Here is a 1,082,539-nt window from a genome sequence, read left to right as displayed (position 1 = left end):
GTTACCCCAAAATAGCCAAAATACTCTTGAAAAAGAAGACCAAAGTTGGAAGACTCACACTTCCTGATTTCAAAATTTCAAGGAGAGAAGAATAGTTTTTCACCAAGTGATGCTAGGACAACTGCTTATTCACATACAAAAGAATTAAGCCAGGCCCCCTTCCCCTACTCTTCAACTATATACAAATAATAATCTCAAAATGAAGCAAAAAGTTAAGTTTAAGATCTAGAACTATACAACTCTTAGAAGAAAAGATAACAACAATGACTTTGAGCTTAGCATTGGACATCCAGATATGACACAGCACAAGCAACAAAAGGAAAAAATTGATGAACTTGATGAACTGTACTTGAAAAAAATTTGAAAAAATTTGTTCTGCATTGGACACTATCAAGAAAGTGAAAAGACACACAAAGAAAGGGAAATGTATTTGTAAACTATACATCCTTATAAAGGATTTTTACCTTGAATTCTTAAGTGAATTCCCACAGCTCAATAATAAAAAGAAAAATGAATTTAAAAGTGGGCAAAGACTCTGTATAAACATTTCTCCGATGAAGACATACAGTTAGCTCATGAAAAAAAGCCTCAGCATCATTAGTCATCAGGGAAATGCAAATCAAAACCCCCTTCACACTCATGAAATTGGCTAGCATCTGATAGTCAGATAGTACCAACAGGTAAGAAGGATGTGGAAAACTCTCAGTGCTGATGGTCTACCCACTTTGGAAAACTCTGATGACTTCTCAAGTAGTCAAATGTAGAGTTACTCTACAACCCAGCAACTCCAGTCGTTGGTACACAGCCAGGAGAAATGAAAACATAATTAACACAAAAATGGATACCTGAATAGACATGGCAGCATTATACATAATTGTGAAAAAAGAGAAGCCATTGACTAGGTAAACAAACTATAGTATTTGCACACAATGGAATATTATTCAGCAATAAAAAGGAGTGGAGTGATGATAGATGCTACAACATGAATAAGACATGAAAATCATTAAGCTCAGTGAAAGAAGACATTCCCAATATTATATGATTCCATTTACATGAAATACGCAGAGTGGGCAAATCTATAAACAGGGGAAAAAGATTTATTATTAATTATTATTATTATTAATTCCTTAAGTCTAGAGGGGTGGAATAAAACTACAGAGGGACTAATATTTAAAAGGTAGGGATTTTCTGTTTGAGGTGATTAAAATGATCTAAAATTGACTATGATGATGGTTGCATGTGTCTATAAATATACATAAGGTCAATGAACTGTGCCAAGATATTTGCTATGCCAGAAATATGCACATATCTGGGAGCTGATGAGGGGTTAGGAAAAGCTTGTGAGAGGTGACATTTGAGCTGGATCCTAAAATATACGTAGAAGTTGGCCTACTGAAGAGAAAGAGAGAGAATACAGAATTGAAAAGGACAAAGGAAAGAGGCTGTTAGCACATGAGAGGACCCCATGATCACAGATTTGGGGTGGGGCCAGTGTTGTGGTGCAGTGGCTCGAGATGCCAGCATGGCATATTGGAGTGACTGGATACTCTGCTTCCTACCCAGCTTCCTGCTAGAGTACTTGGGAAGGTAATGAATGACGACCCAAGTGCTTAGGTCATTGCCATCCATGTGGGAGACCATGATGGAGTTCCTGATTCCTGGCTTCAGCTTGGTCCAGCCCTGGCTGTTGCTGCCATTTGGAAAGAAAACCAGTGAGAAGATTCTCTCTCTCTCTTTCATCAATCTGTCTTTCAAATAAATTTTAAAAAATCTTTTTTACAAGATTTGGGGAACTAATTGCAATGGAACTTAGGTTTTCTGAATGGGGATGAGTCAGAGAGTTGTGGTAGTGGGATGTGGGAGTCAGGGAAAGATGGAAATGAGGATGTGATGTGTTGCGCACATTCATACTATTGTTTAGTATCACACTCAGACTCCACAAACACTATTTGATCCCCATTATCATCAACATGTACTTTAACAGCAACAAGAAAAAAGATGCCATTGTACCCATGACTATAGAAAGACTATTGAGGGAGGCCAGCGCCGCGGCTCACTAGGCTAATCCTCCGCCTAGCGGCGCCGGCACACCAGGTTCTAGTCCCGGTCGGGGCGCCGGATTCTGTCCCGGTTGCCCCTCTTCCAGGCCAGCCCTCTGCTGTGGCCAGGGAGTGCAGTGGAGGATGGCCCAGGTGCTTGGGCCCTGCACCCCATGGGAGACCAGGAAAAGCACCTGGCTCCTGGCTCCTGCCATCGGATCAGCGCGGTGCGCCGGCCGCAGCGCGCCGGCGGCGGCGGCCATTGGAGGGTGAACCAACGGCAAAGGAAGACCTTTCTCTCTGTCTCTCTCTCTCACTGTCCACTCTGCCTGTCAAAAAAAAAGACTATTGAGGGGCTGGTGCTGTGGCATAGTGGGCTAGGCCTAAGCCTGTGGCAATGGCATCCCATAAGGGGTCCCGACTGCTCCTCTTCTAACCCAGCTCTCTGCTATGGCCTGGGGAAGCAGTAGAAAATGACCCAATGCTTGGACCCCTGCACCCTCATGGGAGACTTGGAAGAATCTCCTGGCTCCTGGCTTCAGATTGGCCCAGCTCTGGCCTTTGTGGCCAACTGGGGAGTGAACCAGATAATGGAAGACCTTTCTTTCTCTCTCTCTCTCTGCCTCTGCCATTCTGTAACTCTTCCTTTCAAATAAATAAAAAAAATAATAAATAAACAAATATTGAACACAGCAAGTCAGGCAACCTAGCATGGAACCTTGAAGAGCTGACCACAGCAACAACAAAAAAACCTGTGTGCTTATCCAATTGTGCAAAACATTCCCTAAGCCTGTAAGAGAACCAGACCAGTCAAAAACAGCACTTCTCAACCAAGAACTATGGTGAAAGAGATTCAAAGAGGACTGCAATTACCATGGATGCATTTGAAGAATATCAGAAGACATAACGATACCACCACTACGGTGGTGTAGTAATTCATAATGACTTGTTGTAAGTTTTTAAAGTCCTTTACATGGGCCTCCAGAAAATAAAATTTTAAGATAAGCTTTGAAAGACATAAGGGCTAAAACAGAGCTTTTGGTGAGGAAGTTTAATAGAATAATTAAAACAAACTGCAGCTACAGACCAACCCTGCATCTCAGAGATAAGACACAATGAAGGTTCATTTCTTGCTTGTGTAAACTCTCTTGTGATTTCCTCCTGGAACTATTGGAAGGGACTCTGAACTCTTAGCAGCCTTATTCTGGAAGGTTCACCTACCATCTGACCCTAGGTCATTGGTCAGAACTAGTTGTGTGGCCCAAATCTAACCCATAGAAGACTGGGAAATCATGTGGCATATTTAGTGGGAGTCACTGTCTTATGGTATGTGTAGAATGCAGAGCAGGAGGCCATAAGCTTGGAGACCTGAGCCAATGAGATCAGATTAGGGAGACACAAGGAGAGTGTGACCAAGAAGAGTCAAGAACATTGGCTGGCACTTTGGCTCTAGATTTCCAGCTTTGAAATTGTCTAGTGGCCAGCATTGTGGCATAGCAGGTAAAGCTGCTGCTTAGGGAGTTGGCATCCCATAGGACAACTGGTTCATGTCCTCCACTTCTGATCCATCTCCCTGCTAATGGCCTGGGAAAAGAAGCAGAAGATGACCCAAGTGCTTGGGCCCCTGCCACACAGGTGGGAGACCCAGATGAAGCTTCTGGCTCCTGGCTTCAGCCTGGCCCAGCCCTGGCCATTACCACCATCTGAAGAATAAACCAGCAGATGGAAGTTCTCTCTCTCTCTCCCTCTCTCTCTCGCCTCTCTCTCTCTCTCTCCCTCTCTCTCTCTAGCTCTGACTTGCAAGTGAATAAATAAATATTTTTTAAAAAGACATTTCCTAGGCCATTGCATTCTTTATTTTACCTCCAGGCCTCTTTTCGACTACCTGAGGATGGCTCAGCAAGGTCAATGGGTAAAAGCAGGAAACAATGAAGATACCTTCTGTTTGTCAAAGGCCCAATTGAGAAGATTGAACCTCCTGAAAAACTGTTTCTCACTCTTACAAGCAACTGAATAAATAACTCACTATTCCAGAAACACGTGTGTTTGTTTTCTCTGCTCCTTTGCTCATTACAATTATCTAGAACTTGCTCCTCTAAGGAGAGAATACAAAGTCAGAACGCTGGGATCTATGTAGATTCATGGCATGAAAGAAGCATTGAGTGCCCACAGTGACACTGAGTATGAATATAAGATGACTTTATTGAGGAAACTGGGCCTTCTCATCCTGCTGCAAGACTCCCAAGTCTCCTCTCCTCTCTGCAGAAAGCACATTCCCTCAAAACCGGAAGGAGGCCAGCAGTAGGAAGCTGAGCTGCAGCAGAATAAACATGAACTTGCTACTACGGCCCATCCCACTCCTCTCAGAGCACAGAGTGCCTCCAAGGATTCAGTGGGGCCCAAATCAGTCCTCAGGCCATAGTCTCCAATGGCTGACTCTTACTAAGAGCCAACAACTTGTTTCTTGGAGTTTCAATCAAACCCAAAGGAACTGAAGGACTTACCTTCCTGATCATGAACCAACAGACATAACATTTGGTAGCAATGCCCTTTTCCTTGAACTTGACTCAAGGAAAACGTGACTCCTTTGGAAGCTCTAAAACCACAATCTGACAGTGTGAATGGAGGCATGAGCTATAACTCACGACAGTTCCTTTCTGTGCAAAGGACTGGCTGAGAGATTGTCAGGAGGGAGCCACTGAACCCTTTTTACATCCGATGTACTTCCTAAATCTTGACTGGAAGGAAACGGAGCCCTGCTCCTGGAGCTATCACTTCTGCAGATTCCTGTCTCTACCATGAGGCTCTGTGTGCCTCAAGGACAAGGACTGTCTTGTGCAACTCTGTGTCTCCAGTGTCTGTCACTGTGGGATGCACCACTGAGGATCCTGCACCTCTGCTCTTGCACTCTCAGGTGCGTGATCCCTTCTGCTGAATGAATGAATGATGTCAGAGCCAGAGTCCAAGACCTAGTCTGTGCTCCTCCAAGACTACCACACAACTAATGAAAGAAAAACACAGGGGAGTATAACTGTATACATCCAAGAAATTCAGAGGAGAGGTGGTGATTGTGGGCTACAGTGGTTGAAGAAAGTTGTCTGGATGACCATCCCTGAATGGCAAATAAACTTCTTTGTATGACTTCACCATATACCATAACCTAACTTGACCTAACACAAGACACGGGATGCCTTGGCTCGAATGATCAGGAGGTAGTTCTCGGTGTGGATAAAGAATGAGAAGAAGCCAATCCAGCCAAGAGCAGGAGTGCTCCTAGCAACAGCAGCAGCAGCAGCAAGAGTAACGGTCAGGGCTCCAGGTCAGGAATGGGTGCAGCAGGTCAGAAGCCAGGAGAGCTGGAGCACAGGGAATAGGGGAGGAGTAGGATTAGATGAGGTTAAAGAAGGAGACAGCTGTCATTCATAACCATCCTCTCTCCCAGCCAGGCTCTGCCTTAACCCACCCCTTACAGTCTCTACTGGCTCAATTCAGCAGCCATGTTTGAAGCTCCCATGTATCTCTATCACTACCTTTCCGTTATCTTCTAATAACCCATTTATATATGTGCTACCCTGTCTACTTAATGAGCTTTCTGAAAAATCAATCTATTCTTTAGTTCTCCAGTGGCATGCCAACCTGTGCAGGTGGTCCATAAATGCTTGTGGGGTAAAACGTGGTGGACTGGCCCAATGAGAGTTATGTCTGGGAGCTAAGGAGGATTCTACAAGACAGACCATCTCCACAGGCACTGTGATTTTGATTTTTATCAACGGGATGAAGTCTCCTTTCAAGAAGCCCTTCCCTCCCTGCCCCCACCTCTTCCTTCAGAGCCATTCTGAGGATGACCCATTTCTAAGTAAGATTTCTTCCAGATAGCAGTTTGTTGGGAACCTTCATTAAGGAGGCAGATTTCTCCTTCAATGGAAATGACTGAAAACTGTGAAAAGACACAGTTTGAAGCTGAAGGCCCCCTGCCAATACAATGACCCAGTTAGGAACCAAAACAAAGAACAGATAAATCAGGGGAATAAAAGTCCCCCATCGCTCCCCCTCCTCCATCTTCTACTCACTACAGTGGTTTTTATGTTTTAAACACGATGAGCTAATCCTATTACCCACAATTGGAAAATGCCCATCCCTACCTCTGAAGTTCTTCCCAAAGACGTGCAGATAGAATTTAATTCACTGTAATGATGTGAGCTTTTAGTCTCAGATCTGAGAGGCAGACTTCCTTGTGTTAGCTCACATCTCTTTCCTCTACCCAATCTCCTACTCATCCCAAAAATCATATCCAATCTGCTGGTCCCAAAAATTAAGATACTGCAACAGAGGTGGGTGTTGGGTTCAGCCTTCATATCCCATTTCAGCACATCTGGGATCAAGTGATGCCTCTTCCTTCCATCCAACTTTCTGCTAGCGTGCATCTTGGGAGGCAGCAAATAATGGCCCACATACCTGAGTTCTGTCACCCATGTGGGAGACCTGGTTCCTGTTTCCAGTCCCAGCCCTGACTGTTGTGGGCATTTGGAAAGTGAAATCACAAAAGTAAGAATCTCTCTCTCTCTCTCTCTGTGTGTGTGTGTGTGTGTGTGTGTGTGTGACTCTACCTTTCAAATAAGTAAATATGAAAAAATGCAGCAATGATTCTCTGCTTCTGATCTGGGGTTAGGGTAGATGTTAGAAGGTATAGCAAAGTGTCAGTGTAATGAGGTAAAAGAAATTATTTTCTTTAGCTACGTGATTTTTAAATATTTCTTCTGAATTATCACCTAGTGGCAATGGAAAGTAAAAGAATACCTATCAAGGTGTGAAGTCATGGGGATGGCACTGTGGCATGTTGTTAAGCCATTGCCTGCAACAAAAGCATCTATATGTGCATTGGTTTGAGTCCCTGCTGCTCCACTCTGATCCAGTTCCCTGCTAATGCCCTTGGGAAAGCAGTGAAGATGGCCCAAGTATTTGGGCCCCTGCCATCCACATGGGTGGGAGACCCAGAAGAAGCTCCTGGCTTCATCCTGGCCCAGCCCTGGCTATTGTGGCCCTTTGAGGAGTGAACCAGTGGATGGAAGATCTCTCTCTCTCTTCCACTCTGTCTCTCTCTGTAATTCTGCCTTTCAAATAAATCAATCAATATTGTTTTTTAAAAAAATGCTGCTGCAAACTTTTAATCACACACATTCAAAAACACTTCATATTTCTAATAAAATAAAAAAAAATCATGTGTTCCAGATCTTTGACTAAAGTTGACAAGACAAGCACCATCACTTTATTGTTAGCAGAGATGGCTGGAATATAGGTTTTTTCTTCCTGTAAGAAACGAATTGCAGACATGAGACAGAGAATAGTTACAAGCAAGGCAGAAAGATTCAATGAAGTAGTGCATCCATCAGAATGGACAGGCACCTCTCTGGGCAGATCTGAAAGAGTGTACACTCTACATTCAGACTAAGGTAAGCGAGATTACAAAGTTTAATGGACTGAAATGCACTTGACAAGCCAGGCAGGCATTTGAGCCAAGATGCAAGAGCTGAGAGCCAAGTTCCCAGTGTGCATTCCAATTGGAGCTTATGCGCCTATGGGATCCTGGTGTTCCCGCCAAGTCTCCTGCCCCCCACTCTCTTCTGAATAAAGGGTTCCCTAGATGTGAAATAGGTAAAATTCCTCCTGAGGTTTTTATGTCACAATATTATCAGAGTGGGTAGCCCGCTTGCCATCAGGCAAAGAGGATTTTCCTGGGGTGCTTTTCTTGAAAGGAAGACTGGAACCATCTATAAAGTTATTAGAGTATGGACAGGACTTTGTAGTGTAAAATAATGGCTGCTTCCAAGGCATGCAAGGTTGCTGCATTACTTTGCATAAGTTCTGTGCTTTCTTTAGGGCCCTTTCACACGCATAGGCTGATTCCTATCTTCCTACCTACCCGCTTCAGACATGAGTGTCTCTCCAAGATCATTACCCACCCCCAAAAGCATGAGTACCCTAATTTAGGTTTGCTTCCAGGGCATCCATCCCTGCAAGTTTCAGCTGGTTGTGTGTAGAGGTCGAGGCTATAGGCCATGAGTGTGGATGAGCTCTCTCAACACTAGAGAGCTTCCTGATTACTTGGATCTCAAGGCAATCTCAATTGAGCATCTTTGAGCCTTTCCGAAAGCTACTGAAGATAGGAAGACAGAATTCTTTAACATTATGCCACTGGTTAATGGGCACTGATGCTGAAACAAAAATTTACAGAGGTATTATGGTTTATTTCCTCCTGATCAGTGAGTAAATGGGGGATAAAGGCAGAACATTTGCAAAGGTTGTCAGAGGTCAATTTCAGTGGCTCTCAGCTCCCTGAGCCCCAGTTTCTTGCAGGTCTTATTCGTTTCCTCCACCCTATTGCCTTATTTATTTCCCCTTCTTGCACTACAGAGTGAGAGAGCAACTCTTACCTCTCCTGAAATCTTTGTGTGCAACAGACCACAAGGTAACTGTAGCCTTGGATAGCTTTTTTTTTTTTTCAGCTAAAACGTGATTTTGCTTTTCTGTTCCTCTAGCAAATCATCATTTTCATCGCAAAATATATATGTTGTTTCAAACCACGTGTTTGCTGTCTTGTCAATGCATTAGGGAAATAAAAACCTTATGGCCCAGCTGTAGGACTGCTTACTATAGAAAACAAGAGAAATGGAGCTGAAATGTCTTTTCCTCTGCTTGAACTATGTTGAGAGGCCCAAGGAGAGAGATAGGAGGAAGATGAAAAGAACAAAAAGAAAAAACACATCAAAAGAGAAAAGATGGGGAAAGGTGTGAGTAGGGTACCCAGGCTCTGGGGGTATAATGTTCTAATCGGTTCATGTCTTTACCCAGTTGGAAATTAGCTATTTAGCAGACTATAGGTGAGAATCGTCTTTCACCATGCAGAAAGAGTGAAATCAGCTTACAACCCTTTCCCCTGGCTTCTTAATCTCTTTTCCTAGCAGTAAAGCCATTGATCACACACATTATTAGTTTGGAAAATTCCTGATGATTCTTTAGTGCTTTTGCATCTAATTGAGTACTCTCATTTACAAGATTCTAAAACTATTAGGGCAATATATTTTCATGAATAATTTCCTTTTTTTATTTTCATTTGACTTTTTTCTTCTAATATTTTTACCTGAAGATCTGACAATCTGTCAACACTCAGCAACAAGCTGAAGGATTTTTCTTTACTAGGATACACCATGAAGGGCTTCCTCTGCACCCTACAGGGCTACAGTGATGGGGATTAATGTTCCTGCCCAACAAATGTGTTCTTTTGCATCATTAACTGTCAGTAAAAGTAATTCTTGTTTCTCAGTAGGATCATAGCAATTTTATCCTAAGATCCAACATTCAGCAGCTCTCTACTTTTCTCTTCTTTAAATATGGAAATACAGAAGTTCCTACAAGATATAGATTCTTTAGTGAGCCAGATAACACAATTATCAGGCCAAGATCTTATTCGCTGAAAAGGTTTCCAAAATGTCTGACAGAGCCCTCAGTTTCCAAGAAATCCCATTTATTTTAAAACCATTTGCTTTGAAACCCCTTAACAATAGCATCTATTTCTGATTTATCTTCATGCCTTTGTAGCGGAAGATGGAGGCACTAACACACAGTAGTCATGCAATATATTTTTGATGAAGGCAAAAATAAAACTCAGTACAAAAAAGCACTAGCTTTGTCGTATGTGTCACAAAATATGGTCAGTGCTATCTAATTGAATTAAGTGAATTGTGTGGAAATGATTGCTCTATATTTTCAACCTCAAAGGCTGGAGATGTTCCTCAAAACATTCGATAGTCTCTTAGTAACTTATTATAGTTTCATCTTCTATGAATCCAACTAAATCTTTAACAATCATAGTTAATAGTTTATCCTTTATTTGTCTTGAATGAAAGTAGCAATGTAATCTTAACATTTTCCATGCAACTGTAAACTAAGTCAAAATGACTCATGAGTCAACCAAAAATATAGATATAATAATTGTCATATTGCATAATTTATCAATTATACAATTAATATAATGATATAAAATATTATATATATATACAGATGTTTATGTTTCCCTTGGGAGAAAGACTACTAGAAAGACTTTGAAAAGCATTCCTTATGGCAAAAAATGTCCTATGTGAAGAATCTCTGTGAGTGAGAGTCCATTGGAAAGAAGGGGCCATCAAATGAAAATGTACTTTTCTCTGAAGGGAGGAGAGAACTTCCATTTTGCTTATGGCCCTGTACAAATACTGATGCAGACTGTGGACTCAAAAGGCTTCCATAGCCTTGGCAGCTCATGTCAACAGCCTCAGGTGATCACTGATATATACATGTCAGTGATCATAATATGTTGATTAACATATTAGTATATGATCATACATAAAAATGTTAAATTAACAACAGGAGTCACGGTGCACTTACTCTCCATGCAGGACCTCTGTCCTCAATGAGTTATACTATGAGAATTTATATATACATATATAAATATAGTGTGTGTGTGTGTTTGTGTGTGCAAATTGTGGATCTTAGTATAGAGTTGGTCTTCTGTGTATAAAGTTAATTGAAAACAAACCTTAATGGAGAATGGGACTGGGAATGAGAGAGGGAGGAGGAAATGGGGTGGGAGGGTGGGTATGGTGGGAAGAATCAGTATATTCCTAAAGTCGCACTCAATAAATGAAAGGTTTCTAAACGAAAAGAGGAAGGAAAAGAGTTCCTCACTACAGCACAGCCAGAGAGAAAAAGAAGAAAAGGAAAGGGCATTCAGGGAGGAATGGACCCCCTGAGCTATGGCTCAGGTTTCCCTTCCAGACTCATCTCTCAGGAAGCTTTCATGAGGTCTTCAGGAGAACCACTTCCATTTTTTTTTTTAAGATTTTATTTATTTATTTGAGAGGTAGAGTCACAGAGAGAGAGAGAGACAGACAGAGAGAGAGAGAGACAGAGAGACAGAAAGAAAGCTCTTCCATCCAGTGGTTCACTCCCTAAATGGCCACAGCAGCTGGAGCTGGGCCGATCCGAAGTCGGAAGCTTCTTCCTGGTCTCCCATGCAGGTGCAGGTACAGGGAACCAAGCATTTGGGCCATCTCATACTGCTTTCCCAGACCATAGGCAAGAGCTGGATGGGAAGAGGAGCAGCCAGGACATGATCCAGCATCATAAATGGAATGCCAGCGCCATAGGCAAAGGCTTAACCCACTACACCATAGCACCAGCCCTGAGACACACATATTTTTTTTATTTGACAGATAGAGTTATAGAGTGAGAGAGAGACAGAGAGAAAGGTCTTCCTTCCATTGGTTCATCCCCCCAAAATGGCCACAACAGCCAGGACTATGCGGATCCAAAGTCAGGAGCCAGGTGCTTCCTCCTGGTCTCCCATGCGAGTGCAGGGGCCAAGCACTTGGGCCATCCTCCACTGCCTTCCCGGGCCAAAGCAGGGAGTTGGACTGGAAGAGGAGCAACCGGGACTAGATCCGGTGCCCATATGGGATGCCGCGCCACAGGTGGAGGATTAGCCAAGTGAGCCACGGTGCCAGCCCCGAGACACACTTCTTAAAAGACGTGGTGGTACCAACACAGCTCTGAGAGTGCTCAAGAGGATCCTTGCTTTGAGCGAGATGGTGGCCAAGGATTCCCATGGTGGTCAGTGATGTCCAAGTGATTTGGAAGTCTGGAAAGGAAAACATGAGGCAGCATTTCTCGAGAATGTTCTCAATCCCAGGCACTGTCTGGATATTTTCCATATTCTGTCAGATTAGCAGTCACTGCTCAGTATCCCTGGGGGGTTGATTCCAGAACATCAATGGATGCTCAAATCCCCTCTATAAATGAGACTTGCTCATAGAACTTGTGTGCTTTCTACCCATATTCTTAAAATTATCTCTAGATCAATTGTAATATCCAATGCAGCATAAATACTATAAAACAGTTTGTATGCAGCTGGCGCCGTGGTGTACTGGGTTAATCCTCTGCCTGTGGTGCCGGCATCCCATATGGGCTCCAGTTCGAGTCCCGGCTGCTCCTCTTCCAGTCCAGCTCTCTGCTGTGGCCTGGGATAGCAGTAGAAGATGGCCCAAGTCCTTGGGCCCCTGCACCCACATGGGAGACCAAGAAGAAGCACCTGACTCCTGGCTTCGGATCGGCGCAGCTCCATTGCTGCCATTTGGGGAGTGAACGAAGGGAAGGAAGACCTTTCTCTCTGTCTCTCTCTCACACTGTCTGTAACTCTACCTGTCAAATAAATAAATAAAATCTTAAAAAAATAGTTTGTATACCATACTGTTTAAGGAATAATGACAAGAAACAGATTATAGATGTTCAAATCAGATGTAATTTTTTTATTTTTTTAAAGATGTTATTTATTTATTTGAGAGGTAAAATCACAGAAAGGGAGAGTCAGAGAGAGAGGCCTTCCATCCTCTTGTTCACTCCCCAAATGGCTGCAGCAGCCAGAGCTGAGCTGATCCAAAGCCAGGAGCAAGGAGCTTCTTTCGAGTCCCCTACCTGGCTGCAGGAGCCCAAGCACTTGGACCATCTTCCACTGCTTTTCCAGGCCACAGCAGAGAGCTGGATCAGAAGTGGAGCAGCCGGGAGACAAGCCAGTGCCCATATGAGGTGCTGGTGCTGTAGGTGGAGGCTTAGCCCACTAGGCCCCAGCACCAGCCCTCAGATGTACTTTTTTTTTTTTTTTAATCTGGGCTTTGTTGATTTTGTAGATGTCTAACCTGTGGATACAGAGAATCCATGATACTCACAACGATGTGCAGTATTAGTCCTCACCAAGACTCTGTGTGGTAAAAGAACTTGTCCAAGTTCACACAATGTATGGGAAATGAAACCCCAATCCATTTAAGTACAAAGTTTGTGTTCCATCTATCACCTTTGACTTTGCCCTATAGACAATCTTTTTATAAATATTATTTATTAGAAGGAGAGAGTGAAACTCTGATCCACTGGCTCATTTCCCAAATGCCCTTCTTGGCCAGGGCTGAGTTGATGCTGAAGCTAAGAGCTAGAAACTCAACCCAGGTGTTTCAAGGGGGTGGCAGGAGCCCAAGTACTTGAGCCAGTCTGTGTGAGCAGGAGGCTGGAGTCAGGCCCTCAGATGTGGGGCACAGGCATCGCAACCACTAAAAGCCAAAACCCACACCCACGGCAATGTGTGATGTGGTCGGCAGAGGCCAGAACCCAGAGGAATTGAAGAGAAAAAGGCGTGAGGGGAAAGCCTCCCTGAGCAGCCGCCCCTGTCAGAACCATCACTGGAGCAGAAGCAGTAGTGGGGAGTCCTTGGTGTTATTCATTGTGGCAGGAAAATTGGAAGGCCTCCAAAGACCCTGAGAGTCCTTCTAGGAACTGGCTGAGAAAATTGTGGCTCAGAACCCCCAACCCTCTGTGCCAGTAGGGGTGGGCACCAGAAGGGCCAGTCACCACTTCTGAGATTGCAGAGAAGGTGCAAAGCAGAGCTTACGAATTTCTCCCCCATAAAGCCTACAGGCAGAGGTCCAGAAGCCCTAATTTTAATCTGGAACAAATTACAAGACCACAAAAAGTACCCCAGCCCTCAGATTCTCAGATGGAGGAAAAGTTAAATTCTTTTCTGTTTATCCTAAACTTTGCTATTTTGAGCTTCAAGAATTATTTTTAAGGGGCCAGCATTGGGGCCTAGTGGGTAAAGCTACCACCTGTGATGCCGGCATCCCATATGGGCACCGGTTCATGTCCCAGCTGCTCCCCTTCCTATCCAGCTTCCTGCCAATGGCCTGGAAAAGCAGCAAAAAATGGCCCAAGTGTTTGGGCCCCTGTACCCACATGGAGAACTAAATAAAACTCCTGGCCCCTGGATTTGGCCTGGCTTAGTACTGGCCATTACAGCCATCTGGGGAGTGAATCAGCAGATGGCAGATCTCTCTCCCCAGATCCCCTCTTGCAACTTTACCTTTAAATCTTTTTTTTTTTTTTTTTTTTTTTGACAGGCAGAGTGGACAGTGAGAGAGAGAAACAGAGAGAAAGGTCTTCCCTTGCCGTTGGTTCACCCTCCAATGGCCGCTGCGGCCGGCACACTGCGCTGATCCAATGGCAGGAGCCAGGTACTTATCCTGGTCTCCCGTGGGGTGCAGGGCCCAAGTACTTGGGCCATCCTCCACTGTACTCCCTGGCCACAGCAGAGAGCTGGCCTGGAAGAGGAGCAGCCGGGACAGAATCTGGCACCCTGACCGGGACTAGAACCCGGGGTGCCGGCGCCGCAAGGCGGAGGATTAGCCTAGTGAGCTGCGGTGCCGGCACCTTTAAATCTTAAAACTAAAATTAAAAAGCATGAATGGTTCCTATTAGAGGAAAAAGGTACAACTCTTCTGTGTTCACTTTCTCCATGTAAATGGTATTTCTCCCTGCCTTCATCTGCTAAGATAAAACATCTTGATCACTTTAATCAGGCTTCACACAGGAGATCACCCCTCTTTCCCAGATACCATTCTCTTAACCAGTGTCAGTTAGTTTAGTTGTACAGGAGGTAGTTAAGACACCACAGACTTTAAGCTGCATGGTAGCAGGAACCATGCCTCCATGTTCTATTGATGGTGCCTAGGGTAAGGCTTGACATGTAAGTGTTTTCTCTGGTATTGTTGAACTCAGCTGAATGATTTAATGAAATTGTAGGGCTGGAAAGAATGTGCAGATGATTTAACCCAAACCCCAAAGAAGCCAGGTAAATATTCCAGGGATAGGCAGGTGGTGAGTGGCAGAACCAGAGCTGAAAGTCAGTTCTGGTCCATCGCTCTATGCCATACCATCTTTTTTTTTTTTTTTTAAGATTTTATTTATTTACTTGAAAGTCAGAGTTACAGAGAGGCAAAGACAGAGAGAGAGAGAGAGAGAGAGAGAGAGAGAGAGAGGTCTTCCATCTGATGGTTCACTCTCCAGATAGCTGCAATGGCTGGAGCTGTGCCAATCCGAAGCAAGGAGCCAGGAGCTTCCTCTGGGTCTCCCACATAGGTGCAGGGGCCCAAGAACTTAGGCCATCATCTACTGCTTTTCCAGGCCATAGCAGGGAGCTGGATTGGAAGTGGAGTAGCCGGGACTTGAGCCATTGCCCATATAGGACACCAGTACTGCAGGCAGCAGCTTTACCCGCTACACCACAGCGCCAGCCCCTACCAGACCATCTCAGAATCAAAGAAAGCTCAATATGATAAGATTGCCTCTCTCGGCCAGCGCCACGGCTCACTAGGCTAATCCTCTGCCTGTGGCGCTGGCACCCCTGATTCTAGTCCCGGTTGGGGCACCGGATTCTGTCCCGGTTGCTCCTCTTCCAGTCCAGCTCTCTGTTGTGGCCCGGGAAGGCAGTGGAGGATGGCCCAAGTGCTTGGGCCCTGCACCCGCATGGGAGACCAAGAGGAAGCACCTGGCTCCTGGCTTCGGATCGGTGAAGCATGCCGGCCATAGCGGCCATTTAGGGGGCGAACCAATGGAAGGAAGACCTTTCTCTCTGTCTCTCTCTCTCTCTCTCACTATCTAACTCTGCCTGTAAAAAAAAAAAAAAAAAAAAAAAAAAAAAAACTGAATAGCGCCTGCCGCCTGCCAGTGGGGAAAAAGCGCAGGATCCAGAGCTGCAGTGGGCAGAGAGCAGCCATCCTGTCTGTTTACCTGCGGGCTGTGTAGAACAGCCTGCTTACACTGGATATTGGTAGAGACTCACAGCAGCCTATAGTAGATAAGATGCTTTCAACTGCAAGTGACAAAAAAAATCTAAATCAACAGTCTTTAACAATAAAGTGTACTGGATTGTATAAACAGAGATCTAGAGGGAGGTCAGGTATATAGCATGCGACATTCCAGCTCCCAGTCTGTCACCTTAGGATCCCATGGTTCTGTCCTCTTTGCTTTTCTTCCTACTCTAGCAGGTAGTGAAATGCCACATCACCACACCTCCATTCTCTGTAAGGTCCAATGGAATGTAAGAGTGACTCTTCCTATGTCTTTCTGCCAAGGGCAAGGAAATATACCTGAAGCTCCTAACACATTTCCCTTACATGTGTTGGCTGAATTGAATCGTGAAACCATTGCCAACCAATGACCCTGTTAAAGTGAATACTAAGCATTAATGGGCTTGCTTGTGGATTTAGGAGCCAATCACTGCCAAGAGATATGGGATTGCCCTGTTTAGCTTACAACAGTTAGGGTTTATCCCTAGAGAGGAACAGGACCAAACAATGGCAGAGGGTTGATATAAATTTTTTTTAAAGATTTATTTTATTTATTTAAAATACAGGGTTGTTACAGAGAGAGTTAGATCCAGAGAGAGAGAGAAAGAGATCTTCTATCCACTGGTTCACTCCCCAAATGACTGCAACAGCCAGAGCTGAGCTGATCCAAAGCCAGGAGCCAGGATCTTCTTCTGGATCTCCCACGTGAGTGCAAGAACCCAAGGACTTGGGACATCTTCTACTACTGTGCCAGGCCATAGCAGAGAGCTGGATTGGAAGTGAAGCAGCCAGGACGCGAACTAGCACCCATATGGGATGCCGGTGCTGCAAGGCTGGGGCTTTAACCTGCTGTACCACAGTGCTGACCCTGGTATAAATGTTGACGAAACAACCTCCAAAGCCACTACAGGTATGTAGGGCCAACATTAGCTTAATCAGCCCAGTGGCCGTGGCATGACACCCGTGTCGGTGGAGTCCAGCACACTGAAACACGGGATTCAGAGTTGGAAGGAGCTTCAGAGAGCCAAGCCCCACCTACCTCAGGGCTTCCTGTTGCCACATTTAGGATGAAAGGCCATCCAGCCATGAAGAAAGGCTTCATTATACCTCAGGAAGCCTAGTTTATAAACAACACCCTTGACCTGATTCCTTCCCTCTGAATCCCTCCTCCTCCCCGAACGCAATTTCCCACTATCAGTCTCAAAGCCAAACTCTGCCCTGTCGTCAGACTTCCCAAGGATAATCATTGTGGGTAGAGGGACTTAAGTCTTCTGGTAAACAACCTAGAACCACATCTCCTTTGCTTCCTCTCTCATCTTGCATTTGCTCTGTATTCCTAACCAGGTTTCTCCTCCATCCAAGCCCCTAACTGCCTGTTGCAATATTTGCAGTTTGCTCTTGGTATCCATGGGGTATTGGTTATAGGAGCCCCATGGATACCCGAATCTACAGATATTCAAGTTCTTTATTTTTTAAAAAATAAGTGTAGTGTGTGTATCTAACCTACAGATATCTCCCATGTACTTTAAATTATCTCTAGATTACTTATACCACCTAGTAGCATGTTAATGTCATGGAAATCACTGCTACACTATACGGTTCAGAGAATAGTGACAAGAAAAGACCAATAAGTGTTCAGTAAGGATGCAATTTTTTCTGACTATTTTCAATCCATGCTTGCTTGAATCTGCAGGTGGGAAATCTGCAAACACAAAGGGCCGACTTGCCCAGCATTGGGCATCTCTTTCGCATCTCTTCCCAAAGGCAATTGCCATGGCCATGAACCCCCCTCTCAGGCTACATACAGTCCTATTCCTTTTGAAGACCTCCTTCCACCTCAGCTCCTTGTCTCTGTCTCCTGTTCTGAACCCTCTACACTTAGCCAGCCGATCACTGAGGTAGACCCCTGTCCAGTTACTAGCCTTGATAGAGAGCCACAGTTCCCTGCCTTACTCCTTGGAGACTGGATGCTTGTTCCTATTAACCTCTGACCAACTCTATCATACAGCTTGTAAGCTACATGCTCTATTCCAAATATGATCAATCTATTCATTTTCAAATTATTTCTGAAGAAGTACTCTAGGCAGAAAGAGTAAAATATCTTTGTAGTCAGGACAAGATTTTATAGAATCACAGAGCTCAGAAAAATCTTACACAATGGCATAGTTCAAATTTCTAAACTCCCACAGGACTAGGTTTCACCATCCTATATTCTGTTCTAGCATCTATTTTTCTCTCCCTGTTATAATCTATGGAATCTGAGTTCCAAGAGAACTAGGGCTCTAATGTATGCATCTTCTGTCTGGAGTGGTGTCTTGAACATAGAATAAATACTAGAGGACTGACTGAACCAGATGAACAGATGCAAGTCCAAGATCGACTGAAGTCTGCTCAGCTCATGACTGAGCAGGGACTGAAACTCAGATTTTCCTATTTCTAGATTTTTTTCTGAATTACAAAAAAATGTTATGTATAATATTGGCTTTAAAACAGTTGTATGTGAGGCCAGCATTGTGGCGTAGTGGGTAAAGCCACGGCCTACCAGAGGGGAACCAGTTCATGTCCCAGAGGCGCCACTTCCTGCTAATGGCAGGAAACACAGTGGAAGATGACACAAGTATTTGGGTCTCTGCCACCCACATGGGAGACCCAGATGAAGCTCCTCACTCCTGGCTCCTGGCTCCAGGCTTTGGCCTGGCCCAGCACCAACCATTATGGCCATCTAGAGAATGAACCAGTGAATGGAAGACCTCTCTTTCCATCTCTCCCTCTCTTTCTCTGTAACTCTTGCAAATAAATAAACAAATCTTTACCCAAAAAATTGTGTGCATCTATAATAATTTTCCCAAAAGTACACTAGAATATATTGCAGGTGACTTCGCCTTTGCTATTCACAATTAAACAGGAGAGAAATTCTTAAAGGAAAAAAAAAGGTATTCAGCCTTCAGTATCTGCAGATTCTATATCCAAGGATTCGGCAAAGCATAGGTGAAAGAAATTGGGAGAAATGTGTCTATAATGAACATGCATTGACTTTTTGTCTTGTTTTTAAAAAACAATACAGTTTAACAATAATCTACATAGCTCTTACGTTGTATTAGATATTACACACAATCTAGAGGTGATTAAAGTGTAGAGGAGGATGTATGAAGGTTACATGCAAATACTGCAAGTGACTTAAACAAAATCCTTGAATTTTAATAACCTTGAAGGTCCTGGGACCAACACCTCATGGATCCTAGGGATGACTGACCACACTATTTTTGGTACCTTTTTTTGAAGAGCTACTGTGGTAAATAATAGTGATGTTGCCTCAACACAAGACTACACTCAGTTTCATACTCTTCCTCTCATTTGCTTTTCAATAGTTAGATTTCCTAATTCCCACTCCAAGGCGAAGAAAATGCTGCTGGCTTTGTCAACAGCAAAGAAAACACGGGTAACTACTTTGCAGGCAGCTCATGTGTTCATCTTCCAGCATCTATTACGAATCTATTATGAATCAAGCTATACTTGGCATATCTGTGAACGAGTGTGTGAAGTTTTCTTGCAGAACAAAAAAACAATAACACCCATATTCATGGATTGTGATATTCTGGGATAGCCATATGTGACTAGTGTGTCTTCAAAATATTTTATTCTGTTGATACATAAAGGGTTTGAAAATGTTGTTTTCTCGGCCTCTGATATTCAAGAAGGCTAAAGAACTGGCAGTCTTGGATTCTTTCTCTTATTCATATGCAAAAGTAATATCTGAAACACACTTTCAACAGATGATGTTAATTGTCTCTCCAAGAACAGAAATGTGTACCCTGCTTTTAAGGGCCACAAACGGCATTGATCTTTAACTGAAAATGGCTGTTAAGAAAGTTCATGGAAAATGGGATCAAAAGCTAAGTTTATTTTGGTGCAAAAAATTTTTTAAATTTTTTATTTATTTGAAAAGCAGAGAGAGATATAGAGACAGCGGTCATCCATCTATGGGTTCACATCTCCAAATGCCTGCAATGACCAGGACTAGGCCAGGCTGTAGCCAAGAGCTCAGAACTCAATTAGTGCTTCCTTTGTGGGTGGTACGGGCTCAAGTACTTGAGCTGTCTCCCAGGGTGTGTGTTAAGAAGCCAAATCAGAAGCAGAGGAGCTGACACCCAAACCAGGCACTCTGGTATGAGAAGAGGATATCCCACGTGGTGTCTTAATCACCGAGCCAAACACTCATCCCTGATGCAAAAGCATTTTGAGAGTCATGCATAGTGTTTCCTACTACATGTTTCTGTGGATTTTGGAACACCTCTGATATGCACGGATTCTGAAAATTTTTGTGCTAAAATAAACTTATCCATTTCCCCAGAAACTCTTGAAGTACTACCGTACAACTCAAACAGGGCCTTTACCTGTTTACAGTTAGTGAAGGTTTTTAATGGTTCCATGGATCTAAGTGGAGTTCTTTTGCCTCTGGATTGGGTCTGGCAGAGCAATGAAAGGATCACTGAGTCCTGGAAAGAGACACACAGTTTCTACTTTATTTATTAATTAATTACTCTAATTAGGGAAATGACTCAGGCAGCTTATGTAGAGACTTACAGTATAAGAAGACCAATAAAACATGTGCAATATGGGGCCGGCACTGTGGTGTGGTGGGAGAGGCTGCCTCCTGCAGTGCCAGCATTCCATATGGGCGCCAGTTTGAATCCCAGCTGCTCCACTTGAGATCCGGCTCTCTGCTGTGGCCTGGGAAGGCAGTGGAGGATGGCCCAAGTCCTTGGGCCCCCACATCCACGTGGGAGACCTGGAAGAAGCTCCTGGCTCCTGGCTTCAGATCAGCACAGCTCCGGCTGTTAGTGAACCAGTGGATAGAAGATTCTCTCTCTCTCTCTCTCTCTCTCTCTCTCTCTCTGCCTCTCCTTCTCTCTCTGTGCAGCTCTCCCTTTCAAGTGAATAAATGAATCTTTAAAAAAATGTGCAATAAATGAGAAGAGTGAAGTCAAATGAAAGCTATGACAGTGTATAAAGTTTATATGGAATTCAAGACACAAAGTCTTAAGTCAGTGCTAAGATTTTTCCTCTAAGAAATAGGTAAAGATAATAGCATACTTAGGGAGCACCAAAAATACACAGCAGCTCTAACATTTATGAGTAAAAATGAACGTCAAAGGCAGATTTTTAAGCCTAGATTTGTAAATATTTTTCTGTTTACAAATCAATCCATCACTATATCGCTTAAAGCAGGCAGGCTCTTGCACTCAAAACAGCACTCATGCTGTGATAGATAAAATTTCGGATTCTTTCCGCATGGCACTGCCAACCTCGTTCTACCGTAATATAGGCATCTTATTCTCCTGGGTAAGAAATTACATTGCAGAATATAACACCAATGACTGCTTTGGAAACATTTCATCAAATACATGAATGAGAGGGCGTGAAAGCAATTGGCGATCATCAGCAACATACTCCTCTCCAGTTAGTCCAGGGTCTTGTGTATCTGATTAGCCTCAAAATATAGACTGGCTCACCAGGGAGGGAATCCTATTTCTGTGAGTTCTTATAAAGGCACTTTCCTTATCCTCATCCTAGAAACAATTCTCATTCTGGAATTTCTGAGCTTGTCCCTTTCTTTAGGACAAAACCATCTCGCCTGAGAGCACCTGGCTCAGCATACGGGTGACATCCAAAATATTTCCTGAACTTGGCATGGAGAATGGAATGAACAAATTCCTTACTGACCCTGGACTCCACAGTTCTTTAATTTTCTTTTTTAAGATTTATTTATTGCCGGCGCAGCGGCTCACTAGGCTAATCCTCCGCATTGTGGCGCCGGTACACTGGGTTCTAGTCCCGGTCAGGGCACCGGATTCTGTCCCGGTTGCCCCTCTTCCAGGCCAGCTCTCTGCTGTGGCCAGGGAGTGCAGTGGAGGATGGCCCAAGTCCTTGGGCCCTGTACCCCATGAGAGACCAGGAGAAGCACCTGGCTCCTGCCATCGGATCAGCGCAATGCGCTGGCCACTGCACACTGGCCGCGGTGGCCATTGGAGGGTGAACCAACGGCAAAGGAAGACCTTTCTCTCTGTCTCTCTCTCTCTCTCACTGTCCACTCTGCCTGTCAAAAGAAATAAAAAAATAAAGATTTATTTATTTATTTGAAAGGCAGAGTTACAGAAAAAAGAGGAGAGACAGAGACAGATATCTTCTACCCACTGGTTCATTCCCCAAATGACCACAATAGCCAGGGCTAAGTCAGACCAAAGCCAGAAGCTTCATCTGGGTCTCCCACATGGGTGACAGAGGCCCAGTCACTTTGGCCATTTTCCGTTGCTTTCCCAGATGCATTAGCAGGGAGCTGGATTGGGAGTGGAGCAGCCTAGACAAGAACCAACACCCATAGGAAATGCCAGCATTGCAGGTGGTGGCTTAACCCACCACACCACAATACCAGCCTCGGAAACCCATAGTTCTTACAGGCCAAGGTCATATTCTGAATCTTTCACATATTTTAGCCAGAGATCCTTTGGAAGATCCAGTGATCCTTTGGAGGATCATTCTGATACTGCAGGACCAAGGCTTCTGGTAGCTCAGCAGTGATTTTTTTTTTCAAGAGGGCAAGCAGAAGTCGGGCTGACAATGCAGGGAGCCAGGCAGGAGGAAGAGTTACTGGGGGTGAAAAAGAAGCAACACAATTGGTCTCGAAGTGAGAAAAGAGGGTCAGATACAGAAAGTAAAGTATACTCATGCCGTGTCGGGCATGGGAGCAAGGCCAACGGGAGAATCGCCCTTGACCTTTCCATAATTATCTTCCAAGCAGCAAAACTCCGTGAGTTCTTTCTGCCCTTTGAAGATGGCCTTTGACATTCATTTACTCATAAGTGTTAGAGCTTATGCCAAAAAGTGAGAAACCTACCAAGTGCAGCCCTACTGTGTGTTCTCCTTTTGCTGTTTCTCACCATGATTTGCCAGTTGTGTTCTTGATGGTTGTGTGTTTGTTCACGTGCATGTGAAATAGGAAAATAACCTATTTCAACTGAAAGAAAGTCTCTGCTTTTGCATTTTTACAAGATTAAAATCAATTCTGAATTGGAGTGTTATAGCTTTAAAACTGTTCTGGCTGCTTTTCAGAGGTAGAGTGTCTGCTAGATTGGAAACAGTTTGGTCAAGCTAAAAGGAAAGTACAAAGGTTTTGCTCTTAAAATAACCTGCAGTGGGACCGGAGTTGTGGTGCAGCAGGTTAAGATGGCACCTATGATGCTGGCATTCCACCTTGGAGCTCCGGTTCAAGTCCCAGCTCCCTGCTAATGCACCTGGGAAAGCAGTGGAAGATGGCCCATGTACTTGAGTCCCTGCTATCCATGTGGGAGACCCAGAAGGAGTTTCAGACTCTTGGCTTTGGCCTGGTTAAGTTCCAGATATTGTGGCCATTTGGGGTGTCGCTCCCCCTCTTCGTGGAGGAACGACACCAAGCCCTGCCTAGGCTTCATATCCGAGTCACGGCACCATTATGTCGCTCCCCCTCTTCGTGGAGGAACGACACAGGACCCTGCGCTGTTCTTTCGTCTGCTCGGCCCTCCCCGGGTTTGCTGCTGGTTCTTCCCGGGTTGGCTACTATCCCTTCCACCTCCGTGGAAGGGCAGTTCCCCCTGGCCACATTCCCCACTTCCACAGGGGAGCGGCACACCGCCGGCCGGCTCTCTCGGGGGCTGCACAGGTGTTCCCCTTAGATGTTCCTGGTGCATGCCGTTTCTCTCCTCCTTTATAGTCCTCCTCCGCCAATCCTAACTCGGCTGCCCACACGCCGAGTACGCTGCTCTCCTTCAATCAGGAGCAGGTCCTGCAGCTTGTCAAGTTGGTGAGAGGCAGCTGGGTAGAAGCTGTTGCCTCCTCTCCCAGCGCCATATTGTGGGAGAGCAGATGCATAGAATAAGTCTTAATTCCAGTAACTCAGTCTAGTCCGGTTTGCTCCCCACATGGGGAGTAAACCCAAATCACTCTTTCAAATAAATAAAATAAATCCTTGATTAAAATAAAAACCTGCATGGTATTGATCTACTCTTCTGTTTTCATATAAAATCCTTAAACTAAATCCAAAAACAAAATCTGTGCCTTTAAATTTTGTCCTGTTGATTTTTCACAATTTATTTTTGCATTTATTGTTGGATAATGATGTACTACAGAAACATATAAAACACAAGCTGTCTCTTATTTTGTTTGGTGATAAATTGCTCAATTGAAAACAGGTTATGTTGTATGCCCATGGCGCCTTGAGCTGGTATCGTATTATTCGGGACAGGCATGTCACCCTAAATAATGTCACCAGCATCTGTTGTATCAGTGGGTGCTAACTAAACTGTGTTTTGTGGAATGACTGTACGTTAGGTCATTTTACAGTTTCCTGGATTATCTATACACCACTTAGGGATCTTTAGGTCACAAATCACACTGCAAACTTTTCCTCTGAAAATTGTTAATGGAAAGTGAAGTCTTTCTTTAACGGTGTTTCTCCAGGTCATGCTTGAAAAAAAAATCCTAGTGAAAATTTTAAAACAAATCAAACAATACATTACTAACATACACCATGTTTTGTATTTCCAGAAGATCAGCAAGCCTACGCAAATATTCATTATTAGCGAGTAACACTCTCTTTTAATTGGTGATCTACACACTCCCCCTGGAAACCCATCCAGTCCATATGTGTGATAGTGTGTTAGTTTTAAGTACTGCAACAAAACACCTGAAAAAACGAATTTTATAAAGAACAAAGGTTTATTTATCTCAGTTTTGGTTCAAAATTGGGACATCCCATTGTTTTGGCCTCTGGTGAGAGCAGCAGATGGTGATAGCAGAGTGGGCAGAAGAGTAGTGAACCAGGAAGCAGAGAGAGGGGCTGCGCCTAAACTCAGGCTTTGGGAACCAACCATCTCATGAGAACTACCTTCCAAGGTCATACCACCAGTCACATAAGGACTTCCCACTACGCCCACCTCCTAACCACTATAATTGGATTAAGTTCCCACTCTCCTAGTACCATCAACACATGTCTTTGAGGTCAAAGGTCCTGCATGAGCTTGGGAGCCAAATCATATTTGAAGGAGGTAGTCGATATGAAGGCTGATGGTAACTGGTGACTGGGATCTACAGCCTTGCTCAAGTGCTCTCCATGACCCAATAGGTCGCTCATGCTAATCCAGCCTGGTTAGTGTGTGGCTCCTTCCCACTGTCTTCATGCAACTCAAAGACCATTCATTGTTTCAGGAAGGGCCACCATTCTTTCTTTCTTCTATTTTTGACTCAGTGCTATACCACAATGGTGGCCAATCACTCAATAAATAATTCTTTAGGTGTTTGTGCATAAATTTTGTAACTTTAGGCAAAGCCCTCAATCACTCTGGGTCTCATTTTCTTTCCTGAAAAGAAAATCAATTGACATTTCTCAGAATTTTGTGCCCATGAAATGAAAAAGTCTTAGTGCAGTAGGGAGATATCTCAGAAATCTGAAAACAGATGTACCACTCCTGGGAATTATCCAAACAAAATAAATTCAGCAGATGAAAGAGTTATCTGTACTCCCATGTTCACTGCAGTTCAATTCACAATAGCTAAGATAGGAACCAACCCAGTTTTCCACCAACTGATTACTGGATAAAGAAATTATGGTATATATACACTATGGAATACTACTTAGTGATTAAAAAAATGAAATCCTGTCTTTTGCAAAAAAGAAAAAAATGATGCAATTGGAAACCGTTATGCTTGGTAAAATAAGCCAGTCCCGAAAAGGAAGATGCCATATGTTTTCCCTGATCTGTGGTAACTAATAGAGTACCCAAAATGCAATGTATTGGCGTGAAATTGACATTTTGAAATTTGATGATCATTTACAGCCCTTGTCTCTACTGTTGAGGAACAGTTTTTTTCTTCACACTATTTGTTGAACTCTTTACTTAGTGGAGGGCTAATCTTATGACTATAAAGTAAGCTGAAAATGGATCTCTATAAAACTGAAGAGGGAATAGGAGAGGGAGAAGGAAGAAGGGTGGGAGCTTGGGCGGGAAGGAAAGGTGAGAATTATCACTACGTTCCTAAATCTGTGTGTATGGAAATCACACAGCTTAAATAAAATGTTTTTAAAAAGGAAAGAAACAGTCTTAGTAAAGGAACTGGATGGCTCATTTGATTCCTATGGTATATTAGCATATTGAAGTTTCTAAGAAGTTCTCTTGTAAGACACTTGTTTGGCTTTGCTTAACTTAGTATCCCATAAATTATTTGCTCTCAGAACTTTCTTCATGTCGTCCTCTCAGAACGAGTGTAAAAGCATTTGGAGAATGCTAGCCTAGACGATCTTTAAAGACTGCCCCAACCCTATCAGACACCTCCTTTCCCTTCTGCTTCTCTCTTCTTTTCACAAAGGATTTGAATGCCTAGCTCTCAGTTCAGTTAAGCTAAATGATTCCTTGAACTCCATAGTTTAAAAAAAAAATTGCTTGCATCTGGGTGATTGATCTGCTCGCCAGTCACATAGTTCATGGCATTTAACACACTTGCATGCCAGAGTACAGTAAGCTAAAAGCTTTTAGAGTGACTAATACTCCACTGTGATAGGACAGACGCTTCGGGTTTCAGCCAAATCTTGTAAATTTAGCAAAGAATATCAGAGCAACTCCTTCTGTTACCCTAAATGTCAGGGACTTTTACATTTTCATGAAGAACACTCAGGTCTTGGTTTTTAAAGGTCTTACATGAGCACTTTCATTGAAAATCATAAGGTTGGTCTACATTGAGAAGAGTGCTACAATTAGAGATATGCGAAAAGTTGACCTGGAGGCCTTTCATGGTCGTAGATATTGATTAGACCCAATCTTGGCATTCTAAAGTGGTGCTGGTTAGCATGTCTTAGGGTCAATATGCACACTTCCCCCCCCCCCACAACAAATTTTAAACATAACATATAATATATCTCCTTTCGTTACCATCTGACATGGAGCTAAGTGAACTATGCACTATTTGAGATCCCCAAAAGCATGTTGAGCAGAAAGATTAGCTTAATGTCTTATCTCTTAGAATTCACTATGAATTGCTTTCTCTCATAGCCTTGCCCTGGTTCTACTCCAGCATGAAATCCCTAGGAGCACCTGTGGAAGGTGGACGCATAGGCTCGGCATCTCAGGCGTATATCATTGTTAACATTCTGAGTGGACTAGTTTCAGTGCATTTGTTGAGTTTTGTTGTCTTGCCTTTGTTTTTATTTCCGACTTTTGTTCCTTTCACGTTAATGTCATCCTCAATTAATCCTTTCCCTGTCTCACCTAGAACTGACTTTTCATCCTGAATCCAGCTACAATGATAGCACAATACGATATAAATGAGTCCTTTTAACATGCTTGGACACAGAGACAATGAAGAATGTTTGAGAGCCGGCGTTGTGACTTAGTAGGCTAAGCTTCTGCCTGTGGCACCAGCATCCCACATGGGCACCGGTTTGTGTCCCGGCTGTGTCTGTTCTGGTCCAGCTCTCTGCTATGGCTTGGGATAGCAGTAGAAGATGGTCCAAGTGCTTGGGCCCCTGCACCCCATGGGAGACCCAAAAGAAGCTCCTGGCTCCTGGTTTTGGATCGGCCCAACTCTAGCTGTTGAGGCCATTTGGGGAGTGAACTGTGAATGGAAGACCTTTCTCTCTGTCTCCCCTTGTCTGTCTATAACTCTACCTCTCAAATAAATAAAAATAAAATCTTTAAAAAAAAAAAAGAATGTTGAGTACACGCACATAAACTAAGCAGGTGGCAATGGCCAAGGTTGTATTTCAACGAAACAGCCACATTTAAGCAAGACCTGCAGGCTGATTGCTCCAGCACAGTTTCAGGAACTCGCCTTGTCTATGAACTGCAGCTGCCCTGAGCTTGCTGAATTCAGTGCTCCTCTCAGAGAAGCCTTCGCTGGCTGCCTGAGCCCAGCCTCTTTGTTTGAGTTGATTCAGCTCCTATTGTCTGCACAATGTGCCAGACACGTACCGCCTCCTGGCATAGCATTACCTGCTTGTCTTGTGGGCTCGATTTTTACACAGGTATAGTCTTTGTAATTAGGCAAGGACTATGTCAACAAAATCTTTGTATCTCCCACTGTGCCTAGTATAAGGCAACAAGGAGATTCTTTCATAGATTCCATCAGATGGTGTAAAACGGGATAACCAAAAGCACCTATTTGAGTGAATTAGAAATTGAGATGGGACGTAACTGTTGAGTGTTGATGAGATCCAAAGAAGCGACTGAGAGGCAAAATGAAGATGGCGAACAAGGAAAGTTCAGCTTGTCCTGTGGATCTGGTTTAAATTAAACACCACCATTTCCTTTGTCCCACAAGGGTTTCAGAATTCCCCTGCTCACTGCATAATTAGCTACACTATTACATAAGTGACAGATTAGACAACAAGTCTTCCAAGAATCCCTAATGTCTCCATAAAACAATCAGAACAAATGTTCCAGAAATTGAGATGTGAAGCTCTTTCTTGTTGGTCTCTGTGCCTCTCACAGAGAATTTATAACAATGCTCAACTAACGTAAGAAGAAAGTTCTGCCAGAAACTTCTTTCCCCCTGCTCCTAACTCAATAGGACCCACAGCAGTCTTTGAAAAACTGAGTCTATGTTATAGACAGCCTGATGCCCTACTTGCAATGGTTTTAAAGTCAAACACACTCATCATTTATCACAAATGTGGGATTTTTAAAACAATTTATGCTTAACAGGGATTAGTTTGCTTTCTTTACATATTCATAACTTTTATTTATCTATTATATGTGACTATGTCTCTACCAATTTAAAAATTCATTTTTAAGAGGATAAGGGCTGGCATTGCAGCTCAATAGGCTAATCCTCCTTTTGCGGCGCCCGCACACCGGGTTCTAGTCCCGGTCGGGGCGCCCGATTCTGTCCCGGTTGCCCCTCTTCCAGGCCAGCTCTCTGCTGTGGCCAGGGAGTGCAGTGGAGGATGGCCCAGGTCCTCGGGCCCTGCACCAGCATGGGAGACCAGGAGAGGCACCTGGCTCCTGGCTACGGATCGGCATGGTGCGTGACCCACTGCGCGCCGGCTGCAGAGGCCGTTGGGGGGTGAACCAATGGAAAAGGAAGACCTTTCTCTCTGTCTCTCTCTCTCTGTCCACTCTGCTGTGTCCAAAAAAAAAAAAAAAAAGGATAAGGAGGGGCCGGCACCATGGCTCACTTGGTTAATCCTCTGCCTGCAGTGCCGGCATCTCATATGGGCACTGGTTTTAGTCCTGGTTGCTCCTCTTCCAGTCCAGCTCTCTGCTGTGGCCTGGGAAGGCAGTGGAGGATGGCCCAAGTGCTTGGGACCTGCACCTGCATGGGAGACCAGGAAGAAGCACCTGGCTCCTGGCTTTGGATCAGCACAGTGCCAGACGTAGCAGCCATTTGGGGAGTGAATCAATGGAAGGAGGACCTTTCTCTCTGTCTCTCTCTCTCTCACTGTCTATAACTCTACCTGTCAAATAAAAATTTAAGGAAAAAAAAAAGAGGAAAAGAGGATAAGGAGTGACTTCTTTTTTTAACTTTTATTTAAATATAAATTTCCAAAGTACAGCTTTTGGATTACAGTGGGTTTTTCCCCCATAACCTCCCTCCCACCCACAACCATCCCATCTCCCACTCCCTTTCCCATCCCAGGCATGGAAAGCCATGACACTGTGGTAAAAAAATAAAAATGACCTAAATGAAAGATCTCTGTGAGTGAGATCCCAGCAGAAAGAACGGGCCATCAAAGAAGGAGGTAGCTTTCTCTGAAGGGAGGAGAGAACTTCCACTTTGACTATGACCTTGTATAAAAAAGATCAGAGTTGGCAAACTCAAAAGGCTTCCATAGCCTTGGTAGCTCATGATAAGAGCCTTGGGTGATTACTGACGCCATAAACAAGTGTGTCAATTGTTAAATCAACAACAGGAGTCACTGTGCACTTACTCCCCATGTAGGATCTCTGTCCTTAATGTGTTGTTCTATGTGAATTAACAGAATAATTAGTACTCAAACAGTACTTTATACTTTGTGTTTCTGTGTGGGTGCAAACTGTTGAAATCTTTACTTAGTCTATACTAAATTTTCTGTATATAAAGATAATTTAAAATGAATTGCTTAATGTTAATATTTGAATGACCCTGATAACTGATACAGCAAATGGTTTCCTTTTAAAGGTGCAAATATAGTGAGGAGAATTTTCTCCCAAAAATAGTTACAAATAGTGCTGAGATGATTTAGAAACCATAATATTCCCAACTACTTGGGCCTGACCTCAAACTCATGAAATCCATCATCTTACATTTAAACTATAGCTATAATTTGGTCTAACGATTAATTGTAAATGTCCAGTTCCTTAGATAATTGGATGATGTATTTATGCTATAAACAGGGATAAATAAATGTTCGTCTACTATGTTTGTGAGACAGAATCCAAAATAATAATTACCAATGTAGTGGACTCTACCTTCAAAACCCTATCAGATAAGCTAAGTCTGTGGGTGGATCACTGAGGAGACCCACAAAGTTGTACAGTTACCTACAGCTGCAAAAAGTACTCCAAGAAATTGAGAGGGAAGTACAGAGTAGGTCAGCATTTATCTATCAGCTCTCTGTGCTTTCATATTCACATTGGCATGATGACGTTCATCAGGAGACTGAAGACTTATGTTCTGGTGCATGTAGCTCTGCCTTATCCCTGCCGATAGGCTTGGAAAACTCTATGTCCTGTCTCTGGATCCTAGATTCCTCTTTTCAAACAATGGGAAACACAAGAGATGTTTCTGTCTACTCTCCCATTCCCCTAGCTGTGTGTCACCCCCAAATCAGTTGAGGTTCTAGTGCTCCTCCATCTTCTCTTTCAGCAAGATCTTTCCCAGAATCTTTTGGGTCTTCCCAAGATGGCCTTCACTCAAAACATAACAACCAGTTCCTTTTTTGCTCCATACCAGGAGTCCTAGACCAAGCTACCAGTTCAATCTCTGCCTGGTGCCTTATCCTGAGATCCTAATTGAGCCCGAGACAAGCCTCAGGCTTCAGCTTGCCTGGAATGGATTTAAGATAAGGAGTTATGTGAAGATTTCTATTATAGGGATGGTTGGGACCCCCATGTCCTACATCAGAGTGCTTGACTGAGTTTGGTGCCTGCCTCCTGCTCCTGACTCCAGCTTCCTGCTAATGCAGACCCACAGAGGTAGTGGTGATAGTTTAACTAACTGAGTATCTGCCACTCACATAGATAACCTGGATTTGAGTTCCTGGCTTCTTGCTCCAACCTGGCCTAGTCCTTGCCCTTATAGGCATTTGCAAAGAGAATAAATGGTTGGAGGCTCTCTGTCTCTTAAATAAGTAAGTAAATAAATAAATAAATAAATTTAATTCTATTCTACTGTAGCACTGCAAAAGCCATCTTAGTTGGTTACCCATCTGGTCCTTCAGTTCCCTCTATGGCTTGTGTAGTTATGGGGTGGTCCCTGGGACTTCTGTGGTAACCCCTTCCATCTCTGGGTAGCTCTGATGGTTGAGCTAGAATCCACATTCCCAGTGCCGTTCCTTGTTCCATTCAGAATTCGAATCACTCTTTCACGCAAGAAATTATACACATATGTAAAGGAATTTTTTCTTTTCTGGCAAAAAAAGAAAAACCCACTTTTTTCTATTGTTTCTCATTGATGGTATCCAATTCTTCATTGTTTTCTCTCTGAACATCTCCAGTTTTTTCTAACTTGTTGGTAATTAATAATAATGGCTAATACCAATCCTTGTATTTGGGTTGATAATCTGCCAGCTTTTTTACAAACATATTAACAAAAGTCCAAACACAGAGTAAGAACAAAAGCACCAAGTATGACTAACTTCCCTACCCACAAGCCAGGTCACAGTGTCCCTGAAAGTCATCATTGGTGTTTGATGTGATTTTTCTTCAGTGAACCACTACTAGCTCCTGATGATTGCAGCTTCTTTTATTTATTTAATTAAAAGATTTTTAAATTATTTATTTGAAAGCTGGAGAGAGAGAGAGAAAGAGAGAGAGAGAGAGAGAATCTTTCACTCAATGTGCTGGCTTGCTACCCAGATGCCTGCAACAACTGGGGCTAGTGCAAGGCAAAGCCAAGAGCCCCAAACTCCATCCTGCTGTCCCACTGGGGTGGCAGTGATCCAAGTACTTGGGCCATCACCTGCTGCCTCCCAGTATAGGCATTAGCAGGAAGCTGGAATTGAAGTAGAGCCAGGGGCCAGCGCCGTGGCTCACTAGGCTAATCCTCCACCTTGCAGCGCCAGCACACCGGGTTCTAGTCCCGGTCGGGGCGCCGGATTCTATCCCGGTTGCCCCTCTTCCAGGCCAGCTCTCTGCTGTGGCCAGGGAAGGCAGTGGAGGATGGCCCAAGTGCTTGGGCCCTGCATCCCATGGGAGACCAGGAGGGAGCACCTGGCTCCTGGCTCCTGCCATCGGATCAGCGCGGTGCGCCGGCCGCAGCGGCCATTGGAGGGTGAACCAACGGCAAAGGAAGACCTTTCTCTCTGTCTCTCTCTCTCACTGTCCACTCTGCCTGTCAAAAAAAAAAAGAGAGAGAGAGAGAGAGAGGGAGAGAGAGAAGTGGAGCCAGGACTTGAAACTAGGCACTCTGATACAGGATGCAGGCATCCTGAGGGGTACCCTATCTACCGAACCAAGCACCTGCCCCTGAAGTCTGTCTCCACTTCTTTTAGATAATCTGTTCTAGCATTTGATCAAAATTCACTTTCATTCCCATTTCTGGAGATTGGAATAATACCTCCATTTTTTTAGTTTTCTTTGTTTTCTATAATTCTCTACAGATTAATAACAATGACTCAGTACTCTCACAGCATGTCTCATTTTTACCTTTTGATATGAAATGAACCAAGTGGTTAAAAGAATAAATGCATCCAACTATGTGCCTCCTTTCTACATAAACTTTCTACTTCTGAGGTTCCAGAATTCTGATTAGAGGGACACTGGTTGTTTGAGATGGCAGCCTTTATCAGCTTGAAATAGAAGATTCTACAACCTTCTTGGTTCATGCATGCTCCAAAAATACAAGGATACAAGGATTGTTTCCTGGCAGACTAGCCTCCGAGCATGTGCAGAAGAGTCATAGACAGGACCAGGAAGTGCAGGCAGATCAATGAGGAGTGAAACGGATGACAATTGTAATCTGTGTTTTGATACTTCCCAAGTGGCATCGCCCCCTAGAAAACTACATGAGGAAGTCTTCAAAAAATTCCTGGAAATGCACATTAGGAAAATAATATACATGGATCTCAAAATCCTGTTGCATCAAAATAAACTTACTTTCAAATTTCGTTTTCCCACGAGCTTTGTGAAGTCTGCCTCTGTCCTCCTCCACTCTGGTTTGGCGTCATCCATAGATCTCTCCTCCTGGGGAGAAGGCGTGTGTCTGCTGGTCAGGACTAAAGCACATCACCAAGTGAAGAATACCGTCACTGACACAGCACCTGTCCCCACACTGAGCCAATAGTTAACAGATCAATGAAAAGGACACATGTGACATAAACATTGACCATTCTTGACCTTATTTCACAAGGAGACGAATTAAGGAAAGTCGACCGCCTGTCCAGGCATACGCACTGGAAATCATTCTTATCACAACTAATCACATTGTTGAGGACAGGCAACAGTGATCTTTACCTATAAGATGGCAAGGGCAGATTCGGTTCTAAAAGAGTTTTATTGACATGCCATGGGAAGACACTGTGTTATTTATCTAAGTGAAGCATTGCATTTTCCTTTGTTCTTTCAACAGGTTAGTAATTACAGGAGTAGTAATTAGCCTTGACAGAGAGTACACAAAACCATAAACGGAGACCATGTGCACGGAGGGGACTCGCTGATGCCAAACTTATTATTTTCAGTCGGAGCTAATTATCCTTATTATACCGCATGACTCTTTCTTCTTGAATTATGAGTGGAAAACTGCTGAATAGAGCTTCTTTTTCCAAAGTGCCCTGCACTGTGGAGGGAAATGAAAATCACAATGAAAGGCTTGTTAGACAATGAGAGCGATCATCTATAAAGGCTTTTTTGCAGGGACTTCCTTTTTCCTGCGCCATAGAAATGGGAAGTGCTTATCAGAACATGATCAGAGTGCTTCTGTTTCTGTTTTCTTTTTTAGCACAGGAATGAAGGAAGGGAAAGAACCAGACTCTGCCCAGCCTTCATGCAGAAGCAAACCAGCAGGAAGAAAGACGGAAAGTCTTGAATTTTCCTACAGAGACAGCGAAGCACGGGGAGCCGAGTGGGGGCTATGTTTAGACACAGAGGCATAAGGAATTGGCATTTACAAATGCATGCAATTAAATCCCCACTGGCCAGCCCCTTCAGTGAGAGGAAAGCTACTTGGGATCCTGGCCGGCCCAAATGCCACCTGCGAACTGATCTGGGAAGAGATTTGCGTTTGGAACCCAGTTACCATGCAATCCTTTCTCTTTTTTCCCTTCTCAGTCACCCCCTCCCACTATAGTGATGCATCTGAGCAGATTTCCACAGATGGTGCATGCTTTTATGAGCTCAGTCCTGAAATTTGGTTTGAAATTTCCCGAGTGTCCTCCGTGCTTCTCTCTTTGCAACAGATGCACTTAAATGTTAGCAAAGTATTTGTGGCCTGTGCTCCAACCAGAGCTAGAGAGGAGAGCTGCGGGGCTGTCACAACCAAGGGGAGCTGAGCTCACAACCCGGCACGGGGACCCATGATGGCAACTGTGCGGGCTGTGGGAAGAGGGCTTGGGTCCTGTGGGCACAGCTGCTGGGTCACATAAAACCAACTAAAGCTCAAGACTGTTCCCGTCAATGAGCATTACGTCCAGTGATCCTGGAGAAAATACATTAATTAGCCTGTCATGCCTACTCTCCCGCAAGACAACATCTTCTCAATTGCTACTGGATTTCAGAGCGACAGGATATAGAAGTTCACAAGAGTTCAAGAGGAGGCAGTTTCTTTTTAAGGACACCGGGCTCTGTAAGGTGATACCACCTAAGAATACAACATTGGCTCCAGGATAAGGAGTGAGTCAGCCCTTTTTTATTTAGTATATCAACAGTTCTATGTTCATTTAAGTCGGACAAAAATATGCTTAAATGGAAAGTTAAGGGCTCTCCATGTGGGTTTAGAAATGTCAGCCCAGTTAAGCAAGCAATTAATGATTGCACAATGTTATCTTCCTCTAATGCAACCATCACAAGGGGTATAGGCAATTTCCCAAAGGCTGCACAAGCATGATATAATTAAGTAACGCAGCATGTACTGGAGGAGCAACCTCAGTGGTTCAGCTGGGAAAACAATCCTGTTTCTGCTTGTGGACTTGTTACAGAGGTCAGATGTGCCACTGGCCACACTAGCCCCAGTCTGGTGGTTCTAAGGAATTCATAATTTGTCACATGATGTACATTCTTCCATCCTCAATAGAAAGCTAGTCTCGTCACCCATCTTAATGGTACTTCACCTTTCCCATAGACTCCGTTCATTTATTGGAAAGGTGGAGTGACAGAGAATGAGGGAAATTTTCTACTCTCTGGTTCATTCACCAAATGCCTATTACAGCCCAGGCCAAAGGCAAGAGCCCAGAACTCAATCTGGGTCTCCCACAAGGATGTCAGAAAACCCAAGTGTTTTTGCCATCATCCACTGCCTCCCAGGCACATTAGCAGGGAGCTGGATTGGACGTACAGAGTGGCAGGGACCCAATCAATCCTCCAATGTGGCCTGTGTGCGCCCCACACAGTGGTTTAACCTCCTGGGCCACAATGTCTGTCCCATGAAAAGACTCTTTTCATTAATATGCTCATATCTCAATGTCACTAAGTCTAAAGTATTTTACTATCATTATCCTTTTATTTAACTTGATGATCCTTAAACCTCTGCACCTGAATACAGAAAATAGCTTTTCTTTTTTAAGATTTATTTATTTATTTGAAAGTCAGAGTGGCTTTTTTAAGATTTATTTATTTATTTGAAAGTCAGAGTTACACAGAGAGAAGGAGAGGCAGAGAGAGAGAGAGAGAGAGAGAGGTCTTATATCCGCTGATTCACTCCCCAAATGGCCGCAACATCTGGAGCTGTGCCAATCAGAAACCAGGAGCTTTCTCCTGGTCTCCCACACAGGAGCAGGGGCCCAAGGACTTGGGCCATCTTCTACTGCTTTCCCAGGCCATAGCAGAGAGCTGAATCGGAAGCGAAGCAGTCAGGACTTGAACCAGAGCCCTATGGGATGTCGGCAGTGCAGGCAGTGGCTTTACCCACTACACCACTGTGCGGGCCCCCTAATAGCATTTCTCAAGAGATTAAACTGATACCCAGTTTTTATATACACACAAGATATTTCTTTTTTTTTAAACTTTTATTTAATGAATATAAATTTCTAAAGTACAGCTTATGGATTACAATGGCTTCCCCCCCCCCCCCATAACGTCCCTCCCACCCGCAACCCTCCCCTTTCCCACTCCCTCTCCCATTCCATTCACATCAAGATTCATTTTCGATTCTCTTTATATACAGAAGATCAGTTTAGCATACATTAAGTAAAGGTTTCAACATTTTGCTCCCACACAGAAACATAAAGTGAAAAATACTGTTTGAGTACTAGTTATAGCATTAAATCTCAATGTACAGCACACTAAGGACAGAGATCCTACATGAGGAGTAAGTGCACAGTGACTCCTGTTGTTGACTTAACAAATTGACACTCTTGTTTATGGCATCAGATATCACCCTAGGCTCTTGTCGTGAGCTCCCAAGACTATGGAAGCCCCCTGAGTTCACCGACTCTGCTCTCCTCCCTTCAGAGAAAGGTACCTCCTTCTTTGATGACCCATTCTTTCCAATGGGATCTCACTCGTGGAGATCTTTCATTTAGGTTTTTTTTTTTTTCCCCCAGAGTGTCTTGGCTTTCCATGCCTGAAATACTCTCATGGGCTTTTCAGCCAGATCCGCATGCCTTAAGGGCTGATTCTGAGGCCAGAGTGCTGTTTAGGACATCTGCCATTCTACGGGTCTGCTGTGTATCTCACTTCCCATGTTGGATCATTCTCTCCCTTTTTTATTCTATCAGCTAGTATTTGCAGACACTATTCTCGTTTATGTGATCCCTTTGGTTCTTAGTCCTATCATTATGATCAATTGTGAACAGAAATTGATCACTGGGACTAGTGAGATGGCATTGGTACATGCCACCTTGATGGGATTGAATTGGAATCCCCTGGTATGTTTCTAACTCTACCGTTTGAGGTAAGTCAGCTTGAGCATGTCCCGAATTGCACATCTCTTCCCTCTCTTATTCCCACTCTTACATTTAACAGCGATCACTTTTCAGTTAAGTTTCAGCACTTAAGAAGAATTGTGTATTGATTACAGCATTCAACCAAAAGTATTAAGTAGAACAAACAAAAAAAATACTAAGAGGGATAACATATTAAGTTGCTCATCAACAGTCAGGGTGAGGGCTGATCAAGTCACCGTTTCTCATAGTGTACAATTCATGACGCACCTTTGAACTGTTTGACCTCTATGGCATCATGATCACAACATTAAAAAAAAAAAAAAAACAATCAGGGGCCAGCGTGGTGGCGCAGCAGGTTAAAGCCTTGGCCTGAAGCGCCAGCATCCCATGTGGGTGCCAGTTCTAGTCCCGGCTGCTCCTCTTTCGATCCAGCTCTCTACTATGGCCTGGGAAAGCAGTGGAAGATGGCCCAAGTCTTTGGGCCCCTGCACCCATGTGGGAGACCCAGAAGAAGCTCCTAGCTCCTGGCTTTGGATCGGAACAGCTCCGGCCGTTGCGGCCACCTGGAGGAGTGAGCCAGCAGATGGAAGACCTCTCTCTTTGTCTCTACCTCTCTCTGTAACTCTGTCTTTCAAATAAATAAAATAAATTTTAAAAAAATCAGTCATTTGGTAAAAATTACTTCCAAATAATTTGGTTAAGATTATTTATTTGATTGATTGATTGATTGATTGATAGCACACTCAGGACAGAGAGCTCCCTTCCCCCCATTCCCTCCCCAAATGCCAGGAGCTGCGAACCCAATCTAGGACTCCCACATGGGAGGCAGGGACCCAGTCACCTTAGCCATCATCTGCACCTACTGTGCACATTAGCAGGAAGCTGGAGTTAGCCATGCCTCTTACTCAGGTACTTCAGTCTGAGATGCAGGCATACCAGCTGGTGATTTAATTGGCAGGCCAAACTGCAGCCCCTAATTGTGCCGTGTATTTTTGTGTGACCACTCATTTTTTCCTTTTTGAGGTGGTGGAGGGGACAGAAGTTTGGTCCAGAGATTGGTTCCAAGCATGCACACTATCAGTGCTACCACTTTGACCCTTCACCTTTGCTTCTTGAAGAAGCATGTGGGAAAATGCAATTGAAAGACAAGCTTATTTGGGGCCAAAAAAAAAGTTTTTATCTTTACACGAGTTTTTTGTAGTATGAATTTTCTATAAATTTTGGAACACCTCTGGTAAGCATGGATTTCAAACTTTTCTTGGAATGCCAGCACCCCATATCAGAGCACTGGTTCAAGTCCTGGCTATTCCACCTCCAATCCTGCTCCCTGCAAATGCCCCTGGGAAAACAGCAGGTGATGGTACTTGGGCCCCTGCCACCCATGTGAGAGACCTGGATGGAGCTCCAGGCTCTTGGCTTCTGCCTGGCCCAGCCATGGCTATTGCAGGCATTTGGAGAGTGAACCAGCAGATTTCTCTTTCAAATAAATACATAAATCTTAATAAGAATCAAAGAAAATAAAGATGCTCTGAATGGAGAATGATTTTTTTAAAACCCAGATCTGGTTGTATTTCCTATCTGCCGAAACCCTTTGAGAGGCTCCGCTGCTCTTAGGATATTTTTAATTTATTTATTTTGCTTGTTTTAGATTTATTTATTTGAAAGGCAGAGTTACAGAGAGAGACAGGAAAGATAGAGAGATCTTCCATCTGCTGGTTCACTCCCTAAATGACTGCAATGGCTGGGCCAGGACAAAACCAGGAGCCAGAAGCTTCCTATATGTGTGCAGGGGCCCAAAGACTTGGGTCATCCTCTGTTGCTTTCCCAGGCCACTAACAGGGAACTGGATCGGAAGTGGAGCAGCCAAGACTCCAACAGGCTCCCATATGGGATGCCAGAACTGTGAACAGCGGCTTAACCCACTACGTCACAATGCTGGCCCCCGCTCTTAGGATAAAGGTCAAAGCTTACAACATGGCTTTGTGAGGCCCTTTGTGATTGTGCCTTGCCTACTTTTCTCAACAAACACCGATCTCTAAGTGAAAGCATTCCTCTGCCTGGGATGTTCCTCCCTCCCCTCCACCACTCCCACAGCTAACACCCACACACCCTGACAAATCCGACTTCCACGCCGCTTCCCCTTGGAAGTCTTCCCAGTTCCTGCACGCCTGAGTCTGGTGTCCCCCTGGTCTGATACCACAGGCCAGTGGCTTGCTTTTCGTAGTTTCTGTCCAATCACCTCTTTCCTCCCCCCTCGTTACGAAGAGGGATTGTGAGTGTTAAATGTACCGTGATTGCATAGCACTGGTACCCACACGTAATTCATTTAGGTGACAAATCTTACTGGTGGGTCTGTGCGTGTGCAATGCTCAGGCCTCCATCATGTGAGTGACACAGCTCAAATGGACTCGTCATTTAAAATTTAGATTTAGCCTCATCCAAACACACAGCGCACCACACAGTCAGGCTTATTCTATTAGCTTGCGTCAGTAGGAAATTCTAGGTGGGGGGTCAAGGTTTGGAGCATCTGTCAATAACTTTATACAAGTTGGTCTTTGCTATTCACCACAGAACGTCTTTGTAAGTGGAGCTAATGAGAGGCAAGCTGGTGAAAAGGGGTAGGAGACTTCTCCTAATGCTATATTTGCATAGCAAGCACACTGCTTATTTATTCATTCCGGATGGTTTGGGAGAAGAAAGAAGCGCAACCATCAAGCCACAGCAGCGCCCCCTCCCGGCCATGCGGCTGCCAGGCTCCCCCGGGCTCCTGATTAATATGGGGAGCCAGATTCCCAGGAATTCCAGAACACGGGCACAGCGACAGGACGTTGTCGGCACATATTTTGTAACGCGATCCTGCCAGATGGAGCGGCTCCCCGATAAGCATCAACACCTGAAATTCAGATTTTCTGATTAAAGAAATGGGGCTTTGTGTTATTTGTTGACAGTGATGAGTGATCATCATGTTTAAATCTCCTCGCAAACGGTGTCTGCCAAAATAGCTCCACTCAGGTTTCCAGCCTGATCAGAAGAGTAACTCCTGACGCTACTAGATTTTTAAACAGCGGAAATGCAGTGCAGAGGGATTTATGCCCACGGAAATTTAGAGATCTTGTTAAGTAGATTCCTCAACAATAAAAATGAGAGGGCCCGGTTTTGTTTATGCTCCAAGTGTATTGTTTGCTTGGCTGAAAGTCAGGTTGCCATCAACTGATGGAAGAAAACATGAGTCAATGACTAAGAAAACTTTAAAAGGCCTGGGTAGAGATAAAGCGTCCAGCTTTCTGAGTGGCTGCTGCCTAGTTAAAATAACACGCACTAGTATTTCACCGGCGTTACCCAGAATGCTAAAGGCGGTAGGAGGTTGGCCTCCTCATTCTTGTTAGCGGTTTTAGCTCAGCTGTGACCCTCTACTGCAAATGTTAAGATCAGCTGGCCCCTTTTTATTCTAATGATCTTGCTCCCCGGGTCTCAGCTGCCACAAAACCAATGAATAGAAGCAAGGTTTCCTTTTCTGGGAGTATGAGGAGTCTGCTCATTTCTCCAATGCGGTAGGTTAATTATTTTAGTGCGCCAACCTACTTATTCTAAAGATATGAAGACAATGAATGTGCATGAAGAAAATGTATTGACTGGCCTATGGAGCTACAGCATTCTTCCCGCAGGAGAGAGGTCTGAGGTCGGTGTTTTGAAATGTTTTATCCCCAAACCATCGGCCGTGCTGTTCATGTTGTTACAGTGGAGACGTTACATCCCAGAATACCCCCATCAGGAGCGCCTGTGCAGGCAAGTAAGACCAGGGAGAGAATGTGAAGTTCTAGAACTTGCTGTTTTCTTACACCTCCAAGTGCCCAGTCTATGTCAGCACCCAGGACGTGAAGAGAGTAGATAGACTAGGCAGTTACCCAGGATGCCCTTGGGCTTGACAAGCATTGTAAAGCAAAACAGACAACACCTGTGTGCTCAGAGTCTCCCACTCTCATTAGTGGCCTGAGGCTCCAGCTTCCTAGAAGGAGTCACTGAAGTTCAGGTTACCCCTGCTAAGAGTGTCCTTAATGGCTTCGTCCCCTCGCTTCCCGACACTTCTGCTCTGGTTTCCTTTTTTTTTTTTTTTTTCTGATAGGCAGAGTTAGAGAGAGAGACAGAGAAAGGTCTTCCTTCCGTTGGTTCACCCCCCAAATGGCTGGCTGCTATGGCTGGCGCGCTGCGCTTATCTGAAGCCAGGAGCCAGGTGCCTCCCCCTGGTCTCCCATGTGGGTGCAGGGTCCAAGGACCTGGGCCATCCCCCACTGCCTTCCCAGGCCACAGCAGAGAGCTGGACTGGAAGAGGAGCAACCAGGACAGAACCTGTGCCTTAACTGGGACTAGAACCCGGGGTGCCGGCGCCGCAGGTGGAGGATTAGCCTAGTGAGCCATGGCGCCGGCCCTGGTTTCCTTTTCCTTAGGACTAAGCCACAACCCTGAAGCCACAGATCCCAAGAGATGGGGGGCGGGGTTTGAACAGTGATTGGACATCAAGAGACGAGTCCTATGTGACATGAGGGGACAAATGGCTCCTCTTCTGGAAGTAGATGGGCCCACAGCTGCCCTGACTGAAGAACCGGCCCTTAGAAGCAAGGTGGCTAGTGCAGTCACCAAACACCTGTGAGATTCCTTCACAAGAATGAAACCGTATCCTTCCTTCTCCAAATTACTCTTTTTATGAGTGGTGTCAACGGCTTGGTGACGAATCTGAGGGCTGCGTCTAACATTAAGTCTCGTCCAAGCCGAGCAGAAACTCTGGTTCTGAACATGCTGACTTCTAAGTATTTAAGTATTTATTATTTACTGAGATCATGTATTTAACTTAGTTGCCATGTGTCTTTTTGTCCTTTTAGAAAATATATACAAGTTTTATTTTTATTGATTTGAAAGGTGGAACAACAGAAAGACAGGTGGAGAGAGCGAGAGAGATCTTCTATCCTCTGATTCATTCCCCAAATGCCCACAACAGCCCAAGCTGGACTAGGCTGAAACCACAAGTCCAGAATTCCATGTCTCCCATGTGGGTGGCAGGAACCCAAGTATTTGGACCGTCCTGTGCTGTCTCCCAGGGTGCGCATTAGCAAGAAGCTGGGTTGAAAGTGAAGGCGGGACTCCATCCCAGGCACTCAGCTCTGGGATGCAGGTGCCCAAGCAGTGGCTTAAGGCACCCACCCCTTCCTTAATTATTTATTTGTATATCCTGAATAGGATAATAACTTCTCTTTGTTTGCTTTACTCTAATTGATCCTTTTACATAAAGTTCTGGAGTTTCTTTCAGATTTGGGAGTTAAATAAAATAAGCCCATAGGAAATTGTGGGTTTTTTTTCTTTTTTTAAACTTTTATTTAATGAATATAAATTTCCAAAGTACAGCTTATGGATTACAATGGCTCCCCCCCCATAACGTCCCTCCCACCCCCAACCCTCCCCTTTCCCACTCCCTCTCCCCTTCCATTCACATCAAGATTCATTTTTGATTCTCTTTATATACAGAAGATCAGTTTAGCATACATTAAGTAAAGGTTTCAACATTTTGCTCCCACACAGAAACATAAAGTGAAAAATACTGTTTGAGTGCTAGTTATAGCATTAAATCTCAATGTACAGCACACTAAGGACAGAGATCCTACATGAGGAGTAAGTGCACAGTGACTCCTGTTGTTGACTTAACAAATTGACACTCTTGTTTATGGCATCAGATATCACCCTAGGCTCTTGTCGTGAGCTCCCAAGACTATGGAAGCCCCCTGAGTTCACTGACTCTGATCATATTTAGACAAGGCCATGGTCAAAGTGGAAGTTCTCTCCTCCCTTCAGAGAAAGGTACCTCCTTCTTTGATGACCCATTCTTTCCACTGGGATCTCACTCGCGGAGATCTTTCATTTAGGTCTTTTTTTTCTCCCCCAGAGTGTCTTGGCTTTCCATGCCTGAAATACTCTCATGGGCTTTTCAGCAGGATCTGCATGCCTTTAGGGCTGATTCTGAGGCCAGAGTGCTGTGGGGGTTTTTTTGTCATTTTTCCCCCAGTGATTTTTTTTTAATTTCCATTGTCAAGCCTGAAGCATCATTTCTTCACAGCTGTCAAATGTGGGGGGGGGGGGGGGTGAGGAGTTATTTGACTTTTACTCTCCCTATAAAATTATAGTGGATCAGTTATAAGCATTTTTAAGTTGTACTTATGTCTTTATTTGAAAGGAAGAGTGAGAAAGAGAAGGAGAGAAAGAAAGAGACTGTGCTTCCATTTGCTGGTTCACTCGCCAAACGCCTGCAACAGGTGCACCACATGAAGGGCATCCTCTGTTCCCTCCACCACCACCAGAGTCTGCATTAGCAGGAATTTGGATCAGAAGCAGAAACATTCTGGATATGGGATATGCATGTCTCATGCAGCAACCAACTTAACACACTTGGCCACAATATGAACCCCAAGATGTAAATATTTTGAACTATACCATTCCGTAATTTAAAAGATTAACTTGCAAAAACATATATGACACAAATCAAACTACTTGGAGAAATGTTGTGGTACAGCAGATTAAGCTGCAGCCTGCAAAGCCCGCATCCCATGAGGGCGCTGGTTCGTGTCCAGGGTGCTCCACTTCCTATCCAGCTAACGGGCCTAAGAAAAGCAGCAGAAGATGGTCCAAATGCTTGGATCCCTTCCACCCATGTGGGAGACCCAAATGGAGTTTCTGGCTCCTGGCTTTGTCTTGACCCAGCCCTGGCCGATGTGGCCATCTGGGAAGTGAACCAGTAGACGGAAGATCTCTCTCTGGCTTCGGATCAGCGTGGTGCGCCGGCCGCACTGCGCCAGCCACAGTGGCCATTGGGGGGTGAACCAACGGTAAAGGAAGACCTTTCTCTCTGTCTCTCTCTCTCACTGTCCACTTTGCCTGTGAAGGAAGGAAGGAAGGAAGGAAGGGAGGAAGGGAGGAAGGGAGGGAGGGAGGGAGGGAGGAAGGAAGGAAGGAAGGAAGGAAGGAAGGAAGGAAGGATGGATGGATCCTGGCAAAAAAAAAAAAAAGACCAGCATAGTATTTTTGCATATTTTAAGCACTGAGTAAAATGATCTTGTAATCTCTCATCATGACAGAAAGTCAATGGAATCCCTGAGAGGAAAGTTATTACCATTTACTTTCTCCGCCACTTGCTACATCCTTGGACATCAGCCTGGAAGGCGTCTCTGAAGGTACTTAGCACTAATTAGCACTTTCTATAAAGATCGCCATTTGTGGAACTACTTATAGGGGAGCCAGGCTTCTCTTAAAGGGTGCTGAGAATTCTGTAGTGGTTCATAGAGAAACTTTGCCCTTTAAAGATAAGTTTCATAAAAAACAAAACTTTTCTAAAAAAAAAACACAGTGGGGACATTTATAACAATTTCTGAGAATTAAGTGCACATTCCAGAAAGCTTATTAACTGCATGGTGTGGTGAGAGAACCGGACTGAGAGCCAGGAGACTTTACACTCTGGCCCCGGCTCTGCTAGGCACTAGTGGTGGCTCTGGGCCCAGAAGCTCGGTTTTGAAGCCTCATTTTCTTTACCTAGAAAATGCAGATGACGCCTTCCTTCTCTGGCCAGGTTTCTGGGGGGATAAAGTGAAGGAATTGACGCCAAGTGCTCTGAAAAGCTGAAACCGCCGAGCATACATGAGACTTGGTTATGGAAATTATCCAGACGCTGAGACGTCTGAGGCCAGTGGAAAGCAAGCGTTTGTTTACCTGTAAGAATCGTGCCTGAGAAGTTGAGGCCGTACATTCTATGGTTGTTCATCTTTTATTTTAAAACATACAGATTCGCAGGGGCTGGGCTATGGCATAATAGGCTAAGCCTCTGCCTACAGTGCTGGCATCCCATATGGCCTCCAATTCCTGTCCTGGCTGCTCCTCTTCCCATTCAGCTCTCTGCTATGGCTTGGGAAAGCAGCAGAGCATGGCCCAAGTCCTCGGGTCCCTGCACTCTGGTAGGAGACCCAGAAGAATCTCCTGGCTCCTAGTTTCTGATCAGCTCAACTCCAGCCATTGTGGCCATTTGTGGAGTGAACCAGCAGACAGATGACCTTTCTCTCTGTCTCTCCTTCTCTCTGTCTATAACTCTTCCTCGCAAACAAATAAGCAAAATGTTCTAAAAATTAAAAAAAATAGATTCTCAACCATTTTTTTAATGACTGGCCTTCTCTGCACTTTTTCTGTGACCTCTGGAAGAGACATGTTGAGAGTTTCTGGGATTCACTATAGTCAGCTCCTAACTCCAGGGGATAAAATGATACAGGGCTACAAATTCAACCAACAGCTTTTTCTGGAAATTCAACTTAACACGACCCTTGCCAAGGTTAGAACGGTTTCTCGTCTTGACTTTTCTTTTTGGTTTTCCCCCTTTGAAATTACCCAAGCAAAACATGATTGTGGCAGAAAATCTGAAACACAGAGAGGACGTAGAGGAAAAGAAAATGAAATCACATATAATCTCATCTTCTTAAAAAAGTTTCCTTAATCAAGTAGAAAAGACACCTCTTGATGCCTCCCATCGCAATGCCCAGGGCTCACCTCTGCTTTCCCCAGAAACATGTGTATCCTTTCTCACTGATCTCAACTCTGCCAGCTGTCAGTCAGACACCCATGTAGGAACAATAATTAAATCCATTGCTTTGTAGTTTTCCAACGTTCAATCCTATAAAAACCATAGCTTTCCACACACGCCTTCCATTTTGTCCATTGAAAGCTGCATTTTTAGTGAACAGCTTACTAACTCGATTTACAACCTTTATGTATTTCGACAGATGGTGAGTGGCCTGAATTTGTACAGTGGCCGCAGGCTTTACAAATGTTAGGGTGGAGCTGCATCAGGGAGCCTGCACCAGCCTAGGACCCTCAGGCTTCTGCCCCACTTGCACTCTAGAACCCCTCAGAACACCGAGATGTTGCTCCTACCCCCAAGCCCTTCCTGGAAATGCTGATGTGAGGGAGGAAAAAGGATAGGAAGTAGCAAGTAGATGAAGTCGCAATCCATTGCCTTCCTGCCCCAGTAATGACTAAACTTCTAGCATGATCAGACTGCATTCTAGGAGCTGCAGTCCTTTTCTGTGTCTGTGCACCATGAGCTTGTGAGGGCATTGGCTGGCTCATGCACAAGAGGAACTTGGGAAATAGTGGTTGAAGGGACTGAGGAGTGAATGAACAGATGAGTGAAAAAGAGAGCCCCTTAAGAGTGGGCATTTGGCTCAGCAGTTAAGATGCTGCCAGGGACTTATGCATCCTCTATCAGATACCTGGGTTCAGTCCCATGTCAATGCAAACCCTGCAAGGCAGCAGGAACCTTGGGACCTTGCCACCTCCATGGGACACTTGGGTGGAAGTTCTGCCTCTTGGCTTCTGCCTGGCCCTGCCCCTGCTATTACAGGCATTTAGGAGTGAACCAGCAGGTACAAGTTCTCTATATCTGGTTCTGTCTGTGTGTCTCTCTGCCTTCCAAATTAAAAAAAAAAAAAGAAATTTTTAAAAAATAAAAGAAAAAGAAAAATTCCATGACCCTGAAGTGGAAATAGAGAATGATTTCTGGACCTCATAAGCTGACTAAAACATTTTGAGTAAGGGTCCTTGGCTACCTGTTTTCACACGCATGTCTTCTAATATATTTATTTTTTTTTTATTTTTATTTATTTATTTATTTATTTATTTATTTTATCTTTTATTTAATGAATATAAATTTCCAAAGTACGTCTCATGGGTTACTATGGCTTTCCCCCCCATACCGTCCCTCCCACCCACCACCCTCCCCTTTCCCACTCCCTCTCCCCTTCCATTCACATCAAGATTCATTTTCGATTATCTTAGTATACAGAAGATCAGCTTAGTATACCTTAAGTAAGGATTTCAACAGTTTGTTCCCACACAGAAACATAAAGTGAAAAATAATAGATGATTTTTTTTTAAATGATGATGAAATCAGATCAGACCTATTGTCATGTTTAATCCCAGTGAGAGTCAAGTTGGGAATTGATAGTTTCTTTTCTTTTTTTTTTTTTTTAACAGAAGATCAGTTTAGTGTACATTAAGTAAAGATTTCAACAGTTTGCACCCCCATAGAAACACAAAGTGAAATATACTGTTTGAGTACTCGTTATAGCATTAAGCCTCAGTGTACAGCACATTAAGGACAGAGATCCTACATGAGGAGTAAGTGCACAGTGACTCCTGTTGTTGACTTTACAAATTGACACTCCTGTTTATGGCATCAGTAATCTCCCTATGCACCAGTCATGAGTTTCCAAGGCTATGGAAGCCCCTTGAGTTCTCCGACTCTTATCTTGTTTAGACAAGGTCATAGTCAAAGTGGAGGTTCTCTCCTCCCTTCAGAGAAAGGCACCTCCCTCTTTGAAGACCTGTTCTTTCCACTGGGATCTCACTCACAGAGATCTTTTTGCCAGAGTGTCTTGGCTTTCCATGCCTGAAATACTCTCATGGGCTTTTCAGCCAGATCCGAGTGCCTTTAGGGCTGATTCTGAGGCCAGAGTGCTATTTAGGACATCTGCCATTCTATGAGTCTGCTGAGTATCTCACTTCCCATGTTGGATCACTCTCCCCTTTATTTATTCTATCGGTTAGTGTTAGCAGATACTAGACTTGTTTATGTGCTCCCTTTGACTCTTAGTCCTTTCATTATGATCAATTGTGAACTGAAATTGATCACTTGGAATAGTGAGATGGCATTGGCACATGCCACCTTGATGGGATTGAATTGGAATCCCCTAGTATGTTTCCAACTCTACCAATTGGGGCAAGTCAGCCCGAGCATGCCCCAAATTATACATCTCTTCCCTCTCTTATTCCCACTTTTATGTTTAACAGGGATCACATTTCAGTTAATTTTCAACACTTAAGAATAACTGTGTGATAATTACAGAATTAAGCCAGTCATATTAAGTAGAACAGACAAAAAAAAAAATACTATGAGGGATAATGTATTAAGTTGTCCATTAGCAGTCAGGGCTATGCTGATCAAGTCACCATTTCTCATAGTGTCCATTTCACTTCAGGAGGTTTCCTTTTTGGTGTTCAGTCAGTTGTCACCGATCAGGGAGAACATATGGTATTTGTCCCTTTGGGACTGGCTTACTTCACTCAGCATGATGTGTTCCAGATTCCTCCATTTTGTTGCAAATGACTGGATTTCGTTGTTTCTTACTGCGGTATAGTATTCTAAAGAATACATATCCCATAATTTCTTTATCCAGTCTACCATTGATGGGCATTTAGGTTGGTTCCAGGTCTTGGCTATTGTGAATTGTGCTGCAATAAACATTAGGGTGCAGACCGCTTTTTTCTTTATCAATTTAAACTCCTTTGGGTAAATTCCAAGGAGTGGGATGGCTGGGTCGAACGGTAGGGTTATATTCAGGTTTCTGAGGAATCTCCAGACTGATTTCCATAGTGGCTTAACCAGTTTGCATTCCCACCAACAGTGGGTTAGTGTCCCTTTTTCCCCACATCCTCGCCAGCATCTGTTGTTGGTAGATTTCTGTATGTGAGCCATTCTAACCGGGGTGAGGTGAAACCTCATTGTGGTTTTGATTTGCATTTCCCTGATTGCTAGTGACCTTGAACATTTTTTCATGTGCCTGTTGGCCATTTGGATTTCCTCTTTTGAAAAATGTCTATTGAAGTCCTTGGCCCATCTCTTAAGTGGGTTGTTGGTTTTGTTTTTGTGGAGTTTCTTGATCTCTTTGTAGATTCTGGTTATTAACCCTTTATCTGTTGCATAGTTTGCAAATATTTTTTCCCATTCTGTCGGTTGTCTCTTCACTCTCCTGACTGTTTCTTTTGCAGTACAGAAACTTCTCAATTTGATGCAATCCCAATAGTTGATTTTGGCTTTGACTGTCTGTGCCTCCCGGGTCTTTTCCAGAAATTCTTTGCCTGTGCCAATATCTTGAAGGGTTTCTCCAATGTTCTCTAATAACTTAATGGTGTCAGGACGTAGATTTAGGTCTTTAATCCACGTTGAGTGGATTTTTGTGTAAGGTGTAAGGTAGGGGTCTTGCTTCATGCTTCTGCACGTGGAAATCCAGTTTTCCCAGCACCATTTATTGAATAGACTGTCCTTGCTCCAGGAATTAGTTTTAGATCCTTGATCAAATATAAGTTGGCTGTAGATGTTTGGGTTGATTTCTGGTGTTTCAATTCTGTTCCATTGGTCTATCCATCTGTTTCTGTACCAGTACCATGCTGTTTTGATTACAACTGCCCTGTAGTATGTCCTGAAGTCTGGTATTGTGATGCCTCCGGCTTTGTTTTTGTTGTACAAGATTGCTTTAGCTATTCGAGGTCTCTTGTGCCTCCATATGAATTTCAGCATCATTTTTTCTAGATCTGCGAAGAATGTCTTTGGTATCTTGATTGGGATTGCATTGAATCTATAAATTGCTTTTGGGAGAATGGACATTTTGATGATGTTGATTCTTCCAATCCATGAGCATGGAAGATTTTTCCATTTTTTGGTATCCTCTTCTATTTCTTTCTTTAAGGTTTTGTAATTTTCATCGTAGAGATCTTTAACGTCCTTGGTTAAGTTTATTCCAAGGTATTTGATTGTTTTTGTAGCTATTGTGAATGGGATTGATCTTAGCAGTTCTTTCTCAGTCATGGCATTACTTGTGTATACAAAGGCTGTTGATTTTTGTGCATTGATTTTATATCCTGCCACTTTGCCAAACTCCTCTATGAGTTCCAATAGTCTCTTAGTAGAGTTCTTTGGATCCTCTAAGTACAGAATCATATCGTCTGCAAAGAGGGATAGTTTGACTTCTTCCTTCTTGATTTGTATTCCTTTGATTTCTTTTTCTTGTCTGATGGCTCTGGCTAAAACTTCCAGAACTATGTTAAATAGCAGTGGTGAGAGTGGGCATCCCTGCCTGGTGCCAGATTTCAGTGGAAATGCTTCCAACTTTTCCCCATTCAATAGGATGCTGGCTGTGGGTTTTTTATAAATTGCTTTGATTATATTGAGGAATGTTCCTTCTATACCCAATTTGCTTAGAGTTTTCATCATGAAAGGGTGTTGAATTTTATCAAATGCTTTCTCTGCATCAATTGAGATAATCATATGGTTTTTCTTCTGCAGTCTGTTAATGTGGTGAATCACATTGATTGATTTGCGAATGTTGAACCATCCCTGCATACCAGGGATGAATCCCACTTGGTCTGGGTGGATGATTTTCCTGATGTGTTGTTGTATTCTGTTGGCCAGAATTTTATTGAGGATTTTTGCATCTATGTTCATCAGGGATATTGGTCTGTAATTTTCTTTCAGTGCTGCATCTTTCTCTGGCTTAGGGATTAAGGTGATGCTGGCTTCATAGAAAGAATTTGGGAGGATTCCCTCTTCTTCGATTGTTCTGAATAGTTTGAGAAGAAATGGGATTAGTTCTTCTTTAAATGTCTGGTAGAATTCAGCAGTGAATCCATCTGGTCCTGGGCTTTTCTTTGTTGGGAGGGCCTTTATTACTGTTTCAATTTCTGTTTCAGTTATGGGTCTATTTAGGTTTTCGATGTCTTCATGGTTCAATTTTGGTAGATTGCATGTGTCCAGGAATCTATCCATTTCTGATAGGTTTTCCTGTTTGCTGGCATACAGGTCCTTGTAGTAATTTCTGATGATTCTTTTTATTTCTGTGGTGTCTGTTGTTACGTTTCCTTTTTCATCTCTGATTTTATTGATTTGGGTCTTTTCTCTTCTTTTTTTAGTTAGTTGGGCCAATGGGGTGTCAATTTTGTTTATTTTTTCAAAAAACCAGCTTCTCGCTTGGCTGATTTTTTGTAATGTTTTTTTGGATTCAATCCTGTTAATTTCTTCTCTGGTTTTAATTATTTCTCTTCTCCTACTAGATTTGGGTTTGGTTTGCTGCAGTTTTTCTAGGTCCTTGAGGTGCGCTGAAAGCTCATTTATTTGGTACCTTTCCAATTTCTTGATATAGGCACCTATTGCTATAAATTTGCCTCTCAATACTGCTTTTGCTGTATCCCATAAGTTTTGATATGTTGTGTTGTTGTCTTCATTTACTTCCAGAAAGTTTTTGATTTCTCTTTTGATTTCTTGAATGACCCAGTGTTCATTCAGGAGCATGTTGTTCAGTCTCCATGTGTTTGCATACTTTCTGGGGTTTCCTGAGTTGCTAATTTCCAGCTTCATCCCGCTGTGGTCTGAGAAGCTGCATGGTATGATTCTAATTCTTTTAAATTTGCTGAGATTTGCTTTATGTCCTAGTATGTGATCAATCCTAGAGAAGGTTCCATGCGCTGCTGAGAAGAATGTGAAGTCTGTAGATGTAGGGTTGAAAGTTCTGTAGATATCTGTTAGATCCATTTGGGCAATAGTGTCAATTAAATCTGCTGTTTCCTTGTTGATCTTCTGTCCGGATGATCTGTCTATTTCTGAGAGTGGAGTATTGAAGTCCCCCAGTACTATTGTATTGGAATCTAAATCTCCCTTTAAGTCCCTTAACATATCTTTTAAATAGACCGGTGCCCTGTAATTAGGTGCATATACATTTATAATAGTTACATCTTCCTGTTGAATTGAACCCTTAATCATTATATAGTGTCCCTCTTTGTCTCTCTTAACAGTTTTTGTATTAAAGTTTATTTTGTCTGATATTAATATGGCTACACCTGCTTTTTTTTGGTTTCTGTTGGCATGGAATATCTTTTTCCAACCTTTCACTTTCAGTCTGCATGCCTCTTTGTTAGAGAGATGTGTTTCTTGTAGGCAACAAATAGTTGGGTTGTGTTCTGTGAGCCAGTCAGCTAAACGGTGTCTTTTAACTGAAGAATTCAGACCATTAATGTTCAATGTGACAATTGATACGTAGTGACTTTGCCCTGCCATTTTCCCGGAAATATTTTCTAGTATATGCTTTGAGCTTCCCATGCTCTTTTACTGGTAGGTGTTCTTCCTTTCCCTTCTTTCATATTGATGGCCGTGTTTCTGTGTTTCTGAGTGTAGCACATCTTTAAGTATCTTTTGCAGGGCCGGACGAGTGGCCACAAAGTCTTTCAATTTCTGTTTGCTATGAAAGGTCTTTATTTCACCTTCATTCACAAATGAGAGCTTGGCAGGATATAATATTCTGGGCTGGCAATTTTTCTCTCTTAGCACCTGTGCTATGTCTCGCCATTCCCTCCTAGCTTGTAGGGTTTCTGATGAGAAGTCAGCTGTGAGTCTGATTGGAGATCCTCTGAGAGTAATCTGACGTTTCTCTCTTGCACATTTTAGGATCTTTTCTTTATGTTTCACTGTGGTAAGTTTAATTACCACGTGTCGTGGTGAGGATCTCTTTTGGTCATGTTTATTGGGGGTTCTATGAGCTTCCTGTACTAGGATATCTCTGTCCTTCTCCAAACCTGGAAAGTTCTCTGCTAGTATCTCACTAAAAAGGCCTTCCAATCCTTTCTCTCTCTCCATGCCTTCAGGAACTCCTAGAACTCGAATGTTGGTTTTTTTAATAGTATCCTGTAGATTCCCAACAATATTTTTCAGGTTTCTAATTTCCTCTTCTTTTCTTTGGTTTGACTGTATGTTTTCCTGTGCTCTATCTTCTAAGTCCGATATTCTCTCTTCTGCTTCACCCATTCTGTTTTTAAGGCTTTCTAATGTGTTTGTCATTTGATCTATTGAGCTCTTCATTTCATTTTGATTTCTCTTGACTATTACACTTTCCTGTTCTACTAGTTTCTGAGTTTCATTTTGACTCTTCCTTAAAATTTCATTTTCACGAGAAAGATTTTCAATCTTGTCCATTAAGGATTTCTGTAGTTCAAGGATTTGCTTTTGAAAACTTCTAAATGTTCTTATCATAAATTTTTTGAAATCCGTATCTTGCATTTCTTCTATCTCATCATCTTCATACTCTTGGCTTGGGGTGTTTTGCTTATTTGGAGGCATCATAGTGTCATCGTTGATCTTGCTCCCTCTATTTCTGTGTTTGTTACTCGGCATAGTTAATTCTTCTTGCGTCACTGTGCGCTTTTTTTTTTCTTTTTTTTTTTTTTTTTTTTATACTGTGTCCGTGTTAAGTGGACTGCCTGCTGTTGGAGGAGCCTTGGAGGCTTGAGATGGGTGGGGCCTGAGAGCTCTGCCTGGTTCTTCCAGGTTAAGGGTGTGCAAAGGTGACACCCTCAGGTTATGCGTGGTAAATCTCTCTCTTTTTATTTATTTATTTATTTTATTTATTCAGGGGGTAAGTAACACTGCAGGGCAGGGCTGTGCAGAATTGATGGTATTTAGCTTCCAGTCTTTGGCTCCTCTGGACTCCCACTGGGTTGCCTAGGCTACTGAATTGTAGTGACTCAGTTCCTTAACTCTCCCCCACTGATATGTAAATCCAAAGAGGAGGCCTGCTCTTTGTCTCTTGGGAATTCTTCAAGTCTTGCAGGCTTGTAACCTTTGCAAGGTTAGGGGGAAGAGAAACCCCGAAGCTTTTTTTTTTCCTTCTTTCCGGTAGTGAGTTTGCTGCACTTTCTGGCCCCCCTCTAGATTCTGACCCCCGTTTCCCCACCAATGTCTCGGGTTATTGAGCTCACCTCCCCTTCCAGCGCCGATGTGTGGACTCGGAGCCCTGAGCGTCTCAAGTCTCCCCGCTGTTTTCTGTGTGGCGTGCACTCTCCTTGGAGCACTGTCGCGCAGACCCTGGGGCTTCTGCGGCTGGGTCCCGCGACTTTGCTTCCGTGTGGTGGGTGACCTTGTTCTCCCAGTAGGTCGTCCGATTCACGCCTGCTCCATTCAGAAGGGTTTCCCCTGCAATTTTTGTTTGGTTCTATTTTCTGCGGCTACCGTAACTCCCCTTTTATTAAACTAAATTTTACCGGACTATCGGTGCGCGCCCTCACTATTCCGCCATCTTGGCTCCGCCTCCCATGTCTTCTAATATATTTATGAAAATAACAATATCCATAGCTGATAGCCAAATGGTATTTTCACCCTCAATATGACTGATAACATGGAATGCTTTAGTGGAAGTTGTAAGTGCTCTCAAAAAGTAATGCACCTTGAAAATAGATAAAACTTTTTTTTACTTTGTATTTGTGCAGAAATTCCCTTCCCTTCTTATTCAGAGGAGAAAACTCCAAGACCCCTATGGAAGCCCAAACCCACACAGTACCGAACCCTACAACTATTCTGTTCTATATCCTACGTCTTTTCCTAGTCACCCATTCCCATGATAAAATTGAATAAGTTTAATTTATAAAGTAGGCACACTACTTATATAAATTACAGATGACTAGTTTACAAATTAGTAATAAAAAGACAATTATGATAATGTACTATAAAAAAGTTACATAAATGTTATCTCTTAAAGTCTCTCATTGTACACACCCATGATCTTTTTACCCAATTAAGTAAAAATGTTCCCATTTGACTTAAAGGAAGCACTTTAAGGTTTTTCTTTGGTGTATTGGAAATACATGCATCACTACTCTAATGCATTGAAGTCACTGTTAAGTAAAATGATAGTCATTTGAATATCAGCACAGTCAATATAATAACCAGACAGCTACTAGTAACTAATGGGAAGTTAGGGTATACGGTATAGATACACAAGACAAAGGGAGGATTCACGTGCCAGATGGGATGGCGCCAGATGGTACAAGATTTTATCTTGTTACTCAGACAATAAGTGACTTGAAACTTCTGAATTGTTTATTTCTAGAATGTTCTGCCAAATATTTTCAGATCATCATTGACCATGAGTAACAGAAACCACAGAAAGCAAAGCCACAGATAAGGGGGACTACTGTATTCTCAGATTCACTTTTGGCTCCTGAGTTTGACCCTATATTAGTTCCAAATTGTAACTTTGAATCTGTAAAGTAATAATGCAGTGAAGTATAAAAGGTGGCAAGTTCAAGGTAAGCAAGGGACTGTCCATTTTAAAGGCAGGTCAATCTAGCGGTGACAGCCGTGTTCAGAGTAAGTTGCTAATGCTGACAAAATGGCAGCCAAATACAGGAAGACTTTCTGCTGACACAACCCAGTATGACCAACGTTTTCATCTAGAAGATCAATGTTTGTACAAGACTAAGGCATCATAAAACAAACTCGAGCATCACTGAGCTATATGGTTCAATTTCTCATGTAGCAGTCGTCCTGCAGGGCTTGAAGTCCCATACTTCCAATCTGGCAATTTCACTTCTAGGAATTTATCCTAAGGAAATCATTGAGATGCACAAATATTGATAAACAAAAATGCTCATCTCAGTATTGTTTATATTAGAGAAGCCCTGAAAACAATCTTAAAGTCGTATGCTAGGAGACTGGGTAAATAAAGCATGGTGTAGTGGTATAGCCATAGGACAAGCCATTAGAAAGCCATTAGAAATCATGGCGTAGAAGGACATCACAGTGTGTTCACAGCACATTGTTGAATAAAATGAACAGTTTGTTTAACAGTTTATATTCATCCCACAAGGGGGTTCATTCCTCATCTCCAGGGTTTCTAGAATCTAGGATGCTGAAGTCCCCTTCATCAAATGGTTTAGTGTTTACACATATCCCTCCTTAAACTTTAAATCATCTCTACATTACTTATAATAACTAATACAATGCAAATGTCCTGTGCATGTTGCTACCCTGTATTGTTTAGGGAATAATAATGAGAAAAACGTCTGTACGTGTTCAGTATAGATGCAATTTTCCCCAGAACATTTTCAATGGGTGGTTGAATCCACAGATGCAAAGCTCTCTTATAGAGGCCCAACTGCACAACACAATTCTAAAGAGACCTAGGAGTGCATAGGAAAATGACTAGAATGATAGACAGCAATGTTCTAACAGTGATTAGCACCAGGACATCAGGGGTAATTTCTACTTTCATCCTGGTATTTGTCTCTGTTTCATAAATTTCCTCCACTGACCATGTAATTAAAAAATAGTATTCTTAAAAAACGATTGCCTGATATCAGCATCCTGATCCGTGACATCAAAGATGTCACAGTCTACTCTCAGCTGCAATCTACACTGCAGGTCCCCACCCAACGTCCTCTTGACTCCTGTTGTATCATTTGGGTATCTGTGACCCTATGCCACGGCTTGTACATGCTTTTGATGGCAGAGTCTTTGTTTTCTTCATTTTCATATCCCCAGCATGAAATCCATAAAAAGTCAAGCAGTAGTTCTAGACTTTCTCAAAATTTCAGAAAAATTAATCCAGAGAAACCCTTCTGAAGTTCATCCCCTGCCTCGCTGAAATCCCTCCTTCCTCTCGTTTGGTTTGATGCACAAAGCAGCCACCTAGGGTAAAACATTGTGAATTCAGTGTGCTTGGCTCCAACTGTCTCTGTGTAATTGATGTTTCTTTTAGTTTCCATTCTACTGTTCACTGCATAGTTCCATCACCTGGGTTCAAATACTTGTTTAAACATGCTAATGGTGGTCATTTCAACCAAACACTGAATATTATTAGCCTCTTGTTCGGAACATAATCTTTATCATTCTGTTATCTCAAAAAGAAAATCAAATCCTTTTTGTGTCTTCCCAGGAAATTTTCCCTTGTGGTAAGTGTGGGAAACGCTCTCACCAATGAGATTCCCAGGTTCTTCACTAGGTGTGCGTGGGAGTGGGGGAGAGGGTGGGGGGAGGCTCACCGGTCTGCCTGAGCCTAGATGGCCTCTGGGTCTAAATGTGCTATTGCCACACACAGCTTCCGGAGCTGGAGAAACTCGAACTGGAACTGCGGTGACTAAGGCGGTGCCCAGGAGTGTATGCTGCAAGCCTCAGCCACCAGCACACACAGCCCTCTGGCAGGCGATTAGGAGCAACACAACCAGAGTGTAGACTTTGGGAGGCTTCCCGTTTCAGCACGCCCAGCCAATCAATATGCATTCATCATCATATGCTTACGGTTAACGCGAATCAGCCTCAGTGACTCATCACCATCACACACGGGGAAGTCTGTTGTGACTGGAGATGGGCAAAGAGTTAAAGGAATAGAGAAACGTGTTTTGCCTGAAGGGGCAGCATATTGCTGCGCTGAGTGATCAGAGCACAGTGGAGAGGAGAGAGCAAATGCAAACCCAGGAGAGAGGCTGTGAAGTGTGTGGATGGCACCCCCGTAGCATTCTCTGTGTGGTTAATTTAGCACCTGGTATATGCCATTATTATTATTATTATTATTATTATTACTGGAGAGACAGAGACAAAGAGCTCTCATCTGCGGGCTTATTCTCCAAATGCCTACAAAGGTCAAAGCTGGACCAAGTTGAAGCTAGGAGCAGGGAAGTCAACTGGGTAGCAGGGACCCAACTATTTGAGCCATCACCTGCTGCTTCCAGGGGGGGTCTGCAGTGGCAGGAAGCTGGACTCGGAGTCATAGCCAGAACTCAATCCCAGGCACTCCAATAGGGAATGTCATTCTAACCGGCATCTTGGCCACCAGGTCAAATGCCTGTCTCTCTTGTTTCTAACTGTAATTACTTTTCAAGTATAGATACCTTATCCTTCAACTTTGTTATACCCCCAAAAGGGCAGAGACCACAGCATTTCCCTCTGGGTCTCCAACACTTAATGCCCAGCCTCAGAGAGGTACAAGGGTACTTCAAAAAAAAGTTAACAGAAAATAGAATTGAAAGATGAGTCTGTTTTGTCGCAAATTTTTTTGAAAACCAGGCATACACAACATCATCTGAAAGTTCACCAAGGGGCCAGACTGGGGTGCAGCAGCAGGTAAAGGTGCACTCCACAACACTGGCATCCTGTATGGGAGCTGGTTCATGTTGCTGCTCCGCTTCCTAGCCAGCGCCCTGCTAATGGCCTGGGAAAGCAGTAGAAGATGGCCCAAATGCTTGGGTCCTGCACCCATGTGGGAGACCCAGAAGAATCTCCTGGGTTTGGCCTGGCCCGGTTTTGGCTGTTTCAACCATCTGGGGAGTTGAACCAGCAGGTGTGTGTGTGTGTGTGTGTCTGTCTGTCTGTCTGTCTGTCTGTGTCTAACTCTGACTTTCAAATGAAAAGGTAAATATTTTTTACAGCCAAAGTTCATGGAAATGTGTATCATAAAAAAAACTCTTCATGGATTTCAAAATCGTTCTGCACCAAAAGAAACTCATGCTTTCACTTCACTGTCCCCTGGACCTTTTGAAGACCCTTGGCCATCACCGTGAAGTGGATGACAGGGATAGCTCCCTCCTTGGTGACTGTGGTGATGTTTCTGGCAAAATCTGTCCTGCTGACCAAATAAAGGTAAAACTCTCAGGGGTACTGTCAGGCTGCATTGCCCAGTGAAACTTCTTTGGCCTGCTAATCACTGAAAAACAGGCTCTCTCCCTCAGACGAGATTCCCCTCCTTCCTGTTCTCAGCTAGAAATACCATGAGAACAGACTGTCTCACAGTGTTTTCAGATTTCCACTGCTAGTCCCTGCCAAAAGCAGGAAGTGCAGAAGTGGGCGATAATTCTTTTTTTCTTTTTAGAACACTTTATTAAAGAGTTTGGGTTCTTACTTGTTTTTCCCCTTGAACCTCATTAGAATTAATTTGAGCAATACTTTGAATTTGCATAATGGTTTTCTTACAAGGCACACAAAGAGTTTTCTTCATCAGTGCCCTTTCCCCCCAAGGTAAGGGTGGAGAGAGGTAGGGAGGGGATGGAACACTAGCGCTGAGGGTGCCCTGGGGATTTCCTACTCCAGCATTTCATTTGGAACTGATGAGAAAGTTGCGCCTTCCCACTTGGGGTATTTCTTGCTCTGTGCCGTGATGTAATACAGTCATGCCTCCTGTCCTACACTGACATGACCCCTACCTCTCTCCAACCCTCCACCCCTATCTATTCTGCTCTCTCTGCTTTCCTCTTCCTTACCCCTAAGTCAACCCTTTCATTTTGGGAAAAAGCAGGTAACCACCATTCAAAGGACCAGGAGCCATAGTGTCTGACACTATGATTGAGAAGGAGGGGAGGGGCTGGCACTGTGGCGCAGTAGGATAATCCTCTACCTGCAGGGCCGGCATCCCATATGGACCCCGGTTCGAGTCCCAGCTGCTCCACTTCCTATCCACCTCTCTGCTAGGGCCTGGGAAAGCAGTAGAAGATGGCCCAAGTGATTGACCAGAAGAGACCCAGAATCTCCTGGCTCCTGGCTTCGGATCAGCCTAGCTCCAGCCGTTGCAGCCATTTGGGGAGTGAACCAGTGGAAGGAAGATCTCTCTCTCTCTCTCTCTCTCTCTCTCTCTCTCTTTTTCTCTTCCTCTCACTGAAACTCTACTCTCAAATAAATACATAAAATCTTGAAGAAGAAGAAGAAGAAGAAGAAGAAGAAGAAGAAGAAGAAGAAGAAAGGAGGGGAGAAAGGGAGAAATGGAACACAGGAAGGAAGAAGGCTCAGAGGAGTGAAACAGGGAAGAGAAAGAGCAGGAAAGGGAAGGAAGAAGGATGCAAAGCATCACTCCCTGTGATGCACCTGCTGCCTCCTCTCCACATCCTGCAGCATCCCACATCCCTGTCGGGAGAGCAGCTCTGTGCATACCACCAGTTGACTCTGCTTCCTGGAGGTAACTACTCTATCACACCTGGCTCTAACATTATTCCATGTCTTAGTCCATTTTCTGTTGCTACAACAAAATACCCATGACTGGGTAATTTGTAAAATATGGAAGTTTACTTGACTCCTGGTCTGGGGAGCTGAAAGTCCGAGAGCATGGCACTGGTGTCTGGAGAGGGCTTCTTGCTGCCTCAGGACATGCCGGAAGCCATCCCATGGTGAGATGGAGTCAGCCTGCTGGCATGGGTCTCTCTTCTTTTTCTTACAAAGTCACTAATGTCATCATGGGAACCCCCCCTCTCATGACCTCATCTAATGCCAATCACCTCCAAAAGGCCATCTCCAAATACTAGCAACACGTGAATTTGGGGATTAAGTTCCAACAGGTGAAATTTGGAGGACGTAGTCAAGGCAACACCCAAGGAAGCAGCTGAGCTCTCAAATGAGAGCCAGAGGTGAACACAGAGTAGGCGTTACAGGTTCTGTAGACTGAATTGTGTGCCCCCCATTCATATGTTGAAGCTCTAAACTCTGATGTCACTATTTTAGGGCACCGAGTCTGTAGGAGGTGCTTCAGGTTAAATGAGGTCATAAGAATGGGATCTTAATCCAATAGGACTAGCAGCCTTATGAGAAGAAAAAGGGAAGAGAGCTCTCTCTCTCTTCCTCTCTCTTTCTCTGTGCACAGAGAAAAGGCCAAGCAAGGGCACAGTGAGAAGGTGGCCATCAACAAAGCAGGGAGAGAGCCCTCACCAGGGGCCGAATGGGCTGGCGCCTTGCTCTTGGACACCCCAGCCCGACGAACCGTGAGAAACACATTCTGCTCTTCAAGCCTCCCAGTCTGTGGTATTTTGTACCGAAAGCCAAGCAGATTAATATCTACCTTGTCAATAAAAGTCAGATTTTGAACATCTCTGACACTCAGTGGTCTCATGACTGTCCATCCCACACTGCCTGGACGTGTCTTGTGGGTAGAATGGTTTTGTCTTCATTAACTACCCTGCGTCGCGGCAGATTCAGTCATAAGACTGAAACTAGGTGATAGCACAGGGCAAGGTCATAGGAAAAAAGGCAGACTATCATTCATTAGAAATTACTCAGGACCATGTCACTTCTTCAAACACAGGTAGGTTTACCTCCAGGTTCACAGAGCACCACACTTGCATGGATCCTTTCTAATTTTGTATTCCATTTAAAGTTATTTGTTAAAACAGAGGTCCTCTCAAAATGGTATTTGCCTCACAGCCCTACAACTCACCCCTGCATCCACCACAGGCCTTATGCTGACAACTCTGTAGGGAACAAGACAAGGCCATCTTAGTATAAGCAAGCAAGGACCACAATAAACAGATTATCTGCATAACTCAGGCAAAAACCATCCAATGATGAAATAACAGGTAAGGGAGAAGAGGACGACTTTCTGTTCACTTTACAACAACTCAAGAGACACCACCAAGATCTAATGTGTCCCTTCATGTCCCCAAAGGCTCTGACAATGCCTATTTTTTTCTACCAGAGGAAAACATTACTGAGAGCCTGCTGTATTTCAGGTATGGGTCTCAGAATTTTGCATACGTTATCTCAGCACCATTCCTACGAGAGCCACGTGGCATGAGCACTACTGGTTCCACTCAGTGACAACACTGGAGCTCAGAAAAAGGTCAATTTTTTTTTTTTTGACAGGCAGAGTGGTCAGTGAGAGAGAGAGACAGAGAAAAAGGTCTTCCTTTGCCATTGGTTCACCCTCCAATGGCCACCGCGGCCGGCACACCGCGCTGATCCGATGGCACGAGCCAGGTGCTTATCCTGGTCTCCCATGGGGTGCAGGGCCCAAGCACTTGGGCCATCCTCCACTGCACTCCCTGGCCACAGCAGAGAGCTGGCCTGGAAGAGGGGCAACTGGGACAGAATCCGGCGCCCCGACCGGGACTAGAACCCCGTGTGCCGGCGCCACAAGGCGGAGGATTAGCCTAGTGAGCCGTGGCGCCGGCTTAGAAAAAGGTCAATTCTATACTTCACAGCAGCACCAGCTTTCCACCAGGCCTGCCTGACCCCACAGCCCACAGCTCCAGATAACAGCACCTGCCAATGAGTCCCACAGTGGATGCTAGGCGGAGCGCGAGGAGGAGGTGATGGAGACAGGGTGGAGACAGGGTCACTTGGCCAATGGCCGCAGCCTTCTCCCCAGTGGCGTTCTTTCCCCACTGCTTCTAGGTAAGGCTGTTTCGCACATGGTTCAGAGCATGGTGGCAGCAAATGAACACAGGATGGCAGGCATCACCGTGCCTTTTCCCACTGTTTAAAAGGCTTTGAGCTCTGCAAAATTTGGAGTTTTAAATCCGGAGACCTCCTGAAATTTAGCAATTCATGCTTTGGGCCTCTCATTCCATGAGCAAAAGAAATCAGTCGACTTTTGAAATTTTTGGAACTGAATTAATCACTCTTGGTTACAAAATCCTCACCCTGCAGAGCCCTTATGTAAGTTCCTTCATGGAGATGTCCTTGCTCAGATGGGAAAAATAAGTTAAAAAGTGTTCAGTGATCACCAATTTCCCTGTCCTTAGGCTGTGAGTATAACAAGAAGCACTAGCGTGGCATCTTGGTTTGGGTCTTTTATCTTAAAAGACCAACCAGAAATCAAACACCAAAAAAAGCTAATGTGATACTAAGTTTGCAAATTTAAACTCAGAGTTCTGCAGACAAGACATGCAAAAGTTTCCATAGCAACATTAGCTCTCATCTTCGGGGTTTTCGGTTCTATTAAAGCCATTGCAATCCTGCTTTTTGTATATAGAAATGTATATGCACTGGCTGAATTTTGGGTTGAGGCCCATTTGCTATATTTTAAGTTATAAAGGAATCTGATTGTGAGTTTGCGTATTTCATGAGTATATCTTTTGTCAGTAGATAGGAATAGCAGCAGGTTTATTTCCTTTGTTCTTCCGATTTTTTTTCTCCATTTGTTTCATTCCTCAATACTCTGGGTGCTGAAAGTGGGGAGAAAAATGTTATGCTGGTGCCACCCCCAAGTTTGAAACAAAACTTAATTGCATTAGGGAGGCAATGCAGAGAGGCCTTAGGGAGGCTGGGGCTATGCCACTGTTCTTCAAGCTCCCATGGGCTATTCACCCCCCAATCAGAACTGATGGGAGCTGGCTTGGCCAGTAGCCACCAACACAACCAACAGCTCTAGGAGAACAAAATAGCTCCTCCAGCAAGATCTGAGTAGAGAATCTAGCAGAGCCCTGTGTCTGTGGGACAGGGTGGTTGCACTGCGTAATTCAAGAGCCATCCAGAGAAAAGCACACGTGCCGTGAACACTTCCTTCCTTCCAAAGGCAGCCTAATAATAATGGTGAATTGCTAGCCATACGGCTCGTGTTTATTTTCCCAAAAATGAGTGAAACTGATGGGGATGGTGAGCATGCTACAAGATTCCCATGTGGGCCCTCGTGTGCGACGGTGTTGGACGGTGGAGGCTCGCTGGCGTGCACGGGGGGCGGGGAGGGGACCGGGGCTTCCACGCCTTGCGCCTCTGAAATCGTGCTGTCACAGACACGCCGGGATCCTGAATGAAGCAGGCAAATGGATGAGCAGAGGCTGAACGTGACATCAGCCTGCAGTGATCAGGGCTATTTTTAGTTTTCTAATGAAGAGAAGCAGCTGTATTCAGAAAGGCTGTCACTCGCGGGTGCGAGATCCATTTGTTCTCTTCCGGGGTTCCAGCATTCATCACCAGTAAACTTCCCCTGGGAGTTCAGGCAGGGGCCCCACAGTAATTACTGTGGCCTTTTTTTTTTTTTTTTTTTTTTTGAAGGTTAGAGACTAATTCTTAAGAATCGTAGTTAATAGACCCATTAGGACCAGGCAATAATAAGCAATTCCCATGCTTTCTGGTAGAAGCCTGGTCTCATACAAATCAGTTTCAAAGCCTTAAGGAGCAAAAGACAAAAATCCGGCATACTCTTTCTATGACCTAAGTGGCCAGGCTCTGTCTCTTTTATTCTCTTTGACCCGTCCTGCTAAGCCAGAGTGTAGAAGACAGCCGGCATTCCCCAGAAGCTGAAAGGCAAGCGCGGGAGAGTGACCCACTTTTAGAAACAGGAGTGGGTAAAAGAGAATGGTTTAGCACCGAATAAAGAGGCATTGAAGGAGCCTAGGTATGTTATCCCAGCCCCTGACACTGTCGGTCTGCTGTGGGACACAGTAGCCTCTGTATTCAAATCCCATGGGACCACGACAGTGAACATCAATCCTCCTGGGGATTCTGTCCAACACAGAGGGCTCTGACCATGACCTTCAAAACAACTCTGACTCAGCAGTAGAGGATGTCTTCTTGTGTCTAAACATTGAACTTTCTGCTGGAAAGCAGCCATTTGATTACCAAGAACTTGGGAGCAGGCAATAGCCCTGCAAATGGGGGTGGTAAGCCACACCCCCAGATCTGAACCAGTCTTTGCCTCCGAAGAATGGTGAGGAGGCTGGCTAATTAGGGAACGCACAGACACCCTCCCACGAGCAGTCATAGGCTAGGGCCTGATGCAAGCCACGATTCCCCACCCTGTGCATGTGGTGGCACCTTCAGGGCAAAGATACCATCATCAGCACATTCTGCCAAGTGCAGCCCAGAGTAAAATAAATTTGAAAATCTCCCCTATTTTAAAAGGGCAAAGAGGAGTTTGGCAATTGAGGCACCTGTGTCTCCATCAGAATACCTGGGTTCAGTCCCCAGCTCTGAGTCCTGACTGCAGTTTCCTGCTAAATGCAGACCCTGGGAGACAGTGGTGATGGCTCAAGTGATTAGGTGCCTGCCGCCCATGTAAGAGGCCTGGGTAGAGTTCCTGGCTCCTAGTTTCAACCATAGGCATTGTGGGCATTTGAGGAGTGAACCAGTGGATGGAAGTGCTTTATCTCTCTCTCTCTCTCTCTCTCTCTCTCTCTCTTACTTTCTCTCTCTCTCTGAGCCTCTCAAATAAAACAAATAAAAGTTTTTAAAAAGAGAAATGAAAAAGAGGGCTTGGAGGTATTGATGAAGGAAAGAAGTACCGTGCATCACCAGTGGATTCTAAGCAGCAACACCCAATGCCGGCCTCCCATTGTCCATAAAACAAGCACTACACTGGATATGTGCATTTTTCTTCCAGTTCTTTTTTTTTAAGATCTTATTTATTTATGTATGTATGTATGTATTTGAGAGGTAGAGTTACAGACAGGAGAGAGAGGCTGAGAGAAATGCCTTCTATCTGCTGCTTCACTCCCCAAATGGCCACAACAGCCAGAGCTGGGCCAATCCAAAGCCAGGAGCCAGGAGCGTCTTCCAGATCCCCGACCCAGGGGCAGGGACCCAAGCACTTGGGCCATCTTCACTGCTCTCGCAGGCCGTAGCAGAGAGCTGGATGGGAAGAGGAACAGCTGAGACATGAACCAGTGCCATATGGGATGCTGGTGCTGCAAGCGGAGGCTCAGCCCATCTTTCTTCCAGCTCTTAAACTCGGGAAGAGAAGCTGGGACCTCCCTGAAGCTTTCCTCTCAGTGTGGGGACATTCTTGCTCTGTGGACATTCCTCCTCTGGCCCAGTGGTTCTCAGCCCTGGCCGCACATTCAGATCCCCCGGGGAGGTTCTCAGAATGATTCATGCCCAGACCCCAACCCAGACCCATTAATTCAGAGAGTGCGAGACGGCGAAGTCCAGGCTTCCAGACCTGCTCTTAAACTCCTCTGGGTTTCTTCCTCACAGACACTCAGCTCCGGGCCACCAGCTGCACCTGATTATTGAACTTGGCCATGAGGCTTGCCCAAAAGGAAATGCCCAGGAGGTAGCACATACACACTGGGTTTCTAAAATTTAGCACAAGAAAAATGTAAATATCTCCTTAAAAAAAGTTTAATTGATTATATGCTGAAATAACATTTTGGAAACTTTGGGTTAAATTAAATACATTATTAACATTACTTTTCCTGTTTCTTTCTACTTTATTTGATGTGGTTATTAGAAAAATTTTAAATTACATGCATTTCACCTTCTATTTCTATTCATCAGCACTAAGCTGGAGATGCCAGAACTACTGTTAATGTTTCTCCTGTAACATTCTTTTCTCCACCCTGGGGAGTCTCATTTTTTTTTTTTAATTTTGTTCTTATTGGAGCCAGCACTGTGGCATAAGCCTCTGCCTGTGGCACCAGCATCCCATATGGGTGCTGGTTCATGTCCTAGCTGCTCTTCTTCCGATCCAGTTCCCTGCTTATCGCCTGGGAAAGCAGTAGAAGATAGCCCAAGTGCTTGGGCCCCTGTACCAGCGTGGGAGACTCAGAAGAAGCTCCTGGCTCCTGGCTTCACATTGGCCCAGCTCCAGCCATTTGGGGAGTGAACCAGCAGATGGAAGACCTTTCTCTCTGTTTCTCCCTCTCTGACTGTAACTCTACCTCTCAAACAAACAAATAAAAATCATCAAAAAATTGTATTTATTTATTTGAGGAGAGAGAGAGAGCTAGTTTCATTTGCTGGTTCACTCTCTAAATGCCTAAAACAGTCAGGGGCTGAAGGCAGGAGCCGGCAACTCAGTTCACATGGGCGGCAGGAACCCAACTACTTGAACCATCACCATTGCTTCCCAGAGAATGTGTTAGCAGGAGCTGGAGTCAGGAGCCCAAGCTGGGGATTGAACCCAGGGAGTCCAATATGGAACATAGGTGCCCTAACTGGCACCTCAACTGTTAGGCCAAACACCTGCCCCAATGCTACCATTTCTTCCACTTTTTTGTTTTCCTGAATCATTTTGCCAATACTAAGGATAATTGCCTCTCTTATCTGAACCTCTTTCATGGTGGAAAGAGCTTAGACTCGATAGGATACATTTGGACTTGGGATTCGCTCAACTCATATCCAATGTGGGGAGCTATGAGGTAGAGTGTTGGGAGTATTAGGAAATTTCTCAAGCCAAAAACACCTCCTCCAGCTACCTTCTAGTGGCCTGCTGGACACACTGCGTTTGGTCAAGGTACTGCAGCTCCTTTAGTTGACCTTTACCAACTGTTCCTATATCAGGGGTGGGGAATCTTTTTTCTGCTATGGGCCACTTAAATATTTATAACATCATTCATGAGCAACACAAAATCATCAAATTAAGAATTAGCCTGCTGATCTTTAAAAAAAAATTTTAAAAAGGCCAGCACTGTGGCATAGCAGGTAAAGCCACTGCCTGCAGTGCTGGCATTCCATATGGGCTCTGCAAGTCCAGGTTGCTCCACTTCTGATCCAGCTCTCTCTGTGGCTTGGGAAAGCACTAGAAGATGGCCCAAGGCCTTGGGCCCCTGCACCCACATGGGAGACAAAGAAAGCTCCTGGCTCCGGCCATTGTGGCCATTTGGGGAGTGAACCAATGGATGGAAGACCTCTCTCTCTCTCTCTCTCTCTCTCTGCCTCTGTGTAACTCTGCCTTTCAAATAAATAAATAAATGTTTAAAAAAAAAAAAATCTCCCTCACTAATTTCCCCTAAACTTGAAAAAATATTATCTATGAATGCAATTTCCTGGCATTGGAGCACTCAAATCTCTTTTCATATCCAGCAAATTTGTGACCCCTTGGGGGTGGGGGTCAGCACTGTGACAAAGCAGGTAAAGCAGCCACCTTCGGTGCCAGCATCATGTGGCTGCTGCTTTGAGTCCCAGCTGCTCCACTTCTGATCCAGCTCCCTGCCAATTGCCTGGAAAAGCAGTGGAGCCTGAGTGCTCGGACCCCTGCATCCATGTGGGAGACCCGGAGGAAGCTCCTGGCTCCTGGCTTCGGATCAGCCCAGCTCTGCTATTGCAGCCATTTGGGGAGTGAACCAGTGCATAGAAAACCTCTCTCTCAGCCGGCGCCACGGCTCACTAGGCTAATCCTCCACCTTGCGGCACCGGCACGCTGGGTTCTAGTCCCGGTCGGGGCGCCGGATTCTGTCCCGGTTGCCCCTCTTCCAGGCCAGCTCTCTGCTGTGGCCAGGAAGTGCAGTGGAGGATGGCCCAAGTGCTTGGGCCCTGCACTCCATGGGAGACCAGGATAAGTACCTGGCTTCTGCCATCGGATCAGCGCGGTGTGCTGGCCGCGGCGGCCATTGGAGGGTGAACCAACGGCAAAGGAAGACCTTTCTCTCTGTCTCTCTCTCTCACTGTCCACTCTGCCTGTCAAAAAAAAAAAAAAAAAAAAAACAAAAAAACCTCTCTCTCTGTCTCTCCCCTCTCTGTCTGTAACTCTACCTCTCAAATAAATAAATAAAACCTTTTTAAAAAATGCAAAATGAAACAAAATCATTCATGAAAACACATTGGTCCTTGTGAGGTAGATAACAGTTAGCAACCTTTTGCCTATCTGTCTACAAGGACTTCATCATCCCTAGGTATATTTGTAAAAAGATTGTACTTACAAAAATAAGACTTTTTATCCACAAGAAAATGATTCTATTTACAAAAGTTCTACTAAATCACACCCACAGTGTCGCGCGAAGCACCCTATCTCCCAGAAGAGCTGGCACATCCCTCGGAGTCACCAGTGGCTTGCTCTGGCAACTGCGGTCACGCCTCTACCTTCGTCAGCATCCGTCTCAGGATTTCACTGAATTTTTCCACCACTGGGTGACCACTGATCCTCGGTGGTCCTCTCAGAAGCTTGTCTATGGCCAGATCCCCCCCTCCCCATCCCCAGGGTCCTGGGCACTTGAGATTTCTTACAAGGGTGACACTTTTTATTTTTAGCTTTCCTAATCAATTATTGATTTATTTAATGCACAGATAAGAATCATACATATTCATGAGCCCCAGTCTGATGGCATTTTGGTACCGGTATAAGGGGCTGAATTTCTTGCTGTCATCTCTTCCTACTGACCAAGATGGGGCCCTCTTCTGTGCCACCCTGGAGGTCATCGTCCCAGCTCAGGGCCAACTGCAGGGTTTCTGAGCCCTCCCTCTGCTTTCTCATCTGCATAACAGCAAAAAGCAGGCCCAGGAGGGACCCACAGAGTCGGAGTTGGGAAGAGCATCCTACAAGTCATGGTGATTCCAGACAACTATTTCCAAGTCCTCACTCTACTGAAGGGAAGCCCCCTCCTCTTCCGTTGAGTCTCCCCCTCTTCCACTTCCTAACCCAGCTCCTTTTGTGCGTCATGAACATTGGGGATCCCTTCACTCCTTTCACCCTCAGTACCCAGAACCTCCAGTTCCTTCTAAAATCTTGAATCCCATTAACCATTTGGTGAATGAATGAAATGCATTCATGAGCTCTGCTCTCAGCAGATGGCTTGGAGAAAGAGAAGTCTCCAACCCAAATCACAAATTGAGCTAGTGACCCCATAGGAAGTACCTGTGTACTGGAGGCAGAAATGATGAGGCCCTGGGTGAGGACTAGGGGTGCAGCAGTAGGCAAGAAGCAGAAAGGCCTAAGAGCCTGGCTAGTGAGTGATTTCAACAAACAGCACTGGCAGCAAGGGGAGCGATGGGCCAGGGCAGAGTAATCAGCATGTCCTCTCTGTACTTGGGTACCACGCCACGGAGACCTGAAGGAAGGCAGGCATTGGGTAGGTTTGTACAGGACAGCACAGCCCAGGAAAGATCGTTTGGGTCAGAGGGAGGGCCTTGGGTACCCAATGATCCAGAGCTCAGAAGTATGGCAGAGCCTGGGGCAAAGGAGAGCAGATGAGAGGTAATGATAAGACCAATGGCCAGGAAGTGGATGCTAAGGGAGACAGAATCCCAGAGCCCAGCCTCCTCCTCTCTGCACACCTGTGGGAGAACATGAGGGGCTGCACATTGGCCAGAGTTTCTGGGCCACAGGTCGGAGACTGGTTGGAATGTACTTTGAACTGGGCCAAGATCTCCGCTTTGTTAACCCACGCCCCCAGCAAGGTGTTCCCCACCACTGGGAGTGTGGTCCCCCATGAGTAGCATCAGTGTCACCCAGATGCACTTGTACGTGTAAATTCTCAACCCGCCCAGACCTGCTGCAGCAGAAACTCCGGGGAGACCCCTAACCTATTCTTAGAGAGCTCTCCAGGTAACACCGAGGTCTGCCGGGCTCACAAGCACCATCCTTGGGGATTCTCATGAAATCGCCCCAGAAGCTTGGTCTGCAGGTGGCCAACACACAGCCAAGGGTGAGGGTGCTGGCACCTGGCTTCTACTAGCTTGTGGCACCTGAACCACATTTCTACCTCTGCCGGGACTCGCTACTTCTACTCGGCTCTCTATGCAAAGGACTGAATTAGACGATTCTTTGAGGTCTCTCTCAGCTCTAAAGAAGATGAGCCGCTCATGGCTTGAAAGGAAAAGAGTAACAAAAGCGAAGAAGGAAAGCAGAGGAGAGAAGAGGAAAGAACTGAGAGAGGCAAGGAGGCCAAAGAGCCCTCCAGCTAATGCTCCAGCAGACAAAGGGTGGCAGAGTGTGGCTTCTAGAAGCAGCCATGGCGTATTTTTAGCAGAAGCAAATGCCTGGGCCAAGCAGCTCTTGCTATCTTTTCCTGGGTGACTCCTTGCTTTCCTAAGATCTTCTTGGAGAAAGATGTAAATGGCTTTTAATAAAAGGATGGTTTCAGCTTGCTTTTATTTCAAAAGACTCTGTAGCTGTGTGCAGGTTCCCAGGATGAAAAATGTACTAAGAACCAAAAGGCAAGGCAGGCCAGAATATGGCAGGTTGGGGTCAGGGCGGAGACACCCTCCTGTTTGCAGACAAAATAGGGGTAGGCAGACAGGAAAACCTGGGGGAGATGGCAGAAAGTAAGCAACGAGTTCCTAGGTGGCCCCGAGGCAAGCCCTGGCTAGGAGTCAGTCGCAAGGCATCCAAGGGTCTGTGTCTAGAATGGAGCAAACCCAGTAGAGGAGCAGATTGTGAGGATGGGCCCTGAGGAAGCCAAGTGCAGCAGGTGTGACCTAGAGGGACTTCACCATGGCCCAGTGGGAGGACGATGGGGTCCAGGTCACATGGAGGGAAGGCAGGACACCAGGGTTGTGTGCCAGAGAAGAAACGGCATCGGTGATGATAAAAATGGTGCTCTTGGAGTTGTGCAGTGCCCAGATGGAACAACTGTGCACAGCAGCCCTGTGTGCTCGCAATGATATCAGGAGCAATCACTTCTTCTAAATAATCTCTCACTTTCCAGGGACTCACATAAAACGCTTGATACAGTGAAGGAATCGCACAGAGAGCATGCATCTAATCCATCTTGTGAGTCTCTTGGCCTTCCTCTTCTTTCCCCCTTACATTCCGATTCCCTGGTGCCTTAACTTCTCTAAGACTCGTAGGGTAGCTAAGATCAGCAATGGGGCTGAGCATTAGCAAGGGCCACTTGAGACTTAATTAGGTAACCCTTTCTAAAGGATGTTAACTTTCAATCAATTTGGCATAAATTTAGACTAGACAGCCTGAATCTCTTCTACCTGTTAATTTGGTTATTTTAAGCCAAAAAAAAAAAAAAAAAAGAGAGAGAGAGAGAGAGAGAGAAAGAGAGGAGAGAGAGAGAGAGGCAGATGACAAGATGATCTTGTATATTTTACAAACTTCCTTGCAAAGAGGTTTATAGGATCCCCAAGCTTAGTTCCAAACAAACTCTTGAGGAAAAATGACATCTATTTTGAATATGAAAGTTATTATTAGGTTTGGCATTGTGGCATAGCAGGTAAAGCTGCCACTCGCAACGCCAACATTCCATACGGGCACCAATTCAAGTCCCGGCTGCTACACTTCTGATCCAGCTCCCTGCTAATGCACCTGGGAAAGCAGCAGAAGATGGCCCAAGTGCTTGGAACTCTGCACCCACATGGGAGACCCAGAAGAAGCTCTTGGCTCCTGGTTTTGGTCTTGCCCAGGCCTGGCCTTTGAAGGCCATCTAAGGAGTGGACCAGTGGATGGAACATCTCTCTCTCTCTCACTCTGTTTTTCAAATAAACAAATAAAACTTAACATGAAATTTAAAAAGTTACTGCTGTGCTCTGAGAATAGTCATTTTGTGAAAGAGAAAAATATGAATAAAAGGGTGGCTTGGGATGTATCTTGGCACAAGATGGCCAAGATAGGAAGGAAAAGAAAAAAATATCTGGTGTCTTGTCCATGTTCTGTCCTTAGAACAGAATATCATTTCATGAGAACTATAATTGTCTCCCAGCTTCTCCAGTGCTGACTGTCTAGATAATTCTATAGAGATAAGCTATTTAAACACTCTACAAATGCTCTGTTAGTTGTGTGTGTGCATATGAAATGCAAAGCCTCCCAAATATTTTAAGAGTAGTGGGAACTGTGGTATAAAATTCTATGGAGTGAATAGCATGTCAAAACTAAATACAAGCACCTTTTGCTTATGACTCTGTCAAGTTTGTATCAAAAACCCAGGCTGATGTCTGAAACAAGTGTCAGAAAACACACTGGGTGAGTGTCCCATCACACGTACCTGTAGTATTGGACTTTGGGGGACAATGGATAGTGGGTGTGTATATCAGCCGGCTTTCCGTCACGATGCTGAAATGCCACAGGCAGGCTAAGTTCTAAAGAAAAGAGCTTATTGTGGCTCACAGGCTGGTGGTGCACGGTCTAGGGGCTTCACCTGGAACTGGTCTTGCTGCTAGAACCCCATGGCATGGTTCTGCAAAGCATCACACGGCAAGACACAGGGAGCACACCTGTCCACCTGTGTCTACACACTCTCCTTACAAAGCCAGCAAGATTCAGGCATGGGGCCGCCCTAATAACTTACTCCGATCTAACCACCTCCCCAAAGGGCCACCTCAAAACTCCACAATGGGATTAAATGTCTAGCCTTTCGATGCCACCCACACAAGACTTTGGAGACCAAACTCCTGAGATCACGGGATAAATATTCAAACCCTAGCAGTGCCCATGTTTAGAGAAGGCACTGAGGGAGCTATGGCAATGCAAACTCCCCTGACAACAGAGGCCTACTCGAGTGGTTCTGATTTCCGCTAGTCCCAGTTGCCACTGTGCAAGAGAAATGCAAGAAAGGTCCTGTGTGCATTCTTACGACACCTCCATACCTTCCTGGAGAGGGGATCGAAGATCCCATATAGACAACTACAGCATGAGCCAAACTTCCAAGACTATTGGCAACTAATGTCACATTCAAGAGAAAGGCAGGGAAGCAGGTGCTGTGCCTTCATGATGACTGGGGAGGCCAGTGAGGAGTACAGCCTTCTGAATTCTGCTACAGCTGCTTCCTGAACTCAGGAAACTGCTCCACCCTACAGAGACAGCAGGTTACCCTGGTATGATTTTTGTGGTCCTGGTATTAGCAGTTTTCAAGAGCCCCAAGAGAGGCCTCTGTGTTCTTAGAAAGAAATTTGTTAGAGGGGGGCAGGGAGTGAGAATCCTTGGGGGTGGGGAGGAGGAACTCAGGGAGTATCAGAAGAAAAGGAAGAGGCAACTATTTAGGGCCTTGGGAATCCCCAAGAAAATTACACAGAAATCAGCCATAAAGAAGTTCCTCCTTCCTCCTTGCTATTTTCTCTTTCAGATGAGATAAATCAGCATGCCCTTCCCTCTCTCTCTCTCCCCCCTCCACTGAGTGTGAACGCGATTCCACTAATCAGCATTAGCACAGACATTAGAGGCATTCACATCTGAGAAGCACTTTAATTACAGGGGCGATCAGAGCAAGGGGCAGCAATTCCACCTCCCTCGAATCCAACCACGTGTCTGAGCACAGAAAGCAAGAGACAGACTCAGTCGCTGGGGTTTTCTTAGAGCTAAAAATAGGCCCAACAGTCACTAGACCGGCGCTGTCAGCCACTTCCTGGGTGGACTTTCCAACTCTTCTCTCACCTGCTTGGGCACAACCCACAGCCTTCTGCTTCTTAACTTTTGAGTAGTGGAGAGGGCACATCTTGGGTTGCCAGTGATTAAATCTGAGCACTGCTACTCTGGCTGTGCACATGGGCCAGGTTACTTAACCAGCCCTCACCTGCAAAATGGAAATAATTGTAACAGTTCCTGGATTATTGTATGCACCTGCCTGGCTCCATAGGGCCACAGGAGCCCAAGCAAGTAATTCCTGTCTTTGTGCTTTGGGTTCATCATGTACAGAATGGAAAGAGCAATACTGGTGACTCCCATGGCTGATGGGAGGATAAAATGGGACAGGGCTTAGCATGCTGCCTTTTTTAAATAAGCACCGAACAAAACTTGGCTGTGTTACTTCCAGACCAGCGCACCGCTCCTGTGGAAGTGTTGCCAAGGCAACCTTGGCCTGTCCTGAAAGACTATTGGGTAGGACCTCTGAAGGACAGCGCCCCCTGCATGTCATAGGGAAGAAGGAGCCAGGAAGGCGGTGCTTCCTTCTCTTTCCCCGCCCCCACCTGGTGCTTGCCTGTCTGCAGGAGGCTCCAGTGTTCAGAATACTGGGGGGCCCAGAGCAGCTTCTGAAACTTAGAGAACATGCCCCCAGGTCTTCAAACAAGAGAGAAGAGGTGCTCCCTGGGGTACACAGGAGCTGTCCGTGATGACTGGGAGAAGTTCCAGAAACTGTCACCAGAGCTGGACTGTGAGAGTCTCTTCCCAGCTTAGAACAAGTCGCTCTGAGGCAGAAAGCTAATCAGAGGGCGCTTCTGTGCCTCAGACTCCTTATTTGAGAGCAGGAAATATCATTTTAGGACTGTGGCAGGTCGAATTCAAATGAGGCTGAAGCACTTGGCAAGAATTAAACATGATCAGCGTAAGGTGGCATCGTTTTACAGGAATGATTACACAGATAGCAAGAGCCACCGCAGGTCTAAAATAGCTTTAGGAACAGTTCTGCCCAGAGGCTAACTGACCTCAAAGCACTTTCTAAGCCGGTGATTCTCTACAGCTACTGTACAGCATCATCAGTTTCAGAATAATGGGGCAGGAATAGAAGGAGAGCCCATCTGAGTTAGAGAAGCCTGAATTTACTGCAGTCCATGCATCCAACCCAGCCCTTTGCGATATACAGAGCAAGCATTCCTAAATGACCCAACTGCCCTACAAGATGTTTGCTGAGAAGTAGAGACGGCTAGCTGCAGCTACCGGAGTAGGTGTTTATAACAGAGTCCCAGGGGTCTCTTAGTTAACGTGCCCATTGGCCTGCTGCCTCTGCCCCCAACCCCACCCCCCAGTCTTGGAAGTGTTGTTGTCTGTATCGCTTTTAGCTAGATATACAAAGGAGATAGGAATGCCCTTCATTGGCTTTGCAAATCTTCGCAGCTTCAGTCCTATCTAAATCGCCACCATTTCTATGTCAGCTTCTGCAGTCTGCCTTCCTCAGGGCACCTGAATCAAAGGCCACAGAGTGCTGAGGCCCCTCGGCCTGAGGCTTCTGGCAAAGGCAGTGCTGTGGAGACACAGCATTCTCTCTGACCACTCCTCCACTGGCAGCTGGGTTAAGCAAGAAGACCTATGATTTCCAACTGCAAAGAAAACAAAGTTGAATGACCCAGTGGCCTAACTATGCATCCGGGCCTCTAGGAGCCTTTCATTCCTAGGTCGACAGCAGGCAGGCCGTGAACGAGTGCATATAGCTTTTGGGGTAGGCAGGTGTTGCCCCTAGATGAGCCCTGTGTTGATGAACTGGAGTTTGTAAGGTGCAAGGTGCAGGGCAAGCTCAGGGCAGAGGCAGAAATTCCATCCGGCAGCTCCCACTGGCTCGGCCATGTGTGCTGGGGAGCTGATCCAGATCCAGATGCAGGCTCTACCACCCACTTGCTCACCGTCATCCATCCGTGCTCCTTGCCCCAAGCCCTGTGTCTGCCATATAGTAGATCCTCAATAAAATGCAGGGATGAATAAATCTGTGTGTGTATGTCCGTCTTTGCTGAATGCATGCAAGTTTCCGGGCCACACAAGGGCGAAGGGCATTTACCATGGTGTGTGTCCTATTTGAAATTGGTTCTTTGGACCCCAGGTTCTGAATATCCACTCTCAGTTCAAAGGAGAACCCATGGTATTTCCTCTTTCAAGATCCATCCTGTGATGTTATACGACACCCACCTTGTCAGGGGAAAAGATATCTTTTTTTTCTGGTTGTTAATAAATTGAGGGCAGGTCAGGTTTGCTGAAAATCATTCACTTATTCCAGAGGGCCAAATATTTGCAGGCATCCAGTAGGTAGCGCTTTGACGATGGAGGCCCCAGACCATCTCGTGGAGCTTGACAATGGCTTTTAAATTCATCCAGACTTTGAAAATAGGAAGACTCAAGCAACCACATGCAGGCACGCGCTTACAGATGATCGTGATAAATAACGCTATAACTCTCCAATGGCTCTCATGGCAGCCTGAGACCCAGGAAGAGGAACCGTCTCCTGGGGAAAGCTAAGGTGCACATGGTCACCCGTGTCCTGAAGAGACCTGGAAGAAATAAGGTCACAGGGCCTTCCCTAGCCCTGCGAGGCTGTGTTCCGTGGTTTCTCTGCCTCCTGTGAAATGCGCCATCTGGAGGCAAGCCTGCCATCTGGAAGGACTCGAAGCAGGTTCCAGATGGACCTCCCTTTGATCCAATCGATATGGACAGGAGAACACCAAGAACAAACTCTACCCCATGAGCCAGCTGCTGGCACGTAGATATTTCAGACCTCAGGCGAAAACCAAGCCTTGCACAAACAGGTTAGGAACAGGCTCTTCCATGAAAAAAAAGGCGGGGAGGAGGGCACAAATCATGGGAAAGAGACACATGCAGAGCTGGTGGGGGAATACAGAAGTGGAGGACATCCAAAGTGCTTCCCAGGTTACTATCTCGGATGGCTGTGCCATCGTTTCAGCTTTCACTTGGTCTCCACACAAAGGTCACAGTCTAGTTCTATTGTCTGGCACATTTGAGAGGAGTGCAAGAAAAATGTTAAAGATTAGCTCAACTATTTCATCCCGGGGCTACGCCGAGGTGCTACGCTCGCAGGGCTACAGAGACAGAGGAGACAAGGCCAAGTGCAGAGACGCCTCATGTTTGTTCACAGCAACCTCGGCAGCCCAAGAGCTGAGATCTGACAGCCGAGGTGGGATTACCAAGGCGTTAGAAAGACGGGGTGATATGAGCGAGAGCTCTGCCTTCACGTGTGTACAACAAGGCATTCACCCCCAGTATCCCGAGGGGATTGAGTCCAGGACACCTGGGAATCCCAAAATCCGCAGACCCTCAAGTCCTTTTTCTTAAATAGCAGAGGATTTGCATTAAATCTATACATATCCTCTCATTGACTTTATTTTTAAGAGTCTTTTTGTTGTTGTTGTTGTTGTTGTTTTTTTTTTTTTTTTTTTTTTTTTGACAGGCAGAGTGGACAGTGAGAGAGAGAGAGAGAGAAAGGTCTTCCTTTGCCTTTGGTTCACCCTCCAATGGCCGCCGCGGCTGGTGCGCTGCGCTGATCCGATGGCAGGAGCCAGGTACTTCTCCTGGTCTCCCATGGAGTGCAGGGCCCAAGCACTTGGGCCATCCTCCACTGCACTCCCTGGCCACAGCAGAGGGCTGTCCTGGAAGAGGGGCAACCGGGACAGAATCCGGCACCCTGACCGGGACTAGAACCCGGTGTGCCGGTACCGCAAGGCGGAGGATTAGCCTATTGAGGCACGGCGCCGGCCTAAGAGTCTTTTTTTCTTCATTTATATTTGAGAGGCAGAGGACAGAGAATCTAGGGGTTCACTCCCCAAATGCCCACTGGGAGCAGGGAACTCAATCCAATTCTCCCACATGGCGGCAGGAACCCAAATACTTGGGCCATCACCACTCTTCCAAGTACCTGAATTAGAGGAAGCTGGAGTCAGGAGCCAGAGCCAGGTGCGATGCTGGCATGTTAAACACTAGACCTAATAAATGCACCTGTACATCCATTTTCCAATACCTAATACACTGTAAATGCTTTGTAACGAGATTGCATACAATACAGTACTGTTGAGGGGATGGGAACAAGAAAGAAAAGTCTATACATGTCCAACTTTTAAAAAATTGCTGCCGGCGCCGCGGCTCACTAGGCTAATCCTCCGCCTTGTGGCGCCGGCACACCGGGTTCTAGTCCCGGTCGGGGCACCGGATTCTGTCCCGGTTGCCCCTCTTCCAGGCCAGCTTTCTGCTGTGGCCAGGGAGTGCAGTGGAGGATGGCCCAGGTGCTTGGGCCCTGCACCCCATGGGAGACCAGGAGAAGCACCTGGTTCCTGCCATCGGATCAGCGCAGTGCGCTGGCCACAGCAGCCATTGGAGGGTGAACCAAAGGCAAAGGAAGACCTTTCTCTCTGTCTCTCTCTCTCACTGTCCACTCTGCCTGTCAAAAAAATAAAATAAAAATTAAAAATTGCTTAAAAAAAAAAAAAAAGGCATGGTTGATAGAGTCAGAAGACACAGAATTCCCAGATACAGAGAACCACCTATGCTTGCCCCACTGGGGTATTGGGAGAAGGCAAAAAATACACAAAGCCTCTAGTGTAATGCCTGGCACTTAGTAGCTGCCCAATAAAGTATGCATCGGCTGGTTGATATTTTGTGTTTTAAGAGAAACAAAACAGCTTCCTGCCATAGGATACAGGGCACTTGTCTCACAGTCATGTGTCTGGGTGTCGCAATAACTCTGAGTGAGAAGGGCCGCTCATGATGACAATGGTACTTGGAGAGTTTTCCTAGATTGTGCAAAATCAGCCATCCAATAAATGGAGATCTAGGACGTGAAGGATTCCAGGCATCTTCCCGCTGTGCCAGCTGCGGCATCCTTTCTGCAAGTTCGATACTTTCCCTTCCTTTTATCCTTGGTTTTACTATAATTCTGCATCTTCAAAGCATCTTGGGAAACTTTATGGAAAAGGTTCATCATGAAAAACTATGCAAGGATTTCAAAAATCTTTGCACTAAAATAAACTTGTCTTTTAATTTCCTTTTCCATGAACTTTCTGAAGTACCCTCCTGTGTGCCTGCAGAGGAGGTTGAAAATATTTCCCGACACTTTCTAGTTTTCTGTCGAGGGTGCCTCACTTCCAGTCTTTTCCAACAGATACCTGCATACATGGAGGGAAACTTCTGGTTATTTGGAGATACAGTTAGTGATCCATGGATGGAATCTGTGTAAAGTAAAACGGTAAAGGGAGCAGGAGCATGTAATCTTGATATTCTTCAAACAGAGACTCTTTGCTGTAATTCTACACTATGTATAAGATTTCGTAAGCTATGCATTTGGTGAACTGCACATAAAATAAAAAGAATTAAAGCATTCAGTATAGATACGTAAATAATGATGACATATAATCCAAATTAGAACATGACCCAAGAAAACGCCCGAAAGCGCAGAGGTGGCCTTTTCCTGTTTCAAGATCGTGCACGCCAGGTTGTGTGGTTCTAATTTGTACTTGTAATTTCACTAAAAGTTTCTAGAAATTCTCCTCACAAAGCTCTATTTATGGAGACCTAAAAAACATAAAATGAATCCTTTCAAGGGAGATTTTTTATGTGGTTGGTCTTAGTCTAATTTGTGTCCAAAAGATGTCTTTTTTTTCCAGTCTAGTTTAGCTAACTGGAACAAACTCGGATGCCTCAACCCCAGTTATTTATTCTGTTTAATAAAAACATTGTGGGATTTGCATAGCATATTTCAATACCCGGGGAGTTTCCATTTATTTATTTATTCATTCATTCGTTCGTTGGTTCACTCTATTTTTGAAAAACAGTATCGGGAGATAACACCAGAGAAGCGAACATTGAAATCAGTGCAGGTACTAAGATTCAAACCTAACCAATCTTTCTTGGCAGGCTTTTTGCAGTGTTGAGATGCACCACACATTCTCTTGCAAAGTTGAGAGACTTGGAGATCTGTGCTTCCCGGTGGGAAAAGTACGATTTGGCTTCCGTAACTTTTGCATCCATGGCAGTAGTGGTTTAATTAATGAGGTAGCAGCAGAAAGTCCCTCCTAGCTTTTCAGGCCCTAGGCCAATAGGAATCCCAGAGAAGATTGGTTCTGAATTGCTAACTTCAAAGAGCTCAGGTCTCCCGCCCCTCTGCACAATGACCAAGGAGATCAATTTTCTTGGGACTCCTATAACCCATTTATGGTACACTGGGAAGCAACTTCATGTTTCGGTCTCTGGGAGGAAGAAAGAAGGAATAGCAGAATATCTCAATTTCTAGTAAAAATGCAAGTTAATATTGAGAACAAGCTTCCTTTATTATCTATAATTCTTAATGATTCCTTTATACTTCAGATATAAACTTAATACTGATCTGGAGCTAAAGTTAGGCAGAACACTGACCATCAAGTACCCAACCATTGGTGGTGTCCTATGGTAACCCAGGCATTCCAAAGTCTGGTTTTTCAGTTTGCTGATCTGGAAAGTTCCCTCTCTTTTTCTTTCTTTCTTTCTTTCTTTCTTTCTTTCTTTCTTTCTTCCTTCCTTCCTTCCTTCCTTCCTTCCTTCCTTCCTTTCCTTCCTTCCTTCCTTCCTTCCTTCCTTCCTTCCTTCCTTCCTTCTTTCCTTCCTTCTTTCATTTCTAAATTTATTTGCTTGAAAGGCAGAGAGAGAGAGAGAGAGAGAGAGAAAGAGAGAGATTTTCTATCTGCTGGTTCACTCGCCAAATGGCTGTAATGGTCAGTGCAGGTCCAGGCTGAAGCCAGGAGCCTGGAGTCACATCCAGGTCTTCCACGTGGGTGGCAGAGGCCCAGATACTCTGGCTGCCTTCTGCTGCTTTCTCAGGCACACTAGCAGGGAGCTGGATCAGAAGTGGAGCAGCCAGGACTCAAACCAATGTTCTGATGTGGAATGCCGGCATTGTAGGCAGAGGCTTAGTTTACTGAGCTGCAGCATTGGTCCCAGTTGCTTTTCCAATGTAACCAGATTCACGTTAACCAGTCTCATTAGAGACTGATGCACAAACCATTATGTCAAGTTAAAAGCTTGTAATAGGAATGATTTCTTTCTTATAATTAAGAAGTTAATAATCTACATCACCTCATTCCCAATATGAGAAAAGTCAGTTTGGAACTGAAAGGTTGTGTGGAGAGCACAGAATCAGAGAAAAAGGGACCCTGGATCACCTGTAGAGGTGTCTTATCTAGACCATGGAAAAGTCTGGTGAATGTCCTAGAGTACATCTCCCCAGTAATCATGATGCTCATTATCCTAGATCAAGTGGCTGAGCTGATGGAAAATGCCAGATAAATGCAAATTCTCACCCTCTAGTTTCTACATTTTGCAGACTCTAAGCAAGCCATCTCCAGCAGTCTACGCAGTTGATAAGCTTAGTGAAAACACATTCTAGTCACACACCCAGGAACTTAAAGCCAAACTATTTCAAATGGTCCTGACAGCTGCATGATCTTCCTTCTTAGGGAAGTCCTACAGTTGGCCTCATCGACTGGTACAGAGTCTCAGTGCTGCTTAGTGGGTATTCCCGAGTTCAGGAGCACCACATTTCACCTTTACATAGCACCAGAATCCTCTAATGGTAAGTGGTGAGAAAAAGCTAACAAGATTCATTTTGACCTAACATATGTGGGTCAGCGTGTACTAATAAAAGTTGCAGAGGTTAACAACAACAACAAAAAATCAGTTACAGCTAGAGTTCATTAATTCAGCTTAACTGGGAAAATGACTAATTTAAATTAGCAGAAGTCTTAATAACAGCTTTTGTTTCCTAAAGCTCTGACTTAATGAAAAGGGCTCTGAACTGAAATGAGAACTCTTCAATTTTCCACCTTTGTTTCCTCTAGCCAAGATCATTAACCTTTCCAGGCCTCCGTCTCCTCGTCTGCTAACAAAGCAAAGCCTTGAGCCCATGCGCCACGAGGACCTGCCAGCTCAGAGCTTAGACCTCAGATCCTGACCTGGGATGCAGGCAGGCACAGGATGCTACCAAGTGGATTATCTTAGTTGAATCCCTCACAAAGGATGGAGCGATTAATTTTGCCTAGAAAGGAAAGGGAGAAGGCCGCTGCCTGGGGAGGTGACATCTGAACCTGACCTTGAAGATGAAGCAGACCAAGATGGTGGGGCTGACGGACAAGGCATAGATGGTCTAGGAAGTGGGGGATGGGCAGGAAGGTGAGCTGGGAAAGGGAAGAATTGCCACAAAGTGTGGCACAAAAATGTAAGAGTCTGAGTGAGTGAGTGAGTGAGTGGGACTTACATAATACCAGAATGCATTTGGGCATGAGGTCCATGATCCAATTAGCATTTGGGGAAGGCCAAACCGACGTGGGAAATGGTTTTTGAACAGGAAAAACCTGGCGGCCTCAACAGCCTGGAGACATCCAATAGGCCATGAGGCAAGTGATCAGGGCCTAAGCTAGGATGTGGCAGGACAGGTGGGCTGGGAGACCCTCCAGAGGAAGATCTTGGCACCCCATGAGGCAGGGAACCATGACACAATGGCCTGGAGGTTTCTGGTCTGGAAGGGTGGGGCTCAGCGGAGAGCGGTCTCCCCCAGGATTCTAGATGCTGACGATCTGCATTAACCAGAAACCCAGGCTTAGGAAGCATGAATGAACTTCAGTGGGCCTCATGAGACACGCACAAAGGCCCAATGCATAAAACCCACAGATGAAGGCATTCTTGAGAACATTAGATTCTGCATGGCAGTGAGCAAATCATGGCATAAGAAAATTAAAACAGATCCAGTAGACCACGAGCTTTGGGCGAAAAAAGTGGCTTTGAGACTTTGAAGTTATTATTTGTTTAGCATTTTGTTCATTTTGTGTGCCTTTTAGGTCTGGATTTTTGTTTAATTTTTTGCATGTTTGTTTGCATAAGACATTGTTGTTAATCTTAGAATGGAACATGATGCAATAATAGCACAATAGAGATTGAGTTTGATCTCTGGTTTAGAGTTCCAACTACAAAAATTCCAGCCATTTTCCACCACATTATTCTTGCTTCCCGGCAGCAGGCACAACCCTTCAGGCCTCTGATATCTTCCACTTAACAAATCCTCAGGGCTGGGTTTTCCCATAAATAGAAGGCAGGGCATGCAGTATTAATAGTATCCTTGTATCTTAAAATGAAGAGAAGCAGTCAAGACTGACAAGCTAGGTTCATACTGTCCTCTTGCTCCCCAGGGCAATAACTACAGAGAAGCGTGTTACAGTCGATTAAACTATATTGCATTTTAATATCCAAGTTAAATGCAAGATACATTATTTTTAAATTAACTTTCTGAATTTATTGTAGTAAACGCTTGAATACTGGCTTGCTCCATGTGTCTTCTGAATTTTTATTATTCTGCTTACTCCTCAAAATAATGAAGTCACTATTTAACAGGTGAGAAAATAGGCCCGGAGAGGTTAAAGTTCACGTAGCTAGCAAGTGGAAGGACTTGGGCTTCAGCCAGGCAGTGTGATTACAGAGGTTATGATCTGAACCTGTTTGCTATGTTGCTCACAACTAAATACACAAAATAAATACACAAAATCTTATGCTCAAGATAGCCAAATATTTTATAATATATGCAATTAATGAGCAATTAAGTGAAATAACTTTTATTGGCATGGCATCAAATAAGATTATGAAACTCTACAGCATAACATAATTCTATGAAAAAGTATATGTCTATAATAAACAGGTACATGCATATTCATTACAGGTATAGAAAGAATATTCACCCAAAGTCTAATAATGATTATCTTTTGATGTGGAATTTCTAGAGACTTTTACTTTCTACTTAATAATTTTCTGTATTTTTCAGATCTTTTAAAAATAAACTTAAATAGTATCTGAATATCCAGTTTCTAACCTAACCTGTGAAGAATTTGAAGGTCATCAATTCCATCTTTACCCCAAGAAAAAAAGCCAAACATACTACAGGTTAAGCCCCAGACCCTAATTAAAGAATTTCTAGAAAAACTGAAAGACTAAAAATAAGGAAACCAGAAGAAACTTTGGCCTCTTGCACCTCAGATAACATAAATGGTAAACGCAACCTACCTCCTAGCCAGATGACATAAAACCTCACACCAAATGCATAGCTCTGTTTACTCAATACCTCATGTCCAGTTCTCAATAAAAATTACAAGACATAATAAAAGGCATGAAACATGGAATCAAGAGGCAGGGCAGGCACTGTGTCGCAGTGGGTTAAAGCCCCAGCCTACAATGCCAGTATCCCACATGGCCACTGCTTTGAGTCCCGGCTGCTCCACTTCCCATGCAGCTCTCTGTTGTGGCCTAGGAAAGCAGCAGAAGATGGCCCAAGTCCTTGGGCCTCCTGTGCCCCCGTGGGAGACTCAGAAAAAGCCCCTAATCGGCTCAGCTCCGGCCACTAGGGAAGTGAAGCAGAGGATGGAAACCACCACCACACCTCCTCTCTGCCTCTACCTCTCTGTAACTTTGCCTCTCGAATAAATAATAAATCTTAAAAAGAAAGAGAGAGAGCACTGTCTATAACTCTACCTATAAAAAAATTTAAAAAATTAAGAGAGAGAGAGAAGGTAAAGATCAGAATCAGACTTAGACATGAGAAAGATTCAAAAGTTATCAACTGGGAACTTAAAAACAACTCTGATTAATATGCTAAAAGCTCTAATTGAAGAAGTTGACAATATGAAAAACATATCAAAAATGAAACAGAAAGGAAGAATGCCTTTGATGGGCTCATCAGTAAATTGGTTACAGCTGTGGAAAGAATCAGCTTGAAAACACATCAATAAAGTCTTTCAAAGCTGAAAAGCAAATAGAAAAGAAAGATTGAAAAAGACAGAACACTATGTTCCTAAATTTGTATATATGAACTGCATGAAGTTTGTATACCTTAAATAAAAGGTTTCTAGGAAGGAAGGGAGGGAGGGAGGAAAGAAAAGAAAATCCAAGAACTGTGCAATGATGACAAAAGGTGTAATATACATGTAATGGGAATAGCAGAGGGAGAAGAAAAGGAGAAAGGAACAGCAGAAATATCTGAAGCAATAGTGGCTGGTAATTTTCTAAAATTAATAACAAACAAAACTACAAATCCAGGATGGTCAGAGAATACCAAATGGGATAAACCCTGGAAAATCTATACTTATGCATAGACACTCAAATTGCAGAACCCCAAAGACAAAGAGACAATCTCCAAAAGAGCCAGAGAAAAAAGGTTTTACCTGTGTAGGAACAGGAAAACCTTAACTGGATTTCTCTTCAGAAGCCAAACAAGGATTAATAAGAGTACTTTTTATTGTTTTGCATGTTACCACCAACTCTTTATTTCTGTTCAGACTCTTAAGTTTCAGAAGCTGAAATATAAAGCCCTTTTAAAAAGGAGAAAGAGGAGAAGGAGCAAGAGGAAGAGAAGGAGGAGGAGAAGGAAAAGGAAAGAATTTGTCTAGCCGGGGCTGGCGCTATGGCTCACTTGGTTAGTCCTCCGCCTGCAGTGCCGGTATCCCATATGGGCGCCGGGTTCTAGTCCCGGTTGTTCCTCTTCCAGTCCAGCTCTCTGCTGTGGCCCAGGAGGGCAGTGGAGGATGGCCCAGGTGCTTGGGACCTGCATCCTCATGGGAGACCAGGAAGAAGCACCTGCCTCCTGGCATCAGATCACCTCCTGGCTTTGAATCAGTGCAGCGCTGGCCATGGCAGCCATTTGGGGAGTGAACCAATGGAAGGAAGACCTTTCTCTCTGTCTCTCTCTCTCACTGTCTAACTCTGTCAAATAAATTAAAAAAAAAAAAAAAAGAATTTGTCTAGTCAGTGGACCTCTCTCTGAGAAGTGAGTCATCAACCTCCTCCACTCCCCTACAGTGTCTCTGCAGCTCCCTGTAGGTCATGTCTGTGCCAGCTGGCAGAATGCTCAGGTGGCAGTGGAATAGAACTCACTGACATAGATCAATATAGGATTTCTTTTTTTCCTGTGAATTCCAAAATGCCATCCAAAGAGTCTTGGTCAGGAAGGAAAACGAGCAGAGCTACAGTTCACAAATCAAAACAAGAGGGCCATCAGCAAGATTTATTGATAGCTACCTTGGGGATGAAACTGGGTTCTCAAAAGTGGTCTGTGACCATCTGGCAGCAGAACTCTGTGTTTTCACAGTTGACATCACTTGTTAGAAGAGCAACTCTTCCAGCCCAGAACTCTGTATCTGTTGAGATGATCCTTCAAATGTGAGGAACAAATAAAGACTTTGTTGGACAAATAAAAATTGAGGAAATTTGTCACAAGGAGATCTACTTTGCAAGATACATTTAAAGCAAATTCTCATGGAGCCAGCATTGTGGTCCAGCAGGTTAAGCTTGGGCCTGCAATACCGGCATTCCATTTGGGTGCCAGTTCTAGTCACGGATGCTCCATTTCCAATGCAGCTCCCTGCTAATGCACCTGGGAAAGCACCGGAAAATGGCCCAACTGCTCGGGCCCCTGCACCCATATGGGAGACCCTGTGTTTAGCCTGGCCCAGCTATGGCCACTGTAGCCATTTGAGGAGTGAACTAGCAGATGGAAGATCTCTCTCTCTCTCTCTCTCTCTCTCTCTAATTCTACCTTTCAAATAAATACAGAGATATTTTTCAAAAATAAAGTGAAAATTAAAAAACATTTCGGAAAGAAGGAAGAGGGCACAGGTAAGAAACTCACATCTATACAAAGATAGGAGAGTCACAAAAGGAATAAATGAGTAAGTCACAGTGAAAACATAAGTGGCAGAAGCCCAAAGTCAGCACTGCTGTCACTCTCAGTGTCAAAGTCAGAGCCCCCGAGGTCCCACCCGCCCCTGCAGCTGCAGGAACTGTCCTACCTGCACAAGAACTCAGCGCTCTGGAAGCTCCGTCAGAAGCAGGAAACAGAATATGGTTTCTCCTCTCCTCAGTCTCTCCTCTCTCTCCTGCAACTAATCTCAGCAGGCCTTTCACTCCACCATAGCTAACCTTCCACATAACAGAGAGAGTAGCAAAATCATGCAGCCATCTGGGGAGTGAACCAGCGGATGGAAGACCTCTCTCTGTAACTCTTCCAAATAAATAAAATAAATCTTAAAAAAAAAAAAAGGCAGGAGTTGCCCGTTCCTTGCTTCTAACGGTGGCTGCTGTGTTCAGAGTAGCAATGCCATGACAATGTGACTTACACAGATATGCTTCCTGTGTCAGTTTTCAGTTGTGCTTATACACTAAGTAATAACAACGTGTCTTCCCAGTACCTCGCCTGAAACATTCTGGATAAAGCATGTTAGGAAGTATTTAAAGCTGAAGACCCAGAAGCTTCTAGTACGTCACTTTCCTTGACTTCTAGATCATTAGCGGTATCACAGGCAGAGCCTTTTCCCTTCTCCTCTCGCCGATGGCTCACAGCTTGCTGAAAGCTGTGTATTTTAGCATTCTCCCTTCCCCACTCTGTCTTGTGTATTTATGAGTGAAAACCCACATTGGTGTCTCAGCATTCAGAGGAATTACTGGAGCTCATTAGGTCAGAAGTTATCCCTTGGCTGGGTAAACAAGACACTCATTCTTCTCCTTGCTGCAAAACAAGACTCCTGATCGGCCAGTGCCATCAATCATTCTCCAACTGGCCCCTGACAGACAAAAATCAAAGAACAAGTTAGCCCAGCACGGGTTACAGATTAGAAATCAGGTGACAGCAGGCCCCATTGTTTGTGGCTGCGAAGCAAGCACACTGCTGTGCATGGGTGAGCACTCCCATACTTGGTGACAGGAGTATTTTTGGAAAGTAATGTCTTCCCATTTATAAAACCCAGAAAGAGGCAGCATAATGTGGAGATGTTAGTTCTCAGCCCTGGCTCCAGCTCAAAATTACCTGTGGAACTTTAAAAAAAAAAAAAAAAAAAAAACTTCAGATGTCGTGACCTCACTCAGGACCAATGCTCTGACTGCCCCCAGGGTGCAGCGTGTCAATCACCTGGGGCAGTTTTTGCAACCTGGGATGTCTGCCGGGTGGCCCCATCCCACACCAGTTGCATCAGAATCTCTGGAGGTAGGACATGGATTAAACAGCTGCCCAGGTGATTCTCACATGTGAGGATACCCAGGCCTGGGAACCACGACTCCATATAGAGATCGAATTCGCTTATCCATTTAACAAACACGAGGGGTCTTCAAAAAAATTCATGGAAATGCATATTATGAAAAATAAACTATGTGTGGATTTCAAATATTTTTTGCACCAAAATAAATGCATCCCTTAATTTCACTTTCACATGAACTTTTGGAAGTCCTTTTGTGTTTACTGATCGCTGTGGTGTGCAAGGGGCTGTTGACAACACAGCTATGAATAGAATGAGTAGTTCCTGCTCCCTTGGACTTAGAAATCTCAAATTGGAACCTTCAGGGGTAGTTCCTGCTCCCTGGGGCTTAGAAATCTCAAATTGGAACCTTCAGGGCTGGGCCCTAGGCGTGTGAGATTTCTAAGAGTTCATTAGGCAAGGTGGAGAGCCAGGGGGTAGGGGAGAGGAAGGGAATCAGACAGCTGTTTGTCTCTTGCTGCCTCTGCCTATTGGCTGTTTGATTTGGGGCAAGTTACATAACTGTTCTAAGCCTCAGCTTCCTTATCTTTCAAATGGCAGAAAGCAAATCACACACTCTGATGCTGTTATCAGTTTTAAATGAAAAGCAAGAAATCAATACAAGTCCTGGTGCAGTAACTTATACCTACTGGGCATTCAATAAATGTTGGTATTTTTTTTCTTCCTCCCTCCCTCTTTCCTGTCTCCCATTGTTCTGAAAGCAGTCGGCTGTGCTGATGGACAGGTGAGGCACAGTCGAAGCATGAAACACAGGCCCTGCTTTCCAGGAGTTACAGTGTAATAAACAATCAGGGAGCCACCACATCCTACCTAAGCTCTTCCTTGTGGGTGGCATCTGCTCCTTTATTCATTGCTGGAGAAAAATAATCGCTGAGCAGTAAAAGCCTGAACAGGTTCCCTAAAGAGGAAGAATTCAGAGGAGTTTTGCAAGGTGAGTAGGGCAGGCGGAGAGGAGGGTGTCTCAGGCTAAAGGAAACAGCACAGCCAAAGTAAGCAAATAGAAGTAGGTCGCGTTTAAAAACAATCTCTACTTTGCAAGCACGTATTTGACATGGCCTGTGCCTGTCATTGACCAAGAAAGAATCAGCAGAGCGTCCTCGGTGTTTAATAGGTACATGTTGGTAATGACACGAGCCTTTGCTTTCACGCCCCAATTCCTCACACTATTGTTTCTGCAAACGTTGCGTGTATCTAGTTATTTTTCTACTTGCATGCTCTCGGGGTGGCACCCGCACGCCTTCTCAGAAAAACCCCACACGCCTCAAAAGCCACAGCGCCTTTTCTGAACACGTAGAACAAAGCGCTGCCGGCGGATGACGTCATCCTCCTCGGAGCGAGCGTTCATTCAGGTTATCACTGAAGTCCTGCCTGCAGGCTTGCGCGGCGCGGTCGGGCCCGGCCCACGCGCTCCCGGCGCAGGCAGCGGGGTCCGCGGCGGGCGGGCGGGCGGGCGGGCGACCCCGGCAGCCCCGGGCGTCCGGCAGCGCGACCCCGCGGATCCTCCTCCGCTGAACGACTTGCACTGACCTACTTGGACAATGGCGTGACCTCGGCCGAGCGCGCGGGAGCTGGGCTGCCCGCCGCGGGCCCGCCCCAGGGGGCTTCCGGCGGCGGCGGCGGCGGGGGCGAGCGGGCTCTGGCGGGGGTCCCTGCAGAAGCCGCCAGTCCACTTCTGTTTGGGTGGCGGTTACTCTGCCCCCGCCCCCCGGCCGCGGCTGTTACAATTCATCTTTGTGCTCTCCGAGTGCAGGCTGCTGACTGGCTGGCCGGCTGTGAAGTCAGAGACAGACAGCCAATGAGAGCAGGACCCTGCTCTGTCGCCCAGCTGCAAAAGGCCCGAGGAGTGCTGGACACACACGCGAGGTTGGCGCGGCGCGAGCAGCCCCCACAGAGCGCTTTCCTGGGGCGAGCCTGGAGGCGCGGGCGGAGCGCTGGGCACTGAACCCCGGCAGCGCAGCCTCACTGGGCCGCCGCCTGCCACCCAGCTGGAGCCCCGGCTAAGCCTCGCTTCCACCAAGTTCACTGCCCTCTGAATGTCTGGCTTGGAAGCCAACGTGGGTGTCTGGGGGAGGGGAGGAGGGGCAGGGCCCGGAATATTCCGTTACCTCCACCACGCGAGGTGATGGCTCTAGACACTTCCCGGCAAGGGAAGCTGGCTTTGGAACCAAGGACATTACCAGCTTAAAACTGACCTCCTTCGAAAGCAGAGGCTCTGAACTCGCGAGGGGTAAATCCCCGGTGTTTACCGCCTGACAAGGCTCCTCCAAAGGCGAAGCATTGCTTATACACCTGCGAGGAGACAAGAGCTGACTGATGCATTTGTCCCTGCGGATACCTATAGGGTAATCGTTTGTCTCCTTGGGATCTGCTTGGGCTGTTATCAAATGTGAAAGGAATGACTTCACGCTTGTATTGGAATCTAACATGAAATCATCATGACGCATCTGAAAAGCCCGCCTCAAGCTCTAGACCTATAACATCTCACCTGCCGCGGAGCGCCCTCTTGTTTCTTTCGATGTTTCGGAGCTGGTGAAATATTCTCCCCCCATGATGTTCCACCTTCCACTCCTCCTGGTTGAGGAACATTCCTATGAAGTGCACCGTTTTCAGCTCCTCCCCTAACATGCTGGTCTTTGTCAAACCTTGATTTATGGCGGACAGATAATGGAGGGCTATAGAAATGTTCCTAAGAAACCTAGAAAAATGTTAAGTATGAAATTAGCACCCTGAAATGCTATGCGGGATTCTTCACACAGATTTGCAGTTGGTAGCACATGGGTAAATTGTTGGCAAAAATATGCTCAAAGAGTTTTAAAATAGGGGAAGATGAGCACATTTTTGTACCCATCCCAAAGGGTATAGAATCGCTCCCGTGCCATATATACTCGGTGTCATTAGCTCTGAGCTTCTCCGGCTTCTTGGGTAGACGAACTGTACAAGGGCTATGAGAAGAAAGAGCAGGATAGCGGTAGCAGTGGAACGTGCGTGCTGGCTGCACACGACGACATGGCCAGTCTGGACCCGTACAGCAGCTTTGGCAGATCACCCTCTCTTTCTTCAGTTGAGTTCCTTGTGGTCCCTGGCCGACAGAGGTCACAATGCAGCCACCACTGCTGTAACAGCAGGATTGCTCACACGTGCTGTTCCCACCTCCTGGCAGCAGGTTTTACTTTAAAACGCTGAATCAAGGGGCAGTCTCTATGGTGCAGCAGGTTAAGCCATTGTCTGTGATGCCTGCATCCCATATCAGAGTGCCAGTTCCAATCGTGGCTACTGTGCTTCCGAGACAGCTTCCTAATGCATCCTGGGAGGCTACAAATGATGGCCCAACTACTTGGGTTCCTGCCACCCACTTGGGATGGAGTTCCTGGCTCCTGGCTTTGGACTGGCCTAGCCCTGGCTGTTGTGGGCATTTGTTCTGCTTTTCAAGTAGATGAGAATATTTTCTTAGAACAGCAGAATGAAGGTCTTTGGGCCCAAGACTTGATGACCACAAGGCAAAAATGACCCATACTTTTCTGGTGGGGCAACGGGTGGAGGAGAGGACCAAACCCTGGACTGAGAATGGTCTTTGCATTATAGGAGCAGAGCCAACTGATAAGAAAGAGGTGGCTTGTTAAAGACAAAGAAGCACCTGGCATGGAAGAGCGTGAGGAGGCCAAGTGTCTGTTAATGAGCTCACCTGCTGAGCAGTCAGAATGACAAGACTCTGGAAACTTTGCCAGGTGGAATGAGAAGACTAATGCAGTCCAGTAGAAGCGTCCGTATTTCTCCCGGTTTAAAGTGGCTTCTGTTTTCATTTAACAGGCCAACTAAAACACGGCAGGCTTAGGGAAGCCGTCTCTCACTGGTAACTGATACTCCTTCCTTCCTGGACACCAGGACATACATGATGTGTCTGGTCATGTGCTCTGTGTTGTGAGTGCAGTGTATGACTCGAAAGAGGAGAAAGCCTCTCCGTGCAGGTCCTGGGAGTGCCACATCTCCTCCCGCCCCTGCCCCCCGCCCCTGTATTTGTAAATGTTTCTGTTGAGGGCATCCACCCTGCCTCTCCCTAGATCTGCCGCAAGAACAATGATGTGAGCGGGAATTAGGCAGATGTAGAAAAGGGGGCTGTAGTGCAGGTGCCTCTGAGGTCCAGGGAGACCAGCCCGCTCAGTGACTCCACCTCCCCACTATTTTCCCTCTCTCTCTTACCCATCACCTTATTTTATTTTTAAGATTTACTTACTTATTTACTTGAAAAATTACACAGAGAGAGAGACAGCTTCCATCTGTTGGTTCACTCTCCAAATGGTCGCAATGGCCGGGGCTGGGCCAGCTCAAAACCAGAAGCCCAGAACTCTATTTGGGTCTCCATTTGGGTGGCAGGGCCAAAGCACTTGGGCCATCTTTCCACTGTTTTCCCATGTGCATTAGCAGGGAGCTGGATTGGAAGTGGAGCAGCCAGGACTCCAACCCACCTATGTTGGCATCACAGGTGGAGGCTTAACAGGCTGCACCACAATGCCGGCCCCCCAACACATCACCTATTTAAAGAATGATATTGAAGTAAGTGTTAGCAAAAGGAATTCAAATGAAACTCATGGAAGGAAAACAACATGTCACCAGAGAGCGTAGTGGCTGGGCAGGAGCAGACCCACAGAAGAACATCACAGCCCAGGGGATGGCTTCCTTTCAGATAAAACACCATGTTCTGGAAGAAAATGATGCTAACATCTGGGGTGCAGAGTTCATGAGGTGTCCAAAGAGCTGAGAGAACACACCTGAAGCCCATTCAGGGGAAAGGCTGTGTTTAGATTTTGCTTTTTGGTCTTCCTTATTCTCAGTAGGCAGACAATATGGTGTGGTCAAAGTGTCACTGAAGCATGCTAGAGCAATGTGATATCTAGTTCCCTGGAATGTGCGTAAGGAACAGGGTGAAGCCAGGCAATAGGGAGAGGGAGGCCTCCTTCACAAAGAGAAGTGAGTAACTGAGTACAGATAATTAATTCTCAGAGACCTCATATATGCTGGTAATAGAGCAAGAGTTTAGCAAAGAATTGCCTCTCTAATTTTATGATTGTTAGTGGGGAGAATTGATCTATGTATATATTGCAAAGGTCCGTATTGCATCATTGTGGGAAGGGATGTTCCTTTCATCTGGGGAGTAAAAAAAAAAAAAAAAAAACAGTAAAACCTGATCATCGGTGATCAGAGCTGCAGGAAAGTGATTTTGTTTTTTAGAGTCTGTGCTAAGTTCTGCTGACAGCCTGCATTAATATGAAATTAACAACACTACTCATACAGAACCTCATGTCCAAAAAAAGCTCACATTATGCTTTAAGCCTTTTATTCCAAAATAATAGAAGTCATGAGGTTAAAGTTTGCTCATATGTTTTTTTTCTGAAACAGCTGTACAATCTTATATGGGGGATGAAAGTAGATTTCATGTGGATTTTTGTCAATTGAAAATGCAAAGAAAGAGCCAGTCGTTAAGCTCCACTCCCCCACCTCACCCTAATCACATATTTATGATTTGCTGCTTGCAAGCATTCTCGATTTTTTTTTTTTAATGAGAACTACCCTTGATGCTCACATTCATTGTCATTATCATTATTTGCTTTGTGTCAACAGTGTGACTCATCTTAACTAAAAGCCTCCAGGAGAATAGAGGAGGAAGACTGAGAAGGAAATTCTATTCAGTAAGTCACTATTGAGCTGACTGAACTATAACACCAGAGGCCAAAGAGAGTATAGGATCCAGCAGACTACATAGGGCAGATATGCGAATGACTGTAGGTTGGCTAGCATTCACACCTTACACAAGCTGGTAACAACATTGTGCAGTGGGCAGATGGCCATTGGAGCAACTGGAAATGTTTCATAGAGAGGAAGGTAAAGGGTAAAAGGATGTGTGCGGCAGGTGCTTGCTGGGCTCTCCCCATCATTAAGGCCCATGTTAAAAGCTTGAATCCTGACTCCAGACCCTCTGGAAGCCAGTGCCCTCCTATTGTGGTTTGGATGTGATTTGAGCATGTCTCCCCCAAGTGCTGGTGTGTCAGGAGCTTGGTGGTGCTCAGAGGTGATGTGACCTTTAAGAGATGGGGTTTAATGGGAAGTGATTGGGTCTGTGTAGTAACAAGAAGCTCACTAGTACACTTCTTCTCCGTGCTGTCAGCCCCGCCTCAGCTCCACCCTGCATCTTGCACCATTCATTCATTCCCTCAAGGAAATCTTGCCTCTTTGCATAGTTTCCACTAATAACCACCTACAAAATGCTGTCTGAGATGCAGTTATTATGGAAAGTGTTGGGGAAAGTAGATTTCCAACCTAGTACTGCACATATCTTATAATTCAACAGTAGCCATTGCATGTGTATTTTTTAGCTGACACATAAAAATTATACCTTTCATGTGGTACTGTGTGATGCTTCCACTGCATCCACTGTGGAGTCTGAAAAATCCTTCAGGGGCTCCACCTTGCCAATTACTCATTCATCCTCACTTTTTTTTAATTTTAAATCTCTATCTATCTATCTATTTATCTGAAAGAGTTACACAAGAAGGAGAGGCAAAGAGAGGAGAAGCAGAGAGAGAGAGAGAGAGGTCTTCCATCCACTGGTTCACTCCCCAAATGGCTGAAACGACCAAAGCTGCGTTGATCCAAAGCCAGGAGCTTCTTCTGGGTCTCCCACATAGCTGCAGGGGCCCAAGGACTTGGGCCATCTTCTACTGCTTTCCCAGGCCATAGCAGAGAGCTGGATTGGAAGAGGAGCAGCCAGGTCTCAAACCATTGCCACTATGGGATGCTGGCATTGCAGGCAGCAGCTTTACGAGCTATGCCACAGCACCGGTCCCTCATTTTCCCTTTTTAATGCTGCATTTCTTCTCTTCTTAGGGATGTGGATGAGGACAAAAACCCCCAAATTCAATTCCCTTCACTTGTTTCAACCAGAAATTCATCTTGTTTTTTAATCTACATTCTTCCATTATACTGTGGATTGGAGCCCACTTCTCCCAACCAAATAATCAGCAGTTTCCTAAATGAAGACTCCCTTGATTGTGGTAAAATGATTTATGGCTCTACTTTTCTTTTGAACTTGCTACATTGACAATTTTGCAAGGTAGCACTGCAAAATAAGGACATTCCATAGGATTGCAAATTATAAGACCATGAAGAATTCTTAAAATTTTTCAAATAGTTCTCAATTTATAAACAAGAAAATTGAGGCTGAGACCAGCTTGAGCATATGTAACTGAGATGATTGAAAACCTGCCGGCCGGCGCCGCAGCTCACTAGGCTAATCCTCTGCCTTGCGGCGCTGGCACACCGGGTTCTAGTCCCGGCCGGGGCGCCAGATTCTGTCCCGGTTGCCCCTCTTCCAGGCCAGCTCTCTGCTGTGGCCAGGGAGTGCAGTGGAGGATGGCCCAAGTCCTTGGGCCCTGCACCCCATGGGAGACCAGGAGAAGTACCTGGCTCCTGCCATCGGATCAGCGCGGTGCGCCAGCTGCGATGGCCATTGAAGGGTGAACCAACGGCAAAAGGAAGACCTTTCTCTCTGTCTCTCTCTCTCTCACTGTCCACTCTGCCTGTCAACAAAAACAAAACTGCCAGTTGGTTGCTTCTTTTTTCCTCCAAGAGATAGGGAGGTCATGATGAAGGAAAAAAGGTTAGAGAACAGGCACTGATTATAGCATCTGTGGTTAGGAGTGGCATAGGGTGGCAAGGTACTTACCTTCACTAAGATGTGCAAAGTAAGAGTACTGTGGGGAGCAACTGAGACTAGACTAAGTTACTGGAATTAAGACTTATTCTATGCATCTGCTCTCCCACAATATGGCGCTGAGGGAGCAAACAACCTCTACGCAGCTGCCTCATCAGTTTGACGAGCTGCAGGAGCTGATCCTGCTCCTGATTGGAGGAGAGCAGCGTGCTCGGCATGTGGGCAGCAGAGTTGGGATTGGTGGAAGAGGACTATAAAGGAGGAGAGAGACAACATGCACTAGGAACATCTGAGGGAACACCTGAGGAACATCTGAGCAGCCCCCAAGAGAGCCGGCCGGTGGTGTGCCGCTCCCCCGCGGAAGCGGGGAAAGCGGCGGGGGGTGCCGCCCCCTCCACAGAGGTGGAGGGGCCAGCAGCTGACCAGGGACGGCGTCGTTCCTCCGCAAGTGAGGGACCGCCAGCAAACCCGGGAAGGGCCGAGGAGACAAAAGAACAACGCAGGGTCTAGTGTCGTTCCTCCGCGAATGGGGGAGTGACAGAGTACCTTCATTATTTTCTCCTGGGTGACCTCTTCCTGCCCCATCCCATTGGGCAATGGGGACCATGAAGCCTTTTCAGATCACAGCATCTGAGTCTGTCTCAGTGAAGTTACCAGTTGGTTTAAACATTATCAGCTCTGGGGCCGGCGCTGTGGCGTAGCGGGTAAAGCTGCTGCCTGCAGTGCCAGCATCCCATATGGGCACCGGTTTGAGTCCCAGCTGCTCCTCTTCCAATCCAGCTCTCTGCTATGCCCTGTGAAAGCAGTAGAAGATGGCCCAAGTCTTTGGGCCCCTGCACCCACGTGGGAGACCCAGAGGAAACTCCTGGCTCCTGCCTTTGGATCGGCCCAGCTCCAGCCGTTGTGGCCATTTGGAGAGTGAACCAGCAGATGGAAGACCTCTCTCTCTCTCTCTCTCTCTCTCTCTGTGTGTGTGTGTAACTCTGCCTTTCAAATAAATAAGTAAATAAATCTTTAAAAAAAATTACCAGCTCCAACTTCATCTCCCCAGTAGTGAGCACTGGCTAAGCCTCTGCAGGTCGACATACAGATACATGGAAAGCTGAACAGGTCCATCGATGGACCTCTTCTGGAACATGGCCAAACCAGGCTGCTCTGCACACTGGCAACCACAAGGATGCAAGCTGGAGCAGTCTGGCCTTGTGAAGATGATGCTCTGGAACCCACCATAGAGCACTGGACTCTGGCCATTTGTCCTCAGTCTTGAACTCCATAGCCACAATGGGCTTTTTGTCCCAAGCTCAAGCCACTGCGGTTTTAGAGACATTAGAGTATACAAAGGGTATGAGGACCAGGAGTTTATTTCCTTTGGGAAGAGTGTCAAGGGACTCAAGTCTTTTTTTTTTTTTTTTTTTGATAAGCAGAGTTATACAGTGCGAGACAGAGAGACAGAAAGAAAGGTCTTCCTTCCATTGGTTCACTCCTCAAATGGTCGCTACAGCCGGCGCACTGTGCCGATCTGAAGCCAGGAGCCAGGTGCTTCCTCCTGGTCTCCCATGCGGGTGGCAGGGCTCAAGGACCTGGGCCATCCTCCACTGCCTTCCCTGGCCACAGCAGAGAGCTGGACTGGAAGAGGAGCAACCAGGACAGAATCTGGCGCCCCAGCCGGGACTAGAACCCGGGGTACCAGCGCCGCAGGCGGAGGATTAGCTTAGTGAGCCGTGGTGCCAGCCAGGATTCAAGTCTTAAACAGAATTGCAGCCTTGGGCTCAGTGGCCCTAATCTGCAGAGCACTGATATCGTGGAGGTGGTTGCCGTGGTGTGTAGTAGATAAATCCTGGGTAGCACTGCTGGATCTACTGCGAGTCCTGCCATAATTTGAGTGATTCAGTGTCTGATGCAATGATACAGCACCTAACCTTTTTAAAAAATTATACTTTTATTTAGAGATAATTGTAGATTCATCGCAGTTACAAGAAATAATGCAATTGTAAGAATAATTAGAGGCCAGCGCTGTGGCATAGCAGGTAAAACTGCCACCTGCAGTGCCAGCATCCCAGATAGGTGCCAGTTGGAGTCCCGGCTGCTCCACTTCCGATCCAGCTCTCTGCTATGGCCTGGGAAAGCAGTACAAGATGGCCCAAGTCTTTGGGCTCCTGCACCTATATGAGAGCCCCAGAAGAAGCTCCTGACTCCTGGCTTCAGATCGGCACAGATCCTGCCATTGCAGCCAACTGGGGAGTTAATCAGTGGATGGAAGACCTCTCTCTCTGCCTCTCCTTCTCTTTGTGTATCTCTGCCTTTCAAATAAATAAATAAATCTTTTAAAAAATTAGAGCTTACATATACCTTTTTCTCTTGATGGTAACATCTTGCAAATAATATTTAATGAGAATATTAAAAGATCATTAATTATTAACATTATTACAGTGAAGATACAAAACATTTCCATCACAAAGGTCCCTTTTCATAGCCACATTGGCTTCTCTCCCACCCCACACTCTCCATGACCCTAGCGACCTCTTCTAATTTCTGTTGTTGGCTATTTTAAATGTGTGTTCCAAATGGAATCTTATGGTTGTAACCTTTTGGGATTGACTTTTAACATTCAGCGTAATTCTCTGGATATTCATAAAAGGTAGCTCCAACAAATGGAGTCAGATACAAATGGGTCAGAAATGTTTTGGATTTTGAATTTTTAAATTTTGGAGTTCTTGCATACATACAATAAGATATTATGTGGATGGCACCCAACCCTAAACATGAATTTCATATATGTCTCATACATACCTTGTACACATAGCCAGAAGGTAATTTTTTAAAAAATCTTTTATTTATTTTAAAGGCAGAATGACAGAAAGAGGAAAAGGCAGAGAAAGATCTTCCATCTGCTGGTTCACCCACACACACATAAATGGCTATAATGGCAAGAAGTTGGTCCAGGCTGAAGCCAGGAGCCAGGAAATCCAGCTGGGTCTCCCATATAATTGGCGGGGAACCAAGTAATGGGGGAATCTTCAGCTGCTTTCCCAGGTACATTAGCAGGGAGCTGGACTGGAAGTGGAGCAGCAGGAACTCAAAATAGTGCTTGGGTACCGGCATTGCAGGTAGCAGCTTAACCCACTAAGCCATGATGCTGGTGCCCTGAAGGTCATTTTTGCATAATGTTTTAAGCCATCTTTTGCATGAAGCTGAATTTTCGACTTGTGACATTTCAGAGCTCAAGAAGTTTTGGATTTTGGAGGCATTTTAGATTTTGGACTTTCAAATTAGGGGTGTTCAACCTGTGTCAATAGTTTATTCTTTATTCCATAGAATAGGTATACCAAAGTTTGTTTAACCATTCACTTGCTGAAAGATATCCTGGTTGTTTTTAGTTTTTAGCTATTGCAAAAGAACTACATCCAAGTCTCCCATGTGGGTGGCACATGACTTTGATTTGTATTTTCTAATGGCTGATGATGTTGAACATATTTTCATGTGTTTATTTGCTATCTGCATTCCTTTTTCGTGGAATGCCTCCTCATGCTTTTTGCCGATTTTCCAATGGGATTTTATTCTTACTGTTGAGCTGTCAGAGCTCTTTATATATTCTAGATGTTAGTCCTTGCTTGGATATATAATTTGCAAGTCTTTTCTCATCATCTGTAACTTGTTCTTTCATCTTATAACAGGGTCTTCCACAAAGCAAAAGTTCTTAATTTTGATGGAGTCCAATTTATCAAGTTTTTCTTTAATGGACTGTGCTTTTGGTATAAGGTCAAAGCATTTTTTTATGTAGTCCTAGGTTTCAAAAATATTTTTCCTAAAAGGCATATAATATGTTTCATGCTTACATTGGTGATCCGTTTTGAGTTCATTATTATAGAAGATGCAGGTTCAATTTTTTATTTGTAAATGTCCAATTATCTAGAACTCTTTCTCAAAAGCTACTTTTATTCCACTTAATCATCTTGACACCATTGTCAAAAATTAGTTGGGCATCTTGTGTAGGCCTATTTCTGTGTTTTCTGCCCAGTTAATATGGTGGATTACATTGATTGAGTTTCAAATCCTGAACCGGTCTTGCAGTCCTGTACTAAACTCCTACTTAGGCATGGTGTATTTTTTTTGTATTTATTGCTGAATTTTACTTGCTAATATTTTGGTCAACATTTTTACATCTATATTCATAAGGAGTACTGTTCTGCAGTTTTCTTATTTGGTATTGTCTTTGTCTGGATTGGGATAAGGAAGATATTGGCTTCATAAAATCAGAAGTGATTTCTCCTCTTTTATTTTTTGTAAGAGATTTTGTAGAATTAGTATTGTTCTTTAAATGTTTGGTAGAATATTCCAATGAAACCATCTGGGCCAGGAGAATGTTTTTTGAGGACTCTTAAAATCACAAATTCAATTTTTCTTGAAGCTGTTAACACTATTCAAATTATCTGTTTTTATATTAGACCAGTTCTAGTAGCTTCTGTTATTTGAAAAATTGATCCATTTTATCTACATTATCAAATTTATGTATGAAGTTTTTTGTATTTTCTTATTGCTTTTGATGTCTTCAGGTTCCATAGTAATATGTTCTATTTCATTCTTAGTATTTGTCAATTGTGTCATCTCTGCTTTTGCCTGTATTGCTAGAAATTTGTCAATTTTATTGATGTTTTTGAAGTATCAACTCTTTGTATCATCAATTTTCTCTATGGTTTCCTGCTTTTAATTCATAGGTGTCTGTACTTACATAGGTGTCTGTACTTAGTTTCATTCCTTCTTTTTTTTTTTTTTTTTTTTTTTTTGACAGGCAGAGTGGACAGTGAGAGAGAGAGAGAGAGAAAGGTCTTCCTTTGCCATTGGTTCACCCTCCAATGGCCACCGCGGCCAGCACGCTGATCCGATGGCAGGAGCCAGGTACTTCTCCTGGTCTCCCATGGGGTGCAGGGCCCAAGCACTTGGGCCATCCTCCACTGCACTCCCTGGCCACAGCAGAGAGCTGGCCTGGAAGAGGGGCAACCGGGACAGAATTCGGCGCCCCAACAGGGACTAGAACCCGGTGTGCCGGCGCCGCAAGGTGGAGGATTAGCCTAGTGAGCCGCGGTGCCGGCCTTCATTCCTTCTTTATTATTTCATTATACCCTTTCTTCCTTCCTTATCTGAGTTTAATTTGTTTTTTCTTGAGGTGGGATCTTAAATTATTCATTTAGGATTTTCCCACTGTTCTAGTGTGTGCATGTTCTGCTATAACTGTCCCTGTTAACACAGCTTTAGCTTTATTTCATAATTTTGCTATGTTGTGTTTTTATTTTATTCAGCTTTTTAAAATTTATTAAGTTCAACTTTTAAAAATTTTATTTAAGGTATACAGAGTTCATGCACTTCATATATGTGTGTGCATATATATATATTTATATATATTTAGGAACACAGCAATTGTTTCCCCCCCAACCTCCCTCCTGCCCATGCTCCCACATTTCTTCCTCTCTCTCTCCTATTCCCACTCACAGTTTTCATAAAGATCTATTTTAAGTTTATGACAGGCTTATATAAGGTTAACCCTATACTAAGTAAAGTGTTCAACAAATACCATGAAGAAAAAAACACTGATCCTCCACAGTAGAGACAAGGGTTGTAAACAATCATCAGATCTCGAAATTTGTCTTTTTGGGGACAGGCTTATTTCACTAAGTATAATGATTTCCAGTTGCATTCATTTGGTTGCAAAATTCAGGATTCATTTTTTAACCTCGGAGTAGTATTCCCTAGTGTTTAATGCCATAGTTTCTTTACCCAGTCATCAGTTGATAAGTGTCTGAGTTGATTTCAAATTTTAGCTATTGTGAATTGAGCCTCAGTGAATACGGGGATATGGATACCTCATTCACGTGCTGATTTTAATTCCCTTGTGTAAACTCCCAGGAGTGGGACTGTTGGGTCATATGGTAGATGCATTTTCAGCTTTCTGAGATATCTCCATACTGTCTTCCACAATGGATGCACTAGTTTAAATTTCCATCAACAGTGGGTTAAGATGCTTTTTTCCTCACAGCCTTGTCAACATTTATTGTTTGTTGATTTCTGTATGAGAGCACCTTCACCACCCCACCAGATCACCTGTAACTAGGGTGAGGTAAAACCTGGTTGTGGTTTTAATTTGCATTTTTCTGGTGGCGAGTGATCCTGAGGATTTTTCCATGTGTCTGTTGGCCATTTGAATTTCCTCTTTTGAAAACTGCCTGTTTAAGTCTTGTCCATTTCTTAACTGGATTGCTTGTTTTGTTGTTGTTGAGTTTCCTGAGCTCTTTATAGATTCTGGATATCAATCCTTTATCAGTTTCATGGCTTGCAAATATTTTTCCCATTCAGTTGCCTCTTCACTTTGCTGAGTGTTTCTTTTGCAGTGCAGAAGCTTCTCAGCTTGATGTGATCCCATTTGTCAATTTTCGCTTTGATTACCTGTTCTTCTGGAGTCTTTTCCAAGAAGTCTTTGCCAATGGCAATGTCTTGCAGAGCTTCCCCAATGCTCTCTAGTAATTTGATGGTATTGGGTTATCGATATAGGTCTTTAATCAATTTTGAGTGAATTTTTGTATAAGGTGTAAGGTAGGGGTCTTGTTTCATTCAGTTCAACATATTAGTTTCTCTTAAGGTTGCTTGTTTGACTCCTGAATTATTTAGAACTCTGGTGTTTGGCTTCCAAGTGTTGAGACATTTTTCTACTGCCTATTGATTTTCAGGTTGACTTATGTAGTCAGAGAACATACTGTATATGATTCCAATTTGTAAAATTTGTCATTATTTGTTGTATTATCCTAAAGATGGCTTATGTTAGTATTTGTTCCACAGACATTTGAAAAGAATAAGTATTCTGCTGTTAGTCAATATTAGATCATATTGATTGGTGTGGTGCTGATTTTCTGCCTCGTTATTCTATCAGTTGTTGATAGAAGGACTTGAAATCTCCAAATATAATTGTGTATATGTCTATTTGTCCTTTCATTTACATGCATTTTTTTCCTTCACATATTTTCCACTCTTTTGTTTGGTACATAGATATTCAGGGTTGCTATATAATGACCATTTTGTCTTTGATATTTTCATTTAATCTGAAGTCTATAGTATCTGATGTTCATATAACCTCTATTGCTTTCTTTTGATTAATGTCCCCATCATATATCTTCTTCCATATTTTTACTTTCGACCTGCCTAAATAGTTGTATTTGAAGTGAGTTTTTTGTTGACAGCATATAGTTGGGTCATATTTTTCCATTCATATTGCTGACCTCTGTTTGGACCATTTGCATTTTTTTCTATTTATTTATTTGACAGGTAGAGTTATAGACAGTGAGAGAGAGAGACAAAGAGAAAGGTCTTCTCTCCATTGGTTCACCCCTCAAATGGCTGCTATGGCCGGCGCTGCACCAATCCAAAGCCAGGAGCCAGGTGCTTCCTCCTGGTCTCCCATGCAGGTGTAGGGGCCCAAGCACTTGGGCCATCCTCCACTGCCCTCCTGGGCCATAGCAGAGAGCTGGACTGGAAGAGGAGCAACCAGGACTAGAACCTGGCGCCCATATGGGATGCCGGTGCCGCAGGCAGAGGACTAACCTAGTGAGCCATGGCGCTGGCCCTAGTCCATTTACATTTAAAAGTTATCGATACACAGGTCTTAAATCTCCCTTTTTTGCTTTGTTTTCTGGATGGCTCTTTCTGCTGATTATATTTTCTGTTTTTTTATGCCTGCCTGTTGGTTATTAAACATTAGAATACAATTTTCATTTTTGTAATGTTTTTGATAATATCTCTGTATACTATATTTATACAACTTATCACAGTCCAGTGATATAATAGTTTTACCAGTTCAAGTAAACTTATCTACAAATCTCTCTTAATATATCTTTACTTTAAAAATATGATTTTCTTGGTTATTTCTTCTACATATACTCAGACCATACCCAACAATTTCATAGCTTTTGCTTCCATGGTCAAACATAACTTTGTAATAATCTAATTCTTTGCCTCCTCCTATGTTTATCTGAATATGAATATGGGCAGTGGAGGGAGCTCATGCAGCAAAGTCCATGGGGCACAACTTGAACTTGCCCCCAGGCTGCTGGTCATTCTTACAGTGTTTATGATTGGTGGTCTGTCTGTCTCCCTCTCCCTCCCTCCCTCCTTTCCTCAAAGCAGTTCCGGAAGCCATCTCCTACAATCCATTGTCCTAATATCTCCCGCCTACCTCACTCGCACCTGCAACTTCGTGGAGAAAATAGAAGCCGTCAGGTAGGACAGGGTTCTCTACAACTATCATCTTGTGTGCACCTGCACCGTCCTTACTTCCCCCTGGTTTTGAAAGATGAGATCCTTCCTTCTAACTCCAGTATCTGCATCTAAGCTATGCAGTCCATCTCAGCATACATGCTCAGTAAGCTGACTCATCAGTCATTGCCTCTTTTCTAGCTCTTCCTAAAAGCTATCTCTCCTAAAATTCATGTCTCCCATCTTTTTTTTTAAAGATTTTTTTTTTACTGACAGGCAGTTACAGACAAAGGCCTTCCATCTGCTGGTTCACTCCCCAAATGCCTGTGATGGTCGGAGATGGGCCAGTCTGAAGCCAGGAACCAGGAGTTTCCTCCAGGTCTCCCATGTGGGTGCAGGGGCCCAAGCAATTGGGCCATCTGCCAGTGCTTTTCCAGACCATCAGCGGGGAGCTGGATCAGAAGTGGAGCAGCAAGGACTTGAACAGGTGCTCTTAAGGGATGCTGAAGGCAGAGGCTTAACCTACTACATCACAGCGAAGGCCCCATGTCTCCCATCTTTTTAAAAATCTTCATAGTCCTCTTCTCATTATCTCTCCACCTTCAAAGTCAGGATTCATCACTGATGTAGGCAGACACAGCTTCCACCCTTATCTTAATTGACATCTTTGTACAATCGAACACTAATTTCTTTTTTAATACACTCTCGCTTCTTGGCCTTTTCTGCTTTCTCTTAATCTCTCTGGCTACTTCTGTGGTTTGGTTTTTATCAGGTTTCTCCTTGTTCTGCCAATGTTCCCTAGTTTAGGCTCATTTCTCTCCTTAATGTACCAAGCTGGACACTTCTCTATCCTCTGACTCCTCCCTCTTCTAGTACCCTAAATGTAACAACTCACCACATCTTTCATTCCATTTCCACTGTGTCTTGGTCAGCTCAGGCTGCCGTGGTGGCACAATGGGTAAGCCACCACCTGCAATGGGGGTATCCCATTTGAGTGTCAGTTTGAGTTCCAGCTGATCCACTTCCAATCCACAATCCTGCTACTGTGCCTGGGAAAGCAGCTGAAGATGGCCCAACAAATTGGGCCCCTGTACCCACAGGGAAGACCCACATGGAGTTTCAGGCTCTTGACTTCTACCTGGCCCAGCTTTGGCTGTTGCAATCATTTGTGGAGTGAACCAGCAGATAGAAGATCAATCAACTGATCTCTCTCTCTTTCTCCCTCTTTCTCTCTGTAACTTTGCCTTTCAGATAAATAAATTTTTTAAAGATTTTATTTATTTTATTGAAAGGTAGAGTTATAGACAGAGAGAGGAAAAAACAGAGAGAGAGGTCTTCCATCTGCTGGTTCACTCCCCAGATGGCCACAATGGCCGGAGTTGGACAGATCCAAAGGCAGGATCCAGGAGCTTCTTCTGGGTCTCCCATAGGGTACAGGGGCTCAAGCACTTGGGTCATCTTCCACTGCTTTCCCAGGCCATAGCAGAGTGGTGGATTGGAAGAAGAGCAGCCAGGATATGAGCTAGCACCCATACGGGATGCCAGTGCCACAGGCAGAGAGTTATCCTGGTTCCCATAAATAAATCTTTTTAAAAAATTAGATTGCCATAACAAAATGCTAGAGATCGGTGAATTAAACAACAGACATTTATTTTCGCACAGTTCTGGAGGCCGGAAGTCCAAGATCAAGGTGCCAGAGGGTCTGTTTCTGGTAAGGGCTGTCTTCATGGCTTATTGATGACACCTTCTGGCTGTGTTGCCCCACGACCAGAGAGGAGAGAGAAAGCAGAAGCTCTGTGGTGTTCCCTTTGTAAGGGCACTCATTGCATCACGGGGGCCACTCTTGTGACCGCATCAAAATCTAATTACTACCAGGCATCACTTCACAGTGGGAACACATTCTTTGTTAAAAATATTTGTTTATTTATTTATTTGAAAGGCAGAGAGAGAGAGAACCTTCCATCCAGTGGATCACTCCCCAGATGACTGCAACAGGCAGAGCTGAGTTGATCTGAAGCCAGGAGCCAGGAGCTTCTTCTGGGTCTCCCACATGGGTGCAGGGGCACAAGGACTTGGGCCATCTTCCACTGCTTTCCCACTCTGCTCTTCCACAGCAGAGAGCTGGATCGGAAGTGGAGCAGCCAGGACTTTACCTGCTTCACCGTAGGCCCTGGGAACACATTCTGACAGAGGCATCCTTAGGGGACTTTGTCCTTGTGTGAGCATCACAGAACGCACTCACACAGACTGAGCTGGCTGTGACAGTCTTCTGGGACCACCCTCATAGATGCACCCATCTGGTCAGATACGTCTGTCCAGTGCATTGTTGTGTCTCCAAAGGCCCCTTTCAAAATACAGCTGGATTTTGAACTTCAACATAGGAATTTCTGGAGTCCATAGCTCGGTCCATAATCCATTGTTCTGAAATTCTTCTCCCTGTTCATCTCTACTGCCTCCTCCTCCTCCTCCTACTCCTCCTCCTCCTCCTCCTCCTCCCCCTCCTTCTTTTTCTTCCCTGGATTATTTCAATATCTTCCCAGCTGGCCTCTTTGCCTACATCCCTCTCACAGCCATTCTCCATTCTGCAGCTGAACTGAAAGCTCTGAGGCAGAAACCGGACCTAGTTCCCTTGCACAAGATATTGGGAGGAGTTTCAGACTTTAATTCAGTGGAATATCATGAATTCTGATTGACTGTACAAGTCTACACACTTTAACATAACATTGAAGTCACTTCATGTTTGCACTCCTGCTGCTCTCTGGCCAATCTCTCTTTCCTCCCCCTGTACTCAGTGATATTTCAATAGTACAGGGCTTAGGGTTTGCTAAACACACTGTGCTGACTAAATCCCTTGTAACCGGGACCCAAAATAGACACCCCCTCTACCAAGCTCTCCATGACCCCACAATGCTGACATAAAGGTGCCTTTTCTAAGGGCCTCCTCAGCATGTCACTTAGTGCACTTTATTGTAGTTGTGTTGATCTGGTTCTTCCACTTGGTTGTAAGCTCCTTGAAGACAGAGCTGGTCCTCTCTTTCATGTAGCATTGGTAGCATTCCAAGTACAAGAAACATTTCATGTGTGTTACCTAGGTGAAGGCAAGTTGATAACAAATCCAGCTTCAGTTTCCAGGCCTACAGGGGTTATTATTTTTTTTTTACTGTAACACAAAAGAATGTGAATATAACCCAGGTTTACAAAGAGCCTAGGCAATAATTATTTTTTCTTCATGATCCATTTTATTTATTCATTCATTCATTCAGCATTTATTAAACACCTAATATGTACCATTAAGCATCTAATATGTACTAAGCCTGCACTTTTCATTTCATATATTTCTTTTTTTTTTTTTTTTTTTTTTTGACAGGTAGAGCTAGTGAGAGAGAGAGAGACAGAGAGACAGGTCTTCCTTCTGTTGGCTCACCCCCCACAAATGGCCACTACAGCCGGCGCGCTGCGCTGATCCGAAACCAGGAGCCAGGTGCTTCCTCCTGGTCTCCCATGCGGGTGGCAAGGCCCAAGCACTTGGGCCATCCTCCACTGCACTCCCTGGCCCCAGCAGAGAGCTGGACTGGAAGAGGAGCAACCGGGACAGAATCCGACGCCACAACGGGGACTAGAACCTGGGGTGCCGGCGCCACAGGCGGAGGATTAGCCTAGTGAGCCGCGGCACCCGCCTCATTTCATATATTTCACAACTGCTGGCAAACAGCAAGTAAAAAGTACTAAATTCCCTGTAAAGACAATTTGACAAACAATTTTCCAAAGTTCAGACGGAACTGTGTTGACTTCATAGAGGAAAAATATATAGAATGCACTAAGAACTGTTCTATTCCATTGCCTTTCAAAATCCTTATATAACTATTGAACAAGCATGACTCACAGGATGTAATCAATCACAAAGCAACCCTTTACATTTTTTCTATGGAGTTAACTCTTGCTCTGCTCCAAAATGATATCATAGCAAATTCATTCCTCTGGACTCTTCCAGATAATACGATGTCCTCATTAAAATGTCACCGATCGAACTGCTTAGATCGTGGAATAGGAAAGCATCAGTTTTGCTTTGGCGTCAGCTTCTCCCCTCCCCAGCTTGGCCTCCCACATTGGGGAGGGGAGGCAGCCGGTGATCTCCTCTCTCTGCCCACCACCTCACGCTGCACGCTGTCTGAAGGTAATTCCACGCTTGTCTAGGCTGGGAGGAAGATGGCCAGGAGCCTTGCTGTCCAGCATCAGCGTTCTCTGGCCCTGACAAGTGCTCGTAGTTGCCTCTCTCGCCGGTGTCCTGTGAGTTCCCTGGAGATGCTCCAGGGCTGGGACCTCACCTCTGCATTTGCCCTGCAGGGATGAATACTTCTCAGCTGAGGCTGACCACTTGCTCCTTCCTCAATCTCCTGAATCCGGCACCACCTCCAGCCGTTTCTCTGTGGAGTTCTGCTCACCGTGCTCAGAGGGCCCAGGTAAGCTCCAAGGGCGCTCCTCGCCCTCGCCTGGCCCCCAGAAATTTGCATAGGGGGTGGGAGATAAATAGCCAGCACGCAGACTGCTCTGTACCAGACAACCCTTCCCTCTCCTTGCTTGCTCCCAGTTTTTAATATACTTTTGATTCCCATAAGGGGCTTAAAAGCCATGTACTCCGTTTGCTACAACCACCTTAGCAAATTTCGCAGAGGGAGGCCCTTGTACCTCGTTATAAAATGTGATCTCTAAGTCCTCCTGCTTTAGTAGCAACCTTCATTCTTTGCTAGTTACACCTGCCTCGGGATGCTAGAGTGGCCAACTTCTAGTGACAGCTCTGGCACGTACCTGCCACGTCATTGTGACAAGTCGCAGTTCTCCTTCATCTGTAAGGAAAAGCTACCATCAGGTCTCTGTGTCACTTCACATGCTTCCTTATTTCCATAATTTGGGGACAGGCCGCTGTCGTAGTTTCCTAGGTTTGCCTTAACAGAACACACACACACGGTGGTGAAGACAGCAGAAACGTGTGCTTCCCATTCTGGAGGCCAGGTGTCTAAAACTGAGGTGTTGGGGCTGGGGCCATGGCGCACTGGGTTAATCCTCCGCCTGCGGCACTGGCATCCCATATGGGCGCAGGTTCTAGTCCCGGTTGCTCCTCTTCCAGTCCAGCTCTCTGCTATGGCCTGGGATAGTCCTGGAGGATGGCCCAGGTGCTTGGGCTCCTGCACCCACACGGGAGACCAGGAGGAAGCTCCTGGCTCCTGGCTTCGGATCAGCACAGCTCCAGCCATGGCGGCCATTTGGGGGTGAAACAACGGAAGGAAGACCTTTCTCTCTATCTATCTCTCTCACTGTCTGTAACTCTACCTGTCAAATAAATAAATAAAGTCTTTAAAAAAAAAAGAAAAGAAAATTGAGGTGTTGGCAGGGCTGTGCCCCCCCCCCCCCCCGAGGCACTGCTGTGGTTCTGTTCCTGTCTTGGTCAGGGAAGGATTTGTATTAGCTTTTTCTCACTATCATGAAGTGTGTAAAACAAGCTACATACAAAGGAAGGTGGTTCAGTTTGGCTCATGGTCTGGAGGTTCATCATGCAAGATTGGGGGCACCCCATCAGTTCAGTTGTCTGGTGAGGTCAGAGAGCAGCACTGGCAGAAAGTATGCCAGAGAAAAGGAAGCGAGGCTGGCGCCAATCAGCTTCTGAAGACACGCCCCCACTGGTCCCAGGGCCTGCCACTAGACCCACCTCCTGAACACCGTCATTGGACCAAGTCTCTACCCTCCCAGAACCACCAACCAACAACTGAAGTCTAAGTAACCCGTGAGTTTGGGAACCAAATATATGTCAGAGCACAATAGGACTCTCACAGGATACCGTCTACAGTAAGCCTGTATTTCTCATGGGATCTGCAGGCTGAAAGTGCAAGATCAAGGTACTTGTGTCTTGTGTCAAGATCAAGACTTGTGTCTGGCGAGGGCTCTCTTCCTGCTTCGCAGACAGCAAAGTCCGCTGACTTCTCTGCATGATCAAATAAGAGAAAAAGCATCTCCTTGTGTTGCTTCTTGGATGGCCACTAATCCCACTTATGAGCATTCCACTCTCATCCCAAAAGCCAGACCACCACTATCGCATTCAGGGTTGTGGGTTACAATTTCAACATATTAATATTGGGGGCCGGCGCCGCGGCTCACTAGGCTAATCGTCTGCCTTGCGGCGCCGGCCCACCGGGTTCTAGTCCCGGTCGGGGCGCCGGATTCTGTCCCGGTTGCCCCTCTTCCAGGCCAGCTCTCTGCTCTGGCCCCGGGAGTGCAGTGGAGGATGGCCCATGTACTTGGGCCCTGCACCCCATGGGAGACCAGGAGAAGTACCTGGCTCCTGCCATCAGATCAGCGCGGTGCGCCAGCCGCGGCGGCCATTGGAGGGTGAACCAATGGCAAAGGAAGACCTTTCTCTCTGTCTCTCTCTCTCTCACTGTCCACCCTGCCTGTCAAAAAAAAAAAATATATATATATATATATTGGGTGCACACAAACACACGAACCTCTCTCCTGCTTTCTGGTGGTTACCGGCATTCTTTAGCATTCCTTGTCTCATTCCTATTTCTATCTCTGTCTCTCCAGGGCCTTCTTGTAAGGACATCAGTTATTGGAGTTAGGGCTCACTGCAGTTCTTTATGACATCATTTTAACTTGATTACATCTGCAAATGAGACCTGGGGCTAGCGTTGTGGCATAGCCAGCAGAGCCACTGCCTGTAATGCTGGCATCACATGTGGGCACAAGTGTGAGACCAGGCGGCTCCATTTCTGATCCAGCTCCCTGCTAATGCACCTGGGAAAAGCTACAGAAGATGGACCAAGAGCTCAAGCCCCTGTACTACTTAGGAGACCTAGAAGAAGCTCCTGCTTCAGCCTGGCCCAGCCCTAGCTGCTGCGGCCATGTGGGGAATAAATCAGAAGATGGAAGATCTCTCCTTCTCTCTGTCTCTTCCCCCACCCCTCTCTAATTCTGCCTTTCAATAAAATAAATAAATACATTTTAAAAATAAGATCATATTCACAGATCCTGGATGGTCATGAAATTTTGGCAGGGAGAAGGAGAACATTGTTCAAACTAGTACAAGTGTTACAATATTTTCCATTGAAAATTACTGCAAACTGTTACATATATTTTCTTTTTTTTTCTTTCTTTCTTTTTTTTTTTTTTTTTTTTTTGACAGGCAGAGTTAGACAGTGAGAGAGATAGAGACAGAGAGAAAGGTCTTCCTTTTGCCGTTGGTTCACCCCCCAAATGGCCGCTATGGCCGGCGCACTGCACTGATCCGAAGCCAGGAGCCAGGTGCTTTCTCCTGGTCGCCCACGCGAGTGCAGAGCCCAAGCACCTGGGCCATCCTCCACTGCCTTCCTGGGCCACAGCAGAGAGCTGGCCTGGAAGAGGGGCAACCGGGACAGGATCCGGCGCCGCAACCGGGACTAGAACCCGGGGTTCCGGCGCCACAGGCAGAGGATTAGCCTAGTGAGCAGCAGCGCCGGCCATTACATATATTTTCCCCTGAATCATTTTTTAAAAGGTTATTGCTTTAATTTTACTTTTGTGAGTATTTATTTTGTTATTTGAAAGGCAGACAGAGGGCGAGATCTTCCCTCCACTGGTTCGCTTCCCAACAGGATCCAGGAATTTCATCTGAGTCTCCCATGTGGGTGGCAGGGACCCAAGCATGGGCCATCATCCACTACTTTCCCAGGCGCATAGCAGGGAGTTGAATCTGAGACACAGCAGCCAGGGCTCAAACCAGTGCTGCAGTATGGGATGCTGGCATCACAAGTGGTGGCTTAACCCACTGGCCCATACCATCCCCTGTTGCTTTAATTTTAGAAAAGCCTGTGCAAATAGGTACCTCTGGATTTCACTGGAGCCCACTGCATAGCAATAGTCACTGTGGAGGACTATGACAAAGAAGCATGCAAGCAGTTTAATAAGCATGAATCCGTATGGTAGGAGAGAAGCAGGCAAGCTAATAATAGCTGCCCTGCAGATGAGTGAGCTAATGCTTTCTCCAAGCTGAATCCTCAGCGGGATGAGATAGTATTTGTTGATGTTGACACCTGACTTGTAAAACAAAAGAGATATGAAGGAGACAAATGACAGCCTAATTTTGAGTGGTTTGACTAGCACTGCACAAAGGAAGGTTTGTATAGCTCCAGTAGCAATGCAGTTGAGCTTTGGCAACATTATTACAATTTTTCCTGGAAGAATTTCCACCCTACGTTGGGTGTCCTTTCCTCTAAGTTTAGCTGATTGGTTGGGAACTTGTTCAAATAATGACATAAAATGAAAGCTGCTGAAGGAGAACGTTCATGATATCTCTCAAAATTGAGCTTTTTAACACAAACTTCAAATACAATGTCTTCATAATTTATCAGCTAACGTCCTGAAAAAATGAGGACCTGAAGGAACATGTAATGAAAATGAGCCAGAAATAGCCCATGAGAACATCTATTTCCCACTCATGCACTCTTTCTGATTTTGAGTCACTTTTTCCTCAGATCTTGGAGTTTGCTCTGCCAGGAAAATGTCCTGTGTACCGTGTATGTGTGTAGATACTGCACACAAACACTGAGGTCCCCGCACAGCCTCGCCCCTGCTTTCCAGTGGTTGCTGGCGATCCTTAGTGTTCCTTGGTTTGTAGCTGCATCCTCCAGGTCTGTCTCTGTCTCCATATGGTCTGTGGATGTTTTTATCTCTGCATAGCCTTCTCGTAAAAGGACATCAGCTATTGGATTTAGGGCTCGCCCTAATTCATTACATCTTAATTTGCTCTGCAAAGACGCTATTTCTTATATATATATATATATGAATATGGATATATTTACATATATATATATTTACTTATTGCAAAGGCAGAGTCACAGAGAGAGCAAGAGACAGAGAGCTTCCATCCGCTGGTTCATGGCCACAATGGCCGGGGCTGGGGCAAGCAGAAGCCAGGAGCCAGGAGCTTCTTCTGGGTCTCCCATGTGGGTACAGGGGCCCAAGTACTTGGACCATTTTCTGCTGCTTTTCCAGGAGCATTAGCAGGGAGTTGGATCAGAAGTGGAGCAGCCAGAACTCAAACTGGTGCCCATATGGGATGCCTTTACAGGCTGTACCACAACACCAGCCCCAAGACCCTAATTCTAAATAAGGTCGAATTCACAGGTCCTAGATGGATATGAAATATATGTATATGCACACAATCATGCCTCAGTATCTTGGATATAGGCAGGCAGATAAGATAAAAGTAATTAGATCTGTGAGCTGGAAGACCACGCCTTCACCACGCCCCTGTGTGATCTCATCCCCCTACCTGACCCCATCTGTATGCCCACCTACCAATCAGGCTACGCGACCACTCCCCTTTGGAAGTGGATAAAAGACCTGGAACACGGTGGGCCCATGGGCCTGTCCCTTACTTTCCTCACTGCCCTGGATCCCCAGGCTGCCCTGCGCCTTTGGGCTGCCCGCTCCATGCTGTCTGCTCTGTGTGCTTCCTCCATGTGGCTCTCGGCCTGCCCTCTGCTCTGTCTGAATCCACATTTCCCTTTCTCTTTTAGATAGAGCCCTCACTCTCCTATGCATTTCTCTCACTCAATATAAAGCTTAAAAACTTACCATGCCGCCTGGTTTATCTGAGCCAATATTCAGAATTCTTCTCTGAATTCATGGCAAGAGCCCACACAGTTTATTAATTTCAGATATACTAATAAGCGAATCGGTAACAAAGACATTGATGTTAGGATCCTCATGGGTATCAAAACCATGGAGGCTTGGGACCAGCTCTGTGGCATAGTGGGCTAAGTCTCCACCTGTGGCACCAGCATCCTAAATGGGTGCTGGTTCTAGTCCCGGCTGCTCTTCTTCCAATCCAGTTCTCTGCTAAAGTGCCTGGGAAATCACTGGAAGATGGCCCAAGTGCTTGGGCCCCTACATCCATGTGGCAGATCCAGAAGAGGCTCCTGACTCCTGGCTCCTAACTTCCAATCCACCCATTTTCCATTTTCGGCTGTTATAGCCAAATGGGGAGTGAACCAGCAGATGGAAGACCTTTCTGTCTGTCTCCCTCTCTCTGTAACTCTACCTCACAAGTAAAAATTTAAAAACAAATAAAAGAGAATGGGGGCCCCCTATCCTTGTGTAAAATGACGTACTATTTGCATATTACATGAGTATTCTCCTGTGTCCTGTAAGTCATCTCTGATTCCCTTATAGCACCTAGCTCAAGATGAATACCACGTAAATAGTTGCTATACTACATTGTTTAGGGAACAATGACAAAAAGATCTCAGTACGCATTCAGTACAGACGTAATTTTTTCCCCTGTTGTCTAAGGTGGTTGAATCCATAGATGTGGAACTCACCAATCAGAGGGCCCAGCTGTTCTTTCCTGACCGCTGCAAAGGCTTCCTTGTGTATACCTTTGTACATGCAAATGGAGTCCAGGGACACTTCCCCATTCTTGCTATGCAAATGATTCATGCCAGACATACATTTTCCTTTGGGTAATTGTTTTCTTTATGGCTTAGTGTGTTACCCCATCTTTCTTGCAATTTGTGTTGTGTTTTCTTTTGTAAGACATTTGGGTTCCTGGGGAAAGTGTTATGTATGTTATGTATGCACGTATGTAAACAACAGCGGCAACGCCCACACTGCCACTCAGCTACAGTGAGCCCTGCACGCTGCTTTCTGCTGGCTTTCTCCTTCTCCTTCTTGTAAAAATCACCACCAGAACAGGACTGAGGAATACAAGGATGCTGTGACTATCTTAAAGATATAGTTATCACGCTCTTAATAATTAATGGAGAGGCCGGCCCCAAGGCTCACTAGGCTAATCCTCCGCCTGCGGCGCCGGCACCCCAGTCCCAGTCAGGGCGCCGGATTCTGTCCCGGTTGCCCCTCTTCCAGGCCAGCTCTCTGCTGTGGCCAGGGAGTGCAGTGGAGTATGGCCCAAGTGCTTAGGCCATGCACCCCATGGGAGACCAGGAGGGAGCACCTGGCTTCTGGCTTCGGATTGACGCAGCATGCTGGCCATAGCAGCCATTGGGGGGTGAACCAATGGAAGGAAGACCTTTCTCTCTGTCTCTCTCTCACTGTCTAACTCTGCCTGTCAAAAAAAAAAAAAAATTAATGGAGAACAATGTTCTATTAAACAATTGGCCTCTGTGACTGACAGCTAATCTGATTGTTTCCAACTTTGTGCCTTTTGTACTGGTTAAGACCCAGTAGCACAAAGCCAGCATTTTGTCATATTGGGTAAAGCCCCGGCCTGAAGCGTCGGCATCCCATATGGGCACTGGTTCCAGTACCAGCTGTTCCACTTCTGATCTAGCTCCCTGGTAATGTTCTCGGAAGGCAGTGGAGGCTGGCCCAGATGCTTGGGCCCCTGCACCCACGTGGGAGACCCTGATGAAGATCCTGGCTCCTGGCTTCAGCCTGGCCCATCTTTGGCTGTTGTAGCCATCTGGGGTAAGAACCAGTGGATGAAAGATTCTCTCTCTCTCTTTCAAATAAACAAAATAAATCTTTAAAAAAAAAAAAAAAAAGAGGCCCAGTAGCAGATGTGATACATTTCATGTAATGCCCCACCTTACAGTGAATGTGGCTGGGAGTCCAACGCCATGCATCGCAGCGAAGTGATTGGATGGCAGCAGAGGAATTATTCAACATCTCAATGGAACTGGCCTGTTTTCATGACTTAGATAAGAAAGATAATTTTTCTCCTCCTTAGAAAAAGGACTAAAGTGACTAAAGTGATTGGGCCAGCATGGTGGCATAGTGGGCAAAGCCTTCCCCTTCAGTGCTGGCATCCCATATGGGCGCTGCTTCAAGTCCTGGCTGCTCCACTTCCAATCTAGTTCTCTGCTGTGGCCTGGGAAAGCAGTGGAAGGTGGCCCAAGTGCTTGGGCCCCTGCACCCACGTGGGAGACCCAAAGGAAGCTCCTGGCTCCTGGCTTCAGATCGGCTCAGCTCTGGCCATTGTAGCTATTTGGCAGGTGAACCAGCAGATGGAAGATTATGTGTGTGTGTGTGTGTGTGTGTGTCTACTTCTCTCTGTAACTCTGTCTTTCAAATATATATATTAAAATTTTTAAAATAAAATACTGGCCTGCTTCCAATGGTCTCTGCTGGCTTCCTTGGCTTTGGTAGGACACAGTTGCCATCCGGGAAGACTGGGATCGCATCAACACAGGCCAAGGGGAAGGCGAAAGGAACCAGGATGCATTGGGACAGAGGGTACCCAGGCTGCGTTCAGAAGATCACTCCCAGGTGGCAGCCAGGTAGACTGGTGTGCGGCAGTCAAGGGCCAGGACAGGTACAGGTTGCCTCAGGTCCTTTCGGTATCTCAGGAGTCCCGTCCGCCAACAGAGCATGGCCCTGGAAGAAGCCCTGGCACGGTTCCAGGTGATAGCCCAGCCCCAGCAGGCCCCTAGCCAGAACCAGTGACGGGAGGAAGAAATCACACCCTACTTCCAGAGCAAAAGGGGGAGAGCAGGAGCCTGGCAGAGGATCAAGACCCAAGCAGAGGGAGCCGGGGCCCAGTCCTGCAGAGAAACTGAGGCTCCCTGGGAGTCGCAAGGCTCTGGCCAAAGCGAGAGGAGAATCTCGAGATTCAGAGTCAACCAGAGCGACCAGATTGCCAGGTCTCTAGGCAACCAAACCAGTTCCATCTATTAATAGGTCTGAGGCTGCGGACGCCACACAGGGCTAGCTGACTGGCCAGGGGGGATCCTGTTAAAATGCAGGCAGTGCTTGGGGAGTCCTCATCTGGGGCTGAGATTCTTGGGTGATGTGGATGCTGCTGATTTTCTCCAGGAGCAGAGCCAGGGACCCTCAACCCGCTGCCACCCCTTCATCCGCATCCTTGCTCTCATCCCCCCGTCCAGCCCTCCTCACTGTCCCATCTGACCATCTCCTCTTTTTTTTTTCTACCTCCTGCCAGTTTGTTCCATTGCATTTCTTCTCCCAAGACCACCACCAGGAAAAGAGCTTATATTCAGAGAACAGAGCGGGTGAGGGAGCAAAAAGCAGAAATTTTTTCCCAGTGGGAGTTGCCTGAGTCCATGGTCTGTTGCTGCCACACAGCACCTGAGACGGGTTGATGGGTAAGGGATTGAGGTGTATTTAGCCTACAGGTTTGGAGGCTGGGGAAGTCCCAGAACATGGAGCTGCACCTGGTGAGGGCTGTCTTGCTGTATAACATGGAGGAAGCATCCCATAGTGAGATAGAGCAGGTTGCTAGCTCAAGCCTCTTTCAGCTCAAGTAGCTCAAGCCACTAACAACCTTTCTCTCTGTCTCTCTCTCACTGTCTATAACTCTACCAGTCAAATAAAAATAAAAAATAAAATAAAATAATAAAAGGGCCAGCACTGTGGCTCACTTAGCTAATCCTCTGCCTGTGGCACCTGCTCCCTGGGTTCTGATCCCAGTTGGGGTGCCAGGTACTAGTCCTGGTTGCTCCTCTTCCAGTCCAGCTCTCTGCTGGGGCCCAGGAAGGCAGTGGAGGATGGCTCAAGAGCTTGGCACCTGCACCCGCGTGGGAGACCAGGAGGAAGCACCTGGCTCCTGGCTTCGGATCAGCTCAGTGCTGGCTATAGCGGCCATTAGGGAAGTGAACCAACTCACTGTCTATAACTCTACCTGTCAAATTAAAAAATAAATAAATAAAAAAACAAAAGCTACTAACAAGACCTCCCACAGGCCCCAGCTCCAAATACTCTTAAAGATTTTACTACCAAGTACTCTCAAAGATTTTATTTACTTATTTGAGAGGCAGAGTTAGAGACAGAGAGAAAGGTCTTCCACCCGCTGGGTCACTACCCAAATAGCTGCAACAGCCAGGGCTGGGCAGGCAGAAGCCAGGATTCAGGAGCTTCCTTTGGGTCTCCCATACAAGTGCAGGGGCCCAAGCACTTGGGCTTTCTTCTACTGCTTTCCCAGGCCATAAGCAGACCTGGGTTGGAAGTGGAGCAGCTGGGCATTGAACTGGCACCCATACAGGATGCCGGTGCCAAAGGCGGGCTTAGCCTATCACACTACAGTGCTGCCCCCACCAGTACTGTTTATATGGGTTTTGTGGATTCAGTCTGGAGACGTGAAGGACAGAGGTCACGTTCAAACCACAGCATGTGATATGAGTATCTCCCCAGGTCAGCACTAATGATTTTCTGGAATGGTAGGGTAGGAGATAATATGTGAAACTGTTTTAAAAAGTATCACACACTCTACAAATGCCAATTGCTATTACTAGTGTTTGAAACTGAGCAGTTGTGCATTTAAGAATTTTGTACCACTTCACGAGGTTGTGACTGGGCCACTTGAAGCCATTTGTGTTCCCCCGGTCAAGGGAGTTGGGAAGAGAGCAGAGTTCAAATCCTCCCACCTTGTCCCAGCTCACCTCACACTGTTTCCCAGTCATGCAATGCGTATGTTTCCTGAAAATGCCCATCAGTACCAAGGGGCCTGGGATGGCAACAGTGAATGACAAACGGACCTTGAGAGCTTGGAGTTTATAGACGAGTGGACAAAAAAGAAAATAGGAAATCCCAGGATGGGGTGATGGATGCCCTGGTGGTGGCCTGGACACTCGGGGAAGGGTGATGCTTCAGGCGGTGGGTATGGTGACAGAGAATAGTGGGGAGGGAGAGCACAGTGGGGTATGGGGAGAAATTCACGGTGGCACCATCCCAGGGGCAAGAAAGAAAAACAATGGAACTACTTCGGGCGTTAAAAAAAAAAATCCCTGTATGACTTTGAAAATCTGCTTCCTGATTTTGCCCAGGGACAGACTCAGCATGAGCTCAGCAGGACGCCCACAGCAATCAGTTTTAGGATGGTCTCCCTCCCTTCCCGGCTGCCTGGCCACACCTCCTCCGGCCTTTCCCTCTCATTGCCTGGCCTCTCCTTTTGAAAAGACAGCACTCTGAAGAGGTGGAAAGAGGCCTTTTTCTTTTGAAGCAGAAGCATTATTAACAGAGAAGGCAAAGTCTCCCATGAGCTATGGTACAATCCTGTGGATTGGTTTATGAATCAACGTAGCTTAGTCTAAAGCAACCTAATTTCCTGAAAGCCACTTGATGGCTTTCGGCTTCCAGCTTGTAAGATATTTACTCTTAGCTAAAATTAAAAGGAAATGGGGGGGGGGGGGGAGGCCAAAAGAGGAATTCTTCTGGGAAGGCATATCATTAACAAAGAAAAAAAAAATGAAAGGCTACCAGGCCCTGTGGCCAGAATGTCTATAGTGCATTGAGGAAGCTCTGGCCTCGTAGTTATCATGGTGTTAAGTTGATAGCGATCTCCCAGTCACTGGGTTGCAAGGTATTCTGACTGTGAGACACACACTCAGGGAAGGACATGCTATGGAAAAGCACAACAAAACCATTTTTATAAACTGAGCGTTCACATTGCAATGCCTTGGGTCAAGACTCAGAACATGGGGTGGGGGCCAGCACTATGACACAGCAGGTAAAGCCACCATCTGCAGGGCCGGCATCCCACATGGGTGCTGGTTCCAGTCCCAGCTTGAGTCCTGGATGCTCCACTTAGGATCCAGCTCTCTGCTGTGGCCTGGGAAAGCAGTAGGAGACAGTCCAAATGCTTGGGCCCCTGCACCACACTGGGAGACCCAGAGGAAGCTCCTGGCTCCTGGCTTTGGATCAGCTCAGCTCTGGCCCTTGTGGCCATTTGGGGAGTGAACCAGCAGATGGAAGACTTTCTCTCTCTCTGTAACTCTGCCTTTCATAAATAAATTTTAAAAAAAAGAAAAGAAAAGAAAAAGAAACAGAATGTGGCAAAAGCCCCTCATACACTCGCCCTCCCCAACACAATGCACCCACCTCCCAAGAAGATGCGATTACCTTTATTTTTACACTAATTTTTTTTGCATTGTGTTATATTTTTACCACCTAAGTAGATACTGTTAAATACTATGTATTTGTCCTGTTTTCTTATCATGTTTAATCTCTGGCTTCCATCACTAAATTCCTCCATGCTGCCAAGGGTACTGTGGGTCTTTTTTTTTCGGTGCTGTATGGTATTCCAAAGATGGGCATACAACTCTTTCTCTCCTGTTGATGGACATGCTGTTGATGGGCGTGGTGGCTGTATTTCCTCACTGGGGCTGTTTTGAACAGAGCTGCGAGTTATCTCTCCTCACATGCACATATTTCTACTGGATGTACAGGCAGAGGTGGAAAGCTGGGTCCCTATAGGCGGATATCTCCAACATGCATAGGTGTTACCAGACAGTTAAGCAGAAGCAGTAGCAACCTCCTTGTGGCCGGATGTAAGCCTTCCCATTGTCATACAACTGAGTTTGCTTTTTTTTTTTTATCTGACTCTTCTATTTTTCGCTACAATAAGTAGTAGCTGTTGATTTAACTAGGCAAAATGTTACTCTCACATTTTAAAATATTATCCTGCCTAATAGGGATATTAGATTTGAATGGCTAAAATGTGGTAAATCATTCTCACAGAGAAAGGGTACAGGGCAAGCACTGTGGTGTACTGCGTTAAGCCTTGGCCTGCAGCATCTGCGTCCTGTAACACAGCACAGTTCAAGTCCTGGCTACTGCACTTCCGCCAGTCTTCCCTGCTAATGCCCCTGCCACTCACTCGGGAGGCCTGGATGGAGTTTCAGGCTCCTGGCTTCAGCCTGGCCAAGACCTGGCTGTCATGGTCATTTGTAGAATAAACCAGTGGATGGAAGAGATCTCTTTCCCCCTCCCCGCCAGCCCTGGCACTCTGCCTTTCAAATAAGATCTTAACAAAAAAAGAAGAAGAAGGGGTCAGGTTACAGACATGATCATAAAGTGAGCCCACCTCTGTGACCCCCACCCAAGACAGAATGTTCTAGCACCCCAGAAACCATCTTCATGCACCTTCTTTTCTTTTTTTAAAGATTATTTTATCTGCAAGTAAGAATTACACAGAGAAGGAGTGGCAGAAAGGTAAGTCTTCCATCTGCTGGTTCACTCCCTAATTGGTTACAAAGGCCAGAGATGAGCCCATCCGAAGGCAGGAGCCAGGAGCTTCCTCTGGGTGTTCCCATGCAGGTGCAGGGGCCCAAGGACTTGGGCCATCTTCCACTGCTTTCCCAGGCCATAGCAGGGAGCTGGATTGGAAGTGGAGCAGTCGGGACTCGAACTGATGCCCACATGGGATGCCAGCACTGCAGACGGCGGCTTTATCCACTACGCCCCTTCATGCAACTTCTAATTCCAGTCCTCTCCTCACAAAGGGAAAATCATATCCTTTTTTGCAACATGAAAGGTTAATTTTGTACCCTTTTGAGCTTTAAACAAACAGAATGATGCAGTAAGCATCAGTTTATGGCTAGCATCCTTTATATCTCCGAGCACCGCGAGATTGATCCGTGTTGTTATGTGTGGAGTAATTTGTTTCTTTTCTTGCCACAAAGAGGAGTTACCCCAGGGAGCTGACCTGCAGCACGTGTCCTCAGTGTTACCTGTGCAGCCCTTGGTGCTTTCGTTCATACTGTGTAACTGGCTGGGCTCTCCAAGCGACTGCTGCATCCCCAAGCCACCCTCCAACTGCCCCAATGGCTGTTCCGCTTGGAATTATGTCTCAGTGATAATGGATGTGTTCTTCCCTTCTTGTCCACCTAAAATGCAGAACCAGTGTCACCTCCTCAGGCTGCAAACTTCTAGGCAAAACAGAGCCATCGCAGGACTTTCATGGAAGATTGATGTGTTTCTGAGGGTCATAGGAGTCTCAGGATTTAAAGACTTGCATCTTGGACATGGGTGAGCCCTTGAGCTACAAGCAAGGCTGGCTTCCAGGCTGAGGCAGCACTCTGTGGAATGGAGCTCTTCTCCTGAGAACCATGGCCTCAGAACTTCCTCAGGGGGGAAATTCCCAGAACTGTCCTTTGACGGGAAAGATCAGTTCAACAGCTTACAGTTTTTACTGTTTCAAATCAGCAATGCTAAACTCTTGTACCCAAAGCAGTGGTTTAAATCCAGCTTTTGCTTCTATTTTAAACAGTGTTAACTGAACCTGAACTCTTAAAATGCAATCTTGATGTCAACTTATTTTTTTAGAGCAGCCCAACAGGCTCTGAGATGGTAACCCTCAGAAAGGCTGTGGGTGAATGGGCAGGAAACATAACTTTTCCTTTTTTCCTTTTTCTTTTTGTTCCAAGGCCCTGAGCTGTGATTATGAAAGTGCCTAGTATCCCCAGTGATGTTATCAAGATAATCAAATTTGGATCACAGGAATGAAATAAACTTAGGTGGGCCTTCATTACTGCTCTACTGACAATAACTCACTTAAGATCATTCCCACCCTACCCCCTCACCTGTACCTAGCATGATGGTGATAGCCAGTAGATTAAGCCAGAGTATTCAAAATGATAAAATTAATTCTTTTTAATTTTTTGAAAGATTTTATTTATTTATTTATTTGAAAGTCAGAGTTACACACAGAGAGAGAGAGAAAGTCTTCCAACCCCTGGTTCACTCCCCAACTGGCTGCAACGGCTGGAGCTGTGATGATCTGAAGCTAGGAGCCAGGAGCCAGGAGCTTCTTCCAGGTCTCCCATGTGGACCCAGGGGCCCCAGCACTAGGGCCATCTTTCACTGCTTTCCCAGGCCATAGCAGAGAGCTGGATTGGAAGTAGAGCAGCCGGGTCTCGAACCGGCACCCATATGAGATGCCAGCACTGCAGGTGGCGACTTTACCCTGTTTTTAAACTGGCTTTTGAGATGCTTCCTAGTTAACTTTCTGGAAAACAAAAAAGAACTTGTTTTGAAAAAAAGAGCTCATCGAGAACATTTTATTATATATGTTTACCCATTGGAAAAATTATCTACGAATGTATAAGTCATTTTGAGCAAGAATACATTTAGTCTTACAGAAACTTAAACTTACATGAAATCAAGATTTTATCAAACTGAACAGGGCCAAAGTGTTTCAGTTTTCTTTCACTGAGAACACAAATCCCCTATCTTCCACCTACCTCTGCCTCCAAAAGAGGCTTGGAGAAATTCTTAGGCCAGGAAGGCACCGGGTGGGTAGTAATTGTGTGAGGCTCCTGGCTCTCTTCTGCCAGTGTCTTTAATCCTTGCCTGCCAGTCTTCCCTGCTGTTTCAAGACAAGAGAATCCCAGCTGGGCCCAACAGTGTGGGAGCTACATGATCTAGACAGGCTCCAAAAGGGGAGGGGTAGATTTAACAAATACATGTTAGCCTGAATCCTTGTCTATAAAGAACAACCACTTTCCCAGACATGCCCAGGCCAGTCAGCGGCTCCCTCTTGCCAAGAGCCCAAGCGTGTGGGCTGCCATGGCCAAGGTCTTGTGGGACTGGATTTCGCCTGTCGCAGTGGTGCCCCAGCTTCTGTGCCTGAAGAAGGAGAGCACACACAAGCCTGACAGAGGTGCCTCGGTTCCAGTTCTGAATTTGCCAGTAACTAGTTGTGTGATCTTTGCCAATTTCCTTCAAGTCTTTGGCCCAGATTCCTGTCTTTAAAATGAAATAAAAAAAAAATTAGAACTAGATTCCCCAAGGATCCTTCCAATTGTAATCACATGCTATTGTATACGCCGTATTTCTTAGACTCTGATTAAGCAATCAGCTTCTCCTCGTTAATCCACATTCTGTTGGGAATCATCGGCTCCTTTTCCTCTTTTGCTGATGTACTCAGAGATGGTGTTGACTGGGATGGTAAGTCCTTCCTGCTGCCTGTCTCAGCTCCTTCCCAGAGGCCTGGTCAGCTGAAGGTGCTGCAGCAGCCTATCCCCTTAGCTCCTTAGTAGAGCAACCCATGATCACAGTTGATCCTTTTTCTGGCCTTGGAATTTCCATGCTATTCTAGGGGACATTTTGCCAAAACCAAAAGTATGAGGAGCACCAGGTGAGGAGCTCTGGGCTGCCACCAGTGTTTCTCATGATCCCGGTGGATTTAGGATCCGTACAGAAATGAACCTCACCTCCTTTCACCTCTTAGAGTCATCAGATGGCTCCTGCCCACATTTACTAATCGTAAGTAGAGCTCAGAGGGCTATTGGAAACGGTATGTTTCAAAACATCATCAGTGAGACCCAACTAGTGAGAAGATCTTCTTGCACCAAAAATGACAGCAGATGCCACACGGAGGAACTGCAGGCTGGGAGCAAATCCACTCCAACCTACTAGGAGCCTTTCCTGTTTTGTCAGCGAGCATGGTTTCCCAAAGCTTGTCCTGTTGCATGGCTAGCTATTTCAGGAACCTAACACAGCAGGACAAATGTGCACAAGTCCACACAGTACGACAGGAGAATTAAAAATGTATTTACCATCTGTTGGTAGTTTCCTTGTGGGGCTTTTTTCCTTTCCTCTCCTGCAGCCACAAATAGGGTCTTCTCACTTCCTTCCCTCTCTCTTCACTTCCCTCCTCTCTCCTCTCTTCTCTCCCTTTCCCCTACTCCTTCACATCTCTCCGACTGTTGAACTCTGGAACCATTCGGCTCCTAGGATCAGAGCGAGCCCAAGAAACGTTTGTTGTGTTGGATACTTTCCATTTGGCCAGGTTACTTTCTGACCTTACCCTGGCGTGGTCACAAGGACTCTGGGAGGCCTGGCCCTGGAATGGGGTGGGGAGGAGGGGGCGGGGATCAAGAGAGATGGAGCACAGGACAACTGAAAGGGAATGAAGTCCTTAAATTAGGCCTGGGAATTCTCCTTGGCTCTCTACATCTCCTTAGGCCTCCTCACAGTGGGGTGCCCCAGATGAGAGGCATGGCTCCTGCGAGACAGGGCAGCAGCACAAGCGTGGGCTTTAAGTGAGAGTCTTTCTAATCAAGCAGAAGCAGAGGTATAAAAATCACCAGGTGGAACATCATTTTGTTAGCTGGGAAACCACAGAGGTGGATCTGAAGCTATTTGGTTTATGGAGAAATACGCAAAAGTTCTCAACGAAAACCACTAGCTTTAACTTCTGAGATTCGTGTGTTACTCACAAATAAAATTGAGAAAAGATAGAGATTGGTATTAAACATGAGTCTTTAGCCAAAAAAATAAGGGGACTTCAAACACTTGTGGAAATCCATAGGATGAAAAAAACTATGCACAGTTTTCATTTTTTTGTACTAAAACAAACATGTTTTAATTTCATTTTCCATGAAAAATTTTTTTTATTTTTGCAGTGCTCTTATTTTGCAATGCAGTGCTATGGTTCTCTATCCTATCTCAGTCATGATTGGTTAAAAATTCTCAGTCTGCTTGGGTGGATAACCCGACAATGGAGCCACCGGTGGTTGGCCCTGAACCTTGGCCATGCCCTTTAACCTCCAAGCCTCAGTTTAATCACCTAAGAAATGGCAATCATGGTCTCTGCCTCACTTCATTGTGGGGATTAAGTGGAATGAGATCTGCAAAGCTCTTACCATGGTGCCTGGTGCAGAATAAGAGCCTGAAAAACAGTAGGTTTTAACAATTGCAATGATTAGGAGGTAAAGCTGCACTTCTTTCTGTTTTTCTCAAAACTTGCTGTCAGGTGCAGACATTGTCTTTGATTCTGATTTTGAATATTATTGTTAAAAAGGTCTTCACCGGCCGGCGCCACAGCTCACTAGGCTAATCCTCCACTTGCAGCGCTGGCACCCCAGGTTCTAGTCCCGATCTGGGCACCGGATTCTGACCCGGTTGCCCCTTTTCCAGTCCAGCTCCCTGCTGTGGCCCGGGAAGGCAGTGGAGGATGGCCCAAGTGCTTGTGCCCTGTACCTGCATGGGAGACCAGGAGAAGCACCTGGCTCCTGGCTTCGGGTCGGTGTAGCTCCGGCCATGGCGGCCATTTGGGGGGTGAACCAACGGAAGGAAGACCTTTCTCTCTGTCTCTCTCTCTCTCTCACTGTCTAACTCTGCCTGTCAAAAAAAAAAAAAAAAAAAAAGGTCTTCACTAATGTATGTCTGAATGTGAGATCTGGCTTATTCCAACTGAGTTTCAATAGTCATATCAGGTAAATGGAATAAGTACCATAGTTTTATGAATTTGTTTTTCATCAGTTTTTAAGGAGATCATCCTTGTGTTGGGGCTGGTAGAGTTTTGCACACAGTAGGTCCTGAAAAATATTATGAGTGCACCAAATCATTTTTTTTTTGAAGATTCATTTGAAAGGCAGTTACAGAGAGGCAGAGGCAGAGAGAGAGGTCTTTTATCAACTGGTTCACTCCCCAAATGGCTACAACAGCTGGAGCTGGGCTGATCCTAAGCCAAGAGCCTGGAGCTTCTTCTGGGTCTCCCATATGGGTGCAGGGACCCAAGGACTTGGGCCATCTTCCACTGCATTTCCAGGCACAATAGCAGGGAGCTGGATCCGAGGTGGAGCAGCTGGAACTCGAACTGGCCACCATAGGAGATGCTGGCACTGCAGAGAACTACTTTACCCACTATATCACAGCACTGGCCCCCATCAACTCATTTAACAGTCAATGTATATTTAGTGGTTGTCTATCATTTGTTAATGGCTGTTCTAGATGATTCAGACAAAAATCTCAGCCCCCTGATGACAAACAACAAAAAAGTAAATACCACAGACTATTATAAGGTGATGCATTCATGGAATAAATAAGTAGCCCAACTTGGGCCAGGAAAAAACAATTTTGAGTAGCATGGTTGCAGAAAGCATTTCTGGGATTAACAAAGAGACTGCAGAAGTAAAGGGGTGAGCCTTGTGGATTTCCAGGGCAAGAGGCAGCAGTGAGGCCCTGAGGACCAGCAAAGAGAACAGCGAGGCTGGTGAGAGGGCTGGGATCAAGGCTGGGGAGAGGTGGGTGAGTCAGAGAGGCTGAGGACATCGGGATGCTGGGAGGACTTGCAGGCTGTGCAGGGCTCTGCCCTGACTCTAGTTGTGCCAGGGAAGCCACGGAAGGCTTTCAGCAGAGGTGTGGCATCACCTGGTGAGAACAATGGAGTGTGGTGTGGGCTGTCACGGTGGCAGCGACAGAGAGACGATGATCCTGGTGAATGGCGATGGTGGTTTAGCGACAATGGTAGCAGTCCCAGTGGCAAGAAGATCCTGGTAGTATTTTGAAGTCAGGGCCAGCTGGGTTTCTGGGCTGATGCGATGTGGGGTATAAACAAAGGAGGTTTGGGATGATGCCAGGGGCTTTTGGTGAAACAGTGGGAAGGATGGAGGTGCTGTTGACTCGGATTTGTATGCAAGAGCCATGTTATGTGAGATCTTCAAAAAGTTCATGGAAAAGGAGCATTATGCAAACACTACACAGAGGTTTTTTAATTTTTTTGCATCAAAATAGACATCATTTTGTTCCATTTTCCCATGAGCTTTTGGAAGCACCCTTGTGCATCTGATGCGAGCTCCAGCAGAACAGAGACCTCCGGATTGTAGCCCCAGCAGAAGGCCTGTGTCTGCCTGCTGGGGAAGCCTCTAGAATCTGGAAGCTTCCGGGTGTCCTTTGAAAGATAAAAAACAGAAAGTCTGACCCCAGACACCTGGAACTCTTCAACGAACAGTTAAAAACAGAAGGCAGCCAGCTCCATGCTCATTTTTCCTCAAGGCCAAAACATAAATTTAGCTTCTTTAGTCTTTCATTCACTTCAGCTCCACACATTGACATATATGTTCTCTCTTATTTGTGGAAGTTCACCTGGAGTACGACAACGGTGTGGCTGTCGCATCACTTGGTATTCAGCTGTAAATGCTGCTTCGCTGAACCATGCCATGTCAATGACCCTGCTTTCCCCACAGTCTGGCCATTGTCACGAATCCCTCACGCTAGGACATTAATCTGTCTATCTTCAAGAAAAATGATATGCATGTATATAATGTCTACATTTTAAGTGAATGAGACACAATGTTTTTTAAAAATGTGTAAACTAGAAATTTGAAGATATACCCCTTGTGAAGAAGGAAGCGGCTGGTGCACTCTGCAGCCAGCAGAGGGAGCTGTGGAGGACCTGGGAGGGGAAGGTTGGCCTGTGTCCTGGGGCAGGAGTGGCCTCCTGCTCCCTCAGACCTCTCTCTGAGTAGCCATGATGAAGAGGTGATTCTAGAGCTCTCTGGTACCTTCCTGATTCCATTAGACCTTTGGTGCAGGGCATTGTCATGAGGGCAAGACCCAAGGTGCCCCCAGCACAGACCACCTATGGGTATCTAAGGAGGGAAGAGCTAGTGCTGTGCAATTCAGTGAAGAGGAGAATGGGCAATGCAACAACCCTGACATCTGGGATCCCACGAAGAGGCTGTACTGACTTCCTAGGACTGCTCTGACAAATGACCACAAGCAATGGGAATGTTTTCTACCTACATTCTGTGTGAAATCAAGGAGTCAGCAGGGCCTTGCTTTCTCAAAATCTCTGGGAAAGCACCCTTGCTTGCCATTGCTGGCTTCTGGTGGTTGCCAGCCACTCTCGGCACCCCTTGGCTTATGGCAGCATGACTGCAATCTCTGTCTCTGTCTTCACTGGGCCCTTTCTTCTGTGCCTCCTCTGTGTTTCTGTGCCTTGCTTTCTTAGGAGGGCAACAGGCACACTGGGTTCTGTGTCCACTCTAATCCAGGAAGACCTCATCTTAACTAATTCTGTCTGCACAAACCCTACTCCCCAGTCATACAAGTGGATTTGGACTTCAGTGTATCTTTCTTTTTTAAAGATTTATTTTTTTGAAAGGCAGAATTGGAGAGAGGGAGAGAGAGAGAGAAAGGTCTCCCATTTGCTGGTTCTCTCCCCAAATGGCCTCAACATCTGGGGCTGGGCCAGGCTGAAATCAGGATCCTGGAAATCCATCCAGGTCTCCACACGTGGGAGGCAGGGGTGCAAGCACTTGGGCATCTTCTGCTGCTTTCCCAGATGCATTAGCAGGGAGCTGCATTGGACATGGAGCAGCAGGGACTCAAACCAGTGCTCCTATGTGACGCCGGCATTGTAGGTGGTGGCTTAACCCACTGTGCCACAATGCCAGCCCCTTCAATGTAGCCTTCTAAGGCACACAATTCTGCTACCAGGGCGATGGGAAATCTCACAAAGAACTGATCAGTGGGAGAGTCACGTAACTGGAACAATAACGAAAGCACAACAGTTGTGTGCTAGAATTGTAAGCGAGGTCAAATTGGTTTGGGAGTAACAGGAAGTGTTCAGATAAAAGATGCTCTCACTTAGGATACTCTCTCCATCTGTGCTTATGGCCCTGCTTTTTTCTGTTAGAGGTTTAAAAAAATATTGTATAAATAAAAAGAATAAGAAAATAGCACTTCTGTGACTCACACGTTGGGCAGAGCCACAGACTCGAGATAATCAAGAAAGACTTCACAGAAGTGTTGATGCTTGAGCTGGATCTCAAAGAATGAGGATAAACTCTCCATGCAGAGAAGGGGTGGGAGAGAAAGAAAGGCTTTTTACGTGGGAAGCAAACATGTGCAGAAGCACAAGGTTATGGCAATGAGACACCCTCTCCCTCTCGAGTGGCGCCTGAACTCTTACAGACAAGGCTCAAGTTGTCTGCTTCACCTGAATGACAGCATTAAAAACAAAGGGGCAAAAATGTTTCTGGTTTTCATGAATGCACAAATAAGCACACAATAACCTGGAAGCACACCGGGAGCACATGTAAGGAGGAGTTAATTATTGGTCCCACTTGCCAAAGCACAAATATGGAAGCCCCACCCACCCTCACCCAGATCTGGAGAAATCACGGGGCTGTATGTGGTATAAATTCCTCTGCCCTGATTGCGTAAGGAGACCTGCCAACATTTTTTTCCCCTCTGATATAGCCTTTTCTGCACAAAGAGCCGAACTGAGTTCTTCAAAACCTGATGGTGACCTTAGATAGGCAATTCTGAATCACCACTGTGATCTAGGAAAACGAACTGCTGGCTGATCTTCCCAGATAAGCACCCCAGCTTTTTGCCCCTGAGCTGGGCATCAGAGTCTGACTGTGTTACTGCTATAGAGCAGCTCCCCTTTTTTTGGCATAAGAATGTGCAGGATGCCAGCAGAGTTCACACTGGGTCATCGAAGTCTCTTTAAAGGCAGAGTGATTCACTGCTGCGGGTGGTGGGAGGAAGAGGAAGGAAATGCTGAGCAGAGGGGCGGGACAATGTCATTATGAAATCCCAGGAAACGCTGGCCCCAGGAGTGATGGGATCACATGATCTTACTATTGGTATTTAAGAGACAGGGTTTCAAGCAGAGTGGGGGCTGGGGTGGGAAACAGATCGTGCAATGTGATTAGCTTCCAGAGCAGATGTATCAAATGCCTCCCATATTTCTGATCATCACACTGTGTTCATTTCTGGTGATGTGTGACCAAGGAGAAAAGCTGCCCGGTGACACCGTGGATAGTAAAAGAAAACTCTGGCTGGAATGGCGGGAGTGAGTCATTTGTCTTCCTCGACTTCCTCTCACCCTTGGGGACAGGGGCTTCCAGTCTGTGCCTTCGTTTCCTACTTAGAAAGGAAGTGTTGGTGACTGACTACAAAGCCCCAGTGCTACTGTCATGCTCTGTGGCCTTTTGCAGCTGGCCCATGCTGCAGACAGAAAGTAAATCAGGATCTTCAGTCTGCAGCCTCCAGGGCCTCCGCCTGTCAGTTACACTTTGCAGAGGCCTGATGGGTATCCAGCTGACAGCTCTCACTGAAGCCCCAACACGGGCAGTTTCCTGGGGGAACTCTACTTATTTCTGTCAAAAGGCAAAGTTCACCCATGTATTTTTCTCTAACTCTTCCTCTTTGGGGTAAACTTCATAAATTCCTCATGAAACAATTTTCTTAAACCCTGACCGTCATTCTGATCAGCTTTTCCTGCCCATTGTTGACTCAAGAAAAACAAAGAAACCATGAGAGCGTAGAGCCGTGCATTTTCAGGTTGTGAAGTTAGAACAACACAGAACTTTGCTTCACTCTCTCCATAAAAATGTGATGTGGGCTGCAGGTGTTTAGCCTAGCAATTAAGACAACTGCATCCCAGGTCCCAGAGCCTGTGTTTGATTCCCTGCTCCAGCTCCTGACTCCAGCGCCCTGTTAATGCAGACCCTGGGAGGCAGTGATGATGGCCTGGATAATTAGGTTCCCCCCACATGTGGGAGACCTGGATTGCATTCCGGGCTCCCTGCTTCTACCCAATAACCACTGCTGGGGGTATGTGAGGACTGATCTAGCATATGGGAACTCTATTAAATAAAAAGGAACAATTAGGGGGACCAGTGCTATGGTGTAATAGGCTAAGCCTCCACCTGCAGTGCCGGCATCCCATATGAGCACTGGTTCATGTCTCGGCTGCTGTACTTCTGATCCAGCTCCCTGTGGAAGGCCTGGGAAAAGCAGTGGAAGATGGTCTAGGTGCTTGGGCCCCTTCACTGGCATGAGAGACCCCAATGAAGCTCCTGGCTCCTGGCTTCAGATTGGCCGGGCTCCAGCCATTTGGGGAGTAGACCAGCAGATGGAAGACCTCTTTCTCTGTCTCTCCCTCTCTCTCTCTGTGACTCTGCCTCTCAAATAAATACATAGATGTTTATTTTTGAAGCCTGCTGTGGCTCATGGTCTTGCTCTGAAGCAAGTATGAGCTGAGCATGTATAACCCATTCACTGTCACTACCTCAAGTTCAATGGTGGCTTCCAGCTTTGATTTTCATTTGGAAATTATATTTCTTTTGAGGAAACAAAATGCCAAGTGGTTAATGAAATGCTTTTAATACATTTCCAAATGCTCCCAGCCAATACCAAGCAAAGTTCAAATCACTCCTCCTAAGTCTTAAATGGTCTGTTTTCTTTTCTTGCAAGAGCTGTGTCCTTTAGATGGTGAAGACCACAAATTATGATATTTCAGAGGCCACTGCCTTACATTCAATCTTGGTCAGAGTTGCATTGATGAAAATTTATCTAGGTCTAGTTTGCTCAATAAATAATAATGGTTAAGCACCATTTCATTTCCCTTTGAAGGATCTTGTTTGTGTCACAAAACACACCAAACACCGGAGTAAGGGAAAGGGTTTATTGAGGAGAACCAGCAGGCTGGAGGGAAGGGGTGAAGAAGGAAAAAAAAGAGAAAGAGAGTATAAGAGAGAGAGAGAAGAGAGGAGCTAGCGAGGAGAGGAGAGAGAGAGCAGACAGAAGAGAGAGCGAGAGAGGAGAGGCAAGAGAGAGAGCGAGCAGGAGAGAAGAGAGCCATGCGTTCAGGAGCAGGTCCTTTTAAAACTTTGCTGGAGGGCGGGGAGGGAAGCAGGATGGGGGTGGGGCTGACACCAGTGGTTGGGCCATGTGGCCACCTGGCTTCCAGCAATGACGGCGGGGTGGGGGTGAGGGGGCTAGAGCCTAGGATAGTGTCAGGGTATAGATTGCGCCATAGATAAAACTGCGCCATTTTCCTAACACCTGTTGTACTCAATATGTCGGGATTTTATGAAAAAAAAAAAAAAAAGACTTTCCTTTTGTGGCCTTGATATGTTTCGTAGTAAAGCAGTCAATTAGATGATTTTCATTATCAAGGTATCAGCCCCAAACCATTTAGCCACAAGCAGCAAAAGCAGGTGTAACTGGAATGCTTGTGCTTCCCAAGACAGAGCATAGGTTTTCCACCAGCCCTCGAGTTGCAAAGTGCTTGAGCCCCCTAACCTTGCAAAACAAAACAAAAAACTGAGTCACCATTGAGTTTGGCAAATTTTTGTTTCGCAGGGCCCTACAGACGTACCTGTGAGATCATGCAGTGTACTCTCGGGGATAGCGATTAAGGAGATCAGATCTGTGTACATGTACAGTGCAGGGCAGCAAGTGAGAGAGGTAGAGAAGTAACTGAATTACCTCCTACATCACAGCAGACAGCCATCCTAGGATTCCAGGGTTTCCAGCTGTGGGTTCTTAGAAGTAATTCCTAGGACCAACGCTGTGACGTAGAAGATTAAGCCACCAGTTGCAGTGCCAGCATCCCATATAGACACTGGTTTGAGTCACAGCTGTTGCTCCACTTCCTATCCAGCTCCCTGCTGATGCACCCAGGAAAGCAGTGGAAGACAGACAGGTCTTCCATCTGCTGGTTCACTCTTCAAAGGGCCACAATGGCTGGAGCTGGGCCGATCTGAAGCCAGGAGCCAGGAGCCAGGAGCCAGGAGCTTCATCTGAGTCTCCCACAGGCATGCAGGGGCCCAGGCACTTGGACCATCCTCTGCTGCTTTTCCAGGTTCATTAGCAGGGAGCTGGATCGGAATCTGAACAGCCAGGGACACAAACCAGCAGCTGTATAGGATGCCATTGTTGCAGACTGCAGCTTAACCTGTTATATCACAATGCTGGCCCCATTTTTTTTTTAGCCAGATCTCTAAATTCTGAAGTAGATTCTAATGTACAACACATGTCAGTTTGGACTCCTGACATTTCAAGTGCTCAAGAGTCATATCGGTGCGTGCAGACCTGTATCAAAGTACGTGTTTTTGCTTTTAATTACAAACAGCCTGATTTGAAACAGCCAAATGTACCAATCAATCAAAGTGTTGGCAGATGCTTAATCGTTGCACTCCTGAAGCTCGGTTATGCCATTTTGATGACCAGGGAACCTGTCGACGACAGTTTGGTGGAAGAAGACAGATGACTGGGAAGTGTGGCCTGTAGCAGTCCCTGGACTTGAGCTGGGTGTGGTGAGCTGACCTCAGAGTCTATTGTGTGAGTGGTTTTCACTTTTGTTTTTGCTTTGTTTGACTGGGCTGGACTCCCTAACTTCACTTGGGGGCGCAGTCTAAGGAGTGTATTCGTGTTTTACAAGCACACCAGGGCTCGCTCAGATTTTTCAGTGACATATGTAGAATTACACCCTCCTAATAACAGCATGGTTAAAGGTCTGGCAGTGTTTCTATTAAAAATTCAAACTTTCCGGGATTTATTACACAGTCATAACAAATTGCTCCAGACAGAAACTTGGCAAACCCTTCTCCAGTGTGGGAGGAAATTCTTTTTTAACAATTTCAAAAAGATTAAAATAAATAAATGTTTACCACTTCAACTTATGTGATTTTTTTTGACAGAGCACACACTCCAATAAAATACATGTTACAGGTTTACATTTTGTTTGTTTAATGAATTTGAAATACTGATATTGGTTTGTAAGGCAGATTCCATCTGAGAGCTGCACAGCTGTCCTTTGACCTCTCCAGCGTCCAGTGATGCCAGTGTTTGATTCTCATCTTTGGAATTCTGATAGGATGATTCTGAGAGGTGGCAAACCAATCAACTGTGAATGTGTGTTTCATCATGGCACAAAATCAATGCTTTTCAAAAGGTAAGCTTTGTTCTGCTCTGAACTTACAAACTGGAATTTCTTACTCAATTTTATATTCTCAAGACCTAGTTATTGTAGATGCAAAATCAACTGGAAAATGAAAGATAAATACATAAAAAGCAACTTGAGAACTAACACATAGTTCCTGTTCTTCATCTCACTTAAATATTTAATGGTCAAATATCCACTAATGACTAATGTGAAAAACCTTTAAAACTGTAAGAAAACATGCTACTGGAGTTTTAAACTCTATGATTTCTCATTGAGGAATAGCAAAAAGGATTACTGGAACAATTAAATGATTCGGTGTTATGGAAGAGTTTTTTCCCTTCATTTTTTTTATTTGACAAGCAGCGAGACAGAGAAATATAGAGAAAGGTCTTTCACCTGCTGGTTCCCTCTCCAAATGTCCCTGAAAAGCTATGACTGGGCAAAGCCAAAGCCAGGAGCAGGGAGTTCAGTCTGGGTCTCCCACCTGGATGGCAGTGACTCCTAAAGCGTGAGAGTTTTTATTTTTTATTATTATCATTTTTTGAAAGGCAGAGTTAGAGAGAGGGAGGGAAAGAGAGATCTTCCATCCACTGGCTCACTTCCCCAAATGGTTGCAACAGCCAGTGCTGTGCCAGATGGAAGCCAGGAGCCAGGAACTTCTTCCAGGTCTCCCACATGCATGGAGGCTCCCCAGCTCTTAGGCCATCCTTTGCTGCTTTCACAGGTGCAGCAGCAGGGAGCTGGGTAGGAAGTGAAGCAGCAAGGACTCGCACCGGCTCCTATATGTGAGCCAGCATCACAGGTGGCTTTACCTGCTGTGTCACAACGTTGGCCCCAAAAGCATGAGTTTTTGTAGATGAAATACTGAAAGAACTGTGAAAAGTGTGAAGTGCAGGAAAGATATATTTGAAATGCAAATATTCACCACTGCACACATTAGAGAAAACACCTAAAATTATTATGGAAGTAAACACGTTAGAAAGTGCACACACTTTAACCAACATGTTTGACTTTACATGAAATCAAATTATCTGATATGGGGGGCAGGCATTTGGCACAGCCATTAAGACACTGCTTGGGACAGCCACACCCCTTACAGCAGTTTCTGGATTCTGAGTGTCAGCTCTGCTCCAGGCCTGCTAATGCAGCCCCTGGGAGGCAGAAGATGAGGTTCAAGTGGTTGGGTCCCTGCCACCCATTGGGTGACCTGGGATTGAGTTCCTGGGTCGCAGCCTTCATCTGGCCTAGCAGGCTTGTTACACACACTTGGAGGAGTGATCCAGTAAAAAGATCTTTGTCTACCTGCCTTTCAGATAAATAAAAATAAATTTAAAAAGCTAAAATATCATTGGTTGTAGCAATGCTGGGTGAACTGATCCATTTTTTGATAAACAGGAGTCACTCTTAGAGTTGCCTTAATCTGTCTACATTATTTTAAAAATGTAAGCCTTAAACTCTAAAGTATATCTTTATTTAACTTCTAATCTGATTATTTAGTTATTATAACCTGGTAAGCTGTTTGTGTTTGCCTGTTTGGTTTTTGTTTTGCCTTTTTTTTTTTTTTTTTTTTTTTGAACCATAGAAGAGGGTACTTCCAATGAAAGCGTATAGGTATAGTACAACTTAAACTCTGTCACAATTTGGAGGGCCCTGCACACTGGTTTTATTAAGCACTCTTGTGCTCCCTCTGCTGCCCTGAAGAAGACGTTCACATGCAAGACCCCTGTAAATCCCTCTGCAGAGTGCAGCTCTCTCTTAGTAACGACTAGGCAAATTTATGCTAAATTAATGCTCTTCCGAAATGCAGTATTAGTTGTCCAAAACATTGAAAGTCTTCCTTCGGCATGCCAAGGGGACTGGTTCCAGGAAACCGCCCTCCCTCCCACCAAAATCCAGGCATGCTGAGTCTTACATAAATGGCATAGTATTTGCATGCACCCTCAACCCATCCTCCCACCTACCTCTTTAATCATCTTTAGATTACCTACAATTCCAAATACAATGTAAATGCAATGTAAATAGCTGTTACACTGTATTGTTTAGCGCATCAGGACCAAAAAGTCTGTGCATGCTCAGTAGAGATGCAGGTTTTTTCCCCAAATATTTCATCTGTTGTTGATTGAATCCATGATAGGGAATCTAAGGATACGGAAGACTGACTCTGTGTAACAGTTTTTCATTGGAAAGCACACATTGATACAAAATTAATTAATTAATAAAAAGGAATAAATAGCATTAAGTTCTGTCCCTTGACTGAATTGATCTGGGCAGAGCCCTGTAGTATAGAGGGGTGTTCTTCACTCTATAATGTGTTTAAGAATCACCACAGGAGCTGATGCGAAGTCAGATTCTAATTCCGAAGGCTGGGGGAGGAACTCTCAATTCTGAATGTCTAAGAAGCTCCCAGCTGCTCGCTGCTGGTGCTGCGACTCTCAGAGGACTCTGCATGAAGAAGCAAGGGTGTATGTAACATACAATCACGTGATACCACACGGGTTTGCTGGCCCATTTTCAACCTTCAAAAGTAGATACTATCAAAACAGTACAATAGGTAACAAAGGACTGACATTTCCCGTGGTATTAAAGTGGTCTAGAACACAGGTTTGAAGCCAGGCTCATCAGACCTTATTTCTCAATTCCCTGTAATTCCAAAGGTTAGATTATGCTTGTATGACCGTGATAGTATGTTTATGAGCAGGGCTACAGTAGTATATATTTGCTGTTTCTTGCAAGAGCTGCACTTTTTTTTTCATTGAGTTTTTCATTTGCACAGAAAGACCTGCTCTTAAAGAAGCAGTGCCTGTTAACTGTGGCTGTGCATTTCATATTTTGCCATCTGCAAACAAAACACTTGAGTAGGAAAGGTAACAGAACTGTTTCACAAGTGCGATATTTAAGTTGGAAGTTGCAGGGAGAAATTGCTACAGATTTTAGTGACAGTTTGTGGCTTTAATCTTAATGGCAAGGAAAGTAAATGACACATTTCTTATTAATTGTTTTTACAGTCTGAGTAATATACATATTTAGCTTCCTTGAAGGAACATTTAAATTAATTGCCTAACCCTAATCTGAATTATGTGTTTTAATTTAAGGCTGTTAAAATAACATAAATTAACTGCTTGCGCCAATATAATAATTACAATATTAGGATTTTGTCCCTGAAAATTTGCTACATGTAAGATGTCTAAAAATAGAGTGGAGGTGGATTGGACAGTTTGCAGATTATGAGTTGGAATAAAAACATCTCAGTTAAGCCAAAAACATGGCAACCAATATTTTCTGTTATAAAAATATTTTAGATGAATTTACTTCTTTTATGAAAGCTGTCTGAAACCGAAACGAAGAGCAGCAGCTCTCGGTTCGTTCACAGGCCAGGAACAGCAGTACCTGCAGCACGCAGCGCACGCCCCCAGAAGTTTCTGAAGCTTTCTGAAGTCCGCTTGCCCGAGGGAGCGGGGACGAGAGATTTCCCGGCTACGTTCTGAAAAATTTACCTTCACCTGGGTCAAGCTTGTCCAGGAAAACAAAACCAGGCAGAGACTTTTCAGGAAAGTGATGTTAACTGTCCACTAGAGGCTGTAATGAGACCGACGATCACCCTGAGGTTGAAACCGTCACGATCGCTGACTTTTAAATGGGGAAAAAAAAAAAAAAAAAAAAAAAAAAAAAAAAAAAAAGTTGTGGAAACCAGCAAGAGAGAACAGTCGTGGTTCTATTTAAGTAGTCATGCATACGGATATGGCATTGCAAAAACGCGAGGACAAAAGCGTTTCCCAGGCTCGCAGCGCTGGTTTTTATTTCGGAGGCACTCCGGCTCCACAATACGGCGTTGTTGCATTTCTCTCGGTGACTCTGCACCCCGCTTCGGTCGGTGACTAAATTGTTAGGTCATGGGCAAACTCAGCCAAAAGGTCTCGCAAACGCAGCTCGCAGGCAAGATACACAGGGATCGTGTTTCCAGACGCTCCGTGCTGAGCACCTGCAGGAGGGCGAGAGCGGTCCCAACACCTCCTGGTCTTCCAGAACCGTCGGCAGCCGCCAGCTCCCTTCCTCCAGGCGCCGCACCTGCGGGCCAAGGTGCGCCCCTTGCGCGCGCGCGCCGGCCGGGCCTGGCTGGGCGCGGGCTGGTGCGGGGCTGGGGACCGCACTTGCCGACTAAGTCCCGAGGAAGTACTTGGGCGCGGGTTCGCAAGAACCGCCGTTGGGTGCTCCTCTCGCTTTCTCTGCCTCCTCCGCTGGTTACCTCATTTCCGATGAAATTAATGATCCCGAATTAGCTGCGGGAGGGACGCACGCAGGCGCGTGCGCGCGCGGAGGTCGTGTGTCAAAGCCTAGCGCCACCGAGGAGTTCGGTGCCCGGAGCTGATCGCCCGACCTGCAGAGACAGAGGGAGGGAGAGAGAGGAGGGCGGCTCCCGGGGGTCGCCAGCTTTCAGGGGCCGCAACGGTGAGGCTGCCTCGCGCAACGGGACTCAGCCTCTCAACTTTCCAGAGTTGCGCGCTGGAGCCAGCCCCGCGGACCCAGGGTTTGGGTTCCGGGGCGCCGGAGCGAGCCGTGCTTGCCGGTTAGCGTACAGTGGAGGAGGCGCACACCAAGCCTGCGGGTCCGCTCCTCGCGGCGCCGGGGAGCAAGGGCACGTCCGGATGGGAAACGGCCGACCTCTCCGCCCCGCCCTGGGTCCTTCACAGCCCCCGACACTCGCTGGGAGAAACCCCCAGGCTGCCCGAGTTGCAACCCTCCGACTGGGTGGCGGGACCTGGGAAGGCGCTCAAGGACCCCCCTCCCCCGGCCCGGTCACCGCTCCAATGACCTCATCGTCCCAACTCCCCGCCCCTTTCCCGAACCTGGAAGGAGCGGTTCCACCACCACTCCGCTCCGCCCTACCCCCACCGAGGCCCGCTTCTTCCCTCCCGCTCCTCGGGGGCCCGCCCGGCGCGGGGCTCCCCGGGGGCTGCGTCCCCGGGCGGCGACGCGCACCGAAGGGTTAAGGGCGCGGGCCGCCGCCGCCGCCGTGCGCTCGCCGTGCTCTGCGCGGCTCGCCGGGCCGCCTGCCAGGGGGTGCCCCCTCCCCCCCCCATGAAGTCGGATCCTGGAGCTGCGGCGGCGGCCGCCAACTGCTCCATATTTGGCTTCTATTACACATTTACATACTGGAGCGAGCGAGCGAGCGAGCGAGCGCGAGCGAGCGCGAGGGAGGGCGGGCGGAGGGAGGAGGGAGGGCGAGCGGGAGGGGGAGGAGGAGGAGGAGAGAGCAGAGTATACCGCAGACATCATTTCTACTACAGTGGCGGAGCCGTACAGGACCTGTTCACTGCAGGGGGATCCAAAACAAGCCCCGTGGAGCAGCAGCCAGAGCCACAGCGGCCGCGAGACACTGTTTCTCTCCCTCTGTCCCCCCTCCCCACGCAACCCCAGATCCATTTACACTTTACAGTAAGTGGCTATTTTTTTTTCCTCCTCTGGTTCTTTCTCCCCCCTCCCCCATCCCCTTCGCCCCTTATTTAGATTAAAATCCCCCCGCCCCTCTCTCCGCTCCCCCGAGAGGGGCAAAAGCAACAACCAGCAAACAAACCCCAAACCCCAATTGGCTGCACGGAAAACAGCTGGAAGAGGAGCGAGGGAAACCGACGCGTCGTGTTGTGTGTGTGTGTATGTGTGTGTGTGTGTGTGTATGTGTGTGTGTGTGTATACAACCGTCCCCAGCTCCAGCCTCTCGGCCAGGACCCCAGCTCCGAGCGCCGACGCGGCCCGCAGGGGGAACTGCCAGGGCCCCGGGTGGGCGCCCGCCGGGCGAGGGGGCGCGCCCGGGCGGGGGGCGCGGGTGGCGAGAGCGGCGGCGGCGCCCCGCTCCGGCGGTTGCCGGTCCGGCCGCTAGTGCGGAGAACCATGTCCTCCTCCCTCCGGGTGGCGCAGCGGGGAGGCGGCGGCGGCTGGGGGTCGCGCTGTCCTCCTGCCCCCCGCCGCTTCCTTCGCGATCCTCCTCCCCAGAGGGGGGCGGTGAGCGCGAGCGGGGCTCGGGAGGGCTAGGCTTCCCCGCCGGTGGTCGCCTGGCCCCGGCGCTCCCGGGTGGGGGTCTGCCCGCCGAAGCCGGCCTTCCGGGGCGTGCAGCTGCGGGCTGGGAGAGGGCTGCTCCCGGCGCCGGGCCGGACTTTGCGCGCGGCGCAAGGCGTGAGGGTGCCCGGAGCGGGGCTGGAGTGGCGGTGGCGGCCCTGGCTACCGCCGCCACCGCCGCCCTGTTGGTGCGGCCGCTTCCTGATCATGTGCAGCCGCCGCCGCCCGGAGCCGGGAGCCCGCGAGCGCCCCAGCCCGGGCCCGCGTCCCCGCCAGCGCCCGCGGCAGGAGCAGAGGAGCGGCGGCGGGCGCTGCCCTGCGCCGGGAGTGAAGGGCTGCGCGGCTGCCGGGAGGGTGAATGGGAAGCCAGGAGGAGGGGAAGAGGCGGCGGCGGCGGCGGAGGAGGAGGCGCTGCGGGGCTTGGGATGCGCCTCGGAGCCCCGCCGCTCGCTCGCTCGCTCGGGGCCGGGCCGGACACTCTGCCACTCCCGCGGCCGCCGCCGCCGCCTCCTACGTGGTTCCAGTGCTGCGCGCAGGCCGGTCCCGCAGGGGGCAGGGCCGCGGCCGGCCAGGCGGAGCGAGAGGTGAGGCGGCGTGGGCGCGCGGCGCGGTACGAGCAAGAGGGTGCGGGTGCGGATGGGGGTGCGGGTACGAGTGCGCGCCGGGAGGGGGCTCCGCCGCCCCCGGGGCCGCCTGCCGCGTCCTCGGCCCCGCGCCCTCGGGCCGCCTGCGGAAACTCCGCGGCTTGCGCTTTCATTTTATTTCAGACCACGTAGGGGGGCTTGGCTGGGGGCGCTGAAACAATTCAGGTTTTCTAGGGAGATTGAGCAAGGAGCTTAGTTGGGGGGTGGAAGTCGGATGGTTCTGGAGAGGCTGCCAGAAAAAGCAAAAAAAAAAAAAAAAAAAAGCTTCTAAGGACGAGGAGGTCCGCTTCGATCCCGTGCCTGTTTTGCTTTCTTGGTGCATAATCCTACAAGGAGGGCAATATAAATACTTCGGGAGGTTGAGAAATTGCTGAAGAGTAGTAGGGGCAAAAGAAAAAAAAAGCCATCGGAAGCTGGTTATATAATGCGCCGTGTGGCTAAGGAGAGCGGCTGGCTATTTTTATTTTGTTTACCGTATGTTGTGCAGTAGGGACTCCTCCGAACTGGTTCTGTCCCCGAAGAGACTCGTAGCTTCCCGGTGCGAGCCGCAGGAGACAGCAGCGGGAGGAGACCCTCTTCCTCCCACGGAAGAAGAACAAATGCCTTGGCGTGGCGCTCTCCCTGCGCGTCCCGCCGTGCGCGCCCCGGGGACGCGACTGTGCGAGGGAGGGCTGCTTGGGCCATCTCGCAGTCACATCGCAGTGACATTCGCGTTGTATAATGCAGGCTGCTCTTCGGATTTCAGCAGCATCCTTATGGAGCGCGCGCTGCAGTGGGTAGTTACCGAGTGGTTATTTTTAGGCACTGCTAGTTACTTTTGCGAGTGTGTTAACTGAGCCGCTTCTGTTTGGGTTTCTGGGGAGTCTTTCCCTGGGAAGCCTCCGCTCCGGGTCCTTGGGTGGGAAGAGGTAGCCGTCTTGAGCTGTCTGTGGAATAAAGCTGATGCCTGAGGGAATCAGTAGAGAGGTGGAAGAGAAAATCCTGCACATGAACTCCCTCGGCAAGGATTGCACCACAGCAGACACTGCTCTGGCATGTAATCTCCCCTGATTGCATGCATCAGTCAATATTTTAGCAGCTCTGCAAATAAATGGTGTTGAATGCCACCTCCTCCGTAAAATAGAGGTTGAAGGGCTCCCCTGGACCTCCTGGCCGCCTGTCTTTCTCGTCCTGTGGATCCGTGTCGGCGGCGGTGTAGGTTTTCGGTGCACTTACTCCAGCCCTCATCACTCCTGTAATTAGATCAGGCTGCCATGGCAACAGACAGTGTTCCTCGTCCATTCAGGTGGGTTTGTCTTGTCCCTGAACTACTCCAAGTGTTTTATGCGCAGTATTTGTGCTGCCCAAGCCAGACGGGAGACTTCACGATTTTCAATTGCATCTTCTTGCAGTCATTTGGACGGGAGGCACTGAATGAGGCTTCTAGCTACTCAACTTTTATAAAGGACACCAGCAGGCTGTTGTCACTGGGTGCAGTATGTAAATGCATCCCCGCAGACGGTGAAAGGAGCCTGACAGTCCTGCTGGTGTTTATTGTGAGCAGATCAACAAGTATTTGGTTTGTTAGAAACCTCTCAGAGTTTAGGAAAGCAACATTGCTTTTGCAGTCTGGTGCCTTTGGCCTTGCAGGCACTTAACCCTTGCAAGTGTGAACAGCATTCATCCTTGGAGCTTGGCTTGCTGATAGTGATGGCTGCCCTTCCGTTTACTCCTGAGGAGGAAGTTACTGAGCTGGGAAGGATATCCCTGTTGTCACATTTTGAAACTTTATATCCACTGCAACAGAACCTGCTACTAACAGTAGGCAGAGCTTCGGAGTGAATTCATTCTCAGTTTGGATCTCTTGGCTCTGATCTTTAATGATGTCTGGTAATAAGTTAAGAGCTTTTTCCCCTCCTCAGGCAAGGAATGAGATAGGCCTTTACTAGTAAACTGATACTAAGTAGGGTAGTGCTTTTGCGCTGTAAACAACTTGCATTCTGTTTTAGGATCTAATGTAATGGGCATTTGAAGAGCAACATTGTAGTCTTTGCATGAGGGACAGCCAGCCCTGTTAAGCCTGCTAGGCAAAGGAAAATGATATCCAGGAAAAGAGAAGAGCAGCGCTAGTCGTGGAAGTGCTGTGTTGCTCCGGTAGACCAGGGAAGATGGAGTGGTTTCATTTCCCTGGTATTTGAAAGACAAAAATGGAGACTAATAATGCTTGGATTTGGTTATGACCGTGCCAGTCTGTTTACAGTTTTATGACCACAAAGCTAAATGGATGAATTTCTTTTCTTCCCCCTGGGGTCAGGATTGAGAGAGCTACCTCCATACTCCTCGCAGGGGGTTTATGAGTTTGTACTGTTTAGTGAGTTTATGTGGTTGGTAGACTGCCTGTGGCCCGGTCAGGTGAAGCATTGCTGAGGTTAAAATGAGCTATTATTTCTGGGAGGTAAATACAAGGGAAGCAAGATACACAATAAAGCACAGAAGTTTAAATTTCACACACTGCCTTGGAGGTCCTGGATGATATTTTGCAGCATATTTTGTAGCAAAATGTGAATGTGTGGTTTTCAGTGCACAAATAAATTCATGGTACAATAAGTATGAAAAATGTACCATGAAAGACAATATCTTTCCTCTCTGGATTTCGTTTTAAGAGGGTTTGGTAAATAGAAGTGGTACTTTGTCAAAAAAACTCATGTATGCCTATTATGAAAAAATCTTGCATGGGCTTCAAATGTTTTTGTACCAAAATGAACTTACCTTTTTAATCCTATTTTGCCATGACTTTTTTTTTTTTTTTTTTTGAAGTGAACCCAGGGTCCCTGAATTGTCTTTAAGAGAAAGGTCAAAGAAAAGCCCTCTGGCCATCAGATTGTATGTCTGATATCTGTAGATTGCCTTAAGTTTCAACATCCCCAAGTTGTCTGGGAGTCCTGAGAGAGGCCGTGGGTATGAGATTATGAAAATATTAATAAACATTTCTCGGCTCCTATTTTTGTTGCTAGTGTAGAATTCAAGGACTCACATTCCTTTTCTGTACTGTTGTGTTTTTTATTTATTTATTTTTCCCATTCTGAAATGTCAAGTGGATTTTGGTTTTGCACATGCCTTGAATGATTGTTTCTGGTGATGAACACATTGTAACACCTGGCTCATTTTGCTTCTATTAGAAGGTAGTCACTAAACAAGTTCAGTAGAATGATGAAACTCACAAAAGCAGCTCTGTGGAGGAGTTAACTCTTTATACTATGGTTATCTGTAGTTTCTACTCTGAAATGCTTCCATACTTGCACAGGTAAAGGGACTTAGAGCAGCCTAAGGGGGTGGGAGGTATGTTGACTTCCACTGCTATATATTTTCAGAGTAATTCACTAGTTTGCATGGCTGCCTTCTGGAGGCATTTAGATCGGTGCAGCTTAATTGCTTCAAAGAACAGATTTAGTTCCGGTCATACTTCCAAGGTTATCAGAAGCAGGCCCTCCTTATTTGGTGAAATGCATTGAAAACAATAAACTGTAGAAATCCCAATAGAGATAGTAATTTTCTGTTCTAGGCTATTAAGACTTTTTTTTTAGAAGATATTAATTTTTTAGTCATCAATTAGGCTGTTCACATTTTAGTTTCATTTAATTTAATGGAATAAATTTACTTAAAATTTCTTTAAGAAGTGTTATAAGAATGAGTATATATAGTGTTTCATAGATTTTAAAATTCTGGCTGACAACTGTAACTGGATCAAGGTTTTAAAGAATGCAGAATTGTATAAACTTGTAGAAGAAATAAAAAGATTGTTGTTTAGGTGAATAATCTATTTCTGGCAAATGCTTTTGATTGCTTCTTTCATATAAATATTTATATGTTTTTGTGCTTGTAAATATGGTAACATTTTTAAGCTTTTTTCTTATTTGTTTATTTTAATTTTATTTTTGAAAGGCAGAAAAGAGAGAGCTCCTTTCCCCTGGTTCACTCTCCAAATGCTTGAAACAACCAGGGCTGGATCAGGCTGATGCCTGAAGTCAGGAGCCAGGAACTGAATCTGGGTCTCCCACATGGATGGCAGGCACCTAATTATTTTTTTAAGATTTATTTTATTTATTTGAGAGGCAGAGTTACATAGAGAGAGGGAGAAACGGAGAGTGAGAGAGATCTTCCATCTGCTGTTTTACTCTCCAAATGGCCGCAGCCCCAAAGGGCTGGGCCGGGTTGAAGTGTGCCCATCTTCTGACGCTTTCCCAGGCAGCTTAGCAGGTAGCTGGACCTAAATACTTTAGCCATCCTCTGCAGCTCCCCAGCCTGCACATAAGCAGGAAACTGGGTTGTAATTAGAGTAGCTGAGGTTCGAATCCTGGCACTCTGAAATAGAATGTGGGTGTCCAAATGAACGACTTAACTGCGAGACCAAATGCCCACCTGAGTAACGTATTTTATGACCCTCTGTAAGGTCATTTGTAATGTGGACCTTTCAGACTAATGAAGTGTAGGTATTTGTACTACATATTACTACCATCATGAACATGCTGAAACATGGTTAGAATTATTACAACAAGCATTATATTTTGTTTGATATCAAAGCACAAATGTGTCATTGATTTTTCTATAATTTTGAAGGCATCCCATTTGTGGAGTAAAGAAAACACAATGATAATTGCCAAAGTGTAAGCAATACTGGTGGTCTACCTGAAAGCTACTTTTCAGAAAATTTATTGTAGTATAATCAGAGTTTGAGACTTAAAGGGGCAGAGATTTGCCTAATTACAGTGTTTTGACCTAAGAGAAACTCTCTCTCTCTCCTCTCTCTCTCTCTCTCTCTCTCTCTCTCTCTTTTTTTTAACCACTTAGATACCCTTTAACCTAATGGGCTTCCAGGGAGTATTTAGCAGAAGTTTTCAGTGGTAATTATGAGCGCTGCTAACTTATGTCACTTAAACTTCTAATGCTCAAAGTCCATGTATTTTCTTGTCACTGCAAGTGACAGCCTTCACTGTGCCCTTGGCTTTGGCCTCCTCTCCCCTAAGTTTCCTGGTCTTTCCTGACCATCGCATCAAGATTATTTGGGCCATCTTTCTTGACAGTCTTCAGTACTAATTAATATTCTATTCTGTTGCTCTGCTGTGCTTTTAAAGTGTTAACTATTCCATCTGTAGCATATATGACTGTGTAAAACATTCTATGGATTTTCTTGTATGTTGTTGGTCTGTTTTTTGCAAGGCATCCGCACTGTCTTACTTTCCTCCTTGTGTTTCTTCCTTCACATGGAATTTAGTTAATAATCTGAACTCTCTTTATTACCCTAACTAGTGTAGCAACACGGATGCTTTTGTAATAACTAGGCATACCAACATGAGAGTAAATTAATATTTTACAGCCTTTGCATCATGTTTGACTGTTCTCTGCACTTTAGCAGAATAGGAGGAGACAGTAATGTGAACTCTATAAAGTCTTATCTGCCAGGTAATATGTAAATAGGATTGTGTGCACACACGTCGATATCTAAACACTCTCCCAACTGTGAACCCTTAAAGCCGGTCTGCACATCCACCGTACCTGCAGCTTGTTTGCAGACGAGTATCCAGTGTTTTCATGAGACATTGGAGGTCCTACCAGATAAAATCAGGACACCGCCTCTTCACCCCAGCCCTCAGAAGAAGTGCTGTGAAAGATTAAATCAAATCGCCATTTCGCTTTGCCTTTATTTATATTTGAAACTTAGCAAGATTCTTGGTGGAGGGATGGTGTCGTCTAAGGAATTGAAAGGCATTATACCTACAGCAGTGTGCCTTGCTTGTCTGTACACCCAGGTTAAACATGGGGGAACCCAGGACTGCAGAAATGACTTCGTTTGTGTAGCGGTCCCAATCATGCAATAGCTATTTAAATAAAGGCTTGGTGAATGGATTAGTTAGAAGGAAGAATACTTTGGCCACTATTCATTACTTTGAGAAGTGCTGGAAAGAATTGGAAGTTATTTCCCTTCCAGCTGGGCTGTGCTCTTAAAAATAGTGAGTGTGTATGGATGAAAATAATCCTGACGACTGAGATGCGTTGCCATGTACCCAGAGATAATTGGCTCGCTCACCTGTTTACAGATTATTCACATTGGAGATCATATTCATCGCTCCAGAATAGTTTCTTTCTGACACCCAATACAATCCCAGGCCTTCTCCTTCCTACTGTTACCTGGCGTGAGCTTAGGAAACCCAAACTAAATTTAAAATCAGCCTAAACAAACATGCAGATCAGCTGCAGGCCTCAAAGACTGAAAATCAGTCCAGCACTTACTAGTTTGGGGATTCTAATAACTATGCTACCAATTCTTTTGGTGTAGTGTGGATAATTCAGAATTACCAGTGTTTAGAAATATAATTTTAACAGAGCTAAAAAGTATGTTAGCAGATCAAGTCCTCAATGTCTTCCATTTCTATGTATAGGTCTTTACCTCACAACACTGCTACAAGCACCAGGCTCCCTGATGGAAAGGTATATGGAAGACCCATTCTTTCATCCATTGATTCACGCATTCATGCCTCATACAGGACATAATTCTGTGACAAAATGAAAATGAAAAAGTCCATTCAGTAATCCAGTTATTTAAGGTTTAGTGGAAAGTCTGGTGCCCATGTCTCCACTTAAAATTTGTTTCCATGTTTTCTTTTTTTCTGTCCCCTTGGACCTGTGTGCTAATAGCTAATGGCTCTAATGTTGCATGTTGATAGATAACTCTAGATGTTAAAATTAGGCTTCAACTCAGTTCTTGTTCAATCCATGCCCATTTTTCACCCCTTATTCCTTGTGATAACCAGCATGCGTTTGCTAGCCGCTTTGGGGGAAAGAGTGACAGTGGCTGGCTCACATGGGGAGACCGACTTCTTAATTTGACTGAGGGGATGACCTTTTTGTGGTTGGCTTCCCTCCGAGTCCTGCTGACTAAAACCAGACCCACCTTTAGAGCTGGCTGGTATCTGTATCCTCAAATCTGGGTGTTCTTAAAATTCATGTTTCAGTGTGTAAAAATATTAAGGCAGGCTTATTGGGAGGGGTTTCTTCTGTTTCTCATTTTGGATTTCCTTTCCTGCTTTTCCTGGACGGCTGCAGGGCCATCGTGCAACAAACCCCTGGGGTGATCCCTTCGAGACGCAGGCTTGGGTTTCATCCTCACACCACGTGCTCCTCCTCCACGGCCTCGGCAGGGAAGTGCGTCTTATGTCAGGTGAGAATTTGGTGATGCTCTGTTTTCCATCTGAAGATAAAATCTGGCCTGGGAAAGTCACCTGCCAGCTACGCTTTAGTGCTCGGTTGACTGCTGAATATAATTTTCTTTGCAGACTACATTGTGTGGGAAAATGAGGAATTGCTAAGATCATTCCTTTCGAACTCGGATTAAAAGTATATTCTCTTCTTGGCTTAATGTCTTCGATTCATGGAGAAGTCTGAGTTTGCCTTTGTAGTGATTGGTTATTGCTGTTTGGGGCTGGACCCTGAGCATTTTAGTGTTACCTGTGCTCAGGAATTTTATGTTAATCATCTGAAGTCAAAGACTTCACATTTTAAGAGTTTTTTCGGTTGTATAGTCCATGCACAGGGAGACAGGGAACTGTTTGTTCGGTGAGTAGCAACCAGTGTTTGTTGAATTTTTGAATTTCTTTGTGTCTGTTTGGATTTTACAACTTCCTGATTTTCTCACGTACAGTCAATTTCTCTGGCCTGCGGAGTCGTGCAGACACAGGGTGGATGCAAGGGTTGATGACTCATGGCTCTGGTTCTCTGTGGAAGACGAGACAGGAGGGCACTGCCTCGATCAAAAGCAGGAGGGAGATGGAAGCGAGCTGCACCTTGGGACCAGCAGGGTTTGGGAACATTGTACACAACCAAGGGAGATTGTGAAATAGAAGGGAGGGGACCAATTTCTGTTTGTCTTGGGAGCAGACCTGCTGGAAGCAATGGATACTAGATCCAAGCTTCCCCAGCCAGGCAGCAGAATCACCTGGAGAACTTAAAAAATGAGGATTTGGGGCTCCACCTGACATCTGAATCAAAATGTTTCCTGCTGGTTCCTTGGAGCCATTGACCTCCTAGGTACTGATGCCTCCCATGTTTGGGAGCTGCCGGGGTGCAGCTCCTCCCCAGGTCACACTGTGCTTCCTTATTGGTGAGAAGCACAGTCAACTTTTCCCAACATCGCATCCGAATAGCTGCATGATCAAAACCCATTTGTTGAGACGTTTGCGCTACCAAAACGTCCGTTGTCCAAATGAGTCACAAGTTTCTTTCACGAAAGAGAGGCCTGTCTACACTTGAGGTCCAGTTTTTCCAGCTACATGTAAATTCCACAGGATCCCAGTTAAGAGCATGGAGTGCAGGACCAGCTTTCCAGATTTAAAATCGGGAACTGCTCTTGAGACCTTGGTCCTAACGATATTCTGTCCATGCCTCACTCTCTTCATGTGTCAGGTGGCAATAACTTAGGTTAGCACTTTCTCACAGGGCTGCCTTGAGGATGGATGGAATGAAATAATGTGTGCTCTCTGGGTAGAATAGTGCCTGGCCTGTGGTTTGTGATGTGTTAACACAAGTTATCATTGCTGGCACCTGATTCATATCTTGACCTGGTGATTGTGACAGTCTCGTTTTGGGATGTCTGCTCCTGAACCATGCATGTCTAGGATCCAGTAAATAGACCTTGACCTTCATTTTTGTATCCACCTTGTAGACATTTACAACTCTGCAAAGCCAGGGAGCCTTTTATTTTGTTTTTCCTGTATTTTAAGTTCTGAATATATCACAACTCTCTTATTTTTGAAATACCGTTGTCAGATAAACTGATGAATTGCATGCATAAATGGGGTTATTTGTGGGTTGAATAAGATGAAAAGCTGAGTGACTGAGTGTTAGGCTTCAGGAAGGGTAGCCAGGAAAATCCTATGAAGGGCGAGGCAGAGGTGGGAGAAAGTCATCTACACGTTGGAGCTGGGTGAAATTCGGAACTGAATTCCTTCCACTGTTTTACTCTAAATTAGCGAGGTGTCCTTAGAGCAGAACTAGAGTAACCTGGAGTTACATGGCAAGGTGAGCCTTGTCAGATCTACAAGTGACAGCTCAAGGAAAGAGTGGCAGCCTTCCTGGTCTTCCTGCTACCTCTTCATGATGCGACTCATTCTAACAGTCGTGTGCTAAGCAGAAAGTCCTCCCATTTAAGTTTCTGGAGAAGGAGTTTAATTGCATGGGGGTAAAAACACATGTCATTAAAAAAAAAATCTTGTATTTAAAGAGAGCCATTGGTGATCACAAAACATCTGAAGAATTTTATTGGGAGAAAAACAGGCAACAAGATTCATCTCTCGGTCATTATGGGCAACTTAGAAGTGAGCCAGGTTTTTGTAATCTGTTAAGCAAGCCGGAGCGTCTTATGAATACTCATATTGTGTTACTGACAAAGTAGTGCAAAGTCACCTTGAATTTTAAGCAGCTGACATTTTCTGTGATCACATTTAAAAGAAGCTTACACGCATCATCTAAACATTTTGCATAAATAATGGCCTCATTACAGTCCTCACAATGGATGGTGAAACGTAGGCAGGCAAACGGTATCATTCATGTTGTACTGTAACTCTCATTCAGCTTTTTGAAAAAGGAAAGCCTAGATTGCAATTATTTCGGCTCCCAGTTCTTTTATAAATGTGATATCGCTGTAGCAAGTTATGACCCAACACTTGTTCACAGGCATGGTCTATATAAAGAAATGATTCATTCATTTATTCACTGTGTAGTTGTTTTTTTTTTTTTTTAATTTTAAACTGCTTCATGGTGCTGTGGGAATGAGAGTAAGTGAGAGCTACTGGAAGAAGAGATTATATTCTTCGTCGTCTGGCAGGAGGAGAGAGAAATTCTGTGAGGTCACTAATACCAGGCAGAATGGGGTGGTTTGTACAAGCAGGGTGCGCTCTAACGTGGAAGGAATTCACTCGAGGAGGAGGATCCTTTGAGTTGAACTCTGACTGCTGGGTTGCATTTGCAGAAGAGATGGGGAGAGCTGGAGGAAGACCGTTTAAGTGGCTGGATCACAACAGGGAAGCCCGGCTGATGGTGGAGATGGCAGTTTCTGGAGTCAGGCAGGCAGTGGCGAGTGTGGCAATGAAACTGCTGAGAGGTCAGATCTGGAGATAAATTTGGAGGAGTCGTTGGCAGAAAAGTGATCTTTGAAAGTGGGCTGTGGCTTCTCGTGCCTGGCAGGGAGCTTGCCACTCGGGAGGGGATGACTATGTTTCAGGGATGAGATCGGCTCTCATATCCAGAGACAGTATGAGGCAGTGGAGGGTGGCTTCAATCATAGCTGTAGCCCGGCCGTGGTGTGCCTGCTCTCTAAGACCTGGCTGGAGAGAGGGGAGGGGAGGTGGCGGAGGAATAGGACGAGAGAGAAGCTTGTAATGCAGGTCTCCTACCTGGGAGACACAGCTCAGGCACTTAGGACATCCAGTGCTGAGCTCCAGCTCCGTAGAATCTTGTTGAAACCTTTGTGCCTGTAAGACCTTTACAAAATAGGAACTTGAGCTAATTTTAGCCAAATCTAATCTGAGTGTGTATGAAAATGAATACTGCCTTTGAAATTCAGCACATGCGCTATCTGTATTCATCTAAACACATGACCCCCCCTCCCCATTTTCATCTCAACACTTTTATTATTAAGAAGGTTTTTCAGGGGAGCCCTGTACATATTAACAACAATTCCAGGATTTCCTTTGATCTCTGGCTCCCTTGATTTATTCATCTCATGTGGAACATGTAAATCACATTGTGTCATTGACTTGACTCTGTAGCAATTGTTCATTTGTGGCAATTCATTGACTGTCCTTTGATACATCTACTCCTATGGATGTATTTTGTAACCTTAGAGAATGTCCCAGGGGCTTTCCGGGAAATATTCAAGGAATAGTCCAAAAGTTCCTGAAAAAGCATAGTATAAGAAAAGTATGCATGGATTTCAAATTTTTCTTGCACCAAAATGAACTTAGCTCTTAATTCCATTTTTCCATAAACTTTTTGAAGTACACTGATATCTATGGGTATTCCCATCTCCTAGACACAGCTCTTTGAATGATCGGCTTCCATGGATACCACTTAGAAAATAAACACTATGGAATCAGTAAGCTTACTCCTTGGGAGAAAGTTAGCCTAAGACTCCATGACTCAAGGTGAATGGGAAGGCTGGGATGTTAGCGAGCAGTCTGTCTTAATGTAATTAGGAAGAACTTGAGGATTATTTGAGTTTTTTTGGAACTGGATTATTTAAATGGACTGTCCGTGCTACCCCAAATGACTTAAGAGAAAGGCAATGACTTACTTCACCGTCATCAAAGACAAGAAGGTTAACACAGAATGAGAGGGATAGAGGAAACAATTCCAGGCACATTTTTCAGTGTACAGATTTTTTTTTTTTAAAGATTTACTGGGGCTGGCGCTGTGGCACAGAGAGTTAAAGCCCTGGCCTGCAGTGCCAGCATCCCATATGGGTGATGGTTTGAGTCTCGACTGCTCCACTTCCCATCCAGCTCTTTGCTATGGCCTGGGAAAGCAGTAGAAGATGGCCCAAGCCCTTGGGCTCCTGCACCCATGTAGGAGACCCAGAAGAAGCTCCTGGCTCCTGGCTTCTGATCAGCTCAGCTCTGGCTGTTGCAGCCATTTGGGGAGTGAACCAGTGGATGGAAGACCTCTCTCTCTCTCTCGCTCTCTCTCTCTGACCTTACCTCTCTCTGCAACTCTGTCTTTCAAATAAATAAGTCTTTTAAAAATGTATTTATTTATTTGAAAGGTAGAGTTACAGAGAGGCAAGCGAGAGAGAGGAAGAGAGAAATGTCTTCCATCTGCTGGTTCACTTCCCAGGTGGCCACGATGGCTGGAGCTGAGCTGATCCAAAGCCTGGCGCCACGAGATTCTTCTAGGTCTCTCATGTGGTTGCAGGGGCCCAAGCACCTGGGCCATCTTTTACTGCTATCCCAGGCCATAGCAGAGAGCTGGATGGGAAGTGGAGCAGCCGGGACTCAAACCAGCACCCAGTTGCGGCACTCCAGTTGGTGGCTTCACCTGCTATGCCACAGCACTGACTCCAGCCTACATGCGTTTTTAATGAGCATCTATAGCATGAGAGGCATTCAGCAAGAGAGGCTCTTCTAGGGATTGTGGGTTGGTCTATAGTTCTCACTGACTATTCTCAGTGCTGCTGCTTTCTTTGGAGGTAGGCACTGCTGTTGTCTCTATTTCACAGATAAGGACGCTGGCAAGGAGGGTGCCACTCACTTGCCCGAGGCTTGGGTCCCAGCATACACTGTTACCTGTGGCTGAAGCCCTTAGTCCTGTCCCTAAGATGCCTACAGTGGAGCACAGAAGACCAGGGGTGGGTGGCCAAGAGCAGTACTGAAAGAGCTGTCACACAGGTGCAGCATCCACTCTGAGAGGTCAGGATCAGGAAGGGTGCATGGGGCTTGGAGCCTTCTTGGCTGCCTGCCTGTCCCTGTGGAGTGTCCCACAGGAGTCTGATGCAAACTGCCCTCGCTCTGTTTCCTCTCTTTCTTTCCCTCTTCCTCCTGCCTCCCTGAGATTCCTACGCACTTTGAATAATCATTAATGGAAGAAAACGATGACAGAGCAATATGCTTATCTCTTTCAGGGGGGATTGGCTCACGTTGGCTCCAAATGTTGTTCAGCATCTCAAGTTCCAATGAGACGATGAACTTTTGACGCTCAAAAGAGTTTCACTGGGTCACTGCTCAGCTTGCACTATTTGGCAGATAGGAGCTGTTTAGCTCTTCAGTGTGTTCGGGTGCTGCGGTGCTGAGGGCAAGCTCCGAGAACAAAACGGGTGGCAAAAGCAGGTCAGGTTGTAGGCAGGGTGGCCGTGCCGAATCTCACACCTGGTGCTGTCCTCTGCCCCTGGCTGTCCCAGTCCAGTTTTCCCTCCTTCATCAGGGCAGTCAGTGAGTCTTAGCTGATGCCGATCAAGATGATGCAGGAGGAGGAGGAGGGGGAAGGGGAGAGGAAGGAGGAGGGGGGGGAGGGGCCCTTTTCTCTTTGCCGGCCTGGGGAAGGCCAGAGTGACAGTCACCAAGGATTGATTTTTATTTTTGTCTTCAGAGGCCGTGCCCGCCTCCCTCACGGCGATGCGATGCGTTTTTATTTACAGATTAGGAGGCTCTGAGTGTGACATATGACTAACCGCGAAGCTCCTCCCTGCCAGAGCGGTATGTCACCTGCTTCAGGGAACTAATTGCTTGGCAATTCCCCTTTGGTAATTCCCTCTTTATTTTCTGATGAGTTACTTAACGGTGATGGGCTTGTGGAGCGGAGCGGAGCATGGAGTTTCGTGTGTGCTCCAGAAACTCCACCGTAGGCCTGGGGGATATGTTTTTCGACTTCTGTTTAGCTTTCCTGAAGAAACACTGAAACCATTATAGGGCCTGTTAATATTTCACTCACTACGAGGTTAAACCCTGAGCAGTGTGCAGCTCTGCAAAAGAAATCAAAACCAGGCTTCTTTCTTAAGGGTGCCCTGTGCACTAGGAAATTACCGACAAGGAATTTAATATTTATAGAATGTTTAATGCTGTTTTAAAAAATGTGATTCAAAGAGGACTCGCGTTCCCATGTGCTGCAGCGGGAGTGTGACGTGGGGGGGTGCAGCAGCTTCCTGCCCCGCACCAGGGTGGCTTGGGCTGCTGCATCCACCTTGCTTGGGCCTCAGTTTCCCCATCTTCAAACCACAAGGAGGTTGAGGTTGAAAGAATTGATCTCTCAGGCCCCGTCCGTCTCTGCCACTGTGCTGTTCCATGAATAGATTTTATTGTCCTTCTTCCCTTTGCTTCTGTCAAATATCATTGGCTGTTGTTTGACTTCGTTTGGTTTTGTATTTAATTAGAATTTATATTTTAGCTATGATGGTGTCATTATTTAGAGGGTGAGTCGTAAGTGGTGCCTAAAACCGTTTAGCACCCCATCGATATTAGTTTTATTTCCCAAGACTTCCCCTGCTCCCTTTGATTGTTCTTGCTTCTGTGCCCCAAACAGCAGCCATTTCTGGAGGTGGAATGCATTATAACTGGAGAGACTCTTTCAGCTAATGCAGTTATTTTTTGCTGCAGGAGTAGCCCAGAAGCTCTGCTCTTCTAAGCAGTAGTATCAAGGGCCACATTTCTGCTTTTAATTTGCAAGTAGAAATCCTTTTGATGTCATTTGGTTTTACCTGCAGGTGCAGGTTTTAGTCTCTAGGTAATTCCTTTTCTCTTCTGCACCAACTTTTCCAATTAATGTGTGCAGCATCGCCTTGTCTTCGTGGCTAATTTATAAGCATTTCATACTGATGCCTCTTCGTTGCAATTATTAATAGTTTCTTTAGGCAGCTAGTGCAAATAGAGGAGGTGACATTTGAGAGTGTTTTTGTTGTTTCACTTTGCTTTATAGGCAGAGAGGAAGGCAAGAGGCAGGACTTAGGATGCGTAAAAGTGAGGGTTTTAAATGGAAAGGGTTGAAATCTACCTCTGGCTCCTTGGCTGTATAGTCCTGGTCATGTTTCTTAAATCTAGGATCCTCGATTTCCCTCTGTACTAAATGGGATTGAGAGCAGTGCCTGTCTTACAGGCTTGTTGGAAGAATCAAATGCATACTCACTAGGCATATTGCATATGGTAGGATCACAGTTACTAATAAAAACAAATGCATGCACATCTCTACCCCCACCCCCCATGCACAAAAGAAAGGGAAGGCCCAGCATGTATGAGCTGGAAATAAAAAAAAAAAAAAAAAAAACAAAACAAAAAACAAAAAAACAAGAAGATAGGAGAGAGCTGTGCTTGGGAGGTAGTTAGGGCAGGAGGGGCCTCTCAGAGCAGCCAGTCTTGGTGGGCAAGGTTTGAGTCCTTGAAACTGGGGAAGAACTTGATTCCCTGCACTGATCCGGAGGTGATATTCTCCATGGGTCGGTCTGCTCCGTGGCAGATGCTGTTTGCTGCCACACGATTGATAGAAATACTGCATTTCGAACACATATTGACCAAAGCCTAGAACCGTCAGAAAGCCAATAAAAGCAAAAATTCCCTTCAATGTCGCCATCACTCTGCATCTACCATGCTGACTTTTCGATGTCGTCTTCCAGTTCTTGATAATGTGACATTTGTCTCTTTTTCAAATTTGCTTTTCCCATTTAGCATAAGCATTCTCGTTTGCAAGCAAGACTGTAAAATGATCGTTTGCAAGGATTATGTAACAGTCTATCAAGTTGCTCTATCTTAATTTAAGTTTTGTATCATTTTTGGACATCTGAGTTGTTTCTAATTGTTTACTATATACAGCTGCTGTGAAGATCTTTGCACACTTAAGTGTTGTTTCTTTAGGACACGTGCACATCAGAAGCCTTGGCACTGAGGTCCAGTGTTTGCTCTGAATTGGTTTCCAAAAGGCCTGTACCAATTTACATTGTTGCTAATGATACAGGAATGTGTCTTGCTTGGACCTGATTAACTGTGAAGCTTATCGCTATTATTATTATTTTTTGGCTAATTTAATAGGCTGTTTGGTTTTAAAATCTGCATTCCTTTGATCCCTCTCAGAACATTTCCCTCTCTGTTTATTTACTAATTGTCCTTTACACAATTAGCAAATGAGAGTCTTGATGTTTTCTAGTCTATGTAGATGAGCTCTTGATGTGTTCCAGATAGTCATTGTTTCAACTCATGCTTGACCAGCCCTTTCCCCTGTCCAATTTTCCTTGGTTTCAACCATGGTGCTTTTTCTCGTCCACAAGTTTGTTTTTAGATGATCAGGGTTTCTCTTTACTTTGGATCCCGCCCAGGATCAACCTGGAAGGAAGAAGGCAGATCACCACAGTGCACATTTGCCTTGGGCCTTGCAGGGAAGGGTTCTCATTTTCTTCTGCCCGCTGCTCTCCTTGGGCCCTGCTTCCTGCTGAAACCCTGGTGCTTCCTCCCCCTTCTCCAACCTGCTCTCACTCCTTGGCCTTTGCCCACTGTGCCAGGATCTTGGCTGTTGCATACCCCCTCCCCCTCAACTGCCCTGTGCTTCTCAGGGAGTCCTGCCCTGGGATGGAGGGGAGGTAGAATGCCTTGCAGCCTCCTTCTCTCAGGCCTGGAGGCCTGGATGAAGTCTAACCAAGGAACCTTATCCCAGGCTCCTGGGTCAGGGTCTTCCCACCCTCCACCACACAGTCTTAGTTAGCAGGTGCCCTGCTGGGGGATAGGCTTGTTGGCTTTGATTTCCATCCGTGTGAGAACTACAGAGACACGATACCCCTCTGCTCCCTTCTTGTTAGAGCTCTAGCCTGGAGAGGGCTCTTGGCACGGCAGGCTGGGATCACTTCCTAGGTACAGATGGAGTCTAGATTCAAGGTCTGAACTTGGGCAGGTGGCTCAGTGAGGCCAGGCTGGTTTGGCATGTGATGTCCCTTCTAAATGGCCTCTTGAGATATAACATTGTTCTGGTCCAACCAGTTTTGTTTTCTGAAGTCAGAGTGGACTTTTTTTGGAAAAAACATTTATTTAAATTGAAAGGCAAAGTGCCAGTAAAAGAGGAAAAGAGATAAAGACAGACAGAGAGAGAGAGAGAGATCTTCCATCTGTTATTTCACTCCCCAAATGACCATAATGGCTGGGGCTGGACCAGGCTGAAGCCAGGTCCCAGGAACACCATCTGGTCCTCCCACATGGGTAGCAGGGGTTCAAACACTTGGGCCATCTTCCACTGCCTTTCCAGGTGCATTTGCAGGGAGTTATATCAGAAGTGGAGCAGGTGGGACTCAAACTAGAGCTCATATGGGATGCAGGAGGTGCAGGTTCAGCTTAGCCTGCAGGGCCACAATGCCAGGCCCTTCCTCAGTCATAAAATCGACCCTTTCTGTAATACATTGTAAACCTTGTCTCCAGCTCTGTAATAGGCAGGACTCCCTGCCCCCTGCCCACCTTTTAGCTTATGTAACTCTGCAATCAATACAGGCATCCCCTCTACGATGCAAATTTGTTACAAATTGGATGTGATCCCATCTATTAACATAGACCATGACTTATATGATTGTGGTCTGGAATGGGCTGGGACCCCGGGGAGCTCAGCAGTAAGAAAAGCTGGTGGCAACTGCTCTGAGTGACTGTGCTTTGTGCATCACAAAGTATGTGATGTGTGTATGATAAAAGTGACACAGATACATAAGAAGCCCATGCTAAGGGGAAGGAAAGAATAGGAAAAGGGCCCAGTGATGAATTTTCTGCAACGAAAAGTTCTATTGGTGGATTCTTTCAGTGTTATTTAAGTTTTACGGTGCAGCACTTACAACCGCACAAAATGCTATTATTATTGAAATTCAGTAGGAGAAAAATGGCTTTGTTTCTGGATGTCTCAAACTGTCTTTGTTCATAGTGAAAAAATTCCTATTGAATCTTGATTGCATGAGGATTCGCAGAAGCACAGCTGTTGTGCTGAGGGAATGAATGAATTTGAAGTTCATGTTCAGCTTCCCTTCATTACTCTTGTGACCTCACTCTAATTCAGGTCAGTCCTGCAGAGGGTACTTCTGGTCTTCTGAGCAAGGTTATGCAGGTTCAGGTGTATGGAAAGGGAACTGTGTGAGGAGGCCAGGAGGGCCCTGAAGCCTCCTCTATATCACCTGCCCATTAGGATGGGACCAAGGGGGTTGGAGGACAGTCTAAAGAGAAGGCCTGTGTCCCTTGCTGTTGGCCAGCCAGGGGGCCTTTCACCTCCTCTACAGTGTGTGAGTTTGTCTAGTAGTTGTCCTGTTGGTAGTAGATGAGGACATCTTTGCCGGGTCAGGGATGTCCATGTGTATGGTGATGGGTAAGAGGAACCCTGTGTTACCCCATATGGCAGGACCTGGGAGAGGCTCTGGCCCAACATTAGAAGGAGAAGCCTAAGTCATTGGTCTGCCATGGCCTCCCTGCACCCCATCTCCAGGGAGAAGTGTCCCAAAGAGCTTTTTTTTTTTTTTTAATTATTTGAAAGTCAGAGTTACACACAGAGAAAAGGAGAGAGAGAGTGAGAGAGAGAGAGAGGTCTTCCATCTGCTGGTTTGCTCCCCAATTGACTGCAATGGCCAGAGCTGTGCTGATCTGAAGCCAGGAGCCAGGAGCTTCTGGTTATCCTACATGGGTGCAGGAGCCCAAGGAATTGGGCCATCTTCTACTGCTTTCCCAGGCCATAGCAGAGAGCTGGATGGGAAGTGGAGCAGCCAGGACTCAAAAAGGCACCCATATGGGATTCCAGCATTGCAGACGGCGGCTTCACCCGCTACACCACAGCGCCAGCCCCTCAAAGAATTTTTATGCCTGCTCTGCTGGGGGGGGGGTGTGTGGAGGGCTCCAGGTGGGGCAGAAAGGATGGTGTGTGAGTTTGGGTTACTCTTTCCCTTCTCCAGGCTCCATTTCCTCTCCACCGCTGTAGCCTCCTGGGTCCCTGGAACCCACACTAGGGAGAAGTATGACCTCAGGTTGTGACTTTTTCGGGGAGACAGCCTTTATATCAGGAAGTGAAAAAGGAACATTTTCCACTGGCTGCTGCCTCTCTGGTTCCTAATCTGAGGATACTTTTCATAAGATGGCGGTTTGGGTTTGTTTTTTCTTTTTCTTTTCTAAGTGGTCCTATGCTCATTAGACAAGTTTATTATTAAATTGCAGAAGAGAAAGATATGGTTGTATGTTTTAAAATCTCTTTCCCATAAAACCTTGTCTTTTTTTTTCCTAAAGATTATTTATTTATTTGAGGCAGAGTTACAGAGAGAGAGGACAGAGAGCCCTAGAGATTTCCACCCACTGGTTCACTCCCCAAATGGCCACAATGGCCAGGACTGGGCCAATCCAAAGCCAGGATCCAGGAGCTTCTTCCACTTCTCCCACGTGGGTGCAGAGGCCCAAGGACTTGAGCCATCTTCCCCTGCTTCCCAAGCATATTAGCAGGGAGCTGGATGGGAAGTAGAGCAGTTGGGATTCAAACCAGCACCCACACGGGATGCTGGTGCTCAGGGGGCGGCTTAACTTGCTGCACCACAAAACCTTACTTTCTGTTGAAATATGGTGACAGCATTTATGTGCAAAGTGTGTTGCTTTATTAGCTTTCTGGTTCTGTTTAAGCCTCTTAGAACCGACCCTTTGTACTTTATTTTGCAGAGGGAACATGTTTTCCTTTTTTTTCTATGTCAGCATCTCAAGTGAAAGAGCTGTTTTAAACAATCCCTATAAACCTATTGAAAAGGAGGAAGACTCCTTTCTTTTTATTTTTCTCTCAGCAAGCTGTGGATCTAATTCAGTCATCCTAGACGGTAGATTAGGAGAATGTCAACAGTTAGCAATGTTAAGATGAAGACAAATGTTCTGAATATGACCTTGAAACATGAGTCTCTACCAATAGTATTTGAGCCTTTTCTAGACAAAACTCAAGAAGTCACACAGTTCATAGCATCTTTAAAATCCTAGAGGCCTATGAATCTCTGGGAATAAGGAACACTGTTTGCAGTTTGCAGTCCTGCTGTGCAGAGTTGCGTGGCTTATCTCCAAGTTTCTGCCTCTGAATGGTGCACTTAATTTAACTCTTTGCCCTGAAGTCTCAGGAAATGATTTCCTTAGTTTTTTTTTTTTTTTTTTAACTTTCTCATTTGAAATGTCCTGGGCCTTCAAAGACTCCACTGGGAGGGAAGTCCTAGGTTTCCTGTTTCTCTTGTAGGACTAGTCAAAACTCCCCTGCCTCTTAATGGTGTGGTGCAGGCTGAGTGTCTGATTTAGTAACTACAGCCTTAGAAACCGCAGTCGTCCAGACCATGTGCGCTGGCTAGTGTGTCACGGGGCCAGCCTCAACTGATAGTAGCACAGCACTGAATCTGAGTGTCCTGCTTCAGCGATTAGTTATAATGCCTCCGTGTGTAGAGAAACCACCCTCCTCCTTTTCTAGGGAACCTTTGAGGTTGACTAATCTATTGGGTTGCAGTGGTTAGAAATACAGGTAGCTCCAGTTTTCTGACTTGTAGCTCATCTCTCTTTTCCAATACCTAACGCAGTCAAGGTAGTCCAGGAATTACGCGGTTGTCTCTCAGAATTTATAGAATGAAAGGACATGGCTTTGTTTAATTGCGTCGGCCCAAAAGAGCAAAAGTGGAGATGGAACTGGAAAGGTGAAGAAATGTGACAATATGTGCCGTCCCTAGTTACTCTTTACCACATTTCAGCATAAATTGAGTTGTTCGATGTGTTTATAATCCCTAAGCCTAGTCTTGATGGATAGATGGAGAACTTTTGCTTTCGCAACCGTTGTACCTTTACAGTTGAACATCTTTTTTTTTTTTTTTTAAAGACTTTATTTGTTTACTTGAAAGTCAGAGTTACAGAGAGGCGGGGGGGGGGGGGGTCTTCCATCCGCTGGTTCACTCCCCAGTTGGCTGCAATGGCTGGAGCTGTGCTGATCTAAAGCCAGGAGCAAGAGCTTCTTCCAGGTCTCCCACGCAGGTGCAGGGGCACAAGGACTTGGGCCATCTTGTACTGCTTTCCCGGGCCATAGCAGAGAGCTGGATTGGAAGTAGAGCAGCTGAGACTCGAACCAGCACCCATATGGAATGCTGGCACTGCAGGCGGCAGCTTACCCCGCTATGCCATAGCGCTGGCCCCTACAGTTGAGCAGCTTGATCTGTGTTGCCTTCAACGCATCCGTGTCAGCAAGCTTAAAACCTACAGGAAAGCAGATGGGTCTCCTATAGGAGATCATGAAATCTGATGCCATCTGCTGAGACGTCCTTCCCAGTGTGGGTCTGCAGGTGCTCCAGGCCCATCATTTCCTGCTGTCTTGTTACCAGAAGTTGCCGGAGAGCTTAGAGGAAGCTTGTGCGGCTTCCTGTGAATCAGCCTTAAGCCTCCTGGTCAAGAGGGAGCCGGTGCAGGACATTTGTATCTGCAAAAAACCCGAGTCACTTCCATGCTAATTAAATCTCTACTGTCCTACAACATGTTGCAGTTAATCTGTTAGTAAAGAACACTGTCCCCCTCCTGATGCCAGACGGATGGATAAAAAGTGTTAGGAGGAAGCCAGCTGTATCTCTGCAGAAGCAACTTGGTGGCTGGCAAGCTTGCCTTTCATTGCAGAAATACTGAGAATCTTGATTCACATTTCAGGTTGATTGAAGTCAGGTTTTCTATCTGGCAGCCTCATTAATGACACTGCAAATGAGACGAAGGCCATCACTCTCTTAGGCACCCCCCCCCCCTCCACCACCACCACCAAGTCTCTTTCCAGCTTTTCCTTCAGGACACTCCGCCTGGCGGCGAGTTTTGGTTGGTGATGGCGTAGCTAAGAATGTTTCTCTCTGACAGGTCACAGAACAGAAAGTGCTGATGGACATCTCTTCTTGCCCCAAGATCTTCGTTGGAGGTCCTGGAGACTTGTGTCTTTGCCATTCAGAGTATTTATGAACTTGCCAGGAGGCATAATATATCAGCATTTTATTCTGGACCGCCCTCATGGATGACACCGGCTTCAGAGGCCACCTCTTGGACATCATCCCTGTGAACCCGTGTTGTAGCTCTGTCCTTGTCTGCAGTCTGTGCCCCCCGGTGTTGGGCTGGCTCAGGCTTAGTCATTAATGCCCAGGGTGCTGCGGGATGTCCTCTTGATCAGCTTGCAGTTCCGCACCTTTTGTCATTTGCAGAACAGCGACTCCCTCTTGAGCTCCTGGGGAGTCTTTACACCCAGACACGAGAAAAAGGCACTAATGCACTCTTTCCGTCTTGACGTTTGCCCACAGGCATATCCTGGGATGACCTGGAGTAGAGGCAGTGGAGGATAAATTCATCTTGCACAGGCTTGTTCGTGCTAGTTCTTGCCTGTCTCTCGCAACAGATCTAGCTTTTAAGTACTCCAGTGATTGGTTTCATGCAAGAATGTGTAGGTTGTTGGATTGGGAGAATTTTCTCCCTGGATTTCTAGTGTTTACAGAAGCAGATATGTTAAAAAAAAAAAAAAAAAAAAGAGAGAGAGAGAGAGAGAAAGTTCCATCACTGACTTAAATAGCAGAGCTTATTTTAAAAAAGTTATGGGTGCTTAAAGGTATAAGATTTCTTGTCTTTCTTACAAATTATAACACAACCCAGTGGCCCCTATGAGTGTTTTGTCAGGAAAGAGTCAAAATGGAAAATCTGCAACAAAGACAAGCTAGAATGGAACAAGTGCAAACAGAAGCTGACAAATATATGCCCCTTGTTGGGAGTTCAGCCCATGGAATGTTATGTAGGACAAAAGGGATGGAAGAGATATTTCAGTAACATTTTGTTCTCTGTCAAAAACCTTCTGAAACATAAATCTGCTGTGTATTGGAGAATGGATGCAGCAATTGACTCAAGTTGAATGGCTTTCATTTAGCTGGAATATCCCACAGAAACCAGTTCTTGTTCTGACAACCATAGTTTTGCTTTCTTTGACTCAAGGAAAATTGAATTCCTGTTTACATATCTTATAGGATTGTTTTATGGACAAAGACACAGGTCAAACTCCATCACAGTGGCTGGTGTTATAGCAAATAGAAACATTTCTAAGAGAAATAAAAACATTTCTAAGCTGTGGCCAGAGCCTGAAGTAGTAATACTAGGTTGAAGTTACAAAGCCATTCGCAACTATAAAATAATTAGTCATGGATGTGCCTTTTTAAAAAGTTGTGTGTGTTTTTTTTTAACTCTAGTCTCTTGCCAGCACATGCACCCTTACACATGCTTGACCTGTTTACACAGAAGAGAAAGAGTATGTGTGTGGTGTGTGTGTATCTCTGTGTGTGTACACAGACATATGAGGGTACTTCAAAAGGTTTGTGAATAACGGAATTAAACATAAGGGTTTTTTGCAAACAGTTTTGAAATCCCTACATAGTGTTTTCCTAGTATGTATTTTCCATGAAGTTTTTGAAGACCTCCCATAGGCATGGATTAAAATTATTTTGCATTGAAATAAGCTCATCTTACTCCCATTCTTTTTTTTTAAATAAGCTTTTAAAGTCCAATTATCATAACTTTTTAAGAGAGGTAGAAAGAGAGGGATAGCTCCCATCCTCTGGTTTGTTCCCCAAATGCCTGCAACTCCTGGGGTTGGGAAACCAGGACCTGGGAACTCAACCCAGGTCTCCTCTTTTGGAGGGAGGGACCCAACTACTTGAGTCCTCCCAGGGTCTGCATTAGCAGGAAGCTGGAGTCAGGAGCTGGAGTCAGGCGTCCAACAAACCCAGGCAGTCTGACCTGGGGTGTGGAAGTCTTAGACTAAGTGCCCACTGCCTTTTCATTGCATTTTCCTTCAATGTTTGGAATGACTCTTTGGAAGTTCCGTTGAATAACCAGTCAACTTTATTTTGGGCTTGATTACCTTTATACTCCTCAGGACGACTCCCTGAATTGCTTCTGATGACTGACATTTCATTATTATGTACAAATAAGAATGTGTTGGAAGGGCTTTGATGCCTGCAGCAGCCCAGCTGAAAGCCAGGAGCCAGTGTTCATGGCTTTCGAAGCTCATCTTCTTCAAGGGTCTCTGGGAGAGTTGTCTGTTTGTATTTTCCATTTCTACAGTTGTATAAGAGAAGATTTTTTATTGTGTTGTTTTGAATTCCCAGATCTTTGTGGCCTTGATTCTGGACTCCTTACCAATGTAATTTTTCACAATAACGATTACTCGGGAACTACTTTTCTCTCTATGGCCTTCGGTTCAGTAGGCTGTGAGGTTTTCCTGGTATCTTAAGGGTTTAAATGCACTGTGACTTCAAGTGTAGGGTGTTGGAGCGAGAGAAAGAATTGTCCAGGAACAAGAGGTATGTTGGGTTTTTGCCCTCTGCCATTGTCAAGGTTCTCGCCTATGCGCTTTGTATTTTACTTGGGTTTATTGTTTTCTTACTTGGAAGCGATTTTTTTTTTTTTTTTTTTTTTTTTTTTGAACACAGCCTTACAAAATCTGAAACCGTCCTAACTTGTTCATCCGTCACGCTTGAGCCGTCTCTGTCTCACTGCTGGACCCTCGGGTCTCCTTCCGCTTCTCTCCCAGGATTTCGTCTGGCGCAGCCGCAGATCTGTCTGCTGTGTGCTGCATACTTCGGTTGGAGTTTTCCTGACCAACTTCTCCTCACATCCCAGTCCATTTCCTGTGCTTTAAGCTCTTGGCATTCCATTCCCCACTCCTCCTCAAAACTGAAACTTCTCCATCCTAGCCCCCACCCCCCTACCGGTTTCCTCCTCTCTGTGTCTCGCTCCGTGGTTACTTCCCAGGGGTGAAAATCCGCTTGTCAGGAAGAAATGTTGGTGTCACTTGCTGAAGATCTCTCGGGTGCTTTTGTTCTCCCGAGGCGCTGTACAGCTCCACACTGCAGCAGTCCCCGGCTGCTCTCTGACAAATTAGTTGTTCCGATGCATGGTTTAGCTTATCGCAACTCGGCTGTTTAAAAATAATTCAGCTGCTCTCTGCGTTCTTAGCTGGGGGGGTCAGGAACCTCACTGGCTTTGCCATCTAACACAGAAGTTAATCACAAACGGATCCTCTGAACCAAATCAGTAAAAATAGAGCAAAGTTTCTGAACTAGGTGGCTGGCAGAAGAGTCTGCACTTCCATCTGTGCGTGGTTAGGAAAATATTTCATGATATTTAAATAGCATCGGCTTTGCTCTCTTGTGTGTGAGCCTGTGTGTGTGTGTGTGTGTAATTCATTGCTCTGAAGGTTTGTTTGACTGTTAGCTAATGTTACAAAAAAAAAAAAAAAACACTGGCAAGGAACAGGAGAACCAGTCCAGGTGTTTCGTGCATACATTCTTTCTTTGGCAGTTTCTGTGAAGGAGCCATGGGCTTGCTGTTCGCTTCTCTCTTTAACTGAAAGTTTTTCTCATCACTCGTGCCTCACAAAGACATTTTGTCTTTGAAGTCTTCTGTCTCTTGAGTCTCTGCTTCAAATACGCTTGGGACGTTAAGGGAATCTGTTTCAGATTGGACTGTGGCAGCGGAAGAGTCTCAGCTCTTTGGAAAGGGGATTTGTGCTGGAATATACATCACACTCATAAACACTCGTGACGTCAGCGCACCCACGCGAATCCCTGGCTTCCAGAGCAGTTTAAGCCTTCAGCTTGGATTTCCCTTTGTTCTTATCAGCAGTCAGTATCTTGTTAGCTATCTTCAATTTTGGCCAGTTCTGCAGCTATGATATAACTTTAAAAACATACTTTTTTTTTGCTTCTAAGGTTTATTTATTTATTTATTTATATCTTTGGCAAAATACTGTGTTTGCAACAAAACATATACACAGGTATGCTTACAAGTTTTAAATTGCTATATAATATGAAGATTATTCCCCTCTGGTATTTTTGTGTTGAAATTACCTCTTTTTATTCCTGGAGAACTCTTATTTTAAGGTTGATTCCTTTTTCCTAAGAAATCTATTGAATTAAAATGCAACTAATGCCCAGTAAATACATTGAAGGGACACTAGGAATTACTAAAAGGAAAAAAAAGAAATTTCTTATTTCCTTCCTCTGGCTCTGAAGAATATTTCTCAGACTTGCTAGTTTCTTTGTTTCTGGGAGCTGAGAGGGTAGGCATATTCTATATAGTATGATAAAGAATTAAGCACTAAAATCAAGAGTTGTGGATTGATCGTCTCACGTGAATTGAAATTAAGGAAGAGGGAAATAGCTTCAATAAACTTCATTAATGCAGCAGAGAGTTCTTGGGCTTAGCTATGAATAGCAGCTGTAACATTGATTGTTTAGCTGTTTTTCATGCACAGAATTTAAAATCGGAAGGAACCTTCAATATCTTTTTATCCCACCTCCCTATTTTACATTTAAGTAAATTCATTTCTTTTTTTTTTTAATTTATTTATCTATTTGAAAGGCAGAGTTACTGAGAGAGAGAACAAAGAAAAAGAGAGGGAGAGAGGGAATTTTTCGTCCTCTGGTTCACTCCCCTAAGGGCTATGACAGCTGATGCCAGACCAGGTTGAAGCCAGGAGCCAGGAACTCCATCTGTATTTCCCACGTGGGTGGCAGGGATCCAAGTACTTGGGCCGTCTTCCATCTTCCACTGCCTTCCCAGGGGCATTAGCAGGGAGCTGGATTGGAAGTGGAGCAGCCGTGACTCAAAATGGTGCCCATATGGGATACTGGCATTGTAAGTGGGGTCTTAACCTGCTGCAACTTACCTCGTTTCTTGGGAACTTTCTGTGTGCCTGATGCTATACTAAGAGGAAACCATCAAGTTAAATAAGTTGTCACCCATGGCCTCAAACACATTAAATTTTTATTCCTTTTCTCTATTATTAATACCAGGCCAGCTTGTAAGAGGTGATAATTGGACTGTGCTGTTTTTGCCATTCTTTGTCAATGGGAGATGGTAGAATTTAATGAATGTTGTGAACTCTTGAGTACACATGAAGGGAAGTGGCTATCACACTGTGCTTATCGTCTGTTCCACCACAGAATTCCAGTCTTCTTCCATACAGCAAGGCCACCGTGGGCAATACAAATAAGATTCCCCTAGAAGGAAGCCTGGTTCACTCCAGGTCTTCACACTTGGCTGTGGATCTGTGAAACTTGTCTCTCCTGTTCATTTGGGCATCTTCTCACTATCAACATGTGGAGGTTCATTTTCAGAAGTGAAATTTCGTTGTTCATGCCTCTATTTAACTAATTGTTAGCCAGTATTTGCCAGATGTGTGACAGAAAACACCTGGAGCAGTGCACACACTCAAGAGAAGTCGCAGTGCAGAGAGAACCTGTTCTTTTAATAATAGTAATGGCTGGCTGACAGAGTGAGGATTTAGGATGTGTCAGCCACTGTACTAATCTCTTAATCCTCATAGTAAACCTGGATGGGTCGTTATTATCTCCATGTTACAGATAAGGTTAACTGGGTTAGTAGCTTGCCCAAGGTCATGGAGCTGGGAAGTGGCAGGACTGGGACTCAACTCAGCCATTTTAACCTAGACTCTTACCTGATTCTGCTTTTGTTTTTTTAAAGATTGATTTATTTGAGAGGCAGTTACAGACAGAGAAAGGGAGAAACAGAGGGAGATCTTCCATCCACTGGTTACTCCCTAAAAGGCTGCAGTGGCCATAGCTGGGCTGATCCAAAGTCAAGCCAAGAGCCAGAAGTTTCTTCCAGGTCTCCCATGTGGGTATAGGGACCCAAGCACTTGGGCCATCTTCAACTGCCTTCCCAGGCCATTAGCAGGAAGCTGGATCAGAAGTGGAGCAGCCGGGACTCAAACAGCCACTCATGTGGGATGCTGGCTGCAGGCAGAGGTTTAACCAACTATGCCATAGTGCTGGCCCCCTAATTCTACTTTACTGCCACCATCTGTGTCAGTGTGTACACTTGTTTAAAACTATTTTTACTGAATATTCAGTATATGCAAAAGCATATTCACAACATGAATATGCAGTAACTCTCCATTCAGACCGTAGTCACCACAAACGTGGTGTCCTCTCTGTGGCCACCCTGGACGTTGTCACTTTTTCTTCCCACCTCAAAAGTGACCACCATCGAAACATACCGTGTTGAAGCATTTTTCACAAAAGTGCATGAAAACTCACCCTTGTCGGCCTTTCTGTTGCCTTCCTGCCCCTTTGTCCTGTCTTCTCCCTGCTCTGTCATCCCTCTGACTTCCTCCCTCCTTTCTGTCACCACCGTGGAGCACAAAGAAGAATCCAGGGTCAAGGGTGAATGAGAACATTCCATGGTGCGACATCCAGGCCCGAGTGCTGGGATGAGTCCTGGGGAGTCTTGGGGAGGGGCTGCTTTCTATGTTGAACTCAGGTAGAGCAGCCCCTTGCAACCAAGGCGTGCAGTACAGGAGCTGTAACCAACAGAGTGCCTGGAAGGCAAGTTTAAGATGACAGGGCTGACACAGCTCTCAGATGCTGTTGGATTATTAATTCACACAAAGTAATGCTTTAGATATGTAGCTCTTTTTTAATAGAAAGATTTTATTTAATAAATAAAAATTTCATAAATACAACTTTTAGATTATAGCGGTTCTTCCCACCATACCCGCCCTCCCACCCCCAAACCATCCCACCTCCTGCTCCCTCTCTCATCCCATTCTTCATGAAGATTCATTTTTAATTATCTTTATATACAGAAGATCGACTTAGTATATACTAAGTAAAGATTTTAACAGTTTGTACCCAGACAGACACACAAAGTATAAAGAACTATTTGAGTAGTAGTTTTACTGTTGATTCTCATAGTACAACACATTAAGGACAGAGGTCCTACATAGGGAACAAGTGCACAGTGACTTCTGTTGTTGATTTAACAATTGACACTCTTATGTATGACGTCAGTAATCACCCGAGGCTCTTGTCATGAGCTGCCAAGGCTATGGAAGCCTCTTGAGTCCATAAACTCCATCAGTATTTAGACAGGGCCATAAGCAAAGCAGAAGCTCTCTCTTCCTTCAGAGAAAGGTACCTCCTACTTTGATGCCTCCTTCTTTCCACTGGGATCTCACTCACGGAGATCTTTCATTTAGGTCATCTTTTGCCACAGTGTCTTAGCTTTCCATGCCTGAAATGCTCTCGTGGGCATTTCAGCCAGATCCGGATGCCTTGAGGGCTGATTCTGAGGCCAGGGTGCTGTTTAGGGCATTGGTCATTCTATGAGTCTGCTGTGTGTCCTGTTTCCCATGTTGGATCATTCTCTCCTTTTTAATTCTAACAATTACTATTAGAAAACACTTGGTCTTATTTATAGACATGTAGCTCTTAACAGATAATTATTTATGTGAAAGACAAAGTAGAGTTGGCAGTGGGTGGGAGAGAGAGAGAGAATGCTCCCAGTTGCTGATTCACTCCCCAAATGCCCATAGCAGCCAGGCTTGGGTGAAGTTGAAGTCAGGAGCCAAAGTCTCCCACATGGATGGCAGGCACCCAGGTACTTGAGCCATCACCTGCTGCCTCTCAGGGTGTGTACCAGCAGGAAGCTGGAATTGGAAACAGAGCTGCTACTGGAGACCGGCACCCTGATATGGGATGTGAGTATTTCTTTTCTTTTTTTTTTTAAATATTTATTTATTTATAAGACAGGGTTTACAGAGAGAGTGAAAGAGAGAGCAGCCTTCCATCCGCTAGTTCACTCTCCAAATGGCCACAATAGCCAGAGTTGAGCTGATCCAAAGCCAGGAGCCAGGAGCCAGGAGCCAGGAGCCAGGAGCCAGGAGCTTCTTCCTGGTCTCCCATGCAGGTGCAGGGGCACAAGGACTTGGGCCATCCTCCACTGCTTTCCCAGGCCATAGCAGAGGGCCGGATCTGAAGTGGAGCAGCTGGGACTTGAACTGGCACCCTTATGGGATGCCTGCACTGCAGGCAGTGGTCTCACCCACTACACTACAGTGCTGGCCCCTGATGTGGGCATTTCTAAGCAGCATCTTGACTACCAGGCCAAAGGCCCACCTCCACGTGTGGTCCTTAATAGCGGGTATCTTAAAATAGCCATACTTTGTTGGTAACCAGTGTGACGGCCCTCCAGAACACAATCAGAAACCAACGAGTGTGACACATTAAGATAATAGAGCCGTGATGCCCCCCAGTGCCTAAATGCAGTCTTTCAGCAAGTGGCAATACCTAGTGCAGCGTGTATAAACATTCAAATGAATTCTGTCCTGGCAGGAGTAATAGAATTCTCTCATCAGTTGGAAAATATATTCAAATAATTCAAACTGCATCTTTGAAAAATAAATTAAGAGGTGTTTTTTGTTTTGTGTTTTGTTTTTTTTGGTCTCCAAAATGATATTCTGATACATGCAGGTTTTCCAAGGGTCATATAATTCTGTAGGAGGAGGTAGCTACTCAAGGCATCTTAGCTCTTTAGGATTGACCACTACATTACTTTTAAGTTAAATCAATGTAATTCCAAAAATAGGTAATGGATTTTATAAAATGAAGGAAAGCTACCTCTAGCTTAACTTAGAAGTGCGGATGAGGGTGTGTGTTTGTAAACATATGGAGTTGTTTGCACACGCACATTCAGACGGGGTGCTTGGTTGCTTTCTATGTTTCTAGTGTGGAGTGCCTGTATTGTGTGAATGCTTGTACTATGTGCCCTATGGAATCAGTGTTGGGGGCACTTTTATGAACTATGATTTGAAGTATTATCACATGGAGTGACCTTTTCCAATGGACACAGTTTGAGCCTGTTTGCCCTGTTACTGTTCACAGAATAATAGTAAGGATGAAGCGTGAGTATGTGTCTTTTTTGCTTCGAGAAACACCCATGGGGAAAGACACCAGTGTGCCTATGATGTTTCATCCGGGAATAAAAGAGCTACACGTGACACTTGGTTGCATTTTGTCCAGTGTCTCAACAACGTGCCATAAAAATAAGGAAACTAGAACAATCTTGGCAAATGTAGCGTGAGAATGTGGCGGATTTAAAAGCTGCGTTTGAATATTCTGAGTACTGCTGTGTGACAGCTATTACTATAGGAATTGGCACCAGCTAAGAAAATGTACAGTTTAATACTTTAGAGCAAATAATTGCTTGGGATGCTTGAAATAGCACAGGAAGTGTGTAGAGTGTTTACTTGACATTTGCTCTATTGAACACTAATACTGAAACAGATTCTTTGACCACAGAGAATGCCAGTGTAGGTGGGGTGGGGGAGACAGGAGAAGGTGGCAGAGAGAAAAAAAAAAACCAGCCAACAGGATTAGATAAAATTTAAAGGGCAAATGAACTTTTGCATATACAGAGAGACCAGAAAAAAATACCCATCAAATAAGCTTCAAATGTGGTTACAAAAAGCAAAGTGCAGATGACACCTGCTAAAAGCTGTCTTCAGCAGGCAGGCGGACACGTGTAGCCCTTGGCTATTCTGGTTTAGTTTTCAAGGTCCTGAGAGCAAGAGGAATGACCTCCCTTTTTTAAAAAAAGAAAAAAAAATGTCTCTTGTTATCTGTTTCATCTGCACATGCTCGCGAACATCTTGTTTTTTTTTTTTTTTTCTTTTAATGACAACTCTGGTGCCCTAATTTCTTCTCAGTGTAGCTCAGAGCTACTAAGGTTTTTCTCTCCCAAATGCTTGTTGGACTCCCAGTCTTTTCTCACCCCTCCTGCATTGTAAATACAGATCTCACCTTAGATGGTGGTGCTGGGGTCTAGGACAGTTTAGTGCAGCTCCTGAATGCAGAGCATTAATTTTATTTTAAAAAAGATTTATTTATTTATTTATTTGAAACAGTTACAGAGAGAGAGAGTGAGTGAGAGAGAGAGAGAGAGTGCGAGCGAGCTTCCATCTACAACGACCAGGGCTGAGCAAGGCTAAAGCCAGGAGCTGCATGACATGGGTAGCAGTGCCCCAAGCACTTGGGCTGTCTTCCACTGCTTTCCCAAGTCATCAGCAAGGAGCTGGTTTGGAAGTGGAGGAGCCAGGACTCGAACCTGGTCCTATATGGGATGCCGGCTCTGCAGGTGGCAGCTTTACCCGCTATACCACAGCGTCGGCCCCTGAGCATTTCTTTTTGCACAAACTGCTTACTGTGCACTGTGATTGAGCTGTGTTTACTGGGAAAAAAATAGGGTATATTTTAGGCTACGGAACCCTCTTTCACTTGTACGTATTTGAGTCAATTATACAGTATCTTTTAGGGAGCTTTAAATGCATATGTTAAAAAATAATTGGCACACGTGATAGGGCCAGGAATGTGAAATTGTGCAATGTTCATGACATTTGTTAAAAGCTTCTTCCTTCTATCTTGTCAACACAAGCCACTTGGAAATAGTTCGCGAACATTTTGAAAACAGCAATCAAAAGTCAAAACTTCACCCTGCCAGGATGGCCCAGCATCCAGGATCCTCAGAAAAGGCAAGGCTGTGTTTACAGCTTTTCCACGGACTTGAGATTTGACCTTGAGTAAATCATGTTTAACTTCGTCTCTGCTTCAGTTGGCTCGGGAAAGATAGGTGTGGCTGTGCATCGCCAGTGGGGAAGGCAGCAACTGAAGTTCACAACCAAAGGACTGGGAAGGAAAGTTTTATCCGGAAAGAGCTGTGGGCATGAATGCAGTCCTCATGTGGGTTCTACTCATAAACAGTCTGGGATCCTGCGGGTTCTCAGTTAAGTGAAGGGCTTTCTTCTGATAGTCTTTGCTCTGTTGCACAGAATTAAAACAGTGAATATTAAATTGTATATTAATATTACATATTATATTATGAATGTTGTATATTGTTTTATGCTATATTCATATTTATTGTATATCATATATATGTGATTTTATCTTTTAATCCCAGAAAACTTTGTGTTTCTATATGTTGCCCTGAAAATTCTACCTGTAAAAGCATTTTTAGTTATAACGCTGCAAGCTGGATTATGATCAGGAAGTAACAAATTTCATTTAAGTTGCAAAGGCATTTAATTTTATGTTGTAATGGAAATTTTTTCTTTAATTTTTATTGAAGCCAGGGCTGGGTCAAGGCCAAAGCCAGGAGCCAGGAACTCCATTTTTGTCTCCCCACCTGGGTGGCAGGGGCCCAAGCACAGGGGCTTCATCTGCTGCCTGTCAGAAGCAGAGGCTCCCATGCACCAGCTTAATCTGCTGTGCTGCAATGCCCATCACATATAAAGGAAATTTTAACTTATTGTTAAGAGTTTCTTTTTGGGGTCAGCATTTTGGTATAGTGGGTTAAGCCACCACCTGCGACATTGGCATGGATGTGGGCTCTAGTCCTGGCTGCTCCACTTTCAAGCCAGCTCCCTGCTAATGTGCCTGGGAGAAGCAGTGGGAGATGCCCCAAGTACTTGGGCCCTTGCACCCATGTGGGAGACCTGGAAGAAGCTCCAGGCCCCTGGCGCTGGGCTGGCACAGCCCTGGCCATTGCAGCCATTTGGGAAGTGAACCAGCTGATGAAAGATTCTCTTTCTCTCTCTCTGTAAGTCTACCTTTCAAATAAATAAAAAAATAAGTCTTTAAAAACTTTTAAAAAGTTTATTTCTTTTTTTAGCCAGTTGCTACCTCTGAGGTCATCTAAGTGGTTTTTCACTCATTGGGGAAGAAAGGAAGCGTAATCAGTATTTGTTGAGTACCTACTATGTGCACCAAACACATTGCTAAGCCAAATCTGTGATTTACATTCCAAGGGGCATTTTCCTTCCCTCCTGTGTCAGGGCCTCAGTGGGAGGGCCTGAGTCCGAAAGGAGTAAATGAAAAATAACTGTTGCAATAAAGAATTAGAGGGACGGGCTTTTTAGTTAGTGGCACCCAAAGCTGAACATTGTAACCGGATGCGCCTGTGAGATCTCTGTGGGCGAGCAGTTGATACGTCTGCCCGGCTCCCAGGCCTCCCCGCTGGTGACACAGCTGGATTGCCACACAGTGCTGAACCACATCACCCTGCTTCAGTCCTTTCAGTTATTGCCTCATTTGAGGTGCACTGTTGCAAAGAGTGGGTAGGCAGAGTTGCAGTGCCTGAAATGGGAGGAAAAGAATACGGGCTTTGGAGGTTACTTAGAGCTGGGCTCCTGTGCCCGGATGCAGTAAATAGAAAGCGGAAGCAAGCCTGAGAAGGCGTATTCATGTAACACGGTATCCATGAGCTGCTTTTTCTGGGCTCTCCCACCAGCTGTTACTGATTCCTGGCTAACCCCACAGGAAGGCTCCTTCTGAAGTTCCTCTCTGGCTGCTTTGCAGCGCATATACATGCACCTCGGGAGAGCGGGTGTGAGGGAGGACAGAGATCATAGTGCCTTGTGACCAGATACTTTGTGCAGCAAAGCCTGGTGTTGTGGTGCAGGGGATCCAGCTGCCACCTGCCATGCTGGCATCCAGGATGGGTGTCGTTTGGAGCCCTAGCTGCTCCACTTTCAATGTAGCTCCCTGCTAAAGAGCCTGGGAAAGCAGTGGAGGATGGCTGAAGTGCTTGGGCCCCTGCACCCTTGTGGGAGAACCAGATGGAATTCCAGTCTGCTGGCTTCAGCATGGCCCAGCCCTGGCTGTTGCATCCATTTGGGGAGTGAACCAGCAGACGACAGATTTCTCCCTCCCTGCCCCCCACCTCCTGTCATAACTGCCTTTCATAAATAAATAAAAATAAGTCTTTAAAAAAATCCTTCCTCTGTTGCCAGAGGGATGGCAGAAGGACTTGTCTCGGGGTTTCTCAGATATTCACAGTGTTGGGGTTGCTGATGTATCTGCAGAGATCCTCCCAATTGTTTTTTGTTTTCATTTTTACTTTGTTTTGAGAGAGAGAGAGAGCAAGGGAGCTGCTATATACTGATCCACCTTCCAGATTCCTACAAAGGCTGGGACTAGGCTGGACCAAAGCTGGGAGCTGAGAACTCAATCCAGGTCTCCCTAAAGGATGACAGGGACCCAAACATTTGAGCCATCATCTGCCACCTCCCTGGGTCTGCATTGGCAGGAGGTTAGAATCAGGAGCAAGAAGTGGCAATTGAACCCAGGCACTCTGATGTAGAACAGGATTATCTTTTTTTTTTTTTTTTTTAAGATGTATTTTTTTGAAAGGCACAGTTACAGAGAGAGGGGAAGAGAGAAAATCTTCAGTCTGCTGGTTTACTCCTCACATGGCTGCAACAAACAGGGCTGGGCCAGGCTGAAGTCAGGAAGGAGCCAGGAGCCTGGAACTCTATTCAGGTCTCTCATGTGGGTTGCAGGGGCCCAAGTACTTGAACACCTTCTGCTCCTGTCCCAGGAGGATTAGCAGGGAGCTGGCTGAGAAGTGGAGTGGCTGGGACTCCACTTGTGCTTGCCCTCGTGTGGAATGCAGGTGTTGCAGGCTTAACCCCCTGTGTCATGAGGCTGGCCCTGGAACATGGTCATTTTTTTAAAAAAGATCTATTTTTATTTATTTGAAAGACAGAGTTACAGAGAGAGATAGAGACAGAGAGAGGTCTTCCATCTCTGGTTCACTCCCCAAATGGCTGCAATGGCTGGAGCTGAGCCGATCCAAAGCCAGAAGCTTCTTCTGGGTCTCCCACGTTGGTGCAGGAGTCCAAGGACTTGGGCCATCTTCCACTGCCTTCCCAGGCCACAGCAGAGAGCTGGATCGGAAGAGGCACAGGAACCAGCATTCATATGGGATGCTGGCACTTCAGGCCAGGGCTTTCACCCACTGTGCCACAGCGCCAGCCTTGGGACATGGTCATCTTAGCCAACATCTTCACTGCTGGGCCAGTTGCCTACCCTATGACTCTCCATTTGGATGGGTTCTAAGAGGCTCTTGGGAGTAGCCTGGGAAGTATGACAGCACCTTAACTGTCCCGAGCAGTGAGGGCTGAATTGGCAGAAGAAGTTCTGGATGGTGGGGAAGCAGGTGCCACATTTTCTGAAACCACTACCCAAACATGGATGATTGTGCCTGCTGCTCAGTTGTACACAGGTCTCCCAGAGTTGTGATCTCTCCTGTGGCTCAAATCCCACAACTGCACTCACCACCTCTCTGCCTCCTTCTCCATCTGAAGAGTGGGGGGTTATAGTTAAGGATAACTCAGTCGGTCAGCGCTGCGGCTCACTAGGCTAATCCTCCGCCTGCGGCGCCAGTAACCCGGGTTCTAGTCCCGGTTGGAGCGCGGGATTCTGTCCCGGTTTCTCCTCTTCCAGTCCAGCTCTCTGTTGTGGCCCAGGAAGACAGTGGAGGATGGCCCAAGTGCTTGGGCCCTGCACCCACATGGGAGACCAGGAGGAAGCACCTGACTCCTGGCTTCGGATTGGCGCAGCGTGCCGGCCATAGTGGCCATTTGGGGGTGAACCAATGGAAGGAAGACCTTTCTGTCTGTCTCTCACTAACTCTGCCTGTCAAAAAAAAAAAAAAAAAAAAAAAAAAAAAAAAGGATAACTCATTCAATCCATAGGAGTAAGACTCAGAGAAGAGCTTCGGGCATCCAGTAAATTCTGTGTACGTTTTCCCTGCATTGTTGCGTTCTTGCTCCTTTGCAGTTGTCTATTTCTGTGGCATCTAGGGCAAGATTCCAGGTGGAAGGCGGGCGGAGGCACTGGTGAGAGGGAGACCTGGGGCTGCGGGGTGTGGGGCAGAACCTGGTTTCTTCCCTGGGTCTCAGACTTCACCTGCACTCAGCATGTCTATTTCTGACCACTAGACTTGGCTCCTTTTCTTTCTCTCCCTCCTTCCTTCCACTGGGGCCTGCTTGCCCCATAGTTCCTGCCCTGTGGGAGCCTCCCCTTCTGCGTTACAGAAGCCACTTGTCCCAATCCTAGCTGATAGGGCCCTCAATTCTTGTCTGCCCGGCCCATTTGCTCACGTCCTTCATTGTTTTGTTTTATCACATGGATGTGTCTTGTTTCCTGGTCAGCCTTTGCCTGCTGTCAGCATCCAGGTGGTGTAGCAGCAGAAACAAGGGCCAAGGAAGGGAGAACCCAGTGTCTTAGGCAGCCCTTCTCTCTCTCTGATAAACCCAGAGGAGCTCAGCAGCCCAGGAGCCTTCTTAGGCTACATGAGCATCTAGAGTAAGCTGCCTCTCCATTTGCCCTTGCAGCTGCCTGGTGCCAGAGCAGAAGATGGTGAATAATTGCATGTCACGTGACACACAGCGGGGTGGCCATCCAGCCTTAAGTTGCTCAGCCGGGGCTTCAGTCCTCTTTGTGCCCAGTAGCACCTTTGCTCAGGAATGGAGGAAGCCATCTCTGATGAATTTTTCCTTTTCAGTGAGCAGAAATTTTGATCTTTCATCGTCTGCCTTCGTGAGCACATTTGGTTAAAATTTATGTTGAGTCATTTGTCTGTGAAGAAAGATTTTCTGTGCTAAAAAGTAACATAAATAATGTCACAGACTAATAAATGTTAAAAGTAAGAAAGGGAACGTGTTTCTAAGTACGTTAGAAGTCCCTGTGTGCATGGGAGCTATATATTTTATGCACATGGTAATATATAATTATATAACATGTAATTATTTCAGCCTTCATTTATTCACTGAGTAATTTATTGATTGTTTTTGAAGTTTTCTGTGAGCACTTAAGAGACTTAAGCCCATATTTCTTCGTTAAACTTTATAATTTGCACTTGTCTTACTCAGATGTCCCGTCTGAACACAATGTTCTGAATCCAGATTTTTTTTCTTGTATATTAAGAGAATTGATCGACACGGTGGTTGAAATTTTCATCACCAAATCTCGCTTTGGAGTTATTTGCATATTTCATTTACCCTTCTTCCGTACTAACTCTGTCTGGATCCCACATTAATCATGATTTTACAGACATTTGGCAATTTGAAACAGTTATGAAGGATTCTGAATTTGTCAGTCCCACCTTACATAATTGACTTGATGTACCAGGGATGGAGGGAGGGACAGAGAGAAATGAGACTTGGCGGCTTACTTAGGTTTGTCATCGTCTGTGCACACTTGTAACAACAGAAGCATGACTTCAGAATTGAGAAGACTTTTTGGTATGAACTCACTATTTTTTTTTTTTTTTCAAACTGTTTACTCCTCTCTGGAGAAAAAAAGAAAACATTTTCTAACAGTTGTTGTACTAATTCAGACCAAAGAGGGAGTGTGTTCAGTGACTCATAACACTCCATATGGCTTGAACTCTTGGGAGGCCCACCTGCAGTGGGTCCCTGTTAGGAACTGATTCCCTGTCACATGTCATGGGGTTGAAGAGGTCTCAGTGATTTGAATTTCAAAGGGATAATTGGCATCCCGCTCAGAGAAGAGTGTGCTACCTGGCATTTGGTTTAGTAGTGCCTCTGAGAAATACAAGAAAGTATCTCCCCACTTGGGGGCAGAACTGGGAGTCCCCCTGGCTGCTTCTAGTTCACAGGGCTTCTTCTGCATTACGTGGTTGAGTTGCCTGTGAATACCCAAAGGAAAATGTTTGTGGGCATTGTGGGGCGGGGGCCTTGAAGGGCTGGGAGGGAAGAGGGTAGAGGAATTTCAGCTTTTATTGAGCAAATATGTACCAGTTATTCTTGCCACAGGTGTTTGCTCCTTGTGTCTTTGGAACTAAATGGATTGAAGCGGTCTGTGTTGGTTGAGCCTTTGGTGTTAGAAATTCAATTTTCTCTTAGGCTTTCCTCTGATGCTCTTTTTGCCTCTCTCCTGGTTTTCCAAAATGATGCAGGAAAATGTTGACCTAAGAGGAGTCAACTCGTAGGAAGATGCTTTGCTCCCTTATCTGGGCATAAATATTGGTGAAGGAGAGAAATGAGGAAGTAGGTGCTGGCTAAATACGCACACGGGTGCGAGTGATTACGGTGACCTTACTGACTAGCAAGGGAGAAAAGGAGCTGGCAACTATTTTCCCAGGGTATTTCAACCTAGATGGTTTTTCCTGAATTTGGATTCAGAGTCAGAAACTCAGCTGAGCTGTTTTTTGTTCCGTCTGAACAAATTCGCCCCGGATTGAATGGAAGAGTGCTTCCTAACTCCCCGTACCCTCAGCAGTGAGTCACGTCCGCATCAGGGAGAGGTGTGCGAGCCGTCCATCGCTGGGTGCAGTTCATGCCTTCTCTCTGGATGTTTTGACTCCTGAAGAAAGTCACGGTAACCAATTAACAATCACGCTCCTTCGGAATGAAAACGTGCAGAAGAGCAGTAATAAACAGCAATTCTGGAGCCTCAGTGAACACAGAAAACTGAGCTTCTGCGTTTATCGGGGAGGCCAGTGTCCCACGTACACAGCAAGATATGGCTTTTAAAGCAGCGGTAGGGAGTGTATGAGGCCTGCAGAATCATTTGGCCTGGCCCTGCAAGGCAACCACAGGTGGGACTTGAACTTCAGGACATCTGTGACAGGTTGATTTTGGGTGGATCATTTTGTGTGGCTTGCAAATGAGGTATGACTTCTTTTTTTTTTTTTTTTTTTGACAGGCAGAGTTAGACAGTGAGAGAGAGAGAGACAGAGAGAAAGGTCTTCCTCCCGTTGGTTCACCCCCCCAATTGGCCGCTACGGCCAGCGCGCTGCGCCAATCCGAAGCCAGGAGCCAGGTGCTTCCTCCTGGTCTCCCATGCAGGTGCAGGGCCCAAGCACTTGGGCCATCCTCCACTGTCTTCCCGGGCCACAGCAGAGAGCTGGACTGGAAGAGGAGAAACTGGGACAGAATCCAGTGCTCTAACCTGGACTAGAACCCAGGGTACTGGTGCCACAGGTGGAGGATTAGCCAAGTGAGCTACAGTGCTGGCCAAAGGTATGACTTCTTGGGGGGAAAAAAAGTTCTGCATCCCTGAAATGTTTAAAGCAAAAAAAAACAAGTTTTTTTTTTTTTTCATTTTAATTTTTCAGGAGATTGTATTGTAAAACCATATAGCCCTTCTCATTCTTCAAAACTTACCAAATGTTTATTTTTAGTCATCCGACCTAGTTAGCAGGTTTAATATTAAAAGGAAGTTGTAGTAGTTCTTCGGGAAACTCACGTGGGGCTGGACTTCTCCACTTCCTGTGTCTTTGTGGTGGGGCTGGGAGTGGCGGCTGGGCCCTGGGCACGGGAGGACCCACAGGGCCCTCCGACCAAGTTCCCCTTGTGTCCCACACTCCCTGTACCATCCAGGCTCCAGGGGCTGTCCAATGGGCGTTTGGAGATCTGAGCAAGGTTGTAAATGGACAGCTCCAGTGGCTGGCTTTCCCCCTGCTCAGGGGTCGCTTGCTCTGGTTGTGTATGTAGCTGCTTATTCTGGATGAATGAGCTCTGTGGTCATCTCCCAGGGGCAGACACTGGGTTTGATTAATGGCCATTGCCATGTAAGATTCTATAGCACTTCCTTTGCACATGTATTTAAAAGAAAACTCGGGTGCCCACACACTCTGAAATAAGCCTCAGGCTTTGGGGTTCCTCCTAATCAAAAAGACACCTAAAGAAGTCTCTTGAAGCTTGCATGCATTTTGTCTTAACTCGTTCTGAAGAACTGGGGCTAGTAAGTTTTTTGCTGCCTCGCCCGTTTTGGTTCCTCATGAAGTTTGTCCATATTTAGACAAACCACTCAGTTTCAAGGCAGTGCTTGAGATAATGAAGTGCTCGCCTTACCTGGTTGGAAGAACTGATTTTGCCACACTTCCCGTCTGGAGCCTTGTGAGTCAGACAGAGGCCAAGACTGAAATGCTATTAACATGAGAAAAATCTTTTGAACATGAAGTCATCGTGCTTGAGGTTACTTTGAACTTTCCTCACGGCTTCTTTTCTGATCTCTGCTAGAATCAACATGCTGTCGTTTTATGCTAAGACACACAGTGGAGTAAAAATGGACATGAACTTGAAATTGCACGATAGCCCAGAACCTTCAGCTTGTACAAATTTTATGCTGTACTAAACGCTTAGTGAAGTGATTTGGCTCCTGAGCTATTTTTTAATGGCTTTGTGGTTCAGGAATTTTTGAAAAGTCAGATTCTTTGCAATTTAAATTTCCTTCTAAAGCAAGGAAGTACACTATGTTATTAATTTAAATATTATATATATATGCTTATAAACTAAAATTGTGTAATTTTCTTCGTGCTCCTGAGCCTCTTTTCTGAATAAATATTGGAACTTCTGTTGAATGCAGGGAATTTGTCCAGAAAAGCTTATGGAAATTTAGCCTGCACAGGGGAGTTTGCTAGACTTATAAATAAAAGGTTTAACTGAAAGGGTGATACATAACACGATTTCATTTTATTTATAGCAAATTATATTTGAGTTTTGCCTCTTTGTCATGCTTTTAGGCTTAATAATTGTAACTTCCTTTTTGTAACTCATCTATAGTCCTAAGTTATGTGGAAGCTAACTGTGGGTAATTGAACTCATTTCAACTACACCAAGATAGATTGTTTTTTTAAAGGATCACAAAATATTTCTCTGATAAAGTGAAAGTGACCCCAGAGTTGGTACCTGCATTTTTTAAAATTTATTTTATTTATTTGAAAAGCAGAATAACAGAGGAGGGAGAAAACAGAAAGAGATCTCCCATCTGCTGGTTCATTCCCCAAAGGGCCACAAAGGCTGGGGCTGAGCCAAGCTGAAGCCAGGAGCCAGGAGCTCCATCTGGTTCTCCCACATGGACCTGCAATCTTAAAGAAACTAGTAATGTAGTACATTCGTCTGTCTCTGGAAGCAATGATCTCTCCCATCGAAAAATGACTGAAGAAGTTAAATAACTGAAGAAGCAAAAGTTTAGGATTTTTAGTTGAAATGATTTGTCGGTCATGACAATGACTTTATCCTTCACGGAATCCTCCTTAATTTCCAGGAAGTCTGCATAATTGTTTATAGGAATGTAGTCTGAAATAGTTTAAGTATAGCCTACCTACAGTAGGCTACCTATAGTACTTAAAGACAGCGTTGCTTAACTCACATTCAGTGTTGTACCATGTGTGTGTGCGCGTGCTTCATTTTTTTTAAAGGTTAATTTATCTGAAAGGCAGATTACAGCAAGACAGAGGCAGAGAGAAAGATCTTCCATCTGCTGGTTCACTCTGCAAATGTCTGGAGCTAGGCCTATCTGAAGCCAGGAGTCAGGAGCTTCCTTCACCCCACCCTCCGCACTTGGGCCATCCTCTGCTGCCTTCCCAGGGCATAGCAGAGAGCTGGATTGGAAGTGGAGCAGCCAGGTCTTGAATCAGTGCCTATATGGAATGCCTGCACCGCAGGTGGTGGCTTTATCTGCTGTGTCACAGTACTGGCCCTGTGTGTTTAATTAAGCATAGCATCTTTTGGAGCAAAGTGGGCATCTGGTATTACTACTAACACTTGATGCCCAGAGTGAGCAAAGCAACAAATCTAGATACTTCCAGAAGTTCATGGTTAAGTGGACTTTTAAATGATAAGTTTATTTTGATGCAAAAAAAAAATGTTTAAATCCATGCATACTTTTTTCACAATATACATTCTTTGAGAAGATACCCCCCTCCAATATGTGTGGATTGCAAAACATTTTTTGCACCTAAAGACACTTTATTTAATTTTTAATTTTTATTTTTTTAAAGATATATTTATTTATTTGAAAGTCAGAGTTAAACAGAGAGAGGAGAGGCAGAGAGAGAGAGAGAGAGAGGGAGGTCTTCCATCTGCTGGTTCATTCCCCAATTGGCCACAACGGCCAGAGCTGCGCCAATCCGAAGCCAGGAGCCAGGAGCTTCTTCTAGGTCTCCCATGTGGGTGCAGGGACCCAAGGACTTGGGCCATCTTGTACTGCTTTCCCAGGCCAGAGAGCTGGATCAGAAGTGGAGCAGTCAGGTCTCGAACAGGCGCCCATGTGGGATGCTGGCACTTCAGGCCAGGGCATTAACCCGCTGCGCCACAGTGCCAGGCCCGAAAAGAAACTTTAAAAATAATTGAGAGACAGAGAGCTCCCATGTCCTAAATGCCTGTAGCCACCATGGCTGGGCTGGGGTTGAAACCAAGAACCAGGAACTCAACCCGGATCTCCCGTAAGGGTGACAGGGACCCAATCACCTGCTGTTTTCTCCCACAGTCTACACTGTCAGGAAGCTGGAATCAGGAGTTGGAGTCAGGAATCAAACTCAGGCACTCTGATGTGGGATATGGCATGCAGTTATCTTAGCCATTAGAACTAATGCCCATCTTTTTTTTTTTTTTTTTAAGAAAACTTATTTAATAAGCATAAATTTAGAAAGTACAACTTTTGGATTGTAGCGGTTTTCCCCCCATACCTGCCCTCCCACCTGCAGACCATCCCATCTCCTACTCCCTCTCCCATCCCATTCTTCATTAAGATTTGTTTTCAATTATCTTTTTATATAGAAGATCAACTTAGTATATACTAAGTAAAGATTTCAACAGTTTGCACCCACACAGAAACGAAACACAAAGTATAAAGTACTGTTTGAAGACTATTTTTACCGTTGATTCTCATAGTACAACACATTAAGGACAGAGATCCTACATGGGGAGTAAGTGCACAGTGACTCCTGTTGTTGGTTTAACAATTGACACTCTTATTTATGAGGTCAGTAATCCCCCAAGGCTCTTGTCATGAGCTGCCAAGGCTATGGAAGCCTCCTGAGTTCACAGACTCTGACCTTATGTAGAAAGGCCATAATCAAAGTGAAAGTTCTCTCCTCCCTTCAGAGAAAGGTACCTCCTTCTTTTCCACTGGGATCTCAGTCACATAGATCTTTCATGTATGTCATTTTTTGCCACAGTGTCTTGGCTTTCCATGCCTGAGAAACTCTCATGGGATTTTTAGCCAGATCCAAATAAATGCCTTAAAGGCTGATTCTGAGGCCAGAGTGCTGTTTAGGGTCTAATGCCCACCTTAAACTTATTTCAATTCCACTCTCCATTACCTTTTTGAAATTCCCTCTGATGCAAATGTGTTCAGAGATTTGAGAAATTGTGAGAACTCTTAGCAGCTCTTCAAAAATTTCTCTATCTCCATAAAGCTACTCATTTAGAATTGAGAGAAAGGGACATCTCCTGTGGGAAGCTAATGGAGGGGACCTTTTGCTTAGTGCCAGCAAACAAGCCATACACTCCCTTTCTTACCCAATTAAAAGGGACCACAGCATGGACATATTATGTCTCTTGGGTTGATCTTGCAGACATACCTGGTACACAAGCACAGTTTGTTTTGAAATAATGAGAAAGCAATGTTTCAGGATTAGCAGTCTCCACATTTTGAGAAGACTGGAGCCTGGATCTTATTCATGGTAGCTCCTGAGTTTTACCTGTGTTGGAAATTACTCAGCCAGAGACAGATGGGAAGCATTCAGAGAAATGCGTGAATGACTGAGTAAAGACTAACAGCTGTCAGGAGAGAAGTGCCTTCTGGTTTACTTCTGGGTTAAGAGCGATAACAGCAGGAATAGTTTGGAAGTGGGTGGAGGAGTTGCCATCCTCTGGGCTTGTCAAACACAAATCTCACATTCTTTCTTTCCTTTTTATAAATTATTTAACAGATAGAGAGATGAAGAGAAAGAGAGCAAGAGAAAGAGAGAGTCCCCGTGCTTTGTTACAGGAACCAATGAGAATTTTTAAACAGGGGGATCGATGGTACCTGGTACGTTGTACAGAGATGGCTCTGTGGCTATATAGAGGATGGTTGTAGGTGGGCCAGGAATCTATCAAGGAGACCTTTCCAGAAGCTACTGCAGTCCTCCAGGTGCAGGGGAGGGGGAGATGGGGAGCAATGGGCAGATTTCATTTCTGTCTCACAGGTGGAACAGATGAGACCTCTTGGTGGATTAGGAATCATGGGTAAGGACAGCTGGTGGTGTGGCACTGCAGGGAAAGCCTGGACCCACAACACTGGCATCCTATATCAGAGTGCTGGTTCAAGTCCTGGCTGTGCCACTTCTGATCCATCTCCCTGCCAGCGTGTGCGGGAAGATAGTAGAGGAAGGCCCTACTGCTTGAGTCCCTTACCACCAATGTGCGAGACCCGGATGGAATTTCAGCTCTTGGCTTTGGCCTGGCCCATACCAGGCTGTTGTGGCCATTTGGGGATGGAAGATCTCTTTCTTTCTCTGTCTTTACCTCTCTTCCTATCACTCTGCCTTTCAAATAAATTACTTAAAAAAAAAAAAAAAAGAAGTGGCAGACAAGGAAAACAGAAAAACCCAAGGTGCCTACCCAGTGGATGACCGTGCCCTCCACGGAGAAGTAAAAAGCTGTTTAAGACAGGCTGGGCAGTGGGTGATGTCTGTGTGCACTTTGAGAAGTGGAGGTAGATGCATGGACCTGCAGCTCAGTGAACACGTAAAGCTGAGCATTGTCGTGGGACTGACTACCCTCATCTAGGGAGAGAGGCAGAGCCCAGAGGGTAGCTCTGGGGTGCAGAATGTGGGGAGTCCTCCATTGCAGTGCAGCACGTAGGGCTGGGACCCACTAGTTTCAGTGTCACCCTGGCCCCTGAATTTTTTTTTTTTTAACCAGGGGTTGGAAAGGGAGGCCGCTGGGATGCAGGCCATCAAGAAAGCTTCCTTCAGCTGTCATGGGCTGTCACAGAGGCCACCGTGTGGTTAATTTTTATTTCATTATTGTCATTGGTTTCTTTTGATTGGCAGATTCACTGTCTGGTTTTTCCAGGTTTAGATTATATGCTTTTTATTAAAGCCACCCTCACTTATTAACCTATATTCATTTTTAATTTTAATGCACCAGTCAATAATTATTTCACTTGACAGTTTTTGACAGTTTGCTGCTACATTTAGCTGTTTTGCATGAATTCAAAAGGCAATCTATCAGTTTGCACAAATGGAGGAAAGTTGCTTTTTCTTTCTGTGCTTTGGGGGATATAGAAAAATATGCATGTTTTTACTTTGCCCTGGGGAATTTTTGATGTAGAAATTCTTGATAAATTTCTGTCTAAAAAAATAGAGAACCAAAGAACATTTAAATTTTCTCTTACATAGGATTTTGTTTACATCATAAATTCAACTAAAAAGGCTAGGTCTCTGTGACTGGAATCGATATTGTGTAGAGCACTTGAAAAATGTCTGTTGAGACCTCATTGTGTGCATGGCATTCACGAATGTTCTAAGAAAGAAGGAGAGAGTCCTTAAGAAGCCTAGTGGTCAGGACAACAAATCCCCAGATCACAGGGAGTAGAAAAGCTTCAGAAATGGAGAAAGACCTGACTCCATGTCTATACTTACTGATCATCCTGGGAGGAAGTTCCACGTGGAAAGCAATGAACAAGATACATGCTCACCTTTATGTCTATATGATAAGCACACATCCGTGAGCATACTGTAGTCAAGGATGAATCTTTGGGGGAAGTGTTCTTTCTCACCAAAATCACAGTACAATTCCTGCCAGTTCACACGGTCTCTGCTCTAGCCGTCGGTTTACGTTTTGATAATTTACCAGAGAGCATATGATATTTAGTTCCTGCTCAGACTGTGCAACTGCACACCGCATGGCAAATGTGAAAGTCAGCATTTCCCCTGGGAGCTCTCAGCCCCCTTCACTCTACCATGTCTCCTATGGCTATGAGCAGCACCTACAGGGTTAGGAGTTCCAGACAGATCCGGTTGCCCTTTATTAGGAGAGGCGGGGCCTCCTTTGCAGCTGTTTTGTTTTTTTGCCTTGGCCTGGGGGGTATGTGGCCTTGCCTATCTTGGCATGATTTAGGGAAACAGGCTCTGGCCCTCTGGTACCCTCTTTCATTCTAACCCGAGCATGGTATGAATAGACACGATTCATTGTCATAGTCTGTGCCTGAAAGTTTTCTGACTTCTCTACTGAGCCTTTGTTTTCTAGCTTAATCGGGCCAAAGAGTTCACATTTTTGGGATGTTATTGACCCTTCACCACAATTTAGATTAAAAAAAAAAAAACCCACACAAACTGTTCATTGCCCCTTGTTGTGGCAACTGTGTCAATCACTAGTTATTACCATGGGCATTTGACTGTACTGTTATTTCCTTCTCTCTGGCTTTTGGGTTACTTCATTAAATCTGGGGCCAGTTCCCATCCTATGTGTGCATAGTGAGTCAGGCACAAACATTGTTCTGGACCAGCAAGAGCTTCAGCTCCACGTGCTAAGAAGCACCGTGAGAATCAGTGGAAGTGAGCTGAGGCAGAAGAGGTGTGTAAACTCTGCTGGCAGAGGGAGTTGGTGGGAATCAGACACGCCTCCCCTCTTTCTTCCCCTGCTTTGGCAACCGGAGATGACTCCGGGCTTGATCCACTGACTCAGAGCTGTGCGACAGACAAGCCCAGGCTGGCACCGTTAGGCCAGAGTGCTGCTTCATGGTAGAAGACACTGCTGATGGTCTCAGGCTCCTATGATCGGCACGGTCTCTCTGTGCCACACTGCGCGTGGGCAAGTAAATTGTAATCAACTCTGTTGATCTGCCTTGAGTGATTGCTGCTCTCTGGCTGTGGGTTTCCACGATAGGCACAGGACTCACGTTGCCTGAGAAACACCTGTATGGAGTCCGGTGGTTACTTGGTGGGCAGGGAATTAGAGGAAGGCAGTGGGATGAACTGACAGGTGGCACCAAGCTCACCCAGGCTGGTTTTTACCATGGCACCAGGAGCATTTCAGTTACTCGGTACGGCCATTTGCAGTCATCTTACAAGGGGGGCCTTGCCAGCAAAGCTAACCCTTCCCCAGCAACTGTGATACTGCCTACATTGGCTTTAGTGATTCTGTACATGCTCCTGATTAAAACGTTGGAAGTTGGAAATACCGATAAGTGGACGACAAACTGAACACACCTGGCCTCTTGCATCCTGGCCTAGCAGCACAGCACACTGCAGAGGGCCGGGGGGTTCCCTTGGTGGAAGGTGGCGCTGCCTGGAAGCTGGGCTCACTGCTGCCCAACATCACCAGGGAGGCTTGGACCACACGGGGCCAGCCAGGGAAAAGACCTAGATTCAGCATTCCAAACACAGGGTTCTATGGGCTGTGCATTGCTTTGCCACCATTGTCAAGTTGGAGAATTGTAAGTTGAACCATCAGAAGTTGAGAACTGTCTGCATTTCCCTTTTTGAGGACAGTCTTTTCTTAAATTAATGAATCTGTTTCATCATGAGCTGGCTGAGGCAGGGGTGCTGGAGGGTGGTGCTGGTGGTAATTACCTTGACTTTATACTCACATGTCTATGTTGTGGTTGGCAAAATTTTGTTCTTACCGTAAACTCCTGACTAGGCTATCTGTTTTATCTGTTTCCAACTTCCTGGAGAAGTGGCAATCCTCTGGGACTCCTTGTTAGTCCTATGGAAGTTTTGGGGTAGACATCACATGAATTATACCATCATGTCAAGCCTGTGGATTTCATAGCATTGTGGAGGCTTTCATCCAGACCAGAAGTAAGCAGGCCATGGTCCATGTGCCAAATCTGGCCTGCTGCTTGTTTGTGCAAATAAAGTTTTATTGGAACACATCTCTGTCTATTCATTTGTCTCATGTCTCCAGCTGCTTTCACACAGCAATGGCAGAATTGGTTTTGAGTAGCTGTGAAAGATTTCAAAGCCAACAAAGCCTAAGATTGTTACTCTCTGGTCTTGGTAAGAAGATGTTTGCCAATCCTGGTCTATATTTTTGCCAAGTTACAGAATTACAGCAAGAACCGGAAGTCGTCCATGCCCTGCCCCAAGTCAATGAACAAGTAGAGGATCAGAGAAGGAATGTGACTTGCTTAAGGTCACAGAGCTGGGAAAAGCCAAGACCTGAGCTCAGATCTTCAGATTCCTAGTGCATGTGTCTCCTCTGCTTTTGGAGGCAGAGACATTGTACGCTCCGTGGTTCACCGATGGTCAGCCATTTGAACATACTGCAGTAAAGCATCCTGAGTGGTGGGAACTTTCAGACTGCCTTCCCAGGGCACATCCTGAGCCAGCCTGGCACTGCTGCTCGGTTATCACTCTTACAAATGTGTATTCCAGGAATGGAGATAAGGGCTAGGGACACTGAAGAGCAAATGCCACCCTTGCCCTCTGAACTGTGGACAGGAGGAGCAGTTCCATGTCTGCGTATCCCTTTATCTGCAGGCTGGTACAGGTGATTGCCAGGCACAGAAGGCAGATCATGAAGGAAGGGTGTGGACATTTAGCCTCAAGGGGCCGGGGCACCATCAGGATGGCTTACAGAGGTGAGATTTTTGAGCTGTGCCTCAGAGGAAGGAGAGACAAATGGCTGGGCCCTTAGGTAAGAGGTTGCTTGCTGTCCAATAATTTGGCCTGCTTGTCCACCACAGCTAGAGGCAGGAACAAGGTATGTGGTGGAGGCGTTACAGGAAATACAATTGCAAAAGTAGAGTGGAGCCAAATTGTAAAGCCTATGGCATTTCATGCTAAGAAAAGTAGATTTCAGCTTAACATTTTGGAGGGTTGTATTCATTTCTTGTCACCTATAAAATTCCTGACATAGGCTGCTTACAAATGAAAGAGAGGCTTCTTTAGCTCACTGTTCTGGAAGTCAAGGGCATGGTGCCTGCCTCGGTTCAGTTCTGAGAAGGACATCATGGCCAGTGGCCGATGGTCATGGTCAGTGGTGGAGTCCATGCAGGAGCAAGCGAGTGATGATGTCTCCAACTAGGAGAACCCACACCCAGTGACCTAAGGACCTGCCACAAGGCCTTGCCTCCCAAAGGTTGCACCATGCCCAACAGCTCCCTCTACAGACCAAGCCTTCGTCACATCCTTGGACCCCTGCCACTCACGTGGGAGACAGATGATGCTCCAGACTCCTGGTTTTGGACTGACTCAGCCTTGGCCAATGTGGTCATTTTGGGTAGTGAACCAGCAGATGGACCATCTCTCTGTTGCTCTGCATTTCAAATAAATAAAAATAAATAAAAAAATCAGAGCTCAAAATAAGTGCTGGACTACCGCTGTTGATGGAGGTAGCTGTGACAGTTTTTTTGTGGTTTTTTTTTTTTTTTTTTTTTTTTTTTTTTTTTTTTTTTGACAGGCGGAGTGGACAGTGAGAGAGAGAGACAGAGAGAAAGGTCTTCCTTTTGCCGTTGGTTCACCCTCCAATGGCCGCCGCGGCCGGCGCGCTGCGGCCGGCGCACCGCGCTGATCCGATGGCAGGAGCCAGGAGCCAGGTGCTTCTCCTGGTCTCCCATGGGGTGCAGGGCCCAAGCACTTGGGCCATCCTCCACTGCACTCCCTGGCCACAGCAGAGAGCTGGCCTGGAAGAGGGGCAACCGGGCAGAATCCGGCGCCCCGACCGGGACTAGAACCCGGTGTGCCGGCGCCGCAAGGCGGAGGATTAGCTTAGTGAGCCGCGGCGCCGGCCGACAGTTTTTGAGTTAGCAAATGGTGTAGGTTCCAGTGTGAAGCTACTCCTGGTTTGACTAGCTGTTTGACTTGGAGCAAGTCATTCAGTGTCTGTAAGCTATGGGATTCTTGATGTCTAATGGTTAAACAGTAGTCTTCACCTCTTGAGATGGCTGCAGTATCTAAAATGTATGAAAAGCATACCTTGTGGGTGAGGGGCATGGGCTGTGCTCTGTAATATAAGCCAAGTTTATTATTTTTCATGGGAGTGCATATGCAGGTGTGTATTAGATCTGTCCCAGGGTGGTGATGAGTCCACAAGGGGAGCACTGTACTACCTTCTGTTCCCCACGTGAGAATTACTGAGAGCCTGGATTAGAGCAGAAGAAGAGTGTTGGAGTATGGGAAGGTGGATGTCTGCTTTAGGTGACCACGTGGGAAATTCTTTAATATTTATTTATTTATTTTGAAAGGCAGAGTTGCTGGGAGAGAGAGAGTCCGAGACAGAGTCTCTTCCATCTGCTTGTTCGCTCCCCAAATGGCTGCAACAGCTGAGGCTGGGTCAGGCTGAAGCCAGCAGCCTGGAGCCTCTTCTGGGTCTCCCACATGGGTGCGGGGGCCCAAGCACTTGGGCCATTGTCTGCTGCTTTCCCAAGCCATAAGCAGAGAGCTGGATGAGTTTGAGTAGCTGAGACTCAAACTGGTGCCCATATGGAATGCCGGCACTACAGGTAGAGGCTTAACACACTAAGCCACAGCGCCAGCCCCCCATGTGGGAAATTCTGTTCCTGCCCAAAATAACAGACCAGGCAGGGATTAGAGTTTAGTGAAACCTGGTTCTGTGACCTTTGGGCACAGAATGGTGTGAGTTATTTGGCACATTTCACAGCTCATACTTCCTGGAATGGAGCAGGATAAGAATTCACCTAGGGCAATTATTTTATTAATCTAAAACATTAGTAACCCTTCTTTGAAAGTGTGAAAAATAGAGTTGCATCACAAGCATCTTCTTTCATTATGATATAGCATATCCCCACCATATAAACCTGAACCCATGGTAGAAGTATAAAAGAATATATACAAGAGACTACGCAGCATATTCCAACTTTAAAAACATTAATACATGCATACTGTTAACTATTTATATATCAGTGCTACGCAAAAGGCAGACAGGATATGTGTTAAGTGTCAGCTGGGATATTTTTATTCCCCTCTTTGTTATTTCTGTACTTTCCAAAATGAATAAATGTTATGTATTTTTTTCAGAAGTGTTAGCACCTATTTAAAAGAGAAAACAACCAAAAAAAGGAATGGGTCGGGAAAACTGGAGGGAATTCGCTGCTGTCCTCAGTGTTTGGTGGCTGTTGTACACGCACCACTGACGGTGGGTGCTTTCCAACTGTGTTCTGTTCAGTCATCTGGTACCTTCTTCATCCAGGGACACGGGGCGGGCTCACAAGGTGGGTGGGGTGAGAGACGAGAGGAGGAGTGGCACGCGCCAATGGGGACAGTCGGGATTTGATGATGATGACATTTGAAGACCATCATGTATGATTCCGAGTGTTTACCATCATGTCTCTATCTGCAAACTCTCACACACAAGGGCATGTTGCACGCGTGTGTGGGCACACACCACAGAGGTGCCAGGCAGTGAGAACAGAGGTCCAGACATTAGGAAATGATAGGCCTGGTCTCGGTTCTGTTCCTCAGTTTTGTAAGCGACTTGATTCCGTCTTTAAGCTGCCTGAGCCCCAGCTTCTTCCTCTGTGAATTAGAGATAATCCTATCAGTTCTGACTACTCATGGGGTTACTGTAGAACTCTATTATGAGTGGATTATACATTGCTTTACACAGGAGAGTGGGTTTCACTGCTGACTTACACAAGTGGCATCAACTCTCCGGACCCTGCTACTGGACAGCCAAAGTGACTGAATCGCTTTGCCCGTCCCACACCTCTGAGACAGAGAGAGGGTGTTCAGGACCAGGGGGCCAGGGGAGCATATGCCTGGGCACTGGTTCTCACGCTTGAGCTGTTGTCAGAATCTCCCCCAGAGGGTAGGGTGAGGCTTGTCATACCTCAGTTCTCTGGGGCCTCATGCTCAGGGTTTCTGGTTTGCTAGGTCTGGTGGAGGGGGGGACCTGAGAATATACTTTCTTAATAGGCTCCCCTGTGATCCTGATACTGCTGGTCCCGGGACCACATGTTAAAGATGAGTAGGAGGCGGATGGGAGAAGAGTATGTAGGAGAAGGTACTCTATTTGAATTTCGTATCTGTACATGCCCTTTCCCCAACACACATTCACCGAAATCCCTGCACTAGGTGTTTTCTGAGATGCTGTCCTGCCCCTGAATGCTCCACTCTCTCTTCACACCTAGGCCAGTGGAAACCAGAAGTGATTCTTGGATTGAGCAGTTCTCACGCAAGTAGCCAAGATGATATCGACCAGCTGCGATGCTGCAGCCTGCGGGCACCCCAGGGGTACCCCAAGTCGGTGGTGTCCTCTGGCTCTGTTCTCCTTTTTTAAAAATTTAGCAAGTAAGCTACTACATTTATAGGAATCTCTCAGAATGCTATTCCTGTAAACCCAGCGTTTGCAAGTTGAAATAGAGGAAGTTGGCTCGGTCAGGGCAATCGGGTTGAAACTTACTCCTAGAGAGGCCCTGTCTGCAGATGATTGGGGCAGGAAGCTTCCTCTTCTGCCCTTGTCACTCCGGCGTTTGGTGAAGTTCACGGTACTCACGCGGCATCAGCTTGTTCAGCTAGGGTTAATACTTGTGCATGACTCTGTTCTCTGGAAGGGGTGATTAAGAGAGGGCGAGCTGGCATTAATTGCTTCATCAGCTGTGCGTGTGAGTCATCTCCCGCTTGTCTTAGTAATTCAGCTGCAAGGAGGAGAAATGCTATCTGTGGTTCCCGAGGCCAGCTTGGGCTCCAGTTAACTCACATACTCCCTCGTAGGGACTTGCTATCAGAGAGCTTCATTCACTGACTAAGGGGAATGAATAGATCGTGAATCTCATTATCCTAGTGTGTGGATAGAAACGTGGAAAAGACTTGCTGCTGCGACTGGCTGATGTCCCTCCATGATGAGACCCCACATGCAGGGTATTACCCTAGAAGGCGGCTGTACTGAACGTGGTTGCTTGAAAAAGCCAAAACAAAACAAAACAAAAAACAAACCGGAGGGGGAGATTCAGGCTGCAGCCGGCACTGAATTTCCTCCTCCTGGCTTCCGATTTGATTATCAGAGGTGTAGGACGAGGAAGAGAGCAGTTTCCAAGCACAGCTGCCCTTGGTGAATTTGTGGGTACACATGGTGACTGGATTATTGTGAACTGTCCTTTTAGGTCTCTACTACTTAACGTCAAGTTCACTCCTGTCTTCCTGTTTGGCTTGTACCTTCCCCTTCTGACTCAGCCTGCTCTGTTTCTTCTCTCACTGCTACAGGCCACCTTCTTCCCAGGCCTGGCGCTGTTTGTCACTGGGATCCTGGCAGGGCGTTTTCCCCTTAAGCTTGGTCGCCTGTTCCTTTGTGCAGAATCAGGGTTCTCTGCCCCCAGCCAGTTCTTCCAGATGGAAAGTGCATCGTTCTTTTTACTAACATGAATTTTCAGCCAGGAAGACTTTAGTTACGTTGAAATTTACATACAGCAAATTAAGCATACACTTCAATGGGTTTTGATAAATGCATATATCTGCAGAACCAGCACAGTAATCCAGATACAAGGCATACATTAAAAAAAAAAAAAAACACAGATATAGGGCATTTCCGTCATTCCAACGGGAGTCCTTGTACGCCTGCCTGTCACTTCCCACCTGGCCAAAGTCGACCCCTGCTCAGATTTCTTCCACCTGGAAAGTTTTATCTGTTCTTGAACTTCAATAGGAATGCAATGTCACTGTGTAACATTTTGTATCTTATTTTATTCAACATGTTTTGAAATTCATTCCCATTGTTACATGTATCAGTAATTCATTTTATCTTTTTCCACGCTGTCCAGTATTGCACTGTGTGTGTACACCACAGCTTCTCCGTGCCCTTGCTTGTGAACATTGGAGTTGTGTCCACATTTTGACTGTTACAAAGAAAGCAGCTATGAACCCTATGGCTGCAGGTCTTTGGGTGGCCATGTGTTTACATTTCTCTTCTGAGTGGAACTGCTGGGACATAGGGTACATGTGTCATTTTGTGCAACACTGCCAGTTTTCTGCAGTGGTTGTAGTATTTTGTGCTGCCTCCCTGAGCTGCCCCCTGGTCACTGCACTGCTCACTGGCATTTGATAGTCACATTCCATTGAGCCATGCTGTTGTTAAGTGAAGTAGTATCACACTGTTTTGACTGGATTCTCTGAAGCCTGAGGATGTCGAGTGTCTTCTTGGTTGGGCATTTGTGTATCTTCTTTTGTGGAGTGTCTTTCAGGTCCTTTGACCATTTACAAGGTAGGGTTGATCGCCTCTTCCTCCCACTGTGCCCCCCCCCCCATGCTTTTTAAGATTTATTTATTTATTTATTTGAAAGGCAGAGCTACAGAGAGAGGGAGAGATAGCGAAGGACAGAGACATCTTCTATCTGCTGGTTCACTCCCCAAAATAACTGCAATGGATGGGGCTGGGCTAGGTCAAAGCCAGGAGCCTAGAACTCCATCTGGGTTGCCCACAAGGGTGGCAGAGGCCCAGGCACTTGGCCATGTTCCCCTGCTTTCCCAGATGCATCAGCAGGGAGCTGGATCAGAAGTGGAGCAGCCGGAACCTGAACTGGCACCCATGTGGGATGCCGGCATTGCATTCGATGGCTTAACCTGTTGCACCACCAGCCCCTAATGGCACATTTTTGATGTATGGTCCTTACAAGTTCTGCATACCTGTCTTTGTTAGAAATCTGGGTTCCAGCCTTTTTCCTCCAGTGATTGGCTTATCTTCTCATTTTTTAAACTGTGTTTTAGGATGAGCAGTTTTTCATGTCAATGAAATCTAACATCTTTTGTGTGTGTTTGTGTTTTTTGGGGAAAATTGGGGAGAGATATGCCCTTTTTTGTTTTTTTTTTTAAGGAATATTTTATATTTTCAAAGTATTTAAGAATTCTTTAATTAGAAAAACAATGGCAATAGGATTATCTATCAGGTTATAAAATACCCATGAATTAAGTCACTCACATCTTTCTTTTAATAGAAACTTTTGGCCTACCATCTGGTTACTGAGCTATTTGCCTATGTTTTCTCACAGAATTTTTCTTGTTTAGTCTCAGCATGTAAACCTATGATCCATCTCAGATTAAAATTAATATGTAGTATGACATAGAAGGGCCAAGGTTTTTTTTCCACATACTTATTATATATATAATAACTATATCTATAGCAACTATGTATATATAGATATAGCAGCAATTGCTGAAAAGGTTTCCTTTCCCCCATTAAATTTCCTTAGTGTCTTTGGCTTTGTGTGTGATGTGCTGTCCTATCCTAGCATGCTCTACTCTTTTCCTGTCAGCTCTGTGCCTGTGTTATATACATCAGTCCCACATGGACATAATTAACATAGTTTTATATTAACTCCTGACATCAGACAGTGTGATTTCTCCTTGTTCTTTTTAACTTGTAATCCCTCCCAAAGCATATTGGAAGTTGGTTTGAGCTTCAGTGAGTTATGAAAAATCAATTTAAGATAAGTTTGCATATTAAGTATATTGAAATTTCCAGTGCAAAAACTTAGTGTCTTTCTCTCCTTTTCCTTACTAATTTCTCTCAGTAATGTCTCCTGGTTTTCAATGTAGAGGCTGTGCATTTTGAAAACCTCATTATGTTTTATGTTTTTAATACATGTAAGTTTTTTAAGACACTTATTTTTAAATTATTTAATGCTTGTAAAGGAAATATTAATTTTTGTATATTGACTTTGTGTCTTGAGGGCTGCTGAATCTATTGATTAGCTTTAGTATTTTTTTTTTTTTTTAATTTATTTGACAGGCAGAGTTAGACAGTGAGAGTGAGAGACAGAGAGAAAGGTTTTCCTTCCATTGGTTCACTCTCCAAATGGCTGCCATGGCTGGCACTGTGCTGATCCAAAGCCAGGAGCCAGGTGCTTCTTCCTGGTCTCCCATGCGGGAGCAGGGCCCAAGCACCTGGGCCAACCTCTATTGTCCTCCCAGGCCACAGCAGAGAGCTGGACTGGAAGACGGGCAACTGGGACTAGAACCCGGCGCCCATATGGATGCTGGTGCCACAGGTGGAGGATTAACCAAGTGAGCCATGGTGCCAGCCCAGCTTTAGTGTTTTTTAAAAATTTATTTATTTGGGAAACAGACAGTTATCATTCACTGGGTAACTAACTATCCCAGTGCCTGCAGTGGCCAGGGCTCCAAAGCCGGGAAATAGGAACGCAGTCAGGTCTCCCACAGAGGTGGCAGGGAATTAACTGCTTTACCTGTTAACCACGGCCTCGCAGGGTGCACATCAGCAGAAAGCTGGAGTCAGGAGCCAGAATGAGGAGTTGACCCCAGGCACTGTGATGATGGCCATAGGCTGCTTGACTGTTGGGCCAAACACTTGCCCCCAGATCTGATGTTTTTGACAGATTCCCTGTGGTTTTCTACATAAACAATCATGTTGCATGAAAATAAAGACATTACTTTCTGATCTTTTTGCCTCTTATTTATTTTCTTTCCGTACCACATGTAGGAGCTTCAGCAAACTGCTGAACACAAGAGAGGAAGGTATATATAAGCATGCCTTGTTCCTAACCAAGGGGAAAGCATTTACTATTTCGCCATTAGAAGTTTCACAATTGCTGTTTGTTAGATTGGGGAACCTTCCTTCCATTCCTAATTTTTTGTTGGTTTTTATCAGAAATGGGCACTAAACTTTTTGCACTTCTTTTCTGCTGCTAGTAAGTTATCATATGGTTTTTCTGCTTTATGTGAGGTATTACACTGATGATTTTAAATATTAAATCAGCCTTCAGTTCCTGGGATAAAAAAAAGTTATCATTAGCTCATACTGTTTAGGATGGCTACTATAAAAACAAACAACAACAACAACAAAAAACCAAAAAACCCTGAAAATAGTTAAGTGTTGGCAAAGATGTAGAGGAATTGAAGCCATCATGCACTGCTAGTGGGTGTGTTGAATGGTGCAACCACTATGGTGATTCCTCAAAAAATTAGTATTGATTAATTATCAATTATTATTAATAATCAAAAAAGTAGTATTACCTTATGATCTAGCAATTGCACTTGTGCATATATACCATAAGAGACTTGAAAGCAGAGTTTTGGAGAGAGAGTTGTACCCCCATGTTTAAAATAATATCATCCATAATAGCTAAACTATAGAATCAACCCAGGTATCCATTGACAGATGAGTAAGTAAGCAAAATAAGAGATATTCATAAAATATTTTTCACCCTTAAAAAGAAAGGAAATTCTGACACACACTGTGATGTAGACAAATATTAAGCTAAATGAAATAACTCCATCACTAAAAGACAAATACTTGATGATTTCATTTATATGGGAGAGTTAGAGGAGTCAAAATCATAGAGAAAGGGTAGAATGGTGTTGTCAGGGACTCTAGGTAAGAAAGAATGGAGAGTTGTCATTTAATGGAAATGGATTTCAGTTTTGCAAAAAAAAAAAAAAGTTTGGAGACGAATGGTGGTGATGATTGTACAACATTATGGATATATTTCATACCATTGAACTGCACATTGAAAAATGGTTAAGATGGTAAATTTTATGTTAGATGTATTTTATCACAATCAAAATATTTTTAAAAAATCTATGTCCTGATTATGAATTCTTCTTTTGCTGGAATAGCTGTGCTAATATTTTGTTAAACATTTTTGCAACTATGTCTACTAAGAATATTTGTAATTTTCTTTCCTTGTAAGTACATCTTAGGTTTTGGTGTTGATGTTTGGCTTACAAATGCTTTGGTGAAGTGTTCTTGTTTTCACTACTTTCTGAAAGAATTTGCATAAGATTGGTTTTATTTTAAATTAATTGATGGCATTTAACAGTGAAACCATTTGGGCCTGGAATTTATTGTGTGTGAAGGTTCTGATGGTTTTCTTACTTCAAACTTTTAAAAAAAGTTATCATAGAAGAAAACGTCCTGGGGTCAGTATTGTGGCATAGTGGGTTAAACTGCTGCCCGCAACACCAGCATGCCATGTGGGTGCTGGTTTGAGACCTGGCCTCTCCACTTCCAATCCAGCTCCCTGCTAATGCACCTGGGAAAGCAGTGGAGGACGGCCCAAGTGCTTGGACTCCTGCAACCATTTGGGAGATCCCGAAGCAGCTCTGGGCTCTTGGCTTCAGCCTGACCCAGTTGTAGCCATTGTGGTCATTTTTAGTGAAAAAGCAGATGGAACATCTCTCTCCTTCTTCCTCTGTAACTCTGCCTTTCAAATAAAATAAAAATAAATCTTAAAAAAAGAAGAAACATCCTGTTTTTGGTGTGCCGTTCTGAGAGTTTGAACACATGTGTGTATTTTTTTAAGGGAAAGAGCTTATTGGGGGAAACCCGGCAGACCAGAGAGGAGGGGCAAAGAGGGAAAAGAGGGAGGAGGAGAGTGTAAGAGAGAGATCAAGAGACAGAGATCAGGAGATGGTGAGAAAGAGAGCCACATGTTCAGAAACAGGTCCTTTTAAACCTTTGCTGGAGGGCAGGCAGGAAAGTAGGAGCAGTGAATCCCATTAGGATGGGGGTGGAGCTGACACTGGTGGTTGGGCCATGTGGTCACCTGTCTTCCAGCCATGCGTCAGGGGCTGGAGCCTAGAATGGTGTCAGGGTGTAGATCACGCCATAGATAAGACTGTGCCATAGATAAGACTGCCATTTTACTAACATTCCCCCAGTTTGTTTTTTATGAAGCAGGAGTTGTATGGGATTATATTAGCCTCAAAAAGTCCAGGAGGGGTAGAGGGATGATCTGTCTTTAGAGCTACTTCCTGCTGAATGGGGTGACGAGATTCTCTCTGCTGGCATGGGGCGATGTCTCGGGGCAATGTCTCAAGCCGCTGTCTCCTGGGTGGGGAGCCGAGTATATCCTTGTAGCAGCATTTGGTTGGCCGTCTGGTTGCTGAGGGCCTTGGTTCGTTCAGTTATCACCTTCTGCAAATACGTAAACAGACACATGTGTCTATTTGGAATTGCATTTCTGCCACCATAATCAGGGTACACAATGTCTATGTCTCCACTGTGCCAAGGGTTTTGATAATGGATTCCGTTTCTTAGCAAATACCCAACTATGAACACTTTCTGTTTATTCTTGTTTGTGTTTTTGTGAATTATGTTTTTCACTTTTCATTTCACCTGTTCATTTCACCTAAGTCATCAAATCATTGACATAAAGTTGCTTACAATATTTGCTTATTATCTGTTTTGTATCTGTAGGATCTATAATGATATCTCCTTTTCTGTTTCTCATGGTGGCAATTTAATTTTCCCATTTTTGTGATTACCTTTGCTAGGAGCTAATCAATTATTTTTTAGCTTTTCATGGATCTTTCACTTGTCTTTAGTTTGGATGTAATTGATTTGAGAAGTTTACTCTTTACTGTTATTAGTATATATATTCCTAATGAATATACCCTTTAACTATATATATATTAATTGGGGTCTTCTTTTACCAAGATGGCCACCCCACCTTAGGCTGTGTAGATTTCAGTCAGGAACCTGCAGTGAAGCCTTGGGTTTCAGCAGCACCGCATACGCTTTTGTTGTTACTTAACATGGTAGCTTGCGATTTTCATTTCATTTCCTGCAGGAGTTATTTAGAAGTAAGTATTTTAATTACCAGACATATGGGGGAATTTGTCAGCTTTCCTTTTTGTCTTGATTGCTAACTACATTTTTGATTGATCTGATTTTCTCCAGAGTTGTTGCTTTAAAGTGTTTTTAGGCCCTTGTGTAAGCAACATATATATTCATGGTCACAAAAGCATTTTTAGCCTTTATTCTTGGCCATGATAGAATGTTCCTCTTGGTCATTCATGATCCCTGTATTCCATTTGCTATCATGAATTTTGCTTTTATTTTTGTTTGTATACACTTTTAAAAATCTGTTATTTTCTACTTGATTGTATACTTTCACTTTAAATGGGTCACTGTTTTTCAGCCCTACATGTTATGTATAATTTTAATTTGGTCCTAGTCTCTTACTTGACTAGTGACTTCATACCTAATTACACCTACAGTTTTTATTAGACCTTTTTAGTCTTATTTAATGTTTCCTACTTGCCAACTCTTTTTTTTTTTTTTTTGCCCTTTTTCTTCTTTCCTTTGGATAGATTGTCTCATACTGATCTTAAAAGAACATATTTTATCTTATTCTATATTCCTTACCTTTTATCTTAACATGAACCTGGATATAAATGCAGCTTCCTGTATAGGACTCATCAGTAACCTCATTGTTCACTGGCTTTACAGCTATTAGAAGTCTCCTTTCTCCCTCTGCTATTTTCCCTAGAATTCCCCTGCTGAGACTTAGCCATTTCTTCCCTCCCTGGAGTTTCCCAACAGGTGTATGGGAGTGAAAGGGCCCTGCCCTCAGGTGCATCATCCTCCTGCCATGCAACTCTCCCACCTTGTTTGGAGCCAGCTGGGACTTGCAGAAAGTTCATTCTCTGGAGAGAGTGGAGGAAGGGAGGGATGGGGGTGACAGTGGAGACAGGGAGACCTCCTGTGGGTCTATGGCAGTGACCCAGGAGACTTGGAAGGGCCCAGATTAGACCATGGGCGGTCCCAGTAGAAGGACAGGGGCAGCACTGGAAGAATACGAGACAATGAGAAATTTAAGTGACAAATTTATCCAGATAATTTTAAAAACTTTTTTTTTTTTCAATTTTACCCTAGTCTGTTCCCTCCGTGGCTTCTTATCAGGGTTTTGTTGGCAGGGTTAAATGAAGTAATGCATGGTGTGTATCCTAGTGTAGAAATGGTCATTCCTAAACTTCGGACACTGTCTTCCACATGTCTGCCTCAAGTGACTGCCTGATGGGCTTAGGGAGACTATGGGCGACTATTGAATCTGAGTTGCCAAAGAGGCCTCTAGGTGAGAGATCATTGGATTTACAAGTCTGGGGCTCAAAGGAGGCAGATGGGTGAGAGTTGTTCTCCTAGAGGTAGTAATACTGCGAGGAAGGTAGAGAACCTTGAAAAACATTTACAGGCTAGCTTCGGAGGAAGGGGGTGCAGCTGAGAAAGCTATGAGGTTTGAATTTCTGTCCTGGTTCTGACTCTGTTATTTAACCTTAAATAAAAGGTAAAAGCTGATGTCCTTTCCCCTCTCTCTCTCTCCATTGTATTTTTTTTAAAGATTTATTTATGTATTTGAAAGTCAGAGTTACAGAGAGAGAGAACGAGAGGCAGAGAGAGAGAGAGAGAGAGAGAGAAAGAGAGAGAGAGAGAGTGAGAGAGAGAGAGAGAGAGAGGTCTTCCATCCACTGGTTCACTCTCCATTTGTCCGCAATGGCCGGAGCTGTGCCAATCCAAAGCCAGAAGCCAAGAGCCTCTTCTAGGTCTCTCACGCAGGTACAGTCCTTGGGCCATCTTCTACTGCTCTCTCAGGCCATAGCAGAGAGCTGGATCGGAAGTGAAGCATCCAGAACTCGAACCAGCGCCCATATGGGATGCCAGCACTGCAGACGGTGCCACAGCACCAGCCCCTCTATTCGGTATTAATTCAACAACTATTTCTTCAATGGCTGTTATATGCCAAGTGGAACTGTAGGGGCTGGGGATCAGGTGCTAGACAGGACATGGTCTTTGACTTGAAGTAGGGAGCAGAAAGCAGACCCTGCCATTGTGCAGGGTGTGGCACTTAGATCAGATTGAGGGGGTGCGACGTGGGTAGGGGACCCAGAAAATGCTTTCAGAACACATGTGCTTCGAAGTCATCTTTGCAGAGTGAGGGATAGTTCTGAGCAGCATGTGCCAAGTCATCTGGACGGCGTGTGTAGACAAAGACAGACATGCGAGGTGGCACGTGGATGGGCTGAAGGAACACTGGACCTCTGAGTACCGCTGGCCTGGCAGTGCTGGGACACTCAGGACTCCATCGAGAGGGGCCTCGTGTACAAAATCTAGGGGTCTGGATTTTATCTGGCATGCAGTACAGATGCGCTGAAGGACTTACAGCTGGGCATGTGTTCTAATACCAGCACTGTGCAGTTGGCATGCTAAGGGGCCAGGTGATGGGCAGGGAGGCCAGCGAGCAGACAGCAGTAGAAATCCAAGTGAGAGGGGCTAGTGCTGTGGCTTTGCAGGTGAAGCCACCGCCTGTGACACCAGCAACCCTATGGGCACTGGTTTGAGTCCCAGCTGCTCCTCTTCCTGTCCAGCTCCCTGCTAATGTGCCTGGGAAAACAGCAGAAGGTGGCCTAAATGCTTAGGACCCTGCCACCCACATGGGAGACCCCGATGAAGTTGCTAGCTCAACCCTGGTTGTTGCAGCCATTTGGGGAGTGAACCAGTGGATGGAAGATCTCTCTCTGTCTCTCTCTGTCTCTCTTTCTAACTCTACTAGAGTTATAAACAAATAAATAAATCTTAAAAAAAAAAAAAGAAATAGGGGCTGGCGCCATGGCACAGTAGGTTAATCCTCCATCTGCGGCGCTGGCATCCCATGTGGGCACCGGTTCTAGTCCTGGCTGCTCCTCTTCCAATCCAGCTCTCTGCTGTGGGCTGGGAAAGCAGTAGAAGATGGCTCAAGTCCTTGGGCCTCTGCACCCATGTGGAAGACTGGGAGGAAGCACCTGGCTTCTGGCTTCAGATCGGTGCAGCTCCTGCCGTAGCAGCCATTTGAGAAGTGAACCAATGGAAGGAAGACCTTTCTCTGTCTCTCCCTCTCACTGTCTATAACTCTCTCTCTCAAATAAATAAATAAAACCTTAAAAAAGAGAAAGAGATCCAGATGAGAAAGGAGAGAAGAATGTTCATCCAACAGCTGTGGGCAGCTGCTGCATGTTAACCATGGGTCACCGTGATGGGACACTCCTCCGCCTTGCCCCCACAAAGACTGGGGTGGCAGTGTCAGTGACGGAGTGGAACAAATGGGGAGACTGGAGAGGTGCTCCCGAGGAAGGATCTGGGGGACTTGGTGGCTGATGAGACCTGAGAAGGGAGGGGAGGGAAGAGTTTCTGGCTTGGGTATCTGGGTGACACCACTCAGTGTGAGGGGGATCCCAGGAGGACAACTGTGTGTGGTCCCCAAGGACAGGTGTCCCACCTGTGCCTGCATAGATCAGTCTGTTTCTCAGGAGCAGCCTCTGTAGCTGAGCTGTCCAGTGAAGGAATTGGACTGCATGTTCAGCTACTTGATTTTGTCTTGATTCAGTTTTGCTCTTTGTCCATTAAATTGCCTGTCTGAGACCCAGATTTCCTTCTGTATCTCTCCCCAGAGCCTCCTGGGTGGTGGCGAAAGCATTGTTCGTTGTTTTAGGGTGGCTGGGAATCCACTCCATTGATTTCAGTACCCACGGGCCGGTGGTCCCCTGCCTTCCCCTCTGGCTCAGCCTGAGCTTGCTATGTGAATTGCTGTGGGCAGTTAACGTCCTATTCCTATCGCATAGACTCCAAGGATGTTCCAGCTGGGAAAAACTTTAGGATCGCTGGGTCTGACCTCTGCTTACGGAGGAGAGAAGAGAGCGCTGGGGAGCTTCCCAAGATGAGGGCTCTTGATTCACTCTCTGCTTGCTTTCACTGTGCCTCCCTCCCCCTCAGCAGAGCAGAGACCTTCTTAGGCATGTGTTCGTGCACAAGTTTGGAAATGACTCAGCCTGTGAGACTTCTTGTTCAAGGTGGTCAGGGAGAAATGGAGGACTTCAGCTCTGACTTGGCTAGGAGGCAGGGCTCTGGGATTCCACCCTGGAATTCCAGTAGCTCCTGCTAAAGGCTCACTGCAGGGGATCCTTGCACCCCAGGTGCAGAATCACACTTTGCACCGCGGCTTGAAAGAAGAAGCAGAAAGTGCAGAGCGACTGAAGGCAGTGTGGGAAGCACTGCCTGCTCACGAGGGTTTCGGGTGCCGGAGGAGAGATGTGTTGAAAGGACGTTTACTTTCATCAGCCCAGAGCGTGTGGTTTTTAGTCTTTAAGAAGAAGCAACACCTCGAATTCTAGCAGGCCCTAGTCAAGTAAGCGCTTGAGATTTTGGTTTGTACAGATTCTCAAGAGGTGGGCTTCGCAGGACCTTTGTGTAGTCGTTTGTAACACTTGGCTGGTACTGCGGGATGCGAGCCGGGGTTTGTGGGGACCAGGAAAGCCAGACAGGTCTAGCTAAGGAACTGTAGTCAGTATGCCCTCTCTCTCCTACTCACACTCAGTACACCCCGGAGACCAAACTACAGTAGAGAGAAACTGAAAACTCACTTCCATGTTGTTGTTGTTGTTTTTTGTTTTTTTTTTTTTTTAAATTTTTGACTCAACTGTGCACCTCTAAAATAGCCATTCACTGTGATGAATCACAATGATTTCTCCCCTATATTATACATAACGTATAATAATGATATATATTAGGAGATTCAGCTTCTTTCACCGTGGCAAAAGAGATAGAGTGTAAGATTCACCATCCTTAGCATTTTTAAGTGTCTATCTTGGTAGCCTTAGATGCACTCACATGTTCCATCACCACCCTCCAGATGTACTTTTCATTGTAGGGCCAGTCTCCCAAAGTGAGCAAAGAGAGGGAATATCACCCTTCATTGGCTGTCTGCACAGCCACTGTTAGAATTAAGATGTGAGTCTTTTCTCTCATTCATATGGCTTTGGTCAAAGCATATCTTAAGAGAATTTTGGAGTTTAGGGGGATTTAAAGGTGCTTCACTCCATTCTGCTCCCCTTCCCACTTTTAGATGAAGGACGAAGTGGCCAAAAGGACAGTGGCCTGCTCAGCTGGACAGTGGCCCTGCTGGGCGTGGAGTCCAGGCTCCGTCCCGGGTCCATTCCCGGAGTTTCTCTGTCGTTAGTTTCAAAACACGTTCTAAAAAATTCTTCGGTGCTTTATTTTTAGGATAATCTTTCTCTGTCTTTCTCTTTCTCTCTCTTTTTTTTTTTTCTTCGTGTGATTTCTGTGTCTGGTTTTTTTTTTTTTTTTTTAAATGGCGTCTTCCAACAGGAATTTGTTTTAAACAAGAACATCACCGCATTTGTGCCATTCCCAGAATGTGTTTCGCGACTGTCACAGCCATACACTCCCAAGTCTCGCCTCTGCTCAGATGTCAGGGTGGCCAGGATGTTGTTGCAGGAGTGTGCTTTTCTCCTCTTTGCTTTGCTGATGATAGAAAAATGAATGCTGAAAGGCGACAGTCCTGTTCCCGAGTGGAGGTTTTGCCAGTTCCTTTTCTTTTGTGAGATCTGTTTTCCACTTAGAAAAAGGAGTGGAAAACTCATGCCACAGAGGCTTGCTGCTGGAAACAGCTTCCCACGTTCCACCGCAGGCCCACGAGCTGGTTAGGACCCCTTGCCGCCCACTGCCCAGTCCCCCCCACCGCCCCTCCTGCCCACGGTGGGAGGTCTGTGGATGGTGGTCAAGAAACTGCAGGACACTCCTGTAAGCCTGGGGATATTGTTTGGGTCGACCATGGCAACCACAGCAGAGAAAGGGGCTGGACTGGTTTCGTGCAGCTCTGCAGAGTGGCCAGGACTCCAGCTGGTAACTCTGGGACTCCTGCTGTACCCCGATGATCTGCCCTCCTGGTAAGGTTGGGACACTTGCCTGTCTTCCCCTCCTTCCTTTGATCCGGGAGGCAGGCGTGGATGTGGGGAGGGAGTCCAGAGCCCTGGCCAGAAGTGTCCCCGGCAGAACTATCAGAGCTGCAGAAGCAGGACAGGGACTGGGCTCTGTCTTGCCTGCACCCCCTACATGCAGAGAAGTACTGAGCTCTTCCAAAAGTATGGAAAAATGCATATTAAGGAGAAAAAAAACACCTGTGCATGGAATTTGAAATTCTTTGCACCCGAATAAACTTCTCTTTTGATCCCGACAGAATCGTGAATTTGTTGAAGTGCCCAGGTCCATGGCCAAGTGCTTGCTGCCCCCTCCCCACCCCCCTTCAAGGGTTGAGCATTGCTCCTAAGAGCCAGTCCTGACTGCCTGCTCGCCCAGTGCCAGGCAGCTGCAGGAGGGCGAGTCCTGGGAGACTGCAGGATTTGTCTAGGGAGGGAAGCACCGCCTAAAAGTTTCTTTGCTGGAAAGCATGACCCGCCTACTCCATGTGTTTCATAAAAATGTCATTGCAAAGGAGAGGGGGACTCTGGAGTCAGCTTCCGTGGCTTAATAGTATTTACTTTGTGACTCGCAATAGCTTTTCTTTTCATTCAGCAATCATCCTAGGTGTCCTTCCGTTTATGTTCAGTAATATGTTTCATCCTGAGCGGATTAAGAATTTCATTTTTTAAATTCTGAACTGTGTTGCTTCCTATTGGGAAATTTACTTTTTTTTTCTTTTTTAACATGGGTGGGTAAAATCTATTTGGTCCAGGAGGTGGGCCCCCATCTTGAATACTGAAGTTGAGTGTTTTTTCTTCCGAGGGACAAAGCCGATTCTTACTCAAGCTCATGCATTTCTTTTGGGGAAGTCAGAGGAAGTTGGTGAGGTTTGTGTTCACACAAACAAGTGCCTCTTTCCTTCTTGTCACCTTTCAGTATCTGCTCTGCTGGTCCCTGCAGTGCCGCCTGGTTAAGCTCTCCCTGGAAGTCTCATTGTGCCTTAGAATTTTCTCTACTGCACGAGAGCGAGCCATAAACTGCTGTCCGACCTCACTCCGCTCAGTCAAAGGTAAAACTGTGAATAAACAAACGCTGAAACAAAGCTCCAGTCTTCTGAGTCTGAGGGCTCCCGGGAAGGCACTGGAGCCCCCTCTGAATTCAGTTAGACACCACACTCCTTTCCGCTTTGCGTCCTCACCTGGTGCTAACCTCCAGCGGGCCACTTCCCTTTTTATTTGTGTCATTTCAGTAGTAAGCGACAAGGGAAATTGTTACTCCATTTGTAAAACTGGGTGATGAGGTCACCGGTTCTGAGATTAGCTTGAAATTGGTAACCGTTTTAGGTGAATGACAGATTTTGCTGGCTTCCTTCTGAGCTGGTTTTTTTTTTTTTTTTTTTTTTTTTTTTGGCTTTTCAAATGCAGCCTAGCAGGGCTCAAGGCAAGTGTTTCTGCCAGTTACTGAACTTTCAGGATAATCAGCTGGCAGGTGCAGATGAACTTCTACAGGCACGCACTGGTTTTCTTTAAATTTCATTTGTCAAAGATATATTTATTTGAAGGGGACACACACACACACACAGAGAGAGAGAGAGAGAGAGAGAGAGAGATCTATCTACTAGTTTACTCCCCCAAATGGCCACAATGGCCAGTCCAAAGCCAGGAGGCTGGAACTCTTCCTGGGTCTCCCATGTGGGTGCAGGGGCCTAAGCTGCTTTCCCAGGTGCATTAGCAGGGAGCTGGAGTGGAACTGGATCTCGGATGTGGGATGCCCACATTACAGGCTGCAGTTTGTCTCACTTGTACCACAATACCAGTCCACGTATTTGTTTCTTGTCTAGCTAGCAGAAAAGTGAAAACTGAATAACAAACATGAATAAGACTCTTTCTGGAAATGAAGAACAAATAGTAACCTCTGGACATAGTTTGTGTTGTAAATGTAAAAAAATTTAATTCTTTTCTAGTTGTATTTGTTTGATATTGTTTAGATTGTTTTAAAGACTTATTTTATTCTGCATTGAAAGAAAGTGGGTTAATGGAAAACACCCTTTATTTTACTGTATTGGGGGACAGTCATGGAATTGGAATTTTAGAGGTGAAAGAGCCTAACCTAATCTGGTTCTATGGATGCAAAGTCTCAGGCGTTTTGAGGTTAAATGAGCAACCCTGGAACATATAGCTTGTTTGTCTGACAGCCAAAGCTGAAAACCAGCTGTCCGGACTCACGTTTCGATACTTTTTCCTCATTAGACATAAGTTTCATGGTTTAATTTAGGATCTGTTTTTATTATTGAGATGATTTTTTTAAATTTAATCAAGTTAGTTCTCATTCTTAATGAAGAAGAAGTTCTAAATTAAATATAATCATTACCGTATGATATGGAAAGTGCCTATATTTGAGGGTACTCCAGAAAAGCTGGTGGAAAAATGGAATTGAAAAGTATGTCAGTTTAGGGTCAGGCATATGGCATAGCAGTTAACTGGCTGCTTGGGATGCTGGCATCCCAGATTTGGGGTGCCTGGGTTTGAGTCCTGTCTCTGCTTCCAGTTCCATCTTCCCGCTGATGTGAACCTTGGGAGGTAGGAGTGATGGCTCAAGTAGTTGGTGGGAAACCCGGATTGAGTTCCCTGCTCCTGACTTGGGGCTGGCCCAGCTCTGGCTGTTGCAGGCATTTGGGGAGTGAACCGAATGTGTGGGACATCTGTCTGTTTGTCTCTTTCAAATAAAATAAATCAGTCAGTGAGCAAATTGTTTAAAAAATATGTTTATTTGTTGCAGAATGTTTTTGTCTTGTCCTAATCTACAATTCCCAGGAACTTTTGGAAGCCGCCTTGGCAGAGTTGAATGGAGCCTGCTCATTGCAAGCGTGCCTTGGCTGTTTGGGTGTCTGAGTCCACGGCAGCAAAAGGTGTACTTGTTTGAGAAAAGCGTCACCTGGCAGAAGTTGGGAGTAGGAGTGGGAGGGGTAGGGAGTGGCTGGTACTAGGGGCAGCTCCCGAGGACATTCCTTTCAGCCTCCTCACATGCTAAAGCAGTAACAGGGCCATGAAGTCACTACCAACTAGGGACACTAACTATAGGGTGATGTGTTTGAACCTGAAGGTTCTCCAGGGGCTGCTCAGATGTAAGCTAAGGGACATAATTAATCTGCAGTGCGGGTTGAGAATGCTGAATGGTGGCATTTGTTGTTTAATTGTTCCTGTCCTGTCACCTCTATCTGTGCTGCGGACAGGTGCTCCCTCGGGTGCTCCCATGCAGGAAAGCATTGGGGTGGGGGGAGACACCAGGAAGGGACCTCATTCTGATCTTTGGGGCAGAGCCTGCCCCCGCCTAGGCCCGGGCAGAGACGCTGTGTGGCCTTGTGTGGGTGAGAATAGCACCCTTGTGCCATTGTTTATCGGGACTCAGTTATTTATTTGAAGGACGACGTTGGGAAGAGACTTATTTAGTGTTGTTTAATCCGTGTTTGGCTTTGTTAGAAGTGTTTAAACTGTTCGGAAATGTCTGGCCTCTTAGGAAAGGCAGGTTGGCCGCTGAGCTAGAGGGAGCAGCACCAAATGAACAAATGTAAAACATCTGGGGCTGAAGCCCAGTGAGAGTGTTGTCCCATTGGTGAGAGATTTGAGAGGAAGTTGGCAACTTCAGGGGGAAAACAGAAAAAAAAGCAATCTTAGAAAAGGGAAAAAAAAATAGACATTGCTTTGCAGAGAGCACCAGCAAAGCAGAAAAAAAAAATAGGAGAAGATTTAACTGGAAAGAAGCTAAGAACAATCCTAAAGAGCTTTTAGTACAAAAAAAAAAAAAAAAAAAGAGAGAGAGAGAGTGAAAGAAGGGCATTAAAGAGATGAATGAACACTTTTCTAAAAGCATCTCTGGGATTTAAGAGAAAAGAAATCCTGGGAAGGGTCTGAGACAAGTCCAAGAGTGGAAAAGTAAACAGATACTTAAAGAAGTGGAGACTCCATGGGGCCCGGCGCTGTGGCGCAGTGGCGCAGTGGCGCAGTGGCTTAAAGCCCTGGCCTGAAGTGCTGGCATCCCATATGGGCGCTGGTTCTACTCCCAGCTGCTCCTGTCCTGATCCAGCTCTCTGCTATGGCCTGGGAAAGCAGTAGAAGATGACCCAAGTCAATGGGCCCCTGTGCCCACATGGGAGAGCTGGAAGAAGCTCCTGACTTCGGATTGGCGCAGCTCCGGCCATTGTAGCCCTCTGGGGAGTGAACCAGTGGATGGAAGACCTCTCTTTCTTTGTCCGTACCTCTCTGTGTAACTCTGTCTTTCAACTAAATAAAATAAATCTTTAAAAAAAAAGAAATGGAGACTCCAGGAGTTTGGTGACATTGAACTTACTGTGCTGAGTATGTTTTTGTCTTTAATATTTGGTAATATGCTTAACAATGATAATACACAGAGGAGTTTTCCCAATGTATAATGTAAAGCATAATTTACTAATGTGTTTTCTCTTATTGAAATGCCATTAAAATGAGCCTGCAGGTGTGTTAGGGCCACTGTGATTGGCTGTGGTGTTTTTACAACTCCATTCCATCTCCCACTTGGGTGCAGGGACCCCATGGACTTGGGCCATTTTCTGCTGCTTTCCCAGGCACATTAGCAGGAAGCTGGACTGGAAGTGGAAAAGCCGGGGCTGGAACCAGTGCTCTGATATGGGATGCCCATGTTGGCAGCTTAACCTGCTGCACCACAGTGTGGGCGCCTGGTGTTCTCACTTTGATATTGTGATGTTGGTGAATGAGAGAGAATTTGCAAGCACTTTCTTAAAACTCTTATTGATGGGACTGTTCTGTTCCCATAGGAAGGATATTAGGGAGAAGAGATTTGAGATAAATACCACATGATCACACATGCTTCTCTACTCTTCCTCTCTCAGTTTTTGGAGAAAGGAAATTTCTCTTGGACATGAGAATGGCAGAAAACCCATTTGCCACTATTCCAATGAGAGGGGCTTCAAAATTCTCTCAGTTCTCCCGAGCATGGGGCTCTGTGAAAGTTGTACCCACTGACCAATATATCAGCAAGGACATTTATTTATTTCCATCAGATGTTCATGTCTGTGAAGAGAATGCAAAGCCATAATTCGTAAGAGTTTCTCAATGATTATTCGTGTTTGTTCTTACTTCCGCATTTCTCCAGCAAAGATTTACTTAACTTTGTATACTACCAGAATTAACTGCTTTCAGATCATCTTTTTACCCAGAATATTTAAACCCATCAAATGCTGACCTTGTTAGAAAGAAAAAAAAAAAAACCTCAACATTTTCAGGCAGAAATAATAAAAAGTGGTATAAAGTTTCCTCCCTTCCTAAATGGAGTCCAATGTGAACATTATGTAGCTGTTTTTCTTCAAGACCTGCTGCCTTTTTTTTTTTTTTTCGGACAGACAGAGTTAGACAGTGAGAGAGAGAAAGAAAGGTCTTCCTTCCGTTGGTTCACCCCGCAATGGCTGCTATGGCTGGCGCACTGTGGATTTGAAGCCAGGAGCCAAGTGCTTCCTTCTGGTCTCCCATGCGGTGCAGGGGCCCAAACACTTGGGCCATCCTCCACTGCCTTCCCAGGCCACAGCAGAGAGCTGGACTGGAAGAGGAGCAACTGGAATAGAATCTGGCGCCACAACCGGGACTAGAACCCATGGTGCCGGCGCCACAGGTGAAGGATTAGCCAAGTGAGCCGCAGCGCCGGCCGACCTGCTGCCATTTCTATGAAGTTATTTTTTTAAAGATTAGCTCACTAGGCTAATCCTCTACCTAGCGGTCCCAGCACACCAGGTTCTAGTCCTGGTCGGGGCGCCGGATTCTGTCCCAGCTGCCCTGCAGAGAGCTGGATCAGAAGAGGAGCAGCTGGAGCTCAAACCAGCACCCATATGGGATGCCGGCACCACAGGCAGTGGCTTTTCCTGCTATGTCACAGCGCCAGCTCCTCTATGGGGTTATGACACTGATACCGAAGAGTCGTGGCGACATAGTCCTTGATGCTGTATTGTCTCTCTTAGCTACTTTTTGGGTTCCCATGTCTTTGAGCTTCTTTTAAGAGATACTTCAAAAAAGTTCATGGAAATTTATTTTGGTGCAAAAGCTATGGAAATCCATGCATAGTTTTTCTGTAATGCACCTTTCCATGAACTTTGTGAAGTGGATATCTTTTTGTTTTATACCAAAATGAACTTATGTTTTTTTTTTTTTTTAAGAAAGATATGTTTATTTGAAGGCAGAGTTACAGAGATAGAGGGAGAGAGGGAGAGAGAGAGGGAAAAAAAAGAGAGATCTTCCATCTGCTGATCACTTCCCAGATGGCCACAGTGACTGGGGTAGGGCTGCAGCCAGGAACCTGAAACTCCATTTGAGTCTCCCATGTGGATGGCAGAGGTCCAAGCACAAGCCATCTTCTACTGCTTTCCCAGGCCAAAGCAGAGAGCTGGATCAGAAGAGGAGCAGCTGGGACTAGAACCAGTGCCTATATGGGATGCCAGCGCTTTAAGCCAGGGCATTAACCCGCTGCACCACAGCACCAGCCCCTCTAAGCTGAATTGTTTACAGTAATTCTAATTCCTTGTTATTCCCACTTCCCCACTTTGGCCTGGGGCATTCATGGCCAAGTTCTGGGTGGTGAAGGCAGAGAGTCCACAAGGATCATCCAAGGTTGAATAGAACATTAATGTATAGAGTCAGGGCTGTCAGTATTTACGGCATTTTAAGATTTAGTAACAGCTCAAATGAACATTGGATAAAATAATAAAAATAAGTACGGTTGCTTCTGGGAAGAAACCATTCACAACTCCCAACTCAAGAGGAAGCCATTATAGAGACATTTTATAGGATGTTTATCACAGCCAGAGGGCAAGATAGACAGGTAGGGCTCTAGGTCTTGCAGGTGTGCTGCATACCTGGCTGGCTTTTTCGGTCACCTCGGTGGTGCTTGGGAGACAGAGACCTGGGGCAGAGAAAGGTTCCTGGCATTCTGCTCAGCTCCTGTTATCCCAGGAGACAGAGAAGGGCTGGTAATGTCAATCGTGGAATTGACTCTGCCACTTCTGTGGCTTCCAGTAAAGGTGCTGGGATGTAGAATTTTTATGCTTGCACCAAATTGGCACATGAGACTGGCAAAAAAGAGAAATAAGTTGTACTTTGGTTTTTTAAAATTTTATTTTATATATTTTATTTTTTTGAGGGAGAGAGAGAAAGAGAAAGAGAGAGAGAGCTCATCGTTTGGTTCACTCTCCAGATAGCCACAACTACCAGGGCTGGGCCAGGCCGAAGTCGGGAGCAAGGGATTTACTAAGTTTGAGTCTAACATGTGGGTAGCAGGGATCTCACTACTTGAGCCTTCACCTGCTGCCTCCCAGGGTGTCTGTTAGCAGAAAGCTGAAATGGGGACCAGAGTCAGGACTTGAACCCAGGCACTCCATTATGAAATGCTGACATCGCAAGCAGCGCCTTCCTTAATCACTGTGCCAGACACGCATTTCGTTATTCATGCAAATACTTGGCTCTAAAGAAGAAATAGTAATTTATAAATGAAATTCTTTTCAGAAAAAATGTAAGTGTGACCTTTGAAACTCAGATCATGTTCTGGAAACAGTATATGTGAGAGCTGGGGCCCAAGAAGGTCCAACGTATCCCACCCTGGCCTGGGGACCTGCCCACCACAGCCTCCAGAGAGCCATGATGCCTAAGAACCTGCAGCAGGTGGTGGCTGATTGTAAAGAATGCTCTTTGTGGTTTATAGAAAAACAGTGAAAAATTTGAGTGGAGAGGTCATTATTTAGAGGACAAAGTGAGTGAGGCCAGCTCGCCAGGAGTCTGTGGCAGGTAAAATCACTTGGTGGAGTGGTCTTGCTAAGAGCATCTAATGAAGAAGAAAGAAGAAGCGATAGAGCCAGGATCTCTTCCAAGTCCCCCATGTAGGTGGCAGGGACCTAAGTACTAGACCATCCTCCTCAGGTGCATTATCAGGAAGCTGGATCAGAGCAGAATAGCTAGGACTCTTACTGGCACTCTGGCTAATCCACTGAGTTACGCTGCTCCTGTATTTATACTCTTGGCTATTAATAACAATGGCATATCCATTTTGGTGTGTATATGCTATTCCTTGTTCAAACATTTAAGTCATTCTTAGGAAAACAAAAAGTCTGTTTAAAACATGTGGGCTTCCCTGTAGTTGAGACCTTGACTTTAATATTTCTGCGATTAGTGGCCCTTGAGGACTACATCAGGGCAAGTGTTTCGGCTTGTGTAATTAGAGCCTAGGATTCCCAGGTTTCCTGCCCTCCAGTGGTCTGTGTCTTTCACAGTTGACGCTGACTGAGGGTGATTGAAGATGGGCCACTGAAGAGAGGTATCCAGTTACCAGACAGCCTGTGACTTCCTCTCTCTGCATTTCCTAGGTCACCAGTTTTCAAAGAATTTGAGTATAATTAAATGGACTTCATAATAAACTAGGCTGAACATAATTTAATCTTTCCCTGAAGGTACTTCAGAGTCTGGGAGTGCTGTAGGGTCACGATGAACATCAATTACCTTCTCACGGTGGGTGTGCAGAAGGAGGAAGTTTATTAATAGAGTTCCGTTTGATTGAGTCTTACAGGGAGTTCAATGTCAAGGCTTTGGAACCGATGCTCACTGTTAAATTCTGGGCAGGAGAGATGGAATCAAGATGACCTCTTTGGGCTGGAGAGGCTGAACGTTGATAATCACATGTAGGTGGTGTTTACCTGGCATGGTTTAGTCTGCAGCACTTTCACATACCTGTCTTCCATTATTGTTTCACATGACAGTCATGGAAGGAAACCAGCCAGCTGGTATCCCATTTTTCCTCGAAAAGAAAGGAGAGCTGTGGAAACTTGTGTCACTTGTCAAAGGTCGTCCAGGGTAGAAATAGCTGAGTCTGTCTCTAAACTCAGGGGTTCTCTGTAGAGTGTTCTGAAGGCTAAGAAACACTTCTTCCTGTTTACCGGGTTCTGTGTGCTGTATGTATATGCACTCATTCAACCCTCCCAGTGGCCCTGTAAGTAGATACTATTAGGATTTCCATCTGTAGAGATGGGGAAACTGAGGCACAGGCAGCTTAGGGCAGGCACTAGCAAGTGGTGCTGCTGAAATCTGGATCCACAGCCCCTGCTCTTCACCACTGTTCTCGTGGGGTCCCAGTACACAGGATGCATCTGTAGATACTCTCCTATCTGAAGAGCGCTCTGCCTCTCTGGAAGGTGTGGGACCTTTCTCACTAACATTTTTAAATAAGATTTATTTATTTGAAAGGCAGAGTTAGAGAGGCAGAGGCAGAGAGAGGTTTCCCATCTGCTGGTTCAGTCCCCAAATGGCCGCAACAGCTAGAGTTGGGCCAATCCAAAACCAGGAGCCAGGAGCTTCTTTTGGGTCTCCCACATGGGTGCAGAGGCGCAAGGACTTGGGGCATCTTCCACTGCTTTCCCAGGCCATAGAAGAGAGCTGGATCAGAAGAGGAGCAGTCAGGACTAGAACCAGCACCCATATGGGATGCCAACACTGCAGGTGGTGGCTTTACCTGGTACTCCACAGTGCCGACCCCTCTCACTAACATTTTGCAAACAGATCTGCCAGTTTTGAGATTGTGGGCCTGTGACTTGGCCCCTGAGCCTCAGTTGCCTCTAAAATGAAAATACAGAACATCTAATGTTGTTGAAGGAATGGGTTAGGAGGACATGTGAAGTACCTAACACATTGCTTTTTCTATAACCTTCATTAAAAAAAAAAAAGTGGTTGCTGTTATTATTTTTAGGCATTCACAGTGGCCAAAATGCTATTCAACATTTTTTCAAGAATAGAGTATTTGGACCCATTTTATGAATATGTGTGCATTAATTGAATGTTGTCATCTTACTTGAGTCTTTGAATTGTTGGTAGATACCTACCCATTTTGATTTGACTTTAATTTGATTTCATTATATACCTAGCAAGTTATGTGATAACCAAAATAATTATTTGCCATATAGTTTGTGGCTATGAAAGATGCCTGCATTTAAAAAGCACAAGAGAAATGCAGATTTCAACAGCTGCAAACATGTCCATTGTCAACCACATAGAGATCATTAGAAGACATGGTGTCCCGGTCCACTGGGGCTGCTACGGCAAGACCCCATGGCCTGAGTAACTACTGAACAACCAATGGAAATGTTTCTCCCAATTTTGGAGACTGGGAAGTTCAAGATCAGGGCACCGCAGAGTTGGTGTCTGGGGAGGACTCTGGCTCTGGCTCAGGCTCATGACAGCTCTCTGAGGTCTCCTGTAATAATAAAAAGGGCAGTAAGCCATTCATGTCCATAGACCTCCCATGACTCAATCACTTCCTCAAAGGCTCCTCCTGTTAATTGTGTCCCACTGAGGATTAGTTTTCCACCTAGGAATTGTGGAGAGACCCAGACACTGAGACGATAGCCCACACAGTGGCCCACTTTTTTCTGGGTGTACACTCAGTGCCTAGAGCTTCCACTTGGACTCCCTTCCGACCGCTCGCACTGGCTTGTTTTTATTGATTCCTTCAGTGTCTTCCCAGGTGATCTTTACCCCCTGTAACGTATGTCTCGACATTAAACTCCAGGCTGTAAGCTCTAAGATCAGGATCTAGGTTGGCTACCCCATAGGTGAAACCTACAATAACTGCTTAATAGCCCTATCTTTTTAAGACATTAGGTCTTTTCATTCTCTCTTACAGAAAATTATACTGTGTATGCATTTCCAAAATGTGCCCATTTCTGTTTCATTGGTAGCCGCTTTTCTTCATCCTGTCAATGGATTTTCTTTTTTTTTGGGGGGGGGGGTTCCCTGTATTCTTTAGGTATAAGGGCGTTTGGCAGTGACTAAGACAGGGCTCCTACCCTCAGGGAGACCTGCCAGGGTAGGGGAAGGTGGCTGCGGCTCCACAGTGGCGGTTTGTACCTCTTACCGTCTCCCTTCATATCGCGCCTGTTTCCTTTGCTTCATTTTCCATTTCCTGAGCTTGCTCACTAGTTCCCAATCCTTCCCTAAAAGGCAATCGGGGATCTCAGAGCAGAGGCCCAGGATGTGTCTGAAATGCCCCCAAATGAGCTGCAGGGGACCGGGTGGCAGAGCCACCACCATGCTGCCCGCGTGTGCGCTGGGGCCACAGGGACCGCAGGGGCCGCAGCTGGGCCGGCCCCGCCCCTCCTCCCACTTCCATTTTCTCATTATTCGAAGGACTTGGGATTGCATCATTTTTGAGGCTGCCAGGGCTGCATGTGTGAGTCACGTGTTCCTGGACACTTGTGTATGCTCGTTTTAGAGACCTGGAAATGCTTTTTCCAGTGAGCCCAGAAATTTATTTCCGATCATCTTCTCCCCTGTTTTATCATCGGTGTGTGGGAGGCTTCTCACACTGTCGCCCCTCCGAGCCCACCAAGAGGTTAATGACTTGTGAAGAGCGGGAAACTGGTGGGAGAGAGCCAGGAAACCTTGACTGGCCCTTCGGCGTTCATCCCACTGGTCACGTGAACCTGTGTCGCGCCGGATCTAGTTTCCCCGCGGAGGAATCAGAGGGCTGGGGCAAGGCTGGCGGAGTTGCGTGATGCGGCCCGGAGCGCCTCATGACTGACTTCTTCCTCCTAGAAGCCACCGTCGGAGCACAACTATACTAGAAACCAACTGACCTGGGAAGTGACACGTCTGAGGTGAGAGACTCACCAGTTGTCCTTGGCTCGTTACTACCCGTTGTGTACAGGCCTTGAAGTGTCACAGTGTACCCCCCAAATCCCTACAATCACTGTGTCAGTGAAAGATATTTTTAGAAAAGAAACAATACATTAAGTTAAAAAAATAAACAAATGGATTCCTCAGTGTTCCATGAATAATTCCGAATAATTCCGCTTTCATTTGTCTGTTTGATCTCCCTCTCCTGTAGTGGGTGAAAACGCCAATGAGGCATTTGTCCAAAAATGTTAATTGCCAATAAAAGCCATTTTTTGTTGACCAAAGGGTGCAGAGATTCAGTTAGGAGGAGTTGGGTTTTGAGATCTATTGCATGGTTAACCATGGTTAGGATTAATGCATTTCAAAGTTATTAACGGATGTTGGGGCCAGTGCAATGGCATACTGGGTTAAGTCACTGCCTGCGGTGCCAGCATCCCATGTGGTTCTGGTTCTGTTATTGGCCACTCTGCTTCCAAGGCGTCTCCCTGCTAACACACCTGGGAAAGCAGCAGAAGATGGCCCAAGTTCTTGGGCCCCTGCATTTATGTGGGAGGCCCTGGCTTCGGTCTGGCCTAGCCCTGGCCTTTGCAGCCATGTGGGGAATGAACAATGAAAGAGCTCTCTTTCTATGCTGCTGTCTTTCAAATTAAAACATTAAATAAATAAATCTTTACAAAAAGAATGCATGTTAAAGGTTCTTCCCACAAAATAGACTATTTCAGGTGCTGGATATTCACTAGCTTGATATAATTATTTCACAGGATGTATCTCACGATACCATGTTATACCTGTAAATATATATATATATGTATATGCACACACATATATAGATATGCACACATATGTATAATTACTTGTCAGTGAAGAATAAAAACTCGAAGGATCTTTCTCTTTTCCATTAAAAATAGAGTGACGCTGGGTTCCAACCATGCCCTCCTTGTGACTCCAATGGATTCCGGTGTTTCAGTCCCCACAAACTGCCTGACTCCCCTGCTCTGTCCTGAAACTGAAGTATTGTCTAGCTCTGGGTATGCCAGGCAGGAAATTCCAGCTGCCTGTAGGAAAGAGGTGTGTGTTTAAATACACACACGACACACAAACACACACATTCACTCCTTGTGCAGACACAGCACACTCAATATGTGTGCATACATACAATATATACACATGCACAAATACAAACCACATGTACTATGTACTCATACATACATATAATGCACAGATACACATCTACTCAACACCTACACACACTAGAGCACTTCAAGAAGTTCATGGGAAAATGGAATTAAAAGAAGTTGATGTGGGTGCAAAAAACTTCGAAATTCGTGCATATTAGGCTTCTTTAGGAAGTTCATGGAAAATACATGTTATAAAAAAAATGCATGGACTTAAACATTTTTTGCACCCAAATAAACTTATCCTTTAATTTAGTTTTTCTTCAGACTTCTGGTGGCACCCTGATGTACACGACACACACATGCACAAGCACAAACTACACTCACAGCACACCCTATCTTGTTTTTAGTGAAAGCACCTGGATAAAGGTGGTGGCCGGGGATATCACAAATGGAAATCTCATGATACTAAACTTGTTTCACAGTGTCGTTTACTGGAAGTTACAGCATGGCCTTGCTTTTTTGCGCCCTCATGTAAATAAACGAGCAGGAGGAAAACAGATTGGATGCCACCAAGAGTATTTTTACTTTTACTCTTCAATGTTTGGTTTGAAATATTGTGTTGAGCTCGTCTACAGGTTGCTACAACTTGTGGAAAGTTACTCAACCTGCAGTGTAAAGTAGGTGTGTGCTTAACCAGTTCTGAATTTGAGGAGTGCTCTAGGGGTCTGGTGTCATTGAAATAGAGACTTTCAGTTAGGGAAGATTTGGATTGTTGACCTGAGCTTGGAACCCTGGCTCCATGATTTCCTGTGACCCCAGAGCTATTTCCAGAATGATTCCTTTCTTTACTGGTACCAAATGTGTTTTCTCAAGTCCCCAGGAGATGGACACAGTGTTAATAGTTTTTTTTTTTTTTTTAAACAGGAAGGGTTCTAAGTAAAGCTGCTAAATGCTCTGTCTCCCATTCTTAGAAATTCATCAATATTATTTTCACCTGCTGTCTCCTGCCTGCTTATGTTTTACTTTTGGTAATGACTGTAGTACAGTGAACACAAATCCCTGGAACTTGAAAATAAATGAAAGAGCTGATGTTAATATTAAGTTCTCAGCAAGCCACAGTAGATTCCCAAATGGACTTGGGTGTCATATGAGTGCCCCACATTTTTTTGGGTAGTCAGAAGCACAGGGGTATTAAAAGGAATTATAGCAAAGTACCATTTCTTTTTGCCTTATCTTTTGTTTAGGGAGGATTTCCAGCAGAGGTATTTTTTTTTTCTTTCTTTTTTTCTCAGTTGCTATGGCAATACTGATTTTACAGAGCTTTGGGGACCTCTATAAGTACCAAATAAAGTTAGGTATGATAAAGGCATGAAAAGATTGTGGAAATGGTGTGTATTCTAAATATAGGTGTGCAGATTACATTTGTGTGCATTTTTGTTTTCATTCTCTGTGGAGCTTGATTGTGTCTCTCTCTGTGTGTGTGTGTGTCTCCTTTTATTTCAGACTGTTGTAGAAAAACGCTGATTCATAGTGTCATTGTTTTTTGTTTCCCCCTTGGGGAACTTCTGAGTCTATTTCTGAGTTCATTTCTCTGTAACAACCCTGAATTTAATCTCTTTGGATAACCTTTATTTTTTCCCTCTTGCAAACATAAGGCACTTTGCTTTGTTTATGCTAATACATGTCAGACTAGCCCCACAAAATTAGAAGAGATGCCAGTAATTTCACTGGGCTCTTGAGTATGAATTTTTTTCCTGTTTCTTAATATATTAGACTTGTTAGAGTGAAGTTTTAGATGCTGATAGCTACTTTACTGGTGTAGCATCCACTCAATCTTGTCATCACCCAATCTGTAGAATATGTACGAAGTAGACCCTGTGAAAGTTTTCTTGGCCACACAAGTTTGATTTTGGAGATGAAGAGGTTTTTCAGATATATTAAACAGGTTTTGCTACAGTAAGTGGAGATGGTACTGTCAATTGAACTTTCCTCATATACTAGCCAGCAGGTGGCTTGGGTTACATGCCAATGGCTTGCTGGTTTTTATTTTAGAAGTTGAGTTCATCATGGAATCTTGGAGAATGTGAAGTAGTGAACCCTGATTGTTCACATGAAGATTGTAATTCCACCTAAGGCATATGGTGTCACTGCAGAAACTAGATGGAATTACAGCCCCTGTGGAAGATGGCATTATTTATTGAAATGCTTTATGGAGTTAAATGATTTTGTAAATATGCTGAAAATTCATGGAATTTAGAAACATAATCCCAGCCCAGCCACATTAAAGGTTTTCAGTAAATATTTATTTGACTTCATTTATAACTTTAAATAAGCTATATGTTTTTTAAAGAAAGCTTGAAAGATTTGTACTTAAGTATTCGTAGGATTAAAAATATCTTGCCTTGAAATGCTCTTAAGGTTTTCTGATTGTTCTTGATGCACAAATTGGCTCCCTATGTGAATATATTATTTATTCTTTTCTGTTTCTGTCCTCAAGTGTAATATTCACTGTCTGTAGTGGCCAAGAATCCTTACTTTGGGCAAGTCTGTGTGTCCTAAGTAATTCCTTCTAGATAAATCTCTGGTTTTATTGTAGTCTTCATAAAGCCTGTATATTGCATACCTGGTTTGATTTTTTCTTCTTCTTCTAAGATTTATTTATTTGAAAGGCAGAGTTACACACACGCACACACACACACACACACAGATTCCATCTGCTGGTTCACTACCCAGGTGGTCCAATGGCCAGGGGTGGGCCAGGCTGAGGCCAGGAGTGAAGAGCTTCATCCTGGGCTTCCAAGTGGGTGACAGGGGCCCAAGGACTTGGGTCATCTTCTGCTGTTTGCAGGCTGATGAGGGAGCAGCCAGGACACGACCTGGTATCCCTGTGGGATGCTGGCGTTGCAGGAGTGCCTTTACCTGCTGTAGTAGTAGACCTCCATGAAGTGAGTAATTAGATAACCAGAATTGTCAGCTATCTGTTAGCACATATTAAGGATGCCTTTCTTATTGGCCTTGATGAGGACTAGTATTGCTAGGATAATTCATGAATTCATGATTCATTGCCAGATTTGAACTGACTTGGTTTTCACACCCTGGGTGCTATTACTTCAATGGGATATGCCTTCTATAGTAAGGTTGGAAATTCAGAAAGATATACTGTATATGTTAGAGTAGGATGCAGTCTTTATATATTTTATTGTCCACTTTGTACAAAACAAAAATTGTAATGTAGTAGTATGAGTGCCCATACTCCCCCTGCCTCCACAGACACCTCGTGTGAATGTATTTGTCACAATTAAGGAACCACACCCAGCTTCCCCCATTTTTAAATTCAAACTCTTATTCCTCCCACCCCTTCCAGCACCTGGTAATCAACATTCTGTGTTCAGATTGTTTTTTTCCCCTTATTTTGGCTCCCACATCTAAGAGAGAACATACTGCCTTTCTGTGTCTGCTTTATTTTCACTCAACATAATGTCCCCCAGTTCCATTCATTTTGCTGCAAATGACAGTATTTCATTCATTTTATGGCTGAATAATATTCCACTCTGTATATATACCATATTTTTAAATCTGTTCATCTGATGTGGACACCTTGGTTGGGTCTGTATTTTGGCTATGGTGAACATAAAGATAAACATGGTGGAGCAGGCATCTCTTTGATACATGATTTCATGTTTTCTGGATATATTCCCAGTGGTGGGGTTGCTGGATAATATGGCAGGTCCATTTCCAGTTTTTTAAGACATTTCCTTACTGTTTTCCACAGTTGCTGCACTAATTTAGTTTCCTATCAACAGTATCTAAGAGTCCTTCCTTCTCCTGGTCCTCAACAACATTTGCTACTCTTTTTGATACAGTCTTTAAATTTTCAAATTGGTGTTCTGTGTTTTAGGGGGATTATATATAATGTGTGTCAGAAAGTATTACTAAAAACACTTGCTAATACCATCATGCCCTGCAACACAGAGTATTTCAATTTGCATTTTTGTGAATGCCATGCATATATTAAGGGAATTCTGTTTGAAGACATTCTTTTAATTATCAGAAGAATCAAATTAATCATGTATTAGTTCCAATTTTTAAAAGCATTTATTTATTTATTTGAAAGGCAGAGTTACAGTGCGAGAGGGAGACACGTGCGTGTGTGCGCACGCACACACACACACACACACAGAGAGAGAGAGAGAGAGAGAGAGAGAGAGAGATCTTCCCTCTGCTGGTTCATTCCCCAGATGGCTGTGACGGCTGAAGCTGGATTGATCCGAAGCCAGGAGCCAGGAGCTTCTTCTGGGTCTCCCACATGTGTGCAGAGGCCCAATCACTTAGGCCATCTTCTACTGCTTTCCCAGGCACGTTAACAGGGAGCTGGATCAGAAGTGGAGTGGCCTGGACTTGAACTGGTGTCCAAATAGGATGTGGGCACCACAGGTGGAGGCTTAAGCTGCTATGCCGTGGTGGCGGCCCCTACTTCTAATTTTGTCCCTTGAAATACTCCATTTTTAAAAGTTTGTATGCAGAAGAGAGAGAGCAAATAAATATACTGGTTGAGCTAAAGTCAGTTATTATGAAATCATGCTTTTGTGTATGGATTTGATAATATTTAGAGAGTATTTTAACTTTTACAATCTAAATATTCTATAATGGCTGTTTTCTCTGTTTCCTGATTTGGTTCAATGTAGATTGTAACATCCTTTTTGTTACCTGTAAGCATTTTAAGTTAGCTATATAAATTAGACTCAAATTTAATGAAGTATAGTCTTCTGGTATGCCTTGCCAATAAAAAGAAGAAAAAAAGTTAATAGTATTTTTTCTTCAGATTTTAATGAGGAATATGGCTAGATTTTATAAAAGTTGACCTTGAGTTTATTTACTTATTTATTATTATTGTTGGGAAGGCAGAATGAGAGAGAGGGGAGTATTATCTTCCATCTGCTGGTTCATTCCCTCAATGTCTGCAACAGCCAGACTGGGCCAGTTTGAAGCCAGCAGCCTGGAACTCCATCTGGGCCTCCCATATGAGAGACAGGGACCCATACACTTCAGCTGTCACCTGCTGCTTCCAAGGATGTTAGCAGGAAGCCAGACTTAGGTGCAGAGTTGGGACTGGAACCCAGGCATTCTGATATGGGTTATAGGTATCCCAAGCAACATCTTAGCCCTTGGGCCAAGAAGTTTAATTTCAAAGGTTTTTTTTTTCTTTCTGTGGTGGTGTGGGTTGCAGCGACAACATTGTGTGTTCCTCTGCAAATGAGCCTCCTGGTCTGTGGGTGGGGGAAGCCCCTCGAGCGCCTTCACGCGTTAGGCATGCAATTGTTCCTTTGCAGAAAGGGGAAACCCAGGCCCCACACTCCACTCATTCTGAACAGTGGGGTGGGGGAGGTGGGGGTAGATGGAAGTGTCCTTTGGCAGAAGCCCTTGTTGGAGAAGCTCAGCAGTATGCGATAGCCTTCCTTTGCTATCAGCATGTGCTAGAATCTGCTATATGAATGACGAGACTGGTCAAGCCGGGAAACATGTCCAGTATATGTACAGATTGACTGATGTGACACTGCAGACTTTGAAATCCTTTCCCACGTAATAGGTAACTCTGGAGCCAGCAGTTGAAGGGCGCTCGTGAGTGTCTGTGTTTATTCAGCTTCACAAATAGGTGAGTTCGTTGACCGTTTCCTGAGGTTTTATACAGATGTCGTTCAGGTGTGCTTTTTTTAAAAAAGTATTTATTTATTTTATTTGAAAGTCAGAGTTATACACAGAGAAAGGCAGAGAGAGAGGTCTTCCATCCGCTGGTTTACTCCCTAATTGGCCACAAAGGCCGGAGCTGCACCTATCCGGAGCCAGGAGCCAGGAGCTTCTTCCAGGTCTCCCACACGGGTGCAGGGTGCCCAAGGACTTGGGCCATCCTCCACTGCTTTCCCAGGCCATAGCAGAGAGCTGGATGGGAAGAGGAGCATCCAGGACTCGAACCAGCACCCATATAGGATGCCGGCACTTCAGGCCAGGGCATTAACCCAGTGCGCCACAGCGCCGGCCTCCAGGTATACTTTTGATTTGTGTCCCCTGAAGTCCTCATCACTTTTAGAATATGAAGGCGAATTAATGAAAAATCTGCAATTCTTAAAAACCACAAAACCTCCTAATTTAGGAGAGGAGACACTTAACTTGCTAATCAGTTCCTAAAAATTTATAGGTTATATAATAAATTCAAGGAAATTGAGCTATGTATTCATTAAGAATACATTATCTCTATTAGCCGAGACTAAATGATTGAGGTTTTTCTGAGTGCTGAATACTCAGACAGTACAAGTAGAGATGTCACTGGTGTGGCCCCTCAGGAACTCCGTGGAAGCTTCAGACCTGTCATTGCCTAGGATGTCGCCATTGGCAAATTCCCTGAGCTCTTTGTGAGGAAGCTGGGTTCTATCAGTAGTTTCCAAATGTACCTTCAGAGCTCTGGGTCTCTCAACAGACCTCTGTCTAATTAGCCAAGGGCTTGGGGGAGGGGGCTGGAGGTTGGGATTAAGACCTAGGAATCTTCCAGTAGCTGGTAGGCAACTTTAGTTCACAGGACCAGTCAATGAAGCCATCTTTAAGACCACTCCCTACTATTACAATCTCAATAAATCTACAACAGGTAGTCTTTGGTGAGTAAGAAGCAATCCCTAAAGCCTTGAGCCTCCCTTAAGGAATCCAGCAGGGAACGTTGGAAAATGAGAGCAAGGGAATGCACTTGGTCATCTCCAAGAGCCACTGCCTGCTCTTAGACAAGTGTGAGATGGGTCCGAAGAACTAGAAATGTGATTTCTCTCTGCCTTCTCGCCCTGGAAGAAACTGAGGCAGTAAGAGTGTCACAAGTGCTCGAAGCTTAGGGGATGACTTTGAGATACCCTTGCACCCTCCAGCTGTGAACTATGGGCCTTATTTGTCTGAGCACCAGCCCAATGATGAAAAAAGTGGCCCTATGCTGTCATCATGCCAGACCGAAGGAAGGGCCGGAGAAGAACCATGAACTAGGAGCCATGAGCAGCCCAAGGCGCTGACAGCTCCCTGGCACTCTGCTGCACTGTCCCCTCCCCAGCCCTTGCAGCTTGGGTACAGATAATATCCCTGGTGCTGGGGGCGGGGTGGAGGGGAGCAGGGAGCAGAGCAGAGGGGGAAGGGAAGCTTGCACAGATCCTGAAGTGGCAATACCCGTGGTGGCAGCAGGGCCAGTTGCCAAGAAGAAAACTCTCTGGAAAGCCCTGTGGTGCTGGCTGCCAAGCATGTTTGTACTAGAATAGGGTTCAGAAATTCAAACAGAGCACTGTCTGTTTGTAAGGGCTCCCATGAAAGGTTTGTTTGTCCCGAGCCTAACTCCAAGAGTCTGTCTGTCACAAATGCTCTCAGGTAGCCCCAAATCCCCTTGAATATAATCCCCCAAATGCAGAAGACAAAGGCCTCCGGTCTGGAGCTCTTTCATGCGGAGTGAGGCGTTTTTCTTCGGAACATCGCTGCCTTGTGAATTTTGAGGAGGGCTGTGTGTCAAAAGTGCCCGCTGGGTGGTTCACAGAGGTGGAAAGTTGAAATAACCTTAAAAGCACTGAAACGCAGAGAGTGCCCTGGGTATTCCAACAGCCGCAGTTAGCTTTGGAAGGCTGTGGATGCGGAGGCCCAGGGCTTGCTGATAGAGAGGGCAGCTGTGGGCTGGCCCATTGGGCACCGTCCCCATCCCAGACGTTGTCCCAGGCCAAGGCGAAGAAAGCCGAGTCCTGCGTTCAGCTAGACACAGGGGCGTCCAGATTCTCCTACTCTGAGCCTCCCAGCCAGTACTGGATGCTGTTACAAGAGAAGCCCTCTCCTCTCTCTCTCTCTCTCTCTCTCTCTCTCTCTCTCTCTCTTTTTTCTAATTGAAATGGCCAGATGGCAGCAAGTAAAGGATACCTTTTCTGTCATGTTTTGGAAACCTGGATCTCATCAGCTTTCTGGTTGGTTCTGGCTGTCAGGGTTCCTTGTGCCAGCTCAGCCGTGAGCCAGGTTTCTGAGGTTCCTCCTGACCCAGGTTGGCAGGCTCTTAAAAATAACTGTCACTTCAAGTTCAGCTAAAATATATAACTAGACAAATAAATACGTAGAAAGTATATGAACAGAAGTAGGGAAGTGAGGATTAGCAGGCCGAAAAGAAGCAGTCATGCCATGAAAAATACTGTAAAGGACTCTCGGAGGGTGCTTGCTTGTGTTGTTGCTTGTACGGTAGATGTGGGGAGTTTGACACCTTCCTCATGGCCCATCGCTTCTCACTTCCCAGATGGGAGGTTTTGAGGGGCTGAGCCCCTGGAACTATTTTTTGCAAATAACTTCACTTGTGTTTGTCATTGGTTCATCCTGGGCACTGTACGTGAATGTGGCCCAGGATCCTGAAAAGAAATGAAATGCCGCATTCATTTCCTCCTCGCTTTTTCATCTATTAATCTTTAAAATCATTTTCGGTGGCAAATCCTCAACTACAGGCTGATTTTGCTGATCTTGGGGGTGAAAAGTGAGAATAGCAAAAAAGGAGAAGAGAAATTGTTTGTATTAGAATCAGCGTTGACTAAGTGTTCAGACACAGACGTTGGGTGTGTGTGTGTGTGTGTGTGTGTGTGTAGAGGGGCTGTAGAACAGCTGCTAACCAAGACAGAGTTCAAGATTTGGTTCTGGTTCTTTAGCTTTGATTGCTGCCTTATTTCAAGGCGCTTACCCGAAATTGCAGAAGAGAGGGTGGGAGATGACATTGACAGGCGGCGAGTTATTCGTTGTGCAGCGTGACTTCCATTTTCAGGGCTGTGCTGTATTCAGAAGAGTAGACAGCGGTGCGTTCATGGTGCATCTTCCTCCCACCACCACCTTCTGTATCTGCCATGTGTGTATCTCATTGGCATTTGAGTGCACGGTCCTTAAAATTGCTGACAGATAACCTGCCTTGCACAATTTGCTGGCACCAGAGCCTGCCTGTCAGTGCTCTCTCTATGTTCTTGGAGAGTTGTATAATCACAGTTACTCTAGGTTATTGTGCAGTATTGCTCAGTGACTAATGGCCTCATCAGGACTTGAAAAATATATAAACAGCTCAACAGAGGCAATTGATTCAGGGAGCTTCTGTCATCCAGACAAGGGAATACAAAAGACAGAGGTGTGCTGCAGCGCAGGCATTCCCACAAATCTCCTGCATTCCTGCTCTGATGGGGAATCATTTGCATAGGCACGAGGTGGGAGTGCCAGTTGTTGTCCTAATTGGCTCTTACTTGGTAGTCTTTCATGTGCATGTTATCCGTGGTGCAACTTTTCTTCCCTTCCCTTAAATGCTGCTGATGGTGACAGCTCTGGACGGCGGCCCTAGCATCATCCTACACTGTAGGCTTGTAGGAGGCTCTGGTCCTGAGCCCTGGTTTCTTAAGAGTAGCATTACAGTGGAAGCTGTTCATGCAGTGGGACTGCCTGGCTCACTGCTATTTTTTTTGAAAGATTTATTTATTTGAAAGTCAGAGATACACAGAGAAAGGAGAGGCAGAGAGAGAAAGAGAGAAAGAGTGGTCTTCTATACGCTGGTTCACTCCCCAATTGGCTGCAACAGTCTGAGCTGCACCGATCCAAGGCTGGGAGCCAGGAACTTCTTCCAGATCTCCCACACAGGTGCAGGGGCCCAAGGACTTAGGCCATCCTCTACTGCTTTCCCAGGCCATAGCAGAGAGCTAGATTGGAAGTGGAGCAGCCGGGTCTTGAACTGGCGCCCATATGGGATGCTGGCACTTCAGGCCAGGGCGTTAACCTGCTGCGCCACAGCGCTGGCCCCACTCACTGCTATTGTTGATTGAGACAGATGCTCATTCTTCTCCTTCTGCAGTGTCCAGCCGAGAGGCATGGGGGTACAGCCTGGTCACAGTGGAGAAGCATACAGAGAGGGATCCCTGTGTCTGTTCAGAGCACTGGCGAGTCTGGGAGGAGAAATAGCAGTCCTCTTGGTCCTGTCTCCTCTCCTTAGGACTTTATTTGATGCTCTGAAATTTTCCACCCCTTCCACCCAGTCTTTCCATCTCTCAGCTTGATCATTGATTTAATCTTTTAAATTTTTTGATGGAATTACTTGTCTTCAGTCCCTTGCTGATGTAATGATTCCAACCACACTTAAAGAAATAATGCATGAGGGAGTATTGTGCTTTCTAAAATATTTAGATGAATTGTTTCTTAGGCTTACGCACAAGTTCAATCTTAAAGGTGTTGGGGGGAGTACATACTCATGGTAGTATTTGAACTTCTTTCTGGTTGCTTAAGACTTATGTGACCAACCGACTACCATATATACCAGTGCATAGCAACCACCCACGAAATTTGTTCCACTTTAAAGTTTAAGCTGGTGCTGTGGTGTAGTGGGTAAAGCTGCTGCCTGTGATGCCGGCATCCCATATGGGCACCAGTTCAAGTCTCAGCTGCTCTACTTCCAATCCAGCTCTCTGCTATGGCCTAGGAAAGCAGCAGAAAATGGTCCAAGTGCTTGGGCCCCTGCACCCGCATGGGAGACCTGGAAGAATCTCCTGGCTCCTGGCTTCAGATCAGCGCAGCTCCGGCCATTGTGGTCATCTGGGGAGTGAACCAGCGGATGAAAGATCTCTCTCTCTCTGTCTGTCTCTACCTCTGCCTCTGTCTCTCTGTAACTCTGCCATTCAGATACATAAATAAATCTTTTTAAAAAAAAAATAAAGTTTAAGCTGCTGGAGAGTAGGAAAGTAACCAGATTTCTGTGCCTTCTGAAAGCTGCCCCTCACTCCCTCTCTTGGGCAACAGCTCATCCCCACCCCGATGTTGGGGCTGTCCTGGCCTCTTCTTGCCTTGAAAGATCTCATGAATGATGTGCTCATGGGGATGTTTGTTACTTTGTTACTCTGCCCAGAGAAGGGTATGTCTCAACCAAAGAAACTGAAAAGTACATTGGACAAGAATTGATTTTGGAACTCAGGGCATTGTGGGTTAGGGAAGGAAAAGCAAGAATAGGAGAAAACAGAAGGAGAGGTTTGGGGGCTTGTGGGCTTTTCTGGATCTCCTGAAAGCAGTAGATATTGATGAAGTTGCCTTGTCCCAAAGCTGCCTCCAGATTGCCACACGGGCCAGTTCTGGAGCTGCTCCCAATGGAAAAGCAAGCTACAGAGCTGGGGCCTCCAATACTCAGTGAGATTTCAAGCACTCTGATAAGTCCCATTATCACTTGTGAATGTGAGAGGTCATGGGAAAAATGCTCCAAAACAATGAATAACCAAGAAAAGAAAGAAAAAAATGTGATTAAACCTTGGGAAATTCTTGGCATTTTTTGACTGTATGCTATCACTTTAAAACACAGGCAGATAATATAGTACCAGATTAAATATTTCTTTTTAAAAGGGATTGTTTTTAAAGTTCTTCTTACTACTAACTGCATTCGGAACTCAGGACGGGATGCCACCATTCCTTTAATGGTAAAACAGTGATAAATGTTCATATGCATTGAAGCCAAAGAAGCTTTCTATTACAAGACTGAAATAGAACTTGCTGGGAGACACTAATATTTGACTGATCTTCACCTAATCCTCCTGTTTAACTCGGGATATATTACTTCATTTTAAAATGAAAGCTACAGGTATTTATGTGAGGATTTTCAATGCATTCTTTCTCTTAGGTAGTCTAGCTCAGCAGTCCTCAGCGTTCAGGGTACTTGAAAGTTTTTGTTTGCAATATCTAATGGGAAAGTCAAGGGATTTTTCAAAGTTAATTTAACTATATTTGACTTTTGCCTAACTTTTTTTTTCCCATGTCATTTGAAAGGCAGAGAGAGACAAAGATAAGCAGAGAAAGATTTTCTAGCAGCTGGTTTATTCCCCAGATGCCTGCAAAAGCTGGGATTGGGCCAGGCTGAAGCCAGGAGCCTGGAACTCAGTCCCCCAAGTCGGTGGCAGCCATCACTCATGCCTCCTAGGGTGTGCAATAGCAGGAAGCTGGAATCGGAAGTGGAGCCAGGACTTGAACTCAGGCACTCTGATATGGGATGTTGGTGTCCCAAGCTGCAGCTGCCAAATCCTTGCCCCTTGCCTAACTTTTTTTTTCCCTTGCCTAACTTTTAAATGTAATGTCCTGCATTAGAAACTAACTCCACTATGTTTTCGTTACTTCTTCCCTCCCTCTCTCCCTCCATCCTTCTTCTCTTCCTCCTTCCACTTCATCCATCCATCCATCCTGCTTTTCTTCCTCTCCTCTCCATTGTTTTTGGCTGTTGTTGATTAATTTTTGTGGAATTACAGCAGTGGTATTGGGGCAGACATTTGGTGGTTGTGAGGACACCACTTGCGATGCCTGCATCTCATGTTGGTGTGCATGGTTTGGAGTCTAGCCTCTATTACTGATTCCTGCTTCTTGCTGATACACACCCTGGGAGGCAGCAGGTGATGGCTCAAGTGCCACCCATGTGGGAGACAACAGCCTGGCCCAGCCCTGTTCAGTTGTAGGCATTTGAGGAGTGAGCCAGTAGATGAAAGATCTCTGTGAAAGATGAAAGAGTCTGTGTCTGTCTCTCTGCCTTTTAAATAAAATAATGTAGTGGTGTCTACATATATTCAAGTCAGAAAATTACTAGTATGCTGCAAATTCCAATTTCTCAGAAAAGGTAATAACAACAGCGTTCTGGAAAGGTCCATCTGAATTCCCCCATCCTAGGCTCCTCCTCACCTTTCTGTCTCTGGTGTCCCATTTCCTGCTGGGAAAGTACATCTGCCCAATGACTGCCAGGTTCTCTGTGAGCGTAGCATATCCAACCATCTGTAAGTAAGAAGGTGATGTCTGGCTGATTAGATAGAATAAAATGATAATGATTGGGGTACTGGAATGTGTCATTGTCAGTGTTTGAAATGAGAGTTACCAAAGTAAGTGAAGCTATTCAATAGTCAAGACTTTTAATGTTGATACGAATGTACATTTTCTCAAAGTTGAGAGAAGTTAAACTAGATATTCAAGAAGCCAGGCTAAGAACAAGTAAGAATGCCCGTGGAGATTCTAAAAGTAATTTAGACATGGGTGCTGTACATTTTCCTTTTGAATCTGTGCCACGGTGGAGAGACCAATCAACACTAAGCCCTCAACATTATTGCTACCATCTCTTACTCAATCCAATTTCTAATTCAATTCAATAAAGTTTCTTTTTTTCCTTTTTGCTGTTGGTAAAATTAAGTGACAAATGAAATATACATCTGAAGTTATTGCCAGAATGTAGTGGGGGGAACACAACAACAACAGATCTTTATAGGCAGACAGGCACTGAGAAAAGTTGTAAGGAGAAATTCATGTACCTGCATTAAGCGCTCCTCAGACAACCACTGAATTTGAAAAGACTGTACTGACAGCTTAAAGTGCACTATAAATACGGAAACTAGGGTGTGGTGATTGACAAAGCCAGAATGAATTGAGAGCAGCAACAGGAAATCATCAACAGTTATATCTGAATTTCATCAATTGTCTTTGCTTGCATTCACAGTTAGTCATCCAGTGAGAAACAAATGTAGGTGAACATTTCACTGCCTAAAACAGGAAGGAGAGGTTGGAAAAGACAAATGTTCATATTAAATCTACCCGAAGAGTAGCCTTAGACAGGCTACTACCCAGAGGACCCACCTGCACTGCGAGAATGAAGCAACATACAGGTAAAATGAGAGAAATACGTAGGATTTAGGAAAAAGCACCCCAGTCCCTAGGTTCTGTATCCGTGTCTTTTTGTGGAGACATGACTTCCAACCACTCCAGACCTAAGGATGAAGATATGGAGAGAAAATAAATCAAGGACTGGAAAAATGATTTCGGCTACATATTGAAAATCAACTATGGTCAGGCATTTGACTTTAAAAAATAACGTGGCTGAGCTCCATGTGCCTCCTGCCCTGAGATGTAGGTGGGGTTTTCAAATAGTGCGCATTCTGGGGAGAGGAATGTAAAAAATAGAAGAACACACGTAATCAGCGCCTGGAGGGCCGAGCCTGCCCAGGGCCATCTCCCAGTTCCTGTCCAGTGTCCCCTGGGTTCCTGCACCTTTGTTTGTCTCTCTATTCCTCTCCCTGATGAAGGGTAGGGAAAAGATGCTCTAAGGACAAGGGATGACCTCTTGTTCTTCTTCACGTTTCCCATGGGGCTCTGCTTATGTTAGCCCCTGAGATGTATTTATGGGTTTCTTTTTTAATTGAAGTCAGATCAAAGCTCAATTATGAAAGGCTGCAAGATAGCACAGTGGGTGTGCAAGAACTGGAGAAGACCAACAGGATCCAGCTTCTGTGGTGGTGGAGCAGAAGAGCCGTGATCAGCGCTGGTGATCAGCGTTTGTCAGCGGAACATTCCAGACGAGAGGCCAAAGTGGTGGTGGAATCTGGGCGGGAGATGTTTCCAACCAGAAAGGCTCATACAGAAATTCTTTGATCACCACAAGCCATCCACAACTGAAAATATAATTTGTAAGTTGGGAATCAAGATGGGAAACCCAACTTTATATATTTTATAGACCAAAAAAAAAAAAAAAAAAAAAAAACCACAAACAAACCAAAACACCCACCAGATAGAGAGGAGATGTGTTATTCGTTTGTGTTCTGGGACTAAGTACAAAGTAGGCACTCAGGTGAATGAAGAAATCAGAGGATGTACGAAACCGGTCCCAAGACCAGCACGAGTTGCTAAGCATGTGCCGATAATGATGGGTTTGGTGTAAGGTGCTATTTTGTGCCTATTTTCTTTTTCCACAAGTGTATCATGAACTGAGTGATTTTCCACGTGGACAGTCGTGACGATGGCAGGGACTTAGAATCTGGGGCTGAGTCCATTTGTGAGCACTGCCCTGCTCTTTTCAACTGTAGAAAGAGGTGAGGTTCAGAAAATATCATTTAGAAATCTCTTGTCTGTCCTTCACCAAGCTGCGAAGTCAGCCACCCTTAGCCATACAGTGCTGATGCACCGCTGTGTGAGCTGAGCATTCCTACTGTGGTTATGGGAGCCATGGAGACACTGTATGTAACTATGGAGTTACCCATCTTGGTGTTTCCTTTCATGTTGTAGCTCTTGGGAATTGAGCATTTTGGCATGTCAGGGGCATGTGTAGTACTGCACGTGTTCCTTCCTCGCTGCGCCCACCCTGTCCCCGACTCTTCTTGCAGCGCCCTCCGTGTGAGATTCATCCCCATCTCTCCTGGAAAACTGTTGCCCTCGTGTGTGCCTTAAGTGACAGCCATAACGTTGGTGTCATTACCTAAAAACCCCCTCCTGTCTTCATTTAAATTTTCAAAAATCTGAAAGAAGTCAGGAAGTAGATGCCTATATCCGAGTCATGTGCTATTATTTTCAGATTTTATAGGAATATTGTGCAGATTAGTGAAAGGCTTCCAAGAGAAAACGTGCAGCTGTGAAGTCTTCTTTTTTTTAAAGATTTATTTATTTATTTGAAAGTCAGTTACACAGAGAGAGAATGAGAGGCAGAGAGAGAGAGAGAGAGAGGTCTTCCACCTGCTGGTTCATTCCCCAGATGGCCACAACAGCTAGAGTTGCACCAATCTGAAGCCAGGAGCCAGGAGCTTCTTCCGGGTCTCCCACACATGTGCAGGAGCCCAAGGACTTGGGTCATCTTCTACTGCTTTCCCAGGCCATAGAAGAGAGCTGGATTGGAAGTAGAGCAGCTGGGACTCGAACCAGTGCCCATATGGGATGCCAGCACTGCAGGTGGCGGCTTTACCTGCTATGCCACAGTGCCAGCCCTGGTAAAGTCTTAGCATTAATCTGTCAGCAGCTGGTTGTGAGTTAACCTCCCCAGGTTGCAGTTAAGATGATCTTATCAAGCTAGTGGTTCCTTCCAGTTGCCAGGGATGTTCAGGCACATGTTCCTGGAAGACCACCTCCCCAGTCTCTGCAGCTCCCACAGCCACCTCCACACAGATTTCATAGAACTCTGCTGGGCTGCAGCCTCCCCTGAGATGAGTTATGTGCCTAGGAATTTAACATCCGGTCTTGGAAACTGTAGCTTTGTTGAAGACTTCAGCCACGACAGGAACTTTGTTCCCAGTGAACTGCTTTGTCATTTTGAAATTGAAATCGAAAGTCTGAGCAGAATTCAGAAGTGCGCAGAGCAGGATGTTCTAACATCTTTGTTGAAGTCGTTTTCTTGGAGAGAACGTGAGGAAATTATCTGTTTTGCTAAGTGGTATTGATTTCCTACTCCAGGACAGTGGCCATTTCCCAGGATGTCTTTCCAAGACAGCTGTTCCGGCATCCGAGCCTGGCTTTCTGTCAATCTTCTGCCTGTTTGGTCTACACTGCGCTGAACCTTCTGATTGAAAAGATTTTCGTTAATGATGTCTGGGTAATAAAGTTGCAGCTACCGTAGAAAGTTCTTTGTAACCATCGAATAGCAAGCGTTGTCCTTGTAGCCTTTGGAGCCCCAGCCTGGACCGTGAGCTCCTGGGCTGGTTTGGGCTGGGGGTCATTGTGGAGCAGCCATGTTTCCCTTGCTTGTGGCTGGGAATAAGTGCAGTGGGACCATTAAAGAACGCCTGTGGTTGAATTTTGACTCAGAGCTGTTTTAAAATGCCAAACAGACCGAGTTCATGGGAAACTTTTTTGAGTTTGGCCAGCTGCAACATAAGAGTATAAATATACATGCAGGTTGATCATTTCAAATCCCAAAATGCAAAATCCTACATGTACCAAAGAACAAAAATTCCATGCCATGAAACTTTGTATCATGAACAAAATTGCTAAAAATATTACATTAAAATTAACTTCAGGCTATGTGTATAAGATAACCAGAAAACATTAATGGATTTTGTGTTTATTTATTTATTTATTTATTTTATTTGAGAGAGTGCCAGAGAGAAAGACACACAAAGAGAAATATCCTATCTGCTTGTTCAGTCCCCAAATGCCTGCAATAGCCAGGACTGGAGCAAGCCAAAGCCAGGAAGTTGGGGACTCCATGTAGGGCTCCTTTGTGGGAGGAGGGACCCGAGGACCTGAATCGTCACGTGCTACTTCCCAAGGTGCACTTTAACAGGAAGCTGGATTGGAAGAAGAGTAGCCAGAACTCAAACCAGGTACTCTGATATATGTTTAGCTTGGGTCTCATCCCCAAGATATCTCACTGTGTTTAAGTATATGTAAATATTCCAAAACCTGAGAAAATCCAGAATACAATATGCTTGTGGTCTAAAACACTTTGGATAAGGGATGACCTACCTATACACATATGGTGGAACTTACCTTTCTATGGGAGAGGACTGATGGCCAGAACAGACTACCAAGTACATTGCCAATGCCCTAGACCATTGGGTCTCTCCATTTTGCTCCTCAGAAGACATGTGGCAGGGTCTGCAGACATTTTTGGTAGTCACAGCAGGGAGGGAAGTAGCAGGACTGGCATCCAGTGAGGACATAAAGGACAGTCCTCACTGCCAGTGGTTCTCTGGCCCAAAATGTCAGTAATGTTGGAGTTGAGAAATCCTGCCTTTGGTCCTCTCCTTTTCGTAGTTTCTGAGGCTATCACTAGGTCTGTGTTGATGGAAGGCCTGAGGGGGGAGAGAGGTGGATACAAGAAGTGGCCACATTGCCTGGAAATGAACTGTTTGGGCCAGCTCCCATTGTACCCAATGAATGTTTGGAATTTAACCTTCATGTATTGTGTTAGAGCTGACTTGTGTGTCTTCTGTAAAGCAGCTGTGTCAGTTTTTTATTGCTTCTGTAATGATTTCTCACAAAATTGGTGGCTTCAACAACACGGTTTACTGTCTTACAGTTCTCTGGGTCAGAAAGCCAGCACAGCTCTCACCCTTGCATTCCTTGTGCAGAGCAGAACGGGAATCTGTGACCTTGCCATTCATGTGTCTTGGCCCATGGCTCCTCTGTCTTTGAAGCCAGCAACATCCCTTCACTTCCACATTCAATCTCCCTCTGATGTGTCTTCTGCCTCTTTCTTCCACTTCCAGGCACCCTTGTGATCCCCTTAGGTCTGCCCATACAATCCAGTGTGATCTCTGCATCTCAGCTTCCTAAGACCTGTGAAATCCATTGTGCTGTGTAGGGTAGTCACAGGTTCGGGATGTCTCTAGGGGGCCATGGTTCTCCTACCCTAGATGTCAAGCCACTTACCAGTGCCATAGTTCACTGACTTGAGCCAGATGCAGAAAGAGAAGGGCTGTAAAAATGGCTTGAAAGAAGTCTCCTTCCAGTGGCATTATTTCAGTGTTTTGGAAGCAGTTTTTTTCTTTAGTTAATGTAGTGTGACACAGAAAGTATTTGGAAGATGCTGAAAACTCCTTGTTTAAATTGGCAAAGACCCATTCCTATAAGAAACAAGGAAGGAACAGGTGGAGACTGTAGACAAGGGGTTCTAAAACCTGAGTGCCCTCCTTCGTCTTCCCCTGGGTACAAGGAGAGGGCTTGCTGAAAATGCACATGCCCCGGGGCAGCAGGTTAAGCAGCCACCTGATAATGGCATCAGGTCTGAGCTTATGTTCCAGTCTTGGCTGCTCCACTTCCGATGGAGCTCTCTGCTAATGGCCTGAGAAAGCAACCGAAGGTGGCCCAAGTGCTGGGGCCCCTGCTACCCACATGGGAAACCCTGATGGAGTTTCTGGCTCCTGGCTTTGGCCTGACTTAGCCCTGGTTATTGAGGCCATTTGGGGAGTGAGCCAGTGGTTAGAAGATCTCTCTATATAATCTCTCCCTGACAGTGAGAAGAGAGAGAAAGGTCTTCCTTCCGTTGGTTTACCCCCCAAATGGCCGCCGCAGCCAGAGTTACACTGATCCGAAGCCAGGAGCCAGGTGCTTCCTCCTGGTCTCCCAAGCGGGTGCAGGGCCCAAGCACTTGGGCCATCCTCTTCTGCCTTCCAGGGCCACAACAGAGAGCTGGACTGAAGAGGAGCAACCAGGACAGAATCCAGCGCCCCAACCGGGACTAAACCCAGGGTACCGGCGCCGCAGGTGGAGGATTGGCCTAGTGAGCCATGGCACCAGCCTCAGATGAATATTTTTTTAAAATTTAGATTCCTGGGCCCTCTGTGCCAGATGCAGTAGGTCAGGGGTGGAGTACTGGGGTTCTGTTAGTGAACTTCTTCCTGTGATTCATCTAACATAGGGATTCCTGGATCACACTCAGAGAAAAGCAAATAAATATTCTAACAGATACATTTTAATAATAGTGTTTAAAATGAACTCGTTGTCAAATACTGATGTTAGATGTCAGAATAAACAAATACTTCAGTTCTGGAGGGTTTTATATATATTATACATATATATATATATATATTCAAGTACACATAAGGGAATGTGATCTGTGTTCTGGCCTATCCCAGTCCTTGTCATATTAAGCCATATTCATACATCAGATAGGTAATGATGTTGACCCCTGATTGTTCTTTTTTTTTTTTTTTTTTTTTTTGACAGGCAGAGTGGACAGTGAGAGAGAGAGACAGAGAGAAAGGTCTTCCTTTGCCGTTGGTTCACCCTCCAATGGCCGCCGCGGCCGGCGCGCTGCGGCCGGCGCACCGCGCTGATCCGATGGCAGGAGCCAGGAGCCAGGTGCTTTTCCTGGTCTCCCATGGGGTGCAGGGCCCAAGCACCTGGGCCATCCTCCACTGCACTCCCTGGCCACAGCAGAGGGCTGGCCTGGAAGAGGGGCAACCGGGACAGAATCCGGCGCCCCGACCGGGACTAGAACCCGGTGTGCCGGCGCCGCTAGGCAGAGGATTAACCTAGTGAGCCGCGGCGCCGGCCGACCCCTGATTGTTCTTATGGAGACTGGTACCTTCTCTATGTAGTTTACTCTTCTATTGATGTAAATTCAGTTTTGATTACTAGTGACTCTTGGGAATGTGAATAGATGTTCTGAGTCCCTTTTTGATGAGTTATAACCAGGTTATCCTTAGAGGTTTGGTTGGAAGCTCAGAGATGACATGTAAGAACTTCCTAACCCATAGGCATTGCTCAAAGTTAAGTCTGGAAACAAATCAGTCAGTTTCATTTTAGAGACTTGAAGTTCAGCATTGCCCTCCACCACATGCTGAAAGCCCACTTTATTCCAGAATCTTCTCTGATCCCCTCTCCTGTAAAACATGGTTTGCTCTTCTGCCATCCCATGGCTTTTCTACACTTGTTCTGCTTTGTGAAGATCATCCCGCTTGTGGACATGCTCCCTTCTGAGATGGGCTGTCAGTTTCCTGAGGGCTGTCCCTAGCAGGTACTTCCTGCCTGCAAGTGACTGGCAGAATTCGGTTCCTCTCTGAAGTGTGTATTCAGTAAGTGTGTTGGTGCATGGATGAACATGTCGACAATAACGGCATCATCTTATACCTTGTCAGATATTCTTTCCCACTTGTTTAGCAATGTACAAATTTGCAGTGGCTTTTACAAAAACAAATTTGAGAATAGTTGTGTAGGTTGGTGAAGCCGTGCTATCAGAAATTAGCCAGATGAATGTATTTTCATGAGGATGGTCTGTAAGCTTGATTTTGTGTTCTGCACATGGCATCAAAATGCAAGATAAAATGGAGTTGTTGGCATGTGGCTATGGTGAGCAGAAGCAGTTATTATATATTACTCGGTAAAATTCATATTCATATCTTGTCAGTTTACAGCGAGCCAGAGATCAAAAATAACATTTGTTTCTGTTTTAGTGACTGCTTAAAAAATACCCCAAATCATTTTATTTTCTTTAGCTTGACTTTGAGTTGTATTTTAAATATGTGGCCTTTCAAGCAGCAATGAAATGCTTCGATGCGACTTGGCAATGCCCAACAGGACACGCTTCTAGGATCATTTTTAATGAATCGAGTCTTTGACAATCTGACCCAAAATACAGGTGAGCCGAGGAGAAGCCGGAAAGGAGTCTGAATGCAATGTTGGTTCTTGGACCTTGGAATATTCTTGCCACCTGTTTTCTCCAGATCTCTACTTTGTTGCTCTTGGACAAAAAGAGGGTGGGGGGACAGTATCATAAACTATGATTTGCTGATGTGTTTTATTTTATCTGCTGATTTTCATTTTGAATTGGCATGCAATCCATGTGCATATGTGTGGGATACAGTGCGATACAGTTTCAGTATTTGTATACACGCTGTGATCCCGGCCTCTTTCTCTTTAGTGGTGGGTTGGAGAAGGTACCATCGTCATCTGTGGTTTTATTTTGGGGAACACTGGGGTCGGATCTATGATCAGTAGAATCCCAGAGAGTTGATGAAAAGCCCCTGAAAGCAGTGGGGCACCGGGGTGGAAGGGCTTTGGCTGTGGGGGAAAGCTGGGCCCTGAGTGTTGGAGAGGCAGAAAGGGAACAAGTTGATTGGCATAAGCACAAAATAGGATTCACGTGTGCAATACGGGGGAAGGCAGAGGGGTTGATTCTGGTGTTTCTAGGTTGGGCAACTTGGTGATATTGGGGTACCAGTCCCCATAGAAGCAGTGTGTCCCAGGAGTTTCTCTCACCAACCACCATTGCTTCTCTGCTTTCCTTGGGCTTTATTTAACTTTGTTGCTGTTCATAGCTTGTGGCTAGAGGTGGCCTGGGGTGTCACCTGCTCAGGAGTGGGCGCAGGGTGGAGTACAGTCATCACCAGTGCAAATGCTGGGGAGGGAGAGGGAGGAAAGTGTTAGTTTGGAACTGACCTGGTGTGTCATGTGAAAGGCCACTGAATCCATTTTGCCGACCCAAGATTGCTCACCGTGGATTCTGAGGGCAATGGGGGAAGTTTGGTATTCAATTTAAGTTTGCCAGCCCTTTCCTGGTGACAGACGGTGAGAGAGAACACTCACCTTTTGTAACATAGCACTCCTGGAGATTCTTCTCGGCTGGAAAAAAGAGAGCAGCACTCCGCAAACCATAATTTCTGAAACGTTGCCATAAGTCAATAGTTTAAACACACTAAAATGGCAACATCAGGAAATGTGACTAAGAAGTCAATGCACACCACACCCTTTCCCCACCGTTGTGGTTGTCGAAAATTTCCACCAAGAATGATGTATGCAAAAAAGGGTAAGCTCTGGGGGTTAGGGCTCGGAAGCAGGCAAGCATTTGTGTGGTTCTGCAAATCCAGTGATGGAGCTTACAAGCAGGAACGGCGCCATTGGTGCCATTGGCGTGGCTCACCTTCCTAAACTCTGTGGAGGTTGGACATGGGCCAGAAGCAGCCTGTTCCTGGCCATTTTTCCTGCAGACACACAAGCCCTCCATTTGCTTGGCCTGTCTGACCAAAAGGGGCATTTTGGAGCACCCATTGGAAGGTCCCTTGGGATTGACATACCATGGAAGGCTTGTTGTTTGAGTCACTTTTGTATGATTTTATACAGAGGGTGAAACATGAGTTTTCCAACAGTAATTATGATGCCAATAAAAAGTGGCTTCTTGGCTCCTGTATCTTGTAAGTGTGTGGTCCAGACAACAATTTTCATTAAAAGAAAAAAAAAAAAAACAGAAAACAAAAAACTCCCTGCCAATGTGTGGCATTCATATTGAAAGCAGAAATATCCAGAAAACTTGAACAGTAGCTGGAACCACAGGCGATGGATGTCCTTCAGAATTGCTGAGCATTTTGAAAGTGTGAGACATAGTGAATTGCTGTTTAGCCCCCAAATCCATCTTTTTAAACCCAGAATTGGTGTACTGTCCCACTTTCTTCTCACCTTAGGACAGAACTGATGTTCTTTCCTGAGAATGTTGCGAGTAAACCCACACGAAGCTTCTCAGTGAATACCAATGGCTAACCCTTATAGATCGGTCTTCTCTGTAATAACTGGAACTTCTAGGTGAATGACACTGCTCGTTTTGCTTAGTCTTAGGGCTGGAGAGAAAGATGTTTAATAATAAAGTCAATGGAGAAAACATGCCTTGGTTCTTTAGTCCTCCCCCAATTAGAGAAAAGTGGGAGCAAGCGTGCTATGTTGTGTGGGGCACTGTGCACAGTGGCCTGAGAGATCCTGCAGAAAGCATTGGCTGATGGCTGTGAAAGATGAAGCACATTACACAAAGCCAGGGAGCATGCAGCTAAGCCCACACTGATGCGTGTCCTGGCCTGCGGGAGGTGCTCTGGGGGAGGGCAGAGATGGAGAAATTCTGGAAGGACAAATGTCTTGAGCTAGACATTTAAAACATGACTAAGAGTAATGTAGAAGATATTCGACACGTTCTTTGTTTGTTTTTCAATATTTATTTATTTGAGAGAAAGAGTTACAGACAGAGAGAGGGAGAGACAGAGAGGTCTTACCTCTGCTGGTTCACTCCCCAAATAGCCGTAATGTCAGGAGTGGAGCTGATCTGAAGCCAGAAGCCAGGAGCCAGGAGCTTCTTCCTGATCTCCCACATGGGTGCAGGGGTCCAAGCACTTGGGCGGAAGTGGGACATCCAGGACTTGAACTGGGGCCCACAGGTGGTGGCTTAACCTAGTACACCACAGCACTAGCCCCTCTACATGGTCTTAATGATTCTGGGTTAGCAGCATGGCCATGTCCGGTGAGAGAAGTCAGTGCATAAAGGAGGATCTGAGATTCAGAAAGCTCAAGCAAGGGATATCACCTCCTCCTCCTCCTCTGGTGGTGGGGCCTTGGACATGGCTGGTGTTGACACTGGCTTTGTTTCACAGATGTGCTTTAGAGGGGAGAGATGGGGGAGATGAGGGCTGTGTGCTGAGGGTGCCTGGAATTGTTTACAGAGCAGGAGATCAGTGCTGTATCCTCCTGACCTTTGAAGTTCCAGCAGGCAGCAGGTGTCTTTGGAATGAGACAGGGCTTTCGGCGGGGTAGCTGGTGGGCTCCGTGAGACAAAGAAACGTACTTACAGAATTGTACGTCCTAGTGTGCTGTGTGCCAGTCCATCAAGCAACCCTTCACTTCGAAACAAGAAAAGGAAAAGGACATATACTGATTTAGGGAATAATTGCCGGAAGAAGAATCCAGATTACTGAAGTTCAGGAAGCTAGTGTTTGGAAAGGATGCAGCAGAGTGAGGAGTTGAGACTCTTTGGTGTCAGCCAGAGGTTGGAGGCTTGAATCGCTGAATCAACTTAGCTTCTTAGATGTGTTATTTAATGCCTCCCTTTCTTTGTTTATTAGAAAGAGGGTGTCTTGCCTTCTGGGGTGGTCATAGGCTTACATGAGATAATGTGGCTTGAGGACTTCACACTCAAACATTAGCTATTATTATTATTATTATTATTATTATTTCACATGTATATTAGCCCCCAAAGATAGCCAGTCTTGATGGGTACTTCCAAAGATCATTGTGAACATCTTTCAGGGTACTCAAAATATTTCACTATCTATAACTCTCTCTTTCTGTCTCTCTCTCACACTAACTCTGCCTGGCAAAAAAATTAAAAAAAATTTCTTTTCTTCAGTTAAACTAAATCCTTACTAAATGATTAAAGGTTAGCCATGAAGAAAATGTTTGCTAAAGTAAAAGACACAAATATACATTTCTCACAGATTGTTACATGGTAGGATCCAAGTAAACCATGCTATCCTCCCAGCTAACACTCTCCCACTGTCCCCTGTGGCTTATGACATGACATGGTCATGGCCAGTGTCGGTAGATGATCCCTCTAGGGTGGGATGCAGTAGTCCCCAGGAGGACTCTGGGTTACACCTGCAGAAGCCAAAGGCTAGAGCAGACCCAGAACTCTGTGCATTTATTTCTGGAAGGGATCTGCGGAGGTTTGGAGGTGTGATGAGTCAGAGTTCTCACTTTGAGAACCCCCAAGCCCTTTCCGTGGTGGTGGTAGGGGGCAGTGTGTAAGGTCAAAGCTATTTTTATGATTCTACTAAGACATTTTCTGCCTGCTTTATTGTCAGCGTCTCACAAGTGTGTAGCGGAGTTTTTCAGAGGCCGTATGATGTGTGTGATGACATTGTGTAATGAGATGTGTCAATTTTGGGAGGTAAGCATAATTCAGTGAATTAATATATGCTCCAGAACATCAGGACATTATGTTACAAATTCACACATGGGCCAGGATCCCTCCAAAATATAAGACTGATGAATAAACTTTGATAGAAAAGATATAAATTGTTCATTGATATGTTTTTGATTTCACATGGCCTCTGTCCTTGGAGAAACTGCCCCATGTGGAGTTTGGGTATGATACAAAAGTAGAATATTCACAATTAGCTGAGAATAGAGGTCTGGTTTTCTTCACGTGCATCAACCCAACAACATATCACAGTAGACTGAACTCAGAGGCACTTGTGATAAATGAACTTTTTTCAATTAAGCTAGACATTAGAGAGAATTGCAAAAGCTTAAACCAGTGTCACTGATCTCACTTTTTTGTCCTGGAAAATAGTTATTTTTATGTAAAGATATGTTCTTTTTATAATATGCAATTGATTTATTGATATTAAATTAAATGAATTAATAATTGAAATTCCCCCAGTGTTAATTTCTAATAAACAAAAAATAGTGCTTTGTATAATCTATCTAATTTAAAACTGTTTGGGGTTCTCAATAAATTTTAGGAGTGCAAAGGGAATTTGAGACCAAAAATTTATTGGCCTTTTCTATTGTATACAAGGGTATATTCAGAGCAATGTCTGCATATATTTTGGGATGAGATACATGTTTCTTTCTGCCTCTTAGAGATTTACAATGCATATGAATACAAGGGGATTTCCTATTATAAAATGGCAAAATGGATTTAAAACATGTTTATTTTCATGCAAAAAATTTGAAATTCATAGTCTTCATAACACATTTTTGATGAACTTTTTAAAAATCTTGCTTTGGGTTCGGCATTGTGGTTGGTATAGCAGGTAAAGCCACCTCCTGTGATGCTGGCATCCCACATAGGCACCAGCTTGTGTCCCAGCTGCTCTATTTCTGATCCAGCCTCCTTCTAATGACCTGGGAAAAACATTTGAAGATGGCCCTGCCACATGTGGGAGACCTGGGTGGACGCTCCTGGCTCCTGGCCTCAGCCTGGCCCAGCCTTGGCCATTGTGGCCATTTGGGGAGTGAACCAGCAAATGAATCTCTGTCTCTGTCTCTTGCTCTCTCTCTGTAACTCTGACTTTTAAATAAATAATAAATATGTTTTTTTAAAAAAGGTTTCTTTATCTATTTATTTATATGAAAGGCAAAGAGAGAGAGAGTCTTCCATATTGCTGGTGCACTCCCCAAATGCCTGCAATAGCCAGGGCTAGGCTAGGCTGAAACCAGGAGCCCAGAGCTCCATCCAGATCTCCTACACGGATGGCAGAGACCCAATTCCTTGAGCCATCACCTGCTGCATACCAGGATGCACATTAACAGGAAGCTAAATCAAAAGCAGAGCAGGAACTCCAACCAGGTATTTTGATGTGGGATGTGAGTACCCCAAGTGGCAATTGAACACTGTGCCACTCCCTCTGTGAACTTTAAAGGGCCCCTATATATGTGGATCTCATAATTTTTGCATGTCATTTCATGCTACTTCCCATGAGCCTTTTGAAGTATCCTGATGTATTAAAGTCCCTCAAATGTGTTCCAAGCATTTTGTCCTGCTTTTAATTTTAGCATAATGTTTCACAGTCGGGTGTGACATCCCATTGAACATACAGCTACCCCATGATAGATACTACCAATTTTTTCAAAATACAAAGCAAAATCTATCAGGTAATTTCCCTTAAGTATATACTTTACTTAGAGGCAGGCCCTAGAAAAATTTACCCGCTATTTTGGTTGTCTTTTTCTTAAAAACAAAACAAAACAAAACAAAACCCTGCTACTCCATCATATTATACTAGTTTGCTTATACGCTTGAAAGCTGTTTCTACTTGTGCTTCAAAACTCATATGTTTTTAAAACTCTGGTTTAGACATTTTTGTGTGTTAATTAGTAGCATCTGCTCCTTGTGTCATAAGACAAAGTAATCGCATCCCCACACAGATTTTCCAAATTGCAGGTTAAGTGGTAGCAGCCGAGCTGTTTAGCTATTACTACTGTTTGGTATTTATAAATGGCAAAAAAAAAAAAAAAAAAAAAAGCCTTTGGTAAAAACGTCACATGCTTTTATAAAATAGTTGCATTTGGTAACTAAGGTTTATAAGTGGCTGTGGGTTTTATTTCTTGCTATGAGTCTTTCTTTCCATTTCTTGCATTTTCTTTGATTGTGGATGCAATCTTCACACATAAAATGAAAGTGTAATCGCCCCTTCGTATCTCTGTGATTGAGTCTAGGACCTCCCCATGGATAGTGAACTCCACGGCTGCTCGTGTCCCTTATATAAAACTGCATTATGTTTGCATATAACTTACACACATCCTCCAGTATACTTCGGATCATCTCTAAATTCCTTATGATAGCTAATACAATGTGTTAGGTAAATAGCTGTTCATGCTGTATTTAAGGAAGAAGGGCTTAGAAAGAACCACGTACATGTTCAGTACAGAGGCAGCAGTTTTTCCCCCAGATATTTCCAGTGCATGGTGGGCTGAAGCCACGGATGCAGCTGGGGAGGGGTCAGGAGCTCCAGGCTGGCTGCTGCCTGGTGGACATTCCGCTCCTGAGAAATTGCGATCATACCTTAAACAGCAAGCTTCTCCTCAACCCAGCCGTTCTAAATCTGTGCTGAGGCAGAAGTGCAGAGAAATTTCTTTTGCCTTCTCTTCTTCCCATGTCTGTGTCAGACAAAGAATGGAAATGTCTTCTTTTGTTACAATAATTAGTGGGACAATAGTCATTGCATTTTATATCAATGGCTTTGTTTTTTATTTTTTGGTCTTGCCAGTTCCTACTGAAGCACTTTATGTTGTCTGAATCCTTAGTGACTTTCTGTTGTCAACTAAAAGTTGATTTTCTCGTATTATTTTGAAAAATCCCAGCAAACAACCATGGGTTTTATACTGGGTCTCCTCACTACTGGGTGCTGTTGCCTTCCCCTTACCCGGGGGTTCACCTTCTGCATTTTCAGTTACCCATGGCCTGAAAACATTTAATGCATGCAAAGTTCCAGAAAGAAATGCTTCTTAAGCTTAAATAACCTTTATGGCAGTAAATTGCTATAATTATTGTTTTATTATCAGTGATTGTTGCTCATCTCTTCCTGTGCCTGATTTATAAATTGATCCTTATCACAGGTGTGTAGGTACAGGAAAAACATGGTGCACAGGGTTTGGTACTACCTGGGTTTCAGGAATCCACCCACTGTGGATTTTTCAAACATCCCTTTGGAAGACTACTGTCATTATGGTGCGGTAGGTTAGGGTACCACCCGGGTTCCATCAGAGTTCTACTGTGCGTCCTGGCTGTTCTGCTTCCAGTCCAACTCCAGGCTAATGCATCCTGGGAGGTTGCGGAAGTTGGCCTATGTTCTTGAGCCTCCTGCTGCCCACATGGGAGACCTGAATGGAGTTTCTGACTCCTGGCTTCAGCCTGGTCCAGCCCTGATTGTTGTGAGCATTGGGGAATGAATCAGTGGTTGGAAGATCTCTCTCTCTCTCTCTGTCTCTCTCTCTCTCTGTTTCTGTGCCTTTCAAACAAATGAGCATGAACTGTTAAACATTTTTAATAAACAGAAAAAATATATATACACAGAAGAAGTTTGGTGATGATGCACATTGCCCCTTGCTTGTGTAAATCATGCAGTACATGCAGCGCAAGTCCAGCCTCGGGGTGCACATCGTAAGCAGGAGAAAAGGTGATCCTGGGAGAGGAGCGAATGCAGTGATCAAACGCAGAGCACATTGGAAGAACCCGTTCTTGGCTGTGGAGTCACACGGGTGGGCGGAGCTTGAGCCACAACTCTGTCACACACAAGGTGTCTTCAGGGGTTCCTGGAAAATGTGTGTGTGTGTGTGTGTGTGTATTTTTAAATAAGATTTATTCATTTGAAATGGAGAGTTACAGAGAGAGAGCAGGACAGAGAGAGAGAGGGAGAAATCTTCCACCCTGTGGTTCACACCCCAAATGGCCCCCGTGGCTGGGGCTGGGCCGGGCTGAAGCCAGGATCTTGGAGTTCATCTGAGTCTCCCTTGTGTGTGGGCCCCAAACACTTGGGCCATCTTCTGTTGCTTTCCCATACACATTAGCAGGGAGCTAAATTGGAACAGGAGCAGTTGGGGTTCAAACCAGTGCCCATATGGGATCCTGGCACTGCAGGCAGCAGCTTAACTCACTAGGCCACAGCACGGGCCCCAAAAATAAGTTTTATGAAAAGAATTATGCATGGATTTAAATTTTTTTTTTTAACCACCAAAGACAAATTGATCTTTTGGTTCTGTTTTCTGTGAACTTTTAAAAGTATCCCTCATGTGTACTGTGTGGGTGATTCGTCTATGGCTCAGTTTCTCCAACAGTAAGATGTCATGGAAAGTTCCCAGAAGAGTATCTTAACATACCACCACCGTCTCAATTCTCTGTGGGTGTGTAACCAATTGCCCCAAACCTGGTGGCTTAACACAACAAGTGTGCATGGTCTCTCAGGTTTCTGTGAGTGGAAGCAGTACACACAGGTTCTCACTGGGCCCCTGGCTGGCTTGGGAGGCTGTAGTCAAGCTATTGGACTGGGCTGAAGGATGGGATGGACATGCACACAGATGCCAGTGGGCCCCAGTTGCCTGCCACGTGGGCCCCTCCACAGGGACTGCCTCACAGCATGGTGGTCAGCCTCTCCCAGGGTGAACAGTGCAGGAGAGAAAGTGAGCAGGCTCTAAGATGCAAGCCACAGCCTTCGTGTGCTCTGATCTCAGAAGCGGAGTTCCACTACTCTTGCCGCGGTCCACACTGGAAGTGAGTCACTAAATCCAGCCCACACTCAAGAGTCGAGGGCTTCCCCAGGGATGGATATGGGGACCCTCTTGGAGGCTGCCTGTGACAGTAGCTTATGCTTCCATGTGTGGCTTCTGGCCACGCGTGTCAGTGGATTTCAGATGCCCTTGGTGTCTCAGTAGGATCTCTGAAGGAAGGCCTTTCAGACTTCATGTGAAGAGTGGAGCTCTTGGATCCCTGCTTCTTGCACATTCTTGTCAGTCTTTCTTAGGATGGTTGGATCAAAAACTTGGAGGAGGAGCCAGTGCTGTGGCATAGCAGGTAAAGCTGCTGCCTGCAGTGCCGGCATCCCATACGGGCACCGGTTCAAGTCCTGGCTGCTCCACTTCTGATCCAGCTCTCTGCTATGGCCTGGGAAAGCAGTAGAAGATGGCCCAAGTCCTTGGGCCCCTGCACCACGTGGGAGACCTGGCAGAAGCTCTTGGCTCTTGGCTTCAGATCAGCGCAGCTCCGAGAGTTGCGGTCATCTGGGGAGTGAACGAGCGGATGGAAGACCTCTCTCTCTTTCTCTCTGTGTCTGCCTCTGCCTCTCTGTAACTGCTCTTAAATAAATAAACAATAACTTGGAGGGCTATTTGGCTCTTTTCTTTCCCTGATACACCTTACCAGCCTGACTTCCCACACACATCCAGAATCTCACCCCTACCCGTACCCTTTGTTCTCAGCCCTCCCCGTACCCTTTGTCCACAGATGGGATCTTTCATCCAGATTTTTGCAGGAGCGTAACTGGCTCTCTGTTTCCAACCTGGTCTCTTTACGGTGCATTTATCACACAACAGACTGAATGAGTCCTTACAACGTGGTACCAGTCCAGTTCAAAATCCTCTAGGTCTCCCCCGGTTTCCTTAAAATGTGGAAGTCACCATCTTTGCAATAGCCTGCAAAGCCTTTGATGCTTATGAAATGGTATTTCTCTGCATTTCATTGTGTAAAGGATTATAGATGGATAATAAATACTGAATACTCATAAACGTACACATAAAAGTGTAAAAGTGTTATGATGGCTCAGCTTGGCATTTTTTTGCCTTTATGATGGTGCAGAACTCAGCAGGTTCAATGGATTTGATGCATTTCCAACATAGGATGAATTTATTGGGAAGTAAATTGAGGAGAGTCTGTGTTTATATTTGTAGTTATTTTTCTAGAATTTATTGTATGGTCTCTTTCCAAATGAAGAGTTAATGTTCCCCATACCATTCATTGATTAGATTAGTCTTTCCCACTGAGCTGATGGTCTGTCATGAACCTCTAAGTTTCTTGCTATGTAGTAGGTGTCTGACTGTTGCATTTTAGAATAAAGATCTACTGGGGATGGCACTGTGGTGTTGTGGATAAAGCTTCCACCTGCAATGCTGGCACCCTATATGGGTGCTGGTTGAGGACCTGGCTGCTTCACTTCTGATGCAGCTCCCTACTAATGCGCTTGGGAAAGCAGCAGAAGATGGCCCAAGCCACATGGGAGATCTGAAAGAAGCTCCTGGCTCCTGGCTTTAGCCTGGCCCAGCCCTGGCATTTGCAGTCATTTGGGTAGTGAACCAGTTGGATGGAAGATATCTCTCTGGCTCTTCCTCTTTCTGTGTAACTCTAACTTTCAAATAAATGAATAAATCTTTAAAAAGAAGAATAAAGATCTACCTAATAGAACAGATGGATTGGTTAAGATACAATTGTTTGTGTAGGGATTTTTTTGATTTGGAATATTCAAATACATGTAAAAAACTTTGAATTATAATTGGTAATTAATGATGGGGAACATATACTTAAATCCCTTTATTTGATAAATTAGGAACTAATTCTACTTAGGAGGCTGTGCATTGAGTTTAAAAATTCAGGTAGCTACAAAACCCAGACTAAAATGCAGAATCTCAGGGCTCCTAGGCCCCAGTTTTCTGGCTCCTTTTTGAATACTATGCTTTCTGCCTGTTAGTGTTCAGAAAATTATCACCAAAATGCCTGTCAAATTTGAAAACACTCTAGGGATATCATCTGGAGTGAAATCCTTGCTTACATAGCCAAGTTTCACGTATTCAGACGTGTGAGGGTATTGCAACAAGTTCATGAAAAAAGTGAAATTAAAAGATAAGTTTATTTTGGTACAAAAATGTGACATCCTTGCATAGTTTTTTATGATATGCATTTTCCGTGAACTTGTTGAAATACCCTCATATCTGAATATTGTCGGTCTTGGGCATGCATTTCTCTTTTCTGGATCTCTGACCTTATCTCTGTTTATGATAACTTCAGCTGACAAACAGAATGGGTAGACAACGGGACTACACTCAAGCTAGTGTGCTTTGTTGGTTATTAGCAGCATTGCTGAAGGATTTGTTGAAAGAGGAAGCATTGAAATTCTTGCCTGAATGGAGCTGTGTAAATTTTTCAGTGGTTTTCTTTTGATACAAGCTGTCTCATAGCTGTTGCAGTATGTGTAATTGAGGGTCGGTTATAAGTCACACAATGAATCACTTCCAACCCCTTCACATTGGCGGAGGTAGGGAAGAATGGAAAATAGCGTCCCTTCCAGGAGTCCTGGTGAACAGTGTCAGCCTTGACAGCCAGTGAAGGGCCTTGAGGTAACGGTGCCGCCATTCTGCCCCTCCCACTTAGAGTTTGCTCCATGACAGGTGACAAAAATCGAATCCAGAAACACATTTCTTTCTTTCTTTTTTTTTATAGCAGAGAAAGAGAGAGTACTCTGAGGAAATGTTATGCTACTGAGGAACTTTTTGAACAAAACCACATGACAGTACATTAAATGATTTTCTCTCCATCAGGAGGTAGTGAGCACGAGTGATTTACCCCAGGGTCTAGGAAAGTACATATTACCTTGCTGTGTGGCTTGAAGAAGAAGTGCTATCCACCTCCCTGGGCAGCAGGTTCATGTGCAGACATTTGAATTTGATAGCAAAAATTCCTCCTAATTCTAAAATCTCAATATAGAAAGTTGGTCAAGAATGAAGAGTACGGCAGTGAAAAATTTTTGGTAAAGAAGAAAGATTGATGCACTGGGCTTGAAACAACAACCTCCTCCTCCTCCTCCCCTCCCCCTCCCTCCTTCCCCCCCTTCCTCCCTCCCTCTCTCCCTCTCTAATTTCTGTTTTTACCAAGCTGGTAAGCTTGAGACAGTGTGGCAGACTTTGAACTTCCTGGCTTCTGTTGATTTGTATCAATATTGTACTGTTACTCGTTTGAGTGGGAGCTGAGTTCCATTTCATGAAAACGCCTCAAGAAGCTAATCAAATCCTTGCAACCTCACTTTCTGTGGATATCGATAGCATCGACAAAGTGAAAAAGACTACTATTTTTAGGCAGCCGCTCTTCCAGCTTGACTACAAATCTAAATGTGTTAAAAACTCCTCTCACTTGTTGCAACATTAATCCAGACACACTTTCTCCTCTTGGGAAGTTGTACATGTCCATCCACATGGATTGAACCACAGGTGGACACAACCCTTCCCAGGTCCATTTCCAAAATGTGGACCATTCCATGAAGTTGTAGCTTGGGCAGACTTTCAAGGAATTAGTTATCCTGACAGTAACCCGGGAGGCACACAGCTGGATCCTCCCTCTTACAACTGGGTCACTTGATGAAGTCTGGTGACAGCCCAAGACCTTGGGAGATTTATGGAGTTTAGAGTTACAAGTTTGATGCGGCCACCATTCTCCGAGAACTGGGTGACAATCTTCCAGTGAGCTTTCCAAGTAGTAGTAGTTGGGGTAGATCTCATAAAAGGATGTGGATGGCTTTTGAAGACACGTTTCCTGGCTCTCAAATGGCCATTGTCCGAAAACAGACCCTGGGGTGCATTTGACTGAGTTTCAGAAGAAGCGGAGCAACAGCCTGCGACAAGGGAGCCTTAAACGCTCCCAGGGCAGAAAAGGACTTTTCAGAGTCTCTCAGGGCCCCTGATGTGTGGGTTTTATCAGCTGCTCTGAGTGGGGGCAAAGAGGCATGCATATTTCAACCACGCCTCTCATATTCAGTGTGCAGGGTAACTTCTGCTTCTCGGCTTGGGCAGAGAGGGTTTTTATGAGGTTTGATCAAGAGGAACACAAGGGAAACCCAATTACCTATTTGAAGTGCGCAGTGGAAATTTCCTCTCCTGTACTTGACAAAACTTTTTGTTTGAACCCTAATGGCCCTTTTTTTTTTTAAAAAAAAAATTTAATATAAGGAGTCTGCAAAAGGAAAATTCATATTCAGAAAACATGCATGAGATTCAAAATATTTTTGCACCAATTTTAACTTTTTTTAAATTCCATTTTCCAAGATTTTTTGAAGTACATTTTGTTAACTTCTTTCAATCTGAGTCTTTAAGGGGCAGAAATAGGAGACTTTTTGATGCTTTTTTTTAAAATGCAGAGTCAGGGATTGGGGAGAGAGAGAGAGAAAGAGAGAGAGAGATCTTCTATCTGCTGGTTCACTTACCAAATGGCTGCAACATCAGGGCTGGGCCAGACCTAAGCCAGGCACCTAGAACTCCATCCAGGTGTCCTAGGTGGATGGCAGGAGCCCAAGCACATGGACCAACTGCTGCTGCCTTCCCGGGTTTATGATCAGGGAGCTGGATTAGAAGTGGAATAGCTGGGGCGTAACCAGCACTCGTATGGCATGTGGGTGTTGCAGGCATCAGCTTAAACCACTGCTCCACAATGCCAGCCCTTCTTGCTTCTTTTAAAACATTCTATTTCTTTATTAATTTAATTTGAAAGGGAGACAGACAGAAGCAGACAGGGAGCCAGGAACTCAATCTGACTCTCCTATGTGAATGGCTGGTACCCAAGTTCTTGAATGCACATCAGCAGGAAAGCAGAGTGAAGACTAGAACTCAGGCATCCTGATATGGGACGCGTAACTGCTGTACCAAATGCCTGCCCCTTAATTTTCATTTGAAACGACACTTTTTCCGCTTTCTTCGACACCTACACACCAGAATCGTTAAACATCTAAATGTTTGAAATCCTATCCCTTGAGATGCTTGTATCCCACATTGCAGTGCTCCGGATCCAGTCCTAGCTCTGCTGTGACTCCAGCTTCCTGCTAATGCACACCCTGGAAGGCAGCAGTGATGGCTCAGATGGTTGGGTGCTTGCTTCCCTCCTGGGAAACCCAGGTTGAGTTCTCAGCCTCTGGCTTTGGTCCCAGGCAGGGGCCCTTCTGAGCCTTTGTGGGAGTGAATCAGCTGATGGGAGTATTTTTTTCTCTCTCTGTCTCTCAAATAAATTCAATCAGTCCATAAAATTTCAAAATCAAAAAGGGATTTCTAATTTAAAAAAGAAGATACATTTTTCTTTATTCTTTTGATTGGCACACTGAAAGTTTTGTAAGCACGCTCCCAGTAGTATGTTGCATGCTGCCTCGTTTTTTTTCTTCCTTCCTCCCACACTCCCTCCTCCAGCATTTTAGGGCACCTTATATAGATAGGGTGGGTGATAGCTTCATTCTCTTAATTAGCATGCTTGTCTGAGGTTGTAAGATACCTATTTGAGAAAGGCCAGGGATTTCCCCCTGAATATCCACTAACTGCTTGAAGTGGTGTTTTCATTCTGACTTGGTGTTTTGTTTTGTTTGACTGTAGCATCCTGGGGCATCATGTGAGAGTCTGCTCTGAGGCCTCCCTAAATTGTGCTGCCACACACCAGGAGCGAGAGGGCAAGAGTGGGCTGCGACGAGGGGCTTGCACCACAACTCGTGTTTGGTAAGTTGTCGGAGGGCTTGGCTTTAGATTTCATCTGGCAGTGTTGATTGGGTGTACCAGGGTCTTGTTCAAGTGTGCAGCTATTTCTCCGCAACCCACGCACCAGGACATTTGAGAAAATGTTGTTCTAGTGACAGCCGAAAGAGCAACCAGATTGACTTTGGGTGTTTGTTTCTGAAATTTGCAGAAGAGTAGGATCTCAGTAGTATGCATTTGTGGTTGGCCAGACCCAGAAAGACAAATATCGCATGTTTTCTCTTATGTGTGGAAGTTAATGTCTAGTGAGCATAAAAACTGTGTCGCTGTCTTATCATTTGGCATGTAGGTAGAAATATTACTCCCTGAAGGATACCATCAGTGTGACAATATACCCTTCTCTCCCCAAGTTATGATCCTGATCACAAATCCCTCATTTTGTGGTATTAATATCTTTGTTTTCAAAGAAAATAGCATTTATGAGAAGGTGTATAGTATCTACATATGAAGTGAATGTGCTAAAAATGTTTTTAAAAATCTGGAAGAAAAAGACCAAACATACACACACACACACACACACACACGCACGCAAAACTCCAAATAACTAAACACACAAACAAGGTGTATGTAGGTATTTTGCATCAAAATACACTTATTTGTTAACCACAGTTTCCATGAGCAATTTGAACAATGCTTGTGTCTTCCAAATATTCAATTTTAGCTGAAAATATAAGGGGTTACTCACACAAGAGGAAACAGATTCAATCTGATGGCCAGTTTGTTACCCTGGGATCAGGTATCAGGATGGGTCAGATGAGAGGCATGTAGTGTTACCATGTTGTCCTACTCAACAAATTCGTATTGAGCTCCTTTGTTTAAAATTGAGAAGCTCTACAGTAGTGTAGTCCCCGTGTACACAGGGTACTGATTACTCCATGGTGTTGTTCAGCATTTTCACCCTCCCTTTTCTAACTCTTCCCCGCTAGTTCTTTATAAAATACAGAATAAATTATATAAAATTATATAAATACTGTAATAAGTTGTAGTTACTTTGCTGAATGGTTAAAAAAAAACTAGAATTACTCTTCCTGCCTAAATCTCTATAGAATAGCTTTTCAACACACTTTTCAATACGATGCACTCAGTACCGTGAGTAACACTCTTGGCCCAGAGATTGAAATTCAAATGCTCCAAACTATGAACAAATGGTAAAAAGTTTGTAAGTTCTACTCCAGACTAATTTGGAGCTACCAGGACACTTTATCAGCCTAGCTCCTTCATGGCGTTTCCTGGAAACAGGGTCTCCAGTGGAAGCCCAGTTTGGCTTTGCCTATCTTGGTGGTCTCAGGGACCTCAGCGAACACCTTAGGGGGACTCACCTGTAAAAATGTGAGTGTGTGCCTCCGTGGTTTCCAAGGTCTCTTTCCAATTCAAAACTCAGTGCCTTCTAGTGAAAGTCATTAATGTATTATGTGCCCCTGACAAATCACCATTTGTAGAAGGGCTCACCTGACAGGGCAGTGTAGAGCAAAGTAGCCACGCCCCTGGGGCTACCTTCTCTGTACTGGCATCCATCTTTAGAGTCAACAGAGATAGTAGATAAATAGCAATTTGTTCCCCTGCACTGTTGAAGGAGATGTGTCTTGTGAACATTACATTTAGATAACTGAGGCAGGCTTTTTTAAAAAAAAAAAAAGATTTATTTATTCATTTATTTATTTATTTGAAAGGCAGAGTTACAGGGAGAGGTATTTTCCATGTCTGCTGGTTCGCCTCCCAAATGACTGCAGTGGCTGGGCTGGGCCAAGCTGAAGCCAGGAGTCTGGAACTCCATCTGGGTCTCCCACGATGATGACAGGCACCCAAGTACTTAGGACATCTTCCTCTGCTTTCCCAGGTGCATTAGCAGGGCGGGAGCTGTATCGGAAGTGGAGCAGCTGGGACTCGAACCTGCGCTCATAGGGTTGCCGGCATCGCAGGCCTCGGCTTAACCCGCTGTGCCACAATGCTAGCTGAGATAGGCTTCTTTTGGATTATTGTCCTTTATTTTTCTGGAAGGGGACCTAAACTTTTCTTCTCTTTGCGCTTGTCTCTGTGTAACTGGTTATCTGTCAGCCCTTTAACCCAGGAAGCCCCAAGCTTGATTTAACATAGAAATGAATGTATTGTTTCTCTTTCTTACTAAACATCCCCATTTTGCAGAGCTGTGAATGACACTTGGAGTGATGCTCAGATGTCACTCTCGTTAGCAGCTGGTGGGCTGCCTCAGAGTGGTGCATTACTTGAGTTTCATAATAGCGTTTTTTTTTCCTCTAACAAATGTTAAATTATGAAGCGCAGGAAACCACATGAATGCGGCAGAGTGAAAATGCAAACGCAGTGTTATCTGGAAATGTCAGTTTTAGATCCTCTTGGTGACAGGGTCCTTGCTGTAACCAACACGGAACCTTCTTCACCAGATCGGGGATGCTCTTCCCAGCCCTGGTCTTCCTCTGCCTTCATGCTGGGTGCCAGGGCCACCTGGGGGCCCAGGTGTGATGATGCTTAGGACTGCCCCTCCCCCCCCCAGTCCTGCCTGGCTCTCATTCACAGATCTTCCCTGAGTCCTGGGGACTTTATTAGCTGCTCTCTCTTTAGGAACTCCCACAACACTGGGCGTCTGCATCAGACAGAGTGTGTTGCTCTGCCTTGCTTTGGGGGTGCTTGCCATCACTCTTTCTTGGTTGCCAACTGCTTTGAGAATGGGCTTATGGACCAGTGTTTCTCAGCGACGCTCTCTTCCCAGGACCTCCTGCCTCCAAATCACTTGGCTGTGGTCCTTAAAGCTGCAGACTCAGCAACGCTAGCCTTGATGAATCAGAATGTCTGAGGGTGGGGAGCCCAGGAAATGCACCCTGGGTGACTCTTGCACACTGAGTTTCGGGAACAAAGGTCTGAGACGACATCAGTGTCCTCTTTGCCTCCCCATGCACAACAAAGGGTCCTGCACTGAGCACCTAGTAGGTACCCAGGAAATATTCGCCTGTTGAGCTGAGCAGCCTCAAACCATGAAAACTGCATTCATTCTTCAAATGCCCAGCCTTTTCAGAGGTGAGAGCAGCATTTCAATGCACTAAGATGTTCCCCTACATTACAGGCTCTTTGGGAGACATTGTGTTTATGTCTCTCTCCTCAACCACAGACTCTGTACCCAGTAATGACAGTGGCCCCTGAGTAGGTCTGGTATCAGCTACAGGGAGCTGGAGCAGAGCACCAGGCTGGGAGAAAGATCTAAGGCTGAGAACAGAGCTGTGGTGATCTAGGAGGCTCAGCCGTGGCTCCCAGAGCCGCACCTGCTGCCCTCCGCAGTTGATTCTGAGTGGTGCTGCTTCCAGCTGTTAGGACTCACAGCTTGTCAGTCCTGGTGGCAAAAGAGCAGTCTGCCTGCTGCAAAGACTAAAGATGGGGGCTGGCATTGTGGCACAACAGGTGAAGTCACTGCCTGCAACACCAGCTTCCCATAGGAATGCTGGTTTGAGTCCCAGCTGCTCCACTTCTTATCCAGCTCCCTGGGAAAGCAGGGGAAGATGGCCCAAGTGCCTGGGCCCATGTGCTTGGACCCCTGCCAGTCACCTGTCTCCTGGCTTCAGCCTGGCCCAGCTTCCACCCTTGCAGCCACTGGGGGAGTGAACTAGCTGATGGAAGATCTCTTCTCTCTCTCCCTCTCTCTCTGTAACTCTGCCTTTCAGATAAATAATAAAGAAAGGAATAAATCTTTGTAAAAAAAAAAAGACACAAAGGTAAAGTTAAGCTGTGGAGTATGCATGTCAGAGTGCCTGCAGTGGCAGTGGCAGTGGCAGTGGATTTGCGCTCAGACCGTGATGGTCGTGCTTGGCCCCTCCCTTCTTCTTCCTCTTGATCCCACAAGGGCACTCCTGGCCTTGGCTGCTGCAGGAGAGATTTGCAGAGTCCTGCGCTTCTAGAAGGTGCAAGTCCTGGGTGCCTTTGCTGGTAGTTCCAGCCCTGGGGACGGATCTGACAGTTCAAGTCAGAAACCAAGCAGAAGAGCCAAATGGAGCCTTCACCAGCCTGTGGAGGAACCAGTGGGGGCAGCAGGACACTTGGGAGCTACTCGAGTAACCGCTTTTTCATGCCTATATATAGGAAACAGAGTCTCCTCCTCTCGCTCACAACACAGGACTCTGCTGTGACCAGATGTGGGGGCGTTGTCCCCTGCACAAGCCAGTAATTGGTTCTGCAGCCCGACCAGCAGAGTCCCTCTCAGGGAATTCAGTTCTGATACTGTCTCCCTGGGAACAGCATCAGCTCCCACATACTGGAGGCTCATTCCCTAAGACTGCCTCTCCCAAGGCTGGCGCTGTGACATAGCGGGCAAAGCCACCATCTGGGATGCCAGCATCCCATACGGGTGCCGGTTTGAGTCCCGGCTGCTCCACTTTCTATCCCACTCCCTGCTAAATGGCCTAGGAAAGGCAGCTGAAGATGGTCCAAGTGCTTGGGCTCTTGCCATCCATGTAGGAGACCCGGAAGAAGTTCCTGGCTCCTGGCTTTGGCTTCAGCTCTAGACATTGGGGCCATCTGGGGACTTGTACCACAGAGCTAAGATCTCTGTGTCTCTCTCTCCTTCCCTCTCTGTAACTCTGGCTTTCAAATAAATAAAGTACATTTAAAAAAAGAAGACTGTCCCTCCCCCTTGTTTCACCTGTGCTCTTGACCAGCCGCCTACAAATTGGGGTTCCTATGACCTTCCCCTCAGCTCCTGTTAATTTGCTAGATTGGCTCACAGAACTCAGGGAACCAGTTTGTTGTTAAGGATATTTCAGACAATACACGTGAAAAGTTGCATAGGGCAAGACATGGGAGAGAGACAGGGCCCCACCTTCCAACACCTCCATCTGTCCAGCTGTTCAGTCCTTTGGGATTTTTATGGAGGCTTCATTATGTAGGTGTAATTAATTAACTTAATGGGCCATTGGTAGTCTTAGGGGTTGGAGCTGAGAGTGCCTACCCCTAGTGCTACCTTGATCCTTTGGAACCAACCACCAGTCTGCACTTGTTGGTGTAGAACATGACAGTATCTCTTTGGAGATTTTAAGGGTGTTAGAAGTTGTCTTCCAGGAAATGGGGACAAAGGCCAAATATGTGTATTTCACAATATCACTACTACCAAACGCATTAAAACACATTTTTGTAATTTTTTTTGACTAATTGCTGAGTCACAGTCTTACTTGGAGAAGCTGTGCTGACCCTGAACTCTGTGTGAACGTGCACATTCTGTGTCAGAAAAGGGTCTTCTCCTGGACCTCCATTCGGTTTTGACTGCAGGAGTTTGGGAAGCAGGAAGGGGTAGCAGGGTGGATTCTTTGCGTCTGCTTAGCTCAGGGAAGGGAAAGCACAGGTTCCCGAAGCAGCAGGAAGGGCAAGTGTGCTTCCTGGGCGCCTCACTCATTTTCCTGCTGCTTGCAGCTGGGTGGCCGGGGGTGGGGGCTGTTGTGTGATTCAGGAGGCGGGCACACATGTTGTCAGCCCCGGAAGAGAAACACACGGTTGTTGGCATGAGTGTCGGTGAGCACTTGTTAAAGGCTGTCAAGTGGAAAACTAATGAGGAGTAAAATTAAAGAAATTGTAAGTTTAGGATTTTAGTGAAATACTGGATGCTGGCGTTTCTGTTTTGGAGGGCTTTGGGTGCACTGTTTGTTTACAAGTTGCAAAAAAGAAAGATTCGTTCTTGGAGGGCGTTTGTCTAGTTAGAAACTGTACGACTGGCATCGATGACAGGAGGTGTCCTGAAAGCTGCAGGATTTCCAAATGGCACTGCTTTGGGGAAGCCGACATAAATCAGAAAAGAGCCCATCCACAACCTTCAGTCAGGGGCATCGTAGAGAGCTCTAGAAATGCTCCAGTTCAGAGAGGTGTTCGTTCTCTTTGTGCCTGAGCCAGGACTCTGAAAAGCAGCACCAAACATTAAATGTGTAGAACTCGTTTTTCTAGCTGATGGTATCACCAGCTAATAATGGCACGAGTCCTTCAGAGAAGCTGTGTGGTTTGGTACAGAGCTGTGAGTCAAACCACAGCAGTTCAGGAAATGCAGTGAATTTTCTTACAGCAGGCATCTTCTTAACAGATGCTGATGTGCTTGGTAGGTCCCCTTCCTTCCTGACAAATTGAGAGCTTTGAAGGGAGGTGTTTGCTGTGTATCAAAAGAAATTAGAATGGAACTGCTGCATTTGCACATGGTTGAAGCTGACACAGAAAACAGTGCCCAGAGCTCATCTCGGAGCTGCCCTCCCTGAGCACCCTTCACCTTGGTGAGGGCAACCTCGATCAGTACTCAGGGCTAACATTTCTGTGTCTGCAGAGGTCAGGCTGAATCAAGCTGAATCACTTCCACCTACCTGTCGGGCGGCGCCAACATGGTATCATATAGATGCTTTCAACTTGAGTCTAACCCCGAGCTTGAAACCATGCTGTCTCCCTCAGTGGACTCCTTGTGAGAGAAATGGATTAGCCAGCCCTCCACTGGTAATGCTGGACACTTGCTCATCTTCCTGCACTGCGACCTTTGACCTCTGGTTTGGCCTCTGAAATATTGCACATTTCGTTACTCTTGTCCGTTCCTTGGTCCCTGTGTGGTTTTGGGTCTTTAGCATCATTTGCCTGGATTACTGCAGCTGCTTCCAAAAGAATATTCTTACTGTAGATCATTTCCTCTGTATTCCAGCCATTCTGCTATTTGCATCATCATCTTCCAAAGGAAGGGAACGGATTGAATTATTCCAAGACTTGAAACCTGTTGGTGTAATATGGAAGTATGGAAATATGTGCATAATCTAATATTAAATATAACATTCATAGCTCCAAATGGTGTCTACACAGTGATTACAAAATCATGATGAGCATGTGTGACTATCAACAAACACTAGCAGTAAATACAACAAAAATGAAGATATTTTATTTTATTTATTTATTTATTTTTTTGACAGGCAGAGTGGACAGTGAGAGAGAGAGATAGAGAGAGAAAGGTCTTCCTTTGCCGTTGGTTCACCCTCCAATGGCCGCCGCTGCAGCCGGCGCACCGCGCTGATCCGATGGCAGGAGCCAGGAGCCAGGTGCTTTTCCTGGTCTCCCATGGGGTGCAGGGCCCAAGCACCTGGGCCATCCTCCACTGCACTCCCTGGCCATAGCAGAGAGCTGGCCTGGAAGAGGGGCAACCGGGACAGAATCCAGCGCCCCAACCGGGACTAGAACCCGGTGTGCCGGCGCCGCAAGGTGGAGGATTAGCCTATTGAGCCACAGCGCCGGCCTAAGATATTTTTAATATTAGGGTGACTTGTACCTTGAAAAATAGTTCTCCTTTGATATTTACCATAGTAATGAATTAATATGGTGAAATGAAAAGGAAAATTAAAAGAATTCTGTTAGCTTTCCCTTCCCTATAATATAAAATGTGAACTTCCTGGTGTGTCATTCTAGATCCCTAGGAGTCCATTGTCATCTTAGCACTTGGATCTCATCTCTCCTGGGCTCCTACCCCTTCCATTTCTCCACACAGCATTTCTTTCCTTTCTAAGCATACTGTGGAACTCAACGACTGTGCATTTCTTCCTGTTGACTCTTCCATATGAAATGCTATTTCTCTACCTGGCCATCTCCTACTCATGCCTGGAGCCTAACTGAAACGTGCCCCCTTCCTGTGTTACGCTATTGTGTCGCAGTTCTTTATGTAGCTGTGCCTGTGGGATGGTTCCTGAGGATGGAGACTGGTCTATTTTAAATCCTGTGTTCCAAGCAGTAAGTCCTTGCCTGCACACAATATAGCTTAATAAACATGGAGAGGAAGGAGAAAGGGAAGAACTCCTTATATTTAGAAACAGACAGGTAAGGTTGGAAAAAATATTTCAGATAAGCTCAGTTGTAGTTAGTATTCAGATATAAATTACAAAAAGCATTTGTTTTGGTGAAGTGGTTTTTACAGAAGTAAATGGATTTAGCCTTCTATCCTTGAAACTAAACTACCAGGGTAAATCTGATTTACCCAGCATCAGACGGAATCGCTTTAGCTTCTCTGTAGCCACGTTTGTGATGGTACAAGGTTTACTTACTTATGGCACAGAGAAAGAGAGAGAGGCAGACACGAGATGAGTTCCTGTTCACTGGTTCACTCCGCAGTGCCTGCAACAGTCAGGGGTGGGCAAGGCTGAAGCTGGAGCTCAGAACCCACTCCAGATTGGCGGCAGGGGTCCAGTTACTCTAAGTCATCACTTCTGCCTCCCAAGGTCGACGTTAGCGGGAACCTGGAGTCAAGAGTGGAGCCTGGACTTGAACCTAGACACTGCACTGTGGGGTGTGGGCGTCCCAAATGGCATCTTGACTGCTGGGCCAGGTTCCTGCCCCTAGACATTGCTTTTTTAACCGTGCTTAGGTCATGCATAATCACATTCGCCAGATCAGAAATTGAACACATGACACATGTGGTGCTGGCAACATTATGTGAATATGTGCTATTTTCTTCTTAAGGCAATTTAAAAAGCCAAGACTGGATAACATTAAAGGATTGATGTAACATTTTCACTTCCGAAAGGCTAGTCTCCTCTAGGAATATGCTGGTTACTATTTTTTTTCCATTTCTAAGAATTCTATTTGGCTAAAATACCAAAAGAGAAAAAAAAATAGTCTTGGCTTAAATAAAATGAAAAGTCATCTCTAAAATTAAGTTGGTTCCTCAAAAGTTCTTTTTCAAATACAGTAGGATATTTTTGTTGTCTTTGCTTCTAAAGATTTTTTATTTATTTATTTGAAAGGCAGAGTAACAGAGAGAGCAAGAGATAGAGAGAGAGAGAAAGAGAGAGAGAGATCTTCCAACTGTTGGCTCACTCTCCAAATGTACACAATGGCCAGGGCTTGGCCAGGCTGAAGCCAGGAGCCAGGGACTCCATTAGAGTCTCCCATGCGGGTGACAGGACCTCAAGTACTCGGGCCTCTTCCACTGCTTTCCCAGGAGCGTTAGTAGGGAGCTGGATTGGAAGTGAAGCAGCCGAGACTCTCAGTGGGGATGCCGGCATCACAAACAATGGGCTGACCTCTGTGTCACAAAGGCAGCCCTGTGAGTAGGATGTTTTTTAATATCACATGTCCAAATACCACTAAAGAAATGGAATATTTATGCTCATGAATCAGGAGAATTCAGAATGAGTTTCAGGGCAGCCAGTGTTGTGGCATAGCAGGTTAAGCTGCCTGTTCCTGTCCCAGCTGCTCCACTTCCCATCCAGCTCCCTGCTAATGGCCTGGCAAAAGCAGCAGAAGATGGCTCAAGTGCTTGGGCCCCTGCCACCCACATGGGAGACCTGGGCGGACCTCCTGGCTTTGGCCTGGTCCAGCTGTGGCCACTGCAGCCATCTAGGGAGTGAACCAGTGGATGGAAAATTTCTCTCTCTCCCTTTCTTTCTTTCTCCCTCTCTCTCTGTAAGTCTTTCAAAATAAAAAGATAAATATTTTTTGAAAAGAATGAACTTTAGGGAGATCTATGTGTAAGACAGAGCATGTATCTTTTTTGATATTGGAGAAAGCTGTTTAATACTATATTTTATACTGAATAATATATATGTGTTTATGCATATAGATATACTGTTTCCGTTTTCATGCTTGGTTACAGTCAGTAAGTTGGAAGAGATGATTTTAGTTTGAGATTTGTCATTTTTAAGAATATTTATTGGGGCTGGCGCTGTGGCACAGTGGGTTAATGCCCTGGCCTGCAGTGCTGGCACCCAATATGGGTGCTGGTTCAAGACCCGGCTGTTCCACTTCTCTCTGCAGTGGCCTGGGAAAACAGTAGAAGATAGCCCAAGTCCTTGGGCCCTGCACCCATGTGGGAGACCCGGAAGTAGCTCCTGTCTCCTGGCTTCGGATCGGCATAGCTCCAGCCGTTGCGGCCAATTGGGAAGTGAACCAGTGGATGGAAGACCTCTCTCTCTGTCTCTCCCTCTCTGTCTGTAACTACCTCTCAAATAAATAATCTTAAAAACATACTTATTTCAAAGGCAGAGAGACAGCTTCCATCTGTTAGTTCACCTCTGAAAATTATATGTATTTAAATGCCCCCAACAGCTGAGGCCAGGGCAGGCCAAAGCCAGGAGCCAGGAACTCAAGTCTGGGTCTCTCTTGTGAGTGGCAGGCAATGCAACTATTTGAGCCATCACCTGTTCCCTACTTGGGTGCACATTGTCAGGAGCTGGAACTTGAACCCAGGCATCTTGATTTGGGATGTGGAGGGATCAGGCTGCATCTAAACCCTGGCACCAAGTGTCCCTTCCTGTCACTTTTTTTTTTGCATGAGATTCTTACCTACCCTCCAGTTTTCTTGCCTATACAATCATGCATTTCCAGATGGGCTGCTGACTTACAAACATTTGCTACCACCTCACTTTTCAGCATTGCATGGGAGGCGACTGCTGTCTTATTTTACAGAGTCAGTTCTTAGTTTTGTGTCTGTGGCTGCATTCAGGTAAAAACCTGGCCCTCCTGCTGTTTCAGAGATCTGTCAGGAGCCGTACCCTGACCGAGGGGAATGCACACTTGCAGTGTGTGGCCTTGAGTGATTCTCTGTTGCGCTCTCCAAGGGGCTGCAAGCTTAGCTGGCTACTGCTGCTGTTCATGGACAGGGAGGTGCTGGTCGTTGTATTGCTGTTTTGTGAGAGCCAGTCCTCGGCTGCATCCTAAATACCTAGTGATGAAAACCCAGGAAAGCAACAGATGACTGCAGTTTTCATTACACCTTCAGTTGTTTCCCAAAATAGCAGGTGCTTATGTTGAATTGCCCTCTGCAGACTGCGTATACATATGTGGTGGTGTTGTGGCTACAGCCTGTCCACGGCTGTCTAGTGTTAGCTCACAGGAGTAGAACTGTCTCGGCAGTAATAGCTTCAGTTAGGAAGGATATGAAGAAGAAGCAGACTATTCTTGAAAATCTTAAGGCTGTATGTTCAGAGTAGAGTTCCCTGATGGATCCCAAAGTTTTATTTATCTTTATTGAAGTGAACAGAATTGTAAATAAAATTATGTGTATTTAAATTATACATGATGCTTTTAAGTGTGTGTGTCTGTGTTTCTGTGTGTGTGTATAATATGATTTTGTGACTATCATAAAATACCCAAGGCAGGCCACTTAATAAAGAAAATAGGTTTATTTTGGCCCGTGGTTCTGGAGGTTCCAAGATTGGCTGGGTCCTGGTGGTTTGGCCTCTGGGAGGGCATTCTTGCTGGCAGAGGTCAGCTGTGGTGCACAGCATCCCATGGCAAGACAAGAGTGTACATGTCCGTATCTGGATGGCTTCTCTCTCTCCACATCTCTTTCCTTCTCTTTACAAAGTTGACAGGATTGGCTCATGGGGGCCCTATCTAAATGACCTGTCCAATCTGATCACGTCCCAAAGGCCCTGCCTTAAAACACTGTACTTTATCCAAGTCCCCACTCTCTTAATACCTTAGCAGACTGTGGGGAGCAGCCCGGACTGGACTGAGTTACTGGAATTAAGACTTATTCTATGCATCTGCTCTCCCACAATATGGCGCTGGGAGAGAAGTAAACAGCTTCCGCACAGCTGCCTCCAGTTCAACTAATAAACTGTAGGACTTGCTCCTGATTGGAGGAGAGCAGCGTACTCGGCGTGTGGGCAGCCGAGTTAGGATTGGCGGAGGAGGACTATAAAGGAGGAGAGAGACGGCATGCACCAGGAACATCTAAGGGGAACATCTAAGGGAACACCTGTGCAGCCCCCGAGAAGAGCCGGCCGGCGGTGTGCCGCTCCCCTGCGGAAGTGGGGAATGTGGCGGGGGAACTGCCCTTCCACGGAGGTGGAAGGGATAGTAGCCAACCCGGGAAGAACCAGCAGCAAACCCGGGGAGGGCCGAGCAGACGAAAGAACAGCGCAGGGTCCTGTGTCGTTCCTCCACGAAGAGGGGGAGCGACAGCAGACCTTGGGGACTTAAGTCCCACATGGTCATTCATTCATTCACCAAATGATACTTGAACCATAGCAACAAATACTGTGAGATGCAAGCTAGTCGACACATTCTTCACCTTACCAAGTGTGTGGATGTGGTGAAAATACTTAAGATCTATTCTCTTAGCAAGTTGCAAGCATGCAAGAGACTATCGTTAAGTCTACTCACCATGCTATATATTCAATCCCCAAAACTCAAAAGTTTGAAAATCTAGCCCTTAGAAAATCTGTTACAATCTACATAGATTTTTTTTTAAAGATTTATTTGATTTCTTTGAAAGGGAGAATGACAGAGAGAGAGAGAAAGAGAGAGAGAGGGAGAGAGATGTTCTATCTACTTGTTTGTTTCCCAAATGACTACAATGGCTGGGGCTGGGCCAGGCCAAAGCCAGGAGCCAGGACCTCCATCTGTGTCTCCCACGAAGGTGGCAGGAGACCAAATACTTGAGCCATCTTCCATTGCTTTTCCATGCACATTAGCAGGGAGCTGAATCAGAATCAGCCGGGACTCAGACCACTGCTCTGAAATGGGATGCTGGTATTGTAAGTGGCAGCTTAACCTGCTGTGCCACAGCACTGGCCCCGCTTCATAGATTTTTTTTTTTTTAGTTATACATAAGAAATGTCCAACAGGCTAGTAGATAACAATATCATGTCGTGTTGAAGTGCACAGATGACTGAGGTGAACTTCCTGGGTTTACAGATTTTCCACTTAATAAGCTGTGTAAAGTTGAGGAAGTTACTTAAGCACTTTGAGTCCCGGTTTACCCATCCACAAAATAGGAATAATAAGACAGCATCTCTCAGAGTTGTAAGAACTAAATGACTTAGCGTTCCTAAGGCTTTCAAAAAATAGTAACTGCTCATGGTATTCAGTTAGTTCCTCAGTTGGAATAAGAATCGTCCAGCATTCCCTTCACTCCTGATGTCTTCCGTCAACCCCATGATGAACTTCTACTCACTCAGGAGAGCTGAAACAGGTAGGTGAGCCCAACTAAGGCAGATGGAGCAGTGCCACCAGCAGATGAGAGAGTGGGATCCAAGGGCCCCCCAGTTTGTGGAAAATACAATTAAAAGATACGTTTACTTTGGTGCACAATGTTTTGAAATCAATGCATAGATGTGTGTATCTGTGTGTCTGTGTGTGTAATATGCATTCCCCTGGAGCTTTTTGAAGACCTTGTACTTGGTCGGGGAGGGAGTGGTGAGGATATGGAGGAAGCGTTCAGGGCAGACCTGGATGTGTGGTGAGGTTGCCACCTGGCAGAGATGGGAACAAGGCATTCCAACCAGGAGCCCACGGGCATGCAGGTATGGTGAGAGGAGTGGGCAGGGGTCATTGGGGGAAAGCTGTGGGCTACTTTGGGACTGGTGTAGCAATAATGGGTGACTGGGGGAAGGATACACTGACTTAATAACACTGTCATCCCTCCGTATTCAAGGGTTTGCTCTAGGCTTCCTCTCAGATACCAAAGTCTGCAGATACTGAAATTCCTTCTAGCAAAGGTCATTGTTTGGGGCAGGTGTTTGGCACAGAAGTTAATGATGCTGCTTGAGATATCTGCATTCCCATCTCAGAGTGCCTGGTTTGAGTCTCAGCTCTGCATCCAATTGTAGCTTCCCACCAACCCACCACAACCTGGGAGGCAGTGGTGATGGTTCAAATACTTGGGTCCCTGACACCTTCACAGGAGACCCTGACTGAGTTCTGGGGTCCCAGTTTCAACTTGGCCCCTAGCCTTGGCTTTTGGGGATTAAGCCAGTGGATGAAAGATCTCACTCTCGGAATTAAAAAAATGTGGAAAGTGTCATAATCCTAACATATACCCCGCACAGGCCCTCCCGTATGCTCTAAATTACTTAGGATACCAAATACATGTAAATGCTATGTAAAAGTTGTTATGTTGTATTGTTTAGGGATCGGTGGCTCCTAGACACACACAGAAAAGACTATACATGTTCAGTACAGACGCAGGTTTTCTGAGTGTTTTCAATCCATGATTGGCTGAATCACAGATTCAACAGACCCTGAGGGCCGACTGTCTTGAGGTTCACACTTAATGTGAACTGTCAATTGAGTGACTGCTGTTCACCAGATCCTGAGGTTGCTGTTGACGAATGTTAGTACGTTAGCGCCAAATACAACTCCCCGCAGCATGACTACTCCCATTCAGTAGTTGAGACTGTTGTGAATTAATTTCATACTAAGGGCTGGGTTTTGTTTTCTCTTGGATGGAGATGAAGGTTTTGAAATGGGAGAGGGTCTTGCGTGGTCGGACACAGCAGTGATTTACTGGTCTGTTCAGTTCCACTGTGAGTTCGCTAGCACTGGGGATCCATCCTGTACTACCAGTTCCCAAAGAGGGCAGGCAGCATGGAGCGGCCCCTGTGGTGGAGCCCTCACAAATACCGACGGGGTCTGTTTAAAAACTCCTCCAGCAAAACTTTGGGAATGCTTTGTGTACATCTTTCCTTTTAAAGAAGAAACAGACCATTTTATTGACTCTTTTATTGCTTGTACGTGTTTTGTCTCATGTGATTGTCCCAAGAAATCTTGAAGATGCAAAGTACAGCTTTTATCTTTAAATTACGTGTTATTATAACGCTTCAGGCTATTGAGGGCTAAAGCTAGGATTCAAACCCTGGATTCCAGACTCCGAGTGAGTTTCTATTTTTTTAGCATTTATTTTTTATTTTATTTGAAAGGCAGAGTTACAGAGAGGCGAGAGAGAGAGAGAGAGAGAGAGATTGAGATTCCATCTCCTGGTTCACTCCCCAGCTGGGCCTGGGCCAGGGAATCTAAGGTTTCTGAAGCTTCTTCCAGGTCTCCCATGTGGATGCAGGAGCCCAAGTACTTGGGCTATCCTCCACTGCTTTCCCAGGTGCATTACGATGGAGCTGGAACAAAAGTGGAACAGCTGGGTCTCAAACTAGCACCCATATGGGATGCCAGTGTCACAGACAGAGTCTTAACCTGCTGTGCCATTGTGCCCGCCCCATCTCTACCTCTATTAAGCCACTGGTGTTTCCCAATCTCCCCTAGGGTTGTTTGCTCCACTGGTGTAAGTTTACTTTGCTAAGCAAACACCCTGTTGCTTTCAAGGAAACTAAAGTCCCACAAAGGCCTAATCTAGTTTGTAGAGGTTAATGGGAAAGGCATTTTCATTGTCCTCAGGATCCGCATCCTTCTAAATGATCCTGCTGGCAGGTGGCGATTCTTAGGAGCCCATCAAACACACCACTGGTGTGAGAAGCCCAAGGTCCTGTGTGGGTGAATCTGCAAAGTGAACTTGCCCTTCACAGTAAATACTGTTTGGGAGGGAATGCATTGCAGGAGCCCTGGATCCTGAAGGCAAGCACTGTGCTTCCTCCCCCTGACTCACCCTACATGTATCAGACTGAAAGACACAGCAACAGACAGAGCTGTGCTTGCTTCCAGAGGCTGCCTGGAATTGGCAATGACATTGAATGAAAGGAAAGGTTCAGTTCCAGCTCTCAAAGGTCATAGCTGGTGAACCTGTAAGCTCAAATTGCGTAAATATAACCCAAACCCTGGATTTATTAACTTGACGTATTTTGGAGTGGTTATCTGCTCCCTGAAATGCATCCATCATTGGATTCTAAAATATCAGCTCTGCCTACTGCGTTTCACTCAGGTGTGGGGTAAATAGGCTGGGGTTGAGTTTCCCAGGCTGAGCTCTCCTGCAGCTGGGCCTGCTTCCCGAGAACAGACCTGGTGACTTCTGCTCCCCTGGTGAGCAGCCACAGTGGTCGCATCTGTCACGTGCCTGGCACTGCCCTTTTGTCCTGGGAGACTCAGTGAGCCAGTAACACGGGGTCTCGGGGGTCCTGCTCTCAGACACCCCACTTTGAAAAGTATCCTTACTTTGCTTTTTAACCTATATTTATTTTTCATTGTATTAAGTGTATATGAGTGTGCATGTAAGTACATGTATGAGGGTACTTCCAAAATTTTTTAAAAAATATTTAATTTGGTGCAAAATTATAAAATCCATGAATAGCTTTTTCATAATATGCATCTCCATGAAATCTGGAAAGCCTTCAGATGCATGGATATCATTTTATTCATCAAGATAAATTTCTTTTTAATTCAACATTTTCATAGACTTTTGGAAATACCCCTGTGTGTAGAAGTGTGCATATGTGGCTGGAGCCATGGCTCACGAGGCTAATCCTCTGCCTGTGGCACTGGCACTCCAGGTTCTAGTCCCAGTTGGGGCGCTGGTTCTGTCCTGGTTGCTCCTCTTCCAGTCCAGCTCTCTGCTGTGGCCCGGGAAGGCAGTGGAGGATGGCCCAAGTGCTTGGGCCCTGCACCTGCATGGGAGACCAGGAAGAAGCACCTGGCTCCTGGCTTTGGATCGGGGCAGCGCACCGGCCACAGTGGCCATTTGGGGGGGTAAACCAGCAGAAGGAAGACCTTTCTCTCTCTCTCTCTCTCTCTCTCTCTCTCTCTCTCACTAACTCTGCCTGTAAAAAAAAAAAAAAAAAAAAAAAGGTGTGCGTATGTGTTTGTGTGTGTGCATATGTTTGTGTGTGTATGTGTGTGTCTATGTGTACATGTGTGTATATTTGGTGACTTTATGTGTATTCTCAATGTACAACTGTCACTTGTGTCATAAACTAAGTCTGTTAAGCACCAGCTCTCCTGGCCCTGCTGGTAACCTCTACTCTGTTGCTATGAATTTGCCTGTTTTAGAGATATGTTAGCATCATATAATATTTGTCCATTTGTATCTGGTTCTTGTTTTAATTTTAATATAGTGTTTCAGATATGCTTTTCTTCTATAAGGACTTTTTATCCATGATTTATTGTATCAGTGATCAGTAGATATAATTCACATTCTAATTTAAGAAATGGAGTTCTTTTTTTTTTTAAGATTTATTTATTTATTTGAAAGGCAGAGAGTTACAAAGAGGCAGAGGCAGAGAGAGAGAGACAGAGATCCTCCATCTGTTGGTTCACTCCCCAAGTGGCTGCATTGGCTGGAGCTGGGCTGATCTGAAGCCAGGAGCTAGGAGCTTCTTCTGGATCTCTCACGTGAGTGCAGGGGCCCAAGGACCTGGGCCATCTTCCACGGCTTTCCTAGGCCATAGCAGAGAGCTGGATCCGAAGTGGAGCAGCCGGGTCTTGAACCGGGGTCCCTGTGGGATGCCTGCACTAAGAAGCAGAGTTCATCAGAAGATGGGTTAAAAAAAAAGAGATTGCCTTTTTTTTTCTTTTTAATCATTGAAGACGATGACATTTGTCAGATAAAAGGTCAAACTCCTTCTTAGGCATCGTGTCCCATTCCTATTTGAAGCTGACTTGCCTTGCTTAGACACCAGCCCCTGTTTGGCCTGAATTCTCTTTACAATTTCTGCACTCAGGCCTGTATTTCTGTTCTGCCTGCTACAAAGCGTTCAGGATTTTTTTTAGATAGCATCTTCCGACTGACGCATCCTTTCTTCTGCTTTCTGTTCGTTTTAACGTTAGTCACTCTGTCTACCTGTCTCTGTCCAACGGCAGGCAGTGACATGAGATGCCTACTGCTGGGAAGCCGGCGAATCAGCCTGCCGCTTGCGGCGACATTACTCAAGGCAGAAGCATTGCGATTCTCCCGCAGCAACGGAATTGTAGTAGAGGTGAACATAATTCTTCTTCTATTTACATCTTTAATGAGCCACAATTAAAGGTAGTGAGTTGGCGCGTGAGAGTGAATGCAGTATTTTCAGATTTCTATTCCAGCCGTTGCTGTTGCTGGCTTGAGCTGCACTTCGCTGGCACCCTGGGGCTCCAAAAAGGCCCAAGAAAGAAAGCCTAGAAGGGTCTAATCTGCTTCCTGAAAGCTAGTGGGATAGTCATGAGTTTCTGCAGTACGCAGGTAGGGATTGGCCTCCGATCCCAGGGACCTGTGGGTCTCAAATCTTCTTTCTGCTGAAAGGATATTATGGATTAACTGCGAGTCAAGGGCTTTCTCCCTGCTCTTGTCTGTAGTCACAGTGAAGATGTACTGGATTTGTGGCACGGGATGGGGTGAAGAATGCAGTGTGTGGCAAAGGGTTTCCCTCGGTTTTGCCACACTTCAGGGCCGCTGTGCGGGACTGCTCGGCTCTGCTTCTGCATTTCACTCCAGCCACAGCTATGTGCTAGCCATGTGCTAGCCTGGCTCACTGCCTGAGGAATTTGCAGATGGAATTCCATATCCCAGGCATCCAGGCACTGTTGCATACCAAGTGACAGCAGCATGCAGGTTTTCCCCGACAAGGGAATAAAGCCGCATCCCGGGCTCCAGGAAATGATTGTCCAAAACATAGCGTGTAAACATTTCTGTTGAGCCCTTTGAACTCAGCAACAATGTGTAGTCAAGTGTTTATGAAACTAACTACATTTATGGGTGGCCGCACCTTGGGGATGCATACCACACATGTGTGATGAGCCAGGAAGATTGAGCTAGAGGCTAATGAAGCTTCTCCCTGGCACAGGTCCTTCCTAAAACTCAGAATTTTATGTTAATAATTTTGCAAACCTTTTTTCTTTTTTAATATAGACCCACATATTCACTCTTCTACCTCTTTCCTAACTCTGTAAGCTTTGGGCCATGCTGCTAATGAATATGTATTAGCTATGCTGATGCATATGTTAATTAAGGAGACTCCAGAAAATCTGGCAGTACATGAAATAGGCAAATCAAAGGTCTGTGCTGACCCTACTACTACACCAGTTGTTTCCAAGAAATTAATATCTTGGACATTTAGCAAATGATAATAATGTGTAATTGATAGGGATTATGTCATAAATTTCCCAAGCCGATGACTCACAGACACAATTCATATATTCCTGGGACCCCCCCCCCCCCCACCGCCCCGACTTGCCATTTACCTGCGTATAGAGTGTATAGATGTTTTAGGGAATTAGTCCAACTGAGCTGCACAGCTTCTTATCCCATGCTCCCCCAATCTGGTGGCTATTTTGTGAGGCATTTTTCCTAGTTCCACATGTTATTTTAAGGTTATATTCCCTGCTAAACGCCTACGTGCTACAGGTGACTCTGATTTGAGAAACAGATGTTGATTTCCAGTGTGCTGAATTGCTTTTTTTTTCTTTCTGTTTCAAAGAGCTTCTTTATTGATCACAGTCTGTGGGGTGTAAAGATAATTTGGTTTAGGGCTTTTTTTAAAATTAATTAATTTATTTGAAAGGCAGAGTTTACAGAGAGATAGACAGAAACAGAGAGAAAGATCTTCCATTACCTTGTTCACTCCCCAAATGGATACAACAAGTTGGAGCTGGGCCTGTCCGAAGCCAGGAGCCACGAGCTTCATCCGGGTCTCCCCCAAGGGTGGCAAGGGCCCAAGAAGCTGGGCCATCTTCCACTGCTTTCTTAGGTACTTTAGCAGGGAGTTGGATCAGAAGTGGAGCAGCCGGGACTCGAACCAGAGCCCATATGGGATGCCGGCATCACAGGGAGCAGCTTCACCTGCTACTCCACTGGGCAGAGCCGAGGTTGTTTTTTTTATAAATAACCCCGGTATTCAAGCTTTGATGTCTCCTGCTACAACAGCACTGCTGTAAGACCCTAACACAATATAACTTTATTTACCTATAAACTTTTGCTTAATTCCTGATACCATTTGTTAACTTGAAAATTCACATCAATCAACCATCTCAGGGAACTGTGACGTCATAGACTATGAAGGGTGAATGACAGGTGGTGGAGACTTAGAAGGCCCCCATGTGTGATGACCCACAGGGGTGACTGTCAAACGGACAGCAGCCAAATGTGTTCTGTCCCACCCAGACCCAGAAGGCCTGTCCCAGTGGCTTGGGTGACAATGGGACTCGTCTTCTCGATAATTTAGCAGCCACAATGAGAGGCTGGGAGCGAGACAAGTGAGCAGGCCGGGTGGTGCAGAGCTGGATATGAGATGGCTTTGGGAGGAAGGGTGGTCACACAATCTGGGTTTCATTTTCTGCTGTGCCACTGATTTTGTGACCTTGGGAAAGCTGCCATTCTGCCTGGTGTCTGAGTTCCCTACTTTATAAGGCAGAGGGCAGTGGCTCCGATCATCCCATGGACCCCTTCAGGTGTGGCCTTTTGTGTGTCTGGGAGGTGGGACATGTGGGGGCTGGGCATGGACACAGGTGGACACGCCCCAGTGTGGAGTCAGGCTCTCTCCAGGGACAGATGACTCTTCCTGGGAGGGCTTAGGGTTGAGCTCCAGGATAAGGAACTTGCACTTGGGCAACACCTTGCAAAGGAGCTGTACTTCCCCTGCGTGGACTGTGCCTGTCCCCTGCCCCAGCCCAATGGACTTAGCCTTGACTCTGTGCTCAGTGGTGCCGGCTGTCCTGCCTCCCCAGCCCCACCTGCTCCTGCTTCCTCTGCTCACACGTTCACGGTGTTGCCGTAGGCTCCCGGGCCACATTTTCCTTCTCGTTCTGCAGCTCTGCTGAAAGTATTTCTCTGCAGATGCCTGAAGAGTCGGATCCTGCCCAAAGAGCGGGATACAGGTGCCTTTATTTCTTTCTGATGTCGACACCTGAGAATGCGCTTCTGGAACCGGCGGTGTAGGTTTAGTTGGAGTACCTGTGCCCCTGCCTCATTATACTCAATTGTCTCGTCCACTCTCTTGCATCTTCTCCCTTCTTCAGTTTCTGGGCCATGGATGAGAATGGTTTCCCCTCTCAGTGGTGGCAACAAATGTAGATGTGAACACAGTGACAGAAGAAGAATATTAATATTAATGGTAAAGGAAGCACCTTTAGACTTTGAGTGCTTACTGTGTACCTGAGTGCTGTTTTGAGCACTTTGCCTATGCACCTCACACATACCTACACACGCAAGGACACACGTGTAAAATAAATGTTTAATTCTCACCAAAACCCTATGAGGATGCTCCAAAGAACTGTGAAAAAGAATTAAAAATTAAGCTTATCGTGGTGCAGAAAAAAATTTTTGAGACTCATGCATCATTTTTTCATAATACCTATTTTGTATGGACTTTTCAAAGTCCCCACGAATGCATGGATTTCATTTCTTTTTCTTTTCTTTTCTTTTTTTTTTAGTGCTAAAATAAATTTCTCTTTTAGTTCCATTTTCCACAAACTTTTTTGGTGTGCCTTCCTATGAGATAGGGATTATCATATCCTTTGTAGAGATGAGGAGATTGCTGCCCAAGAAGAAGTAACTTGTCCAAGGTGACCCAGGAAGCACGTGCTGGGCTGACTTTTTCACTATAAAGAAATCCACATTGGGTCCTGCATTGTAGTGTAGTAGGCTAAGCCTTTGCACATGGCACTGGATCCCATGTGGGTGCCGGTTCGTGTCCTGGCTGCTCCTCTTCTGATCCAGCTCTCCAGTGGAAGATGGACCAAGCGCGTGGGCACCTGCACCTGCACGGGAGACCCAGCAGAACCTCCTGGCTCCTGGGTTAGGATCTGCTCAGCTCTGGCCGCTGTAGCCATTTGGGGAGTGAACCAGCGGATGGAAGACACCTTTCTTTCTGCCTTTCTCTTGCTCTGTCTGTAACTCTACCTCTCAAAAAAATAAATAAAATATTAAAAAAAAAGAAAAGAAAGAACGGAGTCCATGCTGGGGCTAAATAAGTGCTAAATCTGTGGATGGCGTGGATGCCGACATAAATGGTTTAGGCTGTTTTCTAAGAACAGTTATGACTGTGTGAAGAGGACAAAAGGGTATGTAATTGCTTGTGAGCATTAAACATAAAGAACTCAGGCAACTAATAGGTTTGTTCACTGGGGGAGAAGGACTCCCCACCATCTGGCAGCTCCCTGGTAATTAGAACCCCACAAGTGAAGAGTCTTATTTCGCCGGCACGTAGTGCAGGCATTGCTGTAATTAGTAGCAGGTCAACACCTTCAAGAACCTCTCCGGAGTATAAAAACAGATTTCTAACAGAAATGTGTTAGTCTGCAAAGCAAATAAGGTGCAAGCATAAATGTCCTGCCCTGAGGAGATGTCTCCTTGGGTTGCCTGTACCAAGTGACAGGAGCTTCACACCCTGGCTTTGAGCTGTCACCATCTCCACTCCAGTTCCTGTTAATTAGCTCTGAGTCTTGGGTCTAGAGTCAACTCAAAGCTACTCAGGACATTTTTGCTCCACTCCCCGGACAGCTTGGGAGGTCTGCCTTTCCCCGGCGGCCAGAAGACACACTCCCACTAGGCAGGTGCCTGGGGAGGGGAGGCCTCTGGCCTCGGCTGGTGAAGGCGCATGCGCTATGGCAATCCCCTTTCACCACGTGGAAAACGTCGGTGGAGAGGATTAAACTTGGGCAAGAATTAAACTTGGTGCAACCTGGGGGCACCTAGATCCGGGGACACTTGGGGAAAACATTAAAATGAGGTCTTATGGGTACTATGATCATGTTTACTTTTTGGGTTATCCTCTCCACAACTGGAAAAGGCAAACAAGAACTCTGGGAGGGGTTTCCCCAGGACTGGCACTGGCTGCTTTGTTAAGGAAGGAGTGAACGAGAAGCTTTGTGTGTAATCCTCGTTTGGAAATAAGGCAGTCCCTGAAGTCTCTGAATTTATCAAACATGACAATCTCATCGAGTAACCACGTTAGCAGGTGATCTGTGCCTCTTTTCATAACAAAATGACTATATCAATCACGATTCTAAAACCGAGTACTCAAAGAATTTTTGCTTCTCTTGCTCGTGTTTAAACGAGCTTTTCCTTGAAACTTCAAATTGTCGAACAGTTTCCCATCTTGTGCTCTCTGCGGGTTGGCGTTTGGGAAACTCCAGTGCTGACTTGTAACCTTGGTTCTTGGATTTTATCATAAAACCCCTCCTGGCTTTTGCAGCACTGTAAGATCAGCACGGGGTTGGGGGACACCTGACTGTGCCCCTCATAGCCCCCTCTTCCACCTTCCCATCCCAGGGGACTCCTGGAAGCTTATGTGGTTCTGCAGCATTGGTGAGAGTCTTGCTTGCACGAATTTTTCAAATCAGAACTTTGGAGAGCAATGACTGTCCTTTCCACCTATCAGTCTCGTGGAAATACTAGTGTTCCCTAGAGTTCACATGTATCTGGTTCATTGGAACCATTGTCACGTGTCATTCTAACGGCTGTGTAATCAGCTCATAAGCGCACTTTGTAAGGTCGCGGTTAGGTTGGTGGTAGTGCTGGGGCTGAGGGTGACATGAACAGGGAGCAGGGAAAAGAGCTCATTCTGGGGGCTGGCGCTGTAGCACAGTGGGTTAAAGCCAGGGTCTGCAGTGCTGACATCCCATACAGGTGCTGTTTGTGTCCCAGCTGCTCCACTTCTGATCCAGCTCCTGCTAATGTGCCTGAGAAAGCAGCAAAAGATGGCTCAAGTGCTTGAGCCCCTGCACTCACGTGGGAGACCTGGAAGAAGCTCCTGGCTCCTGGCTTTGCCCTGGCTCAGTCTTGGCTGTTGTGGCCACTTGAGGTGTGGAACAGCAGATGGAAGATTTTTCTCTCTCTTTCACTCTGCCTTTCAAATAAATAAATAAATAAATAAATCTTAAAAAAATAAAAAGAGCTTGTTCTGTCCACATAACCCCTTCCTTGCTGACCAAAGAGAGAAGAAGCTAAGGCACTCATCAGGAGCACTACATACAAGCTCTCGTTTAAACCTCCTGTACACCCTCTGAATGTGAGACACAGGTGAGTGATGAAATTAAGAGCTCCCGCCCCAAGGCCTGGATTCTAAACCAGCTCAGTCGAACTTGAAACTCCTACTTTATTTTCAAGCATGAGTGAGTGCTTTTTTAAAGCATTCCTTCATCTTTCCTTCTAGCGTTTGATTTTTGGTTATTTCACGGCAAGTTGACACATTTTGCCATGGATGTGTGGGGGAAACTAGGTGGGAACACCTGAAACAGAACTGCTAGTGAGCAGGCCTTCAGGAGGTGTGTGCCTAAGAGAGAGTCCAGAACTGAGCAGAGGGCCCAGTGCTGTGGTGTAGTGGGTAAAGCCACCACCTGCAGTGCTGGCATCCCATATGGGCACTGGTTCAAGTCCCGGCTGCTCCACTTCCAATCCAGCTGTCTGCTATGGCCTGGGAAAGCAGTAGAAGATGGCCCAAGTCCTTGGGCCCCTGCACCCACGTGGCTCCTGGCTTCGGATCAGCAAGCTCTGGCCGTTGTGGCCAATTGGGGAGTGAACCAGTGGATGGAAGATCTCTCTTTCTCTCTCTCTCTTTCTCTCTCTCTCCTTCTGTCTCTATGTAACTCTGACTTTCAAATAAATATATCTTTTTTTTTTTTTTAAAGAACTGAGCAGAGTGTGGCACCAATATCCAAGGAGCTCATAGGGCAAATATGGATGTCGAGTGGGGGCAGAGACTGAGGTCTGTGACGAGGGGAAACCGGAAGTGTCCATTTTTCTAGGCCCATTTCTCCTTTTTTAAAGATTTATTTGTTTATTTAAAAAATCAGAGTTACACAGAGAGAGAAAGAGAGGCAGAGAGAGAGGTCTTCCATCTGCTGGATCACTCCCCAGTTGGCTGCAATGGCTGGAGCTGCCGAACCAAAGCCAGGAGCTTCTTCTGAGTCTCCCACATGGGTGCAGGGTCCATCTTCTACTGCTTTCCCAGGCCATAGCAGACAGCTGGATTGGAAGTGGAGCAGCCGGGACTTGAACCAGTGCCCATATGGGATGCCGGCACTGCAGGCAGTGGGTTTACCTACTACGCCACAGCGCCAGCCCCCCATTTCTCCTTTTAGGATCACTGTCTATGCCCTGAAGTGTTATACTCAGGATACTGCAGAGTTTGAGCCTCCGTGTTTATGCCACAGTAGGAAGGTGAAGACTGTGGGCTTAGAGAGCTGTGAGTTCAAATCCAGCCTTCCTCTTTTGTTACCCTTGAGCCCTTGGACAAGATGATCTAAGCTTCTGTTCTCTCGACAATAAAACGTGGCTGTGTGGTGGACCGCACTTACGAGTGCCTAGTTGGTTATTATTCGTGCCAGCTGAGAGCGTGGGTGGGCCTTTTTGTTGTGATTGTAAAAGCTGTGGTATACCCATGAAGGGGCCTCGTGAGCCAACAGCAGGCATCCTTGGAATTTCTGCTACAGCAAAAATGCAAATTATTACCCGGTGCATTTCTGGCAGACATATGATCCATTTACATAATGAAACCTCTTGAAGATTATTTCTATTAATAGCAGCCATTCTAAGCATCAATCTGACCACTTGGTATTTAGACTCGTTCTATGGACAGATTCCGTTTATTGCCACATCTTCTTAATATCTTCTGACAAGTGTCATTATCTCTTTTCCTTCATAGTCTTGTGTTTATGATTCCATGCAAAAATTTTCAAAATGCTTGTTTACTACCCAAGGACCTCATTGTTAATAATGCGTCACTTTGCTGCCAGAGTTTGGAAAGTAAAGATGTTGCTGGTTTTCTTGGGTGCAGCATCACACTTGGGTGGATGATGCTGTGGTCAGTGTGGTCTTTGCAGGAGGAGGCTCCCTAATATGCTTTACTTTGTCATTCGTTGCATGGAAGTGGATTGCTCCTACAGCTTTTTTTAAAAAAAGATTTATTTATTTGAAAGTCAGAGTTATACAGAGAGAGAAGGAGAGGCAGAGAGAGGTCTTCCATCCACTGGCTCACTCCCCAATTAACCACAATGGCCAGAGCTGCACTGATCCGAAGCCAGGAGCCAGGAGCTAGGAGCTTCCTCTGGGTTTCCCACGTGGGAGCAGGGGCCCAAGCACTTGGGCCATCTTCCACTGCTTTCCCAGGCCATAGCAGAGAGCCGAATCAGAAGTGGAGCAGCTGGGACTTGGACCGGCGCCCACATGGGATGCCAGCACCACAGGTGGTGGCTTGACCTGCTATGCCACAGCACTGGTCCCTCCTATAGCTTTTGTGCAACTGATCCTGTGTTGAACAGCCCATGAAGTGCCTCAGCATGTGTCAGTCCACATGGGCGATCTTCAGAAAGCTCATGGAGAATGTGGGTTATGAAATAACTGCGTGGACTACAAATGATTTTTGCCTCAAAGTAAACTTGTCATTTAATGTGACTTTGCGTGAACTGTGTGAAGCTCCCTCTTGCATTGAGATGGCACTGTCATCCAGCCGCTTAGGCCCCTTGGATTTCTTGGTGGGTGTGAGAGATACACTGTGAAGCAATGAGGATGGTTCTGTCCACGGCTCTCACAGCTTGAGCAATCACAGCAGGACAGCCTGTGTCCTTCTCCCAGGGGGGTCGCACTCCTGGAGGGCAGGTCTGGAGTTTCTCCTGCTTGCCTCTGACCCCTAGGAAGACAATCACAGAAATGCAGAGGTACTCAGCTGCTTTGGGGTGAATTAATGGGAGACACCCGAGGAAATGCCATAACTAGAAAGTAGTCCTGGCTCAGGTTATATAACATATATATATGTGTATATATGTGTGTGTGTATATATGTATGTATTCATATATACGTATATATACATACACATACATATATACATATACATACACAAATATATGTATATATACATATATACATATACATAGATATACACATATATATGTTAAATTTTTTTTAAAAATTGCTCTTTCCATGAGACCATTATACATACTCTAAATGGGCCACATTGATAAACATTTTTTTAATGGCGACTTTTAAGAAAATCTTATAGCATTTCTGTTTGTTTTTGAAATAACGATTTTACTGATTAGTCCTCTTTTTATTTCCAGGATGGAAACCCACTAAAGGCTGCTTTTAAGAAACAGGGATTTTTGGTCAGCACACCCTCTAGGGAGGGTGCTGCTGGGGCATAAGGGCCAGAAACCAGAATAAACCAAACAGACCACAAAGCAAAATCCAAAAGCCACAGTGTGTGTGGAGTTGGGGTCGTGTTTGTGGCTAGGTCTGCATCTACCTATGTGGAGAGACAGTCTCCAGGCCAATGGTGGTGGAACAGGCTGGTAGGGATCTCTACAGAGACTCGACCAAGAATGCCTGCTTTTGTTTTTAATTGTCATGTGCTGCTGTTGAAGGTTGGTGCAGTCATTGGTGCTAATATTATTGAAGAAACAAATGCATGAAGGAACTTCTTGTTGTAGAGTGGCCACTTCTACCTACTGAACGCAGCTGTTTTTGGGTTGGAATACACTAAAGTCGTAAGTTCCTCCCCTTGCTCGCTCTTCTTCACCGTGCTTCAGCTGGCTGCTTATAAAGTGAGCTTTGGCAGGCGCTGGGTGACCCAGCAGAGCTGTGTTGGGCTGCATTTCCCTTTCATGCTGATAGAGGACCCTGTCCTGGGTGTGAGCTTGGGTGATGTCAGTGAATGGATGCAGGTGGGGAAGTGTTAGGAGCCCCTGTGATGGCTATTGATAGCAGGGGAAAACAGACACATCCCCACACTATCTATCTCTATCATATCTGAAAAGGCAGCAGCATGTGCACTGCATAGAATCGCTTAGTTCTAGGTCATCCTAACTTGGAGCATGTGTGATCTAAATGTCTGTGTTTAAAGGAGGAAACAGCCCTAGAGAAGAAGAAACGAATCGACTGTGAGGTCAGCTTGGAACCAGAAGTGGACATAAGGGCTTCTCGTTCTTGTTCTAACACCCTTTCTGCTACCCACATAGTCTTTTTGTTGTTGTTGTTAGTTTTTTAGTGTTATTTATTTGAAAGGCACAGTGACACAGTGAAGAGGGTTAGGAGGGAGTCAGACAAAGAGAGAGAGAGGAGATCTATCCTCTGGTTCATTCCCCTAATGCCCATAGTAGCTGGAGCTCGGCAAAGCCAATGCTAAGAGCCAGAGACTTCATCCAGGTCTCCCGAGTGGGTGGCAGCAATCCAGGTACTTGGGCCATCATCTGCTGCCTCACAGGCACCTGAGCAGGAACCTGGATCAGAGGAGGAGGAGAGACTTGATCCCAGGCACTCTGATGTGGTATACAGTCATGCCAAGTGGTGGCTTAACCGTTCTCAAGTGGTGGCTTCCTAAAATGATCATTTACAGGGCCAGAACTCAGTCCTCAGCAACGGCCAAGTATCTGGATTGGTTTGCTAGGATTGTCCTTCCCAAGAATCACAGACTGAGTGGCATAGGTAGCAACTATTTCTTAGTATTCTGGAGTTGACAAGTCCAAGATCAAGGTATCAGCAGGGCTCTTCTGAGGCTCCTCTCACTGGCTTGCAGATGGCTCTCTTCCCTCTGTGTTCTCACTGGGCTTCTCTCAATGCCCACATCCTAATCTCCTCTGCATATGGGACAATTGGATTAAGATCTCACCCATATGACCTCATTTTTCATCAGTTACTAGTTGAAAGGCCTTAACTCCAAGCACATTCAGCCTCTGGGTCCCCTGGTCATCCACAGATCAAAAACCCTTGGGGGCTGGGCATTTAGTGCAGTGGTTAAGATGCTGCTTGGGGTTGCAGTCCTGACTCCACTCCTTATACAGCTTCCTGCTAATGAACAGCTTGGGGGGCTGAAGGTGATGGCTCAAGGTGATGGTTCTTGCTGACCATGTGGGAAATCCAGATTGAGTTTCCAGTTCCTAGCTTTGGCCTGGCCAAGCCCCAGCTGTTTTAGGCAATTTGGAAGTGAGTTAGTGCATGGGAGATTTCTGACTGTCTGCCAGTCTCTCTGCCTTTCAGATAAGTTATTTATTTATTTATTTATTTTTGGTGGGGGTTGGTTTTATGGCATAGTAGGTAAAAGCTGCCACCTGCAATGCTGGCATCCAATATGCATACCAGTTCAAGACTGGCTGCTCCACTTTCGATCCAGTTCCCTGTTAGGTGGCCTGTGAAAAGCAGCGGGAGATGGCCCAAGTGCTTGGGCCTTGCCAACCATATGAGAGACCTGGAAGAAGCTCCTGGCTCCTGGCTTCGGCCTGGCCAAGCTCTAGGCTGTTGTGACCATTTGGGGAATGAACCAGCAGATGGAAGATCTCTCTTTCTCTCTCTCTTTCTCTCTCTCTCTCTTTCTCTCTCTCTCTCTCTCCTGTCTCTCCCTCTTTCTGTGTAACTCTGACTTTCAATGAAATACATCTTTTAAGGAATTTTTTAATTTGGAAAATAAATTACACCTGTACTTGACATATATACACTTTCTTCTTGTCATTATCTCCTAAACAATATAGAATAACAACTGTTTACCCAGCACTGAGGTTGTGTTAGGTATTATGAGTAACCTAGAGGTGAGGGAAAACGCAAGGAGGATGTGTGTAGGTTGATTTAAATACTATCCCATTTCATACAAGGGGCCTGTGAGTCCTGTAGTCACTCCCCTGTGGATGCAAAGGGACAGCTGTACAGTCACGGCGAGTTGGGGTTTTCACTTAGGAATTTTACAGGTGAGGTAGGGACCCAGTTCAACCCCTACCAGTACCTGGAAGTTGATTTGATTCACCAATGGATTGATGCCGCGTTCCATTGGTTACCTAATTTGTAAATGGCCATTTCAGTAGGCTTTTCAGATGTGGATTTTGCTATCGTATGCAGCCAGCTAATTCACAGTTCTCATGCCACAAATGTTTTTAATCACTTACTACGTGCTAGGCCTTGTGCCAGCCACAGGGAAGCCTCGGCCAGCCCAGCCAGAGACTCAGTCCCAGCCTCGCTGGAGGAGCAGTCAACAGCGGTAGTCAGTAAAGCAGGGATCTGGGCGGACAGTTCTGAATGGGGAGGCACAGGTGCCATCATCACCGAGTCCTGCATTTTTTATTCCGCTCCTCCTTGGTGCGTTCGTGTCAGCTGGTCGTGTGCCTCTCTGTGGGATGAGAGCATGTGTGTGTGGGGGGTGCTCAGTTGAGGAGAGCTCTGACAAGGACAGGATCAGAAGATATCCCTGTGCTTATTGCAAACGTGTTCTTTCATTGCCAGAATGCTCACTCAGTAACTGGATCACTTATGTGCACTCTGCGTTTTTGTGGAGAGGGGGGAGCTGCTATTTTTACCATCCAGTAGTGCTGTGATGACTGCCTGATAGCATGGTTAACTCTGCAGAGCCCCATCTGCCTCTTACTGGGACCGTATCATGCTCATATTTTTGTCCCTAGTGTCTGGTGTCATCGGGCCTGGAATTTAGTAGGTCTTCAGTACATGGTTGCTGGATCAAGATATTTCGGTTGGTAAATTGCCTGCTATCATCTACTCTGTGTGCATGATCAGCACCTTGGTTGTCCAAAGCAATTGAAAGCTCCTGAGCAGGAACATGCAGTCTGTCTCACTCCCTGCCTTGTAAGAAGTAGGTTTGCATCCCTCGGTCCCTAGTCCCTGCAGAATAGCCAGTTATCCCTGCATCAGGAAGATGGTTAAAGATAGGGAAAAAAACTGAGGCAGGGTATCGCACAGATAAATGGTCAGTGTCCTCTGCTCAGTCGGTTCCCTTCGGACCTCTGGACATAAGTTAACACCCTTCCCTGTCCCTAGGAAGGTAGTACTCTGTTCACTTCTGCTGCAGTCCCAGCTGCTTTCATTATAGACTCAGGGAGAAGTGAACTGAGGTGAACTTTGAAAGAAGGAAAGAGATGCTGCTCGCTTGATCGATGTGGGAGTGGGAGTGGGAAGGTTGTACTAGGCATAAAGATGGCATCAAAGAGGCTTGGCTGTTTTTCCATTTCCAGTCACCATTGACAGTTTGTATTGTTTAACATTTTTAAAAGTGTCCTCTGAACCTCTGGCTGTTCAAAAACAAGTATTTCATGGTGGAGATTATGTCAGATGATAAGAGAGGCGTTCTGTGATCAGTGGCAGGAACAGAGGTTGGAGCTGCCGTGTGACGAGAATTTAAACATACAGAAGTCAAAAAATTCAGGCGCTGAAGTGAAATGGCAAGCGTGACTCAGTCCCCTCGGGCATATGGTAGTAGCATTTTCTGAATCGTGGCATATTCTGTTAAATTTAAGCCCTTGTTTTTGCAAAGTCGGTGTGTCAAGGTTGCAATGTGAGCAGTAACTTTAGACTTTCACGGGTTTTTTTTACATTCTCACCCACATAATATGCTGTTATAGCATTTGTACACTGAGATTCAGAATTGCTTATAAAAATTTCAGAAGTGGTGCAGTCTCGGTTGTAGAATCCATGTGACTTGGTGAAGGAAGAAGCCTCCTCTCTGCTTGTACACGACCTAACACTGAAACAAAACCCAGCTACTTCTACTTTGTGATAAAGTATATGTACCATAAATGTACCTCTTAACTAGTTCGAAGTGTGCAGTTAAGTGACAGTAAGCACATTCATGGTGTTGTGCAACCAGCGCCAGAGCAGTTTTCATTTTGTAAAACTGAAACTCAACGCATTAAATAACAGCTCTCCGTTCCTGCCTCGCAGCCCCTGCTGACCGCCATTCTGCTTTCTGTCTTTCTGACTTTGGCTACCCTAGAGACTTCAAATAAGGGGGAAATCGAAGGTTTGTATTTGTCCTTTTGGGTCTAGCTTATTTCTCTTAGCTGCTGTATTTTTAATCGCAGCTTTATTGGGCTATAATTCACAAACTGTAAATGGCTTGGATTTGTTTTTTTAAAATCAGTAGTTTTTAATATAATCAGAACACACACATATGTAAAGGGTTGTGCTTTTTAGCTGTTTACTGTTGTCTGCTTGAAAGGCAGACTCAAACACACACCCACAGATCATCTTCCAAACTCCATCAACTGGTTCACCTCCCAAATGTCTGAAGCAGCCAGGGCTGGGCTAGGCAGAAGCCAGGAGCCTGCAGCTCCATCTGCATGGGCCCAGGCACTTGAGCCATCATCTGCTGCCTCCCAGGACACATGGGCTGGAAGCTAGAACAGAAGCAGAGTAGCCAGGACTTGAACGAGGGAACTCCGATATGGGCTGTGGGTATCCAAAACTGCTGCCTAACTCATTGGACCACAACACCTGCCACGCTAATCTTTTTGAAGAGAGGGTAAATCTAATGCGTTTCCCCTTAATTCTTAGAAATGCACACATGCTTCTTATCTGGCAAGTCCACTTACAAAAATACCTGACAATAAAGAGGAACTGAAGGTGAGGGGAAAATATCTAGACTGTTCTTAGTATGTCCAGGTGAATTCACATATTCGCTCCATATTTGTGTAAGCACGTCTTCTGTAATGGAAATATCTCCATCCTGCTGCCTGCAGCCAGCCATGTGTGATTATTTGTTGTTGCTCTTACTAGGGGTATTTTTGCTCACAAAATGGGTTATAATGAGTTAGCCAGAATTTCAACAGAACTGAAATTTCTTAAAGCCTGGATTTATTCAAAGACCAGTTTTGAATCGACTGAGCTAAGAAGAAACTGGCACTTGAGTTATTTAAGAGCTGGAATTCCCGGTGGCAAAGAGAATGCTTTGGCCTGAGTTAGAAAAATGGTATTTCTTGCTTCTATGCAGCTGGTGGCAGTGTCCATTGGTTCCACCATGTCGGAAAATGGTTCAGACATTATGCAGCAAAGAGGAATGTGCACAGCCCTGTGTTTCTCCCGAGAGCAGTTCTGAGCATGTGCACCGGGAGACATGTAGGCTGTCCAGTACAGTTTTACTTAATGTTAATAATGGCTTATGGAAGAAATCCAAACCATTCAAGTGTGTGGCAAAGTGAAACAGGAAAACCGAATAAGATAGAACCAAATTACAGAATACTATGCAACAGTGGAAGTGAATGACCGAAAGTTCCGTACAGCCAGACAGATAGAGCTCAACAACCTGAGAGTAAGAATCAAAAAGGGAAGTTGCAGAAAAATTCATACAATAGGAGTGAATTCTATTTATCAAAACTCAAAAATGCACATAACAGAACAAGTGAGGTGGAATGTCGCCCTGAGACCAGGAAGCAGAGGCTGGCAGCCAAGTAACACATGGGTTCAACGTCTTTTTCCCCTGTTCTGAGAGTAGATGTGAAAATGAAAGCTACCTACTACTTCTGCCGTTTAAATGCCCCTCTGAAATTTCTACATAGCCTGCAGAGTAAGTCTTTAAAATAATCACATACACAACGGCTGGCAGGCTAAAACCCGAACGAAACATGGTTGGGGAGAAAAGAAATCATGCAGGCAGAACATTTTAATTTTAAGAAATTTACATTCCTGAAATAGAATTCTCAGAGAGAAGCTTCTCTTGAATGATGTTCGATAGAAGGATCTAAAAATAGAGCTGCGATTTTTAATAAATGAAAATTAGTCAAGATCCTAATCAGTACTTCCTGTCTTCAATACTAATGTTGTCACTTCAGTACTTTAGTTATTGCGAGCTGTATCTGTTCTTTCATCCCTTCTACTCGTTGCTTGTTTGGTTATCACTATGAGACCGCCACCACCACCACCGCCATTGCCATCTTCTTCATCATCATCGTCATCGTCGTCACCACCATCTTTACCTGGAGTGCATGCTTTTAAAAGCACTCAGCTAAGCTTCTTATAAATATCCCCTTTCACGCAGGCATGCTCTTGCCTCAGAGTCTGCATTACTCTAAATTTTTAGGTTCTAAAATAACATTCCCATCCATTTGCATCCTCTTCACGGGTTTCTTTTTTCCTTCTTGCACTTACATACCCTGCTTTGTGTCTTTCCTTCCACTAAAATTTGGGAGAGACAGTCCACACAAGCAAGAGGATTCTCTCACTTGTATGTGTCTCCAGTGTTTGCAAGGGGGCCTGGGATACCTAGAAGCTCAAAAGTTAACGCAGAGAGTGAATGAATGACTGAACTGACTCAGGAACTCATGGAGACAGAGAATACTATTACTGTTCTACTTTTTGTTTTCAATGAGGCTCCGCTGGGTAGTACTCCTTGCCCCCGTGCACTCAACCTGAGAGCATAGGGGCCAGAATTCAAAGCCAGAGTGCCTGTCCCGGAAGCCTGGTGTCTTAGCTACTGCTTTTTTCTGCCTGTCACCGGCTGCTGATTCTCCTGTTCTGATGTGAGCGTTTTTTGCATAGCACTGTGCAGCGTCTGTCCTTTCAGACTATGCGAGCGTCCTTTGTTTTACTCCTTGAATGCACCTGTGTCACCCGTAGTGAGGTCCCCGATAGGACTGCTGCTAAGTGGCTTACGTAAAAGCTCTCCTCCCGTTTCAGTCAGCTAATTTGATTTTCTCCTCCTCACATTGGGCCCTAAGTAGGGCCATTGACAAGGCTGAGAGAGAGAGAAGTAGGTCGGGGAAAGCCCCAGAGAAAGCCCCAAGTGCGAAGCAGTCACAGATGACCCGCGGAGCTGCGCTCTCCTAAATGCGTGTGGCCTCATGCATCTCCCGTGGCGTCTTACGACCCTGGGTTCTGAACGGGGAGGGAAGGGGGAGAATGAATATGAATATTTAATGTTTTGCCTCTATAGCTTTTGAAGACTCCTTCTTTTCCTCTGGTATATAAGTAAGTCCAGTTTTTTTTTTTTTTTTCTACTGTGAAAGTTTGGTGGAGGGGGTTATTGTTTTAAAAATCAAAATGATATTTATCAGGTTCTTTTGGTTCAGCCACCATACTGAGTGCCTTACCGCCATGGTAAAATTCAAACCCGACAGCGCAGTTACGGTGCTGACCCCAGTCGACAGAGGAGAAAGTTGGCCATCAGAGAGGACAGGCGATTGGCTCTCATTTGCACAATGTAGACAGACATCTGTGGTGTGAACCTAAGCAGTGGGGCCCTGGGGCCTGCTCCCTCTAGCTTGTTGTTTCTCTGGTCGCAGTGGTGGTGAATATTCATAGGGAAACTGGAAGTAAGGAAAGGAGGGAAGGCATACCGTGCCCACAGGAGGTGCATGAACGTTTTTCGTGTCTCGAGTCAGATAAGCTTGTAACTGGGATTGTGGGGTTGGCGCTGTGTGTGAGCTGTGTTGTTGTCCTGCTGCCAGGCCATTTGCAAGCCTGCACTGCTCGCATGTAGGAGCGGTAAGGTTTTACTTCTCTTCCAGGTCTACACAAGCAATCGGCTCGTCCAGTGCTGGATTCTCCAGGTCTGTGGCTGTACTTACTCAAGCCAGGCTGGACTTCCTTGAAAGCATATCTGTTTGGAACCTCTCTGGTCGTTTCTTAAGATGAATGTCTAGACCCTGAACTCTCGGCCTTTATGAGGTTTTTTGATATATTTTTCTTATATTACTCTACTTGAGTACCAAGGAGACCACAGAAAAGAATATTCATGTGTCTGTATGGTGGACAACCAAAGTAACTTGGCTAAGTTACAAAAACCTTGCAACTTGGATACATTAAAAATTATTTCTTGTCCTAGTATGCTTTGTTTTGGGTGTGGTTTTTAGTGAGGCTGGGTATTTTCCCTAGGTTTCTCTAGTTTTTTGTATTTCTTTTTTAAACTGATTATTCATGTTCTTGGCTCATTTTTTGGTGTTGGGAAGTGTTTCTCTTACTCACATAGTCATATGTGTTACTTAATAGTAAGACTGTTAACTCTGTCAATGATGTTACAAGTATTCTTCCCACCTTGAAATTTTCCTTTGAATTGTAGACCTGGTGATTTTGATGTACAAATATTCAAGAGGTTTGTGTAGTTAAACACGTTAATAGTTTTTCTTTTTTGCTTTTATACCTAAGAAAGCCTGTTACTCACTGGCATCAGATAAACATTTGTGTGTAATTCCTTGTAGTTCTTTTACTATGTCAGAGTTTGTATTTAGAGTTTATTTTGTTGTGTGATGTCAGACATGAGAATGCAGTGAACTTTTGCCAAATCTTGACTCTTGTTCTCACACCATTTGCTTAATATTCTTTTCCCTCACCAAGAAGAAATGCCACCGTCATCATATACTAAGTCTTCTTATAAAATTCAGTGTATTTCTGAGCTTTATATTCTGTTTTCTGAATCTTTGAATTATTCCACTTTAATTTTAATTCTACAGTTTTATTTTTTAACCTAAGGCGATTGTTGCATATAATTTTTTTTCCAAAATTTACTAATTTTTGGCCTGTGCATTTATTCTTCCACGTGGACATAAAATAATTTGTTCAGGTTTTAAAACATCTTTTCAAAATCAAATTCCATTATAATAGATGATATGTTAACCTGAAGAGAATGGAAGTCTTTTTTCGCTCTTGAAACTTTCGGCTCTTGGGCCTTGCTTTATTTTAGTGTGACTTTGATAAGTCGTTGTTTCTTTTTATGCAATTGGTGCAGTTCTTGTTAAGTTTTCCTTGGAGATTTTGCAATGTTGGTTGTAGTTGTACACCTAACTTTTTTATTTCCCTTCTGTTTCAGATGATTATTGCTGGGTTTTAAGAAATCTATATGTATATCTCTCTACACACATACACACCTGTCTATGTAAGGGTGTGTATGTATATACATGCATGTATGCATGCATAGCTTCTGATCTCACTAAATTCTAGAGTCTTTAAGCTAATTCCCTTAGATACTCTAAATAGGCAACAATATTTCCAATAATAATATTGCATGCTACATTTTACTGTGTTAAATAATACTTATAAATATTAAATACTTATGTTCAATAGTATTGATAGAGCTGATACACTTGAGTTTATTGCTGAATTTAATTATTGATGCCTTGTTTTCCATTTTTAATATTGAGTTGACTGTGGAAGACTATCTTTAATTGTGGTGAGTGGCATTAGACTCTAATTTTCAATATCTTTTCCCACAGAATATTTTAGAAAATGCCTTTCAGCACCTTTAATAGTGATAATTATTTTTATTTTCCACTAGAGCTGGTGATGCTATGAATTACATGATTTGATTTATGTATCATAAAAACTGGTCATTCCCAGAGGCATTGAAATTACATACCTCCAAAATTACTGGATTCCATCTTCTTTTGGGCTGTTCTAGTATGAAAGCCCCTTCCTCCTTGAAGTATTTGTGTATGGTAATTTTTCTGACCTCAGCTTTTGTATTTTTTCATGTTGTAGTTTTCTTTTTTAAATTTTTAAACATTTTATGGAAAGGGGGAGAAGGAGAAAGCGAGTGAGAGCGTACAGCCATCTGCTGGTTCATTCTCCAAAATGCCCGCTTCAGGCAGGGGTGGACCACACCAAAGTCGGAGCCAGAAACTTCCCCTGCGTTTTCTGCGTGAGTGACAGGGATCCAGCTGTTGGAGCCACCAGCTGCTGCCTCCCAGGGTGTGCACTGGCAGGAAGCTGCGATCAGGAGTGGAGGTGGTGCTTGACTGTAGGCACTCCGCTAGGGCTGTGGGAGTGCCAAGCAGCACTTAGCTTCATCCTCGTGCCACATGCCTGGCCCCAGACCCTCCTTCTTAAATTATGATTAAGACATTTTGATTGTTCTTGGAAAATCTGGAATCTCCACATTTTAAAGCTGATCAACATTGAGTCAAACATTGCGCATTCTTTAAAAGTTCTTTCAGTATTTGTGGTATTATATCACTTCTCATTTTCAGTTTGGTTTATTTGTTCTTTGAAATGTGAGGTTAGCTACCTGTTTTATTTTTGTACTTATTTAAGGACCACCTTCAGAAATACTTATTTAAAATTTTGAATGTGTTTTTGTCATTATTTTCATTCATGCTTTACCTTCCGTATGCTTTTCTTTGCTTTATTTCCTTTTTCTAATTTCTTGAATTGATCATTAATTAAAAATTCTTCTTAATAGTGAAAATATTTAAGGTATTTGCTCCTAACTCTAGGTTTCATACACTGTGCAACATAATGTTTTCATTATCTTTATTATCTCAGTGTGCAGATGCATAATTTATCATCTCTTAGACCTTCCAGTTACATAAAAGCCCATTTTTAAAATGTACAAGTTGAATTGAATTGTTCATGCCTCTGCTTATTGACAAGTTTTATTGCATTGTGATCACAGGATATTGAAGTGTAGTAAAGTTTCTCTACATGATAAAATTTTGTTGCCGTTCCACGAGTCCCTGGTGGAAGACACGTGCTCTGGTCATCACGTGCATGCAGTCATCAGATGAGCCACAGTTGTTGCCTTATCTTACTTCTCTAGGTCTTCATTGGCTTCACATCTGCTTACCTCTCCAAAGTGTAGCAGCAGTGGGGTAGACTTTAACAACACCAGTGCATGTCTGTCACCGTCTGCTCACCTTTCCCTGATGCATTTCCAGGCAGTGTTATCTTGGCGCATAACGTTTTTAGTTTTCTTTGGAATTCACTCCATTGTCATTATTAAAAAGTTTGCTGTTTAAGACTTTAGATATTTATGGGGCAGATACTGTGGCACTGCAGGTTGAGCCGCCGTCTACAGTGCTGGCATCCCATATGGGCGCTGGTTCAAGTGTTGGCTGTTCCACTTCCTAGCCAGCTCTCTGCTAATGGCCTGAGAAAGCAGTGGAGGATGGCCCAAGTGCTTGGGCCCCTGCACCCACGTGGGAGACCTGGAAGAAGCTCCTGGTTCTTGGGGTTTGGCCTGACACAGCCCTGGCCACTGTGGTCATTTGGGGAGTGAACCAGTGGACGGAAGATCTCTCTCTGTCTCTCTCCCTCTCCCTCTCTGTAACTCTTGACTTTCAAACGAATAAATAAATCTTAAAAAAATACTTTAGATATTTAATTCCAATTTTGCATTAACATTGTAATTGTCACTTTAAAAATATACGGTTTCCTGGTATTCCCTTGCCCTGGTGTTTTTTCCTCTAACTCTATGGGTTTCTTCTAGATAGCATGAGGTCATTCTTAATTTATAACTCCATCTGAGATTCTTTTGCTTCTTAGAAGAGATCCCTGTCTTCAGTGTTGATATACTTGTTCTAATTTTTGTCATCTTTTTATTCTGTTGGCTTTTACGATCCCTTGATATTTCAATCATTTTCCATTTTGTGTGGTGTGCTTTATTCTCTAGTGATAGTCACATTATATATTATATTTAATCTTCTCGTTGTCTCCTGAAGTTTGACTACACGTGACCCACATTTCTGTGTGAGCAATCGCAGAACGCATATTGGCCTTACCTCTTCCCTGTGTAAAGTGAAAATTGACTTTTTTTCGCCTTTGGAATTCTATTTTTCTTTCTAAGGTAGATAGAGATATATGGGTATTTTGTCCCCATTTATGATTATTTTGAAATATGATGTCACTTTTTTTGTAAGAATTATCTAGATCATCTGTGTCCTCTTTATAACTATACTTAGTTGTTTCTTATTTATATGGTTGGATTGTCAATTGTGAGTTGTAGCTTAAAATACAACTGTTACTTCAAATCATGTTTTCATGGAGTACATTATTTTCTAATTGCTCCTTTTGATCCAAGAATACAATTTTATTTATTTATTTATTTATTTATTTATTTATTTATTTGGTGTTTAAAACCTCAAGAGAAAACTTGGTTAGTTTAGAAATATTGTATCAAAACCCCTTGTGTCAGAGCTGTGTGTTTGCTTTTTCTGTTCATTAATTTATTAATCCATGTATGTGTCTGTATATGTATATACCAGTTTAATTCTTGTATAGAGTGATTGTTTTTATTCTGGGAGTCTGTTTAGCAAAGTTTTCTTATACCTTTAATAACTGCTGCTGTAGCATTTGTTCTGACATGAGTACTGCGTAGCTATAAATATTTGAATGTTGGCTTCCTACCTTGTCTTCTATGTCCATTGTAATCTATCTTTTTACATCCTTTTCATCTTTTTCCCTCTTCATTTTGGGGTAGTTGTTCAAGCGTGCTCTTCACCTGTTGATCTGATTTTCCAGAGTGCTGCCTGTCTTTTTCCTTGAGCCTGATGTTGTGTTAAATTATACTCTTTGATAATTAACCATTGGAAAATATTCCTATTTTTTTTCTGTCATTTGGGCCATTTCTTTCTGATTCCATTCACTTGTTCATATCTGAGTGTGGGTTTGCTTTTTCTTCTGTTCTATTTGGAATGTATGAATCACGTCTTGTCCAAATCTTATTTTTACTTCCGGGAGTCCTTCTAGGCCTGGCATTGCCCGATTCTCATTTGCTCACCACTGAATGATGGCCAAGCTGGCGTAGCCTGGAATTTCATCCCAAATGATCCCTGTACCTTCAGGAAAAGATTAGCCTCACCCTCCTGGTCTTAAACCAAAGGCCTCATTTTTCCAAATGCTTTAGGCCAGGTGTGCATTGCTGCAGCTGTACAGAGTGGGAGGGAACTGGGGCCACGGACACTGTTGGTCGGGGCTCTTTTGTGCATGGTTTCTGCTTGCCAGTGCGTGAAGCCATGGTACAAGAGGTGGTGTTCCAATTCTGAAATTTTTCCCTGACCCTGGCTTCCCTCCAGGCTCCCTGTGTCAGGGCCTTGCTCAGTAGAGAGACGGCCCATGTCCAGGGTGAGGGGATGGCCATGAGCATGGTGGGCCTCACGCCTGCTTCTTCTGAACCCCGATGCCCTGGACCCAGGGACTTCTGTTAGAGCCAGTGCTTACCACCAGCATCCACTCCTCCAAGTGAACCAGTGCCACTCTTTCAAGGAGGAGCATCACCAGTCATTTTCTGCTTCAGCCTTTTGTGCTCTGCTTCCCACTCTCTAGCACAAGGCTGGCTCATTTGAAAATGCCCCCCCCCACCAGCTGTCCAGCACCAGTGCAGAGTTTCCCCTACCCTTGTACTCTTATTCCTGATGTTCAGACGGAGGATTGTGCTGTAAAGACAGTAGATTTAAAAAGCACAAATGGCGAGGAGCTGCCATTTTATGGAAACATTTAGGTAGTTCTCTTAGATCACGAACTCCCCAGGAACATAGCACCTACAGCAGTTGATAAAAGCTTGGCTTGTGCGTGAGTTGTCAGACAGACACCCCGCTTCTATTGCACACTGCACCTGCTTCCGTGCAGACGTGCCTGGGAGTGTCATGCTGGTGGTCTATGGAGGGACAGGGCCCTCTCCAAGGGACAGTCAGTCACTTTGCCTGCAATAATGTTTGTGATGCAAAGCAATGCGTGATTCACCCTTTGCACTTTGCCTGGTGGCATTTGTGGCTGGGTTCTGGGTATTCAGAGGACAATTGCTTCACCCAGAAGCCTCAGCAATCTTTGAGGAGGCTTGCTCCTCCTAGGGAGAGCGAGAATGCCAACATATTTTAAGGGAACAAAGAACAATAGCGTCACATGTCTTTGAACAAGAGTGAAAAAATAGTTCCTTCCACATCCAAACACAGTGCAGTTAGAAACAACAAAACAGAAGTCAAGTGCCCCGGGCAGAGGATGGGCCATAGTCCTAATAAACCCTGAAGACCTTTACTTATTCACTTATATTTTCTGCCCTCTCACTGCTCCAGTTGCAATTGTTGTCAACCAAGGGGACTCCGAAAAGAGGGGTGGGGGGAGGAGAGTGAGCAGACAGAGGTAGAGCTGGTTTGCTTGCTGGCCAGCACATACAGGTCACAGATTGTTCTAGAACCGAGATGGCAGTATTACGAGGGCTGTGTGGAGCAGGCCAGGATAGTTCTGGGGCTTGCAGGTAAAGTCAGTGGCTCCTGCTGAAGCATTCTGCACAGAGCAGTCTTACCTGGAGATGTGTTTATAGCACAATACAGAAATTCCTGATCCCTCCCCCTCTCCCCCATGAAACTTCAATCTGTCATGACTGACAACATTATACGTGTATGTGAAGATGTAGGATCCTGCTGACTCAACACGGGTTGAGGGGCCTTGGTCTGTGCAGGGCAGCTTCCTTCTCTGCCCGAGGCCTTGGGCATTTCAGACCAGCTCAGGGATGTCTAAAAAGACCTGCTATGAGCTGCAGTCCTGTGGTTGACCATATTAGCATCTGCAGTCAATTGCTCAGAGATTTTGATTGTGAAAAATGAGGCTGGATCATCGTAAGTCGTTAGGGACCAAGAAGGAGTGGTTTGGGAATACCCTTGACCTAAGGCCCTTGGTTTTTCTATTTCTACCTTTCAGTGTAAAGCAAGAGGAGGCTACTAAGGGTGGACCAAGGCTGCCTGAGGCCGAGAGTGTGTTTTCCTGTGTTTTGACATGTCACATGGACACGGGAGGTGCTCTTCTTCACACTTGGGTTTCCCACCCTAGACAACGACAGTCTGTGTTGAATTTACACGTGCATATTAGCCCTGATACGTTGGGACATGCTCTCTGAGGTTATCCGTGAATGCCTTATACTTGTTCTTGGAAACACCTTCCTCTATTGTTTGTGTTCAGAGGCTGCGCTTTCTTAGCAGCACTACTTAAGGAGATATTAGTAAAGAAATATTGGTTATTGATGGAGCCTATGTGCTATGCTCTGTATTCTTGATATCCAAGAGGTCTTCATGGAGTTCATCAAAGGGTGGGCATTTGGCATAGAGGTTAAACTGCTACCTGGGACTCCCATAAATCATATTGGATTGCCTGGGTTCAAGTCCCAGCTGTGCACCCAATTCCAGCTTTCTGCCAGTGTGCACCCTGGAAGCAGCAGATGATGGTGCAAGTGGTTGGGTTCCTGATACCTATGTGGGAGACCTGGATCAAGCACTTGTCTCCTGGCTTTGGCCTGGCTCTGCCCTGGCTTTTGCACATATTTTGGGAGTGAACCAGCAGAAAGGAGGTCTCTCTTTGTTTTCTTTATGTATGTGTTTCTGTATCCTTCTTTCCACTCTCTCTGCCTTTCAAATAAATGTTTTATTAAAAGTCATGAAAAATGGATATCATGAAAAATTATGCATTGCTCTATTTTTTTATATCAGAATTAACTTGCCTTTAAAAATTATTAATGAGAGGGGCCGGGCTATGGCATAGTGGGTAAAGATGCCTCCTGCGGTGCCGGCATCCCATTTGGGCGCTGGTTTAAGTCCTGGATTCTCTGATTCCAATCCAACTCTCTGCTGTGGCCTGGGAAAGCAGCAGAAGATGGCCCAAGTTCTTGGGTCCCTGCACCCCTATGGGAGATCCAGAAGAAGATCCTGGCTCCTGGCTTTGGATTGGAACAGCTCTGCCCATTGTGGCCACTTGGGGAGTGAACCAGCAGGTGGAAGACCTCTCTCTCTCTTTCTCTCACTCTCCTTCTCTCTGTGTGTAACTCTGATGTACAAATTAATAAATAAACCTTTAAAAATTATTTATGAGAGAGAGAGAGAGAGGGAGAGAGAGAGAATGAGAATGCAAGAGCATTAGCTAGCTAACTCCCATCTACTGGTTCACTTCCCAAATGCCTGCAATAACCCAAGGCTAAATCTCAGAGTCAGAAACCCAATCCAGGTCTCCCACATGGGTGGCAGGAACCCAATCACTTGAACATCACTGCTGCCTCCTACAGTCTGCATTATCAGGAAGCTGGAGTTGGGTATCAAACTCAGATACTCCGATATGGAATATAGGCATCTTTTTTTAAGACTTATTTATTTATTTGAAAGTCAACATTATAGAGAAGGAGAGGCAGAGGCAGAGAGAGGAAGAGCTCTTCCATCTGAGGGTTCACTTCCCAAATGCCCCAACAGTCGAGGCTGGATCAGGCCGGAGCCAGGAGCCAGAAGCCAGAAGCCAGGAGCTTCATCCAGGTCTCCAACGTGGATGCAGGGATACAAGGACTCGGACCATCTTCTGCTGCTTTCTCAGGCGCATTATCAGGGAGCTGGATCAGAAGTGGAGCATCCAGGACTTGAACTGGCACCCAGATGGGCTGCTGGCTTTGCAAGCAGTGGCGTTATCCACTGTGCCACAGTGTCAGCCCTGGAATGTGGGCATCTTAATTGGGGGCTTCACTGCCAGGCCAGACACCTGCTTCTTACCCTTTTAATTCCATTTCTCACTGACTTTTTGAAGTAGCCTCCTAGAACTTCATGTACTCCCACAAGTCTTTGAATAAGTATCATTGCCATGACCATTTTATGGTTAGGGAAATAGAGACTTGGAAAATTTCTATAACTTATCCTGGGCTGCCCTGCTCGTAAGCTTTGGGCTCCATCCTGGGATCTTGGACTTGACGGCCCACTTTTTTTCACATATCATATTGCCTGTCCCACTGATTTGCTTACTGAGAGAGACCATACGAACTTTCTTTTATAAATCATGTCATCCTAAAGTTGCTCCAACGAGAGCTCTAGCATCTGTATCTCTGAGCTTACCTCTCTTTAAGCTTCTCTTCTCCATGCTTGTAGAATTATTCTGAATTGTGAGCAAATGATCTTGCAAAACAGGGGAGAAGGGCTTATGTCTCCACAGTGTGGTCTGACAGTACAGCACCTTAGGAGTCCTGGCTCAGTGCAGGGTCACGGGCAGCCCTGCTAGAAACTGGTTGTCTGTGGTCTTGAGCAAGCCATAACCTCCCAGTTTCTACATCAGTGAAATGAAAGACGGAGAGTAAGGGAATCTCCCAAGTTCTGCAGGTCTAGGCATCACAGACTCGGAGGCCTGAAAATAGAAGACTGAATTGAGGGCTGTCATAAAATATAACTTACACAAGTGAGTTAATTGGACACACAATTCATGACACGCTTAATTGGCATAGTACCTGATATAGCTTAGGAATATGACTGTAATTTGCATGACTACACAAACAAAACCATTTTTTTATTGTTTTTTGCTCCTTGAATTTTTTTAACAAAATTTATTTGAAAGGCAGAGTGAGAGGGAAAGGGAAAGAGAGCAAGAGAGAGAGAGAGAGAGAGAGAGCTTCCACCCACTGGTTCACTCCCCAAATGGCTGCAATGATTGGAGCTGGTCCATGCTGAATCCAGGAGCCCAGAGCTCCATCCAGGTTTCCCACATATGGCACTTGGGCCATCTTCTGCTGCTTCCCCAGGTGTGTTAGCAGGGAGCTGGATTGGAAGTGGAGCAGCCAGGACTCAAATCAGTGCTCTGATATAGCTTGCTGTGCTACAGTGCCAGCCCTCAATTTATTTTCTGAAATCTATAGTCAGTGTGGTTTTCTAAACACTTGCTCCTGATACAATATATCAGCATATTCTATGCATGTTACACAGCTTACATCCATAGGTACAAATATCCCTGATCTCACCTCTAACGGGCTACCCTGTTTCCCTGTTTTCCAAGCCCAGGTGTGAAGCGTTTGCTTTATTCCTGCGCTGTCCCCTCCTGTTGTAGGGTTCTTGAGAAGCACTACCATCTGCTCCCCGGGTTCAGATCAGGGAAAAGGCCCTTTACTCACTCCCCTTTACACAGTCATATCCCATGGGAGGAGCAGACAAGGACACCTGCCGCGGCCCAGGGCAGCGTGGGGAATTGTGTCTCCTGATGCCCACCTGGAGAATTCTGCCTGAGGCTGATGGCACTTAGCTTCTGGGCCTCATACCTGTGTTCATCATGACCGAGAGAGGCCTCCTGCAGCCCGGGATCTCGTCCTCACCTCCCCTTCCCCAGCCTGCTTGCCTCTTTGCCCTCACCCTCCAGCCTCCCAGTGCCCTACTCCGCCCACCTGCCTCACCTGCCTCCTCCCATGGGTGCTGAGGAAGCCTCAGGTGTGGTGCTGCCTTTATCTGCCTCCCTCCACAGTTCTGCTTGCTAAACTTCCTCCACTGTGTTCATATGTGATGTCTGAAATTCACCTCTCAGACCTCTGATCAAAAGTCCGACTCAAGCTTGGCCTATCAGCAAACTCACGCCCCATTATGGTGGGGCCTGGGAGTGTGAAGCAGCTTGGCTTCTCCCCTTGCTTGCCCATCTGTTCCTCCTAAGATCTGTGTTTCCTCTTGGAGGTTTGCTTTAAATGAGGTGCTGGCTGCCAGAAGTCAAGGCTATGGAAAGCGGGCTGAGGAGCTGTTGGCGGTCCCTATAAGGTACTTTTTTTACTGGAAGGAGGGCTGGCCCTGGGCCGGGGAGGTGGCCCAGCGAGGAAGGCCTGGGGAGGGGGGTGATTCCTGGGGCAGGTGTGTGGGAGTGTAGAGAGGCAAGGAGAGGGAAGAGGCTCCCTGCTGTCTTGCGGGACAAGAAGCAGGGAGGAGGAGAATGGTTTCTGGCAAGAGGGGCACCCTGTGACCCCCGAAGCTGAGATTGTAGGTAGCAGGCCTTACAGAGTTGGTCGCTCAGCTCTGGGGCAGCCCCATCCACCATCGGGACCCCTCCTCTGCTCTGGGAGTGATCTTTAAGATGGCCGGGTGCCAGCCGCCAGGTGTCATGGCCTCACTATGGTTCTATGATCTTTCCTATTTTGTGGATGAGTGACTGCGGCTCAGCTACGCCATCAGTCCCAGTCCTGGTGGCCTGCGAACCCAGTCTGCGGAGGTACCTCAACCTGTCCTCCATCACAACGTGGGCTGCTGGCTGCAGCTGGAAGTTAAGGGAGACTGAAGCTTTTGATGCCTCTGTTTGAAAATGAAGTGGTTTAAAGCACAGATCTCTTGTGGGGGCAAAACAGTGAATGAAGCCTATTCAGATTGAAACAAAGTGATATTTCTCTGGTGTTAACTTTGGCAAGTTGGAGGTGAGAGAGAATTACAGGGCAAAACCCCTGGGGCCTAGTGGGGGGAGCACCTTTGGGGACAAAAAGGGAAAGATACTACTGGGTAAACTCCACGGGCTTTATGAGTTTGCCACAAGCAAGTCTGCTTCACCTTGCTCTAAACCAGAAATATACATGCTGGGGGCATCTGGCTTTGCTTATGCTGAGTGTGAAAGGAAACAGCATGGGGACAGTATTAGTTGCCTTAAGTCCCTTAGCATGGATGTTGAAAATGTTAAGAGTCATGATTTGAGAACCCTCACCTGGAAACACATGAGATGCTTCTACTTGCAAAATAGTTTGCACTTGCAGAAAAACCCACTGGTATCTCTCCTCTGAGTTACTGAAACCGATAGACTTTGAGTGTCTGGCGCTCGTATTGTACCCCGTTGGAAGGTGGGAGTGGAAAAAGAGAGGTGCTTAACAGTGTTGTTGGAAGGACAAACTCAATGTCCCAGGGAATCCTGCACCCCACTCTTGCCCAGTGCCAACTCAGCTTTTTCTTACTACGAGAGTAAGATCAGTGCTCTCCAGAGCCCTTTGCTCCTTGTGCCCCATTAGCGTGAAGATGTCAGCATAGTTAAATATCAAGAATTTTGCTTTCCATTTTTTTGCGTGTTGATGGGGGCTTTTTCTTTCTTCGTGAACTGCCTGTGTCATTTCAGGAACAGGCCTGGCTTTGTTTTGCTTCCTTAGTCTTACCTCACCTGGCCTGGATAACGCGCATTCCATATTGGGTTGGGAATAGGCAGTGAGGCCAGCGCAGCAGGTGTGCAGGCTCTGAGAACCGGAGGACACGACTTGCGAACCCAGGTCTGGCTGCGGCCCGTGTGGTGGGAGCTGACGCTGAGCTCACCTCAGCCTGTGTGGCTGGGGATGAGTGAAGTCGCTGTCTGATTCATAACTTATCGGTGATTAAACTTGTAAAGTGTTTTGAGGCATTTTTCTTTCATTCATTTATTCCAAACAAACATTTGTTGTTGAATGAATGGTGACTTTGATTTAAAAACACTCTACAGACATAAAATACTGGCAGCTTGTAGATAGCAATTTTTTTATTTGCTCTCCTAAAGGAATCTCATTACCAAATCCTCATGAATCTTGAACCTCAAGAAGAATAATCCTTTCCTTTGTTGCAGTTTTAAATTTAGAATTATCCGACAATAGTGAAGCATTTTGTTCAAAGCATTCCTTTTAGGCTACCCATTTATTATACACTGCTCTTAAGAAGAGATGAATTTGATTAGCTTTGAACAGTCAGTCAGTGTGTTTGCATAGCTAATATCAGGGAGAAATTTTCAAAAAAAAAAAAAGTTGGGCCTGCTGTTTAATTGTATTACACACTCAACTTTTAATTCTCTCTATTAATGGGATGTAATCAGTGATGTTTCCTTTGGCTTTGGGAAGCATTGTACGAGGCTTTTATGTATCTGTGGTTTTTATATTCTTCGAGAATATTAAAATTGCATTACGTTCTTCCTGCTCTCGGCTCACCGTGGGTAGGAAGGAGAGAACGGGCCAAAGTGTGTCAGGGACTGCGGAAAGGTCAGCTAGGATCTCACAGCGTGTGACAGATAATGTACGAGACGCCTCACCCCAAGGTTATTCATCTCAGGTACTAAATAGAAAACGATGACCGCCCATTCACTGCAGCAGCCATAGAAAAAGAACACAATAAACCACATAGCAGGTTTCCCATGTTGAACCTGTATCATGTCCCAGTTTGCACCTTGAAATTTCCCGGAGTAGCAGTAGCATGGTGGCAGTGAAGACCGTTGGGTTCATGAGCCCCAGAATGCGCTCTGCCCATTCCCAGGGCTCCCCGGGGGTGCTTTTTGGGGGACCAGAGGGCCGATGTGCTGACACACTGAGGTTTCTAAATGACGGTGCCATCAGTAGTAACAGCTGTGGCTGTTCATGAATAAACTTAGCCGTCACCTTCCTTGTTCATGCAGGTGAAGCTTCTTTTGAACGGACAGCAGTGATAGAAGGAAAATTGTTGCAGGGCTTCTCTTCTGGGGAGGGCCTTTCCAGTTTCAAAAGTCTTTTCAGTGTAAAATGAAAACCTGGTCTGCATCTGCCTGCTTGGTGGCCCATTGGGTGGACCAGCTAATGGACTGCTTGCTTCATGCCTTGGGAGGTAATGACGGCTGGCTCCTCAGGCCGAGGTAGAGGATGGACATTTAGTGTGCAGGGTAGAACAAGAAAACACATCTTTGGCTACACCATTGGGTGTGGGGCTCATCCTTGGTGAGCCCAAAGGAGGGTCTGCACATCAGGGGGTCTGGTTGTGCACCTGCAAGTTGGAAGCTGCAATATTGTCTTCTGCTGACTCGCGCACTTGTAACCCTACCATGGCTTTGTCTCCTCCCACTCCCTTGCAGGTGCCCCTGAGGCTGAGGTACCTGGAGCCCTTGACCCTCCCACCCCACCTCCAACTGGACACCAAGCAAGGGAGAGCCTTGGGAGGAGGGAGGCATGGCCTTTGGTTGGCCAGTTTCTGGGTTGCAGCCTGGCTGGCCCTACTACACTACAAATAAGTGTCACTCAGCAGCCACCCTGTGCTCAGAAGCAGGGCTGACCCCACTGCTCTTGAGGAGCAGAGCCCACCCTGGGGCCAGGGGCCCTGTCTCCCACTGCCCTGTTTCCCACCTAGCTGGCCTTCTCATTATCTGCACACCAGGAAGCCAGCGGCCCCATGCTGTCCTTACTTGTTCCCCTGTTAGGACCTACTCTGTAGAAAAGGAGAGGAAACCTGGTGTCTGAGTGACTGCGTGGGTGTGGCCTGGGCCACCAGGCTGTTCTGTACCCGACTGAACCCCAAGCCTTGCAGCAGCCTTCCAAGGCACGTGTCAGTGACTCATTTTTACAGCTCTTGAACTCAAGGGTCAGTCGCACCAGTAAATAATTTCCCCCGAGTTTGAACTGGAAGGTGGTAAAGATCAGATTAATACTCAGCTTGTATTTTATTTTATTTTGAGAGGCAGAGAGAAAAGCTCCCATTTGCTGGTTCACACTGCAAATGCCCAAAGGCAAAAAGGGGCTGGGAAAAGATCCAGGAGCTGGGGGCTCAATTCAGGCCTCCCATGTGAGTGGAGGAACCAGTGACTTGAGCCATCACTGCTGCCTTCCAGTGTCTGCATTGACAGGAAGGTGGAATCTGGAGCCAGGGCAAGGAGTCGCTCCTAGCCACTCCAGTGTAGAGTGTGGGCACTTTAGCTACCAGGTGCAATGTCCACTCTAATACCCAGCTTTCATTAAAGCATAAAAAGATGGATAGATGATCATTATCTGGATATCCTACTTCCGAGGTGGCATATTATTCTGAAATTCCCTCCCCTCCCCGCCCCCTCCCCTTCCTCTACTCTCCCCCCACCCCACCCCTCTCTGAGGGAAGCCATTAATTATGGAGTTTCAGGTACCAGTGAGTTCTGCAAGGGTTAGGATCTTAAAACTATGCCACAATAGCAGCCGGTGCCTTTAAGGTGTGACAGGCTCTGTAGCATGCGTTAAAGCACCATCTTAGTGGTAAACTCAGCTTCTTTCGTTTGATCCTAGAAGCTGACTTCTGTTTGCAGCACAGTGAGAGATCAACTGCTGAGATGTGTGTCTCCTGGCCTCCTATCAGTAGCTTTAGAGCTTGAACCCGTGCTGGCCACTCAGCTCTTTTCCTCCCAGCCTTCTTCCTCCATGTGCATTTGGCAGCATCACATTGGGAATTATGCTTCGCCTTGCTTCGCAGGTAGCTTTATGCTGCTTGTCAGACACCTGCCGTCTTCTCCATCATTCTTGAAATTAATGAGGCAACATTTCCTGGGTGGGCATTGCTGCCATAATTGTGACCAGAAAAAAAGCTAGCTGTGCCCTGCCCAAGGCCCAGCAGGGCTAAGGAACATGTAGGAGCATCTTCTACCTTGGAGACTACGCTCTGCTGATGTAGTTCCCTTACAAAGCCCAAAGGAATTTTCTTCCTTGTACCAGAGGTGTTTATAACCTCTAATTTGCTCACTCAGTTTCTAGTAGTAAGGAGAAGGAGCTGCAGCCACCGGCAGGCACCCAGAGACTGTGGGCTCCTGTCGGGAGGCTGGTGCTCCTCCAGTGCTCCTGATAGGGATACAGCAGGTGGGGTGCCTGTGGGAGCAGCCAGCCTAACTCCCTCCTTTGACCTAGCATCCTGCAGGTGAGTGCTGTGGCCAATCAGGGAGCAGGGGGCTGTGCTGGTGCCAGGGGGAGGGAAGGGAGGTGCTGAGATGAAGGTGTGGTGGGTGGTCCAGCTTGTTGGAACAGCTCCTTTGCAAAATCTTTTTAATCAATGTTTGGCCTTCTCATGCTCTGAGCCTGCCCTTGATGAAGGCTTGTTCTACCTGTCTTGCCCTGGCACCCACACCTTTGACAAAGGCTGCTGTGGTATTTGATGCACCCTCTACCCCGAGGTGCTTTGCACAGGAAGCCTGTTCTGACCTCATTCCCCATAGGAATGCAAGGGGGACAGGGGGACTAATTTGTCCCTCCTTAGGCACTGAACAATAGAGCCCTGATAGTTCTCCTGCAAAGATTTAAAAAAAAAAAAAAAAAAAGCGCTGGGGCGCACTTTTTAAACTTAGCATCAGAAGACAAATAATTTTTAAAATAAGAACTTTGCAGTTGTGGACATCCACTGTTTTAATAGGATCTTTACATATCAGCATTACCAAGGGCTCCTTCAAAATGCGATGATTTTTATATTTTGGCCCTTCTGCAGCTCTTGCATAATCTGGCATTTCCCCTGAAGTCAGAGACGTGTCCTCCCCGGGGTTTGTGGGTGTCCAGCACCAGATATTACTGATGAGAGGACAGTTGCACAGTTACAGTGCTCAGAGCAGGAAGACCCCCGCCTCCCCACTCCCGCCGTGCTGGGCAAAGCTGCAGGTGACCTGCCTGAAACAGAGAAGGTACCGCCCATGTGATTAAACAGGCCCTGCTTAATTAAAACAGCGTGAGGATGCAGGAAGAGGCATGAGACTTTACTCACAGTCCCCCACAAACCTCAAGTGGAGCCTTATCAGGCACTCATACTTGTAGATTTGCTTCTTTTACTTTCTATCAATGTTCAATTTTCCGGGGAGCCAGGTTGTACTCAGCGGGTTAAGCAGCTGCTTGCAAACTGCTTGCATCCTATGTCAGATCACGGTTCAAGTCCTGGCTGCTCTGCTTCTGATCTGGCTCCCAGCTAATGCACCTGAGAAATCAATGGAAAATGGCCCCAATGCTTGGTCCTCTGCCACCCACGTGGAAGACCTGGATAGAGTTCTGGGATCCTGGTTTCCATCCGGACTCACTCCGGCCCCTTGGTAGCCATTTGGGGAGTGAACCAGCAGATGGTTCTCTGCCCTGTCCCCTCTGCCTGTCAAAAACTAAATAAATCTTTAAAAAAATGCTCAGTTTTCCAGAGTAGCCATTGTGCAGGCGAAGGCCCCTGTACTCCCTGCTGTCCTCACTGCCCACCGCTCAGCTGCTCCCCACATGTTAGGGGGGAAGGAGACGATGTCGGAGCACGGATTTGAAACCTGGTTGCCCTGTTTCCCATCCTGCTCCCTGCCAATGTGCCTGAGAAGCAGTGGAGGATGGCCTAGGTGCTTGGGCCCTTGCTACCGGGGTGTAGTTCTGGGCTCCTCGCTTCAGCCTGGTCTAGTCCTGGCTGTTGTGGCCATTTTGGGAGTGAACCAATGGATAGAGGATCTCTCTTTTTGTGTCTGTTTTATCTTCTTTTGCTGATGGTCTACCTTTCAAATCAATCTTTAAAAATCGTAATAGAAGACTTCATATTTAAAATGTTTACTTATATTTGTTTTTAACATGATAGCATACATTGGGTATTTTGCTGGCACTCCCATTCTCTGTCTGTTTCATCCCATTGTCTTTTTTTCCTGGACCCCAGAGGCTTGCGATCATAGGAGTAGTTGGAAGGTGTGGCTCTGATCATGAAATCCTTGAGGTCATCTGGTGGCAGAAGGTAGAGGGGAAAGCTAATAATAATTGCTGAATGTGGTCAGATCATCAGGGTAGCTGTTTAGATAGCTTTCCCATAGAAAGCCTAGAAAATCTTGGAGCATGGAAGAATGCAATTCCATCCCATAAGTTTGGGTGACATATTGTAAAATCTGTATCTGTTGTCCCAGGAGTTACTAATAATTCTGAATATGGACCATTCTTCAGCTACCATGGATCTTCCCTGAGTGTCCTGTGGCCTCTAGGGAGAGGCAGGAGTTGTGTGCGATGATGTCATTCGCTCCACAACCAGGAGTCAAAGTATGTGAGAAATTGGCCCATTTGGGAATAAAATCACAACCTGATGTTCTGCTTCCAGAAGTCCTGAGTTCTTGGCTGCTGCGCTTCCTTGTCACTAACTTGCTGCCCAGGATAGGAGCAGAGCCGACCTCTCCAGGGCGCCATCCACTTACTCTTATCTGGCTGATCAGGATCCACAGTGACGGGCCCGGGTTGTGGAGGCTGAGTCTTCCTCGAGATTCACAATCGTGGCGTGTATGGCATGAACACCTAACAAACACCAAGCAGCCGCTGTGTAACTCAGTATTTTCAGATGAATTCAGATGGGAAAATGTGCAGCATGTCTATATTCTAAAATACTGTCAACATCTTTTATGTAATGTGGATGCATCTGGAAATGGAAATGCTACACGTTTCGCTAAAAAAATGGAAAAGAAATTTTGACTGTAAGCCTTAACTTTAAATCATACTTAGAGGCCTTTTTGCCAGAGCCTTAAGACTATCAAAGTGTGTGTGTTCACTGACACATTGAGCCATTATTTACTGAGATGTGCTGTGCACAAGGAGCTGTGCGAGTTGTTATGAAAAATGCAGAGACCTGATCGGGGCCTCTAAGGAGCTCACATTGTAGACAGGGAGACAGATCATTAGCCGGCAGGAAAAATTCAGTAGATGTGGGAGCATGTCCCAAAAAGCAGTGACATCCACACTGAATCTTCACGGAAGAGGGACACCAGTGTGAGCATGATGGGCATCCTTATTCAGGGGTCAAGGATTTCACCTTGTGTTAAGATTTCGCCAGGTTATATGACGCATACACAACCATCATAATAAAGAAATTGTTAAATCCAAATAACTGTCCCATTAAGACCTTTTTGGATAACTTTATCTTATGATACCTTTCTGTCTTATCATTATGTTAGAGAACAGTGTGGTCCACTGTATTAAACTGGCCTATGTTGTGGCCAGTGAAGAGCAGTGTAAACGATTTAAAAGTAGTTAAGTCATTTAATATTCTCATGGTAAAACAAATAGAAGTTACAAATTTAATATCTTAATCACATTTTCCCCTGTACCTCTAGTACCTCTGAGAATAAGGCTGTATCCCAATTGGGACTCTAACTTGCTTTGCATAATGTCATTCATCACAATAAAGGTCAGTTGAGAATGGAAATCTCAAATATGATAATGATGGTACCTTATTTTTCCATAACACATAAGCTCTAAAACACCTTACATGGTTTTTTAAAAAAAAGATTTATTTATTATTTATTTGAAAGTCAGAGTTTCACAGGAGAGAGAGAGGGGAAGAAAGGGGGAGAGAGGAGAGAGGGAGATCTTCCATCCGCTAGATCATTCCCCAGTTGGCTGCAACAGCCAGAGCTGTGCCAATCTGAAGCCAGGAGCATCCTCCAGGTCTCCCATGTGGGTGCAGGGGCTGAGGACTTGGACCATCTTCTACTGCTTTCCCAGGCCACAGCAGAGAGTTGGATCGGAAGAGGAGCAGCCGGGACTCGAACTGGCGCCCATGTGGGATGCCAGCACTGCAGGCGGTGGCTTTACCCACTATGCCACAGTGCCGGCCCCTCCTTACATGGTTTTACTTTGGGCCATATGCAGGAGAAAAGGCAGTATAGGACAGAACTATAAGCTTGCATTGTAGAATAGAAGTTTTTTAAAAATTTATTTTTTTATTTATTTGAAAGACAGTTATATAGAGAGGTAGAGAGAGAGAGGTCTTCCATCCGCTGGTTCACTCCCCAGATGGCTGCAATGCATGGAGCTGAGCCAATCTGAGGTCAGGAGCCAGCAGCTTCTTCTGGGTCTCCCATGTGGGTGCTGGGGCGCAAGAACTTGGGCCATCTTCTACTGCTTTCCCAGGTATATTAGCAGGTAGCTGGATTGGAAGTGGAGCATCCAGGAAAAACTGGCATCCATATGAAGTGGACCCACTGGGCCATAGTGTCGGCCCCTGTAGAATGAATTATTACTAGTGTTTGTTATTCTGTCATATAGATTTTATAGGCAATTTGTACAGAAATAATCCCTTTTTGTTGATGCTTTTGTTCCTCCATACATATAATGCGGATCACTGAAACCATCATCTGGTCGTCATCTGGGATGAGTGAGATTCTCCTTTAATCCTTAGATTTCTGAGCATGTTTCTTGCCATTCCCATGGCCTTGAAACAGATGCTAATTCATGTTTTAATATACAAATGTTGGCAAATAAAACTGTTAAATTTGAAGCATGAATTATAAATTCAACTTCGTTGCCCTAACACTAATGATAATGGTTGTACAATGTTTATAGAATGTTTCTGATATACTGAGTTCTGAGCTGAATATTTTGCTTACCGATCTTATTTAAGTCTCATAGTTACCCTATGAGGTAGGTGTTATATCCATTTTAAGATGGATTTATAACCATTATGGCATATAACTTTTTTTGTTAAAAGATCTATTTTATTTACTGGAACAACAGAGTTACGGAGAGGGAGAGACAGAGAGAGAGACAGATGGAGATCTTCCATCTCCTGGTTCACTCCCCAAATGGCTGCAAATGGCCAAAGCCAGTAGCCTGGAACTACATCCAGGTCCCCACATGGGTGTCAGGGACCCAAGTATTTGGGCCATCTTCTGCTGCTGTCCCCGTTGCAGTAGCAGGGAATTGGATCAGAAGTAGAGCAGCCGGGACTTGAATTGGTACTCATATGGGATGCTGTTGTCCCTAGACGGCAGCTTAACCTGCTGTACCACAGTGCTGGCACCCTATCACATTTAATATTTCTAATGCTCAATTTTGGAACTTTGAACACAATGAACTATGTACATATGTGTGGTGAATGTATGGGTACTTCAAAAAGTTTATGGAAAATTCAGTTTTTTAAAAGGTATGTTTATTTTGTACAAAAAGATTTTGGAATCCATGCAGATGAGGAATCTTCCAAGGTTTATGACAAATGAATTTTTATGAATAAATTATACATGATTTCAAAATTCTTTGCACCAAAATAAACTTACTCTTAATTCATTTTTCCATGTACTCCTTGAAGTGTGTGTGTGTGTGTGTGTATTTTGCTCATTCAACAAATATTGATTGATTGATAATTTATGCATTAGGCTGCTGTGCTGAGCTTTGAAGATACTGTGATATGAGGGGACACCTTGCCCTTAAAGGACTTAGGATGTAGTGGCAGAGATGAATTTGCTTATGAAGCAAGCCCAAGAAAACATGCTCATTGCTTTCATAGGGACAGGTACAAGGAGGTGGGGAAAAATGGGAGAAGAGGAACTCAGCTTTCTGGATGCTATCAGGAATGTCTTCACAGAAAAGCAGCCCTGACTGTAAGACATGAGCAAGCTGGAGAAGATGAGGCATGGGAGGGACAGGAGAGCCAAGGGCATAGGGAGGCTCTGCTGGGGAGCTCCATGGGTTCAAGCGCAGCTGAAGGAGAACCCTAGTTGATGGGGTCAGACCACAGGGAGCCTTGCAGACTACTCAAGGAATTGTAGGTGTTAGACTATGTGAATTAAAGAAACTACCCACAAATTAATTCAATAAACAGTAATGAAATCGTCATGAGTAAGGGATGTCTTTCCTTTCTTCCTCACTCCCCACCCCCCACCCCCCAACTTCCTTTATCACTTATTCATTCAGCAACTTTCTATTGAGTGCCTTTCACATGGTGTTCAGTTCTCAAGATAAAGGGATGGACGAGAGCATACATGCTTCTGCCTTTCTGGAGTTTTCTACCTCGGGGGCAGGGGGAACAAGCATTAATCAACTGAGCAATCAGAAACTGTGATATTACGAAGGTGACCAGTATGACAAGGGAGAGGGATGCCATAAATGTAGTAGGAGTTCCAGAAGACATTAGGGGAGAGATAGTAGAGAAGTTGACTTTGGTACCAAAAAATTTGAAATTCATGCATACAATGGATCTTCAACAAGTTCATGTAAAATGTGTATTGTGATAGATCTATGCATGGATTTCAAAACTTTTTTTGCACCAGGAATTATCTTTTAATCTCGTTTACCACAGGGTTTTTGAAGCACTCTTGTACATACACATACTGAAGGAGAATTATGTGACTTGCGATTTTGTTGATTTCTTCACATGGTCATATCTAATTTGTGTTGCAGTGACTTTTTAAGACCTATAGTTTGTAGAATTTGTAAATAGGTAAACATGTTTAAGTTTTTAAAATTATGTTTCATAGGTAGAATTTTTTTTCTTTATTTCCATATCGACTTGGAGATCCATACATGGTTTTTCATATTATTACCTGCCTTCTTTCTAATGAAATTTAGCCATTGAGGTGGGGTTTGCATTTTAGATTTTCACTTACTGTTTTGATATCTGGATTTGGGGTTGCCAGGCATTTAAAAAAATTTGAAAGGCAAAGAGACAGTTCACTCCATGAATGCTTAGAATGGCCCCAAAGCCAGTAGCCAGGAACTCAATCCAGTTCTCCCACATAGTGGAAGCAACCCAGTCATTCAGGCCATCACTGCTGCCTGCCAGGGTCTGCATCAGCATCAAGCCGGAGTCAGGAACAAAACTTGGTAGCAAACCCTGGCACTCTGATGTGGGACGTGGCATCTTAAGAAGAGTCTTACTGCTAGACCAGACACCACGCCTATCACACATTTTTAATTTACTAGAATAACCACCAGTTTACTGTTAATTCAAGTATCTATATCTTGATATCAATTGAGCTTGGGAATTAAAGGACAGAACCAAAGAGTGAAGGATGTTAAGATTTAAGTGCTCTGTTAACTCTGGGGAAGAAAGAGATGCTTTTGATTTGGTATGTAACCTTTTAATAATGACTGCAGAGGTGTTGAAAACAAGATCAATGTGGAGAGATGATATAGTACTGGAATTGGAAGCTTGGGCTGTCTGGACAATACTTGCTTCCATACTGGTCTTAGCTTCTCCTAGCTGTGTGCACTGTTGGTTTACCATTACTTTTCTTGTCCATAATACAGAGGTAGTAATGACTACTAGCTCTCTCCCAAGTTGTTGTGGAGTGGAGTAATGTGTGTGAAGCACTTAGCATAATGCCAGGATTGTGATCCACGTTGAATCAATGCTAGTGATCAACGTGGATAGCTCTGATATCCCGCTTTACCTGTCAACAACGCTGAGGTGTGTTCAGTTGCAAAAGTGGAAGTCAGGCTGTTATGGTAAATACATGTGCTGAATGGGCATAGCTTTGTGGCTGGAAAGAAAATGGGGGAGATTCAAGTTCTGCAGTGGAAGAATTGACAAAATTTCATTTCTCAGACATCATGGAGTAATGAGATAGAGAAGGAGGGGGAAGAATGGGATGATTTTTGAAAACTGATTTATTTTTGAGGCAGAGAAATAGGAGACAAAGACAGACCCAGAGCTTTTAAATACTGGTTCACTCCTCATAAGCCCGCAACAGCCTGGGGTGGGCTTGGCCAAAACGGGAAGCCAACTACTTGAGCCTCGATCTCCTTCCTGCTTCCCAGGCTTTGCATTAGCAAGAAGCTGGAATTGGAAGCAGAGCCAAGACTTGAACCCAGACACTCTGACATGGGTTGTGGGAGTCCCAAGGGGTGGCCTAACCATTAGACCAGATGCCCATCCCCAGGATAATTTTGATGGTGGTGGTCTTAGGATCAGGTGGTAGGGCACAAAGCAACCCCTTGGGCAGAGCTCATTCATCGTGTGTATGGGAACCTGCTGTGTCTGTGCTTGCTAAGTGCTTGACATTCTGATTTAAGAACTCTGTGTGTGTGTGCACGTGTGTGTGTTTGTGTGGGTGGGTGGGTGGGAGCGAGCGAGAGAAATCATGCAATCATGCAATACGATGTTCCTCTGTTCTGGGACTTCAGCTAGTTTGAATGGAGGCACAGAAGCTGCCCAACTCAGTGGTATTTTGTTTTTTATGATTGCAGGTCCAGGCATCCGACACTGAATCTCTCTTCTGCTATCCTTTGTACTCAAGCAAAATCTCCGTGCAACACATCTGCTTAGAAGAGACTGACTGTGCACGGTTCTCCATTGTGATGAAAGCACATGGTACTGGTAAGTATCTCCAAGGTCTTGAACCAGAAGTAGTTATCACTTTGTTGGCAAATCCTCAAGATAGTGGTAGGGGTGTATACACATGCCATAACATACATGTATAGCTTCATGTCTCCATATTTGTCTGCTCATTCTTCCTGTCTCTTATAAAAATGGAACCCTTGCCTTTTTTTCTGTGGGAAAGAAAATAACTTGTACTTATTTTGAGATTATGATTAGAGTAGATGCAAAGCATTGGTAAGAGAAGGATAATTCTGTGGTATTCATAAGTGCAGCTGGAGAGAGAGCTGGTAGGGAATGGGAACATATCCTCTAACCTTTTGTTCCTCTTAATAATGCAACTGTTAATGTCATTTCATAGTAACGGATATTTTTCTATACCTAGCTTTTAATGATTGTAGAGTATATCATGGAACAGAGATCTTAGAATTCATTTAGTTGATGCCCTCTAGTTGGATATGGGTCATTTCTAATTTTCTGCTTTGAGCTCCAGTAAGTATTCGTATAGCTCTATATTTCTCATTATTAGTGACTTCATTGGGATAATTTCTTAACAGTCAACTACTGAATTTAACAGTGTTTAAATTTAAAAAAATTAAGATATATTTTATTTATTTGAAAGAGTTACAGAGAGAGAGAAGAGAGAGAAAGAGAGAGAGAGATTTTCTATCCTCTGGTTCACTCCCCAGATGGCCACAATGGCCAGAGCCTAGCTGATCTAAGCCAGGAGCTTCTACCAGGTCTCCTGAGTGGTTGCAGGGACCCAAGGACTTGGGCTGTCTTCCAAAGCTTTCCCAGGCCATTAGCAGGGAGCTGGATCAGAAGTAGAGTAGCCAGGACTTGAACCGGTACCCATTTGGGATGCCAGCACTGCAGGGCGAGGCTTTAACCTGCTGCGCCACAGCATCGGTCCCCAAATTTTAAAATTTTTAACACTTGTTGCCAAACTACTTTTCAATAAAGTCATGCCAGTTTTGTATTTTTCAGAGGCAATGTGTCAGAGTGTCCACTTCCACACAGTTTAACAGTGCCAGAAATTTTGAAAACAAAGAGTCTTTGCCAGTTGATTATGAGAAATGTTATTTCCATGTTTTATTTTGGTTTGGCTTGGTTTTTAAAGGGAGAGGTTTTATTCATTGACTGCACTGTTTTGAAGAGCCTTCCTCTTGTGCAGTAGCATCCTTGAAACTTCAGCAGACTTTGACAGTGGAGAAATAATGCTAGATCAAGAAGAAATGGAAAGGCCCTTGGGAATTTTAAGTTCTTCCTTTTTGGCCAAGAATTTTTAGACAACTATGAAATCACTGGATAGCAATAATGTTTTAGTGGAAAATGTATCTTTTCATTTCCTAAAAAGAATAAAAAAGATATTTAATAAGAAAGCCTTCCTTAAACATGTATCTGACGTTATACTACTCTCAGTTTAAAAATATCTGTGTGTGTGTGTATGTGTATATATATGTCTGGTACTGAGAACATGATTAAATATAATGACGGGAGCGCCATATGATGCAGAGCCTGAAAATCCTAGCCGATGAAACTGCAGGCTCCAGACTGCCTGGGCCCTCATTCCAGCTCTGCTGCTTTCTCAAGGGGCGGCCTTGGACAAGTTATTTACATCTCGATGTCTCTATTTGTAAAATTTAGATAACAGTACCATCTCCCGGGGTGCTGCTATAAGGACACTTATGGGACATGAGAAAATGATCACAATAAAGTAAGCAAGTATAAAGGGTGACACCAACCATAGTATAATCCCAGTCTTGTAAGTCTTGTAATATCTTTCTTCCCCTTCTTGTTTCTTTTGACCTTCCTGGGGTGTGTGTGTGTGTGTGTGTGTGTGTGTGTGTGTAGTGTTCCATGTATTTCTGAATGACTTTCATTTGAGTTAATGGAATAATGCCAGTCCTGAAGAGACTGCTTGGACTGCTTGATTGGCATCTTCACAGCTGAGACCCATGTCCCACAGGGCTGTGACGTCATCACACTCTGTTTCACCTGGCCACTTGGATAGAGCAAAAAGCATCATTTGCAACCTGGGCTGCCTTGCTCCTGTGTACAGCCAGTGCGTTAGGCCAGGCCAGCTTCCTAGACCTCTTCTGAACCATGCAGAGAGAGGGGGTGGGGGCCCAACCACTTGGCACCATATGTGAGCTGCCCTACTTGGCTCTTGTCTTTTCCCTCATTTCTCAATAGGTTTTATTTCACTAAATAAATGAAAGAGAAGGTAGACAGACACATCTCGCCTGCCCAAGCTTGCCGATTCTGGGTGCTTTATCCTACAAAACCATCTAAGGGAAAACTATGAATTCCGAATCCCTCAACCCTTTGGCTGCATTATTAAGTTGGAAAGGGGCAGGAAAAGGGATGAAAGAATTAGTTGGCTTTAAGGAGACAAAAGAGAGGGCGCCTTGCCTGGCTTCAGCCAGTGCTTGTCACTGGCTCCTCTGCAACTAGCCAGTGTTTATAGACACCCTTGGTTTTAGCCTTAATTTCCCGCCTCATTTGAACAGCTCAGTGTTTTCCAGTCAACGAGGAACTTCAGAATTTCTAATTAAGACGGTTTAGCTTGAGAATCCCTCGTGTAATAGTTCATAACTTACTCTCCTTGAAGCGATGATGAATCGGAAAACAAAACTGAGACTCGTACACATCCGTAAGTTATTTCAACAACGTGAGTGAGTTCATGGCGGCAGAGAGAACCATGAGGGCATCGGCAAACGCGGGCGAGGGAGAGTCGGCACCTCGTGAGCGCAGCCACAAAGGGCCTTGCGCAGCCGTAATGAGAGCGGTGAGACCACGACCATATGGAACATGTGGTATTTGGATAGCACTTAGCTTCCTTCTAAGCTACAGCATCAATTGAGACTCAAACAGAGGGGAAGATGCGATTCCTTAGCTATGGGTCTCTGGCTGGTGCGCAGAAATGCAGACGCGTTGACTGTCAAGGACTTACCAGAATAAATTTCCCTATGGAGACCACAGAGTCGTGGGGGAGAGGAACTGTTTAACCACATGTATGTGTGCGGTGGCCTTGGATCTGGGGTCTGGCGATTTGAGTTGTCTCCATACACTGAGCGTCCTTGCTCTATTTTTGTCATCGTGTGCAAGAGCAGGCCGAGCCATTGTTGGAAACTCAGTTCACAGAGACTCAGAGGGACTTCATGGTGCCGAAGCTCTTCAGCAATCCAGAGCCAGAACGTTACTTTGGAATTGTGAGAAACGTGACTGGTCGTTACAATTTAATCTCATGCAGTCAGTCATCACTCATTTGGCAAATGCTTCTCCTGAGGCTGCCGTGTTCTAGTGTAGTGCTGGGCATTGGAGATAGGGAAGGGGCAAGGCAGACGGCAGAACCCTGCTGATGGACTTCATGGTGCCAAAGGAGACACAGTCCGCACCATCGTAACTGGTTTGGGTGAAGGGAGCTGAACTGGACCACGCTGGCGTGAAGTGCATGGAATATGAGAAGCTGGAAGAAGCAGTGGAGAAAGACTTACTGATCTGGAAGGCATAAGATGGAAAGTGCCAGAGGATATTCAGGGGCTGGCAACGAGGCTGATTGTTGAGAGCAGGACCAGATTGGGAAATGACAAATGTAACGAGAGAGGCCCATTGTAAAACTCACCTTGAATGCACAGTTGCCAGGACTGCTCAATATTGTGCAGCTGTTGACTGTTCATGTCATTCAGAAATTATGAAATGAACCTGCTTGACTTTCAACAGAGAGTGGGTGTCTTTATCATGGTATCCAGAGATATTTTCTTGTTCAAACACCACCCAAGGGAACAATGGAAGTGATCACCAGAACATTCTCATTTTTACTAATTTACTTTTTTACTAATTATATTCTTTTCATACCTATCCACTATAATTCACCTTACCAAGTGAGATTTATTATGTAAGTAATTCTACCATTTGTGCACAACCATAATTAGCATGACTTAGTTAACTTCAAAGCAACTTTAGGTTCCAGAGAGCAATGGTCTGTTCACTTGTCACATCTTGCGTTGTGAGGTTGCGGCTCTTCTTGCCATCTTCTACATTCTGGGTGCTTCTAGTGGTCTCTTAAATTCTAATCCCTGCTCAGGGATTTTGTCTGATCTTCTTTGGCTTTCAGCGTGGTTTTGTTAAAGACTACATTTTTAGCTTTGGATCGATGGTCACTAATGGACCCCTTTTCTCTATTTTCTCCTTCCCTGAACAGCTGCTTTCCTCTGGGGCTCAAGCATCTACCATGTACTGGACTCGCATGTTTTCTCTGTATTTGACAAACCTGGTTTAGTTTCTATTGCTTTCTCCCAGCCAACACATAGAGACACAAACACAGTGTACATTATGGAACTTTGGGCCTTTTCCAGTTAAATATTTAAATAAGAGCTCTGCCCCCAGTTTATCTTTCAGCATAAATATGTTCTTCCCTTTTCTACTGCATTTCTGTTGTCCATAATTCATAACTACTTCGAGACGGTATTATTTTGAGACCTGTAATGGTGTTTTTCATGGAAAAATGAAACATGCAAGGCCAGAGAGATTCAAGAGTCCATGGTGTTTTATATGTAGGCATAGCTTTTCAAAGCCATTTTGGAGTGCATCAGAGCTCCTACGATAATGGACCAGGCTTCTGCAGAAAGCATTCTCCTTCGAAAGTTTTATAAATAATATGATTTATGATATCAGTGTGGAAACAGTCACATCGTTTTAATAACTTCCATGAAATAAGGTAGGCTGTTTCAGCGTCTTACAGCATAAAACACAGGGGAAAATGGCTCCTACCAAAGCCTGCCGTTTTGTCTTTCCACGCTGGGACCCTGCAGTCCTGCCAATCTCCTCCTCCCAGGACACAAATGCTGCTTTCCAGGTTGATGGAGGCACTATTCCAAGTAGGAGCAATAACAGGAGTAGAAACGCAGCTGTCCCTCCCCATCCACGGGGTCCAGACTCCATGGAGTTGACCAACCGTGGGTCAACAATATTTGGAAGAAAAAATTATGTGTGTACTGAATGCATACAGACTTGTTACTATTCTCGAAACACGGCAGCCTAACAGCTTTTGCACAGTACTGACATTGTATTGTACAGTATTGTAAGCTTTCTAGATGATTTAAAATATACAGGGGGATGTGTGCAGGTTCTCTGCAAATTCTGGGCCAATGAATGTGTGAGCCCTGAACATCTCTGGCTTTTGTATTTGGGAGGAGTCCCGGGACCAATCCCTCTTGGATTGCCAAGGACAACTTCACAACTTGAAACAACTTCATGAAAATTAAAATTTTCTGTGGTTCTGTCAAAATTACTGTTTTTCCCCCCTCTCAGCATTTATCAAATTTAAGCATTTAATTAGTTCTCCAAGTTCTGGAATGTTAAATATCACCGCTTTTGATGTCATAGTATTTACAGGTGGAAGAGAGCATGAAGCTTTTATCCCCAAATGAATCATTCATTCATTCCTGAAACAACTATTATAAGACTTGTACAATAATATACAGAACATGTTGGAAGTCAAGTTTTTTTTTTTTTTTTTTTTTTTTTGAGTCAGCAAGAAACAGCTATATGCCAAGCAGCCTAGAGAAGGATCAATGCTCAGATTAAATGAGAGGTGTAACACTGGTGATTTATATAGGGTTTTCACTAAATGTGTTGGTAAATTTGGGGGAAGGTAGTTTCTATAATTTGCCGGTTATGTACCCTGTCCCTCCTGTTTTCTTTTCAGAAATACACTTTCCTCTATATCCCTCATTTTTTCCCTTTCTTTAAAATGGAAAATTATATACATATAAATCCTTAGACTGTTGCCTTGCCTGGCACACAGTTGATACTGCATAAACATTTGTGCATTATGAAAAAAACTGTGCATGGATTTCAAAAAAATTTTGCACCAAAATAAACTCAGGTTTTCATTCCATTTTCCATCAACTCTGGGAAGTGCACTCGAACGCCTGCTCTCTCCTTTTTGCCCTCTTCTGTGCTCTTTCTCGTGGAGATTTTCTTGAGTGTCTAAAATAAGTATAATGAAATGAAGCAAGAACCTCAGGCTGGTGGTGTGTGCTTTGTTTGGCCTCACTGGCAGAGATGAATCCAAGTTCAAGGGGCATGCCCTTAGGGTTGGAGGGCTTTGAACAAGATCCTCTGTGGCTCTGAGTTTCCTGTCTGGGATGCGAGTAGGTTGCTCTGTGAGCCTCCTTCCACTTCTACGAATCATCACCTGATGTCCTTGCTGCCTTGAGACTCCCAAGTCTGTCGAAAGGCACCCATGGAAAGTAGCAATCCTTGTGTATGCTGTCCTCATGCGGTCAGTACACATGGGACTCGGGGTTTGGATTTGGATTCTCTTTGTGTTCAGCTTAGCTGATGACCCACTCTTGTGGTGATGTTGAGAAGGCAAAAGGAGGCAAGCAAAGCAGGCTACCTTCAGGCCCGCAGGTCACCAGTGGCTGCCTAACCCCTTCCATAGCATGGGAAGGCCCAGAGAGGCCACCGCTTCCCTCGGGCCTGACATCCAGCCGTCCCCCAGTGAAGTTTGGCAGCTGCGTAATCGCAAGCTGCAGTACTTACATGACAGTTTGGGGGAAAGGAGGGAGACAGAAATAGCAGATTCCAAAATAATCCAATTAAAGCAGCAGGGAGAGTGGAGTTGAGCAACAACAAGGACAGACGGTCTGCCCCAAGTCTGGCTTCTCTGCTGTTTAGACGGCACAAACCATAGCCCCTTGGGCTCCAACCTGTGTGGGTGCTGAAGATGGTGACCAGAGCCTGCTGCACGTACCGAAACAGGAGCTTGTCTCATGGCCTGTGGGGCTGTAATCTTGTGATTTATTTTCTCTCCCGTTTCCCAGTGGTGGTGTTATCGGGCTCCAGTGGCCCCTACATAGACCTTGTGTTAAAGCCATTGCCATATTTTGCCTCCTATATAGAATAACGTCAACCTTAAAATACTTAAAAGCACTAAGAGTGCCCTAAGCTAAAAAGGAGGTATGCCAAAGCACCTTTAGACTGGCTTTGCAAAGATGACCTGACAGACCAGGAAGGAAACCCCTTCTGTTTAACTCTGGGATCTTGATAATAGCAGCTGTGGGGAGGAATATTTAAGAACTGCACCTCGTAGACAAATGCAGTTGAGTGAAAACTGGAACTCTTTAGGTTTCCCAGAATGGGTGTAACCATTGTGACAAATGTAAGAATAGGAAGATGAAAGTCAGAGTGGATAAAATTGAAAAATGTTGAGCACCCGGGAAGATTTGTGAACACGGTTGAAAATAATCAGATCGTTAGAGAATAGCACATCAGATCTCTAAAAAGAGAAATAAAGGAAGCAGGTGATAAACCAACCTGGGCATTATAGTGTAGCCAGAAAAGAGAACTTTATGAGGATGCTTGGGAACGAAAGGATTAGTTTCATTAAGAAACACATAACATCTTTACATAGTTTAAACAGAGCTGCTATAGTCTATTATTTTAACCTAGAACCAGAAGTGAATGCAAAATACATATAATTCACAGAGTAGGGAATGAAAAGGAAATTTTGATGGCAAATATCCTTGTTTTGAATTTCAGATCTGCAACTTACTATCAGATCCTGTGGCCTGGGGTTTGTACTTGTAAAAATCTAAGGAGTTTTTTCCCCTCCTTACTATAAAATAGTGATACTGAGAATATCGGTACGAGGATGTTGAGATGATGTAGTGAGATAATGCATCCGAAAGTGTTTTTGTGAACTGCAAAGGCCTGCAGGTGCTATTTCTGTAAATGTGTGTGGAGTCAGCTCTTCAGGACAGTAACCACACGTGGGGATTACTTAGACGACCCATCACGCAGAGGAAAAAAAAAAATCTTTGCATACAAAAAAATTTAAAAATACACATGGCTTGTTTTTTTTCCACTGCCCTTTTTTTTTCTGGCCGAGAAATTCTTCTGTGTTTATAGAATTTTCCTAACAATTTTCTGGTGAGCTCCATCGCACAGTTGCCCACTCTGTTGAGCTCTACCTGACATGATTTGGTAGTAAATGTTGCCTCTGAGTAAGCTCAAACAGCAGAGTGAAGAGGAGACTGTCTCTTGCTTGGTGCAGCGGCCCTGGTGAATGGAGCGAGGCCTGGACCTAGCAGGGGCTCTGTGGTCTTGGAACGGGAGCAGCATCAGCCGGGGGCTGGAGTCTGCCCTTGCCTGGTGTGGGTGGTGCTGAAGTTCTCCTGCATCCACCCATCTGTCTCATCTTAATCGCAGACTCCCTAAAGTGTCTACGCTTTTTTTTTTTTTTTAAGCTTTGTGTCTTAATCTCTTGTAAGAGTTAATGAAAGGAAATCAACTGGATTGTATGCGTTTTGTGTGTGTTCACATACACGCCAGGGGGTGGAACAAGCTGTATTTATAAATGGGTGCTCCCATGGGACTGAATCCGTATGCATCTGCGTATTTGTGACTGCATTCATGACTCTGTGTGCGTTGGTGCACATGCCCACAGACACAACACATATGTGCGTCTGTTGTATACTCTCGCACATGGAGAAGACTCCCTGACATTAATTAGCGAGGGTGATAGGAAACAGGGAGAGCACAATTTCTTTTGGCAGCATTGACATTAGAATGGCAGTGCATGATGTAAGGTGTGTGCAGGAAAGACTTTGCTTATTCATCCTTGAGAACAATAGTAGGAGTTAAATATTAACAGGTCTGAGTGGCAATAAGTGTCTGAATACAGATTCTCTATTGTGTGCAGTTCTTGTAATTGGGCAGCATGCTTTAGATGTGTCTCTGCTTGCTTGGAATTCAGACGGCTCTGGTTGAAAAATGTTGCTGAGTGTAATCTGTGGCAGAAAATGTGCCCTGGTTATTTATTATTCCCAGGGATGTTTGCAGGGCAGAAGTACCTCATGTAGAACAGAGCAGTTGTGTTTCAAAAATACAGTAGGAGCAGTACAAGGATAGTGAATTAAGTAGGGAAACTTGGGGAGTCCATCTTTGATGGATGATGCTTCTTACTTGCTCTTCATTATTCTCTAGGAAAGAATAAAAACTATGAAATTGGATTTGAAAACCGGATTAAGACAAATGGCTTCTCCAGATTATTTTTATCTTTGCTGTTTCCATGTTCCTAGTAAAGCACAGAGTTGCTATAGGAAGCGTCTGTGTTTATTACATGGAACAATCCTAAAGCATACTCTCTCGAGGTTGTGGTTTAGGAATTAGGTTAAATGTGTAGAGACTGTATGTACCTGCTAGCTGTGTCATAGTGTTTTCTCTAGATATTTTATTTGTACCTACTTTTAAAAATGAGTTATTTTATTTGAGTGAGAGAGATTCTCCATCCACTGGTTCACTCCCCAGATGCCTACAATAACTGGGTCTGAGCCAGGCCAAGTCGGGAGCTGGGAACTCAATCCTGGCCTCCCATGTGGGTGTTGGGTACCCACCTACTTGAGTCATTATCTACTGCCTCCCAGGGTGCTCATTAGCAGGAAGCTTGAGTCTGGACTAGAGCTGGGACTTAAACCCAGGCTCTCTGATATTAGATGTGTCTTTAACCACTCAAGCTGTGACTTTAACCACTGCTCCAAATGCCCCCCTCCCCACCACGAACTTGTTTTTATAGAGTGAGCACCGAAGTAAAAAGGGGAATAATAGAGTGTTGCTTGGTTTTCAGAATGCCTTTCCTGCCTACCTGTTATTACTCTACCGCTTTCCCTCCAGATAGAATTTTCTGACTTCCCATTTGGGCCATTCATTAGTCTCTCCAAATCCTTTCATCAAAGACTTGTAGACGTACCCAGGAGTCTTGACTAACTTTGCTATAGACACTTTAGAAAAGAGAGACTTTTTTATTTGTTGAAATTCTTTATTTTTTTAAAATTTTTAAATTTTAAATTTTGAGAGGCAGAGACATGGGGGTGGAGGGAGAGAGAGAATGAGACTCTCCCATTTGGTAATGTGCACTTCCATGGTGCACATTACCAGGAAACAGGACTGGAATCAGAGGCAGAAGTCAACCCCAGGCACTCTGACTTGAGATGCATGTGTTCCAGGTGGTGCCTTAACCACAGTGTCCACCCTGGCATGGACATCTTATCCAGGTCTTAACCAGCAGGCCAAACACCTACCCCTGTTGTTGTAATTGTATTCTAAGACCATACCCTAAAAATAATTTGTTGGATGAATGAATCAGACACATACTATGTGTCCATCATTGCCTTTTACACCGATTAAGACATTCAAGACTTTGCCGTCTGCTTTGAAGTGGTATAAAATCTAGCTGAGAGTTAGATCTACTTGAATAATAAACATTGGATTATAACCCAAACAATAAAATATTCATTAGTCCACAGTGATGTAAGTAACTGAATAAATAAACCAGAGGAAGGGAACAACTCTATTAGTGAATTATTCCAAATAATAAATAAAGGAATGATGGAAGTATAAAAGCACCATTAGAACCCATAGCAGCGCCGGTTCAAATCCCAGCTGCTTCACTTCTGATCCAGCTCTCTGCTGTGGCCTGGGAAAACAGTAGAAGATGGCCCAAGTCCTTGGGCCCCTGCACTCACGTGGGAGACCCAGAAGAAGCTCCAGGTTCCTGGCTTCGGATAGGCGCAGCTCTGGCCATTGTGGCCAATTGGGAAATGAACCAGTGGATGGAAGACCTCTTTCTCTCTCTCTCTCTTTCTGCCTCACTTTCTCTCCCTGTGTAACTATGACTTTCAAATCAATAAATAAATCTTTAAACAAAAACTATAGCAGTAATTGCCAAGGAACATTCCACTAATGAATGGGTTTGTGGGTGAAAGTGGATTTTGGGAGTTGAGAATTAGTTGATAAAAATGTAAGCAGAGACAAGATTCTTGTAGAGTTTCAAAGCATCTCTCCCTAAAGCATGTAGTGATTGCAAAAAGGAAAAAAATATATACTTTTACAATAAGGAGTACTGTGCCTAAACTTTGTGCTAACTCGGGTTCAGTGGATGATGAGAGGATGAGAGACGGCTGGGGATGGGAGTTCAGGAAGAGTTTCTCAGTGAAAAGCAGAACCTGATGTGGACCCGGGGAAGGCGCATAGACATACTCTGTGGCACGAACTCAGGGTTTGTGGTAGGTGCAGAGGTGACAGAGACAGAGACCGACATAAGGAAAGAATGCAGGTGGCCATTGTGGGATGTGTCGGAAAGGCCAAAATGCATCCAGTTTTGCTGAAGGTCAGTATGAAAGGATGTTGGGGGTGGCTGTTGTGGGTGCTGGAGGTGGGTGTGTCTGCCCACATGGGAGACCTACCTGGAGTTCCCCGGCCCAGCCCTTGCTGTTGCGGGCATTTGGGGCATGAACCATCAATGGAAGACCTCTCTTTGTCTCTCCCTCTCCCTCTGCCTGTTTCCCTCCCTCCACCCTACTCCTCTTCACCATTCAAATAAATATATATTTAAAAAGAAATAAGGAGGACAGTTGGACAGCCATGGGGAAGGCGGATTTGGAGGGTCACTGAGATCTGGCAGAGGAGTTTGAACTTAATGCAGCAAATGAAATGAGGTTCTGATTTCTTGTTCTTGGAAGTGATTCAGTGAAGTGGGATATGTATGAAATTAGTGGCAGGATATCAAAGGTGGCTGGGTTGGGAGAGGCTGGGGCAGGTGGGCTAGAAGATAACAGCAGGTCATGAGAGCCTACTCATCTAAGGCAGAGGGGCGGGGGATCGGAAGACAGGAAAGGAAGCAGAAGCAACACCTTGGAAACTATTTGAAGGGGTAGAATCATAGAACTAAGTAATTGATGGGTTTGGAAGATGAAGAGGAGAGGAATGGAGGAGAATTCCTATTCATGCTTATGTGATAGGTGATGTTGATGTCCACAATTGAAATAATAAGTTTAGCAGATACTCAAGTGCTTACAGTAAAGAATCATGTGTTGTAGGTAACAAATGATGATTAAAGAGTATAAATATAACGGCTGTCTACACTGAAACATGGCTCATGAAGCCTGTGGCTTGGGCTAGACTGAATGAATAGGTACATGGACAGATCAGACACACCGGAGGGGTCCTCAGCATCCAAATAAAAAGAAGAGAGGCATTGCTCTAGGCTACTCCTTGTAGCAGCTAGGAGCAGAGTTCTATTATTGAAGTTGTTGGACTCTACTCACACATGAGCAAACTCTGTGAAATCACCGTTCTGCTAGGGAAAAGCCCCCTGTACTCCTGTAACTGTGTCAAGAAAGAGGTCCTTGGCTCCCAGAGGTATCAAATGTGAAAGTTTAAATGCCATAAACGGAACTTGATAGAAGAAAAGGAAGATGTGTCTGCATGTGAAAATTTCTTCATGCACCATGGTTTTTTCCATTTGTTCTATTTAGTATTGCCCATTGAGCAGACCCTGAATTACTGCTCTTCCGGGTAAGTGTGGCGGTACTGGTCTCCTGTTCTGAGGGTTGGTCTCTCTGTGTTATTTAGATTTCCACCCATCACTCAAGGGTAGCAGTATTTTTTTTTTTTTATCTCTGGACAAGTTGGCAGTCTCCCCATCAGCATTTATCAGCTGTTATGTGACACATTCAGACTTAGTCTTGGGAAAAATTGGCTTTGCAGCCTGAGTACCATCAGGATGGGGTGGAACCTTGGGGCAATTCATCGCGAAGACTTAGATTTCCCCAGCTGCTGACAGGTAGCAGAAATCACATCATGTTTTGAGGATGCTTTTAAAATTAGTTAATGAGGCAAAGAGAGGGAAGGAGGGAGGGGGGAGAGAGAGGGGGTGGGAGAGAGACAGACAGAGACAGAGAGAGGCAGACTGAGCTCGTATCTGCTAGTTCAGTCTTCAGACATGTACAAGGGCTGGGGCTGGACCAGGTCAAGACAGGGAACTAGGAACTCAGTCCGAGTCTCCCACATGGGTAGCGGGAACCCACCTGCTTCAGCTGTCACCATTGGTTCCCTGAGTGCATCAGGAGCAGAGCTGACACTCAAACTCAGCCACTTTGATACGGTACATGTGTATCCTGACTGCAGTCGCTTAGCCAGTGCCCACCCCACGTTTGAGGATCTTTGAAGATCTAAATTCCTTTATTAGTCAATGTTGTGTTGTTATTACTTATGTCTAGGATATCAGTCATTATGCTAAATAAATCATTAAATTGTTTATTTTATTTGAAAGGTGGACACACACAGGCATAGACCTTCTATCCACTGGTTTATTCCCCAGATGGTCACTAGAGCTAGGGCTGGGCCAGGCCAAAGCCTGGAGCTGGGAACTTGATCTGAGTCTCACACATGGGTGGCAGGGACCCAACTACTTGAGCCATCACCTGCTGCCTCCTGGGATATGCATTGGCAAGAAATTGGACTTGGAAGTGGAGCAAGCACTTGAACCCGGGCATTTAAATATAGGAATTTGAGTGGGAACATTTGATTGACAATAGGCAATTGAAAAGAAAGTTAACCCTTTTATCATTGACTAAAAGTGGAAGTTGCTTGATATTCTGAAAAATATGAAACTGTGGAAATTCTGATTCTAGTCTAGGAATTGAGCGTTGAGCATAACCTTTGCAGCATGTAAACTTAAACTTCAAGTACCTTTTTAATGATGAGAGTGTTCCATGGAGTATGAATTGACCATGGTGTATTTAAAACACAGTTTAACTGGCATTGTGCAGTGTAACATGAATTGATGTTTTGTGCAGAAGATAAAAAAGAATTACAGCTTTTGTGGAGTGGGCTTTGGCCATGGCAGAATATTCTCTGAAGTGGCCTCTAGGCCCCTTTTATGGGCTTGCTGGGGAAGCACATACGTTCGAACTGGCAGGATAAAGAATCTTTTCATGTCCTTTTAAACTAATGTATTGACTTCAGGACTTTTGCAGAGGGAGCATATTTCAAAATTGCAATTGTGGTCCCTGGTCCTCGATAAAGGTTCTGTCTGAAAACTTGCTTTGTCTAATGGCTTTTCCCACAACCCCTGTGTGTGTGTGTGTGTGTGTGTGTGTGTACGTGTACCTCAGTTTCCCTCTTCCCCAGAATGTCTGGCGAGTGTTGTGCATTCACCACAGCTAGTTTGTCTTATTTTGTTATGTTGTTGTGACAGAAGTGGAAGTTGTATGCCGAGCTCTGGGAGCCACCGTGGGCTTATTATCATAGAAGTTGCAGGTTTCCATAAAGGCAGGCAGAATCCTTGTTGCACAGTCCTTGGCCGAGCTCCACAAGGGCTGGACGTCCTTTGTCATAGAGGCTGTACATGGAGTTAGAAGTTCCTCAAGAGGCTGCACAAGAAATGCCTAACCATCCAGCCTGGGGTGGTGGGGGGGGGGCCTTCGCGGGAGCAGCAAAGCATGAGGATGGAGAAGACCCGGACATTTCTGTGGGGGAGCAAGGACAGCGAGCCAGGCTTTAGGACTGCACACAATCTAGTTCAGATTCTATGTTTGTTTAGAGTTCTATTGTATCCTGCCACACCTCAGCCATGGAAGGAGGGGGCGTGTGCAATGGATAGAATGCTTATTCCTTCTTCACTCATTTTCCTTCTTGGAGCTGTCTTTTCCCCATTCTGATTAAAAGTACACTGAATGAATGAATAACAAATGAATGAAATAAGCAAGCTGCTTTGAATAGAGTCCAGTGATGTCACTCCCATGGATTTAGTTCCAAAAATAGCATGATCCTGATTTTCTTAGTCAGAACACACATTCCTATGGCCCTATTCTAGAAGTAATTGGAAGGGGAAAAATCTTCCTCGAAAATAAATTTTAAAAAATGACCACCAACATAAAAAGCCCTATGATACACGAGGCCCTGAGACACCCAGAACCCTGTTGGCTTAGAAGGACACTCAAAGGAAGGTCAGTGATTGAACAAGTTTACTTCTTTAGTTTCCCAAACAGATGAGAAGGAGTGAGAGGGCTTTCTAGTGGTGAATAGACCGGCCACAGGGAAGGAAGAGACAGCCCATCACAGCCAGGAGCCCTGGAATCTCTCAGCAGCATGGGGCTGCTCAGTTTGAAGGCCAACAACCTTAGTGGGTTATTCAGGATTGGTGAACAGAAAAGAGCTTTCCTGTGATACGATAAAGAGAGATGATGGAGAGGGCATGAACGTGACAATGGCACACGACCCTGACTTTTCAGGATTGTACAGCAATGCAAGTTACTTGTTCAATGGGGTTATGGTTAGCTAGGGTATTCCCCAGGGATTGGCTGGTGGGGTGGGGGAGATCCCTATGGTGATGCTACTTTCTCATGGCTAAGCTGTCCCCTAGGATGTTGGGAGAGAGACCTTAGGGACCTCTGCATCTGGCTAGCAGTTGTAGGAGGTGAGAGAATAGATGGTCTCACTGGGAGTTTGCTACTGGAATGGATATTCAACACTTTTTTCTGTGGTCCCATGGCCAGACTTAGTCACCTGGACACAGCTAAATGTCACATCTGGGCACTTTCAGAGCACTTTTTCCAGGCCAGCCAGCACCACCCCAGTGTCAGCTGTGGGCACCCAACCCATCCTCTGTGGGACATCACATTGCACTTCTGGGAATGTCAGGAGCCCATTGACATCAAGTCTTTATGTCTTGACAGTCATCAGGATCTGAACTTAGAGATTCCTGGATGCCATCTTCATGGTAAGCAGAGGCAGCAGTCCTGTGTGGCTCCATGTGCAGGGCAAGGAACCTTCTAAATAGCACACCTCGTAGATGGCAGCACCACAGCCATCCTGGGCTTTGGATGGAAGTCCTGCCTTTGCTTCACACCTGTTGGCCAGGACTGCCTTTTCCTTCTTCCAGCTGCATTTCCTAGGACCTGGGTCCTGATCCTAAATTCCAAGGTAATTCCTGAGATTGCCAGTCCTTCCAGATGTCTCCTCATTTGGGTTCTGTGCTCAAAGCTTGGGGATATCCCATGATGCCACTCTCCCAAGGTTGTGTCTGTCCTCAGGATTCTGACACAAGTGTTTGCTAAACTGATCTCTATTGGCCTTTGGTGTCTGGGCATGGGAGGAAGAGTTTTAGGGGTAGGGAGTGAGGGATAGCTACTTACATTGGTTGTCTCCTGTGTGGGCTGGGATGAAGCATTGAGACAGTGGGAGAAGCATACAAGGAGAGGCAGGCGGATGCAGGGAAGAAAACTTCTTAGCCACTTTCTCCCCATTTCTTTACCTTCTGTTCTCCGCATTGCATAAAAGCAACCTGCATGGGAGCTCTTGGTGCTAGCATTTGTCTCCCCTATGGGCTCAGTAACTCTTGTTTACCTACCTACAAAACTAAGCACTGTTTAAAACATTGTTTTTTCTCTAAGATAAAGTTTGGCGTTCCAAGCAACTGGCTTACAGATGAGCTTTGTGTACACAGCTCATTCATAAATTGAAGATTGCCTGTGCTGGGCAGTAACCATGGATGGCATTTATCTCTGTTTTATCAATATGGGCTTGCCAAATTGACTTACTTGCCTTTATGTTGATGATAGCCTCTCCCTTAACATTTAGTACTGTTCAGAGAAATGTTCCCTTTGGAGGGGCTTCAGATACGCTTGTGAATCTGAATAATGATTTTATTTTATCTCCCAGTGTATCTTTGGTAGTATTCATGGCTATGAAAATCTTTTGCACAGGGAAAGGAAAAATTGTAGAAAAATTGAGAACTATTTAAAGGCATTGGGGGGAAAAGGAGAAACCTTTTCTTGCATTACCTTGAGGTGTCAGATACTTTGCAATGTGTGTGTATGTTGGTTTGCAAAGGTTAAAAACTCTGAGGTTTATAACTCCTGTGTGTATGTGTTCCACACATACTCAAGCACTTCCAAAAACTCATGAAAAATCTATGCATGAATTTCACAAAAATTTTACAGCAAGGTAAACTATATTTTAATAAAATATTTCCACAATTGAAAAAAGGGATTTATTTTTTATTTATTTGAAAGGCAGAATTACAGAGCAAAGGAGAAACAGAGAAAGAGAGAGATCTTCCATCTGCTGGTCCACTCCTCAAATGGCTGCAAGAGCTGTGACTGGACCAGGCCAAAGCCAGGATCCAGGGGCTTCCTCTGGGTCTCCCACATTGGTGCAGTGCCAACCAGGCACTTGGGCCACCTTCCACTGCTTTCCCAAGTGCATTAGCAGGGAGCTGGATTGGAAGTGGAGCAGCCTTGGTAATGCAAAAGCTCTGAGCATTTTCCATATTGTCAACATGGGAGTCCTAGCTCATGCTTTTTATTTGTACTTTTACTAATAATCTGACGAGTCTGTTGTTTGCTCTGTGGAGCCAATTTGCAGATCACAAACCTTACTTATTTCTAGTTAGTGTGCCTATGTAAGATGTGCACAATGGGGCTGGCATTGTGGCACAGTGAGTTAAGCCCCTACCTGGCACACCAACATCCCATATGAGTACAGATTTGAGTCCCAGCTGCTCCACTTCTGATCCAGCTCCCTGCTAGTGCACCTGGGAAGGCAGCAGAAGATGGCCTAAGCACTTGGGTCTCTGCACTCTTGTGAGAGACATGGGTGAAGTTCCAGGTTCCAGGCTTCGGCCTAACCCAGCTGCAACTATTGCAGCCATTTGGGGAGTGAACCAGTGGATGGAAGCTCCTCTCCCCTCTCCCCTGTCCCCTCTCCCCTCGTCTCCCCTCTCCCCTCGTCTCCCGTCTCCCCTCGTCTCCCCTCTCCCCTCCCCTCGTCTCCCCTCCCCCTCCCCCTCACTAATTCTGCCTTTCAAATAAATAAGTACATATTTTTTAAAAGATGTGCATAGAAATGCTTCTGTGAATGTCAGATTGCAAGGTAGAAAGGTGGAACCTGGTGCCACACGTTCCTTCATAGGAAATTTGCTGTAGATGTACAAATTCCCCTCGTTAGGAGAGCAGCTGCCGGCAAGCGATGACAAAGCTGCCAAGGCTTTCTGTTCTGAGATTGAAATGGGGTACCCAGGCCTGCGCCAGCTCGTCCGAGCCAGGTCTTTGGCATGATGTGCGTACAGTGACAAGCACACTCCTGCGATGGAAGGAACTGCCGATTTCAGTTAGCAACTCGGCATCTGAGGCCAGGACAGCTCTAGTTGAGTGGATGAGAGTCACAGTGTGTGGTCCTTCCTGTCTGCTGACAACAGAACTGTGGCCCCTGCAGGAAATGTTCCCATCCCATTTTAGCTTCACGTGTTTTGTTGTCTCTTTTGATGGATTTTCTCATTTGTCAATATGAGGAGAGTAATTTCACTGTTGAGAGCTTCATGCCATCCCCAGCTGGCAGTTGCTCTCCCCAAAATGATCCTCAGATTCCAGAGACAGTGAGCAAGAGGGGTCAGGGACCAGGCTTGTTCTTTCTAAACACTGTGCTTTTGCGGGAACTAACCTGAGTGCTGAGAGAACTGTATTAATCCCTTCCAAGGGTGAGGACCCCTGTGGTTCGATTACTTTCCAGTAGGTCCCAGTGGTCCATCGGTGAGCAAGCTTTCTGCATGCGAGCCCCTGGGAGACATGTAGGTTCTTTGCAATGGAAATTCACATGAAGCCAGCGTGCAACCAAGACAGGGTTTACCGGGAGCTTCTGCCGGAGCTCAAGGGAGACAGCATGCCAGGAAGAGGTTCTGCCAGCTGGTTCAAGGAGGGGAGCTGGGCAGGGGTTTTTACTGGGTTGGGAGATGCATCTGTTTTCCCCCGGCATGTGATACTTCGAGCTGCACGCAGCCCGGAGTTGACTCATTTCCCCCTCTGCACACGACACTTCAGTTTGCGCCCAGTGTGGTGGTCTGCACAGGCGCTGTTCGTGTTTTGGTACAGGACTTGCTCAACGTGGTGGCATTGCTCACTCCTGCCACCTCAGGAAGGTCATGTACAGGTCACATTGGACTATTCTGGGCATGCATGCAGGGTGGGGAAGTCCCCATCAGGAGGTCTTTTGGGGTTAGGGTGTGGACACTCCTTTCTCTGGTTTGCAGTTGAAGCCTCTATCTGAGGCTGGGAGGGGCTTGATTGAGTAAGTCCTGCTTTTCTTCTGTTTTAAAACCATATCCAAACCCTACAAGTTTACCTGAAATCCTTTTGAGAACTATTTCTATATTGAATTCCTGGAATGTTCAAATAGCAAAGGCAGTTTTAAAACATTTTGTTTTTTCCCTTTTGGTAGACAGATGTGATTATCAACTGGAAACCTTCAGGTCCATATGAAAAATATTATTGGGATTATTATTTTTAAAAGGTATACAATGACATCGTTTATTATTTTTACATCAATGTACCCTCTAAGAACCCCGTTGATTTTTCTGAAGGGGGTTCATTTCCTGGAACTGATAATATGCTGCTGGAGGTTCCTTTCAAAACAATTATTGGCATGTTTATCAGATAAATCAAACCTCAAATGGGGCACGAGGAATGATTTTTCAATACCCTGTCTCTGCCAGTTGCTGCCTAAAGACAGTACTGCTGCCGGCGCTGCGGCTCACTGGGCTAATCCTCCACCTGCGGCGCCGGCACCCCGGGTTCTAGTCCTGGTCGGGGCGCTGGATTCTGTCCTGGTTGCCCCTCTTCCAGTCCAGCTCTCTGCTGTGGCCTGGGAGTGCAGTGGAGGATGGCCCGGGTCCTTGGGCCCTGCACCCACATGGGAGACCAGGAGAAACACCTGGCTCCTGGCTTCAGAGCATCGCGGTGCCCCAGCCTCAGCGGCTGTTGAGGGTGAACCAACAGTAAAGGAAGACCTTTCTCTCTGTCTCTCTCTCTCTCTCACTGTCCATTCTGCCTGTAAAAAAAAAAAAAAAAAAAAGACAGTACTGCTGCCTCTTAGCTGGAGTGATGTGGAGAAGCGTTGGATGCAGGGCCCTGTCCTCACAGTGTGGGTGAAGCTAAAAACCAACGCTGCAGAGCTGCCTGCTCTGTGTTTTTCATAAACTCTAAGCTGAGTATTAAAGACCCAGCCGCTCTAAAGCTGTTGCCTGTGAAGATCAAGCAGAGATTGATTTTTCAGCACCCGGCTCATACAGGGAGGCAGAATGCAGTGGCTCAGATGGAAAGGAACAGGTGGAAAGAAGAGCCGGTACCTCCCTTGGCGCCCACCCGAGGTGTCTCCCGGGAATCTCGTGGCATGCTTGCATCAGGGAACTGAGACCTCTCCCCAGTGAAGAGGAGCATTCTTTGTTCGGAAGCTGGGAAGCAGAAATGGTGGAGTACAATGGAGCTTACCTTTTTATTTTTTTTTTAGTCAATGCAGTGCTTTTTAGTATATTCACAGAGTTGTACAACTGTCACCACCATGAATTTTAGAACATTTTCATCAGCCCCAAAGGAAATCCCATACCTGCCAACAGAGTCACTTCCTGTACCCTCCCCTCCCCCCTGCCCAGTCCTCATCCCCTGTTCCTGGCAATCGCTAATCTACTTTATATAGATTACTTATTTTAAACTTTCATATAAATAGAATCATGCAATGTGTGGGCCTTTGTGACTGATTTCTTTTACTTGGCATCATGTTTTCAAGGTTCATCATTAGAGCTGATTCAGACTTTACTTATGATCAAAGCATATTCTGTCGTGTGGCTATACCACGTTGTGTTTATTCATCCGTCAGTTGATGGACAGTTGGGTTGTCTCCATTTTTTGACAATTATGACTAGTGCTGCTCTGAGCATTCCTGTATGGGTTTTTGTGTAGACATATGTTCCTTGCATTATGTCGCTTACTTTTAAGCAGTTATACATGAAGATAGCAAAAAGGTTTTTACATTTTACACATTTCTTTGTTTCATGACTATGTCCTCTGTCTTCTAACCTGTCTCACTATCCAAAAAAATATTTTTTAAAAAGATCTATTTATTTAGAAGGCAGAGTTGCAGAAAGAGAGAGAGGAGAGACAGAAATTATCCATCTACTGGTTCATCCCCCAAATGGCCACAGTGGCCAGGCTGATGCCAGGAGATTCCTTCAGGCCTCCCACATGGGTGTAGGTATCCAGGGACTTTGGCCATCTTCTGCTTTCCCAGGCACATTAGCAGGGAGCTGGATCAGAAGTGGAGCAGTTGGAACTTGATCTGGTGCCCACATGGAATGCCAGTGCCATAGGTTGTGGCATTCCATATGGGCTCCAGGTTTGAGTCCCAGCTGCTCCACTTCTGATCCAGCTCCGGCTAATGTGCCTGGGAAAGCAGCAGAAGATGGCACAGGTCCTTAGGCCCCTGCACCCATGTGCAAGTCCTGGAAGAAGCCCCTGCCTCCTGGTTTTGGCCTGGCCCAACCCTGGTCATTATGGCCATTTTTGGGGAATAAACCAGCAGATTGAAGACTTCTGTCTCCTGCTCTCTCTCTGTAACTCTGCATTTCAAATTTATTATTTACTTATTTTAAAAATGTGATACTGTCATCTTTTACGAAGCACTAACTACCAGACACTCTTATAAGCTGAGGATGTGTTATACTTCTCAGCCCTCACTCAAAGGTGCAGTGTTTGGGATTGCATAAAGGCTGAGATCCTTCACCTGGGAAGAAGGAAGAGCTAGGATTTGGACCCATATCCTCTTTTCCCTGCAAGGCTCAAGTCTCTGTAGCCACCCTCGCAATAACCCTCCCCAAGTCGTGCACCTGTTCCTCATTCAGAGAATACTTGCTTCTCCAGTTTGATCGTGAACAGTAAGAAACAGGATTCCTGGACTCTCCATCCTGTGCTCCTTGCCCTGGTGTTGGCCTCCATGTCCTGCCTGCACAAGATGATGATGGAATCTTTCCCTGTGTTTGAGTGCGGTGGCATCACCGAGGCCTGGTGCTGGCTCGGGGGACGTTTAACCTGACTGCCCTCTGCCTGCTGTTACTCCGTGCCCTCATCTGCAGGTCTCATGTTGGTCACCTCAACCCCCAGCAAACGCTGCTGCACCTAGGGCCTGTGTATCCACATGAGCCAGCATCCTAATCTTGTAGTCTCAAATTGTGCGATTCTCTTCTCTGGTCACAGCCTCTTGAGGACCTGCTTTTCCTTCTCCTCCTTGGAACCCTGTTGTCACCTGAGCTCTGGACCGTTCCCTATTCCCTGGTGACTAGTTTAGTCTTTCCAGCTCACTGTCTCCCGACCCAGCCCAGATGATCCCTGTCAGGGACACAACTCCTTAGGGCTCTCCAAAGATCATCAACAGGTATGAACTCTGCTTCTCCGACTTGAGATGGCTCCTTTGTATTCTTCTCTAGAGGACTCACCATTACATTTCTTTCTTTTTTTTTTTTTTAAGTTTTATTTATTATTTGAAAGGGAGAGAGAGGGAGAAAAAGATTTTCATCTGCTGGTTTACTCCCCAGATGACTGCAATGGCCAGGACTGGACCAGACAAGTCAGAACTCTTGGGGTCATCCACATAGGTGCAGGGTCCCAAGCACTTGGGCCACCCTCCATTGCTTTCCCAGGCTCATTAGCAGGGAGCTGGATCAGAAGAGTGCATGTGTATCCTGGAACCAATCCCACTTCGATGTGAGGAATGACTGCAAACTTCTCTAGGACCATGTCAAATTCTACACTCCCTCTCTGAGACATTTCCTGTTCACCCCAAGGAAATTATCTTCTATCTACAACATTTTTATTGGGACTTCTCTTACTTTTACTTGGTTTTCTGACTGTTTGTCAAAATACATGATTTCTTTTAAACTACATCCCCGTGAGACAGTGCGTTTGCGATTGAACCTATGTCCTTGAGCAGTAAGTACTCAGTCATTGTGTGCTAGATGAAAGGAAGAATGAAAAGTATGGCTGCATTCAAAGCAAGGGAACTTGTTGGTGATGTCCTAGTTTTACGTTTCCATGAAGGAAAGCAAAACTGACGAAATGTGTGTTTTGTTGCACTGTCTGAACCAAAATAATTAGCTCCTATAATTGTAAAATGTCATCATTGCTCAGGGCACCGTTTTGCAGTGACTCAGTTGGTTTTGAGGAAATATTAGATGATTCTCAAGCTCCAAAAATAGGAATGAGTAGTATGGCAAAATACTAACCCAGAATTAACTCAAGATCCTTCAGTCGCTTGGATGATATACATCACATACTCAGGAGCTCAGGGGGATTTTTTTAAGGCCAGCTGATTAGGAAGCCTAAGTTTTGTAAAATTTTTCTTAAAATCCTTTGGATTTTTTTTTTTTTTTGTATTTTCTCTAAGTTGTGTCCAATCCATACCAAACTCTGTCCCTCTTGCTCACTCTTCTGCGAATGGGGGAAGAGAGAACTAAAAATATTAGAGCCCCTGTGCAAGGCAAGGTTGGATTTTTGAAGACAAAGTAGTTGAGGACTACCTGTGAGGTTTTTTTTTTTTTTTTTCTTATTTTTTGACAGGCAGAGTGGATAGAGAGAGAGAGAGAGAGAGAGAGAGGGAAGGTCTTCCTTTACCATTGGTTTACCCTCCAATGGCTGCTGCAGCTGGCGTGCTACGGCCAGCGCACCGTGCTGATCCGAAGCCAGGAGCCAGGTGCTTCTCCTGGTCTCCCATGCGGGTGCAGGGCCCAAGAACTTGGGCCATCCTCCACTGCACTCCCTGGGCCACAGCAGAGAGCTGGCCTGGAAGAGGGGCAACCGGGACAGAATCTGGCGCCCTGACCAGGTCTAGAACCTGGTGTGCCGGCGCCGCTAGGCAGAGGATTAGCCTATTGAGCCGCGGCGCCAGCCACCTGTGAGTTTTAACCAGCTCTACCCTCTGCCTGGATGTTGGAGGATCTGCTATAATAGTCAGAGGGGGTCAAGGGAGGGAGGGGGAATGTTTGATGAGTTCCTGCCCGTGTTTGTCAGGATGCTGTGCTCTGGTTTTATTCTGAATGTGATGGCCAATGGCCAACTCAACAGGGAGGTAGAAATAGGTGTGATTCCTCTTTTCTGTGTTCTGAGGATCTACCTAAAGGAAGCTGCCTGACTGGCACATCTCCAGCCACAGCAAGGCCACATTTGGGTGAATTAGGGAGACTGAACCATCCACTTGGCCTTGGAGGTGGTCCCACGCACTGTAGTTGGGGTAGGGGTGGGTGGGGGTTTCTGGCCAAAGCCCCTTGTGCAGGGAGCTTAGCTGAATGAATACATCTGCTTAGCAAAAATTGAAGCCAGTCTCCTGGGTGGTCAACATTTCAGGCTTAAAAAAAGGATTAAGTTTTTTTTTTCCTAAATATATTTATGTTTGAAATAACAATAGTATCCAAAATTAGACCACATGCTTTGCTCAGTCCCTACTTCAGTGTCTTTTCCGTATTTGTTTATTTTTGTTCTTCCTAAAACATTAGTATTGTTCTGAATCACTAAAAATACAGAAGGCACAAGAGATATACAAGGAAAATAAGTATCTCTCATTTCTGTGTCACTGGAATTCTCACATAGAGGCAAGCATTGTTGCCATTTTCTTGTGGGTCTGTTTAGGGATATTTTATGATTGTGGGTTTTCAAGAATCTTAGCTTTATACACTACACATTCTTCTATCCTTTTCCTGTTTTTATCTGACAACACGTCCTGCAAAACCTTCCTTCTGAGCAAGCTTGTTCTTTTTGGTGTCCAAATAGTATTCCATCATGCGGTTTTGCCATAATGGATTCAGTCCCAAATTAATGGACTGTTTTTTTTGGTTGTTTCCAATCATTTGCTACTATGAACAATGCTTCAGTGAAGAACTTTCTATAAATAGTGTTTTATATGTCAGCAAGAATCTCTGGAGGAGAAATTTACTGAAGGCGAATTGTTGGATCAAAAGGAGCGTGCAGTTTTAATTTTGGGGAGCTTTGCCAAATTGCCCTCCAATTTGGCATTGGTGCCGCTCTGCATTCCTGCTGGCACTGTTTGAGTGTGCCTTTATCCACAGACGATATTATTAAACTTCACGATCTTTGCCAATCTGCGAGGTGAAAGCTACTATCTTGTAGTAGCTTTAATATGAGGGTTTTTTTTTATTATAGTGATAGTTGAATATATTGTGATATGTTTATGTGCTGTTGTAGCTTTTCTCAGAAATGTATATTCATTTTCATTGCCCATTTCTCTACTGGGTTTTGATATTCCTCACTAACTGATTTTTACGAGCGCTCAATAGCACTTAATAGAAAAATTGTACTTTTGTCTTACGACATTAAAAAAAATTTCTCATTGACGTTTTATGTTTCACACGGGATTTAAAAAATATTCTGTCGTCTTCTTCATCAGACTTTTGACTTCAGTTTTTGACATACTTAGACCCTTCTCAATAACTGTATTTTATAAAGGACCTCATATTTTATTAACACTTTACCTCATAGTTGTATTGAGGTCTAATTCATATACAATAAGATGCATACAGGTCGGTGGTTTTTCACATATTCAGAGTGTAAAAAAAATCATTACAATAGAATATTTTATCACCCTCCTTTTCCTTTACCTCTAAGCCCTTGGGATCAACGTATTTACTTTTGATCCCTGTGGATTTGCCTGTTCTGGACATTTCAGATAAATGGAGCCATACACCATGTGGCATTGTGCTACTGGCTTCTTTTACTTTTCATGTTGTTTTCAAAGTTCTTCCTCATTTTTTAAATTTTGTTTTCTACATTTAAATCCTTGGTCACTCTGGAATTTATTTCAGTGTCAGATGGGGATGAGAGATATAACTCTATTTTTTTCTAAATGGTCATCCAGTTGTTACAAGTCTGTCTTCTTTCACCAAAATGCAGAGCTAACTTTATCACATGTTGAATTCCAGTGTGTATTTGGATGTACTTCTTTGCTGTTGGTCTTGCTATCCATTCCTCTGCCTGTATATATTCCTTAACTTTCTGGAGCTTTGTAATATTTTTAATATCTGGTATGGTATTCTTTCCTTATTTCTTCTTATCTCATTTTTGTGGCTGTCTGTATTTATTTTTCCATTTAAACTTCAGAGTTAACTTCTGAGGGCAGCATTGTGGCATAGCAGGTTAAGGCACTACCTGCAATTCTGGCATCTTAGAGCACTGGTTCAAGTCCTGGCTGCTCTGCTTTGGATCCAGAGCCTTGCTGATGTGCCTGGGAGACAACAGATGATGGCTGTAGTACTTGGGTTCCTGCCACTCATGTGGGAGACCTGGATGCAGTTCCAAGCTCCTGGCTTACACCTGGGGCCAACCTCCTGCTGTTTCGGCCATCCGAGGAGTAAACCAGTGGCTGGAAGATGCCTCCCTCCTTCCATCCCTTTCTCCTTCTGTTACTCTTTCAAATAAAATAAATGAATAAATCTTTTAATAAAGAATTAGCTTTCCAATGGCATTTGTCACATGTTAGCATGTTAGTAGATTAATTTAGGACAAATCGTTCTCTTGAGAGATTCAAAAGGTCGGCCCCAGCAGTCATTCATAGCTTCTTCTCCGTCAACCATTGGGGCTTAAAATCTTTTCCCCACCACGATCTTGCTTATTTCTCCCTAAGTTTATCCCTAGGCATTGTATATTTTTGTTGCTGTTACTAAGTGGGATATCTTTTTACTGGCTGACAGTGACAAAGCCTGTTGATTTCTGCGTATTCCTTTTGTTCAGTCACCCTACAGAGTCCTCTAATAATAGTTGTTCAGCTCCTCACTTGCTCAGATTTGTAGAGCAGAGCCTTTGCAGATACTGATAATTTCACTGCTTCTTTCCCCATTTTTATATCCCTGACTTCTTTCTCTTATGTAATTAAATTGGCTAACACCACCAGAACAGTGTTAGGAAACAGGCTGGGTGGTGGACGTCCTTGTGCTGTTTCTGTCTTGAATGGAGTCTTGCTCGTGTTCCCCTTGTTATCAGTGAGCCTGCCTTTGGGGCCGAGCGTGTTTAATGGCCCTGTGGTGTCGGAGAGGGCTTTTTTCATTCTGGAAATGCTGAATGTGACTGAATCATTTGCAAAGAGGTAGAGGCTGCTATGTCAGTTCTCCTGCAGTGATAAAATAGTAGTCTGACTTTTCTTGCCAGCATTGACAGCAGTTTATGAGTGGGAAGTCTGTGCTATAAAGGAAGAAGGCAGCAATTGTATTTTAATCTCATGCTATTTTTCTTTTGCCAATCAAGTGAGGAGACTGAGAAGCTATAGGAATATGTAGCACCAAAGGGATTAAGTACAGGCTTTTGCTAAGGGAAAGAAGGGGACCTGGAAGGTGAATGGGGTAAAAAAAGAGAGAGGTAAGAACACACACCATGTTCTTCACTGTCCCCGCAAATGGAGCCATGCAATAAACAGCATTTCTAGAATAGCTCCCCACCCCCACCAACAGATTATTACCAAAAAAAACCAAAACAACACAGGTCACCAATTGTCAGCAAAGATGGTACAGACGCTCAGAAAAGGCTTAGAAGAGAACAGTGAAGTATTTTGCCATTTGTAAGCAAAAGAGGCTAATAAAGAGTTCCAAATATTGAGAAATCACTGGAAGGAAAACGAATGCCTATTGAAACATGTTTACATGTTGATTCCTTTTGATGTTGCTTACAAAAATATTTTGATCTCTTGCAAAGAAAGCCAAACTGGAGAGGTATTTTATGTGTTAACCCTGGACCTGACATTGCTCTACTAATAAATGGTAGGACAGGCTGTCCCTGCGTTAACACAACTAGCAAACAAAACAAAAGACAGCAACAGTCGAAGCTTTGATGCTTGTTGGAAACACTTAACATACAGAGTTTGCATGTAGTAGTTACAAGGAGTGTAGGCTGACTCCGTAAACGAGGAAAACTGATGGGCCTTGTTAGAGACACAGTACACAGTCATGTACACGGCAAGCAGGAAGGAGAAGAAAGCATTTAAGAAGCAAGCAGATGGCTGAGAATTGCCACCCAGTTAATTTTGGACACGCACACCTCTGGCCTGCACCAGCCACTCTTACGTCAAAACCTTTTTGTATATAATTTTCAGATGCCAAGGGCCACTGGGCCCCGGGCAGGCATCTCAGGCCATTCTTTGTCATTTTATTGTTGATTTAACATATGGCAGCATTGTTAGGCAGTGTGTTAAGGAGGAATGAGTAGGGGCATTTGAGCCAGAATCTTCCTGCTCTGACGCTTGCTGGCAATATGAACTTGCCCAAGCTACTGAGCTGTGCTGGGCTTGGTTTCTTGTCTGTAAGTGCTGCCTGAAGTCTTGGGATTTGTGTGCCTTTTTTAAAGATGTTGGACGCAGAGCACCTAGCATAGGGCCTTGTAAAGAGCAATGGCTCAGTAACTGTTCATAGTGGACCAGGGAAAGAATCCACAGGTCAAGTGTCACAAGCTGGGGCCTGGATTGTGGCAGAGTAGGTTAAGCCACTGCCTACGACACCAGCATCCCATATGAGCACCTGTTTGAGTCCTGGCTCCTCTACTTCTTATCCAGCTCCCTGCTAATACCCCTGGGAAAGCAACAGATGATGGCCCCTGCCAGCCATGTGGGAGACCTGGATGGAGTTCTAGGCTCCTAGCTTTGGCCTGGACATTGTGGCCATTAGGGGAGGAACAGATGGAAGATTCTCTCTTTCTCTGTCTCTGTCTCTGTCTCTCTCTGTGTTTGTAACTCTGCCTTTTAAATAAATAAATCTTTTTTTAAGTGTCAGAAGCTGTAGAAATGTAGAGTATCACCTGAGAAGGGTTGGTACGAAAGTCCTCAGAGAGATGACGCTTGAGATGAGCTGTGAAAAATGGAACAAGCAGGCAGAATGTTCTAGGGCAGCGCTTCTATGCAGAGGAGAGCAGCATTGCCAAAGGCGTGGGCTCGGAGGAGTCTTTGCAACCCTGGGAACTGCAACTGAGAGAGTGGCTGAGTCCCAGCTTATGAAATGGGACAGCAGAGGCTGGCTGGTGTGAGACAAAATGGGGCCAGGGGCGTCCTGCGAGTATTGGGGCCCGATGGCGTTTGTGGTTTGGAAATGAGGTGTTAGTGTCCATGGGGTGCGTTCAGAGACTAGTGGGAAGAAGTGAGCTCTGACTCAGGGCGATGACTTCTGTATCCCTCACAGATCCTAGCACAGTGGGACAGTGGATTTCAGGAAAAACTCTTTATGGACTCGAATAAAAGCTTTTGCTTTGCCAAGATCATCTTATCCATGATTCATTTGTTTCACCATTAATAGATTCCTCTCATGTGGAGCTGATCATTTCCATCTAAATTATGACTCTTGATTAAATTATCTTAGGCTATTGTGTGGCATGGCATAAAGATACCCTACTTGGTGTGTAATTTATTGTGTAAGCCTCTGTGTCATAAAGTGATATCTCCTCATTTAAAAGACATTAGCCAGGTGCGGTGGGCCTTGCAGATGGGCTTGCCAGTCTTCTGCCCAGGAGTGCCAGGGTTCAAATCCCAGTTCCAGCTGCTGATTCTACCTTGCAGACTGCTAATGCAGACCCTAGAGACAGTGGTGGTGACTCAAGTAGTTGGGTCCTTGCCACCCATGTCAGAGACCTGGGTTGAGTTCCTGGCTCATGGCTGCATCCCAGGTTCAGCCTCTGCCATGGCAGGCATTTGGATGGCAATCAGCTTTCTGTGTGTGTGTGTGTGTGTGTATGTGTGTAGTTCTCTACTTCTGTGTCTCTCTGAGTCCCTGATACATTTTTCGAAAGTCTTTTTTGACTTAAAACGGTCAGCCTGGCACTCCATGCAAATAGAGCCCCACTGCCCCAAAGATGATTTGGGTGCTGAGGAATAAGTGTGGCACCCCTAAATGCTTGAGGCCTTGGCCTTGCCTATGTTTGCTTGGAGAGCTTTCTCTGATTTAAGCTTCTTTCAAGCCTGTTGGCTTTCTAGAAGGAAAAAGCTGTGACTGTGAGCTTCTGACTGTCTTTAAGCAGAGAAAGGTCATAGTCTCACTTACAAATGGTGATGCTTTCTGACCTAACATGCCACGGGTAGTAGCTGCGGTTAATGCCAGTCTGGGGAAGAGATAGTTTTCCCTGTCACAGACTGGATGAGTAAATAGTAGTTTTTTTAGAACCATGCATCCTATGAGATTGCTTCAAAAAATTCATGAAAAATGGAATTGAGAGGGTAGTTTATGTTGGTGCAAAAAATTGGAAACCCATGCATAGTTGTCTCATAAAACTCATTTTTCATGAACTTTTTGAAGATTCCCTGCATGTGTGGATTTCCAAAATGTCACCAAAAGCAGCTTATCCTTTTCTCCCATTTCCATGAACCTTCTGACAGGCACGTATGTTCTGTCGGTCTGGCAGTGTGCTTTGTGAGTCCACTGCACTCCGTGCAAGGTGCTAAGTACTGAAGACACTAAGGTGGAGAAGCTGACAATGACAGTGGCCCCTGCCCGCACATCCCAGGTGCTAAATCACAGTCAGAGCATCAGAGACAGAATGCAACTGGTCAACTAGAATCCATTTGGGGGCATAGTGGGACAGGGAGATGCAAGGGTAACTTACAAGATTTGTGGAACGTAGAATTTAAAAGTAACCTAATTTCAGTCCCATACAGGATGTAATAGAAGCATCCAGGGGAGGCCAGTCAGGCCTGCCATGAGGATGCAGAGCTCCTGAGTTGGACGGGAGCAAGGTATACTATAGAGGGTCATGGGGAGATAGCGCCATGGAGGAATAGCTCTTAATCTGGAAGGGAGACAATAGGATATTGGAAATTTTCAGTAAGTTATCCAGATAGCTGTTGAGTAGTATAATATTGGAGATGTACACTTGGGCTGTCAGTGATTGTCTTTAAGACCAAAACTGAGGTTTACTTGATTGTGGCTCTTGGCACAGCCAATGGCCAACACCAGCACAGTCGAGAAGTCAGAGACCTAAAAGAAAGTGGACTCTGAATACCATCTCTGCAAAAATTAGAAGTCATGCTCACTGTGTAGTTGTCTCCAAGCTGAGCTCCTGAAGTCCAAGCCGGTTGGCTCTCAGGGGTTTTAATGATTTAACATTCTATCATCTGGACTGCGCAGATTAGCCACACCCTTAGACAGAAAAGCCAAGACCAAGTTGCTTTTGATGAGAAATTAGGGTGAACGCGAGTGGAAGTTAAAGAGACACAGACATTTGCAATGCAGTTAAGGAGCCTTGGCCTGAGTCAGCAGGTAAACGGAGACATAGAAGTGACACCAACCCCCACTTGGACTCGCCTCTCTCACAGTCTGCAAGACCATGACCACCACATATGACACTTCTTTCTGCAGAAAAGCATGTGAGAACATATCTCCTTTTCTAAAAATAATTTTTAAAATTTATTTACTCATTTGAGAGGTAGAGAGAGCAGAGAGAAATAAAAAGAAAACTCTCATCTGCTGGTTCATTCCCTAGATGCCTACAGTGGCCAGGGCTGAGACTGGATCAAAGCCAGGAGCTAGGAATTCAGTCCAGGTCTCCCAGATGAGTAGCAGGAACCCAAGTGCTGGAGCTGCCACCTGCAGCCTCCCAGGGTCTGTAGTCACAGGAAGCTAAAGTCAAGAGGTAGAGCTGATATTGAACTCAGGTGTTCCAGCGTGGGACACAGGTGTCTTAGCTGGTGTGTTAACCACTAGGCTAAATGCCCACCCCTCCCACTCCCATTTTCTTCTGTTTGCTCTGCATTTGTATGACTTTCCAGTTTGTGTGTCTCCAGGGATGTTATGCTGATTTAACCTCTGAAAAGTGATATAAGTTTTTGAATTAAGATGTAGTGATTCTTTTTTTTTAACCTTTTTAAAAATTAACCTGTTTATTTGAAAGGCAGAGCTACAGAGAGGCAGGGGCAGAGAGAGAGGTCTTCCACCGACTGGTTCAGTCCCTAGATGGCCGCAATGGTCAGACTGATCAGAGCTGATCTGAAGCCAGGCCGAAGCCAGGAACAAGAGCCCCTTCCGGGATCTCCCACACTGGTGTAGGGGCCCAAGAACCTGGGCCATCCTCCAACGCTTTTCCAGGCCATAGCTGAGAGCTGGATTGGAAGTGGGACAGCCAGGACTCCAACTGGCGCCCACGTGGGATGCCGGCACTGCAGACAGTGGCTTTAGCCACTATGCCACAGCACCTGCCCCAATGTAGTGATTCTTATTTCAGCTTTGCTGCCAACTCATTAGTTAGGTAAGGTTCACAATCTCTGCCTTAGTTTATCATCCATAAAATGGGTTTAAGAATCCCTGACTTTGTCTTTAGAATAATCAATAAACCTCAAGCTTGAAACATTATGAAAAATATTTTTAAATGTTTAATATAAGCATGAGATTTTCTTTTTGTTACTATATTGGCTATAGTCAAAGAAAAAGACTTTCAGTCCTTCTTAATAATCTAATACAGACTGTTATCTGTTGTATAAAAATAGAGAACTTGACATCTGAAGAGATGGCCTCATATTTGGCCTCTGATTCAGGAGCTGTGTGTCCCTGGCTAATTGGCTTAACTGTTCTGAGCTTCACTTTTCTTCTCTGTAAATTGGGAATAAACTGCTACTGATTGAGGGTTGTCTAATAGTTATATTCTGCAAATATCATACTTGAAAAGCTATAAAGCATACATTCAATAACAGCCATTAGGATTTTCCTTACTGTCTAACATAAGGCTACTTTAAATTGTGACAAAGTAGTATGAAAATAATGTTTAGGGACAAGCCTTTGACTTATTAGTTAAGATGCCACTTGGGACACCTGGGTTTGACCTTCAGCTCTGCCTCTGGTTCCAGCTTCCAGCTAGCATGCATCCCTGGAAGCAGCAGGTGGTCACTTAACTGTCTGGGCCCATGCCACTCATTCTGGAGACCTGGATGAAGTTTTTGGTTCTAGGCTTTGAATTGGCCTAATCCTGGATATTGTGGGCCTTTAGTGATTGAACCAGCAAATGGGAGATATTTCTGTCTTTCTGCCTTTCAAATAAAATAATTTTTAAAAATGTTTATTTTGGTGCAAAAAAATTTGAAATCCACATATACGAGAGGTCTTTGAAATGTTCATGGAAAATGTGTATTCTGAAAATCTGGGTGATATCAAAATTGTTTGCACCAAAATAAACCTCTCTTTTAATTCCCTTTTGTACAAACATTTTAAGTACCCTCAGAATTATGCCATCCATAGCAACTGGTCAAAATGCATGTTGAGTCCCTTTTCTAAGGCACATCTCACTCTGCCCCAGATGGATGAGGGAAGCAGAACAAAGATGGGCTGCACGCATGTTAGACTGTAAGGAAAATCCTAATGGCTGTTATTGAATGTATGCTTTATAGCTTTTCAAGTATGATATTTGCAGAATGTAACTATTAGACAACCCTCAATCAGTAGCAATTTATTCCCAATTTACAGAGAAGAAAAGTGAAGCTCAGAACTGGCAGGGGCCGCGTTAGTGTGTAAGGTGCCTCGTGCAGATGACCAAAGCTGCCAGTGGGTGCAGGAGAAAAGGCAATGTAAATAGACCTTGATATTGTGCTAAAGCCAAGTGAAGTTTGCTAGAGCGTGACCCTAGCGTGGCCTGCCTGTTCTTAAGTGTTCCCTCTGTGCAGTGGTGGACAACCTGGGGTGCTGGTGATGTGCTCCATGGGACAGTAGACCCCTCTATGAGAGCTGCCTCAGCCCACTTCACTTGATACACTTGAATTAGGTGAGCCTGAGGCAGGGCTATGCATTGGATTGTGTCCCCGCCCGCCCCCCTTTCCCTTCTACGAATGTGGCCATACTTGGAAGTGCAGTGTTGGTGTCTGTTAGCAAGTTAAGGGGAGGTGATTAGAGTGGGATCTAATCCAATATGGCCAATATCCTCATGCGAAAGGGGACATTTGGACTCAGACACACAAGGAAAAGGCCGTATACAGACTGGAGTGATGCCGTCACAAGGCAAGGATTATTGCTAAGAAAGAGGCCTGGAATTGACACCTCTGTGACCCTCAGAAGGCCCAGCCCTGCGGACACTTGATCTGTGACCTCCACACCCTAGAGTGCAGAGAGAGTACATTTCAGCTGTTGACGCCACCATTCTAGGGTCCTTTGTCCCAGCAGCTCCAGAAAACCAATGCAGGGAGGTGGGGCTGTTTCCACATGTCCACGGCTTCCCTCTGACACTTGGCCTGCAGTTGGGTTTATGGTGAAGCTGTTGTACATGGGTTGCATGTGTTGGTGGCACGTATGAAACATGACAAGATTGCCCATGGTTTGCCCTTTGGCAGCAAATGCATTTAAAGCCAAAGCTCAAGGTGCTGGGTTGATTTAGAGTGAGATCTCTTAAATATTGTAATTCCACCACTCCTGTCTTCTCCCCTGTCACTGTACCTGTGTGCAGTTGAGCCCCATGTTTCAGTCACTTCCACCCAACCCTTCATACACCTGTGATTTTGCTGGATGCTTTCTCGGGAATATTTGCTGTTCTGCTGCGAGTCTCCCTGGGTTAGGGCTTCCTCTAGACTGGGAGAGAGAAGGGAATGTTTTGCTTTCCTCTTCACTTCCCTTGGACTGGCCTGTGCTTTGTCTGACAGGTGGTAGAACTCCACAAGGGGGAAGGGCTACCTCCTTCCTCGTTGGGAAATGTTGATTTATATTTATGAAGCATTTGTTTTTCACAGAAACTGGCATTTCAACATGTTGAAATAGTTGGTCCTAATTGATATCGACAAATAAATACACTTGTCATGGAAATGCTGTGAGTACAGTTCTGTAGTAATTATGTACACTGCCCTCTACCAACTAACATAGGACACCTCACCTCTCAGAGGGCTGCTCATCTTCAAAGCTTTATGGCTTCTAGAAACTTCTCCCAAACTCCATGAAAGCACATTAAAAATAACCATTGCAAGTTGAAAGTCAACTATTCTTAGAATTCTAAGGAATCAGAGCCGATAGTGGCAATTTCATGTCCTTACTAAATAGTTGGGACAACTACAACTCAGAAAAATGGCAAAACTGAGATTAAAATTAAGAATTGCCTAACTTCCTATCAATAATCCTTTCTTTTCTGTGCTGATATTATTGCGACTCAGGGCTCAGTTGTGAACAATGGGAGGGGTGGTCAGGACAAGGGGGAGGACACGGGAGGACACTTGAGCCCCAGCGAGGAGACCTGAGCTCCAGCCCTCAGCCCTCACAGCATGGCCTTGAGTCATCTGACTTCTCAGGAACTTGGGAAAATGAAGGAGCTTGGAATGTCTGTGCTTCCCACTGGAATATTTAGGGATTGAATGATAGCTTTGGGATGTGCTTGGAGACAGTCACACCATAAGTTGATAATTATTGATGCTGGGTGATGAATATTTGGTGTTCTGTTGTAAGTCTTCTGTGCGTGTTTGAAATTCTCCGTGAAAAAAATTTGTGTTTTACAAATGGATGCTTTGACTTCTCATCTCTGCTACTCTAGGCTGCTGTTTAGCTCGCTCTTTTTTCAGCAGCAGCAACAACAAACTCGTTCTACTGAAAGCAAGCAAGCCCCTTTCTTCAGTCTGATCCTAATACATATACTATTAGAGACTTTGCGACGCCTTCCCCATTTTTTGTTTCTTAACAGATAATACGATGGCTGTGCTTTCATAATATATTCAAAAGCTGCTCTCTATTCCTTACCAGTTTGAATTGTAGAAAAGAGTACAAAAGATTAGAGTACTTTAAAATAAATCTCAGCTAATTATACATACAACTGCATTCACTAAATGTGAATATTTTCAGGCCTTTCTTTGCTACCCAGTGCCACCTGCTCACGATGTAAATGGGCACAAATTTAGTTCCATTAAACAAAACACAGCAACTCTTCCATAGCACAAATCCCTTTGGGCCCTGGTTTGGAGCTGAGAAACTAATTCTAGCATTCTCTTGCTAGCTGCAGGCCTGTGTCCACTGTGCCATAAGGTTGTTGACTTGAATATTATGCAATCTTGCTGTAAAAACTCTAGCAGGCAGAGAGGTTTGTGGTGGAGTGACTTGTGTTTTATAAGGGCCCTGATGCACCAGATGGCATTTGAACTTGGGGTTCCAACAGTTACCGGGCCCTGAAGCGAAGCATGCGTGCTTTGGCTTTGGCAGCTCATTAAGGAGACTTTTTTTTTTTTTTACTCACTGTTGCCAAAAAGAAAAGAAATCCTCCTCCTTAAAAACATTATGCTTTGAGCTCAAACGACGGTCTCCCCCAAAGCTACCACCTCTGTTCGATTTTGTATGTGACCGTCTTTGACATTCGTTTTTAACTGACACAGAAAGATTGTACATATTTAATGGGTACCATGTGATGTTTCAATGCATGTATCATTGTATAATGTTCAAATCAGGGTAAGCATAGCCACTGCCTCAAACATTGATCTTCTCTCTTTGGTGGAAACATTAAAAATCCTTTCTTCTAGCTTTTTGGAAAAAATTACATTATTGGAAATACATTTGGAAAAATTACATTATTGTTCACATGAAGTCACCTACAGAGAAGCAGACATCAGGAACTTACTTCCCCAACTGTCATTTAGCACCCATCAACCCCCTCCCCTCTGCCCAGCCTCTGGTCACCCCTTGTTCTACTCCCATTTTCTGTGAGATCAGCTCTTCTGGATTCCACATAGGAGTGAGGTCCTGCAGTATTTTTCTCTTGCTGTGCTTGGCATATTTCATCCCCCATAATACCCTCTAGTTACACCCATGTTAGTGAAATTGACAGGACTCAATCCTTTTGATAGCTGAGTAGCATTCTGTTGTGTGTGTAAACCACATTTTCCTGTCCATTCTCCACTGGATAGATATTTAGGTTGTCTCCATTTCTTGACTGTTGTGAACAGAGCACTGCAGTAAACATGGGAGTGGAGATGTTTCTTAGACTGATTTCATTTCCCTTGGGTATACCTATACCCAGGAGAAGAACTGCTGGATCATACTCTCAATTTTTAAAAAAGATTTATGTATTTGAAAGGCAGAGTCACAGAAGGCAGAGTCAGAGACAGAGGTCTTCTGTTTGCTGGTTCACTCCCTAAATGGCTGCAGTGGGCAGAGCAGGGGCTCTCTGAAGCCAGGAGTCAGGAGCTTATTCCAGGTCTCCCATGTAGGAGCAGGGGCCCAAGGACTTTGGCCATCTTCTGCTTTCCTAGGCATATTAGCATGAGACTGGATCAGAAGTAGAACAGCCAGAACTTGAACTGGCATCAATATGGGATGCTGACAGCATAGATGGCAGTTTTACCCACTATGCTGGCCCCATATTCTTAATTTTAATAAAAGATTTATGTATGCATTTGAACAACAGAGTGACACAGAGAGAGACAGACAGACAGATGGACAAAGAGGAAGAGACAGAGAGTTCTTCCATCTACTGGTTCACTCCCCAAATGGCTGCAATGGCCAGTGTTGTGCCAGGCCAAAGCCAGGAGCCAGGAACTCCATCCAGGTCTTCCACATGGGTGGCTGGGGCCCTTGTACTTGGGCCATCTTCATTTGTCTTCCTAGGTGCATTATCAGGGAGATGGATCAGAAACACAGCATCCAGGACTCGAACGGGCACTCCAGTGTGGAATGCCAGCATCACAAGTGGTGTCCTAACATGCATCACAACTCCAGCCCCTCTATTTTCAATTTTTTGAGAAACCTCTGTGCTATTTTCTGTAATGACTGTACTAATTTATACTCTCAAGACCTCCGCTTTTTGCTTTAACCTAGAAAGGCCATGTGGGAGGAACTCTCTCATCTCCCATTAATCTCAGGCGTTCCTGATTACTGCAGATCCAAAGAGCAGGTTTCTTTGGGGACTATGAAAGTTAAAGCTGCATTCAAATCAAACATGCATTCCCAAGCTCTTTTTCAAAAAGGCTTCAATGAGTTGACGCCTCTGCAGCGTTTGAAGAATGGTAGTTGAGGAATCTCGCAACATGAAGTGCACATTTGCTTCCCACAACTCCCTTATCTGTTGCTATGTAGACCTGAAGACCTGGACGGTGTTATAGGTCTGGAAGCCCAGCTGCCTTCATGTATCAAGAAAGGGGGAGGAAGCTGCTTATCTGCCCCCAAATTCCTTCTTTTTCCTAATCTTTTCTCCTCCTTCCACACCACGCCCCCCCAACCACACACACCCTTGCCCTAAATTCCTTTCCATTTTGTCCTTTCAAAAACTCCCTCCCTTAGAAAAGCTAAAAATAATGGTAATGCTTTCCAGTGGTCCTCCCTTATTAGGATCTCAGATGCAAGCTGCAGGCAAAAAGGAAACCTTTCATTGTCATTGCCATCGTGTCCGGGGAACTTCATGCTTGCCCATCGCAGCTCACGCAGCTCTCTGTCATTTCCACCCCAACTTGAATCCCAGTAACTTGCCAATATGCTTGCAAAACACCTGCTTTCTGTAGATGACATGGGGTCCCATAGCATCCCCAGGAAGGTTCTTAGAGAACTGAAGTCATACCTGAAGCCTCCATCTGGCCCTCTAGAGGGCATCTCAAGCGACTGTGGCTACACTGCAAATTCTAAGTCCCAGAGTTATTTAGGAAAGATCTTGGACTTGTCCTTGTGAGCCCAGGAATATGCTAACCTGCAGACAAAGGCCCAAGCAAGGAAGAAGTCCTCCGAGCACAGTCTCCCTTGGTGAGAAATCCTGCAACCGTAACTTGGCCAGCTGGCTCTGGTTACTGTGGGAACAATGCAAGGGAGGCTGCTGTCACATTCCTCCGGGGTCAAAAGCACAACCTTCCTCACACACTCAGTCGTGGCTGGCAAAGGGGAAGCCGAGGAGCATGGAACCAGAAGCTTGGAGAGTGCAGAAGACTTGAGAAAAATCCTTTAGCTCCCTGATTTTACTGATTTGGAAGCTGAGCCCCAGAGAGGTTCTGTGATTCGCTCAGGATGGCACGCCCAGGACTGGAATTTTCTCACTAGTCATCCGATACCCTGATGTTCCTCTAATCTTGAATGTTTCAGAATCAGTAGGGAGAAGAGATTGTTGGCAAGGTCATTCTGTTTTGTTGTATTTTCACATGCCACGTTTGTTTGAGTCTGTAGGCTCAGGGTGAATCCTCCGTTCCTTTCGGTGCAAGACTCTTACGCACGCCCAGACCAAGTCCGGCTAGGAAACAGCATCTTTAGTGACCCTGTGGGAAGTCGCTGGCTTCTAGCCCCGAACGCTGAGGTTAGAGTTAATTTCTAAGTGCTCGTCCTTAACTCGGGCATGAAGCTCTAAAAGCATCAAGTAGTAATGCTTGAAACATCCACATTCCTCTGAGCTCTGACCACGCTCTCACTCTTTTTTTAGAAAATCGCTGAGATGCTAGTGGTTAGAACACATGAAAACAGAATTACTGGATAAAATCTGTCACATATGCCCTGGTTGGAGGCACGTGTAGGCATTCAATTCATGGGGAAACTGATCCTCTTTCTCTGTGGGCACAAGGGGTCTCAGGTGGCCTAGTGTTAGCGTGTTTGCAAGTTGATGAAGGGTTTCGATTAAACAGTTTAGGATTCTAAAAATGGTAGGGGAGTTCAGTGAGTTCATGGAAAAATGAGATTCAAGGCAAGAAATCTTGGGGGATCGGTGTTGTGTGGCACAGTGGGTTAAACAGAGCTCCTGTTTGAGTCCCGGCTGTTCCACTCCAGACCCTGCTCCCTGCTCAGGGGCCAGGGAAAGCATCAGGTGAAAACCCAAGTACTTAGACCTCTGCCACCCACATGGGAGACCCAGAGGGAGTTTCTGGCTCCTGGGTCTGGCCATTGGGTGAGGGAAGCGGTGGATGGCTGATCTGCCCCTCTGCTTCTCTGTCTCTCCCCCTCTCCTTGTCTGTTATACTTTCAAATAAATAAATCTTTTAAAAAAATTAGAGACCTTGAAAACCATGCATAGTTTTTTTTCACAATGCTCCTTTTTCATGAACTTTCTGAAGAGCCCCCTCATGCATACAAAGGAAAAATGAAAACTTATCTTATCCCCAAAGGGAAAGAATTGAAAACAGTACTTTTGCTTGTAAACGTCTAGGTCATGGTATCAATTTCTCTTTCATGGGAAGAGGCACCATAAATTCCATTTCATCAGGACGAGTGGTCCATCGACCACAGATGCCTCCCCTGAAGAAGGAGGTGGTGGCCGGAGCAGAACTGAGGCCAGAGCCTCACACTGTGTGCTTTGTTCCTTTCCCGAACAGGAAGTCCCGCCCTTCCCAGAGATCTTAGCTTTCCTGCTCCCCTTCCTGCCCCACTCTGTAAGGAGTGCGCTCAGTTCCCCACAGATGTCCCTAGTTTAGTGTTTGGAAGGTGTCAGATGCATGATTGTGGAGTCTTTAGTGGCTTTTCTTAGTGCTGGTTTGTATTTAAAGTGGCCTTGGGCTCACCTAGAACAGGACAAGGAGCAGCTCCCACCTGGAAGCATTAGGGGTTTGGGGGCTCTCATGCTTCCCTTCAAGAGAGAACCCTGACATAAGCAAGGTGTGAGTGTAGAATGCGACTGCTAATGAGGGCGCGCAGGGCTTCACGGAGCCCTGTGGGAGCCTGGGTGCACCACCTGTCTTTCCCTCACTCACCCTGCATCTTCCAGAGCGACGCAGGCCGTGGAGGAAAGGTTATCTGTTTCCAACGTCTGTGCACGTTGCATCTTGCCTTGTCGGGCCTTGAAGCCCTTGGCCCGCATGCTAGTAATTGCAGATGGTAGGTCTACCCAGCAGAAGACCTTGTTCTACACAGACGCGCTTAGAGCCCAGTAACAACCTGCGCCTTTCACTGTCTCACGCCATTGCCATCACACGCCATCCTTTGGCTCCTTCTGTAGGTCATGTCCTCGCTTCTCTCCTTGGGATTTGGGGTGCTCAGGAGAAGGTGTTAGAAATATCCCTGGTTTCAGCTGTGTCACTGCATAGCTTTGGCCAAGTTGCCTTATGTGAGTGAAACACAGTTTCCTGGTTGTTAAGTGAGGAGGCTGGGCTGCTGGAGGTCCCTCCTCCGTTCTGGAACACCCGGGGCTTTCTGCCTGCTGGGATGCGGCAGCGTCAGGAGACAGATCTAATTGCGGCACTGCCTTGCAGGATTGCTCCCTCTCCCTGACCAGCTCTTCTGCCGCTGTGCAATGAAGTCTGCCCCATGGAACAGCCCCAGATTTGCTCAAGGTGACCAGACCCAAGGAGCAGCATGCACTGCCCCTGCATCTGCTTCCGCTTCTTCCACCCTGGCGGTTGATGAACAAGTCGGTCCCCGGAGATTGCCCCGTTTCTGAGACTCAGTCAGGAAAAACCCCAGAGCTGGAGAAAGAACAGGTGTAGATCAGCACCAGAGAAAGAAACAGGAGTTGATGCGTGGGGAGAGAGGCGGAGGGTGATTGCCCTCAATGGACAGGAAGGGGAAGGCATGTCCTCTGACCTCTGCCTCCTCCTGTAGGGCCTGGAAGGCAGTGATTGGGTGCCTTCCTTGGCTGTCTAGGAGGCTGCCTCTGCTCCTGCCTGTGGCTCCAGGCCAGGCATCGTGGTGGTGGTGTATGGTGTAGTGGGTTGCCAGGAGCATTCCATGAGCTCCACAGACTCCCCACCAAAATCTCAGGGCTGTGGGCTACCCTCAGCCTCTGTGGGCCTGAGCAGCTCCTCCCTTAGCTCTATTGTATTTGGGGGTCATGGTAAAGATTTTCTTTGCAAAAAAAAAAAAAAAGATTTTGTGGTTAAAAAAAAAAAAACCTTTAAGCCACTGGGAAGTCATGGGTGGGCTCCTATTCAAAGCAACATGACCTTAGACGAGTCATGGGATTTCCTTGAACCTGACTTTCTTCCCTGAAAGCAGAGCCCGTGATGACTATGTTCTCAGCATCTTTCACAGAAGCTTTAAGGATTGATCTGTCAGGTACGCATCCCTTCATTCCACAGGCTTCTGTAGCACACTTCCTCGTGGAAGGAAGGTTGGCCAAGACATTTCTGAGTATTCTAAGAGGAATAAAGGCTGCGTGAGTATGGTGTAGGCTGGAAGGCACCACACAAATGTCACACAGTATTGCTGCTGCCGCTATATGGTGATGCAACGGCCTAACTCCTTGGGTGGAATCCCAATTCCAACTGCCGTTTTTTAACAAAAAAAAAAAAGTTTTTAAATTTATTTTCATTTTATTGGAAAGACATAGAAAGACTATCCATCTACTGATTCTTTCTCCGAATGCCCACGTTAGCCAGGGGTGGGCCAGGCTGAAGTCAGGAGCCCGAACTTCATCTAGATCTCCCACATAGGTGGCAGAGGCCTAACCACTTGAGGTATCATCGCTGTTTCCCAGGGTACATGTTAGCAGGAAGCCAGAATTAGAAGTAGAGTCAGGATTTGAACCAGGCACTTGAATATGTAATATGGGCATCTCTAGCAAAGCCTTTGCTGCACCAGGCTTTACCACTCCTCAACTCCAGCTACTTATCAGTGTGACCTCAGGTACCTAACGTAACCTCCTTGGGACTTTGCGTTCCCATGCACACCATGAGAGTAATGACCAGAACCTTTCTCAGTAGGTTGCCGGCCGGTCAACTCAGTTTACAGTTACACATAGTAAGTGCATTATAACACTCATTAATGGTTATGTCACCAATGCATGGGGAAATCGGTGCTGTACACAGTGAGTCCAGACACGTTACCTCCTACATGCTGGTGGAAAGACAAGAGAAACATCCTATCAAGAAAAAAGAATGCAGTACAATGGATGGAATTGGAGATCATTATGCTACGTGAAATAAGCCAGACACAGAAAGACAAATACATGTTTTCTCCTATATGTGAAGGTTTAAAATAAGCAAGCAAAATAAAATGTAAAATAATGTGGCTGCCTTATTATTTGGTATACAGCTATTTGTAAATGTTTTCTTCACTGAATTCTACCCCTTACATAATAATATATCCCTCTTTCTTCATCTTATGACCTTTGTCTTGAATTCCACATTATGTGATATGAATACATTCAACCCTGCTCTGTTTTGTTCGTATTTCCTGGGTGTGTATTTAGCTCTCAGACTTTCCAAATCTTTTTTCTTGGATGTGTCTGTTGCATATAAGATACAGTTAGGTTTGCTGTGTGGTCCATTCTGAAAACCGTTTTGTCTTAATCCACCTTTACTTTTATTGAAAGGAAAAGACTCTTAAGCAGTATCCTTGTCTCTGTTGCATGGTCCTCTCTCCCTTTCTCCCTTCTTCCCTTCCTCTCCCCTCCCTTCTTCCTCCCCTTTCTCCAGGTTGGATTGGCACTGCTCAGCCTGAACAAAGGCTTTGCTTTGCAGAAAGAATCCTTGTCTTCTGTGTGTCATCCGCCTTTAAGGCTGTAATTTGTTTCTGATGTGTGCAAGGTGCTCCCTCGAGAAGGCGTTGTTGATGTTGTGCAGAGGCCTCCTGTATCGATCGGTGACATAACTGTTTTATAGTGGGTGAATGAGGTCATTCTCATCGGGTTACTCACGTCGGTGACCTTGAGGCCCATCAGATGACTAAGCCACTCAGGTGGATCCCTGGTTACTGCACGTCCTTGGGTAAAGGCACATCAGTGTGAGGGTGACTAGTAGCCTTAAAGAAATGACTGCAAGCAGATCACATGCCTCTTGGCGTGAGGCTCTATATTAATAAGCTGTGAGGCTGTCCAGGTCTTGGGGCTGATTTTGAAGAGTTCCTTTATCTGTGTTCCTCTCATCTTTTCTCATTAGATGCCAATTCTCTGTTAAACTGCCATGACTGTGTATAATATTGTCAGTGTGAAGTTCAGAGCAAAATACTCTCTGAGCTAGTTGGCTGGTTTCTTTCTTTCTTTCTTTCTTTTAATTTAACGGTGAAGTGGGACAGAGCTAAAGAGGAAAAGATTTTTAATACAAGAGAAGAGAGGAAATAAGCATGATGATAAAATCTGCATGTGAAAAACCCTTGTTAAAAAGGAGAAGTGGGGTGCGTAGTTGGGGTTAGGAACAGTCAGTCACATGTTGATCAGATCAAATGTAAACCATCCGCCAACATCCCTGCTGTTGCTGACCTGGCTGCATGGACAGTGGACTAAGTGGGGAGTCTCACCTGCACAGACTTTGAGTGAAGGGTAGTGGGGTGGAAAGAAGTGTAAAGAGAATAAGTTGGAATAATTGTTTGGGAATCATTGGGTAGCAATCAGCTCGTTTAATGTTTGTCAACAATAACCAATGCTTGTATCGCACTTACTGTGTGCCAGTGCTATTCTAACCATTCGATTGTAACCATTTAACCCTCATACCCATACGTGCATATTTTGTATCTGTGTACACTGAGGCTGAGTAATTTGTCCAAGGTCATTGAAATCCATGCTTTGGCTCCAGACCCAGCCTTTCACTGTCAGGTGTCAGTGCCTTGAGGACAAAGAGAGAAAGTGAATTCTTGTCCACATTGGGCAGATTTCCTGGTACAGGTAGAAGCCTTTCACCAAATGTGCTAACCTGACAAGTTGTCACCAAACCAGCCATTATCCGGCTGGGACACTGTGATGAGCAACCCACACACCATTCCTGAGATGTGAGACTGTCTTCTGCCGAAAACAAAAGTCCGCTTTTGCCTGTGTCTAGTCTTTCTGACTGCAAAATCATTTCTTACATGTAGCTGCTTATGCACTAGACTAGAACCCTTGCCTGAGGGTCAGCAGGGTGGGCTCTTGCCCTTGATGGTGTCATGTGGACACAACTCGAGCACTTTGATCTGGTGGCAGCTGGCACAGCCATCCACTTGCTGAGTGGAGTAGCAGGGAAGACAGGTGTCACATTTGCTAGTGCTAGTGGATTTGTCAAGCATCTGAATTCAGGATTGGTGCATACTTAAAATGCTTGGGAATAGATTTAACTTCTCTTTTTTTTAAAGATTTATTTATTGGAAAGGCACAGTGACTGGGAGAAATAGAGAAAGATCTTACATCTACTGGTTCAGTTGGCAGCAAGAGCAGAGACTGAGCCAGTCCAAAGCCAGGAGCCAGGGGCTCCATTTGGGTCTCCCACAAAGGTATCAGGGGCCCGTATGAGTGCTGGTTCAAGTCCTGGCTGCTCCACTTCCAATCTGGCTCCCTGCTGATGCACCTGGGGAAAGCAGCCAATGATGACCCAAGTACCTGGGCCCTTGCCGTTTACATGGGAGACTAGGGTAGAGTTCCTAGTTCCTGGCTCCTGGCTTTGGTCTGGCCCAAGCTGGGACCAGCCCCAGACATTGTAGCTGTTGCAGCCATTTGGGAGTGAACCAGTGGATAGAAGATCTCTTTCTCTCTCTCTGTCTCTTTCTCTTACTCTGCCTTTCAAATAAATAAAATCAATCTTTAAAAAAAAAGAATCTGATAACCGAATCACAAAAGGCAGGTTTTTTCCTAAGTCATTGAATTAGTTCTCTGTCCAAGAAAGACTTCATATAAGCAGAAAGTCCTAAAATAGCTAAGGCCAAGAAAGAATTGAAGGTAAACAACCAAGTTCATGGAAATTATAAAAGAAATAGATGTATTATAAATGTGCCGTCTGAGGTGTTTATTGACTGGGGCAATAGCGATGTGTTTTTGATTGTGAAAAGGACCAGTGTTGAAATCTGCCCAAGCCGCAGAAATGACCGGGGACTCCGTGTGGAATGTAAAGTTCTGTGGAGTCTGGATCTCACATCCTATGTGGCGCTTTGCTAAGTAATAAACTTTGGCCTGCTGTTTATTTCTTAATTGCCTAATTGAAATGCATTGGCAAAATGTTTTTGCACTGCTGAGGGTGATGTTCTCTGTGATAGAGGTTAGAAGGAGAGATCTGGGACCTCATTTTTGTTAAATAAGATGCCAAAAAAAAAAAAAAAAGCGTTACACACAGGTGTCTATCAGACACCCATTTATGATGGTTGTGACAAGTATTCATGAGAGACGTTTCCCTATTGAATGGCCAAAAACTTCAAACCACAGAGAAGTTGAAAGAGTTGCATGGTGAATACTTGTAGACCTGTGGCCTGGGTTTTGTTTGCATTAATGTTTAGCCATATTTGTGTTATTTCATAGCATATCTCCCTCCATTGTGCCCTCTTATTTTTTTAAAGATGTATTTATTTGAAAAAGAGAGAGAGATCTTCCATCTACTGGCTCATTCCCCAGTTGGCTGCAACAGCAGGGGCTGGGCCAGACCAAAGCCAGGGGACTGGGACTCCATCAGTGTCTCCCACATGGGCGCAGGGGCCCAAGGAATTGGTCTGTCTTCTACTGCTTTGCCAGGCATATTAGCAGGGAGCCTGGTTGGAGGTGGAGCAGCCAGGACCCCAACTGGCATCCATATGGACTGTCAGAGTTTCAGGAGGCCTATTGTACCACAGTGCCTGTCCACAGCCCTGTTATTAGGCAGTGCATTTTGATGAAAGCTAATGTGTATCATTACCCAGTACAACTGGAGCATCCCTAATCCAAATTCTGAAGTCTGAAAAGCCCCAAAATCCAAAACTTTTCAAGTACAGGCATGATGGTACAGGTGGAAAATTCTGCACCTGACTGCATGTGGATGAGCCACAGTCAAACACGCAGGTGCACTAAAAACGTTGTATAAGCCTATGCCTATGTGAAACATAAATGAGGTTCATGTTCAGATTTGGGTCCCATCCCCAAGCAGTCTCGAAACATATATGCAAATACTGCAAAACCCTAAGTAATCTCAGACCTGAAACACTTCTGGTCCCATGACTCTCAGATAGGGGATATATACTTGTATTTGTTTTTATATACCTGTATTATTTTTAGGGAAAATTCATATACAGTCAAATATATGTTAGTGTCCCGACCCACTCATCATCCTCACTCCAAGTTCCCTCATGCTCCTTCCCAGTCAATCTCTGTCCCTACCTCAATCCCTAGAGGCTGCTGTGCTGAGAGACTGTGTAATGCCCAAAACCTAGGGAAGCGATGTAACTGGGGAGAACAGAGAAACAGCGGATCACTTGTTTCTTAGTGGTTCAGGGACGGGACAGCTTAGGGGTAGGTGTGAGTTTTGCAGCCAGGCCCTTGGGCTCCAGACCTAGCTCTGCTGTCAGTCAGGTGTGAGGCCCTGGATAGCTCATTTACCCTCCTGCCTCAGTTTCTTTCCCTTTAAACGGGAGATGGAGGGATAGAGGGGAGAGGGGAATAATAATGCTCACTTGTAGATGGGAGAGGATGAATGAGTTCAGACTCCTCTAGTCCTGAGAACAATTCAATGTGAGTTTCAACTTGAATTCTGCCAATTACCAGCTCTGTTATCTTGGGCAAAGAAGCTATAGAGATACTATTGTCCTCATCTCTAAAATGAGAATGCAACCATTGAACAGCATTGTGGGGATTAAGCAAAATAATGCATGTAAATCACCAGGGTGCCAGGCAGGAATTTTAAAACTCTTATTAACCTAAGTCCACATTTCCTTCCAGTTTCCTTAGCTCTGGTGCTGATGTCTTTTTCCTGCTAAAGGCTCCCATCCAGGACACCTCACTGCATTTATCGTCATATCCTGGTCATCTCCAGAATGTGAAAGTTTCTCAAACTTGCCTTTGGTGACCTTGACACTTGAGGAATTCAGGTCAGCTGGTGGTGTGGAGCGTCCTCCTTGTGGGGTTTCCCTGATGCTTTTCTTAGGATGATAAAAACACACACGGAGGGCAGCCTAGAAAATTAGTGATGTCTGTTCCACCAACTTTGTAACTGAATGTTTACCACAGCATTGCGTATCAAGGATACGTGCTGCCAATGGGGACTTAGCCCTGCTGGGTCTGAAGTTGCTCACCTGGCTGCAGCAGCATTTGTCGGAGTTGATGGATTTAGAGTTTTCTCTCTTCTCCAACCCCAACTCCATGCACATACCCTTTCTATTCTGTACTATTCTTTGGAAGGGAATTGCTGTATTTAACCCATACTTTAGAAGTGGGGGAGAGGAGCAGTCATTTGCTTCAATGGTTAAGATGCATCCCTGGGGCTGGTGCTGTGGCTCACTTGGTTAATCCTCTGCCTGTGGCGCTGGCATCCCATATGGGCATCAGTTCTAGTCCCGGTTGCTCCTCTTCCAGTCCAGCTCTCTGTTGTGGCCCGGGAGGGCAGTGGAGGATAGCCAAGGTGCTTGGGCCCCTGCACCCACATGGGAGACCAGGAGGAAGCACCTGGCTCATGGCTTCGGATCTGCTCAGCGCTGGCCATGGCGGCCATTTGGGGAGTGAACCAGTGGAAGGAAAACCTTACTCTCTGTCTCTGTCTCTCTCTCTCTCTCACAGTCTATAACTACCTGTCAAATTTAAAAAAAAAAATGCATGCCCATATTTGAATGCCTGGGTTCAAGTCCTGACTCTGTTCCCCATTCCAGCTTCTTGTAAATGCACACCCTTGGAAGGGGTCGTAGTGGTTGGGTTCCTGCCACCATGTGGAGTACCTGAGTTGTGTTCCCAGCTCCTGGCTTTGTCCTGGCCCTGCTCTAGCCATTGTGGGCATTTGGGGACTCTTGTGTGTTCTCTCTGCCCCTACCCCAATCTCACTGCCTGTCCAAAAAAAAAGTTTAAAAAGAAAAAAAAAGGGGAAGAGAATGTCTACATGAAATCTTTGGAATCCTTCTGCACAGAAGATTTGTGTACTCTCCCATTTTTGTATGTGTGTATTCAGTCATTTATTTGTATCAGTATAAACACATGGGTGTTATTTTGAAATCGGACAAGACCCTACTTCAATTTTGCATTTAAGGTTATACAAGGGCCCTTAGATATGTTTGTGGAAAATAAAATTAAAAGATAAGTTTAGTTTGGGTCAAGAAGTTTTGAAATCCATGCATATTAGGAATCCTCAAAACATGCATTAAAATGTATTTTATGAAAAAAACTGTGCATGGCTTTCAAATTTACTTTGCAGCAAAATAAACTTAGCTTACAGTTCCATTGTCCACAAACTCTTGAAAGCTCTCATCATCCCAAAGTTTGGACTCCTTTATTTTGTTGCTCCAGTTGTTCTGGGATTGGCCGCTGGCAACCCTTTCAGGATACCGGGACTGCTGTCTCCTGTGTTCCTTTCACATGCCTGCCCCTGCTGCATCACTCCAGCGTATTTACTGGTTCACTTATTCAGTGTTTCCTTAGGTCTGGCACTGCACAGTGCTCCGGGCTCATCTTGGTCCTTCCCTGCCTCAGACTTGGATTCAGGCATTCCCCCAAAGACTTCTGGTTCCTTTTACAGAGGGATGATGTGAGCAACCTAGATCTGGCTGCTGGGGCTGGCAGGAATTTTAGTTCAGCACATAATAGTTCCCTCCCTCTTTTGTGAATGCTTGGCATGTGCACTAGTGAGTGCCCCGTGGAATCATCACACTATACATCCTCTTGAGACGCACGGCAGATCGAAGCTGGGGAGCCTTGCTCACGGTGTGGGACTGGACAGATGCCAGCCTAGCCAATAAAGTCAGCAGATTTCATTCCACACACTCTGTGGTGGGCTCCCTGCTGTGCTCAGTGCCAAGGGAATGTATCCTGCCCTCCCAGAGCCAGCCCTATCCTGTGGCATCAAAGGAGAGGATAGAAATCCACAAGTGCTTTAGAGATTCACGGTACAGAAAGGCTAGTGTGATCTGAGTGTGTTCAAAGAGCACCTCCTCTATAGCAGGGGTAGGGAACTTTTATTCTGCCAATGCCATTTGGGTATTTGTAACATCATTCATGGGCCATACAAAATGATCAACTGAAAAAATTAGTCTGCTATTAGATGGACTGCATTGCCAGTCCTGCCTGTGGTTACCTTGGCAGGGCCAGACCAACGGCCTGTAGGCAAGATGTTCCCCACCCCTGCCATATAGTATTGGCTTTCCCAAGGTTTGTTCCAGATGCCAGTCTAGAAGGAAAGACGTGGAGGGTGAACAGATAGCTAAAAATAATGAAGGGCTTAAGTTTCTTGGATTTATTTGGGATATGAAGTGGGGTTTACTGATCTTGGTAGGTGGAAGAAATCTGACCTCAGCTAGTGTATAGTGGAGCCAGCGTGCACCGGCTCTCATGAGCCGGTGCTAAGTGTTCAGGAATTTGGGGAGCAGTTTGGCATCCTGTTGCTAGCTGGAAATCGGCCCTGGTGGAAGTGTTACACTACAGAAGTCTGCAGGTGCCACGGATCAGGGGTCCCCCCCATCACTGGCTTTAAGTATTTAAAAGTCTGGTGTGCTCCCTCACCCCAAATGTTTCTAAACATCTTTCATATATTTCTCTTTGGCGGTATCTTCTATTCTCTGCAGAAATATGGGATGAAGTGGTATCATTTTCCTTTGGCTGAGAAATCATGACTCAGCTTGTAGTAGGTGATGCAGCTCTGTATCAGTTTGACTCTTGCAAGGATGATACCCAAGTAATCCGTGGACTAATGCTACGCAAATAGGAGCCGTTTCCATGACGTCACCTCTTGTGCTTGGTTGATGGCATTAAGAGTTAGATTCAGAGGAGCCTGCATTTCCAGTGCGTCAATGAAAAGCAGTCATAGCCATGTGTGGCCAAGAAGAGCGTTAGGGGCAGAGAAAAGTTTTCAATGTAATTCTGAAAGATGGATGTGCTTTGCTATAATCACAGGGATTTCTTTTCTCTTTCCTGTATCTTCCATCAGAGAAGGTACATTTTCCCAACTTTTATTCCTATTATTGACTTTACTCCTGATCCACTGTCAAATTGAATCTCTAAGGTTGTTAGACTCAGAAAAGAGTATTGCAGGCATTCAGGCATAGTACAAATCTTATATGTAGAGTTCACTCTGAATTGTAGGGGTATATACTTTTTAGTCCAAATGATTTCTAGATGTACCATCTCTCAAGTTTTAGCTGATTTCCTGAAATGCTTAAACCAGATTGCAATTCCTCGGCTGCTTCCCATAAACCAAGCCTCTCAAGAGTGATGGGCTTAAACCTGCCTGAAATATGTTGGTTCAAACACATCGCATGAAAAGCTCTCTTTTAGGGCCAAATAACCACAAAGGTTTTCTTCATCATCCTCTTCTTATCATCATCTTCATCATTGTCATCATCATCTTAATTGCAGTAAGATATACATAACATAAAATGTACTGTTTTTACCATTTTTAAGTGTACTGTGGCATTGAAACATTCCCATTGTAATGCGACAACTACCACTGTCTATCTCTAGCCCCAAACTGAAATCCGTACCTGTTCAACAGTAACTCGTCATTGCCCTTCCCCCAGACCTCACAACCAGCATCCCACTTCTGTCTGTATGAATTTGACTACTCCAAATACCTCCTGCAGTATTTGATCATATGGTATTTGTCTTTCTTGTGACTGGCTTATTTCACTTAACATAAACCTGAATGTACTATGCTTATTTCACTTAACATAAACCTGAAGTTTTATCCAGGTCCTAACGTGTAAGAATTTCCTTTCTCTTGAAGGCTGAATAGTCGTCCATTGCCTATGTGTATGTATGTATCTACATATACATATACACATATGCACACATACATGTATATTTTTGCTTATCCATTCATCTCTCAGTGGACACTTGGGTTGCTTCTACCTTTTGGTTATTTTGAACATTACTGCTATGAACCTAGATGTACAAATAGCAGTTTGGGTTCCTGTTTTCAATTCTTTCGTGTCTATACCCAGAAATGGAATTGCTGAATCATATGGTAATATTTTAATTTTTTCAGGAACAGTCATGGTATTTTCCATAGTAGCTGTACCATTTAACATTTCCACCAGTAGTGCACACATTTTCCAGTTTCTCCAGCACCCCTTATTTTCTAGAGTTTTGGTTCTTTTTCTTGGGTGCTTGGTTTTTATAGAAGTCATCCTAGTGGGTGTGAAATGGTATTTCATTGAGGCCTTGATTTGCATTTTCCTAATGATTAGTGATGTTGAGCATCTAGTCATGTGCTTATTGGCCAGTTGTATATATTCTTTATAGATCAATGCCAATTCCTTTGCCCATCTGGTTGATTGTTTTGTTGTTGCGCCAGGGTTTTCTTGCTTGCCTGGATAGTAAGTACACTGCTTCCTGAGGCTGCTGAGCAGTTGTCTGGGATCCTGTGGGGCAGCCTGTTGAAGAGTACACAGTGGCTTGCCACGCTGGGAAACTCCACATGGCACTCTTGGATGTGTCCTTGACTGCTTGTGGTGGAGGAACATTGAGGGTGGACCCTGCCCCACTAAGCCACTGACTGCTTTTGGTGAGATATTGTCATCTGACTTTTACTAAATAAAAATACCTATTTGGGAAAAGAAGGAAGCTGAAATTTCATCTTATAATTCCCCAAGAAGATATTATAGACCAAGGGTTGATTCACTGGACCATGACCACTCCTATGTTTGTAAAGAAAGTTTTTTTTTTTTTTTTTTTTAAGATTTATTTATTTTAAAGAGTTAGAGAAAGGGAAGAGGCAGAAAGAGAAATCTTGCATCTGCTGGGCTACTCCCCAGGTGACTGCATGGGCCGGGGCTGGGGCAGGCTGGAATCAGGAGCTGGGAGCTTTTTCTAGGTATTCCACATGAGTGGCAGGGGTCCAAATACTTGGGCCATCTTCCACTGCTTTTCTTAGGCCATATGGGATGCCAGAGTTACCTACTATGCCACCATGCTGGCTCCTGTAAATAAAGTTTTATTAAGACATTGACAGCCCCATTTGTGTAGTATTGTCCACAGCTGCTTTTGTGCTACACAGGAAGATTGAGTAGTTGCTGCTACAGAGATTGTCTGGCACATAAAGCCAAATGCGCATGTTGTATGGCCCTTTACAGTAAAAGGCTTGCCAGCTTCTAGCTGTTTAGACATTTAAGAGATACCATTTTAAAAACCATTTACATAATGTAGTGATGTTGTCTGCTGTTGACTCTAGGCTTGATCACTTTGAAAGCCATGAGGCTCATCCAGATACGAGATGCTGTGCTTTGAAGAATTTACTGAACTCCAGCTTTGTGTCCAGAGCGGGGTCCTTAAGCCTTTGTTGCTTGATTGATGTGAGAGCTTTTGCGTCCTTAGCATCATGATGCCGGCAGAGGTGATGGGAACCTTTCCAGCTCTCATAACCCTTTTGAAAGTCACAGAACTGAACTTCTGCCTTTTCCCTGTGGGATTTCCTATCTTAGCTAAACTTTGGTGAAGTAACTGTGGTCTCTGCCTGCACTGGGAGAAGTTAGAGGAAAGGGACATGCCATCGCGTGCAGCAAGAAGACTTGCTGCCTTTCACCCTAAACACGACACCCTGCTCCTCTTCCCTGACCTCTGGGGGATTCCCAATTGTGGCATTGTGAGACAGTGGCTTGCTGATTGTGTCACACCTTCTGTCCAGGCCCTTGACCATTCATATAATAAGCTTATGTTAGTTGCTAGAAGAATTGTTCAGCTCTATGGAACTGTTCTTGAAGAGTTTAGGTGGTGTGTTTTGGCAATTGGAGAGTATTAAACATTGACTTTTGAAGATTATGTAGGAGGGGTTGGGTAAGAAACCATTTAAAATGCTACCTTTTCACATTGGAGTACCTGAATTCCCAGCCAATGTGGCCATTTGGGGAGTGAAGCAGCATATGGGAGCTATTTGAAACATAAAAATTGTATACGATATACTTTGAGATCACTGAAAACCCTGTGCAAACACATATCCACAGACAGACACCCAGGAAATCATAAAGCCAGGTTGCCATCTACCTATAGAAGTTTTCTTCCATAAAATGGTGGGGTGGTCATTTTGTACAGTCCAGATAGGAGCCCAACAGTGGGTTGACCTAGTGAATGGTCTTTTGTGGCAGATATGGCATTTATCTGAAGGCAAAATGGTTCTTATCCCCTTCCATAGAAACTCACTGCCCCAGTGGCATTAGTTGGTGAAGTGGAAGACATTGGAAGTCATAGTATGGGTGCATCACAAATTGTCTCCCTTCGTTTTTACTTTTTGAAGAGGAAAGTTGACCTCCTTTTTTTTCTGGAGTATAATAGTCAGTATTTCTTTTCTAGAATTTGGCTCTTCAATCTGTAATGATTTAAATTACTTTCCTTGACAACTACTGCCAGCGTAGTATTTCCCCCTTAAATTTTAAACTTTAATGTTGAGAAAAGAGTTCTGGGCCGGCGCCGCGGCTCACTAGGCTAATCCTCTGCCTGCAACGCTGGCACACCGGGTTCTAGTCCCGGTCAGGGCGCCAGATTCTGTCCCGGTTGCCCCTCTTCCAGGCCAGCTCTCTGCTGTGGCCCGGGAGTGCAGTGGAGGATGGCCCAGGTCCTTGGGCCCTGCACCCCATGGGAGACCAGGAGAAGCACCTGGCTCCTGGCTTCGGATCAGCGCGGTGCACCGGCTGCAGCGCGCTGCACCAGCCATTGAAGGGTGAACCAATGGTAAAGGAAGACCTTTCTCTCTGTCTCTCTCTTTCTCTCTCTCAATGTCCACTCTGCCTATCAAAAAAAAAAAAAAAAAAAAAAAAAAAAAAAAAAAGAGAGAGAGAGAGAGAAAAGAGTTCTGGTAAGAGTCTGTTTGCAAATGATTTTCTTTAGCCAATATGATGAGAGCAATGTTTCCTTAGTTTTATACTTGTATGTTTTTGTTTATTAAGGTTAGACATCTACTATCTCTTATGGTATATATTTACAATCATGTTTTTCATTTTTAATAAGTTTTGGGATTCAAATATTGCCCTTTGAAATTTTAGTGACTTCTTCAACTTGGGGGCTGCCCATGAACTTGGTTAGCATGTCCCATCAGAGTTCACTCATTTCAGCATATTTTGACTGCCTACTATAGGTGACAGACACTGGGTAATGTATTGGAAATACACAGATAAATTATACAAAAATCAGAGCTGGGTCACAGAGTAGGGGAGATGACTACCCACAGAAATGAACCAAGGGGTATTAATAATGCTCCTGGTAGTGTTATGCACAGCAAATGATGGTAAGAATAGGGGAATTCATGAACTCGCTTAACTCTGAACTCAGTTTAAATCGAGTTACAATGTAGATAAATGTAACAGATGAGAAAAACATGAATAACATTTGTCTGCTCTGTGGTATCAAATAGAAAAGTTAAATGTAATAAAATTCCTCTCTTCTAGCTCAGGGCCCTCCAGCAAGGCCGGTGCGCTTGCCCCATTATTATTCTTGCGCATTCTTTGTGTTTGGGTGATCAACATTGCCTTTTAGGTCAGATGAGCGTGTGTTCAATCTGCCACGCTTTGATAACTAAAGTAAAATGCTGATGGAGATCATTTAAGATCGTCTCTCTGCTGTTGATTGCATGCTTGTGGCTCATAATCAGAATGATGCAAAGTAATTGTTAGACTGACTTGCCAAGGCTACATTTTGTGTCGTTGCAACTGTCAGCACTTTGGGCCTGCTGTTCTGCCTGAGGAACGCTTGCCTGGCGCCGACTCCACACTGGCTGTCGTGGGTAACTTTTGTTCTAGCATCTTCGCTTGCCACCCCCCAAAAATAACCCAAAAGAAATATCTGCTTGTTTGTTGAAAGCAAGCGTGTGTTGTTTGTGTCTGACAGAGAGCTTCTGTGTTGAGACTTTACTATAAAAACTCACGTTCAGGGTTCCAGGGAGCTCACCTCTTCTCTCTGGGAGACCCTGTAAAATCCAGCTCTTCCTCTCACTGGTTATGGGTTACTGGTTTATTTCTTGACCTTCGTCTTCCTCTCCAGGACAATGGGGCTCCCAAGGACCTGTTTTACAGAGATATTGTCTGGAATAGAGATTGTAGATCAGAATTTTTCAGCACAAATTAACCACTCAATAAATGGTCATAGCTAATATTAAGGAGTTGAAGGCTTACTCAGGATGATAGAACACACTCCAAGGTCAGTAGTCCAAAACTCTAGCCACTGTGGAACATTCGGTAGCAGGTTGTATTTATCAGAGGCACATAATTGGATGAGGATGCTGGCATCTAAACTACAAGCTTTAAGGCAGGTCTTCTATATAGGACATGTGTTATGTGTATGTCTTTAGAGGATGCACAGGTCCCTTTGAAAGGAAATTTAAGAATGTGTCTAATTTAGCTTTGAAAGATATATAGCATATGACACAACCATCTGGTGCTCACTCATGGGGAAAGCAGGACCACAAGATAGGTGGACAAAAACAAAATCTCTGTTCCTATAGGGAGTTCACTGTTCAACTCAGAGATGCCTCACCAGCTCCTGGATTGCACCAACAAGAAAATTGCTCAGCCATGAATGTTTACACCGGGGATTAAGATGCCAGTTAAGATGCCTGCATTCTACATCAGAGTATCTGGCTCCTGGTCCTGGCTCCTGACTCCAGCTCCCTGCTAATGCAGGATGGCTCAAACAGTTGGGTCCCTGCCACCCATATGGGAGACCTGGATTGTATTCCTGGCTCCCAGCTCCAGCCCCAGCCCAGCTCCAGTGAGTCCTTGCAGACATTTGGGGGAGTAAACCAATGGATGGGAGCTCACTCTCTCTCTGTGTCTCTCAATTTTTTTTTAAAGAGAGATTTGTTCAAAGTAGCTCAGTTCATCTCCTATGATAGAGTTAATCTCTGGTGTGAGTTGTCGAAGAGAAATACTCTCTCTGATTCTATCCATTGCCAAAATTTAAAGTCTGTCTTCTCATTTCCTAATGTTGATTCTATTTCAGATGGCCAACGTAGCGCAGTAGAAATCCCTCCTAAGAGAATGACTCCCAGCACAAGTTGTATAAGCTGGACCAAGGATGCAACACATAGGGATTGCTGTTGTAAAGTAGCATGTAAAAGGGCTGCCATCTATCATTTGTTATGCACTCAGATTTCACAAACCAAACTCTGTAAGGGTGCTTCAAAGAGTTCATGGAAATTTGCATTAAAACAAATTTATTTTTGTTATGAAAAAATGTTGAAATCCTGCAGTTTTTTTCTAATGTACATTTTTCCATTAACTTGTTGAAGACCTCTCACATGCAAAGGTCTCATTTTTTTTAACCAAAATATACTTACCAGTTAATTCAGTTTTCCACAAACTCTTGAAGTTCCCACCTAGGAGGAATCCACTGCACACTGTGGAGAGCATGCACTTGCTCCCCAGGCCCCTCCTCCATCATTTTCCTGAAAGGCTGCCTGTCACTCTCACAGGTGTGGCACAGTGTTCTGTGACTCAAACAGAGCCTTTCGTGTATGTTTTACAAGCCCACCATTGCCTTAAGAAGGAAATTAGACCAGAAATATGGCACTACACAGATACATCATGGAGAGTCATGATTCTCTTTTGTCAGGTTTTGAACTTCAGGTCATGGGATTTAATTTCTTTTAAGTTTTGTTTCATTTATTTGAAAGGCAGAGTGTTGGAGAAAGGGAGAGACAGAGATCTCCCACCTGCTGGTTCACTCCCCAAATGACCACAAGGAATGAGGCTGGGTTAGGCTGAAGCCAGGAAGCCACAGCTCCATGTGGGTCTCCCATGTTGGGTGCAGGGGCCCAACTACTTGGGCCATCATCCACTGCTTTCCCATGCTCATTAACAGGGATTTGGATCTGAAGCAGAGCAGCCAAGATTCAAACCAGTGCTTCGGTGTGGGATGCGGGTGTCTTCAGGCAGCAGCTTAACCTGTGGCTACATGATGCAGGTCCCTGTGTGATTTAATTTTTACAGTCCCTGAAGAATCCATGTTTTCATTTGCCTTTCTCTTTGTCAACACAGAGACTACCATGAACAGGTTGAACATACATACTCTTTGTTAAACTTGAGGCTACCATTATTCCTCGTAAGGTGCTGTCCCTTTTCAAAACACTGGATACCAAATATAATTACTGTGTATATTCCCCATGTTGTATGTGTTTGTTCTTCTGGGCTACACCCACTCAAACCAAAACAGTTTTCACTGTTAAGATTTCATACACGTATACACACACACACACACACACACACAGTCTGCCTTTCTTGATCTTAAAGAAAATGCAGAAGATCAAGAACCACATGCTACCACAATGTGCTTTTTTCATTGATGTGGGGGAAGATTTTAGTAGATTTTGTAAATTTAACAAGTACATATTTATTGGTTTAGGTTTTTTTTTTTTCAATGAATACTCCTTTCAAAAAAAGATTTGGGGCCAGCATTGTGGTATAGTGGGTAGAGTTGTTGCCTACAATGGTGGCATCCCATATGCACACCAGTTCATGTCCTGGCTGCTCCACTTTCAATCCAACTCTCTGCTGTTGACCTGGGGAAAGCTGAAGAGGATAGCCCAAGTCCTTGGGCTCCTGCCACCCACATAGGAGACCTGGGTGAAGCTCCTGGCTTTGGCCTGGCCCAACCCCAGCAGTTGAGGCCATCTGGGAAATGAACCAGTGGATGGGAAATCTTTCTGTTTCTCTCTCTCTCTCTCTCTCTCTCTCTCTCTCTCTCTTTCTTTCTTTCTTTTGAATTCATAAATAAATCTTTTAAAAATTTTATAATCTATTTATTTGAAGGACAGTGACAAAGAGGGGGAAAAAGAGAGAGATCAATCTTCCATCTGCTGATTCACTCCCCAAGTGCGCCAATATCCAGGGTTGTGTCAGGCCAAAGCCAGAGCTAGGAATAATATCCAGGTCTCCTATGTGGGGAGGCAGGGACCCAGGTACTTGAACCATCTTCTGCTGCCCTCCCAGGCACATCAGCAGGGAGCTGGATCTGAAGCAGAGCAGGTGGGACTCAAAGTGGTGCTCTGATGTGGAATGCCAAGATCACGAGTGTTGGCTCAACTTGCCGCACCACAATGCCAGCTCCTCAAGGCAGTGTTCTTGAAGTCCTTAAAAGATGTGACGTAGCTGAATTTCTTGATGATAAGAGTTTTTCAGTATAACAAGTAAAAAACGTATCAGGCAGCCAAACCATGTCTATGCGATCATAGCGTGCTGTAAATCAGTTGCATCTAGGTGTGCATATAAATTCAACTTTATAGGTTTTTGTACAATAGACTCTGTATATTTGGGCACAGGACAGAGCCTGAGGCCAAATTACAGCCCAGAATGTTAACAGTGATTATACAAAGGACTTGATTTGTATTATTTGGATTCTGGGCCCCCCCCCATATCTATATGATCTGTTTGTGTTACAGTAGTTATTTTGTTCTCATTTGTCTCCTGTAATTTTAGGGGCTGGGGAAAAAGAGAATACAGAACAGATCCTCCCGTTCCAATCAATTATGAATTATAAGCCATGTCCATTGGTGTAAAGCCTTTCCTTTCTATGAAGTCTTTTCCACATGTCAAGCACTGCACCATGAACTTGACATTCTAGGAAGCAGGTTTGATGGTTGCAGTTATGCACATGACAGGAGAGAGTTTAAGGAGTTGGAGCTGCATGGCGAGGAGGTGACGGGACTCAGATGCAGCCTATGGCCTCACACTGAAGTCAGCGTTCGTGATGTGTTTCATCCTGCCTGTCGACATCTTGTCTGTCATTAGGATGAGACACTTAATGTGTGTGCGTGGAAGGCAAAATGTTGCTTTACAAATGAGAAGGTGTTCGGAGGTTCTGCCAGCGGGTCCCACTTTCCCCGCCTGCAGGATATTCCTGTGGTGTGTTTGCCTCTCCGGAGGCACGTTGGCTTGGTGCCCCGTGCCCCACCAAGCTGATGGCACCCTCATAGGGTAGCAGGTAGCGCCTGACCCTGGAGGCATGGCCTGGAGATCTTGAGAAACTGCAGCAGGGAGGCTGGCCTTGAGCTAGTGGGACATCCTGAGGAGGTGACATCACCCTGAGGGCCAGCACCATCCACTTCCTGTTGGAAAAGGACGGGAAGGCAGCGGTCCTCTTCCCAGCGGTAGAATGAGCCGCAGAGGCTCTGGGATTGTGCAGAGTCTGCCCGGGGAGCCGCAAAGGCTGGAATAGCCCTGCTTCACAGCTCTGCTAAACCCACAAAGGTCCCTTGTTACACAGTCTGTGGAACAGTTTAAAACCGGAGCCGTGCGTGGAGTTCCTTCTGCGGTGTAGGTTAGGCAGTCTGTTGCTGTCACGCCCTTATCTGCCCCATCCTTTGGGCTTCCTCTGCCCGAGCTTCGCATCAGCTCAGTTCTTTCCCACGCTGGCTGTGGCCAGTTGGTATCTCGGACACTGTGACTTCCTCACACGGTTACTCGGTTGGCTTGATCTGTGGCCTTCCGTGCTTCTCTGTGAACTCTTCGTCCCCATAGGAGCCTTGTTATGCATTGCTGTGGGTAGTGGCTGCTGTTCTGGACAGTGCAAAGTACACACGTGGGTTATTTAAGTTAAGGTGCTTTTATTCACCTCCAGGGTGGACATGCAAGACAGGACTTCCCAGCCACCCCAACATGCAAGGATGTTCCTTGTCCTAAGGAGCACACATTTTATAATTAATAATCACATGTGGCCGGCACCGCGGCTCACTAGGCTAATCCTCTACCTGCGGTGCCGGTACTCCGGGTTCTAGTCCTGGTTGGGGCGCCGGTTCTGTCCCGGTTGCTCCTCTTCCAGTCCAGCTCTCTGCTGTGGCCCAGGAAGGCAGTGGAGGATGGCCCAAGTGCTTGGGCCCTGCACCCACTTGGGAGACCAGGAGGAAGCACCTGCCTCCTGGCTTCGGATCAGCGCAGCGCACCTGCCATAGTGGCCATTTGGGGAGTGAACCAACGGAAGGAAGACCTTTCGGTCTCTCTCTCTCATTGTCTAACTCTGCCTGTCAAAAAAAATAAATAAAATCACATGTGCGATTATTTTCTACCCATGGATTGTTGAAAGCTCTGTTTTACAAATCTGTGTGTGGTCAATCAAACCAGTGTGCATACCCCTCATTCTTAGGTGCTGTTGCCCTATAATCTCCAGGCCTGTATACCTGCCCTGATTTGGAAAATGAATTAATGTGTTTTTTTTTCTCTTCCAGTTTTCCAAAGAGAATAGCCCAAAATTGTCTTGGCGAAAAGAAAACCAACCTGCTGTTTTCGCAGAGTGAGTGACCCTTTCAGCCCTCCACCTGTGTCTTCGCCACGTCGGCATTTGTTCCAATTATTGCGATGCTCCAGGAACAGGTGTCTGCTGGCTGCATCCCGCAGATGTTTTCTTCCGCTTGGAACCAAGCCGTTCTTTCTGCTCTTCCACACTCCCCCTCACTGTGCTTGTTCTTAAGATGGGATGATTTCTCTCGGAGACTTTTTTGCCGTGTCTTTTAGCCATTCCCGTGCTTTGCCTCTTGTGAGTTGTCCGCATCCTTGCTGGTACCTTGTCCAGCTAGCAGAGGGGCCGAGCAAGGAAGTTAAGTTTCTTTTAGTGACTTGTGCACAGTGCCAGGGGAAACCATCTTGTTCCCATTATTGCACTATCTCATGGTAAAGAATAATAGGCTATGAGCCCTAGATGCGATCTCTCGGGCTGCCTGATGATGGCCCAAAGTGCACATGAGCCAGGCGAGGCCCAAAGGGCTTAAAGTCACCTGTTGGGGGCTTTAGCACTGGGATGTGAGAGCAATTGGCCTCACCCTGGGACACAGCTGATTTTTATGCCCAGAGGTTGAGGAAGTGGACAAATCTAGATGGTTCTAAGGTGAGAGTCAGGAGTGAAGCCATGAAGCTGTTGAACTTTGTAGCGGTCATCCCTGGCTTCTACGAAGAGGAGTTGGCAGAGTGGGTGTCCCCAGGAAACTTGTGTTAGAGACTTCCTCTGAGATGGTGTGTATTCCTTTGTGCCCCTTCCAGCCCCCTGCGTTTGCAACGTGGCCATGTGCCAACACTCGTGGCACATCTGGTTTGCAGCCAGAAGCCGCGGTACACTGGCAGCTGTGGGCTGGCAAGATGCAGACCTGCACGCGCCACCTGCACCTGCAGAGTCATAGTTAACAGGCTTCTGGTAGTACAGAACACATTCTTCCAGGAAAATACTTTTTTTGGTTGTTTAAAAAAAAGTGATGTTGACTTTTCCATAAGAGCAGTGTTTCACAGAGAGATGGAGAGGAATGTGAGAACCTGAGTCTCTGCTGGCATTCGCACAGGTGGACTTGCCTGTGGGGCTTTGCAGGAGTCCTGTGCTCGGTCTGGTTCTGAATTGCATACATTTATGTTGGTGAACTAAGTGCACTTATTTGCCAAACACTTCATCTTACCCAAAGATTGGTCTCCATGTGGTGCCGAGAGCCTGTCTATGCCACTTGTCAAATGATTTACTTCTTTTTTATTTTTTTTTAAAGACATTTATTTATTTGAAAGGCAGAGTTACAGAGAGGCAGAGGCAGAGAGAAAGAGGTCTTCCATCCACTGGTTCACTCCCCAAATAGCCTAAAGAGCTAGTGCTGGACTGATCCAAAACCAGGATCCAGGAGCTTCTTCCAGGTCTCCACGTTGGGGTACAGGGACTCAAGGACTTGGGTCATCTTCTGCTTTCCAGGCCATAGCAGAGAGCTGGATCAGAAGTGGAACAGCCAGGACTCAAACCAGTACCCATATGGGATGCCAGCACTGCAGGTGGCAGTTTTACCCACTATGTCACAGCACTGGCCCCATGAATTACTTCTTAACACATGTGGGCTGGACTGGAGTCATTTTTATGGAACTTGGAATATCTCCATATCAGGATGTGGTGGTGATCTGGTGTCTGCCTGTATATTGACCAGAGTTTAAGACATGGGATTCTGATTCACTGAGGGATTACCTGCCTGTTACCCTAGTATTGATCTCCCTGGTCCCCAAATGCCGAGTCTATACTTGGGGGGAACATCCAGCCCACAGGCCGTATAAGGCTCGAGGAATCATTTAGCCTGGTTGTGCCAAGGCAGCCACAGGTGAGATTCAAAGTTCAATAAATCTATAGCCAGCTGATTTTTAGATTGATAATTTTGTGCGGCCCATGAGATGGTGTTATAAGTATCCAAATGGCTCTCGGCAGAAAAAAGTTCCCTGCTCCTGGCACAAATGTGCATTTATGAGAAGTTCAGTGAGTTTGAAGGTCCACATTTTCCCCATCTTATCCGAGAGAAGCCCAAAAGTGCGTCCCCAGGGTGCACTACAATGTAAGTGGGACGTTGCATGCTCTGGGGAATATTAAGGGCTCTGGAGAATCATGAATTCATAAGACAAGAATGTAAGGGACAATTAAGGCGCTTAGGAAAAGGGGAAAAAATACCAAACTCCAGGCCGGCATTGTACTGCTCTTTTAGGGGAAGAAGGAACTGCTGGAGGGGTTCTGAGAACAGAAATGAGAAAGGAGAGAAAGGAAGGTCCCCTGTCTGCAGGCAGACCACCAGAGGCAACTTTGATTTCCTACTGGGGTCCTGAGTGGCTTCATTCCATGACTCTGGAGGCATTAAATTATTACCCAAAATGTCACACACCTTTGCTTTTCCGACTTGGGGGGAGGAGCTTGGCACCCACAGAAGCCGTGGCAGTCAGAGGCGGGTGCCGGCATACATGTCCGTCATATAAAACACGAAGGCTCTGGGTTCTGTGTCACGCATGCAGTGGGGCTGGACCCCGAGAGCTGCGTCGCCTCTGTCTCAGCCCGAGCCTCGCTGCCGTCCACATCATCCCTGTAAGGGAAGCCGGGGAAACGTTTTGCTAGCACTGCTGGAGGCCAAGTGGCAGTGGATGCACTGGTTCCATAGCAACATGTCTGTGCAGCCAGAACAACCCTGATGCCTGTGGCAGCCAGCGCTTCCTGGGCAGGGGAGCACAGACCTGGGTGAAGCCCCTTTGCCTTTCCAGCTGATCCTTCCCTTCCTGGGGCCTGTGATAGTGCTCAGGATGTGGACTTTGTGTTGCTCAGTCTCTGCTGCGGGCACTTGCCTTCTGTCCCATCAAGCTTGCAACTCGATGAGGGAGAGAGCGCAGCCTGTCGTAGATTCTGCCTATGTGAGCAGAGCTGGTCCTGCCTCCCTGGCAGGGTCGGGGTGGAGAGTGTGAGCTTCTCCTCATCCCTGTGCAGAATGGCACAACCAGGGAGGGGGGCATTTCCTGGTCATTGAGGCCAATGCTCTTGGCTGGAAGGTGGGCGGCTACGGGGGGCCGAGAGCTTGTTGTAGGTGCTCCAGAATGAGGCTGCACCCACCAGTGTGCACCACAGTGCCAGGCACAGTAGGGCTGCACAGAGGAATGCCAGACCCGTTTCTGTCCTTTTAGGAGCTTCTTCTGCCAGACATGCAACTTCTAATTGTTGTCTCTCCCCCTAATGGGGAGTTGTGGCTTTACCGCGTCGCTGGTGTTTTCCATCTATAAATCCTTCGAGAAATCATCTTAAGCGCTCTGTTCCCAGCGCTCTGAATTCCTGAAGTGTTTAAAGGAAACCTTTGCCATGCATTGGACTCTCGTCCTGCACCCCTTAATGTCTGTTGCTTTGGGGACATCTGCTGGTTCACTCCCTACATGGTCACAGCAGCCAGGTCTGGACCAGGTCTAAGCCAGCCACCAGAAACTCCAAGTGGCTGTGGGGATTCTCCCATGTAGGTAGCAGGGGGACCAAACACCTGGACCCAGGCTTTCCCAGTCGTATTAGCAGAGAGCTGGATCAGAAGTAAAGCAGCAAGGACTGGAACTGGCACTCGTATGGGATGCCAGTGTTGCAGGCCTTGGCTTAACCTGCTGTGCCACAGCACTGGCCCTGCCCTCTCTGTTATCATAAAAAGAAACCTTGAATGCTGAGAACTGAGCCCTACAGATAGATGGTTCCATGCCATTAATATTTGTTCTTGATAACATTATATTCTCATTGTATCTCTCAAGGAAGTTGGAAGGCAAGTGTGTACATATATTGAAAGTATTTTTTAAATTTCTAAAGAAAAGATCATTTCAAGAGATTCTTCTCTTGTGGTTTTTAAAAAAATGTGGCCATAAAGTCTCAAGGTGAGACTGTCAAGGTATCATGTTTCCCCACCCCCTCTTTGTGGCAACTGGCTGTGAACCCTGGACCTGGGTTCTGTCCCAGTGTTGAAATCCTGGTTTCTGCTCCACCTCCCAGTTCACACTGTCTGTTGAATTTGCCTTTTGGGACCAGACTTTGCAGTCTAGCTGTGCCTTTGGAGCTATTAAGTGGGAGATTTGAAGGAGTTTTCATTAAGGTGACAGGTTTGATAGATGAGGATAGCGATGCCTAATTTAGTTTTGAGGGAGGGAAGGTTTTTTTCCTCTTATATAAACTTTTATCTTAAAAGATTTCTCTTCCCCTCCCAAGTTCTGAGGCAACTGACAAATAAGACAAAACTCAAAAAGCAGGTGGACGCCAAAATGCCTCCCTGAGGAGTTGCACCCCCACCCTGTCTCCTCCAGCTCCCCAGTGTAGTCCTGGTGATCGTGCACCTGCAGGCAGGGGCTGAGTCTTCAAGCCATCGTCTGTGTGGAGAAAGAAGGGAAAGAGAGCAAAATAATCGCCACAGAACAACTCCGTCCAGTGGAGTCCTCTCTACCCCAGGGGAGGCGTGGACCATGTTACCACTTAGCCCCCAGCCAGGTAACTCTGTACACCGGGGGGAAGAAGGTGGCACCAGAGGCCAAGGGGCTTTAAGGAAAGTCTTCCCCAGAGAACACAGCGAGGTGAGCAGTGGTGTCTCCCTCCTGCTCTGTGCACGCATCTGCCCTCACAGCTCAGGCAGGAAGACCGTTCCAGCCCTGTCTGGTCACCTGACCCATCGTGTTTCTGCATAGTTCTTGGGCTTGTGTATTGGTTCACTAGTATAAGGATGGTCTCTTTTATTAGAACGTTAGCTCAGTGAAGGCAGGAACCTGTTTCACTTGCTGCTGTATCCCTGTCTCTAACGCTGGGCCAGGCACAGAGGAGACACTTGATACATACTTGTTAAATGAGTAAACGAAGAAAAGCGCTTGATGCCTCTGCTCACACTCCTTGATTGCCTGGGCATCCCTGGGCCCTGACTTGCCTGGCAAGCACCTATTTAGGTTCCAAGGCCTGAGTTCAGCCTTCAAGGTTGCCCTGGAGCCGTTCCTGGTGTCCCTTCCTCCAAGTACAAGAAGCACAAACACATTCATGCTCTGTCACTCACCAGTAGTGAGAAGTTGTATGTGTGCATGTGTGTACCCTCTTGTGTGTATTTAGGGGGATGCTTTGGAAAATCCGTGGAATTGGAGTGAAAAGGTAAGTTTATTTTGATGTTAAAAATCTTGATAGTCCAGGACAAGTGTTGTGGCACAGTGCATTAAGTCACAGCTTGGGCCCTTTGCATCACATGTTAGCGTTCTAATTCAAGTCCCTGTTCTTTCCTTTTCCTTTTTTTTTTTTGAAAGATTTATTTATTGGAGAAGCAGAGTTACAGAGAGAAAGAGAGAGCATGAGCTCTTCCATCCTCTAGTTCACTCCCCAAATGGCTGCAACAACCAGGGCTGGACCAGGCCAAAGCCAAGAGCTTCTTCTGTGTTTCCCATGTAGGTAAAGGGGCCCAAAGACTTGGACCATCTTCTACTGCTTTCCCAGGCACATTAGCAGGGAGCTGGATTGGAAGTAGAGCAGCTGGAATTTGAACCAATGCCCTTATGGGATGCCAGTGCTGCAAGCCATGGCTTTAACCTCCTGAGCCACAACACTGGTCCCTCTGCTCCTTCTCTGATTCAGCTTCCTGTTAATGCATCCTGGTATGCGACAGATGATGGCTCAAGTGCTTGGGCCCCTAACATCCACATGGGAGACCCAAATGGAGTTCCTGGCTCCTGACTTCAGCCTGGCCCATTCCTAGCTGTTGTGGGTATTTGAGAATTTGAGAGTGAGCCGGCAGATGGAAGATTCTCTCTCTCTCTCTCTCTCTCTCACTCTCTCTCTCACTCTCTCTCTTTCACTTTCTATTTCTCAAGTAGATGAAAACAATGTTAAAAAATACATATACTAAGCATTACTATTAAAAAGATTTTGATGTTCATGAATGCTTTTGAATAATATGCATTTCCATGAACCAATTTATTTTTTATTTGAAAGAGAGCATAAGTGAGCTGCACTCATAAGAGACTCAATCTGAGTCTCCCACGTGGGTGGCAGCGACCCAGTTATTGCTGCCTCCCAGGATGCACAGTAGCAGGAAGCCAGAATCAGAAAAAGAGTTGGGATTCAAAACCAGGCACTTGATATGGGATGTGGGTGTCCCATAGGGCATTATTACCCCTGCACCAAACACCTGCCTTTTCCCATGGCCATTTTGAAGATCCTTCATGTGCATGGATTTGAAAAGTTTCTGCACCAAAATCAAGTTATTCTTTAATTCCATTTTCCTTGGACTTTTTGAAGTACCCTTGTATGCATGTGTGCATCAGTGTGTGCGTGTACAGGTGTGCATGTGTGTATGTATGCAGCAAGGCATTCTCTCTCTCTGGCTCTGTAACACTTCATTTATTCACCTTTGTTAAATCATAAGCTCCCTTGAAACAGAGTGCCCTGCTAATGAAAGCATTTGGGGAGAGAACCAGTAAATGGAAGATCTCCGAGTTTCTCTGTCTCTCACTGCCTACCTTTCAAATAAAGAAAAAGAAATGTTTCTTAGAATTTTTCATGGAAAATGGATATTATGAAAAAAAAAAAAACAACTTCAAAGCAGTTTTTAACAATGAATTCATCCATCATATTGTAGGTACCCAGTGGCTAATGGTAGCATTTTAAACACTTTTACAGCATCCAAGGTATTGCTGATTGGTAGTACTTAAACTTTCTAAATATCATGTATACATTAACTTGCATGAATCTCATAACAGCTTACAAGATGTGTTTTGACCCTCCTTTGTTTAGGTAAGAAAACAAAGGGGACATAAAGAGGTTGAGCAGCTGACCCATGGGCTCATATATTAAGCCTTTATTTTCTGCTGCCTCTCAGACACTAGTTCTGTGAATGAATGAGAATCCTAGAAGCCCAGAGCTAGGTCTTTAAATAGCTCCAAAGATGTTGGGATCAACACAAGTGAGTAAGAAACGATCCCCACTGCAGCCTGTGATTAGCTGCGGTTGACACAGAATCCTGAGGCCATGGTGGAAGTGAACTCAGAGGTTAGTCTCTAAGGCCTTGGTGTGGCCATTGCACTTCCTCCCGATGACCCTGCCTGCAGCAGGGTGGCGGTGTTGGTTCATGGAAATAAGCCATTGTTGTTATATTGTTGGGAGTTATTAACTAGTGGGAAAATTCCAAATCATCAATTAGGACTTAAACAGCTGCCATGCGCAAGGCTTGCTTCTAAATTTGGGGGAATGTGGGGGTGTGGAGGTGAATCAGAGATGGAGCAGCAGGGCCAAGGTCCCTGCCTCCCCGGAAGAGGCCTTAAAGTATGATTGAGGGTATTAAAAGGAGTAAAGGCAGGAACTATGTGAGCCTTCAGGAGATGGTTAGTACCCAAGTTCCACTGCCAAAGAGAACGTGAACGCTGTGGCCTTGGGATAGGGTGAGTGCTTGTGGCAGAGATGACCAACCCTAAACTCTCAGTGGCTTAGCAGAGTCAAAGTTTGTTCTCACTCCTGACCTTGGCCGTGAGGGTGTGTCTCTCCAGGATAGCGCCCTCTGTGCGTGTCTCCACGAAGCAGGCTGTTTGGACCTTTTTCATCCTGATCGCCAGAGCCACCTCCATGATCGCAGGGGAAGAGAGAAAACCTATGCAATTGTGTCAGCAGTTAAATGCTTCAAAGCTGTGGCCCGGAAGGGATCTTTGTCACTTGCTGTGTTCTGAGCGTGACATTCAGCCTTTTCTATAGCTTGATCATCCTGAGCCTCTCACTCAACACACAGTAGGTGCTTCATGCATGTGTGTTGGAGGAAAGAATGTGTGAACGTAGAAGAATTGTCACTCACTCCGGATGGCATAACATCAGTGATACATGCAACAGCCCCAAAGCCCAGACATGGAGAAATCCGGTCTGACTCAAAGATATCTATTGAAATAAAAAGACCATTGATAAAAAATAACAGCGTGGCTACCATTAATTAGCCATGGTGAATGGCAAATCAGAAAAACATGAGCTAATTGAATATGCTTTGCTTGGTGGCTGAGTTTGTGCTAAAGCCTGGCCTTCTAGACCTCAACACTGTCTTAGCCATGCCCCGTCTTATCCATGGCTTGACCTCACTGTTCAGGTGTTACCTGGTGTCCGTAGCAGCCTGCCTTCTAGTTGTGTGCCTCCTGGATGAGGTAGAGCTCATTATCTTCATGTAGAAATTAAGACAATTAAGGTGAGGTTAACCTGTCCAGGATGCTCCCATGATTGCATCCCAGGTGTACAGGACCTCACTGCACTATCTCCCCTCCTGCACCAACCTCTGTCACACTTGCACCTGCTGCCTCACCTCCTGGGATCTTGGCAGAGAGGCAGCACGGAGCTCCACATCCCAGGAGAGGGTGTTCCATTTGGAGCCACACAGATGCTGAGCAAGGCACAGCAACTGAATATGTCAGAGGAGTTGGGACCTCTGTGTGCAAGTCACCGGGGAGAGCAGAGTTCATTGAAAGAAAGAAGGGGACTGCATTGGCCACGGAGGTGGGTGTCCTACCACATGTGTCAGACAAAAGGAGAACGCTCCGCCACATCTTGCTACATGTTCCATTTGATCAAGAGAAGCCTGTGCAAGGTGGGCCTGTGCTGGACATGACAGTGTAAACTATGGAATTGTCTGCATTTTTCCCCCCTAAAAAGAATACAACTTCTAAAATCTTCACGATCTTCCAAGTGCTGTCTATCTCTTGAATGCCAATGATTGACTGGGGGTTGGAGGCCCCTAAGTAGCTACAGGGTGGGAGCTAATTGCTAGGAAATAAGAGCAAAATTGAAGGTTGGGACTTTGAACCCCCCACCCCACCTTTGGGGACTAGGAGAGGGACTGAAGGTTGGGTTGACCACCTATGTCATTGATGTCATCAGTCATGCCTATGTTATGAATTCTCCATCGGAATGCCAAGGGCCAGGCAGCTTCTGGAGAGCTGAACACGTGGAGGCTCCTGGGTGACACCCCCAGAGCGTGCATGGAAGCTCCCAGCTCTTCAAGTGCCTTCCGTGTATGCCTCTGCGTTGGTGTCCTTTGCAGCATCCTTTATGGTAAACTAGGGAACACGTGTTTGGCTGAGTCCTGTGAGCAGCTTGAGCAAATTCACAAAACCGGAGGAGGGGGTGTGGGAACCCCTGTTTTCAGCTGGTTGGTCCACAGCTCAGGGAAGGCCACCTGGCACCCTGACTGGTGTCTGCAGGGGGGACAGTCTTGGGGACTGAGCCCCCTGCCTGCAGGACCTGAAGCTAACTCCAGGTGGATTGGCTCCAGTGAGGATTGAATTGGATGATGGATACCCTGTGGGTGTTGGTTGTGAATTGCTTGCCTGCTGGGGTGGGGTGGGGGGATGAGCTCTTTGTTCACTGCTTCCTGGGTCTTTAAGGAAGAAATGGTGCTTGCCATGTGCTTCTGGGCTGGGGGTTGTGGTGGAGGGGCCGTGCCTTGCCTGTCACTGTTGCTGTGTGTACAGGTGGGACTCTGGAGGTTTTGCAGCAAGCGGTGATGTGGCCAGTTGTGTTGGTGAGATTAGCTTTACAGCCGTGGTCCTGGCCATGGGCAGGGAGTGAGACCAGAGATCAGCCCAGTGGGGAGGTTGTCGGGGACAAGAGATAAGACTTTGAAAACCGGGGTGTGTGGGGCGGGTAGTGAGAGTATGAAGGGGCAGATGTAGGAGATGCTGCACTCCCTCCCCAAGGTTTCAGTTCAGATCTTAAGTCGACAGCAAAGCTGTCGGGCTGACATCTCATCTGCATCCAGGCCCTCTAGTGGAGATGAAACGGTTTGAATGTGGGTGAGATAAAGTACACTACAGCCTGCAACGGGGGATTGCTGATGTAGCCACTGAACTGAGGGCTCCTGGGCACCTCAGGGCCACCGTCCTATCCATCGCCACCTCCTCGTGGCTCCTCTGGGAAAGACGCAGCGATGTCTCACTGCTTGCTACACTTCCTACAAGCCAGCAGGGCTTCCTTTGAGCTGCACGAGCCCACTGCACACCGTCTTCGCCGTCTTTGCTCCGACAAGAGGGAGCCAGTTTTGATTTGAGAGAGAGAGAGAGAAGTATGTCGCATTTCCATTGTACCTTCTGAGCTTGGCTAGTGGTATCACTTTGCCTAGACGCCTGTCTCTTGTGGCAGGAGATAATCTAGTGAGAGAAGCTACGGTGTGAACAGCTCACACAAAGCAAATGGGCCTCAGGGAATTGGAGGCGGGGGCTGATGCGTCCTCCCCAAATCTCTGCTCTGTACCCAGAGCAGAGCTGGAGAGAGGCCACAGGGAGTGGATTCCTGATGTCCTGCCTTTCTTGTTGGTATTCTGTGTAAGGCAAGTCTCGCTGGGTACAGGTGTGGGACGGACAGCAGAGTCTCAGGCTTTGGAAGTCATTGTCTCTCTCCCTCCAGTGCCATTGGCTGCCTTGGTTGGTTAGAGCTGCGTGCTCGTCCCCCTAGGAATTGACATCTGAGCTGCTGCCCTCTGTGAAGGTTTTACTCCTTCTTCCAACCCACCAAGACATGCACGCTATGCTACTTGGCATAGAAGATATGTGTGTGTTAGTCACCCCAGTCCCTCTTATACATGCATAAAAGCACCACGGTCTGTGGGACTGACTGGCAGGGAAGATTCCTTTGCACTAGCAAGATGTTCGGAGAGCCTGTCTTTGCTGTGGAGGTGTGTGTTTAAACAGATGGGGGCTGAACTATTTGTAGATGGTTGCGGATGGTGCTGCAGGGCAAAGGTGGAAGGCAGTGAGCATGTTGTGTTCCTCTTCGCTAGTGTCTGCAGCTTCTCTATGATACTAGAGTCTGACTTTCAACATGTTGAATCCCCAGTGAAATCTGCCTCCTTTTGATGCCTTTTACATAGAAACTAAAGCAGGAGCCAGCAGCAGAGTAAACTAACTAAAGAATCTCGCGGCTTTTGATCACTTTCCATTAGCATGAACAGTCATCTCTGGCTGTTGGATTGTGTTTGGGGGGACATGCACTGTGTCCTGAAGATAAACACGTTGTTGGCCATTTCTGTGTCTTTTCAGCTCAGGAGCGGAGCAATTCGTACGGGGGATGCATTCTGTTGGCATGGAGGGCATTCGGCATCCCCCAAACATTCCCCCAGCCACAGGCTGGGCTTGTGCTCTGGGGACAGATACGCACCTGATCCTTGCCTTACAAAGCCTTAGATGTCAGTGAGGAGTCCCAGGGGCCTCTCCGCTGCATCCTGCTATGGAATATTTGGTCAAAAGAAACCTGAGTGAGTGAAGATCATGTGATCACAGCTGCTCATGAATTCCTAGAAAGTGCCTCTTTGCTCATTTCCGTTTCTGGCCAGGCAGGGAGGGTGACTGAGCAAGGGTCCAGAGCCACACTCCTTGTCTCTCTTTGAACATGTACTTGGCTGTTACCACTGCTGCTGGCTTAGGCGGTTGCCCTAACTTGCTGGAGAGAGAAAATGACTTGGTAGCGGTTGGACCTGGAAGTCTTTAGGCAGAAATCTCCAAGAGAGCAGATCCCAGGGCCAGCTCTGGACCTTGTTCAGCCCACCCTATTATTATTATTATTATTTTTTGACATCTCAGGAGGGGGCAAAAAAGAAAGCTTGTGTCTGAAGTTGTCCATATCTTGAAAAGAATATCACTGAAACCTTGAGCACTTGCAAAGGCTGTTTTGCCTTTTCCATTTTAGTATTATCAAAAACTGCTACACTGGCATTGTCCTGGCAGGACAGGTGCCTCCATGAGAGAGCAGCAAACAAAGCAGTGGCTTTGCCTTGCATTGCAAATGCATCGCTCTCCTTAGCGTCCAGGGGTGATCTGAGGTGTTCCTGTTTGCACAGTTAGCTATTTCCAGCTTCTGTGATCCTAATAAATTCCATAGCTCCAAAACATTAGAGCAAACTGTCTCTGGCAGGAGCTATTTAAAGGGAGCTGCAAACAAACGGTGCTCTCTGAGGAAGGAGAACGGTGTGAAAACTGTGCGGGGAAACCTCCCCTAGCAGCTGTGGTGGCAGAACTTCTGAAGAGCTGGCTTCCAGGGTAACAAGAGCCTCATCTCAGGGAGCCTGGGCTGAGGGGAGGCCCCTGTGTGTTCTACTGCCAGCCAGCACCTGGCTGCTTCAGGGCGTGCTGCCCGGTAATTAGACCCTTGAATCTGTCTGAAGATGAGGGGGCCTGGGCGAGGAGAGAGAAGTATGGGTAGGATAGGGTCACAGCCTCACCGTGATAGGCTCAGGTGCAAAAGGGGACGCCACGCTACCTGGAAAGTCACCTGGTTGCTAAGGCAGTCACCCAGGTATGGCACTGGGCAGCACTCATTTCCCACTGATTCTCCCCAGAACTGAATGCTGTTGCTTCAGTTTTCCCCCAAGTGCCTGCTTCCTGCTTTCTGAAGGACATAGCCCTCTATAGCGGATATCCAAGGATACTGCAAAAGATTCATGGAAAACGGAATTAAAAGAGGTTTATTTTGGTGCAAAAAAAAATTTGAAATCTGTGCATACCAGAGGTCTTCAAAAAACTTCATGAAAATGCATGCAGTAAAAAACTGTGCAAGGATTTTTAAAATTTTTTGTGCTCAAATAAACTTACATTGTAATTCTATCTTCCCATGAACTTTTTTGATGAACCTGCCTATTACCAACTTGAGTTTCTGAACACTTTTGTCAGCCATCTGGAGAAGAAGGTTCTGGAAGTTTCAGTCTTTGTTTGTTGCCCGTCTGGTTCTGAGGGAAAAGAGGCAGTAGAAGGCTGTAGATGTCTGAATAATGGAAGTCGAGTTCCTTGAAGGAAATAAGTGTGGCAGCCCCAAGTCTTGCTTGTGTAGTGTTAGCATGTGTGCCCTGGCTCAAGTCGAGTCCATGGAATGGCTGTGGTGGTAGGACAAAGAGGACTTTGGCTGTAATTCCACATCTTTGAAGCTGCTACTCTCTGCTCCTTTGAGGGAGTCATAGTGGAGTAGTTGCCCTGTTCATTCACAGGCTTGGTATAGATGTATGAAAGTCAAGTTCCTCCTGTGTGAAGGCCCTCTAGTGGCCAGCGTGCTGCCTGCCTACCCCTCACTGCTAAGCACCTACTTTCATTGGTTGATAGGTGTCTTATCAAGTGTGTATTTTCTTTCTAAGGTTTGTCTACCACGTGGGGAAAAAAATCAAAAGCTTTGCTGTGATACAAAGAAAATAGTGCTGTGGCTACATCCAGTGAGGCAAAATCTTTACCTGTATCATAAGTCCTCTGGGTGTGATAGAAAACTAAAATGAAGTCATAAATATTTTCACAGCTTTCCAGTTCATCAGATTAGGAGAACTGGACTTTAGATGATAGCAGGCAGGTGTTCCTTTGACTTCTCACCCTTAAAGAGACCAGCTTTATAAAAAGACACAATTTTCCCAGATATTTGGTTGGCTAAGGTAGCATGTGTTTTTCTCATGCAGATTAAAGTCTGTTGTTGGTATTACTTTGCTGTAGTTTTATATTCACCCAGCAGGATCTTTTGAACGAATCATGCATATTGTGTTTTTGTTTTTTCTATTTGAGAAGCAGAGAGAGACAGAGATGGACAGACACACAAATAAACATGTTGCATCCACTTTTTTTACTCCTCAAATGCCTGCAACAGCCAAGGACTATGTCAGGCCAAAACCATGGGCTGAAAACTCAATCCAGGTTTCCCATGTAAGTGGCAGGGACCCAAGAACCTGAGCCATTACCTGCTGCCTCTTAGGGCACACATTTGCAGGAAGCTGAAATGGGAGCATAGTCAGGATCTGAACCCAGGTCCCCCAGTGGGGCGTTACAGGTGTCCTGATCATGTATTATGCCAAATGCTTGCTCCTATGTTTTATTTTTGTTTTCCTAGTTAGTACCACTACTCAAGTATTAAGTGAGCAGCTACCATGAGCTCAATTGTGTTCTTAGGAATCAGCTGGGGATCTTGTTCATGTGCAGATTTTGATCCTGTAGGCCACACACAGTCTGAGGTGCTGTTGGTCTGAGGACTGCACTTGGTGTAATGAGGTGTTAGGTGATTCAGAGACAGAATGGATTGTATGATCTGAAAAGAGACTAGAAAAAGTATGCGCATCATAATGACAGAAAACAGAAGGGGTAAGAAGCATAGTGAAAAATAAAACCATGCGTTAGCCGTGATCTCTGCTTACTGGGAAGGTCAGGCAAATTTCTACAGGGAAAGCAAGTTTGGAATTGAATTTTGCAACAGTGGGACATTCAGGCATAGTAAAGGCCTCACTGAGACAAAAGGCATGGGTTCTAGAAACCAGAGAGAAGATGCAAGAAGCAAGTTGAGTCCTGTTTGCCTGTGATGCAGAAACATGGGAGAAGATATGTGGAAGCCAATGTGGACTGTCAGACAGTCTGGGATGGAATCTCTGCACTGAATCCAGGAAGCAAAGAGGCACCAGCCAGCAGGGATTTTGGAACAAGAAAGTGGATTGCTTGAAGCTGCAATTGAGGAAGATGAATCTGGCGTGTGTGCGAAGGATCGACAGAGTGGGAATGACATCACGTTCCAAGAGAAGTAACAGACAGGACAGATGCATGATTAATATTAGCACTAGGGGGAATGGAGCATCCAAGGGGTCTTCAAAAAGTGTCTGGAAAACACCCGTAATGAAAAACAACTATGCACGAGTTTCAAGTTCTTTTTGCATCAAAACAAATTTGTCTTTTAATTCCATTTCCCATGAATGATTTGAAGCACCCTTGTAGATAGGTCACGGTGAGAGAAGGCTCAGGAGGCATCCAGGGGGACTTCAGGGATTAAGTTCTGGATGGTGAGAAGCATGATTGACTGCACAACAGGGAAGTCGGAACAAGCTAAGGGACAGGAAAATAACCTGGATGAAATACACAGATGTCATTTCCAAGAGGATTTCTTTGCTCGGGCTTCTTGCCTTGCTTCACTCTTGTCTTAAACCTTTCTGCTGTCTGAGTTGATTATTTTTTTTAAACTTTTTTGTGCCAAGCATTGTAGACCTTGTGCTTGCAGAGCTTACAGGAATCTAGTGGAAGACAGACCACAGACATGTAAACAGATCAGTGTAATGAGGACGGAAGGGAAAATAATACGAGAAAGAATAACAGGGTGAGAGGCGTGGATCTAGCTGAGACTGGGGGTAGGGAAAGCCTCTCACAGGAGATGGCATTGCGTGGAGTACGAGAAAGGACACTGGGTGGAGGATCAGATGGAGAAAAGAACACAGACAGAGAGAACAGCATAAGCAGAGTCTTGAGGTGAGAGGTGCCTGGGCCGGTCAGAGAACTTGGCTTAGTGAGCTGGAGGCCAGGGTGAGTTAGGAAAGAGCACAGATGTTGAAGTCCAAGTTGGCAAGCTGCTGGGAGTGAAGAGCCCTGGACTTCCCAAAGATTAGATTTTATTTTGAGTGCCTGGAAAACCATGGAAGTGTCTAAACTTACAGAGAAGGAGATGGGTTCAAGGTACAATGTGTTCTCAATGTCAGCTCTGCGAAACTTAGGGATTTTTGATGTGAATGATACAGCGGTTAGGATAATTTCCAGGTTTCTAGCTTTAGCAGCTGAGTATATGAATACACTATACACGAGATGAGGAAGACAGAAGCACAACAGAGATTTAGAAATGTTAGGTTTTAGGTGTGCATAAGACATCTTCTTGAAAATAACAGTAAAATACTAATACAAAATTTACCATCTTAACCATTTCTAGGTGTATAGTTCAGCAGCGTTAAGTACATTCATTATGCATCCAGTCTCAACTGTTTCCATCTTGCAGAATTTAAACTCTATTCATTACACAATAACTCATCATTTCCCCTCCCTTAGCCCCTGGCAACCACCATTTTACTTCCTGTTGTAGGAAATACCCTCACCTGTCCACTCCAGAGATGGACTTAGACTCAGGAAGTGCAATGAAAGCAAGACTATTATCGGTCTTGCAAGATTGGGTGTCTGAGCAGGCACACCCAGAGCAGTTACAGCAAGCAATTTATGTACTATCATGCAGGTCCCTCCCTGGTTCCTCATTGGCTGAGTACTGTGGGATGGACAATCTTCCCAGATGTCACCCAAGTTACAAAGTTATCTTGCTCCTTCCTTGTCTGTACTTTAATTTCCTCTTGTGAAGTTGACTGCTCCCTAATATTGTCTTTGCCTGGTGAGCTTTGCTACATCTGCAGATCAGCCAACCCTAACTCTCTGCTCTGTTGAAAATGGACCACCAGACATGTTCCTATACTATCTCTGTATGCCTCAGGTGAGTGGGATCATGCAATATTTGTTTTGGTGGGACTTCTCACTTAGCATAACATCTTCAGAGTTCATCCACCTTGTGGCATGTGTCAGAATTCCCTTCTTTTAAAAGGCTAATTAATGGACACATGAATCTCATTTCATTGTCCAGCCCTCTGTCTGTAGGCTCTTTTCCTTTTGGCTCTTAGGAATAATGCTGCTGTGAATATGGGTGTGCAAATCTGTCTTTTGAGATCCTGCTTTCAGTTCTTTGGGGCACGCACTCATCAGTGGAGTTGCTGAATCATATGGTAATTCTATTTGAGGAACTGCCATATTGTTTTCTACAATGGCTGTACCATTTTACATTCCCACTTTACAGCATGCAAAAGTTCCAACTTCTCCACATCCTTGCCAACATTTTTTGTTTGTGTATTTGTGTGTGTGTGTGTTTTATAGTATCCATCTTAATGGATGTGAAGTGGATGAGCTGTTCTTTTTAGTGGATACCTCAAATTAGCAGTTGAATCTTTAGGTCGACAGCTCAAGGATAGGTCTGGCCTGCAGTACACCATAAAGGTTCAGATTTAAGCCATCTTTCATCCTTTCAATGAGTGTTTTGGCCAACTTGGTTGCAAGTATTTAAGGACTTAGATTTAAACAGAGACCAGGATAGAGTTCCTGACTCCTGGCTTTGACCTGGCCCAGCGCTGGCTGTTGTAGCCATTTGGGGAGTAAAGCAGCAAATAGAAGCACGCTCTCTCTCTCTCTCTCCCTCTCTCTCCATCTCTCTATCTTTCTCTCTCTATCTTTGAAACTAATTTTCTTTTTAAAAAAATTAAAAGAGATAAATTAGGTTTATACTTAAACTAATTTCACATATATATTTGAAATCATAGACTGATTTGGAAATATCCCTTTTTTTCACTTTCATATTATATGAAATCATTTTATTTACAACCTTCAACTGCAATATGAGTATCTCCCTCATCTTTGGAACCACTTTAAGGGTCATCTGATGTTGGTTTCAGAACACATTGCCTTGATGTCCATCTGAGTCCTTGGAGATACAGGTTTTGAATCTGTTTGAGGTTATTATTAGAAATTCTATCCCAAGGTCAGCACCACAGCTCACTAGGCTAATCCTCCACCTGCGGCCCTGGCACACCGGGTTCTAGTCCCGGTCGGAGCGCCAGATTCTGTCCTGGTTGCCCCTCTTCCAGGCCAGCTCTCTGCTGTGGCCCAGGAGTGCAGTGGAGGATGGCCCAAGTGCTTGGGCCCTGCACCTGCATGGGAGACCAGGAGAAGCACCTGGCTCCTGGCTTTGGATCAGCCCAGTGTGCTGGCCGCAGCGCGCCAGTCACAGCGGCTATTGGGGAGTGAACCAACGGAAAAGGAAGACCTCTCACTCTCTCACTCTCTCACTCTCTCACTCTCTCACTCTCTCACTGTCTCACTGTCCACTCTGCCTGTCAAAAAAAAAAAAAAAAAAAAAAAAAGAAATTCTATCCCAAGCTCCAAGTACCAATTTATGTATTTTTCACTTGCATTTGTTAATACTTAATTGGCCCAAACAAGATATAACCAAGTCCACAGTTAATGTGAACTTTGATTCAAGGTGGACTTGATATACTGGGGAGCATTATTGTTACAATTTCCTAAACCATATTATTAAGAGATTTTTTTCCCCTGTGTTCTTCCAGCAAATGTACTTTCATGAACTATACAACATAACCACTTCCTCTTTTTCTTTAAAGTAACCTTTAAAATGCTTTTTTAAAAATTTATAGTGACATCCAGTGCTCGCAGCTGTGAAAGTCATGCCCCAAGAATAATTACTGGTTAAATTTGTTCTCTTTAAAAAATATCAACCAGTAGTTCTGTTAGGTGACTTTTATAAACATGCAAAATTAGCACTGATCCATATAGGTTCAAGATAATATGACTTCCCTAAGGGCTACTTTCTTTTTCAGAATAAAATATTTAAGAGAGCAGCAAATCATTTGATAAGCTGTAGAACCACTCAGAAATGAAGGGAACTCCATCTTTCCTGAGGGCAGCATCTTTTATTCAGTCACGTATGGTAAATTATAAACTTGGCTAAGGAGGATTAAATATAAGGGAGAGCTTCTATACAGTAAAAGTCCTTAAACAAGAAAATGCTCATTGAGCCCATTTCTCATCAATGTTTGTTACGATAAGTATTTGACTTGTTCAGAGTGCAGTCTGTCCTAGCAAGAAGCCTTGGAGGGTTCCTGCTGACCTTGCAGTGCGTAATTGGGAGATGCCTCTCATCCATGTGTTTATCCATTCTCTAGTGAGGATAATTTCTAAATACTAGGAAAGAGAAAAGCTTTGTCTTATCAGTTTGTATAAGAAGGCTAAGAGTAGCAACAGATGTTTAACCCAAAAGATTTGCACTTCCTCAAAACTTGAGCGAATCTGTATTGGAATAGCAAAAATCTCATAAAATCTAGGTTAGATTCAGTATTGCAATCCATCACAGACTAGGGTTCAAAGCATGAGGATCTGTTTCTGCAGTAGGTTCTCAAATAGCAGCCATAATCTGTGACCTGTAAGCATAAGTGTACTTGGTTGGCGGCCATCCACTTGTCAGTCCATCCCATCTCCAGCCAGCCAGCCATGCAGCCTTGGGTTTATTTTCACATGTATCAGGTTACTAGGTCGTGCTGAGTGATATATGCCCTTTAGCACAGAAGAGAAGTTGGGGAAAGGAAAATACTGCAAAAATGCTTTTGCTTCTTAGCAAAAAGTTATGAGTTCTGGTATTCTAATTAGACCCACTCAACCACAGTTCGCCAGCGAGCCTTCACAGAAACAAATAACAATAATGTTCATTTCACATCCTTGACCTGGGAATGGCAAAGTGATTCACCAACAGTAACTCATCAGGTCTCCTAACACTTCCTAACAAGGCATTAATATTTTTGAGCTTCTCATGTAAAGGGCTGGTGGTGTCTTCCAGAGAATTTAAATGTCTTGGCTACTGTTAAATATGGAATAAGAAGAAGAACAAAAGAAAAAAATGAAAGAAAAATCACCATTTTTCTGAACTGCCCGGGGATCTGACCTATACATGGGCGTCTTATTTCCTGGAAATTTAAAAGGGAGAGGTCAGATGGGACATCTGCTTATATAAAAGTATTCCGTCAAGATCCTACCAGAGAAAAGTCAGCACCGCAGAGGACCCTTTTTCTTACAGCACTTTGTTCATTAGATTTGGTGCTCAGTAAAATGTGAAAAGGTGTTGCCTGCTCCGTGTCACCCAAACAATGAGTCACAGCGTGAAGCAAATGAAACACATCACCAGCTCCGTGGCCAGCCTGCTGCACTCCCCTACACACACTCCTCAGGGCTTCCAAAGACCTTTCACTCTTGGGCCACTCAGCTGACAGTAAGTCGTCCCCGGGCGATCCTCGGCAGAACCCTGGGTGCCCCTCAGCCGGGGCGTGTGCTGCGGGTGTAGGCACCGTGCTGTACAGGAAGTGCAAAGGGGATCACAGAAAGCAGTTGTTTCTGAGGGGAGGGAGGAGATGGAATCCTGGGCTGTTGGTTGTCACGTCAGTCAGCGTTCCTCCGGTGGATGGAGGCTTTTATGAGAAAGCAGAGGTTTTTATAACTCATTTAGTCTGGCGAGGGAAGCAATACTAAAATGACTTAAATGTTTAAAAGATAAGAGCATGATAGTTTATGCTCTCAATCATCTTATCACTGAGACGCTAATTTGCTTTCCTTCAACTGCTGGCTGTCTCTGAGCACGGAGCCCTGTCACCATGTACACAGGTCAGTTAAAGTACAGTGTTTCAGGAAATTTGAGTCCTCTCTAAATAGTCAAGTGAATTTTGTAAGGGACAAAGGCTGCTTTTTCAGCAAGTCTGGCTTGTGTTCCTGTTAAATCTCTCCTTTGTTATTGCAAGGGGAAATCTCATTGCTGTATTTACCTTTCTATTTTAGTGGACTGCCCAGGCTCTTCACCTGCCAATAAAGCCCACACGTTCTCCCTTGTTTTCACGCGTTAAGGTTTGGGAAGTCAGGGAGACCTAATGATGGGAAAGGCAAAAGCAGTCTTGACAGCAGCGCTCTCCGCCCAGCAACAGGGAGCTTTTTCCTGCTGTGTGCCTGCTTCTCGGTCACAGGAAGATGGTGGGGTGGGGAGGTGGGAGGGAGGTGCTCCTGGTTTCATTTGACACAGAGTAAGCATGCTGATTGATTAGCCAAGAAGCTTGATGTTCAGATTGCTGGCAAGTTACCTTGTTTCAGACAAGGACTAAGTGGGTTCTGCACTTGTGTCTAGGTATCCCGTTGACCAGAGCTGAGATTAGGAATTTACAGATTGTGTCTGGCTACATTTGGCCTCTTGATCATCCATAACCTAGTAGGCAGTTGTCTGCTGTGAAGTAGAAACAGCAGCAGTGATCCCAGTTGGAAAACAGAACTGGAGCTGGGTGCTGCAGAAGTAGCAGCAGGGAGATCTTGTGAGCACAGGAGGAAATGGACTCTTCTGTTTCCAGGGCCTGACACGGCCATGCAAAGTGGAATGACAGGTGTTCCAACCCTTTTCTTCAGGAGAACTCTCAGACCCCAAGAGGTCGATTCTTCTGGTCAGAAAGTTGTTGACCTTTGACTGTTGCTGCGGGAAAGATGTCAAGAATAACTTAATTTTCATTTACCATTGCAGTTTCACACTTGGGGGTCCTGAGGCTGGGGACAGTGGAGAGATTCCTAGGGGAGCAGTTCCTGGCCCCTCCATGCCTGGCGTCCAGTTGGCTTCCTTCCATGCCTGCCCTCCTCCCATTCACTGGGGTGACTTGTCACTCTCTTCATCCTTTTACTTCTATGCTTTATATTCCTCCATGTGTGAGATTGCAAGCGTGATTATTATATGAAAACATTTTCACTTAAAAACCATTCTATACAAATACATGTGAGATATGTGCCAACTTTCTTTGATTATTCTGGTGCTACTGATGATCAGATGTACTGCAGAGTTAATGATTAGTTTCCTGGGGGAAGAAAAAGAAATAAAACCACCCTTTTACACACTCATCATACATAAAATAAGTTCAAATGTCTGAAATATGAAAATGAACAAAATCACACGGGTATGACATATGAGAATTTCTTTAAAAGTTCATAGGAAATATGTGTTATGAAGAACATGCATGGATTTTAATTTTACACAAAAATCTTAACTTTTCATCCCATTTTTCTACCAACTTTTGTTTTTAAAGATTTATTTATTTTATCTGAGAGGGAGGGATGGTGGGAGAGAGAGAGAGAGAGAGAAGAGAGGGGTCTTCCATCCACTGGTTCACTCCCTAGATGGCCACAATATCTGGAGCTGAGCCAATCCACAGCCGAGAGCAGCTTCTGCGTCTCCCATGCTGGTGCAGTGGCCCAAGGATTTTGTGGAGGTGGGGAGTCCTCTGCTGCTTTTGCAGGTGCATTAGCAGGGAGCTGAATAGAAAGGGGAGCAACTGGGATTTGAACTGGAGCCCATATGGAATGACAGCACTGCAGGTGGCAGCTTTACCCACTATGCCACAGTGCTGGCCCCTCTACCAGCTTTTTAAAGTAACCCTCATGTAAGCTGTGGCTTGTGTTCTATTAGGCTAACTTACTCACAGGCTCTGAGCTTTAAAAGGCATGCTTTTCCAGAAAGCCGGAATCAGTCCCAGGGGTGAGTGCTGACTTCTAACAGTCTGTGTTTGTAGGATTTGGTGAGGGCTTAGGAAAATAACCTGGGAAATTCATTTGTAACAATTCAAACTTTTAGCTAGTCAGCTTAGCTGGTAGGCAGGAGTTTCATTGACACATGACATGTCTCAACCACATAAACCACATTTCTCGTTAAAGATATGTGGATGAAAGGCACAAGACATGCAGCAGGTGAGGGCGAGAGGGAAGTGAAGAACAGGAGCAGTCCACACCCAGGTCATGAAGTTACGTTATTAAAGCTGTTTTTTACATATATGTATACAAGGGTTTCATTTTGGCAAGATGAAGAGTTCTGGAGATGGATAGTGGTGTTGGTTTCACAACAGTGTGAATGTACCTTTTGAAAAAGATTTATTTATTTGAAAGGCAGAGTGACAGAGAGGGAGAGATGGAGAGACAGACAGAGATGCCCCATCCACTGGTTCACTCCCCAAATGGTTGCAACAGAGGGTTGGGCCAGGCAGAAGCCAGGAGCTTGGAACTCCATCCAGATCTCCATGTGGGTGACAAGGGCCTAAACATTCAAACCATCTGCTTTCCTAGGCATTTAGCAGGGAGCTGGATTAGAAGTGGAACAGCCAGGACGAGAACCTGGGACAAGAACGAGGCCAGCATCGTGGGCGGTGGCTTACCTTGCTGCACCAAGTGCCAGCCCTGTGAATGTACTTAATACCATGGAATTTGAAAATGGGTTCAAATGACAATTTTTATGTTATGTGTATTTAACCATAATTTTAAAAAGTATATACAAGTCTACTTCAAAAACTTTGTGGAAAATGCGTAAAATTCATTAAGAAAGAACTATGCAAGGATGTAAAATTTTTTTGCACTAAAATAAATGTTCTCTTAATTCCAACTTTCCATAAACATTTTTAAAGTATCCTCTCTTGTACTATGTACATATATGTATTTTATATAGCAGTTTTCCACTGGTTCGATGAAAGTACATCAAGTCATATCATCCAGTCCTCTTCATTTATTCATTCAACGGATCTCTATGAAGCCCTGATTCAAGACCTTAATGTTTATGAAGATCTGTGCTACGAGCCAGGGTACAAGCGTAAATATAGTACGCTCTGTCCTTGTGTTACCCCAGGTCAGCTTAGGTGAACGCCGTATGAACAGTTCCCACCCTGCGTGGTGTGTGCATGCAGCTACGATCGTATGCAGCTGTGCAGACTGTGGGGAGTCTTGGCACCCATCAGAGCAGAGGGACAGGAAGGGGGAGGGTCCCTGCTAAGGAACAGCGTGGACAAGGCACAGGGAACACAGAGCATGGTACACAGTGTGTGCCACAAACAGTGCCTCCCCCATCAATGGTGCTGTGCTGTGGATCAATCTGCTAGGCTGCGAAACAAAGGAGCAAATCGTAGAGGGCCCCCTAGGCTGGGGACTGTAGGCTGCTGAGGGGAGTGGGGGTCGGAACATCTTGCCCAGCGTCCTAAGGATTCCTCAGTGCCCCCCGCCCCAGCCCCATGTGACTGAAGGGCTTGGTACTGATGAACGAGGTCGTGGTAGAAGACGACATGTAAAGAGCCTCAATTTTATTTATCTTGTGTACTAGATTTTGCTTTAAGATGCTGTTTAAAGGTAGGGTTCTGATTTTAAAAAATGCATTTCCAAATGCTGTTGTTGATGAGGAATCAAGGAAGCTTTTTATTAGAGTTGCTGGCAGATGGGGTTTTAAAACGCGGTATTCTGTGTTCAAAGAGTTTGATTAATCTATAGATATTTCTGAATCTCACCTGGCAGTACTTTGCACTTGCAATGCATTCAGTACATTGTGTTATGGAGATTATTTTAGAGATTTAACTTAGGGGTAATTTAGATATACTTTTGCCTTAGGGATCAATTTCAATAGCATGTTGCCCAATAGTGCAAAAGGAAGCTGTAGAAATGTAAACTGTGTAACTCTCTTCTTAGTCTTTTTTTTTCCTGATGTAAAATTGCACTGCAATAATTACTTTTTTCTGAGTTTGCTGTCTATTTCTGAGACATTAGGTTTTGTAATTTGATGTTGTGAACTTGGTAGACAACTCTGATTCTATATGCAGGATTAAACTTTGTGGAAAACAACAGTTAATTTTTTTTCAATGCTTAAAATGATATTCTGGGCAAGTTTTGTTTCTGTATGGACTATAGCCAGAATCCTACTGTTTTTCAATTTGTTTAAATGCAACAGCTTAGACAACATATGTACATGTTCAGCTGAAGATAAAAGATATCATTATTTTTAGCCTATTACAAAGAAAACCACATTTTTTTTCTTAAATGTCTTGATATAAAGTAATTTGAACACAATTTCTGCACGAATCATTTCCAAGAGATTGGCTGTCAAGTGCATTTTTTGTAAGTAGCACTCTCATAAGAACCAATGAGACTTTGCAAATTTAGATATATTCTAAGCCTGAAATGTGGTTGAAGATGTCAGATTTTAAACAGCACTTTGAGAAGTAGTTAACTTAAAAGTATAGCAATTCAGAGCATACCGAGAATGATTTTGAAGAGTAAAATCTTGATACACTGGAAAAAAAGTTGACAGATTCACTACAAGTAGGAGACAAGCAGGTACAGCTCCCACTTGTGAAAACTTTTCTCTTCGAACCGACTTCTGATACTGGTGTAAAAACCTCCAGCAAAGCTTACTCATTCCCAGTTCCTAAATCTGCCCCAAAGAAATTCTGCCAGGTGCCTTCTTTAAGGAAAAATAAGTTAGACCTATGCAAAATCACAGTACCAGAATGTATTTCCCTCAAGCCTGGTGCTCATGCAGGCAGGCACATGCCCATGTAGGAACTAGCACATTTGTTTGAGTGCATCAGATTGAAAGAAGGGAGCAAAGTGACTTGGAACCCAACTTCTACCATCATTACCAGTATTTTTGGTCAATTCCAACTTTCTTCTATTGGGCAGTAGCTGGTTGATGTGCCCCAATGTTTGGTGGACAAGATGCTATTATGTGTAAATTGTACCACCTTCTCTCCTACAAAAATCTGAATATTTAAGTATTGGAGGTATTTGCCTGCTATGCTTTCATCTTGCTATTATACACCGATTGAGCTCTTAATTATATGTAAGGATCAAATTAATTCCTAAATGAATGAAGTGGTATCTTCCTCAGTGTTTTCACATTCATATCAGAGGAAAGGAATTTCATGACACTGCCAGTCTTACTATGTGTTTGCAAGAATCGCTACTCTCCCACCACCTTTGGTAACCCTTCTGAGGTGCATCCCTGGTGTTGCATTGTATCGTCCTGAATTCAGAGATACCCTAAATGCCCGCTTCCTATGTCAATTTCCCTTAGCCCCATTTAACAAGATGTGTCCTGGGTAGAAGCTGTCTCTGTTCTGTTTGTGGCTTTGAGCACCTGGTGGTATGGCCATAACCTAAGGGTTGGCCCTTTTTGAAATTATTGAGACAACATAAATGTTCCAAGTTTTGTGATGTGGGGCTGTTTAATCAGTCCTCAGAGTTTATTTCCTTGCCTGTCTCACTGCAATAATGAACTTAATTTCACGAGGTTGTTGGGGAGGTGCTATGAGAACTGATATAGCAATTCAAGTTTTGTTAGTTTTAGCATGAAATGAGACTTTTAAAGTAGATGATTGTGCATCTGTAGTGGCCTGCAAGTGGTGCTAGGTGGTAAGGAGAGCCACCTGTGAGATGAGAGGCCTGTCCCAGCCTCTGATGATGGACTCCTCACCAGGCCACACATCACCTGGGGAGCATTCCGGACTCCCATTGCCTTGGCTGAACCCAGACGGATTATGTGAGGATCTCCTTGGGTGGAGCCCAGGCACTAATATTTTATAAAGCTCCCCAGGGGATCACAATATGCAGCCAAGTTTTTGAGAGCTGATGCTGAAGGGGGATTGGAAAGTCTCCAGTTCTTGTACCAGCTGAATGGGTGATACCTAGATTCCATAGCCCGTACTTCAGTCTTTTATGTCTCCTGTAAACAGAGACTTAAGCATCGTGCTGAAAGTATGTTATTTCTCTTGGTCATACATAGCTGAGTATGAATTAGATTATTAAGCTCTCTCCAAAAAGCCAATGTTAACGAGTTGGTGTTAAGCTGGGAAAGAGAGCAGAGGTCTCTAGACATCTAAGGACAGGAAGTAGTTCACGAGATGGGGAAAAACACAGAAGCAAAAGGAATTTCGAGAGTAGCACCCTCAGGCTGCTTGTTGCTTTTGGAAATTAGTCCTTGCAAAAGGACCACCCAAGAGCCAGCTAGCCTGTCTCAAAGCTTAGGACTGTGGCCCTGGTGAAAACATGCCACGTACCCAGAATGTGGAGTGAGGGAAGAAACATTTAAATATTCATTGCGTGCTGAATATAGTCACACTATAACCAAAATCCAATTCACTGGTTTTCAGAATGATATATATTTTTAAACCCCCCCCCCTTTTTTTTTTTTTTGAGAAAAAGGACTAAAATCATTCCATACTCAAAATGTCTTTTAATTCTTCTCAACAAACAAGGCTGAGATAACTGGAAAAGACACACAGGACACATACAAAAGAGAAAATGGAATCTTGCTTCATTTCATATACAAAAAATTACCTACAGTGGGTCAGTGATATAAGTGTAGGAGCTAAAACTCCTAGAAGAAACTCCAGGAAGAAAATGTAAGTCCTCTTGACCTTGGATTTGACCATGGATTCTAAGATATAGTACCAAGAGCACAAGCTCAAAAGAAAAATAAAGTAGACCACATAGAAATCAAAAACTTTTCTGAACATCAGACACCTTCAAAAAAGTCGAATGACAGCCTGCGAAATGGGAGGAAATATTTGTAAACCATATTTGTTGTGAGAGTGTAGTTTGTAATATGAGAAATTCTTTTTTTTTTTTTTTGACAGGCAGAGTTAGAGACAGAGAGAAAGGTCTTCCTTCTGTTGGTTCACCCCCCAAATGGCCGCTGCAGCTGGCGCACTGCGTCAATCCGAAGCCAGAAGCCAGGTGCTTCTCCTGTCTCCCATGCGGGTACAGGGCCCAAGGACTTGGGCCATCCTCCACTGCCTTCCCGGGCCACAGCAGAGAGCTGGCCTGGAAGAGGAGCAACTGGGACAGAACCCGGCTCCCCAACCAGGACTAGAACCCGGTGTGCCGGCGCCTCAGGCAGAGGATTAGCCTAGTGAGCTGCAGTGCGGGCCAAGAAATTCTTTCGATTGAAAATGAAAAGACAACCAGTGTAAAAATGGGCAAAGGCATTTAATAGACATTTCTCCACAGGAGATACACAGATGTCCAATAATAAACATGTGAAAAAAGGCCATCACCATGTGTGAATAGGGCAGTGCAAATCAAAACCATAGTGAGTTACCACCTCATTCCTATTAGGATAGCCATAATTTCTGTTTAGAAAGGAAAATAACAAGTGTTGACAAGGATGTGGAAAAATTGGAATCTTCATATATTGCTGATAGAAATGTAATATGGCAACAACTGTGTAAAATAATTTGACAATTCCTCAAATAGTTGAAAACAGAATTACCATTTGACCTAGCAATTTCACTCCTAAGTATATAGCCAAGAGAATTGAAAATGGGTTTTCAAACAAAGATGTATGCACAAATGTTCTGACAAACATTGTTCATGATAGCCAAAAGGGAGAGCTAACTGAAGTATCCACCAAATGATGAATGGACAGCAAAATTGATATGTCCATACAGTGGAACTTATTCAGCCAGGGAAGGAATGGAGTGCTATATCATTCATGAATTCAGAAAACATTATGCTAAGAGAAGCTAATCATAAAAGGGCACATATTGTATGATCTCGTTTATAAGTAATATCCAGATTAGACAAATCCATAGAGATAGAAAGCAGGTTAGCAATTCCCAGGGGCTGAGAGATGGGGGAAGACAGTGATGGTTCAGTAGGTATAGAGTGAGGTCAGTGTTGTGGTGCAGCAGATTGAGCCACCATTCCCTACACCAACATCCCGCATCACAGTGCCAGCTTGAGCCCTAGCTACTCTGCTTCTGATACAGCTTCCTGCTAGTGTGCTGGGAAGGCAGAAGATGGCCAAAGTACTTTGGTCCTTAACACTTATATGGAGGACCAGGATGGAGCTCTTAGTTTTGGCCTGGTCCAGACCTGGCTGTTGGATGTTGAGCCATTTAGAGGGTAGAGGATGGAAGATTCTCTCTCTCTCCCCACGGTGTGTGTGTGTGTTGCTGTGGCTTTCAAATATATTAAAAATAGGTATGGGGTTTCTTTAAGGTATAATGAAATCTAGAAACCTTCTAGAGTGGTGATGGTTGCACAATGTTGTAAGTGGACTAAAAGCCACTAAGCTTTATTCTTTAAAAATGGTTAAAATATGGGGCCAGTGTTGTGACACACTGAGTTAAGCTACTGCATGTGACCCTGGCCTCCCACATGGGTGCCGGTTTATGTCTCAGCTGCTCCTCTTCTGATCCAACTCCCTACTATTGATACTGGGTAGGCAGCAGAAGATGGCCCCTGCCACCCATGTGGGTGACCTGGAAAAAGCTCTTGGCTTCGGCCTGGCCCATCCCTGGACTTTATAACAATTTGGGGAATAAACTAGTGATGGAAGACCTCTTTCTTCGTCTCTCTCTCTTTCAAATAAATAAGTAAATCTTAAAAAAAAAAAAAGTTAAAATAGTGAATTCTATGTTATGGGAACTTTACCTCCATTAAAAAAATACCTTCCTGGGGCTGGTGCTGTGGCACAGAGGGTAAAGCCGACACCTGCAGTGCCAGCATCCTATTGGGTGTCAGTTCGAGTCCCGGCTGCTCCACTTCCTATCTAGCTCTCTGCTACGACCTGGGAAAGCAGTAGAATATGGCCCAAGTCCATCTTTTAAAAAACATATCTTCCTTACCTCATTTGCCCTTTCTCCTGAGCAAGTAGTCTTAAGCCAGTCATCAGCCTTGCTAGAGGGCCTTGTCCCATCAGCTCTTTGTACAGTGTTTTCCTCCACCATCACTTAAGTATAGAGTCACTGCACTGGTGCAGGTTTCATACCAGCACTCTTAAACCTCACTGCCCAGATTCCACTCCTGACCTGGAGAGGTGTGTGTTTGCCCACATGGAAGCCCAGCCACCTCGTGCTTCCCAGAGGAGTTTCCCCATTGGTGGAATTAGAAATCGGGTTTCCAGTGCAACCCTGCCACCCAACTGGACTGGCCTCTCACAGAGTCGCTAAGGAATGTTAACTCTTGGAGACCCGGCAGGCACAGGCCATTCCTGCAAACCCGGAAGACTGAAAAGTCACGTGTACCAAAATGTACACTTGTGTGGGGAGAGGAGGGGGTAAGGCTGTTATTGAGTTTCAACGCTTTCAGGACTGGATGTGGGAGAGTCATTTCTGGTGGCCCGGAAGGTGGATCTCCAAGCCCACAGCATGATCTAAAAGTGGAAGGAAGTTATATTAATCATTCCCTTAATTGTCATGTTCTCTTTTTCTCTCTCTTTTTCTGCTGGGGTCAGCAGGAATGGGAATCTTTTTTTTTTTTTTCCTTTTAGATGAGTCTTATTATAATTATGATTATACTGAAAGACCTGGATGGGAGGAATGCTGCAATCTGAATTAAAAATAGCATTTTCTCTCCTCCCACACACAACACTTGAGTGCTCTGAATGCCTTTTATAAATGCAGACTTTCTGCCTGGCTAGATAAAAGAAGCTGTCACTTCATTTCCATAACGAAGTCGTTCCCCAGAGAATTCCATTGTTTTAGCAATAGAATTTTTGTAAAAGGCCTCTTATTTTGCCTGAAAAAGGTACCAGAATGAACTTTTGAGAGCTTTTTAGACAAAACAATTAAGGCGCAAGAGAGCTCTGCTCCAGTTTGGAGGTGTTGAGAGTTGTACCTGGGCGGCTCTCCGGTGCCATGATCTCAGAAGTCCCTGCATCTGGAAGACGATTGAAGTGGGGGAAGAAACCCGTTATGTTTCCCTCCTGTTAGAAGCCCGGGCAATGCAGTAACCTGGGAATGCATATTCTAGAGCGGGTGGCAAACAGATGTTGCTAATTCTAAAGAGTTTTAAATATTTATTTTTAAAGAGATGTCGGAAACTCCTAGACTGCTTCTTGTGTAAAGAACTCCTTTGGGATTTTTAATGAATACGATCATGAGAGATTTTAATTGAGTTTCAGGACTTTGAAGGCCAGCTGTGACTGTGGCTTGCCAGGCTCTTTGACTCATGAAATAGTAGTTGATATTTTCCTTTATTTGAGCTTAAAATCTCATAGTGAGTGACCAGTGAGGACTTTTCTTGGCAGCGTGACCTGTAGTGGGCTCAGAAAGGGCCGGGAGCATGTGCTCACACTCCATACCGCTCTGTATGCTGGGTCTTGGCTCCAAATATGGTTATCAAATCGTCAGCTGCACATTCATAGAAAGAAAGAACAGTTGCATTTCTCAGTATTTAGCCGGCACCAGGTTACCCACATCAAAGTGTACCTGCCTTTGGTGTTTCTACAGGTAATCCTGGGATTTATTGCCAGGTGGTGTTTCTGTTCCATGGTGTTCACAGCTAAGACCCTTGAAATCTCAGTTTTAAGCTGTATAGTTTTATTAAGCCTCCTTCAAAAAGGAGAGAAGTTTTCAATAGTGCCTTTGTCTTGCAATACTTTTGTTCTCATTGCATCAGAATGTTGTAATATTGAAGCAAAGAGGCACTACCTGGAATCCTGTGAAAAAAGAAATTACCTTTGGAGTCTTCATATTTGTTGACTTTTAATATGGTAAAGCAGATAGACAAGCGAAGTTGACTTAATATTCATATGGAAGGCCCTATTGGCCCTGAATTATATGCAAAAGTTGGGTAGTTAAAACTGTGCCTCATTTGGAGTTTTGGATGATAGTTCTATTATTTTAAAGTCTTTGAACATGGTCCTTAATTATGTAGCAGCACTAGAACTTTTTACTTTTTGTAGATTTCTTTTTTATTTATTTGAAAGGCAGAGTTACAGAGAGAGAGAGGGAGAAAGAGATCTTCCATCCATTGATTGGCTCTCCAAATGGTTGCAATGGCCAGGATTGGGCCACATTGAAGCCAGGAGTTTCTTCCAGGTCTCCCATGTGGGTGCAGAGGCCCAAGCACTTGAGCCATCCTCTGCTGCTTCTCCCAAGTACATTAGTAGGGAGCTGGATCAGAAGTAGAGTAGCTGGGCCTCAAACTGGAGCCCATATTAGATTCTGGCATCGCAGGTGACGGCTTAACCAGCTATGCTGCAGCACCGACCCGAGCACTAGGTCTTCTAAGCATAGTTTGAGGTCCTAGTTGTAGCCATGCTTTTGCATAGTAAATATTTTATAAAGAGAACAGGAAGTTGTGCTTTGATAGGATTCTTTCACGGTTATGTTTTCAGTACACTGAATTTAATGAATTTTGTTACTTCTGTCCAAAAGGCTGGGGGTAGGCAATATATATGGATTCTGTCTTGTCATTTGATCTTAACCTGTGATTTCATGCTTCGTGCAATCAGGCCAAGTAAAATAGTTGAGGATGTTATTGCATAACTCCTTACAATAGGGCACAAAGAGAATAGGAAGAAATATTTCTTTTGTAGAATTTTTGTTTTTTTTTTATATATATTGTGTTATTTAAAAAAAAGAGAGCAATATAGCAGAAACTGAAAAAGACTTAAAGAACTGGACTCTGACACATGGTTTCCTTATTTATTTATTTATTTATTTGGAAGGCAGAGTTAGATCTTCCACCAGATGGTTCCCTCTGCAAATGACTGCAAACAGCTGGGGTGGGGCTAGGCCAGGCCAAAACCAGGAGCCAGGAACTCCATCCTCGTCTCCCATGTGGGTGGCAGGGGTCTAAGCACAGGGGCCACCTTCTGCTGCCTGCTCAGGCTTCTTAGCAGGGGGCTGGATAGGAAGTGGAGCAGCTGGGACTCAGGACTCAGATACTCACGTGGAAGACGAGGGCTAGGTTAGTCTGTTGTACCAGGATGCTGGCCTCTACACATGGTTTCTGTGGAACTTTGCTGCTCAGAATGTTTTAGAAATTATCAAAGCAGGCAGCCCAAGCCATGTTCTTCTTTCCCAGGTTTTACCCAGTCCAGCAAAACCCTGACCTCCTCCAGCAGGCATGAACACAACTCTCCCCTGGGGAGAAGGTGTGTGATGACTCATGCAGCCAGAAAGGGGATGTGTAACCACAGTGTGGCCTCCTAGCTTCTTGATCAAGATCCCTACATCTCCTGGGCCTTAGGGCTTTCTGCTGAATGTCAGCAATGCCCCCGGGAGCACAGTGGTAAACGAATGTGGCCAGGAATAAACTGTCTGTAAAGAGCATGTGCCTTCTAGTCTTTAGAATCATTTCCTGAGGCTGCTGCTGGAGCATAATGGGTAAAACTGCCCCCTGCTCACCAGCATCCCATATGGGCACCGGTTCAAGTCCTGGCTGATCCACTTCTAATCCAGCTCCTTGTTAATGCAACCGGGAAATCAGCAGAAGATGGCCCACGTGCTTGGGCCCCTGCACCCACGTGGGAGACCGGGGAGAAGCTCCTGGCTCCTTGTTTCTGACTGGCCCAGCTCTGGCCGTTGTGGCCATCTGGGGAGTGAACCAGCAGATTGAAGATCTCAATATCCACCCCCCACCACCACCACCAATAACTCTGACTTTCAAATAAATAGATAAATAAATCTTTTAAAAATTTTTTAATAAAAGTATTTCCTGCAGATGGCGTTCCATAGCTATTCAGTACAGATGAGGAATTTCACATCTGTCTCTTCAACTTATATTTTATTTTCATTTTATTCTTGATAGGCAGACGTACTTGTCTCTGGATGTATAATTATATTTCATAGCAAACGATGCACTCTATCAATGAGGAGATGTAACCTGCATACAAATCCAAACACCTGCAGAGTGTCGGTGTGGATGAAGCCTTACCTTATGTGCTAAAGCATGCTAATAATAGGAAATGGTGCCGCGGATCGACGTGCAGTAAAGAAAGTGTTTAATGGTTGATCATAGGAGTTTTTCAGCATATTTGTCTCTCTGATAATGTGTTCTTTAGGCAGATACTAATTTTAGATGATAGTCCCTGAACACAAACCAATTAATAGCTGTAAAAAGTGCCCCAAGTGTATGCTAAGTATCCACAGATTGCCAGTTTGGAAGCAATTTTGCTGTAGGTAAGTCATACGAGCGGTCAATGTTGACTGAACAGGGAGCATGTGATCCGCTACATAAATCCAGTTCCTCAGAATACTTTGAGTGTTGGCCTTGGTCCCACTCTTGACCTCCGTGCAATACTGCCTGAGATCTGACCGGCCTGTGTGGATTCCTCTGTCTCCAGAGAGCTCTGTACCAGAAATGTGTTTCCTGGGGAGAGGGAGCCCTTGGCCCTGCGTGACTGCCCTTTATGCCCCTCTGGGAGCTGCAAGGAGACACCAGGTCCCTGCTAGGCCAAGTGCTGTGGTCCAGAGGAAGCGTTTCCAAAGTCTCAACTGCGGCAGCCCTGGCTGCTCCTTTCTTTCTCAGAAAGAACAGGGCCCTGGTCCTGGGTGGGAGGAAGAGGCTCTCCTGCAGAACGTCTCATTGATGTGTTGAGCAGTTTCCCTGTTGGCTTCTGTAATGATTTCTTCCCAAGTCACCCAAAAGGGAGTTCTCTTATTTGATGACCACAGGAGGAGGACGCTTGAGGACAAGGCAACGTGAAAGCAAAATACCACGTTCTCAAACTCTGAGTCAGTAAGTGTTTATCCAGGGGCTGCCATTTGCAGAAGCTCCCCAAGGCTCAGAAAAAGCAGCCACAGACCCTCCCTTTACACAGTGTCCCACAGGCTATGTAGGCGGACAGGGACTAGACTGATGAGTATCCTAAGCAAAAGGAATAAAAATGAAGGGAGCTCATGTGCAAGAGAAAAACGCTTTGGCTTTCAAATGCCATAGCCTGGGAGGGTGAAGGAGAGAGTCCTCCAGAAAGTAGGTTTGAGCTGGCTCTGGATGTGTGGCTTGAATTTCCACCAGTGCAGCAGCGGTGGGGACTCTCAGGGAGGAAGTGAGAAAGGACTTGTGGCTGGTTCCACGTGCTGGAGAAGATGTAGGAAGTCCAGCTGGAACAGCATGTTGGGACCACATTGTAAAGGTCTTAACCATCCACCGAAGAGTCAGGAAGATCTTAGGGGAGCTGTATGAACCACAGAAGAGATGGCATGGAGAAATTGTGTTGTAACCCTTCACTTAGGGGAGCTGTATGAACCACAGAAGAGATGGCATGGAGAAATTGTGTTGTATAGTGTCTGCTTTAGAAGTTTGATCCAATAGGGATGACTCTGTCGGTCTAGGAGGCAAGGAAGACCAATTTGCAGGCGGCTGCCGTGAGAGGAACAGAGTCTGAACTTGAGTGGTGGCAGTGAGAATGGTGAAAGTGTAGGATGGGTGAGAGTAGCCTACTAACAACGGACCATGGGAGAAAGAAGAAAAGATAGAGCTGCCCTTAGCACAAGTGTGAAATTAAAGAGGAGGAACTGGTGTGGGAGGACTCGTGGAAAGATTAGAATCGGTCCCAAGCCACGTATCCTGCTGATGCCGAGCAGCTTGCTGAGGGTTCTCAGGGCTCAGGATGCAGATTGAAGAACTATCTGCAGCAGAAGGAAATTATTATAGGAAGATCAGAAAATTGAAAGTAGCCTTGGAGAATACATCCCTGAGAGTTAGGAATTACAGGCAGAAGAGCAAGAGAGTGATGTGCGGAACAGGATGGCCCTGTCTCTGTTCAGCCAGGCTACTTTGGTTGTAAGAGACAAAACTCCAAGTGATCCAAGGAAAAAATGAAATTTCTTGTATGAATTTTCTTTATTATGAGAGAGCATGAGCAAGTGGAGGGAGCACAGTAAGTTGTTTTTCAGTCATTTGTCACTTTTTCGGAGTCGACAGGTGTCACTTCCTCCAGTGCAGCCATCTGTATCTACAAATTCCATAATGAAAAATTCTTAAAGGGAAGATTTCATCTGCACTGATCCTACACAGACGGTTTCCCACAATATGGCAGAGTAACTATTTGATGTGATGCCCTCATATTAGGGATCACTGATCATCTAGAGATGACAAGGTATGCAGGAGGGTTGTGTGGATTATGTGCAGGTGCTAAATCGCTTTGTGGAGGGAACCTGAGCATGCTCATGTCTTGGAATCAGCAGGGAGTTCCTGGGACCATTGCCTGGGGATATGGAGGGAAGGCTGTTTTCAGAGCAATCTTGGCCTTTGTCCAACTGTGTGAGTGATGGGAAGACTTACCCTAAAAACAGTGTCTCCTCCTGGGTCCTGGCCCCGCAGCATCAACATCACCTGGAAACTTGTTGAAAATGCATGGTCTTTGGCCTGCCTGAAGCAGAAATCCTGGGTGTGGCCCAGCAATCTGTGGTCTTACAAGGCCTCCAGCCATTTCTCCTGCCGGGTCAAGTGTGAGAACCACTGCCTCAGAGGTCCCATGTCCCCCTCCATGCCCTACAAGGGCTTCCTTAAGTGTGGCTGTTGAAAAGCCCTGAGGATCGAAGACATAGGCTCCTGGTGACAAGGAGGCGGGGATTTCGTGCATCTTGAAAGGAGATGGCGGCTGCTCAAAAGGCACTAATGACTAAAAATGTCAGGGCCTGGAAGAGCAGAAAAGAGAAGTCTGAGGTGTAATTTCACTGTTGCTGAGTCTGTGGAGAGCTCTCCTTTGGCTGGCAGGTGTTGGAGGGGCTCCAGGCCCTGGGAGCACAGAGAAAGGCGAGATGGGCTTAAATTACAGCTCTAGAGTAGTGACTCCTAGGGAGCAAGGGTTAAGTCCTGGAATAGATTTGGGATATGGATCATTTAATTTAAATTCAGATTCTTCCACTACACCCTCTAAGGAGGTTGCAAAAGAAGGACATCTCAAGATTTCTTTCATCAAGGAGCTTATAAACAGTTTGAGCCTTCAAGACTGAAATAAATCCAGTGAAGTATAAAAAAGACAGTCGTGTACCAGAATGCTGAATTGAGAAGGACCTTGGGTTGAAACGTGTGATTGTTACTGAAGGTAGTGTGGGTAGAGAGGGAAAGGGAAAGTGACATTATGTCATTTTTTTCCTCAGGACAGAGGATGAAACTGACAACCTGATGTAATTCTCCAGGTTTAATGGCAAGGTGTTGGACGGCCTGGCTGCAGGAAGTCCTTTTCCTTGCTCTCTTCTTCCTGAACTTGCCAAGCTTTGTCAGAACTACTACGTCAAAGTCATGGCTGCTGTTCAAAGACTTTGAACTTGGAGTATTGTTAAAATATCTGTAGGAGAAACGGCTTTTTATCCCGGACATCTTACATGAAAAGAGACTCAAAGAGCAGCCTGGACTATTTGTTTCAGATCGAATTTCTTTTTTTAAGATTTTATTTATTTGTGAGAGGCAGAGTTAGAGAGAAGAGAGGTCTTCCATCCACTGGTTCACTCCCCTAAATGACCGCAATGGCCAGAATTAGGCTGATCCAAAGCCAGGAGCCAGGAGCTTCTTCCAGGTCTCCCACATTGGTGCAGGGGTCCAAACAATTGAGCCATTTTACACTGCCTTCCCAGGCCATAAGAGAGAGCTGGATCGGAAGAGGAGAAGCCGGGACATGAACTGGTGCCCATATGGGGTGCCGGTGCCACAGGAGGAGACATAGCCCACTTCACCACAACACTGAGCTCCTCAGATCAACTTTCAGACTTATTCCATTCATGGGAGAACATGAATGAGCCTGTCTATGATGCCTTCCTTTTGTAGGATGAAGTGTGCAAATTACTGAACTTCCTTAGTGGGGAGAATTAAGTTGAGCCAGATCTGGCTTGGTAGGGATGAAGAAAACACTTCAGATAGACATGCTGCTTTTTTTCGTTTTACTCCTTTGCCTCATGCTGCTCACTGGGGTAAGTGGACAGAGCACTCCATCAGAAACCGAGAGAGAAGGAGGGCAGGATTCTGTTACAGGTGGGCCTGGATACTGATTAGGTCTGGGAGAGAGAAATAGAAAATATCCTGAGTCAACGGGAAGCCAGGAATTTGGAATCTCAGCCAAGGCACCAGGAAGATGTTTTTCTGACAAGTGTACATGTAATGTGATCTGTTTTTAGCCCTTTCTTGGATGGGTTTTCTTAACTGCAGCTGTGGCATGCAGGTGTCGGGAGTTTCTTTGCATTGCGTGGTGGTGGCGGGGTGACTTTGGGTGTATTTGGGAGCAAAGTCTTCCCCTCCTTAACACTTGCAAAGGGTGGTGGTGTTTGATAGACATGACTTGTGTGTGTGCACGTGTGGGTGGGTGGGGGAGCACTGAGACCCAAATGTGGTCAATTTTAAAGTCAGAAGGAAGGCTTATCTCTTCTTTCAAGGTATTGAGAACAGTGCTGTTGTTCATTTCTTAATCAAGGAGACCCAGTTGAAATGGAAAATAAAAAGTGAGTATAGAAATTAGCTATACATCTCTGGATCAGACAAACATATGCTGAGGTTGTTTCTTATATCTTGAAATTCAATGCCCGGCTGACTTCTGCTGATCTTTTACTTCCTTCTTACTGTTAAGTTTTGTAAGAAAAGTGTTCCAGGCTGGTGCTGTGGCATAGCGGGCAAAGCCGCCACCTGCAGTTCCGGCATCCCATTTGGGCACCAGTTCGAATCCTGGCTGCTCCACTTCTGATCCAGCTCTCTACTATGGCCTGGGAAAGCAATAGAAGATGACACAAGTCCTTAGGCCTCTGCACCCATATTGGAGACCTGGAAGAAGCTCCTGGCTCCTGCCTTTGGATCAGCACAGCTCTGGCCACCACAGCCATTTGGAGAGTGAACCAGTGAATGGAAGACCTCTCTGCCTCTGCCTCTGCCTCTCTGTAACTCTGCCTTTCAAATAAATAAATAAATCTTTTAAAAAAGAAAAGCTTTCCTCAGCTCCTGCTTCCAATGGAGCTACCTCCTTTGAGATTGCAAATTTCAATGCTTTTCCTTTATAATACCTATCCCCATTAAAAAATTGTGTGTGTGTGTGCGTGTGTGCATGCATGTGTATACTAAAAATCATTTATTATAGTTCTTCATTGCCTGGTCCTTTTGAGATAAGGGACACCTTGAGACCAGAATTCTTGTCTGTTTTCTTCATCCTTTGTACCCCCAATTGGACATGGCCTACTTGGTGTAGTGGCACCAAGGAAAATTGTGTTGAGTGAATGAGTTAATTAATCAGGAAGAACTTGGTAAACTGTATTCACTATAAAAGTGAGGATTAATTATATGAGAAGCAGACACCTCCTTTCTCACTTCTGCCCTAATTTTGTCTCTCCGTTCCTTAAAGGTCTGTATTTTGAGGTATGCTCATCAGTGTTTTGCCAGTTCCAAATCTAAGATTTGGTATTATTCATTCTTGCCCACTTTTTTTTTTGAGATAAGGGACCACTTTTATCCTCTTGGGAATATTATTTCTTACACCCACAGTGCTCACCTGTGATGCCTGCTACTGTTCAATACATGTTCCTGATGTGGAGATGACAAACACGGCTGGTACTTGTGGATGATTTATGTGGGAAGCACACGGGATCCTAGCAAAGCACGTAAATTCCGTGTGCTTCATCATCTCCAATGCCACCCATGTAAATTCCTGTACCTCAGGTAGGCTTCTTAGGAGTATACAAGTCTGAGGCGCTGTGGCGTAGTGGGTAAAGCTGCTGCCTGCAAGTGCCAGCATCCCATATGGGCGCTGGTTCTAGTCCCGGCTGCTCCTCTTCCGATCCAGCTCTCTGCTATGGCCTGGGAAACAGTACGAGATGGCCCAAGTCCGGGCCCCTGCACCTGTGTGGGAGACCTGGAAGAAGCTCCTGGCTCCTGGCTTCGGATTGGCGTAGCTCCAGCCGTTGCAGCTAACTGGGAAGTGAACCGGTAGATGGAAGACTTTCTCTCTCTCTCTCTCTCTCTCTCTCTCTCTCTCTCTCACCTCCTCCCTCCCTCCCTCTCTCCTTCTCTGTGTAACACTGACTTTCAAATAAATAAATAAATCTTTAAAAAAAAACAAAGAGTATACAAGTCTGAATCATTAGCTAATATTGGTCCAGGAGAGAGCTGTTTCCTGGTCTGACTTGAACAGGATGAGGGTAGGAAAAGATCAAAAAAATCAGCTGTGGGAAATATTAATGATTAGGATATTGGATAGGTGTTTTCATTAAAACCAGCAAACGAATAGCCAACTCATATCCAGTTCTTTCCTAATAGGGCCTCACGGCTCACTTCTGTGTAAGTGTTAGCCTTGGTGGGTGGAATGGCGCACAGCCAAGTGGAAAACTCTCACAGCCCCACAGATCCTGTAGGAGCTGCGTGGTGTGTGCCAACTCACCATGCTGCTGCACGTGCCTCTCATGCCCACCTTGCAATGTCGCTTCTTTTGCATCAGGCTCTGTACCTTGCCTTTCTCCTGCAGGTTCCAGCCTTCGCTATTGGTGTTTTACTTCTACGCACTGCACGCTAGCGGCTAGCATAGGAAGCCACGCTGGCAGGTGTACATTTGGGTGCTCTGGGGACAGCTGAGTGTTGGTGCCTTGCCAAAGCTGGCTTTTATATCCTGGCTCAGAGCTCAGTACTGGGCTTATGACCACTAATAATACTTTGTGTTTACATAGTGCCTTTCTTTTAGGGACCTCTGAGTGCTTTGCAGGCGCGATCTTATTGATCTTCCCAGCAACCAAATGAGGCATGAAAATGCAGAAGGTGTTAGTCCTTGCTCCCTGTTTGCAGAGAGTAAAATCAAGTGGCTGATTTTGAAGTTGTGTTGCGAGTTTGGGTCTCAGCCAGGATTGCGTCTGAGGTCTCCCAGAATTGGTTTCCATTTGATGAGAGAGGTGGAGAAGAAGGCTGGTTGTGCCACACTGTGTCCTCTATGGCAAGTGCAAAAATAGTGAATTTTCCTTTTTTGAGAGAAGGGCTCAGGAAAATGGTCTTTGGTGAATTATCAATTAGTCTAATTGATCATGAGACTTCATCTGTTGAGATGATGAGTGATTTAACGATGCATTAACTTGTTTCTTTTTCTTCTGTTCCCATGCTAGGTATTTGCCATCTCTCTCTGAAAGGAAGAAAGCCCAGGAGCCCTCCAGCTTCTGTGGGATGTCTGCGTGGTGAAGCATAGGCCGAGGCTAGCTGGGAACGGCGTGCAGTGAATGTTGTAAGTTCTCAGTTCAGAGCAGCATCTGCAGTGGCTTGTCTTGTGAATCACTGTGGGTACCCGAGCCAGGGTGATGAAGGGGTATTAGCATGAGCTCTAGGTGATCATCCAATTAATTTCTTTTTTTAGGGAAAGAGGTTCTGTTTGTATTTGCCGTGAACTTGCCTTCCTCGTAGCTTCTGTGGAGCGCTGCTCATTATCTCCTGTGGAATAAAACAGCGGAGCACAATGATTTGTTTCATTGTAGAAACAGCCTTTCTGTTGGTATCGTCAGGCAGGATCACATTGAGAGCAGCTGCCTTCGCCTAGGGCTGGTGAGGATGGTGTCCGATTCTTCAGGCTGAGGGTCCGCCACCAGGAATTCCATCCAGCAGTTATTCTTATTTATGTGAGAATGTCATTGGGATGACAGTTTTCTTTCTGGCTTTAAATCTTGAAGTATGAAAGTTTAAGCCGTTGGTCTTGGTGCTTCTCGTTCGAAATGAGCTGATATATTGGTTTGTATCGGTTACTAGGTTGGGATTTTGAGATGAGTTAAGCCTTTCCTGCACTTGGGCTGAAGGTCACCTTTCCTGAGAAGGTCAATGTCAGGTGACTGACAAGACAATGCTGTCCTTATGAGCTTCCAGGACCCCGTGTGCTGTGTAGCTTGCTGGGATTTGTGTGGCTTTGCTGCTTCCTGAAGATTCCACCTGGTCTTTAGACTGTGTCACAAAAAAAGGTTCAAAGAGTTTTGGACAGTAGAGGATGCAAGGAGTCTTCAAAAAGTTCATGGAAAAGATATACTGTGCAAAAAAAAAAAAAAGATATACTGTGCATAAATTTTAAAAACGTGTTTACACCCAAATAAACCTCCCTTTCAAACCCATGTTCCACAAACTTTTTGAACCATCTCATCCAGCTACAGGATGAGAAAGAGGTAGAATGATCTTCAAATTTTAGATGAATTCCAACTTCAGCTTTTTTGTGTGTATGTGTGTGCACATATGTAACTGTGGAATATTTAATATATATGTAATGTATTTTTGCATAGCCATGTTCTTAGATTTTTGGCTTCTTTTTTTTTTTTTTTTTGGACAGGCAGAGTGGATAGTGAGAGAGAGACAGAGAGAAAGGTCTTCCTTTAGCCGTTGGTTCACCCTCCAATGACCACCACGGCTGGCGCACGGCGGCCGGCGCACCGCACTGATCCAAAGGCAGGAGCCAGGTGCTTTTCCTGGTCTCCCATGGGGTGCAGGGCCCAAGCACTTGGGCCATCCTCCACTGCCTTCCCGGACCACAACAGAGAGCTGGCCTGGAAGAGGGGCAACCGGGAAAGAATCCGGCGCCCGACCGGGACTAGAACCTGGTGTGCTGGCGCCGCTAGGTGGAGGATTAGCCTATTGAGCCGTGGCGCCGGCCAGATTTTTGGCTTCTTAATAATTCAGTCAGAAAAAGCTTTTCAGATGTTTATGACCTATTTTTTTTCCAGTTGCACAAGATGCAACTGTGTCATGGGGAAGAGTATTACTATCCCAAGGAAAAATTACCACTTGAAGTCTTAACAATTTCAGGTGTTTCTAAACATTTGTAGTAAAATAGGCATATGTGTCCAGGGATGCCTCAGGGTTAAATAGTCATATGAAAATGAGCTTGTTAAATTCAAAACTTCGCAGTTGCTCATAGTAAACAGGCCATGAGAGATTGTGCTGCTATTTAATCTATTTCCATTTCAGACCTTTGATCACATTGGTGCTGGTAGAAAGCACACGGCTCCTAGAATCAACACACCTAACTTCTGTTGCCAGTCCCACCATCAAGGTCAAGTGCACTGGCAACCTCAGACAAGTCTCTCACCCCCTTAGTTCTGCTGCTCTGTATACCTGTTCACTGAGCAGTCCACATCCTCCTTTCAGGTCCCCATGCAGAGCAGAGCCTTGGGTCCACTTCAAATGTCTCTTGTAAAATTTCTATCACTGTCAAGGGATAATTTTAGGCCCTGCTAGATTTGGGCCCTACAGTTCCACAGTGTCCTCCTAAGGATTGTTTTCCTAGTTAGGTCCCTGTTAGGATGTACTTACGATTTTTTTTTAAAGGTGTTTTATTCTAAGATGCAAGTGTCTTACAGAAAAGTATTTCGGTTTCAGGTTCTATTTAAATGAGAAACATAGTTATTACAATCAAGATAGTTTTTGTTTTATAGTCTGGTGGAGTTTTGTTGTCATTTGGGTTTTTTTAATTTGCTTGTTTGTTTGTTTGCCATTGCTTTAGATTGCTTGTGTGTGAGTCCCTGGTTATTAAGTGGGGTTTTGATGAAATTCTGAAATCAAAGCTTTAAGAGGGCACATAGCAGACAAGGTCATTTTAAAATCCTTTCCAAGTGGAGTGTATGGGGTTGGGGTGGGTAGAAGAGAAAACAAAACAAATTCCAGTGAACTCTTTTAGCGCCTCAGAATTTTCTTGTCAAAGTTTCATTTGCTCATGAGGGAAGTGGAATTCACAGTTTTCTTAGTAAATTTTGGAATTAGTAGTCTTCAGTAACCTTGGTACATGTTGTTGACAAAGAGTTTCTGTTTTCCGCTGGTTTTAGTGTCGTGGGTACATCAAGGCCTGTGCCTCAGAGCACTATTCTAGGGAAGACAGGTGACTTTCAAAGAGTCTTTGGTTGCACACTAGTGGGGCATGGATGTGGGTGCGTGAATGTGTGCTGTCATCATAGTAACCATTGGAATTAGTGATTCTCATCCTTAGCTGTCCTCGTAGACTGCACCCCAATCCCATGATGCATTGCATTCCTCCTCTGTATGCCTTATTCCCTGCCTCTCAAACCTGCCACCGCCCCCTAGCATTTGGCTTTTGCCCGTGCAGGTGTCTCACACTGGCTCTGCCAGGTAGTATCTTGTACAAGAAAGTATAGTGAAAACTGAGTGCAGGATCGGATGGCCTGGTTTTATGCATGATGTTGCAGTTAGCTGTATAACTTTGGGCCCCATACACCCCTAGAGACGCCATGTCATAGGGGCACCATGAGAAAATTGAATTAAATGACTTCTGGTGCTTCCTCTAACTCTAAGTGTCTGACATAGCATAAAGTATCAGTGAGCAAGATTGGCCCCTCATTTTACCCTCTTTGGCTTCCAAAAGTCAGTGATTTTTACCTGACCTCATTTTTAATTAATTTTGAAATGTGGAGCAGTAGAATGCTGTTACAAAGTAGACCCGCAGATTAGATGGAGGAGTCACGATGGAACCCCCAAACCTGGGTCCACTTGCTCAGTGCACAGAAAGCCAACCACTGTCCTCGGGTTGGTGGAAGGACGTAGGTTTTTATTTGCAAAATACAGAGGGAGGAACAGGACAGCTGTCACTGAATTCCCTGGCTCCCCGAGGAGTGAGGGCTGAAGGTTCTTACAGACTGAAGATGAAGCTGAGAGGTGCGTACTCGTCTCCTGTGCAAGTTCCTGGTTGGTCAGTGGTGCGAGGGCTGCCTTTGATTGATTGAAAATGCCATGCTCTTGAGGGAATTTTTATGATGGCCACATAGGCTTCAGTCAGTATGGGGGCTACAGGAAGGTGGGGGTTGCTCCTGGGCTGGATTCCCTTGCTTGGACCTGGAAGTCCCCTAAACAAAACCCCTCAAGACAGAGCTGGCCAAGAGTGTGTTATCTATGGGAGAAGCCCAAGACTTCTTGAGTATGCTGATTAGAATCTGGTAGGGCCTGGCTGTCCTACTCCCTCACTTCAATGAGTTAATTTTACTGCTATCCAAAGGCAAGGCAAGGACACTTTAAACGGGGAGGGAGGCTGGGAAACAGCCTTATGGGATTCGGGTGTCTGCCTTCAAGGCATTGTTCAGGGCTCTGTTTCAGTCTTAGGGGTGGAAAACTCAACCAGCCAACAAAGAAATATTATGTCAGTCACTGCCATGAAATCCTTTCCAGGAGACCCTTCCGGGCCAAGGTATTCATTTGAGAACTCCCTAAGGTGATAGTTTCAGTTATTTAAATTTATGACCTACACCTGTGAGTTGCTTTGAAAATTAAACAGGAGCCATTCTTGAACTTGACTGTTCTTTTTTTTAAAATTTTATTTAAGGAATATAAACGTCATGCATTTCATATATACAAATTTAGGAACATAGTGATTCTTCCCACCCTACCTCCCTCTTGCCCATACTCCCACCCTTCTTTCTCCTCTCTCTGCTATTCCCATTCATATTTTTTACAATGATCTATTTTCAGTTAATTTTATACTCATAAGAATAACCCTACACTAAGTAGAGGGATCAACAAATAGTATCAAAAAATGTAAAAAAACAAACAAAAAGTATTGCTTCTCAACAGTCAAGAGCTGTTTAGAATCATTGCATCACAAAGTGTCCATTTCACTCCTATAGATTACCTTTTATGTACTGTATTAGTTACCACAGATCAGAAAGAACATATGGTATTTGTCTTTTGGGGACTGGGTTATTTCACTAAGTATAATGGTTTCCAGTTGCATTGTCACATATGACAGGAATTTTTTTTACTGCTGTATAGTATTCAATAGTGTATATGTACCATAATTTCTTTAGCTACTCTTCAGTTGATGGACATCTGGGTTGATTCCATATCCTAGCTATTGTAAATTGAGCTGCAGTACACATGGGGGTACAGATATCTCTTTCATACGCTGATTTCATTTCCTTTAGGTACATTCTCAGGAGTGGGATTACTGGGTCATATGGTAGGTCTATATTCAGCTTTCTGAGGCATCTCCATGCTGTCTTCCACAGTGACTGTACCTGTTTACATTCCCAAAAATAGTGGATGAGAGTTCCCTTTTCCCCACATCCTCCCCAGCATTTATTGTTCGTTGATTTCTGTATGACAACCATTCTAGTGGCAGTGAGGTGAAACCTCCTGGTGGTTTTGATTTGCATTTCCCTGATGGCAAGGATCCCTAACATGTATTCATGCGTCTGTTAGGCATTTGAATTCGCTCTTTTGAGAAATGTCTTTCAGGTGTCTGCCCATTTGTTAACTGAGTTGTTTTGTTGTTATTGAGTCTCTTGAGCTCTTTATATTAATCCTTTATCAGTTGCAGAGTTTGCAGATATTTTCTCCCATTCTGTCAGTTGCTTCTTCACTTTGCTGGATGTCTCTTTTGCAATGTAGAAGCATCTCAGTTTAAGGTAATCTGATTTGTCAAGTTTGGCTTTGATTGCCTCTGCTTCTAGGGTCTTTTCCAAGCAGTCTTTGCCCATGCCAATGTCTTGTAGGGTTTCCCTAATGTTCTCAAGTAATTTGATGTTATTGGGTCATAGATATAGGGCTTTGATCCACTTTGAGTGGATTTTTGTGTAAGGTGTACAATAGGGGTCTTGCTTCAGCTTGTACTTGTGGAGATTTAGTTTTCCCAACACCATTTGTTGAGGAGACTGCTCCACGGATTGATTTTTGCTAATAAATTGGTTGTAGATGCATAGATTGATTTCTGGAGTTTCTGTTCTGTTCCATTGGTCTACATATCTTGTTTTTGTTTGTTTGTTTGTTTTGTTTGTTTTTTTTGCCAGTACCAGGCTGTTTTGATTATAACTGCCCTGTAGTATGTCTTGAGATCTGGTATTGTGATGCTGCCTGCTTTGTTTTTGTTGTTTCAGATTACTTTAGCTATTTGGGGTCTCTTGTGTTTCCATATAAATGTTAGCATCATTTATTCTAGATCTGAGAAAAATGCTGTTGGTATTTTGATTGGGGTCGCCTTGACTCTATAAATTGCTTGTATTAGTGTGGACATTTTCTTTTCTTTTTTTTTTTTTTTCAGGGTGCACTTAGATATTTTACAATGGCTTTGATTTATTCAAAAATGTTCTCAAATATTGTTCATTTTATGTACTTAGTTTTTTTTTAACTTTTATTTAATGAATATAAATTTCCAAAGTATGGCTTATGGATTACAATGGCTTCCCCCCCATAACGTCCCTCCCACCCGCAACCCTCCCCTTTCCTATTCCCTCTCCCCTTCCATTCACATGAGGACATTTTGATGTGGACATTTTGTGGACATTTTGATGATATTGATTCTTCCAACCCATGAACATGGAAGATTTTTCCACTTTTATATGGCTTCTTTGTTTTGTTTCTTTAATGTTTTCTAATTTTCATCATAGAGATCTTTGACATCCTTGGTTAAGTTTATTCTAAATTATTTGCTTTTGTTTAGCTATTATGAGTGGGATTGATCTTAGAAGTTGTTTTTCAGCCCTGGCATTGCCTGTGTATACGAAGGCTATTGTTTTTTGTGTGTTGCTTTTATATCCTGCTGCTTTACCAAACTCTTCTGTGAGTTCCAATAGTCTCTTAGTGGAGTCTCTTAGTGGATCCCCTATATATAGAGTTATGTCATCTACAAATAGGGATAGTTTGATTTCCTCCTTCCAATTTATATCCCTTTGATTTCTTTTTCTTATCTAGTGGCTCTGGCGAAAACTTCCAGGACTATATTGAATAGCAATGGTGAGAGTGGGCATCCTTGTCTGCTTCCGGATCTTAGTTGGAATGCCTCTAGTTTTCCACATTCAGTAAGATGCTGGCTGTGGGTTTGTCATAGGTTGCCTTGATTTTGTTGAAGAATGTTCCTTCTATACCCAATTTGCTTAAGGTTTTCATCATGAAAGGATGTTGTATTTTATCAAATGCTTTTTCTGCATCAATTGAGATAATAATATGGTTTTAGTCTTCAGTTTGTTAATGTGAAGTATCACATTTATTCATTTATGGGTGTTGAACCATCCCTGCATACCAGAAATAAATCCCACTTAGTCCTGGTGGATGATCTTTCTGATGTGTTGTTGAATTCAATTGGCTATTATTTTGTTGAAGATTTTTGGATCTGTGTTCATCAGGGAAATTGGTCAATAGTTCTCTTCCTCTGTTGTTTCTTTTAGTGGTTTAGGAATTAAGGTAATTCTGGTTTCATAGAACAAGTTTGGAAGGATACCCTCCCTTTCAGTTATTTTGAATAGCTTGAGAATTGGAATTAGTTCTTCTTTAACTGATAGAGTTCCACAGTGAAGCCATCAGAAAATGGGCTTTGCTTTGTTGAGAGGGTCTTTATTACTAATTCAATCACCATCTTGGTTATTGGTCGTTTAGTCCTATGTCTTCATGACTCAGTTTGGTAGGTTGTATGTGTCCAAGAATCTATTCATTTCTTCTCAGTTTACTGATTTGTTGGTATACAGCTCTTTGTAGTAATTCCAGGTGATTCTTTTTATTTCTGTGGTATCTGTTATATTTCCTTTTTTGTCTTTGATTTTATTAATTTGGGTGTTCTCCCCTTTTTGTGGGGGGAGGATTGGTATTGCAAAATTATTTTTTCCAAAAAACCAGCTCTTCATTTCACTGATATTTTGTGGGTTTTTTGGTTTCAATTTTGTTTGTCTCTTCTCTAATTTTGATTATTGCTTTCCTCCTACTAATTTGGTGTTTGGTTTTTTTTTAGGTCCTTGAGATGTGTTGATAGCTCATTTATTTGGTACCTTTCTAGCTTATTTATGTAGATATCAATTGCTATAAACTTCCCTCTTAACACTGTTTTTGCTGTATACCATAATTTTTGATATAATGTATTGTCTTCATTTGTTTCAGAAAATTTTTTATTTCTCTTTTGATTTCTTCTATGACCCACTGTTCATTCAGGAACATGTTGTTCAGTCTCCACGTGTTTTCATTTGTTCTAGAGATTATTGAGTTGTTGATTTCCATCTTCAATTTTTTGTGATCACAGAAGATGCATGGTATGGTTTTGATTTTTTTGAATTTGCTGAGACTTGCTTTATGGCCTAGTTTATGGTCTATCCTAGAGAAAGTTCCATGCACTGATGAAAAGCATGTGTATTCTGCAGCTGTGGGGTGAAAGGTTCTGTAGATATCAGGTCCATTTGGTCTATAGTTTCAATTAGCTCTGTTATTTCTTGATTTTCTGTCTGGTTTGTCTAGCCATTGGTGAGAGTAGGGTGTTGAATTCCCCCATTTGGAGTCTATGTCTCCCTTTAGATCCGTTAACATTTCTTATAAATAGCCAGGCACCATGTAATTGGGTGCACATACATTTATTATAGTTACATCATCCTATTGCATTTAACCCTTAATCATTACATAGTGTCTTTCTTTATCTCTTTTAACAGTTTTTTGTGTTAAAGTCTATTTTGTCTGATGTTAGGATGGCTACACCTCCCCTTCTTTGCTTTCCCCACCAATTTACTCTAACTGCCATGGTTGCCTCTGTCAACAGGATGGAGACTGCTCTACTAGTTGCTGGGTACACACAAAAGAGCTGGAGCAACTGCTGCCTGCTCATGTCCCAAATGGCATCAACCCTCCCCCAGCAAGCTTCGTGATGCTGATGTGGAAGAGAGAGACACTGCTCCCTCCCCCTCCGGTGAGCAGTTGCCCCGTCCCCTTGAGGGTTCTGGGCTGGGCTCAAAGAAGGTACAGTCCACTAGACTCTCCTTAGAGCTGTATCTGCAGTGCGGTGGGCCCGTGCAGTCAGGCCTCACCTTGCTCACTACAGTGGGCACTTTCTCTGAATCCAGGCTGCTGGGTCCTTCTTTGTTGTGTCCATGCTCATCACTGTGCATCTGTGCCTTCTACTCTTGTCCAGGCCATTTGCACTGCTTTTCCGAGGCTTCCCGCTGCAGTTTTCCCTGCAAGTTTCCCCTGAGAATGTACTTTCTTCACTTTTTTTTCTGCTAATTTACCTAGCCTAGAGCAGACTGCTCTGTCACTATCCCATCTTGGAATCCTGAACTTTACTGTTCTAAAACTCTACATCTTCACACTCAAATATTATTTACAAAATAAAAGTAGAAATGGATCTGTATTTCTTAGAACTTCTCAGCGTCTTTTATTAGTGCTTCTCACATTGCCTTGTCAGAGCGTCCTTCTCTGGCCAATGAGGGGCTTCACAAAGTTCATGGAGAGGCCCGTGTCATGGCCCAGAGGGTCAAGCCACTACCTACCATGCTGGCATCCTTATGGGCACTGGTTTGAGTTCTGGCTGCTCCACTTCTGATCCAGCTCCCTGCTAATGAGCCTGGGAAAGCAACAGCAGATGGTTCAAGTTCTTGGGCCCCTGCACCCATGTGGAAGACCTGGACTGAATTCCAGAATGCTGACTCTAGCCTGGCCCAGCCCTGGCCCTGGCCATTGCAGCAGTTTAGAAGTGAATTGGTAAATGGAAGCTTGCTCACTCTCTCTTTTTTCTTGTCTGTCACTCCTTCCTCTGTAACTCTGCCTTCAAATAAAATAAAAAAAAATCTTAAAAAAAAAAAAAAGCTGAAGGAGGGACTGGAGTTGTGGCACAGACATTTAATCTGCCACCTGCAACACAAACATCCCTTTTGGGAGCCGATTTGAATCTTGGTTGCTCTATTTCTGTTCCAGCTCCCTGCAAATGCTCCTGGGAAAACAGTGGAATGTGGCCTAAGTGCTTGGGCCTTGCTACTTATGTAGGAGACCTAGATGGAGTTCAGGCTCCTGGCTTTGGCCTGGCCATTGCAGCCATTTGAGAAGTAAACTAGCAGATGGAAGATTTCTCTCTCCCTCTCCCCCTCCCCCCTCCCTCTCCCCCTCCCTCTCCCCCCCCTCCACCTCCCTCTCCCCCTCCCCCTCCCCTCCTTCCCTCTCCCTCTCCCTCCCCCTCTCCCTTCCCCTCTGTCTGATGGCCTGTAACTCTGCCTCTCAAATAAATAAAATATATTTTAGAAATGTTCCTGGGAAATGGAACTCAATGATAAGTTTATTTTGGCCCAAGTGAAGTTTGAAATCCATGCATATTTTTTCACTATATATATTTGCACTAACTTTTTTGAAGACTCTTCATATACAGACTACAAACTGTTTTGCATGAAAATGAATTCATCTTTTAATTTTAATTTTCTATGACCCCTTTGAAGCACGCTTGTACACAGAATGGCATCCATCCCATCCCTTTTGATCTTCTGGCCTGCTGTGTTTTTCTTCTGAACACTTTATATTTTTGGTTAATCATGCATCTCCTTAACTAGACTGCAAGCTCTGTGAAAGCAGCAATAGGTTTTATTATCATTATCATTATCACTATCATTGTTATTCTTCTTCCCTGGTGAGTCCTTCAATCCTGTAGTCATGCTTGGCCCATAGTGGGCAGTCAGTATTTATGGAGTGAGTATCTTGGGATAGAGTCAACGTGTCTTTAGGCTTATCACCCGTGGGCCTGAGCTATAGGGCAAAAGTCCAAGAAGGCTGTCCAGTGAGACTTGCCTGGGTGTGTAGCAGCTTGAGGGGCAGGGGCTACCATGGGGAGAACGATCTGTGTTCTTTTCCTAAGAAGCAGGCATATCAGCATCTGTGATGTATATAAGTAAATGAGAGAGAAGAAACCATTTCTTTGAAAAAAACTATATTGAACTATCAATAGTTTGGGGGTTTTCTGATACATTTTTAAAAATTCTGCACCATGCATGTTTCCTCTCCTTTTCCATTTGAGTGGTTTTGCTTTGTCGGTTGTGAACAGCCTGCCCTGGCATTCTGTGAACCCAGGTGGTTTTGACTCATGATTGCATCATTTCATCACTGCCTATGTTCACCTTTATTCCCAGCGTGGGCCTGGGTCCCGAGTGCTGTATCAGCCTAGGAAGTGACTGCCTGGAAAGTAGCTGAAAGGTGCTCCATGCCCGTGCACAACTTGGAAGGCAGAAATGGTGAACCCAGACATATTCAGCTCATCCATTGTCTCTGACGTGCAAGGGAATGACAACAGCCTTCTTAGGGCGCCATCGCCACACATTGCTTTTTATTTACGTTTTTGAGTCAGACAGAGAGGGAGACAGAGATAGGGAAAGCAAACCCCTGTCTCTTGGTTCAGTCCCCACACACGTGCAGCTGCTGAGACTGGGGACCAAAGCCAGGAGCCAAGAACTCAATCCAGGTCTCCCATTTAGGTGGCCAGAACCCAAGTACTTGAGCCATCATCTGCTGCCTCCTGCTGTGTGCATTAGTAGGAAGCTAGAGTCAGGAGTCAGAGCTGGCATCAAACCAGGCCCTCTGGTGTGGGATGTGGGTGTCTTAGCCTCTAGGCCAAATGGCTACCTACCAAATTGTTTTTGAGGACAGCAAGAATAAAGGCTTCTGCAAGTTGTTTATTGATCAAACCCCTCTTCAGAATAACTTCTCAGGCTACAGTAGTAATGTTATTCCTAGGAAGAACTGGAATGACTAAAGTAAACACCCGTGCTCCTGTTCCAACAGCATCACGCTGTCTTTATTCATCTTGAAAAATAGGAGCTGAATTTCTGGTCTCCTGAGTAAGAGAATTACACATACACATGCTAATAACAGCAATTTGGGAATTTCCCTATGTGTCTGTCAATTTGTACGTTTTACATTTGCCATCTGGGGAACCAAATTCTCTGGCACTGTCATTAAAAAAAAAAAAAAATCCGAGCTAGATGGCTAGATGAGGGGGTCAGGAGAGAAGGGAAGATTTTGCTGTTAGATGAGTGTGCGGAGACATGGTCATTAGTCCACGTTGGTGATTGGGCTGCAGATGCGAAAGGCAGATCGGCTGGGATGGAGTGGGGTCCACCGTCATATTCTGGGCACTCTCAAGTCCTCTAGGGTAATCTGTTTCTCCCATCTCTCACTTTCGCAGACTTCTTCCAATTGCTTCTTTTTTGATATCCTCACTCGTGTCTGGCCATGGCCCCTTGTGTATTAACTGGGACCGGGGCCTCTGCCTGAGCTGCCCCTTGTGAGCACCAGGGGGGTGACCTTGGCGACAGAGGCAGGTGTGCCCACAAGGGTGACGGTCAGGTCCCTCAGAGCTGGATTTGGGGGGTTGGCTCCAGGAACTACTGAGTATCAAAAGGGGCCCTTCAATCAGACGTTGGATTTCAGCCTGACCTATGCACGTACTTTGAGAAGGCAAAGGATGCTTAGAGAAGACTAGAAATGGCCTTTGTGTCTGAGCACATGGGACCCCAGAACTAGACATTTCTTTCCATCACAAACTCTGTGGTTTCACCACTGACAGAGACATAGCATAAGGACTTGTAGTACGTGGGTTTGTTTTCTTTAGGGTCACTTCATATCTTTGTGTGCAGAAGTTGAGACAAGAAGTCAAGCCACTTAAAGGATGCCTCCCAACTTTACAAAAGGTGGGCTTATCCAATTGAACGCTGTGCAAAAACCACACCCAGTATAAAAGTGGATTTCTCAAGTAGCACAGCTTTGGGAATGTTCAATGGTCTAGAATAAGTGCACACCCAAGAAAGATGGGCAGGGATGACTGGGCTGTGAGTGGTGCTGCCCAGGCAGGGAAGTGGTACACCCTGAAAATTCTTCCAGGTGGACATCAAATAAGTGCCACACAGTGGACACTTCGTAGGTCTATCTGTGCCATCACCTGCATTGTAATATCACTGGCACATGTCATTTCTCACAAAGACTATCACACTGGCGTACTTTAATTATTCCCAGTATTCTTCTAAAAGATTGTTGTTTTTCCTTTGCTTGCTTCACAGCACAGGCGAGGCATAAATAGGAACTAAATGACACTATTTCGTCTTAGAGCCAGAATAAAACCTGTTCGTTTTTACCGGCAAATCCATTGCTCCTTGGAACTAGAATAAAAAGTCAAACCAAAAGATATTTTATTTAATGACCCAAACGTTTCACTTTTGTAAAGCAACCATTTTTATTTTAAGATATTGAACCAGTCCCCCACCATATATCCAACTTAAATTTCCACTGGTAGCTATGTAATAAATGATTTTTAAGTGAACTCTTACACGGAAGGAATTTAATCCATCTTCTATGAGTCCTGAGGATTGTGTTACCATTTTGTAGACACCTGAACAAGTATGTTACATGAGTCAACAAAAGTAATTTTCAACGAGTGTAAAATGCTTTTTAGGTGAGATAACATAGTCAGCTGTTCGAAGTTTCTCGAAGTCAATTTTTCTATGTGTGCTTATGTTCCTGAACAGCAGAGTCCCCCGAATGGAAACGCAGTGAGATACGAATGGCAGTTTTCCTTGAGCATCTTTCATCCCCCCAGTGTAGGCACGCTCTTGTCATCCTGCACTGCGGTCCCTTCCACCTGCAAATTCCACTTGCTTCTCACTACCCTTGTGTCCGATATCTTGTGACCAGCCTTGAGTGCCTAGCCCTAGGCGTGACTTGCCCGTGGTGCCTGCAGTATTCACTGCTGACCTCTGTGGCTGGCTTATTCCAGTCCGCACATCAGCCATCTTCGCCAAAGTTGGGACACCTTGTGCTGCACGTGTAGAAATGAAGTTGCTGTTGCCAAAATAGTTTTCTAACGTTTCAGTTAGGTGGCTCTTCATTTCATTTTCTTTTCCAAGCCTTTGTAGCTTGCATAGAATTGAAAAATTGTAATTTCTCCAGGGCTAAAATCCAAGACTTTGATAGGCAGTGTTAATGCCTGGGGCTCCTGCAAGTTGCTACCCGTCCTAAGCATTGTAAACCTTCCCCTGCAGAACAAAGAGAACTGGGCACAAAGATTGTTCTCTTCTTCCACCGTGGCAGCCCTAGTTTTACAGTCTCCCTTTGCCTTTTCTTCTTTGTTCTCTAAGAAAAGGGGGCATGAGAGGAGGGTGCTATTGTTTAGAAAGGAGACGGCGATTGCTTGTGCAAACACATGTTTGCTTCTTTTCTTTGGCAACCTGAATTGCTCTGCCTGTTTCTGGCTGCCACATTTCTGCTTATGAACAGCTTCCCTCCCCACAGTTTTAGGAGACTAATAAATTAAACGTATGAATGTCAGTCGGTTACTGCATATCTGCCAGCTCACGTTATTCAGAATAGAATCATTCCAACTCTGTCTTAAGTAGTTCCTTGCCTCTTCTCTGTCCCCACCACATCAAACCCAAGTGTAGATGAAAGGGTAGTGTGTCAAGGCGAGAACCACCCACAGGGTGATGTTACTCTGTCACTCCCTTCAGGGGACAGGTCAGCTGCCAATTGGTATCTCGTTGCTGACGTCAGAGTTTGTAATTCAGGTCCCAGACTCTGCTGGTGACCTGTTTCTGCACCCCAACAGTGATGCCAGTTGTCCTAGCAACCTGTTGGCTGGCACTGAAGGATAATGAGGGAGTGACAATGGAAGAAGGTGGCCTAGACAGGGTCAGGAGGGAGTTGGCAGTCACTCTGCTCAAAGGGGATTTTCCATTTCTTTCATCTGGGCAGACTTCCAGGAAGAGGATGTCACTAAGTGTATCATGGGAGCGTCACTTACTAAGGATTGCGGACCACACAGTCTCTTGGGTATTGACAGCATCCCATAGAGAACAGCAGACTCATTAATGGATAGTCAAGGCAGAACCTGTGGACTGTGGGCCAGAACGTTAGGTCACCTCACAGTTGATGGTATCACTTTTATTTGTGAATTGGGTTAATGTTCCAGTTGCTTATCAGCAGTGGCATCCGGAGTTGAGAACAGGAGTAGATGTGTGGGTAGAATCGGAGGTCAGGAGAGGGAGGATTATGGGAAACACCACAACAGACAAGCTTGACTCCGTATCCTGTTGCTGGGTCTGGCCTGAAAGCTGTGCAGTGTAACTGGAGCTTCCTTCCTGGGCTCCCAGCACTCGCTCCATGTGCCCCGCCTGGAAGATGAACCCTGCTCACCTGGTACTCTTCTTTTAAATTGCTCCCCTCCTCCCTTGGTGCCACGTTGAGTTGCAACAAATGGCTTTTTCCACCATGTTCTGATTTGGATCTCAAAGAACATAGGCATCCTGAGGAATGTATCTTAAACTCCCCAACCTAGTTGGCCTTGTCTAGATTAAGTCTAAAATTGGGCAGTCAAGGCAAGTGGCACTGGATGCCTTTGGACTTTATTCCATGGCAACTTCATTGAGGATGCTCGTGGGCAATGCATCTGGCTGACACTTACCCCTAGGAGTGCATCTCTCAGTGTTGTCCTGGGGGTAGGGGATGCTTCTCACAGAGAAAGATACTGCAGACAGGGACTTGTAGCAATAGAAACCGACCGCACAGGGATGTCCCCAGAGCATCTGAGACTAATGTGTGAGGTGAAGTATGTATGAGTGCCTTTCCCTTCATTGCTGAAAGACTTTTTTTATGGTCTTCGTACTGCTTAGTCACTCTGCTGAATGACCAAGATAACTGCATGGTACTGTGTTCATCATGACCAGAGCAGTTAGTGTAAAGCTGAGCATCTCTGGCACCCTTGAACTATTCAGCAAATATTCATTTCCCTCTTCCAAGCTGGAGTGAGACTAGAGAGGGAAAGTCTGAAACTGGAATTAAAAGGAGTAAGGTGTTTGTTTGTTTGTTTGTTTGTTGGTGGTAAGGTTGGGGAAAGAATGCTGAGGATAATTGTTTGCACTTTCGTAGCATTCTGTGTTTCAGAATGTTTCTTAGGAAATAAAATAAATTGGTTTGACAGTGTGGGATGTGCTCAGAAGGTCATTATTTTAAATTGTTGAAGTGGTCTAAGTGATAGAAGACACTGCGTGTTCCTAGAACAATAGGTGCCTATTTGGTGCCTCTTAATACTGTAGAGAAGTTACGTTTTGGATTTTTAAAAAAATCCATTGCATAACTCTTCATTCAACGCTTAGTGGCAACTGCTCTTTGTTCATCATGATGCACAGGTAACAAAGGTAGCTTTTGATGTTGGTAGGAATAAGAAATATGACTCATGCAAATGGCACTAAAGGTAGAAGATTACAGTGCTCCTCCAGGTTTGATGTTTGCATTTTATAAAGAAATTCAGCACAGCAGATGATAGCCCAGTTAGAGCTCATGAACTTTGGGCTTTGCTTTTTACAACCTATCTGGATCAACAGTAATTGGAAGCACACCTAGAATAGAAAGAACTTGTTATCTCTCCCTCCTGAATATGTTGTTGTCGATCATAGCGGTAGGTATGAATCCAAACAGCTGGGGACACCTGGGCCCGGTCCGGTAGCAACAACGTCAGGCTAAGAATAGACATGTTGGTTGGTTTCCCATCTGGATCCTTTGAGACCATGGGTAAGCTACTTTATTTCTTGGTGCTTCTATTTCCTTCTCTTCCAAAAGAAGAAAGTTCCTGCTATCACTGTAGCAGCATCAAATTGAAAGGTATCAGTCCAAAGAAAAGACTGGGTTCAACCCCAGACTTGCCATTCACTGCTCTGTGGTTTTTGAGAAATTGCCCAACTCCTTTGAACCTTATTGACCTTATCTGTAAAATAGGCTTGGCCACTTTTTGCCTTGGACGAATTAAATAGGATAAAGTATGTTAAGCTTAACAGCCTGTGATAGCTGTCTGGGCAGCTGAGGTACTCTTGCAAGGATGAATTTCACAAAACAAAATTGAATCATGGTGTGTTGCTGAAATTAACAGGTGAGCAGTTGCAACTTGCTAGTTCCTTTGTTGTAGAAAAATTACCTTCTGTAATAGGAATTGTCATTAACTGTCACTGTCATTCCATTGCCAGTGAATTCAGTTATGTGTCGTTACAACCTTCTGCTTCTTTGACATATAGAGTGGAGCACTTGTGACAGTGAAGGGGGGAACATGTGTCAGAATTAGCCATATACACCTGCCAAGGTCCCTGGATTTTTTAAAAGATTTATTTATTTGAAGGCCAGGTTACAGAGAGGCAGAGGCAGAGAGGGAGAGAGGAAGAGAAAAAGAGAGGTCTTCCATCCACTGGTCCACTCCCCAGTTGGCCGCAACAGCCAAGGCTGAGCCAGTCTGGAGCCAGGAGCTTCTTCTGGGCCTCCCACATGGGTTCAGGGGCCCAAGGACTTGGGCCATCTTCCATTGCTTTCCCAGGCCATAGCAGAGAGCTGCATTGGCTGGAATTTGAACCGGCGCCCGTATGGGATGCCAGCACTGCAGGCGGCAGCTTTACCTGCTATGCCACAGTGCCAGCCCTAAGGACCCTGGATTTTTAGGTGAATTTTTTAGTATCAGTCAAACTGAGAGGCACAGTGAGTTTGGAAGATATGATAGTCTCATCTATAAAAAGAGAAGGGAGATTCCCAGAGGCCATTGATGAGTGGAACTCTGAAAAAGAAACATTAAGATGCACTTTGATGTAGTTACCAAGTCTAGGTGGTGATAGGTTAAAAATTGGCTAGTCTAAATCTTTGAAACTGAAGGTAGAAGAAATCCTGAAGTTAAATATCTACTTTCTTTTGTCTGTTTAAAAAACATATTTATTGTGTTTGTGCTATAGTGCGAGCCATCCACAGTGCTCAAGGAGCTTTTAGTCACTGGGGCAAGAGATGAGAAAATAGTTTAACTGCTTTATCCCATGGCTAATTTTCCAGTGGTACCCACAGGGTGCCATGGATATAATCCAGTGTGGCATCTCCTGGGTTCAAGGACATTCTCACTCTCAAATCCACAGGATGAGGAGGTATTAAGCAGAAAAAGAAACGGGTGTATCTGCTAGCATAGACTACATAACACTAGTGGCTTAAAGCAACCAACCTTTCTTATTTCTCTCTATCTGGGTCAGCTTGGCTGGTACTGATTAATCTGGGCTGGCCTCACTCACGAGGCTGGCTGTCGGCAGGCTGGTTGGCCCCGCGGGGCTGGGGCTGGGGCTGCCGCAGCTGGGACAGCTTGTCTCTGCTCCATGAGGTCTCTTGTTCTCATGTAGGTTTGTCTGAGCATCTTCATCCTGTGGCTTAGAGCTCCCAAAAGCAGCAAGAGAGGGCAACCCCCCAGTACACAAGTACTTTTCTACCTGTCTCCTAAGGTGCTTTGAGCAAAGCCTAACTTGTCCAATTCAAGGGCAGGAGAGGCCTAGCTCTACTCTCCTGCTAACAGATACTCGGAGGTGAGAGAGAACATGACATGCTGGAAAAGTGCCAGTCGCTGAGAGTGCCTAGAGAAGTGTGTGCAGGAAATGGCTAGGTCTCACCGGGGGGCTGGGTCATGAGCTTCTCATAAGCTCTGCTGCGGGCTGTAGAGTTGATTTGGAAGACAGCAGCAAAGCCACTAAGAGCTTTCAAATATGATGGCTGACATGATCAGTAAGACACAGGGAAACAGGGTTGGATGGCAGAAACCTAGAACTTGTGTTAGCCTAGACAGTTCAGGGCCATTTCCAAAGAGACGTTTACCAGGAGAGCTAGGACTTCTGGAAGTACTACAGCTGACATATGGCTCCGAGCCAACAGGACTTCCCAAATGTGACCAGAAAGGACAGAGGTGCTCTACAGTTCAGCAGTGGGGCCGGCGCTGTGGCGTAGTAGGTAAAGCCGCCACCTGCAGTGCCAGCATCCCATATGGGCGCCAGTTCAAGTCCCAGCTGCTCCTCTTCCCATACAGCTCTCTGCTATGTCTTGGGAAAGCAGTAGAAGATGGCTCAAGTTTTTGGGCCCCTGCACCCGTGTGGGAGACCTGGAAGAAGCTCCTGGCTTCAGATCAACGCAGTTCGAGCCATTGTGGCCATGTGGGGAGTGAACCAGCAGATAAAAGACCTATTTCTCTCTCTCTGCCTCTCATTCTCTGTCTGTGTAACTCTGACTTTCAAAATAAATAAATCTTTAAAAAAAAAAAAAAGTTCAGCGGAAGATACAGAGGCTCAGGTCCTGAACACCATCAGTGTGAAATCAGCGGCAGAACCCTGAGTGTACTGAGGGGTTGGACCTTCATCCGTGGCATTCATCACATCACCCCTTTGTGGGGTCTTGGTTCTCCTGTGTATTCTGGGTTCTAAATAAATACACACTGAAGGGCTGATGCAAGACAGTCTCAGCCAGGATCTCCTTGCAACAGTAGTGCCACGTTGCCCCAGCTGGAAGTTTCCTTCCGACACGCTTTTACCTGTGACCTCATGATGGTTGCTTGTCCACAGTTCCTGGGCTCTCTATAGTCGTCTCTGGGGTGGGCATTTGTGGCTACAGCCACAATTTGTTAACATTTGTTAAGCTACAGCCACTTTTGGACACCTGCATCCCACATTAGGGTGCCTGGTTCAAGTCCTGGCTACTCTGTACTTCTGATCTTGTGTCCTGCTAATATGCCTTGGAGGCAGCAGACGATAGATCAAGTTCTTGGGTCCCTGCTGCCCACAGAGAAACCCAATGGTGCTCTTGGCCTGGCCTGGCCTAGCCTTGGCTGTTGTGGGCACTTGGGGAGTAAACAACAAATTGAAGACCCATCCCCTGCCTCATCTCTCTCTCTCTCTCTCTCTCTCTCTCTCTCTCTCGTGTGTGTGTCTTTCTTGATCACTCTTTCAAATAAATGTTTAAAAATGAAAATGTCTCTCATCTCACATGGGACTAGTACTCACCCATCACCCTGAAGATTTGACCTTTCAACGATACTTTTAGTTATAGCTCTTCAAAAATACTAAAATAGAAGTGACTGTTTCATTTCACTAAATTCAAGTTACCGAGAGTGAGAACTTGTGGTTTTCACGGTCCGTTCCAGGCGCCGGTTTGTTGTCACTGAAGCTGCAGGATACTGGTGGAAGTCGCGGGGTACTTTTAGCCCTTGGGGTGACTGCGCAAACGTCGACAGTGCTAGCTTTGATCTGTGCAAATGGCAGGCATCGGCATGTAGCTGTGCGTTAAGAAAGTAGCAGTTTGCCAGACTTTCTAAATTGTTTTTTCCTGCAAAAAGAAAATGCAGACAAGTTTAGATAGGGTAGGAGAGACTGCTGGAGATGGCCTGTGACTCCGCCTCTGCATCTCTCCTAACCTACTAATGAGAGGAAATGGGAATTGTGGGGTGCACGGAAGACAAGATGGGAAACCAAAACCCGGAACCTGTTCTTCAGGTGGCAAGTGGGCCACTTTCAAAGCTCGGATTCCTATGTTTTTTCCGTGTAGTTTGAATCAGCCTTGTTAACATCAGCTCCGTGTGAGATGGCTGCTCGACCACAGACGTTCTTCATCTTGGGCTCACTGATTGGAGCATTCCGTGAGCATGACACTCACGCAAGGGCGCTGCTCTGCACATTTGGGGCTGGTGGCTCGGCTGCTGTGCGTGCCATATATAATGAGCAGACACCACCAACTGATGGGATGAGTTTTTCAAAGAGAGGGAAGGGCTTGAAAAAACCCCAGGGTGTGATGAGAGCTTACAGGCATTTGCTTGCTACTGAGAAACGTGGCAAGCCTTTTAGACACTTTTATCTGAGAGTCTTAGGTAAACAATTATGTGGAGGACTGATAAAGAAACATACGATAGGGGACCTGGTAATTTCAAGTGCCCAAATTTGGCGAGCTTCATTCTCATGTGAAATGGAAATGAAAACATGGCATGTTTTGGAGTGCCTGATTCTGCTTATTTGCTTTAATAGCAGATCATTGCATAAACACTGACTCATTGCATTCTATACTGAAAGGAAGATAGGGTTTGCTGTACTCAATCCGCTCTGGCTTCCAAAAAGGAGTCTGGAACAAGCACCCGATGAAGGAGTAAGCTCAGAATGGAGGTGACTGCAGACATTGCCAGCTCTCTGCTTTCATGAAGTTGTGTACAAAATATTAATGCAAATAATAGACTTCTCTTTATAAGCAAGTATGCAGCCTGTTCTAGAATATACGGATGATAGGGGGAGGAAACAGCAGCTTCTTATTTTGGGAAATGAGCTGGAGAAGCAGGTGTGTGTTTTCTGCCACCTGTGTGTTATTTCCTTGGTTTTCTTATTTCACTTAGTTTTTCTGGCCTATGCTTCCTATATTACCTTAAGCATTGTAACCATGTTTGGCTACACGGGACATAAGAACACATTAAAGTCAGCACAGTGATCAAAACCATCTCTTGTGTTTACTCTTTCGGTTTTTGAGAAGTTGTAATAATATGTCTGAAAGAAGGGAACGGTTTCCAAAGCTTTGCTCGATTTCCTTCATTAGTATACATGGGCAGTCATTGCGTCAGTGATGTGGAGGCTGATGAGGGGACGCGTGCTAAGTGTTATGAGCATCTTGTTAAGGAGGATGGGCTACCCTGATTCAAATGAGTGCCGCTCTCCCCACCTTCTTTTCTGCAGATTCTCTGGAGAGAACAGTAACAGTGGAATCTCTCTCTGAGTCTCTTACACACACACACACACACACACACACACACACTCCTGTGCTTGCTCTATTGAAGGTTGCCCAGTCTCACAGAGCTGGGATGACTCCAGTGAGTGAGGCAGCCTTGCATTCTGTTGGCTCTCTCTAGTCTGGCTCTATGACATGGGCACAAGGTTGTAGCTACAGGATATTATTTTCATTCAACTTGACCGTGAAACCCTTCTGATCCATTCTGCTGTATCTATTACATCACTCAGTATCTAGATACTTCAAACCGCACCACACATGGCAGCAGACGCAGAAATGCTGAGCTCTAAGGCATCTGTATTTATTTTTTTCTTTCTCTGTGTCTTACATTCCTAACTGTATTTTGGTTTATGAAACTGAAAATTTTAAATCAGTTTTTTTGTGATTAAATTATGTCACCATGGCTGGGATTATTTAACAGAAGATGAGTTTGTCTTCTGATAAAATCTTTTTCAAGTTTGCAGTTGTGATTTTTTTTTTTATTGCTAGGCGACTTTTTAGACAGAAGGGAGAATGTTGGAGTGAGGAAGCCGAGCAGAGCTTTCGTGAAAACCAGTGGCTAAAGGTCAGCTGCAGTGAGGGAAAGCTTCCAAGGAGGCACAGTTTGACTTCCATGGCTCTGCCTGGCCTTTTCAGTAGGTGCTCACCTTCCTCTTCCTTTCTGGTCCAGTCTCCTCTGTCTCCCAGATGCCCTGCATCAGTCCATGCGCCTTGGTCAGCCTGTAGAGAAAACTCCTATGTAGACACTCCGATTAGGCTGACAGGGATCTTGCCTGAGGTGAATGAATTTTGCAGGAGCCCTGGGAATGGAAGGATTGAGCTGATTCTGTTGGTGGCGTTTCACCCAATCCTTGGGGACATCTTTGGGGTGCCATTGCTTTCAGACATGCCCATTAGCAAGCACGTGCCTCCATCAGCAGTGATGCCATCCGTTCTGCCTTCTATCTGATAGCTTTCCATATAAAATAACTGAATGATAATTGAATCACTCTGCATGTAAGCTTCAAAGCTGTGGTATAACTCACCAGCTTTGTCTTTTTCTTCTATTTGTTTTATTGTGATAGTAGATGTATAACATAAAACTGATTCTCAAACATTTTAAAATGTCCAGTTCAGCGGCTTGAAGTCCAGTCGTATTGTGGGTTTGCCATCGCCACCATCCATCTCCAGACCTCAGCAAAGCTGAATCTCGACCCATTGGACAGTAACTCCTCACTCTCCCCAGTCCCATCCCTGGCAACCACCATTCTGACTTGTCTGTCTCAGTCCGACCGCTCTAAATACTTCAAATAAGTCCAATTCTAGGCTTTTATCTTTTTGTGACTGGCTTCCTTCATTCAACCTAGTATCCTCAAGGATCATCCATACTACAGCCATGTCAGGACTTCCTTCTCTGTAACGCCAAGTGTTACTGCATTTGTCTACACCACATTTTGCTTGTCCTCTCTTCCATCCATGCATCTTTACTTTGCTTCCGCCATCTGGTTATTGTGACTGATGCCACTGTGAACACTGGTGTGAAAAATCCCTCTTCAGACCCAGTCACTTGGGCTATCTATCCCCTGCTGCTTCCCAGAGTGCATGAGCAGGAATTCTAATTGGGAGCAGTACGGGAGCTTGAACCAGCACTCCAGTGTGGGGTGCATGTGTCCTAAGCTACATTGGCCACCGTGGCCACCCCCGGGAACTTTTTTTTTTTTTTAAAGATTTATTTATTTTGAAAGAGTTACATAGAGAGAAAAAAGGCAGAGAAAGGTCTTCCATCCACTGGTTTGCTCCCCAGTTGGCTGCAGCCGCTGGAGCTGCACCGATCTGAAGCCAGGAGCTTCTTCCAGGTTTCCCACATGGATACAGAGTTCAAGGACTTTGGCCATCTTCTACTGGTTTCCCAGGCCATAGCAGAGAGCTGGATCTGAAGTGGAGCAGCTTGGACTCAAACTGGTGCCCATATGGGATGCCAGCACTGCAGGTGGCAGCTTTACCCGCTATGCCACAACCCTGGCCCAGGAACCTTTATTAATGACAGAACTAGAAGTGGACTTTCTACCTAGTAGTGTTCTTTAAGGACATCCCTGCCAACCCCTCACCTGATGCCTGAAATGCTACTAGAAACAGTTCCCTCCTCAAAAATCCAGCAAAACCTTCAGCTTGTTCTCTATTAAAATGCAAATGACCCCAAGACTGAAGCCACAGGTAAGGTATTAACACCTTGGTGTGAATTAGTGTAATCAGGTCCTACCTTGGATGCCTGTTCTGCCTGGCTTCCTCATTTCTCACTGCTTGCTCTCTGGTATAGCAGTTCTTTATTTATAGCCTTGTGTTACCACTGCGACCATCACACTGTATAAAACTTTTATTTTGGCTTTTCCTGATCGAGTAGTACCTTCTTAAGGGCAGACTCGTACGTGATGTATGTATTTTTTTTTCAGGCCATAATGAAAGTCACACACACACACAAACATACACAAGACCAACTCTACATACACAGCTCATGGATTCATTCATTCTGCAGGCATTTCTCAAGTTGCCCACACTGTGAGTGAATCTGCAAATGCTGCTATGCTAGCTTTGGGTGGCCATGAGCCAACGCTGTCTACTGCGCAGTTCTGGCAGACTTCAGAGTCCTTCCAATCTGACTTCCATATTTTTAGAATCAAGAACTTGGTCCGGATTCATGGATCAACCTCTCGTATGATGTACTAAGACAAACCTACCCAATTGTTCTCTGCTTCTCTTCTGAGGCAGGATCTATCTAAATTTTGTGTTCTGTTGGGATGGGAGATGGTAACTCAATGGCACTGGAAAAGTCTCTGGTTGCTTTAAACCTCAGTATCTCATGTTAACATGCATGCACATTTTATAAATGCATGCATTCATTGAGCACGTTGTTACAGTAGGCCCCATAGAAAGGGGAATGAGGGGGCCGGTGCTGTGGCATAGCAGGTAAAGCCGCCACCTACAGTGCCAGCATCCCATATGGGTGCCGGTTTGAGTCCTGGATGCTCCTCTTCTGATCCAGCTCTCTGCTGTGTTCAGGGAAAGCAGTAGAAGATGCCCCAAGTCCTTGGGCCCCTGCACCCTCATGGGAAACCCGGAAGAAGCTCCTGGCTTCCTGGCTTCAGATCGGCCCAGCTCCAGTTGTTGCGGCCATTTGGGGAGTGAACCAGCGGATGGAAGACTCTCTCTCTCTCTCTCTGCCTCTGCCTTCTGTAATTCTGCCTTTCAAATAAATAAATAAATCTTAAAAAGAGGGGGAATGAGATTCCCCCTCTTTGATTAATATACAGTGCCCCCAGTAACATAAAACCTCAGTGTATACCAGCAGCCTTAGCCCCGGGATGGTACCCACTGCCTCCTCACTTCTTCACCTCCTGTGGCTCCTGAGGAGGAAGTTAGTCTGATAACAATTTGAGGTTACTTCCTCTTTATAAGGTAATAACCAGTCCCAAACTAAATTTTGACTTTCCATCCTTGCCTTAGAGTCTGAAAGTTCTTATGGATGTTGCTATTGAGGTGTGCAGGAGATAAATGACTATTGTGGGTTTTATTGTTAGTGCCACCATTGTTCCTATGATTATTGCTACAATTCCTTACTTAGTAGGTGGAAGTACAAAATATTCAGTGGTCAGTGGATGGAAACAGAAATTAAATGTCTTTACCAAAAGCATATCCATGTTTTATAGGGAACAAGAGAAACAGGAGTAAATGCAATCATCAGACAGTCTTAAAGCTGCCTTTTAGGTAATAGTTCAGCTTCTTTCCCTCCTAAACTCTTGGACAGGGTTTGTTGTTAATGTGTGAGATAAGCTGAAAATTAACTGTTTAAATTTTTCCTAGCTTGTTGTCTCAAACTCCTCCCTTAAAGCCATAGAATTGAAAACTATAGGAATGATCAAAACAATATACTTGAATAATGAAACCGAGTAAACAGCTATGGTGAATTTATGTCCATAGAAAGGTTGAATTAGGAACAGATGGCTCTTAATTAAAGGTACTTCCCCAAACAGATTGTAGGATGAAATTGTTGGCTTAGGAAAGATAAAGCAGTCTTAAAAACACCACTACTGGGATTCCTGTTCTTCTCTTCTGCCCTCTCCACCCCCAAATACCACCTCCCCTTCTTTGCATATAAAGCAACAGGTTTTTCTTTCCCAAGAATTATTTTATATTTTTGAAAGACAGATACAGGGGGCAGGGGCAGAGAGAGAGAGAGAGAGACCTTCCATTCCACTGGTTCACTCCCCAAATGACTGCAACGGCCAGAACTGAGCTGATCAGAAGCCAGGAGCCAGCATGTTCTTCTGGGTCTCCCACATGGGTGCAGAGGCCCAAGGGCTTGGGCCATCTTCCACTGCTTTTCCAGTCCATAACAGAGAGCTGGATCCAAAGAGAAGCAGCCAGGACTCGAACCAGCGCCATATGGGATGCTGGAGCTGCAGGCTGGGGCTGCACCACACAGCTGGCCCCAAAGCAACAATTTGAATGGATAGACCAAACCATATAAACCTGACCCTGGGGATTGGACCAGTTGTAGAGAAACTGATTCGTGTTGATGCCTGATCACGCTGCCACACCTGTCTTCATAATAATTTGCATTGTGAGGTGTTTCAGCATATCTTGTGCATCCTGATGTTATTTTTAGCTAGGATTGTTTTTTAAGCAATAGCAATTTTTAAAATAGACTAATCAAGAAACCTCCTGCAGAGTCAAGGAAACGAGTTCCAGCCGTGTGGGGAGGTCTGTCTCGTCTACCTAAGGCAATTTCCTTTGCCGCTGTTTTTGCCGCTGCTGCCACTACTTTTGTGACTTCAGCTTTTTGGAATTTCCATTTGCATTCTTCCTTCTGCAGCAGGGTGTGGCTGCTGAAGTCGTTTATGTAACGATAAGGATAAGGAGACTGCACCACACTGGTTGAAAGCAAGCATTGGCTCTTGTGTAAGGCACTGCTTGTTCAGTCCTTATCAAGGCAAGTGTTACTTGAAGCTTGAATTATGAGATGGACAAAACTGACCTTATACCTAGAGTCTCTTCTATAGCTTAAAGAGGAATGAGGGAGATACAGGCTAGGCAGCCTGTGGTTGTCACCGGTGGATGTCCACCACTGTTGGCATTCACGTGTGTTTTCTTCCAGAATCGTTTCTGTGTGTGCAGATGCAAATAAACACATGCAGCTTTACCAAAAGGGAATCGTGTTTGCTGCACTTTCCTGAACCTTCTTTTCTCACCTCGCAATGTGTTGGGAACATCTTTCCAGGTCCAGAAATACAGAATTTTACAGTATTTGGATGGCTACTGGTTTTTCCAGTACTTGGATTTATGAGTGAAAGTTCTTTGATGGAACCCGTTGTCTGCCCCTCTCCCTGTCTTGTTTCTCTTTCCCGCTGGCGTCAGTGATACTGACCCCTTGTCCTGTCCCACGTATGGTGAGATTAGAGGAAGCAGAGGGACCACACTCACCACGCTCGGCAACTGGGAGAAATTATGACTCTTCCGTCTTGGCTGCCTTGATGCAAGCTCACTGTGCCTCTCCCTGGGAAGTTCTCCTTCTTGTTGAGTCCCCATCTCTTCTGTCTGCCTTCTCTCCCCACTGGTGACTCACAGCCTCCTCTGTAGCGAGTATCTCTCCCTGTCTCTCATGTTGTATCCTGGCTGGACTTAGAGACTCCTCCTGCTACCCCATCGTCACTCGCTCAAGTCCACTTTGCTTTTCAGATTCTAACTCCAGGATCCCCTCTGGACAAACCTCTCTTTATTTCCAGTTACTTAAGATGTAGCTTTTGTCTTCCGGTCCGATACACTGCCCCTCTGACCGCTTCTCCCAGGGCACCCTCTGACACCTGTCCGTGCCTATGTCCGTCTCAGTCCCTGCAACTTCTTGGGGGCTTGACCAAGGAATGAATCCTCTCTGGTCTTTCAAACCCTGGCCAGGAGTCTTTCTTGTGACTTCTTGTCTGATTCCACTTGGCCCTCCCCCTTATCTGGAAGCATGTCCTGGGGGGAACTCCAAACAGCTGACAGTGCACCTTGGTTTTTTTTTTTTTTAATTAATAGGCTTTATTTTTTTTTAGAGCCGTTTTGAGTTTATGGAAAAATTGACTGGAAAGTACAGAGAAGTCCCACATTCCTGGCTCCCATGTCTTCTGTTAACATATCTCTCAGTACATTTGTTACAGACAATGAGCTAATATCCAAACGTTCTGATTAACTGAGGCCCATAGTTTATGTTAGTGTTCGTCCTTTGTATTGCGCAGGGTGTGGGTTTTGACAAGTGTATACTGATGTATGCCCGTCATTACTGCATCGTGCGGCACTCTGCTTATTGGTCTCTCCTTCCCAACCCCACCACCCCTGATCTTTTTACTGTCTCCATAAATTTGTCTCTTCCAGAATGACAGAGAATTGGACTCAGACGCTAGGTGGCCTCCTCAGATGGTTTTCTTGCATTTTGCAATACCCACGTCAGTTTCCTCCACGGGTCCTCATGGCTTGATAGCTCATTTCTTTTTATTGCTCAGTAACATTCGATTGTGTAGCTGTGCTGCAGCTCACGTACCCACTTCTGAAATCTTAGCAATTGTGGATAAAGCTGCTTTAAATGTTCAAGCGCAGGTTTTTGTGTGGGCATCTCTCCACCAAGGAGTGTGATTGCTGAAACATATGGGAACTACCAGCGTGTCTTCCCCTGTGGCTGTGCCATTTTGCATTCCCACCAACAACAAGTAAGAGTTCCTGTTGCATCACACCCTCACCAGCATTTCCTGTCTACCAGGTTTGGGTTTATGGCCGATTGCATAGTTATGTACAGGTATCTCATTATTGTTGTAATTTGCAGCTCCCTGATGACATACGATGTTGAGCTTCTACTCATATGTCTTTTGCCATCTGTATAACTTCTTTGGTGAGGTGTCTGTTCAAGTCTTTTGTCGGTTTTTTTTAATGTGGTTGTTTGTTTTCCAATAGTGCAACTTTTCTACAGCTCTATTGCTATTATTTTTGACATCAAGTTGGTGTGTGTGACTTGATGAGATGATCTCTTCCCCTGGTATCCTCTTCCATCTCCTAGAACCTTCTCTGCAGATGTTCAATAAATGTTGTTTTCCCAAAGCCATGCCCAACACGTGTTTTCACATACCCTCTCCCACTCCCTCGGATGGCCTCTTTCTATGTGGTGAGCACTTCAGAGTCTTCGGAAATGTGAGTGTCTCTGCCCCTTCATGTACACAAGCTGCTAATTGCTACACCATCGAAGATCCCAGACAAGGAGAGTCAGAAACACAGAAGATAATAGTTTATGTAATGTAGATTACTGCTTTTTAATTCCATTTCTGAATCTCAGCTGGTGCTGGTTTCTTTGTATTAATTTCTAAGCTGTATTCTCTGCTATAATAATCTAACAACATATTTTTAAATGTTTCTTTTTAAAAAGGGTTTGTTTATTTATTTGAAAGGCAGAGTTACAGACAGATAGAGATCAATCTTCTACCCATTGGTTGACTCCCCAAATGGCTGCATTGGTTGAGGCTGGGAGCCAGAGCCGGGCCAGGCAGAAACTAGGAGACTGAAACTCCATCCAGGGCTCCCATGTGGGTGCAGGGGTTCAAACACTTGTGCCATCTTTAGCAGCTTTCCTAGGCACGTTAGCAGGGAGCTGGATTAGAAGTGAAGCAGCCAGGACTCAAGCCAGTGCCCATGTGGGATGCTGGCATTGTAAGCGGTGCTTAACTGGTGCACAACCCCGGCCCCTAAAACGTTGTCTCTACGTTGTCTCTGTTTAGTTTTGCCAGTTGAGCACAAAGATTGTTTTAACGTCTTCTTGCTGAGCTGCTTAAAAGCACTATGTCTACGTTAATGAGATGAAAAGTATATGCCAATTACACATGAAGGTACTTCAGTAAAGTTTGTGGAAAATGGAATTAAAACATACATGAGGAGTCTTCAAATTTTGCAAGGTGAATGTGTAATTTGAAAAACTATCCATGGATTTCAATATTTTTCTTGTCCCAACTAAAATAAACTTACTTTTAATTCCGTTTTCCACAGATGTCTTGAGGTACTTTTGTGTAGTGTTAGGAATTACCTGTACTGTGTGGGCAGTAATAATTAGCTTGGGGAGAAATCAGTACAAATCAGGGGACTTTCTGAATTACTGGCTACACTGTGAATGAAGCAGCGCTTCCTGAGCATGTGTTCTGCAAGGGGTCCAGTTATATAGGATTTTGATCCCTGGAGCCACAGAGACCCTGGCAGTAGACGGAGCAGGGGACAGGACAGGACAGAGCCGTTCCTGCTAGCAAGGTGCTGCCCAGGTATAATTTGCTACATTGGTTATACTTTGAGAGACAGGGAATGAACTCTGAGCACACTCTGGCATAATAGGGAGTAGGGAAAACAGTGATTTGGAATGCAGAAGAATCAAGTTCATTGTCAGCTCGCTGACAGCGGAAATGTCGCCTGCTTAGCTCACTGCTCTAACACTTATCCTAAAACAGCGTGTGACACATGCTAAGTGCTCAATTCATATTTACTGATGTAACTCATGAAACAACCCTGATTTCAAACATGCTACTCAATCGTCGCTGTGCTTTGGTTACCTGGGTTGGAAATACAGTTTATTCTGATACAGCGGATTCACACTTATACGGAAACAACAGGGCTGTGGTTGTGACCTAGAAATGACCCACGTGCACCTTCTGTGGCACAGGCCAGGTACCGGGCAGGGGACCCCTTAGATTCTTTCCTACCTTCTCTAATTGGACTTACTTTTAGTACCAAAGAAGATGATGATGATAATGATAAAGTGCTGTAATTTGCATATAGTTTACAAAGCCCATTGCTATCCACTGATGTAACCCTCAGAAGAATTCTTTAGACAATTATTCCTTTTACCCACTCAGTAGAAATGATGAAACCAATGCTAAGAAAAGTTCAGTGATTTTGCAAGATTACTCAAGGGCCAATGCCCTAGCCAGAACTTGAACCCAGATGTTTTGAGTTTCTGAATTGAAAGCTCAAGGACTTTCATACACAGCAAATACAAGAAAGGTTTTTGATTTTATTTTTTAAGATTTGCTTTAAAGCCCAGATCAGTTTTCATTAGCACATTGTTTGAACACAAATGATGGTGAACAAACTAAATTTAAGAAAGCTTAAATGAGGTAAATATTCCTAAGCTTAAAAAAAAAAAAATACAGCCAGCTAAACATGGTCAGAATCTTGGAATTCTAGATCTCGAAATTCTGAATCAGTAATGGAGTTTGAAGGGGAATCACTTGCCTAACATTTTCAAAAGATAAAATCACAAAGTATAAACCCACCTGTGATTACAAAATTTGGGGTGCTAGTGCTAGAAGGCTGTACTGTAGGATCCAGAGGATATGAAAAGACATGTTTATGTAGATACTTTAAATACTTTTGACACCAGCCTTTTGAAAGAAAATAGTGTCCAAAATCTCACACCAAACGAGAGGGGAAAAATCAGCAATCTCTCTTAAAAAAAAACCAAAACCTTCATTTGAATGCTCCTTGGTCGTTCTGTTCTGGTTTTGATTCACAGATGAATTCTCAGAAACTTTCATCCTATTTGGTTTTAAAGAAAGATTTAATTTTTTCCTCTGCAGATTAATAGGTACTCATTGGAATGTGAGATTTAGACGCCTAAATCTTCTCATTTTGTCAGCTGAATTTAATCTTATTCTATGCAAAATCCAGAAAAGTTCATTCTCTTAAAAGTCATGAGTAGTTACGGATTCACAACTGTATTTGTCATCTGAACATCACATAATTAGCCCTGCAAGTATTGAAACTCCAGATACTCAGTGAATGCCAGCATTATACCCTGCACCAGGAGAAAAAAAAATACAGTCCTTGTCCTCAGGAGTCACTCAACTGTTTTACCCTGGAATTCCCAGTCTTCCCTCTGTGGCTGCCGTTTGCTGTTTGCAGAATCTCTTCACTGTAGTAGGCATCCCTCTTGTTCCTTAACTAAGTTGCAGGGGGCAAAAACAAGGGGGCTCCAGGTGACAGTTGGCCCCCTCAGTGAACTGCCCCAGAGATGGTGCCAATAAGAGACAGAGCCCTGAACCCTCTGTACACAGCGGATATGTACCTCCTGTGTCTTCAAAAAGACAAAGAGTGCAAGACTAAAGATAGAAGCCGGGGGTGACAACCTTTTAACCTTTTAAACAACCATGTTTCTGTTCACTTTGTTCCTGTTTGCCTCGGGAAGGGGAGGAAGAACAGAAAGAGAGAGAGAGAGAACTCTAATTACAAACTTCATGTTTCTTTCAGCCATACTATTTTCAATCCTATATAATTTGTACAGCTGAAGTGGCAAATGCCTGCTTTTAAATGTGGAGAGAAGGTGCCTCCATTTAATGCTTAGAAGAGATTGAGTTGGACTTAAATGAAAGGATTCGTGATTCATGATTTGCAGCTACCCAGGAGCAGCTGTTCTGTCCCCCACCGGGTGGGCTCTTGGAGAAATCTTCCTCTCCTTTAGCCCTGTTCCCCACATTGGTATCCTTTGGATCCTCTGGGATCAGGTGAGTTCGCAGGTGGCTGCTGAATGGGCCTCAGAGCTGTTAGGATGCCTCGATTTCTGGAAGAGCCCCTGCCAGAAGCTCAGGACAGGGGCTTGGCTCCATCCCTCTCCTGGAAAGTCCTTTCCCACTGTGAGACCTTGATCTCTGTTGGTGGAGCAGCCTGGTCCACTGTGCAAGACCCCAAGGAGGAAGGAAGCTCTGTATTGATCAGTTAGTATGGTGCAAGGTGAGTTTTATATGTTATTTTGTGGATGTGTGAACTACTGAGGAATTTCAGCAAACACTTAGCCTCCCCGGTGGCAGATAAGAGAAGCTCAACAGGATGGGAGTGAGTCAGCGCAGAGTAACCATGCTAATGATAAACACTCTGCCTTGCAGCCCAAGTCTGAGTCACAGACCCATGCCTTCTGTACCACAGCACATTCCTTCCTTGAACCAGAGCGCCCCAGATGGGGAGGGGAGGGCAGGGGCTGTGTTATCAGTGCCGCTGAGTGAATACTCCTCCTATACCCCCTTCCCTAAGGACCCGTCCCCATGTGCAGACCCATCACCACAGACTGTTCCAGATGTTGCCGGCTTGACCCTGAGAGGTGAAAAAGAAGAGGGAGATCAAGTGGGCCATGAGATTATTGTGTCCAAGTGTTCGCTATCAGGGACAGGTTCTTTTCTTCTATTTCCTTTATCTAGACATTGCAGAGTTATGGTTATAATCCTCCCTCCCCCCACCGAGGCCAAATCTCATTCATTACCTTTACTTGGTACTTTTACAAATATTTTTTGTAGCAGCTTGTTTTTCAAACACAATCTTAGGTGAAATTTCAATATATAAAACTGATAAAGGCAAATTTTGTTAGCATAATGTCTATTAGATTTCACTGTATCATGCTGACATAAAATGTATAACTTCAAAAAGAACAGTGAGGTTTTGTGATGAACATAGAAATCTGAAATGAGTTTATGGGCAGGAGCTGCAGTGTTCTCTAACTTTGGTTTCCAATTTATTCTGTTTTGCTGTCATTGGTTCTTTTTTGTTTTTAATGGTACTGCACAGGCCTGAGGAAATCCTGGCTCCTAAGGAGTTGGAAATAATAACAAGACTTTTTTTTAAGTTACCTTGTAATTTCAGGATATTTCTTTGGTCAAACTTACCTACTCAAACTTACTTAAAGAGTAGAAGTGGCTTGATTTAAAGCAGAAATCATTAATAACATGAAACAATTTGCCTTTTTTCATTGGTAAGTCTGATATTTTCCTCCAGTGCGAATCTTCTAGTAGAGGCAGAAAACACTTCTCAAATTATAACATTAATGAGATGCCCATTGACGTCCTTAAAGGAGAAGGAAAGAAATTTGTAAGCCGGAGGGCCCGTCCCTGTGCAGTTTCAGAAAGAACGCATTTACTTTGTTTTGCATGAGGAGTCTAATCTTAGACTGTGGATTTCTTCTCTGGCATGTGGCTACCATAAGGATGGTACCTTTGATAGCTGCATGCCAAGAATTCAATTTTGTTACACCATTTGAAGCCACACATTTAGTTCTTGTTGTATGCCAAGCCCACTGCAGACAAGAACTCAGGCTGTAGGACCTGGCCTAAGCCAGTGATTGCATGCACCTAGGACATAACAACGCTGTAGTAGGGTTCTCAGCTCTGAACCTGCACGCTGATGGACGTGGAGTGACCTTATGTTTATACGTTAAAACAAAAGAGTGGAACTGTAGCTTTTCTAATGAAAGGATGTTGAATTAATGCACTGAAATGATGGGATAGCTTTATTTTGATTTTGGCACAAGCTTGTCAATATTCGTTGGTCCACTGTGGGCAGAGTAGAGGTTATACTTAACAGATTACTAAGAATCCAACTTCTGGAGAGTGCCACTATCTCCTTAGCCCTTACAACAAAAACAAACATGAGTTAGCAACTATTAAAGATACAGAGACTTACTATCAAAATGGAATTAAGAAACCCTGCATGCATGCAAGAGTACTTTAGACTTCTCTCCACTCAAAGTGTTAAAGGCCCAGGAGTGGTCTGGATGCCTAGACACAAATCTGGTGTGGACTTTCTCTTATGCTTTAGTCTGGCTAGGTGGTGCTCAGACTGTACTGTACGTGGTTGCACAGGGCAGGCGAAACAAAGCCCTTGTATCCTACCATTAAGGGGTAATTTCAAGCACTTCTAATCATTGAACAAATACTTACCGAGTGCTTTCTCTGTGCCAGGACTGCCGTAGGTGCTGGGGTTGGAGCAGGGAGCCAAGGTCTTGCCTTCGTGAACCTTTGTTCTAGTATAGAAAAGAAGCATTAAATAGCCAAGGGTCATACAGGCAGTGCCACCTGCCAGGTGTGCCCTGGGGACCACGTACAGTAAATAAAGAAGAAACAGAGCGGCTGGGGCCAGGGAGGGAGACTCCAGTGAAGGGAACAAGTTTTGTGATTGTCCAGAGGTGATGCATTCTACAAAAGGACAGGATCGTACCCTTGTGTGAACAAGGGCTCAAAGGTCCATCTGTCCCAGCATAGCACATGGGAAGGAGGTGACAGGAAATGGGGCGGGGAGAGGGGAGGAGGGTGTCATGTAGTTGGATTGGCTCATGTGGGGGCCCCTACGTCTTGACAGGCACAAGGGCTGTGGTGTCTCTTGATTTTTATTGAAACCATCGATGTGGTAGGAAGTACTGAAAACTCTGAGTATTAGGATCTGATTGACACTTTGAAATCCCAAGGTAACTTGAACCCCACACACTGTGCGTTAGGTGGGAACTTGAGATCATAACCCCTGCTTTAAGTGCTCTTCGACTATAAAACCCCATGAAGGCCTTCTTAAGTTACAGTGACTAAAGAATAGAACATTGAATTCAGTGCAAAAACTCAATGTGAAAGTAAAATGCAGCTGCACTGGAAGAATCTTCAGGGGGATTTTAATGAAGTATAAAAGCTGCATGTTTTGATGAAGATTAAATTAGGAATCCTAGCAAAAGCGGCTACGACTGTAACTAGCATCTCAGTGACGCTTGCTAGGTTCTGGTTCTGTCTCCTTCTGCTCCTCTGGTCTTCAGCAATACCTTTGCTGTAACTGTCTCCCTCCACTGTCTCTGTAAATTGGATTTGCTCACTGGAGAACTTGAGTCATTCACTGACCTGCCGTCTTCTAATAATTAGCACCGTGGCCGGAAAGCAGTGTGGTGTGTATGATGAGGATAGGGCGCCCTCTCTTTGGGAAGCAGCACTTAAGATTCTAAGAATACTTGTTGAGCCGATGTAGTTCAGTTCAAGGTCACATTTTTTTTCTCCACTTAAGCTTTTACTTATGGTCTTTGTTGCCAAGCTTGATTTCCATGCAGGAGGCCATATCTGGCCTCATGCAGATCACGTTAGGTTACTACAGGACCTGCAAACCTTATAAAGGACATAATCAAACAATGATCATAGGAGTTCAAGGAAGATACATATGATGATAAAACTGTGTATGGATTTCAAACATTTTGCCCCAAAATAAATTTTAATTCTACTTTTCCATGAACTTTTTGAAGTACTCATGTACATTTATAGGAGTACTTCCTTGTTGATATATGACATGAAGAGGGTGTATTTTATTGAAATGCAACAACAGGGGTTGGCATTGTGGTACAGTAGGTTAAGCCAGTGTCTGTGACCCAGGCATCCCACATGGGCGCCAGTTCATGTACCGTCTGCACCAATTCCCAACCAGCTCCTTGCTAATGTGTCTAGGAAAACAGCACAAGATGGCCCAATACTTGGGCCCCTGAACATGTGTGGGAGACTGATGGAGTTTCAGGCTCTTGGCTTTGGCCAGGCCCAGCCATGGCCATTGTGGCCATCTAGGGAGTGAACCTACAGATGGAAGATCTCTCCCTCCCTCCCTGTCTCCCCATCTCCCTTCCTTCCACCTCCCGCCTCCCTGCCTTTCCCTCTGCAACTTTGCCTTTAAAGTAAGTAAATAGATCTTAACAATTTTTTAAAATAAATAAATAGAGATGCAACAATAGCATATGAAGGATATTTTAGGTGATTATAGGATTCTTTTAGTAGGAAAATAATTTTTAGATCAAGCTGTTTAAAACCATTTGAAAATGAGACAGGTTTATTTCATGTAAATAATTAAAGCAAAGTAAGTGTACAGAAGACCTACCTGCAGAGTGTATTTAAAATACAGTTTTCTAGAATCCACCCTAGGCCTTCTGATTCAGAAATCTGTGGTTGGACAGACTATTAATTCTGATACTTATATCCAAGTAGGCTGACATACAGAATGTGAACTTTAATAAGTACCTCAAATGACAGTTGCAAGAAGTTGCATTGTTGAAATACTGTAAATTTCCTAAAGAACTTGAACTTGCTGTTATAAAAAATACCAAACAGGGCCAAAAGTAGAGATATGGGGCCATGAACCTCCACGCTTGCCTCGACACCACCGCCTCACTTCGGCAGCCACCAGCGTCCTTGTATCCACTCCACCCCTGCACCTGGGTTATTTTAAAGTGAATTCCAAGCACTACACTGTCTATAAATATTGTAGTGTTTATATATTGTAGTATGTATACACTTTTGTAAACAACCAAGATCCTATTTTCTTGTAGAAAGCCACAGTGTCATCATTGATCTTAAAAATTGTGGTGCACCTGGTTAAGCTGCTCCCTGTGATGCTCACATCCCATATGAGCACTGGTTTCAGTTCTGGTCGCTCCATTTCTGATCCAGCTTCCCACTAATGCACCTGGGAAAGCAGCAGAAGGTGGCCTGAGTTCTCGGGCCCCTGCTACCTATGTGGGAGGTGGAGTTGCAGGCTCCTGGCTTCAGCCTGGCCTGGCGCTGGCCGTAGCATTCATTTGGAGACTGAACAAGCAGATGGAACAGCTCTCAGTCTCTTCCTCTTTCTGTAACTCTGCCTTTCAAATAAAGTAAGTCTTTAAAAATTGATTAATTTTGATTCCTTTATATCATCAAATATTTCATCAGTGTTAATATTTCCCTAGCTGACTTGTAAATAACTTTTTTTGTTATAAGATTTTTGTAAAAATAGTTTATTTGAATCACAATCCAAATTAAGGTCATTTCTTTGTCCTAAGCCTCTTTTCTGCTGTTGGCTCCACCTCCATGGTTTTATGTTGCAATTTTTTCTGTTGAGAAGCCAGATCATTTGTCTGGGTAGGATTCCCCAACGTCTGGACTTTGATGATTACATCCACGTGGTGATGTGACTCGTTCCCATGTCTCCTGCATTTCCTGGGATTGCTTGGATGTTCTGGAAGCATTGTGGTGTTGTGTTTCACTACCTTGCTTTGTGAGACGACTTCATAGGTGGTATTGGTCTGCATTTTCTGGAGATAATGGTTAGTGGTATCTCCCTTTGTCTAAATCCATAAAGTTGTTAGGGATTGCAAATGGTGGTAGTCTAATTCTGTTATTCCTTATTCATTTATGAGCAGGGACCATTGGTCATGCAGAGAGACTTCCTTGAATCTACAGATTATTTACTGTGTACTTCAGGTTTTGTATGATGAGCAGGGTACATGTTGGACTCTCTCCGTGTGCTTGGTTTTCAAGCTAAACTTGGTTCATTGTATCTTTGAGTCACCATGTTCTGAAAGTAGTGCTGTGAACTCGTGGGTTTAAGTACATATCATGGGTTTCAGCGCCTGGCAACAGTTGCCCTTTCTGGTGCTCACAGAGTCTCAACTCTGGTTCCCAGAACCTGTTCAGTGTGGCTGCCGAGTCCTTTTTAATATAAACCTGCTTGTCTTTGATTGTTTGCTTCCTTTCTGGTCTGATATATGTTCAAGGCTCATGTTGTATATTTCCTGCTGTAGACCTGCAATCCACTTTTTTTTTAACTTTTATTTAATGAATGTAGATTTCCAAATTACAGCTTATGGACTACATTGGCTCCCCCCCCCGCCATGACTTCCCTCCCACCCGCAACCCTCCCCTTTCCTGCTCTCTCTCCCCTTCCATTCATATCAAGATTCATTTTCAATTTTCTATATATACAGAAGATCAGTTTAGTATACATTAAGTAAAGATTTCAACAGTTTGCACCCACATAGAAACACAAAGTGAAAAATACTGTATGAGTACTCGTTATAGCATTAAATCTCAATGTACAGCACATTAAGGACAGAGATCCTACATGAGGAGTAAGTGCACAGTGACTCCTGTTGTTGACTTTACAAATTGACATTCCTGTTTATGGCATCAGTAATCTCCCTATGCTCCAGTCATGAGTTTCCAAGGCTATGGAAGCCTTTTGAGTTCTCCGACTCTTATCTTGTTTAGACAAGGTCATAGTCAAAGTGGAAGTTCTCTCCTCACTTCAGAGAAAGGTACCTCCTTCTTTGAAGACCTGTTCTTTCCACTCACAGAGATCTTTCATTTAGGTTTTGGTTTTTTTTTTGTTTGTTCGTTTTTTTTTTTTTTTTTTTTTTGCCAGAGTGTCTTGGCTTTCCATGCCTGAAATACTCTCATGGGCTTTTCAGCCAGATCCGAATGCTGTTAGGGCTGATTCTGAGGCCAGAGTGCTGTTTAGGACATCTGCCATTCTATGGGTCTGCTGTGTATCTCGCTTCCCATGTTGGATCGCTCTCCCCTTTATTTATTCTATCGGTTAGTATTAGCAGGCACTAGACTTGTTTATGTGAACCCTTTGACTCTTAGTTCTTTCATTATGATCAATTGTGAACTGAAATTGATCACTTGGACTAGTGAGATGGCATTGGTACATGCACCTTGATGGGATTGAATTGGAGTCCCCTGGTATGTTTCTAACTCTACCATTTGGGGCAAGTTAGCTTGAGCATGTCCCAAATTGTACATCTCTTCCCTCTCTTATTCCCGGTCTTATATTTAACAGGGATCACATTTCAGTTAAATTTCAACACTTAAGAACAACTGTGTATTAATTACAGAATTAAACCAGTAGTATTAAGTAGAACAGACAAAAAAAATACTAAGGAGGAATAATGTATTAAGTTGTTCATTAACAGTCAAGGCTATGTGGATCAAGTCACCATTTCTCATTGTGTCCATTTCACTTCAACAGGTTTCCTTTTTGGTGTTCAGTCAGTTGTCACCGATCAGGGAGAACATATGATATTTGTCCCTTTGGGACTGGCTTATTTCACTCAGCATGATGTGTTCCAGATTCCTCCATTTTGTTGCAAATGACTGGATTTCATTGTTTTTGACTGCTGTATAGTATTCTAAAGAGTACATATCCCATAATTTCTTTATCCAGTCTACCGTTGATGGGCATTTAGGTTGGTTCCAGGTCTTGGCTATTGTGAATTGTGCTGCAATAAACATTAGGGTGCAGACCGCTTTTTTGTTTGACCTGCAATCCACTTTTATTCTAAGCAGGCTAATTCCTGTAGTGAGAAATGGTGTTTGGAGACCCTGGCCCTGGCTCAGGGGGTTCATTGTAACTATGTCGCTGGCGGTTTCTCAGCCTTTCCATTGGACGCAGCCAGAGCGAGGATACAGACGTATATATATTTGTGTATATCTAAATATTAAGATAAAATATGCGTTGTGTTTATACTGATGTACCATAAGGTTTTTACTAGCCATCACTCATTTTACAGTTGTCCCTTGATAGCCAAGGGCATTGCTTCCAAGACCCGCAGTGGGTACCAAAATCCGCAGATGCTCAAATCCCTTGTATAAAGTAAGTGTTTGCACAGAACCTGTGTGCTACTCCTATATACTTTAAATTATCTCTAGATGCATTATAACCCCCAAAACAATCTAAATGCAGTTAAGTAGTTGTTATACCGTATTATTTACGAAACCATGACAAGAGAAGAATGCATGCAACCTTTTCTGTTTTAATATTTTCCATCAGGGGCTGGGAGGCTGCAGAGACAGCTCTAACAGTTACAGAGATAACTGAGTTTCCTCTCTCTCAAACTGAAAATAGCAGATCTCAGTCACACCAACACAATTTATTCATTTTCTTTATTCCCATGTTACACTTATGTTAATTTCCAAGTAAAAATGCCAGTGGCATTACTGACAACTTTTTTAGCTTTTCATTTGTTTGCCTAGTATTGCGTTGGTTTTTAGTTCATTGGCTAGAGACAGGCAGCTGCATCACAAGGTGTTATGGTGACTTAGAATAGGTCCCCCCATGTGTTTATGCCAGTAACTGGATATGCATTTAAATTCACTTGTTTGAATCAGGGAAATTATTTTTTTGTTTAATAATTATGTGAAATGTTTGCTTTTTTCATAAAACAAGGTGAAGTCATTGATTTTGCTTTTTCATTCCTGTCTCATTCATTCTGTTTTCTCTTTCACTGCATAGCTATTTTTAATGCATGTTCTTCATTTTTCAAAATAAACAATTATATTATTTAGGTAGGCTTTAAAATTCTTTGCTTTAGTGGATATATTTATGTCAGTTTCTTAATATAAAGTCTTTAGTGTTACCACTCTTTTTAACTATTGTTCAGTGATTTTTCTCCCATGATCAGTATTAGTATTACTAATAATCTTTCTTCTCTCCTCTCCTTATCATTTGATTTAAATTACATTTGCCCTTCCCCTTTACTCATGGGAGATACCTTCCAAGACCCCCATTGGATGCCTGACGCCAAGGATAGTAACAATCCCAATAAATATTAGTTTTTCTGTATATGCATATGGGATAAAATATAATATATGAATGAGGTGCACAGTAAGAGACAATCAATAACTAATAATAAAATAGAAAAATTATAATCATACACTGTAATGCAAGTCATGCAAATATGTTTTCTCCCTCAGATTATGTTATTGCATTTTTACATTTTCACTGCAAGACGGGACGTTAAGGCTTCTCTTTGGCATATCTCAGCTGCCAGCACCACTACCCTGTGCTTTGGAGTCACTGTTAAGTAACATGAGTTATTTCAACACAAGCAGTGTGAAACCACATAATCAGCCTGGTAACCAAGATGCCTACCAAATGTCTAACCAAGTGTCTAATGAGAGGTAGCATATACAAAGCGGATACATTGGATAAAGGAGTGGTTCACATTGCTGGGTTGGTGGTATGTGATTTCCTCATGGTACTCAGAAAGGCATGCAATTTAAAGCTCATGAATTATTTATTTCTGGAACTTTCCATTTAATATCTTGGCACCAAGGTTAACTGCAAGTAACAGACTGTGAAAAGTAAAACTGATCTCGGCAGGGTGAGGGACCATGGTAATATCCTTTTATTCCCATGTAATATCTGTATCAGTGAGCTTGCTTTTTCTTTCCCTTTCATAGTCTCCCCTCAAGTTTTTTTATTTTTATTTCTAAAGTTTTAATTTTTCAAAATTATTTGAGAGACAGAGAGCAAGAGACAAAGAGAAATAGCTGTCGTCTGCTGATTCACTCTCCAAATGAATGGAGCTGGAAGATCTCCCATATAAGACAGGGACCCATATTCTTGAGCCATTGCTTCCTGTCTCCCAGGGTGTGCGTTGTCAGAAAGCTGGAATAGGAAGGAGAAATGGGACTCAAATCGAGGCACTCTGGTATGGGATGTAGGAGTCCCAGCCAACATTTTAATCACTGTGCCAAAAGCCCGCCCCATGTTTGTGTCTGTTTAATCACTGCACCTGCTCAACACTGCCAGAGTATGGAGCCATGATATGTACAATCCTGTCCCGTTTACAGTCATCCCTGAGTAACAGATCCACACCTGAAACTGTGTCTAATGCTCTCTCTCTTTCTAAGGCACCTCAAGTGGTATCTTAACCACCACACCAGATGCCTGCTCCTGGCTCTTAAAGTCTGATGACTAATTTTCTGTTCCTAACAAGTGACTTGGTCATTTTTCCTGGATAGCTAAAGATTTTTTTTGTTTAGGTTTTTCTAGATGTATCTTCCCAGATGCATGATGTATCCTTTCAATATATAGTTTCAATTCTTTCTATTTCTGGAAAGTGAACTAAAGTTATGATATTAATGCTTGCTTTGTTTCATTGTTTTGCTTTTTCCTCAAAACCCTTATTATAATGTTACACTTGATTTTTCATCATGTATCTTCTGTCTGAGGATTCTACCTGAATCCTCTGTCTTCCTTCATATCTGCTGGACGGTTAAAAGCTTCCTCCCTTCTGTTTTCTAATACTCTGTCTTGTTTTGCCTTCATTTCTAATTTTTTTTTGCTTTTACTTCAAATTCTTCTCTAAGTTTGGTTGCGTCTCTACTGTCAAGCGCTGCTTTTCTCCAATCACTTCATTTCTTCGAGTTCTACTCAGATTTGTGTTCCTTTCTCTTTTCATTTCTCAGTGTCCCTTTGAAGTATTGATTTGAAGTTTTCATCTTTTTGTGGGCATGTCTCTGTGGTAAGAACACGATGCTGATGTTCTCATAATAACTGTGTGCTGGATTTGACCACAATCCTATTTCGTTACTCATTTTTAAATGAAATGAGTTTGTGTTTTTAGGGGCAAAGGATGGGCCCAAAGACTCTGCAAGCTTCTAGGTTCTACAGCTCCCTCTTCTGTTGCTTCTGTGAAATGCTACAATAAGGCTTTCATCTGCCCTCTCCCTTCCCTTTAATCTCAATGTCACCATCATGTTCCCAGTGTCTTCTCCAGGCAGTTTAGTCCTGAATGGAAGCTTAGAATGTTGATTTTGAGATCTAAGCATCTGCAGGGCCTCCCCACTGTCCCTCACCCTCAGCCCAGGAATTGGATTCTACAGGACTCCTTGCCAATTATATAAGGAGGATTTTCTTGAGAAAAATTCATGGAAAATGGGATTCAAAGGTAAATTTATTTTGGTTCCAAAACTTTTGAATTCTATGCAGTTTTTTCATACTACGCACTTTTATGAGCTTTTTAAAGACCACTCATATGCATCAATTTGAACTTTTTTTTGCACCAAAATAAACTTAGCTTTAAAATTTTTTAAAAGATTTATTTATTTATTTGAAAGTCAGAGTTATACACAGAGAAGATGGGAGGCAGAGAGAGAACCATCTCCTGGATCACTCCCCAAATGGCCACAACGGCTGGAGCTGCACCAATCTGAAGCCAGAAGCCAGCAGCCAGGAGCTTTCTCCAGGTCTTCCCACACGGTGCAGGAGCCCAAAGACTTGGGCCATAGCAGAGAGCTGGATCAGAAGTAGAGCAGCCAAGACTCAAAGCAGCACCCATGTAGGATGCTGGCACTGCAGGCTGTGGCTTTCCCAGCTACACCATAGCACCGACTCCTAATTTTTTTTTTATTTGTTTGTGAGGCAGAGACAGAGAAAGAGCTCCCATCTGCTGGTTCACTTCCCAAAAGCCCACAGTATCGGGGACTGGGCCAGGACAAAGCCAGAACCTGGGAATTCAATCCACGTCTCCCACATGGGTAGCAGGAACTTGGTCATTTCAATCATCAGCACAGCCTTCTGGAGTCTGCATTAGTAGAAAGCTGGAGTCGGGAGCAGAGCCAGGGATCAAACCCAGGCAGTATAATATAGGATGAAAGTGTCGTAATTGGTGTTTTATCTGCCAGGCTAAAGGCTCACCCCATTCTCCATGAACTTTCAGAAGTCCCATCCTGCTATGATGAAAACAGCTCATCGACCTGCTCACCGGCCAGTGAGGACATTTTGGGGATGTGAGGCTCCTTGTCTCCACTCCTTGAGACACATCTGCTTTTCCTTTTGCTCTGCGGAGGTGTTGCGTCCACAGGCTCCAGGCTGTAGATGGATTGGCTGCATGCATCCGGTTTTATCCTCAGGTTCACAGACTGCCTGACAACTCAGTTTTGTTTTGGCGTTGTTCATGGGTTTTTGGTTTTCCATTCTCGCTTTCTCTGTTTTTGTTGTTTTTGACAGGGAGGAGAGAGAGGATTGTGGGAGATTAAAGAGACTATACCTTGATGCTAATACCATCATCTTCGCTTAAGCTCCACTTTAATTTTTTAATAGTTCTTGAGAAGCTCTTTTTGCTAAATGCCATCTTTCTGGAGGAAAACTAAAATAATTCCAAATGTGCAAGTTGGTTTCAATTATATACTTTTAGGAAATATTGTATTAAGGAAAACAAAACAAGAAAACTATAAAGTTGAAAAGCAAAGCATCAGCACCTGTCAGTACTTCTTCACTTGCAAGCTGGCTGTACTTGTTTAAAGTGAGACTGTAGGAAATGAAATTGGTGCAGGTATCCTTTCTGAATTAGCACGATAGAAACTGGCAGCTGCTGACTCATCGAAGATCCCATTAGATCAAGTTTAGGCTGGGCAGGGACTGTGCCCTCTGCATAAGTGGCAGCTCTGAGGAGCACTGTTTGTTTGTTTTAAAATTTATTTATTTATTTGAAAGATTTAGAGAGAGAGGTCTTCCATCCCCCCTGGTTCATCTCCAATTGGCTGCAACAGCCAGAGCTACGCCGATCTGAAACCAGGAGCCTGGAGCTTCTTCTGGGTCTCCCACATGGGTGCAGGGGCACAAGGCCTTGGGCCATCTTCAGCTGCTTTCTCAGGCCATAGCAGAGAGCTGTATTGGAAGTGGAGCAGCTGGGACTCGAACCAGTGCCCATATGAGATGCCAGCACTGTAGGCAGCGGCTTTACCCATTACGCCACAGCGCCAGCCCCATGGCACCGTTTTGTTAGCCTGGACTTATCAGTGTCCCCCTCTGTTTATCTTTACCGAGTCCCCCACATCCAAGGCAGCCTCTAGAGCCGAGTTGACTTGTTATGACTCTAACCCTGCAGTTGCCAGATTGCCATTGACAGTTACATTTTTCTTCTTGGCCGACTTTAATAACTAGACAGCCATGCAGAGAAGAAGGAACTCTGCTTTTTCTGTCTTGTGCTTTTCAAGTTCTCCGCGGCCCTTCTTCCATGGAATGTGCCTCTCGTCATATATGTTAACGTTTAGCACCTTCTGGGAGAGAGGCCTGTTTCCGGTAGAGTTTAAATTTAGATTCACTGGGAGTCTGAGAAATTCGGTCACGGGAGGGAAACTTTGGTCTTTCGGGAGCTTTCCATGTGAAGATTGCACTGGCCCTGGTGCCAGACTCTCCTGGGAGATCCATATCAACCACTGGAATTGCTCTCCTCCCACTCCCATCATTCGGCACCGCTGGAGCCTTCTGGGAACTGGGCTTTTTCCATTCTGGTCTTTTGCAGATTCCCTGAGAGTCTGCCCACCTAAGAAGTGCTGTCAGTCTGTGTCAGGAACGTTTTTCTGAGCTCCTCCTTTCTGGCTCCTCCTGTATAAATCACTCTTGCATTGAAGAGTCAATGGAAACAATAAATTGTGCGATTCTGTGTGCTGTACCTACATGAAAGGGAAAATAACTTGGCATTTTTCAGTGGAGTTATTACGATAAATTATAGAAGTCTCATGTCTAATTAAAATTTACTATGGATAGATATAGGCTACTCATCACTTTTGCCTGTCTTTTCTTTTTAAAAATTTAATTTATTTATATTTTAAATTTTAAAATATGTTTTAAATTTTTGTTGACCGGTTTGATTTATTTGAAAGACAGGAAAAAGGAGATGTCTCCCATCCACTGGCTCACTCTCAGATTACCTGCACCAGTTAGGGACGGGCCAGGATGCAGTCAAGAGCTGGGAATTCAACCCAGGTCTCCCACTTGAGTGGCCGGGACCCATCTAATTAAGCCATCACCTACTGCCTGCCAAGGTGTGCATTAGCAGGAAGTTGGCACTGGGAGCATAACCAGGACTCTAAGCAAGGGTGCTAATATGAGATGTGGCCATCTTAAGCAGCATCTTAACCCTTACACCAAATGCCCACCCCTGCCGTCCTCTTCTCAACCATGAAATCTGAACCAACAGCTAACACTGTTTCTGGCCAGAGGTGCCACCTCTCCCTCTAACTTGAAGCTTCTCCCTGATACTCTTAGGAGCAGGGCCGAGGTTAGTGTGGCACCCTATCCCCAGGCAGGGGTCCACGGGGAGTGCATTTCACACTCTAGGAAGTGCCTCCTACACCGTCTGCCGCCCGGATTCCTTGGTGCTGGAATTGTGTGCCATGCTGAGCCACCTGTTGCACCTGGGAGGAAATGAGCAGAGATATTTCCTCCTATGGGCTGCAACAAAGGGAGTATCAACAATTTGCAAGTTAAGTAATTAAAATCAGGGCAGGAAGCAGCACAAGGAGTTTTGATTATTTATGTTTCCTGTGAGAAAATAATACAGCATTATCCAGGGAGTCCTGTCAGTTCTGGTAGAAGAGCACTGAATGGGTTTGCAAGTTGCCCCTTCAGTTCCCAGCCCCGTCTGGCCTCTCTGCTTCCTGTGGCTCAGCCCTCCTCCCCAGTTTGCTATTTGCCTGCACCATGGGGCACTGCTAATTTGCATTCTCACCACCAGCCAATACCCCTGCGTCCAGGTAGAATCATCAGCCGGCAGGTGGATGCCATGGTTTTGTGAATGTCAGAGGGCCCCCTCCACCCCCCAGTCCTCAAACCTCTCTGGCCTTTTGTTCAGCTCTTAGATCTTGTTTATCTCTCTGCCTTGAAAATACCTCCCCTAGGAGGAACCTCTGGCCTCTGCCCCTCCCACTGTCTTCCCAGCCCAGTGCCCCCTCCCTCCTCACAGATGCTGAGAACAGAATCTCTGATGCTGTCCTGGACCCCCATCTTTCTCTCCTACACAGTCTCTCTGATGCAAACCACCAGCATCTCTTGGTCAGAGTTACTCAGTAGCCTGACTGGCCGGTCTGCGCTCCCCTTTGTTCCTTTAACATAGAGACTGTTGCTCCCCTTACCCATGGTTTCATTTTCTTCTTTGTTGCCTGCAGTCAATCAGAGTCCAAAAGTATTCCATGGAAAATTCTAGAAACAACTCAGAAGATTTAAGTTGGGTGCCATTCTGAGTAGCATAATGGGATCTCGCTCTGCTCTACTCCATCTTGCCCAGAATGGGAATCATCTGTCTGTCCGTCATGCCTGTGCTGCACGTGCACCCTCCCCGCAGTTGCTCAGTAGCCTCTGGGTTATCAGATCGACTGTCCTGGCATCTCAGGGCTTTGCTTAAGGAACGCTTGCTTACTGCATGATGGCCCCCACGTGTGAGAGAGGTGATGGCGGCAAGGCACAGGGGCCAAGGAGAAGCCCTCAAGTGCTACCTCTAAGTGAAAAATGAAAGAACAGGAGATCTTTTAGAAAGAGAAAGACCACATTCCCATGGTGTCTATTACAGTGTGTTGTAACGACTGTTCTGCTTTATGATGGTCGTTGTCATCGCTACTGTGCTTCCTCTATGAACTGGACTTTATCCTAGGTGGAGGTGTCTGTTTAGGAAAGTACATCGTTCGACTGGGTCCAGTGTGAGCTGAATTTCAGGTGTCCACTGGGATACTGGCACATGTTCCTGTAGATAAGGGGGACTCTCAGCACGGCAGCCAAGGTGAACAAGATTCTATCGTCCCTCTGATCAGAGCCCCCTGTGCCTTGCATCTTGTCCAGAGTAGGAGCCACAGACCTCATTGTGACGAAGAACTCAGATTCACTGCCCTGTACCCATCCTTGGATGTCGTTGTTTGCCCCGCATTCCTGCCTCCCTTACTCAGCCCCAGCCACATGGGCTCTGTCTTCCTCTCCCACTGGGTGTAATAACAAGGACTGGTTTTTTTTTTTTTTTTCAAGATTTACTTGTTTACTTCAAAGGCAGAGTTACAGAGAGTGAGAGAGAGAAACAGCAAGATCGTCCATAGACTGGTTCACTCCCCCAAACAGCTGCAAAGGCCAGAGCTGGGCCAATTGGAAGTTAGGAGTCAGGAGCTTCCTCGGGGTCTCCCATGTAGGTGCCGGGGCTGCAGCACTCGGGCCATCATCCGCTGCTTTCATAGACATTTTCACATGCACACCACGTACAGCTGTCTTTTCTCTCCAACTAGAATGAAAGCTGCGTGAGAGCAGGGAACATCCTGTTTTCCTCCTTCGATCCTTAGCCCCTACAGCACAGAGCCCGAAAGATATTCATTACTCACAAGTGTTTGGTTTGTTGAATGAAAAAAGAAGTAAAATGCATTAGAAGACAGGCTAAGATCAAGGAAGAACGAAGAATAACTGAGAAGTAGGTAGAAAATGTTGCTTTGTGGTATTTTGCCGCAATGAGAGGGTGGCTGGTCCTTTATAATACTCATTGAGTCATCAAAGAAAGGTTAAAGCTTATTTCTATTTTGCAAGGAAAGTACATAAATGTGGAACTAAATAAACATATCTTAGAAAAACTTCCATTGGTAAGCAAGGTTTCAGGAAGTGAAGACAGGTGAAATTGCTTTCCTTGACTCTGTCATTTCCCAATCAGGGGGACTGTCTCCATCTCACTATGAGCACAGGCACAGCGTGTCCTCCCTTATCTGTCCAGCGGAGGCCGAGCTAGCACGGACCTTGACATGACAGTGAATTAGGAAAGAGACTGATCGATCCATAGGCCGTCTCCTGCCCATGATTCCACAGGAATTGCCAGAAAGGCTAAAGAATGGGCTACAGGAAAAGGGAGAAACAGGAAGAATCTTGGACAATCTTCCCATGAATAATTAAGACTTCACTGGGTCTGTTTTGATGTGTGCACATGTTTCTGTACACGGAAAGGATGAACCCACAAATAGTACAAATGCCAATTTCTAGAGGCTTTTGGAAAATGTAACCCGTAGCATATGGTATCAGATTAATTTGGGGCTTCGCTTGTCTCAGTCTGATTTGGGTACATTGAATTATGAGATAATAGTTTGGCATCCACGTTTGCTGAATGCTTTTTTGTAAGCTCCTCAATTTCCCAGAAATGTTCATCTTGAGACCCTGGTGAAGCAGGTGAAGAAGTCTGGACCCAGGGCCAATTCCTGGCTTGCCTGAGCTCTGGCAGGCCCACCTTGGTAGAGCTGTTGAAACACAGGGCTGCCGACTGTGGCTCTGGCCTGCTTGCTCCTGCCTTTTCTTTGAGCCTTTTTCTTTCTTTCGTTCTCTTCATCCTGCTGCCCATTATGGTTAGACAGAGGAAGGGACTTTAAAATGGAGTGGATTGTGTTTGACAGTCAGGAGCTGTGCAGCCGAATTCCATCAAGACATAAATGTGCCTCTAGCCCCAGCGGTATTAAAACTTTCAAATGATGTTTGATCACAGCTGCACCTGGGCCGCATGTGTGATGGCGCTGCTTAACCTGGAGGGACAGCTCTCTCTGTTTGGAGGAGCAGGTTGCTGGTTTTCACCTGTCTCCAAAACCTCCTAAGAGCATTTAGGTTCACTTTTCTTCCTTAAAGCCAAGTGCTGTGAAGCTTAATTGAATATTGAACAGCTGTTTCTCCTGCAGTCCAGGTGAACTTGGGGGCAGCAGCTAATTGTGCTCAAGTTGCCAGAGAAGAAATATCCAGAAGGTGTGGGTCACCAATTACCTCTTGGTAGAGCTGTTGGTACTAATGACTACTAGCAGTCAACCCGTGGAATGCTAAAGATTCCGCACTTTATTTCAGAAAGTGTGTCTACATTGTCAACTCCCAAAGTGATTGTTTATAGGCTTCTAAAAGCTGTTTTCAAACCCTCCGTTCTCACACAGGTTCTAAACCTGCTGCACAAAGGAAGATAATTTGGCACAAAACCCATCAGATACCCATTGCTTCGGTGCTGTAGATGAAGTTCAGGGGTTCTTAGAGCAGCCTCTTTGTACTGCTTTTGAGCAGTCTTCCTCCTGTGTCTTCACTCTGAACTGCAAGGTGAGGGTGAAACTGTGCAGTGTTTTAGAAAACAAAAAGTTTTGAAACATTAGTTTTTGGAGATTTCAGCCCAGAGATTGGCAGGCTGCCATTCAGGTTTCCTCGTGAGTCACATGTGTACCCAGTGCCTGGGTGCAAGCCCTTCATCGTTTATAAGCAGATCTCTCCAGTTTTTCTAGATCGCTGCAGACAGACAGAAAGAAAGAGGTTAGGCAGATTTTGTGGCAGAGCTTTTGTGTGCATAGACATGTACAAGGCCTCCGCGGCTTCCAAACTTGGAAGGCAGATTTTTTTCCCAGCACAAGTGTATTAAATGTTTGATCGAGATCAGAGCCTCTTTTTTCTCTTCCTCGCATGCTTTTCAATTATATAGCTTAAGTGTTTTAACTATTAAATCTGTTTGGTCTTCAAGCTGCAAACATCACATGCAGCTAATAAGCTTTGGGAAAGAAAAGGAAATTGACATTTAGTATAGAAGTTCTACAAAGCCAATGAACACTATGCAAATGAGCTCTGGAACAGACAGATTTGCATATCCTTGTTGGTTTCGTGATCATATTCTCAGCGTGAGCCTGGCAGAGTTGCCTTTTTACCTCTTGGGATGATGCATGTACTAGTGGCAGAGCCCTGCAGGGTCAATTTAACAAGTCAGTAGCATTGCGATTTTCCATGCAGTTTCTCAGAACCACTGAGCAAAATGCAGCAATAAATAGTGACAGAGGAAATCGATTTTTGAAGTAAATACTTTTGTCGGAGGAGATAAGGGGCTGGATATTCTATCAATATTTAATGTTGCCAAAGCAGGTTAAGCAGGCTTGGGTATTAGTACCATTTGGCCTTTCTAAGTGAATACGTATCTACCAATTCCACCACTCTCCACACCCTTCTCCCTGCCATCAAAACGACCCAGATATGGGTCCTCTTGTGCAAGCTGCCTTTGGCTACACCCAGCGTCTCTCATTAGAAAACCAGGCTAAGCTATCTGCTTTGGGCATTGTCCTGTTAGAATATTATAGTAGCCTGTAATAGTCCGTTTTCTGTTGCTATAACAAACTATGCAAGGCTGAGTACTTTATAAAGAGGTTTTCTGAGCTTACACTTTTAGGGGCAGAAGTTCCCAAAAACTGCATGACACAAAGGTGAAGGACATCATGGCAGGAGTACACACAAGAGGGAGCAATCACACAGCAAGAGGAAGCCAGGGAGAGACTTGCTGTTTTATAACAATGCACTCTCCATGAGAACTACTGTTCTCTTAAAGGGAGGCTCCCAATGCCCCAGCCATCTCACACAGGCCACACCTCTCAGAGGTTTTGCCACCTCTACTTCCAACTGAGGACCATGCTTCCAACACATGAACCTCGGATACACTCAATCCCTAGCCAAACCATAGCATAACCTGATGAACCCTGGAGAGACAAACTTAAAACCATAGCCAAACTACAGCATAGCCTAATGAACCCTGGAGAGACACACTATAAAAGGAGCCAAACCATAGCATAACCTGATGAACTCTGGAGAGTCAAACTCAAAACCATAGCCAAACTATAGCATAAACTAATGTCCAAGTTGTGCATTTCATTAATCATTTGCATTGATAGTTTATGATATGCTGGACAGGAACACAGGATACAAAATTCCATTGTGGTTGAGGGTTTTCATATCATCACCATGTAGGTTTGAACTTGGTTCTAGTAATGCTCCCTACTTTAGATTCTTATCTATAAATGAGGATGATAATATGTTTGTGAGAATTAGAGAGAAAGCATACAAATTGTTATGCTGCCTGACATCCACAAAGGTGCTCCAGAAAGTTCTTGAAAAACAGAATTAAAAGGTAAGTTTATTTTTGTGCAACAAATGTTGAAATCTGTTTATATATTTTTCATAATTTTCCTTTTCCATAAACTTTTTGAAGATCCCAAATAGTGAATACCTAATGGATGGCATGCAGTGTTATTTTCAAATACATTCATCATGATAATCAGCTTTTCCTTTGTAAAAGTCAAGGCAGCTTTTTTCAGAAGAAGAAGGAAAGGAAATTCACCCCCTGAAGTGTACAGGGAGGATTTTAGGGGGTCTTTTCCAAGTTGTCATAAAGCACTTCTAAAGTAAATTTGCCCATTTCTGCTCACACCAATCTTATAACATTCCAGGAATAAGATCTTCACTCTGGTTTAAAAATAAAACGGGTGGAACAAACTGAATTAGAAGTCCTTGGCAGACATCCCCCCAGCAGAATGTTCTCTCAATTGGTGAGAGCACAATAAAAGAGATGTATATTTTATAGTCTGCCCTGCCTCTCGGATCCCTTCCGTCGGTTGTATTTCTCTGTTCTAAAACCCCAGTAGGCTTGGAGCACATCTCACCACTCCCCCTCATATCTGCACTCCCATCCCCACTCCCACTTCCCCAAAGAAACACACGTTGGCCAGGACCCTCCTTCTCCCGGCATGGAGGAGAGCTGCTCTCTGATACCGTATATGTGCATCCTGGACTGCACCAGGGCAGGTCATGGAAACGTGAGAGCGCTCTGCTGTTTTCACTTGCAGAGGCTGCCAAGAAAGAAAGAAAGAAAAAAAAAACCTCAAGTGCATTCACATTTCTCCCGCCTCTTTTCTTCTGTAAATACCCAAACCCTTTTGAGAGAGGCTTTTGATAATGTGCTATCCCAGCAAATGCCATCAACCTTGGATGCACTCAGTGCTCCCAAATCCCATAGGAATGACTCAGTAAATAAAGTTAGAGAACGTGGTTGGCATCTCTGGATAGAGAATCACCCTACTACACACACACACACACACACACACACACACTGTCACCCTGCCCCATTATCTCCATAGCAATCATGTACAGACTAGACTTTTCTCCTCTTCCTTACATAGGCAGTTGCGTTTTTCCCAAAAATGGAAGGGAAAAAGCTTTCTTTGGCTAAGCCATATGCAAAACATTATGGAACATCTGTGTAAGTAACAACATACAACAAGACACATTATTTGTGGTAAAAGGCATAGCCCTTGTTTCAAAAACATGCCTGGAAGTGGTGTATATACAGAGCCTCACTTTGTGGAAAATTCCCGGCTTTGTGTACTGCAGGCTGAGGGTGGGAACAACCAGTGGTTGTGGCAGTGGTTCCTTTTCCTTTCTTTTATCTTCTTCTCCCTCTGTCCCTCCCTTCCTTCCTTCCTTCTTTTTGATTCTTGTACAACAGCCTTGCAGCTTTATTCCGGTGGGTACTGCGATCTGGAAGATGAGCTCAGAAATAGGGGAGACTCAGTCACTCAGGTCTTGAAATGTCCTGGCTCAGCCCCACCCGAGTCTTCCCGCCAGCGCTTGTGGGACTGTCAGGTGCAGCAACTGATCAGTAAGCTTCAGGAATGTTTTTCTTCTCTAACGTTTAACTCTGTTCACAGTCTCAACACTCATCGCAAAAAATAATGTCGCTGCAGACAAATTCAGTCGCTTACTAATTCTGAGGCTGGTTGTGATTTTGCCTGCGTGGCAAGCTTTTCAGGCACACGCACTTAAAATCGAGCTAGGGTAGGATTAACTGCCAGCTAAGAATTCGCGGACCTGGGACCATCCTTTTGCTGTGTGATCTTGGTAAAAGAATCCATGAACTATTTTGTCTCTGTTTCCCTATTTGCCCAAGGGAGAAGCAGGAATACCTACGTGCCATTAAAAAAAAAAAATTGAGAGGCAGACAGACAGAGAGCTCCCATTCAACTTCCCAAATGCCTGTGATGGTGGGGGACTAGACTGGGGGCAATGCCAGGAACCAGGAATTCAGTCTAGGTCTCCTACATGGATGACAGGAACCCAACTAACTGAACCATCCCTGCTACCTCCGGGATCTGCATTAGTAGGAAGGAAGACTCAGGAGGTGGAGCCAGGAATTGAGCCCAGGTACTCCAATGTGGGACACAGGCATCTTTTTTTTTTTTTTTTTTTTTTTTTGACTGGCAGAGTTAGACAGTGAGAGAGTAAGAGACAGAGAGAAAAGTCTTCCTTCCATTGATTCACCCTCTAAATGGCCGCTGCAGCTGGCGCGCTGCACCAATCCAAAGCCAGGAGCCAGGTGCTTCCTCCTGGTCTCCCATGCAGGTGCAGAGCCCAAGCACTTGGGCCGTCCTCCACTGCCTTCCCTGGCCACAGCAGAGAGCTAGACTGGAAGAGGAGCAACCGGGACAGAATCCGGCGCCTCAACCGGGACTAGAAACCGGGGTGCCGGCACCGCAGGTGGAGGATTAGCCAAGTGAGCCGCGGCACCAGCCCTGGACACAGGCATCTTAATTCCTAGGTTAAATACTCACCCGTCCTCACTGTTTTTATGTGGAGCAAATGAGGTTAAAACTCATAGAAACACAAAGAGAAACTCTGATGCTATTGTTGCTATTATTTTTATGCTAAGAGATTCTAAACATCCCATTTTTTGCCTGCTGTCACATTTCTTTATATATTTTGCAGTGCCAGTGAGAAAAGTAAAGTCTGCAGTCAGTCAGAGGAAAGGGAGTTTACAAGAACTGAGGATGTCTCTCTATGGAGATGAAATAGTAGGGCTGAGGATTCAAATCTGGGGCTCTTAAAATGACACCGAGGGCCAGCGTCGTGCCCCAGGTACCTGTGACGCTGGCATCCCATAGGTGTTAGTCTGAGTGCTGGCTGCTCTGCTTTCCATCCAACTTCCTGCTAATAGTCCTGGGAGGCAGAAAATGATGACCCAATACTTGAGGCTCTGCCCCCCAACATGGGAGATCCAGATAGAGTTCTAGGAGCTTGGTTTTGGCCTGGCTCAGGCCTGGCCGTTTGGAGAATGAATCAGCGGATGGATGACATCTCTCCTCCTCTTCATCTTTCTCTCTCCCTCCCTTGCTGCTGTCAGTCTGTCTTTCAAAAAAAAAAAAAATGAGATGATTACGGAACTCACCATAGCCACAGCTCAGCCTGTGAGCTTTCTGGTCCCAGAATCCTCTCTGTTCTCATCACCCAACCACAAAGGGAACAAGCATGGCAATGGGTGGTCAGATGTCATATTCAATTTGATGCTGTTAAACTAACTGAGACCAAGTAATTTATAAGGAATAGAAGTGTATTTGGCTCATGATTCTGGAGAGTGGGAAGCCCACGGTCACAGGGCCGGCACAGACGGATCGAATCCTCCACCTGCTCCTCTTGTAAAGCCACGTGAATTGGAAGATGAAGTTTCCAACACATGGACCAATTCAGACCCCAGCCCCGGGTGACCTCTGCCAGCCTCCCCTGCCCCTTCCATCCAGGCCGCATTGCCAGCCTGAATTGCAGCCTACCCCGCTCCGTATCATCCTTGCAACATCCTCTGCGTGTTCCTGTCTGAGTTCACTTCCATCTGACCCATCCCCACGCTGCTCCCAGCCTCTATCCCGCCCCACCCCTGCAAGTCTCTGCCTCCTTTGAGCTCCTGAACCCCTTCACCACTTGTATTTCCGTTTTGCCGGCAGCACCTGCCACCTTCTGCCTGGTGGTGTGGTAAAAGTTAGACAGCACAGCACAGGATCGGGTGTTGGCTCGTGGGAGCCTGCCCGGGGTCCAGTCTCCCTTTGTGTCAGTGAGCACTGGCATTGAGGGAGATACCCCCCCTTCTCTGTGTCTTGTTTTCCCATTTGCAAACTTGCTTGTGTTATAATTGCTACCCCACAACGTGGCTGTGAGTGTGACATGAGTGTGGAGCAACAGTGCGAGCTCTTTAGAAACGTTACCTCCTAATAGACCTGATATACCAGAGAAGAGAAGCCACGTCTCAGTCATGCCTTGTTTATGCCCCACAGTGGTAGTTTCCATATAGAAAAGGCCCAGTGCATAAACGTGGAATTAAGTATCCAGTACCTTTATCAATGGAAACAAATCCGTTCATTTGAGTCTGCTAAATAATTCCGAGTACAGCAAAGTCTTGCTCCCACAGTCCCATCCCTCCAATCACCAAAAACCTGGGAGGAATTTTCAGGGTTTCAGAAGAAAAATACTTCAAAACAGTCTCAGCACCCAACCGAATACATTTTCAGTCGACCTGCATCTGCTTTTCCTCGCGGGTGCGAACGGTGAGCTGAGCCCAGTTAGAGGCGTGCATCTGTGCGCCGTGCTGTTTTGCAGAAACTGAATGAAACAATGAGAGCTCCATCCCGCCTGAGTATTTGCGTCCCCACTTCTAGAGCTCGATGCTGTAAACAGTAGAGACGCTTGAGGTCACTTTGAAAATGGAGCTCTTGATGTTATGCTCATAACTTTATGAGGGCTGACAACAAGTCGAGGGGATAAGAGTATGAACCATCAGAAGGAAGATCACCTTCTCTCAGCGTTTTATAATAACACTGTGTTTGTGAACGTATTGGGTACACGTGTTGAACATTCATGTAAGAAGCAAGAGGGTAGTTTTGAACCATTAAACCTGTAGACAGTTTACTTCTGCCCACAGGCAGTGGGCAATGTCTGGACATATTTTTGATGTCATGATTGGAGAGGTGCAACCAGCATCCAGTGAGAAGATGCCAGGGATGCTAAGGACAGCCCTCACCACAAAAACATTACCCAGCCCAAATGTCAATAGTGCAGAGATGGAGATGCCTCAGTTTACCTTAAAGAATGATGGGAATATTCCTGGCAAGCAGCATCTGTCACATCTGTGCTGAAGAGGGGTCCGGGCTGTGGGGGTTTCACCTCTGAACTGTGACCTTGCACCTTGCAAGAATTCCTCCTGCTCTTCCCCCAGTAAAATCCAGTCCATGGAAACAGACTTTATGGGGAAAGGATGTGTTTCAGTGAGGGATGTGGAAGGGCTTGTTCTGACTTTTGGCTGGCTACTGCTGACCACTGCCATATTGGTCCTCCTTCATATTTGATTTTTTTCCAGTTTTTTTTTTAAGACTTATTTATTGAAATGCGGAGTAACAGAGAAGAGGGAGAGACAGAGGGCTTCCATCTGTTGGTTCACTTTCCAAAAGACTGCAATGGCTGGGGCTGGTCCAAAGCCAGGAGTCAGGAACTCTATCCGTGTCCCCTATGTGGATGGCAGGCATCCAAGCACTTGGCCCATCTTCCAATTCCTTGCCACATGCATTAGCAGGGAGCTGGATTGGAAGCTGAATAGCTGGGACTCGAACCAGCACTCTGTTATGGATGTTGGCGTCTCAAGCCGTTGGCTCAGCCTGCTGCACCACAACGCCAGCCCCGAACCTATCTTTTCATCCCATTTTCCCACCGAAATTTTGGAGCGCCCTCATTCATCTGGGAGATGGAGAGGAGGTTAAAGTAGCTGGAGGGTGTTGGGATGGGTTGGGCGGGAGACACAAGAAAGACGACAGAGGGAGAGACAGACAGATGTACAAGTAGAGACCAGTGTGTTTTGATGGTCCTGGAGTTTTCAGCATGAGGTTGTGTTGCCACCGTCTTTCCTTCCTACACACACACACACACACACACACACACACACCACCCCGCCCCAGCACCACACACAGGCCAGGTGGCTCCTGCTTACATACATGGCTTGGCGCTTTTACTCTTTGGCTGAGACCGTTTCACACATGAGCAACACAGCCTCCTCCTAGAGATTTGTCATCCATCTGCTTACAGAAGAGCTGTCTGCTCCCCACCCTCCCACCCCCGCCCTGAGAACCAGGCCAATCAACAACTTCCTCTGGCTACGGTGGCTCACCAGCAGCTCTTCCATACGGTCCACGATTGCAAGTTCTCGTCCTCGTGTGCCTGGCTGGCTTCACCCTTCTGTCCTCTCGCTGCACTGCCCACGCTTGCCCCCATTCCTAGCCCCTCCTCGCTTCCCATGAAAAAGCCCTGTCAAAGTGAATGTCAGAGTCAACTTCCTTCTCCCCAGATGACTCATCACTCATGACTTTAAAGCAATAATGCCTTCTGTCCTCACAAGGCTTGCAGCTCCCGCAAGTGATCGCCTTCCAGAGTGAAACGGTGAATGAGAGCCTTGCCTCTCCGAGCTCTTCTGCTGTAGCAGAATCGTGGGCAGAGGTGCCACAGTTTTTCCTTGTGATCTGCTCCATCCTGTCTTGCAAACATGTGACTGTAGCTAACCTCGGGCTAGCTGTGAACTGGAGTCCTGTTGTCTTTATGCAGGCACTGTGCATGCTTTCTGTCTGTTCCAGCACAGAGGGTCCTCTGCTATGGGAGGTGGAGTGTGTAAGTCTGTTTGCAATTGAGCAAGGGCCGTGTGATAAGCACTTGAGCACTGCTTTGGGGAGTCTCAGTCTTGCCAGCTTTCTCCCAAATGACCTGTTAGCCCTAAATTTTGAAAGGTGAAGTCACGCAAAAAGGAGTGATAATGTGCAAATGAAAAAAAAAAAGTAAATCTGGCAAGCTCTTTGGTATTTACAAGGCAAGCATCCGTGCTGAAACTTGAGGGACCCAGGCTACAGCTGAAAAATTTTATAGACATCTGCAGTCTGCTGGTATGAAGGAAAGAGAGAAGTGTGAAGGATAATTCAGGAAATGTGGGGCATCTGGGGGATCAAATAGTGTGTGAGGGATGCTATCCTGTGGTTCACTCCCAGGCAACTGGAGCTTCGGGTGCACCTGCGCTCCAGGACAGTGAAGAGGTAAACACTATTCAAATGCTGCTTTACAGAAAAGCATCTGAACTACACTTGGGCAAGGAATGCAAGTGCCTCGTGGGCCGCTTTTGGTAAACAACTTAGTGCAGTGAGATGAAGCAGGGCCCCCTCCTTTCCTCGAATGGAAGGATTGTGGGTATAGAGGATTCTTGAGACAGAAAGCATTTGTAAATATTTGTTTTGCTCTGTTCCATAGGACTCTCAGATAAAGCATCTGTACACTATTGAAAGATGAAGGAGGTGGGAGATCTAGGACTTGGTAGCATTGCAGAGGGACGGGAGGCAAGAGTTGGGATGTTGCTCTGCTTTGGTGGCCTGAGCCTAGGTGCAGTGGGCACAACGTGAAATATCCTACAGGGGCCTTGGGTGCAGAATCCGGCAGAGAACCACCATCGGATGGTTCTGGAAGGTCCTCAAGGGCGGGGCAGCACTAGTGGTGGTGTTGAGCTGATCCGAAGCCAGAAACCAGGGGATTCCTCCAGGTCTCCCATGTGGGTGCAGGGGCCCAAGGACTTGGGCCATCTTCTACTGCTTTCCCAGGCCATAGTGGAGAGCTGGATCAGAAGTGGAGCAGCCGGGACTTGAACTGGCGCCCACATAGGATGCCGGCACTCGGGTCAGGGCTTTAACCAGCTGCGCCACATGGCCAGCCCAGGTCTGTGTGTGTTTGGTGCTGGCAGCACACACACACACACACTAGAATGCAGGGCAAAGCCGGAAGGAGCTTAGCCAGATCCCAACATTAAATGCTAAAGGTTTGTCGGTCCAGCCTGGGACACACAGAAAGTAACATCAGGCTCCTCTGACGGTTTCCCCTATGAAAACCTGTCCTGCCCTGTGGTTTTCCACATGAACTACGTAGATGGTTCCATACCACCGAATGCTGGGTGCAGGCGCCACTCGGAACACTCGCATACGTGCAGCAGCTGTGTGCTCCTTCCCTTCCTTAGTTTTTAACCCACAGCTCTGATTCCACTTGTAACCCGGTGATACTGTAGTGACCATCACAAAGGAAAGTGGAAGGCAGCAGGCCCAGTTCCAGGCTGCACACCGCCACCTGCTTCCCGTCAACCGTCGGAAAACCACTCAGCCTCTCTGGATGCTCACACCTGCTCTTCCCGTCGCATAGACTGCCTGCAGGCTCTTGTGATGCCGAAGATGTGACAGTGCTTGGAAGAGTTCAAAGGACTTGACATTATGAATTCTGATTTCACAGCCTGTGGCCCCAGGAGCTAGCAAGGCAAATCCAGTTAAGAAGTTTCACTTATTTGGAGCAGCTCAGGTGTATACTGTGTTAGGAAACTTGACTCATAAGAACTCTGTTATTTGTTAGGATAATCAGGGACCTTGGAGTAGACTTGCACGTGAACCTGTTACCCTGGCAGCCTCCAGCTCCCTGCTTGAGGAGCACTTTGATTATATACAAACTTCTTTAACTTCTCCCTGCTCTGAAAGCATTGCCTAGCCTCCTCTCCTGTCCTGCGCTCCCCAGGTTAATCTTGGAGAACTGGTGGGTGATATTAGACCCTGCACATGCTGTATCACCCTCCATGTCACTGATGAATAGCCAGTGGGTTTACACACATACCGGCCTGAATGCGCCTGATCTTGTCTGATAAATAGCCGATGGTAAGGGGCTGTGCAATCTGTCCTAGGCTAATAGAACACCTCCAAACCCCAGTCTCAGACAAAGAGAGGAAGGCATGGCTGGTCTCACATCACATCTTTGAATCTTCCAGCCTAGTATGGCTAGCATTCCAAGATCATGGGAGCTAACACTCCTTATGGTTGGGTCACAAGGACTTGGTTCAGGGTGACTATTTGATGAAAGCATCCACAGTATCCAGGAGACTTTAGTGTAGGGGAGTGGCTCATGGGACCAGGGGAGGGACCCTGGAAAAGCCTGAATTTATATCTTTGGTATCTTCAGAGTAAGGAGAAGTATAACGGATAGGTCATGAGATCATTCTTAGCAAAGGGCAGGGAGAATGGGGCAAACTGAGGTGGAATGCAGCCCAATGCAAAAAGACAAGAAGCACTGAAGGATCGTGGAAGTCACACTTGAACATCATCAGATCAGAGGTCACATGGCAGTTTTCAGGCTCTGTGGCTATTGGGGGAAATACGCTTGTGGAGAGGGCTACGTGAATGCAAGGATCCTCTCCAGCCCTGTTGTGCTGATTATCCTGTTATTCCATGAAGTATTGGCAGTTCTCCATCCAGACTTCCTTCCCTGAATCAGATCACGTGACTTAGGACAATACTGTCTTTGCAGGCATATTATACCCCCCCCCCCTTAACATCCCTGGTTTCCCTTTGACTTGTGTACATATGAAAGAACTAAAATTAGACTGCCTTGCCACAGGGCAGGAGAACGGAGGCGACAGAGACCACCAGATCAAGGTAGCATAGGTCTGTGAGTGGTGGAGGCCCTGGTGGCCGCATGTGCATTCATATAGGGTTTTCCTACTTCACTTGGGGAGACTGGATTCATCCCTGGGTCTCTGCACTGGGAAGTCAAGTGTGCCAGGTTGACTGCATGCTGATAGGGGTGTTGATTTGGTGGAGACTGGGGGGACCTCCTGGGTTCCATAGGGAGTGGTTTAGAGGTAGAAGAGGATTTCCTGGTGCTGAGTTGCAAAGGCTACAGAGAATCTGAGCCCCTCTCTTGGCCAACTCTCCACAAGAAAGGGGAGTTTTTCAACTCGAAGAGCAGGCAAGAAATTCAGGGTAGCTATAGCAGCCGCAGAAGCGTGCATGCCCGAGACGCTGCAGAAGGGGAGTGAGGGCAGGAGCTGTCTTGACTCCTGCGGTAGGCAGGGAAGAGAGAGCATGCCCGGTGTGCTAGGATGAGCCACGGCACAGCCCACGCTGGTATGCTAGGCTTTCTCTCGCTCACCCCCTGCTGTGCACCTCCTGAAGCTGCCCAGTTGGCAGCAGCCTCGCCAGAGTTCTGGGTCTGTCGTTTCTCGATGCGGAGTCTAGCCCACTGTCTCTGAAACCTCCAAACGTGCAGCCCTCTTGGAGGACAGCCGACGGCAGCGAGCCTGGGCTGTTCTGCTCCAATTTGGAACAAACGCAAAAGTGATTTAGCCATCCTTTTTAGCATTCAGAGGCAAAACCCAAACCCCTGTATACTTCAGAAGATGAGTAGCCTATGGAAGGGCTCTCTTAGCAACAGGTGCTGGGATTAGCAGCTTGGAAAACACGCATGTGCCATGGCTGTGAAATGGGCTTAAAGGTCAATCTTGGCTAAGCTGCATTGTGTCCCATGTTTATTTCCATAGAAAATCATCAGTTTAGGACTTAACTGTGGTTTATATTAGAGCTGTGGTTGTCCTCAGTACTCCCCACTTGGTATGCAGGAATGTGTATGTGTGTCTGCGCCACAACCCATGCAGGCAGGAGTGTGTGTGTGTGTGTGTGTGTGTGTGTATACATTCCCCCAAATGTGATGTGAACACATCCCCCACACTGGTGCATGTGAGCTTGCTCCCTTTGTATGTGTGTGCACATTCCCCCTGCATGTGTGCACACACACCCCTGCACATGTGTATTTGTGCATACCTTCCACATGTGTGTATGTGTGCATGTATAGTTGCTCCTCCAGTGTACAAATGCATGCAGCTACTTGCACCTGTATATTTGCACACTCTCACCCTCCGCAAGAGTAAATATGCAGTGTGCAAATGCAGGCACACCACCTCCCACGTATGCACACTTGCCCCCACACTCCCCACCAGTGTGCATACGTGCGCACCACCAGTGTGCATACGTGCGCACTCATGCTGCCTATGTACATGCAAGGCTCTGCATCTACTTGTCCTTGCTGTCACCCTTTTGCCTGTAACGACCTTGCAGTAGGAGGCAGGCCAGTGTTTACATTCACACAGCTTTTCACATTCAAAATAGCTTTGAAAAATGCCCTTCCAGAGAAACAGGAAAAATGCAAGCCCTAAAAGCCTGAGCACTTATGCCTTGCCTCCAGTCTCCTCCTGTCAGAGCTACACCAATGTGCTATTTTAAAATCACCTACTTTAGTTGTTGTTTATTCAAAGGGGAAGGGGACAAAACTAACTGTTGGGGCAGCAGATGATGTCGCTTTTGATCTCCTGTGCCCCTGCTATGTGAAAATGATGCCACTGCCTGACACATGGGGTTAATTTCGGTTTGAGTCATCCGGCGACACGTGTGAGTGTATGTCTTCTCACACTGTGTCAGATGAAAGCCTAAGGCAAGAAGGCCAGAAGCAACTGCTTTTAAAATACACTTGCACCCCAACAACTTCAGTTGGATGAACCCAACAAACAAAGCCGCCACTCTGTGCTCAGGTTCTTCCCTGTGTTGCAACAGGGAACCTACACTTTCATGTGTCAATCGGAGAGAAGGGTGCTGGTGCGCAGCCAGAATGAGTTTTCTGCTTCAGGTCAGTGACTGTGTGGCCTGTCACTCGTAACTCAGGTTCAGACTGAGTGGATGTGAGGTGGGCGTCGGCAGCAGAATTCTGGAACATTCTATGGATGATGTACATCTTCAGTTTCTGTTCGCAGTTTAAATCTTCATTTAAAATAGAGAGATAGAGGTGGACAGTCTGTTAGATTTTGTGCACTGGGGCTGTGAGCTAATAGCCCTCCAAGTTATTTTTAGGGGTCCTTCTATCTGGTGGTGACTTAGAATATGAAACCATCTCCCAGCTTCCCAAAAGTAGTGTCTGTTTTCTCACTTTCTAATAATTGCTTCAGATCTGAGCATAGAGTCTTGTCACATTGAAGACAAGTCAGCCAGCCTCAGCGTACTACTAAATTTGGATAGTGTGGCTCTGAGTTTTATCCATTTGAGGCAGAGGAACGCAGGCATTTGCGAGTGGCTGCCTTGTACAGGCTGTGTAGACGTACCCAGAACCCCAGCGTGACTCCTAGGATGTCTCCGTCATGTTCTGTATTGTCCCATAGCTGAGCTGTCGTTCAGTGAAAACATGCAATCCCTTGGAGTCATGCCCCCACTCTGAACCCCTAAAGTGATGTCAATGGTGGGTGCGTTTTAGTATTTATTTGGAGAGTTGCCATTCTGGGACTATTGACAAGATAGCTCATTTGTTCAGAGGTCCCCGGAGATGCTAAGAGGCTGCCACCATCGCTCACTGCCTGCACACCTCCCAAGCAAAGGGCAGCTGAAGATGTTCCAGTGCGCATGACAGGAGCCAGGGCAGGGGACCATGGTCATTTCCATTCAGTTCATTCAGTGAGGCCTGACGTAATTTACATTACTATGGGATTTTTGTATCATCTGAAGAGAGCACTTCTTTTATTTTGTGGGCTGTGTGCATATGTGTTAGAAAGGATTGCTGGGCCGGCACCGCGGCTCACTAGGCTAATCCTCCATCTTGCGGCGCCGGCACACCGGGTTCTAGTCCCGGTCGGGGCGCCGGATTCTGTCCCGGTTGCCCCTCTTCCAGGCCAGCCCTCTGCTGTGGCCAGGGAGTGCAGTGGAGGATGGCCCAGGTGCTTGGGCCCTGCACCCCATGGGAGACCAGGAAAAGCACCTGGCTCCTGGCTCCTGCCATCAGATCAGCGCGGTGCACCGGCTGCAGCGCACCGGCCACGGCGGCCATTGGAGGGTGAACCAATGGTAAAGGAAGACCTTTCTCTCTGTCTCTCTCTCTCACTGTCCACTCTGCCTGTTAAAAAAAAAAAAAAGAAAGGATTGCTGTCACCCCCTGCCATCCTTGCTGCTCATGTGTCTCTGCACCAGAACCAAATGCCCTTGGCTGGATCATGGCAAACAGTGTCAAAGAATGAGGGTCTGCCCTTTCAAAGCTCTGTGCGTGTCTTCGTCCGTTTTCTGTTGCTATGAACAGATCCCTGAGATGAGGTAATTTATAAAGAAGAGTTTACTGGGCTCACAGTTCTGGAAGCTGGCAGTCCAACAGCGTGGTGCCCAAGTCTACTCGGTGTTGGTGAGGGTTGTCTTGCTGCATCACCCCATGGCAGAGGCGTCCGATGGTGAGACAGGACCAGCATGCCCACTGGAGTCTCCCTCTCCCTTTTCCTTATAGAGCCACTGATGGGGGGCCAAACCCTCAAGACTGTATCTACACCTGATTACCTCCCAACAGCCCCACCTCCTCAAATCACTTAAATATGAATGTGGGGATTAAATTTTCATCCCATGAACTGCTGATGAACACATTCAAGCCATAGCAGTAGTAAAAGGATGAACAGTTCCTTAGCTGCCTCTGCTCCCAACCTTCTCACATGGCCCTCCACTGGGAGCAGGGGTGGGGTGGGGTACAAGGGTGGGCTCTACCAAACCGTGGCAGAAAGCCCCATGAGTCCATCTCCGCTGTCGCCAGCCCTTTTCCCTCCCAGCCTCACGGCTTGTCCACCTATCTCTCGGTGACAGAGCTGGGATGCTGATCATCACACACATCCAGCTGTGTCCCTTCTAAGCAGGTTCCCCTCGTGCCTTTGTAAGCCATATGGGCTAATTTCTCCAAAAGGAAGTAAGGAACATGGCCCAGGAGCTCTCTTGTGCACACTGCTGCACTCCCAGTGGAGGGGAATATTCCTTCTGTCACAAGGAAGCCATTCTAAGTACCATAAAAGATTTTCATAATATAGTTTTGTATGTATTTATAAAGCATGAAGAATGAGTGCTTACTAGACAAATGAGTAGACAGCAATAGAACTCATAAAAAGAGGCTCTTGGTTATTAATTATGTCAGTGATTATAATAAATAAAGTTTGTTGGGCATCTATTATGTGCTAAGCACGTGCTAAACTATTTACTGGCATCAGCTCATCAAAAAGTCTGTGATAGTCATAAGACACATGTGCTATTATTATCCTCATTCAACAGGAAAGGAATTGGGGCTTACAGGGGGTGATTACATGACTTGTACAAAGCCACACAGTCTATGAATGACCAGAAAGTATATACTTTGTAAATTATTGTTACTGAATATAATTTGACTTGAATTGGTCGTAACTCCTGGTGTATTACTCAAATCTGTATAGAGCTTGAATATGTGTTCTTCTGAACATATGAAGATACATCAAATTTCATGAAAAAATTGAAGTCCCTGCTTAGTTCTTTTGGTAATATATATTTCTATGAACTATGAGTATTTCACATATGCATGGATTTCAAAGTTTTACATAAATATCTCACTTCCATTTTCCATAAACTTCTTGAAGATTAGCTCATACTTCATTGTTTAGGGTTCAGTGTATGGAGGACTGTTTTATGGAATGGCAGTAAAATATGAGCTATTGATCATTTATGATTAGCCTTCTTTGGGACAGAGTCAGAGATTTCTTCTTCCAGCCTAAATGGCCTCAATAGTTTGGTAGATAGAAGTAATTAGAATAGACAGTAAAAACTAAATTGCAACTCTCTCCTTACTTGTTGAAGCAGATGTATAAAGAATGCTTTCATATTCTACTCTCCATTAAGAGCTGTGGCTTAGAAGCTGTTGTTGGTGTTTGCCTTGCCATTGTGTTAGAAAATCCTCTCTAAGTATAGAAATGTTACCTGCAATCCATCAGTGTGTTATTTGAGATGGGACCCTGGTTTGGCTCATTGCCTTGTGGGATGGATGCTTTCCATTTAAGAGTAAAATTTTACTTTAGGAAAAATAAAAGTCTGGGAGCTTGTGAAAGGAACAGCTAAATGTTCATTTTAGGTCAAACTGACAAAAGATTAAAGCATTGGTGAGGTAGGCACCTGTTGGGCTCTAGGATTTGTTCCACAATATATTATTCACACATGCATTCGTTCACTTACTCATTCGGCAAATACTTATCTAAGCTCACAATATGCAGGATGTAAGCCATATTCTTCTGTCTACACAATGATAAATGAAACAGGGCTTCTGCTTTCCAGAAACTAAAGGTCTACTGAAGAATTCAGACATGTGTTGTACACTTAGCTATAGGATACAGACAAAGAGACAGGAACCATTACCAGCACAGTAAAGACAGGATGGGATTCAGAGGAATCGGAGGCCTGGAGTGTAGTGAAAGTATATTTAAAATTAGGGCATGCGAACAAGTTGGAGATTTCTTTACATAGCATCTCTCTATTAGATTAATGTTTAGAGGTGGACATTTAGTCTAGTGGCTAAAATGTAGGTTAAGATGACTGTGTCTCTTACTGGACTACCTGGATTCTCTACTGACTCCTGACACCAGCTTCTGGCTGAAGTAAACTCTGAGAAGCAATGGTGAAGGCTGATGTAATTAGGTTCCTACCACCCACATGGGAGACCTGGTAGCTCTCCCGGCTGCCAGCTCAGCCCCAGCCCTTGCCGGCCATCTGGGGAGTGAGGTAGCAGATGGGATCTCTCTCTCTCTCTCTCTTTCTCTTGTAAAAACACAAGTTTTTTAAAGTTTGTAGCTATATAGTTGGCATTTATGAATACTTAATATGTGTTAGGTACTTCAGGTCCATTTAAAAAAAAAAGATTGATTTATTCACTTGAAAGAAGAGGGAGAAGGAGAGCAGAGGGCTGGAGGGAGTTTGATCTTCCATCTACTGGTTCACTCCCCAGATGGCTGCAACTACCAGGAATGGACCTGTCCAAAGCCAAGAGCTTCAACCTGGTCCCTCACATGGGTGGCAGGGGCCCAAGCACTGGACCATCATCCACTGCTCACCCAGGTACATTAGTAGGGAGCTGGGTTGGAAGTAGAGAAGCTGAGACTGGGGCTAGTGCTTATAATGGGATGCCAGCATTGCAGGCCACGGCTTATCCCACTGTACCACAATTCGGGCCCTGCATTTTCATAGTAGATCCCCACAGCAATGCTATAGCATAGGTATTGTTTTTCCTCACATTTTCTAGATTGCTCTATATTATATACCCCTTGATTATAGCAAAGGCTTTGTCTATAGAGGGCCATAAGGATAGAGGGCACAAAGGAAAGTAAATGTGGGGTGCAGCATTAATTGTTGAGCCAGTGAAATCTAATTTTGATATTTTAGGTAGAAGTAATTTTACATTAATTCAGTCTAAACTACAGAGTTCTTAAAAAATACATTGTATTATTTCACAACCATATGAATTATTGACTGATTTTTTCATTCATAAGCAGTAGACACTAGATCATGACCATTTGTTATAGACAACTCAATGTGAAATGGATGATGAAGAAAGTCTGATATGTATTTTCTAGTAGCTGAATTAGACATTTTTCCTATGATGTTGACATTATTGACTTATATACTGGCACTATTTCCCCTTCCTGTGTATAATTCTCCCCACCCATTTGAAAGAAGAGAGAAAAAGATTAAAATTTTTCTCTTCCTTTTTTCCTGCCATGAGATAATTTTTGTTCCTAGCAGGGATGTGGGGGAGGAAGTTCCCACAACTCTATTCTGTCCCATACTTGGAGCAGAAGGAATCCAGGAAACAGGGGAACCCATGAGGGTTGATCATTTATTTTTGCTGTATAACAGTTTCTCTGATGAACAAAAGTGGTACTGCATTTCACTGTCCTTAGCAAGCAGGCAAGGGGTAGGTTAACGCTGTCACACGAGGAGGCCCAGTTCTTTTTCCAAGTCTGAACTAGTAGGGGCCAAGAACCAGGCAGACTCACAGACCCTGATGTCTGCCACTTCTGTTCTTGCCTTCTACAAAGCTCCATTTCCCACCTGCCTCTGGTAATCACTGCAACTTAGATGTTGAACCCGTCACCATCACTTGTTGTGCTGCTTGCTATTAATTAATGAGCCCTGCTTTATTCTATTTAATCCCTTCTATTTTGAAATGATTACTCTGTTGGAGAAACCATGGTACAAGGTAATTTGCTGGAAGACAAGCTTGGGATGATAGCTGGGAAAAGAGGAACCTCAGAGAATTGTTATAAAAATGAAATTAGGTAATGTTCCAGGCCCCTGGTACAAAGCCCGAGACGTAGCAGGAACTTAGCTAATTACAGCTGACATTTCGTTCCGGATTCCAGGAGCTGTACTTTCAGTCCACTGTGCTGAACAAGAATCCACAGATCCTTAAATTCTACAATTGTATCAGTATCATTCTGCAGACCCAGAAAAATAGACCTTGTTGGAAATATTCCAATCTACCAGTATATTGAGGCAGTGCTTCAACCTGTATTTCCAGTGAGTTGCCGCCAGCTTGAGGAGGCATTATGCCTCCTTATTATGAACGTAAAAACTCGGAGTCCCAAGTGAAGAGGTTCTCCTGGCCTCCTGTTGCCGTTGTTCAGCTGTACATGTGTTTTTAAGCCTGTCTGTGGCTCCCACACTGATGAAGCCGTGAGTACAAGTTTGAAATATAAGAATTGTGTTTGAGTACATCCAGACATTGGGTTCTCTTATGTCTGGCATTTGTCTGTGTCGTGGGCACCATCCCCTGGGGATGAGTGTTTCATTATGCAACAGCTGCTTCATCTCAAGCTCCGTTATAACAGCTTGATGTGCATTTTGAGTGGGGAGTGAAGGGCGGGCCTTTGTAGCTAGTTGGATGGTTTCAACAGTGACCAGGAAGCCCTCAGTCTGCAATAGTTCAGTTGGTTAGATGCTGTCTCATCACATGAGTAGGCGATCTGCTAGGAACTGAACAGGTCCCTGGGCAGTGAGAGACCAGGAAGACCGGAAGTCCATTTCCTTATCCAATGTCTGACACTTAATTTAAGTGATAGGTGGGAGTGAGATTGTGCTGTGGAAAGCGAGGGACCTAGCCGATATCTCTAAGGGTGTAATTACTGCCTCCTCACATTCTAATTAGCTCCTTAAGGCTATAGAAAGAAGTGTGCCTCTTACCACCCAAGTGATGCATCTCTACTGCAAACAACTGATGTTTCACTTTCCCAAACTCAAAAGCAGACCAGTGTTTGATTTTACCCCACTTTCTTTGACCGTGTTATTTAATTTGGGGGAATGCAGTATAGGACTGTAGAGTAATTCCTTTTTGTCTAAATGACCACCTCTTTAATATAGGTTCCCCTAAGCTGGATCCTTCCAAAGGAATTGTTGGCTTCAGGCTACTTCAGTGGCTGGTGGAAATCAGTGTGTACCAGGTGGGCCACTTGTTGGTGAAAAAGCCCAGGCCATCAGCACCCACATGGCTGCTGCTTCAGAGACCAAAGCCTTATGTCACGTGGCTCAAAGAACAGTGACTAACATGTGTTGCTTTCATCCAGACAGCGTTGCCCATTCAGTCCCAGGATGAGGCTTGCCAGTTTCACTTTGACTCATTCATTCGTGTGTTTATTTTCCCACCCATTGATTCTCATCCATTCATTCAACATTAGGCGCTTACAATATCACTGCTAGCTAGGCTCCCGGAAGGGATTGAGTGCCCCTGTGAGGGAAGTGAGCCCACAGTACAGGAGGGTCACAGTCATGGTACAAAGCATCTGATAGCCCAAGGCTGAAACCAGAAGGAGGCTGGGGAGCCTAACCTTGTGCAAAATGCCCAAGTTGTAGTTGCATCTAAAAGTGCGTGTTTTCCTCCCCTTTTTTTTTTTTTCATTTTCGATTCTCTTTAGAGATCAGTTTAGCATACATTAAGTAAAGATTTCAACAGTTTGCTCCCACACAGAAACATAAAGTGAAAAATAATAGATGATTTTTTAAATGATGATGAAATCAGATCAGACCTATTGTCATGTTTAAACCTAAATGAAAGATCTCTGTGAGTGAGATCCCAGTGGAAAGAACAGGTCTTCAAAGAAGGAGGTACCTTTCTCTGAAGGGACTATGACCTTGTCTAAACAAGATAAGAGTCAGAGAACTCAAGGGGCTTCCATAGCCTTGGAAACTCATGACTGGTGCATAGGGAGATTACTGATGCCATAAACAGGAGTGTCAATTTGTAAAGTCAACAACAGGAGTCACTGTGCACTTACTCCTCATGTAGGATCTCTGTCCTTAATGTGCTGTACATTGAGACTTAATGCTATAACGAGTACTCAAACAGTATATTTCACTTTGTGTTTCTATGGGGGTGCAAACTGTTGAAATCTTTACTTAATGTATACTAAACTGATCTTCTGTAAAAAAAAAAAAAAGAAGAAGAAGAAATTGTTTTCCTCCCTTTTGAAGGCAGCATGATATATGGGAAGAATGTGGATTTAGGATGTAGGCAGGCCTGGGCTGAACACTGCATGAGCACTGTAGTAGCCATATCATTTCTGCTTAGTAAGGTGTGTGAGGATTAAACACAAAGCATACAGCTCAGTGATCGGTACACTTAACAAATGTGTCTGGCAAGTGCAATTTCCCTTCCCCTTTCTTCCTTTCTAAGATGACTTGGGCAGAGGGTAGGGAACTTTTTTTTTCTTTTTGTGGACAGACAGAGACCTCATCAGCCTTTAGTAGAAACCCTGACAGTGCCTGTAGGGTGCTCACCGCCAGAATGTCTGCTCTGGTGCCTCCCGGAGGTGACAGGTAGTGGGCATTCCAGCATCTCTGCAGGGAGTGGGTTTCCCCCTGTGTCCAGCCCTCCTCCACTTCCTCTGCAGCTCCCAGGACAGACAGCAGCCCCAGGACATGGATCACCAAGAGAGGAACAAACTGCTGTTGCCAGTGCAGCCACTGGGGATGCCATTGTTCCATTGCCAAACTCATGACCTTCGGGGAATCTGGAAATGCCCTAGTTGCTGGGGAGAAAAGCCACAAAGAAATCCAAGATGAATCTTTATTATGTATGTGGCTTGTATTGTGATGGTACTGATGTGGGTTTGGATTTGGAGTCCCCTTTGCGTTTCTTAGTGTTTGGGTGAATGAGTCCTAGGAGATCTAGTCAGTTCTGAAGTCTGTGACACTGAGGTTCATTTTCTTCTATTGTCTGTCGAGGTGGGGAACCCTGGAAATGAAATCTCTGTAGAACTGAGGGTCGGTAGGGATAGAACTGTATGGATGTTTGAATTGAGGTTCACTACCTGGTGGGGCTTTAGTTTATCGTTTTGTTGGAAAGGGGGCATTTATAGTCTAAATGTGGGCAGAGAGGTGTGTGTGCAGCCTGGTATATGCTTTGACAGGCGTCTGTGATATGGCTGGAAAGGCTGCAGTAAAGGGATAACCCCTTAGGAGATAAGAAAATGCAGGGAGCAGCCTGGAGCACCGTGTTAATCTTAATAGTCTCTGGCTGTTAAGACCTGATTTACTTCAAAGAAAATTTCTTACTTCTAAGTTTGGGTATGCAAGCTCGGCGTTGGATACCTGGGAGCTTGCACAAAAAAAAAGGCGGGGGGGAGGTTTTGGGGACATTTGCTGCTATTGGCAAGGTTCATATTCTACAGTTCACAATTCAAGGAGTAAACCTTTGTATTCACCGCATCAGATGACACAATCTCAGAATTTGCCTGCAAGATCCAAAAGCGTTTGTACTGCCCTGATTTAGCAAATCCATATTTCATGCATTTGGTGGTGTAATCAACTAATATGTCTTGTGTTCCTCCCTTAAGCAAAACACAGAGAAATGAAATAAAACATTCAGGTTAACCTCAAACAGCCGACGTGTACTGGGGTGTGGGGGTGAGGGATGAGACATTTGTAGTTGAAGAACTTAAACACAAGGGGTAAAATCCTAAGTGTCTTATCTTAAAAATCAAGCAATATTGGACTGTAGTGGGTGGAGAAATTACTTCCCTCTGAGGAAATCATAGAATGATATGATTGATACCTGTCTCGGCAAGGCTGACTGCAAATGTTGGCCCCCACCCTGTACACTGAGAGCCAGCAGCATCCGCACTGTGATAACATTCATCTGCCCCCCACCCCTGGGTAGTGGTGGGCAGGAATTTGGTATTTGAACCTCACTACTGATCTGTATTTCCATTCTGATGCCCTGATATCGTTTCCTCCTCCCCAGTGCCCTAAATCCTAATGGAGACAGAAAGATTATTATTACTAGTATTATTTTTACCTTCAAAAAGATAGCCTGAAGATTCTGGGACATAACAGGTCAATGCAGCAACAATGACATCATCAGATGTTTTCACTAGGTGCTGCCTGTAACAGGGCCTGAACTTCCCACATGTGTCTATGCGTTTTTTACACATGTGTCATTGACTTTAATTCAGCATCAGCATTGAAGTCACATGTGGTAATGATAATAGAGCTAGAATTAATTATTTTTTTTGACAGGCAGAGTTAGAGACAGAGAGAAAGGTCTTCCTATTCCATTGGTTCACCCCCAAATGGCCGCTACGGCCGGCGCGCTGCGGCAATCTGATGCCAGGAGCCAGGTGCTTCCTCCTTGTCTCCCATGCAGGTGCAGAGCCCAAGCACTTGGGCTATCCTCCACTGCACTCCCGGGCCACAGCAGAGAGCTGGACTGGAAGAGGAGAAACCAGGACAGAATCTGGTGCCCCAGTTGGGACTAGAACCTGGGGCACCGGCGCCACAGGCAGAGGATTAGCCTAGTGAGCCACGGCGCCGACCTAATTATGTATTTTTATTGATTATGCATGAAAGGTCATTTTCTTCGAGAGCACAGACTGATAGTTCATCTAAACAAGCATCCTCTAGCCTTTTGTTTTTCCTAAGTATTTTTCATCTTTAGCCATTCCCATTCAAAGGAAGCCCGGCTACATTGACAGGAGCGCCTGTGAAATTCCCTTGGTTTCTCTAGGGGTTGTGGATGAGATTCTAATATACTTGCAGTTCATGGCAGGTGCATAATTTGAAGGAAACACAATTTGATGAAGACTTTAGCAATTAAAGAATCTATCTAAGCAAATGACCACACCGTGTTTGGAGAGTTGGAGTTTTTGCCTGTTAACAATGCTTAAAACAAAGGCCAATGTGTCAGCTAGCATCCTTGTACAAGTATAGACAAATCACTGCTTGAATCATAATCTCCCAAATATTGCTACATCAGAAAAAGCCAGACGTGGTCTATTAGTCAGAAATCCCAGTGCAGACACCAGGGAAGAATGTCCCCGGCTCCCGCATCTGTGGCTCAGACTTACCCTTGTCAGCTCATCCCAGGTTCTCCTCCTCCATAAAGGGCTTTTCAGCACTTGTCAGCCTCTCTAATTGGCTTACGACATATCATCAACTAGATCACAAATCCCTCCAGGGAAGAGACGTCAGTTCAGTACACAGAAGAGTCCCAGTATGTCCGAATGGGAAGTTGTAGTAAGGGGAAAGAAAGGCCACTCCAGGTTGTGACTTGCCTGGGATCTCAGCAAGGCAATGCCAGCGCCCAGGCCTCCCAGCCTGCCCCTTCCTTGTCTGCTATCTCACAGCCACCATCTGCTTACAATGTTTCATCCACCTCGATGATTTGATGCTTATCTTTCGAAGCCAAAGAACATCAATGATCCCGAGCCATGGATTGAAGGGTTAATTTACAAACGCAAAAATCATGCTTTGGAGTGGACTTCCATCTCTCTGTTGCCTTAACGTCTCCAGCTTCCTACTTGCTTGCCCAGACAGCTTTCGCAGAAGGCCAGCAGGGGGAGTATGACTTTGTGAAACTTCCATAGAACCAGTTGGTCAGAAACATAGCCCAGGGTGGGAAAGGCAGAGGTGGCTGGAGGAGCCTGCGTTTTGCATGTCTGAGAGCTTTGGGAAGTGCCTTAACCTTAGAACTCCATGAGCCAGGTTGGGAAAAAAACTAAACGCCTAACTGCAAGCCTTGTGAGACTGAAAAAGTAGGCGCTCATGGTTACAATTAACCACGTTTAAACACAGAGTTCTGCTGATCATTGCTGTGCTTTGCATAAAGCAGACAAAAGCAAAGGCAGGTGTGTGGAGCAGAGCGAATTCTGGGGACGCCCCTCTCCCGCTGATGCGTCAGTGGCCAGCAGAGTTGTGTTCATCTGGGAAGATAAATGTCAAAGCCAGTCCGACTCATGTATTCCTTAGCAGCAAATATCGATCCTGTGACATTGTTCAATTATAGTGACTCTGTTGCTGTTGTGCCAAATGACTGAGGTGTATTTAACCAATTTCAGTAAAGAATGAAGTACATTGTATGTACCATCGGATTGGCTACAGATCAGAGCCCCTGTGTGTTTTGAGCCGGTTCATTGGTTCAGTCACCAGGATTTATTAAGCACTTGCTGAGTCAGGTACCCTACTGGGTGCCAAAATAAAGATGAATTTTTAGAGTTAGAGGTATGCGGGTCCAAGTTTACTTCAGCTGCCTGCTAGCGTGGAGAATTCAGAAGTGATTTTACCACATTATCCTCACTTATCATTAAAACCATAGGGGTTATTATGAAAATTAAACGACAGCATACCTGAGCTGAGCACCTGGGAGAGGGTTAACTTTCATTCCCATCTCCATTAGAATGCTTGTGCTCCTGCTGGGGCTGCGGCTCACTAGTCTAATCCTCCACCTAGCGGCGCCGGCACACCGGGTTCTAGTCCCGGTCGGGGCGCCGGATTCTGTCCCGGTTGCCCCTCTTCCAGGCCAGCTCTCTGCTGTGGCCAGGGAGTGCAGTGGAGGTTGGCCCAGGTGCTTGGGCCCTGCACCCCATGGGAGACCAGGAAAAGCACCTGGCTCCTGGTTCCTGCCATCGGATCCACGCGGTGCGCCGGCCGCACTGCGCCAGCCGCACTGCGCCAGCCGCGGCGGCCATTGGAGGGTGAACCAACGGCAAAGGAAGACCTTTCTCTCTGTCTCTCTCTCTCACTGTCCACTCTGCCTGTTAAAAATAAATAAATAAATAAATAAATAAATAAATAAAAAGAATGCTTGTGCTCCTCACCTCCCAGCATCTCCACGTTTAAGACATCAGTGTCATTAACATCTTTAATAGAAAATTTGCTTTAGAAATAGGAGAGATCAAGGTGAAAGCCAGCTTTGCTGAAGGCGTTTGGTAACATAAATGTAGTTTGTTTAAAAGAGACACCCAGGGGCCTGCGTTGTGGTGTAGTGGGTTAAGCCGCAGCCTGCAACACTAGCATCCCATATGAGCAACAGTTAGAGTCTCGGAAGCTCCACTTCAGATCCAGATCCCACTGATGTGCCTGGGAAAAAAGCAGAAGATGGCCCAGGTGCTTGGGCTCCTGCCATCCGTATGGAGACCTGGATGGAGTTCCTGGCTCCTTGCTTTGGCTTGGTCTAGTCCTGGCCATCTGAGGAGTGAACCAGTGACTGGAAGATCTCTCTCTGTGACTCTACTTTTCAAATAAAATAAGTATATCTTTTTAAGAGAGAGTGAGGCCAATCAAGTAACTCAGGTTTCCTGGAGCCCCCAGGCTCCCTTCCGGAGTGTTCAGTCCACTCCCACCTCTGCCCGGGCCTGGTGACCATTGGTCATACTTTTTCTGTGCCACCAAGGTGAGTATGGAAATGTGTGATCCACTCCTCTAACCCAGAACTTGGTGGGATTATGTTCATTTTTTTAAAGATTTATTTATTTTTATTTGAAAGTCAGAGTTACAGAGAGAGAGAGAGAGAGAGAGAGAGAGAGAGGTCTTCTATCCACTGATTCACTCCCAGATGGCCACAATGGCCGGAGCGGCACCAATCCGAAGCCAGGAACCTGGAGCTTTTTCCAGGTCTCCCACGTGAGTACAGTGGCCCAAGGACTTGGGTCATCTGCTGCTACTTTCCCAGGCCACAGCAGAGAGCTGGATGGGAAGTAGAGCAGCCAGGACTCAAAGCAGTGCCCATATGGGATGCCGGTACTGCAAGCCAGGGCTTTAACCCACTGCGCCACAACGCCGGCCCCGGGATTATGTTCTTTGTGACCCACCATCCTTTCACATGCCCGGCCCTGGGGGCTGGCTGGTGGATATTCCCTCTTCACTGACACCGTTCTGCATCCAGACCAGCACCCCCGGCACCGGAACCTTGGACCCTCTCCTCGAGGCCAGCAAACTGCAGGGAGGGCTGAAGAATTCCTGACCTTCAGTCTCAGCCCTGCAAGGTTTCCCATCAGCCACTGTTTTGCTCCCATGAAGCACACTGAGCAGGCCTCCCTGTAAGATAAAGCATTTCTCCAGCTGCACCGCGGGCCTCCCGGGCTTGCCCAGCTGAGACTGAGAGGCCAGAATTCGCCGGGTGCATGCAGTTTGGATCTTCCAGGTGGGCGTCTGGCTCGCACAGTCTAATGGTGAGAAGCTCCTTACCTGGACTTCAGGGTTAGATGGCAAACCTCACTCTACAACTACTTAACAGCTCTTGCATGTGCCAACGTATTGCTTAGGAGAGACTGACAGAAGTCGTCTCTAGAGGAGCTACTGCCATTCTAGCACCTGCCAAACCATTGGTTTATGCTTCAGTATCCCATTCCATATTCATTACATCCATATTATATTGACTTGTAAAGGCAGAGATTCAGAGAAGTATATTTTTAAAAATTGATTTGGGAGGCTGAAAGAGATGTGAGGAGAGAAAGGTCCCATGTGGTGGTTCGCTCCCCCAGGTGTCCACAGCAGCTGGGGCTGCAGCCGGGAGCCTGGACTGCAATCCATGTCTCCCACCTGCATGGCAAGAACCTAGTTACTGTAGTCATCCCTGCTGCCTCCCAGAGTCGGAATTAGCTGGCGCTGGAGCCAAGAACCAAACCCGGGCACTTCAAGAGGGGACACTTGGTGTCTTAACCGCTAGGCTCAACGAGTGCCTGGTCTGAGAAGTAGATTTGTTGAGGGGGAAAAAAAAAAAAAAAAACAACTTCATGTGTTCACTCCAATAGTGTGAAGATGCTGGAATGAGGGTTATGTCTTATAACGTGAGCTTTCAGAATTAAGCTCAATTAACAGGCGTTCTCACAACCTCCTCTGTCATCCTGGGCAGGTCCCCTTACGTGAGTCATGGCCTCCTCACAGATGGTATCGCACCTCCTTCTGCTGTAAACTTTGGCAAATCGGATTCCCTGTTGCAAAGTGAAGAACTAGAGTACTCAGTAGTGTCTTCAATAGCTCTGAATGCAGAGTGTTTGTTAGGGTTGAACTAATTGATCTTTACCTTAAAAACAGATAATTCCATTACAAGGGTTTATCAAAAAGATCATGGAAAATGCATCTTAATTTTTTTAAATGTTTCATTTTATTTGAAGGGCATGCGCATGCACATGCATACACACATACACACACAGAGAGAGTGAAATTGCAGGCATTTGGGAAGTAATTAGTGGAAAATCAATCTCTCTCTCCTCTCCTATCCTCTATCTCCTCTCTCTCTCTCTCTTACTCCCCAAATGCCTACAACAGCCAGGAGCCCACAACTTAAAACAGGTCTTCCACATGAGTGGTAGGGATCCAACTACTTGAGCCCCTGGAATCCTGCTGCCTCATGGGGTGTGCTATAGCAGGAAGCAGAAGCAGAGCCAGGACTCCTACCCAGGCTCTCCGTATGGAATGCCCAGGTCCCAAGTGATGTCTTACCGCTGCGCCCAACACCCTCTCCTGGAAAATCAGTGTTATTAAAAACTGTGCATGCAAGTCAGAATTTGCTCTAAAATCTTGCATTATGTTTTTCCACAAACTTCTTCAAATACCCTGTGAATAGAAGGTATTAATAGAGCTTATTAAAAGTTTCCTTTAGATTCTTGAAAAATTATTTAACTTGCATTCTCCTTGGGATGATTAATTTAGAAGGCAACGGAATGCATAAATTCTGTTTGCTCACCCCTCCTTCAAATAGTCCCCCCCCTTTTTTTTTTGACAGGCAGAGAGAGAGAGAGAGAGAGAGAGAGAGAGAAAGGTTTTCCTTCCGTTGGTTCAGCCCCCAAATGGCCACTATGGCCGGCACACTGCGCTGGTCCAAAGCCAGGAGTCAGGTGCCTCCTCCTGGTCTCCCATGCAAGTTCAGGGCCCAAGGGCCTGGGCCACAGCAGAGAGCTGGACTGGAAGAGGAGCAACCGGGACAGAATCCAGCGCCCCAACTGGGACTAGAACCTGGGGTGCCGGCGCTGCAGGCGGAGGATGAACAAAGTGAGCTGCAGCACCGGCCGTATAGTCCACCCTTATAGTCTCTTGTTGCAGCTTAATGCAGGTGAGTTGCAGGAAGAGAAAAGGAGAGCGCATTGTGTCAAAACCTTGCCTTGAACAACCGATGGAACCTGCTTATAAGCAAAAGCAAACACAGAGTTCTGGTCTTCCCCTCCCAAGATGACTATGAAAGCCTCGTCACCTGCCAGTGATGCCCAGTCATTTCACAAAGTGGTAGGGAGCAGAGTGAATGCCACCCGAAACACTGAAACAAAGCCCCACTTCTCTACCCCAAGGCCAGTGCCTCTTGGCATTTTCTGATGACTTCTTTCCCTTCCTGTAAGTTTCTTGTCTTCACTCAAGCACTGGTTTCTTCATGAGTGTTTTCTACAGGACCCGAGCACTCCTGTGCACTGGGCCCGTGTGGGTGTTAGCAGGACCAAGGGGCACAGCGTGCTGCAGGAAGTCTCTGGTGAAGACTGGAAGACAGCAGGTGTGGCGACGGGCTCCTCTGGTTGCCGTGGCAGCCAAGGAGCCTCGGGTGCTTCACGCACCCAAAGGCGTGCTCTTGAATAGTTCACCTCCAAGATCTCGTCCGTTCCGGGGCTAGTGATTTATGAAGCTTATGCTTTTCAAACGAACCGCTTTATTGCTCCCTGCATTACCGGTCTAGTTTTGGTCTGAGCCCAGCTCCCTGGGAGCATTTTGAGTTATGGCAGAGATCACTGCCATCAATAGGTGCATGACATCATGGGGGACTTTGGGGCAGCAGTGTCAAAGGGTATTGATTAGAATTGAAAAGGGCATAGGCGGGAAGTTAAAGCTTCCAGGATAAAGTGCAGAATTGTTCCTAATGCTCACTCTCCAGTTTTTAATAGCATACAAATAGGAATTTTGACTTTTATTGGGTTGACATAAACACATTGGTCTTCAACAGTAGAGACTGTGTCTTTTATGTTTTAAACATTTATTTATTTACTTGGGGGAGGGAGGGAAGAAGAGGGGAAAGGAGTGAGAGAGAGAAAGAGAGAGAGAATCTTCCATCCACTTGTTTAATCCTCAAATGCCCACAACAGCCAGGCTGAATCCAGGAGCCAGGAACTTCATTCAGTCTCCCATGTGGGTGGCAGGAACCCAAATACTTGGACCATCATCATCTATCTCCCAGGTGCATCAGTAGGAAAATATATCATAAGCGCAGAGCAACCATGATTGGAACCAGGCCATCCAATATGGGATGTAGGCATCCCAAGTGGCTGTGCCACAGCACCCACTGTAAGACTGTTTTTAATCAAAAGTTGCCTGTAAATTTTTTGGTGCCTGTGATCCACTTACTAATCCAGAACCAGGTATATTAAATTCTGTCTTGAGTGCTGAGGAGGGCTGATGAAAATACTCTTCGCATTGGTGACAGAGTTTGTTGTGCAGGGCAAGTTGAAGGGCTGAAATGCACATGTCAAGGCCATGTTTGACATTCTGAGAAGCCCAACAAGAAAAGCTTGCTTCTGAGAAATGACCCAATCCCAGCACATCGTCCAAGCCCCGCACAGCGATGCTGCCGTTTTAGGAGTGGGATCAGCATTGCTGAATGGAGGAGGAAAGCTTCCTAGATTTGAAAGCGGCAAGTGAGCGGTGGTGATCATTAATCCACGAGCTGGTATGTGTTTTTAGGTGGGACACCCATCCCAGCTTGTACAGACAGCTCCTTGCTTAGCCCCCTGGGGCTGAAAGATGCACTCATCAAGGCTAAGCCCTGACATTTCACAGGAAGTGGTGCAGAACACAGCTTGGCAGCCTGTGTGTCCGAGTGTGAGGTCGGGGGCTGCGGACGGCTTGAATACAACCCAAGGAAAGGCTGCTCTTGCCACTCCAGCGAGCATGGCCTTTTAAGTGAAGCAGGAGCGAGTGTGCAGAATGTCCTCTAACGCGACATCTCACCAGGGCTGGCGGCTCAGAGCTTGCTGTGCCTGCTTAGCGTCTGTAGTCGGGTCCAGATGGATGTGAGTCAGATGCCCTCCTTGTCCCCAGGGGCTTCAGGTGGGGAGAGGCTGGACGAGAGGGCAGAGTCCTCCCAAAAAGCAAATGAGAACGCAACACGTGCCTGGTTCACTTAAGGGTCACTGGTCGCACTCCTCTTGTTTTCCTGTGTCAATTCTATCCTCCTGCTTAGAAAGAGGATGCTCAGAGAAAATATATCCAGGTCACACAGAAACCAAGAGTAAAAGGCCTCTGGTTTTGGCTAAGGAGTCTTAAGGATCGTTCCATTGCTTCCCCCGTTGCAGGTGCACACGGTTCTGGGTCCGGATTCAGGGGGAACACACTGAGCAGTAAGAACTGGAATTCAATTCGTGATCTCCCAGAGCAGTCACTTCTGTGTTCAATTTCAGAGTGGATCATTTCAGCCTTTTTCCCCCATCACTACAAGTGTAAAGCTCCCTCCAGTGTCTATCTTGTCATATTTATTTTACATTTTCTTTTTAAAGATCTTAAACATTCCTTTAGCTGCTGCAGAGAGAGAGTTTTATTGTCATTGTGCTTGGCCCCAAGAGTTTTGCAACAGAAGCCTGGAGCTGTGTGTGTGGTCCCAGCACCTAACAGGGCAGCCACTGAGCTGCTTTTGGGGGAATGGGCAGGAATGAAGAAGGCGGTGCTGAGGCCGGGCCGTGTCTGAATGTGGGATGCAAGTCCCTTCACTTAAAGTATTTGACAGTGCCCCCTCCTTAGAAAAACAGAAGCAGCCTGATGTTTCAGTGGGAGGCCAGGGGCCTGGGACCCCAGCCTCTTCCTGCTGTCTGAGAAGGCAGCACCGAGACCTTCTGTGTTTGTGAGTCTGATGGGAAGGCAACAGTGCCCGTCCAAAGTTGAGCTTGTTGTGCCAGGTTTCGGATCTGGCTGAGTTCTGGTTCATGCTAGAGTCCTAGTGTTTCTGAATGTATGCGCGCAAGTGTGTGTGTGCACGCGCGTGCGCCTAAGCTGGTGTATATCCAGATGAGAATACTTCAAAAAGTTTGTGGAAAATAGGATTAAAAGATAAATTAATTGTGGCGCAAAAAAATCTTTGCAGTCCATGCATAGTTTTTTTTTCCATAATACGCATTTTCTATAATATTTTTGATGATCTCCTAGATGGATTTTTTTTAAAGATTTATTTATTTATTTGAAAGTTAGAGTTACACAGAGAGGAGAGACAGAGAGAGAGAGGTCTTCCGTCTGCTGGTTCACTCCCCAATTGGCCACAACAGCTGGAGCTGCACCAATCCGAAGCCAGGAGCCAGGAATTTCTTCAAGGTCTCCCACACAGGTGCAGGGGCCCAAGGACTTGGGCCATCTTCTACTGCTATCCCAGGCCATAGCAGAGAGCTGGATCGGAAGTGGGGCAGCTGGGACTCAAACTGGTGCTCATATGGTATGCCAGCGCTTCAGGCCAAGGCTTTAACCCGCTGTGCCACAGCGCTGGCCCCTGCATGGATTTTTTTTTGCACCAAAATAAATTTGTGTTTTCATTCCATTTTCCCATAAACCTTTTGAAATCAAGTCATTTATGTTATCTAGACACAGCTGCACCTCTACGTAGGTTTGTATATATTTCATAAATAAGACATTCAAAACCCAAAGTGGTGTTTTAATAGAGTTAAAAGAAAAAAAAAAAAAGCCCTGTGTCTGCAGATTGGAATTCGGACTGGGTTACAGCTCCCGCGCTTGCCTGATTGGAGTTTGTGAGGCTTCGGCGGAGGTGAGCCACTGGTGAATGGAAAGCAGCAAAGAAGCTCTGCAGGCCGGATTCCTGGAAGAGCTCCGAGCCTGTGCAGCCACACCCCCATCCCTGGCCTGGCCCTTTGTCGGGGGCGACAATAGCCCGGAGCAGAGCCAGGCCAGGTCTGGTGGAAATGGTCTTTGCTGCCGCTGCATACCAGTGGGAGCTGGATGTTGAATAAATGAAAACCGGAGAGCGCTGGGCCCCGGCAGTGATTCCTCCTTTAATGCTTTCATCATTTGTCCCAGCTCAGCCTCGCCTGCCTGATTCCAGCACGCAGGAAGGAGCTCCTGAGTGGCACTTCATGCACTCGCTCGCTCTCCTCTCCTGTTGTTCTTGGCCCGTGGGCTGCGTGCATATGGTTAATCAGAAAATTGTTATAAGTCAGTTGTCTCTAATATTTCAAAAACAAGCTAGAGAGGCCATAAAATCCTGCTGGCTAATACAGACTACCTCTGTGTTATGAAACAACACTAGAACGTGAATAAAAAGAAAGGGGAACAGGCGGTAACATGCAGAGATGTGTTCTAAATCCTAGGGAAATGAGGACCAGCAAGTGCTAGGAGGAGAAGGGAAGGCTGGCAACACGGTGAGGTTTCATCTGAGTCCACGCTGTGGGTGAGCTGATGATTGAAAAATATCTCAGCCTGAGATAGGAGAATTGACCCTTGGTGCAGCGGTATTGGCCCAGAAGAGAGAAAACACTCAGTTGCTCTTGGAATCTTTAAATATGGTACTTTGGTTGCAGCTGCAGAGAGCTGAACACTTGAAATCAGTAGATTATTTGCATTTTTAACTGGAAACTCAAAATGTTTCCACCAGGGGGCGCTTTGCCCCAGAGAGGCAATTCTGCAGAGATTATTTTAGTTGAAGGTCTGGCCTTTAAACCATCTCATCAGCCCCAACTAGGACATAAGCCCTAGCCACAGCTCTCCTTGTTTCTCCTTAACACAAATGCTGCATCCTGGAAGCATTTTCACTAGTAAAGTGGTCTACATAGGTTTACGTGGTGTTAAACTCTTCCATCCTCAACAGCCGCGTGATGTAGCGAGCTAATAGCTGTCCAAATACACGCCTAGTAAGAGAAAAATCACCGCTGTGTCCACAGAAGGACCCTGTTAACGAAATACGCTTCCTCTTCCGCTGACCAAGACTTGACTTTCTATTTCTCTTCAACTCGTCTTTACTGCACTTTTTATGCAAAGAGGGTAGAAGGAGAGGGCTCTGTCACTGACACGAGGGCTCCATCTGACTCTCTCGCTCTGTACAAAATCGGCCTTCTCTATTTGATAGCCTGTCTGTAAGGTTACCTAGGAATGAGATGCTTTTCTGAGACCTCTTCCAAAATTAGACTCCAGTTAGGAAATCCGGTTTCCAGAATGAGAATGTTCACCCAGAACTGTTCATGCGTATGTGGGTCCAACACATAGATCAATACCGACAAATAGGGATATTGAACACCTTGCCTTTTAACATTTTTTTCAAGAACTAGTCTTTGGCTTAAATGATTTCTTTTTGGAAAGGGAACTGGTTACTCTGCGTGTGTTTTTTATGCATCTGGCATGCCACTCAGCTACTAGCAACCTAATAAAGGCATGAGACATGAAGGAGATGGCACAGACTTAGGAGACGCTGGATTCTGTTCTGGCTGTTTCAGACTTTGAAGACAGAGAAGGAGGTGAGGTGTAAGACGCTGAGAGTGTGCCTCTGGGGGACAGGGACACGGGGCCTTCCTTGCACGGATCAGTAGTCATGGACCGTGTGCAGCAGGCCACTTGGAGGACGCACGGAAAGAGCGATGTAGACTGAGGACAAGGGTCACATTGGCAGAGGCGGAAGGAGTAAGAGATGTGAACAGGGGATGATCAGTGAGCAGGCAGATGCCGTGGAGTCTCTCTCCAGACCAGAGCCACAGAGCGGGAGCTGCTGCGGGTCCTGGGGTCCTCCCCACCTAAGCCTCCCTGCTGCCCCTGCTCAGCCACCTCTCTTTGGCCTCAACACAGACCTCCCTGGAGAAGAGGTAGAAATATGAGCACCAGGGGGCGCTTTCTTGCAGAGGCCAAGAGTGGACCAGGATCCTCAAACCACAAAGGAGCCCCCCACCCACCCAGAGCAGCTTCCAGCGTGTGTCATTTCCAAGGGGAGGGAACATTCCAGAGAGGAAAGGCAGCCCCCCAAGACCAGAACAGTGAGGAGGATGAAAAGGAGAAGCCATTATGGCTGCCAGGACTTCCGTCTCTTACCTTGGCACATGGAAACTTCGCCCACTGTGCCCCGGCCCTGAGCAGCCCTGCCTCTGGGAGCGGTTCCCCGACGTGGACCAGGCCGGTCACTTCGGCTTTTTTTTTTTTTTTTGTCAGGTCGGTCCATCGAGGGGATGGGGCACTCTGGCAGTTTGCCGCAGCACTCCGTGTTTGTTAGGAATACTTGGTGGTTTCCCCCAGTGGCGGCAGCAGCTGGGCAGCTGTGGTTTCAACACGTGGGGGATGTGGCGAATTCCCCCGGCGGCCAGCACTTAGTCCGCCGCCCAGGCAAGCACTTCCTGGCCGCGCGGTGGTTTCCAGAAGGAGGTTTCAGAGTGAATGGAGAACGAATCCATGCGTGTCCACTCCTTGTTCCCCGGGAAAGACACTTTAACTCCTCTGAAGCCAAAGGACATTGTAACATCCCCAGAGTGAGAAAACCAGGCTACCTGAAAAATTCCACAGGAAAAAAAAATGATAGGTTTATTTTGGTGCCAAAGATTTTTAAAATTCACGCAGTTTTTCAGAATGCACATTTTTTTCCCTAAACTTTCTGAAGATGCTGAATTGCAAACATGTTTTGGCACCAAAACAAGCATACCTTTAAATTCCATTTTCGCTAAATTTTTGAAGTCACCTCACCAAATCAGCTCAGAAACTTCGCGTTAGGAGAAACTTACTGTGTTGCCTTTATATTTCTTTGTTTCTGTGGCTTCACCCCAGCTCTGAGAGCCGCGTGTGGGAACCACTGGTTTAGTAGTAGCCAACAAAAATGGCCAAAAAGTAGAGCATGACCTTCTCTGGGCCTTTATCTGGCTTGTAGTTCTTGGAACTCCTCCTACTGCCAAAGCCAAGCCTTATTTGCGCCTCCCTCTTCTAAGACTGTGAGCTCTTTAGAACGAGCAGGATGTCCTAGTCTTAGCCTCTTGAGCACAGAGGCCAGCCAAACGAGATACACGCAGTGTTTGAGGAATAAACGGAGCTTCCTAAGTGAGGGGGACAGAGCTGTTGTTACAGCATTCGAAGGGATTAAGGAACCAGGAACTCTGTCCAGGGATCCCGAAGAATCCGCAGTTCCAGGGTGAGGACTGGGTGCGCAGAACGTCGGTGAAGGCAGAGAAAGCCTTGGAAACGGGTGCCCGGCTGTCACACAGGAGCCTGGCCACGTGGTCAGAAGAGAAAGGGGTTAGGAATGGGACAGAAGTGGCAGGGGAGCCCAGCCCTGGAGTGTACAGGGGATGACCCCCTGCTGAACAGCGCCCCCTGCAGGGGGCTCTTGAGAAGCTGCTTTTCACTGGACCTGGGTGATACCTGGGCGGAGAGTGGAAAGCAGGAGTGTGGCTTTGGTGGGAACGTGCACATTCTTATTCTGTTGTATTGGTGGGGACTGAGAGTCTTCATGGATCACGCATGCGCTGCGGGGGCTGCCTCGGAGCTGCTGTGAGGCAGGTGCTCGGGTCTGAATGAGAAGGGACTCAGGAGGATGGCCCAATGTCATTGGGAAACTCTGGGTTGTGGTCCATTGTTCCCATCAGAGCTGCCAGGCAGCTGGACAACAGCTCCCTGGCTTTGCTGAGGGGGCTGGAGTGAGAGGGAGCTGCCCCATGTGTGGTGCAATGTTTATCAGCATCTCTGGCCTCTGCCCACTTAGGGCTGGGGCACATCCAGTCCATGGGCTGTATCAGGCCCGTGAAATAATTTGGTCTGGTCCTGCCAAGGCAAGACTCAAAGTTCAGCACATCTATAGCAGGCTGACTTTTCAGTGGGTAATTTCGTATGGCCCGTGAATGATTTTATAAATATTCAGATGGCCCTTAGCAGAAAAATCGTTCCCCATCCCTGGCATTCTGGGAGCACCCTGAGGTTGACACCCAAGAATGTCTCTAGACATTGCCAGATGTCCCTAGGGGTACCAAGTTGCACACAGTTGAGACCCAGAGAGGTAGCGGTAGAATGAAGTGATACACCTCCAGCCTCAATCTCCCCTCTCCTAGAACACAGAGGCTTAGAATGAAACCCGCTTTTCAGCATTTTCTGCCTTGAGCAGCACTGAGGTCCTGTTTGCCTTTCGTGTGACAGCTTTATTGCTTTAAGGTGTGCTGGCCCAGGCCGGCACCTGCCCCGCTCCCCACCTCCAACGTAGTTTCAGTAGAACAGCCAGGGAAGCTCTTTCCATGAAAATACTGGCTGAGTGAGTGACGTCATTTCAAGTTGTCACCACAGACCCACCAGAAGGCTGAGATCAGATGGAAACTCAGACGTCTGTCCTCGGGATGAGAGTATTAGAGACTCACTAGTGACCTTGATGAAGTGCTTTGGGGCTGTTCACTGCCACATTTGATTTTTTTGTACCCAAGCCACCAGAAAGCTTCCCACTCCAAGGTCAATCCTTTGACAGTATCAGAAGTCCTGACAAGGGGACAGGTGAGTTCACTTTTGCTGCTGTTGTGGCTGTGTTGAGGAAACGCCTGGAGATTCTACTCCCGGCAGGGCCTTGGGACTGAGTCATGTGCAGTGGAACTGCACCCTGGTCCCCCTCTCAGGTGACCCCACTGCAGGAACCCCTGGACCATATCGCATAGGCAGCCCGGCTTGCTCTGCAAGCCAAAGCAAACTTACATCCCAACAGGCTCTGGCCTCAAACTAGCACAGAAATGTACATCTTGATGAAAAGGCGTCTCCAAGTGCTACAGTTCATGAGCAGTGCGGTGTTTTTATTGGAAAAGCATGTATCTAGCCAAGCATTCTTCACATTTTTCCCAGGATTTAGTCAGAAAATCATTGTAGACATATTGCAGGGATGCAGTGTGTACATAGCCGGTAAAGGGCAGCACATTTTTTTTTCTTCTTTGCTGTGTGACTCCCTGATGAAGGGGAAAATAAACTAGGCATGCACACACACAACACATATGCATGTGCATATGTATGCGTATTTATGTGTGTATACCAGAGGACTTCAAAAGTTTACGGGAGATACACATTGTGAAAAAAAATGCATGACTTTCATAATGTTGACACCAAAGTAAACTTGCCTTTCAATTCCACGTTTCGTGAACTTTTTGAATAGTCTCATATGCGTGCATATGCACATTTGTATGTGTGCGCCTGTATTTATATATATGGTTTGCTTTCCCCATTATGGTGCATTTGTGTACTGCAAAATACACATACAGAAACACATACACACATCTGTTTTCTCCACTGAGTACAGTGGAAATTGGCTTTCTTTTTTCTTTTTTAAGATTTCTTTTATCTGAAAGGCAGAGAGAGAGAAAGAGAGAGAGAGAAAGATATGTCCTCCATCTGCTGGTTCCTCCCCAGATGGCTGCAACAGGTTGAAGCCAGGAGCTAGGAACTCTGTGTCTCCCACAGGGGTGGCAGGAACTCAGTTACTGAGCCTCTTTGTCTGCTCTCCCAGGTCCAGCACCCATTTAACCCTCTGCGCCATGGCACTGCCCCAGAACTAGGCTTCTGCACGCAAAATTACTGCTCGGTCAATTTAAATTAGATACCTTCAGCCTTTCTCCTGGGCTTGAATGATTTAGATGCAATGTGTAAAGCATTCCTAATGAAGCTCACACATTTACAGCATCTCCGGGGATCCACCTGCAAGTGTGTTTGGGGCTGATTTATCTTGGGCGTTACAGCCGTGCAGACGTCATTTTGTGTGGGCAGGCAGGGAGCAGAGGCTGGGGGTGGTTTTCATAAATGCAGACCTGAGAGTGTTGGATTTGGCCATGCTGCTCAACCAGGGGAAGGAAAGGAGGGAGAAAAGTGAGCCCGGATGTTGATCTTTTGGGGGAAAAAATCCGTTTTTGAAACAGATGGACATTGAAGCTGTAATCTGCAGTGAAATCTGAACAGTCTGGCTGAACTTCTGGGTTGGAGTCTTGACCATGCGCTTTCCTAGTGCACAGCCCTGGGCACGCGGCCCGCCTCCCTGTCCCAGTCTGTGGAACGGGGGCAGTGAGACCCAGCGTGGTGGGGGCTGTGAGAATAGAGAAGTCATAGACGTCTGTGAACGAGGGAAGGATTGTACAAATGTCGAGTGCTATCTTTTCCCCTTGTGATACTATTCTTGCACGAGTTCTTGCCAACACACACACACGATTAGATTTCTGAGTCAGGTGGATGTCAGTAGCAGATAATGGACATAGTAAACCGACAATAGGTGAATTGGAAGCTCTCGGAAGGAATGACTGGTGCTGTGAGGTTGGGTTGTGCGTATATGCATGTAGTCCTGGGAATTTCACTGGTCTTACCAGCTCTGTTCTTCTTAAGAAAAAGCCAGAATGGAAGTCAATAGTGTGCCAACAGAAGTTTAACTCCTGGCTTAAGAAAGCAGGGCTTCTGGTTTGTAACCTTTGCTGGTCTCTGTGATGTATATACTCCCAATGTGGCCAATTTCCAGCCTGCAAGTTGGGAAGGGATGGATGCTCACCATTATGGAGCAGGTCGATTGCACAAATAGAAGTAAACTGGGCCGGCGCTGTGGCATAGTGGGTAAAGCCACCGCCTGCAATGCCGGCATCCCATATGGGCACCAGTTTGAGTCCCGGCTACTCCACTATGGCCTGGGAAAGCAGTAGAAGATGGCCCAAGTCCTTGGGCCCCTGCACCTATGTGGGAGACCTGGAGGAAGCTCCTGGCTCCTGACTTCAGATTGGCACAGCTCAGGTCGTTGCGGTCATCTGGGGAGTGAACCAGCGGATGGAAGACCTCTCTCTCTCTCTCTCTCTCTCTCTCTCTCTCTCTCTCTCTGCCTCTCCTTCTCTCTCTGTGTAACTCTGACTTTCAAGTAAATAAAGTAAGTCTTAAAAAAAAATAGAAGTAAACACCCTCGACTGTACAGAATGAAATAATTAGGAACTGATGAGTTTTAAATATGATTTATTTAATTATAAGTTTATCTGATTTAATGTTTAATGGTGGCTGTGTTTGCCACTCTAGTCACCTGAATCACCTTTAGCTCTCACAGTGTAAGTTGGCTCCAGGGTGCAGGACTCGACACAGCACTGTGCCATGAACCAGCAAGATCAGGACCAGCATGGAAAATACAGACATAAATGGATTTTGTCTTTCGGAGGTCTTTGGATGAGCCATCTACTCTTAATCTCATGTTCTCTACTGTGTGGGAATTTGGCTGCATTAACAAATGACTCAAGGACCTAATCGTTGGGGTTAGTAAGTGAAATCCTTTCAACTTTTTAATTCGTTGAGGTTGATAGGATATAAACTGAGCTGAATTTAATAGGATCTTTTATTATATTTTTGTGGGTCTTTAAGTGAATACGCTGGAAAATATTCCAAGAAAAGAAGAATTTTTTTTTCTTCTAGCTGTCCTGAGAAGTCCAGAAGAAAATAGCTGTTCAAGAACAGTGACTGGCAATTTTAGCCCACTTGTGCGGTGCCTGCTTTGGAAAGAGACCCGCAGGCAGGCCCATGTTTCCTTCCAAAATTGCAAGTGCTGGATGGACACCTGATGCCTAATCAGTCACGTTACAACTAATGAAAATTGTTCAAGCCCGGTTAGTAACACAAAACGAACGAGTTTAAAAGCAGTCTAAGCTACCACCACCACCTGGAACATCAGAGCACTAGTTCAACTCTTGGCTGCTCCACTTCCCATGCAGTTCCCTGCTAATGCACCTGGGAAGCACCAGATGATGGCTCAAATACTTGAGTTCCTGCCACCCAAGTAAGAAATACAGGTGGAATCCTTGGCTCCTGGCTTCAGCTTGGCCCAGCCCCAGCTGTTGTGGTCATTTGGGGAGTAAGCCAGAGGAGGAAAGATTTTTTTTTTAACTTTTATTTAATGAATATAAATTTCCAAAGTACAGCTTATGGATTACAATGGCTTCCCCCGCCCCATAACGTCTCTCCCACCCGCAACCCTCCTCTTTCCCTCTCCCTTCCCCCTTCCAATTCACATCAAGATTCATTTTCAGTTCTCTTTATATACAGAAGATCAGTTTAGCATATATTAAGTAAAGATTTCAACAGTTTGCACCCACATAGAAACACAAAGTGAAAAATACTGTTTGAGTACTAGTTATAGCATTAAATCACAATGTACAGCACATTAAGGACAGAGATCCTACATGAGGAGTAAGTGCACAGTGACTCCTGTTGTTGACTTAACAAATTGACACTCTTGTTTATGGCATCAGTAATCACCCTAGGCTCTTGTCATGAGTCGCCAAGGCTATGGAAGCCCCTTGAGTTCTCTGACTCTTATCTTGTTTAGACAAGGTCATAGTCCAAGTGGAGGTTCTCTCCTCCCTTCAGAGGAAGGTACCTCCTTCTTTGAAGACCTGTTTTTTCCACTGGGATCTCACTCGTGTAGATCTTTCATGTAGGATTTTCTTTTTTTTGCCAGAGTGTTTTGGCTTTCCATGCCTGTAATACTCTCATGGGCTTTTCAGCTGGATCCGCATGCCTTAAGGGCTGATTATGAGGCCAGAGTGCTGTTTAGGACATCTGCCATTCTATGGGTCTGCTGTGTATCTCGCTTCCCATGTTGGATCATTCTCCCTTTTTTATTCTATCAGCTAGTATTTGCAGACACTAGTCTTGTTTATGTGCTCGCTTTGGCTCTTAGTCCTATCATTATGATAAATTGTGAACAGAAATTGATTACTGGGACTAGTGAGATGGCAATGGTACATGCCACCTTGATGGGATTGAATTGGAATCCCCTGGTATGTTTCTAACTCTGCCGTTTGAGGTAAGTCAGCTTGAGCATGTCCCAAATTGCACATCTCTTCCCTCTCTTACTCCCACTCTTATATTTAACAGCGATCACTTTTCAGTTAAGTTTCAACACTTGAGTATAACTGTGTATTGATTACAGTATTCCACCAAAAGTATTAAGTAGAACAAATAAAGAAAAAAAAATACTAAGAGGGATAACGTGTTAAGTTGTTCATCAACAGTAGGCTAATCCTCCGCCTTGCAGCGCCGGCACACCGGATTCTAGTCCCAGTTGTCCCTCTTCCAGGCCAGCTCTCTGCTGTGGCCCGGGAGTGCAGTGGAGGATGGCCCAAGTGCTTGGGCCCTGCACCCCATGGGAGACCAGGAGAAGCACCTGGCTCCTGCCATCGGATTGGCGTGGTGCGCTGGCTGCAGCGCGCCGGCTGCGGCGGCCATTGGAGGGTGAACCAACCAACAGCAAAGGAAGACCTTTCTCTCTGTCTCTCTCTCTCTCACTATCCACTCTGCCTGTCAAAAAGCAAAAAAAAAAAAAAAAAAAAAAAAAAAGATCTTTGTTTTCATATGTCTGTCCATCTTTCTCTGTCACACTGGCTTTTTTTAAAAAAAAGATTTGTTTTTATTATTTATTTGAAAGTCAGAGTTACACAGAAAGAGAAGGAGAGGCAGAGAGAGAGAGGTCTTCCATGTGCTGGTTCACTACCCAATTGGCTGCAATGGATGGAGCTGGGCTGATCCAAAGCCAGGAGCCAGAAGCTCCTTCTGAGTCTCCCACACAGGTGCAGGGACCCAAAGACTTGGAGGCATCTTCCACTGCTTTCCCAGGCCATAACAGAGAGCTAAATCAGAAATGGAGCAGTTAGGTCTCGAACCAGCACCCATATAGGATGGCTTTACCCACTCAACCACAGCACCGGCCCCCATGCTGGCTTTCAAAAGCAATAAATCACTCTTTAAAAAAGAAAAAGAAAGATTTTATAATCAAAACTATGAAAAGGTCTAATAGCCAAAGAAACCAACATTTCAGAATTGCTGACTTACTCCTGGACGTGTGTGAGGCATCAGACTTACCTTGAAGAAGTCTCTGTGCAGACCACAGAGATTGAGAGACCCATGATATTGGGCCAAGCACAAGTTAAAATTTGGGGGAATGGAGGGGAACAAATTATTGAAATATGGATGGTTCCATATTAGAATTGCACATTGAAAATGCATTATACTTTGTGCTGGGTTAATTGAAAATGCATATTTTAGAATTCTGTTGCATATGCAAGCAAAAAGTACACTTTACTTCCTTGAGTAGGATTTAAAATGTCAATGTCATAAGCCCATGACATTCTGGTCATAAATCATGTATTTGGGAGACAGAATTATAGGCAAATTTTGAGGTGAAAGAGCCACATATTTGAAAATAATCATTTATAAGTCATATGCTGTGTTTTTAAGCTTTATTTTATTTATTTGAAGGCAGAGTGACAGGGAAGGAGAACCAAAGAGAGATAGAGAGATCTTCCATCTGCTGGTTCACTCCCCAAATGACTGCAGCAGCTGGGGCTGGGCCAGGCTTAAGCCAGGAGCCAGGAACTCCATCCAGGTCATCCATGTGGGTGACAGGGACCCAAGCACATGGACCATTCCCAGGTTGCATTTGCAGGAACCTGGATCAGAAGCAGAGGAGCTGAGACAGGAGCTCTGATGTGGAATACAGGAGTCCCAAATGGCAGCTTAACCCTCTGAGCCGTGACTCTGACCCCCTCATAGGCTGTATTGGGAGAAATTGTGTTCTTTTTACTGGTTTAGATAGTAAAGTCAATGTGTCATTATGCTTTGCTTTTGAGTTCACTTGGGTCAAACGTTTTAAGATTTTGAAGGTTCTTAAGAGAAAATGGTTCTTTCTTTCTGGTGTTTGTGTTAAGGGAAGCCATGTGACATCTTAGGCTAGTGTCCCTCAAGTACATGGGCATCGCTGAGGGACTCATTCAGACACACGTGGCTGGGCTCCACACAGGAATGTCTGACTCAGTAACTCTGGAGGCAAGGCCAAGAATGTGCATTTGTGATGAGTTTGCAGGTGATCACGATGCTGCCAGTCCTTGGGCCACACTTGGAGTCAACCCATTCTGAATGCTAAAGTCACAGCTAGCAGATCAGCGAGCATTAAGGGAATGGGCATTGATCCTAGCACTTACGATGTATGTGTCCCACGTCAGAGAACTTGGGCTCAATTCTTGGCTCTGGCTTCTTGACCCTGGGAGGCAGCAGTGTTGGCTCAAGTAGTTGGGTTCCTGCCACTCATGCAGGAAACCCAGATTAAATTTCCAGCTCCCAGCTTTGGCCCCAGCCCAGTGCCGGCCATTGCAGACATTTGCGGAATGAACCAGCAGATGGGAACTTCTCTCTGTTCCTCTACCTCTCAAATAAAAGGTTTAAAAGAGAGAGAGGGAGAGAAAGAAAAATGAGCATTACCAGCACACCGGGCATTCAGGATCCTAAGGGGATGGGAGAAAATTAGGCCATTTAGAAGCACTTAATTTATGACTGGCAGTTTTCTGCTTCGCAGCTGCTACTAAACTCTGCTCCGGAGGATCAATAGGCTTGCAGCTTTCCCATATCCGTGGGTTTTGACTGGGAAGAGTTCTTTGCTCATAGCACCCCTGTGCACATGGCACATCCCTGCTGGTAGCACTGGAATTTCTCCCAAATTTCATAGCCTGACAACAGCCATCTGAAAAGAAGACAGCGGGGTTATTGATGATTGCTGGCTAACGCCATTACTAGTGCCAACCAGGCAGACAATGCTTCCAGCATGTTGTTTATCACCTCTGGGAATGAGTCCATGCTTCCTTTGGGGAGTTGGGGAGTTTTTTGTCACCCGGCTTTGCTTCTCTGCCTGCTAGTCCCTCCCACCGAAGACACAGCATAGAAGTCACTAATCCTGCTCATCTGGCTGCTGGGTTTTTGCTTCAGGAGGCAATTCCTGGAGTTGCAGGTCGGGGAGACTCCAGGCCAGCAGAAAGCAGGTGGAAGCATCAGCGTAGGGCACTGCCTCCTCCTTCCGTGGGCCGCTGGGGCCTAGAGGGCAGAGAAGTGAAGAGTCTGAAAGGGATACAATGCCTAGAGGTGTAGTTAAGCCCTCCATCATGTGCTACTACACCCTTCCTCCCCCTGCACACCTGGAGTTAAGTCTGGTTCATAGAACTCAGTGCTTCTCCAGAACCTTCCAGAATCTTCTGGAGCCAGCATCCTTCCTGCAAAATTTCTATCTTGCCAGAGAATTTGCCAGAGTTATAGTTTAAGAACTGAACCTTCACATTAGAGTAACTGGAGCTTAGAAAAATAGAGTGACTACCATTGACAAAATTTTTATTATCTATTTTATAAAGAGCTAGAAGAGAGGAGTTCAGAGTTCCCCAACACACACACACACACACACACACACACACAAAACTGATAAATGTTTGAGTAGGAAATAATAATTACTCTGATTCATCCTTACGCATCATATACATGTACCAAATTATCATACTGCACACCATAAATGTGTATGTTGTATCAGCTTTTAAAAATCATGAGAAAAAACTTAAAAAAAAACCCCTAAAACCCTATACTTACGCTGCCTTTGCAAAAGCAAATGGATAAGTTCACAAATCCTAGTTAAACATCTTCTGTCACAGACAGAGCGATGATTTTTAAAAAGCAAGTCCCAAATCTCATTGAGAATGATTATGAATAAGCTAATGCCTTAGAGAATTTTTAAAAATTATTATTTGAGAAGCAGAAGAAAGGACAGGCAGACAGAAAGTTCCCATCCCTTCAGCCAGGACGGGCTGAAGCTGGGAGTTGGGAACTCGGTCCAAGTCTCCCACGTGGAATCCGAGCACTGAAGCCATTACCACTGCCTCCCAGGGTCTGTAGTAGCAGGAAACCAGAGTCAGGAGCCAGGGCCAGGCATCCAACCCATGCACTTTGACACATGACACAGATATCCCAAACACAAGCCAAATGCCTGACGTGCGAAATTTTCCGTGCACTGGTCTGGAAAATTGAGGTTCTACCAATCTCTGGTAATGTGCGCTTCACAGAGTGGACCCTGCCTATAAACCTCTGACTGAAGACTGCTCAAGGTTGATGGTGCTGTGACTGCCGCTGCTGCATTCTAGGTCATTCCAAGAAAAGCGTCTATCTTAAAGATAGTAATCTAATAGTTTTCATCTGGCTTGCCTTATCCTATTTTCAAAAGACTCACAACAAGTGTCTCATTTTTCTTGGGAGGTAGATGACAGGACATGTGTTGTTGGCATCATTTTGCATCTGAGATGCTGCTTTGGAGCAGGTCAGAACTGTGCACATCCTTCCAGCTTCCTGCCCAGTGTACTTTCCAGGGCCCCGTCTTTCTTGCTTACTTGTATGGGTGTGTGTGAGTCCTTGAGTCTGTTCCTTTGAAGAAAAAAAAAAAAACAGATTTATATATTTGAAAGTGAGAGTTACAGAGAGAGAGGGAGAAACAGATCTTCTGTCCACTGATTCACTCCTCAGATGGCCACAATGAATGGCCAGGGCTGGGCCAGACCAAAGTCAGGAGCTTCATCTGGGTCTCCCATGTAGGTACTGAGGGCCCAAGCACTTGAGCCATTTTCCACTGCTTTCCCAAGTGCATTAGCAGGGAGCTGGATCGGAAGTGGAGCAGCCGGGTCACAAACCGATGCCCAGATGGGATACTGACATCACAGCAGGTGGCTTTACCTGCTATACCATAATGCCACCCTGTTCCTTGCTTTTTCATGAATGAGTTTTGACCACTACCATGGTAAATAAGGGCATAAATGGAAGGCAAAACATCAAACTGCAAACAGGGAAGCCAACACAGACTGCAGATTCTTACAACACAAGCTCCAAGAAGAAGGGCAGAGCTCACGTCTTTGGGGGATGAGCAGTTGTGGATATGAGCTAAAGTCAGGCATCCAAAAAGTGGTCCAGTGCACAAGAGAGAGAGGTTTGTATTCATACTGTTAACAAGAGTACCAGTGGAGATCCTGACACGGGGCGTGGAGGGTAATTGAGATTAGTCAGGAAAGTGAAAGGGCCACAGATACTGTAGCCATAACAGTGAGAACACCGGAGTTCAGAGACAAGAATCCCCTGGCCAGTAGTTCTTGGGGACCCAGTGACCCAGGGGTTAGGAGTCAAGGACTTCATAATGGCAGCACTGGATGAGGGTGGACTTGAGCCTACAGGTTGGGACCAGTTGCTAATTTAAAGCCAGACATTGCATGTACTGTGTATATCAGCCTCACTGCCCTTATCTGGAAAATAAAAGAGTAGGCAGATTCACAATCAGCACAGAGTCCTTGCAGCAGGAAATCTATTTGGGGCAAGTGAATTGGAAGAATGTGGCTGAGTGCAGTGATTCGGCGAGAAGGTGCGCATTCACGCACCCTCCAGCACTGAGCCTGGGTGAGCCAGCGCGCTGCAGGTGCCTCCTGCTTTCGCAAGGAACAGCTTGAGCAGTTAGTCACAGCACAGTGAACACGCCACCAGCCCGGGAGCCCTGTGGGCTGTCCCCCACGTGTGAGATGGAGTGGACGCAGTGCCCGTGTTAGCCGTGGGACTCCTGGATCTATCATGAATGCTTTCCGTTGACCCTCTGCTCTTGGCTTCCCTGGTGCTTTCTTTCCTCCAGAAGGAAAATGAACAGAAGGTGTGTCACGCTCTAGCTTATTATCTGCTGTGTAGTTCTTGTAGTGAAAGCCTTGCCAATAGCACAGAATCCAAGACTGCTACTGCCTCCCCTCCATTCATTGAGTCATTTTACAGCCTTGAGTAGGCAAGAAAATTAAGGGCTCTCAAGACAGAAGGGAGTCAGATGAAATGGGGACACGGGCTGTGGCAAATACGGTACACAGTGCCACTTAGAGTCCTTCCATGAGTGGCTTTCAGAAAGAAACAGTGACTGGAAATTTTCTGTATCTCTGCCACCGAGAGATGCTGTCATATTATTAATCTAGACACATATGTGTTCAAGGAAATAGAGAGATGACGATAGTCATTAAGTGAAGACAGGTAGCATTAGTCAGGGGGGCAGTATAAACAAAGGATGGCAACCCTCTTGGTCTGTGTTTTTAAAAGCTATTACAGCCATTATCTCATCATGTATATAGATTTTCTTGAATATACAGCATTTTTTATCTTTCCAAATCTATGAAGTAATTATAATTGCATAGGATACAGATCATCTTGGATTTAGAAATGTTAGAGACCTGAAGAAGAGGTGGGAGAATGTTAAAACAAGTTACTAAAGCTCACGTAGCATTCTGCTACTGAGGCCGTGAGTGAGATGAACCCCTGGCCTCCTGGGTCTCCTCTTCAGAATCCCACTGAATCATGCCAGCTCCCTGGTATGGCTATAACTGTTGAGCTGTTTCACGTGAAGTAGCTGAATTACTCAGCATCTTTATTTCAAAAGCACACCTCCACGTGGTCTTCTAGAGGTGAACATGATTTAGTGCTACCCGAAGGAGCCACTGCTTGGTCCTCGATTGTTTCCGGGAACTCTATGTGTTTTCCTGTGAGGAACGGCTCTTGGGAACGTTCTAGGTTTTAGTGAGAGATGCTGTAAGAAGGTGGACAAATACTCAGGATGAGCTGGGCACTGTTGCTGCTGCTGGAATTCTCCCAGGCCTGCAGCTAACAGCATTGCATGGTGCTTGCACCCCTCCTTTGCCCTGACAGCTCCTAAGGATTTCCACATTCCCCTGTGCATAGTAGGCCTAGGTTATTGTGTTTTGTGGAAACTAAGATCATTGTTTAATGATTGTATTGTGAACTTGGGGTAGAGGAACATGGCTTCACATCTTGGCTCCTCCACTTATTGTTAAGTGGCTTCGATGGTTTCTTCTTTCTCTCTGGCTGAGTTTAATCATCTCTGTTGTTAAAAAAATAATAATACCTGGTGCATTCATGGCTATTAAGATTTGGTTGTGCATTGGAGGTACACTACCTGATACAGAGCGAGTGCTCAATAATGTTGGTTGTAATTATTGAAGACATTCTTCAGTATAAGATATTTGACAGAGTGTGTCATATGATCAGATTGAAAGAATGACAAACAGAAGGACCCTCGGGCAAACGATGTCACCTGTTCTAGAGAGTGTTTCTCATCAGACTTGCAGTGTTTCATAGCAGGGCAAGCAGTACAGCTCTCTTGTTCATTACAACACAATTAGTCATGTCTCCAAGTCACGATGATAATCCAGAATGGTCCTGCTCCTTTTCAGATGTTCTTGGGAGGGTAACACCCACCTTAGCCAAGAATCACTGGCAAGCATCATCTGGACTTGACTCCTGAAGGGTGGAGGCACCACCACCCCAGTGCTGATGGAGAGGTCTCCCCCTCTGAGCCTGCCAGGGAAGAGGTTCCTGTCTCTCTGCCTTGTCTGCCTTGTTCAGCGCTCGGTCACGGGTGGTGCCTCCCCTGCAGCTGTGGCCAGGCTTACAGATGACCCTGCAGAGAGCAATGGCAGTTTCCTGAGGGAGGGAGGAAGATTCGCTTAACCTTGCTTCTGCTTCCACTTTTCACACGTGCTACCAGCAGGGCTCCTGTGCTCAGTGTTGAGCGTGGCTCTGTGATTGCTGTTGAGCCATTGATCTCTCCTGATCTTCCTGATCAATCTGTGACTTTGGAATTTGCTGGAGTCCTCGTTCCAGATACCTTTATTTAACAGACTCACATTGTTAAGAATCTCCTGTAGGTCAGGGACTGTTAGGCACATCATACCGTGATGGCTAAGGCACGACCCTTATCTGCAAAGAAATAATCAGCCCTGGCAGAAACAGGTACCTGCAAAAGTGACAAATGAGAGTGACATGCTCCTCCCTCTTGGAAGCATTCAGCTTGTCATCCTAAGGAGTTAGCTGACTGCTCTGTGGGTACATCTTTTGGTCCTAACTTGCTGTTTTTCATTTCTTTTATCTTTGCTCCCAATGCATACTTTACAGGAAGTATTTCTTACCCCAGCAGGGAGCTGTGATCATTGTCAGAGACCCAGCCCTGGTGGGTGGCCTGGTGTAGCAGGAGAGGGGCGCTCAGGGAGTTCTCCCATTTGCTCGCAGGACTTTGTGGAAGAGCGCAGTATCCCTGCACATGTGTTGCATGCAATTTCGTCATAGCATTCCTGTTGCATTGATGTAAAAGCTTTAACTTGAGGGCTCAGTCTAAGTTCTCAGTATAAAAATTATGACAGTTGTGCACCTTTGCAAATATGCTAAATCATTGTCAGCCCCTCCAGTCTTGGACTTCCATTTCTCGTGGTTAACAGGCTGTCACCACCGCCCAGCAGCCTACAGTAAAGTGGCAGCAGGAGAACTCAGTGTAGATACTGTTCACGGCAGCTGATGCACTGTCATCTCAGGAAGGGGCAGAACGGCAAGGAGGAGTGATTGATGGAAACCTGGTGGAGTGACTTCCACTTAATTATTTTTGCATAGATTCTTGAATTGTGTCTCCTTTGCCAAAAAAATTAATAACATTCCAGTAATGCTGACTGCTTTAGAGCTTGGAATGTGTTGTTGTGCGGGAGGATTACCATGTGCTCTTGTAGAACCCCACCTAGAAGTTCTTGATCTTGTTGAAGACTAAGAGCCGTCCGGTGAAGGAGAGGACAGAGCCCCTCACCCAGAGCAAGAGAGTAGTGATTGCTGGTGATGATCAGACAGATGCACTGTAGCCCTGTACCAGGAGGGAAAATGTGTTTGTGATGAGGGCTCATGATCAGAAAGCTGTTTGCACTTTTCTTATTCTTTGAATGAGTTGCAAGCTATCTCTCTTCTTTCGCAGAAGCAACATAGTAAGCCAAACCTGTAATCAGACAGTGTTGATACATTGTCAGATGGAGGGGAGTTTTTCCTTGTGTGTTTGTTCAGGTTGCTAAATCAATGGATCCAATGGGTTCCTATTGTATGGGGGGGGGGGAGGGGTATTGTATAGAACTTTCAATGCCAAGTTCAAGATTTATCTTGAGGCAAAATGGAAAGTGAAGGCAGTGAGTGAGAAAAGCAGCTGCCTCACTGTGAAAATGGCACTCACTCATCCTGCTCCTCCCCATGCCCACCCACGTCCAACCTTCAGTAGCCGTGGTGCTGATTCTGCCCAAGTGACATCTCTCCTGGATGGGTGCTTCCGCTTAACCATGCATACTGCCGCTGCCATGGGCCATACCTTGTGCCAGCCCCATGGCATCTTAGCAGAATCTTCCAACCCTGCCTGTGGATCTTAATCCCTTCCCACCCACTTCTGCCCTGGGAGCACTGTGACCATGCCCCTGCTTATTCCTTTGGAGAGTCTCTTCAGGAGACATCCTGGGTTGCGAGGGTATGACTTCCCTCCTTTCTCCCCTCCTGACTCTGCATTCCTGGATGGGGCATGTTCCATTCTATGACTGCAGATTCCTTTGCACAAATGCCTCCCTGTGTCTGGAACTGTCTTCTCCTGGGTTTCACAGGGCAATTCCCATGTATCCTTCACAACTCAACGGTGTTCTCACCTCCAAGGAGCCCATCCATTTCCCCCCACTTCCTCACCTCATTGAGCTGTGCTTTCTAACCTGTGAAAGTCTCATAGGATTTTGACTCTGTCCCCTTGACGTCTGTGCACACTGGATCCTGAGTGCCTTGGGAACAGGAGCTGTGTCTCTTAGATCTGCTTCTGGTCCATGTATCTGGTACAGAGAAAGCAGTCAGTGGAGACTTAGTGAATGAAGGAAATCTTAGGCTGAAGAGAAGTAAGAATAGATATGCAGAGGTACCACACACTGAATTCTGTGCCATCTGTTCTGTTTGCTTGAACTCCTTTCTCAGGGTCACACCTCTCCAAGGAAGGCCAGATACTGTTTTAAGACAATCTGGAGAATCATTCCATTTTCAGTTTTCCAGATCATGATTTTGTCACCAGTCCATGCCCTGAACAAAAGAATAGTGTCATTGAATGCCTCGACTATTGCGGCTACTTGGAGAAAGTCAGCAAAGACAGCTTTCAGATAATAAAAGATTGAGTCTTGCCTTTGAAGCTATTACTGAAGTACTATTATATAAATTGCAATCAGGTGCCTGAGTCCTTTGACTTACCTGGGCATGCAAAAATAGGATCCAAGACAGGGCACACAGAGAACAGTCACATGCCCTGGGCAAGGTTGAAATGAGTTTGGACATTTTGGCATGAATCGGCATATGCTGGTTTTCTGTTCAGACTAGCAAGGTTGCCCTAGGTTTTCTCTTTAAATGGACAATTCCTTTATTGACCAAAGCCCATGAAGGTAAAGTGAAGCATCCCATACCTGACATTGTATTCATAACCTTTTCAAAGACAGGTTAATCTTTTCTGTATGTGCCAGCACGCTGGCCTTTTCTTCCTTGGTCAAGGAAGTGCCCCTTGTCAAACTGACTTTCTCCTGCCTCCCGTCTGTCGTCCCTTGCGGGCAGGAAGAACAATGTCTTAGCCATCCTTGTCTCTAGGTTTGCTAGCTCAGTGCCTGGTATTTAGATGTTAAATGAATACATTGTTTAGACAAAGCTATTAGCAAGATGATCTAATGACCATAAACAGGAAAGTGTGTGTGGGCAGTCTATATGTTAAGAATTATGTTTTAATAAGTGGTGAATTACTTGAGTATAAATCCAATATTAATTATCAATAATGGATGAAATATATAGAGCATTTACTGGGAGAACCTTGCTCCACTGCCTCTCCCATTACATGAAAGACTAAATTTTATGGTTTGAAAAGAAAAAAAAGGAAATATAATTATAAGTACATTTAATAGCATAAAGAGCTCAAGGTTGATATGACAAAGTGTTCACTCCTAAGTGAAAATCCTCCCAGTTCCGTGTGCATTAATGTAGGATGTGCTGTGAATGAAAGGAAAAGTAGCAAATCATAAATGCTTGTAATTCTCTCCCTCCCTCGCCAACTATGGAGGACTGCTCTGTGCTATTTGTTCAGAGGTCAGAAAGGCAAATAATTAGACAGTGATGAGGCCCAATTGTCCCTCAAGAGAAAGTATGGGTGAGGGGGAAAGAATGAGAGCTACTGTGTAAGTATAAAGCAGAGGGTGAGGGGAAGGCAGGAAGAGGAGTAGTTGTCACATGTAATGGGATGGGCAGGAGAGGTGAGAAATGGCCTTTGAGGGAGCGCTGTGCTTGGTACCGTGGAATTGCTCTCAACACCCTACACCCCACTTCCCACTCATTTCTGCCATCCTTGCCTCCTTGGAGATCTTTTGCTAAGACCAACAAGCTTTGCAGCTCTTCCTGCTGTCGGATTTGTATCTCCTTTAGACAGGGCATGAATCATGGAAGACCAGCCTCAGCCTGCACGTAGGTTACAGTGACTGATGTAGGAAGTCAGCACTTTGGCCAACAGGGAGGAATGGGTGAGGGAAAACTGCTTCAGAGCAGTCCTGATGTTTTATTTCTTCATTGTTTTCATTTTATTTGAAAGGCAGAGAGAGAGGTCTTCCATCTGCTGGTTCACCTTCCAAATGCCCTCAGCAGCCATGTTGGGCCAGGTGGAAGCCAGGATCCCAGACTCCACCTGGGTCTCCCACCTGGGTGACAGGTACCCAAGTGCTTGAACCACCACCTGCTGCCTCCCAGAATGCACATGAGCGGGAAGCTGGAATCAGAAGCAGAGCCAGGACTCAACCCCAGGCACTCTGATGTGGGATGCAGGCATCCCAAACAGCGTCTTCACTGCCATGCCAAATGCCCATACCTGAGGTTTTTTAAAAATATCTTAAATATCTCTGACCTCTTATCCTATCCTACCTCTAGTTTCTTTGCATTATTCATTTTCTTAACTATTTCCAAAAAAGCAAAACTCCCAAGGGAGTTCCTAGTTCCTCCTCAGGTAAATTTTCCAATAGTCAGTTGCCAAGTAGTGGTCTATGAATTGGGGATGTGTGTATCTAGTTTGAATATATATCTGTGCTGTAGAACTCAGTGTTTTTTAAATCTGTAAGTATACACATATATCAGTACACGAATGTCAGTGGTGCTTAGATGCCTGTTTTAATGATAATGCTATAGCACTGTTAGACCACTGGGGGCTTTTTGAGCAAGCAAGAGGTTTGGTAGGGTGTGGTGTCACTCTCGGTGTGGATGACTGACAGATCCAGTTGTCTATCCTGGGAGGGATGCAGCTCAGGGCACTGGACTTGTCTTTAACTTCCTGTGGGAATTCTGGAGTTGGGGTAAGTCATATGAGATAGGTTAGCAGGAGCTGAATGCTGTTGATATCATTTATGACGGTGGAATTCCAGTCAGTAAGTGATGGCATCATTGCCTCACATGCAGCATAACGTCCCTGGAATTGTTGCCAGGTCTGCCTTAATGCAGCACCAAGAACCAAGTGGCTTACACAGCAGAAACCCAGCCGGACTTTGGAGATCAGGGTCAGGTTCTCTCTGAAGGTGCTGAAGCAGGGTCTGCTACAGGTTTTTCTTGGCTTCTGAAACTGATTGGCTTGTGGGAAAGTCATTCACTCCAGGTCACCTAGCATTCTCCCTATGTGTGTGTCTCTGTCCAAACTTCTCACTCTTACAAGGACCCCCAGTCATATTGGATTAGGGGCTCACCGTGTACCAGGAAGCTTCACCATAACTAATTATGTCTGCAATTACCCTGTTTCTAAGTAAGGTCACATTGTGAGATCCTAGGGCTTATATTGTCAACATGAGGGTGAGGAGGGACACCATTCCACCCAAAACACTGCCCCATGAGTGGTAGTTGTGAGGGGTCAGGATCAGTGATTCTAGTAGCCATGCTTTCAACAGCATGTCCCTTGGGGTGTCAGGAGTTCCTGATTTTGGGGTAAAAGGCCATCTTGAGGCTGTGATAGCATTTCACACTCTCCTGAGAGCCACTGTTGGTCCCCACAAGCCTGTGAATGCTTGAATGTGCACGTGCAGAAAAGAGAAGAAGCCAGATAGGCTCCTCCAGGCACTAGAGCACTCACAGGGATCAGTCACCGCCCCCAGCCCCACGTTAGATTTGACATCTGAAATGATGTGCTGGGCATTTGCAGGTGGAGAAGTACATGGATGCCACTTCCTTATTATCTCCCTCATACACGCAAATCCAGACACAGGAACCCTCAGGGATATTAGATCACAGATAATTAAGTATCTGACGAGGGCTGGGACCAGGGCAACAAGTCTGTAGTACCGGGAGATTGAAGGGTTGTTAGCTGAATTTTCCATACCGTTAGTCTGCTCGGCACCAAGTAGACGCTCATTAAGTGTTAGTGAGCAGATGGCGAATGGGCATGGATCATCAAGATCCCCATGCCCAGCCTCTTCCCTGGCCTCTGCCATACCAGGGATCCTGTATGGTGTTTCCTCGTCTGCCCTGCACACACTCTGGGCAGACTGCAGGTGCTCACAGGCACTGGTGAAGCTACACATGCCCTTGGGAGCCAAGATATTCCATGCCCTGCCAGGTGCATGGGCCCCAGCCACAAGGGCCCACCTTCATGCCCTCCTTTCTTGTCTTCGTTTCCTTCCTCCTGTCTTTCTTCCTAAACCATTGATTTAGTTTATCCCCCAGGCCTCATCCTCAGGGAAAATGATCCAGCCATAAGCATGCCGTATACTTGCAGGCAGAAGGAGTTGCATCTCGATGATACATTGCAGTGACCTCTGCATGTGCCTGTCTCCCACAAGACATGGAGTCTCAACTTAGCACAGTGTGCGATGCCTCTAGCAATTACTGGGCTGTTCTGGCTGACTGACTGAATGAATGAAGCTCCATTCTGAGCTTGCATAGCACTGTTCTGACATATAAGAAGTGGAATTTATGGTGGCTCATTCTTCCTGATAGCTTCCATTATCAAGGTATAGTACTTACTTATTCATAACAAGTGACATCCCAATGCAGTAGTACCTCAAAACATGGTAGGCGCCATTCCAGACCATCACAGTCAAGTGAATATTGCTGTAAGGAGAGTCAACAGCATTTTTTTTGTTTTCCAATGCATATAAAAATTTATGTCTTTACATACTGTAGTCTACTAAATGTTCAATAGTATTATGTCTTAAAAAACATTGCATCTATCTTCATTAAAAATATTGTATCGCCAAAAAATGCTACCTATCCTCTGAGCATTAGAAAAATGGGGCTATTGGACTTACCCTAGGCAGGGTTGCCACAGACCTCTAATTTCTTTAAAAAAAATATGCATTATCTGGGAGGTGCAATCAAGCAAAGCACTGTAAAGTGAGCTAAGCTTGTAATTTGGTAAGCTGACAGGAAGACCCAGTGATGCCGTGGAGAGAGCACTCTTTATGACTTGGTAGATTTCAATCTCGATTCCAGATGCCAGAGTCACATATTCTGTGCCCCTGGGAACTTCCTTTAATTCATCAGAGCCTCAGCTTACTGGTATGAAAAGTGGGCCCAGTGTCTATCATAGAGAGACATTAAAGGGAGCGATGTATTCGCAAGTGCTTTGTGAGAGATAAAGTGATTTATAATCTGAAGTGTGTGTACAGGGACACAAGGAAGTCTCTGAGTTAGGCCAGTGGAGTGGAACGGGCAGTAAGCATTCTGAGTATCTAGGTAGGAATGGGCAAGCAAGGCAAGGCAGGAAGCAGAGCTTGACCCAAGCATGGAAGAGAAAAAAAAGCCATGGTGGATGGACAGAGGAGGGGAAGTGTTGCGAGCACCTGCACCAGTGGGTATGTGTGAGAGGACAGGGAGTGAGCCCCATGGCCAGGACAGAGGGCGAGCAGCGCCCGAGTTTGCCCATCTTGGAGTAGGCAGAAGGTGCGTAAAGCTTCTGTTTCCCATTGTCTACAAATGTGCTTTATTCTAAGACTGCACAGCTGGTTGAGCCCGAGCTGATCACCGGCCCAGCCCTGAGCACACGGCACCTCCTAGGCTGTCATTGTTTTTACACACACTCCTCGCCACTTGGAATGCTGGGCTTTGGTCTTTGGTGCCTGCTGTTCATTCAAGCCACAGCCCCGCTGTTCTCTGCACCGTAGTCCCAACTCTCCTGCGCATGACCAGACCCAGGCTTCTCCGTGTGCCCAGATCACTGCTCTGCCTCTCACAGCAGCATCTTCCCCGGGGGTGCAGTGATGTCCCTGCTGGGACACCTCAGCTCCAGGGCCTCGCGTAGCGCAGCGCGTAGCCTGCATCGTCTCACCTGTGCAGGTACTCAGGAATTGGAGGGACAAAGGGAAGCCAAAGGAAGCCCTTTCATTACACAGAAAGCAGGTCCACCTCCTAGCCCATAGGAAGAGCCGCGTGCTGATTCCCGTCAGGAAATGACCTGGAGGGATGATGAGTCCCAAAGCGATCCTGTGACCAGTCAGCAGCTGTGCTGTGCTCCCCGGGACCTTCCAACAACGTGCTCTGTGTTCAAACTGTACTTCCTTTGAGGTAGCAGAATGCTGGCTTTTGGCCGTGTCTTAGTCCATGCAGGCTGCTGTAACAAGACACCATAAAGCTGAGTAGCTTGTAAACAACACAAGTATATTTTTCTTGGACATCCAAAATCAAGGCACCAGCAGATTTGGTGAGAATCGCTGTCCTAGGTCACACATGGCTCCTGCTCACTGTGTGCTTACACTGGGCTGTTATAAGGGCACTGACCCCAGTCACGGGGGCTCTGCCCTCATGACCTCATCGCTCCCCAAAGACCCCACCTCCTAATGCCATCACCTTGGGGTTAAGAGTTCACCCAAGAGTTTTGGTCAGCAAGCATTGCATGCAGAAATAATGGCAGAGGGCCCTCTATAAGCAGTAATTATAAGGGCAGCATGTTTGGGTTTTATTTAATTAAATCCACGAGGGTTTTCATGGTATGATTCTTGAGGATACTAGAAATAAATTGATAGGAGTATTCATGCAAGTGAATGAATGACTGAAGGAGAATGAATGAATGAATTGAACCTTTTTGAGACAAGATTGCTAGGTCCCCACAGGTATTTCTATGTATAGTCCTCACCTTTAACAAATGTCAACAGGTCTCTGCACATAGTAACTTCCTTGCCTGGATGTAACTATAGAATAACAATGCTTTTTCATTGAACAATTCCAAAGACAGGTTATTTTGAGACCAAAATGTAGAATTCAGTGTTTTGGGGATTTTTCTAATTTACATTTGTTCATTTTTTGAAAGAGTTACAGAGAGAGAAGGAGAGACAGAGATCTTCCAACTACTACTTCACTCCCCAAATGGCCACAAAAGACAGAGCTGGACCCAGCCAAAGCCAGGAGCTTTATCCAAGTCTCCCATGTGTATGCAGGAGCCCAAGCACTTGAGCCATCCTCCTCCTGTTTTCCCAGGCACATTAGCAGGGAGCTGGATTGGAAGTGGAGCAACTGGAACACAAACCAGCATCCATAAAGGATCCTGGTATCACATCCATGGCTTGAGCTACTACACCATAATGTTGGCCCTGGAATTTAGTGTTAACATTTGGTTTGTAAAAAAAAAAAAAAACAAACAAACAACAACAACAACAAAAAAACTGAATTCAGGGGTGGGCATTAGGTCTACGGATTAAAACTGTGCTTAAGACACCTGCATCCCACATCCAAGTACTTGGTTCTGCTTCTGACTCCACCTTCCCACTAATGCACACCCTGGGGTGATGGCTCAAGCGATTAGGTTCCTGCCACTTGAGAGACCTGGATTGAGATCCTGGCTCCTAGCTTTGGCAGATGCTCAGCCTTTGGGGAATGAACTGTGGATGGGAACTCCCTCTGTGTATGTCTCTCTGTCTCTCAAAAAAATAAAACAGTAAATTCAGTTTGTCAACTATTCAGTTGCCAGGAGAAAATCATGTAACCGGTGCACTGAAGATGTGTGTGCATTCTTGGCTCTTGGGAAGTCAAGGAGAACTGTGTCTTGGAGAGCTGTGGGCTTTAAATTAAAAGGATAGGTCAGTGCTGTGGCATAGCAGGTAAAGCCACCGCCTGCAGTGCCAGCATCCCATATGGGCACCGGTTCGAATCCCAGCTGCTCCACTTCCAATCCAGCTCTCTGCTATGGCCTGGGAAAGTAGTAGAAGATGGCTCAAGGCCTTGGGCTCCTGCACCACAAAGGAGACCCAGAAGAAGCTCCTGGTTCCTGGCTTCAGATCAGCTCTGCTGTGGCCATTGTGGACATTTGGGGAGTGAACCAGCGGATGGGAGACTAACTCTCTCTCTCTCTCTCTCTCTCAGCCTATGCCTTTCTGTAACTCTGCTTTTCATATAAAATAAATAATTTTTTTTAAAAAATTAAAGGTGGTGTGATGTGTGTCTGACTTTGAAGACACGCATGGTGGACGTACCGGGGCCTGGCTCTAACTTCTCTTTCTTGCACCTCCCCCCGCCCCATTTCCCCCACCTGCCATGAGCCTGCACCAGCTGTTTCCTTCACAGCCTCTCAGTGTCTGGTGTGTATGTGTGGTGGAGTGATTGTTGTTAGAAGTTACAGTCCAGTCAAATTCATACAACCTGGAGTGAGAGAGAAGAAATGCTGCCAAGGTGCAGGAAGTGGTGGGTAGCCAGAGAAGTCAATGTCCTGTGTCCACAGACCGTCAGCCACCGCCGCTTCTTACTACAGATGTGCAGTGGGCATGGAGAGAGGATGCAACCCCCAGCGCCGCGGGTTTGGTTCCGTCCGGAGTATAATTTGTTTTCCTCTTTTGCCTAGAACCATTTCCTTAACATCACTGAAAAGGCTTGTTTCTTTTTTTCCTAATGAAGCGTGAAAATTGATTGTCTCTTGTCAGGAAAGTTCTTCCTAAGTCTTCAGATGGTAAAGCTTTCATGAGAGAATATCTTCCCAAATCATTTGCATCTTCTCCTTCTGTAGGCTTACGTAACCATGCCGAGAATCTAAGAATAAGTGTGCTACGGGCGTACTGGGTGCTGTCCCGCAGGCAGCCGCACGCTGCGCCTGCGGATTGCTCTTTCCTTCTGACGACAGGAAGCATGGTGCTGTGAGCCTTTCTCACCCAGTGTCGTGTGGCGTTCCAAGCAAACATCTTGGACTGTGCAGTTCTCCAAGCACTTCCGGTGGGCACAGGCAGCCAACATTGGATTTGAGAGAGGTCTTACGTGAGGCTCCTAGGAGGGCAGAACATAGGGAAAAACAATGGTACTACACTTTAATGAGATGGGATTGCCCAGCACCCATGTACAAATGACAAGGCATTTATATGGCCCGGATTTTCTCCTGTTCCAAAATGAAATAAAAGGTTCTATCTAGACCCCTAGAAACTCCTGTGCAAGAATGAGAATGCACGGGGCTGATGTGGTGGTGCAGCGGGGCTAAGCTGCCGGCTGTGATACTGTCATCCCGTATCGGAGCTGTGCTTTGAAGCCCAGCTGCTCTGCTTGCAGTCCAGCTCTCTGCCTGGTAAAGCTACAGATGAGGGCCCAAGTCCTTGGGCCCCTGCCACCCATGGGGGAGACCTAGATGGAGTTCTGGGCTCCCGGCTTCAGCCTGGACCAGCACTGGCCATTGCAACTATCTGGGAGATGAACCAGTGGATAGAAGATTGCTGCTCTCTCTTTCTGCAACTCTGCCTGTCAAAAATTTTTTGAAAGAGAAGAATTTTTCGGGTCCTCATTTTTGTAACCAGGCATAGAAAGACATTTGGTGGGCTTGGGTGCATGCCATCATGTGCCGCAGATAAAAGAATTTCACAGTTGCAGGCAGCGGTTCCTCAGAGACACTGTGCCTGAGATATATGAAATGAAGGTGACTTTGTCATGGGAATCGGGAAATCCAGCCTGGCTATCCAGTACCTTCTTAAAAATCCCAGAGCTTTGGGACCACTATCATTTCTCCCTGGTGTCTTCTTTTTGAAGTGGCGATGGGGTCTGTGCTGGCTCTAGACCTATTTGCTGGGAGAGGGGCATGAATCTTGGCTGTATTGTACTGGGCTTTGCCTCTCTCCCTGCAGCATGTGTGCAAAGTCCCAGGTATGTGGTGAGTGGGCAGCTTTTCTCCTGCAGCCCAAGCCCTGTTCTTCTGCAGGGAAGTTAACCGGGCTTAGCTGCGGCCACAAAGCCCATCAGTACAGTTCTCCTTGGGGACATTCTCAGGGGCTCAGGCTAACACCATGCCTCCTTCTTTTCCTCGGAAAAACATCAGAAGGCATACAGGGTTATATCACAGGCATTGCAGGTTGACCAGATGTATTTCTCTTCCAGCAGCGTTCTTCCTTCCAGATTATTCCCATAATATTCATGTGCTGGGATTTCCTTCTTTGATCCCAGGCCTCAACTTAGCTCCATGTCAGACAGGGGTTGGGAGCTGCCGATCCTGGGAACGCACTTGCCATGCACAGTCCTCACCCATGTGCTTTGTACGCTGCTAACCTGGCATAGCGTGCCACTGATGATCCATCACCGGTTACACCTTCAGAGGTGCTTCCTCTTTAATTGATGCTCGCATGGACCTAAGGTGTTTCACTAAGGTCCAGAGGTGCTCATTAAAATGAACGCTGGATCGCATGGTACATGTGGCTCATTATTATGAATCCGAGAGAGGGCTCTCTGGAACTTGTTACAGAAGGCATTTATAGATTGTTAAATTAAGGGATTAGTGTTGTGCTAAACCATTTTCAGGTTAATCAGTTGTGGGAAACTAGATTTGATGTTTAAGCAGCCTTGAACTATGGTTTTATAGTAAGAAAAGTTGTTAAGCTACTTTCATTTCTAATAAACCCTCTAGCTTGCTAACTGAGCGTGCTCTACAACCTTGCTCTTAACCAAATTGGTCTTGTTCACCTCATTTTATTATGTATGAGCCTCATTATTTTTTTTTTCCAGCTGGATTGTAAGCTCTTTTGTAGCAGGGAAAATGGAATGTTTTTTCCTCTTTCTTTCCCCTCGTCTCAAAGCTTCTGGCTCTATTCTAGGTATACAGCAGGCACGCAGGAATCCCTTTATTGAGTGATTGCGGCATTTTAGAATGTGGTTACAGTGTGTCATCCCAGGGTTTATGTACTAGTGCCTTTTATAATACGTGTGTATTTTCAGAAGAACATTGTTAGCACAGGTTGATTTGTAACCAGGTTGTTATCAGCAGTGGAAAAAAGAGCTACCAAGTTCTCTGGAAGTAGAAAGAATGAACAGGCTGACTGTGGATGTGATGCCATTAGTACCTGATAAAGATGTGGTTGCAGGCTACCAGCTGGGAGGAACCAGATTCCTTTGCCAAGAAGCGTGGGTGGGACAGATGACAAGGTCTGTTGCCTTTATCTTTCACTTGGCAGCTGCTTGTACGTGCCTTTTGCCCACACACATTACCATGTCTATTTGCAGATAGACAGAGGGATAAGTGGAAGTTGGATACCTGGAGAAACCAACGCACAAACAAGACTCTTTTCAGGGGTGGCCAGAGCATTTACAAGGGATCTTCCAAAAGTTCATGGAAAAGGTGATCTATGGAAAAACTATGCTTAAATTTCAAGAACTTTTTGCACCAAAAACAACTTTTTTAAATTCTGTTTTTCCACATTTTGAAATACCCTCCTGTACGTTAGAACCAGACCCTCCAGCCATAATAGGCATAAACATGGAAAGGATGGTTGCGTGCTTCCAGAAACAGAATGGGCCTCAGACAGACGTGTACTTGCACGGCACAGATCCCTTGAACTGCTTTGAAGTGGGAGCCACCAGGGTGCCTACACGGTCCCCTGTGACTCTCCACGTGGCCTCTCGATCAGCCCAGGTCCTCCCGTCCCTTCCTGTCACTCAGAGGTCCAGACCCTGCACTCTCACTTTACCACAATCACATTTTCTAGTGCCCCGGTTATCAATACCGCCAGAAAGGAGCCAATGCATCATATGCACGACCCTTAGATTCTCAGAAGGGACAGTTACCACCCGCTGTTCACAACAGGAACCCGCCTTATCCCAGGGACAGCACCGGGGCCCAGTGCGTGATGGGCAGAATGGACTCTGTTGTGTCCAGCGCTGGATGCTGCCACGGTTGCGAGTTTCTTCCAAGCCCACGTATCTCCTCCGCCTCTGAGCCTCCCTCCTGTTCTTGCCCAGTGTGTCTCCTTCTCTTCTTTCTCTGTTTCTCCTGCTTCATTGAATTCCATTTACCCCCTATCCTAATAGTCTGGCCCTGGGCCTGGGAGGAGACAGGCTCCATGGCAACCTTCCTTCCAAGGTAGTCTCCTCCTCAGAATTCATTTAGATGTTCGACTTCCTGCCTTTCAAGTTTTACAAAAGTGTGCAGTTTCTGGTATAAATTTCATGGAATATGTGAATTATGAAAAAACTATGCATGGATTTCAATTTTTTTACACCAAAATAAACTTATTTTTAATCCCATTTTGAAGTACCCTTATAGATTTGAAAAATGTGTATCAAATGGCCCAACCACCAGCATCAGCTCCACCCCCCCCCACAACGGGCTTTGCTGCTCCCACTTCTTACCCCTGCAAAGCTGTGTAAGACCTGGTCTCCCACACAGCCTGCTGTTCCCTCGCGCCTGGGGAGGGGGAGGCAGCCTGTTGGGTTTCCCCTGTTGACAACAAACCTTTCCCTTAAAAAAAAAAAAAGTATTATATAGTCAAAACTGACTTGTAGATGCACGTCTACCCTGGATTTAATCAGCAGTCATTATATTACAAAGCTCTGTAACTTCACGTGTCTGATAGGAAAAGGCAGCAAAGAAATGTGTAATTTCTATGTCTTCTCTTGAGATACTGGGGCTTAAGTTAAATTAAAGCTCTTCCATCAATTCAGTTCCCATGTTGGTGTTATTTTTTGAGAGCAGATTAGCATCTTTTGCATGTTTCTTCCTACCTGAACAGTGGAAATGGACTTTTTCTTTAGAAATATTAACATTCATAAAGATTGTATGTTTTTGTGTGATGTAATAAATCCCCACTCATTTACATACTTGGAGGGTGTCCAGTCTGATTAAAGAAAGTCACACAAGAAATATTACTACATCATTTTTTATCTCTTGTATCTTCTCATATTTAGTGCCTATAAAGCATTCAAATAGACACTCATTTCTAAATTTTATTTCTTTATTTTCATTTCATTTGGAAGGCAGAGAGAGATCTTCCATCCACTGGTTCACTCCCCATGTGGCTACAATGGCCTGGACTGGCCAGGCCAAAGCCAGGAGCTTCATCCAGGTCTTGCATGTGGGTGCAGGAACTCAAGCACTTGGGCCATCTTCCATTGCTTTCCCAGGCACACCATCAAGGTCCTTAGCTGGATTGGAAGTGGAGCAGCCAAGACTCAAACCAGTTGCCTATATGGGATGCTGGCATCAAAGGCAAAAGCAATAGCTTAACCCATTATGCCACAATGCTGGCCCCAGTACTCATTTTTTAATTAACAAAATATTTGTGTGCCCTTGGGTATTTTTAAAGCAATTCAGACAGTTGCTTCTTATAAGTAAATTAAATACTATTCTTACAGTGTGGTGCACATCATTCATGTGCTTTGCAGAACCATTCTTTGTGTGAAAGCAGATTGTATCTATGCCCTCTGGAATTCCTTGCATTTCCCTAATTGTAAATGTAAGTGCCCTGTGTCCTACCCATCAGCATTGCCCAGGCCTGGCTCCTGGAACCATTGCAGCTGGTTGGAGCTCAGTCACTGTGTGCTGACTGATTCACATTTAGCTCTGTTAATTTACACACTCAAACTGCTTAGCAGTCCACCAAGTGCTTTTTGTAGCAATTACAAGCTGAAGTATAAGTTTCTCCAGTTTTATCGTGTCTTTCCTTTAATGAGCTTTTTGGGGTTCTTTTGCTTTTGTTTTTGTTTTGAGAAGCAGAAATACAGAGCTCTCATTTCCTAGTTTACTTTCTAAATGTCTGCAACAGCTGGGGCTGAGCTAGAGCTGGGCTGACTGAGGTTGGGAGCCCATGTGAGAGGCAAGGACTCAACTATTTGAGCCATCACCACAGCCTTCCAGGGTCCACACGAGCAGGAAGCTGGAGTCGGGAGCCAGAGCTGGGCATTAAAATGAGGCGCTTCAATATGGGATGTGGGCATCTTAGATGGGAGGTTAATGCCTACCCCTCATTAGTTTTTAAAAAGCTGTTTCTACCCTGTCATTCTACTACAATGTTAAAGAATGTAAAATTACATTTTCATAATTATTCTAAGTTTATAAATATATAGTACTCACTTCAACAGCACATATACTAATACATATATGTAGAAACATGAACATTCCAAAAAGTTCATGGAAACAGAATTAAAATCAGTCTCTTTTGGTCCAGAAATTTTGAAACCCATGCGTAGTTTATCTGAAGATCTCTTGTATGTGAGCTTTAAACAAGAAAAATATATTTTATATATCAAGTTTGTACTTATATCAATCAAAATCAGAAAATATAAGCTGGAGGTAACAGGTTCATCGACTTATTAGCAAACTTCATTTTTAGAGCTTCTTATGTTTCCAAATAATCACATTTTATTTTTAAATCAGAAAAAGCAAAAATATTTAGTTGTACTTTGGAAATATTAGTTTGAAGCATAACCTAAAGAAGTTATTTTTTCCTCTCTCAACAACTGTCACATTTCATTTCTTTTAAAATTTGTATCTAGTTATTTGAGAAATACAGCACGGGTGCTCCTGTCCAAGGTCACTGCCCAAATGCCCACAATAACCAGGGTTGGGTCCACCCAAAGCTGGAGGCTAGGAACTCATTGCAGGGTGCAGCACCTGCTAGAAGCTGGAGTCGGGAGCCACAAGTGGAAATCAAGCCCAGGAACTCCCGTGTGGGACTTGGGTAGCTTACAGCTCTTCTCAAGGTCACCTTTACCAGTTCCTTTCATTACATTACTGAGTTTTTAGCCTGTTCATTCTCAAAACGTTATAGAACCAGTGGGGGTTATTAGATAAATTTAAAAGATTTATCTATTTGAAAGAGTTACGGGGGGTGGGGGAGGGAGAGAGGGAGAGAGAGAGATAGATCGTCTATCTTCTGATTCAGTCTCCAAATGGCTGTAATGGCCAGGTCTGGGCCAGCTGAAGCCATTGAACCAGGAGCTTCATCTGGGTCTCCCATATGGGTGCCAGGGACCCAAACACGTGGGCCATCTTCTGCTTGTTTTCCCAGAACTTTAGCAAGGAGCTGGATTAGAAGTGGAGCAGCCAGAACACAAACTGGTGCCCATATGGGATGCCAATGTTGCAGGCAGTAGCTTTACCCTCTATGCCACGGCGCCAAGCCCAGTGGGAAAACAGTTTTAGTAGCTACTGTTTTTTTAACAGATCCACGCCTTTTAATCTTTGACAGTCCCACACATCTGTGAAGTCTCTGCAGGGACTAAGGTAGAAAGAGCCGGGAAGTGCAGTCCCGGGATCCCCATGTGGGTCTCCTGGAGTGTTTCCCTTTCAGCCATCAGTCCTGTGCCGCAGCTGTAATATTCAGAACTCTCCCCTCGGGTAGGTTCCTGGGAAGAGCAAATCAGATCCTCGTGTGTGGAAGCTCTGTGGACAGAAATCCCTACATTCCTATCACCGCTGGCTTTCATTCCCACTCTGAAAAGCTCACAGGGTAGGATACACAGGGTCCCTGGGTCTCCGGGGCCAGGCACACCCTCGGGTCTCGCCACCTTGTGCTCCAGCTGCATTTTCCTGACAGGTGATTGTCGGCTGCCATGATGAGTATTTCAAGTTCATTCTGTGCGGCAGTGTTCCTTGGCACAGCTAGAGGAAGCTCATTGTTCAAGGCAAATAGCCTCAAGTCAGGGCTTCTGTCCTGCTGGAACGAAATAGTGGAAGGGAGTTCCCCTGAGGGAAGCTGGTGTTGACACAGACGCTGGTGAGGGGACTGAGAGTATTGAGGACACACGAACTTGAGTACCTGTAAGTGCTGACCAGGAGCCAAGAGTGGAGGAACAGGTGCAGATGCCAGGAGTTAACCCAGCCAGGCGCAGCCCCAGATAAGTAGCAGTGGATGCCAGCGTGTGGGGTGGTGACTCTCGTTCTGGGGCTCATCCGTGGACGTGCATTACCCTAACTTCAGGGCCCTGAAGGACCAGGGAGCGTGGACTGGGGCTGGGTTTGGGATCCGTTCGTCCCTGTGGGTGGTAAGTGATGTGACTGGAGGGGAATCCAAGAGAAGCAACCCCCCTGCACTGCTGTCTTCCTGTTGAATGTGGGGACGCAGCAGCAGAGGCCATTGACAGTTCAAGTGACTGACACGGAGGAGCAGTACCTTCCGTGTCCAGGGGCCGTGTAGAGCGGCTTGTGGGTGAGAAGATGGGGGGAGGGCCGGCCCCGCAGGCACCTGGAAGAGACGGCTCCTCTACTTGTCGTCATCCATTACATTTCTTTTTTTTTTTTTTTGACAGGCAGAGTGGACAGTGAGAGAGAGAGACAGAGAGAAAGGTCTTCCTTTGCCGTTGGTTCACCCTCCAATGGCCGCCGCGGCCAGCGCGCTGCGGCCGGCGCACCGCGCTGATCCGATGGCAGGAGCCAGGAGCCAGGTGCTTTTCCTGGTCTCCCATGGGGTGCAGGGCCCAAGCACCTGGGCCATCCTCCACTGCACTCCCTGGCCACAGCAGAGAGCTGGCCTGGAAGAGGGGCAACCGGGACAGAATCCGGTGCCCCGACCGGGACTAGAACCCGGTGTGCCGGCGCCGCTAGGTGGAGGATTAGCCTATTGAGCTGCGGCGCCGGCCCATCCATTACATTTCATCCGTGAGTCGCGTCCGTTGGCGTGTCCGTCCGTCGCCGAGGGCGTCAGCACGCTTCTGTGGAAGCCCTGGGAGTCTGTCCCGGGGCTGCCATGTGTCGGTCTTGCACCCACGCTGCCATGTCCGCTCCCAATCATCACAGGAATTGGAACGTCTCCGCGTGGCACTCCTGAAACATCAGTGTAAAGTAGTAGAGCTGAGTAGATTTGTGTGCCGAGATGCACATGCAGGCATGTAGAAGCTAATGAAGCTAGCAGGAAAGACAATTTTCTCACGTCTCTTCAGTACTTTTTTTTATCTAACGGCTTATTGCTTGAATCTGTGACTTGGGATCAAGTGCGGCAATCGGAAGACCTCAGCCATTCAGAAATTCACAGACGCGTGGAATACAGAACCGTTTAGGCTGACAGGCGTGTAGAACTGGACCTCCGTCCTGTGCCTGTAGAAGAAGATTAAACAAAAGTGTACTTTGCCAACTCTATTTCCCCAGTTGAGACATTTATCAGAGATAATTTCTCTTAGGACTTCTAAGATCTATTAAGGAATGGAATTAGGTTCGGTTCCATGTCACCTCTGTGCACCAAAAAAAAAGAACAGAACAGAACAAAGTAAAGGCTAAAACACATGGGAACTTATTTTTCCTTCATGTAAGAAAAATTGAGAGGGAGACCATCCAGAATGGGCATAGCAGATGCGCAGACTCAGAAACCTGGTCTGCTATCTTTTTATTGTGACATCCTTAACATATCTCTCATGCACAACACAGCTGCTTAAACTCCAGCCATTACATCAGCATTCCAGAAAGGAGGAGAGGAGAAGAGCCTAACCTCCTTTTCAAAGATACCTACAAGAGAGTCCAAGACCATGTTTTGTGTACTCTGTGTCAGCTGGAATTTAGTCTCCACACACCTGGCTGCAGTGCAGGGTGAAGGTCTGGTATGTCATTTGGGCAGCAATATGGATAAGATCAAAATCAAAGTTTCTACTTCCAAGGAAAATACATATAGCAAGTAAGCAGTGATTGTAGAATTTGAGCTTAAAAAGTCATGATCCCGTATTTCTGGGAAAAGTTGACTTTTATGCAATCACATTTGAATATATGCTGAGTGTGTGATTATGTTTCCAAGTCTAGATGAGGATCCTTTGCCTGTGTGTGTGTCGGAGAGACAGAAAGAATATCTTTGTGTGCAGTGAATATAAACATCATTAACTCAGCTGTTTATAGCTGCTCTATACCTCACCCCTCACTTACCAGCATACACAGTGTCACCTCCACACTAGGAATACTTCATATGATTAAGAGCAACTGGGTAATGTGTGCTTTCAATAAAAGTTTCATGCACCTTTTAAGATTTTTTTAGAGAGGCCGTGGTGCAGTAGGTTAATCCTCCGCCTGCAGTGCCGGCATCTCATATGGGCACCGGTTCTAGTCCTCTTCCAGGCCAGCTCTCTGCTATGGCCTGGGAAGGCAGTGGAGGATGGTCCAAGTTCTTGGGTCCCTGCCCCCGCATAGGAGACTGGGAAGAAGCACCTGGCTCCTGGCTTCGGATCAGTGTGATATGCCGGCCGCAGCACGCCAGCCGCAGCGGCCATTGGAGGGTGAACCAAAGGCAAAAGGAAGACCTTTCTCTCTCTGTCTCTCTCTCTCTCACTGTCCACTCTGCCTGTCAAAAAAAAAAAAAAAAAAGTTACTGATAACTATAGCTCTTTTGTATACCAGGGTCATCAGCAGTTTGTGAAAATGCATATTATGAAAAAACTTTGCATGGATTTCAAAAAGTTTTTGCTTCAAATAAACTAATCTTTTAATTCCATTTTCCATAAACTCTTTGAAGTTACCTTTTATTAAGCCACTTGTCTGTGTCTGCTAAGACAGGTAGCACAGGAGGAAGTTTGAAATCTCTGATGTGGACACAATGTATAACATTGTTCTTGAATGACAAAGAGAAAAATAATCACAGATCCATAATTTTCTAAGTTTTTTATTTATATTTATTTGCAAAGCAAGGAGTGAGCTTCCCCCAGATGCGTGCAGCAGCCAGGCTAGCCTAGGCAGAAGCCGGGAGCCAGCAACTCAGTCTGGGTGTACGTTTGCAGGAAGCTGGAGGCAAGCAGAGCCACGACGCTAACCAAACCAGGTACTCCAAAGAGGGAGGTGGGCATCCCAAGCAGAGTTTTAGCCACTGTTCCAGACACCTGTCCCTAGAATGTTTTTAAGTTTCCTGTTTTAGCACCTAATTAAAGCCAGCATTTTTCCATCTGGGACCAGAATTCCCATGGAATATTGGTGAATATGGCACATGTGGGTTGATTGGAAGCTTTGATCTGTTTTGTCTCATGGATATATATTTAAGTGTCTCTAAGATTCTTGGTGAAGTGATAAAACCCAAGAGTCCTTAGGTTCTTCTCTGCTCCTCTCAAAGGGATCAGGTGATAAGCTCCCAGAACCAGCATTAAGCTTGGTATTGAGTTCTGAATTAATGGGGTATTCTTGTGTAATACAATGTCATTTCCTAGGGAACAGCCATCACCCAGCCAACCTGCAGGAAGACAAGTGGTCAGGGATGCAGACGTGGTATTTAGCCTCTTTTTATTGGTGTTGCTTTTAGCAGGCAGACAGGTCATGAAAACTTGTCATAAAGGTTCCTTCTCTGCATACTCACAAGGCCGTCTGGGTAACAAAAGGTAGACATCTGGTCTGGGCAAGATGTAGCCCCCAAAAATAAACACAACCTTTGTTGCTAAAAAGAAGTCAGAATGAGTTAAAACAAACAACAAACAGGCAAGCAAAAGAAATTTTCCCATTGATATCTATGGGGGAATTTAAATAGATCAACGCGAGGCCAGTATATAAGAAGATATGACTGATATGTAGATGTAGACAGGGGTCATTCTGTATCATGTGGAGAATCCACAAAGTTGCAGAGCTGGGTAGTGAGGGAAACGATCATTGTTAAATGTGAGGTCATCACAGGGTATGCCATCGTCTTACCTAGCTATCTTTTATATGTTGTTAGTTATTTGAGAGACTGGTTCACTCCCCAGATGCCTGCCATGGTTGGAGCTGGGCCAGGGCCAAAACTAGGAGCTGAGAACTCAATCTGGGTCTCCCATGAGGGTGGTGGGAGCCCAATTGCTTGAACCATCACCTGCTGTCTTCCAGGGTTTACATTAGTATGAGGGTGGAATCAGGAGCTGGCTCTGTGCACCAAGCCCAGGCACTCTGATGTGGGACACAGATGTCTTAACCATGAGGCTAAGTGCTCAATCCCCCATTGTCTTTTTTTTTTAAAAAAGGTTTATTTATTTGGAAGGCAAAGTTGCAGAGAGGCAGAGGCATAGAGGCAGAGAGAGACGACCCAAGCTGGGTTGATCCGAAGCCAGGAGCCTGGAGCTTCTTCCAGGTCTCCCACATGGGTGCAGGGGCTCAATGACTTGGGCCATCTTCTACTTCTTTCCCAGGCCATTAACAGAGAGCTGGATCGGCGGTGGAGCACCCAGGACTTGAACTGGTGCCCATATGGATGCCAGCACTGCAGACAGCAGCTTTACCTGCTATGCCACAGCACCATCCCCTATCCCATGGTTTTATCTATCAGTTTGTGAATAGTTTCTGAGTTTGAATGCACTCTTTGTCATCTGTGCTATGAGTTGAGTAGAAATGAAAAATAGCTGATAACAGTCCATACAACAGACTCATAGAATGACAATTGCTTTAAGTAGCACTGTGACCTCAGAATCAGCCCTTAAGGCATTTTGGTCTGGCTGAAAAGCCCATGAGAGTATTTCAGGCATGGAAAGCCAAGACATTGTGGCAAAAAGTGTCCTACATGAAGGACCTCTGTGGGTGAGACCCCAGTGAAAAGAAGTGGTCATCCAAAAAAAGGTGTACTTTTCTCTGAAGGGAGGAGAGAACTTCCACTTTGCTTATGGCCTGGTCTAAATATTGTCAGAGTTTGTGAATTCAAAAGGCTTCCATAGCCTAGGCAACTCATGTCAAGAGCCTCCAGTGATCACTGATGCACTGACATGATTCATAAGAGTGTTAATAAGTGTTAAAGTAACAGTAGGGGTCACTGTGCAGTAACTTCCCGTGCAGGACCTCTGTCCTCAAAAAGTTGTATTTTAAGAGTTAATAGTAAAACTGTTCTCAAAAATTTACTTCATTTTAGTGTGTTAAGTGGAGGATAGTCTTATGTCTCAATAGTTATGTCTAAGTGCTCACAAAAGATGTTTCATTCTTGGGTTCTTCTTTAAAGTTAAGTTTCTCAACAAAAAGAATGCTTTTTTAAAAAAAAAAAAGATGTGAAATTAACTTTGAGATGCAATGATGTTGAACAGCCCTTGTCTCAACTGTTGAGGAACAATTTTTTTTTCATACAATTTGTTGAACTCTTTACTTAGTATAGAGTTAATCCTCTGTGTATAAAGTTAATTGAAAATAGATCTTAGTAAGGGAAGAAAGGGAGGAGGAAGAGAGGAGGGAGGGCGGTGTGGTGGGAAGAATCACTATGTTCCTGAAGTTGTATTTATGAAATACATGAAGTTTGTATTCCTTAAATAAAAGGTTTCTTTGGGGAAAAAATAAATAAAAAATAACAAAAATGGCACTCAACTAACAAGAATTGAACTCATATTACTCAGGAATACATTTATTAAGTAAAATAAACATAAGTCCAACTTTGGACCCCCCAAAAAATAGCTGAAAAGTAAAATAATTTTTCAAGAGATTTTTCTGTTGATGTAGTCATCAGCTTCCAATTTCAAATCTGACTAAGACCCAGGGATGTTATACCCTAGATGTCTTCCAAGTGTTTCTGTAGCATAAAGCAGAGAGAAGAAGAAACACTTGGCAAACAAATACCTCTGTTCTGGTCCTCCTCACTGTTCTCTTTGCAAAGAAGCCAATGCTGACGTAGGTGATTCCTCTGGTTCTCGTCCTGCCCATGCATGTGTCTGTCTGGTTAGCGACCATTATGCTGGGAGCCAGGAGCAGGGGCATCCCTGCTGGAATCACCGGTCTTTCCTCTAGCCTCCCGCCATGTGGACTGGAAGCATCTTTAAGGAGACACACGCTCTGTATACCCCACGTATACCCCACGACCCTGATGGGCCTCATGCATGCAATATTCGTAGAATAAGCTGGATGTATCACTCACGTTTTGGTTTGATAGAAGGAGAGTTAAAGAGACTTACAGCAGTGAGCAGTGTGGCATTCATGCTTGTGTCTGTGGTTTCTATTGAGCATTTAACCTGTCCCTGGCTTATCACAGATGTCCATATCCCTGACAGCGTGGGAGGAAACCATGCTTTGTGCTAGCAACCACAAAATATCCAGAGCTTTGGCATGCATTGTTTTAATTATGCCCCATGCTTAGATTTAGACAGCTGGACTTGAGACAATATTGTTTTTGTCCTTGTGGAGCTCTGGATAGGAGCTGTGACTCGAGTTGTGAATCAGCCGCACAAGAGCCGGTGTTTTCTGGAACTAAGACACAGTGGGGTCCTCACACACCCTTAAAGGGGCTACTGTAGTCAGTGCTCTCATGCATGTGAACTTCCTGAAGTGGACGCATTCAAGTTCAGAGCTGGAAAGTGGGAGCTGGCACCTCCCGTCGGAAGGCGTGGCGGCGTGACCAGAATCATTTCCAGAGCCTGCTGAATGCCGCTGCCCTGAGAAATTGCTGCTGACTCGGCCGCTTCAGGTCAGGACTGTATTTCAGAGTCACTTAAGGAAGCAAACTCACGATCCCGTGTCCCCAGGACTTACCCAGTGACTCTGGGTCGGGCCGTGGTCTCGGCAGGCCAGCGGATTAAGTCCTGTCACTCTTTAGTCCCGGTGGAATGGAACTCCTACAAAGTCTCTGCTCACCCACCTGCCACCCCCAGCCATCCCAAAAAGGAATCCTAAGTGGAGAGGAGGCTCCTGGGAAGGAGGAAAAATGGTGAGATTGGAGAACACACTGACAACCAGGTTGTTAAGCAATGGGGGTGGCAGCCCTGCCCTTCTCTGTCAGTCCTCGTTATAGATGGGGAAGGAGATCTTTCTGTGTCTGGGGGAAAACGTGGTCTGCTTCTGTGGCTAGACCTTGCCAGAGAGATCGATCAGTGTCAAAGAGCATCCACTCTTACTGATACCGCGGCCTGAGTCTCTCCCCGAGCTTTATTTACTCTGAGCAGAACCGTGCGTCGATCTCTCCTCTTGCTTTGTGTGCTTCAGTAGATATCAGACGCCCGAAAAACCCGGGGTGCAAGTGGGATTAAACACTTAACAGCCACTACAAGATCTGATGTTAGCACACTGTGGAATTCATTTAGGTGACAAACCCTGTCGATTCTCTGTACCGAGGCCTTAGGATCGAGAAGAAACACACCTGTTAGGCTCTGAGAGCCTGGAGTCCAGCGCCTGATAGAGGCCTTTTTCCTGTCTCCGCACTTGTCTTTCTGGAGCTAGACAGCAGCCTGCCTCTGGCTGTAAGCAAACGTTACGGCAGAAAAACTGCTAGGGGTGAGGGAGTTGAAAGAAGTAGGCAGGGGACTGGTGGGAAGCGGAGATGGAGTGAGAAAGAAGTACATCGTATGCAGTATATGGCTTTAATGATGTCTGTGGATCTCATTTAATCAAATTGTATCAGAGCCACTAAAGACAGCTTACTTAAAGGCTATTCCTATAAAGCAGTAGCTTTCTAGATATTGGCTGTTATTATCCCTGCTCTTTGTCATCAGCATGTTATAGCCACTCAGCAAAGTTTGGAAAGAGTAGGTTAGCCTCGTATCTCTGAAAATAGAAGACCTTCTAAGGCATGAGCGAGAACAAGATTTTCACCTTCTAATCTGACAAAAGTCACCTGAAAACTTAACTTATGGGCTTCAAAAATGTCTGTCCAGCATCTGTCTCTGAGTACAAGCGACAGCAGCTTGTCCATGTCAGGGGTCTCCTTTGCATGGAGGGGACAGGCAATGACAGGAGAGGGACAGACCAGAGTGAGATGCTGGTGGTGTTGGAGGTGAGAGGTGAGGGGGAGGGGGGTGGGGGGTGGGGGCCAGGAGCAGGTGCAGTGGGAGTGTGGGAAGACAGGGCTAAGGAGCCAACACCCAGGTAGCATTCCTGGAATCCCCCTGCTCTGAAATGGAGAACGGGCATCCTCTTGCTGATGTCCCCAATGTAGGATGAGCTGCTTGCTTTAGGCATATAAGACTCCAGATTTTTACAAGCAGCTCTTTTATAAGCTGGGGCTCCACAGTGCCATTGGCCCAGCAGAGCTGACTGCGCTGTGTCTCCATAACCAGGGCTGATGAGTATCTGGGGGAAGCAACAGTGGTCTCTGTTGCTGGCAATTTATCTGCCTTGGCATGAAGTGGGCTTCAGTGGTTATGTGAGCACCTGGGAGGCAATGGCCTGCAGGTGTGACCAGATGTGATAGGGCTGCTTGGCCAACCTACCAAGAAAGCTAAAGCCACCCATGCATCAGACCAGGAAGTGCAGTTGGAATCTCCTAGCTTGCTCTATGGGGAGCCACCCAAATCTCCCTAAATATCACCCAAAGTGCTTTCCTGTGGCTGTGTGGACACAGCCTCAAGAAGAGATGCCCTGAGCAAATGAGTCCCAGGACCACAGAAATGCTACCCATAAAGGATCAGAAGACCCTCACTCGAGCATGGCCTCACAGGAAAACCAAAGGCGACGAAACTGTAATGAGTTCAAGCCTGCAAACTGAATTATGGCTCTGACAGTAAGAAAACTGGGGGATTGTGGGTGGAGAACTCTGGGAAGAGGACAGTATAATCTCAAAGGAAAAAAAATTATTACCGAACATTAAAAAAAAAATCTGCAAGCCAACTTGAGAATCATTTTGTTTATACCCTAACTGCTGCAGTATCCTTTTCTTTGATTTGTTTATACAAGTTTTAGGAGCAGGTTACATTTTTAGCATATAATCTACATTTACTTGCAAAGTACTGCCCCTAGACAATCCATCAAGTCTTTCCTCGAGGCCCTGGAAAAGAGGATGAAAGGCATATTTTTGAAGGTGGGTGTATATGTGCAAAACATGTTTGTTTGAAAGAGATCTGAAATGCTCTAGAAATAATTAGCCATGTGCACGAACCAAAATAATGAGTACCAAATGGTACAATATCCTCTCTAAGTCCTGTTTCAAACAGGATGTGAATGAAACATTCAATTCTAGCATCCCTCTTTTTTCCCCCTTAATTACTCCTGATTTTATAGAATCACTCCCACCCTCTTGGCTCTTAATGTCACGTCTTTGTAGAAAATCACCTCCCCCCAGTATGGATTCCCTGTGCCTTTCAAGTGTTTCATATCTCTGGGTTTTACTCTACTTACTTTCCATAGGGCCCTGCAAGGATCACATCTTGAACATTCTCATTCGCTAAACTAAATAGATGTATGTTGTACTTGTGTAGCCACATTGAAAATGCTGCTAGCTACATGCTTCCTCCTCTCTAGGAGTAACTTACCTAGGATAGTAAAAGACTTTCTCAGTCGCTACCCTCAAAACTTCCTATTCTATCACAAATGATCCAAGCTATTCTGGATCCAGTTCTCTCCAACTCTTGAATCTAGAGAACAACTCTGGTGATGTACTGGGATACTGGAAATGGATGAGTATCAGTGTGTGTGTGTGTGTGCGCGCACACACACACACGCACATGCTCCATTGATCTGTTTGTGTATGAAGTTGCTGGCACACTTACTAATAACGCTTTGCAATACCTTGTATGGTCTCCCTTCTCAGCAAGGAGGTTACCTTCCAACCAGTGGAGATCCTTTAAATGACTATCAGCCTTGGGCTTAAAAAGCCCTTGAAGAGGGGGCCAACAAGATGAACAGTGTTTTGCACGAGGTTTACATGTCTTACACTGAAAAACAGGCATGTCCCCTGGCTCTTAGGGCACTTGGACAAAGCCCCGATGTTTATTCAGGTATTTGTTTGATGATGCATGAGGCTCAGCCCATACTATCCCAGGCGTGAGATTTCCAAATTCTGAATATGTTATACAAGTGTGTTTTTCCAATAGACATATGTAAATGTAAATTAAAATAATAAGTAATGTAAATATATTCATTGACTCTAGGAGCTGGAAAATACTTCAGTTGTCACCTGAAATAACCCTTTTCCTATTTTAAGTAGTACCAGGGCACTGACCTCACAGCTTCACCCAGGATCTGGGTTGGCATCTCTGTGGAGCTAAGTCTCAGCACTTCTCATGTTCAGAGGGGACTGAGAACCACTGTTCTAATCCAGTAACCTTTCCTAGTTCATGCCTTTCTTGTTTCTTGGCTACATTTACTATAGCTTATGTCTTTGTTTCTTCCTTCTTCTAAACTGTGTTCCTCTAACCAGGCTGCTCTTTGTACATCTGGCTTCCCTTTGTGGATATCTGTCCAGCTTCATCTTCCCTCCTGGGTGTGGGTACTACTTTTGTAGTCCTTGTCCCTCACCTGCTCCCTGTCTCTCTGAGAAGAGCACCACCATGTGGTTGTCTTACAGCTGTGTATAACAGAACGAATCTAAAACATGATGGTCTTCCCTTCACCCAGGATAGCATGCTTTCCATTTTCCCTCTCTTATCAAGTTGTACCCTTCTTACTCCCATCAAATGTTCTGATTCCTTTGGGTTAATCCATCTTAATTCATTCAGGCATTCCCTGAGCTTGAGAATTCTTCATATCACTTTTTCTGACTGACTGTATTTGAGGTTTCCTAGAACCTAAGCAGATTTGTCCACCATCTTCTGCACAGGTAGCCAGAACATAGCCTGAAAACTGTGATGAGTTGCGAGTTAGAAAGAGTGAATTCCACCCCTGATTATGCCTTCAGTTAAAATACTTCAAAGCCACAGGACTCTAGTCACACCTCTGTGGGCCACACGTAAAATAGGAAGCTGCATTTTCAAGGTGGGACAGTTGTAAATACGTGTAAGCCTGTGTGGAAACTGCATAGACCCCATGTTGGTCTGGGATTCTCCGCCTTAGGTGGAGGGGCAGCATTTGAGAATGCTGATGAAAAGGGTAGATGCAAAGAGATGGTTTACTCCGTATTACTCTGTCTGGAGTAGTATTGCCCACAGTCTTGTAGATTAGTTAATGCCATGATCCTAGTTACTGGACTTCCAGATTGTTTGTGTTTTTTGTTTGCATTTTCCAATTTCAATCAAAACTGTTTGCTCAAGATTTCTCTTGCTACCTGCCAGCATTTTGGCTCAGTAGGTTAAGCTGCAGCTTGCAATGCCAGCATCCCATACTGGAGTGCCAGTTCAAGTCCTGGCTACTCTGCTTCTGATCCAGCTTCCTGTTAATACGCCTGAAAAGGCAGCAGAAGATGGGTCCAAGTATTTGGACCCCTGCCACACACATGGGAGACCAGGATAGGGTTCTTAGCTCCTGGCTTCAACCTGGCCCAGACATAGCTGCTGCAGCCATTTGGGGAATAAACCAGTAGATAGAAGATTACTCTCTCTCTCTCTCTCTCTCTCTCTCTCTCTCTGTTCTGCTTTTCAAATGCATAAATAAATACATAAATCTTTTTAAAAAGGTTTATCTTTAAAAATGTTTGGCAAGTACCTAATTTCACAGTTGCCTTGCTGTCTTTGAGCTACTATTAGGAGAGAAATCTAGTTCAAAATAAATCAGTTTACAGTTAACTAGGGTTTGGTGAAAAAAAAATACAGATAATCCAGGGTGGTCTGCATAACTTATGTGCTTTCCCCAAAGAATTTCAAGCAGTTTTCCTGGTATCATTTCATTTGTTTATGATTGTTTAGTTTCAGGCAGTTCATACTGTTCTTTTCAGCTTAAAACATGAGAAGCCAGGGTATTATTATTTAATCTACTTCCCGTCCAAAGAATACTGAAAAGCATTATGGGGGAAATATAATTATTTGGGCCCTGGCTGTAGATTCTGAAAATTTTATTCATGAAAGGCAAAATATGTTACTATTCCCAGAACATTGCCAACAGCAAGGAGATGATGTTCAGAATCAAGCACAGCCCTATTTGGTTTCTCTTTTGCTTTGAAAGTCAATGGGAGAGCAGGATGGAACGTTTCCCACTACAGGCCAAATTAGGTCAGGAACACTTCTGCTTTGAACCTGCTAAGTCATAGAATGAGTTGGGAAGAAGGAGAAATTCCATGACCCGTGCAGTGGGTTGGTCACAGAGCCTTTTGTCTGTAAAGTGCTGAGTGGTGTCTTCAGAAAGTTCATGAAAAAGCTGTAGGTGGGTTTCAAGCGTGTTTCAAACCACAATAAGTTGGGCCGGCGCCGCAGCTCACTAGGCTAATCCTCTGCCTTGCGGCGCCGGCACACCGGGTTCTAGTCCCGGTCGGGGCGCCGGATTCTGTCCCGGTTGCCCCTCTTCCAGGCCAGCCCTCTGCTGTGGCCAGGGAGTGCAGTGGAAGATGGCCCAGGTGCTTGGGCCTTGCACCCCATGGGAGACCAGGAAAAGCACCTGGCTCCTGGCTCCTGCCATCGGATCAGCGCGTTGTGCCGGCCGCAGCGCGCCGGCCGCGGCGGCCATTGGAGGGTGAACCAACGGCAAAGGAAGACCTTTCTCTCTGTCTCTCTCTCTCACTGTCCACTCTGCCTGTCAAAAAAAAAAAAAAAAAAAAAAAAAAAAAAAAAAAAAAAAAAAACACAATAAGTTTACCTGTCCCATTGGCCATGAACTCCTGGGAGTGACCGTGAATTTTGCAAACCATGGGCAGGAAACAGCAGCAGGGGAGGAGAACGCCTCTTGGACACATCCCCATCTGTGTACAGCGATAGGAAATTCAGGCATTCGCTTTACTGGCAAGTCACCAAGATGTCACAAGAGGAGCATCCGAGGCAGCAGGCCTCCGTGACTTTATTTCTCTCAGGAGGAGGGATGGAGCATGATACCCACGAAGCACAAGCCAGGAAGCTGCCCCTCATCTGCTGTTTTTAAGAAGGGGTGGTGGGGCCGGCGCATGGCTGGCTCACTAGGCTAATCCTCCGCCTGCGGCGCCGGCACACCGGGTTCTAGTCCCGGTAGGGGCACCGGATTCTGTCCCGGTTGCCCCTCTTCCAGGCCAGCTCTCTGCTGTGGCCTGAGAGTGCATGGAGGATGGCCCAGGTCCTTGGACCCTGTACCCCATGGGAGACCAGGAGAAGCACCTGGCTCCTGGCTTTGGATCAGCGTGATGCACCGGCCACAGCGGCCATTGGAGGGTGAACCAACGGCAAAGGAAGACCTTTCTCTCTGTCTCTCTCTCTCACTGTCCACTCTGCCTGGTCAGAGTGAAGGGTTTTTGCAGTAAACAGGAGACAGCAAAAACTTGGGCAGCCAGTCCAAAGGCTAGGGGAGTATCTGGCAGGTTGCGGGGACAGGGGGCAGAGAATAAAAGTCAGCTCCTTCCCACCCATGAAGCTGCTCCTCCCCTACCTGGCTCACCTGCCCCAGGGGGCAACACTGCTCTTTCTTGCAACTTAACTTGGAAGAACCTGATAGAACAGAGGCCCATGAGTCACCAAGGGCGGGTGTTCTGAACACTGAGGAAGATGGGTGGTGGCGGTGAATTACTGCTGCAGTTTTCCATACGATTATATTTCCATTTCTTAGCGCCCCTGATCTCAGGGCTCAGTGCACGTGTTAGTGTCAAACTACAGAAGCATCCGTGGCTGCCACGTGCCAGGATTCTGCTCCCAGCAGACTGAAGCAAGCCTGGGTCAAGCCACGGAAACAGCCAGGCAACTCGCCTCTATTCTCTGCAGCAGGGCTCAAGGCAGTTAAATGGCTCCAGAGGTAAACTGGCCACTATTCATAATAGAGGTCTTTTAAAAAATATTTTATTTATTTGCGAGGCAGAGTTACAGACAGAGAGGGAAAGACAGAAAAGTCTTCCATCCACTGGTTCACTCCCCAAATGGCCACAACAGCTAGAGTGAGCCGATCCAAAGCCAGGGCTAGGAGCTTCTTCCGCATCTCCCACATGGATGCAGGGGCCCAAGCGCTTGGACCATCTTTTGCTGTTTTCCAAGGCCATCAGGAAAGAGCTGGATCAGAAAAGTGAGTAGCTGGATCATGACCCAGGGCTCATATGGGATGCCAGTGCAGTGCCAGCCTCCATACCAGAGGTTTCCATCATGAATACAAACATCTCCCCACTGAGATGGGTAGAAAAAGGAGGCAATAGGATTAAGAGACTCGGGTCCCCTGAAGTCAGGTGTGTTACAGGACACGGGTGTGAGGCAGGCAGGGCCGAGTCTCCAGCTGTGTGCACCTCCAAGTGTTGGCTGTAAGCCCTAAGCCAGGAAACACAGCAGCTCCACACTGGGGAGTCTCTTCCTTATCAGAGACCCTGGGTGCTCACACAAATTGGGCTGACAGCCCACAGGGCATGAGCTACCACTGTGCTCACTCTCCTTGAGCTCCTTGAAGCTCCTGAAGAACTTGGGGTCATTCCAGAGCCCTGCTCTCCAAAATCATAGGAAATTAACCTATCTTCTCAACACGTCAAGGATGAAAGAAAAATTTTTTAAAAAAGAGCAGTTTTTCTTTTCTGGAGGAAACATGGCTCAATGAAAGCAGATCCCACGTGGGCCCACAGAGAGAGCTCAGTATGTCTGTAGATTGGTTTGGGATGCCTCTGTGTCCTTGGTATTCCTGCAGTCAACTGTGGTCTGAAAATATTAGGTGGAAAATTCCAGAAATAAACAGCTTGTAAGTTTTCAGTAAGCTTTATTACAGTCAGCGGTGAAACTTGTTTCATTGTATTACCAGTTACTGCTAAACTCTACTTGTGCCCAATTTTTAAATTAAACCCTATCACAGGTTAAGTATGCATGAGAGGACTTCAAGAGGTTTGTGGGAAAATAGCAAAAGATAAGTTTACTTTGGTGTAAACATTTGGATATAAATGTAATTTTTATATATACTTTTTCCATAGGCTTCTTGAAGATTTTCATAAAGGAAAAAAAAAAAAACAGGTATATGGAGGGTTTGAGACTATCCATGGCTTTTTTGAATGTCTTGGAATACATTCCCTATAGATAAGAAAGGACTGTGTTTCCTTTGTTTGCTTGCTTGCTTGTTTTTGGTAGAGTTGGAACAGCTCGAGCCTTTAAAAACCCAGACTGCACAGCTTTATTGAGGAGGAGCTCCCGTGTCCTGGCACTGCAGGAAGAGGCAGTCGCGAACATGTCCCTTTCACAAGGAACTCTGGAGTGTGAGGTCTGCTGTGGCAGTGTCCCGTGTGTGCAGGCTTGGGCTGTGGCTGTCATGGAACCAGGAAGATTTAAAAAAACAAAAGCTCACCAGGTGATTTCAAACACAGTTACAACACGGTTGTCTGGTGTAGTCAGTAGTTTCCAAACGTAACTGTCCATCAGAATCACTGGAGGAACTTTTAACATGCAGATTCCGGGGGCCCAGCCCAGACCTCTGTCTCCTGGAAGAGTCCAGACAGTGTGTGTTTTTACTGTCACAGTGTCTCTGACCAGCCACTCACTGTCAGGCACCTTGCACAATGGTGATTCTGAAGCATGCTCATCACTGTTGCAATTCTTTATTCTTACAGACAGTGACTCTTTGTTCCAACTTTGATGGGCGAGTGTGTTTGTAGGAGCTTGAGTACTCAGTCTCTAATTTAAAAATCTGCAATCCAAAACTCTGTAAAATCCGAAACTTTCTGAGTACCCACCTGATGCCACAAGTGGAAAATTCCATGCCCGACCTCATGCGATGGGTCACAGCCATAATGCAGGTGCATTAAAAATCTTGTTTGCAATTACCTCCAGGCAACATGTGTAAGGCATATATGAAAGAAACATAAGTGAATTTTGTGGTTTCGGCTTGGATTCTATCCCTAGGACTTCTCATCATGTGAATGCAGATATTCCCAAATCCTGAACAATGCAAGATCCAAAACTCTTCTGGTCCCAGCGTTTCAGAAGCGATAGTCAACCTGTAGTTGTTTTTGATGAGAGTTTCCACCACTGCTTGCATTTCCACCCTAGAACGTGTGGAGATGATCACCCCTCCCCCAGTAGGGAGCATTGTCTTAGGCCCCCTTGTGGAGACCTGGCCGCTGAAATCTGACCACAGTTCTGCTCCATGGTGCAAGCCTCCTGCTGTGCTCCCCTGGGGCCATTCCCTCTGCAGGATTCCACCAGCCTGAGTTTGGTGGCCATGAAGTAGGTCCCAGGGGAATGCCCTGTCGGTGTGGGTCTGGCTGCAGTGTAAGGGAATTGGTAAATTGATGCATCTCATTACAACATTATCTTCCTTGAGGAAAGCTTCAGATGGGCTCTGCAACAGAACACAAAACCCAGTGTCCAAAGAGTTACTCAGACCTGGCTGCTTCTGGCTCGCCTAGGGGCTGGACTTAGCACGAAGTTCTCAGGCGCTAACCCTCCGTGTGTGTGTGTTTCAACGAGCTTGTTTGTGATGGGTTCATTTTATCTTCTGAGCTGGAAATGTTGCCGATGGATTCAGTCCCTGCCTTCTCATTGTCTCTTATTATCCCACCCACTGACCCATGGGTAAATCAGAGCCAAATGGAAGGCAACTATAAAATATGCAAAATGATAGAAGGAAGAAAAACCCTAATTTTTAAAACATGTCCTTATGGAAAACTAAGAGTGTATCAGACCCAGAGATCAAATGTCTCAGTGCTGAAGGGATGTATTTATCTACTTAACATTCGGGCATTTTTCTGATGGAAGCCTTTTATTTGTAGTTTAGAAAATGCCAAACTAACTTGTTCTGAGAAATTATCTCATACTGAAATAAAAGCCTCCTTTCCTGTTCCCCAATCCAAAGTAAACTGGGTGAAAGACCAGGAATGCATCCGGCCCCGGCGTCCATCTGAACTCCGCAGCCTGGATCGGGGACCTGGGATGCCGGCAGAGGGGAGCCCTGCAACGAGGCCTCACTGCCCTTTTCACTGTTGGAATTACCTTATAAGGAAAAAGCACTGATCTTGGGTCTTCTAGAACAAAGCAGAACTTTTTCTTAAAAATCAGGAAAAATAATTGGTTTTTTGGTAAAAGAACACTAGCAAAAAACAAAATGAAAATAGACATAGTTGGTGGCAAGACATGAAAAAACTGAACGTGTTGGCAGAATTCCCATAGAATATCCCGACTACGTCATAATTATGAAGGAAACTTATAGGATTCCTACTGAATACAAGAAACATTTTTAATCTAACATTCATTAAATGTATACTTTGTGCTTAGGTACTATGCTAAGCGATTAGCAAACTTTGTCTCATTTAATCATCGCCCTAATCCTCCAGGGTAGGTATTGCTATCCCCATTTTAAAAAGAAAAAAAAGTGAGGCTTGTGTTAAGTAACTTTACTGTGAATCTGAGTACCCCACCCATCCCAAGACGCTCCTGTCTGTTAAGATATAGGTCACCTCTCAGAAGCCAAAGACAAAGGCTGGACCCCTCTTTGAGCCAAGCCAAATTCTTTACTACTCAGTGAGTCTGGGGAGAAAGGGGATTGACTCAAGGCATCTTCCTCCTTGGTTGAGATACTCTGATGAAAGATTGACATGACTAGGGAGTCATGTCATGTAGGAACCAGCTGTTAGGAAGGGACCCAAATTGGTGCTGTGACTTAGACCTGGGAAAACGGTGTGTGAAAGCCTTGGCATAAATATGGCCCCAGAGGGATGCTAAGGGGATGCTGGAGCAGCCCCATGAGAATTTCCAAAAGACAGTTGACTCTGAGACTGAAATTCAGGAAAGAGAAAACGCTGGGGGCCTCTGGGGATGGGCATTACGCTCTCCCACAGACACTGTCTCATTTTCTCTCACAGCCATCTCTTCCAAGTGCATTCCATGTCATCATTCAGGTGTTTCGGGTGAGGAAACCAAGGCCCCGGGCATGACTGTCTTCCAAGGCCACAGTGCTAGCAAAGAAAATAGTGTTCATTGTCAACGCTAGCTTACTTTTTTGCATTTCCATGAAACAATTGATTACCTATTTAGATTACAGTCATTTAATACCTACATTATAAGGAGTAGCAATGCCCATATCAAAAAAAATTAACATCCTAACAGCAGCCAATATTTCTAGGTCCTGCCATTAGCCAGGCTGTGGTCTCGGCCCTTCACATGTGTGAGCTCACCGCAGGCATACGGGGTAGGTACTGGTGTAACTACCCCTTTAGAGATGTATTATTTCCTATCTTTCATGTGCTGTTAGGGCCTTTCATAAAAGAGCTGGCCATTGTGTGTATTTTCACAGTGCCGTAATGATTCTAGTTGAGGGTAAAGAGGAAAGCGGTTGATTTCATTTATAATGCAAAGTCGTGCCTACACAGTGCCTTCGTGTCCTGTGTTCAAATCGGTAATGCCACAGGAATACACAGCAAACAATGCCGACCAACTCAAATTTGAAATATAAGCACATTTGAATTTTATTTTGGGATGTCAACATAATTGATCATTTTTTCAACAGATAAAACTTCAGTGTAGTTTAAGGGAAAAAAAATGTATCAATGCACTCACATGGAGTATTTTCTAGAAGATTAGAAAGATTTCTGGACTGCTGAGACTTAAAATAGCTCATCAAGGGAAATGAAGCAGGGGTCCTTTATTTTTTTAAAGATTTATTTTTTATTTATTTGAGTTACAGAGAGAGGTAGAGAGAGAGAGAAAGGTCTTCCATTTGCTGGTTCACTCCCCAGATGGCCGCAACAGCCAGAGCTGTGCTGATCTGAAGCCAGGAGCCAGGAGCTTCTTCCAGGTCTCCCACAAGGGTGCAAGGACCCAAGAACTTGGGCCATCTTCTACTGCTTTCCCAGGCCATAGTGGAGAGCTGGATCGGAAGTGGAGCAGCCAGGACTAGAACCGGTGCCCATATGGGATGCTGGCAGGGCTTTACCCCACTGTGCCACAGCGCCGGCCCCAAGGGTCCTTTCAATTAGAGATGGTTCCATCCACACCTTTGCTAGATGTGATGCCTGAACTGAGGGAGGACAATTTGGGGTCTTTTATCCAGATGAGAATGTGACCTAAGAGAAGGCAGTAGCAAAGAGGGCCCTTCTTGGAAGGCGAGCGTCACAGCAACATCCAGCATTTCTGGGTCTTGCCGTCAGCCAGGCCCCCATCTCAGTTCTTCACATGTGTGCACAGCCTAAGCGGTAGGTACTGGTGTCATCCCCGCCTTAGAGAGGACGAGACGGAGGCCCAGGGAGATGGACACGCTTGCACCGGCTCACACAGCTGCTGGGTGAAGATGCCAGGATTCTAATCCAGCTAGTGTGGCCCCTCCGTGGGGGCAGCAGCGGGGCGGGGGTGGCCTAGAGACTGGCAAGGCGTTCATCACTGGAGGTGGCCTTTCCCGATGAGACGGGTTTCTGTCAGCTCTCTTTTCTTCCAGAGGAAGTCAAAGCCTGGAGAAAGTTGAATGACTTGTCTAGAGTCACCCATTGCCAAATGCCGGGAGCCAGAGCTTAGGGGGCACCAAAGCCAGCCATGTTTTCAACACAAAGAATCAGCAAAGACTTTAAGTCGTGTATCCACTTATCAGTATCACCTCCCTTTTGCTGTATGTCCAAGAAGGACTGCCTGGAGAGGGAGTCCCTTCTGCCCAGATTGTAGATTTATGAATAAATTAGGTCAAAGAACCTGAAACTGCCCGACGTCTCCTGCCAGGGCCAGTGGAGGCATTGGCGTTCATCCAGGGAGCGTGCGTGTTTTGCTGTTGAATGAACACCTGATGACATGAATGGCTGCCGTGCATGGCGAGGAGGCACAGCTTGGCAGCTCATTCGGTGTCCTGACTGTTCCGCTGACTTCGTGCCGCACGACACGCGAGCCCCGGGAGAGGCCGTTGTAGTTACTCAGCTTTTTGATTGAAACCAGCTGCAGGTAGCAAGTCATCCCATTGCCCATGTTGCTGGTGATTGCAGACGATTCCGAGACATCTTGGGCTCCACCGGCCTCACTCTGAAATAAATAAAGATAGAAAGTGGGTTTCCCACTTGCTAGGCTTTTCAAAATGAACCATTTCATCTTGGGAGGGTCAGAACTCAGCCATCCGTTACTGAATGTGAGTCATACCCCTAATTTTAAAACAAACATTTATTTCAGAATTCTTATCGTGGCTGATTTTCACAGCTGGTCTCCATGTCCTTTCTACATTTGATTTAGGCTAGTTTCAAGAAAATTGTTGTCTTTGTAAATACATATCCTTTCCAGTAAATCCCAAGACTGTCCGAGTGTTTCCTTGAGATGGATCACAGGATATATCTGGTGATAGTTTTGGATGATGGGTTGTGAATTTTTCGAGGCCGCCTCCTGTAGCACACATCTTTAACAACATCCCACACAGTGTGCTGCTGCTTCCTGATGCAGAAGCCTCAGGGGTTAGTGAGTGTGCATTAGAAACGGAATGTCTAAGTATAGTTACTCGGCAAATACACAGCATTTTAGGTCCCTCTGTCATGAGCTCAATTTTTGATCCAGCAGTGTATCATCACATCCCAAAACCTAGGAGCCAATCCGGAAGTGCTCTGCTGAGAGCTAGCTTCTAAGGAAGAAAAAGCTGCAGCACACAGAGAGCAATACACCAACAAAGAGAGGACAATGCCCCTAGAATTCCAAGAGGTTATGAAATTCAGTACACACACACAATCCAGGAGTTTACAATCTAATAGAAAAGGTACATGAACACAAAGATTGCAGTAGTCTTGAGTAGCTGTGCCAAAATGTCATTAGCCATGATGACAAAAGGAAGTAGCAGTCAGGTGACCCACTGTGGGAAAAGGCATGGAGAGAGTGGCCACTGATGGCCTAAGGAAGCCCAGGAGGATAACTCAGTGAACAATTATTGAGCAACGGTGTACGTAGAAGATAGAGCATAGGGCAGAGGGCAAAGGGGCACAGAGGAGAGGCATAGGGGTGGGGTCTTGGCGGGGGAGCCTGAAGCCAGTCACATAGCAAGAGAGACCTGCAGGGCTGACCAGTGGCCCTCTATGTGTGGCCGCTGGACCAGTACCATCAGCATCAGCATCACAGAGAACTGAAGGTGAATCGGATGCTGTTCAAGCAGAAGCACCACCGGATGAGAAAAGAGGCAGTGGAGGGTTTTGTGGGGGGACAGTGGTTGGACTGAGAAATCCCTGGTGGGGCAGAAGGAGCGCGTGTACCCAAAGGCCTTGGGCAAGTGTGTCCGAGGGCTGAACAGGACACAGCCACTCCTGTTTGTTCGCATTTTGTCTATGGCAGTTTTCACACCGTAGTGGAGTAGCTGTGCCTGCCAAGTCCACAATGCTTAGCCGGGGGCCCTTAAGCCATCTCCTGATTCAGAGGTGGAACTGATGCAATGGTGACAGTCGGGGGGAGAGGAAGCCGGGAACGTGAGCCAGTGATGATGCAGCAGCACTGGGCAGGGAGGTGGGGCTTACCAGATGCATGCTTCTTACCTCCCCATGTCTCACAGTCAGGGTCCTGTGGGAAAGGAAGAAGGGATGTAGCCTCCCAAGGGCTTAAGTCAGGGCGTGGAATGCAGAATGGATGGAGAGGTGTACTGCGTAGTACACAAACAGAATTGCTGTTTGCAAACATTTTAAATCATGATGGGATTTAGCATAATTTCATATTGTGAAAAATATACATAAGAGTAAGCGTCCCATGGTAATGATTTTTAAGTGGGATTAAGTGCAGTCATGTTGTTGTGTGGCCATCACCACCATCTCTGTCCAGAGCTTTCCACCGTGGCAGACTGAAACTCTACCCATTAAACAGGAACTTGCATTGCCGCCTCTGTCCAGCTCTTGGTGACCTCTGTTCTGCTCTCTTTCTCTAGGAATTTGACCTCAGAGAAGTATAATCATCCAGTGTTGTTGTTTTGCGTCCGTCTTCCTTTACTTAGCATAATGTTTCAAGGGCCATCCACGTACAGCAAGTTTCAGAGTTCCATTCCTTCCTACGCCTGTGTGGACATACAGCATGTAATTTACCCATTCCTCTGTTGATAGGTAGTTTGGTTGCTTCTACCTTTTGGCGATTGTGAATAATAGTGCTGTGAACATTGGCATACAGTATCTGAGTCCCTATTTTTTATTTTTATTTTTTGAGATTTATTTATTTATTTATTTGAAAGAGTTACAGAGAGAGGGGGGAAGAGAGAGAGGTCTTCCATCTGCTGGTTCACTCCCCAGATGGCAGCAATAGCCGGGGCTGAGGCGGGCTGAAGCTAGAAGCTAGGAGCTTCATCCAGGTCTTCCATATAGGTGGCAGGGGAACAAACACTTGGGCCATCTTCTGCCGTTTTTTCTAGGCCGTAAGCAGGGAGCTAGATTGGAAGTGGAGTAGCTGGGACATGAACCCACTCTCATATGGGAATGCCAGCGTTGTAGGCAGCGGCTTAACCTGTGATGCCACATGCCAGACCCCTGAGTCCCTACTTTGGATTCTTCTGAGTGCATAACTAGCAGTGGAATTGCACGGCCATGGGATGATTCTGTGTTTAACTTCTAGAGGAACTGCTGTGTTGCTTTCTGCAGTAGCTGTGTCGTCTTCCATTCCCACCATCAATGCACCAGATTCCCGTGTTCCAAATCCTTGCCAACACTTGTTAGTTCTCATTTTTTAAAACAAATACAGTGTTCATCCTAGTGGGTATGAAGTGATTTCTCATTGCAGATGTGTGACTTATTTTTAAAGGAGATGAGAACACAGTTTTCATGTTGATAGGAGTGGTGGCTATGATTAAAAATCCTTGCAATGCTGTCAGGAATATGTGGAGTCACAAGGGGCTTACAGATCACCAGCTCTGGGGCTTGTCACCTCTGGCTGCACAGTAGAATCCTTCGGTGTGTTTAAAAATGTTCCGATGGTGGTTCCCACCTCCAGGGATTCTGGTTCAGTTGGTCTGGGGTGGATGTGCACATTGATACTGGTTTTTAAAAGCTCCCAGATGAGCCTGGTGTGCAGGGAGCTTGGATTATTCTGCACGTGAGGAGAGTATGGCCCCAACACTAAGGCTTCCAAGCTTCTTGACTCTCAGGCCAGAGCTGCTGCCACCAACACACCCATTGCGTGGGTGCTGTGTCCAGGTATGTGCACAGCTTCGTCTGTGTGCCCTCAAAAATCTGGAGAGCTGTCTTGGCATCAAACCCTCCATTTGGCCTGTTGAAGTGTTCAGTATCCAGTGACGATGGCAGATTGCTGGTCAGCTGGTAGTACTCAATGGGCTGAGAATGCTAAGGCACCAGCCAGTTAGCCAGTGGATTGCCCCCACTGCCCCAACATTTGAACCTTGTACCTATTAAGATTGATCCGTTCAGCACTGCTGACATGTGTGTGCTGTTGAGTAATTGCCACAGTCAGGCTTCCTTCTGGGCCGTGGCCCAGCTCATGTTACCCTGAGTCATAATATATACCCTGGCCTCTTTCTGTTCCACTCATCTGCTTGTTGCTGGCCACTGGAAGAAGAGGTGCATTAAAATCACCACGGGAAGAGGCAATGTAATAGAGCAGAGTTGGAAGGGATCCAGAAGCAGGGTTTCTGTTGTCTTCTTCCCTTGGAGTCTTGGGCAGCGTTACCTCCTCCTGGCCGTAAGGGTGACCACGTGCCCAGAGAATCTCCGCCAGGTTCACCCACGCCTTGGTGTCTAGAGTGGTTTTTTGGAGCTCAATCACAGACTGCCCTCATGGCTCCCCTGTATTCCCCAGTCCCTACTGGAGGTTAGGTAGACACCTTTAGTCATTAGGTCCCGAGACGATGCAGTGTGGCCCTTCGGCTCCATCCTAAATCACGCTGATAGAGTGGCCAGTGGCCAGAGCTCCCAGGGCAAATGAACAGAGTCCTGTAAGGTAGGACATCGGAGGCCTGGAGATCACCTCCTAGGGGTCAGGGGCAAAGGCCAGGCCTCTGTTTGGCTGAGGTTAAATTCTCCATTATGTACCTGTGAACCTACTGCATAAACCAAGCACTGGAACCAGGTGAGTGTATCAGACAAACCAGGATTTTCATGTATTCCTGCCTCAAGTTAGCCATGCAATCTCAGGCAAGAGGCTTACACGCTGAGCCTCAGGATCTTTGTCTTTGGAATGGACTGAGCACACCCTGCTTGTTGCTTGTAAAGCACCCCTACAGCCACACACTGTAAGCACTGGTGACTTGTCATCCCCGCTGGGTCCCCAGAGTCAGAGGATTCCCCAAGCCACCTTCACAGCCAAGAGGATGGCTGAGCTGTACAGTGTGCCAGACCCTGTGACTCCACCGTGGAATGGATGCTGTGTGTCTTCCCTGAAGGAGTGCATGCTCTCTCGGAATTGTCTGGACCTCAGCTTTGCTCTCGTTCAACCACGCCAAGGGGCAGGAAGTACTGTAAGAATCTCCCAGAATGCATCCATTCCAGAAAAGCATCGCTAAGCTGATGGGGGTGTTCATGTTCTGTGGCTCAACCTGGACCAGTGGCTCTCCCAGAAACCCATTTCCCATGGTTGGCTGGTGGATCCGTTGAAGCCTCCTCCAGCCACCACGGGCCCCATGCTTTGTGGAGTGTAGCACAGCTTAAGAGAGTGAGTATAGAGAGACAGCTGGCCGCCTTCCCTTGTGGGATGTGGGAAGAAGGTTCTGCTTCTCCCCACCATGCCGCTTGGGAATTACTCATCTAACCAGCATTGTGGAAAAGCAGGCAGAGTGGAACAGGAGCCCTTGCGTTTAACCCTTCCTAAGTAATCCCGGGCTTAGCTTGGCAAACACTGTGTCTGGACTGGCGGTCGTGCTGCTCGGTGGGAACAGAGAGGCCTGTGCATTGGGAACCATGAGAAACAGTACCCTGTCTACCAGCCAGAGGGCGAAAAGTCAGTTTTCAAACACCCATGCCTTTCTCTGTTGTGTAAATCACAGATGTGAGAAAAACCAGATGTCTGAAGGAGGGATGGTTTGAAGGTGTTACATTGATTTCCTCTTGGAAGCCAGAGAGACTAATAATGGCAGACGAGTGGGATGACCCCCGGGAATCCGTGGGGAAACACTGATGGATTGAGCAGGTCAGCTTCTATTCGCTGAGGCTGTGCACTGTGCAGCATTGCGCACTTCCATTCCTCCCCATTTCGTGGGCAGAGATATTAATTACAAAGTCTACCTTGTGTTGAAATACTTGCCTCTTTAGACTGGAGCACATGTGTAGTTTTTTTAAGATTTATTTCTTTGAAAGGCCGAGTCACAGAGACATCTTCCATCTGCTGTTTCACTCCCCAAATGGGCCACAGCAGCCCGGACTGGGCCAGGCTGAAGCCAGGAGCCTAAAACTCCATGTGGGTCTCCCATGTGGGTGCAGGGGCCCAAGCACTTGGGCCATCTTTCACTGCCTTCTCAGGTGTATTAGCAGGGAGCTGGATCAGAATTGAAGCAGCCAGACTCAGTCAGCGCCCATAGAGGATGCCAGCATTGCAGACCATGGCTTAACCCACTGAGTCACGCTGGCCCCATATGTGTAATTTTAAATAAAAATTACATTAAAATAAAAAAAATACCTAAGTAGTTAGGGGTCTGTACTCTGACCCTTTAAGCTTGCTCTTGAAAAACTGTGTTCTTGCTAGCAGTGGTGGTCGTAATACTCGGGTATTAGCTTCCTATCACCATTAGCGGTGATAGTATTTTATGTTGGTGTTCTGAATTTGCAAGGACAGTAAATGCTTTGTGAATTCTGCAGTGAGCTCTGTCAGTGTGGGGGGAAGAATGTTTGCTCGAGACTCAAAAACAACAGATTCTTGTCCTCCTGGCCCCAGTCCTAGTTCCTGCCTTGGCCACTTCTTTTACCTTCTCACATCAGCCCTGGGATGAGGTCAAGGACAGAGGCAGTACACACACACACTCTCTCTCTCTCTCTCTCTCTCTCTCTCTCTCTCTACTTAAAACAACTTACTGGAGACCAGAGTGGAGCCACTGAGGGCAGGACTCAGGGGATGCACCTGTGCGACTGTCCCAGCCTCCATCCAGAGGCACCAGGTAAACAGGACTGGGCGTATTCCGGCACGCAGCACACTTCAAAGCAGAAAGGTATTTGCTTACGTAGTGAACCAGGAAGATCTCACAGAAAGGCATTTCCAGGTTTTCTTAAAAACTCCAGCTCAACCTCTGTGGGACAATCCACAGGGGACCAGTTGGGGTCCAGATGGTGATTTTCCCGCCTTGAGCCTTTCCAGGAATTCCAACACGGGCAGGCTGCCAGAGGCCTCTGGCCATAGGGACCCTGCCACCACACTTTGTGTGTGAGTGGCCTCCAGGGAGGGCACAGCCCCGCCACTGCCGGCCTGGTCCAGGCCCGTCCTCTGCACCCTCACATGGACCTTGTGCACAGGATGGAGCAGGGGTCGCACACCACTGAGGACCTCCCCAGGACTCATATTGTCGTGTGAACTAGGGCAGGAACTGGAGGAAGCCAGGAACCGAAGCAAAGCTTTGCCCTAAACTGATTTGTGTATTGTACTAACAGGAGGTAGCAAGCCACGGGGCCCACCAACAGCTGCAGGGGGCTGAGGGTTAGCCATATGGCAGTGGAGGACTTGGGCAGAGCCTTACCAGGGCAGCAGTGAGAATGGAGGCTTCCCCTCCAACCTCAGAATGACCCTGCCCTGGACGCCCAGCTGCCCCAGACCCAGAGCCGAGCATTCAAGCCCACAGATGGGCTGCATTTTGAGTGGGTTTATGTATTTTTATTCATTAAGAATAGGGCCAAAAGCATATTATTTGTGGTGCTGTTGATGCAAATGGCACAGCCCGTTTTCTCCTGCCTTCTCTTGCTCCACTGGAATCCCACTGGTAGTGGCAGGTCGTTGCTTGGCCCACGAAGACCAGCTTGGTGTGTATCACTGCCACCGAGCGAGGGGAGCCCGGGCTGGGCTGCAGATGTGAGCTTGCTTTCCAGAAGCAACAGGGAGAGGAGAGAGCTTGCTTAGAAAGCGTGTTAGCTCCACAGTTTGCCCAGTCCGACGCGTGCAGGGGGCGCCCCCTGCCATCTCAGCTCTGCTGGGCCCTGGATCACAGCTGGATGGGTGGCACTGAACACAGTGCTGGGCCTCAGATCCCCCTCTTGCTTGACTGTGAGATACAAACACCTCTCTTCCTTACTCTCTGCAGTCCGTGACACCTAGTGCACGCCAGCTACGAGCCTTCGCTAGGCTCACACAGTGCAGGGCTTGTCCCGACAGCTTTCCTGTTCTTACTTCTGCGCATTCAGTTTCTCTTCTACAAGGGAAGATAAAAATGGGGCTGCTTGCTGTCAGGCTGCCATCACCATAGTGCAGCCCAGTGAGTCACTGTTGGGCAGATGGAGCTATGCTTGAGTGAAACAAGAAAACGATCCCCAGTTCTCACCATGCGGCCTTGGGAACCTCAGTGCCCCGATCTGAAAAACACAAGGCATGCAGTAGATGATCAATGAATGGGAGCTGTTTGTAGTCTCTTCCTTGGGCTGCCGTAATAAGTTTCCATGAGCACCATGGCTTAAACCATAGCAATCTCTCTGCTCCCACTTCTGGAGGCCGGAGGTCTAACAGCAAGGTGTTGACAGGACCAGGGGCTCTTGGGGAGAATCCTTTTGCTTGCTCCAGGTGTTCCTGCATAATTGTCAGCTCTCTGCCTTTGTCGTCTGTGCGTCCCTCAGATTACTGTCTGCCTTTCTCTCCTGAGGACGTTCGTTCAGTGTGGGGCCTGCCTGGATAATCCTGGGGCGCACTCCTCTCAAGACCCTTGATTGCATCTGCGAAGACCTTCTTTCTAAATGGTCACACGTTCCAGATGGACATAATTTGAGGATCTCCCACGCAACCCCACTTTCCTGTTTTATTCATGCTAAAAGTTAAGCTCTATAGTCCCCCTAGGGCCTTGGGTATTTGTGTCACTATTTTTTTTTTTTAAGATTTATGTATTTATTTGAAAGAGTTACAGAGAGAGAAAGAGTTCTTCCATTTACTGGTACGCTCATCAGTTGGCTGCAATGGCTAGAGCTGTGCCAATCCGAAGCCAGGAGCCTTTTCCAGGACTCCATGTGGGTGCAGAGGCCCAAGGACTTGGGCCATCTTCCACTGCTTTCCTAGGCTATAGCAGAGAGCTGGATCAGAAGTGGAGCAGCCTGGATTAGAACCAGTGCCCCTATGGGATGCTGGCACTGGAGACGGCAGCTTTACCCTCTACGCCACAGCGCTGGCCCCTGTCACTATTTCTAGCAGGGCCTACAAGGTGTCTGTCTTCCCTTGCTTTCTGTCTTCTCACCACACTGTAGGACGAGCAGGATCCCATGCCACAGGGGCTGTGAGCAGCAGGAAAACCAAGTGTGTGTGGTTGAGGCCTTGGGCAGCGTGTTCCCCACCATGCGCCAGGACCCCGTCCACCTCTTTGGTGGCTTCCGGCCTGGATGGGGCCTTCCATTCTCCTGGGAAGTCTCTGTTTTGGACCCAGAGACCAGCCCCATGAAGCTCCAGGTTAGACACAGTCCCCGGCGAGGACACAGCAAGACAATGTGGAGGGAGGGCCGGCCTACAATCAGGCCTTCTTGCCCTGAGATGGAAGTATTCATAGTGAGGAACTAATGCAGAGCAAGCGGCTCCGTCACGCGTGGGTCCCCACCGTGTGCCTCTGCCTGCCTCAACCCTGCCCCGTAGCACAGCTCGGCCTGTCTGCAGCAATTCTCATCGTACCAGGGCCCTGCCTCCTCAACCGCCCGGGCTGTTACTCGCCTTCTTCTCTCCTCTGCTGACCCCACTGCTCCCCGCCAGACGAACCCCATTTGCCAGCAGTGCTGGGTCTGTGCATTTACCAAGGCCACCTACGATTGTGGAGTTTATTCCTTTACTTCCTTTTTTAAATGAAGCTTAGAATTCTTCCAACTTTTTAGGACCCCTATCAAACTGTTGGTTCGTGTGGAGTGTATAGTCAAGCAAAAAAATTCCTGGCTCTTTCATTTAATCATTCTTCAGCCAGATCTCTCCAACCCTGTTCCTGGGCTAATTGAGCTATTGAAGTCAAGGGCAGGCATTTACATTGGTTCTCATTAATCTTAATTTTCTTGGTTCTGAGCCATCAGTGCCAGCTTCTGAGGAGATATTTGAATATTAATCACAACATATTAAACACCTCTTCCAGCCTTCTGTTACCTCTGAGTAACGATAACCCAAGCACTAAGAAAATGTTTAACTGAATGAAACTAAACATAGCATTCTGGTCTACCATTTGCTGCATGCTGACATTACTAAATTTAGGTCTGTACATTCTAGAAATGAAGTAAGTGTTTGTTGAATGAATGTGTGATCCACTTCTGGGCCAGGCTTGTTCATCCAACCCAGTCTTCACCATCCTGGGTACTCCAGGGATGTAAGGTTTGAGCAATTTTTAATGATTAACCAAATTGAAATGCCTTCTGCCAGTTTAGCCATCTACCAGGTTAGCAATATAATAAAACTAGAAGGAGATTGGTGGAGCAGGACTGGGAGAATCCCAGTTACCACCACTGTCACGGTGTGTTGTTCTGCTTCATAAGTGATGGTATCATTGTTCCAGCGCTGACACAAGCTCATCAGTCTGCATTTCTTCGTCTTTAAAGTTGTAACTGTAGGGGCTGGCGCTGTGGTGCAGTGGCGCAGTGGGTTAATCCTCCACCTGCAACACCAGCATCCCATATGGCTGCCGGTTCTAGTCCTGGCTGCTCCTCTTCCAATCCAGCTCTCTGCTGTGGCCTGAGAACGCAGTAGAAGATGGCCCAAGTGCTTGGGGCCCTGCACCCATGTGGGAGACTGGGAAGAAGTACTTGACTCCTGGCTTTGGATTGGCCCAGCTCCAGCTGTTGCGGCCATTTGGGGAGTGAACCAACGGACAGAAGACCTTTCTCTCTGTCTCTCCCTCTCACTGTCTATAACTCTACCTCTCAAATAAATAAATAAAATCTTAAAGTTGCAGCTGTGTTCCTGTTCATGCAGACAGTTCTGGGTTCACGTCATCTGAGAAACACAGGACCTGCGTGTAGGCCAGGTGACCCAGTTTCTGCCCCAGCCTGAGAATTCACTGTTAGCACTATGTATACATGAAATTCTAGAAGCATCTTCCATTCCAAGTACTTGGTTTTATTTATAAGACTAGGAGTTGGTGGATCTCTTTGAAAGGTCTTCAAAAATTTCCTGGAAAATGCATATTGTGAAAAAAACACTAAGCATGAATTTCCAAAGTTTTTTCACCAAAAGAAGCTTGTCTTTTAATTCTGTTTTCCCACACACTTTTGAAGTACCCCCATGTCCCCACATTAAAGCCCAGAAGCGTCGCCTTCTCCTATCATTTCCCAGAGTTCGGATCCACGGTAATAGCCAAAGAATTTTTGAAATGCAATCCTAGCGAAGATGTTAAGTGTGGGATTTCCTTGATTAAATTTCTTTTCTATTCCTGGGAGGCTTAAGTTGTGTGTAAAGTGTACACTAACGGCCTTTTTGAACCATGTTTTCCCATAGATTTTGGAAGAACCAGGAGAAAAGAGGGTTTTTGTTTTTAGTGCTGTCTCTAAGCTTAGGTGACCCCAGAGTAAACAGCTGAGCCCCACCTAAAGCAGCAGCCATTCATCTCCAGGGCTCCTTCAACTCTTCATTTACAGGGAGCACCTCATTGGGGTTCCCAGTGCCTATGGAAAAGGTTTGAGATGGTTAATTTGCCTAAGAGTTTAGGGGTAGAAAGTGTAACCTTATGCCCAAGTGTCTCCAGGGTCACTGTGCATGTGAGTTAGTGGACATATTTTAAAATGCAGATCCTGGATGAGTAGGTCTGGGTGAGACCTGAGACTGCATTTTTCACAAGCTTCGGGCAGATGCTGGTGTAGCCATTCCGAGGACCACACCTACCAGCAAGGCCTTATATACCACTGCGCTTAAGCGTAGACGTGCTGATGAGAGAGAGAGAGAGAGACGTAGGCATGAAGATCCTTACAGTGGATCCATTCAGAGCAATGATCATTATCAAGCAAACAAGGAGTCGTAAACCCCAAATACTTGTCTTGATTCACCTGCCAGCTCCCGTGCTGCCTTGCCCTTCCCAGTAGTTACGATGACACAGTGCAGTCTGCCCGTGTGTTCTCAGGTCACTTAACGTGTGTATCATTGTGTGTGGACTCACATGTCAAAGAAGTCATTCTGTTGTGGCAGGGGGCCCTGCAGAGGGCGATTTGGGCAAAGAGCCCATTTGTCTGTAACTAAAGAGACACGCACTAGTCCATTTCTCATTACTATAACAGATTGCCTGAGGCAGACTGCTTTAGAAAAACATTCAAGAGGTTTACTTAGTTCACAGGTTGGGAGCTCAAAGTCCAAAGTATGGCACAGGCTCTTGCAAGGGTTTCCCTTGGCTGTGTCACTTCCTGGGTGGCTTTCTTGCTGTCATGGTCCCAGGTGGGTACAGAGCCTCACAGGGCAGGAGCAGGGAGTGTGCATGTCCATGTCTGTGTGTCTGGTCTGTCTGACTTAGAGAAGCCACCAGGATTCAGTCATGGCTTCACCCTAATGACCACATCTAAACCAAATCCCACCTCTAGACACCAAAATCAGGGCAAGTCTCCACCCTCTTAACACCATTAACGTATGCCTTTAGGGATTAAATTCCTGCCTGATTCAGGGCAACAAACCGCATCCAAACTGTACAACCCTGAAAGCAGAGAGCCCACCGTTTTGTTCCCTTCTCCCTCCTCTTTTCCTTGGTTTTCCTACTCTACCAGGGCTGTGGTGATCTCCTCTGGCGCCCTCTGGTGGAAGATGCAGACAATCCCAGAACCCAGGGGGCTCAGAGCAGAGCAGCCTCCGGACTCCGAGAGCCCCTCTTCCTCCGTGTTGCTCTCATCAGTTGTCCCCGCCATAGACCCAGGAGGTGTTGAGCATTTTCTCAGTTTGGTCCAGGTCACTCTAGCTTCTGCATTAATCTCTAGGTCTTTGATAATAGCATTGCAATCTCTGGCAAAGGTGCTGCTTGTCAGTGCACAGCTTCCCGGAGAATCAGTTTGAATCTGCTTTAAGGAGGTTCTGTCCTGCCGGTTAACAGAAAACCAAGCCTGTTGGTCTTTAGAGCCAACCAGCCAGCATCTCTCAAATACGCAGCATACATCAATCCTCCTGAGACCAAACTCAGCATTCTTTTTCAAATGTACTAAAACTTGGTTCCTCAAGAAGTACCTTTGGAGGGGTTTTCTAGTTGTGTATATTGTGCATTCAATTGTACAGGCAATTTTACATTTGCATTGCTAATAGACCTCTTTCTGAATGTGTTTGACATTTTACTTGGCTTTAAAAGGACTTTTATGCTGCTGCTTTTTCTCTCCTAGAGCTGCCTTGAGCTAATTAACCTATTCCCTTACTGGCTGGGCTTGCTATATGCAAATGTTCTCATTTCACATTCTGACATATCACTCTTGCATGAACAGCCATGATGAAATCCCATGGGGTTGCGTTGGAGCAATGCTGTTGTAGAACCAGCAGGGGGCGCATGGAACAGTTCTCTTTGAGTGAGTGTTCCTTGCTGGTTGGTTTGGGAATGGGAGCTTCTTGGAGTCCCTTTCTGTAGACTGAGTCTTGAAACAAAGGTTAGTAGTGGTACTTTTAAGGCAGTCAAAAGGGGCATCTTTGGATGCTTTTGCAGTTTTAATTGTAATGAATTTGCAGGGTGTGCATTTTGCACTGTGCTCTTTCTAAAAGGCCGTTCGGAAGGCAGTTTGGGAGTTACAGAGGCCTGAGATCAGTGACTGGTATTACCCCTTGGACATTTGTAGATCTTCATGCCTTCAGCATTAGGTCTTTTTGCCTTATTTGTTGTTTCCATCTCTCTCTCTCTCTCTTTTTTCAGATTTATTTATGTATTTGAAAGGCAGAGTTACGGAGAGAGAGAAAGGGATCCTCCATTTGCTGGTTCACTCCCCAAATGGCCACAGTGGCTGGGGCTGAACCAGGCCCGCGCCAGGAGCCCACACCTCTGTTTGAGTCTCTCATGTGGGTGCAAGGGCACAAACACTTGGGCCATTTTTCGCTGCTTTCCCAGGCACATTAGCAGGGAGCTGGATTAGAAATGGAGCAGCCAGGACTTGAACCAGTGCTCAGATGGGATGCTGGCATTGTGAGCAGCAGAGTAACCTGCTGTGCCACAATGCCAACCCGTTTCCATCTTTAGATATGCCTCCTTATAGGAGGATTCCTTTTATTGGAATTCCTTTAAGGTTGAGATACAGATTTCTTTTTTAAAAAAAGATTTATTTACCTGTTTGAAAGTCAGAGTTACAGAAAGGGAGAAACAGAGACAGAGACAGATCTTCCATCCTCTGGTTCACCCTCACTGATAACCGCAACATTCATGGCTGGGCCAGGCCAAAGCCAGGAGCCAGGAGCTTCTTCCAGGTCTCCCACATGGGCAGCAAGGGCCCAAACATGTGGGCCATCTTCCACTTCTTTCCCCAGGCCATTAGCAGGGAGCTGGATCAGAAGTGGAGCAGCTGGGACATAAACCAGCTCTCATATAGGATGTAGGATTCCAGCATCACAGGTGGCAGCTTAACCCACTACACCACAACAACGGCTCCCAAGACACAAGATTTCTTTATTTTTTTTAATGATTTATTTATTTTTTTGAAAGCAAGAGAGAGAGAAAGCTTCCATCTGCTGGTTCACTCCCCAAATGGCCACAATGGCTCCAACTGGGCCAGACCAAAGCCAGGAGTCAGGAGCTTGTCTGGGTCACCCACATGGGTACAAGGGCCCAAGCATCTGGGCCATCTTCCACTGCTTTCCCAGGTACATTAGCAGGGACTGGATTGGACGTGGAGCAGCCAGGACTCAAACCAGCGCCCATATGGGATGCCATTACTTCAGGCACCAGCTTAACCCACTGCACCACAGCACCAGGCCTGAGACACACAATTTTTAGCCCTCATCTTCCTTCATGCATGGTCAGATTCATTAAGGCTGGGGAATCCTCTGTCATGTCATTTGTCATCTGTTGTGTCACTTGTCATTTGTTGTATCATTTCTTGGTGATACCCATTGATGACGGTGAAGCAAAATGAAAAAGAGTCAGTCAATCATTGACTGCCCCCAAAATGTCACCGATTAGGAAGAGGCAGTGTAAGCCTTATAGGAGGTACTTGGTTTTGGTGGTGCAAGAAGGGGTAGCAGAGGCGGAGAAGGGGGTGTGGCAGCAGGGATCTCACCATTGCGTCAGCGTAGACCGGGGTTGAATGCTGACGGATGCTGCATGTTTGTGTTTGTTTTAAAATCAGATCATAGAAAAGAGGGTCAGAGTGAGAGAACTGCCAGAACCAGGGGCCTGAGGTCTCCGATCCTATCCCAGAGCTCCCAGTATTACCACACAGGGCAGCACTGTGCTGCTGGGGCGGGGGGAACGCTCACTTCTGTGGCATGTTCAGTGGTCCCGTGTTGGCTCTGCTAACATTCCGTCTCGTGCCGGGTGGGCACCGGGTCACCTACCATTGGGATGACTTAGAGCTCAGAGGCCACTGAGAACCTGAGGCAAATGTCCCAGCGGTATGGGCTCCACCGTGTGCCCAGGTTTGCACACCCAGGTGTGATTCTTCTACAAGAAGTGCCGTCTTTAGCATCGGCGGCGAGTTGGCCTTTTGCAGGGAGAAAGGAGATGATGTGCAGAGAAAATACAGAGACAGCTTAGAAGGGAAGCAGGCAGGAGACAGGGACAAAGCAGGCGTGTAACCCTCAGGAAACTTGGAACGCGTCAGGCTTGTTATTGTTCTTGGCTTTTTAAACTGCAATCAAAAGTGCTTTGTAACCGTCTCACAGATTTCTTTTGGCGTTCTGTTGGCATCTGAGTGGCTATACTGGGCATTTTTAAAAACTTCTCGAGAGCAGAATTATTCTGGGCTGCCTCTCTTGAGTTGTGGTGTGTGTGTGTGTGTGTGTGTGTGTGTGTCTGTGTGTGTTAGGCAAGAGGGAATTACTGCTGAGTCCAGTGTGGACCGAGAGCCAGGTAGAACCCTCCAGGATTGTGGCTCTGGGACGTAACACCCAGGGACTGCGCGGGACGGCCCTGTGCAAGCCGCTCCTCCCTGGAGCCTGGCTCTTGAGGGCAGGGTCCAGCAGAGTCTCCCTGATGTCATTCTCCCTTGTGGGCTTCCAGCCAAGGGAAGAAGAGGTGAGGCCCGGAGCTGACGTTTCTGGAAGGGAAATTTGAGAAACGCATCATCTACCTTCTAAGAAGAAGGGGGAAAACCCCGAGAGGAGGAGAGAGAGGGTACTGAGAGTGTCGCAGGAGAGCTGACTCCATGCCAGAGTTTGTGCCGTGAGGCTACCCCTTGCTCATGTCCCCCCTCCCATTCCCTGTAATGCGAGGGCCATAATTGGGTTTTTGGAATTCATATTGAATCCCGAGGCTTAATCTTAATCTTGCTGAGAATGTTTTGTCCCAGTGCTGATATTTTGATGTCCTTTTCTTCCTTCCTCCCCTCCTCCTCTCCCCCACCCTTCTCACTCTTCCCTCGTCCTCTGCCCAGAATCCAGAGCTGCCGCTGGCCGAGTGCACCCACGGGGAGATGATTCCTCATGAAGAACCTGGATCCCCTACAGAAATCAAATGTGACTTTCCGTTTATCAGACTAAAATCCGAGCCAGCCAGCCAGTGAAGCAGTCACCGTGGAGGGAGGGCGGCGAAAGATGAAATCCACGCAGGAGCGGAGCAATGAATGCCTGCCTCCCAAGAAACGCGAGATCCCGGCCACCAGCCGGCCGTCCGAGGAGAAGGCTGCGGCGCCGCCCAGTGACAACCACAGGGCGGAGGCCGTGGCCTGGCTCCCTGGCAACCCTGGCGGCCGAGGCCACGGGGGCGGGAGGCACGGGCCGGCAGGGACCTCGGTGGAGCTCGGTTTACAGCAGGGAATAGGTTTACACAAAGCATTGTCCACTGGGCTGGACTACTCCCCACCCAGTGCTCCCAGGTCGGTCCCAGCGGCCACCACGCTGCCCGCGGCGTACCCTCCCCCGCAGTCAGGGACGCCCGTGTCCCCCGTGCAGTACGCTCACCTGCCACACACCTTCCAGTTCATCAGCTCCTCCCAGTACAGCGGCCCTTACGCCGGCTTCATCCCGTCACAGCTGATCTCCCCCACAGCCAACTCCGTCACCAGTGTGGTGGCCTCCGCGGCGGGCGCCACCGCCCCATCCCAGCGCTCCCAGCTGGAGGCCTACTCCACTCTGCTGTCCAACATGGGAGGGCTGAGCCAGGCCCCCCCGGGACACAAGGTTGAGCATCAGCAGCACCTGGGCAGGGCACCGGGGCTCGTCACCCCGGGGTCCCCGCCGCCCACCCAGCAGAACCAGTACGTCCACATTTCCAGTTCTCCGCAGAGCACCGGGCGCCCGGCCTCTCCTCCGCCCATCCCCGTCCACCTCCACCCCCATCCGACGATGATCCCACACACGCTCACCCTGGGGCCCTCCTCCCAGGTCGTCGTGCAATACACGGACTCCGGCAGCCACTTTGTCCCTCGGGAGTCCACCAAGAAGGCCGAGGGCGGCAGGCTGCAGCCGTCCATCCAGTCCAAGGAGGTCCTCAACGGGGAGATGGAGAAGAGCCGGCGGTACGGGGTTCCGTCCTCGGCCGACCTGGGCCTGGGCAAAGCCGGGGGCAAGGCGGTCGCTCACCCCTACGAGTCCAGGCACGTGGTGGTCCACCCCAGCCCCGCGGACTACAGCAGCCGAGATGCCCCAGGGGTGCGGGCCTCTGTGATGGCTCTGCCCAACAGCAGCACGCCCGCCACAGACCTGGAAGTGCAGCAGGCCACGCACCGCGAGGCTTCGCCCTCCACCCTCAACGACAAAGGCAACCTGCACCTGGGGAGGCCAGGCCACCGCTCCTACGCCCTATCACCCCACACGGTCATTCAGACCACGCCCAGTGCTTCAGAGCCCCTCCCGGTCGGACTGCCCGCCACGGCCTTCTACGCAGGGACGCAGCCCCCAGTTATCGGCTACCTGAGCGGCCAGCAGCAAGCAATCACCTACGCCGGCAGCCTGCCGCAGCACCTGGTGATCCCCGGCACCCAGCCCCTGCTCATCCCGGTCGGCAGCACCGACATGGAGGCGTCGGGCGCAGCCTCTGCCATCGTCACCTCGTCGCCCCAGTTTGCTACAGTGCCCCCTCACACCTTCGTCACTACTGCCCTCCCCAAGAGCGAGAACTTCAGCCCCGAGGCCCTGGCCACCCCGGCCGCCTACCCGGCCATGGTGCAGGCCCAGATCCACCTGCCTGTGGTGCAGTCGGTGGCGTCCCCCGCGGCGGCTCCGCCCACGCTGCCCCCCTACTTCATGAAAGGTTCCATCATCCAGTTGGCCAACGGGGAGCTGAAGAAGGTGGAGGACTTGAAAACGGAAGACTTCATTCAGAGCGCGGAGATCAGCAACGACCTGAAGATCGACTCGAGCACTGTGGAGAGGATCGAGGACAGCCACAGCCCGGGCGTGGCTGTGATCCAGTTCGCAGTGGGGGAGCACCGAGCGCAGGTAACGTTCACCTGCTGCACAGGTAGGGGGCGCACCCCACCACGCCGCGTCGCCGTCTCTGGGCAACGGGAGTGGCTTCTTTTTTTTAATTATTATTTTTAAAAGGTTTTCTTTTATATTTATTTGAAAGGCACTGTGACAGAGAAAGAGAGCTTCCGTCTGCTGGTTCATTTCCCAGATGGCCACAACAGCCAGGGCTGGGCCAGGAGCTCCATCCAGGTCTCCCACATGGGTGGCAGGGGCCTGGGTACTTGGACCATCTTCTGCTGCTTTCCCAGGCATGTTAGCAGGGAGCTGGATCCAAAGTGGAGCAGCCAGGCCTCCAGTCGGTGTCCTGATATGGGATGCAGGTGGCGGCTTCAACTATTGCACCACAACTCGGGCCCTAAGAGTTGCTTCTGCGAGGCAGAGTTGAGGAGTCTCATTTCTGCCTAGACTGTAGAGCAGGCCTTTCCCAACTGTGTCCTCAAGGAAGTTAAGCCCTGCCTGCCCCTGGTATCTGTTGTTTGCAAGCAATGAAGCGCGCTGCCTCTGAGAGTAGGGATGATCCCATCCTGGGGAGAATTAAGAGATCACAACTCTCGACATCATTTGCGTTCTGTGGTTCTGTTGAGGAGCCCTGGCTGAGCAAGGCTGCGGGGCTGCAGGCTTTTCTAGCAGTCATCCTGCACTTGTCCCTATTAGGAGAAGACGGAGCTGCTTGTCTGGGCGAGGACATCGCAGGCAGAAGCCACCACGTCCATGTTCAAAATAGAGGAATGGCAGGGCCGGTCACAGAGATGACACTTGTTGAAAGGGAGGCTTGTTGTACATCCAGATCGCAGGAGCGGGGAGATGGCCATGCCAGGAAGCAAGGCGAGCAGGAGGCGAACGTCGGCAATTGTGCCATTTCCGGGGGAGGGAGTAGGCGAGCCAGGAGAGCAGGCTTAGGATTGGCTGGCATGAGTAGCTTCAGTGGCTCTGGGACCGCTGGGGGCTGGCCCTGCTGTGAGGGAGCTGTCCCTGTGGTGGTGGGGGCAAGTGGCTTAGTGGCCCTGGGCATGACGGAAGCAACATAGGAGGTGGTGGCATCGGTCGATTTGCTTATGAAAAACACGCTGCCGGGTGAGTTGCTGGCTGTGTCTAGGAATAAACTAGTCCCAGGGGAGGCAGGCCCCCTGGGCTTAGCAAGGTCCCAAGATGTTAAGGCATCAGAAAATACCAGGCTGAAGCCAGGGCTGTGTCCAGCTGACTTCCTCAGCCCCGGTAAAGCCAGTTGCAGCCTTGCTGAGAGATGTTAGAAACTGGACGGGTGATTCACTCTTGATTTCCACGGGCTCCTTCAGCCAACCCTTTTGTCATCTCTCAAGTCACTTGCATAGCCCATTTTTGTGAATCAGCAGTTTCACCGCCCAAGTTTCTGGGAACCAAACAGACTTGGTCCCCAGCTGGGAAGTTCCGTGCCTGTGGAACCTCCGCTCTGGATATGTTGTCCACCCAGGACTATAGGACACTCAGAAATGACAGTGCCTCCTGCTGGCGTGGGTTGAAAACAGTTGGGGAAAAAACTGATATTTGGGACATTCAAAGAAAAAAATAACATAAAAACTGAGTAGAGTTTGAATGGCTTTGAGTATTTTTATTTAGTTAGGTTTAAAGATTTATTTATTTATTTGAAAGAGCAGCACAGATAGAGGAAGAGACACAGAGAAAGATTTTCTATCTCATAATTCACTCCCCAAATGCCCGCAAAAGCAGGGGCTGGGCCAGGCTGAAGCCAGGAGCCAGGAACTCCATCCAGGCCTTCCACGTGGGTGGCCCCAGAATTGCTTTGAATATTTTTTCAAAGATCAAATGAGGGAGGGCATAGACCAGCTTCCCCAAGTGTTTTCCAGAACTGTGAGAAGCACGGGCTGTCCGCTGTTAGGCAGCCTGCCCTGTTGAGGGTCCTTTAGCCCCTTTCCTTTCTTTTCTCCCCCCCCCCCTTTTTTTTTTTTGACAGGCAGAGTGGACAGTGAGAGAGACAGAGAGAAAGGTCTTCCTTTGCTGTTGGTTCACCCTCTAATGGCTGCCGCAGCCGGCGCTGATCTGATTAGCCCCTTTCTTAAGGGTGAGATATCACTGTAGCCTACAGTCTTTGGAAAGGTTCAAGAAAGAATTCTTCAGAATTCTGACGATGATGATGATAATAATAAAAAGAACAGGGCCAGTGTTGTGGTGCAGTGTTAGGCCGCCAGCTGCAGTGCCACCTTCCCATTTCAGAGTGCCAGTTCAAGTCCTGGTTGTACCAGTTCTGATCCAGCTCCCTACTAGTGTGCCTGGGAAAGCAACAAAAGAGGGCCCAAGTGCTTGGACCCCTGCCACGCACGTGAGAGACCCCAGGTGGAGTTCCCAGCTTCAGCCTGGCCCAACCCCATTGCAGACGTTCAGGGAATGAACTAGTGGATGGTCCATGGCTCCCTGTGTCAGTCTGTACCTCTTCCTCTCCTTCTCCTTTTCTCTCTCAGTGTCACTCTGCCTTTTAAAAATAAGAAGAAAACATAGGATTTTAAAAAAGGGCCTAATTATTCAGAACTCCCTACCCACCTGTACTTGCTGTGTACTTCCTACGGGATGTAGGGGTGAGTCCTAGTACAGAGAAAATGGGTAACCTAGAGCGGGGTTCTCTCATGACAGACCCCAGGTGAACCATGGAAAATCACCAAGAGTGAGAAGGAAATGCATTCTTCATGGTGCCTTTAATCCTTGCAGCACGATGGCAAGCAGACAGGTGGGGAAGGGGAATTTGTTGTGCAGTGCAGCTGGTTCCTAGCAGTGCCTCTCCACTTGGGACTTGACGGAGCCTTGAGCTGGGGCTGCCCATCCCAGGCCTTGGCTGCTGAGGTTCTGGAGCCCCACAGCTCTCTTTGGTGCCAGGAGGGGAAGGATCTGAGCAGACTTCAGAAGGCTTGTGGAAAACGGGATGTAAAAGATAAGTGTATTTTGGTGCCCCCAAAATTTGAAATCTGTGCATAGATTCATAGTATGCATTTCCATGAATTTTTTAAAGATTTATTTATTTATCTGAGAGGCAGAGTTATGGGGCGAGATGGGGTGGATACACATGTATATCTCTATATATGTCTATGTGTGTGTGTATATATATATATATATATAGAGAGAGAGAGAGAGAGAGATCTTCCATCGTTGGTTAACTCCCCAGTGGCTGCAATAGCCAGGGCTGGGCCAGGCCAAAGCCAGGAGCCTGCAACTCCATCTGTGTCTCCCACATGAGTGCAGGGACCCAAGGACTTGGGCCATCTTTCACTGCTTCTCCAGGCCATTGGCAGGCAGCTGGATCAGAAGTGGAGCAGCCAGGACTCAAACCTGCACCCATATGGGATGCCAGCATTGCAGGTTGGGGCCTAACCCACTGCACCACAATGCTGTCCCTTCCATAAACTTTTAAAAGATGAATCATTATGCGTGGATCTCAAAAATGTTTTGCACCTGAATAAACATCTCTTTAAATTCTGTTTTCCATAAATTTTTCAGAGTGCTCTTGTAGGTGTATTTTCTTCTGCTTAGAACTTTGCAAAATGTGTGCTTGAATGAGGGGGAATGTGGCTTCCAGGTGAGATTGGGGCCTGCTCTGATTTCTCACTTTTCTGACAGTCCACATACAGCTTAGCAGGTGGAACATGGGTCATGGCTGGGGCAGCCCCTGTGTGGCCATGTGGCATGCTGGGAGCCGTTGGGGAGGGGCTTCTGCAGAGAAAGGCAAGAGGGGAGTGGCAGCTTGGGCTCTGTGCTGTAGAAGCAACGATTTGTCGCTTTCTCAGGAAGCCCATCAGAAAGCAGCTGACGTCACCACGGCTAAGACACTCCACCAGCTGTGCTTGCCGCCTGTAGCAACAGCTTCAGGATGAGTGGAGTCAGAGAGGGAGGATGGCGGGAGGATGAGGAAGAACCAGTCCCGGCATTCATTGAAGCTGCTGCCCCCATCACCACCTCCCTGAAGGTTTTTTCCCCTCCAGGCCTAAAGACTCTTCCAGGTCTTCTCAGCTGGTTAGACACTGGTCACACAGGCACCCACTGGGAAATTTGGGAATGTGCAAATTGCTTGCTGACGTTAATTAGCAAAGTCACAAATTGCACTGGGGAGGCTGTGGAAGCAGGAGTGGTTTTCAACACAGCAGGTGGCTTTGTGACCCTAAGCCTACGCCCTCCACCGAAGGACAGCCACGAGGATGCCGACCTCATGAACCCTCCCCTGGCTGTGCTTGGTGAAAGCAGTGTTTTGTGTTGTTTCCCTCTGACCTGCAGTTTCTGTCATCTCTAAGAAAGGCAAATGATAGGAAGGTACTTGGAAAGAATGCATGGCAGACACATGTTATGAAAAAACAGTGGGTTTCAAGCAATACTTGTGCCCAAATCAACTCTATCTTTTAATACCATTTGCCTGCAACCTTTTCGATGGCCCCTCCTCCAGGTTGCTATTCTGAGTCTCCTTAGTTTTTTAATTCTTCACTCTTCTCCCTTCCAGAACAGCCTTCATAAAATTCACTGGCGTGGGCTGACCAAAAACTCAGGGAGACTTGAAGGGGACTTTGAGCTCCTGGTGGTCAGCAGGTGGACTTAGGTAGGGACTAAGGCTACCTACCACCTGTCAAACAGAGAGGGTGTTCTTTAGGTGATCACGGTTGAGGAGCTGAGTTCCTAATTACTGGGGCAAGAGGTCTCTGATATTCTCTCTGGCAATGTACAACAAAAGGCAGTGCAGGAAAAAAATGCCTACAGGTATTTGTCACTGTGCCTGCGGCTTTGCCGTACCCAGCCCAGCAGGGTCCTGCATAGGCAAAGCATCTGTGCGCTCCATGTCCTCACCCCTGTGCCACGGGAGAAGTGAAGGGAACCCAGATGTGGTTCTTTACCCCTGAGTTCACTGGGGAAGCCACCTCCCTCTACAGGTGGAGGGAGGGTACTACTTTCCACCCCAGGTAGGGGGAGAGTTACTGCTTCCACCATCCGTGATTCTGGTAGAGACTCCCTGAGCACAGCAAAGGCTTCCTCCCGGCCTCACTCCCACTTACTGTTCTCCAAATAGGGGGGCGTGAGTCTGTGGTGAGTCCCAGATGGGACCTGAAGTGGTAGCATCAAGGTGGGAGCCAGTGCAGCTAAATGAAGGCTGAGCCATCATCACACGGTGTCCTTGAGTCAGAGCAGCTTAGGAAAATGCAGGACCTGAAGCCCCGAAGCTCCCAGTCTGATTCCACCCTCCTCCATCCATAGCACTGGGCCCAGGTGCCAGGGTGGTTGCTCTAACCTGCTTTAACGTGGGTACTCTGACCCTGAGAAGAAAAACAGCTCATGGGGCCAGCGTTGTGTCATAGTGGCTAAAGCCACTGCCTGCAGTGCCAACATCCCATATGGGCGCTGGTTCTAGTTCTGGCTGCTCCACTTCCAGTCCAGCTCTCTGCTCTGGCTTGGGAAAGCAGTAGATGGCCCAAGTCCTTGGGTCCCTGCACCCGTGTGGGAGACCCAGAGGAAGTTCCTGGGTCGTGGCTTTGGATCAGCTCAGTTCCAGCTATTGTGACCATTTGGGGAGTGAACCAGCAGATGGAAGACCTATCTCTCTCTCTCTCTCTCTGCATCTGCCTCTAACTCTGCCTTTCAAATAAACAAATAAATTTTTTAAAAAAAAGTTCACTTCTGAAAACTGAAGGCTTCCTGCTCTACAAGGAAAACCAGGAAGCCTGAAAAAATGCTGACGTGCGACAGTGGCCCAGTTCAGGCTGCGTCTCTCCAGGGCACGCTCCTGTGCGGGGCTCGGCAGCCCCGCTCCTCCGGCGGAGCGCTTGTCAGCTTGCCTGAGCACCTGCAGCCGGTGTTTCTCCACCCAGGCTGGATGGGAGGCCTGGGTCTGGGGCCCAACCCAGGCAGAAACGGAGCTCAGCAGCCGTCCCCTAGGGGGAGCCCTTCCAAGGCTGGGTGGCCCTTGTCTTCCCTCTGTCTCCCCCCAGCCTCCCTAGTCTCTGTCCCTGGTCCCCTAGGCGCAACTTTGCGGAAGCCGGGGGCGTGCAGGGGCTTTAGCTCAGTGGAGTCGCAGCCCGGTTTGTTTGTGAAGCGCTCGAGGCTGACGCTCTCCCTGGGCTGCTTGTTGCCTAAGTGCCCAGCTCCACATGTGATTAGGGCTGTCTGCTGTTCCCAGATCCTCCCAGGGCGACTGCTTTCTGAACTGACTCGGCGGCTGCTTAATATTCGGATTCCTTGTCTTCTCCCGGCCGTCCTGGGGTGGGTGCGGGTGCGGGCTTGTACGGTGTGTTATAATGAGGTATTTACTGCATGCCTGCCCGTGGCTTTGCTTTCATTGCACTCTTTTTTAGTTTGGCTGCCACAGACTTGTGAGTCATCGGTGGCAGCGTTAGGCACTGAATGGATTAGCAGGTGCCTAAAAATAGCCAAGGCCCTCAGACAAGCAGAGCATAAGCTTCGGTAGCCAGCCGCTTAGCAGCCAAGGCAGACCTCCTGGCCAGCATGGAACACCTAGGGATATGGGCCTTGGTGAAAATGAATGCTGATGTTCCAAAAAATAGAGGTTGGCTATTGTCCTGTGTGCAAAGCCCGGCCTGGGCCTGTGCCCAGGTTGTGAACAGTAGACCTCCTGCGAGTTTGAATGCCAGGAAGGTCCCCACAGAGAAACCATATCAAACCTCGTTTTTATTTGTGTGTCTGTGTATTCCCCTCCCAGCAAAAATGAAGATAAATGCTCCTCTTTAATTTTTGCATGACATAAATGCCCCCCCAACTGGGTGATCATTTTTGTAATACTGATGCAGATTCTCTTAGTCCTTTGTTGCTTACAGCTTTTTAAAAAATGAATGTAATTCCTTAAAGAGAATTAATTTGGCATAGGGATTAAGAGACTGTGTTGGACACCCACATCCCACATCAGAACACATGGGTCAAGCCTCAGTTCCTCTCCTGATTCCGACTTCCTGCTCAAGCGCTTGGGTCCCTGCCACCCACGTGGGAGACTCAGATTGAGTGTCCAGGCGCCTGGCTTCAGCCTCGTCCAGTCTTGGCTATTGCAAACATTTTGTGGAGTGAGCCAATGGATGGCAGTCCTGTCTGCCTGCCTGCCTTTGAAATAAATAAAATGCATTTCAAGTGTTGTTTTACAGTATTATATGTTGTTTAAAGCAGTTTTAGATTTTTTAAAAAATTGAGCAGAAAGTAGTAGAGAGAGTTCCCACACTCATAATTTTCCCTGATGTTAAAATCTTGCATTAATGGAATATGCTTGTTACATTGGAAGACCCAGTATGGACACATTATTAGTAACTATAGCTCGTAGTCTACATTAAGATTTACCCTTTGTTTCCTTTCAGTGGGTGTGATAATCATGCATTACAGTTCCATACAGAATATTTTTACCACCTTAAGAATCCTTCATGCTTCACCTGTTCATCCCCCCACCCCACTCCTAACACCACAAACTCCTGCCAATGACCAGTATTTCTGTGTTGCAGTAGCTTCGCCTTTTCTAGAATGCCCCATAGTTGGCAGTCTGTAGCTCCCATCACTTAGCAATATGCATCTAACTTTCCTCCGTGGCTTTGATAGTCTTTTCCTTTAAGCACTGAATACTATGTCATTGTTCTTCAAGGCACACATTCTAAGACCCCAGCGTGTGGAAGGCGGCAATGCCCTTCCTGGCCAGCCCTGAGCCTCCTGTTGGGGCCTCCCCAGGCAGGAGCACTGTGAGCTGTGTGCCAGTGTGGGAGAGGAACCCCGACTATTAATCTGGGATTCGGGTTGGGAGGCATGCCTCAGCTGGGGTAGGGGTTACTGAGCAACCCTGAGACACTTCTGCCAGAGGCTGAGTCAGGCTCAGAGCAGGACGGTGGTGAAGTGTTTTAAAGAGAGCACTCACAGATATTCCTCCGCGTGGTGGAAGTGTCTCAACGGGTTTTATTAACGATTTTTAAACATTGAAGTAAACGAGTCTCCTGCTCATCCCCTTAATCATTGCTCTGCAGGGGTTTCTGATTCTCTGCGTGTTGAGAACAGTCATACCAACCAGTCTGCAGGAGAAAACAGCTCAGCTTGTCACTGCAGCAAGGACAGCATCAAGACTCTCCCTGGCAGGCGGAGTTAGGAATCCCCAGTTTGATCATTGCGCCCAGAGCAGGTTGTCCTCACAGAAACCCAGATGCTGAGAGATGCCCTCCTTAACCCCTGCTGCGGCAGAATCTGTGTGCTCAGACAGCGTCAGGCAGGAAACGTTCTAGGAGACAGATGCCCTTCACGCGTGTAAGAGCAGGGATTCCTGTGAAGGGAGACGGAGACATTTAAACAACAGACTTTTGTTTTCCTTCTCTCTTGTTTTTGGTGATGTATACATATGTGTGTATGTAGACAAATCTCGGGTTGAAATATACAATCAAACGGCATAACTATGTGACGCACTTAGTGTTGAGATCCAGTAATTGCCGACTAAGTGGTTAAAGGAATTTTATTGAGCTTTCACACAGAAGAGCTAAAAACGATCTTAAAAGCCAGTCATTAGCCAGATGAGGAAGGTGACATTGAATAAATAATTGTGAGCCCAGAAGGGAGGCTGCGTTGTTAAATCCCTGTCTTGATTCCTCGATCCAGAGTGGAAATCGGGGGTGTTGCTTTTAGAGGAGGCGATTCGGGGGCCTGGAGAAAGGAAAGGAGGGGCAGATCACACCTAACAGCAGCAGTGAGCAAGTGCAGCTGCTCCCAGCAGCCGGGGCGGGGCGGAGGGGGGCGTCTGGAGAGGCTGACAAAGGCTGCCCATGCCCACGTGTCACCCTGCAGACCCCACGGTGTTTGCAAGATGCTGTCTTTAGGAGGTGACAGAATGGACCATGTCGAGTTCCCACGAGTCTTACGCATGCTTTGGCTGTGTGTGATACAGTGCCTCTGAATTTATTTTCATTGGGGTTTCATCAGAGACCATGCTAGGGATGTTTGGAGCCCCAATAAGATCATAAATAAACCAGTGATTGTTAGCACAGCTGAGGAAGCAAGAGTGGAAAGTCCCTGTCTTACGGCTCCGTGAGATCATGACAAGCTACCTACAGGGGCGCACTGAGCGAGATAGCTATGGCCTAGCCACCGAGCTGCCTAGCAGGGTTTAGGCCCTGCCCTCTCCCTGGGGTGGGTGGGATGGGGGAGGCAACCTCTCTGATGTCTAAACACTGACCTCTGTTGGCCAGTTGTGCCATGGCTACGGTTTTCTAAATGGGAAGTAAACACAGAACTGTTTAAGCTTTGGGATTTTTAACTGAGCACCTACTATATGCTGAGACGTATCCCAGACTTTAGGCACAGAGCAGTGAATTTGGAGGAAGTAGAAAGACAGACAAATATGCAAGTAAGTGAAACAAATAACACATCAAAAGAGAAGCGCTATGGGAAAAATGAAAGAGTGAGGAAAGTAGGGCAAAAGGAGTTGTTAGTAGGGCTGCTGGGAAAGCCACCTTTTTCTCTCTCAGAAAGAGGGGAGGCCACAGTGTCCAGGCAGAAGGGATTCCCGAGGGCGGCAGCACTGTGTACATGGACCGGGAGGTACAACTGTCTTTGCAATTGAAGACCAGCAAGGAGACCAGAACCATTATTACAGTGCAAACTTCTACAGGCTAATTCTCAGCCATTTCTTTCTCCAAATGAGACGCTGGCTTGGCCAGAACAGAGTTGGCCGTGGTGATAAGAGATGGTCTCATTCTCAGTGTCTTTGGAACAGGAACCAACAGGGTTTGCTTATGCTTTGGATGCGTGTGGCATGAGAGAAAGAGCAGAGAACAGTGTGAGTTCCTGGCCCTAGACCTCAACAACTGGGAAGGATGCGGATACATTTGTGGAGAAGGGGAAGGAAAAGGAGGCAGCAGACAGGGGCCAGTCAGGAGGTCTGTTTCCATCACATTGAGGTTGGCCTACAGATTAGAAACCCTTGGACAACATGGTAGCCAGGATCCAAATACACCCTTGTGAATTTGCTTATCTACATGTATTTTCTGTCTTCTTGTGGGAGGCAAGAAATTAGGTGTAAACCATAGATTATTTTTTTCCCTGTGGTCCCTAACACGTAGCAGCTGCCCAGTGTACACTTGTTGAAATTTCCAAAAACTGAGTACCCGGAGCACGTCCTAGTGACTGCTTGCTCTGTACTATTTTGAGGCTCTCAGCACGCTAGGGAAGTCATGCATGGTCTCGAGTTCAAGGCATTCATGATGCTCAGTGTCCCAGGTGAACATGACATCATGTTAACAGAATCACTGTTTTATTCCAAAATGTCTCCTTTGGCATTGCCAGTGAGTTTAAGCAGATAACACTCCCCTCCAGGAAACTTCAGGCAGACAGACTGAACCATGTAAATTCTCACTGAAGAACCCCTCTTCAACATCTGTTAATGGTCAGCTAACCTTTGAAAATGTGTATGTCCTTACAACAAACCGAACAATAAAATAAAAATAGGTTTGCTATGAATACAGCAGGTGTAAATTTAGGATATGTGTAACAAGGTTTTAATTTTCACCAAAGAAAGAGAAATCTTTATTTGAATCCACATACACTCAGACCAAAAGCAAACACAAAAGCATATTGTATAGCTGGGTGATGAGTGAGGAAACAAACAGCATTTGACTTGGGCTAGCCAGCAGTCAGATTATCTGAATAATCTTTCCTTCTCAGCATGGCTGCTGTAGACTCAGCTGGAGCTTTCCCAAGGACTCCTTTGGGAAGAGGCAAAACCAGAATTTAGGCAGAATGGACCAAAGACAAGCCTTGGGAGTCATGAAGAAAAGTCTCCCAAACCTACCAGGTTAAATAAATTCACTGCCATTTGCTCTTTTTATTGCACATCTTAATACTCTTCTCTCTCCCTATCACTATTATTTTACAAATTTTTAGGTTGACTGTTCTAGCTATGAGACATCAAAACATTTTGTTCTAAGGCTTGTCTTTGGAATTTTGCGGTGAGGAAATAATAAAAGACCTGCAGAGTATCCAAAAGCATTGTATTTCATGGGAAGTATAGCTTCTCTATCTTTGCATGATACCAGTTGTTATAATGGCTTTTTTTTTAATTTAATGAGCTTTGGTAATGTAAAATCTTCAGATAGATTTATCTAAACCTTTACAGGAGATGCTTAGAAGATGAAATACTGGCAGCTCCAAGGAACGTGTATAATGTGGGCCACACGTCAAGGAGCTGTCACTGGTGGGTGTCCGGCCGTGTGCCAGCAAGGAGGCAGCGCATCTTCAAGAGCAGGGATGGTCCAGACACGTGCAGAGCCGAGAGAGACTGCGTGTTTGGAAATAGAGCTCCCAGGAGCAGGGATGTCAGGCAGGAGGAAGTGAACAGTGAGTCTGGTGGAGCATCCTACGAGATATTTACACTTGAGAACTTTGCTTCTTTATGACTTGGAAACACAGCTAAACAATCCCCAAATGTCACCTCCTGTAGCATTTGTTCCTTCTGCTCAGCTTATGTTGTTGATGGCTCTTGGAGGTTTGGGAGAGGATCTGTGGAGTGGGTTCCAGATGGGGCTTCCCACGTACAAGTCAGTGGGCACCCCCCTCTGATTCTGCCACTTGGAGATATAGTTCTACGTGTGTGTACGCAAATGTAGATTGCACATCCCTAATCCGAAAATCCAAAGTCTGAAACTTTCTGAGCACTGACTGATGCTTTAGATTTTGGGGAATTTCAGGTTTTGGACTTTTGGATGAAAGACGCTCAACCAGTGAAGTCTACACAAATTTTCCCAAACCTACAACACGCCAAACCCCAAAGTAGTTCTGTTCCCTAACATTTTGGATAATGGATATTCAGTCTGTATATATGAGGGTATGTTGAAAGGTTCTTGGAAACATGGCATTAAAATATATTTATTTTGGCTGGCGCCGTGGCTCAATAGGCTAATCCTCCACCTTGCGGCGCCGGCACACCGGGTTCTAGTCCCGGTTGGGGCGCCGGATTCTGTCCCGGTTGCTCCTCTTCCAGGCCAGCTCTCTGCTGTGGCCCAGGAGTGCAGTGGAGGATGGCCCAAGTGCTTGGGCCCTGCACCCGCATGGGAGACCAGGAAAAGCACCTGGCTCCTGGCTTCGGATCAGCGCGGTGCGCCGGCTGCAGCGGCGGCCATTGGAGGGTGAACCAACGGCAAAGGAAGACTTTTCTCTCTGTCTCTATCTCTCACTGTCCACTCTGCCTGTCAAAAAAAAAAAAAAAAAGAATTTTGAAATCCATGCATAGCATTTTCATAATACACATGTTCCATGAGCTTTTTGAAGACTCACTTCATGGATTTCAGAGTTCCTTTGCACTAAATAAACATTTCTGAATGCCATTTTTCATGAACTTCTTAAAGGCTCCTTTTATGTGTCTGTGATATAAGTGTTGTTTTGGGAATGGACATGAGTCTTACCCACACTTATGTAAGGTGACTACAATTGTTTAAGGCACACACCATTAAACAATTTTCTGTACCATGACACAAAGCAGGCTCATGCTATTGGATCCTACTTATGTCAAGTAATACTCAACACTGTTGGGGTAGTAGAAAGGTTAAGTTCATCTCTTTGGTAGAATTGTAATATCTTTGGTCATAGGGATAGAGATCAGACAACATAGAGAACCGGTTTCAGGACCAACAACTAGGATTGATTCCCACTTCAATAAACTAATAGCTAGGACATTAGGCAAGTGATTTCTCAGATCTCTTGGAGACTATTTGTAATACTGGAATAGCAATACTCATCTCACTAGTACATTGTGAACATTAAACAAAATACTTTTTATGAAATTGATACCTGGGTGTTTGACAGATGGTAGACACTCAAAAATTTTTAGCTTTCTTTACATCATTAAAACAGCCCAGAATAGGGAGGCGTTTGGCTCAGTGATTAAGTTGTTACGTGGAACACCTGCATCCCATGTTGGAGTGCCTGCTTTGAATCCCAGCTTCTCTGCTTCCAATCGACATTCCAGTCCACACACACCCTGACAAGCAGTAGGTGATCACTGCAACCCACGTGGGAGATCCAGATTGAGTTCTAGGCACCTGGCTTTGGTCTGGCCCATCCCTGACTGTTATGGCCATTTGAGGAGTGAACTAGTAGGTGGAAGATCTACCCACCTGCCTCTCTTACCTCCTCCCTCCTCTCCCTACCTCCCTTTCAAATAAAATGAAAATAAATAATTTTTAAAATAAACAGCCCCGAATGATTATGAAACTTTTCCCCAGATGTGTACACTTGTGTGTAGGCTCATGCTCATACACACACAACAGAAGTGGGCTTCCACACGGATTCTCTCCAGCTGTCCTATCTGAACACATTTATCTGCTTCCAGTAAACCTTGTCATTCAAGAAGTGTGTATTTAACTAAAATGATCAGAGTTGTCAAAGAAGATACAGAAGGTTAAGCAGAAGAGTCACACTCCATGTCCATTCCATGGAAATTTATTACTTTCCACAGTTGTATTAGTATTTAATGGTTTATGAGTAGGTATAATGCAAGTGTATGAAGTTCAGTGGACATTTTCACTATTGTATAGAGCCGATGCTTATTTGGATTTACCCACATAGCTCCCGTTTCCTTGCTCTTCATTTCTCCCTGCATCTACAAACCTCTCTCTAGATTCTTTGTGGGTTTTTTTTTTTTTCCTTCTGAAAGCTTACTCTAGTATTTTCTGTAGAGCAGTTCTGTTGCTGGTGAGTTCCCTTAATTACTGTTTGTCTGAAACGTCTTTATTTTGCCTTCATTCTTGAAGAAGCTTTGTGCTCTGTATAGAATGCTTGATTGGCAACTCTGTTACCTCAGCACTTTAAAGATATTCCATTGTCTTCCGGCTCCCATTATTTTTGTTGACGGAGAGTGTGAATGTAATTGTTACTGATTTGAGGTAATGTCTGTTTGATCTGGAGGCTTTTAAGATTTTTCTTTCCTGTCTCTGGCTTAGAGCAGTTTAACTATAACCTGCTTGGGTGAGGATATTTCCTCACTCTTCTTTCTTGGGGCTAAGTCTTCTTGAGTTTGTGACTTCCCTCTTGTTAGTCTGGGAAAATTCAAGTATTAGTTCTCTTTCCTCCTAGGATTCAAATTGTGCATCTATTAGACCTTCTCAATGTATCTTCTGTCTCTTAGGCTCTCCTCTGAATTAGCCCCCCCCCTTTTTTTGTACCTTTGATTCATTTTTTGTAGTTTCTTCTAAAGCTCTTAATCTAGTTCAGAATCCAATTACAGAACCCAGTTCACTAATTCTTTCTTCAACTGTGTCTATTCAGCTGGAAAATTATCTTGATCTTAGTGAATATAGTGCTTTCATTCTAGAGTGTCCAGAAATATTTTAAAAATAAATTAGACTTGGGGCAGGCATAACGGGTAAAGCCGCTGGCTGCAGTGCCGGCATCCTGTATGGATGCCAGTTCAAGTCCCGGCTGCTCCACTTCCGATCCAGCTCTCTGCTATGGCCTTGGGAAAGCAATGGAAGATGGTCCAAGTTCTTGGTCCCCTGCACCCCCGTGGGAAACCTGGAAGAAGCTCCTGGCTTCAGATTGGCCCAGCTCCAGCCATTGCAGCCATCTGGGGGTGTGAACCAGTAGATGGATAGAAGACCTCTCTCTCTCTTTCTTTCTCTTTCTCTCTCTCTCTCTCTGCCTTTCAAATAAATAAATATATCATTTAAAAAATTAAGATTCTAGTTTTCTCCCCACTCCTCAAGCTTGTGTTTCATCTCCTGAAATATTGTAAGCAGGGTCATTTTTAAGTCTCTGGTGATTACCAGAAGCCCCTGTGGGTCTGTTCTTATGATCAGATGTTTTGTCTTTATTAGTTTTGCTTCTCTCTTGGTCTCCTCATTCTTCCTCCCTTTTCAAAATTGAATGGTAATGTAGTATTTGCAACAGTGTGGAAATAATTCAAGAGCTGAATCCAGTGTTAGAGACTGAGATGATTAAGATTTGACTTCAGACCTTGGAAGGCCTATCCACTTCTGATGCACCCTTACTTTTAAGGCATAGTGTTTGGGATCAGAGGTTAAAAATCGGGGTTCGGGGCCGGTGCTGTGGCACAGTGGGTTAATGTCCTGGCCTGAAGCGCCCGGCATCCCATATAGGCGCCAGTTCTAGTCCCGGTTGCTCCACTTCCAATCCAGCTCTCTGCTGTGGCCTGGGAAAGCAGTGGAGGATGGCCCAAGTGCTTGGGCCCCTGCACCCAAGTTGGAGACCCAGAAGAAGCTCCTGGCTCCTGGCTCCTGGCTTCAGATTGGCGCAGCTCTGGCCATTGTGGGCATCTGGGGAGTGAACCAGTAGATGGAAGACTTTCTCTCTGTCTCTACCTCTCTCTGTAACTCTGTCTTTCAAATAAATAAAATAAATCTTAAAAAAAAAGCGGGGTTCACCAAAGATCACCGTCCCTTGGTGTACCCTGCACTGCATTACACACACACACAAAATGCTATTGAGATTCCCAGAAGCCCACTTAATCTTATAACTGCTCTACTTTGAAATATTCAAAGTTGGCTTGGAACACCACCAGGTTCAAATCTGTGGGCTATCATATCCTTTTCTGGTTTGACACAGTTAAGTTTTTTACTGTCTTATTTCTGTCCAGTGCCTTTAAACAGTGTTTTTTTAATTATTTATTCATTTATTTATTTGCTTGAAAGTTACACAGAGAGAGTGAGAGACAGACAGATCGTCATCTGCTGGTTCACTCCTGAGATGGCTGCAATGGCTGGGGCTGAGCCAGGCTGAAGCCAGGAGCTTCTTCTGGGTCTCCCAAATGGGTGGCAGGGGCCTGAACCCTTGATCCACCCTCCACTGCTTTTTCTAGGCCATTAGCAGGGAGTTGGATCAGAAGTGGAGCAGCTGGGACTCATACTGGCACCAACATGGCATGCTGGCATCAACACCACAACACTGGCCCTGATAAAAATGCTTTTTAACATTTTCTTCAGAATTTTTAATTTTGTTGTTTTTATGGTATTTTTGTTGTTGTTGTTGACAGCTTCCAGTTTTCCTTAGTAGGAAGCTTGTTCCAAAATTGCCTAGTCTAATACATCTCAAACAGCCATTGAAAATTGACTTTTTAAACTACTTCATTGCTCTCTCTCTAAATTTTTTATAATGTTGAATAAATTTAATTTCATGAGAATTAAACTCTTAAAAGCATCGGGTGCCTTTCAGACTTTGGCTATTTTGCAAATACCCATCCCGTACCCTCTCCTTGCCTTTGTTTGTGATACTTAAATGTCTCCTTGTAGCCCCACCTCTGGCATGGAGCAGGATTGGAAGCAGAGCCACCAGCCCACACACTCGTGCTCCTATGAGAGCCCAGCATTGCCACCGGCGGCTGAACCCTGCTGTACCACAATGCTGACCCCCAGCTGACTTGTTTTAACAGAGACCAGGGATAGAGCTAATGCTAAGTGAAGTATTTGGATACTGAATGGACCTTTTCACTGGACCGTTTTCTGCATTGGCTCCTGCCCAGCTTCTCTATGTAGTAAACGCAGATACAACAGGCAGCAAAGGGCCTCATTGTGTTGTGTTGCTAGGGAAGGGAAGTTTGTTAGTGGAGTCTAATTTATTAACATGCAGCCTGTGTGTGTGTGTGTGAGTGGGGGAGGAAGGAAGGAAGGAAGGAAGGAAGGAAGGAAGGAAGGAAGGAAGGAAGGAAGGAAGGAAGGAAGGGAAGGAAGGGAAGGAAGGGAAGGAAGGGAAGGAAGGGAAGGAAGGGAAGGAAGGGAAGGAAGGGAAGGAAGGGAAGGAAGGGAAGGAAGGGAAGGAAGGGAAGGAAGGGAAGGAAGGGAAGGAAGGGAAGGAAGGGAAGGAAGGAAATCATACAGAGCTCTCACTGGTTTCCCTCCTGTCTGCCTCTCTGTCTCTCCCTGTTCCCACAGGTCAGCGTGGAAGTCTTGGTCGAGTATCCTTTTTTTGTGTTTGGACAGGGCTGGTCGTCCTGCTGCCCGGAGAGAACCAGCCAGCTCTTTGATCTGCCGTGTTCCAGACTCTCAGTAGGTGACGTCTGCATCTCGCTCACCCTCAAGAACGCCAAGAATGGCTCTGTTAAAAAGGGCCAGCCCGCAGATGCTGCCAGTGTCCTGCTGAAGCGCTCAAAGACCGACAGCCTGGCGGGCAGCAGACACAGGTACGCCGAGCAGGAGAACGGGCTCAATCAGGGAAGCGCTCAGATGCTGTCTGAGAACGGTGAACTGAAGTTTCCAGAGAAGATGGGCTTGCCCGCAGCACCCTTCTTCACGAAAGTAGAACCCAGCAGGCCCGCGGCCGCGAGGAAGAGGAGGTGGTCGGCGCCGGAGACCCGCAAACTGGAGAAGTCGGAGGACGAGCCGCCTTTGACTCTTCCCAAGCCTTCTCTGATTCCTCAGGAGGTCAAGATTTGCATCGAGGGCCGGTCTAACGTGGGCAAGTAGAGGCAGAGCGGACGAGGCGCCGCGGCCGTCCCGTGCCCTTCCTTCGTATCCAGATTACTGTACTGTAGGCTAAATAACACAGTATTTACATGTTATCCTCTTACTTTAGATTTCTGTTCTAACCTTGTCATTACAGTTACAGCAGGTGTGTCGCAGGAGACTGGTGCATACGCTTTGTCCGCGAGTGTCTGTCGGGGAGTGGCGGGTGGGCCACTGGCAGGCAGGGCAGCAGCCGGCAGGTGCCCGGGCCCGCCGGGGTCCCGAGAGAGGCCAATGGGAAGGGACCTGCAGGGGTAGAGGGGCGTGTGCCTGTGAGGGTGCGTGGGGGCCACAGCGGGCGGGTGAGAGGGTCTCTCGGCCCCTGCCTCCCTCTGTGCTGCCCTCTTGCCTTCAGCGGGGGCTGGGGGTAGGGGGCGGTACAGAGCAGCATCCTCCTGGGGTTCCCACATTCAAAGTCAACATCAGGACCCCAGCTTCAGGGCAGGCGGCAGATGGAAAGGAAAGCTCTCCGTTTCAAAGAACGTTTTTCTCTCCAACACATTTTACAATAAAAGCAACTTTTAATCATATAGAGATATATTTCCCCCTATGGGGCCTTGACTGCACTGATACATATTTCTTTTTTTTAAAGAGCAACTGCCACACGTGGGATTTCATTTCTGCTTTACTAGTGCAGTGATGTCGCCAAGGGTGTCGCTGTGGGCAGGGAGGCCCTGCCCGTATCACCCTTCCCACCCCCAACACAGCTTGCACCATGATGGGGGGCTGGGGCTGGGGTGAGGGAACACCCTCGCTGGTTCTGTGCAGTGCTAGGAGAACCAGTCCGATCCTAGCCTTGTGGCTCCAGAAAGGTAGATGCAGACCACCCAGCAGTGAGAGCACCAGGAGCTCTCGCGCTGAGTTGGCAAAGTCTTTGTGTCTTTGCAGTCCTACTTAAGAGTCCATGGCAATGGACAGCACGGGTGCCACTGCTTTCAGATTCCAGTGTGACACGAGGAATTCGATTCTGAAAATGAGCATAGATTCCTGTTTTCTAAGCACTTACAATGCCTGTCACCCTTTATCATCAAGCATCTTGATCTGTGTCATTCAACGAGTACTGTATCTCACTTTCAACTTTCGGGAAAGAAAATCAACCAACACACAAAAACTAAGTTGCTTTCTTTTTTGTTTGTCAACACTGTTAACTGCATTTCAGCTCTGCAGAGTTGCTCCCGGCAAGATTTGGAAAGTCTCCGTGTGGTTGAAAGGGACGAACGTGAATGACGAGCTAGTGTATGACAGAAAATGACCACCAAGTACTACCTGACAGGAGGCACTTGTCACTTTGATGTTGGAGAAGGAGTGAAAGGCATATATGCAGAGTTGGCAGAGAAACAGAGAGAAGGGATGGAGAGAAGCCTCATTTTTGTCCAGTGTTTTTCCTTTTAAGATGAACTTTTAAAGAACCTTGCGATTTGCACATCTTGAGTTTATAATTGGTGTGATATTCCTGCAGTTTTTACCTAATAACATTGTGGGAAAGGTTTGGGGGACTGAACGAGCATAAATAAATGTAGCAGAATTTCTTTCTAAACTGCCTAAGCTCTAGGCTGTTTTATAAGGTTATGTTCCTTTCAGAATTCACTTTGGTCTTTCTGCCGCCTCTGTCACAAAAAGCCAGGTCTCAGCAGGACAACCTGGAGAACTGTCTTCAGACTCACTGAGAGAGTTTTCCATCAACATTTGTATTTGTGAGCAAGTTTTTTTTTTTTTTTAAAGACTTACTTTACTATTGTTGTTATTAATGTTTTCAGATGACTTTTTTTTTTCTATTTGGAATCCAATCAAGATTTCGTGTTTGGTACAAACCCAGAAAGGGTATTTCATAGGTTACATCTTTCATTCCCAGATATCTGATATCATTTGTGGGTTTTGAGTGCATTTTAAAATGCTTAAAAAAAAGGTTTTATAAGCAGGGAGAAATTTTTGACTGTTGTTTGGATGGCTGCAGCTAACCTGAGAAAGTACTTACTCGATGTTTCTGTGGCCATTGAAAATAGGACTTCTGCCATTTTATGAATTTACAAAAGAAAATATGCTACCATCAACCCACATGTTGGCTCCCTAGGATTCCTTTACATTTGGTTCTCACAGGGACTAATGATTCTTATAAACCATTTTCTGGGGTGTACCAAAAACATCTGAGTAGGTTAAGAATAGCTAGACTCTTTCCTTGAATTTTCTAGCTGAGCTGGTGGGGTGGGACCTGGTGGGCCCTCCCACCCTCGCGGTCACACTGCTTCTGTAGTGTTGTATTTTTTTAAACATTTCCGTTTAGAGAACTTGCTTAATCTTCCATATATTCTGCTCAGGGCACTTGCAATGAATAGGTTTTGTTTTTCCCTTTTGTTTTTTTTAACCTTTGATGGTAAGAGGACTCTGGGGCTGCCACACAGACTTTGCTCTCAGTGGTACCACTATCTACAACTCACGTGGACTCAGAGAGACACGATACCCCTCTTGCTTACTTTCCGTACTGAACTGACCGGATCCACCACCCCAACACTAAAACGGGAAAACACACATGGTTTGGAGCAATAGGAACATCCTCATGCTTTTCATGGTTCTGTTTCAGGTATAGGAATTGTAAAACAATTGGTTCTTTCTAAACATCTGTCCCATTTCACACACTCTTGCTTTTTTTTTTTTTTTTTTTTTTTTTAGAATGTGCAATACTTTCCGTGCCAATAGAATCTGACCAGTGTGCTATAGTGAAAGCTCATTCCTTTTAGGCTTATTCCTTGTTCACGTGATCTTTCCAATCTCTTCCCCCCCCCCCGCCCTCCCCCTCCCCCCCGGTTCTGGCCAGGGAAGGGCAGCCTCCTCCCGCCTTTCCCACTGCGAGTGCTGAGTGTTGGGGCAGGAGCCTGCAGGAGCCCCCAGTGTCTGTCACCCCACTGCAGGATGGGGCCAGCTGAGGAGACCCCAGGGAGAACCACACGGAATAGTGATGATGGAGCATGGACAGGAAGGAGGCAGGTGGATTTCTGGGGCGCACTCTGGAGCAACGTAGGCTGGAGGCGACCCATTTTCCATGGTCTCGAGGCCTGTGTCCTCTGAGCGTGGGGCAACAAGTGTGACCTGTTGTGTGCATGCGTGCTGAGTGTGCTGGCCCGTGACCGTGGAGGGGACCACCTGCCAACCATGGTCTCTGTCCCTGTAGCAGCTTTCTCTTGAAAGAGGAAGAATGCACAGAGGGCAGAGAAGCCCCCTCTCGTCCCCCGACGCTGGCGTGCCCCTGGCTGTGGCCAGCGCTCTGTGTAGCAAACCTGTGGATGACAGGGGTTGAAATTCTGTAGTGCCCCTCCACTGCCAAGGATCAGCCGCATGCCGTGCACCATGTCCACTTGGTAGGCGTGCCTCAGAGCCGGCTCGCATGCTCGCTTTCTTTCCCGTTTTCCATTTTTAAACTACTAACAGCAGGCCTTCTGTGTTTACAACTGAACACAATCACCAAGAAATTAGTCAGGGCGAAAAGAAAAAAAAAAAAACTAATAATACTATTCATAAGAAACCAACAAACAAGAACCTCTCTGTATAGGGATTTCTAAATATATAAAAATGACTGTTCCTTAGAATGTGTTTAAGAATCTTTGAGTTTGCCTGGGCCACCTTGGGGCAGGGGGTGGGATGGGTGTGGCGAGGGACGCCACTTACCTCAAATCTGTGAACGTGGAATCCAGACTGCCCTGTCATCTGGACTTCCAGGATCCTCGTGTGCGCGCGTCGGTTCTGGGTTTCTCTGCGCCGCGCCCACTTTGGCTTGGGGTAACCTGAGTTTGTCGGTGGCGTTGACCCCACTTGTCACAAGGAGTTGTGAGCCTGTGTGTTGTGTGTGAGGTGAGTGTGATGGGCCCCCCTCCTTTTTTCTCCCCCCGTACAGGGAACACTCTGCGGAAACTTCACACCTCTTACTCAGGGACGGGGCTGGTGTGTGGGGTACACGGGGGTGTCCGGAAGCAGCACTTTGACTGCTCTGGAGTAGGGTTGTACAATTTCAAGGACTGTTTGGATTTCCTGCATCTTGTGGATGACTCCTTAGATACGCATAGATCGCAATATAATGCTGCATGTTCGGGACGAACAGTAGCTCCTAGTAATCCTAAAATCCACTCTTTGCACATAGTTTTGATCTTTCCTGAAATACGTTGCCAAAATTTATATTTTTGGTTGTTGTCTTCGTCGTGGCTTTGGGTTTTTGTTTTTGTTTCTTAAGGAAACAATCAATATCCTTTAACACCTGTGACTACTAAGGAAACCTATTTCTTCCATAGAGAAACATCTTAGATGCTTTTGAAGACACTAACACCATGCTATTTCAGACATGGGTGAGGGCCCCAGGGGGGCAGAGGGCCGAGCTTTGTGTGGCAGGCTGGTTGTCATGGCTACTGGGTCATGAACCTGCAAGGAACCCAGCCGCCTGGTCCCTTCCCTCCCGAAGGCCACCCCCCCCCCCCCGCCCCCGCCCTGCTCCTCCAACCTCGTCACCCTCCACGATTCCAGGTAAAAACCGGGGCCAGGGGCCCTGTGTGTTGGGCGGTGACCCGAAAGGGAAGAGCATTACAAACTCGGTTTGTTTTTAAAATGGTGTGGGGGCCTTTGCTTCCACCTTTGTCTTTTTAACCCAGGATTTCTGAAATAGAGAACTTAAGAACACATCAAGTAATAAATACACAGAGCATATACTTTTTTTTAATGAAGCACAGGCATAGGCTATTGTGTTGGGCTGGTTTCCACCCATTTCCACAGTGTTCTATTTCTGTTGGTAGGGAAGGTCCAAACGAGTTGCACACCTCTACTTCGGAGCTGAGATTTCTTTGACATAGATGACCTCGCTTCAGATTTGTTACCTTACCGATAGGATCTGTTCTTGTAGTACTATACCTTGTGGGAAGTTTTTTTTTTTTTTCTAATGTACACCTAATTTGAGAAGCTGAAGAAAACGAATTTTGAAGCACTCACTTTGAGTACAGGTAATGTTTAAAAAAAATTGCACAAAAGAAAAATGAATGTCGAGACGCTTCATTCAGTGTTTGAAAGATACGGATCTGTTGAAACGAGTTTCATAGTTTGTTTGTAAAAAAAAAAAAAAAACAGCAGAGAAGGGTTGAAAGTTCCATGTGGTTTTTTTTGTTTTTTTGTTTTTTTTTTTTGTACATAGAAATGTGTCATGATGTCTAAGTGATCAGCTGTGTATGGTTCTGGCCTGGAAGAATTCTTACGTAAAAGGCTCTTAAACTAGACCTGTGCTTCCTGTTGCGCTGTTCACAGCGCCCCGCCTGAGGGAGGGGACTGGACTCTGCTACTCAGAAGACTGCTCGTTCCTGCGCTCAGTGCTTCCCTGAGCTCCCTTGTTAGTCGCCACTCTTAAGCCATTGCAATTCCTTGTCCTCCAGAGGTGATGTCTGACCTTCTCAGCACTTCTTGTTCCTCTAAACCCAAAGAATATAACCCTGAACAGGAAGTGTTTGTAACAAGTGATCCTAGCTACCAAGAAAACAGGATTCATTATGGGGACAGAAAACCCACAATTGGTTAGCCGTCTTCGAAGCCCCAACCACCCCCCCCCCCACCTCATTTAAGTGGTTAAATGGAAACACCTTTATTAAGTGGTGAAATCAATTGAAACAACTCATTTTTTTTATTTTAAAAAGAGGCCAAGATCAATATGGAACTTCTCAGAAGTCATTTTATTGTCCAAAAACCAGGCTGGAGGACAGCTGTGGGTGAGTTAGCAAACCCCCCCCCCCCCCCCCCCGCAGCTCTTCAATTCAGAATCTCCCCTCCCTTCTTGGCTGGGTGCAGCTGCTCTGGTTGCTAACATCCACCTGTACCAGGGCAGCAGGAAACAGCGGCTTCGGTTTTTCATGTCCCCATGACTTGCATACAAACGGTTCAACTTGTATTAAAAAGAAATGCATTTGGCCAATCGGTAGACCCTCTGCAGTAACAGTCTCTTAAGAATCCCCAAGGACTTCCCTTGTCTGAAAGGACTCCAGTCTTCCACTGCAGATTCATTGGAGACTTCACCCACCCCCACCCCTCCCTACCCCTCCCCCTTCAGTTCATTTGTCCGTTTGCTGTCTGGATGGCCCATGAGCTTGTCTCCTTTTCTGTGGCTACTCGGAAGGCCTCCGTGGCAAGCGCTGTTTACAGTGATCCTTACCAAGATAACCCGCGGTACTCCAGAATTTCTAAGGCCGAGGTGGCACTAGCTTAGGGCTGTGGGCTACCAAGAGCACCACCCACAAGCGCCATGCACAGACTTCCACCTGTTCTTTACAATCTGGCGCAGGATTGGGGCAAATCCTTTTGTCGGTGAACTCGACACCTGTGCATCCGGTTGTCCGAGTGCTGCCCTCTTGGCTGGGACTCGTCCTCCCCAGCCTGCACTGCTCCACTGCAAACCCGAGTCCACTGAAGGAGGTTCCAGTAGAGTCCTTGTCAGTATTGGTGGTGGCCTTCCGAGCAGACAGCACCCTCCTCCTCTCTCAACAGCAAGGTCCCGGCCTCAGAGCCATGTCCGAGATTGGTCCCACTGGGTGTCCTAGTTTAGGGTGGGCACCTGCCCAGCCTCCACTCATATGCCTCTCACAGGCCAAGGGAAATCAGATCCCAGCACTTGGGTTGAGGGCACTACCAGACTGGAGATGGAGGGAAGGAATGATGTTTTGCACCTTATTGAAAAGAAAATTTTAAGTGCATACATAGCTAAGAGCTTTTATTGTGACAGGAGAACTTTTTTCCATATGCGTGCATACTCTGTAATTCCAGTGTAAAATATTGTACTTGCACTAGCTTTTTTAAAACAAATATTAAAAAAATGGAAGAATTCATATTCTATTTTCTAATTGTGGTGTGTCTATTTGTAGGATACACTCAAGTCTGTTTATTGAATTTTATGGTCCCTTTCTTTGATGGTGCTTGCAGGTTTTCTAGGTAGAAATTATTTCATTATTATAATAAAACAATGTTTGATTCAAAATTTGAACAAAATTGTTTTAAATAAATTGTCTGTATACCAGTACAAGTTTATTGTTTCAGTATACTCGTACTAATAAAATAACAGTGCCAATTGCAAAGGTGTCTTTGTCTTCTGTTGGGTCCTCAGAGAGGCTGAGAAAACAGTGAAGAGCCTCTTAAAGGCACATGCCCTTATCTGACACCATGGCTCATCTGGCTCACATCACACCTCCTGTTTGAACCACTGCAGGGTTCTGCCTGCAGCCCACAACTGGCAGCTGCGGCACCATCGGCGCATTCTCTACCATTTGGCTGGAAACTGGATGGTGGTCTGAAGTGGCAGGATCATTTGTTTTTCCTGTGGTTCCTGCTGGGGAGAAATTCCATCAGCAGCTTCCTTGCTGGCGTCATGTGTGCCCCACGGGTTTGCACTGGGCTGTCTTGAAAAAGACATGGCATAGCAGATGCCAAGGACCTGAGGCTCCCGTGGGCTCCCCCCTACTCCCACACGTGGCCATCGAGCCCTTCCAGCCTGAAGGTTATGCAGAGGTGAAAACCTTTGGGGTTCAAGGTCTGAGTTTTTACTTAGCCCAAGGAGGAACGGGAACACTTTCCGTCCACACTCTTCTGGGTTAGGGGCTCGGGGAACAGCCAAGCACAACTCTTGCCGGGATCTCAGGGCTGAGGTCCTGACACTGTCTGTGTGAAGAATGGGCCTTAAACCAGTGGTGGGTGGGTGAGCCTCACAGACCAGACCAGAAGGGCCAGCCCAAGTTCTCTCCACAGCCGTCCAGGCAAACAGGCCAGCACACGGTGGGCCAGCCTGGCAGTGGCATCTCAACTCTGAGTTCCCCAATCCAGTAAGTTTGGGGTCTGGTGGCTGTGACTGGCTACACTGCTGAGGCTGGCACTGTGGGGCAGCGGGTTAAGCCACTGCCTGCAACACCACTATCTAATATCGGAGTGTGGCTTTGAGTCCCAGCTGCTTAGCTTCCTACCCAGCTCCCTGCTAATGGACCTGGGAAAAGCAGAAGATGGCCCGAGTGCTTGGGCCCCTGCCACTCACATGGGAGATACGGGTGGAGTTCCAGGCTCCTAGGCTTCAGCCTGGCCTAGCGCTGACCATTGCAGCCATACTGGAGAGTGAGCCAGTGGATGGAAGAAAACTCAAGACTCTCCATCTCTCTCTACAACTGCTTAGGGAAAAGCTGCAGCTTCATGTGCTACAGCCGAGTAGGTTTTGCAACCACCAAGAGCATGACCAAGGCCCACAGGTGGGGCAGCCCCAGGTGAATGGGGCCACATTCACAAGTGCCCCCCAACACAGATACACACATACTCAGGCACCCGAAGCCCAGGGGCTGGTCAGCCCGACGGCAGAGCTGCACACCAAATCCTGGGGTCCTGGATGGTAGCTGGTGTGGCAGGAGCTCTGCCCATTCCTTCTTCCTGGAGGCAGAGGGCACCCGCTGGGAAGGGAGCATGATGCAGTCTCATGCGTTTCTGGCTTCGCTTTCCCTGACAACTGAATTGCAAGGGACCTGCCTTCGCTTTGTGAAACAGAGCAAGGTCACAGTCGGCAAAATGTCCACATGGGCAGGATACAGCAGCATGCCTTGCTGCAGGCAGCAGGGCCCCAAGGTGCCCCCCACACACCCTCAGCACAGCACGAGAGCCCGAGCTGAGAAAGGGGATGCTGGTGACCCTGGCCACGGTAGCAGGAGCGTGGCGGACACGGTCCCGAGTTCCCCAACTATGGGTTCTCAAAGATTTCCATTCCTTCCCTCTCTCCTCCTGATTTTGCAATACAGCAGCTCTGATAAACCTAACCAACTCCAGGACTCGTGTGGAACACGCCGTCCACGGCACCAGCAGGACAGGCTCACAGCCTGCACCAACCAGCAGAGAGAGAGAAGGCTGGGGCGGGGGAGGGGAGTGCCAGGAAAACCCTGCAGTCCACTCCACGTTAAATCTCCCCTTGACCCTCACCTGGGTCCCCAGAGGGCAGCCGCTCCCCTCTGCAGGCACAGGAGGGCTCTTTGTAGCAGCTGCCAAGGCCAGGCACACGTCCCTTCTCAAGGGCAGTGGGTGTGGACCACAGTTAACTAACCACCACCCAGCAGTCCTGTGCGGCCCTCCCATGGGAGCATCCACACCGTGACAAGGGAACGGGCTCACATCCTAAGCCCGTGCCTCCGACGCCGCCACTGCTGAAAGCTTCTGCTGTCTTCCATCGGGACACCACCTGCTGCCTCGGTGACCAGCCTCTCAGTGAGAGCGCCCATGGAACCACGGAAGCGTTCACGGCCCCTTTAACAACAGCCAGCCTCACAAATGGGGTCTGGAGAGAGAGGATGGAAAGGATGGACTCGAGCAAAACGACAGGGACGTGGCGCCCAGTGTAGTCATAGATGACAACTCCTGGGAGGCACGTGACAAAGGTTCTGGTGAAAATAACACAGCTACAACCTCGCAAGTAGGATCTGGATCTGGGGGGACAATTCCTCATGTTCACCTGTCCACTCAACCTTTCCTGGTAGCCAAGAGCCGGGAGGGGGGTGGCAGTGGCTCTGACTCCAGCTGGCTCCCTGCCCCAGTGCTTATCTGCTGTGAGCCAAGGTGGGGCTGAGCCCCTCACCCGTCCAGGAAGGAGGCAGACAACCCCCAGGGCCCCCTACAACTTGGCTCCTGCAAATGCAGACTCCAGCACGCAATCAGGTCTTAAGATAAGAGCGTATATTAAAGTGAAACCATTTTCTCTTTAAAAAAGAAAAGAAAAGGAAAGGGTGCAGGTGTTGGTTCAGACAATGAAGTTATGAGTTCTGGGCAGCTGGGCTGCAACCGCTGGCCCCATCAGTGCCCTACCATGGGCCCCAAGGTGGCACAGGAGAAGCCCCAAAGCTGCCGGCAGCAGCAGGAGGGAGGAGAAAGGACACGGTGCCCCGCCATCCACTCGGGAGCGGCAGGAGAAGCAGGTGCAGGCGGAAGCCTCTGCCGGAGCTGATGCCCCTCCCTCTCGGGGTTAGCTGAACACAGTGTTGTGCTGCTGGGTCACCCGGATGAACGTCGCCCTCCGGCTGAGCTCCTTGAGTTTGGCAGCCCCCACGTAGGTGCAGGTAGACCTCAGCCCCCCGAGAATGTCCAGAATTGTGTTCTCCACGTCTCCCTTGTAAGGCACTTCCACAGTCTTGCCCTCAGAGGCCCTGCAAGGAAAGGGAGTGTTTTATGGAGCTGCTTCCTCCCAGCCATCCGGCTGCTGGCAGCCCCCAAGGCACTGGAGGAGCTGCCCTCTGGCCCCAGTGCCCCCTGCCCTAAGAGCCAAGTGCATTGGGCCAGCTCCCCAGATGCAAGCACCCCCCACCTCCAAGGACACAGCCTCCCTGCAGGCTGCCCAGGGGCTGCAGAGACCCACACCTCCTTGCACGGCAGCCTCCCCCGGCTCCCCCTTCCTGTGAAACCTCCACGCGCACACCAGCCTACAATGGACCAAGAGCCCAAATGCTCATGGGGCCTGAAGACACTGGGCAGGTTGGCTCTTGGAGCCGTCTCCTGCACCACCAACAGACAGGGCTGTGAGCATCACCCTCCAGGCTACCGGCTCTGCAGCAGAAACTGAGTGTCCTCAGAGGACACCCCCAGAGAAGATTAAATGGACAGCTCGGGCCCTGCTAGCTTACGAGGAAACCAAACCTCCAGCAGCAAGTCGCCTGCTGGTCTCTCCGGGTGTCCTTGATTGGGAACGACCCCTTCTCCCCATCTGCTCACCTCCCTGTGTTCCCATGGGTGCCTATTTTGCAGGACGTAGGACCAGAGTAGAACCAAAAATTCCCTTAAGGCCGTGGCTAGCATCTTTACACCAGGAGAGAGGAGCGCTGAGGAGGTCTGGCATGTGGCCTCTAGGCGGTGGCTAACCGTCCCTGCTGAGCCCTGTCCCTCTCCTCACAAGCCCCAGTGGAGCACTGCCCGATTCCACAACCCATCTACAAAGTGGCACTGCCATCCAGGCCTGGGTCCCTAGGGGCATCACAGGAGGAATGTGAAAATGCAGCCCAGCCTGCATCTAAGGGCTACACAAATTCTGACAAGTCCAAGTTCTGGGACTTCCTGTGGCCGTTTTTCCCCAACTGGAACAACAACATCTCTTGGTCAGAAACTTATCACCTAGAATTTCACAAGGATGCTAACTCATGTTTGCTGAGCACGCAAGAACCCCCTGCGTGAAATCGAGCTACTTAAAGCTATCAGCCGGTGGGGGCTGGTTTAGAGCACCAAGCACATGATGCCCAAGTCACTGGCCACCCCCAGTGTGGTTCAGGTCTCCACACCCGGTGGCCAGAACAAGACACACATGTACATGTGCCTCCAAGGACTGCCCTGGTGTGTTCCGAAGACATTTCCATGGCCTTCCTGGGGTTAGTTCTCATCGTTGCTTCTTTGCTGACTGGTGATGTCACCTTTTTCTAGTCATTTATTGTTGATGCTGAAAATCTGCTCACCCATAAAATAAAGGACTTTGATCTGCCTCCCAAGGACAGCATGAGAATGAAATGGTTGATGATTAGAAAGCAACTGGCAAAGCATAAATAACAAGGCCGTCATTAACCATAATGTCAAAGTAGAGAACCATTCTCATGACAAGGTCAGGGTCCGGGAGCTGCCACCTGCCAGAGACAGGGGAAAGGTGGACACACTGCCCACAGCCAGGGAGAGAAAGGCGGGGCGGAGCACAGAGCTTACCAGGCTCAGTCTGCCTTAGGCTCAAGGTTCTAACTCCTTTGGTGCTTTCTTTCCTTGTCTAAGATTTGAATCGACTTTCAGAACCAAGTCTTGATGCTCTGGGATCTTCTGTTGTTCTGTCTATGTGACACCCTGGCCTGGCCTATCAGAGGTCTGCCCAGAGCCCACCCACGCTGCCCTGGCTGTGCTCTGGGCAAGGCTGAGCTGTCTTAGCCGACTAAGCCCCACTCTCACCCCACACAGGCCTCAGGAGCGAGCTTCTCGGGTCCAGTTTACACAAACCTGGTCACTGTTTCTGCTACCTAACTGGGCAGACTCCTCCAGTTACCACAGGGAGGGCCACCTTCTGGGGCGGGCAGGAATGCACCTTTCTTTTTTTCCCCAAAAATTTTTAAAAATGTATTTATTTGAAAGGCAGAGGGGGACCAGCTTTGTGGCAGAGTGGGTTGAGCCACTGCCTACAGTGCCAGCACCCCACATGGGCACCAGTTCAAGTTTCAGCTGCTCCACTTCTGCTCCAGCTCCCTGCTAATGTGCCTGGGAAGGCAGAGGATGGCGGCACAAGTCCTTGGGCCCCTGCAACCATGTGAGAGACCCAGACAAAGTTCCAGGCTCCTGGCTTTGGCCTGACCAAGCCCTGGCCACTGGGGCCATTTAGGCAGTGAAACAGCAGATGGAAAATCTCTTTCTCTCTGTCTCTCCCTCTCTATATAATTCTATCTTCCAAATAAGTAAATAAATCTTAAAAATCTTCCAACCATTGGTTCAGATGGCTGCTAGTCCAGGCTGAAAACAGGAGCCTAGAGTTCCATCCGGGTCTCCTATATGGGTGCAGGGACCCAAGCACTTGGACCATCTTCCATTGCCTTCCCAGGCTCATCAGCAGGGAGCTGAATCAGAACTGGAGCAGCCAGGACCAGAACCAGTGCTCTATGTGGGATGAGGGCAAAGCAGGCAATACTCTAGCTCACTGCACCATGACACGGGCCCGCCTCCTGTTTTACATTGGTGTGCGGTGCCCACCTCTCCCACCCTGCCTTCCCCAGACTATAACATGTTTATGGAGCTTCCCCCCAACACAGAAAAGGCCTGGCAAGAATGAGAACAGAAGTCGGTCCACCAGAACCCTACTAAGGAATTATGGGTAGGACACCCCATCCTCTTCCCTACCCACCTATAAAACTGGCTCTGGACCTCTAGCCTCCTATCACAGTGAAATGGGGAAATCCTGGGGACCTTTGGGGACCATGGATTTTTAAGTAAGGCATTATTAGCAGCCGTGGGCATCACGTGGGCAGTGGGCAACCCCAACATTTGAAGACACTTGCGCGTCAACTGCTAGAGGCAGGAGGTAGGCGAGAGTCCTGTGGGCGCACAGAAGTGAGGCCCTCTACCAGAAAGGCCTGGACCGCAGCCCCCAGGGCGTCATGTGCAACAGGAGACCCACTCTGCAACCCGCCTCTTGCAGCCTGAACTCAGCTCAGGCCGGAAACAGCAAAGAGGAAGCAAGATTCCCGCCCAGCCTGGTAAGGGTGGGGTGTGCCTTCCAAAACTGGTACCTGCCAGCACAGGCAAGGGGACTCACAGTGTGTGGGTGGGAATTAAAAGATACATTTACTTTTACGAAAAAAAAAAAAAACACCTGAAATCTGCCTACTTTTCTCAGAATATGCATTTTTCACACAGTGCTCTCGTACCCCCGGTCACTCCTGCAAGCTGGCCCAGACCTTTCTGCTCTGCACGCACTCACAAGGCCCCCAGACACGGCCAGTGACAGCCGGGTTAACAGTTGCAGCTTCAAAAGGATGCCAGGCACGCCGGCCCTTCGGTGCACGAATGCCCCAGACCTGCCTCCCCGCGCTGCACTTCCGTCTCCGCAGGCAGGAAGCAGAGCTGAGAGGCCGGCCCTCACCTGTACTCGGCCACGCCGCCCGCGTGCTTCTTCATGGCTGTTTCCGAGCTCATCCCGTAGAAGAGTTTGAGCTTCTGCCCGTTCCTCTCGATCACTTCTCCGGCGCACTCGGTGTGGCCTGAAAACATCCCTCCCAGCATGACAAAGTCGGCCCCGGCTCCTGCACGCCGACAGAACATGGCTCAGTGAAATGGCAGCTCTGAGGGCCGCCCCGTCTCTCCTCCCCCGTGCCAGCCCTCGGCGAAGAGAGAGGGACTCAACCTCTCTCCTGCAGATGGTGAGGCGGACGCAGAGACAAAGAGAGCAAGGTTGGTGGCGAAAATCCTGGGCGAGGTTTAGCGGATGTTAACAACTAACCGTGACTGCGTTTCAGAGTTAATGGCATTAGAATCAGGAATGCCAAGAGTTGGGGGCACATCTGACAGTGAGCTTTCAATCTTGACACTCAGGGCAGTGACTCCTCTCTAACATCCCCACCAACCACGCCGCCCACCCCCCCCCCCGCCCATGTTCTTAGTTCTGACAGCAGGACCTAGTAGCAGCACTCAGTACGGTAAGCCCTCTATGAAATCTGCACCCACACTGTGCACACCAAGCACTGCAGAAGTTCAGAGCAGCCTGCACCTCCCACTGCCGAGATCCGGCACAGAGGAGAGGCAGCCCTGTGTCCCTGAAGTCAGCTGAACTCTGCCTGCACCTCTGCTGTGAGCTGATGGTACGTCCTTCCGGGCAGCGCACACGCGGAATTTCCAGGACAGCCCCAGAGGCTCCAGGATTACGAAGCTGCCTTTGGAGGCTGTGTTGGGACGGGACCGGGGCTGGCTCTGTGCACAGCACACGAGACAGATGCCAAATAACCCACTACCAAGGAAGCAGAAGGAACACGTTGGAGAAATGGTCACTGCAAAGACTCTCACTGAATAGAGTGCTTTGCTTTGAACGTGTCCCCCAAGAGATTATGGGTAGGAACCTGAATTGCCAAATTCTGACAGGAATGGCTTTGGAAGGAATAGGACAAGATAGGGCCCTCGAGATGGTATTAGTGACTTTACAGTGGCCAGCCCTGTCTCACCCCGGGAAGCCACAGCCTGAGGCCCCTGCCAGACCCCGAGCAGGAGCCAGCCCCAGGCCTCTGGACTTACCCATCTCCAGGACCCTGAGCCCAATAAACTCCATGCTTTGTCCATTACCCCATATCGGGGATCTTGTTAGAAAGCAGCCTAAGACATTCAGCAGCAAACCGCTACAACTCCCCCCGGCCCCAGTCCTACTGACAGCTGCGGTTGGGTCAGAGCAAGGGGACAGCGGCCCCAGGGGACGTCAACAGCCCTCCCTCCAGGGCTCCTGCCATGATGGAAAGGGGTCCAGGGCCCTCCTGATGGCCGCAGCCCCAGAGGAAGGAGGCCTGTACCCTCTCCTCACCAGCGCATGCCGGGCACAGCCCTGTGCTCTGAGCTCCATTCCTACTCCGGCATCACTGCACTGGCTACAAGGGGGCGTGGAGAAGGCTGAGACCCCATCCCCCAGGGAAACTGCACAGAGCCCAAGCGAGTCCAGAGGCTGCTGTTACGGCACTCGCCCACCCATCACTTCCCAGTGTGCCGGGATCCCACGCTACGCACAGCACACACGTGAGTCTGTAGAAGGAAGCCCGAGATGCAACACACATGTGCACTATGTAGATCCTGCTTGGTGGATGAACCTCCTGTGGCACAGGGCAGGTGAGCTCAGTGGTCAGCAGAGGTCCCAAATGCCCTAGAGTTTTGCAGCCTCAGTCCTGCACAGCTGAGATCCACGGGCAAAGTGGGATCAAGTCCCATCCCTGTGACCCTATCCGGGCCACCCTGAAGCCCTCCTGCTGCCCCGGGCTCTTCTTCAGCTGTTAAGTTTTTCCTCCACTGAAAAAGGACTCCCCCCACCCCTGCAACAAAAAGCCCCCAGCAAATGTGGCCCAACCATCAGACAAGGAGGGCAAGGCCACAGTTCCGCTGCAGCCTCCTGCGTGACACACCTCCGGCTTTCCAGCGCAGCCTGCAGGGCCACGTGGCCATCTCAAGGGCAGGCAACCCCAACAGGGAGTGAAGTTCAGAAAACCCAGGTCCTCCTTGGCGGTGCAGAGCGTACGGCTGCCCCCTCGCGGGAGGCGAAGGAACTGCTGCCGGACTCTGCGCGCAGGGCTTCTCCAGGTTGACCAAGGAGGCTTCCTGCGGCGCCCACAGGTCCCTGAGCCTTGCCTCCCCAAGGCTTCCCCAACTCCTGGTGGGCAGATGTCGCCCCTAGCCCCACCTCCGGGCCTGCTCTGCCAAGGACCAGAACCAAGCCGAGGCCAGGACTTGGGTCGATTGGGGCGGAAACCGGAGGACCGGACGGAGGAAACCCAGGGGGGGTCCGCAGTTCGCCTACGCTGAGCCGCGGTGCGCGCCTGCCTCCCTCCCCGGCCCTACCCGCGTGCACGCGCGCGGGGACCCGACCTTACCAAAGGCTTTGGCGACATCTCCTGGACACGTGCAGCCTCCATCCTTAAGAGGGAAAAAGAGCAGGAGAGGGTGTCGGCAGGAGCGGAACAGGGCTCAGCCCTAACCGGGCTCCCCTGTGGGTCACTCCGCAAACCCCGCCCGACCCAGGCACCCCCGCCAGAACCAGGGAGCGCACTGCCATTCGGAAGTCGCCTTCCTCCCCGCCCGGCGCGAGGCGGGGTTGCCGGAGTACACAGGCTGACTTATTCTAAGAGCCAAGGGCAGGACGCTGAGCGAGGTGCTTCATCTTTCCAGCCGCCCTGTGGGTCTCCCTCCTCTTCACCTGACAACTCAGCATCCATTCAGCACGCGTGGCGCTGGCCTAACGGAGAGCAGGGAGGGTCTGGCAGAAACTCCACGGCTCAGAGGGAAGCGCCTGTCGTTAGCAGAGGCTCCGCTGTGACACAAGGGGTCAGGGTGCTTTGGAAAGGAACTGAGAAAACGCTGGTTCCCTCCCCTGTGCTCCCACTGGCAGGAAGGTGCATGCTTTCTGCAGAGGGGAGGGGTCGGTGAAACTTGGCCCAGCCACTTTGCAGAGAGCATCCTGAATGGAGACCACGGAGCTCCATGTCTCAGATTGCTAAAAGCAAGCATTTCTTTATGATAGAGACAGAAAGAGAGATGGAGCTCCCAGCTGCCGGTTCACTCCCCAGATGTCTGCAACAGCCAGGGCCAAAGCCGGGAGAATAGAATTCCATGTGGGTCTCCCACATGGGTGGCTGGGGGCCCAAGCACCCATTCCATCCTGTGCATTAGCGTGGAGCTGGCTAGACCTGGCACTCACATGGGATGCCAGCGTCGCAGGCCACATCTGAACCACACTGCTGGCCCTGGCGAAGTGTTTTGTTTTGAAGTCAGATGGCTGGGGACCTATTTTGATGGGAGCATGAGTTTAATCTATTGGAGGTTGTACATTTGAAACCCGGCTATGTGGAGCTAGTTTTGTTAAGAGATAAAATGCTTTAGAAATTGGCAGGGGCCGGTGCCGCGGCTCACTAGGCTAATCCTCCGCCTTGCGGCGCCGGCACACTGGGTTCTAGTCCCGGTCGGGGCGCCGGATTCTGTCCCGGTTGCCCCTCTTCCAGGCCAGCTCTCTGCTGTGGCCCGGGAGTGCAGTGGAGGATGGCCCAAGTACTTGGGCCCTGCACCCCATGGGAGACCAGGATAAGTACCTGGCTCCTGCCATTGGATCAGCGCGGTGCGCCGGCCGCAGCACGCCGGCCGTGGCGGCCATTGGAGGGTGAACCAACGGCAAAGGAAGACCTTTCTCTCTGTCTCTCTCTCTTTCACTGTCCACTCTGCCTGTCAAAAAAAAAAAAAAAAAAAAAGGAAATCGGCAGGACGAGTGAGGTTGTACCTTGGAAGGGGAGAGCGTGGAAGCGCTAACCAGGCAGACGGTTGGGGGAGCCATTGAGGGAGCGAATCGGCAAAGGGAAGATTTGTCTGTCTTTCAAATCAATCTTTGAGAAAAACAAAACACCCGGCTCATTCACTCGTGAGCAGTGCATGACTGTGCTTCTGTGAATCCCAGGAGTGAGGCACATTCAGAAGCCTGTGCCAATGAGACTCCAGTACAAGCAGCCCTTCTCTTCCCAGGATGAACCAAGTGTCCACTGCGTGACATACTGGGGAGAGGAATTCGTGCGTCCGGCATAATCTGCTCATATATTGCCCGTGGGTGCATTTATGCAGTGCACAATGCAAACAAGCCAGGCTGCGCACCCGACCCAGCGCAGCCCTACTCTGTGAGGTGCCTTCACCCTCAGCAGCCTGCCCCCTGACTAGCATTTACAGGCAACTTCCAGAAGTCATTCAAGGTGAGCCTTTGTGTTCTCAGGAAGCAGAGCAAGACCAGCAATGCCCCTGCAATCCAAGACACACACTTTGACCTTGACACAGAACTGGTCACAGCCGCTAGGAGGTTGCAAAAACAATGATTGGCTATGGAGGAGGCATTGTGGGGCAGGAGGCTAAGCCGCCACTTGCAACACCTGCGTCTTTCATCAGGGCACAGGTTCGAGTCCTGGCTACTCTGCATCTAGTCCAAGTCCCATCTAATGCACCTGGGAAACAGTGGAGGACGGCACAAGTACTTGAGTTCCTGCCAACCACGTGGGAGACCTGGATGGAGTTCCTGGCTTCAGACTGGGCCAGCCCCAGCCATTGCAGCCAGTACAGGAGTGAACCAGCAGATGGAAATTCTGTCACTCTGCCTTTCCATTAAATAAATCTTTTATTTAAAAAAAAATGGCTAGCATTCTATCCTGTGCAAGTTTTCAAAGCAGTACATCTACGCGGTTTAGTTGCTTTCTCAAGACAGCTGATGTTATATTGAAGTACAGAAGGCACCCAAGACACGAGAGAAAGTCTGATCTGTGAATTGTCAGTGCACCTGTTCTGATGAAACCAGTCGCTCAGACCTGAGAGAGGGAGGACTGCAGGCATGGCGCAGAGGAAGGGTCCAAGTACACAGCCTATGCTGGGAACCGTTAAGGAACTGAAGTCCTTTTTCCAAACACTGCAAGAACCTGAAGCTGGCATTTTTGTAGGTGAGGGGGAAAACGAGACTCAGAAACACTGAGCGACTTTCCTGAAGTCACACAGCTATGAAAATGGAAGGACAGGGAGCAGGCGCTTAGCCTAGCAGCTAAGAGCCCCACACTTCCCATGAGAGCGTCTGGGTTTGAGTCCCTGTCCCCAGCTTCCTGCACATGCACAGCCTGGGAAGCAATGGTGATGGCTCACTGCGTCCCTGCCAGCAGCCTGAGACCTGGACTGAATCCCTGGCTCCTGGCTTCCGCCGGCCACTGCACAGGAGTTTGTGCATCCTTCTCTCTCTGCTGCTTTGCATACAAAAACAAGACGAGAACCAATGGTTACCTTACGATGCTAGCATTTCTACTGCTACCTATTGTCTTCTTCCTGTTCATGTGCATCTCTAGCTTTACCTAGGTTAAGGACAGCTTGTTGGTGACTTTTTCAAAGCCTCACAACAAAATGATTAGATCATTGGAATGAATGTGTTCAGGTCTTTCTAAATAATGGTGTGACAAGAAAAATTTAACAGGTCATCCTTCACTGTCTGCCTAGGTGGGAGGCATCCCCAGTGGTGCCCCTCTCTGAGGCCCAGGCGGGCCGCCATAGACAGACAGACGACTCAGAGCCAGCCTCTCGGCTGTGAGCACCTGCTGGAACTCAAGGGCACGAGGTGCTAACTCAGCAACGCAAGTGTAAAGCGAGACAACTGGAGGGAACCTGGACAAAGTGGCAGGATGCCAAGACCTGTGGGGCACGCAGGAGGAACCTGTCTGAGACACCCCCAGCAGACAAGGGGGCCTGGCGGGTTGGACAGAATGAGCTGACGTCAAGGGTGACGAATCCCATACATGTCTGTGAACCCCCCTGCACTCCTAAGCCCATCTAGACACTCCCTCGCCATTACTGTAACATGTAGAACATGGACATATATAGGTGGGATCAGAAATGTTACCGCCCTGCAGCACTGGCATCACGGGCCTCTGTGCCTAACCAGCAACCCAGAGAACCTGCTCTCTGGGCACCCGTGAGGACGCCTGGCTCGGGGCCTTGGCAGTGCCACCAAGCGCCTGTGGTCCCCATCGGAATGACAGCTTCAGATCTCGAGTTCTCACTAGACACTGACGCTGGGCTGAACGTCGCACTTAAGAGAGTGGCTGAATTAAGTCTCAGGGCAGGTGTGCTGTGTAGGGACAGCCTGAGCTCCTTTTCCACTGGGGTCCCAGGGCTACACGTGGGGCATCATTGCAGGGCTCCATGCCCCCTACCACAGGGCCCCCAGGGTGCCTCTGGGGGTGAAGCACAGCCAGAGCCCCACCCCCGGCCCCGCCCGCACACTCACGGAGATGATGTGGCCCTTGAGGCCATGTGCAGAGTCCGCACACTCGATCACTGCGCTCAGCTGGGGGTAGCCCACCCCAGTCTTGGTGCGGGTGGTGCACACGGAACCTGTGCAGAGGAAGGAGAGATCCCAGAGACAGATGGTCAGTCAGGCGTGAGCAGAAGGTGACACAAAATGAGCCCCATCACCTTCACACAGCCACGCCCCATGAACGCTGTGAGCTTTCCAAGGCAAGGGAGCCGATGAGGGTCACCATGAACCACTGCACCTGCCTGCACATCCCCCTCCCCCAATCCTCATCACCATCAGCACTGAGGTCCTGGGTGCCACCTACCTCTCCCCAACCTCGGTCACCTACCCCTATCCCTTCCCCCTGCAGGCACCACTCAAAGCCTCGCTCCTTCCTCACTGCTGTTCACTTGGCCTCGGGTGCCCTGGGGTCTGCCCCAGTCCTGGCTGCAACCTCCCAGCCAGGTCTGGGCCAGATCTCACTGTAAGCTCTGGCACTTTTGCCACATGTCAGATATTATGGTTGTATATTATACCCAGCTCAGCTGGATCAAGCTCCACCTGCTACCCACCTCTCTCTTCTGCTGAACACTGACTTTCCAGCCCCTCCGATGGCAACGTTCTGCCCACCTTAGGGCCTCTGGGTACAGGATGTTCTCTCTCTCCAAACCCTCCCCTCTGGACCGACCCTCCCAGTGCTGCCCTTCTGGTCTTTCAGGCTTCCTCTTGAAGGCAACTGCCCCAGAACTGCCAGCTCTTCACGGCACTTATTTCAGGAGCACGCAGTCTCGGTCCTTATTTGCACAAGGCCACCGAGGATCCATCTGCTGTGCTGGAGGGCAGCTCCGTGGAGAGCTACTGTGTCTATCGCCACTGAGAACCAAGCCCAGGATGTAACGAAGGCACTATAAATAGTCATTCAAAACACCATGAACCCAAGGATGTCACCCACACACCTGTCTCCACTGCTTCACCACCGGTTCAGCCCCTCCAGGATATCTCCTATCTCTTATGCTGCACGCTGGGGGCCTCCCGTGACCTCCCCCTGCCAGCCCTGGGGTGACACCCAGAGCCCCGCCTCCTCTGCCTGCTCCTCACAGCTTCCCCCAAGGGTCTGAAGGGACAAGATCGGACAGAGAAGTGAGCACGCACTCCCCAGACCCGGCTTCAGCAGAGAAACCCCAAGGGGACAGCGGACCCCTCCTCCCAGCTGCAGGTGGCACCTGCTCTCACGTCCCAGCAGTCCCCAGGTCTTTCTCACAACACCCTCCACGTGCGTTGCTCTCAGCCCGGGAGCCCGCCAGCTTCATCCCCACAGGGCTCCGTCTCCCACAGTGTGTGTGAGGCAGGAGCCACGTTTACAATCTCTGGTTCAGAGCTGGCTTCTCCTCCTTTCCCACTCAACTGCTGGATCCTGCCGGGAAGCCGAGCCTCAGCTGCAGTGGGTCTGGGTCCCTGACCACGGTGAGGGACCACCAAAGGATTACTGTGCCAACTTCTGATGAAATGAATGACGGCCAAGCGTCTCTGCCTTTGGAATAAAAAGTCTCCCTGGTCTACCATCAGCATCTTCCATTCTACTATTAGCCTGGGGAGCTCTTGTAAGTAGGATTGACAGCATCCTTTCTTTCGAGTTTCTAAGAATGGAAGGCACTCTGTAAACACCAGTTATCTTTCCTCTTGCTCCAAATCCAATGTTAATTGGCTCATGTGTGTGGCAATATAAAAAAACCCCAAGGCTGGCATCATGGGAGAGTGGGTAAAAGCTGCTGCCTGTCACACCGTCATCCAATACAGGAGCTGGTTCGAGTCCCAGCTGTTCCACTTCAGATCCAGCTCCCTGTTAATATGACTTGGGAAGCAGCATCAGATGGCCCAGGTGTTTGGGCCCCTGCACCCACGTGGGAGACCCAGAAGAAGCTCCTGGCCCCCAAATGGCCCAGCCCTAGCCATTGCAGCCATTTGGAGAGTGAACCAGTAGGTGTTAAGAGCTCTGTCTCAGGGCTGGTGTCGTGGCTCACTTGATTAATCCTCTGCCGGCATCCCATATGGGCGCCGGCTTCTAATCCTGGTTGCTCCTCTTCCAGTCCAGCTCTCTGCTGTGGCCTGGGAAGGCAGTAGAGGATGGCCCAGGTGCTTTGGCCCCTGTACCGCATGGGAGACCAGGAAGAAGCTCCTGGCTCCTGGCTTCGGATCAGTGCAGCGCACCAGCCGTAGTGGCCATTTTGGGGGTGAACCAACAGAGGGAAGACCTTTCTCTCTGTCTCTCTCTTTCACTAACTCTGCCTGTGAAATAAAAAATAATAATAAAATAAAATAAAGAGTTCTGTCTCTCCCTCTCTGTAACTCTGCCTTTCAAATAAGATTTTTTTCAAATAAATAAACCTCTAACAAAAGGAAACATGAAGGTCCCCGGGGGACACCAGGAAGCAGCTCTGACACACACGTCCCGTCGGAGGGGTCACTGCTGGTGCTCCTGGCAGAAAAGCAGAAGAGTCTCGCACAGCCTTTCCTGCCCACCCCAGTCCCCCAGCGCACATCTCGCTCCTCCCCAGACACGCTCCGCTGGGCCCCCACACCTTACCTGGTCCAACGCCCACTTTGATGATGTCGGCCCCCGAGAGAATCAGCTCCTCTACCATCTCTCCGGTCACCACGTTCCCTGCCTGAGACAGAAGAGAAGAGGAAGCTCAGAGCCAGGAACCCCAGGCGGCACACAGATCAAGGAGTGACTCTAGATCTGAACTCAGAGAGCGGTGCAGGTCCAGAAGCCACTAGGCCAGCAGGGGGAGCCAAAGACATGTTTGGAATGGGAGGGGCGGAGAGGGAGCAGAAGCCTTGACCTGATTCTGAATCTGAAATTGGTGGGTCTGGGTTTCCCTGTCTGTTGAAGAGGAAGAGAGAACGTGACACCTGCAAAAGCACTTTTGGGAAAGACTCCAAGGTGCGCTGATGGCAGGAAAGGTACAGGGCGGTTCCGTTTTAGAAACAGAAGGGATCTTAGAGTGTTCAGGTCCAGCCTGCCTGAACATCTCAGCAAGGCCTGAAGCAGAACCTTACAGGAAGATCCTTCCATAAACATATAAAGACAGACATGGAACACCTGCCTCATTAGTCTCGACTGCTGGGCATTCGGTGCTTCACAGTTTGCAAAATCCACGAAGAACCTCTTCGGAGCACCAGGGACCCAGCCCTGGAAGACTCCCGATGGTCTGCAGCTGGGAACACTGCTGCGTGTCTGCCCCGGGCTGAGGCTCCGGCCCAGGCACATGCACCACCTGCAGACCACGAGGCCGTGGCTCCAAGGATAATCTCGTAAGCGGGAAGCGGCTATCAACCAGAAGGATGCCTCTGGTTTGGAAAAGGTGCGAGTTCTTTCACCACAGGAGTGCGGGAGAGCAGAAATAGCCCTCTGTCTTACAACGCACTGCCCTGTGGATTCTACAGCTGGCACAGGGTATTCGGCAAGATGCCCTCACTGGGTTCCCTCAACTGTGCAAAGTCTTCTTTTTTGAAAAATGCATGATGCTATTCATCCTATTTTTTTAAGTGTCTTTTGCCAAATGGAGGGAACTTTTCTTTTTTCATGTAGACAAAGTGATTTTTTTTTTTTTTGATGGGTAGAGTTACAGAGAGTGAGAGGGAGAAACAGAGAGAAAGGTCTTCCTTCCATTGGTTCACCCCCAAATGGCCGCTATGGCCGGCACTGTGCCGATCCAAAGCCAGGAGCCAGGTGCTTCTCCTGGTCTCCCATGTGGGTGCAGGACCCAAGCACTTGGGCCATCCTCCACTGCCTTCCCAGGCCACAGCAGAGAGCTGGGCTGGAAGAGGAGCAACTGGGACTAGAAGCCGGCACCCATATGGGATGCCGGCACCGTAGGCAGAGGATTAACCAAGTGAGCCACGGCACCGGCCTGACAAAGTGACTTTTAAACTTCATATGAAAGGATGTTGGAAGAAGGTGAAGGGGTAGGTTCAAAGTTACTCTAGTCCAGACAGCAGCCAACAATGGGAAATGACAGACTAGAAAGAGGACTCGAGGTAAGCCCGAGCTATAACTTTTTTTTTTTTAATTTTTTTTTTTTTTTTGACAGGCAGAGTGGACAGTGAGAGAGAGAGACAGAGAGAAAGGTCTTCCTTTGCCGGTGGTTCACCTTTCAATGGCCGCTGTGGCCGGTGCGCTGCAGCCAGCGCACCGCGCTGATCTGCAGCTAGGAGCCAGGTTCTTCTCCTGGTCTCCCATGCGGGTGCAGGGCCCAAGCACCTGGGCCATCCTCCACTGCACTCCCGGGCCATAGCAGAGAGCTGGACTGGAAGAGGGGCAACCGGGACAGAATCCGGCGCCCTGACTAGGACTAGAACCTGGTGTGCTGGCGCCATGGGTGGAGGATTAGCCTATTGAGCCACGGCACCGGCCCCAAGCTATAACTTGTACCTCCCACATTCAGAAGGAAACCTTGCCTTTGTAAGAAGCTAAAAGTGATAACAGCAGAGTGCACCATCTATGTCAATTCAAAACTGCCTTAAATACAAACACATACAATCAACAAGTGACAGAGAAAAGGAGCTGCGACTATGACAAAGGGTCCCTAAGCAGCACTCAGAAACAGCGCTTACTTAGCGGAGCTCACAGAGGAAGGGTCAGGGACAGGAACAATGAAATGCAAGGGGCCAAACAAAGCACAAACAAGCCACACAAAGCACTCAAGGGCACTAATAACCAAAGGTAAATCCGGATGCCCAGGGGGCTCTGCTTTCCACTGTACAAACATCACCAGCTTGAAATGATGAAGAAAAGACAGGAAGACGTGGGACCCTGTGCCGCAGGAACGCTGGTATGTGCACAAGTCTATCAGAAAACAACTCCTCCATAAGGAAGAAACGCAAACATCTGCTTTCATTCTAAAGTGCTAAGGTGCCCTCCCAAGGAAATCATCGTAAATGAGGACAGAGGCATAACCACGAAGATGGATTATTTATAACACTGCAAAACTACAAATTCAGTCTTCAAACAACTTTACGGCCTACTCCTGAGATGTTGTAAGAAACAGTAAGCGCATATATATATATATATACTAACCAAATACTAACCAAAATACTAACAACTTATGTCCAGGTGAAAGAATTACGATTTGCTCCTTTAGATTTCTCTGGATTTTACAGCAGGAAGTTCAAGACTTTCAGAATTAAATGTGTGGGTTTTTTGGTTTTGTTTTGCTTCTTTTTGTAACGCGAGGCAGGGCTGAGGTCCATACCCCAGGAAGAATTGAATGAAACCTGCGACATAAGAGTAAAGTTCACTTTCTTCCTCACCAGCCGACTTGCTAAAAACAAAACAAAAGTCGAAGAAGCTGCTTAAGCTCTCCTCAGGTTCATTTCCACCAGGGACTCTCTTCCCCAACCTGGAACCACTGTATCTTCAGGGGTCCACTGTAGACAAGTCAATTCAAGTCAGCTCCCAACGGATGCACCAGGTACAGCCCTGTAAGGTCAACGTAGGCACAAAATCCTGCAGGAGGTCAGCCCAGGAGCTCCCCCAGGTGAGACGACTCCCTCACTCCTGGGCCACCTGGTGGCTCCCGGCTCTGTGCTCACTGTGTGGTCTCTGCTGCTGCTGCGTGGAAAAACCCAGACTGGTGATGAAACGCCTCCAGCACGGGCACAGCCCAAGAGTGCGATGGGTGGTGGCGCATGGGGAGTTTCCACTGGCTCAAGTTCAGAACCAGGGAGGACACAACTCAGAGAAGAAAGGGAAGGACCACTCAGAAATGAGAATGAGAACAGGAGTACAGTCAGGCTTTGGGCAAGTCCCAGACTTTCTGCTCAGGGGGCCCCTGGCTGGGGTGTGCCTGGCGGAGCGGGAGCCGCGTGGGGATGATTAAATGAGTCCTCTTTGTCTGGCATGAAGCACCTGTCTGGTTGGGGAGCCGATGCGGGCCCCTGAGCGGCAGCAGCAGCAGGAGGCACAGTCACTTCCCGAGACTAGAAGCTCTGGGCAGTCTGGGGCAGGAGGCAGGCAAGGGGAGGTTCCCACTAAGGGACCCTTCCCCAGGAAGCACTGCACCCCCCAGGTGCCCCTTAGGGATAAGCAGAGAACTGTTGAGAACGCTTGTCAGGGAAGAGCTAAGATTTTAACTGCTGTGGCACGGCAGGTAAAGCCGCCGCCTGCAATGCCAGCATCCCACATAGGCACTGGAGTCTGGCCTGCTCCACTTCTGATCAGCTCCCTGCTATTGGCTGGGAAGGCAGCGGAGGATGGCCCGAGTGCCTGGGCCTCTACTGCACACGTGGGAGACCTGGAGGAACTCCTGGCTTTGGCCTGGCTCAGACCCGGCCATTGCAGCCATCTGGAGAATGAACCAGCAGGTGGAAGATCTTTATGTCTGCCTCTCTCTGTAACTGGCCTTCAAATAAACAAAACTTACCAAAAAAAAAAAAAAAAAAAGAGCTGCTGTGGTTTTGAATGTTTATGCTCACTCAGGTGTTAAAAACCTCATTGTGGGCCGGCGCCGCGGCTCACTAGGCTAATCCTCCGCCTAGCGGCGCCGGCACACCGGGTTCTAGTCCCGGTCGGGGCGCCGGATTCTGTCCCGGTTGCCCCTCTTCCAGGCCAGCTCTCTGCTGTGGCCCGGGAGTGCAGTGGAGGATGGCCCAGGTGCTTGGGCCCTGCACCCCATGGGAGACCAGGAAAAGCACCTGGCTCCTGGCTCCTGCCATCGGATCAGCGCGGTGCGCCGGCCGCAGCGCGCCGACTGCGGCAGCCATTGGAGGGTGAACCAACGGCAAAGGAAGACCTTTCTCTCTGTCTCTCTCTCTCACTGTCCACTCTGCCTGTCAAAAAAAAAAAAAAAAAAAAAACCTCATTGTGAAGATGTGATGGTGTTAGGAGGAGGGGCCTGTGGGAGGCGACTGAGTCACAGGGTCACAGCCTTCAGGAATGGCGCCGGTGCCCTCCTAAAAGCAGCCCAGGAGAGGCCCTCCCCTCTTCCGGAATGTCAGGTCACTGTGGACATGGCCATGGAAGCAGGAAGCGGGCCCTCTGCCCAGCCTTTTGAGCTATGAGAAGTTTCTGGGTTTTGTTAGCTACCCAGTTTATGGTATTAAAAGTCCTCTGGGCAAAAAATAAAAACCAAACTTGCCCCAATTTGAGTCAGCTTGCCACTAGACCTCCACATCTGGGCTCAAATGCTGACTCACTCTTACAACGTGGTTTCAAGTGAGCCACTTCCACTCAGAGCCTCAGTGTATCCTGCTGTGCAATGGGCCCATTTGGACTCACTGTGGTCATTATAAGGCCGATGGCTGACACAGTGCCTGGCTCTCGAGGGTGCTCAGTCACCACCAGGCCCTCCACCTGAGAGACTGCTGTTAAGTGCTCTTCTGCCCACTTCTTTTTACTCTTCAGTTTTCAGTAGCTGAGGTCAAATATACATATCATAAAATCTGCAGTTTTAACTTTTACGTGTACAGTACAGTAGCATTAAGGACAAGCACACTTCAAAACATTCATGGAGATGGAATGAGAAGCTTCTCCACATGCAAAACAAACAAAAAAAAACCCTGAAATCTATGCAGACAAGGACTCTCCAAAAAGTCAATGGAAAATGTGTCACATTATAGAAAAAAAGCTACGTATGGATCTCAATTTTCTTGCATCAAAACAAACTTATCTTTTGATCTCATTTTCTGAGAATGCTCTGACGCTCACGCAAATATGCACACTGTTGTGTGACTATCACCACCACCCACCTCCACCTTTTCCATCAGCCCAAGCTGGAATTCTGTCCCCACTCAACGATAATCTTTACTGGCCCTTCTCCAAGAAGAAACCTTTCCAGAGAAGGGCAAAGGATGGAAGACAGGGCTCAGCAGCAGGTGCCAGGCTGCTTGTCAGCCCCGATAGAGGGTGAGCAGGCGTCAATCTAGGGGCCTTCTCGCAGCGCGAGGGATGTGTCCCTCTACTGGCCACAGAAGGCGCAGGTACTGTCGAGGTAGCACCCGAAACCATGACTCTTGGAGACAAAAACCACCCCAACGGCTGAGACTCTTCACGGCTTTCAGCTACAGTTCCTGGAAGAGTAAAGACGGAAAACACAGGCAAAGTGGGCTGAGAGGAGGCGCCGGCGCTAACATCCCTCGCTCTTCAGGGAAGGGCGCTCGACTGCCCATCTGTGCCCCATGCCTGCAAGGGTAGTGTCCACGTCCCTGGGAAGAGGCATCCACTGAGGGTACCTTCATGAGGCTCAAAACCTCATCTGACCAAACCAATGGAGAAAGAACACAGGCGAGGCAGCTGTTAGGCAGGGAACAGCCAGGCTGCACACGACCCTGGCTACCGCCACTGGCTGCCGGGCCATTGCTCCCAGGGAGGAGATCTGGGCCTGCCATCTCCTCTGAACAGATCAGGTGTCACAGGCCTAACTCCTAAGGACCAGATCGGACAGAGCCACCAACACAGAAGTACTTCCTAACAGGCTGAAGCTGGTGGCACGTGGCTGGGGGCAGTGTGTAACAGAGAGACCTCAGAGCCCAGGGAGGCCGCCTGCTCCTGATCGCCTGGCCCACCGCTCACTGGCTGTGTGGCCTTCACAAAGTTCCTTGACCTAGAACTAAGTTTCCCACATGGCAGCAGGTGCCTCTAGGCCCACTCAAGGTCTGATGTGCAACAGAAGGGCCTGGTCCAGCCTTGTGCCTTTTTCTGCAGTGCCTGGAAGCTGCCAGCAACCGGCCACAGGGCTCCATACCCTCTTCTATCAGCCAGCATCATGAGAAGCAACCACTTCTCTCAACTTCCTGCTTCCCAGGAGGCAAGGAAACAACCCAGAGGAACTGGGTGTGGCGAGCCAGGAGCCCTGGCTCCTGAAACCGAGGCCAGGAACTTCCAGCTTCTACCTGGGGTACTTCTGAGCACCCCTTCCGTTCACTGTTCTGTAACACTCATGGTAATGCCTGGCCCCTCCTCGTTCAGCCCCCGATACCCTGAGGGCAACATGAGCATGTCCTCTCAACGCTCCCCAAGAGCTGTCAGAGAAACTAAGTTTTCAAACACACCAAAAAGCTGAGGGCCTGAGTCTTGCAAGTTTCCAATGGAATCACACGTTCTTTAGGAATAAACACGCACCCCCATTCATTGCTGGGAAATCAACCAGACTGATGGAAACAAAGCCCTGGGCCAGTCAGTGGGTGCTGGGGTAGCCCTGGCTGCTGGTGGCTGCCCAGAGTACTGTGGGAGCCCTTCCCCATTCCCAGTCCCTTCCCAGCCTCTCCCCAGCAACCCCAGGCTCTGCACTGCAAAATCACCCCTTCCCACATCCTACCCAGCCTCCTCCTCCATGCACTGCCCCCAAATCCCCTGGCCTCTGTCCCTGAGGGTGGCACATGGGCTCTCTGGACAACAGGCAGCTTACCCTGCTCCTGGGGGCCAGCCTGGGGGCTCCACTGCTGTTGGGAGCCAATGCATCTCTGCTGTCACTTGGTTTAAGAAGGGATACGTCGGGGGTAGCTGTTCAATGCAGAGGCTGAAATCACCCCTTGGGATGCCCATAGCCCCCACTGGAGTCTCTGGTTCAAGTCCCACCTCTGTTTCTGATCCAGCTTCCTGCTTATACACACCCTGGGAGGCAGCAGGTACCTGGGGCCCTGCCACCCATGTGGGAGACCTGGATGGAGTTCCAGGCTCCTGGCTTTTGCCTGACCCAACCCTAGCTGATGACCAGGAAATGGAGTATCTGTCTCTCTTTCAAATAACTTAAAAAAATTATAAAAGCAATAGATGTTTACTCCCTCTTCTTGAAACAAGCCCAACCCACCCCCACCCTTCTCCACCTCCAGCCCAGTTTTCATGGCAGGCGCCCTCAAGGGGTTATGACTGTCAGGAGGGCAGAGAAGGCAGCACCATGTACAAACAGCAGCCTGTCTGATGCCCAGTAATTCTCCAGCCATTAGTATCCCCTCCCTCATCATCACAGGGGGTGGAAGTGAGAATCTAGGGCACACACTTGCCCCGGTGTGACTCAGCTCAGGGGCACGCACTGACCGCCAATCTGGGGTGCAGGGTCTGTGTATTGTATCCCCCAGGATTCCCACGCTGACACCGAGCACTCCAGGTGATGGTAGGAGGAGGTCTGGCCTCGGGGAGGTGAGTGGATGATGAGGTCAGAACCCACACAGATGGGATTAGGACCCTTTCTAAAAGAGGCCCCAGGGAGCAGGCTGAGGACACAGCAAGAAGGCACCATCTGGGATGGGTGATGTCCATGGCCAACAAACCCGCAGGTGCCCCCATCCTGGACTTCCAGCCTCCAGAACTGTGAGAAAGCAATTTGTCGCTTAAAAGCCATTCAGCTTATAGTTTTTTTTTTTCCATTTGAATAAAAGTGTGGGTTTTTTTAATTTTCTTTTACGATAGCACAAATGGACCGGCAAGGGCATGAAGCTCGCCACTTTAACACTTTTAGAATAAACTGCAAAGTAAAGAGAGAGGGACAAAAACTCAAGTCAGGTAAGCTGTCTAGGAGGAGCTCCAGGAGTACCAGACAGGTGGGCAGGTGACACATAAAGCAACACAGACGACGGAGTGAAAGCAGCCACAAGACACGCAGCATTGCCACGGCAACAAGGAGCCAACACCTGCAAAATGAAGCCGTGTCATTGAGAAATGCCCAAGTACGTGGCCAAACCAGACACCTGCCAAGAAGGTCAGCTTGGGGCTTCTATCCGAGACATGGCAGGGCTCCCAAATGTTGGGATGCTGAAAGGATGCTTATTTTGTGATTCATTAAACTCCCATCCTGATGGGCTTTTCTGAATGAGTCCTATTTCACAATTTGTAAAACGAATTACTAAAGAAAAAGAGTAGAACCACTAAATCACCTCCCTCATTAAATCCACGTCTTTTCTGATTCCCGGCACTTCATCACTTACTCCTGTGCCCGGCGGCAGTAACAGGAAGAACTGCTCCCACCTCACTAACACCTCCTGTCTCCGGAGCATTTCAAGCAAGAGTGGCGGGCTGGGAAGATCCGGCAGCAGCTCAGCCAGCCGAGAGTCCTGCTGATGGCTACCAGGGCCCTGTCTTCACCTCCTAGTTAGAGAGAAATACGCAAGGAACTCCTCTTCCACTCCGCAAGCATTTGTCCAGCTCCCTCCACTGCCCCAGGCAGAGTTCCAGAGACTTCAAGTTCATCTTTCGTCTTGAGATGCACAGCCAGGGACAGCAAGCTCCCATCTGCTGGTTCAGTCCCCGAATGCCCCCACAATAGCTGGGGCTGCAGCAGGCCAAAGGAAGAAGAAAAGGACATTCTCCAGGTCTTGGCACTCACACCAAGCTGGCTTCCAACCCCAACTCTGCCCCTCGACGCTCATGAAAATTCGACTGTCGAAGAAGCGTTCAGAACCTAGGAGTCCTGCCTTGCAGTCCACCTGGGCAAATCGCGCCCATGCTTGGCAGGGATGTAGTAAAGATGAGAGGAAGTGGATAGAAACCTCTCAGATTACAGCAGGTACCCGTCTGACACAAGGCAGATCCTCACTCGCACACTCCACACCTCCAGAGCACTTCGGTGGGTTGGAGGTGGGGGAGGCACGCGGTCTCTATGTATCAAGCCATTCTCCAGTGGATGCCATCAGATCTGGGCCTCTACGGCAAAACTCAACTCTGCCACCCTCACCTGGAGGTGGCATCAGACCCCACGGGATAGGGCTTGGTCCCATAGGATCACCCCATCTGAGATGCCAATCACTAGCTGTCTGTCACCCACAACTTCTGTCTGGCTTGGTGGCAAATCACAGCCCTCTGGTTGGGTTCAGTGAGTTGGCCAGAGTAGGCAGACTCTGAAATGCATTCCCCAGTTTATTAAAAAAAGGACAGGGGAAAGGATACAGATAGGCAGGCAGATGAGGCTGTACCTAGGGTAAGGCCTGGAGGTGTCTCAGGTGCAGGAGCTTCTGTCCTGGTGGAATTGGGGTCCACCTCCCTCTCAACACATGGATGTACTTTCAACCCGGTCCCTAAACCGCATCCTGCTGAGATTTTAGGCATCTCCGTCACACAGGCAGAAGGGATTAATCCCATGTCCAGCCTCTCTGCCTCCCTGGAGAATGGGCAGGGACTGAGGGGCTGCGAGCTCCAAGCTTCGGATCACAGTTTGGTCTCTCTGGTGACCAGCCTGCCACTCCCCTCAGTGTCCCAGGACTGAGGAGCTCTGGGCGGGACACCCCATCAGGAAATCAGAGAGGCCTCAGGCGTCTGTGCAGAACTCAGGGCAAAGACCACACAAACAGTGGCGCACAAGACGCTCCTGGCAGCCCCATCTGCAAAGGTCCCGGTTCCGCCCCAGGGACACCGGGCAGAGACCTAACTGCTTCACAGCTTTCAGCGCACAATGAAGGCGGCAGCACCACCAAGGGGGGGAGATGAGCCTGCTGTTTCCTCCCCCACTCCTAACGTTGGCAACAGCTGGCTGACCTTGGGACAATTCTTAATCCCTTCCTCCCATTTGTTTGGAAAGTATAAAAATGCTATCTTATGGCCAGCGCTGCGGCTTACTAGGCTAATCCTCCACCTGCGGCGCCGGCACACCGGGTTCTAGTCCCGGTCGGGGCGCCGGATTCTGTCCCAGTTTCCCCTCTTCCAGGCCAGCTCTCTGCTGTGGCCCGGGAAGGCAGTGGAGGATGGCCCAAGTGCTTGGGCCCTGCACCTGCATGGGAGACCAGGAGAAGCACCTGGCTCCTGGCTTCGGATCAGCACAGCGCACTGGCTGCAGCGGCCATTGAGGGGTGAACCAACGGCAAAGGAAGACCTTTCTCTCTGTCTCTCTCTCTCACTGTCCACTCTGCCTGTCAAAGAAAAAAAAAAGTTAAAGATAAAAATACTATCTTCTAAGTTCTTAGACTCAACAGAAGATCCAGGCCCATAAAGGAAAATAACAGCTGCCTCCCAGCTTCCTACAGCGATGAAATGTGCAGAGAAAAGAGGTAAAAATGAAAAAAAATTTTTAAAGGAGAGAAATTATCTAGTGGCCAAACTAAATGTTCTGATGACAGACCAGTAAAGACAGCATAATTACAGCACAGAACTTTCTAGAAGCCCCATCTCAACCCTGGAGCTTCCATTTCCTTTTCCTGGAAATTCACCTTTCCCGGAAGTCATAAATACGAACTTGTGAAGGTGTAAGTGATTAGGAAAATACGGAAAGGGAGGAGACGCAGCTAGAACAGCCCACCCAGCAATTCCCCAACCACTGAGCTGCCTGTCGTGAAATCTTCAAATTGGGAAGTCCAGCTCAGGGCACAATTATCTACTGACAAGAAGGGGTGTGGCAGGGCCAGCGCTGTGGCCCAGCGGGTTAAATCCCTGGCCTGAAGCGCCAGCATCCCATATGGGCGCTGGTTCTAGTCCCTGCTGCTCCACTTCCGATCCAGCTCTCTGCTATGGCCTGGGAAAGCAGCAGAAGATGGCCCAAGTGCTTGGGCCCCTGCACCCATGTGGGAGACCTGGAAGAAGCTCCTGGCTCCTGGCTTTGGATAGTGCAACTCCGGCCAGTGGGACCATCTGGGGAGTGAACCAGTGATGAAAGACCTCTCTCTCTTTCTCTACCTCCCTCTGTAACTCTGCCTTTCCAATAAATAAAATAAATCTTTGAAAAAAAAATAAAAAAGAAGGGGTGTGGCATGGAGGGCATAAATATGTTCAACTGAAGCCTCGTTACATTATTTCCAATTTTTTAACATGAGAATACCTCATGAAGTCTATGGAAAATGGAATTACAAGTTCAGGGGCCAGCGGTAGGATGCTGGCAGCCAATGAGTGCCAGTTCGAGTCCCGGCTGCTCCACTTCTGATCCAGCTCCCTGCTAATGCACCTGGGAAAGCGGTGGAGGATGGTCCAAGCGCTTGGGCCCCTGCACCCACGTGGGAGACCCAGAAGAAGCTGCTGGCTCCTGGCTTTGGGCTGGCCCAGCCCCAGATGTTGTGGCCATTTGATGACTGAACTAGTGGATGGAAGATCTCTGTCTCCCTTTAACTCTGCTTCCCAAATAAATCTCTAAAAAAAAATTAAGTCTATTTGTGTGCAAATGTGAAGTCTATGCAAATGAGGGGTCTTCACAAAAGCCCTAGCAAATGCGTATGGGGAAAAAACTACGCATGGATTTTAGAACTTCTGTGCACCTCAACAAACTTACCTTTCCATTACATTTTTCTGTGAATTTTCTGAAGTATCCTCACAGACTCCCAGCTAAGGAGTGACAGACCATTGTTTTAAAGGGATCACACGATAACCAACAGCTGATGGTCTTTAGCAAAAATGAGGAACCAGCATCCTATATGGTGTTGATCAGGATTTTACTTCTTACGTAGGACACCTAGTTTCAGATTCCCATAGCTACCGCCTACCCTTTTCCTGAGGATTATTTTCAACCTTTCCATTAAGGAGACACCAAAAGCTCTGAAGAGAATCCAGTGCCCTCCAACCACACACTTGACCTTCTTTGCTTCCCCATCGCCAGACGGTGGCAGCATACTTACCATGATGGTGTGCTCGGGAAACTTGGCACGGACGAGTTTCACGAATTCCACAAAATGTTCTGAATATCCATTGGCCACATCCAGGCAAATAAACTTAACCTGTGGCACGGCTTCCAGAATGCTGCTCATCTTTTCCAAGTCACTCTGCCCGCTGCCCGAGCTCACGGCTACATGCTGTGCCAAAATCAAGGAGGACAGACATGAACCATGGTACCCACGCATGCACCTGCTCCAGCGTCTTCACCCAATCAAGTACACAGGGGACCTGCCCAAGGAAACTGCTACAGCACAGGTGGAGGAGATCTGTCCATTCAAGGACCTAGACTTTAACACCTCACCCCCCCTTCCCACTGCTGAACTGCCCAGATCCTTAAACCAAGACTAAAATACACAGACTCTAAAATATTCAGAAAAAGGTTTCTCTTAGCTTCCATTTCTCTGTGTGGAACACTGAATTGTGCAGTTGCTGGTACAAGTGTGGTATCAGGAAACTCAAGGAAGACCAACGGGTGAGATAAGAATTTTCCCATAGAACAAGAGGCGGTCAGTGAACTCACGCCAAAGCTGCCACATCCCCCAAACACTTCACTTAGAGAGTGGGACAGGGAGTCCCAAACACCACAAGGGCTGGTGCTGTGGTGTAGTGGGTAAAGCTGCTACCTGCAGTGCCGGCATCCCATATGGGCACCAGTTCAAGTCCCAGCTGCTCCACTTATGATCCAGCTCCCTGCTAATGTGCCTGGGAAAGCAGCAGATGATGGCCCAAGTCCTTGGGTCCCTGCACTCTTATGGAAGACCTGGATGAAGCTCCTGGCTTTCGCCTGGCTCAGCCCTGGCTGTTGTGGCCATTTGGTGAGCAAACCAGTGAAGATTTCTGTCTTTGCCTTCCCCTCTCTGTGGTTCTTTCAAAAAAAAAAAGTCAAAAACTTCTTCCTGTTTCTAGCTCTACTGCCTATGCAGAAGTCCCCACTCACTATCTGAGGGCATCAGATGGGAAATTCCAGAAACAACTTCAAACACTCTAATGGTATACTGTCATCATTGTTCTATTTCATTACTAGTTGTGTTAAATCTTTTGTAAGTTAAACTTCATCATGGGTGTATATGTTTAGGGAAAACACGTGGTTGGGTACCATCCGTGGTCTGACACCCACTAGGGCCGTGGTCCTAGACACCCACTAGGGGTCTGAGACCCTCCCTGTGCAGAAAAGGGATGGCCACTGTAAAACAGGACCACACATGTGAACTTGAACCTGCACAAACAGCTGCAGTGTGTTCCAATTAAAGGGGCAAAACTTCCTATGGTGTAAGAACAAAGGAGCCTGATGTGACCTTTTGCAACTGTATTTGCAAGTGTTTAAATCTGAAGCCTTAGGGGCCCTGTGTTGTGGCATAGTAGGCCAAGTCGCCACCTGTGGCGCCAGCATCCCATAGGAGTGCCAGTTTGTGTCCCGGCTGCTCCTCTTCTGATCCAGCTCTCTGCTGCGGCCTGGGAAGGCAGCGGAAGATGCCCAAGTGGTTGGGCCCCTGCACGCATGTGGGAGACCCAGAAGAGGCTCCTGGCTCTTGGCTTCAGATTGGCCTAGCCCAGCTCCAGCCGCTGCGGCCATTTGGGAAGTGAATGAGCAGACGGAAAACCTCTCTGTTTCTCCCTCTCTCTGTAACTCTGCCTTTCAAATTAAAAACTATATTAAAAGAAATCTGAAGCCACCCCACCGTTCTCTGCGATACCCTCGTCCCCACAGCCCCAGTGCGCTTGAAGACCATGCCTCTGCCTTCTCAGAAAATCTGCTCTTTGGTAAAGACCCGTTTTTAACTACTCCGTGCCTTCAGCCAAACTCAGCCAGGGGTCAGACTCTCACCTTGCAGGAGAAATACCTGTGTTTGAACTGTGCGATTCTCTTTTTCATTGTTTGGTTATCCTCCACCCCCTGCCCCATCCTTTAAGTGAACCCACAGCCACAGATGAGGGCCCTAGCTTAATCTCCTCTAGGGTATCTTCCAGCATCTCAACAATGCAGCCACCACGCAGAGCTGAGCTTCCAGGGCCTACCCAGCGCTCTCTGAGGGTGCTAGCTCTGTGTGGGATACCTGAGGCTCTGCACATCCCTGTCTGCATCCACCTGCACAAGTCTGGACCTCAGTGCCACTGTTTGTTCTACATTTCCCCTTTTTATTTAGCCTTTTATTTGGAGGAGGGCATGGGCAGGGCAGGAAATCAAATTTTCGCCCTCAGTAACGGAGGCCGAGGTTCCAATGAACACACTGCCAAGAACTCACCTTAAAAAGTGGGTTTGGGGGTGGGTGAGAGAGATGAGCAAACAAATGGAAAATCACTGTTCCCCAACTTCTTCAGGGTAAGCATCCTCTATACAAAATGCTCGGGGCCAGACACGTGCCAGGGTTCCAGACGTCAGCTTCTAGCGTTTTGGAGTATTCGCAAAATAGCGAAGTCTGAAACCTGAAATGCCTTTCAAGACTTTTAGTGCTCAAAAATGGTTTAGATTTCAGAGCATTTCAGAGTCTAAATGATGGCTGCTCAGGGAGAAGGGGGAGAAAGCGAAAACAAGTATTTAAACTTCATTTGAACACAGTATGGCAAAAAAGGACTTCCTATAGAGTCATCCCCCTATTGAACTTATCTCCCAAACAACGTGGCCAGCCAAATGCACATCCAACTGAAACGCAGTGACAGCAGCAGCCTGCTATGAAGGGATTCCTAACCACAGACCGTCGGCTCTTTGAGAGCGCTGTGGCCCTTGGCTGTCTCTGGCTCCGGATCACCCAAATGCACCTGTAGGAAATGCAGGTGTCTTCTGAGGGACTTTTTGTTGTTAGGTCTGTTTTTTTTTTTTTTTAACTCTTATTGAGTTATAGTGACAGCATATAGTTCACCCAAAGTGCATAGTTAAATGATGTCTTGGTATATTCAGAGCTGTGCAATCGTCACAATCAATTTTAGAACATTTCATGACTCCCCAAAGCAGCGGCTGCATCTCTTTAATCATCACTCCAGAAACCTCATCCCCTAAGGCCTAGGCAGCCACTCACCTATTTTATGTCTTTTGGGGCCTGCCTATTCTGGACATTTCCTGTAAATGGAACCACATGTGGCCTTCTGTATCTGGCTTGACCTAATCGGGTATTTCCCAGGTCCAACCACCTTGTCACATGAATCAGAACTTCATTCCTCTGTCTGGCTAAGTAACATTACACTGAATGGAGAGACTACATTTTATTTATCCATTCGTCCACTGACAGGCACCTGGGTTGTTTCCACTTCTGGGCTATGTGAGTATGGCTACTATGACTGTTAGCAAGTTGTGTGTGACTTGTGTTTTCATTTCTGCTGTGTCTATACCTAGACACAGAGTTCCTGGGTAGTATGGTAACTCTGACTTTTAAGCACACTGTTCTCCAAAGCAACTACACCAATTTACATTCCCACGAGCAGCGGATGAAGGTTCCTCGAGACTCTGGTCTTTCTAACAAAAGCGTTTCCAGCAAGCATGTTGTCTACTCAATCCCAAAGCAACTTGTTTATAATTAATTTTTTCTTCTACTGCCAGAAGGCATGTTCAGATTGGATCCACTTGAAATACCTGGCAGGAATATTAACTCTGCCCTAGGCTCTCAAGATATAAGGGCACTTTTGGAAGTTTGTGGAGGAGCAGGTAGCAGATAAGACATCCATGTCTCTATATTGGAGTTCAGGGGCTCTCGACTCCAGGTTCCTGTCAATGCAGAACCCTGGGAGGTAGTAGTGATGGCTCAGGTGACTGGGGTCCTGCCACCTATGTGGGAGATCTGGATTGAGTCCTTGGCTTCTAGCTTCAACTCAGCCATTGCACGCATTTGGGGACTAAACCAGAGTTCTTTCTCCCTGTCTTTCTCAGATTCTCAAAAAAAAAAAAAAAAAAAAATTTAACTTCATAGAAACATGGAGTTAAAAGATAAGTTGATTTTGGTGCAAAACTTTTTTTTCAAGCCATGCTTTTTCATAACTCACATTTCTATAAATTCTCTGAAGACAGCTTGCGTGCATGGATTTAATTGTTTGCACTACAATAAACTTATCTTTTTTTCCTTTTTTTTTTTTTTTTGACAGGCAGAGTGGACAGTGAGAGAGAGAGACAGAGAGAAAGGTCTTCCTTTGCCGTTGGTTCACCCTCCAATGGCCGCCACAGCCGGTGTGCTGCGGCCGGCGCACCGCGCTGATCCGATGGCAGCCAGGTGCTTCTCCTGGTCTCCCATGGGGTGCAGGGCCCAAGCACTTGGGCCATCCTCCACTGCACACCCTGGCCACAGCAGAGAGCTGGCCTGGAAGAGGAGCAACCAGGACAGAATCCGGCCCCCCGACCGGGACTAGAACCCTGGGTGCCGGCGCCGCAAGGCGGAGGATTAGCCTAGTGAGCCGCAGCACCGGCCTAAACTTATCTTTTAATCCACTTCTCCATGAACTTTTTGAAGGACCCTCATATATAACCCTTCACCTTTCAAAGGCCCACAGATATTCCTTAGAGGCAACTCCTAGTACACCCTGGGGAACAGGCCTGCTGGGCAAATCCCAGCCAACATCATCCAGCTGGAGAACCACTCCATCCATCCGTACACCTGTCTGCTCCCTCAAACCCTCTGCACAACCCAAAGGCCTCCCCCCACCCCTACACAGCACCTGTCACTTGTAATGGGACCAGCGCGTACCTGCAGGCATTCAGGGTGATTTGCAGCAAAGAGCTTCCAGTCGTCCAGGGAGTAATGCTTATGAACTGCTGTGAACATGGAGTGCTAGAAAACAAAACACGGCATCAGGATGGGCAGCCAAGGGATCCAACAAGACAAAGGCATTTGGCCTGCCTGCCGCTCATGCTTAATTTGCTTGGAACATGTTCCTAGGAGCCAAACACAAAGGTATAACCAGGGAAATCACAAAGCCGTCACAATGTTTCCCATGCTAGTGAGTGGGTACCACTGCATCCAGGACATGGGAGGCTCTGCCAAAAGGCAAGGGGAGATCTCTCAGAGGCCTGGCCAGCCCACCCTGGCTCCTGCCTACACCTGAGTTCAGCCAAGAGCAGAACAGGTAGAAAAAAATAAAATAAAATAAGAAGGAAAACCTTGCAGCAGGTTTCCTGTCCAGAAGGGCCAGCCCACAACAACTGCTTAACAAACCCTCTCGAACTACATCTTGTACCTGCAAGGTTTTTCTTGGGGTCCACACCTGGATATTTCCTGCTGAAGCTAAACCCATCTGGCAGGCAGTATTCTTGGGGGAGGGAGGTCCTCAGGTCTACATTGAAATCCCAAGTCCATGACCCTGCATTTGCTACCTCTGTGCCAATGCTGCACAGACATAACTTCATTTAAACCTCAGAACAGGGGCTAGTGCTGTGACATAGCCGGTAAAGCTTGTGCCTGCTGTGCCAGCATCCCATATGGATGCCAGTTCGAGTCCCAGCTGCTCTACTTCTGATCTAGCTCCATGGTAATGTGCCCGGGAAAGTAGCAGAAGGTGGTCTAAGTCCTTGGGCCCCTGCACACATGGGAGATCCAGAGGAAGCTTCAGATGGGCCCAGCTCCAGCCACTGAGAAGTGAACCAGCAGATGGAATATCTCTCTCTCTCTCTCTCTCTCTCTCTCTCTCTGCCTCTTTGTAACTCTACCTTTAAAATAAAATAAAAAATAAATCTTCCAAAAAATAAATCTCAGAAAAACTACAAATGGTATTAATGATTAGCTTCATGGGCAAAAAAAGGAGGTTAAGAAGTTTAAAGTTAAAAAACTTAGCGACTACTTAGCTATTCAGGGTCATAGGCCACAGTCAGACTTGGACCCGACTACAGAGTTCAATCTTCTTCCGCTGGACAAACACCTCTCGCCTAACTTCTCCAGGCTGGCCTATTCCCCACCTACAATTCTCAGTCTAAGGCTCTATACTTTATTCACTTGCACTAGTTCTGTAGATTCCAGATGTAAGAATGCATGGTCCCCACACAGGGCTCACCCAGTGTTTACCCTTTCATTAGGGTTGAGACTACCCCATAAGAAGGGGAAGGGTGAGCAAATTCTGAGTTTTTCATGGACTAATACTCTGGTATATGAATCAACCAGCTGGTATACGAATCAGCCAGGCAATTTACTGCTCCCCAATTCTCTCCCCCCACCACCACTTTTATACAAACACAGAATTCATTAATAGCTATGGCTGATGACAGCAGAGGAAGGGATAGGCAGAGGGACAAAAATATCATATCACATTCTTCCAGCAATTAATTTGTCAGGCTCTGGCCTGGAGCTCTGTGGGGGCTGAAGGCTGACAGACCATACAAGTGATCATGGAGTCGGACAGACCATCCCCTACTGCATTTTCTGAGCTCATAATTTGTTTGAGAATCCTCTCCTTCTAATCACTGGCTAATAACGAATCCCAGCACCTCCTGCGGAGAGGCTTGCTGCCCACAGCGGGACGCTCTCTCAACTAATTGGATTTATCTTTCCACTTGGCAGGCACTACCAACAGAAATAAATGCACACCCCCTGAGCCCATCAGTGAGAAACATCTCACATGCAGATGCAGGAGACAAAGGTCCTGCCCCCAATGGTTCCTCCCTTATTGTTCCCAAGGCCAGGAGATCAGCTACTCCCTTACAGGAAGTCAGACTGGTCCAGCAATCTGTCAATTGAAGTGGACAGGTAAATTTAGCCGTTTCCAGAGTTAGTCTGGGTTTGAATCTGGACTCCCCATCTACCTGGCTGAGGGCCCAGGGGGAAAGTTACCCTTCCTCTCTACCTCTGCTTCAGGCTCCTTGTCTTGGAAAGGAACCAGCCTCATGGAGTTAAGAATTAAGAGATATATTATACCCAGTAGTGTTCACTAGATGTTTTCTACCTAATTATGCAACAAATACTACAGCACTGACTGCATACAAAGCATCTCTATCTTGATTTTTAAAGCGATGACACTCTTTTGAAGTATGGCACCTGTCACGCTGCCTAACATCTTCATGCACCTCCAATTTGTAAAACCATCATGGGTATTTTCACAGAAGAAATGAATGCAGGTCTAGACCAGGTCATGGAATGCAGAGTGCACACTGTCCATCTTCTGATTAAAGAGGAAGAAGAGTCTCCTGCGACAGCCAGACTCCAGGAAGGGACTGACCCACGTTCTCCCTTTTCTCCTCTTCCCCGTGTACAAACCTAAGGCAGGCTCCTAACAACCTGTTCATATTGCAGCAGCAAAGGGAGGAAAGTGCACTGGTTCACCTGTGACATCACAGCTGCCATCTCAAACGTCCCCACGGTGTCCATGTTGGCAACAATGATGGGAATCCCTGAGTAGGTCTGCTTCGAGTTTCGAAACGTGAAGGTTCGCTCAAGATCCACCTGTTGGCCAAAAAGGGACAAGAAATGAGTGCTTGGCTCTTACGTGATAGGTGCATAATTTCTCGAACTTGCAGAGCGTGGGAAGAATACAAGAGAAGTCCCTGGATTTGCTCAGGGCTTGGGTGACATCTTTGAAAGATATCTTAGGTCTCTAAGGAAACCACGTAATGGGTTGTACAAAGTTCAACACCTCAAACAGTGGACAAGCATTGGGTACAGTGGCAAAGAAACAGCTTGGGAAGCCTGCATCCATATCAGACAGCCTGGATTCCAGCTTCCTGATACTGTGCACCCTCCCAGGCAGCAGGTAATGCCTCAGGTGGTTTGAGTTCCTGCCACCCACATGGGCGACCTTGGGTTGAATTCCTAGATTTTTGCTCCAGCCTGGCTGAGTCCCAGCTGTCACTGGCATTTGTGGAACAAACCAGCAAATGGAAGATCTCTCTCATGCTCTTGCTCTCTCTCTCCTCTTCCAATAAGAGAAACTAGAAAACTCAAGTGGACTCCCTGGCACCCCCGAAGGCTGCTGGAAGTAGAAGGCACAGGCTACCTGAAGGCCAAACCTCCCGCTGAAGCACCCTCTCCTCCTCCACTAACCTCGGCCTTCCCCACAACCATGTTCTCTCCCCAGCCTGGTTCACATGAGCCCTAAACACCCACACAAGGGCTACTGTTTCTTCACTTCCCAGCACTGGAGAGATTATTCCCCTCCTGGGAAAATCTCCACTCTTCTGTGCCAACCACGTCCTCCTTCCCATCAGAATCCCAGCAGTTCTCATCTTTCCCCTAGAGCCACATTCCAAATTCACCCTGCAGTGAGCTCTAAACAATTCATGCCGTGCCATGCAACCCTGACGGCCATTTTGTAATTATAAGTGTCTTTCAAAGAGCGGGGGAAAGTACGTTGCAGCCATACGCTCATGCATATAACACATGTTCCTCTGATTTGCAAACCACTGGAGGGAGGGCTTTCCAAGTTTCCTGTGCCTCCTACTGCAGGGTATTTATGGCCATCAGCTTTCAGGAACCCAGAACAGCAGCTTTGCTACCACAGGGGACTCTCCTGGGAGCAGGGCACCAGGACCAGGTCAGACTTGCTTTTTCAATCACAGGCAGGTCCCATAGCCACTCTTATCACAGAGCACATCCCACCTCCCAGGCTCCATTTCTCAAGCTCATTTCTGGCTGAATTTGGCCAACTGAATAGCAATGGGAAACGTGAAGAGATGAGGGTGGTCCTCCCAGATTCCCTCTGTGGTGGGCAACTTCCCCAGAGCAGCCACATCCCCTGCAGGCTCCAGACCCTGTGCCCAGAGAGGCCTTCTTGTCGCTGGTTCCAGTTTGTTGGGGAGACCAGTGCCTCCCACTGGCCCTTTCCTTAGCGTGGGGAAGGCTTCTCACCATTGCTGAACTCTGGGGCACTCAACATCTCACTTGGCATCTCATCCGTGTCAGGTGCCCTGCATTAAATTCCCTGATCTTATTTATTTGAAAGGCAGAGTAACAGAGATGGCATCTCTGCTGGTTTACTCCTCAAATGACTGCAACAGCCAGGTCTGAGAACCAGGAACTCCCCATTTTAAATATCCCACATTGTTTCTTTTTGGGCTGTATGTTGACTGATACAGACAGTCCCAGAGGTGGGTGTTTCTCCAAGGTAAACTGCAGTAGAAACACAGTTACAAAATCTTGCCCTTGGCTTCCTGAGGACACTTACCCATTCTATCCACACCCCCCTTTTACTGTGAGACAATTTTTACTCTGCAATTAGCATCTGGTCAGAAAACACTGGGGAATCCACAAGCCATTTAGCCTTTTCATTTCTCTTGCTTCTCCACGCAGGGCTCCGTGGCCAGAAGGCTTCCTGAGCAAATGATGTCATAAATATGATTACTCTGACCTTTCACAGCAATCACGAAGCAGATATGAGACACTGCAGCTGTAGGATCATAATGTGACATCTCCTCCCTTCTCCCGATTCCTGGGTCTATCTCAGGAAAGCCAGTTACGTGGGCATTATCTAAGGTAACTAAAGGACTCTTGGCTGGCAACCTTCTGTGCTAATGGCCTTCTATCATTTTGGCTTGCAGGCTTAACACAAATGGAGTTCCTTGGTCTCAAAGTGCTCTCTCACCCCCTGCTCTCACATACCCACACAAGATGCCTTGGGGATAGCGGCTAGTGTCTGCACCCAGCTGAGATTACCACGAGGTTTCTTGGCACTCCAAAACCCATTAGCAATACACAAAGCAGACCTTCAAAGAAACAGTCCTGAGTTCTTGAGTCTTCTCCACAGGGACAATCTTTCCAAAATTCTATGAGTGAGAAAACAAAGCACGGCCACCAACTTTATCTACCCAGACCCACACACGCACACAAAACAAACAGTTGTTCATTGAAACAGAGACAGAGAGATGTTTTAAGAGTTCTAGCCTCCCAGGAACAACACTTGGCATTTAATCTTCCCCAGCTGGTCAAGGCACCAAATATAGCACCCTCAAATTTCCCCTGTGCCAAGCCTGTTTGAAAGAGAACATAAAGTAACAAACTCCCATCTCACCTCAAAAACAAGTTGTTGCAGCTCTCAAAACACACCTTGCTTAAAGTCAGCTGAACCACCCAAGACTTCCAGGGCTCCTAAGTACAAATGGATCTCTAAAACAATTCAGCGTTAGGAGTCAGGCCAGTAGGTTGCTACATAAAATATGCCCTATCCTACAACAAGAGTCATTTCATTCAAGACCTGGAAGCACCAGAACAGGGTGGCATGAGAAAGCCAGCCTTGAGCCCCCAGGACACACCCTCTTCCCTTTTAACAAAATCTTCATGTGCACCTGCACAGGCACCCCAAGTCTATACATTAAGCTCCCTGCATACCCAGTTACATTTCCATGAATAGCTTCTGATCAGCCATTCTCTGGGGTTGCAGATGAGCACACCAGCAGCACCTGGTCTTTCGAACACACACCTGGAGAAGAGGCCATGCAGGCCTTGGAATTGGCTCCAAGTGACTTGGGGAGGTTTAGCCAGCATCCCAAGTACCCAAAGCACAGCCAACCCTGTGAACCCAGCCCAGCAAGGTGAGAGGGGTACAATCAGGGAAGCAGCAATGAGGTCCTTTACCTTGAACTGTGGCGCAAAGAGAGCAAAGCAATTCTTTTATTATAGGACTGGTTCACCTTCTCCCCCACCTGAGTAAGGGAAGCATCTTGCATCTTTGTAGTCATAGAGGATCAACAAGTGTGCAATAAACTAACGCAAGCTAAGGGGAAAAATGAGCTTGCTTTTGACAGCTGCCATTCTGCAGGGCAATTCTTGGTGGGCTCCAGAACCACTCTGGACATGGGTCTGACCCTGGAAGCTTCACCTTCAGTACTCAGGCTCCCAAGCAGCTCACGGCCGCTGCTGCTTCAACAGTGAGCTGCATGGCTGTACAAGGGGCCAGGTCCGAGCACTTGTGTGCACATCATGATCTTCCCAGCACGACTTCCCCAGCATTATGAATCAGCACCTTTGTGCTATAGACAGTGTATTTTGGAGTGTCTCCCTAGGCAGTTCTGACGCATGCATGAGTAAAAACAAGTCAGAGTCAAACCCTCTAATTCCACAGGAGCTGTTTGGGGTTGAGTTGTTTCTCCTTAAGAAACTTGCTGAAGTTGTATCTTCTGTTACCTCCGCACAGGATTTTATTTGGAAATTGGGTCTTTGCAGAGGATCAAGTTAAGATGGGGTCACAGGGTGGGCCCTATTTCAAGATGACTGATGTTTTCCTTAAAGGGGGGACTATCAGACACAGACACAGGGAGGACACCAGGTGGAGATGAAGGCACACCAACGCTAGACAGAAAAACAGGCTGGGAACCCATCAATTCTGCAGACATCCTAATCTGGGACCTTCGGATCTGGATTCAGTTCCTGGCTCCCTGTTTTTTGAGGAGGGAACCAGTGGATAAAATAAGATCCACTTGATCTCCCTCCCCTCTTCAAAATAAAGTTTAAAAACAGCAGAATTCTGGCTGGCGCCACGGCTCACTAGGCTAATCTTCCACCAACGGTGCCAGTACTCAGGTTCTAGTCCCGGTTGGGGCATCGGTTCTGTCCCGGTTGCCCCTCTTCCAGTTCAGCTCTCTGCTGTGGCCCGGGAAGGCAGTGGAGGATGGCCCAAGTGCTTGGGCCCTGCACCGCATGGGAGACCAGGAGGAAACACCTGGCTCCTGGCTTCTGATCGGCGCAGCACGCCAGCCGTAGAGGCCATTTGGAGAGTGAACCAACGGAAGGAAGACCTTTCTCTCTGTCTCTCTCTCTTACTGTCTAACTCTGCCTGTAAAAATAAATAAATAAATAAATAAATAGAAATGAAAATTAAAAAAAACCCGCAGAATTCTAAGACCTAAGAATCTGTTGCTCAAGCCACCTGCTTGGTGGTACTTTCAGCCTCAGGAAACTAACACAGCTGCAAAGGTAATAAATTAGCCCCCGAGCTCCGCCTATAACCCAGGCCTCCTTTCTCTCACCCCATTATTCTCTCTAGTGTGCCTTGCTCTTGTCCCCACGGGGCTAGGAAATCCTCTTACAGGACCACTGTGAAAACAATCCACAGTTTTAAGCAAACCAAACAGTGTCATATTCTCCGTAATGCCCAACTTCCACAGTCGGTTTTATTGTGTTTCAGCGGGATGTCAGAGCCAGGAAAGGATCACAGGGACACTGGGAAAGTCAAGGAAGGATGCAAACTTCCCAAAGGTCTTGCCTCAATCCATAGACACGTCATCTCCTCTGTAAAGATCACCCTGGTGTCCCCACAGAGCCCTGTGGAACTCGACTCCTCCGTAGCTGGGGCTCTTGAAGCGATGGATTAATATAGTTAAAGAGCTGAGGGATGACTGCCTACCTGCAGCACCCAAAAGGCCACCTGGGCCACCTCTAACTTCTGCCCTATGCCTCTGGGAGGCAACTTCAAATTCTTTCCATGTAAGGCTTGTTAAAGTCCCTGCAGGGGAATTTCAACTTCCAAGTGGGGGACCGCTCACCGGGCCTGGCTCTTATCAAAACTCATGGTACTTGTCACTGCTTGTCCTCAGCAGCCGAAGCACTTCCAGGGTGTGCATTGTCTCTTGGCTCCACTCAAACCTGAGGTTTATTCATTCATTTGTGAGGCAGAGGAGAGAGAGGTCTCCCACCTGCTGGTTTACTCCCCAAATGCCCCCCCCCCCCCCACAACTGAGACTGGTGTTAAGTCGAAGCCAGGAGCTGGGAATTTCATCCAAATTTGCCACGTAGGTGGCAGGAACCCAACCACCCAAGCTATCACTGCTGCCTCTCAAGGTGTCAAGGTGTGCATTAGCAGGAAGCTAGAATGGGGAGCAGAGCTGTGCCTCAAAGCCAGACACCCCAATATGTGTTATGCATCTTCATTGCTTCACCAAATCACCCACCCCAGCTACTCTGCAGTTTCAAGTCTGCATCCAGTTACCACTTCTCCCAAGGTGCACATTTTATGCTGTGGTTTGTGCCGTGAAAAGTTCGTATCTGCCTACAATCTCAGGCATAAAGAAGCAAACTGAGGAAATGCTGGAGCGGGATTACAGAGACTTAACTAGATCCTCATTACCCAGGCAAGGAAAGGTTACAGGCGAGTGGCCAGCCAGGCAGCCAGGCAGAACCAAATCCAGGCACACAGCTGAGAAACTCCTACAAAGGGGAAAATCCCTTGTCAAGGGCACCAACTCCTCAGAGTCATGTGTACCTTAAGATCACAGGGTGGCCGGCGCCGCAGCTCACTAGGCTAATCCTCCACCTAGCGGCGCCTGCACACCAGGTTCTAGTCCCGGTCGGGGCACCGGATTCTGTCCCGGTTGCCCCTCTTCCAGGCCAGCTCTCTGCTGTGGCCTGGGGAGGCAGTGGAGGATGGCCCAAGTGCTTGGGCCCTGCACCCCATGGGAGACCAGGAGAGGCACCTGGCTCCTGCCATTGGATCAGCGCGGTGCGCCGGCCGCAGCACGCCAGCCGTGGCGGCCATTGGAGGGTGAACCAACGGCAAAAGGAAGACCTTTCTCTCTGTCTCTCTCTCTCACTATCCACTCTGCCTGTCAAAAAAACAAAAACAAAAAAAAAAAAACAAAACAACAAACAAACAAACAAAAAAAAACACAAGGTGCCACTGCTTGCTGGGACAGCATCAACAATGGCAATCAGCCCGAATTATGAAACCAAGTGTGCCACTGTGCTATTCCCCAGGAAGGAATAATTTATTCTACTGCATAAATATTAAACGTTCTATGTTTTCAAAGGCTTTCTTGCTCAGAAAATACATATCATAATCTCTTTTTAAGTACGATTTTTCTCAAGGTTCTCTCTTCTAACCAAATTTTGAACAAAATTGAGGTCACCAAAATACCCATGCACCCAGAGTCCCCACACTTCCCTCTGGCTCTGGCTTAGATCTGACCACAGCTTTATACTTCCGGAGATCCAGGGCTGCCAGCCAAACTATTCTTGTTTCCAGAGGCTGCCCAGCCCTTGAGCACCTAAAAGGACACCACAGAGGACAGGCACCCGGTCATACCCAGCCGGGCCTGCGTAGGGTTCTCCACTCCTCCCCCAGCTCTTCCTATTGGGCTCCACACAGCCAATGCTGCGGCTGGCAGGAGGTGACTGGGTGTCGCCATTGGCTAAGGCAGGAGACTTCCCTAATCCAAACAAGCCCTGGACTGGCAGCAGCCGCCGGCACTGCAGTCAGCCTGGGCAGCCGAGTTCTCTGCGGAGGGGATTTATTTATGGTGTTGTTTGTGAAGCTAGCTCAGCCTCCCCTGTTTACCGCATTGGCCCAGGCAACAGAGCGTACCCAGTCTCCTGCCGGGCTCTCTCTGCAGAACCACACCACTGCAGGGGGCCCTTCAGGGCCTGACCTCCCTCCTCCCCCCCTCAACCCCCAGACCACTTGCTCCAGGCCCGGGTCCACCTGTTCCCCAGGCGCCAATCTCAGTCGTGCACACAACCAGCAAAACGCCCCGCCACCCGCAGCCCCGCGCCTTCAGCGTCTCTGGGGCATGCGACCGTTGAGTGCCACCGGGCGGGGTCCCCTGAACTCGCGCCGGGACAGGTCGTGTAGGACGGGTGAAGAAATCCCACTGCAGAGCCCAATGCTGAAGCGGCAGCGGTTCGCCAAAAAGCCCAAGAATCTGCGGCTGCCTTTCCTCTTCCTCCCTGGTCCCCGGCCCCTATCCTTAACAAACCAAGCGGCCACCTTCGCCCCTCGCCCACCCAACGCCCGCACCCACCTGCATATTTAGGCCCTAGTCGGGCCGCTTCCTCCCTGGCCGGGAGCCGGCCTGCCTTTCCCCTTTGCTCAGGTGCTGGCTGGGAAGGGAGGCCTGGGGGCCGGCACCCTCAGAGCAGGCAGGGAGACCCCGCGCCACCCAGGAGAAAAATTCCACCCAAGGCGGCTTTGGAACGGCTCCCACCTCGGCTCGGCTCCTGAGGCTGCTCCTCTTGGGTCTGAGCAGCACATCCTTGAAGTCGAGCTTGAGGTCCGCATCTATGCGGGGCATGGTGCGGGCGGCGCGGCGGGAGCTTGTCTGCTCCTTCCTGCGGCAGCGGCAGAGGCGGCGAGGGCGCCGGCGCCGGGGCTGCTGTGCCGCGGCCGGGAGCTCCCGCGGCCCGGCGCGCGCCGCGCTCTTAAGCCCGGCCGCGCGCGCCGCTGGCCCCACGCCCCTCGCGCCCCGGGCGCCCAGCCCCGCCCCGCGCTCGGCCCCCGCTCCCTCTCGCTGAGCGCCCCAGGCAGGACTGGGGAGGCGAGGAGGCTGCGGGCGGTCCTCAGGGCGCTGCCCGGCTCGGGGCGGTGACCAGGTCGGGGAGTGCGCGCCCGTGTCGTGTCTCCTCCAGGTCCACGGTGGACGGGAGGGCACCTGACGTGGGCCCTCCTTGGGCGAGAGAACGGGCTTCTGGGCTCCTTTCTCTGATTTCCAGCCGAGGCAGCCCGGGAACCCACAGTTGGCGGGCAGGTTAAGAATGGCGGGAGGCAGGTAACCGTGCGCAGCGCTGGGATTGCCTAGGCTGTTGGGGGTGGGGGTGTTCGGGTGGGATTTGTTCCAAGAAATCGGTAAAGTCCCAGGATCTGGGAGAGCTAGCTGAGTCCCCTGGGGAGGTCCCAGAGTCCTGAGTTTCTTCGTTGAGCTCACTTGTTGGTTATAACCAGCCTTTGTTGTACAGGCGGGCTCACTGGCTCCACCGTGTCTCGCTGGCTTGCAGCAACCCAGGGGCGAAGGAGCCGTTTTGCAGACAAGGAAAATGAGGCTCCTGGACAGCAAATGCCTGAGAACACAAATTAAACCTGAAAGATTCCGGCCCTGAGACTCAGAGGTTCCCACTTCCTAGCTGGGTGACCTTGAAGAAGTCACTTTATTCTCAAGCCTGAGTTTTCTCCTAAAGAGGAGGGGGCGGGGACAAGCTGGTGGCTTGCGAGAGCTTCATAGTGTTTGTGTTTCTGTGTGTGTTAGCCCCATAGCCCCAGCAGTCCTTGCTCCATGTGGGACAGCCATTTGTCCAGAGTCGCATGTTACATTCTGCACTTCGTGTGTTAGACTCGCAAGCTAGATCGCCAGCTACACACACGCACCCGTTCTGTTTCGTTTTCCTTCCGTCCTCCGCAGCCTGGAACTGTTCCAGTGAGTCTGTACGGCTGACCCTGAAGACTCAGCACTGTATCATTTTAACACAACTGTCTGCCCGCCCCACTTGGCTCTTGTTATCTTTACCCCTCAGGAAGTTCCTTCTTCGTGGAAGGAAATGAAAAGCTATCTGAGAATGAATGAAAACCACAATGAGTCCAGCCAGGGGAAGTACTGTATGGCCTTTGTCAAATCCTTGGGAGTTGGCTCCATGTTCTGCCTCTTGGCAAAGTGGTGGAAAGGAGCCTCTTCTGGCCTTGAGTTTCTAATTAAAGGCAAAATAAAGTATAATTACTTTATGATAGTGTTATTTCAAAGTGAGTGTCCCAGGAGGGAGGAGAAACAGTTCTTGCTAAGCCTGGGCCCAGTGAACAGTGCTGGGGTGTGTCTGGGAGTTCCATTGCCTTACGGTCCTTTTTCTCCTAGGACACTCGCTCCTCTTGATGTCATGCTCATTCCCTTTCTATTGGAACACACAGACATTCACCTGACACAGTCCCCCTTGTCTCCTTCTGGAATGTTCCATCATAACTGTTCCCTTCTCAGGTACAAAATCATGCTCCTTAGAGGGTCACTGTGAGTCCCTGGTTGCCTCAGAGCCACCTCGACATCTTTAAACAGCTTTTGCACCTTGTACCTGTTCCACCTCTCATTGCACCCATGGTAGTAGTTTTCTATTTCCTAGTCAGTACAATGGCTTCCCATAACATTTCCACTGACTAGACAAAGCCTCCAGAGACATCCAGAGTCCCGTCTGTGAATACCACACCGTGAGAGGGAATAGCAGTCCCCAAGATTCCATGGGACAATTGTTACTGCTGGTCTGAACACCAGGAACTTGTACCATTGACAGCGAAGTATGAGGCTGACGAACGAGCAAATGAGAAGGCGATTTCAGTGCAGGTTATTGGAAAAGTGAACTGACAGAAACTCCTGCACCTGACCCACCAGGCGAGTTTCTCAGAAGAGACTGATAGCCTGGTCTGTTCTGAGACTGGGGTTTTTAATGGACAAGGGTATGGGTCCTCTGCTTCTCCTCCCCCTGCACCCTCTCTGGGTTACTACCGGGTGGAGGACTTTCTGTGCATGGAATCCCTCCCCTGGGTACAAGGCAAGGAGGATTTTTCCAAGCTGCTGCCAGGGACATGGCGGACACCCAGCTGACAGGGTTTTAACACAAGCTCAATTACCTTAGGAAGGAATTCCTCTAAGCAAACCACCTCAGCAACTTACTGGCCATCAAGGTTTTTATCTATGGAAAAGTCAATGACTCTTTTTAAAGATTTATTTGCTTATTTGAAAGTCAGAATTAGAGAGAGGGAGAGGCAGAGAGAGAGAGAAATAGATCTTCCGTCTGCTGTTTCACTCCCTAAATGGCTACAGTGGTAAGGGCTAGGCTGGGCCAGGCTGAAGCCAGGAGCTGCTTCCCTGTCTCCCACATGGGTGCAGGGGCCCAAGCACTTGGGCCATCCTCTGCTGCTTTTCCAGGCTCATCAACAAGGAGCTACATAGAAAGTAGAGCAGCCAGGACTCGAACCAGCATCTGTATGTGATGCCGGCACTGCAAACAACACTTTCTATCCAGCGATTGAATTTTGTTGTGCCAGCTGGGTCACTCCCTCAAGTCAGTGAATTCCTTTTGATAAATGACAGACAAGGACACCTTGGAATAAGGCAGACAGACTGGGTCCTCCTTTCAGGATTTGTTTCCTCATTCCATTGCACTTGCGTTTATTTTCTTTCAAACTTCTGATTTTCTTCAGCCTCTCTTGATACACATAAGCTATAATCTACCTAGCCACCTTAACACGATAACCTCCAAAACCATGTGGGATACATCCCACTTGGTCATAGTGCATAATCTGCTTATATGTTGATGGATTTGGTTTGCTGATACTTGGTTAAAAATTTTTGCAGCTAAGTTCACGAGACACGTGTGTCTGTAGTCTTCTTTCTTTAGATCTCTTTATCAGGGTAACAGTGGCCTCACAGAATGAGTTGGGAAATTCTTCTTGCTCTATTTTCTGAAAGAGCTTATGTAGGATTGATATTAGTACTTCACATTTTTGTTAGAATTAACCAGTGAATTAACAATTATGAAGAATGAGAAAATAGTTTATTTTTAGTAGATAAATAGCTCTCAAAGCCCAGAAATAATTAAAGTTGAGAATCAAAGGCTTTGAGATAATTCACAATTACAATGTTTAATATTTTAGGTATAAGAAGGAACTTATCCATATTTGATACTTTATGTACTCATGAGAAAATTTGTCCTGGTGATTGACAGAATAGCCAGTTCACAATGCGTATTTGAATAGCTGACCTCGGCACATGAAGCTAAGATGAAGTGCCTTGAGTTTATGCTGGAGCATGTAAGAAAATGTAAGCTTCACTTACAGCTCTGCTTGGCGAGTTTACTGCTTTCTGGTGCACAGCTGTGGCATGGGATTCTGGGGAAAGTGCAGATTCTGGCCAGCAGGCTGGGTTGAGGCCCGAGGCTTTGCATCTCTGACAAGGGTAGCCTGTTAGAGTATCTAAAGAAGAAATCTAGGGGCCGGTGCTGTGGCATAGTGGGTAAGGCCGCCGCCTGCAATACTGGCATCCCATATGGGTGCTGATTCAAGTCCCGGCTGCTCCACTTCTGATCCAGCTCTCTGCCATGGGCTGGGAAGGCAGTAGAAGATGGCCCAAATCTTTGGGCCCCTGCACCCACATGGGGGACCCAGAGAAAGCTCCTAGCTCCTGGCTTCGGCAACAGCTCCAGCTGTTGTGGCTAACTGGGGAGTGAACCAGCAGAATGGAAGACCTCTCTCTCTTTGTCTCTCTTTCTCTCTCTCTGTAACTCTGACTTTCAAATAAATAAATAAATCTTTAAATAAAAAAATTATTTTAAAAAATTTAAGATATACTTGATATACTTATAGATGTGTATGATATTTGAAAGTGTTGAAGCTCACACATAGGACCAAGGGTTATTCAAAAATGCTTTCAAAGCAACTGTTACGATTTGTTAGACTTAAAATAAGATTTTAAAGTATACTGCATAACCTTAACCAACAAGTTTTCGAATTTTCACTTTTGCTAAAATTGAATAGTAATTAACAAAACAAACCACCCTTCAGAATGCTGCCCCCAGGGAAACCACAAGCTCAGGTTTAACACCGCCTCTCCAGTTCTGAGTGTTTTATACATGTTTTCTTAGCTCACCCTCGCTCCACCCCTATTAGATAATCACTACTATTACCTCCTCTTTACATGCGAGGAAACTGAGGCTCAAAAAGGTTGCTTGGGTCTTACAGTTAAGTGCAGTAGATCAGCTCTCTCACCAGGAGCCACCTCCCTGCCCCCATGGTCTGTGTTTTCCATTGCTGTAACAAAATGTCAGAGGCTAGATGATGCATACAGAAAAGCGGTTTATGTAGCTCACGGTCTGGGAGGCTGAAAGTCCATGTTCAGGTGGCCTCATCTGTTCTGTCTCTGGTGAGGGCCCCTTGGGTGCATGGTATCACAGTGGACAGTGTCATGGCAGGAGCTTGTTTGAGAAGGAGAGGTCGCATGGTGATACAGGAGAGTGTGGAGCAGTCAGACTCACTCTTCTACAACTCACTGTCAGCAGAACTAACTGGGGTCCCACAAGAGTTGCCCTAACCCCAAGGCTGTACCCTCAGGGACCTCGCTTCCCCTCACAGGGCTGCACCACCTGTTAGTTCCACCACAGTGGGACCAACCTCCCACACCATGGCACATGGGATCCCTACCTCCTGCGATTTCCTAACCCAAGAGTTCCCTGGGTTGTTGAATGGAAAATTTTCACCAACTTTTCATTGAACTGTCAACATTGAATGTGGGCAGACAACCACGATTGAGTCAACATCCCCTGTGACCTTGTCATCATGGAAATTACAGATAAATTCAGACCTCATTATGATTCTTGAGATCCCTCATCTCGAAATCAAAAGTGTCATAGCTATTGAATGCACTGTTAGATTGTGTTGCTTAATGCACCAATAAACAAGCATGTAAATCATTACCTCACATTTTCATCCTTGAATACCTGTACTTTATTACAGTTCATTTCCTTTGCAATCTTTTGTGTTTTAATTTATGCATTGAAAAACATTTTTATCAGGTTTAGAGGTTCAATAAAATGTTTAGGAGATTTTCTGGTTTACTTTTTTTAATTGTGTACTGGGTCACTTTGTTCAATTGTCTATGACTGATTTTAAAAGATATCCTTGATACAAAAAAATTGACTAAGAGCTCCTCTGCCCTCCACCCTATGCCAGACTCTGGTTTCCTGAGGTCAAGAGTCTGATGTTTATCTGTGGAGTTGAGGTGTGGCATGAGCAGGTGCACCTTTGTAGAGTAGCTCAGTGAATTTTAGGTGTGCAGGAAAAAAAGGAAGTAGAACCCAGTAGTGGGCCAGTAGTAGATGCTTGGTTAACATTGCTCCTGTTTTAATTTGAGCTAAGGATTAAAATAGCTGTTCATGACCTTAGACTGGGGTGAGACAAGCCAGGCATCACTCTCAGGATTATGTAAGTGCAGCTTCACCCCTGAGAGTGATGCTTTCTTAAAAAATGTTTTTGTTCTAAAATAGATTCTTCCAGTTGAGAAGATCTATGTCTCTATCATCTGTTTGTGCTAACAGTGGCCCCACTGAGATGTAACTCGCATACCGCATAATTCACCTGGCTGACATGGACGATTCTGAGATGTTTTGAGTCTCACACAGAACTTTCATCCCCATCAAGTTGAGAGCTTTTCCATCACCCCAAAAAGGGATGGCCTACCCAGCCACATTTTTCCTATTTGTTTCTCTTACCGCTACCTCCCACAATCATAGACAACCACTAATCTACTTTCTACCTCTATGGATTTACTGATTCTGGATCTCACATAGGTGGCACCATTTGATAGATACACAGTCTTTTGTAACTAGACTCATTCATCTGTTATATTTTCAAAGCTCATCTGTGCTGTAGCATGAATTAGTATTCTGTCTGTTTTTGTGAGCAAATAACATTCTCATCTGTACATGTTCCACCCTAGATGTCTGGCTTGCCTTCTAGCCCTATAATTTAAGTCACCAAGTACTGAAAAAAAAAAAAAAGACTTTTTCTGCTTGCCCAAGGAGAGGATATTCTGCCCAGAGGAGGATGCCTCACCTCTGTGTGGCAAATGTCCTGAGTTCGAGTTTCAGAGCTGAGATTCTCCTGTATAGAGCTTTGTAGAGTGATGTCATCACTGAGATGTCACTCAAGGCGAAAGCATGAGGTAGCCTATGGTCACTGAGCCTTATTCCACAGGAGACAGACATTGGGTCCCAGCCAACCCTGCATTCCAGATGAAATGCACATACTGGGCTTCACAGGGAGCTTGGATTGTTGGCCACGCAGAAATAGAGCAGGAGTGATAATAAATTCGGAAGGGCCTAGGGTATATGAGCAAAAGTGCTTCTTTCTGATTGTCTTCCTACATTTCCTAACCCTTACACACACTGCAAACCCTGTTACACAATCATTCACCTGCAGAGATACTCTTTTTTCTTATGGTGCATTCTTGATTTCATTTTTATGGCAACTTTACGAGGTTTATATTTTATTATGTTAAAAATTAGGTGTAAAGCAGAGAAGCTTAAATGATTTTTGGACTTTATTATTTATTTACTTGAAAGGCAGAGTTACAGAGGTGGGGGATCTTCCTTTTGTTGGTTCATTTCCCAAATGGTCACAACAGCCAGGGCTGCCCCAGGCTGGAACCAGGAACCAGGAGCCAGGAACCAGGAACTCCATCCTGGAATCACATTTGGAAGCAGGGGCCCAAGCACATGGGCCATCATCTGCTGCCTTCCCAGACACATTATCAAGGAGCTGGATCAGAACTGGTGCAGCCAGGACTCGAACTGGCGCTTGAATGAGATGCCGGGGTTGCACACTGGGCCATGACACTGACTGCACGCAAATACCTGTTCTTCAAACATACGGCATCTAGACATTCTGAATCATCAACAATGTTACAAGCTGAGATGCTAATCCAGAAATATGAAACATGAGATGCAACAAAATGTGAAACTAAGTGATAATACAGCTGCACAGCTGGAAAATTTTGTCCCTCATTTGGTGTGATGAGTGGCAGGCAGAATGCAGGCACACCACACATACATCTTGGAATTACCTGTTGGGGCAGAAGTCTGGCACAGCGGTTAAGTCATCACTTAGGATGCCCACAGCCCATACTGGAGTGCCTGGTTTGAGTCTCAGCTACTCTGCCTCTGATCCAGGTTCCTGCTAATGCATCCTGGGAACAGCAGATGATAGCTCAAGTGTTTGGGTCCCTGCCACATACATGGGAGATCCCAATTGAATTCTAGGCTCCAGGCAGGCATCTGAGGAATGAAACGACAGATAGAAAAATCTCTGTCTGTCTGCATCTGTTGCTCTGCCTTTCAAACAAAATGAAAAGACCTTAAAACTATTACTTTCAGGCTACGTGTATAGAGTGCAAAAGGAACATAAATGAATTTTGTGTTTAGACTTGGATCCCACTCCCCAAATGTCTCATTATGTAGATAAATTCTCTACAATCTGAAAAAAAAATCTGGGCTCTGAAACCTCTCTGCTCTCAAGCATTTCAGAAACGGGACACTCCACCTGCACTGCTCATACAGCCCCTAGCAGAGGTTGCAACTGGATCACTGGCGCAAGACATGCTTGGCCCAGCAAAGTGCTTTTTTTTTTTTTTTTTTTGGACAGGCAGAGTGGATAGTGAGAGAGAGAGACAGAGAGAAAGGTCTTCCTTTTGCCGTTGGTTCACCCTCCAATGGCCGCCGTGGCCTTTGTGCTGCAGCCGGCGCACCGCGCTGATCCGAAGGCAGGAGCCAGGTGCTTCTCCTGGTCTCCCATGGGGTGCAGGGCCCAAGCACTTGGGCCATCCTCCACTGCACTCCCTGGCCACAGCAGAGAGCTGGCCCAGAAGAGGGGCAACCGGGACAGAATCCGGCGCCCCGACCGGGACTAGAACCCGGTGTGCTGGCGCCGCAGGTGGAGGATTAGCCTAGTGAGCCGCGGCACCGGCCTAGCAGAGTGCTTTTAAACATTTTTGAGCCAAGTTAAAATTTGAAAATTTTCATCTTGAAAATCTGAATGGCCAGCTCACTTTTAGAAACTGGGAGGTGGGGCCTGACTGGGCCTTGATTCCCTGAGAGGTGCAGCATTTGCTGGAAGCAGTTGGTGCTGCTGCCTTAGACGGGGCGGGTAGCTGGTCTGCAGTGCACCGAGGGGCAACGCATGCTGAGAACGGGGCATCACTCTTCCAGCTCAATTTACGCAGATAAAGCAGAAACGCTCTTCACTTGCTTTTCTTGCAGGTGTGTATACATGCTTGCATGGTTGTTTAGACAACTCAATATCACTATGACAGAGTTTAGACTTCTAAATACAACACTGCAATGAGTTGATTGCCTTCAGGATATGATTCTACCTTTAACATAACACTGGAGATTAAAATTTATGATAGTGCTTTTTATTAAGGTTGTTATTATAATGACTCAAATTAGTCTGGTATTATCTCATTATAATCCTGATGATATCACTTCTTTTTATTACAGTCTTCCATGTCAGAAATAGGTAGACAGGAAGAAAATAATGTCCAAATTGAATTTTTTTGCAGAATTTTCTTTTAATTTAGTTTGTCTGCTTGGGTGCTGTATTGTCCTTTTGTGACTATAAGGAAATGCCCAAGGCAGCATAGTTTATGAAAGAAAGAAGCTGGTCTTGGCTCATCATTCTGGAGGCATAGGGTCCAGACAGCATGGTGCAGGCTCCAGCACTGGCCCTCCCCAGACTATATCACATCACGGAGGGAGCACATGTGTCTCAGGCTGTGTCTGTCTTCTTGTAAGGCACCAGGGTCAATCATGGGGCTCCCCCTTAATGACCTAATCCAGTCCCAGTCTCCTCCTGAAGGCCTCACCTCTCAGCACCATAATCAAATTAAATTTCCTACCTCTTAATACCATGAGTATTAAATGCTGAGGTTAAACTCCTACGTGACTTCAGGTGAACAAATCATACCTAAATCATGGCAAATTGTTTATTGGAAATGCTTTGGCTCACTGAAATGGAATGTATTTGTGCATACAAAGTGACACCTTTGCTTCATTTTGTTACTTTAATGTTGCTTTTTCTTGATTTTTCCCATAATTCCTAATTCTTTTTTTTAATTTATTTGACAGGTAGAGTTATAGACAGTGAGAGAGAGAGACAGAGAGAAAGGTCTTCCTTCCGTTGGTTCACTCCCCTAATGGCCACTACGGCCGGTGCTGTGCTGATCCGAAGCCAGGAGCCAGGTGCTTCCTCCCAGTCTCCCATGTGGGTGCAGGGCCCAAGCACTTGGGCCATCCTCCACTGCCCTCTTGGGCCACAGCAGAGAGCTGGACTGGAAGAGGAGCAACCGGGACTAGCACCCCGTGCCCCAACCAGGAATAGAACCCAGGGTGCCCACGCCATAGGTGGAGGATTAGCAAGTGAGTCACATGGCGCCGGCCCATAATTCCTAACTCTGAATACGACTTTCAGGAAAAGTCAAACACCTTGAAATTTTTGATAATGCTTAGGCCAAAATGTTTATATTTCCAGGTAAGCATAGTGACATGTCACAGGTGAGGCTTCCTCTATCCTTGCCCTCCCATTTAGCAAGTGTCTCTGTCCTTCTTTTGCTGTATGGTCCCTAAAATTTTAGCCCACAAACTCCTTGTACGCAGAACACCAGTCCTTCTTCACAATCTCCCAGACCCCTGTGGTTTGGTTTCCAGCCCCTCCACTTGGTGAAATGAGGGCGAGAGATTCATTTTTGGACATTGCTAAGGCCTCCCCTACACCAGGTGTGCTGAGGTCTCACCGTGACAAAGGCTTGCGGGCTGTTTCTGGATCAATTGCTCCTGCGGTGGTCCTTGCTGTCTTGGTCAACAAGCTCCCTCCAGACCGGTGGCTCTGACGCATCTTTGCTGAGACTGGGAGCCCTGAGTCCAGAGTCCCCCTGCCCCCTCTTCATCTCTCCTCTCTCTACTCCTCTCTCCCATTCCCTTCGGATACCCAGTGTAACGTCTTAGGCTCTCAATACACAGGAAGAGCTGTGGGATTTTGCAACAGCTCTGCAAAAAGTCCTTAGTCTAGGAAATAGCCAGAACTTTGTTATGTGCTTGCAATGAGAGATTTAAAATATGCAGCAAGCAAATGATGATGCCGTAGCTCATGAAAGGTACCATGTTATATGGCATCTGGTTACTAAAATACATCAAATAGAGGTCACATTTAAGTATGGACTTGAGAAAGGAAGAGAGAGAGAGAGAGAGAGAGAGGTCATGTGTATGTGTGTGTGTGTGTGTGTGTGTGTGTTCCATTTGCTGGTTCATTCCCTAAATGGCTGCAACAGCAAGGCCAAAGCCAAGAGCCCAGAACTCTTGGTTCTTGGGCCACCTTCTGCTGCCTTCCCAGGTGCATTAGCAGGAAGCTGGATTGGAAACAGAGTATCCTGAACTCAAAATGGTGTTCCAGTGAAGGGTCGCAAATGGCAGCTTAACCCACTGCTTCACAACACCAGCCCAAAGGTGTTTATTTCGTGAAAACAATAATGGAAATAAGAAAAAGAAGAAAGGAAGAAGAAAAGAAAGAAAGAAAACACTATGACCAGCGTTGGGCCTGCTGTCTGCTTTATTTAGCCTATTGGAACAAATCAAAGCGAATCAGCACACCTTTTTGGGGGGAGGTGGGGGCTGGGAAGAGTTATTGTCTATAGGTTGTTTAAATGAAAACAAATGCTGAACACACAGCAGATATCACATCCTAGAATGGGAAAGTCATGGTACTTACAAACACTGATGACAATATTTGCTAGCATTTGTTGAACAACTGTTGTATTCTAGGCTCCCTGTTAAGTACTTGAAATACTTTTTCTCTTTCAATACTCAAGCAACTTTATGCATTAGGCACTATTACTGTATCCAATTTACAGATGTGGGAATTGAGGCATATAAATCACTTAATGTAATTTACTAAAGTTGAACAGCAAAGTTCTCCCTGCTCACAGGACTCAGGTCTTAACAGTGTGTCATCCTGCCTCCTGGATCCAGCTCAGTATTGTGAGGATGAAATCGAAAGGTGGGCCTTTGGCCTAGCAGTTAAGACGGCACTTGGGACACTAGCATTCCATTGACAGAGTTCCGGGGTTTGAGTTCTGGCTTCATTTTCAATCGCAGCTTCTTGCTAATGCACACCCTCACAAGCAGCAGATGATGGCCCAAGCATTTGGGTCCCTGGGAGACCCAGGTTAAGTTTCCAACTCCTAACATCAGCCTGGGTCAAGCTCTGCTGTTATAGGTACTTAGGTAGTGGAGCAGCAGATGGGAGCTTTCTCTCTGTGTGTTTGTCTTCTCTCCCCAACCTTGCATCTCAAATAAATAAAATAAATAATGTAATTTTTTTTAAAAAGAAAGATTGAGATAAAAAAGGAAAAGGGATAGACAGTAGCACTTCCATAACACCTGTGGTCATTGAGCACCTGCTATAGGTCAGCATCTGTGCTGTTTCCCAGAATTTTCCCTCTAGGCAATCTTAAGAAGCAGGTGGCAAATTCCTCTCACTGATTCCCAGTCTGGACTCATCACTAGTCTCAAGTCCCTGTACATGAGATGCCTCCTATTTGGGCACAGTATTATTATGTGTCCAAATATCTTTTTAAAGTACTATTCCAGTATTCTTTTTCTTTTCCTTGTAAATTATGGATTTTGTTTAAGACCAACTGGGATGCTATTTACAGCCAGGTTTATTCTGGGGCTGTATCTATTCTTGAACTAAGTGCTGGCTGGGAGTAGCATGATACCCACGGATCCTCATCGCTGACTCCAGTCCTCTCCCTTTCTGCCACAACAAATTTAATTCCTGTGTGTTAGGAACTAAAGGCCCTGCCCTGCCTCGCACCTGTTATGACCCCTGCACAGGAGCCATATGGCCCCTGTTCGTCATCACAGCCAAGTTAGGAGATCTTGGCATTGAGAAGTCACGGTGTGCATCTGCTCTGTCACTCAAACCATTCTTTCCAAAGACAGCTGATCCTCATCACTCTAGGTGGTTCCTGTGAACACTGAGCCATTGAGTACAGAGCTACCGCCCCCAGGGGAAGCACAAGGTCAAGTTCCCTTGAGCCTCTGCTCACAACATGCTCATTGACACAAGCAACACACAGCCTCATTTTGTGCCCTGGTGTTTAAAACACAGATTATTTTACATAAATTGCTGGTTTGTTTCCTCTGAACTCATGGCCAAGTGCACCATAACCCTTGCCTGAACACCCCTGTCACAGCCCTCTCACACTCAGGAACACATGCCGCACCACTTCACTATGCTTGGGCCATTGTAAACAATGAAAGCAACAGCAACACAAGCACAAAAATACAAAAAATGCAGCCCTAGCTGGGTTGGTGTGAAAGGGCCACTTGCTTGCAGTCTGAGAGCTGGAACAGGAAGCAGAGTGTAGCCTTGTTCTAGCAGGCAAGGTGCATCTCCAGAACTGGAGGGTTCCACTCTACATCTATCGCCAGGGCCGGGAGAGTACAGCAAGTACTAACGTGGGAGCTGCCAACAGATGTAACCAAATAGTGCATTTCCCAAACACAAATCACGTATGACGAGGATCAAGGGGACTGGAGTGTTGCCTGTGGTCACACAGGTCCCTGTCTGTTCACTAGCAAATTATTTTTTTAAAATATTTATTTATTTGAGAGGTAGAGTTATAGGCAGAGAGAGGGAGAGACAGAGAGAAAGGTCTTCCATCTGCTGGTTCACTACCCAAATGGATGCAATGGATTGGAAGAGGAGTAGCCAGGACAGGAACAAACACCCTTATGGGATGCCAGCGCCACAGGTGGCGGCTTAGCTCATTATGCCACCGAGCTGCCCCCAACACACTAGCAAATTCTATCCTTTTTTTTTTTTTTTTTTTGACAGGCAGAGTGGACAGTGAGAGAGACAGAGAGAAAGGTCTTCCTTTGCCGTTGGTTCACCCTCCAATGGCCGCCGCGGCCGGCGCACCGCGCTGATCCGATGGCAGGAGCCAGGAGCCAGGTGCTTTTCCTGGTCTCCCATGGGATGCAGGGCCCAAGCACCTGGGCCATCCTCCACTGCACTCCCTGGCCACAGCAGAGAGCTGGCCTGGAAGAGGGGCAACCGGGACAGAATCCGGCGCCCCGACCGGGACTAGAACCCGGTGTGCCGGCGCCGCTAGGCGGAGGATTAGCCTAGTGAGCCGCGGCGCCGGCCATCACACTAGCAAATTCTAACGCCTTGCTCTTCAAGCAGGAAACAGAGAAGGTCTTGTTTTGAGTGGCTTGCATTTTTTGTTGCCAGTCCCACCTTGCTTAGCTAAATTCCCGTCTGCAAGCAAAAGTAAAGCCACATCAGTCCGTTCCTTGAGGAGCTTGAACTCTCCCCACCCTTTTGCTCGGGCTGGGAGCCATCTTCATCTCCAGCTTCACAGCTTCCTCAACGCCAAGGCCTTGTGGAGACAAAAGTGCCTTTTCTCAGAAAGGGCAGGAGCACTCCCTTTGTACTTAAGTAGTATTTAATTATTCATCGGCTTAAATTCATGCGATATGTTATCTTGAACTTTCTTTTCTTTCTTATGAATATTTCAGCATTGCCTACAAATATTTAGAATATCAATGAGCTGAATGAAATCCTTGTCATTTAATGATGTGACCTGCAGAAATGGCATTTTTATATAACTTACAAGGAAACCTGACTTTATTTTATTTTTTTAAAGATTTATTTTATTTATTTGAAAGTCAGAGAAGGAGAGGCAGAGAGAAAGCGAGAGGTCTTCCATCCACTGGTTCACTCCCCAAATGGCTGCAACGGCCAGAGCTGGGCTGATCCGAAGCCAGGAGCCAGGAGCTTGCTCCGGTTCTCCCATGTTGGTGCAGTGGCCCAAGGACTTGGGCCATCCTGCACTGCTTTCTCAGGCCATAGCAAAGAGCTGGATAAGAAGTGGAGCAGCGGGGACTGGAACTGGCACCCACATAGGATTCCGGCACTACAGGGGGCGGCGGTTCCTAGCCCTCTCTGTTTTGGATTGTTTGACTTTATTTTTAAAGACGTTAACTCACTGAGCATCTCTGCTTAATGTTCTCATTTTCCTTTTTTTTTTTTTTAAACATTATTTTATTTGAAAGGCAGAGTTACAAAGAGAAAGAGAGAGAGAGAGAGAGCAGTCTTCCATCTGCTGGTTCACTTCCCAAACGGCTGCAACAGCTGGGGCTGGGTCAGGTCAAAGCCAGGAGCCTAGAACTTCATCCAGGAAGCACTTAAACCATCTTCTGCAGCTTTCCCAGGCACATTAGTATGGAGCAGGATCAGAGTGGAGCAGCTGAGACTTGAACTGGCACCCATAGGGGATGCTGGCGTTGCAGGTGGCAACTTAGCCTGCTGCACCACAACTCCGGCTCCTCCTCCTCCTTCCTCCTCGGTGATGGCCACGGTTCTGAAGTCCATGTGTTTCTGTTGGCACTGCAGGTGCAGCCACAGACAGTGCGGCTCCCAAGAAATGGCAGCAGGCAGAACGCACATCACACAGTTCTTGCCTTTCCAGCCAACAACCCTGATGCAGACAGAGCTCCCCCTCTTCGTGGAGGAACGACACAGGACCCTGCGCTGTTCTTTCGTCTGCTCGGCCCTCCCCGGGTTTGCTGCTGGTTCTTCCTGGGTTGGCTACCAACCCTTCCACCTCCGTGGAAGGGCGGTTCCCCCTGCCACATTCCCCACTTCCGCGGGGGAGCGGCACACCGCCGGCCGGCTCTCTGGGGGCTGCACAGGTGTTCCCCTTAGATGTTCCCCTTAGATGTTCCTGGTGCATGCCGTCTCTCTCCTCCTTTATAGTCCTCCTCCGCCAATCCCAACTCGGCCGCCCACACGCCGAGTCCGCTGCTCTCCAATCAGGAGCAAGTCCCACAGTTTATTGGCTGAACTGGAGGCAGCTGTGCAGAAGCTGTTTCTCCCTTCTCAGCGCCATACTGTGGGAGAGCAGATGCATAGAATAAGTCCTAATTCCAGTAACTTAGTCTAGTCCGAGTTGCTCCCCATACAGACAGAGCTCCCTATCCCCAGGACATGTGTGCCCAAGCCTGCTCTGGCAGGGTGAGGTGGGATGATTCTCTCCCAGGAAAAGCAAAGACCATTTTTGAGTAACAGTGCCTATGACATGCTTGGCTCTTTTCAAAATTTTTCTTCTTCTTCTTCTTCTTTTGTGTGTGTGTGTGTGTGTGTGTGTGTTGAAAAAAAGAAAAAGTTAAGCCTACAGAAAAGTTGAAGAAGCAGTGTAGGGACCACCTGTTGACATTTGCTAGTGCACTTGCACGCACTCTTCTGGAGCTGAATTGTGTTCTCTAAAGCGTATATGTTGATGTCCTAAACCCCAAAGCCTCAGAGCATGAGTGTGTTTGGCAGTAGAGTTTAATCCTGTGGGACTTAACTGGTGTCTTAAGAGATGAGAAATCCTTACTTAATGTATACTAAGCTGATCTTCTGTATATTAAGATAATCGAGAATGAATCTAGATGTGAATGGAAGGGGAGAGGGAGTGGGAAAGGGGAGGGTTGTGGGTGGGAGGGACGGTATGGGGGGGAAGCCATTGTAATCCATAAATCGTACTTTGGAAATTTATATTCATTAAATAAAAGTTAAAAAAAAAAGATGAGGACACACGCACATACAGAGGGGTGACTATGGGACTATGGAAAGACATGGGGAGAAGACAGTGTTGCCAAGCTGAGCACAGAGGCCTTGGAAGAAGCTAACCCTGCTGACAACCTGCCTCTGGGTTCCCAGTCTCCAGATTATTGTTATTTTTTTTTTTTTTTTACCATTTAAACAATGTTGCACACATACATAAATATAATCATATCTGGTAGTCTGAAATTACAGTCCTTATACACTGCATCTTTATCAAAGGTGATTTTTTTTTGACAGGCAAAGTGGACAATGAGAAAGAGAGACAGAGAGAAAGGTCTTCCTTTTGCCATTGGTTCACCCTCCAATGGCCGCCACGGCCAGTGCGCTGTGGCCGGCGCACTGCGCTGATCCAAAGCCAGGAGCCATCTTCTTCTCCTGGTCTCCCATGGGGTGCAGGGCCCAAGCACTTGGGCCATCCTCCACTGCACTCCCAGGCCACAGCAGAGAGCTGGCCTGGAAGAGGGGCAACCGGGACAGAATCCGGCGCCCCGACCGGGACTAGAACCCGGGGTGCCAGCGCCGCTAGGTGGAGGATTAGCCTATTGAGCCATGGCGCCGGCACAAAGGTGATGTATATAACAGTTTTCCTACATCCACATCATTTTTTATACTTTTAGTTCTCTTTTTTTAAAATATGAGCCTTTAATGTCTTCTTGATTTCTGATTTGTCTTCAGACTGATTTCCCTAACGTTTGCATGGTTTGGACCATGTGCCTCCAGGAGCTGTGGGAATGAGCAGCAAGCAGATCGCTGGGTGTGCTGCCCCCCCTCCCCCCCCACGCTGCGGCTGACGCACACACAGGGCTTCTGAGGGGGCCTGGGATCTGCGCCAGAGCAGGCCCTGTGTCCCCACACCTTGAAGATCAGGGTGCTCCCCTTTTCTCTATGCACCGCTGCCGTCATAAATGGCTGCAGGTCCCTTTGGCCGAGGCCTGGGGCTTCTCTACTGTGTGCACTTGCCTTGACATTGAGAGTCCTTCTCCATGAAGACATAGCTCTTCTTCAGTGGTTCTGGGTGTGAGAAGTGGCCCATTCAGTTGTTTTTTTTTTTTTTTAAGATTTATTTATTTATTTGAAAGGCACAGTTGCAGAGAGGAAGAGAGAAAGGTCTTCCATCTGTTGGTTCACTTCCCTGATGGCCACAACGGCTGGAGCAGCACCGATCCAAAGCCAGGAGCCAGAAACTTCTGGGTCTCCCATGTAGGTGCAGGGGTCCAAGAACTTGGGCCATCTTTCACTGCTTTCCCAGGCCATAGCAGAGAGCTGTATCAAAAGAGGAGCAGCCAGGTCTTGAACCAGTGCCCATATGGGATGTCGGCACTGTAGGTGGCAGCTTTACCCACTACACCACAGCGCTGGCACCAAGCACATTCAGTTTTGATATCTCTCCCCCTCCCCCTCCCCCTCCCCCTCCCCCTCCCTCTCCCTCTCCCTCTCTCTCCCCCCGGTCCTCTTATAATCGATTGATATTGAGAAATTGTCTTCTTGGGTGCCCATCTGCTTTGTCCCCAGCCTTCTCCACAGAGACTGTGCAGCCAGAACCTGAGCATCCACTCTTCCCTTGAGGTCTCAGGCCCTAGCCAGCTGGTAGTCATGGCACCACGTGTTTTCTCGTTCTGCAGGCAAGGACCCACAGGAATCCTGCACGCTCTGGTTCCTAGCAAGCTGCGAAGGCAAATGTTGACCTATCTGGGGATGTGGCCAGATAAGTGCATGGGATGGAAACAGTTTACTGATTAGGGAAGCATTTTTCTGCCCCCAAAGGATTTAGAATTAATAAAGAAATATTTAAGAGTATCAAACCCATAGTATTATTCTTATATTGAGGCATTTGTACACACTTTGGACTTTAAGTATTTGGTATGTTTCATAGTACTTGGTCTTTTAAATCAATAGTTTGGCCTGGTGACTCCAGTTTAAAATATGAAATAGAGGGGCTGGCTTGGTGGCGGAGCAGGTAAACCCACCGCCTGCAGTGCCAACATCCTATAAGGGTGCTGATTCAAGACCCGGCTACTCCACTTCCTATCCAGCTCTCTGCTATGGCTTGGGAAGGCAGTAGAAGATGGCCCAAATCTTTGGGCCCCTGCACCCATGTGGGAGACCTGGAAGAAGCTCCTGGCTTCAGATCGGCACAGCTCCAGCCATAGCAGCCGTTTGAGAAGTGAACCAGCAGATGGAAGACCTCTCTCTCTCTCTCTCTCTCTCTCTCTCTGCTCTGCCTCTAGCTCTCTGTAACTCTGCCTTTCAAATAAATAAATATTTAAAAAAACAAAACAAATATGAAATAGAATACTTGAATTTGATTTGTTATTTTAAGTGAAAAATGTACCACTTGACATGCAGTGTTGGAACATTCACAAGAACATAAGGTTCAGCATATTTATAATTTCAATTTATTAGATTTATAAGTTATTTCAATACAAAGGACTATTTTATTTAAGTCAGACAATGAAAGGAAATTGAATATATTAAATTTAATGTATTAGATTTAAATGAGTGTAACATGTTAAAAGGAATTTAATTTGCAAATAGGTCTAAACATTTTTTCAAAGGTTTTTTTCATGCTAAAATTTGCTAAACAAGGAGCAGTCATTTAGCCTGGCTGTTAAGATGCCCACATACTGGGTGGGGCCGGCGCTGTGGTGTGGCGGGTAAAGCCGCTGTCTGCAGTGTCAGCATCTCACGTGGGTACCAGTTCGAGTCCCAGCTACTCCAGTTCCAATCCAGCTCTCTGCTATGGCCTGGGAAAGCAGTAGAATGTGATCCAAGTGCTTGGACCACTGCACCCGTGTGGTCTTGAGATCCGGGAGAAGCTCCTGGCTCCTGGTTTCAGATCAGCCAAGCTCTGGCTGTTGCGGCCATTTGGGGAGTGAACCAGTGGATGTATCCAGCTCCTGACTTCAGCTTCCTGACAGTGCAGACCCAGGGAGACAGCAGTGGTGGATCAAGAACTTGGGCTTTGCCACCTGAGACCTGGATTGCATTCCTGGCCCCTGGTTCCATTCCCAACTCGGCCTCAACCACTGTCGGCATCTGGGGAGTGAAATAGTACATTAAAAAAATATTGCTAAGCATAAATAGAACAATATGATTAGGATTCTAAATTTGAAAACTTCAAGAGTAATTAAAATTAAAATTTAATTTAATTTGAAATTTAATTTTAAAAATATTTGACTTTAACACATTGTATATGAATTTTAAAACCAGTGAATTCACTTGAAGATCATTTTTCCTGCACACAAACTACCCAAGAGGAACACACACAAAAATTTACCACACTGAACTTCAAACTCCTCCCTAAATATAGAAATGTGACCACTTTACACATTAGAGAATTAAGGCTGGTTAATGGGAAGTAGTTGACACTTCGGATCAGCGCAGCTCTGGCCATTGCAGCCAACTGGGGAGTGAACCATCGGATGGAAGACCTCTCTCTCTCTCTCTCTGCCTCTCCTCTCTCTGTGTAACTCTAACTTTCAAATAAATAAATATTTTAAAAAAATTGTATTCTTGGCCAGCGCCGCGGCTCACTAGGCTAATCCTCCACCTGCACCACCGGTACCCTGGGTTTTAGTCTTGGTTGGGGAGCCGGATTCTGTCCCGGTTGCCCCTCTTCTGGGCCAGCTCTCTGCTGTGGCCAGGGAGTGCAGTGGAGGATGGCCCAAGTGCTTGGGCCTTGCACCCACATGGGAGACCAGGAGGAAGCACCTGGCTCCTGGCTTCAGATCAGTGCAGTGCACCAGCCATGGCAGCCATTTGAGGGGTGAACCAACAGAGGGAAGACCTTTCTCTCTGTCTCCCTCTCTCACTGTCTAACTCTGCCTGTCAAAAAAAAAAAAATGTATTCTCCCAACAAGGCCTATTTTCTCTAATTTTACCCATTCCTGTCCTTGTGTGAACAGAATGCCAGAATCAGGGAGTGCTCTTAGGCAACGGTTTGTCCACACACAAAGTTCTAGTGTCACGTTTAAAATCAGGTCTCTGGCTAAAGGCTAAATGCATCTTCTGCCACAGTATGCTGAATGAGATCCGTGAAATCCAGTTTAAGACAAAAAGACCCCAAGTGGCAAATTCAAACACGACTGGGCATGTTCCCCTCTCATGCTTTCCTTTTGTCCCAACTAATAATATTTACCCAAGAACAGTGTACTTTCAGTAGTGTCTTGTCATCCCAGGCCACTGCACTCTCAAATCAGAGATGATCAGATGCAAATCATTTCTAGTATTAAATCAGGAGGCAACGATAAGCCACATCAGTGGGCATCTATTGTGAAATACGGTCCATGCTGAAGAATCTGAAAACTTCAGTGTGAAGTTTAAAATATCAGAAAGTGAATCTTGCAGTAACCAACAACTGCTCAAGAGACAGCACATTAACAGAACCCCTGGGTCCCCACCACACTCCCAGCGCTCCAGATGGAAAAACCGTCCCGACTTTTCAGAGGCAAATCATGTCCCGTCCTTCCTTTATGCTTATATCATTTACGTGTCTACCTAGAAAGAATTCAGTTCAGTTTTACTTCAGTTTGTTTCCTGTTTGTTGTTGATTATAGAAATTCAATTAATTTTGGTATCTAGCAACCTTGTTAAAATTCAGTTATTAATTCAAATAATTTTCTTATGGCTATTTTAGACTTATAGTTGTGTCACATTCAAATCTTGGTAGTTTTACTTCTTCTGTTTCACTTTTACTTCTTTTGTGACTTTCCCTCTTCAATCCCTTTCTTCCATCTTTCCTCCTCTCCCCCTCTCTTTCTTTCCTTTCTTCTCCTTCCTTCCATGTTACACTGCCTGTGACTCAGTTGTAGTTTGAATTCCCCAGGAAGATGACTCTGGGTTGGAAATGAGTGCACAGGAGAAGGGCTTTGGGTTCTTTTCTTCCTTTAAGATTGTATTTATTTATTTGAAATACAGAGTAACAGAGACAGAGGGAGAGACAGAGAAATAAAAGATCTCCCATCCATTAGTTCACTCCCCACAAGGCTGCATTGTCTGGGGCTGGTCCAAAGCCAGGAACCAGGAACTCCATCATCCTGGTCTCCCATGTTGGGGGCAGAGGCCCAAGCACTTGGGCCATCTTCCATTGCTTTCCCAGGCACATTAGCAGGGAGCTGGATCAGAAGTGGAGCAGCTTTGATTGCACCAGTGCTCTGAGATGGGATGGCAGCAGTGCAGGCAGCAGCTTAGCTCACTGCACCACAATGCCAGCCCCACCTCTTGTTTCAGATGTGATGCAGTTTCAGTAGAGGCCACAGCCAGCCCCATGGAACGTTGGTAGCAGGGGTACTTCTTCAGCTATGTCCATTCTTGGGCAACAGGAGATAGATCTTTATCTATCCCCTTGAGGAATCATTGCATGTAGATTTCCCTAGGGAGAGGGCTGAGCTTGACCTGGGTGTTCCTCTTCAGCCAAGGCAGCCTTGAAGGGCTAACAGCTGCAGGCTGCCCGCAACAGCACTCCTGGAAGCAGGGGAATCATCCTTCATTCCTGGAGGGGCATCAGGGCCCAGACCTCCAAAACAACATTAGAATAAGCGCTTTGCTGGTGATGAAGGCTCGGGTCTTGTCTGTCTGGACATGTCTGTGTTCTTTCCTTGCTTTGAAGGATATTCTTGCCATGTATAGAACGGTACCACTGTCATTATTTTCTCCACCACATGGACGATCCTACTCCAGTGTCTTCTGCTCTCCATGGTTGCTGTATAGTGGTCAGCTGTCACTCCAACCACACTTCCTGTGAGGGCAGATCTGAGGCTACAGCTTTGCAGGGATTTTCTGCCCCTTTCCTTTCTGTTCCTCATACTCAGAGGTCAAACCACCTTCTTTCCCCTCACCCGGGGAGAGGGGAGGGGTGGGTCTTGTGGGTAGGTCCCCTTCACCTAGACACACAAAGGCTTACTTCTTTAGGGTCCCAGTTAGCCCAGGTAGGATCTACTGTCAGTGCCTCCTCCTTGCTCATGCCTGAGCCTCGACTGTTCTGTTGGGCTCACGTGACTGCCAAACTCCAGGGGAGGGGAGGCATGTCCGAAATGTCCTCCAGACACAGGAGAGGTTGTGGTGCCCCCCAAATCTGCTTACCTCTGTAGGTATTGACTTTCAGCCAGTGACTGGACCATGCACTGCCTACTCTCTTGCAGCTTAAGCTTGTTTTTGCTTTAAATCCAGTCTTTCTCAGAGCGAGGGTTGATCTGTATGGGCTATCCCATAATCAACTGGGAAGCAAAATTTGATCAACACTGTGGGGAGCAACTCGGACTAGACTAAGTTACTGGAATTAAGACTTATTCTATGCATCTGCTCTCCCACAATATGGCGCTGGGAGAGGAGGAAACAGCTTCTACACAGCTGCCTCCAGTTCAACCAATAAACAGCAGGACCTGCTCCTGATTGGAGGAGAGCAGTGTACTCGGCGTGTGGGTAGCAGAGTTGGGATTGGCGGAAGAGGACTATAAAGGAGGAGAGAGACAACATGCACCAGGAACATCTAAGGGGAACATCTATCTGAAGGAACACCTGTGCAGCTCCCGAGAGAGCCTGCCGGCGGTGTGCCGCTCCCCTGCGGAAGTGGGGAAAGTGGCCAGGGGGAACCGCCCTTCCACGGAGGTGGAAGGGACAGTAGCCAACCCGGGAAGAACCAGCAGCAAACCCGGGAAGGGCCGAGCAGACGAAAGAACAGCGCAGGGTCCTGTGTCGTTCCTCCACGAAGACGGGGGAGCGACATAATGGTGCCGTGACTCGGATATGAAGCCTAGGCAGGTTTAGTGTCGTTCCTCCACGAAGACGGGGAGCGACAAACACTAAGGTTTATAGATTAACAATAACTGGACCCACCAAATTCTTTCTTAGACAGATGTTCAAAGGAAAGCAACATCTGGTGGAGGAGGACCAACAGTCCTTTCCATTGCTTGAGTTGCATCACTGTCATTAGACTTTATTTTTTTCAGTTAATTCTTGTGCCTTTCCCTCCTCCCTCCTTCCTGTATGACCACGTGACTTCTGCCTGCCCCTGCACCGAGCTGTTGAGATGTGCCTCTCTTTTGATGATCAAAACAAATCCATGATGTAGCATCTGTTTTTATTCCCATGTAACAGAAAAAGAAAAGCAAAAATGTAGCCATGACAACCAGGTCTGCCTAACTTGAAACTTTCTGACCTAGAGTGCTCCCTGCCCCTTCCCCCAAATAAAGCAAAATTTTATGTCAAATTATATTAAAGAGGCCCCTTTATTAAAAGTGTATTTTGGAGATACCATTTCCCACACATTAGGAAGGCTATTATAAATTTTTGAAAAATTATTTATTTATTTATTTGAAAGTCAGAGTTACACAGAGAGAGAAGGAGAGGCAGAGAGAGAGAGAGAGAGAGAGAGAGAGAGAGGTCTTCCATCCACTGGTTCACTCCTCAACTGGCCGCAACAGCTGGAGATGCACCAATATGAAGCCAGGAGCCAGGAGCTTCCTCTGGCTCTCCCATGTGGGTTCAGAGTCCCAAGGACTTGAGCCATCTTCTACTGCTTTCCCAGGCCATAGCAGAGAGCTGGATCAGTGGTGGAGTAGCCAGGACTCAAACTGGCACCCATATGGGATGCTGGCACTGCAGGCAACAGCTTTACACATTACACCACAGCACCGGCCTCTATTATAAAAACTTAAAAGTGAAGTCATAAATGTTGGCAAGGATGTGGAGAAACTGGGATCCTTGTGTGTTGCTGGTGGGAATGTAAAATGGTATAAACCCCGAGAAAGGTAGTTTGGCAGCTCCTTATAAAAGCTAAGCACTGGGGCCAGTGCCGTGGCATAAGGGGTAAAGCTGCCTCCTGCAGTGCCAGTATCCCATATGGGCTCCGGTTCAAGTCCCAGCTGCTCTACTTCCCATCCAGCTCTCTGCTGTGGCCTAGGAAAGTAGTAGAAGATGGCCTAAATACTTGAGCCCCTGCACCCACATAAGAGACCCAGAAGAAGCTCCCAGCTCCTGGCTTCATATTGGTGCATCTCCAGCTGTTGCGGTCAGTTTAGGAGTGAACTAGTGGATGGAAGACCCCTCTCTGCCTCTCCTTCTCTCTCTGTGTAACTATGACTTCCCAATACATAAATAAATCTTAAAAAAAAAAAACTAAGCATCAGATTATCATTTGACCTGGCAATTCTACTTTTGGGTACAAACCTCAAAGTTACATGCATGCTAATATTAATAATAGTATCATATATAACAGCTTAAAGGTAGAAACATCCCAAGTGTTCATTTACAGATGAATGGACAAACAAAATGTGATATACAATTTTAAATGTATTTATTTATTTTATTGATTTGAAATGCAGAAAAATGGAGATAAAGAGACAGAGACAAAGATCCCTGTTTCACTCCTCAAATGTCTGCTATAGTCAGGGGTAGGTAAAGCCAAAGCCAGGAACCAAGGACTTAATCCAGGCCTCCCATGTGGGTGATCGGGACCCAACCTCATGAAGCATCACCTGCTTATTCCCAGGATGTGCATTAGCAGGAAGCCAGAATGAAAAGAGGAGCTGGGATTTGAATCTAGGCATTCCAGTATGGAATGCCATTGTCCCAAGTGACAGCTTAACTGCTGTGCCATAAATTCTCCCTGGTTTATATTTTTGGCACCTGCAATGGAATATTACTCAGCCATAAAAAAGGAATGGGTTTCAATACATGGTACAGCATGGAGGAACCTTGAAAATGTTATGCTAAATGAAAAAGATGCAAAGGGACAAACAATACGTGACTTCACTTAAACGAAGAACCTAGAACAGGCAGATGCATGCAGACAGAGAGCAGAGCAGAGTTCAGCAGAGCTATGAGGAGGGGAAAATGGAGTCTTACTGTAGAGGTCCTGTTGGGGTGATGAGGAAGGGCTGGATAATGGTGACAATGGTCTAACACTGTGAATATTCACAATGTCTCATCTGAACTGTGCACTTAAAATTAAGATGGTAAATTTTATGCTACTTATTTTTTAAAAGATTTTATTTATTTATGAGAGGCAGGGTTACAGACAGAGAGGGAGAGACAGAGAGAAAGGTCTTCCATCCACTATTTCACTCCCCCAAAGGCTTGCAACAGCTGGAGCTGAGCTGATCAGAAGCCTGGAGCCAGGAGCTTCTTCTGGGTCTCCGATGCAGTTGCGGGGCACAGGCACTTGGGCCATGCTTCACTGCTTTTTCAGGAGCATCAGCAGAAAGCTGGATCAGAAGATGAGCAGCTGGGACGTGAACCGGCGCACATATGGGATACCGACATCGTAGGCGGAATCTTAGCCTACTGTTCCACAGCGTCGACCCTGTTACATTTTTTTTTTAACTTCAATAAAAAACTACCCTCAGGGGTGGCATTTGGCCTCCCTGTTAAGAAACCAACTGAGATGCTCACACCCACGTCAGAGTGTCTGGGTTTGAGTCCCACCTGCACGCTTGATTCCAGCTCCCTGTCCATGAACACCCTGGGAGGCAGCAGGTGCCTGCTCAACTGCTTGCGTCCCTGCCACCCTTATGGGAGACCCAAACTGAGTTCCTGACTCCTGACTCCAACCTGGCCCAGCCTCGACCATGAAAGACATTTGGACAGTGAACCAGTGAGCGGAAGCTTTCCCTGTTTTTCCGTCTGTCTCCTCCTGCCTCCTGTTCCTCAAATATTAATACACAAACAAATAAAATGTAACAGCCCCAAAGAAATAAATGTGGTAAATTACCACTGAAAAACATTTTATTCTTTAATTTGCATCCCCAGTGTAACTTCCTTTTTTTAATTAAAGATTTATTTATTTCACTTGAAAGTCAGAGTTACACAGAGAGAGAAGGAGAAGCAGAGAGATAGAGAGGTCTTCCATCTGCTGGTTCTCTCCCCAATTGGCTGCAATGGCCAGAGCTGTGTGGATCCGAAGTCAGGAGTCAGGAGCTTCTTCCAGGTCTCCCACGTGGGTGCAGGGGGCCAAGGACTGGGGCCATCTTCCATTGCTTTCCCAGTTCATAGCAGAGAGCTGGATGGGAAGTGGAGCAGCCGGGACTCGAACCGATATGGGATGCCAGCGCTGCAGGCGATGGCCTCACCCGCTATACCACAGCACGACCCTGCAGTGTAATGTCCTAAAGCAATGCCAGGAAGAGCTTGGTCACAGTGCTAGGACCACATACTGAGAAACGGTTTCTGCAATCTTACTAGTTCCAACCCCGCCTATCCTCAGTGGTGGTGAGGATTTGAGATGGTGTTATCAAATTAAAAAAATAAAGTCTATTTAAAAAGGATCAATAGAGCAGGGAATTAAGGGAGAAAGAAAATCGCATTAGGAGAATAATAAACTCCGGGGTAAATCTCTCTCCTGGAAATGCATCCCAAGTTCCTAAGCTAAAAATTCCCAACACATCTGACTCTCTGATTTCTAAGGAGCCAAATGGTGAGAGAAAGGGAGGCACCCGGAAGTCCCCGTCCACGGAAGCCCAGCTTTGCTCGAGCTACAGCGCTGGTCACGCTCCCTGTGAGGAGAGCAGGAGAAGTGCACCGGGCTCTTTCTCCTAACTTCCCTCCTCTGCAGAGGTCAACCCACGGCAAATCCCAGGCGAGGCAATTTTGCAAAGGTCAGAGACTCAACGGCATAACGTAATAAATGTTTGACTTGCGTCACTAAGCGGTTTCCACAAATGGGACACTTTCTCAGCCTGTCCTCAGATATTTCCTCCAGGGACTGATTTCAGGGTAGAAGTTGTGGTGACCGAAGGAGAGCCAGTGGTGCTTACGAAGGTTGCAGACTTGCCTTCTCTGAGCTGCCCCGTCTCCTTGAACTTGCACAGCGCTTTTTCCCCTCATTGAATTTGCATGCTTTTTTATAGACTGTTTTCCCCCTAGTTCAAGGTGGGCCCCACCAGTTCCCATAGTCTTACTCCCACCTGGCATACAGGTTCATTTTGCTGCCTGGCCTCTGCATTTATTTGTAACTTCCTGATGATTCCTGACCTGCTGATCATTGCTGTGTGTATGATAAACTTGGCCCCTGATTTCTATGAACTACTACCCGACACCGTCACCCTGAAGCATTGCACAGCACTTTTGCGGGATTCCAAAGCCAGCTGGTGAATGAAATGGCCTTTTTGCATGAGGTTGGTTTGAGATTTTTCCTTAAGCTGTAGCGATCGTGGGGAATTCTCATATGAGAACTGCCTTTCCCTTGTCTCCAGACTCCATTGATCGTTACTATAAGAAGTTGAGTGTAAAGCAAATGCCCCTTTCACATCCATTAAAAGGCATTTGTTCCCCTGCAGGCCTCTGTCCTTGTTAACCACGCGTTACTGAGGGCGACAGTCTCATTCCATATTTATTAGCTCATCTCATTCATATAGCACCGTTCTCTAACACTTCTAAGAAACTTCAAACACAAAGCAATCTGTTTTGATTTCTGCTTCTAGAATGAGTCTCTGGGATTTGTAACAGAACCCAGGAGCACCGGAGAGCTATTTTCGGCAGAACTGTGTCTTGGAGAGAGAGAGAGCTAACAGAATGGCATAGAGGCAGAGTATGTGACATGTGCTTGGTCAGCTATGCAAACTATTTTAGAATCTTTTCAAATAAAAGTTGCTGTCAGATCTCCTGTGGACAACTTCTGCCTGAGTTTCAGGAAGGCCTGGCTATTCCACTAAGCTCAGTCTTCTGCAGCACTGTGTCTCCATGATTAACCCTTTCTGTTCCCATTCTAGAGCATCTGTAGTGTCCTTGATACCACTGATGCGAGAAGATCCCTGTGTATCTGCCTCAGTCCATTTCCTGTCGCTACACCTGAATAACAAGGTGCTGGGTCATTTACAAAGAACAGAGGTTATTTGAGTCCATGGTCTGGAGTCTGGTAACTCCACGATCATGGCACCTGGTTGAGGGCCTTCCTGCTGGCGGGACTCTGGGCAGAGTGCCAGGTGGTATAAGGCATCACAGGGCAAGGGAACTCATGAGAGAGACGCAGACTGGCTCTAGAACAGACCCACTCTTGGGAGAACTCACTCCTTCCCTTCACAACCTGAAGGCACAGATCATATGACCCAATCTACTCCCCAAGGACCCCTTCCCAGCACCGCCAACACAGTAACTTCAGGGGGCCATACTTTGCCTTCCCCATAGCCACTGCTCTAGTTCCTAATGTCTTCTGCCACCTGGGACTGGAACTGCCCCCTTGTCTTTACTGACAAGGTTTCCTGGGACTCCCCTAGGAGAAGTTAGCTACTGTGATGGTGATAGCTCACTTGCTTTTTATTCCTTCAAGATTATGAAAATGTGGAGGCTCTTCTCTTTCCAGGCCCAGGTGCTTCAGCAGCCATGGGTTACAGTGCAGACATGGCCAAGTTCAAGAACCATGCCACACATAACCAGTCCCGAAAATGGCACAGAAATGACATCCGGAAATGCCAGTCACAAAGATACAAATCCCTTAAAAGCATGGGCCGCAAGTTCCTGAGGAACGTGCATTGTGCCAAGAGGCCTAAGAAGAAGGGCCTGAAGAAGAGGCAGGCCAACAACACTGAGGCTGTGAGTGCACCTGCTGAAGCGGTCAAGACCCTTGTCAAGCCTAAGGAAGCTAAGCCCTCGATCCCTAAGGGCATCGGCCTCAAGCTTGATCGATTTGCCTACATCGCTCACCCCAAGCTCTGGAAGCTGCCTGTGCCCACATTGCCAGGGGTCTTAGGCTTTCCTGGCCAAAGACCAAGGCAAAGACCAAGACCAAGCCTCAAATCAAAGGCAAGGCCAAGGCTCAAACCAAGGCCCAGGCTCAGGCTCAAATCAAGCCCAAGGCCAAGACCCAGACACAGGCCACACTTGCAGCCTCAGTTACGGCTCAGGCTCCTCCCAAAAGTGCCCAGCCCCCCATGAAGGCTGCCTAGTAACAGCCTGTGCCTGCCAATGCAAGAGCAGAAGGTCTGGTGTGATCCCTGGGCTGCTGTCTGCATGGGGCTAGTGTCCTCCTGTGCTGTTTGTACAAATAAACCTGAGACGGGGCCTGAGACTGTGCAAAACAGATGGCTGCCACTCTCTCTTCTACTCGGCTCACCAGACTCTAGCCCATAGACATAGACAGGAATTGTCATATACTCTTTTTATTTAGAGATTTATTTGTTTATTTGAAAGGCAGAGAGGCAGAGAGAGAGAGAGAGAGATCCTTCCATTTGCTGGCTCACTCCCCAAATGGCTGCAATGGCTAGAGCTAGACCAATCCAAAGCCAGGAGCCAGGAGCTTCTCCTGGGTCTCCCATGCAGGTGCACGGTTCCAAGCACTTGGACCATCTTCCACTGCTTTTCCAGGCCATAGCAGAGGGTTGGATCAGAAGTGGAGCAGCCAAGACTTGACCCAGTGTCCATAAGAGATGCCGGCACTGTAGGTGGCAGTTACCTGCTATGCCACAGTGCTGGCCCCGTAAAATCTTTTTATCAAAAAAATTTATTTATTTATTTGGCAGAGTTACAAAAAGAGAGGAATAGACAACTAGAGAGAGAAAGAGAAAGAGAGTGGGAGAGGGAGAGAAAGAGAAATAGAGAGGGGGAGAGAGAAAGAGAGAGAGAGTGGGAGAGTGGGGGAGAGAGAGAGAACCATCCATGGGTTCACTTCCTAAGTGGCTGCAAATGGCCAGGGCTGGGCCAGGTTAAAGCCAGGAGCCAGGAGCTTCATCTGGGTTTCCCATGTGAGTGGCAGGGGCCTCGACACTTGGGCCATCCTCCACTGCTTTCTCAGGTCCTTAGCAGGGAGCTGGGTTGGAAGTGGAGCAGCTGGGACGTGAACTAGCACCCATATGGGATGCCAGCCTTGCAGGTGGTAACGTTACCAGCTATGCCACAGTGCTGGCCCCCATAAACTTTGCTTACCCCTATCTGTTACTCCACAAGCATTAAAAATATCCCATTGTTAAGAATCTGTAAAATCTGACCTTTGAGAAACTGAAAGCTTTCTTCTAGGAATGGCAGATTATTGTGTATGCATGTGGCTCTGTGGCTGATATGATATTGGACAAAAAGCAAAACTGCCCTGAGGAGTGTAAACTGCCATTTCTCATGCCCAGAAGCCCTGAAGTCTGTAGAACACCAGAGGTCACAAACTCACATGCTTACCAGGAGCAGGCAGGAAAATGTATGAGTCAGCCTGTCCCGGCACCAGGCATTGCTTCCAGGCCACTTCAGTTGAGCCCAGAGAAGAGGTGATAGGGTCAAGGGGGTCTCAGGGCCACTGTCAGTGTTTCTGAGCAACGCCCGACTTTGAAGGGAGTGGTGGCTGCAAGACCCAAGACACATTTTCAACACAGATTTACCCACACGTCAGTGGTTTCCAACTGGGAATGATTTTTGCTCCCCTGGGGAATATTTGGCAAAGTCTGGAGGTATTTGTGGCTGGGGGAGGGGTCTACTGGTGGCATTTAGTAGGTAGAAGCCAGAAATGCTGCTCAGTGCCCTACAGGGGCCGGCACCGTGGCTTAGTGAGTAAAGCCACTGCCTGCAGTACTGATATCCCATATGGGCATTAGTTAGAATCCCGGCTGCTCCACCTCCCATCCAGCTCTCTGCTAAGGTCTGGGAAAGCAGCAGAAGATGGCCTAAATCCTTGGGCCCTTGCACCCGCATGGGAGACTGGGAAGAAGCTCCTGGCTTCAGATCAGCTCAGTTGGTGGCCAATTGAGAGTGAACCAACGAATGGAAGACCTCTTTCTCTCTGCCTCTCCTTCTCTCTGTATAACTCTGACTTTCAAATAATAAATAAATCTTAAAAACAAAACAAAACAAAAAACACCCTACGGGGGTAGCACAGCCACCAACAATGGAGAACTAGACAGGAATTGTAATTTTCACAATTCTGGTCAAGTATCCAACTGAAGTTTTATAAAACTAAGATTTCTTCTGCATTTTTTAAAGATTTACTTATTTATTTGAAAGTCAGAGTTACACAGAGAGAGGAGAGGCAGAGAGAAAGAGAGAGAGAGAGAGAGAGAGAGAGAGAGAGAGGTCTTCCATCCGCTGGTTCACTCTCCAATTGGCCGCAACGGCAGGAGCTGTGCTGATCCGAAGCCAGGAGCCAGGAGCTTCTTCCGGGTCTCCCAAGCTGGTGCAGGAGCCCAAGGACTTGGGCCATATTCTACTGCTTTCCTAGGCCATAGCAGAGAGTTGGACTGGAAGTGGAGCAGCCAGGTCTCGAACCAGCACCCATATGGGATGCGGGAGCTTCAAGTCAGGGTGTTAATCCACTGCACCGCAGCACTGGCCCTTCTTCTGCATTTGTAATGATGTCTAAATTTGTATTTACTTATTTATTTATTAGAAAGGCAGGGGGTGGGGGTGAAGGGAGAGAAAGATCTCTCATTCACTGGGTCACTTCCCCGATGCCAACAACAGTCAGGATTGAGCCAGGCCAAAGCTAAGTGCTGGGAACTCATCCGGATCTCTCCTGTGGGTGGCAGGGATCCAACTACTTGAACCATCCCCCATGGCCTTCCAGAGTGCACATTAGCAGGAAGCTAGGGTTGGGCACAGAGCTAGGAGTCAAATACAGCACTGCAGTAGGGGATGCAGGCTCCCCAGGCAGTGTCTTAACCACTGGGCCAAGTCCCCCTCCCAACATGCACATTTTTTAATCATAAGCTTAATTAATAGCAGAAGATATAATTTCTATCTTAGTCCAAGTAAAACTGCTATACATCTTACAAATGCATCACATGAAAATTAACATCATGCCTCTATGGTGCCCACCGTCATTCACTTAAAAATGTCTGGAAAGTTCTTTTACAGTTATAATTTATACAGTTCATTTTTGTCTTTGAACTTCTATTTTCATTCCATATCCCCTCAGGAACTTAGCTCCCTGTGATACATTTCAAGCTTTATGAAATGAATTGCATTGGTTAGAAGGCTTTTTCTGATCATACTACCACATATCATATAAATTGAAATCAATATTTTATTATTTCCTGTGACCATAATTGTGGGGAGCAATCCGGACTGGACTGAGTTACTGGAATTAAGACTTATTCTATGCATCTGCTCTCCCGCAATATGGTGCTGGGAGAGAAGTAAACAGCTTCCGCACAGCTGCCTCCAGTTCAACCAATAAACTGTAGGACTTGCTCCTGATTGGAGAGCGGCGTGCTCGGCGTGTGGGCAGCCGAGTTGGGATTGGCGGAGGAGGACTATAAAGGAGGAGAGAGACGGCATGCACCAAGGAACATCTAAGGGGAACATCTATCCGAATAACACCTGTGCAGCCCCCGAGAAAGCCGGCCGGCGGTGTGCCACTCCCCTGCGGAAGTGGGGAATGTGGCCAGGGGGAACTGCCCTTCCACGGAGGTGGAAGGGATAGTAGCCAACCCGGGAAGAACCAGCAGCAAACCCGGGGAGGGCCGAGCAGACAAAAGAACAGCGCAGGGTCCTGTGTCGTTCCTCCATGAAGACGGGGAGCGACATAATGGTGCTGTGACTCGGATAGGAAACCTAGCTCGGATAGGAAACCTGACTCGGATTAGGAAACCTAGGTCGGATAGCAAACTTAAGAGGGAAGAAACGGGAAGAACTGGGAAAATACCGGAGAGAGAGACTAGCAAACAGCCTAGGGAAAAGCCGGACGAAAAGGGTGCCGGAAGAAGCTATTGAAAGCCTAGGCATAGACTCGGATACGGACTACGGGGGGAAGCTGGGAGAAATCTCTAAGGTCGAAAGCGAAAGTGAAAGCTAGAACAAACAGACTCGGATGCGGACTGTGGGGAGAGGCCAGGAGAAATGAGGGAGGAATATCGTTGGAGGAAAGCTTGGGGAAACATACCGGGTAGAGAAAAATGTTAGGGAAATTGAAGCCGTGGGGGGCAGGCCAAGGCGGAAACGGAAGCCACTTTGGGATTCTCAAGTTAGCCCGGGAATAGGGGGCGAAAAGTTGAAACTAGAAGCTGAAACGTGAGCCAGGTTGGAATTCGCCAGGTTAGTCCGGGGAACTTGGACTGAATGCCGGTGGTGGCGGAAACATTCGCGGAAGCCGCCGCGTGCAGAGAGAGCACGGGGCGTGAATAGATAGGGAACGCAGGGCTGGCACGAGGCCGTGGTGCGGGCGCGAAGTGCGTGGAGACCGCGGAGCGCGCGAAGCCAAGCCGCGCAAAGCCGGGAAGCCACGCAGATGAGAGAGGCTGAAGCGGCTCAGAGCCGGCGAGGCGCCGAGAAGCAGCCTCGGGGCGGGGCGAGGCGCCGGGAAGCTGCAGGGATAAGAGAAACAGAAGTTTAGAAGTAAAGTGAGAGAAATAGGAATGCTGGAAGATAGAAGTAAAATGGGAGAAATAGGAATGCCCGGAGATAGAGAAATAGAGAAATAGAAAGGCCTCCCCTCAACATGGCAATGAGAAAGCTTGGATTCGGTCTGCCTGATTAAGTGAGGCGATGAGCACGATGAGCACCTGCGGCGGCTAGCAGCTTATGCGCCGCAGGTCACCGAAGACAGGCACGAATTAACATCAGTAAGGCTTCCCCACAATGCAACAATTAGGAGGCTTGGATTCGGTCTGCCTGATTTAAGGCGGTAAGCACCAGCAAGCAGCTCGACCAAAGCATGAGCTGCAGGTCACCGAAGATAGGCACAAACCAACACTAATAAGTCTCCCCCACAATACGGCAATGAGAAGGCTTGGATTCGGTTTGCCTGATAGGTTTTGTAAGCCCCTGCGGGCAGAGCAGAGCATGCGCTGCAGGGCACCGAACACAGGCACGCATCAGCGCCTAAAAACCTCCTCACAATGGCGAAGAGAGGACCCGGATTCGGTTTTCCTGATTGATAGGACTTGTAAGAGCCTGTGGCAACTCTAGCAAGTAGAGCAGAGTGTGTGCCGCGGGACACCGAAGACAGGCGCGTATCAACGCCAAAAATAAAAAGAAAGGGGGATCTGTGGGGAGCAATCCGGACTGGACTGAGTTACTGGAATTAAGACTTATTCTATGCATCTGCTCTCCCGCAATATGGTGCTGGGAGAGAAGTAAACAGCTTCCGCACAGCTGCCTCCAGTTCAACCAATAAACTGTAGGACTTGCTCCTGATTGGAGAGCGGCGTGCTCGGCGTGTGGGCAGCCGAGTTGGGATTGGCGGAGGAGGACTATAAAGGAGGAGAGAGACGGCATGCACCAAGGAACATCTAAGGGGAACATCTATCCGAATAACACCTGTGCAGCCCCCGAGAAAGCCGGCCGGCGGTGTGCCACTCCCCTGCGGAAGTGGGGAATGTGGCCAGGGGGAACTGCCCTTCCACGGAGGTGGAAGGGATAGTAGCCAACCCGGGAAGAACCAGCAGCAAACCCGGGGAGGGCCGAGCAGACAAAAGAACAGCGCAGGGTCCTGTGTCGTTCCTCCATGAAGACGGGGAGCGACACATAATGATCTAATTGTTAAAATTTGGGGCGGGGCAGGGAGGGGGAAAGAGACAGGTTGGAATATAGTTACCACTTTTTATGAGATACAACTGAACAAAGGATCTTAAATGAATTATAGGTGTAACTACTAAACATCAAAGCAACATTTCTCTTTTCCTTCCAAAAAATGTTATTTATTTATATATGTTATCAGTTTGAAAGACAAGTGAGACAGAAAGAGTAAGAGAGATCTGTCATCCACTGGTTTGCTTCCCAAATGCTTGTAACAGCCAGGGCTAAGCCAGGCTGAAGTTAGAGCCAGAAACTCAATCCAGGGTTCCCGCATGGGTGGCAGGGGCCCACAAACACCTGCTGCCTCCCAGAATGCCGTTAACAGAGAGCTGGATCAGACATAGAGCCCGCTCTCAAACCCAGGCACTCTGGTATGGGATGTGGTCATCGCAAGCAGCACCTTAACCTTTGCACCAAACACCCCCTGCCTTTCTAATAAATAAATAAGTAAATACAAATTTAGACATCATTACAAAAGCAGATGCACCTTTTATTCGACGGAATCAGTCGCAGAGGCTGGATTTACTCAGCTGCTTAATGCAGCACAGGTGCACTTCTTGCTCCTACTGTGGTTCCATCATCAGGAGGCTTTGCTGTCTCGGTTACTCGGGGACCCGGGTTTCCTTCTGGAGGCTCCAGCTCGGCGTGTGCAGCCATGATTACTGAGGCAGGAGAAAGAGAATGTGGCAACGTGTGCAGGCTCTCAGGTCTGCGCCTGGGAGCGACACCTGCAACTTCCAAGGACACCTCGTTAGCTATTCCCAGCCCCTCTGGCTGCATCTGACTTTACAGCGAATTGGGAAATGCAAAGCTTCCACTTGGTCAAAGAGAAAGAACTGGAATTCATGTGAGGTCCTGAACACACAGATGGGGCTTCCCTCTCATCCCGTAGTAATTCAAGTGTTTGTGAATGAGTATTACTTAGTGTCAGAGGGGGACAAAGGTCAGCAGTGATCCCATCCCTGTAACTGTGTTTGACTTTATAGAGAGAAGATATGAGACTGATTACATATGTAGACGAGAGTGAGAGCTTTCTTACAGCAATGTTACTCAATTATTTGAATTTCTTTGGGGTTACCTGCTAAATGTCTAGCAATGACCTATGTATTGGGTGGTGCCGCGGCTCACTAGGCTAATCCTCTGCCTGCGGCGCCGGTACTCCGGTTCTAGTCCCGGCTGGGGCACCGGATTCTGTCCCGATTGCTCCTCTTCCAGGCCAGCTCTCTGCTGTGGCCCAGGAGGGCAGTGGAGGATGGCCCAAGTGCTTGGGCCCTGCACCCGCATGGGAGACCAGGAGGAAGCACCTGGCTCCTACCTTTGGATCAGTGCAGCACGCTGGCCGTAGCAGCCATTTTGGGGGTGAACCAACAGAAGGAAGACCGTTCTCTCTGTCTCCCTCTCTCACTAACTCTGCCTGTCAAAATAAATAAATAAATAAAATAAATAAATGACCTAAGTATCACAAGCATCAAGGGTGATTTACCAGCTGACAACTTGATGGTGTCCTTCTTTATTTTTCTTGAAAGCACAAACTAGAAACCAAAGATGCTGAAGGATTTCTGCCTGATAACAATGACCAGCCCAGGGCAGGCACTGAGCCTGGTGGTTACAATATCACATCCCTCATCAGAGTGCTTGGCTTCAATGCCCATCTCCAGCTCCTGAGTCTAGCTTCCTGCTGATGCAGACCCTGGGAAGCAGCACAGGTGACGGCTCAAGTAGATGGGTTTCTGCCTCGCAGGTGGGAGACCCAGATTGCCTCTCTGGCTCCTGACTTTGGTCTGGTCCAAGCCTGGCTATTGCAGGCGTCTGGGGGAGGGAACCAGTGGATGGGAGCTCACTCTCTCTCAAATACAGTGACTCTCAAATCCATACAACTCACATGCAAATTGACTACCCAGAAATTTTACACCCAGGGCAATGGAACATTGAGCAGATTAGGTTGGGCAGGAAGGGTGCCCACCTTTGCGGTATGAGGGACTGCACTTGTGCACTTGAGGAAGGGCAAAGGTCACATGCAAACCCCACTGTGCATCACTGATGTTCCTGGGCAGCTCACTCTCAGAAGCTAGCACAGAGGGAAGTTGCACATGCAGATGGGAATGGACTCCCTTTGAAAGCCACCCACACACTTGTCCCTCAGAATGCTTTCACATAACTCACGTCCTCCAGGGTCAGACTTGACACGACCCAATTTACTGCCTGAGCCCAGGCGAGCACACACTTCAGAAACCTGTTTCTCACAGTTCTAAAAGAAACCCAAGATGAAAATTCCAGCTGATGCGGTTCCTGGGTGGCCTCTCTTCCTGGCTTGCAGATGGCTGCCTTCTCTGTGTGCCTTCCCATGGTGGGAGTGGCCGACAGGGAGGGAAGTGCTGCCTGGTGTCCCAGCCTTGTGATCTCATAGACCCTTAATTACTTTCTTACTCCAAAAACAGCCGCACTGGGGGTTAGGTCTTCAACACATGGCTACTGGGGTGGCACAAACATTTAGTTCATAATCTCTATGGAACTTTTGGGTTAGCTTCTCAGCCTGTATGAGGTTGCTTAGCAACCAGGGACTGGCTGGGAACCTGACAGCATTTTCATTAGTTGACTCTGGGGGCTGATAACTGAGGGGCTGACATGTTGTCCATGTCCCCCTCATGTAGTGGGAGCACCTATGCACCTCTTTAAGTCTGAAGTTCCCATCCAGATTCCTGATTCTTTTCCTTCTTAAGACCTTTAAATCAACTTTTCTAGGACCAACATTAAGTCTTTGAACTTGCTGAGACTGGGCAATGCTTTCATGAACTTCTTGCCTCTTAAGACCCTTCTGTTCTTACACATAATGACATGGTAGCTAATCAGATCTTGGGTGTCTGATGGCTTTGTTTGACTGGGAAGTCCCAATGTTCAAGACAAGACACACCTGAGTTTGCAAGCTTGCATCACTGCGTATTAGTCGTGGGAACCCAGGTAAGTCTCCTATCTGTTTTGAGTCTGTTTTCTCATTTGAAAATGCAGGTGGTACTAATCTCTACCTCCAAGGGCTGACTGTGAAGATTAAGATGTTATCTATGCATATAGCCTTGATCACATGCCTAGCACTAGCTTTTAATAAATGGTAACAGTGAAAACATATCATTCATGTTATTTTCAGCACTAGCTTTTTTTTTAACTTTTATTTAATGAATATAAATTTCCAAAGTACAGAATATTGATTACAATGACTTCCCCCCCATAACGTCCCTCCAACCCGCAACCCTCCCCTTATCCACTCCCTCTCCCCTTCCATTCACATCAAGATTCATTTTCAATTCTCTTTATATACAGAAGATCAGTTTAGCATACATTAAGTAGAGATTTCAACAGTTTGCTCCCACACAGAAACATAAAGTGAAAATTACTGTTTGAGTACTAGTTATAGCATTAAATCTCAATGTACAGCACACTAAGGACAAAGATCCTACATGAGGAGTAAGTGCACAGTGACTCCTGTTGTTGACTTAACAAATTGACACTCTTGTTTATGGCATCAGTAATCACCCTAGGCTCTTGTCATGAGCTGCCAAGGCTATGGAAGCCCCCTGGGTTCACTGACTCTGATCATTTTTAGACAAAGCCATGGTCAAAGTGGAAGTTCTCTCCTCCCTTCAGAGAAAGGTACCTCCTTCTTTGATGACCCATTCTTTCCACTGGGATCTCACTCGTGGAGATCTTTCATTTAGGTTTTTTTTTTTCCCAGAGTGTCTTGGCTTTCCATGCCTGAAATACTCTCATGGGCTTTTCAGCCGGATCCGCATGCCTTAAGGGCTGATTATGAGGCCAGAGTCAGCACTAGCTTTTAATGAATAATAACAATGAAAACATAATATTTATGTTATTTTATATGAGGGTGGACTCAGATGGATTACAAGTAGTGTGAATGTGTGCATGCAGCTAGACTCCATGAGGACTTCCACATCCATTCAGCTCTCCCTGAAGAGTATCCTTGGGGACATCCTCATGCCAGATCTGTTCTGTTGGAGGCCCAAGCCTGTGTGAGGAGTAAGGGTTTTTGGGTGTTTCTGGCCTTTTCCTGGGCTAAAGTTTTGTTGGAAGGGGAAGAGAGAATGCAAACAGCAGGGTTCTGGGAGCTGGGAAACTGACCGGGTGTGGGGTGGCGGGGAGTGGGACTCAGAGTGGGCGGGGGGAGTCTGCAGCAGCAAACAGGGCAGCTTAGAAGACTTGTGACACACTTTGTCACTGATGGGTTTGGCGAAAGGTCTGGTCCTACCTCTGCTTTCTCTGGCCTCTTTTGTTGCATTTGTCAAATGCTGTATCCTTCCAATCCATAGCGTTTCTTCCTCCCTGGTTGCCCTGGAAACCGCTCTTGTTAATCCAGCCAGGAGAGTTTTATTGATTTCCGTGCCTTCTTTCAACTGCTCCTTAAAAACCAAAACAAAGATCCCTGTTGAAGATCCTGTCTTTTAAGAAGTTCCTTGAAAGACTTGAGCACTTACAAATACTCATATTTACTCACCTTGGTAGTACAACAATCTCCCATTTTTCAGTTTGAGCATTGCATCCTCTGTCCATAACCAAATTTAAGACTATCTCTATTTGGGGGGGCGGGGGTGGGAGGGCTTCTAGTACATTGCTTTGGGCATTTTCTTTACCTCCACTTTTTTTTGAGTGGTGTTAAAATCCATCATGGTATCTGCCCTGCTTCCGGTTAATGGCTTTTTTAGAAATTTGATGCATAAAGCGTGATTGTGTGCAACCCTGTCATATAAAAGAAGGAATTCCATGATTTCATCGCTGAGTTACTCATTTCAAGACATATTTCACACAGTAAAAATCTGGTACAGTGAAGCCTCATGTAGGCCCAACTTGTAATAATATGACTTTGTGAAAGTGCAAGGATAACCACACTCAGATCTCTAAAGCCCTTGATTCTTAGCTATGATTAATTTTTTTTGACAGGCAGAGTGGACAGTGTGAGAGAGAGTCAGAGAGAAAGGTTTTCCTTTTCCGTTGGTTCACCCGACATGGCCACTGTGGCTGGAGCACTGCGCTGATCCGAAGCCAGGAGCCAACTGCTTATCCTGGTCTCCCACACGGGTGCAGGGCCCAAGGACTTGGGCCATCCTCCACTGCCTTCCTGGGCCACAGCAGAGAGTTGGACTAGAAGAGGAGCAACCGGGTCAGGACTGGCGCCCCAGCCGGGATTAGAACCCCGGGGTGCTGGTGCTGCAGGTGGAGGATTAGCCTATTGAGCTGCGGTGCCGGCCGCTATGATTAATTTTTAAATATTTAGTTATGTATTTGAAAGAGAGTCAGAGAGAGAGAGGGAGAGACAGAGAGAGAGAGATAAGAGAGTTCTTCCATCTGCTGGTTCATCCCCAAATGGCCACAATGACCAGGGCTGGGTCAGGCTGAAGCCAGGAGCCAGGAGCTTCTTTCAGGTCTCCCACTTGGGTGCAGGGGGCCAAGCACTTGGATCATCTCCTGCTGCTTCCCAGGCACATTAGCAGAGAGCTGGATCTGAAGTGGAGCAGCTGGGACTTGAACCAGCACCCATATATATAGGCGGCCAGTGCCCCCGGTGGCGGCTTTACCCGAATTGCTACACTACTGGCCCCAGCAATGATTAATTTAATTAAGAAAGGAAATTATTTCAATAGCCAAAAGCTACTTCCAATTTTAAGAAGGAAATAGTGAATTTGTTAGTGTTATCAAGTACACCTGCTACAGAGTTCTGTGCTCCCATGGGCCCCATGTAAACATACCATGACATGCTACGACTTGTTTTCTTTAGCTCTTCAGTAGGCAGGAGGAGGTGGTAGCAAAAGTACTTTGAAGAGTCCCCACCCCCATGGGTCATCCTCTGTCCCTCACCCTTGTCCTCCCCTGCTCAACAGAGACATCTGTAGTAGGACTGGGCTGGGCCTGCAGCCGTGAGCCAGGCTGTGTCCACGTAGAACTTGAAGTTGGTCTTTCGTGATTCTTCCTGTCTGGGCCCCAACACCCAAGCTGCAAATTTTTTCCCACTTCTCTTTGAAACCACCTGGTTCCCCCTATTCTGGCCTGCTTATCTCAGCTGTGTCACTTACTGCTTTATTTCCTCTTTTCCCAGACCCTATATTTTCACAGAGAAAGAACAGGCTCCGGGAGCCAGCATCCTAAGCTTTGTCTTAACCTTAATTCAGCTAGTTTTACTGCTTCTTGGCCTTTTGGCTAAATCAAGTGTAATCCAGCTAGTTCTTCCAATGTTAATTTCTACTTAGGCATGGGCTAAGGGAAGGTCCCCTGGGACTGATGAAGGAAGCACACATAAAAATACAAATATAACACTTTAAAATATCAGGCCTGGTGTTGTGGGGCAGTGGGTTAAACCACCACTTATGATGCTGGTATCCCATATTGGAGTGCTGATCTGAGTTGCAGATATTCTGCCCCCATGCAGCTCCCACTAATGCACCTGGGAAAGCAGAGGAGGATGGCCCAAGTGCTTGGGTCTCTGCCACCCATGTGGGAGACTTGGATGGAGTTCCAGGCTCTTGGTTATGGTCTGGACCTGTCCTAGCTGTTGCAACCATTTGGGGGTGAACCCCGTAGGATGGAAGATCTCTCTGTTTCTCTGCATCTCCCTTGCTCTCTGTTGTGCTTCCAAATAAATCAATCGCTAAAAATAATAAAATGAAATATAGTTCTCCTGGAGGACTTTTATGAGATTATTTTATAGCTGAAAAATCTGGAAATTTATTAGTGCATCATTTCATTAATAAATGGGGAAACGGAGGTTCGTGGATGTTAAAGGACTTGCCCAAAGTCACCTGGTTAGTGGCAGAGGCTGTGCTACAGTCGTGTCTCCAGGCTTTCAGGCAAGTGTTAGTTTCAGAACATTGTGCTGCCTTTTGTTTGAGGTATTAATTATTATTATATATTAAAAGTCCCAGATCAATGGTAATACATGTAAGGGTTTAGAATGGGAACAAAAGATTGTAGAATATTGTTATCTGTATCAGAAATTGATCACCCAACACTAAACCTCACACCTGTCCAGGAATTCAGAAAGGAATATTTCTTGATGACTTCAGAGTGCAGTTCTGTTGTCACCAAGTTGGCGAAGTGGCTCTGCAGAGACTCCTGCTTGCTCTAGGCCACGGTGGAATAAAGCAACAAATCATTAAACAACCAGGCTGTGTCACTCCTGGCTGAATACTTGCTAGCAGGATTCAAGTTTTCTGGCAGACAGCAAGAAATACCAAGAATGCTTCCCCGTAGCACACGGTGGAAACTGTTTCATCTCACACAGCCTCTTGGTAATCACCATTTCTTCCTGGGTTTGGGTGCCAGTAGCCTCTTTTAATTAACTTAAATCTCTAAGGTGTCACATCCTGTCTGAATTCCAGGGTTTCTGAAAACGGGTTTTAAATAGCCAGGCTTCATATTGGCCAGTATCTTTGGGGCTCCTCCTGGGGGGAAGGATGCTGTGGGTAGTGTGCTGTGCATACCACTAGAGGGCACTGTGACACCTGCGTCGGAATCCACAGCCTCTTTTTCCCCACATTAGTGCAATCTTGTGATGGCCTTCATGAGATGCTCTCTGCAGTCCTTAACAAACAGTTGTTGATGATGGGGGTGGGGGTGGGGGAGGAGTCAACAGGACTTCTGGTCAACTAGAAGGAAATTGATGCTGGTGTCACTGCCCAGTGGTTGGCAAAAGTCCACAGTATGGATCAGAAAAGGACTTAAAAGAGCTGGTACCCGGCACTTTGGTTGTCTGCCTCAGAGGGAAAGCACCCCAAGTAACAGTATGACTTAAACAGACAAGGATGGCAGACCCATCCCACACAGGTGTGTGGCCAGCAGTCACAGGTAAATTCAGATTCTCCTGAGGAGGAAAGGCAAACCCTGGGCTTAAAATATCTATACGCTTACCTGTATTCACATCTGTATTGCTATCACTAGGAGTTGAAGAATCAGAAGAACTTGGGAGGGGACAGTGTTCAGAAGAGAAGATGGATTCATTTCAAAGGGTGTCGTTTCAACAGTGTCTCCCTCACCCCAGTATTCTGGAGATCATTGCATTGAGAACAACTGTGGCCGGTATCAGAAACAGGCAGGGGCAGGCACGAGGTGTAGCACTTACGATGCTGCCTGGGATGCCTACAACCCATATCAGCGTGCTGGGGTTCAAGTCCCAGCTCAGCTGTTGATTCCAGCTTCCTGCTAATGTACATCCTGGGAGGCAGCGGGTGAAGGCTCGGATAGCTGGGTCCCTGCCACCCGCATGGAACCAGGACTGAGTCACCAGCTCCTGCTTCTGCCTGGCCCACAGCCTGGCTGTGATGGGCGTTAGGGAAATGAACCAGCAGATGGGAGATCCCCTCCCCTCCCCTCCCCTCCCCTCCCCTCCCCTCCCCTCCCCTCCCCTCCCCTCTCCTCTCCTCTCCTCTCCTCTCCTCTCCTCTCCTCTCCTCTCCTCTCCTTCCTCTCTCTCTCTTCCCTTCAAATAAAATAAAGAAGTAGATTTAGGTTAGGTTGCCTTCCTTTAGGCAGAAAGGGCAGAGGAAGGGAGTTGTAACCCTTTGTGCGCTTAACAAAAATAAAAAATCTGCATTGGAAAATCTGGAGAATGACCAGAAAGCACCAGTGAACTCTGCAGAGAAGAGATACACTTTCACATGCTGTCTCAGTGATCTTGAACCTGTCTTGGGGAACTTGAATTCTCTGTTCTCCCCACCCCGACTGACTGTACCAATCCATTCTCTGCGTCCCTTCACACTTCCAGAAGACAAAGCTCATCTTTGATCTCTTTAGTTCCCAAAACAATGTATTCACGTGGAGTTTCACCTCTGATTCCCTTCGACATCAAAGTCTTGGTGGCATCTTTAGGCATTTCCAGGACACCTCCCCTCTGTCCACCCTGATGTGGGCCGTGCTTCCTGTAGGCCAGGGCAATGGGGGCCATCCCTGCCCCTCCAAGCTCATGCATTCTGGCCTCTTAGGTGAGGTTTTTAGAAGTTAGGGGTCTTTGTTGTATTCTCTCATGAGCCTGGAGAGAGCCTTCAGATAAAATCAGTCTTGTAGGTTTGAAGGAAACATAAAGGCCATTTATCCCATCCTTCTGATAGCGTTCACATTGAAAGAATGCTCAAGCATTATTAGGTTCCTATCGGACTTCTAAATTGCCTTTGTGGAATGCGTAAATAAGGATGTAGGTCAAGCATTGTGGCACAACCAGTTAAGCGGCTGCTTGCCATGCCCACTGCCCTCATCCCAGTGTGAGTCTGAGTCCCCAGAAACTCTATTTCTGATCCAGCTTCCTGCTAATGCACCCCGGGAGGCAGCAGGTGATGGCTCAAGTGTTGGGTCCCTGCCACCATATAGGAAGCCCAGGAGGAGTTTCTGACTCCTGGCTTCAGGGTGATCCAGCCCTGGTCAGTTCCCTGGGAATGAATCAGTGGATGGAAGATTGGTTCTCTGTCTTGCTCACTCTCTTGCTCTCGCTCTGTCATTCCACTTTTCAAGTAGATGAAAATAATACAAAATTTAATAAAGTGAGGCTGCTGTAAGCATTGCAAGGTTTCCCATGCACTTACATTTGCATCTCTCCGGGCTGAGAGTCCAGGAGTGCACTTGCTGTACCACATGGGATGTTTCTAGCAAGCTGTCAGATTGCTTTCCAGGATGACTTGCATTTGTGCTCCTACCTACCACGCGTGACTGGGCAGGTTTCCTTTGTCCTCGGCACCATTTCCTGTTGTCACTACTTTTTCTTTTACTTGTTCTGATGGCTGTGCAGTACCCTCATGGTGGTTTTAATTTGCATTTCCCTAGTGGCTAATGATGGTGGTGGCCATCCTGACTCTCCACTAAGCTTCTGGTGACACCACCCCACTGGGAGGGAGAAGGTGGTCCCTCATCACTGCCAGTGGAGTAGAGGCACAGGATCTCCCTGCGGGCTCCAAGGATGCCAGGGGGAAGGGGGATGCTCATTATTACCCAGAGGGGAGGAAGTCCCGGCTCCATGCTGGCCTTCTTTGACACCTGCTCCCAGGCCTCATCGCAGCCTGGCCAGAGTGAAAGTCTTGTGTTTCCATTTGGCCTTTGCTAATGTGGACAGGGATGGACTGGAGCTATTTGGCTAGAGTAGAGCAATTATTATTTTCAAATGTTTTGGTCTTGCTAGGCTGCCCTTTCCTGATCCTTTGGTTAAAGGAGAGCAGGCTTTGGTCCCCCCCGCCCTGTTTTTTGTCTGTACCTGTTAAAGGCTCATAGTTGCCAGCATCTTCAGCTCCAAGTGTGGGATAGAGAAGGCACCGCAAAGATCCAGGAGCTCACCGTGTAGAGTCTCCCTGAACTTTCCCAGACCTCTCATGTTTATTATGTGAACTTTAGGGATCATAAAAGACAAACCTCAGGAGGCCAGCATTTTGGACTAAGTTCCCAAGGGAACTAGGGTAAGTATCAACATGGCGGCATTCACACTCAAGTTCACCAAGCTGAAACCAAGCTGCTATCTGACTTTCTAAAGGATTGGGATTAGAGAGATAACAGCTAAATCATCCACAAAGGCCGGTTTCAGCCAGCATGATAATGACATTCCTTTTGCCGTTATCCTTACACCAAAGGGGTAACCTCAAACAACCCGATGCAAGCCAACGCATGATTTTCCTACTGTTCTGTCTCCTCGTTCATTCTACAGTGCAGTGACCACACTGCTCTTGTTTTGGTTTCTGCTGTTCTCAAGCTCCAGTCTATCTACAAAACCGACTTCCTGGGCCTGGCATTGTGGTACTGTGGGTTAAGCCACCTGGAGACTCCAGCATCCCATATCAGAGCTCTTGTTTGAGTCCTGGCTGCTCTGCTCCAAACCCAGCTCCCTGACAGTGTTCCCGGGAAGGCAGCAGAAGACGGCCCAAGTGCTTGAGTCCCTGCCATCCAGGCCCAGGCTGTGGCAACCATTTGGGGAGTGAACCAGCAAATGGAAAACTCTCTCTTTGCCTTTCAAATAAATAAATAAGGTTTAAAAAATAGATGCATGCTGGCCGGCGCCGCGGCTCACTAGGCTAATCATCTGCCTTGCTGCGCCGGCACACCGGGTTCTAGTCCCGGTCGGGGCACCGGATTCTGTCCCGGTTGCCCCTCTTCCAGGCCAGCTCTCTGCTGTGGCCCAGGAGTGCAGTGGAGATGGCCCAAGTGCTTGGGCCCTGCATCTGCATGGGAGACCAGGAGAAGCACCTGGCTCCTGCCTTCGGATCAGCGTGGTGCGCTGGCTGCAGCGCGCCGGTTGCAGCACGCCGGCCATGGCGGCCACTGGAGGGTGAACCAATGGCAAAAGTAAGACCTTTCTCTCTGTCTCTCTCTCTCACTGTCCATTCTGCCTGTCAAAAAAAATAAAAAAAAATTAAAAAAAATAAAAAAAATAAAAAATAGATGCATGCTTAAAAAATTCCTCAGCTTGGGCCATCAGAACATATTTTCTATTTTATGGAATGAAGTGTTTCCCGATTTTAGAATCAAGCATAAACTTAGCCAATTAAGATGGGTTGTTATAATGTCACCCATTGACAATACTGTGTTGTCCTTAGCAGAAGAGATGGAGAAAAGCATAGCTACTCCATCTTCCCTAAAGGGGAACTCAATTTTTCTATATTTTAAGTGAAGAACTTGAACTATATATGTAATATCTCTCAAGAACTTTTCAGCTAAAGAATTGATTTTATAATATATTAAATCCCTGCTTGTCGTCTTCTTCTTCTTCTTTTTTTTTTTTTTTGTATGTTTGAATGGGTGTTTAAGCAATTAATAAGGGACTTTTAGCGTGAAGTTGTTCCTGTACCTGGGGGCCTTTCATGAGCAAAACCAGACTGTAGGCACTTTATAAAAAAAAGTTTTTAAAAAATTTATTTGAAAAGCAGAGTTACAGAGGCGGGGAGGGAGGGAGGAAGAGAGAGAGACAGAGACAGAGACGGAGATCTCCTCCATTTGCTGATTCACTCCACAAATGGCTGCAGTGGCTGGGGCTGGCCCAGGCCAAAGCCAAGGTTCAGGAGCTCCATTCAGGTTTCCCACATGGATTCACAGACCCAAAGACTTGGGCCATTTTCCACTACCCTCCCAGGCACACCAGCAGGGAGCTGGATCAAAGGTGGAGCAGCTGGGACTCCAAGCGGCGCTCATATAGGATGATGACACTGCAGGTGGCTCAACCTGCTGTGCCACAGTGCTGACCCCTGGAGGCACTTCTTGTAACTGAGGAAAAAAGGCAGGAAGGCAGAAGAAAGAAAGAGAGAGAGAGAGAGAGAGAGGGAGGAAGGAAGGAAGGAAGGAAGGAAGGAAGGAAGGAAGGAAGGAAGGAAGACAAAAACCCACGATTCAGATCCCATCAATCACAAATATCCAGCCAGCTGATTGGCTGTATAACTAGGGCCCTCCCTCTGAGCCACACCCAAACAAGACAAATGCCTCCCTGTGGCCCCTCAAGAGTGTTCTGAGCTTTGCCGCCACATTCGGCCATAAAAGCTCACTGCTCACGTGGGTACATTGGGTCCTCTCCACCTCCTCCAGTTCTGAGTGCTGCCTGATTCATGAAGTGTGTTTTGCTTACATAAGCTGTTCTATTTATTTTATCTCAAGAGTTTCTTATCACAAGGATTATGATCACTACCCCATAAACATGTTTTCTAGTCCCGACTTTATATATTGCACCCATCACCCCATGTGCTCTCTGCTCGGTTGGGGAGAAACCAAAGAAAGTTCTAGAGACAGCATCACTGTCCCCTTCAATAAAATAGCCCAACTCTGCCACCATTTGTGAGGGGAGGTGGTGATGGCTTTGGAAAGAACTTCATCTACGAATGTGGGCCATGCAGGAACTCCTGAATTAGGTGGAGGGTGAAAACAAAAACAAAAACAAAAAACGTTGGAGAACCATGGAGCTGAGATAAAATACCCTCTACCAGAAGCGCCTCCCTTGCCCATTGTGAAGACATTTCTAGTGGCATTAAAATGCTAATTCAAACGCTGCCAGCAGAAGCTGACATCAGCATGTTTCCAGAATTCTTCCTCCTTCCATTTTCAAGCCTGTATCCCAAACAAGATGTGTTAGTCTTTAAAACTGGCTACATTAGTATGCACAGCAGAGTAGAAAATTTGTTCAAATGTTAATGCAAGCGATTGGTGTTAATTTCATGTTTACTTTAATAGAAAAACACGAAGCTTCATTCATTCAGTGGGCACTCCTAATACCCTCCCAGAGCCATCTCCCTCCTGGCTCCTCCCTCCTTCCACTGATAACATCTTCTCCCTCACCGGGACTCATTCCTACTGCCAGAGCCTCCACTCCTTTCATGTCTTCCTTTCATTTAATTATTTACCAATTTTTTTCCACATTAAAACAAATAAAATTTGTCTAATGCTTTTTAAGGAAAGCATTAAAATTTAATCTAAGCACAAGACTGTCTTTGAGTTTGTTTCTTAGTTGTGTTTTTCATAAAGGTGAAAATTTTCAGTCTGCTTTAATTATGATTATTAATTATTGAGAGATAATTCCCATACCACAAAATTCGCCATTTTCTTTTTTTCTTAATTTTTTTTATTTTTTTATTTTTATTTTTTTATTTTTTACAGGCAGAGTGGACAGTGAGAGAGACAGAGAGAAAGGTCTTCCTTTGCCGTTGGTTCACCCTCCAATGGCCGCCGCGCCCGGCGTGCTGCAGCTGGCGCACCGCGCTGATCCGAAGGCAGGAGCCAGGTACTTATCCTGGTCTCCCATGGGGTGCAGGGCCCAAGCACTTGGGCCATCCTCCACTGCACTCCCTGGCCACAGCAGAGAGCTGGCCTGGAAGAGGGGCAACCGGGACAGAATCCGGTGCCCTGACCGGGACTAGAACCCGGTGTGCCGGTGCCGCAAGGCGGAGGATTAGCCTAGTGAGCCGCGGCGCCGGCCGCCATTTTCAAAATGTAGAATTCAGAAGTTTTCCGAATACTCACAAGGTGTGTGAAGCCCATGGAAGGACTGAGGGAGCTGATGAATGTAGGAGGCGTCCGTGATGTCCTAAACAGAGCTGCAGGAGAATGTGCAGGGGATCCACAGTCGTGGGAGGTGTGGTCGTCTCAATACCAGTGGTGAAATAGAGGAGAACACAAGGCCCCAGCAGGTGGAAGAAGAGCAAGTGAGCCCGAGGGTCCCTGATGGTAGTTTAAATCTAACCAGGACACGGGAAAAAGGAGCCATCAAAGAAGGAGGCACCTTTCTCTGAAGGGAGGAGAGAACTTCCACTTTGATTATGGCCTTGTCTAAATAAGGTCGGAGTTTGTGAACTCAAGAGGCTTCCATAGCCTTGGAAGCTCATGACAAGAGTCTCCGGTGATTACTGACGTCATGAATAAGAGTGTCAATTGTTAAATCAACAACAAGAGTCACTGTGCACTTGCTCTCCATTTAGGACCTTTGTCCTTAATGCGTTGTGCTATGAGAATCAATGGTAAAACTAGTCTTCAACAGTACTTTATACTTTGTGTGTCTGTGTGGGTACAAACTGTTGAAATCTTTACTTATATAGAGTTGATCTTCTGTATGTAAAGATAATTAAAAATGAATCTTAATGAAGAACGGGATGGGAGAGGGAGTAGGAGATGGGATGGTTTGTGGATGGGAGGGCGGGTATGGGGGGGAAGAACCACTATAATCCAAAAGTTGTACTTTCAAAATTTATATTTATTAAATAAAATTTTTTATAAAAATAAAAAAATAAAAAATAAATTTAACCAGGACAAAGTATGTTCACGCACAAAGCAAGTGGGACCCCTCAATGTAGCTGTGCAGGTGAAATGCAGCCACAAGCCCATCACTCTTCATCAGGTGAAGTTTGCTCTACACCAGCAGTTCTGCTCACCGTGGTGGGCGCAGTGCCGACCACTCCTCTGAACCTCGGCTCCTGCCGTTTCCGCTCTGAATGCCTCCCCCAGCGCTCTGGGATCATCTGCTACCCACCTTGTGTCTGTGACATATGCCTGGGTGCTCCAGGACCCACTGCACCTTCACTGGCAATGCAGGACTCACCGTGTGTTTGCCAGCAGCCTCATTGACAGCTGCCACATCATCTAGATCTTGAACCCTAATCAGTAGCTCTGCCAGGACTGTGACTGCCTACTGTTCCCATTCCTTCCGGGTGTTCATTGCAAGAGTGTTCACCTGGAAAAGACAGAGAATCCCAGTTCTAGGGGAAAAAAATCTAGAAAAGTACACTTGACCTCTTCTGTATTTCCATGGTTAGTGAAGGCAGGAGGTTAACTTGATGGAGTAACCACATGGACACACACACACACGGACACACACACACATGCACACGCACACTCTCAGACAGGATCAGTCATATCAAACCTTTTTGCTCACATATCAAAATAATTTAGATGTACTATCTATCCCTTTGCACACTTTTTAGACTGACATCTGAAAATCTCATAGTAAGTTTTAAGTTGTTCAACAGATAAAATAATGTATTATGATAATACAACTAAACTATGGCATAACTCATTTAATCAAAACCATTTAAAATTCAAGTTATTTTTAACTGAGCGTTAATTTTAAGTTACTCCTTTCTCTCTCTCTTTTTTTAAGATTTGTTTATTTGAGAGTCAGAGTTATAGACAGAGAGAGGGAGGGACAGAGAAAGAAAGGTCCTCCATCCACTTCCCACACAGCCACAGCGGCTGGAGCTGGGCTGATCCGAAGCCAGGAGCCAGGATCTTTTTCTGGGTCTTCCAATTGGGTGCAGGGGCCCAAGTGCTTGGGCCATCTGCTTCTGCTTTCAGGCCATTAGCAGGGAGCTGGATTGGAAGTGGAGCATCCAGGACACCAACCAGTGCCCATGTGGGATGCCTGCATGCAGGCAGAGGCTTAACCTATTACACCACAGCGCCGGCCCTTTTTTTCCTTAACTGTGTGTTTCAATTTTGCTTCTCCATACAATTTTATCATAGTGTAATTATGTTTTTTTTTTTTTTTTTTTTGACAGGCAGAGTGGACAGTGAGAGAGAGAGAGAGAGAGAGAGAGAGAGAAAGGTCTTCCTTTGCCGTTGGTTCACCCTCCAATGGCCGCCGCGGCGGGCGCACTGCGGACGGCGCACCGCGCTGATCTGATGGCAGGAGCCAGGAGCCAGGTGCTTTTCCTGGTCTCCCATGGGGTGCAGGGCCCAAGCACCTGGGCCATCCTCCACTGCACTCCCTGGCCACAGCAGAGGGCTGGCCTGGAAGAGGGGCAACCGGGACAGAATCCGGCGCCCCGACCGGGACTAGAACCCGGTGTGCCGGCGCCGCTAGGTGGAGGATTAGCCTAGTGAGCCGCGGCGCCGGCCTATAGTGTAATTTCAGAATTTTTTACTGATAACTCTATTATATTTTCCTGCAATCAATAAAACTAAATTAACCCTTTAAAGTTTCTTATAACAACATGTTGAATTGTTAAAACTAAATCTGGATTTTGTATTAATTTACTATTATCTAATATCCAAAGAATCTGTATATTTTGAAAATGATTGCTACCTATAAAAAGTAAAGGCTTATTGAAAAGCCATCCGTTAATGAGATGCGTGTTTCTCCCTCCAATTAGCAAATATGTCTAAGAACGAATACTACTAATGCTAGAGCTCTAAGACAAGATTAAATGTAAATTTTATTTTTACTTCTGTAACTAAAAGTAAATATTTTTACTTTTCTAACTAAAAGTATAAATTTACAACAAAGTGCAAACACTGATAAGCTAGCTTTGCAATAACTAGATGAAGATTAAAAAGCTTATTTTGTTATGGTAAGTATATGTAAAAGTCTTAATGAGCTTTAAGCATCCATTACTGTTGACTACAAGTGCAGAGACAAGTTGAAGAGCACGGGTTTCTAGAGAGTCTTCTTTTTGCTTAGCTTACACGTTGGTCCACTGACCTGTGACTCCTGTCTCCTTCTTCCCCAGCCCTGGGTAACCTCATTCTGATCTTTGATGTTGTGACTTCGATGATTTTAGAAACCACCAGTGAATGGAGGTTGCTTTTTGGTAACTGACTTATTTTCCTTAGCATCGTGTCCCTCGGGTCTGTCCATATTGCCATTAGAGAATTGTCCATACTGTACTAGAGAATTTCCTTGTGCTTTAAAGACAAAGTAGTACGCGTTCTGTATGTATGCCACGTTGTCTCTATTCGTTCCTCTGTGGGTGACAAGTCAGGTAGCTTCTGTGTCAGGACTTGGGCGAAGAGTGTTACAATGAGCAGGGAAGTGCTGGTGTCTTTTCAAGGGCTTGATTTCAATGGGCTTGATAAATACTGGCAAGCGGGATTGCTGGGTCTTATAGATGTCCTATTTTCAATTTATAGAGGAAAACCACACTGTCTTCTGTAGTGGTCGCCTCATTTTGAATTCCCACCAACTGTTCTCTATGACATCACCAATATTTGTCGTCCTGCTTTTTTCTTTTCTTTTTGGATAATAGCAACTTTCCTGATTCCTTGAACTCTAGATTATATGCCAAAAATCACACGGTGCTCTCTCACCAAAAATTACTTTGAACAATAGAGCAGCTAACAAGTCAGTTAGGTATCTCTTCCCTTTTGTTGAAAGCAAGTTGGAAGTTGCCTGAATTTCAATCGATTTCTAACCCAGTTATTCAATTTTTTTCAAATTGTCCCTTTTGTTTTGATCACCCGGAAAGGTTTTTACACTGTAGCACGAGGAGCTATCAGAGACTGATATCCCTAAATAATCAGAGCCTGTGTGTCCTTCCTCTAGGGGAAGGTGTCCCCTATTCTGAAGACCGATGGCATAGACAGGAGGGGTAGAGTTGGGGTGCCGGAGTCAAAGACACAGGAACTTTGATCCTAGCTCTGCGACACGTGGGTAACAACATAATCTTGCCAAGCCTCAGCTTCCTCTTTTCTCAGACAGGGATAATGCATGCATCTGTCATTGAGCATCACTGTGGGTATTAAATAAAAATATGCAGATGAAGGTGTAAAGCTCAGTGCTTGGAACCCACCAAGCATGTGATTGTTCATTTTATGTGTCAACACAACTGGGCTGAGAGATACCCAGACAGTTGAAAAACATGGCTTTGGCAGTGTCTGGAAGAGACTGGCATCTCAGTCAGTGGACTGAGTACAGAAGATGGGTCCTCAGCCATGGGAGAGGCATCGTCCAGGGCACTGAGGGCCAGGATGGAGCGCAAAGGCCAAGGGAGGGTGTGCTTTCTCTCCCTCCTCCCGCGAGGATACCCGCCCTCTTCTGCCTTCTGATGCTGGAGCTCCTAGTGCTCAGACCTTTAACCTCAGACCGATCACGCCCTTGCCCTGGCTCTCCAGCCCACAGATGCAGATCATGGGACTCCTGGGCCTCCGACTCTCATAACAAATCCCCTCTTACACATTTCTGTGTATGCTGTTTGTTCCGTGTCTCTGGAGAACCCGGACTAATACAAGGCCTAAGCGCTCCACAAAAGCTTCCTTGTTCTCCCTTTCTCCCTCCCCTTCCTTCCTCCCTCCTCCTCCCCCTCTCTCTCCATCCTCCTCCTCCCCCTCCCTCTCCGTCCTCCTCCTCCTCCTCCTCTCTCCTGTACACCAGGCTCTCTGCCGAGTTCTTTACGTGGATGACTTCGTGTAGTCTCCCAGCAACACTTTGAAGAATGGCTTTTATTATCCCATTTACAAATGAAGAAATCGTAGCCCCAGAAGGTTGCATCTCCAAGTCACAAAGTTGACAGGTGGTACAGCACACAGCCCAAGCAGGGCAGCCTGGCCCCAGGGCCTGCTCTCTGAGCCAGGACCCCTCACAGTAGGTGGCACCCGGAAGTCCAGTCTGTCCCATGCTTGGAGCACACGTGTGTTGACCAGTCCTTTGCTGGGAGCAAACCCTCCAGAAATAGAAATTTGTTCCAACAAATTCATTCACGCACTCTTCAGCCTCCCGAAAGTTTGCTCCCCAGCAAACTGGGGAGCGAAAGACCCAGCTACAGAGCTAAGCAGGGGGATGGCCATGGGGTGAGAGCTTTGTGCGCTTTTCAGGAATTGTCAGGCAAGTCTCTGGCCCTGACTCTCCGTCCTGAGTAACTGCTGTCTGTCGAGGTCCCCGAGCCCCCAAACAGATGGTCTGTCTCAGTCTCATCTTTGCACTTCTGTGTAGGGCACTACTGCAAGGTTGTTTGGGCAAATCAACAGCTCTGCGTGAGGCCAGGAGGCCCGGGTCGGGGGTGGGGGAGTGGGGGTTGGGGTCTGGCGCTCTGCCGGATGTCGCTGTGTTTATTTTGATCAGATCCTAGCTCTCAGAGGAGGGCAACGTGGCTTTTTGGGGGTGCACGGCCTGCCCTTCCAGAGACTTGGAACTGGATCTCCTAGCAGAGGTGGGGTGGGTTGAAGGGTGACCGAGGGCGCACTTGGAAAGAAGGAGCCAATGGGAAAGCTTGGTTTTTGATTGTGCCTCGCTGACCAATGAAAGCGCCCGGCTCGGTAACCAGGCTGCCGGGGCTGGATTCTGGGTGGCAGCTTATTTCGCACGTCCTGTCCTGTACATCTGGCAGCGCCGTGGTCTCTCTGTGGCCGCTTATTTGAGCGTCACGGCTGTTACCCAGTGTCAGCAGTGATGCCTCGCATTCTGAGACACCTCCACCCCCAACCAGGGGCATGTTTTCTTCCAGGGCAGAGGGCAAATGCAATTACATCTGTGACCAATTTGCACAGCTGGGAGCTCAGCCTCCTGACAGAAACATTTATTCCAGACTCAGGTCTCCAGGGAGCTGGGTCACCAGACAGGAAGTCAGGTCCAGCAAGCATTTGTTGCCCACAACAGGAATGCCTGCTAGTGTGAGCCGTGAGAACAAAACAAAGCAACCGGACTGTCAACTTCAGCTTCTAGAAGCTAAAAGTGAGACTGCTCTGTCTACAAACCAGGAGGGTTTCAAGGCACAGAGAAGAAGGGTATTGAAATAAGACAAGGTTGCCACTGACCTTGGTATGAAGGCGGAGCAGACATGGCGCCTGCAACCAGTGCAGGGGTTGGCGGGTTGGGGGTTGGCGGCCCTGGTTTCCAGCTCTGGTTCTATCATTATGAACCGTGCTGTACTCTGCAAAGTACCTGTCTCTCTTAGGCACAAGAGACATAGCTGGGCCTCTAAAATTATTTTTGGAACAGGGAAAAAAAATTGCCCCAAATACAAAAGAGAAAACTGCCGAAGTCAAGCATATTTGTCTAAAAACATGATCCTCCTTCTATTTTATGAATTTTTAAATATATATCGTTTAAAATTTTAAATTTAGATGAGATTTTTAAGAGCTTTTATTTTAAAAGTTTGTTCAGTGTTTTCACTTTGTAGGATATTCCCGGTGGTGGTGGGGGCGGAATTCCCAGGGCAGCACTGTGGTGCAGTGGGTTAAGTCCCATTATCTGAGTGGTGCTTCGAGTCCTGCCTACTCTGTTTCCAATGCAGCTTCCTGCTAATGCATCCTGGGAGGCAACAGACAATGGCTCAAGTGTTTGGGCTTCTGTTTCTTACAAAGGAAACCCAGAAGGAGTTCCAGGCTCCTGACTTTGGACTAGCCCAAGCCTTGGCTGATGTGAGCATTTGGGGAGTAAAATAGCAGGTGGAAGATCTCTCTCTCTCTCTCTCTCTCTCTCTTTCTCTCTCTCTTTCTCTCTCTCTCTCTGTTGTTCTGCCTTTCAAGTAGATGAAGAAAAAGTCCAAGTAGCCAGATAATTGCTGAGATATTGCTGTTAGTTATTAATTATGTGTTAGAGTCAATTAATTTTAAAGCAAACATGAGGAAAGTGTCGTGAATGTTTAGGAGCAAAAATTGGGTTTAAAGTAAGTGCACTTTATTATTTTAAGAGGCTTTCATTTGTTTATTTATTTGAAAGACAGAAAAGAAAGATCTCTTTCTTGTTGGTTGATTCCCAAATCCTTGCAACAGTGGACCAAAGCCAGGAGTACATAACTCCATTCAGGGCTCCCACCTGGATTGAGTTCCTGCCAGAAACCAACCACTTGAGCCATCACCTGCTTCTTAGCAGAGTACATGTTAGTAGCAAACTGGAATCAGGAGCAGTGTTGGTACTCAAACTCAGGCACTCTGATAAGGGATGCAGGTCTCCTGAGTGCTACCAGCAGACCTGCTCCCAAGTGTGTTTTAATACAGCTGACGTGCACAGTGGCATGGAGCCTCCGAAGATCTTGCCAGGTCCCCTCCCTTCATATGTCTCGTCCTTTATCATCTACTCTGTAACATGAGGCTGGAGAGAGGTTGATCTGTAAGGTGCCTTTCAGCTTTAAATACGCCATCACCCTGTGTGGGACATTGGCAAAGGAAGGCAAGTGAATGCATTCTCCTCAAGGTCAAGTTCATCCTTTGGAGGCCAAGCTGTGTGAGAAGGATTGTCAGTGTTGTAAATGCTGCAGCTCTTCTGGCTGGGTCAAGGAGTGAGCACACAGGGATGCTTACCTATATCCACGCTCTCTGGGAGCTGAGGAGGTGCTAAAATCTTTCTCAAATAAAAAAGGCTGTGCCAGATGCATCAAATAAGAGGTTCAAGTGCATGGAAGCTCATGTGCAGTGGGATCCTGATAACATCTCTGTCCTCATCAGATTGGGTGGGTGAATAGATCCTGGGAGCACCTTCTCCTTTGACATAGAGGAAGGGAGAGATGACATAGATGGGGGAGCCGGGAACCAGTGGATGAAACACATGTCTCTCTGGGTGAGGGGTGAGGGGACATTTACAGGTTGGTAGAAAATAAAAGATAAGTTTATTTTGGTTAAAATGTACGCATTGTTTCTCCAAAATCAGAATTTTTCCATGAGCTTTTGTTTTTTTCCATCTTAGGCATGGATTTCAAAATATTTTTGTGCCAGAATAAACTCATCTTTAAATTCCATTTTCCACGGACTTGTCGAAAGAGCCCTCAAATTGAGCTACATGAAATTGCTGATATTAAATCATTTCGACCCACAAAAATGCAACTGAATATTGTTTAACTGAATCTATTTCAGAATATCAGCCAGAGTGGACCCATCCTCACAGGGTATGGAAAGATAGGCTGATTTTAGAACACTCTCTGTGCTCTGTGTGTGTGTTTTTACTTTTCAAAAAATAAATAATGGAACATTTGTAAGACAGATGCATAGACATTTGGTACAGTGGTTAAGATGCCACTCGGGGTGCCCACACCCCATACCAAGAGTGCCTGGATTTGAGTCCACTCTAGTTTCCAGCTTCCTGGTAACACACACCCTGAGAAACAGCAGGTAATGGCTCAAATGGTAGGCTTTTTGTCACTCACCCACATTGAATTCAAAGTCCATGTCTGGGGCCCAGGACTAGTCCCAACTATTTCAGGCATTTGGGGAGTAAACAAGTGGACAGGATCTCTCTCTCTCTAAAACAAAATAAACAATTTTATTTTAAAAAAGATGTCATCTGGTGCTTTCCCCATTGGAAACTTGAATTCCTTTTTTATATATGAGCTCATTCATTTTCTCAGTTATGCCAGAAGGAGTCTGTCCTTAAAACTGATTGCAGTTCACAGTGGTCCCTGTCCCTTCCCTGAGTGCCTGGGAGCTGATTTCTTTGGATTTCCAGGCTCACTGTGGTTCCTTCACAATCTCTCTGCTCAATCTCTTAGGATTCTGGGTGCCTTTTCTGGAGCTAGAAACGGCTTCCCCCACCCCAACACAGACGCATAAAAGAAAAACACTGGATACACAAGTCTAGCTTTTAGCCCAGTGACTAAGTCTATTTAATCATAGAACAATGCCTCTTTGGTTTTTAGTTTAAAAAACTTTATTGAAATATAACTCACATATCATTTCATTCACCCATTTGACATATGCAACATAATGGCTTCTAGTACATTCACAGAACTGCCACTACCATCACAATCAATTGTAAAACTTTGTGAGAACCCTCCAGAAGGCCTCCCACACTCCTGCTCCTTAAGCCATCAGTCTCATCCGTTCCTTTCCCTGGCAACTGATCATCTACTTTCTGTCTCTATAGACTTGCTCACACGGGGCACATTGTTTACATGAAATTATATCATATGTGCTCCTTGGTTACTGGATTCCTGCAGTTAGCAGAGTGCTTTCACAGCTCATTGGAGTGTATATCATTATTCATTTCTTTTCATTTCCAGAATTTTTTTTATAATGCCATGATATGGAGATATCCTACTGTGCTTAACCGCTTAGCCACTGATGGGCATTTGGGTTGTTTCCACCTTTCGGCTGTGATGAGCAACGCTGTGGCGAATGCTGGTGTACAGCTTTTTGTGTGGACACGTCTTCATTTCTCTTGGGGCCATACCTAAGCGTGGAGTTGCTAAGTCAACTGATATCTCTATGTTTAACCATTTGAGGCACTGCCAACTGTTTTCCAAAGCAGCTGCTCCATTTTACACTCTAACCATCAATGTACTCGAATTTCAATTTCCACTTTCTTGTTGACACAAGATTTTTTTTTTAATTCTAGCCATCCTGAGGGGTAATGAAATGGCATATAATTATGACTTTGACTTACATTCCCTGATAATGGATGATATAGAGCCATCCCTTTATCTGTCTTAAAAATACCTACTTGGGGCCAGCACTGTGGTGCAGTGGGTTAAAGCCCTGGCCTGAAGCAGTGGCATCCCACATGGGCACTGGTTCTGGTCCCAGCTGTTCCTCTTCCGATCCAGCTCTCTGCTATGGCCTGGGAAAGCAGTAGAAGATGGCCTAAGTCCTTGGGCCCCTGCACCTGTGTGGGAGTCCCAGAAGAAGCTCCTGTCTCCTGGCTCCTGGCTTCAGATCGGCGCATCTCAGGCTGTTGGCAGCCATCTGGGGAGTAAACCAGCAGATGGAAGACCTCTCTGTCTCTACCTCTCTCTGTAATTCTGTCTTTTAAATAAATAAAAAATAAATCTTTTTAAGAAATACCTACTCACGGCGCTGGTACCCTGGGTTCTAGTCCCAGCTGGGGTGCCAGATTCTGTCCCGGTTGTTCCTTTTCCAGTCCAGCTCTCTCCTGTGGCCAGGGAGTGCAGTCAAGGATGGCCCAAGTCCTTGGGCCCTGCACCCGCATGGGAGACCAGGAGAGGCACCTGGATCCTGGCTTCAGATCAGCGTGGTGTGCCGGCTGCAGCGCGCCGGCCACAGTGGCCATTGGGAGGTGAACCAACGGAAAAGGAAGACCTTTCTCTCTGTCTCTCTCTCTCACTGTCCACTCTACCTGTCAAAAAAAAAAACAAGCAAACAAACAAAAACCTACTCAGACTTTTACCCATTTCTGAGTTATTTGTTTTTTTAGTGCTGTGTTGTAGTAAGTCTTTATATATTTAAGATACAAGTCCCTTATCAAATATATTGTTTGTAAAATTTACTCTAATTTTGTGGAGTTATTATTTTGTTTTATTTCTTTTGAAGGACAAAAGCTTTTTACATTTAAGTAAACTCAACTTATATATTTTTTCTTTAATTGCTTGTGCTTTCAGTCTCATGTCCAAGAAACCACTGCCTAAGTCAAGGGTATGAGAATTTACACCTATGTTTTCTTCTGTGAGTCTTATAGCTCTATCCTCTTATGTTTACATCTTTCATCCATTCTGGTTTGCATATGGTGTGAGGTAGGGGTCTAACATTTTTATATATTCATAACTAGTTGTTCCAGCGTCATCCGTTGAAAAGACTATTCTTCCTATTGAATAGCTTGGCATTGTTGTTGGAAGTCAACTGACTGTGAAGGTTTATTCCTGAGCTCTGATCTGTATGTCATCGATCTGTATGTCAGCATTTTTTATTTATTTATTTATTTATTTATTTTTGACAGGCAGAGTGGACAGTGAGAGAGAGAGAGACAGAGAGAAAGGTCTTCCTTTGCCGGTGGTTCACCCTCCAATGGCCGCCGCGGCCGGCGCGTTGCGGCCAGCACACCGCGCTGATCTGATGGCAGGAGCCAGGAGCCAGGTGCTTTTCCTGGTCTCCCATGGGGTTCAGGGACCAAGCACCTGGGCCATCCTCCACTGCACTCCCTGGCCACAGCAGAGGGCTGGCCTGGAAGAGGGGCAACCGGGACAGAGTCCGGCGCCCCGACCGGGACTAGAACCCGGTGTGCTGGCGCCGCTAGGCGGAGGATTAGCCTAGTGAGCCGCGGCGCCGGCCGTATGTCAGCATTTATGCCAGTACCACACTGTCTTGGTTACTGTATAGCTTTGCAGGAAGTGTTGAAGTTGGGAAGTACAACTTTATTTTTTTTCCTTTTTTAAAGATATTCTGTGATTTGGGACCCTTTTTAACTTTTGATATGAATCATAGGATTAACTTCTCAATTTCATTAAAGAAGTCAGCTGGGATTTTGGTAGGAATTGCATTGATTCTAATCAATCAGCTTGGGAAGTATTGACATTTTAACAATATTAAGTCATTTGATTCATGAACATGATGTATCTTTCAATTCTTTTAAGTCTTATGATGGGCCGGCGCCGCGGCTCAATAGGCTAATCCTCCACCTAGCGGTGACGGCACATTGGGTTCTAGTCCCGGTCGAGGTGCCGGATTCTGTCCTGGTTGCCCCTCTCCAGGCCAGCTTTCTTCTGTGGCCCGGGAAGGCAGTGGAGGATGGCCCAAGTGTTTGGGCCCTGCACCCCATGGGAGACCAGGAGAAGCACCTGGCTCCTGACTTCGGATCAGCGCGGTGCGCCGGCCGCAGCGTGCCAGCCGTGGCAGCCATTGTAGGGTGAACCAACGGCAAAAGGAAGACCTTTCTCTCTCTCTCTCTCTCTCTCTCTATCTCACTATCCACTCTGCCTGTCCAAAAAAAAAAATACTATTATAAATTGAATTCTTTATTTCACTTTGAGGCTGCTCATTGGTACTGCATTGGAATACACTGATTTTTGTATATTGATTTTCATTTTGCAACCCAACTAAACATTTTTTGAGTGAACTCTTTAAGATAATTTGTATCCAAGATTATGTCATTTTAAAATATAGTGTAACTTCCTTTCTGATCCAAATTCCTTTTCTTTCTGTCTTGCTTAATTCTCCTGGCCAAGTAATAATCATCTTAGTTCTATATCTCTAATATTTAAGGAAGTGAATTTCTGTGATTAGCCCTCACAGAAGACTAAATAAGGTGTTTCTGCTTCTTCAAGCAGATAGCTAATGCTTAATATTCATCCCACTACCCAAAGAGAGAGGAACACACTTCCCAGGGGCTGTTTCCAGACAGCAGCACAGCTCTGAGGCTCGAGGTCTAATCAGGACTGTGCTTGGCCGCCTTGCTATTCTCTTCCCAAGTGCAGTGTTAAGATGCCATGGAAGAGAGAGAAGGGAAGAGCTCGATTGGGGATCCTTCCTGCCAGGGCTTAGGACCTCTGCCAGAGTGGGATGGATGTGGGGGAGACCACAGAGGGAGAGTCTGGGAGTCCCACAGCCATGGCCTGCACCAGCCTCCCAGTGCCTTCTCCCAGCCACGCCACCCGCTGCGGGGTGACCTGGAAAAGAAAATCGCTGCTTTCTCAGTTTACCGACGAAGGCAGCGATTTTGTTTCCCGACGTGGAGAGAGCAGACCCTGTAAGCCGCTCTAATTAATGAGGAAAGCTCTGAGTCAGACGTGTTTATCTGGCGCTTTCAAGCGCTGTGTGCCTTCAGCACGTCTCTGCCTGGCTGGGGTAGGGAAGACATCCAAAGCCACCCCGGAGTTTGTACATATTTGTGGTGGCTGTTTGCTGGGAGGGGGCGGGGAGCAGACCCTGCTCCCATCCGGAGCGGTGTCGCCACATCCACAACTTCAGAAACGGGAAGAAATAAGCATCTTGGTTCACGGGCCAACTGTGCAGAGCAGGCTTTGTGCGGGAGCCGGCAAAGGTGGAGGAACCATTCAGAAGTTGCCAGAGCTCCCGAATAAACTGGCCTTGAAGAGGCTTATGGATGCCATCCAGTTCCTAGCAAAATCCATGCCCAACCTCCCTGAAGTGCACCATTGAGAAAATGGCTTGAATATAGTTTGAATGACATGGGGAGCAACATGGGGAGAATGGCTTTAATGAGCCAAAAAATGTGGTTTCAAATGCCCCTGTCTCTGAGCGCCACTGCCTGCCTTTGCCAGCAGATGTAAAACCTGTTCCCTGGAGCAAACGCAGAGAGACGGGGAACCGAGCTGATTCAAACTCCAAGCCAATGAATTGCATTGACATTCAAGTTCAGATAATTTGCTCAATGTGAGGACACACACTTCCGAGCTGAACGGGAATTAAACTTGCAGTCTTGAATGCAGTGTGGGGTTGTGTGATTGCATGTGGAAGACACTCTTGGATCTCCGAGCTGGAGTTTTTGGCGGAGTCTGGCTCTTGGCTCCGGGGTGGAGGGGGAGGGGTTGTTTACTGTACAGTCTGACCTTGATTTTTTCAGGGACTGATTATCTAATTCATGGACTCCCTGGCCTAGACCCTCTCCTTTTGGTGATACTATTGCTCAGCTGATGTCAAATAGTAGACTGTCAGAATGAAAAGGGAATAAAATAATTTTGCCACGTGTTAGCAATTCTTAGAAATGATATGGTTGGAAAAAGGGAGCAGACTGCTTGGTTAAAATAGAGTCTGGGACTCAGAAGGAGGATTTCCTTTTCTGGGCCTTGTACATAACATCTTGAGACACCCTGTTGCCATAGGCACTGCCTAGCGGATTTGCTAGGAGAGCTCTGCAAAGCGATGTTGGTGAAGTGGACACGGGGAGGCAGAGCAGCCAGCTGGGCTCACGAGGGGGCCTGTTGACCTCCGAGAGGCAAACGAGGATTGGAGGCTGCAGAGGTGCAGCTGCTCACGTTTGTGCAAGAGGACGCAGGATCCGTACCACTGCTGGACCAACACAGTGCACCAAGGCTTTCTAGGGAAAAGTCAAAGGTCAGTAACAGACGCCCAGAGGAGTGAAGCAAAAATACAGGTCAGCAAGGACATTGGATGAGGCCAGTCTCCAAGAAGTCACAGAGATGGGAAATCCATGTGTTTCTATCCGTGCATCTTGTAGAGGAAAAGTTGACTTCAGCATCAGGCAGGGGGTTGGAGTGACCTCTCACAAAGTTGGTGACAGGAGAGTGCTGTGACTTACAAGCAGTTCCTTTCCCAGAGCTCATTAAAGGGAACTCTTTTACATCCGTATACCTAAGGCTTAGGACTGATTAACATCGCTACCTTCTCTCCTTTCATTTATTACTGACCATTTATGTTATTAATTATACAAAGTTAGACACGGTATGTAATTAAATGATTGCACGCACACTTTAAATTTGGGATAGGATTTCTAACTCGCTCTAACTGATCTTTCCAAAGAGAGTTCTTTCTCCCCTGATATACTTGTCCTTCCCCACCACCTAAGGCAGAATTTAGGGGGTTTTGCTGCAATTGAAACAGAGCAGGAATTATATTTCAGTCTTAAGTCTTTAATTTTGCTGTTTATTTTCCCCCTTTTCTATTAGAGTAAGAAAATTTGGGGGCCGGCGCCGCAGCTCACTAGGCTAATCCTCCGCCTTGCGGCACCGGCACACCGGGTTCTAGTCCCGGTCGGGGCGCCGGATTCTGTCCTGGTTGCCCCTCTTCCAGGCCAGCTCTCTGCTGTGGCCAGGGAGTGCAGTGGAGGATGGCCCAGGTGCTTGGGCCCTGCACCCCACGGGAGACCAGGAGAAGCACCTGGCTCCTGCCATTGGATCAGCGCGGTGCGCCGGGCGCGGCGGCCATTGGAGGGTGAACCAACGGCAAAGGAAGACCTTTCTCTCTGTCTCTCTCTCTCTCACTGTCCACTCTGCCCGTCAAAAAAAAAATTGGGGGACACAACATTGTGGCACAACAGGTTAAGCCACCACCTGCAGCGCCAACATCCGATTTGGGTGCTGCTGTGAGTCTCCGCTTCTCTGCTTCTGGTCCAGCTCCCTGCTAACGCACTTGAGAAAGCAGTGGAGGATGGCCCAAGTGCTTGGGTCCCTGCCACCCATGTGGGAGACACAGAAGAAGCTCCTGGCTCCTGGCCATTGTGACAATTTGGGGAGTGAAATAGTGGATGAAAGATCTCTCTCTCTCTCTCTCTTTCTCTCTCTCTCTAACTCTGCCATTCAAATTACTAAATAAATCCCAAAAAACACAAAGAAAATTGCTTTTTGGTTTAACTATTGAGGTTGGTGAAAGTATCTGCCAAGGACAGGTTTGGGCGACCCTGGATTAGCTGATCTAAGAGCCTTCTCCACTCTATCTCCAGATGCTGCAGAAAACAAACAAAACTGCTTCGGCCGTAATAATGATCTTTAAAGTTCTCTGGTCCTTGCTTACTTTGGACTCTAATAGAATGCGTGAACCTTCATCCTTGGAAAGTTCACAGGAACAGAAAAACAGATTTCCCAAGAGTCATCCTGCCTTGTGAGAGTTCCTTGAAGCAAGAGCTGGTCTACTGGCACAGCCTTGGGAGATGAACTGTTAAGAGGATTTTGAAAGTCCTTCTTTTATGATGATGTAAAGAAATGAAGGACTGCAAAAAGAAGAATTAGGAGAAGCAGGGGGCTGGCACTGTGGCATAGCAGGTAAAGCTGCCGGCGGCAGTGCTGGCATCCCATATGGGCTCTGATTCTAGTCCTGGCTGCTCCACTTCCGATCCAGCTCTCTGTTATGGCCTGGGAAAGCAGTAGAAGATGACTCAAGTCCTTGGGCTCCTGCACCCGCGTGGGAGACCCAAAAGAGGCTCCTGGCTTCGGATTGGCACAGCTCCGGCCGGCAATGGCGGCCATCTGGGGAGAGAACTAGTGGATGGAAGACCTCTCTCTCTCTCTCTCTCTCTCTGTAACTCTACCTTTCAAATAAATAAATAAATATTAAAAAAAGAGAGAGAGAGAAGCAGACAGTGGGGAACTCAAAGGGAACAGAGACGTAAAAATGAAAATAAATACTGTACATTGACAAAAATGCAAAGGGAAGAGAATAGGAAATCTGCTGTGAAAGCAGCCTGTGGCGGTTTCTCCTGTTCTAATTTTTCGCAGCATCCAAGCAAGAAAGGACCGCAGAGAGTGGTGGCTCGCAAAGCAGCTGTTGGGAAGCAACAAATGATGTCAGCCACACTTTGAAACAAACAGGAGGAGACGCCTGGCAGGAGAGAGTCTAAATCCAAAAGACCCCAGCAGGAGATGCCCTGTGACCAAATCGGACTTGACAGGCAGGGCCATTTGCTTCTGCTGTCATCTCTAAGCAGAAATCTTGGATGACATATTTAGTATGCTCTTGAGATGCCACCGTGTGTCAAGGGAAGAGCAGGCATATGCTCAAGCCACAAGGGAGAAAGCACCCTGTGAGTGGTCAAGATGACTCAGGCCGCTTTGTGTTCCCAATAAAATAAGGCCAGCTCTGCCGGGCTGTGCCGCATCATGGCTAAATACAAGCTGATTAAATATTCATTGGGAATGCCTACCGTGTTTAGGCGAACTGAACCTTGGGGACTCCCACAGAACTAGCCACTGACCAGCCAATAGCATGTATTAAAGGAGATTGTGGAAAAAAATACGTCTTTACTTAGTTTGAAGCTAAGAAATTTGTGGCGAGGGGTTTGTAACAAGGTGCTTCCTAAAATAACAGCAAGTGAATGGAGCTACAAAGAGTCATGCCTTTCTCTGAGGGCAATGTGCTGCCTGCCTCTGGGGCAGAGCTGAAATCCATGTTCCCGGGCTGGCGCTGTGGCAGAGCAGGTAAGGCCGCTGCTGCTTGCTGGCATCCTGTATGGGAGAATGTTTGAGACCCGGCTGCTCCACTTCTGATCCAGCTCTCTGCTATGGTCTGGGAAAGCAGTGGAAGATGGCCCAAGTGCTTGGGCCTCTGCACTCATGTGGGAGACCCAGAAGAAGCTCCTGGCTCCTGCCTTCGGATTGGCACAGCTCCGGCCATTGAGACCATTTGGAGTGAACCAGTGGATGCAAGATCTCTCGCTCTCTCTGCCTCTGCCTCTCTGTAACTCTGCTTTCCAAATAAATAAATAAATTAAAAAAAAAAGAAATACATGTATTACTATGGGCTTTTCAATGACAATATCATTTCCCATTTCTGTGTGATTGACACTTATCTTGACTGGGAATAGACAATGTCATGTAAAGATTATTCAAAATGGAATTCTGGCCAAGAAGGCCTTGTAAATTTATTCTCTGAGATATCCCCTATCCTTCAAACACATAGCATTCATTCTTTAAAATAGGAAAATAGAAAGTTAGAAATATGAAAATATAGAAACAAACTTACAAAGACATCGTGCATTAGTTCAGATAGCCAAATTCTATCTCATTGCGCTACCATCTTCTACATATGGATGTTGTTTTGCCAGCATCATTTTTTAAGAATTGCTGTGAGAATTCAATACATATATTTTTTCATTTATTTGAAAGTTAGAGTTACACAGAGAGAGAAGGAGAGGCAGAGAGAGAGAGAGATAGAGAGAGAGGTCTACCATCCGATGGTTTACTCCCCAATTGGCTGCAACGGCCGGAACTGCGCTGATCCGAAGCCAGGAGCTTCTTCCGGGTCTCCCACACGGGTGCAGGGGCCCAAGGACTTGGGCCATCTTCTACTGCTTTCCTAGGCCATAACAGAAAGCTGGATCGGAAGTGGAGCAGCTGGGTCTCGAACTGGTGTCCATATGGGATGTTGGTGCTTCAGGCCAGGGCATTAACCCACTGTGCCACAGCACTGACCCCTGCAGCATCATTTATCAAAAAGACTTTCTTTTCTCCAATATATGTTCTCGAAACCTCTGTCAAAAATCAGTTGAATGCATGAAAAGACATTTTAAAAATATATTTTAAAAAGAGAGTGAGGATTGGGGCTGGTGCTATGGCATAGTATATTAACCACCTGTGGTGCGGGCATCCCATATAGGTGCTGGTTCTAGTTCTGGCTACCCCACTTCCAACCTAGCTCCTTGCTGATGGCCTGGGAAAGCAGTAGAAGACAGCCCAAGTGCTTGGGCCCCTGCACCTGTGTGGGAGACCCGGAAGAAGCTCCTGGCTTCTGGCTTCAGATTGGCTTGGCTCCAGCCATTGCAAGCCATTGCAAGCCATTTAGGGAATGAACCAGCAGATGGGAGAGCTCTCTGTCTCTCCCTCTCTCTGTCTGTAACTCTGCCTCTCAAGTAAATAAGTAATAATAATAATAATGAAGAGAGAATGAGGACTTTTTTCAATATAAATAAGGAGAGTTTGATATTGGTGGTCTCATTACAGGAGAAACCATTAAATTCACTTTTTATTAATTGGCTATTTTATCTTTTAGAATAATGATAAAATGCTGTTGATTACAGAGGGTTTTTATTTCTTTACCAAAACACATAAAGCAATACCTCAGAAATGGAGAATTTACTGAACAGAAAGTCCAACTGGCTAACAAAACACACACAAGAGTTTCAGTCTCCCATAATAATCATGGAAACATGAATTATAATAGCAGATGAACAAAAAATTAAACATCAGGGGCTAGTGTTGTGGCGCAGCAGGTTAAACAGTTGCATTCCATATCAGAGAGCCTAGGGTTGAGTCTTGCCTCTGCTCCTGATCCAGATTCCTGCTACTGTGCCTATGAGGCAGCAGATGATCACTCCACATGGGAGACCCAGATGTGACTCCCAGGATCCTAACTTCAGCCCACATCAGCATTGGCTACTGCAGTCATTTAGGGAATGAACCAGCAGATGGGAGATCTCTGTCTGTCTCTGTCTCTCTGTCACCCTGCCTTTCAATTAAAAAATTATAAAGACATCAAAGTCCTCACAGTTCTGTGACAGCCAGGATATGTTCCCTTAGCTAGCTATCAAGAGTATTTTGCAGCAAGAATAATTTACCAACGGCAGCTGACAAACTCAACCTTAGCTTTTTCTGCCTTTACCAGTGATGATGCTTTTGGCTGCATCAGAGAGAAGACTCTGTCCCAATAGTTTCAACAATGTGGAAAGCTAGCATCTCGCTTATTGGGGAGTTCAGATGGGTTCAGTGGGTTTAGGATTGGTATGTTCAGTGGGTCAACAACACAAATATTTGCTGTAGTGTTTGGGGCGATGAACTTAAAGGTAACATCCATTGGAGGAAGGGGAGCCTTTGTCATTAGGGAATGAAGATGCTTTGCTTTGGTCTAATAGACCCAACATAGGTCACTTGTACATCTTTGGACCCTGTGCCCATCTTAGACCTGAAAGGGACACAGCAGGTGTAAACACCAGATGTCTGGAATTGGGTTAGTTCCTAACCACACTGCAGTGGAGGAGAAGCAGTTGGGTGTGGGGAAGCCCCTCAAGATGTTCAGTGCACCTACAGTGGCCCATAGACAACCCCCAGACACTAGAGACACAGATGCACAAAGCTGAGGTAATACAAATGAACATTGAATTCAATTTTAAATACAACCAGTGAAAATTTATAGGCTTTGTTAAACAAGTGCATAAAGTGTCTTTGCAATTTCTGAAGTCGTGACAGTGAGGAGTCTGATGAGAATGAGAAGTCCGGTTTAGCAAGTAGCTTGCGCCTCCTTCAGAAAGAGAACCCTTGGAGTGCCAATGCTCACAGCCCCAAGCAGCACTCCTGGTGCCTCTTTCACTTGCGACTTTGTTTTTTTGTTTGTTTGTTTGTTTGTTTTTGTTTTTGTTTGTTTGTTTTTGACAGGCAGAGTTAGACAGTGAGAGAGAGAGACAGAGAGAAAGGTCTTCCTTCCGTTGGTTCACCCCCCAAATGGCCGCTACGGCCGGCACGCTGTGCAGATCTGAAGCCAGGAGCCAGGTGCTTCCTCCTGGTCTCCCATGCGGGTGCAGGGCCCAAGGACTTGGGCCATCCTCCACTGCATTCGCGGGCCACAGCAGAGAGCTGGCCTGGAAGAGGAGCAATTGGGACAGACTCTGCGCCCCAACTGGGACTAGAACCCGGGTTGCTGGCGCTGCAGGTGGAGGATTAGCCTTGTGAGCCACGGCACCTGCCAACAACTTTGTTGTTGATAGGAGAAACCTGCGTTCATTGTCCTCCACTGCCAGAATTTTAGGTCTATGAAGTAATCTGGAGTAGGACTACACCCATAATTTCTAGCATACATATTGTTGCCATAACTGGAACACTGTACACTTCTTCTCATTCCAGACACAATCCAAGTCTGGAGCATTTGTTGCAGAACTTCAGTGATCAATATATTCCTACTAGCTCAGCTCCCAGAATCCTACCTCTGGCATGAAAGAGGGAGAGCCTGAGTTTTTGAAAGTTAAGTGGGAAACAACTTCTCCACTTCTGAAATTTCTCTGGGTTTCACATTGCATGAAGAATGATTTCCCCTCCAGCCTGCAAGAGATATTAGACATTATTTCACCCAGAAGCTTCAAACTGCCATCCCTGGAGATCCTTTTAGAATTTTTTCTGGAAGGATAGAAAAGGCACAAGGGAATGTTCTAGGATTCAAACCCCCATTCAAATTCCTTGATGTAATTTACATATTATATTTGAATAATTTTAATAACTAAAACTGTTGAAAAAATGACCAAACTGTTCAAATTCTCTTCTTTTTCATGGCAAAGGCAGCCAGAAAGATGAAATTAAAGTTGCCCAATTTAAGGTTAAGGAGCCAGAACAAAGACCCCATCTTGACAGGTTCTCAGTTGGTGTTCAATCATTTACAAAAACATAGAAGTTCTGTGGAACATGAGTTCCATAGGAGAACTCTCACAGAGAATTCCAGGGAGCAAGTAAATTGAAAATACTTGCACAACACGTCCTTTTAAAGAATCATGTTACCATCTTTAAAACTCTGAGTAGCAAAGAAACCTGTTTACTTCAGCATTTTCCAAATGTCTCTCAGAATAGGCCGGCACCGTGGCTCACTAGGCTAATCCTCCGCCTTGTGGCGCCGGCACACCGGATTCTAGTCCCAGTTGGGGCACCGGATTCTGTCCCAGTTGCTCCTCTTCCAGGCCAGCTCTCTGCTGTGGCCTGGAAGTGCAGCGGAGGATGGCCCAAGTCCTTGGGCCCTGCACCTGCATGGGAGACCAGGAGGAAGCACCTGGCTTCATTGGGGGGTGAACCAACGGAAAAGGAAGACCTTTCTCTCTCTTACTGTCCACTCTGCCTGTAAAAAAAAAAAAAAAAAAAAAACAACAACAAAAAAAAAAACCAAATGTCTCTCGGAATCTGTTATCTATTAAATGAAGGAAATCTATTAGCATCCTGAGAACCAATGTTCCAAAGAATATAGTTTAAGAAACATTGCATTGTATTATATAATTACAAATTAACCTACAATTTTTAGATGGGAGAGCCACCTTAAAAACACACTTTCCCTGTAGAACATTTCAAACAGGTGCAAAAGTGAAGCAAACAGGATAAAGCATTCCTCACGCTCACCACCCAAGCCCACAGTTATCACTGACTGTCCCTTTCCTTTATTTCCCCGCCCACTCCCAGCTACTTTGCAGCAACTCCCAGACATCAAGGAATTTCACCTGAAAATGCTTCATTATGTAGCTCTAAATACTCCTGCTTTTAAACACATTTACAAGATCATCATCACACCCCCAAACTCCAGTTGCAGCCCATTAATATCATTACCATCCCTACTTTACTGATTATTTATAAGTATTTTGGTTTTCAATTTTTTGTCTTAAGATTTGTTTTAAAAATGTTCCAGAAATGCCTATGCATTGATGTTGGTTAATAATAAGTTTTTACGTCTCATTGAATGTAAAGGTTCTTCTCTCTTAAATTTCTGCTCTTGTTTTTGCTGTTCCATAAAAATTGAACCCTTTGTCCTGAGTTCCTCTTGGTCTGGATTTTTCTGATTGCATCCTTTCGGTGCCACTAACAGTCTCTCCTCTCTCAGTATTTCCTGTTATACACAGGAGCTTGAATGGCAAGACTGTTATATAGGAATACTTCCACCAAGAAGCAGACACTGTCTCTATGTGATGTTATCCACCATTATGGATTATTGCCTAGAAATCTCGATTCATTAGAAGTTTCAAATTATGATATTTTATTATTGCTTCTTTTTCCCTGATTAAATATTTAGTTATAATAAAATGCAGCTCATGTAAAACAAGGTACAAGCCAGTGTTTCTGCAAACTGGATAATTTATAAAGAATCATTTATTCAGTGTTCTAGAAGCTGGAAGTCCAAGAGCATGGTGAGAAAGGGATTTTTTTTTTCCTTTTTTCCCCTGCATCATATCATGAAGAAGGGCATCGCAGGGTGAGACAGTGTGGGCTCGCTAGTGTGACTCTTTCTTCCTTTTCTTATAAAGCCGCTAATGCCATCATGGGAGCTGCACCCTCCTGACCCCTTCTGATTCTAATGACCTCCCAGAGACCCTGTGCCCAAATGCCATGGGCACATGACTTTTGAAGGTTAAGTTTCAAACACACAGTTTCTGGAGGACACACCCAAACTATGGCAGAAAGAAAAAGTAAGCTTAGTTCTTTCTGCTCATGGACAGGTTTCCAAAATTGTCTCTAAAGAATATCAGGTGCTGGCTGGCACGGCGGCTCACTTGGCTAATCCTCCGCCCCTCCCCCAACCCCGGGTTCTAGTCCCGGTTGGGGCGCCGGTTCTGTCCCGGTTGCCCCTCTTCCAGTTCAGCTCTCTTCTCTGGCCCGGGAAGGCAGTGGAGGATGGCCCAAGTGCTTGGGCCCTGCACCCGCATGGGAGACCAGGAGGAGGCACCTGGCTCCTGGCTTCGGATCAGCGCAGCACTTCAGCCGTAGCGGCCACTTGGGGGGTGAACCAATGGAAGGAAGACCTTTCTCCCTGTCTCTCTCTCTCACTGTATAACTAACTGCCTGTCAAAAAAAAAAAAAAAAAAAAAAAAGAATATCAAGTGCTGTTGTTTTAGTCTCCTCGTAAATCAATGGGTTAAACACATTGTGTTTTGTATCAGCAAAAACATTCTCTGTGTTCTCATCCGTCTTAATAATCATCCTCATGGATGCTCACATTTGTTCCTCTCGGCCCAGGAAGAGCTCTTGAGTCCTTGAGACATAATCCCAGTAGTTTTTGATACATTTCTTGCTGTTTGGTATGACATGTTCTAGGCTCATCTTGAAGATTTCCTGTTACAGTTCTGAAATCAGCCATTTCCCCCAGATGCCCTGGGTTCCTTGAATGGGAAAAATAAAAAAAAATAAAAGAATGTCCTTTTTTAGCTAAATATAGATAAAAATCCCTTCAATTAATTTTCAATTAAATATCTTATATGACAACAAAAACAAAGCAAAAAGCACTTAATTTAAACTTCATTAATTTACTCTGGATCTCAGCTCCCTTCGCTTGTAAAGCACAGATTATCATAATCCTTACCCAGGCTTATGGTGCAGATTAAACAAATCAATATGCATAAAGCATCCTTAATAGTGCCTGCGAGAGAAAGCACTGAATAAATGTTAATGGTGATGAGCCAACACCTAGCATTTGTTTTATATTTAGATTTCAATATATACTGGTTTCTTTTACAATCAAAATATTATTTTTTGACAACTCAAAAACTTTCCCTGATTCCTATCCAGACATCTCAAGTTTCCTTGACCTGATTTGAGGCTCACACCATCATGTGGCTCCATTAAAGGACATCAAGGAGAAAGTGCAACCAACTCCAGTGTTATATTTTGCTTCTTGGAGGGCCATCTGCTGCCTGAACCATTTCATTCTACACATGCAGATTCATCAGCAGAGTGTGATTTTCCTTCAATCAGTGGCCCACTAAATAGAATTGCTTTGCTAATTTTAAAATCCAAAATGGTCAGTTCAGGTTAAAGAATAACCATTCAGCAGTCATCAAAAGCCTACAAAGAATTGAGCAAAGAGAGGATCTACATGCCAAGATTTGACAAAAAATAGGAAACAAGTCTGTTTCCCCTCACCTCCCAGGCTGCCAGCACAAAACACAGGAGCAGTTCCAGATATTTCCCTCTCATTTTTAGTTTGTTTTGAAATTAGTGACCTGCTGCTGCAGTGGCTGCATAAGAACGTTTTCCATCACAAACTTGGTCCTTTCCAGACTGGACTTAGCCCTTTAAAGTATAAGCAGGGTTGACTGACCCTTGAACAAGCTTTGCTTAAAGCCCCCATTAAAATTAAATTAATTCGGGCCGGCGCCGTGGCTCACTAGGCTAATCCTCCGCCTCGCGGCGCCGGCACACCGGGTTCTAGTCCCGGTCGGGGCGCCGGATTCTGTCCCGGTTGCCCCTCTTCCAGGCCAGCTCTCTGCTGTGGCCAGGGAGTGCAGTGGAGGATGGCCCAGGTGCTTGGGCCCTGCACCCCATGGGAGACCAGGAAAAACACCTGGCTCCTGGCTCCTGCCATCGGATCAGCGCGGTGCGCCGGCCGCAGCGCGCCAGCCGCGGCGGCCATTGGAGGGTGAACCAACGGCAAAGGAAGACCTTTCTCTCTGTCTCTCTCTCTCACTGTCCACTCTGCCTGTCAAAAAAATTTAAAAAAATTAAATTAATTCATGACAACAACATTTTTAAAAATAATGTATTGCTTCCCTAGGACCTCTAAAAAATATTAATGTATTATTGATTTTCTCATGTACCAAAAATTTAAGGATGTTATAAGGATAATTGGTGGAACAGGTATTAAGGTTGTTGATTAAAGTATTACATTAATATTAAATTTCCTGAATTTGATAATTGTCTTGCTTTTAGAAAACACACACTGGGTTAGCACGGAAGAGTAAAAAGTCATAAAGTCTGGAAATTTGTTTCAAGAGATTCAGGAAAAGATTTGTGTGTGTTTAGAGAAGAGAGGGGAGAGAGTGTGTCTTTTCATCTCTATCTTGTTATCCATGTCTGACTTTCTGAAATACAAATCTGATCATGTGGTTCTTATCCAGTGGCCTCTGGATGTCTCCCGGCCACTGGACAAAGTACAGATTTTCCAAGGACACAGCTTCCCTTTGCCACCCGGCACCATCCCAGCCTCTCCATGAGTGTTCCCTTTTGTCTAACATAAATGGCAGAAAGCACTGTCCTTGTAAATGGCACCTGCATCTTTGCTGGTGCAGCTGTGTGACTGCTGAGGGAATTCTTGATCATGCTCTGATTCTCCCAGACAGAACTGGTTGTTTCCTCTTCTCTCAACTTAGGAAGTGACCATATGACAGAGCACTTCATTTTGTATGTTTGTGTGACTATCACTCCCAGAAGACTAGATCCTAGAGGGAAGCCAGCACAATTTAGTCATCTTTGTAACAAGAACCCGTTTATTTGAGTGGGAGGAAGGGAGAAAGACAAAGAGAGTCAGAGAGAGAGAGAGAGAGAGAGAATCAATCTCCCATCTTTTGGTTCACTCTCTTATTGCTGGAAATGGCTGGGGAGCTGAAGCCAGGAACCAGGAACCAGGAGGGATACGGGCTTCCCAACTGTTGCCTTAACAGTTAGGCCAAATGCCTACCTATCTTTGTGACCTATAATCTCAACAACTTGAGCACATTAGAACCTCTCAATGAATTCTCACTGAATGAATGAATGAATGATTGAATGAGTGGGCAGGATCTAAACTTGACCTGGGTAAAATGAAAAGAAATATAATTAGGGTTCATTTATCTGACACAAGTGAAGTCTGGATAAAGAGTGCTACTGAGAGGCATTAACTGTCTGCCCGTGAGTCCGTTTCCACTGTATGTCTGTAAGACATACAAATTCTCAGGAGGGGACTACTACTCAAGAGTGGCTGAGTCATATATAAAGATACCTCTGAAAGTCTTTGGAAAAATGAAATTATGATAGCTTATTTGGTTGCAAAATTTTTGAGATCCATGCCCATGAAAGGTCTTCAAAAAGTTCATTCAAAATATCTATAGGAAAAAACTGCAAGTTCTTCTACATTTTTTTGCACCCAAATAAATAAGACTTAATTGCATTCTTCCATGAGCATTTGGAGGTACCCTTGTACATACTAGCTGCTGGTTTTTTTTTTTTTTTTTTTTGCCATAGAAGCCATTTTTCCTCCCATGTTCCTGGTGAAAGTGAAGTTCAAGGTGAGCAGGTTATAGAGCTCTTTGTAGAGGTTTAAAAATTAAATAGAAGAGTCTTTTTTCCATAATGATGGACTTTCATGAAACAAATATAACAGAAGAGTGTCCCGTATTCCAAAGGACTTGGGCATTTTTAGAGAGCCTACAATACAGCAGTTGGTATGCTTCTGGTTCATATCCCTTATCTCACTTATTCCTCAATACTGCATTAAAGTCTCATTATAGGATTTGCTATGGACACTGAAAGATCAATCACTTTCCCCGAGTTCCACAGCTGATTAGAGGCTGAGATTTGATCAAGGCCAGATCAGCCATTTCAGAGCTCATGTGGTCTCCATTCAGTAGGAGGGGCAGGACTGGCCAGAAAAGATGGGATTTGGTGCAAATCTTTAGGATGTAGATGGTCAGCAGTCCTTGTCCATGTGCTGGAGAGCAGTTTAATGGAGAGGTAAGTTAAGTGCCTACTTCTGTGCCTGACTCAACAGCAAGCACTCCACAAACATCAGCTCTTAGTCTTTCTTTTTTTTTTTTTTTTTTTTTGACAGGCAGAGTTAGACAGTGAGAGAGAGAGACAGAAAGGTCTTCCTTTTTCCGTTGGTTCACCCCTCAAGTGGCCGCCGCCACAGCCAGTGCATAGCTGCCAGCGCGCTGCACTCATCCAAAGCCAGGAGCCAGGTGCATCCCCCGGTCTCCCATGTGGGTACAGGACCCAAGGACCTGGGCCATCCTCCTCTGCACTCCTGGGCCACAGCAGAGAGATGGACAGGAAGAGGAGCAACCAGGACAGAATCCGGTGCCCCAACTAGGGCTAGAACCTGGGGTGCCAGCATCGTGGGCAGAGGATTAGCCTAGTGAGCTGCAGTGCCAGCCAGCTCTTAGTCTTGTAAGAAGACATTTAACCATAGACTGGAAGCAACATTATTATTATTATTATTGACTGAATGATTGATTTAAAGGTTAGGGTAACAGAGAGGGGGGGAGAGAGAGAGAGAGAGGTCTTCCGTTTGCTAGTTTACTCCCAAGATGGTTATAATGGCTGGGGCTTGGCCAGGGTGAAGCCAGGAGCCAGGAGTTTCAACTGGGTCTCCCATGTGGGTATAGAGGCCCAAACACTTGAGCCATCCTCTGCTGCTTTTCCCAAGCTCTTAGCAGGGTGCTGGATAGGAAATGGAGCAGCTGGGCCACAGATCAGTGCTCATACGGGATGCTGGCGTTGCAGGTGGCGGCTTTACCCACCACACCACACCGTCGGCCCCATGGATGTGGATACTGTTAACTGACTTTGCATCTTTGGGAGCATCCGTTTATCAGGAATGTTGATTAATGGCTCAATAGTGATAGAAGGAGTTCTCGGTGTGACTGTACTAAAATCTAGCAGCTCTGTGACTTTAACTGAATCCCTTGATCTTTCTTGTCAATGTATTTTCATGTGTAAATGGGAGTAATAGGGTTATTACAAGGATTAAATGCTTAACATATACAATGCACTTGTAATTCTTGTTTTATTTATTGTTTTCTCAAAATAGGATTTTGGATGTGAACTTGGCAGAGTGCCAATTCATTCCTTTTAGTGACTGCATAGTATCTATAATGTTGGCTTACAGAAGCTTATTTACCATCATCCTACTGGTGAGTGTTTGCTTTGTTTACAGTTTTTAAAATAATAATATATTGAAAATCCTGTGCACGTGACTTTTTTTTGTGCAATTTGATGCACAAATTGGAGGTATCCAGGTCAATGGGTTTAAAAAGGGAACCTGCCCAAATAATGAGCTGTTAGGTCAACAATTAGAGCGCTAGCACCTCTCCAGATGACTTCATCTTATCCTTCTACCACTCATTAGCAGCTACCCCCCTGATTCTTTAGTGTTTTGCATATTTTGGGCCTCTACATGGATGGATCATGCATTTACATGCTGTTGTGCCTGGCTTCTTTTGTGAGACTCATTCATGCTGATAGTTAGAGTTATGATGCATTCATTCTTCCTACACAAAATATTGAACAAATATGATCACTCATTTGTCCATTCTACTCTTCCTGGCCGTTTGGGTGTTGTCTGAGTCTGTTTTGAGCTACTGTAACACAATAGCTGAGAGCGGGCAATTTATGAAGAATAGAAGCGTACTTCTCCTTGTTCTGTCATAGAAGTCCAGGATCAAGGTGGCAGCGGGTTTGGTGCCTTTAAGGGCCTGGTCTTCATTTACAAATGGCACCTTGCACTTTGCTCACTATAGGAAGAGGAACATAATTCCTCACATGGGCAACGTGCAGAAGATCCGAGAGAGAGAGAGAGAGATCCAAACTTTTTAAAAATATTTTATTTATTTATTTGAATCAGAGTTAGAGAGAGATCTTCCGTCCATTGATTCACTCCCCCAAATGGTTGAATTAGCCAGGGCTGGGCCAGGCTGAAGCCAGAGGCTGGTGCTTCTTCCAGGTCTTCCGTGTGGGTGCAAGGGCCAGAGCACTGGGCCATCCTCCACTGCTTTCCCAGGATCAGAAGTGGAGCAGCTGAGACTGGAATGGGCGTCTGTACAGGACACCAGACCACAGGCAGCGGCTTTATCAGCTACACTACAGCGCCGGCCCTGAACTTGCCCTTTTATACTTGGCACCGATCCTACCCACAACAGTGGAGCCCTCAAGGGTCACCTACCTCCTCAAGATGGTTACAGTGGCAATTAAATTTCAAAGTGCGTTTGGGAGGGGACATTCAGCCTATGGCAAGTCACTTCCAGTCAACATCTGCTTGTTTTTCTTCTGCTGAGCACATGCACACATCTCCACGGAGCAGACACCAGGAGTGGTATTGCTACATCACACGGCATGCAGATGCTCAGACCTAGAAGAACTCAGCAAATAGGTTTTCAAAGTGATTGTATCAGTGCACACTTCTCCAGCAGTATGTGTGAACTTTGATGGCTCCACACTCTTGCCAAGACTTGTACCTAAGTTTTTTAGTTTGTTTTTGTTGTTGTTGTTGTTGTTGCTTTTTTCTTTGTTTTGTTTTGTTTACTTCTAGGGGTAGAGTCTGCGAGTGGAATTGCTGAGTCAAAGTATTTTTTTAGCTTAAACAGGTGTGGCCAAATTGTTTTCCAAAATGCTCCATGACTACACAGTTTACCAGGAATGTGAAAGGATACTCTCCTTCCTACATTTACAAAAAGAACAATTTCTCATTAAAGTTGTTGCCAATTGGATGGGTATAAAATTGTAATTAATTGTTACTTTGATTTGCACTCCCTGCTCTTAGTTAACCTTATACGTGCTGAACACTTGGATTTGATCTTCTTCCGGTAAGGGGGAGGTTACTGAATTCAAGACCTACTAAAAAAGGTTAAAGGGATGATTTTAGCCCAGAGGAGAGAAGGCCTGTCTTTGACTATTACAGGCTCCTGTTTTATGGGATTCCGACTATTTCTGTGTATCTCTTGGGGGAAGAGTTGGAACCAATGGCTGAAAGTTTCAAAGTAACATCATGAAGTTGAATTAAGAAAGGACTTTTGAAGCAACAGTGTCATCCCATTAAAAAACAAGGTTGAAAATTCTCAGTTGCTGCATGTGTTCCTAATGAGACTGCTTCCATGTCAGAGATAGTTGGAAGAGATTCCTCCTCCAAGCTAGAGATGGACTTGGCTAAGGGGCTCCAAAGCCGAGCTATGCTTGGGAATCAATTTAGAAACCTTAAGATTCAGATTGCCAGTTCCCTGCCTTGAAGCTCTTGTTAAGGAAGGCCTAGGGAGGGGCCTAGAAATCTGTATTTTTTAAAATATTGACCAAGCTATTCTGATTTGGGTGTATATAGGCCATTATTTGATAAATTTTGGCCTAGATGAATTGTAGCATCTCTTTGATTTTTAAAATGATCTATTTTAATAGCTGTTATGTAGGTGGTGTTATTGATAAGATAAAAAAGGACCAGAAACTACCCCAGCCACAGCTTTTGCCCCTTTGACTAGTACTTTCCACATGTTTTCCTCCTACAAATAAAAGTATCTCAAATACAACCCTCACAGAAGCAGAGCTGCCTTCGATATTATGCAGTGAAGGTTAATAATTTGTAAATGAAGCACCTTTTGAATTCTGCAGTTCAATGCTTTGGGGAAGATGGTGCTCAGGATCTCAGAAGTTAATTCTATAAGGAGACAAATTCACCTTTGGGCAGATGATTGGCACACCAATTAAGATACTAGTTGAGGCGCTTGCATTCGATATTGGTGAGCCTGGTTCTGCTCTGTTTCTGATCCAACTTCCTGTTGATGTGCACTTTGGGAGGCGGAAGATGATAACTTAAGTACTTAAATCCCTGACACACACGGGAGATGCATATGATGATCCTGGATCCTGGTTTTGGCCTCTTCCAGCTCTGGCTGTTGCAGGCATTTGAGGAGCAAACCAGTTGATGGAAGAACCCTTTCTGTATTTCTGTCTCTCTGCCTAAAATAAGTGAATAAATAAAATGACCCATTGTTATGTTTCCCCCAAATTAAAAATAGAGCTACCATATGACCAAGTGTACAAGCACTCCCCCACTCCCAAAATGAAATTAGTATGTTTAGGAGATACCTGCACTCCCATGTCTATTTGTAGTGCTGCTTACAGTTGCCGAGACACAGGATCAATCTAAGTGTCCATCTACAGATCAATGGCTAAAGAAAATATGGCATATAGACACAGGAAATACTATTCAGCCAATAAAATGATGAAATTCTACCATCTGGGACAACGTGAATGAATCTGGCAGATATTATAAATCAAATGTGCTTACACTGAGAGACAACTATTTTAAAATTGTGCCATTGTGGTATAAGAAAAAGTTGATCTTGTAAAATAGAGAAGAATGGTGGTTACCAGAGGATGTAGAGAACGGGATCGTGGGATTTGGGGAAAAGTTGGACAACAGGTACATCGTCACAGTCAGAGAGTAGGAGTAGTTTCTGGTGTTCTATTGCACTGGAGAAAGACTTTGGTTCAAAGTGATGCATTCTATACTTCAAAATAGCTGCAAGAGTGGATTTTGAATGCTCTTCCCACGAAAAAATGAAAACTATGTGAGGTGACAGATGTGGTAATTATCCTGACTTAACCATTATGCATTCTCATTTATCAAAATAGCACATTGTCAATGAAAGATAAAATGAAACCTAAAAAATAGAAGTAAAAAAACAATTTAAAATGAATCCCCATTAAAGAGAATAACTCTGGAGTTACAAGTCTGATTCACTCTTCACCCCAATCTCCTTATCTTGAACGTGGGGACAACAACACAGCAATATCTACTCTAAGTAGACTTTCTCTCCGTATTAAATGAGATGCATATAAGGTGCCTAGCACAGGACTTGGCACACAAGAGCTACACATGAATAACTATTCTTTTTTTGACAGGCAGAGTGGACAGTGAGAGAGAGAGACAGAGAGAAAGGTCTTCCTTTGCCGTTGGTTCACCCTCCAATGGCCACTGCGGCCGGCGTGCTGTGGCCAGCGCACTGCGCTGATCCGATGGCAGGAGCCAGATGCTTATCCTGGTCTCCTATGGGGTGCAGGGCCCAAGGACTTGGGCCATCCTCCACTGCACTCCCTGGCCACAGCAGAGAGCTGGCCTGGAAGAGGGGCAACCGGGACAGAATCCGGTGCCCCGACCGGGACTAGAACCCGGTGTGCCGGCGCTGCAAGGTGGAGGATGAGCCTAGTGAGCCGCGGCGCCTGCCATGAATAACTATTAATTCTCTTCCATTCTTCCTTTCCAGGGCTAGCAAAAGCTACTCTATTTTTAATCCGGTTTGTTCTGTTCTTTCTATGATTCAATAAATCAGAACATAAGTTTGATCTTGATATGATAGCTTAAAACTACTGCAAGCATTTCAAAACATTTGGCTCTTTCTTTGGTATTAATGAAGGTACATAGTGTTTTAGCTCTAGATGTTCATCGACCATTTCAGGGGCATTTAAAGGAAAGTATTTATATTCAAGGGAGAGGAATATTTGGTCTTAGGAACATTTCCAAAGGTTACAAAAGGAAGGCTATTTTCAGAATATCCTCATCTGTTCCAAAAGGGTTGAATAAATTAGTCTATTCTTCATGTCACCGTTATTTTGGGCTTTAGCTGTTTCCTTAGGGCTAATATTCAGTTAGTCTTAAACTTAAGTGAACTCCTTCTGCTAAACCAAGAATCTAAAGCCACAGCTTGACCAAGTTTCTATTAAAGGAATAGGAATTTTAGTGCTGGTGCTGTGGCGTAGCAGGTGAGGTTGCTGCCTGCTGTGCCGGCACCCCATATGGGCTCCGATTCGAGTCCTGGCTGCTCCACTTCCGGTCCAGCTCTCTGCTATGGCTTGAGAAAGCAGTGGAATATGGCTCAAGTCCTTGGGCCCCTGCAGCCAAGTGGGAGACCCGGAGGAAGCTCCTAGCTTCAGGTTGGCACAGCTTCAGCTGTTGCAGCCAATTGGGGAGTGAACCAGCAAAAGAAAGACCCCCCCCCCCCGCCCCTGCCTCTGCCTCTCTGTAACTCTGCCTTTCAAATAAATAAATCTTTTTTTTTTTTTTGAAGGAATAGGAATTTGGACTTCAGTCACTGAGACTCAGGTTGTTTAAACTGAGAGACAACACAGCTGCTTCCCTTGGAGCAACTGAGCAAGCAGGTAAGTCAGGGTCAGATTTAACCAGATCCCTAGAGACAGGAAGTCCATCTTATTTGTTATTATTTAAAAAAGCACATAGTAGGTTCTCAATAAAGGTATTCCAGATGAATGAATGAAATCAGAACTGGGAGGTAAGAATTGGAAATCAGGAAGACTGAAGTGGAGAAGGTAAAAATAACAGCACTGATTATAGAATCTGGCTGTAAGGAATATAGAAAACCTAAGACACCTCTCTCCCCCAGACTCCTTATATCATGGCTCAATATGATGGCAGATTGTCAAGGAAAAAAATGCAGAAAATATGTTCTTGAATCCATTTGAGAGTACTGTAGGCGTCTGGAAGAAACACTTGAATAAGCCATTTGAGGTGAGACACCCCCCCACCAGGGTTGCCCATATAAGACAGGGAGGAGGGATTTATTTATAACTGTAGCATGATGAGGAGAAGGCAGGAGGGAGCAGCAGAGGACCCTGAACCTTCCAGAAGGCCCCTGTGCTGCCATGTGAATAAAGTCTACAACACAACCAGAGGTGCTTGCAGTGCTCAAAACTTCTGGCTGAATCCATTGAAGAGACAGCTTGACGCGCTCTCTCAGTGACACACCTGGAAGCTGCGCACTGAGCCTGTTAAGGCTGAGCGAGGCAGCCAGGAACAGGTGCATGCAAGTTTGCAGAAACTGTGCAGGAGGGCTTAAGCATGTCCTGGGATAGAGAATTAAGAGTTTGCGCCAACTTAATCCAATCTCCTAGGGCAGGGAGACCCTGCTGACATCTCGATTACATGAGTAGACATCAAGAAGTGAGGTCCACAGTGGAAAGCTGAATGAGTCCTTCTCAGCGAGTCTATTGCTGCGCCGAGTATTGGTGTTCAGTGACATCCATTGTGTTCTAAGATTGTAGCAGAAAAAACGGGGTCGTTGCTGTGGCATAGTGGGTAAAGCTGCTGCCTACAGTGCCGGCATCCCATAAGAGCGCCAGTTCAAGTCCCTGCTGATCCACTTGCAATCCAGCTCTCTGCTATGGCCTGGGAAAGCAGCAGAAGCTGGCCCAAGTCCTTAAGTCCCTGCACCTGAGTGGGAGACCTGGAAGAAGCTCCTGGCTCCTGGCTTCGGATCGGCACAGCTCTGGCCATTGCAGCCAATTGGAGAGTGAACTAGTGAATGGAAGATGTCTCTTTCTTTCTCTCTGCTTCTCCACCTCTCTGTGTAACTCTGACTTTCAAATAAATAAATAAATCTTTAAGGATAAAAAGAGACTGTAGCAGGTAAGGGAGATTTGAAATGCTATTATAATAATAAATGTAACAGATAGTTATTTACATACACACATAATGCATATATACCTATACACACATATATACTTATATACACAAATATATATAAACCCTCACACCAGCAAATGGAAGACCTCTCTCTCTCTCTGCCTCTCTTTCTCTCTGTGTAACTCTGACTTTCAAATAAATATAATAAATCTTTAAGAAAAACGATACTGTAACAGGCAAGGGAGATTTGAAATGCTATCATAAAAATAAATGTAATAGACACACTAAGTTACATACACACATAATGTGTATATACCTATATATACATATATATTTATTTTATACAAATATATATAAACCCTGATACATGCATGAGAGTAATCAAAACTTTGTGAAAAAATGGAGTTAAAAGATATTTATTATGGTGTGAAAAAATTTTGAAACACACACACAGTTTTTTCTTAGTATGCAGTTTCCATAAACAATTTGAAGAGCCTGCATATACAGAATGTTTGTCTATCTGTGTGTGTTAGGATCGATATCAGTATTTTTTCTACTTATTTCTATAGGGGCTTAAGATCCATCTGGTATTCGGATAAGACAAGCTTGCTAACAATATCAGACTCAAAAGCAGAAGTTGCTGCAGGCTGGGAAGTGCTCACACAGGAGGTAGCCCTGAGTCAGCCTGGCAGTGAAGCCCAGGCAGGGATTTGGTGGGCGGGCTCTGAAGTAGGATATCCCTAGTGCCTGATCTCTTTGGCTGAATGCTGCTCCCCCTCTACTGGTCCTCAGCCTCAGGACCTGGTGGTGACACTGTCCCTGTGGCTCAGAAGGGCACAGCTGTGATGGAAGTGTGATGATACTGTGACTCATCTGGACCTGGGGTTCCTAGTTTGGACTCAGTTCCTTGGTGTCCTGAAACAAATTCAGCTTAGATTTGTTGGCTATGATTTTAAAGTGATGAAAGAACTGAACCAATCCCTGAAATACCCATGGGGGCTGGTAGTATTGGCTGATTTCTCCCAGCCGGTGTTGCCTCAGACCCCCACATCTGGGTGGTGAGAAGGGGCTGGAGGGGCAGCTTACCTCTCTGGGGAGAGATGTTACAACTTAGTTCTGCCTGGAGTGCCTGGGTCTCCCACCACAGCTCCTCCAGGTCTCCTCTACCTGGAAGGCTTGATGTTGGGCCAAGAGCCTTAAAAATATATATTTATTTATTTGAAAGGCAGAGTTACAGAGAGAGACAGAAAGAGAGAGATCTTTCATCTTCTGGTTCACTCCCCAAATGACCACAATAGCTGAGCCTGGGCCAGTTGAAGCGAGGAGCCAGGAACTTCATCCAGGTCTCCCACATGGGTGACAGGAGCCCAGGCATTTGGACCATCTTCTGGTGCTTTCCCAGTCAAATTATAAGCAGGGAGTTAGATTAGAAATGAAGCAGCCAGCACATGGACTAGCACCCATACGGGATGCCAGTGTCACAGGCAGTGGCTTAACTTGCTGCACCACAAAACTGGCCCTAACAGACAGTCTTTTTTTTTTTTAAGATTTATTTTATTTATTTGAAAGGCGGAGTCACAGAGAGAGGTAGAGCCAGAAGAGCCAGAGAGACAGAGAGGTCTTCCCTCTGCTGGTTCACTCCCCAAATGACCACAATGGCCAGAGCTGAGCTGATGTGAAGCCAGAAGCCAGGAGCTTCTTCCAGGTCTCCCATGCAGGTACAGGGGCCCAAGGACTTGGACCATCTTCTACTGCTTTTCTAGGCCATGACAGATAGCTGGATTGGAAGTGGAGCAGCCTGGATTTGAACCAGTGCCCATATGGAATGCTGGTGCTGCAGGTTGGGGCTTCAACCCACTGAGCCACAGCACCAGCTCCCAGTCTTTTTGCCTCAAGTTTGTGTATGGGTCTGAGCAGTGAAATCTGTTCAAAATCCATATTGCTGCAATCAGAGCTTTTGTTTTATGAACTCAGATGATCAATGTTCTTGGAAATGAGTCCACACAAATTCAAAATGATCTGCCCACCCTGGAGTACATACTTAGCTTTCCAAACAGAATTAATGTATTTTTTAAAAGATTTATTTTATTTATTTGAAAGAGTTACAGAGAGAGAGACAGAGAGAGAGGTCTTCCATCCGCTGGTTTACTCCTCAGACGGCCTCAATGGCTGGAGCTGTGCCGATCCGAAGCCAGGAGCCAGGAGCTTCTTCCGGGTCTCCCATACAGATGCAGGGGCCTAAGGACTTGGGCTGTCTTCTACTGCTTTCCCAGGCCATAGCAGAGAGCTGGATCGGAAGAGGAGCAGCCAGGACTAGAACTGGCGCCCATATGGGATGCCAGCACTTCAGGCCAGGGCTTTAACCCGCAGCGCCACAGCGCCGGCCCTTGTATTATTCTTTTTAAAAATAATTTATTGCACTTCAAATAAAGGGCAGAGTGACAGATAAACAGATGGGGGAGAGAGAGAGAAAGAGAGAGAGAGGGAGAAGGAGAAGGAGAAGGAGAGGGAGAGGGAGAGAGAGAGAGAGAGAGAGAGAGAGAGAGAGAGAGAGAGACTTTCTATCCATTGATTCACTGCCCAAATGCCTACAACAGGAGGGTCTGGGCCAGGCTGAAGCCAGGAACCAGGAACTCCACCCTGGTCTCTCATGTTGGGGGCAGGGACCCAAGCACCTGGCTGGTTATCTGTTGCCTTCCCAGGCGCAGTAGCAGGGAGCTGGATCAGATGCAGACCAGCACTCCGATATGGGATGCAGTTGTCTCAAGCAGCAGTTTAACCTTCATTATTTCGAAACATTTCCCCCAAGATTCCTTCCGTGTAGCCCGTTTTTGGACTTCTCTTTAGTTGCACAGAAATGTAAGCCTCCAGAAGGAAAACAGAAAACTTCTCAGGTTGTAATGTTTTAGATGTATGCTGGTTCCCCTTATTTGTGGTTTTTCTCTGTATGACTTCAATTAAGTAGGGTCAACGGCAGCCTGAAAATGTTAACTGGAAAATTCCAGAAATAAGCAATGTTGAGGTTTTAAACAACTTTCAGCATAGAGTATTGTGTAATTATTCTATTTGATAAGTTCTTGCTATCAATTTCTTACTGTGCCCAATTTATAAATTAAATGGCATCTACAGCATGCATGCATGGGAAAAACAGGATATGTGGGGTTCGGTTCTATGCATCCGCCAACCACAGAGGGAGACTGCAGCAGTTTTTCATTGTACCCAAAATGTTTCATTCTCTAATGCTCTAATAAAACTGATCTTGTCACACACTTTTGCCGAGTGTTATGAGAACCTATAGTCTTCGGATTCCCAAATGCTGTCTCTGTTACCACTGTACCCTCAGCCACCTTTTGTGAGACTATTTGTTTGACCATGAGCTTCTTGATGGCAGGATTTTGCTGCATGAATAACTGTTTTGTCCCCAAGCATGAATCAGCTATCATGCAAAGCATTTCTGTTCAGTGCATTTCAATTCAATTCAATCCAGGCTTTTTGTTTTGTTAAGATTTATTTTATTTATTTGACAGGCAGAGTTACATAGAGTAACAGGGAGAGACAGAGAGAGACAGAGAGAGACAGAGCTTTCATCCGCTGGTTCACTCCCAAAATGGCAGCAACAGCCAGTGCTGGGCCAGGCTGAAGCCAGGAGCTGTGAGCCAGGAGCTTCATCCGGTTCTCCCATGCGGGTGGATGGCCCAAGCACTTGAAGCCATCCTCCACTGCCTTCCCAGGCCATTAGCTGCTGGAAAGGCTCTGTCTCCACACCTGAACATCTAGATTTTAGGCTACTGAGAAGCTAGGAGAGCCTCCAAGCTGAGAGAGAACTCTTGGTTCTAATTCAAGGGTTTAGTCTTTCTTATCCATTGTCCAATGCAGGGAACTCACGACTTCTCAGCTTCTCCGCAAGGGGGTGAAAGAGGAGGCTGGTCTTTTAATTAGTTGTGTTTTTTTTTTTTTTTTTTTTTTTTTTTTTTGACAGGCAGAGTTAGACAGTGAGAGAGAAAGGTCTTCCTTCTGTTGGTTCACCCTCCAAATGGCCGCCATGGCCGGAGCTATGCCGATCTGAAGCCAGGAGCCAGGTGCTTCTCCTGGTCTCCCATGCGGGTGCAGGGCCCAAGCACTTGGGCCATCCTCCGCTGCCTTCCTGGGCCACAGCAAAGAGCTGGACTGGAAGAGGAGCAACTGGGACTAGAAGCCGGTGCCCGTTTGGGATGCCGGCACCTCAGGTGGAGGATTAACCAAGTGAGCCACGACACCGGCCTCTTGGAACTTTTTGAAAGCTCTGCCTATTTTAACAGATAACCACTAGAACACACCAGTTGGGGGGAAAAGCCTTTATTCAACGGAGTCTATAATGGGATAAGAGTCAGCCAGAATTATTCGTCCCTGGCCCAATGACACCTGGAGGTCCCTGGATCTTCGCATGCCTTTCTTTCTGCACAAGTAAATAGTATTTCTGACTATGTGCTTGAAAGAGGTGTCTGGGGAGCAGTACAGTTTGAAGCACTACGAGAACGCAAGCTGGAAAAACAAAATTCCTTAGGGATGGCTGTACCCCAGAACCCAGGAATCTATGCTTTGTGTTGTAACAATCCCAGAGAATGGTTAGAATTAGTTGTATTCCTCCTGACCTCCAATCACCATCATCCCAGAAGACCAAACCTTCCATCTGAAGCCTAGAGAAATATTAGGTCTTCACATCACAAAATCCAGTGTAAAGAGATTTCTGTTTTTTACTTTCTGCAATCCTTAAAAAAAATAAATAAACAAAATTCTTCCGGCATGTCTGCTAGGAACCACTTTACTAGACTAAGCTCTGTACGTGTGAGCCCTGGGGACTCCCTTCCTCATTGCCAATTAAATAGAGCTTGCCTGGTGGTTTTCTTAATGAAAACCACACAATCTGGGCCGCCCTTGCAGGAGGAAAGGGGCTGTCCCAGTGAGGGCAAGAATCTTAAAACTGGCACCAGAGCCCAACTCTCTCCTCCCTTCCCCGCTCTGACTTCCTCCATAGCGTGCAAAGTTTCCCATGAGTCACACAAACTCATGCTTGGACTGACTGGTGACTTTGAGGGCTCATCTTGGTTTGACCTTGGTTGAAGGGACACCTCTGAGCCAGTCTCTCCCTAGCGCTGGTCTTTCCTGTCTAGGTTCAGACTCACAAAGTGTGACTCCAGAGGTGCTCCCCTTAGCATGATTCCAGCTCAGTCGGTGCAGTTCGAATCTGATGGAGATGCATGTACCATGGCCATCCATGTGACACTGTCTCTCCCCACCGTAATCCTGGGTGTCCATCCCCACCAGCTCATGTCTCCAGTCCTCTCCCATTTCCTTTGCCTGACCATTCTCATTTTGATTAATTTAAAAGAGATGTCTGTTGCTAAAGCACATGAATTCTTCCCACTGGCAACTCTGGTTGCTTTCATCTAAGGAGGCCTGAATGGTTTCCCTGTAATGAAAGAAGGATGATGAGCTTCCTTCTGAGTACCCTGGGCCCCAAGGCAGTTAATTAGTACCAGAGTGTTTGGGTGAACTTTATTGTCCTTGAGTTTCAAAGAAGCGCACCGGGGGTAAGGCACTTTTCTTGAGCGGAAACATGAAATGCTCCAAGACCCCTGGAGCCAACCGTGTCTCTGGCACTGCCATGAAAGGCGAGCCCTCCTAACCACGGAAGACTGGTTGCTACCCCACCACAGTGCCAGACACAAAAGTGGGCAGCCCTGGCAAGAGTACACACTTTCCAGTTCCATGTGATGAAAGCCGTGTGCAGGCAGTTCACTTTGAAATTGTTCAACGGGGAGAAGACTGATTCTTGAAGTCTGCCTGTTAATTCTGCTCACTATCCTCAAATGACTTCGGATGTTAAGCAGACATTTCATTGTATCACACACAGCACCCAGAGAGACTGGACCGTGAGTTGGCACTGTAATGATAGGGACCTCTGATGATGATTTTTAAAGTAGCTATGGATGGCTGAGAATTCTTACAGACTATACAAAATCCACTTGACTGGCCAAAGGCTCTAGTCCTCAGTATAAAAAGGGGCCAATATCAAAGCCCCCATCAGTATGTCTATTTGGCCATGGAAGCAGTACTGGTATCTACTGGCTCAGAACTAGCCTTTTTGCATGAATTCCACAGAGCAAAAGGCCGCTCAGATCCAGTGGTTTCAGGGTCAGGAGATACCTGTTAAAACTGACAGCCTGGGGCTGGTGCTGTGGCATAGCGGGTTAAGCAGCTGCCTGCAGTACTGGCATCCCACACGGGTGCCAGTTTGAGTCCTGGCTGCTCCACCTCTGATCCAGATCCCTGCTGATCCACCTGGGAAAGCAGTGGAGGATGGCCCAAGTGCTTAGGCCCCCGCATCCACATGGGAGACCTGGAAGAAGCTCCTGGTTCCTGGCTTCAGATCAGCCCAGCTCTGGCCTTTGCGGCCATTTGGGGAGTGAACCAGGAGATGAAGACCTCTCTCTTTCTGTCTCTCCTTCTATCTGTGTAACTTTGCCTTTCATATAAAAAAAATAAGTAATACGTCTTTTTTTAAAAACTTGATGGTTTTGCACACACAAAATAGATGGAGACTCCTAGGGGATAAAAAGACTGAATCATAGATGACACAATCCTTTTAAAGTAGCACACAGAAGAAAAAGAGACTCTCAGATGGGAGGTTTTCTAAAGGATTTTATCTCCAAGGGAATCAAGTAATGGGAGACTTTTTATTTGCACCTTTTGACTCATGTCTGGTGCTGCCTGAATGCATCAAGAATGGACCAGGAGTCCAGGTGCTAGGATCTAAGGAATGATGCTCTCATATTCATATGCTCCCTAAGCCATCCTCCAGTGAGAAGCAAGGTGGTGGTACTGAAGGCTGCCTCTCTGGAGCAGGTGTTAAATATGCATCTTCAAAGTGTATTTTCTGGTGCAGGAAGTGGATATTTTAGTTCAGATTAAGGATATTCTAGGAAAAATCTGTTTTTCCAGCTGATCTTTCCCGTTCCTTGAGCTACTATATTTTGGGGAAGTTGGAAAGTACCCTTTTTCTGAGGGCCATTTATTTCCCCCAAGGACCCAATATTATGTCAATTCAGAGTGGTAATGGAAAAACCCACAACATGCCTGGGAATTCGCAGCCACCGATATTTCTTATTTTTGCAGTACTACATGATGACCTCTAGGTGGTGATAAAGGTCCCAACCAGTTTTCATGAGGCATACAACCCAGGAATCCTCAAATTTTCTGTCCAGGACTTAGAAAAGTTAAGAGGCAGGATGACTGAGTTTGTCTCATTCCCTTGTAATTTCAGTGTTGCCTCTCCCATGCCCACCATCATGCCATCATCCTCAGTGAAAGGTGGCTTGTGCCAAGTGTGAACTTGAAAGCAAGGTTTAGGAAATGTTTATTATAGTGTAAATCGCACCTGAGGCCTGAGGGCCACACATTTCAAAACAAATTCAAAGGCTTTTGGGTTTTAATTTGTTTGCAATGAAGATGACATAATTTCCTGATTTTAATGGAAAAGTATTTGGTCATCAACACCTTCTTAACCAGGCATCAGGCTGATGAGTAAAGGAAACAGCATATGGATTAGATTTCCTACAGAACTCTTTCTCTCTCTCTCTCTCTCTCTCTCTCTTTCTTTCTCTCTCTCTCTCTTTCTTTTTTTATAAGAAGAAACACATGCTTAAAAAGACTCTCTTGGGCTCAAAAACTGTTTTGGAAAACTTTGTGACAAGCGTAGTTCACAAACACTCATGTTCCAATTTGTTCTTAAACTTGAATTTAAGAGAAGCATAGACGTAATGAGCTTTGTTTTTGTGGAGGTCAGCCTCTTCCAGAGCACCAGCTCCCAGACACCAGCCCGAGACACACCACGCAGGTCTACAGGCTATTTTCACAGTCATCTCTTATTTTGGTGATTTGAGTAACTAGACCTTCATTTAGCACTTCTTGGTGAGTCTGAAGCTATGAGCTGCCAAGGGTGTGGTCCAGGAACACTCTAAACTTTGATTTCTAAAAGGCTCTACCTTATTTATTGGCGTGGCTGGAACACAGCAGTATGTATCATTTGGCCAATTTTATTCTGAAATACAACAGCTGTTAACTGCTTACAAGAAAAGTTGTATTGGTAACAGGATGATCTAGTTAAAGAAGCCATTTCACAGATCTTATTGAACACCTACTGTGTAAGAGGGGTTCTTCTGGGACAGAGTGGGCAGGCTGCTCTTTTCTGTATGAAGATATGATAACTCATGCACATTTTATCACTTCCTCCAAAACAATCTTCTGGCCCCATAATTTCAGTTTTCTAACTATCTTTTCTTACTATGGGAGGGATGGAAAATAATATTTGTCACTCCCTTAACTACAGACTATTAGAGATAGTCTACCATTTAGCCTTTAATCCTGATGTTGTATGTGTCCTACTTATTGCTTGTGTATTTTCAAATGTACTTCAGAGAGTTATTGGAAAATAGAATAAAGATAAATTTGTTTAGATGAAAGAACATTATAAAATCCATGCATAGCAAGAATCTTCAAAAAGCTCATGGAAATGTCTATTATGGAAAACTGTGCATGGCTTTCAAAAACTTTTTGCACCAAAACAAACATCTTTCAGTTTCATTTCTGTTAACTTTGTCAAGTGCTCCTGTGTGTTTGTGACCGTCTGTGTGTGCGCACACCCTTGTGTGTGTATGGACATGTTTCTCTCAGAAACTGCCTCAGCCTTCTCTCACTCCGCATTTTTACAGGGGAGACCCTTAGGACCTCTTGCCCTTGAGTCTTTGTGGAGGACAGTCATTAATTTAAGGAACGGCAGTACAAGTTCCCAAGAAGGAAATGGAAGATTTAGAGACTTAGTGCCTATTAAGCACTTCCTGGGGGGGAGGGGCGCGGTATTTTTTGTCCCAACACAGCAGGTAAGTTCCATGAAAAGATGTGCAACTAGCACACTAGAGTTGGAATCCTGATTAAACTACCTACAACCTTGAGCAAGTTCCTTATGGATATAAAGATTCCTTAGTTGGAAAAAAATCAATTATTTTAAAAAAAGCAATTTAAAAAATTGCTTTTCTTAAAAAATTTTTTCCAACAGCCCAATTTCAAGTTGTTGGATAGTGGATTCCATGGGAGGAGATTCATCCGAGCTTAGGAGGCACTTAATTTGTTCTTATTTCCTTTTTCTGACAAGAAGATGTGGACAATTTGATATAGGCTCAATACGTATGTTCCATCAAACCAATATACGGCTCTAATGGGATTGCATAAGCTAAACGATATATTCAACCAGTTCAGTAAAACGTGAGTCCAATATATTTCTACTTATGGTGAAATAGATTTAGGTTAATTCTGGTTTCCTGTAGTTGCCTGTGGGAGTGCAACTTCACAAATCTTCAGGAAAGAATAACTTCTTCTCAAAGATGTTTGGCTGCCTCCTTAGGAACAGATGAACTAACACATGTTTTCCCTAGAGAAAACCAGATATAGATATTTCAATTCAACCTCTAAGATTTTGATGTTGCTGTGTCTGATAGAAAAGATACTGTGGTCTCATAAAATTAATTAAAAGCTTTTAAGATTTCTGTCTTAGAGTCTCTTAAAAATGGCAATACTATTTCAACAAATTTTGTGAAGGTCTCCATAAAGGTAGACATGAGGTAAGAATCACTTCCAGCATAGGGTGTGGGATGCGCAATGGGGAGATGTTGACCAAAGAGCACAAAGATTCAGTTAGACCGAAGGACTAGAGATCAAGGTCTGTTACATGGCCCAGAGACCATAAGTAATCATAACGCATTGAGTATTTCAAAATTGTTCACTACAAAACATGATCAAGATATGAAGTGGGAGCCAGCACCGTGGCATGGTAGGTTAAGTCTCCATCTACAGTGCCAGTATCCCATAGGGGGGCCGGTTGGAGTCCTGGCTTCAGCCTGGCCCAACTCTGGCCATTGTGGCCATTTGGGAAGTGAACAAGCAATGGAAGATCTCCCTCTCTCTTTTTTTCTCTCTATAATTCTACCTTTCAAATAAATAAATAGATACATTCTTTAGATACATGAATATATATGGGGCAAAAATGTTTGACACAGAGGATGTTTACCTTTGGGGCTCATCTCTCCCACTTTTTGTTCCTTTCTCTTTGCACTTGCTTTCTGATCCCTTCTTTATCCAAAAATTCTCCAGATTTCCTATTGTAAAGCTCCCTATAAACCCAGGCACTATCTAGCCTGTAGGTCTAGCTCCCCAGCCTTTTCCCCTGACAAAACCTGCTATTTATTTCATTTCAGCATTGCCTTGCCTGGAAAAGCTATGGCAGAAAATTCATCTACTGACTCATAAACAATTTTCTCTGTTAGCCCTTGGGGGAAGGGGAGGAAAGTTGGGGTTTAACGTCGTTGATGTGGGCTACGTGTGCCTTATCCTCACAGCAGTCATGGGAAGCACGTACTTCAGATGAAGTCAATCAAATACGAGAAGTCATAAATTGCAGAGGTAAAATTTGATTCCAGGTTTTTAAGATTCCAGAGCATGGTGCTGTCCACTGCTGCAGTGTGCGAGGGGCTGGCTTTTACCCAGAGGTAAAGTCTTGACCATGAAGGTCATGGAATCCCCCTCACACAGCCCGCTCCCTTGAACCAATAAGATCTTAGAAGACACTCCATGTCTCCCCCATTCTCATTGAAGAGATGTCATTGGTTTTACAAGGAACACAAGGGGGATGGCTTCCTTGCCCTGTTCCTGCTTTCCTTTGGCTAACCAAGAATCTTTGACCCGTGTGCTACCCAGCAGGGAGCATCAAGGCAACCCTGGAGGTTGAGGAAGGTGGTGAGAAGCCCGAATGTCTCCGGAGGCAGCAAGCATCCTCCAGGTCTCGCTGCTTGGAGAGAACTCAGTTCAACCTGCTTAGGACTGGGCCCAGCAAAGCCCTCTGATGTGTTCTCAGGAAAGCTCCTCTTCCGGTCGCCATTAAAGCTGGCAATACTGACCTTGCTTCAGAAGGAAGACAAAACAACGCCCTAGAGATTTAGAGAACTGAACTGATAGAGGTTCATAATGGGACAGATTCTTCAAGGTCAATGTCCTATGAGGTTGTTTGCAGTGAGAGTGGACCATGGGTCTGCACCAAATCCCAAAGTGGGAAACAGCACAGCATTTCCTTCAGCAGGCTGCTGGCTCGCTGCTTTGTAACGAAACCACTTGAGGGTTGGGGCTGGGGAGGCAAGTGTGACTGGAAGGGAAAAGAGAAGAGGGGAGTGGGGTTGTGAAGAAGGCTGTCCTGCTGGCAGAATCTACATCTGGGGCCGGTGCTGTGGCCTGGTAGGCTAAGTCTCCGCCTGCAGCGCTGCATCCCACATGGGCACTGGTTCATGTCCCGGCTCCTCCCCTTCCGATCCAGCTCTCTGATGGAAAGTGTGTTATTAGTAGGAAAAAAAAAAAGGATGCTGTCATAAACAAGCGTGCACTCTGTATAAACAAATGCTGATTGCCTGAAGCTCAAGGTCTGGGTGTTTATATTTGACACTCAGGAGAGTAAAAAAGCAGTTTTGTGTGTGTTGTGGAATTCACTGCTGTGTTTCCAACCCTCCAAGCAAACCAGGGAGGGGCCTGCTGGGGGAGCAGCAGCGTCTGTGGGAAAGAAGTCGACGTCCTGCAGGTGCAGAGGGAATCACCCTTCAAAGTCAGGGGAGACAGTCCCTCTGTCTAGCTGTTATGCTGTTGCACTCCAGATCTCTACACTTCATTCATGTTAAAGAGAGACACAACACACACACACACACACACACACACTAACAGAGGAAACAGAAGAAAGGTGGGAGAGAGAGCAATGAAGAGACTTAGGGCTGCAGGGACGGGGAAGAAAAGGGAAATGTACAGAAACAACCGCCAATTGTAATGTATGGATTGTGTTGTTTTAATTTTAAGTCTATTTATTTGACAAGTAGTGACAGAGAGAGAGAGACAGACAGAGAGACAGAGAAAGTTCCTATCCTCTAGTTCACTTGCTAAATGTCTGCAATGAGGCTGAAGCTGGGAGAAGGGAGCTCAGCTGAGGACTCCCACATGGGTGGCAGGAAGCTAAGTGTTTGAGCGAATGCTGCCACCTCCCAAGATCTGCATTAGCAGGAAACTGGACTCAGCAACTAGAGCTGGTGACCAGGTACTCTGATGTGAGATGAGGGTGCCTTAACAGGAGACTTAACTTCTAGGCTAGATGCCTGCCCCATCTGGATCTTATTTTGATTTGGAGTAAAAAGCAATATAAAAATAAATGAGTATATAATACAAACAATAGGCTTTGTTTTTCTTTTCTTTTTTTAATATTTATTTCATTTATTTGAAAAGCAGAGAGAGAGAGAGAGAGAGAGATCCTCCATTCGCTGATTCATTCCCCAGATGGATACAATAGCCAGAGCCGGGCCAGGCCTAAACCAGGAGTCAGGAGCTTTATCCAGGTCTTGCGCACGGGTACATATGGGATGCGGGCGCTGCAGACAGTGGCTTTTTCTTGAATCAGTAGGTAGATGTGAATACTGGTCAGGTATTTGAACATATTAAGGATTTACTTTTGAGTATGTAGATGTGATAACAGAATAATGTTTTTAAAAGGAGTCCTAATTGCTCAAAGATGCAAATAAAATAGGCCTAGGTGAAATGTTATCTTGTGTTTGTTTCAGGATAACCTGGGAAGAAGAAAGGTCAGGGCATGGCTGGAAGTACATGTCCAGTGGTTAGGTGGAAGGGTAGACATTAGCTTATGTGTGTAAAAGGGGCCAAGGAGAGCAAGTTCCTGCAGGAAGCAGACTTAGAAGCAGCCTAGTGCTTGCACATCAAACTCCTGCCCATGTCCTGATAACTTGGTAGGCGGTCCCAACCTTCCCTCTTGGAGACACCCCTGGAGAATCTTCCTGGCTCAATGCCAAGGGGACTATTTTGGAGCTATATATTTTAGAGCTGATAACACTGGGTGCCAAAACCTTGGGAGGAATTTTACAGATGTCACTCCCAGAAAACCTTGTGTCCAGCAAGATCAGGAAGAAGAGGGAGGGGGACAGAGACGTGTTGGGAGGAAGTGAACTGCATACCCGCATAGCCCCTGGTCTGAACATTGACCGCACTCAGTTTTTTCTCAAGAGCTGCCCAACCCCTGTGGCAGGTGCTACCTCGTTAAACCTCGCTACCTGGCTTCCCACTACTCTCTGTCTCGTGTCTAAAATTCTTTTCTTATGGAGAGATGAGAATCTATTCCAGCCATCTTCGCAAGCACAGTGCGATTGGCCAGATTGCAGGGACAACTGTTGAAGCTAGGTGTTCACTGTATTTGTATGAGTTTGAGCTCATCTGTCCCGTAAAGTTAAAGAAAAATCCCTGCTAAACAACTCCTGAACACCCGCACTGCCCATGTAGAAGCTGGCAGCGCTGGACAAACATCCCCAGAAGACTGAGAGAACGTCCTTTTCTAAAAATGGTTTTTGTGTTGTTCAACAAACTCACTGCCTGGGCCCAGAATCAAATCACAATCTGCTAGTTTTTTATTTATTTTTTTTCAATTGACACACAGAAAACATGGCAGCAAGGAACTGAACAGAATCTGAAGGCCAATGAAACAGACCTGAACCTTGAAAAGGACACTCTGTTGTCATGGTGAGGATGCCAGGTGGACCCCACTGTCCAGCCAGCCCCTCAGCAGCCAACGTGGACAGCATCTAGGCCTGGCTCCCGTGACCTTTGTGTCATCATTAACATCAGGTGAGTTCTACCTCCTGATTGAAATCGTTCTGTGATTGATTGTGTTGCGGGTTTTCTGAACAAGCACTACCTCTTCAAAGGGCTCTCTGGAACCAAGCCAGCAGGCCCTGCATTGTGCCGGCCTGCGGCACAATGAACTGGGTCTTCCTGAAACAGAGAGTGGGAATGCGGGGACAAGGACGCAAAGAATGGAGCCAAGACAAGTCCTGATCAAGGCTCCTTTATTGAATAAATCCAGTAGTATTTAAACATGACCAGTTGTTTACAAGGAGGAGCACAAAAGATTTACATATCAAAACAGCTCTTAAGGTTACAATAAAAACACTTAAGTGATAAATGAAGGTTACAGGTGTGACTGATTATCTGTATCATCTCTTGTGAAAGGTTTAGGTTCTTCCTGCCTCTTCCCGGAATCTCCCTAGCCCAATTGTCTGTGCTGGGAAGTCTCCATTCACATGTTTAAGTGTAAACAAAGGGAGTGACTACCTGTGGCTGCCCACATTTCCCCCTTTTTTATTTTTTGAGGCACTGTTCCTGTCTTAGGTTGCCCGTATCTCTTCTTGTCCTTACCCGTCATTGGACACCCCAGACATTCTCTGAGGCTCCTGTCTTAGGTTGGTACAAGGAGACCGAGTCTTACCCGTCATTGGAATTCAATGCCATCCTTTTTGGCTCGGGGGTGAAGCTGTGAATGCAACTTTAAAATCTCAGACCAAACGGTACCAAATGGCACAGAGAGGCCTTGGAATATACAGGGGAGGCACGGACAAAAAGGCAGGAGCAGCAATAACGGACCCAGCAACATCAAAAGCCAGTGGGTCCATTGAGATCCACCAAAAGAAAAGAGATTAGTTAGAAACATATGCTGAAGTTCACCTTTTAGCTGCTGTACCAGATATTTTATGTAAGGAACATTATTTGAGATAATAATCAAGTCACAGCTTATAAGATCTTTCAGTAGTAAGTAGTTAATGGCAGCTAAATGTAGCCAGAAATTGCTACTTTCAACAGAGAAGGAGGAATTGACCATAAGAGTTACTTCAACAGTTTTGACCAATACATCAACCAGGCTTCTTTTCTAGAATTGACAAAGGTATACCCGAGTCTGTCAATGTGACCAGTTTTGATATGCTAAAATCAGTATTTTCCCTTTTCGATTGATCAGTCACATTAAGCCATTGGTTTTCAACTATAACCCTCCCAGTACGGAACAAGGTTTGATTGTTCCTTACCCATTGTACAAATTCTGCTGTTTTAATTCCATTATCATAAGTGCATGAACAATTTTGAACTACTGGTGCGCACCAACAGAGTCCATGGCCTAGGTTAGTTTGATGTGAGCCGGCAAGCTTCATTCATCTTCAGGGGGATCCCAATCAGCAATGTTATCATAATGAAGATCAAGGGGTTGCTTCGTGACATTGTCTGTTTGCCGCACAAGTCGCTCAGGTAACCATCGTACTCCATTGTCTTTTTGCGAGAGTATAGAAACATGTCCACATCCCCATATTAAAACAGGGTCAGGTCCATACCATTGAGCAGTTAGAGGGTCTTTCCACTTCACGTAGACTTGTTGTCTTTCGGTTTCAGGATGCCAGTGACGATCAGCTGCAGATTTCCCTTGATTATCCAGTATTAAAAAAATTTAAAATGAAAAGAGTATGTGATAGCCATTTTTGTGGGGAATATGCCATGGTCCAGTATTCCCCCTTTTTTATTTTTTATAAATAATTTTTAATGTGGCATGTGCTGGTTCCACAATACCTTGTCCCTGGGGATTATAAGGAATCCCGGTGATGAGAGATGTGGAAGTTAGTACAGAAGTGCTTAAAAGAGTTGGAAGTATATGCTGGGCCATTATCAGTTTTTATCTGTATAGGGGTTCCAGAACAGCAAAGGCCTGAAGACAATGAGAGATGTTTGGCAGCCTCGCCAGATTGCGGGGTGGCAAAAACAAAACCTGAACACGTATCTAAAGAGACATGCATGTATTTTAGTTTACCAAATTCAGGGAAATGGGTGACATCCATCTGCCAAAGCTGATTAGGCATAAAACCTCTAGGATTTACACCATAATGAGGGACCGGGAGAAATGTGACACAGGAAGGGCAGGATTTTACAATTTGCCTTGCCTGTTTCCAGGTGATTCCATATCCAGGTGATTCCATATCTTAATCGTAAGGTTTGGGCATTGAGGTGATGCAAATCATGACCACGGGACGCTTTTTAGACTTTGTCAGTCCCTCTTTATAGGATCTGGCTACTGAGCCAGAGACTGGAGCAGCTAGAAAGAAACACGTTTATAGCTGAAGTTTAGCATCATTTCACATCTTGGCACCACTTTTAATCTAAACACCCCAATTGGTTATTATCTCTGCAAGATGAGAGATATATCTTTTGACATCTCCAGGGGCCCTCTGGAGGTATCAAAAGTCCAGAAAATTTAAAACTTTGATTTTCAGAAAGTCTGTTAAAGGTGCCAAGAGAACTTAGAGTATCTGGTCAAAATAGAATTCCTTAACATTTAGTCAGGGCAATTTTAACACTTTTAGATCACATCTGATCATAATGTTATTTAACATAACTTTTTAAGACTTAATGCTTTTTATCAATCATAACTTAACAGACAATAGAGTACACAGATTACTTTGGCAGAATATGGATTCTATGTTTCTTGTTGAATAAACCGGAAATAAAAACCTTGGATGTAGGAATTAGCACACGAAATTATCACATAACTCAGAACTATTTAACAGAGTTAAAAAGAGCTTACACGACCTAACTTTAGAAATGGCAGAGTAACTGATTAAGCAGACACTGTTAAAAAGAGACGTTACAGTTTTTGCAACAACAGATTTTAAGATTTACAATTGAGACCATTTCCAGATAATTACTAACATTAGTACACATTTTTAAAAATCCCATTGTTATAACAGAAGATCATACTTCAACTTTAGGTTAGTGTAATTTTGGCATTAACATTTAACTTATAGAAAACTCTGTAAACAATGTTTTAAAATCGTAAACTTTTTACAACTTTTCATGACTTGCTCACACCTTCTGAAACTTTATACCTGTAGTTAGTTTTACAGTCTTGAATTGTCATGTGTGGACAACCTATGAGAATACATGCTGACAAACTTAAACAGTCTCTCTTATCAAATTTAAGATGTTAAAAGTACACATAATACATTTTTCATGTTTTACTTAGCACCGATGCCTAGATAACTTAAGACACTGAGTTATTAATGAATACCACACCAATATCTGAATTAAAAGTCAAAATTACATTTCCATGCTTTTAAGTAACAAAAGGATAACACCACTTGAGCAGCAAACACAGTCACTAGTGCATATTTACAACCTTGAAAAGATCTTCATCCTTAAGAGAAACAAGTTTAAAGCATATCAAAGACATGTAAAACTGAGTAAGCAAACCAAAGGGCGTTTGCATTAGCCCAATTTTCTGAGCCAATCTGTATTGGCTTACTTTAGTTAACAACATAAAGGCTTGTATACAAAGATTTTACTAAAATTTTTATAAGACTACTCTAGCTGAAAAGCAAAAACATGAATACAACATAGATATGACATCATTTACTATTTACTACATTTTAATACACTTTGTATAATTTGAATTGACTCAAACAGCTGTTACTTTAACAAAGTTAGTCTCATCCTTTGAGAGTTCCAGGGACTGGAAGCCCCAAAGTTGAAAGACTCGGTTTAGAATTTTAACTATCAGTGAGTCAAACCATTTTAGTAAAAAATTAGTACGTTTAACCAAGGCTGTGGGCTAGATCTGATCAGAGTTAGGTAATCACTCAAACATTAAAGACAGGCAAATAACGTAAACAGCTTCGTATTGTAGTTTTTCCAATCAAGACTCATACTGGCAATAGAAAAATGCGAAACCTTCAAGACACATGAAAACTCTCAGATAAGTTAGCTACAGCAGTACAGAAAAGAGTTGATTATCAGCGTATGAGCCCATTGCTTTAAGTTTTTATTAACTGTAAAGAGAAAAACCCATCAAGTTGGAAAGGGTTAATGGATTAAGGTTCTTGCTCCCTTAGATAAGGCCAGCAGTAGCCAGAGATATTTTCCCTGCCCCCCTCCTAGTGAGGAGGTTATTGAATTGGAAATGGAGACTAAAAAAGCGGCCCTGGGGAGCCCTTTCCCAAGAGATATCTGGCTAAGCCTGCTTGGGTGCGGCAGGCCACATTGGCTGGAATAGAGTGTAGAGAAAGGCTGTGGTCCCTCATTTACAGGGAAGACTGCACACACCAGGGCCTAGCAGGGCTGGCCATGGGGTTGGGTAGGTGCGCTGTTTCACCAAGAGTGCTGGGAACCTCCATAGCGCCTAGTCTAATTAAAACAGCCACCAAGCTGAGATCTTAAACCAGAGCCAGATCCAATCAGGGCTACTGCAACCACTCAATTAAAACAGATAATTAATAGCGTACAAAAGCTTTTCAAGACATACCGGAACTACCATAAGCTGCAAAGATGGAAAAACATTTATCAGGTTGGAAAGGGTTATTGAATCAAGACTTTTCTCTAGGTCAAGATACCTGTGGAATTTTTCCTCTCTCTCTCCTGGCCATAGGTATAGGGAGCAGTGGGTTCATATGCATCACAAGCAGATTTTCAATCTTTTAACATTTTAAAGGGGACTGGATGGTGACTGGCATTTCTTGGCCATCTTCTGTATATACTTTCACCGGAAAAGCATCAAAAGATTTTGGCTTCCTCCTGGCCTTGCTGTGCTGCTTTTCTCAGGGTTTGAGTGACATTCTTTTTAAGATATTTGGCAAACATTCCCCTTCTTGACAAAGGGATAATTTTTTATCATTATTTTTTATAAATAATTTAAAGGGAGGGGCGGAGGGAGTAACTTTTTCCATAGAACTAGAGGATCGGCAGGATCGATTATCCTCGCCATCACAGCTTCTGGCTTCCTCAATTTTCTCATGTCCTCCCGATGCATCTCATCTACAAGGCCTTCTTCAATAAACCAAGGACATGCAATTTCTATGGTTTCTATAAATTGCTCTATTACTTTCTTTTTTAACCCTATTCCTTGCGTCTGCAATAATGCCTTCACTGCCTTTACTACTGGGGGATTTTTCCCGATGCTTGTCCCATAATGCCTGCTCAAAATAAATCTCCACAATTTTGGTGTCGGGTACTCACCACAAATTGTATACCTCTATAGTCGCGACTCCGTGAATCCAGGTTCCTCACTGCTTCTCTTAATTCTCAGGTCCCACGTTCGGGCGCCATTTGTGCCGGCCTGCGGCACAATGAACTGGGTCTTCCTGAAACAGAGAGTGGGAATGCGGGGACAAGGACGCAAAGAATGGAGCCAAGACAAGTCCTGACCAAGGCTCCTTTATTGAATAAATCCAGTAGTATTTAAACATGACCAGTTGTTTACAAGGAGGAGCACAAAAGATTTACATATCAAAACAGCTCTTAAGGTTACAATAAAAACACTTAAGTGATAAATGAAGGTTACAGGTGTGACTGATTATCTGTATCATCTCTTGTGAAAGGTTTAGGTTCTTCCTGCCTCTTCCCGGAATCTCCCTAGCCCAATTGTCTGTGCTGGGAAGTCTCCATTCACATGTTTAAGTGTAAACAAAGGGAGTGACTACCTGTGGCTGCCCACACTGCATGGCTGTGAATCCATCTGGGGAATGGAGCCTGGGCCCTCTTTCTCAAATGACATTCTGTGGGGGGCGCATCCCCATCTCTGCGTGATGACTGCAAGCTGCTTGCAAAGGATCAGAGGGTTTTCCCTCCACATCAACACAGCACAACAACAGGGCAGTAAAGCTCAGGAAAGCCTCGGCTCTTGTGAGACGCTGGACCCAGAGCGGAGGCTTCATCTGAGATGTTTTTGAGGCCAGACTGTGGAAACAGAGGCTAATGATAAACAGGACCAGGGAGCATGACACACCCCAAGGCCGCAGTGCACTGCCCAGAAGGCAGCCTCCTCCAGGCTCGTGACTGGTGGAGTCTGGAGTGGTATTTTTTCCATGTTTTTCTTCGCAGGCCTGACTTATCCACTGCTGAAAAAAAAAAAAAAAAAGAATTCTCAAGAGACAGAAAAGGAGAACAGAAAAGATGTCTACTGACACGTCAACAGGGCAGAGCAGTGTGCCCCACCTGCCGCTCTGCTTCTGAATTTTGGATTGTTTTTGTTTTTGTTTTTTTCCCCAAAGCCTTTCCCCAGTTCACTCCACCTCCTACTTTTTCCCCACCCAAAGAAGCCTGACTGTACTTCTCAATGGAAAATCAACCTGCCCCTAAAGCCAACACCAGTGGATAGTTGGAAAAAAAAAATTAGATAGCATAATTCTATTTTGGGGGGCCATCTTTAAAACGCACCTGGATAAGTACCTGGCTCTTGCCATCAGATCAACGTGGTGCGCCGGCCGCAGTGCACCGGCCGCGGCGGCCATTGGAGGGTGAACCAACGGCAAAGGAAGACCTTTCTCTCTGTCTCTGTCATTGTCCACTCTGCCTGTCAAAAAAAAAAAAAAAAAAAAAAAAAAAAAAAAAAAAAAAAACCAAAACCTTAAGGGCTGGCACTTTGGCACAGCAGGTTAAAGCCCTGATCTGCAGGTTAAAGCCCATATGGGCGTTGGGTTCGAGTCCTGGCTGCTCCACTTCCAATCCAGCTCTCTGCTATGGCCTGGGAAAGCAGTAGAAGATAGCCTAAGTCCTTGGGCCCCTGCACCCACATAAGAGACCCAGAAAGGCCGGTGCCACGGCTCAATAGGCTAATCTTCCACCTGTGGCACCAGCACCCAGGGTTCTAGTCCCAGTTAGAGCGCCGGATTCTGTCCCGGTTGCTCCTCTTCCAGGCCAGCTCTCTGCTGTGGCCCGGGAGTGCAGTGGAGGATGGCCCAAGTGCTTGGGCCCTGCACCTGTATGGGAGACCAGGAGGAAGCACCTGGCTCCTGGCTTCGGATCAGCGTGGTGCGCCGGCCGCAGCAGCCACTGTGGGGTGAACCAATGGAAAAAGGAAGACCTTTCTCTCTGTCTCTCTCTCTCACTGTCCACTCTGCCTGTCAAAAAAAAAAAAAAAAAAAAAAAAAAAGAGAGAGAGAGAGAGACCCAGAAGAAGCTCCTGTCTCCTGGCTTCAGATTTGCCCAGCTCTGGGTGAATCAGTGGATGGAGGACATCTATCTCTGGTTCTACTTCTCTGTGTAAGTATGTCTTTCAAATAAATAAAATAAATCTTAAAAAAAGACAAGAAATAACATGAGTTTAAGAAAAGATATTTTTAAAAATTAACTTAATTTTAGAATAGTTTTTGAATTGCAGAAAAATTATGATGACAGTAGAGTCTCCATCCACCCACACCCATTTCCTCTATAATTAACATCTTATATTTACAGGGTACAACTGTCACAATCAATGAACCAATATCGCTGTCACTAACTCAAGCCTGTAATGTATTCACGCATTCTCACTTTCTTACCCAGTTGTCGCTCCCCCATTCGCGGAGGAACGACACTAGACCCTGCGCTGTTCTTTTGTCTGCTCGGCCCTTCCCAGGTTTGCTGCTGGTTCTTCCCGGGTTGGCTGCCAATCCCTCCACCTCCGTGGAGGGGCGGCACCGACGCCGGCCGGCTCTCTCGGGGGCTGCTCAGATGTTATCCGGATGTTCCTGGTGCATGTTGTCTCTCTCCTCCTTTATAGTCCTCTTCCACCAATCCCAACTCTGCTACCCACACGCCGAGCACGCTGCTCTCCTCCAATCAGGAGCAGCTCCTGCAGTTTATTGGTCGAACTGGAGGCAGCTGCGTAGAAGCTGTTTACTCCTCTCCCAGCGCCATATTGTGGGAGAGCAGATGCATAGAGTAAGTCTTAATTCCAGTAACTTAGTCTAGTCCGAGTTGCTCCCCACACCCAGTGTCTTTTTCTTCTCCAGTAGCACACACCTAGGATCCCACATTACCGGTAGTTGTCAAGTGCCCTTAGGTGCCTCTTGGCTGTGAGTTTCCTGGACTTGTTTTTGATGGTTTCGGAGGAGTACTGGGTCAGGAATTTTGTAGAATACCTCTCAATTAGGATTCGACTGGTGTTTCCGATGTGATTAGACAGGGGTTTTGGGTTTGGGGGAGGAAGTCCTTTAACTGTTTCATCCTAGCTTCTGAACATCCCACGGTTCTTCCTTGTCTCTCTTCAAAGCCGAGTTGCTTTAGGCACGTGCTGCTCATCTTCCTGCACATTTATCATTTGCCTTCAGGCGCCTTGGGCTGTTTACTGAAGGGTAGAAAGGCTTTTAGAAATTGGGGAAGTGGCTGGCAGTAGCGGCTGAAAGGAAAGGTGTGTCTCCAGCTCACTTGTAATTGTGGTTGCGATGCAGGGAGAGTGAAGGAACGAAACACGAGCACTGCATCATTTTAGTCGTAAACATAAATGGTGTCTTTTCGCTGTCAAATAGGGAATGCAGGTTTTTCTCTTTCCTGAGATAATCTGTGCTCTTTTCCATTTTTAATTTTCATTGCTACGGGAATCAAGTTCATCTTTAATGAGCCCTTTTCCCAGGGCTGCTTTTGTACCTTCCAGCAGAATTGAGGTTGGGAAAGAATTTACTACAAAGGATATTTGAATGAGTCAAAAGGAGAACTTTAGGTCAACATCACTTATGACTGTCATCGCAAATATCCTACATGAAATATTGAAATATAACGTAAGAAATCATTAAAGATAATATGTCACAAGCAAGAGGGATTTAGTCTAAGAAAGCAAGAGTGAGTCATTATTAGCAAATCAAATAACGTGATCTTTCAAATGAAGAGAGCTAAAGAGAGCAAGATCATATAATCATCACCACAGGCATTTGACAAGGCTAACATTCATTCGTGTCTGAAGCATTCAATAAAATATGCATTGGTGACTATTTCCTTTATAAACATATATCATTTACATAATCTATGTAAATGACATATATGTAAATGACAAGCAAGTGCTTGGGAAGGGGAAGGCAGTGTGCTCCACCTGTCACTCTGCTGCAGCATTTTGTTTTAAAGAGGACTCCAGAGATCGCATTCTTTTTTTTTTTTTTTTAAAGATTTATTTATTTACCTGAAAGGCAGAATTACAGAGAGAGAGAGAGAGAGACAAAGAGATCTTTCATCTGCTGGTTCATTCCCTAAATGGCTGCAACGGCCGGGATTGTGCCAGGATGAAGCCAGGAGCCCAGAGCTTCTGGGTCTCCCTTGTGGGCATGTTGTGTGCTAAATTAGGCCACAACTGATATTTTGGGTTCTTGCCTTTTACTTAGAAAAGAATTCTAAGCACGGGCTGGAACAAAACATGATCATGTTAAGGTTTAGAATTTATTTCTTTAGAAAGTGAGAACACACAGGAACGTGAGGGTTTTGTTAAGGGAGAGTGGGCCAAGAAGGGTAATGGGGAGCACCAGACCGATCATTTCCAGGGGTTGTTGGTAACCTTAAATGGAGAGCGCAGGCAGGAAGGCAGGAGTGCAGGTTGTGGGGAGTGCGGCAGGCAAGAGAGTGAGAGTGAGAGCGAGAGCGCCCAGAACTCTCCAGGCCTCTTATTCACTTCCAAAAGGGAAGTTGTTACACAGGTAGGTGGATACACCTGAGCTTACCTGGGAGCAAGGGGGTGTGGCCTCCAGCTCATGGACCTAGTCTAGCTCCCTGAGCGGTCCCATATCAGGTGCAGGGGCACAGGCACTTGGGCCATCTTCTGCTGCACTCCCAGGTGCATTAGCAGAGAGCTGGGTTAGAAGTGGAGCAGCTGACACTCAAACTGGCGTCCACAAGGGATGCTGACACTGCAGGCAGTGGCTTTACCTGCTACACCACAGCACCGACCCCTGCCTCTTGGTTTTTTCCCAAAGCCTTTCCTCAATTCACTCCGCCTCCTACTTTTTCCCACCCAAACAAGCCTAACTGTACTTCTCAATGGCAAATCAAACTGCTCCTGGAGCTGACACCATTTAATTTCGCATATGAGAGTACTTCAAAAAGTTTGCGGAAAATAGGATTGAAAGGTAAGTTTATTTTGGTACAAACAATTTTGAAATTCATGCATACAGAGGTCTTCAATAAGCTTGTGCAAAATGCATGTGATGACAAAACTATGCACAGATTTTGAAACAATTTTGTACCAAAATAACTTTACTTTTAAACTCCAGTTTTCTGTGAATTTTTTAGAGTACACTCATAAGTGATATTGTATAGATGTGTGTGTTTGTATGTATATGCATATATATGTATATATATAATATATATATGGTACTAGTCAATAAAATTAACCAAGGAAAAGCAATTAGAAAGGTAAAAATTGGAAAGGAAGAGGTGAAATTATCTCTGTCTGTGGGCATAGCAAATCAATAGTCACACAGGGACCTTATTTAAATCTTGATTAAAACCCAAACACCATAAAGTATTATTTTTATTTTTTAAAACTTTTATTGATTGATTGATTGATTTGAAAGGCAGAGTGACAGAATGAAGAAGCGGTGGGAGAGAGAGAACCTCCACCTGCTGGTTTACTTCCCACATGCCCGTCACTAAAAACATATTTATAATACATTTAGAAATTAAAAAAAATAAAAGACCTTAACTGAATATGCAAAGTCAGTTTACTCCCGGTCTGCTTGTCTGTGCATCTTGTTAAGGTTGTTTCATGGTTCAAGTAATTGCTATTACTTTTTAAGTGCATGTGTGATGCCAAGGTCACACTTGTCCCCTGAAAGCTGCTTGTGGTGGAGCGTGGAGGTCACCATGAGATTCTGTATCAGGAAGCAGCAGACAGAGAAGGAGAGAGTCACAGTGGAGGGGCAGCACCCTCAAACCCCAAGCACTGGATCTCCCCAGCTCCTGCAAGCTTCCCAGGAAAACCAAGTCGCAATGAACAAATGAACACAACAGAGAGAGACGGCCAGGGTTAAGTCTTTACTGTGCCACACATCCCACTGGTGGTCAGCACCTTGGAGCCTTGACATGGAAATTACTCCTGCTGGGCGCTCCTCTCTCTGGGCTCAGGCAAGTTGCAGGACTGCTAGGTTCATCCAGCTTTTCATTGACTGAAGGTCAAGAGCAGCTTACTTAGTCCTTTTCCTTTTGTTTGGCTACCTCTAGAGAGGTCCCCAGTAAAACTGTGCCAGGGGTGTGATTCTGGAGGAAATGCAAGGAGCACAGAGAAGACTTGGCTTCAAGGGATTAAGAGCAGGCCCACATCCCAGCTTGACAAGGAGAACAGGAGAACAAGCCCTTCAGGATGGTCAGGGATGGAGCTAATGATAATTTGCCCCCAGAGCCGGTAGGGTGGGCTGTGACTTCAGGCCTTGCCCCTGGCAAGTCTGAAGTCATTAAGGAAAGACTCTTCGTGGAGACTAGAATGTGTCACCTGAGGCCTTTGCAACAATGGCTTCTGAATTCAGGGCAGTCTACAGGGGACAGGAAAACAACAGTCAGATGCTTCCACCCCAGCTGGCTTTGTTGGGTTGCCTCTGGAGAGCTGAGATTATGGATTTGTTCAGGAGAAGGGGCAGTATTAAGGAAGCTGTAGTGTTGTTTGCTTTGTGTCATTAATTATTCTTCAATGGTAGTGCACTTTTGAAATACGCTTCAAAAAATGGTGACTCAAAGGCCCCATTTCCAAAGAGGAAAAAATAAAGGCACTGTAAGATCAGATCAGACACATTTGTTGAGCATCTGACCTGAATTCGTTCATCTACTAAATATTTCTTAAGGCCCTGCCCCAGTGCTGATGTTGCAGATTCTGCAGTCACATGGGATACACAGTGGCCATTCACAGGGAGAGGCATTGGGTAAGAATGTACTAAGTTTTACTTCCACTAAATTAAATTAAAAACCAGTTATTATCTAGGCATTTATATAATTACAGGCAGTCATTATCCGGGTTGTTTTCCAAGGGCCAAGTTTGACTCACTCTCCTTTGATTGCTGAGACAAGGCAGCAGCCACATGAAACGTGTTGCCAGAACAAAGCACACCAAAGAAATCATTACCCAGGAGGGTTAGCTCAGGAAAAAGGATTGGAGGAATCGCTGGGAGTGCCAGGCGCTTTATCTGGGTTTCCGAAGTGCAGTGGTTTAGCATTTAAAAGGCTACTCGGTGGAACATTTTCCCCTGAAAGTTTCTTGCCCACATTTAGCCAGGAAGTACAATAGCACTGTGAACATCTTCCATTCTCCAGAGAGGATTTTCCTGCCTTTACTTATGCATTAAATAAAAATAGCATTTAACTTCTCCTGGAGCCTGCAGACAGGATTACATCTGAGTCTCTCATCCCTTTTAACATGTGAATTGTTAACCAGGAGATAATGAGCCAACCTCACCAGATAGCCTGGATGTTGCAAGGGTCCATATCCTTCTGCCTTTGTCAGGTTCCTAAGTTAAAATGAGACTCAAAGGGCTGTAAATATCAGGAAGGGGCCTGAGATGGCCCCTGGGCTGGCGACCATGTTAGTGTTGCTTTTCCTGCTCAGATCTGCTGCCTCCAGGGATTTCAGGATTTCCTTCGTTACTTACTTATCTCCCGTGTGTTTCCCCACGGACTAGATCAGAATCCCTTTAGCTACCTCCCTGGTTCCAACTGCTGACAATCTGACCTTGGCAGTCCATGTGTCGATGTGTCTGCAGTTGTCAAGGACCCTACAGCAGGTCTGAATTGTGCTCCCTAATGCCTGGAAGTGCCAGCATCTGCAGCCACTTCTCCTGAAAGCAATTACAAAACAAAGTAACCCAATAGATAACACTCATTAAAAGATGTCTGATAATGGAAAAAAAATGTTGCGAGTTAGAAAAGTCAAATAGTAGTTGGAGGGATTTCTCATATGTATTCTGCAGAAACACATAGTGTTATTATTTCACAGCTGCAAAGAGCATGATGGGTTATCCAACCTCTCACCGGAAGTGAGGTGCAGAGGAGTCTAAGGGCTTTCCCAGTGCCTTGCTAGAAGATGCTTCTATTAGAGATCAAAAGAAGTACATACCTAAAAGACGCCCCGAAATACAAGTCTTTTTTTTTTTTTTTTTTTTTTTTTTTTGACAGGCAGAGTGGACAGTGAGAGAGAGAGAGACAGAGAGAAAGGTCTTCCTTTTGCCGTTGGTTCACCCTCCAATGGCCGCCGCGGCCGGCGCGCTGCGGCCGGCGCACCGCGCTGATCCGATGGCAGGAGCCAGGAGCCAGGTGCTTTTCCTGGTCTCCCATGGGGTGCAGGGCCCAAGCACCTGGGCCATCCTCCACTGCACTCCCTGGCCACAGCAGAGAGCTGGCCTGGAAGAGGGGCAACCGGGACAGAATCCGGCGCCCCGACCGGGACTAGAACCCGGTGTGCCGGCGCTGCTAGGCGGAGGATTAGCCTAGTGAGCCGCGGCGCCGGCCCACAAGTCTTCTTTTAAAATGAGGTCTCAGGGTTGTACTTTGGCCTGGTGGTCGGGATGCTGGCATCGCATGAGAACACTTGGGGTTGATACTCAGCTCCAGCTGCTGATTCCAGCCTCCTGCTAATGTGCACCCTGGGAGGAAGCTGGTGACGGCTCAAGGAGTTGAGCCTCTGCTTCTCACCTGGGAGACCTGGCTTGAGTACCTGGCTGCTGGCTTTAGTCTCCACTGGTTGTTATGGGCATTTGGGGCATAAACCAACACATGGGATCTCTCCACCCCCACCCCACCCCACCTCTCTCTCCCGCGTGCGCTTGCGCGCTTTTTCTCTCTGTCTCTCAAATGAGTAGTGAATAAAACAGTAACATTAAGGCCTCAGCTCAAATGGCACCTCAACGTCCTACCCCAGCCTACTTATCTGGAGAGGAGGGAGCCCTTCCTTAGTCGGCAGGTGCTGTGCATTTCAGCGTCTCCTGCACTGGGGTGTAAGTCCCAGGAGGGCAGGCGCTCTGCCTGGCTTGTTCGCTGACACAATCTGACCCCCCAGAACAGTACGTGGCTCCCAGGGGTGATCAGTGAGCAAGTGTGGAATGGATGAATGAGTGAATGAATGAAATGACATTTGAGCATCACCATAGGGAAACATTTAGGGCTAAAAATAGGAGGGACAAAAAAAGAGATCCCAAATAGCTTTGTGTTAACTTATTACAATAAAAAAGAACATACTGAATGGGCAGTTTCAGATTCTTCATGCAAACTCTATCTTTTGCCCTGGCGATGAGGGTTAAGAAGAACCAGGGTATTGCTATTACCCTAACGTCTCTAAACCTCTGCTCCTTATGGGCAAGCTCTTGGCATGTAAGTGATGTACACATTTTTGTATCACTCTGTTTTCCATCGCTAATAACTCCACAGAGCACGTTGGGTCAGCTCTAGAGAGAAGAGGTTTTATTTTCCATGAAGTGCTGGTCCAAGGTCGAGGAGCCGTATCTGGTCATGGCTGTCTTGCTGGCAGTCTTGAAGCCACACAGGGGATCACATGGAGAGAGAAAGGGAGCGAGTATGTGCCCTATGAGTTTCGGAGGGGGCAGGTCATCCTCAAACCATAGCAACACCAGCTATTCTGTGATATTTGCCATGTCAGCAAACAGAAGGTGAAACAAATGAACTAGAACTAAATAAGCCACACCACAAATACACAGCATTAACTGTCTGAGCTGACTGGAGTTATCCATCGGACCCCAAGATGCGACTGGTGTTGATGTCCTTCCCTTGTGTTCCAAAACATTCAAAGTCCATTCTTTCAGCCTGTGGTAGTGAGTATGGAAGTTCAACCTGGACTTCATTCAGAACAATTTAAGCTGTGCAGCATCTATTCAACCAATTATTCTGCTAGGCATTTTAGGAAGAGATACGTGGAAAAGGCTGAGGTCCGATGTATTGCCTGCTTGGCACACTGCCTCCAAGACACCACGGCAGGAAAGTTTTTGTTTCACAATTGCAAGATTGGAACAGGGGCAAGGAGCTCTTTCTGTAGGGGTAACAAGGAGATATAGAAGCCAAAGTTCACAGAGGACAGAAGTGTCGTGCACGAAGAAGAGTTCGGTAGGATTAAAGAGACTTCCAGTGGCTTGGAGTACATTAAATAGGCATTTGCAATCAACAGAAAAATGTGAAAAATAAAAATAAGAAAATAGGGGAGGGCACTGTGGCTCAGTGGGTTAAGCTGCCGCCTGCAATGCCAGAATCCCCTATGAGTGCCGGTTAAAGGCCCTGCTGCTTCACTTCCATTCTGCTCCTTGCTAATGCACCTGGGAAAGCAGCAGAGGATGGCCTAAGTACTTGGGCCCCTGCCACCCATGTGGGAGACCTGAATGGAGTTCCTGCCTCCTGGCTTGGGCCTGGTGCAGTTCCAGCCATTGCAGTCATTTGGGGGAATGAACTAGCAGATGGAAGATTCTCTCTCTCTCACTCTTTCTGTGCATGTGTCTCTGTCTCTCCCCCTCTCTTTCTCTGCCTTTCAAATAAATAGATAAGTAATAAATCTTTGTTTAAAGAAAATAACAAAGCAATGTACAAAGTGATTTTTTGAATCAAAAAAGGATTTAAAGATCGTTTTGTTAGCAAAGATTCTTAAATATAGCCTGTGGAAGGGCAGCCTTGATTTTCTGTAAGATCGAGGACAGAGGGAGAGGCAGAATGCAGGGTTTCTAGATGAAGATAAATACTACAGAAAGATGAAGCTTCTGACAGATAAAGGAAAGAAAACATCTTGAGAAGGCCCCACCGAGACCAGCTCAGCAAGAAGCTGCACGCACAAGGAGCTGAAAATTGAACGTTAGCATGCAGCAGGAAAGATCTAGGGAAAAGGAGAGAAGAGGGAATTCACCACGAAGTCTCCGCAGGTGGTCTAAACAGGAACTAAGACAGATTGTGACTGCACTGAAGGCGTACATTTCTAGCATTTGCTATTGATTGGATTAAATACAAGTGCTCCTTAGGTGGCAAAGCCCACTGGTAATGGAGAGACAATTTCTACAAGAAGAAAAAAAAAAAGACATAGCGTATCCTGTGAAGGACATAACACACACCTGCTGAATGTTAGCTGTGGGACAGACCCTCTAAGCGGGGAGGATCACATTGCTGTTACAGGGAAGTCAAGTCAGGCAGCTTCGACACTAAACATGAAAACCCTCCCTCTTACAGGAATCAGTCGGGAGGAGTAGCAGGTATCCAAGTTCAGGGAGATCCTGCTCAGTGCTCTCAGGGTGACCCAGATCTTTATGCCTAACTGAACTGCCATCCTCTGCATGTATGCCAGCTCCCCTCATCCTCACAAGATTGCTGCTGCAGCTCCAGGCATCACACATTCCCACACAATGCCAAAAGCCAGGAAAGCAGAGGCATATAACTACCCTGATGTCCATTTAAAAGAGGAGACAGAACCTGAACAGAAACTTTCAGACCTCATGTTCAGATGAATGAGAATGCTATAAACGCCATTTTTAAACCAATCTAACAATAAGGACCTGATTACCAGTTGATTTAGCTGTAGCTCCATGAGCTGGATAAACGTCTGAGTAAAATCACAGTTTTGTTAGTTAGGAAGCAGAGTAGGGGAGAAGAGCTGTTGTGTCGGCAACCTGTGGCATCGGCCATAACCTCTCTCTTAGCCAACACCAGTAACATTCACTCTTGGTGGTGTGTGGTTTAATGGGTTTTGACATATGCGTAGAGTTGTGTCATCATCGCCACTGTTGTCAACAGAGAGAGAAGTGTATTGGGAAAGCGGGGGGGTAGGTTCCTGATGGACCAGCATGGACTTACTTTTGTGCTGCAGACAAGCAAAAGTGTGTGTGTGTGTGTGTTGGGGGTGGGGTGGGGAGGAGAAGGATTCCTACATCCTTTCCCATTTATGGACAGGAAGAGGTGAGCAGGCAGTGTATGGCTGGGGTTTGAAGAAGAGGAGCTCCCACTTTGCAGCCATCAGCTGCTTGGCCTCCGGGATTGGTTGTGACGCCCTTGCACAGGGAGCCACCCCGGAGCCCAGCTCTGCGGGCTGCACTGCAGTCGACCTATCGGGTTTATTGTGATTCCCGGGGCTCAGCAATCCCTGCTTTATCCCCGCCCCCTCGGCAGCCGGCCTCAGCCGGACGCAGGGCCTCTTCCCATTGCAGAGGAGGCTGACATTGCAGAGGAGGCTGAGTCCGAAGAGGGCCTTACCCCAAGGAGGCCTGGCCGGCTTCGGCGTGGCCCGGAGGTCACCCGAGTTTGCTTTGTGACCTTCGTTGCAGCAGAGGGATGATTAGGATGACCTCCACAGACTCGGATGTGACAAATGATACAGAAAAATAAAATAATGATTCGCGCGGGGACGGCAAACGCAGGAGCTAACGTTAACACACCAAAAAGACTGTCCGGCGGGGAGAGCTTTTCAGCCCTGTCCGACAATACTGACAGTGTTTAAAGAACCATGAAAGAGCCCAACTGTGGCTAAAACAATGGTCATCTAACCCTGGTTGCTTTCTTCCAGGGAGCTGGCGCCAACGCTTGTGTCTCCTGCCCAGGGCCAGCACTTGCCCATAGAGTGCCTTTGTGCAAATGAGAAAAGGACTCCTCCGCCTCATGTCGCTTGCTTCCCATCTATTGGGAAATCGTTGTAATATGCTGTAAATGTGCAGTAGTCAATATGCAAATCCTTGAGGCGTGACCTTGGCAGGGTGCCCTTTAGGGTTGTATGGTGTACAGTCAGCACGGCCCCGGCGGTGGCTTTTGAACTCTGTTGTCTGGGGGAATGAGATGAAGTCCCGCTGTCTCAGAAACACAGCAGGTCTGAAAGTTCCTTAATTTATTCATTCAACACACACAGAGTAGTTACTACATTCTAGGCACGGTGCTACGTGTTTTATGAGCAATATCGCATCTAATGATGGCAAAGTAACTGAACGGGTATTTAAAAAATTTTTAGATTAACTTTATTTATTTGAAAGGCAGAGACAGACAGAGATCGCTCCTCCACTGCTTCATTTCCCAAGTGCTCCCAAAAGCCAAGGTTGGGCCAGGCTGAACACAAGCACCCATAACTCAATCTATGTCCCCTATGTACTTGAACCATGACCTGTTGCCTCCCAGGGTGTGCATCAGCAAGAAGCTGGAATCGAGAGCAGAGTGAGACTCAAACCCAGTCACTCAGATATGGGATGCGGGTGTTCCAAGTGGCATACTAATCACTGAGCCAAATGGCCCCTCTCCAGGTATTATATTTAATTCCTATTTACAAACTTCTGTCAATGTTTAAAGAGCTTATATGATGACCTAATTCACATGGTTAGAGACAGAGTTTACCTAGAAATCTGATGGAGCTGATTCTAAAGTGACACTCTCCTTCCTGAATTAAAAAAAAAAAAAATAGGAGCTGGCACTGTGATGTAGCTGGTTAAGCTGTCGCCTGCTCCTCCAGCATCCCTTATGGGTGCTGTTTCCAGTCCCAGCTGTCCCACTTCCAGTCCAGCTCCCTGCTAATGCTCCTGGGAAAGCAGTGGAGGATGGCCCAAGTGCTTGGGCCCTGCACCCGCATGGGAGACCAGGAGAAGCACCTGGCTCCTGGCTTCGGATCAGCGACGTGCGCCGCCATAGCGAACCAGCTGCAGCAGCCATTGTGGGGTGAACCAACGGAAAAAGAAGACCTTTCTTTTTTTTTTTTTTTTTTATTTTTGACAGACAGAGTGGACAGTGAGAGAGAGAGACAGAGAGAAAGGTCTTCCTTTTGCCGTTGGTTCACCCTCCAATGGCCGCCGCGGCCCCATGGTCTCTCATGGGGTGCAGGGCCCAAGTACTTGGGCCATCCTCCACTGCACTACCTGGCCACAGCAGAGAGCTGGCCTGGAAGAGGGGCAACCGGGACAGAATCCGGTGCCCCGACCGGGACTAGAACCCGGTGTGCCGGCGCCGCAAGACGGAGGATTAGCCTAGTGAGCCGCGGCGCCAGCAGGAAGACCTTTCTCTCTGTCTCTCTCTCTCTCACTGTCCACTCTGCCTGTCAAAAAAATTTTTTTTTTTCTCTCTCTCTCTCTCTCTGAAACTCTGCCTTTCAAATAAAATAAATCTTAAAATACACACACTCACACACACAAGGGTACTTCAAAAAAAGCATGGAAAATGGAATTAAAAGATAAGTTTATATTAGTGAACAATTTTTCAAATCCCATGCATATTTTTTTCATAATATCTATTTCCACAAACTTTTTGAAGACCTCCGATATGCTGGTTTAAACTTTTTTTTGCACCAAATAAGCTTCTTTAATTCCATTTGCAACAAGCTTTTTGAGGTACACTCATGTATACACACACACAAACACACACATACACACACATATTTTTCCTTTTTCACGTATTCCAATTCTGTTGGAATTGATGTTGGTAATTCTCGTGGATACCTATTATATTTATGTCTCTTTATTTTCATATGTAGCTGTTGGGTTTCTCTGGGAAAAAAGGAGAGGCTCTGTGACACTTTAGGTGTTGCAGGAGGGGATGATGGGAACATATTAAAATGGAAACTCTTAAGGGAAAGTCTCTCATTTCCGATCCAGAGACTGAAGAGAGAACAAGTAATTGCTGCATAGAATGGTGAGTGGCGCGGTGCCTCGCTGCGGCTTGCTGGAGTTGGGGGGTGGGGTGCTTTAGCTCAGCCGGGAGGCTCCGCTCTCCCGACTGGGAGGCTGTGGGCACAGATTCAAGCCTGAGGGCCCTGCAGCTCTCGTCGGGCCCTTTGAAGATGTGATATGGCAAGTTTCTCTCGAGCATGTGGAAGAGGAAAGAGAGGCCAGAGGCCCTGTTTGTTTGCTCTCTCTTCCTCCTCCTCTGTCTCTACCTCTCTCTGCCAAGCCTCCTTCTTTTTCTTCTTGTTTTCATTTTTCAAATTTATTTATTTGAAAGGCAGAGAGAGAGAGAGAGAGAGAGAGAGAGAATCTTCCATCTGATAGTTTACTCTGCAAATGCCTGCAACAGCCGGGGCAGGGCTAGGATGAAGCTAGGAACCTGGAACTCATCCTGGGTCTCTCATATGAGTGGCAGTGACTCAGTACCTGAACCATTACCTGCCGCCTCCCTGCGTCTGCATTGGCAGGAAGCTGAGTCCAGAGCTGGCCTCGGGAATCAAACCCGGGCACTCTGATATGGGGTGTAGGGTCTTAATCACTACACCGACTCCTCATCACTGCTTTGGTTTTTTTTCTGAGTTTCTGTAGCGATGGGAGCATAACCTTTGGCCCAATAAAACACTCCTGCTGACGTCCTGCAGTGGTGTCTTCTTGGAGGAAGCTGATGGAAGCCCCCTCCCCCCCAGGTATGAAACATTTTGCCCAGCAGCTTTTTCTGTGGTTCTCTTACCTGAAGGAGTCTTAATTTCACTGACTTCCTTCCTAATTACATTTAGCAATTAGAGTTGTCCATTAACCAACAGTTTTCCTGTAGGGTCTCACCCCCACCCTGTCTTGGGCTTGCAACACCGCAGCTGCGTCACTGGCAGTTAAAGCTTCCCTCAGCTCCTACTCAGAGCACAGGAGACCGACAGGGCCAAGCTCAGGCAGCTGGCTCTTCAATCTGGTGGCAGTCAACAAGCCCATGCAAAGCACCTGGCCAGCACGGCAGTGGGCTGAGAAGATGAGCTCCTGGGAGTCAGCCACTCCACCAATGTTTACTGAGCGCTTACTATCTGCTACACATTGCTGTGGCGTTTGGATGGTCAGGTTGAGGTGTATGAGCTGAATTCTGCAGGCACTGGGGAGTTATTAGTGCTTTGTGTGGACAGTGCCAATTACAAAGCTATGGTGCTGCACTTCAGGCAGACACGAGAAGGGTGAGACTTTTACAGGAAAACTCCGAGTTAATGGGCAATGCTGATGGCTAAAGCTGATTGGGAAGGAAGCTGTTTGCATTAAGAATCATCATGTAAGGAACCCAACAAGAAGGCAGGAGTGTTTTATTAAGTCCAAAGCAGAGTATATGTGTATACAGATGGCATGTAGGAAACTGGGCACATCACCCAGGTATAAGGAGACCCCTGGCATGTGTGGGCCCTTGTGGCTGGCACCTAGTGGCCCTGAGGCAAGAAGAGCCTGGCTTTTGTCACGTAACAGGTGGCATTATCTTATTACTTATTTGGTATAACAAGGTGCATCTGCTTTCTCTAGATATTTGGATTCAAACATGATTGTTCATTCACTCCTAAGTCACTGATACTCAAGTTCAAGGGCAGTCAACTGAGGTTCTCACAGATCGATTTCATGATTTCTTTAATTTATAGTTGTGGTTGAGCAACAATGTGGGAGCACAAAAACTTGATCTCTGTGGACGACTTCCACAGTTGAAACATGGTTTCCAAAAGTTCACAGGTTGGAGACTTAATCCCCAAGTTCATGTGTTGCTGGTCTCCGGGAGGTGATTGGGATTAGGTGAGGTCATGTTGGCACGGGTGGTTGTATAAGAGGAAGAAACACTGGAGCTGGCCGCTGGCTCTGCCTTGCCCACGATGCCCTGTGCCACGTGATCAAACAGTAGACAGGCCCTCACAGGTGCTGAGCAGAGAGCAGTGCCAAGCTCTTAGATACCCCAGCCTCCAAGACTCTGAGCCAAGTAAATTGCTATTCTTTGTAACTTACCTTGTCACAGGTGCATTGCTATAGCAACCATGATTTCCTGCTCTGAGCCTCAGTAAGGCTTGCATGAAGAGGAGTGCAGGCTGTCTTCTTTGGACACACTGCATGCAGGTGGTCAGAGATGTTTTGGCATGCCTCAACTTCTAACACTTTCCTTCCTCGGTGTTGCAATTTACCTTCAAGTATCATAACAGAGCCCGGAAGAGAAAAGAAAGCAAAAACTTTCATCTTCCATGTTTACTATCAGTTCCTTCCACTCCCTCTGACTTCTTAGTCACTAACAATGGCATTTGGTTCACTTGCATTCACACACAAGTATTTTCTATCCCTCGTTCTTTCTGTTCGCCCACGTTTTCCCTTCCTACAGTCACTAGGTTCATTCCCCTGCCCCTCTCTCAGTTGATGGGAGAGGTGTTTGCAAAGGAAGACCAGAGATGCATAAACAGGGGGTTTTACATGTTTGTCACATCATGTGCATAAGGCAAATCTTTCCCTGATGTCGCGAGTGAAATACCTGTTTCTCAGACTGTCATGTGGGTTTGACTCTTGTATTTTGGCCAGTTTCCTTGTGGTTGTGGGCTGTCCTTGGGGGTCCTCTCTGCTGGGTCCTGTGACACTCATAGAGGATGAATCTGGATTCCCACTCTACCCCACCCACAGCCCTGGTTTGTCCCTAGGGCTTAGTGGTGGAAATTGGAAGCCAGGTGAGGAAGATGGTAAAGTTTTCCCAAAAGATTTATTTATTTATTTGAAAAGCAGAGTTACAAAGAAAAACAGAGAGAGGAATCTTCCATCTGCTAGTTCACTCTCCAAATGGCCCCAATGGCAGGGGCTTAGCTAGGAGCCTAGAACTCCATCCATCCCAGTCTCCCACATGGGTGGCAAGGGTCCAAGTACTTGGGCCCGCTTCTGCTGCTTTCCCCAGGCCATAAGCAGAGAGTAGGATCAGAAGTGGATGGTTGCTGTGCTTCTGATCCAGCTCTCTGCTAATGCACCTGGGAAGGCAGCAGAAGATGGGAGACCCAAATGGAGCTCCTGGCTCTTGGCCCAGCTCTGGCCATCGCAAGCTATCTGGGGAGTGAACCAGTAGATGGAAGATCTCTCTCTCTCTCTTTTGTGTCTCTTCTTCTTTCTCTATAACTCTGCCTTTCAAATAAATAAATAAATAAATCTTAAAAAAAAAAATAAAAGCAGAGGAACCGGGACTCAACATGGTGCTCGTATGGGATGCTAGCATTGTAGGTGATGGCTTAACCTGCTGTCCAGCGACTCCCATCCTGAAAATATTACCTTTGATACTTGGAAAGTGCAAAGGCATGCCACGACTTACGTTCTGTTGTTGCCTGTAATCTTTCTGGTCAGTCAGAAACTGCAAGGGAAAGCCCAGAATAACAATCGCATTTGGTTCTCCCTATACACTTGTTTGCCAAAGGTTTGCTTTTCCCCTTCAAAAACACATGGCAGTTTTTTTTTTATTGTATTAGCTTATCATCACTATAGCAAAATACCTGAGGCACCCTCGCTTGAGAAAGGAAAGGGGTTTATTTTGGCTTATGATTTTAGAGAGTTCCAGTCCAAGGTTGATTGGGCCCCACGGGATCAGTCTCTGGGGATGGCTCCCTGCTGGCTGGTTCCCGTGGTGGCACAGAGCATCCCTCAGCAAGAGACCTAGGGAATGGGGTGCAGGAAGGAGCCCAGGGAGAGGCAGGGGCAGAGAGGGTAGCCGGGCCCTACTCAGCTTTGATACCCAACCCTCTCTGGAGAAGGACCTTCTGAGGGTACTCCCCAATGACTAAGGACCTCCCACGAGGCGCACCTCCTAAACACCATAACTGGGTAACAATCGTCACCTCTTCAGTGCCATTAACTTGTGACTTTGGGGTCTATGGTCTGACGTGAGTTTGGGATCCAAGTCATGTTATAGATCTACAAATCCTGTTGTAGAATTGCTCCTGGGTGGAATTGGGCTGCCTGCCAGGGTTGCCTGAGAGGAGTACTGGAGATCTATGGACTCTGAGATTGTGCCCTCAGACTGCAGGGCACTGGGGGAGAGAGTTTGGGCTGCAAGTCCCACTCCCTGAAAGATAAGGCAAAAATAAACAAGACAGTGTCCAGGCCACTGTATCTCGCCAGATGTCCTGCCTCAAGGTAACCCTTTTAGCCACCCGAGGCTTTGAAGAGGGCGAGTTGAGTGGTGGTGGGGTGAGGGTGCTGGGAGTTCCCTTGGCGGGCGTTTGGCTCCTAGCTCACCCCCTCTCCAGCGCTGTGTCCTTAAGCAAGTGACTTCCGCTCTGTGCCTTGGGTCCTGCTGTGTAGCATGAGGCCAGGAGCCCTTCATAGGCAAGCTGTGGGGTTGCCACGTATGGGTTCCCGTAAACTTTTCGAGCTGCCTGGTGGAATGCACACACACTCAATGCCTGTGTGTAAGTTTAGGTGAAATTCCAGAAGGAAGCAGGCCCCGTGGCTACTGCTCCTAAGGAAATTGAGTTTTTCAAATGCGGAGGTGACATGAAAGGTAGGAGGGGCCCTCTGCAGGGAGGAGGGTGAAGGGATGGACATTGGGGAAGAGCTATAATGCTGCTTAAAAAAAGATTTATTTATTTACTTGTATGAATGGCAGAATGACAGAGATAGGAAGAGACACAGAGAGATCCAGGCTGAAGCCCGGAGCCAGGAACTCTGTCTGAGTCTCCCACATGGGTGGCAGGGGCTCATGTCCATGGGCCATGTTCGGCTGCTTTCCCAGGTGCATTAGCAGGGAGCTGGGCTGGAAGTGGAGCAGCTGGGACTTGAACCTGTGCTGATATGTGATGCCGGTGGGTTGCATAGCAATGGCCTACCCCACTGCACCACAATACCAGCCCCTACAATGCTGCCTTTGGGGTGTCCTTTCCAAGTATAATTGGACCATTTGTGTGAGCTCCACTTCCTTTGCTAGCGCTTATATAATAACTAAAAAAGCACATTCTAAGGCTGCTTGTGATGCTGTAACAAAACCCCTGCAGGGGGTCAGTGCTGTGGCTCAGCAGGTTAAAGCCCTGGCCTGAAGCGCCGGCATCCCATATGGGCACTGGTTCTAGTCCTGGCTGCTCCTCTTCCGATTTAGCTCTCTGCTGTGGCCTTGGAAAGCAGTGGAGGATGGCCCCTGCACCCATGTGGGAGACCTGGAGGAAGCTCCTGGCTCCTGGCTTTGGATTGGCACAGCTCCGGTAGTTGTGGCCATCTGGGGAGTGAACCAGCAGATGGAAGACCTCTCTTTCTGTCTCTCTCTCTCTGTAGCTCTATCTTTCAAATAAATAAAATAAATCTTAAAAAACAAAAACAAAAACAAAAAAACTTGCAGCTGGGCAGACAGGAGAGAGGGCTATCTGGCTTACAGCCGTGGAGGCTTCAGGGTCTTAACAGCAGGTGCCAGCACACTGGCAGAGGCCCCCTGTAGCTGCATCACAACTTTTCGAAGAAGAAAGGGAAACAGCTGTGTGTAGAAGCACAACACATGTGGCGTAGCTTCACTTCACAACAGTGAGCTCTCTCTCAAGGACTCAGTATTTCCAAGAGCGATGCCCTGTGACCAGATCACCTTACAATTGGCCCTACCTCTTAAAGAGCCGCCACCCCCAATACCATTATGTTGGGGACCATGCTTCTTAGGGGGACCATGCCCCCCTTTTGGGGGGACAAATCATACTCAGACCTTAGCATTCTGGAATGTTGTGGATCTACATTTGGAGGTGCTTGGGCTTGAATAAGTAGCCTGAGTATGATTTCAGAAAGTGCAGCCTGTGCCCACATCTGTTAGTGTCCCATACGGGGTTGGCCTTTCCAGAAAAGCTGAAACTCAGATGATCTGCCTCTCCCCCTCCCTCTCCACTAACTCTCTCCTGGTCTGCAGCATTGGCTGCCTGTGTTGAACATAAAGGGCATTTGTTGCATGCAATCACTTTATAAAATGGCCCCTTTGCCTTATGAATAATCATGATACTCGGGGTGAAGGAGAAACAGAACTCCACATTTGGAACTACTAAGAGGCCATGATTCATTTGTGGTCTCTTTATTAAGAAGCGTATCTCTGATAATTTGCAGCTAAGTTTTTACCCTGGAGCAAGTTTCCACAGTCATGTTAAATTCATGGGGAAAATCCTCCGAGGACTGAGAACTGAGAACTCGACAGCTTTAATAACGGAGACGCTGATGTAAAGAGCAGGGAGAGGCAGCATGTTCTCACCATTTAGGGAAGATATGGGTAAGATGGTACTAATAAGCTACGCTACATTTTTATCCTACCATTTTCTGCATCTGAAGGAATATGGAGATGAGCTTTTAAAATCTGAGAGATTATCTGACAGCCTCTGTCTCCAGGGCAATTTATTAGCAAGGCTTTGATGGTGCTGTTACCTTTACTAAAACCTCAGAAGATGCAAGCGTACCGGAGCCCACACGCGGAAGCAGAATCTACAACCACAGTGCATTGAACAGATGTGGAACTGGCTCTTTCTTCACTCCCTTGCATGGCATTTTGGACGCCGATCTCAGCACTGGGGCTGGGGTAAGGGGTTCGCAGGGCCTATAGCATCTCTGTTCCCAGCCCCATCTCCACTCCGTCCATCCGACTGTGTGTCCTATATTCCAGTTATGCCAAACTGCCAGTGGTTCACACATATGTCTTACTCTGATCATGCTCCTCCCATCCACTCCTTCCTGCGTGGCCTCTCTCCAATGTGGTGGTCTTCTGGGGAACTTCTTTTTTTTTTTGACAGGCAGAGTGGACAGTGAGAGAGAGAGAGAGACGAGAAAGGTCTTCCTTTTCCATTGGTTCACCCCCCAATGGCCGCTCTGGCGGTGCACTGCGGGAAGCCAACCCGAAGCCAGGAGCCAGGTGCCTCTCCTGGTCTCCCATGCGGGTGCAGGGCCCAAGCACCTGGTCCATCCTCCACTGCACTCCCGGGCCACAGCAGAGAGCTGGCCTGGAAGAGGAGCAACCGGGACAGAATCTGGCGTCTCAACTGGAACTAGAACCCGGGGTGCCAGCGCCACAGGCGGAAGATTAGCCTAGTGAGCCGCGGTGCTGGCCCATCTTCCTGGGAACTTTAAAATCCCAAGCCAAGTTACTGACACCTTCATTCGCTTCCCTAGTTCCCAGTACCTTCTTCGATTGTGGAGTTCAGGAGACTGGGATGACCAGATTGCAGTTTTGACTCACTTCGGCCTCCTAGAAAGGGCAAGGACCTCATCTGAGACACGTGTACCTTCCAGGCCTGGGTCTCTCACCAGCAGCAATACCGATGTTTGAGGCTGAAAAAATTCTTTGTTGAAGAGGGTTATGCTGTGTATTGCAGAATGTTTTGCAGCATCTCTGGCCTCTGCTAACTTCCAGGAACAACTCTACCTCTGGTGTAATCCCTAAAATACATCAGTAGCACTGCATACCTTGTCTAGCTACCAACATGCATTAAGACATCAACATCCCTCATTGGAGTGCCTGGGTTGGGTTGCAGGCTCTGGCTCCTGACTCCAACTTCCTGCTAATGTAGCTCTGGGGAGGCAGTGGTGATGGCTCAAGTGGTTGAGTTCCTGCCACTCATGTGGGGACGTAGACTGAGTTCTTGGGGTCCGGATCCTAACTTCTGAGTGCTCAGGGGAGTGAACCAGAGGATGGGCATTGCCTCTTTCTGCTTCTCAAGTAAATCAATTTTCCAAAAGTCAGCAGATGCCACTGAAAGCCTTCTGGGGGACAAAATTGCCCCCAGTTGAAGACCACTTCCCTATTCCTGAGAACCTGATATATAGTTGTTTAATGAATATTTGCTAAATTAATCAACCACTGCCCAAATGAATAAAAGGTTGAGTAAATCCAATGATTAAAGACCTGATTGTGTTTTTACACACTCATGCAATCGAACTTCAAGTCCTTGTTGTGGCAGCCAAGTTTTCTTATGACCCGGCTCCATCTCCCGTCTTTCCCTCACACCCTTTGCTCCTGACCCACGGGTGCTTTCACATTGTCTTGCTATTTTCATCAGTTCAAGTTCTGTGCTTACTTCAGGACAAAGAACAACTTACCTCTTTCGAGACCCTTCTCCAATTCTCTCCTATTCATCCACACAAGAAAACACACCTGCACATATGTATTATTTTTTCTTAGAATTATCTACCTTTTTGGTTCACCAAGGTGCATGGAGACGTACTTCTCAACAAGAACACCGACAGAAGGGCTTACCCCTTTTTAGTTTTTCTTCCTCTTCACACTGTTCCAAGCTTTATGAACAACAGATGTTCAGCTGCCTTTTTCTTTTAAGCAAATGGCAGGTATGTTACATCTGTCTTGTGTGTGGTCCTGATGTAGCTTTGCTTTAAGAGGCACAGGGGTAACTCTTCAGTATCTTGCAGCTTCTTAAGAGCATTTATAAAAACTCAGGAAGGGGGAGCAGCACTGTGGCACAGTCGTTAAGCTCTGCCCACGCTCAATAAACATGCACGCATGCTCTGCCTGCCTCCTTCAGCTACACGTGCAGCAACTTGTTCTTGCACTTTCCCCAGTGCTTGGAAAACTTCCCCAACTCCCATTGGACAGGGCGTTTCTGTCTCAAGTGTTTCTTGGAAGAATTCATTCTTTCCACATGTGTACTGAGCTCCTGGTCCTGTGTTCGGTGGCAGAGGTAAGGAGACAACCTCCAGAGTTTACCCATTTGGCAATGATCTTGTGACAGAACAAATATAGAGGTGGCAAACTGGAAAGGGGCGGGGGAGAGACATTTCTTGCTGCAACCCTGAATAAAAAAGTGAAAGAATGCCTTTGTTCAAGATCAGCTCCTTGGGGTGTCAGCCTCCTCAGATTGCCTATGGTTCAGGCTCTGCATCTACTCCTCTGCTGTACCCTTCGTTGTGTTGCTTCCCACCCTCTTCTCTAGGCTCACACAGGTCCTACCATTGAAAATACAAAACCAAAAAACACTTCTATGACACCACCTCCTGCTATGTGTGGTACCACTTCTTTGTCACCTCTGCACCTGTGCCTCTTACCCAGCTCACTATGATCTGGCAACTTCTGTTGTCACTCCTCACTTCTCAGAGTGTGCCCACTCCTTCTCTAGACACAAGACATCCCAAGTATGCCACTGTACGGCTTCCTGTTATCCCAGACACTTGAGCTTGCTTTAGTAGTCTTTGGCATAGCTGACTTTGCTCTTGGAGGTTCTCTCCTGGCTTATCTGTCTTGAGTTTTCTGTCAAGTTGTCTGTTTTCTCTCAAACTCCCTCATGCCCTCACCATCCACACATGCAGGCCATTCCAGGGATCCACCTTCAGCCTATTCTTTTTCCCCTTTAATACTCTTCCTGCTGATGACTCCTCATATTGCCATATCCCTAAATATCAGCTAAATGTAGTGGCCACCGAATGCTTCTCTGTCTTTACTGTCCTCTGGAAGTTGCATCCCTTTGTTCAACTGGCTCCAGGACTCCATCCATTCAGTTCCTGCAGAGCCTAATTGCCTCCCACCTCACTGATGGTTCAGCCCCCCTGAACTGCATTCTAGCTCTGGCAGCTGCCATAAATTTACTTTCCAAGTAAATGTCAACTCCCTGCTCAGAGCTTCTCTGAAAACTTTTTCCATTGACCCCTAATCACAAGTCACTACCCTCCTGGGCCCACATAGTGTTTTCCCTTGTAGTTTCAGAAGCCACCACGTTAACAGTGGTTTCCAGGTTAGTCTCTGAGCTTGGGGAGCCCAGGGTCTAGTGAGGTACACAATGTTATCTACTTCTCAGCCTGTCGTCAATGTGGCTAGTATTCTAGGATTATGGAGATGATTTAACATCTATTAAGAGACAGTATGTCTGGCCGGTGCCGTGGCTCACTAGGCTAATCCTCTGCCTGCGGCACCGGCACCCCGGGTTCTAGTCCCAGTTGCTCCTCTTCCAGTCCAGCTCTCTGCTGTGGCCCGGGAAGGCAGTGGAGGATGGCCCAAGTGCTTGGGCCCTGCACCCCATGGGAGACCAGGAGGAAGCACCTGGCTCCTGGCTTTGGATTTTGGATTGGCGCAGCGCACTGGCCGTAGCGGCCATTTGGGGGGGTGGACCAAAGGAAGGAAGACCTTTCTCTCTGTCTGTCAAAAAAAAAAAAAAAAAAAAAAAAAAAAGAGAGAGACAGTATGTCTTGATGACTGTTAAATTTCCAGGCCTCAGAAGTGACTTAGTGAGGATGCTCATTAAATGTTAAAGGAGCAAAAGCGCACTGATTTCTCGAAAGTGATGGAAGATTGACTTAGGTATGGGTAGAACAGAAAACGAATTCCATGTTTTCTAACTTTTAAAAATCATTTACTTCCTTCAGCTGTTACAGATAATGATCAGTTAAATGTATTCTACTGCCAGGATGGAGGCTGACTCTGCACCTGTCCCACCCAGTGACACACATGGCACCAGTTGCATTACCTTGCATTCTGCCACTCCCTCGCTTCTCCAACACTGTCCAGTCCTTTTCCTGATGTTTGCTTTTCAACCACTTGTGTATATGTATATTTTCTCCAACATCCTAATCTGCTAGCTCGAAAACACAGATGAGCGCGTAACTGGGTGAAATGGTCTCAAGTGAAGCCAATACACTAAACATTATCAAATCTTCCATGTTGGACCAAACTAGATTCCAACCAACATTGTATCACTGTGTCTTTTGATGGAATAAAATGGACTTAAATGACAAACACTGTAATAATACAAATATGATGTTTGCTTTAAAGTCTTTATTATTTTGAATATAAAAGACAGAAGTCCTCTAGGATATAACAGAGTTCTTTATGTGGAAACATCATATTTTTACAAGTGAAAAAATAAATACCTCTTGGAATAAAGGCTTATATGCTAATATGTGCCATAAAAAAGTAGAGTTTTAATATCTGACAAAATGTCTGTGCAAAGAAACAAATGCATAAACACAGTACTGCTACATTAAGGCAATATGAAAAGTATACTCAGACGTCTCAGTAAAGTGACAGTGTAGATTCTAGCTTTAACACAGCTAGTATTGCACCCGATAAGGTCATCAGGGTCTCTGCCAGGCGAGAAAACCCTGCCAGCTGACCAGCTTCCAAAATGCCCAAGTGAGAACGGAAAATGAATTTAGGAATAAAGAGACCAAGAGAAGCAAAACCCCTCCAAAACAGAGAGAGGGACAGCCAAGAGTTAATACTACAGGAAATGTAAAATAAAAATAAAAATAAAAAGGATACACTTATGTAGACACCTGCGATAAGGCTTGACGGTTCAAGCGAAGCGACACCAATGGGTGAAGCTGGAGTTGAGTGCTTGGGAGAATTCAGAACAGCCCTCGTTTATTTGTACAGCACAAGGCTGCACGCTCAGCGAGCCAGGCTCTCCCTTCCAAGGGAAACACTCTCCCATTTCCATGTTAAAATAATATATTCCATAACTCAGGAAGCCAAGGAGTGCATGACTACTCCATGGAAATTGGATACCCATACTGGTAGCACTTGATAATCAAAAGAATGGGCTGGGGGATGGGAGAGAGAGCAGGAAGCCGTCCACAGAATTATCTGCTTTCTCCTAGCCAGACTGGTTGGTTGAATTCAACAACAGTGTCGTCAGCTTTTTTAAAAGTCGCAAAATTGATTCTGAAATCTGTTTGCCTTCCAAGCATTCTTGAACGAGTTATAAAAACAGAAATGACATTAAAACGACAGCTATTTAAGAAAAAGTTTCCTATTAAAAATGTCTGGAGCTCCATGAGCATACAAAAAGAACCAAGTAATTCGTAAAACTCATTCTTACAAAATCTGCTGTAGGTATGAAACTTACCTTGGGATACATTAAGGAGACTTACACCATCATTTCCTAAAAAGTACCCCCTCCCCCCCTTTTTTTTTTGCTACATTGCCACTTAACTGCCATTACAGAAGATTTTACCTATTCCTTTACTTGATCCTCAAGAAATCAAAGTCCAAGGAATGCATCCATGTTCCAGGGCTCTTTCCAGTCTCCGCCCCTGGGCTTGTTGTTTCTGTGCATGGATGGGTTTTTGCAGTGATGAGTAGCTGTAGTCTTGTTTTTCTTTCTTTTGTTGTTGTTGTTTTTGTTTTGTAAACGTCGCATGGCAGATGGATATTGGAGTGAGATTTTCTCCACCATCAATCCTTCTCGGAGTCTGTGGCGGTGAAGTGCATGGAAGCACGGCGAGTCTGACGCACAGGGGGCAGGTTAGATGACAGTGAGATTGAGGAGACTGGTGTGGGTCGGCAGATAGACGTGCTGGACGTGCTCCACACGCGACCTGCACACCGGACAGGACTGCAAGAGAGAAGCCGACAGAGCCCATTAGCAACCTGTGCAGGCCTGGAGCTCTGGGCACCTATCACCAGCTGGGCTCAGGTTCTTAAGTGTGCTTGTGTGAGTGTTATCAGGCTTTCAATTGTGAGAAGTCTCTGCTTTCTAATGGATTTGAAAGTTCCTATTTTACAAGGACTTCAAGAATATTATGAAAATGTATAGACTGAAGAAAATTAATTCCGGTTATGGGTACATTCTAATCAAGGTACAATGAGTACAGTGATTACTGCAGACTTCCGTGCACACTGGGCCCCACACCTTAGAAAGGGACAATGTGGCCTCAGCCCAGCTGCCTGACTGGGGCCAGCACAACCAGGCTGAGGCTCATGTGGCCAGGGGGAATGGCCCTGTACTCGTTGGCCATAAGGACAGACCCAGAAATGGGGGTCACAACACTATGTGGGCAGAACAAAATAAACCCAGGCCTGCTCCTGGGGAGTAAGTCACCACAGCAGCACGAGCTACTCTTAGAAGGACATTGGTATCCTGTGGGCTCATCATGTATCCCTAAAAATAGCTCTGAAATTAGCAGCTTCTAAAGGACTGGGTGTTATTTAGGGCTGGTTTTACATAAATCCAGAGTGACATGTAGCAAATGCTTCTGAGAAATGAAGCCAAGTGAAAAAATTATCATTAACGGGAAATTTAAGGTCCAAGAAAGGAAAAATACTATCAACATAGTTACTTTTGCTTTTGCATTTTATTTTCGACTTGTTAATAAGCAACAGACAATCCAAGAGGCCCCTAGAGGAATATGCAATCATAACGGAAATTAATCATAAATACTCACAGAGTAAACAAACAACGGATGGAGACTCGAGAGTTAATTATAACTTGAAAACCTAAGTACTCTTTCCCAACCATTTTAGGTAACTAACACAGTCTATCCTCCTAAACATCAGAAAATAAGCAGCAATGTGAATTGGAAGAAACAGTCCTGGGTGTTGCTCCTTGGTCTAGCCACTAATTAGATGCACAGTCTTACGAATCTGAACCTTGCTTCCGGAACATGAGAAAAGTCTATGGTTTAGGGTTGTTATGCTGTTGGAAACAGCAAGCTAATCCAGAATGTTCCCCTAGGGCAGTGCCTTTGAGTGTCCTTACTCTGTATCTCATGAGCGACAGGTTGCCTCACCTGCAGCTGGGCGGCGCAGCTCTCACAGCACACAGTGTGGCCGCAGGGACAGAAGGTGGAGTTGATCTCCTCCTCACAGCACACCATGCACAGCATGGCCTCCTTCAGCTTGCGCAGCTTCTCCTGCAGCGCCCTGGTCTGCTGGCAGCTGAGGCCCTCGCAGCTGCTGCAGTTCATGCTGCTCTCGGAGGACTTCAGCGGGGAGCCAGGAGGGCTCTGGTCGCCCCGCGACACGAGGTCCACGACGCCCGCGTTGTACAGAGCCCTCCGGGCGTGGTCGTACACCTCCTTGGAGGTTCTTCTGATATCGAAAACGTACTTCTTGCCGAGGTTAATGTTTTCATTCAGAAATAGGGACGCCAAGTGGCCCTTCAAGTCGCGACTATACTGCATCATGACAGCGCTGGTCACCGTGTCACACCTGCGAGGGAACAGGGAATAGCAACTTTAACACCTGAGAGCCCAGGCAGCTCCCTGACTCAGACCTCGCTGTCAGTAGGAACAGTGGTGGCAGAAGACATGAGGAATTCCTGTCTGCATGCTTATGAGTGACTTCCTCCTGCTTCCCATGTGCCAAGGATCTCAGTAATGCCAACTTTGTTTTTCAAGGCCCCCAAAATACCTTCGATAAAGCAGCTGCAAACCTGGGGGGCAGGGGATGCCCAGCCCTCCTCCTGGATACGAGCAAGACTTTGGAAGAGAGAGCTCACTTTTCCTTGAAGCCTTGACTTGGATGTAAAAAATGCCTACAAATTTTCCATTCTGTGCCACAATTCATGTTTCTATTTGAATATATATAAACATCCTTAAGATGGTTATATATGCTTACCAATTAGGTTTCTTGGGTTTAATTGCTCAAATACCTAAGCCTAACCCCAACATGGCTTTACAGCAGCGTCTGCAATGAGCGGACCAACACTGTGATCACACAGTCCTTACTGCGTGCACTGTGAGGATCCAGACAGCAGCTCTCCCTGTCTGGTGGGGTGACCCCAGCCACCCTGCTGCCAGGGAAAGGCAGAGCAGTGGAGGGGTCCAGCCACCCACTGCTGTCCCAGGGAGAGGGGCTGCCGCAGGAAGGAGGCGAGAGACAAGCAGCAGAGCGCCTCTGCACAGCTCGCACACGTGCTGTCTGTGCATAAACTCCATATCGCCGCCACACAGAAGCAACGCGTTCAGCAGCAGCCGACTTCTCGATCCGTACAAGACCCACGGACACAGCGGTGCATGGAACTGCAGAAACCTGTCAACCAGAAACAGGAGAGCCACGGGGCCTGGGCCTCAAGTCCAAACAGTACGTGCCTGTAGAAAGCGTGCGTCTCCGTGATGGCGCGGTAGAGCCCGCTGGCTGCCCTGGTGCTGATCATCTTGAACAGGAGCACGATGCTGTTCCCGGACTCCTTGGTGACTGTCAGGTACACATTCTTTCCTGACTGCGTGGCCATCTGCACCACAGGATAAGCTATCCTGCAAGACGGGGAGGGAAGACTGAGCAGGCCCAGAAGGGGTGACTCATTGCAACGCGCGTGCCTGTGTAAGATCCCTGCTGGCTCCCGACCCAGCAGGACAGTCAGACACTGGATCTGGGGATGATCTAGGACCCCAGGGGCCATCCTGGACCCCTCCCTCTGGCTTATGTAGGCACTTAGAAAAGCAGTTTTGTGTACAAGGGGTCCTCAGCAAGTTTATGGAAAATGTGTGTTAAGAAAAAAACATGGAAGGTTTTCATTTTTTTTTTTTGGCACCAAAATAAGCTTATTTTTTAATTCTACTTTCCACGAACTTTAGGAAATACCTGAGCCAGAAAGGACTGGGCTAAGTCTGGGTGTGTGGAGAGGTGAAGGTGAGATTTTACTGCCACCCCAGCGCACACTGAGTTAGCACTGCAACAAATCACTGTGGCTTTCAGGGCCTGAATAAAATCAAAGTGCGCGTCAAAATGAAACGTCCCTGAGAGGTGGACCACTCAGTACATCCCTCTCCACTTTCCACCTCACAACGGTGGCTACAGACGCACAGATGTGCTGAGGTCTAAGAAGGACCCTCCAAGACTTGCTTACCTATTAATTGGGCTGAAGTCTTCTTTACAGATTGAGATGCCCTCAGGTCCAACCCCAATGAGGAGCTTCTGCCCTTCGCTGTCCCTCACAGAATGCCACTCGATGCCATAGTTCTCCATCGCTGACACGATCTGCAGGACCTGGTACTCCGCCGAGGCCTGGCTGGTCCCCTCCAGCTCCTTATGCTTCGCCACGATGCTGCGGGGAACAACGGGGCAGAGTTACGCAGACAAACCAGACACTCGTAGAGGCTGTGCGGCTTCCAGCAGGGAGTCTGTCATTACGATTACAGAAACCCCAAGCCATCGTTTCACTACTGGCATTTCGGTTATTTAGGAAATGTACTACAAAACATCTCTAAGACACTGCTTGAGAACTTGACTATCAAATACTCAGTAATATGCAGTAAAAAACACTTTTGGGGAGGCTGAATAAGGATGAATTGAAGCCTCACTGAAAATGTACGGAAGGCAGATTCCTGTGTGAGGACGCCTCATGCATTTGTCTACATTCACCTTATAAATTCCACCATCAGTGTGGCATCCTAAAGGGATCAATCAGGTCATCTCCAACGGACCGATTCCCCCGCTGCGGTGGAAAGCCTGTGATGTGGCCCTGGTGATGCCCTGCCACGTGTAACTTGTTCCCTCGAGTGTGGGCTGATTCACGAGTGTGCTCTCGTGAACACACTACAGGAGAGTCGCTCTGTCCTGGGAGGAGGTGACAGAACACACGGCCTTCCATCTAGGGCATCCTCTCTTGCTGGGGGTTGGCTGCTCACCCTGGGGGAAGCCAGCTGCCACGTGATGACACAGCCCACCCGGGCTTCAGGTGACTGGACTCCAGCAGGCACTGCCTGCAGACCCTGGGAAGTGTCCAGCTGCAAGGCCCAGCTAAGCCTGGCCTGGTCCCCAACCCACACTGCTCCCACACTGCTGGCTGGGTTGAGTGCTCAGTTTTGGGGTAACCTGTGATGCAGGAACAGACAACTAAGGTGTGAAGGTTAGGCCTCTCAGTTTAATGCTTGCTGGGGTGAAGACGAACACCAGTAGACATGAGAGACTTTTTATTGTAGGAAATTTGTGATCCTAAAAGGTGAGAGATTTAAAAAATTCTCACGACATTGTACCTCATGCAAGGACAGTTATGTGCTTTCTGTTTATAAGTATCTCAAACAAAAGGCTAATGAATCACTTGAGAACTGAACTGGGCCATGGCTTGGTCGTCAGCACGTACCACAGATGCACTTTCTTCTGGAAACTCTAACCAGCCGGCCGGCTGGGTGAACATGGAATGCAGCTCCGCTGGCAGCCTCACCTGTTCAAGGTGGCGCTGGAGAGCTCCTTCGCACACAGCTCCTCATAGTTGTACTTGGCCGTGTTCTGGTTGTAGTCCCCGAACTTGGTCTGGGCCAAGAGGGCACAGAGCTCCACTGCCTGCTCTGGGGAACAGGGCAGGTGGCCTGCCAGGAGGGCCTCCTTGATGTGCAAGAAAAAGATATGCCTGCAAAGCAAGGTGAGAATGAGGCTATGCTTGGCATGGCTGGCTTCCCCGCTCCACAGCTCAGCAATTTCGTAGTCACTTTGAAATTAGGAAAACTGAGCAATTTAAAAAGTACCACTGAAAGTGCTTAAGGATCGCTGTTTCTGTTTTTCATTTGCTTTTTGTTTTTCATAAGTATTTAGGGAAAATAAGTCTAAGGACTAAGTGTCTCTGGAACAAAACCGTAAGCCAAACGAAACAATTCTAATTAGGCCCAGGAATGGGTCACAAAATGTAACGTAACTGTGCACAAGCTTTCTGCATTGTAATGTTTTAAAAGACATTATTTAATTCCGAAAACCGTGATGGTAATGTGGATTCTCATATGGTCTGAAGGAACTCTGACTGACAAGTGCCTCACCATTCCTCCAAAGCTCCCCACTTCTCAGGTCTCGAGAGCCACACAGTCCATGTCCACCTGCCTGCAGTTGGCACCACCTGGATGGCCTTCGGGCCCTCAGACCAAATTCACCATGGTTCTTCCCAAACCTGCTTCTTCTCCTAGCAGAAACCATGGACTCCTGACTCGCCGACATTGCATTCCCACCGCCACTCTGGTCTCCATGAACTGCTGAAAGCCAGCTCCCTGCCTCCCGCCTGGACCTCTGCGCGGTCACAGGCTTCACACTGTCCTCAGGGCTGCTCTCCCCAGACTCTGGGCAAGTCCCCCTCCTAGCTGCTCGCTTCTAGTGCAAGCTGCTCAGAGTCCTTCAAGGGGTCCCCACCGCCGGTGGAGAAAACACGGCGGCAGCATGAGCTCCAGGGTGCAGAGAGTCTGGCCAAGCCTCCCGGCCACATCCCTCTACCTTCAATGTGCCAGGAAAGAGACAAATCTCCCAGGAAAGCCCTGGAAGCACTTGCGGCCACGCCTCTGCTCCTGCTGCTGCCTTGTGTGGATACCCTTTGATCCATGTGGTCTACACACCGCTTATTCCTCCAGTACAGGTAGAGGTGGTACCTCCCTAACTGCAGTGCAGTCAGCCACTCACACTAACCTCTTAAGTGCCTACAACATCTGTGGGCTCCATAAGCATGCGTGCAGCTGCCTCTCATGGTCTGTGATCAGTTTATATTCCAACCTGCGTTTAAGGCTGCCTTACCTGCATACAACACCACATTCTACACTGACTGAAAGGTTGTTGCACCTAGGAATTCTGGGAAAATTCAGGTCTCACTTGTCTTGCCCAAGTCTGAAGAGTACCTAAACCGTAGGGACAAACTTGCCCAGGTTATAAATTTTGTCCCTGACATATGTCAAGTTTTAGTCTTCCTTTGATGGCTTCTGGGAGCCTCTGAAATATGCTGACAGGCCACAAGAGTCCCGCGATCAGTGGGTGACTCATGACCATTGGTAATGCCCACTTTGGCCAAATGGGGTATCCTTGCTCTAGTCCTCAACATTGCTTTTATTTATACATATTTTATTTATATATATCACTGATCTAAAGCCAGAGATTCAATCAACTGAGGACCAAAAAATAGAATTTAAAAAATATGTCTGAACTAGAACAGGCAGACATTTTTTTTCTTGTTATCATTCCCTAAACAACAGTTTATGCAGTGTTTACACTGTGTTAGGTATTACAAGAAAGGCTATGGGAAGATGTGTCTAGGTTACGTAGAAATACTGCAGCATTTTATAGAAGGGACATGACCACCTGTGTTTTGGTATTGGGGCAGGGGGATTTCCTGGAGCAGAGCCCCAAGGAGATCCCATGACACACCGCAGGCAGAAGGGCTCCTGGGAGCAGGGTGTGAAGAGGAAGAAGGAGCAAGTGTGGTTTGCAAAGGTAGGGCAGGGCTACACTGAGACTCTCAGAACAAGAGTCCCTCATCTTCCTTTAACTGACAAATGCTTAAATCCAAACTTGTGTACCTTCTACAATGACAAAGAAATAATTTTATTTTTAAAGATTTATTAATTGAGGGCCGGCGCCGCGGCTCAATAGGCTAATCCTCCGCCTAGCAGCGCCGGCACACCGGGTTCTAGTCCCGGTCGGGGCGCCGGATTCTGTCCCGGTTGCCCCTCTTCCAGGCCAGCCCTCTGCTGTGGCCAGGGAGTGCAGTGGAGGATGGCCCAGGTGCTTGGGCCCTGCACCCCATGGGAGACCAGGAAAAGCACCTGGCTCCTGGCTCCTGCCATCGGATCAGCGCGGTGCGCTGGCCGCAGCGCGCGGGCCGCGGCGGCCATTGGAGGGTGAACCAACGGCAAAAAGGAAGACCTTTCTCTCTGTCTCTCTCTCTCACTGTCCACTCTGCCTGTCAAAAAAAATTAAAAAAAAAAAAAAAAAAAGATTTATTAATTGAAAGTCAGAGTTAGAGAAAAGACAGAGAATCTTCCACCCACTGGCTTACTCCCCAGATGGCTGAGATGGCTGGAGCTGGGCCAGGCTGAAGCCGGGAGCCAACATCTTCCTCTAGGTCTCCCATGTGGGTGGCAGGGGCCCAAAAACTTAGGCCATTCTCTATTTCTCTTCCAGGCCATTAGCAGGGAGCTGCATCAGAAGTGGAGCAGCGGGGACTTGCACCAGCGCCCATACAGGATGCCGGTGTCACAAGTGGCAGCCTCACCCGCCATGTCACAGTGCCGGACCCGAAGAAATAATTTTAAGTTACTAAACTGCCAGAAACCGCAGTTTCCCCTTATTCAAAGCTTCCATAAAGAAATCACAGTCAGAATGCAAAATGGCACAGGCAAAGGATAAACACGGTTTTTATTAACCCAAACATCTGCTAGTCTTTAAAGTATTTCTGACATATGGCTAAGCTGAGAAGGGGGCCCCTGCTGGGGCAAAGAAATGGCTGCAAAACCCACCGGGTTTGAAATGGCGACCCGAGGGCTGAGGCCCAGTCTGCAGGGGCTCCCGGGGCTTGCCAGCGGCTCGGCAGACTTCACCTTGGTTTCCTCGCCTCTGTCTGTACTCAATCAGGAAGATGTGCTCTGAGTCCAGGCTTATGTAGGAAGACATCATGTGCTGAGACACTTGAAGGTTATCTCACAAACTTAGTCTTCCCAATTTAATTACTGTGCGTGCAGAGAAAATTTCAACTTAGGTTCTAACTAGAGTCGGAAGCCAGTTCCTGTGTTATTAAATAGTCAGTCTGCAAAAGCAGAGTTTCAAAATTGATGCCATTTCTTTTTCCAAGCTCACGCCTGCTTGGGAGAGACAGCTGCCAAAATGAAAGGCAAAGGGGCAGTAACAGACCGTGAACAGGAGGTGGGCAGCCTGGAGGAAGGCTGATCCCTTCCCAGGTGGGTGGAGCCAGAGGATGGGTGGGGGTGGGGCACCTGGCCCTTGCTACAAAGGCCCCTTCTAGGCTGCACTGCAAACTGCTGGGTGAGCTTGAAGAATCCCCTCCTTACAGCTTACAGACACTTGCTGATAGGCCCTCACTGCATCTGGCCGCTTCATGGCTATAAAGCAGTCTTTGGGAAGTCAATACCCTGCCCTGGAGCCAGGCTGGGTCAAAGGATTAGCTTCTTAGGACAAATCAATGCATCCTATCAAGACACCAGCCTCAACCTGGCCGGTGGGTGACAAGTCTTTGCTGTCTAGGAGACCGACACAGAGGAGCAAGGGGCACAGCCACAAGGGGCCATCAGTGGGTCCCAGGTGCTCTTTCCAAGAGGGAGGGTGGTGGCGTGGGTCCAACAAGGACTCCAATGACGGCACAACACTTAGGAGTGGTTTTGAGTCCAGTATTTTCTCCTGTTCCCCCATCTTCCCTGCACCAGCTGCTCCTGGATTTGCCTCTTCCTTTTTGGTGAAGTGGGTGAAAGGTTATTAGTAGTACCCAAACCAGCAGATAGGGCCACTAAAGTGGATGACATACCTAATCCAATATAGGTTACACCCTATCATCACAAACAGAAAGCCTTGGGGAAACCTATTATTTTTGTCTTTGGCAAATGTCTGTGAACATGTCCTAGGGACATAAGCTCAGATTGCATTTTCTGAACATTCTTCAGGTTATGGTGTGAAATTCATTCTGTAAGTTTCACCCAGTTACTAAGCAGATGGATAGTTTCAGTGTATGGACCACAGTTTGGGGACCCAAGGTGATATATTCTGGGTAACTCATGTCCTTGGCATTATGGGGATGAACAAGTATTCAGTGACTAGAGTTTTATGCAAAATTTTTAAAAACTGTGTGAGAGGTCTGGCACTGTGGTGTAGAAGGTTAAGCCGTTGCCTGCCATGCTAGCATATGGTCACCAGTTTGAGTCCTGGCTGTTCCACTTCTGATAGAGCTCCCTGCTAGTGTGTCTGGAAAAGCAGTGGAAGATGGCCCAAGTCCTTGGGCCCCTGCCATCCATGGGGGAGACCTAGAGGAAGCTCCTGGCTCCTGTCTGGCCCAGACCTGGTTGATCTGGCCATCTGAATCAGTGGATGGAAGATCTCTTTCTCTCCCTCTTTTTATCTTTCCTTCTTTCTCTGGATCTCTGCCTTTCAAATAAATTAAAAAAAAAAAAACTTGAAAAAAAAAATGTAAGGGCTAGTGCTGTGGCACAGTAGGTTAAGCCTCTGCCTGTGGCGCCTGTATCCCATATGGGTGCTGGTTAGAGTCTTGGATGCTCTGTTTCAGATCCAGCTCCCCTCCCTGCTAATGGCCTGGGAAAGCAGCAGAAGATGGCCCAAGTGTTTGGGCCCTGGCACCCACATGGAGACCTGGAAGAAGCTCCTGGCTCTTGGCTTTGTATCAGCCCAGCTCTGGCCATTGCAGTCATTTGGGAGTGAAGATCTCTGTCTCTCCCTCTCTCTGTCTCTAACTCTGCCTCTCAAATAAAAAAATCTTCTAAAAAAGTTTTAAGAATGAAATAAAAAATGGAGTGAATGAAGGGCTACACCGATTTTCAATTTTATAATCTAAATATATTATTTCAAAGAGCTTCAAATTTCAGTTCTCAAGAATTAATTCTCCTGGCAGTGTTGAGGCAGGAAGTTAGGTCTTTTATCTTTTAAACACAGTGACCAGAGAACTCTGCTACGACACCAGCCGTCTCACAGAGCTGCTGGCCAGAACTCAGGGCAGCCTTGCTCCTGGTCACTCTGTTTCTGCCCTCCAGTGATTTCAACAGTTGCAAGGTTTTGGCAGCGCTTTTCATGACAAATGTAAAATGGTTCTATCCAGATTCACTACTACACTCAAAATTTATGTAGCTAGCCTGAACCATCTTTGAAATGGCTGAGCAGCTATTTTTAAAAAACTCTCAATTACTGGTTGTTGAACTGTGTCTCTGTGAAAGGCCTGACTGAGGCTGGTGGTGGGGAGTAATGTGTGGCCTGTCCCCTGCCAGAGTAGGACCCCGCTGGAATCAGGCTGTGGCCTCCCTCCAATGAGCCCCTTAGCCACGTCAGTTTACTTTAAGCCAAACTCTGACTGCCAAGTTATACTTAAAAACAATCAAATCACAACAAAATTGCTATGAGAGGTTTCTGTTGTTGTTGGTGTTTTGTTTTGCTTTACTATCTTAAATTTCAGTGAAACAGAAATCAGTTTAGGATGGATTAGAGGCCTAAATGTAGAAGTTAAAACCACAATGCATTAAAAGCTAAACATGACCAGGCACAGTCAGCCAAAATTACAACAGAAAAAAAAAAAAAAAAAGGATAAGCTGGACTTCACTAAAGTTAAAAACTTCTACCCCCCAAGGCATCAGGAAAACAGGCAAGCCACAAGAGGAAATACATTTATACAACATACATGTAACAAAGGTCTGGCATCTAGAAAATACAGAGAATCTGCACAACTCAAAAATAAAGGCAAGGGGGCCAGCACTGTGGCACAGAGGGTAAAGCTGCCGCCTGCAGTGCCAGCATCCCAGATAGGGGCCGATTAGAATCCCAACTGCTCCACTTCCCATCCAGCTCCCTGCTAACGTGTCTGGGAAAGCAGTGGAAGATGGCCCAAGTTCTCTGGCCCCTGCACCCACATGGGAGACCCAGAAGAAGCTCTATGCTCCTGGCTTCAGATCAGCCCAGCTCCATTGTGGCCATTTGGGAAATGAACCAGAGCATGGAAGACCTCTCTCTCTCTGCCTTTTTGTAACTCTTTCAAATAAATAAAATTTATTTTTTTTAAAGGCAAACAATAAAATTGGGTAAATGACTTGAATAGATACTTCACATTGCTTTGGGAGCAGGCCTGGCAGTTACTTGTAAAACTAAATGATTACCTACTCTGTGACCCAGCTTTTCTATTCTTAGGTATTTACTCAAGAGAAATGAAAACACCATGTGTCTGCAGAAAAAGATTGGGATGAGAGTGTTCACAGTGGCTCTATTTGTGCTAGCTGGAAAACAGGAGTCATCAACAGAAGGCTGGACAGACAGCAGACTATTCACGCGAGGGAACACAGTCCAACAGGAGAAAGGAACAGCAGTGTGGACAAAGCAGCCAGACAGAAGTGTACCTATCGTACGACTCCACACACACAATGCTGACCAGACACAGGAGTCTACAGTGCAAAACACGCAACAGTGGGTGCAGTGGGGAGGAGGGTGGGACAGAAGGGAACAGGGAACTTTCTGAAGTGATGGTCATGTTCCAAATCTTGATGGTCATTTCGTTAGAACAAGCGCATCCATTTGTCAAGACTCATCAAATAGTATAATTAGGATCGACATATTTCACTATATGTAAATTTTTATATCCAAAGGAAAAAAGCAAATTGTAGGCATACATGAGTTCCAGTTATTGACATGTGTATGAAGTACAGCAGGGGAGCATACTTATACACAAGTTATTCAAGTGCATTGAAGACACAGATTGAATGGGGATGTAGAGGGACTGAGAAACAGATAATTATGTAATGAAGCCAAGTACAGTAAACTAGTTATAGTAGAATGGAGGTGAGAGTACACAGGTGTTCCTTGTAAAACCTTCACCTTTTCTGCCTGTTTGAAAATTCTCCTGGTAAGAGGAGAAAATACTAGTGAAAATTCTGTGCAGCTCCATCTGAAAGGAACCAGCAAACCCATGGCATGGAGGGCTTACAATTGGGAAACTCGTCTCAGCCCAGTCATTACCTAGTTAGGTTTCCACTAGGGCTTTTAAGGGCTCCTCTAGGAGCTGCTGTAGTGCTGCAGCAGGTTAAGCTCCCAACTGCGATGCCAGCATCCCACATGAGCAACAGTTCCAGTCCTGGCTTCTCTGCTTCCAATATAGCTCCCTGCGGATGTCCCTGGGGAGGCAGAAGATGGCCCAAGTACTTGGGCTGCTGTCACCTACGTGGGAGGTGCAGATGGAATTCCAGGTTCCTGGCTTTGGCCTGGATCTGACCTGGCTGTTGTGGCCATTTGTGGAGTGAACCAGAAGATGAAAGTGCCCTCCTGTTCTCTCTGTAACTCTGCCTTTCAAATAAATAATTTTTTTTTTTTTTTTAAGGAGATCCTCTCAAAATGCCCAAAACACAAAATGACAATCACTGATGAAAAGGTCCCTCCTCAGGTTCTAAGGAAGATAAAAGTTATGGAGGGAGGGGAAGTCCCAATTTCAAAAGCAATTATGGCTCATACCTGAATACTATTACTTGAAAGCATAAAACCTGTACTTGTAAAACATGTACTCATTCACAGCAGGTACCTGTCTAGGCAGACCGCATCCAAGCCACGCAGGACTAAGTGTTAACTACAACCTTGTCTTAGGTGCGTTTATTCTGCCTTCCAGGGAAGGTTACAGCATGTTCAGACCTAATCACCTCTTTAACGGCCTTCAAATCATGAGTTTCTTGCTAGGTCCTGCTCCTGGCACAGAAGAGCGCAGGGACCAGGTACAATGAGATAAGGAACACACCTCCTGACCTGCAGATGCTCCACATGGGGTCAACCTGAATCTGCCTTCTAAATACACAGATTTTACTAAAAATGACATTTTCCAAATATTGTTTGAATACTTTATGCAAATATGTAATTCTCAGAAATTCAAAAGGACTCTGAAGGTGCCCAAGTGGAAGCTCCTTGGCTAAAATACGTGTGTGTGTTTTAACACAGACATCCCATAGTCTCAGCACAAGTAAAACTCGATGAAATGGAATTCAGAAATTCAACTAATTCCTTCTTTGGAAATAATACATACATTCACTTTTATCTTTTCACTTTCCCAAGGGCCTATTTTCTGCTTGAACATGTCAAAGAGAGAGAGAGAGAGAGAGAGAGGTGTCATTGTATTCTTAGGCATATGGCTGATGTGCAGATCATAAATGACACCTGTATCATAGATAAATAATGCAGCATCAGCATTCTTTGGAGCTCACTCACTCTGAATCACACAAATGAAAATCGTGTAAGCAATCTTTACAAACTACTGGCCAAGTTCTGAGAGACTTGGGACACGACTTAGAGGCACTGGCTAGGGCTGATCTGATTCAGCTGATTGGTCTGACCATTGTATTTACTTAGAGTTTGCATGTGACATTTGCTCTCAGGATTTAAACAATGCCATCTTTCCCCAATTTCCAAAATTCTACATGCTGGGAGACAAGGAAAACTGTTAACAAATACTTAGGACTACCAATTTTCCTAACTTAGAAAAAGTGATGCTGTAGCTGGCAAACACTCTAAACCATACAAGGTGGAAGCCAATAGAGGTTCATGTTAGAAAGGAACTGACAGTCACCGTGAACACATGTGGGACAGGGTGCAGGGGCGAAAGCAAGCAAGCAAAAGAATGCCAAGCACTGACCAACCTAGTTCCAAACAGAAGAAAGTCACTAATAAATATTTTTTAGTGGTGAGATTTTAGCTACTCAATTATTCAGTTTACAGAAGCAAACTGAAAAAAAAAAATCAATATCAGTACTTGTTCACCCCTCATTTCTTTATTTCCAAGTTTAGTTACCTGTCTCAACAGGTATTCATGCACCAGGCAGTAGCCAGACTTTGAAGGTACAATGTTGTGTCAGCTCCCCGTGTAATGGAATTTGGATGATTAGGGTGACAACAAACAGAGTGTCACTTAAGTAAACGTGGTGTTATTAAGTCATTGAATGCTACCAAGGAGACACTGTGTAAGCAGGGCTACAGAAGGCTTTCCAGGGGATGGAACACGGAGCTGAGGTCAGGACGGCAGGAGGGAATAAACAAGGGACATCAAGCTCATGGCTGTGCTCGCAACATGAAATCTTGATGCAAATGAACTCTAGGATCACAGCATTTCTGTGAACTCAGGTCTCGCGGAGTCTTTGTACCGGGAGTGTGTTTTCTGGGAAAGAGGATTCAGGTGTTGGAGAGCCTGAGTCAAGCGAGACTGTCCCTAGCAGAGACCACAGAGCTCTCTCTGCTAGGCTCTGGCCAAGTCAGGAGAAACAGAGATTTTATTGGCAGCGGGTGGTATAATCACACTGTGTTGATGAAGTATAGACTTCTCTAATCTCCGGTTTTTAAAATGTTGACAAAATCCAGTCTGAATTGCTATGAATAACTGAAAGCCCTTGAAAGGCAAGAATTTCCAAGATGATTATTTTAGATCTCCTTCCAGAATGCATCAATTTGTTTCACTTTTTGTTTCAATCCACAGCATAGCAAACATCTGCTGAAAATACCTGCTGTCTCCAGCTCTAAAAACGTGCCAGCTGAGTTGGAAAAACCTTCCCCGCCCTTCTTCCCACCCCACCCCCTTCCCTTGGGAAGCCCCATTCAACAGCCAAGCTAAGGATCTGGGTAGAAGAATTAAATCTAAAATTAGGCCAAATCAGAGACCAAGCTAATTCTCTCCTATACCATTCTAAGCAGACATTTGGTATACTTATTCTATCATCAGGAAAACAACATCAAAGCAGAAGCTAATAATAATAACAGTAATAATACGCTATTGCTAGGAGGAATCTTTTTTTCCTGGGTTTTCAACTGAAATGAAAAGAGGGCTTTCCCCTGTCCTCAGACCTCTCGCATCCAAACAGGCCTTCCTGGCCGTCACTCTTCCCAGTGGGCCCTCTAATTGACGCGAACTAGTACGTTAACTGCTCACAGGCCAGCTCCACCACGAGCAGGCTGCTTTAATTGTCCACAGAAGATGACTCTGCCAGGACACTTCAGCACCACTTAATGAGAGGTCCAGACACTTGCAGTACACTAAATGCACCCTCATGGCTTGACTTAGTAGAAAATCACCTCTTATAACCAGATTGTCAAAGCGGGGCTTACTCACTACATAAACAGATCTACTGTATATTCACAGATCATCAGACATCCAAAAGTTCGTCAGCCAGCTTTATTTTGCTATGTTGTTTGATAGTATTATGCACATAAAAACAATGTTAAGTGTAAACTGGACGCATTCAAATCCGGATGTACTCATTTACAGGTACAAATGCTAATAACACTTTATCTAGTTACTGAAGCAGAATGCTTTATAAACCGTAGGTGGCATTTTCCCACTAAGTCTGATATTTCAGCCAACCCCATGAAAACAAATAGAATTTACCAATGCTATCATAAGCCAGTCAAAAGTTTGGACTAGCCTACAATCAAACTGCTTTCAAAAATCAGGTAAGATTATCTGGCTGAAGTAGGTATGTAGGGGTGCTGTTAGCCACGAATCTCAAGGGTTAAAGTCAATTGAGTCAAGAAAGGAAAAACCAAGATAATAAATTTGTTCAGGTTCTAATTTATAAAATGCCTCCATTTCCGGCATGAATAAAATGGATTTGACACAAGTTATTAACCCAATTACAGGAAAACACAGGTAGTGATCATCTAGTCATTAGCTACAAAGTCTGAATGCATTCACACTACAAATATATTATTCTACCATCACTTTCATTGTTTAAATGAAGTATTTGGCCCTCTAAATGTGTGCAGATTTAAAACATTTAAATTGGGTTGTATCTGGTAGCCCGAAATAACTGAAAAATCATAAGACTATGTAATGAAAATTCCACTATGCTTTGTTATATATACTTTGTCTTTTATTCTACTGTGAGTTACGGCAGTGAAGTGCAAAGCAGAAGCTTTCAAAAATTAGTTTAAAGAAAAAAAGCCCATTTTGATTAACATAGACAGCTATAACTTCCTTAAGCATGCTGTCACTTGAATATTTTGCAAGATATTTTCAAGAGCACTAAAAATTCAGTATAACTGCTTCCTTCAGAAATAAAACATTTTCCTCAACATTTTGAGTTTTATAAAAAAACAAAGTGGAAATTTCAAACTCAAATAAATACTATTTCAAAATGTATTTCTATCAGCTCTCTGATAAACAAACCAAAAAAAAATCTTTAAAGAATATTGCTCACTCATCATTATTCAAAATTTTCAGAATCACATTTTTCACATGCATGGCAGATTTCCAAGGCAAAGGATTATGAAAAACATTACAGCTTAGATCCAAGTTTGCTGTTTTTAAAAGTAGCCATTTTCGTTTTTTTTCTTTTTGACTGCTTTAGTAAGACTGAAGTCTTGCATTTTAGCCATAAATATTAAACATAACTTTCCTAGTTTCACTCACCCTTGAGAAAAGTACTAAGTCAGTGCCAGAGAGAACACATTTTTGTTTAAAAAAGATCATTTGCTTCAGTTGTCTACCACTAGTGGTGGATTTTCACAAGGCAGAGAGAGACTCCCCAATCGTGTGCAATGTATTTGTGGGTTAGGATTCAGTTACAGTAGCCTTAAAAGAGTGCTCTTATTAAGTTTTCAAGAAACTAAAAACTTCAAAAATTCTGCACAAAGCCTGACAGAGTTCTCTGCTACACACTGTAATCTGACACTGGCCGAAGCTGACCAAGTTTAAGTAACCCAAGAGGAACTGTTTCCTGCTTTCTGTTAGAACGTCCACAGTGACCTACAGTAACACTGCCGAGGCAGAGGTTACTATCGGCCATTGGATGCTGCTGTCAGGAAGTAGGCAGTTTGGTGTTTCTCTGGCTGGTTCTTTTTTTTTCCCCCATGTGACAACAATCTCAAGGGTTTGTGGGAATTCTACCCAGCTCTCCCATTAAGTTTATAAAAACAGGAGCTGCAAAATGCGCCCAGGCCAACTATGTGGCTCCCTCTTCAACCAAAGGGCTGTGCCCTGCAGAACGTGGGTAAGGAAGGCATTCACCGCACCAAATTTGCCTGTGAACACCCCGGGGAGGCTGCTCCGGCGCCCCCTAAACAGAATCTAAGGTGCATCTGACAAGGGTCTATCTGAGTGCCGCTTTACCTCGTCTGCTCCTGTAAGATGAGATGAGGCTCCACGAAGAACTTGACTCTGAGTTTAAGCCGGTAAGGGGCCAGCCCGTCCATCTGCTGGGAGATCCGGTTTCTCAGGTTTAGCCATAAACTTTCACCTTTGCTACCGGTAAACTGCAGTCCAAAATAGTCAACTTCTATGATTCCCAGTCGCCTGCACACCTGAAGTCAAAACAAAGGCGGCACGGATGAGCAAACGGGACATGGGGTCAAAGGAACCCGGGGCTCTCTGGAGCTGAAGACTGCTACAGTTCTGCCAAAACCCACCGGTGCTGCGACGCTAACCGCTGGCTCCAGGACGGAGACCTGTCCCTCCCTCCCTCAATATCTAGGGCATGCCCACAGCAGCCCAGAAAGAGCAGTGCTCAAGAGCAGGGGCATCTTCAGGGTCTCTTCCTTCTGACTCCAGTCACTACGATGCCCGGTACCAGCACAATCCACAGAGCTGCTCCGACAGCTATTATCTGGGTAGTGTTAACCACCTGGACTCCAAACACACACACACACGCACGCACGCACGCGAGACCCGCCACAAGTGTCAGCTGTGCGTCACACGAGGTTCTCCAAACCTCTCCTGTCTACACGGCGTGGGAGCACAGCGTCCCCTGGGATCAGACCTGCTGCCTGCCGAACCAGCTCGGTTCCCCCTTCGCTCTGGAAGGAAACGCGGGCTTCAAGGCAGCCAAGCAGGTGCACCCACAACTACAGTACCTCTGCCCCCGCCCGCAAATCCGAAGATGCAGGTGAGTGCTCCGCTGGAAACGCGGCACGGGACAAGGGCCAAGCTTGCCTGCCAAGGCACCCTGGGCCCGAGACCGCGTCCACTCACTCCTTTTTGGGACGTGGGTGGCACTGCAGGGACCCCACCGGCGGCGTCACGCACACACACCTGAGGCAAGTGTGCTGGGCCGCCTGGCTCTGGCAAAGTGCCGGCTTGCGGGGGGGCTGGGCTGCGCTCCGGGCTCTGCCCGCGCCCCCGCGCCAGGGGCCCCCGCAGCGCGCATCCTCCGCACCCCGCCAGCGCGCCCGGGAGGGGGTCGCGCGCCGCACGCCCGCAGCGGGATCGGGGTGCGGGGCCCGGTGCCTGCCTGGGGCGCGCTCCCTGAGGCGCCCGGCCGCCTTCGAGGCCCGTCGGCCTCTGGAGACCGACGTGGGCCCGGACCTGGGTGCTCGCTCTCACCTGATTGAGGCAGTCCTCGCCGTTGGCTTTCGCCTCCACCTCCACCTCCATCAGCACCGCGTCCGGCCTCGTCACATAGCACAGCATGGCTGGGGCCGCCGCTGCCGCCACGGCCACCTCAGCCACCTCCTCTTTGGTGTACGCGGGGCTACCGCCTCGCCAAAGCTCGAACCCAGCCCCGGGCTCGGCGAGGGCTGCAGACAGACGCCCGCGGCCGCAGCTCCGTCCCCGCCACCCCCTCGCCCGCCAGCCCGCCCGCCCTGCCGGCCCCCGGGCACTCCGCGGCGACGCCGCACTCCAGCAGCCAACTGCCTGCGCCGCGACAGGCGCTCCCCTGATATAGCGGCTCCGCCCCCTCCGGCTCGGGACCCGGCCAATCGCGGCGCCCCTGCCCCTCCTCCCGCCGCCCCATCAGCCAATCGGGGAGCCCGCTCGGGCGGCCCCGGCCACCAGCGCCGCCTGAGTTCCCCGTGCCGCTGCGGGAGGCGGCCGCTGGCGGGCGCCTGGAGCCGCGAAGGGGTTGGGGGGGCCCGGAGAACACCCGGTGCCTGTGCCCGCTGGGCGACGCTGCTCCTCGCGAGCGGTCGCCTCGGGCTGCTGGCGGCGACGTCTCCCTGTCGGGGGCTCGACAGTGAGAGGACTAAACGCCTCCAAGCTGCCCCTGAAACATGGGGTCCCTCCAGGAGGGCGTTTGGGTCGCGAAAGCCTAAAAAGAAGAGGAGCCCCCGCGGAGCCCACGGACGCCTACCCGCCCCCTCCGGGTTTGCCTCCGTGTCTGGTTGGGGACGGCAACCCAGGCGGTCCCTTCGTGTAGACCCTGGCTCCGAAATAACAGCGACTGAATGTCAGAGCGCCTTGCAGCCGCTCGCAGATGAGGGTCGGCCCTCTCTAGGGGCTTCTGTTGGCTGAGCCCTGCCGAATGAAAGCCCCCCGTCACGGGGCCCCAGGCCTTCTCTCAGGCTGCCCATCCCGTCTCAGGTCTTACCTCGGCTCAGTCAGCCAGCATTCAGGGAGCCCCTGCTGCATCGGGGACCCCCCACCCCACCCCGCCGTCATGTTCCCTGTTCCGTAGTAGCTATTTAGCAACTGGAACTCCACAGCTCTTCACTCAGTTACTGTTTATTCCTGCTTACCAGTGCATTACTCAACCCACATCTCGGGTTTCTTTGCAGGAGGAGCCCCAGGCCTTTGGAAATTTTACTTCTCTCTGAGGCCCAGTGTTGCCAACTGCTGCTAGGGTGGAGCCCAAGACATCTGTTCTATGGGCCGCCAGAGCAGCCAAGGGGAGACCATCCATGACAGCATTTGTGTCCTTGTGTTTAATGCCAGAGCTGTCATGTCCGCCCCGGTCACTGCCTGCTAATGATGGCTCCCGTTCCTACCTCTTTTCGGGTGAATCTCTGTGCCAGGTCGCTTGATTTCTGTTGTAGGAAAGGCAGCAGAGCAGAAAGCAAAAGAGAGGGAGCCTACCACAGGCCCTCACCGAAAGGGGCACAAACTGGACTAGGGGCCAGCGTTGTGACACAGCAAGTTAAGCTGCTGCCAGCCTCACTGCTCCACTTCCCAGCCAGCTCCCTGCTCATGCACCTGGGCAAGCAGCAGAAGATGGCTCAAGTGCCTGGGCCTTGCCACCCGTGTGGGAGACCTGGATGGAGTTTCAGGCTCCTGGCCTAGACTGTCGTGGCCCTCTGAGCTCTGTGTCTCTCCGCCTTTCTCTGTAACGCTACCTTTCAAATAAATAAATAAATCTTAGGGGGAAAAAGAAGAAACTGTAATGGGCCTTTGGTGTTGCACGTGGAGACACGTGCATGTGTCCTCTCTGTGTGTCTGACATAGGCACCTCTTCCTGACAGTGTGCTCCTGAAATACTCCCTTCATGCATCAACTCCTGTTCCTCATCCCCTTAATTCCAGTTTGCTGACCTCGGGATATTTATCTGGGAGTTAAGATGTGGATCTTTGTTATCTAATCTCTGCTCAATGGCTAGAAATGTCAGAACAGGAAGAAGAGGCGACAGGCAATATGGAAACCAGTGTACTGGTTACAAGTTTTGTATATGAACATCAGAAAGCCAGGCTGACTCACTTAAATTAAAGGGGGTATCAGATGGCGAATTTCAGAAACTCAGACAATTAGTGGAGACCATGCATGAAAAGGAATAGAAAGAGAAAGAGAAAATATTGGTTGGCCAAGAACAAAAGTAAACAAAAACAAAGCAAGCAGAAACCAAAATCAAATACCCAGTTTGTGAACTACTTGAATCATAACTATATTGTTGGTTTTGGCAGGAACATTTCTTTTTGTTTTTTGCAAGTATGATTCCATATGTATATTTTTTAATGTAAACAGGTTAAAATAGTTTGCAAAAGCACAGGGAAAGTCCAGTAGGTTTTATTTATTTAATATTTGTTTTGTATTTATTTTTAACAATCATCACTTACAAAATAGTTGGAGCACTAAGATTGACAGGGATTTATTTTTAAGATTTATTTATTTATTTGAAAGGCAGAATTACAGAGAGAGGGAGAGACAGAGAGACCTTCCATCCACTTATTCACTCCCCAAATGACCATAATGGCTGGGGCTGGGCCAGTCTGAAACCAAGAGCCAGGCATTTCTTCCAAGTCTCCCACATGGTTGCAGGGGCCCAAGCACTTGGGCTGTCTCTGCTGGTTTCCCAGGCACACTAGCATGGAGCTGGATAGGAAGTGGAGCAGCCAGGACTCAAACCAGTGCTCCTATGGGCTGTTATCATCACAGGTGGTGGCTTTACCCCGCCCTAACACCAGTCCTGACAGAGGTATTTCTAATCCAAACCCAATGATCTTTCTGCTGTTACATGGTTGGTAAAGCTTCTAATTGTTTTGAAATTAGGTATCATCAGATAAGACTGAAGAGAGGAAGAATTTCTTAAAGCTAAACACAGGAAAATGACACTTGGGGAAGAGGAAGAAATCATTATGATTGGGGAGAAAATGAATACAGGCTTCTATTAGCATATATAGGATGAGACTACGATCTCTTTCCCCCCTCCCCTCATGTAATTTCTTCTGAGTAGAGATATGGAAAGACTGGTTAGTTAAGGAAATAGAGAGCTGAGTGAGCCAGTGAGAAAACACATTATGCTCAAAAGACCTAGTTAGGGAAAACCCACAGTAGAATTACTTTCTGGAGGCTTCTACCATCTGCTGTTGCTACTGAGCGTCTAGAGCCAGTTTCAAGCCCCTGCTGGGTTTAACTCCAAAATAAGGAACACCCAAGGTCTGAAGGTGGGAGCAGAACTGGGCTGAGCCAAGACAAGCTACGGGGCAGGAGGTACTCCTTGATATCTGTGCTTTCTTTTGCTCGCATTTAGCTTATCACCTTTTAAAGACAGTATTAAAATCAAGCAGCAGCATAGTAAAAAGGTCACCTGCATGCATGTACATTTTAAAAATAGAAGCCAATGGTGGAATTGGCCAGTCCGATGCAGTCCTAGCTGTTCAAACACAACTGAACAGCACAGATTTTCCTCTGTTTCATGTACAGTTGTCCCCTCCCTTCCCCTTGTCTACAGGGATTTGTTCCAAGACCCTCTGTGGGATGAAATCATGGATCGTATGAAACCCAAGAAATAGTATTTGTCCTATACATACATACATATCTATGACAAATCTTCATTTATAAATTAGGTACAGTGAGAGATTAACAGTGATAATAATAGAATCATCTAATCATATGCTGTGATAAAATTATGTAAAACTTAGGAGTTGATAAATTATTTTTGGAATTTTCCATTTAATATTCTCAGGTTATGGTTGACCATGGGTAGCTGAAACCCTGGGACGTGAAGCTATGGCAAGGGGGGGAACCACTGAAGCTGGGTTCACCTGAGCACTAGGTAGTGTCCGTGGAACGGGGTGTGGTGGTCATTTGGCTGCAGGCTCCTTGTGGTTGAGCACTGGGTTTGATCTGCACAGCCGGTTGCTGTCTTTGCTCCACTGTAACCACTGTGTGCACTGCTGCAGCACCCCCAGCCGGACCACAGGCAAGGCCCCTCCCGGGGAGAAGAGCCTTCATCACCCGCCACACCCTCCTCTTCACCTCCCAACATGCATTTGTAGGAGCTGCAAGGGAAGAAAAAATGAGTGTCTGCTTAAAAAACTGTCCTCTGATTCCACACATTATTCAGGCTAATTATTCACATAAGCAATGCTTCACCGAGCACAAGTGTGTTCGAATGTGTTGAGTGAGCTGAAATCTCTAATTTGAAATATTAGCCTTGTGAAATTCAGGAGTAGTTTAATTTGAACCTGGCCCTCCATCAAAGCACAGCAGCTCATTTCCAGAACTGGCTGTTTGAAGGGGAATAGGAGGAATGGATAAATAATAGGCAAGTCCCATAGAAAAGCTCTGGGACATCTAAAATGGCATCATCTTAATGAGCTGACTGTTTAAATGATCTTTTTCTAGTTGTGAGAAAAGACAGAAAAGCACAAGGAAAAAATGAGGTATCTGCAACTTTATTAGGCATTTCATTTCTGTTTAGTATTGATGTTTCACTGTTGTATCTTGCATTTAATGTGCTCAAGATATTGATTATGATATAATCAAACACGGCACATTAATTTCTGGGAACATATCAACAGACTGAGAGAGACTTGGGTGTGGAGTTTCAAATCTGAAGCCGGGATTATGAGTGACAGAATTATAACAAAAAAGAGCAACCACAAAAAATTCCAAGTATTACTATTTCTCAATTTTCCTTTTGAAATACTGTTCTTCCATTTATTTTCATTGTCACAACTAACAAGCCCAAAAGGTCACATTTGGTCTCTTACTCATTTGGCATGGATTGTTTAATTGAGAGATGCTTAAAGCGGGGTTGCGAGGGGGGAGGGAACTTTTGTCAACTTGGCAAATTTTGTTTAACAACAATATTTTGATACTGTGTCTTGGTGCTGCTAATTATAGAGTATTTGGGGCTGGATAATTTATAAAGGAAAAACGCTTTCTTGGCTCATGATTCTGGTGGCTGGAGGGCCTAATGAGCATGGTTCCAGTTCCTGGTGAGGACCCCCTGGCTGTGGTCACAGCGTGACAGAGAAGCAGAAGGAGAACTGGCCACATGCAGAAGGGACATGGGGAAGAGAGTGAGCCAAACAGCTGAGCTCCCTTTATAACAACTTGTTCTTGTGGAAACTAACTCAGTCCTGGGAGACCTGCATTAATCTCTTCTGAGGTCAGTGTCTCATGCAGGAACCACCTTCTCCTAGGCCACCTCTTAAATATTCCAACATCTCAACAGTGTCGCACGGGAGCCCAAGCTTTGAGAAGGTGAAATTTTGGAGACCAAATCACTCCCAAACCATAGCAGATCTCTATCTTTTACTTGTGAAAATGGTAGATGGTTAGGCATGTGTTTTTCTGTGTTGCCTATTAAGTACTGGGGCCGGCACTGTGTCGCAGCAGGTTAATGCCCTGGCCTGAAGCGCCAGCATCCTATATGGGTGCCAGTTCAAGACCTGGCTGCTCTACTTCCAATCCAGCTCTCTGCTGTGGCCTGGGAAAGCAGTTGAACATGGCCCAAGTCCTTGGGCCCCCACACGCATCTGGGAGACCTGGAAGAAGCTCCTGGCTCCTGGCTCCTGGCTCCTGGCTCCCGGCTTCGGATCGACCCAGCTCCGGCCGTTGCGGCCATCTGGGGAGTGAACCATTGGATGGAATACCTCTCTCTCTCTCTCTCTCTCTCTCTGCCTCTCCTCTCTCTGTATAACTCTGACTTTCAAATAAAATAAATAAATCTTTATAAAAGAAAGAAAGAAAGAGAAAAAAGAAAGAAAGAAAGAAAGGTAGGTACCAGGACTGGCGCTGTGGCACAGCAGGTTAATGCCCTGGCCTGAAGTGCTGGCCTCCCATATGGGTGCCGGTTCGAGTCCCGGCTGCTCCTCTTCCGATCCAGCTCTCTGCTATGGCCTGGGATAGCAGTAGAAGATGGCCCAAGTCCTTGAGTCCCTGCACCCGTGTGGAAGACCTGGAGGAAGCTCCTGACTCCTGGCTTCGGATTGGCACAGCTCTGGCCGTTGCAGCCATCTGGGGAGTGAACCAGCAGATAGAAGACCTCTCTCTCTCTGTCTCTACCTCTCTCTGTAACTCTTTAAAATAAATAAAATAAATCTTTTAAAAAAAGAAAGAAATACAGGTACTGATCCACCCACAGACAGAGTTTACCCATCATTCTGATTTTGACTGAGGATGGGCTGAGGCTGCCCAGAGTTGGGAGCTGTGGGCAGAGAACAGACACACAGCCTGCTGAGGCTCAAGCTCCTAAGGCTGTCCTGACTTGTAGTATTCTTGAGCTGATCTGCCTCTCCTTTGCCCCTCACCCCTGAGCCTTTATGTAAAGGATAGAGGGACCAAAGTAATGTATTGTGTGAGTGTGATAGAAAAACATAGTGAGGGTGATCATTTGGATACTGATGACCTATTAAGGAATAACAACTTTTCAGAGTAAAAGCAACAGCTGTTAGAGATGGCATGGAGGGATGGGTGTTGTTGTCCAGTGAGTCAAGCTGCTGCTTGCAACCCTGGCATCTCATATCACAGCTCCCCTTTGAGTCCTATCTGCTGTTTTCCTGGTCCAGCTTCTGGCGAATGCACTTTGGAAGGCAGAGGAAGATTGTCCAAGTACTAGGGCCCCTACCACCCATGGGGGAGACCCAGAAGAAGCTTCCAGCTCCTGGCTTTGATGTGTACCAGACCTGGCTGTTGCAGCTATTTGGGGAATGAACCAGTGGATGGAAGATTTCTCTTTCACTCTTGTTCTTGCTCTCACTGTCTACCTCACTTTCTCTGTAGTTCTGGCCTTCAAATAAGTAAATTTTAAGAAAAAATGGTATATAATATGAAAAGTACATGAAATCAGCTATACACACTCTAGAAAAGACAAACTTTAGGGGCCAGCATTGTAGCATAGCGGGTAAAGCCGCCACCTGCAGTGCTGGCATCCCATATGGGCTCTGGTTCAAGTCCTAGCTGCTCTACTTCCCATCCAGCTCTCTGCTATGGCCTGGGAAAGCAGTAGAAGATTGGTCCAAGTGCTTGGGCCCCTGCATCCACATGGGAAGACCCGGAGGAAGTTCCTGGCTCCTGGCTTTGGATTGGCGCAGCTCTGACCATTGTGGCTGATTGGGGAGTGAACCAGCGCATGGAAGACCTCTCTCTCTCTCTCTGTCTCTCCTTCTCTCTCTATGTAACCCTGCCTTTCAAATAAATAAATACATCTTAAAAAAAAAAAGACAAGCTTTAGAGCCACAAGATAGAAAACAAAATAACAAAAACTGTGAGTGCTTGGAAAGAGGAAATTTTTTCATTAAACTTCAATCACACCATCTCTTCCTAGCCTATTTATTACTACTGATAGTTGCATAGTTTATATAATTTGGTATGCAAACCTTTCTCTCTTGCAGTTATTAAATATCCTGTTTTTCTCTGTTCTCTGAAACCGTGATTCTTTGAACAATGATTTGAAAGCAAAGGCCTACTCTCTCTCTGGCAGTCTCTCAGAGGCTATTATTCACATGCAGCACCTTCCATCAATTCTCCCTCACCCTCTGCTCCTTCCCTCTTCTCTCACCTGGTTCAAAATTCTGGGCCCAGGTTGGAGAGGAAGTCATTGGTTTTTCAGGGGAAGAAAAGTAGCCAGGATCCTCTCTACTTGCAGTCATGGTCTGCAACTTGAACCTTTGTATCCTTTCAAAACACATTCCAGTTCCCAAGCCCAGAAACACAGCACTGACTTGGCGGCACTTGGGACGTTTCTTGGATTGGCAAAAGGAAGAGATCCTCTCCTTTTTCGGGTCCAGACTTTGCAGAACAGGAGTTCAAGTATGTGCTTGTCAGTAGTTAGTGTGAAGCTAGTGAGTATCAAAGGTTAGGCCAGATGGATACCTTGAAGCCCAGAGAGCAAACCAGATCTTGCAGTGACCTATCTAGTTCTTGAGACATTGCCCTTGGTTTTCCCTTATTCACTGGTAACAACTTGCTCAAAGGGCCCAGCCCTGTCTTAGGTCTGCCCAGAGTAAGGTGGGAGTGGCCCCAGGCCACTGAGTTTAAAACCAAGTAGAAACCCCCTAAGGCTAGGACCCAGTTCCAAGAGAGCAATGCCAGACAAGGGCAAAGATGCAAACTCCATGGTATGTTTACCTCTTATTTTTACAGTGGAGGACCTGGTTTTTAGTTTTGTTCAAGAAGACAGCAATTTTTTACACTTCCATACACACTCCATGTAGTCATACATTTTCTGTGTAGTCAACAAATTCCAGTACATGCATCTATTACTGTTAACCTGGAGAAGAAACTATTGATAACTCAATGATTGAGGTTCAGTTCACACTTGTAGTGACCACCATAATAACTTGTTAGCCAAAGTCAAAGTCTTTCTATCATTTGCTTGTAGGATATGCAAGTATCAGCTGAGCTGCCTGCTGTGAAATTCACATTATGAAGTCTGAACAGTCTTCTATCTATCTACAGTAAAAATGTAAAGCTCAGCAACCCAGCAAATAAGATGTTTAAAAGGGATAGTTTTGGCAGTTGCAGTCTTAAATTTGCTCATTGCTATGAGCCATCCTTCCATCTTAGCAACTCAATGAATGATTGATTGATTGACTCATGCAAATAAATGATGAGCCATGTACTCTGTTGGTACTGATGTTAGAGCAGAGAACAAAAATGCCTTCATGAATCTTCCATCCCAGTAAAGGAAACAGGCAGTACACCAGAGAGAGCAAGGAAACCATGTAAGTACCAACCAGTAGGCAAGGAAGAGCAGTGGGATGAATGGGGAGGTGGTGAGGCATGATTTGCCATTTAGGTAAATTGACCACGAAGGCTCGTGCAGAGATTTACTGAAGCGGGTGAGAGAGGGACAGATAGAGCCTGGGGATGAATGACTGTGGAGAGGCCAACTTCCCAGAAGAGAAAATCACCAGGGCAAAACCCTGGAAGGGCTCTGAGGTGGGTGGAGGGGAAGGGGGAAATGTTCTTGGAGACAAGGAGGCAGAGTGAGGGGTGCATGGTAGGCAGAATAATATCCATGATCAAAAGTCATGGAGCGTGTGGTGGACATGGGGCACAGTGAGTTAGGCCACCTGTATCCTGTATCAGAGCGCCATCTCTGCGATGCATCTGGAGGCAGCAGGTGATGGCTCATGGACTTGGGCCCCTGGTGCCCACTTGGGAGATTGGGATAGAGTTCCTGGCTCCTGGTTTCAGAATGGCCTAGCCCTGGCTGTTGTGGGCATTTGGGGAGTGACCAGCAGATGGAAGATCTCTCTGTCATTCTGCCTTTCAAATAAATAAAAATAAACTTTTTAAAAAAAATATGGAGCTACTTTCCTCACATTTTGAAGATCAAATCCAGTAAATTAAACATGGAAATAATTGAAAAATTGTCTCTGATAAAGAAACCCTTGTATGTAAATGTACCTTCCCTTCAAAATAATGAAAGTTACAATTCATTGTTATTTTTCTCCTTTGCAATCCCTATTAACATCTTTGGTCATCTTTTTGGCAGAATCTCAGTAGATGCAAGGAGGAAAAATACCAAATCTCTTTATCTTGGGGTCTATTTAGATGGAAAAAACTGTAACAAAAAAGTGATCATCAGCTAGTGGTACCATGATCCTTTAGAACAAATATATACTCGGCAGCCAGGGTAAGATGGCGGCGCTGAGGGCTCTGTGCAGCCTCCGGGGTGCCGCGGCCCAGGCGCTGCGACCCGGGGCTGGTGTCCGACTACAGATCCAGCCCAGCAGAGGTGCCCGACAATGGCAGCCGGATGTGGAATGGGCCGAGCAGTATGGGGGTGCTGTTATGTTCCCCACCAAGGAAACAGCCCACTGGAAGCCTCCCCCTTGGAATGATGTGGACCCTCCAAAGGATACAATGGTGTCGAACCTGACCCTGAACTTTGGGCCCCAGCACCCAGCGGCCCATGGAGTCTTGCGGCTAGTGATGGAATTGAGTGGGGAGATGGTGCAGAAGTGTGACCCTCACATTGGGCTCCTGCACCGGGACACGGAGAAGCTCACTGAGTACAAGACCTACCTGCAGGCCCTTCCCTACTTTGACCGGCCGGACTACGTGTCCATGATGTGTAATGAGCAGGCCTATTCGTTGGCGGTGGAGAAGTTGCTAAACATCCAGCCTCCTCCCCGGGCACAGTGGATCCGAGTGCTGTTCGGAGAAATCACGCGGCTTCTGAACCACATCATGGCTGTGACTACACATGCCCTGGACATAGGGGCCATGACCCCTTTCTTCTGGATGTTTGAAGAAAGGGAGAAGATGTTTGAGTTCTATGAACGAGTGTCCGGAGCACGAATGCATGCTGCTTACGTCCGGCCGGGTGGAGTGCATCAGGACCTACCCCTTGGACTAATGGATGACATTTATGAGTTTTCTAAGAACTTCTCTCTTCGGATTGATGAGGTGGAGGAGATGCTGACCAACAATAGGATGTGGCGGAATCGGACAATTGACATCGGGGTCATAACAGCAGAAGACGCACTTAACTATGGTTTTAGCGGAGTGATGCTGTGGGGCTCAGGCATCCAGTGGGACCTGCGGAAGACCCAGCCCTATGATGCTTATGACCAGGTCGAGTTTGATGTTCCTATCGGGTCTCAAGGGGACTGCTATGATAGGTACCTGTGTCGGGTGGAGGAGATGCGCCAGTCCCTATGGATCATCTCTCAGTGTCTGAACAAGATGCCTCCTGGCGAGATCAAGGTTGATGACGCTAAAGTGTCTCCACCCAAGCGAGCCAAGATGAAGACTTCCATGGAGTCATTGATTCATCACTTTAAGTTGTATACTGAGGGCTACCAAGTTCCTCCGGGAGCCACATACACTGCCATTGAGGCTCCTAAGGGAGAGTTTGGGGTTTACCTGGTGTCTGATGGCAGCAGCCGTCCTTACCGATGCAAGATCAAGGCTCCTGGTTTTGCCCACCTGGCTGGCTTGGACAAGATGTCTAAGGGACACATGCTGGCGGATGTCGTTGCCATCATAGGTACCCAGGATATTGTGTTTGGAGAAGTAGACCGGTGAGCAGGGGACAGTGTTTGTCGTCCCTTGTCCCATCAGCTTCTTCTGTGGAGCCTGTCCTTCACTGGAAGTGGGGCTGTGTGTGCGTGTGCATGTGCGTGTGTGTGTGTGTACACGGACATGTACACCCAGCTGCTGGGCTTTCTGTGCATGTACCACAAAGGAGAAATTACAATAAATTAGCTGCCTTGTGGCCCCAATGCCCCCCCCCCCAAAAAAAAGAACAAATATATACTCGTGAAAATGAGATTCTACCTGGGCTGATTTTACTGTTCTTGTCACAACTAAAGGATATTTTGATTTCTCATAGACAGATTGCCCAAAGCAGATCTTAGAATTCAGGATGATGACAGATGAAGAATAAACAACACTTTTTTTATATATATAAAATTATCTATTCAGGGGTCGGCGCCGTAGCTCACTTGGTTAATCCTCTGTCTGCAGCGCCGGCATCCCATATGGGCACCAGGTTCTAGTCCAGGTTGCTCTTCTTCCAGTCCAGCTTTCTGCTGTGGCCCGGTAAGGCAGTGGAGGATGGCCCAAGTGCTTGGGCGCCTGTACCCACATGGGAGACCGGGAGGAAGCACCTGGCTCCTGGCTTTGGATCAGCGTGGCGTGCCAGCCATGATGGCCATTTGGGGGGGGGGGGTGAACCAAACGGAGGGAAAACCTTTCTCTCTGTCTCTCTCTCTCACTCTCTAACTCTGCCTGTCAAATAAAAAATTATCTATTCATTTACTTATTTACTTTTTAAAGATTTTATTTATTTATTTGAGAGGTAGAGTTACAGAGAGAGGGAGAGACAGAGAAAGTCTTTCATCTTGCTAGTTCACTTCCTAGATGGCCGCAATGGCTGGAGCTAGGCTGATCTGAAGCCTTGAGCCAGACACTTCCTCTGGGTCTACCATGCAGGTCAGGGGCCCATCTTCTATAGCTTTCCCAGGCCATAGCAGAGAGCTAGATTGGAAGAGGAGCAGCCAGAGTACGAATTGGCTCCCGTATGGGATGCTGGCACCTCCAGAGGAGGCTTAGCCCACTATGCCACAGAGCCAGCCCCAACTTTAGCAAGCTTATATGTCTGATACTTTGGGAATACTACCATTCCCATTTCCCTTTTACAGCTCCCCTTTAGTTCCCAAGAGGACTTTCTCAGACTGTAGTTTGTTCTTAACCAGCACATATATATGTATACATATATATCTAACCTAGCTGTGAGAACGTTTCCTTGAAAAATTGCAAATTTAAGGCACATGAATGCAAAACAGAAAATAATAACATATATAAAATGATTTTATTTCTTTAAATAGCTCCCCTATGTTGTGCATCTTTTTCATCCACTTGATGTCCTGCTGTGTGAGTCAGTTCTGTTATGGGACAATTCTTGCTGCTGGATGACTGCTGGGATTTGCTGCTCGCAGGTGATATTCATATTGTTAAACCAATTATTATAGTATTTTGCCATTAGAATTTTAGTGTATGTTGTGAAAAGGAAAAGATATACTATCAGTAATGAAAACAATCTTAAGCATTGATCGTGGTACCTTGCAATATTTATGGACTATTCACAAAACAAACATTTTGTAAGATTTAGGACCCATCTTTTATTATTTAAAATTTTTCATTAGGTATAATTTTAGCCTTCAGAAAAGAATTGTGCAAAAAATTTCCAGAGCTGTATACCACAGTCTTAACATGCTAACATTTTATCACATCAGCTTGGTCTTTTTCTCTATGTGTATTTTTCCAGAACTATTTGAGAGTAAATTGTAGACATGGCCTAAATACTTCACAGATAATTATTAACACAAATATCCAAAAATAAGTGTATTCTCCTACAGAATCATATACAATTATCATAATCAGTAAACTAACATGGGTGAATACTACTACTTAATATGTAGACCTTGTTCATATTGCCAATTGTTCCTGGATTGTTGTTGCATGCAGTGTTCAGGTCTCCTTACCTCCCTTAATCTGGAACTATTTGTTCATCTTTTCTTTGTCTTCCAGAGTTATCTCTCAATTTGAGAAAAATAATTTTTTTTTAGCTTAAAGCTAGCATAGTACAGTGTAACATGCATTCAGAAAAAAGAGTAGGGGCCAGTGCTGTGGCGCAGCAGGTTAAAGCCCCAGCCTGCAGCACTGGCATCCCATATGGGTACCGGTTCTAGTCCCAGCTGCTCCTTTTCTGATCCAGCTCTCCCAAGTGCTTGGGCCCCTGCACCCATATGGGAGACCTGGAAGAAGCTCCTGGCTCCTAGCTTCGGATCGGCACAGCTCCAGCCATTGTGGCAAATTGGGGAGTGAATCAGCAGAATGGAAGATCTTGCTCTCTCTCTCTCTCCAGCTCTACCTCTCTCTGTAACTCTGTCTTTCAAATAAATAAAATCAATTCTTAAAAAAAAGAAAGAGAAGAAAGAGAGTAAAGGTATGTTAAAAGCCAGGTCTTCTCTCTGGTGTCTCTTACATACTTCTGGTGTTTTCCAGGCCAGATATAAATGAATGGTCATATGGAGGCTTTTGGACCTGGAATCCTAACTGGAGGTGATAAGGAGAAAAGAGTACAGACGTGTGTCTTTAATTGCTGCGGTAGCGTGTCCCTCCCTCAGATTCCAGTCAGATAGGTGCAAAGACAGCTTTGTTAGCGGTTGGCCATTTCTCTCTGGCCTGACTTTAATGCTCCAGGTTTTTCAAAGCTATGCAAGGCCTCAGTGGATACTGTCAGTCAAAGAAATCAAATGATGAAAGGAGCTCGCTACTCACCATCCCCTCGCCTTCTCCCCTGGGACTGTTGCCTTCCTCTGGCCTATTTCCTGGTTGAAATAACCTCCCTACCTTCTCTAACAGCAAGACATGGACAGTGGATGATGACATTGACTCTCCTGTTTGTGCTCGATTTCATCTTGCTTCCCCACCTCTACTGTGGCAATGAAAAGGGAAGTGTCACAGTGGCTAAGTGGCAGGCTGAATAGGTGGGCATTAAGTAGGCAAAGCTTGTGCCCATGTTTTCAAAGGCCTCTGCCCAATCTATCTCTTAGGTATTTGCTTGTGAGTATCGTCACCCGGTGGTGCAAAATTTCACCCAGGAGCAAGGTTCCTGCAGGTGCCTGAGGGCTCTTCAACCCCCACACTCACCAAAAATCACAGAAGAGGAGAGTGGGGTGCAGACAGGATCTGCCGGAGGTGCTGACGGAGACTCACCTGCTCTTCCCTGTCCTTTGTTCCTCCACTGCTGATTCAAGTGACAACATCCTGCAGCATATTATTACGAGAATGTAAAATACACACCAGATCTGTGCAAATGATCTAGGAGGAAGCACACCAGCATGCTGGCTGTGATGTTTTGGTTGATGGGTTAGTTTATAAAAAGAAATTTTGAAACAACACTTCATTTATTTTGCAACTGTATTTTCATGGCTGGCCATTGCTTTTATTATTGAAAAATAATACTCAACAGTACTCAAATGTTGCAGTTCCTTAAAGCTCTTTGAAGCATTAATCAGGTATTTTCAACTAACCAGAGAGATGAAGCTTGGATGTAGAACTCCAACATGAACAGCGAAATTCCAGTGAGTTGCACTTCAAAGGCTGTGTATTGATATTGCTCTACCCACACAGTTGGTTCAAGGTACTCATTAACTATTTAAGTTACTTCTCCAAATAGTGTTTAGCAAGTATTTTCATGTAGACAAGTAGGTTACTGGAAAGTACCAAGGAGTTTTGGTTGTCTTTAAATTCTACTAAATCCATACTCTTTAAACACTATACATTCTAATTACCTGAAAATACCTTGAATGTTGCTCATTATAATAATACCTTCTCAGTGCCCCAGGACAAACATTAAAGCAGAATCTTCCCTAAGTTTCTTTCTGTGACAGTAACATGTAGCTTCAGATACAAAGGAAGGAACAAATTCAACTTGAGGAACAAGCTGTATCCTGCCAAAGGCATTTTCAGTGAGGAAGATGTGCATTTGTAGATAGACAAATCAAGTATTTATTTTAACATGACAATGTTTGAAATGTTTCAGAGAGAAAAAAACAGTGATTTCTCTAAGTGCTTATGAGCTAGGGAGCAGGTGTTTAGCTTAGCAGTTTCTTTCTGTCTGCCTCTTTGCCTGTTTCTGTCCCCCCCCCCCCAAAAAAAAAAGTTGGGGAGAGAGCAGCACTGTTGTGTAGCGGGTAAAGCCACCACCTGCAGTGCCAACATTCCATATGGTTGCTGGTTCCAGTCCTGGCTGCTCCACTTCCTTTCCAGATCTCTGCTAAGGTGCCTACAAAAGCAGTAGAAAATGGCTCAAGTTCTTGGACCCCTGCACCCACGTGGGAGACCCAGAAGAAGCTCCAGGCTCCTGGCTTTGGATTAGCTTAGCTCTGACCATTGTGGCCATTTGGGGAGTGAATTAGAGGATGGAAGACCTTTCTCTCTGCCTCTTTCAAATAAATCTTAAAAAAAAAAAAAAAGAAAGAAGAGGTTATGATCCGAATGAATCAGTAGATCATTTACTTTCAGCCTTCATGTTTTCCTTTCCTACTGCTATAGGCCCAATGGAAGCTCATTCAGTAAAAATTGCCAACCTTCAGCTAAACAGGCTAGAAAAATGTATTAGTGTGGATTTTATTTTATTTAGTTGGTTGTTTATCTGAGAAGCAAGAAGGCAAGATGAGAGAGAGAAAGAGACTGAGAGCTCCCATCTTCTGTTTCATCTCCCAAATGCCTACAAGGACCAGGTCTGGTCTGGGTGGAAGATGGGAGCCAGGAGGTCAACTGGGTTTTCCATGTAAATAGTAGGGATCCGGTCACTTGAGCCATCTCCAGCTGCGGCCCAGGATGTGAATTAGCATGAAGCTGTGACCAGGAGCAAGGATTGGAACCCAGGCACTCCCGGATGAGATGCAGGCTTCCCAACAGCATCTTACTGCTAGGCCATAAATGCCTGCTCTGCTTGTGAATTTTAATGCTGACTCTGCAGGTCTCATAGCTAGGTCACAACCTGAAGCCCAGTTCTTTCAGCTGTGAATGCGGTAATATCTGTGTTGTCATAAGATATAAATAAGATGGGTTATGTGAAACTATATCAAAATATAAAACAGGAAAGCAGGTGTTTGGCGTGACTAGCTTTGATCCCTGGCCCTGGCTCCAGATTCCAACCTTCTGCCACTGCAGATCCTGGGGGGCAGTAGGCAATTGTGTTCCTGCCACTCACCTGGAAGGCCTGGATTGAGTTTCCAGCTCCTGGCTCTTGTCTCGGCCCAGGCTTAACAGCCATTGTGGGTATCAACCAGTGGATGGGAGCTGTTTCTGTATGTCGGTCTCTCTCTTTGTCTCTCAAATACATAAAAATTATATATAAAGATACAGAGAGATGGATTTTCCTTAATGTGCAATGGATGCCATACTTAATTTTTTGTTTAAGTTCAAAGGATTTAAGTAAATAAAGTAATAGAAATAGAATAACATAAAACTGCATGAATAATTCACTGTGCCGCAATATCATGCTCTGTGTGTGTTCGAAGAGCTATATGGAACAGGGGTCCTTTCTGCCAGCTCACCTGTGGAACTACCATAGCGGCATCAATGGCCATTCAAGGAAGCTCTGCCCTGTCCCTTGCTGGCTTACACAAAGGAAATGAGGAAAGAAGTGCATACATTATGCAAGAATGAGACTTAGTTTGATGCTTAAAATAAATTGCAAAAGAAAAAAAAACACATTAAAAAAGAAAATTGATAGCAAATACAAACAGATCCAATTTCCTTTTCTACATTGCTGCATTGCTTTTCTAATATCATGTAAAAAATTTATGCATCCATGTTCATGAATGATGTTATCATTCTCCTTTCTTCTATTATCTTTAGGGAAATACTGGCCCCATGGAGTGAGTTGGTGAATATACCCCTTTCTTGTATTTTCTGGAAGAGTTTGTGTAGCACTGGTGTTCATTCTTCTCTAATGGATAGATTTTGTCATTGAGGCTCCAATTTCTTTCCTAACTAAAGCCCTAAATCCATGTCTTCCCACTGTTTCATCAGCTCACTCACAGAGGCAGGTGCACACAGCACCGGCCTCTGTTCCAGAACTGGGCTGCTCCAGGGCAGGACAGACAAATTTCGAGATGCTTTCCTTCAGTGTTAGGCTGAGTGGTGAAGCTGCAATTTGTCCATCTCACTCCCCACTCCTTTCCCTTGAACTCTAAATTGCTGTTTAGAGAAAACTCAATTTTGAATTAGTAAGATTTTAGCTTATTAAAATGATTCCAGATCACTTAAAAAAACAAGAATTATTAATTAAAAAAGTGTAGTTGTCCAGAAAAATCAGCCATGCCTCTTGCTATTGTTGTTGAAGGACCTGTGCTAGAGTTCAAACGTTATTTTGCTCCTGATCTCACATAGGACTTTAATACCTAGGGTCACGGGTTGGTGGTGATAGGAGAGTGGGAACTTGGTTCAATTAGTGTGACAGAAGTGGGCTTCATGGGAGATTTTTGAGTCATTGGGAGCATTCCTGGAAGGCAGTTCTTGCAACAGATTTGGTTATAAAAGCCAAGTTCAGCTTAGACTCTCTCTGAGCTTCCTAGCTCACCTTCCCCTGCAAGTGCTCTGCCCTTACCATCTTCAGGCTCACTGGATGCTGAACCAGTGGGATCTGACTGATCTTGGGCTGTGAACCTCCAAAACTGTGAGCCAAAATAAACCTCCTTCCTTCACAGGTAGCTTGTGTTAGGTATTTTGTTATATAAGCGAAAGCTAACTAACATAACTGCTGACTCTACCTCCTACTCCCCAACTTAGCTTCTACTTCCTAATCTTTGGGAGGTTTGCTTCCTTCTTTGATTTTAGTGAGTATTAAATGAAATTATGCAGACTTGTTGGCACCCAAAATCTCACAAGAAATATTGGCTGTTATTATAACTCCTTAGGGCTCAGTTTCTTAAATTTGCAAAACAGGGCAGTTAGATGAGATTTCTCACAAAATGGTTTTCTTTTCTTTTCTTTTCTTTTTTCTTTTTTTGTGAAAATTCTGTTTTCAAATAGTCCCTGTATATTTTGTAAATATTTAGGCACATTTGCTGATGGCATTATCTTGCCTTTTTTTTTCTTTTGGTCCTGAGTTGTACAGAATAGGAGTGGTGTCATCTATGCTTTTTTTTTTCCTTTTTTTTTGATAGGCAGAGTGGACAGTGAAAGAGAGAGATAGAGAGAAAGGTCTTTCTTCTGTTGGTTCACCCCCAAAATGGCTGCACTGACCCAAAGCCAGGAGCCGGTGCTTCTCCTGGTCTCCTATGTGGGTGCAGGGCCCAAGCATTTGGGCCATCCCCCACTGCACTCCCGGGCCACAGCAGAGAGCTGGCCTGGAAGAGGGGGCAACCAGGACAGAATCCAGGGCCCCGACGGGGACTAGAACCTGGGGTGCCAGCGCCGCAGGCGGAGGATTAGCCTAGTGAGCCGCGGTGCCGGGCCATCTAAGCTTTTATTTTGGACTGTGAGTATTTCCTACAGAGGGACAGTTTTTATTTTCAGATTATGTGAATGCTCTTGCTTTTATTATGAAATACAGCATACAGTCTAAAGAGAGTAAGGCATATCTGAATAGTTTAAAGAATAACAATATAATTAATAGCCTTGCATATAATTCTTGGATTTTTAAATAGAAAGAGAACCAAATCTTTTGTGTGCCCCTGCTAGTCACAAGTGTTCACTGTACTGAATGTTAATTATTATTTACTTCACTTTTTATAGGCTTATCACTTATGTTTTCATCCCCAAAACCATATTATTGTTTTTTTTTCATGTTATAAAATTTTATGAAGATAGTACACACTTCCTATTTTTTCTGGGTCCTGTTCCTTTTGTGTAACATTCCATCATATACATAGATATCAATTTAATTGAATACCCTTCTGACAATCCTTTTTTATTTTGTTCTGAATGTTTGCAATTACAAAATAACCCTTATACAAACTTTCTGGAAGTAAATGAGGATAACAGCACAACATACCAAAATTTTATGGGATGCAGCAAAAGCAGTGTTAAGAGGAAAGTTTATATCAATAGGTGCCTACATCAAGAAATTGGAAAGACACCAAATAGATGAGCTTTCAATTCACCTCAAGGATCTAGAAAACCTACAGCAAACCAGACCCAAATCTAGTAGGAGAAGAGAAATAATTAAAATCAGAGAAGAAATCAACAGGATTGAATCAAGAAAAACATTACAAAAAATCAGCCAAACGAAGAGCTGGTTTTTTGAAAAAATAAACAAAATTGACACCCCATTGGCCCAACTAACTAAAAAAAGAAGAGAAAAGACCCAAATCAATAAAATCAGAGATGAAAAAGGAAATGTAACAACAGACACCACAGAAATAAAAAGAATCATCAGAAATTACTACAAGGACTTGTATGCCAGCAAACAGGGAAACCTATCAGAAATGGAGAGATTCCTGGACACATGCAACCTGCCTAAATTGAACCAGGAAGACATCGAAAACCTAAACAGACCCATAACTGAGACAGAAATTGAAACAGTAATAAAGGCCCTCCCAACAAAGAAAAGCCCAGGACCAGATGGATTCACTGCTGAATTCTACCAGACGTTTAAAGAAGAACTAACTCCAATTCTTCTCAAACTATTCAGAACAATCGAAGAAGAGGGAGTCCTCCCAAATTCTTTCTATGAAGCCAGCATCACCTTAATTCCTAAGCCAGAGAAAGATGCAGCATTGAAAGAGAATTACAGACCAATATCCCTGATGAACATAGATGCAAAAATCCTCAATAAAATTCTCGCCAATAGAATGCAACAACACATCAGAAAGATCATCCACCCAGACCAAGTGGGATTTATCCCTGGTATGCAGGGATGGTTTAATGTGCGCAAAACAATCAATGTGATACACCACATTAACAGACTGCAGAAGAAAAACCATATGATTATCTCAATAGACGCCGCGAAAACATTTGATAAAATACAACACCCGTTCATGATGAAAACTCTAAGCAAACTGGGCTTGGAAGGAACATTCCTCAATACAATCAAAGCAATCTATGAAAAACCCACAGCCAACATCCTATTGAATGGGGAAAAGTTGGAAGCATTTCCACTGAGATCTGGAACCAGACAGGGATGCCCACTCTCACCACTGCTATTCAATATAGTTCTGGAGGTTCTAGCCAGAGCTATTGGGCAAGAAAAAGAAATTAAAGGGATACAAATTGGGAAGGAAGAACTCAAACTATCCCTCTTTGCAGATGACATGATTCTGTATTTAGGGGACCCAAAGAACTCTACTAAGAGACTATTGGAACTCATAGAAGAGTTTGGCAAAGTAGCAGGGTATAAAATCAATGCACAAAAATCAACAGCCTTTGTATACACAGACAATGCCATGGCTGAGGAAGAACTTCTAAGATCAATCCCATTCACAATAGCTACAAAAACAATCAAATACCTTGGAATAAACTTAACCAAAGATGTTAAAGATCTCTACGATGAAAATTACAAAACCTTAAAGAAAGAAATAGAAGAGGATACCAAGAAATGGAAAAATCTTCCATGCTCATGGATTGGAAGAATCAATATCATCAAAATGTCCATTCTCCCAAAAGCAATTTACAGATTCAATGCAATACCAATCAAGATACCGAAGACCTTCTTCTCAGATCTGGAAAAAATGGTGCTGAAATTTATATGGAGGCACAAGAGACCTCGAATAGCTAAAGCAATCTTGTACAACAAAAACAAAGCCGGAGGCATCACAATACCAGATTTCAGGACATACTACAGGGCAGTTGTAATTAAAACAGCATGGTACTGGTACAGAAACAGATGGATAGACCAATGGAACAGAATTGAAAACACCAGAAATCAACCCAAACATCTACAGCCAACTTATATTTGATCAAGGATCTAAAACTAATTCCTGGAGCAAGGACAGTCTATTCAATAAATGGTGCTGGGAAAATTGGATTTCCACGTGCAGAATCATGAAGCAAGACCCCTACCTTACACCTTACACAAAAATCCACTCAACATGGATTAAAGACCTAAATCTACGACCTGACACCATCAAGTTACTAGAGAACATTGGAGAAACCCTTCAAGATATTGGCACAGGCAAAGAATTTCTGGAGAAGACCCGGGAGGCACAGGCAGTCAAAGCCAAAATCAACTATTGGGATTGCATCAAATTGAGAAGTTTCTGTACTGCAAAAGAAACAGTCAGGAAAGTGAAAAGACAACCGACAGAATGGGAAAAAATATTTGCAAACTATGCAACAGATAAAGGGTTAATAACCAGAATCTACAAAGAGATCAAGAAACTCCACAAAAACAAAACCAACAACCCACTTAAGAGATGGGCCAAGGACCTCAATAGACATTTTTCAAAAGAGGAAATCCAAATGGCCAACAGGCACATGAAAAAATGTTCAAGGTCATTAGCAATCAGGGAAATGCAAATCAAAACCACAATGAGGTTTCACCTCACCCCGGTGAGAATGGCTCACATGCAGAAATCTACCAACAACAGATGCTGGCGAGGATGTGGGGAAAAAGGGACACTAACCCACTGTTGGTGGGAATGCAAACTGGTCAAGCCACTATGGAAGTCAGTCTGGAGATTCCTCAGAAACCTGAAGATAACCCTACCGTTCGACCCAGCCATCCCACTCCTTGGAATTTACCCAAAGGAATTTAAATTGGCAAACAAAAAAGAGGTCTGCACCCTAATGTTTATTGCAGCTCAATTCACAATAGCTAAGACCTGGAACCAACCTAAATGCCCATCAACGATAGACTGGAAAAAGAAATTATGGGATATGTACTCTTTAGAATACTACACCGCAGTAAGAAACAACGAAATCCAGTCATTTGCAACAAAATGGAGGAATCTGGAACACATCATGCTGAGTGAAATAAGCCAGTCCCAAAGGGACAAATACCATATGTTCTCCCTGATCGGTGACGACTGACTGAACACCAAGAGGGAAACCTGTTGGAGTGAGGTGGACACTATGGGAAACGGTGGCTTGATCAGCATAGCCCTGACTGTTAATGAACAACTTAATACATTATCCCTCTTAGTAGTTTTTTTTATCTGTTCTACTTAATATGACTGGTTTAGATCTATAATTGATGCACAGTTATTCTTAAGTGTTGAAAATTAACTGAAATGTGATCCCTGTTGAACATGGTGGTGGGAATGGGAGAGGGAAGAGATGTATAATTTGGGACATGCTCAGGCTGACTTGCCCCAAGTGGTGGAGTTGGAAGCATACCAGGGGATTCCAATTCAATCCCATCGAGGTGGCATGTACCAATGCCATCTCACTGTTCCAGGTGATCAGTTTCAGTTCACAGTTGGTCATGGTGGAGGGACTGGGAGTCAAAGGGAGCACATAGACAAGTCTAGTACCTGCTAACGCTAACCGATGGAGTAAATAAGAGGGAGAGTGATCCAACATGGGAAGTGAGATACTCAGCAGACTCATAGAATGGCAGATGTCCTAAATAGCACTCTGGCCTCAGAATCAGCCCTAAAGGCATTCGGAGCTGGCTGAAAAGCTCATGAGAGTATTTCAGGCATGGAAAGCCAAGACACTCTGGCAAAAGATCTCTGCGAGTGAGATCCCAGTGGAAAGAACAGGTCATCAAAGAAGGAGGTACCTTTCTCTGAAGGGAGGAGAGAACCTCCACTTTGACTATGACCTTGTCTATACAAGATAAGAGTCGGAGAACTCAGAGGACTTCCATAGCCTTGGAAACTCATGACTGGAGCATAGGGAGATTACTGATGCCATAGACAGGAGTGTCAATTGGTAAAGTCAACAACAGGAGTCACTGTGCACTTACTCCTCATGTAGGATCTCTATCCTTAATGTGCTGTACATTGAGATTTAATGCTATAACGAGTACTCAAACAATATATTTCACTTTGTGTTTCTATGGGGGTGCAAACTGTTGAAATCCTTACTTAATGCATACTAAACTGATGCTCTGTAAAAAAAAAATAATAATTAGTTTAGTGAATATTCCTCTAAATTTAGATTGCATGTCAATGATACAATTTAATGATTAACATATGGAAAATTATGATGTGATATTTTATATGCCAATATATTTTATGACAATATTCATATTTTGTTTAGCATAGATGATATTTTAAAAATAAATTTAAAGAATTGACTTAAGAAAGCACTATTATCATTATTAATTTATAGATTTTCATTCTTTACTTGAAAGGCAGCTGAACAGAGAGAATGGTGGAAACATAGAAAGAGAGCTCTTCCACTGACTGATCCAATCCCTAAAGTCTGCACTTACTAGGTCTGGGCCAGGTCAAAGGATCCAGGAACTCAGTTTGGGTCTCTGATGTAATGTGTAGTTTTAACAATTTTTGATTAAATGAATTATATTTGAGGTATTTGTCATAAACCAATTGTCATATACACGTTTTTAAAAGGCAAAGACTAAAATTAGCCAAGATGATTATCAGAAAAAAAACTGAGGGAAGGGTTTTGCCTTATCCGTAGGAAAATATAATTAAACCTTCAGTAAGGAGGACAGGTGTGTATTTGTGCAAACATACACAAGTTAACAAAATAAAATAATATAGATAGAAGAATCAGATCAACACTGACTTGTAATTTTTTATGGTATAGATGTATAATAGACAAATGAGGAAAGTATGAATAGATATGTTGCTAAATGAACTCAGAAAACTGATTCTTCATAGAAAGAAAGGGATCCTTGATCCTACACTGTCCAAAACATTATATTTTTTTGTAGAGCATAGAGAAGAATACAACTTCAGATTAAGTGATTATTATTACCCATAAACCAGGAAATGGTAAATGGAACATTTTACTTCATAAAGGTACATGTTCAATAATTCATCACGTTAAGGCACCATGAATATAAACCACAACCTGGGAGACAGCTTTGAGACACTAACAACCACCAGTTATATAAAGCAATCTATGCATGTACCAGAAACACAAATAAAGCATGCGAAAATTAGAGGAAAAGAATAGAGGTTTTAAAAGGTGAATCAAATAAGCACTAAGCCCAGAAAACATCTTCTTCATCATCAAGGAGATGTAAGAAAAAATCATTAGGTTGTGTGAATTACTTTCTCACAAAGATACCCAAGTCTGTCAAATAACCTGAAGAAAGGGAGCTCTCATTTTCTTCTAGTGGGAATACAAACAGAGCAGAAGCAGGTGATTAGTTTAGCTGTGGATTCTCAGATCCCACAGTACAGGGCCTAGGTTGACTCCTGGCTGCTGACTCCAGCTTCCTACCAGCGCAGACATTGTGAGGCCACAGAGCTCACTCCAGAAGCTGGGTTCCCCCCGCCATCACATGGGGAATCCGGATGGTGTCCGGATTGCACTGTATCTCACTGCTCTACTTGGCTTTGCCCAGTCCTACTGGTGTGGGCATTTGGAAATACTGTCTATTTGTCTCTCTGTTTCTCAAATAAATAAATATTATAAATAAGCAGAGAACAATCTGAAGTTGTTTGATAATTATTAACACATTCCTGGACACTAGTCTCTTCAACACAAGTACTGTCTACGAAGTTGTTTGCTGGTGATCTGTATTCTGATAGGGTACCACTCATGATACCACTGTGGCTAAATATTTTTAAGACCATCCCGGCCTGAACCTTACTACACAGAGTGCTTACGTTCAGTTGAATGCCTGAGAAAGTCTTGCACTGATCTTAAGGAGCTATTAGTAAAAGTATTGTATAAGGGTTATTTTGTAATTGTGAGATTTCTCACAAAATGGTTTTCAAATTTTCCTACTGCTACCTGAGAAAGACTCTGCCTCTAATATGGTTTTTTTTTTTTTTTTATTTCCCAGTGGGGCTTACTTGCTAACTGATTAAAATAAATTTTTGGCAAAGGGATGTATTCTGAAGTTTCATAATGATTATTAATTTTATTTCATTTTGAGTTTAAATCTATTAGTTGCATAAAATATTAATGTTTTTCTTTGGGCCAGTGCTGTGGCGTACTGGGTTAATCCTCCGCCTGTGGTGCCGGCATCCCATATTGGCTCCAGTTCGAGTCCCGGCTGCTCCTCGTCCAGTCCAGCTCTCTGCTGTGGCCTGGGAAAGCAGTAGAAGATGGCCCAAGTGCCTGGGTCCCTGCACCCACATGGGAGACCTGGAATAAGCTCCTGCTCCTGGCTTTGGATCGGCCCACCTCAGCCATTGTGGCCATTTTGGGGAGTGGACCATCAGATGGAAGAACCTATCTGTCTCTCCCTCTCTCTCTCTGTAAGTCTGCCTCTCAAATAAATAAATAAATAAATCTTTAAAAAACATGTTTCCCTATTCATTTTTTTGTTGAATGTATGAGAAAATATTTGACCTGGGCCACATTGCTGTTGAACTTGATTTTTTTTTACTGAACTGGGTGTAAAGGTCCTGAGCCAGCCCTGGGCTCTTAGAAGGAAGGCTGTCAGCGCCAACCACAAAGCTGACCACACATGCATCAGAGCTGTGCCTCTGATGAGAGCCTGAGCAGGCTGCACAATAGCCAAACAGGTCATGGAGAACAAAATTCAGCTTAGAAACCCCGGGAAGATCCAGTGTAGACTTTAGTGCTAGATTAGGGATGCCTGCATCCCATATCAGAGTGCATGGGTTTCAGTCCCAGCTCCACTCCTGATTCCAGCTTCCTGGTAATGTGTACCCTGGAGGCAGCAGGTGATGCCTGGGTCCCTGCCACCCACAGGGGAGACCTAGACTGAGTTCTCTGTGTCTGGTTCTGGCCTGACCTCAGCTGTTGCAGGCATTTGGGGAGAACACTCCTGGACAGAAGATCTCTGTCTCTCTGCCTTTCTCTCTCAGTCCACTTTTCAAATAAATAAATAAATAATATACAAATATTTTAAAATAAATAAAGTAAGGCTCTTTCCATATGAAAACAAAGTTTCCTGGAGCCGGCGCTGTAGCTCAGCGGGTTAAAGCCCCAGCCTGAAGCAATGGCATTCCATATGGGCACTGGTTCTAGCCCAGGCTGCTCCACTTCTGATTCAGCTCTCTGCCTGGGAAAGCAGTAGAAGATGGCCCAAGTCCATAGGCTCCTGCACCCACGTGGGAGACCTGGAAGAAGCTCCTGGCTCCTGGCTTTGGATTGGCACAGCTCCAGCCATTGCAGCCAACTGGGGAGTGAACCAGTGGATGGAAGACCTCTCTCTCTCTCCTTTCTCTCTCTCTCTCTCTGTAACTCTTTCAAATAAATAAAAATAAATCTAAAAAAAAAAAAAAAGCTAAAGTACCCTTGAGTATTAACACAACAGGCTTATGCCAGATGATTTCTTTGAACTAGCAACACTTGATTCTAAAACAAAGAATCAACACTTGATTTTTTATTTATTTATTTATTTATTTATTTATTTATTTATTTTGACAGGCAGAGTGGACAGTGAGAGAGAGAGACAGAGAGAAAGGTCTTCCTTTGCTGTTGGTTCACCCTCCAATGGCTGCCGCGGCTGGTGCGCTGTGGCTGGCGCACCACGCTGATCCGAAGGCAGGAGCCAGGTGCTTCTCCTGGTCTCCCATGGGGTGCAGGGCCCAAGCACTTGGGCCATCCTCCACTGCACTCTCTGGCCACAGCAGAGAGCTGGCCTGTAAGGGGGGCAGCCGGGACAGAATCCGGCACCCGACCGGGACTAGAACCTGGTGTGCCGGCGCCGCAATGTGGAGGATTAGCCTAGTGAGCCGCGGTGCTGGCAACACTTGATTTTAAATGAAGAGTTTATATTTCAAAATTACTCTGATCCTGGAATTTTCCTTTCGCTTTTTTATCCTTTTATTTCATTAAAAGGATGGCATTCCTCTTCTCATCTCACCTTCCTGGTTGTGATTTAAGTTGAACATTAGTCAGGCTTTCTACAGTATGAGCTGCATCTAACAATATACGGACAAGGGGCAGTAAAGTATTTTATCTCATAATTGTCATATTGTTAAAAAATAAAACCTATGTTCCCCTATCTTCATGAAGAAGAGTATAGTAATGTGGTCTTTTTTCCTTTATTCAGGGGTTTATTTCCCAGGTCATCAATCCATCTTTTGTTTCTTCAAAAGTCCCATCTTTGAATGGAATTATCACAGATTGCTATTTTATGTCTATAATTTAATTATCTGATTTCTTCCACTTCTAAGAAAAACTTAAAATTTTTCTCCTCTGGTCTTGAAAGTAGAGAGAGGAACTTCATCTGAACTTATCTAACGCAAGTTCTTATTGTTTAATGATGTATTCAGCAGGCAAACTCAGTCCTTTTTGAACTGACATGCAGTAAGAGTACAGTAATTACTTTTTGAAGAAATAAATGTTCGACTTTTGAAATAAGTCATATTTTAGCAATCTTTTTTTGAAAAAGATTTATTTACTTATTTGAAAGGCAGAGTTACAGAGAGAGATGGAGAGAGACATCTTTCGTCTGCTGGTTCACTCCCCAAATGGCCACAATAGCTGATCTGAAGCCAGGAGCTTCTTTCAGGTCTCCCACTTGGATGGCAGGGGCCCAGTGACTTGGGCCATCTTCTGATGCTTTCCCAGGTGCATTAGCAGGGAGCTGGATCAGAAGTGGAGCAGCCAGGACTCGAATTGGTGCTCGTATGGGATAATGGCATTATAGACCACAGCACCAGCCCCAGTAATCTTACAAATAGACTTATATTTATGAAAGCATTATTAAAATAAGCTTTCAATTTTAGCGTAATTTAAAAATTTAGTATAGTTTCCATACATGATTCACCTACTTCCATCTAATGTTCACTTTTTATAATCACTGTACATTTGTTACAACTGAGAACCAATATTGATAAGTTACTATTAACACAACTATGGGGGCTGGCATTGTAGCGCAGCAAGGTAAGCTGCCGCTTGTGACACCAGCGTCCTGTACCAGAGCTCTGATTTGAGTTCCAGCTGCTCTGCGTCTATCCAACTCCTTGCCTTCCCTGGGAAGACAGCAGAAGGTGGATGGCAGCCACCTGCAAGAGACCAGGATGGAGTCCTAGGCTCCTGTCCTTGGCCTGACCCAGCCCTGCTGTTGTGGTCATTTAGGGAATGAACCAGCGGATAGAAGATTTCTCTTTCTGTCTCTCCTTCTCTTTCTGTCACTCTGACTTTCAAATAAATAAATAAATCTTAAAAATAAAACTAATCTCTTTTCCCCCACTAATCTATTCATGTTTTCCTTCCAGAAATCCCTCTAGGATCCTACATTACATTTCTTTGTCACATATGTTTAGTCTCCCTTGATCTGGGTAATTTCTCAGAGTTTCCTCCTTTTTCACGACTTTGAAAATATTGACGGGTACAAGTCAGGTATTTTTGAGTTTGCTCTATGTTTTTCTGTGATATATCTGACAATATGCTTCAGGGAAGGCTATCACCGAGGTCAAGTGCCCTTCTCATTGTATCACATCATTGGGTACAAGATAGAAACATGACCTTGACCCCTTGGAGTATACCAGGTTAATGTAATTACTTTTAATTAAGAAAATAAAATTATTAGTGCTGCCTCCAGATGCAGCAATGTTACACACTTACAAATATGAACTTGACACATGGAAAGCATTGAATTTTAATTGCAACAATTGCATATAACTGACTCAAATAATGACTATATTTAGTCCAGTGATATGTCCTTTGCTTTTTAAAATGAATTATTAAGTTTATTACTTATCTTAAAATATCTATGCAGTTACTAGGTGGGAATATATATTACAAATTATTTCTGCATTTTCTTTGCCATGTGAAAGGAAAAAATCTTCTAAAATGAACTACATAAAATATTATCTTTCCAGTAGTTGGAAAAAAGTATCATCAATTTCAAACTATCGCCAGTCACCTTTCATTGTAGTCATTTGGTATATATAATTACCTTCTTCTTTTCCATTTGTAATATTTAAATATTTTTATATTGCACAATGGCCTATAAGGCATATAATCTGAAATGGCATTTATACATGGCCATGAAATATTGGAAATTTGGTCTAGCATACTAATTTAGTTTTCTGATTCAACTTGCTTAAATCTATCATCTTAATTTACACACACTCCCAAACTTTCAAAATATCTTGTCGTGAGCACTCCATTTTTACTCCAGTAGGAAATGTCTTTAGTTTTATAGGCAATCTAGTACAATATTCAAAGATTGCCTGTTGTGGAAGCAATCCTGAATGGAAGAGGAAAATGGGCTACACACATACAATGGAAAACTCTTGAATATTATTCATCCTCATGAAAAAGAAGAACATTCTATTACATGGTACAACATGAATGGATTGGAAGATATTATCCTAGGAAAATTAAGCGAGACACAAAAGGAAAAATATTGTATCATTGCATATATATGAGGGAGTTAGAGTAAACTCATAGAAATGGAAAGTAGAATGCTGGTTGCCAGGACCTGAGGTGGGGGGAAAGAGACAGGGGATTGATTAATGGATAGAGGAGTTTTTGTGTAAGGATAAAGAGGTTCTGGAGATCAGCCACACAGCAAGGAGAACATACTGGACATTATTGCTGAACTGTACACTAAAAGTACTGAAGTTAGTACATTTTATGTGTTTTCTATCACCATAAAAGATGTCTCTGGGGACCAGCGCTGTGGCATAGCAGGTTAAGCTGCGGCCAGTGATGCCAGCACCCCATTCAGACACTGGTTTGAGGCCTAGCTGTTCCACTTCCAGTCCAGCTCCCTGCTAACGCTCCTGGGAAAGCAGCTGCAGGTTATCCAAGTGCTGGGGACCCTGTACCCATGTAGGAGACCCCAGAGGAGCTCCTGGCTTCTGGCTTCTGGCTTCGGTCTGGCCTAGTCCCAGCTATTGCAGCCATTTGGGGAGTGAACCATCGGATAAAAGATATCGTTCTTGTCTCTCCTTCTCTTCCTATAACTCTACTTTCCAAATAAAAAAAAAGTCTCTGTAGGTTAAAATTCTATTATTTTGAAACAATTCAGATGTGCAGAAAGTTGAAGAGTAGTACCAAGAGCTCTTTCTGTATAAGGGTTGTTTGTATTTCCTTCATCCAGATTCTCTAACAGCTAACATTTTACTGCATTTGCCTTGTTAGTCCCTCTCCGTGTGCCTGTGATTTTTTTTGCACTATTTAAAAGTAGATTGCAGACAAGATTCCTCCTTATTCCTGAATACTTAAATGTGCATTTCTTAAGAGCAAGGACATTCTCTCAAATAACCACAGTATAATTTATTAGAGCAGAAAATGAACACTGATAAAGTAATGTTATCTAATCTATAGACCTTATTCAAGTCTTGCCAATTGCTCCATAATGTTCTCTACAGCAAAAATAAGATAAAATAGAGAAGAAAAAAGAAAAAAAGAAATGGAGTTTGGGGTCTACTCCAAGATCATACGTTGCCAAGTCTCTTTAGTCTCCTTTCATCTGGAACAGTTTCTAGGTCTTTGTTTTATATGACCTTGACCTTTCAAGAAGTACAGGCCTGGTTATTTTGTAGAATGCTTCTCCAGACAGACTTAGGCATTTTTGCCAAGAATACCATGAAAGTGATGTTAGCCCTCGCTGCCTTGCATCAGGAGGCAGGATGTCAATCCTTTCTATTATAGGTGATGTTAACTTTGATCTCTTGCTTATGGTGGTGTCTACTTCCTTCTTTTCCCTGCTGTAACCTACAATTTCCTGCTTTGTAACTGACAGGCACTAGGTGGGGAGATACTGGAGATTATGTAGATACCCTATTCCTCACCAAGACCTCCTGCAATATTTTTTCGCATCTATTGCTAATTCCTGCTCAAATCGATCATGACTATGCTGTTTGTCAAATAGTGGCATTCTTGTTTCATCATTTCTTTTACATTTGTTTGCTGGTGCATTCTGGTAGGGACAGCTTTTGTTTCTCAGTCATTTCTGCCTTTGTTTGTTCATTTATTTACTTATAACCATATAGACTCATGCACTCCTATGTTATTCAATGATTTATAATTCTTACTGTGATCATTTATTTTGACATTCACATTTCACAAGATCTGGCCAGTGGGAACCCTCCAGGCACTTTCCTGCATTCTTTGACATGGCCTCATCTTTTTTTGAACACTTTTTAACTTTCTTATTCAAGATGTGTCAAGCTTTTTTTTTTTTTTTTTAATCTTTTCCATTTCTTGAATCAGTCATTTCTCCGAGGCCTTTCATCCTGTAAGTGAAAAATAATGTTTAGAAATTAATGCTTGAGGCTGGCGCTGTGGCTCACTAGGCTAATCTTCCGCCTGCTTCGCCGGCACCCCGGGTTCAAGCCCCGGTCGGGGCGCCAGATTCTGTCCTGGTTGCTCCTCTTCCAGTCCAGCTCTCTGATGAGGCCCGGGAGTGCAGTGGAGGATGGCCCAAGTGCTTGGGCCCTGCACCCGCTTGGGAGACCAGGAGGAAGCACCTGGCACCTGCCTTCGGATAGATGCGGTGCACCGGCCGCGCTGGCCATAGTGGCCATTTTGGGGGTGAACCAATGGAAAGAAGACCTTTCTCTCTGTCTTTCTCTCTCTCTCTCTCTCTCACTAACTCTGCCTGTCAAAAAAAAAAAAAAGAATTAATACTTGGGGGGCCAGCAGTATGGCATGGCAGGTAAAGCTGCCTCCTGTGCCGGCATCCCACAGGGATGCTGGTTCATGTCCTGGCTGCTCCACTTTGTATCCAGCTCTCTGCTATGGCCTGGTAAAGCAATAGAAAATGGCCCAAATCCTTGTGCCCCTGCACCTGTGTGGAAGACCTGGAAGAAGTTCCTGGCCAGTTGGGGAGTGAACCAGTAGATGGAAGACCTCTCTCTCTTTCTGCTTCTCCTTTCTCCTTCTCTCTGTGTGTAACTCTGACTTTTAAATAAATAAATAAATAAATCTTAAAAAAAAAAGAAAAAAAGAAATTAATACTTGGGATACAGGAATGTTTACTGCTACAGGGAGTGTTATTGCTTGTGGGCCCTTGTGATGGACAGAGCCAGGATATTTGCATGTGTGTACACATATGTGCTGCAGGTGGCATTCCCTGAAAATCCAGTCCTGAGACATTAGTTGGTGAGCAATAAGTTTATTAGGGAATGCTCTAGGGACCAGACCCTATGGAATGTAAGACCCACGGGCAGCGAGTTTCATTTTCCTCTCTGCTCTGTCCTCAGCTCCTGGAAGAATTCTTGGTGCACAGCAGATGCCCAGTACCCAAGCATTTGTCCAGGCCTGCCAGCACCATCTCCAGGTTCAGGGCTTCAACAGGAGGATTCACAGTGTGCAGCATGTAGTCCTCCACTCAGTAAAGATGTATCATAGCAAAAGGACATCAAGCAGAATCAGCAAAGGGATGAAGTGCAGGGAAACCAGGCGCAGGCTTCCAAGAATTCTTTCCCATTGGAATCCTGCAGGACGCAAGTAACTCCCCCAGTAATGAATTTCAACAACAGTCTGAAGTATTGCCCACAGGGAAGCTCATTAAAAACTTAGGACCTAGGATTTTTATTGGGGAATGGTCATGAAGGCAGCCCTGCCTGACTCTTACCAAAATTCCAGACTCCAGAAGCAAATGTCCAGCAGAAATCCTATCATTTGCATAAGCAGCTTAGTAAATCCTTCTTTTCAGCTCTGGGAAAGGGGAGACCACTCCCCAAATTCAAGTTCCCAGATGCCAGCCAAGAGCTGACCTTGAAAGAAGAACTCCCTAAAGATAGGAGTCTCAGGCCTGCCACGTGAACTTTTTTTTTTTTTGAAAGTTATTGATTTTTATTTGAAAGGTAGATAGAGAGAGATCTTCCATCCACTGGTTCACTCCCCAGATGTGATGGCCCAGGCTGGGCCAGGTCAAAGCTGGGAGCCAGGAGCTCAAGTTGGGTCTCCCACATGGGTGGCCAGAGCCCAAGTACTGGCTCTCAGAGTGCACATTAGCAGGAAGCTGGAATAGGAAGCAGAGCCACAACACAACCCAGGCCCTCTGATCCAAGACTTGGGCATCCCAAGGTGCATCTTAACTGCTGTGCTGAACACCTGCCCCTGCCCTGTAAACTTTTCCTGCACAATGTGTTAAAAGAATTTGTCACTTTTCAGTTGACAAAAAAATGAAGTATTGCAGAGCTCAGGAGCAGGATAAGATAAATGAAGGAAAACAAAGTTATCTTTTTGCCCTTTGAAAAATGCTGTATGAATTTTGACCTTGGTTACATGCATAAACGCAACTTGCTTGTATATTTTTTGAAGTACTTGCCTAAAAAGGAGATGTGGCTAGAACCTCACACATTGCTTGGATTCTATGCATTTTAGGATGTGTTTCCTATGGAAATGGCGAGGGTCTACTGGAGAGAGTGGGTCTCATGCCAGCCTTCCGTGCAACCTCTCTGTTTCTGCTTCCTAAGTATCCAGTGCTCTTGAAAGTACCTGCCCATACAAAGGGGTGCATAAATACTTGTTCAATGGGTAAATGATGCTGCTATAGATGTTAAAAATGGTTTTATTTCACAGGCCTGTGAGTGGATTCAACTTATATTAAAAACAAATGTGACTTGTGACAGATGCTAACTACAACTTGGAAACTGGTATCATAGCTACTGTGATAAAACAGGTTAAAATATTTTTATTGTACCATATTTAGGTGTGTTGGAATTGTAAATAAATAGCTGGCATTACTGTTTTTGTTTGCTTTAGCTAAAGTGAGAGGGAAACACACACACGCACACACACGCACACACACACACACCTGAAAACTGTCTGGAGTTGTGTGGAGTGAAGGAGGAGGATCCTTAATTCCCTGGATCCAGCCTTGCTTAGAGAAGCCTTCTCTACATGACACTGGCAGAATGATGGTGATTCTACGGGGAGATGTCTCAGGACAGAAATGCCCGGAAACTGAAGTCCAAAACATTTTGCAAGTTCTAAGATCAGTAAAGTAATGCTGACTTTTTGGAGTCTGAAATCATGCAGCAGAGATTTAATAAGAAAAATGTTAGTCAGTCTTGATTCGAATCATATCTTGTGGTTTTAGAACATTTTCCCACTAAGCTTCTTTCTTATAAATATTATATGTCTATGTTATATTGCCCGGATAGATATTTTTAGAGCACTGAGTGGAATATGGTAATTTGCTTTAAGTTCTGATGAAAATTAGCCTGGCTTTTATAAACACATATACATATTTGCATATGTGCATACATTGTGTGTGTGCATGTATTTTAATCTCTCATTACTTGTTCAAAATGTTTATTTACAGCTACTTTATTGTAAAATCCAAAATTTACGACAGGAAAGAGTAAAACAAGCTCATGGGGTGGGCTGACATTCACCCTTTCTCAGGCAGGCAAACAGCCTCTGTTCACAGCTGCGGCCCCATGACCACCGATACAAACATTAACAACATTTTAGTGTTTACATTCAAAGGAGAGGGAGAGGAAAGCTGTCTTGTGAAAAACTCCAGTAATGTGTGAAACACTTAGGAGTTCTGTGCTTTTGCAGAGTGATATCCTGCTAAAGCACTGTCCACATGCATCCACGAAAATATTGACTCAAGAGCAAAGGGACCTTTGGAAAGCATATTTCTGGATATTGGATTTGAAAATGAAATGCTAAACAAGTTTTCTGAGCGCTCGTATAATTAAGCATTCCTAGAGCTTTAGAGCTGAGTGAGGTCTGCAGAGACGCAGATATAACTTTCCACGGCGCAGCATGGAAACTTGGGCCGGAGACTTAAGGGTACTTGTTTAAGATCACACAATTTGTGTGCCAGTGGAAGAACTCACGTCTCCCACTTCTACAGTTCCTGCCAGGGTATCTGACTGCTTCCTTCAGTCTGGATGAGCAGGGATTCCAGCGCTACATACATACTATGTGTACAATAATATAGGAGGTCCTGAATTAATACAGATTTGATTAAAAGCGATCTGATGCCTCTAATGCTGCAGTCAGTCAGCCTTCGCTATCCGGTGCCGTTCTGGGGTTGCACCCAAGAATAAACAACTGGAGAATGGTGCCTTCGTTTGGTCTTGCCCCGGAACCAGGTACTCTCTAAATATCTATGGAAGCCCTTGCAACTTTAGATATCAGGTCTGCACTGGCAGGAGAATCCTGGAACTTCCGGGGTCTGTAACGAGACTTCCTTAGTCTGCAGACTGCCCCCAAACAGCTGGGGCCCAAAGTATCATGCTGGCCCACCCCACTTGAATTTAGGGAGCAGTTTGAATTCAGTGGCAACTACTACATTAAAACATGAAGAGCATTTTTAGTGTGTGGCAATGTATTTTGAAAGAACTGGGGGGTTATTTATGCCTGGGGATTCGCGGTGACAAGTGCCACCATGAATAGAGGCAACCTTATGCCCTTCACTCCAGGGCTGACTGAGATGACAGCACAGCCACCCAGCTGAGCTGCTGCTGAGACACCCCTGTCCACACCGGCTGCAGGAGTGATGCTTGTCACGTCGATGTGCCTGCAGGCTTTGCGGTCTGGTCTCCCACCCCACTGGGAGCCCAGCACTCCCCAGGGAGTGGCGAGATGCCGCATCTCCAGTCCACCCTTTCCTGGTGATCTAATGGCAGATGGCATTCAAGTCTGTTGGTGAGTACAGGCCCGCTCTCTCGGCATAACTCCAGCACAGAGTGAACCTAGAAGTGGCTCTGCCTACAAAACAGAAAAATTAGTCTTTAATTCACTGGGCCCCGTCTAAGTGGCTTATAAATAAACCCCTTGTTTCATGTGACGGTCACTTCCCACCCACCCTTGGTAACCTCATCAAATTGGCCCAGTGCTTTCCAACAAATAGTTGCTATAATGCAATATGTCCTTAACCTGGTTTTCACCTTCAGACTGCAGTAAGACAGAAACTCTCAGGAAGACTCTTGCTCCTTTGGGCGGAGTGAGAGCTAACCCATTTCCAGCCCCAGCGAGTGTGTGTTCTCCCTGGATTTCCTTAGCAAGACCCAGAAGAGTTGACCCCTCTGTCACTGCAGCTGCTGCCTGTAACTGAGAATTTCTAATTTACTTAAGGAAATTAACAGCTACACATGCTGGAATAAATGCTGGCTGGAATAAAAGGGAAAATCTCTTGTCAGCTATTTTTCTTTTTTTAAAAAAAGATTTATTTATTTATTTGAAAGAGTTACACAGAGAGAGGAGAGGCAGAGAGAGAGAGAGAGAAAAAAAGAGAGAGAGCGGTCTTCCATCCACTGGTTCACTCCCCAACTGGCCGCAATGGTTGGAGCTGTGACAATCCAAATCCAGGAGCCAGGAGTTTCTTCCAGGTCTCCCACACGTGTGCAGGGGCCCAAGGACTTGGGACATCTTCCACTGCTTTCCCAGGCCATAGCAGAGAGCTGGATTGGAAGTGGAGGAGCTGGGTCTCGAACCGGTGCCCATATGGGATACCAGTGCTTCAGGCCAGGGCATTAACTCACTGTGCCATAGCACCGGCCCCTTGTCAGCTATTTTTCTATCAGTCACTGTTTTCGGTTTGCCAACAGTAAAACTCATCCCTCATGGAAGAATGGTGACATTGGCCCCTTGGTGTGACAACTCACAAAACCCCTGGCTGGGGTGATCCCAGCATCCATGGATCACAGGAGAGGGACACACTGACCATCAGGATGATGGCCACCCCTGGGTGACAAGTGATTGTCACCTCTGTTTCCCATGCATCTGGCAGAGCACCTGGGGCTGGAGGTGAGGGGGATGAACGGCCATGCGTCTGTCATATTCTCTTTATAATACAGACAAGAAAAATAGAAATGAGCCTGTAGTAGGCATCTGTATGTGAATACTTGTACCACAGCAAGGTTTGGTTGATGATAATTTTGGCTGCCAATAAAAAGAGATTCTTTTTTTTAAAAGGATCTGTTTTGGGGCCAGTGTTGTGACATAGAAGGTTAAGCTTCCACCTGCGGTGCTGGGATGCCATATGGGTACCGGTTCAAATCCAGTCTGTTCTACTTCTGATCCAGCTCTGTGCTAATGTGCCTGGGAAAGCAGCAGAAGGTGGTCCAAGTGCTTAGGCCCCTGCACCCACATAGGAGATACAGATGAAGCCCCTGGCTTCAGCCCTGACAGAGGAAGCTCCTGGCTTAGGCCAGCTGTTACAGCTATTTGGGGATTGACCAGCAGATGGAAGATCTCTCTCTTTCCCATTCTCTCTCTGTAACTCTGCCTTTCAAATTTAAAGAGAGAGAGAGAGAGAAAGGTAGGGAGAGACAGAGAGAAAGAGAGTCTTCCATTCTCCAGTCCCCCCCTCCCCCAAAGCCTGAAATAGCCAGAGCTGAGTCAGGCCAAAGCCAGGAACCTTTTGGGTCTCCCACATGGGTGATAGGAACCCAAGCACTTCAGCCACCTCTGCTGCCTCCCGTGCGCATTCTGCGGAAGCTGGATCAGCAGCAGAGGCGGTACCGGATCCCGGGTGTGCCAGTGTGGAATGCTGGTGTCCCAAAGGGCAGCTTAACCAGCTGTGCCACAACATCCACTCAAGAACACGAGCTTCATATCCTTCTTTGGTATTTCATTTTGATACAGAAATGTAATATTTCTAACAATATAGGGAGAGCTACACTTGCCATATTTTCAGTTAATAAAAATTTTTTGCTTTGCTTAGAATCCACATTGGCACTTGCATTTTCATCAGCCTAAAGATCATTAGGAAAAATAAGGTAGGAAACTTCTTTGAGTAAGCTTGGGACAGTAACGCCAAAACTCAACTTTTACGTTTTAGCATAGTTAGCAAGTCTCAGCAGAAGCTTTGTGCTTGTCCCACCCCCTGCCTCCCAGCTGTATCTGCACCAAGACCTTTAACCTTTCAGCATTTACCACCTGTTGATCTTTGAGCTTGGCCCTTGAAACTGATGACCTGCAGCTGTTCTTCTTAGCAGCTTTAACCCTTTGCAGCCTGAGCTTCACCCCAGACATGGTGTCTAACTGGGATCAACCATGAGCGAACTTGTATTGTGTGTGCCTTCATTGGTCAAGATAGTTGAATGCAAAGGAGGCCCCCCAGAGGGTTCTGAACAATTTAAAAGAATTCGGTAAGGTACTTAGGAGAAATGAAAGCACATTCCTGCTCCCAAAGAATTCTGTGCTGCATGTCTTGTATTCTTACCTCACAATGACAAAGAAATGCTGAACAAGCCAGTCATATATTTCAACAAGCCAGTGATGCAGGCACTGAGGTCTACTTTCCTTTGATTGTAAGAGCAAGTTTGGTAAATAGCAATAAAAATCATTAGCCTCCCTCTTTTTCCACCCTTGAAGAGGACTACTCAGTGGGGGTCATTGTCATGGGCTTTTGAGCCATTGCTGATCCTGACAACACTTAAGCAGCTGCCACAACCACCTGTTTCCATTGCAGGGCCTCCCGATGTGCTCGCAATTTAGAACCAAACACTTTTCTTGAAGCAATTCTGTTATTTTATTCATGCATGCCAATAATTTGATATTTTAATGCCCTGTATTTTTTCTTTCCAAATTTTCTTTCTCATGACAAACATAGAAACAGAAAACACAAGAAAATACAAGAATTGAGGTGTGGTAATGTGTACTAACTCTGTGGTGTTGATTAGCATGACCCAGAAGTTTTATCCATTCTGATTCAAAGCCAGAGTATTAATTCAGATCACTGAGCAGATTTTCACAAACACACCATAAGGTGAACCCTTGAGTTTCTCCTAGATGAGCAGACAGAGCTGGCGATAGAGAGTGTATTTCATGGAAACTATCGCCTGTGTGTCCAGACTACAGCTCCTCAAAGGAGAAGTCAAGACCCAGCACGAAGCGAAGAGAATGTGAATGTGGCCCATGGACAGTGCTGGGTACCCTCTGGGTTTCCTGCTGAGGAAAAAGGAAAGAGAATCCCCATGCAGTTGCTGTCAGGTGTTGCTCTGCATCCAAAAGGCAATTAGTTCAAAGGATGCTTGGTGTACGTTCATTGACCCTGGGCTTTCTGTGAGAAATCCTCTCATGTCTCTGCTATGCCTCTGCAAACTCCAAGTGGGGAAGGGATTCTAATGCACACAAGAACATGAAACACTAAAAAGAGGAACTGAGGTTGCCCCTTTGCCGTTCCCCTCGCTAGGGTTGAACAATGCTCCCTCAGAAAGTGCGCTGGGGTCCTAACTCCCAGGACCCATGCTTAGGGCTTTATCTGGGGAAAGGTGTTTGCAGCTGTAATCTGGTTATGATGAGCTCACTGGACTAGAGTGGGCTTTGGTCTACTGACCGGTGTCCTTACAAGAGGAGAGAGCAGAGTCAACAGACACACACAAGGGAGAAGGCCATGTGGAGACTGACACGGAGACCTGGGTGATGTGTCCACAAACCTGGGGCTCCGGGACTGCCTGTACCCGTCACAAGGTGCAGAGAAACGTGAAACAGGTTCTGTCTCAGGTCCTCTTGTGGGCACCAACTCTGCTTCCTTTCAGACTTCCAGCCTCCAGGACTATCAGGGAGCACACTTCTGTTGGTTTAAGGCACCCAGTTTGTGATGCCTTGTTATGGCGTCCACAGAAGATGAATGAGTGAGTATATTTGTGTTCTTCTTTCTCCCACTCCATGGAAGAGCAGCTGGAAGACAGGGGACAACAGTAGATCTCTTTGATGCTTAAAGATTGAGGAGTGATGTTTGGGCTGTAGCGCCTACCCTTAGATGGGCATAAATCACCAACACTATAGTGGAACCACCCTTCATTGAGCAGGTGATATGCACCCAGCTCGTGTGGTATGTTATGCTATTTAAAGCAACAGCATGGCCAAATCTCCCAGAGAGGAAGCTGAGGCAGTGAGGGTCAATAACTTGCCCAGGTCACAGAGCTCACAGATGGAGGAGCCCGGACAGGGACTCCAACGCTGCACCTGCACAGCAGCCTACTGTCTTCTTTGCAGTCAGGGAGGAATGTTCCATGCTTTGTCACTCAGTGGCATAAGGAGGGGCTTTCTGAGAGTAGCAGGTGGCGACATTTTCCTTAAGTGTCTGGAATGTAACCCAATGACCCCTTAAGACCTTTCCTTGACTCCATGCAGGGGTGGGGAATCTTTTTTCTGCTAAGAGCCATTTGGATATTAATAACATCATTTGAAGGCCATACTAAATTGTCAACTGAAAAATTAGCCTGCTATAGAATTATCTAGTTTCTTTTTTTTCCTTTTCTTTCTAAATTTATTTGAAAGAGTTAGAGAGAGAGAGAGAGAGAAATCTTTCATCAGCTCGTTACTCCCCAGATGGCTACAATGGCCAGGGCTAAGCCAAGTCAAAGCTAGGAGCCAGAAATTTCATCTGAATGTCCTATGTAGGTGGCAGGGCCCAAATATTTGGGCTATCCTCTGCTGCTTTTTCTAGGCCATTAGTAGTGAGCTGGATCGAAAGTGGAGCAGCCGGGACATGAACCAGTTCCCATATGGGATGCCAGAGTCATAGGCGACAGCTTTACCCTGTATGCCATAAAGCCGGCCACAGATTTATTGAATTTTGAGTTCTGCCTGTGGTCGCCCTGGTAGGACCAGACCAAATGATTTCATGGGCCTTATTCAGCCAGAGAGCCAGAGGTTCCCCACCCCAGCAAGGAAATGGAAAAGTGTTAAAGAAAACTAGCTGATAACTAGTACTCAAATAGAATTTTACACTTTGTGTTTCTGTGTGGGTGTAAACTGTGGAAATCTTTACTTAATATATGCTAAATTGATCTTCTGTATATAAAGATAATTGAAAATTAATCTTGATGTGAATGGAAGAGGAGAGGGAGTGGGAGAGGGGAGTGTTGTGGGTGGGAGGGAAGTTAAGGAGGGGGAAGCTATTGTAATCCATAAGCTGTACTTTGGAAATTTATGTTCATTAAATAAAATAAAATAAACACACACACACACACAAAAGAAAACTAGCTGTTGAACTTGGAAAAGGAGTAAAGAGGTCTTGGATCTGTGGTGACAGTTTTACATTTCCTTATCTGGGTGACATTTTAAATCACGCGCATTAAATTTTCCATGAAACGTGAATAATTTAGTTGTAGCACTTAAAAATAATGAGCCATTTAGTCGGTGAATTAGTGTAAGACAAATAGGTCTAAATCCATGCTTAGTGTTTGGGGAGGTTCTACCTTTGCTGTCAATGATCTTGCTCCTCCCACCAAACCCTGAGTCAGCGTGGAAAAAGCAATCAACTTGACCCATCCTGAAAGGATGCCAAATAGTCAGGCATATAGAGAGCACAAATTGCCAATCTCTGGCCTGCAGAGCAATCATTCTTTTTTTTTTTTTTTTTAAGATTTATTTATTTATTTGAAAGTCAGAGTTACACAGAGAGAGAAGGAGAGGCAGAGAGAGAGGTCTTCCATCCGCTGGTTCACTCCCCAATTGGCTGCAACGGCGGAGGTGTGCCTATCTGAAGCCAGGAGCCAGGAGCTTTTTCTGGATCTCCCACGCAGGTGCAGGGGCCCAAGTCCTTGGGCCATCTTCTATTGCCTTTTCAGGACGTAGCAGAGAGCTGGATTGGAAGTGGAGCAGCCGGGACTAGAACTGGCACCCATATGGGATGCCGTTGCTGCAGACAGTGGCTTTACCTGCTATGCCACAGCGCTGGCGCAGCAGAGCAGGGAGAACCAGTCAGGTTTTACCTCCCAGTGGCCATGCAGGTGCATGTGGTGCCCCTACTTATTTAATTACTCATGCACTTGTGCCTTATGTGTATCACAGAGGTTTCTATCTGAACAGTCCCTTAACCAAGCAAAGCTGAGATGTCCTGAAGCTCAGAGCAGTGGGGAGCCTTGAGCTCCTCTGAGTCCTGTGTCTTTGGCAGCACCACAATCCTGGCTAAGCTTGATCTGTGGAAAGAATTCTGGGGTTTGTTTGCAGAGCCCTGAGTGTCATTTCAGGCAGTCCTGTGGCAGAATCTGTGGATTGCCCTCCCCAAGTCTGCTTCTTCTTCTTCCTGAATATAATGCTGGACTTCCCTCAGCCTTCCTTGCAGATGGCTGTGACCGTGCAACTGAGTTCTACACGAGCATTCACGGGGCGAGTTGTGTATGACACAGCAACATTCAGTGAATGGAAACACAAATTGTTTTTTGTCACATACGGGAAATAAAGGAAAAGCTCACTACAGTGACGTGAACAGCCCTGGGCTAGCCGACCATAATGGATACACCGCTGCAGGCTGCCCTGCCTTCTGCTTGGCTAACTGCACCAGTCCACTGCGAGAATGCCTGCCACTCCCACCTCCCAAGTACTGAGGGAATATATATCTGCTCATCCCCCACGGCCCCAGCCTTCGCCTAGGCGCCAGCCTCTCTCCCAAGAACTATTCTGATCACCCCTCTGCTTCTTTTTGCCTTCTGGTCCCTAGGTTGTCACCAGGCTGATCCCCCAACATGTAAATCTGACCAGAGCTTGCCCTACTTGGAAACCTTCCCTTGCTTCCAACATAACTTGGGTTTGTGATCAGACAGTAACTAAAGTTTTAGCATTATCTGCTTGTGCTCTCCCTCTCTCCCTCTTGAAAATTGTTTTCCAGTGACAGTTGGCATTTCAAAAATATGCCACCTTGACTCATGCTCTGTGCACCATGGGCATGCTGTTATTTCTATCCTGAATCATTTCCTGCTACCCACCCTGCAAAACTCAATGGGAAAAAACCCATTCTTTAGAACAAACTGAAGTTCCCAGAAATCATCACTTGAGTAATTTCTCCCATGTAGAGTTCTTTTCTCTGTATTACTGTTTCATTGTATACACCTTTCCCATTTTAACTATGGTTGATCTCACCTTGCTAAGCTTTATAACTACAGCAGTGGGCCTGGGGTCTGGCCCACGTGGGCAACCTGTGAACACTGAATGGATGAGTGAGTGAATGAGAAAATGAATGCTATAATAAAGAACTTGACTCATCAGGAGACTTTGCCCTAGCCTTCACTCTTGCTATTTAGAACCCCCTCCAAACCTTTCCAGCTTACCTCCTATCAAGCTTTCTTCCAGTTTGTAATGTAAATGCAGTACAAGTCGGTATTGCTAATAGAAGAGAGAGAAATATTATGGTCACTAGGATCAGCTCTCCATGTCACTTTTGTCCACATTTTTATACTTTGAATTTCGAGGGCATTCTGTAAGATTTTTAGATCTTTTAAAAATCTGCAGTAGCAAACATTCCCACTGCTAGTGAATTTCCTTGTAACATGGCTTTCTCCATTCCTTAAGAACAGAATCCACCTGGAGGGGGAAATGAGACTGGCATCCACCAGCCAATTAACAGCCAGGTACAGCTCCATCTGAATTTCACAAGTGTTCTCTTTAGCGTACAACCCAGGCCCACCTCCTCACTGCCTTCTGGAAACTGCTTCGCAGTCCACAAGTTAACAAATGTATATAAACTCTTGCACATATGTTGGGACCAAATTCAAGAATACATTTTGAAATCAAGCAAGGTGTGGTCCGAGTCTGAAAAGAGATTCAGATACACATTTTAAAAGACGGGGAGTTATGGTACCTGCTGGAGAACAAAGTCATTCATTCCTGACTTATCAGGAATACATTTTTGTTAATTGTGGTTTAAACATTAAGAATTTGTTGGGGGCTGGCGCTGTGACACAGCATGTTAACGCCCTGGCCTGAAGTGCCAGCATCCCATAAGGGTGCTGGTTCTGGTCCCGGCTGCTCCTCTTCCAATCCAGCTCTCTGCTGTGGCCTGGGATAGCAGTGGAAGATGGACCAAGTTCTTGGGCCCCTGCACTGGTGTGGGAGACCAGGAAGAAGCTCCTGGCTTCGGATCAGCGCAGTTCCAGCCACTGCGGCCAATTGGGGAGTGAACCATCCGATGGAAGACCTCTCTCTCTCTCTGCCTTCTCCTCTCTATGTGTAACTCTGACTTTCAAATAGAAAATAAATAAATTTTTAAACATTTAGAATTTGCATGGCGTGTGGGCAAACGTTGCTTTGATTCTGAAGGGCCTGGTTTCCCTCAGCCTGGCCTCAGGTGCACATATTCAGACAACTATGTCTGTAGAGTCATGAGGCTAAGATCATACGTGCCCAAAGTTGTAGTTACCCACAGTCAGCCTGAGAAACACTTGAGAGTGGCGGACGAGGTGAGAAGCAAAGCACGGCGGTGAGCAAGAGAGAGATGGTGTCAGCTTGGTGACTTCCCGGCTCCCAGCGGTGGTCTTGAGGTTCTGTGTTCTGCCTCGCCACCCAGTGCTTCATCCTGGGTGTGGTCTTGAGTCTGTCACTTGTTCATGCCACTTGAACCTACGGACTGAAGCTGCTACCAGCAGAATGCGGAAGCTATGGTTCCCTCCATACCTGAGGTCTTAAATGGTATCTAAAATTTGCAGAAGAATCAGCCTGATTTAAAGGCATGACTTTAAAAAAGTTATTTTCATCTCCTTCAGCATCAATATCTGAAGTGTGGCACATTATAAATCAAGCTGATATTGACCTCAGAGTTGACTGTAAAATGTTCTCAGTACATATTACATTTTTAGAGCAGTTTGTCAACCCCTTAAAGGCAGCACAGGTGTCGGCTTAGCTCCCCTACTTGAGAATAAATGTCTGTTTATACCAGGGCCTGGTGCTTTTTCTTCTTCTTTGAACACTTTGAAATACTAGCCTCAACTTGTCCTGCTGGCAGCCTGGATGCGGCTGTGGCTTGGTATCAGGGGTTTCTGGAAGTAGGGTGGCCCCAAGTGACGTGGCGAAGTCTCTCTGAGGCAGGAGAACATATAGGGCACAGTTCATCTAAGACAAGGTGGTCTTCTTCCAGGATCCCTGCAGTTCCCTCCTCCGGGCTAGTATGCACATGTGGACAAAAGTCTCCTCTGGGCCTGGCAGCCCCCACTTCTGCAGCAGGAAGGGACTTGGAATAGACGGAGTCATTGATGATGACAGCAACTGTACTCCAGGTGTTGGAAGGGAATGAAAAGCCCCTGGGTTTAGCTCCTGAGTTTTTGAAAAGTAGCCATGGGTTCCTCATCACACCTGGAAGGGACTCAGGCCACAACCTTGGGTCCTAGTCAGTGACCCACCATGACACCGTGAGTTACGGCACATTTACGATATGATTTTCACCTGAATTGTCTTCCACACTGGCCTGCTCATCAGCTTATCTTACAAATGTAGTATGAACCCCAGGGTGAAGACCAACCTGCATGTGATACAGTAGTTCAGAAACAACAGCCACACAAAGAGAATAGACCCTCTGATTCTCAGATTACATGGTCATTGAACAGTGTCAGAGACTAATGGACCCAGTGCGGCCCGTGGGAATTAAACACACACACGCATGCACTCATTCACACACACTGGTAGGTTTTGTTTGTTTAGTTTGAGGAAGAATTTTAAAAAAGTGAAACTTTATTCTAATAGTCTAGAACTTTCTCTTTCTTGTTTTAGACAATTTGCCATTTCCCAAAATAAGGAGACTGACCTCTTTTTTTTTTTTTTTTTTTTTTTTTTTTTAACAGGTAGAGTTATAGACAGAGAGAGAGACAGAGAGGACAAAGAGAAAGGTCTTCCTTCCGTTGGTTCACTCCCCAAATAGCTGCCACTTCCCAAATGGCTGCCATGGCCGGTGCTGTGCCGATCTGAAGCCAGGAGCCAGGTGCTTCTTCCTGGTCTCCCATGCGGGTGCAAGGGACCAAGCACTTGGGCCATCCTTCACTGGCCTCCTGGGCTGCAGCAGAGAGCTGGACTGGAAGAGGAGCAACTGGGACTAGAACCCGGTGCCCATAAGGGATGCTGGTGCCGCAGGCGGAGGATTAACCAAATGAGCCATGGTGCCCGCCCTGGATACTGACCTTAATCCCCAAATCCACTCCATGTGAGGGAATGTGAGTTGTTCACCAGTGAGACCTGGTGCAGAGTAAGAAGGCACATGGTTTGTAATATCTTCCCAGAAAAGGCTCAAAGCCATTTACAGCAATGATCTCATTTGGCTTTAAAACACTCTATCCAACAAGCCTGAAACAAACTCTATTTCTTTTTGAGATATTTAGATACCAGATATTGAAGTAATCAACTTGATACCTCCACACTAAATCACCCTATCACATGCATATTGGAAACAAGAATCTCCATATGACTCCAGCTGAGTTTATATTGGCTAACCAAGAATGCGAGTGGCTGAACAGCAAACTCTATCAGCAGCCAACTTAAATTACAATAATGCCGTGTAAATAAAGAGACCATGAGTAATATGCTTTGTGTGGCAAACAGTTGTACCCTGTTTGAGACTATCACTATATTGTGTTGCACACAAGGATATGTAGAAAAACAACATCGATATTACGAAGTAATTCCATATCACATAAAAGGGAGATTTAGTGAGTACAACGAAGAAGGTGTTGCAATGTGCCTTTTCTCTTTATTTATTTATTTTATTTTAAAGGCAGAGAGACAGAGACAGACACACAGAGAGATCTTCCATAAGCTGGTTCATAATAAAAGCTGGAGCTAGGCCAGCTGAAGCCAGGAGTGGGGAACTCAATTGAGGTTTCCCATATGGGTGGTGGGGTCCCAATGATTTGATTCTGCTGCCCCCCGGGGTTCACATTAGTAGGAAGCTGGACTTGGAAGCAGAACCATGACTAAAACCCAGGCACCTTGGTAACGGATGGTGTATCCCAAGTGGTACTTTAATCCTGTGCCAAACACCTGCTCCTACCTTTCCTATTTAATCACTGCATTGGGTTTTGCAGGCACTGAGCATGCACAACAACGCACATCTCCTGTGCCTGAATACAGTGCTGATGAGAGGACAGCAGAAAGCTGAGCTCCCTCTCTGTGGTACCGATTGACTAGATGATAGTCACAGAGCCCTGGGTATTCACTGGGGTTCCCGCTAGCTTCTGAGAGCCCAGTCTGCAGGTGGATTAAGCTCCAAACACATCTGATCTGCTGTGTCCATTGTACGGGATGGCAGTAGAGTGTGGTAGTTAGAGCATTGGCTCTGATGCTAGACTCCCTGGGTTCAAGTTTCAGCTCCAGTGCTTACTAGATGTGGGTCTTTGAGTAATCACTTAACCTCAATTTTCTCATCTGCGCAGTGGGCAAATGTGGATAATTAAGTATAATATGTCCTGAATAATACTGAGCACATGGTAGATACTGTGGAAGGGTTGGCCATGTCATTGTTATTGCTATCATTACTACTTACCATTTGAAACAAAGGGTAATGTCCCAAAGAACCCCAGGATGAAGTAAACGGAATGCTGAGAAATAAAAGGCAAGAACGCAGATGGGGCCGGTGCTGTGGCAGAGTAGGCTAAGCCTCCGCCTGCAGCGCCGGCATCCCATATGGGTGCTGGTTTGTGTCTTGGCTGCTCGCCTTGTTCTTCTTCCTCTTTTTTAGATTTATTTATTTATTTGAAAGGCAGAGTTGCAGAGAGGCAGAGGCAGAGAGAGAGAGAAGTCTTACATCTGCTGGCTCACTCCCCAAATGACTGCAAAGGTGGGATCTGTGCCGATCTGAAGCCAGGAACTTCTTCCGGGTCTCTCACATAGGTGCAGGGACCCAAGGACTGGGGCATCTTCTACTGCTTTCCCAGGCCATAGCAGAGAGCTGGATTGGAAGCGGAGCAGCCAGGACTCAAACCGGTGTCCATATGAGCTAGTGGTACTTCGGGCAACAGTACCTGTTGCCCACTGTACCACAACGCCAGCCCCTTGGCTGTTCCACTTCTGATCCAGCTCTCTGCTTATAACCTGAAAAAGCAAGGGCCAACTGCTTGGGCCTCTGCCATACACATGGGAGACCTGGATGAAGCTCCTGACTCCTGGCTTTGGATCAGCTCAGCTCTGGCTGTTGCGGCCATTTGAGGAATGAACCAGAGGATAGAAGACCTTTCTCTCTGTCTCTCCCTTTCTCTGCAACTCTACCACTCAAGCAAATAAATAAAATCTTAAAAAAAGGAGAAGACAGTAAGGGTATCTGGCAAAAAATGTGGTAAAAATGACAGGGACTTTTCTGAGTTCTTCAACATGATGGCAAATAGGGATGATGGGAAGTGAATTAGCAGATAGGATCTCTGACTCTATCTCTCAAATAAAATAATTCAAAAAAGAAAAAGCGCATACAATTATGTGTCACTTAATGATCGGGAAACATTCTGAGTAAATTAGCAGTAGATTTTACCATTGTGTGAACATAGAGTGAACTGACACAAACTAAGACGGCAATGATGTCACCAGATGATACCATCTTTCGGTATCACTGTCCTATTTGCTGTTCATCATTGGTGCATGACTGTACTTATATAGACAGTAGTGTTTTGCAGTGAAAAAAAAAAAGAAAAGCTTTTAAATTGAATAATTATCTTAGATGGGTCATTTAAGAATCCCGTGCTTCTGTTTCCTCATTAGAGCCACAGAAGTAGATATACTTGAAGCCAAGGGGAGGGGAAAAGCTCTTTCTGACAAAAAAAAAAAATCATTCAATATAAATTTCATGCGTGCATGAATACATAAATTCAACTGTGCTCATATTTAAAAGGGAAACAACCTTCTGGCGTGTACTGCATCTACTTTATTTCATCTCATTTTCACAGATTCTTATGACACAGCCGTAAATCGCCAGGTGCTTGGTGAGATGCTGGCAATACAAAGATGAGCGTGACAAAATCTGTGCTTGTCAGGAATTCACAGTCAAAACGAAAAGGTGAAACACAGGCCTTGGGTGGATGTTGTGGCACAGGCGGTTAAACTGTAGCTTGGGACACTTGCATCCCATATCTGAGTGCCTTGTTTGGGTCCTGGCTACTCAGAGCTTCTGATTCAGCTTCCTGCTGATGTGTCTGGGAGTCAGCAGATGATGACCCAAGTCCATGGGCCCCTGCTACCCATGTGGCGAATCTGGATTTTGGCTCCTGGCTTCAGACTGGCCTATCCCTGGCTATTGTGGGCATTTGGAGAATGAGCCAGCAGATGGAAGATTAATCTCTCTCTCTCCCTTTCTCCCTCCCTTGCTCCCCTCTTTCACTCTACGTTCCAAATAAATCCACGGACTGCATTTTGTCTCCTCACACAGGATGTGGGAGGCTGGGAGGGGCTGAAGGAACAGGAGACAGAGAGGCTGGGCTGGGTGACCACTCACCGTGCCTGAGGCATGCTGGGTAAACACTCTTGAATGATCCTCTGCGCTGCACTTATCATCGTGCAGCTTCCAGGGGGAGGAAGCAGCCCTTCGCGAGGTTGTTGGGCAGGACCAGGCTCCACCTTTCTCAGAGCCGATGGTAAACTCTCCGCCTGATCCCACAGCATCACAGCAACGTGGGGCCCACCCTTTCCAGCCTTCCAGGTCATCCCGACAGCTCAGCTCCAATGTGCTTGAGCCAAGTAATAAAAGTATCATCTGGTCCGTCATTTGGTAAAGGAGATATTTGGGGGAAGAGAGGGAAAGTAATCAAAGGCTGATGATTGTAACCCAATAAACGCTTATTTGTACTCAATTTTCTTAAGTAGATGTGAGCACAGATGAACACCCAATGTGGTCATTATAAAATTCTTGTTTTCTAAAATTAATTCTTTTTATTTTACTTGAAAGGCAGAGCAACACAGAAAGATGGAGATGATAGAGATGAGATCTTGTAGCAACTGATTCATTCTCCAAATGCCCATAACAGCTAGAACTGGGCCAGGCTGAAGCCAGGAGCCCAGCACTCAATCCAGGTCTCCCCCATAGGTTGTAGGACCCAAATACTTAACTATCCACTGCCATCTCCAGAGTGCATATTAGCAGAAAGTACAGTAGGTGGAAAAGCCAGGACTTGAACCAGGCACTCTGATATGGGATGTGAGTTCCCCAAGACACTAGGCCAAACACCCAGCCAATATAAAATTCTTGGTTAAAAAAATAGGGTGTTTGAATTGCGCAAATGCCAAGGTGATGCCTTAGTGTTTTTGCCTTCAGACTTAAAAATTATGCCTCAGTTAAACATAACATTCATATTTAAAAAAAATTACCAGAGGAAATCAGTGAATTAGTAGGCAATTTTGCTGCCAAAAAGTAGTCATTCTGAACAGAAGGAAAGAATTCCTGTTTGTTCAATACCAGAACGGTAAAAGGTCATTTCTGACCCTCCTCTCAGCCTCTAGCCATAGTTTTTTTTAAAGTTATATTCATTTGCTTCTTATTTTGAGTGCACACCAAAGCGATTCAGAGAGCAACTCATCCCAATGAATGTACATAAAGGGGTTTTATAATTAAATAAGCTTATCATCAGAATAACTTATGAATAAAAATAAAAAATCACAAGCATACAAGTTGAGGTCATGGTGGAAGTACAGAAGAAAGGGAAACCTAGGCAAAATTTGAGTTTGTGTTGACACAACACTACATCACATAGCTGTTTATACTGATGGTCTGGTAATAACCACTATTCATTCTGGTATATTCGAATCATTAAGGTGCTGGAATCAGCGTGATTTTGGTTGTCTATCTTCATGTCAATCAAGCCTATTTCACAGAACCTGTTGAACCATGCATTTAAACCCTGAGAAGGAATGCCTTCCAGTCTCCTCATCTGGTTGAGTGTGGCAGTCTGCTATGATGTGAATGTGCCCCCAAGTTCATGTGTTGGGAACTTGATCTCCAGTGCAACAGTGTTGAGATGTGGGACATTTAAGAGGTGATTAGGTGATGGAGCTCTAGGTTCACCTGTGGATGATTGTTGTTACTTGCAGGAGTGGTTTTGTTAGAAAAGCAAACTAAGCTCTCACGCACACACATGCACACACACACACACTCATCTTTTTGCCTTCTACCGTGGGAAAAAGTCACAAGAAGGCTCTCCCCAAAGGTGGGCCCCTCCACCTTGGATATCCCAGCCTCCAGAACTGTAAAAGACAGATCTTAATAAATCACTCAATCTCAGGTATTCTGTTACTGAGCATAAACTGGGCTAAGACACACCCTAGAGTTTTTGTTAAAGATTTATTTATTTATTTGAAAGGCAGGGTGACAGAGTGATAGAGAGGGAGAGAGATCTTCCATTAGTTGATTTACTACCCAAAAGGTAGTAATAGCCAGGGCTGGACCAGGTCAATGTCGGGGGCCAGGAACTCCATCCAGGTCTTCCACATGGTTGGCAGGGGCTCAAGCACTTGGGTCATCCTCCACTGCTTTCCCAGGTGCTTTAGCAGGGAGCTGGATCAGAAACAGAGCAGCAGGGATTCAAACCTGAACCAGTGCTCCAATATGGGATTCCAACATTACAGGTACAACTTTAATCCAGTGTACTGGTCCAACCCCAAGAGCTTTCTTCCAATTCAACCAATTGGAAAAAGGAATTAGAGGGAGAGAGAGAGAGAGAGAGAGAGCAAGAAAGCAAGTAAGCTCTATTCCACTCAGTCATTCCTCAAACACCCTTAATGGCCAGACTGGGTAAGGCAGAAGCCACGAGTCAGGAACCATACAGGTCTCCCAAGTGGGTGACAAAGACCCAATTACTTGAGACATCATTGCTGGCTGATGAGGGTCTGCATTAACAGAAAGCTCAAGTCAGGAGTCAGAGTCGGGGATCAAACCCAGGAACTCTGCTATGGGATATAGGCTTCTTAACCGAATGGGCACCAGCCTCAGCCTGCTTCCGCCTGTTTACCCTGGATTTGCTCTGGCCGCTCTCTTAACAACTTCACTGTGGGAAGTTTGAAAAAATGAAAAGAACGATCATAGTTCTTTAAACTGCAATCGGATTCTTTAAAGATAACAGCTCCAGCTCATTCAAATTCTTCTGTGTTCCAAAGCTCTAAAAAAGTTTGCTACGTGCTGATCTCCAGAGCAACAGTGTTGAGATGTGGGACATTTAAGAGGTGATTAGGTGATGGAGCTCTAGGTTCACCTGTGGATCTTCACTGTTAGGCTACACGCCCGCCCTAGGAAAGAGGCACTGCTAGTCCTGCTTGAGACTCAAAGAAAGGAGGCAAAGCCGATACTCAGAGTTCTCTAACACCCTTCTTCTTAGGATTTTAAGAGTGCAAACCAACTCTGATTAAGTTGGGTTCTGCCAGCCTTTAAGCTATTCTTAAAGTACTACAAGGCACGGCCGGCGCCGAGGCTCACTAGGCTAATCCTCTGCCTTGCGGCACCAGCACACCGGGTTCTAGTCCCGGTCGGGGCACCGGATTCTGTCCCGGTTGCCCCTCTTCAGGCCAGCTCTCTGCTGTGGCCAGGGAGTGCAGTGGAGGATGGCCCAAGTCCTTGGGCCCTGCACCCCATGGGAGACCAGGATAGGGAGACCTGCCATCGGATCAGTGCGGTGCGCCGGCCGCGGCAGCCATTGGAGGGTGAACCAATGGCAAAGGAAAACCTTTCTCTCTGTCTCTCTCTCACTGTCCACTCTGCCTGTCAAAAAAATTTAAAAAAAGTACTACAAGGCACATTCAGATCTGAAGGCACCGCAGCAACCAGAAAAGTGGCAAACACATGGCTGACATTGAGTAAATAGTTACTGGATAAGCAAATAAATGAATGAAGAATTTAGGAGTATTTAAATCCATAGTAGTAAATATTGTGTTAGAAGCATAAAAGCACGTAGCAAACTTTTTTAGAGCTTTGGAACACAGAAGAATTTGAATGAGCTGGAGCTGTTATCTTTAAAGAATCCGATTGCAGTTTAAAGAACTATGATCGTTCTTTTCATTTTTTCAAACTTCCCACAGTGAAGTTGTTAAGAGAGCGGCCAGAGCAAATCCAGGGTAAACAGGCGGAAGCAGGCTGAGGCTGGTGCCCATTCGGTCTGACTTCGTAATCTACTTCTGCATGGCTCATTAGTTTGTAATTTGCTAAACTAGCAATAGAAAAGCCTAAAGAAAATACAAAAAAGAGCATGAGAGATGTATTTGCTCTACCTCTGGGTTCTCAGTTCCACGTGTGTTATTGATTCTTGATTATCCGAGCTAAATTGGGCAAGGAATAAACAAAACCCAGTTAATATCATTTTCATTTCCATCAATTAATTAAACTCCTCATCAACTTTTGGCCAGAGCTGGTAATGGTTAAATTGAATTCTTTGAGTCTCATTTCCCAATTCCTAGGATAAGGTGGCCAAAAGAAAGCCAGAGAAACATTGGGAAGAAAAGCAGTCTACACCCTGGGAACTTGTCTGTGAATATTTATAACTTAGAGGGCTTCTGGAGTTGGTAACAGGAACCCCTTCACAGTAGGCTGACAGGTAGCCCCCACTGACATCCATGTCCTAATCTGTGGAGTCTGTGGATGCCAAAAAGGGACCTTGGGGATGTGTTTGAGTAAGACCTGGACATCAAGAGAGTGCCTTGGAGCCTCCAGGGGGCCAGAACTTCAATTCCATGCATCCTTATGGGGAGTAGGCAGAAGGGAATTTGACAGACGGGGGAAGAGGAGATGTGATGGTGGAGCACAGGGAGATTTGAAGACGCTGGCTTGACTGTAGGCGGGGCGTAGCCCCTGGGGGGTCCTGGAGAAGGATCATCTCTCGCCCCCCATCAAACATTCCTCAGTGCTTTCCCCCATCAGAGCCCTTGAGTATTGCAGATGATCAAAGGATGTAAAACACATATACCGGCCTCCAAGTACACACAATACAGTTGGACTGAAAAACTTAACCAGATGAGGTTAAAAAAAAAAAAAAAACTACAGCTGTATGAGGAAAACTAAAATAATATTCAGCCAATTTCTTTCCTAAGACTTTATTACCTGAAGCTCTCTTTTCTGTGTTTCTTTCCTCCCATCTCTCTTTCTTTCTTTTTTAAGATTTATTTATTTATTTGAAAGAGTTACACAGAGAGAGGAGAGACAGAGAGGTCTTCCATCTTCTGGTTCACTCCCCAATTGGCCGCAATGGCCAGAGTTGCACCGATCCAAAGCCAGGAGCCAAGAGCTTCTTCTGGGTTTCCCACATGGGTGCAGGGGCCCAAGGACTTGGGCCATCCCCCACTGCTTTCTCAGGCCATAGCAGAGAGCTGGATCAGAAGTGAAGCAGCCAGAACTCAAACCACTGCCCATGTGGGATGCCGGCACTGCAGGCGGCAGCTTTACCACAGAGCTGGCCCCCACCCATGTTTCAAACAGAAAGCCCAGACCTTACTTCCTTACTCCTTGCAGTGCAAACACCCAAGTTTACGGCATACATTGCTGCTAAGGATCGAATGTTTGTGTCCCTCCAAAATTCACACGTTGAATCCGTAACCCCAGTGTGATGATGTTTGGAAGTGGAACGTTTGGGAGATAATTAAGTTTCTTTGGGGTCATGAGTGTAGGACCCTTATGAAAAGATTTACGCCCTGCAGACAGAGGAGGACTCTTTTCTCTCCAAGTACACGCATGCAGGAAAAGCCGTGTGAGCTCACAGCCAGAAGGCAGCTGTCTACTAGCCAGGAAGAAAGCCCTTGCCAAGAGCTGAATCAGCCAGCACCTTGATCTTGAACTTCCCAGCCTCCAGCACTGTGAGAAAACAAATGTGTGCTGTTTAAGCCATTCAATCGGCGGTGTTCTGTTGTAGCAGCCAAAGCTAAGACACTTCGCTGGGGTCCCTGAGGCTGCAGGGGGATGAGAGAACTGCAATAGAAGTCAGCAAGAGGGGAGTGGTAGTGATTCCCCAAAATGCAGGAGATAGAAGTCCTGGCAGCGGCTGCCTCTCAAACAGGAAGTCCCAGGAAAGTGAGAGGCCTCGGAGGGAACTGACGTAGTGGGCCCAGTGAGGCTGACCGTCACCTGTGCAGTGCCCAGACGAGGCAAGGATACCTACTTCTGGCTCTCAGCCTGGAAGTAGCAAGTGTTCATGTGACCCCTCAGCCGTTAGACCTAAGACCTTGGTGGTGGCTGTGGCTGAAGCTGTGGTTGATGGGAGCCTAGAGGTCTCTGCTGCATTTTATGTGGCCCCACATGTACCCTACTTGTAGGGACAGGGAGGGAGCCTGTCACAGGCTGAGATGGGATTTCTCATCTGCTTGGCAGCACAAGGGCTCAGAGGTAAGTTGACACGCACATCGGAGATGTGAAGGTGGAGCAGAGACAGATTTCAAGATGCCTGTCTTGATGACAGGAGGGATGCAGTCTCAAGCCACAAAAAGCTCTACGTGATGCTTTGTACACTTGGTTTAGGGAATATATATTGCTAGATGCTTCAACAGTGCCTCCCACTGTACACCCAGGGTCCGGCTTCCCTGGTCTACACCGTGTTCTCTGAACCACCCAGAGCTCACCAGCAGAGATACACCCTCAAATCTAGCTTCTTTTCCAGGACCTGATGCTTTGCTCAAGGCTTGGCTAGAATCTCATCTCCACTAGGAAATCTTCCTGGTCAGAAAGTGTCTCTCTTTTCTGTTTTCTCAACACGATACATCTCTACTTTGCATTCACCCTATGACCTCCTGTGGTATAAATGCCCTGTGTGTGTCCTATACACAGTGACTTCCCAAGGGCTGGACAGGCTCACTGTGGAGTTTGTCCTTTGACCTTCTCTCCACCTTGGATCCCACTCCCTGCTCCAGCACCTTCCTGAGTCTTGACCTTAGAGGGTTTGCAGAAATTGTTTGTTGAGTCTCTTCCAGTCCATCAGAGGAGGCAGAAAAATAACTGAGACGAAGTAGTCACAGCAGGCTTTTGGAGGAGGCAGACCAGAGCTCGGATCCAAGGAGAGGTGAGTTTGTTTTTCTTTTTTTTCCTAAACTGTGGGAAATACTTCGCAAGCATGGCAAAGAGGCCAGAAAAAGGCAGGAGACCTCCCAGTAACCTTCCTTACTCACAAGGAGTGATTCACCCCGGGAAAAGTCTGACTCAACAAGTTCTTTTCCTATATGAAAAAGGCAATCTTATTAACTTGGACTTCACTAATACAGAACTTGAAATAATAGTAAATCCCCTACCATTTGCATAGTCTTTTCTAAACAGAAAAAACTCTGTAAACACAGAGTAAGTAGAATACTCATATACTTAAAATGTGCTTTATACAGGGATTCTGTGGAGGTCACAATTCCAATCTGGAGAAAAAAATAAGGTCAGGGGAGGTAATTTGGCCCCAATTGGGTCTCCTCTTCATGTTTTTCTTCATTAAACTACAGTGGATTGAAAAGAATCATGAAATCAGAGTCAGAGATCATTTAGTTAGAGATTGGATCTTATGCTTGGATTCCCTCCAGTCGTTGACTATAATGTGCTAAGGTTGAAATCAAACTTTATTAGGCCAATTAAAATTATAAAAAATGAAATGGAGAACTTTCAAATTACTTGAGTGAACAAACCTGAGATGTTTTCTGTAGAGGCAGGATTATTGCAAAAGAAAAAAATAAATAAAGATATCCTGGTGAGCTAACACTAAGCCAGTGGCATTAGGGCAATAATGACAATGAATTGGTGGTATTGGAGAATATTAATTAGTCAGCAAACTGTGATAATTATGCTGCACTCTTGTTTATTTGCTAAAGAAAATCCTCAAAGGACCTTTAATCACACACCACTCCATTAGCCTAACTTGAGTTTATTTATACTTGAAAGCAATAAAATTGTATTTCTTTCAAGTGGAGTCCATAACTCAAACTTCTCATTGATTTAGTCTGGTCTCACTCCCAGATTAAGGAAAAAAAAATGACACTTGATTATATTTATTTGCCCAACTTTTTTTCTGAGACAGTAGTGTCCAGGTACTTGACTTTATCAGGAAGTCTAAATCCTCAGCTTGTATAGAAAACATAAAAACTGCCCATGAAATAATCACTTTCCTTTTCCAAAGAAAATTCAAGGGTTCAAACACCTCACATGCCATAAATTATGAAAGCACCAAATCTTGGTTTTATAAGATTTCAGAAGGAAGCACAGAAGGGCAGAGAGTACTGTCGAAGCTAAAATAAAAGCCTTGCTAGTGTGATAGGGATTTTTATAGAAGCAATATTTTGTTTAGAAATCCATCTTTCACAGAAAGTGTTTGTGAAGCATAGAATGGGAACACAATTCCTCCTGTGAACTCACAGGAGCTACGTGAGCAGACATGATGGATCTCTTTGGCTTTTGGGCCTCTGGGAAGTGGCAGGTCCCTTCCTGCCCCCAGACTGCTATGTCAGCCTGACAGAGCAGTGATTAAAATCCAATTTTCTGGGAAGACTTGACTTCTATGATTAGTATTCTTCCTTTGTATGCTTGCTATGCCATGGAGTTCTCGGGATAACTTGTTTTCTTGAAAGGAGACTAAAGGGTACTCGAGTTGCCATGGGAAATGGTGAGGCCAGGTTTTAATTGTTATACTTTTGTAGGGGAAAATACTCTTTTTTCTCCTTTTGTATACAAAAGGAAAGAGAAAATACAAAAAGCTCCCCTACTGTGGCCCGGAGTTTAACCTGATATTAGCAAGGGTTTTTGCAATCATGGTAACAGACTTTGCCTGAGCCAAGGTAAAGACCAAGATGGATCTGAGTGATTCTCCAGCGAGCTCTGTCCAGGCACGGATGTAAGAGCCACTGCCATGGAGAGCTTTGCCAGTCTAGGCAGCATGGAAGTTCCCTGGATACAGATACAGGTGCTAACATGGGGACCTTAGTTTGAACTGTGTGACTGTCCAGTGCCTGTTACTACCTCCCTAGAAAACTCTGTTACCTCCCATTCCCCCTACCCCCCCTTGTAGGCCACTCTGCTCCTGAGGTCTCCCAGTTCTGGATCTATGGTGGATATAATGTTCCAGAGAGGGTACCATTCTTTCTAGAAAAGTGTTGCTTTTTTATAAAAGCTTGATTTATTTGAAAGGCAGAGTGACAGAGAAAGAGGGAGAGACAGAGAGGGGAGATCTTCCATCCACTTGTTCACTCCTTAAATGAACGCAACAGCAGGGGCTGAGCCAGGCTCAGGAACCCCATCTGGGTCTCCTGCTGCCTTCCCAGGCACATTAGCAGGATGGTGGGTTGGAAACAGAGAAGCTGGGACTCCAACTGGCACCCTGAGAGGGCACAGGAGTGGTGGTCTAACCAGCTGCACCACAAGTGCTTCTTATATTTAATATGCTTTCAGGTCAGTCAGGGGGCATCTTAATACTCAGATTCTGATCTCTCAGGTCTGAATGGGGTCTGGAATCTGGCATCTCTTACAAGATCTCAGGTTGCTGTTGGCCTGTGGATCCCATTTAAGAAACAAGCTCATTGGGGCCGGCGCTGTGGCGCAGTGGGTTAGGGCCCTGGCCTGGAGCGCTGGCATCCCTTAAGGGCACCGGTTCGAGACCCAGCTGCTCTACTTCCAATCCAGCTCTCTGCTATGGCCTGGGAAAGTAGTAGAAGATGGCCCAAGTCCTTGGGCCCTGGCATCCATGTGGGAGAACCGGAAGAAGCTCCTGGCTCCTGGCTTTGGATTGGCACAGCTCCGGCCGTTGCAGCCAACTGGGAAGTGAACCATCGGATGGAAAACCTCTCTCTCTCTCTCTCTCTCTCTCTCCCTGCCTCTCCTTCTCCCTCTTTGTAACTCTGACTTTCAAATGAATAAATAAATCTTTAAAAAATAAATGGATTAAATTTCTGCTGGAACTGCCCTCCCCCATGGTGGACATTGAGGTTGGTTCCTCAATTCCATCCCACCTCTCATCCATGGTAGAACAGTGAGGTTTACAGGATTTATCAGTTTAAATCAGTCCTGTTAATCCCAATCCCCTGGATGGCTGTTGCTTTAACTACCAACCATGAGTTATCAGATGGGCATGTGGCCTTACTAGAGTCAATCACTCTGAAGGAGAGAACTTTAATTCTCTTTCTTTCTCTCTCTTTCTTTCTTTCTTTCTTTCTTTCTTTCTTTCTTTCTTTCTTTCTTTCTTTCTTTCTTCCTTTCTTCCTTTCTTCCTTTCTTCCTTTCTTCCTTTCTTCCTTTCTTCTTTTCTTCCTTTCTTCCTTTCTTCCTTCCTTTTTCTTTCTTTCTCTGCAGCCTTATCGCCTCAATGAAGCTATCACAGACCTGTCCTGTTGAGTTGATTAACTCTGAAGCTACTTTGAGTTGAAGTTTCCATTACCTGCAGCTGAAAGCATCCTAAGGTACTGATTTCCCCTACCCACTGAATCCCAGTCTTTCTATGATGTAAATCTGTTCTTCCCTTTCCTTAACAAAGATTTTTAGAGCACCTATTGCCTACACGACTCAGTACCAAGTATTAAGGAAGCAATAACAATTCAGACACAATTCTTGAGCTCATATTCTAGAATAATAGAAATGTGAGCTGATACTTATGGTTCATTGCAATAAATGTCAACAGGGGATACAATAAAGGCCTGTCCTCTTTGATTGAACTATTGAGATTAGGCAAGTAGGCCTTAAATCGAAGGGTGTTGGTATACTGGGCTTCAGGGTAATTTGTTGTCCTCATAGTGGATCCAGGGAAGGCTCATTAATGTACCATCAGCGAGTCCCCATTTCCCTCCGGCTTTTGCAATGGAAAAGAAGATAGAAGCCTGTGGAAAATCCATGGAATTCCAAGGTATGTAGGTAGACCTCAAACCCCTGAGGTCCTAGCATCCTCTCCTGAATCATATTTTGACTGTAAATTCAGCAATAGAACCCAAAACTAGTCATTGCCCACTGTCACATGAGCACATTGATTTTCATTTCACGTGGTAGTTCTTTAATTCCTAAGGAGAAAATATCTTCAGTGGGATATTTTTCAAGGCAGAGAGATGGATAAGAGAGAGGATCTGCTTGTTCACTTCCTAAATGTTTGCAATGGCCCTTGGCCTGGGCCGAAGCGGGGTGCCAGGAACTCACCCTAGAGGTCCCATGTGGTGGCAGGGACTCAACTTCGTGCCTCTTTACCTGTACCTTTGAGGATCTGCATTATCAGGAAACTGAAGCAAAGCCGGGCATTCTGCTATGCAATGTGGGCATCCATCTTACCCAGTGTTTTATTTATTTATTTGACAGGCAGAGTTAGACAGTGAGAGAGAGAGAGAGTCAGAGAGAAAGGTCTTCCTTTTTCTGTTGGTTCACCCCCTGAGTGGCTGCTACGGCCAGCACGTTGCGGCCGGCGCGCTGTGCCGATCCGAAGCCAGGAGCCAGGTGCTTCTTCCCGGTCTCCCATACGGGTGCAGGGCCCAAGGACCTGGGCCATCCTCCACTGCACTCCTGGGCCACAGCAGAGAGCTGGACTGGGAGAGGAGCAACCGGGACAGAACTGGCGCCCCAACTGGGACTAGAACCCCGGGGTGCCGGCACCGCAGGCGGGGGATTAGCCTAGTGAGCCGCTGCGCCGGCCTGATCCAGTGTTTTAGCCACTAGGCTAAATGCCTACCACAGGACATGTGTTTTTAATATGGGGCATAAAGATGGGAGAAGCATGCTGTGGACTTCTACAAAGCTTTATAAATGTGAAGGTTTATTTTTTCACTAGCATTTGCTAGTAAGTCTAGATCATGCCACATGTGAGAGACACTTAAATTAGAACCACTGAAAGACATGCTCAGGCATGTCTCAGGCACGTGCTCAGGCACGTGGAAACACATAACGTGATTACTATGTGCTTGATAAAACAGTGCATTGTAGTAAGGAGAACCTTATGACCAAATTATGTCTCATGCAAATATAAGAAATTATCTCCATCCCTCTGGTAACAATGAGGTGAGCTTTTCATGAACCCAGTTGCTTTGATGACTCTGTTACTTGCTGTCAAATGTGAGTCCCTGAGCCAACAAGCAATTTATTACTAGGCTGCTCCTCACTTGAGGAGCCCTTTTCTTAACTTCCCTCGGCTTTGGGACAAGACACGAACATAGCAAAGCTTCCTGTGACAGATCTCTTTACTTCTGGTTCCAGAATTGCCTTTTTACTTGAATTTTGATTCCCAAGAGATTTCATAAAGTTGTGAATATTATCTGTTTCAGAGTATTTTTATGCCGTGTCTTTCCTTACATTGGATTTCTGTATCATGACAATAAAACAAAAACACACCTGACCCCCCCATGCGCATGCACACGGTGTTCTCAATCTCTCTGTTTAGCTCCAGACATTTGCCTCTTGTAGATGCAGATGGAATTACTCAGCATCACTCCTTGCATCAAGTAAACCAAAATATAGAGAAAAACATGACCTATCTGACTCACAGCTGAATTCACACCATTTCTGATTAGAGCCCAACAATCTCTTATGACTATAAAAGGACTAAAAATCTATTGCCAGGTAGTTACTTCTAATGAAACCCAAGGCTTCTTGCCTCTAATCTTGAGTTAATAAATCACATTTTCATGTCATATTTTTTGATATCTAATATAGCATCAGGAACACTAACTGTCAGAATGGAGGCATTGGCAGAGGTTTTTATTTTTAGAACTGAGATTTTGTTTCCTTTGGGCCATGATGAACTCAATCTATCAGAAGTGTATTGAAATTTTGCTTTTTATTTTATTTAAAAAATTTAAATTTGTTATTATTTATTTCAGGCAGAGGGGGCAGGGGGAAAGAGAGCTCCCATGTATTGGTTCACTCAACAAATGACCACAATGGCTGAGGCCAGGCCAGAACTGAAGCAGGAGCCAGGAGCTCCATCTAGGTCTCCAACATGGGTTGTAGGAACCCAAATACTTGAGCCATTGCCACTGCCTCCAGGATTCTATGTTGGCAGGAATCTGGAGTTGGGACCTAGAGCCTGGAATTGAACCTGGGTACTCCCATGTAGAATGCAGGTGTCACTTGCTAGACTCAACACCTACCCCTGATTTTTGTTTTTTAGTTCATTGCTTACACAGCTAGGAGATTCTGGGGGAAATGCCCTTTGTTCTCTTACAAGCATGAGTTGTGCGAGGTAAATAAAAATAATGTTTTCTTTTCTCTGACCATTGTATCCATGTTCTTCTCTAGCGTCAGTCGTACGAAGCTGCTGGAGCTACACTGGAGAGGTGATGATGGTTATGGTAGAAAAATTCTGATGTTGGCTTAGAAAATACAGGATGTGATGACAGGGACAGTGGTGAGGAGGCTGGTGTGACTGTTGTGATGGTGGCGGTGACAATGTGAGTTCCTGGATCTTCACCTACTGATTGTGGGTCCTTGGCTGAGTCACACATACTGTGTCTCCATGCCAATCTCTTTGCTTTTACATTTAAAGGGCACCTTGGAGCTGGCATTTTGGTGCAGCGTGTTAAATTGCTGCTTAAGTTAGGTGTTAATTCAAATCCCAGTTGCTCCACTTTTGATCCATCTTCCTGCTAACGTGCCCGGGAAAACAGCAGAAGATGCCACCGATGTGGGAGACCAGGATGGAGTTCCAAGATCCTGGTTTCAGCCTGGCCCAGCCCCAGGTGTTGCCATTTGGGAAGTGAACCAGCAGATGGAAAATCTCTCCGTCTCTTTCTCTCTACCTTTTCTTAATCAGCCAGCCTTTAAATAAAGCTTTAAATGTAAAAGACAACAGGTAAGAAGAGAGAGACTACTCTCCGGGATCTGAAGAGACAGGCGAGAGTTGGAGGAAGATTCAAGCAAGCTGAGACAAGGGCCTCCTTGTCCCTGCCAGGAGGATGTCTGAGAGGGCAGGAAGAGGTCCCTGGAGCCTCCCCATGTGAGGTTTGCAGAGATTTGAGAGGGAAGAAGTCCTCTGCCCTCCACGCCCATCGAGAAGCTGGAGAGTCCACTCTCGCCCAAGGATGGCGAAGGTCACAGTGAATGGGTGATGATGCCCCACGACTGCTGTGTCTCCCACATGAGGGGATGGGGCTGCTGCATGTCTCAAAGTCCCCAGGCTCTCCAAGTAGGGGGTGGAGGAGGATGTTGACTGAGTATGTGAGAGGGAAAACCATGGGGCGCCTCCCCTGGGCCTGCCGGGGCTCTGAGCCTTGTGACTGCCATCTGAGCAGATCCCCAGGGGCAGAGAGAAAAGGGGAGAAGAGCTTCCTAGGTCATTTTTTCACAGAGGTTCTCCGACTCAGGGGCTTTTAAAATTCCCACTGCTTGGACCACACACTGATCCAGTGAATTAGAATCTCTAAGTATAGTGTGGGGCAGGCATCATTACACTTTAAGGCTCTGGACAATGGACTGTATGTTTCTGTTCTCTCAACCTTCACAGGTTGAAATCCTAATTCCAGTGTAGTGGTATTTGGAGGTGGGTCTTTGGAAGCTGAAATATCCTTTAGAGAAGAGGCAAGAGAATTAACCCACTGTAATTCTGCCATGTGAAACGACAAGGAGAAATCATCTATATGCAATCCAGAATGGAACCTTCCTAAGGACTCAACCAGGCTAGCACCCTGACCTGGGACCTCCAGTCCCCAGAACTGTATGAACTCTGTGTCTTCTTTTTTTAAAGATTTTATTTTATTTATTTGAAAGACAGAATTACAGAGAGAGGTAGAGATAGAGATAGAGAGAGGTCTTCTATCCGCTGGTTCACTCCCCAGATGGCTGCAATGGCAGGAGCTGAGTGGAACCGAAGCCAGGAGCCAGGAGCTTCTTCCGGGTCTCCCATGTGGGTGCAGGGGTCCAAGCACTTGGGCCATCCTCCGCTGCTTTCCCAGGCCACAGCAGAGAGCTGGATTGAAAGAGGAGCAGCCGGGACTAGAACCGGTGCCCATATGGGATGCTGGCACTTCAGGCCAGGGCTTTAACCCGCTGAGTCCCACCCCCGTGTCTGTTGTTTTTAAACCTGCCGGTCTTTGGTACTTTGTTACAGCAATCCAAGGCAAGACTCTTCCCATGCAAGTCCAATATGCAGCCAGAGTTGGCAAGCAGAGATATTTCTGTTAGAATAAGAGTGGTCCTCAGACTGGCAGCATCAGCACCCCTTGGGCATGTGTTAGAGATGCAGAGTCCCAGGCCTCACTGTGGTCCTTCTGTAGCAGAATCTACCATTGAAGAAGATCCCAGGTAACCCAAGTGCAAGCTGAAGTTGAGACCACTGTTCACATCTGTGGTGCACAGCCAGATGAGAAAAGCTGCACACACACGGGGCTTCTGCACACACACGGGGCTTAGGTCAGGGATTTTCAGCCTTGGAGAACAATGAATGTCTCTCCATGCTGCATTTTGAGCAATTTCTTTAAATTAATTTTTCAGTTCACTAATTTCTTTCTTAAATATGTAGTTTATTTATTTGAAAAAGTTACAGAAAAAGGCAGAGACAGAGGTCTTCCATTCATTGGTTCACTCCCCAAATGGCCGCAACAACCAGGGCTGGGCCAGGCTGAAGCCAGGAGCCAGGAACTTCTTTCAGGTCTCCCACATGGGTGCAGGAGCCCGAGCACTTGGGCCATCCTCTGCTGCTTTCCCAAGCACATTAGTAGGGAGCTGGATGGGAAGTGGAGCAGCTGGGACTTGAACCAATGCCCATATAGTATGCCGGTGCTGCAGGCCAGGGGTTTTACCCTCTGTGCCACAGTACCAGTCCCACTAATTTCTTTATTTTTTTCTTCTTCTGCTTTTTTTTTAAAAGATTTATTTATTTAATTATTTGAAAGAGTTACACAGAGAAGGAGAGGCAGAGAGAGAGAGGTCCTCCTCCGTTGGTTCACTTCCCAATTGGTCGCAATGGCCAGAGTTGCACTGATTTGAAGCCAGGACCAGGAGTTTCATCTAGGTCTCCCATGTGGGTTCAGGGGCCCAAGGGCTTGGGCCATCTTGTACTGCTTTCCCAGGCCATAGTAGAGAGCTGGATTGGAAGAGGAGCAGCTGGGACTTGAACCGGCGCCCATATGGGATGCCTGTGTTTCTTACTCATAAATTCTTTATATCTTCAAATAATTAGATCATAATTAATGTTTTTGTCTTTGTTCAATATGTAGCATTATTGTGGGACTGATTTTGTGATGTATTGTCTCTGTGGGCCCTTGCAAGTGCGAGCTTATTTTTTGTAGTATGCCTATGGCTGTGGTTGTGGTTGTAGGTTCATGCTTTATCAATAGTAATTCTTCAGGGACTATTGAATAATTCTGTTTGGTTTATCCAGCCAGCACTTGTGTTGCCTTCTTCTAGGCTCCTAGGAACCTTACCAATCCATCACACTGTAAAATAAATTATCAGCTTGAAGTTAAGTTTGTAAGGCAATTATTAGATCTCAGCTATAATTCAAGTAGAATTCTCTTCCCTTCCACACAGAACCAAACTGGAAGCAGTAGTTTTCTTTGTGATTTCCATCTGTAAGGCAGGTTTATTTCTAATTTTTAAAATTTTATTTGAAAATCAGGGAGACAGGGAACTGTAATCCACTGGTTCACTTCCCAGTGGCCTGCAGTAGCTGGAACTGGGCCAGGCCAAGAACCAAGATCCAGAACTCCATCCAGGTACCCCACATTGGTGGTAGGGACCCAGCTTGTAGCAGGAAGTTGGAAATGGAAGTGGAGGAGCTGGGACGCAAACTGAGCTTTCCAATATGGGACGCAGGTGTCCCAGTCAGTGACTTAGCCTCTGCCACATGCCTGCCCCATGGTTTACTTCCAATTGACCTTTACAATGGGAGTAGTCCTATGGCATCATTGCTGTATAAAGTCTCTTATTAGATTTCCACCTTGGGTGGGCCCATGGCTCGCTCCTCCTTCCTTCCTTCCTTCCTTCCTTCCTTCCTTCCTTTCGTCCTTGTACCCCATGTAGCTGTCAAAGCAGAAGCTTCAAGTGGCCAGGCCTGGTCTCTGCTCCCAGGGTCATGGTCAATGCCTGCTCACTGTCTGCCTTCCTGCCTTCACTTTTGGTTTGGCTCACTGATGCATTTTAACTGATTTTATTAAAGCCTTGTTCAGTATTTTGAGTTGTTTCTTAGGACAGGCTGTCCAGAGTGACTTCTCTACAGAATTGCCAGAAATTGAAGCTCCTTAAGTAGCTTCTATCCTAGCACATTCTTTAAGGGCCTTCAAGACTCACGAAGGCGAGCTATATAATGAACACATCTATAAGAACATGTTCAGAGACTCAACATTGAGGTGTACACCCCTTGTCACCATTATTCATAGTGTTGTTTTAGGGGAAGAAAATAGATGGAAAATTTTTGTGAAATTCTTTGCTTTTTTAAAAAGAGTGTTGGCCACTTAAATTTTTGCAAATGCAGCAAAAACCTCCCTGAGCCACATGAAAGAGGAGGCAATAATCCTACCTTGATGCTGATTTAGATGTTGACAGTAAGCTGAGTGTGAAATTCTGCTGCATGTCACGAAGACGAAAAAAATCCTGTAGCTTTGCTGAGGCTTCTGATGAAAACTTGAAAAACTACCCAACAGAAGACAGGTTACTCATCAAAAATAATTGATTCAATCAGAATCACAGGCCAATAAAGACTTTTGAAGTCCCCTAGGTTCTTGGGTCCAAATATGACAATGTAAAGACTTTCCATCTCCGTTAATGCCAAAGAGGGGGCCGTGCCAGTCTATGAAGTGTGCATGTCTCTGCCGTGTGAGGTGAGAACTACACGTTCTTCAAGCAAGGTGAAGCACATTCAGTGTCTGTATTAGGAAACATGATACAGTCCTCCACATAAATTAAATGAATCATCCATTGGAAGACTTTCTCTTCTGACTAATACCATTATGCTGATTTTCAACAACAGGAGTTTTTGAAAAGATTTATTACTCAAGTCTAATTTTTCCCCAGAGTTTGTAATATTATTAAGTATTTTTATCCAATAAAGGTAGGAGATAAATTGACTTTAACCTGATCGGACAAACAGGCTGGCACAAGGCAGGCAGGGCATAAGAGGTTAAAAATAACAAACTGAGCCCAGGGGTGTTCACCTAACAAACCTAGCCCGTGGCCTGGGTACACCTTGTCCATGCCATGGCTTTCTCCTGGCCTGTTCTGGGCAGCATGGTGGCAGGCTGTGTGTCAGTTCCTTCAGCAGTGACTGTACTCCACGTGGCCTTCTCCCGTGAAAGACCCCACCCACCCCAACCCCGCCTCAATGGTGCTTTATTCCTGTTTGTCCTCTGCAGAGGAAACAGCTGCAACACCACTTTTAAGCTATTTTAGCCACGAAATTGTGTCATTTCTTTTGGTGTTCTGAATTCCTAAACATGTTATCTGGTGTTGTGGTAAGATTCAATACAACATACTCTTTGAAAGATTTTTCAATCATTAAAAGATGAAGGGTGAGTTAAATTGTAGCTGTTTATGGGATAAGCCAAAGCAATTTTCAGAATGACTTTCCCTTTTGCAAAGGGAGTGAATCTTATGGAACTGCTCTCGGCCTTACTGCTTGCATTTGCTCTTCCCATATTTTTTATTGTGTAAAATTCACATAGCATAAATACTATCATTTTAGCCATTTTTAAAGGCAGAGGTCAGTGGCATTAAGTACATTAAAAGTATTTGTGCAGCCATCAGCACCATCTCTCCCTAGAACTTTTTCATCTTTTCCACCTAAAACTCTGTACCCGATAGGCAATACCTCCCCAGCTCTCCCTTCCCTACCTTCCTTGGTAGCTTTCTGTCTCTATGAATTAGACAACTCTGGGTACCTCAGGTAAGTGGGATTATATGGTAATTGTCCTTTTGTATCTTTATGCTTTCACTCGGCATGTTTACCCAGGTTCATCCATGTAGCAGCATGTCAGATGTCATTTCTTTTATGAATGGATAATATTCCCTTATATGGTTATGTCATATATGTAGTTGTTATTTGTCATATATTGATCTATGTTATTGCTGTTTTTTATCAAATCACCTATTGATGGACATTTGGTTGATTTTTTCTTTTTGAGTATTCTATTTAATGGTGTCCTATAACTATTGGTGTCCAAATACCTATTGGAGTCCCTGTTTTCAGTTTTTCAGGAAATGTCCACGGATTGGAATTGTTGGACCATATTAATCTATGTTAAAATTTTTGAGGATTGCCATACTGTTTTCCCTAGTGACTGCACTGTTTCACAGCCCCACCGGTAATGTTGGAGGGCTCCAATTTCACAACATTCTTGCTACCACTTGTTATTCTCTGTGTTTTGATAGTAGCCGTCTTAACAGGTGTGAGGTGGTATCTCTTTCTCTCTCTTTTTTAAAGATTTATTTATTTATTGAAAGTCAGAGTTACAAAGAGAGAGAAGGAGAGGCAGAGAGAGCGAGAGGTCTTCCATGTGCTGGTTCACTCCCCAGTTGACCACAACTGCTGGAGCTGCGCCAATCCAAAGCCAGGAGCCAGGAGCTTCTAGCAGGTCTCCCACGAGGGTGCAGGGGCCCAAACACTTGGGCCATCCTCTACTGCTTTCCCAGTCTATAGCAGAGAGTGGGATTGGAAGTAGAGCAGCTGGGACTTGAACTGGCGCCCATATGGGATGCTGGCACTGCAGGCAGCGGCTTTACCCACTATGTCACAGTGCCAGTCCCAAGGTGGTCTCTCTTTATGATTGCTTTGTGCCTGTTTGTCATAAGAAGAGCCTCACTTGCTAGGGAGTGCCTTTGATTTGCAGGCCAGGTGGAGCTCAATACCCTGCTGGTTCTTTCCAGAAGGAGTCAGGCACCTTTGTTCTTCAGTCATTACAGTGATGAACATCTGTTCAGCCAGCATGAAATGTAGAAGAGGGGAGGACCAGCTTCTGAGGACAGGTGGCCAACTAACCCCAGAACTGGGCTCAAATAGGCCCTGTGCATGCGGGTATCACCTTAATGTGTCACGATTGGTGTCATACAGAGGTGACCAAACAGCACAGCAGATTTATGACAACAAATGCCTACACTGAACAGTGCTTTGTCAAATTATGTGCTGCAGCATAACTGTGGAGCTGGAGAAGGCATTTACTAGAGAAAACCATACTAAGCTGGCTACAAATAGTTTTAGATGTCCAGGGGACCACATTGTAGGTGAGAGCTCAACAGTGACCGCATGTCAGCCTTTTAGAAGTTGTCTTCAGGGGCTTGCGCTGTGGTGTAGTGGGTAAAGCCACCATCTGCTGTGCCGGCACCCCATATGGGCGCCGGTTCAAGTCCCAGCTGCTCCATTTCCAATCCAGCTCTCTGCTGTGGCCTGGGAAAGCAGTAGGAGATGGCACAAGGCCTTGAGCCCCTGCACCCATGTGGGAGATCCTGAAGAAGCTCCTGGCTCCCGGCTTCAAATCAGCACAGCTCCGACCATTGCAGCCAATTGGGGAGTGAACCAGGGGATGGAAGACCTCCTTCTCTCTCTCTCTCTCTGCCTCTCCTTCTCTTTCTGTGTAACTCTGACTTTCAAGTAAATAAATAAATCTTTTTTTTTTAAAGAAGTTATCTTCAGAGATGTATTGGAAAACAGAGAAATTACTATACAGAATCATCATTTGTATTAACTCAAGGATAACCCTTACTAAAGAATTCAGTTCTCTTTCATATGGGCCTCGGCCAGAGCTAGAATCTGCCTAAAATAATATGAAGTTCACTAATTTAAATCAAAGAAGTGTACTTTGAATTAATAGGTACTATATATTTTATTTGAAGAGAGGGAGAGGGAGAGAGGGAGAGAGGGAGAGAGAGACTGAGAGAGAGAGAGAGAGAGAAAGCAATCTCCCTTCTGCGGGTTCACTTCCCAAGTGCCTGCAATAGTCAGGGCTTGGCCATGCCAAAGCCAGGAGGCTTGAACTCAATCCAGGTCTCCTATGTGGATAGCATGGACCCAAGTAGTAGTCTCCCAGGGTGCCCATTAGCAGGAAGCTAGAATTGGGAGCAGAGGCAGGACTCAAACCCAAACACTCATTATGAGATGCAGGTGTCCCAAGCAGAGTCTTAACCACTACACTCACACCGACATCATAAACTAAGTGAAGTTTTAGCTAGTAATATACAAGAGGTCTACAAAACATTCATGAAAAGTGCACGTTATAAAGAAACTATGCATAGGTCTCATTTTTTTCCAACATAGTGAAGTGATCTTTCAACTCTATTTTCCCATGAAAGTCTTGAAGCATTCTTGCACACTAACACACTTTTCAATTTTTACTGTAATTAGCACATTAAATGCGAATGGGGCTTCTAAGGAGTGTTTTGCTTCTCTAATAAACTGAATAAGCCACCTAAATCCTTATTCATATTTAATTTGCTAGGCAATCTGCTTCCTCCTACATAGGCAAACGTTAAAGTTCAGCTTTGGTCTTGTGGGCATGACTGGGCTTTAAATGTTACTGTGTAGACTAACTCATTGTGTTGGTTGGAGACATCCACCGTGAGCATCTAGTCCTTGTACCAAATATAAGGTTATTGCTGTTAGGATATTAAGCTTTGAATTTATGATGTCTTGCATTTGTGTCCAGTGGAAGATTCAGATTCATTTCCATTTTATTTTGGTTTTGATGATGTGTTTTAAACAATTTGTAGACTCACAATTTGCTCATGGTTTATTTCCTTTATCTTAATGTTGGAGGTTTCCATGGGACCACACAGATATCAGATGATGTGACTAGCAATTCAACATGTTTTAAGACATATTTTTATTTGAGAGGCAGAATCACAGAGAGTGGGAGAGAGAGAGATATCAGCCATCTGCTGGCTCACTCCATCAAATGGCCACAATGGCTGGGGCTGGGCTAGGCCAAAGTGAGGAGCCTGTAATTCCATTCAGCCATCCCACATGGGTTCAGTGGCCTAAGCACATGAGCCATCCTCTGCTGGTTTCCCAGGTGCATTAGCAAGGACCTGGATCAGAAGTGGAGCAACTGGGACTCTAACTCGTGCCCATATAGGATATTGGCATCACAGGCAATGCTTAATCTACTATACCACAACACCAACTCTAGTAATTCAGCATTTGAAAGGCACAGTTACAGAGAGAGGGTGGGTGGGGGGAGACAGAGAGCAGTCTCCTATCCACTGGTTCATTGCCCAAATGGCCATAACAGTTGGAGCTGGACCAGTCCAAAGCCTGGAGCCAGAAGTCAGGAGCTACATCCGGATCTCACATATGGGTACCAGGGACCCAAGCACTTGGGCCCCCCTTGGCTGCATTCCCAAGTGCATTAGCAAGGAGCTGGATCAGAAGTGGAGCAGCTGGGACTCGAACCAGCACCCATATGGGATGCTGGCACTGCAGATGGCAGCTTTACCCACTATACCACGACTGCCGGCCCCTAGAATCTATTCTATAAATGAGCTTGCTTTGTTTATTCTGCCCATTCTAAGCATGAGAATCTTGATGGAAATTCCCAGTTGTGGCCATCTGCTTCAGATCTTCAACCTAAGCAGAGCAGATGCCATGCTCTGGAATGAACCAGGGTGATTTTCATTGTTCATCCTATGGCACACAGGATGGACCCAGAGTGGTTCTGGTGCTAACACTTCACCATTAGAAAGATTTGCTTTTGTCCTGGTTCTGACTTTTGTCAGACCTTCTTTGTCTGCTTCTACATAGCCTTTGACCCCCTTTTGTGATCTCAATTGTTCATGTCCTGGGCTGGGCAGGTTACAGGAAACAGTTCTCTTGGTTATCTGAAATAATACTTGCAAGAATTTTCTGTCTGTGTCTTTATTCTCAAAATTACGTCTTCCAGATGAAAGGTTTCGCTAACTGTGTGTTCGCACACATAGGCAGGCAGGTGTTTTGAGTTGCAACCTCCAGGGCTGTGAAGTGTCTCAGGGCCTGCCAGTTGCATCTTCCCTGCTGTAGAGGGGGAGCCCTGGTGGAGGGACTGCTGGCCTTTGTCAGGTAGGCAGATCTTAGTGGAGGTCTGCTTCTATGCCATGCCCTCCATTGCTCGGGAAACCTCCTCCGGAATGCTTTCCCCAGACGTCCACCTAGTGAGCTCTCTTACTTCCTTCATACCTTTGTTTAAACCACAGTCTTCTCATTGACGCTCCCTGTTGATGTCCTGCCTGTCTCCTTGCTTTTTTTTGCCTTTATTCCTCGTGCTTTCATCCTTCTACCCTCCCATCCCAATTAACTTATAGCCATTATTATTTTTTTAAGTTTCTCTCCTACAATTATGAAATATAAGCTCTGCGAAGATGGGCAACTTGGTCTATTTTGTTTACAGAGACTTCCCAAGCATCTAGGGAAGTGCCTTGAGCATAGCAGGTGCTCAAATATTTTGTTCAGGGATCAGCATTGTGAGTAAAGCCACTGCCTGAGACACCAGCATCCCATATTGGCAATGGTTCGTGCCCCTGTTGCTCTACTTCTGATACAGCTCCTTGCTAATGACTTGGGAAGAGCCGCAGAGGGTGACCCAAGAGTTTGGGTTCTGTGCCACCCACGTGGGAGACCTGGATGAAACTTCTGTCTCCTGGCTTCAGCCTGGCTCAGTGCTAGCCATTGTGGCCACCTGGGGAGTGAACCAGGGGATCGAAGATCTTGCTCTCTGTCTCTCCCTCTCTCTGTAATTGACTTTCAAAGTAAATAAATAACTCTTAAAACATGTTTTGTTGAATAAATTTAATAAGTGAAATGTAGTAAATCATAATTGCTACCAACTGTATTTCTTATACTTCAGGTTTTGTGTTAAGTATTGTTTTAATCTAATACCACATTTGATTCTTCTAACAACCCTATGATGTTGATACAATTATTGAAATTGGCACTTCATACGTTGTAAAACTGAGGTGAAGAGAGGTGAAAGTGTTTGTAAAAATTAGCTAATAAGAAGTAGGACAAGGATTTAGGCCAGATGTGCCCAACCCATGCTTGGATTTGTTATTGCTCTCCTAATAATGACCTATAACGGCAGCTACAAATTTGCTCAAAAACTCTTAGAATTTCAAGATGGCAGCAACAGAGCAGGAAACTCAGTGCTGGGCTTTGAGAGAGCACGTGGGCTATGCGTTCATGAAGCCAGCCCTGGGCGAGTGAGTGTGCACGCCTGGTCACGGCCATTGAGGGGCATGCACTGTGACTTAGCCCTTTCACCTCCACTTTCAGATGGGTGACATTTGCTCCAGTTTTGTGTTTAGAGTTGGAAGGAACATCAGAGATCAGTTCAGTGCAGTTATTTGACAGGGGAGAAAACCGGTCTCTGAAGGGTGCTGTTTATAAAAGAAACACGTGCCTTCTAGGTCACGGAAAAGCTTCAGCACGTCCCAGACACAGTGCCCTTGGTACTGAAAGGGACTGGAGCAATGAAAAATAGGTATTTTTTTTTTCATTGCAATCAATAGAATCCGAGTCACTTGTAATATTTGAAAAAAAAAAAAAACAACCTCAGGGACTTAAAAAAAAAAGAGAGAATTCAAGGGTATCCTTGTGATGATGCCATTCTCATTTGCATCCACGTGCACTTTCTTAAGAAAAAGGCGAAGTACACCACATTCAAATATGTCATACGCCTAGCGTGTTTGGTAGAAAAACGATTTTGAACCCACAGTCTCAGATGATTTCCTCGCTCGAAATAGCCCCTCCTCCCCTCCTTCTTGCCCAAATTCCTTTAAGAGTTCACGGTCTAACTGAAATTCCAGCACCTTTATCTGGTGGTTGTTTTCATTTTATCTAAATCAACACGCGTTTGTTAGGCAGTGCTTTGGTTTATCGCACTGACTGCCTCTGTGGTTCTAAACCTTTTGGTTTCATGACTTCTTCAAAATTCTTGAAGACCCTAAAAATGCCTTGGCAGAGGTGGATACGTCCGCAGTTAGGATTTTGGAAAGTGAAACTTGAAACATTGAGAAGCTGCACTGCACAAGCACACACTCCATTTGCTGTCAAGGAGATGACATAACCACCCACCAAGTTGCTCCTTGAAAATGCCACTGCACGTACTGGAGATAAGACCACAGAGGCAGATGATGTTTTGGTATTATCAGAAAATATTATTTCTATCTTCTTCTTATGTAAAATTTATATAACAAAATTTGCCATTTTAACCCCTTTGTGAAATTATTTAGTTTTATTTATTTGAGAATCAGAGAGAAAGAGGAAAAGAAAGAAATCTTCCACCACTGGCTCACTACCCAAATGCCTGCAATGGCCAGACTGGAGTCAGACTGAAGCTGGAGGCTGGGAGCCCGCTCCAGGTCCTCCACATGGGTGGCAGGGACTCAGCTGCTTGAGCCATCACTGTTGCTGCTCAGGGTGTGTGTTAGCAGGGGGCTAGAATTGAGAGTGGAGCTGCGACTCAAACCCAACTCACTGCTCACCCTTTCTATGATTTTTAAGTGTACAGCTCAAAGGAATCAATTACAGTGACAATGTTGTGCAACCATCACCACTACTCATTTTTTAAAAAAAGAATTATTTGGAAGTCAGAATTACAGAGAATGAGAGAGAGAAAAAGAGAGAGAGAGAGAGAGAGAGATCTTGTATCTGCTGGTTCTCTCCAAATGGCCACAATGGATGGGGCTGGGCCAGGCTGAAACCAGAAGCCAGAAGCCAGGAGCTTCATCTGGGTCTCCCATGTGGTTGCAGGGGCCCAAGGTCTTGGGTCATCTTTGCTGCTTTCCCAGGGGCACTACCAGGGAGCTGGGTCAGAAGCAAAGCAGCCAGCACTTGAACTGGCGTCCACATGAGATTCTGGCACTGCTAAACCGACTATACCAGAGTGCTGGCCCCACCGTTACTCATTTTCAAAATTTTTTATCATCCTAAATGGACACTCTGGAACCCTGGTGTAACTAGTATCTATGCCCCTCCCTGCAGCCCTAGGTAACTGCTAATCTAGTTGCTGATTTTATAAATTTGCCTATTCTAGATATTTCATAGATATGGAATCGCATTATTTGTTCTTTTGTGCCTGGACATTTGGGTTATTGATTCAAGTTTCATCCATGTGTCAGTACTTCATTCTCTTTTATGGTGGAATAAAATCTCATTGTGTGTGTGCCACATTTTTCATTTATTCAGCTACTGATGGACACTTGGCCTGTTTCCAACTTTGGCCTACAAATATCTGTTTGAGTCTCTGTTTCCCATTCTTGTGGATGCATGTCTAGGCGTGGGATTGCTGGGTCGTATGGTAGTTCTATGCTGAACATTTTTGCAGACTGCCACACTGTTTTCCACAGTGTCTGCACCACCCTGCATCCCCACTGACAGTGCACAGGGCTTTCAACTTCTCTACATTTCCATCAGCACTTTTTATCTCTGCTATTCAAAAAAATAGTAATAGCCACCCTAATGAGTGTGAAATGGTGTCCCATTTCAATTTGGATTTGCATGTCCCTGATGGCTAATAATGTGGAGAATCTTTTCATGTAGAAAATGTTTTTGACCTTGAAGATCCTTACTGTAGGCAATGCCAGGTCCATGATATTCTTACTCTTTTCCAAAAAGAACAGTTGAACAATTTTCCTCTCAGATGTGTTCAGTTGAAGAATTTGTCCCTGGCTATTTGTACTAAAATATAATAAAATACAAAGTCCAAACATCATGTTAGTTAACAGGAAATTGCTCTACCACGTGCAGTAAAAGCGGATTGAAAACATTATTTCCAAATCCATCATGCCACATAAACTCAGCCAAAGATGAGCCTAACACATGCAACAAACTCCTTTTATGGTCATGTCCTTTGCTTTATATTTGTTTCAATAGAACTGGATTTGGGGGACTATGTATATACAGAGGTGACAGAAAATAAAAGTTGGGATCATTATGGCTCACCTGAGCATGCTGGAAACACGAGACGCTGGGTGTTATTTTATGAAGTGCCTGCATTGGAGTCAATGGTAGAACCAGGCCGAACTATGCATTGCCAAATAGGTAGCAAAGTTTGAGCAGAATGATCACCAATAATTTCCAAATAACAAATAGCTGGCTGACAGGTAGTAATTTCAGTGCCAAAAATCTGTTTCCCTTTCTGGGAATTTGACTCACAGGTCAGAGACAAATTGTTCAGTTGAAGAAGTTGACCTGCAGGGAAAAATTGATCAGCTGATCCTCCCAAGTTTCCGTAGTAATGTGATTGCCTTACACGTTTTCATGTTATTTGTATGACACCCTGCATGTACGTTAAGTGCTCCTAAAACATTCTTGATTAATTAATTGCTTACCCAGTGTTAAGTCCTTCTCTTTTTTTCAAACAGAATATAAATTTGTCAGAATGATATTGTACCCAGTTTAAAAGGCTCACTCCCTTAGGCTCTTTTGCAGGTAGGAGTGGCCATGTGACCCAGACTGGTGACATAATTGAAGTCTACAGGGAGGAGCTTCTAGGAAAGCAATAGTCTCAGCTGGCATTCACTGTTTCTCTTGTTCCCCCTTCTTCCTGCTTGGAAGGTGGATACCATTCTGCACCTACAGTACCCATCTGGCAACCACAAGGACAATGCAAGGACATTGGAGTAAACAACCAGAAGGATCCTGGTTGAAGGTCTTTAATGACTTCCTCAAAGTTTGTCTGCATCTGCCAATATTTGGACTTTTCAGTTGGATAGAAAAATGAAGGTGGATTTTGTTTAAGTTTCTGTTGTTGGGTTTTTCTTCTATGTGGCTCAAAGGGATCCTATCTGTCATGGTGTTGAAACATAAAAAACAGGTGAGATCTGGAACTCACTGAGCCTAAGGAGAGAAAAGGAGGCGGGGAAGATGAGAAGCTGAATGTGTCACCGAGCAACTGCCCTGACACCCCTGTGTATGTAAAACGCAGGGCAGCGGCCACTGTCACCCTCCTTCTTGTTCACAGTCTACCACTGGGCGTGGAACTCGACAGTCCTGATACAGAACAATTCCCAAAGCTGCTTGGAAGAGTTGCTATAGAAGGTCAAACCTGAGTCCACTCAACTGATGGGCAGAAAACCAGTCACTGACGTTGGGATGACGGAAGAAAAGAGGCAATTATTGTAACACATAGAGCAAGGACCCAGGCAGCTGTTGCCTAGTTCCTGGGCTCCCTGACGATTAGAGGTGAAGGCTCCTATAGGTTGAAGTTGGGGCTCAAAGGTGCATGTTCAGCTCATGTCCAAGTTCCTGTTTGGTTTATAGTGTTCATACCCCTCCTTTGATTGGTCAGCCATATAGTGTCCTTTAGGGAATATTGAAGATAGCCCAGTGGGCTCTATTCAGTCTAGGGGCTTTGGGGAGGTGGCTGTTACTTTTTGCTCAGGGCCTAGGAAAATAAAACCCTAGTGACAATAGCAATCCTCAAGGTGTAATCAATTGGAAAAGCAAATGACCTCATGACCTCAGGAGTCTGATGATTAGAACCTTATAGAGCTCAACTGTACTGCTCCCTCAGGGAGTCAGTTTTATTAAGTTGCTGATTGTCTATCAAAAAGGCAGGGCAAGGACACTTAAAGGTGAGGCAGGGAAGCTAGGAGACTGGGGCCTGATGCTATCTAGCAACTGAGTACAGGGATTCAATTGTAGTCAGAGCCTCCCAGTGCACAGACAGGAACATCCAGGCCTCTTCTTATTTCCCTAGGGGTAGGGGAGCGTCCTTCTTGGGTAAGTTAAGCTTCCTTTGAGAACACTTTAAAATTCGAGTTTGAACCTGGTTGACAAAGAAACATAACCCCTGGATCATTAGCCTACCTGTCTGGTTTTGTGGAGTGGAATAACCGTGGCCATGGAAAATGACCTTGATTGTCCTTGAATGGTAAGGGCAGAAAATTGAGAACAAAGAACTCTTTTGATATGTTTTAAATAATGGTTTTCAAAAATAATCTAGTTCCTTTAAATCTCTTTATTTATTGTGCAATAAAAGAAATAGGAAATACCAGGGCTTTACTTTCATGAAAAAATCTATTCTTCTAAGTATGCAAACCTACATAGCCAACTTATGCTTGCTTCACCCATTAATTCTATGGAGCACGTGAGTGTTCTCACACATTTGCTTCCTTTTCAGGTCATTTAAGATTATTGATTCCTCCTTCTCTAGTGTGGAGCTCAATTCTCTAAGGACTGGTTAGCAAAACATTTTCCAGCTCTCACAGTGCCATTTAAAAATGATTATGCTCAGTGTCTTCAGCTTAAAGAGTCCCTTCTCGATTCCCATATGCTAGCAGTTTGTACACCTCTTTTTTGCCTTATTTTTTAGGGCCAATTCCAAGACACTTGGCCCTTTCAGTAACATTCCCTTGGACTGCCTTCTTTCAGTTGTTAAAGCAGCAACAGAGTCAATGACTAAACCAGACAAATTGCGGAGATATATATATATATTTTTTTTTTTGTTTGGAAAAATCAGAAGTTTCTGGGGGAAATGAAATCATTGTAAGTAGTCATGTATAGTCTTTTGGCTCAAAAGTTAAAATGCTAAGTTACACATTAGCTGGCGCATAAATTTGCATATTGATATACACAGTCCCAGTGACTGTAATAGCATCACAGATTAGCAGAGACAGATGCACACAGACAAGCACAGGCTGACATTCAGAGACTCCGAGCCTGAGCAAAGGGTGGGGTTGCCTTGTTGAAAGCAAGGGGGCTTGGGAGGAGCACAGAGGTTTTTAAGGGAAAGGGGGAGGGCCCGGAAGGGTAGGGAGTACTCACTAACTCTTGCTTTGTGTAACTTCCTGGCCCCAGGTCTCTACTTTCCTGCCTTCTTTCCAACTTTAGACCTCTCCCGGAACTCAGAAGACGACTGTCAGAGGCTTAGACTGAAGAGGAAGATCCACCGCATTCCCAGTCCCCAAGGAGGATTTAGACTTTAAGAAAAGGAGAGGTGAGGGATTGGCGATACGGTTAAGCGACTGCTTGTGACAGTGGTTTGAGTCCCAGCTGCTCTGCTTCTGATTCAGCTCCTTGCTAATGGGTCTGGGAAAGCAGTGGCAGATGGCCCAACTACTTGGGCCCCTGCCACTTGTGTGGCAGAACTGGATGAAGCTCCTGGCTCCCAGCTTTGTCCTGACCCAGCTCCAGCTCTGCAAACTTGTGGGGAGTGAACCAGCAGATGGAAGGTCTCCCTCTCTCTTTGTCACTCTGCCTATCAAATAAATAAGTCTTAAAAAAAAAAAAAAGGAAGGAAGAGATGGTCTCTGAAAGGGTGTTTTTCAACTAGTTTGCTTTTTTATTTTGTTTTTTACTCTTCTATAACCTTGAGTAGGGCATCCAACAACAGACCCAAGTCTTAGCTTCCTGCCCAGATAGATGGCCTTGGGATGTTGCCAGCAAGGATCAAACCCTGAGACAAATCCAGATTCCACACTGGACTGATCTGCAAACCAAAGCACTGATTTATTAATTTACAGTGGAGAATATAGATGTCATGAAGTCCAGGGTGTTTCCTACAGCATAGTCTACACCCCTGTAGGACCAAGGTGCCTAGGGCACTGCATTAATAATTAGGATAAAAGGGTGAAGAGCTTCCTTATGCTTTATTTACTTATTTATTTTTTGACAGGCAGAGTTAGACAGTGAGAGAGAGACAGAGACAGAGAGAAAGGTCTTCCTTCCGTTGGTTCACCCCCCAAGTGACCACTACAGCTGGTACTGTGCTGATCCAAAGCCAGGAGCCAGGTGCTTCCTCCTGGTCTCCCCTGCGGGTGCAGGGCCCAAGGACCTGGGCCATCCTCCACTGCACTCCCGGGCTACAGCAGAGAGCTGGACTGGAAGAGGAGCAACCGGGACAGAATCTGGCACCCCAACCGGGACTAGAACCCAGTGTGCTGGCGCCGCAGGTGGAGGATTAGCCTATTGAGCTGCGGCGCCGGCCCTTCCTTATGCTTGGAGAGGCCACAGGACACTGCCTCCGTAGTAATTCCTTATATGCCAAGTGGTCTCCACGGATGCTCGAAGCACCTTCTACAGTTCATGGTCTTGGCTTCTCATGTCTCAAGGATTAGTCCCCATCATCTTTTGCTTTTAATGTTCACATTGGCCATTGCAAAACCAACATTTTTAAATTGTAATGAACATCTTTTATTTCCCCAAAAACTAGGCATTGAGCTCTCTGTGTGGTCTAGATGCTGTCATAGAGTGCAGGTACTGCGGGGGCGACCAAGATGAATCAAACCTGAAACAGCTCACAATCACGAAAACAGGAGTGTGCTGATATATACATCTGCTGCACCACGGTGGGACTGGGGGAGGGGCACTTTACAGAAATATCCAGAAAGTGCTCTGAGGATTCAAAGGATGAGACAGTGAACCTGCTTGCTGAGAAGGAGGGAGTCTGATTCATAGGGGGGTTGGCACTTTAGCTCAAACATAAAGAATGGCTATTGTTTCAGCAAGCAGAAATTGTCGGAGGTGCTGTAGGGAGGAATTGAGGGAGAGAGAAGAGGCAAGGTGTCTGGGAGGTAGCCCATGCCAAAGACAGGGAGAGCGTGGAGCACACCCAACATTTTGTTCCCATATATGCCTCCTGCTTAGGTTTGAGGACTAGAGGGTGTGTGACATGCTCACTTGGACTTACCTCCAATGGTGGAACTAGAAATGTGCCAGGGGATTTCAACTCAATCTTACCAAGGAGGCAAGTACCAATGCCAGCGCACTTGGTAAAGTGATAAGTATAAATCCACAACCAATCAAAAAGATAGGGTATGTGTCAATGAGATTTCACAAATAAGACCAGTGTAAGCAAATAATGAAGGATAGAATTAAAAGGGAGAGAATGATCCTGCAGGGGAAACAGGACACACAGCAGACTGATAGAATGGCAGCACCCCTGCCTCAGAATCAACCCTTGGGACATTCGGATCTGGCTAAAAGGTCCATGAGAGTCTCACAGGCATGGGAAGCCATGACACGGTGGCAAAAAACGATCTAAATGAAAGATCCTGGTGAACAAGACCCCAGCAGAAGGAACAGGCCATCAAGGAGAGAGGCGCCTTTCTCTGAAGGGAAGGAAGGAACCTCCACTGTGATACGGCCTTGACTAAACAAGTTCAGAGTCGGTGAACTCAAGGGGCTTCTATAGCCTAGACAGCTCATAGCAAGAGTCTCGGGTGATGGCTGATGTCATAAACAAGTGTGCCAATTGTTAAATCAACAATGGGAGTCACTGAGTACAGGCTCCCCATGTAGGATCTCTGTCCTTAATGTGTTTTACTATGAAACTTAAAAACAACACTACTAGTCGAACAATACCCTATACCTTGTGCGGTTGTGTGAGTGCAGCCTGTTGAAATCCTTGCTTAGTATATACTAAGTTGATCTTCAGTATATGAAGGTAATTGAAAATGAAACTCGATGAAGGGCTGGATGGGAGAGGGAGTGGAAGAGCTGAGGGACACGGGAGGGAGGGAGATTGGGTGGGGGGAAGCCACAACAATACAAAAGTTGCACTTTGTAAATTCACATTTATTAAATAAAAAAATAACTATATAACAAACAAAAAAAAGAAAAAGAAAAAAAAACAAAAAAGAACTTAATAATTTACCCTTTTAGTATTTTTTTTATGTTCTACTTAAAACTATTGGTTGAACTCTGTAATTAATACACAATTACTCTTAGGTGTTTAATTAATGCTATAACTATTATTCAAATAGTATTTTACACTTTGTGTTTCTTTGTGGGTGCAAACTGTTGAAATCTTTACTTAATATATGCTAAATTGATCTTCTGTATATAAAGATAATTGAAAATTAATCTTGATGTGAATGGAAGGAGAGAGGGAGTGGGAGAGGGGAGTGTTGTGGGTGGGAGGGAAGTTGGGGGGGGAAGCTATCGTAATCCATAAGCTGTACTTTGGAAATTTATGTTCATTAAATAAAATAAAATTAAAAAAAAAGAAAGCTAAAAAAAAAATAGAGGGCGTGTGAGAGCAGTAAGTGTCAGAGCTGAGAGGCCCACGGGGGCCCACGGCTCAACCATGAACGTCAGCAGCTTCACTCTGTGGGCGCCTGGCACTCACAAGGGTTTCTCCGAGGAAGGCTGTGATCCGGACTCCATTTCAGAAGATGAATTCAGCCTTGGGGTACGAGATGGACTGAGAAGAAAGAAAACAGAGGGCGAGGAACCTGATGTGGACGTTGCTGCGGGACCTCAGAGCAGAAAGGATGAGGTCTTGTTGAACCAGGACAGCAGCAGTGGGGATCAAAAAGGTAGAGGTGGTGCGAAAGATGCTATGAAGGTAGGATCTGCGGGTCTTGCTATCGAGTTGGATGCGGGAGGTAGATTAAGGATGAGTCGGTGATGACCAAGCGGAGCTAACATGAAGGGCTGTGCGAAGCACCTTGCACGAAGTAACTCATTTGATCCTCCTTATGACTCCACGAAGTAGTTACCATGGGTGTCCCCATTTTACAGGTGAGAAAACTGAGGCACAGAGATGATACAACTTCTCCAAGGTTGCATGGCTGATAGGAGGAGTCAGAATTTCCACCAAGTCTTGGAAGTCTTCTGACACTGCTGGCCATGCTGCTCCCCTCAGTGCTACTTCCAGGCCTCTCACTGCCAAGTTCCCCAGCTGGAATGACTTCTGCTGTCTCTGCCCATTCGATAAAGACTGAATGAGTTTCTGCCAATTGAATTGCCCTCTGGTCCTGACTCAGAGAAGCAAAGGGAAGGTAATCACAGTTCTGAAAACAAATCCATTTTAATCACTGAATCAATGTGGGTAGTGATTTGAAAACATAGTACAACACTCTACTGTTGAAGTCATACCCAATTAAAAAAGATTCCATATTGGTTGTTGATACCATGATTTAAGTTTTTGCTTTATTTGTTATTTTGTTATAGTAAAACAGAACAAAACAAATTCTGCCTGCCTTATCTCCATGTGTCAGTAGATCCACGTCACACTCCCTGCAATGTGGGTGTTTTGATAATCAACCTGATCTTAACTCAGTGGCATGGATCTCTTGGGCTTTGGTCTAAATCCGAGTGAATCTTGGGTGATCAAAGATCATTTTCATATCTCCAGTATTGGCCCACGGACTCCTAAGGGCTCCTCCGTGCTCAGGTCAGACCGGTACTTCATCTTGTTTCTTTCTGTTTTCTTCTTCATACTGAAACTACAGCACTGGAAATTTTTTTTATTAGAATTCAGGTACCATTAGGATAATGATAATGTCGCTTTTTAAAGCACATGGTATGCCAGCAGCACTCAGAGTGACAAAATGCAGGCTCGTTGAGTAATTACAGCTCTGTCCTCTGCAAGGAATTAATTTCACCCCCCAGAAAAACCCAAAACAAAACACTGGCATTTTTTTTTTAAAAAGCTGATGAACATTTCATGGCTTTCTGGCTTCTGATTTCATTGCCCTAACAATTGATACGGTCACTGCAATAACAGTTAACTGCTCCTGTGTGTTATGAACAAAAGCAGAAACTGCAGGGTCCACTGAAAGAAATCACGTGAGTGTGTGAGTCTGCATGTGTATGCTTGTGAATATACCCAAGAAATTGTGGGTGCAAACAGGCATGCACTCATAGTGTGTAACAGGTGTATGCACATGCCTGTACAAGTGCTTGTGAACATATCTGAGAAATTGTGGTGTGCATGTGTGCACCTGCCTATGTGCAGTTGCATATAAATTTGAGCCCCAGATATTTCAGCAGTCAGAAATGCCCCAGGTTCTGCGTGCTGAGTTATGAAGAGGCCTTCTTGCCGGGAAATAGGCTTTATGATTTATAGCAGAACAATAGTGAAAGAACCTCAGCTCTTGTAATGTGATTTTTTTTTTTTTACCTTCTAACACCAATGATTTTAAATCAGAGTTTCTATCATTTACCACTTTGACTTGCTGGGAAAAAGAATCCAACCTTAAACCACTAATTCTTTAAACAAAACAGAGGTTGTGTGTTGTTTTCCTCCATCCCAGACATCTCACTCCTCTGTTGTCCAGAGGGCAGGGTCAGTGTTGTTCAGGCTCTTACTATCTTTTCCATTTACTGAGTATAGAAATAAATGCTGACAATCACCTTTTGGGAGTGAGACATCCCAGGGAATTAGTCACTTACTGCCATTAAGAAGCAGTCTCTCTGGCGTCTTAATGCATTCAGCCTGTCTTTTAGGCCCTGTTATAATTTGCTTCTAAAAACAGTGGCTCTCAAACTTCATCTTGCCTCAGAGTCACTTGGAAAATGTAAGACAAAAACCTCAAATGTCCAGAGACTCGGACCAAATTGGCCTGAGATGGGACCAGTGCACAGACAGTGTCTAAAAGCCCCCTGGATGACTCTGGTGAATCAAAGGAGGGTTGAAAACCTGAGACCCTAGACCACTGGTTTTGCGATCACATTAGATCACTTGCAGACATTTTTGAAAATTCTAATGATGCTCAGGCCTCACTTAAAACATCAGAACATCCAGAATTGCAGCCAACACATAGGGTACTTATTAAAACCTCTTCAGGTGGATACAACACACAGGCAAAGTTGAAAATCACTAATCTGGATTTGTGAACTTGGGCCAATCTGTGCAACATGGATTTTAACCAAAGAATAAAGTATTCCATTGCACACCACACAGCAAATGACTTGCATTTTATTGTCTCCAATGTTCTTTTTACTTAAAGGCCCACCTCTATTCCCTCTCCCGAAAGCTTTTTCCTCCAGTAGCTTCTCCTATGATTTTTCCCCATAGTGGGGTCTTCTTTTGCCTACCCTGCTTCTCTAATCAAACTCAGCAAAACATTTTCAGGTCTCACTCTTACATGAGGGACCTCACGTTAGCCTTCCAAAATTCAGGATAAATTATTTATGAATTAAGTTTTGGCTTTATAGCCAGGAGGAAGATGGAATCCTTAGACCAAGACTATAACTTTCAGATAGAGCCAAGAACACCCAGAGACGAAAGAGCCTCGCTCATCTACGAAGACCGACAAGGCACTCGCCGGTGGATTAACTGTCTAATAGATGCCTCTTGCTTCCTCTCTTCCTTTCCCATTCTCACTGCCACCCCAAGGTCTTCCTCCTAAGGCTTCCCTGGACAACATTTAACAGCTTTCTAGCTAAATTCTCTTTTCCTGAAGTTTTCATCCCTATTTCTATCATTATGTTAGATAAGTACAAATGTAATGAGTTTTCCAGGTTCACTTAAACTTTAATAGAAGTTCCCGAGTTTTTTGTGGTCATAGATTCCTTTGAGAGTTTGATGAAAACTACGGACACAGTTTTTGAGCACAGGTTTATATAACATTGCATACAACTGATTCCAAACGTCTTTTGGATGCTCCAGCAGCACACACAGCCCTTTGGTCCATGACTCCACACTGACGGCATCTGCTTTACAGCCTGGTCCTATCAACTGATGTGTAATGGACTTGGACTAAGTTTAAATACTTAGTTTTTTTTTTTTTTTTTAATTATGGAAAAGGAAAGGTGGGAACTATCACTATCACACCATGAAGCACCACTTGACTGCATTTTTTTTTTTTTTTTTGGACAGGCAGAGTGGACAGTGAGAGAGAGAGACAGAGAGAAAGGTCTTCCTTTTCTGTTGGTTCATCCCCCAATGGCCACTGCGGCCGGCACACTGTGGCTGGTGCACCGTGCCTATCCGAAGCCAGGAGCCAGGGGCTTCTCCGGGTCTCCCATGTGGGTGCAGGGCCCAAGCACTTGGGCCATCCTCCACTGCACTCCCAGGTCACAGCAGAGAGCTGGACTGGAAGAGGAGCAACCGGGACAGAATCCGGCACCCCAACCCAGTGTGCCGGTGCCGCAGGTGTAGGATTAGCCTATTGAGCCGCGGCGCCGGCCCCACTTGACTGTACTTTTGACTTGACTTTGTAAACATCTACAAAGTTTGAAAAAAATTAAAATAGTTGAAACAGTTAAGTTGCATTTTTATTGCTTGACTTTTCTACTTCCTTCTCAATTGTCATGTGAAGGATAATGATGGTAATCACATCTTTGGCATCGCATGCCACTTAATAGTTTATAAGCACATTCAGACACATTTACATATATTATTTAACTTACACAAGAAACATAAGCTTTAAAGAAATCCATTGGCTTAATTGTGGTGGCTCAGTGAGGAGGTGGTTGAGCAGGGGGGCTAATGTCCCAGAATCCTGGCCTGTGCTGAGTATTTCCACTCAGTTACTTAAGTCTGTTCTTGCTTAACAGTGTCTCAGATTTGTTCCCACTGATCCAGCTAGATGTTCACTATTAAAATTCAGATAATAATTAATTAATTTCTCCATTCAATAGCCTTTACAAAGTGGGTGAGCAGATAGTCTAGTGGTTAGGATACCAGTTAAGTGCCATATCAGAGTGCTTGGGTTCACGTCTAAACTCTGGCTTCAGCTTCCTGCTAATGCGGACCCGGGGAGGCAGCAGTTGATAACTCAAGTAGTTAGGTTCATGCTACCCATGTGGGAGATCCAGGCTGTATTCTGGCTCCCAGCTGTGGCCTGGCTTAGCCCGGCCATTGCAGGTACTTGGGGAGTAAACTAACCAATAAGATCTCTCTCTCTCTATATATATATTTTCTCCCTCTATCTCTCAAACTTAAAAAAAAAGGAGATGAAATTCTGAGTGGCCAGGACAGAGCAGGCACTGTGTCATCACAAGTACCCATTTAAGAAAAAATGGAACCGTGTGGTAACAAAGTGCCACAGAGCTTTAAGGCAGCATTCAGCAAAGAGGCTCAGGGACCGCTTTCTGGAAGAGGTGACACTTGATCTTAGGTACAAATAATGAAAAAATGTTAAAAGATGAACCTGGGTAAGAAGGCAGCAATCCAGGCAATGGGGAAAACAAAGGGAAAAGACATAGAGGTGGGACTCTTAGGGGAATAATCCATGCCCATTTTGATAGCCATTAGGGAGTCCTAGCAACAGCCTGCATGATGGGTGAGTCCTGCAATCCAGGCTGTGAACCTGCACTCACTTAGAGGCGAAATGGGGCCTTGGAAGGTTAGATGCAGGCAGAAATGCACCTGGGTTCCACTTTTTTCTTTCTTTTTTTTTTTTTTTTTTGATAGTGTATAGTATTGCTTAGATTTTTTTTTTTTTTTGGTACATTCTTTTACATCCATGCAATATCTTGCTAGTTTAGTTCTTAGGGATAGAACTTGAAAGTTAATATTCAGTCCAGGGTTAAAAAATAGGGGCTATGAACTTTTACATGGATCTTCTAAAATTATATAGACTTTGTTGTATATTTGTGTATAGATTCCTGTTTCTTTTTCAGAACTAAAGAGATGGTCCATAGCTTCCATTAGCTTCTCAAAAGAACACAGGAGCCAAAAGAGAACTGCAGCTTAAAGCTTGATGGAGTAAAAACTGATTTATTTATTTGAGAGTAGAGTTACAGACAGAGAGAGGGAGAGACAGAGAGAGAGGTCTTCCATCTGCTGATTCACTCCTCACATGGCCACAGTGGCTGGAGCTGGGCTGGTCCAAACCAGGAGCCAGGAGTCTCCTCCAGGTCCCTGATGTGGGAACAGGGGCCCAAGAATTTGAGAGGTGGAAGATAGCATTACTGCCTGCTTTCCCAGGCAGTGAGAGCTGGATCAGAAGAGGAGCAGCCTGTACTTGAACTGGCTTCCATATGGGATGCCAGTACTACAGGTGGAGGCTTAGCCTACTATGCCATAGTGCTGGCCCCTAGAAAATGATTTTGATTTTGCCTCATAGAATGATGGTGCCTAGACTTAAAGGTGTGTGTGAGATTCATCTTAACAGACTATATTGTTAGTCCCACTAAAAATACAAGAATTTTTGTGTGTCAAAGGTGTCATAGAGCATTAATGATGCGTAGATCTAGAAATATTACTTATTTAACAGAAGCTGGAAACAGGGACCTTATTAGAAAGTGCATTGTTCAAGTTCACCCAGATAATTCTGGAGCTAAGGAAAGTTCTTACGAAATACAGGCCATATATTCTCTTGTATTGCCATTATCAACAAAACTTAATGTTTTTTACACATTACTGATAGATAACAACAATTATTGTCACCTGATTACCATCAGATATGTTGTTGGATATTTTAGAAAATACCAACTAGTTTCTATATCTGATTATAAAATTGCATCCAAAGTTTTTAAATCTCTTTAAAATTATTTCCACAATTCACATTAAAGCTTTTTTCTATAATTGATCCCTTGTCAAAATAGCAATTAGAACATCAATCTTAGGTGTCTCTGTTCACGGCTAGACTAGTGTCAAAAGACTTATTTTGTTGTTGTTGTTTTTTAAAAATAAGCATGTCTTTCTAATGTCTTTCCAGCTGAAACAAGTATTTGAGTTTTCCATTTAGGACACATGTATGGTTTCACATTCTGAATTTAAGAAATTGAAAGCATAATTGATATGGTGTAACTAGGTAGCTAATTTAGGTCTATGTAAGCTGGAAGTCCCTGCAAGTGTCAATGTAATGCTATCTTCCACCTCTCAATCAAAACACTCCCTTTTCTAGAATATACCTGCTTCATGGGGGGACCTAAGCGGGTGGGGGATATAGCAGGGAAATGCCATGAAAATACAGATATTAAGCTCCACGTGGAACTTGTGGGGTGATCATAAAATTCCCAGGAGGCTTCACACATACAGAGGCACCACTCCCTACCGCATAAAAGAGGCCAGCACCTTTCTCCTCAGACCCCCAGCTGGAGGTGCTACAGGGGTGCTCTCTCTTCCCTTCCCCCACCCCTGCTCCGGTGGGGCAATCCCCTTGCCCACTCAGGATGGGTATTTCTCAGTGTGGGACAGTGCCCATTCTTGTATGAATGTGTTTTCTCTTTCACTGTTAAATATATCTTGTTCCTATTTATACACCTTTTACATATAAACTCGTAGAATGCTTACCTTTGTGTGAGACAAGGACCTGGCGTAACATTAAAATATGCCCATGCCCACGTCATAATTACGCCAAAGCTACCAACAACAGGAAATCAAAGGTGCTGACTCTTGCCAGGGACAGGCAGAATCTATTGTCTTTTTGAGGAGGAGACTTCACAGGATATGAACCCAATCTCACCAAGGAGTCCCCGGGGCACCAGGGCCATTGAACTGTCATATAATCCACTCATTACAAAAAGAGGGATTCCAGTTCCAACTTTGTGGGTATTTTAAGTTTAATGATGGAAGACCCTCTCTCTCTCTCTCTCTCTCTCTCTCTCTCTCTTCTCTTTTCCTTTTTGTTCCCCCTCCCCCAGACTGAATTCCCTCATTACAAACCACCCTGGCACCACCACTAGCAGGAGGGAGGAAGCCATTGAGTTGCAGGAACAGACTGAGACGGAGAGGCCAGCCTCATTAGCACCTTCCTTGTAACTGGCTTTGCTCAACTACCCTCACAAGATGAAGGAATGGAAAAATATTGTGGTCACACCGCAGCCTAAGCACTTTCAAAAGAGCCAACTCGTGAGATGCCACAGAGGGCAAAAATTGTTGGCTTAGAAGCTGACAGCAGAATTTTTTTCATGAAGAAGCAGCATCTCTGTATTTAAAAATCGTCCTGGTTGGTGAGGTTAGTCTCCAGCCATGGTTGGGATAGGCTAAGAGTGAGATGAAAGAACAATTCAATTGCTTTGCAGAAATAATGCCCAGGAAGCTGGGGGCACAGGTGGTCTCAGTGAGGTCCTGGCTTCTGGCTTCAGCGCCGGGGGTGACTGGGCTGTTGCAGGCATTTTAGAGATGAAACAGTATAGGTGAGCTCATCTCTGTCTCTCTCTCCGCCTATACAAAACAAACAAAAAACAGCTCTAAGCCATCAATTGAGAGTAACTCATTTACTGTTCTTACTCCCTGTCCTTTCATTAGTCCTGAAACTTTCATCAAAATTGACTACCAGATCACCTTTTATGAATATTGTTTTGGGAAAATCCTATGGGCATGGAAATATTCATATATTCATTGCTATAAAAGGGATCTTCAACATTCATGGAAAATACGTATTTTAAAAAAGTTATGCAAAGGCCGGCGCCGCGGCTCACTAGGCTAATCCTCCGCCTAGCGACGCCGGCACACCGGGTTCTAGTCCCGGTTGGGGCGCCGGATTCTGTCCCGGTTGCCCCTCTTCCAGGCCAGCTCTCTGCTGTGGCCAGGGAGTGCAGTGGAGGATGGCCCAGGTGCTTGGGCCCTGCACCGCATGGGAGACCAGGAAAAGCACCTGGCTCCTGGCTCCTGCCATCGGATCAGCGCGGTGCGCTGGCCGCGGCGCGCCGGCCGCGGCGGCCATTGGAGGGTGAACCAACGGCAAAGGAAGACCTTTCTCTCTGTCTCTCTCTCTCTCACTGTCCACTCTGCCTGTCAAAAAAAAAAAAAAAAAAAAAAAGTTATGCATGGATTTCCAATTATTTGCTCTAAAATAAACTTAGCTTTGAATTTTATTTTTCTGCAAACTGTTTGAAGTCCCCTCATATTTTCTCCTTTGCTCTGTGGAAGCAGCCGTCACTATGGCTGGACTCAGAGATTTGGGAAGCACAGCATATGACACAGTCAGGGTCTTTTCCTGCCTTTCAGCAAGATTAAGATGTTAGAAATGAAGGAGAGAAACGAGAGGGTAGAGGACAGGGATAAGAGGATTAGGTGAGGTTGATGATAATGGAGAACTGAGGCCCAGCCTGTGACATTGTCCCAGGAGGTGGCAGGACCACTGTGGGCACCTAGGGAAAAGCACAGTAGATTTGGGAGTGGGTGGGTAAGCCTATGATGAATTTAAGGAGACAGGATTTATTCAAACTTCAGGCCTTCAGAAAGATCTGGATTGCAGGTTTACACTGCGAATCATAACCATGTTATTCTGTGTTTCTCAAATTTTGATTTGAAGCCAAGTCCTCTGGGAATGGGTCCTTAAATTGGCATTTTAATCCTGCTGCCCAAACCCTTTTAAAGCAGTCTGAGGTTTGAGCACCACGGCTAGGTGCTAATTGATGTGATGGGAGAGGGCGGAGGAGCTCCGAGAAACCGTGCAGTGAGAAGATGGCCAAAGGAAAGTGCACAGGAGGGACCCAGCAGGAAGATGAATGAATTATCCGTTGGATTGGCAGCAAGGTTGACCCTTGAGGAGCTCAGTAAAGGCAGTTTCAATAAGGTGAACACGGGAGCATGAAATGTATGTGCTGTACACATTTTAACAGGTGCCTCTCTGTGTGGGGGGAATTAGTTAAGTTGTCTGACTGAGCTGAGACACCTGGTGTTTAGCCCTGGCATTTTACTGTTTGGCCATGTGACCCTCATACAGTAGGTTAGGTACAAATTCTAGACTTCCAGAATAGTGATTACACTAGTCCTTTTTAGACTTTAGCAAGAACACATTCCTTAGCTATTCCATTTTTGTTTTAGGTGATATTTTTATTTAAATAATGCTAACTTTTATATTTATACAAATAATTGTGAAATCAAAGGATAAAACCTTATAATTTGTGGTCCTACCACTTTTCATAATTTGGGATGTTTCCTTCTGGTATACATGTGTGTTCACCTGTGCATACAGTATATGTGTATGTACACAAGCATACAACTTGAAAATATGTATATAGTCTGGTATACTCCCTTTTTCACTCAATGTGATATAACTGGCATTTCTTCACAGCATTACATATTCTTTGCAAATTTGATTTTTACTGACTGCTGCAAAATTTCTTAGATGGTAGGTCTCTGCTTTTTGGCATGTGTCTCTTATACCCAAAAGGCTATTTTTACAAATGGACAAATTCCATACCGCTTCAGACTCAGTAAGCTTCCATGTGTATACCCCACACATGCCTAATTCATTCATCAAACATATATTTCATGAGCATAAATTCATTTTTTAAGTTTTTAATTAATTAATTAGTTAATTTGAGAGGCAGAGAGAATCAGAGAGAGTGAGCGAGCTCTGATCTGCTGGTTCACTTCCCACATGCCTGCAAAAACTGGGGCTGGGCCCCGCTGAAGCTGCGGCTGTCATGCAGTCCAGGTCTGCTACATGAATGGCAAGGATGCAACCACTTGCAGCATTTCCTGCTGCTGCCCAGGGTGCATGTGAGCAGGAAGCTGGAACAGGGAGCAGAGCTGGGACTGGACCCTGGGCACATGGGTAAGATGCAGGCATTTCAACCAGCGTCTCAACCACTAGGCCAGATGCCTGCCCATAACTCATTCTTGGCTTTTTTTTTTTTTTTAATTTCTGTATTTGTTTGAGAGGCAGAGTTACAGATGAGAGAGGGGGAGACAGAAACAGAGGTCTTCTATCTTCTGGTTCACTACTCAAATAGCCGCAATGGCTAGAACTGAGCTGATACAAAGCCAGCAGCCAGGAGCCTCTTCTGGGTCCCCCACATGGGTGCAGGGACCCAAGAACTTGGGGCATCTTCCACCATTTACCCAGGCTACCAGCAGAGAGCTGGATCAGAAGAAGAGTAGCAGAGATAGGAACCAGTGCCCATACGGGATGCCAGTGCTGCTGATGGAAGCCTAACCTACTATACCACAGTGCTGGCCCCTAACTCATTCTTTATTATGAATTCACAGAAAATGTCCTTTATTGCATTGACAGTATCTTTTCCACTAACACTCATCATCCATTCCTAGCCTCATCCTGTATCACAGAAGCTAGAAAGCAAACTGATATTTCCCAGACTCCTTTGCAACTAATATTCTAGATAGAAAATTTGCTCCAACAGAGAGTTTGAGGACAAAGGCAGGAGACACTGTCACTGGAGTAAGATTCCTGGTTTCAGTGGCGATGGTGAGATCCCAGAGTGATAGAAGGCAATTTGACCATGGGAGACGAGCTGGGTGTGGTCACTGACATAGGTAGGAGTGACAAGAATGGCTTTTTTCATGCATTTCTAACATGAAACTGCCAAAGCTCATTTGCTTAACTGATAAAACTTTAGGTCCAGAACAGTTCATCAGAGGATACCCAGAGTTCTCCATGTACTTTAAGTCCCCTCAGCCTTCCCTAGAGAGTTCTGTAAGCATCAACAGGGTGCCTTTGCATCTGGGTAGGAAGAGTATCAGATTTGGGGACAGCTCCGGACACCATCTTTGAGTTGAATCCCATGCACATGAGCTTGTGACCACTCTTCTTGTCATGAAAGGAGTTCCTTGGGGACAGATGTTTGGCCTAGTGACTAAGGTATCAGTTAAAATGCCTGTGTCTCATACCAGAGTAGGTGGGTTTGATTCCTGGTTCTGGCTCCTGACTATACCGCTCATGCTAATTGCACCCTTGGTGGCAGCAGGAGATGGTTCAACTGATTGGGTTCCTGCCACCCACATGACGGACCTGGGTTGGGTTTCCGGTTTCAGTTCCCAGCCTGGTGTCCTTGTAGGCATCTGGAGAGGAAGCCAGTGGAGGCATTCTCTTTTTGTTTGTGTGTGGGTGTCTGCCTCTTCAATTAAAATTAAAAAAAAGTAGTTGCTGTTCAAAATCAACCCTGTGTAGATCTGAAGTTCCCTGAAGACAGGTCTACCAGACTGGGAGTTAGGGAGTTAGTGATAAAGAGAGTTGACCACAGTTTGTCTCACAATTGAGTGGGTTCTGCATGCACACTTTCTTGTTTGTTACTCCAGTCCTCTTTGCCTAAGTTGGCAGTTATTTATTTTTTATTTTTTTTTGACAGGCAGAGTTAGACAGTGAGAGAGAAAGAGACAGAGAGAAAGGTCTTCCTTTTTCCGTTGGTTCACCCCCCAAGTGGCCACTAAGGCTGGTGCGTTGAGGCCTGCGCACTGCGCCGATCCGAAGCCAGGAGCCAGGTGCTTCCTCCTGGTCTCCCATGCAGGTGCAGGGCCCAAGGACTTGGGCCATCCTCCACTGTCTTCCCAGACCACAGCAGAGAGCTGGCCTGGAAGAGGGGCAACCGGAACAGAATCCGGCGCCCCAACCGGGACTAAAACCCAGGGTGCCGGTGCTACAGGCAGAGGATTAACCTATTGAGCCGCGGTGCTGGCCTGTAAGTTGGCAGTTAAAGAGCTCCTACAGTTGTTCTCTGGCTCCTGGAAGGAGGACTACAAATGGAAGAAGGACTAATGAGAGTTTCTCTCCAAATTGCGGACCCACATCCCAGGAGGAGTGGCAGAAGTTGTGCCAAGATTCAGGACCTGGAAAATAGGTGGGAACTGACACCATTCACATCCCTATCTCATTCCTATCCCCTCATATCTTTGGCCTGTGCAGAAATGGTGGGGATCGAGAGCACAGCTGGAATTTAGGAAGTTTAGAGTGGCTGTCATTGCAGATGCTGTTACAGATGTGGTCTGTTTTTATGCAGCAGTCCTAGAGTCTGAGATGCAGCTGTCAATCAAGCAAACACTTTTTTTTATATCAATAAGCAGACAGCACCCAGTGTATTTTCTTTCCACGCAGCAGCGATGCATCTTCACTGACAGCCTGCTGGATGCTTTGATCTAATCTGTACCGACTCGATTACTTTACTATCCCACAGGGTATCCTTCTACTCCACTATATTGATTGGCTATCGAATGAGCAAAACAGTAGCAAGTATCCTGGGTGTTTTAGTAAAATAGATACGTGCCTGCGGGTGGATGATAATTCCCACGGCCATTCAGAGAGCTCGTGAGTCTTCCTGAAGATTCCTGGGGCTTAGCCACCTGAGACCTTGACAACATCTAAGTGAAAGGTAACTTGCAGCACCGTGTTGCATTCTCTGTCATCAAGAAAGAAGCACAATGCTCTGATGTATTAAGTCACCCTTTGTGCTAATCTGCTTTTTGTTACTTTAAAGTAGCTGAGAGGAGTATTTTGGGAAAGAAAAGACTTATTTCAGTTGACGGTTGGAGGTGACAGTATTGGGCAGCCCCATACTCTGGTGTCTGGTGAAGATCGGTCATGGTGGCTGTGGAAGGTGATCACATGGTGAGCCAGGAAGGAGAGAAAGAACCGAATGAACTTGAACTGAAGTACTCAAATCTCTTAAGAGAACCGCCCTCTCAGGGCACACCCCCAATGACCCACCTCTTGGAGGCCATTATTAGATTGTCTCCACCCTTAATCAATCAACCACTAACATTAAGACATCAGAGTTTAAACAGCTACATGAATTTGGGGCGAAAAAAAAAAAAAGGCGCCTCCTCCACTCATAATATCCTTAAAGCCGCAAGTTTTCAGTGCAGTCCAAAGCCAGAGAAGGGCCTGCAACTGCATCTAGTTGAAGGTCAAGCACTCCTCTACTCTGAGCCTCATAACCCAGCAGATCCAAAGGTGGCTGGGTGTCTCACACAGTACTGCTTCCAACAAGGAGCTCATTTTCATGCAGGAGAGAGGCAATGGGCTCATACCTGTGTGAGGTATTGTCTTATCACTCAAGCAGACCTTTTTGTATTTTTTAAAGGTTTATTTATTTTACTTGAAAGTCAGAGTTACACACAGAGAAAAGGAGAGGCAGAAAGAGAGAGAGAGAGAGAGGTCTTCCATCTGCTGATTCACTCCCCAATTGGCCGTAATGGCCGGAGCTGAGCTGATCTGAAGCCAGGAGCCAGGAGCTTCTTCCAAGTCTCCCACATGGATGCAGGGGCCCAAGGGCTTGGGCTATCCTCTACTGCCTTTCCAGGCCATAGCAGAGATCTGGATAGGAAGTGGAGCAGCCAGGACCAAACTGGCATCCATATGGGATGCTGGCACTGGCAGCGGCTGCTTTACCAGCTACACCACAGCACTGGCCCCAAGCTGACCTTAATGTTGGAATGTGCTCTAGAAGATTCAGTGATGGTGGAAACTGCGACACGACAGCTTTTTAATCTGGAGAGCTTACAGGGTGTCCCATGCACTTTGAACAAAGGACCGAAGTGTGGGGCTGGTTCTCCTCACCAGATTGCCTGAGTCACAGGGAAGATGTGGAAGAGTCACCTCGCACATTTTCACCTAATGATACGCAGAATTGTTACTTCCCATATTTACCAGATGTCATTTGTGTCGTCTTGTACCTCTTGGCCTACAGCAGAGGTTGCCTGCAACAGCCAGAAATGCTGTGAGTTATTCCCCAAGAAGACCCTCAATCAAAGGGCAGTCTAAATAAACAATTCGGGATAATTTGGGATAAACAGCCTAAATCAACAATTTGGCCCCCTCAGGGGGATAATTTGGAGGTGTGAGTCACAGGTTCCTAGGTGCTTCTCTGTGTGTTCTCCAGAAACCTCAAAACCTTCCCTCATCTTCAAATTATGTTTTTTAAAAATACTCTCATGTTTTAATGTTTTAGTCCTATTGTTTCATCTCTCTTCTATGTCTTTGGCAGATCTGGGATTTTTTTTAAATGTAGATGTTATGGAAATAGAACAATATATTTAGATTATTATCTAGTGATCTCAGCATCATTTATTGAATAATCCATCATTCCCCTATTGATTGAAATGGCCATCTTCATTGCGTTCTAGACTCCTCTATGGATTCTGGCCTGTCTGTGCCATCTAGTCTGTCTGCTGACCTTTCCAGTTGTATGCCAGTGTTGTTCTCATTATTGTGGGTTTACAGTGTACGCAGGGATCTGAAAAGACAAGTGACTTTCCACTGCTGGGATTTTTCGTAATGTTCTTGGCTGTTCTTTTTTTTTTTTTTTATATATATATGCTTGTTAGAACTGGCTTGACTGGCTTCCCTCCATAACATTCATCTGGTGGTCCTTTTTGTTTGTAGATTAACTCAGAATACTTTTCTATTTTCCCTTCTTTCTTCTTCTTTTGTCTTTTATTTGTATACAACTTATATACAGTAGATTAATTCCTTTTGGAAAAGAATTATAACTTGAGTTAAAGTGAACAAAAAGATGTTTCTTTAGTTCTAAACTTTGCCATTCTCTCCCAATTATCATTGTATTTGAGATCTCTCTCCCCCTCCACCATATTTTCCTGTAAATAATTAAGGTTCAAGAAGCTCCAAAAGGTATGACACATAAGACCATGCATGAAACTTCATTCATGGAATTTGGAATTTCCAGTTCATAGAAAATGAAATTAAAAGATAAATTTATGTTGATACAAAAAAACTGAAATCCATGCATAGAGGTATTCAAGAAGTTCATAAAAAAGGCATACTATGAAAAAACACGGAATTCAATTTTTTGCACCAAAATAAACATTTTAATTCAAGTTATCCACAAACATCTTACAGTATCTTCATGTAAGAGGAGAAGAAGTAGAGACTATTACTTATGAGCTGATTGGCTTTTTTCTCTCTTTAGTATTCAGACTGGGATATGATTAGTAGTATTCCGTATTGAACTGGGACAGTAGTAACACCGTTTCAGAGTTATAGTGAATTGAATGAGATGGCATCAACCTCCCCTGAATCTGTGGGGAAATGACATTCATGGCTCAATTCTTTATTTCTTCAAAAATTCACATTCTTCACTCTAACTTAGTGCCCTCCAACTTAGCCCTTGGAGTTAAACTGTGTAACTCAATTTGGCCAACATTGCAAATACAGGCTGATACAGCACTTGCACTTGAGACTAGCTCAGACTCCTGCCTTTTGAAACTACCATGAAGGCATGCCTGGGCTAGTCTGCTGGAAGATGAGAAACACGTGACCCAACTAGCCACCATTACCCTGACAGCTGATGACCGACTTCTCCGGATAAGTGAATAGGCCATGCCTGGATAAGAAGAGCCACCCAACTGAGCTCAATCGAAATTATAAACTGTAGAGCTAAAAGAATGCTAGTTGTCTTGCTGATTTTTGGCATGGCTTGTTTCTTAGTATTATTTTGTCAGTAAAATAAGCAAAACTTGACATAAGGAGGTACTTAAAAATGGTTTATATGGCAGCCCTTTGGTAATCTATTATTTTTATTTGAATATCATGGACAATTTCCATTTATCTACTCACCCTCCTCTGTAGCTTATTTTTTTTAAAGTGTCTAGCCATTTAATATGTTTATTTGACAATTTAACCAAGTGGCTTCTATACTGTTCCTCATTGCTTTTGTGGCAAAAAATTTCAGTCACATTTAGTCTACTGGTTGTTAGCATTTTGTTTGTATTTTAGAACTTAAGAGAAACAGGAGACCGAATCTCCCTTCAATAACACTGATTCAAAGGACAAGAATTAGGGGCCAGAGCTGTGCTGTAGTAATTTAAGCCTCCGTCTGCGGCACCAGCATCCCACATGGGCTCCGGTTTGAGTCCTGGCTGCTCCACTTCCCGTCCAGCTCTCTGCTATGGCCTAGGAAAGCAGCGGAGGATAGCCCAAGCGCTTGGGACCCTGCACCCATATGGGAGATCTGGAGGAACTTCCTGGCTCCTGGCTTTGGTTAGGCCCAGCTTCAGGCCATTGCAGCCACTTGTGGAGTGAACCAGTGGGTGGAAGATCTCTCTCTCTCTAGCTCCACCTCTCAAATAAATAAATAAATCTTTTAAAAAAAGTGAGGGCTTTTTTTTTCCTATGAGGCCCACACAGTCAGGATGGTGGGGCAATGGCGTTATTCAACATGAAGCACCGGAGACAAGTTTCGGTGAACATGTCCATTTATTAACAATCCAGCACACCTTTTATAGAGCAGGCAAAGAAGGAGTAGCTAGTTCAAGGCAATGCTAATTCTATAGGATAAAGCCAATACTGGTGCCTCTGTGCTTCTCCAATCAGCTTGAAGGTTATGTAGCCTTTGTAGCCTTCCAGGTGGTCTTTATGGGTCTGGGCCACACCCAGGAGCTGTTTACCTACTTGGCAATTACAAGGCCCTTCAACAGGAATAGGGGCGGGGGAAATGTGCCTGTGGTCCCTGCCACCTGCCAGCAGCCAGATCATGTGTGGAGGTCTCAGTATTCTGAGCCCTTGACCAGGGTTTTTTCTGGGGGGCATGGCGTGCCATGCCTTCTTAACCTCCTGCGTGGGCTAGGCAGGCAGTCTCCCAGCCAGGCACAGGATCACCCACAAAAAAGAACTAGTTTCAGTGATAAGAAGTGCATAGAGAAGTGTTAGGAGGTGACGGGGAAGTTCAGTGAGTTGGAGTTGAGTAGGTTTAGCATGATATTTTAAGCATGGCACTAAGACTTTGTTATGGAAAAAACAGAATCATAGAACAAATGACCAATCCCTGCATTTCCCTTCCAATACGGCTTCAGAGGTTATGTCTGAGCCGTGAAATGGGACTGTGACAAATGAATCCCACACCTTGACACCCTTTTTCACCTCCTTAGATAGTTTCATGGCCACTCACTTCCTGATGCAGACAACAGTGGTGTGAGATGAGTTTGTCAGTTTTCAATATATTTTCTTGAGTGAATGGAATGAATGTTAAGAGTGCAGTAGCATCGGTTGTAACTCTGCTATACCTATTTTAATTTAGGACTCTTCAGAAACTCTCACTTTTGTTTCATCACTTAACTGAAAGGAAAGGCCCACCCAATGGTTAGATTGCACCCTACTTACTGGGATGAATGGCACAGATCTGGGACATGAACCCTCAGTTTCATCGGTATTGAGGGGGAAGATCAAGCCCTGGACCTTGCACTCGGCTGTTGATTAAGAGCTGGTGCTAATCTCTGGTCTGACCTTTCACTGCAAGCCATGAATCATAACTCCTTAATGAATATATTCCCGGGGCATTCTGCCAACTATTATTTTTGCAAAGAGCATATTCATAAACAAATCAAAACCATCACTGCAGGAGCAAGGCCAATTGGCCCAACTGTCATATGACGCACAGTGAAATCAAGAATTGCTCATTTTCCCAGCAGCGCACTTTGCCTCTTGTTTTCTGACACATGCACCCTGTTCCTTTTCATTCATCTCCATTACAGCCTGCACAGTCCAAATTTACGTCCTGAAAAAGACAAAGAAGGTCTGTGCTTCTGGCCTGGTGGACTAGGAAAACAGGCAGCTTCCTAGCTAGGATCATTGAAGGATGGACTCAAAGATCCGCACTGAAGAAGCCTTAGAATAACCTACCCCAGATATTTCTTAATGGCATTTTAAGCTCCAGAAATCAGACAAAATCTTAGGTGGACATGCGAATAAATAAAACCAAGAGAAACAGAACCACTCTGGCTGAGGAGCCAGGTGGTTGGAGGTAGACGGTTGTGGATAAAAATCTTTGCATCTGCAGGAACAGTTTTGCCAACTTCCATTGTTAGAGATTCATTGTGTAATGGCAGATCTGCAGCAGACAGCACGGTTGTGACAGTGCAGGGACTGGAGCTCCCATGTCCTTTCAGTGTCACTCTCTTCCCAGACTTTTTTTTTTTTTTTTTTTTTTTTTGACAGGCAGAGTGGACAGTGAGAGAGAGAGACAGAGAGAAAGAGAGACAGGTCTTCCTTTGCCGTTGGTTCACCCTCCAATGGCCAGCGCGCTGCGGCCGTTGCGCTGCGGCCGGTGCACAGCGCTGATCTGATGGCAGGATCCAGGTACTTCTCCTGGTCTCCCATGGGGTACAGGGCCCAAAAACTTGGGCCATCCTCCACTACACTCCCTGGCCACAGCAGAGAGCTGGCCTGGAAGGGGGGCAACCAGGACAGAATCCGGTGCCCCAACCGGGACTAGAACCAGGTGTGCCAGCGCCGCAAGGCGGAGGATTAGCCTAGTGAGCCGCGGCGCCGGCCTCTTCCCAGACTTTTAAATTATCAGTGGGAAATATGACTAAATGTGCATTGTCACTGTGGCATTTGAAGATACAGTATGAATTCTTCTAGGATACAATAGCATATAATGGGCTCTGGGTAATTTCACACACTATTTGATTTTAAAATTCTAAAGCTTTTCATTATGTTAATAACAAGTGATTTTTAAATGTAACTTAGACATTTGTAAAATAAAAAATAAGAATACTACCTTGCTCCAATCCCAAACTCCTCCCCAGGTTCACTGCTAACAATTTGAATCACACCAACATTTTTCTACAAACACATATCCATATTTACATCCTCATATATGATTATGGTCTTTGCTTTTATTTATACAGATGCAAGTAATTATATACTATCCTGGAACTTTAAAAAGTAAACTTGGTGGGATGGGTATTAGGCCTAGCAGTTAATACACCTGTTCAGACACCCAAGTTCTGAGGCATTCTGGTACTCAGCTCTGCCGCTAATTCCAATTTCCTGCTAATGTAGACCTGGGAGGCAGAGTGATGGCTCAAATAACCGGGTCCCTGCCACTTATGTTGGAGACCTGATTGAAGTCCCAGCTCCCAACTTCTGTAATGTTCAGTCCAGGACTTTGCAGGTCATTGAACCACTAGATGAGGGATCCCTCTCTCTCTCTCTCTACTTCCTAAATCAATCAATCAATCAATGTGAGACTCTTCTGCTCTCACTCATTTTCAGCTCCTTTGCCTGCGTGCTGTAGGTATTCCTTAAGGCATTTACCCTTTCCTGCACTGGGTACCACTGAGGTGGTTTCCAAGATTCCATTATTATAATGTTATGGTTAAGGTTTTTGAACATACATGTTTGTCCACCTTTGCAAATATTTATGCCACATGCATTCTTGGAAGATTTTCTGAGTCAAGGAGACATTTACATTTTTGATAAATGTGTCCAAATTGCTCTACTGGGAAGTCAGGCCAGTAACCTCTCCTACTCCACACTGGCAGTGCTGCTTGCCAATATTCTCATGAAATATTAATCTCTTCCGAGCCGGCGCCGTGGCTCAATAGGCTAATCCTCCACCTTGCGGCGCCGGCACACCGGGTTCTAGTCCCGGTTGGGGCGCCGGATTCTGTCCCGGTTGCCCCTCTTCCAGGCCAGCTCTCTGCTATGGCCAGGGAGTGCAGTGGAGGATGGCCCAGGTGCTTGGGCCCTGCACCCCATGGGAGACCAGGAAAAGCACCTGGCTCCTGGCTCCTGCCAGGATCAGCGCGGTGCGCCGGCTGCAGCGGCGGCCATTGGAGGGTGAACCAGCGGCAAAGGAAGACCTTTCTCTCTCTGTCTCTCTCTCTCACTGTCCACTCTGCCTGTCAAAAAAAAAAAAAAAAAAAAAAAAAAAAAGAAATATTAATCTCTTCCTGGCTTGCCAATCTGATAAGAAGAAAGCTCTCCTGTCCTGGATTCCTTAGGTTAAGATTTCTCTCATGCACTTCATTTTATACCTATGTAAATACTTTATTCTGTTTCCAGATAGGATGTTGAAATTTACATGTTAATTTTTTAAATAAATTTTTTACATGTTAATTTTTATGACAACTTGTTTAACATCTAACCTAATTGAAATAAAATGTATAAGAAGTTTATGAGATGTAAGATACAGATGGGAAAATCTGAAATATATCTTAAACCTCATTTACCTCGTTAGGAACATCAGGACTTTCAGAACTGAGACTGGCTTTGTGTATCAGGCACTTTTTTTCTTAAATACTTACTTATCCTCTCAGAGAACATAACATACTATTGTGTCTAAACAATGAATAACTAGACTGCCTTCCTTTTTTTCAAGATTTATTTATTTATTTGAAAAGCAGAAATATGGAGAGAGAGAGAGAGAGAGAAAGATTCTTTCATCCACTGGTTCACTTCCCGGGTTGCCAGAGCTGGACCAGAGCTGTGCTGATCTGAACCCAGGATCCAGAAGCTTCTTCCAGTTCTCTCACGTGAGTGCAGGGGCCCAAGTACTTATGCCATCATCTGCTGCCTTCCTAGGCACATTAGCAGGGAGCTTGATTAGAACTGGAACAACTGGGATTTGAACTGGCTAGGCTTCCTTCTTATCAACATACAAACCGTTATTTTGGGTCCAGCTCTATGGCATAGTAGGTAAAGCTGCCAACTGCAGTGCTGACATCCCAAACGGGTGCTGGTTTGAGTCCCAGATGTTCCACTCTCCATCCAGGTCCCTGTTAGTGGTCTGGGAAAGCAGTGAAAAATAGCCCAAGTTCTTGGGCGCCTGCACTCATTCCGGAGACCCGGAAGAAGTCTCTAGCTTCAGATCAGCCCAGTTCTGGCTGTTGTGGCCATTTGGGAAGTGAACTAGCAGATGGAAGATCTCTCTCTCTTAACTTTGCCTTTCAAATAAATAAATAAACCTTTTTAAAACAAAACATTATTTCAAATTGCTAAATACAGATGGTGATGAAGTGGTTGAGGAAAAAAGGTTTGTTTTTTTTTTTTTTTTTTTTTTTTTTTAGCTTAAGTAAGAAAGCTTAAGGGAATAAAGTTCCCTAAAGTCACCTCTGGATATATGTGGTTTCACTGTACTATTTAGAGCAAAGCTGCAGGAGATACTAAAATTTTCAAATTCATGCAAAGTTTGTCATGATATAGATTCTCTATGTACTAAAAGACAAAATTTTTCTTGCACCAAAATAATCTCATACTAAGTTTAAACTGTATTTATTTAGTTAGTTGAAAGGCAGAATGACAGAGGGAGGAAAGGAGCAAGAGACAGGAGAGAGAGAGATCTTTTACCAGCTGATTTACTCCCCAAGAAGCCCCAAGGGCTAAGACTGGACCAGGCTGAAGCCAGGAGCCATGAACTCCATCCAGGTCTCCCATTTGGGTGGCTGGGGCCTACATATTTGGGCCATCCTCTGTTGCTTTCTGAAGAGCATTAGTAGGGAGCTGGATTGGAAGCAGAGTAGCCAGGGCTGGAATTGGCACTCCAGTGCTGGTATGGAATTCTGGTGTCACAAGCATCAGATTAACCCAGTGTACCACAACACCAGCCCCAAACTCACACTTTTAATTTCAGCTTCCCACAAACTTTTTGAAGTTCCCACTTACATAAGACACCTTGGAGAAGGTGAAAACAGATGAAATACAATGTTAGGAATCAACAGTGAAACAATCTGAAATTAATACAGCTCTTCAGATGCTTTTCTTTGGAAAAAGAGGAGCAAGAAAATTTCATTATAAAGAGTTTGGAAAATTTTCAAATGGAGGTGCAAGAAATGGAATTCCTAAGGGTTTGCATCTCCTGCACTTTTCAACCATTCCTTTTTTCTGAATGGCCTTTATTTTTTTTTTTCCTCTGTGTAAATTAGGTGATTTGCCTTTGGCTTATGAGCACAAGGAGTATCCTCCGGGGTCTTAGAGCGAGCCCTTCGGTGGTGTAACCTGCATTTATTTTCTCCCAGTCTGTTGTTTTTCATGCAGTTTGTTTTTTTTTTTTTTTTTTTTTTTTGACAGGCAGAGTGGACAGTGAGAGAGAGAGACAGAGAGAAAGGTCTTCCTTTTGCTGTTGGTTCACCCTCCAATGGCCGCTGCAGCTGGCGTGCTGGGGCCGGCGCACCATGCTGATCTGATGGCAGGAGCCAGGTGCTTCTCCTGGTCTCCCATGGGGTGCAGGGCCCAAGCACTTGGGCCATCCTCCACTGCACTCCCTGGCCACAGCAGAGAGCTGGCCTGGAAGAGGGGCAACCAGGACAGAATCCGGCGCCCCAACCGGGACTAGAACCAGGTGTGCTGGCACCACAAGGCGGAGGATTAGCCTAGTGAGCCGCGGTGCCGGCCACATGCAGTTTTGTTTATGGAATCTCATCATACAGAGATTTTAAAGTCAAACGTGCCAATCATTTCCTTCATAGAGAAGTTCACATACCTAATACTCTTTCAATCTCGGTCTTTAATCCTCTCATCACAGCCAGACTTAACTGCAGCAGTGATGGAGCTTCCATTGAAAATAAATCATTCTAAATTTAAAATGCAAATTCATACTCTCTGCCGATGCCTTTGACAAACAACATCAATCTTTATGAAGGAAAATAAAATTCTTCACTTCAACTACGTACAGAGCAGAGAAGGCTCTAGAATTGGAAACTGTGGCAGGATTAAAAACCTCACATTAAAAAGCCCAAGCAGAAACAATGCTGTAAGTTTTAGATTCTTACCCACATGTACATCTCACTCAGTATCTTTTTTAAAAAATATTTATTTATTTATTTAACTATCTATCTGAAAGGCAGAGTTTCACAGAGAGAGAAGGAGAGGCAGAAAGAGAGATGTCTTCCATAGGCTGGTTCACTCCCCAATTGGCTGTAGCTTCGCTGATCTGAAGCCAGGAGCCAGGAGCTTCTTCCAGGTCTCCACGCAGGTGCAGGGGCCCAAGGACTTGGCACATCTTCCACTGCCGTCGCAGGCCATAGCAGAGAGCTGGATTGGAAGTGGAGCCACCGGGACTTGAACCAGCACCCATATGGGATGCCAGCACTGCAGGCGGAGATTTTACCCATTTTACTATGCCACAGAGCTGGCCCCTCTCAATATGTCTTATCTTTGGTAGCTCCTGCTCAAAGTGGTGGTCCTGGGAGAAAAGATCTTATAGGCTGCTGTTGATATCTGATAGTCTGACTGTTGAGCGTTTATTAGCGACTGCCATCTTTGAGCAAGCTTCTCCATTGTTTTGAGCAGGTGGAACACAGAAAGGATACGTTTTGTGTGAGTTAGGCTGGCACAAGTCAGTAAGTTTGCTGTTAGAAAAAGTGAGGTCTTCACAGGAAGTGACCTTGTGTGGCCTGAGGAATTGCATGGGGGCAGTAGGTGGGAGGTGGGAGGGAAACAGGCAAGAAAGAAACAGATGTAAGGGCTGGCATAGCTTTTTTAGAACCTCTTTTGTGTTTATTGTTAGTGTGTATAGGTATTGTTATTACTACATCCTGCTATAGTTAATGCATTGTGAAGGTCAATATCCCATCCCTATTTACATCACAAGTGATCACTGCAAAACAGGCATTCTGAAACTACTTGCTGAGTATTTTCATGTAAATTTCATATGCACCCCCCCCCCCCCCCCCCCATAGCACAATGCTGCTCACTGAGGTGATCAAAATCGAGAAGAAATTTTACATTTGGATATTCCTCTGCTCTGGCACTACTCAACTGTTCAGTTTAAAAGTGGACTTGGAAGGAAGATTCATTGCTTTTACTTGGAACTCAATGCCCTTTTTCAAGCTTACTTCAGAGATTCAAAGGGCAGTGAATGCTTTCTGTCCCTGGGGAGCTTCCTAGTGATGATGAGGGCTGCTGGGGATTCTCTTTCCCTCTCCATCTTACTGCTTCAAGACACGGAAAGGAGGACTAGAAAAATATTGTCCAAAATCTGAGGTCACACTGGCAAACAAGTGGGGAGCACCAATCACCATTCCTTTGCAGTGCATTCTAGAAGGGCTTCGAGGAGACAAAGGTATGGAGGTATTCAGACAGAGATCAAGATAGAGATGACGGAGACAAACAGAGACAGAGCTAGAGCTAGAGGTGGAGATGATAGAGGTGGGTATCAGCAAGCCTAGGCTTCTGGAGTCCTTACGTGACAAGGACACCGGGAGCTGGAAAGGGCCTCAACGGGAAATAGCAGCTCGCTGTCACACAGGAACTGACGTGTTAGTTCCAGGAAGGTTTCAGTATTCATGGCACTGATGCTGGATCCTGCCCCCATGCATTAAAATCCCAAGGCTGCCACTTGCTAGCGCCAACTGTGGGCAACTGGCTTCATCTCTGTGCCCTCAGTGTCCTGATTTGTGACAAGGAGCTGGCAATAGCATCAGCCTGCTGTGATGTTCATAGGTCGAGGGAGGTAACACAGGTCACACGCTGGGCAGGCTTGTGCAGCGTCACAATGATCTGTTTATTTGAAAAGCTCAAGCTGGGCAAGGCTTGGGTTTTCATTTGTGTGCTCTGTTTCTGGATTTCTGAAAAGGGTTGATCTCATGCTAGGATGTGTGCCTCTTACAGCCAAAGGTGTCGAAGAATCCATACCCCCCGGCACAGCTCCCAAGGCATTTGTGATTAATGCCTGCCTGGCAACAGCCTCTCACCATGCTCCACACCCCCGCAGCGCTGGCTGTGAATGCCCAGGTGGCTTTAATTTGTGCCTTGCTTGTGAGGGAACTGCTGCAGTATGATGGAGGCTGTACAGTTACAGCTGCACCTCCCCCCCCCCCCCCCCCCGCCAAATTCCCGATTTGCAGTCATTCGGGTCTGTTATGATGGCTTAAATAACCTGGGACAGAAAGTCAAGAGGAAGCAGCCACTATCCAAATTACATCTTTCATCCAACATCATGCTCAGTGTATACAACCTCCAGACAAATCCACATTACAAAACAATTTAAAATGCGCAGAAACGGAGCGACTATTTTCTGGTGTTACAAAAATATTCATCATAGAATTCCATCAAATAGTGAGTGATCCTAGTGCATGAAAATACTATTGACTTACAGTTTATTATTCATACCCTTCCTTTGTATTTCTGGGCTTATATGAGGTTTGCCCTCATTTTTATTACTACTAAGTGACTCAAATTTCAGGCTTTTTACAAAGTTTTACATCCAGCTTCTCAGGCCTGTGGACCCGTTTCCAGAGAAGTTGTGTGCCATGAAGGTGCTTTCTCTTTGAGCCAGCCCACCTGTGCGCTTTGCGGGACTGACAGATTCCTTGCCAGGCATCCCCAGCCCCTTGCAGATGTGTCAGGAGGGATAGCTGTGATCACCTAATTAGAGTGGAACCACAGGAAAGCCCACGCTGCTTATCCAGAATGCCTGTGATCAGCTATTACCGAAGTCCCTGGGGCTTCCTCTCCTGATGAAAATGTCAACCTCAGGAAGAAATGTCTTGAAACACAGAGGACAGTGGGATCTGGAGAAAGATTTTCATTAAAAAAAACAAAAGTCAACATCAAGATCATTGACGCTGAGCAGCAGTGAGGATCTTGCAAAGCACTGGGAATTCACATACCATTTCTTCTCCCTCTCCTTTCTTCTCTTCATGGCCAGTGGGCAGGTCCATCAAATCATCACCATCTCCTTTGCCACTCCTGCCAGAATGCGAACAGTGCTAGCAGAATCCAGATTCCAGTGGGTGCCTCCATCGCCTCTTCCCTCAGGGAGTGTCCGGCGTCTTCTCAGTAGCCACCCATTTCCTTTCTTCCTGATCTAAGCCATCCTCTGCCACCTGCACAGGTGGTCACGTAAGCACATTCTGCGATATGCCTGTCTCGCCGTGTGAGGGCGGGTGTGTCTGAGACTGCGCCTCCTTTTTCTTGGGTAGAAGAGCTCTCTGGTCTGGGAGTGAACCAACAAATGAGAGCTCTGGCTCTCAAATAAATTTAAGTAAATACATAAATAAATATCTTTTCAAGAATTATTTTTATTATTTTTTCTGGAATCCTATTTTTTGGATTTTCATCTTTCTGAACATTAGACTTTTCGAGATTTTGAGCTTCATGGGTTTCAACGTGTGGGGTGTGGCATTCAGGATTGTGTCTGTCAGGATGAAGGCCCAAATCTGTCCTGGCTGCACCCCACCAGGTGAGAAGAACTGGCAATAGGAAAGCAGGGTTACTGGCAAACATTTTGATGAAAAGAATTTGTCTCCAAGATGTGCAGCGCTTTGGAGCTACATGAGAGAAGAGGTATCCAAGCACCGGAACGCTCAGGAACTCATTAAATTCTATTCTAATTCTCCACGCTACATATTCCTCCAAGCAGAGCCCATCTTTGCCTATGTGGCTGTGACAGCGTACTGTAAGTGCATCCCAATACAAAGCCATCCATTTTGCACTGGAAAATAGACGACACACATATCTTCTGGCCATTTCATCTGCCTAATCATTCATTTTAAACCATATTTTATACTCATTGCTGTGGTTTGTTACAGCCAATGATAAGCGAACAAAGGCAGTAGGAAAACCATAGGCACTGGTAGAATCCAGAGAGGCAGACAGATGTCCCTGTCATCTCTTGAACAGTGATATTCAGGGTCACATTCGGGGTGTCTCTGCCCAGAGAAGCCCCTGTGGGTCTGAGACTGGGGCCGGTCACACAGGCATCTCCTGCTATGCATGCAGCCATGGCAACAAAACCAGGTACACGTCATCCCTCTTGAAGCACGCACAGCAACCTGACAGCTGCGATAATGTGGTTCCTTGGTCCAGGTGTAAATTACAGAGCCATCTACCATGGAGAATACTCTGAGGGCCTTGCTCTCAGGGGCTGGTCAGCCCTGGTGCCAGGACCCTTGGAGTCAGCAGTATGAGAACCACCTTTGCTGTATTCTCTCTTTCCCTAAGCTCTCCCTACCCCCAATTGACTAAAGAGATTTTTTTAAAAAATTGTTATTGGTTTTATGTTCATTCATTCTTTCATTCTGCAAATATTTACCAAATCACCTACCCTGTGCAGGATCCTGTGCCCTGGGGGAAGGTTCAAGAACTGAGTTGGGAGAGGAGACACACACACAAGTAAAAAGAAACGAAGTACAACAGGTCACAATGCATTATGGTTATGAAATATCATGAAGTTGTATTTGAGAAAGTTCATTTTTATTGTGTTCTAATTTTAAAAATATTTTATTTATTTATGTTAAATAGTTAGAGAGAGAGAGAGAGAAGAAGAGAGATGCTCCATTTCCTGGTTCTCTCTCCAAATGGCTGCAAAGGCTGGAGCGAGGTCAGGCCGAAGCTCAGAAGCCAGAAACTCCATCAGAGTCTCTGCCATGGGTGGCCGGGGCCCCAGGCACTTTGTCCATCTTCCACTACTTTCCTAGGCACGTTCACAGGGAGCTGGATTAGAAGTGGAGCAGCCAGGACGTGAAACAGTGCTCATACGGATTGCCGGCGTTTAATCTGCTGCCCCATAACAGCAGCCCCAACGGTTGCCCCTCTTCCAGGCCAGCTCTCTGCAGTGGCCAGGGAGTGCAGTGGAGGATGGCCCAAGTACTTGGGCCCTGCACCCCATGGGAGACCAGGAGAAGCACCTGGCTCCTGGCTTCGGATCAGGGCAGTGCACCGGCCGCGGCGGCCATTGGAAGGTGAACCAACAGCAAAGGAAGACCTTTCTCTCTGTCTGTCTCTCTCACTGTCCACTCTGCCTGTCAAAAAAAAAATAATGAAATGCTAGCAAGTCAGAAGAGGAGAACTGGTAGGCTGGAAGGGGGCATTTGGGAATGACCTGAGAGCAGGCCATTCCTACGGACACATGGAGCAAACTAGAGAGGGGAGCAGTATAGGTGTGGAGCTGTCAGGACCCACAGCTCAGAAATGGGGTCTCACAAGATACATGCAAAGTCAGAGATGAGTTATAAGATGTGTGTCAGGGCCAGATTCTGGAGGGTTCTGAATATCAAACTAAGGCATCTGGATTCTGTTAAATAGGTCAGTAATTCTCAGTTCTGCTACACATTAAAATAACCTAAAGAGACAGGGAAAAAAAATGCCAGGATGCTAATTCAATTGGTCTGGGCGCTGGTGTTTCAAAAATCCCCCCAGGTGGCCCTAACATGCCCACAGAGCTGAGACCCATTACTGTGGGTGTGGAGCAGCCAGGGTGGTGGCTTTGGCACAGTGGAGAAATATGATGAACTGGTGCTCTAGGGTGCTGTCACCCTGAACTCAGCGTGGACTCGAAGGAGGCTGCCAGTTAGGAACCTCCTCCGGCCAGGGTGTGCACTGGTTAGTGCTTGACATCAGCCTGAACTTGCAGTAGGGGCGTGGACCTCTGTTTTGTGCCACTGTGGGCTCCAGGTTGCTGGCTAGTGACCCGTGTCCTAGGAGGCTGTCAAGCAGCAAGCCTTATAAACATCCTTTCTCTACTCAGCACTGCCCAGAGTATTTTCATCAACTGCTCCAGAAGAACAGCTTGTCCAATGTATTGAACACTTTCGGTTCAGGCACAGCCTGATCACGAGGCTCTGTTCCCCAAATGCACTCCGAACCTGCGTGAAACTGAGAGGACCCCAAAGCCACGTCAGCCGTCACTCAGGTCATTCTTTGTGCTGTGCATCAGCTCAAAGGGGCCCAAATCCATCAAATGACTTTCTGATGACAGCCCCAGAGGACTCCAGGAGATTAAAATGAGACAGTTCAGTTCAGAGGCTCATCTTCAGGGTTCAGTTCCTCTCAAACCACTTCTGGCACCAAGAGAGTATATGTGTGCACCTGCTGAGAACGCTCTAGGAGCTTCCTCTCTCACACACAGAATCCAACCAAAGTGTGTATCTCAGCTGATGAAGCCTGACAAATGCTCTCCTTCCAGCTGGCTCCTGCCTAGGTCTCCAACCTCACCTTGGTGCACAGCCCTTTTGCCACACCTCCTCTGACATTCACACTCCAGTTGGAGGACCTGATATTCTGGGTCTTTGACCAAGCTTGTCCCTTGGTCCTCCACTCCATCTCCACCTCCGCCCCTGGCCCTTCCTCCTATAGTTTTGTTTTCTTTCCTGCTTTATTTCTGCTCATTTTTGTCTTTATGCAGCTATCACTTCTTCCAGGAAGCCTTCTTGGATTCCTAAGCTGGAGCAAGTAACCCTCTGGTGCTCCAATAGTACCTTGTATTTCTACATTCATGATCCTTGGGCCATTACAGTGAGCCTCTGTGTGTCTGACACAGGCCTGTTGTTCTCCACGGGCAGGGACCACATTCCTGCTTTCCACGTTGTATCCTTGGCACCTAGCTAGTGCCTGGCAAATGGTAGGCAATAATAACCAGTTGTGTAGTGAATGACTGAAATGCAACCTTGCAAGGTACAGTACAGCAACTCTAAGCTGGTATCACACTAGATTTACGAGGGAGACACTCAAGTGCTGCCATATAAATTCAGTCCAAATCTTTAGATCATTCCAATGGAAACAGATCATGGGGATGATGAAATGGTGCTTATTAGTGAAATCAGTGATTTGCAGAATAAATGGACTGGGAGCAGCCATTGCGTACGGTGGTTAAGTCATTATTTGGGACATCTGCATCTTATATCAGTGCCTGGTTGAGTCTTGGCAACTCTGCTTTTGATCCAGCTTCCTGCTAAGCACACCCTGGGAAGCATCAGCTGATGGCTTCAGTACTGGGGTCCCTCAGCCTTGGAGACCCAAGTTGAGTTCCTGGCTCCTGGCTGTGGCCTGGCTCAGCCCTAGCTGATTCAGGCATTTGAGGAATTAAGCCGCAGGTGAAAGATTCTCTCTCTCTCTCTCTTTCTCTCCCCCTCTCTGTCTCCCCTCCTCTCTTTTCCTGTGGCTCTGCCTTTCAAATAAAGTGAAAATAAATAAATAAAACTTTAAAAAAATCACACTGTAGAAAGTATTGAGGGGACCTCCTCTAACACAAAAACAAGGCCTGTGAAATTGGTAAGAGAGAGGCAGGCAGTGCCACACAGTCCCCGCACTTGAAATTCAGGAGCAAAAGAACATTAAGCGAAAGTTCATCATTATTTTTGCTATAGCAACAGCCCAAAAATCTTAAGGAAGAAAAGTCACACATAATAACATGAAAAGGCAATGGGCTAGATAGTTGTAAAGAAATGACAGAAAAATAATAGAAATGAAAAATGACCTTGTTACCTTGACTCCTTAGAGAATGGCCTTTCTCATTCATTACTACAGCTGTGGGGCTCACACACACACTTTTTAAACCTGACTGAAATATTTAACGTCCCAGACAGAAAGATTCTTTCATTTTTCCCCTTCTATTATACTGGAAGGTCCTGTGTCAACCGTAAACTAGATGAAAACAAGACATGAAACAATGAGTTATACCTGCCCTGAACACTGTGGTCATTTGTTGTTTAGAAAAACACCACATTAACCGTTTCAGGGTTATTAACATACCTGTTCTGGAACATGGTACCATGCTGAAGAAGTGCATTTTGGTGTGAAAAACTAAAACAAGAATCCCTTCTGTTCTTTATAAGGAAATGCAAGGATTTCCAATAAAATAAGCTAAAAATGGATGTGAGGTACTCAAGATGATTTATATGGGCCTATATTGTAACACACACATTTTTAGATGGAGTTATTGCTTATCTTGTTGCTTCTTCTTGAACATGAATAATAACATTTGACCATATACTTAATGAACACTAAATAAAACCTGCTTATACACTCAACTGTTTGAAACGGAATCAATCTCCAAAAAGCCTGAGCAATGTGACTCGACTTCCCTTAAATAAAATACTTGTTTTGTTTAATTTTATGAGCTAATGGGTTTGAAGGCTCTCTACTCACAACCAGAATGACTAATCCATTAGGGCAGAATCCTTGCAGCCAGTGCAAGGCCCATGTGTGATGATGGGACCCACACATCTAAACTGGCTCTACAGTTGCTGGGTTTCCATCCCACCACACACAATGTCAGTACTTCTTTGGGGCAGGTGCTTTAAATATTTCAACCTGAGTTAGAGGGCAGCAGCAGGGCCTCTGAGCAGAATGGCAAGAGAGGGATTCATGGCCGGCGCTGCAGCTCACTTGGCTAATCCTCTGCCTGCGGCGCCGACACCCTGGGTTCTAGTCCCGGTCGTGGTGCTGGTTCTGTCCTGGTTGCTTCTCTTCCAGGACAGCTCTCTGCTGTGGTCCGGGAGTGAGTGGAGGATGGCCCAGGTCCTTGGGCCCTGCACCCCATGGGAGACCAGGAGGAAGCACCTGGCTCCTGGCTTCGGATCTGTGCAGCGCGCTGGCCGTAACGCGCTGGCCGTAGCGGCCACTTGGGGGTGAACCAACGGAAAAAAGAGGACCTTTCTCTTTCTCTCTGTCTCTCTCTCTCTCACTGTCTAACTCCGCCTGTCAAAAAAAAAAAAAAAAAAAAAAAAGGAAAAAAAGAGAGAGAAGGATTCAGAACAAAGATTATGAGTTCAAAACCAGCACCCATCCAAAGGATAGGGCAGAAAATACCCACGTATGAGGCCTCCATGGCCAGAGAGAAAGCAAGGGAGCTAGGAATGAGGTGCCCAGAGAACACAGTGCCTGCCTGGGAGAGATCTGGGGGGAATTGGGGACACTACATAATTGTCACATGTTTGATATTCTATCTGGAAACATATTATCAGAGAATGAGTAATCATTTTCACCTTGGCGATGCATGTTTGACGTGCAGTTAAGATTTACCTTGGGACACCTGCTTCCTGTATCAGAGTGCTTGGGTTCCAGCCCCAGCTCCTCTCTCAATTCTAATTTCCAACTATTGGGTACCCTGAGAGGCAGCAGGTGCTGGCTCAAGTACTTGGGTCCCGGTCACCCACATGGGAGATCTGTATTGGGTTCTAGACTCCTGGCTTTAGCCTGGCTCAGCCCCAAATATCGTGGACATTTGGAGAATGAACCAGCAGATGGATGAACTCTCTGTCTTTGTGTCTGTATCTCTGGCTCTCTGCTATTCAAATAAATAAAAATAACTAAAAATTTTTAATTGTAGGGATTTTTGTTTGACTTTGTAAATTGATATGGGGAGAATAAATGTATTCATAATAGTTGCCTTTAATCCTTTAACAGATTATGTTCCTGTAGTTACTTAAGTCTTTAATATCTTTCAACAACATTTATGATCTTGTGAGCAGATGTCTTTTGGAACATGTAGAGTTCAACACCTGGAGAGAATCACAGAACACTTCTTCTATGAGACAAGATTAGTTTCTAAAGTAATTGCATAATTATCAGTAATAATAATTTTCCTGATTTGCTTTTTAGTTTTAAAATAAATTTACAGTTTTAAAATAAACTTACATTTCAATGAAAATATTATTCAAATTCAATAGAAGTCTTTCATGCATATGGTAAAATTTGCACTTACCCAACAAAATTACACTTTGCATTCATATTCTACTTCATTGTTTTAAATTTTAAACACAAATAAGAACTCTACACAATCCCTTTGTATAATAGAATGGAAATAACTGAAGTTTTATTTCTTTGGCTGTACTATCACTTTGCTATCAAATTCTCTATTGGGAATCTACAGTTTGCATTCAGGAGCGGGTACTATCCCAGGGGTAGGAACACAAACTGTGAGCAGGGAGCATGACTCTGAGCAAGTGTGGACTTAGTTCTTAAAGTGAAGTGCATCTTTCTGAGTATGGATGTGCAGTTGTCTCCTTTTCCTTTGTAGAGCTGTAGAAACTCTGTCTCTTCCAAATATGACATGCATTGCCTTCTACTTTGTTGCTTGTCTTCCCACTCTCAGTGGTGTCTTTTGATGAACGTAAGCTCCTATTTATAATACATTTATATATGTTTTTCTTACAGTTATGCTATTTGAATTCTGTTTAAGAAAACTTTACCTACAGCATGTCATCTTTGAAAATCTTTATTGCTTTACTTTTGCTTTTGTCAAAAGTCAGAATTTCAACACATGCAGTGCTATGGTTTAGATGGGCTGTGGCTCTTGAACACATTAGGGTGATTGAATCCCAAAGTCAAGAGTTGACATTACTAAAAGGGTATAAATATAATTTCCCTATGGTGAATAGAGAGTTAGTACCCAAGGGGAGGTCCTCAGCTCATTACAGGCGTGCTCTCAGAAGGGAGTTCTCACAAAAGGGTTGGTTATAAAAGCCTGGGCTGGGCCCAGATGTACTCTTCTGTTTCCTGGCTGGCCATGTGAGCTTTCTCTGGCCTACACTGCCTCTTGCTGTGTGATGATTTGTACAACCTCAGAACTCTGCCAGCAAGAATGCCATCACCAGATGCTGAACCAATGGAACCACCACTTGACCTTGGATTGTGAACCTACAAAATCATAAGCCAAAATAAACCTTCTCTCCTGATAAAGTTAGTTTCTCTCAGATACCTCATTGTGATAATGAAAAAATGAATTCATTAAATTAAATGATCAAATTGGCTTTTGTTTGTGACCTATGTATTGGAATTTTCTTAATAAACAAAGGAAGCAAACTTAAGATTTTGGTTGGGAGTGCTTTGAATCTGTAGATCAACTTGGAGAGAACTGACATCTCATAATATTGAAACTTTCTCTGCATCTGTGTTTAACAATGGAATGGTCTAATACTGGCTTTGCTTTCTGTGGTGGTCTCTGGAGCGCACCTTCTGTCTTGGACATGAGCCCAGCATATCTGAGGCAGCAGCATAGAATGCTCAGCTGAAGCTGGGTCTTCCATCCCTTTCCATGGTCCCCAAGGCATTACCACAAGGACTCTTATGATACCACATCTTAGTATGCTCCAGCTGATGGATGACAACTTCTTCAAACTCTCACGGTAGACTAGCCAGAGGACAGTTCCCCCAGCTGCCCAATGCACAAAATGGTCTAGGTATCCTGGGGTTAGAGACTAACGAAGCAGTGATGTTAATAAAAAAGAGCCCTGAACTAGGAGTTAGGAGACTGAATTCAAAGGAATCAGTGATTTGGGGACTCTTGTGAGTTCATTTGCAACTTAAATATGTTAAATCATGTAGTTTTAACATTTTCTTTCAGCTCTAAAATTCAAGACTTCTACTCTTATGGGGCTGACGCTGTGGTGCAGTGGGTTAACGCCTTGGCCTGAAGTGCTGGCATCCCATATGGGCACCGATTTGAGACGTGGCTGCTCCATTTTTGATCCAGCTCTCTGCTATGACCTGGGAAAGCAGTAGAAGATGGCCCAAGTCGTTGGGACCCTGCACCAGTGTGGGAGACCTGGAGGAGGCTTCTAGCTCCTGGCTTCGGATAGGTGCAACTCCGGCTGTTGTGGTCAACTGGGGAGTGAACCATTGGAAGAAAGACTCACTCACTCTCTCCCCCCCGCCCCCATCTCTGTGTAACTCTGACTTTCAAATAAATAAATCTAAAACAAAACAAAGCAAAACAAAAAACAGCTCTTATGGTCAGGGCTGGTGTTGTGGTACAGCAGGTAAAGCCACTGCCTGAGATGCCGGCATCCCATATGGGCATTGGTTGGAGTCCTGGCAGCTCCACTTCCAATCCGGCTCCCTGCTAACATGCCAGGGAAAGCAGCAGAGGATGGTGCAAGTGCTCGGGCCCCTGCACCCACAGGGGAGACCCAGAAGAAGCTCCTGGTTCCTGGCTTCAGCCTGGCCCAGCCCTTTCCATTGTGGCAATTTGGAGAGTGAACCAGCAGATGGAAGACCTCTTTCTCCATCTCTCTCTCTCTCTTTCTAACTCTGACTTTCAAATAAATAATAAATACATCTTTGAAAAAAACCACTTATAGTCAATTTGATCATTCTCCTTGATGCACCATTCCCTTGAAATTCTAGCTAACTGATAGCCATACAAGCATGAAGAGAAAGGAGGAAGAAGAGGAGTAAGGGGAGGCAGAGGATGAAGAGAGGAGAAAAATGTTTAGAATTAGAATTATTCGCAATTAGAGGTAGAAGAATTCACAACATTCAGGAGGGCCTTTGAAAATCTAGTGCTGGCCTCTATTGCACCACCAGGGACCATACAACTACGCAGACGTCTTCAGTGGTGTTGGACAGTCTTCACAATCTCGGTAGCAGAGCTCTATTTTTGTTTTTGCCGTTTACGTAACGAAGATAGAATTAGTAGCTCCATCATCGAGTTCCTCAGCTGCCTTTGTTCAGATTCAAAGTCCCTTTCTTGAAAGACACAGACTGGGATACAGAGTAATGACATTTGAGTCACGGTGGGCCGCTGTTTGGGCAGTGGTTGAGACACCACATCAGATGCCTGCATCCCACATTGGAGTGCCTGGGTTAGAGCTGAATGCCAGCTTCTAGCTAATGCAAACCCCTACAACAGCGATGGCTCCAGTACTGGGTTCCTGCCATCCATGTGGGAGACTAGGCTCCCGGCTTCAGCCTGGCCTAGCCCTGGCTGTTGTGGGCATCTGGGGAGTGAATCTGAGGGTGGGAGATCTCTCTGTCTCTGTCTCTTTGCCTTTCACATAGGAAGTACATAGAAATTTTTAAAGAGAAAAGAAGAGTTATTTTTAAAAAATCTGCATGGTAGCAGGTAGCATGATAAATCATGCAATCTGATTTTCTGTGTGGATGATTTGAGCTCTCTGGTCCAGGGAGAGTGCTGACCACAGCAGGTGAGCAGGTAGAAGATAGAAATGGAACTGGGACTACAGCTCTCCAGACTTGCTGGTCTTGCCTTACAGAGGTGGGAAGCATCCAGCATGCGGGACATGTGAGAACCTCAAAAGCATTTGGTCTGGCCCTGGTTAGGCAAGACTCTAAATTCAATAGATCTATAGCAGGTTAATTTTTAGGTTGATAATTTTGTATGGCTTGTGAATGATGTTATGAGTGTCCAAATAGTCCTTGGCAGAAAAAAAAGTTCCCCATCACAGGATGGATCCCTGATTACCCATTTCTATAGCCTCCTCCTCACACTACTTCCTCTAAAGGGGATGGGGTGTGGCTCTGCCCTTCTGACTTGCCCCTGCACTTGAGGGAGCCGTCCTCCATTTATCCCCCACGGATTTCCTCTTGGGAGAGAAGTAGGGGGATTGACCCACTTTTAAAGGACTTTGCAACTTGCATAAACAAAAAAAATGACGTTTTATCTCTGTATCTAGGAACAAAACTGCATCTTGTTTTTCCAGAGTTCTGAGAGCCTCACAGCAGTGAAAAATGGAAAGCTGGCAATCTCTGATTTTACATATTTAGTCTTTAGCAAAAGGGAGTATTTACACGGATGGTATCTCAGTGTTGAAAAGGTTCCTAGTAAGCTACTTAAATAAATTGTTTTCTTAAAACAAGCAAGATACTTTATTATTCTAAGCAGTAGCACATTTCCTATTACTGTGAACGTTAAAGGAAAACCAACAGCTTGAGACCCACTCAGTCAAGTCTGACCCCTCGGCAGAGGAAAGTGGCATTGTGCAACAACACATTTTTCAGCTTTTATCCTTATATTTGCATATAAGGTAAATCATATTGTTAAATAATTACTAATTATATTAAATGTGTTTAAATATGTTAAAATAATGTTGCTTCTATGGTCAATTATTATATGACATGATTATGGTGCATAAGATTCATCGAATTCTTGGGAGACAAGGACAGAATCCTGAAAAGTCATGGATAGTTCCCCGGCTCCAGGTTCTCGCCTGTAATGGGAAAGTTGAGGTGATCTCTGAAGTCTCTTAGAATCAACATCTTGTGCTTCTCTTTATGTACCTCTCTCTCGATAGTGCAGGAAACAGTAACATCGCTATTATGGTATGGATGTTGTTACCCTTCAACTTCCATACCTTTAAGTTTTTAGAAAATTTCAATGGTTTGTATCTTTAGAATTCTTTAAGGGAGTCATCAAAACATGTTACCAACACTGAAAAATCCGTGTGCTCTAAAAATCATAGACAATATAGCCCAATGTTGGAAAGGAATCAGTAACTTTTTATAATGTAGTATATATAGTTTTATATGTTTGGTGATCACTGGAAAAGCAAGATTGAAGGACACGAGGCCTCATGCTCAGACTAGTGAAACACAAGTATGCAGGTGAGCAGGAAGGAAAGACCCTGGACTGCTTGTCGTCAACTCACTTTTGCTGGCAGCTGGGTGTTTCCCAACACCAGATGTATTTAATAAGGTCCAGCACATTCCCCCAAATTATTTTTTATTCTAATTTTCTCTAGGTCCCTGAATGTGGATCCTGTATTCTTTTAGCTTTCAATGTTTTTCTCCCAAGATTGCTAATATATTAGTTATGACTGTGGCAAAAGGCTACAGTCCCAGCTAAATTAACCCCTCATTATTCAGGTCTCTGAGAACAAGGTCAAGAACAAGATGACTAATTCAATTGAAATTAAAATGTTAATCAAGTAACAACTCTGCACTTAGCATTGAAAAAATGGACTAAGGCCAACTAACCATTCTTAAATGTGATTAGTCGAGATTGGCTTTTTGCTACAACCAAGACTCTGTGATGTGGATCTCAACTCATTAAATGTCATCTTGCTGCTGCTTAAAAAAAAAAAAAAAAAAAAAAAAAAAAAAAAAAAAAAAAAGTATCCTTCCAGATGCTCATCCTAGAGAAAGGAGGCTCAGGTGTTAGGTGGCCAGAAACCTAGGGGGTTTTTTTCCTAGGAAGCGACTGGGGCTCCAACAAAACAGAGAATGCAAGCAGTCACAGCAAGAGTGGAACAGGTGGGTAGCACTTTTCTCCTTCCACCCAAATTAATGGCCAAATCACCAGTTCTGAGTTGAGGAGTCTGCTCCTAGCACTCTAATTAAACATTTATGAGTGACTGTTGGCTCCTCAGGCTCAATATTTTAAGAACTGAGAAAAGAAATACATGACTTGTCTAATGAGACTAGAGGTGGCAGAAAGGAAGAACAGTGCTTCATAATGATATGACTTCCATGGGGTGCCTAAGAAAACACAAAACAAAGCAAAATCAGTAGAAAAGAGATGCTGGTGCTCACATATAACATTTGGAGAAAAAAAAATTACTTGTGATTAAGTGATGTTTAATTTGTAATCTGATTACCAAAAACCAAACACAAGTGCACCTTTTTTCATAATTTTTAACCTATTTGGATTAAATCCACTTGAATAGTAATCTGTTAGTTGACCTGAGTGGAAGAACTGTAGAAGCAGAACTCGCTTTTAGTCAAAAACTTTTCTAGTTGCATTGAAATTCTTTTTTTTTTTAATGAATAGTTTTATTTGTATTTAAGAATTGAGTGATCTTAGCAACTTATCCCCAATCTCTCATTTTAGGGTTATTTAATTTCTAATAATGAAAAGGCACATTTTTATTGTTGAGCTAAAATGCAGTTATTTATTTTGTAATCTTACAAAGTTTGGACAATTATAGGACTGTGGACTTAGATTTTTAGAGAAATCAGGGTGTATGAGAAATGAGGAAAAATGTATATTAAGCCGTTACAGACTCTGAGTGTCATCGTTAAGAGTAAAAATATTGTAAGTTACTATACACTTGCTATAGTTTAAATGTGGCTCTCGAATTTCCTGTGTTGGAAGCTTGAGCCCCGAGCAGCGGTGCCAGGAGGCTCCAGGGTCACGCAGGCCGTGGTTATGATCACATCCCATGGGACGCCCTGGCTATGCTATGATGCTGCACGAGGGCCTCCCCAGAAGACAAGCAGATGCTGCCGCCACGCCTGTGGGCTTTCAGCCTCCAGAACCGTGAGCCAAATAAACATCTGTTCTTGATAAACCCAGTCAGTGTATTCAGTTACAGCAGCAGAAAACTGATTCAGACAATATGCTGTAGGATAATACTCTATCCTACATTTTATTATTATTTATGTAATTATATAGGATATAAAATTACCCGTATGTGTGTGTCTGTGTGTGCATCAGCTTGGAGAGGACAAAGGACTTGCACACAGAATATATCCTCTATCCAGGCAGTATTCAAGTCCTTTTAGAAACATTAGTTCATTTTGTTCATTTTGTTCTTCTCAAAGTGCCGCCAAGTGGATATTAACCCCCCCCCCCCCCCCCGCTTGCTTGAAACGAGGCTCAGAGAGATTCAGCACATTCTCCCAATCTTCAGCTGGTGCACAACAGATACGGGTCTTGAACTGCTGGCTTCCAACTCTAGTGACATTATTTATTTATTCATTTATTTGTTAAAGACTTATTTATTTGGAAGGCAGAATGAGAGAGACAGAGGGTGCGACAGAGAGAGATGTCTTCTATCCATTGCCTCATTCCCTAAATGGCCACAACAGCCAGGGCTGGGCTATGCTGAAGCCAGGAGCCAGGAGCCAGGAGCCAGGAGCCAGGAGCCAGGAGCCAGGAGCCAGGAGCCAGGAGCTTCTTCTGGGTCTCCCAGGTGGGTGCAGGAGCCCAAGGACTTGGACTAACCTCTGCTGTTTTCCCAGGCCATAGCAGAGAGCTGGTTGGGAAGTGGAGCAGCCGAGAAACTCAAACCAGCACTTGTATGGGATGCTGGTTCTGCAGGCGGCAGCTTAGCCCGCTGAGCCACAGTGCCAGCCCCTAAGTGGCATGAATGAATGTGGAATAATGTGTATTTTCTTTTGCTCAATTCTTGCAATCATGGTGAACTTGGGATAAATTATCTGTAGGTGGACGATCATGTGCTCTCTGCCCAACGACAGAGCAGAATGACTGCGATGAAAGCCAGAAGAGGGTGAGAGGTCGGGGAAGGAGGCCTGGAGACATGGCGGGGAAGAGCCGGTGAACGGAACGCTCTTCTCCATACATTTGGGTCCCTTTTCAGCTCGGAGTGAGACGTTTTAGGTAAAATATTTGCTTTCTATTTGATGATGAGATTGATTCCCATTTCTTTAAAGTGCTGATGTGAAGATTGAAATTGCAATTTGAAACCAGGAGAAAATTACATGACTGTAATTTATGATCTTTCTGAAACATTACTTTCAAATTTCCATGGTTGGCTGGTGTAATAAATAGGTGGTCAGCTGTGTCAGTGGAAGGCAATTCCATGTGAGTGTGTGTGTGCGTGTGTGTGTGTGCACCCGTGAGGGCAGACTGTGCACATGTGGGTGTAGGGTGTGTGTGTGTGTGTGTGTGTGTGTGTGTGTGAAGGTGGTGAGTATGGTGGTGTGTGTGAACACATGTGCGGTGTGTATGAGTCACGTCTTGGTGTATTCAGGACTCAGGGTGTATCTGGGTAGCCTCTGTGTTCCTTCCTCCTGTTTTCCCTTGCTAGCTCCTGCTCTCCTCCCAGTGTCCTGGTTCCAGTCTGGAGAATGACAGCGGATTCTTAGAGCCACCTGTGATTCATTACAGTGGCTCATCGACAGCACAGGCCTCAGGTGGGAACCTTGTGAAAATGAATGCTTGGTTCAGCTGGCCTGGGGCACAGCCCAGGGGGTCTCCATTGATAACAAGCTCCCCCATCCCGTCCTAGCCTGTGTGATGCTGATGTTGCTGGCATGTGAGCAACACTCAGAGCAAATATAATAAAAACAAGGGAAACTTGCTCTTGCAAGCACCAGTCACAGTGTAACTTCAGATCGCCAGGATGGAAGGAAACATCGGGGTGGGGGGCTTGGAGAAGATGGAGAGTCCCCTTGTTGGCACACAGCCAACTTGAATCCTGTTCAGTGACCACTCTTGGTTTTTTTTTTTTTTTTTTTTGACAGGCAGAGTGGATAGTGAGAGAGAGACAGAGAGAAAGGTCTTCCTTTGCCATTGGTTCACCCTCCAATGGCCGCCGTGCTGTGGCTGGCGCACCACGCTGATCTGAAGCCAGGAGCCAGGTACTTATCCTGGTCTCCCATGGGGTGCAGGGCCCAAGTACTTGGGCCAACCTCCACTACACTCCCTGGCCACAGCAGAGAGCTGGCCTGGAAGAGGGGCAACTGGGAAAGAATCCGGCGCCCCGACCGGGACTAGAACCCGGTGTGCCAGCGCCGCAAGGCGGAGGATTAGCCTAGTGAGCTGTGGCGCCAGCCCATTCTTGGGTTTTTAACAATGCACCCCATTCCTTCCCCACCTCCAGGCAAGTGGGTGAAAGCTCATCCGGTTGGAGCCTGATCCCTGATTTCTGCTTATTCATCTGCTGTTTTGCAGCTTCTTTCACAGTGGTGCCCATCAGCCTGAGTAAGCGTGGAAGGGTCAATATCCAGTTCCAAAGATTTATCTGTACTTGTTTACAATCGTTGAGATTGTAGTCTTTGAAATAATGGCGTACTTTGAAAAGCCCATGGAAATGGAATTAAAAGATGTTTATTGTGGTGCAAAATAATTTTAAAATCCATTCGCAGTTTTTGCATAAGGTGCATCTTTCAGGAGCTTTTGGAAGACATGCTCAATATGCACAGATTTCTAAACATTTTTGCACCAAAATAAACTTATCTTTACAAATCCATTGTTCTGTGAACTTTTTGAAGCACCCTTGTATTTCCATTGAATTATTATCTCTGTCCTTAATTGTTAACTGCACAATTTTTCCATTACAACAGGTACAAGTCTCCTTTACTGTAAAAGTCACAAAAAGAATAAGCCTGGTAGAAAATGCTGGCAAATGAAGGCCCATTAATGATCACATAAGCCCTCCTGCTTTCGGGCATTAGGATGGTTCCTGCCTTTTCCGCGAGAAGCCTTTTATTCTGTGAGCTCTTCTTATGTTTCACCATAAAAACACTCCTCCTCCCAATTAAGCCCAGTTTCAAAGTCTGCTTGCCTCTTTGTTAGGCTGCAGATGTTAAGTCCCCCAATTCTTCACTTGTTTGGCTCAGTCACATGCGCGTTGTTTCAACCTGAGCTATGTGGAGTGATAAGATGAACCCTGCATCCTAGGAAATAAATGGGGGATTTTTGTTTTTTAGTTTGCTTATAGTCACTGAGGCATGAGGTGAGGAACAATTGATGACATTTTGATAAACATAGATACTTAGCAGCCATCAGAGTGAAAAGAAAAGGAAAAGTGGGTGAACTCTGTAAAAGTACTATTGATTATAGTTATTTAAGCACAATTATGTGACTCAGTAGTGAATGGGCTGACACACATATATGCATGTCTCATTCAATGTTTAGACTCTAACGCACATTTGATTTGATTCATGCAGTAAGCTGTGTCCAGGTACAAGTCTTGAGCCTAAAGAAAGTGAATTGAATGACACACACCTCACAAGGCACCTGCCCAATGTACTCATTCTTTTGGCAGGTTTATCAATGATCTACACCACTCAGAATAATGGCTAATGTCCTCTTGCCCTTAGGAATGTGGCCTGGGAGCCCCTATCAACATCCAGATTCAACATCCACCACTGTTTGTATTTCTTCCTGTCGATAGCTCTGTCCCAGGGGCCTTCATACAGTGGCTGCTCCCCTGTCTGGAAGACAGGAGTGTTCCTTCCATGATCCTGGCTTCCTAATTCTCACCTGTAGTAGCTTGCAAAAATGGTCCCCTTTCCCTCTCCTCCCTAAGACTAGAGTCAATGCTCCTCCTATATGCACCTTACACAGGTTCACATTCTGCAGACACCACTCGTTTATCCATCTGTGTTGCCTTCTAAACAAGGAACCCCTTAGGAGCAGGAAGTTAGTTGTATTTATTGTTGTGTCCTCCACATTTAGCACAATACATAGCCCATAATATGACCCAATACAAATTTATTGAATGAATAAATGAATAAGGAAGCCCTTTTTCCCGTTTAGTCCAGAGCACCCTGCTTCTTGCCATACAAGAGAAAGGTAGTCTGGTTTGAGTGAGTCATTTGTACGACTATTGTGATGTATGTCCAACACTATGCTAAACATAAGGCCAGTTTTTGCTACTTTATAAATCAACATCATGTCCAGATACATACATAGTCCTCATTTCATTTTCATAACAAAACCTCTCAGTATTGTTTCATTGTGAGTTTTGAAGTCTAAGAATTAACTAAAATGCCTCTGCTTTATTTTTAAACGTCGGGTAGATTGGAGTACTATGAAGATAGATTATAAATTCATTTCAAAATTAAAAAGAAGAATTAGTGAAAAGCTCACGGGCCCAGAGTTTTCTTTCATTCCCCTGCTGTCCTGGGAAACATCATCACAGTATTTGGTCTGCTAAGAAATTCAAGTTGTTAGCTGGATAACCTCTTCCTTGATCTTCCTTGAAACATTCCTTCCCTTTCAAGCAAGAACCTTAGGAAAATTGACTTCAAATTCTAAAAGCAATACAAGACAGCACACTGAGATTTAGCTCCTTTCCTAAAAAGAGTTAGGTGCTCCTCCCCTCCCGTGTACGCTGTTTCAGTCCCTTTTTGAAGCTTCAAGTCATTCAACAAGTGGTTATTGAAACCTTCTTTACTCCCAGCACTGCATTAGGCCAGTATGCTGCTACTGAGGTAATTATAAAAAGCTCTAATCATCAGTTATCAGTAGCTTCAAAGTCTATCTGTAATTACTCCCTTAGGGACTGGCACTCAGGGTTCCACTGAACTCATGTTCTTCTCACTGGTTTCTGTGCCCTTAAATACACCTAACACACCTGACAGCCACCTGATCACCTTCTTCTGTCTTTGACCCAGAATGGAAAGCACACACCACTGGGAATGGGTGTTCACAGCCCCAGAGTCGTCTCCACAGTGGAGTAAAGAAGAGCCTAGAACGTGCATACAACTCATAAGAACGAACAGTCGCAGCTGTCTCCGTCCATCTTCCATTGCTATAAGAAAACACCTCAAGTGGAGTTATGCATGTAAAAGAAGAGGCTTATTTGGCTGAATTTCAGAGATTGAATGTTCAAGACTGGGCAGCTGTATCGATGTATTCTCTGGTGAGGACCTTCTGACAGCATGGTGGGAACCTGGTGAGAGGGATACAGCAGTCACAGGCAGAAAGTCATGAGACAGATTCAGAGACCAAGCTTACTCTTTTGATAGTAACTCATTCTTGTGAGAACCAAACACTGGGTACTAATCCCTAACTAATGACCTAACCACCTTCTATGTCCCTTCTCTTAACAAGGTTCCACTATCTAAAGGTGGCCACCCTGGAGCCCAAGCTTCCAGCACATGAAGCTTTGGGGAGCACGTTCAGAGTATCCCCAAGCACAGCAATAGTGTAAACCGCAATGTATATGCTGTTAAATACAATCTGCAAAAGAAACTCAACTTCATGAAACCGCAAAAGCAGCTGCAGGCTTTCGGGAGCCTGCCACAGTCTTTCATGCTGCAATGGGACAGACACAACCAGTTCGTTCTGCTGCAGCCCATCCTGAAAACCAAATATGAGTGTATGTTGAAAATTAAAGCTTTATCCTCAAGTCCAAAAGCCCACACAAAAAATAAATCATGAGGCATGCCTGGAATTTTATTTCTCAATTTCCCCAGATGGGGATTAACTTCACTAAATATTATGCAATACTTTGGCACAGTGAGGTGAACTAAGGATACTACTGTAATTTGGGCGTTAGAGTCCTTTGTGGACTTTGAAGCCCTGTAAAGTTATATGAATCCCAGCACCCATTTGCATGGGCACGAACTAGGATCAGCTGCAGAAGGGAGAAGAACATTACATTTCTACTTGGTGAGCTTCTGCAAACACTCATAGAATTTACGCATGTGCAGCCTCCTGGTTTATATGCGATGAACGAGGTCATGAGACGAGAGGGACCATGTACAACTGGCTATTTGTATGAGGCATTTGTAAGTCCAGGATTGATTCTGTTATGTTTGTTCCCCTTTTTTGTGGACACATAAATCATCTTTTGTGTGTTGATGGAAACGTGAGTTTGGTTGTGTCTGTTCCTTGATAATAAATAAGATGCTGATTGGCAAAAGCAGAACAATAGTGGTTATAGGCCTCAGTAGAGAAGAAACTTGTTGAGGAAATATGAACTTGAGGAAAACAATATAAAAGGCATGACAAATTCAACCAAGGGCAAAAACCATAGCGGTATCACAACAGTGGACAGATTTTAAATAACCTGTAGAATGTGCTATATGGTTTTAGATCATGCAAAGGGGCAGGAATTGTGGTGCAGTGGGTTAAGCCTCTGCTGAAATTGCCCACAGCCCATATCAGAGTGCTTGTTTGAGTCCCAGTTATTCTGCTTTGAAGCCAGCTTCCTGCTAATGTGCATGGGAAACAGCAGATGGTGGCTCAAGTACATGAGACTCTGCCACCAACGTGGGAGACCCAGACAGAGCTCCTGCCTCCTGGCTTTGTTCTGGCCCAGCTGCCCACTGGTAGCCACTGGATAGAAGATTTCTATGTCTTGCTCTGTCTCTTCCTCTCTCTTGGTCACTCTGCCTTTCAAATAAATAAATAAATCTGTTTTTTAAAAAATTTGTAAGCCAGAGAAGGGTTTTCAGGAACTTGAAGTTGGTTGGGAACCTAACTGTGAGAAGAATTGTGAAGCCACAGCTGGAAATGCAGGAGAGAATCAATTACAGCTTAAGGCACAGGTTTATGTGTGGGGAGGAGCCCTTAGATTTGGATAAATCCTCTCAAGACAATGTCCTCCAGAAGTGGGACCAAGAAAGGAAATCTAATCAGCCTGAGGTAGCAGCATGTGACCAGCAAGTGCCAGACTCTTGTCTGTGATGCACAGCTGATCTGTCTCTCATCATAGTGTCAACCAGTGTAGGCACAGGTGCACTTGGCGGGACAGAGATTACTGCACTGCTAGCTGGGATATGATGAAGAATAGTAGTATCTCCTGACCTTCATGGGCCTAGAGAATGAAAGAGGAGACAGCTACTTAAATATCCTCAATATAAGGTAAATGCGATAATAAATTTATAAACAAAGAGTTATCCAGGGGGCTGGAGCTGTGGCATAGCAGGTAAAGCTGCTGCCTGCAGTGCCAGCATCCCATATGGGCGCCAGTGCGAGTCCTGGCTGCTTCTCTTCTGATCTAGCTCTCTGCTATGGCCTGGGAAAGCAGTAGAAGATGGCCCAAGTCCTTGAACCCCTGCACCTGTGTGGGACAAACTCCTGGCTCCTGGCTTTGGATTAGTACAGCTCCAGCCATTGCCGTCATCTGGGGAGTGAACCAATGAAGACCTCTCTCTCTCTCTGTCTCTGCCTCTCCATAACTCTTTCAAATAAATAAATAAATAAATCTTTTTTTAAAAAAAGAGTTATGCCAACTTCTTCAGGCACCAAGTACATTTCTGACTTCTAACACCCTTCCTCTTTCCCAAGAGGAAAAGACTACATATTAGACTGCCCCAATTTAAGGGAAAACCATACTATTCTCACCCTTTCCGGCCACATGCATATTTTTTGTATTTTTCATTTGAGCTTGAGAAATAAAAGCCCTTTTGTCTTTTCAAAGGGGTTCTAGCAGTCTGTCCATAGGTAGGAAAGGCTGCAAGATAGTAAGAGAGTATCCAACAGTTGGGTCTTCTTAACATCTCCAACATCCCACTACTGGGTATCAGCCAGCATTCAATCCGTCTTCTTCCTGGGGTGGAAGAACTACAAATTAGGTTGAGAATCTACTCTCGGAAAGAAATGGCATCAAAGAAGGATGTATGTTTCTCTAAAAGGAGGAGAGAACTTCCACCTTGCTTATGGCCTTGTCCAAATACTGATGGAGTTTGTGGACTCAAAAGACTTCCATAGCCTAGGAAGTTCATGTCAAGAGTCTCAAGTGATCACTGACGTCATACATAAGAGTGTTAATTGTTAAATCAACAACCAGAGTCACTGTGCACTAACTCCCCATGAGAGTTAACTGTAAAACTAGTTCTCACACAGTGTGTGTGTGTGTGTGTGTGTGTGCAAATTGTTGAATTCTTTACTTAGTATAGAGTTGGTCTTCTGTGTATAAAGTTAATTGAAAATGAATCTTAATGGAGAATGAGGCTGGCAAGGGGAGAGGGAAGAGGAGGAGGGGTGGAAGGTGGGTATGGTGGGAAGAATCACTATATTCCTAAAGTTTTACTTATGACATTTGTAGTCATTTAAAAAATGAAAAAAGAAAAATAAATAAAAATTTTAAAATAAAAAAAGAAACCTACTCTCTCCTCTTGTGACTCAGAGGAGGTTGGCCCCAACCATAGCCCAGACCCAGGGGTAAATCCCAGCCCTTCTAAGCCAACATGGTCCTATTCCTCTTGCCACTGAGCCGGTGGTCTGCTGTCACCAATAAAGTAGTGGCAGAAGATCTCCTGGGGGCCTTTTGAGAAACATTTCCTCACTCCTAAGAGATGGCCCAACCATCAAGATGTGATTTCCCCTTCCTCTGGGTGGGCGTGTCTAAGAGGCAGCCACCATCTTCACTACTCCAAGGACATGGATGATATATGACGGTTGGCAGAATAGAGGGTCTGATCTTAGAAGACTTTTTGAATCAATGAATTCAGCAAGATTAGACATTTCTTTTCATAGAATATTAAGTTCTCTTATTCTTTAAGCCATTTTCAGTTGACTTTGTTTCTCTTTTTTACAGCCAAAAGCAATTTGCTGAGATACATGCTATTTTCTGGAAATATCTCTGAACATCATTCTACTTTATTTTTTTCTGGGGGAGGGGTGGGGGAGGGGGCAGGAGAGAGAGAGAGAGGGAGAGAGAGAGAGGGAGAGAGAGAGAGAGAGAGAGAGAGAGAGGGAGAGAGGCCGAAAAACAGAGAACTCCCATTTACTATCAATCCATGCCAAATATTGTTGCCTGGGATTTTGCAGAGGAGTTTGGAAACAAGAACCCCATTTGCTTGGACATTCTTTTCTTTACTCTGGATCTTCAATCCAATCCTTCATCTGCCATCCCCAGAAGCTCCTAGAGGCTAAAGATCCAGGGTTCCTATCTATTGTACTCTTGTGCTCTCTGGGGATACCTGTGGTTGGGGATCTCTCTCTCCAACCTGCCACAAAATGGCAATAAGACTGTCCACCTCCCCAGACAGAGCCCACCAGCAGCCAGAACACCCTGGAACAGGTAAAGAGGAATATGTGCATAATCTTGAAAACCACACATGAGAGGGGAGGGCCAGGATCTGTGGGAGAGACCTGATCTGGTGAGAACCAATGGGATTGAGTCAATATGGCTGTAAACAAGGGGAGGTCAAGAACCATGGGACACATCTCAGGCCCTTCACTGGTGAACAGAGCTAGTCGTGATGATGAGACAATATTAGGGAAAATGGCCAGTATTTTCCCAGGTTTAGATGCAGGGGACTAACAAAGTGAGAAGAGAAAAGCTTCTATTTGTCTGTATAAAAGCAATACAAATCATGCCACATGCAACACCAGCATCTGTGAGTGCCGGTTCAAATCCTGACTGCACTACTTCCAATCCAGCTCTCTGCTAATGCACCAAGTACTTGGACCCCTGTCACCCATGTAGGAGACCTGAATGGAGTTTCAGGCCCCTGGCTTCAGCCTGGCTTAGCCCTGGATGTTGTCACCATTCAGGGAGTGAACCAGCAGACAGAAGATTCTCTCTCTTTCTTTCTCTCTCTTCCTCTCTTTCTCCATAACTCCTTCAAATAAATAAATGAATCATTTAAAAAGTAATACAAATGATAATCACTTATGTAAACAGCATAATGTTCCTGCTTACTGACTATGCTATACTGTAATAAATATACATTCCTTAAGCACGGCCTAAGCTTTATGTCCAGTGTCCCCAGCCTATCTAGGGTTTTGCTGAGTTACTGTTATCAGCTCCTGTCTTTTATGGTGCTGACTCACAGCTTCACAGAGTTGCAGATGGCACTGCCTGTAACTTACATACAGGCTACCCAGCATTTCTGGGGTCCCTTCCTAATCCATTGTGGAACTTAGTCAAATTTCCCATTGATATTACTGTTACAGTTGTAAAATTTCAATTTAATTTTTGTTATGCTTAGAATTCCTGCTATTTCAAAGGATGCTTTCTCTTTTCTTGGCAGTCACTTAAATGGCATTTATTAAATGCCAGGCATTTCCCCCCAAGTGCTTCACAAATATTAATTCACACCATCTTTATGACAACCCTATGATGCAGTGTGGTGGATGCTATTGCCTGTCCAAGTGCCTCAGTCCACCCCCCAGCACACTGGCAGTCCTACTAGACACTGTATGTGACTGGTGGGAAGTGAGGACCACTTGTATGTAGATAAGCATCCCAGTTTCCCCATCTCTGCAGTACCTGTGAGGATTCTCACACGACGGCATCCCGGCAGCCCTCAGGACTGATGCACTGCTCAACACCCCATTCACAAGTTCTCTCCCCTCATGGTCTCACTTGACTTTATTCCTTCACTGTACATCCTGAGACTGCCTCTCAACAAAAAATTGCTTGTGCCTAAGTCCTTTTCTGAGGGTCTTCCTTGGAATGTATCCGAGCTACCCTGCTGAGATCTGTTGTTATCCTCACTTTGTAGAGGAATAAACTGAGCCACTGAGTGGGTTAGTAAGTTGTTTTAGGTCATCCACCTAGGAAGTGGTAGAGTCAAGATCAGAATCCAGCTTCAGAGTCCTTGCTCTTTTTTTAGAAAAATATTTATTTATTTAGTTGAAAGAGTTACACACAGAGAGAAGGAGAGGCAGAGAGAGAGAGAGAGAGACAGATCTTCCATCCACTGGCTCACTCCCCAGCTGGCTGCAATGGCTGGAGCTGCACTGATCTGAAGCCAGGATCCAGGAGCTTCTTCCGGGTCTCCCACACAGGTGCAGGGGCCCAAGGACTCAGGCCATCTTCCACTGTTTTCCCAGGCCATAGCAGAGAGCTGGATTGGAAGTGGAGCAGCTGGGACTAAAACCGGCACCCATATGGGATGCTGGCACTGCAGGCAGAGGCTTTACCTGTTACGCCACAGTGCCTGCCCCACCTTGTTCTTAACCTCTACCCTATACTGTCTCTGAAATGCTCAACTGCACCTTTTGGTGAACACATCTGTCTCCCACCTATTACATCACTCTCAGTAATATAAGTAGAAGGAGGAGTTTGGGAAACTACAGCTCACCGCCAAACCTGGTACATAGCCTGTTTTTATAAATAAAGTTTTATTGGAACACAGCAAAGTCCATTTGTTTCCATATAATCTGTGACTGCTTTTGCACTACAATGGCAGAATGGAGTAATTGCAACAGAGAGCATATACTGTGCTGTCTTAAAGAAAAAAAAAAAGTTGCTCTGCTGACTCATATGTTTCTCCTTAAGGCATAGTTGTTCCCAGCTGCAATCTGTTTAATGATATCAGTGGAACTTTCCAGAACATGGCTCAACTTTTAGTTGCTTACTTTTGGGATTCTGAATGTCTAGTTACTGAGCGTGTTTCTTGCTATACTATTCTGGATGAGTCTAGAAATTGGTCAAATCCCCAATTGCTGAGCCTGTGGTTTGTTTCTTTTCTTGGCTGCCAATCAAATGGTTTGTGGTCAGTTCTCTTTTTTCCAACCCTTTAATGTATTTATGAGCCACAAGGTGTCCCTTACCCATTAACTAGCATACAGCATTAGCCAGGCCTAAGTAAGTGGGTTAGGCCCAAAGGAGCTTCAGCCAGCGATGTAATCATGCAGAGGAGAGCTTGACTAATTCTGCGCAGGCAAGAGAGCTCTCATCCCATTTCAGATGAAGCAATGGGAACGCTATGATTAGTTTGGTAGAGCTGTGAGGTTAAATGCTTGTTTGGGAATTTCTGAGTCTAGGGCAATTGCTGCTATATCCACATTTGCTTTTTACATTTAAACCTGAGCGTTGAAAGCACACTGACAGCCCTTCACATCAGAGGCACCTGTGTGCTCCACTAATCAATCAAATAAATGGTCATTCCAGACCATTTATGTCAGCCTGCCAATTTGGAACTTTACCCTCACTTCCTTCAGGAATTCTTAGTAACTGTAAATCATGGCAGGGCAGGGGCTGATATCTGTTTAGAGACACTTTGATAATAGTATCTGCTTTGCAGTTAAAGCATTGAAAACATTCTGGAATATGCCGCTTTATAAAGCAGGGAAAGGCACTACTTAGGAGCAAACAGAAGTGTACCAAGGAGGCAGGAAGGATCTTCCAGGCCAACTCTTCCTTTTCAGTCCTGATCCTGTATTAGCTGCTTGCATGTTTTTCTAGATTTACAAGCAACAAGCACTTGTTCATCAAAACCCCTCTGTCTTCTTAAAAAGGCTTTTGTACGTCAAAAAGGTTGAGACAGGGGATCACATACACATACAACTCTTACAGTCCCTGAAAACAAAATTCATAAAGATACGCACCTGTATGACCCCAGCTGAACTACAGTTTCACAAGGGTCATTCATGCAACTCAGAGCCTGCTAATTGCTCTCCAAACACCCGTCAATCAAATGCCCCTGCTCAACTTTCAACCATAATGAACTGATAATACAAAGGAATCTTTCACAGGGATGTCTCCTTGAGTGGGCCTGTGTCTAACAGGGAGTGTAGAATCCTGACACCATAAAGCAAATAAATGGTTACCATTTAAGAAAACGTTTGGAGTTCACAAAATTTCATCATTTCACAGCCAGACCTTGCAGGAAGTCAGTTGGAAGGAGATCCTCTCAGAGAATATATTGTCTATCAATCAACAGAACTGCTGCCCCTCCCCTTGGGGCACCTGAGTGGGAACCATCCTGAGATGCATAGCTGTCGCTGAGTGACAGGTGTCTGGAATCATTGCCTCTCGCCCTCACCAGCAGGTATGCTGTGCCAGCTAGCTTCAGGTAAAGCACAAGTGATATTCTAGTTGCAAAGTTTTGAATTTTTTGGGGTCACATGGGTGAGCCCTACTGGGGACAGTAATTCTCAGTGTAGGGGTGGAGGAGAAAAAGGAAGAGAGAGGAGGAGGCGTGTCATCAGATCATCAGAGCTTTTTCAGACTGAATAAGGCCTCTGGCTCCTGAGCAGCCCCCATGGACTCTGATGCACTGTGCCCCTCCCCCCAGTTCTGAGCTGAGCCAAGTCCTGATGCTTACGTTACTGCATTTCCAGGGCTCTGACACTGTCAGTCCTGAGCCTGCTGCACAGAACAGGCCCTGGCTGTTCTTCCTGCGGGGGCACTGGCAACCCATGGCCTGAGCTTGTCAATCATCCTAAGAGCAGCTATCCCTTGGGTATCCCAGGTACTTGCCCCCAAGTTTCAAAAAGACAGGATTTGCACGCCAGCTTTCCTTCCTGCATTTGTATGCGAGCCTTCCCCCAGAGCCCCGCTTCTTCCTGTGCTGCTGTGGCTTTGCTTTCTGCCCTAGTTGTTCCTGCTCTTCCCCTTTTTACATTATTCATGGCTTTCATTTCTCAGTAATTTATTTCACATTTTATTCATGTTTTTATACCCACTTAACCCAGGTCCTTATCTTGAAAAATGACTGCTTTGGAGTGACCAGAGGAGGAAGAAGTAGAAAATTATCAGTGATTTTTTTAAGAGTTCTAAATTATTATATTTTTATATTTAACATCTGTGACTGACCTTGCATAAGACTGTGCCTCTCAGGCTCGGCTGCACATGGGCACCATCTGGGAAACTGGAAAATCCTGAAGCCTGGGTCTCACCTCCAGAGAGACTATTTTAATTGGCCTGGGGTAAGACTTGCTCATTGGGAGTTTTAAAAGCTCCCTAGCTGATTTTTTTTAATTCGACACACAATAAGCAGCATAAGAGTGCATTAACATGGTGCAGAGTAATAATTTACTACATCCATACAATGTGTAACTGACAAAATCGGGGGATAGTAATTCCATCTCCTTATACCTATACCTTTGTGTTTGGAGCCTCTGGCCATTCCACGCTAAATGAGCCTGATCTCCTGTGCTCATGGAAGCTACGCAGGTGGGCCTGTTCCCTGCTTGGCTGGGCATCCCCAGGCGACACTCCTGTGCAGCCCGGCTGACGCATCGTCACCTTGGGCCATGCTGTGACTGAAGCTTTCGTTGCAAGTGGAGAAGCCCCACAGTACAACTGTCTTCGCTTGAGATTTCCTCCTAGGTCAGGGAAGCTGGGCTCAAGCCCCTGTGTCCACTCCTGTGTGACCTGGGGAAGTCCCTTCTTCCCCTGGGCCTCAGATTCTTCATGGGCGAAAGGAGCACACCCAACCCAGAGGGTTCAAAGTGTTTTTGAAATCCAGGTATGTTAGAGGGTCTTTAAAAAGTTCACAGAAAATGCATATTAAAAAAAAAAAAACTATACATGGACATCAACGATTTCTTTGTGCCAAAGTAAATTTATCTTCCAATTCCATTTTTCCATGAACTTTTTGAATTACCTTTGTATTGACCACCCTCTGACCAACTCTGCTGTTTAATTTCTATCTTTCCACACTAGAATGTCAACCCCATGAACAAAAGAACTTTCCTTTTTGTCTACAGGTAGTGTTGACTTCATCCCCAAAGCTAGGACGTACCTGGCAAGGTAGTGGGAATTTAATAAGTCTGAGTACCTCGCTCAGAGGAAGCTGCCTGCCTACATCTCCAGTGGCAGGCAGTTAGCTGCCAGCTTACTCTTAGGTTGACACGAGGTCCTTCATCCGTCACCAACATCTTTCTTCCTACGTAGTTGAGGCCACTTTGGACTTCAGGCTGCAGAGCCGCTCCTATCCACATTCTGGAAAATCCCAACAACTTGTTACAACCGAGGTTAGAAGCAAGAGATCCCAGAGCTCCCTCAGACTGCAGCTCCCCTCCCTCTCTCGAGCCAAAGCCTCCACTGCAGCCTCCAATCTCTACAGTGTTCTCCTTTCAGATTCCTCCAAGCCCCTGTTCCTCCTCCCGATGCCCAAAGTCTGGCACCTACTCTCAGCCTGCAAGCAACTCTGAACTGCTCAGAGCAAATAGCCTCCTCTATTCATTAAATGAGCATTATCTTTGATTGTTTCATTTCCTGGTAGCCACTGTAGATTTCCTGGGATTCAAAAGCTAGACTGAAGATTGGAGCTGCTTCCCTAAAACAGACCATGATATTCGGGCTCTCTAAAGAGCCTTGGAAACACTCCCTCCCTGATACTCTTTCTCCCCCGCCTCTCCATCCCCAGTTTTTATGGGATGCAGGAGGCCATCAGGAATGTGGGTGGACACTTCTATTTTCTCAAGATAAGTCTCACTGGGGGTGGGAAACAGTAATGAGTGACAAGATTTTGATAGATGAAATATTTCCAGATTATCCAAGGCAAGCTGACTTTCCTTTTACTTTTTCAGAGGCAAATTTCATATCTCCATTTGTTATTTCCATTTTTTATACCCCTTCCTGTTCTTACTCTTATGTGTGTAAGTCTCCTGCCTACACACAAGCTGCATTCTACAGGGGTACATTTTGCAGAGAAACAACAGCAGTAAGCTTTATGCGCTGTCTTATAATGTATTATGCTGCCAATACAAGGGAACATCAAAAAGTACATGAAAATGCAATTAAAGATAAGTTGATTTTGCTGCAAAATTGTTGAAATTTATGCATAAAAAGTTCATGGAAAATGCATATTATAAAAAACTATGCATGAATTTCAAAAATTTTTGTACCCAAACATCTTTTAATTCCATTTTTCATTAATTTATTGAAATATCCTTATATAGCTCAACTCAATATTATTCATTTATTCATTAATTCTTTTACTCACTCATTTATTCATGCAATAAATATGCATTGATCAGGGACTCAAAGCACTTGCTGGGCAATGGAGATACAGTGGAGAGCAAAAGGATGCAGATCTTACATGTGGGTGAAGGGCTCAGATAATGGGTAAACACACAAGGTAATTACAGGTGAGCATAAATGCTCTAACTTGGGGAAATCTACTTCAGATAAGGCAGTCAGGGAAGGCATCTTGAATTTTTAAGTTTTTAAAATTTATTTGAAAGGCAGGATGACAGAGCACAATAGATCTTCCATCTTCTGGTTCTCTTCCTAAATGACACAACTGCTAGGGCTAGGCCATGTTGAAGCCAGGAGCTGGGTCTCTACCTGCTGCCTCTTGGGTGCACATTAAGAGGAAGCTGGAATCAGAAGTGGATCCAGGACTTAAACCCAGCCACTGTGATATGGGATGTGGGTTTCCTAACTGCTGTGCCCAATTCCTGTCCCAGCATCTTGATTTCTAGGGTAGGCCTGAAGGAGGGGAAATAATCAAGCCTAAAGGAGCTGAGGCAGGCGAGCCTTCCAGGCAGAGGGTATAGCAGGTGCTCCGAGACAGACAAGGTCAGAAAGGAGGCCAGCATCAGCAAAGCCTGGGGAGCTGGCTGTCTTGCCAGCAGGAAAGGAAGGGTTCTACAGGTGCTCTCTGGTCTCCAGGCCTCTGAGAATCTTCTGTGAGTAACACAGTTCCTTCTCTTAAGGTAGCCGGTAGACATTAGCCTCGGTATGTAAGGGGTAGGATTGTAGAAAATGGGAGTTTTTAAAGAAAATTAAGTTGGTGCCCTTTGTGCCCTGGAATGAGGAAATGAGCCCTGAAAGCAGACCAGCAGTTACATCTACAGTAATTACTCTTGTTCAATTGCCCTGTTGGATGGGTTTCAGCCATCTCCTTGGGGGCAGCTTAGGGGATTCTCCCCCACCCTGCCTAAGGGGGATATTAGGTCTGATAACATGTTGTGTTGATGAGGTCCTGGGAGGATTTTCAGGAGCTCCACTCTAGAAAATCCTCCACCCAGTAATTTCCCAGAATAGGGAGGACGGCGGGAGAAACGCGGTGGAGGGACCCATACGCATGCCCATAAAAGTTCCAGGATGAATACAGATGGGGCGCTCCGTTCTTTCCTGAGAAACCCACCTGGTCTGTCAAGTGTATCCTTTTCATTAAATTTGGCTAGCATACTTACTGTTACTCTCTGTCTCATGTCTGAATTTTTCTTGCATAAAGAACCTCTGTTTCAGCCATTGCCAGGAACACTTTGAGTGGCTGGAGTGATGGGACAGTCACTAAGCTGGGAGTACCTGTGCTTGCAATATTCCAGGCATTAGTACCAAGCATTCCTGGCAAAACCCTAAAAAGGCTTTGCCTCCTGAAAACTCCTCACAGCCAAGGAACATTATTCTCAACACAGGAGGCCTAAGTTCATTGCTGGCACATTAACTGGTGAAAAGTAGAATCCAAGTGAATATAAAACCACTTCTATCGTTGGATCATGATGAGCAGGACAACAGCCATGCCACTACTACATGAATGGATACCTTCATTTTCTTTCTTATTTCTTGAGCTTTTATCATCCAACACAATATATTGGTAAGACTAAAGCAGTGTGAAATTTGACTCACCAGCGATGCCCTGTGTTTCAGATTACTGAGAGATGAGCATGTGAACTATTGACATGGTCCTGGGTGCATGCTCATTGAACACTGACTGTCCTTTTTATGCAATAGAAAGGATAAATCCCTGCTTAACTCTAAAATCAGAGAGCAAAGCCCTCTTCAGTTCTACTCCAGTGAAATTTCCAATCCTTTTGTCTAAGAAGGAAACCTCATCCTTCAAATTGTGAATAAACACTTCTCCTTTTGAAGCTCAAAATATTCCTGTATTTGCAAAATAAAGCAATCAGGGCACTATTCTTGGAATAGCTTTCTTACTGGCTTGGTTTCCTTTCATTCTTATAGGTCAAAAGCTATTATAATTGACTAAAAAATTGTCAAAGCCTGACTGGGTTTTATTTTCTTTTCTTTTTAAGATTTTTAATTACTTATTTGATAGAGTTATACAGAGAGAGAAGGAGAGGCAGAGAGAGAGAGAGAGAGAGAGAGGGAAGTGTCTTCCATCTACTGGTTCATTCCCCAGTTGGCTGCAAAGGCTGGAGCTGTGCCAATCCAAAGCCAGGAGCCAGGAAATTCTTCCAGATCTCCCATGTGGGTGCAGGGGCCAAAGGACTTGGGCCATCTTCTACTGCTTTCCCAGGCTGTAGCAGAGAGCTGTATTGGAAGTGGAGCAGCCGGGACTCAAATGGGTGCTCATATGAGATGCCGGCACTGTAGGCAGAGGTTTTACCTGCTATGCTACAGCATTGCCCCTAATGGGGTTTTCAAAACCCAGTCTGTCCCATTCCAGGCCTTTCTCAATGGAAGTGTCAACTTTATTCAGAGTGGAAAGTTCTAAGACTTCACTGTTCTGATGGAAGGAAAAACAAAAATAGCAAACCCACTTAGGTGTTGGCTCGGAGGAAAACTGCTGATGTCTTGCCTTGAATGTGGAACCCACATTAAACTTGCCCTCTGCTCTTTGGCAAAATGTGCCAGACATCTTGGGAGCCTTGGAGCCTGGGGCTAGAGGCCACAGACAGGATGTGAGGATTAGCAATTTAATGAACTCATGATTCTTCCATCACATGTTATACCAACATGGAACTGTGACCAGAGAACTTGACCATGTCAGGAAGCGTTAGTGAGAGTGGGGATCTCATTGCCATGCTAGTGGGGCTGGGAGATAAACGACAGGAAGATGTTCCCCTATAAAAGCCAGGGTTGTGTGGAACCTTCCTCTGTCACATCATAACCAAGATTATGCATGCACTTGGACATCTCTCTCTCAAGTTCACTGGAATAAGAGTCTCACATTGTTCATTTTTGTGTCTCTGCTCAATAAATACCCACTGGATGAATTAAATTGCAAGAAAGCATCACATACGAGGATACTTCAAAAATTCCACGGCAAATGGAATTAAAAGATAAGTTGCATTTTCCGTGAACACTGTGAAGACCCTTCCTATCAGGATCAGCTTGCTTGTCTTATTAGGACCGGGTCAGGGGTTTGCTGAGGGTGAACTTGCAAATGATCCATTTAGGTAAATGCCACTGTACTGTGACAAGAACAGAAAATGCATTCTCAGCAAAGCATATGAAAAGATAACAGGTCAGGAAACCTAAATTGTCCATACACATAAACAAGGCTCCCTGTGATCCAACATAGCCAGCTACCATCAGGATTGTTCAGCATTTTTCACACCATGACATACATAGAAAATGATCTGTGCATAGCACACTGGGATAAACTACTGGGGGTGCTCATGGCAAGAAGAGACTTGCCTGAGGTCTCCAGGTGCCCCAGGCCTCAGCAGCCTCCTGGGAGAGGAGAGACTTATGCCTGGACACATAGCCCAACCCATTGGCAAGTGTGATGCCTGCGATAGCCTTGTCACCAGATGTCCTGCCATACGTTGCAAAAATGTGTCATTAGGTAACTATGACTCCCATGTATGTAATCTGGGGCCTGCACTACTGTCACCATCTCACTAATAAAGATGACCAGCATATGGACAAGTGCCAACATTTTGGTGCTGAGAATGGCTGGGGGTGGCTAGAGACCTGGGGACTAAATTCAGAATATACAGAAAAATCCCTACAGATGTATTTGTACGACACATTATGGTCATGAAAAGCTTCGTTGTGTATTGTATATACAATTATATATCAGTTGATAGAAAGGTGTGGCCCAGAACCAGCAGAGTAAACAAATAAACCAAGTCTCTGAATAATTTTAAATACATTTTATAAAGCCCAATCGTGAAGACTTAAATCCATTCCTCTTAAACTCTCGGGTGTTCATTCAGAGTCAGTATACTCTTTGTTTACAAACAGCTTTAGCAGGCTTGGGTTTGACCTATGCATCCCTCAAAAGGATCAGGGTGATGGAGAGGGACAGGTGACAGCCTGAGAGTGACAGCCAGGCAGAGAAAGCAGACAAGCACACAGAGGTCTGGGGCCACCCAGAGACAAGCAGCTCTGCGCAATGAGGCTTGTATTGAGACTCCAAGTCAGGAGGAGGTTAAATTGTGTTCTCCCTACGCTGCTTAAGAAGATTCAGAAGAGTGTGATCTATTTTATAGAGCTTCCCACTTAAAGTCTTAAAAAAAAATCATTGCTTGAAGAGATAAAATCCCGAGCTGTACAGAAAAGCCAGTTATCAACTCCTTTCTAAAGGCTGCAGATAATCAAAATTTTACAGTGTATGCTTTTACTTTTTGCTATATTTGTTGAACAGAGTTTTATGTCTGTGTCCTTTATTTTAATAGCCAGTATAGAAAATGATTTTTACCTTTTCTCTGTTTTTGAACAAGCTCACTATGTTTAGTTGCTATTTATTTAAACAAGCCTCAATTGACTCTGAGTGGTCCTCAGCTAGATTCTTTAAACTCTCCTCACCCCCTCCTGCAGTTAATGAAATCACAGCATCCTACCTATTTTTAGCATCCATTGGGAAGTCAGTAACTGTGCTCTGATCTTCGTCTGACATAATTCAATACTTACCATAGAAACAATGAGCTCTTGTATGTCAATTAGATTTCCTACAGCCTGGAAATACTTATCTGACTGCCAACTTGTTTTTCTCGTGGAGAAAATCAAGTCTTCCCAGTATTCCTCCTAAAAAGAAATCAAATATTCAGATCTCTCAGCAATGAAGAGGCGTACATGAATTCATAGTTGTGGATGGCCTTAAAACATGAGTATAGCCTACCTTCAGCAAATTGTGTTCAAGGATCCCAACAAGAGAGTGGGGTGGAAGAAATTCTTAGGTGTTCTTCTCCATTCCAGAAGTGATGTCAAGAAAGGGAAGACCACCAGTAAGTACTCAAACTGTGTGCCAAGTACTAAGATTTACATTAATTTCTATAACAGTTCTGTGTATAGAGTATGAATATCCAAATTCCATGCATGAGAAAATAGAGGTTAGGAGAGGTGACTTGATGAGCCCAAGGTTAATGGCCAGCAGGTGCAGGGACTCATTCCTAATTAAGTGACCAGAAGTAGGTGCCCCAAAGGCCCAGGGAAGACCTTCTGATAAGCTCTACTGCAGGCACATCCCGATGCTTTTTTGTTTTTCATGGCTACGGACTGAAATGTGATGACAATATGAGGGGCCCAAAACATAAGGGTAGGAGACGCTGCTGAGACTCCCGTCCAGTTACAGACATGGTTGTATCTCTGGCAGAAGCTTCCTTTAGGCCTAACCCACTTAGTTAAGCATAGCTAATGCTCTGTATTTGTCAATGGAAAAGGGGAAAAGGGACAACTTGCCCATCTTAAATTCTCCTAGGGCAATGGTATTCAACTTTCCCAAGGATGCTGTGAAGAGGGCAGAGTGAGGGAAGTTGTGGGAACCCATGGGAACTGCCAAGATCTGCTGAGAGAAGCAGCGTCTGTCTTGGAGATCAGCCAGCTGGATATCAGGATTGTTGGTAGACTGGGGCATCTGGAGTAGAGGAATAGGAGGAAGAAACTCTCCTCTGGGGAGTCCTTGATGAGCCAATTATTTCCTCCTTGGACGATCCTTATTTGATTAGGCTTTTATGCAATTGTTTCTACACAGATATGAATAAGATCTTGTTAAATAGTGCTTTATTATATTTGTCCACTATAAAAAATATTCATAAAGATTTATAAAAAACCTGCCAGTAATTCTATTCTCCCACATGAGGCCCTCCCAGAAGTAATACTCCTATGTGTGGATTTCAATTTTTTTGCACCAAAATAAATTCATCTTTTAAATCCATTTCCACAGTTTTTGAACTGTCCTTGTATTTTTCCCTTACTGTGCCATTGACATAGACACAAATAAATTCAATTATTAAAAACAAGCTGGTTGATACAATTTTGTAGGGACTTAATTTCTGATGCGATAAACTCAGGAGGGCTCAATACGGAGTGTTCTTTGTTTCATCATAACTGAACTTAGCTTTGGTCTTGAGCTTGGTGGCCAAAGCAGAAATCACTTGATTGACGATTGAGAGTTTCCTTACTCATTTCAGCTTTAAACTCTGTCAATTCATGAAGTGCTCCTCCTTCTCAAGACACCGTGAGCACTCACTACTCCTTGGAGAGCCAAGGGAAATTCAGTGCACAGTCACCAAGTCCATGTGGGGCTCTGTGGCACCCAGCTTGCATGCTGAGTCCAAGGCAGCAGCTGCAGACCCCCACCACTGCCTCTAACTGTCGATCTCTTCCCTCTCCCCGCTGTCCCTAGAGAGAATTGACACTAAAAGCCTGAGAAAATGGACTCTTAAACCCTCCAGATCAAGCATTTTCCTCAAATCCGTTGCTTATGGCAGAAACATTTCCTTTCAAGGCCCACAAGTCAGGCATCGGGACACAAAAGCCCTTTCTGACAACCTAGTGTATGTGCAGGGAGTGCGGAAGCCTTTTGAACCGCAAAAGCTGCAAAATGACATTCTAGTTACTTTGCTGCGGCCTTCCTGCCTTTAAGCTGTAAACCCAGACTGCCTGAAAGCATGATCCTCTCTAATTCTGGGGAGAGACAAGGAGGGTTATCCTGTAAGAAACCCAGCAGAAGGTGCTACACCTGAATCTAACCTCCCATGAGCCTCCGGGACTGCTGAGGCCTCCATTCTGGCTCCAGCCTTCTCTGACAATACCCAGTGGCCAACACTCAAGCCTAAGTCTTGGTGTCCACAGTGAGTGCATCCTCAGGGGTGGAGGTGGCTTCCTGCTGTGTCCACCTATGCCCCAGCCTGAACATGTTGCCCCCTAGGACACTGAGAGACCAGGAGCCCACATCTCCTTGGGGACATGTCTTCCAACAAGTTCCAGCTGGTACCAGGTCATGCCATTGAGGACCTCAGCTCCTTCTGCCCAGTAACTTCATTATGCAAATACTTCTTAAGGGGTGACCTCTGCACCAATGTTGTAGCTTTTGGATCTTGGGCCCATAGTTATAAGAAGACCATTTCAGTCAGTGAGCTTATGGACCAGAGGTGGGAGCCAAACCTGAGCTCCAGTGTAGGCTGAGAAACATCACAGTAGATGCAGTGTAGTGCAGGTCTTCAAGGGAGCTAGGTGTCATGTCCTGCCAGGGGCTGTGGGCTACCTATATATTCATGTTCCCCCTCCATCCTCATAAGAGAAGCCCATCTTTATTTTTAATATTTATTTATTTATTTTAAAGTCAGAGTTGCACACAGAGAGAAGGAAAGGCAGAGAGAGAGGTTTTCCACCCACTGGTTAACTCCCCAATTGGCCACAACGGCTGGAGTTGCACCGATCTGAAGCTAGGAGCCAGGTGCTTCTTCTGGGTCTCCCATGGATGCAGGCTCCCAAGGACTTGGGCCATCTTCCACTACTTTTCCAGACCACAGCAGAGAGCTAGATTGGAAGTGGAGCAGCCAGGACTCGAACCGGCGCCCATATGGGATGCCGGCACTGCAGGCAGCAGCTTTACCTGCTACGCCTCAGTGCTGGCCCCAGAACCCCATCTTTTAAACTGTGCAGTGGGCTCTTAGGAATAAAGACTATATCCCTGATTCCTCTGTAATCAGGTATCACCAAATAATAAAGGGCTGCTCGCTCAATGAGATGCTAGAAAGGTGTGTGGCAAATTTAGTATGACTTCCTCAAAAACAGCTCACACCCATGGCTCCATCTGCATCATCTCTCCCCCTTCTGCTACCTGGAATGAGGCTGTGATGACCTTGGATCATGAAGAGGGTCTCATTTCCTTAGAGCTTTTCTTTTAAATTAAAGATTTAGTTGTCTATTTATGAGAGAGGGAGAGAGCGAGAGAGAGAGATCTTCCATACACTGATTCATTCCTCAAATGCCCACAGCAGCCAGGACTGAGTCAGGCCAAAGCCAGGAGCCAGGAACTCCGTCCAGGTCTCCCATATGGGTGGTAGTGACACAGGCACTTGGGCCACCATTTACTGCCTCCCCGATGCATTAGTAGAAATGCGGATTGGAAGGGCAGAGTAGCCAGGACTTGAACCAGGTCCCCAAAAAATGGGAAGCAGTCTTCCTAAGCGGCTGCTTAACCTGCTGTGCCACAATGGCCACCCCTCCTTAGAGCCTTTGTTGAATAGTCCTGGAAGCACAGGGCTGCCTTCCTCCAGACATTTTGTGTAAAAGAATAAAACCTTGTATGTTTCAGTCACTATTCATTTGGATTGTCTGTCTAATGCAGCCAAACCAATTTCTGATATACCTGCATTCTAATTAGATCCAGCTCTGTATGGGGTGGGGTGAGACTGGCTGAGCTGAACGTCAGAGAGCAAGTTGCAGTTGTCACTCAAGAAAGACTCTTGAACCCGGCGACAGCCTAGAGACTCAGGATGGCTCAGACAGGCTTTTGTTCAGCAGCTCTGGAATGTGTTTTGACGGTGGCTTCTCCCCTCATTCTACCTTCCAGCACGAGAGAGGCAGGAATATGATTTAACAGGTCTGTCTATTGTGCTTCAAGGTGTCAAGTGTCCTTTTCCTGTGACTAGTGGGGATTCGCTGCGGTTGCCATAGAGACCAAGTGGCTCCAAGTTCAGCCACAACAGCAAAACCTCTTTATTCAAAGGGCCAGATTTTGAAGAGGAAGCCGGGATGTAAGAGAGTAAGGTGACTCATCTCTCACAGTGCGATGAAGCCGTCTCCTGGGATCGTAATGGATGCTATCCCAAGAAGGCCGCATCTGTGAGTGAATCATGAACTGATTAATTAAAGACATCTCCCCCACCCATTAAATTGTCTTCCAGAATTTTAAGGAGGAAAATTAAGTTGTTAACTCACCTCCACCACTGCACCAAATCAACGCATGTTTCCCAGTTCACTCCTTTCCTCCCAGGCCCTTCAGGTTTGTTCTCTGAAGCAGCAGATTGTGATGGGAACAGCACTGGGCTTGGACTTAGGAGACCCAGAGCCTGTACTGGACTTTTCCCTTAATTAGCCATGTGGCTCTAGGTAGGACTGCTCTAGGCCTTAGTTTCTTGATCTGCAACATGAAAGGCAATGTGACAGGACCGCTAAGATTCCTTACAATCTGAAGAGCTTAAAATCCTTCCTGACGTTTTTTTCAGATTTCCTCTCTCTCTCTCTCCCCCCCCCCCTCTCTCTCTTTTTGTGATAGGCAGAGTTAGACAGTGAGAGAGAGAGAGAGAGAGAGAGAAAAGTCTTCCTTCCGTTGGTTCACCCCCAAATGGCCGCTACGGCCGGCACGCTGCGCTGATCCGAATCCAGGAGCCAGGTGCCTCCTCCCGGCCTCCCATGAGGGTGCAGGACCCAAGCACTTGGGCCATCCTCCACTGCCACTGCTTTCCCGGGCTACAGCAGAGAGCTAGACTGGAAGAGGAGCAACTGGGACAGAATCCAGCGCCCCAACTGGGACTAGAACCCGGGGTACTGGTGCCACAGGCTGAGGGGTATACTGGCGCCGCAGGCTGAGGGGTACCGGCACCGCAGGTGGAGGATTAGCCTAGTGAGCCGTGGTGCCGGCCCAGATCTCTTCTCAATCATGGCATCTACCTTCATCATGTTTCTCAGTCTGTACCTTCCCTAAACTGGAATGTAACTATTATAAAGTACATGGGGCCCGCTGTCGCGCAGTGAGTTAAAGCCCTGGCCTGAAGCACCTGCATCCCATATGGGCACCAGTTCTAGTCCTGGCTGCTCCTCTTCCGATCCAGCTCTCTGCTATGGCCTGGGAAAGCAGTAGAAGATGGCCCAAATCCTTGGGTCCCTGCACCCGTGTGGAAGATCCAGAGGACATTCCTGGCTCCTGGCTTCAAATCGGTGCAGCTCTGGCCATTGTGGCCATCTGGGGAGTGAGCCAGCAGATGGAAGAGCTCTCTCTCTGTTTCTACCTCTCTCTGTAACTCTGTCTTTAAAAAAGAAGAAGAAGAATATAAAGTACGTGGTTATTTGATGAAAAGAATGAGTGAAGAAATAAATGAATGAATCTGGCTTCAAGTTTTGGATTTACCTAGATTTTATGGTTTTGTTATTTGTTTGTCTTTAATCAGTCAGCCTCAGAAATTAATTATCATACCTGGAGTAGGAATTTTGGCAGTGAGTTTGGAACCCAGACGAGAAGGCTGCCTTTTGTTTGCTGTAGGCATCTGCTAGACATTCTTTGCATCTCAATTGCAGACACCCTTGGCAGTCCCAAGACCCGGGAGATGCCAGGTGCCTCTGTGTCTTTGTCTCTTCCTGAGACAAAGTAATATTAATGAAAAAGCAATCCCAGGTCTAGCCCCCAATAACATCCACGCTGAGTTGAAAGATTTAAAAATCTCCTGCAGGCATTCCTCAAAGCGCATTTCTTTCCCTGTTGCAGACATGAAATCATTTTTTCCTGGTCAAAGGAAACTAAAAGAATCTAAACTCCTTCACAGCAGTTTCTGGAGAATTCCACCAGGAAGGGAGACCACACCACAGAAAAAGCAGGAAGCAGACGACCGGCATCAGAGGTGCCTGTGTTTGAATTCTGGGCCTCTGGACAAGTGGTCTTGAGACTGTGGAATGTGGGGGACTGGACTCAGCTGCTAACGGTACCGGAAGAACAGTGTTCTTGTCTCTCAAGACCTTCACCTTTCCAGGTTGTAGGTCACCTGACTTCCTGCTGACCTCTTGTCCATGGTTCCTTTTCATCCTGGGTCCTTCCACAGGAGGAGGGGTGGGACACTACACCTTGCAATATTTCACGTAAGCCTCATAGAACCTGGGGCTCACTTACTGATGAGGAAACAGGCTCAGAGACCACTTGGCTTTCTTAAGCTCATCTCTCAGGATGCGGGAATGGCTGCTTCAACCCAGGTCTACCGGTCTCCAGGGCCTGCAGTCCTCACTATCCTGCTTCTTAGGATTCCAGAGTTGGCTGGGATCCCATCCCTGGGCACCTGGGCTTAGCTCCCTTTCTGCCTTTATTACTAGTTCTGAGGTCGCTGGGAGCCAGACATGCTGTGTAATGCTCATTTTATGGAAGAAATTTCAACTCAGGAACCTCTGGCTTCTGATGCTTGTTTAATGATCTGGCTAACAAGTTCTTCTTTTTCTTTTTCTTTCTTAATTTTATTTTTCTAGCAAAAACACATGTTCATGGTTCAGAATCAAAACCATAAGAAAAGGCTTTCTAGAGATGCTTCATGTCCATTCCTATCCCCTCTACACTAAGTGCTTCCCCGCATCTGTTAAAGGTGACCTGGTTTCTCTAAGTGTTTCTCCTTCAAGTGTTTCTTTCTACAAAAGAGCCAGAACATACATATATGCATAATATGTAAGTAGGGGACACACACACACACACACACATATATGCATCTATATATTCTATTTCCATGGACTTCACATGCAGATATGGCACAACGCATCACTGCTTTGCACCTTTCTGCACTTAGCAGTGTATCCCGCAGGAGGTTTGTGGGTCTAGAATGTTTCTTGATTCTCTTTTTTTTAAAAATTGATTTATTTATTTGAAAATAAGAGAGAAAGAGAGAGAGAGAGAGAGAGAGAGAGAGAGAGAAATCTTCCTTCTATTGTTTCACTCTCCAAATGCCCACAACAGTGAATGCTGGATAAGGCTGAAAGCAGAAGCCAGGAAACTCCATCTATGTCTCTCCTGTGGGTGGCAAGAACTCAATACTTGGGCCATCTGCTGCTGCTTTCCATGTGTGCCAGCAGAGAACTGAATGGGAAGTGTGGCATAGACAGGACTTGAACCAGGCACTTTGATATGGGATGCAGGTGCCCCAAGTGGTGATTTAACCCCCTGTGCCACAATTTCTGTACCTTCTTGATTCTTTTTATATGGCCCCTGAGTGCCCCATTGTGCACCAATGCCTCCTTAGTAGCAGTTCATGAACCAAATTCTTACTGACAGAAGTTTGCCTTTCCAATCCTTCACTATTACAGATAGTTTTGCAATGAATAGTTCTGGGAAAATGTGTATTGATGGAAGTGTATTCTAGGGAATTTTCCAGAAGGTTCAAGGATAAATGCATGTGTGATTTTGTTAGATTTTGCTAAACTCTCCCTTGTGGCATTTTGCACTACTGCCCTCAATTTGTTAAGTACCAGGTGCGCCACAGCAACTGCAATTGTCAGCAGTGTCTTGGGGAGATATATCTCAGGATAATTTTAACCCGAATTTCTCTTATTGTAAATCTGGTTGAAAATCTTTTCATGTGCTTTAAGGCTATTTCTATCCATTTTGTTGTTGATTTATTTAAGGGTGCTTTAACTTATGAAGCTTAGTCTTTTTTTTTTTTATTTGAAAGGCAGAGTTACACACACATACACACACACAGAAAGTGGGAGAGAGAGAGAGAGAGAGAGAGACAGAGAGACAGAGAGAGAGACAGAGTCTGGGCTGGGCCAGACCAAAGCCAGGAACCAGGAGCTTCATCCAGGTCTCCCATGTGGGTGCAGGTCCCCAAGCACTTGAGCCATCTTCTGCTGTTTTTCCAGGAGCATTAGCCAGGTTCTGGATCAGAAGTTGAGCAGCCTGGACTTGAACTGGCAGCCATATGAGAAGCTAGCACTGTGGGCAGAGGCTTTACCCGCTATGCCAAACTTAGTCCCTTACAGATATAAGTTGCAAAACTTTTTCCCAGTTTGTCTTTTGTCTTTTCACTTTGCTTATGGCACATTTTGCCATAAGAAAAGGTATTATTTTACTTGGACAGGTTTATTAACCTTTTCCTTTATTTCTTCTGAATATTGACTTCCAACTTATGTTGGCAATTCACCCAAGTTTTCTCAGAAAAAAAAAATGAACTGGTTCATTTTTCACATTGCTATCTCTAGCTCATTTGAACTTTTTTCACCTGATGTTCTATGTGAAGTATGAATCCAATTTTATATTTTTCCAAATTGCTTTTCAGGTCCTAACACCTTTTATTAAAATGTCCAGTTATTTGAGAGACCAACTTTATCAGACAAATGTGTCTTTGTGTCTTTTCCTAGGCTTTTTATTTTGTCCTACTGATCTTCTATTTGTTCTTAATACATTTCTTGAAGTCTAATAATTATCTATATTTGTAGATGAAATGCCATGCTTGACACCTTTTTTTTTTTTTTTGACAGGCAGAGTGCACAGTGAGAGAGAGAGAGACAGAGAGAAAGGTCTTCCTTTTCCACTGGTCCACCCCCCAATGGCCACTGTGGCCAGCGCACTCCGGCCGGCGCACTGCAGCTGGCGCACTGCTCTGATCCGAAGCCAGGAGCCAGGTGCTTCTCCTGGTCTCCTATGTGGGTGCAGAGCCCAAGGACTTGGTCCATCCTCCACTGCGCGCCCGGGCCACAGCAGAGAGCTGGCCTGGAAGAGGAGCAACCGGGACAGAATCCGGTGCCCCAAATGGGACTAGAACCTGGTGTGCCGGCATCGCATGCGGAGGATTAACCTAGTGAGCCTAGTGAGCGGCGCCGGCCCCCAATTTTTTTTTTTCAAGATTTATTTTATTTATTTGAAAGACAGAGTTACAGAGAGAGGTAGAGACAGGGAGAGGGTCTTCCATCCACTGGTTCACTCCCCAGATGGCTGCAACAGCTGGAGTTGAGCCGATCCGAAGCCAGGAACCAGGAGCTTCTTCCAAGTCTCCCACATAGGTTCAGGGGCCCAAGGACTTGGGCCACCTTCTACTGCTTTCCCAGGCCATAGCACAGAGGTGGATCAGAAGAGGAGCAGCCGGGACGAGATATGCCACCCATATAGGATGCCACAATTCAGGCCAGGGCTTTAACCTGCTGTGCCACAGCACTGGCCCCACTGATTTATTTTTTATTAAAGTAATATCCTGTGTATTAGGTAACCAATAGGATTATCATGGTCCAAATCCTATGTCAAACAAAGCAGAGGTTGCTCAAAGAGCACAAGTAGTGACAAGACACACAGCCAATCTTTCTTGACTGATCTCTTAATAGTGGTTATGGCAACTTCCCTAAAGCCCTCCTCAAAGCTCTTATGAAATACCTCAAGTGGGTTGAGATACAATCTGGCAGATGTTCAGGATAATTCTCCTACGAAGTCCTTTTGATGGACACACTGACAAAAGGCATCTTTCTGTCAGGGCTGATTCTGCAACTTGCCCTTTGGGTTCAAGTTTAATGCGTATCAGATTATGTTATCTGCTTTGATGGTGGAAATCTGTTACTGTTACCCCAAGAGGCAATTAAATGCTTTTGTATCTTCTCTTACTCAAATTGAATTGTGTGCTCTTTCCAGATTCTTTCTATTTTGGCTGGGCCAGATCCCAGGGGGATTCAAGTGATGTTGGATTGGACTTTGCTTTGCTCTGTGGTCACCGAGTCATCCCAATGGCACTCAACAAACAAGTACTTAGCCACTTGGGGGTCTCTTCCTTCCTCTGCCATCTCTTCTTCCTCTCCTCCCAGCTTTCAGGTTGCATTTCACCACCTCATGACTCCAAAGTCTCACTGAGCCTTGAGGGGACATCATTCTTAGAGTATCAGTTAAAACCCTGCTCCCCAGGCAGTCAGACAGAAGCCCAAGGGGCTGGCTTGGGGCACAGCATCCAGAGGACCAGGCTCCGAGGCAGATGCTAACTCATCTTCAAAATCTCACTGCTGCTCCCCTCATTAGCCCAAATCCTCCATGGTGTTCTGCAATCCTCCTGTTCCTTCCTGTTATGTTGTCCCTCCTAAAAGTATGCTGAAATTCTAACCCTGGACATTAGAAATTGACCTAATTCCGGCCGGCACCATGGCTCACTAGGCTAATCCTCCACCTGCAGCGCCGGCACACCGGGTTCTAGTCCCAGTTGGGGTGCTGGATTCTGTCCCGGTTGCTCCTCTTCCAGGCCAGCTCTCTGTTGTGGCCCAGGCACGCAGTGGAGGATGGCCCAGGTCCTTGGGCCCTGCACCCGCATGGGAGACCAGGAGAAGCACTTGGCTCCTGGCTTTGGATCAGCGAGGTGCCTGCTGCAGTGCGCCAGCCGCAGCGGCCATTGGGGGGTGGACCAGTGGAAAAGGAAGACCTTTCTGTCTGTCTCTCTCTCTCTCTCACTGTCCACTCTGCCTGTCAAAAAAGAAAAAAAAAAAAGAAATTGACCTAATTGCAATAGAGTCATTGGATATTGATTAGTTATGATGAGGTCATACTGGAGTACAGTGGACTCCCAATCCAATATGACTGGTGTCCTTTTAGGAAGCAAAGAGAAGCACAGAAAAAAGACAGCATCTGATAATGAAGGTTGAGGCTGGGGTTCTGCAGGTGGAAAGCCCAGGGACATTGCTAGGAAACCACCAACAGCTAGAAGAGGCAAGGGAGGATTCTCTCCTCTAGATCTTAAATAGAGCATGGCCCTATTGACGGTTTGATTCCAGACTTTGAGATTCTGGAAGTGTGAAAGAGTAAATTTCTGTATTTTAAATCAACCGCTTTGTGGTACTTTGTTACAGCATCCGGGAGACCAATATACTCCCAGAGTTTTATCTCAGGAGAATTCTGAGGCATAGAGTTTTCCTACCCCAAGTTGCAGACAGAAGGGAAAACATTCTAAGTGGAAGTTGTCTTTCCCCCTATTTAAGAGATACCATTTTTTTCTTTTCCCAAAGAAAAACTTCTTATAGTGAAATGAGGTCAACAGGAAGTGCTTTTGGTGTTGCCAATAAATAACAGTACCCAGGGATACAAGCTCTCCTCTCCATCCAGGTTGGTTACTGAGTGTCTATAATTCCAATTGGAGCTATCCTCATCTTTCTTCTGTCTTATTCTTCTTCTTTTTTTGACAGGCAGAGTTAGACAGTGAGAAAGAGAGACAGAGAGAAAGGTCTTCCTTCCATTGGTTCACCCCCCCAAATGGCAGCTACAGCCAGCGTGCTGCACTGATCTGAAGCCAGGAGCCAGGTGCTTCCTCCTGGTCTCCCATGGGGCGCAGGGCCCAAGCACTTGGACCATCCTCCACTGTACTCCTGGGCCACAGCAGAGAGCTGGCCTGGAAGAAGAGCAACCGGGACAGAATCCAGTGCCCCAACTGGGACTAGAACCCAGGGTACTGGTGCCACAGGCTGAGGGGTATACTGGCGCCACAGGCTGAGGGGTACCAGAGCCGCAGGTGGAGGATTAGCCAAGTGAGCTGCGGCGCCAGCCTAAATTATGTTTAAATTACAAGAATGATCTGGAGCCTAGACAATCAAATTCAAGGGCAAAATTGAGACAATAAAGATATGCAGTCATTCAGAAACTTTATATTCCATGCATCCTTAAAAATTATTTAAATGTATTTTTTAATAAAACAAAGGAATACAAGAAGTGATCCAAAAGCATTCAACAGTAATCCAGAGTATTGCAAGGAAATCCCAGTTGATTAGCTGTGTAGCAAACTCAGTAAGCAGACAATGCAAAAAAGTCAGAGTTCTCTATGAAGAATTTCTTGAAAAAGAAATAACATGGGGCTGGCGCTGAGGCATAGCGGGTAAAGCCACTGCCTGCAGTGTTGGCACAGCTGCCAGTTCAAGTCCTGGATGTTGCTCTTCTGATCCAGCTCTCTGCTATGGCCTGGGAAAGCAGTGGAAGATGGAAGTCCTTGGGCCCCTGCAACTGCCTAGGAGACCCAGAAGAAGCTCTGGGCTCCTAGCTACAGATGGGCCCATCTCTGACCATTGCAGCCATTTGGAGAGTGAACCAGCAGATGGAAGACCTCTCTCTCTCTGCCTCTCTGTAACTCTTTTTTTTTCTTTTTTTGACAGGCAGAGTGGACAGTGAGAGAGAGAGACAGATAGAAAGGTCTTCCTTTGCCGTTGGTTCACCCTCCAATGGCCACCACGGCCGGCGGGCTGCCCTGATCCAGGTGCTTCTCCTGGTCTCCCATGGGGTGCAAAGCCCAAGCACTTGGGCCATCCTCCACTGCACTCCTGGGCCACAGCAGAGAGCTGGACTGGAAGAAGGGCAATCGGGACAGAATCCAGTGCCTCAACTGGGACTAGAACCCAGTGTGCCGGCGCCACAGGTGGAGGATTAGCCTATTGAGCCATGGCTCTGGCCTGTAACTCTGTCTTTCAAATAAATATATCAATCTTGAAAATAAAAACAAAAAGAAAGAGCAATTACCTTTTCTATTAACAAGGGAAAAGAAAGATGAAACTTGGGGCAAAATGTAAACAGCTGTGCAAAAAATTTTTTCTCAAGTATGAGACTAATATATGGCATAATTTTCAGTAAAGAATAGAGCACTGATTTGATTTTGATGTTTTGAATATTTCTCTTTGGGGTGGGTGTTGTGGTATGGCTGGTTAAGCCACTGCTTAGGATGCCTACATCCCACATCCCATATTAGAGTGCCTGGGATAGAGTCCCACCTGCACTTTGGAAACAGTTTCTGCTAATGCACTGTAGAGGTAGTAGGCTATGGCTTGAATACTTGAGTTCCTGCCACCTATCCAGGAGCCCCAGAATGGAGTTCCTTGTTGCTGGCTTTGACCTGGCCCAATCCTGGTTGTTTCAGGCATTTAAGGAATGAACCAATAGATGGAAGACCTCTTACTATTACTCAGCCTTTCAAATACATAAAAATGAATAAATAAAAGTTTTAAAGACAATACATTTTTCTGGGGCCGGTGCTGTGGCTTAGTAGTTTAAGCCTCTGCCTATGGTGCTGGCATCCCATATGGTGCCAGTTCATGTCTCAGCTTCTCTTCCCATGGAGCTCTCTGCTAATGGCCTGGGAAAGTGCTTGGGCCCCTGCACCCATGTAGGAGACCTGGAAAAAGCTCTTGGCTCCTGGCTTCAGATCAGCTAGGCTCTGGCTGTCTTGGCCATTTGGGGAGTGGACCAGTGAATGAGGAAGACCTCTCTGTCTATAACTCTGCCTCTCAAAAACTCAAAAAAAAAAAAAAAAAAAACAACTTAAAAAAATAATTTTTCTTTGGTACAAATGTAATGAAATAGAATAATCTTCATTTCTTTCCTGTGAAGGCAATCATACCAACTGGTTTTACAGTGATTGTTCCAGTTATGAATTCCTGCATAACAAATCATCTCAGAACTTGCTGGCTTAACATAACAAAAATGTATTACCTTTCCTGGTTTCTGGGGGCAAGGAGTTTCAGTTAGGTGGTTCTGACTCTAAATGTCTTGTGAGCTTGGCTGTCAAGTGTTGGTTGGGCCTGGTGTCATCTTGAATCCTTCCTCACGTGCGTATCCAGGGCCTGTAAGACTGGGCAGCTGAGGGTTGGAACGGCTGGGAATTCTTCAGCATGTGGCTCTGTGTCCATGTGCTCTGCTAATGATGGTCTCTGTAGCTGGGATTCAGCGACTCCACTTTCTTTTTCCTTCCCCATTTTGGTTAACAAAAGATAACTGCTGACTTTGCAACTAATTAGACTTACACTGAACTTAACAGATAAATAATGTTTGCTTAAGAATTTCAGAGACTGACTTCAGGGAAATCAGCTGAAATTGCAGGCCCTCAGAATACAGACAGATTTTACAATTGCCAGCTGTAAATAGTCAAGCCCAAGGAAGGGGACACTGCCTACCCTGGAATATATGACCAGCAGCTATAAACAGCAAGCCTGCAGGCAAATGGACCACCACCTTGCCTGTATGAGGATCATTATCAGAACTGTGGGAATCTACTCCTAGCCAACTAAGTTCATTATCCACCCCGACCCCTTTCAACTCCCCTGCCTCCTAAAAAGTGCTCCTACTAACTTGAGAATTAGAGATGGTCTTGGTGACAAAAGTTACCATCTTTTCAGGTTGCTGGCTTCTTAAATAAAGCTGATTTCCTCGCAACAACTCTTGTCTCTCAAGTGTTGGCTCTGAGCTGTGAGCAGCTGGACCTTGTTTTTGGTGATATCTCCAGCATACAGATTTCAGGAATGCCTCCACCTTTATGCTAAGAGTTCCAAACACATGTCCCAAGAAATAAGCACACAAAAGCTATGTTACCTATTATGAAGCTAAGAAGTCACAGGGTATCACTCTATGGGGTTGGGCATGGTGGTCAACAAAAGCCCATTGAAGTTTAAGGTAGTGAAGTTGGATCCCGCCTCTTGATGGGACAGTGGCAAAGTTCAGGAGGAACACATTCAACTGGAGGCATTATTGTAGTCATTTTGGCAAAACACCATCTGTTACAGTGATTACTGAATGATCAGATACTCTTAATTAGCTTTGATTTTAAAAAATCAACCTACAGTTAAAATGTAGAAGGTGGGACAAGCACTTAGCCTTGTAGTTAAGACACTAGTTAAGACTCCCACATTCCAAATCAGAGTATCTGGATTTGATTCCTGGCTCTGGCTGCTGGCTTCAACTTCTTGCCAGTGTAGACTCTGGGAGGCAGCAGTGATTGCTCAAATAATTGGATTCTTACTATTCACCTGGGAGACTTGAATTGAGTTCCTGGATCCTGGATCCTGGCTTCAGCCTCAGCCCATCCTCAGCTGTGGAAGGCATTTGGGGAGAATATCAGTGGATGACAGCTCTCTAGCTCTATCTACCTCTTAAATTAATATTAATTTAAATGTGGAAGTCAACCATAATATAAAGCAAAAATGTAAATTTTTTATATCCCAGACATATAAACAAGATTGTATTTTTGGCATAAGTAAGTAAAAAGTGAGAGAGACCTATGGATGCAATACTTCTTTCTACCTTATCTACTCTCTCCTCCCCTTCCTTTCTTCTATGAGAATTTGCTGAAGTATTACAATGTGCCAAGGACTTTTCTAGGGGACTTATTTTATATAGTGTGGAATAAATAGATTCTACATTTGATAACAAAGTAGAAATTAACGTGCATTACTCAAAATTATAAGATGAAAACTCGAAGAATTGTAACTAATACAAATCATGAGGTAAAGGAAGGGAATTTTGGAGATGGAATAAGCATATTACTCAGGATTCACCATCGAAACAGACCCAATAGAATATATGTACATGTAAGAAGGGACTTATATTGGCTCGCAGGATCACAGAGGCTGATAAACTCTATAACAGCTGTCTATGAGATGGAGAGCTGGAGAAGTTGGTATTGTGGTCAGGCCAAAATGATGGTGCTCCAGAATCAGGGAGGGACCAGTGCAACCCCCAGTCCAAGGCCAAAGGCCCAAGAGCTCCCCAGAGGCCATCATTGTAAATCCCAGAGTACAAAGACCTACAAAGCTGGAGTCTGAGGTTCAAGGGCAGCAGCAGGAGAAAATGTACCTGCTCCTGAAGGAAGAGCCAGAAAAAGAGTTTACCTTTCTCCTGTTTTCCTGTTGCGTCCAGATGTCTGGCCAATCATATGGTACCTGTCCAAACTGAAGAGGATCTTCCTCACTCATTTGACCCATGCATCAGTCCTTTCTGGAAACACCCTTACAGATACACCCAGAAGTCATGCTTCAACAATTTTCTGGGTAGGCCTCAATCCAGCAAGGTTGACATCAGAACTTAACCATCATAACAAGTGAACTAAAATTCTCGTGTTTCATAATGGGGAGTCAAAAATAGTACTTTTAGGGGTGGCTGTTGGGATTAGCAGTTAAGGTGCCACTTGGGCCTCATCATGGTGGCCCTGCTTCCGAGTCCAGCTTCCTGTTAATGTGCACCCTGGGAAGTAGCAGGTGATGGCTCATGTACTTAAGTCCCTGCCACCCTTGTGGAAGACAGATTGAGTTCTGGGTTCCTAGTGAACAAGCAGTTGGATGATCTCTCTGTCTCTGTCTCTCTTTTTCCCTCTCTGCCTTTCAAATAAATACTTTTTAAAAATGAACACCTTTAATAGGTGAATAATTTTAAAGGATTTGGAGAAGAGGAAATCAATAATTTGTTTTAGAAAGTTCATTGTGCCTAGTTCATTGTGGCTATCAAAGAAACAGCCACCAAATAGAAAAATAAACAAGAGATTTGAACAGGTATTTCACAAATAGGGATAGGCAAATGTCCAATGAGTATATCAAAAGATGCCCAATCGCGTTAGTCACCAGAGAAATGCAAACTAAAACCAAAAGCGGTTCCTCTGTGTACCTAACTGAATGTCTGCAGCACGAAATCCCATTAAGGTCAATACCTGTACTGAGTAGTCGGTAGAGCCAGGGAGACACTCGTTCTCTGGGGAAGCTGGTTAGTGAGGCTGGGGAGCTGGCACGCTCACTTTGGAAAACTGTCAGGACACTGAAGTTGAACTTATGCTAGTCCCCTACCCCCTTTTTTGGAAAGACTTATTTATTTGTTTGAAAGGCAGAGTTAGAGAGAGAGAGAGAGAGAGAGAGAGCAAGATGTTCCTTTCACAGTTCCATTCTCCAAATGGCAGCCATGGCCAGGGCTAAACCCTGGTGGCCTCTAAACTCACTTCACCACAACACTGACCTCTTAAGCTCACCTTTTTTTTTTTTTTTTTTTTTTTTTTTTGACAGGCAGAGTGGACAATGAGAGAGAGAGACAGAGAAAAAGGTCTTCTTTTACCGTTGGTTTACCCTCCAATTGCTGCTGTGGCCGATGTGCTGTGGCCAGCACACCACGCTGATCCGAAGGCAGGAGCCAGGTGCTTCTCCTGGTCTCCCATGGGGTGCAGGGCCCAAGGACTTGGGCCATCCTCCACTGCACTCCCGGGCCACAGCAGAGAGATGGACTGGAAGAGGAGCAACTGGGACAGAATCCGGTGCCCCAACTGTTACACTCACCTTTTAATCTAGCAAGTCCCCTCTGAGATACATAGCTAAGAGAAACGCATGCACATATATGCTAGAATACATGTTAAAAAATGCTCAGGGCCGGCATTGTGGCACAGTGGGTTAGGATTCTGCTGGCAGTGCCAGCATCGCATATGGGCATCGGTTGGTGTCCTGGCTGCTCCTTTTCTGATCTAGCTCTCTGTTAATGGCCTGGAAAGGCAGTGGAAGATGGTCCAAGTACTTGGGCCCCTGCACCCATGTGGGAGGCCCAGAAGAATCTCCTGGCTCCTGGCTTCAGATCAGCTCAGCTCCAGCTGTTACAGCTATTTGGGGAGAGAAATAGCAGTTGGAAGACTTCTCTCTTTGTCTCTCCCCTTTTCTGTCTGCAACTCTGCCTCCCAAATAAATAAATAAATCTTTAAAAAATGATCACAGTAATATAATGAATAAGAGCTCTAGGAGTCTGAGCTGTGGCATAGTAGAAAAAGACACCACTTACCGTGCCAGTTTGAGTCCCAGCTGCTCCACTTCCTATCCAGCTCTCTGCTATGGCCTGGGGAATCTGTGAAAGATGGCCCAAGTCCTTGGGCCTCTACACCTGTGTGGGATACCTGGAAGAAACTCCAGGCTCCTGGCTTCGGATCAGTCCACCTCCAGCCATTGCATCCATTTGGGGAGTGAAACAATGGATGGGATACCTTTGTCCTCTGACTCTCCTGTCTGTATGTAACTCTGCCTTTCAAATAAATAAATAAATCTTTTTTTTTAAAGAGCCTTGGATTAGTCAGAGTTCTCTAGAGAACAGAGCCAAGGAGATGTATATATTATTATTATTAGGAAGTGGCTCATGCAATCATGGGTGCTCACGAGTCCCAAATCTGCAGTCAGCAAGCTGGAGACCCAAGAGAACCCATGATGAAATTCTCATCCAAAGCCTAGAGGGCTAGTGATCTGGGAAGATCCATATTTCAGTTCAAGCCTGAAGGCAAGAGAAAGGCAATGCTTCTGTGTGAAGGCAGTAAGGCAGGAGCAATTCTCTCTAGCCAGGAGGAGGATCAACCTTCGTGTTCTACTCAGACTTTCAAGCAGTGTCGCTCCCCCTCTTCGCGGAGGAACGACACAGGACCCTGCGCTGTTCTTTTGTCTGCTCAGCCCTTCCCGGGTTTGCTGCTGGTTCTTCCCGGGTTGGCTGCGGTCCCTCCACCTCCGTGGAGGGGCGGGCCCCCCTGCCACTTTCCCCACTTCTGCGGTGGAGCGGCACACCGCCGGCCGGCTCTCTCGGGGGCTGCTCAGGTGTTCTTTCAGATAGATGTTCCTGGTGCATGTTGTCTCTCTCCTCCTTTATAGTCCTCTTCCACCAATCCCAACTCTGCTACCCACACGCCGAGCACGCTGCTCTCCTCCAATCAGGAGCAGGTCCTGCTGTTTATTGGTTGAACTGGAGGCAGCTGTGTAGAAGCTGTTTACTCCTCTCCCAGCGCCATATTGTGGGAGAGCAGATGCATAGAATAAGTCTTAATTCCAGTAACTTAGTCTAGTCCGAGTTGCTCCCCACAAAGCAGTTGGGTGAGGCCTAACCATATCAAGTAGAACCATCCATTTTACTCAGCCTACAGATTCATATGTTAATGTCATGCAGAAACACTCTGCCACATGCCCCCAAAAAGCTGGACATCCCATACATTGCCTAGCAAAGTTGACATATGAAATTAATCACCACAAGTCCCAACCTGGAAACGGTGAAAAGGTACACCAGTAGTAGAATAGATAGCTTCCCTGTGGGATAGTCACCCAGTGAAATCAAAGCAATGACAACAGGACGTTATTACTTGCAGATAGTGATACGCATGCATCTCACACACACAAATACACAGAAGAGCTTACATAGAATATAAAAGGGAAAAACCTAATCTATCGTGTTAGAAGTCGGGACAGTGGTTGTATTTGGAAGGAAGGCGGGGGAAGGAGGAGGCAAAAGGGAACTTCTGGGGTGCTGGTAATATTTTTTTACCTTGACCTTCATAATTGTTCATTGGGGTATTCACTTTACTATAATCCACTGAGTTATACACTGCTGACTTGGCATTTTTCTGTATGGGTCATATTTAAATAAAGACATTTTAAAAATCTTTAATGAAAGAGTGATTGGGGATCTGTCTGAAACTCATTACAAGCATCAGCAAATATTTTTAAATATTATTCTAAAAAATCAGAAAAGTAAAGCCTCATCAAGTCAATACCAGAGCCTGTTGCAATATGCAAATCAAAATACACAATTTTTCAGAAGAAATTTTCTTTAATAAAATAATTATTTAAAAGATTCATTATGATAAACAAAAGACATAAAAAATTTTCAAGTGAGAAAAGAATCATTTACCAAAATAATACTGCTTTGCAAAAACTCATTAACAAGTGACAGTGAGAAGATTACAACTATCTGGGAATTTACTGAGACATTTATTATAAAATAGAGTGGTATGGATACAAGTTTGATTAAAATATGTTCTTTCATTGTCATTCTATCTACAGTGAATGTTCTTGCTGAAAATTAAATCAAATTAGAAACTACCAAAGGAAAACTTAGGGATAATAACATTTAACAGAATTAACTTTAGTCAGCAGATGGATGCAAACAGCAGAAATATTGGAAAATGTAGATCACAATAGAAACTTCCTTAATTTTAAAAACTTAAGATATGTTTATTTGGATCAAACATCATCTTTGCTTACTGTGTTGTCATATTTTGTTGTGGTCTTTAAAGATTTGAGGATATTTAATGTTGGAAATGTATTTGCATGTTATTTTATCAAAACATCTTTTGAAGTCCTGGAAGAATAAAAGAAAATGAGCAAAAGAAGGCAGAGCATATGAGATTCACTTAAAACAAATATTTGAAGGACCAGTGTTGTGGTGCAGTGGATCAAGCTGCTGCTTGCAATGCCAGATCCCATATCAGTGTGTAGGTTTGAGTCCTATCTGCTCTGCTGACTTAGCTTCCTGCTAATGCACCTGGGAAGCCAGAACAAGATGGCCCAAGTGTTTGGGGCCCCTACCACCCATGTGAGAGACCAGGATGGAGTTCCTAGCTCCTGGTTTCCATTGGTCCAGCCCTGGCTGTGGTAGTCATTTAGGGAGTGAACCAGTGGATGGAAGCTCTCTCTCTCTCTCTTCCCTTCTCATTCTGCCTTTCAAATAAAGAAACAAATCTTTAAAATCAATTAATAAATAATTTGAAATGATGAGAAAAAATGCATTATACAGATCAAATTGCTTTCTGTCTTTGTTATTTAAGGTAAACAATATGTTAGAGTAAAATTATGAAAAGAATACCATCTCCTCAAGCACAGAACAAGAAATTGCAAAATCAGAGGGGTGGTGGGAGGGGCAATTGCAGTGCAACAGATTAAGCCACTGCTTGGGATGCCCTCATCCTTTTTGAGTCCCAACTACTCTACTTCTGATCTCGTCTCCTGTCAATGCACCTGGGAGGCGATAGATGATGGCCCAAATACTTGGGTTCCTTCCCCCTATGTGGGAGGCCCAGATGGAGCTCCAGGTTCCTGGCTTCAGCCTGGCCCAGTGGTCATTCAGAGAGTGAACCAGTGCATGGAAGCTGTCTCCCCCATCCCTCTCTGTAACTCTGCCTGAAAAAATAAACAAGGAAACTTTAAAAAAAGAAATTCTTTTCCTATAAAAGGAATATCATATTAGTATTTTCTTTCTAAATCAAAGAACATGTTTTCCCACTCCTAGCTTGTGAAAGTAGCAATTTATATTGTTTGATTCATGTGGAGTGGCACCCTACAATTTTCTATAAATACTCAGAATATCAATGAATAAACAAGTCTCCCATTTTTAAACGACTTAGCCTTGAAGGAGTGGACTTCACGGTGGCATCGGGAGATCCATAGGTTAAGTCAACATTTGCTAGGTGAGGCAATCCTGTAGCTGCCCATGGCGTAATGGAGCTCTTGGGCCAGGTACAAAGTCAATAGGTCCAAGCAATTGACCAGTGGTGATCAATGCTGAGTCTGAGCAGATGTGTTCTTTGGCTCCCAAGAATCAGATTTAAAAAGTAAAAAAATCATACTCTGCACCTCTTTACTCCTGTGCTGTGCTGGTGGAAGTGATGTACCTTCTCGGATTCAGCCTTGATTCTGGTACAGGGCAGAAGTGAACCTTGCACATGTTATCTAGTGGTGACATCTACACAAATATGCTGACTTAGGGGAGAATTCCTTGAGCAAGTTAATCCCTGGTTCCTTCTCAAAGTTATGAATTGCACCTTGCTGTCCACCTGTCTGTGAAGAGGGCAGAAGAGAAGATGAGATCTCTGCATTTGTCTCTTGGGAGCCTCAGTTCTGCCATTACTCTCAGCAAGTCAAGCAAGAGGAAGAGAGAGGGGTTGTGTTTCCCTTCCTTTGCCACGGCTTCTCCTTTGGTTCATCTGGTTAATAGAAGTAGGGGAGGAGCCAATGGGGCTGATACAGCCACTCTGCCTCTAACCAACTGTTTTACCTACCACCAATGGTATAGCCAGTGCCACTACTTGCTATACACTTTTTAATATTGTCCTTGGAAATAAACTTTTCCAGAAGCCATCTTCTTTGTCTTTTGTTCCTGAGGAGCTGCATGATCAAACTACTTGGTAAGATCAAAATTTAAAAATAAGCAACTCTATTAAAGCTTTTCAAATGCAAAAAGTTATCTAGCTTTCTAAAGAAGGAATACAAGGCAGAATTAGAGTTAGAACTACCTGTGGGCCGGCGCCGCGGCTCACTAGGCTAATCCTCCGCCTTGCGGCGCCGGCACACCAGGTTCTAGTCCCGGTCAGGGTGCCGGACTCTGTCCCGGTTGCCCCCCTTCCAGGCCAGCTCCCTGCTGTGGCCCAGGAGTGCAGTGGAGAATGGCCCGAGTCCTTGGGCCCTGTACCCACATGGGAGACCAGGAGAAGCACCTGGCTCCTGGCTTCGGATCAGTGCGGTGCGCCGGCCGCAGCGTGCCAGCCGCGGCGGCCATTGGAGGGTGAACCAACAGCAAAGGAAGACCTTTCTCTCCGTCTCTCTCTCTCACTGTCCACTCTGCCTATCAAAAAAAAAACAAACAAACAAAAAAAAAAAAACCAACTACCTGTGACACAAATGTTAGCCACGGGGGAGTAGCATACAGCAGTGAGCAGTGTTCTCAACCACGGCTGTACATCGACTCACTTGGGAGGTGGAAAGGGCCTGAACAACAGGATTTGTAAAATCTTCAAAGGTTGTGTCATATGCTGCCAAGGTAGATACAGAGGTATCTTGGTAGAGGGAAGATTGCGATTCACTGATTGGAAGAGAGCTATAAAGACTTGTGTAGTGGGGAGAATGACTTAGAAACATACACTAATGACTAATGAAAAAGGCATGGGTGTGTGTGGTTGCAGCTATGACAAAATAAGTCAAGGAAGTTCAGTGAAAGCAAAGGTATATCTGTTCACTATAAGGTAGAACTATTGGTGCTTAGAGAACATAATCAAAGGGTGGTAGTTTTTAAACCTGATTCTTAAAAACTTTTGATCTGAGAAGAATTATAGATTCTCAGAAAAATTGCAAAAATAGTTTGTATGTATTCCTTACCCAGTTTCTCCTATTTTAACACCTTAATGTGGTATACTTGCTACAATTAATGGACCAATATTGATACATGGATGTTCATTAAAGTCCATACTTTATGCTTCCTTAGTTTTTACTTAATGCCCATTTTCTGTTGGAAGGCTCCACCCAGGTTTTCACACTGCATTTAGTCAACAAGACCCTTGGAGCCAACTAGACTGACTTTCCAAGGCTTGGTTTTGATGATCCTGATGGTCAGATATTTTGTAGTGTATTCCTTAGTTGGAGCACATCTGATTGTTTTTTCTCATGGTTAGACTGGTTATGAATTTTGGGAGGAAGACTCTAGGGGTGAAGTACCATCTTATCAGACCATATCAGGGTGGATACTGTCAACATGGACTCATCACTGTTGACAGTGATCTTGATCACCTGCTTGGGGTGGGGTTTGTCAGATTTCTCTGCTGGGATTAGGAATTCAATTCATCTTTTTTGGGGGGAACACAGTTTAACCCATAATACTATCTAAGGTTGTGGTGTCTATTCTAATTAACTTCCATGTTCTAAAGAAACAAAGCATGACAATTTCTTCAGAGCCTCTCAAGGTAATGTCTCCATCTTTAGTCACTGGAAAAAAGTCAAAAGCCTGAGGCTAAGCTTCTGACATCTGTTGTATAAATAGGCATTGGGAATACTTTCATCACAAGTAACAGGAGAAGGAGAAGCCAGGGTGAGGCTAAGGAAAGGTACTTTGAGACATCCAGGGTCTTAGAGGGGTCGCTCAAATAGAAGGTACCGACTTCAACTCTTGAGCAATTTCTGTTAGTTGAATAGATTATATTGCTAATAAGGCCAATATTAGACCTGGACCCAAAACTCCTATTTCTGGATTATCTGTCTCTATCTCTGTCCCTAGACTCTCCTATTTCAATGACCTTGTCACAAAGACAGTGGGAACAGTGGTCCAAAAGAGGAGGCTTCAAGGTCAGTGAAAGATCTGCCCAGCCACTGGATAAACCAAACCAAGCATTTTCCAATGATATTGGGTTGAAGAAGCCTCCATACTGACGAAGGATCTCATGCCATTCTAAGACATGTAACTTTACAACTGCTGACTTTGTTTCATTAATGGAAATTATGAGGTGCTCTGTGGAATTCCAGCCACCATGTGTTAATAGGAACCATTGTGACACTGGCACTGGAGGGTGATGAGGGGGTGCCATACATCTCAGGAAAATGAAAAAAGACTCACACTTATATTTTGTGGCTGGAAGGGAGAGAAAGGAAAAGTGAAATGGAAAAGTGATAAAAAGATTTATTTTTTAAATCTCTGATTTCACATGTAATTCCAGACCTGCTTAACTGCTTTCTGAGAAGGTTTTTGAAATGATAAAAGTGTGGGGGCGGGGCTCTTTCCAAAAGCCCAGCAATAATGGTGCCAATTTCAGAAACCAACCCTTCAGCCAAATCAGATCTCAAAAATGGTGAGATAGGGGCTGGCGCCCAGGGGCAGCAATTCTCTGCGTGCGGCACTGGCATCCCACATGGGCACCGGTTCTGGTCCCGGCTGCTCCTCTTCCAATCCAGCTCTCTGCTATGGCCTGGGAAAGCAGTAGAAGATGGCCCAAGTACTTGGACCCTTGCACCCACACTGAATACCCGGAAGAAGCTGCTGGCTCCTGGCTTCAGATCGGCGCAACTCCTGCCTTTGCGGCCATTTGGGAAGTGAAGCAACAGAAGGAAGATCTTTCTCCCTGTCTCTTCCTCTCATTGTCTGTAACTCTACCTCTCAAAAAAATAGATAAAATCTTTAAAAAAATTTTTTAAATGGTGAGATATTTACAATTGTGATGAGGCTTATGGCTGTCTTGAAAGACAAAACAGGCCGGCGCCGCGGCTCAATAGGCTAATCCTCCACCTAGCGGTGCCAGCACACCGGGTTCTAGTCCTGGTCGGGGCGCCGGATTCTTTCCCTATTGCCCCTCTTCCAGGCCAGCTCTCTGCTGTGGCCCGGGAAGGCAATGGAGGATGGCCCAGGTGCTTGGGCCCTGCACCCGCATGGGAGACCAGGAGAAGCACCTTGCTCCTGCCTTCGGATCGGCGTGGTGCGCTGGCCGCAGCGCACCAGCAGTGGCGGCCATTGGAGGGTGAACCAACGGCAAAAAGGAAGACCTTTCTCTGTCTCTCTCTCTCTCTCTCGCTATCCACTCTGCCTGTCAAAAAAAAAAAAAAAAAAAAAAAAAAAGACAAAACAAGTAAAACGAAACAAAGAGCATGAAGTGAGGAATAACAGCTGAGCAAGTTGTGAACTGTTCTGTCCAGAAACCTCCTGCAGGTTAACTGGACTCAGCCTGATTCTATACCTCTATATGAAGTTCTTGCAATGTACTACTGCTGATCATGCACTTGCCTTTTCCTACCATAAACAAGATAAAGCTCTGTAAATTGGAGTTATTTGGGTCTGTTAGAGAATCAGTTCATCCAACAGAAGTGTTTACCATTTTGGATGTAGTTCCTCATCCAGTTCCATTAGTCCAGGCATCATGTAGCTGGGGTTCCTGATTGGTATTGTTGAAACTGAGAAGGAAATGGGGACTTCATCAGTGGGCACTGTGATTTCTCTTGTTCCTCAAATCATGGACAACAATGTAGCTGAGCATTAGGAGACTTGAAATGCTGTTCCAGAAGTGAATGAACGGGATACAAGGCCAGAGTGATGTGATATAACTTACTAAATGTAAATACAAATTCACGCAAATAAATGAAGGCAGGCATTTGAGGCAAATGTTAAGACACTGTTTGGGATAACTTCATCCCATATTGGAATGCCTGATTTAAACTCCTGGCTCCTCCCATTTCCCATCCGGCTTCCAGCTCATGCCTACCCTGGAAGGCAGCAGATGAGGGTTTAAGCATTGAGTCCTTTTCATCCACGTGGGAGACTTGGGCTGAGTTGCAGGCTCCTGGTCTCAGCCTAGCCAGCCCTGGCTGTTGAGCATTTAGGGAGTGAAACATGGGACGAAAGATCTCTTTCCCTCTCTCTTTGTGTCTGGGCCTTTGAAATAAATACAAATTTAAATAAATGAAGAAGAGAAAAATTCTTTTGCTCTTATTTTTCACTTCAGTGTCTCAGGTCAGAATTCTTCTCCAGAGGTCTTTTGATGCTGGTGATACAGGGTGGGACAGGGGAGTGGGAGAGCCCCACGGAGAGGCAGGACAGACAGCCTTGTCGCCTTGGGAAGCACTGCCTACCAAAATAGTAACTACAGCTTAGGGGACACTCAGGAAGGAACAGGAAGAGGAGATTGGTATTGAGCAGAAGCCGGCACTGAAAACTTGGGGAGCCTTCTTCACTTGTGAAGGTTTGAGGTGACCCACCAGGGTCTCTCTTCTCACCTAACTCAAAAGACGCATTTTACAGCCTGAGTCTGAAGATTCTTGGACATTGAATAACCTAGCAGTTGGGGCCTCCACAGTAGACCAGAAAGTTTGCAGGAAGTTAACTTTACCACTTCCTGTCCCTTTCCCGACACTGACATGAGGTTTCTGTTTCCAGAGCTTTTCCTACCGTTGGCAACCATTTAACCCCCAGTCAGGTGTACAAGTGTGGGGAAGGACAGTGATGAGGTGGGGCTGGTGCAGTCACAGCCCACGTGCTTCCGGGACTGAGCTGCTGTGGCGGGGGCACCTAGCCCTGGGATCTGGGTCCTGCAGGTGGCTGAGGCTTTCAAACCAACAGTGGGAGTCAGCCACAGGAGAACAGGGCTGGGGAGCTGCCACATCTGTCTTGCCACAAGTCTCCCTGATAAAGGCGCCCAATGGATTAAATCTCTTTAGTAATTTGCTTTTTGTGAGTTATGATAGTGTTAAGAGGAATGAATAGCTGACAGTGTTATTTGGGGGACATCTGGGAAGACATACTCACTTGTAAAAACTCCCTCATCTGTTATGGAGGTCTGAAATTCCACCATTAGGAAATCTTTTCTTTCCTTCACTTGAAATGTAGAAGTGTAGGGCCGGCGCCGTGGCTCAACAGGCTAATCCTCTGCCTCGCGGCGCTGGCACACCGGGTTCTAGTCCCAGTCGGGGCGCCGGATTCTGTCCCGGTTGCCCCTCTTCCAGGCCAGCTCTCTGCTGTGGCCAGGGAGTGCAGTGGAGGATGGCCCAAGTGCTTGGGCCCTGCACCCCATGGGAGACCAGGATCGGTACCTGGCTCCCGCCATCGGATCAGCGCGGTGCGCCGGCCACAGTGCGCCGGCTGCGGCAGCCATTGGAGGGTGAACCAATGGCAGAAGGAAGACCTTTCTTTCTCTCTGTCTGTCTCTCTCTCACTGTCCACTCTGTCAAAAAAAAAAAAAATGTAGAAGTGTAGACAAGGAGGAGCTCCCTGAGTAACTAAGAACTTCAGGTTGCTCAGGCACCTTGCATCTAGGGAAAGAAGGTTGAGTGTGGAGGCAGGCTGAGAAGAAGGCCCCAAAGACAAAACAGCAGCCATAGAGCTTTGCCTGTAGACCTCCTGACTGCGACATGTTCTGCACTTGGATTCTCATGGAGACCTCCACTCAGAGTGCATGTAGGTGCCTGTGCCTCCTGGGAAGTCAATTCCAGCCTCAGTTTGCTCCACTCACATTTTTTAAGAGCCTTTGACCAGTTCCAACTGCTGCCTCCATGTTGCCTACACACACAATCTGCTCTAATTAGCTGCACATAGAGGAGGGAGTATAGAATAGTTGTGGAGTCAAACTACTGAGTAAGTCCTCTCTGCCCAGGGAAAATTTGTCCTATAGACACACGCTTGCACGCACATATAGAAGTATATCCGAGTTGTAATAAGTTTGCATTTATTTGAGGCCAACCTCAAAGGGAAAACATCATCACAGAAAGTAGGTGGCTTGAAGAACATGTGTGGAGAGTGGGAAGGACTATCTTGTGACATGGCCTTGGGGGGTTGGTGCCTATTGTTGAGAAAATGGGGATTCCACACCAGACTGATTGCTGATTCTTAAGCAAGAGAAGTGTGAATGCAGGAGCCCTGGAACAAAGAGGCTGGGCCCTCTTAGATTTTATCCCACTTAGAGGTTAGAGGTAAGATGGCAGAGTAGTGAGGGAGCTTGCTGCTTGAGGCTAGGAGAAGATAGTTAAAAAAAATAAAATAAAAATAAAAAAAGTGGAAAGAATGCAATCTCAGGAAGAGTCAGGGAGTGCTTTTGTATCTTCTTCTACTTATTTCTTTAATGTTTTTTAATTCCCTCCTGGCCTGTAGGGTTTCTGATGAGAAGTCTGCTGTGAGTCTAGTTGGAGATGCTCTGGCATTTCTTGAGCATGCATATTTTAGAATGTTTTCTTTATGTTTTACTGTGGAGAGCTTGATTACAATACGTCGTGCTGAAGATCTTTTCTGGTCATATCCCTTTCTTTCTCCAAATTGGGGAAATTTCCTGTTATTATTTCACTAACAAGGCCTTCTAATCCTTCCCTCTTTCCACGCCTTCGGGAACTCCTAGAACTCGTATGTTGTGTCATTTGATAGTATCCTGAAGATTCCCAACAGTGTTGTTTAGTTTTCTAATTTCTTCTTCTTGTGTTTGGTCTGACTGTATAGTTTTTTGTGCTTTGTCTTCTAAGTTGGATATTCTTTCTTCTGCCTCACCAATTCTGTTGTTAAGGCTTTTCACTGTATTTTTTATTTGTTCTATTGAATTCTTCATTTCCACAATTTCATTTTGATTTCTCTTTAAGATCTCGATTTCATGGGAGAAATTTTCTTTCATGTTGTGTATGGCTTTCATTAATTCATGCATTTGCTTCTGATTGCTTTAAGTGATCCTATGATTAATTTTTTGAATTCCATTTCTGACATTTTTTCAATCTCATCATCTTCACAATCTAGAATTGAAGTGTTGTGTCCTTTTGGGGGTGCCATGTTGTCTTCCTTTTCTTGTTTCTTGAATTAGTATGTTTGTTATTCAGTATTTGTGGAGATACTTGTTATAATCAAAACAGCCTGGTACTGGTACAAAGACAGATGGATAGACCAATGGAACAGAATAGAAATGTCAAAAATCAATCCAAGCATCTACAACCAACTCATATTTGACCAAGAAACTAAAACCAATCCCTCTAGCAGAGACAGTCTCTTCAACAAATGATGCTGAGAAAACTGGGTCTCTACATGCAAAAGTATGAAGCAGGACCTCTAACTTACACAAAGAAAACCATTAAAAATGGATTAAAGACCTAAATCTATGACCTGATACCATAAAATTATTAGAGAACATTGGAGAAACCCTACATGACATTGGCACAGGCAAAAATTTCTTAGAAATGGCCCCAGAGGCAATCAAAGCCAAAATTAACAAGTGGGAGTACATCAAATTCGGAAGTTTCTGTACTGCAAAAGAAACACTCAGGAAAGTGAAGAGGCAATTAACAGAATGGGAGAAAGTATTTACAAACAATGCAACTGATACAGGATTAATAACCAGAATATATAAAGAGATCAAGAAATGCCACAACAACAAAACAAACAACCCAGTTATGAAATGGGCAAAAGTCGAAGACAGACATTTTTCAAAAGAGGAAATCCAAATGGCCAACAGACACATGAAAAAATGCTCAGGATCACTAGCTGTCAGGGAAATGCAAATCAAAAGCACAATGAGGTTTCACCACACCCCAGTTAGAATGGTTTTCATACAGAAATCAACAAACAATAAATGCTGGTGAGGATGTAGAGAAAAAGGTACCCTAATCCACTCTTGATGGGAGTGTAAATTGGTAAAACCACTATGGAAATCAATTTGGAGATACCTCAGAAATCTGAGTATAGACCTACCACATGACCCAGCCATCCCACTCCTTAGAACTTACCCAAGGGAAATGAAATCAGAGTTATCTGCACCCCCATGTTTATTGCAGCTAAATTCACAGTAGCTAAGACATGGAATCAACCTAAATGCCCATCAACTGAAGACTGGATAAAGAAATTATGGGATATATGTTCTGTGGAATAATACACGGCAGTAAAAAAAAAAAAAACAAACCTGAAATCTGGTCCTTTGCAACCAAATGGATGAATCTGGAAAACATCATACTTAGTGAAATAAGCCAGTCTCAAAAAGACAAATACCATGTATTCTCCCTGATCTGTGATAACTAATAGAGCACCTAAAAGGAAATATGTAGAACTGAAATTGATACTTTGAGAAGCAATGATTTTAACAGCCCTTGTCTTGACTATTGAGTTACATATTTTTTTCTTACTGGAAAATGGGACTAGGAATGAGAAAGGGAGGAAGAGATGGAGTGGGAGTGGAGCTGGGAGGACAGGTATGGTGGGATAAATCACTATGTTCCTAAAGTTGTAGTTATGAATTTTGTATTCATTAAATACAAGGTTTCTTTGGGAAGTAGTTTATCCTGAAACAAAATAAAGTGGGGGAGGGCATTGAATTTCACTGGGATAAACAATGGAATCCTTGCTGCTGCTGCGGCTTAATAGGCTAATCCTCTGCCTGCGGCACCAGCACACCAGGTTCTAGTCCCAGTCGGGGTGCCAGATTCTGTCCCAGCTGCCCCTCTTCCAGTCCAGCTCTCTGCTGTGGCCCGGGAGTGCAGTGGAGGATGGCCCAGGTCCTTGGGTCCCTGCACCCGTGTGGGAAACCAGGAGAAGCACCTGGCTCCTGCCTTCGGATCAGCGCGGTGTGCTGGCCACAGCACACCGGCCACAGTGGCCATTGGAGGGTGAACCAACGGTAAAAGAAGACCTTTCTCTCTGTCTCTCTCTCTCTCTCTCTTTCACTGTCCACTCTGCCTGTCAAAAACAAAACAAAACAAAACAACAACAGCAACAACAACAACAAAAATGGAATCCAGCACCTTGGGAACGAGACATTCCTGAGGGCTGAGGCTTGTGGGACACGCCAAAGAGGATGAAGATGTTTTAGCCATCATCAGAACTACAGGAAGACGGAAGGGTGGAGCCCACAGCTTGGTGCATGTGGCAGAATGCTCACCAACGACAGAGGAAGCAGGATGGCTCCGCGATTCATTGTCAGTTTACTCTACCAAGGGAAATGAACTTCAAAGCAGAAAGGCTAAGATCAGCATTTTAAGGAAAAAAGAAATAGGTCACAGAATAGTAGGAGAATTTTCAGCCTTAAAGCAGTTCCCCCTTCTACCTTTGTGCACGTAGCACAGCTGGACAGACCGTTTCCTGAATCGCCTTCTCCGTGTGGCTCTGGGTGTGGGCTGGCCACAGAGACACTCTGCGCCAGATTTGCTAGGTAGAGGAGAAGCAGCAGCCTGGTCTTTGCAGGCTCTGAAGGTTGGAGCAGGAGCATCATGGGGGCTGACACCTGTCACTAGTCATCTGGCTGCCACTGTTGGCATGGAGACACAGCCAGACACCTGCTCCTTCAGTTCTTGGACCCTTCTGGCCAGGGCTTGGGTAGGCTCATGGTAGAAGATGAGGGGTGGCGGGAGAGGACAGAGCGAGTCCCAGGCTGTCTGTGCTCTCCTCACTCTGCATCGACCTTGCCACCTGGCCTATCACCCTGCAGAATTCAGACCCAGACATCAGTCACACCGTCCAGACTCGCCCAAGGTCAAGTCCCTACATAAGCCCTTATTCTGCCTCATTCCAGTGGTTTCTGTTTGATCTGCAAGTGGTCTGTATTATAACCCAAGGCGTGGGAGAAGTTACAAATGTAATAAGCTTCTTGTTAACTTTATTAAGAAATCAGTTCAGTGGAAAAGAGTTGGGTACTACTCCCCAAAGGAGGAAGCAGAGTCAGAAAACCACCTGTTTTGATGTTGGTCCTCCTGAATTCTGGAATGAAGTTTGTTTATTTTTTATACACCTTTTAAAAATTTATTTATTTGAGAGGCAGAGTTACAGAGAGGCAGAGGTAGAAGCAGAGAGAGAGAGAGAGGTCTTCCATCCTCTGGTTCACTCCCCAAATGGCCGCAACAGATAGAGTTGATCTGATCTGAAGCCAGGGGCCAGGAGCTTCTTCCCAGGTGGTACAAGGACCCAAGGACTTGGGCCATCCTCCACTGATTTCCTGGGCCATAGCAAAGAGCTGGATTGGAAGCGGACAGCCAGGTCTCAAACTGTTACATGTGGGATGCCAGCAGTGGAAGCAATACTTTACCTGCTATGCCACAGCACCAGCCCCTGGCTTTTAAATTTATGGCTTCAGAACAACCAAGGGAAATAATGAGCATGGCAATCATTAGATATCAACATAGGTTTATTAAAATAAATTTTGTCTAGCATCTTTTGCTTTTCAGTAAGATTGCTAAAATGGCATATCAGAGGAATGAGGTAGTTATAACCTGCAAGGAAGTGGACCAAATTTCTCTCTCGTCCTTACAAAAAAAATGTAGGTTATGTTCTCATAGGTGGAATTTGCTGTCTGATGTTGGATGTAACTTGAAGTTGCTTAGTCCAATGTCTACCATCTCTTCCTTCTTTAGTAACATAATCCCCATCTATTGAAAACTTTCTAAAAGGAAGGGACCCTTTAGATTTTTGCTTCTATCTTTCTCCTTCCTGTTGGCTGGATTATGCATGTAATGGCTGGAACTCCAGCAGCTACATTGAACTACTGTACGGTCTTAAGGATGAAAGCCCCATGTGGCAGAACTGAAAAAAAAAATGGCAATTTTTGGGTCCTTGGTATCTTTCAATTTTTACAGCCTACGTTCAGGTTTACTTTAAGCGAGAAAGAACTAAACTTCTATCTCATTTATTTTTCTCCCTGTTATAGACGCAGCCAACTTTATGCAGATACTGCTGTTGATTTAGAAAGTGAACACGGGGGTCAGGCATTTAGCCTGGCAGTGAAGACATCCGTGTCCCACAGTGGAGCCCTTGGTACTCCCAGCTCCAGCTCATGACTTCAGCTACCCGTCAACACAGGCTTGGGAGGCAGCAGTGTTATCTCAGGTAAGTGAGCTCCTGCCACTCCTGTGGAAGACCTGGATTGAGTTCCCAGCTCCTGGCTTCAGCCACAGCCCAGCCTGGCATTTAGTAGTGAACCAACAGACAGGAAAACTCTCTGTCCCTCTCTATGACTCTCTCCCTTAGCCCCCTCCCCTCCAAAACAGTTTAAGAGAATATGTGTCAAGCTAGAGGAGGGGTTGTAATAGACTTGCATGTGGCCCAAATTGTTATCAGCTCACTCAATAAACACACCAAGGATCTTGTACTTGTGGAAGGGACAGTTGTATTTTGGATACAAGTGTTACAAGAGCTCTCAGAGGTCAAAAGTAAAAAGATACAGTTTAGGAGGGATGACTGCAAAGCCGGGCTCTGGACTAAGAAAAGGTTTACTGCTATCCTGCAAGGTAAGACAACCTGACTGAGAGCTCTGAAGACGAACATCAGGAGTGTCCGTGACGTTCCACCACCCTCAGCACTGGGGTTATGTGAACACACTTCCTGCCAGCTCATTCCCGGTTCACAGTGATGGCCAGAACACACACGCTAATCTCTTCTCCCTCGGGGACCTTGCCCGGGGGAGCCAAGCTGAGCACGTGTGTTTCTCGTCCGTGCTGTTTTAAAGGTATGTGCTAATGTTTTCGTGATCTCTTGTTGAGTTGGATGCACCTATTACCTTGCTGAGCTCATTCAACCATTTACTCATAAACTGATTAATTTTTTCACACTTACTTATTTAGTACTGACCACGTGATCTGCTCTCTGTAGAATATAGTCCTGGGGAGCCTCCACAGCCAATAACAATGGCATTGACGGAAGGAGACCCTGTCCTTGCCCTCTGATCCTGCCTCCTCCACTCCAATTCCAGGGAAGCAGAAACAGCCGGAAGAGCAGACGGATGCACAGGGAGGTAACACACGATGGCCGGCTCCTGCAGCGCTGAGCCCTGGTCTGAAGGTCCAGGCCGAAATCAGAGGAAGAGAGAAGTGTGGCAGCAAACACAAGCCTGAAGCTCTGCTCTCACACTACTTCCAATGCTGCAGGCTGTTGGCTGATAGGTTGGAGAAAAGAAACACTTCTGCCGAGTGTGCCTAAAGACTTTGAACATAACTGTCATCTGGTTGTGCCTTCCGTGCTCAGCCTACTCCACAAATCTCGAATATGTGGACAATCTTTGGGAGGAAGAAGATGACAGGTGTAAGAGGAATTGGAGTCTTAGCGGGGGAGGGGCGAGTGGACTGGTATCCTTTGAATTTGGTAACTGTGTACAGACACCACCAAAAGCAAATAAGGTTTTATAAAGGACTTAGACAAAGAGAGGGACAAAATGGAACATATGCAGAGGAGAATGGCCAGGGGAGCTTCAGAGGGAGGGTTGATAGATGGGAAATGTTTAACCTGGACTCGGCGCTGTGGGGCTAGTGGTGTTAGCAGCAGAGCACTGACTAGGACTAGGAGCATGATAAGAAACCACAGAGGGGAATGCTGGGTCATCTTCACTTTCCTTTTTAGGGATGAGCTTGCATCACAGAGATGGTCATGACAAGAGGTTCTGACTAGTTTGCCACCACACTGAGTGGAAAGTGGTCTAATCCACTAATGTCACTTTCAAACTGGGATTCAATTTGTGCCATGAGTTTCAATCGGGCACACCCCTAAGCCTCGGGTCTTGAGTTAACATCTGTCAGTGCTTTCTCCCTAATTCCTACCTGTCCATTCTAGTGACTTCCCAGATTCAGTCATAGCACAGCCAGATGGGAGAGCTCTCAGAAAGCAAGGGAGCCTTGGGAAGAGTCTACCTTGTAAATGCCAGTGTACAAGCTGCATTCACTGAGGGCTGAGGCCAGGAGGAGTCTGATGGGCTGGGGTGAACATGAAGGTGTGACAGTCCATGCCTGTCAGGAACCTAGAAGGGTCTAGGATTTTACCATGCTCATGAGTTGATAGTTGAGCCTGCCACAGTTTGCTAGATCAGAGATAATGGACTCTATTGTTCTGGGCCACACTGGTTCCCTGGTCCACCAAGTTCCATGAGACTACGTAGACCCAGGTGGATGGACGCTCTACCCATAGAGGCTCTGTGTTTGTGCTGAGGAAGCTCAAGCTGAAGCCCCAGAATTAGAAGCAAACTTGCCCAACTTTTGCCCCAGAGGGAGATGCTATCCTTTAAAAAAAAAAAAACCTTAATTAGGAGACAAATCTGCCCCGGAGAAATCTCTGTCTTCCAGGGCTTGGTGCTACATGTACGTCCTTGAAAAGAGTTTGGAGTAGATGCTATCACAAGAGTTGTAGAAACACCCTAGAGAATTGCCCCCAACAGTGTTTCTGTAGGGAGTGCAGTTCTGGACTGTTTGTATTGTGTTTAGAAATAAAATGGGCCAGCTGGCTACCCAACTCTAACTTCCAGTTAGTATCCTTAGAGACCAAGGAAGCAAGCTAAACTCAGGATTAAACAGACCTGGATTAGACTCTTAGCTCTGTTATTTAACAGACAAGTTGTTTGATTAGTTTCTCTGATCCTCAGTTTTCCAATTAGGAGCCAAAGATACTTACTTCATGGTGTCATGAGAATTAAAATACATATGTGGGCCGGCGCCGCGGCTCAATAGGCTAATCCTCCACCTAGCGGCAACGGCACACCAGGTTCTAGTCCCGGTTGGGGCACCGGATTCTATCCTGGTTGCTCCTCTTCCACGCCAGCTCTCTGCTGTGGCCCAGGAGTGCAGTGGAGGATGGCCCAAGTGCTTGGGCCCTGCACCCCATGGGAGACCAGGAGAAGCACCTGGCTCCTGGCTTTGGATTAGCGTGGTGCGCTGGCCGCGGTAACCATTGGAGGGTGAACCAACGGCAAAAGGAAGACCTTTCTCTCTGTCTCTCTCTCTCTCACGTCCACTCTGCCTGTCAAAAAAATAAAATAAAATAAAAAAATAAAAAATAGAAAAAATATACATGATAAGTATAATTGTGTGTTTAAGTGTTAGCTTATCACCTGATAATCATTTTTCTTAAAATATCATGTATTTGAAAGATCAATAAAGAGAAAGAGAGAAAGAGAGAGAGAGAATCTTCATCCACCTGTTAACTAGGCTGAAGCCAGGAGCCTAGAACTCCATGTGGCCCTACTCCACTGGAGCCAAAGCTGCACCCCCTCAAAGTGCACAGTAGCAGGAAGCTGGATCAGAAGCAGAGGAGCAAGGAATTCAACAGCATCTGATAAGAGATGCAAGCATCTCAGCTAGCAGCATAACCCTCTGTGCCACAACGTCCACCCACAATGGATAATTCTTTGATTTTTACTTAGAAAAAATAACATTCTGGATGCCTCAATTGCAAGAGACTTACAAAGTCAGCAGCTTTTTCCTGTGATTGGTTCCATATATTGGAAGAAAGGGAAGGAGAGGACAACTCTTAGAACTTCTCCAATACAAAAATACTTGTTTGTGCTTCTCGGTAACTCTTGGGCTGAAAGATCTCAGATCCTAAAACATAAATAACTCTCCAGATGGGAGAACAAGTCATCTTTGCTTTCACTTCTCTTGGCTCAAATTACTGCTGACCCTCCACTTCTCTCTCCTTCCTAACTTCTCCAATCTCCACTGTGTACCTCAACCCTGCATAATTAGGGTGAACTGAGGTTCCCTGCCTGCAATTCTACACATAAACACCCATCCTACAATCGCATAGATTTCTCCAGGGAACTGCAACCCAGTCTCTCTCTAATTAAACCTGCTGGGGACATTTTGTTTCCCTCACAGCTCTAAGCTTAATAGATGCAGAACCAGGAGTAAAGACCTTATAAAACAATGCTAATCTAAAATGATACCTATTGAAGTGAAATGGACACTATGAGAGACACATGATCAGCCCTTGTCTAGACTGTTGAGGAACAACTTACTATTTTATTCCTTTTAGTATTTTTGTTGTTGTTGTTGTTGCTCTGTTTGTTCTACGTAAGACCACTGGTTGAACTCTGTAATCAATGCACAATCACTCTTAGGTGTTTAAAATTAACAGAAAAGTGATCTCTGTTAAACACAGGAGTGGGAATAAGAGAGGGAGGAGATATATAGGGTCGGCACATGCTCACTCGGACTTACCTCCAATGGTGGAACTAGAAATGTGCCAGGGGATTTCAGCTCAATCTTACGAAGGAGGCAGGTACCAATGCCAGTGCACTTGGTAAAGTGATAAATATAAATCCACAACCGATCAAAAAGATTGGGTAAGTGTCGAAGAGATTTCACAAATAAGACCAGTGTAAGCAAACAATGAAGGATAGAATTAAAAGGGAGAGAATGATCCTGTGGGGGAAGCAGGACACACAGCAGACTCATAGAATGGCAAATGCCCAAAACAGCACTCCTGCCTCAGAATCAACCCTTGGGACATTCGGATCTGACTAAAAGGTCCATGAGAGTCTCGCAGGCATGGGAAGCCATGACACGGTGGCAAAAAACGATCTAAATGAAAGATCCTGGTGAACAAGACCCCAGCAGAAGGAACAGGCCATCAAGGAGGGAGGTGCCTTTCTCTGAAGGGAGGAAGGAACCTCCACTATGATACAGCCTTCACTAAACAAGTTCAGAGTTGGTGAACTCAAGGGGCTTCCATAGCCTAGACAGGTCATAGCAAGAGTCTCGGGTGATTGCTGACGTCATAAATAAGAGTGCCAATTGTTAAATCAATAATGGGAGTCACTGAGTACAGGCTCCCCACGTAGGATCTCTGTCCTTAATGTGTTTTACTATGAAACTTAAAAACAACACTACTAATCGAACAATGCCCTATACCTTGTGCGGTTGTGTGAGTGCAGCCTGTTGAAATCCTTGCTTAGTATATACTAAGTTGATCTTCAGTATATGAAGGTAATTGAAAATGAAACTCGATGAAGGGCGGGATAGGAGAGGGAGTGGAAGAGCGGAGGGACACGGGAGGGAGGGAGGTGGGGGGGTGCCACAACAATACAAAAGTTGCACTTCGTAAATTCACATTTATTAAATAAAAAATAATAAAAAAAGAACAAAAACAAAAAAAATGCTAAAACCGATGCCGTAAAAATAGGAACCAAAGACTTTGTCTCCACTGCTTCATGACATTACTCTGCTTTGTTGATTCCCAGGCCAGAAATGTGGAAAGATCCAGATGTGTCTTTTCTAGCTTATTTTTTTTAAGATTTATTTATTTATTTGAAAGTCAGACTTACACACAGAGAGAGGGAGACACAGAGAGAGAGAGAGAGAGAGGTCTTCCATTCGTCAGTTCACTCCCCAGCTGGCCATAACAGCTGGAGCTACGCTGATCTGAAGCCAGGAGCCAGGAGCTTCTTCTGGGTTTCTCACCTCGGAACAGGGGCCCAAGGACTTGGGACATCTTCCACTGCTCTCCCAGGCCATAGCAGAAAGCTGGATTGAAAGTGGAGCAACCAGGACTCAAACCTGCGGCCGTATGGGAATGCCCGCATGGCAGGTGGTGGCTTTACCCACTATGCCACAGCACTGCCCCCCCCCCCCCCGCCCCGCTGCTTTTCTTTTTCTTTTCTTTTTTTTTCATTCCAGGTAAGCCAGGACTCATCCAGTTATTGAGTCATCAGAAGAGGGAATTGAGTTTTGCAGCAGTGACTCCTAGTCCTTGACTTTATAGCCAGATGGGAGAGCTCTCAGAAAGCATTGCCTTGCTCCTACCCTGGGCGTTTCTTCATTGGACTGGGGGTGGGTGGGGCTCCTGCATGCTTTAAGAGGGAGCCAGGGTTGAGAACGATCACACATGGAGAAATTTCCAGGGTAGGCATTGCTTTTCCCCCACTCCCAAAGCTGGGCAACCAGGGAGAAAGACGGATGGACACATACAAGTCATTATTACAAGACTTGTAAACAAGTGAGCTGAAAGCCAATTGGCAAGTGAAGAAAGAAGGCTATCTGATCTGTCTGGTATTTCCTGACAGTTAAGCCTGATGATGTCTCCAGCTCTGAGTGACCCAGTTTGCAATGCTGGGCTCCTGAGCAAACCATCTCCCCCAGAGTCTTCTTTAATTATAAAATAATCAACTCAGTGGTCCCACCTCTCTTCCACAGAGGGAATCGGTGGGTGGATTCCAGCCCAGGGAGGATAGAAAAATAGCAATTGCTCCCTGGGTATGCTGGCTCCTCTGGGGCCCTGGAAGAGGAGAGAAGGGTATCATGTGACCAAGACTTGTCATTTACAAAGGGCCTCATTATTATCATCATCATCACATCATCATTATTATTAAAGAGCCCTCTGCAAAAGAATAATAAAGTTACTTGTCCTCAGCATGGAGGTTAAGGTTTAGAATGTTTAGAAGTGTGAGCATTTTAGCCTAAGTGGTTAAGACCCCTGCTTCCCACACTGGAGTGCCTGGGTTCAAGTCCCAGCTCTCACTCCTGATTCCAGCTTCCCATGGATGCAGACTCCAGGAGGCAGCAGGTGATGGCTCATGTGATTAGGCTACCACCACTCAGGTGCATGCCTGAATTGAGATCCCAGCTCCTGACTCCAGCTGCAGCCTAGCAGGCAGTCATTGTAGGCATTTGGGGAGTGAACCGACGAATGAGACACCTCTTTCCCTCCCTTCCTCCCTCCCTCTCAAATAAATATTTTTTTAAATTACAAAAGCAAATACAGTTTAGAGCCCGTAGACCATGTAGTGGTTCTCACCCCTAACTGCACAGGAGAATCTCACAAAGAGAACTTGACTCCACCCAGGGTGGCGAACTAGTCTTGGATTTGGGGCAGGTCTTCATTTTAGCACTGGAAGTCCTATACCTAGAACTCCCCAGACCCAGGCAATTAGGGCCAGCTGGCCACTGCCCAACACCAGAAGGATCGATCAAATTAGAATGTCCGGTGCTAGGTGCTGGCCATCAGAATGTCCAGCAGCTTCCCAGGGGACAACGATGTGCGGCCTTGGTTGAACCAGCACTTTTTAAATGAAGGGAAGTTGTTTGTAGTGCAGTGCTTTCTGGAGCCCTGAGCAGGTCTGTGCTTATTAGGGTGTGTGTGTGAGCATACCGGTGTGCTTTCAAGGGGAGGGAAATGGGCTTCCTCCAGGAGCCTGCGATTTCTGGGTCAGGTATTCAGGACCATTTAAACAACCTTGGCATTTCAAGTCTCACAGAGGCTGTGTCTTCAGCAATCACAAGGTGTGTGATCATCTGAAGCCTGGTGAGCCTTTGCGGAGTGCGGCACTTCAGCAGTGGGGGCGATTCCCATCCTTGTGCAGGCACCTTGGGGAGGCCCTTGGCAATGCTGAGAGTCTCTTTTAAGGAAAGGTTCTCCATTTCCATCAATTTTTTAAAAAAGATTCATTTATTCATTTGAAAGGCAGAGTTAGAAAGAGAGAGGGACAGAGAAATCTTCCATCTGGTGGTTCAATCTCCAGATGGCTGCAATGGTCAATGTTGGGCCAGACTGAAGCCAGGGACATGGAACTCCATCAGGGTCTTCCATGTGCGTGGCAGGGGCCCAAGCACCTGGGCCATCTGCTGCTGCTTTTCCAGGTGCATTAGCAGGGAACTAGGTCAGAACTGGAATTATGGGACTTAAACCAGTGCCCGTATTGTATTGCAGGTGGAGTTTTAACCTGCTGTGCTACAATACCAGCCCCTCACTGGCACTATGGCATAGCAGGTAAGGCCGCCACCGGCAGGCATCCCACATGGGCGCTGGTTCAAGTCCTAGCTGCTCCAATTCCAATCCAGCTCCCTGCTATGGCCTGGGAAAATAGTGGAAGATGGCCCAAATCTTTGGGCCCCTGCACCCACGTGAGACACCTGGAAAAAGCTCCTGGTTCCTGGCTTCGGATCGGCACAGTTCTGGCCGTTGTGGCCAATTGGGGAGTGAACCCGCTGATGGAAGACCTCTCTCTCTGCTTCTCCTTCTCTGTGTAACTCTAACTTTCAAATAAATAAATAAATATTTTAAAAGAAACAGCCCCCCAACAATTTTTAAAGCAAATAAGTTGCCTTTTTTTTTTTCACAAAAACTCTTCCCCAAACAAATAAAGTTACAGACATTTAAGTGGGCAAGACAGCATTTGTAACCCACAAGCTGGTGATTGATGGTCTTTCAGGGATAATGTTCTTCTTTTATAAAACAATAACTGAACTCCAGAAGGAGAGAACCAGGAGGCTTCAGCCTGAGCAGTTCAATTCATGAAACATTCTGCAGAAGCAGAACACTCTCCTCATTGTTCCGGGTACTGCATATGCAATAATGCACTACGTTTGTCCAGAATAGGTTGAGCATACCTCAGATCAGCTCCCCTCAGGAAGCCCAAGCCAGAGAGGGTTGGCCCAGGTCGGGCAGTTAGCAACTAGACAACAGAGCTGGGAAAGGAGGGCTCTGGGCTCCAGAGTCTAATACACAAATATCTGAAGAACCCCGGCACCTGCTACTGCAGAAGGGACAGCAAACGAAGGCTTCTGGTGGTTTTATCCCTTTCTGGATTAGAGAAAGAAGCATTTCTCTACAGGAACACAGAAAATAAGTGGTAATTATTGGATCTTCAACAACTCAAACCTTAATTATGGCAGAAAGAAAAAGTTGAGACCTGCCTCTTATGATATGCTCTGGTCTCCCAGTTTTGCACACTGGACTTGGAGTGACAACATGGTTTAGTGGAAACACCCATGAACTTGACCCTGAAGATTGAGACATTACTCTCTCAGGCGGTTACTTGACTTTGAATCTTGAGCAGAGCAGGTTTCAGCTCGCCCTGCCAATCCAGTGTTTCTGACCTTGGCTCTAAGCTTGACATAAAGAATCCCATCGTCCATCAGATGATTAAAACAGAAACTTTTGGGGGGCTGGTATTGTGGTGCAATGTGGCATCCCATCTTGGTGCACCGATTCAAGTCCAGCTACTCTGCTTCCTATCTAGCTTCTTGCTAATGCTCCTGGGAAAGCAGCGGATGATGACGCAAGTACTTGGACCCCTGATATCACGTGGGAGACCAGGATGGGGTTCCTGACTCCAAGTTTCAATCTCACAAATCCCTGGCTGTTGTGGCTGTTTGGGCAATGAACCAGTGGATGGAATACTTGTTTCTCTCTGTGTCTCTCTCTCTTTGTCACTCTTTCAAAAAAAAATCTAAAATAAAATAAAATACCAAATCTTGGAGTCAGACCACTTGGATTAGACACCCAGGCCATGACTTATTAACTGTGTGACCTCAGGAATATCTCTTGCCCACTTTGTGCCTCAATGTGCTGATCTGCAAACTTTAACAATAATAATAATTCTACCCTCTTCATGGGGTTGTTGCAAGGATTAGATAACAGAATGCTCAGCCCAGCACATAAGCATGTTCCGTTAGTGTTAAGTGTAACTAATTAATTAATTAACTTTATTTGGGGTGCAGAGAAAGAGAGAGACAGAGAGAGCTCCCATTTGCTGGTTCACGCACCAAATGCCTATAATCTCTGAGATTGGGCCAGGCCAAAGCCAAGAGCTGAGAACCCTACACAGATCTCCATACTGACAGCAGCGACCTGAGCACTTGAGCCATCACCTGCTGCCTCCCAGAGTGCATATTAGCAGGAAGCTAAAATCGGGAACAAAGTCAGGACTCCAATCCAGGCAATCTGATATGGGATGTAGGGAATTCCAAGCAGCCTCTTAACCACTAAGCCAAATTGCCGGTTCCAAGTGTTATTAATTACAGTGATTTGGCTTATTCAGAATAACTCCGAGAAGGAGCTGGATCCTGGGAAATCTTGAAAGCCCTGGCAAGAATGGTGGAGAAAATTGGAAAAATGAGTTGTAGAGCGCGAGGTGTTCTTAGCAGCAACTGTGCAAAAAATATGCTGCCCTGGGGCTCCCCCCAGCAAGCACATAAAATGCAGTGTGTGCAAAGCAAACCCGTGATCTTTCCTGTTCTTTTGGCCTCCTTATTTCCGGCAATCATCCTGCTGGAGAAGCACTGGAAATAGTATGTGTTACACAGAAAGCTGTCAGTGAAAGTCAGGGGCTGTGGGGGTGAGGAGGCTGAGTTTTCGTATTCATACTGTCCCTAATCTGGGTAAGAAATAGCACCCTGGCAGGAAAGAGCAAGGTAAATGGTAGGAGTGGAAGTCCTTTGCAAGACACAAAGCATTTATGAAGCTAAGCTATTGGTATCCCCCTGCCCCAGCGAAAGGGATGAATAAGACAAATGTGTGCAAAGTCCAAAGCTCAGCCTCCGTGGTGTCCAGAGGGGAAGAAGGCATCCATGTTACCTCGCCTCAGCGTTGGATCCAGCAGGCTCTCTTGCAGCGCAGCAAGAACGATGGCTTTGGTTCTGCTCCCCGTGGAGAAACTTTAACCTGCATGGGGTGCGTGAACTCTGCTGAGATCTGGACAATGAACCACTGTGTGCTGACTGAACGCGGTGCTTGACATCTCTTCCCAAAAGAAACCTGAGAAGCGTGAGGACTTGCTGCTTTCCCCTCCTCGGCACCACATAAACAAGAGCCTGGGCCCCAGCCATGGCCTTCCCCGGGGACGGGACAACGCCAGGCTCAGCGCTGCACCAAGCAGACTCTTCAGAGCATGCCAGACACTCTCCAGGCAGCTCTTTAAGCTGAGTAACAAGCCTTAGTTTATTGGGGAGCTTTAATTACCAGTTTAATGTACAAACACATTTCTCTCTAGAGACGTTCACGCAGACGCAGGCTTTGTTCAGAGGCAAGACAAGCTGCTTCCTTTTCCTGGCTAAGACACAGATCCCAGGTGAGACTTATCTGGGGCTGGGGAAAGCCAGCTCACCTCAGCTCACCTGCTTGCTCTCCCACTGGGGATCCGCTTAGCTATGTCTCCGATGACCACATCTGCAGGGTGACGGTCTCCTCTCGGCACCTTCACTCTTACCTGTGTGATGGAAGTAACGACAGCACTTACTCAGCATCGTATGAGGTACTGAAGAGGTTTACAAAGCAGGAGTCGTGCAGGCTTACCCTATTCTGGAACACTGAGTCTTATATGGAAAGTGAAAGAGGGCCCCAGTCCAACTCCCTGAGCACGTGACTATTTGTCTATATAATAGAAGGTTTTCTAGGCAAGTCCAAAGGGAACAGGGCAGACGTGGGGGGAAGCAGTTAACGTTACCAAATACCATTTGCCAAACACTGCTGAGCCCTCCTCCTGAACTGACACTCGCCAACTAGCCACAGTGGCTTACCCTGTTGCCTTACATGCTTAGCCCCCAGCACCTGATCTTTGGCAGCTCAGGTCTTCCTGTGCTTTGACCTGTCTGCTTCCCCTCCCGTCTTTACCTTCCTCTCCATTCAGCTTAGTTAGAGCCCAGAGTCCCTCAGTTGTGTCATTTATCAATGGGTGTAGTTGGCAATGTGGGAAGGGAGGGGGCCACAGTTATATTGTGAGAGATCCTCTTACCCATTAAAGAAAGTTTATCATTTCTGGTTTCTGCCCACAAAATTCCAATAGTGCTTGTCATCGCCATGACAGCTCAAAATACCCCTTTTCTTCCAGACACCCCCACAGGGAGGTACTGCCCCCTCCATCACTGAGAATCTCTGGTTTAGGCTCTTGTCATTGTCCCTTGCCCACTGTCCTTCCATTACAGCTACCTGAAAACAGCCCTAGCCTGGACAACCAGAGCTGGCCACCTGCTCCCCAGCTGTGAGCAGGTGTCCAAGGGCTACTAGGCACATTCTCACAATTAGATCCCACTGTCAATTCCTGGTCACTAGTCCTGAGCAAACCCCTGAACTCTGATGGCTATCCAGTAGTCCTGCTTTTCCCTTGCCCACGATGACCATGAAGACCTTCTCTACTCTCTTCTGCCCCCATAAACCTAGGAAGAGAACTCTATTGCAGCAAAAAACAATAAACACCAGGGCTGGAGCTCCTCCACCTGCAGTGCTGGCATCCCATAGGGGCACCAGTTCAAGTCCCCGCTGCTCCTCTTCAGATCCAGCTCCCTGCTAATGCACCTGGGAAGCTGGCCCAAGTGCTTGGGCCCCTGCACCCATGTGGGAGACCCAGAGGAAGCTACTGGCTCTTGGCTTCAGGCTGGCCTAGCCCCAGCCATTGCAACTATTTTGAGAATGAGCCAGCAGATGGAAGATCTCTCTCTCTCTCTCTCTGCCTTTCAAATAAATAATAAAATTTAAAAAAAAAAAACAAAAAATAGTAAATTCCATCTCCCATGTGTTCTCAAATTTCTGCCCACCCACTAGAAATATATCTGGTTCACAGTGCTGGAGGCTGGGAGGGCCAAGACCAAGGAGCACATGTGGGGAGTGTCTTCCTGCTGTGTCATGACATGGCGGGAGGCATCGTATGATGAAGGAGAACAGAGAGCATGCATGTGAGAGGCATGGGAAAAGAGCCATGCCCGTCCTTGTGTCAGGAACCCACTCCTCAGATAAGAGCATTAATCTCTGTTCACTAGGATGGAGCCCGGGTGCCCTAATCACCTCTCACATTGAGGTTTAGTTTTCTAGCACATGAGCTTTGGAGGACACATTGAAACCATAGCAGGGGTGACTTTGCCTGACTACTGATTAAGAGTAACAACCCCTGGGGGCTGGTGTTGTGACACAGCTGGTTAAGAGGTTCAAGTCCTGGCTATTCTGCTTCTGATGAGGCTCCCTGCTGATGTGCCTAGAAAGGAAGCAGAAGATGGCCCAAGTGTGTGGGCCCCTGCCCCTCACGTGGGAGACCAGGATGGAGTTTCCAGCTTCTGGCTTCGACCTGGCCTAGCCTCAGCTGTTGTGGCCATCTGGGGAGTGATCCAGAAGATGGAAGATCTCTCTCTTAGTCTGTCTCTCCCTCTCTCTGTAACTCTGCCTTTCAAACTTGTAAATAAATAAACCTTTAAAAACAAACAAACAAAAAACTTTTCTCCTTTGATCCTGTATCACCTCCAGGGAATGGTCAAATCTGTTATTCATTTTTATTTATTTATTTTTTTAAAGATTTTTATTTATTTATTTGACAGGTAGAGTTCTAGACAGTGAGAGAGAGAGAGAGAGAGACAGAAAGGTCTTCCTTCCATTGGTTCACTCCCCAAATGGCCGCAACGGCTGGAACTGTACCTATCCGAAGCCAGGAGCCAGGAGCCTCCTCCGGGTTTCCCCTGTGGGTGCAGGGGCCCAAGAACTGGGCCATTCTCCTCTACTTTCCCAGGCCACAGCAGAGAGCTGGATTGGAAGAGGAACAACCGGGACTAGAACCAGCGCCCACATGGGATGCTGGTGCTTCAGGCGGATAATTAACCCACTGCGCCACGGTGCCGGCCCCTAAATATCTTATTTTATTTATCTTTTAAATTTATCTGAAACAGTAAGAGAGACAGACAGAATTCTTCTACTTGCTGGTTCATTCCCAAATGCTGACAACAGCCAAGGCTGGGCCAGGTCAGAGCTAGGAGCCTGGAACATAATCCTGGTCTCTCATGTCAGTGGCAGGGACCTATGAAAACCTGCTGCCTATGAACTGTGCAGCGGCAGGCAGTTGGAATTGGAGTGGAGCCAAAAATCAAACCCAAGCACTCCGGTATGGAATGTGGGTGTCCCAAGCAGTGTCTTATGGCTATGCTACGCCCCTCAAACTTTTCAAGACTGTCTCCCATCATGGTATCAATTTCCTTATCTCTCCCTCGCTCTAGGATCCTTCTAATGGAAACCCTATTGCCGTTGCTGCAATCATAACTGCTCCTCCCAGAGTTACCAAAGATCAGACTCCATAGACATGTTCAGTCCCCAGCACTCCTGCCCTCCAGACCATCCGGTATGTTGATCATTCTTGGGAAACTTTCTGCCTCTGACTTCTCGGACACCAGCACCTCCTTTGGTTGTCTTCCTCCCACAGCCAGCTTGCATTTTTGTAAAGATTTATTTTTATTTATTTGAAAGGCAGAGTTAGAGAGAGAGAGAGAGAGAGGTAGAGAGAGACCATCTTTCACTGCTTTCCCATGTACATTAGCAGGGAGCTGGATTGGAAGTGGAGTAGCAGGGACAGAAAGCAGTGTCTATATGGGTTGCTGGTGTCACAGGCCACAGCTTTTTTTTTTTTTTTTTAAGATTTTTATTTATTTATTTGAGAGGTAGAGTTACAGTGAGAGGGAGAGAGAGAGAGAGAAAGGTCTTCCCTCCATTGGTTCACTCCCCAAATGGCTGCAATGGCTGGAACGGCGCAGATCCAAAACCAGGAGCCAGGTGCTTTTTCTGGGTCTCCCATGTGGGTACAGGGGCCCAAGGACTTGGGCCATCTTCTACTGCTTTCCCAGGCCACAGCAGAGAGCTGGAGTGGAAGAGGACTACAACCAGCGCCCATATGGAATGCTGGTGCCTCAGGTGAAGGATTAACCTGCGCCACAGTGTGGGCCAGGACCACAGCTTAATCTGTTACACAGCACTGGCCCCCAGCTTGTATTTTTAACCTTCTCTTAAAAACTGATGTTTCTCAAGTTTCTACCTCAGGCTTTCCTTTCCTCTCACCCTTTAAACTCTGGAAATATCTCCCTGGGTGACTTTATCCATTGAGATCACATGCTATCAACTCACAAATTGTCAGTCCAGTTGTCTTTCTGTAACTGCAAATCCTTATCATCTGAGTGTCATCGACCTATTTGCATTGACAAGTCTGGCAGGTTCTACAAACTCACTATTTTCAGATCTGTTAAATTTCAGTCACTGGTAGCATAATCCATTCCAGACATTTTAAGCAGAAAGGAGCTCCAGGAATTGTATGTTTAATGAAAAAGCCTCAGGCTAGGTGTCCAGGAACCACACCCAGAACAACACTGCAGAATTAACTCTCTAGGGAAACTGCTATCTTTGCCACAAGCAGGAAGCTCTGGAATTAGAAACCCTCTGTCTCAGTGTGAGCTTAGCTCTGATGCAGCAGCCAGGCAACAATGACCAGCACTGTGGGATACAGTCATTTGGACCTGCTGCATTTGCATCAGCAGACTTGACGCTTTGAGCGTGGCTGCTCTTTCTCCACTTGACTCAGTTTAACTTTACGCATGTCTGATGGATGAACCTGAAATACATTTGAAGCCTGAATTGCAAGGGGGTGTGGGGAAGTTGTTTTTGGCTTTCTAGACCCTGAAGGAGGGGACATAGATAGATACAAGAGATTATCGTTTCCACAACAGCACCCAAGCAGCACACAGAGCTGCGGAGCACAAGGACGCCTTGGAGGAGTTCATCAGACTCCTACTATGCAGAATCACTACCTGTGGCTTCTTAGCGCTGTTTCCTGGGCTCCGGTCTGGACACTGCCCCAGGAGGAGGTGTGAGCAGGCACAGACCCTAACGGATGCCAAAGGATATTGCAATGTCTGCTACTTTCCTGTCAACCCATTATTCTATGCGCATGGGGAATGATCCTTGGGCTAAGAGGGGTGCTTCCTGCTGCTTGAAGGGTCACTTAGTACAAGGTAACATGTATTCTATTATAGGAATGCACTGATGGGTGCCAATGTTGTGACACAGTGGGTTAGGCAGTCACTTGTGAAGCCAGCATCCTATATCAGAGCGCTGGTTCCAGTCTAGGTTGTACTGCTTCTCATCCAGACCCCTGCGAATGTACCTGATAAGGCATTGGAAGATATCCAAAGTACTTGGGCCTTGGCCACTCATGTGGGAGATCTGGATGGAGTTTCTGGGTCTTGGTTTTGCAGGTATTTGGGGAGTGAACCACTAGATGGAATATCTCTCCATTGCTCTGCCTTTCAAACAAATAACTAAATAAATTGTTAAAAAAGAGAAAACACACTAATAGGAGCAAGTGTTTTGTGCAGCAGATAAAATTGCCATTTGGGATACCTGCATCCTATTTTGGGAGTGCCTGGTTCAAGTCCCAACTCCTCCACTTCAATCCAACTTCCTGCTAATACACATCTTGTGTCCCTTACAGGTAAAGGCACTTCCAGTTGAAATTAAACAATGAATTTTTTTCTTTTAAAGAAAGATTTTATTTGTGTTTATGTGAAAGGCAGAGTTACAGGGAGAGGAAGAGACAGAGACAGGGAGATCTTCCACCTGCTGGTTCACTCCCCAAATGGTTGCAATGCCTGAGGCTGAGCCAGACCAAAGCCAGGAGCCTGGAACTCCATCTGGATCTCCCATGTGGGTGCAAGGGCCCAGGTACCTGAGCCATCTTCTACTGCTTTCCCAGGCCCGTTAGCAAGGAGCTGGATCAGAAGTGGAGGAGCCAGGACTTGAACCAGTGCTCATATATGATGCCAGCGTTGCATGCAGTAGCTTAACTTGAGACAGTACAACGCAGGCCCCACAAGTTTGTTTTCTGGTTGTCTCTCTCCTGTCACTAAAACATAAGCCACGAAGCCAGAACTTTGCTGTATTCACTCTGTCATCTCCAAATGGGCCTAGAATCATGCCTGGCACACAGCAGACACTCAACAAAAATGTGTGGAATTAATGAATCCATGACTCTCTCCGTCCCAGAGCCTCTGAGGTGGTGGAAATGTAGGAACGTGAGTCTTTTTTTTTTTTTTTTTTTTTTGACAGGTAGAGTTATGGACAGTGAGAGAGAGAGAGAGAGACAGAGAAAGGCCTTCCTTCCATTGGTTCACTCCCCAAATGGCCTCTACGGCCGGCGCTGTGCCAATTTGAAGCCAGGAGCCAAGTGCTTCTTCCTGGTCTCCCATGTGGGTGTAGGGGCCCAAGCATTTGGGCCATCCTCCACTGCCCTCCTGGGCCACAGCAAAGAGCTGGACTAGAAGAGGAGCAACAGGAACATGAGTCTTGCATGCCACTGCAGTGGTAAGTTTAACATGACAGCAATTCAACGCCTTCCTGTTTATGAAGCTGCAAGGTCCTGTGCTATGCTGACAAATGCCTGGGCTATGCGGCATCTGGAGACGATGCTTCCTCTTGTAAGGCCCTGAGACTGCCTTTTTCCTGCCCCCCAGCAGCCTTGAGGCATAGGTCACTGGTCCTTGCAAGCAGAAGTTCAAGGTCAGACACTGAGACTCTGCACTTAACCCAGTTCCTCTGTAGGAAGACAGCTGATCTCTGCCTGTGTGGGCAGCTTCTCTCTTGCCTTTTCTCTTGATTATGTTTCTAGAGAACAATGGCTCACGTCTGCTGCAGGTTTATGTTGTGTCTGAGTTAAGCTATCCCACACACTTTATAGGAATAAATGTATTTAATTCTAACATCTATGAGGGAGGGGCCTCTTACTCGTCCTTCTTTACAGACGGTCAAACAGAGCAGGAGAGAAGAATGAATTTACCCACAGTCCACACGGCTGGGAAGGGTCAGAGCTCAGGTCTGACCCAGGCAGTCTGAGCCAGGAATTCCTCTCACTATTTTCCACCCCTGCTGTTTCTTCCAGGCAGGGTCCTCAAAGACCACCACCTCCTGTCTAAAGGAAAGGTTTTCTCTCGCTAGCCAGTCCACAGACACATTTCCTGGGCATTTTCTCCTGGAACTTAAGGGGATTAATAAACAGCCCCTTTCTCTTGGGCACCTCAATTCAGAAATCTTAGTCTGTGACAGCTGCTATAACAAAATGCCGTGGATTGGGAGCCTTATAAACCAGAGGAATTCATTTCTCGTGGTTCCGGAGGAGGGAAATCCCAGATCAAGGCAGACACCGTGTCTGGTCCTAGATCCTAGATTGTGTCTTCTCACTGTCACCACACAGGGTAGAGGGGCAGGAGGTCTTTCTGGAGTCTCTTTCACAAGGCTGAAAATCCCTCTCTAATTCCCTGTCTCCTAATAGCAGCACTACAGGGCTTAGGATTTCAATACAAGGATCTGGCAAGGAAGAGACACAAACATTTAGACCAGATCAAGAATCGATGGAGGGGCCAGCACTGTGGCGTAGCAGGTAAGGCCACTGCCTGCAATGCTGGCATTCCATATGGGTGCCAGTTCAAGTCCTGGCTGCTCCACTTTGAATCCAGCTCTCTGCTATGGCCTGGTAAAGCAGTAGAAGATGGCCCAAGTCCTTGGGCCTCTGCACCTGTGTGGGAGACCTGGAAGAAGCTCCTGGATCCTGCCTTCAGATCAGTGAGGCTCCAGCTGTTGCAGCCAATTGGGGAGTGAATCAGCGGATGGAAAACCTCTCTCTCTCTCTCTCTACCTCTCCTCTCTCTATGTAACTCTGACTTTCAAATAAATAAATAAATTTAAAAAAATAATTGATGGAAAATAGATCAGACTGATACAGGTCAAAATTTGACTTTTGTAGGGTCTGGTGTTGTGGCACAGTGGGTTAAGCTGCTGCCTGGGACTCCAACATCCCATACCATATCAGGTGCTTGTTCAAGTCCAGGCTGTTCTGCTTCCCATCCAGCTCCCTGCTAATGCGCCTGGGATAGCAGTGGATGATAGCCCATGCTTGGGCTCCTGCCACCCTGAGGAAGACCAGGATGGAGTTCCTGGCTCCTGGCTCCTGGCTCCAGCCTGATCCAGCTCTGACCCCCATGGCCATATGGGGAGTAAACCAGTGGATAGAAGGTCTTTCTCTATCTCCTGCTGTCTCTCCCTTTCTTTGTCACCCTGCCTTTAGAATAAATAAAATATTTTTAATAATAATATTTAACTTTGTCCTTATAATCCAGGCTGAGGATATAGCCATGGTGACCACGTGGCCTCAGTGGCTTTCTACCATACCACACCTGCTCCTGCTCCTGCTCTTGGTGGAGATGTTGGGACAGCCCATATGAGAGAAGATTCTAGTCTGCAGGGCAGACAGGTTTACCCAGGATCACTGTCTCACCTCGGACAAGCCTATAAGAGAAGAGAAAAAAAGGCCGAATCCCCAGCTTTCTTCACCTTGGAGCAGCACTACCCAGCTGCATTTCTTGGGGTTGCTCCAACAAAATTGGCTTGAAACCACAGAAACTTCCGTCCATGGGACACCAGAAGTCCAAAGTCAGGATGTCCACAGGCCACACTCACTTGTCCAGCTTCCAGTGGCTCTCAGCAAGGCTGGGCCTGAGGCTGCATCGCCCCAGCCTCGCCTCTGTGGCTGTATTCCTTCTGCAGCTTCTTCCCTGTGTTTGTCTCAAGTCTTTCTTGGCCTCTCTTTTGAAAGGGTCACTCGTAACTGTGTTTAGTGTTCACCTAGATAGGTAGGGTGACTTCTTGTTACAGACTGAATTATCTTCCCCCAGATTCATCTGTGGATGCCCTGAGCGAGCAATGTGACTGAGTTTGGAGAAAAGGCAATTAAAGAGGTAATTTAGAGTAAATGAGGTTATAGGGCTGCAGCCCTAATCCAAGAGGACTTCTGAGAAGAAGAGATTCCAAAGGTGCACACACACAAAGGAAAGAGCATGGGGGGACCCAGGGAGAAGTCTACCTCTGCAATGCAAGGAGAGGTCTCGAGAGAAACCAACACCATCAGCAACTTGACCTTGCACTTCCAGCCTCCAGCACTGTGAGAATACACTTTGGGTGTTTAAGCCACTCCCTGTTAGCAGCACTAGAAAATAGATGATACTTCCTTATCTCAGAATCCATGACCCAAATTGAGGCCATAGTTATAAGTTCCAGGGATTATGATGTAACACGAAGGTGCTTAAAAACATTTGTGAAAATACATATTGTGGGATCATTATGCACACTTTCAAAATTTTTGCACTGAGGTAAACTCCTTCAGTTGCATTCTTTCCATGAGTTTTTGCAGTCTCTTCTCATCTTTAGCTTGCTGTTATCCAACCTAGGCTGAAACCCACAGACACAATCATTTCTCTTCCCTGGGAAGAAGGCATGAGGAGAAGGCAAGAGGTCAGGGCCAGGGCTACACCCTGATCTAGCCATGGGCCCTGGGAACATGAGGAATGGACACTGAACACTCTCCCAGTGCCTCACACAAACTGTCCATGCACCAAAAGCATTCTGTCTGATCACATCCTATGTGGAAAGCCCCTATCCTGATGCCTGACCATAGTAGGTACTTCTTAAACTATAGCTCTCATCTTCTTCCTAGAAGCCCTGTGTGAGGTCACACGAACACCCAGCACTAAAGCTGGGTCTCAGAAACCTTTCTGCAGCTCCACTTTGATGTTTTCCATTCTGAGTGCCATCACATGCAAAACATGGTACTAAATATGCTTGACTACAAAGAAAAACAAGCAGGTTATTGGCTAGTGGAGGAGATGGGCAGGGGTACAGAAGAAGAGACCAGGTGGAAAGGGAGACCCAGATGGGCTACCAATTATGAGCTCTGGCTCTGTAGTCCTGCTGTGGGATAGACGGGTGGCATGGCAGAGTGTCCGGGGTCGGGGGGTGGAACAGACTGCGTTCACCTCCACCCTTCACTGCCAAGGAGCTAGAGCACTCCAGGACCACTGGGCCCTCCCTCTTGGGCTTTGCAAGGGCTTCAAAGACATCAGGGTCACAGAACAGCACCATTTGGCAGATGGCAGAGGCTGCCTCGGGGGAGGAGAAAGGCTGTGTGATGCCAAGCCAGAGATAGAAAACATTTTGAGTTAGAGAAAGAGAGGCAGGCTCCATTCTGTTTGGAAGTGGCAGATGGATCCAATAGTCCAGGACTTCCTAATCATTTGCAGGTCACAGCCCCTTTGGAGCATAGAATGAGAGCTGTGGACCAATTCTGCAGAAACAAGGATGTGGGCATTCAAGGCACTGCAGAGCTTCTGTGGCCTCAATGATGCTTTGGAAGCCGTAGAGGGCTCCCAGTACATCCATAACCCCTCTGTTCAGAAGCACTGCTTGTTGTTTTTAACAATGCAAACAGGTTTCTTAGAATAGGAAAGTACTCAGAATGATCCTACAGTGTAGCCTCGTACATTCTACATGGTTGTACGACTGTGTAATGGCATGTACTGTGTCCTATGGACTTCTGGTCATAATGATGCATTGGTGTAGGTTCATCTGTTGCAACAGACATTACCTCTGCTGGGGGTGTTGATAATAGGAAAGGCTACACATGTGTAGGGCTGGGGTGGAGGGGTATATGGATATCTTTGCACTCTCCTCTCTATTTTGCTCTGAACCTAAAACTGCCCTAAAGAGTGATTCCATATTTTTAAAGATTTCCTTTACTTATTTGAAAGGCAGAGTCTCTCTCTCTCTCTCTTTCACACACACACACACACACACACACACACACACAGAGAGAGAGAGAGAGAGAGAGAGAGAGAGAGAGAGAAATCAATCTTCCATCTGTTGTTTCACTCCCCAAATGGCTACAATGGCTGGGGCCCAGTACTTGGGCCATCTTCCATTGACTTTCCAGGCACATTGGCAGAAGGCTGGATTTGAAGTGGAGCAGCTAAGAACTCAAACTGGTGCTCTGATACGGGATGCCGTTGTGACAGGTGGCAGCTTAACCCACTGAACCACAACAATGATCTTTCATTTTTTAAAAAAGTGGCTGTGAATTCCTCAACATTCCTCCCATGTCAGGTGAGCCTCTGTCTCTCTTCTTGATTCTAGGCGAGCTTGTGACTGCTTCTACCAACTGAGAATGGCTTCCAAAGCTCGTTCAAATCATAGAAGGCCTTTCAGCCTCTACCTGGTTCACTTAGAGTGCTCACTTTGGGGGTGCTCTCTCTCAGAATGCAGCTTCATGCAAACTGGGGAGGCTGTGTGTAGACTCTGATAATGGTCCCAGCTGAACCCAGCTGGATTGAATTGCATCCCCCACAAAATGTGTAAGTCCTGACTCCCACTACCTGTGAATGTGACCTTATTTGGAAAGAGGATCTTTGCTCTCATGTAGTAAAGATGACATCATCAGGTGGCCCCAAATCCAGTGTAATTGTTTTCCTTAAGAAAGGGGTAATTTAGGGGCTGGCTCTGTGGCCTAGCAGGTTAAGCTGCTGCCTACCGCGCTGGCATCCCATATAGGCACAGGTTCGAGTCCCGGCTGCTCTACCTCTGATCCAGCTCCCTGTTTCTGCACCTGGGAAAGCAACAGAGGATGGTCCAAGTACTTGGGCCTCTGCACCTACATGGGAAACCTGGATGAAGCTCCTGGCTTTGCCCTGGCCTAACCCTGGCTGATGCAGCCATTTGGGGAGTGAACCAGCAGATGGAAGATCTTTCTCTCTCTCTCTCTCTGTCTCTCCTATCCTTTCTGCCTCTGTAACTCTTCTGAATAAATAAGCAAACAAATCTTTTTTTAAAAAAAGAGAGAGTTTAGACACAGTGACATGCACATAGCAGCAATGCTATGTGCCAATGAAAGCAGAGATTAGCAAAATGCATCCATAAGCCAAGGAGTGCCAAAGACGGCCAACACACCATCAGGAGAGAGTGTGGGGTAGATTCTCTCCCAGCCTTCTGATGAAATCAACCTTGCCAGCGTAGACGACCTAACAAACTAGGAGGTGGTTTCTTTAGGGAACTACATCTTTCCACTGAACTATGCCCAGTTAAGGTTGATTATTCTATAACACCTTAAGCAAACAGATCACGAATGCTGCTAACCTCTGGTGAAGTGAAGGAGCCATCCCAGAAGTGACTCCTCCCAGACTCTTGCGCCCGCTCAGGTCTTCCCAGCTGAGACAACAGACGTGGCAGGGGAGCCACATGCCACTGCTGCTGTGCTCTGGCTGAATTTTCCACCCACAGGACCAGGGAGCATAATTCAGCAGGTCGCAGAGTGCTGCAGGCTCAGTTCCAAGCCACTGCCATAAAGTGGATTTTGCAACAAAGCAAGTCACATGAGTGTTTTTGTTTCCCAGTGCAAATAGATTGTATGCTTACACTACAGTTTGTTGACTGTGCAATAGCATTCTCTTTTTAAAAGAGAATTTGGAAATATTTTATTGCTACAAAATGCTAATCATCCTCTGAGTTATTTGAGGAAATGGCACCAATAAGTTTACTTGAGGCTAGATGGTCTCAAATTTTCAATTTGTAAAAATGTGATGTCTACAAAGTGTCGGTAAGTACAGTGCAATAGATGAGGTGTGCCTGTTGTTGTTGCTTCCATTTATTTATTTTCATTTTTATTTCAAAGGCACCGAGGCATACACAGAGAGAAACAGAGGCAGACAGAAACAGGGAGAAACAGAGAGAGAGAGAGAGTTTTCAAATGCTGATTCACTCTCCAAATGCCTGCAACAGCCAGGGCTAGGCCAGGCTGAAGTCAGGGGCCAAGACTTCCATCTGGGTCTCCTGTGTAGGTGGCAGGGGCCCAGGGACTTGAGCTGTCACCTGCTGCTTCCCAGGGTGTACATTAACAGGAAATTGAAATTGGAAGTAGAGCTGGGATTTGAGTCTTGGCACTCTCGTATGGGATCCCAAATGGTGGCTTTAATCGCCATGCTAAATGCTCACTCTAATGAAGGGTTGTTTGTTATCCAGCCACACTTAACTGGAACACTGCTTACAACTCTCCTGACCTCTGATCTATCTGAATTACATCCTCTACCTTCCTTGTCTGCAGAGGGGGTTCACTTGATGAATAATTTGAGCTAAATGTTCGTGGTAATAGCATCATAAAACCCAAGAATTAGAAGAAAACTTGATGTTCGCATTTAAGGGAAAACAAATTACCCACAGTCCCAACTTCATACAAATCAAACAGCTATCATTTTCTCTTTCAATCCTTGTGCATACATAATTTGCATGTAGTTTATTCACGATCCATTCAACATAGTTCGAATCAGAGTATACATAATTTTGGAATCTGCTTTTTCAACTTGCAATTTATCACAGCTTTTTCCATGTCACTACATAGTCTTTATACTTATTTTAATTGGCAGCAAAAAATTTCACAAGGGATTGTACTATAATTTACTCAATTGCTGTACTTTTGACCAACATAAAAATTTTGATGTGAATCTCTTTAATTGCAACATCGTAATTGTTGTTCTAAATACAAGGGTGGGCAAAGCTATGACCTGTGAGCAAATCCAGTGATTTTTTTCTAATGCCTAGGAGCTAATGAGAGCCTTTACAGTTGTAAATGATGGGGAAAAAATTTAAGACCATTTCATGACACTCGAAAATTATAGAAAATGCAAACTTCAGTGCGCATAAATAAAGTTCAATTAGAACACAGCCACACCCAACATTTACATATTGTCTGGCTACTTTCACACCCCACAGGCAGCACTGAGTAGTTGGAACAGAGACCCCACTACCCACAGAGCCTAAAAATAGTGTCTACTTGACCCTACGTAGGAAAGACTTGCCTACCCCTGATCTCAACACACAGCAAACCACTGCCCCCGGGGGCTGGTGCTGTGGCATAGTGGGTTAGGCTTCTGCTTGTTGTGCCAACATCCCATATGAGTGCTGGTTCAAATCCTGGCTGCCCCACTTGCTACCCAGCTCCCTGCTAATGTGCTTGGGAAATTACTGGGGGATGGCCCAAGTGTTTTGGGCCCATACATCCATGTGGGAGACCTGGATAAGGCTACTGGCTCCTAGATTCAGTGTTACTCCAGCTCTGGCCATTGCAGCCATTTTGGGAGTGAACCAGTGGATGGAATATTTCTCTCGCTCTGCCTCTGCCTCTCCCTCTCTCTATCACTCTGCCTTTCAAATAAATAAATCTTAAAAATACATAAATAAACCACTGCCTCCCCATTCAACTCTCACGTCCAAGTTTCACCTACCTCTTTTGCTCATCTTGCTCTCATTCTTCAGTTATCCCACGATGGTTTGGTAAGCATCAGCTCTTTGTTGAGTGTGTGTGCTTTCCAGAGGCTGTGGGGATGTACAACTAAATAAGCCCAAATTCCTTCTTTCAAGGAGTTTACAGGCTGACAGGACACTCAAGGCAGACACATCCTGAGAACATGGCAACCTTGGGAGTCCTCTGAGCCACTGCACAAGTACAGATGAAATGCCTCGGCTCCAGGTGTGGGGATTTCTTGGCAGCTGGGAGTGCGACATTGAAGCTTCAGAGGAGAGAAAGGAAGAAGGATGCTGATAGGGAAAAAACCGCATGACAGAAGACAGGGAGGTTGCATGAATCCCCATGTGCCTGCAGCCGTGTGGCTGCGGGACAGATGGTTTAAGAAGCCACAGTGGAGACCAGATGGAAGGAGAGAGGTGGGAAGAGGGGCGGAGGAAGGGGAGGGAGGAGGTTGGCGCCAAGCTAAGAAGACAGGAGAGGGAGGTGACTAGGTACCAAGCTGACAAAAAAAAAAGAACCTTTTTCAACCTTCAAGTATCCTTCAGAATTAGCAAAAATCTTATTTCCCCTTAGCCAAAGGCAAATAAGACAGAGATGAAGTGTTTCAGTTCTGCCAAACCAAAGAATCCATACTCTATAAAGCCTCAGGAGTTAGACATGCCAGTCTTTGAGATGAATTGCTGCACTCCGTAACACATGAGAGTTCACTCCCTGGGGCCAGTGCTGTGGCATAGCAGGTTAAAGCCACTGTCTGCGGCACCGGCATCCCATTTGGGTGCCAGTTCCTGTCCTGGCCATTTTACTTCCTATCCAGCTCCCTGCTAATGACCCGGGAAAAGTAAAGGAAGATGGATGGCCCAAGTGCTTGAGCCCCTGCATCCACCTGGGAGACCTGGATGAAGCTCCTAGCTCCTGGCTTCAAGCCTTAGCTCAGCCATGGCCGTTGCAGCCACTTGGGGAGTGAGCCAGCAGATGGAGGACACACCTCTCTCTGTCTCTTCCTTTGTCTATTTAATTGTGCCTTTCAAATAAATAAATAAATCTTTATTGAGAAAGAGAGAGGGAGAGAGAGAGAGAGAGGGAGAGAGAGATTCTTTTGGGGTTACCACTAATATATAAATTTTCCCACAGGCTCTATCTTCAGAAAAGCAGGTAAGGTTTCACTGTTGCATGCTCAGAATGCAGGATTTAGGCAAAAGTGGGGCCCTGGGACACAGGCAGAATGTGAGGGTTCACTCTGGAGCTGTGTGTCGGCGGATGCTGCAGGAAGGCTGTCTTGGCACAAAGTGTTCAGAGGGGACCAGACCACCACAGTCAAGGAACAGGTAAAGAAGCCAGCTGAGTCGGACTCTTGAAGCTACCAGGTGTGAAGGCGTACATTGCAAATGCTGCATCTTGGACACCCCCCAACCCTTGCTCAGGAAAGCCCTAGCAAGCTTCTTGGGGAGGCAGTTTCTCGAGGGAACCACACTACTGCCTCCTTTACTTGTCACAGTGCATAAAGCTTTCCTCTAAGCAACCCCTGCTTGAAGCTGATTGTTCGGTGGCGACAGCTCAAACAGGCCCTGTCTGCTCACAACCGCTAGCTGACTAGTTATGGCAAATGACCTGCGTCTTTGGAATTCCATCTTCCTTCTGTAGGAATACTCCTCCAACACAACACCTTTAATCCAGCTATCTCTTTATGAGTGAGAAGGGCTTTCACTATTTTAAGGGCATAGAGAAGAAAGATTCCGTTTGTGAAGTCTGAAATGGAAACATTGGATCTAAAGAAATCACTAATAAATATTAAACTTCTCCTAAATCTCATCCTTTAAAGTTCAGGGACCAGCTCTCCTAAGGTCTTACTTTTCAAACTTCAAAATAGGTACCATAGAGTGAGGATCTTGTTAAAATGTAGCAGATCCAGGGCCTGAGGTTTGCATGTCTAATGATTTCCCAGTCCTGCCACTGCTGCTGGTCCATGGACTACGCTTTGAGGAACAAGGGTCAGACCCTTCCAGCTACTGTGCAGTGTTCTCTGCTGAATTCCAATGGGATGTGTGCTGTATTCCCTCCAGTATTTCAATTTTGTTTATTCGATCTTGCTTATCTGGTATTTCAAACATTGTTTCCTGTTTCCTGAAAGTGAGTCTTACTTCCCCATAGGAATGTGAACTCCGGAGGGGAAAGAAACTTATCTAATACCTCTGTGCTTCATAAACACGTCCCTTGGTGCCAGGCTCAGGGTAGACTGGTTTTGAAAACCAGCGAACAAGACAGCCAGAGCCATTTTCAGTAAAAAGAGCAAGAGCCGTGGGCACAAATGTCACTTGCGGTCATCATCTTCTCCTCCATCCAATGCAAGTGCTCGTGAGAAGTGGATGTGGTTTTGAAACAGAGGGTGGGTTCAAATGTGCAAATCTTATACTTGATTGAACAAGAAATAGAATCTTTTTAAAAATTCCAATAATGGCATTCAAGCATAATTTCAATCTTTGTCTTCTGCCTGACTGCGCCAGACAACATTATCTAAACCAGGGATGACTGACAGTCTTCTTCTTCTTCTTTTTTTTTTTTTTTTTTTTTTGACAGGCAGAGTAGACAGAGAGAAAGGTCTTCCTTTTTCCATTGGTTCACCCTCTAAGTGGCCGCTACGGCTGGTGTGCTGTGGCCAGCGTGCTGCGCAGATCCGAAGCCAGGAGCCAGGTGCTTCCTCCTGGTCTCCCATGTGGGTGCAGGGTCCAAGGACCTGGGCCATCCTCTACTGCACTCCTGGGCCACAGCAGAGAGCTGGACAGGAAGAGGAGGGACCGGGACAGAATCTGGCGCCCCAACCAGGAATAGAACCCGGTGTGCCGGTGCCGCAGGCAGAGGATTAGCCTAGTGATCCACGATGCTGGCCCCCTTCCCTTCATCTCTGGCTGTCACCCTTCCCCATCGGCATTCATTGCTACTGTCCTCATTGCTGTGGGTCTTCCGTTGTCAGTCCCACATTGTGCATCCTCCCCATGGACCCCCTTCGCCCGTGGCCTTCTGTAGCCATTCCATACCCTTCTTGAAAGGTGCAGGGACTATTCAAGCTCCGAAAGCCTGCAGTCTGGTTGCAAGCAGGGAAACTGCGGGTGATTCCACCAACGTCAATGTCATTATTTCCTGCCACAGAGTACCTGGAGGATGCAGCGTACCTGCTTTTCAGAGAGCCTCCCATCAGAGAGAAAAAAAAAAAAAAAAAAAAAAAAACAGCCGGCGCCGTGGCTCAATAGGCTAATCCTCCACCTTGCGGCGCCGGCACACCGGGTTCTAGTCCCGGTCGGGGCGCCGGATTCTGTCCCGCTTGCCCCTCTTCCAGGCCAGCTCTCTGCTATGGCCAGGGAGTGCAGTGGAGGATGGCCCAGGTGCTTGGGCCCTGCACCCCATGGGAGACCAGGAAAAGCACCTGGATCCTGGCTCCTGCCATCGGATCAGCGTGGTGCGCTGGCTGCCGGCCTCGGCGGCCATTGGAGGGTGAACCAACGGCAAAGGAAGACCTTTCTCTCTCTGTCTCTCTCTCACTGTCCACTCTGCCTGTCAAAAAAAAAAAAAAAAAAAAAACCAAAGAAAAAAAACAAAACAAAAAACAACAACAACAAAACAAAACCAAAGAGAATTCTCCCAACAAGCATGAGTGAACACATTAAATAGTTGGTGCGGAGTGCAGAGGTAGACTTCGCCGAATATGAATAAAATAAATTTGGAGCTTCGAGGCTTCCCACTTGCTGAGACCTCTGCCCAGACCTTGTTCCTACTTATACATTCTTTTTCTTAGGAAGGGCCTTGAGCTGCCCAAGCACCAGGTCCCACAGAATCTAGATCTGCCCTCGATGTATTATCAAAGGTCTGACGAGTGTGGTGCTTGAGTGTGGTGATATTGGCAAGACAAGAACCAGGGTAAAGAGAGGGGAACAAGCCTTAGTGGGGTACATGGTGTTAGAAGTTACCATGTAAGGTCCAAGCAGACAACCAGTCCTCATCTTCCCTTCAGGACCAGTTACTTTTCTTGGCTGTGTATTGGTCATAGCCTCCATCACTCATCCTGCTGCTGGCTCCAGAACCCCCAGGTCATACAGGATTCTCCTTCTCAGTCCCCAGTGCAGTGGATGATCAGCCAGGCTGTTAGGCCAAGTTTCCTCCTCACCATCCTATATCCATGACCATGGCTCAGGCTGCCATCATGTCTAATCCCAAAGCCTACTATAGACCGCCAATGGGCTCTGTTCCCTCCCAGTCCACCTCCCCTGGGCACCCAAAGTACAGCTCTCAGCATGCCTCTTGCCTTCTCAGAAACCTTTGAGCATGAACTGCTGCCTACTGACTCAGGTTCAACCTTGTCCTGCTTTTGAGAAAACACAGGCTCTGTGGCTTCAACTAATTTTCCAAATCCCGGAAACACAACCCTCTCCTCACATCCAAATCCTACAGATCCTTGGAGGTCTAGCTCACATGCACCTTTGCCATGAAACCTCCCCTTATCTGTCAGATGTGATCAGCTCTCTTATCCCCACCTTGCAAGAGTTCACATTCCTCAATGAGGACACCTTAACTGCAGGAACTTGTGCCATTCATCTTGTACCTAGCCCACTTCCTTCATTTCTTAGTGCTGGAACTCAGTGGACGCCCTTGTAATCGTCAGTTTCATGTGCCAACTGAGTGAGGCCATAGCACCCAGCTATTGAAACAGGTTTTGATGGTGAGTATCACACTATATACAAAGGAAAGAGCACATGCTTACAGACCAGTTCAGTTCAGCAGCAAGGAAGGGCAATCTGCTTGGGCTAGGCAAGTAGAAGGAGACTTGCTGGAAGAATGCAAAGGCAGGACCAGGGCCTCACAGGAGCCAGACACCTCCTGGAAGCTTCTCTTTCACTTCTCTGATTCCACAACTACCCTGAAGATTCCTCCTTGTGTATCCCTTCTGCCCTCTGATGGAAGCACAAGTTGTGATGCCCAACTACAGACCACCACAGCTTCAGGACTCTGTGCTGTTGTAGCTACCCTTTGACCCCACTGCCTGACTCCCAGGACGGAAGTCTGATCGTCAGGAGCCTCATATCCACCCCTGCTCCATAGCTCTGGGCACGGAGGGAGGGGTCATGTGGCACTAACTTGACAATGTGAGCCAGCCTACTTAGTAGGGGAAGATGAAAGGGAGAAATGTCACAAAAAGACTGCTTCAAACATGTCTGCACACCCGATACTACTCTGCCTGAATCTGCTCTTGCTGCCATTACAAACATCACAGCCTGGGGGCTTACACAGTGGAAACTTATTTCTCACAGTTCTGGAGGCTGGAAGGCCAAGATCAAGGTGTTGGAAGGTTGGATCCCTCCTGAAGCTTGGCTTGCCAATGGCCGCCTTCTCCCTGTGTCCTCACATGACCTCTGCTCTGTCCGTGAACTCTGGTGTCTCATCCTCCACTTAGAAGGGTAACGGACATATTGGATTAGGGCCTCAGCTGTATGAACCATTTCACCTTGGTTAATGCTTTAAAGAACCCATTTTCAAATATGACGGTACTTCAAAAAGTTCATGGAAATGGAATCAAAAGATAACTTGATGTTAATGCTAAGATTTTTGAAATTAATGCAAATTTTTTCCACAATGCACTTTCCCTATGAACTTTTTGAAGACCCCTGGTCTAGTCACATTCTAGGACTTCAATATATGAATGAATGTTCAGGGAAATCAATTCAGTCCCTAACATAGTCTTTCTCTGAGAAAGGTACCTACGAAAGCTATGTAACCTGAATTTCCTCCAAAGTGGGGATAATGTTGCCTCATGAGATTTGTAAAATGGCTAAATAAGGGGATGAATAAAGAACATAAACTACAGCTATTATGGTCATGATTCTGTTCTGCATAGGTGGGCAGGATACCCACTCCCTGTGCTTGGGAGCCTTTGGGCTGTGTGTCCATGGCTTTGCTCCTGCCCTTTCCTGTCCTGGGTTAATCATGGCTACTGCATATTCACACCTCACATGGACTAAGTAAGGTATTTTAAACATCAATTTTATTATCCAGTTACGTTAATGGTCCGTGAAATAACATATGAAGAGCCCATTAAGCATTGTGAAATAGTTTCCATTTCTTAAAAATGAGGGAATAACAAGAAAGGCCAACATAATTCACTGCACAAAGGGAGGGAGGCTGACTTTCATCTTGAGATGTCCTTCGAGGAGAAGCAACTTTTATGGCTTAGAACTTGAGCATTTTCAAAAGAGTTTGGGGATTAACTGATCCTCGTAGGCATTAGCCAGCAGCTAATGTTGTTGACTGAAAAACAATTAAGGGTTTATGTAAAGAAGTATAGGAATATTTAATAGCTTATCATGGAGACGAATTTTGATCCAAAATGTTAATGTGCTTTCTTTCTATGAAGTCAGTTCTGATCTTTGGCTCACACTTCATTGTGAGGCCACAGTCTAGGTCCCAGGTTGAAGAATCAAGACATAACTTCCACCTAGATTTTTATCACCTGAGCTTGGTACTAGCCCTGTGCTAAACTCTCAGGCACCCCAGGCACTGAAGGCTCCTATGTATGTCAGTGCTTGAGTCTGTGATGGTCATGTACTGATTCCCTCACCCAGTTTCATGCTACAGAGTTTTATTCCTTGGAACGTCTTCCACATGTGGTGTCTGGGATGCCACATGCTCTTGGATTTCCTTCCACCCTGCAGGTCACCACTTCTTTGGGGACTTTGCTGGTTTCTCATCATCTGCTTTGGAGATCTTGGGACCTGCATTTGGACTTCTGTTCTTCTCTATCTATAATCATGCCCTTAATACTGTCTATGAGCTGACAGCTTCCAGATTTAGCTCTTTCTCCTGGCCTCCAGTATCCTACAAGGCTTCAGAAATAGAACTTCCCCAAAATCAAACTCCTGATGTTCCCCCAAAACCTGTTCCACCTACAGAGCCCCCATCTTAATCAATGTCAATCATATCCTTCCAGTTGCTCAGGCCAAGAACTCTCAAAATTTTCTTCACTCACTTCTCTTTTCAATTCTCAACTGCCAATCCACCATCAAATCCTGCCAGCTCTATCTTCAAAGTATGATACCCCTTGATACCACCTCCCCTTCCCACACAGGTCCCAAGGCACCATCATTTCTCATCTTGACTGTTGCTCTGCTTTTGTTCCCCTCTAGACTATTTGCTACATGTTTTCCAGAGGGATTCTCTAAGAAGTAAATGACACCATTTCATGCCTCTATTGCCCATATCAGTGGTTCCCATTCTACTGATGGCAAAAGCCAGAATCTGCAGCAGCCTCCAAGCATGCAGGATCTGGTCTCACCCATATCACTGTTCTGACTTCATCTCCTCCTCTTTTTTCCTTCCGTCTTCTTCCACCCAGGCCAGGTACACCCCTCTTCCCAGGTCGCCCCTTGGCTGGCTTCCTGATTACCCCTTAGGCCTGCAGGAGATGTTACCTTCTCTGTGAGGCCTTCCTGGCCTGGGCTATTAAAATCATAGCCAATTCTCCACAGTATGTCCTCTCCTGCTTCCATGGCCTTTCTCGCCACTTGATATACAAGAAGCTCTCTTAGATGTTCTGTTTGCTTCCTTCTCAGCACCAGAATGCAAACCCAGGAGGGCTGGGCTCCATCTGTTTTGTTCACTTTTGCATCACCTTTACCCCAAACAGTTTAATCTGTTGTATGAATATAGGAATGATCATTGTTGCTGGAAATTTTTAAAAAAACATCTAGTCCAAACACCTCATGTTGCAGCTGAGAAAACTGAAGCAAAGCCAATGATAATTTGTCAAATATCACATAATTTGTTAGTGGCAGAGTTGAGATTACAGCCCAGTTTTCCTGATTCCAAGTCCAGACTTCTATCAAATAAACATCATTGGTTTTCTGTCCAAATGCATTATAATTTGGAATGGATGGGGAACAGAGATTGTGACCTCAAATTTCTCTCTAATCGCAGTGTCTAACATAGTTCAAAGTACAGATGATGAAAAAATAATAATGTCAGGGTCACTAAATCAGTAGCAAATCAGTTAAGAGTACTATGGGGGTCGATGTCACAGAGGGTTAAGCCACTGCCTGCAGCTCTGACATTCCATATGAGTACCGGTTCAAATCCTGGTGGCTCTGCTTTCAATCCAGCTCCCCACTAATGTGCCTGGGAAAGTAACAGAAGATGGCTCATGTACTTGGGCCCCTGCCATCCATGTGGGAAACCCAGATGGAATTCAAGGCTCCTGGCTTTGGCCTGGCCAGGCTCTGGCCATTGTGGCCATACGGGGAGTATACTGACAGATGGAAGATCTCTTTCCCTCTCTCTCATTAACTCTGACTTTCAGATAAATAAACCTTTTTCTAAAAAAATCTTAAAAAAAAAAAAAGCAGAGCTGGCATTGAAGGCCATGTTTGCTTGACTTGAAGCTCATGGTCTAAACCACCACATGGAACTGGCTCTTGTACATAGTTCCAAATGAATGAGAACTTGCAAAGTCCACTTGGAAAGATGCATTCAATTCAAGATTTCCTAATATGACCCAGAACCTGTGGGCAGAGCACAACATAGGAAATTTCCATTGCTCCCTGGGAGGAAGCCATACAGCCAATTTGTTTGCCATCTGAGAAATGCTGACACTCCAGGCAAAAGCTTTCACCACTATTCCACGCATTTAAATATTAGGAAGCCCACATGAAATAGTGAGAACAGCACAGAGCTCTTACTATTCACTGGGGATGAATGGACACAGGATGGGAGATTGGCAGAAAGTTTATTAAGGTGTCAGGGGCTATATTAGGCACTTTCCAGGTATTATTTCATTTATCCCTTAAACCAATCTTTTGAAGTAACTTTCACTATAAGTATTCTCTTTCTGCAGATGACAAAATTAACTTTGAAAGATCTAGCCTGCCAAAGTCATGTAGCTAGTAGGAGAGGAGTCAAGTTCTGAGTGCAGGCAGACATGATTCCATAGCCAGCAGGCGTTTCCTGTTCTCTGCTGAGCAAGCCTTGAAGATGTAAGCTCTAAAGGAGCCTTCGTTTCCTTGTGCAGCAACAAGAAGGTTGCATTGGATGCTCTCAGAATGCCAACACTTTCTGGCTCTAGGTTTCACACAGCATGCACCAAGACTCTTAGAGCCTTTAAGTTCTTGGAAAACTGAAGTCATTGCCATTCTCTAACAAGGAAGACAGGCATGAAAAGCAGTAGTTGGTTTAATCCAATTGTGATATGGCTAGTGATAAAAATAGGCATAACATACAGAAGGGAGCACCATTCATAGCCCATGGGAGGGCAAATGAGAACACAGAGAGAGAGAGGGCCATCTTGGCCCAACGGCCACACAGGGTGTCACTCCTGCTCCCCTGTTGCACTGTCTCTTTGCTCACAGTCACCAAGAAAAGATGTCTAGAGAAATGGGTCATGGGATTAGAGTGCTTGGAAGTTGAGAAGAGGGAAGGATGAGAGCATATTAGGAAACACCATTCATAATGCTGGAATGAGGTGGACTTCAGGCAGGCTTCAAATGAAGGGAGACTGCCAGGGTAGGACCCAGGGGTAAAGAAAGTGTATTGGTGGTAGAGTACTGGTGGGCAACTCCATATTCTTCCCAGTCAAGCCTTCAAATGTTGGGAGTCAGACCCAGAGAGCTTGATGGAGCCAGGAGTATGGGAAATGGGAGAACTGAGAAAGTGAAACAAGACAGAGGCCACAATACAAAACTCAAGGCAGAACATCCTTTTTAAAAAGATTGGTTGATGGGTTGATTTGAAAGGAAGAGCAACAGAGAAAGGGAGAGAGACAGAAAGAGAGAGAGAGCTCTGCTTTTTGCTGGTTTTCTCCCCAAATGACCACAACAGCCAAGGCTAGCCAGCTGAAGCCGAGAGCCAGGAATTCCATCCTGTTCTCCTTGATGGGTAGCAGGAGCTCACGTATTTGACCTCTCTATCACTTGCTGCTTCCAGGCACATTAGCAGGCAGTTGAATCAGATGCAGAGCAGGCAGGACTCTAATCAGCACTCCCATGTGGGGTGAGGTATCCCAGGTGGTGGCTTAACCACTGTGCTGCAATGCCCAACTCGGGACATGCATTTTATGAAGATTCTGTGACTTGTGCTAAGTTGAGGTAATGTGTAAAAGATTCAATGAACTATGGGCCTCTTTTACAATCAGGGCTGTAAATGCTGGCAAACATGATTTTATCAGACCCTTTGTAAAGCTTACAGAACACTGATGTGAACGGGGAACCACTTTGGACAGGTGGTCACCATTTGTGGAGTGCAAGAATGACAAGAAGGTGCCATCCTATTGGACTAGCTGTCCAGAGGGCCATTTGTCCCCTGGCTTGGGACTAGATGTTGGTGTTTGGAATTCTGGTGGCTACAAGAAAATTGTCCAAGGAAGCTTAAAGAATGGGCAAAATGTTACACTCGAAGAGTGTGCGCCCTGTATGTGTCTTCAGGGAAGGCTACATCTGAGTGAGTCTCCTGCCCATGGTGTGGGCAGAATGTGCTGAATGCATGGTTACAGCGCAGAGAGAGAGAAAAATCTGCTTGCTTTTAAAAATAGATTTGATTATGTGACTCACATCGCAGTTCACTCCACTACATGTTTGAGTACTTCTACGTGTCTTGGTATCAGCGAGAATTATATTAAGTTTAAATGATGTGAAAAATGAGCAAGAGTTCTATGCTCTTCTCACTATTTATAGGATCAGAAAAAAGGGTAGCTCCTCACTTCCCACCAATCTTCTCCCACCCTGCATCCACTCACTCCATTATGAATAGTACAAGAGTTCCATGTTCTTCTCACTGTTTCATATGGAGTAAGAGATTAAGGAAGAAAGCCTGAGCTGGCAAGGCAGAGGAACCGTGGAAGGCAGGGTGACCAGAACACAGGAAGACACCTCCCATCACTCCCATCCCCAGGGCCACCTAGTGCTGCTTCAACTCTGTGCCTGGCAGGACCTTCTGTGTGTCCTGGCCTCTGGCCCTGCATTCAGCAATGAATTCTCTCTTCCCACTAATGCCTAGACTGTCCACTTACATAGTTGGAATAAGCCAGGAATTCCTTTACAACCACTCTTCCAATCGTCAACTCCAAGTTATACTCTTTAGAAAACGCCCAGCCTTCATCTGTTGTTATTGTTGTTGTTAATATTTATGTATTTGAAAGGAAGAGTTACAGAGAGGTAGAGGCAGAGGGAGAGAGAGAGAGAGAGGTCTTTCATCCACTGGTTCACTCCCCAGATGGCCACAATGGCCAGAGCTGAGCCGATCTGAAGCCAGGAGCCAGGAGCCAGGAGATAGGAGATTCTTCTGGGTCTCCCACGTGGGTGCAGGGACTTGGGCCATCTTTTACTGCTTTCGCAGGCCACAGCAGAGAGGCTGTGGGAAGTAGAACAGCAGGAACTTGAACTGGTGCCCATATGGGATGCCGGCACTGCAGGCAGCAGCTTCACCCACTAAGCCACAGCTCTGGCCCCAATGAGCCTTCATCTTGAGGCTATAGGCCATGTCCCTGTGGACTGAGGCACGATCTATGATTGGTCAGTTTTGGGCCAATGTTTTTCATAACTGAACTGTATTCATTTGATAGGGCTGTCATCATAAAGTGGTTTAACCCACTGGAGTTCAATGTCTCACAATTCTGGAGGTGAAAGAACAAGCTGTCAAGAAGGCCTTGCTTTCTCTCTCTGATAGAACAGGTGACAGAGAGGTCTGGATCTGCTTTGGGCCTCTCTCCTAGACTCTGGCTGTCCCTGTGCTCTAGGCAGCATCGCTTCAGTATTTACAAGATGACCCTCTGTGTGTGCATGTCTATGTCCAAGTTTCCCCTTTCTATGAAGACACCAGCCATATAGGCTAGCACCAACATCTGGGGTAGCACAATGCAAAGCTCAGAAAGACAACAATCCCAGGAAATGGGAAATTCTGAGAAGGTAGCACAGCACAGCTATTAGGGACCACCTGAGGTCCAGGGAGCAGGAAACGTTGCATGGTGTTCATCAGGATCAGAATGCCTCTCTCCAACAGGCTGAGGAGTAAGTACTGCCAAGGCTAGTTCTCGGGGAACAAATATCCTAGGCCAGCATGATGCTTCCCAGCAGTAGAAAGTAAGTATTCTATTGTTCCCAAGGCCAAGCAATTCTCTGCCAGCTACAAAAGCCTTTTGCCCACTAGCATTAGTGTCTAATAAAAAAGCCCCCTTAACTGGGTTTCAAAGAGGAACTCTGAGGACTGGTGCTGTGGCATAGCAGGTAAAGCTGCTACCTACAATTCCAGCATCCTATATAGGCACTGGTTAGTGTCCCAGTTGCCCCACTTCTGATACAGCTCCCTACCAATGACCTGGGGAAGCAGCGGAAGACAGCCCAAGTGTTTGGGCCCCTGCCACCCACTTGGAAGACCTGGATGAAGCTCCTGGTTCCTGGCTTTTTCCTGACCTAGTGCTGGCTCTTGTGGCCATCCGGGGAGTGAACCAGGAGATGGAAGACCTCCCTCTTGGTCTTTCTCCTCTCTCTGTAACTCTGACATTCTAAATAAGCAAATCTTTTAAAAAATAAATAAAATAAATAGAGAGGACTCGGGTCTTTCTTAAATGTCTGAGGCCCACGTGCACTGGAGCATTCGTCCTGGCCACCCTGCAGTGTTCAGGTGGGAGTGTTCTCCAGGGTGCTTTCCTCAGTCCTTTGGAAAATAAGGAAGACGCAGTGGGCTTTCACAGCACTATATTATTCCATTCTCAATTCTACCCTTGATTCGGGCTTTGCCCCCTATCTCCAGGGTTTGAGAGTGTCCTGTCTTGCATGAAATGACTGTGAAAGTGTTGGTAGCTAGCTGGGTTTCTTTCCTTATGTCCTCATTTAACCAATTAGAAGTTGGTGGTCCAAGTTATTTTCTTGTTTTCTGAACATTTAAAAGCCCCAAGTCTTCAAAAGCATCTAGGAAACATTACCCTGGGCAGGGCCATGGCTACCACATTCCTGTGTAAGTCACAGCCACCAAGAACAGGTGCGTGCAGATGATTTGTCTTTACCAAATACTCCCCTGGCTCTGCTGTGCTCCAGGATGGCTGGTGTTTTCCTCCTGGGGACTGCCCCCTGTGCTGGTAAGTCAGAGAAACCCATGGCAGATGGGTGGAGTGAGTGGGCTCATGTCACTCAACTGCTGAGGGGTAGGAGAGGAGTCAGCCTCATGACCCTGGGGCTAGGCTCTCTAGCCCCATCCTCCCCATCTTCGCCATGATTTGCTTCCTCTTTTCTCTGTCAGCCATTGTTATTTTTTTCAGAGGGAGTGGGGCATGGTTGGCCGCCCCAGGTCCACTTCCAGCAGCTTTGGTAGTAAGAGAAACATGGTGGGCATTAGTCAGCTTTGGATGAAAAAAATCCCAGAGAGATGGATTGGCCTAGCCTGGATGATGACGGTTCCTAAACCCGGTCTTGTGGCTTCCCTTCTTGCCCCTATCAGGTGTGTTTACTCAAACTTCTCTTCTCCATGAGGCCTTTCCTGACCACCCCATCTAAAATTTCATGTATAACACCCCCACCAAGAAGTCCCTGCTTCTCCTTATCCTGCCCTATTTTTTCCCCCATAGCACTTACCTTCTAACACAGTTTACTGATGTGCTTACTTGTGATTGTCTAGCTCTGTACTCTAACATAAGCTCTGTAGGGTGGGGGTTATTGCCTGGTTTGCTTCTTAGTGTGTTCCAATGTCTACAGCAGTGCCTGGCACACAGGGGCTTAATAAATACTTGTGAATGAACACGTCAATGGTCTTAATTTTTAGTCTCCCCTCACTAGGGTGTAATTTCCCCCCTAGGGTAGGGATTTCTTTTTTCTAGGCAACAGGTAAATGTCAGTGCCCAGAACAATGCCTTAACCCAGAGTACTCAGTAACTCACCGAGTATTTGTGATTGAAAGAATCAATAAATCCTGGTGGCCCTGGAGGGGCCCAATCACAGCACTGCACACCCGCGGCTACAGTGATGCATGCATTCACTTCCCGGAAGCGGAGTTCCGCTGTGATTAATACAGATTCCCTGTGCTCTCCTGACTTGGAGTGAATGTAGATCTGATTGCGAAGTCCTAATGCCACGTCAGGTTATAACTGGGTGCAAAGCAATATCACACAGCTGTCCACACGAATCAGCAGACCAGGGATGAGCACAGTTGAGCCAGAGCTGACGACCACACTGACATAAAACACCAGGCTATAAAGCCTTCCTCTGATCTTACAGATACTTACAGCCTGCCAGGATCCCTCTGTACTTGTCCTGACCTTGTATTTCAAGAAAAATGCAGCTTTCCCCTGATGAGCAATATTAAGGCTACACTACTCTGGAATTGTATTAGCCTTCATACCTTTTGTGACAGACGTTGTAATTTTGTTCAATTTTTTTAAACCTCCATATGCAAACCTTCTATTAAACCTTTGATCTCCCTTTACTTTGAATGCCTCCATATGACTTGTTACCATGGAGATGATCACATATACCTCATTTAATTGTGTAAACAGCATCCATGTCTGTCCTTATTCTCACCAACAGGCAGCTCTGCTCTTCCCTTTTCTGCAGTGAGTTTTGGTCTTACCATAAGTGAATTTAGGGAAACCTACAAAGGATCCAGGTGTTTCAAGTCAACAACAAAATTAAATTTCTCTTAACGAATTACTAGCCTCCTTCGAATTCAATATTACATTAATTCAGATGAGAAGAGATCATCTTTAAGAAGACAGACATGGGCTGGCACCGCGGCTTACTAGGCTAATCCTCCGCCTTGCGGCGCCGGCACACCGGGTTCTAGTCCCAGTCAGGGTGCCAGATTCTGTCCCAGTTGCCACTCTTCCAGGCCAGCTCTCTGCTGTGGCCAGGGAGTGCAGTGGAGGATGGCCCAAGTACTTGGGCCCTGCACCCGCATGGGAGACCAGGAGAAGCACCTGGCTCCTGGCTTTGGATCAGCACGATGCGCCGGCTGCAGTGCGCCAGCCGCGGCGGCCATTGGAGGGTGAACCAACGGCAAAAGGAAGACCTTTCTCTCTGTCTCTCTCTCTCACTGTCCACTCTGCTTGTCAAAAAAAATATATATATATATATAAATAAATAAAAATAAGAAGACAGACATGAATTCACAAGAAGATCAGAATTCCAATTTTAATTTAATTATCTGAAATTTAGGATTGCCTTATCAGAGTTAAGCTGACCAAAAAAAATTTTTGAATAAGTAGTATTCACCAGGAACAGAATCTGAAGACTACTAGGTGCCTTATTCCATAACAACTCTCTTTTTAAAGATTTTATTTATTTGTTTATTTGAGAGGTAGAGTTACAGAGAGAGGTAGAGGCAGAGAGAGAGGTCTTTCATCAGCTGGTTCACTCCCCAGATGGCCTCAACTGCTGGAGCTGAGCCAATCCAAAGTCAGGAGTCAGAAGCTTCTTCTGGGTCTCCCACGTGGGTGCAGGGTCCCAAGCATTTGGACCATCTTCCACTGCTTTTCCAGGCCATAACAGAGAGCTGGGTCAGAAGAGGAGCAGCAGGACATGAATTGGCACCCATATGGGATTCCAGCACCCACTACGAGGCTTAGCCCACTATACCACAATGCCAGCCCCCATAACAACTCTTGAACACAGCCAGATGACCCAGAATGTTCATCATTCTTGTTTACTAAGGTTGCCTGATGAAATACAATATTTAGGATGTTCTTCTAAACAAATTATTTGTAGTTTATCTAAAATTCAAATTGATCTGGGCATTCTGTGTTTTTATTTGCTAACTCTGGCAACCTTATTTATGTGACAATTCACCATCAAACACTCTATAAACAATTCAACTCTTCCCTAGTTAATCAGGAAAATCTAAAGTGTCTCTACGAGGAAGAAAAGGGCAGTTGCACCCCAGAACCAACACTCCTGCTGAGAGACACAAAAGTCCAGCTTAAATCTTGGGATCTGGCTCCTGAGCACAGGGTGGAACCCCAAAAATGTGGCCAAGCAAGTGCAGCCCCTACATCCAGGATCATGTAGGATGTAGTGGAGAAAACGGTTGTAACCTCAGACCCAGTGGTCTTTAGGACAAGAATTCTTCTTTCCCTTTTTTTTTTTTTTTTAAAAAAAAAGATTTATTTATTTCAAAGGCAGAGTTACAGAAAGAGAGAGAGAGAGAGAGAGAGACATTCTGTCCATTGGTACACTCCCCAGATAGCCGCAATGGCCAGGGCTGGGCCAGGATAAAGCAGGAGCCAGGAGCTTCTTTCAGGTCTCCCACATAGGTGCAGGGACCCACGCACTTGGGTCATTCTCCGCAGCTTTCCCAGGCTCATTAACAGGGAGCAGGATTGGAAGTGGAGCATCTGGGACTTGAACTTCTACCCACGTAGGATGCTGACACTGCAGGCAGCATCTCTACTCCACAACGCTGTCCACTAAGTGTTCTTCCTCTCCATGGGACTGTTTTCTGATGCACATTGTCACTGTCTTCTTATGTGGTTGAGGAAAAAATTCCACAAAATTCTCTTGGGCTCCTGCTTCTGTTTAGCTCTCGGGTAAGGGCCAAGAAGGCCAAGTTCTTACCTGTGACTCACTCGGTGGGAAGGCTGGGTGAGTTCCTGAAACTTGGGGTTGTCAGTGAGCCTCCTATGATTGTCTTTGTCCATCAAATGAGAAGAACACTGGCCTTATCAAACTTTCCTTTGTTCTCAAATGAGACCATGTATGGATGGCTTGAAACGATGTGTTACATCATGGATGCAAGCAAGATGGCATTGTCACTGTCCTCCTCCGTGATTTCCACAGGCCCCTTGTTCCCCTGTGTGACGGGAAAGACCGAGGAGGGTGGTGGTAGGGGGGACTGCCTATCAGAATAGCAGGGCTTCTTATACTGAATACTTCAGTCTTCCCAACAGGAACCTGGGGGCCAGCACTGTGGCATAGCAGGTAAAGCCACTGCCTGTGACACCGGCATCCCATATAAGCACCAGTTCAAGTCTTGGCTGCTCTGCTTCTAAACCAGCTTTCTGTTAATGCACCTGGGAAAACAGCAGAAGATGGCCCAAGTGCCTGGGCCCCTGACCCCGACGTGGGAAACCTGGATGAAGCCCTTTGCTCCTGGCCTCAGCCTGGCCCTGCCTTGGCTGTTGTGGCCATCTGGAGAGTGAACCAGTGGATGGAAGATCTCTCTCTCTGTAATTGACTTTCAAATAAATAAATAAATCTTAAAAAGAATCTAATCAGACAGATCTTGTGCTTGCCAAGTAAAACACAATGTCACAAAAGCAACAACCCAGCTGGCTCTAGGACAGCCCACTGGCGTGGCCACGGGGTAACAACTACCACCCCTCTGTCTATGCACCTCAGCAGAGTCACCCCGTGAAAAAAGTCACTCGTCAAACTACAGGCCAGGGTCCTGGCTCCCAGTCTGAGTCCAGGGAACAACAGGTGATGGCTAGAAGCAAAACAGAAAGGTGAAGATGATCTTAGCCCACAGCACTTAGAAAAAGAAGAAAGGGCAAGGGAGAGAAGTGTTCTTGCTTCTAGGTTGTGTAAGAGAAGTGCTCTGTGTGCACAAAGGATGGGAGGGGAGGCCAAGAAAGATAAGGTGTTCCCAGTGCGTCCTGGAACTCCGAGCCCTCTGCGGCCTTTCCCTCTGGGGCTAAGGTGCTGACAAGGTCCTGGTTGACTTCCAAATGCTGATAAGAGGCTTAATGAGCTTCAGCAACTGCCCAGGCCTCTGCACTGCCAGCAACCCTCAGGAGGGCTTACCCTGTTTCTTCTTTCTTTTCTCTCCCTTTATCCACTTTGAGTCATATTAGGGAACTAGAGAGAGTGAATGTTTATACATTAGCACACATTGTGTGAAAACTACTGTATTTTATGTTTCATTTAAAAATAATATTTACATTTCCTGTTTAAAAGTTCTGCGTAAGAAAATTGATTTTATTTCTGCATGGTCCATGTATGTTTTAATTTTCCCTTATGGGCTCATAGCCATCAGTAAAATTATTCCCTGCCTTTACCCTAAATAGTATATTTTCATAGTCCAAATTCAAATCTTTACATTTCTCTTTCAATAACTATTATTTTCAAAATTCTGCTTTGGTAATCACTAACAATTTAGAATGTAGTCTTTTCTATGAAATTGGCGTTTCATTTCCACATATATGAGTGATATTCAAAAAGTTCACAGAAAATGTATATTATGGAAAAACCATGCGTGGGTTTAAAAATTTGAAATTCTCTTGTAAATGTGTAGAATGGAGAGAGGGTGGAGCTATGTGTGTATAAACATGAAGGTGCTTAAGAAAGTTCTTTGTACTTTTTATATGTATAGAATATATAGAGACTATAGACAGTCTCTTCATATGTGAGTGCAACTGTATGTGTATGTGTGAGAGAGAGGGAGAGAGAGAGTGTGTGTGCACAGGTGAGACAGAGAGAGGGGAGAGAGAGAGAGAGAGAGTGAGAGAGAGAGAGAAGAGATTACCCTACATATACACATACACAAGGGTACTTCAAAAGGTTCATGGAAAAATGGGATTAAAAATAAGCATATTTTAGTGAAAAAAGTGAAATCCACTCACAATTTTTTTGTAATGCACATTTTCATGAATTTTCATAAGACCCCTTATATGCATGGACTTCAAAAATTTTCACACTAAAATAAACTAATTTTTTTGACAGGCAGAGTTAGAGAGAGAGACAGAGAAAAAGGTCTTCCTTTTCGTTGGTTCACCCTCCAAATTGCCGCTACGGCTGTTGTGCTGCGCTGATCCGAAGCCAGGAGCCAGGTGCTTCCTCCTGGTCCTCCTTGCTGGTGCAGGGCCCAAGCACCTGGGCCGTCCTCCACTGCCTTCCTGGGCCATGGCAGAGAGCTGGACTGGAAGATGAGCAACTGGGACAGAATCCGGCACCCCAACCAGAACTAGAACCTGGGGTGCCAGTGCCGAAGGCGGAGGATTAGCCAAGTGAGCCGCACACCGGCCAATAAAGTGTATTTTAATTCTACTTGTTCCCATGAACTTTCTGAAGTATCATCCCATATATGTTTAAGATACACTGAGTATACACATACATATATAATTCTAGTTTAGCATACACTGATTCAATAAACTTCAGTCTTAGTTCTGCTAAAACATTTCTAAAATGTTTTTTAACCACAAATTATCAAGTCCTAGGAATGTATTCATCATAGAACCTACAGTAATATGTATATTGCTTTCAAAGAAAGAGAAAATCCAGGGAACTAAGACAAGCCCAATCACTTCTCCCAAGTCCTTCCCAATACACAGCAGGCAGTTTAACACTTAAGTTCAATTCGTTACCCCCAATTACTATGCAAACAGAGGGACGGGCTCTGTGGTGTAGCACGTAAAGCCACCACCTGCAGTACTAGCATCCCATATGGGTGCTGGTTTGAGTCCCATTTGCTTCACTTCTGATCCAGCTCTTGCTATGCCCTGGGAAAGCACTAGAAGTTGGCCTAAGTCTTTGGACCCCTGCACCCTCATGGGAGACCTGGAAGAAGCTCCAAGCTCCTGGCTTTGGATTGGCCCAGCTCTAGCCGTTCTGGCCATTAAGCAAGTAAACCAACAGATGGAAGACCTCTCTCTCTCTTTCTCTCTCTCTCCCCTTCCCTCTGTAACTCTGCCTTTCAAATAAATAAATAAATCTTAAAAAATAATGAAACAGAGCCAGTGGGGGTAATGCCTAAAGGCTGCTATCTGCCACTGTAAATGAAGCATTGTAAAGTACAGTAAGCTTTTGGCAAGAGAGAAGGAAGGAATAAGGGCATGAACAACCAGGGAGAAGGAATCCAAGGCCACGGGGTAGAAACGAATAGTAAGAGCTGACCACACTTACCTGGTACTTACAGGTATTGTTCTAGGTGTTTTGCCTGTGTGAACTCAGAGATGGGACCCAGTGCTTCTATATCCTAGAAAAAAGAGGTACAAGCAAGTTGCACACAAGTGGAAAGTGAATGATCCAGGTGTCAAAGAGATCCAGGCTGAGTATCATCATTTTGTTCCCAGGAAGCAAACCGTCCTTCTATCTACACCTCCCCCCCATTTCTGGTATTCAGGGAGCCCAGATAACATCACAGTAGGGTTAGTCTTGGTACCAGTGGGATACACCAGAGAGAGAGCGTCCACTACTGAGATTAGGTACAAAAGGCATTGTGGCTTCTGTACTGGGGATTTCCCCCTTCGATCATTTGCTATAGGGAAACTAGTTGGCTTGTCCTGAGCAGCCCCATGAGATGGGGAGTGGAGGCCCCCAGTCAACGGCACGTGACTGAGTTTGGAAGTGGACCTTCCAGCCCCAGGCTTCCTGCGGATGACTACCACTCTGGCTGGCTACATCTTCACCCTGTCCTCTCAGATTCCTAACCCTCAGAAACTGAGCAAATGCTAAATGTGTTTTGTTTTAAGCAGCTAACTATGGAGGAAATTTGTTCTGCAGTCGTAATGAATTGGGACAGCCTGATGATATTCTTGGCCTAATTTATAATTTTGTCCAGAGCAGAGGCTTAACTGACCGGCTGGAAATGCCAGTTTCTCATACTTCAGTTTGATTCTGTTTGATTGCCAGGCACATCCTGTCCTAAAGCAATACAGCTCATTGCAAGTGAGCATGACTTTGAAATTGAGGACAAGCACCAATTCATGTAAGATATTCCAAACTTTTCTTGATCTGGGAATAAAGTCTTTGATTTTTAAACTGGTCTTTTAAACAGCCACCAGAGGAAGCTGTATTGTGGCATAGCTGATTCGTGTACTGACTGTTCCACTTCTGATTTAGCTCTCTGCTAATAACTTGAGAACAGCAGAAGACGGCCCAAGTGCCTGGCCCCTGCCACCCACAAGAGAGACCCAGATGAAGCTCCAGAATCCTGGCTTCAGATTGGCCCAGCCCTTGCCATTGCAGCCATCTGGGGAGTGAACCAGTGGGTGGAAGACCTCTGTCTGTCTTTCCATCTCTCTTTCTGACTTTCAAAATAAATGAAATAAATAAATAACCATCAGAATTTCTTTGTTATTTAAAAAAAGTTTAAAAAATGTTAAAGATTTATCTGAAAGGCAGAGTTACAGAGAGGCAGAGCAGAGAGAGAGAGTCCCCCATCAGCTGGTTCACTCCCCAGATGGCAGCAACCGCCAGAGCTGCGCCAATCTGAATCTAGGAGCCAGGAGCTTCTTCTGGGTTTCCCACACAGGTGCAGAGGCTCAAGGACTTGGACCATCTTCTACTTCTTTCCCAGACCATAGCAGAGAGCTGGATTGGAAGCGGAGCAGCCAGGACTCGAACTGGCACCCATATAGGATGCTGGCAGCGCAGGCAGAAGCTTTACCCGCTCTGCCACAGTGCCGACCCCTAAAAAATTTTAATACATAAAAATTGTACATATTCATGGGATACTATTGTGATGTTTTGATACGTGTATATTGTGTAATGTCCAACCAGTATATCTATTTCTAAAATATTTAGCTTTTTGGCCGGCGCCGCGGCTCACTAGACTAATCCTTCACCTGCGGCACCGGCACCCGGGGTTCTAGTCCCGGTTGGGGCGCCAGATTCTGTCCCAGTTGCTCCTCTTCCAGTCCCGCTTTCTGCTGTGGCCCAGGAAGGCAGTGGAGGATGGCCCAAGTGCTTGGGCCCTGCACCTGCATGGGAGACCAGGAGAAACACCTGGCTCCTGGCTTTGGATCAGTGCAGCGCACCGGCCACAATGTGCTGGCCGTAGCAGCCACTTGGGGGGTGAACCAACGGAAGGAAGACCTTTCTCTCTGTCTCTTTCTCCACTGTCTAACTCTGCCTGTCAAAAAATAACAAAAAAAAAATTAGCTTTTCTTTGTGACAAAACATCCCAAATCCTATCTTCTAGTTTCTTTAAGAGGAAAATATACAGTACATTGACACAGTCATGTACATGTCATAATCTGTAGTCATCCTACTGTACAATAGAATCCAAGAACTTCTTATTCCTATCTGGCTAAAATTTAATACCCAGTTATCAACCTTTCCACATTGCTTTCACTTCCCTCCCTGGCATCTCGTAGTCAATGTCACACTGTTAAATTTTATGACATGGTTGGTATTTTAGATTCCACAGATGAGTATTTTATACGATGTTTATCTTTTTGTGCTTGGCTTATTTCACTTAAAATAATGAGCTCTAGTTCCATTCATATTGCTGTGAATGACAAATTGTATCCTTTTTATGGTTGAGTAGTGTTACATCGTGTATGTGTCCTGTTCCAGATCTTAGAAAGATTTCAGCTTTTTTCTGTTCAGTGTGATGTTAGCTGCTGGCTTGTCATATATGGCCTTTATTATATTGAGTTACATTCCTTCTTTACATAATTTGTTCAGAGTTTTTATCATGAAGGGACACCAAATTTTTTGAAGTGCTTTTTCTGTATCTATTGAAATAATTATATGACTTTGTCCTTCATTCTGTTGATGTAATATATCGTGTTATTGATTTGTGTATGTTGAACCATCCTTATATCCCTGGAATAAATCCCATTTGATTATGGTGAATAACCTTATTATTCCACTGGATTTGATTTACTAGTGTTTTGTTTTGCATCAAAGGTATTGCCCTGTAGCTTTTTTATTGTTGTTTTCTTGTCTGGTTTTGGTATCAAGGTAATGCTGGCCTCATAGAATTAGTTTGGAAGGATTCCCTCATCTTTTTTTTTTTTTTTTAATAATTGAAGAAAGATTGGTGTACATTCTTTTCTAAATGTTTAGTAATTTTCAGTACTGAAGACATCTGGTCCTAGACTTTTATTTGATGAGAGATTCTTATTACTGATAAATCTTACTACTTGTTATTAGTCTATTTACATAGTCTATTTCCTATTAATTCAATGACGATAAGTCGTGTGTCCAGAAATTTGTGTATTTTTTCTTGGTTACCGAATTTGTTGCCATATAATTGCTTGTAGTAATCTCTAACAATCATTTTTATTTCTGGAGTGTCAGTGGTAATATATCTGTTTATAGCTCTAATTTTGGGTATTTAAATCTCTTTTTTTTCTTACTCTAGCTAAGGGTTTATCAAATTTATATTTTCCAAGATGCAGTTCTCTATTCCATTCATTTTCTGCATTTTGTTTTGTCTTTATTTGTGCTCTGAGCTTAACATTTCTTTCCTCTTACTATTTTTGGATAAATATTTTTTGTTTTTCTAATTCTTTGGGGTTGTAGTGGTAAGTTAGTTGAGGTATACCTGCTTTTTTGATGCAGGCATTGATTGCTATAAATGTCTCATAGGTTTTCATATGTGGTTTTCCATTTTCATTTGTTTCAAAACATTTTTTAACTTCTTCCATAATTTGTTCCTTGATCCATTGGTTTTTCAGGAGCAAATTGTTTAATTCTCATGTGTTTGTGTAGTTTCTAAAGTGTTTCTTGTTATTAATTTGTAGTTTTATTGTATTATGGTCAGAAAAGTTACACAAAATGATTTCTATTTTTAAAGACTTGTTGAGACTTGTTTTGTGTCCTGGAAAATGTTCCATGTACTGTTCAGAAGAGTACATATTCTTTAGTTGTTGGCTGGGAATGTTCTGTTAGCTCCAAGTGATCTAGAGTACAGTCTAACTCTGCTGTATCTTCATTGATTTTCTGTCTGGAAAATCTGTCCATTTTCGGTGTTAAAGTACCCTAAGATAAGTGAATGGCAGTTTTTCTCTCCCTTTACTTCTTTCAATATTTGCTTTATATGTTTGGAAACTCAGATATTGGGTACATATGATACCATCCTGCTTATTAATAATTTTCAATATTAATAATCCTGTTGGCTCTTGCCACATATTCAGAGAATAATTCTAAATACTGGCTCAAATACGCCAGACAACATGGTAAGTTTTTAAGGATTTTGTTCAGTGAGAGAAATGCACAGGAGAGTGGGGGCTTTATTTAGGGGAGAAAGAGAGGTCTAGAAGTAGAAAGCAGTCCAGGAGCGAGCCATGTGCAGCAAGCATGCAGCCAGAAAATCAGGGAGTGGTGGTCCAAAGGCCATGCACCCTGAAGGCACAGGGCAACAAGAGCAAAAAAGGGAGAGGCCCACTGTGTTCCAGGCCTTTTGTCCACTTCCAGAGGGGAGTGGTTATGTAGCCTGATTGGCAGGTGGGTGTACAGGTAGGGGCATGAGATCACACAGTGGCTTGGTGAAGGCGTGGTCTGCCAGCTCACAAACCTAATCAGTTTTTATCCTATCTGCCTGCCTACATCACATATACTTAAAATTGTTACTTAATCTTGCTGTATTGAACTCTTTCCCACTTTACTGATTTAAAACCTATTGTACCTGACCACTCCTGCTATTGTTTGTGTTCTATTTACATTGAATATATTTTATTACATCTTTTCACTTCCAGTCTATGTGTGTCCCTAGAGGTGAAGTGAGTTTTTTGTAAGCAGCATACAGTTGGGTCTTGTTTCAGTCACTGTACATATTTTTATCAGAAAATTTTAGGGGCCAGTGTCCTGGTAGAGCAGGTAAAGCCACACCTGGAGTACCAACATCCCATATGAGCACTGGTTCATGTCCCGGCTGCTCCACTTCTGATCAACTCTCTGCTAGGGCCTGGGAAAGCAGTAGGAGATGGCCTATGTCCTTGGGCCCCTGAACCCTCATGGGAGACTCAGAGGAAACTCCTGGCTTCTGGCTTTGGATCGGCGCAGCTCTGGCTGTTGTGGCCATTTGGGGAATGAACTAGTGGATGGAAGACTTCTCTCTCTGTCTTTCCCCTCTCTGTGTAATGCTGACTTTCAAATAAATAAATTTTTTTAAAAAAAGAAAATTTTAATCCATTTATATTTAAGGTAATTGTTGATAATACTGCCATCTTGATACTTCTTTTATCGTTTTATTGTATGTAGTTCCCTTATTTCTGCCTCTCCTACCACCTTCATTTGTGGCAAAGTGATTTTCTTTAGTAGTGTACTTTGATTCCTTGTTATTTTTGGTAAATCTATTCCAGATTTTTGCTTTATGGTTACCATGAGGCTTACAAAACCTTTTTTTAGTTATAGCAAGCTATTTTGAAATGATACTAACTTAACATTGGCTTAAAAGATAAGAAAATAAGTGAAAAACAAAGAAATTAAAATAAAAGTCCTAATAAAGAACTCTACACTTGCAATCCATTCCTCCTTATGTTTTGAATTTTTGATGGCCCACTTTACCTCCTTCTATATTGCCTGGCTCTTAATATTTTGATGTAGTTATTATTATTTTAACTGCTTTGTCTGTCTTTGCATTGAAGATGTGAATGGTTTATATACAATGCTTAAAATATTAAACCATTTTAAAATTTATCTGTATAGTAACTCTTACTAATGAGCTCTCTACCGTCTGATATTTTCCTCGTACTCATTAGTGTCTTTCAGTTTGAAGAACTCCTTTTGGCATTTCTTGTAAGATTGTCTGGTGGTGATAAATTCTCTTGGGTATTTATTTATTTATTTTTTGGTGTTGGGAGAAGATGTCTTTCTCTCTCCCTCATACCTGAAGGATAGGCTTCCTTGTTACACTATTCTTGACTGACTTCTTTTCTTCCAATACTGTAGAAGTCTCACCTTACTCCCTCCTGGCCTGGGAGGTTTCTGCTAAGTCTGCTGTTGGGGGAGTTGCCTGTCTTTATATTCATTTACTTCTTTTCTCTTGCAGCTGTGAGAAACTTCTCATTCTGTTTACCCTTGGAGAGTTGGATTATAATATGTTTCAGGGTTGACTTAGTTGGGTTGAATCTGACTGGTGACCTCTGGCCTTCCTGTACCTGGATAGTATTATCTTTCTCTAGGTTTGGAGCATTTTTTTGTTATTATTTCTTTAAAATTTATATTAGTCTGCTTTATTTACCTTAACTAAAATATACAAGAGGAGGTTCCAGGGAAAGAAAAGGTTTATTTCAGCTTTCATTTTGTGGAGTTTACAGCTCAAAATCAGTCAGTCCCATCACCCAGGATCCCACAGAAGAAGATCATGGCAAGTGTGGAAAAATGACCACATAGTGAGAGAAGGTAGGCAGAGCTTGAACTACTTAAAAAAAAAAATCAACCCCCTGGGAGAACCACCCTGCAAGGTCATGCCTCCCAGGATCAACAAACCTCCCACCAACCCCACCTCCTAGCCATGACAATTAGATCAAGTCTCCATCCTTAATCCATCAGCCATTAAGACATCAGTTTAAACATTTTGCATGAGTTTTGATTTGAGATCTACTCAACACATAACAAATATACTTTCTACCCCTTTGGCATTTTTAAGTCAGTCTTGAACCATAATAACTCATATATTTGTTTTTTTTAAGCTGTCCCAAAGTTCCTATAAGATTTTTTTTATTATACTTGTTTCTTCTTTTCTCTCCTTCAATTGTGTAATTTCAAATATCCTATCTTTTAGCTCACTGATTCTTCTCTTTGTTCTGCTGTGCGATTGATGCCTTCTTTTGCATTTTCAATATTGCTTAGTGTACTTTTCAGTTGAAGAATTTGCTTTTGCCTAATTCTTCTATTTCTCTATCAAGTCTGAGAATATCACGTAATTTTTCTGTATTCTGCTGAAGTTCATTGAGTTTCCTTATATTGTTATTTTGAAATCTTCATCAGAGCATTTGAAAATTCCAGTTCCTAGAGTGTTGGTTTCTGGTGCCTTATTCTGCTCATTATCTGAGTGCCTTGGAATTTCCTGATGCTTCTTGGTGTACGACATGGTTTGTGCATTGATACATTAGTGATAACATTCTGGCTTCATTTGCGGCTGTTCTAGAAATTCTAAACAGTCTGTTTATTTTCTTTGAGTCTATGTCCATTTCTGCTATTTCAGCCCTAGATAGCACAGTAAGTGGAGGTTTCCCCCAAGTCTGTTGCTGATATTTTTTCACTGTTTCAATTCCACAATACTGCCCAAACTCAGATTCACCCCAAGTCTGCCTTTAGTGTGTTGTTCAGAATGAACTGGGGAAGAACCTGAAAAGCTGTAGTTGGCCCTACAAGCCTCTTCCTGTGACCTAGGTTAGGCCTAGACTTCTAGTCCTGTGACCACCAATGCCATTATGCTACATCACACCTGGAGCCCACAGCCCACCAACACTAGCACAGCCAGGGGGTAAGACCAAAACTCACTCTGCTATGGTCTGTCTGCTGCTGAGGTGGGCTCACTGCCCAGGGCCACTCTGGCAGCCACTGGTGACACTAACTGGGTTCTAAGGCTGATCAACTAGGGCCATGAAACTCCACTGAGCATTGCAGCAGGTCCAGAGGCTGGGTCTGCAGGCACTGCCCTGAGACAGGGACTGTTAGGATCTGCTCAGTGTTGGATTTTATTAGCCTGGCACCGAGTCCAAAAACGGTGCTATGTTTCCTTGCTTTTTGCCCAAGGGTTGGTAGAGGCACCCCCTTAGCTGGCCAGGCATGCACTAGGTGGGTCATATCTGGGCCTCAGGGTCATTAAACTCTGTGCAATCTCGGGGTTGCATGCCAGCCCCACATGAGGCTAGCAGTAACAGGCACTAAAGAAAGTCTATCCCACTTAGCCATACCTGACACTGGGACAAACTAGAGACTATCCACAAGCACTTGCCTAGGCACAGGGGCCATCATGATTTGCCCAGTATTGGGCTTTACTTGCCTGGTACTCAGCATCAAGATATAGTCCTGTAGCTCCTTGCTATCTGTCTGGAGCAGGCCCCTGGCTGCTCAGACTAGCACTAGGCTGTATCACATTTGGTTCTCATTATCACTGGGACTTATCAAGTCCTAGGGGTTCACACCTGAGGCTGGAGGTGTTAGATGCCAGAACTAATCTGTCCCACCAGAGTGCAGGTCTCTACCTGATGTAAGGGCAATAAGGCTCAGTCTAGGAGCACTGGCCTGGAGGATGATGGGAGAGAGGGCTCTAGCTTTATCAGGTCCTGGGTTTCAGGGAGGTGGGCCCAGCTCTGAGCTCCAAGGTGCTCCTCTCCACAGAGCTTGAGTCTGACATTCTGTGAGCCATTGAGGGAGGGATGGTGGAGGCCCCCTGGCCATAGAGGCTCCAAATATTGTCTTCAGGTACAGGTCTGGAGGCAGGGGCCATGGGGCTCATGCTGACTCTGGATTTTATCACAGTGGGTCTGTCACTGGGATTTAATTCCCTCTCCTTGCCCCAGCTGCACCCCTTGGAGCTAGGAGAACATTAACATGGGTGACTTTTTCTTTCCTCTGGCCTCAATGTGCCTTTCGTGGTTATGATACCAAAGCCAAGCCCTGTGATCTCTCAGCTCGCTTCCACAGCTCTTGTGAAGATGATCTGATGTGTGAACGGCTGTTTGAGTGGTGATTCTGTTGGGAGGTGGTTGCTGAAACATTTACTCAGCCCCCATCTTGCTCTGCCCCCACCATTCAGGAAGCATAGCTCTCAGGCCTTTTTCTTTCTTTTTAAAGTTTTTAAAATTTATTTATGTGAGAGGTAGAGTAACAGCCAGTGAAAGGAAGAAACAGAGAGAAAGGTCTTCCATCCACTGGTTCACTCCCCAGATGGCTGCAACGGCTGGAGCTGGGCCAATCTGAAACCAGGAGCCAGGAGCTTCTTCTGCAGGGGCCTAAGCACTTGGGCCATCTTCCACTGCTTTCCCAGGCCAGTCAGAGAGCTGGATTGGAAGAGGAGCAGCCGGGACTAAAACTGGAGCCCATATGGGATGGCGGGACTAGGAACGGACGATTAACCTACTGCACCACAGCGCTGGCCCTCAGTTTTCTTTAAAGTAATTGAGAAATGGTTAGAAGAAATACCATTTTTTTCCTCAGGGAAATCCATACTAAGTGTCCCTTAGCTGAGTGAGTGGCACTTATTCAGGTTTTGCATAAAACATCTCAAGTTATAACCCTAAGGAAGGCATCTTCTCTTCCCTTTTCATATTTTGGCTGACAAGGGCCAGCGGCTAGTAGTGAGAATTACCTGTGACTTGTAAGAATTTCAGGTGCCCACTGAAAGGAGATGACCTTGCAGCCAGCTGGGGAGAAAGCTACAACCCTCAACTACCAGCAGCTGAGCTCCATTGTCAAGCACCCTCTACCTGGCTGATGCCCTGGATTTCTCAGAGGGAGCCTCATCAGAACAAAGCCTGAAAGTCACCTTAATTATCAGTTGACTGGACTCATTGTGTTTCTAACCGCCACCTGCAGCTACCCCTTCCCTCTGTAAACCTGTTTTGCTGGCTTGTGGGGTGGGAGAGGGTAGGGTTTGGATTCAGAAACTACCCTTTCCCCAAGACTGCTGGCTTCCTGAAGCAAGCTCTCACCTCTTAGCAACTCTCACCCCTGGGAAGCAAAGACCTGACAGTCTCATTACTTTGTGTTAGGTTTTCCGATTTTAGGGTTCAAAGAAGGAGAGGCGGTGGCTCGCTAAGGTAGAGAAGACTTTAGGGAGGACAGAATGGGGGGTCGGAAACCAAGCTTCATTCCCTGTGAGCAGCAGGCAGAGGCCCCTGTTAAGCGGCTTGCTGGGGGAGGTGCAGAGCACCACTTGGACCCTGATGATGTGATGGGAGAAAGATGACTTTCGGTTGTCTCATGTGAAAGAATTTATGCATGGACAAGGGGGAGGGAAAAGCAAGATTTATTTAAGTCAGAAAACTTCTGCCCCAGCGGCCAGGAGTGTGTGTGGGGGCTCCCAGAGAAGGAGACCCCCCTGAACTGTGAGGGTCTGAGTGTTTTGAGCTCACTCTTTTTGGGGGAAAAAACAGGTAACAGTTAATCAGTTAGAAGGCAGGGACCAAACCCATCAAAAGGCCAGATTTGTGATCTTGTTTGCCCTGTCTAGCTTGCTCTTGATAAGACAAAAACCATCAGAAGCATGGGATATGTTGCACTTTGTTTTGCTAAAGGCAGCTTTTGGCGAGAAAAGGGCAGTGGGATTTGGCACCTTGATCTCCGTAAAGCTAACTTTTGGACAGAGACAAGTAATTTGCACCATGTTGGGGGGACCAACCTAACTGCCTATAAACCCTTCTGATTCCTCACAATAAGGTGGGTGGGGGGCAGGGCACTGCGGAATCAGTTTGGAAGGTCCCTAGGTGCTGGGCTTTCAGCAATAAACATTCCAGTAGCCTTTAGATAAAACATCTGTGCCCAGTTTCATCAGGCCTGGGGGTTACGGAATAGTGAGTCCCAAACTGATGGATAGTTTTTGGAACTTGGGGAAGAAGATAATTTTTTTAAAGATTTATTTGCTAATTTTTTAATAGGCCTGAAAATTTAGGTTGCGCTGTTGAGACTCACGCTCCGAATCCTCCTGGCCTATTCATCTCCCAAAGACACCACCTTCCAATGCTGTTGCATTGGAGATTAAGAACCCAATCCATGAGCTTTGGGGGGTGCATTTAAACCACAGGGGTCTGCCGCTTGCTTCACAGGTGGGAAAAGTGAGGCTCTGAAAACTTAGCGCAGCTCAGAGGCTAAGTAGGTGGAGGGAGCAGGATCTAAACTCAAGGCTGCAGGCCTCCGGAGCCTCCTTGCCTGCAGCCTGCTCCCCCTGGGGCTCCCAGGGGCTCCCTGAGAGTCAGGGTTGCTGCAAGGTCAGCCTCAGTGGGCTCCCCCTACTGACTCTTGAGAACCATAGGTCCCCATAGCTGCTCTTCATCCTCCTGCGGATATCGGAAATGACTCCCTAAAATATATATGAAAATGTGGCCCTTTAAAGTTCCCCAGAAATCCCATCTGGGATGCCACATATGCTACTGGAATTTGGGGTGCCATACGATATCACCATATGTTTATTAATAAATCCCCAATATTAATAAGCCCGAGAGGGTTCTTGCCTAATATTTAGAGAAGAATTCTAAATATCGGCACAGATAAACAAGGCAGTATGTTACATTTTAGGCTTTTATTTAGTGAGAAAGGTGCATAGGAGAGTGAGAGCTTTATCTAAGAGAGAGAGAGGTAAATCTGGATTCATACCGAGCACCAGGAACCAGCCACGTGGAGGAGCATCTAGGCCAGGAAGCCTAGGGCGGGTGGCCTGAAGGCCACGTACCCTGGGGGCCAGGGCTACCAGCCCCCTCCTGGCAAGAGGCCAGCGAAGAAGAGCGAGACGGACACACCGTGTCCCAGGCTTTTAATCCACTTCCAAAGGGAAGTGGTTAATTAACCTGATTGGCTGGTGTGCACCCAGGTGTTGCCAGGTAGGGGGATGCGGTTACACAGGTGCGTGACAAAGGTATCAGGGCGTGAGGTTGCACAGGTGCGTGGTGAAGGCATGGTCTTCCAGCTCACAAACCTGATCAATTTTAACCTGTATGCCTGCCTACTTCACTGCCTTGGCTCTGCTTTGCAGCCTTGCAGCCTGTTCAGAGCTCACTTTAGGGCTGAGCTCCTCTAGGTCTTGGGGCAGCCTTTGTCAGAGACAGAAAGTCCCTCTCTACATTATGAAAAACTGGCATCACAGCACAGCTGCTTCTCCAGCCCATCCAGCCCTGCCCACTGCTTCCTCCCTCTCCCTCCTCCTTCCTGTCTCCCACTCTGTCTGCCGGAGGACTTCCTCCACCGCCCACTCTCCATGCCCACACACCTGCCTCACCCACCCCGTGCATGCTCCTCCCTGATGCCTTACCCACTCCCCTACCCCATCTTCATCCTGGGAGCTCCACCTCCCACAGGGAGCCTTCCCTGATTCCACCACCCCCAGGTTGAATTCAGAGAAGCACCTGGATCCCAGCAGCTCGCCCTGCTCCACTGGCTGAATCCAGAGACGCTCCTGGGGTCCCCGCAGCTCTTCCTGCCCCACTTACATTTTATCACTCTGTTTCCCAGCAGAAGGCAGGCTCCTGGAGGCCAGAGGCCATGGTTGATTCACACCCAGCACCCAGCACTCAGTAGAAGCACAGTCAATGTTTCTGGAAGGAATGAGTGAGTTCTATGACAGGAACCCAGCATAGCCCACTAACTCCAGGTTGAACGGGTTCGAATGCTAATTGTCATATGCTGACACTTTACCCCTCTAAGCCATAGGAAGTGAGGAAGACGTCACAGGTACTGACTCCTGGTTGGCTGGCAAGAGTCGCCGAGACTTCACACGGATGTAGTGCTGCATGTATTCAGTACCAAACAAATGACGTCGTTAACTATCGACACCTGGGCCACACAGCTCCATTAGGAAAAGCCAATCTGATGTCTGCTCTAAGCAGGCCAAAAAAAAAAAAAAAATTCTTGTGCCACCCTTGGCCTCTCTCTTATCTCAAGCAGACAGGTGTGCTGGGCCCAGTGGATTTGAGAAAATCGACTCTCAATCCAGTCCAACCAGCCTGGACGTCTCCTTTGCCAGGACACCGAGCCCTCAGGCAACAGATGTGCCTTCCAGCTCAGCGATGCATGTGCTCATGGTGAGAGCTGTGGCCTTCGTTGCAAATCCACAATAACCGGCTGCTGTTTCTAGCAGGTTGGTGCTTCCTGGGATGTGACTGTCTGAATAAATAAAAAGCATTTAGTTCCCTGCAGCCTGCTCATCACACTTTTTTTTCTGTTCTAATTAGCAGCAGTTTCAGACCTCTCAGACTCCTGTTTGTTCACAGTGAGGTGGATATTTGATTTGTTTTCCCTATTAAAAATTTTTAATAAAATACAGTTATATCAGAAAAAACATAACTGAGGGAGAAAGCAAGAGGAGAAAAACACAATTCTGTGAGTTAAAATAAGGTTTAGGGTTCAAGTCCATGAAGATGCCACTGTGCACGAGAGGCAGGCTGGCAGTAGACAGCAGTGGGTGACACCTGTCCCCACACATCTGTGCTAATCTCATGGGACATCTGCCTCCTCGGAGACCAGCACCCAAAATCCCTGCATGGCAGTTTTAGCCATAGCAAATGCCACATATTACAGCACATAAGAGAGGAGGAAGGTCAGGGGGCCGGCGCTGTGGTGTAGTGGGTAAAGCCGTGCACCCTGCAGTGCCAGCATCCCATATGGGCTCCAATTGGAGTCCCAGCTGCTCTACTTCTGATGGCCTTGGAAAGCAGTGGAAGATGGCCCAAGTGCTTGGGCTCCTGCACCCATGTGGAAGACCCGGAAGAATCTTCTGGCTCCTGGCATGAGCCTGGCCCAGTCCTAGCTCTTGCGGCCATTTGGGGAGTGAGCCAACAGATAGAAGATCTTTCTGCCTCTGCTTCTCTGTAGCTGCCTTTCGAATAAATAAATAAATCTTTCAAAAAAAAAAAAAAAAGACACTAACTAGGAAGGAGGCAGGGAGGCCACAGTGACATAGCTCCACTTCAACTTGCTGGAAATAGATTTCACATCTCCTTTTCTGTTCCTCCATGTGCTACCTCTGACATTTTGTGCCCAAGGTGGGCACAGCCCATTCTTGATCCAATTGCATTGCTTACTGTTCCAGGAACACTGAAAAATTGGCCTAAGAGGTGTGGTGCAGTGGGCAGGGCTGGGATCATTTCTGGGTACTGTGCAGACTCCCTTCTCTGCCCACAGGCTGACATCCCATCTGGGGTTGCATAGGCCCCCAGGGAAGCTGTCTGGGGCTCAGCTTAAAGGGGAGGCCTACAGCCGATATGAATCCAGGTGGCAAATTGCTAACAACACTGCCTTATCTATTTCAATAGAACTAGAAGGGAGGGCTGAATGTTCCCACCACAAAGAAATGATCCATGTTTCATATGATACATGTGTTAGCCACCCTAATTTGATTATTACACAAGGCCTACATATACCAAAATATCACACTATATCACATAAATATGTACAATTATGTATCAATTAAAAATAAAACTATATGTTACAATAGAAGTGGTGCCTAAGCAGGGATTAAGAGATGACAGTGTGAGAGATGAAGTTCTGAGCTCTCAATCCACGAAAGTGTCCCCCTACCCCCCGGCCCCAACAACCAACCCCTTGTCCTATGGTGTCCTCTGCTCTCCACTTTCCCAAGAAATGTGATTCTTTTGCCAAAAGAAATCGAAAGAGGAAGAGAGGATGAGTCACATATGATCACCATCACTTAGCTCTTCAAAACTTGAAATGTTTCCTTTTCAAAACAGTAAGTAGGTAAGGTACTGTGTGAGTAGGGGGCCCAATTCAACATCAGGAAGAGGCAGGCCGTGAAGCTCAAGTCCACAGCCACCCTGACCCCAACTCTGAGACCACCACCTTTACCGACTCCTTGTGCATGCTTCTGAAGTGCTCCATGCATAAGCAAGCACTTGAACTGGGGTGGGCATTGTGGCTCGGTGGGTTAAGCTGCTACTAGGGACGCTAGCATCCCATACTGGAGTGCAGTGTGGGATACTGCACAGTCCGTGATACCCCGCTTCCAATCCAAGTGGCTGCTAGTGCATCCTGGAGGCAGGAGATGATGACTCAAGTGCTTGGGCCCCTGCCATCCACGTGGGAGACCCAGACGGAGTTCCCAGTTCCTGGCTTTGGCCTAGCTCAGGTCTGGCTGTTGTGAAAATTTGGAGACTAAACCAGCAGATGGAAGACTTTCTCTTTCTCTCTCCCCTCTTTCTTTGCCTTTTAAGAAAATGAAAAATAAATAAATAATCATTAAAAAATACTTGAACTATTATACTTTATGAAGTCATTCAATACAAACAAACAACAAAATACGCTGAGTGCCAAGTATTACTGTTACCTTGTATTCTCACAGCAATCAGTACCATCTGGATCTCTCAGCTGAGGGAGCTGAGTTTAAATCACTGCTCCCAACAGCTAGTCAACCCAGTGTCTATGCTGTGTGGCTGCATCAGTTTCCTAGGCCTATTGCCTAGGAATCCCCACAAACTCTGAGTAGTGACTTAAAACAACAGAAATGCACTCTCTCGCAGTTCCAGAGGTGAGAGGTGTGAAAGCAAGTTGTCATCAGGGTTGGCTCCTTTTGTGGGCTGGAGGGAAGGATTGGTGCCAGGTCTCCCTTCTAGCTCCTGCTGGTTGCCAGCAATGCCCGGTGCTTCTCTGCCTGTGGCAGCAACACTCAGATCCTTGCCTTCTTGCCTGTGTGCATCCTCTGTGTCCAAATTCCTCTCTTAATAAGGACTCCAGTCGCTGTGTTTACAGCCCACACTAATCCAGTATGAATTCAACTTCACTTAATTAATTAAATCTGCCAACCCCTAATATCAAATAAGACCATCGCCATAGATTCCAGGTGGACATGGTTTATAGGGAGGACCCTAATCAACCCAGTACTAAGACTTTAACAAGCCAGTCAACCTTTCTCAGCCTCACCTTCTCCATCTGTATCTCCAAGGGTACAGATGTGAGGATGGAACGAGAGCACCCGTGAAAGGATCCAGGGCCGACCTTGGCAGTCAATGACTGTAGCATACATCATATGCCATCATCGTTGCCATTGTCATCATCGTCACCACTATCACTTCCTCTTCATTATCCACCTCGACTTTAGGAGCTGTGAGAGACACAATTGAAAACAGCGCATAGCCTCCACTCTCACTGGAGCTCTGGCTTAGCTGTGGGTGCTCTGATAACATAGCTTTACATCTGGAGTGCTGCAGTCCCAACTAGAACCACTGAAGAAGAGGAGGCCAGTGTGGAAGTTGTGTGCGTGGACAGCACAAAAGATGCCTAATGGCAATGAGCTTTCAAAGCGTTCTCAGGAGCAGTGTGGCCCAGTGGAGCTGTGACCCACTGCCTTGAAGAGAGCGGCTTCTTCCTTACTCACTGTGAAGCCTGCCGGATGGTTCACAGCCACATCACTGAGGATACCCAAGTGCCTTACCACTACTGAGTCTGAACTGAATCTGAGATTGCTTGCTTTCACTTCTCCCTTGGAGGTCATCGCTGACCAAAGTGGCATTGTCACTTTGACAAAATGTCTTCAAGATTTTTGAGTTCACAGGAGCTCCCAGTGGTGGCAAAATCATCTAACCTCCTTTACTTGCTTGGACAGTTCAGAGAGGGTGAGCATTTGGCTTAGTGAGTAGGATACCTGCCTCCCACATTGCAGTACCAGGGTTTGATTCCCAGGTGCAGCTCCTGACTGGAAGCCTACTAATGCAAATCCTAGGAGACAGAAGTAATGACTCAAGTACTGAATCGTCTGTTGAATTGGGTACCATATTCATGCAGTACCTATTTTTTAAAATAAGATTTATTTATTTATTTGAAAGGCATAGTTCAGAGAGAGAGAGAGAGAGAGAGAAAAGGAAAGAAATCTTCATCCACTGCTTTACTTCCCAGCTGGCCTCAACAGTTGGGGCTAGGCCAGGCCAAAGCCAGGAGTCTGCAACTCCATCCAAGTCTTCCACATGGGTGGCAGGGGTCCAAGCACTGGGGCTATTTTCCATTGCTTTCCCAGGCACATTAGCATAGATCTGGATCCAAAGTGGAGCAGCTGGGTCTTGAACTGGTGCTCACATGGGTTGCCAGCATCAGACAACAGCTTAACCTGTTGCACCACAACACTGGCTCCAGTACCCGTTTTAAGAAGCACACCATTTAAGTTGTGAGGAGCTGTGTGCTGGTTATTGTACATGATTCATCTCCCTCTTTTCCTACCACCCATATGAAAGACCTTGGTTGAGTTCCCGCCTCACACCTTCAGCCTTGACCCAGCCGTGGCAATTGTGGGCATTTGGGAAGTGGAGCTCTGTCTCTCTGTCTCTCTACCTATCAAATCAAAAATATATTCATTAGAAGGTTCCATCAAAATTCAATCAGAAAATGGGGGGAGCTCATCCCTTCTAATTTGCAATGCTTATGCAATGTTAGCTGTGATAAAAAAACACACACACACACACACACACACACCACAAAGTGTGCTGCTAGAAAGCTTCTACCAACCTCTGGGAAGTGTGAGGTGTTGCTGGTGAGAATCTTTGGAATACAAAATACCAGGTGTCAAGAGTGTGTATTATTATAAAATCATGGCTTGGAGCACTCTGTGGTTCTTGAATTGATGCTGCAATGGGTATCTCACCTGCTCTTGTCCCTCTGTCAGAAGAGTCCTTTGGAAAAATAGTCACCCTGTCAGCCCAGGGACCCACACTCCTGAAGTGTTCTGCCGGGGCCATGGGCTTTCTCTCATCTGCAGGGGGCCTTGCCTTTCATGTCAGTGCCATAAATAAGATGGATTCTAAAAAGGCAGAGCCATTTCTCTAATAATACATTCCCTGGACAAAAATAATCTGATTGGCTTCTTTGATATGAGATGAAAGATCAATGGATTTGTGTAAAAGTGTTTCCCTTTGAAGAGTACTCAGGGCTCTGAGCTGGGGCAAAACATAATACAGTCGGTGGTTGTCATAGCAGTGGGTCAGATCAGTGAAATTCATAAGGGAATTGAATGTTGGGACCTGTCAAAGGACAACATTCCAACAATTCAAAGATCTTAATTGGCTTTATTTGCAATTCTAGAATCAGGCAACATTTCCTTCTATAAAATGCTCCTAGAATGAGTGTTTTGATGGGCTGAGCAGAAGAGATTGGTTCATGGACAGAAAAAGACTGAAGGAAATAGAAGCAAAAGAACAAAAAGTGAGGTTGCATTTGATGCGGTGGTTAGGATGCCTCTTGGGATATCTGCATCCCACATGGAAGTGCCTGCGTTTGAGTCGTGGCTCAGCTTCCTGCTAATGTATTATCTGGGAAGCAGTAATTATGACTCAAGTACTGGTGTCCCTGCCACCCATGTGGGGTACTTTCATGGAGTACTGGGCTCCTGGCCTCAGCCTTGTCCAGCTCTGGCTATTGTAGGCATTTGGGAAGTGAACCAGCAGATGGGAGACCTCTCTCTTTCTCTTGATCTTTATCTCCTTTTCAAATATATATATATACATATGTATGTAACAACCAAAAAATAAACTGGTCATTTCAAAGTTACTTTGTCTGATGGGAACAGAGACATAGAACAATGGGAAAGTAACTATTAACTGCAGGTTATTTTAAATTATTTATTTTGCGTAAGGATTAGGTGGCGGAAATTTCATTATCATAGTCATTGAAACTGGCCATTTTGGTCCGGGCCTCATAACTGACAAGGCCTTAAAGCTCACCCGATTATTATCAGGCCCCTTTTGTCAGTTTCTTCTTGCCTCTCAATCGGAAAACTTATCCCTGTATAGACAGCAGCTTTCTTAGGTCCTCTAATAATGACTCTGTCCTTTGTCCTAGACCCTGTCTAGCCCACTTGGGGCCTCATTCTTTTGTAATCATAGCCTCTACTTTAACCTCAAAGGCTCTACTCCTGACCTGTGTGGTCCTTTCCCCCACTTAATGTAGTATGATTGTTCAGAATTTCTCTACAGACAAACCCCTCTACTGCAAAAGATGAGTGGCCTCTCTTCCAGTCTTGGTTGCGATTAGCTTTAAACCATGTCCATCAAACAGTCTTCACAAGGGTCCAGAGACCCCTCCTCATTTCCTCTCCTCTATGAAATCTTCTCATTACTTGGTTAGTGCCACTCTTAGGATCATTGGCTGCTATTCTCACCTGTCTTTTATTCTACCATGTCTGTTCAAATGTTTACAGGAGTTGATAAAGGAACAAACCAAGGCCTTCATCAGCCAGGCGGTCAACCAAATGCTGTTATAGGGGATATACTCGACTCCCCACCCAGGAGATGGAGGTTTGAGACATCACCCCATGACAGCAGAGGGTACCTTGTCGCCCCATGTCAGCTGGAAGTAGCTCTAAAGACAGATCATCATCCCTCTATCCCTCCTGGACTTTTGGGACTGATGTAATCTCATACAACTCTTGCTTTATAAAAAAACAAAAGGGAGGGGGGAACAAACCAGCCATTTTCGGAAACTTAACTGTTATCTCTCTAATCCTGATTTCTAAGGTCAGATAACAGTTTAGTTTCAGCTTTGGTGATGTGGAACTTGAGCAAGAGTGACACCATTTTGATTTTTAGCTTGGTCTATTGGGACCCAGTGCAGGAACTTCCTCTAAATTCATGGAACAAGGTCAATAACTGGAAGACAGCTTACTTGGACCCTGTGCTCACTTATAGCATCCTGGCATCCAGGAGGCTCCTACTCCCACATGGTAGGGTCTGGTCTAGAGGCTGAGCTTTCACACCCGCTGGCAAAGGTCTCTGGTGCTTTTCTCCTTTCTGCAGCTCTGGGAGTAGCTTGACCTGAGAGTTACCGCGTTCTGTCCTTGCCTACTCACAAGGTCATCACCCTATGTGCATAACGGCCAGTGAGACAGCATCCCACTGCTCCTGCACTGGGGTTGCCTCTGTGAGATCTCCAAGCCTCTTTCAGTTTCTCCCACAGACTGTGTTTCACCCTTTGCTAACCAAATGTTTTAGAAGATCCAACGACATAAGAATGCAAAAGACGGGTGATACTGTTTAAGGATGTGAGTCCTTAAGCTGACTGCTGAAATTGAATTCCAGGTGTAGGCTGGGCCTAGGAATAATCACAGGATTGACTTCATTAACTTGTTGGCAGGCTTAAATGAGAAGACATTTGTGAAGCATCTACGGAGTTTAACAGATGTCAGGTACCATGCTGAATGTTCTACAGATTTCTACTCACTGTTGTTGTTATCAGTGTTCTTATCATCACTGATCATTGCAATTACTTACATATTGAACCAGGAAGCAGGAAAAGGATGTAGGAGGATGTGCTTTGTCTTTTTAAAGTACTTGTTAGGTGGGGTTGGTGTTGTGGTACAATGAGTTAAGTTGCTGCTTGCTCACTGGCATCCCATACTGGACTGCCAGTTCAAGTCCCAGATGCTGTTTCCTATCCAGCTTCAGATAATGTGCCTGGGAAGATGATGGACCAAGTGCTTAGGTCCGTGACACCCCCATGGGAGACCAGAATGGAATTCCTGGCTCTAGGCTTCAGCCTGACCCCTACCTAGCTGTTGTAGCCTTTGGGATTCTGGAAGTAAAGCAGCAGATGGAAGTTCTCTCTCTCTCTCTCTCTCTCTTTCTCTCTCTCTCTCGTCTTTCAAATAATAAGTAAATACTTTTTTACCAAAGTTTCTAAAAAAAAGATGGTCAGATGTTTTCTCTGTACCTTGGAATTTCAGAGAAACATTTAGCCTCCTCTTCTTCTCATGCTTCCACACCAAAAGATTATAGCAGCCATAGTTGCAAAATGAACATCAGGATATATGATCTAGCTATTCCGTGAAAAGGATTTAATTTCCAAATCCTTCCAGAAGATTCCAGTGATCGTATAATTGTGTCTTTCTCCCTGCTTAGAGTATGAAGAATTTATGATAAGATTAGATACAGTAAAGATACATTGGATCTATGTAAGTTTTCCTGCCCTAGTCTACAAACCTCCTGGCATAGTGTGAAGTCTGCTAACTACAACTCCCAGGAAGCCCTTGTTGGGACTAAGGTCCTATACTGGTGCCCCAAAGAACCTGCTAAAACTCAAAATGGAGTCACTTACATCAAAGTTGGGAAATGAAGCTGTTTTATCAGAACTTGCTAGAAGTCGGGATTACAGGGATAAATGCCAAAATTTCTATATAAGCCAGCCCTCTGCTTGATAATGATGCTCCTGCTGCCTTCATCCTTACACAGTTAAGATAACCTGAAAGAATCTGATGTTAAGTCAGTTTTCCATTGTTTTGTCTCCCTGTCCCCACCCTCTAGGGAAAGTAGCTTTGAAATGATCAATCTACTTTGTTTTATTTTTTTCTGCTTTTTTCAGCTCCTTTCTGTCTATAAAATCAACTTCCTCTGCTCAGTTCATTAGAACACTTATTCTGACTCTAGAATAAAAAAAAACTAATTAGGATCTTTAATAAAGTAAGATGTAGTTTTGTCCTTTGACACTGGTGTCCAGTGTCTGAACATGAGCTGCCAGGTGATTCCTAAACTTTTCCAATCCTAAGACTCCCCTGGCATTGGTCAAACTACAGACTCCCAGGACTTTCTCCAAGACCTGCAATGAGAATTGCCAGCAGCAGAGTCTGGGAGTAGAGTATGAGCTCCCAGGTGGTTCATAGGGACAAGGAAGTCTCAGGAATACAGCAGGAGAGCATCCAGAGCCTGGGGGCCACACCTGCAAGTATGGGTGAAGAAGGCTTAGCTGGAAGAAGACGGAAGTGGGAGCAGGAGCTAGACAGGAAGTCACGGGAATCACCCCAGGTAGCTCAGACTGAGGGAATGCCTGGGACAGCTCTCAGGAAGCCACATTTCTACCACGACACCACATCCATCCTGGCTTTAAGCCTCACAGGACTCCAGCATTCTATATCTCGACCTATTTTCCTTTCCCTGTAAAATCCAGCTTTTCAGAGCATCAGAAGGAAGGCATTGCTGAATCAAGTACTGCAAATTAAACTGTGTATGACTGACGGCTCCACTGGCCTCCTGCAGGCATTTGCATATTTTTAAAGGAGGAACTGTAATTTGTTTTGCCTCTTGTGCTTCCTCTGCAGCTGAAATTACTTTTCAGAATGTTTTCAAACATCAACAGTACAACTCATAGCTGCGTTTCAGAAGAGTAATACTTCTACCTCATTCATCATGTAAGTTTGCTAAGGAAAATAAAATTCCCACTGCTCTGTCAAAACGGTGCTTTGCACTAGTCAACCCTTACATATGGATTCTTCTCATCATTTCAGAGAGATCTTCCATCTGCTGGTTTACTCCCCACATGGCTGCAACAGCCAGGGCTGGACCAGGCTGGAGCCAGGAGCCGGGAGCTTCATCTGGATCTCTCACCTTCGAGGCAGGGGCCCACATACTTGGGCCCTCTTTCAGTGCTTTTCCCAGCCATTAGCAGGAAGCCAGGTTGGAAGTGGAGCAGCCAGGACACAAACCAGCACCCATATGGAATGCCTGCTCGTATTCAAAGAAATGTTTGATTTCTTTTCCTTAAGTTGTGTGTTATGGCTTTAAGAGAAAAAAAAATCCTTTCCACGTATATTTGAAGTTATTTGCTTGGGGCTTGCTAGAACAAATTAGAAATGGAAGATGAATAATGAAACTAAATATTGGATGTAGAGTTAATGCAAATTCCAGAGTGGGGGGCTTTACTGACAAGTAATGATACAAAACATAAACAGAGAAGTTGATGGAGTGGCCTAAACCTTGGACTTGACTTTTCCAGGGAGTTTGCTTCAAAGCGAGCAAGGAAAGAAGCATATCAGTCATGATTCTGCCCTAAAACTAGGCAGTCTGCAATAGAGATAAGAAGGTAAACTGAGGAGAAGGGACTTTGGCTCTGGAGCCCAAGTCCAGTAAGGAGACACTCTGTTAGAATGTCTGTCTCAAGTTCTCTCTACTTCCGCAGCTCAGAGCAGGGTTCAAGAGGACAGCAGCCCTGGGAAGGGCATTCATGCCCTAGACTCTACCTTTAGTGTTGCTTCAAACCCCAGTTCTGCCAACATTTGCTATGGGACCTCAGGCAAGTTACACAACTTCTCTTTGTCCAAGGTAGAACCAAAAATCGCACCTACTTTCCAAGGTTGTTGTGAGGGTAATTCATGCACTGATCCTTATACAAGGCACTTAGGACTGTGCCTCCCACTTAATCAGTGCTATCTAAGGGTTCCCTTGTTTTCAGGATAATGATAGCAATCTCTTCTCTCTGTCTTGAGCATGCTGGTTGATGGTTAAAAGTTCATCTGCAACAGAAGCTGCCTGCAGGGACAAATGCACTCTGCCAAGTCGTTGTGCCAGGCACCCAAGGTGTGTTCTTGTTCTTGTGGCCTGAACTAATTGTTAAAACATTTTAAAATTGGAAATATCACATAAAAATCCATATTTCCAACCATTTTTGAAAAATAGGGAGATCTGGGCACATTAGGGCGCACATGCTGCACGGCTTCCACCAGCTGGAGCCCAGCGGGGCCAGCAATTACGTGGAACATGTGCTCCTCGACTTGTCAGACTCTGCTGAGCCTGCTTCACTGTAGGCAGCTGGATTGCAATACTTATTTTAAGTTAGGGATCAGCATCGCGTGGTTTTGTAATTAAAGTTTTCATGATACTGTGGCAGAGTTGAGTAATTGCAACAGAAAGGGTAAGGCCTCAAAGCCTAAATTATTTACAATCTGGCTTCTTACAAAAAAATGTTGATCGATCCATGTTATTGTTCACTAGAGGGTTTGCTTAAAGATGGCTTATTTTTTATCTTTTATCTTTATATATTTTGGAAAATATATGGTTGACTTAAAATTTCAAAATGTGTGGTTATTGTTTAGAGGGAAAGTATATGACTTGAATCACAGATAATTCAGAGAGCTGTTAATATCGAATCACAAGAAAACTGAAGCACTTCGGAGCTGGTCTGCTAAGGTACTTCCCAGTGGTTGTATAGGTGTTAGGTGCAACCCCAAGTGGTTGTATACCTAAGCAGGTACAAATCTTTTTTTAATATATTTTTTATTTACTAAATATAAATTTCCAAAGTACAGTTTATGGATTACAATGGCTTTTCCCCCCATAATTTCCCTTCCACTTGCAACCCTCCCATCTCCTGCTCCCTCTCCCATTCCATTTACATCAAGATTCATTTTCAATTCTCTTTATATACAGAAGATCGATTTAGTATATATTAAGTAAAGATTTCATCAGTTTGCACCCACACAGAACATAAAGTGTAAAATACTGTTTGAGTACTAGTTATAGCATTAATTCACACTGGACAACACATTAAGGACAGAGATCCGACATGAGGAGTAAGTACACAGTGACTCCTGTTGTTGACTTAACAAATTGACACTCTTGTTTATGGCGTCAGTAATCTCCCTAGGCTCCAGTCATGAGTTGCTAAGGCTATGGAAGCCTTTTGAGTTCGCCGACTTCAATCTTATTCTGACAGGGTCATAGTCAAAGTGGAAGTTCTCTCCTCCCTTCAGAGAAAGGTGCCTCCTTCTTTGATGGCCCCATTCTTTCCACTGGGATCTCACTAGTAGAGATCTTTCATTTATGTCTTATTTTTTTTTTTTCAGGGTGTCTTGGCTTTCCATGCCTAAAATACTCTCATAGGCTCTGCAGCAAGATTTGAATGCCTTAAGGGCTGATTCTGAAGCCAGAGTGCTATTTAGGACATCTGCCATTCTATGAGTCTGCTGTGTATCACGCTTTCCATGATGGATCGTTCTCTCCCTTTTTGATTCTATCAGTTAGTATTAGCAGACACTAGTCTTGTTTGTGTGATCCCTTTGACTCTTAGACCTATCAGTGTGATCAATTGTGAACTGAAGTTGATCGCTTGGACTAGTGAGATGGCATTGGTACATTGCCACCTTGATGGGATTGTATTGGGATCCCCTGACACGATTCTAACTCCACCATTAGGGGCAAGTCCGATTGAGCATGTCCCAAACTGTACATCTCCTCCCTCTCTTATTCCCACTGTTATATTTAACAGGGATCACTTTTCAGTTAAAATTTAAACACCTAAGAATAATTGTGTGTTAATTACAGAGTTCAACCAATATTACTAGAACAAAACAAAGAAAAAATACTAAAATAGATAAAGTATTACATTGTACATCAACAGTCAGGACAAGAGCTGATCAAGTCACTGTTTCTCATAGTGTCCATTTCACTTCAACAGGTTTCCCCTTTGGTGCTCAGTTAGTTGTCACTGATCAGGGAGAACATATGATATTTGTCCCTTTGGGACTGGCTTAATTCACTCAACATAATGTTTTCCAGATTCCTCCATCTTGTTGCAAATGACCGGATTTCATTGTTTTTGACTGCTGTATAGTATTCTATAGAGTACATGTCCCATAATTTCTTTATTCAGTCTACTGTTGATGGGCATTTAGGTTGGTTCCAGGTCTTAGCTATTGTGAATTGAGCTGCAGCAAACATTAATGTGCAGACAGCTTTTTGGTACAAATCTTTATAGACAAAAAACTGGCCGTGCAATCATCACAACACCATCTTTAAGGATGGACATTATTGAGTTTGGTTGTTGGTTATAGAATTTTTTTTCCCAACGCACCAAGTTAGAAAATCATTTCCTTTTACTCCACCTTGAATAATTTGCTTCTTAACTACAAAAATAAAACTTAGCAGATGCATAAAAATCAGTTTGCATATAAATTATAATCATTGGGAAATATATATAGTTATTATAATAGTAATGGATAAACAATTTTCTTCTTAAAAAGTTCATTTTTTTGCACATAAAATATCATTTTACTAAAATACTTTGAGATATATGAGATAAATGTTTAATGTACTATTTGTATTTAGATCTATGCTATTATTAATTCTTATATAAGTTCCTAAAGTACTCAGTAGCCTTCCTAATATGCTCTCATAAGCACTTAGCTGTTGCTACTTGGAATTCCCATGTTATCCTTCTTGTAGGATAAGGCAACAAGTCCATCCCACACAATTATACTCCATTTGTTACCTAGGACATCTACCACATTAAACCATCAGGTTCCAGTGATGGTATCTATTGACAATTCCTTTTTCAGTCAATCCTGGGGGGAATTAATGCCTCTCCTATAAGGTGGTTCAGTTCCTATTTGTTTCCAGCAAATAATTTAATTAGGGGTATGTCTACATTTTTTTTTCTCTGCAGGGACGTAAGAAAAGAATTAATATTAATATTAACAAGTTAATATGAATACTCTGCTAGATTTTTTTGTTCCTGACACATTTTACATCATGAACATAATGTCCAATCTACATGATGTATATTGAATATATACCCACTATACCCTTGTCTGAACATTCTGGCACATAAATATGCTCAGTAAATACTGAATGAATCAATGAATGAACAAATGTGCTAGGAATAGTGGTGGGGAGGGCTGAAAGCCAAGGCCAACCATGTGGGATGCAGGACCTCCTTTTGGCAGCATCCTGGGTCGGGGCAGGGGCTATGCCTGTGGTCCCTCTGCCTCCCTGCGTCAGTCATCAGATGAGAGTAGCTCCAGGCTGGATCGGAGGTGTAGCTTTGGGCAAGACCACTCTCCTCATTTGAAGCATCCCCTGCATGATGACCGCAGTTGAAAGTTCCTTGTCAAAGGCAATCCCAGCAGCTACAATAACAACTCCTTCCTTGGGGAAGGGGATTTGGGAGGCCCTTTACAGCATCTACAATGTGGTGGTCACTCAAATGAACAGAGGAATGCACAGCTACATCACTTGGTAACTTAGATGCTTAGTCATTTACGCTTAGTGTTCTAAAATTCTGTCTCCCTGTGGACATTTAGGGAGGGGAAAGTATTTCTTCCCATTCTTTCACATCAGTCAGAGCCTTCATTTTGGAGAGACCCAAAGCAGGTGGTTACTTGTTCTATGCTGTTCTATGGCCTACAGCCTAAAAAACTTGTGGGAACTCTGCTCATAAGGTTCCAGCCACTAGGAACTAAGAACAGAGTGTCTTTAGAGGAAGTATCTGACAGGTGGAATTTTACCAGCACCCTTGATGCTGGATCACAGCCAAATGCTAGGCAGACCCAAAATATGAAAATCCTTTCTTAGCTTTCCTTTGTTGATTTATTATCATCTTAATAAATTAAGTGGAGCCTGTATTGTCGTATAGGCAGATAAAGCCACTGCCTGAGATGCATCCCATATGGATGCTGGTTCCAATCTCAACTGCTCCACTTCCAATCTAGCTTCCTGCTAATGGCCTGGGAAGGAAGCAGAAGGTGGCCCAAATACCTGGGCCATTGAACCCATGTAGGAGACCCAGATGAAGCTCCTGGCTCTTGCCTTTGGCCTAACCCAGCCCTGGCTGTTGCAGCCATTTGGGAAGTGAACCAGTGGATGGAAGAGCTTTCTCTCTCTCTCTCCCCCCACCCCACTCTGTAACTCTTTTAAATAAACAAATCTTTAAAAAAAGAACAAACTATGGATTTCTAAAGTCTCTTCCAACTCCAAGGTCCTTTGATTCTATGAACCAAACTTAGGAGCCTCCGCTCTTGGGTGTTTGTCAGGTGCCAGATACAGTGCCAAGCACTTCGCATTCCTTAGCTTATCTTATCCTCAGAATTTCCTCATAAGGAAATGGGAGTAAATAGGTAAAGAGTAATTGTAAACACAGTATTGGTTAAACACATAGAAGGTGGGCTGGCATGTAGGAAGTGCTTAGCAAAGTCTAACTATTATTATTTTTATGTTTGTTCCTGGTACTCAGAACTCTCTCTATGACCTCACTAAGGTCTACTCTTCTTTGAGAGTTCTAAGCTCCAAAAATCTCCAGACTTCTACTCCATCTGGAGCGTCTTCTCTTTTTTTTCCTAGTTTCCCTGAATGATCACAATAACCTGAGCTTCAGCTCTCAACCACTCTCAGCATTTATCTAGGATCTATGCAAGTGGCTTTTGAAGGAAGTTGTTTTCTACAAAGTATACAGAAGAATGAATTTTGTGCATCTCCAAAACTCCATTTTATAGGCCAACTCTTCAGTGTCTTTTGTTGTAACCTGGTTTGCCCACCTTGAACCAAACTGCCATAGAATGCAATAAACTTCAAATCTTCAACTTCCTGCAATATGCATAACCCAGAATTATTTGTGTATAATTAAACCAATCACAGGCCTATTAGAAACACTGTTAACCAATTACATTGGTTAAAATTATAATCTACATCTTGAGCTTTTTGTCTTCTTTCCTTACATGAATATATGTATATATTTATTCATGAAAAAAGGGAGATATTCATAAAATCGCACGCAATTTTCAAGTGGCCCAAATCAGCCCCCAAATATTATTCTGAGTCTCATATCTATTCTGTGCATTAGGATTCTCACTCATACCTTTGGGTTTCAACTTTGCTGAATATTGAAATCACCTGATGAACTACTAATACGTAGGTCACACTCCAAGTATCTGATTTGATGGTGTACAGCCTGGACACGGAAATCTTGAAAGTTCCCTTAGCGATTCTAATGTCAACAAAATTTGAGAACCACTGATCTATATAGTATTGTTAAGTAAGCATGATTGTTTAATTGTTTTATTTATTTTTTTTGACAGACAGAGTTAGACAGTGAGAGAGAGAGAAAGGTCTTCCTTCCGTTGGTTCACCCCCCAGATGGCCACTACAGCTGGCACGCTGCAGCCATTTGGGGGGTGAACCAACGGAAGGAAGATCAGCTGCACTGATCCAAAGCCAGGATCCAGGAGCCAGGTGCTTCCTCCTGGTCTCCCATGCGGGTGCAGGGCCCAAGCACCTGGGCCATCCTCCACTGCCTTCCCGGGCCACAGCAGAGAGCTGGACTGGAAGAGGAGCAACCGGGACAGAATCCGGCGCCCCAACCAGGACTAGAACCTGGGGTGCCGGCACCGCAGGGGGAGGATTAGCCAAGTGAGCCGTGGCGCCAGCCTGTTTAATTGGTTTTAAACTCATTCTTTAATATAAATTTCTGGCTGGACCCCTAAATGTTTATAAAGTACCTCAAATTTTTTAACAACTCTAGAATCTATTGTGTACCAGGTTGTGTACAGGGAGATGGGCATTTTCAGACACGCTATTCTCTGGTAGATTTTGGAGTGTACAAATATTGTATAATTGAATCACTCAGTAATGTGCAGGAATGTTTCATTAGATCCTAATAGAAGTTACAGGGAAAAAGAAAAGGGACTAGAACCACAGAAATAAATAAAATTAAGTAGTCTTTACTGTGGGATTTCTGAGAAACTTTTATAACCTTCAAGAGCATTTCCCAAGCTCATTTGATCATGGAATCCTCTCATTGCTAACTTTACTATCCAATGCCTCTTAGCATCTTCTAGAACATTCTATCAGATACTTTAAGAAACACTAATTTTAAGGCATTGTTCCCAGCAAATGTCAAAGGATGATGTGCAGAACACAGAGCTACTACCCATAAGGACCTGACACCATGCTGGGTACAAGTGCCCTGACTTGTGGGACGCCACCCCTGGAAGTTGATGAGTCCTGTTTGCTGTCTATGAAGCTGGCAGAAGAGCACTGGTGGCTCAGCTCTGCTTATAATGGGGTGAGCAATGTCTTTGTCTTTCACCCTCTTCTGGGTCATGAAGGATTGCACAGGTATTCTCATGTAGACAAATGCAGGGTTCATGCCAGGTGCAGAAAGGAAGGCAGAGTGGGATACAGAAGTGAATCTTTCACACATCTGACAATCCCAGCACTGCTAGACTGACCTCTGTCACATTCTGGCAGCATGAGTGTGGGCCAGGTTTCTGATCTATAAAATGGGCACAGTTGTTACCTAAGAGTTCTCATTTAAAATATGAACACATGAGGAAAAAGGCTGTGTGAACCTTAAAAACCTTTGCTAATATTGGAAATTACATTCATTATAATAATTATCACTATCAATAGGATTGCCTCACCAAATCTATGTGGATAACAACCAAGGGAAACTTAATTTGAGAATCTATAACCATGCAAATATTTTTGCTAGATTTGCATAAATGTTGCAAGGGGATGGGGGAGCAAGAGAGAGACTGATTCAACAATGTAGTGGCTCCTAAAGTCTTTAGAAGAAGAAAAGTGTTTGGTTTAAAACTTTTTCCTCAGGTAAGTGTGGTAGCTCGGCAGGTTAAGACACTGTTTGTGATGTCAATATCATATCCACGTGCCTGTGATTGAGTCCTGCTTCTGATCCAGCTTCCTGCATTAGCACCTTGGAGGCAGGAGATGATGGCTTCAAACACTTGGGTCCCTGCCACATATGTGGGAGACCCAGAAAGAGTTCCTGGTTCTTGACTTTGGCCTGGCTCAGCTCCAGCTCTTACAGTCACCTGGGAAGTGAACCAATGAATGGAAGAGTTCCTCTCTCTCTCTCTCTCTTTCTGTCTCTCTCTCTCTCCCTTCTAAATAAATAAATAAATAAAAACTTTTAAAAAATTCTAAATGTTCTCTGAAACCTTGAAAGTGAGCTGAACATTCCCATCACTCCCCTGTTTAATAGTCCATGGTCTCTTGCCGTCATTCCAAATGCATCTCATTGACAGATGGTTCTGTGGGGAGAGCACCTTGATGATTAATTGAGTAGAAAGCACTGCTCATCTCTCTGCAGGTACACGCTTGCTTAGTGAGGCTAAATCAATGCAGCACGTGATGAGTTGACACAACATGATTGCAGCTTATTTCCCTTCAAGTTGTTCTTGGCATCCCAATTCTATTTTTGCAGGTAAGATAGCGAACATGACTGAAGGATCTTGTCCACCCACTTAATCAAACATCTCTGCTCCTGTTGGTTTCCCTGAAGCTGGAGTCTAACAACCTTTGAAGTCATGGTTCTTTTCATTACTAATCCTCCTTGATCCCATTTCTCTTCCTGTTCCATTTGCTCCTTTGCCAGAATATGCACTTCATTTATTCCCAACTTGGCACTGTGAATTCTCTGTTCCCCTTTTATTGTGTGATTTCACACTGTATGTTTGTTTTGTTTCCATTCCCCTCCACCCTTCCTGTGTGGAAATTCACCCTTTCTTTCTCTGGTGCTATTTGCAGTCACTGCCTTTGATGAGCTTTCCCAACAGAATCAAATCTCTGGAAATTTTCTCCTCTGTGGTTTTTGGGCAATTGGGCTCCAGACTGCATGCAGGGACATAGAAATGCACACATATTTTCCTTTTCCTTTACATATTAGTGCACAAGAGAACCATAGCTTTCTGCTTAATAAATGCAACTGGACTGGATACCCCTGCTGTGATTTGAAGAAGATCTGACTCCCCAGTTCCTATAGATGTTTAACCCCTAAGGTCCTGAGTTAATGATACCTAAGAGGGTGGAGACTTGACTCAATTATTTCAGATGGTCAGGCCTTTGGGAAGTGATTGGATTGCATCAGGCTGTTGGGGTGAGGCCAATGGTTGAATCCTGGTGACTTTGTAAGGAGGGAGCTCGTAGATACAGCAGGAGCATGTAGCCTGTCTCTCTGATTCCTGGCTCTCCATGTGATTCTGCCATCACCACCCTCATCAGAAGCTAGACCCAGGGGCCATCCCACCCTGGACACTGAAACTCTAAATCTGTGAATGGAAGTAAATCTTCTCCTTCATAAGTTCACCTCTCTCAGATATTTTAATTGTAGTAACTAGAAGCTGATTGTGACCCAAACTTCTACACTTATAACAATAATCAATATAGCAATAAACTTGGATGCAAGTATGCGTAGTTGGGCTTTGTAGGTTCCATCTCATAAAATCTCTTGTTGCCCCATCTCTGCTGAACCTTATTATGCCAGTGTGGATGGTTGAGCAAACTCCTCCTCATTCAGAGTGAACAGAAACAGGCAAGCGTGCAGCTTGCCGTGGGAAGTCTTGATGTAAAGAGGCCTTGGCTTTGAGGACTTGAAGTGAATTTTCTCAAACATCTTCTGCAAAATGCAGTAATCTATAAACTCAAACAGCAACATGATAGCTTGGATTATGTTGTGAATTGGGTGTAAGTGTGCACACAATGGCTTACCCTGTTGTAACCCAGTCTTTCCACCTCCCACCCCTAATATTTCCCTTGATTCTTTCTCCTTCAGTTCAAGTATCATCTTTTCAGAGAGATCTTCTTCAAACTCCTCTTGTAAAGAAACATTGCGACTTGCCCATGCCCTCCCTTTATCTTGCTTTATTTTCCCTTTTAGCACTCATCACTACATTCTACTCTTTTTTAGTAGGTATATTCATGTAAAAGTAGGGAAGATTGTAATTAAAAAAAATAAAAGTGGTTTTTAAAGTGATGGGTCAGGCTAAATTTAAAAACAAGATAAGGAAAGTGCTTTGAAAAATCCTGTGCATTTCTTCGGTTAGACTGTTGTCTAAGGTGCAGTGTGATGGGGGAAAGAATTGGGTTTGTGGAGACAAAGACCCAGATCTAATTCTGGCTCCCCGAGGTTCAAGCTTAGTGCTTTGAGGCAGTCCCTTAGCCCTTGAACTTCCACATCCTCCTTTGCAAATGCAAATAATCATTCCTATCTTTGCAGGATTACAGTGAAGATCAGCAGTGTGGTTGGCCCACATCTAAATTATAGTTACTATTATTGATCTAAATTTCATGAACAATATGTTTCCTCATTTAATTCAAGTAGGTAGTTGCATTTAATTTATAAATTCAGTGTTAAGAATGACATTCTGGCCTTTGACAATTACTGAATCCTCTTGTTATTATGAAAGAATAAGTTGTCATTTTGTAATTATGATATTAAGATAGATTGCTGATGACTCAGAAAGTCAACTTTATTGGTACATAATTTGCAAATTAAAATAAGCAACAAATAATAGAAAAAGAAAGAAATAAATATATCCAAACAATCTAGTCTCACCAAAGGAACCAGAGAAGGAGGCTTAAACTATATAAATTGATACCTGATTGTGAAAAACGGACCCAAAATACGGGAGTGGGTTGGTGGCACGTTCTTAATAACTGACCTGCTCTCAGGAAGGATGGCTATACTTTCCCTAAGTATTCTCCTTTCTGGTTATTGTTAAATTCAATTAAAAATATATATATATTTATTTATTTATTTTTGACAGGCAGAGTTAGAGAGAGACAGAGAAAAAGGTCTTCCTTCCGTTGGTTCACCCCACAAATGGCCGATACGGCCACACGCTGCACCGATCCGAAGCCAGGAGCCAGGTGCTTCCTCCTGGTTTCCCATGCAGGTGCAGGACCCAAGCACTTGGGCCATCCTCCACTGCCTTCCCGGGCCACAGCAGAGAGCTGGTCTGGAAGAGGAACAACCGGGACAGAACTGGCGCCCCAACCAGGACTAGAACCTGGGGTACCGGCGCCGCAGGGGGAGGATTAGCCTAGTGAGCTGTGGCACCAGCAATTTAAAAATATTAAGTACCTACCACTCATCAGGCTCTATGCTTACTCCAGGATATCGCTATGTAGAACAAGTCAGACTCAGATCTGTCCCCACTGAGATTCCAGTGGGAAATTGAAGCAAGTATGGAGAACATCACCTCCCAGCGTGATTGGAACAATGATCAACAGGAAAACAGCACACATTGCAGTGTTTGGCAGCCATCTGGTTCTTAAGGGGGATTGGTAGGTACATAGGTGTTTGCTTTTGTGATTATGTTTATAACTTACATGCATGTTACATATGATATTTTGTATGTCTCTAATGTTACATCATAAATTCAGCGGGCTGTGGATGCAGCTAGTGCGGCCACTGTTATAAACCATCTAAGTAGAAACCAGAATGATGAGTATGAGTGAGTCAGCCAGAGCAGGGAGACAGTTTAGAGGGTCTTTGGGCAGGAGGAGCACAGGGGAGAGGTCTGAAGGAGACGAGGGACAGCAGGACCTGTCTGAAGAAGGCAGAGTAATCTCATAAGGCTGACAAGTGGAGTGCAGAGCAAGAAAGAAGTAAGGCATAACTAAGAAGCAAGGCAGAGGTGCAGGGCTCCAAACATGAAGGCACTTGTGAGCTGGTCAAGGACAGGGCGCTTTCTCATGAGGACAATGAGGAACCATGAAAGAGTTTTATTATTTTATAGGACTGGATTCACACTCCAGCTGCAGGGTGAACAGTGAATTGAAGGCAGTAAGACAAGAAGCAAGAATGTGGAGACACATTTGTTTACTTATACATTTTGTATAAAGATCAGAAAGTTCAAAAATGTGTAGCACTGGTAAGAATGCAGAGAGACAGGGAATATAAATTGACATGCTCTCTCTAGAGGGCTATCAAAATGAAAAATTCATCCGGCGCCGTGGCTCAATAGGCTAATCCTCCGCCTGTGGTGCCGGTATCCTGGGTTCTGGTCCTGGTCAGGGCACTGGATTCTGTCCCGGTTGCCCCTCTTCCAGTCCAGCTCTATGCTGTGGCCCGGGAATGCAGTGGAGGATGGCCCAAGTGCTTGGGCCCTGCCCCCGCATGGGAGACAAGGAGAAGCACCTGGCTCCTGGCTTTGGATCAGCGACGTGTGCTGGCTGCAGCACACTGGCTGCAGAGGCCATTGGAGGGTGAACCAACGGTAGAGGAAGACGTTTCTCTCTGTCTCTCTCTCTCACTGTCCACTCTGCCTGTCAAAAAAAAAAAAAATTCATCCCTCTTTGATCTAATAGTTTCACTACCATTAAGCATGTATCTGGTAAAAACAAAAACAAAAATAAAAAACTTGCACACCTGATAAGAGATGCGTTGCTATAGTTGGAATGTGATTTGGATCCCCAACTCATGCAAGCTGCTAAACCCCAAAGTCATTAGTTGATGTTAAAAAAGCATGGAAATAATCCAATTAAGACATTTGGCAGGTGGGCCCAGTGGGAGGTCCTTAGGTCATTGAGGACTTGCAGTTCTTCTAAGAGGATTGATTATTAAAGCCTAGCTGGGCCCACCTGCTCTCTGGGCTTCCTGGCTCGCCATGTGGTCTTCTATTTGCATGTATTCAGCCATCCACTCCAGGCTTCAGCGGCCTGACTGATGGGGTGGTCTGATCTTGGATCCTGAACCTCCGTAATTGTGTGAGCCAAATAATCTTTCCTTTGTGTGTGGCTTACCTTGGGCATTTATTTGTAGCAACAAAAAGCAGATAAACACATGTGATGTGTAAGATATTTACTGAAGTTCTCACAGTAAGTAGATTTTTAGAATCGTTTTGCGTGGGCATAAAATGATTCTTAGATAGTAAGTAAATAATATTGATAAATGCATGTCTTTTTTAATGCACAGAAAAAAATTTGAAGGATGTATTGGTTGCCTCTGGAGACAGAGCTGACTTGATAGGGAAAATAAAAGCTTGTTTTTCATTGAATATACTTTATTATACTATTAGATAAATTTTTAAAATGAATTTTCTTAAAAGTTTGAGAAACAGAGTGATAGAAAAAGATCTCCCATCCACTCCACAAATGCCCATACAACTGGGGCTGGGCTGGACTGAAGTCAGGACCCAAGAACTCAATCTAGATTTCTCACATGGGTGGCAGGAACCCAATTTCTTGAGACAGCGCTACTGCCTTCCAGAGTTTGCATTAGTAGGAATATGGAATCAAGAAGTAGAGCTAGCAATTGAACCCAGGTACCCCAATGTGGAATGTGGGCATCTTAACTGCTAGGCTAAATGCCCACTCTGACCATATTTTAATAAAATGCAATCACCTTGTCATGTGTATGTTTTGAAAGAAACGTTTTTAGGATGTTGAGTGAGTGTATTTAAAATGAGTGGCCTGGTACCTAGTAAAAGATAACCTAACATATCACTCCTTAGCCCAGGCCTAGTCAAGGTTTTCTGCTCCAAAAGATCCGATGAGAGGGCTTTTCTAGGGTGGCTTGCATGTAGCTTTAGAGTTCTGTATGATGAGAAGAGGGAAAAGCAGAAATGGTCTGCTTTGGAGATTCTGAATAGTAAGGAATTTAATTATAAACCTTGTATCTTCTTTCACATCTTGTCAGGTTGTTTCTTGGCTACCTAAGCCTTGTTCTGGGCAATTATTGAAGCCTTTTCCCTGGATAACCCATAAGAGGGCTGGAAATCTGGCCCTGGGAAGGCAGCGTGGACAGGGCTTCCTGCTTGCCAAAGGCTGTGCTGTTGGGCCTCTCCCCCCTGGCTCTGGGCCCATCCTCCCCACTGTAGCCTAAGCAGGGATCCAAAGTATTCATTTAGCAGTCAGTGATGTCCCAACAATGGACAACAGTCCTTCAGGAGTATTTCCCAAGACAGAAACACGCAAATGTGCATCAGAGACCCTTGTCGCTAGACTCTCAGATACAGGGGATCAGAGACCCCCATGGGTTCCCAAAAGCTTCCTCAGTAGGTGACCTGGGGCTTGTGCAGGGAAGTGATTTTCTGAAGGTTAGCCAGGGGTTGGAATCCAGCCCATCCACTCTGTTCCCACTCCTGTGGCCTATTTATAAAAAGCTCTTCATTTATAATTTGATGTTTACTTCAAAATACTCCAGGGAACTTCTGCTCCATCTTCCAGCCTCCAAGACTCTGAATAATTGATTTTAAAAGTAGCTCATGGCATATTTGCTCTATGAGGGGTGTAGGGGGAAAGAGGCTGTTATATTTCAAGACTGTTTAAGTGAGTAGAAAGACAGGTGACGGCCTTTTCTGTGCTCTAAAAACCCCAAGCAAACGTAAATGTTCACGCAGTAGCTAATGATGAGCCAGCAGATTTGACCGAGCATCAGATAAGCTCAGCTCACGAGGAGAATAATCAAGAGATAACACTGAAGACACCACAAAGTCTCTCCCTTCATTTCAGTAAGATTTATTTGTTTCGGGAATTAAATAGCTTCTTTTCTAAAAAAAAAAATCAATGCGAAAAGTGTTTATTTACTTTAGAGGCAGAAAGACTGACAGAGACACAGAGAGAAGGCCCATCTACTAGTTCCCTCTGCAAATGCCCACAACAGCTATGAGCTAGGAGCCAGGAGCCCTATCCAGGTCTCCCACAAGGGTGGCAGGAACCTAACTGCTGCTTCTCAGGGCTTGCATTAGCAGGGAGCTAAGATCAGAAACCAGAGCTGGGCATCGAACCCAGGCACTCTGATGTGGGGTGTGGGTGTCTTAATCAGCATCCTACCCAGCAGGCCAAAGGCCAACCCCAATAACCCCTTTTAACAGGAAAAAATATTGAGGTCTTGCAAACCTCAGTTAGAGGAAATTAATTTAAATAACATCTTCAATAAAACTTGTGTTTGATTATACTAGCCACTGCAAAACGGAAGTTTTGATTTTATAACTGGAAAACAAACATATTTTTTGGATACTTTTTTAAAGAAAACACAAGAGAAAAAATCCCGAGAGAAACCTCAGGCTTTAGTTTCAGAAAGACTATTGGAAGCTCTTCTTCCTAAGACACCTCTGGTAAAGGTCGCACACTTCCTGGTAACTGCTCACTCATCTATGTGTGCATGTCCATGTTTTATTACCTCTGCTCATTTTTTTAAAGTTTTGTTTAATTAATTTATTTATTCAAAAGGCCAAACAACAGACATAGAGAGGAGAAAGAGGTCTTCCATCAGCTGGTTCACTCCCCAAATGGCTGCAATGGCCAGAGCTGGGCCAGGCTGAAGCCAGAAGCCAGGAACTCCATCCTGGCCTCCCACGTGGGTGGCAGTGACACAAGCACCTGGGTCATCATCTGCTGCTTTCCCAGGTGCATGACTAGGAAGCTGAATCAGAAGTGGAGCATTTGGGACTTGAACTGGCAGTCTGATATGGGATGCTGGTGTCACATTTGGTGGCTTAACCCCATGCACCACAACTCTAGTCCCCATGTCCTTTCTTTTAAGTAGGCACTTTACTATTATTTCATTACCCTGAAAAGGGCAAGGCTGTGGGGAAGTGGGACAAAAGTGAGCAAACTGGGCAAAGAGAAGGAATTAGGGTGTGATGTTGGAGACATCCTGGGCTGTGAGGCAGGTGTTGCAAGGAAAATGAAGGAGACAGATTGTGTTCATTTCCCAGGGCTGCTTTAGTTTAGCAAGGAACCCAAAACAGGGTGACTTCAACAGAAACTTCTTTTCTAACATTTGCAGAGGCTCAAAGTCCATCATCAAGACACCTGCCATACCCTTCCTGACTAGGGCAGAGCCCTTCCTGGCCTTTCTTGTATTTCTTGGCCTACAGGTGCAGCACCTGCCATCTCCCTGGGTCTGCACAGCCTCCATCCTGTAATGTTGCCTGGGTCTTGTCGCTCACCCTCTTCGTGGAGGAACGACACTAAACCCTGCCTAGGCTTCCTATCCAAGTCACGGCACCATTATGTCGCTCCCCCTCTTCGTGGAGGAACGACACAGGACCCTGCATTGTTCTTTTGTCTGCTCGGCCCTCCCCGGGTTTGCTGCTGGTTCTTCCCGGGTTGGCTGCCGACCCTTCCACCTCCGTGGAAGGGCGGTTCCCCCTGCCACTTTCCCCACTTCCGCGGGGGAGCGGCACACCGCCGGCCGGCTCTCTGGGGGGCTGCTCAGGTGTTCCTTCAGATAGATGTTCCTGGTGCATGTTGTCTCTCTCCTCCTTTATAGTCCTCTTCCACCAATCCCAACTCTGCTACCCACACACCGAGTATGCTGCTCTCCTCCAATCAGGAGCAGGATCAGCTCCTGCAGGTCATCACTCAAGTTGGCAAGAGGCAGCTACGTAGAAGTTGTTACTCCCTTCTCAGCGCCATATTGTGGGAAAGCAGATGCATAGAATAAGTCTTAATTCCAGTAACAGTCTAGTCCGAGTTGCTCCCCACAGGTCTCTTCTCTTAAAAGGACACCAGGCATATTGACCCTAATGACCTCAATTTAACTTCATTAAATCTGGAAAAGTCAGATCTCCTTGGGGTTAGAATTTCCACATTTCTTTTTTTTGGAGGACACAAGCCAGCCTGTAACAAGAAGGGGTTGGCAGAACCCTGGGTGAATAAAAAACGGGGGAGATTGTCAAATCAAACCTGCATCCGTTTTTCAGTGATGAAGTGTGATCTGTGCCCATTCCACCAGGATGGAATCTGAAACTAGGACTTTATGTACAACAGCCCAGTTTTTGCCTTTGGACTGCTGTGCTGATGTGGCTCCAGGACGCAGGGCTGGCAGTTTAAAGCACAAGTGAGATAGATTCTCTCTGTCATTAGGAGAATTCTTCGGGAGGCACCACTGTTGCTGTGATAAACTTGCAGAGGTGAAAATGTGCTCAGAGGAGCCATGCTTGGCAGTGGCTGGCAACCGGCCAGGAAAAGCACATCAGGCAACATGTGGTAGGATGCCCTGGGTGGGTGATATTTAAAACAAAACATAGCCACTCTCAAGAAGTTTCCACCGTGGTTATTTGGCAAATTGATGATTTTGTTGAGACGAAGAGAAAAACAAAGGTGGGGGAAGGTAAAACAGAAAATGGATATTTTCGTCTGTGTCAAAAGAGGAAGCTGTGAGCTTGTCAGCCAGAACGCTGTGGTTTAAGCCAGAGAACCATTCTGATAATCTGGACCCCAACTTTCAGGGCATGGCATAATTCGGCTTTACAATCCCGTAACATTGGAAGTAATAACCGCTTTATAGACCCTCATTGCACACGTGGATTAAAAGCAGAGCCTTTGGCCGGCGCCGTGGCTCACTAGGGTAATCCTCCGCCTTGTGGCGCTGACACACCGGGTTCTAGTCCCGGTCGGGGTGCCGGATTCTGTCCCGGTTGCCCCTCTTCCAGGCCATCTCTCTGCTGTGGCCAGGGAGTTCAGTGGAGGATGGCCCAAGTGCTTGGTCCCTGCACCCCATGGGAGACCAGGAGAAGCACCTGGCTCCTGCCTTTGGATTAGCGTGGTGCGCTGGCTGCAGCGCAGCACGCTGGCCGTGGTGGCCATTGGAGGGTGAACCAATGGCAAAAGGAAGACCTTTCTCTTTGTCTCTCTCTCTCACTGTCCACTCTGCCTGTCAAAAAAAAAAAAAAAAGCAGAGCCTTTGCTGTCAAGAGCATGCAAAGTTCTAAGTGTTGCTGGAAATGGGTCTACAGCTGACAAGCAACTTTGAAGACACATCTGGTTTTCACTGGAAGTCCAGCTAAGTATGTAGTTGGGAGAGGAGGTAAAGAGCCAACATTTAGTCATGTGTCCCTTCTCTTCCTTGTCCATGCTGGAGATGTGCTTGGGCTCAATCACACAAACACCACACTCAAGATCTCACTGCTTAAGTGCCCACTCACAAAGGTGGTGATAAACCAGCTTACTTTTCAGGGTTCCAAAGAGCCATCCTTGGGTCGGCATTTGACCTAGCATTAAGACACCCAGGTCTCGTATTAGAATGACTGAGTTCTATACCCAGCTCTGTTTCTAACTCCAAATTCCTGCTAATGTAGACCCTGGGAGGCAGCAGGTGATGGCTCATATGTTTGCACCTCTGCCACTCCCTTGGGAGACCTGGACTGAGTTCCTGGCTCCTGGCTTCATCTCATTCCAGCTCCAGACATTGTGGGCATTTGGGGAATGATCCAGTGGATGGAAAGTCTCTGCCTGTCTCTTTCTTTCTGCTTCTCAAACAAACAAATAACTACAGCAACAACAAAACTGCCATTATGCAATCTGTGAGATAACTGAGAAAAAAAAAAAACTATTCCTAATGTTCATTTCCTTATATAGATTTTGGGATTAAGTTGGATTAAATTAACAAGGAAATAAAGCAGAACACACAACTATTCCCCCTAAGAAACTCCAGTGGCCACCATACTGAAGAAGAATTCTCTAAGTTTCTACTCTGTTCAAGACCCAGGTGTGAGGGACCAAGGACAGCAGACATAACAGAGGGTGCCCTCACATGGGATCTGCACTTGACTTGTCCATTCCTTTTCACCATCTACTCATGCAGCAAACATTTGTCGAAGATCTGTGTGCCAGACACAGTCCAATTCATCAGGGAGAAGGAAGTCAAAAGGAAAATCATACCCGTCCAGGAGGATCAGAGTCCATGGGAAAGAGAGAGAGATAGCAGTGTGCTGCATCATATAGCTGCAGGAATCAGGGCTGTGGGCCACTGCTAAGGAAGACAAAACTCTGGTAGGAAGACAAACTTCAGTTCAGGGCAGATTGCTGAGGGCCGGGTGAATGTTGGGAACTACAACGACCCTGGGGACTGAAGAGGTGGGATTAGGCTCATTTAGAAGTGGAATGTAGCCGGCGCCGCGGCTCACTAGGCTAATCCTCCGCCTAGCGGCGTCGGCACACCGGGTTCTAGTCCCGGTCGGGGCGCCGGATTCTGTCCCGGTTGCCCCTCTTCCAGGCCAGCTCTCTGCTGTGGCCAGGGAGTGCAGTGGAGGATGGCCCAGGTGCTTGGGCCCTGCACCCCATGGGAGACCAGGAAAAAGCACCTGGCTCCTGGCTCCTGCCACCGGATCGGCGCAGCGCGCCAGCCGCGGCGGCCATTGGAGGGTGAACCAACGGCAAAGGAAGACCTTTCTCTCTGTCTCTCTCTCTCACTGTCCACTCTGCCTGTCAAAAAAAAAAAAAAAAAAAAAAAAAAGAAGTGGAATGTATTGGGTTTCAAGTGTTTGGAAAAATAAAACAAATTTTCAACGAATGTCATAACTGGTTTTATATATAAATAAAATTTGTACCCCATAATCACCGCAACTTCAAATGTAGTTCCCATAACAAAGCTTGGAACCCTTTAGTGAGTTGAGGTGATCCCTGTTATGCACCCGAGAAAGCAGCAGAAGACAGCCCAAGTACTTGGGCCGCTGCCAACAATGTGGGAGAACCATGAAGAGTTCCAGACTCCTGGCTTAGCCTGGGCTAGCCCCAGCCATTTTAGCCACTTGGGAGTGAACCAGAGGATGGGAGATTGATCTTTCTTTCTCTCCTCCTCTTTCTCTCTGTAACTCTGCCTTTCAAATAAATCAATAAATCTTTTCTTAAAAAAAAAATCCATTCATGCCAAGGGTTATAAAACTGAAACAGAAATCCATGAGAAGAAATTGTGAAGGAAAACTTTTCCAATAGGACTGCCAGTTTAAATTACCGACAGAGAGACAGAAAGTCAGATAAAAGTTCCCTGATATTTTGGAAATACTAGGTCATGTAGAGTATATAAAGAACTGTTGATAATGAGCACTTATTTGTTTATCTAGGGAGAAATTAGGAGATTGTTCCCAAAACTTATGTAAAACTGTGAAATACCAGGAACTAAAAAGAAGTATAATCTTGCTAATTAATCAGCTGGCTCAGGGCTTTCAGAAAAATGATGCATAACTAAATTTTAATTATTCTCATGCTATTTTAATTGTTATTATGTCATTGCACAACTGTAGAGATGCAACATCTTTGTTCTTTTCTATGATTTCTCCCATCTTCTCTACCACTTAGATTCCTTTCTTCAAAGCCGAATGCTCCTTCCTGATCTGGAAACTTCCCTAGCCACACTAGTCCATACACTAGCTCTTTCCCCTGATCTACCTCCACAATTGTGCCCTGTACACACCACTGCAGCTCCCATACATAAGTACTGCATCTGCCACCTACCTTACTTATGCACACATCTTGTCTCCCCATTTTTGTGGTAAGCACCTCAAAAAAAGACTTAGTTACATTCTTATTCATATCACCTTAAATATTTATTTTTTTAATCTAGTTCATGAAAAACAACAAAGGTACACAGTTGGACAGTATATGTGCCTGGTCTTTGAGGAACTAACAGCTTGGTAAGACAACAAATAAATAATTTTGGTGAGTTGGTCCATGGAAGATTTAAGAAATAATCAGCAACAGCAAATCAAGCAAACATTTGGCCAGGGAGAATAGGGGAGGAGAAGGGGAAAGGTTGGCAATTATGAGTCAGGGCAGGCTTAACTTTTAAATAAATAATATGACAATACAATAAAACCTCTCTGTCAAGTTACATTCCAATGTGATCAATGGAGAGTTCTGTTCCATGTAACCACTAAGGAATGCAGGCTCCTGCCAACTGTAGCCCTGCTCCCAAGATGCATAGGAAAAGATTGAGAGAGTTTGAAAGATACACTGGGGCCTGCAGGCAGCACATCCCTCCTCAGTTCCATGGTCTCCCATGGATGCCACGGGATGGGAAATACAATCTAATTGTGTGTCCTGAAAATGAAAACTGATGTTGGTTGTTTCTGTCATAGGAGATAGAGATATGCAAAAATAAAAAGGACTAAGAAACACAGCCTTCAATTCCAGATTTCCCTTCTTCCTTCCTTCAAAGAGATGGACACTCATAATAGCCCCTCAACCCCCAATTTATAAAAAGACCATGAAGTGTACGGTTGAGGGTTGAGGAGGGGACATGCCTCCTTTTTCTTTAGAATCAATATCTTTGCCCCATGCCATCAGAGGAAGTGAAACAACCAACAAGAAAAGTATTTGAACCACATAAATATTTGTCTCATCTATGTAAAAATATCTAGGGACTTTTCCTTTGGGGTCCTCAAAGGAGTTGACCAGTGATAGGGACTTCCCTAGTCAGTGTGCATGAAGAGGGCTTATGCAGACCCTGAGGGAAACACCTGCTTAAGTACCTCATTGCAGCATTTCTGACTATTCTGCAAGTAGCCTGATGATGAACTAACAACCTAAGGCAAGGAGCATCTGAGACCATGGGGGAAGCAAAGACAGGAGTACAGTCGGCCCTCTGGGTACATGTGTTCCAGATTTGTGGATTCAATCAACTGTAGAACGAAAGTATTGGAAAACAATTGCATCGGCACTACTATTATTCTTGTCATTATTCTCTAAACAATAGGGTATACTAGTTGTTTACATAGTGTTAGGAATTACAAGTTATCCGGATATGGTTGAAAGTACATGGGAGGATGTACATAGGCTATGTGAAAATACTGTGCTGTTTTATAGGAGCCTAAGGGGTTTGCACATCTGCAGATTTTGATATCTGAAGGAGGTCCTGGAACCAGTCTCCAATGGGTACTGCAGGATGATGATACCCTGTTCAGCTGAGACTAACAGGCACATGTGAGATCAAGCAAGCCAATGTCAAAGTGCACCAATGAGGAGGCTGATGCTGTGGCAGAGCAGGTAAACCCACCACCTGTGATACCTGCATCCCATATGGGTGTTAGTTCAAGTCCTGGCTGCTCTACTTCCTATCCAGCTCCCTGCTAATGGCCTGGGAGAGCAATGGAAGATGGCCCAAGTGCTTGGGCCCCTGCACTCATGGGGGAGATCTGGATGCAGCTTGTGGCTCCTGGATTCAGTCTGGCCCAGCCCTGGCTGTTGAGGCCATATGGGGAGTGAGCCAATGGATGGAAGATACCTATTTCTCTCTCTATGTAACTCTTTCAAATAACTCTTTTTTTTTTTTTTTTAAGTGCTCCAGAAAGACTATCTCAGTTGAAGGCATCAACCAGGAGAAATTTGGGGAGAGACAGAATTCTATGAGACTCTAGGAGGTATTGGTCAGAGTACTGAGTACTCCTGTTTTTCTTTTTTTAACCCCCTTTAAGCCTGCACTTATCAAAGGAAGTCCCAGTAATTTCCTCAGCATAAAGTAAGCCAGTTAAGATGCTTCCCTTTACTTTTCCTATACCTTTCTGCCTCTAAAACTTTCTCTTGTTCCTTCCAGATAGCTTGTCCTTCTGATGTCTACTGGCAACTAGAATCACCCTGTTTCTCCTTCTACACCATGGGCCAGAATTCTGCTAATCTGACCTGTGAATCACAGGGAACTATATTAACTTAACCACTGTGATGACTCTCTCAATACATTTGCATTTAAAAGAAAATATTATAAAGACAAACCAAGCAACTTTTCATAGAAAGCTTGCAGGGCTAGAGGTGGAAAGATATTTTTATTCTACTTGTTCCCTTATGGGAGTGGCCCTATACCAGCCATGTAACATTTCTCTGAAATAATTGATCAAATAACTATTTTATTTGGTAAAATACCTGGATTTTTTTTAATAACATAAATCTAGATTTAACTCAATTATGGGATTATGGTGTTCAGTTTTTTAAGAGCTGACTATCACATTTTAATTTCCTTACAATTTGAGCCTAGAATAATAGCCATGGGGTTTTGTTCTTATTTTTTTCTTCTTTTGCTGCAGTTTTGACCTATGAAGTGAATGGTTTGTTCCAAAACACCATACGACTCGCAAGGTGAGGCCAGGTTAAATATGTAATGCTAACAGGTATGTTTTGGGAAAAACAGCATGGAAAATGAAATGCTCTCTGAAGGGGCTGTATTTATCACTGCCCTCACTGAGTTGGTCTTGACTGTTGCTGCCATATAATTTAGTGTTTTAGGCTTGTTACTTGACAACATTCCCTTTTGGTCACAACTCTTCTGAATCAGGAACTGGGGACAGCCTTTGTGGGATAGCCCACATCTGCTGCAAGTCAGTCAGCCGGGGTGGCTCAGCTCGTGCCAGAGGATCTACTCCCAAAGGACTTACTTGCATGGCTGGCAAATCAGTGCTGGCTGGCAGGGGAACCTGAGCCAAGGACCTCAACCAGAGGCACGGTTCCTCTCCATGTTGGCTTCTCCGTACACCACCAAGGCAACTTCACAGCATGGGGGCTGGGTTCCAGGAGTGAGTGTCCCCAGAGGCCAAGGTTGAAAGACAAAAGGTGACTTCTGACTTAGACATGGGAGCTGCATAGTACGACTTTCTCTTCTGTTGGTCACTGCATCCAGCCCCGATGCGCAAGGTGGGCAATTGGACTTCACTGCTCAGTGGAAAGTGAGCAAGTATTTGGAGCCATCTTCAGCCTACTACAGACCTTCTCAGATAACAACTGCCATAAAAAGTCATAACATGTTGTTTACTGTGTTATTAAAACACCACAAAGGAAGCTGTCTTCTGAAGTTACGTTTGTCCATCTCCAAAAATGCAATCTTTCATTCCCCAGCCACTGCACCACTAACAAATGGCCTCAGCAGTTGCAGGTTGCTTGGTCTCTGGCTTATGGAGGTCTCCTCTGGGCCTGTGTTCCTACAGCTGGAGTGGATTGTCCATTTACCTCCCTTCCAGTCCATCTCTGAAGTGACAGGGGAGCTTCAGCATTTTAAGCTTTCATAAGAGGTTTGGCTTTTAAAAAAGAATAGAAACAACTCTCTGAATATACTGATTTATTCAACAAATATTTAAAAATTTTAAAATGTATTATATTTATTTGAAAGGCAGAGAGAGAAATCTTCCATCCTTTGGTTCATTATCCAAATGCTCACAATCACCAGGGCTGGATCAGGCTAAAGCCAGGAGTGAGGAACTCAATCTGAGTCTCCCAGGTAGGTGGCAGGGACTCAACCACTTGAGCCATCATTTGCTGCCTCCCAGGGTGAACATTAGTAGGAAGCTAGAATCAGATGCAGATCCAGGACTTGAACTCATTCACCCTGAAATGGGATGCCCACATCCCAAGTAGTATCTTAACCACTGCACCAAATGACACCCCAACAAGCACTTTCAAAAAGTCTTCTATGTCCACCGTACTGTGTTCTGGAACCTGAAGAGAGGGAGAATAAGTCCTATTGATACTCTCAAAGATGCTTCTGGTCTCATAGGAGCATCAGATATGTCCATAAGCAGCAGAGATGAGAGAAAGAAAGGAAGTCTTAAGAATGCTGAGTGTGTTGGGTGCTGTGGCGCAGCAGGTTAATGCCCTGGCCTGAAGCACCGGTGTCCCATATGGGCACCCGTGGGGAGTGAACTGTTGGATGGAAGACCTATCTCTTTCTCTCTCTGTGTAACTCTGACTTTCAAATAAATAAATAAGTCTTAAAAAAAGAAAGAAAGCTGAGTGTGGGTTGAGAAAGGCAGCAGCCATTTTATTTGTGAATCTTACAGCCAGGGTTGGCATGTGCAGGAAGGTGGAAGGCAGAGGGCAGGGTCACAGGGCCTGAAGCTGCGCACAGACAGAAGGAGCAGTGTTGTGTCTTGGTGATTAGCGTCAGGCTGCCTTAGTCTGAATCCCTGCCCTACGAGCTATGTGACTGCGGGTGACTTCCTTACTTGTAAGATATTGATACCAAAAGCATCTAACAATAGAATGGTAAAATGATTTAATGAGTTAACATTTATGAAGCCCTTGGAATAGTGCCAGATACACAACTGCTATTGTATGAGTGCCTGCTAAATAAATTTAGCTCTCAGTAAATGATACCCATTATTTTATTGTGGTCTGGATCTGGATTTGGAAGATATCACCTTTTTTAAGATTTATTTATGTATTTGAAAGTCAGAGTTACACAGAGAGAGGAGAGGCAGAGAGAGAGGTCTTCCATGTGATGGTTCACTCCACAATTGGCTGCAAAGGCTGGAGCTGTGCCGATCCAAAGCCAGGAGCCAGGAGCTTCTTCCAGGTCTCCCACACGGGTGCAGGGGCCCAAGGACTTGGGCCATCTTCTACTGATTTCCCAGGCCATAGCAGAGAGCTGGATCGGAAGAGGAGCAGCCGGGACTAGAACCGGCACCCATATGGGATGCCGGCACTTCAGGCCAGTATGTTAACCCACTGCGCCACAGCACTGGCCCCAAGGAAGATATCACTTTCAAGCGTTATTGAGATACACTATTTTCAGTCATTAATGATTGTAGGAAGCTCATTCTTCACCTAAAGGAAGGCTGTAACCTAGAAAACAACCAAATGTACCTCAAAGTGCAAATACAGAAGCACAACCAGTCAGCCTGCTGTTCCTGTGGATTCTGTATCTGTGAGTTCCATATTTATTGGTTGTGTAGCATGGATTCAGCAAACTGTAGATCAAAAATATTGAGAAAAGAAATTTCTTTTATACTGAATATGAAGAGACTTATTTTTTTTTAAAAAGATTTGTTTGTTTATTTGAAAGTCACAGTTACAGAGAGAGGAGAGGCAGGGGCAGATAGAGAGAGGTCTTCCATCCACTGGTTCACTCCCCAGTTAGCCACAATGGCTGGAGCTACACCGATCTGAAGCCGGGAGCCAGTAGCTTCTTCTGGGTCTCCCACCTGGGTGCAGGGGCCCAAGGACTTGGGCATCTTCCACTGCTTTCCTAGGCCATAGCAGAAAGCTGGAGCAGCCGGGTCTCAAACTGGCACCCACATGGGATGCTGGCACTGCAGGTGACGGCCCAACCCACCATGTCACAGCGCCGGCCCTGAGACTTTTTTCTTGTCATTATTCCCTAAATTTATAATACCACTTCATAGGACATCATTGTATTATGGATTGGATGTAACTAAAGAATAGAAGGAGGATGTGTGTAGATTCTATTAAAATATTGTACCATTATACATAAGGGATTAACTATTCAAATATTTTGGTAGTCCAGGAAATCCAGGAACAAATCTCCTGTGGATACCAAGAGGTGCTATCGGATCTGTCGTGGGTACTCATTCAATCATGTTGAATGAATAACAGGTTATGCTATTCTCTCTCCTTGTAGAAGGGTTTTGGTGTTTGGGTCGGACCTGAATAGGAATGATTACATGTTATTTAACTAACAGGTGTGGAAAGCCCGACACTGTTGTAGCCACGGCTGTGAGTGTTACAGCTGAGACCTAAGGACAAAATTGTGAACCAAAGAGACAAAGCCCCAGCTTGTAAACTCCTGAGGCTTACATCCCGGTGGTGAGAAGAGGGAGGAAGGTGTGCCAGATGGGGACACAGTACAAGCAAAGCGCAGGTTGTGGAGTGAGCAAGCAGTGAGTGTTCAGGGAACAAAGGGAGACAAAACAGACCAGAGCAGTGGCCTCAGGTGGTGCAGCCCATGGGATGCGAGTAGAAAGGCAGCTTCCTTCCCAGAGAGGACGTCAAACAAAATGGCCAGTGCCAGATTTTTTAACCCCATTTGTAGCACTGCCTACAAATGGATTGTATCTAGTGCATGGGTAATTGATATCCCAGACTCCAGTTAAGACCAGACAAGTGAGGTCAGGCAGAGACAGCAGTAAGAGTTTAGGTGTCATAGAACTTTCTGATTTCAAGGGCTGTCAAGTATTAAACCAGGCCAGACACTGGAGTAAATTCTACTTCACTGACATAATTTAAGAATAAGACAAAGCACCAAATTTTAGGAATGAGTATGGAGGAAAATAATGTTCCAGAAAGATAATCCTTGAAGAACATCAGTCCCTTGCAGGATTCTCTCCCATAGGCCTGTGGAATGTTGTGTGTTTATTTAAAACTTTTTCTGGATTTGAAGGATTTGCAGTTCTGAATGTAATGACGGAAGTTTTTCCCCAGAGGCTCAAAGTTCACAGCATGCCTGACAGGCAGGGGCGCATAATCTTACAGGACTTTTTTTTGTTACATAATCAAGCTTCAGATTCTGGGATAATTCCTGCTAAATTGGATAAATGCCCAAGGAAGAACTTCCCTGAATCAGGTACTAGACACAATTGAAAAAAAATCAACGGATGCTTCCAGATTGGAGACCTGAAGAATTGTCAGAGTTACTCCAAAACACAAGTAAATTGCATTAAAATGAGAACTGGAAAACAAAACAGAAAGCAGGAAGAGATTGGACCATAACAGGAAGTGTGAGTAATCCCAACCTCACCCACTGAAAAACCCGGGGCTGCTTGGTGCTTGGCTCTGGGTCTGCTGGTTCAACTACCTTCCAAAAGCCTCTCCAAAGGTCTTCAGGAGCTCTTCCGAGGCTGCTTGATAAAAGCAGTGCTTTTTAAATTCTTTCCATAGAACACTAATTTGAGGCTTGAGTTGTAGTTCCCTAACTATTCTTAATTTCTGAACCAGGGTGGAGGTAATTTTTTTTTTACAAGCTCACCTTGGAGATTTCTAACTCTAACTTGTGCCCAAATCCAAGGTGAAATGCCATACTGCATGGGGAACTTGGAATCATTGTCATTCAGCAGTCAGCAAAACAGGCTGGCTTGCTTCACTTTCTAAAACCTGAAGGAATCAGCAAGCACTCCTCTGACCCTCTGTCGCTCAACAGCAGCTCTGTCTTTGAGGGACCTGTACTTCAACAACCTAGTCAAGCTTTTAGATCATAGTCTGACATCCCAAATGACAGAATTTTTACTGGAATTTTATATCTGGCTGCTGGGAAAATGTTATCCAGCCACCTTTGGAGCTTTTCTGTCTGTCAACTCAGTTTTCATTTAAAAGCTCTTTACTTACATACTGTATCTATGGAACTTGGGAGAATATCTTTTATTCCAACCCCCAGGAAGTTAGTGGTCTAATTGAACTCCTAAGATCTGTGCATATGAAAAGTAAAATAGCCCAGGGTTAAGGATCACCTGGGTAGCATAGATAACTATGATACACAATCATAGCAAGAGGTCATGCTAGGTTCATGTGCTCCTAGCAGGTGAAACGAGAATTGGATCTTGAAGTATGAGTAGAATCCGTCCAGGCAGAAAGGACAAGAGGAAGATCTGCCAAGAACACAGACTCAGAGATGACAACAGCAAGCAGAAGGGAACTGGTTTCCCTACACACTTAATCCTTTTGAAAATTGCCATCGTTGGAGCTGGCATTGTGGCACAGTGGGTTAAGTCATAGCCTGTGATGCTTGCATCCCATACCGATGCCAGTTCAAGTCCCAGCTGCTTCACTTCTGATCCATTTCCCTGCCAATGCACCTGGGAAAGCAAAGAAGATGGCCCAAGTGCGTGGGCCCCTGCCACCCATGAGAGAGCTTAATGAAGTTCTGAATTCCTGGCTTCCACCTGGCCCAGCCCCAGCCACTGTAGCTATTTGGAGAGTAAACCAGCAGATGAAAGTTCTTGTTGTTTCTGTCTCTCCCTCTCTTTCTGTCTTTCAAATACAAGAAAAGAAAATCTTTAAATGAAAATTGTCTTCATAACCTATTTGACAATCATCATGGTCACCTTAAATGAATTGGAAGGATTTTTAGAAGCCTTGGAATTTAATTCATCTCCAATATTACACTAGCTCATTCTAATTCTGCTTCATGTGGTTTTGTACCCTCCCAGCATATGCTGCCATGTCACTTGAAAACACCTTAAACGTTCAAAGCCAGAATTCTTGGCATTAAGTCTATTGTAAAGTTTTGCTTCATAAACCAAGGCATTGTTCTTGCCAGGCAAAAAGAGAGCAAGAGACAGTAAGGCCAATAGACAACTTATAAAAATCTCATGAGATAATTTATTGTGTTTCCTAAGGGAAGTGTTAAGAGAAATTGAATCATGGCTTATTGTATTTGTGGCAGAACTAAACCTAGTTATTGTACTGTGCTTGTAAACATTTCGATGCTTTGTCTAGAATTGCATTTTCGTTCTTAGGTATGTGTAGTACTTCTCCAGGCTGCTCTATGCAGCAGGCATAGAACTATATTTTAAAAATGGGAACCTCAGCGATCACACACATGTTTTTGTTAGGATATCCAGACCTGAGCCGTAAAAAGGTGGCCCTGTGAGAGCGAGAATTGAAGGGGCTGTTTTGTGTGCTATCATTTAACTTTTCTCCTGTGCTTCTGCATTTATATTTCCTCCATTTGTTTTTATAGTAATTTGAGTTTATGACATTTTTCTTATTTTATTCGATCCTTATAATAATAGAAGGTGGATGTAAACTTCATTGTTATAGCTATGAACAAAGTGAAGTTCAGGGAGTTTATAAGTTATCCAGAGAATAAACCAGTCTCTGGTTAGTCTTTACAATTACAAAAAACCTTTTTATTTTCATGGCAATGTGGTTAGAGCTTTTTTAATGTTGTTTTAATACTTAAGGTATTTCAAATAGTTCATGGAATGGTAGGCTTAAACGGTAAGTTCATTTGGTGAAAAGAAATTTTGAAATCCATGCAGAATTCTTTCATAATACACATTTTTCATGAACCTTTTGAGGATTCTTCATGTATAAGGATTTTCTAATTCTTTTCTGCACCAAAATAAGTTTTTCTTCTCGTTCCACTTTCCATACACTGTGGTCATTTATGGAGTGAACCAGCAGATGAAAGATCTCTCTCTCTCGCTCTCTCTTTCTCCCCCTATCTCGCCCTCCTTTTGATGCTCTTTCAAATAAATAAATAATCTTCTGGGGCCGGCGCTGTGGTGCAGCGGGTTAACACCCAGGCCTGAAGTGCCGGCATCTCATATGTGCACTGGTTCGAGACCCAGCTGCTCCACTTCTGATCCAGATCTCTGTGATGGTCTGGGAAAGCAGTAGAAGACGGCTCAAGTCCTTGGGCCTCTGCACCCACACAGGAGACCCAGAAGAAGCTCCTGGCTCCTGGCTTTGAATCAGCACAGCTCCAGCCATTGTGGCCATCTGGGGAGTGGGCCATTGGATGGAAGATCTCTCTCTGCCTCTTCTCTCTCTGTGTAACTCTGACTTTCAAATAAATAAATAAATCTTTAAATAAATAATCTTTTAAAAATGCATAGAAATTTTTATTTTTTAGTGGATTGGCTACTAAATGTAACACATTGTAAAAGGACACATCTTTTGTATACACTTAAAGATGATTTAATATTTACCAACAACACTTCCTAAGATTGTATATGGGGTCCAGGTAAATCCAGGATTAGAGGTAGCTAATGTTCGTCATAAAGCTTGTGGGAAATTGCCTTAAAAGAAAAGTTTATATTGATGCAAAAAATTTTAAATCCATGTATATGAGGGTCCTTCAGAAGTGTATACCATGAAACAACTATGGATTTATATAAAAATTTTTTGCACTAAAATAAACTTAATTCTGTTTTTACATGATTTTTTTTTTGAGAGAGACTCAGAGAGCTGCTATTTGCAGGTTTAATCCCCGAATGCCCCAAAACATCCTGGGCTTGGCGAGAGCTAAAGCCAGGCACTAGGAACACAATGTAGACCTCCCACATGGGTGGCAGGGACTTGAGTCATCTCCACTGTCTTCCAGAGCCTGTAGTGGCAGAAAGCAAGAGGCAGGACACAGAGCCAGGCATGAAACCCAGGCACTCTGATCTGGGATATGGGAATTTCAAGCAGGAGGCCACACGCCACTCCCTCCGTGAACTTGTTGAAGTACCCCTGTAGAAGATCAAAGGTGGCCCTTGCTAAGATGCTTTCCTTTTCATCTTGATAGGAAACGTAGTTTTTAATCCCTCTTCTTTACATTTTGACTGGACTTGGTTAACATCACTGTTTTGGGTTGAGTAGGACTTGTCTCCCCAAAACTCACGCGAATGTTTGAGCTCTGATGTCTTAATGCCAATGGCTGATGGAGTTAAGGATGGAGACTTACTTGATCTAATCACGACCTTTGAGAGTTGGGTGTGGTAGAAGGTCTTCAGGTCATAGGATGTGTGCTCTTAGGGGATGGTTTAAGTGAGAGGGTTGATTATTCCAGTTCAAGCTCTGCTAAACTGTTCTCTCTACTTTCCTCCATTGCCAGCCTGCACAGACACAGGACTGTGGGGCTGCCAAGTTCTGACCGTAACATGTACACTGTGAGCTGGAACAAACTCTTTTCTTTCCCAAGAAGCTCCTCCCAAGCATTTTAGTTAAAGTAACGAAAGGCTGCCTAATACAATCACATACCTGAATTTGTAAGAAAATCATGGCTCAAGATTATAGTAAAATCACTGGAGCCAGAATTCTCCCCTTCCAACTGTCCTCTTCCCTCAACCAGAGACTCCCTGAATGTCCTTTAGATCATTGTTTTCAGGAGGGGCTGAAGGGCTTGAGATTCCAGAAGAGAATGAGCATCTTCCCTAATCTAGTCATTAATCATTAATTGCTTTAATAGTTTAAAATGTATGCAAAGACAGTTCATCCATAATTATGCACATATTATACCCTTGGGCACATGAAAAGTGAGATAATTTTCTGTAACTTCTCAGGGAAACGTAGAAGACAATTTTCCAGTCATTCTTTTCAGAGGCTACTTATAGATTTTTCTTTCTTGAGGGTAATAGCTTCAACCTTTACCGCAGAGTCCAAAGAGTTCCTTGGAAGTGTCCCAGGGCCCTGAGAGGACATTGAAGGTAGTAGGAATAGACACTATGCTTAATCCTCCAACCCACTGCATACAGAGTAGTGAAACTTTTCAAATGTTGATATTCTTCATGAAATTCGGCTAACAGCTCCTACGGCAAGATACTCATCAAAACTGTTGCTTACTAGATGTCTAGTAAACTATATTAGAATTCTCAGAAGTCATGTCAAAAATATTTAAAACATTTCAACTTTTTTTGAACCATGGACATTGTTATTTTAGGATGATTATGAGGATGTCAAAAAACAAAATCGGGGCTGGCGCTGCGGCTCAGCTGGTTAAAGCCCCAGCCTGCAGTGCTGGCATCCCATATGGGCGCCGGTTGGAGTCCCAGCTGCTCCTCTTCTGATCCAGTTCTCTGCTATGGCCTGGGAAAGCAGAAGATGGCTCAAGTCCTTGGGCCCCTGCACTCACAGGGTAGACCTGGAAGAAGCTCCTGGCTGTTACAGCCATCTGGGGAGTAAACCAGCAGATGGAGGACTCTCTCTCTCTCTCTCTCTCTCTGCCTCTGCCTCTCTGTAACTCTTCCAAATAAATAAATAATAAACCTTTAAAAAATCAATAGGATTTCGTATTGGTTGGGCATGCTTGTAACAAAGAATTCACTTTAAGAACCATGTTGTTTGGCTGCCTTAGTGTCCATAACTGTTCCATCTTTTGAACCTAAATTTTGATTTATTTGAAAGGCAGACAGACAGACAGACAGGCAGACAGCTAGACAGATCTTCCATCTGCTAGTTCACTCTCCAAATCCCCACAACAGCTAAAACTAGATCAGACCAAAGCCAGGAGCCCAGAATCATCCAGGGCTCCCACATGGGAGACAGAGACTTGAATCGATGAGCCATTACCTACTGACTGCCTCCCAGGGTGTGGATTAGCAGGAACTGAAATTGGAAGCAGGGCCAGAACGTGAACCCACTTAACCTCTGTGCCAAATGTCCACCGGATCAGAACTGTTCTTTGTCCTCAAGTGAAGCCACAGGAACTCTAAACATGACTTCTTCCCTCCCTTCTGTGGCTTCAAGGAATTTCTCAACTCCACCTTTTGACTGCCTATCTGAACCTATTGGCTCAGTGTATTTCTTTCAAATAAAATGAAAATAAATAAATATAAATTTTTAAAAAATAGAGCACACATCTTTTGCCACATCCTTAGAGACTCATTGTTAAGACTGCATGTAGCAAAAACTGAATCAAGTACAAAATTAAAATCATAAAGCTAGCTGCCTGAAAAATAAAACAGGCCAGTCTGTAGCTTCCATCTCCTCTGCAGAATGGGGAAATAATATTAATTTCCTCTTAAGTTTGTTCTGGAGTGTTAGATGGACCCTCCATGTAAAACGATTGGCACAGCTCAGACTACAGGAAGTATTTAAGCCAAATGCACCATGTTGTGTGTGGCTGGCAGTTAGCAGTGTTACTGAGAACAGGGCTTTAACTTTTCTGCTTACCAGTGTGGTTATCAAGATCAAATCACTGGGGCCTGTGCTGTGGTGTAGCAGGTAAAGCTGCTACCTGCAGTGCCGGCATACCATGTAGGTGCCAGTTCGAGTCCCTGGCTGCTCCACTTCTGATCCAGCTCAGTGATATGGCCTGGGAAAGCAGTAGAAGATGGTCCAAGTGGGAGACCTGGAAGAAACTCCTGGCTCCTGGTTTCGGATCGGCGCAGCTCTGGCCGTTGCGGCCATCTGGGGTGTAAACCAGTGGATGGAAGACAACTCTCTCTCTCTCTCTGTCTCTCTCATTCTCTCTCCCCTCCCCCACCCCACCTCTCAGTAACTCTGCCTTTCAAAAAAAAAAAAAAAAAAACTTTAAAAAAAGATGAAATCACTTTTATGCAGGTTGCTATACAATCACCAGTTGGTACAGTGTTGAATCATTTTCAATTACAAACCAAACCTGTATTTTCTTTACATCTGAGACATTACTTCCTGCGACCCTTCCTAAAGCTACTAGCTCTTATTTCTTTACAAAAAAGCAAGCTATAAAGAATTAACAAGTTCTTCTCTGTTTCTCCATTCTATCTCCAGCCCATGAGACCTGAAACAAAATACATCACATGTAGTGACATGGAACTTTTATTTTGTGGGAACAGTTTTGCTGACATTCTGACAATGCATGCTGACTCGCTAGAGTCTCTTGTTTTTTAGCACCTCTTTAGAAATATTACCACATCTTATTTAGCCTTGAGACCTGATCAAATGTCTGCATATTCTTATTTTATATCATTTCATTTAACTTTGATTTATAAGGAACTCCCCAGGCATTTTCATTTAATATTCTTTCATGACAATGTATAAAGCCTATTACTAATAGTTAGCAACCAAAGAAGACATTTGTGCTTACAAAATGAAATACACCACTTATCCACCATCAGTTCTCATGCTTTTACTCCACAGACTTCATAAAAAAGTTAACACGTGGGAAGGAACTGGGCAGAGCTGTCACTGTGATGAAGTGTAGAGGAGCCAGCATTTGTACATACAGAGAGGTTCCCACGCCAGCTTGCTACATGTTAGCGGTGTGGCTTCTAGCATGTGAGACCTTTGACCTTTCCAAGCTCTTTATCCATGGAATGTACCTGACAATCCCTCCTCACAGGGCTGTGGTGGCTCGCACAAGGCAGGTGGGGGAACTCTGGCCTTTTCAAGCTGCTTCTCCAGCGACGGTCTCAGCTCCTGCTGGCTTCTCCGGCTGGCTCCGCAGCATGACCCGGAGCACTCAGAGCGCAGTGCTCCCAGGATTTCTCTAGTCTCTGGAGAGAAACACGCGTGCCTTTCATGGAATTACCACGTGTACTTATTAATTGGTGACTCTAGACAAGTAAGTCTAAGAGACCCTACAGGGTGTAATAAAATCCGAAAATAGAAAAGGCTTCTGAACATAATTCTCTTCTACATGCAATTCATTTATGTAGAACCCCCATGCTCACGCTCAGTCCCTCTGTCAATCAGGCCATTGTTACTGAATAGAAAGTCACTTTATAGGGTGTTATTCACACACACACGTACGTCCTCAGACACATGTGCATACCCACATACATGCACACATGCACACACACATATGCTTTTTTTCCATCCTGTTGGCAACTACTAATGGTTAAACAATGAATACCTTTTAAAATTCTTTTTTTTTTAAAAAGATTTATTTATTTATTTGAAAGTCAGAGTTACACAGAGAGAGGAGAGGCAGAGAGAAAGAGAGAGAGAGAGAGAGAGAGAGAGAGAGAGAGAGAGGTTTTCCTTCCAATGTTTCACTCCCCAATTGGCTGCAATAGCCAGAGCTTCGCTGATCTGAAGAAAGGAGCCAGGAGCCAGGAGCCAGGGGCCAGGAGCCAGGAGCTTCTTCCAGGTCTCACATGCAGGTGCAGGGGCCCAAGGACTTGGTCCATCTTCTACTGCTTTCCCAGGCCATAGCAGAGAGGTGGATCAGAAGAGGAGCAGCCAGGGACTCGAACTGGCACCTACATGGTATGCCGGCACTGCAGGTGGCAGCCATTAGCAGCAATAAAGACGTATGTGACTATTTTTCTGCTCCCAATCAAAGATTGCCATGTTGCTGCTGAATCAGCTGCATTTTCCATGTGTTCTTCTGTTAACCCCCATGGTTGCTTTTAAAACTTATTTTAATTTTAAAAATGCATTTCAGATTTAGGACATAGCTTGATGGTGCAGGAGCATGAAGCTCCACATGCCTCTGAGAACGATGCATCTAGAGACACAGCCTGAATCTGCACACACAAGTGCGCAGGGTCCAGCAATTCCCAAGGAAGGGGAGGACCTGGGTCTGGTCCCCTCCCCCTGCTTGCTCCATCCCCTCTAGCACTGCTCTCCAGATGAGGTTGGGTTAAGTCAGACATCAAGGGGAGTCTGAAAGGGGACTGTGTAAAGAGTGGTCTCACTCCCACGGTCAGGCAGAAGCAGAAGGTGGCCCTATAAGGTTCTATTTTTGATTTCTCAAACTTTTCAGCATCGATTGTCAGAACCACCTCTGCCCCCTCCCCACAGGCCTTACAGCCCTCCACAGCCCAGGACTTGATGCTCTGTCGGTGCCTGTGACCTGAAGGTCAACCCATTCTTCCTTGTAGCTGACCGCTAGCAACCAACCTGGCTTGGCTGGCATTGACAAAAATACATGATAGACCCTAGTCATTTATGCTTTGGGGAACAAATTAATTGTTGGCTGAGCAGTTAGTTAAATGCATAGATAGGCTGCACAATTTTGCCCAAGCAGAGAGCATCATTATTGTGCATTTCATCATCCTTGTAGAGCAGGATTCCACAGACCTTAGCATTTGTGTATCAGTACAAAGAGCAAATTGCTTTGAAGTGGATGGGAATGGCAGGCCCTTCCCACTTCCTACTTGCCACTGCTTTAGGTGCTTCATCTCTCTATAAGTGAGCCAGTTAGCAATGTGCTGTTTCTCAGATCCAGTCACCCTTCAGCACCTGCTCTGCGGTAATGGACAGGACTGGGAAGCATTTCTCCTTTTCAATGGAAACGACGTAAATTTTGTCCATAAAGGGTGTTGCAAAGGCACTGCAGGAGAAAGAAAGTTTCTCTTCCTGGTCTGACATCTGCATTTGGGATTTTGTTTGTTTGTTTTGGTTTTTTTGTTCCACCACATGGTCTGTCTGTCAAGGAGATACACGTGCAGGGATACCTGGTGGTGTTCTCCTTAGCTACACATCTGCAGCCCCACAGTGACATTTCTGTTCCTCCTGGGCCCAGTGACCACTTTCCCATGGACTTCACAATGTGGGTGCCAACCTATCTATGCGTTGTAGCTGCCACGGAACCCAATACCCTCTGTGTGCCTGTTCACCTCTCTCCACTCACCTGCATCCCAGAGGGCAAGTTTCTGCTTGCCCAGCAACTATGCATGCTAGAAGTGGCATTCCAGTGAAGTTCCCTGCTACTCTTTGGGATGCAACCACATCTTCATAGAGAATGGAACCTCAGACCTGGAGGTCCTGATAAGTTTGTCCTTCCTTGGGTATTACTCTCCCTTAGCCCTATGGTGTCCTTTAGTGTTAAATTTACATCTTTTTAAAAAGTTTTTTTAAAAATTTATTTGAAGACAGAGTTATAGAGAGAGGGAGAGTCAGAGAGGAAGTCTTCTACCTACTGGCTCACTCCCCAAATGGCCTCATGACCAGAGCTGGGCTTAGAGGCCAGAACTCCTTCTGGGTCTCCCATGTGGGTACAAGAGTGCAAAGACTTGAGCCATCCTCTGCTGCTTTTCCAGGCGCATTAGTAAGTAGCTAGATCAGAAGAGGAGCAGCTAGGACTAGAAACAGAACCCGTATGGGATGCTGGCACTGCAGGCAGAGGCTTAGTCTACTATGCCACAGCATCAGCCTCATTAAATTTACATCTTAGAGTTACTATCCTATCATGACTCAGTAATTCTTAATATTAAACTTCCCTGGTTTAAGTTGCTGTCTGCTATTTGAGTTCCAGTTGGACCTCAGCCTCTTCCCATTCAGGAGTGACCTGGACATTCAGCTGCCTGCCAACCAGCAATTAGTTTGATCTCCACTCGGAGTCTTATTTTCCTGCCCGGTCTCATTGTATAGTCACTAATCCTTTAGTGAATTAGCCAGAAAGTGTGATCAGTCCACGAATGTTGCCACTTAATGGTTTTGCAAAGCTTTACTCAGTGATGCCCATTTTCCGCCAATAATAATTTTTCCAAGTAAAATGGATAAAAATGTTGGTTAAAAATAAGAGCCTTTCTTAAAAAGAGACACTACCATAGCCCCTAAGGAACTCTTATTCATTCTGAATGATGTGAAGAACCAATTTGGGGCATAATTTTTGCTATTGACATTCACATGCTCCAGCTGAAGGCATAGGATCCACAAATGTAAAGTGACTGAGTGATCAGTATGCTCCTTTATTGGGTTCTGGGGCTGGCACTGTGGCACACTGGGTTAAGCCATGGCCTGTAGAGCTGGCATCCCATATGGGTACTAGTTCGAGTCCTGGCTGCTCCACTTCTAATCCAGCTCCCTGCTAATATTCCTGAGAAAGCAGAGGAAGATGGCTCAGGTCACTGGGCCCCTAACCCATGTGGGAAACCTGGTTGAAGCTCCTGGCTACAATCTGGCCTAGACCTGGTCACTGAAGCCATTTGGGTAGTGAACCAGTGGACAGAAGATCTCTCTCTCTCTCTGTGTCTCTCCTTGTTGCTCTTTAACCCTTTCAAATAAATAATTTTTCTCTTAAAAAATAAGAAGGGTTTGGAGAGCAGCAAGTGAGTAACTATGGCTTCAATCAGCTAGAAACCCTTCAAGTACAGATGCCAAAAGATGAAATGATGATTCTCTCTTATTGTGACTCTTTCAATAAAACTGTTAGGCAGCTTCCAGGCAACCTCTGATTGATTATCATGTATTCATGGATTGGAACACAGAAGGTATTGGTCAGCTTTCTAGGTAGCAATTTCCAAAGCAGCTCCTAACTGAGGGACTTTTTTTTTTTTTTTTTTTTTTTGACAGGCATAGTGGACAGTGAGAGAGAGAGACAGAGAGAGAGAAAAGTCTTCCTTTGCTGTTGGTTCACCCTCCAATGGCCGCCGCAGCCGGCGCACCACGCTGATCCAATGGCAGGAGCCAGGTACTTATCCTGGCCTCCCATGGGGTGCAGGGACCAAGCACTTGGGCCATCCTCCACTGCACTCCCTGGCCACAGCAGAGAGCTGGCCTGGAAGAGGGGCAACCGGGACAGAATCCGGCGCCCCGACTGGGACTAGAACCCGGTGTGCCGGCGCCGCAAGGCGGAGGATTAGCCTAGTGAGCGGCGGCGCCGGCCTCATTTTCTTTTGTAATGCCAGTAATGCTTTCATTTTCAGAGCATTTTCTTATCTAATGGAAGAAAGATTGAAGTTGTATATATTTTTTTTAAATAATGAGCTTTAATTAAAAGATTTTAAAAATAAAAGGGATGGTAAGAGCTTTTTACAGAAAGAAAATCAATGTGAGCATTGTGTATTCTCATCCGGTCTTGTGTGAATGATGTGTTGTTACTGGGAACTGGGTAAGATCTATTCATGGCAAAAACCACCTTGGAATCATTAAGGACTCCTTGGTAACAACCTTCCATTGACAGCAGTTTTTTTTTTGGAAAACACAGGATCAATGAGAATTTCTGCCTTGTAAAACAGATGACTTTCTAGAATTGTGAAAAATTAAAAGGAATACATTTATTAGATTTAGACTTTAAATCTTACTCTAGAAATGTAGTTTTACAGTGAATGACATAAGTGGCCACTTATGTAGATGACAAAATGCCACACACACACAAATAGCTCCATCTGTACCCCTTCTGCCATTGTGAGCAAAGTCTTCCATTAAAAAATTATTGCTTTGGGCCTGAGTTTGGGATCTTCAAGAGTTGCTTAATAAAATGCAGATACTCCCATCAGAAATAACCCCTTAAATATTTGTGAACTAATTTTATCAGAGCTAAGTCTATCAAGTTGCTTTGTAATTATAGACACAAAGAGGATTTCTGATGAATGTTAAAGGCACCAGAATTCCTAGGCACAGTCCTATAGCATGCTGTCACCCAAAGGTTTATTGTCATAAATTCTCTTGTTTAGTACACAAGGAATGGCTTGAAGCACAGGCAGTACATGTATTCACCTAGGTGGGCATACCAAATCATCACGGGGCAAGAAACCTACAAACATATTCAAATAACTTCTACAAGGTTTGCTGTTTTCGTTGTTGTTATGTTTCACTTTTGCGTAATGCCATAAAATTCAATTGAATAACCTTCCAAAATCCACCATTACATTTATTGTAGGATCATTGTAAAAGTCTTAGCCCATCACCTCACATACTTTTTTAAAAAAAGATTTATTTATTTATTTGAAAGCCAGAGTTACAGAGAGAAAGGGAAAGAGAGAGTGAGAAAGAGAGAGCAATCTTCCATCTGCTGGTTCAGTCCCCAAATGACCCAAATAGCCAGAGTTGGACCTGGCCAAAGCTAGGAGCCTAGAACTTCTTTCAGATCTTCCACATGTGTGGCAGGGTCATCTTCCACTGCTTTCCCAGGCACGTAGAGCTGGATCCAAAGTGGAACAGCTAGGACTGGAGCTAGCACATACATGGGATGTTGGCATCACAGGCAGTGGCTTAACCTGCTGCCCCATAACACTGGCCCCAACATCCTGTCTTCTAGATGCAGAACCTGGGCTTGGAACCCAGGACATTTGCTTGTTCTCTTGGACATCTTGTTGCTTTTTTGTTATGTGCACTGTGAAGTGTTTTATAGACTTTTTTTCTTTTTGCTATCTGCTCTGAAGATCACAATCAATTTTGCATCCCACTCATATTTTCATTCTTACTTGTAATTTTACTCTATGTTCCCACCTTTGTTTCATTTTCATCTTCTACAAATGTTTTAAATTATACTACATTGGTGCATATGGTATATATCATGTGATTGTGTATATGTATGGTTGTGTGTGAATATTTAAGAGTCTTATTTATTTTTTATTCAAAGATTTATTTGTCTATTTGAAAGTCAGAGTTACATAGAGAGAGAAGGAGAGGCAGAGAGAGAGAGAGAGAGAGAGAGAGTCAGTCTTCCATCTGCCAGTTCATTCCCCAGTTGGCCACAATGGCTGGAGCTGTGCTGATCTGAAGCCAGGAGCCAGGAGCTTCCTCCAGGTCTCCCACATGGGTGCAGGGGCCCAAGCATTTGGGCCATCTTACGCTGCTTTCCTGGGCCATAGCATAGAGCTTGATTGGAAAAAGAGCAGCCAGGACTTGAACTGGTGCCCATATGGGATGCTGGCACTGCAGGTGGCAGCTTTACCTGCTATGGCACAGCGCTGGCCCCAAAAATATCCTTATTTATAAAACTGCTTTAAATTCTTTCTAGAACAAAGCAAAGTCTAAGAACAAAAATAACTGGTTTCATTTAATTTGCACAGCAATATTATGAGATGGATATAGTTCTTCCAATTTTGAAATCAACTAAACATCAAAGCTATAAAATTCCTTATCAAACTCACAAAACTAGTAACAGCTGGTCTGAATCCCAGTTTCTTTTTTGTTTTTAATCCAAAACCTCATGCTTTTCCTTCCAGTTAAATGAGAAAAAGATACTGAAGGGGGTAATGAAAAGTCACAATTTTCCCTAGAAAGAGTCATTTCCCATTTTTTGCTATACAAAAAAATGCTTAAGTGAATACAATTAAAGTGTCTGGTCTTCCAGTCAGATATTCTAAAATCAGGCACCCAATGGGCCCCATTTTCTTTGGCCCAGTAAGTGTGATGTGGCCACTTGGGTGGTCAATCAGTACTCAGCAGATCTCAGCTAGACTGGACATTCAGGAAACCTTCCTCAGTACTTGTTAACAAGTTGGTTTTGTAATCTCTCCTTTATACCAGCATTCAGAGGCTTGGGAATTGCATTTATGTATGTTGAAGTTGATTAGTTGACATGACCTCTTTCTTTTCAACAAATAAAACATGAAACTTCAATCACCAGAGCTCTTGGTACATTTATTTTTAATGAGTAATGTTCCCTGATCAGAAAATCAAATCACAAGGTCATGCAGAGACGCCTGGAATCTGAACAAGATGCCAAATAAAACTATGAGGAAAAAAATAGCCTGGATGAGTTGTTCAGCAGCTGTCAAGATCAGTTAAAGTCACTTGTTATCTTCAGAAAGACACACGCATATGAAGGCTACCAACCACATCTCCTAGTTCATCTTTTACCTCTGTGACTATGGGGATTGGTGGCAGGGAATGAGAGCAGCTGATTTGAAAAAAAGTTTTTGGCCTTGTAATTTCTTGGCCCTTCTTTTCAAGGTTCATCAATACCCATATGCCAGGTATCTAATTAATGTGATAGTTTAAGTTAATAGTTCAGGCTATTAACTTAGACAAAATTGCTGGCAGGGGGTAATGAATAGAATTAAAAATACCACTCAGTCCAATAAAGGGGGCTGTGCCCTGATTCCCACTGGAAGAGCATTAAGCCTGGAGCATATCCTGAGTTGGATATAAAGTACATCTGGTCCAAGTGTACTCAGTAATACCCTCCTATTGCTCTCCTTGATTCTATTTGAATACCTTCATGTTGGGGATATTACTACCTCTCAAAGCATCTGCTCCATTTTCTTTTTATTTTCTTAAAAGATTTATTTATTTGAAGGGAATAGTGACAGAGAGAGAGAGAGAGAGAGAGAGAGAGAGAGAGAGAGAGAGATGGAGATGTAGTGGAATGAGAAGGCTGTGCCAAGATGGCTGTTGGCAAATGAGCATCAGTTACTCAGGAATGGCTTCAGAACCCACCTGGCAAAGGAGCCTGCCTGGCAACAGACAGTGATTGGTTACAGCATAAACTGCCCCTTGACCGGATTGGCTGCCTCGGCTACATAAGCTGCTGCACCAACTGAAATAAACGAGTCTGCGAGCTGCTCACCTCTAGCCTGCTTTCACCCAACTCCTGGTGTCTGTGTCATGACTCCATGGTTCTTGCCCCCACCACACTCCTCCTCTAGGAGAATGGTCAGGACCAGGGCCATGTCTTGAAGGCAGCATTCTCATGATCACAGTACTCGTAGAAAATCAAAGTAGAGCCTGCAGGAAGGGATTCAAAGTGGTGGACCACAGCAGCCTTGTGGCTGTTCTCAAACCCCGAGTGAGAGAGATAGAGAGATAGAGAGAGACAGAGAGAGAGAGAGGGAGGGAGAAATCTTCCATCCACTGGTTCACTCCCCAAATGGCTGCAAGAGCCAGAGCTGGTCCAAGACAAAGCCAGGAGCCCAGTACACTATCCAGATCTCCCATGCAGGTGACAGGGGTCCAAACATTTGAGCTGTCCTCCACTGCTTTCTCAGGAGCATCAGCAGGGAGCTGGATCAGAAGTGGAGCAGCCAGGACTCAAACCAGTGCTCTGATATGGGATGCCAGCATTGCAAGCAGCAGCTTAGCTCTCTGTGTCACAATACTGACCCCATCCTGCTCCATGGTTAAGGCATTCTGACTGCCCTTTTATTCATAATACAAGTGAGTCCATTACTTAGAACTAAACACTTGGCAGCAGAGTACAGTCTTACATAATGAGAAGCTCCAAAGGACCTTTCCATCACTCCTCTAAAGTCACTGGGAATATGCCAGACACAGTGCAGTGCCATCATCTGAGAGATGGCTAGGATGCCACTGGGATAGGCCTTGAGTTATAGGAAAACAGATTAATGTGAAGACTGAATGGATGTGTACTGTAAGAAAGGACTTGATAACTCAGTGGCCTTTGGGGTCCTGGAGTCTCCCCAGAGGGACAGGTGTTCTTTGAAATTTAGTGAATGGTCTGTCTTGGTTGGCTTTTTATTGCCATAAAAAATACCTGAAGCAGCAAACTATAAAGAGAAGAGGTTTATTTTGCTCTCAATGCTGCCTGTTCAAACGCAACTGCTACCCCCTGGCTACATCACTGCATGGCACGGATAGCAACAGCAGGAGCACATGCTGGAGCAAGTGCTTACATCTTTTTAGAAGTTTGAAAAGCAGAATTACAGAGAGGCAGAGGCAGAGAAAGAGGGAGAGGTCATCCATCCGATGGTTCACTCCCCAGATGGCTCCAATGGCCAGAGCTGTGCTGATCTGAAGCCTGGAGCCAGGAGCTTCCTCTGGGTCTCCCACATGGGTGCAGGGGCCCAAGGACATGGGCCATCTTCTACCACTTTCCCAGGCCATAGCAGAGAGCTCGATTGGAAGTGGAGCAGCGGGGACTCGAACCGGTGCTCATATGGGATGCCAGCACTGCAGGTGGCTTTACCTGTTACGCCACAGTGCCAGCCCCAACTGCTTACTTCTTGATCCAGGAAAGAGTGCTCAAGAGGTTGTGCCAGAACCACCTAACAAGAGCATGCTCCCAATGACCTTAGACCTTCCCACTAGGCTCACCTCCAAATGATTCCACCACCTCCCTGTTGTGTCACCCTAGGGACCAGACCCCCGACACATGTGCCCATGGGGATATACACAGTTAACTCATATCCAAACCACAGCATGACCTCTTATACTTCTTTGTGGTTTTTAAAAGCATATCATTTGTATCCATCCCTGGCAGATGGGAATTGTGGCCTCTGCTTGAACCACTCCACCACAGATTATGAACCCCCTCCCTCTCTCTGTGACTATCCTTCTTCCCTCTGTGGGTTGGGGGTTCACAGAATTAAATTAAGCATCATCCTTGTTTCATGATACATTCTTATCATTGGTTCAAGCACAACTCTCTTTTCAGTTTTTAAAATTTATTTTTTTACTTATTGATAATATAATGAACACCCACAAGCCTACAGCCCAACAAAAAGCCTAGAGTATTGACACGAATGTGTTGATGTAAGGTCCCTGTTATTGTTCCCATCTCCCGATCTTCCTTCATCCAAATTTGTCATTCTCTTGTTTCTATGTATCTCTAGTTTTGTCACATAAATCTGCATTCCCAAAATAACTTACCTTTACTTTTTAATTTTATAAAGAGTTTCCCACTGTAATCAGTATTCTAAGATTTCCTCTTCTCACTGAATGTTGAATTGTTCAGACTCATTCATATCATTGTATGTGGTTCATTCACTTTCATTGCTATGCGATATTCCAGTGTGTGTCTAATGCCTCACTTTATTCATTCTCCTGTCAATGGGCATTGGGTTGTTTCCAGCATTCTGCTATTGTATATAGTGTTTCTATGCTTTTTCTTAAACATATGTCGGAGAATGCTTATAAGCAGAATTGCTGTTCAGTAGTAGGTAATGCCTACTCGTTTTTAGATAACTTAAAAAGCAAGCTAAAACACCACCTGCATTTGCCAAATAGGCACTGGGATGAACACCGAGGCTTTAGAAGCTGGACTTGGAGAGCAGAGCAATGGTAACTACTACAAGCACCGTGATATTTGGCATTTCCCACAATTCTCTCCCCCTGCAGGTCTGTCTCTCTCTTGTCTCCCATTACCCATGGTTCCTTGGAACTTTTAGAAGTCTCCTGCCTGCTTCCTCCAAATGCCTCAAGTTTTAAAATAACTTACTGTATTTTCTTCCTTAGATAAAAAACTCATCACACAAAATGAATAATCACTAAATGTTTCGATGTGTGCCTTTTTCACTTTATACTTTTTGTTTTTAGAACATAAAATATACTTTTTGTTTTTAGAACATAACGGGATACTATTTTGCAACTTGCCGTCATCCCTCAGCAGCATGTCAGAAACGTGTGTTGGAGTGTCTGTCTTGAGGCGATCTAGACGACCTCTCTAATGGCTACCCTGCATTCTATTCTAGGAATGCTTGGTAATTTATTTTAGCCATTCCCTATTGTTTGGTTTCGGTTGTTTTCCAATTCTGTGCTTTTAAATAATTCTTCAATAAGTACCCTTTAGATAAATCTTAACGTGCATTCATATTTATTTCCTTAGAATAAATTCCTGGGAGTGAAATAAAGTAGTCTCATTTATAAAACTTTGGGTAAGGATTTCCAAACAGCCCTCCAATTTAGTCTGCAGCCAGCAGTGTTTGAAAAAACAGCTACTTTCCTGCACCTTCAATACAACTAAGTGTGACTATAAAAAGTAAAATATTTTTCAATCTGATTGGGAGTAAGAGGCTATTTCTCTCTGTGGCACTTATATTATATCTCATTTTCTTTACATACTGATAAAGTTAATCTGTCTAATAAAAGTTATTTGCAGGCCAGTGGTGTTTTATTTCCTTAGATACCTTTCTCCCTCATTTCTCTCTTTCAATTGGCCTTTCTGAGTTTTTCTCCTTGATAGTACATGTGCTTTCTTCATGTGCTAAAAGACACACACCATTTGTCTTCCATCTATGCTGCAGTTTATACTATTTTTTAAGAAACGATTGCCTCATCATCTTCACCCAAATGACTCATTGATTAAATTGGAGGCAGTGGAATAAAGTAATATGGAATTTTTCACAAAACAGAAAGGAGAGGGGTGCTTCCCAGAGCCCCTACAAGGTCCCCATGCAGGTAATAAGTCTAAGTAAAAAAGAGAAACTCTTTCTCAGGCACAGGTTGACTGCCAAAGCCAACCTCCGGGGAGGCTGAGAAATGAGAGTAGCCTGTTTCAGCCCTGATTTGATGGGTCCCGCGGTGACTTCTGCCATGATTGTCAATGTAACAAAGGCCTTGGGGCTTTCCTGTCTCCTAAAAATCAGCTTCAAATCAATTAGTATGTGTAGTGTGTCACCAGGGATGAGGGAAGAAACAGGACTTCCTCCTGAGATACCATTTTTCATTTAGAACTCATTAATAAAACGTAGCTGGCAAAGTTGTAATCATAATTTAAGCAACAAAGATACACTCCCAGGTCAGTGCTTTTGGGAGCGTGTTCATATCTGTTGCTTGCTAAGGAACCTTATTAGGGCTTTAGGACACATTTCAAATCTTTGCCTCAGCAAGACTTCCAAGCTCATTTCGGCTCCCACCATGCTCTTAGGGCTGCCATTAACTCGCCCGTGTTCTATGTTTATTTCCCACAAGAGAGAAGCAAATGTGTCCTACTTTGTGAATGAATCCTCTGGGAACCAAAGAACAGTGACAGGAGTGGGGAGGGGCGGTCCCCCGGGCACTGCACATGAATATGAGGGTCTCAGTGGGAAATGTATGTTACAAGAAAACTTTGCCTGGATTTCAAATAATTTTTACACCAAAAGAAACTCAACTTTTAGTCCCATTTTCCACAAACTTATTGAAAGTCTCTTTTACAGTAATCACCTCTTTCATGCAAGGATTTATCGCAAGACAATGGGTGCCTGAGACCAGGGGTAGCACTGAGCCCCACATGTACTGTTTTAGTTATATATACATTCATATGATAAAGTTTCATTTATAAATTTGGCACAGTAGATTAGCAACAATAACAAAAATAAGATGGATTAATTACATTACACTGTAATCAAAGTGATGTGAATGTCATCTGTTTCTCTTCCTTTTATTTTTTAAGATTTATTTATTTATTTTTTGAAAGTCAGAGTTACACAGAGATAGAAGGAGAGGCAGAGAGAGGAAAAAGAGAGAGAGAGAGAGCGGGAGAGAGAGAGCCTTCCATCTGCTGGTTCACTCCCCAATTTGCTGCAACAGCTGGAGCTATGCCGATCAGAAGCCAGGAGCCAGGAGCCTCTTCTGGGACTCCCACATGGGTACAGGGGCCCAAGCACTTGGACCATCTTCCACTGCTTTCCCAGGCCTTACCAGAGAGCTGGATTGGAAGTGGAGCAACTGGGTCTCGAACTGGCACCTATATGGGATGCTGGCACTGCAGGCAGTGGCTTTACCTGCTATGCCACAGCACTGGACCCATCTGTTTCTCAAACCGTGTATTTTCCTGTACTGTACTCTTTTTACCTGTGTAGACCACAGAAGCAAAGCTGCAGATGAAGGGGAACCACTGTAGTTGTCTTAAGACCTAGAAGAGTGAAAGAGCCTAGACAACCCTTTGTGTTGTTGCTAGATTCTTATATGTAAATGTTTTCATGTTCTCCATCTCTGCTGCTCAACTTTGGTACCTCCTTTGAAAGAGGATGTTCCATGACATGAACTTCAACTTGGTACTTCCTCTCTCCTTCTTCCACCCAATTTAAAATCAAGAGCTGTGAAGCCAGTCAAGTGAGCTCATTGTTAACCAGCTGCTGAATCTGGAAAAAAGATAAACACCGTGTGAAGCAGTCTCCAATTTCATTCCCTCAGCCTATTATCCTCAACAGGGTAGTTAGTGATGGTGATGATAACCAAAAGTCCCAAGTCTCCAAGGCTTAATCAGACATAGGTTGATAACCTGTGACTTTATGGAGGTTCTCCTCGAGCCAATAACTTGGGGACCCAAGCTGCTGCATCTCAAACAGGGCAGGGAGCTGTGGGAGAGGGAAGCAGACTATGGAGATGAGGCAGGGGGTATGGCCATTGTGTGAACCCATAGCATGGCACCAACATAACAGCAAAGGACTAGGCAGTGTGTATTTCCATGTGCCCAGAAAGTACAAGATGAAATTCGGTGATCACATAGCACTGGCTCTGCCACATGTCAGCTAATTTTACCCACGTGAATGATATGATCAGCTAAAGGGCCCCTTTAGCCTCTCCCTGTCTACACCTCTCAGTCTTACCTGACACCTGACACATGAAATGATGTGTAAGTCCACATAACTACTGCTTTAATATTTTACTGAATGGGTTGAAAGAGTAGCCAATATTTGGGGCTGGCGTTGTGGCTGCAGCTCTGTCATCCCATATGGGTGCTGTTTCATGTCCCGGGTTCTCCTCTTCCATGCAGCTCTCTGCTGATGGCCTAGAAAAGCAGTAGAAGATGGCCCAAATGGTTGGGCCCCTTCACCTCTGTGGGATCCCTGTAAGAAGCTTCTGGCCCCTGGCTTTGAATTGGCTCAGCTCTGACTATTGGAGCGATTTGGGGAGTGAACCAGAGGATACAAGACCTTTCTCTCTGACCTTCTCTCTGTCTGTAACTCTACCTCTCAAATAAATAAATAAAATCTTAAAAAAAAAAGAATATCAAGTACTTATTGTGAATAGAGTCACCTTCTGAAAAGTATTTCCCATTTTTTTTTTCTGTTTCAATTGCTCTCAGCCTCCTAGGGAGGCAGACTCAGTCACTTACTGCCTTAAACACATCAATCCAATCAAACCAGGGGCCTGCACACAAATGAGAGAAAACCCACACGCACTGGACACAGTGTAGCTCTGACACCTTGGTGCTGGCTGCTACAACAGAGGCGACACTTACCAAATTGCTCCAAAGCAGCCCCATCTAATGCTCTCTTTGATGAATCCTGAATGTGCAGAAAACGAAGGGGTATCCAGCCTTCAGCTCCAGGTTGCTGCCTAGGGAAAACCCAGTCCCTTGGTAACTGCACGCCATTAAAGTAAGCCCCGTTTGTCCTGGCTGTCATTTAGATCCTAGGAGGTCTTCGGGGAGATTCCAAAAGGAGCCCGAGACTGTTCTGACAGGGAGCAACATAAACTAGTGCTCTGAAGCAAGGCGGGTAAAGGACTGATGCCAGCAGTCAGCGACCCGTGGAGACCCCCAAGTCCCATCCAGTTCCCCCCACCCAAGGGATAGGAAGGGTCCCTAATTAGTCCTTGCTTCTGCTCCCTGTGAATGAGCTCCCAGCTCATTCTTCACTACAGCTCTTTTTTTTTAAATGAAGATTTTACTTATTTATTTGAGAGGTAGAGTTACAGACAGAGACAGGAAGAGACAGAGAGAAAGGTCTTTCATCTGCTGGTTCGCTCCCCAAGTGGCTGCAATGGCCAGAGCTGAGCTGATCTGAAGTCAGGAGCCAGGAGCTTCTTCCAGGTCTCTCACATGAGTCCAGGGGCCCAAGGACTTGGGCCATCTTCTACTGCTTTCCCACGCCATAGCAGAGAGCTGGATCAGAAATGGAGCAGCTGGGACTCGAATTGGTGCCCATAAGGGATACTGGTGCATCAGGGCTCTTTACTCTGTTCTCTGGAAGTCCCTTCTTGTTCATCTTCTTCCAGGGCTACGTACTGATAGCCTGGTATGCCTGGGACTGCAGATCTCCTGTATTGTAGGACTTGAGGTACTGAAATAAGCGATATTCCAGGCAAGTCAGCCTGAGTTGGTCACCATACCTTCTGGGCAGCTGAATACCTTCTCAGCCTCCTTCTTGCCTCTTGAAAGTTGGAAAACAAACTTGTTATGTTGTAAATGCTCACACATTTTTCAAACAAGCCTAGGTTGCTTTGGGAAAGAAAACTCACTCTAAATCCTCATTGACATTTTGGATTTGACTCAAGACAATTTTACATGCCAAAAGTCGTACCCCCAATTTGTTTTGAGACATTTGATCTACTTATGAACAGTTACTTTAATGGATCAGGTTTCTGTGGGTCTATTAAATCCCATTGGGGGAAAAAATCTATTAGGCACCTCTTTAATCCTTCCAGTGATCTATTAAAAGTTTGATTCAGTCTTTCCCTGGAGTCTTAGTAGGCCTTTAAATTTGAAGAATTTCTCAATTTTTTATTTTACCAGTTGGAGGTGAAAAGCAGTTTAATTTTTCAGCCCTGAAAGTTCCATGAAATCTCCATTAACTCTCTGGCTTTCAAATCAACCAGTTGTTTTCTGAATTCATCTCTCTTTTTTAAAAAAGTATTTGTGTTTATTTATTTGAAAAACAAAGAGAGAGAGGGAGACAGAGAGAGATCTTCCGTTCACTGATTCACTCTCTAGTTCTCACAACAGCTGAGGCTGGGCCAGGCTGAAGTGAGGAGTCTGGACCTCTGTCCCTGTCTCCTATATGGCTGGATTGCTGGGGCCCAATCCTTGCATCATCACTTGCTGCCTCCAGGAAGCACATTACAGGATGTTAGAATTAGAAGCAGAGCTGGGATTTGAACCCAGGCACTCTAATAGGATGCAGGCATCCCAAGCAGAATCTTAACCACTGTGCCAAATTTTCAGCATGTAATTACATATAAGTTGTAACAATCAGTGCACACTATCAACATGTTGCTCCAACTGCTTCACTCTCCAGCTACCTGCAATGACTGGGGCTGTACCATGCCAAAGCTAGGAGCCTGGAACTCCGTCTGGGTCTTCCACATGGGTGACAGGAACCCAAATACTTGAGTGACTATCTGCTGCCCCCCAAGGTGTACAATAGTAGGAAGCTCTATCAGAAGTGGAGGACCAGCCAGCGCTACGGGTCACTAGGTTAATCCTCTGCCTGCGGTGCCGGTACTCTGGGTTCTAGTCCCCGTTGGGGCACCGGTGCTGTCCTGGTTGCTCCTCTTCCAGTCCAGCTCTTTGCTGTGGCCCAGGAATACAGTGAAGGATGGCCTGAGTGCTTGGGCACCTGCACCTGCATAGGAGACCAGGAAGAAGCACCTGGTTCCTGGCTTTGGATTGGTGCAGCGCGCCGGCCGTAGCGGCCATTTGAGGGGTGAACCAATGGAAGGAAGACCTTTCTTTGTCTCTATCTATCTCTCACTGTCTAATTCTGTATGTCAAAAAAAAAAAAAAAAAAAAAAAAGTGGAGGACCTGGGACTCAAACTAGGTACTTCTAGTAAAACTTAACCACTGTGACTCATAGAATGGCAGATGTCCTAAACAGCACCCTAGCCTCAGAATCAGCCCTTAAGGCATTTGGATCCAGCTAAAAAGCCCATGAGAGTATTTCAGGTATGGAAAGCCAAGACACTCTGGCAAAAAAAAACAAAAAAAAAACCAAAAAAAACCAAAAAAAAAAACAAAAAAAACCAAAAAAAAAACAAAAAAAACCAAAAAACCCTAAATGAAAGATCTCTGTGAGTGAGATCCCAGCGGAAAGAATGAGCCATCAAAGAAGGAGATACCTTTCTCTGAAGGGAGGAGAGAACTTCCACTTTGAATACGGCCTTGTCTAAATAAGATCGGAGTTGGCTAACTCAAAAGGCTTCCATAGCCTTGGCAACTCATGACAAGAGCCTCGGGTGATTACTGACGCCATAAACAAGAGTGTCAATTGTTAAATTAACAATAGGAGTCACTGTGCACTTACTCTCCATGTAGGATCTCTGTCCTTAATGTATTGTACTATGTGAATCAATGGTATAACTAGTAATCAAGCAGTACTTTGCACTTTGTGTTTCTGTGTGGGTGCAAACTGTTGAAATCTTTACTTAATATATACTAAATTGATCTTCTGTATATAAAGATAATTGAAAATGAATCTTGATGTGAATGGGATGGGAGAGGGAGCGGAAGATGGGAGTGTTGTGGGTGGGAGGGAAGTTATGGGGGGGGGGAAGCCACTGTAATCTAAAAGCTGTAGTTTGGAAATTTATATTTATTAAATAAAAGTTAAAAAAAAAACCTGCTGTGTCACATCCCTGCCTAGTCTTCTAAACCCTGACAGGTGACAACCTTACCAAGCATCTTACTGTCACATAGCATGGGCTATCGTTTTCTACTATCTAGCTCTGCTTCCTTGTGAAGTTTTCTCTGGTCCAAGAGCCACCACTACATATTTTAGGCAAAACCACGCTTCCAATATGAATTTCTATATTAGAAAGATTTTCACTCTGACAGTTCTGAATAGCAAATTCCAACATCTCAGTAAATAAAATAACAATCGGTTTCAGACTCAAATTTGTAGGCAGTCTGCACTTCAGCTGCTATCAGCTGGACTTACTTGAGCTAGGCCACAATAAAGGATTGGAGTCAATTCTCCATCATTTCTTGTCTTAACTTTGATCTGAACATCCCAAACAAGCTAACACAGCCATCAAGCCTTGCCGTATTTCCTGCTGACCTTCAAAGTCATGGGTAACATCTGGCTGAGAATGCTGACTTACAGCTCTAGCCCGCAGGACTGAGCCATCTTGTGAAGACTGCAAACTACCTCATTTCTCTCATTAAGACAAAAAGAGTCAGTCATTTCATAGTATCAAGCTTTACTTTGATCATTGCAAAATGTATTTTTTTACAAATTTAACTTTAAATGTCTATTAAGTAGTCTGTGGCATATTATTATCTAAGATAAACAATAATTTAAGACATTGAGGCTTTTAATGAAGAACATCTATAAATTAAATCCAATACACTTTTATTGAGTGCCTGATATATAGGCAAGAACTGTGATGAGTTTAAAACCTGTTTCTGTTTTCAACAATAATAGTACTAATATATAACACTTAAGTTGGATGGGGCAGTGTTCTGAGTGCTTCACATATAGTAATATAATCTCCAAAGGACCATGTTGAGGATGAAGAATAGTTGCACAGAAAGATGAAGTATATTTGCCAAGTTTATGGTTCTAGTAAGTGGCAGAGCAGAGATTTGAGCTGAGGTAGTCTGCCATTAAGACCAGGACCCCTAAGGTCTGAAGATCAGTATCCACAGAACTTGTCACTTGCTTAGTGAATTTGGGAGTCAAGAGGACTCAGCTTTAAGGAGAGGGATGCTAGAAATGCCCAAGGATGGGCTCACTGTGTGGGGTGACAGCTGTCTTGAAGGGAGTGCTCTGTAAAAGCAAGGAGGGGAATGTGGAAAGATAAGAGGCAATTAAAAAACACATCAATATTTGATAAATGTGGCTTGGCCGGGCTCTGCCATAAGATCTAATTTTTTTGACCATTTTTAATTTTTGTTTGTAACTAGACATTCTCAGTAAGATCTGACTCTATCAAGTCACCATTCATCTTAGTAACACAGATAAATGTTCCCTGGTGACATTACCAACATCAGCAAATTCATAACATGCGGTTGCTTTCGTCTAGATTTAACAGCAGGTGAAAAGCTATTATAGAAACCCACTGTGTTAATGCCAATTACTACTTCAGTCTTACCTAATCTCCCAAAGGGGTTTGGAATGATTTCTTTCCTTGTACTATTGTTAAACGAGTCAATACATGTAAAAAGTATTATAGAAATTTATAGTAGTGATGATTTTATGGATTTTGGGAAGACGATAGCTTTAATTTCAGATACTATTCTGGCTTAAGACAAAGTGATGTCAAAATGTATCAGAAAACTGATGTTGACCAGGCCAGTTCCTGAATAATACCAAGGGTTGCAAGATCAAAGCAGATAAGCTACTGGGGGTAGAACCAGGACAAGTTCATGGAGGAGCAATGTCAGGGAAGTCACAGCATCATTGCTATTCAACAAGTATTAATTAAGCACCTGCTGTGTACCAGGCTCTGTTCCACATCATGCTCTTGGACACAATAGAGAAGACACTTGTCCAAAGGCCAGAAGCCTCAAGGTAAACTGTTTGGATCAAAACTTTGGTTTTCCACTTACAAGCCAGGTAACTTTGAAGAAATTTCTGATTCTTGATTTCCTCATCAATAATAACATATGAGGTCATTATGATGATTAAGTGAGTGAATATTGAAAGCACGTAGAGGCCGGCGCCGCGGCTCACTAGGCTAATCCTCCGCCTAGCGGCGCCGGCACACCGGGTTCTAGTCCCGGTTGGGGCGCCGGATTCTGTCCCGGTTGCCCCTCTTCCAGGCCAGCTCTCTGCTGTGGCCAGGGAGTGCAGTGGAGGATGGCCCAGGTGCTTGGGCCCTGCACCCCATGGGAGACCAGGAAAAGCACCTGGCTCCTGGCTCCTGCCATCGGATCAGCGCGGTGCGCCGGCCGCAGCGCGCCGGCCGCGGCGGCCATTGGAGGGTGAACCAACGGCAAAGGAAGACCTTTCTCTCTGTCTCTCTCTCTCACTGTCCACTCTGCCTGTCAAAAAATTAAAAAAAAAAAAAAAGAAAGCACGTAGAACGATGCCAAGCTCCTCCTAATGACAGAAATGCTCATGAAATAAACTAAGCAACATAGATGTTAATAATTGAGCATTTATCACAGTGGTTAAGAAACCACTAGGGATGCCCATGTTCCTCATCAGAGTGCCTGGGGTTTGAGTCCCAGCTCTGGCTACCCATTCCAACTTCCTACCAATACACATTCTTGAAGCAGAAGGTGGTAGTGCAGGTAGTTGGATCCCTGCCACCCATATGGGAGACCTGGATTGAGTTCCTGGCTTATAACCCAGACCAGGCTATTCTGGGCAACTGGAGAGTGAACCAGCAGATGGGAACTCTCTCTTTTGTCTCTCCCTTTCTAAATAGACAATTTATTATTTTTTAAAAATAAACATTAAACCTATAAAAATGTGGGTGCCATGATGGGGTAAAATAAAGCAAAGTGGGAAGGGTGCCTGGGTCTCATTCCAACTGGGTGCTCAGAGAGGAAAGTCTTCAGCCAGAGACCTGAATGGCAAGGAGTTGGGGCCATGGTTCTTCAGGTCATGAGAGACCCTAGAAGAGGACTGATCTTGGCAGGTTCTAGTAACAGAAAGTCAAGCAAAGCTCTGGCCACTGAACAGGTGAGAGACACTAGGAGAGGGTGGAGGGGTACAGGAAGAGGTAGGCAGAGGTTGCCCCTGAGCTATATGTATTGGCAGTTGGGATGAAGAGATTAGAGTTCAAAGGTTTTGAACAGAAAGGAAGACTTTGGTATGTGTTTTAGGACAGTTGCTTTGCTGCTGTGTGAAAACAGACATGATGGGAACAAAAGAGTGGAAGCTGGAGGCCAGGTGGACAGCTGTTACCACTGTCCAGGTGATAGGTGATGTGTGCAGTGGACATGGGGAGAATGAAACAGATTGGATATGGTTTGAAACCAGCAGGAGGGCAGGGATTTGTTTCAGTGGTTAAGGAGCCACTTGAGTCACCTGTATCCCATATCAGAGTGCCTGGGTTCAAGTCCTAGGTCTGCTCCCAATTCCAGATGCCTGCTAATGCACACACTGGGTGGCAGCAGGTGATGGCTAAAGTACCTGGGTCCCTGCTGCTCATGTGGGAGATCTACATTGGGTTCCTGGCTCATGGCTTCAGCCTGGCTTAGCCCTGGCTGTTGCAGGCATTTGGGGAGTGAACTAGCAGATGGAAGATCTCTTTCTCTCGGTCAGAGTCTGTTTCTCACCATCTCTCTACATTTCGAACAAATACAATAAATAAATAAATTTTTAAAAAGAAAGCAAGCAGAAGGGCAGAACATGATGATTTAAAAGCATGTGAGAGGTGATGGGATTAAAGTCAAGGGCCAGTTAGGAAGATGCGAGTGGAACAGCTTGTGGAGTGGGACGTGCACTGCACACCCAGGAACACTGGACAAAAGTTAGAAACCCAAGCCCCAAGCCCAGCTCAGCCTAGGTACTGTTAACTTTGAGCTTTGGTGGAGTTCTCATTCTTGCTTCCTCGATCAATGCAGCGAGAAGGAAAACATCCTCCCCAATCACTTCTCAGGAAGTTTGTAAGGATCAGCTTAGATAGCTAAGAAGTCAAAAGCTTTGAAGCACACAGGCCATCCTCAATGTAGTATTGTTACTATAATCGCTGGCATAGTAGGAGCCCAAACTCTCAGTCATTGTATCCTGCCACTTGAGAGGATTTGACCAATATTGACTGTATTTTAACAGGCCTGGAACATGGGGATGCTGCCCTTTAACAACGGAACAGAAGCAAGCTGAAAGCACAGACACATGCTGTGCCCATCGTCGCTCGTGTCCCCTCTGTTAGAAGCCAGCAATTGCAGCGGCACACTTATCAATATCCAAGGATGGTATTCTTAGTCTAATGCACTCTGATTTTGTTTTAAATATTTATTTGTTTATTTGAAAGTCAGAGTTACACAGAGAGAGAAGGAGAGGCAGAGAGGGATTTCCATCTGCTTGTTCAATCCCCAATTGGTGGCAGCATCCAGAGATTCGCTGTTCCGAAGCCAGGAGCCAGGAGATTCTTCCAGGTCTCCCTCACAGGTGCAGGGGCCCAAGGACTTGGGTCATCTTCTACTGCTTTCCCAGGCCGTAACAGAGAGCTGGATCAGAAGTGGAGCAGCCAGGACTTGAACCTGTCCATATGGGATGCCAGCACTGAATGTGGCAGCTTTACCAGCTATGCCACAGTGCCAGCCCCTCTGATTTTGTTTAAAGAAACTGTGTTGTAGGTTTTTAAGTGGGAGGAAATTTCACCATGTCTATATCTCCCTTCCAAAGTCAGTGAGCCCCAACAGATAGAGCTCTAAGGCAGGGAAAAATCAATTTTCTCTGGCTTCTTCAGATTAATGGTCCATAACTGACAATAGGCTAAGGGCTTCCTAACAAATTAGTGAATTTGCAAAGAAGTCAGACTCCTGAATTTCATTACGTGCAACAATGCTTTGTCCCATGCTTATTGGCTCTGTCACACCTGGAAACCCCATGTCACACTGTTGTACCCTCAGCAAGCAGGAGCTCTCCTGGCCCTGACGTCTTCCTTCCTCTATCAGCATCCCTGAAGGAGCCAGGTGCTGCCCAGTGAGCTGGGAACAAAAAAAGGAAAAGCTCAGAACAGGGTATGGAAATAGAGCAGCTGGCCAGGCCAGCTCCCCCAGCCTCCATGCCAAGACATGCCATGAGCTGGGTCCCAGCTGGAGCAGATTAAATCGATGAGTCTTTGCAGAGAACAGGGCAGATTTCCTAAGCCAATGGACTCTATGTCTTTATGAAAGTGACTAGGACAGTTATGGGACCCACCCAAGATTGCATTCAGGACCAGAGAAAAACAAGTCAGGAGGTCATGTTTGAGGAGGCAAGGGTGGAAATGGAAAATACCACAGCTTTGTGTTTTGTTTATACTCTAGTGACCTTGTCTCATAAACTGGACACATCTGGGATAACATACAAGATTACGTGTAATCTGAGTGGGGAACTCTCTAAACATGAGAAGAGTTCTGCTCATCTTTAATGGACCACAACTTTTTTTTGTCTACAATAATCTGTTGATAACTTTCTGGTTCTTGAAAATCAATCCTGTAACCCTTTGCTACATTTTCCTCTTAATTATTAGGTTTGGGTGTTTTAAGAATCCAGTTAACAAAACAATACTAATAATTTCTACTTCTTAAAGTATGCAAGTGTTATCCCTATGGTAATTCTTTAACACCCTTTCAAAGAAAGAATAGCTTCTACATAAACCCATTATCTCTGGAGACACTGGATTATGCTTGAAAAAAGAAGGATATGTGGCTAACACTGTGGCACAGTAGGTTAAGATGCATTGCTGACATCCCATATCAGAGTGTTGTTTTGAGTCCTAGCTGTTCCACTTCTGATCCAGCTCCTTGTTAATGTACCTCCTGGGAAGGCAGCCAAAGATAGCTCAAGTATGTGGGCCCCTGCCACTTATATGGGAGACCAGGATGGAGTTCCAAGCTGCTGACTTCTGCTGGCCTAGCTCTGGCTGTTGAGGTCAACTGGAGAGTGAACCTGCAGATAGAATATCTCTTTCTTTGTCTCTTTGTCCATCTCTCTCTTCATCGCTTTCAAATAAACAAATAAATCCTTTTTTTAAAGGTTACCCTTATACAACACCTATCAACATTGAATTGGCAATAATAAATTTCCAGGACACTCATTTAAATGTGGTCTGAATTATCAAGATCTCAAATGCCACATAACAGTTTTTTAACTTATAATTTTTAAATGTAATGTTTCACTATAGATTTACACATAGTTTTGGACCATTTTTCTAGTTGTTGTCATTATTTTATCTTATATTTCTGGTTTTCCTGGAAACAGTACCAGAATTATACATTTTCAGGAGCTTATTTTAATTGCTTATATAACAAGTACCTTACATTATTTTAGAAAAGCAATAGATTAGGTGTTCTTTGAAAAAAAAAGTATGTTGAAGCATGGGCCAAAACCATTTTAAGAAAATTACAAAATCTAGTTTCAAAAGTAAAACCTGGGGGCCAGCACTGTGGCATAGCGGGGTAAAGCCGGAGTCTCCAGTGCCAGCATCCCATATGCACACAGGTTCGAGTCCCGACTGCTCCACTTCTGATCCACCTCTCTGCTATGGCCTGGGAAAGCAGTAGAAGATGGCCCAAGTCCTTGGGCCCCTGCACTCGCATGGAAGACCAGGAAGAAGCTCCTGGCTCCTGGCTTCGAATCAGCACAGCTTCAGCCATTGTGGCCATCTGGGAAGTGAACCAGTGGATGGAAGACCTCTCTCTCTCTCTTTCTTCCTCTCCTCCTCTCTCTTTGTAACTCTGACTTTCAAATAAATAAATAAATCTTAAAACAAAGAAAACCTGGACTTACGAGAGTCAGTTAAATCCGATGCCAGCATGGGTTTCTGACATTCTGTTAGACTGTATGACTTGCTGAGTTGTGACCCAATATTGAGGCAGGTCCAGAGAGTCCACTCATTGGTAGATGCACACAAACATCACTCAGGAGCCCAAAGTGTACATAGAGGTAGTAGCTGGATAGGCAGAGAGGACGTCACTCTGAGAGGTGAAGCAATGACACTCCTCAAGTGCTCAGATAAATGCCGAAAGAGATGTCCTTCAGCCAGGAGACCAAGAAGAGAGATGGATCCAAGCCTCTGTGGTGCTCTGTAACTCTCCCTCCCACCAAATAAGAAGCATTCCGGTAATGCATTCCATGCAATAAGGAGAGACTATCTCTTTTTTTTTTTTTTTTTTTTTGACAGGCAGAGTGGACAGTGAGAGAGAGAGACAGAGAGAAAGGTCTTCCCTTGCCGTTGGTTCACCCTCCAATGGCCGCCGCGGTCGGCGCGCTGCGGCCGGCGCACCACGCTGATCCGATGGCAGGAGCCAGGAGCCAGGTGCTTTTCCTGGTCTCCCATGGGGTGCAGGGCCCAAGCACCTGGGCCATCCTCCACTGCACTCCCTGGCCACAGCAGAGGGCTGGCCTGGAAGAGGGGCAACCGGGACAGAATCCGGCGCCCCGACCGGGACTAGAACCCGGTGTGCCGGCGCCGCTAGGCGGAGGATTAGCCTAGTGAGCCGCGGCGCCGGCCAAGAGAGACTATCTCTTAACACCATCACAACTAGACCATCTCTAGGACTGGAGCCAATGCATAGGTCCTTATCTTGTTCCATCCCTTCTTCAGGGTTTGGTGACATTCAAAGGAATTCCTTTAGCTGCAAGGGAACCATTTTTCTCATCTGCAAACACTCCTTTACTTTATTCAGTTCTTCCATTTCATAAGGTCACAAGTTGACCCTCCATGTACCCAGACTCTATTTTTGGTTTTTAAAAAAATACAAAAAATTATGTCAATTTGGCCCTGTCGCTCCCCCTCTTCGTGGAGGAACGACACAGGACCCTGCGCTGTTCTTCTGTCTGCTCGGCCCTCCCCGGGTTTGCTGCTGGTTCTTCCCGGGTTGGCTACTATCCCTTCCACCTCCGTGGAAGGGCAGTTCCCCCTGGCCACATTCCCCACTTCCGCAGGGGAGCGGCACACCGCCGGCTCTCTCGGGGGCCGCACAGGTGTTCCCCTTAGGTGTTCCCCTTAGATGTTCCTGGTGCATGCCGTCTCTCCTCCTTTATAGTCCTCCTCTGCCAATCCCAACTCGGCTGCCCACACACCGAGTACGCTGCTCTCCTCCAATCAGGAGCAAGTCCTACAGTTTATTGGCTGAACTGGAGGCAGCTGCGTAGAAGCTGTTTTCTTCTCTCCCAGCGCCATATTGTGGGAGAGCAGATGCATAGAATAAGTCTTAATTCCAGTAACTTAGTCTAGTCCGAGCTGCTCCCCACAGGCCCCTTCAGGATCATCAAAATAAAACAAGTCTGCACTTTGGAATATCTTCCAGCTATGGGAGCGAAGGGAAAACTGCCCCACATCCTCTGACGCTTCATGGAAGTGAACTGACAATAGATGCATTAATAGAAGACACACAAATTAATTGATATGCACATGAGCATCATAGAAAGATGAGGATTCAAACAGTGAGATTTGGATGTATATACACACTTCTTCCTTGGGAAGAGGGTGATGCGGGGGGTGAGGTAATTTTTGAAAGGCAGTAAGTGATTATTAGGGAAAATGGATGGTTCCAGAAATCAGACAATTGCTTTTATATAATTGTCTTTGGAAGGGCAAGCACTGTGACACAGCAGGTTAAACCTCTGTCTGCAGTGCCAGCATCCCATATGGATGCTGGTTTGAGTCCTGGCTGTTCCACTTCTGATCCAGCTTCCTGCAATGGTATGGGAAAGCAGTGGAAGATGGACCAAGTACTTGGGCCCCTCACTCACATGGGAGACCTGGCAGAAACTCCTGGCTCCTGGCTTCGGATTGGTCTAGCTTTGGCCATTGTGGCCATCTGGGGAGTGAACCAACAGAATTTTTAATTAAAAAAAATAGTCTTTGGAAACTGAATGGGACCAAAGAAAAGCTAACACCTTGTGACAAAACCTATCCAGATGTGGAGACTTCCCTCAGTGTTCCTGCAATGTGGATTTCATTCATGAAAACTCAGAGATGGGACCAAAGACAATCATTTTCCTCTTTAGCAGATATGATGTTTAGGCAGATATGAGAATATCAGCACCAACTCCTTCCCACATCTGCTGATCGCCGAGGGCCTTTCATTTATGATCATCAGCACAGCAGGGAGCCTATTTGGGGTTGTATTCCCTGGACTCCTCCATAGCCTTTACTGTGTCATGTGTAGACCCTGAGATACGGAAAAAGCAAGAATACCTAGGAGCTCTTCCTGGACTTGTCGTAAACTGGCTGTGTGCTTTGCAGCAGTCACTTAACTCTGTGGCCTAAGTGACCAGAAAACCCCCAAGATCCTTTCTGCCTTTCATGATTTTAGCTGCAAGGACCACAGCCTTCAGCAAATGCATGATCATAAAATGGTTTTTAAAGGATCAGAGAAATCACTAAGGTGTCACAACTATAATTTATTTATACAAGGGGACTTTTTTTTTGACAGGCAGAGTGGACAGTGAGACAGAGAGAGAGGGTTCATACCCTCCCCCACGATGGCCGCTGCACCGCGCTGATCCGAAGCCAAGAGCCAGGTGCTTCTCCTGGTCTCCCATGCGGGTGTAGGGCCCAAGCACTTGGGCCATCCTCCACTGCACTCCTGGGCCACAGCAGAGAGCTGGACTGGAATAGGAGCAACCGGGACAGAATCCGGGGCACTGACCGGGACTAGAACCTGGGATGTTGGTGCCACAGACAAAGGATTAGCCTATTGAGTGGCAGCGCCGGCCACAAGGGGACATTTTTATAACAGTTGAAGTGGTCATTGTGACGGTAGCTGTTACTTTCACATGTTGAAAGCAGTTATCCAGCTGTTTTGCCTTTGAGTAAGAAGATTCTGCCTTCGCCCACCTCACAACACCTGGACGAGGTCCTATGTTCCTTTAAGACAGGCAGTGTCTTTTTTTTTCTCTCAGCACTCAGTATCAGGGGAAAAGCCAGAGCCTCCAGGGCTCTCTGCACGAAATTTTTCAGGATTTCAGATTTTCGAGATTGAACAGTGTGAAATGTACCTTGGAAACAAGATAATAAATGATGTATTTGGAAAGATATCTGTAGGAAAAAATAAGAAGAAATTGCTGGTTTGATTTTGCAGTAAAACTACTAAGCAGATTGCAGAAAAAAGTGGGCATACATTCCCAGAAAAAGTATCATGATTGCAATAAAGTTGACCAAGTAATGTTATGCGTGATTAAGGACTATAGTGTTCTAAGTCATCCAGATAAAAAACCCAGAGAGCAGGAGAGGAAAAAATTAAGGCAGAAAAGTGTGAGAGTGACGGGCCATCAGTCATTACGAGCCACCTGCCTAAGGCCACAGCTGCTGTGTGCTGGGCCTGCTGAACAGGGAGTAGTGGATTTCATGTGGCAGCTTGACTAGGCTGTGGAATACCAGCTATTTGGTCAAACATGATTCTGGGTGTTTCCATGGGGGTGTTACAGGCGTTGGCATCTTAATCTTTACTCCAGGTTCTCCCCCACCTCAACCCACTGAGATAATTCTTCAAAGCAGGGGCATCCATATATAGTATACAGGTGAACAGGATTTACTTGAAAGAGAAGGTGAGGGGCTGGCGTTGTGGCACTGTGGGTTAAGCTACCACCTGCAACACCTGCATCCTATGTAGGGCACTAGCTTGAATCCCAGCTGCTCTGCTTCTGATCCAGCTCCATGCTAATGTGCCTGGAAAAAACAACAGATTATGGGCCAGTGCTTGGGCCCTTGCCACTCAGGTAGGAGGCTCGGATGGAGTTCCTGACTCCTGGCTTCAGTCTGGCCCAGACCTGACCTTTGTGGACATTTGGGGAGTGAACCAGCTGATGGAAGATTCTCTCTCTCTCTCTTTCTCTCTGTAACTCTGCCTTTCAAATAAATAAATCTTTAAGATAAATAAAAGAGAATACATTGACATGTAAGTATGAGCCATACCACATGGAAAAGTTACCTGTCAAGAGTGGGCCAGAGTTGCCTATGGGAAGAGAAGGGGAGAGAAGGCCAGAAAGATCGCAAGCATGATCGGGGGCAAACGAGGTTCCCTCCCCCATTATCAGTCTCTTTAATGAGTACGAGGTAGTGCCTTAATTAAACAAACAGGAGGGGTCTTAGCACGCATGAAGCTTTCTTTTCCGTGTGGAGTTTAAACTTCCTTGCGGTCATCATGGCATCTCCTGCTTCCTGGTCCTGGCTGAGGTACAGGTGCATTCTGGGAAGATAGATGTTATGGAGCTGATAGGTGAAAGGATACAGTCATAATGTAGGGTTGGCAAAAATTTCAGCTCACCGATTTTTGTCTAACTCCTCGCCTAGTTTTCCCATATCATTTCTAGATGAGACTAATAGATCAGTCCATAGACTGAGCAACATGGGGCTATCAGTTGAAGGCCTGAAGAGAAGGATTGAGCAAGAGAGTACTTATCTGACTATTTTGAACTGTGACCTACTTTTTATCCTGCCTTTGGCCTTGCAGTGAAACATAAGCTTTTCCTAGGTTGCAAGCCTGCTGCTTTTCAGGCTAGAGCTAATACCGTTGTCTTGCCTGGGTCTCTAGTTTGCCAACTTCAGACTTGGAACTTCTCTGCCACCATAGTCATATGAACCTGTGAGGCAATTCATTATAACAAATATCTTTGCATCTATGTGTAGTATTATGAAATATGTATATGGGCTTTGTCCCAATTTCCTGATATATAGCTCCTAAAATCCTTGGAATTTCTGGAGGGATCAGAGTGTCTTTGTATGTAATGAAATTTTGGTGTCTGGGGGTCCACAGAGATAGCAGAGGGTTGAAACTTTCAACTCACATCTGCCCTCTCAGGTAGGCAAAGGGGCTGAAGGTTGAGTTGATCACTAATAGCCAGTGATTTAATAAATCATATCTACATATTGAAACCTCTATAAAAACCCAAAATCATTGATTCAGGAGGTGCGCAGGTGACAAGAACCCATCCATAGGCTGTGGGAGAATATTACATTCAGCTTCTGCACTTGGAACCCTTCCAGCTCTCATGCCAGGTGTCTCTTCATCTGGCTGCTCATTTGTATCCTTTAAGACATCCTTGTAATAAATAGGTAAACATAAATAGCATGTTTCCCTAAGTTCTGTGAGTCCTCTATCAAATGAGAGTTCTAATTTGTACGTGGTCAGTCAGAAGTTTTGGAAGCCCAGACTCATCACACAAGTCTGAAGGGGGTGTGAGTCTTACGGGACTGAGCACTCCTCTGTGGGATCTACTTCCAGGTAAATATCTCAGAACAGAAGTGGATTAGAAGATACCCAGTTGGTGCCTGCTGCAGATTGACAGCTGTCTGGTAAGAGGACCATTCCTGCATGTTCCTTCATGCATGTGCATGTCTTTGTTGACATCTATCTAGCTCTACTTATTCTATGTATCCCATTAATTCTGTTTCTTTGGAGAACCCTAGCATGCACTCATGATCAGGTATATCCAGATACAACAACATCTATCCATCCATTACTGGGGAAAACATTTACAGATGCACTGCAAAACAGGCAGCATCCTGTGTGCCCATGCTGCACAGAAAGCATGTTTATCTATTTGTGTTCCACATTTGCCATTTTTTGGAACTTAATTTAGGTGTCCTCCAAAGACTCATGTGTTAAAGGGTTTGTCCCCAAAGTCTATGTTAATGGTACTTAGGGAGTGGAAACTTGATACAATTATGGTGTTTCCAAGAGAGCCTTTGGCAACTGATTGAATTGGATTAGGTTGTTGGAGTGGAGTCCCCATAGACAAATCGTGATGGCTGTGTGAGAGACATAGACATATACACTCTCTCTTGCCTTGTGTTATTCTGGACCAACTTGGGCCTGCACAGAAGGAACACCATCAACACATACCCAACAAATGAGGCCACTGATCCTGGATTGTGAACTTCCAGAATCATGAGCCAAAATGGATCTTCTCTCTGTAAAGAGAGATTCTCTAAGGGCATTTTGTTGT

At 45.7% G+C, this 1,082,539-nt stretch overlaps 4 protein-coding genes, 4 long non-coding RNA genes and 1 pseudogene across 16 annotated transcripts; 3 read left to right on the top strand and 6 right to left on the bottom strand.

The window, feature by feature from the left end:
- Positions 1 to 121,762: 121,762 nt before the first annotated feature.
- LOC138849698 (uncharacterized) lies at positions 121,763 to 122,860 on the bottom strand. Its single transcript, XR_011388748.1, has 2 exons — positions 122,356 to 122,860; positions 121,763 to 122,120 (listed from the first exon to the last, which is right to left on the bottom strand). It is a non-coding gene; the product is annotated as an uncharacterized lncRNA (long non-coding RNA).
- Positions 122,861 to 133,169: 10,309 nt separating this feature from the next.
- Positions 133,170 to 141,069, bottom strand: LOC138849695 (uncharacterized). 3 transcript variants are annotated; one of them, XR_011388744.1, is made up of 2 exons: positions 140,758 to 141,069; positions 133,170 to 137,964 (listed from the first exon to the last, which is right to left on the bottom strand). XR_011388744.1 is itself a non-coding variant. In XM_070074304.1 (2 exons), the coding sequence occupies exons 1-2, from the start codon at positions 139,008 to 139,010 to the stop codon at positions 137,921 to 137,923; spliced, it is 621 nt and encodes a 206-aa protein (XP_069930405.1). In that variant the 3' UTR covers positions 133,170 to 137,920. The 3 variants fall into 3 exon arrangements, 1 of the variants encoding a protein (XP_069930405.1); XR_011388745.1 differs by lacking the exon at positions 140,758 to 141,069 and adding an exon at positions 138,567 to 138,689; XM_070074304.1 differs by lacking the exon at positions 140,758 to 141,069 and adding an exon at positions 138,434 to 139,010.
- On the top strand, positions 138,882 to 590,271 carry ATXN1 (ataxin 1). Of its 6 annotated transcripts, none has more exons than XM_051832601.2 (7): positions 138,882 to 139,022; positions 147,365 to 147,479; positions 312,320 to 312,449; positions 372,921 to 372,985; positions 412,962 to 413,077; positions 563,717 to 565,721; positions 582,617 to 590,271. In XM_051832601.2, the coding sequence occupies exons 6-7, from the start codon at positions 563,877 to 563,879 to the stop codon at positions 583,145 to 583,147; spliced, it is 2,376 nt and encodes a 791-aa protein (XP_051688561.1). In that variant the 5' UTR covers positions 138,882 to 139,022; positions 147,365 to 147,479; positions 312,320 to 312,449; positions 372,921 to 372,985; positions 412,962 to 413,077; positions 563,717 to 563,876; the 3' UTR covers positions 583,148 to 590,271. The 6 variants fall into 6 exon arrangements, with proteins under 6 accessions (XP_051688561.1, XP_069930401.1, XP_069930402.1 ...); XM_070074300.1 differs by lacking the exon at positions 138,882 to 139,022 and adding an exon at positions 141,310 to 141,569; XM_070074301.1 differs by lacking the exon at positions 138,882 to 139,022 and adding an exon at positions 146,664 to 146,749.
- On the bottom strand, positions 387,193 to 388,914 carry LOC138849696 (uncharacterized). The gene is made up of 2 exons (XR_011388746.1): positions 388,830 to 388,914; positions 387,193 to 387,798 (listed from the first exon to the last, which is right to left on the bottom strand). It is a non-coding gene; the product is annotated as an uncharacterized lncRNA (long non-coding RNA).
- LOC138849697 (uncharacterized) lies at positions 440,162 to 497,788 on the bottom strand. The gene is made up of 2 exons (XR_011388747.1): positions 497,425 to 497,788; positions 440,162 to 497,272 (listed from the first exon to the last, which is right to left on the bottom strand). It is a non-coding gene; the product is annotated as an uncharacterized lncRNA (long non-coding RNA).
- A 2,602-nt stretch (positions 590,272 to 592,873) lies between the features above and the next one.
- On the bottom strand, positions 592,874 to 632,793 carry GMPR (guanosine monophosphate reductase). The gene is made up of 9 exons (XM_002720867.5): positions 632,579 to 632,793; positions 624,996 to 625,115; positions 622,434 to 622,517; positions 617,730 to 617,903; positions 605,788 to 605,869; positions 603,195 to 603,301; positions 599,278 to 599,320; positions 596,802 to 596,961; positions 592,874 to 593,355 (listed from the first exon to the last, which is right to left on the bottom strand). The coding sequence occupies exons 1-9, from the start codon at positions 632,663 to 632,665 to the stop codon at positions 593,175 to 593,177; spliced, it is 1,038 nt and encodes a 345-aa protein (XP_002720913.3). The 5' UTR covers positions 632,666 to 632,793; the 3' UTR covers positions 592,874 to 593,174.
- Positions 632,794 to 758,928: 126,135 nt separating this feature from the next.
- MYLIP (myosin regulatory light chain interacting protein) lies at positions 758,929 to 778,945 on the bottom strand. 2 transcript variants are annotated; one of them, XM_051832608.2, is made up of 7 exons: positions 778,637 to 778,945; positions 777,428 to 777,618; positions 765,056 to 765,241; positions 763,739 to 763,936; positions 762,981 to 763,145; positions 761,679 to 762,099; positions 758,929 to 760,504 (listed from the first exon to the last, which is right to left on the bottom strand). In XM_051832608.2, exons 1-7 carry the CDS (start codon positions 778,721 to 778,723, stop codon positions 760,415 to 760,417), a joined length of 1,338 nt encoding a protein of 445 aa, XP_051688568.1. In that variant the 5' UTR covers positions 778,724 to 778,945; the 3' UTR covers positions 758,929 to 760,414. The 2 variants fall into 2 exon arrangements, with proteins under 2 accessions (XP_051688568.1, XP_051688569.1); XM_051832609.2 differs by lacking the exon at positions 765,056 to 765,241 and having other exon boundaries at positions 778,637 to 778,931.
- A 9,382-nt stretch (positions 778,946 to 788,327) lies between these two features.
- LOC138849821 (NADH dehydrogenase [ubiquinone] iron-sulfur protein 2, mitochondrial pseudogene) lies at positions 788,328 to 789,932 on the top strand (annotated as a pseudogene).
- A 68,362-nt stretch (positions 789,933 to 858,294) lies between these two features.
- Positions 858,295 to 860,999, top strand: LOC127487345 (uncharacterized). The gene is made up of 3 exons (XR_011388879.1): positions 858,295 to 859,531; positions 860,235 to 860,434; positions 860,611 to 860,999. It is a non-coding gene; the product is annotated as an uncharacterized lncRNA (long non-coding RNA).
- The last annotated feature ends 221,540 nt before the right edge of the window (positions 861,000 to 1,082,539 follow it).

Source organism: Oryctolagus cuniculus, chromosome 5, assembly GCF_964237555.1.
Source record: "Oryctolagus cuniculus chromosome 5, mOryCun1.1, whole genome shotgun sequence".
In the NCBI taxonomy this organism is placed as follows: domain Eukaryota; kingdom Metazoa; phylum Chordata; class Mammalia; order Lagomorpha; family Leporidae; genus Oryctolagus; species Oryctolagus cuniculus.
This window is presented reverse-complemented; position numbering and strand designations above follow the sequence as displayed.

Bases quoted from the DNA above. Each gene is read 5' to 3' on its own strand.
- GMPR (XM_002720867.5), bottom strand. From the start codon at position 632,665: ATGCCCCGCATAGATGCGGACCTCAAGCTCGACTTCAAGGATGTGCTG. The intron at 596,962-599,277 runs GTAAGGTCGGGT...GTCGGCGTGCAG, and splicing joins AGATGTCGCCAAAGCCTTTG to GAGCCGGGGCCGACTTTGTC. The intron at 593,356-596,801 runs GTGAGGGCCGGC...CTTTCCTTGCAG, and splicing joins GGCGGCGTGGCCGAGTACAG to GGCCTCTGAGGGCAAGACTG.
- LOC138849695 (XM_070074304.1), bottom strand. From the start codon at position 139,010: ATGGATCTGGGGTTGCGTGGGGAGGGGGGACAGAGGGAGAGAAACAGT. The intron at 137,965-138,433 runs GTTCGGGAAAGG...CTGTCTCTGCAG, and splicing joins GGTGGAACCGCTCCTTCCAG to GTCGGGCGATCAGCTCCGGG.
- MYLIP (XM_051832608.2), bottom strand. From the start codon at position 778,723: ATGCTGTGCTATGTGACGAGGCCGGACGCGGTGCTGATGGAGGTGGAG. The intron at 763,937-765,055 runs GTGAGGCTGCCA...TGTTCCCCGCAG, and splicing joins TCCAGCGCCACCTTGAACAG to CATCGTGGCGAAGCATAAGG. The intron at 762,100-762,980 runs GCACGTACTGTT...GTTCCCTCGCAG, and splicing joins GAGACGCACGCTTTCTACAG to GTGTGACACGGTGACCAGCG.
- ATXN1 (XM_051832601.2), top strand. From the start codon at position 563,877: ATGAAATCCACGCAGGAGCGGAGCAATGAATGCCTGCCTCCCAAGAAA. The intron at 565,722-582,616 runs GTAACGTTCACC...CTGTTCCCACAG, and splicing joins TGGGGGAGCACCGAGCGCAG to GTCAGCGTGGAAGTCTTGGT.